The sequence below is a fragment of the Equus asinus genome, chromosome 4 (assembly GCF_041296235.1).
Source record: "Equus asinus isolate D_3611 breed Donkey chromosome 4, EquAss-T2T_v2, whole genome shotgun sequence".
Taxonomy (NCBI): Eukaryota; Metazoa; Chordata; class Mammalia; order Perissodactyla; family Equidae; genus Equus; species Equus asinus.
Window position 1 is genome coordinate 106,994,414 of NC_091793.1, and position 1,152,274 is coordinate 108,146,687.

General features: G+C 38.1%; 4 protein-coding genes and 1 long non-coding RNA gene across 18 annotated transcripts; 3 read left to right on the forward strand and 2 right to left on the reverse strand.

The window, feature by feature from the left end:
* Positions 1 to 58,582: 58,582 nt before the first annotated feature.
* On the forward strand, positions 58,583 to 130,858 carry XIRP2 (xin actin binding repeat containing 2). Of its 2 annotated transcripts, none has more exons than XM_014860402.3 (9): positions 58,583 to 58,790; positions 82,341 to 82,501; positions 87,631 to 87,768; positions 109,140 to 109,250; positions 109,642 to 109,714; positions 110,654 to 110,784; positions 111,464 to 120,845; positions 122,954 to 123,087; positions 128,971 to 130,858. In XM_014860402.3, the coding sequence occupies exons 2-8, from the start codon at positions 82,445 to 82,447 to the stop codon at positions 123,046 to 123,048; spliced, it is 9,987 nt and encodes a 3,328-aa protein (XP_014715888.2). In that variant the 5' UTR covers positions 58,583 to 58,790; positions 82,341 to 82,444; the 3' UTR covers positions 123,049 to 123,087; positions 128,971 to 130,858. The 2 variants fall into 2 exon arrangements, with proteins under 2 accessions (XP_014715888.2, XP_070364145.1); XM_070508044.1 differs by lacking the exon at positions 58,583 to 58,790 and adding an exon at positions 59,369 to 59,458.
* A 25,503-nt stretch (positions 130,859 to 156,361) lies between these two features.
* LOC139045013 (spidroin-2-like) lies at positions 156,362 to 329,295 on the forward strand. The gene is made up of 4 exons (XM_070506614.1): positions 156,362 to 156,457; positions 160,486 to 161,339; positions 326,598 to 326,701; positions 327,013 to 329,295. Exons 1-3 carry the CDS (start codon positions 156,362 to 156,364, stop codon positions 326,650 to 326,652), a joined length of 1,005 nt encoding a protein of 334 aa, XP_070362715.1. The 3' UTR covers positions 326,653 to 326,701; positions 327,013 to 329,295.
* A 30-nt stretch (positions 329,296 to 329,325) lies between these two features.
* On the forward strand, positions 329,326 to 644,481 carry B3GALT1 (beta-1,3-galactosyltransferase 1). Of its 11 annotated transcripts, XM_070508047.1 has the most exons (6): positions 550,517 to 550,762; positions 584,842 to 584,881; positions 590,877 to 591,076; positions 599,051 to 599,182; positions 607,196 to 607,332; positions 639,518 to 644,481. In XM_070508047.1, exon 6 carries the CDS (start codon positions 639,747 to 639,749, stop codon positions 640,725 to 640,727), a length of 981 nt encoding a protein of 326 aa, XP_070364148.1. In that variant the 5' UTR covers positions 550,517 to 550,762; positions 584,842 to 584,881; positions 590,877 to 591,076; positions 599,051 to 599,182; positions 607,196 to 607,332; positions 639,518 to 639,746; the 3' UTR covers positions 640,728 to 644,481. The 11 variants fall into 11 exon arrangements, with proteins under 11 accessions (XP_070364151.1, XP_070364148.1, XP_070364152.1 ...); XM_070508051.1 differs by lacking the exon at positions 599,051 to 599,182; XM_070508048.1 differs by lacking the exon at positions 584,842 to 584,881.
* On the reverse strand, positions 550,820 to 555,381 carry LOC139045116 (uncharacterized). 2 transcript variants are annotated; one of them, XR_011502846.1, is made up of 3 exons: positions 555,175 to 555,381; positions 553,862 to 553,999; positions 550,820 to 553,562 (listed from the first exon to the last, which is right to left on the reverse strand). It is a non-coding gene; the product is annotated as an uncharacterized lncRNA (long non-coding RNA). The 2 variants fall into 2 exon arrangements; XR_011502845.1 differs by having other exon boundaries at positions 550,821 to 553,562; positions 553,866 to 553,999; positions 555,175 to 555,380.
* An 85,247-nt stretch (positions 644,482 to 729,728) lies between the features above and the next one.
* On the reverse strand, positions 729,729 to 1,007,134 carry STK39 (serine/threonine kinase 39). 2 transcript variants are annotated; one of them, XM_044768762.2, is made up of 18 exons: positions 1,006,550 to 1,007,134; positions 951,546 to 951,658; positions 938,449 to 938,557; positions 935,190 to 935,331; positions 933,691 to 933,746; positions 911,209 to 911,318; positions 910,843 to 910,944; positions 908,381 to 908,514; positions 900,122 to 900,170; positions 899,953 to 900,018; positions 847,915 to 848,037; positions 847,789 to 847,818; positions 840,149 to 840,211; positions 838,305 to 838,372; positions 784,355 to 784,407; positions 780,056 to 780,124; positions 740,312 to 740,376; positions 729,729 to 731,267 (listed from the first exon to the last, which is right to left on the reverse strand). In XM_044768762.2, exons 1-18 carry the CDS (start codon positions 1,006,746 to 1,006,748, stop codon positions 731,193 to 731,195), a joined length of 1,626 nt encoding a protein of 541 aa, XP_044624697.1. In that variant the 5' UTR covers positions 1,006,749 to 1,007,134; the 3' UTR covers positions 729,729 to 731,192. The 2 variants fall into 2 exon arrangements, with proteins under 2 accessions (XP_044624697.1, XP_044624694.1); XM_044768759.2 differs by lacking the exon at positions 1,006,550 to 1,007,134 and adding an exon at positions 1,005,622 to 1,006,327.
* Positions 1,007,135 to 1,152,274: the final 145,140 nt, after the last annotated feature.

The window sequence follows — 1,152,274 nt, forward strand, 5'->3', positions numbered from 1 at the left end:
GGGCGAACATTTTATTAAGAAAATAGTATTGTCTTTATGGAGCCCCTGAAAGGGTTTTGGGAACCCCTTAGACCTGTGGACCACACTCTGAGAATCTCCAGATTACAACGTGCATTCTTATCAAAATCTAATATAAATTAGTAGTTTTCCCTTCCCCCAGACAATGCAGTTTAGAATACTTTAACTCCACTTGCCCTTATCACAATTGATACGCTATTGCTGTGATATGAATTCTCTATATATTTAAACTCTACAAGACATTATTTTTATTTTAAGCAGTTAATATCACTCAAATATCTTTTCAAATATTGCTTCCTGGATCTCCAAACTTCTGTCGAGGATCACTTGCCATCCATCTGAAAAACACTTTATGGTATTTTATTTCATCTGTGACTGATGGTGATATATGCTCTCTGTTTGTTTCAAAATATCTTTATTACACTTTCATAATAGAAGGATATTTTCCTGGATAAGGCATGATGTCTTGAGTGTGCTGGAATGAACTAACTGATCACTAGACATCATTCCATTGCTTGTTGACTGACATGGTTTCTGATGAGAAGTTGACGGGTAGTCATATTGTTGCTCCTTTGAATGTGATCCAGAATGCTTTTTCTTTGTCTTTGACTTTTATTTATTTTTCTATGACGTTTCTTTAGTGTAATTTCCTCGTATCTATAATTCATGGCTTTGTGGAAATTTTCATACCTGTGATTTGATGCCTTTACCAGTTTCTGGTAATTTTTAGTCAATTATCTCTTTAAACTCTGCTTCCCTATATTCCCTCTCCCATCCCCTTCTGAGACTCCAATTATATGTATAATAAACCTTTTCACAGTATCCTCTGCGTCTTTATGCTCTTATCTGTATTTCAATTTTCACATTTTTTCTAAGTTGTCCACTAATTCCCTCTTCAACTGTGTCTAACATTTAAACCATTATATTACATTCTTAACTTTAAGTACATTTTTCTACTTCTAGAATTTTCATTAGGCTCTTTTTAAACCTATCTATTTCTCTCCTGAAATTCTTAAACTTCTCTTTTGGTTTCCTTGAATGTATTAAGTCATAGTTTAAATTCTGTATCTGACAACTCTATGTTTTCTATTGTTTCTATTGTCTGTTGTTCCTTTGGTTTTGTGGTTTTGTGTTCTCGGGTTCCTGGTTATTTCTGAATTAGTTTAGACATTGAATATGAAAACCTTTAGATTATTATTATTGAAGTTTTCTTCCTCCAGAAGAAATTAATAATTATGTCTGGAAGTTTACTAAGGGTGCTAGACATCCCAGATCGTTACAACCCAATCAGGGATTGAGACAATTTGAAACTGGCTCTCCCTCCCTTTTAGTGCCAGTCAATTGTCATTTCAACCTTCCTTTCAGTTTGTAGTACCTCAGGGTTCAATCTCAAAGCCTAGGACATTTACTACATCAACCCACCTTGGGGGATTCCAAACTCGAATTATTTGTCACTCTAGCCTCCACAGTTTGTCAACAGCCCTGCTCAACCACTTTGTCTCTCTGCCACCTTTTATGGTATTGACAGTTAACTCGAGGAGTAAAGCGGCCCCAAAGCTGAGGCTCACCTTTCTGGGTTCCCTTCATCTGCATCTTGGCTCTATAAATCTACACTACTTTCAAATCTTTCCAGTGCCTTCAAACAACTTTTAAATATTTGTTTGTCCAGCTTTTCAGCTAACTGCTATTGTTTGGAAGATTGAACCAAATTACCTAGTCTCCCATTTTTGGAAGTAAATTCCGAGTTGGTACATCTCTGTCACAGCCCATTCTGCATGTTACTCTCCATTATCTCACTTTGTTTATACATTCTTTGCCTTTGAGTACCACATAGGTCACATCTCATAATATTTTGATAAGTTTACTTTTTAATATTATGGATTTCAATAACAATAGCAAAGTTTTCTCAATCTTTCCATCTGCAGGTGGTATTTTCATACTTTAAGAAGAAAGTCTGTTAATTTCACTTTTTATATCACGAACACATTCTGAACTTAATTGCACAGAACTGCACAATATTAACACTGGAAACAAAATAATTTATTTACAAAATCCCAGCAAGTAATATATTTTTAAGAGGAAAGATATTTTTTCCTATGCAACATTGCAGTTTACTATGATCTATTCCTGGACTGAATTCTGAATTTCATATCCTTGTTGAGTCTAAAAGACATTCCAAACTGGGAAGTATTTCTTGGACACTATAATAATTCTTGCCTATTATCTTTAATAACTTTCCTGACTTCTTGATTATATCATGTACCAACTACACAATTAAATATGCCAAAGCTGTGGCTCCACTGTGGTTTCTCCAGGGATTGGCTTTAAGAAAGATACATAGCGGTAGAAACTGATGATTATTTGTGAGTTGTAGAGAGATACAGCAAATTACACGCCAGACACTGATCTGGAAAGAGAAGGTGTACTACTGAAGAATAGTGAACTTTAATTGGAGTATAAAAAGACAATAGCAGCAAATTTTTTTTATTTTATTGAGGTCATAATAGTTTATAACCTTGTGAAATTTCAGTTGTACATTATTGTTTGTTAGTCATTATATATATGCTCCCCTTCATCTATATGCCCATCTCCCAACCCCCTTGCCCTCTGGTAACCACTAACATGTTCTCTTTGTCCACATGTTTGTTTATCTTCCACATATGAGTGAAATCATGCAGTATTTGTCTGTCGCTGTCTGGCTTTTTGACATAATACTTGACATAATACTCTCAAGGTCCATCCATGTTGTTGCAAATGGCACAATTTTGCCTTTTTTATGGCTGAGTAGTATTCCGTGGTGTGTATATACACACACCACATCTTCTTTATCCACTTATCAGTCTATGGGCCCTTAGGTTGCTTACATGTCTTGCCTATTGTGAATAATGCTGCAGTGAACTTAGGGGTGAATAATCTCTTTGAACTGTTGATTTTAAGTTCTTTGGATAACTACTCAGTCATGGGATAGCTGGGACCTATGGTATTTCTCTTTTTAATTTTTTGAGAAATCCCCATAGTGTTTTCCATAGTGGCTGCACCAGTTTGCATTCCCACCAGCAGTGTATGAGGGTTCTGTTTTTACCACATCCTCTCCAACATTTGTTATTTTTTTTCTTGTTAACTATAACCATTCTAATGGGTGTGAGGTGTTATCTCATTGTAGTTTTGATTTGCATTTCCCTAATGATTAGTGATGTTGAACATCTTTTCGTGCGCCTGTTGGCCATCTGTATATCTTCTTTGGAAAAATGTCTGTTGATATCCTCTGTCCATTTTTTGATCCAGTTGTTTGTTTGTTTGCTTGTTGTTCAATTGTGTGTGTTCTTTACATATTTTTGAGATTAACCCCTTGTCAGATATATGATTTGCAAATATCCTCTCCCATTTCTTGGGTTGTCTTTCCTTTTTGTTCCTGGTTTACTTGCAGAAGCTCTGTAGTCTGATGAAGTCCTGTTTGTTTCTGTTTTCTTTTGCCCAGGTAAACATGGTATTCAAAAGGATGCTGCTAAAACTGATGTCACAGAGTGTACTGTCGATATTCTCTTCTAGGAGTTTTATGGTTTCACATCTTACCTTCAAGTCTTTAGTCCATTTTGAGTTAATGTTTGTGTATGGCAAAAGATGGTGGTCTACTTTTATTCTTTTGCAAGTGGCTGTTCAGTTTTCCTAACATCATTTATTGAACAGACCTTCCTTTCTTCGCTGTATGTTCTTGACTCCTTTGTCAAAGATTAACTGTCCATAGAAGTGTAGTTTTATTTCTGGGCTTTCAGTTTGGTTCCATTGATCTGTGTGCCTGTTTTTTTAACCAGTACCATGCTGTTTTGATTACTATACCTTTGTAGTATATTTCGAAGTCAGGGGTTGCTATGCCTCCAGCTTTGTTCTTTTTTCTCAGCATTGCTTTAGCTACTCAGTGTCTTTTATTGCACCGTATGAGTTTTAGGATTCTTTGTTCTATTTCTGTGAAGAATGTCATTGAGATTCTGATTGGGATTGTGTTGAATCTGTAGATTGCTTTAGGTCTTATGGACATTGTAACTATAGTTAGTCTTCCAATCCATGTGCATGGAATATCTTTCCAATTCTTTATGTCCTCATCAGTTTCTTTCAATAATGTCTTATACTTTTCACTGTATAGTTCTTTCACATCCTTCGTTAAACTTATTCCTAAATATTTTATTCTTTTTGTTGCAATTGTAAATGGAATTGTATTCTTGTGTTCTCTTTCTGTTGGTTCATTATTAGAGTATAGAAATGCAACTGATTTTTGTAAGTTGATTTTGTACCCTACAACTTTGCTGTAGTTGTTGATTATTTCTAATACTTTTCCAATGGATTCTTTAGATTTTTCTATGTATAGAAACATGTCATCTGCAAACAGAAAGAGTTTCACTTCTTCCTTGCCAATTTGGGATTCTTTTATTTCTGTTTCTTTTCTAATTGCTCTGGCCAAACCTCCAGTACCGCCCTGAATAAGAGTGGTGAGAGTGGGCACCCTTGTCTTGTTCCTGTTCTCAGCAGGATGGCTTTCAGTTTTTCCCAATTGAGTATGACATCAGTTGTGCGTTTGTTATGTATGGCCTTTATCATGTCGAGGTACGTTACTTCTATACCCATTTCATTAAGAGTTGTTATCATAAATGGATGTGCGATCTTGTCAAATGCTGTCTCTGCATCTATTGAGATGATCATATGGTTTTTATTCCTCTTTTTGTTAATGTGGTCTATCACATTGATCGATTTGCAGATGTTGAACCATCCCAGCATCCCTGGGATAAATACCACTAGATCATGGTGTGTAATCCTTTAGAGGTATTTCTGTATTCGGTTTGCCAATATTTTGTTGAGTATTTTTGCATCTATGTTCATCACTGTTATCGTTGGGCTGTAATTTTCCTTCTTTGTGTTGTCCTTGTCTGGCTTTGGGATCAGGGTGATGTTGGCCTTGTAGAATGACTTAGGAATTGTTCCATATTCTTCAATTTTTTGGAATAGTTTGAGAAGGACAGGTATTCAATCTTCTTTGAATGTTTGGTAGAATTCTCCAGGGAAGCCTTCTGGTCCTGGACTTTTATTTTTTGGGAGATTTTTGATTACTGTTCCAATCTCTTTACTTGTGATTGTTCTATTCAGATTCTCTATTTCTTCTTGATTCAGTGTTTCGAGGTTGTAAGAGTCTAAAAATTTATCCATTTCTTCTAGATTGTCCAATTTGTTGTCATATAGTTTTTCATAGTATTCTCTTATAATCCTTTGTATTTCTGTGGTATCCATTGTAATTTCTCCTCTTTCATTTCTAATTTTATTTATTTGAGCCTTCTATCTTTTTTTTGTAAAGTCTGGCTAAGGATTTGTCGATTTTGTGTATCTTAAAGAAACAACTCTTAGTTTCATTGATCTTTTCTACTGCTTTTTTGGTTTCAATTTCATTTATTTCTGCTCTAATTTTTATAATTTCCCTCTTCTGCTGACTTTGGGCTTTGCTTGTTCTTCGTTTTCTAGTTCTGTTAGGTGTAGTTTAAGATTGCTTATTTGAGATTTTTCTTATATGTTAAGGTGGGCCTTTATTGCTATGAGTTTCCCTCTTAGGACTGCTTTAGCTGCATCCCATATGTGTTGGTATGATATATTTTCATTTTAATTTGTTTCCAGATATTTTTAAATTTCTCCTTTAATTTCTTCATTGATTCATTGGTTGTTCAGTAGTATGCTGTTTGGTCTCCACATATTTTTCACTTTCCCAGCTTTTTCTTGTAGTTGATCTCTAGTTTCATTGCTTTCTTTCAAACAGATGCTTGATATGATTTCCATCTTCTTATATTTATTGAGGCTTGACTTATTTCCCAACATATGGTCTATCCTTGAGAATGTTCCATGTACACTTGAGAAGAATATGTATTCTGCTGATTTGGGATGGAATGTTCTATATATGTCTATTAAGCCCATCTGGTCTAGTTTTTCAGTTAATTCCACTATTTCCTTGTTGAAGTTCTGTCTGGATGATCTATCCATTGATGTAAATGAGGTGTTGAGGTCCCCTACTAATATTGTATTGCTGGTCATTTCTACTTTTAGGTCTGTCAATAGTTGCTTTGTGTACTTTAGTGTTCCTGTGTTAGGTGCATATATATTCATAAGTGTTATGTCCTCAAGGTCGAGTGTCCCTTTTATCATTATATACTGCCCCTCTTTGTCTCTCATTACCGTTTTTATCTTGAAGTCTCCTTTGTCTGATGTAAGTATGGCAATACCTGCTTTCTTTCATTTGACAGTAGCTTGGAGTATCATCTTCCATCCCTTCGCTCTGAGCCTCTATTTGTCTTTAGAGCTGAGATGTGTTTCCTGGAGGCAGAATATTGTTGGATCTTGCTTTTTAATTCATCCAGCCCCTCTGTGTCTTTTGATTGCAGAATTCAATCTATTTACATTTAGAGTGATTATTGATATATGAGGGCTTAATACTGCCATTGCTCACTTGTTTTCCAGTTGTTCTGTATTTCCCTTGTTTCCTGTCCCATGTATTTCTGACTGCCAATACAGTTTGATATTTCTCTTTGATGGCTTTCTCAGTTTTCTCTTTATTTATCATTTGTGTCTCTGTTCTGATTTTTTGTTTAGTGGATTCTGTGAAGTTTGTATAAAAGGTTGCATAGATGTGGTAGTCCATTTTTTGATGGCATCTTATTTCCTTAGTCTAAGCAGGTCGCATCCCTTTCCTCCTCTCTAAGTTATTGTTGTCACAACTTACTCCGTTTTGTACTGTGATTTTATGATTAAAATGAAGTTATTATAGTTATTTTTGATGCTTTCCTTCCCTTTGTCTTTAATCTTATAGTTAAGTGTTTGCTAACCTGTTGTGATAGAGAGCTGCAATTTTCTGATTTTGTCTATTTATCTCCTTGCTCAAGGCTTTGTAAACCCTTTTTTCTTTTTTCACTTTTGTGGGTCTTCTTGATTATTTCTTGTAGGGAGGGATCTTGTGGCAGTGAACTCCCACAGCTTTTGTTTATCTGGGAAAGTTTTTATTTCTCCATCATTTTCTGAATGATAATTTCACTGGATAGAGTATCTTTGGCTGAACGTTTTTGTCTTTCAGAATTTTGAATATATCATTCCACTCTCTCCTCACCTGTTAGATTTCTGCCAAGAAATCTGCTGAAAGCCTGATAGGGATTCCTTTCTAGGTTGGTTTCTTCTGCCTTACTATCTTAGTATTTTTTTCTTTGTCATTCGCTTTCACCAGTTTTACTAATGCCTGCCTTGGAGAAGGTCTTTTTACATTGTTGTAATTATGAATTTTATTAGCTTCATTCACATGTAATTCCATCTCCTTCCCAAGATTTGGGAATTTCTCAGCGATTATTTCTTTGAATCAGCTCTCTGCTCCCTTCTCCTTCTTTTCTTCCTTTGGAATACCTATAATACTCATGTTTCATTTCCTAATTGAATCAGATATTTCTCAGAGAATTTCTTCATTTCTTTTAAGTCTTAGTTCTTGCTCCTCCTCCATCTGCAGAGTTTCTATATTTCTGTCCTCTAAATTACTGCTTATGTCCCCCATAATATCAGCTCTGTTTTTTAAGGATTCTAGATGTTTTTACTCTCAATCATTGTGTTTTTCATCTCCCACATTTCTGATTGGAATTTTTTTTATAGTTTCTATCTCTTTTGTGAAGAATTCCCTCTATTAGTTTTGTTAATTTTACTCCTGAGATCATTAAAATGTCTTTCTGAATTTCATTCTAACTTGCTGAGTTTCCTTATGGTAACTCTTTTGAATTCTCTGTCATTTAGATTGTAAATTTCTGTGACTTCAGGATTGATTTCAGGGTACTTGTCATTTTCCTTTTGATTTGGAATGTTGATATACTTCTTCATTCTATTTGATGGGGTGGACTTTTGCTGTTTCTGAGCCCTGGCAGATATGCCTGTCCACTGGAAGTTGTGCCAACAGGGCCCATCTGCGTTTGCCTGCTCCCCACCACTGCTTTACAGACATATGCATAGGTGCTCGAGTGGGAATCCCCTGCTCTGGCCAACCAGCTGTGCTTGTGTTCCAGGTGGGGGTGGGGGAGAGATGCTTTCTTTCACATGCACAATCCTGTTTACCCGAACTCTGCACTTGCTGTCTGTTCACCTAGGCTGCTTGGCTTGGTGTGGACATCCCTGCAATTGCTTGATTGCCTTGGTGTGGAGTGTTCCCACAGCTGGGTGGCATCTCCAACAGTGCAAGCATTCCCCTGGAGGGCTGCCTTTCCCCCTTCTCCTCTCAGAGTCACATGCCAGCTGCCATGAGTGGTCCAGAACCCTAGATTGCTGCCACTTAAGAGGCAGAGGAGATCCCCTTACCTCCTTCCACTGCCTCCTGGGTGGGTGCAACACCCCCACCTTCAGATGTATGGCTGCGTGGACCTTTCAGACATCTATTGTGTTGTGTGAATGTCCTCTGTTGGTTTGTGACTGTCCTTTTCATTGTATCTTAAGTGGGAGAGACTAAGGGAAGCGCTCACTCTGCCGTGATGCTGATGTCACTCCTCTATAGCAGCAAACTTTAAAAAAAATCTACTGATACATATAGTGCCTAAAAAAGTAACCAGAATTAAATGCTTTATGAATCTCTTATAATAACTTCATTGTACAATGGATGTTAAAGCAAAACATATTTGTGCAAATAGTTGTAAAAGTGAAAAATGTTTCTTTATTCTATAGTATCCTAGTTTTAACTTTTACCAGAATTTTTTTAATTTAAACTTTTGAAAATAATCATGTAATATATATAATTAGTTATATTAATTATTATAATAATGCAATATAAATTAATATATTGAATAATATTAAATAAACAATTGATGTACCATAATATATATATCAATATGTGTCTGTTTTATTTTTTTAACTCAACAAAACTTTTGTACAGATTATCTCATTTACTCCTCATATCACCAAGACCTGAGACCAAGAGAAATTGCAGAAATAACCAGTGATAGTTGAATTAAGATATGAACACAGGCTTATCTGATCCCCCAAACCATGCTTTTCCCACTGTACCATACTGTCAAATAGGAGAACGAAATTGCAAAATCAGATATGACATTATTGTTTACGAATATATATAACTTGTGAAATATTGTGCGAAGACTTCTGGTTATGGCTAGGATTGTTAATTAGTAAAAAGTCTTTTGAGAGATATTCACTTTTTTAGAATTTTTAAAATCTTATTTTATCATGGTGCATAAAACCTCTAAAGCTCAGGATTTATATGAACAACAAATAATGTAGCAGTTGCATGAAAATTATTGAATCATATATGATGTATTAGCCTGTTTAGATTATTATCCTGAGGAGACACTCTCCCATTAAGTAGCACCAAACTCCCATAATAGAGGCAGACCACTAAACACTACAGTTCTTGCCCTTGGCCCAAGAAGGGAGCTACATGTAGTGTTAATATTTCCAGCAGCCTCCTTTAGCAATTACAATCTATAATCACTCACCCGGGACAGAGAATATGTTGTGCTGAATTGTCATTTGTCTTTCTAAATTAAAAGCTAGTTAGTATCTTGCTTGCAGTAATCACTCAGGAAATACTGGTTGACATGAAATCAAAGAGCTCCTTCTTGTCAGGTCTGTGTGTGTTACTTTGATCTTCAGACCTCTGCCTCCTCCCTTACTCCTGCCATCATCAGTAATTTCTTGCTCCCAAGTCCTGGATAGAGTCATGTTTTAACACATCTCATTTTTCTTTTCTTTTTTTTTTTTTGAAGAAGATCAGCCCTGAGCTAACATCTGCCACCAATCCTCCTCTTTTTGCTGAGGAAGATTGGCCCAGAGCTAACATAGAGCCCATCTTCCTCTACTTTATGTGTAGGATGCCTGCCACAGCATGGCTTGATAAGCAGTGTGTAGGTCCACGCCCAGGATCCGAACAAGCAAGTCCCAGGCTGCTGAAGCAGAGCATGAGAACCCATGCTATGCCACCAGAAGGCCCCAAACATATCTCAATTCTTGCCAGAAAAATAAGTTAAGGAGAAGATACAACAGAAGTTTATTTCTTAGGGGTTCAAATAAAAACAAATCATTTTGTTCTACTTTCTTTTTTATTTTTACTGTTATTCTTTATTCTTTTTTTTCTGATAGCCTAACCCAGATGCTCAAGGTCACTTGAAGACTAAGAAAAAAACCTATTGAACACTTTGAGTTTCTAATTTTGCAAAACTGATGTTTGACTTACTCATTTCTTCCCTGTATTCTAAATCTAAAAGTACAATTCAAAAATTATGATATATTTCATAAATTGGAATACTAGCTAGTCATTAAAAAGATCAAGATGATCTATATGTGATGCTATAAATAATTTACAAGATTTACTGGTAAATAAAAATTAAGGTATAGAGCTATATGTAGAGTATAATCTCATTTGTAAAGAATGGAAAGTTATTTGAGTATGAACATATTTACTTTTATATGCCCTGACTATGAGTGGAAAAATACTTAAGAGAGTAGTTTCTGAGTTCTGCAGTGGAAGGGAGACCTACTTTCTACTCATAAACTCTTTCGGACCATTCAAAATTTTAATGAAATGCTTAAGATAATTTCAATCCAAAAGTATTATTGAAGTAACATAATTCAAGATTTCTCAAAATATGATTATATAGGATGTAATGCATTCATTTATTCTTTCCTCCAACAACTGTTTATTAGCCTCCATAATGTGCTGCCTATTAATCTTGAGTTACTGTTGGGAAGGAGGGTGGGGAGTAGAGAAGTCAATGTGCTTCCAGGGCTCGAGGAATAGAGGTGGTGGTATCAGCACTGCTGAATGTTAAAAATGAATGCTTATCTGGCCAAGACGAATTTCACACTCTGTGTCCAGGTTGCCCTAGTACAGATTACTGGTCTCAACTGAAGGGTTTAATTGCCCATGTAGGGAAGTAAGCAGTTGCCTCTAGAAAGCTTATTGAACTTTGATAACTGCTTGATTTGGATTAGCTGGGACATCAATTCATAGGGAGCAAAATAGAGAGTGTGGAAACAGAGTCATCCGAACCAAAGACATGGAGGGGCATTGCAAAGTGGAGGTTCTAGGATGAAATAATTAGAATCCCAAAGCAGAGAAATCCTTTGAAATTGTGGCTTTTAAAGCTCATTTATTCTCACTGGCCATGTTTATATACCTTCGCATGGCCACATGTGAACCACTTTCTGTCAAAAAACCCTGCAAAGTATGCATATTGGCCTTCATATAAACAGCTTAACATAGAAGTAAACATTGTAGAAAAGCAAATAGCTTTAAGACAGTTAAGAATTATAGTTAAAGGTTGAAAATATGCTATGTGTGAAAACTACACTTTATCATTAAGCTAGATATATTGCTATGAAGAGTTTCGTTGTAAATCTAGTATTTAAAATGGTGATGATACCACAGTATTTAGATAGAATAAAAATTGTAACGTATTCTCTCCTTTAATCTCCATAAAAGAACCATGTTCAGAAAGATCAGAAAGCTAAAGAGAGCATCACTTCGGTTTTCAATGCATCCCTCCTCTGCACTTGAACGCAGTGTTAGTTCACAGTGTCAGTTATTCCTGACTCCCTGTCTCTTTACAGGATATAGCTGACTTTCTTGCTAGCAATTTTTTTGTTCTATCACTATTTGTTTTCCAAATGAAACCAAATTTTTCCTTTTGAGATTCAGGTCTTATTCTTTATTTCTTGGGCCATTTTATTAAAATATAGTTTTTATGTAACTAGCTTATCAGAGAAAAGATTAATTCCTCTAAATAAAAAGAATAAACCCCTTTGAATTTTGCCTACTCAATCTATCAGATTAACTTTTTGTTATTATTACTTTCAAAGAAAGATTGTATCCTAATTTGGCACAGTTCTTAGAGAGCTGGCTTTTTTCTTCTCCAAATTGAAAATGATTGGCTGTGATATGTGAACGGGGTAATGGTCTATCACAGACAGATCTTGGTTTAGCTTGTTGTTGTCGTCGCCCTTTCAGATTGGCTTCTTCTGGATTTGCACAATAAAATCTTTCTCCACTTTTTACCTAACCAGACTTTTCCAACAAATCTTGCAATTGAGGAACTCACCATTGCTTCCAGGAACTTACGTTGTCCAAAGTCAGCAAACAGACTTAGCGAATATTACAGCAAGGCTCTAGGCTACAGGAAAGCTGTTATTTGACCAGATGTTATTACAGACTAGAAAAACAGATTACTCTCTATATTTTGGTTCTACAGAAACCTTTCATAAAGTAGTTATACCTAAGGAAATACAGAAATTCATCTGTCAGAAAACACTTTAGCTAAATGGAGTCAAATATTAGCTATGTTCTTGCCCAGCTTTGTAAAACTCTTGCTTATGACTTCACTTTATAGAAAAAAAATATTGGAAAATGCCAAGGCCAAACTGCAGCTAATTTTAAATGTAGCTACTCTTACCACCAGACTCTAAGTTACTGCATTGTTACCAGCACCAACAGTTGTTTTCTGCCCTAATCTGTATTCCCCCTGTTGGAAAAAGAAGTCAGCTGACACTCCCAGCGAATCCTTGCACGTTCTAGTTATTGTCGGGGTTCCTTTAGAATTCCTCTTACAAAGAGTTCACTTGGGTTTTGTAGGTAAGCAAAAACTAAGCTACCAGCACACCATTTGATATGAGTTGATGCTCTTCTGTGATTAATTCTCCTGTTAAGGAAATTATTGTCTTTTATCCTCTTTGTTTTTCTCATGAAAGCTTTTAGTATTTTTACTTGGTTGGTATAATCATCTTACTTTTTGCAAAAGAATTTATCTGAGTATTTTTCATGTTCTATTTTTATTTTCCATTTAATTCTTTTTTAAAGTTAATAAAAAAAGAAATGCATATGGGGGAAAAGTTCAAAAATACAAATGCATATAGAATAAAAATTATAAATTCCCCTTCACACTTTCACCAACCCTACAAAACAGTTTAATTCCTTCTCCCCCCCAAATAACCACTACTCGTGCAGAATATTCTCAATTTACATTTATATACTCTCACAGATTCTAATTTTCTACTTCTAATACATAAAATAGCCAAGCAATTTAAAATTTTTTTCTGAACTAAAATTAAATGAATAAAGTAATGACCTAAACCAAATGCTTGTGCTTTACTGTATGAACTTAGTGACTTTTCTTAGAAATACTGACTTGTTTTTATGTACCTGTCTGAATTCTTAGTAGTTGTAGTTGCCAGCTAAATAACCTCTGGGTAAATATTGTGTTTTTGTACCTTTATTTTAATGCTGCTTATTTTATTTCTTCCCACATGAAATTGAGTTTTGCCATCATTCGTAGTGTTAGACATATGGAGGAATCCAATCAGTTGACCCACAGCAATAGACAGGATGGATTGATATCATCCAAGCGACTTTCACTTTGCTTTCTTGATCACTCACAATACCTATGTATAATAACTTTCAATTATCCCTATTCTTTATCTGTCCTTTAGGTCATCTGAGCCACTAGTCCAGATGATGAAATCATCCAATATAAATGTTTACCAAAAGTAAAACCAAGTTCCTCAAAAAAATTTTTCTGCTAAGTTGGTCTATGAATTGTGTTGAATTAGTATATTTGAGTAGCAAAATTTACTTGTGATTAATGACTAATTACAAAATGAGTTAGTTAGTTTTTTAGTCAAGCTTTATTTTGAAATAATCATAGTTGTAAGAAATAATAGAGATTTTGTGCACCCTCTACCCAGCTTCCCACAATGGTAACATTTTGCAGAACTCTAATACAATATCACAACCAGGATATTCACATTGAAACAAGATACAGAATATTTCCATCACCACACAGAGCCTCCCTGTTCCCTTTTGCAGTCACACTCTTCCATCCCGGCCCTACTACTTCCTGAACCCTTGGCGACCACTGATCTCTTCTCCATTTCTGTAATTTTCTCATTTCAAGAATGTCCTATTAATGGAATCATGCAGTTTGTAACCTTTTAGAACTGGCTTTTTAGAATCATTCAGCATAATTCTCTGGTGACCCATTCAGGTTATTGAATATATGTGTAAACAGTTTGTTTCTTTTTGTTGCTGAAAAGTATTCCGTGATATGGATGCACCAGTTCATTTAACCGCTCGCCCAGTGAAAGACGTGTGTTGATTTCAGTTTTGGGCTATTACAAATATGGCACCTATGAATGTTCACGTACAGGTTTTTGTGTGAACATGAATTTTAATTTTTCTAGGATAGATAAATGTACAAAAGTGCAATTGCTGGGTTATATGGAAGTTTGATATGTAGCTTTTTAAAGAACTTCCAAACTGTTTTTGAGAGTGCCTGTAACCATTTTACATTCCCATCAACAACGTATAAATGATCCAGTTTCTCCACACCCTCGCCAGCATTTTTGGTGTTGTCACCATTTTTATTTTAGCCATTCTGATAGGTATGATATCTTATCGGGTTTTAGTTGGCATTTCTCTGATGGCTGATGATGTTGGACATATTTTCATGTGCTTATTACCATCTGCGGCATATCTTCTGAGGTGAAATGTCTTTTCATGATTTTGCCCACTTTTTAATTGAATTTTCCTTTGTTTTATTTTGTTTTTGCTGTTGAGTTTTGAAAGCTCTTTGTATATTCTGGATACCAAGCACTTGATGTATATGTGATTATGTGATTTCCAAATTCTTTCTCTCAATTTGTTGCTTGTCTTTTCACCCTCTTAAGAAGGTCTTTAGCTGAGCAAAAGGTTTTACTATTGATGTAGTCTAATTTATCAATATTCCTTTTGTGGGCTATTATTTTGATGTTTCCTTAATAGTTATGGAGTTATGAAAATTATCTACTTCATATTGGGTGAGTTTTCATGTTTAGTGCATCTCAAAGAATTGGTCTCTTTCATCCAAACTATTGTATTATGTGTGGAGAGATGAACACCTGGCATTTCTTTCTTATCCTTCTGATGTCTGCAAGGTCTGTAGAGAGTTATAAATATATAGATGGAAGTCATGAAGATGAGATTACCTAGAAAATATGTGTGTGTGTGTATATATACACATATATATATATGGAGGGAGAGAGAGAAGGACTATGACAGAACAAGAGAGAAATCAGGTAAAGAGGGTCAGAGAGATAGAAGGAAAATCAAGAGAGTGTGGTGTCATAAAAGCCCAAAGAAGAAGATGATTTCAAGGGAAAGAAGGAGCCTAGAGTGTTAAATGAGTTAAAGACTGAGACATGTCCATTGATTTAAGCAGCAAGGAGGATACTGATGCGATTCTCCTCATGGTAAGATCAACGCAGTCAATCAGTGGAAGCAGAAGCTGGACTGGCATGGGTTGAGGAGCAAGTGAGAAGTAATGAAGTGGAGGTAGGTGGCAGTAGACAATTCTTTCAAGGGTTTTTGAAGAGGAGGAGTAAAATAGGGAGCTCCTGAAAGGAAATCAGGAGAGGATTTTGTTTTTGTTATTTTATTTTTGACATTAGATAAACATTGGCATCTTGGAATGTTTGGGGGAAGAACCTAAAAACTGGGGAGAAGTTACAAGTATTTAAAATATAATTTTCAAAAAGGTAAAACCATAACAGACAAGTGAAAATATAAAGTCAAAGATTTTATATAACTCAATTAATGAAAGAAGCAGTGTGATATTATGACCTGTTCCTGTAGCATTTGAGAAGCTAAGATTTGTAGGCAATCTAACAAAGATATGTTTGGATATAATCACTGGGTTATATATAAAACTCTTTCATGTCCAACAGACCGTAAATCACTGAGGTTATCAGTTCTACCAGGCAGAAATTATTTGCATTTCTATTGGACAAAAATATACACTTTAAGATGTCTTCTCTAAGTTTTGGACTTTGGAATTTTGATCAGTGATGAACATAAGAGGTGAATTAATTACCTTCCCCAAGGCAATCATTATGTGGCCTTAACTCCAATATAATATCGAAATATACCACCAACCATTTTGGCCTTATTTTCAAGTTATAGATAATTTTTCTGACAAGCAATATTAGAGACACAGGATAACCTTAGAGTAAGGTACCTAAAAAGACAGGATGGCAGTGTTCTCACGCTGGCTGCAAATTTGAATCTCCTGGAAAAGTCCTAAGATGTACTTAAACCCTGGCCCCACACTGAGTGATTCCAGCTTAGTTAAGGCAGAGTGGGGCCCCAGCAACAGCCAGAGATGAAAACCCTAGCAGAAGACGAGGTAATAGAGGCACAGGTGAGAGAAACAGCCTTAGCGAAAAGCAGGGTACCTCCTTGGTCTGTGGAAAAGGAGCAAGGTGGACTGTAGATGCAAGTTCATAGATTTGGAAGAAAAATATACCGCCTTTTCCACTTCATCTAGTTGTGAAAACTCAATGAGAAAGCAGATACAATTTCTTTGAAATGGAATAATATTTTAATTGAGTTGAATAGATTCGCTTCTCTTTCTTTTCAGTTTCCTTATGTGCATGGGCAGAAACAACATTTTAAGGTAAATTTAATGGTCTTCATAGAATTTTAGTTGTTAAATTCACCCTCTTTAATTTAGTTTCTTAGGTGTTCTCCATTTACAAATGTGATTTCTTAAACAATAGCCAGTTTTGAGGGCAAAATGTCCACTGACAAATGACTGTTTCAGATCTTTGATGTGAGACTGAGTAGTCTCCGGGTCCTAACTGCTAAGTGCACATGACACACGGTAGTCATAAGAATGACAACTTCTCCTAAGTAAACTCGTGGTTTTCTACTGAAGCGGTTGGACTTGCACCCCTTTCTCAATTAGGCTAATGCTTTGAAATGCGGAGAAACAAGAATAAAATACTATAGGGATCAGCAGGAAACAGAGCAAAGTGGGAGTGTGTGAGTCTCACTTGCAAAGTTCAGTACTTGAGCACAATCTCAGGACTCTCCACCTCTGAGAACCGTTGCAGCAGCCTGTGGGTGCTTCGACCAGATTGAGAGCTCTTGAAGGACAAGCTCTTGACTGTTCATCTTTGTAAAATTTCAGTATTTGGCCAAATTTCTGGCATTTGATGGGTGCTCAATAATGTTTGCTGAATGAATGAATAGGCTATGCTTATGACACCCACAACTGTTCCAAGGGCTACAAAATAATTACAATTCAAAGCACACAGTTTCAGAGTTAAGAAGATTGAAAATTTCTTAATATGGCACATGCTAAAGTTCAGCAGTTTATTTATAGGACAATTTTGTTTCTGCTTCTCTCCCTCATTGCTGTAAATGTTAAACATCAGTCTGTCACGCATGCAAAGTGCTCATCTAATTGGCTTGTAAGAGCACTCTTTTCCCTTTCAGCATTGTAAAGATGTTGTGTGGATAATCCACTTAGATCCTCCCCTTCTGTGCTACTATATTTAAAATAGCTTGTTGCGTTGTTCATGGGGATTTATAAAATGAGTCTCTAAGAGATGAGAAATCATTGAGCGCTAGTGTGCTTTCCACTTTTCACTGAGCCTTTCCAAGGATTTACCTCAGTCGCTGTGGGACTGATTTCGCTTGACATTTTTTGGCCATCTGTAGTCCCGTAATACAGAAATGGGAACTCTCTCGGGAAAAGCTTTAGAAAAGATGAGGTCTTTTCTGCATTTCTTCAGTGCCACTCCATGAGCTTCTTCTCTCAGGGGCCATATCTGGCTTCCTAGAGCTCCACATTGTTATTTCTAGCAGAGAGCACAGTCCCCAAGGAGGAAAAGCCTTGAGCAAGCTTTCTCTGCCATCTGTTCCTCCGTGGTGTTGAGTGTTATATTCCCTAGAAAGAGCAAATAACTGTGTTAAAGTGTGCAACACCCTCAATGAGTCTCAATATTTCTATCTCTTGATTCAGGACAATTCTAACTTGGAATGAGAGCAGCCTGCCTCAGAGGTGTGTGAGACATTTTATAGGCATTGTTTTAAGTAATTATTCTAATTCTCACTACAGCAGGTCTAAATTATTGTTGTCCTCAATTTATGGTAAAGAAAAAGAGTTCCAGAGAATTTAAGATACATCTAAGTTCCCATAGCTCATAAGAGATAAAGATAATTAGAAGAATCTACCTTCTATAAAACACGGACAGCCAGAAACTTCGTAAGAGCATCTATCTCAGGCTCTTTTCTTCACAAAATCTCAACATGGCATAATTAGGCCACGAATATAAATATTAATACATTATGAGGATCACATTTTTCCTGAATATTCAATTTAGTGTCTAGAAGAGAGTTCACAGCCAGAAATCAAATACACCCCTTGAGAACTCTTCTCTTAAGTGTCTCTTTGAATTTGGAAAACTTGGTTTCCTTCTTAGCATTTCATTGATGATTGTTAAAATTACGTATTGAAATATCTATGGAGGAGCTACCAGGTGTTGAATGCCTACTCTACTAAATGCCATATTTAGTATTCGCCCAAAGTGAGCAATATTATCATATTTTTACAGATGAAGAAATGAAAGCTTATGGAAGTGAAGTAATTCCCTGAAGTTCACTAAGTTGGAAAGTGGTGTTGTTGGCATTTAAACCCAGGTCTGACTAGCTTTCAGCCATTTTCCATCATGTCACCCCAACTCAACACAATTACGCGAATGTTCTACCTGTCGAAACCCTTGTGTTCCTGAGGTAAACATAACTGATTCACTCTGCGCATTCTTAGACCACCATCCACACAAATACACATTTTTCACTTTATTCTTTTGCATATTTTTTGTGTAATAGTTTGAATATAGAAATTTCTTTTTAACTCATTCATGCAACTCTAGGGAATATCATTAGGTTGTCTCATTTTCAAAAAGTTAAGGGGAAATGAAATAACAAACGAACGTAAGAATAGGGAAAGAAAATGCTTTGCACGCTAACACTTGAATCTCAAATGGCACATCAGTTTTAAAATCTGTTAAAGCAGATTAGCTTTAAAAGGTTTAGCCATTTAGGGAATTTTCCATTGCCAGTAATATGGTCAATTGAAACTAGTTAGAATATTTTAATAGAAGTTTTCTTTTCATTAGAATTATTTCAAGCCTACATATAGTCTCCAACTAATAAAGATAATCATAAAATACTTTAGGGCCCTATTTAAGAAAATGAGAGTGACTAGGGCAAGTTGCAGAATTTTATTCTTGACTGAGAAGGGAAAGAAGGCATTATTTCTGCTTTATATGGAAAATTAACTGCCTAAATGTGATGCCAGCATGAAAATAAGGGTACATAGCAGTAAAAATCTGCATCTCATGGGGAATTTGTGTTCAGTTCTCCCTGAGCATAAAATGTCACGGGCTTTCTAGGGCACACAGCAAGTCAAATGAACAAGGTCTCTAAGGAGGTGGGAAACAAAGAGACATAATGATATGTTCTGCCACTCAAAGCTCAAATAGCAACATGTTTTATTTTTGCACATGGAGAACTTCAGTGAATTAGGAAATACACCTCTTTCAGTTTAGCAATGTTCTTTCTCTTAGGTCAGTAGCAAATAGCAAAATAATCACGTAATGCCAAGCTTCTAAATGAGATCAGTTAATTTAAAGAAATTAGGAAACATGTACACGAGACGTGAATCAGCATTTCCTCTCCCTGAAGAGTCTTTCTTCCAAGAATATTAAGTAATGATGCACATGCATATGTGGAATATTTCCTTTAAAAAGTTGAGACATAAAAGTCTTAATTTTAGACCCAACCAAAAATGGGATATGAACAAGGACTATAATTGTAGCATCTCTATGTTTAATATCCTCCACCTAAAAATGGGGAAAATAACTTCTGATTAACTGTATAGGGTACAGTAGGATGTTTTGCACCCAGAAGGTAAACATGTGCTGAATTGTCTTATACACATTTGCACATTCTGTGAGAAACAAGGAGGAACAGGTTCATTCTGCAGAGAAATAAGATAACAGGCGTCAGAAAGTTTGAAAGCCTACCCACAGTTAATTGTGACATTGTTTTTAGCCTCAGTATAGTTTGTGTGACAGTGTTGGCTTGGATGTCCAGGCTCCCTGGCCTCTCTGGCACAGCTCAGGTACCAGCGAGCATCATGTGAAAGGATGCTCTGCCTACAGGGAGACCTGAGGTCTCTGTGGCTGAGCTCTTCTGAGTCCTGCAGCCACATGACCGCCCGCTAGCTGCATTTAGGAGTGAAAGCCCCCTTTTTGAATAAATAGACCTATCCAATTCTTTGACAATATAGTAAGGATAGATAGGTGCATCACATTAGACAATCTACAGAAACTCAAAAGCCTTTTATCTTGATTGAAAGCATTTCACAATGCATGCCTTTCTTCTCCATTCCTACACTATATGGGGCACTAAAAAGGAAAGGTGAGAGATGGAGGAGAGAGACCCTTGTTCCTGAGGACCATAGCATCCACTTCAGAAATTCTGAAGAAGAAATGTTGGGGAGAATTTCAGTGCACATCTCAGGCTTAGGGATAATACACCAGAGTGATAAATTCCGAATGTCTTTATATCATTCTGGAACTAAAGTCAATGTGATGAATGGCCTTAAGTGGTGAATATAGAATTAAATGAAAAGAAATTAAGTATAACATAAAATAAAATGTAGAATGACCTTGAGGGTCAATGCTACTTATGTATTTATAAATTTTTGCTTTGGGTCTTTATACCAGGGAATTCTATGGGACTTTGTGCCTTAATTTGTACTGGCTTGTCAAGGGCTAGATAGGGCTTGCATTCCTTTCACCTGAGGATCTAAAAATCTGTCACAACTTAATAAAATTGACTGGAATGCAAGCAGAGGCAGTGGGAGCATATCTGAAAAATTCAGCATTTCAAGAATGTATCTCGCTTTGATCAGGAGGTTATAAAACAACTGGGAAACCTTTTGCCTGGGGCCCGCATGCCTTTTGTACCACGTGTGAGCCTTACACCCAATGCAGAATAAACATGGTGAGGTGAATATACATTCAACAATTGTGAGTCACGACTACTTTAATAGTTGTTCTGTTAAATTTCTCCAACAAGGGTGATGCGGAATCAGTTGTAGTTAGTAAGGAGTTATCTGGCTAGCTGTAGACACACAACTAATTAAATAAATCTGTTGTTTTCAAAGCTGCTGAGGAACTTATTTGCTTTAATAGATGTATTCAGTGACCAGTTACATCATTCATTCCCCAGGTCTAAGTGTAGTGTATTAGTTTTTAGGGTTGCAGTAATAAAATACCACAGACTGGGCGGCTTAAACAACAGAAATTCATTTTCTGACCGCTCTGGAGACTGGAAGTCCAAGATCAACGTGCGAGCAGGGTTGGTTTTCTCTGAGGCATCTCTCCTTGGCTTGCAGACGGCTGCCCTCTTGCTGCCTCTTCACGTGGTCATCCCTCTGTGCCTGTGCACCCCTGGTATCTCTTTGTGTGTCCGAATTCCCTCTTCTTATAAGGACACAAGTCAAATTGGATTGAGGCACACCTTAGTAGCTTCATTTTAACTTAATCATTTCTTTAAAGGCCCTATCTCCAAATACAGTCACATTCTAGGTACTGGAAATTAGGGCTTCAAACTGTGAATTAAGGGCAGGCACACAGTTCAGCCTGTAAAGTGAAATGAATTAATTAACGTGGCTGGATGTGCAATCTGAGTGCGCAAGGGTGGAACAGGAGACTGAAGAACCACCTGAGAAAGAGCACCTACAGGAGTGACGTGTGGTATTGATTTTACGCCTGTACAGTCAATAAGGATGGATAAAAGCAATTTGAAAATCATAAAAATTACTGATGCGTTCTCTTCTCTCGAAAATGGTAGCTTCTATTTTGTTATTTAACATTTAAAACCATTCTGGAAGGAGTAATAGAAATACCGTGAGAGCTGATGAGCCATTTAAGAAAAAGAAGATTGTTTTATAGTACTTTAAAAAAGGCATATTTTCTTGCTTATAGACAATAATTTTAGTACTCTTATTGTTTCTCTCATGTATCATGGATTTTTTTTTAAGTTTTAAAAATAATGATAAACTTCTTTTGCATTTTAGATGCTAAGTTCTATCTAAAGGAACATTTAAAAAGCATTTGCAGTAAAGTTTTGCTTTGTCATGCAGAGAGTATAATTTTTGTTTTCCATTCTCTCCCCAAGGGAGTTAGCCTGTTTTCTTTATGTCTGTCCTTTTCACTTTATGAGACATGTCTTCACCATCTTTGGACATTTTTAGATTGTGTTTTCTTATGAATGCTTTACGTGAATATAAAATTCAAAAATTATTTGAGTCCATTCAACAAACATTTAGTAAGTATCTGCAATGTTCAAGTGTTAGATTCCATGTGGGCTATAAAGATGAATAAAGCACGTCCTTAATGAGGTGACAGTGTAATGAGGGAAACAAGATGTGTCGAAAATGACTAGAGTACACAGCAAAATGAAAAAAAGCATCAAAGAGGCTACGGATACTGGAGGAATTCTGATGCAGGAGGGATTGCTTTTAGCTGCGTGTGGTATTAGCGGAAAGCTTCCTAAAGTAAGCGGCACTTGAACCTCAGGTGAAAAGACAGGTGGAATTTCTATAGAAAAATATGGCAAGTAGGGGCATGGGGGAGAGTGTTCTTTAGACAAACATGTCTGAATACAGATGGAGAAGCAGAAAGAGCAGAGATGATTCAGGAAACACCAAGTACAGTCCCTTTGAGAACAGCCAGAGTGATGGCCCAGCACAGGCTGGTGGGACCTGGTGGAGCCATATTAGAAGGTTCTAAATGCCAAATTACTGAGAAGTTACTGGGAAATCAGGCAGCCCAGTTAACCCAGCTGATAAACCCAACATCAAAATTCTCTATCAAATGTGGTTAAATGAGAGAGCAAGCCACATGGTTTCTTTTGGCCCTTCTTGAGTGATGTGTACAGTAGAGTGTGCTATTCTTGTAACAATCATGATTTCCCCATCTAATTATTACATTTGTCTATTATTTTTTTTGCTTCTGTTCCTGAGTGCTGTGTGGATGTAAAATGACATGAACTTTTAAAAATTCAGCTCAACATTTATCAGATGCCTACAGTGCATAAGGCATAATGTGATGAGAAGTATAAGGAGGAATAAGACATGTTTATGCTGTTAAGGAGGTAATATTTCATCTGTCCTCACATCCTAACCCATATTACTTCAGTTTCTAGGATTGATAAATAAATTACACTAGGGAGATAGGCTGTTGGAACAATTAAAAAATCTCGGCTTAGAATCAGACCAGCATTGAGACCTAGGCCTCTCTTTCTTCTGTGTGGCCTTGGGCGAGTTTCTTAAGTTATTTAAGCTCTCTAACCTTAGTTTCTTCACTGTAAAACAGAAGTAACTACCCCATAGTATTGTTAAAAGTATTAAATAAAAAGGATGCCTGCAGAGTGCTTGGCATAAAGTAATCTTCAAGAAATGCTGACCTTTATAACTTTTTATTTTTTTTGAGGAAGATTAGCCCTGAGCTAACTGCTGCCAATCCTCCTCTTTTTGCTGAGGAAGACTGGCCCTGAGCTAACATCCATGCCCATCTTCCTCTACTTTATATGTGGGACGCCTGCCACAGCATGGCTTGCCAAGCAGTGCCATGTCTACACCCGGGGTCCTAACCAGCAAACCCCGGGCTGCCGAAGTGGAATGTGTGAACTTAACTGCTGTGCCATCAAGACAGCCCCAAGCCTTTATAATTTTTTTAAGGAGCATTTCTTTTCTCCAGTTTTCTTTCTACTGAGTTGAAAAATGAGGGCCACAGATGCTGAACGTTAGGGTATGTAGAATGTGAGGATAATATTTTCTGGTTATTTTTTACTGTGTAACAAACCACTTCTAAAATTTGGCGACTTAATGCAATTTATTTTCATCTCTCATGGTTCTGTGTATTGACTTGACTCAACTTGGCAGTTCTTGCTCGAATTCTTTCGTGCGGTTTCAATCTGATGTGGCCTAGGGCTCTAGTTCTCTGAAGACTACAGGACTAAGCACCCACGGTGGCTCACACACACCGCACACACTGATCCTGTCTCCTGAGAAATCATCTGGGGCTATAGCACCTGTGAATGATCTCTCCAAGAGACTTGAGCTTCTCCAAGCTTAGTGAGGGTTTCTGAAAGTGAGTGTCCCAAAACGTGAGCATTCCAAGAGACTTGGCCAGAAGCTCCAAGGCTTATTCACTCGCATATCTGAGCACTGTGTGCTGCTTGTGATCTCCCTCTCTCTCTCCCTCTCCCATCTCATTCTCCAGGACCTCTTACGCCAAATTAGTCTCAGTGGTAAGCACACCTGCCATATTCACTGGGAGAAGCTACCATAAGGCCTACCCTGACTCAAAGAAGTAGAGAAATAGAGCTTCTTAACAGAAGAGTGGAAGTTGACATTGCACGTGAGCACGTCAATAAAGGATACTGTTGCCCCTTTGCAACAATCTTTACAAAAGTACTGTAAAAATAATTAGAGTAGGCAATAGCTGTCTTCCTTTTTCTGATGAGGAACCTGAGGCTCAGGGACATTAAGAGTTAGCCAGGGTAACTTCATTATTAAATGGAAGAGCGTGGACATTGACCTCTGGCCTTCTGAATCCAAATTGAGTCTTTTGGGAAAACTATCCTCTGCCTCTCTTCACAGAACTCATCAGGAGCTCCCCTCAGAGATGGGAAAGAGCATCAAGGCTCAAAGCAGTGGTCTTCCGATTCCCTACACATCTCCATATCAGGCTCACCTTCTGTATCTGTGCCCTTGAACATCTCCTCCTATGAGCCTCAGTTTCATCAACTTTAAAATGGGGGTAATAGCACCTTCTCATAGAGTTGAAATGACAATTACATGAGTGTAATATATGTAAAGTGCTTAAAACAGTGCCTGATACATAATGAATGTTCAATACCTTCTAGCTATTGTTGTTATTATTATTACTATTGGAATTAAAATTCTTCAGGATTAGGATAGCAATTTATATCCTTGTCTTTTTCTCCTCATTATCAGTCCTTCCTAAACCAACTCTCTTCTATCAGAACAGTTTTTACCTAGCTTACCTCCTAATTGCCCAAAGTAGGGGATATTTTTCTCTAAACTCCTTGCTGCATTCAAAATGCCTACATCCTTGGCTTTCATGGCTTTCACTTTTCCTTGGCTGCTTCTGGCAGCCACATATAGTTGTGCAGGTTGTAAGCTGCTCAAGGTCACACATTTGAGGGAAGGAGGTGCACATCAAAAACGAGGTAGAGGAGTATATCTATTATGACAACTCTCCAGCAGGCGGCAGTAACTTGTTCTGGTCTAACAAAATCAGTATATTATGACAACTTTCTGAGAGATGAAGTAAAGTGTCTTGAGGACGAGGTACCTTTATACTTATTCTCACAATGGCACCGAATGGACTGGCAGTGGCCCTGCTTCCGACTGTTCCTTCTCCACTGCCTTCCGCAGATGATCTTCTTTTGCCTGTTCCCTTAAATGCCAGTGAGCTTCTTTTCTCAGCCACTTGCACTTATTCTGCATGCTCTAATTAGGCAAATTAATGGACTTTTACTGTTGTAACTATCACCTTCTTGCTAATGAGTCCTAAATCTTTCACTCCAGCACAGACTTCTCTTTTGAAAAATCTAGCTGCCTCCTGGATATCGTCATGTGGATGTCTCGTAGAAACTCATATTCAACATGTCAAAAACTTAATTCATTGAGGAGGCTGTATCTGCCAGCCCTTCAGAAATGAAACCCAGGCATCATTTTTAAAGCAGGATAATTCTGTTGTTCTTCATCGATATTTTCATGGGAAAGTTCGGTTTCGCTTTCATGTGTGAAATGTATTGGGAGAAACACAGGAGTATATGTTTGTAGGAGACACCCTGTGGCTCCCATCCAGAGTAGTATTTTCTCAAAACTAAGGGTTTGGCATATGCTTGATCTCCCAGGATCCCTCCTAGATCACCTCACTCTTTGTGGCAGGTCCTGAAGGGAACCTGAACTTGAACTTCACCTCGCTGAGGCACTGATTGGTTTGGGGAAGAGGTTCATCCTGTTTTATTAATTTCATAGAGCCATCCACATTAGAATATCTATGAGTTATGCTAGACTTCTTTAACTTTTCCACTACTTTTATCCTATAAATTACTAATTTTATGCCTAAATATTTTTTAATATGCTCTATACTCCCCCACTCACTATCCTATTGTAGGCTTGTTGTGTCTGTCAATTGGAAATTTTAATAAAGTTCTTATTAAACTTACTATCGTAAGATGTTGCCAACTTATCCTATTCTTATATATTTTTCATGTAGCTGACATATATTTCTATCCAAAGTACAAATCTAATCTTGTCACCCCTATTTAATTCTCTTTCAAGGATTCCTGTTACCCTGGAGTTCGGTTCCAGCCCGTGATTCAGCTCTGACATAACCTTCTTCAGGAAGCTTTCTTTGATCACACCTTCCAGCAATCCTCTCTCTGTGTCTCGAGGATGCCTACATTTCCTTGTTGTTATACACTCCTTTTTGTGTTATAAGGCTCAGTTCATGTCTCTTTCTCTGCCAGTAGACTATGTGCTTCTTGAGGAGCCAACTTGCATCTTAATCATCTTTGTATTTGCAGTGCCTAGAACCTTGAAGCACATCAAGCTGTTGTTAGTGCTCTCGAGTTGATTCTGACTCCTAGTGAGGAGAACCCTGCCTAGTCTTTTTGCACCATCCTCTTGTCTCCAACGCTATATCAGACAATGCTCCATTGCTGTTCATAAGGTTTCCATGGCCAATTTTTTCAGAAATGGGTGGCCAGGTCCTTCTTCTTAGCCTGCCTTAGTCTGGAAGCTCCACGGAGACCTGTCCACTATGGGTGACCCTGCTGGTATTTGAAATACCAGTAGCACAGCTTTCAGCATCACAACAGCATGCAGCACCACAGTGTGACAACCAACAGATGGGTGGCGTGGTTCCCTGACCGGGAAGTGAATCCTGGGCCTAGGTGGTGAGAGCGCCAAATCTTAACCACTAAACTACCAGGGCTGGCTTTGAAACGTGTGGAATGTTCAAAACTATTTTGAATGAATGAAAGATGAGTGTAGAATGAAATCATTGAAGGGGGCTTTATGGAGGAGCTGCACTGAGTTGCGTTATGAGGGAAGAGAGAGTTTTATTACACAGAGCAGGAGGTCAAGCCTTCCAGGAAACAGGTTGGTAAAAGGGATTAGAAAACTTCAAAGGCATGAATGAGCAAGAGAATTGCTCATTCACGAATTGTTCAAGCTATGATTGGCGTTCTCCTTTTCCCTCTATACCGCAGAATTCATTGTAAGGGGATTTTTTTTCTCCTGTCTCTTATATTTTGATAATTTCCCTTTCTTTTTGTCCTTCTTTTTATGTTGGCAGAAAACTCCCTATGTTTGCCGTTTTCAATATTTTTATTTCCCTAAAGGCAAGAACCCACTGAGTGTGGGAATGTACATGAGCTAGTTCAGCATTTTAAACATAGGCAAGTTCAAACATTGTCATTTTATTAGTCCATGCTCATCTTCTCCCCTCTCCCACCTCAGTGACCTCTTCACTCATGGAGCCATACTGAGAGGAAAAGATAGAAAGTGATAAAGCAGACCACTTTCTTTCGAAATGCCTGCTATGATGTTCTGACCATTTTAGGTAATCCTATACAACCCCATGATCTCTTGTGAAGTAGATGCTTGATGGTGATTAAAGGTTGGCATTTTCCAGTCTCATATTTTTAAAAGTATTTATCTTCTAAGATTGCAATTGCACATTATGTGAAAGAAAATAAAGTTCATAAATAACAAAGAAAAATTATCTTATTCTCTTTTAAGCTTGTTTCCCCTATTTTCCATTGCTTTCCTGGTTTCAAGGTGTCTTAAAGCTGAAAAGATTGTAGACAGTATGGAGAGATTTTATTTATTTAGATATTATTTAAGCTAGCACTTCCACCCGTGCTTCTGGAATTACCTCTCTGTAATCAGCAACTTCCTTTCTACCTTCGACGTCTCTAAGTGCTTCCCCTACCTTCTTGCCTTGACAGAAACATGGATCTCTCCTGAAGACACACGCATGTACTTTGAGGCCATTGTTCTTTCTGACCACTCCTCTTCTACTTTCTTGTTAAAAACCCTGCTCATTTGAGGCTCATGCCAATCAAAATGTATCCCCTGTCCCCCTTCATCACTCTTATTTATTACATTTCAATTAAGGTTCCCTCGTTTACCAGGGATGTTGACACTTAACAGTCTCTCTCTGCCTTCCCGGTCCTTCTCTTATCCTGAGACACCATCAGAGCCTTTGAGTTCCTTTGACAACTATCTCCTATACTCCCCTTTGCTTCTATTTTCATGATCACAACCGCATCCTAGCAATTGTGACTGTTCTGCTTCCCAAATCACCAAAGCAAGCATCTCGTTTACCTCTCTTTTCAATTTGCTTTGCCGAGTACTCATAGTACAAGGGTTCTTTAAACTCACCAGGATCCCAGTCTCTTGATCCTTTTTCTGTCTTCTAATCTCCCCTTCCTTTACTTTTTTCCCTTTTAATCCATTTAGATTCCATAGCGTTTATCATTTCAATCACTCTCTTAGTTCTCTTAACAGTAACCTAATTCCCTTGTATCAGTCCTCTCCCACCCCTTAGGCTCCCCTGCAACCTACATTTCCTTTTTATGGTTTCCTCACAAAACTTCCACCTGGCTGAACTCACCTATCTCCTTTCTCATTGCCTGAAGTAGAACTCCAGAGAATTTTGAGACAAAGTCACTCAGCAAGGTCTATTGGTAGGCCCTGTAAATTTAATATTACTCACCTCAAATGGGCTCCCAATGCTTCATTAGCCATGATCATCTGTCTGCCCATCTCACTTCTCCATTCCTCACAGCAATGAAATGAAACTTTCTTCATTCTGTTCAAGTACTCCTCCCACTTTCATCAGATCTCACATCCTAACAGACAAAATGGATGATTTTAAAACTAGGATGTACTTATCTTTAAGCTACCAAGCATACAAATCATCTCTGTCTACATTAATTTCACCTTCCTTCCCCTCAGTGACAACAGGAATGCTTTATGTTCTCCTATCTTTGGGTTATATTTCTATCTGTGCTTTGGGTTCCATCTTCTTGCCCCTGTCAGCAATTTTACATCATTGATTTTTCTTTCTGTCTTCTGTACAGCCAACTTCTCTATCTCACTAAATCCTTCCAATTGGTTTTTCAACATATACCAGTCTCTCTCTTTAAAATGAAACTAAACAAAACATGTTTCTCAAATTACTGGTCTATTTCTCCCCTCCACTTTAACAGTAAACTATTCCAGATGTTATCTACATTCACTATCTTCCAATCAATCATTCACCCACTTAAATCACCCTTCCAACATTTTTACTTCCACTGAAACAGTTTTGTTCGATCATTTATATCCATGTTGCTAAATTCACAGGATATATTTAAGTCCTTATCTATTTATAAGCTTAGTAAGAGTTCAATATTGTTAAATATATTTTTCACTCCTGATTTTCTTCCTTCTTCTTGTCTGCTTTAACTCCTCTGCCATAATACTAAATGTCAGCATTTTTCAAGGCATGGTTCTGGAAAAATGTTCCTCTTTACACTTGAAGCAAGTTCACCACATCCACTATTTGAATTGCCGCTTAGAGGCAGATGACTCACAAAGTACTTGTTCAGTTAGGACTTCTCCTCTGGCTCCAGGGCTACACATTCAACTGCCTTTTGGACATCTTGTGTCCAACTCATAATCTATCTTTTCTCCTAAATTAGCCTCTTTCTAGTGCTCTGATGTTATTAAATGGTGCCACAATCCATTTAGTTGTGTATTCCAGAAAGAAAAATGAACTTTTCTCTCTCTCAAAGCTCAGATTTAATCCATTACCCAGTCTTGTCAGTTTGACATCCTAAATAGCTTTCAACTTAGTTCACGTCTCTCTGTCTCCATTATCACCCTTAGTCCAAGATGGTCATCACTTGCCTGGAGTACTGCCGTAGGCTCCTAACTGATCTTTTCATGTATATTTTAACCATCCTTCAGTCTGGCCTACTCTAGACCAGTGGCTCTCAATCAAGGGTGACTTTGCTTCCTATAGGAGATTTTGCAATATCTGAACACACTTTTGATTGTCATTACTCAGGGGAAGTGCTACTGGAGTCTAGTGGGTAGAAATGTGGAATGCTGCTAAACATCCTACAATGCACAGCCTACGCCCCCTACAACAAGGAATTATCTAGTTCAAAACGTCAATGATGTCAAGGTTGAGAAAACCCACTCTGGAGATAGACTGAGCTTTACACACTGCAGACATGTTTCTGTCATGTGCACACATACACACTTGCTTAAAATTCTTCAGTAACATGCCATCTGGCTAAGACCATAATAGTTAACATGGCCTTCTAGGTCCTTTGTAATCCAGCTTATATCTATCTCTGCAAGTCATCCAACACCATATTCTCTCTCAGTCTCCCTGGTCTAGACAGGTTTCAATCCACTGTGCTTACTCCACACCCAGAGCATTTGCACATGTGTGTTCTTTCCACCTGGAAACTCCTTCACTTAGTTAAGCCCTATTTATCCTTCAAATATCAACTGAAGTTTTTTCCCCAGGGGATCTTTGCATGATCTCCCTCTCAAGGTTAATTGATCCATTTTAGACATTTAGAATTTATGTATCTCTTTTCCTGATCTGTACATAGTTGCATATTTACGTTGATTTATGTATTTTATTACTCCTTGTCTCCCTCATTAGACTGGAAGCTACAAAAGATGAATAACATTTCTTTATTTTGTTTTCTTTTATTTCAAATAAAATTGCACTACAAAGGGTTGGTTGTTGACTGTTAGATGTTTGATTACTAAATATCTTCACATAACATGTGAGAAAACTTAGTCCCAATATATCAAGTGACCTGAGCAAGGCCCTGCCCCTAATAAGTAGTGAAGGGAGAGCATGAATCCAAGTTTCTCATCATTAAGTACTGCATTTTTTTCCCTCTGAACTGGTGTTTTGTGCATTTGTTTAAACCTGTAGGTTTTGACTCAAAGTAAATCTTTTGTAGATACACAGTGCATAAAATAGATTAAAAGAGATTAAAGCAGATCACTGCTTTGATTAGAGATAGTGCATTTCACCCTCATCTTAGGAGTTCTTTTATATCTCTACCCAAGCCCCTCTTACCACTTGCCAGGGTGCTGAGGAACTTGCTGCAGAATGACTTGGATCTGGTGATGGAGGCTTGGAAACAGATCTACTACATTCATATGTGGACTGCTTGTGGGGTCTCTTCCTGCTTCAGTATATGGTGCACTCTTGATATTTGTGAATTCGAAGTTGAAAATACCAGTATAGCATAAATTTATGTCATCATGGCTGAAATATTTGCTTAAACAATTTCACAAATCCCATTTCCATGTTTCTATATGAAAGAGAGAGATGATCCTTTCACATCATCAACTGAGTCCACGGACCATGTTCAACATCCCACCTTTGTCAAAACAAAAATTTTCTGAACAAGAATCACTACTTTGTAGACATCTTCATTTTCTCTTTATTTATCTTATTTTATTTTTGCCAATGATAGGAGTTGGATTAAATTGCTGAAACAAAAACAAACATACTGTACCAATTTCATAGCAGGCACTTTACATGACAGTGGGAGAGGACACCAGAATGAACGGCGGCGAGGATGCTATGCTCATGCACTTGCTAAGAAGCTCAGGCCCACGTGCCATGGCATATGTGGCATTGTGTTTCAACAACATAAAACACCATTACTGTTATGAACATTCGGGCTTTTGATTTTTGATAGTTGGAAGCACAAATGTTAAACCAATGCCCTGAAAAAATGGAAACTTCTTTTCCTCTGTTTTTCTCCTATAAATATTTTTAGTTCCAGTTAAATGTCACAATAATGAAGATAGTATATATCATATACTTGGGAGGTATTTAAAGATGAGATGATTAAAAACATACCAATATTTTCTAATTATATATATATAGTATTATACATATCTATAGTATGTGTATATATAAATATACATATATATAAATGGATGTGAAAATTAGAAAACACAAGCATACTGAGATTATTTTTCCAAGATCTTTGACTTTTACAAATATATCATAGACATAGAAAATGTACCTACTCTAAGAAATGTCTTAGAGTTTTTAGTTACCTCTCAAACTTGACTCACGCATGCCAGTGCATTTAAAATGCAACAAAAGTGAAAAGCAATTCATCACATCATTTGAATGGCTGTTGTTTAGAAAATACAGCCTTATGTACAAAAATCTAAAACTTATGAAAAGCTATTGAAAATATTTCCAACATATCACTTGATATTTTTTTTCAAAAATTACACTTTTGCGGGGCCGGCCCAGCGGTGCAGCATTTAAGTTCGCATGTTCTGCTTCTCAGTGGCCCTGGGTTTGCCCATTCGGATCCCAGGTTTGGACATGGCACCACTTGGCAAAAACCATGCTGTGGAAGGCATCCCACGTATAAAGTAGAGGAAGATGAGCATGGATGTTAGCTCAGGGCCAGTCTTCCTCAGCAAAAAGAGGAGATTGGCAGTAGTTAGCTCAAGGCTAATCTTCCTCAAAAAAAAAAAAAAAAAAATACACTTGCCTGTCAAGCTGTTTTGGCTCATTTACTTACTTTTTATACTTTTTTATTCAAAATAATTAGGCTGATTGACTTGGTTTGTTTTATTAGATTATATTACTCAACCTATAAAATAAGGAACACCAGGGGCCAGCCCCATGGCCGAGTGGTTAAGTTTGTGCACTCTACTTCAGTGGCCAAGGGTTTGCTGATTCAGATCCTGGGTGTGGAACTACCCATGGCTCATCAAGCCATGCTGTGGTGGCATCTCACACAGAAGAACTAGAACGACTTACAACTAGGACATACAACTATGTACTGGGGCTTTGGGGAGAAAACAAAAAGGAAGATTGGCAACAGATCTTAGCTCAGGGGCAATCTTCCTCACCAAAAAGCATAAATACATAAATAAATTAAATTAAATAAGGAACACTAGACTCCCTAGGTTTTAAATACCCTTTATACTTTTTTCCTTTGGGAAACTTTCATCTCTCCAATTTTGAATTAGTAACTCAAAGAAGTAATTTCACAATCTTTATGAATTGCCAAACTGTACTTACTGCATGGCGGCTGAATGGGTTCATAATTTGAAAGCTCTGTAATTACTAAGATTATCATTATAGGGTGAGCATGACATTAAGAAAAAACTCATTTTCTTCTGTCTTAAGCATATAATGTTGATATATTGCTATTTTTTGAAATCCCTCATGGACATTTCTCAGGCATTAGGAAGTTGCATCTATTAACATATATTATGTTGTGTTGTGACCCTTATTTCCACTTTCTCTCTTTCATGAGGGCAAAAAAAGCCACATGAAAGAAAAACTAATTCAGAGGTGGAACTAGTGTCAGAAAAGTAAACTAAGTGTCAGATATGTGTTTGCAGTTCTTGGCTAAATTATCAAAATTTTACCCGAAGCATATTGGAAAACATCACTCGTAGAAACCCCCTCCTTTTTTCACTCCTGACTCTAAACCCCCTGAAAACCACATCTGTTTCCCACTGATAGCTTTTAACACTCATCCCTTTAATGTCTTCTAACAGGAAGTGGAAATTGAGAGAAGTTTGTGTTCACCAACATTTAAAAGTCACCCTGGGAGCCAGTCAGAAGATTCTGTGAAAGATTCAGACAAGAAAGGCGAGGAAACATCTTTTGACAAGATGTCACCTGGAAGTGGTCACAGCCACATCTTTGAAGGTTAGCATAATATTTTGATGTGATCTTGTGATCATACATTGTACAACATAAGTGGTTAATAAATAAGGTTTTATTTTAAAATTAGTAAGGAAAAAGGTGACAGAATACAGCTCAAGAAACACAATTCAGGAAAAACAGAGGTATATTTAAATCCTATCTCTATTATATTTAATTTTTAAAACTAAACAAAATAGACTTTAAGTAATTGTAAACCAGTACAGCAAGCATTTTCAGTCTTAGGGTTTTGGAACAATGCATTTGACCATTATCTAACTTTGCCTTTTGTGAAAAGAAAGGAAACATATTTTCCTCTCAGTCTTTGGGATAATAAAAGGATAAAATACAAGTAACTATCAGTGGCAAAATAAAAAAAAAAAAATTGAAAATGCCTTCAGCATCTCTTTTCAGACAATTAAACTAAATGTGCTTAATGAATTTGGAATAAAAAGTGACATGAGAGTATCATAATTTAGGGGAAAACCTCATAAATTTGATTAATGTTTTACAAATGTCATTAAAACGTTAATAGCTCATATGTTAGAAATTACACTATTAATATAATTTTCAACTATGACAAGTGCAAAATATAAAGAATTTATTGGAAAATATGGATATCATTTATCATTTTGGTTAGTTACCTTCTGGATTTTTCTTTTTTAGCCAAGTGTTCGTAATGTTTGTTAAAGATTATAATTAGTACAACTCGTAGGACATTATTTGATATATATACTCAACTGTCAGGTTACCAATCCACATGAGCAATGCAGAATAGTCTATGGAATATGACAGACAGTTGACAATTTGGGAAAGCAAATGATGCACTGCTTTAAAACTTTGCTATTCAAAGTGTTGTCTGTGAATCAGAGCATCAGCATCACCTGGAAGCGTATTAGAAATGCAGAATGTTGGGCCCCACACCAGTCCTACCCAATCAAAACCTGCATTTTCACAAGATCCTCAGATGACTCATGTGCACATTAAAGTTTAAGAAGCTATGCTCTATGACAGTACAGACTGAACCTCTGGATAATTTACTTATGATTTAGCTCATTCTGATTCCAATTGGTTTAAGTATGTAATTTACGATAGGAGGTGGGTGTGGGGAGAATAAAGGGGAGTTTGATAATGAGGACCTGGGCATGAATTTCTAAATACATGTAAATTGGAATCTCAGTCTCTATTTTTCATTTTCAATTCATTTTTATATGCCCAATTGATATCCTAATATGACTAGTATCAGTCTTAGGCATTTACTTCACATATTTCTGGCCTGTGATTAAACTTTATGTGCACTTGGCTGAATGAAAAAGAATTACATTAGCAGAGGCCACAAAAGGGAATCTTTAGAGAATGATTTATGTTCTGATGATGCTGGCCTAGAGATCTTCACATAGGGAGGCAAATGTGAGGTTGGCCAACGATCTGATCAAAATCACATGAGATAAACAACTCCACTCAACTCACCTTACTTATCTCCTGTGTTTTCTTTGGTTTCCATGCAAAGATTTTCAAACGCCTTTTTATTTTCCAAGCTTAGAAAAGGTATTCTGGAAGGTAACCAACATTTAGTATCAAGATCTGACTTGAGAGTGAACTCAGATTTAAATTTCCAGGTATATTGAAAATATCAAGAGCTAAACTAAAAAAACTCAGGGTGGGAAAATTGCACTAAAGATGAACATAGCAGCTAACTTTATTTTTATTTTATCTGTACATTGCACAAGAACTCTAATTCTTAGGTATCACTACATTTGAAAGAAAGAAGCTTCTTTTAGTGTGGGATTCTTTGATTCTTCCATAGTGCCCTAAATTTCTATCTCTGATGGGACAATTATAAGCTTTTTTAATAAGTACAGTTTTTAAAAGCTTATAAGCTTGTATATAAGCTTGACAAAACCTACACAACCACAGTATATTGATGTTGCTGTTCTGCTGCAAAAGATAGAATTTATTCCAAGAAGATAAAATGTGTGTCTGAATAAAATGTGATAAGAGAAAGATGTCAGAGTTTGTATATGAGTGACTGTGATGGCTTCACATACTGGTTAAACATTTTAAGTAGCCTCAAGAGTTTCATACTTGAAGGCAATATTTATTTATAGCTCTTTCATAAACAGTAGAATTTTTAAAATAAACTTACAATAGATCATTAAAATGCAGCTGCCTAATGTCCTGCAATTTTAGAATCTAGCAAAACCAATGTAAATTGGTAATTCCATCTCAGGACTCAGGAAGAGTCACAGCTGTTGGATCAGCTCCTGCTCCTTATTCTCAACTGCACATCTAGGGTAGCAACACAGAAAGGCACTGGAATCCACCCCAACTCCTTTCTAGGCCTGATGATCTACACTCAGGTTGTGTTTAATTGCTCTCACCACTCATTAGGTTTGCTCTGCTTTCTTCACCAATGTATTGGTGTCAAATAAATCATAGCGCTGCATGTGCATGTCGGTGCATTCCATTCATATTTTCTTTGGGACGTACTCTAATGGTTAGTTGTTCCAATGATTCTAGGAAGACATGGCTCATTTGAAATTAAATGTCAAGCGTGACAAATCCATAATATGACAAATTTGGGTGATGTAATAGATATGAAAGAAAAAAATCCATATAAATGGTTTTGACTAACTGTATCATAGTGATATATAAATTTCATTTGTGGAATTTCCTTTAGATATTTTAAAACCAGGAAGTTGGAAAGTGAATATTGGGAGTATTATTGATTTACATGATTCAATCTACTTAGGCTTGATCTACCTGAATGTACAGTAAAAAAATCTATTTTTTTCTGCTGAAAAATTCTGAATCAAGGGTTATTGGGTAATGTTCTTTGAGTTTAAATTACTTGGGATTTTTTCCTATGACAATTACCTGCTTTTCACTTTTATTCTCTAAACCGTAATTTTAATATTAATCTTCTAAGTCATAGCATGTAAAGTGCTGACAGATAAAATATACATTCATAGTCACTCTTTCAAGGCTTTTGTAATAAACCTTAGAAATTCCTTGCTGTATTTCTCTTTTTATTCTGCTCCCTTAAAGCCAAATTCATTCTTTATTCTTTTACTGGTCATTCATCTTCTGCAATGATTTTACGAAACAAACTGAGTGTCTGTTCTTTTTAACTTTCTACCACTCTCTAAGTGGTGGGATCCTTTGAGCTATGAAGTTTTCTAAAATATTGATATATGTGCAGTACATGTATTTAGGTGTGAGTAATCATTTATATATCTTGTTTTTCATTTAAAATCAGACGTTTTAGAGCAATGCTTTTTGATATACAAGTGTTCCATATGTGTGCTGTCCAATGTGGTACCCACTAGCCGCCAACCACCAGTGGCTATTAAGCACTTGAAAATTAACTAGTGCAACTGAGCAACTTAATTGCTAATTTTATTGAATTTTAATTAATTTAAATGTAAATAATCACTGTTTTGGACAGCACAGTTTTAGCAGATGCCACTTCCGCCAGGAACTCATTGTCCACTCAGCTTACAGGAAGGAATCCAGATGCTAGTTATTCATTTTAAGTTATCCTTTCTCTGCAAATTTACCTTTATTGAAATGTATGTGGAAGGGTCAGCCCCATGGCCAAGTGTTTAGGTTTGTGTGCTCCGCTTCGGCAGCCAGGGTTTTGCCAGTTCGGATCCTGGGCTCAGACATCAAGCCATGTTGAGGCGGCATCCCACATGCCACAATTAGAAGGACCCACAACTAAAAATACACAACTATGTACTTGGGAGTTTGGGGAGAAAAAAGCAAACAAAGAGAGAAATGTATGTGGATAAGTGTAAAGAGAATTCATGTCAGCAAAATTAATAAATAGCTAGAATAATCCATGTATTAAAAAGATTGCTTTCGGGGCTGGCCCCGTGTCCGAGCGGTTAAGTTCGCGCGCTCCGCTGCAGGCGGCCCAGTGTTTCATTGGTTCGAATCCTGGGCCCGGACATGACACTGCTCATCAGACCACGCTGAGGCAGCGTCCCACATGCCACAACTAGAAGGACCCACATCGAAGAATATACAACTATGTACCGGGGGGCTTTGGGGAGAAAAAGGGAAAAAAAAAAAAAAGATTGCTTTCAAGAGCTAGTGACACTCTTCTCTGTAGTATTTCCTAGCGATAAAATTAAGAAAAAATAGTTTCACCTGTGCTCTCTTTTCAATGCATTAAAAAACAATGCTTTTATCATAGGAACAGAAATATCTACTGTGAGGCTGTGCATGTTTCTGTAGCATCTTTTCTAGAGCTTAACTCTCTTGGGAATATAAATCTCCTCAGGTCAGGAAGCAAACCATTCTCTCAATACCTAAGGTCAACAAAGTTAAATGAAATGTAATAACAGGATACTTCAAAATTAATAGAACCATTCCTTTAATAAAAAAAGGACTTTGTTTGGAAATTTATAAATCAATCAGACAATTAGTCACAGAGTAGCTCCAGTGAAGGCCATCAGCACCATTTGTTCTGCTCTGACTGATTCGTTCAGTCTAATGAGATGGGGAGGACAGGCTTTTAGACCTAGTCTCTGGACACGCCAAGGGGGCCCAAGACTTCCAACACCTACTTCTGCTTCCACACTTGCTTCCTTCCTCGTACCTCCTTTATGCCCAAGACAATCTCTCATATATCAGCCTTGTTATTTTAATTCACATAGGGGACATTTTATTAGCAAAAATATTGTCAACGAATCATCATTTCAAATAATCCTAAGGGAACGCCCTTTACGAAGTGAAGAATCCTTTTGTCGTGTCAAAAGGATTTGATGTATTTGATCTGTTTACTCAGTTTTGAGGTATTCTCTTCCTCTCTTTATTAAAATGAGTTTCACCTGCAGTTTTTCAATGGCTCTCACATGTTGCTTTTATAGTCAGTGAGTCAAAACAAATTCCAGAGTTAAATCATGGGCTCTCCTGGAAGGGACAGCTGGGAGTTTGCTATTCTGGGGAAATTGTAATGAAAGGTCTGTTCATGAGGTCTTTCACATGGCAGCTCTAAATCAGCACCTTGGAATGCTGGAAAATTTCCATTGATTAATAATCAAAATCCCAGGAACTCATTTTGAGCTTGTGCATAGTCATACTTAATTTTAAAACATGATGCCATCAAAGAAAGAGAACAACAAATATAAATATCCCTCTTGAAACCCTTTCATTCATTCATTTTACCTCCTTGCAATTGAGAACTAAATATTATTTTTAAATATCCTGATAGCAGAATCAGAAATGTATATCTATTCCTAGAGAATATTTTTGATGTACTGTTTTTATTTGTCTATTTATTCATTCATTCAGCAAATATTTATTGAGTGCCTGTATGTGTCAGGCACTATTCTAGATGCTTGGGGATATCCATGAATAAAACAGAGAAAAAAGAAAAACGCTGCTCTTGTGTGGCTTGTAGTCTAACAGGGAGAAACATACCATAAACAATAAAAATACTGAAGTAAATTACATACAGATGGTAATAAGTACACTAGAAAATATAGACAAGGATAGAGGAGATGGGGCATGATGGAGGTTTGCAGTTTTAATTAGGATGGTCATGATCAGCCACAGCAGCAAGAAGGCATTCAAGCAAAGACTTGAATAAAACATTTTCTCCATGCTTAAAAGCATACAAAGTCATATTTTTGATGTGTTCAAGACAAATATATCCAGGAATATTTGAGACGGAATCCTCCCTGGGTGATCCCAGGCCCCATGATTGGAGTGACTATATGGCTAATTTCTATGCAGTGCTTGAAGCAGAGGAAAGATATATGTCAGTAAAACTCTTATATCTTCCAGCTGTCATCAGTGCAAAGTGTATGGAACTGCTCCTCCTCTTGTTCCGCAACATGTATCCTGTACATTTGGGGTATTTATTGCTCTATTCATTCTCCAGAGGACAGGCCCAGAGAGGAGGCAAGAAGTTCAGGCAGAATCACAGGACTGGCCGAAGACTTGGCGCCCATACATGGGGGCCAAACCAGGAATTTGTTATTCTAGGGAAAGGGACATGAGAATTGCATTACCTAATAGGTTTGAAATTAGAACGTCAGTACAAAGGTGAAACATAAGAACTCCACATCTTAAACTGAGTTTACGATTCCATGTGTTTATCCAGGTTGGCAGGGCTCATATGACCATCAGCGTTCCAAAATAAAGGTAACGTTAGAGGTTCATGAACGCCGTAGATTCACATGGGATAACTTTGATGACAGGTGTTGGTGATGCAATCCTAGCTGAGTTTAAGGAGAAAAAACCCAGTCACTAGAGATTAGTGCATGACTAAGGATATTCATTACTTTGAGGCAGTGATTTGGAATGAAAGGGAAGAAGGAAAGACGAAAGGAAGGAAGAGAGAGAGGAAGACAGAGGGAGGAAGAGAAATGGACAGAGAGAGGCAGAAACAGGAATGGAGGACAAAAGTCAGGAAGAGAAGGGCAAAAAATAATAAAGCAGTTCTATGAAGTTTTTGAGAAGTAGTTTGAATTCAGTTATTAAAGAATTGTTTTTTGGTATTAGAGACAAAAACAGAGGGTAAGCAGTAGCAACATCCATAAATTCAGCAAACATTTACTGAACACATGCTATGGACCTGCTTGTGTGCTTGGTATTAGGAAGCAGGGTTTTTGAAGACACAGATCCTGCTCCTGAGTAGCTTGCAGTTGAAGAAAGAACGCAGGTTCATGAAGAAGTATCAGCATTAGAAGATGAACAGTGCTACAGCATAAGGACAACAGGAAGCAACACCTGTCCCTGCACCCAGGGATGCTTCGTAGAAGTGTTAATATTCTTTTCTCCTTTTTAAAGCTGATTTTGCAGTACTATTGGGAGTTGACCGAGAAAGAAAGGATGTATGAGAGGGAGGAATAGGAGGAAGGGTGAAAATTCTAGGTAGATCCAGCAAAATCATGAAGCGTTATTGAAAGTAAGGAATTTGGAGGGAATAGGGCTGTGACCATGTGTTTAATGTTTAGCAGTTCATTTCAATAAATGTCCTTATATCCCCATGAGCTGAAGCCAGAGTGGGTTCTAGATTCTAAGCTGGAGGTGAAACAGTTCAGGCTGAGGTTAATTAGACTCAGTGGCCAGGTTAAGAAGGCTGGTTTGAATGAAAAGGGAAGACTTGATTTTTGTGCTTTCAGAGTTGATTACAATTTTCATTGACATATTTTAATTACGTTTACAAGATGGAAGGAGTGGAGTATTTGGCTATTTTTCACCACAATGAGAAACTAACTTTCTAGGGGCAATCTTAAGCTCTAGAAATCCCAGATATGGGGAGAGGAAAAACAGCCACTATGTGTATTATCTAATTAGCAATTTTTGAAAATTCAGCTTTCAAGGTAATATGAAGTTTTAATGTATTTGTATTTTCAGGTTTGAGCTAAATACTTTTATTAAACATGCGTATTTTCTCCATACAATTCATTATTGATGTTTAATATTAGAAATATCTTATTTGAAAACAAAATTAATTATATTTGATTTTTAAATATAATTTCCTATGTCTGGCTAATCAGCTTCATATCCCCTTTAAAATATATAGTATCCGTGATGAATTGTAAGAATAATAGCTTAATAATAAATGTGAAAACACAAATAATATTCACACATGAACCTTTTTCTTTGTAAAGTCACATTTACACAGAGCTATGTGCTTCTATATTTGGTTCTTTTGCCACATCTATAAATATGGGAATGGGGCTAAAATAATGTTCTATGAATAAATTCTGCAGGTCACAGTTAGGATTCTTTATTTGCAACTTCCAAACCGGTGAAATAGTAGATGAGGCCTCAATTAGAAGAGTACACAAAGTCCTAGCCAGAGGGTCTCAGGGATTTTTGAAGAATACCACATAACTTTGTATTGCCTAAGACAAAAAGCCAGTTGTTTCATTTTGGAAGATCATCCGTTTATGAAAACAACTAATTCTTGCCAAACACAATCGGAAACTGATTCTGTTTAATAGTTTATTTGGTCTAATATTTCAGCACTTAACATTCTAGACAGCTCTAGATATTTTAGGGGCTATGTAATCATTCTCTAGTGACTTGGTAAGACCAATGCTTTTCATAAACATCAGGGATGAATTTGATACACCACTTCCAAACTTATTTTATATCATCACATCACAATACTTTTGATTCATTGCTTACTTAAATATCTTCCCTCTCCATCCCTAACAATGACATACGGCCTTATGAGAAGATGGTGTCAGAATATGGAGCCCATTACTTTTGATTATGTTATAGACAGGAAACTATTAAGGAATTTTAATATTAATTTAAAATGGATCCAGGTTGGTAAATAGCTAGTAGAAGCAAAATATAAATCCTCCCTGGAGGATTACACCTTCAACTGGGGCCTCAATAAAGTCCCAGAGATAATGTTCCAAGGAACATGAGTTCATAATAAAAACTCACAATATAGACAAGAAACAAGGCTATATGGAAAGTATATAGATTTTATTATATAAGTAGAATAAAGCAGAGCTTTCCCTACGTGGACATCAGGTATGAATTAGAGATTCTAGAAAGGGAACTCTATACTAGGGAACTTAGTTTGTGACACAGTTAGCATACAAGTTCGTTGGAAATAGATGGATTAGTCAACCTAATATAAAATTGGGCAAAGTATATGAACTAAAGCAAAACTATAAATGGATAATAATCGGATGAAAATGTGAAGAACACTACTATTAATTGGGAAGATAAAATTTAACATCATATATAGGCATAATATTTTCCATCAGAATGAAAATCAGTTGTGTAATAGTTTGTGTTTGTAGGATGGATAAAGAAATAGATCCTCTCATGCACTGTCGGTGATAGTACAGAAATGGCATGATCCCTTAGAGAGACAATTTAACAGTGTTAATTAAAATTCAGAATATTGCTCAAAAAGTTCCATGTCAACTTTTATCTATTTATCTAAAAGAAACACTGCACATGAGTACAATCATCAGTGATGGAGGCTATTTATTGCAGTATTGATTTTATTAGAGAAAAATTAGATACAACTTATATACCTGTCAATAGGAGAATGATTAAATAAATTATGGTTCACCCACACCATGGAATATTACATAGAACAGGTGAAAATGAGATAGTTCAGTTTGTGCTGACATAGAAAGATTTTTAAGATGTATTGTTAGGTTGCTTTTGTGCTGTTTTAATGTTTTACATCAAGAAAGCAGTGTTCATGAATTACTAGTATAACTTAAAAAATGGAAACATCCATAGGAGTATGGCAACTTTTGGATTAAGTAAAGATGTTAAAATTTTTATAGTACAACGAGTGGAATACCTATATGCTTAAGAATTGTAAAACAGTTAAAGTTTAAATTTATAATAGCAATATAAACAAAATTGTATTAAAATATGGTCATTTGGGCAGTGAAACTTGTCTTTTTTGGTTTATCTGATTCCACATTTTTTTAGAGACTACTGTTATTTCAATTTTTTTTCAATTTGGCAGAAGCTTTTAGAGATTTGAAAGTTAAAAAAATGTTAGTGAATAAAGTATTTTAGAAGAGGTTAATATAAAATCATATAAATTGAAATAAAATCTACTTTTGGACATTTCAGTTTATGACATTTCATTATCTGTAGAACAAAGTCTAAATTCTTTTACAGGTTTACAAAGGAGTGAGTTCAATGTTTGGCTCATTTATCACAAAACAATCTGGATTGTCTCCCAGTGGCTATAGGATTTGCCTAAATTGTTTGCATTTCAACTGACTCTTAATAAACAATTCAGATATCGTAAGTGATATTGGAAGTTGTTAGTAGTATAAAGAAGGTTATCGTTAAATACAAACCCATAAGCTGAATTTCTATTGAGGTCAGGCCATAGCAAAGGATAAGAAATAATAGGAAATGAATTCTGGAGCAGAGAAAGGTTAACAAAAGAAGACAGATCATGAGGAAACAGATTCTCTAGGGAGCATAGACATGTACATTTTAAAGAAGGATGTTAACACCAATTAAGTGTCAGGCATGGGCACTGACAATGCAAGGATGCACAAAACATCCTCTTTGAACTCTCAAGTCTTATGATCTGGCCCAGAGTTTCTCAAAGCACCTTCTTAACATTATTATTAAACGCAGATTTTTCAATGCAACCTACAGTTTAAAACAAAATGTAGATTAATCTCATTGATTTAGACTGTCTGAATATCAGTGCATTTTAATAAACTTCCCAAGAGATTTCTTTGCATTCTAGTCTGGTAAACTATATTATCTTGGATTTTTGTTTGCTAAGGGAAATATCACTGAATTCTAGCAGCTCGTCTGTACCAAGATCTAACCTGTGTTAGGAGAGAGGCTGGAGTTGGACTGGAGTGGGATCAAAGTTTTGAGTTTTGGGTACAGTTCAGTCAATATGAAAATAACTAACAATATAAGGCACAAGAACACAAACAAAAAGTCCTGTAAAACTTCAGATTAACACAAAATCTTTTTAGACAGAGAGAAATAGGGAAAACTATCCTGAAGTGGATTCTGGGATCCCCTCTCTCCCCATTATAGTCATTCAAGAAAATTATCTGTTGGGACCAGCCTGGTGGCGCAGCAGTTTTCTCACGTTCTGCTTCAGTGGCCTGGGGTTTGCTGGTTCAGATCCTGGGTGCAGACCTGCACACCACTTGTCAAGCCATGCTGTGGCAGGCGTCCCACATATAAAGTAGAGGAAGATGGGCATGGATGTTAGCTCAGGGCCAGTCTTCCTCAGCAAAGAAAGAGGAAGATTGGCAGCAGACGTTAGCTCACGGCTGATATTCCTCAAAAAAAAAATGAAATTATATGTTGAAGTTGTTTGTGTGAGTGTAGCAATGTTGCAACATCTGGGTTGAATTAATTCATTTAACAAACAATGGTTGAGCACTCTTATAGACAAGGCTCAGAAGACACAAATATGAATGAAGACTGTAATCTTGCTCTCAAGGAGCACACAGTTTAGAGGAGAAGATGGATATGGATACAAAAATACTGAGATAAATACTAATAGAGCTCTAGAAATTACTCTTCATTTATTCAAACAACAAATTCACAGAATGACTACAGGGTACCAGGCACCAGATATACCATGGTGAACAAAAATGTGGTTTTTGCCCATATGGGAGTTTCATTCTTGTAAGGAAGGCAGACAATAAGTAGATAAATTCGTAACAACATAGGCAATTACAAATTGTGAGAGTGAAGGAGGAAAACTGGGTGCATGGAGTTGCTATGGGATTAATAATCACTAGGGATAAAGGAACCATTTAAATGTAATCTTTAAAATTCAATTTCTAACTAGATTTCAAAAGGATTAGCTCTTGAGTTTGGCAAGATATTTTCCGAATTGTTTATGTGCAGTTAGACAGTCAAATGATGATAGAGGTGATATCAACTCTCCTTTCCTGTTGTCATATTTGTAAATCAACTTACAACTCCTGGAGTAAGTTCCAGTGGCTGACTGTTCTTTCTGTGAGAGGAATGTTCCAACCATTTACTATTGTTTCATTCAGCTCAAGCTTACTTTTTTAGACCAGTTAGGCACTATTGTTTATGTTTTTTACAGTCTTCATATATATATATAGATATATATATATACAATTGTTTACTTCCTCACAGCAATAGATTTAATGTCTTCTATGCCCAACATAACTTGGACTTGAATAGCAAGAAAAGTCAAATTATAGTTAATCGGGACTAGGAAAACAATATAACAGAAATGTCAGCTCTAGATATGTGAATAGCCGTTTCAATAAGAGAAAGCAGGCCTGTGGAGAATTCTTCACCACTTTGATGCCGCACTATATAATCACTTTGAGAAGTACAAGATTCTACAAAATAGAAAATGCTTAGATGGCTTAGGGGGAAGTTGGTGTTCTGAGCCAGAATAACAGATAAAATGATCCCAGGATGTCTTCAGATTCTCCCTCAAATGCAACCCCATCACCAACTGCACAGGCAACCTCTCTCTATATCGATATGATCATTTTGATGTATTCTACACTGGGTTATGATTGATTTGTATTATTCATAAATACATAGCAATGTGTGCCCTTTGTGGAGTATATTTTCAAAATGCTTCTTGAATGAATAGATGAATTAATTAGTTTTGAAGTATTAAGAATCACTGAACACAGAGGTCATTTGTGAGCATATGAGAGTCTGCTTTTTCATATACAGACTCGTGATAAAATAGTTGAACACGGACCTTGGCGATAGGCTTTGCCACTTACAAATTATGCAACCTTGAGAAAGTTACTTAACTACTCTAAACTTTAGTTTCCTACCTTTAAAATAGTAAAGTTAATAACATCTATCTCTTAGGCATGTTATGGGTATTACCTAGACTATTACATGAAAGTAACCTAGTATGCTGCACAGCACTGAAGATGGCACTAGTTTTAATTGAAATTTAAAACAAAGAATTTCTGTGCCAGGTAGGGAAAGTGCATTCTGCAAAAGTTCTATAAGATGTATTTATAATTATGGTGAACTATTTTAGATAATCTCTGTAAGGTGTTTCCAAGTTCTTTGACTAGATAACTGTAAGTGCATCAAGTACAAGGCGAGCTGGACTTGGCGCCTAGTAGACATTCAAGGAATGTTATTTGTGAGAACACGTGAGTTCTCAGTTTTTGACAAGGTGATCGGTTATGGATTGCACTTCTGAGGCACAAAGTTAAATGATAAGCTCGGAAAAAGCTTTGTGTCGAATAGAGTCTACTACATCCATATTTCTGTGAACTGATAATAGAACTTTTTTAATGACTGAGGCTTGAAGAGTACGAGAAACTGTCCTATCAACCCAAAACGACAATTAAAGCAAAACATGAATGGCTCTTTGGTTAGTCAATGAAAACGGATGAGGAAACAAGACACTTTTCAGCTAAAATTTCAAAGATGATGAAACTGACTGTTCTTGATTTTCCTCTTCCAAGCCCCATAGCATCATTTTTAGATTTTTACTTTCTTCTTGCTTAATTTTTTTCAATTCACAGTCTAAAAATGCCCATTCTAAACCCATTCTTATGCATTTTCCCAATTCCCAGTGTAAACAAATCAAATATTGCCTAGAAATGTTTACTGTGCTTTGCTACCTACAACAACAACACAATGCATTGAGCGCAATGAAGGCATGGAAATGAGCATTCTCAGCAGACACACAAAGCATGACGTTGAAATGACGTTCCTGAAAAAAGTGACAGATTCAGGAGAGAGCCCGATGTTCCTGGTTATGTATTGCTAAATCCGTCCCTCAAATCCTCTCAACATTCATTCATTTGTTTATTTATTCTGTATTTTGTAAAGCAAATATATGCTTTGGGTTTGCTTTTGACCTAATTCATTTTCTTGCTTGGGATAGCATTTGATTCTAGTATGTTCACTGGGATGTTCCCAAATCACAAGTCAGGATCTACTTTACACAGATGTTGTTCTTCATTTATATGAAGCAAAGGGAAGAAACCTACACATACACGTGCTGTATAAATATCTATGTATAATAGCTCAAAGGCTATACTTGGTCTCCATCTTTGTTAGAAACACCAAACAGGCACGCACATGCACACACAAGGAATGAAGTCCACTGAAAATAAGTGATTTTTCATTACTTTTAGAAAAAAGTACTGGGAATCCAGAATCCTTGCCTTTCTTTCCCCCCTACAATCAAAGCAGCTTGTGAAATGTTATTAATTCTAGGCTCTTAAGAAAGAAAATAATGAAATTCCTCAACAAATTATAAAAAACGTTGCAACAGGCGAAGTAGTGTATGTGTATACAGCCCGTGTACTGATGCAAGAAAGAAAACATTGTACAGCTTTGTCTTGGCCATAGTGACATAATTTAGCTTGATAACTGTCTAGGCTTTTTGGTGAAAATATTGTAGGAGAGCCTATTAAGAGTGAAAAAAACCCTATGAAATCTGTCTCTTTTCTCCATGAAAATAACGAGCATCAAATATGGAGTAATTTATCCACTTGATAAATTCTTTAAGTGTTCAAGTTATTCTGTAACATAAACAGTTTGCCATCAGAACCTATAATTTGCACTTAAAGATAACAAAAGAAGCATTGTAGTCAATTATATGAGTCTTATCAGGTTACAAAGAGTAAATATCCTTACAAAATGCAGCAGAAAATAGCTAATTAAACAACACACCGAAGTTTTAGTCTCTGAGACTATGGTTTTCTCCATATTTGCTATCATTGTTTATAACAACAAATGTGTTTGAGGCAAGATTCTAGAAGATTTTGGGGATGCAGTTGAAAGTACTAAGTAAATTTTTTATTGTACAATATTTGCTTTTGCAAAGTTGAAAGAACTATATTTATTTATGCAACATTTCTGAAACTCAATTCAATGGACTTAACAAGCATGAAATGGAGTAATACAGATGTGCTTATTCATCTTTTCCTCAAACCAACATTTATCAAGCACCCACAATGTACCAAGCCCTGTGAAGGGCACTGAGTATCCAGAAGGGCAGAATAGCAATGGGCCCACCCTCACAGAGTTTACTATATTGTAATAAGCACTTAATTTTTATGGTGCTTTCACAATACGTAAAACATTTTCACAAATGTTTGTGTTATCTACTCCTTATCCTCTGATAAAGGTGTTATTATTCCTAGCATATAAGTGAAATTATTGAAACTTGGACATTTTACAACTAGGAGGTTCAGAGATAACTACAAATATATATACAGGATATTCAACCACAAAAATAGCCATTTATATTTTATTGCACTTAGTGGTTTTGTCAGTAAGATTTCAATTAGGAGACAAAACATGGTAATTTTAACAGGGAAAGTGTAAAATAAGGAATCATTAACTATGACAGGAGATAGAAGTAAGAAGGTTGGGTACAAAGGGGTAAAGAAAACTCTAAGTAATATATAAAGAATTCATACAACTCAACGACAAAAACAAACAATCTGATCAAAACATGGACAGAGGATATGAACATTTTTCCAAAGAAGATATACAGATGACCAACAGCCACATGAAAACATGTTTAGCATCACTAATTATTAGGGAAATGCAAATCAAAACTACAATGAGATTTCACCTTACACCCATCAGAATGGCTATAATTAACAAGACGAGAAATAACAAATGTTGGAGACGATGTGGAGAAAAACAACTCCTCATACACCGCTAGTGGGAATGCAAACTACTGCAGTCACAATGGAAAACATTATGGAGATCTCTCAAAAAATTGAAAACAGAGATACCACAAGATCCATCTATGTTGTTGCAAATGGGACATCTTTCCTCTTTTATGGCTGAGTAGTATCCCATTTTATATATATATCACATCTTCTTTATCCATTCATCAGTTGAAAGGCACTTGGGTTGCCTCCACATCTTGGCTAAGGTGAATAATGTGATGAACATAGGGGTGTATAAATCTCTTTGAATTGTTGGTTTCAAGCTCTTCGGATAAATATCCAGTAGTGGGATAGCAGGATTGTATGGTATTTCTCTTTTTAATTTTTTGGTCATCTCATTCTTAATAAATGCAAAGCATTCACTTTTCATCATTAAGTGTGTTGTTAGCTATGGATCTTCTGTACATGTTTATGAAGTTTTAAAAGTTTCCTTTTATTCTTAGTTTGTTGAAAGTTTTTAATCATGAATGGATATTGAATGTTGTCAAGTATGTTTGTTCAGTTATTGGAATGATAAGTAAATTTAAAAATTTTTAATCTATAATTATGGTGAATGACTTTATTTGCTTTGGAGATGGAAATGGATTTGCATCATTGTTCAGTAAAAACAGAAAAAGCAAATATAGAACGTTGGGTATATAATCCTCCCATTTGTATGAAAATGAAAAGTATGGTTTCACATATATACATGTATGTATACCTGTGCTTTATGCATATGTAAACATATGTGTGTGTTTTCGTATACAGAGAACATTTCAGGATACATGACAAACTTGCCCATATTAAGAAGGACTGGGTATCTGGGCTAGGAGAAATGTTTTATTTTCTGCATACTATCCTGTGCTGTGTGAAGTGTTGACTGTATGTAACTTTTTAAAAAATGCAAACTTCAGGGCTGGCCCCGTGGACGAGTGGTTAAGTTCGCGTGCTCCACTGCAGGTGGCCCAGTGTTTCATTGGTTCAAATCCTGGGTGCAGACATGGCACTGCTCATCAGATCACGCTGAGGCAGCGTTGGGACGCTGTGGGCATGCCACAACTAGAAGGACCCACAACTAAGAATATATGGCTATGTAGTGGGGTCTTTGGGGAGAAAAAGGAAAAAAATAAAATCTTAAAAAAATGCATACTTCAATTTCTTATAGTTATTTATCGAATTTAGACTTGTTTTTTTTATTAGCTTGGAATAGATTTTGAAGTAAAGTATGAGTCCGTGAAATAATTTTTTTCTGATTACTTAGTTGAGTTTCCAGACTCTGAGAAATTTCTTCCATTTTATTGCATTCACTAAACACTGTTGTTTGATTCATAATGGTTATTTTTATTTCACTAAAGGAGTGTTGGTTTCTGTGCCAGTTTCAAAGTATTTGGGTTAATGTAGCTTTGTAAATTATAACTTTTGTTGGGGTGGTGCACTATATTGGTTTATCAAATTTTTTACCCCACTCTTTTTTTTCTTTTTGTCTTTATTCTTCTGATGAAATTTAAAATTTGGTCACCAGCTTAAGGTGCTTACCTTGCTCACTCAAATTAAAGTGTTTGCTTTTCTTTTTCATACCACTTGTTTTCTCCTTCATAAACTTATCCCACTTTATGTATAGCTATTTGTGTATTTACTAGGGCTCATGCATATTTTGTTCATCCTATAAATACTATATCCAGCATAGCACTAGTCATATAGGTTCTCCATAAATATTTGATGACTTACTCAATTAATGAATGTATGAGTGACTGAATAAATTCACCGAACTCAAAAGAAATCCAACTTGATTTTGTTTCCCCCACTTTTCTCCACTCTTGACATTTACTGTCACAGAATTTATTTTAATCTGTGATTGGAGCCCTGAATGATTAGATTGTTAAAGTAAGATAAGATGGGATAAGGCAAATAAAATCAGGTTGTGCATTCTACAAATGCATTCTTTTCCGAATACTTTTTTTGTGTTTACAATCAATTTTTTGTGTGTCTTTACTATCAATTTTATAACTGCATGTACAATATTTGTTTGGTTCTAATTCAAATAATGTCTTTTTACACAGTACATTTTGCCTTTCTTCTATTCTTGATTTTGAGTCATCTTTTGTAGGCTTGCAAATATATTTTAGTTGCTTCCCCAGTGAAGATATATTAATCATTTTCCTTGAGAAATTTTTTATATATTAAAATATCTGTCTCTACATCCCTTATACATAAATAATAGAGACTTGTCTGTAAAGAGAGTTCTTCATTCAAATCTATATCTGTCAGAAAAACAAACAAAAGCAAAACATTTTGCACACACTATTCCACTCTATCATTGTATATAATGTGTTAGTGAAGAACTCTGAGATCAGCTTGTCTTTTTCCTTATTCATTTCCCACCTTTAAAATTCAAAAATTTATAAGGGCATAACCCAGGTGTCTTGATGAGCCTTTGGTTTTGTCCTCTCAGATCTTTCTTCAGCTCAAAAACTTTTTCTTTTCTTTCAAATTTAATTATTTATATCCTTGCTATTTTTCTCTTTTTTCCTCTGAAATAGTTATGTTTCTTTGATCAAATCTCTATTCTTCATATCCATCATTATCTAGGTCATCATTTTCATCTCTTTGATTTTGCTCCTGCATTATGGAAAAAATTCTGAAATTTTTCCCCACTTCATTGATTGATTTTGGTTGTTTCATATGTGCTCTTCACTATCTCAAATGCTATTTTCATTTTTCTATTGAATTTTGCATTTTCTTGCAACCTGTTTTAGCCTTCACTTTTTCCATTCATTCGTTTCTTCCTATTCTCTTCTTAGTAATACCTAACGGTTTTGTAAAAGCTTCTCCTCCTGAATCTTTTTCAAGCACATCAAGAATATCACTTGCAAATTTTTCAGCAATTTCAGAATTTAAGAGCTATGTTATCAATTTGCCTCATCAAGTCAGTGCCCCATACCATCCTCCAGCAGCACTTCTTTGTGATGTCTTGACTTATTTCCTTTACTTGCTTTGTGTTGAGATTGATTCAGGTTTGGCATTTCCTTCGGATAGAGTGGGTGAATTTTTCTTATTTTACCATCACTGAACACTTGACTCTTATAATTTCTCCCATACTTTTTCCTTTTTCTCTCTGAACTACATCTGAAATCTTTATTTTTTGGTCCTATTCAAATTTGCTGAATACATGTTGAAACTTTTACTCCATACATTACAATATTAATTTAGATTATCAGATACAATATGTAAACTTTCCTTTGTATGGTGCAAAGCATGAAAAATTATACAAAGTTCCAACATGTACCCTCTGAAGTGTTTCCTTAGGAAACTAACAACCCCTCCCCTCTCCTCCCTTCTGTTCTGAGAGATGCAGTGTACCGATAGATATATATACTGAGAGGCGTAGGGCTGGAGATGAGTCAAGACTGTAGCTTGGGTTGGTCCAGATGGTATTTCACATGGTTTTGGGGGGAGACCTCCTGGTTTTGGTCATGGCTACATGTGATTGTGGACTGAATCAAAGTGTTTCTTTGTTATTGGGGAAAACTATGTGTCTCTCGATTCAGAGGGTCTTCTGGGCAATGTGCCATCCAAAGCCGTGATTCATGTTTGTTGCTCTCAGTGATAACCACTACTGAAAATTTTGTATAAATCAGCATATTTTCTCCTCCTCCTCTTCCTCCTTCTGTTCTCATCTTCCTTGTCTCTTCCTTATTTTCTTCTTTGTGTTCATCTTCTCTCTCACACAAACATACACACACACACACAGACACACTCTCTCTCATTATTAGCAATTTGTGCTAATTTCTGCTGCTTTTTCTTTTTTCTTTCCTACTACTTTAATTGAAAGTTAATAAGAAACCTATCAGGAACATCTAGTCGTCTGTCATTTTTTAACCAGTTAGGTTCCTAATTATAACTTACTTATTTTTTTCTAGATTGAATTTCTTAGATTCCCTACAGTTCTTTTATTCATTCCAGTCTTTCTTATAAGAGACATGTCTAATCCAGATTATATTTAAAGCATAGGGATGATGCATACACTGAAGTACTTAGCAAAGAACACTTTTTTCCTTTTTTTTTGTATTGGGAGCCAAGTCACTAGAAATTCCCTGAGTGTACACCTCAATGGTGAGTCAAGGGTCCTCATTTGGCTTATTAGTCAGGTGGTTACACATCCCTATTTGTCCTTAACCCTGGACTGTCCCAGATTGTGCTGTTGTGTTAGTATAGTTATTAATAGTGTTTCTTTCACTCTCAAATCACCCTGGTTTTGCATGATAAATTACGTGATCACCCAACATAAGACTATGAAATAAAATTTAAATATGAGTCATATATGCCTGAAGGCCTTATTCATGCTTCCCTAGTATCGTGATGTAATTTTAATAGAATTAAACTTGAACAGGTGAAAATTATAGTTAATTAAATTCAGCTACAATTCAGTTACTAATACCCTAATCCTGCTCTCATGACAACTAAATGGGTCATGCCACCAACAATGTTCGGAGCAGACTGCTAAACCTTAATTGGTGGGCTAGTATTTCATGGATGCTGGATAACAATGTCGAATTTGAGTATTTATATAGTCAAGTTATTTAAGTCTAAAAATTCTAGAATTTTGGTTCTTCAATTCTAAAGATCTTAGACAGGCCCCATTGGCCCAGAGATTACCTATCAGATGACTGAAATATAGTTGTCCCAACTTTAAAGTCCTCACTCATCCACTTCCCGTGTCTCTAGAGTGGTCATTGATTGTTCATTTTGCTACCATGCACAAAGCGAGCCTTGCCAGAGCCTGCCTACACTGTGATTCACTAAGCCTCAATATTTATTAGTACGTGAAAGAGGTGATCCTTCACACAGCATATCAGTCAGCACATGTAATAGTGATTGGATGGATGGAACTTTTAGATTAGGATCAGGATAAATAATATTTCTCAAATAATCCAAATGTATAGAGTCAACAGAATTGAGTCCAGTCCTCAGTTTTGCTAATTATTGACTCTTGTCTTTGGAGAAGTTACTTAACTTCACTCATCCTTGGTTTCCTTCTATGAAATTGTGATAACACCAAAATCTCAGAGTTGCTGTGAGAATAAGATAAAATAAATGTGAATCACCTAATGAAATCCCTGGCACAATTTCTTTATAAAGTGTAGATGTTATGATTAAGAGAAAATTAAAGGAAGAAGAAAGATTCACTGCTTTTCTTGGAAACTTTTAATATTAATGAACAAGAAAAAAAAGTGGATCAAATGAATTCCTAGATGTGTCTGTTTTATGTCAAGGAGAATAGGCTTCAGCCAACAAACGGTAGTACCGGCAAAAATAGAAAGGGGAATAAATTCAAGATGACTGATGACCTAGTAAAGAAGCACATAGAATTTTGAAATCCCCTAACCAGATACACTCTATTTCAGGTTATCAAGAACACCTACAAATGCGCATTCATAGGTGGACTCAAATTCATATATGAGTTTCACCTTGGAGGAACGCCTTTAGCAGTAGTATGACATTATGTATGTTAGTGTCTCTGTTCTGTTAAATATCCTTTATCATTGATAAGAAGTAGATTACAACTTGTTAAGAGAACAACTATACGAGATGGCAGAAACAAGCTGGAATAATGGGGTGGTTCTATTGCCATTCACTTAGGCATAAACTGAATATAAGAGAATGTAGATGTGGCTTGTCAGTAGCATATGCAAAAAAGACAGATTTTAATTGACTGTCACTATATGATTCAACAATGTCATATTCCTGCTGAAAATCTAATAAGCACTTTTTGATATTCAATATAAAATATCCAAACCAAAGCTTCCTATTTCTTATCCACCTGTCTTCCAAGTTACTAATTTGTCTTTTTCTGCCTCCAATCTGTGGTTAAAACTTCCATTGAGTTCTTAATTTCTGATGCTGTATTTTTCAATTCTGGAATATCTATTTAATTATTATTATGTAATCTTAATTTTCTTGTGAAATTTTCCATATTTTCGTATACTTTGTTACCTTTTATATTTTCTTAAATATATCAGTCAGGATTATTTTAAAGTCTGTGTCTGCTAATTTAACTATCTACAACATTTGCTTCTTTTCCCTGTTTTTTCCTCTTGGTTATCAGTGACAATGTTCCGTCTCTTTGCAAGCCAAGTATTTTTTTTAATTGAAAGTCAGGCATTGTGTTTTTAAAAACAAAGGTGAAAAAGCTCAAGATGATATTATTTTCATCAGAAAGGTTCAACCTTTCCTCTGCCAGGCAGACAGAGTGGAGACGGGAGAGAGAATGATCACCTTAATTTAGGGTTTCATGGAGAATCTGTCAGATCCTATTCTCCTCAGCACTGAGACTACAGGAATCTCTACTCTAATTTTCAGAAGTTTTCAGCTTGAAGATTTAGCCTTATACCCTGTTAAGCTTTAGAATTTGGCAAATGTAATGAGGAGGAGACTGATCGTATTTGAGTCTACTGAAGTCACCAATTATATCACCCCAAGGCTGATCAAGTTTTCACTGGTTCACCAAAATTTTCACTGGTTCATCTGTCTCCCATCTGCCAGGGGCCAAGACAGGATCCTTACTCAGTCTCTAACTCACTCCACACTATCCAGCACCTCCAGGGACAAAGCAGTTGTTGCAGATTAGTTTAGAGTCAATTCTCCTTTCCTTTGAGGACTTTTAACTGTTACCTGTCCTCCTCATGGATCTCTGTCTCCTAAGTGTCAGGAGAAAAACATAGGCTATTCCACTTTACTTTTCTGTGTTTGGGTTTATGATTGTAGCCTGCCATCCAGTGAAATTTTGGAACTGAGCAAATATCATGGGGAGAAAATCAAATTTGAGGTCCCACTACTCTCTAATTTTGTCACCTCAGTCCCATGTAACTGCCAAAATTTTGATGTTTTTCTGTCCCCCAGCAGCAGTGCCCTTCCTGGGCTGGGCCCAGAATTTCAGCCTTAGCTGCATCCAGAACTGACAGATCACCTCCAGGGACAGCCTCAACTCCTCAGCTCATGTTCGAAAGGTTCTTGCATTTCCTGAATTATACTCTCTCTAGTAGTTATTGTTTGGTTGATTTCTGATGCCTTACAGATTGTTTTTGTAATTGATCCAGGTTTTCTAATTGTTCTTAGTGGGACCATTGTTCTTCCTCTCACTAAAGCAATAGTCTTATGTAGATTCCAGTTGAGTACAATACAGGTTTTAATAAGTAGAGTCATCTAGGAAATGTGAAAACAATTTAGAGTTGGTTTATGGTTAGAGGGTAAAATTTTCCATTGGAACTTTCTAAGATTTTGATAAAAAGACTCACCTTATGGATCTTTCTACCTGTCTGTCTGTCTATCCATTTATCAATCATCTATCCATCCACCGTCCATCCATCCATCTATCCACCCATCCGTCCATCTTGCATTCATGGTAACCAATTAGATTGCTATAGAATGAAGAATGAAAATCAGTGTCTGAAACAAATGAAATAACAAATGGTAAGAATCCAGGTGCTGACGTTTTCATTGTCTTCATGACTAAAATGAATAAACCAAATTGTATGATAGCTATTTAATTCTACAACTGAAAAATTTTGCTTAATCTTAGGTTAGTTAATTTATGCATACTACTATAGATCTGACATTTATTACTTTTAATCCATTACCAACTATTTTATAACGTTCCCCTAAGATTTCTTTTACAATCCAGTATTTTTTCTTTCAACGATGTATAATTGTTGAGTTTTGGGACTATCATAACAATGGAAAATTTATAATGAGAAAAATATGAAAAAAATAATTTATGTAGACGTATTTAAATCAAACATTTCTTTTTTGAGGAGCAAAAACAGAACGTTTGAAGAAAGGTTATCTCGAATGGAATTTAAAAAACAAGTGAAGAAAACTATCACTGCAATGGGGTGAGAAAGCAGGTAGTTTTGAATAAAGAGAGAAAATGAAGAAGCTACAAGTCAGATCTTTGAGTAATTAACAATATTTTGAAAGAATAAAACCACCATAAGCATTATTAGCATCTATAGGCAAATGCAAGAGTAAAGTTGACCGTGCTTACATTGTAGGATCAATCTCCTCACACTTAAATCAAACTATTGTGAATTTAGATCTAGTGCCCATTTTCTTAAGTATATAGCAAGATAAAGTAATAACAATAATAATTTTAAGTAGATATTTTGTCCTACATTTAGACTGTAATGAGTATTTTATCCATAGTATGCCATTTAATCTTCATAACAATCATTTAAGTAGGTAAACCTAGTCCCGTTTAGTCACAGATGAGTAAAGTAAAGCTTAGACAATGCATTGAGACTTGACAGGTCACAGAGTTTAGTGTCCAAGCTGTGTTGAAAGCCTATGCTCCAAATCAGCATTGTCCAGCAGAACTTTCTGCAATCAATGAAGCGTTCCATATCCGAACAGACTAATACATAGCCACTAGCCACATGTGGAGATTGAGTGCTTGAAACATGGCTGGTGCAACTGAGAAACAGATATTTTAATTTAATTTAATTTTAGTCAATTAAAATTAAAATGGTCACATGTGTCCAGTAAATCCCACACTGGACAGCACAACTCTATATAATTAGACTATCCTGCCTCTGGCACTGAAAGATCTTGTAGAGGATACAAGAACACCATTTTAGGAACTTTTCTTAGAGTTAATCAGCTAGAATATCACTCCTTGACCTACTTTTAATAGAACTCAATAACGTATATGGAAAAAAATGTACATATTTGTCTTTGTTAGTAAATTTTATGGTAAATAGCTTACTCGTAAGCATTTTGTATGAAATTAACAGTGTATGTCAGGTGCTTTCCTTAAGTCAAAGGGCAATTTCCTCTTTCTTTATTTGAGTTTGCTGTGAGGCCATTTGGACACACACTTAACATCGCACTAGGAAAATAACCGAAGGGAGGAAATACAGGGGAAGCTAGTAGTTTTATATTTACTTAGAATGTATTAGAGGTTGGCATTATCGAGCTAAATGCAATTTTAGGAGAGATCTCCTTCTTCCTTCCGGGTCATGTCGGCAGGGTGTGCTGACTAAGCAGGGTGGCAGCAAAGGACGTTTAATATGATTCTCTCAGGAGCGTGTGAGGTGACTCCTTTCCCCTGCCTGCTCGTTCTTGTGCCAAGTGATTTCAAGCTAATGCTAATGTGCAGGAATCATAGGGTAGGTGTGCTCTGTTCTCTCAAGAATGCCTTCTCACCTCTTCTTCCCTCACTTTTTGAACCAATAGGGCACTTCCTTTACTTAGATAAACACTACAATAATGTTTTGCTTTTTATGTGAAGCCTCAAAAAGCAAACTAATGTTTTCCATTCCTAAGAACACTTTGTAGCATAAAAGCAATGTTTCTGTTTCTGAGAAACCAAATTCCACCGGAATAAATTGGGACTTTTCTACATGCTTTATATTCATATTCTTGACTCTTACAGATTAAAATTATTAAAACAAATGCAAGTAATTCACAGGCTTTAATCCCTCCTTTTCCTCATCAGTGCTGTTTACTTTTTTAGGCTTTGTTCAGAAGTTAAGAGTGGGCTTGATGGTCATGTCTGGAGAAGGGAGTTTGATTGACTGCACATGTGTTAGAGCCATGCATACATTACCAAGGACACTACAAGGCAGAGTGCCCTCAGACACTCACTTCTGAAAAGAGTGGTTGACTCAGGCCCCACCTATACAGAGCTCAGTTCCTAAAAATAGGTGCCAAGTTGCATCCTTTAGACGCAGGGCTAAAATAAATTCAGCCATCCCATCTACTTGCTTGATAGACCCTTCAGTGGAGCTGGCCTCCACTCCGATTGCTTTCAGGGGACTGGGAAATTTGCTGTACGTGAATCAAGGGAGGAAACTAGTCTGTGAAGAACTGCAAAGATATATGATACTTCCACAAACTTGGGGTTAAGTCTAAATACTACAAAAGGTATGTGTAATGTAATCGTTGATACGTGTCTGCTTTCAGAGTTGTAATATATTCTTGCTGCTTGCTTAAGATCAATGAAGACCATGGGTCAAATCATAATTGCTATAAAAAAATATTCAGTTGGATTTTTTTAAATGACAATACTTAGCATTACTTTATATTATTCAATTTAGGGCTTCCTATATTAATCTCTTTGCAAAATCATTAGCATTTTTCATATTTAATATGGAAGAATAATGAGCCAAACCTGATAAACAGTCAGGAGTGAAAATTAGACTTCAACTTACAGCTAAAAGGGAAAACTGAAAAAAAATTAGTTTATCTTTTATGAGCGTAAATTGATAATATATACATTGAATACATTAAAAAATATAAACTATATTTCTTAGAATTTGTGAGGGAAAGGAAGAATTTAAAATATTTTCAGCTGTTGCAGCTTGGTCAGAGAAATGTATGAAAATTAATCTTTTTCCAGCCTTAGTTTGATTTTGTACTTCTTGAGCCAGCCACAGTCTCGTCTCCTCTGGGAGTATTGCGGGAGTAAGGATTAAAGAATCGGGTTCTTACATGTTTTGCAGAATTAAGAAAAGCACTGCCAGTTGGATCTGCCAGGCCTAAATATAGTAACTACAAACTTAAAGAGAGAAGACTGAGGTTTTACATTAAAGGTATTATGGCCTATATACTCTTTCAAATGGATTTTTTTCTGTCTTCAATTGCCTGGGAACACCTTAATTTGGTCCTGTTGTGCCTTAAGTGTTTAGATGTTACAGACTGAAGTGATTTGGGAGCGGCATTATACCAGAATCTCTTAAGACACCAACTAAAAGCAAGGACACTTTAAGATTACATAATTCAGGGTTTAAATTTAGCCAGCTGGTGCTGAACTGAAAGATATTTTATTTTTACCAGAGCTCTGTTTGGTCACTGATGAGCTGTAGGTTGTTTGAATTATTTTAAAATTTGATGTGGAGGATGCCAAAGGATGAGTAAAATATTTACCTCAGCTACCTTCACAGCCATGAATTTTAATATGAAAGAGCACCTGTTTTGAGTTTTGGAAGATATTGCTATTGAGTGGCAAAAATACTGGGTGAGAAATGAGAAAGTCTTGAAGTCTATGCTTAAATATTTCTCAACTTCTCTGCCTAATATTTGAATATTTTGCCTTCTTGCCATCAACATATAAATGAACAACTACATCCATTTTTGAAAGTCAGTCAGCATTTCAGATGTCTGCAATATGGCGAAGTGCCAGCAGTTTGGGAAAAATGTAGCCTGGCTTTTGGAGCAAATGTTTCTGCTTTCATCTGGTGTTGGGCATCTTTAAGGTACATCTTCCCTCAATCTCCTGGAAAATAAAAGTAGACATTCTGTCATGATCATGGAGGGCTTTCCTTCAGAAAATGTTCATGTAAAAATGTCAGCCTGGGGCCTCAAGTCCCGGTGATAACAGAGGAAGAGAGGTTTACTTTGGGTAAAAAGCTCACAGAGTTCGTGGATACTATTACCTTTACTATTGATAGCTGTCTGCTATCTAATCAGTTCCAGAATTCTGCCCCTCACTTACATTTACCACAGTTGAACAGCTTCTGAGCATCAGTATTCTTTTTACTTGTTTGGTAAAATATGACTTAGGACGGGGTTGGACTCCCTGGTAACCTCGGCACTGGCAATTGCTACTTCCTCTGTTCTCTGTCTGTCTCTCTCATGCACAAACACAACTGCAGACATGAAGAGATCATTTTGTAAGGCCTGTTTGATAGCTAAGAGTCGTGACTAGATTCGCTAATTTATAGAGCAGAGCAGACACTGAAGTGGCTGGCAGTGTAATTCCAAGATTGTTGATTGAACAATCTGTGGGGGACAGAACTTAATTGACATGACATTGCCCTTTTTATTGGCTTCCCTTTTATGAAAGCATTTAAGTTACACTTTGAAATTTACATTGTAATTTATTTTTTCCTGCTTCTGAAACAAACCCTTGCTCCAATTAAAATTACAGCTTCATCTCTCACAGAGTGGTGAGTAGCTTCAGACTTTTCTGATTCAGGAATGTGTCTTATAGAACACTTATTTATTCCATATAGGTGCATGGCCTTTATATGACTGTGTGCTATGTCATACTGTTTTTTTCCTGACATTACTTCTGACACTGAATATGTGGTGTTCTCTGACACCAACAAATTCTCCAATCCTCTAGTACCAACTGAGTGTATAACAATTCAATTCAATTCTCACACTAACTCCCGTAGTTAGAGAAGACCCCACAAGCAGCCCCCACTTCAGCAGCTAACTCAGGGTACAACTCAGGAACAGCCAAATGGAAGAGATACTGAGGGCAAGATGGGGTGGGGGTGAGAAGGAGTGGCACAGAGCTTCTGTGTCCTCTCTGGGCTCACCACCTATCAATGCATTCACCAGCCTGGAAACTCACCAAACCCTGTTGCTCAGGGGTTTTTATGGAGGTTTCATTTCCATAGGATGATTTACTAAATCATTGGCTATTGGTGACTGAATTCAATTTCTAGCCCCTCTCCTCTTCTCAGAGGTAGGAAGTGGGGCTGAATGTTCTGACCCTCTAATCATTCAGTTTTTCTGGCTATCAGCCGCCATCCTGAAGCTGTCTCTGCTCCTCCCGACCCCCATCGGAGGCCAGGAGTTCTCATTAGCCTACCAAAGACACTATCACTCAGGAGATTCAGAGATTCCAAGAGTTTCTGTGGCAGGAACTGGGGATAAAGACTAAATATATTTTTTATTATACCACATATGCCCAAAATGGCTCTTTTCCTTTGAAATGCTACCCATGAACTCCAGAGTAAAAACTTCATACCATTTACTTTTCTAACCCCTGAAATCTCTCTCTTGCAAATTTAACTAACCCGAGTATTTTTCCATTTGTAAGATATATCAGTAAAAGCACAAAGAACAATGACAATTAGACAGTTAGGCAATGAAAAGAGCAAAGGTTTTGTTTTCTTAACAGAGTTGAAAATCAGCAAACTCAATGAATTATTTGTATGAGTTTGATGCTACAAATGACGGGGTAGCTATATTTAATGATTCTTGGGACTTTGTGGGTCTTAATGATGGCATAAAAATAATCTGCCAGGGAGCAGCTCAATAGCTAATCCAAATTCCTGGTGGGGTAGCTGTACTTCTTAAACTGTCACCAAAGATAAAAGGAATTTATCACATGGACAATGCAAAGAACCTCAGTGACTACTTGTTTTTAACACTTTTAAATTCTAGATAGGAAAACTGGAGGCATGGGAACATTCAGTAGTAGTTCTTATAAGATTTAAGCAGAGAAACTAGAAGCCAACTCTCTTAACCTATATTTCAGTACTATATGTCATTCTGCAAATCTTTGTGCCACAACGTCAAGCCAACCCCACTCCACTCCCATGATTTGGGATACATTTCGAGGTAAACCTTGATAAAACCCTTTTTTTTTCAACAGTAGCTTTTTGCTGCATTTTAATTTGCACTTCATGTTTTTCTCAAAATTAGAATAAATTGTGGAAAAAGAGACGACGCACATATTCAGTGAAAACCCAAAAAATGATGATTGCTTTATTTTTTAATTGTATTAAGCACTTAAGTTTTCTCATCTGCTGTTCGATGAGCTCTTTCTGCTACCCCCACTGTCTTGTCATTGGACACATCATTTTTCACTGCTCTTTTTGGCAGACCTTCAAGTAGGTTTTTGTCTTCCACATTGTCCTAATTGTATGCAGGATATGTCCCGTTGCCTGGTGAACTGAATGCTTTAGATGTGTCCGACTGTTCAAAAGTAAATGATGGCCAAATTGCTCCAGGCATACATATGGCTTAAAATAAATGTAATGCTAAAAGAATTTATTTGAGAACTTTCTCTGTTAGTCAAAGATCCAATATCATCTTCCTCCAAAATATAAATATATCAGCATGTGTATTTCTAAATGCGTTAACTTGGTAGTTACCAACACAGAAAAGCTTAAAAAAAAAATCACATCACCATTAATTTTAAAAGCAAAGTCCAGCATTATAAATGGTTGCAAAACATGTTTTCACTTAAAGTTCAATAAATGTGAACTGAATATAAAATAACATTTGAATAACAATTATATCATTTTATTTTTTAATTCATAGGAACTTAATTGCATTGAAATAAATTGTAGGTAGAACAAACATAAAGTAGCTGGGTTTTTTAAAAAATTATATTAAATTTTGGTAAGTAGCATCACATTTCCCCGTCGAATTGCACTATAACTTCATGGGTCTTTATCAATACCTCTGTTGTTGTCAATTATTTTGTTTTTTAGTAAGCTTTGTCGTAATAAGAATTCAGCTTTACCTTATCTAACCAGTAAGCCTTTTTGTCAAATAATTAGAAGTTTTTAGGTAAGTGTAGTCCATAAGTGCTCCAGGGAAACAGCAAAAAAAATCTTTGTGTAAAACTAAGGATCACCTTTTAATTGATCTGTTTTGTATGTTAGAAGTTTTGACAATTGACACAGGGTTTGTATTGTCAAGTTGAAATATTCTGGGAAAGGCACGAGAATAAAGTGAGTTTGTTCAATGTTATTAAAGGAGGGTCAGGTCCAGCTACAAGCTTGATTTAAAATTCACTGCCTCTGCTTCTATTGGATCCCGAGCCATTTTTCTGAGCCGTGTACAGGGTAGAAGACTACTGTTTTCCTACAAGGGGCAAGTCCAGCAGCAGTTTCCAGTTGGAATGCAGAGGACAGAGCTGGGGTGCCAAAGGAAGAGTGACTGGAGTCAGTCAGCAGCTTGATTAGCTCCTTCTATCCTCTGTGCCATTGCAGGGTCCTCCGAGGGGGGACACAGCTCCATAGAGCCCTGACTTCCTTAGTAGAAATTATGCTAGCCCTCGGAGTCCCAGGGGACTCAAAAACAGTTATTTTTAGGACTGTAACTACATTAGTGCATGTCTGCTTCAGTCACTGACTCATTCTGGAATGGGAATAATTTCGGGATTCGTCATTCATCTATCATCCAGAGCGGGCCAACAGATACAACTTTTATTCTGCAAAATTTCAGAGAAATGAAATTTGAAAGGAAGGCATCTGTTTGTGTTTAAGTTACAACTTTTTTTTCTTGAAAAGATCTAATCCAGCTATTGCAGTTATCAACTTAAAACTACTATTTATAGTTTCTAATACCCTACTTCAAACTTCAATTTTCATTTCTTTTCATTTATTTCACCATTTCAACCCAAATGGCCCCAGCTTCTTGACTATGTTATTATGTTATGGTATTACCATTTCTTTTAATTATCCACAAGGTGCTCATATATCTATACACATATATGTGTATGTGTATACGTATATATTATTTCTGCAAAGCATGGTATTGCCTGTCCTTCCATATTGCTTTCTATTTCTTTCATATTCTCAAAGTCCATTTAGATGGTCAAAGAAAGATGAGCAGTCCTCAAGCAATAACCAATAATCACAATATCATTCATAATGACACCTCTTTGTACCCTTTGTGTAACATTGTGTAGAGAGCCTGACATGGAATTTTGTAAACATTTGTATTGAGAAAATGTCAAGCTGTATTTTAATAACCATAATAATTTTCTACATGATTATTCTTCCAGGAATAGATCTATAAAAGGAATTCCAGGAGTTGTTACATAAAATTTTACTATTGATATTATCTTTACATTTTGATCAATCTGAATAGTTCTTGAAATTAGAAAGATTTCACAAATGGTGTGCTATGTTCTCTCTTTCCCTTTCTCTTTTCTTCCTTTTTGTCCCATTTCTATTAAAGATATCTGCAAAATATTGCCTAACACTAGATGTTAACTATCTATCCTTAAGATGTATGAATGTCCTCAATTTACCAGAATTAGAAAATCATCATCTCCCAGGGCCAGAAGAGGTTCCAAATGAACCTCACGTAATACTGTACTGGGAAAACAGAAAATACTGTCAGGTAAACCCTAATTGTTTGAACACAGACTTTGGAACCAGACTGGGTTTGAATTCTGGATCTTACGCTTACCTACTGGTTGACTTTGGCTAAATTATTTACTATCTCTGTGTCTATTTCCTCATCTGAAATTGGAGATACTAATAGTATCTATCTAAAAGAGTTGTTTTGAGTATTAGATAGATTCATATTTGTAAAGTGACTAAAGCAATAGTATCTGGTACATAGTAAGTGCTATGCTGTATAAGCTTCTTCTATTGTTTTCATTATTGTTATCATTTAATATATGAGGGTAATGTAACATAATAACCATTATCTTGTCCCAGAGAGCAAGATCTATAAAGTACCAAGTTATCCTAGGTGCTAAACATTCAAAATAACACCACAGTAAAAACTGTTTAAGGGAGAAAACTGTCTCCCTGATTTAATAGGTTGTTCTGTTGATAAAGGCATCCTCAAGTTTCAGAGATGCACTCTTGAGCTCAAATTAAATTTCTATCCTCCCTGGAGTTTTAGAAAGCTATTAAGTGCCCTCTTTCTATTATAATCATCCCGACACTTGAAACTAAAAACATTTTGGTTATCCTTGGTCATGTCAACATCACATTACTTCAAGAAGCTAAATTCTTCAGTGACCTCAACCCAAGGACTCCATCTTCTTTCCGATGGAGCTGCTCCCAGCCATGCATTGGACCTAGTCATTACTTTGACTTAGTTCTTGGACTCTCAAAATATTCTCTTAGATCACAATTTTGTTTCTTTTCAACTAAAACTGATCTTGACCCTCAGCATAGTCTTCCCATTCTCAACACATCCTGCCCATCAACCCCTCTGCCTTTATTTGCCTCCTCTCTCTGTAACTTGGATCCACTCACAATGTCTGAGTAAAGATGGAAAGAGGACTAAAGACAAGATAGGATGGAGCCTGGAATGGACCAGGGCACATTTCAAAACTAAGACCAAGAACAATTCAAGAGTGTTGGAGGCCTGGTATTAAGGGCTCCTGACTCCAGGCTTCAGGGATAGGTCTAAGAGCTTAAAGGAACCATGCCAGACCTAATGCTCACTCAGCCTGGGCCCCAGTGTCATCTGGAACAGTGCAGTTTCCATTGACCCCCGTTTCATTTATCCCCACATTCTTGAGCTAACCACCTCACCAAAAGCCGATTCAGCATTGTCCCCATAACCTGCTATTTTTGCTCCCATTCCAGGCTGTGGAATATACATATATAGTTACAGTTATATATCACTAATATATAGGTATCAGCTTTTATACAGATAAACTATATATAACATTAAATGTATATAGTTAAAAATTCACGCTTTTGCACATATGCTAATATTCAACAATCATTTTATTTACTTTTAATTGACTCTTTAGCACATTCACCATTATTCCTGACAATCCTAGATGTTCTCCATTGTAATATACAGCTGGAAAATTTGAGAATGGGAACAAGTTTATGGGTAATTTTTTTTTTTAAAGGCCATGTTGGGTTTTAAAAGGTTTGGCAACATAAAATTAGGGCTTAACTAGTTACTAGAGCTATACTTTGGGTGTAATACGAATGAAGCTGACATCTGATAGAATGTGTGTGGTAAGACAAATACAGAAGACTGCGGATGGAGCCCAGGAGACTATACATGGCTGGGTGTCAGGAGTTGTGTGTGTTTCAGGAGATTGGTCAAGCTAGAGGAGTGGTATTTGTGTCTGGTCTAAGCCACCCACCAAATCCACACTCAAGTTTGAGATTTTATAAAGAGCAGCGCAGAAAGTGCTGCCAAGCACCAGCATTTTTAATTCTTCCTTCTAAGATACTTTCTGAAATGGCAAGTGTCGGGCTTGGTGAGGTTTATGACATTCTCCTCAGGCCGTGCACTGCTGGTGAGAGGGACCTAGGGCTTTCTACCACATCTGCTTTCCTGGGCAGCCTTCCAACTCAGAAGTGCACTGGGGCACCCTGAAAACCTACTGAGGTCTTCCTCCCAGATTTCACAAAAAAATAGCATACTACTTGTATTTAAATGGTCTTCGAAGGAAAAATGTGTGTGCGTGTGTGTGTGTGTTTGCATCTTCTATCTGTACTTCTGTACTTGGTCCCTGGGCTTGGGAGGCTAGTTATTTATTCTGGACAGAACTGTGATGGAGACGTGAATGTATTTGGAATTTTTTAGCTACCACACTTTTCTAATTGCTTTCTGCAAATATGTAATAACAGGAGAATTTCTGGCAGAAATTTAATTTGGCAGAAAGCCCAAAGTTGACTGGTTGCACTTTCCAAGCAAACATTTTTGTGCAGTTCTGATTTTCATCTGCTCCTGTGGTGTCCTGCTGAGCAGTTTTGGTGATGAGCTGGATTTCAATGTGGGAGACTCACAGGTTCACAGGCAAGAAGTTTATTTTTGCTTCCTCCTCGAAGCTCTAATCCCAATTTTCACATAACTTCTCTGTGCTGCTTAAATAACTTCTGTTGCAGAATTTAGAACTTGTTTTCTACTCTTTAAAAGAAGTCATAGAGAGAAGGTAACAAAATCTGTCAACAGGAACCATAAAAAGATGGGCATTGAATTTTATAATATTATTTCAAGGCAAATTCATTCAATAAATGTTTAATGGGCATCCACTGTGTATAAACCGTGATGTCAAATGCTAAATAGCTGTGAAGTTGGCCATGTTAATCTCAACTGTCAGTTTACTTTTTGACAATCTAGGAATTTTAGTTCCAGGTAATAATAAAAATTTAATAATCAGTTCTGCATAAATGTTAGAAAAGGCTCTGGCACTCATTATTAGGGAAAGCACAAGCCTCTCATTCTTAGAAATGCTTTATATTTCTCCTACCCCCACAAAAGGGCCAATAAGGACCATTTCTGGCTGCTGAGTGACCGTCATCCTTCCACATTCACAATGTATGTGTTGCCATTTTGATGAAGTTAAGAGATTCTTTAACTGAAATCACGGTAGATAGGGTTATGCAGGCTGCTAGAAGACTTCAGAGGTGGAAACTGATGCTGAGTCCTGGCTAGAGGTTGATAACCTGTAGTAGTAGTTAAGTGTGTAAAATTTTTAAAATGATCGTTAAAGACAAACAAGGAAATGCTTAACTTTACAGCCTAAGTTTCCTTGCAGGTGAGTCGTCCTAACACAGTGGGAGGTCATACTAAGTTGAGATGACTTCTCGCTCTGCCCAATGCTTTTGGTGCTCAAAAGGATAGTCTAGGAATTAAAATTGTGAAAGCCTAGCTTCGTATGTAATTTTACAAAGAGACCCAATACATAATTTTGTAATTCCTTTTTACATTTCATTCCCCCCACCTTCCCTCCTCTCACCTTCTACTAGATTTTAAATACCGTTGGTTTAGGAAAACTTTTGTTGCCAAGTTGTAATTAAATTCTTTGTTGCTCACAGATGTTACTGTCAATGTGCAAGGAAAAGGGCAAGTTTCAATCTGAATAATATTTAAAGGCTGATTTTTACACTTCGCTCTTTAAAAACAGAAGTGAAATAAACAGCATAAATTGAGTTCCTCTACTTACAGGATTAGATTTTGAGTCTGAGGGAAAGGAAACAAACGCCAATGCCAAATTTTTAAAGAAAAATAGCTATAAATAACTTAAGGGACGATGAGACTGGCTAACTATGTACTCTGTGTATCTTAAGCAGGGGAGACTATTAGATTACGTGCACTCTTTGGACTTTTCCTAGTACCAGCATATCATTATGAATCTGACATCATCTCTTTCTTTTGAAATTACAGACTACATTTGTACACCAAGGGCATTTAGGGCATGGTAATGGTGACAGGGGAAATAACACAGCACCTGACTGATTCAAAGTTTTGATACAATAAAATTATTATAGCTTTAATTTATCAACATCACTGTTCTAAATGTAAAAGACTGTTCACATTATCCAGTGTCCTCTACCATGTGGGGGACAGTAATCAGAAAGCAGTGTGAGGATACAAACATTTTAACTAGATGCCAATGACCTTTCATCTTAGAGCACATTAGAAGAACCTGTACTTTGGTAAGAAAAACAGTATCCTACGTGGATTCTTAACATTTCTGCTTAATGTTAGCAGTTTTATCTTCTCACCCAAGATTAAATGAGTAAAGAACACATCGTTTTGAAAGTGCTCATTTCTTGAGGTAGAATCTTTCTTAGTCCATCACTGTTCTGTAGGAGTGAATTTACTTCCAGAGGAGTTGGTTACTCACCAAGCCGATGTGTTGCATTATTTAAACATTTGCACTTTTCTCCTTGATTGCTTAGCTCTCCCAAATAACGTTCTGTGAAGAAAGCATGTGGAATTAGCGTGGTTTCCCTTCTTTGATTGAGTCTATCAGCCACCAAATTCAAAAGAAAACATATCAAAGTAGGCTGCTGTCTGTGGACCTAGGCAGAGAAAGCAATTTAAACAAAGACTTTCTTAGGGTCGTTGAAAAGAACTTGTATAAATTCAGAGACTGAATTTCTCTAAGACAAAAGGTGGGTTGAATTAAATACATTTTAATATTCAAAGGAAAAAGATGATTAGTAGGAGAAAAGCTGCCACAGCATCAATTCTCTGAGTAAGTGACAGTCAGAATTTGATGATTTAGCTTTCTTTTAATCTCCTTTGCCAGAATAAATTTCAGATGCTAACGTTAACAGAGAGGTGAATCTCGGAAACAGGGTGAAGAATCAGTGAATTCTTGAGAAACAGATCCAGAAATCTCTGGCTATTCCAGAACACTAGCACAGAAATGGTTTAAGGTAATGGAAAGAGATTAATTTTCCTACCTCTGCTTTTGCTTGAACAACTTACAGGTGGACATGCCAGGAAGCTATTTTTCAAAGCTGCAGTTATTAAAGCTTCATCTCCATTATGTTCCTGTTGCTTATTTTTGATCTGTTGAGTGCCAACAGCACACTTGGAGCTAAACAAAACAGTTCAGTACACATGAACTAGCTTCATATGGGATTTTACAAAGCCAACGAGAGACAAAAGTGGATCATTTTAGGGAAAGACAGACTCTTACCTGGTTTGCATGAGTCATCTCCATCTACCAGCAAATTGCTTTGACCCCAGAATGAAATCACTTTCTGCATATTCTGAAGGCCCTGATGGACATTTTAACCAGTCTGTTTCTGTAATGCCTTTCAGAGGTGTGTACATTTCCTGCTAATCATGGACTGAGCTTGATAATTGTCTCTCTATAGCTGAAGGAGGGAGTACATTTGCTTGCCATTTCTCAAGTTCCAGCCTAGAAAAACAGGAAGAAGATGACGTTCTGACAAAGTCACTGCCCGCCAGAAACCGAGCCACATGTGAAGGAGGATTGAGAGAGCTGGGAACTGCAGGGAAGTTTGGGAAAAGGAAAAGCAGAATTGAAGCAGAAGGAATGAAAAAAGGAGTACGTTAGGAAATAATGGGTGACAGAAAGAAGTTATATCAAAGAGGTAGCAACTCAGGGAGAGGTGGAATAATGTAAAATGATATGAAATTTGAGGATTTTCTAGAACAGAGACTTTAGGAAGAAAGGGATGGAAATCAATTTAAATAGAAGGAATACTCAAATTAAATAGAAAGAATACCTATATTCAAACCAACTCTTTGTCTAGAGGTGTTCCTCACAAGGTAGTTTCGCAGTGCATAAGTACTTAGTGGAGCAACAGAGGAATGAATCATAAATGAGGAATCCAGGATCCTTCTCTTTGTTTTTGGTGGGCAGCAGAGACTTAGGGAATGGCCCAGTCATCACCACGCAGCTGGTCCAGGCCAGGGTTCACTGTGCCAAGTCCACTGCTCAGAGGCACCTTAGGGAAATGAAAAAGGTGAGTAACTTTGAGTGATGGTTTCATGATTTAGCTAAAATATATACAGCAAGGGAAAATGTGAAGAACCATTAGTGGGTGAAAAGGAACAGATCTGTCCCTAAAGTGGGAGATACTAGGGTGACTTTCATGAACTTTGCATTTTCAGAGGACTGCCATGTTGCTGGCTGGTGAACAATTAGTGGTTCATCAGCTAGTGTCAAAAACACAGATAAACCAATGCTTTGAATATCATATACATAGAGTTAGTAATTTCTTCTCTTATATTCTTTCTCCATCCCTGTGCCCATATGAGTAGGATGATGCCACCTTTCTTACCCCAATCTCATGGTGTAATCATCCATTCTTTCATGATTTATTGTGTTCTCCTTGTTTCAGGCAACATGGTGGATGCTTGGCTTATAAAGAGGATTCTTGGTTTGATAAGAGTCTCCTTACAGAAGGCTTTAGATTCAGGTGGACCATTTGGAAAAATTTCATAACTTTTCTTATTCTCAGACTTTTAGCATCTCAGATTATCTGGATGATAATACCGAGAGTCTATAATAATGCCTAGGGTGACTGGAAGCTAGTGAGTATTCATTATTTACTACATGCAAGATACTATGTAAAACTTTACTTTTATGAAATCTCCTTCAGTGCTCACAGGCAATCACAGGATATAGGCTACATTATCATTCTCATTATATAGGTAAGAAGGAAGCTTACAGAGGTTAAGCAATTTGCTTAAAGTCAAAAGTAATTATCAGAGATAGAAGCTTCTGGGTCCAAAGTTGATGGTTAATCTCTTTGGGGGTCTTCCTCATCCAGGATAAAGTGCCCAAGCCAGAACCTGGTGCAAAACAGGTTTACAAAATTAGTTTAGCTCTGCCCTGTGGTGGAGGATCTTGCATGTTGGTGGAGGGTGAGAGAAGTGGGGAGGACAGAGGGACTCAATGATATAATAAAAAGTAATAAGAAAAATAGAAGAATAACTTTAAAATTTTGGGAGAGCACAGCAGAGGGAGCTACTCACTGCCTGGGTTAAGTGGGAACAATCTGAAGAGAAATTGAGCTACTATGAGGCTATGTGTAAGTGACTCTTCAGCCTCATCAAATCTGATTGGGCTTCATCCATTTTAATCTAATTTTGTCTCAGGATAAATAAACGTAGTTTTGGTGTTGGAGATGTGGTGTGTCTGCCACCAAGCTTCTCAAGACTCCTTACCTAAGGAGGGCTCCATTTGGTGTGTCTTCAGACAAGCCCACTTCCTTAGCGGGCCCAGCCATCTGGGAACTAGTTTTATTCAGAAGTCAGTATGTTGAAATGTTGCCACCTGTTGTGTTTCTGTTTTTAGAGAGAAGGCCAGATCAACACTTCTTAGAATACTGTATTTCTTGAGGATCTCTCTGATGTTTTTCTTTTCTTCTGTTTTCAAGTACAGCAGAACTGAATATAATGGTGATTAATTCATGCCCAGCCCTGAGCACTGTGCTTGGCCAACAGTAGAGGTTTATTGAATGTACGATTAAAGCTTTGAGAGGAAAGTTTATCAAATACCATCATTGTATACCTGGGATGCAGATTTAAACAAGAGGACACTTTGATGGAAGCATGACACCACCTCCCGTGCCCTGGGGCTGAATAGATTAACAGAAAATAAGAGAAATGGTCTTTGCTTTGCATTTTCCTTCCCTTATAGTAAAGTTCATCCCTCTCCCTGTTAGCTTGGATCAATACCTAACCCCATCTCAAGTTTGATCTCTATGGTGACTGAGGAACTATAACTGAATAATTTACTTTGACTTCTAACTATAAACTCAGCCTTATAAGGCAGAAAAAGGAGCCCCTTAGAGTTGCAGAAATTCAGCTTATTGGTTTCCCTTTGATTTATCCCTAAATTCACTGAAATAAATGTCTAGAAAGAATTTGTGTGTAGATATTTAAGAAGCAAAAGGGAAGATACATATCCTTAATTAAAAGTTATAATAAAATGTTATATTTTATGAAAAATATTTACATAAGGGACTGTAGAGAGTTCAATAGCCTTGTATTCAGAAATACCTAAACTCAGTTCCAGGCTCAGCCACTTACTATATGACTTTATTTTTATTTTTATTTATTTTTAATTTTTTTGAGGAAGATTAGCCCTGAGCTAACATCTGCTACCAATCCTCCTCCTTTTTTTTTTTTTTTTTTTTTTTTTGCTGAGGAAGACTGGCCCTGAGCTAACTTCCATGCCCATCTTCCTCTACTTTATATGTGGGATGCCTACCACAACATGGCTTGCCAAGCGGTGCCATGTCTGCACCCAGGATCTGAACCAGCGAACCCCGGGTCACCAAAGTGAAACATGCGAACTTAACCACTGCGCCACTGGGCTGGCCCCTGACTTTATTTTTAGAATGTTACTTTCTTCATTAGTAAATGGAAATAATACCACCTATCAGATATGATTGTTGTACGAATTAGTGCAATAATACATGTAAAATGATTAACACATAATTGACATTCATTAACAGTAGTTATCATTCTTATAAAGCAATATAAATCTGTGCTAGGAAAATGTCTAATAAGAGACTTATGTTGTAAAAATACACATCATCTACAGGCATTTAATGGTTCTAATTTATTTGACCATTTCAAAGAAATTTAAGTCATTTTATTCTATTACTGATTTTTTTAACTGGCCAATTCTTTAACTAAACTAAGTAATTAATTCAAACATTTAACAGCAATATGATTAAATTTCAAATATGCCCAAACTAGCAATATTAATGTACTGGTGATTATCTAATTTCTGACTAAATTCTGTTCATTCATAACTGCTCTCGTACCAGGAGCACTTCATGTGTGATTCTAGGAGCCACAGAAAATGGAATTCAAGTTTATATTACAATAAGTTATTATAATTAGAAATGGCAATTCTGTTACCCGGAGAGATGACAATCTAAATGGGCATTTAAGCTGAGTCGGATCTATAAGTAGGTGGACATTTCTTCAATGGCATGAAGAATAACTTCAAAGATGTTTCCATCACAGGGTGATTTGTGTATATAAGTCTTTGAGATTCAGGGGAGCTGGAACTGAAATATGCTTTAAAGAGAATCTACTGTGTAGTGATTCCTTACTCGTACAGGTGTACGTAGGTGTACAGTGGATGCTTGTGTTAGTTTCCTGTCGCTGCTGTAACAAACTACCACAAACAATAGTAGCTTACAATAGCACAAATCTATTACATTACAGTTTTGGAGGTCCAAAGTCCAAAATGAGTTTCACTGAGTCAAAATCAAGATGCTGGTTGGGCCATACTTCTTCCAGAAGCTCTAGGAGGATCTGTTTCTTTGTCCTTCTGAGCTTCTAGAACCACCTGCATTCTTTGACTCATGGACTTTTCCTCCACTTTCAAAGCTAGCAGTGTAGAATCTGCTTCTCTCTCATTCTCTCTCTCCTTCTGCATCTGTTATCACTTCTTTCTCACTCTGGCTCTCCTGCCTCTCTCTTTCACTTATGAGGACCCTTGTGATTACACTGAACCCAGCTGGATCATCCAAGATACTCTCCACATTTCAAGATTCTCAACTCAATCACATCTGCAAAGTCCCTTGAGCCATGTAAAGTAGCATATTCACAGATTCTGGAGATGAGAATGTGAACATCCTTGTAAGACCAACATTTTTTCTATCACAACACTAAATCTTATCTTCTTCCTCTAACAGGCAACTGGATGTACAGGATCTCTGCCAGTATCTGGTTAACTAGGAGAATACTGGTTAGGGAAGAAGTTGGTAAGGGAGCAAGAACTAATCTTTTTTATTACACTTAGAAATCCATTTTTGTTAATGTATAAAGTATGGTAATCAGAGGAATGAATGGATTTTTGAGACAGTGACAAGTGCACATGCAATAGCAGGATGCGTTTGGAGGGGAAAAGGACTATAGGGAAGTTAGTTTAAAAAGTGGTACATGATTCACTATGTTCATATGCTGCATGAATGCCACAATATAGTATTTGTGCTGTCATGGCATACACTTCCATTCATTTCACTCTTTGCCCTTTTTCTCCGTGTTTTTAAGAACTGTAAATTAATGCAAGATTGTGCTACACACTTGCTCTTTCATTTTATTCTCCATTTATTTCTTGGTTTTATAATATTCAAATGAGGGTAAAGTATATAAAACTCAAATTGATTACAAATTTGACTTGGCAGCAGCATTCTGAATGTTTAAAAGAGATGAATTTTGTTATCAGCTGAGGGATATGCAAATATTAAGAATTATAGAAAATATATTCATGCTAATGGCTCTGAGCCTGTGATACGTCCATCGGCATGGCATCTTGTACACAAATCGGAGCTGGGTTATAGATCATATATTTAGATTTCATAGAATTTAGTTCATCACTCTCCCAATTTACTTTCAAATCAATTTTACAAGGACTAAGGAGTTGACTTCTTTATAATGCATCCAGAATATAAAAGCGAGGCTATGATGTGTCACCAAAAGTATGCTTGCCTTCTTGAAGCTGGTGTCTGTGTTTGTGTCAGCTTTGTGGGCTTCCATGTGACATGCCAGGTCACTCTCTGCCTAGCTCCTAGCTCAGACTAAATAAAGGCTTCTTGAATTGATTTTAGAAAATTTCAAAGAAAGATCACTGAATTCTCGTTTTTCTGCTCAAGGATTCAAATTACTATTAAACTTAGGATTTCTTTTGAGTCATAATCATACACTGGATTAGCTATCTAGGACTATTTTTGTATTTTTTTAAATTGCATATGCAATATGAGTCAGTTCACAACAGAAGAAGGCATGTCTTTGTTGTTTGAATTTTCCTGCATCTGTTTACTGGAGAAGGTGATTGGGTTTGGTTTTTGGTTTTTGGACACTTGTGCTTCATAATCAGTAGCATAGAATTGTAGTTAGTTCATAGAACCTGGAGCCAGACTGCCTGTCTTCCCTTTCCAGCTCCGAAGCTCACCAGCCACCTGACCTTGAGCAAGTTTTATAACCTTTCTGTGTCTCTGTTTCCTTATCTGTAAAATGGAGATAAAAAATAAAAATAGTCTCTACCTCATAGTGTGGTGGAGGGCATTAAATGGATTAATGTCTGACACATAGATAACACTTTATACATATTTACTTTTTTTTTTGCTTGTGAATCATTCTTTTGAGTCCTTTATCCATTTTTCAATAATGTTAGCAGGGTTTTTTTCTGACCTGTCAGCATTCTTCACTGAGAATTAACACTTTAGCCTATTTATTATAATGATCTGCCCCCCAGTTTTCCTTTTGTCTTGTACTTTTTTTTTTAAAGATTTTTTTCTTTGAATTTTTTATGCTTAGAAAGTCCAACTGAAATCATTTTATCAAGGACTTATTTTTCTCTGAATATTTTTCATCATTTTAGAAAACATTTAACTTTTTATTCCATCTATGACTTCATTTGCAACAGGCAGTGATGTTTTTCTCAAAATCATTACCCAAGTTTCCGAACGTGATTTATTGGCAATGCTGCTGTTTCACCCTCTTTCTGCATCTTTCTCTCTTCCACATACTCACATGGCCAACTCCTTATGTTTCAGTGCAGATGTTCTACTTCTCACGATGCCTTCCCTGACACTGTCTCACTGACACACCCAGGTGGATGATGTCTTCCCCTGGAGGCTCCCAACTCACCCGGTGCAAACCCATTAACTCCTAGGTTATAATTGCTTGCCTCTCTTTCCAACTAGACTGAAAGCTCAGGAGCGTAGTGAGTGTGTCTTACGCTCATTGTAGATAATCAGTATTTTTTTAATAATGAAAAAATATACTAAAGTAAACCTTATTGAGTATATAATTCAAATCACTAATTTTTGAAATTTCCTATGGCAAAGATGGAGGTAGATATGGTAATATCACCCACAGCAATTATATTCCTGTAGAGGTCTCATTTTTCTTGTTAGTGATGGCCTTTATACATTTCTGTCCTTTCCTAGTCAGCATGTGGAGGTCCACAGTTGTTGCAACTTCCTAGTGGGATGGTATTTTCGATCTATAGACTAGCCCTCTATCTCATTTAATAGACTTTGTCTTCAATGTTCTTTTGCATAAAAGGAGTATAGCCACAATTAATTTTCTTGATTTATATTTGCCTGGTAACTTTTTGCCTGATATTTTCTTTTTAAATTTTGTGTTTTGTTTTAGGCTTTTTTCTTGCAGGTGGCATCTGGTTGGATTTATTTGTCTTTGTCTTCCAAGTGTAAAGATCGACCCAAGCTTATTTTCACAACTCTGACATTTGATTTTATTTCTACTTTCTTGTTTAGGTATATTTTAGATATATATTCAGCAAATATACCTTGTTTAGGTATATACTTGTATCTGACTTTTGTCACATAGACTGTTTAACTTTTTGTTGCCTTCTCACATGAGCACCAACTTGGATTCGTTTGGACTAGTTCACAAAGCTAAAATTTCGGTAACCAGTACCCAATTCTCTAATACCTTTTAATATTCAATGTTATAAAGAAGGTATTTAAGGATGTCTGAATTTTGCTTCTTCATCACAGAAATTCTTCATGTGTCTGAAATTGTAGAATTTTTTTTCCTTGAACTTGAAATGTTTTACCAGGATTTGCTGATATATTGGGGTTTTAAAATTAATTTTATTCCTGGATTATCTAGATTATAGTAAATATTTTTAATCTATGCCCAAATTTTATTTTCAGCAAATTTTTCTTGTATTATATCTTATTTATTCCGCCCACTCCCCCATCCTCTCATTGAAATGCTAATTGTCTTGTAGTTTGGATTTTACTCTCTGTTCTCTGTTTCTGTCATCTTTCACACTGTTTTTAATAGGTTAGTGATTTTCTTTTCTGAAGCATACATTATTCTATTTACTGCCTTCAATGTGTATTTTAATTCTTCTAAAAAACTTAATACGCTAGTTATTTTCTCATCTTTGACAACTTTCTTTTTCTGACTTCGCCTCAGCCAGATCTCTGCTGTAAAGCAGACACAACTAATACCAACTTCACAGCCCAGACCCTAGCAGGTGGTCTCTTAATGATATAAAGAGGTCAAAGCATTGACTTGATTCTATAGACTTTCACCTGATCCCTATTGATTAGGGAAAGGGAAAAGAAATAAGGTGACTCACAAAAATTTAAACTACATTTGTGTAAGCCAGCTTTAAAGCACCTGGTATTTAATATCTATCTGTCATCCAATGACATCCATTGTATTGCTACACAGTCATCCTTTCCATAAAACTTTATCCACAACTACAGTTTGGGAAGGTGCCTCCAATATTTTGAAAGTAAGAAGAAATATTTACATTTAGAAAATGTGCTGAGATGGAATCTTGCTTAGAAATAAGATCGTGACAAAGCACTTGACTTTGTGAACCCTGCCACATTAGATATCTTCTGAAGAAACGTTTTCCTGACTTTGACGGTATTTTTGAGCAATGCACTGATTCTAGGACTATCTATCAAACCATTGACCTTTATCTCTACATTGTTACTCTATAAAGATCTTGGGATCATATTTATAACTTGTTATTTCAGATTTTTAGACAATTACTTGTTTAATGGAAAATGAGGATAGATTTGTCATTCCTTAGTGTTGTAAGAACATGTCATTTTTATAAACCACTGAATTCCATATTTGAAATTTCCTCAACAACTAGTTAGAAGAATGGTTCATAACAAATTCAGCAATGACACTTTTTAAATATCTCTTGATCCTAATCTTTGCATATTTCTAAAAATTCTTTCACTGATAATAGGATTTGTGAAATTAGGAGAAAATTCTGGGTTGTATTAATTACACTGACGATTCCTCCTTGTCTTCTATATCTGACTTCTTAAAGGTAGAAGGGTGACTATGCCGTGCCCTCTGTACTGACTACAGGCATGTGAATAATTCTTCAAGAATAGAAGAGTATTCTGCCTTTAATCATATTACTTTGCTTATTAGAAATGCTTTGAACGTAGACCCTCCAGAGAAAGTAAAATTCAGGGAAGCATAATGAATTTTTTAAACTGGGCAAATTTTATTGATTGATTTAGTTTGTTACTTCATTTTTAAAAACTGCAGAAGGAAAGCACATGTTTGGGGCTGGAGAAAATAGATCTCTAGTCACACAATCTCTCATGATTTAAGAAAATAGAAAGTGGACATAAGTTGGACCTATCTGTAGCATACAACTTTTTATATTACAAAAAAATTATAGTATAAATCTTTTCCCAAAGAGCCTCAGAATTCTCATAAAAGACATTCTTGTCCTTGGTGTATCTAATAGTTTTCATGATAACAGCCTGTACCTTTTAGTGCTTTATTATCTGTCAAAGGGCTTCCCTATATGTTCTTTCTGCTTTACAGGATTTATCCTATTACACAAAGAATTAACGTTTATATGGCCTGGCAATTATTTTCTTATCAGCAAATAAAACATTCAATGTTTAGGGTGCAATGGATTCTAGGCCCAGTTATGCCATGAGTTCTGGAAATTTGAGAGAATTCACCAAACTTCTTTGGCTTTTTGTTTATTCATCAGCACAGTGAATTATAGTCGTCCCTCAGTATCCACAGGGGATTGGTTCCAGGACTCTTCCATGGACGCCAAATCTGTGGATGCTCAAATCCCTTACATAAAATGGCATAGTATTTGCATATAAGCTACACACATCCTCCCATATACTTTGTCTTTTCTAGATTACTTACAATACCTAGCACAATGTAAATGCTATGTAAATAGTTCTTATACTGTATTGTTTAGGGAATAGCGACAAGAAAGAAAAGTCTGTATGTGTTCAATACAGACGCAACCGTCATGGGTCTTTCCATCTGCAGTTGGTTGAATCCGTGCACTCGGAAACAGCTGATAAGGAGGGTCAACAGTACCCCTAAACCCCAGAGACAAGTAACTTCTAGTACAATGATGTTGTAATGTTAATATTTATAATGCTTTCTGACATAAATAGTCATCTGAAAATTTTACTTTTCCCTTCCTCTCTTTCACAGGCCACTTCAGCTTTATAGCATGTTCCTCCGCTGTCTGATTTGCATACTTGCAGGTTCCATCATTTCCTATTTTTCCAGCAGATTTTGTGACAATAGCATCTTTAGCTCTTCTTCTATGTCTCCTTTCTCTTTAAAGATACCCTGAACTCATTTCACACTGTTCTCCAATCTCAGTGGCATCCAGGTCTTTTGAAATAGCACATTACTAGGTCAGGTAACCAATGTTCCTATCTTCTTTCCCATGCCATCCTTAAGAAAGGAGCTGTCTTATCAACCCTAAAAATTTACATCAGGTACCATCAGCATCAAGAAAGGAGCAGATAGATGCACTATATTGTAGTAGACTGGGCAGGAAGCAATGCCTTGTTTGTCAGTTGAAGAAATTGACAGACATTGACTTAGGAAATTAGGAAACAGTATGGACACAGCTTGTCAGCTCAAGGTAAATTTTCTACTCCACAACCCTACCTGAATAGGCAAAGTTACTGATGGGGAAAAGAGAGAAAGAGAGAGAGAGAGAGGGAGATAAAGAAAGATTAAAATGTGGTGTCTTCTCTGTGATCCGAATAAAAGACCACAAGGCAATGGAATCCAAATCTGTTAATACTGAAGCCATTGATTTCCTGACAATTAATTTTGCTCATTTCCCAGTAGGATGAAAAATGATAAAAATCATATATTTGAAAAGTAAACACTATCTGTAAATTTTAGCAAAAATGAACTGCTGACTTTCTGTGAAGATTAATAAAAGAATGATATATTTTATGAATAATATACAAAATAAAATTTATATTTTAATGTGGAAAAACTTTAGGGGGTCATGTTCAATAAAATCTATGTAGTGATCGTTCACAACAAAGTAGGAAGAATACAGTTGAATATAAACTGAATTCATCTGTGCAGATAGATAATCTTCAGGGAAAAATGAAGATATATTTTCTTCAGCATGTGAAAGACTTCCAATGGTTTGTGGGAATTTCTTTGTATCAAAATCAACCGGAGGAGTGTACTTTTGTATGGATATGAGGTTTTGGATGACAGGCGAACTTCAAAAATAACTGACGTTTGTTGTGAACATATCAGTGTTGTACAATCACAGCTTTCATATGATACAACTTCCTATTCCTTTATATATTGTATTTTTTTGATATTTATAATTTTAATTAAATATATTTATAACTTTAATTAAAATATATGAAAATGTTTATTTGAATTAGAAGTCCCTATGGAAAACCAAATACTCAGGAAGTCAAAACACAAATGATTTTTCATTTTTTCTGGGTCCCAGAAGGTTTTCTCAATGGCTGTTGTGTACAAAAGCCTTAAAGAAACTAATAGAAAAAGCAAACAATTCAATAACATAGTTCACTGTGGGGGCTGGGAAAGGAGGTAGGAGGAACAAGGAAGGGAGGGAATGGCTTGGCTATCTGTTACCTGGCGTTGTTTGGGCCTTGCTTCACAGCAATTAAATCAAACCAATCCAAATAACAAGTACATCAAAGAGCCCTGCTCTATGAGTCCCAGAAACTAGCAACCAACCCTAAGGTGAAAGGCAGATGGTGCATGAATGAGTGATGAATATACATAAATACGTATGTATATATATACACACACACATAGATACATATATATAAATATATGTATTCACACACACACATCATATACTGATTGGTCCCAGAAAGAGCCCTTGAAATGATTTTGGAATTACAATTTTTTAAGAGTAAATAGTAAACCATCAAGCAGAGTGACAACAGCAAAGAATACAAGATTAAATAAGAAAAACTAGTTTTGAGGCCAGCTCTGGCACAGATAACTATTACCATGGAGAGTCACATAACCATGGTGGGCCCTTATGTTCCTTTCACATAAGGAAAAATTCAGACATGTTTCCTGATGCCTAAAAGGAGCTGGTTAGACTAGGTGAGCCTATATGATCTCGAAGACCTTTCTGTGTCCGACAGTTGTTATTCTGTGATTGTGCAATCAGTCTTTTGCTCTGTTTCCAAGTATGTAATTCCTACTACCCTGTATTTTTGTCAGGTAGATGGCTTAAATGGGGAAATATCAGACTACTTGGAATGGCCAACGGACAAAGCTTTTTCTAATCATACTATTACTTCTTGAATTCATAATATTATTTATTTCTTATGTAACACATGCCTCTGTGAATAAAAGAAAAAACCCACGGACTATAATTCTCATGGAATTCACATATTTTAGCTATATCTATCTCCTTGAGGTTTGAGGGGTGAGGAGAAAAGAAAAGATTAATTTTTAGACTTGCTAAAGATTTAGTCAAACCATCAAATCTGCCACTGATTAACTGTGTGATCATGGGAAAAATTTTTAACCACCATGACTCTTTGTTTTCTTATGCATAAATTTTAGAAAATAGTAGCACCTACCTCATGAGGTTCTTAGAGAGGTAAATGAGATAATGCTCATATAGCATTCAGCACAAATCCAACACACAGTCAGTGCTTCAGGAATGTTCATTATTAACAATATGTGTCTCTTAATAAGTAACTATTTATCATCAGAATAATTGCAGAAGCAGGGACAATATTACCTTTTGGTGTTTGCATAAGTACATGCTCCTATATAGGCATTTTGTAGCCAGTTTGAAAGCTTGAAAGAAAGAGTGACCATGAAACATCAAAAATACTGTGAAATGTGGCATTCTGTTTAATGAAACCAGACATTTTAAATGCCTTCACTGTTCACGAGGTGATGCTATTTTCTTTTCAAAGCCTGACACATATCTGAGCATGCTACATTTGTTTTCAGTGACTGCTGGCCCTAATAAGCCTGCAAGTAGACTTGCAGAAGACAGTGCTGCGCGGGGCGAGAGTGTGACAGACCTCCAGGAGGTGGTGTCCTTGAAGGAGCGGATGGCGATGTACCAGGCAGCTGTTTCCAGGGGTGACTGCCGCAGCTTCTCTGCCAATGTAAGCTGGTCCTGGTGGTTTTGCATTAGGCAATGTGCTTGTTGTCTGCCCTTCACATGCCCTCCTTACGTTGCTATATGAAAATACTACTGGACAGTGGGATAAGCAGAGAAAGCACAGAAATAGGGTGAATCAAATTCAGAGGCTCTGAATTTAAGCTTCAGCTCTGCTACTTATTAGCTGTGTGAAGTTGGGCTACTATCTTAAGCCCTCTCAGAGCTTCAGTTTCCTTAACTGAAAAACAGGAATAACCATCTACCACAGGGGGTCTTAGTGAGGAATCAAAGACATCATTTACGTGTAAGCCATAAGGCACTGTACAAATGTGTTATTATTGCCATCATTATTATTTAACCTATAGCTACTCTCCTTAGGAAGGCTGGGAATTAATTTCAAATTTTAATAACGTGGGTCTGCACGCAGCCCTCCTTGGTCTCATCGATAGTTCATTTAAATTCACTGGCAGTGTAACTTCTTTAACTTTTCTCCTGTCTCTGGATGCACTAAATCCATTAGGAGTAGCTTAATCAACATAGAAATGAGGGAGATTAGCAATGTAGGCATTCTGCTAAACCAATTATGAGTACAGGAAACAGCAGGATTCAGTAAGACCACCAATTTTGAGAGCCAACGCACAATAAAGTCATATTCAAAAGAATTTGTTGGGTTCCATATTCTGTGGCCTTCAATCCACAGGATTTGATGAGTCATTTTATTAGTAGCAGCTTTATAGTTTAATGCAATATAAAGATATTCTTTTATAATTATAACCTCCAAATTAGCAAAGTTGTTCATTTAACCAAAAGAGAAAGAGAGAGAGAGAATAGTCGAAAAGGGTGGAATTCTAAAATAGCTAGTCTTAACATTCTTCTTTATAAATTAGAGATGAGGCTGACTGTGCCAAACTCATTAACAATATTCACTTCTAAATGACATTTAGGTGTTTACATAGTCATTAAAATACATTTTAGGCACAGCATAGATTTTGAATGAATGTACAAAAATGACATAAGTAGCTAGATCATTTTCAAAACAATAGCATCATTCCAGCTCCTTCTGCCAGTCTTCTTAGATAGCACCCCCTGCTGGATCATTAAGGAACTTTACTGAAAAATAGTGTTCTAAATTGGAGAAATGATTCTTGGGGAAACAAGTTGATTTTGAAAATACCTAGTTAAAGACTGGTTATTTAAAGACCTAGTTAAAGACTGGTTGTTTAGTAAACAATTTTTTATTTAGGAAGAAGTTTATTTTTCCAGGCACTGGGAGAGTATGCCATAAAACAAATTTGTATGAGGCATGACTTGTATTTATAACGTGCTAAAAAGAGAATATTTAAATTGGGCTAGTAAGGAAACAAAATTATCCCACTATTTAATGCAAAACTTCAAAAAATGTAATGCTATTCTGAAGATAGTCTACATATAAGAAATTTAATAATCCTCTCTTTCCTGCTCATATACAGACAAAAAAACACAACCTGAGGGGAAGTGATTTATGGGAGATGCTGTAATTAGATAATGACAAAGCCATGCTAAATTCCTAGTCTCTTGACTCCAGTACTCTTGTAACTATATTCAACTACCTCCTCTCATACAAGAAAGCATCTTTGACCCAACAAATGCCCTACTACCTAGTTTTGCCCTAAGTAAATATTGTGAGAAATAAAAGCAAATATATTATCTCAGAGAAATCCTGGTAAATATCTAAAGAAAAGAAAAATAAATGCCTTATTTGGTCCAATACTTATTTGGTCAGTTGCATCAAACGCTTATTGAATTTTTTAAAAAATCATGGAAACTGCTGTGACTAAATTTCTCTCTACACAAATAAACCAAATATTTTATGTGCAAAATCTAGAAGTCAACGATTCGGCCCCAAACTGAATCTATTATATTTCAGTCACATTGAGACAGCTGACAATGATCAGTTTCTCATTGTCCTAGACTCAGCCAGGTGGCATTTGGTTGAACCTAAATGAAAGTCATGCCCTTGAAAAGGCAGCGGTCTGCAGAAGCTGCCCAGAAGAGAAGGGGTAGGCAACATTTGTTAAGAAACGAATTGAGATGCCAGATTCCGTGCTGTGCAATTTTATTTCCTTTATTTTTCTTAACACTGACAAGAAATCTGTGAGAAATGTACTGTTATTCCCAGTTTATAAGAAATAAAACTGAGGTTCAGGAACTCTAGTCCAAGATTTTAAGTGTCAGAACTGGGATTAGAATCAGTGTCTGTCCAACTCCCCAAATGATGTTATTTCTGTTGTGCACTAGAACTCAAGACCAGTTCTTTGTAAAGGAAATTGATAATTATGTAATGTATTTACTTGGGTTTAAGTGTTAGATATTTAAATTAACTTGCTAAAATAACTTAGTATTAGCGAGGTTCTGTGTTAGATATTTAAATTAATTTGTTAATAAAATTATTTTTGGCATACCTGTTAGACTCCAAATCTTATTTCTGAGTCTGAGAATAAGAAAACCAGAATAAGGATAAACATGAAAAAGTTCAACACAAAGCAATCTAAATTATGTGGTCATTTACAATAACATGAGTTAGCTGAGATGTCCAGTAGACAGTGCTAAACAAGGCAAAGTCATGGGAGCAATCTTCATCTAAGCAAGGAAACATCCCTTCAGCTCATGGCTACAGACTGCTCCTTGAGTAGGTCCTGCCATCTCACAGATCTTAAACCTTCATTTACAAGCTGAGCTGAACAAGGAAACCTATCACTACCACTAAACTACAGCTCAAAGGACTTGCCTCACTTAGAGGGCTGACAGTAGTGTAACTACAGTACCGGGGGTGTTAGGGTAGGGGCAGCACTGCTAGTAAGAATGATCAGCTGGATGCATTTCTGCGTGTGTGACATGGTCTGATTCCAAAGCACAAGGCTAAAGGAAAAGAACGGCGTATCTGTTTCTTAATCCATTTGGTAGATGAGAGGCAACCTGTTCAGTAGAACTGACATTTTTGTGAAAATACACATACTAGGAAAGTATCCATTCATTAGCATAATTACTGAGGCTTACCAGATTAATTTGCACGATTTGGACATTGTTTATAGTGTATAGTTTGGAGATTATATAGAGTAAGGTTCTTCTTAACAATGATTACCAGGGCCAGCCCGGGGGCACAGCAGTTAAGTTTGTGCACTCTGCTTGGGTGGCCTGGGGTTCAACGGTTCGGATTCCAGGTGCGAGGACCTAGCACCACTTATCAAGCAATGCTGTGGCAGGTGTCCCACATATTAAATAGAGGAAGATAGGTACAGATGTTAGCTCAGGGCCAATCTTCCTCAGCAAAAAGAGGAGGACTGGCAGTGGATGTTAGCTCATGGCCAATCTTCCTCAAAAAAACAAAAACAAAAGTAATAATTATCAATTTTTATAATTTAATATTTATAGATTATCTATATATGATCAATTAAGGAAGGCCTTTTGTATAATTTAAATGGCAAAGGGGATAAAAGAAATATTGTAGCCTTAATTCACCCTTTCTCTTCTTTATCTTAAATTTCAAAGCGGCGCCATACTTTGGCATAACTTTCACATGTATCAAATGGCAGTAACTGACCAGGATTTACATTTGAAGTTTGCTGTAGAATCTGATAGAATATATATCTAGTACATATAAGAATACAATCTTATCCCTTCTTCCCAGAAGGCCTATGTGCATATTCTTAAATATCTGACAGTCCATGTGATTGGGAAAGGCTATAAGTTGTATAAAGCAACCACTTGAGTACTTGCCAGTAATTCAGATAATCTACAGTATTAATTCAGTCTCCAATATTTTGAAATATGGGAAACCTCAAGATAGTAGTTGTGTTTTTAGCATCCATTTGAGAAACTACACGTTTGAGTAAAGATAACAGGGCATCGGGAGTCCACAGTCCATGGTATGAGAACCTCAGCTCGCAGGCATCCAGTTACTTTGAAGTCTCAAGGCTTCCAGGGTTAAGTCAGGACTGGGCTAGACCTCAGGAGACCTCCTGTGGATGAAGTGTCGCCGAGTCTCCTCCCTCCCTGTAGGAGAGCGGGTTGGCATGGGGCCTGTTTGCTTGACAGTTGTTATCCCATCTGGACTCTAGTGCCTGCCGGGCTGGGAGTGTGCTGAATCATCAAAACCAAAGCCCCTGAGTTACGGTGCTTCCCACAGGGGCGTCAGATGTGAAAAGACTCCGCAATGTTGTTCAAGTTGCTCCAAGTGATACCAACTCAAATAGACTTGCTCATCTGTAAACTGCCAGTGATAGAATAGACGCTTTCTAAACTTAAATCCCCCCGATTCTCACCCTGAAGCTAAGAGCTGAGTCCTGCGGTATGCCAATCTGGGATTTACTGTTTTTCTGCCTGTTTTTTAAGGCTAGTGATTAAGAAAGACAGCTGTGATTAAGACAGACAGATATCATTCAGATTCCAGCTCTTACACTCACACCCCAGCTGTGAGAACTTAACCACCTGCCTTACTTCCCCAAACCTGGATTTCCTCATTTTAAAATGAGGATAATAGGTGTCCATATTTCACAGGATTCAGAGAAGCATCAAATGACAAAATATATGTAAATATAGAGAAAATCACCCAGCATTTTGTATTAAGTAGTTGTTATTACTACTGATGTTAATAATTTTGTATAAGAGATACTCCAAGGCAATTTTGTTTATCCCTAATGATATAAATACATTTTGGAATGAGTCAAATGTTTGTGATATTCTTAATAATGTGTTGCCTATAGAGGCATTTGGGATTTCAATGATAACCTCATTTTATGTTAAAATTGAATCAATTGTTCTAATTTCCAGTAGTCTTTTTATTATTTGAAAAATATATTCTAATAATAGGTCTAATCTCTATCTCTAGGCATCAAAATCTATCTGAGATAAGGAGAATTAACTATTTTGAAGATCTTTCTGACATTATATCAAAAGATTAATAAATGAGAAAACAACATGGAGTGATTATTTTTATCAAGATTTTCTGTAAGGGTCTACTGAAATAATTGCATATATTAATATCTTTTTCATATGCCACCGATTGATAATTGTCAACTATTTAAAAAAATAGTTTGAGAATTCCAACCTGAGTAAATGTAAAGCTGAATTTTCCTTTTTCTTAAATTGTCTTAGATGATGGAGGAGTCAGAAATGTGCACGGTGCCTGGTGGTTTGGCCAGAGTGAGGAAACAGTTTGAGAAGGACAAAATTGCTTCTTCCTGTAATACCTTTTCTCAGTACCAATACCAGCACCAGAACAGATCTGAGCAGGTAATGCTACTACAGGTAACGGATACGTTGTGTGTAGTTGAAATGCTCATGTATGAGTTGAAATGCCAGTGTAAAACACACACACCTGCCCTCTTTGGTGGTATATTTATTTTCATTACTCATTAACAAAAATCGTAATTTCAAACCTTTTAGAAAATCATGTTTAAAGCATACCAATGTATTGTTTTACTCACTTGGAGCATTTTGCCGCATTTCTAGGGAACCATGCTGGAATAGCTTTCCTCTCAGCTTCTAATGTTTCAAACATAAATGAAAATTAAATAGCCTGGGTTAGTCAACAGGTAAACAGAAACGTTGAGAACAATGTTGATATTGAGCCTCTGCTTCTATGTTATAATTCATGATAAACTATCTGCTGGTTGTTTGCATAGATTAAATTTGAAGCATTATTTGGCTGTTTATTGTGGTATGTTTTCTGTTTTCTTTGAAATCATCAAAAGTTGAGTAGGAGAACCCAGATGTTACACAAAACTGCATAACACAACTTCTAAATCTTTTCTTATATAAAAGATTTTTTTCTCATTTCATTACTCCGTTATCATATATCACCAAGTATTGTCATGGGATATAATGATATTTAAATGCGAGAATCTAAGTAATAAAACTCATTAGACTGAGCCCGGCACTTTGAAAAATAGTAATTGCACTGTAAACGGCTGTACTTAGGCCCAGGTTTTCCATGAGAAAGAAAGTAACTAGAGTATTTCTGAAATTTTGTAGTGGAAGAGAAAAGAGAGATTTTTTTTTTTAGAAAAATCCCTAGGATATTTAGAGATGCCTAAGTTTTAAAAAAATAAGGCAATTGGGTGCGTATTGTTGGGGGAGGAGTATATCAGATAGAATAATTAAAAATCTGGTGTGTGAAATAGTATTTGTTTCCTTTTTCTGGCTTTTTGTCTGAAAAGTAAAAAATGTGCAATATAGGTACCTCAATAAATTTATGTTAAAATTTCTTTTAATTTTGCCTAAAGGAAACATAATGTAAACAAGAAATTAAGATTGGATACACTTGTGATCTAATATATCACTGTTGCAACATTGTGTGTTTCCTTGAAATCGGTCAACAACATGAAATACTTACTATTAATAATTTAAATAAAAAATTTCACATAGAGGTAGAGGTAACGTATTTGCAGATCCTTTATTTTACAGGAAAGCAGTGTGATAGAGTGTAAGGGGTATGAAAATTGTAGATCTGAGTTCACAGGCCACCTCTGCCACTTACAGAGCTGAGTAACATAGACCCAGGGACACCTTCACGAGTGTATGGCTTGGGCAATTGCACAGGGTTCCATGCTCAGAAGGCCTTGTACTTGGTTTCATGCTCTGTTGTCATTGTCTTGAAATTCTTAATAATTTTGAACAGCGGACCCCACATTTTCATTTTGCATTGGGTCTGGCAAGTTGTTTGGCCGGTATTACATGGACCAAATTCATAACTCCCTGAAGCCTCAGTTTCTAATGTGTTAGAATGGGGAACCTGATGAGTGATTTTTCTATCCCAGGAGGTTATTGTAAAGATCTAATATAACAGAGCAATTTCTGTGAAAATATTTCCTTATCCATGAAACTTGGTATCAGTTATGACTAGTTAATATTGCAAAAGACAAAACCCAGCCAAAAGTGGCTTAAACAAAAAGGAACATTATAAATTCACAAAAATGCATTCTTGTGGAAGGGAGGTTTGATGGAAGTTCCAGCGGTGTACTAGAGCAGCTGCGCTTGTACCAACTCTCCAATTATTAAATTTTTAGTAATTTTGCAAACTAGATGACATTGTGTTAATAGCTTGAAATCAGCTATAGCAAGAATATTTATGCCAGGGATTTTCTTTCCGTCCTTCCTTCATTTCTCCCTTCCTTCCTTCCTTCTTTCCAGTACCCACTGTTAAATATGTATTACTTCATCATTGATACAAGGGCTCAAAGTATGTTTAGGATAGCGGCCAAGAGCACAGAAATTGAAGCCAGATCACTTGGGTCCAAATCCCTACTCTTTCACTTATCAGCTGTATGATGTTAGGCAAGTTTCTCAACTTCTCTGTGCCTCAGTTTCCTTGGTTATAAAGTCAAGATTAGAATAGCATCCACTTCTTAGATTTGTTAAGAGAATTAAACGAGTTGTTTATGTAAAGTGCTTAAGACTGTGCCTGGCCCATTGTAAGCACTACACAAATGATTGTTAAAAAAAATAAAGTATCCCTTTGATCATATTCCTTCTTTTTTACTTCTCAGCCTCCTTTCCTCCAGGCTGGCCCCATTCTCATTCAGATTTGCCCCAGATAGTAGTAAAAAGTTGCAGACAAAGAGTATGAATCTTTTTTCCAGAAGTCCTGGGAAAAAATCCTTATGCACCTAATTGGCTCTAAATGGAACACATATGCTCCTCCTAGAAGTAATTGCTGTGGCCAGAGGATGCTGATCGCCTGAGGCCTGTGGACCTGTTTACCTAAGGGAAGTTCTCAGGATATGGTTATCAACAAAGAATAAATGAATACTTGGTAAAAACCAAAGCAACCAACCAAACCAAGCAAATGAACAAAAAAAGTATCTATCTATAAACTGCTTGCAAGTGTACTTTATTATTATAAGCTTCAGTCTCTGCTCTAAGGACAAAAAATACTAATGTGAGAGTAATCAAAAACCACCCACTAGAAGTCTGAATATCTGCATGACTCTGGGCCTGTAGTGACCTCTCTGAACTTGTTTTATTATCTACCTATAGACATGCTAATAATGCCCCATAATTTCATGCGGAATGACTAAATCTAAGTCATCATGCAATGCGACATAAATAAAATATAAAGGAAACATATGGAAGAATAAACTAGTAAATAAAATTTATACAACTGTATTTAGAAGTCTGTGGGAAAATGAAAGAAGAAATCATCTGCACTTTAGAAAATTAAATGACTAATTTATAATCCTTATTGGAAATTTCAGATACATGTCAAATTTGATTATAGAGAGGAAAATGTGGAAAAGTCACGTCTTAGATATTCATTTAAACTTTCAAAGCTATCTAAATACATTCTAAATATCGCTTCTCTCATCAGCAAGGATTGAGGAGGACAAGACGTTTACAAGTAGAGACAGACAGTTAATTCTCTTACCCAAACTGTTGTCAGCTCTGAGAGTGTTTTCAGTCTCTTTGCTTGTTGAAAGTACTTGAGATTTATGTCTCTGCTAAGTCTGCCTCTGGCCCAAAAATATTTATTTTGTTGACATATGAAAATTAACATTTAAATTAATTAATTTAGGGAAATTAATATCAATTGGGAAATCAAGTTTAGTTAGAGGTAAAAGAAAGAACATTTATTTTGGATCTCTGACAATATTTAATGTCACAATTAGTAATAATTTCATAAGGTGTAATAATTAAGTCCAATCTGCCTCTTTCCTTCGTAATGTATTGAAGTCAGATGTTTTGGGGTAATTAGCTGACTATTTGGTAACAGTTTGTCTGGGAGATCAGCAATGGAGCTAAACAAATTTTGAAAATTAAGCTATCCCTTCTGTTTGCGATTGATCAGACTATTTTATACCTATTGAAATAGAGGTTCTTAAATAGAAGAAAGGAGGTATAAAATACAGGAACATTCATTTATACCAGAAATTTTAAAAGGGATGATGTCCTATTTATATCTTCTACACTTGTCATACTTGATGGTTCTGCCTGTTTAACAGCAGCATCACTGCTAGCCTGTGAATATCCTTATGTAAATTCGAAAAAAGAGTCACTCTGGATAATCAGGGCCCTTGGAGAGGGAAGAGAGGGGCAAGAGTTCGGCTTCTTAGAACAATGTGTTGGGGAAACTTTATTAGGTGGCTCTGGTAGTGCTAACCCTTTTTAGCACTGCCCACTTAGATTCTGTTTTTCAAAACAGCCATGACTGATTCGAGTAGAGATGAATGAAATCGAACCCTCCTTAAGGGATTATAAACCACTTGACATGCCTCCTGTTGCTATTCAGGGTAGAAATATCACATCAGCATTGCTTCTGATTTTGTTTTAGGATTAAGTTCTCAGCGTTCTATACCAGTGAAAATCAGTAGGTCCTTAATGGGAGAATGGAAAGGACCACTTAAGAGGGACGTTTGCAATCCATTCACTACAACAGGCTCCAGTTGGGAAGAATGGTCTGAATAATCCATCCCCTCATCCTTAGAAGGGTGTCTTGAAGTATGCTGGAGTAGATATTAGAATAAATGGGTCATTGGCGGAGAACTGCCATTGGCTCTTTTCTGAGTTCATTTAAACTTTCCCATTCTGTGGTTTCTGGGTGTTTGTTTGTTTTCTTCTAAGACTTTCTTCCTCTTTTTGTTCCTTTTTCTTTGTTAACAATTATTGAGATATAATTTGCATACCATGAAAGTAGCCCTTCCTAAGTGTACAAGTCAATGGATTTTTAGTATATTTATAAAGTTGTGCAGTGTCACCACAACCTCATTTTAGCACATTCTCACCCTCCCCAAACATAAAGCTCGGGCCCATTAGCAGTCTAAGATGTTCCTTCTTTGTGCCGTAGTCTCACACTCAAGGTTTGAGTTTCATCTTCTCATATGAATTTCTTCTTCGTTTTCTTTCTCCCATATTTACGCAGTACTGAGTAGCTCTTTTTGTGTTATTGTGAAGTCCTGGAAGCCTCTTCTTTACTGGAGTTGCTTATTTTTTTTCTTTTTGAGTGGCTTAAGTAGGGAAGAGCAGATGCAGCTCTAAAAATTTTGGAAATCATCGGTGCAATACAGCGCTTAGGTAATTGCTTTTATTTGAAAATGGCTGCACTGAATCCATGTCAAGAGTCTCAAGTATTCCCGACCTTCACTCCCTGCTGCCAACTCTGATGTGGACCAGTAGGGAGCTGCAAGACAGTATGTATCTTTCTGCATACATCTGCCATTGCAAAAATCCTAGTGTAAACATTAGCACTCTGTAAGATTGTGTGGATTTGGAACAATCCTCGGACAATTTTTGGTTGATAGAAAACATTTCTGACAGCTTGTGACAGATATAATCTGACATCTGTGTGTTTTAGGCTCTTTAAAGGTGACCCACAATTATTTTCTAGCAAACTAAACATATTTTTATCAGCTAAATGTCCACATTGCAAAGCATTTCTCATATAAGTGCTTTAAACCTACCTTTAGCTTTCTATTACACAATGTTTCAAGGTCACGGCTTGCTGTTAACAGCCCCAACCTAACCTAGATGTCTATCGACACACAAGGTTGTGACCAAAAGTGTGTCTTGAATTGTAGTTTAATTGTGTGTACTATTTTAAAATGATTCTTATAACTTAAGGTAACCCCCCTCAAAATGAGACAGTTTAGAGGTCTGGTTAGGCCTGCCAGCTCCAAAGTCAGACGGCCCAGTTTATAATCCCTTTAGTTAGCCGCCTGATGTCTTCTGTAAAATGAGGATGAAGTAACAGGTGTGCTTTAAGAATAAAATGAGATGATCCATGTAAAACTCTTACTGTAATGCCTAGCATATATTCATTGTTCAATCAACGCCAGACATTACCATTAGTAGTATTGCCACTAAAGCCAAGAGAGCATATAATCAAATGGCAATTATTCTCAATGTGCAATATGATTCATAAACATCTTATGTATGTGTAAACTGACAAAGAAGGATGACATTGTTCTGTGCCTCATACCTTAGCTTTTTTTGGTTCTTTGGCCCTGGGAGAGAGAAGCATCTCCCAGGAGCTCATTAGGTAGGTAAAGATTTGTTTAAAATGAACATCCCTGTACATGCTTTGGGCTCATGTTGCTCTGGAGTACTCAGCAACTTTAGCATATAATTAAAAACTCATAATAGCATATCTTCTTTCGAGGAAAAAGTGCTTAAACCCAATTCAAGGAGGTGACAAGATGAGGGGACCTCTCAGAAGGCTGAGGACAGGAATAGGTACAAAACGTATGTTGGGCGGGTACGTTGCAGCCCTGGGATGCCACTAATGATAAAAGTTTGTTTTGTAAGTGGGAGCAAATGAATAACATAGCATTTGCTTTTGAAGACTGCTTTATTCAGTATTGTGACAAAATGTACTGAGAGGAAAATAATATAATTAATAAATAAATTGAATCAGGCAGGAGAGAAAAAGCTACATTGCCTGAATAAATGAGGAAAACAGGGAAAGTTGAGAGGGTTGATTTTTTTCCCATTTCTACAAGTGCTGTGGTTTCTTAACATGTTTTAGCTGATGTATGAAAGAGAAAGAAAAGTATCTGTAAGAGGTAGAAACAACCTCATGACGTTTTCTGGTTCATGCAATTGAAACAATGAAGATAAATATATTCCTACAATTGGCTTAATAAAATATAGCAAGGGTTTTTTCAACTTACAATGCTCATATGTACAAATACTAAGAAATGAGGGCTCCTATTTGCCAGAGAACTGTTTCTTTTCCTTTGACACAGGCCAGGGAATCAGCCCAACCTTTCTCCAGATAGGCCAGGGAACACACAAGAACATTCCATGGGCCTAGCGATCACTGTAGGGGCTCAGTGCATGCTGGATGCCAGCATGGTCTCAGGGAAACACGGACCAGAAATGATGTGCCATGTCCTCCAGAGGCTCACGAGTGAGGCTAATAGGCAGACTAAACTTAACAGGTGAAGTTCAAACAATGAACTTTCACTGCTTTTCTCTTCCAAATCCAGACCCTTTAAGCTCGTTATCCTCTACAACTCTTTCTCAGCATCTGTGGCCCAGCGGACTTTGGTGATGTAAAGAGCACAATAAGATTAACTTTTGAATGCTGATTCAGAATCAGAAGATCAAGGGTTTGCTAAATAAATCAAACAATAAAACAATGGCCTCAACCAATTATGGTCTATAATCCACATGCAGCCAGACCTGTACAAACTGGATTATGCAAAATTCAGTTGACTGGAGTTATCTGTTAATGAAAACATCCCAGCTCCTGACCATGCCCTGCAGCAAATTCAGCTTGGCTCTCCGCTGGTAACTCAGTTTTCCTTCCAATTCAGCAAGAGGTGGAAATGCAAGCTCTGATCCACTTGTGGGTTTGTAGATGCATATTTCATGAATTGACTCTTTTTCCTCTACTCTTGCATTCAAAGCTATCTCTGTTATGCTCATGATTGCTCAGTCATTACTGCTTTTCCCACCTGTGTCCTGGCCACAGCTGCTTTGCCACTTTGCAGCTGATGACCTCCTGCAAATCTCTGTCTGCCTGTGTCTCCTCTCTTCCTACCCATGCCTACCTTTCTAGAGCTCTGTGGGTCATGGCAGAATCCCATACGTTTTTCAGTAGAAATCGGATCGAAAAAAATTATATTTTGTGAAAAATTTCTTGCTCAAGTTGTGAAGTAAATTAACTGCATTTAGTACTGTTTGCGTCAGCTATGAGGAAAACAAAAGCAAACACAAACTAAATTCCATGAGAACTTGTATTTCTCAGGATGAAAGAAAGAGAGGCTTTCTCCACAAGCCCCAACAAACCACTAATTCTTCCCCTGCTTCCAAGAAGGGCTGCGTGGGCCTGATCTGTCTAGAAATGCACCCCACACTCCTTATGAAGCCCCTACGATCTGCCTCTACTCAGGCTACCCTGGTTTGGGGGACAGGAAGGTAGTGGTGGTGGGTTTCAATGAATCCTCTCTCTTCTGGTTTCTACATCACTCTGGACCTGATGCAGGGCATCTTTTCAGAGCCCCTGACACATCACTGCCTACCTCTTCTCTGTCTGGATAAAGATTTAGAATCAAATCACTCTCCCTGTTAGGCTGGGACATGGAATCTCCATGGGGGCTCTGGTCACCTCAGTCATCTAGGCTCTCAGTGAGGGGTTCCTCAACTCTGATAGTACACTGGAACTCCCCAGACAGTCCAGGTCATTCTGATCTAATTGTTCTGGCGTGTGATCAGGGATCAGGGAACTTATAGTCTCCAGGTGATCCTTTTTTTTTTTTTTTTTGAGGAAGATTAGCCCTGAGCTACCATCTGCTACCAATCCTCCTCTTTTTGCTCAGGAAGACTGGCCCTGAGCTATCATCCATGCCCATCTTCCTCTACTTTATATGTGGGACGCCTGCCACAGCATGGCTTGCCAAGCAGGGCCATGTCCGCACCTGGGATTAGAACCGGCGAACCCCAGGCCACCAAAGGGGAACGTGCACATTTAACCGCTGCACCATGGGGCTGGCCCCTCTCCAGGTGATTCTAATGTGCAGCAATGACCAGGACAGTGCAAACCCGAGCCAGGATTTGTTATCCCAGAGGTGACCACTCCCTTCGTAGTTTCTCATCTGAGGCTTCTCCTCTGCCTACCACATTCTTCTTTACTCTGAGAGCAAGGCCCTTCTGTTTATTTGGCATTTCTCTCGAGATGCCTACAGCAGTCAAAGAATAGAACAAGGGACTGTGGAGGAAAGAGAAAGGAAGGGCTTCAACAAATCATCACGAATAAAATGTCAGTCAGCCAAACAACCGAGGTACTAGTTGCCCCAAACCCACTTAATTCCTTTGGTAATGGCGGACAGTATTGAAATAGTGTTATTTTTGCATATACAAAGATAAATTCAAATATTAAAAATAAGCTAAATAATAGAATGATATAAATGAACTAAAGAAAGATACATCAAAATGTTAAGATAAAACCAATTAGAATAAAAAAAATTTTAAACATTAATGAATTTGTTAGCTTAGGTCACATTGATACACCTATAATTAATTAAAACTGAAATTTAACTTATTAATTATTGGAATTTTTCAATAAAAAACTTTAATTTCATTGGACTATCTAATCTGTACACCCAATGTCTCTCGAGCTTGTACCTTTGATATTTCCATACAGATATTATTTTCTGAAAGACACAGGACTTAATTATGTAGTCATAAGTCTTATTAAATAATTCAGCAAACATGCTCATAGTCATTTGGCTCTTTACAAAGTTAAACCAATGTGTGGTCTCCCCCTGGGTTACAGGGTGCCCATAAAGGACAAGAAGACTGCCTTCTATGTTCTACTGACATCAATCACATTACTTTAGAGCCACACACTACAATTTTCAAACTCTGCTGTCCCCAGATGCCTCTACCCCAGATGAAGCTGATGGTAATTGCTGGCTATCTCCTGAGGCGTGCCCATGAAGTCTTAGTCACAGTCCCTTTGCAACTTCCAATTTCAGCTCCTGTCTGCAGAATCTGTTGGTATATGAGTTCTCCTTCTAGTGCGTAGAGGGATTCACTCCTCCCTTCTCTGTGGCAGCACTGCAGGCCATCCCAGTGTATCATTATAAAGGGAAATTCATTCCAACCCCATAGTGAAGACATGGGCAAAATGTTAGCCTTGGTCTCCTGTGGAAACTCTGTCTTCTTGGGGAAACGGTGCAGTGCATCCAGTGCATGCGTTCAGCCTGGGTTCCTTTACTGTGCTGAAAATAATGAAATGAACTAATCTGCCCGGTGGCCTGGGGGTTTAGAAATATTACCATATGAACGGTGCCCTGGCACTGTTTCTCAGGCATTTGGGTCTCAGTGGATAGTACAAATACTCATAAGTAAGACTGAGTTACAAGCACAGATTCGACGCTTTCAAAAAATCCTGAATTGGTTGCTTTTTTTTCTACAATTCATCTTACTCATTCTCCAAAATAGAATTTGTAGAAGCAACGTTTACCCCAATTACGGCAGCACCACTACCACATCTTCTCTTCTTCTTAATGGTATTGTGGGTTTTCTGTTTCTGTTTCTATTTGTTCTTATGGAACCCATTTTCAATTTCATTTACAGGAGACAAGTGCACTTACAGATATACCCTTCACTGCTTTAAAGTAAAATGAATTAGGATTCCAGTAGGAAAAAAGGAGCGGTATTGCTCTTATCACAGGGCCTGGAGTTGTTGAGAGAGTGTCACCTGGACCCTTTCCACAAAGACACAAAATCACAGCACAGTTTCATGTTCTTGGTTCTTGAATAGGTGACCTCAGAAACTGTTTGATGTTGATAAAGATGTAAAACACAGACATGTTGACAAAATGGAATTCTATACCTTCTTTTACGGGAAGGAGTAGACATTTAGGGCAAGTTGGGAAGAAGAAGACATTTGTGTGGCCCCGTTTTCAATCTGAAGTCTGGTATTAGTTTATAAATACAAATGTGCACTTTGTATAATTACTCAACAGAATTCTCAATATGTTATAATGTGTATAATACATACATATATGTATAACATGTGCAACATGTTATAATATGCTAATTTAATTTACTTTATTTTTAATTTGTTATAATGTAATGGCAAGCTACAGAATTTTAACTTAGATTTTGCTACTTTGTGAAAAGCAAGGAAAATTATAACAAAAGAAACCATTAACATTACAGAATCATTATGCTTGTAGAACTTAGCAGAAATGGCAAAATGTTTTTTCCATCTAGTTACTTTTATGAAAATGGGTGTTTCTGTAAACACTTGACATAAGAAGATATTATTAGCTCTTTCTGCTTCTTCTGGGTCTGGTATTTCTTAAAATAAACCCATCCTCATGGGTTTTTGAAAATGATTGGATTGAGTCAAGCTTGTCTATTCTTTCAGATATGCGTTTATTTATTAGTTTGCATAATTACAAACGAATTATCATGCTAAAAAAAACTGGAAAAACACAAGGCCTAAGAAAAGGAAGAGACATGAAAATATCCTGTCCTTAGCACCATGCTATTGCAGAGATATGTTTGGGAAATTCTTCATTTTTTCCAGCTTCTATGCAAATCTCAACATCACAGAACATGGGGAAAGATTACATCTTCTTCTAACAGCCTTTTCTTGTGCTTGTTCTTTATCCCTCTCTGTCCTCTGTGTGTTTTCAATTTTGAGACATCTCTAACTTATGACATTGATTTTTATATTTGTTGAATCTTTGCACTTGATGACAATATTATATTGCTAGAAAAGGTGTTTAACTGAATCACCAACGCTGAAAGGAAGAAAGCAAAATGTATAGTTACCTGATATAGTTGTGAAAATGATATTATTTTGAAAGACCCAGTGACTTTTTAAGAATTAATACACAATAAAAATTGCCACACATGACTATTAATTTTGGGGTTCTTGAAAGGCATTTCAGAACTGTGTAGTTCTTCAGCATATTTAGCTGCTTGAGGATAATGGCTCTCTTTCTTTCTTGTCCCTACTTTAAACAGACTCTAAGTACATCATAAATGCATGTCAAATACATCACTTATTGCATTTAGGTGTTAAAAATATGCATTTTGGTTCAAAATAGCTGAGTGATGGAATTCTACTTGATACAATATGTTCACAGTATATGTTTGGTATTTTTAAAATCTTGCATAGCATTTTTCCTTTACCTCCTTTTACTAATTAAGTTCACATATAATCAACATGTAGAATTCAAGGACGGTAGAATTTTAAAGAATTAGATGTTAAAGCAGTGTAAAGGGCCTTGTACATTTCCTACCGCACACAACGCTCGGTCAGTGGTAGCCCCTCCTATGTCTCTCCCTGAGTGATTCCCTGCTCTGTCTCAGCGGATTACAGATGAGGATTCTAAGTGAGACTGATATTAGCTGTGACTTATTCACCTGATTTCTCACTTGAATTGATGACAAACTCCAGCCAAAACCCGACATGCCTGTCTGCTGCTTCAATCTCCTTCCATTCCCCACGTTGCTAGTAGATATATTCACCAGTGAAACTGCAGCTAATTACCCTTTTTTATTTTTCCCCTATTTTATCTTCTTTTGAAGAAACCCCATATGAGCAGAGTAATCCATCTGCAGTCACAATTAATAATTACCATGAAATTCCCTGTTTGCCCAGATAGTCTTGGAATTCTTATATCAGAGCCAAATCTGTTTTACTGTGCCTCTTCCCCTTCTTGTTTGGATTTTATATAAGGAGTTAAAATGTCATTCCTCCCAGTGAACAAGACTGATGGCCATAAAGACCCAGAGGGACAGTGAAAAAAGGAGGCAGGTTTGTATTACAAGAACTCTTCAGGATCCTCTTAGCAGGCAAATTGTAGCCGTCTCAAAGTCTTCCTGCATCTGCTTGTAATGTCACATGGAACAAATATTGCCAAGAAATGAACCCCAATCAGTTTCATTATAAGACATGAATAGTGTTTTCCACTGTTATCTATTGTCAAAAATGAGTGGTACTCATTTTCTTGTGTTTTTAACTGGTTTCCGTTTAGTTAAGAAGAACTTAGTGTTCATGAATACTTTCCGAGCAGGGGTAATGGGCACTTTTCATTCTTTTTAAATCTGAACCACCTTCTTAACTTAGGCACTCCACCACCCACTGAGGAAGAACCAGCCTCCACTAGGAGAAGCTGCAAATACCGTACACTCATTCTCCTAGCTTTGCCGGTGTCTAGGATGCAGGCCAGTGAACCAGACTGTGTCAATCAGACACCTCCAACTCAGGCTTGCCTAAAGAAGTAATGAAATGACACGGGAAGCAGGGACTATGCAGAATCAATTTTGGTGATGGCTGGTGGCAGGAGATTAGCTACATTCAATTTCAAGAAGAAACTATTCCGGAAGCCACATCCGTTACATAGTAAGAGAGACTTCGGCAATGAATGTGTCTGGTGTCCAGTGTCAGCTGCAAGGGTGCATTCACCAGACAGTTCTGCGGCATTATCCAGCACTGTTACTGACTGCAAGACCTCCAAGGGTTATTCTCCGGACTCCTGGAGATTCCATGAGATATCCTCCACACCTCTGCCACGCAATGTCTCTTTAACAAATTACCTTTCCTGTTGAAATCAGTCAGACTCTGAGGCTTGAAATTGGAAGCTGTGACTGATAAAAAGATATATAATTTACAAATCTTAATGTTCTCAATTTATGTCTAAGTGAGAGTCATACAAGAGGACCTTTCAGGAAAGACCAAGTGTGGTAAGAACTGTGTAATAGTAGATTAAATCGCTGTGAACTGACTGTTCACTAGGTAACAGTTCATGAAAGAGGAACTGAAGAAAAACTGGATAGGTGATCACACAGCCACTCTCTGGCAACGCCGCTATGTAAGACTTCCATGTCCTAGCCACCAGAATGATTTGGCAGAGTCATAATGTGCATAGTCACCTATCTCTTTTTCACCTATGTCTCTTTGAATAACCCCCCCCCCCAAATCCACTATTTCTCTGGTGGAAAACAAATGTCCATAGTATTGGAATTTGCTTTTTCTTTAGTTTCTGAGCTTAATTCTATAATGAAAATTTTCTGGCAATATTCAGTGGTGCAATTCATTGACATAGTCACAGACAATCTACTTCATTCAATCCCTTTTTTTTTTCTTTTGGCCTTGTTTACTATGCATCCTGAATTACTGGGGGAATAGCTGACACAAAGTAAGTGTGCAATGGATATTTGTGAAGTGAAGATAGGAAACCATAATGTAGTACTTATGAGCCAGGTTTTCGCATACATTAACTTACTTCCTCCTCACAATAACCTTCTGAGATAGGCACTATATTTACCCCCCTCCCTTTTTGTTTTTTGACAAGCAATGGACACATGGAAGGTCTAAGTAACTTGCCCAAAGAAAGTGAGTAAATGTGATCCTAACTCAGGAAGGCTGACTCCAGAGTCTGTGCCTTATTTTTTTTATTCAGTGGATAATCATTAAGCACCCACCATATGTCAGGCACAAAAGAGTCAGTGATGAGTATGATATTATTTTGCCCTCAAGGAGCTCACTCTGTCAGAGAGACAGACACATGAAAAATAAGTACAAGTGCAATACGGTAGATTCTATGACAGAAAATATAAATGAAGTGTGTTGGGACACAAGGAGGAGGTGATAAACCTTACTCTGGATGAAGGATGGTCGAAGAGGAAATCTGAGGGTGGAGAATGCTTCAGCTGAAACCGGAAATAATTTCGTGAATATAGAACTACATTCTAGGCAAAAGGAACAACTTATGCAAAAGGTAAAATAGCATGATATATTTGTGAATACAGTGAGGTATAATTGAGGCATGAAGCTGGAGATGTAGGCAAAGGCCAGATAATAGAGAAAATTATATACTATGCTAAAGAATTTTTACTTTATTCTAATGCAATCAGGAACCATTGAAAAAACTTAAACAGGGGATTAAAGATGAATAGACATGCATTTAAGAAAGATTTATCTGGCTGTATAGGATTGATATAGAGGGGTCAACGTTAGATGGAAGAAGATAAGTTAGGAGACTACTGAAATAGCGGATTAAATACATGAGGGCTTTATTGGGTCAGAAGTTCTAGGGTAAAGAGGACATTGACTCAAGAGATAGTTAAAGATAGAACTGGCAAGGCTTATAAATCAATTGGACATTGGTGGGGGAGGGGTGGTAATGAAGAGGTAGAATTCTCTGTTTCTTTTAGTTTGCATTCATTAACATAGGATACACGTTACCTCGGTTGTCTTTTTCTTTAGAATATTTTCATTCTTTTTGCAAGCTTTTTGTTTGCAGTTTGACTGCTCCTTGAGATTCTGAGTTTTAGCCTCTTTTATTGTGCTTTTATGTTTATTTATATCCTAGCGACTCTTTGGTTTTAAGATGCTTTATGTCTATGTTAAGATTGAAATATTGTATACATATATACATCTTTACCATACATCTACATAAAACTTCTAGAAAGTGTCTTTTACTGCAAATTGAGTGTTTTTATGGATCCTGCTTTTTTAGTTTGTCAAATAAATATTGTTATTTATATAACTAATACGTTTGATGGCCCAGATAAGAGTCCTTCTTTTATATGTTCTTTTTAGGAATCTTCAGCATTTTTGGACACTGGGATAAGGCTCTCTAAATAATACTTTTTGAAAAGAAGAGGACAGTGAGAGTTCTGGCAGTTAACACTGGCTTTGCTTAATCAGAAACCTTTCTTTTTGAAGTCAAATATTTCTACTTTTAAATTAAATATTTTTATTAAAAAATGATGTTTTGCTCTTTATAGCTAAATATGACCAAAGCATAGTCGTTTTGAGTCAAGAAAGAGTTGAAATTAATTGAATAACACTTCTTTTGGAGATTTATGCAATAAATCTGCATAACTTATGCATCTGTGTAGATAACAAACCTGTTCTCAAGATAATTTCAAACTAACAGCCTTTTTTATTCTGTCAAGTATATGTGTAGATATTTTTATATATTGCACGGATATAGAGATAAATAGATAGATGATTGATAGGCAGGTAGGTAGATAGATAAATAGATAATAGATAGATGAAGATACAATCATAGAAACTTTCATTAAAATAATACTGACAATGCCTAGCACAATGCTATAGAGATACTTGGTCCTCAATAGCTGTTGGTTGAATAAATAAATGCATAGGTGAAGCCTATGTAAGATCACTCATGTTTAGCGATGCAGTGATTTCATAGGAAAAATTCGCTGCCTTTATTTTTTTCCAAATGTTTTGCATCATCAGTCTCTTACAATCCAACAATCCAACTAGTACTTGCTCATAGCTTTAGGCAAGACTGCTATGGAAAACCAAGTAGGACTGGAGGCTTCACTTCTGAGCATACTGAGTTATACGAAGAATCAGGACTTGGAATTGCCTTAAGTCTTCTTTCCTCTTGATATTTTCCCCCATTTGTATAAATTAAAATGAGGTAAAGTATTGTCTTTCATTGTCATAAATATCTCAACGCAATTTTTTGATGTCATAGTAATTCTGCCCAATGCATTCTACTGCTGTTTCTACATGATAGTCGAGGACACATCAGATTCATAAACTCAATAAATAATAACCCACTAAAAAAAGAACATACAAACTAGTTTGTCTAGCACCACGGGGAAGATCTTTTTATGAAAAGGCTATTTGAAAATACATTTTCCTATTTGGAAAGGTTCTTTACCTTTGCGCATGCGTTTGTTGCCTCTGTATAGTTTGGTTTCTTGGTACAGGCTTCTCTTCTGTCTGATGATGCCAACTACTCTTTACAGCATCACAGCACTCCCCGTGTTCTTCCATAGATGTGCTGAGCACTTGCAATGTTATCAAGAGGCCTTTTTCTGAGTACAGTTTGTAAAGTGATTGACATGCTATTGTTAGAAACATCAGCTTCAGTAACTCCACCCATCAATTACGAAATGTTCAGTCTCAAAGACTGTCAGCCAAAATAGCAAAGAATAAAAGAAGATTATGTGGAAAAAATTTAGAATCTCAATTTTTAAACTAGACTTTTATAAAATCATAAAATGTTCACACTCCTAGGGAAAAAATGTGACTGTTTGCCCATGCATTCACTCCTTGATATTTTGGGGGCATCTACTGTCTACCAGGAAGCTAAAGGTTGAGATTTGAGGATGCATGAATTCAGTTGAAGGAAAGTGTCGTATTATCAAATAATGACTGTGAAATGTGATAGGCTGATAATAGAGATGTGCACTGGCAGCATGGCAGTACAAAAAAAGAAGCAAGAATAGGTAACTCTGTATGAAAAAGTCGGGAAAACTTTCAAAGAGAACATAATTTCTGAGCCAAGACTTCAAATGTGTAGAGTGACCATGGAAAAGCCTTAACTCGAAGGTCAAACTCTAGGGATGTCAAATTTTATACCACAAATTTTTTAAGTAAATTAAAAAAAAAATCAAGAGAGAAAACTCAGGGCAAATGAAAACATGTTTGAATTTGAATATATCCAAATCTAGGCAAACACAATATATCAACCACAATGTTTTTTTTCTGCTTTTTCTCCCCAAATTCCCCCAGTACATAATTGTATATTTTAGCTGTGGGTCCTTCTAGTTGTGGTATGTGGGATGCCGCCTCAACATGGCTTAACTAGCAGTGTCATGTCCATGCCCAGGATCCAAAGTGGCAAAACCCTGGGCCGCCGAAGCAGAGTGCACGAACTTAACCACTTGGCCACGGAGCCGGCCCCTCAACCACAAATTTTTATGTTCATCATTTAAAAGAAAGAACTGATTATTCTATCAAACCTTGAATCCATTGACATTTTTGCTAACATAAATAGCACATTTTTCGTATTGTTTATGTCTGTTTGACAAAGATGCAAATAACATTAACGCATCCTAACCCTTTCTAGTTTTATTAAAAATGAGATTAGTGATGGGTAAAATTGCTGAATTACTGGCGTTGAGCATGAGCTTTTTCCCACTCTAGTGAAGCAGCTGTCATTTACTATTCTGCCAGTCTTTCATCACATTTTTTTCTATTGGGTATACTTCTAAGAGTCACAACAGCAGTGAGTCACCATAAAAAAGTCTGTCCTTTTCTTTCCTTACTCGTGCTAGAATGAGTTTGCATTTTTATTGATAGAAATGTACAATATCTTTTCCTGTAATGATAATAACAATAGCAAGTTGCGTAAGCAGAATGTGAACTGTTTCCTGTGCTGGAGAAATCTCCTTAGAAGTGTATAGCAAGGATAGATTTTTATAATCTATTTGGCCAATATATGAGCTGTCATCAGATTGGTGTGTTATGCAAACATCATGATATTGTTTGCAATTGTGCCACAATTTCATCCTTTAGATTCCAAAATTAGAGCACATAGCATCTGTTTTTCTTGGGGTTTTTTGTTTGTTTGTTTGTTTTGGTGAAGAAGATTTGCTCTGAGAAAATATCTGTTGCCAATCTTCCTCTTTTTTTTTTTTTTAACTTGAGGAAGATTAGCCCTGGGCTAACATATATGCCAATCTTCCTCTACTTCCTCTACTCCACAGCACGGCTGATGAGTGAAGCAGGTCTGCACCCAGGATCTGGACCCACAAACCAGGGCCGCCCAAGCAGAGTACGCAGAACTTTAACCACTTGGCCACATCCCGGCCCCCTGTGTTTCTTGTTTTAATGGATAAACAAGATGTTTTTTAAAAAAGTTTAAGTGTGATTTAATGACTTAGCCAAGATTACAACATAGCTAGTAGAGGAGGGAATTAGGACTAATCGCCCACTTTTAACTTCTGGTTAATCTACCTGTGAACCAAACCACATTTTGTCTCTTGCAGCCTGATCTATATTGAATTTAATTTTGGAGAACCAATTTCATGAATTTTTTTGTGTGAATTTATGTATGGCGTTCTGGCCAGAATTCTTTGTTACATTTTACTTGTATAATTTGATTTATTCCTGAGCATTATGATGATCCATCTTTTTACCTAACCTTACACTCTATAGACACCAGCAACTGGGAAGAATGAAAGTCAAATTTAAAATCCAAGCTAAACTAGTTGCAAAATATGAAACACAGTAAGTGATGAAAACAAAATCTTGGAATATTTTAAGATAGATTTTATGTAAATTACAGCAACCAAGGGGCAGTAAAATTGATGCATTGACACTAACATACCAAAGTAGTGTAGCAATTACAGCTCTGTTTAGTAATAGCACATAAGTGCTGAAGTAGAAACTCACAACTCTAAACTAAATTTATGTATCCTTGTACTGTTTATGCTGTGTCATCTTCGACAAGAAAATATATTTAGAGATGAAAGGCATGGATTGTTCTTATTCAAGTAGATACACATTAAGTCCAGTGTTTGCCCAGAAAATGATAATTTTTAAAATATGTGTCAAAAATACATTTATTTACTGTTTTTCTACTCCCAATATTTTGCATCTGTCTTTCTCAACACACAGATTCACATCACTAATCCTATTCTTTCAGCCTGATGATTAATAGCAAGTTCCAGAAACTAAAATTTCTATGGGTTCCAGGCAGGTTTTTAAAAAATGTGAACCTGGTGTTAAATATTAGTGAGTGAGGGGAACAATGACCAACTGAAAAGTACATGCCCCAACTAAAAAGGTTGGCCACTACGTTGTTCCAGCAAGGCGCTGCCATGTTGGAATGTGAACTCAGTGTTGACAGATCTTCAAAATTTTCAAAAGCAGGCAGAAGTCTTGATTTTTCTGTGTCAACTAATTCGACACTTTGAAAACACTGAGTGAGCCAAATAAACATGTCTCTGAGCCACAGCTTGTCACATGGCCCTCTAGGTACACATGATTCTACAGTGATGGTCATGGTGCCCTTCAAGAAGGACCCTGGTATTGGTCAGATTCCTGCTGTCCTTTGCTCTTTCACTGTTTAATCAGTACTTCCTATTTCTCAGTTTGTCATAGGAATGCCATAGAATATTCCCATTATGTCCCTATTGATGGGAAGACTTGCACAGTTGTAAACAGCTGTCATGCAAAGAGTGGTTATTTGTGCCTATGCATTGTTTTTCTATCTGCAGTCTTCAGTGATTGTTATTGTTCCCTCCAGATTAATGTTATTGATAGCCTTAAATAAAACTTGATTATGCAAATCTTCTTATTATATGGAATCATGAATCTTTAAACTTAAAGAATATGGATTATTTATTTTCGATGTTCCCTCTTGAGAAAGTAAAGTACACATTTTGTTTACTGTTCTATCCCCAGTTTCTAGGAAGTTCTCTGGCAACTAAAAGGTTGAATGAAATTAGTTTATTAATCAAAGTTTGCTATTTTAGTTATTCATTCATTAAGCTTTTCCTTAGCACAAACTGTGTGCCAAACATTTTATTAAATATCATTTGATGTATGTGGATCATTAACTCAGGCTAGAAAACCATTGTGCTTGGGGAAAAAATTACACTAGTCTTCAATATAATGAGATATAATCTACATTTTTTTCAGCCTTACTTAAATATAATTGACAAAATTATAAAATATTTAAAGTATATATTGTGATGATTTGATATATATATATATTGTGAAAAGATAACTCCTATCTAGTTAACACATCCAATGAAATAGAATCTACATTTTAAAGTGTAAACTACATTTTGGCTTCAACTCTCTGTAGGACTTTTGGCAGAGTATCAACTAGTTTTCTTAATTTTCCTTTCTAGAAAAGTGTAATAAGTTCAGATCATGCTACAGATCTCGAAGTAAATGTCTGACTGCCACTTCGTTAATTAGAGCTTTAACCCTGTACACCAAATGCCCTTGGGGGAAAAGAGCCACACACTACAAATCCACTAGCAAAAAAGAAAATCACACGTCAGGATCTCATGAATGGATTTTAAACTTATTCTTGGTTTAAAGGATTAGAGTTTGATAGTTTAAAACTATTTAACTCCATAAAAAAAAATTTTAGTGCTCCTATTTGATTAATAGTAATAATGCACCTTTGCTCACTTGACTATCCTCTACTCACATTTTTAAAAATCAGATCTCAAAAATAATATTTTTCAGTCATGTAGAGATAAAGATAAAAGTGAACTTCCAACTTCAAACAAATTCAAATACATGTATTCTTAGAGAGTCATCTATCCATATCCTTATTTTTTGATGTTAAGATTTTTAGCAGTATGCCAACCGCCTCATCATATCAATCAATCAATCAATTAATCAATCATTTACTTTGTCAGATCGCAATCTGTAGTAAGAGCAGGGTTGGATCACCAAAGTTAACAGGAGCTTCAAGTTTCCAATTCAGCCAGGTCACCTGTGCTAACTTAACCAAAATCAAAAGTAGCCCTGTGCGTGAAGAAAGAGACACACACCAGCATAATATGGTCTGTTTATACTGGCTATATTTCATGGTTATATTCTTCAACTGAACTCTGGATGCGTCATCAAACTTGATGGCCAGCTTGAAGACTGAAATGTCTTTCTGTAACACACAAATTTAGCTTATAAACAGCAAAAATATATTTCTTGTTCATTAAGAATTTCCATTTTCTTTTTGAAGTTCATCTTTCTCATATTGATTCAAGACGGCATCATTAACATTTGTTGCTTACTACAAGTAGCAGGCAGAATAATGGCTCCTGAAGATGTCTAGGTCCTAATCCCCAGAATGTGTGAATACTTAAGTTACATAGCAAAGCAGAATTAAGATCGCAGGAAATACTACTGCTAATCAGCTGACCTTTAGACAGCGAGATAATCCTAGAGTATCTGGATTGATCCAATCTACACACAAGGGTTTCTAAAAGTGGAAGAGGGGATGGGAAGAGAGAATCAAAGAGATGGCAGTGTGAGAAAATCTCAGCTTGATAGAGGAGGGGAGCCATGAGCCAAGTCAACGAGCAGCCTCTAGAACTGCAAAAAGCAAGGGACTGGATTCTCCCCTAGAGCCTGCAGAAAGGAAGGCATATCTTCTGAAACTGCCAACACTCAGGGAGACCCAGGCAGGGCTTCCAACCTACAGAACAGTAAGATGTTAAGTTTGCGCAGTTTTAAGCCACTAAGTTTGAGGTCATTCGTTATAGCAGCCATGAATGCACTGAGGAAACTTAATTTTTTTTAGAAGCTTCCGTCACTGAAATTGCATTAATAAAAAATGTTAAAATTTCCAGACTTTTCTTAAGGCATTGTCTATTCATTTATTCATTCATTCGTTCATTTTCAGGAGGTAACCCGTAGCAGCCAGGTCGACATTTCAAGAAGCAAGCAGGGAATGGAAAAAAATGAACAAGAAGCTTCCAAAGCACACAAAATTGATGTTCTTGGAACACAAATGGTAACTACTTAGAAAGACAATCCTTTGCAAACAGTTTCCAGAACTGTGTTGTTGTAATTCTGACCTTGTTGTAACCAATTGCTTTTATTGTCATTTATGTATTTAGTATCAATACATATCAGTGTCTCTTTCCCCACTTTGCAGTTGACATTCTTTGAAAAATAAAATGAGGATTCTAAAAACATGAGGGCACTTTAGGTGTCAATTCATATAAGTTCTGTTATAGCATGAGCCCAAGCATTAAAATAACTGCTAGAAGTTTAATTCGCATCTCTCAGTGTGCACTGAAGTCTTAGATGAAAATCACTGTGAAACGAAGAATAGATGTGCAATACTGAAAAAACTGACTCCTTAAAAACAATTATTTATTTAAAATGATCTTTAAACACAGGTCTCTCATCTTGAAAAGCATACCGAGGAACTAAACCAAGCTTCTCAGTTCCACCAGTATGTTCAAGAAACAGGTAAGAATCTGGTATTATCTGACCCCAGTAACCTTTCTGCTATTGACGTGTCTATGTTTGAACGGAAGACTTTCAAAGCACAATTGCTCCCACTAAGAAAAGTTAGTAACTATGACTCATGGTCCCAGAGGGGGCAGGGTAGTATTTCTGTATATAATTAGGTTCTGTCTGTGGTAAAAGATGCAATAAGCTTCTAAAAATAGTTCATTGCCCATCAACCCTATGAGGTATTCATCCTAAAAGCCTAGAAGGTGATAAGCCAGCCACCTCTGAATTGCTTTTTGCCTCAGGGACCTAGAATAAAATTTGATATTTATCAAGCTCCCTGAGAAGAGAAATGTTATCTGGATTGTATTACTTTTAATAACAGATTTAAGCACTTTTAAGTCCAGCTCTCCAACCTACAGATATGAGATTAGACTACAGACAAATCTGAGCTAATTTGCATAAGATGCGAACAGACTGTCTTGCCTATAAAAGGGGAATGAGAAGTTTTGCTGTCCTGAAGAGCTAAAAGGGAAGATTTAAGCCAACTGTGACCCAAACGCTACTTGACTACAGCTGTTATTTTGGTTTTGCTTAAGGAAGTAGGTCTTCCTTTTGCTTTTCTTCTGTTCTTTTCTTTTTTTAGTAACTTTTATTATTTTTCCTGAGCATAAAAGTAAGACATACTTGTAGAAAACTTGGAAAATATACACAATTAAAATAAACAAAAGTTCCATCACTTATGACTTCTCATCCAGAGATCACCACCACCATTTTCTTCCTATGTTTCTTGACATATACTAACTTACATAATGAAATAGTGCCGTATGTATACATTTGTGCCTTGAATCTTTTTACTTATATTGTGAGAAGTTTCCCATAGCATTATAATTTCTTCTTAAACATCATGTTTATTAGTTACATAATATCCCTGGTGTTCTTTTCTGACTGTAGTCATTGACACACCTGAGGATGAAGAGATTCCAAAGGTTTCAACTAAGTTTTTAAAAGAGCAATTTGAAAAGTCTGCCCAGGAAAAGGTCCTTTATTCTGACAAAGAGGTGGCCCCAGCCAAGCAGATTAAGGTAAGACGGTATCTCTACACAGAAACATATTAAGAATAAAACCAGATGTAAATGTATAGCATTTTATTATTGACTGTTTGAGGTGGTTTTTCAACAAAGAAATATTCTGATCCAGTGCTCATTCTGTTTCATAAGGAGAATATCATTCTACATAAATAAAGTGGTAGAGTTAAAATTTTTCTCACTAGAGGAAATTAGGGAAGAAAAATTATGTATGCTCTAAAGTTTCATAACTAACATTAGATAAAGTAACACAGTCAATTCTAAATGTCCGATACTCACTCTGTTCTTTTTAAAATTCGAAGGAAAACAAAACAACCCTCAAAAGTACTTTGAGACTTTTATTGTTTCCCTCCAGATTACTCCACATAGCACATTAAATGAAGGAGGAAAAATAATCAAGACTATGTGTAAATGTTAAAATCAAGACTATGTGTAAAATGATAAAACTGAGTTGTTGATGTATGGGATGGGGAATATATCTCTAAAAGTGCAAACAGATTATAGGAAAGATAGTAACAAACATTGAATATGGCTCGTAAGTAGGTCTCTAAATGGAATGTATCCCCTGTTGTTCCCAATGGAGATGTCAAAGCAGGTGGATAAGCGAAGGGCAGTGCCTAGGAAGTCTCTACTGTGACACCCATCTTTATAAGATTTGATTTTCTCTCCCTTAAAGATCAAAAATAAATATGAAGAGACTTTAAAGCCATCATCAATTGTGGGGACCTCTTCCACTTCTTGCACTTCAACCAGCCAGAGAAAGGAAACATCAACCACAAGATATAGTGACCACAGTGCCACTTCCTCAACTCTGGCACAAGTTAATGCCACTCCTTTAAGAAAGACAGAAGAATTTCCTCCTCCCCAACCTGATATACTTCAAACTCCAATAGATGTGACAGCATTTTCTCAGTCCCCTGAAGTCCCCAGCCCTCCTAGAATACCACCAGTTCCCAAAGAATTATATTCCAAGCAAAGAAATTTGTATGAATTAAATCGTTTATATAAACACATCCATCCTGAGTTAAGAAAAAACTTAGAAAAAGATTATATCAGTGAGGTTTCTGAGATTGTTTCCAGTCAAGTGAACCCAGGAAGCTCAGTTTCAGCAGATGTGCAACAAGCCCGGCATGTTTTTGAAAATTCAAATGACAGTTCTCAAAAACATCTGAACTCAGAAAGAGAACACTTGGAGTGGGATGAAATTCTGAAGGGGGAGGTGCAGTCCATGAGATGGATCTTTGAGAATCAGCCATTAGATTCCATCAACAATGGCTCTCCAGATGAAGATCACATCTCCAAGGGCATTGCTGATCAAGAAATCATTGCTGGTGGTGATGTGAAATATACCACGTGGATGTTTGAAACCAAACCCATAGACACACTAGGGGATCATTCTTTTGCCACTGAAGAAAATGCTGAGAAAATTCCTGAGCTAGCCAGAGGAGATGTCCGCACAGCCCGGTGGATGTTTGAAACAAATCCGTTAGACTCAATGAATAAAATGCATCAAAGTCAAGAGGAATTAGTGGTACCTACCATAAAGGACATAACTGGGGGGGATGTCAAGGCTGTGAGATACATGTTTGAAACTCAACATCTGGATCAGCTTGGACAGCTTCATTCAGTGGATGAGGTTCACCTATTGCAACTCAGGTCTGAGCTCAAAGAAATTAAGGGAAATGTTAAGAGGAGTATAAAATGTTTTGAAACTCAACCATTATATGTTATTAGAGATGGTTTAGGCCAAATGCTAGAAATTAAAACTGTTCACAGGGAAGACATTGAAAAGGGGGATGTGAGAACAGCACGTTGGATGTTTGAAACACAGCCCTTGGACACAATTAACAAGGATATCACAGAAATTAAAGTCGTCCGAGGAATATCTATGGAAGAAAATGTGAAAGGTGGAGTGAGTAGGGCAAAGTGGTTATTTGAAACTCAACCTTTGGAGAAAATCAAAGAAGAGTCAGAAGAAGTCATCACTGAAAAGGAAACAATAATAGGTACAGATGTCTCCAGAAAGTGTTGGATGTTTGAAACGCAGCCATTGGACATTCTAAAAGAAGTTCCTGATGTAGATGCTGTAAGATCTGAAGAGATAATAGGGGGTGATGTACAAACTACTAAGCGTCTATTTGAAACACTTCCAATAGAGGCTTTAAAAGATAGCCCTGCTGTAGGAAAACTTCACAAAATTACTGCCTCTGAAGAAGAAAAGGGGGATGTTAGGCATCAAAAATGGATTTTCGAAACCCAACCTCTAGAAGAGATTAGAGAAGATAAAAAAGAGTACATACGAACAGTGAAACTTGAAGAAGTTGACAGAGGAGATGTAAGGAATTACACACATATCTTTGAATCAAACAATTTAATTAAATTTGATGCATCACATAAAATAGAGGTGGAAGGAGTCACGAGGGGTGCTGTAGAGTTAAATAAATCACTCTTTGAAACAACTCCACTATATGCCATTCAAGATCACCTTGGAAAATATCATCAAGTAAAGACAGTCCAGCAAGAAGAAATCTTAAGAGGTGATGTAAGAAGCTGTAGATGGCTTTTTGAAACAAGGCCCATTGACCAGTTTGATGAAAGCATTCATAAATTTCAGATAATCAGAGGAATATCTGCTCGAGAAATACAGACCGGAAATGTAAAATCTGCTAAATGGCTATTTGAAACCCAACCTCTTGATTCTATTAAGTATTTTAGTAATATGGAAGAAGTAGAAAGTAAAACCGAACAAGCTACAGATATTGTTAAAGGGGATGTCAAAACCTGTAGATGGCTTTTTGAAACCCAGCCAATGGAGTCTCTTTATGAAAAAGTTTCATTAATGACTGGCAGTGAAGAAATTCATAAGGGAGATGTCAAAGCCTGTACTTGGCTCTTTGAAACTCAGCCACTTGATACCATAAAAGATGACTCTGAAGCAACAGTCAAATTGCAAACGGTAAAACAGGAGGAGATCCAAGGAGGGGATGTTCGCACAGCATGTTTTCTTTTCGAGACAGAAAATTTGGACAGCATACAAGGAGAAGAAGGAAAGGAAATCAAGGCTGTGGAAATGGACATCCAAGCTGGGGATGTTTCCAGCATGCGGCATAAATTTGAAAGTCAGCCCTTAGATTCTATAAGTTCTAGTTCAGAGGAAGTTTTGAAGAAGATCAAAACTCTAAAGACTGAAGATATTCAGAAAGGCAATGTTTTAAATTGTAGGTGGCTTTTTGAAAACCAACCAATTGATATGATAAAAGAAAGGCAAGGAGGTGATGAATTAGTTAAGACAGTGACAGACATACAAGGTGGCGATGTAAGAAAGGGGTGCTTTATTTTTGAGACTTTTTCTTTAGATGAGATTAAAGAAGAATCTGACTATATCAGCACCAAGAAAATAACTGCTGAAGAAGTAATAAAGGGTGATGTAAAAAGCTACAGAATGCTCTTTGAAACCCAGCCACTTTATGCAATTCAAGACAGAGAAGGGTGTTACCATGAAGTGACAACAGTTAGAAAGGAAGAGGTAATTCATGGAGATGTACGAGGGACAAGGTGGCTTTTTGAAACAAAACCATTAGACTCAATTAATGAATCAGAGAATGTGTATGTTATTAAATCTGTCACACAAGAAGATATTCAGAAGGGAGATGTTAGTTCTGTCAGATACAGATTTGAAACACAGCCACTGGATCAGATTTCAGAAGAATCACGTGATATTGTGCCCACGGTTGACTATATTCAAGGTGGGAATGTGAAGACTAGTAAACAATTCTTTGAGTCTGAAAATTTTGGTAAGAATACTTATATAAGAACAGTAAGTGTCAATGAAATACAAAAGGGCAATGTTAAAACATCTACTTGGCTATTTGAAACCCACACTATAGATGAACTGAGAGGAGAAGGGTCAGAATATGAAAATATCAAAACAGTCACCCGGGAAGATATGCAAAAAGGTGATGTTAAGCAGGCAGTATGGCTTTTTGAAAATCAGTCCTTGGATTCTATTAAGGGAGCAGATGAAAGCATCACAAAACTCACCAAGGAAGAAATCCCTCCTTCTGATGTCAAGACAACTACATGGCTCTTTGAAACTACACCCCTTCATGAATTTAATGAAAATAGGGTAGAAAAGGTGGAAATTATTGGCAAGAACATTAAAGAAACATTAGAAGAGCTCTACTCTCAAAAAGTTATTGAGGCTCCTGGAATCATCATTGAAGCTGATGAAGTTGGGGATGTTCGAATGGCAAAGTACAAGCTAATGAATCAGGAATCTCCTCAGATACAGAAAGAAGAAATCATCAGGGTTGATCTCAGAAATATAATTATGAACCTACTTTCCAAAAGAGACTGTACGAAAAGAGAGATTTTGGTTAGTGAAGAGGAGAAGGGAAATGTTAATTTGACCAAAACTCAATTATTAAACAGATCAACAGAATTTCATACTGAAAAAGAAGAGATAGTGAGTGGTGATGTACAACAAGCAATAAAAAGCCTGCTCTCTGAGGAAAGCTCTGTAAAGAAAGGAATTTTAATTCAGGAAGATGAAAGAGGAGACATTAACATGACTATTTATTGTCTTCTTCATGAAAATGCTGGTGACACAACTGAACGTGAAGAAGTAATAGGAGGTGATGTAAAACGTACCATTCATAATTTGCTATCTTCCATATCAAACAATAAAATATCTGCAAGGGCGAAAATTGATGCCTCTGAGAGGGGAAATGTTCAGTTTTTTACAACGTGCATAGAAACTGGAGCTTTAGACTATCTCAAACAACTCCAGACAGGGTCAAATGAAACACTAACAACTAGGAAGCAAGAAAGAGAGGAAGAAATAATTGGCGGTGATGTTGAGGGCACAAAACTGTTACTAAAGAAAAGGGAATCTCAGGTTGAACGTACTGTTAATGAAACTGACATCATCCCAGGTGATGTGCATAATACAGTCAAGGTTTTTATGACAGAGCCTCAGAATACATCTTGTAAGACACCCAAAGAAGAAATTATAAAAGGTGATTTGAAATTAACCCTAAATTCCCTCAGCCAGGCTATAAACCAGAAAATGGTAGCTAAAACGCAAGAAATTGTCAAAGGTGACATGCTGGCCACACTCAAGTCACTTAAGGAATCAAGCCACCAATGGAAAGAACCTAAACAGTCTGATGCCATCCCTGGTGATATTGAGAAAGCTATTGAATGCCTTGAAAAGACTGCAAACACAAGGACAGAAATCCTGAAAAAGGAGCTTATCCGAGATGACCTTGAAGCATCATTAAAGAATCTGAAAAAAGCAGAAAGAGCTTTCAAAGAGGTAGATAAAAAGGGTATAATCAAAGAAGATGTGCAAGCGGTGATGGTAGGATCCTCAGAAGAGCAGAAAAAGCAGATTCATCAGGTGGCTGTTCAGAGTGACAAAAAAAGTCTTCTTCATCCAAGACCAGGACCATTTGAGCCAGCAGCCAGGTGGCAAGGGGAAACAGACACTCTCAATCAAACTACAGGCAAATCTCGTCACGGGAATTTAACAGAAGAAAGAACTGAGGTTAATCTTCCAAAAGCCCCAAAAGGCACTGTAAAAATTGTCATAGATCGTGAACAAAACAATGATGCTCTTGAGAAAAGCCTTAGAAGACTATCTAACCCACACCACAAAGTTATTAAAAATGTATTGGAATCGGGGGACAGAATGGGTGTCCAGATTGACACCACAACAGAGCAGCATCTTAGAGATAAACATGAGAGCGAACAATTGACTTCAACTGTGTTAGTTAAGAAAAATGTAAAAACTAAGGAATCAGAGACAGTGAGAGAACAAAAGAAGGATGCAGCCTTTAACTCTACCCAATCTATTGACAAAGCAGTTGGAAAGCAACAGACTCAAATTTATGAACTGATGAATGAACACCAGAAGACCGAGGCTTTCCCTGTAAAGAGACCCCAAAATATGAAAAACACTAAAATATCAACAGATACACAAAGCTTTAAGCCCAGTCCAACCCAGGGTCCAATCAACAAGACAGTTGGAGAAACTTGTAAAGTTTCAGGGGACTTTCAGAAGCAAATGTCATTAAAACAAGAAATGCAATATTCTAAGAAAGATATAAAGAAAAAGAATGTGAACCCTCCACCAAGGTGGCAGACTTTGCCTGTAGATCAAGACATATCAAATGTAACAGAAGCGAAAGTCTCCCAAAAAAGCCACAATAAATTTAAGGCAACAGACAAAAAGCAGACTGATGTTCATCTGAAGAGCCAGGACTTTCTAATGAAGACAAACACCTCCACAGACTTAAAAAAGGCAATGGAAATGTCCTTTAATCCAATCAACTTTAACCCTGAAAATAATGTAAAAGAAAGTGAGTGGCCTCTTCCACTTCCATCGCCACCTCCGCTTCCACCTTCCAATGCATCATCTGAAATAGAATTTCCTCTTCCTCCTCCACCTCCTTTAATGATGTTGCCTGAAAAAAATGGATTTCCTCCCTCACTGTCCACAGAGACAAGAAAGGCTGAATTTGAAAGTTTCCCAGGCTTCCCTCTTCCTCCACCACCGGAAGATGAGAAATCTGAAAGAGAATGTCTATCAATGTTTCCACCACCTCCCCCTCCTCCAACTCCATTACCAAAACCAGCACCTTGCCTTTCCTCCTCTGTTCCAGAAAAGCACAGTGGAGCATTCATGCAATATTCCCAAGAGGAAGCCTCAAGATCTCAGCAAACGCATTCTCAGGCTAAAATCATAACAGGAAAATCAGGAGTAGTTTTGCCACCTCCCACATTGCCCAAACCCAAATTTCCCAAGCAGATAGAAGACAAGAAGAATCATCGTTCCCCGAAAGTTGAATTGGATAATTCCCCATTTGATATGGAATATAAAATTACTCCCTCAAAGGATCAGAGAAGAGTAATGATGGCAACTAGCAGTGGACACACAGAGAGAAAGCAGAACATAGCTAGAAAAAGTCTTGATGAAAGAAAACAATTATCTGTGGACTCTACAAGGTCCCTCTCACAGACAGGTTCAGAAACTTCGCCACCCAAGGAAAAACTGACAGCACCTCTCCTAAAATCTCATTCATTTCCAGAGGGTTCAGGACAACAAAGTCCAAAACCTTATATGAGAAAATTTAAGACACCTTTAATGATTGCTGAAGAAAAATACAGACAACAAAGAGAAGAGCTTGAAAAACAGAAACATGCGAGTTCTTGCTACAACATAGTCAAAACGGAAAGCCAAAAACAAAACATATCAGAGTTGGAAAAGGAAGTGCTGTTGCAAAAAACAAATGAGGAGGTTCCTCTACCTGGAATGGATTCGGGGGTCTCTCTGGCCCACCCCAAGCCAGACTCTCAGAGGAATTCTCAGGTACTAGCAGTGCGTCCTGATAAGCAGCTTTCCATAACACCAGCAGTAACAGTCACTGCCAAGAGTCTCCAACATGTTACAGCAGCCTCAGAAGACAAAGATACTATGCAAAAGGAAGTTTTCCAGAGCTCAAGGGACATGATACAATCTAAATCAGCTTGTGAAATTAAACAGAGTCACCAAGAGTGCAGTACGCAACAAGCACAACAGAAGAAGTATCTGGAGCAGTTGCACTTGCCCCAAAGCAAACCATTTTCCCCAAGTTTCAAAGTTAAAACCATCAAACTTCCAACGCCGGATCATAAATTAAATGAAACAGACCACAGCTATGAAGGCCAGAAAAGGCAGTCCGAAATTGACGTTCAAACCATTACCAAACGACAGTACCAGGAAACCGAGAAAACTGAGGCAAGCACTGAATATAGTCAGAAGCAATCTGTGGCTGAAAAGTATTACCAATTACCTAAGCAGGAGAAAAGAGTAACAGTAACACTGCCTATGGAACCCACAGGGAAAAGTCATGAAAGTAAGCTCAACATAGTGCATGAGAAGCAAAGGGAATTTAGAGCATCTGAGAGTGGCAAACTTCCAGGAAATGAAGAAACAATTCGGGGACCACCAATGATTTGTCTAAAGCAAGACAGACTAAGGGTTGAAAGAAAACAAGAACATTTGAATAAATCAGCACAGAAGGTAGTCAAGCAAGAGGTTACGAATGCACATCTTGATTCACAGGCTCAGAATTTTCAGCAGACACAAATACAGACTTCTGAAAGTCAAGTTGAACATGAAAAATTGCCCCAGCTGTATAATAATCTGCAGGAAGAAAAATGTCTTGGAGTCAAGGGCATACAACAGAAACAAGTCTTCTCTAATACTAAAGATTCAAAGCAAGAGATTACACAGAACAAATCTTTATTTTCCTCTGCGAAAGAATCCCAGCAGGATGATGGAAAATGTGCTGTAAATATATTGGAATTCTTGAGAAAACGTGAAGAACTACAACATATTTTGTCTAGGGTAAAGCAGTTTGAAGCGGAGCCAGATAAAAATGGACTTAAAACATTTCAGACACTGTTAAATATCATTCCAGTATGGCTATTAAGTGAAGAAAAAAGAGAGTATGGAGTTCACATTGCTATGGAGAATAATGTAGAAAAAATCAAAGAAGAAATAACACATATTAAAACTCAAGCAGAGGATCTGCTTGCTGTCTGTGAAAATACAATTCAAACAGCCATGTCATCCTCCAAAGCAGGAAAGCAGAGAAATAAACCTACTAGTCTTAATGAAACATTATCTCAAGCGCCTGTTAGTGTCAGCTGCAATAAAAACACTGAACAGAAAGAAAATACAATTGTAGAAAAAACAGAGCACCACCAAATAGCAACCCATCACGAAGCAACTGCTCAAAATCGTGTGAAAATCCATCAGGAAGTTAAACTAGACGACAGCAAGATTTCTCCTTCCTCTTTAAAAACACGCCCACCATCACCAACTTTTATAACAATCGAGTCTACTGCCCGGCGAACGGAAACCTCTCCTAAGGATGAGCTTTCTCAGTCCCCTAAAAACGACAGTTCTGCCGAACCATCACCAGGAAGGCCCGTGTCGCAAACATCTAAAATTCACAGTGCAAATACCTCCCCTTCTCCACCAAGGAGTCGCTCTGAACAACTTGTCAAACTCAAAGACACCACTGCAAAGTTATCCAAGGGGACCATCCCACGTCCATCAGTCACCCCGGTCCCGATTGTAGAAAAGAGGTCTGAGATCATCACGTCTCCTGCAACACTTAGACGTCAAATTAAGATAGAAGCTCGTGGTAGGGACTCTCCACCCACAATCACAATACCTATCAGTGTCAATCATGTTGACAGTGGTTCCTTCAGAGAATCCATGGAAGCTCAAGAGGAAGTTAGGAAAGTAGAGAAAAAGGCGACTTATGTACACAAAGACGGAGGAAATGCCGCCAAGCACATAGTGCCGGATACTGAAAGTTTTGACGCAGTCGAAATCATCCGCAAAGTGGAAGGGCCTCGCCTGTCAGAGCACACGCAGAGGTATGAAGCGGCCAACCGAACTGTTCAAATGGCTGAAAATTTTGTGAGTGACCATGAGAATGAAGTAAACAGATGGTTCAGGGAATTTGAGGATGGCCCAGTTTTTGAAGCCAAGTCAAATAGAAGAGTTTATGCAAATGGAGACTCAAACCATAATATAAAACAAGAAAGTCGTACATTTTGTAAGGAGGAATTTGGATTAACATCTTTAGAGAACACTAGTTTTAGAGACTTTTCTTGCAATCGTCCTGGAGCGCCGCAAGAAAAAAATCCTGTTAAGCAGCACAGCGTGCGCTCTGAAACAAGGTCTCTGAGTGAACATTTCTCAGGTGTGGATGCATTCGAGAGTCAAGTTGTTGGGTCGAAGACGTCAGTCTCTTCATCACGTAGCCCAGAAGCTGGCAAATCTGGCTTTGACTTCAAGCATGCCCCACCAACCTATGAAGATGTCATCGCAGGCCATATTTTAGATATTTCTGATTCGCCTCCAGACGTCAGGAGGAATTTCCAAGAGACGTGGCAGGAGAGTGAAAGAGTTTTTAAAAGCCTGGGCTATGCAACCTCAGATGCTTCCGCAGGTCAGATGAGAACTGCCTTCCAAGAGGAATCTGCTTTTATAAGTGGTAAATGAGCCTGCCAAGTGTGAAGTCAGATTAACCCATTTAAAGGCACGCGTTCCATAGCTAACTAAGATGATTTGCAGATGAAATAGTACGTGGAAATAACCAAATAATATAACCCAAAACTAACAGCTTTCCCTGGTTGTTGATATCCGTCTCTTTACAGTGCTTGCTTTTACTAATTTCTCTTTACAAAAGCATCTGATTCACCTGCACTGTGTGAGAATAACAAATCCTATTATAGAGGTTATTGAGACCTGTGTTTGTCAAAGTAAATAAGGCTTTGGATAAAGCAGCAGCTAAAATAATTGTTATTGTGATAGTATTAATGATTATATGTAACTAATTGTACACCCATAGCATATCATTAGTATTTCTTATTAAAAATTATTTCATCCACTTGATTAGGACAATATTAGATATTATCTGTTGCCCTACTATTGATGTATTTTTAACCACCAGACTTAAGTGGTGTTTGTGTTTGAATTCAATACAGCCTGGTAATAATCCAAGAAACAATTTACGCCCTTCATATGTGCTTTAAGGATTTTTATTGATTGGCATCTCTGACAAAAATATAGATGTAGAAATAGATCTTTTGTATATTTTATCATTGTTATTGAGTTAGATGGAGTTAGGTTTTTGTAATGCCACTTGTTTTTTCTATAACTGATTTTTTCACCTTTCTTAAACCCCACATGACAGCTCAATTGGTCTCATTCACAGATAAACATGGATAATACATTTAAAAAATTTGATTATATTTCGAAAAAGAAAGATTTAAAATATATGAACTTACTGCGTATTTTTTTACATTAGAGAACAGCTCATTTCTTTATATTTCCCTACTTTTTATTATTAATGAGGCTTCACAATAAAAGGATTTGACATAATTAATGTTCGTCATTAGTGTAGTCCATTCTTTTAGACAGATTGAAAGAAATAGCAAGCTTAAAAATAAAAACTGCTGAAACAAAAATTATGCCTCTATCATATTTGCAAAATATGTGTGTAGTTTATTGAGTTAATATGATTTCTTAATATGCTTGCTTTGGCATAATTAAGCAAAGCTGTCTAATTTCAAATGCTCTGTTTCTGTTAAAATAGCTAAAAACATAGAAAATACAGAGAAATTTGTGTTAAATATAGAAATTGTCCCCTCCTTGAACCAAATAGATAAAGGAAATCTCTCAGTAGCCCAAACTGAGCATCAAAACAGCCAAGTGTATATATTTATTTGTACAAAGAGCCCTGAGCATATATTCTCTTATGTATAACTAATATGAAAGCTTAGTTATCGTCACAGGATTGTTTGAGGATCAAAACAAGATAAGGGGAAAGTTCTGTGTCAGTTGAACCACGAAGCAAACACTGGTTAGTCATATAACTACTGTTATTCACAGGAGCTAACGTTCACGAGAGACCAGGAGTATTATGGCCATGGGTACTTTAGAGCAAGAGAAGAGATAGGAAAACCATAAAAGGCAGACATGAGTATCCCCAAAGCCCTAAAATCTAAAGCCATTTATGTTGAGGAAAAATGGCCCTGGACATTCAGTGTATCCAGGAGTCTCATTGTATTAAAGTTAAGAATTGGTGTCATAGAGTCAACACTAAGTCGTCAGGAAAATATTTAAACAGATACAATGTCCTCAGCTTAAAAAGATATATACTTATTTTAGAAAAATCTCTCTAGAATGCTTTAAAAAGTAAAAAGTTTGGACCAAGTTAGGTGTAAACCTTTATATATATACGAAAAGTGCAGTTATCTAGAATAAGGGCTCTCGGGGTTTCCCATGGCTGAGTTTGCTGTATGTTCTTTTTAATTAATACATTAAAAGTTAATGAACATATTTACTCATATATATTTTCTTAAATCATAAAAGTCAATTATACAATGTATAAATAGTAGAGACACTAAAGTTGATTGTATCGGAGCATCAAACCTGATGGTGGGATGCCCTATGTCCAGAGAAGCAATGTTAGGAAATCATCGTAACGCTTTCTGCTTTAACCGCACGGCCAGTTAATACTCTTTTGTTGTTTTGTTTTGTTTTTACAATGTGATTGAAGATAGCACTGTATAAACTTTTGTAAATTTTTATTTTTAGAAACTGTTACTCCAAGACAAGGAAATATGTATACTGTGTCAAAAGACAGTTTATCCAATGGAGTGCCTAGTAGCAGACAAGCAGAGTTTTCATAAGTCCTGCTTCCGATGCCACCATTGCAACAGTAAACTGAGGTAAAATGTTTTGTGGTCTGTGGCACAAATATTCAAGGAGGGTGCAGTGTACTTATAACATCATGTCTCTAAAAAGATGCAGATTTTTTCCAGATCTTGCTACCATCAGTTAACACAACCGAAAAAGGGGATATGGTCATATTCTGCTCTTTTTTCCTCCGGATTGCTGTGACCTTTTTCCTTTTGAAATTTTGCATTCTGGATCAAATCCAGAAGGATTCCTTTTGTCTCAACATGGAGATCACATAGATAAGAAAAATCAAGAATTAACTTGCAAATCAGGAATTTTAAGTTATTACTTTAGTCTAAAATCTAGACTCTAGATGAGGAGTCAGCAGACTTTTTCTGTAAAGGGCCAGATAGTAAATATTTTCTACTTCGTAGGCCATGCTGTTTCTGTTGCTACCCACCTTACAGTGGGTAGCAACATCAGCCGTAGTTAACTAAACAGGTGTGCCTGGAAACTAATGAGCCTGGCTGTATTCCAATAAAACTTTATATACTAAAACAGGTGGTAGGCTGGAGTTTACTTATGTTTGAACATTTGCATCTAAATTAAAAAAAACAGAATTAGCATAATGTCAGTGTCAGGTCAGATAGATACTCTGTTTATTCTCTGATGCAACAGAAGCACCCTATCAATGCAGTTACAAATGCACTCATTTTCCAAAACTCTTGAAGTAAATGCATTTAGATGAATGTGGCATTTGCGTAACTGTAGTCTGAGATGCTGAAATGTAATTATTTTGCTAAATCCAATGTGCGTCTCCCACACTATATCCTTCTTGACTGTAACTGACAATGTCAAACTCCCCTCATTGCAACATTCCTTTCCCTTGGTTTCCATGACACCAGAGTATTAATGTTTTTCTTCCTACCTTCTGGCTGTTCCTTCTCAGACTCCTGGATGGGTGACTCTATCTCTGTCCATTACTGAGATGTTAGAGTACTTAGAATTACGTTATGCTCATTTGTTCTTCTTGCTCTTTATATTTTTTTTGCTTTATCACATCCACTCTCATGACTTTAATCATCATTTATGTGGCAATGATTCTGAAATCTGTACCACCAGTCCAGCTCTCTCCTCTGTATACTGAACGCTTATATCTCAATGACTAGTATATATCTCCAATTAGATTTCTCATAAGTACAGCAAATTCAATGTGCCCCATTATCTTCTCTCCATCGAAATTCCTTCCTTGACTACATGGTCTGGGTGCTACTCTCTCAGTAAATGACATTAACATTAACTCAATGATTGCAACAAGAAGTTACTTGACTCCTTCCTCTCCTTCATTCCCTCCACCCAAGCATGACCAAGTCTTGTAATTTCTGTTGTATAAAAACCTCTTGAGCCGTACACTTTTCTCCATTCCCACAGCCGAGGTATCCTTCAAGCAAGTATCTATCATCTCTCACCTATACTGATGCAACAGCCGTTCTAGCTTGTTGGTCTCCCTGCCTCCAGTATCTCTCATCACCACTACTGCCCTAGTGCCATGCTCCACAATGTAGTGAGAATGTTCTTTCTAAAATGCAAATCTGATGTCACTTCCCTATTTAAAACATATAATGGCCCCCTTATGAAAAAAATTAACATCTTAATATGCATTAAAAGGCAATTCAGGATCCTGCCCCTGCTCCTCTCTCAATGCCCCTCCTACCTCTACTGCCCATTGCATGTTTCTTTTCATGAAGACTGGATTTCTTCCAGTTTCTCAACATCATTATTTTTCTTTCTCATATCTAGCTGGCCCCAAATGTTATTTCCATTCCTTGTAGGATTTTTCCCGTGCCCCTCCCCCAGCTCTCTACCGACTAATATCCACTCATTCTTCAGACCTCAATTGAGACTTTATGTCTTTGAAGAAACATGCTTTGACCCCCCTATATGGGTCAGGTGTCCTTCTTATGTGCTCTCAAGGCATCCTCCATGCTTGCTCCATTCTTAACACTATCTAATGTAATTGTTCCCAACTGTTGGAAACATGTTAAGGTTTGTCTTGCCAACACCTAGTAAAGGCTAACATATAATAAGGACTCAAAAATATTCATTCAATGACTGATATTTTTTAAAAAATCATTGTACAAAAGCCCAAAAATACAGAAAACCAAACAAAGCAAATGTGTGGCTCAATAATTTATTATATGGTGAACACTTTGTAACTACTACCAAGGTCAAGAAGTACAGCATTACCAGCCATTCCAGAAGCCCCTTCCATCTGCCTCACCCAAACACAATCCATTATCTCTCTTCCTGGAGTAAATAGTATGCTTTTTAATCATTGCTTCCCTGAATTTTTATGGTTTTTTTAATCTAAATATGCTTTCCTAGATGCTATATTTTAGTCTTGTCAATTTTTTTAAACTTTGATATGTCTTTTAAGTTTTTCTTAATGTGTAGGTTTTCCATCCATTCCTTTCATTCTTTATGTTTTATTTGTGAAGAAATCAGGATTTTGAACTATAGAGTTTTCCACAGTCTGGATTTGCTGATTGCATACTCATAGTACAGTTCAACATGCTCTTTTCTCCTCTGTATTTCTGACAAACTATCGGCTGGATCTGGATTTTGGTTTAAACTAAGATTTAATGCCTTTTACAAGAACATTGGAAGTGTTGGCAAGAGTATAGTAAGCACATAATGTCTGCTAGTCTTTCATTCTGTGTTCATAGAAGATAGTGAAGTTTAACACCTATATCCATTCATTGATGTTTGCAAGATATTGATATTCTAATTTTGTTCTTTCTTTTTCATTATTAGTTAGAATACTTTTGTAGGAGATGCTTCCCCTCATCTACTATTTGGTTACATGTGGTACAAGTGGTGGAGGAAAGGGAGAATAAATGTATAATTCTTCCCTTTTATTTACCAGTTCTCCCAATGTATCAATTATTTATTTAACAATATGATTAAATGGTTCCTTATCATCCCCTAGAAGTAACCAATTAAAAAAATTTAATATCTTTATAAATTCATGGATTTACACATATTTAATTGGTTTCAATCATATGCAATTATTATTGTTACTGAAGCTCAAATTATTCTATCCCTGACCAGTGGAAGCCTCCTCAAGTTGTCTCCTGTGTCCTTTTGACAAGACCTTAGCAGTCTTTGATAGTTTCTTCATTCTCTGATAGGACTAGATGTTCCATGCTCATCTTGTACACTTCCTGCCCCAAGCCTGGGATCAGCCACTTCTCTAAGTCCTGATTTCTTTTAGTGAAAAATGACATTCCAAGACTACAACCTCAGTGCTCTTTCTACTGGGTTTGTCACTATTTCTAAGCTTTGCCAGTGTTAAGAGCTGGTAAATATATATATAAAGAAAGTTATATCCTTAATTCGTAGTGATATTTCCAAATTGAATTTAAAACTCTGCTGCTTTTGCTTAGCTTTTTCTCTATTTCATCTTCTCCTTTCTTCCCTTTCAGGACTTCTGGTTCTCAAAGATAAGGGAGATCACAGAATTACAATATCCCCTATTCATTTGGATAACAGTTTAGGAATAAAAACTATCAGCATCACTAATTTTATTATCAAAACCTTAAAAATTGCATTTGCTCCCCATTCACCCATACTCCCTTTAAAAAACTCGTACTATATCTTCCGTGTCAGATCGTACAGCCATTGCATATCACATTATCTCCCTCTTTGCCCCCATTTCATCTTAGTTTACAGGTAACTATATTTAATCCTTACTATCAATCCTCATGTTGATGTTTCTCTACGCATTTTGGTTGTTCAAACTCATTGTCTAGTAAATTCCTCAGAAAAGGCTCGTGGAAACAATATTCCTTGAGTTCTTACAGGCTGATAACACTGTGTCTGTGATCTTTACAGTGGAAAGTCACTTTTGCTGAAAGTAAAATCATTGGCTTACACTTTCTTTCATTGAGTATCTTAAATGTATTATTTCATTTTCTTCTGGCATAAAGTGTTGGAAATATCTGGTAACAGTCTAATTTTCTTTCCCTTATAATTCATATGCTCCTTTTTATTCTTTTTAGATACACAAAGGGTTCTTTTCTCTTTATTTGAAGTCCAGTAATTTTACTGGAATAGATTTTGGCATTGGGCATTCTGGGTCAGTAGTGTCAACTACCCAGTGTGCTCTTTCAATGTGTAGTTTCATACTTTTTATTTCAAGAAAGTTTCCTTAAATTATGAGGTTTAGTATTATGAGGTTTAGTATTTAACCTTTTTCATTGCTTGTTTTTCTTCTTCTTCAGGAACTCCTATTATATACATTGAATTTTTTTGCTTATCTTTACTATTTCTCTTTCCCTCAAATCCTTATCTCTTTTTTCATTTCTAATTATTAATTTTCATCTTTTTATTCTTCTATTTCTCTTAAAACACTTTCTATTGTGTTTATTCGCTCTCATTTTTCTTTTAGTTTAGTTTTTATTGCTGGCATGTTTTTCTCTCATTTCTATTTTTTCCTGATTTCTGGCCCCTCTTTTATGACTCTCTCTCATCATGATCTGTGCTATTCTTTCAGGTCTCTTATCATGTTCTTAAATGCCTTTTAGCTCATTTTGAAATGACAGGTTAAAATTTTGATGTTTTCAGAGCATATTTTTCTAGCATGTTGTCCTTGTCTACAGGAATATTGTAATGTTCTTTGCTCTTTTATTTTCTCATAATTACTTTTTATAATATTAGGCCTTGATGCTTTTCTGTGCCTCATTTTTATGTGAAACTAGTCTTCCCAGATCTTAGAAGGAGATGAAATTCAGAATGGCTTTCTAACCTCATGAGCTATTTCTTCTAGTTTTTCATATACTGTTCAAAAAACTCTAACAGCTTCTGGGACTTCCTGCCTAGGTTTCTCTCCCCCGTGTTGGTTGGAAACTTCTTTTTCCTTTCTGTCATCATTATCCTGCTCAATTTTGATCCCACTCCCATATATTTTTTTTTCTCAGTGTAGGGTCTTGGAAAGGGGACCCTAGTGGGTCAATTTGGACAGCTGGCTTCTCTGGCCTCTTCAGTCTTCCTTACTGCAGCACCCTTGCACTCACTGGCTATTGGAGGGGGCAAAACCCCTCCCAGTTTCATTTGCTGATCTCTGATTGGCATGTGATACTTTCCAGGAAATGTTGCTGGTTATTTTGTGGTCTCATATTTTGAGCCCCATCCAACACCTTCCTTGCTACCTCTGCTATCGCCCACACAGGTGTTGGTCTTATATCATGTTGGTCTTATAGCTGTTGGTGGTTTGTCCTTACCTCCTTGTATTTTGGGCTTGGTGGGATTATCTTGTGACTTGGTTTTGTTGTAAATGTTATCCATGGATTTTAAGTTTTGCTATCTAGCTGATGTATCTGTTTTTATGTGGAGATTCAGAGATAAAAAATGATGCTGCTGCCTTTGACTAAATTTGATTTTAATTTCAACAAACATTCTATTTGTTGATCTCCCCAAAGAGGCCAGATAAACAATTGCATAGTCAATATTTCCAATTTATTCAACATTCAGTTAACAAGGAAATTCAAATAGTTGATTTTTGTGTGTGTGCTATTCAGGATTTATTGAAAATTGCAACCCCTCACATAGATCACTGAGATAGCAAAGATTTAGTACCATCACTTTACACCATCTATAACTACATATGCATTACACTATAATACCTATTATACCAATAGCTGACATACATCATGAAATTCTAAATGCTGAAAGACATGTATCATGTAGGGTATTGGTGGTAACTATTATCTAACAGGAATGTTCATTTAATAAGCACATTCCTATTGCCAGTAAGTTAATTGTACTGAATCTCTGACTCATTCTTAAAATAATGAATTCCCTAATTCCCTATAAATTTGCAGGGTATATATAGAATGTTAAAAATAAATTTTTCCTTTTTTTCTCTTTGGCAGTTTGGGAAATTATGCATCACTTCATGGACAAATATATTGTAAACCACACTTTAAACAACTTTTCAAATCTAAAGGAAATTATGATGAAGGTTTTGGACACAAACAGCATAAAGATCAATGGAATTGCAAAAATCAGAGCAATTCAGTGGACTTTATTCCTAATGAAGAACCAAATATGTGCAAAATCAGTGCAGAGAATACCCCTGTACTCGGAGATCTTAGACATTTAGCTGCTGGTAACCGTGAAGGTCAAAGGGATGATTTGAGAAAATTCGGAGAGAGGGGAAAATTAAAAATCATTTGGCCCCCTTCCAGGGAGATTCCTAAGAAAATCTTCCCCCTTGAGGAAGAGCTCAAAATGAGTAAACCTAAATGGCCACCTGAAATGACAACCTCGACATCCACTGAATTTAACAGTGAATCACTGATAGAACACATTGAAATTCCGGAAAATAAAGGACAAGAGCAAGATAACATTTCTTTCCTGCAGCCACATCTGCAGTCCATCCATCTGAGTCAGAAAGAGGATGTTATAGGAATCAAAGAATTGCAAATGGGCGAAACGAGAAAAGTCGAGAAGGAAGGAAATAGGAATGTGCAAGATAAGCTGAATGAGGCTGAGGATATAAAGAATAAGAGGAAAAGTGAAATGGATCTTAATGACAACAATAATGTGGTTGTGCAGAGTGCTGAGAAGGAGAAAAATGAAAAAACTAATGAACCTGATGGTGCAGAAGTTTTACAGGTTACTAACACTGATAATGAGGTGGTGCCAGAAAATCAGAAAGAGAATTTGAATAAGAATAATAATAACAATTATGTAGCAGTCTCATATCTGAATAATTGCAGGCAGAAGACATCTATTTTGGAATTTCCTAATCTATTACCACTGTCAAGTGAAGCAAACCCTACTGCAAGTGAATATCAAATTGAAAATTCAGAAAATACGTCTAGAATCTCAGAGTTACTCAATATATTTGAATCTGAAAAGACTCACTCGAGGAATCTTCTAGCTATGGCTCTCGATGAGCAGACTGACAGAGCTACTGCTGGCAGTCCTGTGCAGTCTGCCCCGAAATCAGGCCTCAATGGTGGGTTCATAGTAAAGGGGAAAAGTTCAGTAGTTACTTCTGATACGAATATGTTAAACATTAAAGAAAACCACTCAAATAACAAAAATCTACACTTCTTCTTTTCTAACACTGTGAAAATTGCTGCTTTTTCCAAGAAGAATGAGAACGTTTTTGAGCGTGATTTAATAGATTCCGTAGATCAAATGAAACATCTACCATGTTTGTATTTAAGAGAATTTGGGAAGCACATCAAGCAATGGCATGATGAAGCAGTGGGAGCAGCCCACATCAATGGAAATGCAGGTGTTGATGCTCTGAGCAGTGAATGTGCAGCCACGCCTTTGTTTCCCAGAGTGGAGGTTCAGTCTGAACAACTCACCGTGGAAGAGCAAATTAAAAGGAATAGATGCTACAGTGACACTGAGTGAAACATCTGTGGCCACTTGCAGTCCACACTCAGGCACTGAGAAATATCGATGTCCTGAAATGAGACTTTATGGACTTTGAAAACCTTTTGTTCAACTTGTAACGTTCAGAAATCTCATGTCTATGACACCAACATATTCCTTGTATTACACTATATGCTGTTTTTCATAATCGGTTTGAATCTACTTTTATTCTGGATGGAATGAAAAGATGAAACAATATCGCTATGTTTTTCTGTCAAATGACACTTAAATATATTGCTCTGTTTTTCAACATGCCAGATAACATCATTGATGAGATTCTATACTGCTGATATTTGTCACAATTCTTATACTTTCTCTATAATTTATGCTGAAATAAAATTAAATCACCTGGAGTATAAACCGAAATACTTTTGTAACTTTTTTCCATATATATTTTCATTCTAAGTATATATGTTTTCCGTAATTTAGGAAATATTTGTCTTGGGCAAGTATTTAATACACACACACACAAAATCCTGGAAAAAATAAAATGCTAAACCAAAGTCACAGTATTATTAGAAAATGTAAAATTTCATTCTCTCTTTTGCTCTGTAATTTAAAGATAAGAGGATTATTATGGTACTTTAAATAATTACCTATATTAAATATCATGGGATATGTCTAAACATTTAATGGAAAATATCAATTTCCTCCAAAATAATGCAGAGTCCATACTCAGAAATCAACCAAACTAGAAATATTTTAGCAGTTGCTTAAATTATGAACATTGCATTTTTTATTACTTACCATATGCAATTGATAAATATACAAATCATATCACTACATTTTGTCAGGTATTTTTTTATCATATTTGATAGATATTAAGCTTTTCTGTTATAAAAATGTAGTCTATGGAAAATTAGTCTTCTGAATTTTCTGCTGACTTTACCTTTCTGCAAATACATTTGATGATTCTGATAGAAAAAATAACATGAATACAAATGACTGGCTTCACATTAATTTGAAGTATTTATATATGAAAACTTATCCCATATTCTCCTACATGAACACAAACCATTGGCTTTCTGTTAAATATGAAACCAAAATGCAGTGTTGAAAGCTGTTTCTCTTTAGAACGTATGACAAATTCTCTCTTGCTAGCATGTTCTCAACCAACATCTAAGACCTACATTCTTAGTTTGCTGCTAATGAAGGCTACCATCACAAAATACCACAGACTGAGTGGCTTAAAGAACAGAAGTTCATCTTCTCACAGTCCTAGAGGCTGGAAGCGCAAGATCAAAAAATCAAGGTGCAGACAGGATTGGTTTCTCCTGAGGCCTCGCTCCCTGGCTTGTAGACAGCTGCCTTCTCGCTCTGTCCTCCCATGGCTTTTCCTCAGTGTGTGCGCATTCCTGATATCTCTTCCTCTTCTCCTGTGGACATCAGTCCTACTGGATGAGGGTCCCACCAGTATGACCTCATTTAATCTTAATTACCTTTTAAAGGCCCTATCTCCAAATACAGTCAAATTGGGAATAGGGCTTCCACATAGGAATTTTGTGGGGACACAACTCAGTTCATCACATGCATTTTTACCCAATTTAATTGAATGCTGTGAAAGTCTGCCAAGAAAATGGCAAGCTGTGGGGCTACCAAAGCAACTTTTTTACTGAAATTGAATTATTGCACTTTTTCACTTCTCTTCATGTATTCTTAATGAAACAGCATTATTTCTACAAGTATTTATGCTAAGATAACCCAAAAGTTTCCATAGAGAAAGAAAGAATTTATGAACAATCATGATATAGTATCTTAATGTATGGTTTCTTAATGTCAGTTGTCCTTTTACAAAAGAGGGTCTTGCTTTACAAAATGTCTCCCTAAGGTCTTTGCCCACTTACTCTTGGTAGCCCAGTCCGCTGCTCAGTTATGTTAAAACTTGGGATCAAAGTTAGCTATTATGCACATCAGGGAGAACAATGAAAAAATGTGAATTGTTTTTCTGTTTACCCTTCATTTAATCAACAAAGAACTGTTTTAATATCTTCTTAATCAGAAATAGTATTGTATAATAATTGTTGGCTGAATCGCCTTCTTTGGATGATGCATAGGAGTTTAAAAAAATTCAAATATGCTTAAGAAATGCAAGTATCATTTTAGTTAGTAATGAGTATTGGTTCACTCTAATTATGACAAAATCTTCCAGCTAAATAAATAGCAAGCTTTAGGGAAAAAAAGTATATCTAAGCACATAAATGAAAAATTCAGTAAGTTTTCTTATTGTTGCAGACAGTGTTTTAGTTTGGTAGGGCTGCCATAACAAAGTACCACAGACTGGGTGGCTTAAACAACTAAAACTTATCTCACAATTCTAAAGGCTACAAGTCTGAGAACAAGATGTCAGCAAGCTGGTTTCTTCTGAGGCCTCTCTACATAGCTTATAGATGGACATCTCCCTGTACATGGTCTTCCTTTTGTACCAGTCTGTGTCCAAATTTTTTCCTCTTATAGTGACACCAGTCATATTGGGTTAAGGACCACTTTGATGACCTCATTTTACCGTAATTACCTCTTTACAGACCCTATCTCCCAATATAGTCACATTCTGAGATATTGGGGGTTAGGACTTCAACATATTAATTTTAGGGGAACACAATTCAGCCCATCACAGCAGGAATCATATTTCACCTTTAGTTTTTTTTAATACATGTCTATCAATATTATGAAAAAACTTCCCAATAATTTTTCAGTTGGGCTGTATATCTCAGAACTATGTCATATATAGCTTTATGCTGTAAAAATTATTTCCAGGAACACAATTCCCTTCCAAAGGAACCACAGTGGGCCCATGATAGACCAAATGATATACCAGAAGATGCTGGGTGATGGCAGAGCTTGGCATGTACGGGGTTTTGCATTATTTATTCAAGACTGGGCTTTCCAATGAATCTTGTAAGAGTGTTCTATTCCCCAGAAAATTGTGCTGAATTGTCTTTTGCAGCTTCCATTCAATCAATCCATATGACAGATTTGGGGCTCTGGGCAGCACGTTCTTTGGATTGGGACCGTGATTTTCCCCAGTGCAGCAAAATTGCAGAATGCAAACCTACCACCCATTTCCTAATGTACAACCAACATATGCATCTGGCATATTTTCCCCCAACTAACAATTTTCTATAAACATCTCTAGAGTAATTTCTAAAGGCACATTAATTTTTCAAGGAACTGGAAGATAGAAAAAGAATATTTTCTCTACTGTGTTTTTATAGCTACTGACTATTGGTTACTATCCAATTGAGGAGGAGAAAAGTTTTCCCATTGCCAAGAAAATGAAGTTATAGAAAGATAATCACAGATGTTGACATGAATGAGAAGTGCAATACATTTTTTCTCTCTGGAAATGTTATCAAGAACCAAGGGTGATTTCAAAATCTAATGTAAAAGTTTTGAAATCTGAAGGTATTAACAGTAATATGAAATCTCATTTTAGAAAAATTGAATTTACATGGAGATCAGAAATAAGCCACGGACATGATACTCAGATTCAAAATAACATCCCTGAGAGCATATAAGAGGTGCGAAGAGTGTAGAGCCTCAATCCGCTGGAAATTAACTCTAACAGAAGACAAGAAATATTTTTGGGTAAATATAATCTAAAAGTAATTTAATCTCAGTATTGCTGCAGTCCTTTAGAAAAGCTAATTGAAACTACCTAACAAGGTCCATTTAGTGTGGATGTTTTCCCCCTAAAATATTATGAGAAACTTTAAAACTTTAGGTATTTGTATGCAAATGAAGTGGTAGAGGAAAATACTAGTAGAATATCTACAGTGCGGTCATTATCTTTTAAAATAATATCTTTTAGTAGAAAGTAAACTGACGGATAAAAAACATGATAAATAAACACTGTGGTGTCACCCAGTCAGCATCCATTCCACAAACAGTATGGAGCCCTTGGCACGTGTTGGCAGAGTAATTTAAAAAAAAAGAAGGATAAATCATGATATCTTCCACCTAAGCTTTCAGACTACAAACAGAGGCATTAAAAAAAAAAAAAAACTAATTACATTCGATGCTTATGGATGTAAAGGGAACCAATCCAGGAAAATGTATAACCACAAAGAGTTTTCTTAAATTGGAAGACTTCAGAAGAATAGTAAATAAACAGGTGGAAAAGTTTTTGGATTTGAAAGCTGAACTGTCTTCATTTTGCCATAGTCATAATTTACTTACATGTAATTATGCAGTTGTGGATTCCGTGATGCACAGCCAAGATCCTCCTTCAGAAATGAAGGATTTACTTCCCCAGATGCTGGAGGTGCTGCCCACAGAAAGTCCTCAACTTTTAGCCCCTATCAGGATTGCTTTAGCTGAAGAGAGCCACTTCCCCCAACATGGACTGTATTCAATAAGTGATCAATGAAAGAACAATTTGCCACAACTCTGAAGGGATGCTCCAGTATCAATTGCCTTGTAGGGTTGGTTGAGGCCACCATTGAGCCTGGATCACAACTCAATTTCTCCTTCTGTCCAATCTTGCTTCTTCCCGATCCCTCTCTTCCCTTGATACCAAGAGTTCACCTGATAAACCTCCTCCACATTAACCTCTGTCTTGGAATCTACTTTGAGAACTCAACCTGGACCAGCTGATCCTAGGAGTGGCCAAGAATGTGGACACTGGCTGATTATTTTGGAGTTGAATTATTTCCTGCCTGACTGACAATGGGCACAAGATGGCAGTGCAATTGTTAAAATTCTCAGCAGTGGTGAACCAGGATGGCTCCACTGGTTGAAGCAAATGCATAGCTGGTACCATGTATGAAGTATGTTAGACATGTAGGAGAAACAGCAATTACAGTGAAAAGGGGATTGAATGGCCATTGCTAAACCCTAACACCTTGAGGAAAAAATTAACAAAAATTTGAAAGTATTAATCAACAAGTAAAGGCTCAATGTAATTTAATTGTAAAAGTAGCTGAGCCCGATTGAAGGCTAAAGTTTTTGCCAAGGTTAGGGACTTGTCTGGAAGAGAATGAGATTCAGAACATGGGTAGAAATAAGGTGGCTGATACAACCAAAAATGTTGAAACCCAGATTCCTCTGAACCCTCTGAGCCTACAGAAGTGGCCCATTTCTCCCTATTAAGTGTTAGCATCTACACTCTTACTCAGCGATGATGCAGATGCCTCTCCCCAACTCAACTGGGTGCTTCTGCTGGTCTTGGCTGGCCTCACTCAATCATCATCAAGTCTACTGAGAACTGTGTTCTAGCCTGTGCTTGGTTGGGGCACCTTAGCTCAGTCAGCTCTGCACTAGGAGATTTTCACTCTCCTTCTGAGACCAGCTATCCTGAGCATGCCCTTCTCATGGCAATGGGAGAAGTAAAAGAGAAGAAGGGGAGACAGTGGCAAACTTACTTCTCTTTCTAATGGCTGAGGCAAGTCTTATATTCAAAGAGTCAGAGTGAGAGCACTGCGAGGATCAAGTGATATAGTGTTTACTTACAGCAAGAGAAGAGAGAGAGTACACTAGATCCACTCACTTGCAATGCGTTGGTCTATCATGGCTGGTGGATCCACTCTATAGCCGACATGAGCAGTGTGGTTGCACGTACCTCACTTCAAGCTGCAGTAGAAGAACTCTGACCTTGTGGAGCATGATCTACAGAAAGCTGGGGGCATTCCCAAGAGCTATTGAAGCACCACAAATAAGCAGTTCCAAGAAAAGTTTGTATGTGCCAGACACAGAGGGAACAGGGATGTGCGAACTGGCTGGGCCCTGAGCTCTTTGCATGCACTGCATTTTGTGAGTTTACCAGCAGGTCCTTTATGGAGCACAGGGGTCCTTTTTGAGAACAGAGGAGTGGTGTCTGACTGTGCTTGGACCCATCCCACACATTATCATTTTAACTTAACATCATATCTGATGAGTGAAGATTTAAAAGATTCAAAGAGAGAATAATTGTTAACAACCGCTACTGTATCTTCTCTCTAATTTATTGCATATTTTGTCAGATGGTGGGAGACATTTATTTATTAATTTTATGGTATTCCTTTCATCTGCATTAAACCATTTCCTTAGGAGGAGGACAGAAAAGTTAAAGGATATTTCTGGTGAACACACCTTTCTACATTGTCTTTATTTCTTTGAGCGAATTAGTTAAAAAGCCAATTCCAAAATAATTCATTATTTCCTGAACTCTATCCAACCTACAATATTTATTGTTCAATAAAAGTTTCAATGATTTTATAACAGAGATGATATATAAAACACAATTAACACTGGCAATATCTAGGAACAAATAATGAAAAAGATTAAGTGTCATGCCCCAGCTCATTATCTGATCTCTTTTTAACTCTTAATCCCTGAATTTCATACTGTAAGTATGTTTGTGTGTGTGAATGTGAGTATATGAAGATATGTTTAATAGTTAATGTCCAAATTATGAAAACATCAATATCAGCAGTTTTCAATACTATTTAGGCTGTTTTTAGCAAGCCAACACATTCAATCTTAATGCCATCAAAATCACCAACTCTGAATGTGTTTGTTTTAAATTAATAACATTAGCTGGATAAATATTTATTATCAAATGGATAACATTTATGTTACTAGTTGTAATATTCAGATTATGCATTTTGCTCCTCTCAATTTTGTTAATATCTGCATCAGTTTGTTGTTGTTGATGTAGTTGTAATGCTTATAAACAAATGCATACAATTAGCATAATTTCTTATAATCATATTATGGTTACTTAAAGTGTTTTACTAATTTCTTTTATTTTCTCATCTGTACTATTCCCAGCAATTTTATCCATGCCCAAGGTTTCAAGTATCTCCTTAATACCAGCAACTCCCAAATGTGTGTGACCTTCCCTGAGCTCCCCTCTGAACACTAGAATCACATAGACAACTGCCTACTCGATAGTTTCTCTTGGGTATTTCAATGGCACTTTAAATCCCATGTGTCCAAATCAGAGCATCACACACTCCCCACCTCCAGCCTCAAACTTTGTCCTCTGCCAGTATTTCCCATCTCAGACACCATTATCCCTCCAGCTGCTAAAACCCGAAAACTACCAGTCATATCTTATACCTTTATTTCTTTCATCCATTCCCAATTAAAATCTCTCACCAAATCCAGTTGAATTTTACTACTTAAAAACTCTCATCTTTTCTCCCCAGCACATATCACATTTGTAATTTTACATGTTTTTGTCAATTATTTGATTAGTGCCAGTGACACTCCACCTCCCCGCCCCACAGTGACTGGAAGCTTTGCAAAGACAGAGACTGAGTCTGGTTTTACTGTCTATATTTCCCCAACTCCCAGCAAAAAGGCTGGCATAAAGTAGGCATTTGATCAATTTTGTTGGGGGAAGAGCTCACCACCATATAAATCTAAAATATGAGCCACTGTACACTGTTTTAGAGTAACATATGGAAGTTGATAAAAATATCTTCTGGAATGATTTTTGGATTACATACTAAATATCAACCACAGACCATGTTGATAACATGTAAAAGCATTACTTCCAAGAGAACTGCACTTCTCCTCCCAGACTGCATATCTGGATGCCAATGGCACTCCTGGGTATATTTCTAGATGAATGGCTGGATGGGTAGATTTCATTACTGTGAATATGGCTAGGCAGATTTTACAAGAAAGCATGTTTATCATCTTAAATATTGTCAAAATTAATCCAGCACCCAAGGGTAGACAAAATCCTTCATATAAATACATAGTGCAGAAATATATATAATCTCTATTAATGTTAAAGCCTTAAAATGTACATTTTCCCATATATTAGAAGTTAACTTTCTCTGCACAATAACTTGTATAGAACATTTAGGTTGGATAGTTAAAGGTTGGATTGATCCTACATTGTTTATAAATCTTTACCTCATTTGATATGTGAGGAAACTGGGGCTCAGAGAGGTTAATTATATATCCCAAGATAACCCAGTGATTTAGAAATGGAGGAGATTTTAGTATCCCCAGTTTATATTTGAGAAAAGCAAGATTTAGAGATGTTGAGTTGCCCAAGATCACATATTTAAGTACCATGACACAAAGACATGTAAAAGAGTTATTGTTTAAAGTTCCATATCCTTTCCTCCATGTAAGCAGTCTCTCTGAAGTATTGTCATTTTGCTATCAAGCATTTAATTTTTATTCCCTGGCTTTATTTTTATCCTCTTGCACTTATCATTGTATATAATTGTGCTGTATAGATATCTCACTTATGCTAATAAGTACGTTAATGTTCTAGAACCAAGTAAAACATCTATTGCTTAATCAAGGTCCTACTCATGATTTGGCTGAAAAATATCATAATTTATTAGTTTTTATGCATACACACTCATAATTTCAATACATTTAGGAATTTAGCATGTTGATCGTTTTAATGAACTTAGATAACCTGTGGAGTACACTGGTTTGGGAAGATATTTCACAAAAATTGAAAAGAAAAAAAATATGTGGACTAACCACCATTTAACCAGAAATTACAGACGGGCAGGGTACCAAGTGCCATTAGAGAATGGCTATGCATGTCCATACAAAAATAATGTAAACTAGTAACAGATAGCATTCACCATTTTCTGTGCTCTAAGCTCACAGCAAGGGCATGCACTGTGGGCCTTGATCCCATTTAATCCTCACAAATATCCCATGAGTATGATATGAGGTAAAGTTTTCTATTCCTGAAGAAGTCTATGGATTAGGGAGGTTAAGTTACTTGACTGAGTTTGCCAAGTTAACCAGCTCGTAAGTACTGAGACACAGACTGATATTGGTCCTAACTGGCCAAAAAGTTCACTAATATGTCTTTCATTAACATCCATCTAGCCTCTCAATACTTCAATGTAAGTATAAAAATACATACATGAAATGTTCACATATATACATATAAATACAAGTATGCATCAGTAATGTTCCTATGACTATATAAATTTATATATTATACTGAAGATATATATATATATATAAATGTATACACACAATGCATTTTGTCTAAGTGTATCTATGTGCATATGTGTGTTTGTACACTCACGTATGTATATATTATACCATGAGTACAACCAGGCACCTATGCCTGTGCATCCCAGAGTCACATTTATAATGCAAAGTAGAGAATAAAAAAAGAAGATTACTTATTGAAAATGTCATCAACCGCAGGGAATGGAAGTGAAGGAAATACATCAATCCTCCCACCTACCTTAAAGGCAAGCAGAAAGCAGAACTGCTCTTTTTAAATTGACGAAATTAACAAGAGCAATTGAATGTGGCAGAGAGGAGATGTCAGGTAGGAATCAGCACATCTGGGACCTGAAGACTGTGAATAACTTAGAGAAAGACATCAATGTCTCTGCTGCTAGTGATTACCTCACTTTCCGTGTGGCTGTAAAACACGGCAGCATTTGTCCCTGTGCCCGGAAATGTTAGGACGTTAAAAGTTCAGCACTGGTTTTGCAAAACAGGGCAGGAACTACTTGCCCTAAATACTAAACCTTTTAATTTTCAAACTTCTCAAATATTTGAGCTAGAAACACTTCCAATACTGGAAGATGTTTAAATGGCTACTTTATAAAGAAGAAAAGAAGAGCATGTGCCTATTTTTTAATTCATAGGAAAATTATTAAATCACTGACATTTCAGAGAGCCCGCTTTCAATTACCCATGAAGAAATCGCCTACAGAAAATATTAAATTTCAGGCTGGCGTCTCCACCTCCCCAGACCACTGTCTCCCTTCCGCCTTCACCTGTGTCCTCGGGGAATAAGAACGAACTTCAATATCAGCAGAAGTAAAACATAATGGCCACATTTACAGAATAATTTCTACCAATATTTTTATTCCAAGGCAGAAGGAAAAGAGTTGTGCGCACAAATGGCATACCCTGGATTTTTGCTGCTTCTACTTTCAATGGGAATCTTTTTACAAGATCCAGCTAAAGACTTTCCTTGGTCTTCCTTTCCATCTTTCTCCCACCCTCAGGGTATGAAGCCACTTGCTCTTCTACCAGCTTTTTAAATTAGTGATGGTACCCTGCCACTGTTTCCCTTAACACCAGTATATGATAAGTACTCAATGAATATCTGATGAATGAATGAATGAATGAATGAATATCATAGGTTCCTGTGGGCTGCAAATGGCAGCAGTTTGCAAAAACATCTTCAGTCCTTTGTCCACAAACGTAGCTAGTCATAGAGGATAACAGGAAAAGGAAGAACGAAGGGAGGGAAGAAACTTATGTGGAATGTCTATATTTTGACAAAGTTCAAGGTTTTTCAAAATGAAGATCTATGAATATCCACTTGATACTTACTTATATTTTAAAAATAGCCAAATTTTAGTATCAGGATTTTATAATTGGGGAAACTGACGTTCAACTGATGTTCAAATATGACGTTCAACATATTTCTGAGATAAGGTATTATTATCTCTGTGTAAAGAACTTGTGTCTTGAAGAGGTTTAACTACTTCCCCAACGTCACCCATCTAGAAAGTGGCAGATTTCAGCAAGTTGTGAGAGATCATGGGGACACTGGCCAAAAATTAGTGTGCCTAAATTAATCAGTGAGATCTGGGAATTAGAGATGCATGAGAAGTAGTAAGAGAAAATTATCCAGGGAAACGGCTTAAAAGGATGTTTTTGGTTTTGTTTTTCACTTAAATGAAGGTGGTAATGAAGAGATGAACGAAAAGTAATGGGTATCCCAGTGTAACTGGAGCTCCTTCAGTGAGGACGTGTAAGAACAGATTGGTTCAGACTCTAGGAGTAAAACCCCAGAAGCAAAGAAGGCAGTTAAAAGTAACTCCAGGTATAACAAATAAATCCTGAAATCTCAGTGGCTTAAGACAAGAAAATTTTAATTTTTGCTATATCACAACACACTGTGGGCTGGTGAGAAAGAGACTCTGCTCCACAAGTTTTTCAGGAACTCGATCCTTCCATGTTGTGGCTCTGCCCTCCTCAGTTCGCAGGCAGGGAGGGAGGAGAGAACGGGCTCACCCATGGGATGCTTCCATGGGCCAGGTGTGGAAGTAGGCATGTCACTTTTGTCTATGTTTCATTATCCAGAATTCAGACACATGACCATGTCTACCTTCTTTACAGGTAGGAGATGTAGTCAATCTGGAAAACGTGGTCAATCTCTGGCCCACAAAAAAAATAAAAACATGCATGTAACTGAACCTCTACCACAATGAGATAAAAAGAAGTCCAGACTTTCAGATGCCCAGTTGTCCCACCAGACGCCCAGCTGGGTGAGCAGTGCAGGATAGGTTGCCAAGAGAATGAAGAAAAGAGCTGGAGACAGCAAATGAGACTTATGGGTTTATTGGGGAGTTACTTACAGGGAAGGTACAGTGGCAGCAGGCTAGACAGAAAGGGACACTTCCCCCAAGAGAAGCTTGCTTAAGTAGGCAGTGGAACAAAGGGTGCATGCTTGCCAAGGTGCACTGTCTCTGTATGACCTGCATTCCAAGGACCAGAGCCTACCCCTCTCCCTCCAGAGGGCCTCAGTGTTGCCTCAGACTATGAGGTCTTTGGCTAACTCTTCCACGAGAAAACATCTGGGTTGGCCAAGCCCAGAAGTGTTATCACCATGAGTGCTGGCACGTAGCCCAGACAAGGAGCCTCAAGAACACATGGTTTAAAGTGCATGTAAGCTAGTGCCCCAACACCAATCACGTCTGTTTTTCAATACTTTTGCACTGGATATTATTCTTTAAAATTTGCAATTGTATGGTTTATAGACTTTCATTTACAAAGCCTCCATAGATGTTTTTTACATGTATGAATGAATCAAAGTCAAAGTAGACGTGTAGGCAAAAGCTGGGAGGTTGAGCAATCAACTCAAGGATATCCGAGAAGGGCAGCAGCACTCAGATTCAGGAGTTAGCAACATGGGAACTGGAGACCAGGCAGGCAGGCTCCTTACATCACAGAGCTTAAGGTGGGAATGCAGGCTAGGGGATTTCAATCAAACTTGAGTCTCTGGAAAACCTGAGAGTTCAAAGCACCCCTCGACTGGAGAAGGGTTGGGAAGCTGCCCAGGTGAAAGACATGTGGCAGGAGAGAGGCTACAATAATGACCCGGCTATGAGAGCCAAGATCCAAAGGAGAGAATTGCTCACTTAGAACAAGCTGAGAGCCCAGGTATGAGCCCAGATGTGAGCCCTATGACTGATTTGGTTACTGTTCTCAGCCTCATTGACAGGAGTTTTTCAAGACCCCCTGCCAGATGCTGGAGAATTGCCGCTAAACCTACAAGAATATGGAAAGCAGAAAAAGGATAAGAACAGAGATTATGAATGGGTTGGCAAAGATATAACTCTAGATTCAAATTCTTTGGGAAATAGGGACAATTTCCAGTCAGTCATTAGTGTTTTTAGATAATGTGCTGGGGGAAAAGCATTCTGAATCTAAACACAAATGAGTCTGGCATTGGTATTATCTACTGCTTTGCATTATCTGTGACCTCTAACTTTTTACTGGAGTAGATTATGGGAAATTCCACATTTTTGGAGGCAGGCAATGGCATATGACACATTCATGGATCACATAACACGTTACTGCAGTTGCCACTCACTGTTACGGCTCTGTCTCCTCCTCCTTCTGCAAGAATACCTCTTGGTATTTGGCCAACTAAGACAATTTAATTTAGCCCTATAGTTTTCTCTCTGTTTTATCCATTCCCTTAGATTTTTGCTTGGCATTGTTCAAATTGGCTGCCTATTTGAGCTTATGGATGCAAAAATCTGGGAATACTTTGGCAGCTATGGTCTTTACTTTCAGTCCAGGTCTTCATGTGTGTCGAAAGAAGATTCATAATCTGTTCTTGTTAAGAGAACAAGAAAGTGGTCTTTTAGAGCCTGGGTGCATGGAGCAGAATATAGATATTGTTAATATATAAATGGATAAATTGGTTTTTTTCTTTCAGGTATTAAAATGCAGTTATATTTATAGAGATACCTGGCTTAGACACTTAATCAGACACACGTGTTTTCTAAAGCCTATTTGAATTCTAATTGTTAAAATACACTTCAAACATACTAACTAACAAGTTAATTCAATTCTATCGGATATAAAATTACCAGAACCTACTATGAGTAATAGGTTGAAAGAGTTTAGGAAAAACAAAGGAACAAATTCTGCCTGTGAAAGAGGAGTTGTTTATTTTCCCCCGTCAAATAAATAGGTGACTTATGATGCACTAAATAGGAATATAATTAATAGATTCAGGTGTCACCTTATTATAGAATTGACTTTTCAATGCTGATTTTAAAAATAAATTGTTGATCTGTCACACTAAATGAGCTTAGATTTTTGAAAAATGTCTTGCACTGTATCTACAGGTATAAATGTATTGTGCGTAAACTTCTCTAAATGACGCAATTATGCTTTTAAGTTTTACTTAGTTTCATCATTATTATGGACAAAATAAAGGAAATGAAAGTTTCTCTTTCTCTCTTTTTCCCTACATCAAAAATATCAGAAGCTAAATTATGGTTAAACTTTCCTTCCCTCTTCTGGATTTCATCCTCCTACCTCTTCCAGGATCTTGTTTCATCAATTATACTTCCCACCTCTGGGAACTTTTACCTGTCACTTTTCCTAAGTTCCAATCACTTCTATCTTAAATGAAAACAGCACTTTGTAGATTATGCATCCTCCTTTAGCTACAGTGTGTCTCCTCACCTTCACAATGAAGCTGCCTGAAATGTATTTTTTTCAGTTGCAGTTGCTTCTTCCTCATTTTTCATGTTCAGCTCAACCAACCATAAACTGGAATCACCCAACCCTTACTAGTGATATCCTAGTTATGGAACCTAAGGACCACCTTTTAATCTGTTTGACTCTGGCCCTTTAAACTTCAATAGTGCTCTGTTTCCAGGTCCTGCAAATACTTGTCCTTGTCCTCCTGGTTCTATAACTGTATTTTCATACACTCTGTTGAACTCCCTGAGCCTGGTTTTTTTTTTTCATTCTTCTCTTTACATTTGGAAACTTTGTGCTTTTCATGGTCTTTGGCTTTACCTCCTCTTCCGGATTGAAGACCTTTCTTTCATGAAGAGATCACTGACTTGGTCCGTCAAACTGTGGAAATTCTTCCCAAAGCTGGTTACTTGGAAGTAGCCCATGAAATAGGAGGACTGGTTCAATTCACTTCAATTTTCTGCTGTATCTAACACTATTGACTACTCCCTCCTTGAAACCATCTTTTGCCTTAGCTCCTCTGGTATATATCTCTCCTGGTTCTGTTCCAACTCTCTAGTTGTTCATTCTCTGCCTTTTCCATATGCAGTTGCTCCTTTATCTCTTGCTGGAATGTGTATTCCCCAGACTTTTCTTTTCACTGCTGTCTCCTTCTGTCACTATACCTTCTGCCTAGGCAATTTTATCCACCTCCATGTTCACTTTGTATGGATAAATGCCACTGCTACGTCTCAAGCTTGAGGCTGGACCTTCCTTCTGAACTCTGGCTCTTTGTTTCTAACTGTTTGCTCTTCCCCAAAGACCTTAAACACGGCAAGTTGAAATGTTTTCCACAAGTATTGGCCTTTTGTTTATGCGTTTGTGGATCTGCATGTTATGGTGTGTTAACTGAGTGGAATGGCCACAGACTCAGCACTCAATTCAGCAAACTGGTGTTGATCTTTAATTTCCTCCTCTCTCCTTTCTCTCTCTTCCTCTCTCTCTGGCTCTCTATCTCTCTCTCCCTTCTTCATTCTGTCCTTTCTCCCTAAAGGCACTTTCTCTTGCTTTGATTGGTTAACTCATATGTGTCTCTCAAAATCAATTCAAGCATCACTTCATTTCGAAAACATTCTTCTCACCACCCTAGAATGACTTAGGTGCCTATCTTTTCTACTTCCTATTGTGTTTATGCATGGGATTATGACAAATTGTCAAACATCTTGAGGTGAGAAAAATATGCCTTTACTGTGTCTGTATTTTCGTTACAGGAGTAAAGTAAGTAAAGGCTAGAAGACTAGTGGCATCAACTTGGGATTCATCCACACAAAATGGATATGGATGTGGATGAAACTGCTTAGATAGAATATATAAGGACTGATAAGTGGAAAATATCAGAATTGTGCATAGTATGACAATATGTTTGCAAAATAAATGATTGTACTTTGTATGTAGTACCTATGAGCTTAGGATTTAAGACAAACAACATTTGATCCTGACAAACTTATAAACAACACAGTCAAGTAAAACAAAAGCATGAAAATGCATGCTCAATGAGGACCATAAGTCAAAAAGAATAAGAGCTACCCAAAGGCTTTTAGAGCTTACTACTCTGGTTTCACTCTGACAAAATAAGAAGGATTTAAGGAAGTATTTAGATACCAAGAAGAGGAAAGTTGGATTAGATACTGGAGAGGAGAGATAATGCCAAGAATAGGACACTGATTATGAAAATTGGAGTAGGATAATCAGATAAAGAATAAATGTGCCTAAGGCATGTGGGACCAGGATTAAGACAACAGTAATCAAATTCCCAGATAATACAAGAAAGAAAATATTGTTTGTGACACATTTCCCTTTCATTTTTAATGTTTAGACCCTGAATGTTATGAGGATTTATTAGTTTTCTATTGTAGCTATAACAAATGACCACAAACTTAGTGGCTTAATACAACAAAAATTTATAATCTTACACTTCTGGAGGTCAGAAGTCCCCAAATCAAGATAGCCACAGGACTGTATTTCTTCTAGTGGCTCTAGGAGAGACTCACTTTCCTCGCCTTTTCCAGCTTCTAGGAGCCTCCTGCAATCCTTGACTCATGTGTGCCAACATAGTAGCAATCCAGAATAATCACACAATTTCAGTAGTTTTAACTTAATCCCATCTGCAAAGTCCCTTTAGCCGTGTAAGTAACATATTCGCAGGTTCTGAGGATGAGGATGTGTGCATCTTTGGGGAAGACATTATTCCATCTAACACAGAGTAAAAAAATAAGCAAATATCTGAATTTCACTTCCTCACTAACATTTGATAGTCTATTTTCTACTAAAAAACAATCCCATACATTAATACTTCATACTTTTTAAGGCATTTTCACACTCATAATCATACTTGAGCCTTAAACCAACCCTATGGAAGAGACAAGGGAGATATTATATCCATTTTATAGGTGAGTTTATCACATGTTAATAAGAGTTTAGTGGCTTGCCCAAAGGCACACAGCTAGTGAATACTAGATTTAAAATACAATACCATGTTTTCCAAGTATCAATCTAGCGTTCTTTCCACTATTTGACAACATTTCCTCATGAATAAAAAACAAATTCCTGGACTCATCAGACATTTCATAGCAGAAAGAAAAAAACCAAAATGGTAATTTAGATGTTGATCATCATTATATCTTTCCTAAATATATTTCTCATTTTGAATGAAAGTGAGAAAGTTGAACATATTTCTATCCCTTTCAAATTTTGGATTTAGGACTGAAGCACAGAATGGTCTATGAGGAACAGGACATAGAAACTGGTATAGACTTGGTACACTGCTTGTCTCTCCCCTTCAGGTTTGAAAATGCACAGTCAGGGGTAGCAAACAAATTCTCATGGAGCCATGCAGGGCTTCTAAATATGACAAGCAGGTTGGGTATAGAATAAAGTTCAATTACAAAGAGTAACAAATACCTTCCACAGCAGGAAACAAAGGGGAGTGGTGGAGCCAATGGCAAACTGGAGTGTGCTTAGTTCATCAGAAGGGGCAGCTTCTTTTCAGTACCAGACTATTGCTGCTTTGGAGAATTTGGACCCTGTGTTGATAGATAATCATCTTTAAAAAAGGGATAAGCCATAAACTTGAGTTTTTACATTAAATCTCCAAAATTTTAAGGGTTAGCATTTTGAATCATTTTAAAACACTGACTCATCAGAGAAAAGATGTATGAAGACCAGAAAGAGTCCACAGTGGGTTACCAATTTACGATTTCTAGCATAAGGACATTAATAGCACTAGACTTATCTGTCCAAAAAATGTTTGAAATTAAAGGCTTGAGAAGGCGTTGAGAGGTAGCCAAGGAGAGGCAGAGAATAAAATATTGTCATTCCAAAAAATGACATCCACTCCTTCATATCTCCTTTTTAAAATTTTATTGGTGGAAATCCTGATGGTAGCATTAATAATTATTTCCAAACAAAACAAATAAATAAAAGTAAGAGGATGTAGGTGCAGCAATAAGATAAGTTTTTTCTTGATATTTTTCTAAGACCACACTCAAAAAAACTGACAGAATTCTCAAAAAAGAGATTTTAGTCTTAAAGATGAGATGAACGATTCTGAAGCAACAGATCCCTCAGTACAGTAGGAGCATATTCTAGCATTTGAACCCAAAAATCTGCATGATTTTTAAGAGATAAGAGCAAAATAGAACAAAAACCAAGTGAATCCTATACACTGTAAATGAAGAGGACATTGAGGATCCTCTCTGCCAAAAGCTGCCGGGCAGTCAGGACAGATCAGAGCAGGGAAACATGCAGCAACTCAGGTGCCTAGGAAAGCATGGATGACCTTGGCAACAGCTGTTTGTTGCTGTGCAGCAGAAGTAAGCTGGGGGCCTAGTAAGAATTTACTTGGTAGGTAAGGGACAGTGGCCTCAGGTGGCGAGAGTTGGCAACATATAGGAGGAAGACCATTTCCTGATTTGTAATTTTTGAAGATGTGGACAGAAACAAATGAGGTGTGCAGTGGCTCTGATTACGGAAACTCCTTTAGAGTATATTGGGCTTCTTGACGAGGAAGATGTTCATGGTGTTATACTTGAGTGTTCATAACATTGGGAAAAGTCTCCCCAAGCCTGAATTTTGAGTGGTAGAAGTTGTGTAAGCCAGGAAATGCCTCAAGCATGATTTGGAATTTTTATAATGGTGGCCATTCTTCCCATTCTGATATAATTAAAATAATTTTCTTTAAAAAGTTAAGGTTATTTCATAAGCCAGAGATAATCCTTTGCTATTTCTAGGTATGTACTTATATACCTTTCATTCCGAGATCTGCTGACCACTTAAATGATTTCTTTTTAGTTTCATATATTTAAGGTTCACTCATTCTGCTAAAAAGTTCTATGAGTTTTGAGAAATGCATCGTGTCATGTACCCATTACTGTAGTGTCACACAGAATAGTTTCGCCACTCAAAAAATCCCCTGTGTTTCACCTATTCTGCACTCCTCACCTTGAACCCCTGGCAACCACTGATCTGTCTAACATCTCTGTAGTTTTGCCTCTTCTAGAAGTCATACAAATGGAATAATACAGTATGTAACCTTTTCAGACTGACTTCTTTCACTTAGCATTATGCATGTAAGATTCATCCATGTCTTTGATAGCTCACTACTTTTACTTTTTCTCACTGAATAATATTCCATTGTATGGATTACTACCATTTATTTACCCATTCACCCATTGAAGGACATCTTGGTTGCTTTCAGTTTTTGTGATTATGGATAAAGTTACTTTCAACACTTGTGTGTGAGCATAAACGTTTTGTGTGGGAGCAAACCTTCAAATCAGTTGGGTAGATTTCAAGGAATGTAATCGCTTGACGGTATGGCTTACCATACCACATAACAAAGCCTAACAAGGTTTAGCTTTGTAAGAAGCTGCCAAACTGTCTTCCAAAGTGGCTGTACCATTTTGCATCCCACCAGTAACAAATGAGAGTTCCTCTTGTGCCACATCTTCACCAGAAGTTGTTTTTTTAAAATTTTAGTCATTGTAATATGTGTGTAGTGGCATCTCATCATTATTTTGACTTACAATTCCCTAATGACTTATGATTTGAACATGATTTCATATGCTTGTTTGCCATCTGTATATTTTCTTTGGTGAGGTATCTGTTCAGATCTTTTGTCCATTTTTAAATTGGATTGTTTGCTTATTTATTATTGAGTTTTAAGAGCTCTTTATAGATTTTGCATACAAACCCTTTATGTGTTTTACCAACATTTTCTGCCAGGGTATGGCTTTTCTCTTCATTCTCTTTACAGGGTCTGTCACAGAGCAGGGTTTTTAATTTTAATGAAGTCCAACATCAATTTTCTCTTTCATGGATTAAGTTTGTTGTTTTTAACCTGCTGTTTCCACTTAACAATATGTTTTGAACATTCCTTGTTAACAAATATATACTTATAGTGTCAAAAAACAGAAAAAATACTTTCAGACAGAGAAAATAAACAAGTGAGAAAGGACTGTTTTCTAAGTTCATTAAGCATAAAATTAGTGCAAAAAACTGTTTCTGGTCATATGAGTAAATGAGTTATTCAAAACACAACTTCTGTTATGTTCTCTGCATTTTTCTGACTATCTCTTCTTAATTTGATTTCTGTTCTGCTACTAATACTGTTGCACTGTCAAGGTGGATGCATACAGATAATCAGAATGTCAACATGTCTTCTGTTATGCTATTTAAAATCTAAAATAGTTCTTTGTGATATAAAAAGCTTTAAAATCTAAGAATAGGTCTTCAGAGAGAAAAAAAAACTTAGCTGGAAGTGAACTTGAATCATAGAATCACTGAATTTAAAAATGAAATCTACAAGCAAGATCAAGATTATGGGTCCTTTGAGTCGTCCCTTGGATCACCTTTGATTGATAATAATCAGGACAAGGAGACATTATGAATTAAAGGCTTGCAATTAATATTCTATTCTAAAATTTATACACAAACTGCCTTTCAATTCTGATAATGTTAAACAAGTAAATCAGTATGTAACATGTACCCGGGGAAAAAGATACCTTACCTTATGCCATTATATCCTCTAGTTGTCACAATTTCCCTACAAAGTAGCTATTATTATTCTCATTTTATAAATGAGAAAACTCATGCTCTGGGAAGTACAGAAACCGTTTGGGTTGTAACAGCTAATTTGTGGTGGAGCTGGATTTTGAACTCAGGCCTGACTGATTCAAAAGCCTAAGCTTTCTCAACCATCATTTCAGAAATAAGAACCAAGTGTATGCCATACATTGTACATAAACACTTCTCATTTGGATTGGAAATGAGGCAGAGGTGACACAAACATAGCTTCTGATATATGATAAAAAATAATATCCTAAGGTGTCACAATAAGTTTAACGAAAGTTCAGAAGAACTGAAGTAAATAGGTGAGGAATTAATAAGCTGTTCAACACACACATTTCCCTTTCCATCTGGACAACTAGCTTACATTTCTCAATCTACTTTACAGTTAGTCTGGCCTTGACTATATATCACTTCCAGGCTTGGCCCATAGGAATCACCTACGTAATCTTCCTCTCTTTTTTCTCCTGGGCTTCTATCAGCCTGAATCCTTGAACGGTTGAGTGTAGTCAGTCCTGCTACCCCTGATTTGACTTTATGAGAGCAAGAAATAAACTTCCACTAATTTATGCCAATAATATTTCCAGATACATCTGTCACAGCAAGTAGTGTTACTCTGACTAACACACAGATTGGTACTAGAAGTAGAATGTTATAGAACAAAAACCTACAATATGTGGCACTAGCTTAATAGTCGGGCAGCAGGCTGCAAAAAAAAAAAATAACATTATGAGTTTGAAAGATGTAAAATGACATCATGTGCAGGCAAAATATTTGGAAAAATTGTTGTCAGCAATAAAGTGAATAATTCCAAATATCCACTGAGCCTTTAGAACTAGGGGAAGAAGTTGGAAAATGCAACTGTAACAGTGAGCATTATTTGTTAATAGCTATATTTAGCTTGCTATTTAAAAAAAGAGAGATGAGGTCGGCCAGGCATTGGTCAGTTTATAAGCAGAAACGAAAGGGAACAGTGAAAGACCAAAAATTTGGAGACAAAGTGTTGACAAATTTGACTGATGCTGGTCCTCTCATATTAGGGAATGTGATTTAAAAATACACTGGGAGCCAGCCCTGATGGCCTGGTGGTTAAAGTTTGGCGTTTTCACAATTTTGGTAGCCTAGATTCCTTTCCCAGTTGCAGAACAACACCACCCATCAGTCACCATGCTGTGTCAGAGACTCACATAGAAGGACTAGAAGGACTTACACCTAGGATATACAACCATACACTGGGGCTTTGTGGAGAAAAAACCCAAACAAACAAAGAACAAACCTGAGTAACTTGGTCCATTAAGTTGGTCTAAGAGTGTATCCACCCCACCCACTTCTGTTGATATCAAAGAAGCTTCCGTTGGGTTGAAGCTTAAGGGGAGGAAGTGCAAGAATAAAAACAAATAAATAAAGCTTGAGAATTATGTCTAAGAATCAATTTCAAGTGTGAACACTAACATACAGGACTGTCTGGAAACAAATAGGACAGAAGCCTAATAAATTTTTGATAATTGTATTATGAAAGAAATCAGAAGTTCAGGCTTTAAAAACAACTACAGGGGCTGGCCTGGTGGTGTAGTGGTTAAGTTCACGTGTTCTGCTTTGGTGGCCCAGAGTTCATGGGTTCTGATCCCAGGCCCGGACGTACACACTGCTCATCAAGCCATGCTCTGGAGGCATCCCACATACAAAATAGAGGAAGATTGACACAGATGTTAGCTCAGGGCCAATCTTCCTCTCAAAAAAGATAAAATAAAATAAAAATACGACTACAACAACAACAATGAAAATGACAACAAAACTTGAACTCTTTAGAGTTTGAAACAATCTTCAAGTTTCCAAACTTGCACCAGCAAGAAGCAGGCTGCAAAAGGAGAGCACGTCCCCCATCACCAGCTTCATATGGGATCACGGAGAAAAATTTACAAGGGAAAATTCTTCCTGCAGGTGGCAACAGGGCCATAGAGAAATGTGCACAGGAGAGTTCCTCCCAGAAATCAGGGCCTCACTAAGCAGCTTCTCCTCACCAAGACTGGGGGCTTTTACAAGTCCCATAATGAAGTTTTCTTGACTGCTATGGACCAGCGTCTCCTTAGTATCTCCCACTATTCTCATTTCTAAGAAGATAGGTTTTAATTGATACCATGTTTACCATTGTTCATTGGAAATAGGTAGATAACTAATCTTTTAGTTTACAGTTTATGAGAAAGTACATGAGATTCTGATGGAGAAGGATGTGCAGCACACAAACATCTTGGTTTTGAGCCTGATGCAGCAACTGGTTGGGAACCAGTTTATCTTTCTTAACATAGAGAGGGTTGATTGAAATTAAAAAAAGGGCAGCAGCCTGGGGCAGAAACTGATGAGCTGTTCACTAAATGCACTTCTCTTTCCTCTGGGTACACAGAGGGCCATTCCCAGACTCCCTTGCAGTTAATATGGCCATGTCATTGAGTTTTGGCCAATAAAATGTCAGTGGAAATGATGCACACCACACCTGAATAATCCTTCTTTCTCTCATATTCCACCTTTCATCTGGATGTTGATTTCTGGAATCATTTTGAAAGCTATGTTGAAGATGGAAGAGCCTGAATGACTGTGTGGAGAAAATCCCTTTGTTTCTCCTCACAACACCAATAGAACAAGGAGTGAGAACTCAATTTTTATTGTGGTAAGCTATTGATATATTGGAATTTATCTGTTGCAGGGTAGCTATCCTAACAAACACTTTAGGAAAGATTTCCCAGAAAAAAGAGACAAAGAAATGGCCCCTGAAATTCACTTGCAATGAAGAAACATATCTGCATTAGGGGAAAATGCCTGAGCAAAAACTATAAGACTGGATTGAGCTTTGAAAGAGTGAATGAAAGTTAAAGCAATTCAACTACCTCGACTTTATGATTACTCTTGCTGTAATATATTGATTAATAATAGCGACAGTTACCTACATAGCTAATATATATTGGTCAGCTATCTTCAGATACTGAACTAAGTACTTAGAATATATCATCTCATTTAAATTTCAAAGTCCCTCTAAGAACTGGATAAAATTATTATCCTCATTTTACACAACTGAGGAAATTTAGGCACAGAAATATGAGTAACTTGGCTAGGTCACACATCTCATAAGAGGTAGACCTAGAATTTTAACTCCGGTTAGTCTGTCCCCAGAATCTCCATTCTTAATTACTTCCTTCTATTGCTTAGAAAGTAAAATACTTTAAAACATCCCTGTCATTACCCACTTAATATAAATGAAAATGTGCATAGGATGGTTGAGGTTTTGTGGTGTGATCATTTCCAAAATGATGCAAACCATGCTTCTGTTAAACACATTTTCAGTTGATCACCAAAATTAGCACTCATTGTACTGTACCATTATTACTCAATGTCCAGAAAAACCTACCAAATATACGTCTCACTTGTGTTTATGTCATTGTATTCTAGCCACTCCGTTCCAGTGAACATAGACATAATATGTTCATGACTTAGTGGTTAATTTTCCTTAGATTCCCCTTAAATCAAAAAAGGATACTTGAACAATTTTTGGCATTTCTTTTATTTTCTTCTTTTGGCTGATCTGAAATTGGGCTTCATGCAATTATCCTATTACTCTTCCGAAAACTATGATGTTCTTGCCCCTAGACGCTAAAGCCAACAAAAAGGATCTATGTTCCAGTGCCAATACCAGCTGTTGGAAATTATCTTCCAGCTCAAATTCAATCTGCTGCTTTTAGATTCTAGGGTCTCCTGTTGGATTCCCAGAAATAACAATATTTTCAAAGATAAAAGGACACTAATTAGTTACAGTAACCTATCTGATTTGAATGTTCTGTTAAGGGATTTCCAAGTTGCTACAACTTCTTGAGACTTCATATAACACCTCATGTGTGTCCTGTCATGCCTTTGGTATACTTGACTAGCAGAGGTAAGTCTGGTGTGCTGTTAGAAGGGCTTGTGATGGCCTGTGGCTTAGCACTGGATTTATTCAGGGAGATTTACACTAAAGACTTAAAAACTACAGTGCCACGGCCTCATGCCTCCATCCAAGAGGCAGTGGGGGAGATAGTTAAATACAAGCAAAGTAAAAGACATTGTCATCTATCTTTCTTATATATATTAGCATTAATTCTAATATAACATATTTCTAGAATACATGAAGCCTGATAGAGATGCTGCAAATGTAGCACATTGGGACTCTGACTTATCTTACCCTATGCAGCCATGTTTTGCAATGTCCGTTTTATAAATATTTGTAATTAATGTCTCAGTTGAAAAGTGTTTTATAATAATCAGAATTGCCTTTCTGAGAATGAAGTATTCAAGTACTATATAGGTCTAACTTGTGCGTACAATTAAGAAAAATAAACTGAATGCAGTGTCTACACATCAAACCTCAATCAAAATACTGAAGAATCCAAAAATAGAAGCCATTATGATTACAAGTTTTTAAAATTAAATGAAATAATGATTTCTTGATTCAGAGACATTAGCATAAGCTCAAGAATTCACATCTGTTAGAAGAGAAAAGTCATCTATAGAGAAATAGAGTTGTAAGTATCTTAGAAAGGATTGTAAGCCTGGGACATAAAGATCTAGACCATAAGATTTCTAATATCCCAGTTTACATAAGCTAGATTTTAAGGAAATTCTGAAATGTGAAACCAGATTTTCACTTTATGATTAAATGAATGCTAAAAGGGAAATTAGGTTTTTCTATCACTTTTTAAAAACTTGCTTCCACTACTTTCTTTTTCTAATCACATCCAAAAGTCCCTTCTGCTAGCAGCTAACAGCAAATGGCCATGACTGAGTCTATGTGCAAAGTAACTTACATCCTACAGTATTAAGCTCATAAACACATGCTCTCAACTTTCTGGTTTATTTTGAAGCCTCAAAAATTCTTGACACAGCAAGAGTATAAAATATCTTGTTGGGTAATTTTACTTCAGGCCTTCAACACTGAGATGTGCAAGTCTATTATATTTTTCCCTGTGAATGAGAAAGTGTTCACTAGTACTCACTGAGTCTCTGCGTCATCAGTATGCCACAAAAGAGAAGCGCCAATGGTGTGTATGCTGCACCTACCAACTAAACAACATGGTCCACCTCGTCCTAGCATCACCAGGTCAACAGCCAGTATACTAGCAAACCAAGTGCTGAAATATGCTTGTGACTTGGTGTTATAGACATTCAGAGAAGTGACTTCAAAATAGCAATCCTGTAATGAAATATCAGGCCACTGTTAAATAGGCACCAAGCGTTATTGAATATAGGCTATGCATACAGCCAACCTCCATGGTAACACAACATCAAAGAAAAAGATTGCTAAGGGAAAACTTGATAGGTGTATCTTGCACTATGGGTACAGTGACTGAGGCAGGCTTTCTGAACAGAGAATAATTTTTTTAAGGAAGAAAAAAGCTTTACAAACAATTTCCAGAAAGTAATTATCAAGCTGCATGGTAGCATAAAGCCCTATTGATCCAAATTTCTCTTTCTGTATGAACTGCACAGACTTGCATGACTTGGCATCAGTAAAAGCTAATGATGATTCATGCTATTAGCTTCAGCGATCCCAATCCCCAGGAACTCACTTTTGACCTTTTATTAGCACTTGTCTCCCAGGCAGGTAGGATCATTCTCTAGGCACACTTCCTAATCACCTTAAAACACCTGAAGAATTAGTTAAAAGCCTGACTGGGTGAGGGGCTGCGAAGCAAAGGGAAAATGAAAATTTAGTCTAAGGAGAACGGATCCAATTCTGTGCTCTGGCCAACAATCGTGGGGAACACTGGGAAATAAATTTACACGTTAAGATTTCATTTGTGTAAACAAAAGCATCATAATTACAAGAAGCTTGTTAAATGCTATCAGTCGGTTTCAACTTTTAGCAGCAGCCTTCTCCCTCCCCCACCAAAAAAAGCCCATGCAACATTCACACATTCATTCTTTCTTGATCAAACATTTATTGAGCTCCTAGCACTATGCTAGGCACATAGCATTCTGTTGTGGTAACATGGAAGACATTATTTTTTTAATTAATTTTTTAGTGTCCTCCGCTTTAAGTGACTTTTGAAAGAAGTATCGATTAATGAAGCCATGGAGAACTGCTACACAAATAACTTGAAAGCTCTGCTCGGTCTCGCCTTTTTACTCGCCCATCTCCCATTTCTTCTCCCTCACTCCCCCCTCCAGGTACACACACTCATGTGCATGCCCCTTCTCCATCTTCTAATTCATGCTGTACCAACATAGTATGCAGCTGTTCTTCAGTGATTAAGGCTAAAGGGGAAAAAAAACCCCTCATTATTAAAAGAGGTTAGATTATCTTATTCAAGCAAAGAACTTAATTCTAAATTATAAAAACTGAAGATGGACTCTATAGAGTAGTTAAAGAAGTATCTTTTCTTTAATTTTGGTAATGGTTTGATTTCTATAACATTCACCCTCATTGAAGGATTGTACATCTTTGCGAATGATTTTGTTTTTATAATAATAACAATAAAGACAGTCAATAATGTAAGACTTTTTGAGACTTTATGTCAATTAAAGTTTTTTATATAGCCTTCTGCATAAATCATGACTCCAACTCTATGTCAAAATATTTAACTTAAAATAACATAACTCTTTTTCTAATACAATAGAAATGTAATCATTTGACTAATCCTTTCCCTATTCCGTGTGGATCAAATGGTTTTCACCCTAATCATTTTACCAAAACTGTCCTTTCAAAAGAAACCAAAGATCTCACTTAATCCATGATCTCTTGACAATACTTATAGCCAAGAGATGATATAATTCACCTTCCAGTCCTGCAACAACCTTCTCTTGCATTGGATTCCACAATACCATGTTACTTTTAATTGTCTTCCTAGATTTCAGATTAAGTTTTGCCTCCTCCCCTCCCCCCAAAACCCTACCATCCTTACTTTCTCTTAATTAAGGTGGCCTCCTAGGCTTGCTGCTCTCTTTAACCTTTGTCTTTGGATATCTTTTACATTCTCTTCATTTTAGAGATTCCCTTTCTATCGAGAACTCACAAATCTCAGGAGAAGAGTATGATGTGGGGCAAGAGAATAAGGCTAGGAGTCTGAACATTTGCTTGGTTTGGAGTCCTGTTTCCTACAAAATTTTGATGATTGACTTTATTCTGTTCACTCGTGTGTGTGTGTGTGTGTGTGAGAGAGAGAGAGAGAGAGAGAGAGAGAGAGAGAGAATACTGGTCTTGGTATAAAGTATATTTTTAAAAAGTACTAGTTAGGATAAACTGAATAGAATCCAATTCCCTTCTGGTGGCTTTCATTTTTATTTTTTTATCTTGATTTTGCTTCAATCTTTTAAAACGAAAGAGGTATATAGTAATCTTTTAACATGAGCATGAGTAATACCCACTGTTACAGGTGCTCTAGAGTTTAAATATGAAAATGAAGCTTTATGCATTTGAAGTTAAATTAATTATATTATTTGGGGAAATAGCTTCAGTCCAGGCACAAGTGACATCCAATATCAAACGAAATGGGTTGCCCTTCATTTAAATTAAGGTGCCAGCCTTTAAACTTGCATATTTCAACCATAGTGGAAGTGGCATAGTGAAAGAACCATGGGAAAAATATTCTTGCTGGACAACATCAACAAATAAAGAGTGCCTGAAAGTCAACTTACAAAATTGGAAAAAGAATCTCTTTGGAACTTAAAATTTTCATCTGTAGAAATAGGTATTATGTGTCCATAATGAACAGGGCTACTGTGAGAATAAACTAAGTAGCATTCAAGAGAGAGTAGGAAATATTATCATTAAATTCCAGTGCTCTACCTTTTTGGAAGGGCTTTTCTGCAAAAAACCTATTGTAGCTTGCAGTTCCAATTATACATTAATCCTCACATCTGAGAAAGGCAGCTATAAGTTTGATTTTGTTTTTAATCTCTATTTTACAGATAAGGAATGCTGGGAAGGTTTAAGTGACTGACCTGTGATTACTCACTCAGTCATAACCAGAGCTGGAACGAGACAGATTTCTTTCCTTTTTTATTCAGCTTTCTGCCTGCTAAATGTAGGTTTTATCAGAACTGATGCCAACAAAGGACTCAGTTCTATTCCTAATAAATATAAATTTTTTGCATTGATTAATATGAAATTATTTTACATATTTTCAAGATTAGGCAAGTGGTTATTGATTTAGTAGTGCCTGAGCAAATTTCTTCCTCCACTAACAAGTTGAGTGAGTTCCTTTATTGTATGGGGAGAAAAATGTACATATCTAAGAAGGCAAAAAAAAAGGAAACATCAGTTATTTAATTAAATACAATTAACTCATTAGTCATATAATTAAATAACACTGGACCTTCTGCCCAATACATCCCATGAAGTTCATAGCAATGCATAAAACCTAACATCAGCATGCAATCTTTTCAGTTACTTTAATTTTCCATTTTCACTGATTTTAAATATTTCATGGTTTTCACTGTTAGTACGTTGTTAATTGTGCAGGTTTGTTTTGCTCACAGCTGTTTATGCATAGCACTAGCGATATGAGATGTTACTCTTATATCTGTATGCATGATGTTGATTTTCTTTAGTTTTTTTGCTTCTCTAAGATAGTCATTTGATTACCTTAATCGCTGAGGAATATGCTACACAGGACCCGTGTAGTTTCAGGATTGAGTGTTGCAAAATACCACACAACATGAAAAAACATTCTGAGATACTGAAAAATAGTATATTTGGCAGGGTATGGAGGAGTGGTTAGAATAATTATGTAGAGATTTGTGTGTGTACATGTCTGAAAGCTTCTAAATAGCTTACAATATTCTAAAGTTTGGTAACATTTTCATATCTTACATGCTTTCTTTAATCAAGATGAGTCTTTTGAAGATCATTCTAAATTTATCTTTTATCACATATTTCTAAATTGTCATTGCATTGAAATTTTCCAATTTTAAGATTCATTTCAATATGTCTACTTTTTGCAAATATCAACTCCCTTTTTCCTATGAAGTTTAAATAATATACTTATTTTTTTATTTCTCTCCCAGACTTAAACTCCATTCCTCTATTGATCATCTCATGTAGTAAATGAGGGTATTGATTTTAAGTTACACAATAATAACAAAAAATAAATACTTTTTAAAAACTAAACAAAGAATAACAAAAACTTTCTCTAGATTAAAAATTGAAAGTGATGTGGTACATATCTCCGTTTTTAGCGTAAAAAATAAGTTTATCATCGTCTGTTTTAGCACAGTTGATTCTTTAAGAAGAGATGGTCTAGCTCCCAAAATAGGTCAGTCAAATGACTAAAAGGGGGGAGGGCACAAGAAAAAGGAAGACTGGGGGTGATATGCATACATTTCCTATAGCACTAAAAGATGGCAATTCACAAATCTACTCTGCAATCAAATTTTCCTTATAGTGCTCATAAAATTTAGGCAGGGTTTATTTTGGTGTCACGGGATACATGGAGTTATCATAAAAGTAAAGTAAAGGAAGAAAGGAGTGATTATTGCAAAAATAAAATGATTATTTAAAATGTAATTAGAAACAGCAGCAGCAGCATAGCTAACATATATGGATTTCCAACTATTCGTCAGACAACTATGTAGCTGATTTATGCACTTGGTTTTTGACCCTTGCAACGACCTTGTAAGATACAGATGACTAGCCCCATCAGAGAGAGAAAGTCACTCGAGGAAAGACCCACACATATTAAAACCTTCATGCAGTACTGAGTTTACTTTTCCCTGCAACTTGAGTTATAGACTTATTAGAACTCTGGACCTTTCAGACATATTTGCACAGAAGGGACTTAAAATGCTTCATAAGGAAAGATCATTACAGTGTTTGGGAGAGAGGGGTGCGGCAAGAGTTGGCCACTTTCGTTTTCTTTTGCTTTCCTAGCTAAATAACCTCACTTCTTCGGTGTTTGAGTCACACACACACACACACACACACACACCCCAACCAACAAAAAACCTATTGTATCGTTCAGCAGCGATTCTCCAAGGAAAAAGAAAAAGAAAAAAAAAGCAAACCAACTAGGTTGTCTGCTGAAACGATCTTTCTCCATCGCTTCTTGTGGTGTTTTGTTTTGTCTTGGGGGGTGTGAAGGTGGGGGAGCTTATTTGGAGGGAAGGAAGGGACGGTCCACTCTATCTACAACTTTGAGAACATTTCTCCATATGCCTCCTTCCTAGCTCGTGCACACTTCTGGGCTGATTACTGTTAGAAGGAGCTGTTCAGAGGTTCAGAAGTACCACTCTTTTCAGCTGCCAAAACTGCCAATGGGAGAAGGACGGGGGCGCTGTCTGGTGACTGTTCGCGTGATTCCTTCAAGGCGGCGACCACCTTCAGGGATTCTCTCTCCAGCAATGCCGTTCGTACTCGGGTCCCACGACCCTTACACAAGGATGCAAAGACGCTGAACCGCCGGGCCGAGGCTCTGGGAACAGAGTCACCCCGAGGCGCCCTTTTCTTCCAAGCCGCGGGCTCTCAGCAGTCAGAAAGCGCCCCAGGCCTCCTCGGTGGGCCCGGCTGTGTCGCCGCACCTAAGGCCAAGAGTCCTCCACCCTGCGCCCCTCCCGCGCCTCCTCCATCCCAAACCACAGCAGCATCGCCGCCTCTCCCGGAAACAAGCCTGCTGAGCAAAGGCGGAGGAAAACCTTGGGCCTTCCGCTCTGATTGGTCTCCCCCAGACGCGCGAGGCGAGGCAGCGATTGGCTGCCGGGCGTTGTCAGTCGCGGAGGCCAGAGCCATCGCCGGGGAAGCGCAGCCGGGCTCGGGTGCTCCGGCTGCCGCCGCGGCTGCTGGAGCTGGTGCAGCTGGGCGAGCTCGCGCGGGCGCCGCCGCCGCCTCCGCTGCTGCCCACCCCGCCGCGCCGCCGGCGCTGCCCGTCCTGCAGGCGGCCGCCGGGGAGGGGCAGCCGAGAGAACAGAGCACGAGGAGGCGGAGGTGGTGGCGAAGTGATGCTGGCGCCGGGTATCCGGGCAGCGGCAGCGGAGCAGCAGCATCTCCGGGACCCCGGCTGCAGCGTCCCTGTGGCCCGCGGGCCAGCCGAGCGACGGGAGACCACGCGCCCCGCGGGTAAGGTCCGGCCCGGCAGCGCCCGCGCGGCCCCCGGGACCACTGGTGTGATCTTTGGGGCTTATGAGGCTTGTTATGCGCCGGGGCATCTTGACAAGGGTGTTTGGGACCCAAGAAGCGAGTCCGGACACACTGCTAGGCTGTGCCCGCGCCAGTGCCACTCCTGCTTGTGCGTTCTCCTCTTAACGCTGACAGACTTTGACAGCACAGGATGGCATTGTGTCTGTGTGTGTGTATGTGTGTGTGTGTGTGTTTGTGTGTGTGTGGGCGCGCGGTTTGGGGCACTTTGCAGGGAGCGCGGTGAGTCCCATCTCGCGTGAACCGACGTCCTTCAGGGATCCAGGCTGGGATGGAGTGAATAGGATGCTCTTGGCTTAGTGGGAGGGAGAGCGCACGGACTGCACGGGAAAGTCCACCGTGGCTCATAAAGAACCGGACAAATTGAACTTTATTGCCTTAACGAAAAGAGGCAGCTGTGGATCCAGCGCATGAGGGGACAGGCGCATTCACCGAGGCTCCCCAAAGTCCCACTTTGCGCCGGGGACTTCGGAAGGGAAGGAAGGGGAGGGGAGGAGAAAGTAACGGTTGGTCCGCCTCACTGAAGAAAAGGAGGAAAGAGAAGGGGAGTGGAACGAGGGTTGGAGAGTGGCGACTTTTTTGTGTCTGACGCCCCTTGTAGAGGCTCGCTACACTTTTCGGGAGCACAGATTTGGGGATGAAGAGAGTTTCGCCTTGAAGGGCTGGCCGAGGCTGCTCATGGCCCGCGCGGGCGTGGGGCACGGGTGGCCGCGACCTGACCGCGCGGTCGAAGCGGGGCGGGGCTGGGGTGCGCGTCCAGGTGGAGCCTCTGCCTCCTGGGGCTGCCTTGGCCTGGGTGTCTTCCGGGCTTGGGACCCGGCCTGGCGCACCCGGGGCAACTGCAGACTGCCTGGCGGCTCTGCCGTCCGAGAAAGTTCCCGCCCGCTGCCGAGTCGCAGACACCCGTGTCCACACGCCCGCGCGGGCCAGGAGCAGCCTCTGCCAGCCGCTCAAAGCGGAGTCTGGGTAATCAGACCTAGAGCACGTTAACCAAGTGTAACCAGTTTTACGTACGCAGCTTCCTCCAGTGCCTACGCTGTTTTTATTTTGTATTAAATTATTTTATTTTGTAAAGCCATTGGGAGTTCCACGGGCGCTGCAAACCGTTCTGCAGAAGGCGGATTTTAGGCACTGCTGCAAATGGATGGTGCTGCCGGGGTAAATCTGTACCTCCGTAGTTCGGTGCAGTGGTTTCTCCATTCCTCTTCAGGACGCGCAAACTTACTCCTGGTGATTGTTTTGTGTGTGGCGCATTGTCTGGGTGGGAGTCTCTGCTTGGGAAAGTTCTTAAAATACCTCGGCGCGAACGTCCTGTCCCCACCCTGACGCAGATGGAGAGGCGCTCTGGTCCTTTTCAGAGGAGGTGGGGTTGCAGCGGGGAAGGGAAGTGGAGAGGGCAGGTCTCTTGTTTTCTTAGGAAAATAAAAATTGGCTCATTAAAGGGAGCCAGATCTTGAACTGAGAACAGCACTTTCCTGTTGTGTAGCTCTATTCCTCTTTCACTGGAGGAATCTTTTGCCCCAAAATACAGCACAATGCAACAAAACTCAAACTCAAACCCAAACTGCAAAAATAACTTTAGGTGGGCTCGTTTCTGATTTGGTAAGGCAGAGAAAATGAAAGTAAGACACAACAGAAATAGTGCAGAAAAATCAGGAGGGAGCTGTCCAAAATGTCAGCAATTTTCGCCATTTTTTTTTTTCTAAATTGTAAAGGTTCCATTTTTTCCCAATTTAGTAACGTAAATTATTCTGAAGCAGACGAATAACGTACTGGTAAACTAGCAGTGATGTTAGTTTTGTGTGAAGGATGGTTTCACGTTTTTTCATCACAATCCATGAACTGTAAATGGAATTTTTAGGACGATTTTAGTTCAACACTTACACGTTGCCTTTGAGTTAGCAGAAAATTGGCAGTAAGTATTTTCTCCTTAGTAGTCATCACATCTGGTTTAAAATTCTAGTTTTCTGATATAATTAAGGAGAGTACAGCTTGTGGTTTGTTACATTTCCATACAAAATTTACCTGCTTCCAGGTGATTATTTTAATATTGCAATATTTTAATTGTAACTTTCAGGATTTTATTAAGATTACTAAACACATTAAACAGTTGATTTTTGTTTTGTGTTTTATTTATACAGTGTTGTGAGCTGGTAAACTGGTTCCCCTATGGGTTGATATGGGGGAAATAAGATTAAAATGTGTTATGCATTATTAATTAATAATTTTAAAATAAGCTTAAATTAAAACTAAGTTATGAATAGCAGCCAATACTAAAAGTGGAACTTCTAGGGAAAATTTTAACTACTTGGCTGAGAAAGTGTTTTTTCACATTGCTATCAAGTAACCTCTTGTAACTGCACTGTATTATGTATTGGGGTGAGCCACAAGTCTTTAAACAGAAACAGAGCCTTTGTACTCATTTTAAGGCGTTTTTTTTAAGGCGGGGGGGACTTTTACTTTGGGAGATTGTTTTTTCAGATAATTAAATATATCTTCAAAACCACCAGGACAAAATGTAATCAAGTGCAGAGAAATGTATCAAGGAGCACAAATATTAGGGTAAAGCAGTACGGTCTATGTTTGACTCAAAGCTGAAATGATGCAGGGTATGTGTGCAGGGGGGCACAGGCTTAGGGGAGGTAATGGATAGTGCTAGCTACTCGGTTTATACACGCGATTCAAGTTCTGCTAGTTCTGCAAATTCACTTCGGTTTTGACTTGTTTTGCTCCAGGGCAGCCTGTGAGCTCATACTGCCATATTTTCTAAATGGATTTTACTAACTTAACTAAATGTCAACTTGTCAAGACTCTAGGCCACTAAATTCACTTTTGAACTATACCAGATTTTAATTTCAGTACTGCATAACTTTTCTAAAAAGATCGCATTTAATATGAATAGCAATGTGATAAATACAATGATCTTATGAAATAAAACATATTTAATTTGTCAAATAGTCATTATTAGAGTTTCCACATTGTTATGCAAAGTAGTGAGGTTTATTTTTTCTTACTTAACAGTAATTTGTTTTCATTTAATTAATCATGAAGTCATTTCTTTTTGGAAAGTAACATGTTTAAAGGAATTGAAAACTTCAACCAGTTCAGTAAATCAGAAATTCATTTGTATTCTCTCTATGTCTCTCTGTCTCTGTCTCTCTCTCTTTTTTTTTCTCTCTCTCTCTCTCTCACACACACACACACACATATACATGTCTACTGGAAAGGATCTCAGGAGGCATATAACCACCCTGCATTTGAAACAAATTCACCAACCCATCCTGAATGAGGAATGTACTCCACAAGGCAAAATTCTCATCCTCTTAAGTAACTTATTACTAATTAATTATGGTACTGATTTATTCAAGTAAAATTCAACAAATTGTACTATGTTCCTACCATGTGCAAAACACCGTTCTATTTGCTTTGACTATATCAGAGAATAAATCAAAGACCCTTGCACTCATGAGGCTTGTATTTTATTGGAGTGAAATAGATCACAACAGAAAAGATAATAAGTAAATAACTTATGTAGAATATTTATCTCCTACCAACCTATTTTTTCTAACCTCCCCCATCCCATGGCCCAGTCTCTTTCTATTTCATTTACCCTCCAATTAACATACACATACTCAACCAAATATGTTCAAATATTAATCTAAGAACTGGAAAGTAATCATGGTGTTAATCTAATGCGTGTTACTCCTGAAGCTGTGTGTCCGAACAACAGCAACGCTGCATAGGATGAGGGTTTAAGGCACAAGAGGGATTCAAAGATGATCAAGCAATGAAAAGACCAGATAGCTGGTCTTTACACAATCTTTAAAAATCAAATCATAATATTTTTCAGAGGAACTAAAGTAGGAAACATTTATCAGTAACATGTTTGTTTCAAATTAACAACATTTTAAAAGGCATTTATGACTATCCAAGGTCAAATCTACATAACATAATTTAAAGAGAATGAGAAAATTGGAAGTAGTAAGGAAAGATCCAGAAGCATAATTTTAATGAGAAACATTCTACTTTTTCCACATTGAGGGTGACATATTCATATACCTCTGTGAAAGCTGATCAAAACCCCTATGTTTTGAAGTCAAAGTTTCCCTAAACTTTATGCATTAAAAAAAAACACTCATGCTCTGATTTTCTAATAAGAAAAGCCAAAACACTTCAAAAATTTCAAAATAAGTTTGTCTTTAATTCAAAGTTGATTTGGTTATCCAGTCAGACCAATTACGGGATAAAGTCTTGTGATATTTTCCAGGTTCTATTCTCTTGCATAAAACGATATGCAATTATGATTCCAATTTCTGTGCTTTCCATTTCATTATTTTCTTTAGGGTATTTAGCTTACATATCAAAAGAATTCTTGTGGGTTTCTTTTTCACCCTCCTGTGAAGAATGGAACCTAGCTTGACATTCAAAAATTGTTTTGTGAACAATATTTTCATGCAAGAGGAAAGCTGAAATTGTACTCCCAAGAAGCCATACCACATAATGAATTAATGCCAAGTTATTCACAAGTTCTATCGTGACAAGATATTAGTGCAGGACACACAATGCTAACAATCATTTCTGAATGGATTTCCATCATTCAAGAAAAGTCTTCAAGATTGCTGTTATATAATGCAGTTTTAAGAGATGGTGATAAGTCTTCTGATAATGCTATCTCAATATTTTATTTATCCAGATTCAAGAATGCATATACCATCCAATTAAACCTTTACCTTTTTTGCCCTGGTTTTTCTCCTTTCTGTCCCAAATTCAAAACTGTAGGAAAGCAGTGTCTTTCCTACGCTAAACCAACCAATGGTTACCATACCTAGCACACACAGTCAGCTCTGGCTGATTATGAAACTGTTAGATGAGAACTAAGCAGGAATCAGATATTCAGACCTGGAAAGAACCCAGGTCATTAGCCCAACCTCCCCTAGGTATAAAGAACTTACTCCAGGAAGTTGATAATTGCCCAAAGTCACTTGAAAGTAGAGCCAGGTCTAGAAATATAGTTTGTCAACTACTAAATGTATAAATTAACTGCATACCCATTACCTGTTAAACAGCTTTACATTTTGTAAAACAGTAACATAAGAAGAAATGACTATATCTATCAATTTGTGCATCTAAGTATTTTAATATCTGACATAATATTGAATTGTATTGATATTATGTTGAGATCAAGAAAATGTTAAATTGGAATGCATTTAGAGATGTCATCTAAGATTTATAGGACTAGAGGTAAGTTTGCCTGTAAAATATTTGTACTTAATTCAGTCGTTATGTCTACAGAATTACTCTTAAATGTTGACTAATATCTTTAAAGCAGGATTTCTTATTTCCAGAGGTTTACGGGCTTCAAAGTGATTCATAGGTGAGCTTCAGGGACTCCCAGAAATAGCAAATTTGTTTGCAAGCTTTTTCCATTCTAGAATGTTTGAGAGTAAGGGAAAATGGTTAGGAAAAGCTTAAGAGCTGCTGCTCTAAGTTATCTTAAAAAAAGAAAAAAAACACGCAGAAAGAGAGAAAGAGGGAAACTGACTGCACAGATAGGGAGAGAACGTCAAAGATATAGTACCTCTCTCTTAGCGCTCAGGGACAAGAAAGAAAAGCTGTTGTTGGATTCCATAGGAAAACAACCCCACAATGGTTTGAAGAAACAGTTCATTGTCCTAAAATGCAAATTTGCAATTGAAGTGATGGTTTATAACTGACTACTGCACTTGGTTCTGAGTTATTGTGGTTGGCATTTTATTTGGTCTTTGACTATGAAATATTTTCATAACATATATAGATGACATCAGGACTGAATCAATTTCTCACTGAAGAACAAAATTTGTGAATGACTTCCTCAGAGCCCTAGCACTAAGTCAAAGACAATTGCCAGAGGTAGAGTTTGGTTGTATACAACTAGTTATAAATTTAAAGGCTTCTAGACGAGAAGAATTGCACTAAGTATACGCAGATGCACCATGGTTTCATAAATAGAGCATATGAACTAATAGTTAGGCTTCCTCCATTCTGCATCCGTCTATGCCAGTTAGAGTGCTGGGGAGTTCCCACCATAGTCCATCACTACTTTAGTTCCTATGTCAGTAAAATGATGGTAGAATTACTGATTGCGTGAATTCCAATTTTTGAGAAATTAGATGACTTGAATATGAGTACTACATGTTGATTTCTCTGAGTGGACACAGCCATCTAGTTACAGACTGAAGAGGTGCTATATTTTGTAATAAGCAACAACTGAAAAATAATGGATTGCATCAACAAAGTTATTTTAATGGTTATTTTGGTCTAATTCCCTTTATTCAGAGAAATAAAAGATAATCTTTACATTCTAACCATGATGACTAAAACAAAAAATAGGCCAATCCTGAAATTTCTTGAAGGCAACTTAAAGTTGTTATTCATTCCCTGTTTCTTGGTTCCTTCTTTCTTGCTCTGTCCTTCTGTCTCTACCTCTCTGTCTTTCTCTCCCTCTCTGTCTCTTTATATATATATATACTTTATAGTTTAAATGTTATAAGGAGTTATTTCAATGCTGCCTGAAATTTTCTCCTGACTTTTTGTTGTAGTCAGTCAAGAATCAGAGGATTTCAAACCAAAATCTTAACGAATGGCTATTTATGATAAACATGAAAAAGTAGAGAAATTTCCAAAATAGAAATACTGAATATGTATGTATATGTATATGCATACATATACACATATAGACATGTATATATATATAGGCAATCCAAATTAAAATCCAAAGATACTGTAAAATTTAGAGATTCTAAGTTTCATATGGAATAGCAAATAGGTTGTCATAGCAAAAAATGTTTAAAAAAAACATTGAGACAAAATTTCACTGTCAATGATTTAAAGATTTTAAAAATGGCAGCAATTAATACAGTGTATTAACATGCAGACAAACATGAAGAAGAAAGTAAAAGAACCTCAGACATGGACTCTAAGATATGTGAAAATAAAGCAGGGTATGCAATAATCACAAATCCGCAGGAAAATAAAAAATGGTCAATAGATGGTTCTGGGAAAATGGAGCAATTATTTGTGAAAAGTGTGCACTCCCTCTCTCACATTACATTCCAAAAGAAATGTCAGATGAAGTGGAGACTTCATATAAAGACCCTCGAAATCCAGGTAGAAGAAAATAGTGACTTCACACACAACACAATGGGAAAAATATAAAGATTTGACCTTATAAAATTTGACAGTCTTAAGTCAAAAATAAATCAAGGAAATATTTTTAACACAAATTAGTACTAACGGTTTAATGTTCACTCTCACAAAAACCTTTCAGTGCTTTTTCAAAACTATTGGAACTCTTATCTCAAAATACTGTGACTCCTAGTTTATATCCATCTCCTTCACTAGATTGAAAACTTCTTGGAGAGAGAGACTCATACTCATTATCACTAGTGCCTTGAACATAATTGGCAAGCACTAGGCCTTGTTATTGGCTACTAAAAAAATAAGTAATACCATAGAAAAATGGACAAAGAAATAAATTGATAATACTACAAAACCCAGAAATATGTAAGGCCAGTAAGTATCTAAAATTTTAACTTATGATAAAAAGTAAAGGAAAAATTTTTATATTTTGGCATTTTTTAGTTTATCAAAGTAGCAAAGATTGTAAGTGAAGGTTGATTCATTTACAAAAGTTGATGGAGATGATGAAGATGAGATGAACTGCGGCATCTCCTAAACTTCTGGTAAGGAAATTCGTTGGTGTGTAGAGAATTCTTCTGCTGCATGATACAGAAATTAATTATGACTAACTTAAAGAATAAGACCCACAACCAGGGGAAGGTGTTTTGTAGCTTACAGAATCAAAAGAAAAGGAGAAGAGACAGAACAGCTACAGAGATCATGGTAGAAATGATGAAATCTTTACCAGGTACCATCACTGGGTGAATCAGCATTAGCATCATGGACCTTTTCTGTCCATGTGTCAATTTTCTCCAGACCAAGGTTCCTAGAATGAGAAGTAAGACTGACCTAGCTCAGGTTTTGTGCTCAGGCTTTAGTCAGTGGACCACTGGGCACCTTCACTGCCAATCCTATAAAGACCACATTCAAAGGAAAACCAAGGGATTGTTACTAGCAGAAGGGAAAATGAATGCTGGATGGATAAACACAACAGACAGCCACTGTGTGTATCAAAAGCCTTAAAAATGTTGCCGCTGTTTCAGTAATACCACTTCTAGGAACTGATTCCATTAATTAATCAGAAATACACTCAGATTAATTTAAATGCCATTTGTAGTAGTTTAATAGTAAAAACAATCTATTTGTCCAGTAATACGGGAATAATTGAATTATGATATATAGGATTAAATCATGATTTTGAAAGGTTGCTAATAACATTGGGAAATGCTGATGAAATAATAGCGAAAAGAGCAGAATACAAAATTTAATATGAAGGAGGAACTTAACATTCACATATAAGAGAATGCTTAAATACAATATTAGCACTTGGTTTTGGGGGAAGTGGGATTATGGGGATTTTATTTCAAGTATATAAAAATATTTTTTACCAGGAGGAGGCTCTACCTTAATAATCATAGAAATCTGTACTAAAACAAACAAATAAAAAAATAATTGGAGAACCTATAGTGTCTTTGGTCATACAGACACCTATATTGGAAGCAAAACATTGGACTGCTACACTTAATTTTGGAAAGAAAGAAGCTAATTGAGCAATATTCCTTTTTGTACATTAAGTTAATTATTGTATATCAAGTGATATTTTGCTAATTTCCTACTTGGATAACTTCTCAGGAGTCATTTTGGACTTTGCTTTTCAAATCTTTCCCTCAGTGTAATTGAATTTAAAATACATTTGCATTTTATGGTTCAAATGAAGAATTCTTATTGCAATAGCAAGTTAAAAATATAAATATAATAAGAAGAATTACTTATATTGATATGGGTGTGTATCTCATCATTGCCCTGCTAATTCTTATTAACTCATGCTTAAATTGGGAGAATATGAACTATTATATCGTAAGAAGATAAATTATAGTCTGGCCCAGTTATTTATGAAATACATTGAAAGATTCTGTTAAATTTGATTATAATAAAACAGAAAACCACGCTTCCTTATATAAATCAGAAAGCAAATACTGTATAGCTGAATGTTTTGAATATTTTTTTCCTCTTGGTTCAGACCTACATCTCAGAGATTACGACTTCCGAAGAAGAACAAAGAGGTCTGGATATAGGAATGCGTGGAATTTTCCTAAAAGCATAAATGCATTATTATTGTAAAACATTTTGAGGAGCAGATTATTCTGGCATATTGGCTGAGCTCTGTATGGGATGATTTTGATGATCTCATGAATTATACTTGAACAAATAATGCAATTATTGGGAAAGAACAGAAGAGGAAAAAGAAAATTGATAGATCATTGGTTCCCTCTAATAGCCATTGCCTTCTTGTAGCTCATGAGGATGTGCCATCTGATGGCTAGTTCCAGGGTATAGGATAGGGCCAATTTTGTTGTTATTATTTTCTTTTGTTAAATTAATATACTTAATTTTTGAATGGATGATATATACATGGTTCAAATAATACACAGTAAAAATTCTCCTTCCCAAATTCCTCCCCCATACACCCAATACTCATTCCCTCAAATAGGTAACCACTCATTAGTTTCTTGGTATCTTTTCCGAGATTGCCCGCACATGCAAACACTAAACTTTTAAACTTTTTCTTCTTTTGTCTCTAATTTTTGTACAAATGGTCATTTTATGTGCATGTTTTTTTGTTTCCTCCTTTTTAAACTCAACAGTCTTGGAGGACTGTCAAAATTGGTACATAAAGAGTTTCCTCATTCATTTTTAAACTCCATAGTATTACAGTTGTTGAAAGTGTCATAATTTATTTATTACACACTATCCTCCTAATGAACAATTATATTTTTTCCAACCCCTTGGCTAACACAGCCAATGCTGTCATAATCTTGTACACATTATTTCATGTGTGCAAGAATCTGTAGGACCTGGAAATGGAGTCAATGGATTAAAATGTATGTGTGTTTGTTTACTTGGAAAATGTACTGTGTTTATTTTCACATTTGATTATCTTGCTTTCTTTGTCTTCGATTGCATAATTAATAGTGCTGAATTGGACTGGACCAAAGAATTGGATCCATGACATTTCCCCAGAGATCCCTGCCCAGGTTTTCACTTCTCTCTCACCATGCTTTGTGTGTATGCAATTTGTTGTGAACTAATCTGGTTGGAGGCTCTCCCAGCATCGGTTTAATCATCTTCACCACAAAGATAGCCACTAGAATAGGGAGATTTTGTCAAATTGTTTCTTAATTTCAGATATTCTCCTTTCCTATCCTCTGGTATACTAGACTAAATAAATTATGTGAGCAATATGAGGACTTATTATCCATCTACTAAATGACAATATTAAAAATAATCATGTCCCATGTTGGCAAGGATGCAGTGAATCTGGTGCTTTCAGAAACTGTTTGTTGCAATTAAAATTGGCATAGCCCTTTTGAAAAGCAATTTGGCAGTATATAGGGAAAAAAACTATAAAAATTTTCATACTGTCTGATCTATTAATATTCCTTCTGGGAATCTATCCTAAGGAAATAGTACAAAATATGGGAAAGGCCATATATTTGAAGATGTTGATGGATGTGTCATGTAAAATAAAATATCAGAAGCAACTCAAGTGGCCAATAATACACTTTCAGGATAATATGCAACCATTAAAAGTAAATATGAGGATTATGGTCAAATAAAAATACATATGCTATAATGTTTCTTGGGGAAAGTGTGGTACAAAATTATATACAAGTCCTACTGTAGCTAGATAGAACCTACACATGTGAACAATGAAATTATAAATATGTTATAAAATAGTGGGAAAATAGGTGATTCTTTCCTTATTATTTTATCTCCAGTTTTCTAGAATATTTTACATTTTAAATGTAAAAAAATGAAAAGACACTAGATTTTCCCTTTTGTCTTTAATGTTTTGCACTGAATATGTCATAGCTTTTGATGGTTCTGACTTCTTTGCCACTATTCAGTGATGTGAGATTTTTCATCTTCTCTTTTTCATACAGGTGAGTTCCCCCTAGAGCTTGCAATGCAAAGCATGTTGTCTTCAAAAGTGCTCTCTCGGTCCCTTCTGTGTATCAGAAGACGTCTTAATCACTCAACTTCCTTTCAATCTCATTGCTCATGATAGATATTTTTTTCTCTTTGGAAGAACAAATTCAAGTATTTTAAAGTCCTGAACTTGCCTCTGGCCTACTTCTTAGACTTAATTTCCTAACATTCTTCCCTCTGCTCACTAAGCTCTTATCATACTGATTTTTCTCTTTCTCAAACATTCTAAGCCAAATAAGACTGTCTCCTAATTCTTTATTAAGCTCTACATATTTCATTAAAATAGACTCAGGGAAAGTTAGTAACAGAGCAAATATATCAGACATATAAATAGACTTACCACATGGAATAGATGCGAAAAATACCCTTTTTACATATGAGTTAATTTAACTTGAAGAGAAGTAGCAAGGAATAATGTGGAGTATGTTTTTTTCTCCAGTAAGCTCTTTGGAAAATGAATGCAGTAGCATTATCTCTTTATTGAAATGCATTTTATACCATAGACTATCTGGTTATCAATGCCCAGCTGATTATCACATTATCTTCAAAGTATTAAGCTCACAGTTAATTTCAAAAAGAGTGCAACGAGACAAAGAGTGCCATTTCATGTTTGAAGCACTGTGTTTTGCAGTTCTATCTACTCATCTTTCCTGTCAAGCGAACTGATTTTGAATTTCTCCATAGTAAAGATGTTATTTTCTTAGACGGTGCGCCAACGACTAGACACGATCATTTTGAAATCACAGTGGAAGGCAGTGGTGTGGCTGACTAAGGGACTTGCTTTGGACAATGCCCCATCTGTGGTCTGTCAGGACTGTCATCTGAGACTGGATCAAATTTTAAAGGCTCCATGTGTTTTGCTTTTGGAGTGCTTAAATTCCTCTTTCTCCCTCCACTGTACCCTTTAAGGGATATCACTGCCAAGATCATCCCTTCCCTTATCTTTTCCTAGTCAATCTCAGAGATTTCACTCTTGGCTATTCCAATGTCCCCACTAACACCAGTTGATAGTTGAAAAATTGGTGGGTATCTTCATTAAAAAGACCTTCAACAGCTTCTCAAACTCTAAAAACATATTCACTTAAAATTTCATTTATAGTTAAATATTCATACCATGATTAGGAGTAGGGATGACATAATGAAATTATCATTTTAGTGAATGGGACAATAGTTCCTATCTTATTAAGTTGTTTATTGATAATAATATTAATAATAACAGTAAATAACTTTTAGAGTGTTACTATGTGTTAGATATAGAGTTGCTAATCATTTTACAGGAATTATATGATTTAATACTTAGCAAAACATTAGGAGGTAGATGTTATTAATATCTCCATTTTATAGACATTGAAACTGAGAACAAGATATAAGTTAAGAAACATTTCCAAAATTCAAAAATTGAGTTTTTGGTAGAGGCAAGAACCCAACACCAGAGTCCCAAACAAAAAGTTTACTACTTTTGTTTATTGGCTTTTGGTATAGAGTGAGTTTTCAACTGTTCCCCCTCTGCTGAACAAACTCAATAAAGGAGGTGAAATTTCACATATAGATGCATACACACACACACAGGTAGGCGGGTGCACATATATGTGTCCACGCATATGTATTTCTATCACTGAAAAGAGATTTCAAGTGAACAGGCCCACGGTAGTCAAATGCCTGGAAGAACAGCCCCCTCTTCCTTAGACATTGCCTATAATTTCTATCTGTATTATTCATATCCTCTGTCATATAGTTTACTGTGCTGTTTTATGATTTCACATTTCAATTTAAAGTTGGGAAATGCATGTGATATTTTAAAATAAAATTTGAAAAATCTTCCAATAAGATTCCCTCCATGTAGTCAGTTTAACAATGAAATTAAGAGATTTGCCTGCTAACTAAAGCTTTTTTGAGGGAGTGGAGATGGGAGTGAGGAGTTGAGTGCATTTCTACTATTAGATGTTTTTAAAGACTCGTTTTAAGTTGCTAGTTTATTTTCCTTTTTTAGCTGGTGATGGGAAAATGACATCCCATGCTTAATTTTTCCCTAAAACTCAGATAGGATATGAAAACTATATTATGCTATTGGTGGCATGACAAATATTTATAGGTGATCTTTTTCATCTATATAAAGTCCTGAAAAAAGTAACCAAAAATATCTAAAGCAACAATTTTGGTATTCAGAAGCTCAGTGATTAACTCCTGTTTGAACTGGGGACTTAGGCCTCAAGGCTTGTTTCCCAGCTATTTTAATGTCATATTCATTGTCATATTTATATCCGCACCTTTACCAGTTGTAAAAGTAATTTACCCAGCAGTACCTGGCTTAATATCCAAGGGACCATGCATCGCAAACATGAGATTTTTCTTTTAGTAAATATATTAATGTTGTATTTCAAGAAACTGACTTCTTATAGCTTATGATTGAGGAAGACTATTAAAAGTAACTTGGTCTATATTTGATGCTAGGTGCTCCAGAGCAGAAAGGTTAGATTTGGCATTAATCATTTTTACTCGGTTTTTCTTTTCTCATATCCTCCTTTCCGTTACTTTTTATTCATCCAGTGCTAACTCAAAACTAAGTTAATGTGCTGTAAAATCTCAAATAAATGGCAAGATTTCAGAATTTTTGAAAATGAAGAAATGGATAATACGTGAACATAGGAAAGATAGAAACTTAGAGTTTATGTACCTTAAAATTATATACCCGCTTCTATGCTATTACTTTATATTTATGAACCACTTTTTTTTTGCACGGCAGAGTAGTGTATGTTGTGTGCAGAATTACGTGTTCTAGTAGGACTCCATAGCTACATTGACCTGCCTCTTAAAAATTATTTAGGCTGTTTCCTAATCTCAGCTACCAAATGGCTTAGAAAATACTTCACATCTATATTCTCTAATGCTCGTCAGATCACATTATAACTCCAAGAACCCAATTCGTTAACAATGAAAAGTGAAATAAAAATAATTTGTAAAAAGAGAAACAGAGAGAGAATGGGCAATAGGAAAGGGGGAGGAGGTGGGAGAAGAGAAGGGTGAGAGAGGCAAAAAAACAGATAAACAGTAGAACATACAACTTGTCAGATAGTGTGAGTGCCATGAATGAAAACAAGGCAGAGGAAGGGCATTGAGACTGATGGAAGAGTGGGCAGGATGTTTTAGGTAGATCGTTATGAAAAGTTTGTCAGAAGATGTGATGTTTGAGTAGAGACCTGAATTAAATGAAGGACCATGCCCTGTGATTATCTGGGAAGAATCTTCTGGGCAGAGGTGCTGCAGAAGGAATGAACCTGGTGTATGAAGGACACTTCAAGCAACCCAGTGCTACTGAAAAGGATGAGTGAGGAATAGGATAAAGGATGAGGTTGGAAAGGCAGGCAGAGCCTACCAATGAGCCCTTTGCAAGCTATAGTAAGGATTATAGAGTTTGTTTGAAGTGTTAAGAGTTGCAGGGTTTTGACTGAGAAAGTAGGGTGATGTGTTTTCTGGCTGCCAGTGTAGCATTGACAATTGGGAAAAAAAGAGAGCCCTCTAGGAAATGAGTTAGAGGTTATTTCAGAGATCGAGATGAAAGATAATATTGGCCTTGGAGGTATGGAATAGAAACTCCTCAGCTATGCTCAGTCACTTCCAAAAATGATTTGTTTGCTAACGTCTCACTTTTGATTCTACACATTATATAAGGATAATGGCAAAAACCAAGGTGCTGTGGACTCATTTGGGAGAAGTATTGTACACTTATCATGAATGTGCATTTTATTTTTCCTAAGGCAACTTATCAATAATAAAAACACTAAAAGATTTGACTACATGAAAATTAAATGTGCTACTTAGCATTTCCATCTTCTCTCCTCTTTAGATTTAATTCCTACTACACTGTTTATCATTTTATATGCCTTCTCCTCCTCATTTGGTTATTGCTCGCTGACCTGCATGAGAGGAGAGATACTCTATAGTTATACGTGGATTTTATTGGGTACACAGATTTCAAAATTTTTTAATCAGTCTGGACACTGAGTTGTAAGAGACAGAAACCTAATTCAAAATAGCTTAGGAGAATGTATTGGCCTGCATAACTGAGCAATCCAAGGGGTGAATTCAGATACATCAGGATGAAAGATTTCATCCAATGATGGGGAGATATTCTCTAAGCCAGCATCTTTCTTTTCTGGCTAGCTTCTGCTTGGCTTCGTTCTCAGGCAGTTTTTCTCTCTTCCTCTTTCTCCAGCCTCACCCTTCCTCTTACTTCATGCACCCCCAGCACCAAACTGGCAATCTCCAAATTAAAGATGCTGGAAAGGAAGGGAGGTTCTTTTCTGATAACTCTGGAAAAGGGCACAGTTTAGGTCATGTGATCTAATCAGTGTGACCAGGAGAGGAGAGTGCCGACACACGTGTTTATACATTTCTTTTCTAGAACTTCAAATAAGGACTGATCATGACCCTAAGGAAAGTTGATGGGGAGACAAAAAGAAATTACGTTCACTTCAATTGACTTACTTCAAATAAGTTTCAGGCTTTCTGGATTTCTTGCAAACTGCCACTCTATATTTTTGGGTTAATTTATGTGAGAAGATGTTTTTGGACTCTGAGGTAACAAAACAAACTTAATTGTCATTTGAGTGAATGGAAAAATTGCCCAGTGGCCATTAGATAACAATGGATGGGTCATTTTCTGTTAAACATTGCTTCCAACAATGATACGCACATTAATTTGACCCACAGCTTCCGCCAAGAACAACAGGAAAAGTTATATGCAATTTAAAAGACAAATAAAACATTCTTAAAGGCAGCAAAGGTCACGTAGAATTATAGTACTAAAGTCTGGGAGAGGACAGAAGCTGTAGAAGTGAGTCCAGCATTCAAGGATATTTTTGTCAGGAAGAAATGTCTGAGAGGCTGAGGTGAACTTCTGGTGGTCTTGTGGGTCAGGGTGGAATCGCAAACCTCTATAGGGGGAGTCACTAGCTAACTATCCTCCATTGGGACTGGCCTTCTAAAAAGTTGCATCTTAGAAGTAAGTTTGCTGGAAAAAAAACGTATCTTTGCATAGACTTGCAACCCTCCTCCATGTCACATGGGCCGCCTGGAAAATCATAAGCCTTGAAATCAGATTAAGGTGGTTCAAGGTAGTTAGCACCTCAAGTGCCTGGCAGAAGAAACTGAAAAGACTCTCTGGAAGAAATAGCATCGTCCTAGGCTCAAAATGCTTTAGCAAATAATTTTTCATATATAATATCCAGTATACATTCAAACCACATATACAGTGACCAAGTGATCAAAAGTAGCATTGCCAATGAAGAGCAGATAGTCATTATGTGCCTCCAGCTATGATGCCCTGAGAGGAAGACAATATCATTTATGGTATTATGGTTGAAAATATATAACCTGGAGCCAGCCCGTTGGCACAGTGGTTAAGTTCACACGTTCCTCTTCAGTGGCCCGGGGTTCACCGGTTTGGATCCCGGGTGCAGACCTGTGCACTACTTATCAAGCCATGCTGTGGCAGTCATCCTACATATAAAGTAGAGGAAGATGGGCATGGATGTTAGCTCAGGGCCAGTCTTCCTCAGCAAAAAGAGGAGGATTGGTGGCAGATGTTAGCTCAGGGCTAATCTTCCTCAAAAAAAAAAAAAAATTAGAAATGTGTAACTTGAATCTAATCAATGGTAAACAACAGATAAACCTCAATGAGATGATCCTATTTAAAAGAGGGAGAGCAAGATTATGTTGTTCAAATGTCAGTGTCATAAAAGGCAAAGAAAGGATGTAGAAATTTTCAAATTAAAGGAGACCGAAGAGACATGACAACTAAATTCTATCCATGGTCCTAAATTAGATTCTGTACTGGAGGAAAATACGCTAAAAAAAACGAGATGGCTCAATTCAGAAAATAGGATATTGAATGGAGGACTAGATAAAAGTATTTCTTTTAGTTTGGGCTGCTACAACAAACTACCATAGATTGAGCAGCTTATAGACAACAGAAATTTATTTCCCACAGTTCTGGAGGCTGGGAGTCTGCGATCAGGATGTCAATGTGGTCTGGTTCTGATGAGAGACCTCTTCCAGGTGGCAGACCGCTGACTTCTCCTTGTGTCCTTGTATGATGCAAAGAGCTAGCTAGCTCTCTGGCATCTTCTTATAAGGGCACTAATCTCATTCATGATGGCTCTACTCTCATGACCTACTTACCTCCCAAAGGCCCCATCTCCAAATGTCATCACATCAGGATTAGGGTTTTAACTCATGAATTTTGGGGAGAACACAAACATTCAGTCCATTGCAGTGTTATAACTGTTAAATTAACTGAAGTTGGTAACTGTCTTGTGATTATATAAGGTAATATTTTTATCTTAGAGACTAAACACTAAAGATTTTGTGAGTAAACAGTCATGCATGCAACTTATTCTCAAATGGTTCAGAGAAGAATTACGTATATATTAGATATATAGAAAGAATTATATATATAATATTTATGTGGAGAGAATTGTATATATTATATATATTTATAGATAAAATGATAAAACAATGGGGAAAATGTTAATATTTGAATCAAGAACAGGTTATATGGGTGTTCTATGTACTGCTTTTATTCTTACAAATTTCTTGTAATTTTGAAATTATTTCCAAATGAAAAGTTAAAAAGAAAAATTAAGGCCACCAGGACCTGAGATATTTAAGTTATCAGATGCAACTTGTAATACTACTAAATAATATGTGTGTGTATATATATATATACATATATATATATATATATAATTTTCATTGAGATAAAAAAGCCAAACTTGAAAATCTAAGCAAAGGTGACATAGCAGATTTGAAAAAGAATCATAGTGAAATTATGAATTGAAAATGCAATAATTGAAACTCAGAATTCACTGAATAAGTTTAACAGCAAATTAGACACAAGAGAAGAAGGATTTAGCAAGCTGGAAGATGGGGCAGAAGAAACAATCAGGATTATAATATGAAGATAAAAAAAGAAGAGAATAAGAAAAGAACAGTGGGAGGAACTTACATGCATTTGATTAGAGTTCTAGACGAAAAAAAATGAATGAAGCAGAAGCAATATTTGATGAGATAATTCCTGAAAAATTTCCAGAACTGATTAAAAATTTTAATCCAAAGATTTAAGGAGTCCAAGGAGTCCCTAGTAAGTTAAAAAATAAAAAGTAAACCATCCTTAGACATATCACAATGAAATGAAAAAATCAGTAATGAAAGAGGAAAAAGACAGGTTTCCTTCAATAGTTATGTTAGAACAAGATCCAGACACCAGTGGAAGCCAGAAGACAGTGAAATATTATATTCAGTGTATTGAATGAAAATAACTACTTATCTATAAATTTATACTCAGTGGAAATATGCTTAAAACAAATTAAAAAATGAAATAAAACTAGTTTTCAGACAAAAAAAAAAACAGCCAAACGAAAACTGAGTTTATCACCAGCAAACCTGCATTAAAAAGTTACTTTGTATATGAAGAAAATGACCCCACAGGTGCAGGAAACAATAGAGAGCAAAGAGAATGATAATGTGTAAATAAATCTAAGTGAAATTTGGCTTTATAAAATAATAATAAAATTGAATAAATTGAATTGAAAGAAGTAAAATACACAACAAAAATATCATATGAGTCAACAGGGAGTTAAATGAAATTAAATTGGTTCTTTTGGTCCTTGAACTCTGAGCAGGGACATAAGACTTTGATAAATTGAGGATTTATCTAAAGATCTAAGAAACTGAACTCATAAAAAAAGAAAGTGGAATGTTGGTTACCAGGGGCTAGGGCTGGGGAAATGGGGGGATGTTGGTCAAAGGGTACAAATTTGTTGTTATAAAATTAATAAATTCTGGGGGATGTTAGTCAAAGGATACAAACTTCCAGTTATAAAATGAATAAGTTCTGGGGAAGCAATTACAGCATAGTGACTATGGTTAACAATACTGTATTACGCACTTGAAAGGTGCAAAGAGAGTAGATCTTAAATGTTCTCACCAGATTCATGTGCACATGCACAAAATGGTAATTATGTGAGCTAATGGAGGAGCTAACTGGACCTATTGTGGTAATCATTTTGCATTGTATACCTGTATCAAGTCATCACGTTGTACACCTTAAATTTACACAGTTAGACGTCAATTATACGCCAATAAAGCTGAAAAAATTGCTCATGATAAGACACAAGATTTCATTCAGATAATATAGATAAACTTTAGTTTGAAAGTACTATAAAGAACAGACATAAAAATATACCATTAAACTATTATTACAGTTCTATTGTAGTTTCATTCTATTTGTCTGGGATTTTTTTTCTTTCGCCCTCACTCCCTCAAAGTATACTCAACTCCATTAAGCAATATCCAAATATAATAACCTGGTAGAGTAATTAACTTGCTAAATGTTGCAATATCTTGGATTTATTATGTCCTGATTTTCCTTTTCATTCGTGGAAAAGCCAGTGCACCATCACTTTTGCAGTTTTCTATGGGCATCTTGCTAAACTAACTCTCCCTACAGGATAACTTGCTATACATTTTTGCCTTCCTGTTCTCTACTATGTATAGAGAAAGGCATAGAGCATATTTTGACATCCATATCCCAATCTCTAAACCATCTTTTAGTAAATGACTCAGAATTATTTAAATGACCTTACCTAAAAATTTGACAGACTATTCTTAACCATGATCAATATGTTAAATGATTTAATGTAACAATTTTAATTTAAACATAAATAGATTGCCTGCATATAGAACGATTAAAGGTATTTTTAGGATCTAAATCCACACTGGCTCTCCCAATCCAAGGGGACTCTAAGACTCTGGTCCTTTGATGACCCCAGTGTAAGCGGTCAGATGAAGTTCCTTTCCAATGCAAACCATTCACTTTACTTTGTGAACAGAGTTTGGATGCTGTCACTTGGAATTGCTTGATTTGGGACTGTCTCTCTGTGGAAAGTGATATCTAGTCCTGTTTCTGTCAATCAGTTATGGAGAAAGTAATTGATTTCTTGATAATTATCAGATGCCAATAGAAATATTTATGCATCTTATGGATGCACAGCAAGTGAGTCTAGCTAACAAAATCCTTCTTTTGCAGACTTGTCAAAGCCCAGGTCACTTGTAGCCACTTGCATTGTCTTTTACTGTTCTTTCCTTTTGACCAAAGAAAAGTGTCCTTCTATCTTTTGATTGTATTTCTTAAGTCCTGAAGTATAATAAGTGTATCTCTTCTCATGCTGTACCCACTGAGAGTAACCTGGCTGTGTCATTAGATTAAAATCCTTGGTAAGATCATATCCCATTATGAGCATTGCTGGTTGGGAGATTGGAGGGTCTTAAACCTTCACAAAAAAACTACTATCAACAATATTGGTCTGATGTGCTTTTGAACTGAGCTTAGCAGTGAACATTTAAAAATACTCCCTACTCATATGTATAAATGCTGCTTGGCATTGGTTTTCAGCTTTAAAATGTGGAAGAATAAAAACTTTTTTAAATTTTTTAAATTTGGGGGCAAATTGGCCTAGATGCCAAGGAATCTAAGAATCCCTTGGGAGAGAAGAGAAAATTGCTCCAACAATGTCTGTGCCCTATAATAATTTAACCTGCTTCCTACCAGCACCAAACTCAGCCTGTCGTTGAGACTAGTATATACAATTTTACTTTCACTTGTATGAACTTTATAAGCCAATTGGTGTGTGCCAACGTGTGCTTTCACAAGTGTTCTTCTGGTCATATATGTTCACTAACTCCTCTAATAAAGACATAATTTGTGCCAGGCATTGATGTGTCATTTGTGGCTTTGCCAAATTAGTTGTTTTTGTGGAATCAAACTATAGATTTATTTTGTTGTTTTAAATGCCAAAATATTAAAAACTATGAAGTGTTATTTATTTATCATTTTCAATTGTCATTTTTATTGAGTGCATGTTATATCTTGGCTTGCATGCAAATAGGACACATTTTTTTCTGAGTGTGATAACCTTGTTAAATTGGGCTGCTGAAATGCTTGGGTACGTTTATATTGACTAAAGTAATGCTTCTGTTTTGTATTTTAAGGCTGTTCAAGATTCTGAAACTCCCATTTCTCACAAATAAAGGTCATAAGAAATATTTTGCATTAATTATATGGATGTATAATCTCATATCCCAATAAAACTCTTAAATTTACATACATGGGTTGTTACATATCGACTATGCATTTCTAATTAGAGAGCTGTTTCATGACTCAGTTCAATGTATCCATTAGATTGCAAAATAACTCCAGAACAGGAATACTTAATAAATTGTATCTCTTAAACATTATTAAAATAAATCATGCATATTTAGTAAGAACTCAAAGTAGTAATAGTCATATACATCCATTGATTCTTGAAACCTACTTGAAATATTAGTTAAACCTTTTAAAAATGAAGAGCTTGTTCTACCTAATAAAATATAAGCCAAAGAGTAATAAACCATACTTTTTGCTCCATGTCAACCCATATTTAAAATCCCTGTTTCATATCATAGTGACTAAGTATAAATCCATCTACTAAAAGAGGCTCCTGAAATAGTTGCCAATCTAGTTACAAAATGAGGTGAGAATTTTTTTCATATAAACTTATGTTCTGTTTATATGTCAACAGGAGACTCAGAACTTTTTCCATCCTGGATGGGATTCTTTCAGAATGCATTACCCAGCGGCCTGTGGCATGATATTTTGTTTTCTGTGACAATGGTAGGATGAGCAATAGCGACTACCACCAACTTCATCATCCTCTGCTTTCTAGTTCCTTTTTTTCAGGGCTGGCAGGACAACTTCACTGCTCTTCAAATTTTCTATCTGGAAAACAGAGGCAAGTGGCACCTTAGCTAGCTCAGAAAAGTTTTATGAGGATAAAATGAGATATTTGTACCTTGAAAGCTTAGATTGACATAATACTTTATAATTACTATGAAATTCAAAATATCTTTCCTCCTCCCTCTCATCCTCCCATTGCCAAGCACAATCCCATTTTAGTTCGGTAAGTTGAGCAGAATTAACTCCTCTCTGCTCACCTGACTTCACAGCCTTCCTGTTTACTTCTAAGGAAATAGGTTTATGCTGAGAGAAGATCTTTTGAAAATGTAATGATAGGTTTGTTTCCTTACAGAGAGGGAAAATGTTCCACTTGGCTTGATATGATAGTATATGTTTTCAAGTGTTTCTATCCATTGTATCATATTTAAAAGTATGTTTTATAGATTTTTACCTATTAATAAAATGCAGATATTTTTCAACACCTGGTCCTTTACATATTTACATAATTCCACGTAGTATGAGAGGAAATGTAAGACAATTGACGAAGATTTTCTTTAACATTTAACCAGGGCGTGGAAATAAAAATAAAAAATCCTCCTGAATTTCCAGCACAGTGGTGCTTTTACCAAGATTGTGAGAACTAATAGAGATGGATGGGAGGGTGGGAGAGCTGGGGTATTTGGTGCAAAAGATGCCATACCAACCTCTTTAGAACATTTTTATGTCTTGGGAGGAAATGGTAAGGAATGTTTTTTGCATAAAATATGAAAATGCATGTATAATAAGAACAAAAACTAAATGAGGATGGGCATTTGATTCACAAAAACCTTTACCATAAGATTCTTGCATAGCAGCTTTCTGGCCCATAGTAGGCAATTGAAAAATAATTATTGCATAAATAGCAGTCTTGCTAATATCATTTAAAGTATGACAAAATATTTTGGCATCACACCTGCTATGTGAAGAAGAGTGGTGTCCACCCTTTATTGTTTTTCTGCTCATAACCTGCTCATCGTTGGCCATACTGCCATATGTCATTGCTACAAGTCTTGTCATTCTCTAACTGAGGGCTTTCAGACGCCACGCAGGGCAGATTGGACATGCCCAGAGGTTACTTCCTGCAGGAACATCCTTAGCTAGTAATATATTAAAGTCGGAGGCCATTACCCAGCTCCTCTGCTCCCCAGGTGGGATAAGTCTGAGGTATGTTCTATACTGTTTCCCAGCACTCCCTATCGAGACAGTTGCCTAAAGCAGTAATCTGCTCAGACACACCCTTTATTGGCTTCCACCTTTCTTTATCTCCCTTCTGCATTCTCCTATTGGTACTTCCTGAGATCAGCCCGCAAACAAACTCTTTGCACTCAACCCCTCGTTATAGAGTCCGATTCTTGGGAAATCCAAACTAACATAAGCACTTTCCCCAAAATTCTGAGGACATGAAGAAGGAAAAAATCATAGCACAGATATTGAAGGATAGACTAGTCAAGGTTTTTGTTTGTGCCAATTTTCAGTTTGTGTCAATCCTCTGCAATTTGGTAATACAACTATTCCATTTTCCAAGGCCACTAGGATTGGAGTGGGGTGGATATCTTAGGATGAAAGGAATAAAAAAAGAGAATAGCTCAAATTATTTCAGTGTGAAACACTGTAGGCTTTTAGAGGGCTCCATAAATAATGTGTGTTTGTCAGAAGATGGACTGAAACATGTGGGCCGTTCCAGCATCGATCAAAACGTAAATGAACATTGCAGATGATGTTAGAGTCCTGATAATCAGCTCTGCTACCAGGGCTGGCAGCTGAACAGACAAATGGGTGGACAAATCAAGCGTTAATGGGAAGCATGTGCTAATAGGACTCAACCTGCCTCCAGTGCCCTCCAGGTGTGGAGAAGGAAAAGCCAGAATTCTGTAACTCCTCCAGCATAGCACAGCCACGTTGTTGCTGGGGGTGACTCGAAGACACATTTAAAAGCATGTGAAACTCCTGAGCACTCAGACCAAGGTGGTCTGGTGCACTTCTGCCTACCCTCTTATTTGAATTTCCAAAAAAAACTTTTATGTGCTCTGTGAGGAACATCATCACAATTTTGGATGGATATATATTTTATATTTGAGGTACAGCTTACGTACGAATTTCTTTCAAATCCAGTTAATCAAGGATAACTTTCAGCACAGCAATTATAGTTCAAAAAATCAATACATCATATTATTTTTATGCAAAAGTTTACTACTTCTTGTGCATCACGAGAATAATAGGGTTTTTTTCCCTCAACAAATTTCAGAATTTCAATCCTGAGATTATTTCATTTAAAAATGGGAAAACTTATCTCTAGAATTCTTGGAAGGTGAGTTTGCACATCGCAAACAGACTCAATTCCAACATAAAAACCTAAAATTCATTATTAGGAGAAGAATAAAACTTGATAAAAGTTTTGTGAGTATACCTAAAATCGGTTGATTAGTTATACCCAATACCAAGATTATTATGCTGTATTCAATTTTTTTTGCAACTTTAATATCCTGATGCTTACTTAAAAAAAAATACTGCTGAAACCAACACAGTAGCAGACATTTATCCAAGTTTCACTCCCCAAGCAAGTCTAGATATAGAATAGGATTTTCTTCTTATTTTTATGAGACAAATGAGTGAGTCAGGTTCCTACTATTGGTTACTCTCTCCAGTTAGGCCCTTATCCTATTGAGAAATTTGATGTTTAGGAGAGGCAAAAAAATCTCACTTGTGTTTCCGCAGTTATTTTCTATAAAAGTTTGTTACTTAAAAGCAAGTTCATTAAGATTTCCTAATTATTTAAGTTTAACATTTGTTGATTTTCATTATCTAGTTTGGGTTCAGAAATGCAAGCCAACTGTACTCCTTGGCTAAGAGAGGGAAAAAAATTCCATCTCTAGCCTCCTGGAGTCCCTGAGGTGCCCAGGCTTTCAGCCAGCCTCCCTGGGAGACATGCTCAGCTGCCGTGACCCATAGACTCCTGTTTGCACAGAGGCTGAGCAAGTCTCTCTGATAAGCTGAGAATCAGGCACAGAAAGCCAGCTGCAAAAGCGACAGTGGGGTCCCTGGGCAGCCGGGGGAAGTCTAGCCTTTTGGAGTCTTCAGGGTACCATTTGCTGTCAAGAACACCTTTTTCGTCACCTTTGCTTTCTGAGCCACTTCTATTTATAGCTGTGAAGGATGACTTTCAAAGGCACTTTTGATGGGTCAAACTGGCCTTAGAGAACTCAGCATTAGATGCCATTGCCTTGCTTTCTGATGGGTTTAGGACTCTTTTTTGTTGTTGTTGAGGAAGACTGTTCCTGAGCTTACATCTGTGACAATCTTCCTCAATTTTGTATGTGGGATGACACCACAGCATGGCTCGATGAGTGGTGTGTAGGTCTGTGCTGGAGATCTGAACCCACAAACCCCTGGCCCCTGAAGTGGAGCACATGAAATTAACCACCACTCCACTGGGCCAGCGCCAGGTTTAGCACTCTTTGTGAGCAATAATTATGGTTAGGGCAAACTGAAGGTTGACCTCTTTTTGCTCATGATGGCTTTTTGGAGCACATTAGGGGCAAAGCTACCATTTATCTTCCTGCCCTTGGTCTCATGTCTACCATAGGCAGGTCTGCATGCAAACATCTGTAAACTTTTAAGAGGGCCCTTCTAAACCTTTCATCATTTCCTCACTTAGTTTACCTTTTGTAATTTTCACTCCTGAGAGCCAAAGTTCCATTCCAGGAAGCCTAGGCTGGTGTCTTCTGACCTAACGGTCTGGAGATGGTGCTTATGCACAAATGCAGCCAAAGTTGGAAGTGGTTTTCAGTCATCAAATACCTGTGAAAAAAAGGCAAGTGATGATAAAATTTCTATAAACTGCGTCCACGCAATTAGACAGAAAATAGAAAAGCATAGAGAATCTCTATAAGTCGCACATTGGACTTTGTAAGAATTCCCTTACGAGAATAACACCATGGGCCTAATTACTTTTTGACATGAAGGACAAAAAAAGAGCACATTCTCCTTAGTTGGAAATCTAATGAAGAAACGTCTTCTTATCATTTAAAAGAGGGGCATAAAAAGTCATAATACACTTGATGTTTGTAATTCCTCAGACATGGCTACTTAATCATACACAAAGAAAAGTCTATTGATGATTAATAATAATGGCTAATGCCAGTACTGAGTGTTTACTGTGTGCTAACACCCTGTGCTAAGCACTTTGTTATGGTTACCCATTGGATCCCGATAGACTAGGATATAGAGGCATTAGCTGCATTTTCAGATGAAAACGCTGTGGCTCAGTAGTTAAGTGACTTGGTTACTTACATACCTTAGGTTGCTGACCTCAGAAGTGATCATGTTGTTATTTGAACCCAGATCTATTAGAATCCTATGTTGGCATGATTAATCTCTATCTTATATTGCTTGTCTTGTTCTTTTTTTTTTAAGTATATCATATGATGACTTAATATGTATATACATTGTGAAATAATTACCACAATCAAGGTAGTTAACACATCCATCACCTCACATCGATACCATTTGTGTGTGTGTGTGTGGTAAGAACCCTTAAGATGTATTCTTTAGCAAATTTCAAGCATATAATATGGTCTTATTAACTATATTCACCATGCTTTACATTAGAGCCCCAGAACTTATTCATCTTATAACTGAAAGTTTGTACCCTTTGGCTTGTCTTCTTTTCGAAACACAATAAAACTTACCTTTTTTGGTTAGGTTGAAGAATTTCTGCTTTTATGAATTTTTTAAGTGTTTTTCCATTTATGCAATTCCACATCCTGCTATATATATATATATATATATATGTATGTATGTATATATTTTAAGGAAGATCAGCGCTGAGCTGACATCTGCCACCAATCCTCCTCTTCTTGCCGAGGAAGACTGGTCTTGAGCTACCGTCTGTACCCATCTTCCTCTACTTTATGTGTGGGACACCTACCACAGCATGGCTTGACAAGCAGTCCATAGGTCCCCACCCGGGATCCAAAGCAGCGAGCCCCGGGCCGCTGAAGCAGAACGTGTGAACTTAACTGCTGTGCCACCAGGCCGGCCCCCTGCACTATTTTTGAAGACTCTGCCTCTGATGCTTTAAGTCTAGGCTTCCAGGTCCATCGTAGAGCTGGAATTGTGATGCTTGTGTTAAACAGTGAAATCCACTATCCACTTTTTCTATTATCTCTTTGTTCTTCCTCTCTTCAAAATGCCCCCACCCCAAATACATATGAGCATAAAAACATTTTCAAGGCAATTTAAGCAATGTTTTCAGTATAGATTATAAATGGATGTTACTTGGCTATGTTTTTAGAAAACAATATGTTTTTAAAAAATCAGTTGAAAACATGTAAGTGGATAAATGAGAATCAAGCAGTTCAGGAGTGTGCATTGTAGCTGTATAATGGCTCTCAAAGAAAAAATGTTCGTCTAAGGTCTGCTTTTTAGGTTAAAAGGAAGATTTCCAAGTTTAAATCAATCAATCACCATAGGACAGAACCCCTACCCTCAAATATCCTAGACAACAAAAAGTATAAACTCATGTCTTTTTAATAAATTTTGGTAATTAAGGCAGAAAGGAAATCATTAAAAAGACTGAAAAAAAAATGAACCTAGATTGAAAATTTGATATTCATTAAAAATAGAGAAAAAGCTAAAATAGAAGAATAAAGTTAAGCCAAGTCCTTTATGTCACTTTTTTTTTAAAGTCTTTAACTTCTTAGAGCATTTTTAGGTTTACAACAAAATTGACAGGATAGTAAAGAGATTTCCTGTAAATCCCCTGCCCCCAGACGTGCATAGCCTTCACCATTATCAACATCACTTGCCAAAATGGTACATTTTTTTTAGCCAGCAATGAACCTACATTGATACATCATAATCATCCAAAGTCCGTAGTTTGCGTAACAGTTCTCTCTTGGTGGTGTACATTCTATGGGTTTGGACAAACGTATGATGATGTATATCAATCATTATAATGTCATCCAGAATATTTTCACTGCCCTAAGAATCCTCTGTGCTCTGCCTGTTCATCTCTTACCACCCCTCCTCCCACAACCACTGAACTTTTAATTGTCTTCATAGTTTTGCCTTTTCTGGAATGCCATATAGTTGAAATCATACAATCTAGAGCCTTTTCAGATTGGCTTCTTTCACTTAGTCATATGCAGTGAAGATTCCTGTATGTCTTTTCATGGCTTAATACCTCATTTCTTTTTAGTGCTGAAAAATATTCCATTGTATGGATGTACTACAGTTTATCCATTCACCCACTGGAGGACATCTTGATTTGCTTTCAAGTTTTGGCAATTATGAATAAATCTGCTATAAACACCCATGTGCAGGTTTTTGTATGGATGTAAGTTTTCAGCTCCTTTGGGTAAATACCAAGGAGCATGATTGCTGGAGCGTCTGGTAAGAGTATGTTTAGTTTTGTAAGAAACCGTCAAACTATCTTCCAAAGTGGCTGTATCATTTTGCATTTTCACTAGCAATGAGTGAGAGTTCCTGTTGCTCCACATCCTCACCAGCATTTGGTGTCAGTGTTCTTGATTATGGCCATTTGAATGGGTTGTGTAGTGGGACCTCATTGTTTTAATTTGCATTTTCCTGATGACATATGGTATGGAGCATCTTTTCATATGCTCAGTTGCCATCTGTGTATCATCTTTGGTAAGGTGTCTGTTAAGGTCTTTGGCCCATTTTTTAATCAGGTTGTTTGTTTTCCTATTGTTGAGTTATAAGAGTTCTTTGTATGTTTTGGATAACTGTCCTTTGTCAGATGTGTCTTTTGCCAACATTTTCTCCTATTTTTTGGCTTGTCTTCTAATTCACTTGGTCATTTTTTTTTTCTTTCCAACTTTATTGAGATATAATTGACATATAACATTGTATAACTTGAAAGTGTTCAATCTGTGATTTGATACACTTACGTATTTCAATATGATTACCATCAGAGTGTTAGCTACCACTTCCATCATGTCACATGATTACCACTTCTTTTTTGTGATGAGAACATTTACAGTCTACTCTCTTGGCAACTTTCGTGTGTATAGCACAGTATTGTTATCTATAAGTGCAATGCTGTGCATTAGAGTTCCAGAACTTATTCATCTTGTAACTGAAAGTTTGTACACTTTGACCCACATCCCAGCTCCTGATAACCACTATTCTACTCTCGTTTCTATGAGTTTGGCTTTTTTAGATTTCGTATATAAGTGATCTCAAACAGTATTTGTCTTTTTCTGTCTGAAATTTTGTTTAGAATAATGCCCTCAAGGACCATCCATGTTGTTGCAAATGGCAGAATTTCCTTCATTCTCCTGGGTGAATAAGATTCCATTGTGTGTGTATACCACATCTTCTTTATCCGTTCATCCATTGACAGGCTCTTAGCTTGTTTTCAAATCTTGGCTATTGTTAATAATGCTGCAATAACCATGGGCATGCAGATATCTCTTTGATATCATACAAATATCCCTTGATATCCTCTTTTCATCTCCTTTGGATACATACCCAGAAGTGGGATTGCTGGATCATATGGTAGTTCTATTTTTAATTTGTTGAGGAACCTCCATACCATGTTCCATAGTGGCTGCACCAATTTACGTTCCCACCAACAATGCACAAGGTTTCCCTTTTCTCCACATCCGTGGCAACACTTGTTATCTCTTGTCTTTTTGATGACAGCCATTCTAACAGGTGTGAGGTGATATCTCATTGTGGTTTTGAATTGCATTTCCCTGATGATTAGTGATGTTGAGCACCTTTTCGTGTACCTGTTGGCCATCTGTATGTCTTCTTTGGAAAAACATCTATTCAGTTCCTATGCCCATTTTAAAATCAGATTGTTTGTTTTGTTATTATTGATTTGTATGAGTTTTTATATATTTTGGATATTAAACACCTATCAGATATATGGTTTGCAAATATTTCTCCCATTCCATAGGTTTCCGTTTCACTTTGTTGATTGTTTCTTTTGCTGTGCAGAGATTTGTGGTTTGATAAAATAAAATATTTATTTTTGCCTTTGTTGCTTGTGCTTTTGGTGTCATATCCAAAAAAATTATTGCCAAGACCTATGTCAGGAGCTTTTATCCTATATTTTTGTCTAACAGTTTTATGATATCAGGTCTCTCATTTAAGTCTTTACTCTGTTTTGAGTGGTGTAGGATAGAGATCTAATTTCATTTTTCTGTGTGTGGTTCTTGAGTTTTCCCAACACCATTTATTACAGAGAGTGTTCTTTCCCCATTGAATATTATAGATTCCCTTGTCAAATATTATTTGTCTGTATATGTAGGAGTTTATTTCTGGGTTCTCGATTCTGTCTATATGTCTATTTTTATGCCAGTACTGTACTGCTTTGATTATTATGGCTTTGTAATATATTTCAAAATCAGCAAGTGTGGTGCCTCCAGGATCTTTTGAGGTTCCTTACAAATTTTAAGATTGGGTCTTTCACATCCTTGGCTAAATTTATGCCTAAATATTTTATTATTTTTGATCCTTCCTTCCTTCCTTGCTCCCTCTTTCTCTCCTTCTCTCTCCCCCCTTCCTCCCTCTCTCTCTCTCTCCTTGTTTCTCCCTCTCTCTCTCTTTCTCTCTTTCTTCTTTCCTTTCTTTCTAGGGAGCAAGATTGTCCGTGAGCTAACATCTGTGCCAGTCTTCCTCTATTTTGTATGTGGGATGGCACCACTGCATGGCTTGATGAGCAAGGTGTAAATCCACTCCTGGGATCCAAACCTATGAACCCCAGGCCACCAAAGTGGAGCATGCAAACTTAACCACTATGCCACTGGCCAGCTCTGATGCATTCTTTCTTTCTTTTTGTTTTTTGGTTAGGAAGATTGGCCCTGAGTAACATCTGTTGCCAATCTTCTTCTTTTTGCTTGATGAAGATTATTGTTGAGCTAACATCTATGGCAATCTTCCTCCATTTTGTATGTGGGATGCCGCCACAGCATGGCTTGATGAGTGGTGTGTAGGTCTGCACCCAGCATCCGAACCTGCAAACCCCAGGCCTCTGAAGTGGAGTGCATGAACTTTACCACTGCACTACCATGCTGTCCCCTTGATGCGTTCTTTTTTAGTATGAGATTTTCTGTGTTGTTTAGCATATGATAATGTGACCCTCAAAATCTATTGATATATGCTTTGCTCATAAAGTTAAAGGGCAAAATCCTAAGAAAGGGTATTTATTGAAGTGAAGTGAATAAATGCTAAAAAACTAGTACTTATAAACCTATTAGAGAAAATAAGTCTCTGAGCTTTTGCATTTATACAAAAAATAGTCTTCGGAAAAAAATCCCAGTATATATAAAGTTGTTGGTTTTAGCATACCAACTATCAGCTTAATTGTCTTAAACCATGAAGCCAATAATATGTCTTTTTTTCCCTTACATGTCTACCTATACAGCTTTGAATTTCATCTCCCCACCATTCTCAGCTTCTAGCATCTCCCGACAATGCACAGAGAAAATCAAAGTCAGGAACAGAGGATCCCCTTCAATATCCAAACACCAGATCTAGTGAGACAGCTGCATTCCCCCCAGTTCATTGATCCTTTAACGAGATCAAGGTGGCAGAAGCATCCCTCCACTTTGCTGGCAAGATTTTTCTTCATATTTTCTCAAGAATCTTACCTCCCTCTCTGTTGATGCTTCTCAATGTGCATTTAAAGATTTTCTTTCTATTTTGAAAACCAGAACAGAAACAAAGTTTCTGTCTATCCCATATCCCATTTTAACTGCCACCTTTTCTCTCTCCTTCCACTTGTACACTAGTTGAAGTGGTAATCTAAACTTGAGTTTATTTTCCCAATTCCTGTTCACATCTCAACCAATTCTAATCCAATTTCTGTAGTTACCACTCACTTGAAAATCTTTCAGTGAGGTCACCGTTAACATCCAAGGGGCTAAGTATACAGGGTACTTGTTGGTCCATTTCTTGCTTGACATCTCAGCATCATCCAATACCTTTGGCCACTCCTTCCTTGCTCAGAAACTCTTCCTTGGTGTTTAAGACACTGCAATATTCCTGATTTTCTTCCCAGAACGTCGTTGCTCAATCTCAGTCTCTTTTGTAGCTTCTCTTCTCCTGTCAATTCTTTAACTGACAGAAATGATATTTTCATTTGTTTATTTATTCTTTCATTCTATTAGTATTTACGTACCTATTGCATAACCAGACACTTTTGCATGGCTATGTGGTCTGTAAGTATCTCAAAGTGTCAGGACAATATCTTCCTTTCTATTTTTTTGCCATGTCTTTCCTAGGTGATCTGACTCAAAATCTGGCATTCAAAGTGATTTCAATGCATCAGTGTGCTGTATTTTCCCTATAACATGATAGATAATTTCACAGCTTTTATATACACATTAACATTGACTAGGTGGCATAAGGTTGAAGAAATAACAGCCCAAAAGTGGAAAAACTAAAATTATATCCTTGTGCTTCTAAGGACATGGTGATTTTTTTTCTCTTTCCATATTTTTATGGCAAGCATTCATATTGTTAAAGGATGATAAAACGCCGTTTGATAAGATTGCATTTTCTGCGAGAGGACTGGCGTGTAAAGCTGTGAAGCTATTTTATTGTAATAGTCTTGGAAACAGTAAAAGAAACACACTGTTAGAATAAAATGTCAAGGAAATTGTTACTTCTATCATTCTTAGTTTCAAAAATTAAATTGAATTGTTTCGAATTAAATTTTTGTTATATGTCCTAAAAAAAATTATCTGTCTAATTATTAGCTATCTCTTTCCCCCACCCATGAGCAGAATACACTCTACATGCAGAGTTGTTTGCTCTGAAAGAGAGACGGATAAATAAAACAACCCATAAGAATTGGACATGTCTTTCAAAGACATCAATGTAACAAAGGCCTATAGTAAGTTTCATTAGATTGAGCTATCTGGGGATAACTTGATATATTTAACAAGCTCAAAAATAGGCGCTAATAGGGGCTGGCCCCGTGGCCGAGTGGCTAAGTTCGCGCGCTCCACTGCAGGCGGCCCAGTGTTTCGTTAGTTCGAATCCTGGGCGCGGACATGGCTCTGCTCATCAGACCACGCTGAAGCAGCGTCCCACATGCCACAACTAGAAGAATACACAACTATGTACCGGGGGGCTTTGGGGAGAAAAAGGAAAAAATAAAATCTTTAAAAAAAAAAAATAGGTGCTAATATATGTACGTTTTTTAATAAAAAAGGGAACAATAATATTGAGTGAAAAATTACTAGGATATTTTATTTGAGAAACAAACTATTTCTGATCTAGGGAAGTCCAATTTTTAAAATATTAAAATTTCGAATGGTTTCAAGGATCCAGGCAATGACCTGGTTGTTCTTGGTGAAGAACTAAAGGTCAGATTTTCTCCTCTTGCATGTTACCTATGTGAAATAAAAATATATATTCTTAAAAGTTAGAATCCAGTTATTTTGAATATCTAAATAAATTAATTTAATGGTTAAATTTATTACCTAGTTTCTATGAAGAGAAGTACTTATTAATATTACCAAATTTCTATGAAAAGTTCTTCCCCAACATATTTTTAAAGGGCTTATCTCGATACAAGCTGTTCCCTACCTTCCAATTAAAACATTCCTGGAAATATATTTAATAGTTGAATATCTGAAAGAAAAACAGTAGTATCTTACAAATGAGATTCAACTCCTAGAAAATTAAAAGGAGGTAAAATCCATGATGACTCTATAAGTCCTGAAATTTTATGATGTATAGTTTGTAACATTTTTAAAAATTAAAAACTGGATTAAACACTAAATATAGAGAAATTCACATCTAAAATAATGGTTTACCTGATCCACTTCTCTAAATGCATGAATGTGCCGTATTTTTCCTATAATGTACTAGATAATTTCAGAGCTTACTTGAATGACATTTAGGAAAACTAAAATAAGTGATTTGGATATTGGGAAGTATTTGGTGATGATTTTGGAAGGGAGAGAGTAAGAGATTCTGCTGCTCACTTTGATGGCTTCTTATCAACTTCCTTGAAGAATTTGTCTAAAGAAACTGAACTCCGAGTTTTCTTTTCTTGGTAAAGGAGCCTGTAGCAACTGTACAGCTACGCTCTACGGGATTGGGAAGCCCTCTCTGAATCCAAATGACTGGCAAGCTTTTGAACCTTGATTTTTAAACTTATAATTTTAAATGTTTATTTATTTTGTGTATGACTAAATGGCGGCTTTCAGACAAAATCTTCAGTGATAGAAATCTGGTAGTTCTTTTTCACAACGTTGGATTGTGTTATTTTTCCTCACAATTGAAAACAGAGCCAATCAGCATAGGATTCATCACTTTTGGCATAACTAACCATTTCCATTTTGTCTCAATTGTATTATCTCCAAAACAATGCCTTCATTTCCTATTTTCTGGCCATTTTTTATGAAATAAAGGCAGAGTGCAATAAAACATTATGATTGCTCAAACAATCACTGCTGCATAGACAAAAGTGTGTTTTATGTGTGAACACAGCCATGCAAAGCAGGCAGACAGGTAGTCCCTCTGTTCAATAGCTTGAAATATTTGTTCACCAGCTGATGTGATAAAGGCCATAATTTATCAAATCAAAGAAAATTTAAGAGTGTGAGTATAGAAGGTGTAAAACTGTATGTGGCATGTGTGTTGGATATGTGAACGATTCATTTTAGATGGTAAAGTATATCCTAAATGCAAGTTGGTTTCTATACTAGAAAATCCTTGGTTAAGTCATCAATATTCTTATTTGTGCATACGACTGCATTTATTCTATCACTTTGAGTAGGTTGGTGTTCAGAAAATGTTTACTTAATGTATGTGTGATTCAATGAATGAATGACTACTTTGCTGAAATGCCAGGTTATTAGGAAACTCAATAACTGAGCAAGATAGAAAGCCACATTCAATTTAGAAAATGCAGAGGGGATGTTAATAGAGAGCCTATTTAGACAGGGGATGGAAGAGTAACAGAGCTTTTTTAGGAGAGCATGTGATGCAGCAGAAAGAGCACATTGCAGCAGTGAACACCCATGTTCAGATTCTGCTTATGACATTTCAAGCAGTGAGAATGTCGACCAATTTCTTACACTCTATGTTTTCTCATTCATAAATCTGAGCCTTAGTTTTCTCATTCATAAAATGGGAACAATTATATTTTTCTCATCAGGCTAGTGTATAAAATGCTTACAGTGCTTGACATTTGGTAGGCATTCAAAAATTCTAGGTTTTTTCCTTCATTTGAGAAGTCGTATTTGTCCTTTGCTTATGACATCTGGGACCTAACGCTCCAAATTTATACTTTGAGTCCGGAATTTAACATTGGCCTAGTTGCCTGATTCCTTTTGGAAATACTGCCAATGATGTTGTCTTGCTAGTGGGAGCTTGATAGAAACAATGCAGGCCACCAACAAACCCCATGGTGCCTTATTGCTACATGGCCCACGTGAAACTGTGATTGATGAGTAAGGTTTCAGCAGGTGCAAGATTTGGCTACACTCTTCTGGCCAGAAATGCACTAGTACCTTGCTTCAGAGTGAACACTAACATTGATTCAAAACTCATTCAAGTTGTCACTCCGGGTTTTGAAATTCCTACAGGATGTGGGCCAGAATTACCAAACGTATGATTCTCTTTCCTTTTTATTAGCTTAATTTCTGAAGCCGAAAACAGTAATTCTGTAAAAATATCCAGGAGTATAGATGGAAAATCTGTATCTCTGGACTTCTGCTTCAGTTCATGACATTCAATTCACAGTGCAGGGCACATTACTTTATGATAGATGATGGAGTGTCAGGATGATACTCGTGAGTAATCAATTATTTATAGCGTGTCCACATGGCACCAAAAAATGTGCTTAAGTTTGTTGCCTGGTGCTGTCTTGTATTCGTTATTGTTTCTAAAGTTTCTGTTTGTTTTGAGATTAACTAATGGCATGTTTTAATTTACTCATATCTGAGGCTTTTATTTTATTAGGGTCTGAAGCCAACAAGAATGCTTTTTATCTAGTAAATATAACACATTAATTTGTTGTGAAAAAATTACTGAAGCAGTATTATGAAAATGTAAAATTATGATTACCTATTGTGCTCACAGGGACGTTTAAATAGTGTTAGATTGCTGAAGAAGGGTCACAGGATCCAAAATGACAATGAATGCAAACCTGCAATTTATGGAAGGAAAAATGATGAAATATAGCAACAGCATTTAATTAAGGATGTACATCACATCCAAAGGCTGTTTCACAGCGAGGGGTCAGGAAAAGGCAGGTACCAGCTCCAATTGCTCTCCTTTATAAAGACCATACCAGATGAACTTTCTGTCTTATTGGTTTGCCATCTCAGGAGTTCCTTGGGTGAAACCTGAAACTAGCCCCTATACGCGAAGGGTAGGGAGAGACCAAAGAAAGAAGCAGATCACTCCAGATTGGTAGGTGGCAGGTTTAATAAGCAAGGGAACTTACATATGAGGCTTGTCCTTGGGTGGCCACAAGACGAGAAGCTGTAAGCACCTGCCTGCCAGAATCTTAAAGGTTTATATGGAGGCCTTAACTGTTTAGTCACGTATATAGTTCAGATGGTCTCAACAACACACGACTCTCTCATGGATGTGTCCTTGCAACCAGCTCTTAGTGTAGGAACAGTGAGTGGAATTCCAAGGACTGGGGAGGGGGAAAGGAGCCTCAGATTGCCCCAGCCACCTCATGGGACAACTGGCAGTCATGTCCTCTCAATGACCTCCTCCAACATCTCTCAGATCAAGATGCCTTGGGACCAGGGATTCCCAAATGCAGTCTCAGTCCGGATGACTCTGCTCGTCATGTAGGCAGATTTTTGCTACATAACCAGCTCCTACATCAGGCCCTCTCAGGGTCTCATGGAGACCAAATGCAAATCATCAATCTCACTGTTACCCATAAGTAATGCTGACAAGCTGGTACAACACCCCCCCCCCCCAACTCTTTGGACCTATGGTTATAAAGCAATGCTATTAATCAGTACAGTTCATGCCTTAACCAGGGTCAGTGCTGTGCAGGCACATTTCTTATTTTAGTAACACGCTCAGGCCAATTCTGGGTCTGCCGGAATTAGCTCTCACAGCATACCTTTTCTGAAACAAGTTTAAGAAAACGTAATTCTAAGTAACGATGGCAAATTAGACATGTGCATTTACTTTTACTCTTTTCTGAAATCCTGTTAAAATGATAGTAAAGGTAACTTTTAAGAAGGCATGAACCCACAAGGACAAAAACCAGAAGAGGAGAAAACAGCAACACAATTCTAGAAACCAAAAGGTGGATGCATGAGTGGTAGCTAACCTAGCAGCCCTAAAAAAGTTAAATCCTAAGGTAATTGCACAGAAAGGCAAGAAGCTACACAGCTCACCTCATAGATCTCCAGAAAGCTTCAATTGCTGTTAAGAGGGACCTCTGGAAATAAGTGGAAAGCAGGGCTAAAACCAGGAGAATTGGTCAAAATTCTGTTTAATAATAAGTTAAATCCTCAGATCTGCTATGCTTTCTGCCTGGCAAAGTACTGTACAGATGCAGAATTTTACAATCTGAGAGTCAACGTTAGATTGGTATTTGAATCATGAGCCTAAGGTGCCTCCTCAAACTCAGATAGCTAGTTAGTGACTGAAGCTTCATTTGAACTGGGTTCTGAATTTCCTTCTTCCTACACTGAAACCACTTGATAACCCAGAATGACTCTGCAAGGGAATGCTTTGGACCTACAGGTATATCCTATCAGGAACAGGATATGCAATGCAAGATTTGGAGCAGGACAATCTCATGAGATATAATTGGTTGGTTGTTTGTAGAAGGCACTAGATGAGATTTAGATAGTAAGAAGGGAAATCATGTAAGTTATTGCAATATTTCAGGGAGGAAGTGAACTAGGTTAGCCCAAACTATGGTGAAGTTCCTGGGAACAGACGGATAAAGACATATTTAAAAGACTTAGATATAACCTCTCTTCTTGGAGTTGTGTATGTGGCACTAGGAAACCTTCCTATTTAGCTTTAAGGAGGTTTTCTATCTTTGTAGTGTGAGACCATTGCACTTTTAGTCTTATCATTTTCTTACTTTCCAGATAACAGCTTACTGAGACCTTTTCAGGTGATTATCTTAATTTTATTACTTATGTCGATTAGCATCGTTATTATAACTGAAAACAGTTTAGCACATGACCCTATTTATATTGGAGAATAAATATAATACAATGCAGTTCAACAAGTATTTTAGCTACTTCTAGGATTAGTCTAGTAGTGACCCTCAAAAATGACTTATACATTATGCACAAAAGAACTCAATGATAGTATGGATCATTTGACATTTGACTGCCTTTAATATTAGTATGGATGGACAACTAACCATCTGGTATCTCCTCCTAATCTTCCTCAAAGAGGAATAATAAGTTGGAAAGTAAAGGGACTCTATTCACTTTTAAATAGTCCCTGCAAGGTGATTTAACCATACTTTATAATTCATTACGTTAAAGACAGTTGATGAAGCATGAAGCAGTCATTTCTGAAGTTAGTTTTAAAGGAGGTCATGAGCTAATTCATTTAGATTTGTAATTCCCTCTGAAACCAGCTTTGAACCAAAGATGTTTTGGGCAATGTATATGTGGGCTGACATTGAAACATATTCTCTACTGTTACTTGGATACCTATTGAAGGAAGATGAAGGTGAAATGGGCAATAAAAAAAAGTTTGCCATCTTTAGATGAAAGATGATGATATAGCTTCTGTTCCTTAAGGAAAAGGATAGTATTTTAGGGTGACATTCTTTATGAGGAAATTAAAATTTTATTTACAAAAACAGATAAAATATGGTGAATACAGTGATATTTTAACAATTGAGAATATTATAACATAACCAAAAGTTTATTTGTATAGACTATCTGGAATCATCTCTTAAGAATTATATGTTACAGTTATAAGATTGCTTTTGTTTGATTGTGGCAAAATAATTTTCCTAGCCTGTTTTCTTTCAAGTTCCAAGTGATTGTGTTCTGTAATTTTATTTTATTTTTTTAGTGTTCGTCCTTAGTTCATATTCTTGCTTAATTTCTCAGATGTTCTGCTGAAGCTCTACTACTGTTGCTGTCTTGCTAGGATGCTCAAGCTTTTTATTTCCTCTCTTATATTTCAACTTTAGGTATAATTCGTAGCTTTGCTTACTTGGCTGTGTCTCCAGGTTAAGCTCCATTCTCTTTAAAAGCCTAAAATACTTCTCTTTACCTCTTAGTTCTTGGTCTGTTTTCTCTAAAATCTTCTCAAAAAGAAAACAAAACAAAATAAAAATAGCAGCACAGCTTATTTGATTCTGAAAAGTGAGCTGCCTTATCTGTCTTTCTAATGACCGCAGGCATATTTTTGACCATCTATTAATTTAATATAGGTCTTATTTGTATACAGATAACCACTTCTTAATATACTACCTACCTTCCTCAGCTCGACATCTGAGAAATAACTATTGATAAACATTCTCTACTTAGGCTATAATTACTTACATTTTTAATAGATAAGCATAATACGAAACATGTAATTCCAGTTTATCTTCAAGAACCATAGAGTTTTAATGCTGCATTGATTTTTAGAAATTATCTAATAATTTAACACCTTCATTTTAGAAATGAGAAAATGAGGACCTAGGGAATTTTGGAATTTTAAGCTAGAGTTCCCCAGCTAAATGGTAGCTGTTCTAATTTATTTTTTAGCTTATTGGTGAGTACATTGTTGGGAAAGAATAAAAAGTTTTGATTAAAAAAAACTAGATAGTTTGCATGCATTAGTGCCTGTTCTTGCCATATCTCAATTCTCTTTGCCAGGCAGTGGACTGTTTGCTAATATATGGTTGGTGGGAATCCCAGAGGACAATCTGATGGAGTTCACACTATTTCCACAAATTTATGATTACAGTGACTCACAGACTGAAGTAGTTTTCTACATGTCAACCTGGATCTTACTGTTTTAGGCCATCTGCGATCGCTATTGAAGTCAGCTTCATGAAGTGGAGTCCTTACAAATCACACACATTTTCCCCGCCCTTTCAGAAGGTGGGCATTGTGATTCATGCTTGGTGAGTCTTTTGGTTTACCCATAAAGACAAATTTACCATCCAGAAGGCACTCACTCTAATGGTCATCAACAAAGATGATGATCAGACTAAATAATTAGCATTCAAATTCATCTCCGAAATATGTTGCTGCTGCGGTAGTGTGAGTACAGTGTCAGGTCAACTAAGCATTCTTACAGAAAAGCATGTTAGATTAGTCTACCAAGGCAGGCTGACTATTGTTCCCCATTCCATTCTTTTCTAGGTGCTTGACAATTGATTGGTGATTATTTTTTCTAGTCCTTTTTACAGATTTGGAAGTTAAATTAGATGTCTCCATCTCTTAGGTTCATCCTTTGTCTCCTTTAAAATATAGATGCTTAATAGTAATTGTTTCTTCTTTTTTGTTTTTAGCTTTTTACCAGTTACCATAAAGTCTCTAAACTGGTAGATGCAGGCTATGTAGGAATTTTAGATTTTCTCACGTCAATAAATGACCTACAATAATTTTGAAAGTTCTAAACCTTTCCCTTAAGGGCTTATATGCTGAAATTTGCCCTTAATTTGGCTTGAAAGGCTGAACCAGTTGTAACCTCAGTGTGTAGTCACAATTGAGCATAGAGTTCTACCTGGAAATCCCTTCCTCATCTGGTAGAGCTGGGTGATAACAACAGAACTTCCCAACTTCCCCTCTAGCTCTCCAAGGTTTACCCTCCCTTCTTACCTCTCTGCCCCTCTTCCGTGAGTAGGATTAAGACATGGAGAAGCCAAGGCTGATTAGATCAGAATCCAAATTAGGTGAGGGCTGGTTCAAACTGTAGTTGGAGGTGAACTTGTCATTTAATTTTAACGGAAAAATATACATCACTACAGGAGAGTCAAAGGATATCATTTTTGTGCTTCCTATAATAAGGTGCTTAGCAGGGGAAATAGGTAATATGCTATAAAGACTGCAGTATATAAAATAATTTCTGGAGAAAGAGTATCCATCTATCATCCATTCCTTTGTTACGTTCCTCAAACCTACACACACATGCACATATACTCACTCACACCATGCACACATATGCACACGTGCACACACACACACCCCCACAGTAAAACTTTTCCCGAAACACAATGCTTTGTGAAGAAATATCTGACCAGCTAGATTTCCTGTATAATTTATTTTCTAGCAATAACTTTAGCATTTGGGGTACATAATTAATTCTTTCAGGCTGCTGAAATAGATTTGAGTATTCATTAACTGTCATCCTAAGAATTTAAAAAATAACAAAGGATGTACCTCCTTTAGTTTCAAATGTCCTCTTTGTGAACAGTTTATTCCTAGAGACAATGTTGGTAGTTGCATAGCTGCTGCATGACATATCTGTAGTTAAATTCTGAACTTTAGGTACTTATGGCCATGTGAAAGTATTATGCCTTTGTATCCAATGGCTTTTCAGAACCTACTATGTAAAAAGCAGTAGTCTGTTAAAGAAGGAATCATTTGTATATATTTGTCTTCTCAAGTTACTACTAATAAAGAATAATCAGTGTTATTGCTCTCATTGAATCAATTCCTAGGATTCCCAGAAACCAGTTAGTGGAGGCTTCTCAAGTATATACTGCCTTCCTTTCACTGCCACATGGGAACAACTCTGAAACCCACGCAGACAATGGGTCTAGCCACTATATTGCTGCAGTCCCCTGTGTGAATAAGGGACACCTAAATTTTATTGGCTGAAAAGTGATAAAATTGCATATTTCCAAGATATTTTTGAAGGAAGTTACCTAATTTCCCATTTTAAGAAAACTGAATAACACATCAAATGGTTACATACAGCAGACAGTATCTATCATTTCTTAGATCATATGTTAAAGTGTGCAAGAGTTATCAGAAGTGTTAAGCTAGAGTAAACAGACTTTTAATCATCTTAGTTTTTGGTCTTGGCCCACAGAGCTTGGCAGATACTAGATAGACTATCAAAATTTGTGGAGTGAATGCATAAATGTGCAAAATTAAATCCTCCCACCCTCAATGACTCTGTAGCTCTATAACCAGTTCCATTTCTCTGTAAGTGGGGTTTTTCCAAAGAGAACCTAAATAAATTAGGAGACATGCTGCATTTAAAAGCATAAATATTCAATATTAGAAAGATGTCAATTGTGTCCCCTTTCGCCACTCCTTTTCCATATCATATTGGAAGTTCTAGTTAATGCATTAAGACAAAAAAAAAAAAGAATATAAAAGGTATACAGATTGAGAAGGAAGAAATAAAACTGTTTTCACAGATTACATGATTTTCTGTCTGTAAAATCCAAAAGCATTGACGAAAAACTCCTAGAACTAATAAGCACTTATAGAAAGCTTTCAGGAGACAAGATTAATACAAAAGTCAATCACTGTCCTATATACCATCAATGAACAAGTGAAGGTTGAAATTAAAAACAAAATATCATCTACATTAATACCCCCAAAAATGAAATACTTAGGTATAAATATAAAAAAATCTGTACAAGAGCTATATGAGGAAAACTACAAAATGCTGATGAATGAAATCAAAGAAGAATTAAATAAATAGAGATATTCCATGTTCATGGATAGGAAGATTCAATATGGTAAAGATGTCGGTTCTCCTAAGCTTGATCTATAGATTCAATGTGACTCCAAACACAATTCCAGCAAGTTATTTTGTGGATATCAACAAACTGACTGAAGTTTAAATGGAGAGACAAAAGATCCAGAACAGTCACTATAATACTGAAGGAGAACAAAGTCGGAGGACTGACACTACCTGACTTCAAGAAATACTGCTGAGCAGTATTAATAATCAAGACAGTGTGGTGTTAGTGAAAGAATAGAAAAGTATATCAATGGAGCAAGATAGAAAGCCCAGAAATAGAACCACATAAATATAGTCACTGCTCTTTGACAAAGGAGTAGAGGCAACGAAATGGAGCTAAGGTAGTATTTTCAACAAATGGTGCTGGAGCAACTAGACATCCATATACAAAAAAATAAATCTAGATTCAGGCTTCTTTAACCTTCACAAAAATTAACTCAAAATGGAATACAGACCTAAATGTAAAACACAAAACTATAAAATTCCCAGAAGTTAACATAGGAGAAAACATAGATGACCTTGGGTGTGGTGATGACTTTTTAGATACAATACCAAAGGCATGATTCATGAAAGGAATAATCAATCATCTGGACTTTGTTAAAAACGTCTGCTCTAAGAAAGACAACTTCAAAAGAATGAGAAAACAAGGCACAGACTGGGGGAAAATATTTGCAAAAGACACAACTGATAGAGGACAGTTATCTAAAATATATGAAGAATTCTTAACATTCAACACTAAGAAAATAAAAATCCTGATTAAAAAATGTCCCAAGGCCTTAATAGACACCTCACCAAAGAAAGTTTACAGATGGAAAATAAGCATATGAAAAGATACTCCACATCATATTTCATCAGGGAAATGTAAATTAAAACAACGGTGAGATAGCACTACACATCTATTAGAATGGCCAAAATTGGGAGAGGTTATGCATGTGTGGGGACGAGGAGTATAAGGTAAATCTCTGTACCTTCCCCTCAGTTTTGCTGTGAACATAAAACTGCTCTAAAAAATTGAAGTCTTAATTAAAAATATTATCTTAAAATTTACCTATGAATTCAATGAAATAGAAATAAAATTACAATGTGTTTTGCATGAGTGTTTATAGGTAGCATAGCAGAAACGGTGCACCTCTACATTTCCCAGCGTCCTGTACAGATAGTTTGGCCAGATGACTAGCACTAGCCAATAGAATACGAGAGGACATGATATGCATCAAGGTGACCTTGAAGACCTGAGATGGCCGTGAGTCCACAAATGAAATAGCTTAGACCCCTGATTCACCACCTGGAAGAAAAGCCATTGTTTTTCAAGCCACTAAAATTGTGTGGGGATTTTTTGCTTAAAGAGCATAGCCTCACCTATTGAGATTAACAAAACTAGCACTCAATATTTATACAAAGCAGCAAAATGCCAAGAATAGGCAGCTAATTTTGAAGACAAATAAATATAAGGTGAGAGAACAAATAGATGAATGGAATTGAATAAGTATTCAAAAAACAGCACATGCATACCTGAAATCTTAGTAGAGGATATAGGAAGCATTACAAATTAGTGAAGGAGTGCTGAATCATTGGCTACACGTATGAAAAAAATAAAATTTGGCACTTACCTCATACTTTATGCAGATGTTAATTATAGATAGATTAAAAACCAAACTGTGTAAAGCAAGCATTTATAACATTGAGAAGAAAATGTAGAGAAAGGATTTCTTTCTTAATTGACAAAAAATATATAAGCCATAAAGAAAAAAAGTGCTAAAAATGAATACATTGAAGTCTTAAATGTCTGTGCATTAAAAGATCCCATAAACAATGTGAAAAGGAAAAATTGCAGACTGAGAAAATGTTTTGCATTAACCATAATCAATAAAGTATTAATATTTGGCATATATAAAAACTCCTTCAATAAATAACAAAATATAAATTTAAAAAATAATAAAATGAGATACCAGTTCATACCATGAGATTGGGAAAATTTTAAAAGCTAAATAATCTAAATATTAGTTAGGATTAGAGGAACAGAAACTCCCATAAAATTGGGATGGCATTTAAATTAGTATTGTTACCTTGTGTAGCAATTTGCCCAATTTGAAGGCATGCATAACCTTTGACCAAGCAATTCTCCTTCTAGGTATATACTCTAGAGAAATTTTTACACCTGCAAAAGGACAGACTGCATAAGGATATTCAAACAGTGTTGGTTGCAATGGCAAAAGACAGAAAAAATTCAAATGTTCAGTGAAAGTATAAAACAAAAACTACATGTATCAACACAATTAAAATTTCAAAAATAAGAATGTTGAAATTTTGAAAAGCAAGTTGCACAAGGTGATACAATGTATCATACAATTTATGTAAAGTTTAGAGATGTACAAAAAATACTAAGTAATGAATTATTAATTTGAATGCGTATGTGTGAAGGCTTAGTGGTGTGTGGATGTCGGTGGGTGTAAATAAATGGCATTAAGATGTTTATAAGAATGATAAATATTGAATTCAAGATATAATAATTTGGGGGGAGCAAATTATACACAGAGACCTTCTATTGAACTTGTGGTGGTTTATTTATGAAGATAGGAAGTGGGTTGATTTGCAAACATTTACTTCTTAAGCTGGGGGGAGGATACACTGGTGTTTGGTGTGTTATTCTCTAGATATCTTTTACTCCTCTTAAAATACTTTATAGCAAATGAGGATTTCAATAGAGTAATGGAAATTCAAAACAATTAAAGCCTTCCATTTTGAAGAAGCATGAAATAGTTCATAGTAGGCCAAGACTTTCAACAAAAACAGAGAAGCCAATTAATCACAAAAATGATATATTTAAAGTCATTAGAAAGCAATGGAAGCAGTAGGAACTAAAAATAGTAAAATTCCAGACAGGGAGAACCTTTCAGAATTGAGCTGAGAATCTGCCGTGGTCCCTGGGGGCAGTTACTGAATCTACACACAGGCTACAAATTGCAAATATGGGCTAGGCTCAGACAGAAGGTCACTGCTAGAATGCTAGAAACAAAGAATCTATCAGAACTTTTTACAACCTCATCAGGCTGGAGTAACAAAAATGAAACTTGAAGAATCTTATATACATGTACAATTTCCAACTCTGACATTTGCTGACTTCTGAAGCTGTACAATCTTCGAGCAAAAATTTTGTGAAAGCAGAGTGAGTTCCTTGCATTCATGTGTGTTTGGAGAATACAGACCTGTCAAGGGTGGAGGCAAGGAGAGGTTCATGAGACCAACAGATGGGAACTGAAAGTACTTAAGGGAGTGGCACATTGGCTTTGATGATCTCCTCAACCTCTTTATTTCTAGAGTCACCTCAAAATCCTGACACAGTTAGAGGCTGATAATCCAGGGTTGACCCTTGAGGGAGGACCACTGCTATGGCACAGAAAAAAAAAACACAAAAAGCCCACAGAGCTTTTGACAATGGAGCAGGGCTGGTGCTGCATAATCAGGGACTTGAGGAACCTCAAAACAACATGCATTCCCCCCTAAGACGTTTGTCAAAATCTGAAGCTGTGCAAGCCAGGAGCTGAAAAGCTAGGTCATAAAGGTCTTTTAAAAGGTGGAATTTTTGCAGATTTTCACTGCTGAGGAGACAAAGATTCACAAGGATTTCTAAGGAGATTCGTGAAGGGCTACCTTGTAAAAGCAAAGGAAATACGAGGCAGCTTGAGTCTTACCAAAGCAGCCTCCTCACCTTGACATAATTCCTTCCATGACTGCATTTAGGTTGTTAGCATCACCCCACACCAACTCCACTCTATCTGCTGAGCAGAAGAAAGAAGAAACTTTCTCTGGTTGAAGATATCATCATCTAGGGCCTTTACCATTTTTTTAAAAATATGCAATGTCTAGCATTCAAACAAAAATTACTGGGCAGGGAAAGGAAAGATAGAACCATGAAATTGATCATAAAAAGAAACAGACAATAGATAAGTCAATTATTTGTATTGGCAGGTATTCACCTGAAAATAAGTATGCTTAACATGTGCAAGATAACAGAGGAAAATAGGGAGAAAATAAAAAATTATAATTCAAAACAGAAATTTATAAATAAAATCAAGCAGAAAGTCTACAACTGAAAACTGACATTACTAACTCAATGGATAGATTTAACAACAAACAACAGGAGATAGGCTCACAGAACTTGAAACAGGACATTAGAAAATATGCAAATTGAATAACAGATAAAATAACATGGGTAAATAGAAAAGACAATTCTGGAATATGGAGACAAACAAAAACCACCCAGAACAATTCAACAAGGGCAAAGAAATAGTGGGGTTTTTTTGGTTGAGTGCTTTACTCCATGGCCTCACTGAAATGTGAGGATGTTCTGATCAGACTGATGATTTGAAGACTGATGCACTTGAAATATTTTTCCATCATTTATTTAGAAGAGAGACCAATGTCAGAAAAAGGCAAAAATATAGGATCGCTGCTCAGCCTTTTCTCTCTTGTAGTGAACAATTCAGCTCGGGTTCCAAATATTCGTTCTTCATTCATCCCTATAAATGTCCTTCACCAGACTCACTTTCCTTAGAAGGATGTTCAGCAGACCCTGTTGTTACTTGAGCATGACTTTTATGATCTCCCTGCGTATCCAACGAGCTTATCAAAATGTTCATTCCAATCACATGGAGTATTCTTCCAGAGAAGAGTTCCGAAAAACTAGAATCTTCTTCACCTTATTAAATTTCTAGTAAATGTGGGAGGTTTTTTAAAATAAATTGGTGACTGTTGCTTGCCTGGCTGGATTATCACCTCTTAGTCCAGTTTCTCTTGCACTTAGTGATATACGGTCAAGCCACATAAAAATGATATTGAACCTTAGAAGAAATAACTAAAATGATCAAAGAAAGTCTTTGAAGGCATCAGAAAGGTATTGCTTTAAGCAATAGAGAATTGTAAGGTTTACAAATCCAAGGCTCCAGGTAGAAATAAAGTGAAAAACATTAAATAAGTATTAACAAGAAAGAGACTATCTGGAAAATGTCTAAGAAAAGACAAAAGGTCTTGGAATCAGCATTTCCTAATATGAGATGGAGTTTATCAACAGGAAAAAAACTTCTAAAATACTGCTGGGAAGGAGTGTATGTCACATTCTCTGGCCATTTAGTTTTCTTTTTGTTTTCCTCTCCTTGTAATCCCTTTTTGAGTTTTCTATTCTTTTATCCACAATTCTGATTCCAGTGTACCTAGCCTGGTATGTGTACTGAACAGAAAGGATTTGCTTGATCATGGGGATATCTTTTTCTGTGGCCATTTTCACAGTGTTTAACACCTGCTTTCTTTTTCTTTTTCTTGAAAATTACGCTTCTGGGCTCCTAAGAATTTGCCAAAAAGAGAAAACATAAAAGCAAATGAACTCTTAAGGTGGTCCAAACACATGTCACCTCAAGGGGGCATTCAGGATTTATTTATTTTTCTTTCTTGAAAGAAGTTTCTTATCTTGCCCACTGGATTGAGTGTCTGTGAATATTATAAAATTGGAAAATCTGTAGTGGTAAGAAATAGCTTTATGTTTTGGTCAATCTTTTCTCTGATAATGGTTGAGTCATAACACTTTAAATGTAAAGCAGGTTGAGTGAAAAATGAAATCAGTATCCAGGGAAGGGGCAAAAGAGCAAGCTTGCATTATGACATTAGACAAGTTTGGGTCTAATATAGTCATGTTTTTGCACACATGCTAAGAATGATTTCCTCTGTTGAAACTCAAAAATTAGGAGGATTTTTATTCTAAAGCAGTAAAATGATACAATTGATGTTAAATAAAAATAAGTCATCAATTTGAATGTCTTTCTCTAAGTTTGGCAATTTGAAACACTTAGGGAATGTCTGCAGCTATAAACATCAGAAAAATAGTCAACAGGGGCTTAAATAAAAGCTCATTTTAAGCAATCCAGGCCTGGCATGATGGATCAACATTAGAAGGAACCAGGCTCCTTCTATCTCCCAATCAGCCATTTTTATGATTATGGGGAAAGAAAATCTTTTCTTTTCTTCTGTTTAGCATGGTACTCTGCTCCTCACCTATGCAGGTTCATGATTAATATACCCAAAGAAAGTTTGTCAATTGTTATCACATTCGTCTCCCCAGAACTCCAACTTTCATTTAATTTCAGGGCGTTTTATTAGTAATGAAAGGAGGGAGAAAAAAATGATGCAGATTATGAATATCTGGTCACCTTTATGGCCTTCATTCTTATGAATGCAAGATGACTTCTGTTTTTCCAGGTTTCAGTTCTCTTTTTCAGACTGTATTAGAAGAGGGAAGATGGAGGAAGCTAAAAGGCAAAAGATAAAAGAGGATATGCTTTTGAAAAAACCTTGCTCAAGTCCTCCTCTCACATACAGCCCATATTTTCTACTGACATAGCTTTGGCCGAAGCTGGATCACATTTCTAAATCTTGCCTCTATAGTAGAGGAGCTTAAGGGAGAAGAGAGTGTTAGCTGGCTTTTGGGTGGTCACTTGATAATGTCCACACAGTTATTTCCATCTCTTTCTTGATTTTTTAAAACTGTTATGAAAATAATACATTAAAATTACAGTTGGTGGGGCCGGCCCCATGGCCAAGTGGTTAAGTTCACGCGCTCGGCTTCAGCAGCCCAGGGTTTCCCCGGTTTGGCTCCGTGGCGGGGACATGGCACCGCTCATTAGGCCATATTGAGGTGGCGTCCCACATGGCACAACTAGAAGGACCCACAACTAAAAATATACAACTATGTACCGGGGGGCTTTGGGGAGAAAGAGAAAAAATAAAATCTTAAAAAAGATAATTACATTGGTGAGTGTGATGAATAAATAAATAAAATAATGTAACACGTAGAGAATGTGATCTGTGAATATAATTGAAATAAAACAAATAAGCATTTAACATATAAAAACAAAAGCAGCTGTTGAGCCAGTTTGCTTCTACATCGTCAAAAAAAACATTGATAATCCTTTTGCAATTTATAAATGTCTCAAATCAACATGATGTACACCTTAAACTTACACAGCGCTATGTGTCAATTATATCTCAATAGAGCTGGGAAAAAATATAACCTTGACACACCCCCAAAACAAACTCACTTTCACTTCCAAAAGTGAAGAGACAGGGAAAGCAGCATGATTGAGGTACTATTTTGTGTCATTTAAATTTGTTTATCATCCTATTGTGCTGAGATTTTATTTTGATCACGTGCTTACAATCAACATCTCTTTTTCTCCCTCCTCATATTAATCAAACACTCTGAAATTCAATTAAACTTGGGGCTCTGGGTAGATGAGTGCCATGACAATTGACAAACTCACCCAGGGGATGTTTATCTAGGTGCAGAGTAACATGCTAAGTAGAAAAAAAAAGAAACATGTTTGATCCTCATGGATATTTTTAAAAATCTAAAAAAATGGGCCCTGATATTAAGTGACAGAAGACTTCTAGGTCAAGGTAAGTGCTTCAGTCCTTATCTGTGGTAGGTGGAATTATTATTTCCTTTTAAGTGGAATCAAATCGTACCAGATTAACTATGAGCTTTATAGTGAAACCTCAGTAAGGGACATAGAGATAGCATTGTCAAAGTTGACTGAAAAAATGCAGGATAAGTTAAAAATTTATTAAGGTACTTTAGAGAATTACCTCAAAAATTATATTTGAATGATAAATATGGGTAGAAAAGGAATAAGAACCTCAATATTTTACTTGGAGCAACTTAAAAAGATTAAGCTATAATATAAAGCTTAGCTTCAGTGAAATATTTACATCGACTTCAATAATAAGATAGTTGTCAATTTTAATAAGAAAGTAGTAATGTAACATAATTAAAATAATACAAAATTCCCATCATGCCTTAGGATTTAACCAAAAGACCTTTCCTGAAACGTTGAGACAGTTTAAAATGAACCTTTTAAGTACCTAAAATAATGTTCTAAATCACTTTCCTCTGTTATAAGAAAATACATTATAAAAAGGAGAATTGTTAACTATGGAATTTTTGCAGCAAAAATGCTGGTTGAGGTCTGTCTTCAATATTTAAACCACAGCCAGGAGTAGGTTGTTAAGTCAAAATTCTTTGGGATCCTCCAGTTGTAATTCAAACAATGTAACCGTTCTGATTGTGGTTTGTCCTATGTCTTGGTTTGTCTGGGCTGCTATAAACAAAAATGCCACAGGCTGAGAGGCTAATACACATCAGAAATTTATTTCTCACAGTTCTGGAGCCTGGAACGTCCAAGATCCAGGTGCCAACAGATTCAGTGTCTGGTGAGAGCCCGCTTCCTGGTTCATGGATAGCTGTTCTCTCTGTGTCCTCACAAGGTCAAAGGGATGAGGGAGCTACCTGGAGTCTCTTCTTCTAGGGGCACTAATCCCGTTTGTGAGAGCTCCGCCCTCATAACCTAATCAACTCCCAGAGCCCCCACCTCCGGGTACCATTACTAATAGACTTAAGAACCTAGAGATGAAGAGGTGAAGAGGGTGAACCAGACTGGGTGAAACCAAAGGAAACCTCTTTTACTTTAATGACAATTGGGAATCCGTAAAGCGAATTCGGTTCTGCACGAAATGTCCTTTGCTAATGGGGCTTCTGACTAGTGTAGTCTCTCTGATTATCAGATCCTCTTCCCAACTGGTTCTACATCAGAATTGTATTTGAGGTTCTACATCAGCAGGCTTTTTTTTTTAATATAGGAAAATTAAATTTTATGTGTACTGTATCACTCTTCAAGCTCTATGTGACTTAGGATTCACAAGAACTGATTATACTTGAAATTGGCTTGACATTTTTCAACATCGGTATCAGTGCCAGTAGAGTTTATATAAAAGTGTGGATAGAATGGGTTCTTATATTACAGATAGGAATTAGATTTCAGATAGGAATCTGTAATTCTGTCTTGTCTTTGCTTTAGTATCCGTGGGCTTGCTGCTTTCTCCTAAAGATATCATTTATTTCTATGACTAGATAAAAGAAGAAAATAGAAAACAATTCACTCATTTTTTCCTGGAAGAGTTGCATTAGTAGCTGGAAAACTCAAATGTATTAATATCTTTGGAAATCAGGTTTAACTACAGAGACACTAGTTTGATGTTTAGTGTAGTAAAAAGAAGTGCCCTAGTTTTATAGCTTGGCTCACTTGGGTAATCATCCTATGTTCCAAACTTACTTTACTGTGTGACCTTGGGCATTTCTGAATCTTAATTTTGTCTTCTATAAATTAGTATTAGCAATTCACAAATCACGGAACTGCTGTGACGATCAAAGATAGTGTATGTAAACCCAAATTTTGCATAGCACCTGGCATGTAATATGTATTCAGAAAAGGTTAACTGTTATTATTATTAGAAACTAATAGTTTCTTAAGAAAAAAATTTCAGTAGATTTAAAACAGGTTTTAAGTCACATTGGCATGCGCATACATTTAGCCAGTTTTTTTCCTGATGCCTTTTCACTAATTTTTATGTTGTTCCTTGTATATTCTATGAAACGTGAGATTGCATTTGAAACAATGTTTTGGCAATAAATTCATTTCTTTGTATTCTTAATGGACACTACTACCTTTAATTGCATAGAATAGCTTCGTGCTTAGATAGAATTCAGTAAGACAGGTTTTATTGATGAAGATCTTAGGGCTGAAAATTTGCCAGAAAATGGAAGCAATTGATAGAACCTGGTTTGCCTAACCACGTTAATTGACCTAATTCCAAACTGCTTTGTCTGTTGTTCAAAGTCTTCTATGAACTGGTTTCTTCCACTCCAAACTTATCTTCTACTAATCCATTTCTTCTTATGTAGCCTGAATGAACTTTCTGGCATCATAAATTATTTTTATTAGCTCAGGATATAAAGCATTTCCACCCCACACAATACGTTCACATTTCATTTGTTCTAAAAGACTTTTCTCAGAGTCACCTGTCCCAGGAAGCCTTGCTCTTCCTTTCATTCCCATTGGTACTTTTCTGTAGAGGTTGTAGAGTATCTATCTTTCTGCATTGTAATATAACTCCATTCCCCATGTCACATCTTTCCTATTATATTAAAAGCCCCTTGAAAGTGGGATCCATGCTGGATTAATCTTTGTGCCCCTGCAGTACTGAGCAGAGGGCTTCATACCCAGTCGGCACCCCATATATATTTGTTGAACTGGTCACAGTTCAGATTTTTCAGTTCGGGATATGGGTGTTGAAATATCACACTAAATGATGTGAGGAGATGGAGAACTATGTACTCAGTATTCTAGAAAGACATGGCCTCTAACTTCTTATATAAATTTTTAATGGAGCATACCCATATCCGTAACAGTTTATCTTTAAAACTAACTCTTCGTTTTCTTCTATGAGTAATAGTGAAGAACTGAAGTTTACAATTAAGCCTCACTTCCAATCAATGTGTTCCATAAATGGAATACAAAAATAGAACTTCATTTATAAAATGCTTTTATAAAATGTCTGATATCAAGGCAAAGAACTTTGAATGTATCTTCATACTCGTAATGGCCAATAAAGACTAATCAGCATTTTCACAGGGACAGCAAAACATTATTATTTGCAATCATTTAAGACTTAAGTAAAACATGGTAGTTGAAAAAGATTTAAATGCTTCTTAAACTGACCAGAACCATAATGCTAAATAATCCCACCTCTCATTTAAGGTGGGCTTCTTGGTAGATTCCTAAATCTCTGTGAGTTACAGTTCATTTGAAGATGAGGATAAGAGCAAATGGCCTGCCTGCTCTGTGAGTTGTTGAGAGAGAAGATCAACTATTATTAGATAATTGAAGGAGCTCTTAATCTCTGAATTGCTTATAAAATATAACTACTATATTTGATTATAATACTTCTTTACAGTCTTTAAAAGAAAATGGTTTGTATCACTGTGGGAAGGGTCCAGGCACAGCTGGGCATCTCCTTTGTGTTGCCAAGAAGAACCTGTGCTCTGTAAAGGACATGCTGGCAAGCTCACAAATTGCATTGCATGCAAAGAGCTCAGAGCCCAGCTAGTACACACATCTCTGATCCCTCTGTATCTGGCACAAGCAGACTTTTCTTGAGACTGTTTAGCTCTGTGTGCTTCTATGGCCCTTGTGTGCTCCACCAGCTTTCTGCATTCCAGACCCTGTGGGGTCAGAGGTGGAGTCCTTCTATGGTAGCACAAGGTGGGGCATGCGCAGCCACACTGCCCACATTGGCTGTGGAGTCAATCCTCCAGCCATGGAGGACCAATGCATTGAAAGGGGCTGGATCTTGTATTCGCTCTCTTTCCTTTTGCTGTAAATAAACATAATAGCGCTTGAGCCTGGTGTGCATATTGGCTGTCCTCATGGACCTCAAATCATGCACTGGTCTCTTCCCTGGGTGGCACTTACCTGCCTTTCAACTTTGGCCGCACTCATGTTATGTTCTATTCGGGGTTACAGCCTGACCACTTAATGAAACACTGTTATTTTAGTTTTATTGTCATACTGGAGGTGTTTTTGTACAATCTGTGTTACAACTTCTCCATGTTGTTGCAAATAAAGATGGTATTTGTAGTTTCTTCGAGAGAAAAATAAAATGAAATGTATCTCATGACAATAAAAATCAGCGTTTGCAGTTTTGCATTAATTCCTCTTTATGGCATGAAAAATAGACAGCAATTTCACCTCAGAAAGCAGACGTGGCTTTGTGAAAAGAGATTTGTCGTGGCAAATCAAATATAGTACACAAGTCTGTGTGGAGGAATGTTCAAGATGGAAGATTTGTTTAATGTTCAGGAATTATTTTTATATTTCTGAATTTTGCATGTGTAATGAGCAACATACTAGTAAAAGAAAATAAGATGGAGGTCGTGGGGACTGAAAACTTTGAGGAATATGAAATGACCCACTTTGCTTTCTCTCTTCGTTTCCATGCCTCCCTCCACTGTTTAAAAGTGTTATCTGTGTTCACTAGCATGGGTACAAAGACACACACAACCACTACTCTATTTCATTTTCACGTTTGACACAGCTATAAGCTCATGTGAATATGTGTTAATGGCTGCGACTATAGGTGACTGGCAGAATCTTTCAATGTTGGGAAATGAGAAGGCTCTTTTTGAATTTTTAAAAGCCCATTGGTATTTGCTTCTCTACATTACCAATTTATTAAGAGATATGTGAGTAATTTGTTTCTCTATTTGGCATAGACACGTCTCTAGAGTTTGTCTATGTAAGTAGATTGAGAGTATGTGAGATAATTCGAGAAATGTAGAAATTGTACCAAGAAGAGGAAGGACTAATGGAATAATAAAACACCAGTGGTCACACTCAATAACCTGCTATAGAAAGTCCAAAAGCATGTCTGAAAGTGATGGATTACCCAACAGTCTCAAAAGGAGAAGTGACTGTTAAGCAGACATCTCACATCTTCTGGGAGAGTGAATCTTAGGATAACGATAATTATAATATTCTTATAATGAGGTATAACACTGTAAATAGTAAACCCAGTGGGATTTGGGGTGCCAAGGGATTATTGATAATGGAGATTTAAAAAGGAAGCCCTGTGGGGAAAAGTTAGGGATGAAAAAGCAGAAATGAAAAGAATGTATCTCTGTATTGTAAATACGTCAGATTTTCACTGGTTTATTCAGTGTTGATCATGCTATGACAATAACTGGGTTTCTTTTAGAGACTGGGGTTTCACTCAATTGGTAGGAAGGTAAAAGTAGTTCTTTCTCCTTTATTTCCTCTCCTGATTGGGAAAAAAGCTGATTGTATATGAGATTACTGGGAAATAATTATTTACTAGAATTTTATTGGGGTCTGGTGATTTGAGGTCTTCAGGTGGTGTATTTTAGGTAAAAGATTATTGGCCAGGGTTCCAAGTATAGGGTCAACAATTTGTTCAATAATGTCCACTAAAACTCAAGCCATTCTGCAAGTTAGGTGACTTGTGGCTTACTGCTTCACAGCTTTCTCAAATATTACTTGAAGTTGAAAGAGTATCTTTTTCAGTGATCACTGTATTTCAGGTGGACAAGTGGCTGCTTCGTGATGTTCAGCTACTTCTATATAAGCATTGCTCAAATATTGCTAGATGGGATATTTTATAAGGTCTTGGGGTGCCTTATCCATTCAACATATGTATACAACTCAGCTAACAGAGCAAATACCAGTATCATGAGGCATAATTTTTTTTTTTTCGTGAGGAAGATTGTCCCTGAGCTAACATCTATGCGAATCTTCCTCTATTTTGTATATAGGCTGCCACCACAGCATGGCTTGATGAGCAGTGTATAGGTCCACACCCGGGATCTGAACTCATGAACCTTGGGCCACTGAAGTGGAGCATGGAAACTTAACTACTACACCACTGGGCCAGCCCTGGGATGATTTTTTTTTTTATTACTGTTGCATATATCATTGCAAAACCCAAGTATATCAGATAAACAATTATCTGAATAAAGTCTATATTAAATTCTGAAATCATATTGAAATATATCATTTTAGGAGCCTTGCATGATTTTTCAATTCCATGTTTTTTTGCTGTATGGTACCTGGCTGAGTCACTTGGAATACCCAATATCTGCCTAATAGGTGCTCTGTTTGTGGTTATCTGGTAATTCCTAGAAGTTTGGGGAGGGAATTTATTGTTGCAATTTTGAATGATGGAATGTCAAGCCTCCTCTTATTTCTTGTGATAACAGAGGATGATGTAATCATAAATATGTCCATCAATGATAATAGTGAAATCTTACACAGCTGATTCAGTTCATAAAAGCATGAAATGTGGACACTAATGCAGTTTTCTGGTATTTTTCTTGTTCTGGAAAGATGCTACCATTTTGGCATACTGTCTCAGGATGCAGTAAGTTATGAGGAAGCTTCTACTACCCGTGTGTCGGCTCCTTTGTCTGGTGGGCACATTCTAGAACAGTGCCTTTCCCAAGTTGACAAGTTGTATAAAAGCTCTCAGTTTTGTACACATCTTTTCCTGACTTACCATTAAGCCATACTGCCGTGCTCTCTCTAAAATAGCTAAAATCTCTTCTAGCTATTGCCAGCGTTTCTTATGTCCTTCTCTCTCAGAGTAATACATCCTCAAGGATAGTTGTTTTTCCCTTTGTTAAATCTTTTGAGTGTTTTCTTTCTACTTCCTTTGCCACTGCTTAGGCTAAGACCCTTGTAACCTACTACTCAGTTTATCAAGAGCCCATTAACAGGATTTTCTGCTCAGTCTATTACAACATTCCATGCAAGTTGTTCCCTGCATCACGGTCCTTCAGTTGTCTCCCAGTGCCTGTACCACATTTACTGTCTGCCTGCCCAGTCTAATTCTAACTTATTTTTCCATCTTTGTTGTTCATAATGTCATTACACGAACCATCGATTACCAGTAAATTGGTTCACTAGAACATGCCATGCAGAGTCTAGACTGTCACCATGCTTTTGGTTATTCAATACCTCTTTCTAAAATATCTTAATTCTTCCCATCCTTCATGGCTAACCTCAAGCCTTATCTCCTCCATAAAGTCTTTCTAAATCCATCATTGCTGGCCTAACAAAAGCTGCATTCATAATAGGCTTTAAATAAAATAATGTGGGAGACTAACTGAATTTATAACACAGAAAGTGGTCAATACATTTGAGTTTCCTTACCTCCGCACTTTTCATTATATGTCTCAGGATGATGATGCATTTCTAGTTTAACCTTGTAGGTGACTATCTCAAGGACTTCTGAAGACTCTTAGAGCCCTACACGTAATGTGCGAATTACAGTTAGTCTAAAAGTGGAAACTGGATTGATTATAATTGCATTACCTGGGTGAGGATGTGAGGGCTGAGTGGACTCAGTGCTCTCATGGAGTGTGGTGATTCTAACTCATAAAGTTGAATTTAATGAGTAACTATCAAACACGTACTTGTGTATTGTACTTAACAACTTTATAGGGTCAATAAATACAGAACATTATCTAGGAGTATCAGTCTTTTGCCTTCAAGCAATCTGAGCTATACATGACATTTAAACATAATATCATTGTATATACTCTCCTAGATTTATTGTTGAGTACTAGTCTACTACCATTTATCTTTCATGAAAAAATATTTATTGAAACTAGTCCCTGTCCTTGTTTTTTATATTTCTGAAATTCAGAATACCTTTTCTTTATAATTATTCTTTTGTCTATTGTGTTTTTTTATACCAAATATGTTTCTCAACCACTAAGTTTAAAATGTATGCAATTTGTTTGAACCTTTGTATTAAATCCCAGATATCAATGATGGATATTTTTAATGTAATAAAACGGAGAAAAATGAACATTCACAGCCTCCCTTTTCTTCAAAAAGGATGATTCCCGTAAATATACTGAGACATGCAGTTGGGGTGGTAAGGGTGGTGTTTTGTTTTCAGTGCGGAAGAAAGAGATCACAGCCTAGCACCGAGGATGATTCATACAGTGCAGTGTTTCCAAGAGCTCCACGGTCATGTTTATAGCAACTGAGTGTATCAAGGTTCTCAAGGAAAATGAGAAACTAAGCACAACTGGTGGAGTGTGAAGCCCAAGATTGGTTAAATCTCCTCCGGCCGGCAAGAGAGTTACTACCCCAGACTCTCTCCCCGGCTCACTGCGGGGATTGTTCTCGATTTGGTGGTAAGGTCGATACCTCATTTATAATATATTATGAGCAGTGGTGTTTGAAATGGAGATATTTGTGCACATGTCTCAGTACTTGTTGTTCCTTTGCTTTTATACTGACTACACCAACTAATGAAAGTGAAATACAGCCTCAATGCACACATATGTCCTTGGCCAAAATTTGCAGAATGAAGGATAGATGAGGATGTAGACTAGAGTGTTATATTTGATTTTTTAAAAGTATTGTTGTCTTGAAACTGTAGCATAAGGTGCACTATTTTTCATAATAGATAAAAATGTATTAATATAATTGTGCTAAATTATGTCTCTTGCTTCTATCATTCTAATTTTAAATTTCTGTGTCTGCAACACTGTGACTAGATAGTGATATATAAACAAACATTGCATACTATCGGGAGTTTTGTATTTAAAGAAAGCTAGTTGTGAATCTTTTTGTAAAGTGAAATTTTGGTAATCTAAAAAATATCATTTTATTAAACATATTCAGAATTTCAGACCTTTCTGAGAGATTTGCTTAAACCTTGGCTCTAAGATAATCACTAAAGGTTGGTTTTAATAAAATTTATATAGTCATATATATATGCGTATATATTTATTTATTATTAAATATATATGCTTAACAACATATTGCTAATTTCCAAATAATAATTTATATGAATCAAGCATCATTAGGGCAGCATTTCAGTTCACTGATAGTCACACGAGACATAACTCTCAAATAGATTTGTAATTTACATGTAAGTAAGGAAACCATAAAAATATCAAACAAAAAAATAGATACACCATTAACCTTATGTTTAATATAACTGTTGCAAATAAGTTCCACAGTTTAAGTTCTGTGCATGTAAACATATGTATAACTGTAAACATATACCTGAGAATATATGCATACAGTTACTTTTCTAGAACTTTGCCTTGCAGACAAGTTATATAAAAAGTGTACAATAAATATATACCATATCATATTTAATATCATTTTAAAAATTTCAATATTTATCTTGAGATGTCTTTGTATTTTCCAAGTTTCTTCAATGAACTTGCATTTCTTTTATAATAAAAACAATTTTTTTAAGGAGGATAGATGCAGAATGTTTAATTCACATTTCAAATCCAGAAGAAAATTTTGTGGTTAAGAAAACCCATTAAATTAACTTTTAAAAATATTTTTCTTTTGGAAATTCACTTCAGTATTGTTCTCATTATTATTTTTAAAATGCCAAAATATAATAGTGCTTTTATTTATCTTAGCGTCACTCTAAAATAGAACATTTGGTGTATTTAGTCACGTTTGGATGCAATGTAGTTGTTATCAGGTAGTTTGTTAAAAAGGAATTTTCTTCCTTTTTTTAAATCTCTGCCACTACAATTTTGTGTCAAAAAGCCAATCAATTCTGTCAGGGACCAGGATGGTGCTTAAGAAATTGAAAACATTTCTGCTGGCAGCTTTGCTATTCATTTCTGACACTCGGCTGGTACAATATTGAGCACTTTAATTTATTGAAGTTGCTATTCGGAAAATACAAGCTATACGTTCTCCTACATGGAACCTATTTCAACATTTCTTTATACCTGTTTGGACACAGTTCATAGCTTTGTAATAAAACATTGCACATTAATCCTTTTTAAAGTGCAATATTAATGATAGGTAAAACTATTAACTATTTTGAATCCAAGATTCACTTTTAACATTTGCATAAATCATGGGATACCAAACTAAGAAGATTTTGCATGTGTGAAAAACTGAACTTTTGTTTGATTTGGTTTTGTTACATTTTCAAAATTTGGATATTTTGAATAGAATTTAAAACGTAGATGCCTGCTTTTAAAAAGCCCACTTTACTTATTTGATATCAAAATTACGTTCTACTTCTTTTTGCAAGGGATGAGGCAAAACCTATAGATATGCTAATCACTGGGATGAATGCTAAGGATGAGAGGGAAGATGGTCAGAAATTGAATCTGAGCCATTACTGTAGAAAGAGCCAAGGTCAAGGCAGGGGAACCAAGATAAGTCCATAAAGCTAGAGACAGAAGCATGTGGGAAGAGCAAGTACAACTTAAAAAAGGAGTGAAGGCGGCCAGTCCAGTGGTGTAGTGGTTAAGCTCGGGCTCTGCTTTGGCAGCCCGGGTGACCTTGGGCACAGACCTATGCGCTCCTCTTCAAACCATGCTGTGGTGGCATCCGGCATACAAAATAGAGGAAGATTGGCACAGATGTTAGCTCAGGGACAATTTTCCTCAAGCAAAAAGAGGAAGATTGGTAAGGGATGTTAGCTCAGGGCCAATCTTTCTCTCCAAAATAAACAAATAAATAAAAATAAAATAAAAAAGGAGTAGGGGAAGAAGGCTTCTGAGTGATTTTAATGAATGGCATTGAAGTTTAGGACTTACCTTTATGGCTATTCATTAGATATATATGGCAGATTAAGCTGGCATAAGGGCAAATCTTCAGGCATATTCTACTTGGTGGATTCTGGTTTGTTTTGTTGGAGACAGTATAAACAAACATTTTTTTCACTACAGTTTTCTAATTATGAATAAAGCTAAGAAAATCTATCCAATTTTGTAGAGCATGTTGGTGAATTTCTTTTCAGTACTAACTTGATTATTTTGTAAAAGGCTCAATTTGAAATTATAAAATCTTATACTCATTGCATCAGACATTAACAATCCTTTATTTTGATGTGATATCTGAATCATTAACACTGTATACCATTATGTGACAGGATTTTATTAAATTTTACCTATGCAGGTTGCTGATTCCAACTAAATTAGACACTACAATTGTTATTCACTATGTAAGATAAAAACGAATTGCTTTAGAAACAATAATTTAATTGTAATCCATAATTTACATGCAAAGATCTGTTAAAAATATCACCCTTGTAAATGAAATAAAGTAGCTCAAAAATTTCTATTGTCGTTGCCATTAGTGTCATCTTTAAATGCAAACTGGGTATACATAGATTTTAGAGTATGTGAAGGCAAAAACTCAATGTGCTGAATCCAAAAATACAAATTACTATTTTGTACCCATAGTTAATCTCCTCTGTCATTACCTACAACTGTAGTGATTCTGAAATTTTAGGGTGCAGACTTACAGGTACATAAAAATGTCCATTCCTGACACAGTATGCCTTATACATACATGTTGTTTACATACATGCTGGTGCAAGACATCCACAGACGACATTTTGAGAACTTCACAGTACGGACAACAGTCTACAATTAAACTGTGGGTCATGAACAGTGTCTCCTGGTGGCTGACAAGAGGAAGAATTTAACCTAAGTTTGAACACATAGCACCTTTTTCTTTTTGCCCATTCAGAATGCCATTTGCACACTTCCAAGAGTGTGGCTAAATCCATCTTAAAAATACTTTTATTGCTTTGTACACTTTTGTCCTTCATCTTTTTCTACTGGTTTGCCTAGTTAAATCAGGAAAACATCACATTCTAATTTCACTGGTAAGAAAAGAAGCAACCCTTACCACAACTGAAAGCATAAGTAGTTTTAGTATTAAAATTTTATTAGGAAAAAATACAGCCTTACATTTTGAAATGAATTAAGGTATAATAATCAAGTGCTGCTGTAAAGAAGCACTCAAAATTCTCTTTCAATTTTCCATGAAAGTTTCTAGCTACCTCCTCCACATGTATCTGCTTTTCTTATAATTATAGGTAATAGAAAATGAGTTAAAACATCCAATGATTCATATTTAATTCATAAAATGTTTTTTATTTAAGCCCAAATCAACTGGAATAGTAGAAGGTTATATATGAGGAAATGTATTGGGAAGTGTACAACATTGATTTTTACATACTTTAATGTGCAGAATTTGTAATTTAGGAACTGTTTTATTTTGCCAGATACAAATAGTTATGTAGTAAACAACTATTTTGCTATTAATGGTGGTGAGGAGTATTTAAAGCTTCTTTGTTTGATTAATGATATGAGCAGAGAACATCATTGCTAATCAAGGGAATTTGAGATTGCTTGCTGTCATTCTAGATACAGACTAAGTTTTTTGAGAAAATCTGTTTATTAGAAATGATCTACGTCAGTGGTTCCCAAAATGTGGTCCCCAGACCAGCAGCATCTACTTCATCTTGGAACTTCTTAGAAATGCAAGTTCCTGGGCCTCACTTCAGACCTACTGAATCAGGAACTGCAGGCGAGGCGTAATGATTCCAATGCATATTTAAGACTGAGAACCACTGATCTCCGTAAATGGAGATGTCACTTATGATGGGGAGTGTATGACCAGTTGTACCATAAGAAAGCAAGAAAATTCTCAATGAATCATCTCTCCTAAATGATACAGGGAAAATTCTTCATTAAGGAAAAAATCAAGGATCCAACAGAAACCGGCAAGGCACAGGAGTGTGGAAACCACATGACGCAAATGGAACAGAGATTAAAGTCAGGTGTTAATCAGTCTTGGCGGTTGCCATGCTTCCGTACACACAGCCGATTGTGATCCATGAACAAAATCCAAAAGGACAAATAGAAAGAAAAAAATCTCTGCTTTCCTTTGTCAGAGTGTCTTACTGCTTAGCATTCTTGGTGGCTATTCATCTGTTTCCTTCTTGTCAACATGCTGACAACCAGCACCAATCAACACTTATTCTTGTTTCCTTGTTTTTCTCCTTCCTTTGTTTTTCATTCTAAAACCTTCTTTGTCCCAAATCAGAGTTTTAGATTCTAAGAAAATTACCTGTCACTGTAGCAGAGATTTTTAAAAAATAAATATATATTCCACAATTCAAAGCTTCTAATATATTGTAAATCCTCCAAATAAACTATTATTTTTCCACTTTTGACTTTAAAAAGTCCTTAGACATTGCATGACTGGCGAAGATACAGTGATACATAAGAATATGAATAAAATGCAATTAGTGCCATGAAATGTGTCTATATTTTGCCCTTTTTCTATGCCTGCCTTTCTTTTCTTTTCTCACTTTCTTCATTTCTGCCTACCTACACACATTTACTTCTTGTGACTCTAGGATGTTATCTTTCATTTTCACTTCATTATCTCATATCCTTTGTTCCCCTCTTTTCCAACCTTCTGTTTTAAAATGAAATTTTTTTTCCCAAATGTCAAGTATTCTTGCACAAAATTGGGATTCTCTTGCCTGATATTCATTAGAAAATGCCCAATTATTACAGCATCAGCTTTTGGGAAAAGAAATCAACTTTATTCTGTGAGATCAATCTTCAGGGAGACAGAGGGCATGCACCCTCAGATCTGTTTCCTCCATTCAGGATTTGGGGTGAAATGTAAGTGGTTAGGGAGAATGCGCTGCCATGGGGAAAAGCTGGTGGGACAGGTTTTGATTGGTGGGCTTCAAGCGTTTATGGTGAGGTTTAAACATTTATGATGAGATTTTAAACATTTATGGTGAGTTTCTAAACATTTATGGTAATGTGGGGGAGGAATTTTAACGCCATATCTTCCTGAATGATTGACCCCTCAGTTCTGATAAGAGTCCAACTTCCAAATGATGGTCATCCTGATCCTTTGGTTCCATGGGGAGGAGAATCTTTAGTTCCACGGTCATTTCAGGTCAAGATTTCTTCTTCTGTGCATGCTCTGGCTACATGACTTTGCAAATTTTCTGAAGACAATTTCTTAATCACTCTGTTGATAAGAGATGGGGTCTGTTTGAACTGGCTCTAAATGTGCCTGTGGTTATACAAGTCTAAGATTCTTTTTTGATTCATTGTCTCATTTACTCATCCACACATTCATTTCTTATTTCTTCATGTTCATTCATTTGTGTCCCTGTTCTTTCATCCACATCCTCTTGTCTCTCCCTGCTGTGCTCTAGCCTCCTCTTTCTGCTGGGCCTTCCCTAATTATCTTTTCATCTTACCCTTCTGAGCGCCTTCTATATCTTAACTTTTTTCTCTTTTTTTTACTTTCTTCTCCTTTTCACTCTTTTTCAATAAAATAGTTAATGCTCTGAGCAAAACGCATATGGTATGCAAAGTTCTAAATGTATATTCATCATAGCAAGATGAATAAGGCATAATTCTCGCCCACAAAGAAGGCAATCTTGACAATGACTTTTGACTCATGCCTCTAAAGTGTATCTTTTCCATTGTCAGCTGGACCCTCAATATTTGATGATAATGATTTTACTCATTCTTAAAACATTTTCTCATTTGCCTCATTTTCTTTTCTCTCCTTGAGCCCTGTCTCAGTGTTCTCTACTGTTAGAAGGTGGCCTTACCTCCAGAGTCCCCCAAAATAGATGCCATTGGTCATATATTTTATCAATTTTTCTACTCCTTCCCCTCTCTCTCCTCAAGCCCAACACTTCACCAGGTAAACCTTCCAATATATGTCAAGTTGGATACATTCCTACTCCATTTTCTATTATTTCAGGGAGTGGCCCACTTTATTTCCTGGGTCAAACTTGTTTTGGTATGTCCAGTGCCTGGTTCACAAGAAGAATTTAATAAGTGTTTGTGGACCCACATTAAAGTATATTTTCCCCAAACTGTACTCTCCATACCATTTCCTCCCATCCTCTATGTCCCACGTGCTTATCCTTGCCAAGTTGCAGTTTACTTGACTCTTATTTTCCTTAGTTTTTGAGGGCAGGATTTCCATCTCTGACTCCCAACATCTTAGTATCTAGTACATAGCAGAAGTTCTCAAAAACAGTTTTGCTAAATGAAAGAATAAATATTGAGTGAATACACCATTTTTCCTGCTATAAAAACTGAAGGCATATCTACCTAACTCCACTTCTGGCACTCCTACCATTCTTTACATTTTTACCTGGGTGACTGGGAGTGATGCTGAGCTATAGTTTGTGTAGGCTAAAGACTGGAATCCATTTATAGCTAGGTGTTCTCTTACTGTCTTCATACACACACATACAGTTGGATAGCAGTTGTATTTATATTTTGTGTAAGTATTGATATCAGCTCATCTCTTCATTTTCTTTTCTTTGTCCTTTCCAGTTTTCATACCGTGTACATTGCTAGAATAAGTGGAATCAAAATATGTGTGTGACCCTCCTAAAATCCACTGTTGTTTCTGGGAGCATTGGGTATTATTTTGATGAACAATGTAGATGGCCTTAAAGTATTTTTTAAGAATGCCTCATAGGTGGTGGAAAATTTTCCCTGGAACTTCAAATGTCTGAAATGTAACAATAACAAAAAAATGTGAGCTATAGGAATTTGCTTTTCTGATGAGCATTTCACTGTTTCTGATTTTTTATTTTAGCTCAATAACAGACTCCAAAACAGTTTTGGGATCTCTTGACTACAGATAGTTCCTGGGCTTCAGAGAATGAATTACAGTTCAGGAGTTAGAACCAGAGACTTGTATCTAGGATCTTTGCCCACTTCCCTTCCTAGATTAGGAGCTGCAGTCTAAGAACAGTCTTGGAGTGGGAAGAGATCAGAAAGAATTATGTTCTTCCTGCCCTTTCTGTTTGGAGCATTTGGTAAAGCTGCCTGGAAACCTGGCTTCAAAACTAGGCAAAAGATTTCAGTTATGTTTCATTTATTCTCACTAAAATATGAAGAGCTTATTCTACTGTGAAAAGATCAGAGACACTGGCTTTTGCATATCTGTTCTTGTTGTTATGGTCGCTGCTGCTGTAATAATGATGTTTCTCCTAATCACCCCTGGTTTACTAGATGCTAAACAGAAGATATAAGAATATCATATCTCTCAGGGAGCTCATATTCATAATATGAGATAAAAACATACACACACACATAAAATGCCTTTTGCTGAAATCTCAGAGAGAAAAAAATCTGCCTTGTCTTTGCTGTTTTTGAATCTCTTGTTTCTTTTATTTCTTCTCAGTGGGAGTATAAAAACAGATTGCCCAGAAATCTCTAAACCATAAAAATGAAGGCATACCTACTAATATGGCACACAAAAGAAATCAGGGTGATAATAGTGACAATAATTATCAACTACCATTTAGTGAATGACTTTGTAGTGCCTCTAACAACATGTACTTACACAAAACAGCAAGACAGAGATAGTTATCCCTAATTTATATAGCTCAAACTGAATCTCAGAATGATGAAGGGACTGGCCGAAGGCTACACATATGTAAGATTCCTGTGTATCTTTTGTCTAGCAATTTGGAAAACATCAGAAGAAAGCAGAATTGCTTGCAGAGAACAATATTGGGAAATGTCTTATCAAAGACGCATTGTAAAGTTCGAGAAAAATTTTTGAGAGACTAATAATTTTGAAACACTATAATTCCTTCTCTAAAATGAAAATTGGCTCACTCTGTGTACAAATATAGCAACATCTTATTTATGAAGTGTTCAAGTGCTGGCAGTGGTGGCTCACCAACTTGAGATCACATACAAAATCAAGTATACTGATGCGAAAATTTAAGTCACCTCTTTGGCTCCAAAACTTTACTTTTATACAGGTGACAATAGATAAGAAATTAGAATTGGGAGTTAAAGGTAATATGCTAACAGTGAGTAGATTCAGATGTATAGAGTAGTTTTGAAAGCACTGTAATGTGTTTTATGTCACTCAATTATGTACAACAATCCTATGGGATAGTCAGGATTTATACATGCAGAAATTGAGAATATGAATAGCTAAGCAACCAGACTATAAATGGTGGACCTGGAACAAGAATCTAGATCTTCTGATGTCTACCGTGGGCTCTTCAAAAAATATATGACCATGAGTCATTAAGAAAAGATCAAGTACAGTGTTTTGGTTGTCTGTTATCCCAAAACATAGTGGTTTAGAAAAACAGCAATCGTTTATTTGCTCCTGTGTCTGTAACTTGGGCATGACTCTAGGGGCTAGCTCATCTCTGCTCCATGGGAGGTCAGCTGGCTCGGCTCAACTGGGACTGGAGGATGCACTTATAAGGTATCTTACTTATATGCCTGGCAAGTTGGTTTTGGCTGTTTACTGGAAGCTCACCAGGGGCTGCCAGCCAGGGATTTCAGACCTCCTCACTGTGGGTTCTCCGTGAAGCTCAGGGTAATTGGACTTCCTATAGAGTATCTGGCTTACTCAAGAGCGTCAAAGCGAAAGCTGACAGGCCTTCTGAATTCTTAGGTGTAGAACTGATACAGTATCATGTTCGCCACATTCTACTGGTTAAACTCGGTTACAGGGCTGGTACAGTCTCAAAGGGAAGAGACTACACAAGCGCATAAATAAATGTAGGTGTGGTCCTTTGGGGACCACTGATATAACTGACTATTACATCACATAGAGTTTAGAATATTCTGATTAAGAAGGTTAGGGACATAGCATACATTTTTTGAAAGATTTCCAATGTCAGGTATTTACAAAACTAAATTTTAGTTAATAGGATATAACCTATACTTCCTCCAATGAGCCAGGTAAAAGAATCCACTATAATTTGAAAAGGATTCTAAAATAATATGTCTTAATTATTATTTTTCCCTATTATCAATTTGGTAATCTGACTTCAAGTAGATCTTTTCAGTGGGGCTGTGATGGATTACCCATGGCTTAGTTTTGGATCTTCTTTGGGAGAGTGTCCAATATTTTCCAGCATTCTGTGCTAGATATAGAGCCAGGAGAATAGCCTCTTAGTCATATTACTGTGTTGCTTTGGAGAAATCACTTGTATTTCATCGAGGACACATTTTAGAGAATAAGCTAATAAAATATCTTAGAGATGTAGGTTTATGTGTTATGTATTTGGCTCTATTCAGCAAGAGGAAACTGCAATTCTATTAAGGATTGAAAAATCAACTATTGTCACCAACTTTATATCTGGCAAAGGCAATGAGGTTCTTTCCAGTTAAACATATAGACTGGCTATAGACTGGCCCTGAAGGAGTTTGGCCAAGAATTTGAACATTTATTTGCCAACCAAATAAAAAACCACCCTGCTCTCCCCTGAGTAAGACTAGCGTTTTTCGTGGGATATTCATCAAATGCTATGTCTCCCTTGCTAACATTCCCTTACACTATTCTAGTCATTCTTTAAATCATAAATAAGAATCTCTGGAGTGTTGCAAGGCATAGCAAATCAAATATAACAGGACTTCAAAAGCAAGAATTTTCCCATTTATTCTTCTACCAATCTTGTGAGCAGGAAAAAGAATTTTCTGTCAGTTAACACTAAACTGGAGCGCTTTGCTGTGAATGCTCCTTCTCTTAGCAGCCAGGCTGAACAGCAAGAGGACCCAATGGCTATAAGGAACACTTTTCTTCAAGAATGAGAAAAGTATGACACCTTCATCTCAAGTAATCTATAGACCAGAAAATGTGATGATTCTGGAAGCAGTTAAATAGGAGCCTGGAAAAAACTAATCTGAGAGAAAACTGTCTTCTGAAGTGTATGACCAGTGTGCTCAAGTTCACACAAGTTTCATCTTTGGGTGCCTTGAAGTTTTGTCCCAATTTTTTTCTTTTATGGCTTTGCTTAACAGTATAAGAGATGTGTAGTTTAAGTCCAGAAGCTATTAAGAAAAATTAAATTCTATCGAGTCATTATTGGTGCTGAAACGTAAATCCTGAGGGTTCTATTTAAATTTCAGAAGCCTTGAATCTGACCGTCTCACCCCGTGATTTCCATGTGCCTTCTCCCTATTCCCTTTACCCGGGTCCCTAGATGGCAGGAGTAGCTAAGGCTGTTATGCTTACATCATGGTCTTACACAAGCTATGTAAGTAAAATAAAATTCTCAGCCAGCATTTGCTGTACAAGGTTCAGACAACCCTCGTTTTCCAGTTCTGTGAGGGTCTGGCGCTTCTGTTGCTCCTATTTGAGTAGTTTGCAGAGAGCATCACGTTCACCTGAACCACCTGATTAGGAAGTGTTAATTAAGACTTTATATGATTTACAATTAAGTCTCTAAACTTAACCTTGTGTATGTCCAAATAAATGTTATCCTTACTGTCTTGCCTTGATAGGCCTGCTCTGAATCCATGCTCCTTTGAATCTTAAAAACCCTGCCTCTCCTCTGCCGCAATGCAAAATGCTGCAGTATTTTCATATGGCCATTACTTATTACTTCTCCCTCCCCCGTCAGTATTCTTAAGAGAGTAAATAGGATGTAGAGCAGCCAGTTTAAAATGAAGGAATTCACTTGACTTTTTTATCACAAAATTTACTTTTTCAACCCGAAGTAATAAGATATTATTGTATTGGATAGATACAACTCATATCTTCTGTGTGTGTGTGTCTGTGTATGTGTGTGTCCTCGGCACCTTTCAACAGGAGAAAGACCAGTCTATTTTTGAATGAGCCTAGCTTTGCACACAGCGGGGCCTCTGGGTGCTGGTATGTCCATGACAGAATATACTATCTCCACAATCAGAATAGTGGGAAAGAGTGAGGAGTGGGATATTCTATGACTTTGAACCACAGTGTGGAGAAATCAAATCACAAGTTGCTAAGAATGATAGTGTTTGTATTATTTTATATTTACTCATTGTGTTACAGATGGAAGAGGTTTTAGCAGGAAAGGGTTGTAGCATAGGCATTTTATTTTCAATGATAATAAACAAGGTTAGAGTTTGAAGTACTGCATGGAGTAAGCTAGAGATTGGAAAATCTTTGACATCAACTCACAACCACATCAACTGAGCTGTGAAATAGTTGAGTAAAAATATATACCTCACAAAGATAGTGATAGTAATACTCAATTTGTTTTAACCATCCAAGCATAGATTGGAGTACATTAGTAGAGGAAATGAGGCTGGGGGATGTTGTAGATCTGGAACAGGATTGCTTTTAGTTTCAATGCTGTATGTGCAGCAGCCAACAAGAAAAGGACTATGTGATATTAAGTATAGTAGTGATTGTGATTAAATAAAAATCAATTTTTAGAGAGTATCTTAGCAGGATCATATTGGACCAAGGAGCAAAGTGAAATTCAGCATTGTGCAGATAAAAATATTATCCTTTATGGAAGTTTTTAAAATCTATTTATTTATTTTTAGAAGGTGCTAAAGAATTTTTTTATTGCACTAGTTCAATTAACAAAATAAACCAGAAGACTTAGTTCCATTACTGAGACTTGGTAATCCTCTATGGGTTTTTATTTGTTTGTTTTTTGTTTTTTTTTAAATAATGGAAGCAGTGATGGTTGAAATTAACTGTAATTAAATGCAAAGCAGGTTAGTGTTAGATTTTTTTTAAGCCAAAGTTTCTATTACTGTACAAATGTTAATGCATTCCCATTGCTTGTATTATGAGATTTTAATATAGTTTACAATGATTATGTGAACACCTCATTACTGTATATACATAGGAGTTTAGTTTCGATTCCAGTCTCTTAAAAGACCAAAATCGTATCCATTTAACTGCTGAGCCTGTGCACATGATAGTTCATTTTGCTAAGCATATTTCTTGCGGAAATATATTATACCTAATGGCAATGTCTGCAGGGACTGAATGACAGAACCAAGAGTTCCTATAATGCTTTCATTCAACAAACATTAACTAAACGCATACTCTGTACCAGCCCAGTGCTAGGCCCTGTGGGAAGAAAGTAGAGCATACACACACTCAGGCTCTGTTTTGGTGCCTCTAAGATGGGAAGTTTAATCTAACGGAGGAATTATAGAGTTAAAGGATGGCTACTTCTGGTAGAAGGACATTGAGGTGGGGTAAGGGAGTGGAAAACATAGGTAGATATAATGGATAATATTCTAATTATTTGGGTTGGGGATTTTATCTCCATGGTATTATTTTTTAAAATAAAAGAAAATACCTAATTGGTCAATTGCATGAAACAATAATGAAATTGTATCATCAACCCTGAATTACACAATTTCAATTTTATGCATCAAATATTGTCACTAGGAAGTGGGGCAGCAGAGATGTAGTAGAGATGGAAAGAAACAGAAAGCATAGCAATCGATGGAAAGGGTTATTGCAAAATTTCTACTATGAGTCAAGAACGTCCAAACTAATTCACTTGTCTCGTCCTTCTCATTTGCATTCATGAGAATATTCACTCTATGTGGGCGGGGTTTTGTTGTATATTTTTGTTTACTGCTGTATCTTTGGTGCCTCACACATAGTATTTGCTCAAAAATATTTTTGAATGTTGACATAGTATGTCATAAATTTTTTAATCTTTATAAGTCAAGCATCTTTAATTTTTTTCAAAATTTAATAAATATGTTCCTCTACTAATATTTCTAAAAAGGCAAGACTTAGATCTTAAAGATCTTGTTTGGCTTTTAATAGCAATGCAATTAAGTAGATAATACTGACTCTCCCCTCCCTATATATGTTGATAAAGTCCACAATTGCCTAAGATGTTCTTGTGAAGTACTTTAGAAACTCTCAAAAATAGATTTAATTAAGATTATTGGCAAGCTAAATTTATTCAAACTTTAGGCAAAGCATTTAATACTTTATCTGAAGAATGTAATAGCATAACTTGGAATTAAGAGGCTATTATAGCTGTGTGAATTCTTAGAGATTATCTAATCCAATCCCTTCATTTCAAAAATTAGGAAACTGAAAAGAAGGGTAGAAATTATGAATTGCCAAATTACATGTATTCTTAAGAGGAGAAATAAATTAATGCTTTTCATAAGTTCTTATGGCTTAATTCTGAAGCTCTAATAAGAGAAGAAATATTTAAACAATATTTATGCCATATCAATTCTAAAATTTCTAATCAGAGATGAAATTTTTGGAAAACTAAAGACTTTAATACATTTGGTAACATAAAATAGATTTGATCATCTAACTTTTAGATATAAAGATTTTGCAATAATTTTTTCAAAATTGGTAGTCTACTATAAAAAGAGTTAAAAGATATGATTAAAATTATAAAGTAAAATTCGAAAAATATTGAATGCAACTTTATCTATTAAAGAAGTTAATTTTATAATAAAAAATATTCCCACAGAGTCTGGATAGTTTTATTGGTTAATTCTCTTTGCATTTAAAGAAGAAGTAATACCAGTTTTACACAAACTCTTTCATTCTTTTATGAGGACAGCATAAATTTCATAACAAAACATGAATAAGTCATTAAAAGAAAGGAAAATTATAAACCAATATCCCTCATGAACATAGATGGAAAAACTCTTAACAAAATGTTAACAAATTGAATCCAGCAATGCATAAAAAGGTAAAACATCATGACCAAGTGGTATTTATCCCAGAAATGAAAAGCTAATTTAACATTCAAAAATAACTTGCTATAGTTTGCTATAATTTACAGAATAAAAGAGAAAAAAATATATAATCATTTCAATAAATGCAGAAAAAGCATTTGACCAAATTCAATACCCCGTTATGGTTAAAAAAAAGAAAACCTGTCAGAAAACAGAGACTAGATAGAAGTGTCCTCAATCTTTTGAAGGGAATCTATGAAAAACCTGAAACTAATATCATAGTAAATGGTGAAATATTAAACGATTTCTCTAAGATTGGGGACAATGCAAAGGAGTTCATTCTTACTACTTCTACCTTTTGTGGCAACTCAAGCCAGTAAAATAAGGGAAGGAATAAAAGGCCTACAGATTGGAAACAAAGAAGGAGAAAAAACATGATGGTTTATTTAGAATGTCTTAAAGAGTCTAAAGAATAACTTCTAAAATTAATGCATGAATTTAGTAGGATCAGTTTAACCAGTAAATATACAAAAATCAATTATATTTCTATATATCAAAAGCAATTAGAAAATGAAATTTTAAAAAGTCACATACAATAATATCAAAGCAGAGGCATTCTTAAAAACAATTTAACAAAACGCATGAAAGGCCTATAAACTAGAAACTATAAAACATTGCTGAAAGGAATTATGAACTACCTAAATAAATGAAGAGTTGTATCATATCCATGGATTAGAAGACTCAATATTGTTAAGATGTCAATTCTCCCCAAATTATTTCACAGATTCAACACAATCCCAATTATAATCTCAGCAGACTTGTTGTAAAAATGTATGTCTAAAATTTACAAGGAAGTACAAATAACCTGATCTAAAATAGCCAAAACAATTTTGCAAAAGAAGAAAGTTATAAGACTCATACTACCTGATTTCAAACTTTAAAGTTACAATAATAAAGACAGTGTTGTATTAGCATAAAGATAGACAAATATATCCATGGAATACAATATAGAACCCAGAAATAGACCTACACATATATGGCCAATTGATATTTGAAGAAGGTTCCAAGGTAATTGCATTGAGGAAAGAACATCTTTTCAAGAAATAGTTTTGAAACAATTGGATAAGTTTATGGGAAAAAATGAGTCCCAACTCTGCTACACATCATATTCAAAAATTAACTCAAGATGGATAATACCTAAATTTAAAAGCCAACTAATTTGAAGCTTCTAGAAGAAAATATAGAAGAATATATTTAATCCTTAATATATTTAATCCTATTTATATCCTTTGCGATAGACAAGACACAAAGCACAAACCATACAGGAACATAATTAATAAATTGGATTTCATCTAAATGTAAAACATCCGCTCTTTGAAAGACACCATTAAGAAAAAAAGTGAAAAAGTAAGCCACAGGCTGGAAGAAAATATTCTCAATATATATATCAGGCAAAGAGCTCAATATATACATCCAAGAAAGGACTGTTATCCAGACTATATAAGTAATTCCTATAAATCACTAAGAAAAACAAAGATGAATCAAAGAAAAAAGGAAACAAAGGACTTAACAGACACTTCATAAAAGGAGCTTAATATCATCATGGTTTAAGGAAGCAAAATGAGGATAAAATTAGAATTCAGGTGTTGACTTATAAATGCTTTTGTTTTCATGTATTCTTTTCCAAATTATACTCTGATTTATCAGAAATATCTGAAATGATCTGAAATTTTCAGTGCTGGCTGCATATTGAAATCACTTTGGGAGCCTTTAAAAACACCAGCGCTCAGGCTCCATCCCTGACCAGAATTATTGATGGGAGTGTCCTGGGGACATCACCATTTGAAAGGTTGTTCGTGATTCTAATGGGCAGTCAGAGTTGAGAACCAATGCTCTAACTGATACTTACAGGATGTGTTACACTCTGCCTCTAGGTTTGAGGGAAGTTTACCTAAACCATGCTGAATTGGTACTGTGAAAATCTGATTTACCATTGCCAATTTTATGAAGATATATTAGGCATTATACTACAGGAACCTATGGGGAGCAAGTAACACCAGCTGTTCACCGGAGAGGGACTGTCCTTTTAAGGATCACATTAAAGCCTTTGCGGTGTTGAGGCTGCAAAATTGGCAACCAACGTATCATTTAATGGTTTATTTACCTACAATTTTGATCAATTTGTCTTTCTTACTCTGATGATGTAGACAGCAGGATCCTGTTTAAATTTGGATCAAATATGTTGGGCATAGTCTATTACCCCAGTAACCAGTGCTGCCAACTGTGTTTTATTGGAGGTTGATGGTGTGAGCCAAAGGTGGCCGGTTGTAACAACGGTAACAGGCATAAGTTATTGGGCTTAAATTGAAGCTATTCATTTTACAGTTGCAGGATGTCATTTTCCCATATCTCCATTTACAGACTTATCAAGTCACCTTTAAGTGCCATTTATACAATGTCAGTGATTCCACCATTAAGTATTTTTTTCTCACATGGCCAAACTTCATTATTGTTGTTAGAGTCAGTGGTCCAATCCCAGTTTTGGCTCTAAAGCGCTTCTTATTTCCATTCTACCCTGCTGCATGAGTTGTTTTCTCCCTTCTTTGTTTTCTTCCCTATAAATTTTTAATGAACCCTCTCTTAACCCCTTCCCTACCTTTCTATTACTTTTTTCTATAATTAAGGATGTTTCTTTGGGTTAAAAATTGTATTTTAACTGGGTCCCTGCCTCTTTCTCTCTCCCTCTTTTTCTCCCTTCTTTCTTTCTTTCTTTCGTCCTCCCTCTGGCCCCTCATATATTTGTTAAGAGCTCCTTTAGGAAGATCATTCAAGATCTAATTGTGGTTTTATCTTGGAATGGAAATTAGTGGTTTTAAATCAATCAGTTAGAAATAGAATAAGTGGAAGGAACTGCAGTAAACTATATTCCTAGACGTTAAATTTGATGAGTATGGTACATGGAAATCTAGCCAACCTTCCTTGCAGGTGAAGTGAAGGAAGAGTGAGGGTGACAGGTAGAGAGGGGAGCAAGTCATGTCTGAGTTTTCATGTGTGCCAAATATTGCTAATACATCATCAGGGAGGATTGCATCTACCTAAATCTTAGATGCTGTACCCTATACCTATTTATAGCCACCTTCTGGAGTTCCTAGGTTCCTTATGTATACACTGAAAGGTTTGGATTCAATTCCCTTCCAACTCTAGCAATTTATAATTCTATGTGCAGTGCCTTATTTTGACCGGAATTCATTCAGTAACTTCTTTACCAAGCATTGCCACCGGGGGACAGGGGCACCTATGGTTCAATTCCGAGTAATTTCTAATCATAGGAGAAACAGCTGTTCAAGAAAGGAGCTCCAAAGTAAGTCAATATGATGGGTCCAAATCAGAGATCTGTCCAGGAAGTAGGAAGTTTCCAGAGAATGGGAAACAGGCCTTGACAGTTCCCACTGTTTAACAATATGCTTGCCCAGCTTTCATCCTGGTTAACTCCTACACATTTTTCAGAATCAGGTCACCTCCTCTGCAGGCCTCCCTTAGCTCCAGAGCCTGGGTTAGGAACCACTCCTCTGAATTTTCTCCGTCATCATGAGTAACACATGGTATTACAGTAATAATTTCTTGTGTACTTTTATGACTTCTCTGCTGGATTGGGATCAGAGATCATATTTTTCAGCTCTGAAGCACCAACATATAATGAAACACATTGTAAATGTACAATATGTTTTTTAAAACAAATGCATGAGTATCCAGGTATTCAGTCTGTCCACAGTTCCCTTCTTCTGGTGGTCACTTCAGTACTGGTGAGCCAAGCACTTCATAGCTGTTTGGTGTATAAACCTTCAGTCATTGATGATGGCAAAGTTTTTCTCCACAAGTTCCTAATGCAACGCTCTCAGGTTTCAGGTTTTATGATTAACGTTTTACATTGTATGGCTAAAGTTTTTATTGTGTTTTAAAATGTAGTATAACATTACTAAAACACTTTTTAAAGCAGATGTCATACTTCTAAAATGCAAAATATTTATATATGCATGTTCACATATATGCTAAATATGTAGTTATGGTTTGAAACAGTATGCATTAGTGTAAACAGCACCAGCTCCTTTGGTAATCAGCTATTTGGACTCAAGCAAACCTTTCCATTTTAGTTTTGCAATGCAGTCATGCATCACTTAACAACGGGAATACATCTAAGAAATATGTGTCATTAGATGATTTCCTTGTTGTCCGAATATCATAGAGTATACTGAAGGGGAACAAAATTTGCCATCCCAAAATGTACCTCTTTAACGTGGGGATTATTTTCAGCTGATTATTTTTCAAAACAAAAGACTGAGAAAATTTGTCTTGTTACTGCCCCTTGAACTGCCTAAAAGAATTCAGATGAAAAAAACCCATCTCAGGAAGTGAGCTATCACCTTAGCATAACATGAACTAGGTGGTGGACAAGGAGGACCCTAGAAAAGCATGTTTGTTGGGCTCCCTTCTGTGTTCTTCTGTTCCTGTGTGGCCAAACACTTATTTTTCAAATGTTTGCCACTTTTACCTACCTGTGAATTGCCTTCCTTCCCTTTGAAGTCCCTGACTCTCCCCACCCCGAACGTCTTTTATCTTTAGTTCATGATGGTATTTAAGATGAGGGCTCTGGCCATTTTGGAAAGTTGCTCAGTTTTCCTGAGTTTCTCCCATGTGTGCATTTTATTAAACTTTCAGGGTTTTTTTTCCTGTTAATCTGTCTCATGTCAATTTAATTCTTAGACCAGCCAGAAAAGCCTAGAAGGGTAGAGGAAAATTTCTTCTTCCCCTACAGTACTTACACAAACCTAGATGGTACAGCCTACTCCACACCTAGGCTATATGGTACTAATCTTATGGGACCACCATTGTGTATGTGGGCTATCACTGACTGAAACATCATCATGCAGCATGTGACCATATTAGTGACAAAATCTGATCCTTTTAATGGATGGAATGTAGCAAAGCTTGGATGAGATAATGAATTTGGAAGAGTTTGAAAACAATGAAGACCACACAGTATTAGTGAAATGGCACTGTCTGATGATCTTTTCTGGATTCTTAAAGATTTGGAACAGTACCAGAAAGCATCTGCTTCCCTGGATAGTACAAACACTTGCTTGGTAAACCTTGTTTACTGAGACACTACAGTTTCCCTTGAAGAAACTAACATATTATGTGGTGGACATGTGTGCTTTCTCAGGGGATGCTCAGGAGATCCCATAGGAAGCTTGGGCAGTTTAAATTCTAGACTATTATTTTCAAAATCCTCTCTTGAACCCCACCAACTCATTCCCTTGTACACACTCCTATGTTCCCTGATTTCCTTGTCAGAATTCATTATCCCAGTCAGCTTCCCAACCTAGAAACCTCTGATCTGTCTCCCCTCCCTCCTTATACCAGTCACTTGGTTCCTCCATAATGTCTATCTTATTATCTCACTCTCTCCATGTGCACTGCTGCTGCTCTACAGCCAGCTTTCCACATCCTCTTCCTGCACTATTGCCATAGGCCCTGCTCAGTCTTCCTATAAGCAACTGGCCTTTCCTTTCTCTCATCCATGCCATCAGACATACTTCACACCTCTCACCCATGTATAAAATCTCCATCTCACCAGTTTCTGTGAAATAAAATCCCAAACTTCATCTGGCCCAAAAGTTCCCAAAAGGAGGTGGTTGGTCTCCTTTTTAATTTTTCAGCCCCATCTTCCTCCAAATCATCAGCATTGATATTGATATCCTCAATATCATCGACATCATTCCCACCACCACCGCAGTAACAACTTAACCATGTGCCAAGCACTGTGCTCAGAACCAGAGTCATCTCATTTAATCTTTGCCATGGTCAGGTGCAGGGGTGGTGCAAGGAAGGAAACTGAGACTTGAGGAGGCTAAGTAAAATCTGGAAAGCAAGACCCCAGATGGGGACTACTGAGACCCCAGAGCCAGAGATTTAACACTGCTTCCTTGCCATTCTCCAAAAAGAGCAGGCACTCTTAACCCCACTCTGTTCATCCAAGCTGTCCCAAGTACTCTCTCCTCTTCTCTACCTGTCAACTTCCAACTCATCCCTGTAAGATATTGCCAAAATTCTACCTTCCTTGTGACAGGTTGTGGAAATTGCCAAAAATCCACAGTGCTAGGAAATAACATTGGAACTGAAAATGAGACAATGTAACTATAGCTTTTTTTCATCAGAATAGTTGCTTTGATGGTTGCCACTAGCACAGGTTTGGAAATCTATCCAAGACAAATTGTGACTACTGTAGAATTCTACTTTGCAGTCTAATCTCAGATTTCTTGGAGGATGACCTTTATAAGAGCCATCTATCAACCCATCTCCCAAATTTTCCATCCTGCAAACACAGTAATGATTGGAAGGAGGGCTGTTTATAAATTTTCATTGACATTCTTGAGGAACATGTTCCAGGTAAAGCAAATGATATCCAGTTTCTTAGGTCTCTTTCCTTTCTTACTTGTCTTGCAGTATGCAGCTGTTAAGTCAAAACAGCTACAAGAGGACTCCAAGCCTTTAGTCGCTTTTGCTAATTGACATAGACTAGAATTGAGGTAGATGCACAGTGGGAAGTCCAGTTACCTTTTATTCAGCATAAAACTAACATTATTGTTCCTTAGAAGATACTAATAAAGTTCAGCTAGGTTTTGAGAGCTCTCTTGGTGCCTGGGCAGGCCATTTTGTGCAGGATTGCACTGCTCATTCTTTATGAAGGAAGTTCTTTAGTGTAAAATGAAAATTCTGCTTCCCAAACCTAGTTGAGTAGATTACTGCAGGTGGTGATATTAATTTAATGATGGGAAGTCAAATAAAAAACTACGGAGTGAAAACACATACAACAATAATGCAAATAATGCTTCTTAATTGAAGGTGAGCAGCAGAATAATTTGGGAACATGTTTTCAAAATATATACCAACACAGCCATCTCTCCTTTCCTCCAGATTCTGACTCAGTACACCTGGGATGTTGCCAGGAATTGAAAATTTTTTTTCCGAAAGCTTTTAAAGTAATTCTTATATACTTATACTGTCTTATAAATGGGAATGATGGTTCTCAAACCATGTTACTAACCTTATACAGCCATAAGATTTCATCCTGTAATATCAAATTTCAATACAATATCACTGTGTGACATGCAAATTCAAATCTCCAGTCAGAGGTTTAGGACACAGGACCTAGGAGCTTAAATCCTATTGTAGAATGTCTCTCTACTTCGGGAATTGGACGAGACTTTGGTCCATCTTTATTTTAATGCTGTTTCAAATTAGTTAGAAACTGAAAACTTTTTTTTTTCCTAATAAATGCAGTCTTAACCATAAAATAGATGAAAGAGGAGATGAATTTGATGAAGTGGGGGCTGCATAACTACCCCTCCACTTCCTCTGGGCTTTGAGTGACCTTCTTGATTCCATTAGAGCTCCACAGTTTCAACCACTGGCAGGCTAACCATCCCATTTCAGAGGTGAGGAAACTAAGGCCCAGTGAAATGAAATGATTTGCCTTGGAAACCATTGTTAGAACATGAGAGTCCTCACTGCCAGTCTAATGCACTTTCCGTTATTGTATTTATTTACTTCTGCTAAGAGATGACATTAAGAGGTATAATGGGCTGCCTTGGTCCTCATTAACATTTTTGATCAACAATAAGCCATTCCCAAACTTGGGTTTATGATTGCTAAAATAAATGGAAAAATACATGTAAAATTAAATTAGTTTTATTATCCCATTAAAGGAACTATTTGATTTTGTCAGTTGGGAAAAATCTAATAAAATCAGATGTTAGATTAATTAAATAGAGTAATATAATGAAGCTTCAAAATTGTACAATTGGTTCTGGATAGGGCCCTGTAGAGGAGGCAATACGTTATGTCATCATATGAAATCTCGTGGGGGTTTCTCTCATACATATTCTACTGTGTAGAAATTAGTTAAGTCCCTTTCCCTCCAGTCAAAAAAGACTAAAGAAACATTACCAAAGGAAATTATGATGGTGGGGAAAACCAAACCATTTAATTCAGATTATGTCCTTACTTTAACAACTTCCAGGCTTACCTTAAAAACTGCCAGAGAGGCTGATTCAATTTAAGTTGCTACGAACTTGCACATTTCATTTTTAAATACACTTATTTGCTAGTTAAATCATAGAATGTGTCCATTTACATGCATTTAATTAAGATAGAATATGTCAAAACCTTATAATATTGTAGACGTATTTTATTTGGAAAAGGGAAAATGTAAATCTTGACTGCCAACCCTCTCCTAAAAGGCTAATAATGCTTTCTTTTCTGCAGGTGGCAGAATACAGAATATTACATTTCAAAATTCAATTTTCTTTATTTCATGAGAGCATTGAAGCATGCTTGAAAGGAACATATGTAACTTAATGGGATGCCACCTATTACATCACTAGTAGCGTTTCTTAAAGAGCAAAACTTGAATACAAATATGAAACAAATATCGAATATTTTTGAATAGCAGGTGGCATTGGACAGAAAGATACCTTTTCTGTCAGCAGCATTAAATATAATTTTTTAAAGAGAGCATTCTAGATGGAGGAGAGATTGTGAGGCATTAGAATGCTAAATCCTGCATTTATTGGGAGATGCAATATGACGAGATAAATAGATATCACAAAATAAAGGGAGAGTGGACTTGGTGCCATGTAATTCACTGAGGAGGGGAGAATACACTTTACATGGTAGGACTTGAGATTGCCTTGAAACTCACTGAAGGCTTCTTTGAAATCCGAGAGAAGAATCTGGCCTTAAATCATCAAACAAATTAAAAATAGCAAAATGTTTTGTGAAGACAATCCATCTGTTCCAAAGCATCAGAAGGAGAGAGACTGAGGAAATCTCCAGGAAGGCTCCTGGATTTAGGAATAAAATGACGGTCACAGTGCAGCTGATGCTCCTCTGGACCTTGCCCAAGTTCGTCATTGAGCCTAAGCTAGCCAGCCGTAAGGGGAATACCTGGCCATTAGAAGGTGAAAACACTTTAGGTCAATATTCTGTCCCGGTAACCAGGATTCCAGTGCTCAATTACAAAGAAAAACAGACACAAACTGACCCTGTAGCCATGGTTCTCAACCCTGGCTGCACAGTAGAATTGCCTGGGAAGCTTTGAAAAACAACCCACTGCCTGGGTGCCACCCCAGGTCATTTAAATCAAAGCCCCTGGAGGGTGACACATAGGCATTAGAAGCATTAGTTAAAGACTCTGCAGGTGATTTAATGTGCAGCCAGCCTTGAGAACTTCTGTTCTATAATAAGAATTCAATAGCAACACATCCTGTAGAAACAGGAGAGCCGTCTCCCTAATAAAAACGTACACTGATATTTAGCAAATTTGACTTCTATAAAAATAAGAGAATGACAAAGAGGCCTTGTCCCTTAAGGGAGAATGCGTCTGTTTCTTTTGTGGACAAAATAATTTCCTAGAGTGTAAATTATCTTTTTTTCTTTTAATTCTGGAAGAGACATTTCCAAGAATATATCAGCTTTTTGGCTGGCAGGAAGAAGTCACAATCTGGTTACAGAGAGAGCCAGTATGTTATATAAGAAGAACATCTTGTTATAGACTTAATTCTGTCATTCTGGTGTGCCCATGAATATTTTTGATGGTAAGGACAAGTCTTAGATTATTTTTTCCCAGCACATAAGCTTTGGCTACAAGGAACTTGAGATTTTTCTGTGTTAAGCTTTCTAGTTCTTCTGTTTGCAAGTCAGAAAATAAATTCAGATGTATAGACCTTAGTAATTTCATTCAGTAGAAAGCAGAGAAAACTGGAAAATGTCAATGAACCAAGCACTGATGAGACTCAGGTGGTTTTCAGTGAATTGATGCCATTTTATTATAGTCACATGCTGCACAACTGTTTCAATCAAAAACAGACCACATATACGACGGTGGTCCCAAAAGATTAGTACCATATAGCTTAGGTATGTAGTAAGCTATACTATTTAGGTTTGTGTAAATACACTCTATGATGTTTGCACAATGACAAAATCGTCTAATGACACATTTCTAACAACATATCCCCATCATTAAGAAACACATGAGGGGCTGGCCAGTGGCATAATGGTTAAGTTTGTGCACTCCGCTTTGGTGGCCTGGGGTTCACAGGTTCAGATCCTGGGTGTGAACCTGCACACTGCTTATCAAGCCATGCTGTGGCAGCATCCCATATACAAAATAGAGGAAGATTGGCACAGATATTAGCTCAGTGACAATCTTCCTTAAGCAAAAAGAGGAAGATTGGCAATGGATGTTAGCTTAGAGCCAATCTTCCTCACCAAAAACAACAACAACAACAACACCTCCAAAAAAGGAAGAAATACATGACTGCATTTCAGTGTTAGTTTGAGTAACTGGCATGCCTGTTAACTACTCTAAGAGTAAGATGAGCCACATTCAAAAGCATCTGCTGAGGATTGTGCAAATTAATCCGCTGGTGATGCTACCTAAAGTGAGGTCAACCAAATAACTCAAGGCATAATAGAAGGCAGCATAGGAATATCCTATGCATGAACAGGACCCAGAAATGGGAAAGTCTGGGTGATTGTATGGTCAACTTCAATTGCATCATTGTTGTAGGAAATTTGCTTATTTGTAAAAGGAACCTAGTCAGAGACCAGTGGCATGAGAAGCAAATTCCTGCCACCTACCGGAAAAGGCAATGGACAGGTGAGTTATCCAGAGAACAACCCCATGAGAAGAGGTTCTGGAAATGGCCCCATTCTAAGAGAGACAGCAGCCATATTAAGGAGAGATCAAAGCAGAATCCCAGACCTATACATGGGACCATTGTGGAGGAAAGGATGAAATATCAATGAAGTAGAGCCCCAGGACTAAGGTTATCAATAGCCTCCAAGCTCCAGTAGAAGGTAAGACTAAGGCTATTCACATGCCTGCTGCTCCACTAGGATTTATCCTGTGGACTGGAACTAGACTTGTGTGCAGCTGGGGCTAAATAGTTGATTCAAGTCTGAGGGGGTATAGAGATACAGAGAAAATGAGGCAAGAGCTAATGGAGTTGCTCCCAGTGTACATGACCCTCATCTTGCCTCTTCCAGAAATTGCCAGCAGTGGTACACCACACTTCTTTGAAGAAAATGAGCTTGTTCTCTCCTGCCAAAATAATTTACTTTTTTCCTCTCCTGCTCTTCTGATTGCCAGTGGAGACGGAACATCAGGTATATTGAGAGAAGAAGGTTCTCTTTAAAGCTCTCAGGCTTTGACCCAGGCTCCAAGCAGAAACCATCATCAACTGGAGTGCACATAGTAGCATCACGTTTGGAGATTGTTCAAACTAAACATCACTACCTTCTCTTTATCACCATGTTTTTCTGGATATTCTGTTCTTATGTCCTTTTCTTCTATCCCTCAGCCCCCCATCCAGGTCCTGGACAAAATGGAAAAATCTTCTCTATTTAAGATCCTTTTTCTATGTAATTCATGGCACTGTAATTATGTATGTATATGTGATATATGTACAAATACATATATGTAATATATAGGTATATGTAATATGAAACTTGCTTTGAGACAAAATTTCTCACCTCTGTCATTGTGAATTACTGAAGGGAGAGGAATGTAAATACTATGTGAAGGAATCTGGTTTGTTGGCTTCCTAAAGATGGAGATTATTGTACTCAATCCTATCATCTACCATCATAGGCATGACTAAGTTCTATTGTATTGTAGAAATTCTGTCCCTCAGAATACAGCAATACTATGCAGATGAGTGAGCGAACTGGATAACAGTATATTTATGTGGCAGTTGTAATTATAGTTCCATGGTTACTGTATCATGATTATTTTTTAACTTTGTGAGCTCCCTGGAGCTTGTTTTTTGTTCCTTTATTACAGTTCACTTATTATTCAGAAACTTTTACATAACAGTTTCACTGCTTTGATAAGACTTAGAATTACCTTATAATACTGGGTTTTAGGCCTAATAAATCAGTTGATGAAGAACACTTGTATGAATCTTGGAAATAACTGATGAAAGAATAATGAATGTCTTACACTCACTGCTGGTTTCTTTAATGATAGCTTTCATTAGGTGGGTGTAATTTTGCTAAAGCTCAGTCTAGATTAACTGGATCTAATAGATTTTTATGGCAAATGTGAGCTTTCAAAGTTTCCTGTTTTTATAGGATCAATACTGTAGAGCATTGTCCTCCCAACTACCATTACATTTTTTTGGTTCTTTGTCTATGAGAACTTAATCCCCATTTTTCCAATCCTAGTTGTGGTTTATTTTGCATCCTACTGTAAATGGACTGTAACTTCTATAGGGAGAGTGGGATCTACTTTGTCTCAACTTTTGATCTCTGGCACCTAAAGCAGACCTTGGACAGTGAAAGCATGCAGTAAATGCTTGTTGAATTGTTAAATGATGTAACCTTAACTATCATCCCACTTTGAATAAGGTGAGGGTGAATCTGATTAGCAAGTGTACACATTTTAAAAGTGACTAAATATCGACTCTATCCTACAAACTTATCAGACTTGATTTTTTGGTCTCTGTGGAACTCCATAGTCTTCGTCAGTCTGTGCATGGAACATTCTTCTGTGGCGTTTGCACTGTGCAGCCAGACCACTGTTGTTACTGTGACCTTCTTATTCCTCTCTTCTTCCCCTAGGCCTGCAAGTAACCTAGATGAGAAATACCTTTTCCTCCCTGCTCTGCAATTGACAAAAGGGTCGGGAATATGGAAGAATCTGAAAAAGGCCAAGCAAAGAAAAAAAAAAAATCCCCCAAATATGGTGCTCTGTCACTTTACGGATATATACGTCTTTTCAGCGGGTTGATTTGCTTCTTTCATCTCTCTTGTTTAGAATGAAAGCTCATTGTGCACAAGAATGTCATCCATTATATCTCAAACTGCTCTGGGTAATTTTGATGCTCAACTCATGGTAAAAAAAAAAAATAGTCTCAGTGGTTGTGGCTTTAATATTATCTATGGGAGGGAAAGGTCAGAGTTAAAAGAATCATTATAGATTTTAATTTTTGAAACATATCTTGAGATGTATTATCGCTGTTCTAAAGTTGAATTATTTTTAAAATCAAATGAGATGTAATTAAAATTACTTGGTTAATAAATATTTTTAAATAGCTACTCTATCTTAGACAACTTTAGTTTTTCGGAAAACAACATAAAATAGCTCAAAAGAACATTAAAACTTAAAGATAACAGAGATGGTATTTTAATACATTTTTTGACTCAACATATTGCTTTTTATTTTAATTCAACATAAATCAGTCATGCCAAAAGTAATTTATAATCCATGTGATATCAATGGATATCTCATAACATACTCTCCTTTAGAATGAACACTTCTAAAAAAGCCATACATTTCTAGACTGGAAGCGAATCATTAAGAAATATTTCTATTGGTGGTGGTTTTTGTGTTTTGTTTGTTTGTTTGTTTTATAAACACATCTGTGATCTGGCAGAAACCCTCCTAAGCACCAAGGTTCATTAAGAGTGGTTTAGACAACACCAAGATGTTCAAGGGCAGGGAGAGTGTGGATGCTTAGAATGGATTCTGGGTTGGAATTGGACATTGAAGTCAGCATGGATCTCTTTCACATTTTGTTTCTCTCCTGACAGAAACATACCATGAAACAAAGACATAATAGAAAGCAAAACAACCACAGGTCAGTCTACATAGCCCTTACTTCTTTTCTTTAACATAAATGCCACTGTACAAGCCTTTTTAAAAAGGTAAATGATTATGAAAACAATTTAACTTCCTACATTCCTCCTTTTGAAATTAGGGATTATTCTGTGTCACTCAGTAAAGATGCTCTGCTTTCAACGAGACAAACCCACAGTGTAACCTTTTGGAGATCATCTCAACAAAATCTTCCGACATAATGTGGTATTTTTTTCAGCTGCAGGCCTATGTATAACGCCTGTTAATGCTCATTACATAGGATAGGAGTTTAAGGCAATAAATGGACTGGACATGTTTTAAAGCCCTTAGCCACTTCTTGACTTTGTTCTAATTTATTCTAAATTGGATATGGAGTGAACAATATTGTCCTTTATCATTATATTTAAATATAATAATTTATTTTTTACAACTTATTACTCTGCATATGTCATACGACCAAATTTCCCCTTCTATTACTGGAGCCAGCTTGTTGAATTAGAGGCAGAGATGGCTCCCATTCCACAGACGTCACAACTTTGTTCTAGTTACAATTCTTATCTAAAATAAACAAGCCGTTCTTCTTATTCAATTCTAGCTGTGAAATTAATCCAAAGTAAGTAGCAAAATAAATTGCTACCTTAGTGTTTACCTTTGAACAACGAAGGCTCCATCTACCTCTGAATTTAAAAGATTTGCAATGAGGTTGTATCCCACAAATATTTGGGGTCAGAAAAAATTTTTAAACTAACTTCCTCCTCCTTTGATTTAAACATTCATAGTTTTAGGTCAAACATTTTGTTCTCTGTATCTATGCAGAAGAGTTTGGGCAGTTCTAAATTTCGTGTGTCATTACGAAAGCCAGACTATCCCAATGTAATCATCTCATTTAGTTCAGAAATAAAACTGCCCTAACCAAATTTTTTATTACACGAGGTGTGCTCTGCTGTGTTTCTGAAATAGTATATAATTATAGCGACAGATTTTTAAAAAATGTATTACTCCAGATGTGTGCCTGATATTTTGCTACTGCAGCTCTGATGCAGCCCTATGGAAGCCGGGGTCTTTTTATTCGGGGGATGCTTTGAAGTGGTCTTTTTGCTAGGAGCAATTTGATCTGAGGACATTTTTATACGTTGTACATTTTTTTAAAAACCAAGCATTATTTTCAGCATTTTATTAGTATGTGGTAGGCAGAATAGGCATTTTCCCTTTATCCCTGAGGCACATGCCACCAAATACTCCCTACTCCCCCTCCCACCCTCATGGAAATTGGGAATGAGGTGGTTTAAGGGTGGAGTAAAGACCCAGAGGGCAGAACTGCAAACCACAGAGGATTATTCCCAGCCACTGAAACCTAATGGAGTTTACCCAGTTGGATTTGACATTGCTTAGGACCAGTGATTCCTTTCTTTCTTCCATTTTCTTTTCTTTGGAATGAGGATGTCTAGAACTGTTATCCTGTGCTCTTCTACTATTGTATTATGGGAGAAGATCCTTTATTCTCTAATTTCACAAGTCCATAGTTAGAGAGGAACTTTGCCCCAGAATAGCTCATACCCAGAGTCTCATCAATACCTGATTTAGACGATTTAGATGATGAGATTTGGGACTTGTGAGCTGATGATATTTAGATGAGAGTTTTTACTTTGAGTTGATGCTGTAATAGTTGAGACTCTGTGGGATATTGGAATAGGAATAGAGGAGGAAGAAATTTTCCTCTACACTTCTAGGTTCTTCTGGCTGGTCTGAGAATTAAATTAACATAAGACAGAATAATAGGAGAAAATCAAACAAAGTTTAATAACATGTATACATGAGAGAAACCCAGGAAAACTGAATAACTTGCCAAAATAGCTGCAGCCCTCACCTTAAATATCATCTTTAGCTAAAGACAAAAGAAGATGTTAGGGGTAGTGATTTGGGCCTTCAAAGGAGAGGAAGGCAATTCACAAGGAGATGGAAAAGCAAATGTTTGGTAAACAAATGCTTGCCATGCCTTGCATGCAGAGACAAAGAGACATGGAGAGGACTTTGATCAAATGGGCCTTGCTAGGTTCCTCCCTGTCTACCACACCCAGTTCATATTATACTATAGTTATCTATGGTGATAGCTCCTTCCTGGAACAGGCCTTCTATTTCAAATTCTTTTAGGCAGTTACGGGGAAGGTCAAAGTTTCTTCCTGAGTCTTTTATTCTTAAAAATAAGCCAAAGAGATACTTTTTGGGGTGACAAATTCTGCTGTCCTACAGGAGTGAATGTATTTGCATGTAAGATGGATGTAAATCTTTGGGAGCCAGAGTGTGGACTATAATTGACTAAATAATGATGGATATATCTATGTCCCAGTCCCTGAAACTTGTGAAGATTACTTTATAAGGCAAAAGGAACTTTTGGAAGTAATCAAGTTAAGGATTTTGAGATTGAGATATTATCCTAGATTATCTGAGTGGGCCTGATATACTCACAAGGATCCATGTAAAAGGGACCTAAGAAGAGTCAGAGTTAGAGGAGAAAGTGATGTGATGATGGAGGCAGAGAGTGGCATAATATGTTTTGAAGATGAAGGAAGAGGCTACAAGCCAAGGAATACAACTGGCCACTAGAAGCTGGAAAACGCAAGGAAGCCAATTCCCCCTGGAGCCTGCAGAAGGAATGCAGCCCTGCGGACAGCTTAAATGCAGCCAGTGAAACTGATTTCAACTTCTGACATCCAGAATTCAAAGATAACAAATTCTTATTGTTTTAAGCCACTAAGTTTGTAGTAATCTGTTACAACAGCGATTGGAAACTAAGAGAGAGGGTCTACCTGAAGCTGCTTTATAATGACGGATTCTGGTAGAAAACTGATGATTCCCCGGATATTAACTTCATACTTCTTGAAAAACTTCAAATACAGAAAATAAAACCCTGTGTAATGGAGGTGGGAGCTGGAGATGAAGTAAAGGTCAGGGATGTCCACTGCATACATTATAGGGTAATAAAGAGGAGGAATTTTACAACTTGACAAGGCTGATTTGACTAGTGTCCAAAAAATTGCATCAGCAACCATTTTCATCTTGGTTTTCCGGGATATCTTCTGTCCTGAGTCATCCACCCCCACTCCTCCAGAGCATTTCAGTTGGACCCGCAGAGACCCTTTTGAAAGTTAAATGAAGTTCAAGGGCTCAACTCTTAGTTTCCCTGCTGAGACAAAAGATACACTAATTAATGGTTTTTATGAAGATTTGGCTTTTACTGGAAATAAAACCAAATAATTCCTCTGAAGAGTTTATAACTAATTGCTATTTAGCATAATTTGATTTGAATTTCTCATAGAAAGCAGTTGAATGGAAACAGAGTTGATTATTATAAATCCAGCATTTTCTTCATCCTAAGATTAGTCATGCTATAAAACCAGTATGTCATTTATAAATTTTATTGCGCAATACATTTCCTGTTTTGCTGTACCCTACATGTGGGACTGCTTATTAAATAGAATGAGTCTTTGGAGGAACAAAGGACTTCCTTCATTAAATAGACTAAAACCTTTACTACCTGGAACTCTCAGAAAAATAACTTGTTCCGGATTAAAACATTTTCTGGGTAGAATTTTTCCTTTTAATCAAAAGCCCTGTATATATATTTTTGTGTTTGCTTTTTGATTTTAAACATTTTGGAAGGAAACCCTTATAATATATAAATCATAGTTATTTGTGATTTTAGAATAAGATATGGAATATAAATTAACTTTTCTTCACTGATACCATATTAGCAATAAGACATATTTCCTTGGACCAAAGCACAAGAACATAAGAACAAGCCAGGTGAGATGGGTAAAACCTGAGCATACACGAGGTCTGGGACACGTCCAAGGAGAGCCACAGATACGGCTGTGACCTTTCTAAAGTGTAGTACAAGGAAAAATATCATCATTGATATGATGTAGTATGTATGAAGACAAAGGAGAAACACAACTTGTATTGTTACTACTTGGTGAAGAAATTCCTTCAGATGGGCCTCATAAAAATGTCACGCTCTAATGCAATGAACAAAATCCTCAATAGCATCCTTATGGTTATTATCACAAAGATTTTATAGGACTTTTTCAAATAAAGAGCCTTCATATTGGCTAATGGTTTAAAGCCAAAGTTTAAATAAAACAATCTTTTTTTTTTTAAAGATTTTATTTTTTTCTTTTTTCTCCCCAAAGCCCCCCGGTACATAGTTCTAAATTCTTAGTTGTGGGTCCTTCTAATTGTGGCATGTGGGACACCACCTCAGCGTGGTTTGATGAGCAGTGCCATGTCCGCACCCAGGATTCGAACCAATGAAACACTGGGCCGCCTGCAGCGGAAGGCATGAACTTAACCACTCAGCCACAGGGCCAGCCCCCAAATAAAACAAACTTAATCAGCACCTCCCAAGTCTTCAAATCTAAGACTTCCTAAAAGACTTTGAAATTGTATCTTTTTAAAGGTAAAATGATATTTAGAATAAGATTTGTATTTGTTGCAATGAAATCTGAGTTTTGTATCCTTAGTCATCTTTTATTTAGATTGATGGTCCTGCCTTCCTTCATTCATCTCTTCCTCTTCCCTCTCTTCCTTTTTCCCTTTTCCCTCCTTCCCTCCACCCTCCCTTTTTCTTTTCCTCTTTGCCTTTGTCCTTCCCTCTCTTCCTTCCTTCCCTCCTTTCCATCCTTTTTTTTCTTCCTTCCATCCCTCCTTCCTTTTACTATCTAACAGGACAAGTCAAAGTTGAATCTAAAATACATAGCCCATTTTTCTGTGGCAAATATGAAGAAAACTTTTAAAATGATTCTGAAGTCATTGAAGAGGTGAAAAGAAAACCTTATTACTCTCAACTCAGAAAGCATTGTGTCAAAAATCTCATTAATATGGTTTGAAAACCTCTTGGAATGTCTTATTCTCACTGGCTCCCTAATTGCACTGACCAGCCCTCAGTGGAAACAGACTCTTAGACAGTTAAGAAAGGGAAAGGAGGAGAATTAAGGGGGAATGATCATTTTCTACTCAAATGTTTCATATTGCATATGAAATGAAAGAATTATTAAGAAATATATCAGTGTCTTGTCTTTTCTTGATATTATTGATTAATCACCTAAAGAATGAAAACTTGTTTTCCCCCCTGCATGCCTTTGTGTTCTCTGGTTCTGGATTTTTTTGTCCTGTGGGTGGATTGAGTTTACCCTTAATCCACCCAAGAACGTCTTCATCAATTAAAGACAGTAGATCAATGAGCAGAATGTCCTCTCCCCATTTTCCAGGCAGTGTAATCCTAGGTTCTGCCACAACCTAAGAAAGAAGGAAAGAAGCTCTGAGACTGGGCTTTTTATTAAACTAGATAAATAGCTTCAGTTCTAGCTTTGATTTGATTTTTACAAAGGCAAAGTACTGTGACATTTCTTGCACCTCAAGTGTTGTGGAGCAATTAATTCTTTGTTGCCCATACAAAATAATAACAGGGAACATTTTGATATACTCTTTCATTTGAGATCCAATTCACTGGCTTGTAACTATAAATAAATGTATTTTATTCACTAACTTGAGCAAAGTTTATGGTTCAGTCTTTGGGGATATAATCAAGGTCAGTTCTAGCTAATAGTAGTTATGCAATTGAATGGATTAGAGTCCAAGGAATGACCAAAAGTCTTGGCTCTTCACACTCTTAGTCTGGGCCTGGCAGTTACAAATTCCATTAGGTAATGAGAGAAATACTTGATTTGATTTTGCCTCTCTAGTCTCTCTCTTCTCTCTCCCTCTGTTACTAGTGCTATATCTCTCCATCTCTACCTCTATCTTTATTTCTATCTCTATCTCTCTGTTATTCTCAAACTCTTAAAAAATAATAATAAATAGCTAATCTTTATTGAGTGTTTAATGTGTGCCAGGTATAATTCTTACATGAATCTTATTTAAATTTGGAGGAATGGTAAAATGGAGAACAAAGCAATTGTTGTACTTTAAAGTGTTATGAAAAGTCAACGTCAATATATGTTTTAAGTGTTAACCATTCGTAAGAGGAATACCCAGTAAGAATATTGATGAGAGGAATACACACTAAGGTTATAGGTCTGACTAAACTAACTATCTAGAATATCGTTTGCTCAGTCACTCATTTAATTTATCCCTCCACCTCTTCATTCATCAAGCATATCTTAGGTGCCCACTATGTATCAGGAGTTAGACCAATACTTGTAGCTACAAAACAAAAGTAACGTAGTTTTCACCCACTACAATCTATGTCCTGTAGTGGGTGTTGCATTTCTATGCTAGAGCTCTGTCTTCAGAGATCTCTGTTCTGACACCAGTCTATCTAATGCCAAGGTGACATCTGCCAGCACAGACCTTCATGTGCTAAGACTTTAGTGACTGCAATCAATCAACAGGGTTCAGAGCTCCCAGCAGTTTGAGGCCCTCTAGATGTGGCAAACTGCCATAGCCATGTCTGGCAGAAGCATTTTTAACACCGTTACAGGACAGGCTTCTCATTTAATTGAGATGCCTTAGATAGCAAAGGTGCAGGTGGCTTCATTAGGTGTGTTATGGAAGGCAGTCAGCCACAGCCCTCTGAAATTCTAGAAACACGTGGGCCAGCAGGCGCAGCCCACACTATTAATTGAGTTGAAAGCCCCCCATCAGGAATTATCTTCAAAACAAGTAACAAGTGTTCCTTAGAGTGAACCAAATATCTTCTGTTTCCTAGAGGTCCAAATAGTTGTTAATTTATAGCATAAATAGAAATGAATTGGATAAAACAAAGCTTAAAAACATTTTTTTCCCTCTAAAGTGTAAAGGAGGCCATGTAAGTCTAATGTAATAACACCTGTGCCACTTGAAAGTACATATTTCTAGCATGAAGGCCAGGAGGCTCATACTCATTCTTTTTCTCTCTCTCCTTCATTCTATTTTTTCTTTTACGTTCAATTGTTTAAAATCGTGATATGTTATAATTATTTCATATTTAAACACATTGCTTTGCTTTCCGTTTTTCTTGAGACTTTTTATTGCCATTGTCTTTTCTGATTCATACAAGCAATATATCCCTTTATTTATTCTTGAAGATTATTCATTTTCAATTCTCTTATGTAAGGAATTCTCGTTCCTCTCAGTGAGATCTCTTCGGTAGTCCTTGATCTCCTGCTCTACCATGATTTATTTGTTTTCTAGGCAAGCTGCACAGTTGTCATTATGAGGTTTCTCTTAGATTTATTTCTGTGTTAGAGGCACTGTTTCTGGGATTTTATACTTTCTTCTATCTTGTTTGGCCCTCATTTTGCTAGAATATATACTCAAGTTGGTTTCTCAGATGCAAGTACTGAGGAGTAAAGAAGTAAAAGTTTGATAGTTGCATGTCAGAAAATGTCCTTATTGTACCTTTATCCTTGACTAATAATTTCATTGGACATAAAATTATAAATCCAAAATCATTTTCCTTGATTCCTATTGATTGGAAATTCCTACTGACTTGGAATCATTTTCCAAATTCCTAAAGTTTGAACATGTAACTCCAATATTATCTAACATTTATTTTTGCTCATCAGAAGTCTGATACCAAAGTGATTCTTATTCTATTACAGGAAATCTGATTCTTAGTCTTTGTAAGTTTCGGGGATTTTCTATTTCTCCTGGGATTTGTGAAATTCATAAATATGTGTTACAATGGGACTGGCCTCATCATTTCCGCTTGGAAGTTGGTGAACCATTTCAGTCTAAGGATTTGCTTTTTTCAGTGCTGTGTAAAATTTTTTTCTCACATCTTTCATAATTTCTTCTCTATTTCTTCTGTCCTTCTTTTCTTGAAGTCTTTTTAGTGAGATCTCTGATCTCTTGAATGAACTCTTTCTTTCTTTTTGTATTTTGTTCACATTTTCTATCTCCTTTGACATTTGATATAAATTTTACCCTTATGTTTTATCCATCAGCACCTCTCCCTCTACTTCCTATCTGCTTTTCCTGCTGATTCTCTCTTAGGCTTTTTCAATTAAGGGTTGGGTGGGGGGCTATGGGTCCCAGTACTCTGACTAGACCCTGGAAATATACCACTTTCAGAAATTTGTTGTAAACTCATTCAGTGAAGATCTCCCTCTTAATTCTATTTTCCTCACTGTTGTAGGTTTATACTCTTCCTTGTGCATCTTTACTGTCAATTCAGTGGGATTTGGAAAGGGCTGGAGGGAAATCTTGTGTAGCAATTTGGCCATCTTGAACCAAATAGGCTGCATAGCTTCAATAGCTTAATTGGATGAAAAGCCTACTAGAAAATCTGGCTTTGTGTAGGAAATCTATCCCAAAAGATTGCCATCACAGACAGGAAATAGAAACTGCAACCTAAACTTTCACAGATCTGAATTAAATAGGAAATTCTCATACTCAATCCAATAGCTAGAACTTCTAGCAGATTTGCCAATGACTGATATAGAGTGAGAATTTTATTTTGCTTCAGTCTGTGTTTTTAGTTCCCCTTTTTTCATGCACACATATGTAATCAGTTTGCGTAGGCAGGTCTCATAGGATATAGTTAGAAATTATCGTTACTTTTGTCTTTCACTGTGTCCTTAAATCTCCTTAGTGAGTGACTATATGTTCCTGACACTGGAAAAGCCCAGGCCAAACCAGGAGTCACTTTAAATTACCAAGAGTCTCGATTAAATAAGTAAAATTACTTGGTCCTGGATAATATGGAAAATCCCAAACTTTATTTAAAATTACTCTTCCATCTTTTCTTGCTCCTCTTCTCTCAGGAGAATAACCTCAGTTTTCAACCGAGTGGGAGTTAGAAGAAAGCAAGGGAAGGATGATCTTGTATTCTCTGAGTTTGGCAGATATTTAAAACTGACTATCTCATGGAAACTCTTGTGATTCTGTGAAGAATCCCTTACTGGTTCTCTTTCCTTGAAACTGCCTTGAGGTGGGCATCGCTCCTCCTTTGCCCAGCTTCTCCTGAGCTCCCAGCTTTGATCCCTACAGGATAATCCACAGGCTCTTGCCATTGGGTCCTCTAGCCATGGCAGGCTGCCTTCTTTAGCATGATCCTTTTAACAATGACCTTCTCACTAATCCACTGCCTCCACCTCTGCTGGGATGCACATCAGGTACTGTGAGTGATCCCTTAGAATTCTCTGTTACTTTTGCTTAGGGTTAGAAGATAACACCTCCTTGACCTCTGCCTCAGGGGATCAACTCCCAGCCCCCGTTCTCTTCAAATAAATTCTCTCAAATTTCAGCAGTTGTGGTGATTGCTCTCAAAGCTCTCTTTGGCCAGCATTGCCTATGGCCTTCACACCTCAGCCAAAACTGAGGGGAAAGTCACATTTTAACAGCATGTTACACACAGGTCAATACTTCTTAGGATGCAGTATTGAGGACAAGTTTGAATTACTTTTGGAAAACTCTGTGAACTAAGGAAGATGACTTAGGCTTGAATTCTGTAACTGAAGTAGAATCTCATTAAAAGCAAGGAATTCAATGGAAATGAATGACTTGTTTCCAGTAAATGGTTTGAGATAGCCACTAATTTGGAAATAAAAGGTTCTGCATGAAAGTTGAGAATGGACTGGCTTTTAAGAAATTTAGACAGCAGATATTTGAGTAAGAATTCGCTCTGAGTTAAATTAAATTATAAAAATATAAACAATTTCATTAGGGGAGCTAAATGGAAGGAATTGTCAAAAATATCTACTAATTAACTTTATCATGAATATGATAAAATAATTTTAATTTCTAGAAAAAGTTCATAAAGAACTATGCTTGATTTTGATCTTTATAAATAAAGGAAAATCATCAACTTAGAAAATTCAGAGCTGTAACAAAAAAATTTCTGTTGGCTTGTGTGCCTGTATATACTACTTAAAAAAAAAGTCAAAAGACCTAACAAATCAGCTGGAACCTGGAAATAGGCATTTGGTCAAGGTGATTCATAAGCATAATAAATTCTGAGAAAGGACGGTCTTACATAATACATAATTGGACCAGTATTCTGATCTCAATTCTGACAAATTGGTTGCAAGTTAATAGCTAAACAGCTAAGGCTTGCTATGTACTAAATGCTTTCTCAGTAACTAATGTATTTTATTAAATGAATCCTCACAAAAAAACCCTATGAGGCAGATATTACTGTCATTTTCATTGTACAGATAAAGAAACAAGGCATGGAGCGTTTCGTTAAGTTCTCAACATCGTACAACTAACAAGCAGCAGAACTCGAATTAATGATCAGGCTGTCTGGTACCAGAGCTCTGATCTTAATCATTATGCTGATGGAAGTGACCAGACCCTGTGAGAAGTGGAAGTTAACATGACATTTGAGTTGGCCAACACATAGGGGTCATAAGTCAGATTTCTGAAGTTCCAGAGTTAGTCACATTTCCACGGCATGAGATTTTGGAAGATTATTGGAAGGTATTGGGAAGCACTTAGCAATGCAATTCTGAAAGTGCAATTAAAATTCGAAAGTTTCTAATAAGCGTAACATGGAATAGTAGGGAGACCTCCTACCGTTGCATTTGCCTGTAAATAATGTGAGATTTGGCCAAATAGAAGCATTAAAAAAAAAAAAAGACAGCACGTTTAAAAAAAAGCAACTCAAAGATTTGGTTGCAGGAATGTGACTTCAGTTGAGTCTTTGTGAAGCCAGAGAGTTGTGTGATCAATATTACGATGTGGCCAACATAGTCTGGTGATGGCTGTATGAAAGGAGCTAGAACTGGGTGACAGAGGGCCTGCTTGGTCTGCACTGGAATGCACCAGAGTGGAATACCGCACACAATTATGGACAAGCTGGACATAGTCATAAGGGAGACGACTCAATGTGGAAAGAACCTGAAACCACGTTGGTGAGGGATAGTTGACTATTATCTTGGAAAGAGCGGAAGGAAAGAGGAAGACATGATTTTTTGTTTTCATATGTAAAGGTTAAGGTCTGTTTATGAAGAAGGATTGGATTTTTTTTTTTTTGCTTGATCCCAAGAGGCAAGGACAGATGAATATAAATTAAAAGTTTCCAGGCAATACAGGAGGTACTTTGTCACAGAGTTGACAAAAATAAAAGGGACTGCTTCGAGATTAGTGATTGTTCAAGTATTAAGCTGGAGAAAATTTTGGTTAATTAACAGGTTGTTCTGTTTTGTTGTTTTGTTTCTTCACTGTTCAGTACAACTTGTTTGCCTGGTATTTTTTGGCTGATATGCCCAACTTGACTAATTATTTTGAAATCGTGAAAATGCATCACAGACAATATAAGTATGTTCACTGTAATGTAAGTCCTCTTTTCATACTGAAAATTGATGTTAGGTGGCACAGTCATTCTTCACTCAGTGTAGTTTGCTCAAAGACATCTCCGTTAACGAGTGTCTTACCTGAGCGTAGATTTCAAATGCTTTGGTGATTTGTACTGTGCTTAAATAAAGCACATCCTGGCATGAAAATAAATGAATGCCTCCTGGCACTCTGTTCGTGTATTCCTCAGAGTTTATGATAATTAGGATGCTTGTTTAATTGCTGTCCTTTTATTTCCACTGTGTTGTGGCAGTTAAAGAGCAGCTTTCAAACAATGTGTGTTGCATACACAGGTAATTTATAAACTCGTTTTTGCTGTTATGAACACAGGAAAAAAAAATCCTGAATGTCAATAAGTCAATGTTTTAATCATTTTGTGTTCACTATTACTAATGGTACATTTGTTCTACTCCTTAGACAGGAAGGATGACCCTTTGAGTGACTGCATTTCACGACTGTGTCACTTCAGCCGTGATAAGTAAGCATCGTATTACTGCAATAATTTTTATAGAATAAAAGCTCTTGAGATTTCTTATAGTTGCAACCAGTTTACAAATGCAGTTATTTAAATATCTGTATGTATAAAGTAGCTTTCAATTACATAAGGAACAAATGTTCTGTTCTATATCAGTATTATTAAATAATTATCATCACTTAAAGGGACCATATTTTAATAATGCCTTTAGTAATTCTAAATATATCCACTTTATTACATTAGACCAGCTTAAAAGGTATCAAATTTCTGAGTGTTGTTAATGTTAACTATTACAGTGCAATAATTATTTTGCAAATACTATTCTTATTATAGCAATTATTTTTTTATTATAATGAGCTCAGTTTCCTGTGGTGTTATTATTGGATCAGAATGGATTAAAGCTGGCGTGGTGTTGTTCTTATAAGGAAATCATTTGCAAGTTCATATTAAAGGCAGGATGAGATCAAGATAAAGAGAATCTGACTGTCTTTGTTACATTATCAGACAAAGGGTTTTCATCATGTATATACATTTAGAGCTATAGAATTACTTAATGATTAGATTCCTCATGCCTTCTCTTTTTATGTGAAATGTTAAATATATTGTGTCTTTTGATTCAGTGTCATTTTAAACTTTATTTTGCTTTTGGCTGTGATTTAAATTGAGTTTCCCCACAGAGAATCAAGAAATAAACAAAGCAGACTATTATCTGGAAAAGCTCAAGAAAGCCGTATTGAATTATACACTTTACAGACTCAAATAGTAGAATTCTATTAAAAATTATGGTTGAATAAATGAAATATGTAAACAAGTATGGATAAGTAAGTTGAAAGAAAGAAAGAAAAAGAGTGAGAGAAACAATGGGAAATGAAGCAGCTGCTGTGTATAGATGGTATTTGGGGAAATATTTTTATGTTAAGTTTTAGCATTTTTATGTTAAGTTTTAGCATAATTGAAATATTTTAAAGTAATCGTTTAAAATGAATACTTAGTGCAATGTCTTGCCTTTAAAGAGGGTGGCATCAAAAGCTCAAGGAGGGAAAAGGTTAGAACTGGAAGGAAAGATCTTAGCAGGGACCTGGATCAAAACCCAAAGATGTCATGGCTGAGGACAGTGATGTCCAGATACTGATTTGCTTCAATTTTGACAGCTGTGGTAGATGAAGGATCACGTGATTTCAAGTCCAGCACACTATAGCATGTCCTTGTTCAAAGAATACTGAATTTTATGAGATGATTTCTAGGTTTATGCTATTTTTGTTACGGTATTTTATACTGATGGCACCATGCAGGATTTGCTTCAAAACTGAAAGTAATACTTAAAGCTATGCCCCAACTTCACAAAATTGTAAGTTTAAAAAAAAGGGGTATGTTGACTCTACCTTATACCATATACAAAAAGCAACTCCAGATTGTAGAAATAAATGTGAAAGGTAAAACATTAAGGCTTTAAAAAAATCATAAGGGAATCTTTTCATGACATGGTGTTGGCAAAGATTACTTAGTTTATGAAAAGCACTAACCACGTAGAAAAAAATGAACTAAACTGTTACATTTTAACTACAAATTTCTGTTCATCAAATGACAGCATTCAGTAGTGAAAAAAACAAGCCACAGAACTGGAGAATACATTCACAATACCTTTATCTAGAAAGGACTTTTATCTAGACTATGTAAAGAATTTCTACAAATCGATAATCAAAACACAGACAAACACATAAGTGGGCAAAATCTTAAACAAGCACTTTGCAAAAAAGGATATCCAAATGACCAATAGAAATGTGAAAATGTACTCAACTTCATTATAGAAACAAAAATTGAATTTTTAACATAATACCGTCTATACTCACCAAGTGGCTACTACAAAAACGAAAAACCATACCAAGTGTTGGCAAGGATATGAAGCAACTGAAACTCTCGTACATTGGTAATGAGTGTGTAAACTGGCACAACCACTTTGGAAAACTGTTTAGTATTATTTACTAAAGTTTAACATGTGTATACCTTATAACCCAACAATTGCACACCTATATAAAGCCAAAAGAAATATGTATGTCTCCTTACAAAGTGGCATGTACAAAAATGTTTGTGGAGGCACTGGCACTGCCACTAGCTATAAAGAACTCAAATGTCCATAAATACCTTGTGGTATATTTAAATACCTTGCAAAAATGAGAGTAAAATAAAAGGAAAAAAATGAGAAACGTACAAACTGGATGGATCTCACGAACATAATGTTGAACAAAAGACATCAAAAGCAAAAGAATACATATTATATGACTCCATCTATTCTATTAGAAATCAGGATATCCCTTGCAGAGGCATAACATCTAGAAGAGGATAAGAAAGGGGCTTCAGGGGCCAGCCCTGTGGCCGAGTGGTTAAGTTCGCAAGCTCCACTTTGGTGGCCCAGGGTTTCTCCAGTTCGGATCCTGGGCGCAGACATGGCACCACTCATCAGCCATGCTGAGGCGGCGCCCCACATAGCACAACCAGAAGGACTCGCAACTGAAAATACACAACTGTGTACTGGGGGGGCTTTGGGGAGAAGAAGAAAAAAAAAATTTTGGCAACAGATGTCAGCTCAGGTGTCAATCTTTAAAAAAATAAGAGGCTTTGTGGATTCTGGTAATATTCTATTTCTTATTTGGAAGACTGGTTACACTGATTTGTCCATTTTGTGAATACTAATTGAGTGTACAATTTATGATTTGTGTACTTTTCTATGTGCAGCTTGTGCTACAATGAAATTTACAGATAAAGGGAGTGAGGCAGGGAGCAAGGAAGGGAGAGGGAGAGAGACAGAGACAGAGGGACAGAAAGAAAGACAATAGATGGGAATGGAAAAAAATGGAGAACATAGCATTATACTGATCTTTCGTAATTTACTAAGGCTTTCTTTTTGACTTTATAAGTGGCCAATTTTGTAAATTTTTATGTGTGCTTAAACAGATTGTATATTCTGATTTGAAAGACAGAATTTCATATATGTTTAATGGCTCAAACCTAGCAAGAGTCATAAAGTTGTTTTGTTGAGGTTTTCTATATCACTGCATATTTTTTTTTGCACGATCTATGTTTTAGGAGAGGAGTATGATAAAATCTTCATTCCAAATTTTTAATTTATCACTTCTTTCCTCTTATTTTGTCAGTAAATCCTTTACATGTTTTGAAGATATATTGTTGGAGGCATATGTATTTATGATGAATGTACCATGTTCTCTATTGCTCATTTTTCAAGTATATAACATCTTTCTTTGTACCGTATTTTTTGCCTTAAATTTTATGTTTTCAAATATTACTATTACTAGAGCTTTCTTTAAGTTCATATCTGCCTCATATATCTTTTTTTCAATTTTATTAATATCAGTAGTTTCTATGTCTTTTTGTTTTATGTCATTTGCGTATATTGTAATCGCTGTTTTATTAGGACTCAGCTTTGCTTTCTTGGCCATATTTTCAACTTTTTTTACTATCATTTTGTTTCATTTTTACTAATTTTTGCTTCTTTAGAATAGCTCAAGTTGTTGGGGTTTTTTTCTGATGGTTTAAAAGTTATGCATTCTAATTTCGTTATAGTTGCCATAAACTTAAGAACCATAATCAGTTTATTTACCCCATTGTTGTATTTAACATGTCAATATCTTACTCCTAACAAGACAAGCACTTTAGTAGTTGAGGGAAAGTATTGTTTGGTGATTTGATGTTGATGTGCATTTGTCTTGGATCAAGATGTGAAATCTATTTCTCATTGGGGCTGATGATCAAAAACTTTGAAAGCCACGAATCTCTTATATAGGCCGTTTTTAAAAGGTTGGTATATTTCTTCTGGATCTTTAGTTTATTTCTCTGCCTTGGTGCATTATCAAGATCATTTTTATTCAGTTATTTACTGCAGCACACACGCAGCAGGGAGTGGTTCTCAGGATGATTGATGAGCATTCAAGTATAAAACTTACAATAAGAATGTCTCAACAATCAATCTGCTGTATTTCTTTAACAGAGCTCTAGACATTCCAAGTATAATGACAAATTATTCAAAAGAGACAAAGAAAAGCAAAAATTATTAAAAATTAAAATTGTTTTACTTCTTATGTTTCTTTTTAAAAAAAAATCTGTATCAATGATCTGAAAGAGTAGGAAAGATATAGCCAACCTCCTTATGCGTAATCAGTAATGGTTAAGGGAAGCAAGATGACATTCAGGTTAGAGGGTGATTTTGATGAAAGAGGAATGAGAAAGACTTACTACTGATACCTAAGCATTATGTTTACATTGATTTCTCATTTTGCAACATCATTTTAAAATCTTATCTTTGTGTAATAAGTTATTGCACTACGTATAATTCAGTGACTTTAAGAATTGGTAACATTAATTAAAAATTGGAACAAGTAAAGTTTTATTTATAAGTAATAAACATGATTGTTATTCGCTTACTAGGGAGACTGAAGAAAAAGGGAGAAATTCACATTTTCAAAAACAGTCCTATTTTTCTTATAGATAATACAGACAGTGAAGACAATTTCTTTTTGCCCAATCTTGGGTCAATGAGTTCTAGCAATTCCCATGAAAAGCCTGAATACCACTAGTTTCTTTTTCTACTTCTTAGAAGAACACAGCAAATAGAGTGAATATTAACTTTGAATTAAGAAAACTTGAGCTTAAATCTTGACTTGACAACTGGCTGACCATGTAATTCTGGCAAACCGATGTAACCACTCTGAGATGTAAAAATTTCCTTTTGCTAATTAGCTCTAATTTATAAGGTGCAAGTAACCAATTAGGTTATAACGTTCACTTTAAGAGTCATTTTTGTTCACTGTGTATTACATTTCTCCTAAAGTGGCACATAATTAACTATGTGTCCTCTTGTTGGTTGAGTGCTTTTTATAAGATCCACAATAAATTAAAGATGCCAAATTCTAGATTTCAGTGCAGAAAAGTAAAGTGGGCTTTCTCCCTAGAAGCCATTTATATGAACTGTGGGATCTTAAAAAGATAAGTTATGTTAAAGATTCGTTACATTTGAAATAAATGCGTACTCACTCTTACGAACCTAGGGTAATGCCCATTGTAAACACTGCTGGAAACCATCAATCAACAACTCCTTTGCATGCCACTAAGTTGACAGTGTTATGGGTTCATTCAAATATGCTTTCATCTTTCACCAGGCTTTCAAAAATATTGTATAACAGTCTTGGCAGCCATAAGTGTGAGAAATATGAGGTATATTCCCTTAATGCACAGCCCAAATCTCTGTTTTAATTTTTTAACAGACATTTTTCAAAGTAATATACATTTAATGCTTTTCAAATGAGAATAAAATCCACCTTTACTGAGTGTTCATTACATGTCTTACATGCATTATCTCATTTAATTTTGTAGCAAATCAATGAGATAGACATATTTTATCCTACCTTTTGTAGATGAGAAACTGCATCTCAGAGTTATGTCACTTGGCCAGATTTACATGGTCAGTCAATTGCCAAGTCAAGATCTGTGGTCTCTTAAGCAGTAAAGGAAACTAGTATTATTAGAGTTTTCCTGGAAATTTCTAGAACTCATTGGGCCACCATGGGAGGTGGCTTCAGGAATAATGGTTAGTCTACAAGTGAATAGTTTCATAATTTTACTTAACCTGTTAGGCCCAATGAATCAACAAACTATCATAGTCATGGTTACTGAAAGTATTAAATACTCAAACAAATACTAAGTTCTCTGGCAAAACCACAGTTTTCCTGTTGCAGTGGTAACTCAGATGCTATAATTAGCATTGTGCAGATCTTGATCCAGTAATGATACAATATGAGTTTCATGGCATAATCAGTTCTGTGTATGGCAATAGTAATTCCTGATGCTTTTATGATGTTAAGCACTATTTACTCTGTTGCAAAAGTTCCAGTGTGTTCTGCAGTTTAAAAGAGTTTCTTAACTTTTGAAAATGGCAGATTTGGGTCATAGTTTAATATTCACTTAGACAGAGTTTGCATGCGACTTATTTCCATTTTGAACCTCCACCTTGTGGCCACTTTATGCTCCTTTGGTTGAAAGTAACTTCAGGATAATCACTTATATTTGTTTTCATCATGCCACTGATTCCCAAAGTGGCACACAGCTCTTGGTACTCCTGCTTTCCAAGCACCTCTGGAAAGCTCAGATCTCCAGAAATCTGTGAATTAACTCTCTGACTATTCCTACTTTCTCTCGAGTGTGAGTATAAAAGCAGTGACTTACCTAGGGAAAACAGCTTGATGCAAAGTCTAATGTTGTCCTCAGTACATTGGGGGAATCAAAGGGCTATAGGGTATGAGTGTGGAGAAAGGGTGATGAAAAAGGAAAGCTAATGTTTTTTCTATAGTGGTTGAAGGGAACTTACCAGAAGAGAAGCCAATTGCCTCAGTGCCATAGAAAACCAACCTTCCATTATTTTCCAATACCTTAAATGGTATTGCAGAGCTTCCATAGACTCCAATGATCCTAAAAGCAACTGTAGAATGGAGTTTGTACTTAATAGTGCTTCCCCAACCTTCTCTCATACACAGGATTGTTATTTTACCAAAGGCTATAGCTGAAGCCCCTTTCCCAATTTCTTCCTCCTCTCTCTTTTCCACCCATCTGAACACGGAGACACAGGATGCTTGATTGAAGGGTGAAGTTGCTGTGGTGGCTCTCAGTCCATTGGAGAGTATTGTGTGTTTACTTTTGATAAGTGGCACAGATACCTGTTGGACACAGATAGTCCCTGGGTGCCAAGGTTGCCTCCATTAGTGTCCCACTGTAGGAATGGGATGGTTCTATGTGTTAAATAGTTTTCTTACTTTTCCAGAAAAAAAAAAAATCATTAGGAAAGTGACCCTGTGCTCTCTGCTTTAGGAATGCTACAATTAAATGAAAAAACAGGTTGACCAGAGCTCAGGAAAGTATCCCTAAATGAAAAGGAGATCCATAGTCTTATCAAATAAAGAACTAGTAAACAAGCCCCAGAATTTAACCTCTTGTGAGCTTCTGTGCTTTCAAATACGATCACACAAAAAGACAATTGCAGTTATTTAAAGCAGAGTACCTTACATGAGTAAGTGAGGTGTTAGTGCTTAATCACTGCCCATAAAATACAATGACTTTTAAATCTAAGTTCTCTTTCCGCAAGATGGTTGTCATTATACTTAATACTGATAAAAAAGTATTTATTGGATGCCTTTTATTTGCCTAGCACCATGCTAAGCACTGTGAAAAATGTAGAAAATGTGTGAGGCATGTCCCCTATCCATAAGCAGAGTTCATGTGTGAGTGGTGATAATAGAAGACATCATTAAATTGCCAAATTGTATAATAGCGACAAGTACCACAGGAATTTAGAAAATGTAGAAGGCTAATACAAGATGAAGCAGCTGGGACGGTCTTTCAGAAAAGCTGGGACAGAATGCCTTTATTCATATCATCATTCATACTCAAAGAATGAAAAATTTTAAATTATACCTGAGTTAATGTGCTATAATGCCCCAAGATGCGTCTGATACCTTCTTCAACTCTGAAAATACTCAGTGAGAATTGTGCTTGCTATCTTCAGTGGCTGTTGGCTTTTTCACCACCTTTAGTCTGAAACAGTCCTGTGGGCCTGATTGTGTCAAAAGCAGTGAGTCTGATAATAATGTTATTTCCCAGCAGATTCCACCAATACTGCATCATATAAGTTATCAGAATAGACTAACACTACTGCTATAATGAGAATACTCGGTGTTAAGAGAAACATTTTTTTTTCCCCCTTTGGAACTTGTTCTGAGGATTTAAAAGACTATTAAATATCAACTTGATGGGATACCTCCTATAAGATTAGTCCCAGAAAATTGATATCTGGTTTCCCTCCATCCCTTACAGCATAACTCCAAAGTGAAGTTCTAGAACAAATTGAAGGTTTTTTTGCAGCAGTCTAAAGGGCTGTAAATATTGGAGATTTAGAAATGATTCAAAATTTGTATATGACTTCTGTGCATTGTCATCAGTATTACTTGTGTGTCATCCCTTCTTTCAAATGACAGAATTAGTAACCAACGAAATCCTGCAGAAAGCTTATAGCATAGCCACTGAAGCTCATTGTCAATGACATTGTACTTAGACTGATGAATAATGAATAGAAGCTGGATGGTTTGGCAAACTAACAAACGGTAACTACAAAAAATAACAAGAAGCAGAAATACTGTACATTTGCTAGATGAGCTGAAAGTAATGTGAGGGGCTCCTAGTAAGCTTCAGGAGTAGCTAGTTCAACATAAAGTAGAGTTATCCGAAGTAGGACAGTTTTGTTTGTATGAAGATTAGGGAGCACTGCATGACTTAAGCATGTCCTTTGCATTTCTAGAGCGTTTTGAAATAGATATAAATTACTTCGTGCCCAACATGGCCATTGCAATCCATATCTGCCAATGGTGATTGGCCTTGGAAATCATAAGAGCCGTTGTATCCTGGTCCATTCTACCAGTTGCACATACACTCCATCTCAAAATATATATAGTCATTCCTCGAAAGCTTCTTCTTTGAAAAATAAATGATGCACACTGTGTTAAGTCTTACCTTCCAAAATTACTTTATTGCATGACGTAGAAGAAAGACAGAGGCATAGTTAGGTAACAAAATAGAAAGGGACATCATTTGGTAGTGGAATATTATCAAAAGTAAGTGGCTTGTACTACTGTCATCAGCTATACATGTTTAAGTACTAATCTTTGCTAATGTGAAAATGATGAAATAATAGTCATTGAGTATTTACTGAGTAGAATAATATAATGCACTCTAAGGAGGACATCATTCTGGGTATTGCTGTACAAGGGAAAAGAATTAGAGATCAATATCCCAGTCATTTGGTACTGCACTATCTGATATGGTAAATACTAAATATATGTGGCTATTTAAATTTAAAGTTAACTTCCTAATTTTATTTAATTTTAATTAATTTTAAATTTAATAAAAATTTAAATTAAATAAAAATAGAAATTCAGGTCTTTAATTGCACCAGCCACATTGCAAGTGCTTACTAGTCAAAAATGGATATTGGCTACCATGTTGGACAGGGGAGAACTTTCCATAATCACAAAAAGTTCTATTGGACAGATTGTTTACTCCAGAGCTAAATGATTTCTATATACATGAAAAAGACAGGGAACACAAAACAATAAAGCAAATGCAAACAGTTAATATCACATATAAAAATATTTAGGAAACTCTTAGCCTTTGCTAAGCTTATTGTGGTTGCTCTGTGTGTGGATTTTGTCTTGAAAGACTTCATAAAGGTGGAGATGGATATTGATATCTAAAAGAAAAGACAAAACTCTACAAATGTAAGGAGGTTAGTTTTTCAAATAGTCATACGTTTAAAAGGATGTTGAAATGTTATTCTTGTCTCAGCGTGTCAGAGGAATCCACAAAGCTGAGAAAAATGAATCTAAATACCTTCAACAAAAAGGGAGTTCCTAAAATGTACACGCCGCTTGAAGAACAAGCAGTTCTTCAAAAGCAGTGATCAAAAGATGGTTTTATGAGGGGCTGGCCCCGTGGCCGAGTGGTTAAGTTCGCGCGCTCCGCTGCAGGTGGCCCAGTGTTTCGTCAGTTCGAATCCTGGGCGCGGACATGGCACTGCTCGTCAGACCACGCTGAGGCAGCGTCCCACATGCCACAACTAGAGGAACCCACAGCGAAGAATACACAACTATGTACCGGGGGGCTTTGGGGAGAAAAAGGAAAAAATAAAAAAAAAAAAATCTTTAAAAAAAAAAAAAAAAGATGGTTTTATGAGTGTTAGCACATCACCCTCTGCTACGGAATGAATTATGTTCCCCTAAAATTCACATGCTGAAGCCCTAACCCCCAGTCTGATGGTATTTGGAGATGGAGTCTTTGGAAGGTAATTAGGTCATGAAGGTGGAGCCCTCATGATGGGATTAGTGCCCTGAAAAGAAGAAACACAAGAGCTCTCTCTCTCTCTCTTTCTGTCTCTCTTCCATATGAGGACACAGCAAGAGGGCCACCATCTGCAAGCCAGGAAAATGCTCACCAAGAACCAAGTCTGCTGGCACCTTGATCTTGGACTTCCTAGCCTTTAGAACTGTGAGAAATGAATGTCTGTTTTTTAAGCCACTCAGTCGCTGGTATTTTGTTATGGCAGCCCGAGCTGACTAAGAATGCCTCCTTCTGGCTTGCAGGTTGGTGAAGCATGGTAAATAGTCAGAATTTCTTCTGAAACAAGCTAGATGTAATGCTGTGGCATTTCCCATCTTCAGTGTAGGGGAAAGGGTTCTTTCCTCTTTACTTCATGCCAAATGACGGAGAATCCCAAAGAAACCTTGGGCGTGCTTCACTTGAATCTCCTGGAGATTGGGGGATGAGGTTGTGGATATGTGATTCATGCCTACAAAAGTGTAAAGGTCAGTGGCTGGCAGCTGGCAGGGCAGCTCTGCTTTGACAGCAGAACCAAGAGCACCGCTTTGGGAATGGCCTCCCCTTTCAGAGATTGGCAGGGCAAAGGTGCATTTTTCCCATCAGCCTGATGTGGACTCCACAGAAGGGAGCCAAGCTGAGGCCACGTTGAGGTGGACACCAGCCAAAAATCATGGGGTGGGATCACCTATGAGGGTGAGGTGTTATACTGAGGAAGACATGTAGGGTAAACTACTGCAAAATATGGCTGAGGAAAGACACAGAAGCATTAGTCAGAGGAGACCCTTCCATGTCAGAGAATTGGAGCTAGAAGACCTCTAGAATATAAGTCTGAAAATCCCTCAAAAGCATCCAAGAAGAGAAAAAGCATCATTTGGACATCAAAATCCATAGGACACCTGTACCAGTCGAGTGAGACCTATCGGCTTTTTGCTTCTCGTTTGTCTCCCCATACTAACCTGAGAGATTAAGAGGCAGCATTGTAAATGAGGGAAAAGCCTAGAAGGGCCAGAGGTGGGAATCAAGAAGTTAACTGCACCTCCTATCCATATGGGGGTGTTGAGTCCAGGCTTCAGATGGGAGAGGGGAGAAATTTTCAATCGAATGGGCAATTACATTAAACTGGACTGATCTTTGAAATACCAGAGAGCTACTTAAAGAAGCAGAAGAAAGGAAGAAAGATGTTATAGAGGTTGTTGTAAGGGGACTTAGAAAGAATCTATTTGCTTTCTGCTCACAACCTACCAGGACCAGGTTATGCAATAAACCAGATACATATACCAAAAGCATTTCTCCCCAATACAATAAATACTTCTAGATTCTTTAGTGTAAAGAGCATTTAAAAATGCAATGACATATTGTCAAGCACATGCTGGGGGTTTCCATTCAAATTAGCAATACTGAATATTTCTTCTCAGAGTTTGTCATGATCATTCTCCGCAGCAATTAGCACCAATCCAAGACAGGTTGTGAGTAACCTGGGAACCAAGAGCAGGACCCAGAAGACCTGAAAACTAGTCGTGTCGCTGCAACTACTTACTAGGGGCCAACGTTTAATTCTCGGTGCTTCTGTTTCCACATTTGCAGATTGGCGATGGTAACCTCTAGAATATAATCCCCCTTTCTTAAAACAGGGAAGTTTCGTTTATGCATCTCTCTATTCCTAGTGCCAAGAACAGTGCCTGGCACCAAGGAGATACTCCATAAATATTGAATGAACGCCTTTCCTGCCTAGCTCACAAGAATACTGTGAAGATCAGATGAGGTAGTAGACATGACAACTTGTTTTCAGCAATATAGCAAAGCCAAAGGTATACACAAAGTATCGTTTCGCAGGATGGAAATGCTTTGAAATGTCCAGATGCCATCTTTCCCAGACACATTTGGCATCTCTAACCATTCAACTACAATTTATTGAATGCCTAACATGTTAAGTTTTTTGCTTTGATGTGTCTATTCCAGTCTTTCTTGAGTACTAAATGTGCCATAAGTGAAAGGGTCTTTAAAGGAACCAAAGAGGAAAAGAAAAAGAGATTTTGGAACAAAAAACGTCTCCCTAAGAATAAAATATGAGGGAACTTCAGATAATCCTCATGCTACAAAATGACGAAAGGTGCCAGAAGACCTGGTTTTTATAGGCATCTAAAAATGATGGTGACAATAATGTAATTCTAGATCAGTGGACTGGCAGACTAGCAAAATATACAAGGAAGCGCAGATGCCAGAGCTTCATTGATCACTGAAATGCCACCTGCTAAAATGCCAGAAGGAATACATAATGAAAATTATGTAATCTGAGGAAGAGCCTTTTTTTTTTTCAACTTGAAACTTTCAGAGGCGTTCTCAAGAGTAATGTGTGTGTATATGTGTGTGTGTGTAGTGATTTCCAAAATGATGAAGCAAAAATAGTTTGCAAGCCATATTTAGTTTGAGGCAAGTCTGTAAGTCTTAGGGCTCTCTCATCCCCTGCTCGTTTTTCTATAGTTGACAATGAGAATATACACTTTTGTAGCAGCCATTCCCTTTTATAGCCAGGGGGTTGTTATGAAGCCTTGTGGACTTACAGCAATAACAGAAGACTTCCGTATACTACATCTGATTTCTCACAGCAGACAGACGATGAAATTTGAAACTATCCTGTTTAGATTCTGTGCCTTGGGGTGGCATAGGAGAAGGAAGAGAATTCTTTTCCCATCATTTTGAAGTCAACATTGCATTTTAACCAAATGCACACACATATGCCTGCACTTCTTTCCCCAGCTGCTCCTTCTGGTTGATTTGTTTACTTCTACAAGCTACATCTTGCCAGTGGTTTTATCAGCTTCTCCTGCTGCAATAAATCTATCCTATTACTTAACATGCTGCAGTAAATAATTTGTATTTGTGACTGTGAACAGTGCTGCCAACATTTCTGAATGAGAAGCACTTGACGGAGCCTGCAGAGTCTTTATTTGTCCGTAGCAGACAGAACCCTGCTGTTTGTGCCCTGTATTGAGTGCAAATCCACAGATGTGAGGTTTATACATTTACCTTTCTAAACTAATTTTGAAGGCCACAACTGCTTTGGTTGTTATTTTGTATGCAACTCGTATTTTTTTCACATTTTTTGGAGTAATGCAGTGACAAGTTGCATGGAATAACCAAGAGATTGCATACAGGTTTAAATGTCCACCATGGAATATTAAAGAACAAATCTCACCAAAGGAAAGAAAACCCACCTATTTAAAAGAAGCATTTATCTCAAATAATATGTTTTAAAGGATTAAGAACAGTGTGGCAATATAGTTAAGAAAAATCACTTTTTCGACCATCTCCAGATGATATATAATTCTCCAACTGCATGCTGTGCGGTCCACTGCCAGACTTGGGTTATTGGAATTAACTCCTCTGGCAAATTAGTATGGGAATAGGAGAATTGCTATGCTGCACAGTCTTTTACTTGATATTCAGTGCCAGATTTTCTCAGGTTCTTTTTTTTTCCTTTTCATTCTGCATTTAGACACACAAATGTATATTTGTATCTGAGTACCAAAGCTATAATGATCCAGTGCCTTTGTACGTGATTTATATGCACTAATTTTGCAATTATGAGCACAGTAGATGCATGCGCAAAAACACAGGCACTCAGAAAAGTGTGCCTATTGAATTTAAATGAAATCAGAATTCCTATTTAAAAGATGAAAGGATTAAATATTATTCTGACATGAAGCATAATATCCCATTCGTTGCTGCTTTGAGGCACCTTTTCTTCATTCCATCAGTAATTTGTCAAGCTAAGACATGTAACCTATAACCTCCAAAGCAATAATCCAGGAATTGTTTCCTGTGACATGAAAGAAAAATATTCCCCATATTAGATGCACATCTCAAGCAAATGGAAGTGAAGCTGCTGGAACTGCTGTTGATATGATCTCTAATCATTATCAGGACGACGCGTTAGACTCCTTACCTCTGCAGTAGGACTCTTTCCTGGAAAATCATCTTCAAAGTTTATTGGCCCATTTGAGTGCGGGTAGAAATTTGAATCCTAAGGGGCATTCAGGATTTATCATTATTTCAGTTTATAATGGACACAGTAAAACAGTGTCTGTTGTACTCACCTTTTTTTTTTTTAAGATTTTTTTATTTTTTCCTTTTTTCTCCCCAAAGCCCCCCAGTACATAGCTGTACATTCTTCGTTGTGGGTCCCTCTAGCTGTGGCATGTGGGACGCCGCCCCAGCGTGGCACGATGAGCAGCGCCATGTCCACGCCCAGGACTCGAACCAACAAAACACTGGGCCGCCTGCAGCAGAGCGCGCGAACTCAACCACTCGGCCACGGGGCCAGCCCCTGTTGTACTCACCTTTTGTTCCCAGTGCCTAGCACACTGGCTGGGACATAGAAAGCCTTAAAAATTATTGAATGAATGGACAGATGGATGAGTGATTGAGTATAATAGCCTACGTAATCTGACAAATTTACACATCTAAGTAGTGACAGATTTTCAAGGATGTTCATGCACTGCTGATAAGTATATAAATTGGCAAAACCACTTTGCAAAAGGGTGTAGCATTGTCTGGTTACCTTGATGATATGTATCTCCTGTGACCATGCATTCCACTCCTAGATATATTCCAAGAGCAATGCATGGTTACATGCTGCAGAATACAAGGAAAAATATGTTCATGGCCGCATTGTTTAATATATCCCCAAGCTAGTTTCAACCTAAATGTTCCCCAGTACTGGAATGGATAAGTAATTGTGGTATAGGCACATAGTAAATTATTGTACAGCAATTAAAATGAAAGCTCTGCTATGGCCCAATTTTCCAAAAAAACCAAAATTCGGTTTTATGTTGAATAAAACTAAAAAACACAAAGGGACACAAAATACAATTACATTTATACAAAACTAAAAAATAAGCAAACTATATCATCTAGTTAAAGTATATGGGGGCAACACAAGCTAACGTGGATATTGAGCATCTTTTCATGTATCTATTGGCCACCTGAATATCTTCTTTGGAAATGTCTATTCAGATCTTCTGCCTGTTTTTTACTCGGATTATTTGTCTTTTTGCTATTGAGTTGTATGTGTGGAAGCCTCCCAAGGAGAATAAAAGCACCAAGACTTGAGTTGTACTTTCTTCATCTATGAAGAAGATAAATTAAAAAAAAATAAGAGAGTACTGTAAAGTCATGGTAGTGACTATCCCTACGGGAAAGAAAGAACTGCGATTGGAAAAGGATCCATGGGTTGAGGTGGGGATCTGAGTGTCAATGATGTTCTGTTTCTTGACCTGATTGGTTGTTACACTAGTGATCACTTTATAATTATTGACTAAACTCTCTATGAAGGTTTTATGTACTCTGTTATAAATATAACATATTTCACAGTAAAATATTCAATCCAACTTATATTTACCAAAATCTATTTAAAGCAATTGGAAAGTTATTGGTCATGAACTCCCCTGAAAGGAGTTGTTGGCAAAAAGCAGCAGTTTTTCATGGCTTTATTGAGTTGTGATTGATATATAACCTTGTATAAGTTTAAGGTATACAACACAATGATTAGATGTATGGGTATATTGCAAAATGATTACCCCAATAAGTTTAGTTAACACGTCCATCACCTCACGTGGTTATAGGTTTTTTGTGTGTGATGAGAACTTTTAAAATCTTATCTTAGCAACTTTCAAATATACAATACAGTATTGTTAACTATAGTAAATGACAGCAACAGATCACTAATAATTTTCTCTCAACTAACATTATACTAAAGTCATCGTGACCACTTTTAATGTTGGGACCGTAAAATAGTAATGTCAACAGTCAAATAATCCAATCCTTTATACCACTACTCAGATGAAGCCATTGAGACCAAAAGGAATTGGCTAAGTTTAGAAAAATCTGAGAAACAAGCCGCAGTCTTGTTTCTCTCTAATACTGTGGCATGTTATTCCTAAATTTCTCTCATCTCAATAAAATTAAGTGAAAAATACTCATCCTTCCTTCCCAATCTGACTCCAAGTGTCTTCTCTTTGAGGCCATGTGGCTATTCATCTCATAATATTTCTTATTTTTCCAACATTTTTCCCTCTGTTGTCTATCTGCAGTAGGATAAATAGGATGAGGCCATGGTTTAATACTATTTACTGTTTCCGCTATAAGCTAAATTGTGTGCAAAATAAATCATTAGTGTTTTGGGGTAGAGAGGGGTTCAGGTGGAGATTTTGATAAAGATTGAGATTGGTGCAGAAGTTCTTGACCATCAAGAAGCCCATTAGACTAGGAACCTAAGGTTGGAATTAATAGTTTGAGAATTGACCCTATAATCCTCCTTCTTAACAAATATCCACAGGATTCTGATGCTGTGGTCCAAGATAAACACAGATTGGGTTTAGTTGGCATGGAACACAGTGGGTTGAAGAACTCACCATCAACAAAAAGTTTCTTAGTCTCTGAGTTAGGGAAAATTTCTCTAGAAACTTTTATGAAGTTACAGATTGACCTTAACCTGAAGAGTTTAGCTTTTTATTTTTTAGTGTGAATTTCTACTTATTTTTGAATCTCAAAAAATATATAACATGACATTATAAATTTTAACATTTATAAAAGGCACAAACCATGGAAATGACAAATAAAAATGCCATTTTCTACTACAATAGCTCCTCTAGAGTTTCTATAAATAAATAAGAGAGTTTAGACCTAAAACTATAACCACTTTGAATGTTTTTAGAAAGTCTTTATGTAACATTAATTAATTTTTTAGCTTAGCTGTTTCATTAAAGAAAACTAAACTTTAAAATGACTCAATAAACTGCCTGAAAGCCAATTTATTCTGAGACTTTTTTAAACCGGAAATCAATATAGGATATTTTGGCAGCGCTGTACAAGACAATGGATCTCAATTTTCCTTGAAAAGAATTGTGGGCACAGGTAAGAGGACAGTACTGTGGTAACTACATTTTCCAGCCCCACATCCCTAAGAGAGATCAAGAAGCAAAGGCAGATTGTCCTAATAAAACCGGTGAGAAAAGCGGATTTTATCTGTGACCCTGCATTCAGGGAATGTGCTCTTCCTGCTTAATGGAAGTGATCTAGCTTTCAGACGTAACATTCCAGAATGATACTGAAAGTGGAGTTAGAAAGGTACTCAAAGGGCTATAATGAGCTTGCAAAGGTGTCTGTTCTACGCATACAGGAGACCAATGTTTATGTGACTGCTGTAATAGTAAAATGCATGTTAACATGGGATATCATGTGACCAATTAACCTAGGACATGATGTCATCGTTATTATTCAGTTCCTCATGTGCTGCAACCAGTCTGAAAATACATAATTAATAATAGTAACAACTATCTACCAAGGATTTAGATTAATAAAGTGGTTCACATTAAATTATTTGTTGTTCCTCACAACTGCATTAAGATGTATAATATATCTTGCAGGAAAGAGAAATTTGATAGAAGAGAGTTTAATTCAGCCTTCAGGGTACTCAATAGAATGTCATTTAGAGACTATACTTCAAACCTTCAAAATAAAATCCCTCTAACTCCAAATTTTTTATCTTCCACTTACATTGCTTTGTTTTCATGTTTTTTCGTGGTTTATGTGTTTATTTGTCATCAGGTTGATTGGTTGGTTTGGACTGTGCCTGGTTTCAAAAAGAACTTGTAGCAACTTACATATATGTAGGTCCACAAACACAGTTGTGCAAAAATGTGACTTTTTAAAAGATTATTTTCTCTGACTCAACTCAGTTTCTGAGCCTGAACCCCTAGGACCTGGTAGAACAATTAACCTCAGTGCTTCCCACATTCTCACTCATCCCTGGGATGATGGCACAGCTCCAGTGTCTTTCAGAGTGCCATAGCGGTTCTTGGCAGGTCATCTGAACAGTTGGCTGCAGGGAAGCTCCACTGCCCCTGCTGTGTACTCGCTCAAGTCCCTACTGTTTCTGGGTTTACCAGGGACCCTAGAGATTTTGGTGATGCTGCGTGATCTAGCCTGCCTCAAGCTCTCTGGGGTCTGGCTACCTTCCAGTGGGGCCACCAGAGGCAGGGCCCATTTCCGCTGTTCTGGGGCTCATTGGCTATTCTGTAGTTTCCCTCATTCCCCTCTTTTCATCCACAAAAGCCTCTCCTTTCCTTTTCTCTCTTCTACAAACCCGTCTGTGTTCTTTTGAGGATATAGACATCTGGAAGGAAAAAAAAAGCAATACTTGCATACTATTTCTCTTTTCTGTTCTGCATGAAGTACAGAGTGTGCTACCTGCTAGGATGATGAAAGGGACACAAGAACACCTTGGGAGAAAAAAGTGAGGTTTTGGCTCTCACCTGGTTTACCCAGCCATAGCTAAATATGGATAATACTGTGGGATAAAAAAGAAAGTGAATGAAAGATCAAATTTATGGGAAAATAAGGATAGGCAAGCAATATGGAATTAGAAATAAAGTTAACGCTTTTAACAAGATCTTACATAACTGTTAGAGGTGAACAGGAAATTTAGCTTTGAATAAAGAGCAAAGCATACAGCTGTGACAGCCTGTGAGAGTAAAGTGTACCACTTACTTGGGAGGCTCTGCAACACGTAAGAAATTTACCCTGGCACTCTTCATTCAACAGAATACTGGAATTAAGTGGACAAGGTGCTGTACGACATTTCCTGCCTAAATCGAACATACACAAAGGTGCAGTTTACTACTTCTGTTGCTGTTGTTTGTTTATTTTTGTTTCATGGCTGCTCCTTCTAGTATCTCAGCCACAACAAAGCCAAGAAATAACACTAAAGGACAATCAAGGAATAAGCAGTTTCATAAGAGGTCAAAGCAATTTCATGCAAGAACACAACTGATTTCATTTATAAATAAATGTATTTCTTTCCATGTCATCTCATCCCAAAGGGGATTTGAGGAGTTTACACAAATACTGCACACTACAGAAGATAAAATACATAGTAAAGGAAATTGGAGTGTTTGTGAAAATGGGAGTTTTTAGAAGGTGTTATAAAGCCAAGGTTAAGATTGGCACCCAATATTACATGCTAAACCTTAGTGCAAAATTTCTCTCTGGATTTCTTAGTGAAGAACCCAGATGGGAACACAAACATTTAGATACTTCAAAGGATCCAAAAGATAAAAATGAGCCAAGTATATAGAGAAACATAGCTTGTCTGTTCTTGAGACCTAAGAGAAATCTCTTCCATGGATCTACATGAAGGAGAGACTCTCAAATGGTGAACGATGTCCTCTACTTAAAACACACACACACACACACGTCAGGTGTTGTATGAGTTTCTGATAAAATCAAGGACAATGCTGTGATTAAGAAAGTGGAGGCTGGGGCCAGCCCGGTGGTGCAGCAGTTAAGTGCACACGTTCCACTTTGGTGGCCCAGGGTTCCCTGGTTTGGATCCTGGGTGCAGACCTACACACTGCTTGTCAAGCCATGCTGGGCAGGTGTCCCACATATAAAGTAGAGGAAGATGGGCACAGATGTTAGCTCAGGGCCAGTCTTCCTCAGCAAAAAGAGGAGGATTGGTGGCAGATGTTAGCTCAGGGCTAATCTTCCTCAAAAAAAAAAAAAAAAAGAAAGTGGAGACATGGGAGACAAAGAGACTACTTATGGATTTCATCTCTGCCACTGCCACCTGGGTGACCTCAGTTAAGTTTTTCCTATGGAGAGCCCCATTTTGCTCCCAAGGAGACTAAATGTAGCACCTTTATAGGTTTGTGAGTGTAAATAATTCCTGTAAGAAATGATGTTTGGCCAATAGAAAAAGGCAACTTATATTAGCCTTTAATATTGTCAGTTTTTCATAGTCATTTATTCAACATATATTTATTGAATGCTTGCTATATGCAAGTCACCATAAGACACAGGGAATGTAACAGTGAACAAAACCGATCAAAATCTCTGCTTGTAGAAAGCTGAAATTAAACTAGGAGGAGGTAGACAACATTTAAAATATAGAAGTAGAATGCATAGTATGGTAGGGGATCATAAATGCTATGGGGGGAAAAAAAGTAAGAATGAGGATAAACAGTGCCAAGAGTGAGTGTGCGTGGTCTCAATTTTAAATAAGGTAGCTGGGGAGGACTCTCCTGAAAGGTTAGAGAGAAGGCATGAAGATATCTAGGGGGAGGCATGCTAGGCAGAGGGAGCAGGATGGCTGTTCATGAGTGTTTGAGGAATGACAAGGGGACCAGTTTCGCTGAAGCAATGGAATGAGAAGGAGAGTTACAGGAGATGAGCCAACAAGGGGCCAGACCCAGTAGGACCTTGGAAACCCCTGCTGCTTTCTGAATGCGATGGGGGCTACTGGAGAATTTGAGCAGAGGAGCGATACGATCTGATTTTAATGACTCATCTGATTCCTCTGTCAGGAGGCTCTTGATTTATGCAGGTGAGTAGCAATAGAAGTCTGCATCATGATGGTGGCAGGGCAGGTGGTGAAAATTAGTCCAGCATTTGTATTTTTTTTCTGAGGTTGGAGGCAACAAAATGTGATGAAGGATTACATGTGGGATATCAGAGGAAAAGAGGAGGCAATGATGGCTCCAAAGTTTTTGGTCTGAGCAAATAGAAGGATGGAGTTGATACCAACTGGATAAAATCAGAGAGGTACTAGGGGAAGATTGTGGGAGTAGCCAATTTCAGGGACGATAATATCAGCATCAACATTATCATTGTTATTGTTAATACTTTTACTATTTTTCTCAGAGCAAAGTGATGATGTATTTCCAAAATGTAATTCAGAAAAAGCGCTTCAGCGAGGATCTGAGAGAATGCAGTATAAGTGTGCAGCTTTTTGATGGTCTAACTAAAGTGAGGATAAAGTTTAGGATATTAGTTGGAATTTAACAAACTGCTTATCCTTCAGGCAGCCTTCCATGTTATTTCTTGCAACTGCAATGTTGATAATATTTGGACAACAGGGAATTCTTTGGAATGAAACTGTCTTGTTCTTTATGCTACTGCTAGGGAAAATCCATGTGCTTTGATAGTCAGTTGAGTGGACTGTGTAATTAATTATCTACAATGAAAATGAAAAAAGAGTTGCGGTTGAAGAGATAGTCATTCTACCTTCACATAGAGGAAAGTGAGGGAATGAGTGGTCAGGGTAAATATTTTCCTCATAAAACAACACTTAGATAAATGGAAAAATAAAGTCCCCCAAATTCTTTTCCATGGAACGTTGCTTTAATGACTTTGGCCTGGCAAAATTTCAAAGCAGTATTACCAACCCACCATAGAAGAATTTCATTAATGGACCCATGAGAATTTTAATTTTAAAGTAATGTAACTTCTTGATGAATTCTCTGGGACTAATTAAGTTGCAAAAATGCATCTCCGAGTAGCTAAGTGGCTTAACCTTCTATAAGATGTTATGTTTACAAGACAATTTAGTGTTGAAGGACATCTCTTTCAATAGAGATATTTTGCTTTGGAATATTAGTCCTTAAGTCATTTTTCTTGACAATAATTGGATATCATGTTCAGTTGTCTATTGGGATTTCTCTTACTTTGAGATAATAAAAATGCATCATTAGCCACTTTTTATTTACTGTAGTAGCAGGTCTGGGATTCAAATCAGCCAAAAATAGTTTCAAGTCATTAGGATACCTGTTAAGAAAAGATGGGCAAAGTGCATTGCTCTTTTAGACTACTTAAAATTATTATCTGATATTTGGTCAGTCTTTCTGGAAAAAATGATTGCTCGAGAATTTTTTGGGAGGAGTGTTTCCTTCTATTCTTAGAATAATATGTAGAAAATATAAAATTAGAGTGAAATCTACAGCAACCCTAAAAACTAGGGAATAAAACCATAAAACCGCCACTAACTTAAAGTGCTTTCTGCTAGAATCAGTGTAGATGGGGCATGAATAAAAAGAACCTACTTGTAAATCACTGGGCCCGAAAAGAAGGATTGTCTTGTAGGAAGTTTGCAATTGACATCCTGGAGGACATAAGCCTTCCTGGGCTTGGAAGAATGAACTGAGAGACTGACCAGGCAAACCCCAGGAGGGCCCTGTTGAATCACATGGGTCAACAGAAGTCCTTTACGTTATAGTGGCACTGGAGCTGAGAACTCAGAAAAGTAAAAAGAACAGAAAAGCTGCAGTAATGATGACTGCAGTGAGTTGGTTCAACATTCCAGTGGCTTCCAGATAAAATTGAATTGTCTCTCCAGAACCTCTTGATCTGGAATAGTGGTTTCCTGATACTGAGTGGGAGATTTTGTTAACTGGAAAGTTAGTAAGATTGGTCCAAAGAAGTAAGACTATTTGTGCACCTCAAAAAAAGCTAGATCTCGCCACATCTGGCTACTGACCCAGAGGCTTCTGCAAAGACAGAGGAGAAAGCATACAGAAATGAAGTTGGCCTGCTGGGATTGTTCATAGCCTTAGAGGCCCCACTCTTATGTACTATGTCAACACATTAGCAGCAAGCTCCCCCATCTGAGCTTTAAAAGAATTTCTCTAACGGCAGGCAAGTGGAAAATAAGGAAGCCTAGGAAGAATCCCCTTGCCCTGTTTTTTTGGGGAAATACCAGGCATAGATAGCCTTGCCATCTTTGAAAAATAAAAAAGTTCAAGGAGGGGCCTATAAAAAGATTTTGTAGTAAAACGGAGCATAAAGCATTCAAGAGGCAGAAGAAAAACATTTTTTAAGAAGTAGACTTTATTTTTTAGAGCAGCAAAATTGAGCAGGATGTACAAACATTTCCCATATACCCCTGGTTCCCACTCATGCACAGCATCCCCCATTAACAACAACCCCCACCAGAGTGATACATTTGTCACACTTGATGAACCTACATTGACACATCATAGTCACCCAATGTCCATAGTTTATATTATGATTCATTCTTGGTTTTATACATTCTGTGGGTTTGGAGAAATGTATAATGACGTATATCCATCATTATGGTATCATATAGAGTATTTCCACTGCCCTAAAAATCCTTTGAGCTCCGCCTACTCATCCCTCCCCGTACCTCCTACATCCTCTGGCAACCATTGATCTTTTCCACTGTCTCCATAATTTTTTCTTTTCCAGAATGTCATAAAGTTGGAATCAAATAGTATGTAAGCTCTTCAGATTGACTTCTTTCACTTGGTAATATGCATTTAAATTTTCCCCATGTATTTTTGTGACTTGATAGCTCATTTATTTTTAGCACTGCATAATATTCCATTATCTGGATGTACCACAGTTTATTTATCCATTCACCTACTGAAAGACATTCTTGGTTGATTCCAAGTTTTGGAATTATGAATAAAGCTGCTATAAGCATCCAAAAACATATTCTTGAAAAAGATTTCATACATGAGGAAGAAATTTCAGATTCCATTTGCTTTGTCATTTGACAAAGGAGGAAAACATAGACTGTAAGGCAAGAGATAAAAGCTAAAAGAAGAGAGACTGTTAAAATGGAGCTGTTTGCGAGGCAAATAAGTGTGAAGAAAGATCAGTAATATAGAGGAATAAGGTCATGATATTATGAAAAATTTTAAAATGTTTTAAAACTAAGAGCAGAAACTATACCACAGAAGATTGAATGTGTTATACATCTTAGAATGCAGATAATAGCAGCAAACATTTAACTGAGCAGAAATAAGCTAAGCCATGTGGAAAACAACATAGAATTGCCAAAGAAATCAGAACATATTAAAAATAATATTAAAATATAATAGAAGAAAACATTTCATAGCTGAAGGTATAATTTGATAATTAACAAAATTTATAGAATTAATTTTAAGAGACTAAGACATGGATGTAGTAGAGATATTGAAATTTAAGCAAAAGAAATCCAACAAGCATTACAGTATCAAGTCGTGAATACATAACTTCTTTCTTGCCAAGGCAGCTGTATTCTTAGATCTCTCTTCCATGATTGTAGAAAAGAATAAACAATAGCTAGCCTTTTTTTCTCTTCTTATGCCATTATGGAAATTTTCAAATATATACAAAAGTAGGAAAATTTGTATAATAAACCCATATGTACCCGTTCCTCAGTTCAAAATTTATCAATTCATGCCAACCTTGTTTCATCTGTATCTCCACTCACTCTCTCCCCAACCCCCAATATTGAAAGAAATTCCAAGACATTGTATTACTTCTTTCATAAATATGGCAATACATATCTCTAAAATAAAAGGACTCTTTTTAAAAATGTAACTAAAAACCATTGCCGTAAAAAAAACCCTCTGTAATATCATTCTATAGCCAATCAATGTATAAATCTTCCACAATTTTGTATATTTACTTTTGGTATGTTCAAATCAGGATCCCAAATATATTCACAAATTGTTTGGTTGATTAAGTCTTTAAAGTGTAATTAAATCCATAAATGTCGCCTACCATTCTTTTTTCCTTAGAATTTATTTGTTGAGGAAATAGTTAGTTATTCATTCCACAGAGCTTGAGGGAAAACACTGTGATTTAAAAATTCTTAATTTAGTCAATTAGTCATTTATTTGTCCATGAGATTAGAAAATGTATCATCCATGTATCTTTCCTGAAGTGCAAGCAAACAGCAAAATCTTTGAAAATAAAGAATCTCAAGTTGGAAACATTGTGATATAGAACTGGCAATGGAAATAAGATTAAGTCTTAAAATTACAAGTGTACCTTACCAAATAAAATGAAAATATCACGACTGGTTCTTAAAAGCAAAGATACATAATGTATGAGTCTGCAATCCTAGATGATTTCAATAAAACCACATTAAACTGATTTTTTTCTTTCATAGTAGATAGTCAACACACTTCTTCGTGCTTGAAGTGGATAATTAGAAAAGCGAAGTTTAAGGAACTGAAAGCAGATTTTAGGAAATATATACTTTTTTTTAGTTTTTTCAATGACGTTTGCTTAACACAAGTACAAACATACTGAAAAGGATTTATCTAGTTGTTTATTACTAGTTTCCAAATTCTGGACTCAAGGTGTCTAAGAGTACCACATCTTTATCCTACATTTTTTTCAATACTAGGTCATTCAGCAAAAGTCAGAATTTTCTTCACACTTGAGTGATAAAGGTTTTTTTTTGAAATACTCTTTGGTAAGGAAGATTGGCCCTGAGCTAACATCTGTTGCCAATCTTCCTCTTTTTTTTTCCTCCCCAAAGCCCTAGTACATAGTTGTATATCCTAGTTGTATGCCATTCTAGTTCTTCTGTGTGGGATTTTGCCTCAGCATGGCTTGATTGTGTGTAGGTCCTTGCCCAGGATCTGAACCGGTGAATCACAGGCTGCTGAAGTGGAGTGCACGAACTTAACCACTATGCCACCAGGCCGGCCTCTAAAGGGTTTTTTAATTGAGTGTATTCCCAGTATAAATATTCTTATGTGAACTCCAAATGCACTTTTTCCCCTTGACTTTAGAATTGATATATCCTCAGTGTGAGATCTTTAGTGTTGACTAAGGAATGAGTGATCATCCAACCCATCCTTTCATTTATGACACAGAGAGCGTTTTGTAATGTGTGGATCCTCACATGCTCTACAAGTGATGCTCTGGGAGTAGTGAATTCCCAACGTTTACATCACTGAATTGCTTCTCCAGCATGAATTATATGGTGTTCCCCAAGACAATTCCCTCTCCTGATAAATATAACTCACATAGGAGAGAGAGCCTATGTCTGTAAGAAATGTGGTAAAGCCTTCAGTAATCATTGATCCTTCAAGTGACATAAGTGAACTCATACTGAAGAGAAACCATACAAGTCTCTATGTAGGAAAGCATTTAAGGTGTGCTCTGTCCTTAGACAACATGAGAAACTTCACACTGGACAGAAACCTTATAAATGAATGTGGAAGAGCCTTCTTCCAGCATGAGCACCTACATAGACACCAGAGAATTCACATGGGGAAAAGTTATATAAATACCATGAATGTGCAGAAGATGTCAGCCAGACAGCTAACCTGTTTTCACACCAAGAACACATGGTAGAAAAACTATATCTGTAATCATTGTGGAAAGGCTTTCATTGATAATTTGTCTTTTAAAAAACATGAGCAGATTTGCACTGGAGAGCAGCCCCAGCCTGTCATCACTGTGGATAGCTCTTCAGTGGAGCTCAGACTTGGTGTGCACAAGAGAACTCTGAATCGGAATAACATGGAAAGTAGGAAAGAAGGAAGGGAAGTCTTTACCAAGAGATAGACACTTTAAAAATATATACTTACCAAAAAAAGAGATGTATACTTTTAAAAATACTCAGAGATAGAGTGTGGGGAGAAATCACAAGAAGTCCTGGACTTGGGGGAAAAAATTGTACTGAGACACACACCTGAGAAATGTACGCCTCCCAGTTCTGCAGTCTTACTTGACACCTGGTGAACAAGAGGACTGGCCACATGGATCCTAGTTTAATAAGGACTGTCAGTCAAGTAATAACCTAAAACTTATACAGATGACTTATAAAAATTTTCCAGTGGGTTAGATTTGTCATCTAGTCTATCACTGTTAATACTGAATTTAGTTTCATTGTGATTGAAGAATGTTGCCTATTTTTATTCTATTTTTTAGAATTGATTTTTAATTGATATCCTAGTATATGGCTAATTTTTATTAATGTCTCCTAATTGCTTCAAAAAGGATGTGTAGTCTCTGCTTGATGAGTATGAATTGCTCCATCTTGGTCTCTGTCTTTCTCCATCTCTACCCTACACAGACACTCACACACATACACATGTGTGCTTGCACATGTGTGCATGGCTTAGTCCAGGTTACCATTGCATACCATCTTGACTACTGCAATAGCATTTAACCAATCTCCCTGCCTTATACTTGACCCCTGTAATATACAAGATCAGAATAATCCTTTTCAAAGTGACTCATGTCATGTCACTTCTCTGCTCAAAACCTTCATCTCAAAATAAAATTCAAAGTGCTTACCAAGATCTAGAATGACATACACTATCTGGCGCCCGATGACCCCTTTGACCTCTCCTATTACTTTTCTCCTTTTGCTAGCTGCTCCACTCACACCCGCCTCCTTACCCTTCCTTCAGCCTGCCAACCTTCTCACCTCACTTATTTTGAATGTACCACTCCCTCTCTGCTACGCTCTTCCCAAGACATGTGTATGACTTGCTCTCTGATTGCTTTCAGGTCCCCACTAATGTGTGACCTTACTCAGGGGTCCTTTGACCAACCAAATAAGAATAACATCTATCCATTTCCTTACTCTGATTTAATTTTCTTCATTACTCTTAATCACCACTCGGAACACTGCATATTTATTTATTATCTTCATATTTTTTATTTAACATATTTGCTTATTTTCTGTCTCCTTCCACTGGAATATAAACTACATTGCTATATCACAGGTCCTATAACAATCATTTACTCAATAAATATTTGGTTATTGAATGTGACCCCTCTCATCTCTCACTTAGCATGCAGGTAAAATCTGCACCACCCTAATTGAGACATGCTGTGGGCTTCTAGTTGTCATTCATTTTGCTTTTACACTATAGTCCCCAATTCAGGAGCATTCACTCTAGTTTGATACCATGGTCAAGTAGCCCAACTTCTACATTGATACTTAGAGGTGTTATTTCTGAAATTTGCCCCTGAGGTTTCTTGTATCTAATTTCCATCACTCATACTGTACAGATAAATGGCAGCTGAGGTATGTTCTCCAAAATGAAAAACAGAGGTAAAACCAATGGCATAGTTCTGGTGGCATTATGGAGGAACACTCTGTATTGTATCCCCGAGATATTTAGTAGATTTTCATTAAATCTCTTTGGGGATGGAAGGTTCCAGATTTCTGAACTCCCACTAGGTGGAACACTTTCCACAGCAAGGGATTCTGGAACTCTTCCTCTATGAGTCAGAAGCTCATACAGTCTCCTAGGATAAATGAGCATCTGTTTGTGCCTTCTGATCTTTGGTGGGATAAATTGGCTCTAAAAGGTGAAGTGTTCAGCCACTGTAAATGTATTCCCTGGTTAAGCACAAGGGTCTATGCACACTAATTCCAAAGCTTCCTGTTTGAATGGTTTTCAAGTTAAGCTGCCTGTGTGGGTAGAGCATTCTGCTAGAAGCAGCAGGCGCAAGTTTTCCATTTGGATCTGATAACTTCTGTAATTGGGGAGTGGGGGGAATCACCGTGTAGATTATTTTTAAAATTTTTGTCCGCATTCAGATATCTAAAACCGTCATGTAATATTCTCAAAATCAGGGAGATACTTATGGAGTAAGGCCAACTCTATCCTCTGACCTTGAACTGAGAAAGGCACAGCTTATTTATGAATTCACTACTCAAGTAACATTTTAAGTTGTCCTGATCTATTTGTTCAAATAGTTTTTCTCTTCTGTTTATCACCTGACATGATGGAGGCAATGGAGATTTTCCCAGTGTCACATATTTCTCTGTCATAGTCAAATCTCCAAATGCTCAGCTATTCCTTCTTTAAGATTATCACATGCTACCATTGAGTCCTCGATTGCCTTGATTCTCATGGGAAACAACTTCCATGACCTGAGCTGGAGAAATTCACATTGTCATTGCTGCTGTCTGATCTACAGTAGACGCTGGAAAATTACAGTCTGCAGGAGTAGACCTGTTGCCGCCAGTACCTACTCATTCTTTAACAGGATGTTAAATGGAATGCTAGTCTTAGTTTCTAGTGAGGCCAAAATGACAGAGTAGAAAACTATAGGTGACAGTTTCTCCCATGGTCTAAAGTAAGGTGTTAGACCACTTAACCTTGCACTTGTCTTGCAAAGGAAGGTTTCAACTTCTAGCTAATTGACCACTTATAAAAGAGGATAGAAAGGATGAAAGGGGGTTGGAGATTGGAGAGAGAATTTCTTTGTAAAAAGTCATTGGAATGCTGTGGCATGTCCCCACATATAACATGATAGGAGTAGGGAGGCGCTCCTCCTCTAACCTCAAGTAGATTGTGGGAGGTTTAGAAACCGTTCAGGAAACATCATATTTCTCTGGAGGCTTGAGCAACACTGTTGATTGGTGCCTGACTTGCCTGAAGGAACCAAAGAGCAAGAAATGGAAGTCTCTTGATTTCCCATAGAAGGCTATGATTTGGAGAATGCTTTCTCAAAGATTGATTAAAAATGTATATTTCTTATGAATATGCGCCCAGAGAGATTTGCCTGGGGTTCTCTTATTGGTATTATTTCCAAAAGTGCAACCTGGAGATTTGGTGGAATTCAGAAGGAGAGCCTTTTGAGTGAACTTAGACTATTGAGAACCAAAATATCTCAAGCTGGGGCAGTGGGTGGTGGGGGAGCGAGGTCAGCATAAGCAGCCAGCTGGAAAGTGCATCAAAGAATTTCAGTGAGAGATTCCAAAAAATGAATATTCTTCATGGAATCCACAAAGCACACTGAGGAGTGAAATTCAGTATTTAACAGATACCAAGCTAAGAGAGTACTGACTCTAGCTTACAACTGTTTCATTTTAGGAAACTATTCTCTGCTCTTTGCTTCTCCCCACCACCTTTCAAACTTCAAAGAGCATTGACAGTCTAGCAAGTTGATATAGGGGAGAGAGACAGTAGCTTCAGGTGGATCAATAGAGAAGAAGTAACTATGCCCCCCTTTCCTTTTGAAGTGTTTATAGCACCCGGAAGGACTTTGTATTGTCAAAAAATGAACAAATGAGAGATGAAGTCTGCCTGAGATTTTATCCAAGGACAAGGAAAGACCTAGCCCCAACAAGTGAGTTTTCAGAGGTGAAAATTAAGTTGCTTTATTTTGCCCCTTTCTTCTGCCCTTTGAATATATCACATACATTATATATAATATATATATATATTATATATATATGGAATATACATATACACTATATATTATATATACATTATATGTTGTATATTAAACATTGTATATATACACTTTATGTATATATATACAGAGATAAATGGCAGCTGAGGTATGTTCTCATATATATATGTATCTCAACATTGTTCATTTTGTTATTCAAATACTTTATATCCTAAATAGGTTTTTGCCTTCATATTCTGATACCTGAGATAATGGTGTTAAGTTCAGTATAATTGTTGCTTTGTCAACTTTCTTCTACACTAACAGGTTTTGCTTTCTATACTTTAAAGCTATGTTGTTTGATTTATAAAGCTTGTAGTCATTAGATCTTCTTAGGCCACTTTAATTCCTTTGAATCCTAATTTTTATATCAATGTTATCAACTTCTTTTTTTCTATTAATATTTTCCTAGTATATTATTTTGCATTTACTCATTTTCAAATTTATATGTTATTTTGTTTTAGATTGCTGGATTTGGGTGTAAATGTATATACTTTCTCCAATCTGAGAATGAATATTTAAAATTGCAGATGTGTTTTGGTCTTATTTTTGCCATCTTATACGAGCTTATTTCTCTACTAGTAAAAATTACCCTTAATATTTTAATAGACACATTTAAACATACTTTTGGTTATCAATACCTATAACTTTGCCTATGAATGAGAGAAGATGTTTAGCAAAATTTTTACCTGTCTTTTTCTCCCTCTTTATTTACCTTTCAGATTTTGTAAGAATTGTTTACAATTTTAGTTCCAAAATTTGAATAGTTATACTGTGGTTTTCCATTATGCCTCTTTCATGAATTCTTATGTAATAAAAGCAGTATATTTCACAGATACAATACAAATAATTATTTGGGATTAAATAAACATTTTCCTGAGCTCTTGGCTTACCTTTCTTTTGCCTCATATATTCTTGTATCTTGTATTTTTATTTTGTTATTTTCTCAGAAATATTTTTCATCAACAAGAAAAAAACTTAAAGCCCCATAAATCATAACATTTTGAGGTGTTAAATGCATTATGAATATGAATATGAGTTCAGAATACTAACTTAACTAGGCACAATAGTTGAGGTTTAATTTTTTAGTTCTTGTGCCTAATAAACATTGTACTATGTTTTTCCTGAAATTTCAGGTTTTAGTTTACCTCTGGAAATAATATATTTTTTAAATTTATATGGTTTTATGATGTTTTACTTTATTTTTTTGGTTCATAATTTAACTTAATTATGTTCAAGTGTTTTCTTTTTTTACTGTGGGCCTTTATTTTTTCTTTGATTATTTCTTCCTCTCTATTAGCTCTATCTCCTTCTGGGATGACCATTTTGCTAGTTATAAGATTTCTTCAATTGATCCTCCATACCTCATGGGTTTTCTTTCATAATTTTCTTTTTTTCTTTCCCTTTGCATTGTGTTCTGACAGAACTTCCTATTTAAGCTTTCCAGATCCCTAACTTGATTTTTTTTAACTTTAACTTTTTTTCTCTATTTATTTCTTTCCGACCATAGCCATTAGTTTATTCAACCTTCTTATTGGGTCTTTAAAAACAATAACCGTGATTAATTTTTGAGAATTCTAATTAAACATGATTGTCATTGATATTATAAAGGGTAGAGTCTAGATTGCTAGACTGGGTTTATTTATCACCAGTGGCCTACGGGCAGTGGATCTAGACTCTGATTACAGGATCCCTGTCTGTCATGGGTTGGACTGGGCATATGTTTGGTCAGGTGGACTCTAGTATTATATGCTCTGAGAATAGAATTTCAAGGTTCATGAAGAGATCCAGAAGTTGCCTGGACCATGACTCCACTTCTAGCTTTGGTCCTAACACCCACAGTCTGAATCTCTGGGGGCAGATGATTGTTTACTTTTGAGGCTATTTCATCTTTATTTGGATCAAACTCTAGAGCAAGTAATTCTGACAGCAGGGGTATTAAACAGGTTTGTGTAGCCTTTTTATTAATGGGTCCACTGATTGCTCCCAGTTCTTGCTGCCCCATCTTGTGTTTGTTACGAGGGTCTTCTGAGAAAGCTCACTTTTTGTCAGTTTTGTTTTTACAGCATTGTGAGTTCTTAAATTTTGCATGGTTTTCCACCAATCTTTTATCACATATATGTTATCTTCCAGAAATTCTTCAAGATTTGATTTGATGGCACCCTTCTTTGTTAACCATTAGTATACTGGACTTATTCTTACTTTTATTTATATGTTAACATTTCAGTGGGGTTTGGGAAGAGCAAATATAATCAGATGCTCTTCTTGTTTTGATCATCCAGATTATTGGATTTAGACATCTGATTATTAAAAAGCAGATACATCTTTTGTTTAGTGTTAAGGAGTCTTGTATTATTTACAAAATAATCATTTGGAACAATTGTGATTCTGATATCTAGTTCATTAAACTATTTTACTTGTATTTAGTTGAAATAGGATGTTTTGCTATTTATGGCTTCTTTTTCTCACATTTGTTAACTTTTACTGGGGAATTACATTGAAAATCTGCCAGGATAACATATTCAGAAGCAGAGATACTCAGGAAGAATATCAGCTGTGTTGCCTTTGCTTCCTGAATTCAGATCAAAATAGTCAGTCAGATGCTTCCATCCTACTCAAACAACAGAGGTTGCCAGGGTATATAGAGTGGAGAGAATCATCCTTCTGTTGATTCTACTGGCAAATAACGGCAGTGACCCCTCCTCATAGCTGCATCTTATAATTCATTAAAACAACCAAACATTAAAGTTATGACAAGGTGGGAACTCTACAGGAAAATGGTCATGGCATGGCATCCTAAAGATAATTATTCTGTTATCAAGCAGTTGTGTTTCGGGGCATCATATCCACAAAGCTTGTTTTCAAATCATTCTCCAATGTAGCTCTTTCTTTCTGAGTCACTTCATGGGTCAAGTTCATGGACTCCTACTGATGACCAGGTGTTCCACCTTTAACTGTTCTCTTAAATGATGGGAGGATCTTTTATTCCCTTGCTCTACAAAAACATGAGCATTTAGGGACTTGTTATCTACTGCAGAAGAAAGAAAATGCATGAGCCCTGTGTAATTTCTGAAGTATATCATCCTTTTCCTGGGAGAAACTCCCAGCCATGCAACTTCCAGAATGTAAACAAAAATGAATGAATGATTTAGCAGTAATATTGTTTTCAATTTTGATGTGAGTTAAAAAGTGAAAGTTATTTAGAATATTCTTTCATTCAAATTAATCTTCCCTTGATCCCTCATACATTATTCAGAATGCTGTGGTAGAATGACCAATTCCATATGAATGCTGAATGGTTTATTTTCTTCTGAATAGAGCCTTTACCAGCTGCATGAATAACCATAACTCAATGACAAATTTTTTTTTATGTAAAATATATTTTTAAAAATATTTTTCCTATTCCTTTTTAGTAACTACTTTTATGGCCATGCTGGTTTCTAACTTGGTGAATAACAGCATGGATTCATCAAAGAGAGAATTACCACTCTTTCAGCATTTTTTAACTAGATGATTAATTTTAAAGTAGTTCATATTTTGTAAACAATTCATGATCATGATTATCTGTGTCTCTCAGGAGTATTTGAAATATTTATTGATGATGAAAGAGAAAGAGGTGACAAAGTAATCACAGTGGAAAGCTGCCTGGCTGCAGAGTCAAGGAGCTTATTGTGTTCAGTCTGGGTGGGGCTCAGGAATGTATATTTGTAGCATTATTCAGATATACAGGTGTAAGAATTGTACTTTGAGAAATATTAAAGCAGAGTGCTTTTCAAACTTAATGAGAAAACCAATCAATTAAATATCTTGTTAAAATACAGTTTCTGATTCAGTATGTCTTTTGTCTGCCCTGAGATTCTGAATTCTAAAAAGCTCCCAAATAATGCCAACACTGCTCATTCAGAAAACCACACTTTGAGTAGCAAAAGGTCTAGAGACTAATCTTCAACTCTGCAAATCCAAAATCTCAGTTTTGCCAATTCATATAGAATTTGGTTATGAAAAGACAACACGCAACAACCAAAGAGACAAGAGGCTGATGTATAAGCCAAATGACCAGTTTAATTACGGCACTGGTGCTTAGCCATGAGTGCCATGAGAATCATGTATGGAATGTCAATGCTTAGACCCGGTTCCAGAGAATTCTGATTTAATTGGTCTGGAATGGTCCTGACATCCATATTTAAACATCCAGGTAATTCTAATATGCAGCCACATTGAGGATCACTGATTTACATTGAGAATTGTAACGTCAAGTAGATAAAATACCAATGTTAGTTGATCAGTACATTCTCTTTCCTGAGAAGACGTCTATATACGAAGCCAATATGAAGTTGGTGGCTTGCTTGAGGAATACAGAATCACAAGGGAAGGGGTTAAATAACCTGAGCAACAGCCTCATCAAGCCCAATAGGTACATCTTCACGAGAGGACACACTTCCCAGGGAGGCAGGTGTGCAGGGAGACCCTTCAGTGCCGGTCTCTAGTTGATAGATTCTTGCATCCTGAGCTCCCATTTTCTACACTAAGGCAGCCTATCCCACCCATGTTATTTTTCTCCATTCTTTAAAACATATTTTCAACATTTTACACACTTTCACTTTATTTACTTATTCCTGTTTACATAAATCATCTCTTTCCAGCTCCCTAAAATTCTTAGTCCCATTGATTTGAAAGTGGATGCTTTAGCATTTCCTCCATGGTTTGTTTCATAGTTCCTGACTTAGAGTGAATTTTCTTTATATATGTCTAGTATTTCCTGTTATATTTCCTACTTTTTAAGTTTTTTCCCTAGAGAGTGAGCCTTATTTCCAAATTGTTGGACAGCCCTGCTGACTTTATATTTCTTAAATCATTTCTTCACTGTCAGGTAGATGAGTGTATGAAAGGCAATATATATTCTGTTAATTTTCACAAAGTTAATGCAAGAGCTATAATATCTGAAGACAAAGCTGAAATGAGGTTGAGTAGAAGATTTTTTGGTTTAGGGTCATAGAACACTCCTACATTTCTCGGTCATTTAGGAAAAAGTGTTTAACATAAAATTGAAATTATATGTACAAAGGCACTTTCTTACAAAGGGACTTCAACCTGAAAACTGGATAATTGTCAGTGGAATGTTTAACTGACTTTCTATTTTAAGTGGGGTAATGTTTGACCAAGAATTATTCTCTTTTGAGGGGCAAACTTTTATTATCATTACACTCAATGGAAATTTTAACAACAGATCATTTTGGAAACATGTAAAAGGAAGGAGGTAGTAATCAGGATATCTTTGTGCAGTTCTGTCAGACTAATTGAATTTTCCTCTCTGTCAGAATGATAGGACTGATAGATCAGTTCAAGTAACAGCTGTAATTTACCTTGACTTTAAATGAACTTCAGCTTCTACTTGTTTGGCATACAAATTTTTAAAGAGTAGTCTAGACTAGAATCTTTCATGGTTAGAGTTTTATTTATCCACACCAGAGATTTATCCAAAATTATGTTAGATTTTTGTATCTGTGCACTGAATTTTGTTAATATCATAACCATGCCTATGTTATATTTGTATATTCTTGACACATAAACTGGAAATGAACCACAGTTATCAGATACAGTAATAACAGAATATTGTGTGTGTGTGCGTATTTGTGTAAACCACAAAGCCAATGGTCTGTAAGTGAAATGTTAGCTTAGCTTGGGGTATCAGGACTGACCTTAGGGAGAATACATAACATATGGTAATACAATAATATAGCCCATAATATAGCTCATAATGGACATATATGTGTGTGTGTGTGTGTGTGTGTGTGTGTGTGTGTGTGTGTGTTAATCAGGTTTCTCTAGAGAACAGAGCCAATAGGATAGATATATGATGGAGCAATGGCATTGTTATTTTGCTTTCCTATCTTGAAGCCCACTCAAATCAACAAAGCTAAAATATATGGATGCTTGGGGGTGAGTGAAGCCTAAATATTGCCTGGAAAGTGGCAGGCATTCAATATATGGACGTTAAATTGATTAGTTTTAGTAGAGTAAAGATATATAAAGGAATTAGCTCATGCAATGATTATGGACGCTGAAAAGTCCCGCAATCTGCCATCTGCAAGCTGGAGATCCAGGACAGACAGTGGTGTACTTCAATCCAAGTTCAAAGACCTGAGAACCAGAGGCGCAGACGGCATAAGTCCCAGTCAGAGGGCAGGAGAAGACTGATGGCAAGGCTCAAGCAGTCAGGCTGAGAGCGAATTCTCCCTCCTCCACTTTTTGTTCTCTGCAGGCTCTCAGTGGATTGGATGATGCCCTCCCACATCAGGGAGGGCAATCTGCTTTACTCACTCCATGGATTCAAATGCTCATCTCATCTGAAATACACACATAGACACATCTAAAAATAATGTTTAGCCAAATATCTGGGCATCCCATGACCCAGTCAACTTGACACGTAAAATTAACCGTTACAGATAGCTACTTCCCTCCCGGCTCTCCCCAATGTCCTTCCACTTCATTACCTGCTGGCCCTGGAAGACCTAAAATCAACCTCATCATTTCAGAAAAGAAAAAAGAACCTGGGGAGCTATATGGAAGGGAAAATGCTTTAAAAGTTCAGAGACCAATTTCTCAAATATCACTGACACAGCAGGAGAGATGTGGTTTGGACTTATGCCTCATGTAAATATCATCTGCTTATTTAAGTGTCAACCTTGTTCTCCTGGAAAATTGAATATGCTAAGAGAGGAAAGCAATGTTAGAAATAATAACCCCTTTAAATAGGATTTTATAGTAATAAACAAAACAAAACTCCCATCTGTTATCTCATTTGCTACTCAGAACATCCCTCTGAAGTGAGATGGCAGTTGTTACTGTGATACCAGGTTTTCATATGAGAAAATCAGGGTCAATAAATGTTAGTCTTTACCGTGCTAAAAACAATCAATTTAACGTGCATATACTGAATGCCTGCCTCTTTCCAAGCAATGTTCAAGCCTCATCTACCTCCAAGGATTGAGAGGCACATGCAGGTTGTGCATTCCTGTACCTAAGACCAAATAAAGAGCAGCAAAAGTCAGGGGAATCTCCCTGTGGAGAACATGTTTCAATGTGCCAAACCTTTATTTCAACTACTCTGTTTGCAAGAATTTCATGTACCTAAGTTCAACATTTCCAGACTGAAACTTAGCCACACATGATGACATTTACTTTTAGGGAGAATTGTAACTGGATCACAGTTAGCTTTTAGTGTTTTCCCCGATTTAAATCCAAGTTTCACCAGATTTGGAAAAATATACCTAATATCATTTGCAGGATAAGGTGAGTGCCTTATTTCATTAAATATATATATATGTATATATATATAATATTATATGTTGGCTTTTTTAGTTTTGTTGATTTTGGTAGGCTTCAAGATAGGGGAGCAAAATAAAATTGCCATTGCTCCATCACCTTGAAGCAGAATTCAGTCCTTTACTCTTAATGAGTCACTCTAAATGCTGTACTCTTAGTAAATGTCTGTAGAATCATTGAGTACAGCATATCACATTCCCTTAAAAATGAGGTCCAACCAATATATGATATATGATCACCTGATTTATGGCAAAGAGACCACATAGTACAGTGGAGAAAAGATCATCTTTTCAATAAATAGTCAATTGGATATAGTAGTTCCCCCTTATCTGTGGTCTTGCTTTCTGCAGTTTTGGTTACCCATGGTCACCTGCCATCCAAAAATATTAAATGGAAAATTCCAGAAATAAACAATTCATAAGTTTTAAATTGCACACTGTTTGAGTAGTGTGATAAAATCCTGTGCTGTCCCACTCCATCCTGCCCACGACGTGAATCATCCCTTTGTTCAGCATATCCCTGCTGTATATGCTACCCACCCATTAGGCACTTTGTAGCCCTCTCAGTTATCAGATCAATTGCCACTGTATCACAGTGCTTGTGTTTAAGTAACCCTTATTTTACTTAATAACGGCCCCAAAGTACAAGAGTAGTGTTGCTGGCAATTTGCTTATGCCAAAGAGAAGCTGTAAAATGCTTCATTTAAGTGAAAAGGTAAAAGTTCTTTACTTAATAAAAAAAGAAAAAAATCATATGCTGAGTTTCCTAAGATCTACAGTGACTTTTATCACAGTATATTGTTATAATTGTTCTATTTTATTATTAAATTGTTAATCTCTTACTGTGCCTAATATATACATTAAACTTTATCATAGGTATGTATGTATAGGAAGAACATAATATATATATAGGGTTGGTACTATTTATGGTTTCAGGCATCCACTGGGGATCTTGGCTCATATGCCCTGCACAGAAGGGGGGACTACTGTATAAGATAAATAAATCTGACCCTTAACTCAAACCATACATGTAAATCAACTACAAATGATTTCAGATCTATATACGATAAGTAAAACAATGAAACTCTTAGAAGAAAACATACAAAACATCTTCCTGACCATGGAATAGGCAAGGATTTCTTAAATAGGAAACAAAAAGTGCTAATAATAGAGGAATTTTAAAAAGGTAAATGGGGAGTCTGTGTGGTGGTGCAGTGATTAAGTTCACACATTCTGCTTCTGTGGCCCAGAGTTCACTGGTTCAGATCCCAGTCATGGACCTATGCACCACTTGTCAAGCCATGCTGTGGCAGGTGCCCCACATATAAAGTAGAGGAACATGGGCACAGATGTTAGCTCAGGGCCAGTCTTCCTCAGCAAAAATTGAGGAGTATTGGCAGCTGATGTTAGCTCAGGGCTAATCTTCCTCAAAAAAAATAAATAAATAAAGTAAATGGGACCATACTAAGGTTAAGAACTTTGGTTCATCAAAGTTCTTAAGTTCACTAAGAGAGTGAAAAGGCAAGGCACAGACAGAGAGAAGACTGTATATATAGTTGGCTTGTAGACTATGGTTTGCTGACCGTTGGTTTAGAAAATGGAAGCAAAGGAAAGGAAGACAGAGAGATAAAAGCATTTTGTCAAAGAAAGAAGATATTTCCTTACTAAGCCGTTGGAAGAGAAAAAACTTGAGAAGGACTGGCTCTTCAAATATAAGCCCATCATGTGTCTCAATGGAGATAAAAAAACCCACAAAATTTCCAAGGTTACCAAATTTATAATCAGTCTGTTTATGGTGGAAGAGTAGCATTTTTTTTCCCTCAAATGAATATTATACCCACAAAGATCAAGACATATCTTCAGAAATCCACTTTACAAAAGTCAAGGGTTAAGTTCTTTTGTTAGAGTGTGTAATCCTTAAGTTTTCATTTATTTGGGCGACTTCTATTATTCAAAGTGATCTTGTTTTTTTTGTTTTTTCTTAGAATGCAAAATGTAGATTCACAGTTGGATTGTGATGTGCACACTTTTCCTTATTGGCAGCAAGACAGAATGTTAGTTTTGCATCCACTTATGAAGTATGAAAGGCCCCCACAGTAATATCTCAGTTTATAAAGATTATTGCAAAGAGCATAATGATTTTAGATATATTTCAAGGGATTTTTAAATACTTTCCTTCATCAAGGATATAGGTATACAAGTTAAGATGGTTTTCACTATAAGGAAAAGAAAAGTCAACTCAAACCAGTTTAAACAATATTGAGAATGCTGGGGGTCTCTACTAACTGAATAAAGTCAGAAGCGGTTCAGGGAACAAGTTCATTTCTCTGTTCTACTATGGCTCTGCCTCTTCTGTGTGTCAGTTTCATCATCAGACTCTTTACAATGGCCACTGTACTCATCTTTCACATTTATAGTAGATCAAATGCAGAGAGAGTGACTTTCAAAATTTGGCCCATAGTTGAAGCTGCTTTCCCAGGAGCCATCATCAAACCTGCCCTTATATGTCTTTGTTCTGAAGTCTATCATACATCCTTTTCTTGAGCAAATCCTTGTTACCAGGGAACGGCCCTGGCTTAAGCTGTCCATCTTGAATGAATCCCTGGAGCAAGTGGCCTGGAGTTAACCTGAGTAACTTAGCCCAAGACTTCTCAAAGTGTGTGCTCCCTGAAGCAGCAGCGTCAGTAGCACCTGAGACTTTATTAGAAATGTAATTTCCTGGACCTCATTCTAGATCAACTGAATTAGAAACTCTGATGGAGGACCTGGGCAATCTGTATTTTGTCAAGCCTTCCAGGAGATTCTGTGTACACTAAAACTTGAGAACCACTGTTTTTGATTCATCAGAGGCTACATCTAGAGCTGGACTCAAACCCTCAAACTACACAGCTACTGATTAATTGGGAAGGTGTGAAATGTATTATAGTAATAGCCATAGAGTCAACCGCACATGAAGTATTTATGGTATATTTATTTGATAGTAAAAAATTTCTAAAAGCATTATGTTTAATCAATTAAAGTTGTAAAATATCATTTCTTGGAGGAGATTTTAAATGGGATAAATTCTTATCTATTTGGATTAGTTTATTTTTCATACTTTGGATTATGACCCATTTAGATGATTGTAGAAGTTACTTTATAATCGTGACCAGATATTTTCATTTATTAGATTCAGTATAGAGAATAGAATAGAAAATAGAGTGCAGCAATGTGAAATTTTGATTCAAATGTATATCTACATTTATAAATATGTATGTGCTAGTAGGTTGCAATATAAAATCCTTAACAACTAGCTGTCTGGGGGCCAAACGCTCTAGTTTATAGTTTGCCAACTTCTATGATGTAAATCCTACCCCAACCCCATAGCAGACGTCAAGCTACCAATGTGACACCATTGAAGGTGGAGTTGGGAAAGATGTACAATACACACCATTATATAGTATTTTAACCATGAAGGTATAATATATGTAAATAAATTCAAAATAAATTAGAAAATGGTACGTTTGGAGTGTTTATTACCTTTATTTTTAATATATTGTATTTTATTTAAAATTATATAATTTAATGTTTAATGATGGCCATCTTCAACAACGGTCTCACAACATTCCTGAAAATTTAACAATCATCTTTAATGAGCTGATGTGAGCCAGCTCAAATACACAATTAGACTGTGCCAGAAAGTTTGAAAGCTGCTGGTTTAGGCCACTCCCCATGCTTACTGCTGACTCAAAATGTGTGAGAAAAAGTGGCAAATGTAATAAGCCATTTCAAGACCTTTATCCTTTCTCTGGACTACCTAAGCATCTCTATTAAAAGAGGAAAATCTGATGTCTATCTACTCCTCTTTTCCATAATCAAATTATTTTCTCCCTAAAAATTGACAACTGTATCTGCCTTTATCCTAATATACCTGATGGATTGGATTTGGGTACCAAAAGGAAGAGAGGAGTTGAAAACCATCTGATATGTAAAGGTTGGTGTAATTTGTCATTAACTTCAGTGAGGAATACTAATAATTTAAATGCAGTTAGCTTCTGTTGGCTGGATCGTGTTCACCATGCTGAGAATTCTTTCAATATAAACTTTATTCACAGTAATATTTAATTCATGATAGTATATTATAAAAAAATAAATACTAATTAAACCCATTCTGTCTACATATTGTCTCTAATATTTCATGTAAAGGATATCAAAGGAAGTTACCTTATTCAGGGAACAAAATTTCAACTATGACAACAGGAAATTGCCATATAAGTTTATTTTTTAGCACTTCTCCTTAGAATTTTTTAAGCATGTTAATTATGAGACAAATGCAAATTTATTTGTGAGTGAAATTCAGTTTCTACTTAAGCTTCTGGAAAATATCATAAGCCTTTCTCTCAAGACACAACTTAAGTCCTATCTTCTTTGCAAAATCTTTCCTAATGACTTGCGCTAGTTTATTTACTTTTTTCATTTTCTGACATCTAGTACACTTATTTTCTTTGTGGCAAAATTAGAACTCCATTGTTCTCTCATTACCATCTTACCTTCATTAAATTTTAAGATCCATAAGAGCAGAATCTTTTACTTTACTTTTGTCCCTCATAACCCCTAGCAGCATCAGGAACACAGCTTTACCCAATGCCTTTTAAAGTTTATTAGAAATAAGTGTAAGGTTCTGCACATGGGTCTCTATAGAAATCTCCCCAAATCATCTTAATAATGTATTAGTAGTATTATTTAGTGCTTATTAATGCTAAGCACTATTCTAAGTATTTTACATGGATTATTCACATAATTCTCACCACAAATTCTAGGTAGTAGGAAAAAAAATTATTCTTTGTTTGCATAGTTTAAGGACTGGCATCCAGGAAGTTTGACTCTAAAATATTCACCAATAATCGTTTACTATACCACTTCACATACAGATATGATTAATCAGTAGCAGCATGTTTCAAATGTCTGCCAACAAAAACTCCAACATTGATGGATTTCAATGCTTTTAAAATTATCTAAAAATGGAAAAAGGGAATTTGGAACTTTGGAAGTTCTCTAAGATAACCCAGTAAAAGATATGAAAATGGCAAGTATAAGACCAAATGTAAGTGTAGATGTGAGAATAAACTGTGAATAATACAGACATTTGATTTGAGCTCTTTAGAAAGTGAGAAATAAGAGATGTAGGGTACTTCATTGAAAATTTACTATAAAGACTGGAAGCATTTGTAAGATCAGACCTGACATTTTAAGAACTATAGTTTGTGTCTTTGGCAAGGCCTGTCTAACCCAGAGGATGTAAGCAAGCTGAGCTTTGGGCTGGGCTATCCTTTCAAAGCTCTGCCTTATTCAGGCCTGAGAAACTTAATTATTCCGTCTTTAATCTTTAATATGATTTCTAAAAAAAGTCAAACTGAAAGAGAGGGGCTTTCTGAAACATAATTAATTTAAGTGATTTATATGAGGATTTCATTACTAGAAACCAGGAGTCCTATGTGTTTTTTTTTTTTTTTTTAAAGATCTCTTTTTATTTAAAATAAGGGCTTGGAAAACCCAAAACATCAAGAGAATAATCATATAGTGCCCTTATCACACTGCTTCAGCTGTTACTTAAAGGAAATAACTTGAAAATAAAGACAATAGAAATGCAAGTTTTGTCCTCCAGAAAGTAATCATTCTTCTTTTCAGACAAGGATAGAATTTATAATGTTTAGAATGGGCTATTTTCTCCTTGTAAGAAGTTAAAATTGTGGTTTCATGCAGCAGATTTTATTTGGCCATCTGAAAGTTCTATGACTTTCCAAGTAAGAAGAAAAATGTAATCCAACCTCTTTCTAAAAAAACAGAAAACTTTGAGTGCTAATAGTGACCTGTCTTTATCTATTTTGTAGCAGGTGGGGGTAGGGGGTCAGTTGAAGTCAGATAATCTTAAATTAGAAATTCTGCGTTTCTAATTATTAGTTGAGTGACCTTAGGTAATTTTCTCTAACCTTCGCTTCTAAATCTTTGACTTGGATGTGAATGGAAATATTGACTCAAAGGATCATTGCGGGAAATAGATGATCTCATAGATATGAGGTGCTGAGTGCAATAAATGGAAGTTACAATGTTATAATATAAACTCAACACTCTACTTTTCATTCATGTATTATTCACAGCATAATTGATTACAAGAACATTTTTCAAATTTGTATTGGCATTGTAGTCCATTCTCAATTCTTTATGTGTTGACATAAATAGCATACTAAAGTGTTCAAATGGTTCTTGAGAGGGAAGTTCTTTTAAGCACAGATAGATAGATAGATATCTTGGTTTTCCATATAAAGCATTTCCTCAGTTACTTTAGAGGTACCTACTAACTGCTCTATTTTAGTCCTTTGTATGAATCCAAGCTTTTCTTTCCATTCTGGAATGTGAAGAGGAAAATGTTTAAAAATATTTAAGTATTAAGAAAGAGGAAGGTATGTAAGAGAAAAACATCAGTCCATTCAACTTATTTGAATGTGTGTTTTTAATATGGCTTAAAGTGTTCATAACAGGATCAAAGATGTGTGTATTCAAATGTATTTCAAACAGAACTCCAAAAAGCAAATATACATTATTTTTAATTATCTAAAACATTGTCCAGTAATTGAGATTAAACTGTAAAACAGAATAGTGCCAAGTGATAAAACAAAAATAACTTCCTATCACCTAAAGGGACAGTGGACAACTTAATGAAGATGTCACTAGATTTTTTTTTTCTCCCTCCTTTCAATAAGGTTATTTCTTTTCATCTCCAAGGGCCTTTCTCACAATGACCTTTGTGAAAGAGCTCAATGACATTGCCTGCAGAAAGCATCTGCTGTTTCTAAGTCAGTCACAGGTTTTGCTTCAAGGCAAGACAGCACCTTGCTCCCAGTCACTCCTCAGCATGCTGTCTTCAGAGAGCCTCACCCTCCTAAAAATGCAAGCCCATCACTCCCAGTCAGACTGAAATATTTCAGTGAATTCCTCAAAGGGAGTGTGACTTATGGCCTCGTTTCATTTGTATGTCTAGGGAGTTGTGGGGTTTTTTTTAAGAAAAGAAATAAGACACTAAAATATCAAAAAAGAAAACACTAAATTTGATAATCAAATATGGAGATATTCAGCATATATTAAGAAATATGTATGTTATTTATTAATATTTTAAGCAGGATGGTCTTGAAAGTTTTAAAAAGCTGCTAACTTGGTCTCAGTCAGCTTTGTACCTTATTTGTATAATTATTAACTACTATCATGTTCTTTTATATTACAAAACTGGTGCCATTATGCAGTAGCAGTAGGCCTTTGGTTGGATGCAAATTCATCTCCACTTCCCTTTAGTCAATCTAGTGACCAACATGAAGAGGACACATTCACATTCTGGAGATGAGAAGGCAGATTTGAAGGGAAGGGAGGCATGCTTAGCAAGGAAAAGGGCAAAGCTGCCTCACCCACTCAGGGCCTCATTAGTATCAAGCATCTTCATCTAAGCTAATCTATAACTATTCTTCGTTCTCCTAGGAAAAAGTAAAAAGAAAAGTACAGAAACCCAGGTATTCCCTTGGCTTATTACTTAATGTAAGGCCTCCCTCAGGCCTTGCTTTTGATAACTCATAAATAGTCCTCAGCAACCAAGTTGAGTTAATGTATTCCTTAGGAGAGCAAACAGTAAAGAACAAATATGTCACGTTAAGATTCTCAAAAGAAGATTGCCTTATTTCTTTGAATTATTATTCCCACCTGTTTGTAAACTCAATGTTATAAACTGTCGGCTGGTGGTCCTTTGCTTTGTCCTGTCAGCCAGTGCTCTGACATGATGACATATGCCAGGCAGAGTTGTGTTCCTTGTAGAGGATGAAAGCAGGCCATTCCATGGTAAAGATAATGAAGAGATTAATAAATTGGTTTTTACCTCGAAATGCCATTTGTGTAGCGTTTGTATTTTGTTTGTCAGAAATATTTGTTTTCCACAACTGGAAAAAAGCAATCAAGTAAACAGATAATAACCACACACTTTATAAACTTGGTACAACATACGTGCATATATACAATCTAGAGGATACAGTATGAGATTAATGTATTTATTCAAAAAATATATATTAAGTGTCTAGTATGCCCCAGATGTATAAGGCATTGGGGTAAACCAAAGGCCCTACTTCATGTACCTTCTATTCCAGTGGAGGAAAATAGACAATAATCATCCAAACAAATACACATATAATATGTTAGTTGGTGATAAGTGCTTGGAAAAAGTATAAAGCATAGTAAGAGGGTAGAAAGGGACAGATTATTATTGTTCCCTGGGAGACTCCAGGGCCATGAAATCGTGGAAGCGTAAATCTTTCTGGAATAATGCCAATCTTGGGAAAATTCTATGGACTCCTGATTTTCACTATCTGAAGGACAGTAATATTATAGAAAAAAATTTTATCCCTTTAGGTCTATGATAAACAATTTTCAATATAAATTACTTTTGAGAATGGATTATAAAATGGTTTTTTAATCATATCTAATCAAAATCTGACAAGGACTTACAAGAAAAGATAATTACATACTACTCTTTCTCATAACATAAAAGCAAAAATCTTACCCAAAATATTAGCAAATCAAATTCCATGATATGCAAAAAGGATAATGCATAGTGATCAAGTTGGGTTTATTCCAATGATGCAAGATTCAAAAATTAACCTTTACAAGATTTACAAAATAAAATTTACACATTTATAAAATAAACAAGAAATGAGATGTTCATCTCAATAAATAGAGAAAAAGAATTTGATAAAATTCAACATTTCTGTTTAATAAAAAAACTGTTAAACTAGTAATAGAAAAGATTTTCTCAATCTGACAAAGTATTTCTGACATTATGCTTAATGACAAAATTGGTAGTGTTTACCCCATAAGATCAGGAACACGGCAAGGATACCACTACAGTCATGCATCACTTAATGACAGGGATATGTTCTGAGAAATGTGTCATGAGGCGATTTCGTCAGTGTGCAAGCATCATAAAGTATACTACAGGGGGAAAAAATTTGCCACCTTAAAATGGGTCTCTTTAACATGAGGATTATATTAGGATGATTATTTTTAAGCAACAAAAGACAGAAAGTTTGTCTTCATTACCTCCATCTTAACCGCCTACAAGAATTCAGATAAAAACATCTGTCTCAGGAAGTGAGCTATCACCTTAGCACAACATGAACTAGGTAGTAGTTAGGGAGGAACTTAGAAAAGCCTGTTTGTTGGACTCCCCTGTGTGTTCTTCTGTTTCTTTAAGATGTTTAAACATTTCAGATACAACAAATAATGTTGATGTGAATTGCATTAGTTTCCTGGGCCTACTTTAACAAAGTAACAAAAAGTAGGGGGCTTAAAACAGAAATTTATCACACAGTTCTGAAGGCTATGGTAGAGCCATGCTCCCTCTGAAAACTATAAGGGAATCTTTCCTTGCCTTTTCCTACCTCCTGGTGGTTTGTGGGCAATCGTTTGTGTTCTTTGGCTTGTGGATGCACCACTCCAGTCACATGGTCATCTTCTCCCTGTGTATATTCACATCATCTTCCTTCTGTGCATGTCTGTCTCTGTGTCCAAATTTCTCTTGTTTTTTTCCTTTATTCTTCTCCCCAAAGCCCCCCAGTACATAGTTGTATATTCTAGTTGGGAGTGCCTCTAGTTGTGCCATGTGGGACGTCACCTCAGTATGGCCTGGTGAGCAGTGCCATGTCCATGCCCAGGATCCGAACCTGCGAAACCTGGGCCCCTGAAGCGGAGCACATGAACTTAACCTCTTTGCCATGGGGCTGGCCCCCAAATTTCTCCTTTTTATAAGAACACCAGTCATCTTGGATCAGGCCAACCCTAATGATCTCACTTTAACTTGATTACCTGTGTAAAGACCCTATTTCCAAATAAAGTCACATTCTGAAGTGTTAAGGGTTATTGTTACTGGAACATTGGGTTCTTATTGTCCCCCATGGTGGAAATCAAGACAGGCAACAACTGGGAGTAGAAAAGTAAAAGTTTATTAGCTTGTGCACAAGGGAGGCACAAGGGAGCTGGTGCAGAAAGGAAAGGGGCAGGTGACTGGCTCATTAGGGACCGGGATTGTGGAGCTTTTATTAGGCAAAGGTTGGAGAGGAGTGCCTTGTCATGGCAGGTAGAGGTGGGGTTGTGCTTGCACCTGCACTGTTGTTCAACATGCCACCACATGCATTGCATATATCATTAGCATGCTAGCTCTCCACCCCTGGGTGTGATTTTTACTATGCCAGTGGGGCTAGGGTCACCTGGTCAGTAGACTCCTGGGTACTAGGGTCCATGCATAAGCACAAGAAAGTCCAGAGGCTGTGGAATGTGTATCTTGGTGGCCTCTATCTGATTCTCCTAGCTTGTCGATTGATTAGGGGCCTTATCTTGTTGGGTCAGCAGCTTGTTCCTGTCTCATCAGAAGTTCAACATTTCTTTTTTATGGGACATAATTCAACCCATAACAAAATTCTTGTACATGTCACATATACGTCACACACACACACACACATACACACATATATAGTTGGTGACCATCTTTTCAAATTCATTGCAATGTTATATAGAAATATAAACTTTTTTAGATGTTGACTTCAGGTCCAGAGATCCTGCTAAATTCACTTATTAATCTAATAATTTTTCTATCGATTCCTTTGTCTTGTCTTCTTATACAACCATGCCATCTTTTTTTTTTTCTAACCCCTTGACATTAGTTTCTTTTCATTTTATTCACTAGATAGGTCCTCCAGTACAATGTTGGATATAAGTGGCTATACAGTCATGTACTGCATAACAACATTTCAATCAATGACAGATCACATATATGACAGTGGTCCCATAAGATTAATACCATATAGGGGCTGGCCCTATGGCCGAGAGGTTAAGTTCGCATGCTCTGCTTCACTGGCTCAGGATTTTGCCAGTTTGGATGCTGGGTGCAGACCTGGCACCACTCATCAAGCCACGCTGAGGCAGGTGTCCCACATACCATAACCAGAAGGATCTACAACTAGGATATACAACTACGTACTTGGGGCTTTGGGGAGAGGAAGAAAGAAAGAAAGAAAAAGGTTGGCAACAGATGTTAGCTCAGGGCCAATCTTTTTTTAAAAAAAGAAAACATTAATACTATATAGCCTAAGTGTGTAGTAGCCTGTACCATCTAGGTTTGTGTAAGTAATGTAGGGGAGGAAGACATTTTCTTCTACGCTTCTAGGCTCTTCTGGCTGGTCTAAGAATTAAATTGACATGAGACAGATTAACAGGAGAAAAACAAACGAAAGTTTAATAACAAGTATACAGGGGAGAAACCCAGGAAAACCAGGTAACTTGCCAAAATGGCTGAAACCCTCACCTTAAATATCATCCTCAGCTAAAGACAAAAGAAGATGGTGGTGGAGAAAGTCAGGGACTCCAAAGGGATGGAAGGCAATTCACAGGTAGGTGAAAAGGAGCAAACATTGGGAAACAAGAGTTTGTTTGGCCACATAGAAACAGAAGAACACAGAGGGGAGCCCAATAAACAGGCTTTTCTTGGTTCCTCTCTAACTACCACCTCATTCATGTTATGCTAAGGTGATAGCTTGCTTCCTGAGACAGGTTGTTTTTTTTTTAACCTGAGATTTTCTGGGCAGTTAAGTGGCAGGTAACAAGACAAACTTTCTGAGTCTTTTGTTTCTTAAAAATAATCAGCCTAAAACAATCTTCATGTTAAAGAAACACATTTTGGAGTGGCAAAATTTGTTCCCCTTCAGTACACTCCATGACATTAGCACAATGATGAAATCGTCTAACGAGGCATTTCTCAGAACATGTCCCAATTGTTAAATGACACATAATGACATATACTGCCTAAATATTTATTTAGTATATATTTATTAAACTAACATTTAATATGTATTTATGTCTAGTATATATTTATTATACATTTATTGTGTATTTGTTAAATAAATAATATCTTGGAAAAACAAAATTTCAACTATGAAATTTTGAGATTTTACATTTAGAATTAAATTGGTTTTCTCCATTTATCCAAAGTCTTTACCAACTAGTAAGCAGTACAGGGGTACACTTAAGCACTAAGCAGTACACATGAATAAATATGTCTATGATAAGAACACATTCTAAATCTTAATAAAATGTATCTTAAATCACTATTAATAATACTGAAAATGTGTTTTAACAGTTACTGGCAATTATTGTAAAATAAAACAGTTAAAAATATTATCTATATAGAGTAAAGAGTCTGATAACATGCTGTCAAATTATACTTGTCTTTCTAGAAACATGAAACTATACTGGAGTGCAGTTTCTAATTATCATTCATATTTTTAGATATCAACACTTGATTTTTTTAATTAATATGTGTGATCATTAAAAATTCATGGCAAGTAAGAAAAAACTATTGCTAGCATTAAAAAGTGACTAGCCTTTTATATCTCCAAAACCTACACAAATTGTCAAGTATTCTCTATTTCCTTATTAGTAACAAATTGTGTAAAATTATTTCTGTAGGATTTGCAACAGAAGACTGTCTTCCCACAGTGTAGATTCTCAAGAATAGAATTATTATTTTTTTCTGAGCACTCATTTTGTCCACTTTCAAAAATAAGCTCCCATCACAGTAGCTTTCCTCTGAACCATAATCCTGATATATATTCATGAGTTCCAGGACCAAGGGCTCAGCAGTACATCTCATCAACTTCAAACCCAATGTCTCTCTACTTGATTCCTGCTCTATCTCAAAGGGAGTTTATTTGGTGCCATTAATTTTATAGTGGCAAGAAGGTCCACTAAGTTCACTGGTATAATCATGTCCAGGAATGGGCCCATTAATCATTTTCTGCTGTCAGATCAATCCATGAAAAACTAAAAATCAGTTAACTCATTTTTATGGGTTCTAGCAATTAAAAATTAAATAGAAATAGTAGTGTGAACATGTTTTGTCTTCCTTTTCTCTCATTAAGAAATAGATTTTGGTCTCAACATCATAACTTTAAATTGTAAATAATATATAGATATAGCTGTAATCTAATGAAATTTATTGGAATGTTGTAAAGATTTGGATTTTAGATAATACTTTATAGAGTGATATGAGATTGTTTTAATAACTACAATAGTTATTAAGTATTCTGGGTTTTTTTCTTTTTTAACGTTGATTTCTAAATTGCAGTTGGAAACATAAGGAGCTGGAGAGGGATTGGAACTCATCTTTATGAGTTGAGGTTGCCCCTACCCCCATAACCTCTACAGCCCACCCCCACTCTACTGACTGCACAGTATCACAATTCATTCAACTCATGTTGAAGATTTTACAGTGTTACTTAAGATTATATTCACTAGTATTTTAGTTTTACTTTGTGAGATATAGTAGACTGGTTTCTGGGAGCTTATTTCTATTTACTGAACTTTGAAAAGCATTGAGAAAATGTAAAATTAAAAATAAAATATGTACCTACTTTACCAACTAGCTTAATTAGTTTCGTTTAGCTATTGAAGGGAACATTCAGAGCCTCTGTCCCAAGGATTCATTATTCTACATAGAAAATAGGCTTCGTGGCTCTTGGCAGCTTGATATTTTGTTATCCTTTATGCAGGTAAGAAAGAGCGGGCTGATTGAAGAGATTCATTATAATGTAGTTTCAGCTCCTTGATCCCGTCCATTGGGGAAAAGTAAAGAGGAATCTGCTAAAAATAGATAAGCAGAATACTGGATAAACAAGATGAAGAAACTCTTTCTTGTTTAGGTTTTTCTCCTGAAAAAGCCTGTGGGAACTATTACGTCTGAATAGGACCTGCTAATTAATTAGAACACATTAAATACATGTGCATTTTGTAAATAAAAATCAACACTTGGTTCATTTATGTCACATAAATAGAACTAAGACTTAGTGGAAAGACACATTCTTATATACAAACTATCCTTTTATAGATAGAATAGTTTTATCCCTTCACAGTTAGCTGAGAAGGAAAAAAAAAATAATATACTAAATCCCATCTTCCAAATTACTCCCATTGAAAATGAAAGATGGGTTTTGGAGTTGAAGATTTAACAGAGCAGATGTAGAAACTGAGATTTTGGCAGCCTTTGTCAGAAACTAATGAGCATTGGGGAAATCCAGCTGATACGGAGTTTGGGTAGATTGCTATCAAAGCTATAGGGTGTCTAACACCTACAGTGAATTGGTTTCAAGGTGGCACATGGAAACTGACCAGAGGTAGCCTTTCCAAATAACTTATAGGATTATTGAACATTACAAAAAACTACCCAGTGTAGTATTATTCAATATATCTAGAATTAACATTCCTGTTAATATATACACCACACATACTCCTCTTGAAGCAGGAGTACAAGTTCCTAGTACTTTAAACTCTTGGTAAGTGCCCAAATGATCCATTTGTCACTGTAAAACTATGGATGACCTTTCATTCATGGTGGCTATCCAATTCCAGGGCTCTCAGTGAGAGGCCCAGAGTCTTCAGCCAGGGGTTAGAAGAGCAGAGGCATAGTATGAACCGCTGTAGTAGGAGAAAGTGCTAGCAGACCATGAAAGCTCAGGGTTCCTATACTCTATAGTAAGGAACTCCCTTTCTGTAATCGGCTCTTCTAGTGGTTTTGCTGTTCACTTTCTTGCTATGATTGGCTATATACTAACCAGCTAGTTTCAGCGTTTCAGTGTCTATTTCAATATGTTTTCACTGTGTAAATATAATTAGTGCATATTTAACTCTGCTATTCCTACGCATCTGGGTGTAGGTTTTACAGGATTTACAAATTAGCCAATCTTTATATGCTGATGCTGATAAGATGCTGTCATAGGACTTCAAGTCAGAATTCATACATATACATTTTTCAGTTACTCCTATCTCAGTGCATATGTTTGGAAGGCTGCAGAATAAAAGTGGAGTAGGAAATGTTTACAAGAATGAACCGGAATCTCTTTGCCAAAGGCTTAGCCTCTGAGTATATTGGACCTTTCCAGACCATCTCAGCACCCTCCCACTCATGAACTCCCAATTCATGAGTTTAATCCAGTCTTCCCCACAAAATCTAATCCTCCTACTTCTTGGGTCTGGTGGATCCAGCTTGGTGACTCACACCCTGCTGAAGGTTCAATGACTTCCCACGAAATTTGAGGATAAAGTTGAAATCCTGATCATAGCCTAAAAGATCCTACACAGATTAACCCATCCAGCAAACCCTCACTATTGTCTGGGAAACACTCAATTATCCTTTCTCTTCTCTGACCTTTCCAAGCTCCTCCTGTTTCAAAGCCTTCCCCTTGTTTTTCCCTCTGCTTGCTATGCTCTTCCTCACTCTTCATTTTTGTGACTGAAGTATAGTCTTTATTTGGCAGCATCAAAGGAACAGAGCTGCCATATACGTGTGGTCTAATTGTCCTTCCTATTTTTTGTGTGAAAAAAATGAAGGAATGTTAACTCATTTTCTGTGTGAAACATTAAAATTGCCAAAAGCAAATTTTGCCTGAATTGACTACTTAATTATATCATTAATTAAGAAATCAGTATTGGGTACATTCTGTATTCAGAAATCTGCAATGAGTTCTACTTAGGGCCTTAAAGTCTATTTGCAGAGGTTAATTATCTGCAAGCTCAAATAGTATAAATTCATTCTTTCAATCAATAAATATTTATTGAGCAACTACTATATGCCTGCCTCTCTAAAAGTTAGCATAACACATTTCCAATTATCATATATATTCTAAAGAAACAAGACTCAAAGGAACTGACACATTGGGAATAAGCTGTGGAGATAACACTTTCTTACAAACAGTACCTGAGAAGGTATTGTGTGCCCATCACTATACTAGGCACTAAGAATATAGAGTCCCTGATTTCAAGAAGTTCACACACTTTGGCAGAAACAGACTTAAAAAAAATAAATTTCAATATATTATCAGCAGTGCAATAACATAAACATGTTAAAGGTACAGAGGTAGTAAAAAAAAAAAAAAAGGAAGGGAGAGTGATCAGTTAATGATGAGAGAGGCAGCAGTGGGTCATTAAGGAGGTTTTCCTGGAGTGTCTGAGAGTATTTGGGTTCTGCAAAGAGACGAAGCATGTATTATCAACATAGAGTGTCCCCAGCCTTTCCCTTCCACCTGGAGCTAAAGGGGGTGTTGTTAGTTTCTTTCCCTCCGCTGCCCTCCTCGAAAGGTTCTGCCTTTGGCTGATCAGTTCTTTGATTACGCAAATCAAGTGAAGGAGGAAGGGGAAGTATGAGAGAACCAAAGCTGGGGGAGGAGTTTGAGGATAATTTAGAAGGAAGATGACTAGGGATTGCTGCTGCATGTGAGGAGAATAAACAGGAAAGAAAGGTGGAGACTTTAAAGTGTCTCTTCTTAGACAATGTATCACATTTTATGGGTTCAAGAGCATAACTATCCTGGAGTAATGTAGAGTAATGTAAAGAAATGGAAGCTCAACCCATTATTTTAAGGTCTGGGACTGAACCATATAGGAAAGGTAAGCAGACATTTACTGGGAAGACAAAGAGGAATGATAACCAAAAAGAGAAACTAGAAAGGACAGAGGCATAAGCACATGAAATAGCACAGGTTGTTTAGCTGACCTTAAAAAGGCTCGGTACTGAATATTCTACAGAGGGAAAAGGACAGAATGGAGATGTTAGTATATGAAACTGTGTCCATGAGATACCCAACTGGAATATGGAGAATTTCTAATCAATCAGTTGTTTCATATTTCAATAGCTGTTTTGACTTACTGTTTGCTCTAAATTGCCAAACTGGACCACTAATTGATTTGGCTTCTCATCAACACAGTCTTACTCATTGTCTATAGAGCACAATTGCTTGTTGAGAAATGATGACGTGAGATTAGGCTGGATTGATCTGTCTAGAACTTTTGCAGTATCTTTTGGCATCATTGTCTGTCTTTTCCCTTGTGTTTCCACTTTTGTTTATTTCACAGTTATAGTCTAGCAAAATTGTCTTACATTACTGCATCCCTGTGAAACTGGTTGTGTGTCTCTGGACCGTGTTGTCACTGTCTTATCTCCAGAGATTGATTTAAGGTGAAGTTAATCAAGACTAAGCTTCAAGGACTATCACTACATGTGTCCATTCCATATGAATCTAACTTTTGACTTATAATCTTGTCTTTTTTTCTTAAGTAGAGATCCCAAAGTTGTATAAGATTCAGACCCCATAAAACCTGGATCCACTGCAGTTAGCTCAGATGCAAATGATGTGGCACAAATTGAACTAGCTGTCAATAATACTTTAATCGGTTCTTGAAGCTATCTTGTAGTTTCTTTCTATCACTATTTGGTAGACTCTTAAAATTTGAAGGGATTTTGACCCAGATGTTAAAATGTAAATTATTCATGGTGTAATTTGTTCTCGAAAGGAAGTACATAAATGTGATTCTAAAAATTTTGGATTGCCAATTCAGTATAATTACTGGATGATTGAAGATTTTATTTCCTTGTAATAACAAATAAATATACATGCTATGCATTGTAACTATCACATCAGATTTTATATATCTTCTTACTAAATAACTATTAGCTTGCTAGGGCTGCCGTAACAAAGTACCACAAACTGGGTGGCTCGAACAACAGTAATTTATTGTCTCACAGTTCTTGGGTCTAGAAGTCTGAGATCAAAGTGTGGGCAGGGTTGGTTTTTTTGAAGGCTGTGAAGAAGAATCTGTTCCATGCCTGTCTCCTAGCTTTCGGGGGTTTGCTGGCAATCTCCATTGTTCCTTGGCTTCTGCTGCATCACCCCGATCCCTGCCTTCATCTTCACATGGCGTTCTCCCTGTGTATCTGTCTGTGTCCAGATTTCCTCATTTCACAAGAGCACAGTCATATTGGATTAGGGGCCCACCCTACTCCAGGATGACCTCATCTTAACTAATTACATGGGCAACAACCCTCTTTACAAGTAAGATCACATCCTACTGTACTGGGAATTAGGACTTCCACATATGAATTTTGGGGGAAAGCAATTCAAACCATAACAACTCATGATAATAAATGGATCAGAAAGAACACTATGGCATTCATGCAGTTGGCTTACTTCTATTGTGGACAGTGCTTAGAATTCAAATTAGCAGCTCTAGGTATTTATCTTGGATAAGCACAGCCAGAGTCAGGACAGCTAGAAGTATTGAGAATTTTTCTAATGTCAGTGGATGTGGTTATAAGTATTTATTATTTTTATGATCTGAAGTTCAGAAAATATTATATCTTGACCACATGGTTGTGGCCTCAAGTCACATTTCCCTTTTGGAGTCTGCAGCTTTACAAAAGCAGCTGATGTTGAAAGATACAACACATGATCCTTTTTGTCCTGTTAAGCCTTGACAGCTTCTTGGGCTTTTCCTTTAAGCCAGGAATACTGTTGACAGATTTGAAATTCTATCAACTGTTTTAGGGTCTTAATATCTTAATAAAACATTCTATGAAAAAGTCTATTCCTTCATTTAAAAATATAGGTACTTATTAAAAATAAAATTTTGAAATTCCATCCTCTACATGTCTCACTGAGATAATAACTTCCTTAACTTTTTGAGCAAAGTTGAGCAACTTATTTTATCACTTACAATTCATATTTAATTTTAATTGATGAAATGGAATCATTAGCAAGAAGGAAATTAAAGAAGAGGAGGCAAAGAAGAAAAGAAAAAAGAGAAAGGGAGGGTGACCAAATATGAAGAAAAGCAGAGAAAAAAGTTTCTTCTGAATATTCAGAAAGCCTCTCTTCAGTAAGTATTGTAGTTTTGTAAATAATTCTGTCTGCAGAAGATAAAAGGAACAGATTGGCCAATTACTTTAAAACTGTTTGATCATATCCATGTTTTCATTAATTCTTCAAGCTTTAGGAGTCATCAAAGGATCTTAATGCTCAACTCAAAAGGAGGAGCAAAAGCTAAGACCTTGGCAAATGCTTTTCATGTTTAAGATTTCTCCACTTAGGAGTATATGTGCTTTTGAATGTTGGGCTGATTTAAACCCTGTACGTGGGAAGGAGGGTGACATGTTAGCCTTTCAGAAAAAGTGGAAGAAGGACATAAATTAAAAGTGCTTAAAAAGACATGTCGGCAAGTAGAACTAGAGGGCAGGATGAAATGACATCCTTGGTGTTATGTGACCCACTCTCAGATTGGCCGCACTGTGTTCACATCCTTGACTCGGCTGCACATTTGTTGCTCCAGGCTAAGCAGTGATTGACCATAAAAAATAACAGCACCGAAGTCTTTAAACAAAAACTAGCTGCATGAACAGTTTAAGGATGATAAGAAGAATGAAATGAGATTAGACAGAAGAGGAAGGATGATACAGCGAAATCCTAAAATACTGTGAAAGTGAGTTCCAAAGAAACATTTTTACGAAGTCTGTAATATATTACTTTAGTTTTTTTTCCCAATTGTAAGTTATCAGACCATTTTATGGGCACTATAATGTCACTAGAAGTGCGTGTCTAACAAAATAATAGAGTGCATTACCAATTCTTCAGTGATGACCACTGCAAAGAAACTATTAGACCCATTTGTCAATGTACCTTGGTGTCTAATAGTTTTAAAGAAAGGATGGTTGTAAAAACTATTCAACATTTTAGAGATATCATTTCTCCTCATACACATTTGGTTGAATCATCAGTTTTGAATACATCTATTTGTTCACCCTGCTTTTTGAGTAAGCTGATTGAAAATAAACAACAAAAACACATTTTGAATGACAGAATAGAAAACACCAACATGTGAGTGGCATGTGGAAGATCTATTTATTATTTCAAGCAGAATTGATCTTTTATTATATTTTAGGTATTGTGCAAGTTGACCCAGAACGTTAAAATAGAATATAAACAAAATAGATCTTCAAAATAGGAAAATCTGCTTTGCAATAAAATAGCCCAGAGGTCCAAGATAATAGTATTCCTGCTATATGAAGAATTCCTTTACGATGGATAGATTTGACAAGCTCTTTAAAAGCATAGCTTAAGATACTATTTTTAGTACTATATTTATGCAAAGGAGTTTGCTTTGCCAATTCTAACTTCAACCTTCATCGACTGATCTCTTGTTCTCAATCCTTCGCAATCCTAAACACCACTACTCTTCACCACTCCAACTCTTTTAACAATTAAAATGGGCAAGGAAAAAAGAGAAAATATTGAAGGAAAATAGATTAGCAAGAGGGTTTTTCCCTAAAGGAAGAACAATTAGTTTGTTCTGTGCCCTTGAGTGGGTCAATTCTATCAGTTGTTAACTAGGAGACTAAACCAGGTGATTTATATCTAGAGTCCCTCCCAGATCTGCCATGCTGTGATACTAACCGAGGGCACTAAAATAAAAACTGTAAAGACAAAAAAAAGCAAATGATAATGTGGTACCAACTTTCCAAAATTGCTTCAAATATTCAAAAACAACTTTTTTTTTTTTTATCAAGAGTCACCTCTGTAGTATTTCAGATTGTGCACTCTTACATCCCACATATGCTACTTACTAGCTCTGGGATCTTGGGCAGGTCATTTAACCCCTATAAACCATATTTTCCTACTCTGTTAAATAACAATAACAATATTACTTACTATATAAGTAGGTGAGGATTAAATGAGGTGGTACAGACAAAAGTTTAGTACAACTAAGTGATCACTAATATTAGCATTTATTATTATTATCCAGATGTGTATTGGCAATGATTAATTTATTCTTCAATTACTTATTCAAAAATATTCATGTGTATTTTATGTCAAGCATTATGCTAAATACTGAGGATCCAGTAATTGCAGAACAATCTCTTCTGCTCTCTGTTAGTTACTATTTGATTATTTAAATGTGGATTATTATGTGTTTGTGGGAGAGCATATATTTTGTATGTATTAGCTTTTGTGTTAAAAAATATGTGTGACTGAGAAGGAAATGTAACAAGTCACAGATTCAAGTGTGTAACAAAACAACTTTCGTTTGTCTATTAGTAAGTGTAAATCAACTCTCTGGTCCTTTTTTGATTGGCAGGAGAAAATTTAATCTTGCCAGTTGAAAGTAACTTGGTCATCTCTTATTTCAAGCTTACTCACTTTTGATTTAATTCACAATTTTCCATCACCACTTTCTCCTACCCCTTCCTTGTTTTTCCTACTGAGTTTTTGTATATTATCCTAGAATCAGGATGTCTGATCTGTGGTTGCATCTCTGTCATCTGTGGTTTTGGTTGTCATTTGACTTCTGTCGTATAGGCGTTGATAACATGGAAGATGTTCTGTGGGACCATGGAATTCTGCCCCTGCAGACCTAGGCTCTTGTTTGGCTTTTACTGGCTTTGTGGTACTCTGGGACTTAGCAGCAGCTTCCGTCTGACCCCTAGCTAGAGCTACCCATCCTGCAAACTTTCTTCAGCTCTGGAATCCCCCCGCATCCAGTAAAGTAACACTTTAGGCTTAGTGATTCTCAACTCTTAACTATCTTTTGTTCCTCAGTCATGATCTTGAGAAATCTGTTGTTTTCTTCATACGTCTTGACAGCTGAAGGAAACTTGGGTAAGATAGGGGTCCTTCTCAGTCGCTCTCCTTCCCTAGATCTGCCTAGCTGACATTTCTACCCTCTGCAGCTAACTAGTTCGATGAAGGGTAACTGGTAAGATTATTTTCTTCTCAAATTCCAGAGTAGATATGGGATGAGTCACCAGTGCAAAAGTTATTAAATATTTTGTGGAGTTTCTGTCACCGAACTCTCCAGAGTTTCAACCCAAAAGTAGATTCAGAGAATATGGCCATTCATACTATTATAGGAGGTCAGAATTGGTCATCCCAAAATGTGTCTCTTTGGCTTGAGGATTATTTTGGGCTGGTGACTTTTAAAAACTGCAGATGTGGAAGAAGCTCTGAAAATCAGAATTTGCCTTTTGTAAGAGATATTTACATTTGTAAGGGAAATCTCCATCTGTAAAGGTATCTCTCTCTAGGTATCAGGAAGAAGGCCACATGACCTTATCTCTAGAAACTCTCATCAATGCAGAAGGCAAGGACTTAAATCTGCATAATAACTTTACTTTTGCTTACTGTGCTTTTCTGGTAATCTCCCATAACTGACCCTCCCCACCTCCAACATCCTCCTTTGTCTTTAGCTGAAGATGGTATTTAATATGAGAACCTCTGCCGTTTTGGTGAGTTGCTCAGTTTTCCTGAGTGTCTCCCATGTATATGTGTTATAAAGCTTTGTTTGATTTTCTTCTGGTATTCTGCCTCATGTCAATTTAATTTGTAGTGCATCCAGAAGGACCCAGAGAGTAGAGGATTTGTCTTCCTCCCCTACACTATCTATACTCATTTTGTTCTCCTTTCCCTATCTCTCTCTCTTTTCTAGTCCAGAAAGATTTTTATTTTTATCACCTCTCTGTTTTGTAGGAAAACTGTTCCTATGGCATCACTGATTTTTTTCCACCCTCTCTGTGGCCTAAACCCTTTGCTCCAAGTCCTCCAGGATTTGGCTCTTGACATTTAAGTCCAGGCTTTGGAATGTTTTTCCTCTCAAGCTGCTGGTGCTTGCAACTCAAAACCGTGGTCTTAAAGACTATTGTCTACATTTTTGACTTAAAAAGGTCAAATTAATTGCTCAATGACCAAAACTGTGATTCTTTTTTCTCTCTGAGGCAACCATACCCTGAAGCATAGAGAAAGTCCTCTCCGCTACTTAAATATAGTGGGAAAATAGAACTAAAAGAAACGGAAAAAATCAGCATTTAGTTTAATAGCAAAATACCCCACTACAGAAAGAAATACACAATTGAATAAAATGATAGGTGTGACTGTATATTTATCTATGTTTGCCTATCTTCACGCTAAAACAAAAACAAAACAATAAATGTGCCAGTTATATATCTTTATATTCTAACTTAAATAATGTTCTTCAATTAAAACACAATTAATGCTAAAATATTTTTGTTATAATAGAGCTGCACATGCTATCACTAAGTTTGTTTTTAAAAATCTTCTAACATGAGCATGCTGTCTTGGTCGAACCCTCCTAGTTGTAAACTGCATTGATTCATTTATTGAATGCCTACAATGTGCCAGGAACTAGGGATAACTAAGTACAAAAGAAAAATGGACATGTCTCTAATTAGCTAAATGCTGGGGATTCCTCAGTCACTGAGTAGATATCAAAAATCCTCAAGCTTACATTCCACATGGTATTATCTCCCAAACTCTACCTTTCCAAGAAGTTGAAAGCTACACCTGGAATCTTTACTTGTTCTGTCTGGTGTAAGATTTAACTAGGTATTTGGTATTTCCTTCTTCACCACTAGAGAGAACACTCTTTTAGATCCCCAAAAGAGTCAACTCAAGATATACAATTTTAAGACTGAGTTCTGTAAAAGCCTCTGTTAAGTGAAAAGCAGAAAGAAATGTATTTTTTAAATAACTAAAACATACTTCTCACCTAGTAGCTATCATTTCCCAAGAGGCAATTGGTTTTTAGAAGAGTAGAAACTGACTGTATTGGTTTAAACAACACAGATTGGTATGCAGTCATGTGCCACACAATGACGTTTTGGTCACTGACGGACTGCATATACAATGGTGGTCCTATAAGATTAGTATTGTATAGCTTAAGTGTGTAGTAGGCTGTACCATCTAGGTTTGTACAAGTACTGTAGGGGAGGAAGAAATTTTCTTCTACCCTTCTAGGTTCTTCTGGCTAGTCTAAGAATTAAATTGACATGAGACAGATTAACAGGAGAAAAACAATCAAAAGTTTAATAGCATGCGTACATGGAAGAAAGCCAGGAAAACTGACTTGGAAAACAAATGTTGTTTGGCCACACAGAAACAGAAGAACAGAGGGGAGCCCAACAAACAGGCTTTTCTAGGTTCTTCCCTGTCTGGCACCTAGTTCATATTATGCTAAGGTGATAGCTTTGTTCCTGAGACAGATTTTTTTAACTAAATTGTGGTAGGCAGTTAAGGGGGAGGTAGCAAGAAAAACTTTCTGAGTCTTTTGTTTCTTAAAAATAATCAACTAAAAATAATCCTCGTGTTAAAGAGACACATTTTGGAGTGGCAAATTTTGTTCCCTTAAGTACACTCTGTGATGTTTTCACAATGACAAAATCGGCTAATGATGCATTTCTCAGGACGTATCTCTGTCGTTAAGATATGCATGATTGTATTTCCTTTCTTCTTGGGTTTAAAATGGATACCACATCAGTCCATCTCTCCTTGCAGTTCTTTGCTAATAAAATAATCTCATACTCTAATTCTAATATTACTAAACTCAAATTAATAATATATCAAAATCTGAAGACATGAATGATATTTTACAGCTACACAGGAGAGCTTTCAAAGCTCCATTATGACTAGATTTTTTAAAAATAGTGACATTTATTTTGGGCCTTCTTTGTTCTTATACTACATGATCTGATGGGTACTCAGGAAGAATCAAAAATGATCATGAGATTGAAATAAATTAACTCTTTCAGGACACCAGAGCTTAATCTCTTAGATGCTAAATTTCTGCAAATGTGAAATTTGGAATATACATTTTCCACAACCTTTCAAGCCAGTGTTTCCTAGACTTGTATAATATGTAGAGTCTTTTTAAGGGGGAAAAAAAAAACAAGGGCAAAAATCTTCTCTTCGAACTCCTGTATAAAATCACTTTTATTGTAATATTACTTAATAATATGCAAACATAAAACCAGGCATAAATGCCTTATGCTTCTGCCTCTTACAAAACATAATTACAAATAAAATACAAATAGATCTACAAATCTGAGCAATTCAATTTCACAATATTGGTTTTTAATGTAACAGGAGAAGTTGTACGGAAATGAAATATCTGTACAGCATGTGAATATGGCATTGTCTTTCTATGTACAGATTCTTGTATCCAGCATGGCAGTAGTGTACTGCATGGCGACAATTCTCCTAAAATTTTGTTTGTGGAAGTGCTCTTTGTACGGGGTTATCATTGACGTTTTCCTGTCTCTATTCTTATTAATACTTCTTGGTGCCAAAATGATTGTATCTACAAACATGAACACTGGGTTCATATGGCAGTACTTGGTTATAAGGTAGTAGTCTAGAAGACCCAGAAATCACTTAGAGATTCTTTTTTTAATTATTAGGGGAAATCAAAACATGAATATAAAAAAATATGATTAAATGATAATTTTTTAAAAGCACCCTACCCTCAAGATCGTTACACAAATATGAAACAACTGTCAAAAATTTTATTTAACTCGGTTATTAATGAGGAAACTAATAAGATGTTGACTTGTACATACATAGTTGAGCCAGGAATGTTGAAATGAATCTACAAATAGATGCAAAACTAGCTTTTCCCCCTAGGGTTGGAGCTGGGAGAGAAATCAACTTTCTTTTTACCAGAAAGAATTTGTGTGTCTTTGGATAAGTATCCTTTTAACTGCTATCAGTTATCTATAATGTACAGCTTTGCAAAACAGCTCAAATTGCCCTCCATAGAATCAAATAACTCAGAAGTGTGTGCTAGATAATGCTTCCTTTTCACTGAAGAATCCAGTCTTCTTTTGGTCCATTTCAAAGCCTTTCACAATTTGTCTATCCATTATATTTAAGAGGAATATACAGACCCCATAGAACCTATCCATGGATATCTGGAAACCTTGAAGACCTCCTCGGCTCAGCTATCTCCCCTGAGAACTGATCTCTAGCCACAAATGGCTCCATATGAGACTTTAGTGTTAGAGGAATATGTAGCTCTCCCCTCAGATATAGACACCAAACAACTTATTTGGACAAGTTGAATGTCTTCTGAGGAAAGAACTGTGATAACAAATCCCATATCTTTTACGCATGAAAATTTTGCCCAAGGGCAGACAGCTAGATTGACAAGCCAAATCTTCAATAAGTATGGCAATTACTACATATCAGGTATTGCACTAAATATTTTACAAATATTATTTCATTAAATATCACAATAACCCTATAGGTACTTGCATTTTCTGGGTGAGAAAATTCTGCCTGAAGTAGCCACATGGTAAATATTAACGAAAATATTAAAGAAAAGATTATTGATTGAAAAACAGGGCAAAACCAAGTGTGTATGTGTCTAATGAGATATGCAGCTAATAATCAGGACAGTATCTTAAGGACTGGTTTAGGTGACACGTCATTGTCCCTAAGTTAGACACTCAATCAATATTTGTGGAACCCATCCTAGTGCCTCCCACCTCATCTGGGAAATTGAGTGTCCAACCTACATTTTTTTCATAGTCCAGTGTCACACATTTGTCACAGCACTTGCCAAATGGCATTAAATTATCTTTTTATGTGTTTTTTTCTCCTTACCTTCATTGTCTTAGCTATGAGTTAGTTTAGAGGGAGGGCTATGTTTTATTCATGTGTCTGTAGTGCCTTGCACAGTGACTGGCACATGCTAGAAGCTAAATATATACTTTGAACTTATCTAACGTGTGCATATGCAGTAAAGCTCATTCCTAAAATTAAACCTGTGGAAAAATTCAGTCCTAAGTCACTAGTTCCAAAGATTTTAGTTCCACTTTCAAACTGTTTCAGTGATGTTAGATAGATTTTAGTGTTTAATAGATTTAACAAGTTTGGAGCTGCTTAAAATTTGCTCTAAGGACCAATGGAGAGAGCTTATCTTATTATTGGATGCAAGCCTTCAGACTAAATGTCATGATGTGACATCTTTGAGAGTTAGTGGGGAAGAAAGCTGTAACAATGTAAAAACCATTAAAAATCTTCTAGAATTTTGCACCAAAATAATGTATCCAATGGATTGACATTGAGGAAGTCTTATGTGCCAGTACTTATGTGCCAGGGTTCTTCAAATCTCACAAATTCAATACCACATATTTCCTTAAAGTATTCCTTAAAATACCAGTAAATATCAAAAGATGACTAAGAAACTAAAAGCACAGGGAGCTGATATTCACATTGGCAGAAGGAAAGAATTGAAACCAAAACTATCTAAAATGGGGTTGGAAGAGTAAAAATTGGAGAAGTGGAAGGAAAGATTATATTAAAATGCTAGGAAATTGTTCCATTGTGTTAACCATTCTAATCATCAACTATTTGGTTAAAATAAAAATAAAACATGGGATTTTAAAAAATGTATTACTTGGTCAAAATATAAACATTTCTTAAATATTAAATATGTTAAACCTACACAAACAGGAACCATAATTCCTGAACAGCAATAGAGGATTTCTTCTGAATTTATCACTGACCAGAGTAGGAAAGTAATTAGAGTGTCATTCTACAGTTTGGATTGCAATCTGACAATGTTTTCTGTGGGTATATAGAATGGTTCTCATATTAACTCTCTAGAGAGAGTTATTTAGAGTCCCAGTTACTTTAGGGTTTAGTGGCCATTTTCTGTCCTGCCAGTTGAATGCAGCCCACACCCTAAGTTGTCTGGTCAGAGACTGGGAAGGTCAGTAGAGAACAGTAAGAGGTAATGTTGTGGATGTTTGGTTAATTAAATACAAGGCATTCAATATCCGTTATGGTCTTGGTTTAAAGTAAGCGGCTCATTCCAAAGCTAATTTTTTAACTACTCACTGTTTCTAGCATGTTTCCTCTTAGAGCGATCTTTAACAGATCATGTTGGTTTTCTTCTAGACAGTTTTACAAAATAAATAGTAGCCTAGTCTTCCTTAGAAGGCTTGGAAATTCAATCATTTGATTATATGGTTCGTGTTTTATTTTTTTGCTTTTTAATTATGATCTTTCATTTATTTAATCTTATAAATTTCTCCTCCCATTTTGGAAAGAATTTTGGACTAGAAAGCCATAAAAAGGAACAAAATGATTTTTGATACCAGTTAGGCCAAGGAAAATGTTCATGTGCTTTAAAAATTGGATTTCCCACAGAAGGACTTCATTTAAAAGTGTGTTTGAGGGGTTGATGGTGAGGAAGATATATTTACCTGAAAGCATTTTATAGAGGAATGCTGCTCTGTTCATGGTTATGCTTTGTTTGTATATCAAATACTGCACCTGTCACAAGCTTGGATTTATCATGAGTACGCAAAATGCTTGTTGTTGGGAGAGGCAGCAAATCCTTCACTGGCAGCGGAGTCACCAGAAGTAAATGCACCTGTCTTCCCAGCTGGGATCTGCTCATGGGAAAGAGGGTCATTTAACACCATGTTATCCTTGTGGACAGCTGTGTATATAAGCTGCCTTAGGGTGTAGAAGACCTAAATTTTGTTTAAAAAAACTTCAATGTCCAAATGAAATTTGACATGAAAAGTATTGTGATGTTTTGATTCAGTAGATTTAGAGAATATGTAGGCTTGATTTAATAGAAAAAACATTATCTGGTTTGCTTTGGTCTGATCACTCTAACAGATTTTAAAGACTCAGTGAATACCAACGTTTTCAGCTCAGACTGGCATGGGGTTTAGGATAAAATAGCTCATTCTGTTTTGATGCAAGCCCTTGGTTAAAACATGGGCCTTCTCTCAATGCTGCAGCCATAACTCGTTGTCCAGTTTAATTGTCTATTTTCCCCAACAGATTCCAAGCTCCATAATAGGGGTGGTTTTTGTTTTGCCAACTATTGTTTTCTCTAGCACATTGCCACTGTGTTAACTCTGGATATATTTGTGCTTAATGAAGCTTTGTTAAGTGGATGCACGAATAAAAGAATGAAGAATTGTTTTTCACTGTCCAGGAAGAAGGTAAAGATGCCATCTTAAAAACTTCCTGATTCAAAATAATTCCAAAACTGACAGGTCTCTTTGAGTCCCATTGTTTGTTTTTATTGAGGTATAATATACTTATAATAAAAGGTACATTTTGAAGGCATAGTTCCATAGAGTTTTTTCAAGTGTATGTACCCAGGTAACTACTATCCCCATCAAGATATAGAATTTTTCCATATTCCAGAAAGTTCCCTCTTGCCACTCTCCAGTTAATCCCTTGCAACACTGTTCTAATTATCACCATAGCCTTTTCTATGTTTTTTGCTTTTCTAGAACTTATATAAATGTAACCATAAAATATGTACTTTGTTGTGTCTGGATAATTTCACACTACTTTATGGTTTTTAGATTTATTCATATTGTTCTCATTGGCATTTAATTGGGTTAATGGGAGTCAAAAAATTACCCAGGTTAAAAATAATAAGATTAATAAGGAAGGACTGCATATTTAAAAAACTACTGAATGCCTCTGCTGGGAGGATTTGTTGGTCCCACTTTCTCCAATCTCCAACTATTTGCTCTTAAGAATTCCAAATATATATAGAATATGATTCTTAGAAATAGAGTTCAGAAACACTGTCCGACCAGTATCATGAGCCTCCATAGGCAGATTATTTGACAAACCAAACCCATAAAGAGGGGCACATTTTAGTGACACAGCCCAGACTTCCCGACTTCTCTGGGCCTTACACAGCAATACACCACTGGTTTCCCTTAACCTTGAGACAGTTTTGTTGGTAAACACCCTGTGCATAATAGGTTTCAGAGGTTAAGATGGATTTATCATGAGTACACAAGCTTGTGTACACAAGATCCAAAATTAGGTATTTCCACTAAAAGTCTTCTTTAAAATATATTTTCAATAGCGTATAACTCTAGGATGTAGAGGGAAGTGTTTGGGTAGGATTGCAAAGGAGGTTTGCAAAGAATCATAGTCAGTTCACAGGCAGTGGAAAGAGGCTTGCCAAGCAAAGCCTGTAGAAAACGGATTCATCGAATTAGAGTGGTCCGTGATCGACTGCCAAAGACAGCTTATTTTCTTTAGTAGTTCCAAAAAAGAATGCCTGAAACTTTGTGGTGAGGGAAGGCAATCCTATTGAACATGCAGGCAGAGCACCCTTTCTCACTGGCTCAGGTCAGTGTTATTATAGACTTGATGGGGTACTTAGAGTTCTGGGAGGGATTTTTAGGTCAGAAAAAAATTAGGCATAGGAGATTAGAGACCAAAATGTGTTCGTTTATTTTGTAGCAGAGTAAAGCAATAACACAGTTTTAGCGAAACCACTGACAGGACTGTTTAAGCCTACCAATTTTTGACTTCTCTTGCAAAATATTTGCTATTATTCAGACCAAAGAGTAAAATTGTAATTTAGGGAAAAGTAAGTAAATTGTGCAAAATAGTTAATATGACATTATAACAGGTAAAGAGTCCATTCATTCAAAGATGGATAAGGGGGGGTTCTAAGTGATTTAAAGAAAGAAAATTTCCTCTTCAAATTGTGTTCTTTAAATGCTGATTATTTTGTATGAAACAATTTGATGCGAGATACGTGGAAATTTCATGAAATGGCAAAAACAGAATCTGAACAACTTGAAACCGAGTTTTAATGTTAGCTGAAGCATCTCAAGAGGGTTATTTATATATTTTTCTTTTTCCTTAGACCCAGTAGAGACGCTTCAAGAACTGCTCAGTCCTGGAGTGGAGGAATTGTGTGAAGACGCAGACGCTTTACCCTGAGACGGGGGCAGAAGTTTTCGTTACAGGGTAAGAGCTGATTCCTGCTTTTGGTTTTGTAATCTTTGAAAATTAACGAAACTGTGAAGTAAAAATAGGCAGTATTATCAAAAGCATTAAGGGTGCTCTATATTTATTTATAGTTTCGTGGTAGTTCACGCTTTTTATCTTTCATGTGAAGATGTTTGGAAATAGTTCCCTGGCAAATATTCTTATGTTTGAAGTAGAATGATAGGTAGAAACAATGAGAATCGCAAAGCACCAATCTGGCCATTTTGGATTAAAATATCCTTAAGCACAGATACTCTCTGAAGATGGTTCTCCGCCCTTTTCTTCTTCAGCGCACATGGAAAGCACGGTATTCCCACAGTACACAGCAGAGGCTGAGCACAGCCAGAGACTCCTGGCACGGCTGCACAGCTCCAGAGCAGCTCCGGGGCCGAAAGGATCAAATCTCACTACATCTGTTTGGGGGAGCTCTGCGGGGAGCAATAGAAGCTTTCCTTTTTGAAAATCCTAAAATGTTCCCTGCTTTTTATGCATCTCCGTGATTGGAGTCTGGGTTTAGAGGAGCTTTTCTTAGGGAAAAAAAAAAAATGATACTTTGGGTCTTAAATTTTCATGTGAAGTTGATTTTACCTCAAGATTGAACAGTGTCCCTGATTTTATATCAAGAAACTTGAACTTAGACTGTTTTCCTCCTTCCCATCCATTAGCACAGTGACAAAGAAGCCCTCTGCTAGAGGATTCACGGAGGCATCTCAGTTCTGGCAGGACTCCTTGTTGTCCTTGGGCTCTGGGGAAGTTTCCATAAGACAAAATCTGCCACAAAGGTCACCAGGAGTCCCCATGGTCTGGGGTAATTGTATAGTTTAGGCCTTACCTCAATATTTGGTCTAGTCTAGGTAAGTCCTGTTTTTGTTATTATCTTAGTAATTATGCAAAAAATGATTGAGATTTTCACAGAGTCGAGGCCTACCTAAAACTCAGACTTCATATTACAAAATCATAGGTTTCAGGCTAATGGGACCTGAATACTCTCTAGTGTTTCCTCTGTGCCTTATTCCAAATTTGTTTCAGGTACCACCACAGTGACCACCCAAGAAGGCGAGATAACAGCTGAGCTGCCCAGCAGCATCACCATGAAAGACTAGCATAAAATACCCTTTGGCCACAATTCTAGAAGCAGTTTTAGCTTGCCAGGATTTTTTTCTTTTGTTTTGATTTGGTTTGATTTATAACCTCTGTGTCTTAGGTTTTTCTTTTGTTTTGTTTTTCATCAACAGACATTCTTTAGAGAATTTTAGAATTACTGAAAAATTAATTGCAAGCTACAAGTTCCTACATACTTCCCTCCCTCAAATGCACACAATTTCCCCCATTATTAACATCTTGTATTAGTGTCACGTGTTTGTTGTAATTGATGAACTAATATTGATACATTTTTATTAACTAAAGTCCATTATATAAAGGTTCACTCTTTGTATTGTACATTCTATGAGTTTTGAAAAATGTATAATGACATATTTCCATCCTTACTGTGTCGTGCAGAATAGTTTCACTGCCATGGAAATCCCATGTGCTCCTCTTTGTTTGCCCTTCGCTCTCTCGCTGAAACCCTGGTAACCTCTGATCTTTTTACTGCCTCCAGAGTTTTGCATTTTCAAGAATGTCATATAATTGAAATTGTATAGTATATAGTCTTTTCAGATTGGCTTCTTTCACTTAGCAATATGCTTTTAAACTTCCTCCATATCTTTTTGTGCCTGGACAGCTCATTTCTTTTTATTGCTAAATAATATTCCATTGTACAGATGTACCACAGTTTGTTTATTCATTTGCCTATTGAAGGACATCATGGTTGCTTCCAAGTGTGATAGTTATGAAAAAAGTTCTCTGCATACTGTTGTGGAACATAGTCCTGAACTCATTTTGGTATATTCCAAGGAATGTAATTACTAGATCATGTGGTAAGAATATGTTTAGTTTTATAAGAAACTGCCAAATTGTATTTTGAAGTGGCTGTACCACTTTTGCATTTCCACCAGTAATGAGTGAGCGCTCCTGTTGCTCCATAGCCTCTCCAGCATTTGCTGTTGTCAGTGTTTTGGATTTTAGCATTCCAACAGGTTTTCTCATTATCTTAGGGTTTTTTTTCTTTTTTTTTTGAGGAAGGTTAGCCCTGAGCTAACATCTGCTGCCAATCCTCCTCTTTTTGCTAAGGAAGACTGGCCTGAGCTCACATCTGTGCCCATCTTTCTCTACTTTATATGTGGGACGCCTGCCACAGCATAGCTTACCAAGCAGAGTGTAGGTCCACACTTGGATCTGAACCAGTGAACCCCGGGCTGCCAAAGCAGAACGTGCCAACTTAACCACTGCACCACTGGGCTAGCCCCAATCTTAGGTTTTTAATAAAATTAATTACAAAAGAGATTGTTACTGCCCAGAAGACTCTAGAAATACTCTAGAACGTAGCCACTAGAAATTTCTTCAGTATTTACTTGGTAATGACATTGATTAAGAATCTGAGGGCCAGCTGTGGTGGCCTAGTAGTTGCGTTCGGTGCACTCTGCTTCGGCAACACAGATTTGGTTCCTGAGTGTGGACCTACACCACTTGTCTTTCAGTGGTCATGCTGTGGCGGCACTCACATACAGAGAAAGGAATATTGGCAGTGGATGTTAGCTCAGGGCAAATCTTCCTCAGCAAAACAAAAAGAAGAGGAAGAAGAAGAATCTGAGCTTTCCCCTGGCAACATCCACTGTGGTAAGGCAAGTTTATGGGATAAGTGTGTGTGTGTACATAAGTGTGTATGTATGTATGTCTGTGTATACCTATTATTCTCTATTATAGGAAGAGGTTATAATAGGCAAAGGCTTTTCTAATAATACACCATTAAAGTGAAAACATGCAGAGTATATCAAAGATACTTTTGTTTGTTTCAAAAAAATGAAATATGCATGTTTTATAGATTCTGATATTAAAACAGGCCATGCTTGGTGTTATTTAAAGCTAGCTTTCATCATGAACAACAGTGTTATATATAAGCCACATCAAATTAGGCATTTCTAATTTTTGTATTCAGTTAAATTCAGCCATGCAGATATAGTCATAGGAAGAGATTCTTCACAATCCTCTCAAGTTATAGTAATTTTTCTGTATGCTTGGTCTATGTTTCTGCTTTGGATTTGATTGTATTATTTTGTAAATGTTTCTGATAAGATAAACTTTCATACTAGAGAGTTATTCTTCAGGATAAGGACTGCTCCTTTTATCTTTCTATCTTCAAAATATAGCATAATGTCCGTGTTAAAGAAAAGATTTTCATGGCAGTTGTTAAAGGCAGAAACGAAGACTTTATTCAAGAGGGACTAGTGAAATGGAGTTTTCCAGTAGGGAAGAGAGATTGGGCTCACCTCCAAATACAACAAGGATGAGTGGAGATTTACAGCCAAGGAGCTGAGTGGGGATCAGTGCATGGAAAATTACTGAGAGACTAGGGGATCCTTGCTAGACTGACTAAACAGGATTCTTGCCGAAGGCAGACCAGGTGATAAGATATGGAGGGTGGGGATGGGGAATGTGATCAGATGTCAAGGGAAGAGAATTTTTGATAAATTGACTCAGCAGGATTCCTTGTTAACACTAAATTAGGCAGGCCAGAGAGAACCCAAGGTCAGGGCCTGGTCAAGAAGAGAATTCAGAGGCTGACCCAGATAAAATAGACATGTTCTCAACTTTCTAAAAAACATGCATTGTAGTGGAGGGGAGTTGAGAGAGAGAGGAAAAGGAATTGTGTTGTATTAGTAGTCACATTAAATACGTATACGTATACAGATTTTTATAGAGAAGTAGAATGGTAAGAGGTGTGTTAGCATTGGATGTACCTTAAATCTAGGTTCCTAATTCATTGCTATCATGGTATATGGAAGACTGGTTTTTCAAACAGCAATGTGCATAAAAATTACCTTGAGTCTTTGTTTAATTTTCATTCTCTTAGACCCCACACCTAGATGTCTGAGTAATTGGAAGTGTCCATGATTGTTCACTTTTAACAAGCACCTAGATTATTCTATTACAAGTGACCTGTAGGCTGCACTTTAAAAAACATTGATCTGTACCATTTACAATTCTCCCTACAGTGTGGTTGATGTTAGAAAGTACCCCTGAGAACTGGGTGAGAGGGAGATCAGGCCCAAATATAGGAGCCAAGAGAATGTGCTAACAAGATTGAGTAACTTCATGGCCCCTTACAGTGGAGTGGTTGATGGAGGACTGCCTTAAGAGTCTGAAAATGAAAAAACAAGCTAATTGGAGAAATCAGCACAAAAATTGTGTCCAAGATTACAAAGTTTAAAAAAAGAATGAAATGCATATTTTGTAAAGAGAATATCTTCTAAAAAGAAAAAATATAATAAATCATATTAATATTCAATGAAATGTTTATTTCATAGGTATCAATTATGATATTTACAATTACAGGGAAATGATAAATATCCAAAAATTCCAAAAGTGGAGAAATGATTAAGTTAATCATCCCAAAAGACTATTATTTTCACTGTTTTGAAGAATGATGACATTTAGAAAGTGTCTAACGTGATGTTACATCACAAGAAAAGTGAGAATCCACAACTATATGTTTGATAGGCTGTTTCCACATAAAATATGTATGTACATGTGATGAAATTTCAGATATTTTGAATTCTAAAATTTTAGAAATAAATTTCTAAAATTCATGCATCACTTAACAATGGGGATATGTTCTTAGAAATGCGTCATTAGGCGATTTCATTGTGTGAACATCATAGAATGTACTGAAGGGGAACAAAATTTGCCATCCAAAAGTGTGTCTCTTTAACATAAGGATTATTTTGGGTTGATTACTTTTAAGAAACAATAGACTCAGGAAGTTTGTCTTGTTACCTCCCCCTTAACTGCCTAAAAGAATTCAGATAAAAAAAAAAACCTGTCTCAGGAAGTGAGCGATCTCCTTAGCATGGCATAAACTAGGTAGTAGACAGGGAGGATCCTAAAAAAGCCTGTTTGTTGGGCTCCCTTCTGTGTTCTTCTGTTTCTATGTTGCCAAACACTTGTTTTCCAAACATTTTCTCCCTTTCACCTACCTGTGAATTGCTTTCCTTCCCTTTGAGTCCATGACTCTCCCCACTCCCAAAATCTCCTCTTGTATTTAGCTGAGGATGGTATTTAAGATGGTATTTAAGATGAAATGGCTTTGGCCATTTTGGTGATTTACTCAGTTTTCCTGTGTTTCTCCCATGTATACATGTTATTAAACTTTTGTTTATTTTTCTCCTGTTAGTCTGTCTCATGTCAATTTAATTCTTAGACAAGCCAGAAGAACCTAGAAGGATAGAGGAAAATTTCTTCCTCCCCTACACTACTTACACAAACCCAGATGGTGTAGCCTACCACACACCTAGGCTATATGGTGCTAATCTTATAGGACCACCGTCGTATATGCAGTCCGTCATTGACCAAAATGTTGTTATGTGGTGCTTGGCTGTATTATATGGTACTTACAAAATCAAATACTAGAATCTGAAACCTAGATGAGATGAATCAATAATATCCAGAATCACAAGCTTTGGTCATGAATTTTTAATAGTTAAAAGTAAATAATTTTTAAGTCAAAAGATGTTTTGAGATTACTCTACTATTGAGCCCCAGGTAAATTATCTAAAGCAATGATACCCACATCTGGCTGATGATCAGAATCATTTGGGGGCTTTTTGAAAATATGGATTCCATAGAAACTAGATAAGTGATCCAATTCGTGCAGGTCTGAGTATAGGGTCCCTCAAATCTGAATTTTTCAAATGCTCTACTGGTAGCTTTATTGATTACCAAGGGTTTGCAGCCATTGCTGTGGGGAAAAAAATTTACGTCTCTAAGAATTTCTGCAATGATCAACATGTGACAAAATAAAAAGATACGACAAAATAATGTGAAATTCTAGAGTGTTTAATGTATATAACATAGTAAATAAAGTTGAAGTTCAGAGGAAGGGAAGAGTAGCATGAAGAGGATTATTTGTGAAGGCCTTCTAGAAGAAGAACATTTTAAGCATTAGTGGCAGAGGTAGGGTAATGCTGCAGAAACCCAAAGCTTCATATCGTCTTAACAACGTCATGTTAAGACAAGAAGTGGTGAGAAAATGAGACCTTGAGACACTTAGAGATGGCAGTGAAAGAGTGGTACAATTAAGGGATGCCAGTTTTCTCACCAGTCCGAAGTGTAAGCCCTACATTCCTTCCCTAGAGGCCCAGGTCCCTTCTCAGCCTTTTCTTCCCAAGTGTGATGCTGGCTTTGGGCAAAAGATGCCTTCTGGGAGAAGAGGCTTCTTGGCATTTTTGGATGGAAAGGCATGTGTATTCTATAAATCAGTGTTTTTTAAGATGAAGGGAAGGAAACTAAGGAAAGGCACATTTGAATATTTGTGGGAGGACGAAACATTTATTATTTATGTTTATTAAAAGGAATTAACACTTTTGAAAGGCAGAGACTCAATCACGGAATAAGTTGAACTTGAACCTTTACAAATAGGTTTGGTTTGCTTTCCAAGAACTTGAAAGGTGGAGGGGAGAGGCATTTCAGTGATGGGGACCACAGGTAACTGAATAAGTCAGCCAAGTGTCTTTCTTCTCTGGGCTCAATTTCTTCTTTAATATAAATGCTGTTATTTAAACCTGCGTTCCTCTAGATCATGTTGCCTAAACTGTCAGTAAATTAGTTTTATGCCACATATGACCTAGGAATAGGAGGTCAACAAATATTTCTTAAATGAAAAAAGCCAATGCTAGCTTGACTAGAGTTAATTGAGGAGTGGGTGTAGATGAGGTTGGATGTGATTGGTAGTCATACTGAGCTCGGCCTCAAGCCCCAGAATAAGGAATTTTGACTTGGCCTTATAGTGAAAGTCTCTGAGAAGGATGATGAGAAGATAAATGTAGGTTTTGGAGAAAATCAGCCAACAGTGAAGGAGATGGATTAAAGAGAGGGGGAACAGGAAATGAGATTAGCATGGTAATTAGCTAATTATCATGAGAGGAAACCTGGACTTGGTTGTTGGCAGTCAAAAGAAAAAGAAGGTAGTGGATAATAAAGGGAAGTTTTTTAGCTTAATTACAGTAATATTGATTAATCACCTGCTAAGTACCAGTCACTGTTCTAGGCCACTGGGACGTGAGTGAACAAACTAGAGCATATATTCTATCAAGGGAAAAAAAAAACATAAGGAGCAATAGCTAGTAAATAAAATAAATAATTTGTATAACATGTTGGAAGTTGAATATGTTGTAGAAAAATGCAAGTTTGAACAGAGTGTGGGGACTGGAATTGGCCACCCCAAGATATGGCTCTTTGGCATGATGATTATTTGAGGCTAGTTACTTTGCAGACGGGAAAGCAACTGAAAAGTAGAATTTACTTACCCTTTGTAAGAGACATTTACATTGTAAAGGAACTCTCCATCTATAAAGATATCTCCCTCTGTACCAGGAAGAAGGGCAGATGACCTTGTCTCTAGAAACTCTTAATCAATGCCAAAGGCAAGGACTTAAATCTGCATTTTGTTTACTGTACTTGTGCGGTAATCACCCATGATAGACTCCCCTTCCACCCCCAACATCCTCCTTTGTCTTTAGATATTTAAGTGGTGGTTTCGGCCATTTTGGCCAGTTGCTCAGCTTACCTGACCTCTCCCATGTATACATGTTATAAAGCTTCGTTTAATTTTCTCTTAATTTGCTATTCTGTCTCATGTGAATTTAATTCATTCTCTGGCCAGACGAACACACATTAGGTAGAGGAAAAGTCTTCCTCCCCTACAAGAGTAAAGCAAATCAAGGAGAAAAAGGGCAGCAGTTTGCAGTATTACATAGGATGGTCCAGGCGGGGGGTGGTGGAGGGGAAGTGCTCATTGAGAAGGAGCAAAGATTTGAGGAATGTGTAAGAGGGAGTCAGTAACCTGAAGGAAGAGCATTCCAGGGATCAGGAAAAGGAAGCGCAAAGACCCTAAAGTGGGAGTGTGCTTAGAGTATTCCAAGAACAGCCACATTTTGAATTTAAAATCTATCTCAAGCCAAAATGCTGGATTATACAAATCACCAACTACTGAAATGGAGGATTTTGCTACTGGAAAGAGTCTTCCTCTGCAGTTCTGCTTCAGGCCAGATGGGATTAAATTTCTAAAGGACAAAATAGATGGAAAGAAGAGTGAATTAAAGAGTCAGACTTGGGCCATGCCATGGTTAAAGTCAGTTAGAGAAAGTGAAGGAGATTGGAGAAGTCAGAGAAAAACCAGGATCCTGTCTGTCCTTAAAGCTGTAGAAAGAGGGTTTGGCTAAGAAAAAGAGGCTCCCAGGTGCCAAATGCAGCAAAACAATTAAGGAGAATAAAGATAGCAGAAACACAAAACCAGTGGGGTTGAGAGAAGAGGCAGTGGGGTCACAAAAGCCAGTGACGACCCTAGAGAGAACAGTTTCAGTTGACTGAGAGCATGGGATTACTAAGTACCCAACTGGTCATGTTCCCTATACAGACACAATGAAAAATCTGTACTGTTAGGAATTAGTAGTCTCCTAGACAAGGAGTCTATTAGTTTTCCACTATGCATTAAAGATATTTTAGTAACATTTTGAAATCTGTCTTTGCTAAAAAGTGTTGACAAGTTTGAAAGACGAAAATTAAATGTGTTGGGCTTCAAACTGAAGTAGTATGCACGCGACTTCTCATCCCCTTTGCTCTCCTCGTCTGCTCTGATTTCATAACAAGGCGTAGAATTGACATGTTGAAGAACTGAGGTCCCCACATGCGTTGGTGGGGTGATGTTGCAGTACTGCTCAATTTGCAGAAAGCCTCGGGCCTGAAGAGTGGTTTTTTTCAGGTCATCACCAAAGCTTGTATTTTATTAATGCCTCGAGCATTTTTTTGTTAGGACACGTTGATGTTCTGGTTTCAAAAAGATAGCAGAAATACATGGTTATCATAGCATTAAGAGTGGAGCCTGCCAATATTTGATAGTCTCTTCAATTGCTCCCCTACTGGATATTTTTAACAAGTTTGTAAGAATTAAAACATAGCAATAAGTAATAACTCAATATACTTCTGTCAGAATGTTAATAAAAAGGTATAGAGAAGTCAAGAATTTATAAAATTGGTACAGTCAGCTGTGGTGTCTGCTCTCTCTGCTATGACCTAGAATTCATTTTTTGAAATATCTTTTTATGTTATGTAGCGAGCCTACTAGAAAAAGTGCTTTGAAAGCAGTGGGAGATTGGACATTTAAAGAACGGAAAAAATCTTAATATAAGAAAAGCGATGGGCTTGTTCCTCTGAGAAACCAATTGGGAGAGTGTGTTAAAGTAGATGTGATAGATGGCGGAAGTTATTTGGAATTTCAGGACCCGTTGTGAGGAACTTTCTGAAGGAGATCAGATTCACATTTAAGGCCAAGACTTTGCCCCTTATTCTCTTTTTTCCTCTTCCTTCCAGATTCCCATCATCCTGCCCCTATTAAAACTTGCCCCCAGGAAAGGATTCATTGTCCCTCTTTTAACTTCACATGAATTTAAATCACTATGATACTTCTCCCAAGTGTATTCACATCTTAAACAGGAAAGGAAGGTTGTGTCTCCATTTAAAATAATTACAAAACAACCTGCTCAGTTTGTTTGTAAGACCTGGGGAATTTATGGGTGGTTTTCTGACTTGGTGGTTACACTTTTACAGTAGTCCCCCCTTATCCATGGGAGATATGTTCCAAGACCCCCAGTGGATGCCTGAAGCCACAGATAGTACCAAACCCTATATATACTATGTTTTTTTCTATACGTACACACCTATGATAAACTTTAATTTTGAAATTAGGCACAGTAAGAGATTAACAACAATAACTAATAATAAAATAGAATAATTATAACAGTATACTGTAATAAAAGTCACCATAGATCTTAGCAACCTCAGCACACAGTTTTTTTCCTTTACTTATTAAGTGAAGAACTTTCACCTTTTCACTTTAAGGAAGCACTTTACCACTTCTCTTTAGCATATCTGAATTGCCAGCATTGCTACTCTTGTGCTTTGGGGCCATTATTAAGTAAAATAAAGGTTACTTGAACACAAACACTGCAATAGCTGTATGGTCAATCTGATAACCGAGACGGCTACTAAGTCACTAATGGGTGGGTAGTGTACACAGTGAGGATATGCTGGACATAGGGATGATACATGGACATAGGCAGGATGAAGCAGGACTGCACAAGATTTCATCATGCTACTCAGAACAATGTGCAGTGTAAAACATGAATTGTTTATTTCTGGAATTTTCCGTTTAATATTTTTGTACTATGGTTGACCACGGGTAGGTGAAACTATGGAAAATAAAACCATGGATAATGGGGGACTACTTTATATTTATTTTTGGCATCCGTTTTATATTAAAGGAAATGTGTAGTTCCCATAATAGTAACGTGATGATATTTTTGTTGCTTTTCATTTACCTGCCTTTTTCTTTCTCTACTCCACAATTAATCTGGTTAAATTTGTTAACAAAGGAAAAATTCTAACTGTATTAATTGTGTGTGCTTTTACTAGTTACTATTTGATACTTCATCATTATATTTCAAATGAGAAAAATTTTAAAATAAAATCTAGACTTTATATTCTGTGATAAAAATCGCCACTTTTTCCTTGAAGACATTGTCTCAGAAGTTTTTTTTCCTGAGGAAGATTCACCCTGAGCTAACATCTGTTGCCAATCTTCTTCTACTTTGTATGTGAGTCACCACCACAACACATCTGCTAATGAGTGGTGTAGGTCTGTACCTGGGAACTGAACCCAAGGTGCTGCCAAAGTGGAGCATGCCAGTCTTAACCACTAGGCCACAGGGCCAGCTCCAAGAAATGGTTTTTTAAAAGGTAGTGCTATTGGTTTCATTTTTTGGAAGGGGAAAGCATCAGTTAGAGTAGTAAGATAGTAATCTAGTATATTTGGCATTATGGAACTCAAGGATTTAGCAGTAAAAAGAAGCCTTTGCTAAAGAAAAAATTGACATATTTTGTTAAGAGGAAGAGAGTTGAATTGCTATATTTGACTGGAAATCTGCAACACTAGAAGTAGTTACTTAGAAATAAAAGCTTTTCTAAAACTTTTTATTTGAATTAGTCATTGTAATTGCATAAATAACAGAATTTTTTATTTTTATAAGCACAGAAGTATGCAGGTTTTTCTAAATCTTCAATATCCAAAAATACCTAAGACATATGCTTTATAGAAACAGAATAAGAAAGAAAATAACATTTTATCAAAGTATCTCAAAGTTCTACATTAAAGAATGAAGGAAATTATGTTTTCCCTTCCCCAGCAAAGAGCAGCAAATGAACAATTTAGATGAAAGAAATAAGCAAACCAAGTAAGAATGTGTGGCTGGGCTGGAACCTGGAAATCCTATAATTAAATTAAATTGATTGTTCTGGTATTTCAGTAGTTTAAGTAAAATCTTGGGGATGAGGGATAGGGGTTAAGGAGTCTATGTGTGTGTGTGACAGAGAGAGAGAGGGAGAGAGAGAAACAGTCCAAGAGACGGACACTGAGAACAAGCTCAGAAGGAAGACTTCAAGTTCCAAGCAGAGGGAGATTTTTGATTATCTTTCAAGTTTACGATTTGACACTAGCGATGGCCTTTGTTGCTTTGGAAACATCATTTCACCTTCCTGCATCTGAATTTTTCTGAGAAAAACATCTCCTTAATGTCACAATAGCCTCACAGAAACAATTTAATAGTTCCTGCTAAAAGCCTGTAAGAACTCTCAGGATAGGAGATGCAGTTTTGCAAAGGCATTCTCAGCCTCTGTCGATCTTAATTTAGCAGATTGAGAACATGATGGGTTTATTTACCAAACCATCAGTGGTAGAGAATAAGAGGCAAGAATAATTCTTTCAAAATTGTTAAAATGCTAGTTAAATAATGACCAGAAAATTACAAGTTGACCTTCTTCAGTGTGGCACTTCTAAAATATGGCTTCTAAACGCCCAGTTTTATTTTACCACTTTAAATGATAACTAATCAGGAAAAAAACCCATGGGGTGCCATTGATATGATCTTCGGAGAAAATTTTCTTCCCTATATATTTGTTTTATGAGTCTGGGGTCCTCTCTCGATTTGACCATATCTGGATGATCTGGCTATATCTGTCACTTATAAGAACTGCAAGCAACTAAGAAACTCTGTGCCACACTAGGACCCCAGGCAGAACTTCACTTAGGCAAGAAAAAAAATGCCCATATTGTGCTTGTTATAAAGATAAGAGTGTTTTCCCATAGCTACATTTTTTGTGAGCATCAGTCATTCTTGAACACATTGCTATTACATAAATCTAAAGATGGATAAGCTGACCATCTCTTGGCTAATGTTATTGGAATTTTTAATTCACTTGCTGATTCTACCGTATTCCTGGGTTGAAGGAAGAAAACTCTTTTGAAGAATGATTTATAGGAAGATATTGATCCCAATGAGATATTTATAGGCTCTTTAATAATAGTTGATTGTTTGAACCACAATCATTTACTGATAGGTCTGTCATACAATCTAAGATGGTGAAACTATTAACTATCAATTGAATAATTAGATTATTTCATTGGTTTGCTGCTAAATTCCTAAACTAGAATAATAAGATACCCTTTGAAAATTGACATGTAAGGAACCACTGAGGTAAACAACTTCATGCTATTTTAATGAATTGAAGTGCAGCAACCATAAAATTATTGCCCTTTTAACTAACTTTATAAGATATTGTGTAGTGGAAGCAAACGAAAATGAGCCTTGAATTTACAAAACTGCAAAACTCAGGGCCAGCCCCATGGCTGAGTGGTGAAGTTTGCACGTTCTGTTTGATCGGCCCAGGGTTTTGACAGTTCGGATCCTGGGCACAGACTTAGCACTGCTCATGAAGCCATGCTGAGGTGGTGTCCCACGTAGCACAACCAGAAGGACCTCCAGCTAGAATATACAACTATGTACTGGGGGGCTTTGGGAGAAAAGAAAAAAAAAATGAAGATTGGCAACAGATGTTAGCTCAGGTTCCAATCTTAAAAAAAAAAGACAACTCCTTAAAGTGGATTTTTTGAACTAATTTGTTTTTCCCTTTTGACAATGTATCTGTTAAATGGTAACTAAAAGCAAATAGAAAAAGTTTATTAACTCAAAATTCAAAAATATTTATATTACTATCACTTTATATTGTAATAAGATTGTAATGTTTTTGTCATACTAATATATAAGATATGCAATAACTATATCTAGTTTTCAAATCTCAACCTTTCAGGTTTTTACACTTACACTTTTAAATATGTTTTAAAGTTTTTTCTGATTTTAACTTCAAGTTCAAACTTCAAAGAGCAATCAACCAAAATGAAAAACACCAATACGTTTTAGTTACAAAACAAAACCAATGTTTTAAATGTTATGCAACAGTTTATAATTGCCTCTTAGTTGTAATGTAAATATGAAATCAATTAGATCTCTTCCAAGTTTGGAAACCTTTTTGCCCGTTAAGACAGCTCTCAGAAATATTTATTCACTCATCTGTAGCAGCAAAAAGAATATCAATGAGGTTGAGCCACCACTGGGCTGCTTTTGCAGTAATTAAATATCTTGGACTTTACCTTTAAGTGCCTGCTTATTTATTGGCATTTAGCCTTCAAAGTAGTGTTGAGTTTGAGACAAGTACGTGAATAAATTATGTGTAACATTTATGGTAAGGCTCTAGAGTCTCATTTCCGCTCTAAAATCTTCATGTATTAATTCCTTTGAAGTTTTAAGCATCCTAGTGAAATAAACTTGTCTTGCATCACCTCTACATGCCATTTTTCTCTGTTACAATAGAAGGAAAAGACAAAGGACCACGAGTGGTTCATTCATTCATTCAAGGAACATTTACTAAAAGTCTCCTTTGTGTTAGGCAGTAAACAAGGTGGTGAAGGCTTATATTTTCATAGTGAAGATAGACTAAATGCAACATTTCACCTATCTTTGCATAGATACAATTATAAGAAATAATTATAAAGCAAAGAACAGGGTGAGAGAACATATAACAGAATGCCTTAACATAGTAAGAGGGGTCAGGAATCTCCGGGAGAAAGGTGAAGGTAAGGGGAACATCCCAGGAAAAGCAACAGAATGTTCCAAGGGTGTATTCATTAGGACGTTTCCTGGACAAAACTATAGGGCCACAAATATAATATTATAGGTTTTAATAAGTACTTTATAACATATAGATTGTTTCATGATACTTTTAGAGTTAAGGTTATTGACATACTGCCCACTAAAACTTCTTAAATTTCTCTTCATAATCTCTCTTCCTATCCAATCTCATGAATTGACTCAACTCTTAAGAAAGTGTTTACAAGCAGTGAATAGACCTGACGGGTGTTCACGTGTGATTATTTGTGAAAAATCCAGGGGATCCCTATACTTCAAATCGAGATCTGTAGAGTATCTGGCTGCCTCAACACTTCCCTTCACTTTACTATCACCCAGGCTACTGCAGGATCCTGAACACTTGCAAAAAGTGAAAAAGCTTATTGTTAAGTTTTTATTATGTTAGACTCTTTAAAGCTTCCAATAGCTGATGCATTTTATGTGATAATGTCAAAATATAGTAGCTTGGTGCTAAAAACTCTCAACAGTCAATGTGATCTCCAACCTCCATTTCTAGCATCATCATCCACTACTTCCTGACACAAATTCTGTGCTTCAGCCAAAATAGTTCATTTACTTTCCTCCTAATGTACCTTAAGTTATCTTGCTTCTAAGAAGTTCACCCCATCTTAAATGCTTACCCAGTTTCTCTTCTTCAAAAATTTATTGTCTTCATAATAATGTCACTGACCACCTTACTCTAGAGTGCTTTTTTATCTGAATTTGAATTTTAGAAATCACATAAGCTCTCGAATACTGTTCCATATTCCTGGCTGCCCATCTGCTTGGTAACACTTATGAAATTGTCATTACTTTCCTTGTGTTAAAATTTCAAGTGCACTTTGTTATCTTTCTTTTATGCATAGGTTCCATTTACATAACAGATCTATATTGTCCTATATTCTAGGTATCGTTTTTATATTTCAAATCCATCTTTATTTTGTGCTTAGGTTCCATTTACGTAACAGATCTATATTTTGTTCTATATTCTAGATATACATTTTATGTTTCAAATCCATCTTTCTAGTTTATCTTTAAATCTTTAAAGTCAGGGTGCTTTTCCCATATTCAGTGTTTAATAAATGCATGTTTTTGGTTGACGAAAAAGAGCAAACTCTTAAGAATAATCACCAAGCAGAGGAACTGCTGTATCATCACCCAGAATTTTCTGGCTCCCTGAATTAATATGCAGTGGGTTCAATTCTATAACAGGTTAATTGCTACCAATCATGAGGAAGTTAAAATACTCTCAGAATTTAGAAGCCAAACTTGAATCATAATGAAGCTTCTTAATTCTGTGCCAAGCCCACAGATTGAATGTCTACTATTATTTAGCTGGCCTTATTTATTTAGTTGTAATCATTTCCTGAGACTGTGCAGAACATTGAATTGGAATGGATACAATTCTAGCCTAGAATCCATATTCTCGTATTAGTTATAAGTAGTTCACAATTGGATATTGTATGCAATTATATGTCAACCATGAAAAGAAGCACTAGCTAGTTTTCAGGATCTCAAAATAAATCATCTCAAATTTAAGGTATTGCTTTTTTCTGTTTTCATTGTGATTGGTTTTCATGGCAAGGCAGGTTATAAGACTATTTCCTACATAAAGATGCCTCTTTTCTCTTAAACTAGTGATAAAGAAACAACAGAAATAAAATGGCTCATCAGAAAGGAGTATCTTCCTTCAATTTCCATTGATAGCTGGCCGATTAATTAAATTATGATACATCTATGCAGCATACTATATACAGCCATAAAAAAGAATGAATATGTAATTCTCTATATACTGATATAGAGAAATCTCCAATATACATGAAGTGAACAAAGCAAGGTGCAGATCAGTGTGAAAAATATGCTACCATCTGTATAAATATAAATAAAAAAGAATATGGGTGGATCTACATGCATGAGCAAAGGATGTATCAGGAAGATGATACAATGAGATGATTATGCCACTGACTCTGGAGGAGAGAGGAGATGATTAAAATGAAGAAGTGAGAAGGAAACTTTTCACTGAATACACTTTGTATTTTCTAAATTTTGGACCATGTGAATGTATTAACTATTGAAAAATAAATAATATTTAAATTTTTAAAATAGAAATACAAGAAGAGAAACAAAGGAAAGGAATAATTTTCTTAAGTGTGAGGTAGCCAATGAAAGTTTTCTGAAAACAGTAGGCTTATATCAAGCCTATAAGAATCTGAAAAACATCTTCAAAGCTCCTCTTTTTGATATTGTTAATACTCACAAATGCTTCAATGTCAGGTTCAAGAAATGTGATCAGAGATTCCAAGGAGAAGGGAAATGGAGCAGAATCTCGTCACTCCCTATGGAAGAGCGTGGAAGTAGTCATCTATAAAGCCAGCATATTTGGTCATGAGATATTCAGTCAGCTTGGAGTTTGACCATGTATTCAAGTCTGATGGAGAGCTACCCAGAACTCATCAACCCCTTCTCCCTTCATAAGAATGTACGTTAGATCCAAGTATATTGAGCACCTTCTATGTATCAACCACTTCTCTGGAATCTGAAAATAACATTAAATGATATAGCAAATAACAAAAACCTGCTTTCAAGAAGTTTACATTGTAGTGGGAGAGACAGATAATAAATATGATGTATAAGGAAATATATGGTATATTAGAGAGTGATGATTGCTAAGGAAAAATACGAAGCAGGGAAGGTGGATAGGAAATGTTGAAGGTAGAATTGCAGTTTTATTAAGGTAGCCAGAGAAGACCTTTCTGAGAAGGAGACATTTAATTAAAGTCCTGAAGAAAATGAGACATTAAGCAAGCCATGCAGAAATCCAGCTAAGAGCATTAGCAAGTGCAAAGACCTTGACATGAGAGAATACCTGCTATGGTCAATGAACAGTAAATCCAGTGCAGCTGGAGCAGTGAGTTTGGGGAAGAGCAATAGAAAATGAGGTCAGAAAAGTGAAGGTGCAAGAGATTGGAAATCACATAGGCCTTTGTAGTTCTTTGAAAGGAACTTGGCTTTTACTCTGAGAGAGATGGGAAGCATTTGGGAAGTTTAGAGCAAAGGATTGACGTGATCCATTTACATTTTTTAAGGATTATGACTCTGCTGTGTAGAGAATGGAATGAAAGAGTTTGAGAGCAGAAGTAAGGATGCCACTTAGAAAACTACTAAAATAGTCCAGGAGACAGATGATGGATGGTCTGCTGGGAAGTGGAGAGAATTAAGAGAATAGCAGATACATTTTTAAGGTGGACCCAGTAGGAGGTACTGACTATCCGATGTGGAGAATGAGATAAAATTAGTGTCAGATTGTCAAAGCAGTCTCAAGATAAATTGTAGACCTTACCCCGTATCAAGTTTACTCATAATTCATGGATACAGACAGTAGCTAAACACAAGCCAAGCATTCTTCCTGTGGAAAGGTGTGGAACCATCAGTGCAGCTCTCCATAAAATGTCCTTTTCATGCATGGGGACATGCTCTGGTTCATATTTAACGTGAGAGGTTTAAATAATGTATGGGATGTATTGCTTGCACAGGAGTCACTTCAGTTGTGCAGCATCTTCATTTTATATCTCTTTAATTACGTAATGTAATCTTTTTCATGAAGCCATGCCTTACAGAGCGTGGAAACTCATAAATTCCAAGATGTTTTGTTCTGTTGTTGTGATAGTTTTCTCAACATAAACAATCCTAGACAGGCCAGATGCATCCTACTAAAATCATTCCATAAGTGAGGACTCTGCTACTAGTAAATACTATTTGTATATTTGCTATGATTGTCATTGGTGTGTTTACAAAGGTCAACTGGGCCATCTCTTTCTTTCCCAGATTGGTTAAAGGGGCAAACAGATTGCAAGCCTGATGCTACCTCTTGCCTTCCTAGAGAGTCAAAGATGATTTCCAGGGGTTTTCACATCAAAAGAAAGAAGGACGGAGTTGTCATTTACTGTGATGGGGAAGAGAGAAGAGCAGTCCCTGTGGAGTAAAACTGAAGAGCTCAATTTTGCACATTCTAAGATGTGAATTAGGCATTCATGTAGAAATGTCAATGAGTCAGCTAGCTATATGAATCTGGAATTCAGAGAAAAATCTGGAATGTAGATACAATTTGGGAATCACTAGCTTATAGACAGTATTTAAAGCCATGAGATAATATGTGATCACCAGAAGAATGAAAATAGATAGAAAAGTAAAAATTAAAATAACAACATTATAATCTATAAAAAAGGGAAGGGTAAAATATTAATTAAGAGCCTTAAAAATAAGCATACCATTTCTTTCAGAACTTTCAGATAAGTACTTTAGCCTGTGGGATAATCATAGAAGTGCAGAGGGATGTTTATTGTAGAGTTATTTTAAAAAGAAGATATTGAGGGGGCCAACCCCATGGCTGAGTGGTTGAGTTCACATGCTCCACTTCAGGGGCCCGGGGTTTCGCCAGTTCGGATCCTGGGGGCAGACATGGCACCGCTCATCAGGCCGTGCTGAGGCGGTATCCCACATAGCAGAACCAGAGGGACCTACAACTAGAATATACAGCTATGTACTGGGGGGCTTTGGGGAGAAGAAGGAAAAAAAAAGAGATTGGCAACAGATGTTAGCTCAGGTGCCAATCTTAAAAAAAAAAAGAAAAGAAGACATTGAAAACCACAAGTGATGAATGATGGTTTCATGCATTAAAAATAATGGACACATGGAAAATGAAAAAAGTAAAATAGATAGGAATCTATATGACTTTAAATAGACCAAAAATATAGTTTTTCACCTAATTTTTTTTTAGTCAGGAAATTCTTCCAAATGTTAGCAAACAATTATCACTGAATGGTATGTTTTCCTTTTGCTACTTTTCTGTATCTCCCAGATTTTCTACATAAATTACATATTCAGAAAAAAAGTCATCTGACAAGAAGGGAACAGTGAAAAACATAAGGACAACTAATCAGGTGGACTTGAATTTTGGTAAAAAGAGCATTTTTGATCTTAGTACCTTCACTCACTCAAAATGCATTTATTATTGAGCACCCACCATGGTCCAGCATGGGGAGTACAGCAGTAAACATAAAAGAAGATGTCCCTTTCCTCACGGAGCTCACAGTCTGAAAGTAGACAGAGAAATAAAGATAAGATCTATTGGGAAATGATAGGTACTATGAAGAGAGCAAAGCAGGATAGAGGGCAAGTCGTCAGACTGATGATACACTTTGAATTAAAAGTACAATTTGAAATAGAAGCTGTGACAGCAAGCATCCTTTTCTCATTCCCCATATTAGGTGAAAAGATTTCAATATTTCACCATTAAATATGATGTTTGCTATAGATATTATTGTAGAAATTTTTGTTGATTATAGAGTATTCCTTATATTCCTAGTGTTTTGTGAATTATCATGAATGAATTTTGAATTTTATCAAATTCTCATGTATTTGTTGTAATAATCATATTTTTCTTCTTTATTCTGTCAATGTGATAAAATATATTACATAATTTTCAAATATTAAACCAACAATGCATTCCTGGAATAAAGCCACTTTGGTTTACATTTGTTATATAAATTTATATAATATGTATATGTATATTTATAATATAAATGCTAATTTATATTATATATATGTTATTTATTAAAATATATGTACTTATATTTTAATTTTTAAATATATTCATATTCAGTGGGAAAAGATTGAGTACAATTGCTGCTTTTTCTTCGTTAAATATTTGGAAGAATTCACAGCACCATCTATGAAGTACTCTTGCCAAAAACCAGAAAAGTTAAGTGAAACCTCTTAAATCTCTAGATCTAACTACCAGTTAACAGAAAATTTAGGAGAGTCAGGAACAAGTTAAATGACACATGAAAAAGTAATCAGCTATTTATAAAATAGAAATATTGCAAGATAAATGACCTGGTTTCTTCATCATATTTAATGTTGAAATATTAAAATTTTGCTATCACAGCTTCTATTTCAAATTGTACTTTCTACCCCCAAATACAAAGAGAAGGAAAGGCAAGGAGGAACAGCTACAAATGCAAGCGTAGACTACATATGGGATTTAATTTGAGCAAATCAACAGCCAAAGACATCTTGAGACAATGGAGAAACTTGAACATCAACTGGCTATTAGAAGACATTAAGAAATTATGATTAATTTTATTATGTATATTAAAGGTACTATAGTTTTTTAAAATGATTATCTTTTAGAGATACATATTGAAGGATTTCAAGTGAAATTATATAATTTCTGGAATAAGAAAACTTTAAAAAAAGTAAATAAAATAGAAGTGGAATAGATGAGCCAAAGTTAGCATCATACTATTCTTTTCTATTTTTGTGCATACTGAAAATGTTTATCATAAAAGGTAATTTTTTTATAAAAATGAATAAAAAGTCGTTGTTAGCTTACAAATGTACAGTCTTTGCTTCAGTCTTATTTCTACTGCTGCTATAAACTAATACACCTTCTTCTTTCCTGTTATACATGGTTTATTCTAAACTTTGAGAAAATTTTCAAAATTGGTACATATTTTATTAGCTACTTTTTAAAGACATTTTAAACATGTTTTACAGAGGATATCAGTCATCCCATTTTGTAAAAGAAAAACATAAATGTTTAGAACAAATGAGTAAAATCATGGCAGTTTTAAAAATATTTCTTTTTGAACGTTGGATGTCTGTCAACGAGCAATCCTCCCCTGCAGACACAGGAAGAAGGATTGTCCTTTCTCTCTTCTTTCTGCCCTCCAATCTTTCTTCAATGTCCCTATTGAAAGACTCTAATTGGAAGCCATGAGACAAAGGAGAAATAAAGTTCACAGAGCCCCAGTCCCAGCATTGCAGAGCCGAGGACAAAGGGGTGAATTTGCGATTGAGACTTAACAAGAACTGGCAAGCAGGGTACCTATTATTTTATGCACTAAAGTTTAGTCTAGTATTATTTTTTTGTTGTAGTCAAATGATGTAAACTATATAGAATAATGAATATTAATGTAGCCTTTTTCTCAAGCAGCTAAATCCTGGCTCCTATCTGTGGAAGTATAAGTGAATTGCTGAAACTCTCCAAGCCACAGTCTTTTCATCCATAACATGGGAATAATAAGCACACCTACTTCACACAGTTGTGAAGGAAAGGGGAAATATAAAATGAGTGGCCTGGTGGCATAGTACCTGGTTAATAAATGTAAACTGCTATAATTTTTTAATAATCATCATTTTGCTGTCATTATCATCATTGTGATTTGTATTTTTAAGTTAAAAATACACAGAAAGCTTAGAAAAAAATAAATGGGCACGAATATGTTGATAATTTAGTAACTAATTTGACTATTTTTAATATTGTCACTCACACATTCAATTTACAAGTTATTGCTTTGAATGATATTGTATTTAATAATCAAAATAGTACTGAGGACACAAAAATAATTGATATCTTCAGCTTGAACTAACCTAATATTGAGCTTGGAAAACCCAGAGATTCATAAGAGATTTTCCTCTGGAGGTAAGGGGATATGTAGATTTCAGCTAGGTATCTCTAGATTTGATGTACGTATCTACTTCAAATGTTATTATTTCATTCAGGACGTTTAAGGTCAATCAAGCATCCTTCAAGAAACAAACTTGAGATAGAGAAGATGTTCACTTCAAATTGTACTCATATTTATGTTGGAGTTTACAAAACAATTCTTAGTGATGTGTGTTAATTAACATAGCCTTACTGATTAAGCATCAGCTGAGAAACCATAAAATTATAGTGAAGCATAAATCGAAATGCTGAAAAGTACCTCTGTGAACAGATTACTGTCTCAAGGATGATGCGCAGCTATTCATTGCTCTGCCTTTATGCTGAGCGTAAAGCTACCTCCATTACTGTTTATTAGGATGGAATATTTGTGTTGTCTTTGTTTTTGATCTTACTACCTTCAGTTACTTTATTTTCCTAGGGTAGTTAAACTCATCATAAAGCAAGTTCATCTAAAAATTTTATTCTACAATGCATGATGTTAGGACTTAAAATTCACAACATATTTATATAGTGAATCTCCTTGTCCTTACTGGGCAATCAAGATATTTTTATTATAAAGTAAATTTTATGTTATATAGTTGAAGAATATTCTAGTCAAACAAGCGACTTTTAAAAACCAACTTTATTTGGTCACAAGACAAACTATATAAATTTTCCAGGCCTTGCTAGGTATAAACATATTGTCACAAGACCTATTCTGAAGCAAAGATTTGGCAGAATGGACTTTATCTTCTATTTGCCATTAATTTTGTGGTTTTTTTTTAAGATTGGCACCTGAGCTAACATCTATTGGCAATCTTCTCTTTTTTTTTTTTCTTTTTCTTCTCCCCAAAGCCCTCCAGCACATAGTTGTATATTCTAGTTGTAGGGCCTTCGAGTTCTGCTATGTGGGATGCTGCCTCTGCATGGCTTGATGAGCAGTGCTAAGTCCGTGCCCAGGATCCAAACTGGCAAAACCCCCGGCCACCACAAGCCCAACCACTCAGCCACAGGGCCGGGCCCTATTTACTCTTAATTTTAATCATATTTTCCCACTTATGGTTTTGTCTTTTGCCCCACTATGTCCTTTCTAGACACCCCTATTTAACTGCTGCGATACTATACATAGCTAGAAGATTCTGTTCAATATGCTGAAAAATTAAACGGAATTTTTTTTTCTGCCAAGGGACGTTTGTCATCTGCCATCAGGCCCTTATTATTTCTTATTTGGACTGATGCAAGAATGTCTTTAATAATTGCCCTGCCAGTGTCTTGCTTCCTTCCAAGCCATCCTCAACACTTCTGAGAGAGTTCTCTCGAGTATAAATCTGAATTCTTTCTTTTTTTTGCTTAAAATTTTTTAGTGGTGCCATATGACCCTCGGAATTAATTTCAAACTTTACTGTGATATATAAGGCCATGCTTCCCCTCTAATCTTGAACTCCGACCAAAGTGTCAAAGGGAGCTTAAATTACACTTCAGTAATTAGTTAGCAGAGTCACCTTTGGCAAATCATTCAATCTCTATGGACCTCTATTTCCTCATTTGTAAAATGTTGGAAATAATAGTACTGTTATTGACAAGGTGTTGTTGAAAAGAGTGAATGAGTTAATATATGTAAAATGCTTAGAACAGTGCCTGGTGTGAAATAGAAACTATATAACTTCAGCTATTGTTATTTTGTTGTTGCTGTTGTTGTTACTTTCTAAAATGTTTCCTGTCACGGCCCTATCAAGCCCTTGTACAAACACACGTTACACTGCAGCCACGGTGATCTGACACACCCACTGAGCACTCTTTGTCTATCTCTATAACGTGACTTGCTCCTCAAGATTTGCCTGATTTTTCAATCCTGTGACCACTCCCCATGGAGTTACCTCCCTGTTCCAGATGCCATCTAAATATTTATTTTAAAAGATAAAATTTAATCTTCTTGATTATCTATACTACAAGATTGTAAATACTTTAAAGACAGAAATTGGTTGTTTTGGATTTTTAAAATCTCTGTATCTCTAATAGAAGAGACACCAGCATATATTGGGTGCTTTATAAATATTTGAGGAATTGATTTTGGAAATGGAGGCAGATTCTCCTCGAAAGGATTTTCTTCTTTCTGTAATATAAAGGAAGTTATCACTTCCTACAGTGGGATGTTATTACTGATGGTTTTTTTTCTGTGCATTTAGAAAGAATAAAAGAACTTCATATACAGAAGCTGCCTTTCTCTTTAAGGCTGACAGATTAGTAGCAGGAAGCCTAGGTCATGAACAAAGCAAGCTTTTGTAGTTTTCTAATGGCGACATTATTTGTTTCTAGGAGTTATAAGAAAATCTTCTCAAAGCAAAATAGTTTTCAGTCTGAAAGAGTTAAAAATATAGCAAATATTATGCTGAAGTAATTTCTACTGTTAACCAATTCTAGCCAATTAGTAGTATACTGCCCAGATAATCAAAAATTGCTTTCCTGAAATTTTATATGCTCTTTTTGTTTCCTATTTCACAAGTAAGCCTCTTGCTTTTTCATTGATTTCCAATATAGTGAGAAGAGCAATGGTCCAGAAACAACCCGTGAATTACAATATCTAATTTAATTAAGGTGAACTAGATATTTCTCTAAAGATTGAACAGTCACCAGATAACTAAAAATGAAACTTTAAATTAGTCTTGTAGTAGACATAAGCTTGTTCCATTTACCATCATTGTCTACTCTTACATTCCTTGACAGGATTTTGTGAATAATTCCACAGACACCGCAATGCTGGATTTACATAAGCAAAGCAGATGTTTCCAAATGTTAGTCTACTGCTTGGTCCCAAACGATCCTAGGAAAAAATTGTTATCTCTAACTTTATGAACCATACCTCTGATTGTGTGGCACTCAAGTCTGTAGAAACTATTTTATTATACCAATATAATTTCATTTGATCCGAGTATCTGTGAACTATCCTTGCCATAGGGTTTCCTGGTCAGAGGATGCAATGTGATTCCATCAATAGAACTTTGATCATAAGTGACTTTCTGGGAAAAGATAAGTTCCTGGGGCAAGGAGAAAGGTTAAGGCTGTAAGAAGAGAAAAGCTCAGGCGTTAACTATTTTCTTTCAAGTGCATTCATTGTAGCAAGTTGGCACACCTGGGAAATCCTAACAAATGGAAAGTCAGAAGTTGACTGATCGACTGCAAATCATGAGATTTTGCTCTAGATTTTCATCTGAATATAGCAGACACCCATCTTTCAGAGATAAAATATTGCAAAAACAGTTCCTAAATTGATGTTTATATTACCTACAGAATGCTGAATTCTTACCAATAATTTGCTTTCTGTTCCCTAGACAGAGCAAATATTCAATATCTTGTGTTTATTTGTTTTACCTCTCTCACATTTTACCCTAATATCCCAAGATTTTTCTTTTTTATTCAGTTATTCTTTAAATCAATTTTTACATTTATTTCTTGTAAGACTCCAAACTGCATGTGAAAGGGTCTAGTAAGTTCAATATCTTTCATTGTTGTAAGCCTTTTGCTAGAAAGAATAAAATGAGTAGTGTGAATTTATATTAAGCTTGAGAAAATAATTTTCCATTTGCTGGATTTTGAATAAGTAGACTAAAGTCAGCTAAGTTGGTTAATATATGGGGCTAATGAGATTAAAATTGCAGGTTTGATTCCTATATAGGGTAATTAATCTTATGTGGAAGAAAGCTATTCAGAGGCCATAATTTTGGTTCCCAATGGAATTCTTATGAAAGGAGGACCAAGATATGAGTTGTAAAGGGCTCGTAGCAAAGCAAGCTTTCCTCCTTGGGTAAAAAAAGACAGATACAAAAATTTAAAATAATTTAGAGCATGTAGCTTGTCACCTGGCCAATAGCATCATCATTTTATATGAGGCTAGATATCATGATTTAATTGAACACTTAGATGCAGTGTGGACTCAGCTCATTTCTCCTTTATCTCCACACCATTGGAAATAACTTAGAATCAGTAGGAAGACCAAGCACAGATCAGAGCTGCAGAATGCAAGGAATAATTAAGAAATGGCCCCCTGGTAGAAGAATTGTTAAGAATTATTCTTTAATTGCTGCCAATGTTCCATAGAACTGAGTAATACCAACTTGAAAAATGTATTTATATTGTCATTAGATACATATACTAAGATAAGAATTATATTAAATGTAATTTTACCTTGTTTGTTTCTGATACGGCAAATCTTAGCTAATCAACATGGATATTGTGAGTATAGTCTCTGTTTGCCATATGTTTTCTGCATATTAGCCAGCTGTTGTGGTACTAAAAGTAAAATTGACAAACCCAACCTCATTTTAGGCTTGTTGAATATATTAAGTTACTTTTCAATTATTTGATAATTTAAATTAAAAACTCTATAGTTTTATTTTAAAAGAAATATGTGATCATTGTAAGGAATTTGGAAAATATATAAAAGTTCAAATAAAATGAACATATGAAATATTTATAATCCAAGCCAATAAACATAATCATGTCATTGTATTTCTGTTTGTTTCTTTTACTTTTAGAGGAAAAATGTATTAATGTGAAAAATGGAATCAAATATACATGCAAAATTGTAATCTGTTTTTTTCCACTTTCCTATCAGTTGTTCTTCAAAAACACTACTTTAATGACTGTATATATTTCCTCTTAGGTATATACTATAATTTGTTTACTGTTATCCAAATCTTAGAATTTATGGTTGCTTATGTTTTTTCATCATTAGAAATAATGCTGCAGCGAACATCTTTGTCTACAAATCTGCCCAATTTGTATATAACATAGTCTGCATTGGTTTTTAGATAGTTTTAGGGCTGAGGTTGTTGGGTAAAAAGGTTTGAATGTTTTAAAGTCTTTTGTCACAAATTGGAAAATTTCTTCCCTCCCCCTCAGATTGTCCCAATTTGTCGTGCCACCATCAGAATACAACGAGACAGTTCTTCACAGTCTCACACATCTGCTATTATCATTTTTAAATTATAACTGCTACGATTTTATATAATTCCTAGAATTTGCTTTCCATAACCCGCTTTATTTCTAGGCCAATTTATGTTTTAAAAGACATATAATTTATGTATATTTATTTCATTGTACTAAAACCCTACAGGTATTATTTAAAAAGATCTAGCCACAAAGCAATATTGGTTTTTTGTAAATTGATGAACATAGACAAATTATCAACAGAAGATGTATATGTATCTACGCGTTTTAAAAGGTTAGATTGTTTAAATGTTGGCCAAGATATAGGAATTATTAACATAGCCATTGTACCACAAAAATGACAGCTTGTAATGTGACTTCTGCCATAAGATTTCTAGAAAGCAAACGGCAATCTAACTTTTATGAGATAAGCTTTTTGTATTTGAGTAGAGTCATTAAAGACACAGCCTCTTGAAGAACAGGTCTGAGAAATCTACTAGGATTCTTTGAGGGGACAAACTAAATGTAAAATTCTTCTCCAAAGTTGGCCAATCACATATTCCTCAGTTTTGCCTCTTCCAGTTTTGTTCACTTGTGATTAAAAAGCATAGCTCATTGGAAGGTTCAAAATAAAACTGAAATTGTTTACAGTATTAGAATTGGTGGGAGGTGGTAAAAGTAACTATTTGTATTAATTATATTAAGGATCTATGATTTAACCATTAGTGAATTAAACCAAGATTTCTATATGATTGCAATTAAGCAGTTTATAGAGGAAATGATGGAATAATAAATGGATTAAATCAAAGCCAGTGAAGTAAAGAGAGTAAAGGGACATTAATTATTTAGATCAAAGGGAAAGGAAAGACTAAAATGCTTAGAATAATCTCAAATTTACTGGTAATTAGGTGAAATGTAAATGCACAAAATATTAATTTCTTTTTAATGGCTGTGTGATATGTTCTAGAGATATATTAATAAACTTTGGACATTCTTTTATTGATGATCATTTAAACAATCTCTAATTGTTTCCTATTAAAATGTAAGTTGTATGGAAAAAAAAAAAAAAAGCATAGCTCATTATAAATGCTTCATTAGCAACAGATTGGCACATTTTCCAGATTTCTCTAGAATTTTTCACAGCTGCACCCCATGATGTTCACAAAAGTTTCAATGTTGGGCTAATTTTTTGATATCCAAAGATATATTTGATCAGAAGGAAGAAAGAATACCCAATAATGTTTTCCAGTGTTTCTTGTGTACTGAATTCACAAATTAAATTGCCTTGCTAATTAGCAAGTTTTAAAAGTTTATTTCAAATGAAATGTAAACAATTTTTTAGAATCTGAAGTAGAAAAACATAGCATATGTTAAAAAGAACAGACCAAGTCCTTACATGATCTTCCTGAGTTGAAAATGGAATGTATTTCCATCAATTGTTATTAATGTGAGATTTTAAGCGGTTTCCAATGTTTTTCAAATTAAAGAATGAGTTTCCTTTCCCGAGAATAGGTTCACTGGAGTCCTTCAGGTGTGCCAATACATTCCTACTGGATGTAAAGTAAAAATACTGTAAAGCAGAACAGTAATATGTTTAAGTAGGAAGAACTCTGTAAGTGCTTTAAAGAGGATTTCGGTCTAGGATTAGCCCAGAGCATAATGGTAAACCAGGGTTGTTCACGTTGGTCATGTCTTGTCCCTTTTCCCTTTAAATGCCCTTGAATACCTGCAGCTCCCTGTCAGATGCGCCAGCTCTCCCATGGGCACCCATACACCACACTTCTTTTATTCCCCGTCTTAATCCTATCCCAATTTAATCTCATTCATAATTCCATACTGTTAAAACTGAGATATCTAAGATTTTTAGAATGAACATCTTAACCCCAAAAGAATGACTTCTATGATGGCAATTGTAATCTCATAGTCAAAGATATATTTTGGACCAGTGCTTTAAATCACACCAATTACAAAAGAGTATACAGGTGAAAAGTAATTCTCTCTCCCACTCTTGTCCCCTAATCATTCAGTCCCCCACCTCAAGAACAACCACTGTTAGAAGTCTCTTGTGTATCCTTCCAGAGACATCTCGTTCATTTGCAAGCATTTTTGTGAATTCCTTATAATTTTTACACAAAGGAGACCAGTATATACATAGTATCCTATACTTTACTATTTAAAAATGTAACAATATCACGAATGTTTTTTATTTTATTACATATAGAGCTGCCTCATTCTTTTTAATGGCTTCATAGTCTATTGGATAGATTCAACATCATTTATTTAATCTATCATTATTAATGGCTTTTATAAACAATACTGCAATGACTGCTCTTGTATAAAGGTAGGATTTTCTTGATCATAAAATGTGAATATTTTTCAAACTTTTACTATATAATGTCAAATTGCCCTCCACTGAGATTGTTTCAATAGATCACCAATCAAAATTTGTCTTTACCCTCAACAACTCAGCACATCAAACATTTTGATGTTTGGCAATGAGAAGCAAAAATTACATGTTATATTTAAAGTATGAATTTCTTTTTGTGAGAGGTTGGACAAATTTTTGTCATTTTTTTCCCCTTCAAATCATACCTATTTTAAAACTGACCTTCTCCATGCACCCTTAAGGAGAAAATTTCATGATGTTTTTTGGAATTGAGGCAACCATTAACCACCATAGAAAGAATGCAGATCTATTGTGCATAACAGGGGAACCAACCACTGTTTAGTGACTTCTTTATAACATGAAAATACGTCTCAACATTTTCTTCTCCAGGATAAATAATTCCTTTCCTAGTGGTTGTAAGCTGCTACATTAATTCAGTTCATGGCTAATTAATTAGTTAAAGCTGTTAAAACATGTGACTGATATGTAAAAATGTGTACTCAATTATCTAACTTGTCAGAATACTAATCAAAACTTTATTCACTTTATTAAATAAATTGTGTGTTTTGAAGAGATTGTGTTGAGATTTTCAGTTTTTAAAATAGTTAATCCATGCACATTTTTCAAAATTCAAGTATGAAATAGTGTACAGTGAAAGGAACTCACCTATCCTTCTCAATGCCCCATTGGTCAGTTCTTCCAGAAGAGGAATACATTTAACCAGTTTCTTATAGAAGTGTGTGTGTGTATACTGTTATCAAGCCAGACAGACACACTATTAGCACCTTGCGTTTGTTCCTCTAGAAAATGTATTTTGGAGAAATTTTCTTTTCAGTATATATAAAATCATATCATTCTTTTTAACAGCTATGTAGTAGTATTCTATTGGTTTTATATACTCTAGTCCATAATCATGGGCATCAGGTTATTTGCAAACGTTGGATATTACCAAGATGCTGCTGTGAATTTTCATGTGCACATGCCATTTCCACATGTTATAAGGATCTCTCTAGGATAAATTATTAGAAGAATTCCTAGGTAAAATAGTAGGGGCATTTTCAGTTGATATATATTGCTGCATGTCCCTCCATAACACTTTATGCCAATTATACTTCACCCTCCCCATGTTTCTGTGAGAATTCCTGTTTCTTCATACCCTAAACAACTCGGGATTATCAATATTTTGACATTTGTCAGTCTTGGAAAAAGGAAATTGTGTTTTGTTGTAGTTTTTGTGTTTGTTTTGGCATATTTTCCTTGTCATTTTTTAAATTGGTATCGTATTGTTTATTCAGTTTTTCAGTCTACTTTCATTCATTTAACAAAGTATCCAGAGCATTTCTCATTTATTAAATATTCTTTATAAACATTGTTTTCATAAACATTACTTTGAAATAATTTTAAGTTTACAGAAACATTGCAAAGAAACATTTATCTTTTGTCTCTCTATTTATTCAGTCATTTATGTGTATCAGTATAGACAATTATATTTTATACTTTGGGGTATAATCCAATACTACATTATCTTTTTACTCAAATTCTTCCAGATTTAGCCATTGGGAGCTCTTTCAGGTTGCCCCTTTGTCCCTTTGACATAGCCCTCAACCTTTTGTTAGTTGACCACATCCTTATTCTCTGGTATAAGATGCTCCAAGCTCATCTTGCATTTTTCTTGCCCAGGCCTAGAATCAGCCATTTCTCCAAGGACTCTCAGTTCTTTCAGTGGAGAGCAGTATCTAGAAATGAAGATTGAGGTACTGAGTATGTTTGTTGCTACTGGAGTGTCAATGCTTCAAGGCCCTCTCAGTGGACAGAATTGGGTAATATATGTATATACATATATTTATAATTATTTCTCTATCTAGCCCTCCGTGTTTATATTAAGGTAAACATGAGTTTGTGTTTATGTCTCCAACTCTAATCCAGTGGAGAAGGGTTCACTCAAGTCTTCTTTTCTTGTTTATCTGTGGCTTCTCTCTCTGACGGTGTGAATAACCTGGCTCTCACCACCCGCCATCCATTTACTTATTTGTTCAACCCCAGAGTATACAGAAAGCAGTTTCAGAATTATTAACCTATATCCAGATGAGAAGCAAATTTACCAACTACAATTTTTGTTGTAGTTCTGATTTGCATTTTTCATATTATCCATGAGACTGAATATCTTTTCATATAAGAAACATTTGATTTTGCTTTTCTTTTGTTATACTTAGTGCATTTGAAAATTTTGAGATATTAACCTATTATTATTCATTTGTAAGTACTTTTACGTTAAAGTAGTTAACCGTTGATCAATGATGTGAGTTGCAAATGTTTTTGTAGTTTATCATTTGACGGTATTTATGTATATATTTTATTGATGTAAATACTTTTATTTTACAAAGTTAAATATAGCAATCTTTTCTTTTATGCCTCTGGATGAAACATTTTTTTCAACTTGACCTTTTTTTTCCATTTGGAGGATATGTTTATACACAATCTTCTGAATGATTGAGCAAAACAACTACATATACTATATTTTTTCAAGCCAAATTATATAAAGGGATGATTTCACCTCTTTTATATCCTCAAATCTTATACTTTCATGTATGTGTCCAAAAATCCCACTTATATAAGTGAAAACTGGTGTTTTCTTGATTTATACGTTTGTGCTTATTGACTCTGTTCCTAGCAGAATATATCCTAGTAAGAGCATAAATTATTGGAAAACTTTTTTGTTGAAACATTGAACCAACATTATAACTGATCCAACTCAAAGCATGAGATAGCTTCGTTTCCAGGGGGAGACACTGACAGTCTTCATTTGTAAGGTTTCCTTCTATGCATGATTACTTAATTCTCAGGGCCACCCACAGCATCTTCTGCAAATTAGTTGCTCCTCAATCACGTACTGCAGTTACTGTATTTTGCAGCACAGGTTCGACGCCTGTTATGGCTCTGAATTTTTATTACAACAGGACTAAGCAGTGGTTAACTATTAGGAGATTTCTTGTTTGACAGGCATCTTACTATCATGGATATATCTTCTATGTTAGCACTCCCATACCTTCAAGAGATTTTTAAGCTTAGCTTATATAAAATAAGGAAATCCCTACTCCTATACGTGAAGTATATAGGCTTTTTTACCTTAGGCAACGAAGCTATGCTCCTGTCAAGTGTTCATTTAAGGACTAAATACTGAACTATGGGTTGTAGACAAATAATTAAAAAGTTAATTGCTGATCGTAAGTTATCTATTATCTTTCTTCCCCTTGGCTTCTTTTAAACATGAACTTATGCAGCATACAGTCCTTAAAGGGCTCCAGTACAGACGCTTCATTTAAATTTCCCTATTTCCCCTCAAGAATAAAACCTGTTAATAAACTAGCTAGCATGAAATCATTTAATTCTCTAAGCTAATTATTTAACATTCAGCTATTTCATTTTTCAGTCTATTCTTTAATTTCTAAAAATGAACTTTGCTTTTTAAATTTATGGGTATGCTACAAAATGGATCTTCTTGATGTTATATCTTGAATTTTATTTTTATAATGAATTTATTTAACATTTTCTCTATTGTGAAAGCTAAAGATATTCCTTACGACATATTTGAGAAAAATAACCTGAATTTGGAAAAAAAAAAAAAGAGAGAGGGACATCACTCATATTCCTACCTCTCAAAAATTAGCACTGTTAATATTTTGATGTATCTTATTTCAGTCTTTTTTTATTCATAGGATTATTATCTTTTGATTCAGTTATGTATACAATTTTATGTTAGCTTTTTAAACTTAATATTATCCTATAAATATTTCTCATGTTATTATAACTATTCATAACTTTATTTTAATACATATACAATAGAAATCATGTGAAAATATCTTTTTCAGCTAATTTAATATCATTAATTTTTACTTAGGGGGATATATTATAGATCAGGTATACTGTTAGACCAGGAGTTAAAATATACTTTTTGTAGGGGGCTGGCCCTGTGGCCAAAAGGTTAAGTTCCCGTGCTCCACTTCAGAGGCCCAGGGTTTCACTGGTTAGGATCCTGGGCGTGGACAGGGCACTGCTCATCAAGCCATGCTGAGGCAGCGTCCCACATAGCAGAACTAGAAGGACCTGCAACTAAAATATACAACTGTGTACTGGGGGGCCTTGGGGAGAAGAAAGAAAAGATTGGCAACAGTTGTTAGCTCAGGGCCAATCTTTAAAAATATATGTATATGTTTTTCATAAATGCCCAGATAGTAAATATTTCGAGTATTGCAGACTATGAAGTTCTTTGTCACAACTGCTCACTCTGCTGTTCTAGTGCAAAAGCAAATATAGATAATGTATAAACAAGCCATTGGCCAGATTTAGCCCATGGGCCATCGTTTACCAACCCCCCTTATTTTCAAGCTATTAGAGAAACTTTACAGTAAACGGAAGTTGAGATATGCATGTCTATAAAAAATAGTTAAGCCTATTTTATGATTTAAATGCTATAAATATGTATTTATATTTATATAAATATATAAATATACACAAATATATATTTATACAAAAAATACAATATCTATATAAATACTATATATAAAAATATACAAATATATTGACATGTGTGTGCACATACAAACATAATTTGCATTTCTATTTTTAGGGCTCCTTCAATGAAAGAATTCAATGTAGCCAGTTTCAGTCTTGAAACTGAGAATTTTGGCTACTTTACTTTAATAATTTGTAATCATACACCATTTTTTCCTACTGTTTAAAAAATAATTCATGGTCTTTGTTAATGTTTTAGAAAATAAAATAAAGATAATACAAATTACCAATATTTCTACCACCTACAGATAGTCATTAACATTTTATTGTATTTCCTTCTAAAACTTTTTCTGTGAATATACATTTTTAATGGATTTTACTGTAAAATCTGCCTCCAACTGTATATACAGCTTGTAAATACTATTTCTAATTGATGGTGAATACAAAACATTTCTCTATTTTCTTCAAATATATTTCTTTAATATTTGGATTTTACATCCTTTGAATTTATCAGAATTTATACAATCATTCCTATGATACAATGTTTACATTTCTTCCACTTTTTTTTTCCATTTCTGATTTCTTTGGGGGAAATTCCTAAATGTGAAATTACTATGGTCAATTGTATGAAAGATTTATGTCCTTTGATATAGATTACAAGATTTTATTGCAAAAAAAATGTTTCATTTTGCAACCATACCAATGGTTTTTAGGGTTGCCCATTTCACACGACCCTCTCAATATTGTAAACTTGGAAGAATCTATTATATCTTGTGCCTATCTTTTTCTACTAGGGCTTCAGTATTTGGTTGATTTGAATCCTTTTCCTTCTTATTAAGGATATTAAATCTCCATCCATTGTTTTTGTTTGTTTGTTTTTGGTTTTTTAAAGGATTGGCACCTGAGCTAACAACTGTTGCCAATCTTTTTTTCCTTTTTCTGCCTTTTCTCCCCAAATTCCCCCAGTACATAGTTGTGTCTTTTAGTTGTGGGTCCTTCTAGTTGTGGCATGTAGGACACTGCCTCATTGTGGCCTGACGAGCGGTGCCATGTCTGTGCCCAGGATCTGGACCAGCGAAACCCTGAGAGGCAGACGCAGAGCACGTGAACTTAACCACTTGGCCATGGGCCGTTCCCCATCCATTGTTTTTGAATGAGTAAGTTTCCCCTTTTCGTGATTTACACCTTCATTTTATGGGAATGGAAAAAGGCTAATGAATTTATGATTACTTTTTCAGACTAAAATTGAAGATCATATTTTGTCATTTAGTTATAAAAGATTGATTTATTCAGATGACTTTGAATAGTAAATTAATTGACCTCCTTTTCACAAGATAACAAATAATAGAACTTTATTTCCAAACACAAGTATACTCACCCAGGAAAATGTATTTGAATCCATATTACAGGATGCTTTATAGCACAATAATAATTATAATAGTGTACTTTTGTACATAATTTAAAAAACATTTTTCATTCATAATCTTATCCTACCTCCCTACAACCTTGTGCTTTTGATTCCTAAGAATTGAAGAAATGAAGGCACCATAAATTTAAGTAGCTTTCCAGATTAGCTGCTGATGTAGCGGCAATAGCAAATTTAGAAACCAGTCTGCCAACTCGATCCAGAAAAAGAATTTTTTAAAGATACCTGTTTGTAAGTTTTTCTCAGAATTGCTTTAAAAAAGGAGGCAATTCAAGGGTCTGGCCTAGTGGCATAGTCAAGTTTGTGCACTTGGTTTCAGCCCCCAGGGTTCGGATCCCAGGCACACACTTAGCACTGCTTATCAAGCCATGCTGTGATGGCATCCTACATGAAAAAGAGGAAGATTGGCACAGATGTTAGCTCAGGGACAATCTGCCTCAAGCAAAAAGAGGAAGATTGGCAACAGATGTTAGCTCAAGGCCAATCTTTCTCACCAAAAAAAAAAAGAAGGAAAACAATTCAAGAAATTGTTCTTTTTGGATTTTAATTTAAGGAGAAAACTGGATGAGTATGAAAGATAAGATTAAATCTGATGTGAGGTTAGAAAAGAAAAAGCATGTTGCAAAATACTATATACCACAGAGAGATGGGCCGTCCATTGTGTTTCCAGCTTTGTAGCAGCCAGCACAAAGAAGTAAACATGACCTTCCACCTGCGCTTAGAATAGAAGCCACTCTGCTTACTGTGGTCCATAGGGCAGATGTAGTCTAGCACCCCTCCATCTCTCTAAGCCCATTTGTTCCACTTTCTCACTGCACTTTCATTGTTCTTCAAGCTCCCTGAGCTGGCCTCTGCTCTTTTTCAAGAAAATGTCAGCTTTTTTCCTGTATTAGGGACTTTGCATTTGCAATTCTTCTATCTGGAGAACTCCACCCTCAGGCCCCTGCATATCTGGCCTCTTTCTATCCTTAGGTCTATTTTGTGCCTCTGGAGTCCCTCGCCCTCTATAAGGGAGCCTCTCCTCCACTTATTCACTATCACATTGCTTTGCTCATTTCCTTCACAAGGCTTTCCATGATCAGTTGGGGAAGGACCACATTCACTCCTTCAGGGAGACACTATTGATTAGTGTGAAGAGTGTATACTCTATAGGCAGGCAACCTGGATTTTAAATTCTACTCTGCTGCTTATGGTTGTAGGACATGAGGCAAGTCACTTTCTCTGTGCCTGAGTTTTCTCACATAAACTGTCCTGTCCTTTACTAAACGCTCTTACATGAAAAAGAACTACATACTTGTATATGGTTCTTTTTGTTGTTGTTAATTCTTCTTTCATCAGTGCAGGTCTGTGAAATAACGGGAAAGTACAAAGGAGAAACTGTGTTCCATTTGACATCAAATAAGGCAGTAATTGTTGCAATAGCTTTTGTTTTGTTTTGTTTTGTTTTCTAAGCATGAAAATCCTAGGATTCCTAGGACCCTTGTTTTCTAGCTTTGTGCTCTTGTCTCTCAATCTGCTTCTCTCTTCTCTGACCCCTTTTCCAGTAAAACTCTTCCAAAGGGTTGTCTGTCCTCCCTAACATTTCCCTTTATGTCTTGATCCCATTTCAATTGGATTTTCTTTCCTACCACTCCATTAGAACTGCTTTAGTCGATGTCTCCAGCCATTTTAAGTACTTTAGGGTTTTTGTGATGAGACTTGTTTTTATTTATTTAATTATTTTTGTTGTTCAGCTTTATATATTCTCTGTTTCATTCTCCTACCAAAACAGAAACACCAAAATTCACATTGGCAAATGACCAACATTACCTTTAAGGTACCAATTGCAAGATCTCGCATATCAAAATAATAGTTCATTTCAATGTCATGTTATAATCTTAAATACTAGGTCTTCTGTTTGGCTCATGGAGGTGCTCAACATAAATCTGTTTGGGGAGGGGCTGGGGTGGAGATAGCAAGGGAAAGGAAAGGGAAGCAGAGCAGAAGAAAAGATAAGATGCATGTTTTGGTCTCATGAATTCCTCACAATTTTATTTTAAATTGCTAATTTGAATATATGAATTGATAATTGTCGGTCCCTTTCTATGTTTGTTACCTTGAAAAAAATTAAGGGGAGGGTAAGACCTCTTTATAATTCAGCCTTTTTTTTTTCATAATGTGTTAGACTAACCCAAATAGATGATCGGCCATCAGATAGGAAGATTTAAGCTGACAGTGTGAGTAGAGCTACCCTTTGGGGACTGCGTCACTAGAGCCAGTCGCAAAAGCATATTTCAAGGATAAGAAAGTCTAAGGCAATTATTTTTCATTTAAATAGTGCATGGCTTACTTCTGATAAATAAACACACTAAAATAAAAATAATACATGTTGTTACAAAAAATTAAAGACAATTTTTTATTGAAGTAACGTTTGTTTATAACATTACATAATATATAATATTATATATATTATATAGTAGAATATATAAGTTTCAGGTATACAACATTATAATTTGGCGTCTGTATATACTACAGCATGCTCACCACCAAAAGTCTAGTTTCCATCCTTCACCATATAATTGACCCCCTTTACCCATTTCACCCACCCAGTAAACCCCTTCTGCTCTGGTAACCACCAATCTATTGTTTGTATCTATGAGTTTGTTTTTGTTTTGAAAAACATAAATTTTTGAAAAGAAAGTAAAACACTATGGTGTCACCACCTAGATAGAATCAATATTAATATTTTTGCACTTCCTTCCTGTCTTTCTCCTATGCATATTTTAACGTGTTAATGAGAGTATAGCACTAACTATACTCTATAATTATGTATCAGGACTTTTAATTAATATTGCAATACATGCCTTTTCCTTAAAAACCCCTAATTTTAATGGTCACTTAATAATATCATAATTTATCAAGGTATGTTAATTTACTTAGCCATTTACTTGTGAATATTTTGATTACTTCTAACATTTAATGTGATACCTTTTTGCACAAAATTTTAAAATTTTTTTTTGAGATAAGTTTCTTTAAAAAAAACAATGTGAGACAAACGTTCTGAAAACTTACCTTCATACTAGTAGTGGATGTTTTGCTCTCACGCATTTCTCACAATTTCATTTTAAACTGCTAATTTGAATATATAAGTTGCTAATTGAATCTGATGGTTACTTTAATTTGTATAGTTTTGCTTACTGCTGGAATTGAACATTTTCTCATGTTTGTTAGCCATTTGTCTTTCTTCTTTGAGGACTTTCTCATGTAATATGTCAATTTATCTATCTGTGTCCTAGTATTCACATTCTTCAGTAAATAGTTTCTGTAATCAGGACAAAACTATCTAGTCCACCATCTATTTCTTTTTTTTTTTTTTTTTGCTAATCAGTTTAACTTAGTATTATAGAATGGTAAAGAAATATTCAAGGCCATGTAGCACTTAATAGCTTAGAAAATATTCTTTTTTAAGGCCCTATTCAAACATTTTCTAAATAAAATATCAAGAATCATTTTATTTATAGGCAATACTGTTCTACCTAGATTTATTTTATAAGATAAATCTTTTTTTGTTTGTTGTTTCAGATTAAGTAAAATAATATGGTTCTCTGTCCACATTTTCATATATTTTCTTAATCCACTCTGTTCTCACCCACAGGCGCACATACAAATTATGCATTTATTTACTTCTCTTACTTTTAGGAAAAGAGGAAAAATAAAAATAACATTTATACTCACATATATATTGTGTTCATATATAAAATGTATATGTTTAGTGCTCTTTTTTGAATGAAGATATATGATGTTTGGGGAGGAAAAAGGGAATAAAGGATAGGATATTGAAATTTTGGAAGATTAGAGGATAGAAAGGAATTTGTTCAGAATCTGCCTTGTTTTTAGATGTTAAATATATTAGTTAGAAATATTTATGTGGGTGAGTATTTTTTTTTGTTTTGTTGAGGAAGATTAGCCCTGAGCTAACATCCACTGCCAATCCTCCTCTTTTTGCTAAGGAAGATAGGCCTTGAGCTAACATCTATGCCCATCTTCCTCTATTTTATATGTGGGATGCCTGCCACAGCATGGCTTGATAAGCAGTGCCTAGGTTCCAGGTCAGGGATTCAAACTGGCGAATCCCGGGCCGCTGAAGCAGAGCGTGCGAATTAACCGCTGCACTACTGGGCTGGCCCCTGTGGGTGAGTATTTTTAATGGAAGAACCTTTATAAGCCATGGTAAAATGAAAAATCTTTTCCAAATTGAGACAATAAATATGAGTATCATAGGGAATGGATCAAAGAGAGACCCCAAGATAGTAATCAAGCTGATTCATAAGCTACACTAGGACCTTCAATATCTCTGTCAGGCAATCTATGAACACAAACACACACACAATATATGTGTGTGTAGGTATGCATATTTGAGGATACAACTGCAGTTAAATTGGGTGGTCCTGGGGAAGTTTGTGAATTGTTATTAATATTCGTTTTCCTACAATTTTATTAATCCAATCTGGACTGGCAAATATGACAGAAAATGAAATCAATATTCATTAAGCATTTATGATGTCCTGCATTTGACACTATATAGATTTAACCTTTACAATGGTCCTGAGAAGATTCCGTTATCCTCATTTTACAGAAGAAGAAACTCAGCTTAGAGGACTGTAGACACTCATGATTACAAAGCTAGCAATTGGCAGAACCAGATTCAAACCTAAGTCTGACTTTCACACAACCATAATGTTTTATCATTGGTCCTATTCCCGAAGTCATCAAGGAAACCAAAGAAAGAAAAAAAAAAGATTATCCTAGAAAAGTTAGCTGGAGAGTGTAAAGAATCAGAATAGTAAATCACGGAAATACAGATTTTTTTGTATTGGAAGAGACTTCCATTTATGGTAGAGATGAATTGGCAATAGGCCACAGACCACGGCTGCACAGGTGGAACTCTGTACATATCTAGGGATGTGGTGAAAATGGTACGCCCTTGAGTGCTCCAGTCTACAACCGACACAGGGCAGCCGCCCATCATGGGAAAATCGTGACCATCTGGTCTGCCTAGCTCTGAGGTGCAACTTGCAATGTAATTTCAGGAGTGCACTAGAAGTGGGGATGCTGAGTCTCAGGGAAAACCAAGTTTGGTCCTCTGAGAGAGTTAATTTAGTGCTTCAGTGTTTTACTGTCTGGGCCTTACAGAAAGAGATAGCTTAATTCTTTGAATTTGTTCAGTCTGGGAAGAAGGCAAAAAGCACAGCAATATGAAGGAGAGGTATATCTCATCATCCCCCCAGATTTAACCAGGGCTGTGTTACTTCTCAGCAATAAAAGGCTGCTATAAATGGTGTTTTCAAAGCAATTAGATTAGAGAACTTTTCTTCTATATTAAAAAAAAAGATGTTGTTTATATAATTTCTACTAGACAATTCTTATTATATAGAATACAATAATGAGAGCCATTATGAGTTAAAGTACATTTTGCATTTAAATAGTATGCAAGGTCAAAAAGTTCCAGTTTTAAAAGTGTCTTGCTCAACAAATTTTTCGATGTAGCAGCATTACAATTTTATATTGCAATTTGTCCTCGATATGCACTTTTTAAAATGTTAGGAAGGAAGGGAGAGAGGGAGGGAGAGAGGAAGGGAAGAAAGGAAAGAAGGAAGGAAGGAAGGAAAGCAAAAGGAAAAGAGGGGGAAAAAGAAAGAGTACAAGAGAGAGAACAGGAAAGATAGAGATTTGGGGAGAGGGAAGGAGGAAGGGAGGGAAAGAGAGATTAAGAGAAAAAGAAAGAGAGTGACATGATAAAGAATTCTTAAATGGCGTCAAATCAACTGAGGTATTTGTCATTTAAAAAAATATAATTTCTTTTGTAAAGCAGACTGCAAAATATTTTATTTGCCCTAAAATGGTAAATGTGCAAAAAGAAAGATAAATATACCATCTCATCCATCATTGTTCTCTAAAGTCTTCCAACCTATGTTTGAATTGGCCTCAGGGTCACTTCCTGCCTCTCTGTCTCTTCAGCCCTTAAGGAAAGCAATTCTTGTGTTAGAGACAAAGATGTACTTGTGTATTGAGAGGAGGGTGAAGAGAATGGAGAATGTGGCAGAAAAACAAAGCATTTCTGGTCCCTTCTATAAAGGATATGTCCTCTGAAGACTCCAGGAGAGTCCTGTAGAAACCAGTACACCCAGGCCCTTTCTCCCCGTTATCCTAACCGTGTGGACTAAGGAACTGGAAACTGACCCAGGAAAGTTGCAGAAAAAATGAAAGTTTTAGCTACACTTTTACCTCAACATTATAACATCCTCTTTTGGAAGGCAGACTTCATCTGCCTACTTCTTGCCAAACTTGGGTGTGTAAAAGCCTGCAAAAAGTCCCAGATACCTGATGCAAGTAACTGGAGGCTGACACGGTGACCAAGAAGTCAGGGGAAAAAATCACAATATCTATATAGACAGTACATCTCTGAGAGAACGAAATGAAGATAGAGTGGGAAGGGATACAATCAAGAAAAGGACTTAAATCTAGAGATGGTAGTTAACTATATATGTCCTTCCTTCAATTTCTCCATCCACTATTTCTGTAAATGGAACAAAGATCCACCGAGTGGCTGAAGCCAAAACATCAGTCATTCTAATCCTTCTCCTTCCCTGTCTTCAAGCCCCTTCCCCACCCCATTACCAAGCATTGGCAAATTCCCTCAATTCGACCTCAAAACCTTTCTGAGCTCTTCTCACCACATATCTAAACTGTTTCCCTGCTTCTTCTCCCATTGGCAGTCCAAAGTAATCCAAAATCTGTGATCTCTAGGATTCAGAAGCCTTTTCCAAACATTTTTTTTTTAATTCCTTGATGCTTGTTCTGAAGTCAGCTCTGCTCCCAGCTTCTTGCCTTTGTGAATGCGTCCTCTAATCCACATGATATTAACTCAGACATATTCAGACTTATGCTATATCTGGATAATAGAGAGCTAACAAACAAAAGATTTAAAAAACTGTACATAAAAAAACTTGGTATAGCTGAGTAAACCACTACATGTATGCATACATATATGTACATATGTGTCTGTGTATGTTTTTAAGATGTGCATATCCATATACATGTGTGTATATACGTATATATGTATATGCATAACGTATATTTGCAAGACTTCAAAAACATATGGCAACATATATATGTGTGTGGATATAGATACATATGTTTTTAAAGTCTTGTGAATACTAAGTGATTGAGGATATAAAACCTGCAGTAATGGTGAGAACCTATTAAGGGTGTCATTGTTGTCTTCAACTGCTTAAGGCTTTAACACATTTGTGAGCATCTTTGCCTTGAGTCACCCTGCAGGGGGCAGCGATCTTCTCACACTGTTCACAGAAGACATCTTTGCATATTCTCCAAACTGAGTTTACTTTGCTCACCAAATAAAAAATTAAAAAAGAAAATAACTTCAGTTCATCCTGGTATAACCCGAATGGTATTTGAGAACATTGTGTAAAATAGAAACCGCTGAGTTAAATATGAAACTAAAGAGATTTTTAGCAGGAACTTCTTAAAAATACTTAACTGAGGCTTCTTCATTTTCATGAAAAAAATCTATACCTGCTTCCAGAGCACTGATAGATATTATAATTGATGTCAGACTAAATAATGTGGAAAAAAAGTAATTTATCCATTGGACCTAATTGTACCTCAAACTCTATGTGACAAATATTTTTTGTACTCCAAATTATTGCCTTATTACTGGTAAAAAGAATCCAAAGGCAACAGATCTGATTATACTTAATTTATAGCAGTTAATGTAAAAATGGTAAAAAAATAAATATACTTTTCTTTTAATTGTTTAAGACACTGTGCTAAAATTAATGAGAAATGAAAGCAGTCCAATAAAAGTAATGAAAGTAGGTTAAGCTCATATGAATTATGTCAGCCTCTATTCTTTCCGCAATGGTATAAACATGATTAGGAATTCTCAAAAAGAGCTTAAGCAAAATATAGTCATTTCTTTTTCTATTTAAAAAAGATTTGGACCAGACCAGAGTTAGCTTTATCAATGAAAAAAATCTTTGTGATTCAACACAAAGCAGACAAATGAGACCTCCAAGGACAAAAAAGAAATCCAAATATGCAAATATTTGCAATTTCCCAGAGTGGTACAGGTCTACACTTCAAGCAAAGGTTATACAAAAATTATGTATTATCCCAAATAAACCAGAACAATACATTACTTTGCAAAGACAAGTTGCCCTCTTTAAAAAAAGTGATGTATTTTGAACCTCAGCCTGATATGATTTATGGTACTGATATATTTTGTGAAAAGAGAGGATAGTTCTGATTATTCCTTGACATTAGAGAATAAACTGTAGGTCATATAAACATGTGGAAATTTAATTATAGTAAAATCACTTATAGAACTATACCCATTTTCTTCTCATATAACTCTGTTCATAGTTAACCCCCAAATAGCCTTCATTCTATTTTTACAGCTTTATTTTTGAGATGGTCAGAAGATAAGATGAAACAAAGATAATATAACTTTGTTTACACAAATATGAATGAAAATAGAATATCATCAGATATAATTTTAAATTGAATTTAAGTCAAACAATTTTTGGGGAAGCCTTTAATTATTTTCTGTTTTCCAAACCTTGGCTAATAATCAAATCAATAAAGAATTTCTCTTTCTCCAACTGTTAAAAAATAACTTTATTCCTTAAAGGAGAAAGGGCATATTGTATATGATTCAGATTTTTATTTATTAGGAACAAGTAGAACCCATTAAAACAGATTAGTCTAAAGCAATTACAAAATGGTCATTTCCCCACCCTTGTGGTTGGTAGAACACCAGTCATCTTTTCTCTTTCCAAAAGAACCCTGCTAACTCTAACCTTCTTTCCCCTCTGGACACTTAGTCACCCTAGGGCGATGCCAGTAAGAAAACCATTTAGGCCAGAAGTTGCCCAGATTGCCTCAATCCCAGGTTAGCTCATTCAAACCATGGACCAAAATAGCACCTGCACCTGTTCCTACTCCATGTCATAGCGCCCTGCTTCTCAAAAAGTGGTTTCCAGAGCAGCAGCATCCTTCTCTGGTGGAAGCTTGTTGGAGATACAAAAATCTCAGATCCCACACCACCTATTGAATGCAAATATACATTTTAACAAAATCCCTAGGTGATGAATATGCTCATTAATGTTTGAGAGGTGCTGCTCTAGGCTATTTATTTGGTACCTTATCACTCTTCCTGGTAATAACCCTAATGCTCATTGGTTTTCTTTTAAGCATTGAAGCAATGGATTATGCTTTTTAGATCCAAATTATGGCCAAAACTAGAGAATTACTTTCTGTTACATCTTAGAGATGCCAACTGGTGTTAAACTAGCCTATCTGGTTCTTGTGGTTGTTTTGTTATCCTAATACCATTGGCTATAAATGGTGGGCAAGTGTGTTTCACCTCACATATGTCTATTTCTAAAGTCACATTAAATCTACTTTTATATTTTATCTCATTCCCAATTAAATCTAGTTCTGAAGAATTAAATTATTTTCTGTATCACACCTTGAGAAAGAGGTTGCAGAGATATTGTGAATATGAAGCGACCTCATTCAAACAAGGCCACCAACCAAATGGCAACAATTGGTGTTAATATACAATCATTGAAATGATCACTTTTCAATCTTGGCACATATAAATTAATCATTATAACAACCCAATATAAAAGCATGCTTTTATTTGGGTGAAATTCTGAAATTCCTTTGAAACAGAATTATTTGTTATTGCCAAGCAGTGGCATTTTTATAATTAATGGCTGGTTCTCTTTTTTTAATAGTCTCTTCATACATATGATTTTTTTACTGAAGAGTAAGTTCTGAGGCCTTAGTTTTCAAATATTCTATTTATTTTGCTTTCTTATCCTGCATCTTCCCTTTAAGGTAGAAAAAAAATTTATTCCCCTTTCTGATTTTATTCTGAATATATGATCAAGAGGATAGACTATTAGTTTTAGCTTTTCTGACTTATTTTGATTAAAGATGCTGCTTCTTACCCAAGCTATGTTTCTTTTATTTCTATTCTTCTCATCTTTAAGTACTAGTTTATTTTATAGCAGCCAACTTATATATAAACAATAGCAGATAAGAATTAAAAACTCTTTTTGGGTGACTTGACATTGTACAAGTTTTGTGGGTGGCCTTTTCCCTGTTTCACCTCTTTCTTGTAGATATTCAAAGTTGTCTTACAGGATTTAAACCATCTGCACACAGAGAAGTAGATGAAGTAATTCAGGTTTTTCTAGAGTAATCTATATTTCAGTTTTCACTTTTGGAAAAGCCTGAAATATTTAAAAATCACTTCAGTTCACTACTTCCTTTTTATCCCTACAGACAGGTTTTTTTTTTTTTTTTTTCAAGCTCTGCAGTAGTCCTGCAGAACATTTATTGAAGTTCTATTCGATTTTTACATGTGATGATTATATCATCCTCCATGAATGTCTCCCAGTTGACCACACTTCTAGTTGTGGAGTTACACAATTACATCAGGCTGTAATTATTTAACTCATTATTCCTAATTAACCTATGCTTTGAATTTCCATAGTGGTTAATCTCTTTAATATGACCCATTTCCTTAAAAGACAAATCATCTAGTGGAAATACAATTGGGTTCAGAGGTCACAACACCAGGCTTTTGGTCCTAAATCTGCTATTTGCTGACTGATGTCCTAGAAGGAGCTACCTGAGCTCCCTTTTTTTATGGCAATGTGAACTGACGGTGAAATTAGAGGGATATTTTGAAAAGACATTAAGTGCATTTTTATAAGTTCTTCTGAACGAATGTTTAAATTAATCCAAGTTCTTAGCTGTTTTCTACTGCTTTTATTGATTCTCTACATTTCTCTCAGTATCCTTTTAAAATGTGAGACAAACATGTTTCACTTGCTATCTTGTATAAATGATGTAGAATGATTTTTCTACTCTGATAAAAGAGAAGAGGAAGGATCTACCCTTTCATAATTTATCTATAGTCTTTTCGTGTTAGCAACAATTTCGCTCAGTTGTATTCAATTTTCTTTTCTAAGTTTGAAGATTTAAAACAAGGCTTAAGGAGTGATTCTGCTGTGAGGTATCCTGTAAACCATGTAACTCTTTGTGCTGGGGAACCCAGATGGTGGTTTTGCTGTGTGCTTGTTCTGTTAGAATGTGGGCAAGTCAGGGTCTATCTTTTCCACCTGAAAATTTCCATATTTGGAAGAAGGAAAAAGCACTGGCACAGTTTCTTCCTTATGGACAAAACTATATATAGCGATTTAGAAACTTTTACTTGTTTTTATGCCAATAAAATGAGATATAAATTCAGCAGAATGCTTTTACAAAGGAATGCAAGAGTATTTGGAAAGACTCTAGTGATCAGTGACTGGTCTACTTGTATAAACGTACTTTATTCTCAAAGATATAACCATGATGTTGATGGAAAATCAAGTCCACAAAGTGGAATTCTGCTTTCCCTGTCTTGTTTTTCAAATGCATGAGTTACATAGGTTAGGTGGAATCTTTTCAGTGCTGTGATGTTCTAGAGATCTGTGTATGATCTGGCATTAAGACCTTTTCTTTTGTAAGATGAAAAGAAAAAGTCAAGGAGATTCTAAAATTGACCGTGACATTTTTTACATGCATACAGTCTCTTAATTTTTACACTGCACGTTTAAAAAATACTCCAGAGTAGAACATTTTGAAGTGTGAATTTAAAGTTCTCGGTGTGGAAACATAGCTGTAAATAGTCTCATAGGAGGTTTCCTCATTAAACATTAATATTAAGAGATTAGAAAGACTGAAAACTGATTGATTTATTAGTTGTTATTTAGTTCAGACATTTTGGAAAAAAAATATATACTAATTATGCTCTCAGCTGGGTCAATCACAGAGAGAAATTTTAATTTATGGGATGTATTCTCTAGAAAAGGCGTGCCTGTTTTTGTAAATGAATAGAACATGGTCGAGGGAATCTATTTAGTAATTACTTAGAAATGCAGTGAATTTAATATTTATTTTAAATCAAATAAGAAACAAATTCATTTTGAGCAATGCTTTTAGGCTGCTGAGATCAGAATAATAAACTTTTTAAACTTCTTTGAAAGGGTTGATACTTTGGCGGATGGGATAAGATTTTAATACAAATGAATATAATGTGATTATACACATATGCCACATGTGAATCCATAAGGTATGATGGGATGAGAGCTGGTAAAAGTCAAGAGAAAAAGATGTATTAAAAAATTAAGAAAATAAAAATTATGAAAAAAGCAAATCGATCATTCAATTTAAATTGCTATTTTGAGGGTCTGGTAATGGAACATTGAGCTGTATATAATTTCAAATGTTTCGATAACTGGAAGGTTATTTCATTTACCATACAAAATAGTATGTAGAATATTAAGCTCGTTATGATCCGTAAGATAAGGGACAAAAGAAAAGAAGAAGCATTGGGAAAGGCATTGGGGTGGGAGTCAGGAAAACAGGGCCAAGTCTTGGTGCAACCTATGACTTCGAACTTGTTGCTTCACCGCGTTCTTCCTTCTGTGGCGATTTGTACCTGTTATATGTACATTTGGCTGCAAATAATAGAAAACCAGATATACCAGCTACAAACAAATACAAGTTTCTTCCTCTGGATTGCCCCAGGCTCAATCCAGCTCTCCTTAGCTTGTTGGCTTGTAGCCTTATGGTCTGCCCTCCAGGCATTATGTCACATTCAAGGCAGACAAACTAGCAACAGGAAAAAAACTGTGTACACCCTCTTATCAGGAAGGCAAAAACTTCCCCAAAATACGTGCACTCCCAGCAGAAATCTGGTTAGGGCTCAATGGCCAGAACTGGGTCTCATGGAGACACATAGGTTAAAGAGAGAGCAGGAAACAGAGTTGTTATGACTGACTGACCAAAGTTGATCCAACACCTGCCCACATAGGTATATTGGCTGCCCTTAAAAGTGTCAAGAATAGGACAATGAATTTTGAATGGGCAAATAACAGTGTCAACCACAATGATCCAGCGGACCCTAAAGAGAAAGGAGATTAGATGAGAGGTACCCAGAGTTATTCAAACTGAGTTAAGGGCACAGGCCTCCAGACTGCCCCATCGGCAGAAGACATCTGACACCAACTACAATGAGTTTGCAAAACAGCAACAGGGTACAATCCTCCGCAAAACTGCTCTCACTTCAGAAGCTGTCACAAGTTTGGAGGTCTCCAGGGCTACCCTCACTTCATACCAGCTGGCTACAAATTTGGGGTCCCCACAGACTCCCTTGGGTTAAATAATTCACTAGAATGACTCAACTAAAAGAAAGTGCTATAGTTAAAATCACAGTTTTATTATAGTGAAAGGATACAAATGAGAACCAGCCAAAGGAAGAGACAGGTAGGGCAAAGTCAGGGAGGAGTCCAAACACAGAGCTTCCACTCATCGTCTTCTCCCCATGGAGTACTGGATGGCATTACCTCCTCCCAGCTACTTGAGAGACTCAAGACTCAACTCAATGACTCAGAGTATTGGCAACCAGGGAAGCTCACTTTAGCCATTGGCGCCCAGAATTTTTACTGAGGCTTAATCACACTCTACCCACTTGGCTGACTTTTAGTCTACAACCCCTCCTGGAGATTCTGGATACACCTTTAGTTTGTAGTTCCTCCAGAGGTCAAAACTGATATGTTACGTCTCCATCATATATCACACTGCTAGACTGTCTGGTGACCCCAGGCAAACAAAGACACTCCTAACAGGCAAGGACATTCCAGGGGCATAAAGATCACTTCCCAGTAGCCTAGGGCAAAGGCCAGACCTCTCTGTAGTAAAGGTAATCCTTCACTACACCTAGGAAATTGAAATGAAGGTCTGATGCAGCTCTCATACAATTCTGACATCTAAATGTACCACCAATTTACAGTGTTAAATTCCTGCTTAATTTAGAATGCCTGTCTCCACATCACTGCTATAATTATTTTGACCTTGAACTTTCTCTACCACTCACATTTCCCCTGTGGTGCAATCAAGCATCTTCCAACAACACTAGCGTGGAGGAGTATGAAGCATTCTTAGCACCAGAAAACAACTGTCATTTTACTAGAGTGTTTCTGCGTTGAGCCCAGCCTACTCAAGGTCAAGATGAATCTTCATCCATCACATTCCTTTGCCCCACCATGCCCCCTGTCAAGTCCCCAGCATTCAGCATCACATCCTGGACTCTGCTACTCAGCCTTCTGTGAGCTAGGCACACAGGCTGCTGGAAATGATTACTCACTAGCTCAGAAAGCTGAGCTCTTAGTTGTGCTGGCTCAGTTCCACCACTGCAGTGCATCCCTGGTCTTCTCAATGCCATACAGAGTTGCTCTGCCTCAGATGCCATCCTGCTATTGCTGCCACTGCTGTTACTACTACTGGAAGCTTTTACCTAAGGAGCAGCCACATGGTTCGCCAGATCATTCAGTAGTCATTTTGTTTCCCCATGGCCAGCCTGTCTGGTACATCTACACATTAAAATCTTTGTCAAATCCCTGAGTAGGAGGGAGCGAGACCTCTGGTTCTCTACACTATTTTGTTGGGATAACTACAAAAAATTTGCATTTAGTTAATCTGAGACCCAAAGAAGTTAAATGATTGAGTGAAAGTCCTGGAAGTGGTGAGTGGCCAAGCCAGGACAGGAATCAAGGTTCTCTGACTTCTTTCCCTGCTTCTCCTAGGCTGCCTGCCAAAGAGAATTAGATCCAGCACACTTTGCTGCATGAAATTTTCTGCTTGCCTAGGCTCATGAAGCATCAAATCAACAACCTCTTGATTGTTGTTGTCACTGCGGACAACAATTTCCACTGGCTGCATGTAATAGGACCAAGATCACTGAGGAAGGAGAACCACTTCCTTCATGACTCTGGGACTGTAAATGTTTCTCTAGAGCAATGGCCTAATCCAATCTTTTAAGTGTGAAACCTTTGAGCCTTTTCCCTTTTATAAAGTCCCTGGGTCCATCAGTGTGCTTTTCCCCATGATGGAATTATAGCGTTTCAGGTCAGTTAAACTATCTAGCTCTTGTTTTACAGCTGAGAAAAGGAAGTGGAGAGAGATGCAACAACCTTACATACTTAGCGAGAGAATGAGAATGGAAGCCCATGCCTTCTTTCTCTCTGCCCACTGTCTTCTAGGGGCATGTTTTAGTTTTCTGCCTCAAGAAGGAAAAACAAGATAGAAATCAAGCTTACCAGGAACTCACTATCCCTACTACCTCCTACTCTCCCACCCAATATCCATTCTTTTTTGCTCTCATAAATGCTTAAAGACTCCAGTTCCCAGAGGCTTTGCATCTCGATATTGGTCACAGGACTAAGTTCTGAAAATGAGAAGTAGATGGAAACATAGTTTATTTCTAGAATGTCTTCTTTAAAGAGGTAGTGTGGGCCCTTCTTCATCCTTTCCTCTTTCCTGCTGTCTGTACTGCAGATGTACAGCGGGAGCTCTAGCAGCCTTCAGGGCCGCAGAAGTGGAAGCATCAATATAGAAAGAACTTGGGGTCTGACAATGAGTAGAAGCCATACTAGCCCTGGATTGCCGATCCAGATGTGTGTGTGTGTGTGTGTCTGTGTGTGTCTGTGTGTGTGTGAAAGAGAGAGAGAAAAAAATTTTTGTCTTAAAGCAGAAATTAAATTACTCTTATTTGGGTCTTCTGTCACATGCAGCCATACCTATCCATCTAAATTTCTAGGATTGAGGTAAATCTAAAAGGACTTAACGTGAATGGGCTCCTTTTAAAATTTGTCTCTTGCTTCTTAATTAATATTTAATATCTCTTGTTCAGGAATATATTTCACCCAGTTCAAATCCTGCCTCTCATTTTGTGTTATTCGTGATTTACATCCCACATTCACTCTTGATAACATACGATATTCTATTAATACTTATTGCTTCCTGAGTATATCATGACTCCTCAAATAGTTGTACTCTCCTTGAGACCAAGGCCCGCCTACTTCTTAGAATCACTTATAGTTTCTAACTCGATACTGAGAACACATAAGCCTCTCTGTAAATACTGAGAGAATTGTGTTTAATCACTAACGTTTGCTGTCAGTGTAAGTTATTTGTACTAGTTAAAACCAGCAATGTGTGTGTGTGCGTAGTTCACAAAGTTATGAGGCAGATATTAGTATCCCTATTTTGCATAGAGGGAAACAGAATCAAAGAAGTACATAAGCTGTGTAATAAGCTTCCTCAGAAGCTCTTCTTAGAAGACAGAGAACTGGAACCAAACCCTGGCCTTCAGAACACGCATGGACTTTCCACTGCCCCCTGCTGCCTTCACTTCACAAATGACTGTTTATGTCCTTCACTTGGTGCAGCATACCTTGGATGGGGTCCCCGCCATCCAGGAGCTAACCATTAAAATCATTAATATGATAATTCCTTCATGTTATCAAATAACTATCCCTTTCCCTTGTCGTGTTCCACTCTCAGCCACATCCCTGGGGACAGCAGCAGAAGTGGCTTAGCCATAAACAGCAAGCATGCTTCCATGTCCCAGGTGTGGAGCTGTCACTGGAAGTTGGTAACCAGCTTCTCTCCCTGCTTGTGATGCCATCCAGTCACTAGGCTGCCATTTTTGAGCACCGAGTGGTCTGGGGTCCAAACGGTTTCCTGAACCTCACATAGACATAAGTGTCAATCAGTGAGTATTTTATATAATCAGAGACAATGAATCTATTGATTTAAAAACCTTACAGAAACTTGCTGCCTTCTCTCAACTTAATTTTAGTCTCAAGTATTATTACCTCTAAAAGTTTGTAATTTCATTTTCTCTTTTAGTGTTTGTATTAGGTTATTCCAAAACAGAAATAATTCCAAGGAAAAAATACTTCAAAAGCACTCTAAACTCTTAGTATTTGCTCTGATGAACAGCTGTGCCAGACCTACCTTGCAATTTGATATATTCTCCATAATATTTTTAAAGGTTTTTGGTTTTTAGGTCTCAATTTTCAACTCTAGTCTTTGATTATCTACAGTAGAATTTCCTTCCACTTTCTACTTTGTTGTGAACCTACTTATCTTATCACTAGCTCAAAATTAATCATAACAGGTGGTTCTAATCTCAAAAGTAAACAACCTTCCCATTTCTTTGCATCACTATCTACTAAAAAAGTGTGAGAAAGCAGATAGAATATGCAACTTAATCTCAGATAATGAGGTAATTCTGTGTGGTGTGTACAATTTCAAAAAAAAAAATCATTAACTACATTTATTATCCTTGAGATGAAAGTCTGACTTCTTGGTGGAGAAGTTGTAGGATTTAAAGCATACTTACTGGATTTTATGATCTAAAATTCAGACAGTCTCTGGAAACTTACTTTTCTTTCAAGAATAGCCTGTGGCAGTAAGACTGAGAACAGAAAACAAACTCCATGTGTTCTTTGACAGTTGTAGGGAGGTACCTCAAATCCAGAAAGCTGAGTCAATTCTATGATGTCAACAAGGAAGGGTAGAAATTGCTTGATGATCTCCCAAATGTTCATTACCTTTTAGCCTCAATGTCTTTGGGGGTAGAATGAGAAGGCATCATATCATTGACTTTCCTGTACCACTTAAATAGGCGCCACTAATGGTTGTCTGACTCCTCACTGGAGCCTAGTAAGTGTAAGAAAGTGATACATTTTGCAGGGGAGTTTTGGTGGCCTACTGTAACAAATAACTGCAAAATTTCAGTGATTTAACCCCAAAATCTTTTTCACTTCTATTACAGTCCGGTGAGGGTTGGCATGGGTGGTCAGCTCTACAGCTCTTCAGGGACCCAGATTTCTTTGACCTAGTGACCCTAGCACCCCAGCGCCCACAGACCTCTACTGTGTCTTCTGCTCCCAAGAAAAGATGAAGAACATGGTGGATTGTGCAGGAAGTTTTATAGGCTAGACCACATGTAGCTTATATGTTTCTGTCCACCTGCCCATTTGTCAAATCATAGTCATAAGGCACATCTGACTGTAAGGGAGGCTGGAAAATGTGGTTTACATGTGAGCCTAGGAGGAGAGGGAAAGAGTGTTGGTGAACAGCTAGCCAGAATAATTATAAACAGGAAAGGAGTCAGAATACAGAAAAATGTGAAGATAAATAAACAAAAACAGACTGTTTGATTAAATTGGGAGGAGATGAGATAAAAGGCATTGGTGGAGATGTTGCCTTTGAACAAGGGGTAGAAAAACACATTCTCTGAGCCTAGAGAGAAGACAATGTAATGTTAGTAGGTACTCAATAGAGGACTCTAAAACCACAATATTTTATTCTAATCATCCAAGGGAACTCACGAGGCAGACAACAGATCCAAAAGCAAGATCACTGCAAAGAGTTGTGCAGTTTGTATATTGCATAAAAGTGCCCTGCCAAGAAAGCAAGAAGGGATGAAAAAGAGCTATTGGTCGACTCTCTAAATAGTGTGCTCTGAGAGCATCTGCATCCTCCTGGAAGAGGGGTACATTTTCTTGGCACAAAATCGTCTTATGTCTGAGGGGCTACAAATCGCCCACATGAGGTGCCTTTTTCTAATTTAACCACCCAGAGGGGCCACCTTTTCCTGAATTTACACAAGGCACCATATGGGCTAAGAGTAGGAGTGGCTCCACTCAGGAGTAGGAGTGACTTGGACCAGACTGAAGCAGATATGTAAGCAGTGTTGCTGTGCCTCCCCTATGTGGGGGTGGAGAAGGGTTCTCATGTCCCCAGAGCTGGGTCCTTACATTAACTTTATGATGTTATTTGAAATTACTCTTTTTTTCCAGTATTTTAGACAGACTAAGGAACATTTCTGTAATGACCTAAGGTTTTAAAGATTTATGGTAAGGAGGCTGTTTGTTCTTCTTAGAATCTTACCTTCGTTGCTAGTTCCTACTAAGAGCTTGCAGCTACATGGATTTTGCTTGTACTGGAAAATTCTTAGTGCTGGAAGTGAAGAGAAATAGATCTAACTTTGTTCCTAACTAATTAGATGACCTTGAGAGTCTTTTCACATCTTCCACTCTGCATTGTCTCAGCTGTAAAATACTTTCATTTTGTTAATACTATCGATGACTTGAGTACATGATTACCAATTTCCCCTTCAGTTCTGACATTTCTAGATTCTAGAGTACATAGTAAGCACGATAGTTTAGACAAAGATATTTTCATATAAAAATTTAAGAAACCTAGAAATGTACAACCTTGCATTTATCAGGTTTAATGAAAATAAGCAAATCTACTTGTTTAGAATACAAAAGTAAAATATCTTTGTAAAACCTTTGTAAACTACTTAATAGCACTACTATAAGGCAGGTAGATAGTAGAATAAATTTATAGCATGAAACTTAATCTCTGTTTTTATATATATATATATATTAGAATAGTACTTATCACATAGTAAACACCACGTCGCTGTATATTATTGTTATTATCATTATCATTATTACTATTATACCTTTTTCTCATTGAACCCAATATTATAGTGTAAATAGTTCAATTGTAATAAAAATATTTCTTCAAAAACGAAGTTGCATTTTAGTGAAGTTTGGAATGTGTTTCTAGGTCTCTTCATTCTGATGCAACTTTGGCCTTCTACAAGGATACTAGTGAACTTTTACTGAAATATTTTCCTTTGGGAAAACCAGTTGAAATGACAAAAAAATATTAAAATGGCATGGAGTTCCAGGGAAGATACTCTCTTCATGTTTTTAGTTGTATAGTGTATCTTATTTTGTTGTTCTTTTAAATGTGCTTTGAGTCTCTGAATTTCTCCAGTGGTCACCTTTCTCTCTCATTTCTTATTCCTTAATAGCAGTCTTAACCAAGCCTTCACTACTTGAATATGTTTTTCAACATCTTCAGGGGGGTACTATTTTATCCCTGATTGTGTGACGAAAACATATCATCAAATATTTATGATATCATCCTTATTAAGATTTTTAATCTCTATACCAAGGAGAATTTTTAAGCTACCCCAGTAGATTTTTTAGAAGGCTTCAAGAATAGCCAAATCCAAAACAAAACTCAGATCTTAGCATAAAAGCTATTTGTATCAAAAAAGCAAATGAGGGCAATATTTGCATTATGAATCAGAATGGTGGTAGGCTGAAACTTGAGTGAATAATAGTGATAGACACCATTATTGTACGGTATCATACATATTGTGTGGTATCAGACTTAACCAAATTGTGATGAAATTCAAGATTAAAAAGCGTTAGAGTTAGAAGCAAACTAAGAGAGCAAATAGTAAGAAAGCTTTCTTTTCATACTAGGAAACTGAGACCCACAGATCGTAAATGACTACCTGAAGAGAGCCCAGCTGTTAAGGGGCAGAACATGAACTTAGGGGGGCCTTGACTACTGGTCAGGCTTTCTTTCTATTTTATGCGCCTCCAAGAAAACATGCAGAATCCTGTGGCTGCATTCCACTCCCAGCTCCACCTAACACTGGGACCTGGGCACAGTCAAGGAATGCTTCTGGCCTTCCGTCCTCGTCTGTAAAATGATAAGGCTGGACCAGACAGGGACTTAGATCTGTTTTAGCGCCAAATTGCTCTGATTCCCTGCCGTGGTTCATTTTTCTTAGTAATGTAAACCAGATATTTTTCTTATGCACAATTTAAACTTACAATTTTGGAACTATAACTATGAATATGAGGCTTTTAATCATCAAGGCATTTTTTTCCAAACACTTAAGCTGATGCAATTTTCAGAAATTCAGAAAACAAATTTTGCAATCACTTTCCCTAGTGATTGAAAAGAAGGTAAAAAGACAGATATGAGAGGCATAATTATATGCTACATTTAGTCAACAACTGTGCAGGCAAAATGTCAAAAAATAAGGGCATCCATCAGGCATTTGAACTGTACCATGACTCACTATACAGTGGATTTTCCTGGATGGGATCTATGTTGATTGGGAGCATGACCTCTGGTCACTGTCCTGGATTCTAATTCCAGCCCTTCTACCTGCAAATGATATGACTTTGAGCAAGTGATGTCTCTAAACCTCAGTTTTCTCATGTGCAAAATAGGACCAAGAGTAGTATTTACTTCATGGCGGTTAAGGGAATAAATGACGATAATGTATGTAAACATTTAGTATGCTTAACATGTAGTAAACACGTGAGAAACATCTTTTCTGAATAGTTCCAATGCTGTAGAAGTTGTTAAATAATTTGAACATCACCCTCTGTCTATAATGAAGAGTACTGGGAAGAAAGACAACATCACCAAGCAGAGAAGCTCCTGAGCCGGTGACAGCTCACTGGGAGAGTGCTCAGTAAGTAGTGACTGGATGAACCGAGGGTTAGATGGCCAGCTAATGGACCGAAATAACACTAAGGATTGCTTCAAAACCAATTCTCTTTTAGGAACAAGTATTAAGCAGATAATCTGCCTATTGTTTTCCTCCTTCGTATACATACTCTTAGTTTTCTTCTCTTCCTTCCTCTTCAGTTACAGAGCTGGTGTGAAGAAAAATGAGTGTGTGAAATGAGAATATATAATATTTTATAAATTTATATTTTACACTTGATTTTCATTGCTAATCCATAAAACTCCTAGCAAATCTTCTGTAAGAGATTTTTAGCTTAGTTGCCTGAAAATTAATTTAAACTTATCATTTATGTCATCCTTACCAGAGTATAAAACTATATTGCTAGTCAAATTATCTTTTGAATTACTTGGAAGGTACTTAGTACCTTTAGTCAACCGAGCTAAACTCTTCTGTTCTTTCATAGTGTTTCTTTATATGTCTTGCTTTGCAGTTGCCATTCAAAAGATCATGCAATTCATCATAGAACTTTTATTAAATAATTACACACATGCAATTGGGCAATGAAACACAAGCCAAGAAGCATGTGCCTACCTTCTGAGTCTTCTACCTTAAAATAGATGACACAGAGATGGCATAATGTGTTGAGTGGTATACAAATCCAGATTTATATGGTAGATGTATTTCAACTAACTGGACTATGCCAAGACAATGCACAAGAGATTTCTATCTGTGTAAGCTTTGGTTTTGAAAGTCACAGTTTCTATCCAATGTATCCGGGAAATCCCAGGGAAGCATTAGAGTGTGGAGAAGGCACGGGAACAGACAGCTATTAAATGTATTGCCCTCGAATCTTGTGCCATGGCACTATGCTCTGGGAATTTTGTACACAATATCTTACATAAATTTCACCACAGTCTCATAAAGTGAGTGTTCTTATCTCTTAAGTTCGGAAATAACTTTCCCCCAGGTCACGCAACGAGTCATAAGCTGAGAAAGAACTGCAAAGTCCCTGTTGTTTCCACTATATCACGTTTCTAGGATAAAGTAAAATTCCATCTTTTATGGGCATTTTCTTCTTACCAGTGTATAGCTCAACTGCTTGTCACTGAATTACCACATCTGGAGCTATTTCATCTTTTTGCTTACATTTTACTTTTATACACTGTTATAAAAAAGCTGCATTCCAGGAAGAAACACAGGCTTTTATTCAGACATAAAAATAGGCTAATAGCAATGACAGGGATGACTGTGAAAGGCGAAGGAAAGCAAGCGATATTGCCAAATCTATATTAGGAGTTACAGTGTTCATCAGAAAAGAACTTGAGCATGTCATATTGTGAAATAGCACATGATAGAAGATACAGTGTGGGGCTATGATTGATTCCATTTACCATATGGTGTATGGCTATATCCTATTTCCTTGGGGAATGCACTAAGGATGAAAGGAGAAAGGAATCCTTCGAAAGTGTATTGAATAATCATCTGAGTCTGAATGGATTTTGATTATACCACCACGCACAATGACTCCATGAGAATAATGAAATACCAGACTCTTTGAATGCATTTTGAGGCATTCTCCAGCTATTGACATCAGTAAAATATGAATTATTTCAACAAGATGGAATCTCCAAGGATTATTCTCTGGATCCCGAGGACAATGTGGAAGGGATCAAGGCCAAATGATACTTATTTGTAAATTGCTGTTTTTATAATTATAACACAATAAAGCTTCACATTTTCATTGGTAATCTGAGGAACAAGTAATGAAAGGAAAAATTCCCTCCATATGGAAAGATTCAGCAACATTGTATAGAACATATTCCAAATCGTAATTATGGAACATTCACCTACTCAGAAGTTAGATAAAAAGAATACTGATTTAATCGTGATGCTTAAAATTTAGCACAAATGAGGCATTGGAATAGAAGAGGCTAAACATTCCTGTAAGAACTGAACAAAGCTCTTAAAATTTGTTTAATGGGAAGAAGCTCTACTTATCTATTTATCTGTCTGTAGTACACAATGGTGGGAAGCTATGATTTTTTGGGAAACAATTGTTGTCAAGCATGCAAGCTGAAGTATTAAAAATGTAATATAAGGACACCATGGGGAGATTAACGTAAGGAGGTCTTTTTAGAATCTTTCATAAATTCTACTTTTTAACAGATTCTCTTTATTTCAATAAAAAATGTTTTATTTTGACCAAGATATTTCAACTCAAGAATCTCACTGCTTTATTAAAGTCTGGAGCTAAGACAATGAAGGAGTATTCACCAAAGCATTCTAGAAACAGACATAGTGAGTAGACTATTCGTCTTTCATCTCCACTAGTCAATGATGCCCTTAGTTGGGAAGTTTTCCTTTGCTGCAGCTTCAATGAGGTATGCACATTCTAGGTACACCTCTCTTCAGGATGCGATTTAGGAATAATTGTTCTCTTGTGGAAAAACTGATTTACTCCTTACTACGTAAAGTTCCTATAGGTAATATTGTGCCTGTTTTACAGTTGAAGCTTAGGGAAGTGGAAAGACTTGGAGAAATGAGGAAATGTGCCCTTGGGTCAGGCCAGGGTTCAGTTCTGGATCTCTGCAATTCCTGAGCCCATCCATTAAAATAAGCCATTTGGTTACACATTGTAGATCACTCTTCATTGTAGAATAATAATCTATACCTACTGCCAGAATTATTGACGGTACAAGCTAGCTAGCTATATAACACACACAACTCTTTTTTTTTTTTTAATTCTGTTAGTATACCACTAAATGAATTGTCAAGTGAGTTTGGAGATGAATTATGTAAGCCAAGACATTTTAACTTAAACACCTTATTTCGTGTATTTTTATGAATTACAAACAGTGACCAACAAGTAGTCTTTGTTGCCAAGAATTTCACCTTTCTTAATAAAACGTTATGGATATTTTTACCTTCTGAACTAAAACCATATCATCTTAATGCAAAGTAATAAAATACTTGGCTACAGAATGGAAGTTACTTTACCTGATTGAAATTTTATGTTGGTTATATATTATTTAATATCCAAATTGTTTGGCTCTAAAAGTTTCAGTAAAGCAGAGAAACATTGTATCTTGATTTCAGAACAAACCAATATTTGGAAGAACACAGGGCAGCCCCTGGTTTTTCTTTCTTCTCTTTAGAGGGCAGGATACAAGAACGGAGAACCCTGTGTTCTAGCCCGCGTTCTGCCGCCAAGTATCAAGGTGACCATGGACAAGGCTCCATCACACAGCCCACAGATGCTTGTTGTGTTTCCTTGGTAGCTGGTGTAGGAGACAAAGGGCATGTGTTGGTTTCTTTAGCTCACCAAAACAAATGAACATTATGTACTTCTCTGTTCCACATAAACAGACATCACTGGCTTGACTGAAGACCAAGAAGAATGTCCATTGAAATTTTATCCTTGGAAAGGAAAAATCAAACCTATTTGCTGGTGTCACTTTCACAGTAGTTTTAAATTCAGTCTAAATCTTTTGCAAACTACGACGTTGCACCTACTTTCAATTGCTTTGCCTGTGTAAGAAAAAGAGGGAAAAAATCCCTTAATGCATTCAATCACTTTTTTTACATTTGTTGTTTCCTGCTTCAGGATACAAACTTTTTTTCTGGCCCAGTGGACTTACCTAGTCATTCATGAATCCAAGTGAGGACAAGAGGAGTAATACTGAGTTCTGATTAAAGTCACCATGCTCTCTAATTTTCTAAATTTTTTTGCATCTTATTTCTGAAAAAGAACGGAGACAATGTGTGGGACTGTGAAAAAAGACAAGTCTGGGGCTGGCCCGTGGCCAAGTGGTTAATTTCGCATGCTCCACATCAGCAGCCCAGAGTTTCACCGGTTCAGATCCTGGGCGCAGACCTAGCACTGCTCATCAAGCCATGCTGACACAGTGCCCTACATAGCAGAACTAGAAGGACCCACAACTAAAACATACGACTATATACTTTTGGGAGAAGAAGAAGCAAAAGAATAAGATTGGCAACAGATGTTTTAAGATTGGCTCAGGGTCAATCTTAAAAAAAAAAAAAAAGACAAGTCTTAAGTTATCAGTAAAACTGCCTTTAAAGCTCATTTTGAAAACATATGCTTAGATAAAATAAGAGAGAAAATGAAACGAAATATCAAGGTTTGCAAATGATTCACAGAATTTTGAAGCTGATTGTGATTTTGGGAATAATGTAATCCAGTCTACTATTTGAATAACATGAGGTTTAGTGACACTATGGAGTTTGATAATTGGGCCATATAACTAGTTAACAACAAGGCTGGGCTGGAACCTGCATTTCCAGGTAGAACAAAGTGTGCTTGAGTATAGATGGAATGGGAATTAGAAGGCTTTATGAAATAAAGAAGGGTGGGCATTTCTATGCTGAAGTCCTGAGTGACCTGTAAGTCCTTTCCCAAGCACTGCTGGTGGCTGTGGCCTCTTGGAGTGGGAGGGAAATTCAATGTAAACGCAACTAAAATTGGTCTCTCCTGGCAGCATGCTTTTCAAAGCAATTTTTGAGTATTGGACCGTGGTTCATCATCTGAATCGCTTGGGGGACTCAATAAAGATGGGGATTTCTGAACCTCATGCAGGCTTACTGAATCAGAAGCTCTGGGAAATGTAGAGAATCTACATTTTTAACAAGCCTGTTGGTGATTTAGTTGGACAAAGGTTTGAGAAAGTACTTGTGAAGAAGCTGAGTTAAAGGAGTATGATGTTCCCCTCCCTGCATGGGATCTGAATATATATATATACATTTTTTTTGCGGGTGGAGGGGAAACTGAAGAGAGTGTGGCTATATTAAATTTATATTAGAACAGTGGCCTTGGTGATTAGGAAACTGTATTTTAAAACTTAAAAAAATAGGAAATAGAATTAATCTGCAAGACTGTAGTTAATAATACCTGATTATTTTTCAAATAGTGTTCCAATGAATGTAATCCTTTGATTTAAATATAAGAGTTGTCTTTTGTTATGCATGGAATTTTTATTTGGTTTGGATAATCCAAGGCCATCTCAAGGATGTAATAAGCTCTCTGTATCATTTGAACAAAGGGGTCATTCTTGAAGTTTTGTGTTTTAAATAAAATGAAATGATAGTGACAGTGATGAGTAAATTCATTTTTGAAAAAAAGCTGCTGTCACTATGCATATATTTTGTAGCATTTTCAATAATGTTATAAATGTTTTTAAAGTTGCATGCATTTGTACCTTATTTTTGCTTTCAAGATATTGTGGTGGATAATGACAAGAAGATTATAATTTTTAATGTTATGGAGGAATCATATTAACTAAAGAGGTATTTTGATACTCTGATTGAGTGATATATTTAGCTTTGGGCTTCTTAGCAGTTAAGGGAAAAAGGGAACGCAAACAAGTTACATCCTAGCATTCAAAATCATGCTTTTTATATTTTTCTTTAGTTTTTTAATTATTTGGAGAGATTTTAATGGTGTTCGGAAAACAAGGGTTATATCTTCTAGTGAGCTTGGGAAATGAGGCTATTAAATCTCCTTCTAGGAAACTCACAGTACACATTAGAAAATCAACATCTTGAGAACATCCTACAGTTAAAAAGAAACCTGTTCAATTTTTGAATCTTGGTTCAATTGTTAAACAAATGTAGTTTCACAGGCATAGACTTTTTCACTTTGCACACATAATAACATCCTCCATAATAATTTTCTTTTAAGACTATTTTGGAAACTGTTAAGTTACATAACTCTCTGTCTAGTGAAAGGAAGCATTCTATTTCTTCAAGAGATACATGTCTCCCAGGTATCACACTGTCAAAGAAATTTACCATAGAGGGGAAAGGAGATTAAACAACACAGCAGATAGGAACTTCAACAGAAAACACAGAAGAATTTTGCACCTTTCCAATCACGAAACTTGACATAAGACTGGAGCTCAGACCACCTAGGAACAGGATTTTCCCTAACTTTCTTTATTAAGTATCACTTCTGGTAGCCAGACGTTTGATAGGCCTGGAGCGAGCAAATAGACTACAGTCTCTGAGTGTTCTGTGTTTCTGACTGAAGGGCAACAAGCAGACAAAGGCAGGGTTCATACTGAATTAGGAAAGAAGAGAAATCTCCCTGGGATCTTACCCAGAGCACCTGTCACAGTGGGGTGCTGCAAAGTTTCCTCAGAAGCACGTGGATTCTGATCAGGTACCTGGATTAGGGTTCAGTTAAGACCCCAAAGTTCCAAGCTGTGGAACAGGATTTTTTAACCTGGAATTTTCAAAGATCAAGAGTAACTGGGAGTTCTAATCAACCATAACAATGTCAGTACTACTTCTGCGACACTTCTGAATGTAAGCAAGTTTTTTTTGTAGTATTACTGCCAGCATGAGTTGGCCAAAACATATAACTCCAGACAACTGAAAACAATTGACCTGCTAATTGAATAATTTTGACACTTGAAATTTTATAAAATTACAATTATGAACACTGTAGGAGACAAGGAAGAAGAGAAAAAGAAGAATCCAAAATCAGAGTAGAACTTAAGTTTTGAAAGAAATAAACCAAAAGATACCATAAACTACTTGTGTCGGAACCATAAATAACAAGAAAGAAAAGGTCATATTATATTGCTGCAACTTGAAAACAGTGTGGAATCTAAGTCTTGACCATTACCTCATTACGTTATTATAAGTCAATCATGAACACAAACACCATTAGCAGAAATGAAAGTAAAGGGGAAAACAATAATTAAAATGAAGGCCATCCCATTTACATTATCAATAATAAAGGCAATTAATATAATGTTCTCTCCTTCTCTAATTGTCTGCTTGCAGTAAGCCCCTTCACTTTGATAACACTCCATGAAAAATATAAAAATGCTATGCATTTAGAAATATTTCTAAATAAGTAACTTTGCTATGTCTATTCAAGTTTTTAATTATAGGGCATAGATCCTTTTTTTATTCTTAAGTTGTTGACATTTTCAGCTTTATGGAAGACTCTTCCAGAAAACATTTTCCAGATTTGGAGTTTAGTGTGAACAGATGCTTTACTTCCTTTCTTAGTTTATTGAAGATTAACTATCCTAGTACATTAAACTTGCCACAAACTCTAAGCATATAAAATGAAATAAGACTTTAGAGTCAAGTCTCACCAAGCAACCAAGGATTGGGATTCATGAATGTTTAAGTAAAGACTGTGTGTCTGCTTAAGTATCTGGTACACATGCGCCTATTGAGGTCACAATCTCTGCTTTGCACAGTGTTCATTTATTTGGAATTGGATCTTTTGTTGTTAATGCTGCCTTTCATGTGATCCTCTGCTAGGTGGCATAGCTCAGTTTACAACAAACACATTCATTTGTTTCAGTCTTAAGGTCACAGTCTTGGTGCCAAAAGGAGCCCTCCAATGACTTTTGAACAGACTTGGTTGGTTGGTGAATAATGCTGCTGTATGCATGCCTTAAGTTAGAGGGAAGGAACATGGCTAGTTGCCCCATTAATTAGCAATAATGAGGGAAAGGAAATTAAATCCTGCTGCCTCCTTGCCCCGATTCAAAGAGACATTGATCAATTGAAGCTTCTGAAAATTCCTTCTCAAATTATCTCAAGTCCTTAATGATGCTTACTCAAGTTCCTGCTCCCAAGATTTTCTTCCACATGTATAATATTTGCTGTGTCCAAAGGTGATCTATGAGTCAAAAACATGTGCTAAGGCAAGTGGGAGGTGAGATGAGGAGCTTTTCCTTGTCTTCAAAGAGACAGATTTATCCTGAAAATAATTTCAGAAGAAAAAGAAAAGCTTTTTAAACCAAAAAGATGCAATATTCATATTTTACATAAATACACTTTGGGTGATACTTGATTATCCCAGGAAACTGCTTTTGGTTTCCATTAAGTGAATTGAAACATAAAAGGTATAAACTTTTAAAAACTATTTAGAATATTATTGAATTTTCTTTGACGCTAGAGATGACAGCAAATGTGATTAATTGCCACTCATAATTGCAGTTTCATTCCAGTGGTTATTGCTTGTCAGTATCAATTAATAGCTCAACCAAAACCTCATTCATTCCAGAATATTAAAGAATGATGGCTTGTGGGAATTATGCTAAACTAGCACTTTCAATTAGATTTTGAATTTTATAGGGTACTGAATAATAGTTTATGAGTTTATAATAGTAAGTACCAGCGAGTTATTGTTGAATTGTAATTACTATAATTATGTGTGTTTATCTAGAGAATTGTAATTAGTATTGTCTTCATATTTAAAAATAGACTATTGTACTTAATTTTTCACTTAATGTATAGTTTCTGAAGTTCATTATATAAGGGAATGGGCTTCAAAAATAATGAGTTCCAATAACCTGGAAGAATTGTATTGATCATGACTATTGGCTTATCAGGGGGAAAGAAGATTGAAGGGAAGCAACTCAATGAGGTGCAATTCGAATGAGGCTTCTGTGCATCTTATGAGTAGGCTGAACTCTGTGTTCAAGTTTTCTTTTTCTATTGTATAAGTAATTTGCCATATGACTTTATAAAAACAAGGATGTATTAAAAAAGTAGCAAAATGGAATGCAGTACAACTTCTTAGTTGAATGGATTGAACCTTGAATTTCATTTTACTTCCAGAATCTTTTTTAATTTGCTTCCAAAACTATTTTGTTTACAGAATTCAGATCTTCAGAATATTATAGAAGGTATATAAATTTCAAGTTTGATGCCACAAAATGTAAGATTTGCACTTACTAATACTGTGTAAACAGCCTCATGAGTGTTTAGCATTTAAATATCTTCAAAAAGTAGATTGCAGAGAATTCAACAATCCAGTCATGAATTTAAAATTCAAAACTAAAATCTGATAAAATTGTTAATTTGGAATATTCAGAATAGATTGAAGCCAACTAAATGTAGATCCAGTTCCTTTTTTCTTAGCATAATCGAATCACTAGCATTCAGCTATAAAAAAAGAAAAATTAGGTACTATATGATCAAATGAAGTGAATGTTGAAAGAAGGTCTGCTTATTTGGGAAACAAGAAGATTGTCTCAGTTCACCCAGTTGATCCAAATGACTGTAGTGATTGTAGGTTAATGTGATTGAAAAAGAAATGAATGGACTAAGTCACAGGCTTCAGTTTCACTTTATCTAGATTGCTGCCTTCATCAACTTGCTTTTTTGAATAATTGCTCAAACTGTTTCAGAATTTTGTGTACTGAGCTCAACTATGCTATATTTTATTCTATGTTATTATTCTTCATTAATGAGTTAAGTACCTTTATCAGTGTCAATATAAATGCAGGAAGTGTGGAGAGCATGAAATTAGATTATGAATGAATTTGAAACAGGATGACACCATATGGAAGAACAGGAATATTATCCCTCTTGTTCTAGATAAATTTCTTCCACAAATGCTGCTAGAGATACCATTAACCATTCTGGCAACACTGACACTTCATGTTGAACTCTCTGTCAAGGAAAACTTTCACTTACAGGCTGTTAAACGATATCTCCCCGTGCAACTTGGGCTATGTATTCATTTTTTGAAACTTAAGTGTGAAATTTATGACATAGTGCTCCTTGAATTAGATGGCCTGTGCTCTATTCTCACCTCCTCTCTACTTACTGGTTCTATGACTTACAGAAAGTAGCTTTACTTCTCTTTGCCTTGGTTTTCTCATCTGTAAAATGGGAATGACAATAACAATCTCATAGCTCCGTTTTGAGAATTAAATGTACAGGTAAACATGTGGAAGAGTACCTGCACACAGTAAGGGAGAAAATAAAAGTTGTCATTATTATTACTGCCTTTTCCTGTTATATTAGGGATTGGATTGTCAAAAGCTGACTGTACAATCTTGGCTTAAACCTGGATATGGTCTCTCTCAGAACCTGATACACTCCTGTTAATTTCAGCCTGTTATTCCAGCCTGTCAATTTGCTTTAGGACTCCGATGCTGTTTCACAGTTTTTAGCTCTGTGAGATCTGCAGAAATGACAAGATTGCCTTTACATCTTCATACAAGTCATTCGTAATAAGGTTCAGCAAGACATGGCTGAGTACAGAGCTCTTTGGCACACCAAGAGGGGTGTCCTTGCCAGGGTGAAACTGATCCACTCATCTCACACTCTTTACACAGTGGTTCAACCAGCTTTGCATCTGTTTAAACAGATTATCATTCTGCTCACACATCTATCTTGCATATCAGAATATCATGACAGATATTGTGGTATGGCTTTCTGAAATACATTTTTATAAAACTAACAATGCCTTTCTCCAAATCACCTCTTAACTGAAGTTTAATATAGGCAGTTTGTAGGTTTACTCAATTATCTCACTCATTGCAGAATATCTCTATCCATATGCCCCACATTAAAAGAACAAAAGAAGCTGAACCAATGGAATTGTTATTATCATTATTATAACTTGACTTTCATGGATTCCCAAATGTTTCAAAAACAGGAGCTTAGAAGTTTTTAAAAAGTTTTTAATTTCTAGGATACACATGAAATACATGTGTATATCTCTTTGTTTTGCAGTGCCTATTCAACCATGTATAATTATCTCTAAATAATCCTATACTTTTAATAAACCCCTTAAATGAAAATTTCCTCACCACCCTTGTATGATGGTACTATTCTCAACCTCCAAATCACACAGCATGTCAGGGGAAAGTGCTGGAGAAAAAAATTTCTCCCTCTGATTCTTGCATCTACCAGTACTCAAGGTCCCCAGGAGCACCAATCTTAGTGTACTAAAGGACTTTCATCATGTCATTGTCCCTTGTCTCCCTTCTTCCTCCTCTCCTCGTACACGAAGTACTCTCTTCTTGAACAGGCTACCACTTGGTCACATAAACAACTTGTGAAACTGATGGCTCTTTGCTATCAGTAAATATGAAAGCTTAATAACGTCAAAGGACAATAATGAAATCTCCTCTGTCTTCGTATGATATATAATACTTTCACCACCTTCTGCACCAAACTCATCCCCCCACAATACTTAATAAATGCCTGGTATAGAGAAGGCCTTGTATGATCGGAAGACAATTAAATTGAAACCAAGAGATGAGAATTCTAATACTGATACTAACAGTATCTGAATTACGTTGAAAAAGTTCCTTCTTTGTGTCTCAGGACACATTTATAAAATGGAAAAATGAGACTAGATCAATGACAGTATATCAATCAATTAAAAATGAACACTTTTATTTTGATTTTGATCATCAGCATCTGTATAAAGTGAGACAACAATATGCTGAAGCTTAAGAACAATAAGAGCAATAAGGCATTGCTTTCAATTAATTAATCCATGTGCATAAATTGATCACTTAATCTGTACTTCATAATGCATTTCATGATGAATATATTTCTTTTCCTGACTCACTTGTGCCTTGTTGAGCTCAATCATATTTCTGATTTGTATATGATGTAGCAATATTCTTTCATATGGAATATGGCTTCAGGGATTACAAACATTGAAATGAATTTCCTACAGGTCCCAAAATGTTTTGGAAGGAACGTCAAGCAGCATGCTAAGTTTGCTTCATTTAAGAGCATTCTTAATCAGTGAAATTAACTTACAGTCCCCATAGTAATTTAATAAAAAATGTTGAGAGAGGTCAAGCAAGATGTTTCCTAGTGAACAACAACAACAACAGAATCTGCCCCTATAACCCTATCAGACACTTAACTTTCAAATTGTTCTTTGAAAATAAGTATATAAAAATCCTGCATAAATGAAGCAATCAAATATGTCCCCTCTCATGCACAATTCTATTCAGAGATTTATTATCTACCATAAACTTTAAGCATCGGAATTGTTAGTGAATACATTTCATTCCTTTTTTTTTTTTTTTTTTGGTGAGAAAGATTGGCCCTGAGCTAACATCCATTGCTAGTCTTCCTCCTTTTGCTTGAGAGAGATTGTCCCTGAGCTAACATCTCTGCCAATCTTCCTCTATTTTGTATGTGGGATGCTGCCACAGCCTGGCATGATGAGCAGTGTGTAGGTCAATGCCCGGGATCCGAAACTGCAAACCCTGGGGTGCTGAAGTGAGGCAGGTGAACTTAGTTGCTATGCCACCAGGCCAGCCCCTATTTTTTTCTTTTTGTGAGTGCTCAGAATTATATTGGCATGTGAAGAATCACTATTGTATGCTTTCGCACAGCATTAAGTTAATGGAAGGGACCATTCCAAAATTACCTAGCCTTGTTTCCTGGCAAGAACTGGCCCAAATCATCTCAATGGAATAAGAGGAAAAATTGCCCAATTACAGATGTGAAAACTTGGTGAAGGAAAAGTTCTAAGTCTTTCCAACAACAAATGAAAATGCGTTGGTGGCAATAGGTTGTGTCCGTGCTGTGTGTTCTGCAGACCCACATTCTGTACATTGGCATTACTTCTCTGATGAGAAATAGAATTTTAAAATGCCACCGGAATGATGTCTAAACAAACATTAGGCCAGGATTTTTTCCTATTTGCATCAATACAGTTGTACAAAATTTTCCTTGCAGTTTTTCGGGGGAGAAAAATCTTCCCTTTGAAAATCAAGCAATTATCTTCAGCTTCCATAATAAATGTATTTGCTGCAGAGAACAGAGCAACTGAAATCAGATGCCGTAATACAACTTCTCTTAAATTCATAACAGGTGTCCTGACAGAGGTGAAGAAACAAAAATAGCCTGGGTTGGAAGGTAGGTATGCTCATGAGCTTTAACATAATCTTTTTTCTCATTTCTACGTGTTTTGGGAAAATCCCAGAAGTTGAAAATCAGTGATGCTATGGAAGTTAAAGAGTACTGAGAGCTGTGGGGACATTTGGAGGGCAAATATGCTGCCTTTTACTTGAAAAACTCTGATATTCAGACCACGAGATGGGATGTATATAACAGGAAAACTAATAATATGGTGGGAAGCATTTCCTTTCAGCAGAAAGAGAAGAACATACAAAAGGAGCAGATGGTGATAAGTTTGTGGTAATAGGGCGAAGCGCTAAATAGTCTTTGCCGGAGCTTGCCCCAGACAGAATGGCAGTGGCAGGGCTTCAATCATTTTTCACATTGCTCATCAACTTTCTTTGCCTACTAATAAGTCTTCAGAGAATAAATTTAGTTTGCGGCATGACTTTGCCTTTCTCTGTTCCTGTTACATGTCCTATGCTGAATTTGTTTAACCCTATGACCCCAATTTTGGTTTCAAGACCCTCTTTTCAATCCTTTCCTCTCTTAAAATGAAATTTTATAGAAAGCAACTATTTCCCTCAACTATTCGCTTTTAAAATTTTATATAATATCCAGAAAAACCTGGAGAAAGAAGTGGTTCTCGGCCTTAACTGCACAGCAGAAACAATTGGGGAATTTTTTTCCCTTTAAATGTTGATGCTCTGTCTCCAGTCAAGAACAATGAAATCTCTAGAAAGCTGTAGATTTCTCTCTAGACTGAGCAGTCTGGACAAAAGGTATGTTTTCAAACTGTCCTCAAGGGATGCTAAAGTTCAATAAGCGCTGATAACCTTTGGCTTCAAGACCTCAAAAATGGGAAGCTGTTTACACAGATTATAGTAACTGGCCATTTGATGCACTGCTGGGAAAAGAAGGAATTTTGCTGAATTGGAAGCCATTCTTCCCTGATGTTACAGTAGCTTGGAGCTTATTCTATCATAGTGCTTAGCCTGTTTTATTGCAATTGTTGCTTTCTTTGTCTCGCTCTCACACTGCAGAGGGCAGGGATTAGATTTTAATATCTCTGTCTTTCAAGTTCCTAGTCTTTACAAAACATTGTTGAAAACCAACTCCCAAAAGGCAGGGGCTAGGGTTTTTTTTTTAATATATATTTTTTCTTTCAATTTTCTAGCCTTTATATAGGTGATTGATGCTAAGTAATCGAAAAATAGCAGAGTTCAATTTTTTTAACTGAATTTAAGCTGTTGCAAATGACAAATTAGATCAATGCTTCACAAAAATCAATCATGTTTGCATCCTCTTTACAATTTTAGGAAACACAGTGCTGAATAAAATAAAGATAGTTTGACGTAGTTCCTCAGTATTGTATTGCATCTTCTTCTGTAGCCTGGCGAGTCCTATGGTCAGCCACAAATGGACTCATGAAAGGACAACTTTTGATATATGTTTCTGCTTTTACTTAAATTAAGTAGGACAGTAAAATTTGTAATCTTTTAGATGATGAAATTGAAACAAAAATGCTTTTGGAAACATCTTTTTCTTTATTTCCTCTCAAATAAAACCTGATCATTAAAGCAGACGTAGCCTGTGGATCCGACACCGTCTCCTTCCCCACTCTTTTCTTGTCTAACTGGACATTGAACTGCTCCCTTCTTTCCTTCTCTCAGTCTTAGGGACAAAGACCAAGCTCCACACCTCCCTTTTCTTATACTGTTCCCCAGCCTTGAGACTCTAAGGAGAAAGTCGTTTTAGCCCCGGTGATAAATTGTATCTGACTTCACAAGGAGAGAGAAGCCCCTACATCCTCCCCACTCAACCACAGTGTAGAAATGCAAACTACTTGTCACTGGGTCTGTCCTCATATCACCATATTCATAAGCTTTTGCAAATTTCATTGCTTTTCAATTCTGTTAGCTTCATTTCAACTGATAAAAAATTTACTTCCTGGCGCCAGCCCCATGGCCTAGTGGTTAAGTTCACCGTGCTCTGCTTCAGCCTGGTTTTGGTTCCCAAGCACAGCCCTATACCACTTATCAGCAGCCATGTTGTGGCAGCAACCCACGTACAAAATAGAGGAAAACTGGCACAGTTGTTAGCTCTGGGAGAATCTTCCTCAAGCATAACAAGGAAGATTGGCAGCAGATGTTAGCTCAGGGCAAATCTTCCTCAGCAAAAAAAAAAAAAAAATTAATTAATTAAAAAAGTGTACTTCCTAACATGCAGGGTGAGGGTGAGGAGAGATTGGATTTTGTTCATCAGATCTCTGTAGTCTTGTTTGAAGGATACACTCATGGTCCCAGATGAGAATAGAGTAGGGGTCCTTCTAGGAGACTTCTAGCCTTGCAATGATGCGGCAATACGATGGAGAAGGCTTCAAGGGACTAAAGAGGGAAGTCTGTAGAGACTCTGAGAAATGTTCACTGCAGTTTCTATTTTTATATATATCTGATTTAAAAACTGAGGGGGATCAGAATGGCCTCTTAAATCTTGTTATAAAATGTGCTCTCCTCTTCCATTCACCCCCTTCTGGGCTCAATATAAGAAATACTATATTCCTTTTATCCAAAAACATTTCATCTTAATAAGCTTTTAAAATTATTCAACAGTATTCCAATTTGATTCATCTCAAAGGTTTTCCATTCCTACAGAGCAAAGGAAAATGTGTTATCATTCAATAGCATTGATTGAAGGCCAGCATCATAAGATTTAAAAAACTGTCCTTGTCCAAAACATGCCTACGTTTACCTATGGAAACCAGGATGTAAATAAGTAGCTTCAATACAATATCTTATGTACTGTAGTAGAAGTGCATACAAAATGTTTAAGGGTGTTATGCCTTAGAAATGCTAGGATAAATTGCTAATCATCATTAGAATCATACTTCTCCTACTGACTGCTCTATTATTAATTTAGTCAACAATTTATAATCTTTCCCTTATTCTTCCTCTGAGATTTTTAATCCACTAGAAAATATACTTGCCTTGAATACAACTGAAACGAACTAAATACCTCTGCTGGATTAGCTGTTGCTTTAAAACATGTCTTAAGCAGATATGTTTGGGCATCATTAGATCTCATAGTTCTTGTGAAGCAAGTGTTTTCTGATTCCAGCCCTGCCAAGCTTCCTGCACCATTCATGCAATTATATCAAGTGAAAATCATGAACATCAAGGTAATGACAGAGAACTGTCAAATTCTCTATTGCAAGACCGACATAATGTCCATTAAATTAGAACATTAATTTCAGAAACACAGAGGCTTCTGAAAAACCATAAAGGGGTTTGCAAATTGCTTGAGGAGCCACACTCCAAATATTTCCAGAAGGTAGCTACCCTTCCTATTTGTGTATTTGTCTGTTGGGAGTCACACGGGTCCTGCAAATTAAAGCACTCAGAAATAATTCCGGAGGTCTGCATTATGTTTGGGTTTGTTAATAACTATCAAACTCACTGTGCTTTCTCCTCTGTGCATCTGTGTCGTGGTGATACGGCAGGGCTCCCTCTCTGCCACAGGTTATCGGCAGCTTGCAGAGTGACAGTACTAAGATAGAAGGATAGCTCTTCTCCAGTGAACTGATTTAAAATGAGACTAAAACCAAGCCCATGTTTTTGGTCCATCTCCCAGATTATAGAAACTGACTATCTCATTAGTTATTAAAACAGCAGCTGTTAATGTCTTGGAGCTGGTTGGCCAGTTTAATTATCTTGGAATCTGGCTAGATTCCTCTCCCTTTAGCCAACATGAGAATTTCATTCTCTCTAAACTCACCCCAAAGCAAAAAAATTTCAAATGGTCCTGAAAAGTGAGTGTTGTTGTCTGCCGTGGGATTACAGACTTGGTGTGCTATTGTTTTAGCAGTGGTAATAAGTGTTGTGCAGCTGGCTTTGTGGTTAATACTGCAGTGGCATCATAAATTTACTCACACTATACTCAGACGTGCCAAGAAAATATAGTGTTGTTATTCTGTAAAAAGGCTCTTATCTCTTTCACTAGCCGCTACTCACTAAGTAGTAGAAAATAGAGACACACTAAAGTCAGTCCAAACATAGCCTGAGCCAATAATTTAGTTTTTCTAGATTTAGCGGTTTCTTTTGAAAAATTATTTAGTCCCACCATTTTCTCTCTTTTTTATTTTGATGCTTTGTAAGATGGTGTTTGGGCTACGGGAGGGTTGGGTGATCTAGCACAGTGTCCAGGAGGGCTCCTCCAGGCCCCTGCTGATCCTTGGGTTTCTGCTGACAGGAGTCCACAAACAAATGACCCATCCAGGCCTGTCTCTGGGCATCGTCCAGAGACGTGCTGCTGAATTTAGAGAATGGTACATCCATGGTCTAACCTCTCATGTCTAGATCAAGGCACAGGGGTGATCCCTCTGTCTCATATTCATGTTGAGCTTTGGCCATATTCTCCAAAGTGGCTCACTGGTTCTCAATCGGCATTCCTGCTGTGTGGACACTGAAAGAGCCATGAGACTAGACAGAACTCTGTGGCTGGCCATTCCATCCCACCCTAGTGACCTGGTTGTGGCAGCTCCCTGTTGGAAAGAGTTTACCTCAGGGTACATTTTTTTCCCAGGGCACCTTCAGGGAGAGAGACAAGAATTCCTCTACTCTCAGTCTTCCCTTAAACTTCTCTAACACACCTGCAGCTTCAGCTGAAGAAGCAAGATTAGGGTTCAGGAGTCTGCCATTCTACCACCTTTATCACTGTTTTTTCCTTTTTTTTTTTCATCGTCCCTTAAATGGCAAGGGGCAGGCTTTTCTTTTATTTCTGCATGTCATTTCTTCCTTCTACCACATAACTGCAAACTTCATGGTATAGTTACAAAAGGAGCATCTTCTCTACATTAAGGGAGAAATTCTATGATCTATCACTTTCATGATGAGATATTCCAGTTCATATGTTAAAAAAATTTAAGAAATTCATTCTCTTTCTCTCTCCCTACATCTTCCCTCTCTCTCTCTGCTCGTCAAGGTCATTTTTTTTTTGTTAAAAGCATTAAATACTTGCCCCTTCTCTGGGATGTCAGAAGATGGAGGGAATGTTTTTTAAAGGATAAATTATAATGCACTAGAATATATTTACAAATATTATATCTGTTACCTTATTCTACTTTCAGTATCATCTTAATATATCAAAACTTAAAACTACTATGAATTTCTCCAGATGGTATGAACAGCATCTGAGATATTTGATATTTCCAGACTTGGTATCACTATACTTAAGTAATTGTGTTTGTTATTGTAGGGGAGGAAAAAATGTCCCCCTCTACCCTGCTATATTCTCCAACTGAGTCTCTGGAAATGAGACTGACAAAAACAGATTAATAAGAGGAAAACAGAGTCTTAGTAACATGTGCAGCATGCATACCTGTGGAAGAACTCAGTGATGAATAACTCTAAGGTGTGGTTAGAAGTTGGGGTTTATATAACATCTGAACAAAGAATAATAAATTTTTGGAGGAGTGACAAGACGAAAGAAAAGGGTTTAGCCTCTTAGGGGTGGCAAAACATGTAAAGATTAATATATAAGGAACTAATAGAAGGTAAGAGTTGTTTTATTAAGGTTTCTTATTTAGATTCCTCTCAGTGCTGTCTCTGGGCTGATAAAAGTCTAGAGTTCTCTGCTGTGGTTAAGAATCACCTTCCCATCCTGGTAGAAAGAGAACACAGAGGTTCTTTTGTGTGTCTGCTTCTTTTCAATTGCCTTTAGCTCAAAATAATCCTTATGTCAGAGTGTCATATTTTGGGGTGGCGTACTCTGAAACCCTTCACTCCCACATCTGAAATTTTAACAGGTTTCATATGTTAAAAATCATCTTGGTAGCTAGGGAGAGAGATCTGAGTTAGAAGTTGTAACATAAGAGGTCTATAAAGGAGGAGAAAAACATAGATTTGAAAAAGCAGAAAAGAACAAATCTAAGTACATTTCTCCTCATCTTATTGAATCAGCCTCTCAGTCCTGGGAATAGGTCAGTCCAGATAAGCAGTGGTGTCTCGTTTCTGGAGGCAGTGGTGCAGTTGGGAATAGGACACCCACTTAAGTTAGACTTCTATAGGGTGTGAGCATTCAGGCATTTAATGAGGGGCATTTCTGTGAAAACGGAAGAAAAGCAAAGTTAATGGTTAGAACAAACTGTAAACCTAGTTTTTTAATCCAGAGGGAAATTAATCAAGATTTCTAGATGTTGGCCTTGAGACATCCTTAGATGGTATAGTCAGAACAAGTAGTGACAATCTGAAAAATTTCCTGTTTTGTAGTTGAAATGTCTCTGATGTCACATCAGTGTCACAGTCATTTTTTTTTTTTTTTTTCAGATCACAGCATGGAAGCACCCAGGTTCAATTTACAGGGATTTTTTTAGATAGTCGCAATAAGGATCCAGGCAGTCAGATTTTAGTTCCCAGTGACACCAAGTTAAGAGGATGAGAGAAAAATTTGAAACCTTAATTACTGATAAAATGCACAAAGATGCAAGATTCAGTTTACAAAGAGATGAAAACAGCTCAAAGATGTGAACATACATAAGGATAGATTATAATTTTTCACTGAAACATAGAATTCCTCCCTACAGTCACCCCCCATTTCATTCAAAGATAGTCAAAATAAGACTAATTTGTTTACAAATAAGTCTATTCTGATTAAACTTGGCCTTATTATTTACATAAGTGCAGTAAACATGGGGATTGGCCATATAGACTCTCCTTATTTTTTTTAAGTATGCTTTTCTGGAACTTGTAATAAGGAATATCAGACTAGATTTTTAAAAGCCTCTTGAGGGTGGAAAGTCAAGCCAAGAGCTTGCCCTCAGACTTTTCCTTCAGTACGTGTAGATTTGGTGAATTTCTCTCTTCTCGAGGTCTCCAAAATATTTTAAGATTCTTGAGCCAGGAAGTGACCTTTCTTACTCACTTGTAAGTCCAGGAACCCTGTAAGCCAGTACAAAAAAGCTCAAAGATATGAGCTTTTTTTCCAGGAGCTTTGTAAACATTGGCACCATAAATTAATGTTACTTCCTTAAATCTGTCTGCTCATGTCTGATTCTGTGTACATCATTCTCAAAGATGACATTCTGGTCAAAGCCTTGGTAATACAAGCAATGTTTTCAATTGTGTCCTGTTACAAGGAGAACAGATTCTTATTGAACTTATGCAAATAACTATATTACCATAAAGCCAAGAATATTTAATAAGAGTTTTCTGAATTTTGGAGGGATCAGGCAGGGAGAAAAATGAATGCTTCATTTTTGTTTATAAAACAATAATCCACCAGTTTTTCTAAGCCATAGATAGCCTAAGAGAAAAGAGCAAAAGGGTCCCTTAAATCTGGACAACAAAACATTAAAGAGCTAGTAATGTTTTAAACAAAAAATCATAAAAATTATAATCATCTTCATTAGTCATTCAATCTCATGTAATTAATTTTTGTTCTGCTTGATCTTGAGTTAGCAGTTTTATGAATCCATCAGTTTCTTCACTAGAGTTCTGGAAATTCTTACCAGTTCAGTGGCATGATCATAAATGTTATCAGAAATCTGTTCTCTAGAGTACTTGTCAGGGTTTTTTCATGAATCTCTTTGAAGACAAAGCACTTTTGGACTATAGCTAATTGCAAATTCTTTCAGAGAGAATTATTATTTTTGTGATACATATCACTTTAAGATAATAACTGGAATTATGACTGACAGCATTATATCAGGACATACGGGCAGGAATGACAGTGACAAATTTCTAGGAATTTCACAAGATTTTTTAAACACTTGTATTAATAACATATATTCATGCAAATATAACCTAAAGAAAGTTAAACATCATTTATTTGGCAATGCTTCCCACATAATTTAATATATCAAATAAACCTAATTAGTTTAACATCTCTCTTTTTACAAGGTGAGAGAACAAATCCTTAGAGATTTTCTAAGGGCCTTCAGGGAAATCTCAAAATCAGTTCAAAGTCAAAAAGACTGTTTAAAATTTGATTTTATCAAACTTTAGAATTAGAAGTTTGTTTAAAATGTCAAAAGTTTTGAACACTTGATTAAATAGGATCACAGATCACTATGAGACAATACTTGGTTATCTATTTAACAAAAGTGACAATTAAAGAGTTCAAATGCTAAGATAGTAAGTAACATATTTGAAAAGAAAAACAAAACCTTAGCTTCTTCAATAATAAGACTTCGTAATCAAAGACCTGATAATGACAAGGTAAAGCACAGAGAATTATCCTGATAAGACACAGAATTTTGTTTTCTAGGCAGATTATTCAACAGGTAAAGAAAAAAACAAATTATGTTTCTGGCAGATGAAACAAGTTAAGCTGTTAAGAAGTCAGCTGTTCAGTGAGGGATAAAACTTTTTACCAATGTTTGTGGAGAAGACTTTTAAGATTTCCATCTACCCTGATATGTAATCTTATGAAGACTGGACTAAATTTTGGGCTAAGGTCCCTTTGGAAATACCAAGTAGCAGCGTGTTTTCAAAACCTCTTCTTTCCTTTTCTTGTTTTTCCTTTGGTATCAGGCAGTTGTAGGTGGTTGCTTTGCCAGGTATTGTCTTCTTGATGTTTACATTTTAAAGACATGCTAAGATTTACATCTTAAAGGACAGAGAAAGGCTCTAGGTGTTTTCTGAGGAGTTCAGGGCATATTTCCTTATTATCAGAAATCTAGGGTAGTTGCAATTTTCCTTTTCCTTAAGTGTAGTGAATTCTTTGCATGGGAGATGATTCAAAATACCTTCGCAAAGACCTTTTTATGGGAAGGACTGAAGCTGTTGGGGTCAGATTATAGAGTAAGGGACAGTAAAACTAGGTTTGCTGTGTGTTCCCAGGACCTTAGCTAAAGCTATTTCTTGGCTATCAGGATGTACTCACAACTGCCTGAGTGCTTTTTGCAATTCTTAACTTTTCTCCTAAGGCTGATCTCCACTTCCTAAACTTGTTAAGGGCCAGGAAAAGGACTCCCCTGTGTCTTCCTTTCCTTTGTTTTTTCCCTTCTTTTAATCTGATCTTCCCATAGGTACCAATAGGACACTTGTTTAGATTGAGAGCTCTCTAAAAGTTCTTCTAGATGGTTCTAGATATCTCTTTCCAAATCGAAGATCCATCATCAGACCTTCAGTGAGTAGGATCTTCAAATGTATACCCATTCCAAATGCAGCACAAACCAGAAAGCCTTTTTATGGGAAGACCCAGAGGTAATTTCCAGGCTTAGAGTAAATTTTTACCATGGATGCAAGAGGCATCCTGGAATGGGTGCAGATAAGGTAGCCCCATGATCGAAAAATGTCACTCCCAATGATAGTAAAAGAAAGACTTCATCATCGCAGGCAGTGAGAAAACTCCGATCTCCCACAAAAATGAGATTCTTCAACCACAGACCCTTTAATCTATGATACCTGGTAGGCTATACAGGGATGAGGTTTTCCCAGCACTGACAAGGCAATGAAAGGAAAAGATGACAAAGGCCCCTTATGAGATGAGACCCCTTCTTCAGACAAATTCCCCTGTGGGCTCTCACAGACAGTAGGGACATGTCCTGGGTCCCCAGCTTGACAAATGGCTACCTGTAGATGCAAACCCAACAACCTGTACCTCCAAGCAAGCAGAAAAATCAGGAAGAGTACACTTTCACTGGATCCAAGCCAAGCTCTCAAGACACAAAACAAGACAGAAGGAGAATCACATCTTTTTTTTTTAATTGGTGACCCACAGAAAAGTTTGCGCAACAGACCCCAGTCTGGGAGAACCGTAAACTCACCAGTCTGTGAGCCTGGCTCAAGCAACAGGCTTGTGGGATTTATGCCAGTGTGTTATCCTACGATTCTCCCCCTTATGAAAAAGTGACACAAAAGACAGAGACAAAGAGACCTTGTGGCTATCCAAGAGAGAAATGGATCAATAACGAATGGCCAAAGCCATATACACAAAAGAAAGTAGCTCACACAAATATTTTCTCCCGTTAATCTCAATTTGGAAGGGAGAAATTTTTACCGCCCTTTTTCAGCTGGACCCTACAGACAGAAATCTGAGAGGCTAGTTTTGGTAAGAATTCTTCCCTTTTGCCAGCTTGATCAGTTGTCCTCAGATTTAGCTGTAGCCTCTCGGGTAAGTGGAATGTCCCAGGCATCCCATCAAGGTCACCAAAACTGTAGGGGAGGAAAAATTTCTCTACTGTCTTAGGTTCAGTGGCTGAGCCTTCAAAATAAACTGATGAAAGCTAGATCTACAAGAGAAACACAAACAGTTTATTAACGCATGTGTTACACATCAAGGGGCAGGTAGAACTTGGGGCTTATATAGTATCTGAACAAAGAACAATAAATTTTTAGAGAAGTGACAACACAAAAGAAATGGGGTTTAGGCTCTTGTGGGTAGTAAACTGTGAGAAGGTAAATAAAAGAGGAAACTAATGGAGTTAGTTAAGAGCTAGCTAGTAATGTTTGTTATGTAGAGTATTCTAGTACGTTCTTCAGGCTGATAAGAGTCTGAAGGTATCTGCTGATTAAGAATCATCTTGTTCTTTCTGGTAGAGAGAGGGAGGGCAGAGAAGTTGTGTGTATGTGTGTCTCCTTCTTTTCAATTGCCTTTAGCTCAAAATAATCCACATGTCAGAGTGGCATATTTTGGGGTGGCATACTCTGAACCCCTTCGGTGTTGAGCATATACATTCAGTTTATGAGATTTTAATGTCACTTTTTAAATATCCACAATAGTAATTCTTAATTATTTTTTGTGTCATAGTGTTTTCAATAATTAATTAAAAATTATGGATTTTCTGACCCCCACAATATTTTCACACTCACAAAATTCTGCTTAAATTCCAGAAATAAAACCCACATTATGCGTTCTACACTGAGTGTCAGCTCCCAATCATGACAGAATAGCTTATATTAAACTACCCATCCCTCTAAAAAGAGCTACAATAGCAAAATAATAATAATAATAATAATAATAGAATACCCAGGTGTCTGAAGGCATTGGAGAACAACCAAGACAGCCAAGAACAGGGGTATGAAGATCCTGTGGAGAAGGGAAATGCATTTAACTGAACTTGGAATTTTTTCCCTCTTTCCATCCCAAGATAGTTGCCATTCCTTAAGTGTCATGAGCTGAGAGGTGGAGCAGAATGTGATAAACTGGACCTTTCAGCAGCTTCATAGGACTAGGGACATGAAAATTAGAATTCAGAGCAACAGTGATACCAGGATTTATGGGGCCAATAGTTCCTGGAAAAAGGAAACACAGAGACATGAGCCGTTTTCCCACTGAGGCATTTGCTAATAACTAAGCTGAAAGGCTGAGCAGAGCTCTTCGTGGTGTCATGGTTCTGAGCAACTGAAACTGGAGTTCAGGGCTCATATTCAGGATGGACAGAGAATTCATGTCCAAAATATGTTAGTAGGTCCCGCAAATCAATTAAACATAAACAATAGAAAACCCTTTTAAACATTAGACAAGTAATTTGACCAGGCACTTCACGCAAGAGGCTGTCTAAATGGTTAATAAACTCAAGGGACAATACTCATCTCATTACCTCGTTGGTCATTGGGAAATTGCAAATTAAGTCCAAATTAGATAAAACTATGCACCCACCAGAATGGCTACAATTTTTTCTAAAAAGACAGTTCTGAGGATTTGGAGCAAGTTGAACACTTACACACTACCAGTGGGATATAAATTTGTCTATCCACTTTGGAAAACTGTTTTGCCAAATCTATCAAAACTGAGCATTCATTTTATATGACCTTATGCTGTACCCAACAGCAATGAATGGCTCCAAAGGAGAGATATAATTTTATAATAGCATTATTCATAATATTGAACAATTGGAAACAACTCAAATATCCACCAATGACAGAATAGATAAATAAATTTTGGTATATTCACACTATGGAAGAACATACAATAAAAATAATGTAGATGCTTGTCTTGAACTTAGTGTTGTTCAGGTTAAGCAAACACATAAGAATTCATACTGTATATTTATATATATGAACTCAAAAACAGACAAAACTGATCTACAGTGAGAGGTCAAAATCGTTAGTTCCACTTGGGGGGAGTAAATCTCAGGACAGCACAGGGAAGTATCTGGGTTGTGGACTGTTTCTTGAAGTGGGCAGTAGTTATACAGGCGTGTTCACTTGGTATATTCACTAATAAAGCTATATACTTTTGATTTACTCATTTTTCTTTCTTTATATTATTATTCTAATTTTAAAAAGTTTTTCAAAAAGAGTTTTCAATTTACAGGAGACTATTTGTTTTGAACAAAATCCTTTAATCCTTCTTTATTCCAGGAAGCAATGAGCAAAGTCCAGAAGGCCCTTTTGGGGCACCCTGTACAATGATGAAAAAAGCCGTATTTTCATAGATGCCTCTGAACTATACATTTAAAGTTGGTCAGGGTCCAGGCCCAGTGGCTCAGCGGTTAAGTTTGTACCTTCCGCTTCGGTGACCTGGGGTTTGCCAGTTTGGATCCTGGGTGTGGGCCTATGCTCCACTTGTCAAACCATGCTGGGGCAGGCATCCCAAATATAAAGTATAGGAGGGTGGGCACAGATGTTAGCTCAGGGCTGATCTTCCTCAGCAAAAAAGAGGAGGCTTGGTGGCAGATTTTAGCTCAGGGCTAATCTTCCTCAAAAAAGTAAAAATAAAAAAAATAAAGTTGGTCATAACAAAGAGCCCATTGTTGAATGTTATGTGTTAATCAGTACGTTACATGGAACAAGTCTGTCAGAATATCAATAATCAGTTTGAAGCTGAGTTAAGGAACATTATATTATTTTTCTACTTGTGTGTGTTTGAAACTTTTCCTAAATTCTTTTTAAGGAAGGAAAACACAAACATCTGCCTATTCAATAACAAAAAACAAATCATACCACAAATGGATTCCCGTAGAGGAGAAGAAAGAAGAGTCAGAAAGAGAAATAATATGCAGTATTAGATGATAAAATTTGGTTTGCTTCAGCTACAAATTTCAATTAAACATCTTATACTCCTACTCTCTTTCTAGTAAATTAAGTCCTATTCCTATTTGTAGGGCTTGTTTTAACGTTGCTTTCTCAAAGAAGCCTTAATTACTACTCTTACCTCTGAACTCCAATTGCTCAATTATTACTTATCATTAATCGATCCTCATTTTATTATACACTGTGCTGCCCTAGTTATGTTTTTATGCGTGTTATTTTTGTTTGAAATATTTTAGTGCATGCCTGGGAACCTTGTCGTGACTGGGAATATTAAATATTCAATATATTTTTATTTGTAATTTATCAAACTTACATTATCATTTTATTGATTATTTATTGAGTACTTATTTGTCAGCACCTTTTTAAACGTGGCTTGTTTTTCTTAGATGGCGCATATTAAATATCTTCATTAACTTACCCCTTGTAAAACCTAAATGAACTTGCTATTATTATCCTTACTTTATGAATCAGATAACTGAGACTTAGAAATTAGGTTATAGGATGTCACACAGTAAAGTATAGGACCTTCAGACCTAAATTCTTAAATCTACCTGATGCTGCCTCTTAATTGTTTATTGGGCCCAGTACAGCGCGGTAGGAAAAGAAACCTTCCAAAGTGCTTCAAGAATCCAAAGATTTTCTTTAGAGTGTTGATTTTTTCTTAATTAAGGCAAAATTTCCTTTACTTCAGAAACTATGAGGCGTAGTGTCTGTTCTCATTGAATACTGAGTTTGTATTTTTTTCACAAGACTATTTGAATTATATTATTAAAAGTTAGGCCTGAATTTCTGCAACTGATATTGAACTCCTCATCACTAATTATTCTATTTGCAAATTCTCTAGTCTTGTACTTCAACATATTTATGTTACCTCAGAAAAAAAATTCTACAGCCTTGTGAGTGTAAGTGAAGAGGAGTCTTAACTAATTCTTCTACTGTCCTTCAGAAAGAGAATTCAGATCCCGTTGTGGAGTTAAAGAAAAGCTGCTATGTTGTATCACAAATGGTCCTTTGATGGAAATTTAGTGCACTGTTAAATATTTGAGGACCAGAAATTGACTGGCACTGATGAGAATTTGCTCAGTGATCCTGATGAAGTCATTGCTCCTCTTTAAGCATGCTTTGCTCCTCCTAGCTGCCACATACTAAATGTGCTCAGGAAATCCATCAGGCTTCTGAATTTAGCCATCTCAGGACTATACCCGGAGGGGTATGCCTCTTGTTTCAAAATAAGGCTTCTAGTCCAAACATAAGGGCACACAAATAGAAAACTAATTTAAGTCACCTGAGATCTCAAAAACCCATAATTACCATGATAACATTTTGGCATATACTTCCTATCTCCTTTTCCTACACAAATATGAACCTTTATGTTAATTAAACCAAAAGAAAAAAAAAGATTATCATAGATTTCATAGATTCCACATAATAGCTGCATGATTGACAAATTATTATGTGTATTAAATGCTAAAAGACTTATTAGAACCAATGCAATTTTAGGCTTTATGTAGACACTGTTAAATTGTTTTCCTGAAATTTTGAACGAGTTTACACTCCCCACAATAACATAAGAGCACCAGTTTCCAGTATGCATACCAGCAATGGTTATTATTATTCAATATTTATCATATTCGATGGCATCTCAATATTTTACTTTGCCTTTATTTGATTACTATGGTAGTTGAATGTTTCCATGTGTTTATTGACACTGTAATTTCTTTGGGGAAGAATTATTTATGTCATTTTTATTTCCTGCTATGCTATTTAGATTTTTGGTATTAATTTTCAAGCTCTATTTCACTTGTTCTATCTCTCTCTCTCTCTTTCCCTCCCTCTGTGTGTGTGTGTGTGTATATCCATATGTCCATTTATAGATGTATATATGTATATAGTTATCTATATATGTATCCATATATACATATATCCATTTCCTAAGTATGTCAGCCATTTCTTTGTTATGCTTCTGATATACAGAAGTTTTAAATTTGTAAGTGATTAGACCTGTCACTCTTTTTGTTATGGCTCTGGGCTTCATTGTTATGCCTCGGAGACCTTTCCCTACCCCAAGTTTTAATAAAAGTACACATTACTTGTAATTGTTTTATGATTTTCGAACTCGACTAAAATTTATTTTGTTACAAAGTGTAAGGTAGAGATCAAGTAATTTTTGTTTTTTAAAATAACTATTTAACTATTCTAATGCCGTTTATTAAATAATCCATACTTTGCCCACAAATTTAATATCCCAATTTTATCGCACACTTTTGATATAATTGAATCTCTTTCTAAACTTTTATTTCATTCCATTAATCTGTCTTCCTGTCCTGACACTAGTACCACTCGTTGGGATTTTTATTAGATTGCATTAAAATTATATATTATTTTGAGAAAAAATCACCATAACCTACTTTAAATTTTTATTACAGATACAATAAAACACTGGCAGATCTCAAATAGCACAAAATAGAGAATTCTGTTCTTATTTCATTGGTATTGAAGGCAATAATACTCTGAATACTAAGAAGCTTAGCAAGAGAACTTGGGTCCATCTCCATTGACTGTGCAGAGCTTTAAGGAACACAATCCGTAACTTCATCATTTTTCCCATCTTTATTTCTTCTCTGTCTCCATTGCCTAATTTGATTATTTTTAAGAACCTTTTGTATTGTGTTTACATCTGCTAACCACCTTACTCCTGTTTTGAAACGAATTGCAAGTACAAGTAAAAGCTATCAATAGATTCTCAAAGGAATTCATGACCATAAAGATTAAGAACCATTGTTCGAGACCATTTAAAGTGATTCAGTGGCCAAATGAATACAATTTTACTAATTTCCTGACACAAAATTATTTTAAAAATCCACATGACCCATATGGCACTGACTTTCTTTGAAGAAATATATGTGAAATTAAAATGTCTATGTCTAGAAGGCTGATGCTGAAATAAAATACCACCCACAAAGTCCATAGCATAATGCTTATGTTTCAGGATAACTACAATGAAAACACTCAACTGGAAAAAAAAATAGAATATAAAACAAGAGAGAGTGGTACCTGGGCTGTATCACATACCATAACCTGGCTGACAGGACATCATTCATTCATTCATTCATTCATGCACACATAAAGCTTATGGAGCTCTTCATCTGCCTCACACTACAATAGGCACTGGATTTATGGCAATGAATGAAACAGACGAAAGTCTCTGCCTCCTTGGAGCCTACATTCTTATCGGAGGACAAACAATAAAAAGATAAGTAGGTAGTATAAGTAAGTTAGATGTTGCTAAGTACCTTTGAAAACTGGGAAGTTGATAGGAAGTGTGTAAGAGATGGCAGAAGTTTTAGACAGGGTGGCCTGGAAAGTCTCACTGTGAAATAATTTTTAAAAGTCTGAAAGTATATCCATGAAACTCATAATAGTGAAGGGAATGAGGATTGGGATAGTAGTCAAATTATTTCAGCTTTGCTGATATATTTGAAATTTTTTAAAAAACAATAAATTCATATGTATTTGTGTGATTAAAAATTGATCAGAAATAAAATTACTGAGGTAAATTGATGATAGTAGAAAAGAAGAAATAGGTACAAGAAGCAGTGGAAATCAGAATCCACTAGCATGTGGTGATGTGGGTGAAGAAGGGGATAAATCAAGGGCAGTGCCAAGGTCCTGTGGTCCAAACACAGTGAGTGTGGGAGGAAGAGCCAATTGTGCAAGTGAGTTTCAGGAATGATAGATTTAAAGTAACGCAGAAAAACTGAAGTAGAGTGAAGTTGAGGGAGGAAAGTACCTGAGATATAAATTATCGGGAGGAGATGGGCTGAAGCCATAAGAATGGATAAACCACCCAAGGGATAGAATTGAAATGAAACAAACAAAACAGTCAAATTCTCCACTTACTCCTCTTTGACCATAACTATGCATTTATAACATGAAAATGAACACTTCACATGTTCCTGGCTCACCAAAAAAGATCCATTTCTTTAAACATGTATAACACAAGAAGAAGAGTAAGACTAGAAAGATAGAACACAATATGTTAATAGTGGTTATCTTGGATGGAGATAATTTTTGCTTTGAGAGGCTATATAGTGCAGATGTCAAAATCATAGACTGCTACCTCCTACTTGAGTGGCATTAGACAAATAGATGCAAAGCAAGTCCTTAGTATATAGTGCTCAATTAATTGCATATTGTTTGCTAGTTTTACTGGATATATATTGTATATTTCCATAAGTTTCTTTTTCAATGAGGACAGTATCATTATAAATACTATTCTGGATTAATTGATTGACTAAAATACTATGACAGTATAGTAAAATAATGCATATGTTTCCTGATATGTGGTATGGCCAAACTATGATTTGATGTATATCGTAGAACCTGATTTGTCATCATATCAAGACAGTTTTTCCCAGAGTGATTTTTAAACTTTCTGAAATCAAGTAGCCACTTAATCTCTTATGCCTTCACAGCTTTACATTACAAATGTGTATGAAAAACCTAGATAATGAACAAAGGTGTAGGCTACTACTCGCTCTGAACTTTAATGGTGGAGCTGGAAGCCAGGCATACAGGAGAGGATGCAGCAGGTTGAGTCAGAGGCAAAGCAGGGGAACTGGGACAGGGTGCCCATGTTGTGGGGCGAGGAAAAAATTGTGATGGAGGTAACAATGAAAGATCAACACCATGGGGCTAAAACTGGTTGTAAAGCTCTCTAGGGGATATAGAGAAAAAATATACAAAGAATAAGTCATTGTAGCTGTCTGCTGTAAACCACTCACCCACATCATGTCTTGTCTCATTAATCCATTTTTCTATTTTAATTCTTCTTGGAATTTAACATAATTAAAGCAAAGACGGTCCTGTTAAATCATAGGTAATTAAAGCCCTCAGGTTGCCCAAGAATATTTTGAAATATTATGCCTTCATCCGTGTATGTATATAGATATATATATATGTTTGGCCAATGTCTTTCACTGATGCAGAGAAGGAAGAAGGTTAAATTAATCACTTTAGAAATATAATTTCCAGCATTAATCCCACCAAAATGGGACTAACACACCACTCAATACTTATGTGAATTGAAGTATAAGCTTATGTATTTGGGTAGAATAAAAATGAAAATTGTTCTATGTTTTAAAATATCAAAGACCCATGCAAGAGAGATAAGAGGGCTGTTTTGTCTCTTTCTGTGTTGGTATATGCATGTAATGGTTATTCTCATTCATTCCAGGGGGATTTAAGCTTTTCAGTTCTTCTGACTCTGTCTTTGTACCTTCTAATACTGCTGTTTTGTAAGAGGAAGAAAAGCTCTTAGGATCTTTCCAAAAGAAGGTAATTGGGCAGGACTCCACAGTCTCCTTCTTCAGTAGTGTAATGTACATCAGTTGGTAATGGTTAATTAGTTTGTACACTTGCAGTTTGGTCTCCTGAGGAGGGAAATTGAATTTCTTTCTTATAACCTAGAAAAGCATAGATACTTTGTGAATGTGTTTATCTTTTTTAGACTTTAGGGCAATGCCTTGAACATCCATTGAGGGGAATGAAATGAGACCAACCTAAGCTCAGAGAATGATGGGTCGTTTACTGAACACACCAGTTGTAATAGGAAATACCCAAGATGTTAGGTGCCTTATTTAACTGTGTCTGTTGGATTTACCATTGGACTCCATATATAATCACATTTTCACATATTTGTTCATATGATTAAAAAAGAGAGTAGTGTGCCATTGTTGAGAGAACACCAGCTTCCGAGTGATTTTTATCCAAGTTCCAAACATGGCTCTACCACTTACTAGTTGCACAGTCTTTGAAAAGGTACTTACATTCCAAGTCTCATTTTTCTAATCTGCAAAACAAGGATAATGTTATTACACATTTGAAGAATATTTGAATTAGAGAGAATCTATATATAACATTCAGTATAGTATATGCCACAGTAAATTTTCAATAAATTATTGAATTTTTATTGTTATTGTTAATTGTGATCCACCTAATTTCTCTTTTCCTTATCTTTTCCCTCTAGTATAAAAATTAACAGAAAAGATTCTAGAAAACCCTAAGACATTTAAATAATAAAACATGGATTAAGATGACCACATTAGTGCCCAAAGCAGTTGAATCATTTTAAAGGAAACTTGGATGACACGTTTATTACAAGGTTTTCTTGGAGGAGGCCTCGATGTAGTTATTTATAAAATAGGAATGGCATAAATTCCAAAGAGTTGTATGAGTTAAATGGCATGAGATTTGTAGAAATATTTTGCAAGCTAAAAAAGATTATGTGAAAGTCAAATTGGTCCTGGAAAGCACTCCAGAGTTCATCCAAATCCCCGTTTTTTTTTCTTTTGAGGAAGATTAGCTCTGAGCTAACATCAGCTGCCAATCCTCCTCTTTTTGCTGAGGAAGACTGGCCCAGAGCTAATATCTGTGCCCATCTTCCTCTGTTTTATGTAGGATGGCTGCCACAGCATGGCTTGACAGGCAGTGCATAGGTCTGCATGGGGGATCTGAACCGGCGAACCCCAGGCCACCCAAGCGGAATGTGTGAACTTAACTGCTGCGCCACCAAGCTAGGCCCCCAACTGCCACATTTTAAGGATGATAAAAGTGAGAGAGAGAGAATGTATGACTTATCCAAGGGCCCACAATTAATGAGCGGCAGAGCAGAACTCTAGATTTACTGACTACTCTTCCAGAGCATCATCCACTATTGTTGATAATGTGTGTCCATTGTCATGTTTTAATGGGCCATTCAGTATCCTTCTAGTTCTCTAGTACTCCATTGCTATAGCTACATTCAGGGGCAGAATGTGTAAAATGTGTAAAATCAGAATGAAATAGTGCTGTCAACTGATGTTAAAGAGGATCTGGTTTTGTCTCAGAGAAATGAGGGAGCTGGGGATTTCCATATCTTTCCACATCACCTGTCTTCCCTGAATTAGCTCCAGTTTGCAAAGCTATTACCACTTGTTGTCTGGTATGGTTTTAGAATGAGGTGTTATTGAAGCTAAAGCCCTAGGGTTCCGTAGTTTCATTCAGGAGAAAAATTTAATTCCAAATCTATGCAACCATTTTGTGGCTATATGCTGAGGTCACTCTTTCTGCTACTGGGGAAAAAAAACACATAAAAATGAAAGTCCAATAATGCCATCTTTGAATATTAAGAACAGCTTTGCTTCTCCCAAAGCAATTAGCATTTCCAAGCTATGTTCAGAAACTTAAATCTCATTAGATGTCTTGATATTTGTATGAAGGTGTGAGTAGCGGGAAGAAGGTGGGATATAAGATAGGACTGCTTACTGAAAGCTGCCTGTACAAACTAGACCATTCTAACAGATATCAAATGGACAGACTGACAGATGGGGAATTACATTTATTCCATTATTGGAAAATTGAGGCAAAACTGAAATAGATAGCCAGATAAATCAACAGTGTAAGCCACCTCTATGTTTAAACACTCAGTGCTGGTTTTGCCCGTCTTTGCTCTCTCTCTCTTTCCATTGTAAATGTACATGAATACATTATGTACGTAAGTATACAATCCGTATCTAATATACATGTAATTTTATGTGCATAAAAGTTAGGGAGACACAGCCAATGTGATTGGCAAAAAGAGTCAATGTAAATTGCCTCAGATATCAGATGCTATGCAGAATTTAGATTTTATCCCTAATAAAAAACAATACTTAGGAAATGGAGAGAGAAAACTATTACCAAAGAAAAGAACCTCAAAAGCAATATTTGGAAAATGTTTGTATCCTAGACCCAGATATAGACTCAAGTGTAATCAACTTAGTCTGCTCAGAAGAGCTAAAGCCAACTGGTTTCCTCTAACAAATTTTCAGGTGGTGTGTCCGGTGTCAGTGTCTTGTGAAATAGGATTTCCTTTATTAGCTTTAGGTGTTTATTGCATGTATAATAATCCTCTTTGCAAAAATACCTGAACTTGCTGCAGTTATTCCATTTGTATTGACTTAAAATCATAATTGCTTAAAATTCTTAGCAGATAAACTCTATATATTATAAAGGTGGCTTAATTAAATGTGGTAGAAAAGAGCGTGGAATCTATTTTCTCTGTTAATCTTTTGGGCTCTCCAGTGCCACATCAGAGAATCACCGACTGCCAAAGCTCAAAATAAGCGTTATGTTGATAGAGGCCATCTGGTCCAAATGGGCTTATCTTTACAAATGGGGAGAATGAGCTCAGAGAGGGATGAGTTGCTCAAGGTGAACAAGACAGTAAGTAAAATTAGGGCTCCTCAGTTCACAATTCTCACTATTGCCCAAGTTGCCTGTATCTGCATGTGTTTTCGACTGGTTATTGGCTGCAAAGTATTCAGTTCTATCTGATTCAGAAATTACTATAACTAATAATATTTTATGATGAATAGGATTTAATTCTTTTTCATTATGTTTTGGGTGACTTTTGGAGTTCTTAGTATAACTCATAATAGCAGATAAAATAATCAAAGAAGTGAAAAATAATGAGATTCCATTTTATAAAGATAAATCCAAAAACAGATCGCATTTCTGCATTTGATTTTCAATGATATTATCAAAATCTCCATCTGTACAGCACATTTAGGAGCCCATTACAAGCTTTGTTATGAATTAGACTTCACATTGTATAGGTAGCAAAAGATGGGCAATTTTTCATGAGGCATGTGTTGGAGAAAGCTGTGATTTTTGTGTTTTTTTCTAAATGTCATAAGAATATCCCCAAATTAAATATTTTTGTTGTGTGTCACCAAACTATGTGTCAGTTTGTAGTAGAACATTTCATTTTACATCTTATATATTCCTAATTTTAGATAAACATAAACTAAAATCAGATTTTTTGTCAGAATGTACGCTGCTTTACTGCTAAAATTGCTATTGCCACAGAATTCAACAGTTCTGGTGCTCTACCAACTGCACTCGTGTTTTTTCCCATTTTTGACTGGTTATTTCTGTAGGAAAGTTAGTTGTACCCAGGGTATTAAACACTTGGTTGTAGATCATTAATTATAGATATGGAAAAAGACAGCAATAAGCAGAAATGGGACATTTATCACATTTTTATCTGTATGTACCAGAAATGTGTCTCCATATGATGCATGCCTTTGTAAACATTTGATTTGTTATATATTTGTTATACACTACCAATCTGCTTTTGTGTTACTTGATGCATTATTTATTTCTCTTCTGCATGGAGAGAACCAATTCGGGATAATAGTAAGGATAATATCCTTAAAGGGGGATAATTCTATAAGTATGGTCAAGAGTGAAATGATCTACAAAACCAAAGTAGGATAAAATTCACCCAAATACCCACAAGAAATACTCACAAAGGCAACAGCCCAGAATCAGTCATCACCCCTCTTTTACAATTTCAAGGCTGCCGTGTTGTCGAGAGGGGCCAGCCCTATAAAGTATTGAGGTTTCATAGCTTTTGTAGCCTTTCCCAATGTTTAGCCACTATTTTTTATAACAATTTAATTGAAATATAATTCACGTATCATGTAATTCACCCATTTAAAGGGTACAATTCAATGGTTTATAATATATTCACAGAGTTGTGCAACCACCACTACAATCAATTTTCAACCACTCTCATCACTTCAAAAAGATACCTGTACCCTTTCACTATTACATCCGAATGCCCCCATTTCCCCAGCCCTAAGCAACCACTAATCTATTTTCTATCTCTACATATTTGCCTGTTCTGGACATTTCACATAAAGGGAATCATATAATACACGGTCTTTTGTGACTGACTTCTTTCACTTAGCGTAGTGTTTTCAAGGTTCATCCAGATTTGTTAATAGTATATATCAGTATATATCAGTATTTCATTCCTTTTTATTGCCAAATAATATTCTTTTATATGCATATACCACATTTTGTTTATCCAATCCATTGTTTATCCATTTAAGAAGTGTTTTTACCTTTTGTCTATTATAAATAATGCTGCTAGAAACACTCATATACAAGTTTTTGTGTGAACGTGTTCCCATTTCTCTTGCATACATATATATATATACCTGAGAGTTGAAGTGCCAGGTTGTGTAGCCACTTTTAAATTTTTTAATAAAATTTAATTCTTATATCTAACTAAATTCTTTTCCTGTCAGATAATGTTGCTTTGAGGAGGGGGGTCGCAAATGACAGTTGCCACAAAAATAGGGCAGATATGGGAAGTAGTACCTCTTATATAATATTCCTTTAGCAAGAATTATTCTTGTTTGGCTGTGCACGACATCCATGAGTGAGGTCACTGCCTTACTCAATGATCACTCATGATCGGATAAAATGGCACTCTTGCCAGATCTCCTGTTTGGAGGGCTTCCTCAGCTTTCCTCCTGACAGCAAACATGGATTGCACACAGGTGTAGTTTTCAGGGCACATGTCATCAAGATTTTAACAAAGAAGTGTTTACAAAATATACCTCCTTTTAAGGTAACCAATTCTTGTAAAATGTGATCTTTCATGTGATTTCTAAACTTTATCCACCTCCACTCACAACTTTCTATATCCCAAAGTTTGAGCCATGGAATGATATGGTAAAAGGAATCTGAGCTCAGAAGTCAGAAGACACAGCTCAGTGCCAGTTCTGTCTTATTAGCTATGTTTGAATTGCCTCCTAATGAAAGTAATAGTATTACGAAAGTCAACAATCTCTCTGGAACCTCAGTTTCCTCATAGAGCAAAAGGGAAAGCATAACTATCCCAGTCTCCATCATCAGACTTTTGTAAGAACTGAATGAGGGGCTGGCCCGGTGGCCAAGCGGTTAAGTTTGCACGCTCCGCTGCAGGCGGCCCAGTGTTTCGTTGGTTCGAATCCTGGGCGCGGACATGGCACTGCTCATCAAACCACGCTGAGGCAGCGTCCCACATGCCACAACTAGAAGGACCCACACGAAGAATATACAACTGTGCACCAGTGGGACTTTGGGGAGAAAAAGGAAAAAAATAAAAATCTTTAAAAAAAAAAACTGAATGAGATAAAGGAGGTGGAAGTTCTTTGTAATTTGAACATTTCTACACAAATGTAAGGTGAAAGGAACCTCATTAGGCAGCCCCTTCCAGTTGTGATCCTTACAAGCTACTCAACTAAATATTTCTGCCCATGATACTAACAAGTTGTTAGAACTGCTTTCTTTGCCTCCCTGTTCAAGACCATATTGACAGCCAGTTGCCTCTAAATGTGAGCCTTACCTCTTTGGTTCCCTGGATCTCAGCTCGAATCCCCTATCCTTAGAGTTTGAATTGTCCTCATTGGGTGATGTGCTATTGTCAAATGCAAAAGACTGCCACCGTGTAGATCGAGGCAACCGAGACACGCATAACTGAAGAGCAAATGTGTAAAACATTTCTTCAAACTGAAGTCTTTAAAAGACAAAGTTCAAATCTACATAGAACAAAAACTGCTGCAATTTTGAACAATTTAAAATTTCTATGGCTTAATTGAGTTATCTCAATTAAAACAACACAATGAGAAAATTTCAATAGAAACATTGCCAGAAAAGAAATAATTAAAATAATTACTATGTTTAAGAGGAAATTTCCTGAACTGAATGTATTGTTCATACTAAAAATCTTAAATCATTATAATCTACAGTAATCATTTTCTTCACTTTGCAAATATACAGTAAGTACTCTGTTCCTAAATTGGTTGTGGCCTCTTTGTTAAAGGAAAGGTAGTTCTCCAAAATAGGGCAATTTTAAAGGACCGATGCCAGGCATACCATGATAATTGCTCACCTGCCCCCAAGTTATTAAATTTGATTACAGACTCACGAAAGATGGCAAGTATTTGCTCCCCTGGAAGTAGGAACTTTCAAAGGATTCAGGAGGTTGGCTCTATATCAAAAACAGAGTATGATTGGCTACTGAATATGCAGTTGTATATTTTCATACTATTGCCTCTGTTAGGAAATTTACCTAGAATCATATAATCATTTTGTTTTGTAGATTACTGTAATTATGATTCATGTCCTGGGGAAGGAAGACATTGTGCATTTATACACCTGCAATTAAGATAACACCATATCTAGTGCCACACTGGGCAGTGCAACAATGATTCTGCGTAGGGCAAGAAAGGCCAATACTGGAAATCTAAAAGTAGTGTCGATTAGTTGTAGTAGATCTAAGGAGATAACCAGTCAAGGTCAAGGAGCAGGGAGGGAAAGAGACAGTAAGCATATGGAGAAGTTTAAAAAATACTATAAGGAAGATAGAGGAGGTCTACAAATGTGGGAAATGGGGGCAGATGGGCAAGTTTGGTGCTCGTTCTATGATGTCCACAAAGATATATGGGATGAGGATCAGGGAGGCAAAGAGAATATAAACCTGGGAAGGACATAGGCAAGGAAGAGCAAGTGAGTCTTTGAGAGCTGCACCCTTTGAACAGGTTGTGATATCTGATTTTAGGACATATTCTCTTTTCCACAATTTATAGTCATGTAAGAGTTCACAGATATGTGTGATATAATGAGAGGATATGCACTACAGTGAGGATTACAATAGAAAGAAAGCACTAATCCTTCTAGAGGTCTTTTATATAAGTAAAATTTTCCTTCTTCTTCTTCTATTTTTAATTTTTGCAAAGCATCTACTTTTTATTTCCCCAATGCTTTGGCTTCAAGTAGCAGTACAGGATGTATGGACCCTAAAGTCTAAGTAGAGCAAAGAAGCACCAGTGTATGCTATTTTCCCTCATCACTGGGGAAAAAAATGATAATTTCTCCATTTATTCAGTGCTGTTTGGGCTATCTATTGCTATGTAACAAACTTAAAAACTTAGTGGCTTAACTTAGAATTTTGTTCCTTAAGAAAACAAAACTATCATCCCTTGAGTCTGTGGGTTGACAAGGCACAGCTTGATGGTTCTCCTTTTCCAACTGCCTAGGGCTGCAGTTATCTAGAGGTTTGACTGGCCTGGAGTGTCCAAGATGGCTCATTCACATGGTTGGGGCTTGATACTGACTACAAGCTGAAATGGGGTTGTCAGCCCAAGTACCCTGAGTCTCCTTCACATGGCCTTTGTATGCCGCTTGGTGGGTGGGTTCAAAGAAGGTGCCTTCCTAGGATAGAGTGAAAGCTGCATATCTCTCAAGGCTCAGCCTTTGAAATTATGCAGCAACATTGTTGCTGAATTGTTTTGGTAAAAGCAAGTCTCAAAACAGGCCCAGATTCAAGGTGGGGAGAAATAGACTCTGTTGTTAGATGAGAGGAGTGGCAAACAATGTGCAGCCATATTTTTTTTCACCACAATGATCTACTATGTTCCAGGCACCCTGGTAAATGCTTTATCCATTTTATCCTGTGCAAATCTCAGAACCACAGAGTGGGTTAAATATCCTTATCATCAGTTTGTCATTAAGAAATTTGATGATCAGAGATATTAAACTACAGAGTTAATAAATGGATGAGATTGGATTTGGATCCAAGTCTGTCTGTTTCCACAGTCCCAACAAGTCAAAGAGAAAGAGTATGGGGATGACAACTGCTTATGCATTTGTTAGGTAAGTTGTATGGCTCTATTAGTGGATCCCAAACTGTTGGTTGAGTTCCTTTCCCACTCCTATTATCTTAAGATTATTAAGACTTTTTTTTAAGCCTATAAGGCTAAGTTGGTTAAATTGTCTAAAAATTTCCATGGTACAATTTTCTGTACTAGCTCACTTTTCTTCTCAATAAATGAGTGTGTTAAGTTCTTACCACTCAGACAATTATGAAGATAGATTAGAGCAAATATGCCTCTAAGTTTTTCAATCATGTCCATTTCTGGCGTGATCAAATATGCTTAATTGATGGACACCTAAGGGGAATGTGCCAAGCTGAATTGAAAGTAACTGTTATTACAACTAAATTAAATCCAAACAAATTGTACTGTAAACTATGAATAGACACCTAACACTTTAAACCCATAAAAAATTATTCCCTTAAACTCATTCATTACAGTTTTCCTTGAGTATTCTGTCTGTTTCAGATTCTATTCTTTAAGGCTGTAAAAACTATTTGAAAAATAAGCAGCATTCAATCAAAAGTAGTTTCATCTATATAAACAGTTGGTTAGATGGCTTTCTTTTCTGCTTCAGTTTACTTTTCCACCAAATAGATCAATTATGTGACTATGGCTTATGAGAAAGAGAAATAGAAATTTGGAACTGTTTGAAGTTTTGAAACTCATTTGTAAGGAAAGATTAAAAGACTGGTGTGATTTAGTTTAGCTCAGAGAAGAAAATATTGGGGAAAACAAAGTATTCTTTCTGATAGAAAGAACTATGCCCTCTTGAAAGTAAGACAAATGAGAATGTGTTGAAATGACAGTTATGGAGTGGTTAGACTCTTTACAGGTAAATTTCACCAAGAACAGTATTGTAAATACTGTATTAAACTCTGAAATAAGGATCCAGACTCTTTTACCATAAGCTTCTTTAAAAACAGTAAAGATTCTCATATAGTTTGTAGCCCTGAGGGGATGGAGTCTACAGGAATGTATGGAGATGGAGTCATCTGCCTGCAAAGTCCTGTGAGTCATGGTTTTGTGAAAGGCTTGAATATGTATCCTTGAGTTAATGATTGGGAATATGAAGCCCAACAAAGTTAAGTAGCTTAATCAAGGTCATTGACTGAATCAATGATAACAAAACCTAGAGTATTAGGAGATGATTTTCTTCCTTCTTACTTCAGTAGGTAGAGTCTACCCTTTGTGGAAAGATGAAAGAAAAAAAGGAAGGAAGGAAGGAAGAAGGAAAGTCAGGATTATCTAAGTGCATTGCAATTAGTTCTACATTCACAGAAATTTAGCGGGATAATTTTTCTTTTTTGCTAAGAATGCAGTATGGGTATTCAGCAAGCAATAAGCTTTGGAGTCTTCTTCTGGGTCTTCTGTTTCATGCAGAAAGAATATGAACAGAACCTGTACAATTGTGGAGCAGCTTATTATGGGTCATGACTTCTGCCCACATTCATTAGTCAGAACTCAGTCATGTGACCCTACTTTACTGCAAGGGAGGCTAGCACATGTCACTTAGCTGTGTGCCCAGGAGTGCGTGTATGTGAGCATGCAAGCAGGAGGAAGAATAACAAAGCTAAGATCTGATCCAAACAGCATTTCTTTCGAAGCACTTGTTAAGCTTGAACTATGGCACTGCCCGTGTAATACCAAAATGCATTAGTGCTTCAATCACAAGACCATTTTTAATCCTTTTAAAAATATACTTTAAGAACAAATGTTGAATTTTTTAGTGTGGACTCCTATTATAATTTCTCTTGAAAATCAAACTTGCTGTGAATTCCACTAGAAATTCTTAGGGCTGAGCAATGAAATAGTGTAATTTTTAGCAAGTGCCAACAATTTCCATGTGAATGGGGCCTTTATTAAACATATTTTAACACTCCTGTGGATTAATAATGTGTTAGCAGAAAAAGACATGTTGAGCTTAGCGCAATTATCCTTCCATCCCAATTATACTGTGACATTAAATCTTGTGACATTTAATAAGAAAGGCCATTTCACCCGTGGCTACCTCTAGCGCAGACGATTTATGCAACAGTGTTCCCACAGACAAAATTATGAAAAGAAGGCATTCCAACATGCTGATATGTCTAACTACCCATGTAAACTAAATAAGGTGTAGCAAAATATATAAATTGATAATATTATGATTACCTGGTACCTGAGACAAAAGAAAGGGAAATTAACAACACTGGCTTTTAATAGATCAAAATTAAACAAATGTAAATGGATAACGAATAGGAGAGGAAGCTGCTTAGTAAGTAAGGATCAAGAAGGTAATTTTCCCCCATGGGAGTCTTTTAAAGCTTTTTTCATAATGTATATCCATCTGGCATATTTGACCTATAACATAGCTTATTATTTGTTGAGACAAATTAATTTGACATTAGAGTTGTAAGACACCTTGATTATCTTAGAGAACTGAAACTCTTGTATTTAAGATTGAATTCTTGATCTTTTAAGTTAGGGTGTTTTGATATCTTAAATGTCTAAATTTTATATTTTTGTGTATGTGTTTATGTGTGTGCTTAATCTGCCAGTGATGGTATAACATATTCCCTTCCAAATTGTTGGTATGTCTAATACTGATTCTGAATTTACTGTGAGTCTTACTATTAAACTATTCCTATAGGATTAAACAATAAAGAAGAGGAAAATATAAGAAGTGCTGATAAAATATTTATTAAGGTACATATTTACTCTTATTTCTGATCTTAACACTATTGACATGATGGAAAACATCAAATGTGATAGAAAGCAAATCATCAAATCAGACATTTAGAGGACTGCATTAAATCTTGAATGACCAGAATGAATTTTTTATTTACATAAATAAATTTCCCAATTGTTTTCAGTTTGAAATGCAGAAACAAAGTTTTCAAGAAAAACTACTAGATTTACAAAGAGCTGTATTTTTGTTAAACTAAAAGATATAAGGGAAGAAGGTTTTTCTCCTCTACCCTCTTAGGTTCTGTGACTGGGCTTGAGAATTAGACTGACAAAAGACAGATTAACAGAGAAAAGCATACAAATTTTATTTGTTGTTGATTTTTTTTTTTTTAAAGATTTTATTTTTTCCTTTTTCTCCCCAAAGCCCCCCGGTGCATAGTTGTGTATTCTTCGTTGTGGGTCCTTCTAGTTGTGGCATGTGGGACGCTGCCTCAGCGTGGCTTGATGAGCAGTGCCATGTCTGCGCCCAGGATTTGAACCAACGAAACACTGGGCCGCCTGCAGCAGAGCGCGCGAACTTAACCACTCGGCCACGGGGCCAGCCCCTGTTGTTGTTGATATTTTTACATATACACTTCATATATAAGAAATGAAGACCCAATGGAGCAGGTGGGTCTAAGAGCTTATATACCATTTTAACAAAGAACAGTAAATTGTGGAACTGTGATGGGACAAAGGAAAAAGGGGTTTGGGCTAGGGGCAGTAAATTGTGGGAAAGTGTCTAGGAACTATATGGGGGAAATATTGGAAAATAAGAGTTATTTTAGTGGGTTTGTTTGTACAGATTCCTCTTGGTGTCCACTCCCCATCTCTGTGATAAGCATGTTCACCTCTTCCTGGTACAAGGAGGGCATCTTTTTCATGGGAAATTTGCGCCCTGCTTTTAAGTATAAAGGCAGAGGTCAGAAAGCCCTTCCTGCATCTGCTCTTTCTCAATTGCCTTCAGCTCAAAATAATCAATATGCCAATGTGGCATATTTTGGGATGGCATGTTCTGATCCCCTTTAGAGTTTTGCATTATTTAGTTAGTTAGTTTGTATGTGTGTAATTATACATACATATAAATAGATAGATAAGAAAGATAACCAGTTGAATAAGGGCAAGTCTTAATCAAATGGTCTGGAAATTACTATCTTCAAATTTAAAACCTTTATGAATTTTAGACAGTGCTCAGATTCAAAGACAAGAAATGGTCTTAATCACAGAATCTTGGAATTGAAATAGTCCTGGTAGCCCCAAGTATGTTAACTATTCTGATAGCAGCCCATATCTATGATAGAAGTACAGGACCATAATCTTAAAATTAAGAACTGTCCTCTACTATCAATCCCATTATCCCAGTATCTCTCTCTCATTCACAAATATAAGTAATACTATGCCCTCTAGTTGGATTTGGTCTCACCTGGCAGATGAAAGTCTCTCACTGACTCAGTGATGGGATTGGCTTCTAAGGATCTTAGAGTAGTTCATCATAAGAGGAGCAGATTATTTATTGACATATCTCTTGCCGATTTTCATCCTAAATGCTGCTTCTTAAGAATAGGACCCATGGTTTACTTATCTTTATAACCTCATAGCTACTGTCTGGTTTACTATTGTTGACCTAACCACAGACTGACCAATTGTCATGATCATGTAAATATTTTTGAATATTCAAGCTGTTTAGACATAGAGACTAATAATAATCTATTTTCTTCTGTGTTTTCATGACTTAGGTTTAAAGGGAAACTATAAAGAAGTAAAACGCTAGCTTCCACTGAAGACTGTCCTTATCGCTGTGACATTTTTTTGTTGTTCCAACTAGTAGTAGGTGGAGCAAAGTGTGTCAGTTTGGGTCCTTTGGACTACAAATAGCAGAAAAGCCAATTCAAGTTGACTTAAGCAATAAGGAAGCAGAACATAAGATAGGTTGGGTCCAGTAGCTCCATAATGTCCTCAGGTCCTCAAGGTTTTCTGTCTCTGCTCTACCATCCAGTGTTGTCTTTATCCTGGGGCTCCTTTCCCTTTGATTTAGAATGATTTCCAGTGGCGTTTCCATACTCCCTGTGCAAGTCAAGAGGGAAAAAGAGAGCTTAGCTTCAACTGTTCTCTAGTAAGAGATAGGGAGAATGTTCTCAGAGGTTACCAGCACACATCCCCTTAGATCTCATTGTCCATCATCGTGTCGTGTACTGCTCATGAACTCATCACTGGTGAAGAGAATGGATGCCCAAAGGCCAATCACAGTAAAATTAATTCCCCCAGTTGCTCTTTTGCTTCTCCAGGGAAAGGAATGGAACAAATGTTGTGACCAACCATACACAGTATTTACCACGATGAGATAAGTGCAAGGAAAATGAGAAGGGGGACAATGGAGAAGCAGATGTGGAATGAAGGCATTGGAGGTCAAATGGGACCACCCATCTGCCAGAGACAAATAGAAATAACACAAACCAAGCAAAATAGTGAAGTTAAAAGAGGAGGTGAAATAACAGATCAAAGATAGATAAGAACTATTTCATTAAAAAAAAAGTGGAGTGCTAAACTTTTGCAAAAAATTTGTTAATAGAGATATTTTATTTTTCTGAGAGGAAGATGAGGATATACTTAAAGAGGATGAGAGAAAAATAAGGAGAGAGTGCTGTCTTTTAGTTAATGTTAATTCACGATTTGGGATAAGGCTTACATATGAGAAGGACTAACCTATTGATCCTCTTTCTTTGGATGTATTTTGTTTGTATGGAAAGATTTAACCACACAAGTGTTGACATATTGGATGGTTTGTTACGTGTAGGCAGAGCATAGATAATGGGAAATTCAACTGTACTTAAAATCAGTGGGCTTGTCTTTTTAATGGGCTGTAATGCCTTCTCCTACATTGGAAAACGCACGTTCTTTATAGAAAGCCTACCTCCACGTCCTTTGCTTGATTCCTGTTCCCAGAGAGAGATTTACCATTTCATAATCAAAGTGACGTGCAGCTACCAGCACCAAAATGTACACTATCACTATCCAAAAGTGGCAATACATAACCCTAGAAGACTGACAAATTCTCCTGACCCAAGGAAGAACTGTCACGAAGGCCGGCTGTAGTGAAATACAGATAACCACAGTTTCCTCTAACAGCATTGCTAGTGGGAAATAAGAACCCACCTGGTAGTGGTAATCATTCCAAAATGTCTGCCTATTTAGCAAGTTTAATCCTGAACCAACTCAGACCTCAAAAGCTAGGGACAGGGGCAGATCCTTGTGTTTGGAACAAGTGTCTGTGTCTATTGATAGGACCAAAGAGGAAACCACATCTGCCTCCAAGACAGAATCTGGGACCAAAATCTGTGTCACAAGCCAAGCAAAGTAAGATGCCAGGGGTCCCAGAGCCAATCCTAGGGCAAAAGTTATTTTTAGGAAATTCTCTTCCTGGTTTATTTGGACAAAAAAGGAAAGCTTACTACTGAGACTCAATAGTCTGGTTAATTTTTATATTGATTGAGTTTGCTATTATAAGTGCTTCCCCTATCATTTTGCCTGTGTAGAATAATCTTAGGCATATATACAGTTTCACAAAACATATTTATTTTAGAAACTGGGCCTTTTATGATATAAGATTTTATACCTGTTAAATTATAGCAAGCTGTCCTTTCTGGAGGTTACCTGGAGGCCTTCATCATTTCTTTCATTTTCTTAAAATTCTCCTTCTGGCCAAATCCAGGCTGCATGTTGGACTTTCACTTATGAAAGTGTTGAAAAGTCACATAAAATCATTTTTGCATTAAGGCCCTAGCAAGATAGCTGGTTTCTGTAGAAATATATATATATAAAGATTATTTATGGTGTAAATAGCAATTGCCAGGGAGTTGTAGTTAAGAAATGGTGTGGCCTGCAGTGCTCCATAAGAGGGATATCTGTGAGAATTTCCATGTACCAAGCAAATTTTCAGGTAGAAAGGCGCCCTAGGGTTACACAGTTCCATCTTGGCCAAACAAGCTGAAGCTTTGTGGAAATGAATTAACGACAGTATCACAGACCTGCAATTCACCAGAAGGCAATTTTCGTTACCTAGTAAAACCTAATCTTTTAATGTTAGAAACTCATGGTTTCTAAGATGAGCATCTAATATCCACCTCTTAGTTCTCTCATATTCCATTGCTGCTGTGGAAAATTGGGCGTGTGCACCTGCAGCACATCTACTTTAACCTAAAGGATGACTTTGCCTTATGAAAGTTATTTTTTTTCCCCTTGTCAAGTTTAAGCAGAAACATTTCAGACGTGGAGACTCAAAAATCATTTATGGTCTGGGAAATAGAATCCATCATATTTCTTCTCTGATGGAAAAGAACATCCAACAGATTGTTTAATTTGAAAAAGGGAACAAGTCACCTGTTGATGAATTGCTTTAGTTCCTAATGTTACTTGGAGAAGGCTGATAAAAATGGCTTTATATATAATCATTAACAGTGGGACTTTTTTAGGGGGTTGAGGATAGCCTGTGGATAAACAAAAGAATTAACTTTATTTCATTCTAAGGCTGAGTGCAAATCCATCTTTCATTGTTAAAGGGCAGTTAGGAAAATTACCAATTTCTTTGAATGATCTAGTTTGTAGCCTTTATCACCAGATAGTTAATTTATGAATAGTGGACCTAAAAAATTCAATATTTTCTTCCCTGTGGTAATATGTTTGCAATAAATGAGACATTAACCTTTTAGAATCTTTGCCTGAAACCAGGATTCAAATGGTTTTAACAGACATTATTGGGACCTTTTTCTTTTCTTTTTTTCTTTTCCTGTAGTGGCAAAGTATGCTTCCTACTACAGCTGGATCACTGTGCTTTTGCATTATGAATCAGTATAGAATTCCATAACGCAAGCTAACCGGTTCTCTGATAATCCTCTATGATGTAATTCTCAGTTAAACATTGCATCCACTCGGCTCTATGCTTGCTTTGCACAGGATGAGTGATCCAGGTTTCTTTATGTCTTGAAGTCTGATATTCGAAATTCCAACATCTTTTTCATTTGTTTTTCAAAAATATCAAATAATTTGTGCTGTTTTTCAGATATTCTGTAATACTTATGTGTAAGTCTTACAAAGGGAAATTTTTTAATATCCTTTTTGCCTTGAAGAATAACATGTTAGTATTGATGACAATGTCAGACCCAGACAGTAGGTGGGAGAATTCAGGAAGATTTACCAATTTGAATGTCTAAACCTTATTTTTGCATTTTCTACCATAACTCTTACTTTTTTATCCTGTTTAGAAAGCAGGATATAAAATATATAATTCTATTATAGCATATTTTATACACATATATTAGAAAGAGGAAAGAAAATATATGAAAAACAAACACAAAATATTAACTAGTAATTACCTTTTTTAAGAGAATATGAGTTTTTGCTTTTCTTTTGTTTATATTTGTAATAAATAATGGACACATGTTATTCTGTAGGGAAAAATAATGTTTTAAAATTATTCTTAAGCCATTTTCCTCTGGGGATGTCTGTCCTGATATGTTGGATGGGACACCCAGATTTGACAGACCTGGTAAGTGGAAATTAACTGATTTCTTTCAGTGTTTTATCTTTTGGGAGGCACAATAAAAATAGATTAAGATTGGGGCCAGCCTGGTGGCATAGTGGTTAAGTTCACACGCTCCACTTCAGTGGCCCAGGGTTCATGGGTTCAGATGTTGGGCACAGACCTAAACACCACTCATCAAGCCATGCTGTGGCAACATCCACATACAAAATAGAGGACGGTTGGCACAGATGTTAGCTCAGCAGCAATCTTCCTCAAGTAAAAAGAAGATTGGCAAAAGATATTAGCTCAGAACCAATCTTCCTCACCAAAAAAATAAAAAAATAAAAAAGGTTAAAATATTGCAAAAATTCTCTATACTTTTTATTTTCTGAAATATTTACAATATAATAAAGATCTTCCAAGAATTTAAGATAAACATCAAGATATTTTTAATTAATTATAAAAACATCAACATCTATTTCCATGAATTTCTTAGTAAACCATGAATAAGGTAATTTTTCTTGAAATTATAATCTACCAGAAACCAAGAAAGAAAGAAATATTAAAGCCATGTTCATAAAAGGTGAGGATAAGACCAAGCTCCCATTAACACTATTATCATTCAATATTTTTCTGGAAGTTTTAGCAAATGAAATAAAATAATAACAGTAAATAAATGTATAAGTATTGGAAAAGAAGTGGCAAAATTATAAAAATTATTATTATAGATGATGTAAATGTTCACTGAGGAAAACCTAAGTAGATCAGCTTATAAATACTTTATAAAATAATTGAATAAGTTGGCTTTACTTGATTACACAAAAATTCAGTATTTGCCCATATGTTTTGTTCATAATGTTAATAAGAGAATGAAAAAAAAAGCTCTCCTAAACATGTGAAAAATCTAGGAAGAGACTTAAAAGAAAAGAGGCAAAGACTCTGTGAGGAAAATGGCAAAATCTTGAGGGCAGACATTAAAAAACAAAACTGGGAAGTTTAAATATTTAAAAGCTATCAATTCTCCCTGAATCCATTTGTAAATGAAGAGAAATCTTCATGGACATCTAGTAGGATTGTGGGGAACTGCACAGTTCTTAGAAAAAATGAATCTAAAATTCATCCAGCAAAATAAATATTAAAATAGTTAAAAATTCTAAAAATAAGATTAACACATGTGGTTAAAATGTATTCTAGAATCTAAAATTCATCCAGCAAAATAAATATTAAAATAGTTAAAAATTCTAAAAATAAGATTAACACACGTGGGCTTGTTAAAATGTATTCTAGAGTTCTAATAATTAAAAACAATGTGGAACTGATAGATATTCAAGAAATTCATATAGTTCATTGGGACATAATGCAGTATCCAAGAGTTGACTGAAGTTCAAATGCAAATTGACAATGTGATAAACATAGTTTAAATATAGTAGGAAAAGATGAAATATTTAATATATCAGACTGAGACAATTGACCAACAGTGGATAGATAGGTAGATAGATAGATCAATAGAGAGAGAGAGAGAGAGAGAGTTATAGTTGTACCCATAGGTTACTCCTAAATAACTTCCAGATTGATCTGAATGTGAAAAATAAAAAGATAAAAATAGTAAAAGAAAAATATAGGAGTTTAAAAATAAATGTTGGACTGAGAATGAACTTTCGAAGCCAGTACTTCCATAGTACCAAAACCGGAGATGATAAATGAAGATTGTTGATCTAACCAGAGGAAAACGCAAAATTTTGTGTGTCACATATGACACCATTTAAAGAGTTGAAAAAACAAGTAATACACATTAACAAGATTTATGACAGAATACTAATATCTTCGATAAGAGTAGTAATAATAATACCTAGCACTTAGGTAGTGCTGATCACATGTCAGGCAGTATTCAAAGTACTTTACATGTTGTAACTAACTTAATCCTCCTAGGAGCTCTGAGTGGAAGGTGAATTTGAACTCGGGTAGACTGCATATAGAGACTGCGCTCTTCCCACTCTGATGTATGCCACTTAACACTGAAGAGTTGTTAACGATCAGTAAGATAAAGATAAGTGTTTAAATAGAATAATGGGCAAAAAAGGGCATTTACCAGAAAAGAAATACTATAGTCAATAAACACTTAGAAAATGTTAAACAGTAATGGCAATCAAAGAAGGAAGACTAAAAGGGGATCAAATATTTGATTTTCAGACTAGTAATGATTAAAATGTTGATTAAATCTCCCGAGGAGTTAGGTGTGAGGAAACAGGGACTCTTATGTTGTGTTGATAGATGAGTACATTTCTGGAGGGCAATTTTGCAAACTGTATCAAAAATAATTTTTAATCACATACTTTGACCCAGTAATTATTGCCCTAAGGAAACTATTAAGCAAAGTTTTGCTTATGTGTGTGTATGCATCATGAAATAAACGTCAATTATATATCTACTGAGACAGAGATATGGCCATATTATATTAACTGAAAAGGCAGTTTACAAAGCAGTATGTGTGCTTTTGTGAATATATATACACATGTGTGAGTGTGTGTAAATATATATGTATGTATATAAATTTTGTTGTATATTCTGGATTATTTGCAATGAGTGTAATTCTTACATAATCAGAAAAATATAGCTACTTTAAACATATTTTTATTAGTATTTTGAATTAATTCAAATCTCCTCTGTCTAGAAATATTATTTATTAATTAAAGCTTTGAAGCAGAGAACCGTATCAGTTAGGAATGCTTTTGGCTAAAGGAAACAGAATAACCAAACAATGGTGACTTACAAAATAAAAGTATTTACTTAACGTCACATAATTTGACCTTTGGAATTAGGCATTTCCATGTGTGGTCCCGTGGCTAGCAATGTCATTAACTTCCCAGGTGTCTTAGTTCGGGCTGCTACAACAAAGTATTACAGGAGGCTTATAAACAAAAGAAATTTATTTCTCATGGTTGTTGAGGCTGGGAAGTCCAAGATCAAAGCACTAGCAGATTCAGTGTCTTGAAAGAGCTGGCTTCCTGGTTCATAGATGCCATCTTATTGCTCTCAAGGGTTCCCTTTTGTAAAGGCACTAATTCCACTCACGGGAGCTCCACCCTCATAACCTGATTACCTCCTAATATCACCATGTTGAGGGTTAGGATTTCAATAAATGAAGTTGTGGGGGCACAAAAATTCAATCCATAACACCAGACATTTTCTGTTTCTCTTTCTCTCACCTTCAGCATGTTGACTTGTCTACTTTAACAAGCCTCATGGTCATAAGATGGTTGCCTCAGTTACAACCATCACATTCACCATGCAACCACATTAAAGGCAGAAAAAAAAATGGAGAGGGGGGATGAATGCTTCCAGCTTGTGTGTTTCCCTCTTTTTATCTGAAAAGAAAATCATTCTCAGAGTCACTGTCTCAGCAAACTTCCCTTATGGTCTTGGGAAAACTGGCATGTCCACCATTAGACCTATTGCTGGCACAGAGGCATGAGATTCCCACTGTTTGCTTAGAACAGTCATGAGTCAACCCTTGCAGCTGGAAGAGGATCCACTTTCACTGAAATTAAGGGATAGCCCATTACTCCACCCTCACCTATACAAAATTACGATTCTGTTAGCAGTGAAAAATGGGTGGAGGCTGTTAGGTAGGCTACTAGTAGTGTCTGCTATAAGACCTGAATCTTCTTGTTAACACAGTAAAACAAAACATAACAAAACCTTTGTAAGACTTTTATTGGAGAAATAGGCTAGCCCACATTTCCAATTAACGACGTTCTTTTCTCATTTGTAATTTGGGAGATACAGAATTACAGAAATTTAGAACTAGAAAGCAACTTAAAAATTACCCAGACTAATTTACTTAATTAATTGATGAGGAGAGTGGGGTCCATCAAGGTTAATCTACTCCACATCACTTGGCTTTATAATTAAAGAGCCAGGCCCAGCCTCCTTATTTCCTCTTCAACACACTGCCTCCCATGTTTTTGCTGCTGGCATGCTGGAATCTAGATAATTAAAAGCAATGTTTTAATGGACTTCTCTTCATTTATCCTGTTTTGTCAGATTTTTTGCTATTGGGTTAACATTTTTTATTTACCATTTCATAGCTTTCTCTTACTATGTCTTTATTAATTCCAAATGAAAACTTGTTACATTTTACCATGGCAAAAAACAAATAAACAGAAGCAAAGGTATAAACACTTTGGAACTTCCTTTTCCTTCTTGTTACCTGTCCCAGTATGAAAATCTCTTCTTTGAGTCTCTATTCCACCTCTTTGCTTGAGATTTTTCCTGAGTTTCAGATACTTAATAGTTATTTCCATAATTTCCTCTAACAAAATTTCCAAAAACATATTGGACCACAGAATATGTTTTTAACTTTTTATTAAATTGAAACTTACAGAAAGATTGCAAAAGTAGCGCAAAGGATTCCCATGTATACTTCATCCGTATTACCCAAATGTTAACATTTTAGCACGTTTGCTTTATGTATGTATGTATGTGTGTGTGTGTATAAATTTTTCTGAATCTTTTGAGAATGTTAGAGACATGATATCCCTTTACTCCAGAATACTTCAGTATGTATTTCCTAAAACAAGGACATGGTCTTACATAAACCCACACAAAAATAATCAAAATCAGAAAAGTAACACAGATACAGTTCTACTATCTAATGTACAGATCTTTTTCAAATTTTACCAATTACTCCACTAATATTCTTCATAATAAAAGAAAAGAAATTGTTCTACTCTAGACCAATCCAGGCTCACATGTTGCATTTTGTTGTCATATCTTTTTAATCGTCTTTTATCCAGAGCAATTCCTTAGTCTCTCTCTCTTGTTTTTGAAGCATATGGATCCTTTGTTTTGTAAGATAGCTCTCAAATTTGGTTTGCCTATATTAATCATGATTGGATTCCAGTTAAGCACTTTTGGTAGAAATACCAGAGAAGTGAAGTTGCATCCTTCTCAGTGCATGAGGAAACAAATGATGTCAACTCTTTCCTTTATGGATGATATAAATATTGATCATTTAATTAAGGAGATGTCTTGCCAGGTTTCTCCACCCTAAAGTTACTTTTTCTTCTTTGTAATTAATAAATATTTTATGGGGAGATACTGTGATACATAAATATTCTGTTTCTTATCTACCAAACCCACTACTTTTGCCTAAAACAATTATTGTTATGGTGCTTGTCAAGTCATTTTCTAACTCTGTTATTCCTAGTACATTTATTAGTTGGCCTTCACTATAAGAAAGAGCTTTCCCTTCTCTCTCATTTATTTATTTATTTGTTTGATCAGTATGGATTCCTGGATTTTTGTTTTTGTTTTACAGTTTATAGTATCATTATTTAATTTGACGCTCAAATCGTCCCAGGTTTCGCCAGTTGAAACCCCTTCAGACTGGCTTCTGTGTCCTTTCCATGTGTCTTAATCATTCTTTGAGCACTTTGCCTCCCACCCCTCAGCTCTGAAATCAACCATTTTTTAAGGGTCCTTATTCCTTTTAATAGAAAACAGTGTTTAGAAACTAATATCTGATTGGTAGGTGTGTTCATTGTTACTTCAGTGCTGCTGCTCATGGCAGTTTTAAAGTATAATATACCAATGGAAAACCAACTGGAGTTCTTAAAATAGTACGCATGCTTGAATTAAAGTACACAGGGAAATCTCCTTAACGAATTAATTGGTGAAAGAAATGTTCAAAATTTTGTTCATGCAAATTTCTATGGCATTACAATTCCACAAATTCCATAGAATCAAATCATGGAATAGAAGATGGAAGGATAAGTGGATGGATGGATGAAGAGAAGGATGGATGATCAGGCATGTTTTATAGAATATTGTTTGGAAATTAATCACCAATTCAATCCCAAGCTCTAAACCAGTAAAATGCTTTCCAGTTCTTCCCCTTTCCTTCGTCAGCATGTGAGGGTCGAGCTGACAGCATGTTCCGTCCTAATGTCCCTCCTTCTTTTCTACTTCCCCAGTGTTAGTTTAGAATTGTCATTGCCTCTCTTCACCACTAAAAGCTGGATAAATAAAATTGTTTTTAAAGCTTTAATATTAAAATGCATCAGTGCTTCTTTTCTCAAGCTTTACTTTATGGTAAATGATCCAGCAATGATTTCAAATATAGTAGGCTTTAAATTCCAAGCTAGTAGAAATGCACCTGTATGTTAATTAGGTGTTTATTGTTTAAGGTCAGGAAAAATAATATTTCATGGATAGTTGAGACACTTGTATACGTATCAGAAAAAAAACGCTATGTAGATGTCCTTGTTCTAAAGATTATTTTACAATAATATCTTTTAGAACTAATTTTTGGATTCTCAATGTTGCAATTTTGTTTAAACCCTTTACCCTACAGCTACTTAACTAGATCTTAAAAAGTATGATTCCTTCATAATGCCTTTTACTAAAATCTCAATTTTATAATACTTGGTAACATGTTGACAGCTGTAATTCAGCACACATGTGCGTGCACACACACACCTCAATAAGAAAATGGCAGAAAAATCTCCGTTTTCAGATGACCAATGATTTATTGCAATTACTGAAGACTGTGGATTGTGGCATCTGTAGGAGATAGGTTCCCATCCCAGCTCTACCCTTTACTGGCTGTATGACCTGGGCCTAAGTTAATTAACTCCTCTACACTTCAGAGTCCTCATCCAAACGGTAAAGTGATTCAATGTGTATAGCACTTGACAGTATCTCAAAATATCATAGCAAAATAGCATGACATAATGCATATAAACAGTTGGCTCTAAACCTGGCTCATTGCAAATCTTCAACAATCTTCATTATTAGTATTTACTAAGGATATTTCTGTAGAAATAGGGCTGGGATTAATGAAAATTCAGCTTAAAGGTGAGCAGGCTGATTTTTTTCTTCCACTCCATGTCCTGTACATTTTCAGAGTTTTAGAACAAGATGCTATTGGAATACTATAATCCAGTTGCTAGAGGCCTAGCAATGTCCTCCCTTGGGTACTTGTGGAAATTTTTGCCTTAGTTCTAGTCTGTCCTACACATGCTTATTAAGAACTTACCCTCACCCGTGGCTTTAAAACTAACCACCTGGATATTGATGATTCTCATAAGCACCACCCCAACTCAGAAATATCGTTGGTTTCCTCTACTCCCTCCACATTGAATGCCCTCTTAGCACTTTTACTTCACTCTCTAGCACTTATCACAATTTGCAATTATATATTTATACATAATCATTTGTCTAATAACTGCCCCCACCATCACTGTAGATGCTAAGCTGCATGAGGTCACGGACCAGATCTATCTCAATTACCCAACATCTAGCGGAGTGCCTGATCATTGCAGTTGCTTTTTGGAAGAACCCTTCTGTGTTTGAAAATATTTTAAGGATGTAAATTCACATGTTCATTGTTCTGTGCCTTTTCTTCCTGTTATTATTATTGAGATAATATGGCTTGAAGTGTAAAGAAACAAATTAAGAGGTAATATTAACTGGTTCCATCTATGTGATAAGGTGGAATCTGCCAGATATTTTGTAGTAGTTCAACCAAGTGTTTTTATGTGTGGAAATCCCAAACTATAAAAATAACAACATTGTTTCTTGCTATAGTGCAACATGATATTGGTGAATTGTTTGTGTTATGTTCTATCCTCAAGGCCTAGCACAGTGTCTTGAGAAGGATGGTGCTCAGTAAATATTTGTTGAATGACTAAGTTTGCACATGAAGCTCAAGAACTTTTTGGATAAATGGCAAGGGCAGGCATATATGTGTGTCTTCCCTTAAAACAGCCATTTGGTTTCAGATAATTTTACTCCATCGTGTTCTGTCTGTATACCTTATTCTCCAGCTCTTAGCAGTAATGATCTTTACGTGTTGTAACAGAAGCACAGTGCAAAGCAGGTGCCTGTGTGATGGCATCCTTCTTCCAACAGTATTAGTGTCCCACTATTATATGTTGCAGATAAATGTTACCAGCTCAAACTTCTGGGCTGTGTGTAGGACTGATGAATGGTTTAAGTCTTACAAAGATGAGTTTCTCCCGGCTATTAGTTGTCAATTGCCAGATTTTCGCGTGGTGAAATAATTAATCCTTTAAAGCACTATTCTGTTATCCAGTCAGTCAGTTGGTCAGCTAATATTTGTTGAGGGAGTATAATGTCTAGACACAATGTTAGGGATAGGCATACACCAGTCATCCAATAGGCTATCTTCATGGAGTTTGCAGTCCAGTAAGCGTGCTAGGCATTAAACAAATAAATACCTAAGTACTAATTATGTTAAGCTGTTTAAAAATCTCAAAAAGAATATTATGAGAGATAGTAACAGTAGGAATCTACGTTAAATTGTATGGTTAGGAAAATCCTTTCTGAAGAGAGGATATATTAGCTGAGTTTTCACGTAGGGCATCTCATGATTCAAAATACAGTCAGTCTTCATTGTTCACAGATTCTGTATTAGCGAATTTGCTTGCTTGCTAACATTTATTCGTGACCACAAAATCAATACGAGATGCCTTGACAGTCATTGTGGGCATGTGCAGAGTGGTGAAAACTTCAAGTCACCCAACACACAAGTTCTCAGCTGAGATCAAGCAAGGCAATACCCATTCTTCAGCTCTCATTCTGTAAACAAGCGTCTTTTTCACAGCGTGATCAGTGCCACATTTTGCTCATTTGGGGGCTTTTTATTGGTGATTTTGCTGTTGAAAGTGGCTCCTAAACACAGTGCTGAAGTGCTGCCTAGTGTTCCAAAGTGCAAGAAGGCTGTGATGTGCCTTATGGAGAAAATATGTGTGTTAAATAAGCTTCGTTCAGGCATGAGTTATAATGCTATAATCATGAGTTCAGCGTTAATGAATCAATAATATACATTAAATAAGGAGTCTTTAAACAAACACACATAAAACAAGATTCTGTATTGATCAGTTGACAAAAATGTGACCAGAGGCTCCCAGAAACCTAACCGTGTACGTACTCTAGGAGCAATGATTCAATGTTTGCTAATTCAGTGTTTGCAGTGACTTTATAGACCTTAACTACTATGAATACCATGAATTGCCTATATCTGTTTAAAAGATTACCTTGGCTGCAGTATGGAGTGTGGGGTATGGACAAGAGTGGAGGTAGGAAGCCTTATTTAGAAATATTTCAATGGCCAATGTGGGAGATGAAAGTGACTTGTACAGGGATTATGGTGGATATAGATAAAAGAAGATAAATTTGAGAGACTAGGATTACCTGAAGGTAAAGTTCATCATAAGGTTTCTTTGAGCCCCTTTCTGACCTTGTCACTTTCTCTGCTTCAAGTACCCCGAGTGCTCATGATTCTACCAGCCCATTCTCTCAAGGAAGTTCTCCATTATATAATAGCAGTTATGTTATAAGCTAGTCAGATTCATGCCTGTAATTTAACTGAATACTTAACTTCATATGTAAATATGATTCTTTAAAAAAATCCTTCAAAGAATGATGCTGATATTGACCATTTCAGATAGACTATGTTTGATTTTATTTTTTAATTAGTGTGGGCTCAATTAATTTATTCTTTTGATATATATTTAATAGGTTTTTTAATGGCTTACAAATCATTCTCTATGAGGGAATGTCTTCTTCACTAACTTGTAATACTGACACCAACAAGCCTATAAAAGCATGTTTTTTTACCATACCTTCATCTAGAGAGCCTCAAAAAGGTACTCTTCCTGTCGCCATCAAGTTGAAGGATGCTCTTCTTTCCATAGTGGAGGATTGGCATATTAAAAAAAATAGTTAATGCTAGGTACAATTGTGACACTTATGAAGTGTCCATCTGTTATATTTTTATGAGTTATCAATCATTTTCATTAATTTTTAATTTTAATTTATTTGATCAGAGGGATTTCTAAGAAGAAAGTACTTGTTGATGAGTCTTTCTACTATAAATCATAAAACTTCCTTTTTTGCTTCAAGTAAAATCCAAGAGCTTCCAGGTATAAAGATTAAGCAACCCATGCAATCATATTACTGTAGCAAACAACTAACTTTACAAGTATATAGAGAGAGCAGAGACATAAATAAACAGACTGCAGCAGACACTTGAGTACGTACTCAAATAGATATCCCCTATATTCTTGTTAGTAGCACCTCAATATTATGCACATGGTTTTCTCTTCACATCCATGTTCTCGGGAAAGACGATCTTATCACCAGCCCTAGAGGTTTGGAACTTGAACGGCTTTAGCCGATGATGATCATTTCATTCCCTTTGCCAGGGATTGACTTGGGAAAAATCGTGTAATTCAACTCTGCCCAAAGTACTATGAGGAGAAGTCTGCAGGGGTAGCTTCTGACAAAAGTTTTCCACTGTTAAAAACAGACATCTGAAAAACAACATGTCTCCGACTGTGGGGCTGAGTGAAGCAGTTGTGCCAGAAGATATGTAAGCCATCTTGCAGCCATAGCACCTCAAGCACAAGGACAAAAGCTAATGCCCTGAGGAAATATGTTAAAAACCTGGGTGTGTGATGTCACTGCTGACCCATTTAATTAACTAAACCTATCAGAGGAATTTTGTTATCCGAAGTTTATTGTTATTAGCGTTTAAGTCATTTTCAATTAAATCTTCTGTAACTTGCAATGAAATCATCCTCATATGGACCACCATGAAAGAATTTATTGTTTCATACTTCATCAATTATAAGAAGTGCATATTTGCACATTGTAATATCTCTGAAAAGAGATGCACCTTATAATTGATAGCATCTTAAATTCAATGAACTAAACAAATTTTTTTCCTTGCCAAGTTTGATATTCAACATTAAAGTATACAAGAGTACTATGTTAAACAAGGAGGCCCTGGTGACATTCTGAATTTTATCTAGTCATTGGTAGAATTTGAGGCAGTCAATATTAACCTGATTCAAAATGAGATAATTCATCATCCATTGCGTTAGTTACAAAACATGACTATAGAGAGTGAAATATAACAGTGAACTCAAGATAAAGCAATCAAGATTATAATATCTTTTCATTCTTCCCAAATATATTTTTATATTTAAGTAACATTTCTCTTACTGATAGCTATTTGCTTTGAAAATACAAAGTCATTTCAGATTAAGTGAATATAAATTATCAAATGCCAACGGTGATTACTATGTAGCAGGAGATTTTCACTGGGCATAGGGGATGAAATCGAATAACTCAACATTTTAGGGAAGCTAAGACATGCAGATAGGTAGCTACAATACACAGCAGCATTTCAATCACAGTATTAACTGCTACCAGAACACCAATAAAGTAAAAACAGATACTCTGCAAGGTTATTGGGAAATATTCACAGAGAAGAATCATTTGAGCTCAGTTCTGGAATAGGCACATAATTTAGACAGGTCAAGATGCAGCAGGATAAGGATATTCCAAACAAAGAGACCTGTCCAAACAAAATCATAGAACCTGCAATGGCTGGAGTGTTTTCCAGGAAGAGAGAGGCCTAAAACTAAGATGTTAAAATGGATAGAATAATGGGAGATAGGGTTGACAGGTAGGCTGAGGATAGATGTATGCTCACCACCAAGTTCTTTCTTCCAGGTCTTCTACAAAGACTTAGTAATGAAATTCTAATCTTTGACCCCTGGCTACCTTTCCACTCTCATTTACGTTGGAATCCTTCAAAAGGAAGAACTGGGCCTTCAACTTTCTTTAATATGTTTCCTTAAAATTTTCCCGAGAAAGTTAGGACAGCACAGTGCAAAACTGGAAAGGAAACTACACTTAAACACTCACAGTAATTATAGTTAAAATGAAAATCAGACAGTTCATGGGGCCAGCCCAGTGGCATAGTGGTTAAGATCATGTACTCCACTTCTGAGGCCCAGGTTTTTCAGGTTCAAATCCTGGGCGTGGACCTACACAACACTCATCAAGCCACACTGTGGCAGCATCCCATACAGAAAGTAGAGGAAGATTGGCAGCAATGTTAGCTCAGGGACCATTTTCCTCAAGCAAAAATAATAGGAAGATTGGCAACAGATGTTAACTAAGGCCCATCTGCCTCACAGAACAAAACAAAACAAAACAAAAAAACAAGTTCACTTATGTTATGTGCCAGCACTGTTCTAGGCATTTTATGTATTACTTCATTTAGTGTTCAAAACAACCTTACAACATAGATGTAATCTTCATTTTATTTGTGAGAAAATTGAGTTTAAGTACTTTGCCCAAGCGCAAACAATGATAAAATAAGAACTAGAATTTGACTTCAGGTCTGTCGAACCCTTCAATTTAAATTTACATTCACTGTATCCGTGTGTTACACTGTCTTCCAATCTCTTTTCAAGCGTGGCTTTAGGTAGGCGGGATTAGCTCTTGGGTTTGCCATGTTGGAAAAAGGATTTGGAGGAATTTTTCTCTTTCAGTTAGGCATTTGGAGGCGTTTTTCTATTTCTTTGTTCTTCTTGCAAAATCTTATTTGCTTTAGCTTGCTATTTGCGTTAAATTATATGAAGAATGTTCATGAGAGACATCTAGTATTTCTTACTAGGAAATAACCTATAATTACCTATTTCATTAAAAAAATTACTGAATAGCTGTCTAAAGATTGGTCAATGCCAACTGATCAACCAGCCAGTGATTTTCTATCAAGTTAAAATATTTACCATTCCCTTGGGCCAAATTTCACTCCGTAAGGAACAGAGGGCAGAGCCTAATTGGAGAATAAATCTCAGGCATGCATCATGAGGAATATAGATTTTATTTTATTTTCTACAAATAAATTGTCATGGAGATGCCTTGAACTTCAGAAGAATGTTGGAGTTTTGCAGACTAAAGTGCAAGTAACGTAGAAAAATCTGAACCCTTCCATCCTTTTCTTTCAAACAATTTAAAATCCAAGTCGTGTACTTTTTTTTTTTTAAGTATAGACCAGTCTGCAACTCCAAAGGCCACAAAATGCCATAGAAATAAAAATGGATGGCTAACCTTTGAGGCAGTGCCAACCTGGCCACTATCATTCTGACCTTCACCAGTTTAATCCTTTTATAACAGCTTTGTTATTCTTTATTTGAAGTGCTTTTAAATATTATATAGTACACTAAAACATTTGTTTTAACCAAACAGAAGTATTTAATGCAGCAATACAAAGCAGATATCTGTGCTCACATAATATTATTTGATCAGTAAAATAAAAATAAAAAAGGCTAAATGTCAGAGGAAGAAGTTGGATATTAAACATTAAACCAAATCAACCCACACACTGATTTGTACTTTCACATTCAGGAGGCAAAATCTACTAACACTCATATATTTTTCACGTCAAATGAGAGCTTTATACTAGTGTTATAATCAAATGGATGGCTTGATTCATTCCAAACTATAGTTTCTCTGCACTTTGCTTGTAATTAATTTTCTTCTTTTTAATCTTTGGAAACTAACTTTGTTTTCTTTCCCCATTTAATTTCTCCACCTTATGTAATGACTGCCTATTGACTTCAAAATTATCTCTGGGTGTGATAAATTAAGGTGAGGCTGTAGAAATCAATGAGTATAGAGATATTTGTAATGTTTGCTTTCTGCTTGAACCAGGTTATATAAATCAGAAACCACCAAGGTGACAGAAAACTCAACATCTAAGCTCCTTTCTATGTATATATAGACGTATATGTATATATATATATTTTGTTGTTGTTGTTTTCACATCAGGAATTTCAAAGTCTAAGCCGTGGCAATGGTTGCTGAAAACTCTAAAACAATTTCATTTGAAGGGAATAATTTTCAGCTCAACCAAAACTGCAGCAATGGGGTTAGAAAAAAGAAAAAGAGAAGGTGATTTGAAAAGAAACATAAAGTTGGTTATGAGTCGAATCAAAAATATATTACTAAATACCATATTTTTCTTTACTTTTTCAAGTGAAAGTGACCCCCAGCCATATCAATAATTTTTTAAATTATAAATTTATAATGATAGCTTTAATATTAACCCAACCCTGCATGGATCTTCTCTTCCTTCCCCCATTAAGTATTTGTCTCTTCTTTATCCCACAGTAAGAAGCTCTGCACTCAATAATATTGGTATATTAACTTATTTCTTCCATCCTGCAATATACCACAACAACAAACCTATTAAGTTAGAGTCAAGATCTCTTAATGGTTCTATATCAAGAAGTTTAGGGGCCGGCCCAGTGGTGCAGTGGTTAAGTGCACACGTTCCGCTTCAGCAGCCGTGGGTTCACCGGGTTCGGATCCTGGGTGCAGACATGGCACTTCTTGGCAAGCTATGCTGTGGCAGGTGTCCCACATATAGAGGAAGATGGGCACGGATGTTAGCTCAGGGCCAGTCTTCCTCAGCAAAAAGAGGAGGATTGGCAGCAGATGTTAGCTCAGGGCTGATCTTCTTCTTCAAAAAAAAAAAGTTTGGCATCTGGGTATTATATCTTGAAGCTGAAAATGTTGCCGAACAGGCAGGTTTCATCAGAAATTGATCTGGAGAAAGTACACAGGTTTTTTTAGTTCCTGATTCATTCCCTTATTCAAAGACCAAAAAACAGAGAAATATTGAACAAAGGTATACTTTTTCCTCCTTAGTGGTTTTGGCTTGCCTTCTATTTTTTCATTAACATCAATTTAGTGAAGAAAATTGCAATAATTAAAAGATATGATATGATTATTTATTCCTGTGTTTCTTTACATATGGTATTCTGTGAGATGCTAATAGACAAACAGCCAAATACATTTGGTAAATATTCCATTAATGTATTTGTAGTCACTGTAGAGAGTCTTGGGCTTCTTAATGTGTTGATATGTTAATAAGGGGAGAATAAAAAGGTGTGCATGTGGCGTACAGGGTCCCTCAGACTTAGTTGACCGTAGAACCCTTTCCTCATGCAATTTTCTTCAAAACACAAAGCAATTATTACAGTGTGTGGTTTCACATTTATACAGTTATTTAATTAATATCTCTCCTCTGCTAGATGAATGCTCCAGGAGGGCAAGCACCGTGTCTGCTGTTCCTTGTCATTTTATCTCCAGTGCCAGCATAGTGCAGGGAACATGTCCTTTTGATGACTTCATGATAGAGCTTTACAATACCCTCCACCTCCATGCCACTGGCTCTCCTACCCCTGGCTCTGCTTTTTCTGTTGTCTCCATTGCACTTAAGACCATCTGACATAAAATGGATATCATCTAGGTCATTGTTTGTTTCGAGAGCAGAGGTTTTTGTCTGCTGTATTCACTCTGCCAACTAGCATTAAAACAGAGCCTGCCATGTAGTAGGTCCTCAATAAATATTTGTTTAGTTAATAGTATATCCTCAATTTTCATCCTTTTGGCCAGAAAAGGAACCTTAAAAATTAGTAATATTTTCTCAGTTCCTTTCTTAACATTAAACAATAGCTCTCCCATTGGTCAGAAAACATTCCAATCTCAAGCAAAAAATGACATAGATACTGTTGGTCTGCTGTTATTGGGGGTCAATAAGGCTCACACCTCAATAATGCAAGTATATCCATCTGTGATGACGTGTATGTGTGTGTGAGTGTATTTGCATTTGTGTTCGTGTTTGTCAGATTTTTAGGTATAATTTACATATAATATTGTTTTGCCTTTTTAATATATAGTTCTGTGGGTTTTGACAAACCTATACAGTTTGTAGTCATCACCACAATCAAGATATAGAATATTTTCATCATCCCCAAAAGTTTCCTTATACTCCTTTATCATCAATCTCCTCCTCTCCTCCATTGTTACTCCATTATTCTAGATAAACAACCACTAATTCATTTCTGTCTGTGTCATTTTGCCTTTTTTCAGAATGACCATATAAATGGAATTGTACAGTACATAGCCTTTGGAGTCTGGCTTCTTTCTTCTAGCATAATACACCTGAGATTTATCCGTGTTGTGACGTGTACCAGCAGCTTATCCTTTTTATTGCTGAGTAGTATACCACTGTATGAGTATATATAATTTGTCCCTTCACCAATCAATGACATTTGAATTGTTTTCAATTCGTGAAAATTATGAGTAAAGCTACTATAAACATTTGTGTACAGGTTTCTTGTGGACATATATTTTCATTTCTCTTGGATAAGTACCTAGGAGAAGAATGGCTAGGTCATATGATAAATGTATGCTTAACTTTTTAAATAAACTACCAAACCGTCTTCCTATGCGGCTGTACCCTTTTCCATTCCCACCACTAGCAATGTATGCAAGTTCTAGTTGCTCTTCATCCTTATCAGCATTTGGTATTCTCAAAATTTTTAATTTGAGGCATTCTAATAGGTGTGTGGTGATATCTTGTGATTTGAATTTGCATTCCTGTAATGACTGATAATTTTGAATAACTTTTTATGTGTTTATTTTCCATCTGCATCTATTCTTTGATGAAGTTTTTTCTGTTTAATTTATTTGCCATTTTTTAAAAACTGGGATGGTTGTTTTCTTCTTATTGAGATTTGAGACTTCTTTACATATTCTGGTGAGCAGTCCTTTATCATATATATGATTTCCAAATATTTCCAGCCTGTGTCTTGTCTTTTCATTCTCTTAACAGTATGTATTGTGTTTTTGACCTCACGTGATTTTTCTAACATAGTATCCTGTTGTGAATCGGAGATAATAAACTAAAACTCTTTTACTGAGGGGCCCTTTATATGTCAATATACATATTGATTCCACTTTCACTCCATTTAAGTCTATGAGAGCAAACTTTTGGGGGCAGAGCTGGGATAGTTGCTTCTACAATCAGTCCACTTAGTTGGAAATTTGGCTTACTATTCCATTCAATCAAAAACTCAGATTGTATCTCTAGCCTCTGCCCTAAACATAAGTCGATATGTGGCCAACATTTGAAGATGGACATACCTGGCCTCTAGGTTTCATCTGGATCCACAGCCACCAGCCACATTTATCTCAAATGGTAAAAATAAAAGACAAACTGGCTGGTCGATTTAACAATCTTCCATTTTAAATCTTTCGAATGAGTATAAAGAGTTAGAAGAATTCCCTTAAACTCCTTTTGTAATATCTATTACTTAACTAGGTAAATGTAACAAAAAAGTGGGAGAGGGAACAATAGCGGGGGATAAATTATTTAAACTTTGTGGGACTACGGTAGCAAATTACCATGCTTCCCTCTTTATTGTATTAACTATAAGCAGCAAGGGGCTATATTTTACTTTTTATATATTTACTTATTATAAGTGTGTTCAAAGGAATGAGGGAGTAATCTGTCATATCAGGGATTTTATAAGTTTTAGATCCCTGAGTGTGGGAAATTTTGTTTGTTCTGAGAAAATTACTTGGATAGTGCTAAGTGGTGTAGAAGAAAATGCAGTGGGTGAGGAGCCAAGAAGCCAACGATCTTGGCCAAGATCAATAATAATGATTGTTCGTGTTTGGAGCCTACAATGAATTAGATATAAGAGAAGTAAAAATAATCTCTCTGAATTTTACCGTATATCCAACAGATGATGGATTGGAGAAGATATATGTAATGATTTCTTCCTAAACATGACTTTCCAGTAGCCACATTGAATATGAGCATATATAATCAACCTGAGCAAAGAATTGGTCATCTAGCAATGTCTAAGAGATAGGAAATTTTGGACAGTGGATCTTCTGTGTAAGGGTACCATTGGCAAGGCCAGTACTGTTCTGAAGATGGGTGAACTGGGCATATTTGACCTGAAGTTATTAAACTAAGAGTCATTTACCCTCAAGGTCCATCCATGTTGTCACAAATGTCTGGATTTCGTCATTTCTTATGGCTGAGTAGTAGTCCATTGTGTATAAATACCACATCTTCTTTATCCATTCGTCCCTTGATGGACACCTAGGTTGCTTCCAAGTCTTGGCTATTGTGTATAATGCTGCAATGAACATAGGGGTGCAAGTATCTTTATGCCTTTGTGTTTTCAAGGTCTTTGGATAAATACCCAGCAGTGGAATAGCTGGATCATATGGTGGATCTATCCTTAATTTTCTGAGGATACTCCAAACTGCTTTCCATAGTGGCTGCACCAGTTTGCACTGCCACCAGCAGTGAACAAGGGTTCCCTTCTCTCCACACCCTCTCCAACATTTGTTGATTCCTGTCTTGTTAATTATAGCCATTCTGACCGGAGTGAGGTGATACCTCATTGTAGTTTTGATTTGCATTTCCCTGATAGCTAATGGTGTTGAGCATCTCTTCATATGCCTGTTGGCCATCTGTATATCTTCTTTGGAGAAATCTCTGTTCAGATCTTTTGCCCATTTTCTACTTGGATTGTTGGTTTTTTTGTTGTTGAGCTGTATGAGTTCTTTGTATATTTTGGATATTAACCACTTATCTGATATGTGGTTTGCAAATATCTTCTCCCAATTGTTAGGTTGTCTATGCTGAGTGAAATAAGTCAGAGGGAGAAAGTCAAATACCATACGATCTCACTCATAAGTAGAAGATAGAAACGACAAAAAAAAAAAAAACACATAGCATTGGAGATTGGACTGGTGGTTACCATTGGGGAGGGGTGGAGGGCAAAAGGGGTGATTAGGGTCACATGTGAGGGGATGCACTATAATTAGTGTTTGGGTGGTGAACATGATGTAATGTATCTAGAATTTGAAATATGATGTACATCCGAAAAAAATAAAAATTAAAAAGAAAAAAAAAAGAGTCATTTAAATAATTTTCCTTGTTTTAATTTTGAGGTCTACCTACAGGCAGATAATTTACCTGTACATAGAGGAGAGTTCCAATGGACAAAACAGTTTTATTTCTCATCGTGAATTAATAAATGTACACTGTCATTTCATACATGATTAGGTTAACATACTCACCCTGAAAGACAGAGCTCCTCTATGGAGTCATTTCTCTCCATCATCCTGATTTTTTTGCCCTAACTATATGCCCTCTGTACCATTATTTTTTTTTAACATTTTTCTTTAAAGTGACTTGAAATTAACTCACTTTCTTTTTAACTGAGACTCAGGCTAAAGAATGATATCTGAGGTTAGTGGATCAGTTATATCATTTCTCTAACTACGAAAATAAAAATTGTGCCTGGACCTAAAATTGCCTTGGATATCACACTTTGTAAATACTGCTCTGCACCTTGGCAGGTTTACAAACGTAATACCACCCTGTGAGAAGCCAGCTGACTTTCCCCAGTGACACCAGCTTATTAAGTGCTTTTTACATTTGAAAATTATGTACTAAATAATTACATGACTACGCTATCACACAACTAGTCTCCCCAGGCCTCTTTTTCTTCTGTGTAAAATTAAGGCTTTTCCAAGTCTAAATGTTACAGTACTGGACAAAACTATGTGAGACACATAAAGAACAGAGCAGAAAACACAGACAATATGTGACCGTAGAGATTTGAGTTTATCTATCTCACTAACCTCCATTTTCTCATCAGTAAAATAGATGTACCGGTATTGCTAGTGTCTTAAAGCTGTTGTAAGGATTAAATGAAATTAAATGCATAAAGTATACTTAGTGTAGCCCATGAAATGTAGGCACATTGGTTAGTTATGAAGAAGATGAGTGAGTAGAGGGACAAGTTAAACAACACTCTGAGGAAACAACCAAACAGTGTTCCAGATTATAAGAGATTTAAAAGACTTGACATTCAAATTCAAAGTGTGATTCTTAATTAAATACAAATTCTCAAAAAAGCTTATTAATGACATTTGGGAAACAACTGGAGACATTTTAGTAGTCACTGAATATTAGATTATATTTGAGAATTACTATTAATTTTGTTAAGTACAAAAATGGCTGTACAGGGTAATGTTCTTATTCTGAAAGTATTCAGAAAGGAGGTATTATGATATCTGCAGTTTACTTTGAAATGATTCAGCAAAAATATAGAGGTAGATAGGTAATTGAAAGATGGAATAAAGAAATTTGGCAGAATGTTAACAATCTTAATCAAGATGGGAATATTGGGAGCTTATTGTACCAAACTTTATACTTTTCTGTATATTTGAAAATTCTCATACTAAAAACTTTGAAAAAAATGATCTAAATAGGGGAAAAGTTCCAAGATATATTATACAACAAATAAAGCCAAATACCAAGGAGTGTGCAGAATAATCCCATTGTATACATCTTTTTCTTTTTGCTGGGAAAAATTTGCCCTGAGATAATGTCTGTTGCCAATCTTACATTTTTTGTCCCTCCTCAAAGCCCCAGCACATAGTTGTGTATTCTAGTTGTAAGCCCATCTAGTTCTTCTATGTGAGCCACCCCAACAGCACGGCTACTGACAGACAAATTGTGTGGTTCTGCGACTAGGAAATGAATCCAGGCCACCGAAGTGGAGAGGGCTGAACTTTAACCACTGAACCATCAGGGCTGGCTCTACACATCTTTTTTATTCCTTCCTTCCTTCCTTCCTCCTTTCCCTCCTTTCTTCTTTCTATTTTTCTCTTCCTTACTCTGGAAGAATAAACAAGAAACTTTAAAGTCACCGTATATTTTTCAGGAGAGAATTAGAATTGGGGAAAGAAGATTTTACTTTTCATTTTATTTTTTTCAATATTGTTTGAATTTTTATCATATTCATATGTAGATTTAACTTAATTTTTTAATATTTAAGTAAAATAAAGTCACAGCCAGAAATTTTTAGGTTTATTATTACTATTAGCTATTTAACCAAAATTATTAGTGTTTCTCTGAACTGGAATGTCGGGGCACCAAATTCTGAAACCAAAGCTTTTGTACAAAGTACTGACTGAAGATGCTGATTTGACCCTAAAGAAAATGAGAGTTTAATTAAAATGCAAACAGCTGAGGAAGGGAAACTATTGGCACTACAACACTTGCCATTTATCTGAATACAAGAAATATCCATATTCTTGCTCTTTATTTTCTATAATTTTCCTTAAAATATAGATTATTTGAATGGTCGTTTTTCACTGTTTCATTGTAATTTTGACATTTCTCTTGTGATATAGTTTCTTGGCATCTAAGTTGAACAGCAGTTCGTTTAGAGTGTGTGTAGCACAAGTATCTTAAGCCTCTTTTCTCTCTCTCTCTCTTTCCTACCTCTCCTTTTCTGAAGAGATTAAAAAAGAAATTGAACTGAACTATGTGGTAATGGGCAGACTAAGAGCAGCTTTGTCAGCAGCTGAAGAGATTGAGACTCTCAAGGCAATATTAGCTCTCCATTGCTGGTTCTTATCCTGCCTGCTCTAAGTGTGGGAGGGCAGGAGCAGGCACCTTCTGGGAGCAGTGGAATAAAGAGGTTCAGTCCAGCCCCACTGAAAAAGCAGAGAGGACTCTGACTATACCCAACTGAAAACATCCTCTGAGGCAAGGTGGATATTCAGCAGTAAGTCTCTATGGCTGTTCCCACCCACTCTGATTGGTTAGGACGCAGCCTATTCCAACATGTTAGATATTTTGACTAGTCCCCGTGTCTGCAGGAATGTATCTGGGGAACAAAATCAGATACCCACTCACATATCAAGATGGATTTCTCTTGCTTCCATTTCTTCTAGTTTGGGGTGCATATGGTGCTTGAATGGCATAGAAGGGCCTGAAATTACTCTGTCACATTTTAGGAGACTAAAACATTATAGGAATTCTTCTGTCACCAATATCCTAATAGCCCCACCCACGAACAGCACCATACTGGTGATCAGAATGGTCAGATGCTTCCACCTTTGATTCGTTCCTGGTTTGTATGCCTACTCTGTACCATCCTCTCTAAAATCTCTGCCCAAAGTCACTAAGTGGATAACGGAAGTAAATTAGAAGATAAATCAGTAATAGTGCCAATGGTGACCAAGGCAGGAAGTCAGAATCAGGCAAGCTGCTTCCTTTATTAACCTGTGACAAGTATTTGTCATGCACAGGACACTATGTAATACTTCTTTGGATACCGAATAAGAGCAATAAATGGTATATCTGTAAAGTCCAGACCTGTAGCTGTGCTATCGAAGTGTATCCATGGATAGAGCAACCTGTAGGATTTTATTTAATCAATTTCAAAATTAAGCTTGGGGATCTATAATTTCATGGATATTTCCACAAAATGTAAGTAAAATGTGTTTTGTGCTATTGTATTTTAAAGAGACATTTTTATATCTTCACTGCTAAGATAAAGTAGCATTGGCATGGCAGTCATATTTCATAAATGAAAACACAGTTTAATGAAATGACATTTTATGAACTTAAAGCAAACTGACTTTTAAATGATCTTATTTAAAGCAAGCTGCTGTGCTCTTTGGCTTTCCATGGTCAACAACTGTCCTGTTTCGTGTTTCACTGCACCATGCAATGAGATTCATGTCTGAGGCCTCGTAAGTCAAAGAGAGAGGAAAAGAAAAGACAGGACACATTCTTGAATAGCTCAGAGACCTGATATGGTTGAGCTCAATGTAGAATAATTTAGCCATCTTCCAAAATGATAGTGATGTAACATGCTAAACTTTTGCTTTTTTGATCTATAATTTTGAAATCACACTAGATTCAAGTTTTATGATTTTAATGTATATTTTTGTGCCTTCATCAAGGAGAACAGTTGGGCTAATATCCATAGCAAATAAAAAAATTAAATTAGAATTTTATTTCTAGTTTTCAAGTCTTTCTTAAATATCATGTTTTTACTTATAAAAGAGTCAGTTAACACAGTAAAAGGAATACCAATCCAGGATTCTAGTTGCAACCCTGCCGTTGATTACCTGCAGAAACTTGGGCAAGTTACTTTTCTGTCTCTCGATTTCCTGGTCAAATGATTCTGTTCTAACAATCTATAGTTATATTCTTTAATTCCATTGGCCTGCCTATGGTAAGAGCATATGCTTGGCTAATAGTCTCACAAGTTTAAACTCCTAATTAACACCTAAATTTTATATATGCTTAAAAATGATTAGAGTTAAGAACTATCCGCAGGAACCCAAGCAAGTAGTTTGTATGTATTCTTTCCTTCCAGGGCATATGTTATCGCTGGGAGACACAAAGATAGAAAGTTACACATTGTATGTATTGTAAACCTTTGATGGGTCATTGTATATAACATTAGACCTAAGAAATGTCATGTTACAAGTTTGACTATTTTCACAGTACTGTGCTAGATGTCTAACACCTGGTTTATGTATGATTTCAGAATTAATCTACATTTTAGTAATCAGTTTGCATTCTTAATTTGAACTTTGAGGCTTATTGAAATTATTTATTTTTAAATATCAAGTAACAAATCTTTAAAGATTATTCAGTCAAAATGGAAACACGTTAAAGAAATAAAGCCATTTCTTTTGGATAACTTCTTCACATTGTTCATTCATAATCAATTTGTGAGTAAATTGAAATTCCATGTTTATTTGTTCATATATTGTTATTGGCTTCATTTAATCTAGAAATTATATATTAAGCAATTACTGTAACTTAGACAGACAGGCAGAGGGATAGATAGGCAATCTTTCTTTGGTCTGTCTGTGTGTAAATGATATATCATTCTACGGATCCAGACAACAAAGCACACTGCTGCCTTGTTGATCAAAAGAAATAATTTAGTTGACATCCAAATTGTTAAAGAATTAGCTGGTCCCTGCATATAACACTTCAGTTCCACTCTCCCTTGATGTCAAACCCCAAAGATCCCACCAGGAGAAAAGGTGTGATGTGTGAAAGTGGATGAAAGAAAACCTCTTTTGAGGTTACCTGGGAGACCCTGTAATTTGAGATGCTAAAAAAAAAGTCATTTTAAGACTAAGTGATGGATTAGAATGTTATTTGTCAGCATTGCAACTTGCAATAGTTTTGTATAATATGATGTTCTAAATTATTTTTCTGTAGGTATATTCTTTTGATCTAAGCAGTATGCTATGAGATGTGCCAAGCAGTTATAAAATATTTACCTGACGATAGAAGGTACTTTTTCCCTTAGAAAAAGTTGACCTCACACCCTCCACTTCTGTGAATGCTGCCTCAGGCTGTCACCTCAACTGGGAGAGAACAATAATACATTGTATGCCATACAATGGTCCTCAGAGCCATCCCCACTCATTGAGGTTTTCTTTGGATCACAGTTTTTCAGGCAGATCTGCTTCAAATACTAATTATGACAGGTTACCTATGCTTTTCTTTTCTACTCTCATTGAAGTCCTTGAAATATAGATTTTCCTCCTATAGCTTTTGTTTTAAACTATCAGCTGTCCTACTATCTAAAATTCTGATACACTGTGTCAGAAAGTTCTTTAATTCATGTTTTACTAATCTTTCCCTAGAATCAACTCTCTTGATTAGCTGGGTTGACAGTGTGCAGACCAGAAATCATAAATTAGTGCCCTTTAGACTGGGTGTATCCCACAGACATATTCTTTTTACACTGAACAGTATTATCAAAAAATTGAATAAGATGCCAGCTTTAAAAGATGGGGAAGATTTCATATAAAAATTCATGATTTCTGACTTCTCTCTGGTATGTTCTTATTCTGAAGCTTACAACTGGCTCATTTTATTCCTTTGCAACCTGATCTCTGTAGATTTTGGAGCTTTGGACCTCAGGTCTAGACAGATAGACCTATCATCTTATAAATGAACATTTTGGAAAAATTGTTGACTTAACATTTCATAAAATTTTATATATTGAGCTCAGCAATAGTCTGAGCATGTTTAGTGATATTATATGACCTTCCTATCTGTTCAAACTCTACCTGTCTATAAAGCCATTCCAAAATGAATTTCTTCCATTAACCTCTTCCTTACCCTAACCCTAATCAACACTAACTTAACACTTAACAGATGAGAGAAATTGGGGTAAGGGCTGAAATACAGAGGTAAAAAATACAAAATGTGCCTTCAGAGTCCTCACAGTTCAGCAGAAAAGACAGTTATCTGAAAGAATATTGTTAGCATGATTTTAAGAATAGCATCAATTATTGAAGATTCTAAGCAGTAGGCATAGTAACAGTGGGTGTCTCTACATCCACTGTCTTTACTTTCTCATTTCCATTTGCTCTGCAAACCACTCCAGCCAGTCAGGTTCTATGCTGCTCTGTTGAAATATCTCTAAGTCCATCAACTGTCTCCATCATCCTGAATGCAGCAGTTGGACTGCATGCCCGGGGCAAGTTATTAGTATTCTGTTCCACAGTCTCCTCATCTGTAAAATTATGACAATATCAGTACCCACCATGTACAGTTGTGTGGGATAATCCATGTGCGGATGGAGTGTATGGGATATTGTGAGGATTGTATGGGATAATCCATGTAAACCCTTAAAATAATGTATGGCAGTTAACAAGGGTACAACATGTTAGCTGTTATCATTAACCATTACATTATTACTATTGCTAGTTTTAGCAGCAGTGTTTGACACAAATGGGCATTCCCTTCTTCTTGAAACACATTGTGTCCTTGGTTTGTCTTTCCCGACATCACATTCTCCTGGTTTCCCTGGAATGTGACTGGTCTCAGTTTTCTTTCCTGGCTCCTTTTTGTCAGACCTGCAAATATTAGAGTGTGCCGGAGCCTGGTTTGGGGCCTCCTTCTCTTTTCTATCTACTCTCTCTCCATAGTAATCATGTCCAGTGCATGTCTTTAGATGCCATCTATGATCTCATAACTATAAAATTTATATCTTCATCCCTGATTTTTTCCCTAAATCCCAGGTTTACATATCCAAGTGCCTTCTCAACATCTATCAGGCATCTCCAACTTGAATTCCTGATTCCCTTCATACATCTGTTTCTTTCAGTTTGACTCTTCCTCCATAGGGTCCATTCTCCATAAAGCGGCAGAATGGTTTTTTTAAAGTTTCAAATTACTCGGTGCATCTCTGTTGGTTGACATTGCTGTGAGCACCATCTAGTTTGCTGACATCTCTGCTGGTGTGTGACAGCTACTGACTCTTACCGCAGACTTGGGGAGACAGAATTCAACAGCAATCACTGTTTCCAACTACTCTCTGGGCTTATCACTTCCTGCTGGAATTCTAGAATAGAAAACAGTGATAATCACCAAAGATGATTCACTTTCAGGAGCTCCAGCCATGGATTTTTTTTTTTTTTCCCCTGGGAGCCAGTGAATCTAAGGCTATATTTTACTTTGTATTCACATACCATAAAAACAGCTGGTGTAAAGAGTGAAAATTTTAGATGACCAATCACTTGTTTTGTCTCTGTTTATTAGACCAAGTAGTTGATTACTTTTATTTTCTGATCATCTTGTTGGATTAGTGTTGTGTAAATACAACCTGGCAGAAAAACCTTCTTTCAGTGAATCTCAAACTTATCCTTCCTGAGAACGTCATTCAAGTCTCTACTTCAATATCACCGTATTAGGGAAGCTGTCCCCGTGACCTCACCTGAAACCACACCCATCAGTGTGCTCACTCTCCCTGTTTTATTTGCCTTCTAATATATTATATGTTTATTTGTTGATCTGTTTGTCACTGCAGTTGTTGTTGTTACCAGTCTCTTTCCTCAAGAATAGAAGCTCCACAAGAAGAGGGCTTCATATTTTGTGCTCCTATTGTTCCTACCACCTCAAACATTGGCTTATAATAGGCTTACAATAAATGAGTGCTCTCAGAGGGCTCATCCTGCATCATTTTCTCCATGTAAGAATCAAAGCCTATAGGGACCAGCCCCGTGGCCAAGTGGTTAAGTTCGCGCGCTCCGCATCTGCGGCGCAGGGTTTTGCTGGTTCGGATCCTGGGCGTGGACATGGCACTGCTCATCAGGCCACATTGAGGCAGCATCCCACATGCCATAACTAGAAGGACCCACAACTAAAATATACAACTATGTACTAGGGGGATTCGGGGAGAAAAATCAGGAAAAAAAAAAAAGAAGATTGGCAACAGTGGTTAGCTCAGGTGCCAATCTTTAAAGGAAAAAAAAAGAATCAAAGGCAATAGTTACGTGTAAGGACGTAAGTAACCTACCCATTATAGCGTTGGTTGGAGCTGCAGTTTACTTTACAGTATTTTTTAAACATACCTTATAATCATGGAATGGGATAGGTTGTATGAAAATAATTCTTCATATAGAAAGCTTTGTGCACATACCATCTCTAAAATTCTCAGTTGAAAAGGAAATATAAAACTAACTTACATTGTCTGTCTTGAAGATTTATGGGAAAATGGCTCATCTGCATTTAGAATGAGAAATTCACAGCCTGTCCTTTATGTTGATGACTCAAATATTATTAGTATATTATCTCTTTTTATCTCTGCTGCCACTAATCACATTTGGAAGTGGCATGGAATACAGATTTGGACTGGATCAAAATCTGTGACATCCATTGTTTACAACATTCCCCATCTATTGCACTGGCACAATTTGTCCTTCTCTTGTGACGTGGTAGATGCAAGAAAAGAAAAGCATTAAATTAAAGTTGTCTATGGAGAACTGGAGTGATCATACTGAAGCTTGAATTTGGAATGCTGACCCAGGCAACTAACAACAGAAAAAGACAGGAGAAGAAAAATGCAATAATACCAACTTGCTAGAGACTTATACAAACATGTCATAACTCCTTCTCCCACAGTTGTGATGCTAAATCAGACAGATTCCCACACCTACCTAACTCTTCCAAATATAACACACTCTCTCTTTCATCAGGTTCGTCTGAGTTGAACTTGTCTTTTTACAAATGTATAAGGTGCGGGTAACTAAGAACATGATTTACAGAGGTCTGAGAACCTCAGGTGCCATGTACAGACTGGTTTGTATTATCATAGAAGTTTTTATGGTTAAAGTTCTTTGTGCAAAGTGGACTAGAAGACTGAAGCAGTTGTTTTGAATTGGCTTGTCATTACCTTCACCTCTCTTTCATGTATAGACCCGGTCAATGTCTATAAATTGGGTGAGATCATCTTCACAGGAAGAAGAGAGGAGAGGAGGAAAATTCAACCTAAAACCAAAGTGTAAAGTAAGATAAAAGAGCACAAAATAACCACTAGAGTCCAGGGTTCACAGCTCTGAATGTGGTCTTTAGAATTGTTAGCAATAATTGTTTTTTATATTGTTGATTATTTGTTTTGATGTTGGCAGAAGTGGGCAGTCATTGGAATGCCAATTTTAGAGTGAATGGCCAAAAGTCCAAAAGTCAGATCTAAAGCAAGAATGTGGAATGTGTATGAATGAGCTTAATTGAGATGTTTCGGATAAGAGAGAACTAGTTCTTACTGGTAGAAAAGAAACAAAAAACCCTTATTATTTGGCTAGAGGGTTTGAAAAGAGTGCCACCATTGATTTGTCTTACATCGTTCTCCAGTAAAAAGCCCTGAAGACCCCGTACACAGAGTAACTAAAAGAAACATCTTTCAAGATCACCTATTGAGCTGATCTTAAAACATTTTACTGGCTTTTCTTCTGACTAAAATATTCCTAATAGATTTTCTTTTGCACTTCCAAACAGGAGTCTTCTTTCCAGAATTTACCATATTGATTTTGTTATCTAAGCTTTATCATCATTCAGACTCAGAGCCGTGTTCACCTAAAGTGCTTAATTGCAACTGAATATTTACTGGAGAAAGTTTGAAACTGCACTTTCATCATATTTTCCGATGTATTTCCCATTTATTCTGAGTACAGTACTCCAGAGAATACTAGGCCAAGAGCTTTCTTTATCTTCCACCATAATCCACTCCTCCTGTTATCTTTAAGCAAAACTCCTGTTGAAGTAGGCAAGGCTTAAGGGGCTGACTTGAATTGGACCCAGCCATCCACTGCTGTTTAGGAAAGGCTGCCTGCAAATTGACCACCACATGCTCATCACCATGATTTAGTCTTCATAGCCCTTCTGGACCTTTTCTAGCAATACTTAAAAATAAATAGAGTTACTATAATGAAACATAAATGTTGAAAATTTGTGGTAATATTTTGCATAAATTCTTCCCTAAAAAACCACTAACAGCTTTTTGCAGAAGCAGAGTGATGCAGACAAGATATAATATTTAACTGTGAAATTATGAACTCAGAAGGTGAAAGCTGTGGACATTATCAGACATAAAAGGCACTGCTGCACTGAGAACTAAGCTGTTAACAAGTATCATACAGTTTCAATGGTTTTAGGAGTCTTTGCTCATGTTCTACCGTCAGCCACTACTGATAAAAATTTATAATTGGGGACTTGTGGCACTTGTGAAATATCTGTGGGAGTTTACTATCAGGAGATGGTCTGAATGAAAATGCAAAATTCACTTCTGAGTAAATTATATCTGCCTGAATTCCCTTTCCTAGTGAACAGTTTTCTGTACCTTTTTTGAAATCATGGAAGGTTAAAATTGAAAGAAAGCTTAGAGATTCTTTCTTCTGACCCTTTCATTTTACAGAAAAGCACCCGAGGCTTGGTGAAAAAAGAATGGTTGGGTACAAAGAGTAGATTCAGTTTCCCAAAGATAAATTTTGAAAGGCTACCATAAGTTCAGTAAGAGCCACCACAGGCCTAGTAAAGATCTGAGAGCAGTTCTGCGTGGACCAGGCAGGTTGGGGTAAAGAAATAGAAGGCCTCGTTGCGTAGACTCTTCGGTCTCTCATGGCCAGGACCTGAGATTTTCTGCCAACTTTGCCTCAGTCTGTCTTCCTGAACAGAAAGGAGGTGTTCCCTGATGTGAAGGGAGCAAGAGGGAACTGTTTTATTATTGCCCTGTTCCTCTCCCTTCTCCCGCCTTCTCCTGGTCCCTGTCCACTTCACTTTCTGTTGACTACCCCCGTCCCCCACCCGCCAGTTATAATACAGGTGATGCTACCTTTTTGTGAGTTTCTGATTGCTGTTTTTGTTTGTTTCCCACCTCGACCGCATCCACCATCACGTGATCCAATTAAAGCCGTAGCACAGCAGTGGAAAATCAGATTTGCAAAGATGCATTCAGCAAACAAATCTGAATTGGCCCAATTCTAAAGCCATCCATTCACTTAGGGTGAATGACGACCCACTCAGGCTCGTGAGAAAAAAATAAATAAAAACGGCAAGGGAAGAAAGAAATAGCATTAGGCTGGTCAGTGATCATTCGTTTGCTAAAAGTGCCATTTTTGTAACAATGACTTTTGAAAGCTGATGAATTTTATTAACAGATTTGCATGGGATTTTTTGCATCGTTTATAAGATCTTACTCTAAAAGTTTGATTTTCCGTCTTCTGTTGACTCATTCAATAGACATTGTTGTGCCACTGGGTCTTCAGAAGTGTTGTAGAGATCCCTTCTTTGAAAGCCTAAGTGTAAAGTCATTTGTCTTAGTTTAGTTTGTCTTACTGTGTTTGCTTTTGACACTCAGTGTCCTCATCTCACCTTCTATACTGGAAAACTGCCTTGATTAGAATAGACTTCTCTCAAGACCCCTGCCAGATAAGCCAGCTTACAATTGGACATGAACCTTCTCAACTGCATTCAATGTACATCTCAAAGAGGAAATAGTTGGGGCCGGCCCAGTGGTGCAGCGGTTGTGTTCGCCTGCGCTTGGCTTTGGCCCGGAATTCACTGGCCCTGATTCTGCGTGTGGATCTCACAACACTTATCAAGCCATGCTGTGACAGGCGTCCCACATATGAAATAGAGGAATATGGGCACAGATGTTAGCTCAGGGCCTGTCTTCCTCAGCATAAAAAGAGGAGGATTGGCAGTGGATGTTAGCTCAGGGCTAATCTTCCCTCACTCCTACCCCCAAAAAGAGAGGAGGTGGCAATGTTCCCCATGAAGTCACCCCACATCTTGCATGATGGGGCAAGTAGGGACTCCAAATGCACTTATAAATTTTCCTGAAAATCCAACTAGATTGTATACATTTGAGTTTATATTTCCTATGTAGATTTTCTTTCTTACTGTATCAAACACCGTCTTACACAAAAGGCTTCTCCCTGGTCTTCAGAACTGAAGGGAGCCTGAAAAGGAAAGCAGGGAAGCCCAGGAAGGGAATCCTTTAGGAGAAGAAGCAGCTTACCTGTTGGGTGGTACTCCGTGGCCCCACTGCTTTCCATCTCATAACAAGTCTCTTTTTCTTTATCATTTTAGTTAGAATACACAAATGGAAGAGTAAAGGCAAAGAGTCCCTCCGTTAAATAATGCTGGAATACACTTAAATCACTTATGACACTATCACTAAAATTTGAAACCCCTTGAGAGTACTACAAGCAGCCAGACAATGGCTTTCAAATCCATATCTCCTGACCTGAATTCTCTCTTTACTTCCTCTCTAGGATGTTTGCCCTACAGAAAATCTCTACTCTGATAGGCTCCTGTGATCTCAATTTCTGAATGTCCGATTGGACTCATTGTTCACGCCTCAAATCTAGTTCTTCTTCCCAATCATGCCATTTTTTTTTTTTTTTGAGGATGATTAGCCTTGAGCTAACATCTGCTGCCAATCCTCCTCTTTTTCTTGAGGAAGACTGGCGCTGAGCTAACATCTGTGCCCATCTTCCTCTACTTTATATGTCGGACACCTACCACAGCATGGGTTGCGAAGCAATGCCATGTCTGCACCTGGGATCCGAACCGGCGAACCCCAAGCTGCCAAAGCGGAACGTGCCAACTTCTCCTCTGTGCTACCGGGCCGACCCCTAATCACGCCTTTTTTTAATAGTGTTTCCACTGTCCTTCTAGTTTTCGTCTTATAAACCTTGGAATCATGTAAGAATTTTTCAATCTAACTCATCCCTTAGTTATTGGTCACTAAGTTTCACATCCATATAATCCTTCCTTTCAATCTCAGTATAATCATCCTAGCCCCATGATGATCTTGCCTGGATTACTATCAAAACCTCCTAACCAGTCGTCTCCTTATTATGATTTCCCATGTTTTTAATTCATCCTGAATACAATTAAATTTATCTTTTTAAATTCTGCTTTTATAATTTCATAGCCTTGCTCAAAATTCTCTAATGGATCCCATCTACATGTAGGATAATATCCAAACTCTTCACACCAGCATTTAATGATGTCATTTGTCTGGTCCTAAAATGGATATCTAACCTTAATTTCTTACCCTGTACAACATAAACGACTACACTTAACGTCCTCACTGTCTCATCTATCTTCCCTGCGACGTCCATCTCATCCTGCTCCTTACTTGCAAGTAATGTCTCTACTCATGCCATTTGTGACCAATTCCTAGCCATTCCTTAGGATACAATATAAATTCCATTTACCATATGTATTATTCTCACCCATCTTTACCCCACACTAATCTATACATTCCTCTTGTATTCACCAGTGAAGATATCTGGTTCTGAGCTTTTCTTTCTTGGGAGGTTTTTGATTACTGATTCAATCTCTTTACCTGTTATAGATCTGTTCAGATTTTCTATTTCTCCTTAAGCCTATTTACTAATTTCCATGATTTTTGGATCTTTTGCTTTCCTTAAGTAAAGTTTATTTTTTATTTTTCCTTCTTATTTTCTACATTTTATTTTTCCTTCCATCTTCAGAGGTTAAATAAAGCTGAGAGTCAGAGGAAAGATGCTCCCCCTTTGAAATTAAATCTAAATGGAAATACGTTAACTAGAGTTAAGCCAGTTTCCTCACCAAAACCAACTAAAAGAGACAAGAAAATGTCTCCACCTGTCATGTAATAAATGCCCTTCATTATATGTTCCTTATGTTTTGAAACAAAATTCCTAAGGAAAACAGGTGTTAGGCTTGACCTCTCAAAGCCTTTTCTGGATCCATTGTTTTCTATAAAGGTGAAGTGTCCTTAGATTCTAAGTGAGAAAAGTACTCTTAGTATCTTACGCAGTGAACTTTTGCCAGGGAACTCACACCACAGTTGCTCCAGAGCTTTTCTTGTCATGTTACTTCTGCCGGAGCTTGTATATCAGCTTTATATGCACGTGCGAACGTTCCTGGAAGAGCAAAAATGGTCTGTGTGTGTGTGTGTGTGTGTGTATGAGAGAGAAAGAGAGAAAAAGAATGACTTTATTTGTGATTATTAGTCACCCTGAAAAGAGATAGACTTTAGTCAGGATAGTATTACCCACACCCTAAAATGTCTTCTGATCTAACCAAGGTCTTCATTATTTTCACTATACCTCCATTACTTCTTATAGTCTGAGGCACCTAAATTATCTTTTAGTCTGTGCAATCAGCATAGATAATTATGTTTCTCCATTCACGGGGAAAAGGAGATACGTATCTGCTGAAACATACACACACATATGCACACACACACACACAGCAGCTGCTTCTCCAACTTCATTTATTCAACATACATTTATTGAATACTTACTGTGTCATGCATGTACTATGTCAGACTTCGAGTACACAGTGTGAACAAAACAGACATGTTTTGTCAAAGATTCAGGTCATGAGTCCTTTCATCAAAGATCCAGTTCATGAGAATCTTACTTTTATCATGTGCAGAGTTCAATAGTGCAGTTGAACAAAACAGTTGAGGGCTCACATACCAGTGTAAGTTAAATGGTAATTCAGCAATGACCCCAGAGCTTCTGCTGCCCGGGAAACATTTAATGGTGGTACCCAGGGAGTATCATGACACCATACAAAGGGGCATCTGTTTGCAACTCTAACCTCGACAAAGAAGCAATTCTTCTTGCCAAAGGGAGTAGAATAAATCCCTTCCCTTTGCCCCAGCGTGCCCCACACCGCTGATCCAGCGGAGAATGCTGAATGCTCACAATAGACAGAAGGCTGCAGGGTCAACCAAACCAACAAGAGCCACACCAGGGGTTAACAAGGAAAGCAGGAAGCCAACACTTTGCTGAGCATATTGAGGGGAAGCAAAACCTCGAAGCCATTGGTAGAGGCTGTACCCAGCACAGTCACAACAGCCAAGAGTGAGATAATCTACTAGCAGCTCAGAGTGCAGAAATGAGCAAGCCCCCAATCTCAGAACAGACAGCCTGGGAAAAGAGTGGCCCTTGCTGCAGAAAAGGGGATCAGCAGAGCCAAGGAGGGTTAAGCTTGTTCTTGCTTTAGTGATGTGGAATTGTGGCTAGATGTAGGATTGAATTTCAGCTCTGCCACTGACCTGCTGTGACATTGTGTAATTCACTGAACCTTTCTGAAGCTTAGATTTCTTTGCCTGTAAAACTAGCTTAGAAGATCATGAGAATTAGAGAAAATGAATTTAAGTAGGCATTCAATAAATGACAGCTACTTTTATTTTGAAGTGCATATTCAATCATCACAAATGAATCCCTTGATATCCAACATGTCTTTGGCTGTTAAGAGTCTGCTGTCAAATGAGGATGCGTGCCTTACAGTTGCATTTTAAATGGCTTATCTGTGCCTAAATGTGGTACACCTGATGATGCCGTTATTATATATTAGTTATACATTTATCTGTCTCCCTCACGTCTCCTACCTTCTGTCCCCTTCCTACTAGAAGCTCTTTGGGATCGGACCCATGCCTCATTCATCTTTGTCCCCAGTGATTGTCATAGGTTATATGCATAGTAGGTACTCAATAAAATTTAATACTATGTATGCCTCTTTCATCACTTTGTGTGACATTTTCATATATTTTTGACTCAAAAAGTAAGATCATAAGAAAAGTATTTTATGTGTATATGTGTGTATGAGCATGTGTATGTATGTGTTTCAAAAATAAAATGCAGTCATTTAATGTGTTACTATTTGTGTATTTATATCTTAAAAAGAATTTAATACAAGAAAGTCTAAAAAGATTAGGATTCAAACCAGCAGGCAGTTACTCAACTGTGGCCAATGTGGACATTAACCATTGTGCCTCATTTTCAATTCATTGTTCCTAATTTTAGTCTTCAGGCTCACATATAGCAGTTTTAAAACCCTGAAAATTCCATGAACTCTTTTGTTAAAACCCAGCCTTGCCTGTGATGATGTCACTGTTAATTATTTTTTAATAAGTAGCTTCACTGCAGCATTCCAGAACCTGTTTGAGCTGCCAACATTAAAAGATAAAAACTGCAGAAATATCTCCCTAGAATCAGAGAATTGTCGAGCTTCTGAAATGCAGGAACTTTAGAAGACAGAAGGCTCAGTTTTTCTCCCCACACTCCAACATCCTCTACCAGGTTATTTACAAGAGATGTGGCAGACCCAGGCTCCTAATAGGTGTTCTCATTTGCTGAGCAGTGCCTGCATCCAGCATTGAGGGTCCATGCTTGAGTCTCCTTGAAACCACAAGAATTAAAGTATCAAAACTATTATAGTAGCCAAAATTTGTGTGTGCCACTACAGCCCTTGCTCTGGTAGGAGTTCATCAGTTGGCTCCATCTAATCCTTACTTGCCCAATTCATCACCACTGCCAGCTATCCAACGTCCCATCCTGCATCCTTGGAGGTTTATGAATGATTATCCTGGGCCACTGGAATGAGAGCTATCCACACACAGTAGACCTGTGGGATTGATGGGCAAGTCTTGGGTGTCACTCCTACTGGATGAAAAACAGACAACACATGGGCTGGTTACTTGAATGGACCATCCTGAAGGGGTGGTAGAGTGGTGGTTAAGAGCGTGACCTCTGGAGTTAGGTTGGCTGGTTGACAGCCTGGCTTCAGTGCTTATTAGTTGTGTGATCTTAGACATGTCACTTTTTGTGCCTCCGTTTCCCCTGTCATAAAATGGAAATAATAATAGTACCGGTTATAGGATTCTTGTGAGGATCAAATGAACTAATACTCATAACACACTTAGACTTCATGGCATTTAGGCTATACTTAATAATAATATTAGCTATATTGATCTCATCAAATGGAACTGAAAAGAACAAACCATATAGCTGCTTATTATCAACTTCTGCTCTGTTGGCAAGCTGTGGTGCTGGCTGTATAGGCTGAGCTCTGAAGTCTCAGCCTGTGAAATCTTTTCCAGTCTTTGTGCTTACCACCTCTCCTAGCCCAGGGATGAGATAGAAGTGGGAGTTAAAAACTTACTCTCCAAATCTCCATCAGAATTTTTTCTCTTCTACCTAAACCAACTTCTTTTTTTTTTTTTTAACTTAAGACTTTATCATTTTTGACTGGGAAGTTCTGTAATGACACCTTTCATATTTCTCCTACCTTTAATAATTGGTGCCTCTTTCTAATTGTCTGTGGAAGAAGAAAGCGCCTCTGTAGGGAAATTAATGAACAAATTCCATGAGTAAAGGGAGACAAAGGGAATTGATTAATATTCTTGGAAACATTATTCTGTCATATAAATCTGGAACTATATTTCTTACTCAGAGATTTATGTTTCATAGTCAAATCTACTTAATCCTAAAAATTTTTTACTATACTCAAGGAGATACACAAATCCCATTTGAATACTGGGACGGACTACACATGTTTTTAAGTTGTAGCTTAAAACAATCAAGAAGATCAACAACAAGACCACTTAGCTCTGTAATCTGGAATCTCACCGTAAACAACATTCAAGCCTGAGGCAGGCTGGCATGTGTTACATTCCATAATATAACTCAGGATAGTAGACATTAGAAACCCAATGGAAAAAGGTGAGCATCCAAGAATTCAGAAAATAAGTAAAACTGAAGAAATAGCCCCTGCATTTGACCTGACTAAATCACTGCCTTTTGTTTCTCAGCCACAAACAACACTGACTAAATTTGATTATGCAGTCTTGAAAAATAATTTGAGTCCTGAAAACTGGCATATTGTGATACATTTATAGAAATTATAGAACCACATGGAAATAACATACCACCTCTGCAAGGGAGCTCAGAAAATATATTTGGGGCATTAGAAATTTTATTTTGAAGTGAGAGCATGAGAATACATTTAAAATTGTTTATTGACAGTTGGCAAATCATTTTTTTCCCCATTTTTTCTCTGTGTGGTACAGATGGGAGGCTAACATCTTCCAAATTCCTTTCTCACTTATACATATGTGTAAATTACTCTGTGAAAATTACAAGTTTTCTTTGTGTCCCTTATTAAATTCTGTCAAAGCTGTTATTAAGACTGATTTATATTGTCTGGTACTTGTGAAAATTGACAATGTAGGTTTGTGAATTAGTCACACCCGAAGAGTTTTAAGTATCTGATCAAATGTCAGCAAACTAATGAAAATGCTTGAGTCTATAAATATCCATGCTCTCACACCACTAACATTTTCATTCATATAAATACAGTACTCAACTTCGAGAGAGTCAAAGTATTTCATCCATTGGGCCAGCCGCTCTGTTTCTCCTCTCCCGCTGTCGACACAGACAGTGAGTCTCTCTGTCAGTTTAAATATTAGACAGTCTAACGGACTCAGATAACCCTGTTGTTGTCTATTCCCATCCCTTACATACCTTCTAGATTTATGTGAGGGAAAAGTGTTAAGCTTTCTAAGACAGTAGAGGTCTGCAGACTGAAAATCGCTTAGTACTCGTTCTCCTGCTCATAATTTCGCTATTCGGATAGTGTTCTCCCACCAGCCCCAGGTTATCGCAGAGCCCAGTTTCAATTTGAGAAGTTAATCATTCATGGATCTTCCCCATGGCTCAACATTTGGGTCTAGTCACACAGTGGAGACTTTACAACAAAGAGCAAAAACAAGCAGAATACCGCAACAAATTTAAAATATAAAACCCATTGTTGAATAGAGAAATTTTTAGAGTCTGACTTTTTTAGAATTGTGCTTAGCAGAATTGAATTTTCCTATGAAGTATTAACAACTTTTTCAATCCTCTTCTGTATGCATTTCCCTAATTCTAAAGAATCTAAATTTAAACCACCATGACATTAAGGAAGAAGAATTGTACTTCAGTATGTTGTGTTCAAGCATGTAATTGGAAATAAAAAGGCATCAAAAATGAGAATAATGACAAGGCATTCAGGCACTGAATTGGCATATTTGAAAGTTGTGACTTATACTGGATTAGCCATCCTAAAGCTTATTGTTAGAGAAGCCAAGGGAAAACTGATTATAGTGTATAATCAATACAGAATTTGACCACATTCCCTTAATAAATTCTCAATTTTGGCACTTCCTTAATAGATGCAGTGTCTGGATTTTGGAGAGAGATGGAAACCTAAAAGGATCCATAGATCTTTTCTCTAATACCTTAGGGAAAAATGGGTTTCAATGAATACTTACTGAGAACCTATATTTGTTAAGTACAGTGCAGGGTGCTGGAAATATCACAGTGAAGAAGATAAAGCTCAACACTCTAGTGAGGAGATAATAAGGAAAGAGGCAACCCACAAAGAGTGTGATAAAGTTCCATAATAGGGGGGAAAATGTTTTTTCAGCTGGATAGAGGGTGGTACCATTCCCTGAGATAGACAAAGGTGGGAAATAGAAGTATGCTTAGTGGGAAGTGGGGGGAGATGTGTTCAGTTTGGTATCTGTTCCTTTGAAATACACATGGGATATTCAAATGGAGATGTCTGGTAAACAGTTGAGTTAACAAATTTTGAAACTCAAGAGAGATATTTGGGCTAGAGATTAAGATCTAGGGAGTTGTCAGGTTTATCATGGAAACCTCAAGACTGGCTGAGATCAACAGGGGAGAGTGTGCACAGAGCAAAAAACAGAGAGCTCAGGAAGAAACCTTAAGGGTCACTAATACTTAAGGAATGGGATGGGGCAGGAAAGCCCACACAACAGCCTGAGAGGGGGCAATAACAATGCTGAAAGATCCAGGCAGCATGTATCCACAGCAAGAAGGGAGCAGGGATCATCTTAATGAGTTGTTATGTAGTCATCTGTTACCAAAATGTTTAAGAAAAACTGTCTGCTTGGAATTCATATAAAATTTTATCAGTTAAATTTAGTTTCTAGTGTGAAAACATACAACATTAAATTTGGACAAATATCTCATAATTCATTTGTCAAGAGTTATTACCAAGGAACAAGTAATAAGTCTTTCCGAAAACTTTCTTCAATTAATGGTAGGACATTTACCAATAAACATCAATTAAATTAATGTGGTATATTTTATAAGAATGTATAATATAAGAATAGGTAAGCATGTATTTTATTACTTTCAAAGTGATATGATTCCCTCAAGTAATTGCTTAAAGTATTTTGATGATCCGTCCATACACTGTCTTTTCCCTACTCTTCAGAGAACATTCATCAAACTGTATTCATTTGTCTTGATAGTCAGGGCATATATGATGCCAGCATGTAAAATTAAGAGATAACTCATCCCTAGCAACGTAAAGAAGAAATTTCTCACAATAAGTGCTATCAAAAACAAGACACTCCCCTGAAGTTTTCTATAGTTTCCGTAAATCTGAAACTATTTGTTGAGTATGTACTATGTGCCTAGAATAGAACTATTGTAGGTTCTAGAGATAAAGCTGTGACTAAGACAAAAGGGGCCCCTGAACTTGTAAGGCTTTCATTCTAATTAAGAGAGACTGAATATAAATACAATTAAAATTTTAAACACACAAGAAAAACAATCAAGCAGTAATGAGGGTTATTGAAAGAATAGAAGATGGTGCTCTGATCATACATAGCATGTTAGATGCTGGTAGCAAAATTCCTCCAGAGATGGACAAATTGATGATTTAGGAGAGAGGAACTTTAACTGTGAGTGAAGTTTTGAGAAAATAAGAGGGGATTGGATCCAGAACTTGAGAGATTGGCTTTTGACAGAACAACCTCATCAATGTAACAAAAGGGAAGGACTGTTTGCTCAAGAGAACAGATTCTGTGCATCTCTTCCCAACTCCACTGTCAGGGTACCTGACTTCAGTATTTATACCATGGGAATCAGCAGATGTTACAAATCCAGACTTTTATTTTTCACAGACTACTGTTTGTTAAACATTTACCAGCACATCACAGGCAATGTGTATGAATAGGTTGATATATTTTATTACAAGAAGATAAGGCATTTCCTGCCTAATGATATCTGTTTACTTCTATGAAGTATGAAAGGTTGTCAACAGAGTGGTATATGGGAGATTTGAGACATTTAAATAAAATCTAACGACTGCTGTCCTTAGTTGCTATATAGATTCAGGGATCTGGTAAGAGTTTGAACGAGATGATCCTCAAAGTCTTACCCAACTCTAAAGATAGATGATAATATTACAAAAGTGATTGCTAAAGGGCAAAAAAATTCTAATTCACTTTGTATTTTTAAACTAGTTTTCCAAATTTTCTCCCGGAGTCATAGATACAAATATAAGTATCATTTGTCATTTTTCTTATTTTAGTTATTTTTTATCACTACTATTCAATTGCTTATTAAGCTTCATTTTGAGAGGTCTTTAATTCTATGATTCAAAACTTGATTACAATTTGGAAAAACAAAAGAACCAAATCAGAGGCGGAAACAAGAGGTGATATGAATGGTCAAAATTTGTGGAACTGGAATAAAAGCTTTAATTAGAAAAGCATCCTGGACTAGTTCCATATATTTTTTGTTTTTAACTTATTTCTTGTCTGTATTTTAATTTTTGGCCATTGTCAACAGTCGCTTTGTTATGCTTCTTTGGCTCAAAGTTGCAATGCAATTCTACAGGGTAGTTCAACATGTGTAAGTACACAGTAGTCTTTTGCCAAATGACCAGTCAGGTGAAAACTTTAATATTGAAATCTTACTAGATAGAAGCATTGAAATTTTATCAAAATAAACTGTAAGGGAAGCTTTGAAAATTGAGACTATGCATATTAGAAATTTTCTTCTAACACGTTGTAGAATGTTTATTTTATTTACTATTTCTTCGACACTGTCTAGATGACCTTCATTCCTCAGATATTTTGCATAAATTGTAAAGACTCAGGAGAAAAATAGTAAAGCAACATAATGTTTTCAGTGGGTTGTAGGGGGTGATGCAAATGCTGAAAATTCCACCTGTGTTAGGTTTGCTTGTCTTGCTCCATTAGCAGCATATGGTGAGTTCAGAGAACTATTTCCAAATAGACCATTTTAACCATTCCAGTGGTAAAATATTTTTGTAGTATAATGTAGATTACTTATGTGAGGGGTCTTTTGCAAAAAGACACTTATAAATTGATATCCCTCCCAAGTCACCAATAGTTAAGCCCTATTAGGACATTTCAGAGAGAGAGAATCTCCTCCCTTCTTCCTACAGTGGAGAAAAAAAATTGCTCCTACCCTAGAACCAGAGCTGCAGCTGTTCCTGCTGGTGAATGATGATTAGTAATGATGGTTCCCCAATTCCAGAAGTGAGTGGTACCCAATTCCAATTTTTATGCCAGTTTCAGGAAGTCTGTTTTGTCTTGCTCTGAGTCTGGTCTTCTCCAAGAAAGTTATTTCCTGGGAAGAGCCCTTACTTTCCTCCATATAATTGGTCCAACTCCAGATAGAAGGTCTTCCTGTTTGTGAACTAAGTGACATTTCATAAACGTGGCAATGCTTTTTGTAAGGAAATTTGAAGTTTATGTAGCATGTTTGGGAAGTGGATTTTGTCAATTGAGCATTTAGAGCTGTGTCTTCTTATGGCTGTTCCTAAGTCAGAACAGAGATGCAGACCTTGGAAGTTACTACAGGAAACTGCCTTGAGTGGTGTTCCCTCTCTCCTACTTGTGTGGTTCTCTACATTATGGAAATGAGAATAATGATGGGTACTGTGGGATGTACCTGGCCTGTGTTTTATGGGACCAGAAACAGTCCAGTAGGTCAGGGAAGAATGGTAGTGCAGTTCAGATAAGTTCAAGTGAGATTCAGCAGAAGGAGCAAGTTTGCTATTCTCTATTCTTGCAAAGGTATCTTGAGGGAAGATTCTATTATTGTGATCTGGCTTTTCAGGTCTCAGAGGCCTGAGTACTTTCCATATTCTAATTGCTTGCCTACTATTTCTAGAATAATTCATGAAGGGACTGTGTGAGTTAATAATCTATGAAGAAACTTTCAAAATACAATTTGTGAGGGTCTGAATCCTCCTTTCGTTGTGCATGTGAGTCTGACTGTGGCCAGAAGGTGTTGGCTATTCCTCTTAGCAGACTTCTAGGGAACCACCCTTACTTTATCGAATGAAAGATACACTGATTTTCTTTATCTCATCTGAAGATTTTCGCATAACAGCAGCATGACTGCTACCTGGCTGACAGGATTGCACGATGCATTACATTGTAAGATAAATCTTGTTTCAGAAGGTTAAAAAGTGACAATATGCGCAGCTGAGAATCGATGAAATAAAGTGATGAGGGAGAATTTCCTGGACTGCCCCATCACATTTACAAATTTGATAAACAGCCTTTGAAGAATTGTTCCTGATAGTTTGTCGTTGTTAATGCAATTTGTAGTCTTCAGATGTGTGTTTGATCAACTGGAATGAAAAGAAAGAAGGATACACTATAATCTCTGGATTTTCTTCGTCATGCGATGGAGCTTAAATCTGCCATGCAGGATGGACATTTACCATCATCACTTGGGCTACAAAAGAAATTAATTGAATAAGTGGGAAAATATTCCTTTAAATCTGGGAAGCAATGTTGTCACCCTCTTATCCCTCAATTACAATGTGCGAAATCTCGTTAGCATTTTATTGAAGATGCTTTTATGGCTCCTTGTGTTTCATTAAACCCCAAAGCAATTTCTGTAATCTACCATGGCAGGTGCTGAACTGCTACTTGAGTTACTCTATGGAAAAGCCCATTGTGAAGAGCATTAACTCACTGTAGCCCCAGGAGGACCAGTCTGTACAGTTTGATTTCTTCACACTGATGAAAAGTTCTGTCTGCTTGGAATGCCACCCACCCCATTCAAGTGCTTCAAAGCTGTTGTTCTAGAGCATGGTTTCTCAATCTCACTACTGACATTTTTTGCCTTTGTTAGTTCCTTTGAATTAATTCCAACTCTTAGCACTACTGTGTACAGCAGAGCAGAACCCTGACCGGTCTTTTTGCACCATCCTCTCATCTTCCAGCGTGATATCAGACAATTCTCCAAGGCTATAATGATGGCATAGCTTTCAGGCTCGCAGCAACACACAGCCACCAGAGAAAGCCAAACGACAGATGGGTGGTGTGGTTCTCTGTCCAGGAAAGGAACCTGGCCTAGGTGGTGAGAGCACCGTATCTTAACCATTGGATCACCAGGGCTGGCTATTGACATTTGGGGCTAGACAATTCTATGTCAATGTGAGCTGTCCAGCGCCCAGTACGATATTTGGTAGAATTCCTAGCTACTAGGTACCAGAAGCACTCTCCCCAAAAGTAACAATCAAAAGTGTCTCCAGAGGGGCTGGCCTATGACACAGCGGTTAGGTTTGCCTGCCCAGCTTCAGCGGCCCGGGGTTCGCTGGTTCGGATCCTGGTGTGAACCTACGCACCGCTCATCAAGCCATGCTGTGGCAGGCATCCCACATATAAAGTAAAGGAAGATGGGCATGGACATTAGCTCATGGGTAATCTTCCTCAAAAAAAAAAAGTCTCCAGACATTGTCAAATGTCCCCTGAGGCACAAAATTGCCCTGGTTGAGACCATTGTTCTAGAGTGCTTTTTTCCAAGCTAGAGATGCCCTGAAAGGACAAGGATCAAATGCTTCAAGAATTAGTTCTCAACCATGTTAGGATGATTATCAAATGTGGGGACAAAGGAAGAATTAGGCAGGAGTTACAGAAAAGCAGTAAAACAGATGTTTTCAGCTTATGGACTTGATATTGCAACATGCGGCTACACTATGAGATCATCTAGTGTCAGGGGTGGGTTTGAAGACATGAAGGATGACATATGCTTCTCTCCTTCTAACACAATTTCTGTAAAGGAAAAAGGGAAACTTTAATAAGTGTGAGAAAATTGCCAGAGGCACACAAAATCAGTGTTATTCATTGTAGACTGTTTCTATCCCACATATATTTTTAAGAGATAGTACAAAACTATAAATTTTCATGAACATAAAGAATGAAAACAAGGAAAAATAATGAACTCTGTGGCATAATTCAAATGAAAATGTCATGGTAATAGCATTACTCCTCCCCCATTAGTGCTTTTCTCATCCACATGAAAATATTTGTCACCTAGATGCTTGCCCAGAAGTACAGCTTTTTGTATATAAATGACCTATATATGTGATGAATATTTATATTTATAAAGAGATTTATTATAAGGAGTTGGCTTATGCAATTATGGACACTGAGAAGTCCCAAGATCTGCAGTCAGCAATGTGGAAGCCCAGGACAGCTGATAGTGTAAGTTCCAGTTAGGAAGCCAGCAGGCTCAGGCCATAAGAAGAGTCCATGTTTCAGTTCAAATCCAAAAGTAAGAAAAGGTCAATGTCCCCGCTCAAGCCATCAGGCAGGAAGGGTTCCCTCTTACTTGAGGGAGGGTGGTCTTTTTGTTCTAGTCACAGGCCTTCAACTGATTGGATGAGGCCCACCACATTAGGGTGGGCAGTCTGTTTTACCCAGTCTACAGATTCAAAGGTTATTCTCACCCAAAAATACCCTCACAGACACACCAGAATAATGTTTGGCCAAATCCCTGTGCACACCGTGGTCTAGTCAAGTTGACACATAAAATGTACCATCACATGGGGTTCCAAATTTCTTTACAATTTCCTAAATACTAAAGATTTTTTTAATAGTGACTCTAGAATAAAACTGCATACATCTTCATTGTCTTCAAAAGTAAAAGCAATATGTTGTCTATTATGGGAGAGATGATATTTCAAAAACTCATTGATATAATGTCAAAAAATTATCTTTTTAAAGATCTCTAAAGGTTTTTCTATTGAAAACCCTTCATTTAAAGAAGAATGCAAATTCTGAATGGAAGGATTATGACAATTTTAAGATTGTAATTATGTTTCATTGTAAAATCAGTAGAAATGTAATACTTCTTTTCAAAGGAGGGGCTTGTATATTATTAAATTTTATTTTCGTTTTTTATACAATACTTGAAAGAAAATTAAATTTCACAACTATTTTTTAAAGGAGTGACAGTCAAATATGTGAAAGAATTCAGTGTCCCCAAAACAAATACATTCCCACAAAATTGGATTTTCTCAGAACTACACAAACTTCAACTTCTATAAGCACGTTCTTTTCAGTGCTCATTCTATTTCTTCAACTGATAGTTGTGTTTTTGTTTGTTTTGTTGTTTTTCATGAAATCCCTTAGTCTTAGAATCACTGTAAGCTGCTTCGGTTCAGTTAACCCTACAGAGAAACTGGGTCTCCTTTTATCCCCCGTGTTGCTCAATAACATACCCAAACATCACAGCAGGGAAGAAGGACCCTGTGACTTGACTCTGAAGCAAGAACGGATCTGTATGGGGCAGTGTTCAAATCTTTAACAACTGGTAAGCCATAGATACCAACCACTCAGAACACATGTCACTAAGTGGACGTGCCTGGAGTTCTCAGTGGAATCTTGGAAGCTATTGTCACATAAGAAATTAATCATGTTTACTAATTTAATCTTGCCTATACAAATATTATACTTTCTTTGGTACGTCATCACATTTTTGCATTTCAAACTCTAATTTATAGGTCCTAAAGCTTTCTGAGGATATAACAGTTTGAACATGATGTTTGCATTGTTGCTGAATTTATAATGGAAATTGATGTTTTATGAAAATACTCCAAACTCAATGCATCTGAAAAATTAAAGCTAAAATTACTCAGAAAGCTTTGTTAAAGCACAAATAGGTTCTGTTGAGAATAGGCCAGGAGTGTGTGTGTGTGTGTATTGAGGTGTTTGGTTGGAGGGGTGAGGGTTCTAATAAGGGTACATAATAAAAACAGCCCAGCCCTCAGAAAAATAACATTAGGAGTTGGGAAATATACATACAACATAAAGAATTAGAAAAACAGATCAAATGTGATGATTCTTGTGAAGAGATATGGAGAATGTAGGGCATATCAAGAGGAGAAAGATCCCTTTCTACGAGCAGACCTCAGAAAAGTCTTCATGGAGAAGGTGATGGCATGCAGTATGAAAGGAGAAGAGGAAAACGAATGAAAAAGCAGGTTTGGGATCATGTTGTTGTGAACCATAAATGGTAAAAAGGCACTGTACTTGTTTATGTGGAGTATAAAGAAAATTGAAAGAGTGTTATCCCAGGCAGAAAATAAGCTAGATTTTTAACAAGAAAAACTGATACTAAGTCTTATAAGAGATCGAGGTGATACTTATTAGATCCTGTGATCCTTGGAAAGAGTAATTGCTGTTAATTAGATTAAACTCCCTAGTTCCTTCCATTTATTCCCAATGAGCCCCTTACTTAGGTATAAACTTGAATGAGATTAGCACTTTGCACACTGCCTTGCTCTTAGTGAATGAATATTTTAAAAATATGTATTTATAAAATTAAGGCCTAAATCCTTATATTGGAGAGCCCAAAAAACTGTCTAAGAAATATTTTTTCAAGATACCAAATTGTCTAATTAGAATTCTTGAGTCACAAGAATTATCTACTTCAGAATTCTCTAGTTAGATATTTAGAATATAATTAGAATACAGTTAGATATTATTATCTAGTTAGTTATCTAGGAAAGCCTTTTTCCTTTTGGGGTGAACTATTTCTAAGCACCTCTGAATAATCAGAAAATGTGTTCCCCTCGTTACATGGCTGAACAAAGATTAAAAAATAATGACTGAGTTTTGTAACATTTGCTTTGCATGATTAATCCTAATAGATAAATTGGAAGTTAGATATTAACTAGTTCTAATTAAGCTTTGCTGTTCTATTTATCCATGGAAATTATTGTTTTAATTAAAGATACAACCACAGTAAATAGCGATAAGTGGTCTCAGGATCTACACAAACTACCAATTACCAGGAGTGCATATATATTAGACACAACTAATACTGGTATTAAAAGGGGAAGAAAATTTACATCCACATTCAGGATCTCTAGGACTGTGAATCAAGTATTTTTACTTGTTATTAAGATAGTGCCTGCCAGCAAGCTGTTCAGAAATACCCATTAGAGTTATAAAGCCAGAATTTATCCTACTTTATTAAGAGAAAGTTAATGAGTAGAAAACATGGTCTCTATCTCTGCCTCTGCCAGCTTCCTATCCCATTAGAGATGCACATCTTTTCTTCATTTTCTGTTAGAAAAAAAGTTAATAAATGTTCCAATTTATTTTATGTAAGCAAAAGATTAACACTTAGAAATGTCCTTGCATAAGATGACCAGTTAGTGAGCATGAGGCCTCATCTGGACTGAAAAACATTTTGACGCAGTCTCCGGAGAAGCTTTTGTCAAAGAAGAACAAGCATATGAAATAACCAAATGGTCCAGGCTGAGTTCAATTTGTTCAGAGGTGTATAGACACAAGTTAAATCAAAAGAGTCGACGGCATCCTGCTTTGATGTATGGGAATGACATGTGGGTAAATGCATTATTGATAAATTGGCACAATTTGATGAAAATATTAGGCCAAAGAGATGAAGAACTGGAGAAGTAAAACCAAGATTGATCTGTTTTTTAAGAAATGGTAATTTTTTAAAAGAATTTGTATTTTGACTATTTTTAAATGCTGGGCAATTTGGCCTTAAATTTAATGAATAGTTGCAAATTTGTGATTATATGGATACAAAATATATTAACAAATAATTAAAAGCAATTTGCCTCCAATACAAAAAGGCAAAGTTGTAATATATCACTTCCTGAAATTACTTTTGACTGGGTGTCAAGACAAGCAGCCGGCCTGGGACCTGATGCTGGAAATGTGTTTTCCCAAATTACAGACGTACAATAACTTCAAGCATCTTGCCCAGGACTGTGGTCTGGACCCCTCTGCACCTTGATATTGGATCCTTGTGTGGCATACATGAGGGGTCTTCTTGCTTTTGGCGTGCTCTATCATCTTCCATTTTCTGCAGCATTTGAATCAAAATGGGCTCTGCTTGGAAAAGTAAAAGTCAGATCAAGAAATGAACTTGATTCCCAATCCACCGTAAGAGAAACTGAGTGGTTTGAAAATGCCTTTGTGTTCCTTTGACACATGGGCTCTCAACCCTGACGTACTCTAAGCCTCATTTTTTATAGCGCATATTTTATGAGACATCTTTATTCACCTGAAAGAAATTCCAAGATACGCTACTTGCACAGACTATTCCAAAGAAGCAAATGCAATGGCCTACATGTAATATAAAGGAAAAATATGTAAGTGCCCTGGAGCTCAACTAAAGTAGTGACATAATGAAGTAGCCAGACACTTACGTCTCTTCAGAGGCAGACTCGCCATAGGCTCATGGCAAATGTGACAGCTACAAAGGCTGACGGATACAGGTGAGAATGTTGGGACTCAAATGCCATGAGCAGTGTTACTACCTCATGATATTGTTTTCAAAAACAGGAAACAACTCCTGGCTAAAAAACAAACAAAAATAGCTGAACAAAATACAGTGTTTCCTCCATTTCCACAGTAACTCCGTTTCTGATAAATTTGGTATATGTTCAAACTATGCCGAAAATACTTTGTAGGTTAAAAAGTTTGGCCTCTAAAAAGTTTGTCATTACAGGCTTCTGTAATTACACCAGGTATAATTCATTCATGCAGGATGGGGAGCTACTTTATGCATTGCAAGGTGTCTAGCATCTCTGGCCTCCCCACTCACTCAATAGCAGTAGCACCCTCTCAATTTGTTTCACAACCTAAAGCATCTGCAGAGATTTCCAAAACACCCCCAAGGGGTGGTACCCATGCTGTTGAGAGCCACACCTGGCTCTCAGCATGGCAGGCGACCACCCATCTCTTCAGCCCCGCCCCAGTCCTGGTAAAGTCTAAACTCCGCCCAGACTGACCTCCTGTCTGTCGGAATACCTCCTACCGAGTCCAACACGCAAAATAGTGAAAAATGGTGTTATCCCCCAATTTTTTATAAGTGTGCTCTCACAAATACGTGAGGAAAAATGTGAGGTTTGGAAGAAGCAGAAAGTACCGATAGTAAAGCGCTTGTTTTTTAAGCGAATATGTAAGGGCTCTCAGTGCTAAAGGCGCTGAGATTTGGGGGAAGTCCTTTGTCTTATTTTTTTGCCTCTTCCTATCCAACTTCTATTAATTAATATTCATAAAATGTTTAAAACAGTCTCTGGCACATTGTCAATGCTATATAACCTTTGCTAAATAACTAAATAAGCATTCCCAAAGTTACCATTCTAAGATTCGAAACTTATCATATTTCTTCCTTGATCAAAAGCTTCGGTAGATCTTTATTTTAAATTCAAATTCTTTGAAAGAGCAGATCCTTTTCTTCAAATAAAAATCTTATGAAGAAGCACAATATGTGAAAGAGATAAAAGCAGTTCCACTTGGATGTGACCTAGGGAGGGGGCCCAGCATCATGCCCACCCAGGCCTTTCCTTAGCAGTGTCTGAGGCAATCCCACGACCCGTCCACCACAGGGCTCTAAGGAACACTGTTTGGAAAACACTGACCCACAGGATTCACAACCAGCTGTTATTATGGCTCTGTAAGGCCTTGAGGCTCTGGCTTCAGAACCCCTCCCTTGCTGTAGACATGCTTGCACTATAGGATCCAACCGTACTCTGCCGAAGACAGGTCACTAAATGCCTCCAAATATCTCTGTCTTTTACCTTCGGTTTCACTGCTCCTTTCCCCCTGGACCCCTCTTGTCACCAATCGCTCAGGTAGAGGCCTACCCATCTTCTATCAGCTCTCAGCTCTCTGGGATGCTTTCCTTCAAACAGCTAGACAATCAGCCTCTCCACCCTTTGTATTCCCATCCCACTCTGTTCTGCCAAACATCACAGGTTTAGTAACAGCAGTTGACATTGATTGATTGCTTGCAGTGTACTAGGGACTATTTTAACCCTTTTCCTGTTTTAACACAGTCTTCCTCTTAATAACCCTACGAGAGAGGTATTAATAGTGTTCCCATTTTACAGATGAGGAAACTGAGGCCAAGAAAAGCTAAACAACTTGTCCAAGGTTGTTCATGACTAGGAAGTGGGGGCACTACAACTGAATTTACATAGTCTGCTTGATCAGATTATCGTGTGTGTGTGTGTGTGTGTGTGTGTGTATTTTTAACATGGCTATCTTCCTCCACACTGGGAACTCCTTGAAGCATCAGTCACATTACTTATCTTCCTGTACCCAGCACTCAACTAGCCTCAAAAATGCTGTTGGAAGATTCAAAAGGAATGGGCTCAATCTGGTGAGAGACTTTAACTCAAAAATCCGTTAAATGTTTATTGGCTTTCCTATAACGGTTTCTTCTTTTCCCACTTTCACATAGAAAGCGATAAAATTAACAATGCTTGATCACAGTGCAGCAGCATGCAGCTCAAATGGTAATAGAAATTGAAAATATTTAAAAGCAAATTCAATTAACAGATTTATAATTGTATTCTGAACAAACTTAATGTTAATATATTAAACATGCTTATTCAATAGGGAATCTGTTTCGTGTAATATATATTTTTCATGTTGTTATATTAAATAAGCTTTTTCCTATAAAATATCCTAAAATAAGGAATGAATATATTTCTATTTTCGTTTCTCCAGAGATTCATTTTTTATCTTTATTGTGTGTAGCTTCAACTTTTCCAACCTTTTATACCTATTCTTTTGCTCACCCACTTATAGCAATTATGTTCCTTTTTTCCAGAATATCTTCTTAATTCAGGCCTTTGTAGTGCTAAGAATTTTCCAGATCTTGAGATTGCAGAGCTTCCAGTAGTTAAGACTGTGGGTCTCAGAATCTGTCGGTCTCTGGCTCTGCCTTTTACTGGCTGGCTGACACCAACAAAGTTACTCAGCATCTCTGAGCATCGGTTTTCTCATCTGTAGAATTGGATAATAATTGTCCCTATCTCAATGTCTTTAAAAATGCTCAACTCAAGAGTGGCTCATACTAGATGCTCAATAAATGTTAGTTATTTTTAATTTTCGTGTTTATCTTCGGAGGAGAGGGTGCTTTTTAAAGAAGTGTCTCAACTTTCTATTAAACCGACCATCCTTTAATAATTTCGCTTGTGGCGAGTGGCATATATTTCTTTCTCAGTTGCCCCTTATTGATAGAATGTGTTATCTGATATTGGTCTTGCTAACTCATAAGCAGATAAGTTCTTTCTACTTAATAAACCATATCAATGTCTAAATTACCTTTTTTTTTCACTGCTCTTTGGTGAAAACTTGGAGCCTGGCATTTTCTAAATGCTAATTGCTTTCTGTTCTCATCCTGCTAATTTATTCCAAACACACACTTTTGATGAAGAATTAGATCTACATAAATATTTTGTGAATGAAAAATATCACGTAAAAAGTTAAACCTTTGTTTTGGATGTAGGGAACAGATTTATAAATATGCATCAATGATTTAGCATTGAGTATTGTCAAAAACCGAGAAAGAGGGCATTTCTCTTCCTGCAGTTTAGGAGGCCGATATGTAAAAAGTTATTCGCAACAAGTCAGTCTGTTAAGATGTTCTGTGTTAACATCCAGAAATAAAATAGAACTTTCAAAACACACACACAGAAGATAGTTCTTTGCATGCCCTCATAAGCACACAGCAAAATCTACTAGCGGTTTGCCTGACCCATAGGGGCAGGTGAGAAGGTACACTTCCTAATGGCTGAATGACTAAATAACCACCTCTCCACAGCATTCAGCTCACCGGATGAAGATTTTTTTTAATGGGGAAAGGGTATTGGAAGCCTGTTCCTTCCATTTTTCTCTTATGTTTCTGTGTATTAAAATACTTTTCCAATATTCTCTAAGTTCACAGATTCTGAAAGAGCTAGGTATTTATGATTCATGTGGTTTTTAGTGAGTAAAATGGATATCTCAAGAGGTTAAGGTATTTGTCTAAGCCAAGGCAGCAGAAAATGTCAGGATCAGATCTGGAAGGCAGACTTGGAGACATTTCTCATATCTTCCCTGATTATTGGTGCAGAATTTACTTCTTTCAAAGAACAGAAAGCATTAGGAAATTTTTCTCATTAAACTTCTGGTAAAATAAAATATATAAAATATAATGAAATATAATATGAAGTAAGTTGTGTGTATTTGCAGAAATCTGATCTAATATATAGAATTAAAGTAGTTTTTTGACTTTTCAAGAATGTTTTCAGTCATTTAAAAAATTCTGAAGCTAAATAATTAAATTTTTATGTTTATAATTGCAAAGTTGTTGATGTGTAGTTTAACCTGAGGGCGTAAAATATGACAGCAAAGGCTGTGACAAGGAGCCCTGCCTGACCAGAAATGGGGTTATGAAGGGGATGGAATGAAAGTGAGAAGAGGTCGAGTCAACTGCACTGTGGCAAGCACAAAGCTTGCGAAAGGGCCGTGTGATGTGAAACTGTTAACCTGGATATAACGTTTTGCTTTCAAGGAGTAAAGCTGCAGCCACAAGATACAATATTTTTCCATCCATCTCAAAAATTTGTTTTACATCGGCATTTTCTGTGGATAAAGCGGAGAGTTTGAGTAGAACTATTTTTCCCTATCTCTGTTTTAATGATCCACATAGTCTATGAAACCATGTCCATTGTGAAATATCTCCCAACTCTCTCACTCTCTGTGAATCTTGTTGACCCTCTGAGAGAGGATCCACATGACAGCAATGGGCTTCTCAGGAGTTTCCATAATGGGTAAGGGTGGGGACTGTGAGGTCACGAAGACTCGGGTCCTGAACCGTCAAACAAGCTCCGTCACTTTTAATGGTATGACCTTGACAAGTTATTTAATATTTCTGGGCCTCAGTTTATTAGTGTGTAAAGTGAGAATAATCTTACTTACCTTGTATGCTCACCATAGGATTAAATGTGAAGATATACATGAAAGACTTAGTACAATACTAACATTTAAACAAACGGTAGCTACAAATGCTTTTCACTGACTTGAAATTAGACCCACTGAGTCATTTTCACTGGACCATGAAAGTTTCTTTCTCACTTTCACTATGTACCCTGGATACAATTGATTTACATAGAAATGGACTTGGTGTTCACCAAATAACCAATAATGATATTTTCTAATTTATAGGGAAGTCACTCCATTTTATTGAACTTTATTAAGCCCAAATCATGGAGAAAATAGAGATGAGCACTAAAGAAAGGATTTTAAGAAGAAATGGGCGATTGGAATAAGTGAGAAAGTAAAATAAGCGCTTACCCAAAATAAACCTAAAGCAGAAACCTTATCCATTGGACAAACTAACATAGGAACTGGGTTCTGAACCTCTGCACTAATGAGCCACAGACCTTACACATCTCACCCAGCTTGTGTGGATCCGAGTTTCCTCATTTGTAAGATAGGGACTGGACTAAATCACCTTCCAGATCCCATTCAGCTCTAATATTCTAGAATTGCCTTAAATTGAAGAATGTTAGCAACTAAAGACTTGAAAGCAAAGGCGAACTTTAGAAATTCTTATATTTTTAAATTCTATTAAGCAAATATAACTGTAACATTTACACATAGCAATACTTTTGCTTTTTTATGTAAAAGCTTTGCAAAATTCCATCTGAAAGACCATAGGCAAACCCAGGTCAGTTCTCCAAAGTCAAACTAATGGCAGCTGTTAACCAGGAAAAAACATCTGGAAAGCCATCTGCTGTAGTTCATGCAGAGGCTCTCAGACTCACACAATTCCCTGATAGGACATACACTATCCTAACTTACTGTGTGACCGGCTAGAGCACCTTTCATTTGGATTTTCCAGGATAAGAATACTGCCAGGATAAGAATGCAGTGTGTTTAGGGATGGCCTTGTTGGTAAGCAGAGGTAACCACTAAGGGTTCTCTGGAAGCTATTTTAAGCCATAAAGTACTACTTCCAATCAGCACAACAATTAATTAATCAGTTTATGTGTTCTAAAACCAAATATGGAGGGCCTCCTAAGTGCGCGTCACTGTAGTGATAGAAGAGCATGGATGCTACCACTGAAGTGCTCGTAGCACAGTGTAAGAGGCAGGCACATAAGCACACACCTGCAGCACAGCGTGGTGAGGCCCAGAGCAGCGGAGCAGGGCTTAAATCCAAAGTTGATGTCCAGACTCTATCATCAGTGCAGTCCGTTTTCAGAACAGTGAAGGATGATGCCGAACTATACTTTCTTTTGGCCTGCCTTCCAATGAACCACTTCTATAAAGTATTCTCATTAAGGAAATCATACTGAGTCAGTTACATATTCCAATAATCACAAAATAATGAATTTTTATGTTTTTAAAAAAGGCACAGCCAGCTGGTTTTGCTCCTTGTCTTTTCCGTCCAATTGGAGAACAAGTCCTTTCATTCTTCCCTTATGGTTGTATGATTTCCTTCTCCTCATCCTGTTCTTATTGCCATAGTTGTCATCCTCTTTAGCTCTTGCTTAGACTATTACACCTGCCCTGTCTCTATGCTTGCCTAGCTCCAATTCATTGCTGCCTTCCTTACCTGATATTTTAACTAATACATTTTGATCCAATTGAATAAGCTTTTACAAAAAGACAAAAAAATATTAAGCTTTCAACTATTTAAAATTATTAAATAAGATGTGAAACTAATTCTTCATCTGAGTCCTAAATGTTGGTTCATCTCTGTGCATCTCCCCATCCTTCATCCCATAATTGATGCCATGTGATCAAAATGGTCCAGTTTGCATTGCAAGATTAAAATGTCCTACTTCCCTCCACAGGGCTAGCAGGGCACTCGTCTTAAAACACTTAACCTCTCACCCTACTCTTCCTTAAAACTCTTCAATGACCTTCCATTGCCAAAGCAAAGATTCTCAAACTTGAACATGTGTGGGAATAAGCTGAGGAGTTCTTTAAAATGTAAGTTCTCAAGGCCAAACTCTCCTGAAATTCTGATTCGTAGTTCTGGGGTGCAGAGCCTAAAGGAGCCAGCCCACCACAGCACGGGGCCCCTCTTTTCTGGCAGCTTCTCTACTTCTTCCCTCCCCTCCCTCCAGTCTCTCCCTCTTGCTGTAAATTCCTTGCCTGTAGGAACCTGACTAAGCTCCCAGTACCTAGCAGAGTTCTTAGGAAATGGATGGCTCTCCATAATTACTTTTAAATGAAGGAAAGAAGCAATATGTATACTCAAAATTATTCTGCCTGGTTTGATAACACTAGAAACGTGAGATTTTGACAAATATCTGAAATGAGTGCATCAATTGATCAAAGATTGAAAGAAAACATACAGAGCATTCAGCTTTGGTTTTAACATCTATTTCTGATTATCCTTAGGTAACAATTCTTGGGAGAAAATTCTAATTTATGATTATTATGATTATTGTGAAGATGGTTCATAAACATGTAGATTTTTAGAAAAACAATTCACGTGCTTTTAATTTTCAGTGTTGTTAATTTACAAAGACACAGATTCCCTAAATGCTTTAAGGCAGTTAGAGCAAGAATAAAATTGCATTGCTCATTTTTGACAGTGTATTAATAGTGTCAGACACAGTGCCTCCTTAATGTGTTTATTTTTAATTATATAGTGGTAGCAGGCACCAAAGACTTTCTGAGGGTGGTGTGGGGTGATCTTGAGGAATGCGGATCTTCTTCAAAGTTCATCAAGGCCTGTCTCTCTGCAGTTCCAGCCAGTGGAGTCTCGCTATAGCCCTCTTTGCCAGGGTGTTGAATCTGTGATAAAGTGATAGTCCAGACAAAAACATGACCAAAGCGATCGAGGTACTGAGGAACTGTGGTTCACAAAATCACAGAAGAATAAGAATAATGGTATTTTATTTTTGTGTTTTGGTCATGGTAGATGGGAAGATGCACTGATGCATCCACATTGATGTACATGCTCTTCTCTCTACCAGGAACGTTTTCCCTCTCCACACAACTGTTTCTTGTCATCCTTCAGATCTCAGCTTTGAAGCAATGTTCTCCAGGAACCCTTCCTGGCTGCCACCACTTGGATTGGCTGCCACTTCTCTGTTTTCCCCAGTGCTTTTCTCTATCATAGTACCTAACACAGTGCATTGAAATTACGCATTTACTGATACTCTCCCCATTTGACCATGAAAGAGAAATGCTATTATATTCCCCATGGTACCCCCCAGTGTCTAGAATAGAGCCTACAATAAAATAGTCATGGAATAAACATTTGTCAAGTAAATCAATGATTTGTGTATATTTATTCAATACAAGTCACTGGGTATTATCACAGCCAACAAATTACTTAAATTTTTATCTTGTTCTCCTTGTTTTCATACCTCATGGCCTTAAAAAAATTACCTGGAGTCTGAGTTAATTTCAAAAGAGGCATGAATTGCGTAGCCTGAAAGGACTAGGGGGGCTGGCCCCACGGCTTAGTGATTAAGTTCACCAGTTGGGATCTTGGGTGTGGACCTATGCACCGCTCATCAAGCCATGCTGTGGCAGCATCCCGCATAGAAAAACTAGAAGGGCCTGCAACTAGGATATACAACTATGTACTGGGGCTTTAGGGAGAAAAAAAAAAGATGAAGCTTGGCAAGAGATATTAGCTCAGGGCCAATCTTCCTCACCAAAAAGTATACTTTAAAAAAAAAAGGACTGCAAGGGCACAATCTGTGTTCAATCCTGGCTCTTCCACTAACTAGAAAGTGATTTTTTTAAAAAAAAAAAAAGAAACTGCTTTTTTACAGATCACTATGCCTTTCTGTTTCTTATTTTCCTCACCCAGAAGAGCTAATTTCTAGCCCAATGGTGCTGTGAGTCCCCAAAGAAAATCTTTACATTTCAGGAAAGTACCTACTTCAAATGATAAGTATAAACTTTGGTTATTCTCCTAGGGTGTGGTAGAAGTTTTCACGATGATGTTTCGTAACACTAATAAAGATCCAATGGCTTTGAAGCACATAGCATTTTTTTTCTTTTATTGTAAGCAGAATTAATATAAAAGGAGGAAATGGTGACTTTGTGCCCAATGGTGGTGGCAATGGCTTGGTGGTCAGATCAGGTAATGCTGATGCCATATGCGGGTGGATTAGTTAGTAGAGTCTACACAGTCATCTGTGGTACACGTGTTGCTGTCATCAGTTAATCATAGCCATCTGAGACTCTCAAAAAATGGCCAAAGGACAGTGAAGGCCATGAAATTACCATCAACCACACCACTTAAATCTAGATAGGAGTCACAACATGGCCAATTCCTACTCAAAACTGTAGAAATTAGTATAATATCACCTTACCTTAATTTCCTCTGAGATTGTATAAAGTTCTAACAATATAAAAAGATATTGTACATGGAAATCTTGGCAAGTTATAAAATGATTATGCAAATGGTAGTTGTTAGACAAAATTAGACTGTCACAGAATCTTTGAAATAACCTGAGGATCAGTCAGTCTATAAATATTCATTGAGTACGTAATGGGTCGGACACAGTTCTAGGCATGATTCTAAAAGAAGCTTATCCAGTTTTCTAAAGTAAACAGAAAACAAACACATAGGAAAACAATCAATAAACAAACAAATTATCAAAATAACTTTCTGAGCTTCTGAGAGAGCTGCTTTAGCAGTGAAACTCAGGAAAAACTTAAAAGGTATCACTTGATTTGAGAGCTGTGAAGATGTGAGGAAGAGCATCCTACACAGATGCAAAGGCCCTGAGGCAGGAATGAGCTTGGTGTGTTTCAGGAATGGAAATAGGCTGCTAAGTCTAGAAAATAGAGAATGATGCACAGGAGGTGGAATATGAGTCAGAGAGAGAGGCGGGGGCCAAGGGCAAGAGTTTGGGATTTATTTCATGCAGTAGAAGATCATTGGAAAATGCTAAGGCAGTGTAGTCGTATGCTCAGTATTCCCAGACTGCTGCTCTTTAAGCTACTTTTCCACTTTGGGGGAAAGGGCCAGGCAGACCGGGAGGCTCTCAGGCAAATTCAAACCAACTAAGGACACATACTATTCTGTTTGCTTCCATCAACCTCTTAAATATTTTACTTCACCTGCTTCACTCAAATGAAAAGGTCACTTTTAATTTATATATTATTCGTTTGCTTTATGGAAAACAAGAATAAGATCAGGAGTCATTTGCAATAAGTAGTGACCATCAGGCTGTGATCCTGGAATTCAAAGTGAAGGATTATTAGAATTCTTTTTGTCTTTGATTTTTTCATTATTTTTAGTATTCTGTTTTGAGAGAAACTGAAGGTAGGAAGATTAGACAGTACATTAGGATTTATGAGCAGCTCATTTTAATAAAAACTTTTAATATTTGACTTTATGCAAAATTAGCTTTCCTAATAAAAAAACATATGCTGCATGTCATCTCAATACACGTGGACATTTATCTGCAGTTATTTATGGGGACTTACAGTTTTATAGCTATTTAGAATTTGATCTTGTAGTTTTCATCTAGGCAAAAAACTCATCTCTTTCAATTAAGATTTCTTAGTAGAGAATGAAACAATATTAGAAAATTTAGCAATGCTTATTAATTTGTGTATATTTCTCTCTGAGTAGCCATTAGAAGAATCTAGAGATATTTATTGTGTTTTAAATGCATAAAACTTAAAGAAATATGTTAAAGATCAAATCTAAGAATTATCAACATCAATTTTTTCTTCTTGTTATACTGTTACTTATTTAAAGGTTTTGTTTTGGTTTTCAGTTGGAAAGAATACTATTTGAACAAGATTAAACTCCTCCTCAAAGCCAGTCAAGTTTTTAAAAAATAGTATTTAAGCAATTTGAAGTATGCAAAATCACGTGTAGGTCCTATACCAAGCTCATTCCAATGTGCCTGCACACACACACACATACGTACACACACACAGGCACACACCACACAGAGTAAATTCATATCTTCATTCTCTACAAGTGCGGTTCCCAGAAAAGAAGTGACCAAGTATAAACTCTTGGGTGCTGACTGTTCATCATTTGGGGCCACTGCTTTCTCTCTCTGCAAAGCTCACCCCTGGCCAGCAAGTTAGTGTGGGCTCCCTGCAGTGTGCAACAATCACACCTTCACACAGAGAGGGGATGAATGGGGGCCATGTCCAGACAAACATTTCTAAATCAGCCAGGAAGAGACCTTTGTTGTCATCTCAGGTTTTTCAATATTCTGGTGTGGGTGTGGGGGTGTGTTTAAGAAACCTCAATATCAACCCAGCCATCTTGGAATGTAGGAAAAGCTTTCCAATTTATTTCACGGCATTCATAAATTTTGCCGTGTACCTGAGTGACAAATTCCTATATAAAGTTTGAAAAGCTCTCTTAGACAAGGGTTGGCCTTTTTTAAAAAAACTGCCTTCGGAGGAATTATGAAACAGAATAGATGTTTTATAGCCAGAAACTCTCTGGCATTATTCTCATTAAAAGCGTAAACTTGAGACTTATCATATAACCAATATTTAAAACAAAAATTCTAAAGTATCTCAAATTGCTTAAGCTACATCTCTAATTTAAGTGAACATATTTAAATGAAGATGAGCTAAGGGGTTTGGTAGTCATAGCAACATGATGTGAAAATATATCATGTCATTCAAGTCTATTAGAAAAAAATATATTATCATTCCAAAGGTTTTGTTGCTACTTTAAATACTGACTGTAGAGGAGGAAAGAAAAAAGATGGGAGAAGACAGGGGCCATGGAATATAGTTAAATTTTTTGGTCATAAAAATGATAGTTTGAAAATAATGTGATCTAACTTCTAAATAAATTTGACTGCAAATCGATATTAAAACTAAAGAATATGAGAAAATAAACATAAATCAAATTTGCTACCTTACAAAAATATGTTATATCTACTTCCTGCAAGTAAGAGTCTAAAAGTCAAGACTAATTTCATTTTTTTAACGTTTAAATGAGTTACTTTTAGAGCACAGAATTTGTGACTATTCATATGAGAAACAAATCCTCAAAAACACAACTTCAAATGAATTTAAACAAACATGCAAGATATTCAGAGCTTTATTCAAAATCATAATATGGACAGGTGATTAAATTGAGATTATTATAGACAATTTAAGGCACAGAAAGACAAAAATGGAAATCATCCAAATATTATATTCATTAAAAATTCCAGCTAAAATTTTGAGGTTTATTCTTAAATTTTTTTTCTCTACTAGAACTTCATTTCTAGCTGTACAGTTTTTCTTGTAAAAATAGAATCACATAATACATATTTGTCTATAATTTGAGAGCTTAGGAGCATGTCTTTGATGTCAGATACACCTGGATTCTAGTTTCAGCTCTCAATTCCATTCCCAAAGATGTGTTTTAGGACCCATCTGAGCCTCCACTCCCTTATGTGAAAAAAAGCCATAATAGAAGCACCTCTAGCAAAGGACCATTGTCAGACCAGGAGATATCAAACTGAATGAAAAAGAAAATCAATAGATATCAAAACAGATATGACAGAATCTTAGGACTTTCTGCCAAAGATTTTAACACAGCCATCATAAAAATGCTTCAACAAGCACTTATGAGCACACTTAAAATAAATGGAAAAAATAGATTCTCAACAAGGAAATCGAAAATGTAAAGAAGAACCAAATGGAAATTTTAGAACTGAAAAACGGAATAACTGAAATTTTTAAACCTCAAATGGTGGACTCAATAATAGGATGGAGGGGGCAGAGGAGAAAAAAAATCAGTGAACTGAAAGATAGAGCAATAGAAATTACTCATTCTGAACAAAAGAGGGGAAATTGGGGGACCTGTATGACTAATACAAAGATTTAACACTCATATCATCAGATTTCTGGAAAAGAAGGCAGTACTGAAAAAGTATTACAAGAAACAATGGCTGAAAATGTCTCAAAATTGACCAAAAGAAAACCCCCCAAAACAGGGGCCAGCTTGGTGCCATAGTGGTTAAGTTCGCATGTTCTGCTTTGGCTGCCCAGGTTTTGTGGGTGCAATTCCTGGGTGCAGATGTACACACCACTCATCAAGCCATTCTTTGGCAGCATCCAACATACAAAACATAGGAAGATGGGCACAGACGTTAGCTCAGTGACAATCTTCCTCAAACAAAAAGAAGATTGGCAACAGATGTTAACTCAGGCCAATCTTCCTCACCGAAAAACAAACAAATAAACAAACAGGCATAAACCTATAGATTCAAGAAGCTAAACAAACTCCAAACAGGATAAACCTAAAGAAATCCACACCAAAAAAAATCATAGCCAAACTTCCAAAACATAAAATCATAAAATAATCTTGAGAGCAGCAAGAGAGAAAAACCTTACTTATGGGGGAAAACAATTTGAATGACAGTGAACTTCTCATCAGAAACCATAGAGGTCAGAAGTAAGTGGTACAACATTTTTAAAGTGCTGAAAGAAAAGAATTATCAACCCAGAATCCTATAACAAGTAAAAATATCCTTCAGGAATGAAAGGAAAATCAAGACATTCTCAGATGAAGGAAAACTAAGAAAACTTGTCAACAACAGATCTACCTTAAAAGAATGGCTACAGTAAGTTCTCTAAACAGAAAGGAAACAATAAAAGGAGGAATCTTGGGGCATCAGGAGAGAAGAAAGAAGATGGTAAGCAAAAATATGGGTAAATACAATAGACTTTCCTTTTCCTCTCAAGTCTTCAGCAAGGGGTGAGGGCTAATCTCCTTGTAAGGATTTCTGGAGTCCAAAAGATATGGAGAGCTGCTGGAAGGTCTAATGCAGAGGAGTGATGGGATCTGACCTGGCATTTAGGAGGATCTTCCTGGCTGCTGTAGGGACGCCAGGGTGAAAGCCAGAGTGAAATGATGAAACCTAGACCAGGGACTATGCAGAGAAGTAATACGAGGTGGTCTGTTTCTGGATATATTTTAAAGGCACAGTCAGCAGGATTTGCTATTGATGACTGTACAGCAAGAGAGAAGGAAGAGCTTCATCAAGGACGATGCCAGGATTTTTGTTCTCAACAACTGAAAGCATAAGGTTGCTATCAACTGATGGAAATGGCTACTAGTGGAGCAGATGTGGAGGAAGATCATGAGTTTAGTAATAAGCCAATGAGAATTACAATCTGAGAACACTTAAATTCCCTGATTATCTTCTCATACAAACATCCAAAAGCTACATTTATTGGTGCACCTTAAAATTTAGAGATTTGAAGATATCAGGACCATTAACTATGATTTGAGCGATATATGCACAATGGTGCAATACAAGAGAAAAATGACAAAACTTGAATTTTTAAAGATTATTTTATTGAGGTCATATTGGCTTATAACATTGTGTAAATTTCAGGTGTACATTATTATATATCAGTTTCCGTATAGACGGCATTGTGTTTACCACCAATGGTCTAGTTTTTATCAGTCACCATATATATGTGCCCCTTTACCCCTTTCACCCTCCCCATCCCTCCTCTCCCTCTGGTAACCACTAGTCTATTCTCCTTATCCATGTGTTTATCTATCTTCCACATATGAGTGAAATTATACAGTGTTTGTCTTTCTCTGTCTGGCTTATTTCGCTTAGCATAATACCCTCAAAGTCTGTTCATCTTGTCGCAAACAGCATGATTTTGTCTATTTATGGCTGAGTAGTATTCCATTGTATATATATATACCACATCTTTATGCATTCATCCATTGATGGGCACTTGGGTTGCTTCCATGTCTTGGCTATTGTGAATAATGTTGCGATGACCATGGGGATGCATAAATCTCTTTGAATTGTTGATTTCATGTTCTTTGGATTATACCCAGCAGTGGGATGGCTGGGTCACATAATATTTCTATTTTTAATTTTTTGAGAAATCTCCATACTGTTTTCCATAGCAGCTGCACCAGTTTGCATCCCACCAGCAGTGTATGAGGGTTCCCTTTTCTCCACATTGTCTACAACATTTCTTATTCTTTGTCTTGTGAAAACTATAATTTAAAAGTATTTAGAATCCACAATTTTAAAAAGCAGTGAAAATAAGTATTTAATACTGTTAAAATATGAAAACATAAACATTATAAAACATCAAATAAAAACTAACTATAAATATGAATGATAGGCATACCTTAAGATTCTAATGAAAATAATTATTAGGTTAAAGTAATTACAGTAAAACGTTCAAAAATAACAAACTATTTACAGTGTAAAAATGAAAAAAATTCAACCAATAATTTTTAAAAAGTGAGATAATATTTATTTTTCCAAAAGCAAAATCCTTAAAAAACAAAGGGAATTAATGGTGTAATTTTTGAGCTTCAAGTATATCTTTGGCGAACATTTTCTAGCTCTTGCAAAAAAGTCTTTCTGAGTCTAAAAGGGTTTGGGGAAGAGTGAGGACACAGTTATAAACCACCTCCAAATATTTTCCTTTGACTTTTCCAAACAGTTTTGTGCCTTTTTTGATACCTTTGAAGACTGCTTTTTAACAACCTTTTGCTATTTGCGAGAGCCCAAATGTTTTTCTTGAGTGAAGGTTGCAATTTGTGTTTCAAAGAATATATTACAATTTATCTCCTTTAGTTTCATCACTTACAGATGGATATTCTACCTTTCAGAAAGCCTTTGAACTAAAGTAAGAATTGTTTGTGCAATAGAAGCTTTGCTCTGTCACTTTTCATTCTTCTCTTCCTTTCGGAAATTATTTACATCTGGAAGAATGCTTTAGCAGGTGCACTTTTGTTTATGCAAAATTTTAATCATTTTAAAACTGCTGAACTGTAAGATGAAAATGATTCAAATTTCAGCTCTTTTAAAAGAGCTGAAATAACAGTAAGAATACCAACAAGAACATCAGTATTTCAATTCGTTAAAATAGCACAAAATATCAGAACACTTGATTATAGAAAATTGATATTTAAGTTCACTAATAAATAACTTTCTCTTCTAGTGTCTTTTTGAGTAATTACAGTTAAGTTCTAAAAAACTAAATTCCTCAGTAGTAAGATAGTGTAATACACTCAGTAGTGTAAGATAGTGTTCGTTTCTTTTTTTTTCCTCTTCAGGGCTAGTAAGAGCTCACCTTTATAGTTTGCATCAGTATCACTTTTGTTCCAAAGCGTATTGAATTTCAACGGGCTTTAGCTGGCCCATTTAATCCCTCCCACGTGGAATGGGGGCTCTTTTTCTAATGACAGCTAAACATCCCATCTGTAAATGTTACATTTACCTATATTGAAAAGTTACGTTTTACTTTAACTGTGTAATCACTTTGTTTTCACCATGAAAAAACACTTAAAATGTAATTTTAGGCTCACTTGTATTTCTTCACATCTAGTAAAGATTAATACAAACAAAATAAAGATGATTATGAGAAAATCTTTTAAAAAATATATTGTCCCATCACCGTGAATAAAAAGTTTTGACCACTCAAAATTTAATAGAAGTCTTTGTCTCTTCGCTCTCCACTGAATAAGCAAAACTTTTTGTCTGTTTTGTTCTCTGCTCTATCACCAGCACTTGAATTTTGCCTAGTACATAGTAGATGTTCAGTACACACTTGCTAAATAAAGTGTGCAATGTCCGTTTGCTGTATTTGAGAATATTTAATTCTGCTATGGAAGACAAGAAAATGGAATGGATATGTTAAACATAGATAATGAATAACTTAGTATCTTATAAGGCATAGGCAAAATTCATAAGCTGTGCTAGGTAAAAATAATAAATAATAAGCAAGTAGCTTGTGAAACAGGCAGAACATAGATCTAACTATGGACATTGATATAGACATAGACATAGACATAGATATAGATATTAGTTACCTATGAAACAAATTAGTTATGGATAAAGTAAGTAAAGCATGTGAGTACTAAACACCTAATATGCATCATATGCTAAATATATGTGAGACATATAGGGTGCTCAATATTCAGATGTCTTAAGTTGGCCACCTCTAATGACATACAGTCTAGTAGATAAAACCTATTGCTGCTCGTCAGGCTAATTGGCCGACCTCACAGGCTAACCTTTAGCTGTGGCTGGGCATACTTGCCTCTGTTATAAATTGTGCATGTGTGTGTTGGTCTAGGCACCTTCCACCTGCCAAGCCCCTTTGCTCAAACAGCATCCTTTTTTGAGTGGGCCTCATAACCACATCAGCAGCAGCAAGAGAGATATAAGAGATATGATGTTGCATAATCCAGAATTCAGGTAGAAGACTCCTGCTCTGCCCTCACTTTTCCTATCTCATCTTTTGCCTCTTTCTTCGTGCTATGTGTTTAAATTGATTTAATGAACCAAGTGATTCAAGAATCTTAATTTGGTCTATGAGCCTTTCTGTTCCGTGGCCTTTAGGGTAATTTACTTAATCATGTACGTAGAGTCTACCTTGCATCATATTCATATGGCATAATTTTCATAATATTAGTGTATATGGGAGTATGTTTTACTTTATAATAAAAAGAGCATGCATACTCATTTTTAAAAATTTTAGAGCCCAACACAATTCCCTCTTCTTCTTCCCAGTGAGCTGGTTTGAGAACCAAAGTGTACTTATTATTAATGTATTGGTACAAGTTTTATAAGTGCCCCATGGTTTAAATTTTATGTCTTTCTTTGCACTTAGATCTTTTCACTTTAATGAGTTTGGATATATTTCTGACTAAAAATAACTTTAAAATAATAGAATTTTTCAAGAGTTTTTAAGTTACCCCAAATCATAAAAATCAAATGCCAAGTGTCATCTAGTTGATAACTATAAATAAATGATCCTAAATGAAAACAATATCTTAATTTTTTTTGTATCGTTGGGCCCTGCTATTTTAACTCACTGAAGACATCATAGCCTGTGGTAATCCAGTAGAAAACTGATGAGATGGGCTCTTTTTTCGAGTTCCCTAGATATGCAATTCAGGCCAATTTCCAAGAAGTTTGATGAGCCAAGAAAAGGCAGGAAGTCTGCAAGAGCGAGACTGACAGCATGATAAGTAAAATTATGGCCCTTAAGGAAGCAAGAGCAACAGAAAGGGTTGCTGAACTTGTGATTGAATTGTCTGGGGCTCTCAATGGGAGCATTGAGATGTTGGTAAGCCAAATGAGAATTCACAGCACAAGAGTGCCCAAGGTCCTGGTGAAAAACCCTGTAAAGAGTATGGGTAAATGGTTATCTAATCCCAGTCATTTGAGAGGATTTTTTTTTTTAAAGAGCCAGCCTCACAATTGAATACCAACTTGAATATCAGCAGGAGATAGAAATAAAGAAAGAGAGATTAGTAGATGCTGCACCAGATGCTAATGAGCATGGTAGCCTCTCTGAGCTTAGAAAGCAGAAACCTGATATTTAAAAGGTACAGACCCTTGGGCTCATCCCTTGTTTAAGCCCCTTAGTGGAAGACTGTGAGTGAACTTGAAGAGATAAGGCAGTCAATAGAACTTCAGGCTTCATCCAGTTTTATGAAGAGTTGTGGGGGTGGGAGAGGTCTGCTAGCGGGTGCCCTATCTACAAATGCTCTCTTTTGAAAACAGTAATTCGAGGGAAAGGAATTGTCACAGTAATGCTTCATTCAGTAGGTGAAAAAAAGAAAATGCCCCTTTTACAAACTGCATACACTAATGACAAGTTTAGGTATTGCACTTTGCTAATTGGTAGCACAGATAATGCCTATGCTTCCTAAATGTGAGATGCTGTCTGATTTCTTTACAATGTTTGATACTGTAGGTTGTCCCCTACTTGAAATGGTTTCTTTCCTCTGTTCGCATGACACTACATGATTCTGATCTACCTCCAGTCCTCCTAGATTTCTGTGTCTTCCACTATATTAGTTAGGTATTGCTGCATAACAAAGCACCCCAAAACGTAGAGGCTTAAAACAACAATGTATTCTTTCTCATAATGCTATTGGTTAGCTGCTCTAAGCTGAGTGGTTCTTCTTTTCCATGTGGTGTCAGTTGGGGTACCTTACTCAGTTATATTCACTAAGAGCTCAGGTGGAACTGGAACATGCAAGTTGGCCTCACTCACATCTTTGGAGCCTCATCTTTGGTGACTGGGATTGGTTAAGTTGGCTGGGCCTTTCTATCCATCAGTGTATCAAGCATAGTGGTACAGGCTTCTAAGATGTCAAGAATGGAAACTGCAAGACCTTCCAAGGTCTAGGTCTGAAAATCCTCCAGTGTCATTTCTACCACATTCTATTGGTAAAAGGAAGTGACCAGATTCAAGGGACAGCCAAGATTCAAGGTAAGGGGCCATAGTCTGTACCTTTTAATGAGAAGGGCAAAGAACTTGCAGCCCTCTTTAAGACAGCACATCCATCTGTTCCTCTTTGTCTTACCATCCAATAAGTATTTCTATTGTTGAAGAGTTGGACCCTAGCTCTCTACTTCTCTTTCTAAATTTCTTCATTTGGAGAACTTCATCTGAAAGCTCAGGTACCCCCAATACTTTCTATGCTCTGACCCTACTGGATTGCTTTTGTTCCCAGATGAGCCGTGCTGTCTGACGTGACCTCTGCTCCAAAAATTCTCTACCATATCACTCTTTTCTCCTCCTGTGACTCACTCCTAATCACGCTGTAGGTCTCAAATTAAGCATCTCTTCTTCTAGAATGCATTCTCTGATCATCCAAGTCAGAGTTAAGTTTTATCTTGCACACTCTGATAACTTTCCATCTTCTCTCTTACTCTTAAATTCAGTTCATTCTGGTGAACTTTCTAATCTATATATCAGCACTCCCTAGTAGAGATCATTTGTATCAAGATTATTGAATAATCTTCTAACTTTCATTTCCATTTCCTGGCCATTTCTTACTATTCATTCCCCAAATGATTAATTGTTAGTTATCTTTAATTAATGATTCATCTTTAAGAACAGTTTTTGTTATATCACACAGAATAGATAATTAACACATATTTGCTAAATGAGAGAGTTAATGAATTAATAAATATACAAACCCTTGCTCAAAACCCTTCAATTGCTCTTGTGTACTAAAATGTACCTCCTCAGCCCAACCAAGGAAATCCTTTCACTACTTGACCCTGCTATTTATCTCACAAGATTTCCCGCTGTTTATCAAATGCACCCGTGGCCTTAACTCTTTTCTCAAACACGATTATGTTTATTGCTGCTTCTGCCTCTTATCCTTACTTACCCTACTTGATGAATCCTTTCAGATTCAGGTTCCTGCAGTATTAAAGTCTGAAATGACAGCAACTTAAACGAGTTAAAAGCTATTTGTTTTTTACATAGTAACAAAACTTAATGATTCCACGGCTGATATTGCAACCCTGTGATGCTGGAAACCTCTCTTCCTCTCACCATTCTCAACATGCAGCTTTCATCTCACAACCTGAGGTGGCTTCCCTAGATGCCACCAGCATGTCCACACTCCAGCCAGAGGGAAAAGAGGCAGGGGAAGTGAAGGTTGTATACTTTCTCTTTTAAGAAGTTGTACACACCTCTTAGCTCATGTCCCACTGGCTAAAAAACAGGCACATGGCCATATCTTGCTGCAAGGCATAGTGTACCTGTCATAGGTGTACCTGTTAAGGCTAGTGAGAGGAATGTGCATATAAAGCACCTAGCAGAGCATCTGACATGTAGTAGGTGCTCAATCAATGATAGTTACTATGGTGACTATGTTGTACTGCTTCCTTCGTTAAAATTTGCTGAACGCTTCAGCCCTCAGGGAATCTCTTGTCCTTACATCCAGTTTCCCGCATGAAGCAGTTAGTTCCATGACACCAAACAGATTTGCCCTTGTGTTCTATGTAGTATTTGTCTCTCCAGCTAAGAACAGAAACTATGTCATATTTTTGTTCTATAGACTTTCTCCACATTGCCAACTCCACACATAATAAAATAATTAGTCAAACAATTTCATATTCAAGGTCAATGTAACAACCTGAAGCTGGGATCAAGAGACAAGAATATCAGCCACATTATAGGTTTTCCACATTATACTGAGAAACATGTCAAAGTCATGATATAAATAGGAACATAAGTAAGAGCAGTGTTGTATATCAGGTTTTTATAGATATTAATACTTTGAAGAAGACTTGTCTATCTCTTTTATCAAGAGATAAGAAATCTTGGCAATAATGACCTTTGATTTACTTAACTCGAGTTAAAACAGTTAGTATGTACAACCACAGAGATTTAGTTACTATCTCTGGGCCTCTGTTTTATGATCTACAAAATCAAGTATAATGATTCCTAATACATTGGGTAATTGTGAGGATTAAATGAAATAATGCACACAAATTGGTTTGCACAGTGCCTTGAACACAGTAAGAGCTTAATAATATTGAGCAGTTGTTACTGCTGCTGGTGGTGTTCATGCATTGCTCTCATGATGGATACTGACTTAATTGAGTGATCCAGGTGTGATAATTTCCAAAAAGCTGAGAATTGCCCTGGATCAAATAAAATTTAACATGTTACACGGAAATGAGTATATTATAAAATTAAATGATCGTAACAATTATATGCCCATTTCCAAAGTTAAAATATGATAATTGCAGTCACTCATTGGAGGGTTAATAGAGATGAGTAAATAAGGAGTCAATCAGATAGGAGAAGAAAACCATGCCTTGAACAGCCACGCAGTAGTGAAGCACTGACCCTTCCATCCTAGCACCAGAGATTTTTTCTTCTTCGATTCTACTTTATTTAGTAAAACTTAGAAACTAACAACAAATTCACACATGCATGCCCCCCACTTCTCTCTGGAGAAGGCAGTTCCCCAGAGACAAAAAAGCTATGGCTTGGGATCATCTACCATCTGCAGGTTTTGAACCCAGGCAGCCACCACCTGGTGGTCAGGCCTCCAGACCCAAAGCTCTCAGAGGCAGTAGAAGAAAGTAAAGAAAGCTCTCATTTCAAAAACAATGAAACCCTCCCACCCCTTTTCTCCACTACCCACAACCTCTCCACACCTACTAATAAAAATATAATAGAAGACATTGCATGCATGTGAGACATGCACACACACAGAGCTTCCTTTCAGCCAAGCAGCCACAACCCCCCCCCCACCCCCACCCCGCCGGAAGAAGGACAATTGGCTACACCAATCAAGGCTTGGAGGTCCAAGGTGATGGTTGGAATCATCCATCCATGGGCTGTGATAGTTATTTGTACTTCAATGTGATGGCTGAGCTGGCCAGTTTGTGGTCCTGCTCAATGAGGTAACCCACTGTCACTGGTTTCCTATGTCAGAAATGCATTGAGTCCCCTACAGTGACAGATTTCTTCCAAACAACTTGCTGTCTCTTAAAGCAGGTTTCTCAGTGAGTCCTACTTGATCCGCCTGTGTAGGTAACAAAGCTTCTATTTGTCATTAAAGTTAAAGCTTAATTCCTGCCCCCAAGGAGTTTACAGATGGTGAGAGAGTTAGCCAAGTAATCAAGCATTATGATACAGTGATGTAAGAGTAATAATAAAGGTAGGTACTTGTTCAGGGAATAAAAAGAGTACCAGGGGTGAGGTGCCCTACGTTTTTCCCAGGAGAGCCTAGTTCAAGAAGGATATAAGTGAGGGCATTAATTAGGTTGCTACTGGAAAACAAAAGAAGTGCCCCCATCCCCCCACCCCTCACCAACCCCCACTCCCCCCCAAAATAGGGGAAGTTAGCTCAGCAGTCATCAGGAAGACACAGTTTTACCACTTGATTTGATATTTCACTTATCAATATCAATATGTTTACTTCAGAAACACTTCAGTTGTGCAATTTCAGTCTTGCTTCATCTGCTAAGGAAAAGCTTTTAAAATTTAAATTATATAGCATTGAAAATATATTTACTTGCTGGGAATTATCGTGATTGCACTTCATAACTGAATTTTTAAGATACTACGTTTATGCCTGCTCTGTGCTTCCTGGGCTGGCCTTCAAAAGTTTCACTTTTTACAGGGAGTTAGTTACATAACTTAAACATGTGGGTTTGTAAATTAGTAGTTCTTATGGAAATAAGGAAAATATTTTGAATTCTCTTGGTCATTGTGAATATTTTGTTTATAAGCAACTCAAAGGTTTGTGGTCGGAATTTTGTTTATGGCTCATTAAGCCATACTTTCAGGTTCAACAATGCTCAGAGAAATAAACTTAGTGAGGACAAAATAGAAAACGATTTTTAAAGCACTTATTTTAAGGTCATCTGCTTCCTATTCTGCAATCCATTAGCGTATAAATGGATTTAGATTTAAGAAGATATAAAAAATGGGGCATTAGAGATTATGTCCATCTAAATCCCTCATTTTACAAATTATCTCAGGAATTCAAAGTCAAGGGACCTCCCCCCAATCCAGGCAGAGGCAGAAGCTGAATCAGTGAGACCATCACCTCCCGGTCTCCTCGGCTTTTCTCCACATCAACTCATCATTCCTGATCAAGGAGAAAAGAAGAGTAAAATGGACTCAGTGGCTCTTATGAAAGCTGTATGAAGGACAGGACCTTGACAAGTTCATTCAAGGGTAAAGCACTCCAAGGAAATTTTGTTAAAACAGATATGTTAGAGAATGATTATTCACAATTAAAAAAAAACTAACAAACACTGCTGTTCAATAAATCTTTGGATTTTGGAGGTTTAGCATTTGTGTTTTTAACCCTGTAGACTCATAAGATGGTGTAAGGCAGGAATTTGGGTCCATTCAGTATGGCTGTATTTTTCTTCACCTATCTTTGAATACATAGTAAATCTTCTGTGGATGAAGATGTTATTTGTGGAATTTCCAACCCAAAAGGGAATCCATCTTTAATATTCGGAATGAAAAAGGAGAGAGTAAAGAAATCTAAAAGAAAGACTCTTCTTAGTTTTAAAATAATTTTTAAATTATTTTATTCTGAATTTAAAGAATCACCGGGACCCAAAGGGAATCTCAAATATTTTCAGTTAAGGGGAAAATAATATGCGCTAGAGTTATTGTCATTTGCAAAGATCTGGTTTTTTTTCCCTGTTAAGATATAATCATTCATTGTGTTTATAATGGTATTAAGATAATAATTTAATTTTTTGTTTTTCACACAGTTAAAAAAATACCTGCTTAATAAGGGCATATCTGTATAAGGATAAATATCATCATTTTTATTACATTGCCTTACTAAAGTTGCCAAGACATACACAATACATAAGTACTTTGTTGTTGATATTTTTTTTTTTGGCCATTATTTCTAAATTTTTTTAAAAAAACTATTAACTAGGGCCGGCCCAGTGGTGCATCGGTTAAGCTCCCAAGTTCCGCTTTGGTGGCCCAGGGTTCGCTGGTTCAGATCCTGGGTGTGGGCATGGCACCAATTGGCAAGCCATGCTGTGGTAGGCATCCCACATATAAAGTTGAGGAAGATGGGCACAGATGTTAGCTCAGGGTCAGTCTTCCTCAGCAAAAAAAAAAGAGGAGGATTAGCAGCAGATGTCAGCTCAGGGCTAATCTTCCTCAAAAAAAAAATATCTATTAACTAAAACTGCAATTATCCAGAATATGATATACTCTGCTTTTAGGTGAAAGGGTAAGTGACCTAAAAAGGTGAATATGAAACTTTTGCAAAAATTGAGGAAAATTTCTCATACCACCATACCAAAATTTCTTATACCACCATAAGGACACATTTAATCTGCTATAATTTCTATGTCTAAATCTTTAAAAGTAAGATTGAATTTCATGAAATTACTTTTAGTCACTGTAGCATCTTGATTATTAATGAAATATTAGGGAACATTTTAGTACACTTAACCTAGAAAGGCAAGATTATAAACCAAAGTAATTAAAAATTTAGACAAATTTTTCATTTGAGTTTAATATAGAGTTATTGCTATATAATATTTTATCAAATATAACATTAGTATAAAAATCAATATGAGAAAGGTTAGTTTTTCTTGATCACTTAGATTTTTTTTGTTTGTTTTCCTAGTTTGTCATCACTATAGAAATAATTTAGAGAAAATAAGTCCTCCTCATTCAAAAGGAAAAGTATATCTTTATTATTGCCCATATAAAAGATGTGATCTCCTTTGGAAATAACAACTTCAGGGATAGATATGCCTAGAAAAAAATGTGCATTTTTCTGTGATTTAACATATAATTCTCAATGGATAAGCTTCTAAAATTTATTTGGGACATAAAAATTTATTCAAAGAGAAACACAGGGAATAAATTAATGGAACACTTGTTTACTCTCACAATGCATGTGGGTTCAAAAAGCATGTTGGATTCTCAGTAGAGAGTCAGAAAGGTCAGTGACCCACAGGCTAAGTCAGGAGCCACACCTGGTCCAGCTTGGCAGTGATACTCCAGGGGTCACCTAAGGGTCACGGTAGGAGTGAAGAGGGGTTCAGAGGAAGGTATCTCCAAGAAAGTGTAGCATTGGTATTCCCATAGGGCGTGTTTGTTTTTCAGTGAAAACATTCTTTATTGGTAAACAGACACTTAAAACTTTTTGATTACATATATCATGCAAGACAATTGACCTCACATATGGTTATCTAACTGCTCATTGTGACATAATCTTTTTTGAGATGATTATAAATTTTAAAAGTTACAGTGACTGCAGTAGTGAAACAGGATGAGCCAGCCCAGTGGTGTGGCTAAGTTTGCACACTCCGCTTCAGCAGCCCAGGGTTTGCAGGTTCAGATCCTGGGCACAGACCTACACACCACTTATCGAGCCATGCTGTGACAGCGTCCCACATATAAAATAGAGGAAGACTGGCACAAATGTTAGCTCAGGGACTATCTTCCTCAAACAAAAAAAAGCATAAAAGAATTCAGGAAAATGGCTCTAAATGAAACAAAACATTATGTAGCACCATAATTCAACAGGTTGTACTTTCTCAGAATCAAGATCTTAGCACCTGCCTTCATAATAATAATAATTTCTTGAATTTTACCATTTACTGTGGATTGTGCCTGGCACTTATATGAACATTCACAACAACATTACGAGACAGGCAGTCTTGTTGTTTTTATTTTATCAATGACAAAAAACAAACAAACGCAAAAGATAAAGAACCACCATTAGGGAGCGGAGTATGCAAGGATCACACAGCTTGGCAAGGTTCCACTAGTGCAATGAGTTCTAATGGGACGGGGGCTAGATGGAAATTCAGAAGTGTCTGGAGCCTGGAGGGGCATGAAGAAAGCTAATGCTGAGCACTTCATCCTCATCCTTGCTCATGGGAGGATGAGGGGTATGGCTGTCAGAAATGATGAGTGGGAGGAGGTTCGTGAAGAATAGCCTTGGTGCTGGGGGTGGTGGAGTAACTAACTGAATGTTTCCAGTGCAGCAGCCCGTGGGCAAAAAGACTACAGACACGGATGCTTGTAGTACGCAAAGCCATCAACATTTTCTTTAAGAAAATTACCAGCTTCCTATGAAGATACATATGATGGTCATAAAGTTTCCTTTCTAAGTGCATCGACAGAGGAATGAATGCTGGGTTCCATAACGATAAAAATAAATTATTTCATGAACCTGATTTTTTTCTTTAGGGTTGTTAAATTGAAAAAAGTTTTAAGATCGTACAACTTCTTTATGTTCCTTTGTTTTTACTGAAGCAGATGCCCTTGATCAAAAATTAATTAGTTCCAATATAAATCTATTGGTTTTGATGACTGCAAATAATATGCAGCATGCAAGGTTATCTCCTTCTTTGACTAAAATTCAGTTTTGTGTTTAATTTAGCATAAACTTTTCCAGCCGGGCGTTTTTGAGGACAGATACTATTTGACAGACATCAACACACCACTTCCAGCCTCTTTCAAGTCCTTTGTGAGAGCTTGGGTGCTTTACTACTGCATTGCATTTGGACCTGTTAACATCTGTGATAATTTCTCATCCTTTTCAAATGGTGCCCACTAAAATCTGGCATGTCCGCTACCAGTGGAGTTATGATTGAGTTTACAAAGAGTTGAGGCTTTTGGGAATCTTTGCAGAATAAACGTTATACATTCGTAACATTAGGACCCACAATTCTTTCAACTAAACTCCGTAGCAGTGGCTTAGAAGAAGCTCTATGTGATGCAGTCCTCTCTTTAATGGAAGTTCCCCCTTAGTGGCTTCCTGAGGCGCTCTTAGCCCAGTTACTTTCCTAACATGCCAAAACCCAGAATCTTCCCTGGTCACTTACCAGCAACTCTGTGAAAAAGCAACCAGGGCAGAAGAGAAAAGATTTCATTTGTCAAGTCTAAGTCAGATCCATTCCTGTATCCACCAAATATTGTACACTATCTCTGCATTATATTATTCTTTCTGAGAAATGTTCTACTCAATGAAGCAATATACTCTCATCTTCAATTTCGGGGAGAGCGTGATTAAAATAATGTGCATATATGTGGAAGGGTAGAGGAAGGTATTGTGCAATATAGATGAAATAGTCATCGGTTTGTTTTACATTCTATGCATTTTTAATAAGCAAATTCCCATTTACAGGAATTAAATGTTCCAGATATTGATTTCAGAGGAATAATATATAATAAGGAAATAAAATTTGGTAACATTATGTGATGATGTGTAATTCAATATAGCTAGAACCCTGGAAAGTGAAAAATGACACTATTCTTCTTGAAATAGTTCAGAAAATCAAATTCATTCCCTGAAGTACATTGTAATAAAATTGAAACAATATTACATGATTTATAGTCTTCTAATTCTGATTTTTAAAGTGATTTTCATGTCAAAAACAAGGCCCCTTTTAATCAATCATGCATAGATTCTATTATGACATAAAATCTACAAAAGAAGCAGATGTATAAAGCAGATGTGCCCCAAAGTTTGCTCCTGCTTAAACTTCAGTTTTAGGTATCCTGTGGATGTGAAATAGTCATGTAAATGGCATAAGTGGATCTAGTTTAGATCCCAGCCACTCCTGGGTTTTCTCACAAAGTGAAACACTGGACTGGAGCCTATCCATTTTTAGAGAGGAATGATTCACTTGGTGGATTTTGTACTAATCCTTTCAGGCCACGAGGGGGACAGTTAATCAGTAGAGAAGCATTAGAAGGATGAAGGGTTATTGGATGTCCCTACCATCCAGGCATTGTCCTGGATGCTTTCACATGCCCTCTTATTTCACCCTCATAGGACCTGATGAAGTAAGTGTCATTTTTACCCCCACTTTGCAAGAGGCAAAAATGAGGCTCAATAAGGTTTTAGTTACTTGCCAGGGGTTACACAACCTAGTAATGGGGAGAGACAGGTTTCAAACTCAGGAATCAAAAGGCCTGCTCTGACCACTCTCCTCACCATTAAGATGCCCAGAAAGAATGCAAATTGCCAGAGTAGGGGGACTGACTCCCATGAATGGTCAGGAATTTGATTTATGAAACCTTGACACAGGCTAAAGTGACCAGTGAGGAGCCCGGTCCTGGGAAATTTGTGTTTTGTAACTTTTCTTTTTGAGAATTGGTACTGAAGGATTGAGATTATTTTAAGCTAAAATCAGGAATGTTTGAGCAATGCAAAAAGAAGCTTTTACTGTTAGAAGAGATGACATTTGTTGCCTGGCTACAATTCATTTTAAGATGACACAAAATGATGGTACAGAGACCATAGAGCTTTCATAAAGAAACAGAAACTCTTGGTCATTTTTCCTCTAAATGACTTCCCTTTTGTGGGAAGCTGAGCTCAGTCTGGAATGCTTAGAAATGGTTGCAAGGATGGATCATTTTAGAGTAAGAGATATTTAGAAATCAGGGACTAAAGAAAAACTCAATTGAAACTGGAGAAATACAAAATAAAATCTCCTACTGAGTCCTAAAAGACTCCCACTGACAGCTCAAAAGCACTCACACCTCTTTCTATCCTCCTCTGAAAAGGCAACTCAAAATTAGAAACTTGTGGAGCCAGCCCCGTGGCATAGTGGTTAAGTTCGCACACTCTGCTTCAGCTGCCTAGAGTTTGCCAGTTCAGATCCCTGGTGTAGACCTACACACCACTCAATAAGCCATGCTGAGGCAGCATCCCACATACAAAAAGTAGAGAAAGATTGGTACAGATGTTAGCTCAGGACAATCTTCCTCATGCAAGAAGAAACAAAAAAACCAGAGGAAGGTTGGCAACACATGTTAGCTCAAGACAATCTTCCTCACCAAAAAAAAGAAAGAAAGAAACTTGTAAATAATGGAAATATGAAGTTTCTTTCTATTCTACCAACCATGAGAGCCTGTCAAAATATCTGAAGTATGATGATATGGTTTTCACTTTTAACAACTTTTTGTCACAAAAATAATACTTGCTTACTGAATAATAATCTAAGAATATGATAGTATGTAAAGGATAAAGTGAAAATGAGATATCACCGCCTCTCCCCAGAGGTAACCAAGACTTCCCGATCTCTCTTAAGCACAGGGAAACACAAATATTATTTATATAAATAGTGTCATTCTATTTATCTATCTATCTTTTTCTCTAACCTACTTTTAAAAATAACAGTACCATTAATATTAAAAATTTGTCTTCTAAAAATTTTGAATGGTTCAGACCAAGCTGGAATTATGTTAGGCAGATGCCATAGAGCTCCAGGTGGGGCAGCTCCAGAGAGACTGACTGTTGAGTTATTTTGTTTGTTTCTAACTAAATGGACATCACAGGCTTTAAGAAAAAAAGAAGACATAATAAAATTGATATGTTAAGATTCATTCTTCTGTCAGATCACATTTAGAATATCAAATAAGTTATTAAAGGTCACAATTACTAAACAAGTTTCCAGATAACTAAATTTCTGATGCATTTGTCATAAAAAAAAATGTGACAAAAAAAATTTCCCAAAGATGGAAGTAAAAAAGAGGGGAGTCAAAGCATTGTCTTTCCAGATATAGAAAGAGTTTTTAAAAAGCATTGAATTTTTTACCGCTACCAGAAAAGTGTGTGTGTGTGTGAGAGAGAGAGAGAGAAAGAAAGAACAATTGAGTCTGAAGTAAGTGTGGTAAATAGAATTAGTCGTCTTAATTCTTCCCTTTTTGTAGTAATGTTCTACATCCATACCTTCTCCATGACTTCACAGTGGGACCAGAGTACCTCTCCACCCTTTGAGTCTTGACTTGGCTATGTGACTTGCTTTGGCCAATGAGATATTAATCTATGTGACTTGAGCAAAGACTTGAAATGTACTTGCAAGCCTGGGCTTTCTCTCTCAAGCTTCCAATGTTTTTCTGAGAACATGTCCTCAAATATGCAGAGCAGACCTGAACCTATCCTGTAGCTTAGAGGCCAACTCAGCTGTACTCAGTCTAGAGCAGCTGAACGCAGCCAACCTATACTTGTTTGTGTTGTAAGCCAGTGAGTTTGGGGGTGCTGATTTGTTACACAGCATTATTGTTGCCATAGCTGACTTATTGGTAGTTATAATTGACCTAGAATAAAAACTTGTTTCAGCTTGAAGCCCTGAAGAACTCTTCTTTGGACTCTGCTGAGATGGTCATCATGTTAGAAAAATTGAGAGAAAGATGATGCAGGCCTGAGGCAGATTTTGCCAATATCAAAGCAAGATTTGGGGAGCCTTATGAGAGGAATCTGGATGCTCTTTCTAGTAAAAGCAGCCATGAGATCTATGATCACAAGATAATCAGCATAGCCATATCTTTCCTTAATGAAGCTAACCTTACAAAATAAAACTGGTCAGAGATAAAGCCAGAGTCCAGCTCAACTTCTCATACCTTTAAATTCAGCGGCACAACTAGAATCAGAATCATATATAAAAGGCTTACTTGCTTCCAAATCTTCTTAGGGATCTAATTGCTTTAAACCTCGTACCTTGGCTGTGAGGGAGCTTTCACACTAGAAGTCACACTAGGATTCCATCATTTAGAGTCATACTATCCAATATGGTAGCTAGTAAATACATGTGACTATTTACCTTCAAATTAAATTAAATTAAAATTTTAATTGCTCAGTCACACTAGCCACATTTCAAATGCCTAATAGCCACATGTGGCTCGTGGCCACCATATTGGACAGTTCAGATATAGGTGACTTTCATCATGGCAAAAATTTCTACTGGAGCATTGACTACAGGCGAGGACCCTTTCATTAGTCATCATCTACAGTCAGGAGGCTGAAGCCATTTGGAATTGTGGCCAAAATTTTGTAGGCCTGTGTTTGAAAAGGACAAAGCCCAAAAGAAAAGGGTGGTTATAAAGTGTGAGATCTCCATGTGGAAGCTACTTTAATTGACATAAAAAAGCACAGGATATAAAAAATTTAATATCTTCCATTTTACCTATTTTATCTAGCTGAGTCCCCCAGCAAGGAAAGTCAAAGATAAAGATATTGTGTCAAAGATGGCAGAGGAGACCTTAACCCCTGTAATTGCCAATCAGCTAAGAGTAGGTGGGATCATGCACTTTGAGTAATTAAATTTTCCAAAGGCTATCTAAATCTTAATTCTGTTATTGTGAGCCTGAGCCTAATATATATACTTCAGAGTTCAACTAGGTCTTGACTTGTTAGATTCCATTTGCATAAGAGACTGAGGAGCTTCTTGAGAAAATAGTGTGCTATTGGGTATTCCTTAACATAACAGCAAAAACAGAGAGATCGAAAGCTGCCGTTCCTCTTTTGTTATAGCCTAACATATGCATTTGGCTCCTCAAGAGTGATAATGCAGTGGGAATAACAACAAACCTTCCATTATCCAGAAGACACAGCCGTACTCAGAAACACAGCTTGGAAGCATGAGAAGAGGAATAAAACTTCATGTATCAGACGGCACATACAAGGCTTATTTTTAAACACACATGGGAAATACCCTTCAGTCTTCCAGAGATTATTTGGGGAGATAGCTCACAAAGGGCTGAGATTTCACATAAATGAGAGTGTATCTTTCGAAGATGGCCTCACTAATATCTCCCATCTCACAAACTAGAAACTTGACACTCCCTGTCAAGAGGTGAGTCTGGGTCCTCTCCCCTTAATCCTGAGCTGGTCAATCGAGTATGGCAGAAGTGAAATTATGTTACTTCCCAACCTAAGTCATGAAAATGTCATGCACTTCTGCCTTGTTTTTCTCCCTTGTTCTCTTGGGCTGCTTGGTCTTGCAATCATCTCACATCATGCCATGAGGAAACCCAAGTGGCCTGTGGAGAGACATATGTGGGAAGGGAATGAGTTCCCAAGCTCACAGTCCCAGCTGAGCTCCCAGCCAAGCTCCCAGCTAATACAACTTACTCTGCCACAGGAGTGAGCCATCTTGAAAGTAAACTCTCCATCCCCTAAAAGAAGCACCAAGCTGACAGTGTGTAGATCTAAGATAAAGTGCCCTGTTCAGCCCTGCCCAAATTGCAGGTTCACAAGCAAAATAAATGCTTATTGTTATGTCACTGCATTTTCAGGTGGCTCATTATGTGGCAATAGATAACTGACACATATATATTTTTGCTGTCATAACAAACTTACGGCTTAAAACAACACAAATTTATTATCCTGTTTTTCTGTAGGTTAGAAGTTCAAGATGGGTCTCATTGGACTAAAATCAAGATGTTGGCAGGGCTGAGTTCCTTTCTGCCCACATTCCTTGGCTCGTGCCTTCCTTCCTCCATCTTGAAAACTAGAAATGGTGTGGAGTCCTTCTCTCACTGCATCTTTCTGACCCTTGCTTCTGCCTTCCTCTTCCACTTTGAAGAACCCTTGTGATGACATTGGGCCCACCCAGCTAATCTGGGATAATCTCCCTATTTTAAAGCCAGCTCATTAGCAACCTTAATTCCATCTGCAAACTTAAATCTCCTTTGTCATGTAACCAACATATCCATAGGTTCCAGGGATTAGAATGTGGGCACGTTTGGGGGGCCATTACTGTGCTGCCACAACAAGTAAGGACAGGAATCAATGAAATCTGTATCATAATTTTAAAATAGCAGTTACATTAGTTAATGGCCTCTAGATATTAGCTGAGGCACCCCATCCATTGAGATTGAGGTGAAATCAGTTCAAACATCATGTACGGTGAGAGCTTCACATTCTTTACAATCATGCCAGCAATTCTGGTGGAGGAGAGGATGGCTTACATTGTTCCTTGTCACCTTTCTTTTTACACTCCCACATCTCCTAAATTGGTTAAGTTTATGAATTTTCTCACTATCCCACACATAATGTCCCTGCTCTGTAGTGTACCTCACTTAGATATAACAGCCCTCCTTTCCTGGGTTGCCACCAAAGAGCAAATCAAATCAAACCAAATAAAATTTAAAAAAAATAAAGGACACAGATTTTACGAAAAGTTTGAGGAGATAGAAGGAACACACATTCCAAGAGAAATTTAAAGTTATACTTTAGACATTCTGATCAAATGTCAGTTCTACCAACTCAGGTCATCCTCCCCACATGGCATAGCTCTCCCTTCTGGAGCAAAACAAAAGAAAATGGCATCATCTTATTACTTCATGCAGAACAAGGCAACTCCCGCCAGCTTCTGAGCCCAAGCTTCGCTCCAGCCCCTCCATATATACACAAAGTTCATCCATGTGCCCCATTTCTCATTTCTCTTTCCATCATCAGTGTCTGTGAGAGGATGGGAGAGAGAGACTTATTTCCAGAGTAATGTAAACAATACCATTACTTCCCTCTACCCCCTTAGAAAGCAGGAAAGCTTATTGTCTGTTTTGCTTTAAAATGTATTTTCCCCTCCATTCAGTTATATGAACATAAAGAAAATATTTATGTAACACTGATATTTAGGAAATCCTGTGAACTCAGAGATCTGGAGACCTCGGGATAAATGTTTTTCTGACATTTTTGCTCCTGACCACCTCGTGCCCTGCAGTCACCCAGAGACCAAAAAGCAGACAAAGCAAGCCAGCAAGGAGGCTGCTAATAAGCACAACAAAGTACCTGGTAATGTGTGCTTGAGAAACAAAAGGAGATGCTCCTGCCAGGAGCTGGCCTCTGCCCAGAGCAGTGTGGTGCCAAAGGCAGGAGGCCTGACAAGCCCAGATGTAACCCAGAGTCTGCAGGAGCACTTCAGACTTCCCCAGGAAAATGAAAAACTAATAACCAGATAATACATTCTGAGCTCTGTGCCCTGTGGACTTCTGCAGAATTTCGGATAAGGTTAAGGAAGAGGAAAAGAAACAAACCTTTCACAAAGGCCAAGGGTGGAGCATAAACCCTCTTCTAAGTGGTGCCCAAGGGCTCAAGAGGTCACTGGGGTTTTCTGTATGCTAAAATTGTGTTAATATTTGTTTGGGAAGATGTGCTCAGCTTTGATAGAAAATTTCAGCGGGGCAGAGTTATGAATAATTTGAAAAATTTAGAAAGACTGCAGCCTCACAGAGCATAAAAGGCATAGTGATGGCTGCGCAGGAGGATGCTACTTAGAACAGCTCGAGAATCTACCTGGGAGGGAATGAGCTTGGCCACGGTGTCAGGCAGAACTGGCCTGAAATCCTAGCTCACCTGCACGCTGAGGTTCCCTTACCCCAGCTGTGAAGTGAGATAAATATGCCAACCACTTCTCGCTGTGAGGATTAAATAAGTTCCTATGTGAAAATCACTTGTCACAATGCAATGTGTGACCCACAGCACATGCTTAGTAATGGCAAATATATGTTACATGATATGTGTGTAAGTAAAGATAATATGTATTTTCCACTCGGGAGTTGATCCTGCAAGAAAAAAAAAGTGCTTATTACAATGAAGGGAAACCTTCCAAATAGGGTTTATGTACCTTTGAAGAAAATAGTTTTGTCCCAGGTGCAAAGACAGTCTTAATATTCAAGCAAAAAGGACTTTACTTGATATCACTTCAGAAGAACTATAAATGCTAAACCAAAACAAACATATTTTTAAAAATCCAGAATTAAGTGTAGGAATGAAACAATAAAAGACACCTGAAGTATCTTTATTACTGTAACTTACTTATTATATATGCCTTGTACACCCAAGATCCTGGAACAGACCCAGCAGGGTTTCAAAACACAGGATTTTAAAATTGGAAGTAACCTAAGAGAACACCTAATTTAAAAATTCTTGCTTTACAAAGCAGCTGTGGCTCTTCGACAGTGAAACTCCTAGCTGTGTTTCAAAGCTACCCAGTGGGTGGTAAAACCGCTGGAAAAGTTTCTGTTCGGAGCTTGCCCTGGCTGCCTTTTAGAATTGGGTGTGCTGCTCAAAGTGCTGTGTATGGGCCCTCCTCAGCAGAAGGCAGACCAACCTCCTGGGGCATTAATGTCTACAATAAAATGCATCTGCCTAATGCAATACAGACATTGCCTCATTGGAATTTCATTAAGTGCAGCTCCCTATTTCCCATTAGTTTTAGAAAGTTGGGAATATTTTTCCTGATTTTTTAAGTATATTTAACAGGATCATCCTTGATTTTTCTCTTTCTTTTACCCTTCACCACATCAAATCAACCAGCAGGCCCCGTAGAATCTGTCTTTAAAACACTTGGCAAACCCATCCACTCCTTTCCCACTTCCTGAGGGGTTAGCTGCCCAAGTTGAAGACACTATCATCTCACACTTGGGTTCAAACGATAGCCTCCCAGCTGCTTTCCTTACTTCCATCTCATTTCCCACGATGACAGGGATCTTCTAAATGTAGATCACATTGTAGTGGCTTGAGTAGTGGCACTGCGTACCCCTATGGTTTCCCACTGTCTTTAAAATAATATCCAAATGCTTCCCACTGCCTACAAGACCCTATGTGATCTGGCCTCTGTCTCCCTCATCAAACTCATCTCCCACCCATCTTCCACTCAATCCTAAGCTCCAGCCATTCTTGCTTGTCCTTGAACATCCCCAGTTCATTCCCACCTTATGGCCCTGGTACTACGTTGCTTCTACTTGGAATGCTGTTCCACCCAAGTCTCCCATATCTAATTACTTGTTAACCACATCTCCACTTATATGTTTTATTTATCTGTTTGGTTTATCATTGTAATTCCAGCAGCTTCATCAATGTCTGACAATAGCAGATGTTCAGTAACTTCTTGCAATGAGAGAATGAATGAATGAATGGCAGTACAGATAAAAAAGGTGGTACATGAAACTTCTCTTGGTCACTGAAGGGGTTCACAGACTGACAAGAATGTGTGAGAAAGAGACTTGAAGCACAAATGGAATTCTGATTTAAGGGACAAAATAAAATTACTAGGTACTTTTTCCTAAGCCTAAACCTGCTAAAACAATTTTCAAGTGGTAAGAAATTTCATCACCTTCAGTTCTAGATAGGAAGCCTAAATCTTGTTAATAAAAATAATAATTTAAAAAATTTTCAACATTTCCTTGGAAATAGAATGTAAAATTTATTAGCTCCTCTATATAGAATTTTTTCCCAAAGTTCAGTTTATTTTTATGTTTTTGGCTTTCATCTCTTACTTGTTTTAAGCCTTTCAGAAGCATTCCTTTCTGAATGTTTATAGCTTTCAAATGTGGGTCAATTTTCAACTTTTAATCCAAACTTTTAATAATGGACAGTGGGAAAACAGAAAGAGATCAAGGAAATAGGACCCAAACCTGGATTCGCCTCCTTGATTTGACCTACTATTTGCATTTTAAAGAAAGCTTCTAAATATACTGCAGAATGAAATAGCATGATGGCTGCCAGATGGTTTCCAAAGTACAAACCAACACATGTGATTAAGAAGTGAGATGAAGACATGAGAATAAAAATAATGTGGAATCCGCAGAGTTCACCTGCCTGCAAATAGAGCCTCACATACAGAGTTTCACAACAGCCAGCCCTACCGTAGACTGCAGCCTGCCATCAGCCTTGAAGAAAGCAAAACCGAGCACTTCCTCTGACAAGCCTGAACCTCAGCTTGGCCCATGCTTGAAAGAAGACTTCCTTAGTCTTAAGTTTTGTGAGTTTTATTTTTGTGCTTTTAAAAAAATTGGCTCTTTTTTTTAGAGCACTTTTAGGTTCACAGCAAAATTGAGGGGAAGTACAGAGATTTCCCATGTATTTCCCACCCCAATACATGCATAGCCTTGCCTATCATCAACATACCCCACCAGAGTGGTACATTTGTTACAATTGATGAACCTACACTGACACATCATAATTACACAAAGTCCATAGTTTACATTATGGTTCTCTCTTGGTGTTGTACATTCTATGGTTTTGGACAAATGTATAATATGTATCCACTATTACAGTGTCATATAGAGTAGTTTCACTGCCCTAAAAATCCTCTGTGCTCTGCTTATCCATCCTTCTCCCTACCCCAACTCCTGGCTGCCACTGATCTTTTCATTGTTTCCATAGTTTTGCCTTTCCAGAATGTCATATAGTTAGAATCATGCAACACGTAGCTTCTTCAGACTGGCTTCTTTCACTTAGTAATATGCACTTAAGTTTCCTCTATGTCTTTTCATGGCTTGATAGCTCATTTCTTTTTAGCACCGATTAGCATTCCATTGTCTGGATGTACCACAGTTTATTGATCCATTCACCTACTGAAAGACATCTTGGTTGCTTCCAAGTTTTGGTAATTATGAATAAAGCTGCTATAAACATCCATGTACAATTTTTATGTAGACATAAGTTTTCAGCTCCTTTGGATAAATAGCAAGGAGCACAATTGCTGGACCATACAGTAAGAGTATGTTTAGTTTTGTATGAAACTACCCTAGTGACTGGACAATTTTGCATTTCCATCAGCAATTAATGAGAATTCCTATTGATCCAAATCCTCACCACATTTTGCATTGTCAGTGTTCTGGATTTTGATCGTTCTAATAGATATGCAGTAGTATCTCACTGTTGTTTTAACTTGCATTTCCCTGATGACATACGATGTGGAGCATCTTATCATATGCTTATTTGACATCTGTATATATTCTTTTGGGAGGTGTCTGTTAAGGTCTTTGGCCCATTTTTTAATCAGGTTGTTTGTTCTTATTTTTGAGTTTTAAGATTTCTTGGTATATTTTTGATAAGATTCCTTTGTCAGATGTGTTTTTTTGCAAATATTTTCCCAAGTCTATGGCCTTTCTTCTCAGTCTCCTGAGAGTGTCTTTTTCAGAACAGAAGTTTTTAATTTTCATGAAGTCCAGCTTATCAATTCTTTCTTTCATAGATCATGCCTTTGGTGTTGTATATAAAAGTCATCACCTTACCCAAGGTCATCTAGTTTCTGTCTTGTATTAACTTCTAGAAATTCTATAGTTTTGCATTTTACATTTAGATCTATGATCCATTTTAAGTTAATTTTTGTGAAGTATGTAAGGTCTGTATCTAGATTCTTTTTCTTTTTCTTTCTTTTTTATATGCGGATGTCCAGTTGTTAAGCATGCTTTGTTGAAGAGACCATCTTTTCTGCATAGTACTGCCTTTGCTGCTTTGTCAAGGATCAGTTGACTATATTTATCTGGGTTTACTTTTGGACTCTCTCTTGCTCCATTGATCTGTTTGTCTGTTCTTTTGCTATCACCAACTGTCTTGATTATTGCAGCTTTATAGTAAGTCTTGAATTTTGGTAGTGTCAGCCCTCCAACTTTGTTCTACCCTTCAACATTGTGTTGGCTATTCTAGGTTTTTTGCCTCTTCATGTAAACTTTAGAATCAGTTCATCAATACCCACAGAATAGCTTACTGGCATTTTGATTAGGATTGCATTGAATCTATAGATCAATTGGCTTGACAGTATTGAGTCTTCCTATCCATGAACATGGAATGTCTCTCCATTTATTTATTTCTTCTTTGATTTTGTTAGAGTTTTTCTCATATAGATCTCGTATATATTTTGTTAAATTTGCACCTAAGTATTTCATTTTTGTGGTGCTAATGTAAATAGTATTGTGTTTTAATTTCAAGTTCTACTTGTTCATTATCAGTATGTATGAAAGCAATTGACTTTCGTATATTAACTTTGTACCCTGTAACCCTGCTGTAATCAGTAATTAATTCTAGGAGTTTTTTTTTTCAGTTCTTTTGCATTTTCTGTATAAGTGATCATGTTATCTGTGAACAAAGTCAATTTTATTTCTTCCTTTCAACAATATATATGTTTTATTTCCTTTATTTGTCATATTGCATTAGCTAGAACTTCCAGTACACTGTTGAAAATGAGTAGAAAGAGGGGACACCTTTGTCTTGCACCTGATCTTAGCAGGCAAGCTTCAAGTTTCTCACCATTAAGTAGGATGTTAGCTGTAGTTTTTTGGGAGATATTCTATGTCAAGTTGAAGAAGTTCCCCTCTATTCCTAGTTTCCTGAGAGTTTTTATCATGAATAAGTGTTGTGTTTTATCAAATGCTTTTTCTGCATCTATTGATATAATCATGTGATGTTTCTTTTTTAAGCTGTTGATGTGGATTAGTTGATTTTCAAATGTTAAACAAGACTTGAACACTTGGTATAACTCTTACTTGGTCATTGTGCATAATTCTTTTTAATCTGAAGGTGGCTTGATCACTAGCTATGACAGACTAAATCTCTAGCAGATTAGATTACTCTGTGCCTTCTTGAGAGAACCTGAACTTGAAACAAGGCCCTTTCACTTTTGTTCTTTTTCCAGAACCTCTTGTAGATTCTACTGCATACGTGTTTCCTTGGGCCATGAAGAGTGCATGGGTCAAGGGGTGGGGTTGTCTCCATTGCAAACTCTAGGGAAAAGTGTTGCTTCCTGTTGGGAGTGACCCCATCTATAGTAGCAGAGATTTAGGGAAATACTGTGTTCAAAGTTAAATTTGTTTAAATAACTGCAGTGAATAGTGAATAATTTCTCTGCTTTCAATAGAAAAAATGCTGTATTAAGGGGTGAAATTAGTGACCATTTTGAATAGAAAATGTCCATGTGAAAATGATTAGATAACTAGTTATTGGAGAAGGAGGCTCTGTGAATTTTGCACGTGTATACATGGCAATTATTATCCTTTCTGAGCAGAATAGAAAAATGATATATGCATCCTCAAATTTTAGTCACAATACTTACTATTAATGAAATCCAGGATCCATTTACAAACTCTTGTACTCATTTCCAAAATCTAGGACTAAATTAATGCACAATTTATTAACTTATTACAAGTAAACTGATAACTATAATGGAAGAACATATATAAATTGCAAAAATTAGATGTAAATAAGGTATTATGAAAATTTTCTTGGAAGTGGAGCTATTTGAACTGGGAACTGAAAAACAAATTCCAATTATTATAATTAATTATTATCATAAAATGACGTGAAAATATTATAGTGTTTGGAAAATATGCGTAATTCCATCATCCAACAAAACTATTATCTGTGTTCTATATCTTTCCAGCATGTTTTCACGTGTATACATATTTTATACAGTGATAATCACACTGTATACATACTTTTTTAACTTTTTAACTTAATTATCAAAAGTATTTTCTTTGTTGCCACGCCTTTCCTCATAATCATCATTTTTTGGTTGCAAATAATATTCTATCGGGTAGCTTTACCATAATTTAATTAATATTTCCACTATTATTTGCCATTTAAGTTTCTTTCAATATCAAGAATGATATTGAAAGTGGACACCTTTACAGGTAAGAATTTTTCTCCTCCTTTGGTTTCTTTCCTTAGTATAAATTTACAAAGTGAGATTATCAGGTCTATGCTTCTGAATATTTTTTACAACTTTTAGTATATTATGTCAATTTATTTTGCAAAGGCAAAAAAATCTTTTCTCCAGCCATGTAAGAGGGTTCCAGATTCACCTCAACCTCTCTAGCAAAGGGATGTCTATCCACCTGTTTCTCTGAAATTTAATAGAAAAAAAATGCCATTTAATTCATGCTTCCATTTCCATTTCTTTGATTACCAATGAGACTATTTTGACATGTTAAGTAATAATTATATTTTCTCTTCTTTGTATGATCTATTAGAGTTTTTAAATAAGTTTTTCCAATTGTGAGGAAGTCTTTTAAACAGAAAATCAAGACTGGTGAAGGCACAGGGGCATAAATGCACAGTGCATTGATTTGTTTGGATTCCAGCGTGCACAAGCAGGGAGAACAGAAAACAAAGACATGCATCAAGCTGTGACCAAATCACAGAGGTCAGAGAAGGGAGAACAATTTCCTCCACAAGACTTAAGGCTTCTTTTCTTGCAAGAGTTGTGTCAGATATGAATTAACAGTTCTGAAGATTTATCCACGTTGGTTCATAAACAAAAAAAGGTAATAAATCCCCAGTTTCCTTTCTGCTTCATGACTCATGAAACAATTAAATATGTTCTTTGTTCTCCAGGACAAAGGTGTTATAAAAGTATGTTCACATCTTTCTGCATATGGTGAATGTATTATTAATAAGTATGGTTTTAGAATGTCAGTGTTAGTTTTTGAAATCACTGAAATTTAAGTGTAGGTTAAGCAGACAAGAATTCTAGCTTCTAGCTGACAACATAAACTGAATTATGTAACACATGTGAGTAATGCAATATCATCCCGGTAGTAGATTAATTATCAATATATGAAACAACTTTAAAAATAGCATTAGTTAGAGCAATCAAGGTCAAGTAAAATAGTACCATTTCAGTATGGCTACCAAAGCACCCCTACTCAGAGAGAGTTTGAAATTCTCTCAGGCTCCATGACTATAATTTAACTTGATGTTACTCATTTTCTATGTTTTTTTGTCCAATGTGTGTGTGTGTGTGTGTGTCTGTGTTGGTTTTGAGATGTTTTTAAAATGACATATAAATAGGTTTTGCTACCTTAGGTATTAATTTTATCAAGTAATATAATGTTTGATGTACAGGCAGATTCGGTGAATTTGTTCTTGATGTGTTGTAAGGGCAATAATAAACACTAAATGATTACAAGTCCTCTTTTTGCACTTTAGTTCACATAATATAATTTAACATAAGCTTATCAAATCTATATAAAAGAGGATTCATTTCTATGATTGCCATCTGTTATAACAGAATCCCAGTCCCTACCTCATACCTCAGAGGAAACATTTGTTGATCATTAAACACAACTCCTTTTTTGAGAAGCTTGGTTATTTATCAGAGCAGTGGGTGATAAAGGTGGAAAGAAAGTGTAAGAAGTCAGGCTTGGTGACAGTTTCCTTGGTAAAGGAGAGGAAACAGCCTCTGCTCTGGAGCAAAGTGAGTAGTACTTCTGCTCTTGATTTGCCCAAAGATGTAACTATCAGTACAATTGCATTATTGAAACTCATGAGTGAAAAACAGCAGTGTTATCCCATGTCTTAAATTCTAGCACCCTAATTCCCTTTTCTCTTCAACTGGTGGTTAAAATGTAATTTTTTAAATGGACTTTCTTGGTAATGCAATTCTGGAGATACAGTGGGACAGACCATTTTGATAAAAATAGTACTTGTTTTATCTCAACATTTGCCACTTAGGAATTGGCTTTTATGGTAGAATTGTTTTTCGTTCACTTGTTTATTTTCGTGGTTTTATATTGGCTATTTATTAATTTAGTCACTTATTTGGTCTTTGCTGGTAGAGGGTATATTCTGGAGATATCTGCTAAATCATCTGGAAGGAAATTGAACATTCAGTTATCTGAATGCTTCACCTACATCATGCCAAATATCTGGGCACTGGAAGTCATTCTCAATTTCTATTCAGATGATTATAAATGGTACCAAACTCAATCACTGTCAATAAATATTGTTTGGATTAAAATGCTGGGGTCATTCAACTTGTAAGGCACCTATGAAGTGGATCCCATTTGGGGAGTTCAAGAAAAAGAAGGCTGCTAAACAGCTGCGGAGTCACCAAGAATTCTAGGCACAGGACATGGAATTCTTGGGACTTCTTGGCCCTCATTTGATTCACTCATTCGCTCATCCAGTAAGGATCTGCAATACTGTTGACACCAGAGTTTGGTTTTGGAAATGATGCATTGGAGTGTGACATTATTTAAATTTCCTCCTAAAGAATATTTCTTTGCTATACATTTACCCTCCTTATTACCATTCTTGAACTTTTAGTTTGGTTAGTTTTTGACTGAATATATTATTCAGGCTTTCTGACTGGCAGGTTCCTATTCTTTATGCACTGAGAATAAACACATTATTCTAACAATTACGTTAGAGAAAAGGAGCAAAGGATGTGCTGAGGATCTCAAATGAGTCATCTTGTAGGATCAACTTTCTGTTGTGTTTCATTGTTGTTGTTATTGTTGGGCGTTCTCTTGCTTCTTCTCTCTCTCTCTCGTACATCTCAACCAGGAAATGCTGTGCAGGTGTTATACATCATTGAAAATACATTCTGTTACAGACAATTTAGTTTATGTGCTAGTGCAAATACACACAGTTACAGACAATTTATTTAATGCAAGCAGGAAGTTTTGGTATCTTATCCCAGCTCCTAGTTGGAGCAAGAAGAGCTAAGGACAACAGGGAAAAAAAATAGCAGGTTTATATGCAGTTAAAGCAAAGGAGAGGGAAACAGTCTGTGAGCAGCTGAAACAATGTAATGTCCATACTGCCTTTGATCATTCTCTGTTGTAGAAATTCTTTTTGTGGACAGACAAGGGCAGAAGAAGAAAATAACAGCATACAGTAGATTTTTTTTCCTTGTTAAAGAACAACAGCCATGTCTTAAGAGAAGTATACAATAGTGTCTGTTTTCTGGATGAACAGCCTATGGGAACAAGAATTCAGGCAGCAGCTAAGAATTGGTAGGACTAGAATCAGACCTTAAAATGGGGAAGGAAGGAAAAAATTGGAGAAAGCTTTGTAGAGTACCAGGGCCCAAGCCAAGTTTTCAGAACAGGAAAGATCCTACTCAGGACGAAAGAGGAAATCAGGGTACAATCTCAAGGGTCCACCTGTGACTGACACATCTCAAGACTCATAGCTGCCCAGGGCTCCCCAAACACACTGGCCATCAAGCAGAGCAGGGTGGTCCTGGAGGCAGATAAAATCCGGTCCTGTAGTAAAGTGGAGGTTGAGAGCAGGCAGGGACTAGCATGAGTCATACTAGTGGCATGATTTTTTTCAATTTCAGATCTCTTTTGGGGTAGCCTTATGTGCCCCTAATCTTCTTCTTATGACAAATCCTATCTTTTTCACTCATTTTGATTGTCTTCCTCAGGAATATTACCCTTGGCTGCAGTATTCTCTCTATTTTGCTTTTGTGGAAAAAGAACTCTGTTTTGTGTAAAGAGGATAAAGGAGTTGACTAATTACTCTTCTCAAATGTTAATTGTAGTACCAGTACATGTTTACTTGGGATCTTTGTATAATAATCATAGGCTTTGATGTAGGCTACAGTATTTATGTACTGTCATGTCGATATAAATTCCGTTTGTATTAGAGAATTCCCTGCACAGCTACTCTAAAGTTAATGAATCTGTACATTATGGACTGAGTATTCCTTCATCCTTTTGATATTATATGAGCGGATTATAAGTTATATAAACAATTGATGCCCTCTTCTCAAAGTCAGGAAGCTGACATTATCCCACGAAAAAGACTTTAATGTCTTTTACCTGACATTGACCACAGTTTCCAACTTTCCAGATGTACTGACTAAGTAGAGAATATCAGATATTCAAAAATCCTCATTCCTTTTAATTAGCTTTTAATTAACTTTCTATGTTCTTTAATGAAGACTTGAGTTTCTTGTAATCATACAGAGTTCATGACTTCTGCATATCCTTAATGCCACTGAACTCAAACTTTTACATAATAATCAGTTACTTAAAATGCAATCGCATAGTGAACAAGCTTTAAGCTGATGACTTTGAATTAGCATGGTCTGATAAGATTTTTATTCCACTGCCTTGAGAATCATGTACTTTAGGAAAGGGTTGTTTGGAATCGGATAACACCCAGAAGTAGTGAAAACTGAAATTCCTAAATCAAGTGACAGAAATTTTTGTGAACCAGAGAAATAAAAATTGAATTGGCCCAAGAATTACTCCTTCCCCTCACCTCTACCTCAACTCTACTCCCACCATCCCCAAGATAGCCCAGCAAACTATGTAAAGGAAAAAGAATACTCAATGATCAAGTGAGTCCAAAATTATTTTATTGAAAAATCTAAATTCTTTAAGGATAAAAATTCTACTCTTACCTGAAATATAATTTTCTGTGAAGATAGTCTTGAAGCCTTCTACAAAATGTCACTGAACTGTTCACCGTTCTCTATTTTGTGATGATTGATCTAAGGTTGTGATGAATTTTCCCTTTGAACTTTATGGTAAAAATAGTTAATAGGGTAAACAAAAAGAATTATAAGATTCTTTTTCTGTCAGCAGATGACATTTTTACTACCTGAGAGAACAAAATGTACTTAGGAAAACTACTTGATTTATGGCCTACTGTGAATGAATGATTACTCATGCATTCTCCACATTTAGTAGATGGAAAAACTGAGAGACTCAATGACTTGCTCAAAATCACAAAGCAAGAGTTTTGCTTTCATTAAAGTAAGTCCAGGGGCCGGCCCTGTGGCTGAATGATTACGTTCCCGCGCTCCGCTGCAGGTGGCCCAGTGTTTCATCGGTTCGAATCCTGGGCACGGACATGGCACCACTCATTGAGCCATGCTGAGGTGGCATCCCACATGCCACAACTAGAAGGACCCACAACTAAGAATATACAACTATGTATTGGGGGGCTTTGGGGAGAAAAAGAAAAAAATAAAAAATAAATTAAAAAAAAAAAGTAAGTCCAGTAATACATATATTTTTTAAAATTCCATTATGTATTAACTGGAAATATGACATATATTCCAAAACATTAAATTTCATTTTTTAACATTTTATTTGAAAGTATTTTCATTCAAAATTTATTTTCATATATTTACTTTGGACTTCATTTCAATTAGCCTAGTTTACTCACAATCATTCATAGCCAAAGATAAAGCTTAAGAGTATTGTTTGCTTTTTCCTGTAAAGTACACTTCAATGAAATATTGAGAGATATGTTCACATTTGATACATCTAAGGGATAAAGCTTCAACCAGTTACCTAGAGATAATATTTTAAAATGTAATATTTCTCACCAACATCAATAGATTTTTCCTTCATTTATCCGAAATTTTTTTCATTCAATTCAATCATGCCTGGTTGCAGGATACTTTCTTTCATTAGTGGGTTCGTCTAGAGGCTGAAATGTAGGTGAATAGTGTGATGCCCATTAGTTTTACCTGTCAAAACTTACTCCAAAGCTCAAAGTCAGCTCAAGACGGACAGACTCAAAGCCCTGAAAGGGAGACCTCACATGCTTGATGGGTCAGCCCACATCAAACCAACAAAAGAACTCAGTATCCTGAGGGCAGCCCCTACATCTCCCAGACGACTTAACATCTTGTATAAACTCAGAGATGACGAATCTTTGCTCAGTTTTACTCTGTTATTAAAAATGATTACCTATTCAGAAAAACTTGAATTCTAATGTCTCTGCAACAGTGGCTGTCATACATTTTAATCTCTTTACCCTATTAAAAAATCATCCAAGACTTATGAAGGACTTTGTATTCTGTGGGTTATATTTATCCATATTTAGCATATTAGAAATTAAAACTGACGTTTATGACATTTTGTTTAATTAATTTTAAGAAGCAATAAAGTTGTTACATATTAAAAAGAGGTAACATCTTTTTTTAAAAAAAAACTACATTTTCCAAAACAAATTAGTGAGAAGATGGCACTGTTTTGTATTTTTGCAAATCTCATTATTATCTGGCCCAAAACAACTGGATTCTCATATCTGCTTTTGCAGTCAATCCGTCGTGATCCATTATTTTGGTTGAAGTATAAGAAGAAAATCAGGCCTCATAGAGATATGTAGTTGGAAAAGGGAGGATATTATAGACCTCCTAAAATGATATAAGAGACAGACAGGGGTCCCAGGACCACACTTTGAGAATTGCTGCTCCAGTAAATACAAGGCCTTATTCCATCCAGTGCTTGGAGAACATGACAACTGAGGAGCCCAAATTTCATTATTCAGAAGTGACAATAAAACTTTTTTCAAAAAAACATGAAACCTCATCCATCAGCCAAACATTGCTTTGTCAGAGGGGTTCCTGTAATTCAAAGCTTGTGTGTCCCACCAGGGTCATTTTAGCCCGCAGCTCTCTCCTGTATTCTGGTACACTGCGGTTCAGACATTTTGGGCTTTATAAGACTCTATGTTCTGTTACCTAGAAGCCTTGAAACTTGGAGGACAGTTTTCAATTTAAAGAAATAATGTAAAGAATGTATTTCTACCAATTCCTCATGTAGAAGATCCGAGGGGCTACTCCAGTTCTAAGATGCCATAGTACTTTGCAACCAAATGCCTCATGGTTCTTTCATCCCCTTGCCAATGATACCTTGATTTTTTTGTGGTCCTAGAAGTGCTTGGTTGAGTTCTCATTCTGTATATCTTTGCAGCTGTTCTCTTTTTCTTCAGGGATATATTTTGTATCTCTGGAGTCTCTGAACTAATAACTTTAAACCAAACACTCCAAATTACTTCATTTTTTATAATAAAATGGAAGATAAGGTAAGAAATCTTCCCCTCAGCTATTATAGTTCAATGCCTTTATCTTTGAGATTAAGAAAACAAACACCAAGAAGGACCAAATCACTTTCCCAAGGGTACATAGAAAGTAAAGCAGAATATTTATCCACTCCTTTATGGACCCTTAGCAGCAGTGTGGCTGGACTATCTAATGGGCTAGAATAAATATGGCCCTAGAAATACACACCTGGGAGCTGTCTCCCACACTCATGACCTCACATAGTTGAAACATTTTACAGTTGACCCGCCAGTAACCCTAAATTCCAACATTGTACTAGTCTTAAGGGGGTGGGGACCTTCCTGATGGAACCATGAATTGGTTCAGGATCTCCATGAATGAAGAGCCATCCTAAATTAAACCAATTAAGGTCACGGTAGATTCTCCTTCTCAGTTCTGAACAGGTCTATCCAGAAATTATGCTATTGCTGACCTATATTTAGAAATACTGAATGGATAAAAATTTCCTCTGGTGTTAGGGATGAAATATACCTTAATAGATCTTGGTCCTTTAAGGCAAAGAGATATTGGCTTCTCCATAAAATTGATTTGCATAATCCTGAGTTGCCTCCTTTTCAGAGAGGAAGAAATGGCTTCCCTTGGAACTATCCACGGTGCTCATCTCAGGGCATCATTTTTCAGCCTGCTTTGCCAGCTTAGGTCTACCCTGCTGCCAAGTATTTCTAGAACACCAAGCTTCTTTGTGATTCTTGCTATGATTATGTCTTAACACGGTACCTGTGTTTTTCATACTCAGAGAGCTTACACTTCAAGTTAATATTAGCAGTCCTACCTCCTACCTGTTTCTCTTCTTCTCTGTGGAAGCTTTATCTTTCTCAGGAATCTGCGTACCTTCTTCCGCTCCTGGCTTGGACACCACTGGTCCTGGCACATTGCCCTGCCTGAGACAGAGCAGCAGCCAAGAGTCACCTTAAGAGCAAGCAGTAAGCATGATTTAAGGATGACAGAAAAACCTGCCTTGCCCTAAAGCATCTCTCCCTTGTATACGTGAAATGTGGCAAAACTCACATTTGATGATATAGCATCAGAGAACGAAAGTGACTAGATTTACATAGGGCACTGGATTAAATACTGTAGATAGGTATTTTGTATAATTAACATTCACAACATCCCCATGAAATACATACCATTATCCCTCAATTTACAGTCAAGAGAACCAAGATTCGAAGTAGTTAATAACATGTTGAATTTAGCACAACTAGTATGTGGCAGAGGCAGTTTCATCCTTAGGTCTATCTGACTCTATACCCAATGCATGCTGGCTGCCTTGCAGAATGGAGTCTAAAAGAACCTCAGGATCCTTAAATTCATTGCTATTTACATGTAAGCAACATTTGGCATTTGGCCTTTAGGATCTCTATGATTTAGGCACTTTATTGTTTCTACGTCATGTGTTCATTCACCCTTGACTGAGGGTAGGAAAGGTATATGTTCTCTACAAACCAACTGATTGAGTGCAGGTCCAAAGCTATGTCATCACAAACATCTAACCTATTTCTCTGTACTGGGTAACAGGTAATTAAATGAGAGTGATTTGCTCAAGACCAGAAGCTCATTGACCAGCACAAGGCATCTGTACTTTTTTTGAGCTTAGAGATACCACTAATACCACAAAGCCCCATAACCAGAGTGAAAGAAAGTTTTGCAAGTGACGGATTTAAGCTTTGTCCGATGGGAGCTGCATGTGATTATCTCCATCAGCTTTCTTCACGCTTCTAGAGATCATCTTCTAGTTTCACTTGATCTTCAGCCTCTTCTAATTTCAAAGTCCAAGGGCTCAGAGAACTAACTCTGGCTAAGCACTTACTTGACCAGCCAGCCTGTATTTTAACCGGTGATATAATGCCATTGATGAAGAGTCTTCCTCATTCTTCTTTAAAAATATTCAACAAATGGCCTTTGGTAGATATACAGAATCCCCTCTCACCTCATTTTATAGGGCTTTTATTTTCTTTCTTGTACTGTTTTTCTTAAGTATTACATATCCACTGTAAAAATAAAAAAATGTGAAAGATGGCATCCATTCTCCTCTGTCTCAAGCTGAGGACTTCATTTTAACTGCCAAGTACGGCAGTCAGAGGTTATCCTCACCACTCCCACAACTCCGGTACAAAGGTTCTCCCTACTCTGAAAGTACCGCAGGATGTCCTAACGTCTCTGGATGGTGGCAGAACAGGGACTTTTGGTATCTGCCAGACATGGCTCCCATTCCTGTGGTATAATACTCACCCAAAAACCTTGTAGCCTGCTGTCCCAGATCTGATCCAAAAATGTCTCTAGGACTCTAAAACAGTGCCCCTCTGTAAGCAGTGGTCACACTTTCCGCACACTGGTTCAGCATTGTTCCCTATTATACTACTCACCCTGCTGGGATTCCCTCTCCCCTCACCCTTCTTCCGCAGCCTCCCTTTCTATTCATACTTTCATTGCTTTAATCCCTATTCTCTTATGATTAGTGACGGTTGGGTTATCTGGAAATATCTGAAAAATCTATTAAAACCAGAGAGGACATCATTAACAACACAGAAAAATTTTTCCCCTTCTCAAGGACAATGAAGCCTTTTCTTCAGAACATAACCTTTTTTCTCTGTAAAGTAAGAGAATTGCCTCTTTTCTTTCCTGGAGAGTATTGTATTCCCCCTGAATAAGTCAGACATCACTTCAAAGGAAAGAGTTATTTTCACATCAATAATGGGTTAAATATTCATATCCCACTATGTATATACATATAAAAGAAAATGATTAAATATCACCTAAACTCTCAGTTTCCGGAAATATCATGTAATATGGTATTATGGACTGAATGTTTGTGTCTGCCCAAAATTCTTATGTTGAAGATGTAACCCCCAAAGTAATGGTATTAAGAGGTGGGAGATTTGGGAGATAATTAGGGTTAGATGAGGTCTTGAGTGTGGGGCCCTCAGAATGGGATAAGTGTCTTTGTAAGAAGAGGAAGAGAGGTCAGAGGTCTCTTTCTCTCCTCCATGTGAGGACAAAGTAAGAAGACTGCAAGCCAGGAAGACGGCTCTCACCAGAACCAAACCATGCTGGCACTCTAATCTTGAACTTCCAGTCTCCAGAATTGTGAGAAAAAATTTCTATTGTTTAATGCCCATTTCATAGTACTTTAATATGGTAGCTCGAGTAGACTAAGACATATTTTCGTCCAGATGTATCCCTTTATTTTTTATCCATTTATTTATTTCTGTTACTTTTAAATTAAAATAGCATTATACTACAGTGTCTTTTTAACCTTTTTTACTTAGCAAGTCCTAATAATGCCATACCATGCTATTATATACCCCTATCTTCTGCGTTAGTTTCCTGGGGCTGCTGAAACAAATCACCACAAACTTGATAGTCTAAAACAACAGAAATTTATTACCTCACAGTTCTGGAGCATGGAAGGCTGAAATCAAGGGGGGACCACACTCTCTTCTGAGGTTTCAGGCGGAAACTGTTGCTTGCCTCTTCTAGCTTGTGGTGGCTACAGGTATCCCTTGGCTTGTGGCTAGGTCACTTCAACCTCTGCCTCCATTTTCGTAATGCCTTCTCCACCGTATGTGTGTGTCTATCTCAAAAGCCCCTCTGCCTCTCTCTTAGAAACATGCTTGTGAAATGCTTTAGGGCGCACTCAGATAAACCAGGCTAAACACCTGTTCTCAAGATCCTTCATTTAATCACATAGTTTGCCATATAAGGTAATACTCACTCTTTTGCCATGTAAGGTAATATTCACATGCTCTGAGGATTAGGATGAAAATACACCTTTGGCAGGGAGTGGCATGTTTTTCAACCTACCAAAGTCAGTCCTCTGATCCCCAAAGACTCACTTCTATCCCACGTGCAAAATACATTGCAACCCGTCATCCTGCCAAATTTCAACCAATAGCATCATCTTAAGTCCCAAATCTCACCTAAATATTATTGTCTTGGAAGTGCTGAATCTCATCATATAAATCACCTAAATTGAGTATGTGTGAGGCTAGAAGTGTTCCATCATGGGGCAAACTTCCTCTCCATCTATGGACCGGTGAAACTGGAAAAAAATTTTCTACTTCCAAAATACAGTGATGAGACAGGCATAGGATAACAGATAATAGAAACTTCCATTCCAAAAGGGAAAAAAAATGAAAGAATTATGGTTCAAGCCATTCATAGTCATAAGCTTTTGCTTGCCATGCTGGCCACCAATTGTTCTGTGTTGCTTCCCAGTGTGACGCTGATTCTCATAACGCAGGTATTGACATCTTTCCCCCTTCAGGATGGATATTACAATTTTAAGGCAAATCAAAGGCCCCCAAAATCCTCATAGGCTGTGTTTTTTTTTGGGGGGGGGCAGGGGTTGCTTACTTTAGTTTTGTTTTCCACTTAATTGTATTATAAACGGATGAAAGTTGAACAGCTTCTCTTGAAAGTCAGCCAGAAGCTTTGATATGTTGGCGTGCAAGTGAGAGTCCTCCATGATGTATGAATCAATCACACTAGCTTTTCCTGGCTTTGAAAATTCTGTAGTCTGTTCTTGGGGATTTGGCTATTTCTAGTGCCTTTAATTGCATTGTCTGGCATGCAGCAGACACAAGCTTCTGCGTACAATATTTTTCATGTCAAAGCTATATCAAAGTGTATTTTAGAACAATTAAAATGACAGCCAAAATGACGATTAGAAGTACAAACTTAAGTTAAAATTCAACATATATGATTGTACCATTACAAATAACTCAACCAAAGTGACACACAGATAAACAGAAACCTTTCTCTTTAGATATAGCTGCATTTACACAAGCAGGTGACATATTAGGTCACAGCTTACTCATCTGCTTAGTAACTTGAATTGTTTCAAGATTGTGAGATACTTCCCAGTTTCGGAAATGTCAAAAAGCAAACCATGTCTATCTGAGACTTAAGGTAATATAGTATTTCCATATAATTAAATATTCTTTTATAGTATCATTTTTAATGGCTGTATATTATTTTGTTGTATACAACCAGTCTTTTCTTATTGAACATGTAGTTTGTTTCCAATAAACCTTCTCTAATTAAGGTTTGCAATAAATATCCTGGTACTTAATTTCAATGTACTAGAAAGCCCCAAGGAATGGGGCTTGGCCATGGTGACTGTGGGAGACGAGGGATTAAAAAGAAGAGCCTGGGCCATGAGGGAGTGTCAGTGAAAGTTAGTCCTGCCCACTCAGAGGGCCACCTAAGGATCATTAGGGGATGAGCTTGTTGAACGGACAGGTGGTGCCAATGAGAATGATGGAGGATGGTGGAAAGCAAACTTTGCCTACTTGTTATACGCTATGGATTCAGCTGATCAGCATGCATAACACACTCAGCACTACCCTTTCTCTACTGTAAAATGGCAGGTGCAAATAGTGAACACAAGGATGATGTCAAGGAGTTAGGGAAGAGCTGTGGAAAAGTGGAGGAAGCGTCTAGGTCCCTGAAGCACCAGCTTGGTGAGTGTATTCATAAGTACAGGAGGAAAGTGACAACCTGGGATTATGTACAGGGACACACCTCACCAGGGACAGCCATGGATCTTCCTGCTGAGGGTAAACGTTGTCTGATCCATATATTTTTCCCTCTCCCCGTTATTTAAGGCTTTTCTTTAAATCTTAAATAAATAAAGTCTGTGTTTATTCTTCAACATAGTGCCTCACCAAATGTTAGTATTCATTTTTATCAATCATTATATCCCTCCAACCTTAATAATGTCTTCTCAATGGTCTCCTCTTTCTTACTCTCTTTCTGTACACTTAGATCAGATTCAAGCACATCCAAAAGAATCGTGTACAGAGGTGACGTAGGCAAAATCCCTTTCAGAAAAGCACAAAAAGAGCTAAGTGGCATTCCATTGACCTGCAGAGCTGCAGGAAGAGGCCAAGCCCTCCCCAGGTCTTCCTCCTCCAATTAGACCCATTTCTTGTTCATAGACTGAATCCCAGGTTGTGTGTGTGTGTGTGTGGTGGATGAGGTATCCACACACTGGCCTTATGGCTGACTTGCAGTGCCCAGAAGGGTGCTCGGCCAGCATTCTCCTGTCCAAAAGGAAGAGAGGAGCCCATCGTCTCTTGATAAAAGCCTAAAACAGAACTGCCCTTTTAAATGGTGCATGACATTGTAAAAGCTCAGATCTATTTTCTGACTTACTATAACCGCTGTGTCGCTCATCCACAATGTTGTTCTCTAGATTACTCTGAATCTGTTTGAGTCCTTTCTTCATGTATACCATGTTACATGTTTTCGAGGTTGAATCACATTTTTTTTTGTTTGTTTTAAACTAAATTTAGTATAGTGTGTCTCAGTTCCTAACGGTGCCTGTAACAATTCCCAAATTAGAAGGCTCTTCAAACTTCACTAGCGATGTGTTGTTTTCTTGCTTTTTCCAAACCATCTCACTGTGTTAATATAATGACTAATATTTGTACAGTGCTTTACAGTTTACCAAATATTTTCAAACCCATCATCTCCTCAGAGGGGGTGTTATGAAGATCTCTTTTACCAAGGCAGAGACTGAGGCTCAAAGATATAACTGGGTTGTCAAAGGCTACTCAGCTACCAACAGAGTTGAGATTGAAGCTGGTCTTCTGGCTTCAACACTAATGCCCTTTATACTACACAGTGCTGCCTCCCTAGTGCCTGTCTATGTGTTTCCACACAAGAAATTATAGATAGCAAATATAAGTATTATTAAACAATATTTCCAGTGTCTAGAAAGATGTTCCAACCATAGGTTTTGGTCCAAACTATGTATTTTTGTTCCTGTTAATATGAAAGCAATACACACAAAAGCAGTAGCTAGTGCTTTTAAAGATAGTAATAGCTATCATTTATTAAGTACTTACAATGCCCCATAGTCCAGACTTAGTGCTTTGCAAATACTATCTCAATCCTTATAACAAACCTAAGAAGAAAGTACTAATGTCTTACTCAGTTTAGGCTTTTATTACAGAATACTGAAGACTGGGTGGTTTAAATTATTTATATATATATATATATTTTTTTTTTTTTGGAGGAAGACTAGCCCTGAACTAACATCTACCAATCCTCCTCTTTTTGCTGAGGAAGACTCGCCCTGAGCTAACATTCGTGCCCATCCTCCTCTACTTTATATGTGGGATGCCTATCACAGCATGGCGTGCCAAGCCGTGCCATGTCCACACCCGGGATCCGAACCAGCGCACACTGGGCTGCCAAATCGGAACGTGTGCACTTAATCACTGCGCCACCAGGTCAACCCCTTGTTTAAATTAACTATTTCTCACAGTTCTGGAGGCTGGAATTTGGAGGTCAGAATGCCAGTACGACTGGGCTCTTAGTGACAACCCTCTCCCTAGTTCACAGACAGCTGCCTTCTCACTGTATCCACACATGGCAGAGAGAGTGCACACTCTGGCCCCTTCTTCTTCTTATAAGGACAGTAATCCTATCATGAGGGCTCCGCCTTTTTGACTCATCTAAACCGAATTACCTCCAAAGTCCCCTCATCCAAATACCATACTATTGGGGCGTAAGGCTTCAACACTGCAACATACGAATTTGGGGAGTGGAGGGAGACACAATGTAGTCCATAGCAACTGGTATCATCTGCATTTTGTAGATGAGGAAACAGAGGTGTAAGGGATTATGTAAGTCACTCAAGCTTGTAAGTAGTGGGGTCAGGGGCTAGATCCCAGGAAAAATGGCTCCTGTGAGCGCATTCCTAACCACTAAACCCTGGGGATTAAGATGTCTGGTTCTATAAGCAACCTTAGGTTACAATTTCAGCTGCACCAGTGACTAGTCACGTTACCTTGGGCAAATATTTAGTCTCTCTGAAGCTTAGTTTTTCCATATGTAAAACAATTAAATAAGTTAACAAAAATTAGCACCTAATTAGTAGTCAATGAATATTAACTAGTATTGTTCTACTGATGCTACCTACAGCTTCATTTATTTATTTCTCAAATATATATTGAACCCCTGCTATCCGTGACTCTATATTTCTCTGCACACTCAGTTTTTGGAAGCTCCATCTCCTCTGTACTCCCAGGATCAACTACATCCAAGGCTAACCAGGCACCTTCCCTTCTTTCTTGTGTTTGAGCAATTCTTTCACCATATGGGGTCAGGATTACTCACTTTTAGCCTTGTGTTGTTTCAAATGATTCTGTAGCTCCAGCATCTTTTGTTTTGCAGCATTACTACTACTCTGTCTTCTGCCAATATCGCCTTCTTCAAAATGCCCGAATTCCTTTGACTATTTTCTAGGGCTGAGTATACCCTCTCTTGTACATGAAGCCGGTCTGTTTCACTGGAGACCTCTCCCATTTACACAACGTGATTTAAAATCAAAGGCTTCCATCTCAAGGCCCCTTTTTTTTCTGTTCCACTTTCTTTTCTGCTATTAGACTGGATCATGGACTATTACATCAGAGGCAGAACGGTGGTACTTGATGATTCTCTATACTTAGTGGATTTGTTTCCAGGCCCCTTTGCCCTGACTGTGAAGTGTCTTTTCCCAAAATTCTGTTTTTCCCATTCCTCAGCCCTTAGAACTTACCTGACAAAATTTCGCTTTGCTTTTGTCCTAAGACAATTTGGTGAAACACTTCTGTTAAGCCTTGCTGTACTCACTCAGAAAGGCCATGTTTTATACACAAGATTGCAACTTATTTAATGCTTTTCTATATAAGTATGGCCAATAACAAAAACTCTAAGCTCAATGTCAAACCTGATGCCATGGTGATAAAACAAATACAAAATGCCTCTAATTGGAACAGACGTTTTATGTTCTGAATATTTCTGTAAATTCAGTCCGCACAGCCAACGAAGCCAGAAGCAGAATACATTAAGAGACATAAAATTGTAAAGTGGACATGTGGATAAGCTTTATTGATACTCTAAAATATTGTGATAAAACTTTCTCTCAGGTCTGCTCATTTTGGGGCACCACATAAAACAACACACACACAATAAGAGTTGTGAGTAGTACTGACACCATTAGAAGTTCAACCTCTTTGGACCCACAGCACTCACTCTAGACAACTGCAGTTTTAAACTTTCAGCAGATGGCCAGAATTAAGTCCTGGTGATCCTTTTCCACAGCAGTGAAGCCGACATGCAGTAAGAACTACAATGGCGAGGATTTAACTTCACCTGGAAATAAACTAGTGGGACGGAAATGGCAGGATCTGATAGTGATGTGGCTGTAACTTCAGCAGAACAGCTGCTTCCACTATAAGTGCCTAGTGTTTCTGCATAGGACTAAAACGATGGTCAATTTGGTGGGAAAACTATAATTGAATAGACTAAGGGAAAGAGATAGAAAACAGAGGTAAATGAATCGGTTGAATTGGTTATTTACTTTGGGTAAGCAAAATAAAATGTTCTTTAATAGAAGGTATTGCACTTATATACATGTAGCATTGGTACTCTGTTGACATAACAATAATCTATGATGACCCTGCATTGAGGATAATTAAATGAAAGGAAAAAGAGGGAGCAAAGAATATTCTCTTGGAAATTCATGAAAATTATGCTGTGGTGACAGTCAATACTGTTTGAGTATTTACTGTACGCTGAGGATAGTAAAAGCTCTTTAGATATATTAGCTTTTTTAATCCTCATAACACCCTGTGAGATAGATACTGTCCTTTTTTTAATAAATTTTATTTTTTAGAGCAGTTTTAGATTCACAGCAATATTGAGCAGAAAGTACAGAGATTTCCCATATGCCCACTGCCCCCATGTGTGCACAGCCTCCGTGTTATCAGCATTCCCCTCCAGAGTGGTACACTTGTCACAATTGATGTACCTACATTGACACATCATTATCACCTAAAATCTATAGTTTACTTTAGAGTTCACTCTTGATATTGTGCATTCTATGGGTTTGGACAAATGTATTAATGGTATGTATTCACCATTATTAGAAACTATTTTTATTCCCATTTTAGACCTGAAGCAATTAAGGCAAAGGGAGGTCACACAGCTGGTAAGTGGCAGAGCTGGACTGAAAAGGATCTGCTGGATCTTGCCTAAGGAGGTTTACCTGAGACCCGTGGAGTTTTAGGAGAGTTGGGTGGGGGTGGGAGGAGAACCTGATTTTCTTATTAGCAGGAACTCTGGAGGAGGCACCCGAGGGGAGTCAATGAGCGCCTACGTATTTACATACAGGGATGACAACCTGGATGTTTCTCATCCAGGGCGTTTGGCTCCAGTGTGCTCTTAACCATTATAGCAACCTACCTCTTGGAGCATTATTTGTTTAAATAGTTCCTAACTTTCTAAAACCATTTCAATCAAATACAATTTGATTGCCACAACAATCCTGTAAGACATACTATCTCCATTTTACAGACTAGTAGCAAAGGTACAGAGAGATTTCAAATGACTTGCCAAGAGTGTAAAGCTGGTTGCTGGGGAAGTCAATATGAGAACTCAGGAACAGAATTATGCGATTGAACTTAACCTGCTTCAAAGCCATTAATCTTTGTCTCAGGTTTCCACAAACAAGGCTGATGGGGATGCCTCATGTCTCTCATGGTCTTGAGGAGAGCTTCCATGGTGACTGACAGGATCCATGAGACTCTGTCGTTAGCCCCACCTCCCACCCTCAGTGTGCTAGGCAAAGGCTATTTACATGGTGACGTTATTGAACTAAATTCACTTGAAAGCACCAGGAATTTTAACGTTTCCTGGTTTAACCTAAGTAATATTACCCAGTTTACTAGGCCAGGAAAGTGAGAAGAAGGTGGTATAAGTTCAAGGTCATAGAGTGAGTCAAAGAGAAGAGCCCAGGCTGCTCAAGTCCTTAAGAAACATGTCACTCCTTCTTGTGCACAGGCAGACCATTTAACTCATTGGTTTATTGGCATCTGAGAGTCATATTTATGGATCTATAAAAATTATCCATTGCTACAAAAATTCAGGAACGTAAGTCCAGGGAATGTTAAGTGGAAGAAACTTGCCAGTGATATTTTCTAGAGCCAATGGGTAAAGAAGTAAACCTATATTGATCAAGTCATTATTCACCCAAGCCAGGATGAAGAAAAGTGGCAGTGGTCTTTGATCTCATTTCCTACCAGTTTACAAGTTTGTTAGCTTATGGCTGCTACTGTAACATCCAGTTAAAGCAATTTCCAGGCCATTATTGCTCTAAGGCAACAGGAACTTTTCAGTTGATGTTGACGTGGCCTGAATGTGTGGGAAAACTTCAGAGATTACTCAGACATAAGAAAAAATGAATTGTATGAGTGAGAGTCCCATGCACCACACCAGTCCTCAGCTAGGAAATCAGCGGCATGATCCAGTTGTTCCTAAGGGCACCAAAAGTTGTGCAGGCAGTCCCCACAGCCTCAATGGTCGCTCTTAAAAAGTACTCAGATGTGGATCTCAGAAAACTGAGAATGAATTATGAAATGTTCTCTTTTAAAATTTCCTTCTCTTTAACAATCTAGTACCTCAAATATCGTTCCTACACCTCTTTTCTATTAAATCAAGTAAATAATGTAAAGAGGAGATGGAAAGATGTACTCATCTTTCAAAGTCAGTTGACTTCTTTGTATCACATTGTTTCTGCATCTTTGATTCTCCCAATTTTTCTTTCATTTTTGTTTTTCCATCCATCTTTCTTTGCTCGATTTTCAAAGACCTCATTAATACTTGCCATTTTTCTGCTCCTTCTCGTTTTTAATATGTTCAGTATTTTATTTCTCTTCCCTTTCTGCTCATGCTGCCATCATCTTCTTACTCTTTGTCCAAGTAACTGAGTTTGCACATGGTTTTATATTTTTAAACAGTCGCTCTGACAATATTCCAACTGTCTCTGGAGAAAGGAATACCATCTTAAATATAAATCAGCCTGAGCCAAATGAAAGCATACTCAAGCAAGGCATCAAATCCCTACTCTGATTTCCAAAACCATACTGAGAAATAGCTTAGGTCAGCTGGAGAGGATGTGGCAAAGGTGAAAAATGATAGTGTGAAGAGCCCCTGGTTATGTCAAATTTTGCTTTTTTGTTACTTTAGACTCACCAATAAATTCTGGGAGCCATGCCTTTTTAATATATTTCCTTGGTCTCTGCTAACTCCAGCATTTGTCAGATAAAATTCCAGTAGACTTTCTAGAGACCTCTTGCCCCTACAGCAGCTAAACTTCTCAATGCACCAACCATGGAGCAAGAGCAATGAGAGTGTGAATTCCAATCTATTTCTACCCTTGCCTTGCTGTCTTAGCAGGGACTGCTTCTATTTGATAACATGTAGCATAATATTTGAGAAACATTTTCACTGGCTCAAAGCTAGTTGTCCAAAAATAGGGGAAAAAAAAGCACATCTCTCGTACATATATTCCTACAGATATAGACAGATGATGATATGTAGATATAGATGATATAGATACAAATATAGATATAGTTATAGATATAGATAAGTGAGGAATGAAAAATGGATTGAGGACAGGGAGGGAAAGAAATGTATGATGATTCACTGAGCCTCTACTCTGTCCCCAGTGCTTTAGATATATTACCTCATTTAATCTTACAATTATCTTATGAAGTACTTATAACTATGCCTTTTAAAAAGATAAGAAAATGGAGGCATAGGATGGTTAAGTAACTTGCCAATGGTCAGCTAGTAAGTGGTGGAGTTATCTATGAATCCAAGTGATGATGGTGATGATGATGATGTTGAAGAAGGAGGAGGAAGGGAAAGAGGAGGGGAAGAATTTTATTGAGCCAGACTCTGTACTAAGCATTTCATACATGTTGTTTCATTTGTAGCAACTTTCTGAAGTAGATAATATTATTACTTCCATTTTATAGATGAAAGACTAAACGGTAGCATAGATAAAATAATTGGTCCAAGTCACAGAGCTAGGGGGTGGAGGCTCCAGGATTTGGACCAAAACCATAGCCAACTGACTTTATATCCCATACTGCCAACTCCAAATCCTCCTGCTTTTCAGTATGTAACCATGTCTCTTGAGACATTTGAAATGGAAATTTAACACTAAAAATATATTTTAGTGCCATATTTAAGAAAAGTAAAAATTCTGTTTCATTCGAGATATGACTAAAGTGCCAATGTGCCCAAGTATTGAAAGGGTTATGTCAAAAGATAATTCAGCCTGCCTGGGAAGTGTTCACGACATCTTGTCATCACTGCAGTACATGTAGGACTTCTTCAGCATGCCTTGGGGGTTCAAGGTAGTATCGGTGGGAGAAGGAGAGAGCAGTCTTACAATTGCAGGGTTAATGCATCCAGTTAACTCTATCACTCATATAGAATTAGATTGCTGTTGAACTGGATTATTAAATTCAAAGGACTGCATGAACTCAGCTAGAATTAATTTCACGTTAGGACTCCAAACTGAATAAAACCAATTAATTCATTTTAATAAATCCCTTTTACATGGTTAAAGCAATTAATGATGGTCTCCCTTTCCTTTGATAAAACTATCCTTATAAGTAATGCAGATAAAAATATATGTTATTCCAATAATTATTTTCCCCTTTAATTCTTTAGATCTCCTTGTCTTTCACAATGTCAATTTTGAATAGGTGGGAAAGTATGGACTTACAGGAAGTTACATTAATTATTTAGGATGTGCCAGGCCTTGTGCTAAGTACTTTACTTGCATTCTGTTATGTGAGGTAGGTACTACATAATCTCTAGTCAATGGATGAGGAAACAATGGCTTGATGAGATTAGTTAATTTTCCTGTGTTACATAACTAAAAAGAGCTTGGGTTCAAACCCAAGTCTTTCTGACTACAGAGCTGAGCTCTTAATCAATATTCATTGAATTTGGGGCCACCCCGGTGGCGCAGTTGTTAATTTCGCACATTCCACTTAGGTGGCTCAGGTTCGCCAGTTCGGATCCCAGGGGCGGACATGGCATGGATTGGCAAGCCGTGCTGTGGCAGGTGTCCCAGATATAAAGTAGAGGAAGATGGGCACAGATGTTAGCTCAGGGCCAGTCTTCCTCAGCAAAAAGAGGAGGATTGGCAGCAGATGTTAGCTCAGGACTAATCTTCCTCAAAGAAAATAAACATATATTCATTGAATTCATAGCTAGTCAAATGATCATATCCAAAGGTGTAGACTAATAGGTGATTGTCAGCATGGGAGGGCTGTGTATTGTTCAGTTCTAGGTCTTACAGTTTAAAAGAAATATAGATCAATTGGAGTGTGTTCAGAAAAAAGCAACTTGAAGACCAAGGGTCCACAAACACTTCCTTTCAAGGGGGATCTTAGAAGCGAGCAATGGTTAGCCAGGAGAAGAGAAGACTCAACATAGTCTTCTCTTCAGAGATTTGAAGAGCTGAACTAAAGGAAGTGAAATGATCCTGTGAATACAGGGGCCTAGAAAAGACTGTTTCCAAGGTTCTTTAACATTCAGTGATTCTATGATATGTTCCTCATTAATTAAAGGAGTATGTCTTAATCAGTTCAGGCAGCTATAACAAGATACCATAGACTAGGTGGCTTAAAGAACAAATATTTATTACTCATGGTTCTGGAGGCTGGAATGTCCAAGATCATGGCACCAACAGAAACATATTTGGTGAGGACATTCTTCTTGGTTTGCTGTTGGCCATCTTCTCTGTGTATCCTCGCTTGGCAGAGAGCAGGGAGGGCTAGCCCTCTTCCTCTTTTAATAAGGACACTACTTCCTTAGGCCCCGACTCCCAATACCATCTCATTAGAGTTTCAACATATGAAGTTTGGAGGAGACACAAACATTCAGTCCATAGCAGAGTAGAGCCAGTGGAAGCTGCTGGTCAGTTCAGCTTGAGGAGGAATTCTCTACTAGAGCAATCTAATTGTGGCAGTTTTGCCTCATCATTGTGATTCCTAGCCTAGGTCAGAAAAACGCTTGGCAGGAATTTTGTTAAGGAAATTTAAATGTAGGGTGATTGAATAAATTAGCTGCCTTTCCCAGACTGGCGAGTCCATGAATTGACACATAGACGTTCAGTTTTGTAAGATGAAAAGTTCTGGAGATCTGTTGCGCAACAGTACAAACATACTTAACACTACCTGACTGTTCCCTTAAAGTTAGTTAAGATGGTAAATTTTATGTTATGTGGGTTTTTTTTACCACAATAAAAAGTAAAAGAAAATCTATGCAAGAACTAATGAGATAAATCATAAGAAAATGTTTTGAAAAGAGCAAAACTCCACTCAAGTTTGAGGGAATGTAAATAATATCAACAAATTAGAGGGGCAACATTCCTAATTGATAGGAAATCTTTCTTGGTTAAATGCAATTATATATGGATGTGGGTTAATGAGCGAAAAGTTCAAATTAATTGATAAGATCAAATTTATTTTTAAATTGCAGTAAACAATCTTAATAAACACAATGAGAATGATAGGACCCACTTAGCAAATATCCTAAAGCTGGGGTCAATTTAATCATTAGCTTTACTCAAGTGATATTTTCCTAAAGAAGAAGTCTCTACAGTGGTGTTCTTTTTATAGTTTTTCTTCTTTCAATCTCAAATACCCCTAATATCTTCTACGTGAAACAAAGTCACATGGATACGCAAACACGAAAAATAGTTTAGAATCCCTCTCCAGAAAGAGAGGGTTATAATTCAAACCTGTGAAAAGAGAGATTTCAAATAACACTTTGAGGTTTCTTAGCCTTTCAGAATAGCTAGACGTTTCAGAGAAAAGTCAAACTCTCTTTTCTGATTATCTTGTTGTTTGTGTTCTTTCCATTGTGGAACCAACTCTTGCCTATATTTGAAACCAAGAAACAATTGCCTTTGAATTCTGTGTATCCTTGACATCTTCCATTTTCTGACATTCACTTTCTTTCTAGGTTTCCCTTGATAGCTCTTGGACTGAAATGTAGAAGTATTTAGACAGTATTAGAGGCAGTCATTCCTTTATAGTTAGGCATGAAATACTCTGTCTCCCTAAGCTCAACCTACTCTGCTTTTCAGTTTCATAAGGGTTAATTCGAGTCCAAATTCCATTCCTTTGCCCTTCTTTCTCTAGGTTGCGTTGATTTATTTTCAGCTGCCTAAGCTATAACAATTGGGGGTGTGCAATGAAGGATAAATTAGCTGTGATTCTAAATTGCACCTGATCAAATGGGGATATTTTTAAATTAAATCGTTGTTCCCAATTTTTTTTCTAAGCAACTATAATTTCTAAATTTATGACTCACATATAGCTCTGGTGTAACTTACAGGAAAGTTTGATGCAGTGATGAAAAGTTTAAATCATCTCTAAGATAAAAGATCAGAGAGCTATCCGTAAGGTATGGTAGCTTCCTTAGTCCAAAGCAGGAAAACATGGGGGAAGACAGTGGAAATGGGAATCAGGAAACATTAGTCCGTAGTGCCAAGGCTAAGGACTTTTCCTGAAGGCTATTGTCAAAAGGATTGTGGTCCAAATGGCTTTATTTACCATATTTAGAAAAGCAGGGGAAAATGATTTGTGTACCCTTCAACAACATATTTTCTAGATATTTAGCATTTTTCTCCCTTCTTTCTGATTCTAGCCTACCTTATTTTCTCCATAGCGCTTTTATCCACCTAACATATGATATATTTATTATATCTTTATTATCTGCCTCCATATCACTAGACTATAAACTCCCCATCATTCCAAAGATTCACCCCATAGTTGGAGTTCAATAAATATTTGTCAAATGAAGGAATGAATGAATGATGAGACAGCCTTTTTAAATTATAATCCACATTGCATTAAAAGTGATTCTATTGGGGAAATTTATAAACAAATGTGTTTGGTACTACTCAGAATAGGGTAAATGGAACACACTTAATAGTTTCTCTGATGTGTTCACTTTTTCCAACAGTGAAGATGGATGATACCTACAGTCTCTCTAACTTCATGCCAGAAAATGAAGCATGTATTTTAACATATAAATCCAGAAATTTTAGAGTTCTTTGGCCTATTTATTTCCAGGGATATTTGTACATGCTACTCTTGAACACCAGTGAAAACTCGTAGAGTGAGATGTCTTTGGCCTATCTGGTATTATTGGCTTGGATCCAAAATAATACTGAATAAAAGTCTTTTGTGGACTTTCTTTCAGCCGAAGTCAAATATGGCAATTAAAACAATATTCTTACAGTATGATAATGAATAACTTTATTGTTTTTAAGATACCTCACAAATGCATTCCAGGAATAGCCCATATAGTAAATTGGAATAAAAAGGGTACAGAGTGGAAATATCTTTCCTGGTTACCCCTCTGGATGACAACAAGGAACAGATACTATCATCTTTATGCAAATACTCTGAAAAGTAAAATATTACCACTATAAATAACAAATATATAAATAATAAAAAATTTCCTAGGAATGGTTCATATGCTTTTGATAATTTTTTGGTTTTGCCCAGTATCATAAACTCTGTTCCAAGCCAAAACCTGCCTTCCAACCTGACTGTACAACCAACCACACTTCATTCCTTTGGTGGGCACTGTGGTAGCCTCTCAACTTCCATCATACTTCACCTGGTAAGTAGTCCAGTTCTCCTTCCCGTCTCTAGGAGGAGTTCCCTTCTTCGCCGGCTTTAGGTGTCGTTGATTCAGGCTTGAGCACATGATGCAGGCCAGGGCAATGAGAACGGAGAACAAGATTTGGAAAAGAAGCTTCCTCGCTCTCCTGAGGGTGCTTCTGGAATTGCTTTCTTTATTTCTCTCTGTCATGAACAAGGACTTGTACCCAAATTTGTTGGCAGCCGGTTTGGCTCTATATGGGTGATCTGACACCCCAGAATGTAGAGTAGAGAGGCAACAAAAAAGTAGGTGGTTGATAATATTGCTTGGACTGAACCAAGTTCTCTCCAGGGTCAATGTATTTTTGCTTCATTGTTAATATCAATGTAAATCAGATGTTTGGTTCCTAGTCACCAAGAACATCCTAAGAAAGGAAATTCCTTTCTTCAATAAACACCTACTAAGAAACTACTAAATGTAATGCTTTGCTGTCCAAAGGTAATCAAGATCTTTTTCACGCCCTCAAAGAACTCACAATCTGGCAGGAGAAACAGAAAGTAACACCAAGCTGAGGTGGTGATGCAGTGAGAGTGGGCCATCACAGATGCAGGCAGTAGGTGGGTGCGTTGTTTAAAGAGAATTTTGAAAATAATAAAATCAACTAAAAGTTAAATTTCTTTTTATTATCGCCGTGCACTGCCAATTCTAAGTAATGTCAGCACAGGGATAAAATACTTCTCCCAGCCAGGGGAGATAATTCCCACTGCCTTCAGGCCTCCAAACCTTGTCTGTTAAATGACTACCTATGAATCACACTAAATCATCTTCGTAGCTTGGAGTTCACCCTTACATAAATAAGCCTTCTAAAGGATGCTGCTCTTGGATCGTGTGGGAACCAAAATCTTGATTGCATTAATGGGCTAGAGCTATCTGATTATAACCGTGTCAGCAACAGGGAGTGTTTAATTCAGTACTGTATGAAGGCAACTTAGGAACTTATTGAAACTATATGAAGGTACATCATGGGATAAGGAAAATTACATGACAGAGAACATTAATGTGATGAAATGGAGAGCTGATATATACTTCTAATTTGTTCTTACTGAGGAACTGATGACATCTCTCAGCCAGATGTGGCTAAGAGAACAGACTCAGTAGTGACTCCAAATGACTCCAGAAGTTTCTACTAAGGTAGTTTAATCCATTGCTAGTCTTCTGTGCACCTCTCCTTCAGGCTGCAATCTAACCCTTGTTGGGAGGTCACTTTATCTGTGCTTTTTCTCTCACTTTCTGAGGAAAAATGGTTCCAAGATTGCTTTAAGTAAAGTCTTTATCCATTGTGGTATGAAAGACAGCTGTTTTACCATTACTGCTTGGCTATTTCCTACCTGATTACACTGCAATGTAGGTACAAGCAATGTGGAGCGGGATAACTAGGGCTGGGGAAGTCAGTCCTCACTTGGGAGGTGAGGAAGAGCTGGGTCCTGACAGATGAGAAAGCTCTGTGTAAGCAGGGGGAGAAAGTGAAGGCATTGAAAGCCGAAGAAATAGTTTAAGAAAAGATACAAGAGTATAAAAATGTATTGTATATTATGTATTCATTAAAGGACAATAAAGCAGCAAGACTTTTTTCATGGCTGAGTAGTATTCCACTGTGTATATATACCACATCATCTTTACCCTTTCATCCGTTGATGGGCACTTGGGTTGCTTCCAACTCTTGCTATTGTGAATAATGCTGCTATGAACATAGGGGTGCATATGTCTTTTCAAATTAGGGTTTTCATGTTCTTTGGATAAATATCCAGTAGTAGAATAGCTGGATCATATGGCATTTCTATTTTTAATTTTTTGAGAAATCTTCATACTGTTTTCCATAGTTGCTGCACCAGTTTGCATTCCCACCAACAGTGTATAAAGGTTCCCTTTGCTCCACATCCTCTCCAACACTTGTTATATCTTGTCTTTTTAATAATAACCATTCTGATGAGTGTGAGGTGATATCTCATTGTAGTTTTGACTTGCATTTCTCTAATAATTAGTGATGTTGAATACCTTTTCATATGCCTATTGGCCATTGTATATCTTCTTTGGAAAAATGTCTGTTCATATCCTCTGCCCATTTTTTGATTGAGTTGTTCATTTTGTTGTTGTGTTGTATGAGTTCTTGGCTTAGTCACAAGCATGTAAGGTTACAAAGTTTCATTGAGTACTATTTCTGTATAACATTAACATTCCGTTTAAATAGTTTAATTTCCATTAAAAATGTTTTGACATAAGTTATTCAGAAGTGTGTCTGCATTTAATTTTCCAACTACATGGAGATTTTTATTAATCTTTTGGTTATTATCTTCTAATTTATTTGACTTGTGGTTAGAGTAAGTGGTCCGTACTGAATTTTCAACATTGAAATTTGCTTAATAGCTTAGCATGTGAATTTTTTTTAAATGTCCCAGGTTTTTTACTAAGAATGCAATATCTCTAGTTGTATGCAGGATTCAATAAATCAAGTTTGTTAATTGTATTGATCAAATCTTTTACATTCTCACTATCTTTATCAGCTTGATCTATTAATAATTTAAAGGTTTGTATTGAAATCTTTTATTATAGTGAGAGATTTCTCCTTGTAGTTCCAACACTGTAGCACTATCTAACACTTACTAAACTGTAGCTCTACTTTTATCTTTATATATTATTTTGTTGTTTTATTAGATATATACAAGTTTACAGCTATTATTATAGCCCTCTAGTGAATTGATCCTTTTTATCTCTAGGTACTAACACTTCTGATTTCCCAAAGCTTTTCTTCTTTAAGAATACTTTATATTCTCCAATCTTTTCTTGGTTAACATTTACCAAGTATGCCTTTCCCATCGTTTTATTTTCAATTTTTCTGTTTCCTTACAGGCGTGACTTTATACACAGTACATAGCTGGTTTTAGTTTCATCTTCATTCTAATAATCTCTCCTTCTAGTTGGAAATTTAAGATTATTTACATTTGTTGTGATGATTAACATATTTGGACTTATTTTTATCATTTTACTTTACTCTTTTTCTATGCCTCTTTTGTTTCCTCCTCTTTTTGGACCGTTATGTTTTGGATTGGCAGAGGGTATTTTTTTCTTATTTCTTTGTTTTCTGTCTACTAGTTTGGAAATTATCTTATTTATATTATTTTAGTGGTTGCCCTAGAAATTTTATCATGCGTACTTAATAAAGTCCAATGCTAATCAGTATAATAATCCTATCCTAAAACTATACAAGGATCTTGGAATATTTAATGTTGATTATTGCTTATTCTGTCTCCTAAGTTTCACATTATGGTCTATCCTTTTTTAATTATTATTCCCTACATTAGACATGACTACTGTTATTTATAAAGACAGTGTTTGTTTAGATTTATCTGCTTATTAAGCAGTTTCTTCTCACCATTGCTTCTTGCATTTCAGACAGTCTTTTTGAGATAATTTTCCTTCTTCTACGATGTATATAAGCAAGCCCTGGTGGTCTAGCAGTTAAGATTTGGTGTTCTCAATACCAGAGCCAGGGTACATTTTCTGATCAGGGAACCACACCACATGTCTGTCAGTTGTCATACTGTGGTGGCTGCATGTTTCTGTGATGCTGAAAGCTATGCCACTGCTATTTCAAATACCAGCAGGGTCACCCATGGTGGACAGGTTTCAGCAGAACTTCCAACTAAGACAGACTAGGAATAAGGACCTGGCTATCCACTTCTGAAAAAATTGGCCATGAAAACTCTATGAATGTCAGCAGAGCATTGTCTGATACAGCGCCAGAAGGTGAGCAGATAGAGCAAAAAGACTGGGCAGGGTTCTGCTTTGCTGTACACAGGGTCACTAGGAGTTGGAAGAACTCCACGGCACTAGCAACAAAAAAGTATATAGCATCAATATTAGCTCCAACATAGCTTCTCATATTAGAAACTCTATTTTGTTGTTTGTTTTGTTTTTTAATGAAAATGCCTCTATTTTTATCCTCATTCTTAAAAGGTAGTTTTGATATTTACGTTGAGAATTATTTTCCCTCAGCACTTAGAAGACATTATTTTATTGGTCTATGGGTACCATTGTTATTGGGAATCTTACCATTAAATTTTTATCCTGCATAGCTGTTCTGTCTTCTCCCTCTGGCTATGTGGAGGACCTTCTCTATCTTTGGTGTTCTGCAGTTTCTCTGGATATGTCTAGGTGTGGATTTCTAAATGTTTACTCGTTTGGCATATGGCATGCTTTCATTATTTGTGGAGTCATGTTTTTCATCAGTTCTTAAAAATTTTGATGCAAATATTCAATTTAAATATTGCATCTCCTCCATTATCTTTAGTTTCTCTAACTGCACTGCAGTTGTATATATATGATTAATATTCTCATATTATTCTCCATACCTCTTAACTTCTAATAATTTCCATGTCCTTGTGTCTACATAACTGTATCAAATCTAAGTCTTCTTCTGCATCTAATCTGCTTAGTCTCGTTAATTTGTTGTGGATGGAAATGGAGAAGTAGAGTAAAGGATGATTTAGTAAGTGCTGGAGTCATTTCAAAGATAGAGAAGATAGATTAATTCCTAAGTAACTTACATTAATAACCATTATCCTTACTGTTCTGTTTGTTTTAGAATATCTATCAAATGCATGCTGTACAATTAACTAAAGTTTTCACTTTAAAAGAAATTTTAACTCTTATATTTCTAATTGTTCCATTAATTTTCCTTTTTAAAAAACAAATAAATTGGGATCTTTAATAAGTTTCAAAGTTCAGTTAAGAAACTTAAGAGTCAGTGCAGTAACACGCATTTGCAAACTCACTGCATTGATTTCTTTGATGCGGGATCCTCTCCCAAGCCCTCTCAAGCCTTTTACCCACATCTCTAAGAGGGTATGCATGACCTAACCAAAGACCAGCACCATGTTCTCTGAGTGCACTACTTATTGTTTTCCAAAAAATCAAAAAAGCCGTGAGTTCAACAATAGCAGCTGAATTCTCCTGTTATTGAGCAAATTCATTTTTTATTGACTCTCTTCAAAAATATGTGACTGTAGAACTGCTGTCCCACTATTCTTAGCAAGGACAAATTGATCATACACTTCAATTAATAATCATTTGATGCAAAGCCCTGAGACTCCTGTTTGTCAAAGTTAGTTTCCCTTGTTCTACACTAACTTAAGATGCAGAGCCACAAGTGTGAAATTAGTTTTTAAATTTTAACACATCACATTTAATAGCCCTTAAATTTGTTGGGTCTTTTAAGTCCCCTTTCCCCACAGATTGAGAGTTGATTTTTTTTATTTTATAAAAGATTAGATTAATACATACAATTTGATCTCAGAAGTGATATTAAATATACGTACATTCTATATATCTGGTAATATATCGTGATCACATTCAGAATAAAGATACACTTCCTTCATTCCCTATGTTGATAGTCCTTCTCCTTTCCTGCCTTTCTCCCTCCCTTCCTGCTTTCCTTTCTTCCTCCTCCTGCTCCCACCAAATCCAGAAATTATTTGAAGCCACTGTGTTGACATTTTTCCCTTTTATAATGAGTTCAGCATTTGCCAGTATGAGCATTTGAACTTATATAGAAAATAACTTCTTGATTATTCATAATGATAAAGGGGGACAGCATGTGGGAGCAGAAGTCCTCTGCACTGTTAGAGCTGACAACCGGTATGATGGGGTTGGAAGGCTTTCTGACCCTTGATGCGATCCCTGAAGACTTAAATTCTACTACTAGCAATTTGATCCTTTGGGTTAGGGCATGGCCCCTTATCAAAATGCAAATCCCTCTGGACCAGAAAATGCCTTAAGCTGCTATCATTCATTAACATCAGATGACTAATTCATATATTGGAATCTTTCGAGCAGAACTATGCTGGAAGCTGATTTTGTAAGGAGAACTAGACACATTCAGTGTGAAAGCGATTCAGGACTAGATGAGGTCACGTAACATCCAAAGCAGTTGGAGCAGTGGGAGACCATTGCAGGCAGAAAGAAAGAACAACTAGAGATTGAGGAGACTCAAAAAAACTGATCTAATTCCCATTTTTGCCCATCCTTATTCTTAAGTATAATTTTTTATTTTTTAATGAAGAAAAAGATCCTATGAACCTAGACCAGGGGACATAGTTTCCTGCATAATTTCATCTGAGATCACATTAGGCAAAAATCATGGAGAGTGGGAAGCATCAATAGAAATTAACTTGTAGGTGATCAAAAATATGAAGGAGTGTGGGCGTGGGAGGTAGAGGTTATTTATTGCATTTACAGGATTTTAGAACACATTTGTATTTCTGATAAGTGACTGCTAAAACTAGGCACAAAAACTGGTCAAACATCTCATTTCAATCCAATATTTAAATATTCATTTCACCAAACTAGAGTTGGATATGTTTGCACATGCTCTCTTTTTCTCTTCTTACATTTAGTAAGCAGTTCTAGTTTCCTTATTCATACAAGTTTCATTGCTAATATTCTGGGGAACACATTGAATGAGGAAAAATAAAAGAGCTGTCCCCAAGTAGCTACCAAAGGGCTGCAAGAAGGAAATAAAGCAATAAATATAACGCAAGCTAGACTATGATGTGAGCTCTCTGGGAAGTACAGGTGAAACACAATGTGGTATGCAGAGAGTGTTAAACAACCTTCGACGCTTTAGTTATAAATAACCTGTTTGGCCATTGCTATCAAGATTGGCAGTTGGGTGACAGTTACTTCCATGCAGATCACCTAAGGCAAGCCATCAGTTATCCACTGAGGTGAGAGTTAACCAGAAAATCCTGGGAACTCATCATTGATGAAAAGAGTCTCTGCTCCCAGCTTTGCTCTTGAAGATTTCTCTGAGACTATTCCTTCTGAGTCAGGATCCTTTCTTATCATAAGAGTAGGGTTGGGGGTTGGAAGATGCCAAAATGCTAGAAGTTAGAGGGACTTTTTGAGCTGAGGTGGCAGAAGGCACCAAGGCTAAGGAAAGGTTCAAACTGGACAACTATGTAGAATTGCGTGATCCAACATTTCAGAAGGAGAAACTTCATGGACCGCAAATTAGAAGGAGCCAGAGGTGGGTATTGAAGCCAGGGTATGAAGCCAGAATTCTGTGAGTTAGTCACGTTGGATCTCACAATAAATGTTAGTGTTTGTGACTGACTTTTACTTTTACAGAGTGTATGGGAGAAAGGTCTAAGGTCAAACTTATTGGGCCAGGAGTTGTGTGGACATTGCTAGATATTGCCGGAGCCAATCTTCTCTGGACAAGTCAGACTCTCTATCTTTGCATGCTCACACTGCTTAATAATAAATGATGAGAATCATTCTTGCCTCGTCTATGCCACATGCATTTATTAAGCAACTACTGTGTTCCAGATTCCATGATGAGTGTGCATGGAGAGTCAAATGGAAGTAGTTGGTGCTCTAGAACCTAGAATCCAAAGGCAACATACAAAACACTGGCAAGCCAGACACAGCTAAATTACATGTATTTTTGTGAGGTTGGCCAAGGGCTGGCTTTAGAAGACTAGCTTCAACTTTTAAATAGTCATAATTAAGCTTCCCACAGAACTCACATGATAAATCATGAAAGTCCTTTGGTCCACAGCCTTCTCATAGACTGATGTATTGTAACAAGTTGACCTTGAGAGCACATGCCTTTAAAGTACTGATAAGCAGAAAGTAAGTGGGCTCTTTTCAGTTAACACTCAGGAACCTTTTGGATTTTCCTATCTGTTCTCCTGCACCTACATATGCCATCCTCCTGCCCATCTGTTCCTTTCACTCAAGGTCCTGGAACCCTACACTGTGGGCAGGATTTTCACTTCTCAATATAGAACCTTGGACCTTACTTCATGGTCCAACTGACTTCCTGAGAATAAATCATTGTCCTTGTATTTTGTAAGAGACAACAAACATTGATTTTGTTGTTAACGTATGTGAGCCTCTGTTCATTCAACAGACTATATATTTTAATCACCAATAAGTGTCCTAAAATTACAGATTATTATGCCCCGAAAGATCAACTTTTAATCAGTTATTGGTTACAATCTGAGGGGCCCTGTGTCCGGATTAAATGCAGTGTGGCTTAATCCTATGGTAAGTAACTTCTCTTCATTTGAAGTCTTGAAGTTGTTTTAAATGCTTTAAACCAAGTTTCTCCAACAGCAGTGTCAGGATTGTGACATGTTATGCTAGTTTTACAGCGAAAAGGATTCTTTAGCAATGTGTTGAAAGGCAATGTGAGTTCACTCTGAGTCTTTGATTATGTTTAATAGCTTCGCTGTCAGACGGTGAGTCATGATCTTTTTCTTCTTCTTTATAGTTTGTATTTACACCTCCTTGCATTTGGTAAAAGCAATGTAACAGGCTCTGCCCATTGACAATTATGACTCCTTTATTTTAATCAGTGTGAAGGAAAAAAATAACACTTGGTACAATAGGTTGTAAAACCTTTTCTTTCAGCCATTTTAAATTTTAGTAGTTAGATGTGTAACCTTGGAGAAAGACTGCTTTTGAAACTAAATGTCAGCATATCCAGTCATCTGATTTACATGAAAAATTTTGCTTTCTTTCTATTGGGTTCAATTTGGCAAGTGAGGCAAAGACTTTTTTTTATGTTGTCTATTTACAAGCCTTGGTGATATAACCATTTATAAGCACGCCTTTGTAATATTTTATTTAATGGAAGAAAATCAATGCTAATTATCTCTCTAATCCAGTGAGGCTGAATTTGTCTGGCAGCAAGCTGTGGTCAAAGTAAATGACCAGAAAGAGGGCATCCACTAAGGCGTGGGATTGGTATTTCTGAATCCCTATTGGACTACAATAGTTGCTAATAATTTGTCTCAAGTTTGCCTCTCTAGGCTGCATTTTTTTAAAGTAATTTCTTCTAGAGCTCTTTGAGCTTAGTTTTGCAGGAGTTTTTTCCACCTATGCTAATGTCATTAGTCAGATGTCACTAATTTGAAAATAGGTTTCATCTCTTTGGGTGAAAATAATTTGGAGTTCAACCGAGTTGGTACCCGACTACCTGGGTTCTTGCCCCTCAGATAGGACTCTATATAGGATCCAGACAGAGAGATGAAGTAATGGGTGAGTATAAGGTGAGCATTGGCAAATTTTTTTCTATAAAAGGTCAGGCAGTAAATATTTTTGGCTTTGTGAGCCATACAATCTCTGTCACAACTACTCACCTCTGCTGCTATAGCACAAAAACAGGCATAAACAACGCGTGAATGAATGAGCAATGATTGTGGCTGTGTTCAAATAAGACTTTATTTACAAAAACAGTGAGCAGGAGAGATTTGGCTTATGCACCATAGTTTACTAATCTTTGGTATAAGATAACAGCCCTCTTGGGGTCATATTTGGACACGATATTAAAGAAATAGTGACCGCATAAATTTTCTTTACGTGTCCATACAGAGAAAGTGTTGGGGTTGCTTTGGATGCCGAAGTTATTTAATTTTGCCCTAACACCAGCAAGCCCTTGCTCAAGGCTTACAGGGTCCTAGGCAACAGGTATTTGAGTAACAGGCAGAAGACAGAAAAGACCTGGGCAGAGGTATCAGACAGTCATACCCACCCGATATGTTTTCCCAGGTATTAATAATGTGAGGTAGAATGCATTGAAGTGAGAACAGAAGAGGGAACCTGGCTGTGGAAGAAGTTCAGACCAGACACTATTCTTGCCAATATGTCCATTCCAAATAAGAATCCATCCAAAAGCTTAGGGAAGTAGGAGTTATCAAGATAATGGGCTCCTAGCCTACTAGACAGTTCAGAGATGAGTGTCAATCCCAGTAGGGACATTGAATTGCTTGGTAGGCATCACTGTGGACTAATAGAAGGTATCTGTGTTGGAGGAGAATGTTGGGGGAGCTGATGGAGGAGAAGGCATGGAAGGAAGCAAGGAGTGGTTGATGAGACATTCAGAAAAGTAGAAACATGTTATTCAGCAGCTATATCAGACACCCAAGTTTTTCCCAGATAATTTACACCTGGGGTATTGCAAAATTTAATTAAGGCACCTCTGGAGTGTGTGACCACATTTGTGACGTACAGATCAGGTATGTGTCTGCAGATAGCAGTGCACAGGCTGGGGTAGGGGGTCATCAAGACCTAGAAACTAGGCAGCAGCTGACCGAATTAAGGTTGTAGGCATAATGCTCACATAGATCAAAAACTATGAGGGCCAGAAATGAACTCTTTCTTTATAAAGTCTCGATTATACCTCTGCAGGAAAATCAGACACTTTCCCTAACACTGCATTGTTCCCTGAGAGTCTTAGCTCCTGAAAGCCATGTTGTCTACCTTTGTTTTTTTGACACATAAAGAACTTTTACATTGTAAAAAGATTTTAAAATATGCAGTGAGAATTTAACTTGAAAATGGAAGTATTTTCAAGATGAAAAGTGGAAACAAAGATCAGCATAATAGATATTATGTTCACCAGACATTTCAAGTTAGGATGAGTTATTGTATTGCAGAAAATTTTTAAAAATAAAGAGAACAGTACTTTTAACCTTTATGTGTATATTTAAACAATCATAAAACATTTCTACTTTTATGACAAGAATTTCAATATGCTTACAAAGGAAAGTAAAGAAGAATACTTGATATTAATTGTATAAAGGCAATGTAAATGTAAAACATATTGCGTTTACAGTCTCGAGGAGACCCATGTGACTTTGTATACCATTTGTGTAGGTTTATTGTAAATTTTTCTGAAAGAGGTGCTTTATTTGTTCTTTAATAAAGTACAGGCTTGGCCACTGGTGGAGAATAATAGCGACTCTTTAACTTCACAATTGGTGGCTTCTCTCGATAAGATTTGCCTGAGAGGAAAAGTGCATTCCAAGTCTAAGAAATTAACATCTCCTGGGTGAACAAAGCTCTAAAAAGAAAAAAAAAAAATCTTAGCTCAGAACGTCACAATAGCTGGAAACAACAGGAGTGATGCCTAAGTCACGTGGCTCTTTGGCAACTACATTTGGGGAGCTGCTGTTTGACTGACAGAAGCAGAGGAGCTGAATTTGAGATAAACAGAACTGAGGTGCTTCCTAAGTGAGCCAGGAGAGATGAGACAGCTAAATGCAAGCAGCGCTGATTGTACTCAGGACCCTAGACTCCCAGGATAAATCTACATGTGAAAAGTGGGGTCTGGGTAGGAGCCATGTTAGAAGGTATACCTACCTACCTGTCCAAGGCTGATTCTGGAAAATAACCATCTGCCAGGCAGCCCACCAGCATTGATGAAGGTCCTACCGCATGCAGAGCATTGGAGAGAGGGGCCATTTCATGGAAACTGAGAACCCAAATCCAAATTGACACCTGAATTTGAAATTTAGGAATGTGCACTCACTTTATGTAAAGAAGAAAATTGAAAAACTAAGGTAATAGCAAAGGCCACTCACACTTGTCCAGATTAGAGGAATACCCAGAGTCAGGCCCCTCTGCAGAAACTGCTAGGGAGCCCAGAGTCCGTCAATGTGTGCCAGCTATTGATCTAAAGTCATGCTAGCCTAAGAGAGTCACTGACCAGCAGGTGAAACGCAACCACATAACCTGCTGAGTGAAAACTTGGGTCCACCTCTGAGGTTCCCAGTCCTCAAGCCACTTGTTTAACTTCCCATTTTCCACGCAGAGGGTTGAGTTCAGGCACTGAGAACACCCTCGTGAAGTGTTTACAGTTCCAGGAGCATTGGTGTCTCTACTCAGCCAGCATCCTGTAGAGGTTCTGAAATGCACTCTACCTCCACAGTCTCCATATTCCTCCCTCTGCCCTTCCCATGAAAATGTGGAAAAATTCACTTATTCAGCAGGTGGCAAACAACTCACTTGGTAATTGGTTTAATTGCAATAAATTAGCTTATCAATGATTTTGGAAGAGTTATAGCTCGGTATTGCAGACTTCTTCACTCAAACTGCTACCCCACAGACCCATTTGAGGGCCCTTAGAGAAGACGAACTCTTCTTATTGCTAATCTGAGGGGGAAACGTGCTAGATCACGTTCACTTAGCCTCTCTGTTCAATTCCCACTGTGATGAACTGGGGTTTGCTAGTTTTCTGCCTGCTTTATACAATAGGGATAATGGAAATAAAATGAGTACTTCAGAACAAAAGGCAGTAAAGTATTATTACAGCTAATGAAGGAATGATTTGTTTTGAATGCCGATTGCTTAGAGGCAAGGATTTTGCAAAAATCAAATAACAAATGGTTACCATATTGGCAATGTAAATATTCCCGTATTGATCTTCTATGGAAATCAGATTTCAAATAGAAAAATGCCCGACATACTGGAGAACAGTATTCATCTCTGATGAATTGTTACCAAGCTCCTAACTTGCTTACATTGCATTTTCAGAAGCCACCTGATGCTTAGATTTATAATTTTTCCTATGTTATTTTAATTTCTAGATTCCAAAGGTTAGTAAAATTGAAAAGGGAAAGTTTCATGAGTTGCAACAATCAGAACGAGGCTATCAAGCACAGCACTAGACTCACCTGGAGAGTTTATTTAAAAGACAGATTCCCAATAGGTGTCCTCCAGAGACTTTGAGTCAGAAGAGCTAGGAGGGCCTAGGAATCAGCATTCACACTACATCTCCAACGTGTTTCTATGCTTGTGGCCCTTGATCGTATTTTCAGAAAAACTGCAATAGAGTACGTTCTGCTTTTGAATCAGGCTTCACAGGACACATATAAGGAAGAGGACAGAAAGTTAAGAGGCTTAAAATAGCTGAAATCAGAGCTGAGATCAAGCCTCTGATTCCGAGTAGACTGCCAAAAGGAAGGAAAGGGATAAAAAGGAATATATATAGCCAGGCCATCACCTTACTCCCCTTTCCTGATCCACACCAAGTCCACAACTAACAAGGGAACACAGAGCTAATCCCCCACAGTCTCCAATGCATCCACTGAATTCAACACACTCTATTTGTCGGGAATAAAAGCAGCTTTTAGTTAGCAACACTGCAGTTACAGAGACTAGGGCTACCCAATATCAAAAAAAGAAGAAAAAGGTAAAAACGTCAATTGCACAAATGCATTGTCTGTCCTACTAATGATTTTAAAACATCTGGATAGCATACTTAGGCTATAGTTCATCCAGATGTTTCAGCTTTAGCTACAGAGCCATGCAGTGCATTCAAGCCTTCTGTTTTCGTGTGTGTTTGTTCCCATTATTTCAACAGGCAGTGTCTGATGAGCATGTTGTGGGGTAGAGGGTAAAGACACAGCCTGAGGACACTCCCCAATTTCAAACAGATTCTGTCCCAAAGCTTGGTTTCTAACTTAGATGTTCAACATTCAGAGCATAGCTTCCTCTGGAAATCATGTTACATGCAGTGGTTAACTGCTCAAGCCAGTCCACAGAAGGCTCTTTAATCCATAATACAGCTAAAGTTGGATGTGGATTAAATTACCCTGCTGAGTTATGGAAGCAGGGTGCCCCATGAAGCTCTCTAGAAGAGGAGGAGGAAAGGAAGAATTTTTTCTCTTTCCTGCACTCAAGAATGACCTTGGGCTACAAAATTCATTGCCTTCCTCCCCCATTCTCTGTTAAAACTCATGTTCTTAAATTCAATTTGTCTGAACCAAATGTAACGGCAAGAAATTTGGTCAAATTTGATTATTAGACAAATAACCCCAATAACTCCTTACTTTCCAGGAGACATTTCCCTTTTAAAAGAGGTTGTTTATTTTTGTTGTATTAATTTCTAATTGTTGAAATGGCAGATTATTAGAACTACATGAACATAAGAGAAATATTCAGATTCTTTTGGAGAAAGGGAGATTATAAGCAGGCTGGACTTGCCCAGGAATCCCCTCGAGTCTATGCCCCAGACATTTATACCAACAATTTCTATTTCTCCGCTTCCAAATATTCACATTTTCCAAAGGTTATACATTATGTTTTCAAGAGGCCAAATAAAGACAATTAGACCACCGATGTGCACATGGTGGGAAGGGATTGGGTAGAGGCCAAAAGGACAAGCATTTGATCACATGGATCATTTCTGAAGTGAATTCTGCCACTACTGGAAAGTGTATTGGTCTACGTAGACAAATGCCCATGCTGATTGTATGTAAATATACTGAGCGTTGATGGTGAATCATGTTAATTAACACAGACCAACACTTCTTAGTGATAGGCTACGATCATTGCTGTTCTATTATGATATTCATCTCTAATTAATTTTGGCTCAGTAGGCTAACACTGCAGACTGTGGCTACTCAGGGAATGGAATTTGAAATATGCATTGCTTTTACTTGTGGACTAAACTAGTGAATGACTAAGCTTTGGAAGCTAGAAGAAATTATTTCACATCAGTGCTCTCTGTTGATGAGTTTCAACCAGAGAACAGCCACAGAGACAATAAAACAAAATCACTACAGGATTACTACAGAGGTAGAAAGAGAAAGAAATGACGTATATTTCCAAGAAAATCTTGAGGTTTGATTAGAAATCAGCCAGAAGGACTGGCCAATTTACTGGCATTTACTGCAGAAGCTGGACACTCATTGGTTTCACTCCATTCTCTGTGTAAGAGAGTAAAACACGTCTTTCTAACGTCGGAAAGCAGTGTATTAGAAGCAGTGTATTACCCTGCCAATAAATAGAGGGGCTTCCCAAGTCCAAATGAGTGGATTTAAATCCCATCTCTTCACTACTAACCAGCCATGTTGTTTGGGACAAGTTATTTATTTTCTCAAGTATCTTTTTCCTCACCTGTAATATGGGGCTAAAAATAGTTATCATCATCCACTACTTCAGAAGAAGTGGTAAAGAAGAAGACATGCCTTCAAGGGGCCTGGCACTCCATGAGCATTCGTAAAGTGTAACCTGTTATTAGTTTGAGGGACATAATTTGCTTTCGTGGCCATTCAGTTCAGTGTAATAATGGGCTTTGTGTAATAGCTTCCTAGTCTACCCATCCCAACAAAACCATTACACTATAGTCCAACTCTGACCCCCGTGACTCTGGGATTCTAGAGTGGCAAGATACACTATTTCTCAAAGCTGCCCTTCAGTGACTACAGGTTTCTGACTGTATAGGTAGCTTGGTCATAGCCCAGGAAAGAATGACTAGTTAAGTTTCTGGAAGAATGTGGCCTTGTCCACCATAATTTTAGGACTGGACTGATCACAATCTGAAAAAGGAAAAGGCCTCTTTCTTACCCAGGCCTTCTATATACAAAGGTCAGCCTGTGGTTGATTTGATTTGATTTCCTATTTACTTCATAACCGTGAGTCAGGTCCAGCATTGGGACATCCAGGGAGCACATTTTAAAGCCAAAGTAATTCAGGGTGTGATTTCAGTCCCCCAGATGCAGGAGGGGAGCAAATTCCCCAGCTCAGGATTGAGGAGTCATCACAGATTCCCTCTTCATTATGCAGTGCTATAACTCATTTGCTATTTGTCCCTCACTCTAATGAGCTCTGAACTCCCTCAAAATATACTAAGAGAGAGTTTTTATTAAACATGATATTAAGAAAAAGGTTAGGTTTTCTTTTAGCACTGCAGGCAATTACTGAAATATATGAATTCAAATGGGATCTGAATTATAATAGGTTTTCGCTGTTTTAGTTTCCTAGATTCCACCCTTTCACTTCCTTTCCTTTCCCTCCATCCCCAGCTCTGTCAAATAAGCCTGAAATTAGAACATGTAACAATGTCCCAGGAGCCCTTTGATAGATAGTCCAGCCCATCCAAGCGTATTTAGCCATGGATTATAATCACCTGAGAACATCTCCGTCTGCCTCATTAGGTCATAGCTCCTTAAAGACTGGCATCATGTGTTTTCATTATTTCCTTACCCCTGGCCCCTCACCCCTTCCTGCCTTGGCAACTGGCTCTGAGACATTCTGAATGATCACAGTGATGGGGATATGAAGGAAGGAAGGAAGCTCAGGAGGCAGCTCAGCGCCTGCAGCCTGGAGCTTCCTGGAGAATGGGCTCGTCAGTGGGGACACTCCAGCCACTCTGTGGGGCCAAACAGCGACCCCGCCTCCTTGTTGACTTTGCTGTCTCTCCTTCTGCTCTCTACCTCTACGCTGCCCAAACTCCCGCTCCCTCATGTCTTCTGTTGTCTCCTAACCTCTGTTTAGTGCATTGTTTTCTGTATATCTCTTGGTATTAGTTCCTTCTCTGTGTGTCTCACATTCAAACTCTCCAGGAGAGGATTTGATGAATGTCGTTATTACACAAGGCTCTCACATCAAGTTCTCTCATAAGCCACACGCTGGTCTACACGTGGTGGGGCTCAGATCCCTAACCCAGTCAGCTGTGGTTCAGGGTCACTGTGTGACCTGTGACAAAACATGTCTACCTGGGCACAGTGCACTCGTGGCTACTCTGTACGGACAGAAGCTTTCGGTGTGATAGGTCCTCAGCCTTGCGGCACCTTTCCTCCAGCAAAGAAGAATAAGCCTTCCAAAAATGTTTCCCAAATGGCCAACTGGCTCTGGGGGCTTGGCCTTTGTTTTGGCCATAGCCAATAATAGATTTTTTGCAAAGATGAGCATAGCCTGAATGTAAATGCTAAATTTCAACACTATGTAAGACACAAAGGAGAGCGATTGACTAAAACGCTGTCTCCATTCTCAGTGTGCCCACAGACTAGTAGCAAAAGACGGAGAAGACAAAAGCCACTCAGAGCGGCAGTATAGAACAGCAGTTAAGAGTACGGGCTTTGGATTCCAGTTCAAGCCATAGGGTTTCTATTTGCTGGAAATAGAATAGGGCTCCACGGCCACACAGCCTGGAGCTTTGTGGAGAATTGGAATATGGGGATAGTAATTCTTTACTTGAATGATGTTATGGTACATAAATTTGTATGTAAATCACTTATACAGTGCTGGCACACAGAGAGATTTTACTAAAAGATAGAATATATTTTCTAATGTTTGCAATAGAAATATAACCTAAATGTTAATGTGGAAGTATCCATAAAGTATCATGGAAAGGAAAAAAGGAGAAAGTGGAGCTTAGAGAAGCCCCGACTGAGAGCTAGTTATTTGGAGCAAGCCAGTAGCTGGCAGGGCCAAGGCTGAAACCCGGGAGCACAGCAGTGGTTTTTTTCCACGGTGCCATCCTGAGCTACTGCAGCTTTTCTCTCCATCCTGACAGGAAGCAGGAGGCAGTCATACAGGGAAACACTGAGGCATGCCAGTGTGCTAAGGGACAACTGCAGCCGTGTCTGTAACAAGTTACTCTGTTATCTTGCAAAATACATAAGCTGTTATAATGGGAAAGCTCAGAATTTCTGTAGATTTACATTGATTTGTGTTCATTTAGGCCCATTAGGGTGTTATAGCTGAGACACCATTTTGAGGGTTTGTTTCCCTAAGTGTAACTGCTCCTGGGGAAAGCATAGTACAAAAAATACATGGCTGTGCTCTTGGATTTATTTAGCTCTTTTTCTATCATCCTTGGAGTCTAAACACCAGGTAGTAGTTTGAAAGCCTAATTAACAGTCAAGGTCATTAGAAAAGGACTTGAGAGTTCATTAAAGATACAGACATACTTAATTCACTTCACGTGAAAAATTGAACACAAAAGTAATAGAAAGATTTGTTTTTCCTACATGATTGTTTTAGACCAGAGTGGGGACTAATACTTGTTTAAGCTTCTGATTAAAGTAAGAGATCCGCTTTCATAATAAATGAAGAGAACTATTTTTTGACTAGAGGTCACAATTTACAGTATTAATGTTCCTGGATTTGTGGTAGCAGGGACGCTTTTGTGAATCACTAAGGGTATAAAGACCCCAGATATGGGGACGCAGACTGTTCTGAGAAATGAAGAAAGCTGGATATCACAGCAGCAGTTGTCCTCTGTAATAATCAGGCCAACCTACTACCCGCAACATGCTGAGCAAGTGGGTAATCAGGGACAGTGCCATGCATTAAAATGACAAGTAGGACCTGCTGAAAATCATGCCCGCAATATCACAGTCACCCTTTTTTCTGAGATAAAATGAAATGCTGAACTTTTTTCAGCTCTTATCATCTTCCTTTTAGACATTAGGAACTTATCTTCTATTACCAGATTAATTTTCCCTTATAAATTTATTAAGACATAGGCTGATGTAAAGAATAGAGGTGGACAATTTGGCCTTTGGTTTCTCCAGTAGTTTCTTAAGCTACCTGATAAGTATAACTCATTCTTATCATCTTTGTAATGATGAAAACAAATTCATCTTTGAATTTAAGCAGCAGGTTTTTCTTCTTCAGCAAAAATTAGATTTTCAAATGATGATGCTGGGTTGATAAAATGCACCATTTCCCTCAGGACATTGCTGCTACTGGCTTATCAGATCCTCCCTCCTTAGGGACATGGCATATGTGAAAAAAGAGTACATTTATAAGTTCAAAATACAATTACAGTTTGAACACGTGTTCCTAGGAAGAATGCATTTCAAGTCAGTGGATTCACAGAATTTTGTTTCTCTATATATGTATTTATTTAATTTCACCATTGTTATGGTGTTTTTGATGATAGTATAAATCTAAGTATTTTTTCCATTTTGTCCACTGGATGTTTAAGGGGAAGCAGAAGCATGAGATTGTTTGAAAGAGGTCTTCTATGGTACCCCAAGGCTGTGAACCAGTACTTCACAGATTGGTAACTAGCCAGGGCAAGCAAAGCCCCTTCTATTTCATAAGCATCCTTCTGGTTCTTTGTTCAGAAGTTCACATCTTTCCAAAACAATGAAGTTCAGCATCTGGAAATAAAGATAAGAAATTGATTCTCTCTGCCGCCAGCATTTTCACAGGTTAAAAAGTCTCTGACTCCTACAAATACGTTCAACAAAAACATTTAATCTACACATATTTAAGAATGAGGTCAGATCTCATGAGTTCTTGTGTCTGTTAGATATTCAAGTTCTAAACAATCTGCCTCTTGTTCATGGATGACCCTGCACCACAATGCCTAGCACATAGTAGGCACACAATCAATGTTAGTTGAATCAGCTTGGAAATTCGAGAGGGTGAGTAAGCCCAGATTTGAAAGGGAAATTATCAGATTCCAACTTCTCTTTTTTCCTTTACTAATTAAAAATAATATATGTGGATAGGGAAAGGTACATAAAATATATATGCATGGTTTAACAAGTAGCTCAAAAGCAACCACCCTTGTAACTACCACCCACTAGTTTTCAACCTCTTTGTTTTAGATTCAGAATCATTTAGTTTTATTCCCTACAGTTCTTAATGCAATGACATGTCACTTGATATTTAATCGAAATGAAAATAAGATTTTAAAATATTTTCATGATAATCCATTAAGCCAATATCAATACTTATCAATACATAAAATTCAGATTACTAGACAAAGAATATGGCATTTCAAAATAGAACTAGCCCTTCTTCTACTCTGATTCCTTTGCAACTACAATCATCTTTTGAGGAAAAATGTACCATCCCCATGACAATGCTGAGATTATAACTCAGAAATTTCCAAAAGAGTGAAAATATGTCTCCGTCCTTTGGAGCAGGCCACCACTCCTGCCACTCAGATCAACCAATTGCCCTAGGAGTCTTAAGACATTTTTAAAGAAAAAAATTGCCTTGTGAATACAAAAGAAGTCTGGACTGAAATAACCTAATAAACTGTAAAGGTAAAATTTAAGAAGACAGCTATTTCTTGCTTAATGTTTTGTTTATGTGCTGATTGAGCTGGTGCCCTTTCACATTTACAGTTTGGGATGTGTCCAGGCTCCTTTGTGAAGAAAGAACTCCACCAAATTTTCCCTGAGAGGCTAGAGAGGAATTCAGGTTGAACATTTTCTGTGAAGGGTTTCATAAGTAGCTCAATTTAGCTATCTTAAGGTTGAAATACTGAGAAAACCAATAAGGCCCCAAAGGCAAAATTCTTTTTCTGTAAAAACTAATCTTTTGCCCAAAATGCTTGCTTTAGAGCACAAAAAGAACTCTGTTAGAGTTGTGATTTTAAAACAGTTGTTATGATTCTTGCCCAGAAGGTGAATAAACCTAAAACCCATCCACCATGTAGTAAAATTAATCTGTTAATAAAATGCATTTTTTATTCATAGAAAATACTAATATATACTTTATAAAGGATCTCTAGTTTTGGTGATAATTAAGCTGCATTTCTGTTTAAAGCAGTGAACACTTATCAAGTACCTAGGTTGTATGCAGAAGGATACTAGGTATTCTGAAAGTGCTGTCAGTGGATAACCATGCAAACTCTGTCTTGAAATATAAAATAAATGCTGAAAATATTCATGAAAGTAAAGACTGGGGAAACTAATACTTCTTTCAACTTTTAGTTGACATTTCTACTATTAGTGATTGGAAGGGCATAAAGGGACAACTTTGGTTTAATAAGTTTATCAATAGAAAAGTAAATAAATACTTTGGAATGTACATAACAGCTGCATGTTTTAAACTAAGCATTGACTGGACAGCATCTGTGGAAACAAAAGAGGGAAATTATGGTTTGTTTTCCTTCTCAATGACCTCCTCTGTGTCCAACAGAGTCATTTGGAGAACTCTAGTAAACTACTCAGGTGTGAAATAGAAGCTAGTGTATTTGTGTTAAAAAAAATAAAAGACTTTTGATCGCTAGATTCATGTCTAGTCCCTAAAGAAACATACTAAATAGTCTTAAGAGGAACAAAAGAAAACATGAGCTGCAAGCATCTCCTTGAAGACAAAGGACCCTAGTCCTGAGGAGTTCTCATACAGAACCAAAGGTTTGGGACAAAATGTGGCCAAGAGTTATTTGTGTGGAAGTACAGGAGATGCTTTGGAAAATGAAAGCACTCTATGCTTAAAAGTTATGGAATATAAAGGACTCAATTTTTAAGTGCTATGGGAAGCAATCCCCTGCATTTATATATGTAATTACCTCAATTTTCAACAGTAAGGTTTGTTGCAATGGAAAAATTCCCCTTTTTTAGGTTTAAGAGCTCCAAACAACACTGTAGTCTCCATTAAACATCAAGTGCCCATTTTCTTCACAAAACTCCTCTGATCTATTCAAATAGTTGAGTTCCAAACAAACCTCTTTAGGGTACCAGCATTAGTCCTCATTATCATATTCACAAATTAATCCTAAATAGATTACAATTCTTCAAAGTTGGTTTCTCATTTTTCCCTTTTAATTATATGGTATAGTCCACATTTTTCACTAAATAGAGTTGTTAATAATATAAAAATATTGGGTAACAGTTGTCTGCACGGTTGAGGAGGAGATGCATCCCCAGGTGGTGTAATATGCAGATGCATCCTGAAGCACAACGCCATGATTGGGTTAGTCTCAGAAATAGTCCTACCTTGTTATTGTTTTATAAATGTCTAATTAGGTTGGGATAAATACAAAAAGCTCTCATTTTTATTTATGCATCTTGAATACACTTTTATAAATATGTAAAATGAACACTTTCAGTTATTTAATGAGTTTAAAAATGCTATTCCTAAACACACTTTTTGAGGGAAAGAAAGAAAAATAATTTCCTGATTTATTTCAAATTAGCTAAAGGGCCCAAAACATAACAGAGCAAATAATGAATGCAAATACGGAAAGATGCCACATCTTGCTTTCCTTCAGCCCCAGATTATTAGAACATGAGGTTATGAAAATAAGTAACGGCTTTCTATACTGGTTCTTGAGTCGTGCTGGTAGGCTGACTTCTTGGGTGTGAACTAAGGAAGCCTTGGCAGTCCGAGCTTTACAAAGGCCAGGGAAAGCAAGTTGGGGATACAGTTGTATGGGCTGTACCCCCTACCTTTGAGTGAGCCATCACCAGATAATGTGAAGGCAGGAGCATTGACCCACCTCAGAAAACACTTCCCACTGGCATTTTGAAAGGAGCAGGGACTCCATCCAGTTCTGAGGTCAGTAGACTTGGTTTGATCATTGTGACTGTGTGAAGTGGCTTAACTAAAAATGCAGCCTGGGGACCCAATGTGCGGTGTGAGGGCCATTGCTGCCTGTGATTGGCCTGCCCCATGATTCATGATTCATTATGGATCATGATGTGGCTGAGTGTAGTCATTCTTGTTTGAGTGTGTGTATGGAAGATGAATCATTACACTGAAAGGAAACAGAAGCCCAGGTAGCAAGTTTAATGAGAACCCCCTCCCCTCTCGTTCCACTTGGAGCTATGACAAATTCATGAGTCCAAAAGAAAGTGGGAGCCCCTCAGGAGTAAGCTCTGTCAAGGTTGGTTGGAACAAATGACGTGTTGCTAGTGGGAAAATAGAAATGGTCAATAAATCTCTTCTTCTTGATCCAAGGTAATTCAGGATAGATTTATTTCTAAACAATTGGGTTTATAACCAGAATTTGCCTATTGGCCAAATGAACATTATTCTTTTCTTATTTGGCTTGCCTCTATTGTGTCACATAAAATATGTCATTTGTATAAGGGACAAATACATTATCACAACAATGTTACAGGATACCAAATTTGACTAGACAGCACGTACACTTAACAGTGCTTTAAATCCTAAGTTTAAACTCAGATAACACATCTTAGAAAATGCCTTTTCTTCATTGAATGAAGACAGAACTAACAACTTGTAGACATTGACTCTCTAGTCGAAACTGTATTTTTTACTCTCAAACCTTATAGCACCATAATAAGTTAACACCTCCTTGATACCAAGCAGATAATCTGGCTAAGGATCTTCCAGAAATATTCAAACTCTGTTGCCATCTATAAGCACATTATTTTGAGAAGTGAATGACACCTTTGTGACCAAGTGAAAGTGCACTTCCTTTACCAGTCTGCCAGCTAGTTTGCTAACCTCCTCTGCCCAAGAATAGGAAATGAGGTGGAGAGGGGTTATTGAATAGGATTCTCCTAAACATTAGATGGATTGTTTTTTAAGGAAGATTGGCCCTGAGCTAACGTCTGTGCCAATCTTCCTCTATTTTATGTGGGATGCTGCCACAGCATGGCTTGACAAGCAGTGTTAGGTCCATGCCAGGGATCCGAACCCACGAGCCCCAGGTGGCTGAAGTGGAGCACACAAACCTAACCACTATGCCACTGGGCTGGGCTTGATTTCACAGTATTTTAAATGACTCCCACTACACACATAGGCTGGATGCAAAGTGGTCTGACTCCCATAGGTTACTGACGTGCTAAAGATCTTTGTACCTACTTGGTTCTGTATCCAAAGAAGGAAGGTGCACATGACTCAGTCTACAAGCCTATCAATGGGAAATAACATTGGAACTAGTGTCAAAGAAGGGGGTTGATTTGGCAGGAGGATCACTCAAAATTCAGTGATGTGAATGCACTACTGATGCAGGAGTCTCCTAGTGTTACTTCTATTCATTACTCCCAGGAAATGAGATCTGACTCAGAGAAGTAAACCTTTCTATAGAAACTTCAGCCATGTAGCAAAATCACATGTGTCTGTTAACTTGCCAGGTTGAGGAGAAAATCAAGTAATTTAGTTAAATTTAGCCTTAATTAAGTAAATATCATTATAAAGTATCTTCTCAAAAGAAGAATTGTATGAAAAAAGTTTAGAAATGTTTACAGTTCTAACTAGGAAGGCCATTTTTTAAATAAATGAAGAAACTTCTAAACACCGTAGTATTATTCCGCTCCGTGCTTCCCAGCAACAAAAATCTTTCCCTACTCTGACTAGTAGGACTTGTTGCATCTGGCTGAAGTTCCTTTTTTTGTTTTCTAAAAGAAAATAAAGTCATCATGGTCTGAAAAATGGTGGGCGGAAGGAGTTCCCCACTCAGTATTTATGACCTTATCTTCTGATGAAAGCCTGTTAGCTTGTATGGCATATGCACCCTACATTGCAGAATATGAATGATGGTGCAGTTGCAAACTCCACTCATAGTAGACGCAATTATTTTGATGACAGGAGCACATTTATTCTCAAAGATATCAAAATATAAATTAAAACCTTAGATATTCAAACTGACATCTGAAAGAACAAAGGTTATTCCCAGTGTGTAAAGTAGATATTTGTGTCTGACAAGTTCATAAAATGCATCTTTTTCTTGGTGTTCTCACCAGCAACTCACTCAGAGACCTAAAATTTCCCTAACTTCAAAATGTACTCAAGTGGCCTGAAGTATACGAGAGACGTTTGGAAATCGCAAAGTTCGACTGTGTTTGATAGTGATTATGGGAAGATTCTAACAACAGCCAAGGTGCCTTTGGATCCTGTGCGCTTTAACTAATGCCTTGGTCGTAAATTAGAATCTTGTTACCTTTGCTATTGCATTTAGGAAATTATTGCTTCATAGGATCCTAGTCATCTTAGACAGGTAATATACTTCCAGAACTGCCTAATTGCTGTTAGTACTAAACCTAAGAAATCTTTGCCTAACCCAAGGTCACAAAGATTTTTCTCTTATGTTTTCCTCTAAAAGCCTTATAGTTTTTTGTATCTGGGCCCTCTTTTAATAAGGCCATTAAGTACTTTGTAAATTCTGAGTATTGTAAATGGACATCGAAAACTTAAGATGTCAGAGAAGTTTTTAAATGCCCATTCTATTTTGAGCTCCTTGAAGTCAAACCCTGCATCTCACAGTGACGTCACTGTGCCTCACCCTGGCTCCATCCTTGTCAGCAGCTAGATGCTCGATAAACACTTATGATCATATCCTCTCAGAGAGGGTAACTTATTACTTCAGCATTGTGCAGTATAAGAAGGCTAGGCTTTGCACTCAGCTCTGTATTCAAATTCCAGCTCCACATCATGCTGGCTCCCTGAGCTTGGGCAGACATTTTACTTCAGATCTTTGGGCAGGGCTTTTTGTTTGTTTGTTTGTTTCCCAAATCCCTAGTACATAGTTGTACATTCTAGTTGTAAGTCCTTCTAGTTCTACTGCATGAGCCATTGCCACAGCATGGCTACTGACAGACGAGTGCTGTGATTCCGCACCCAGGAACTGAACCCAGGCTGCCGAAGTGGAGTGCAAGCAACTAACCAATAGGCCATCAGGGCTGGCTCAGGGCAGGGTTTCTTGATTTAAAAATATGACTAATAATGCATTCTAAGATTTTTTATAAGGATTAAGTGTGGTAACATATGAAAGTGCCTTCCCAGTGCCTGATACATATAGGGAACTCTGAGAAGAGTTATTGTCTCCTTTTTTTCTTTTTCCATCCAATCCTAAATATGTGTGTTTAGCAGTCAAGTACCTCTGGTCCAGAATAACTGAAATCTCTATCATGATTTAATCAATACATTTTGTATCTGCTATTTGAATATATTCTTTCATGTATGCATTAATCTCTAACAAAGATGGCTAAAATAGTTCCATGTGGCCATATTCAACAGGTTCTCTTCTTAGAATTACTCTTCTACTGTACACAGTAGAGGGAATGTAAAGGGCCAGGTTGGGATGGGGAGCAGGCAGAGGAGAGTCCCCTCTCACACATATTGTAATTCGGCAAGGCAGTCTTAATCAGGACCTGGCGATCAATAAGCTGACTAATGATTAAACACAAACTGGAAAAAAATGGTTCTCCTCATGCTTTGTTTGCCAGATCATTACCAATAACTTACCAAATGAAAGTTATGCTACATTTTATTTATCTCTCTAATTTTTATTAAACTGTAAGGATTTTTCTATTTAAAATAGCTCGTTAATGACTGAGAGAACCAAAAAGGCTGGCATAGTTTCTAGTCCCAGACATTAGATTGATAAACTGGATAATCATAATCATGTTGCTTGATTGACAAGCTACAAAGTAAGCTCCCAGATTAGTTAGCTTAGAAGCTCAGACCAATGCAATATCTTGAAGTGCTCTTAAAACTGGTTATTTTGAGAAATGACCTAAAAAAAAGTCACGATGATATGTTTTCTAACAATAGTGCTATTTATTAAGCACTTGCTCAATGCCAGACAGTGCCATTGAGGCTTTTTGTACAATATCTAATCTAATTCTCATAACAACCCTGTGAAGTGGGTATCATTATTCTCCTTATTTTATGAACAGAGAACTTACAAGCTTAGGTTAAACATCTGTCCCCAGGTCATCCTACCAATAAATGACTAACTCAGAACTGGAACTCAAGTCTGTGAAACTGGGAAGCCCTGTGTTTAACTGCTATATTATCACCTTGCCCTGCCTGGTTTTCAACTTGTAGAAATGCTCTCTAAAATGTTCACTCTCCATGTTGGAGGCCCAATGAATCAGTAATGTTCCTAACTTTTAGATATGCAGCACAAGGCCTTTTGATTAGGTGCATATGTATTTCAACTTGTAATTACAAGATTAAAGGTCATTCCAGTTTTGAGTTTCCTTATTAATCTGCTAAACATTTTAGCACTTTCAAATGCACAACATACCAAGTATGTTACTCTTCTCAAGCTCATCTAAACATATGCAGTAATACTGATTAAACTTTATTGATACCTGTCAAGAGGTAATTACCATTAATAGAGCTGTCCAAATGTTTCCTAATTTTCTGAATGCAGAATTTCCCCAGTCAAAAGAAAACATTCCCTTAACCCCTTAAAGAAGATCTGGAGCCACTAATATCACTTTTATCAAAAATTTCTATGAGCCTCTTAGGGAAAGAACAATATCCTATTTACCACGGCACAATGCATTACTTGAAGAGGGAATCAATAAATGTTTTTTGTGTTGATGAATGAATGAATGAATGGGTCTGTCAGCAAATTTTAACTCAGTAAATGTTTTTAAGATGGATGAATTAATTAATGAATTAACCTATTTACAAATAGTTTTGCCCATTTAGAATGAATTTTAGAACTAGATAATTTAGAAGCAACTTTTTTTTTTTAAAGATTTTATTTTTTTCCTTTTTCTCCCCAAAGTCCCCCGGTACATAGTTGTATATTCTTCGTTGTGGGTCCTTCTAGTTGTGGCATGTGGGACGCTGCCTCAGCGTGGTTTGATGCGCAGTGCCGTGTCAGCGCCCAGGATTCGAACCAACGAAACACTGGGCCGCCTGCAGCGGAGCGCGCGAACTTAACCGCTCGGCCACGGGGCCAGCCCCTAGAAGCAACTTTTGATATTATATACATATTTGAAGGTATAAACACAAAATTTATATGTATTATGTATGTATGTATGTGTACATATATACATGTTTTTAGGGAAAACAGTAGTATCAAGTTTACTTTGCCCTGATTTGCTATACATTTTCATGATACTAAATTTGTAGTTCATGGATATGTCTCCCAGACAGGCACTTTTAACTATTAAGTGGTTTAAATGATTTTCAACTAGATTGCCTCTACAAAGAACTGCATAAAAAGCGCATGGAATAATAGAAGTCACAAGCAACAGATGTATGTCAGGTCTGGGGCATCGTATAGGCCTAATGATAAGTAAAAAATAAGAGGAAGAAATTAACCGCAGAAGAGCAAGACTTTGCCTGTAAGGTAATGGTCAGACCCTTCAATTCTACGTGACCCTCCCCATTCTAAAGTGACAAAAATCAGTGAGCGCATAATTCTAGGCTCCTTTGGCAGATTTTTCACTCCTCATAGGCTGCTCAACTACTATACTTCTGTGTTTCTGGAAAGAATTCCAAAGGCAGTGGGAGTCACATCCAATCACATGTATATTGATCTCTCATCCCTCTTTTGCGTACTTGTTAGCTGGTTCCAAAGTAAAAGAATGTGGGAGCAACCGAGCCACCGCAACCAAGTCTAAGAGGTCATTCATGCTTGCCGATTTACTAATCCAGAGGAGATTTCTTCTTCTGCCATACAGGAGGCCCAGCCCCAAGCCTGCATGTATTGTTAATGAACTAATTGAAAAGTTAAACAGACAGCTAGCTATTCTGAGTGCTCAATTTAAAGACCCATGCTTCAGATACTCCAACTGAAATGGCGTCCCATTTTTTAAAGTATTTGAAAGACTACCATTTATGCCTAAACTTGTAGTGCCTTTTTTCACAACCTAATGTTCACTTGTTGATTTGTTGAACCATCCTGTGGCTGTTAAGCAGGTGATAATGCAATCACTGAGAAAGTAATTTCTATCTGGCTCAAGAATCCTGTATTACAATAAACAAACTATGCGTCTCAGTATGTTCAAATTCTGTAATAATCATCGTTTGAATACTTGCCGTTAGTCCGTGTTAGAAGAAATATAGATGGAACAGCCAAAGTCCTCTACCTTTGTTATAACTTCACACTGGCAAGCACCTATAACCATTATCAAAATGAGAATATTATTGAAAATATAGTAAGATCAAAGAACCATTTTCCTTGCGATTGTCATTTTAAGAGTTTTATCTTCCTGTGTGAACCTGGAGAAACCACTGTCCTTTGGATATTTGTTTCTGTAGCATACCTGTGTCTATTCTTGAAACATGAACTTAAGCTAATGAACTGAGTTTTCTTAATTACATTAATAAACGTATTAAAAAGCAAACTTAACTAACAATCAAAGGAATGCAAATTAAAGTAGCAATAGGATATTATCATTTGCCTCTCAGAGTACAAGCACTAATTTTTAAATGATAATGTCTACTGTTGATGAGGTTACTTTAGATAATCCTTCCCATGTGTAACTTGTAGTAGTAAATTTAACCTTCCTGGAAAGCCTTTGAAATGTTTCTACTTTTTCACCCCATAATCTGAGTTCCAGAATTCTATAAGAAGAAAGATAAATATAGATGCAGATGAAGATTTGGGAATAAGGAAATTTGTTATACTGTTGTATTGTTATTTGAGATAAAAATTTTAATCTAGCTAAATGTTTACAATATGAAATTAGTTAAATTATAGTATATACAAATGATGGCATATTTTTTATCTAGTAGAAGATGTGTTTGCGAAAATAATGGAATGCTCATAATATAATGGGTTTATAAAAATATAAGCTGTAAAGAGAATAATTCCAATTTATTTTTGAATGTATACACACCCACACAATAGTGACAGAGACAGAGACAGAGAGAGAAAGAGCTAGAGAGACAGACAGACTGTGTACGTGCAGGCATATGAACATGGAAATCAGACTCCAGGGCACACCATCAGGAAAAGCGATAGTGCTTACCTCTGGATTATAAATGATGCTCTTCTTTCTTACGATTTTCTGTAATTTCTGGATTTCCTACAATAGACTTCTAACACATGCTAATTAGAAAATGATTGTTTTTAATTAGCTAATGAAACCTCAGGTTTATATAAATGAGTGGCATGGAGTCTAAGATCATCAAAACACAAAAGTAGGAAGATACCAAATTCAAAGGGAGACTGCGAGATATACTTTTAAGCAGAATTATTTTATAATTTCTAAGAAGGCCTCTTCTCCCAGTGCAGGATTTTTTACTCTGATAATAGCAATGTTTTAATGACAAGAATTTTAAAATAGCATATTTTGAGCATTTCCCAAGTCTCCTGCTATCTATACTGCAGATAAGATCGTGCAACATTGGGTGTTTTTTTCATTTAATAGAATTCACAGGGATCTTTTGAAACACAGGGATCGTGTACATGGGCATGAAGAAATACTATTACGTGTATTACCAATTTCTACACCACTGATTATTTGCATGACCAGCAATGTCTTTATATAAATCAGAGAATAATAGGAAATGTGTTTCACCACATACAGAGCTCTGCTCTAGGCACTGTTAAAAGACCCGAGAAAGACAATCAATAGTCTTTACCTTTCAGGGGTCCATAATCAAAGGAAAGAAACCAGAATACAAAAAGAACACCAGAAAATTTATTAGGTGACTATATAAATAGATAATTATGTAACTATGCACAGACACACACACAGAGAGTTACAGGAATCTAGGATGTTCTCCAACTTTCACAGAGACTTTTCTGACCCCTGTGCTCACCCTCAGCACCTCCAAACCTGGATCTTCTCCCTCCCATCTTTGAGCGTTTATGTCGTTCACGTGACTTGACCACAGATGTGAATGATGAGGGATTCTGGAGATGTAAACCATGTGAGGGAGTATTTTGTCGGGAAAATACCACACCATTTTTCCCCAATCATCCCCCCATAGGAGTTAACATGGTACAGAGGAAAAACCCGGACCTTAGAATTATAAGACCCCTGTCTACATCCTAGTTCTGCCTCTTACTGAGTTCTTTGAACATGGGAAAATTACTTTACCTTACTAAACCTGTCCTCTTCCCTAAAGTATGAATGACAGAACTGATGATACAAGGTTTTCGGAGCAGTGAATTAGAGAACACAGGTGAATAAGCGGGGTGCAATGCTGACCCTGCACTCGATAAGTTTGGTCAAAATTGGATTCACAGCCGGGATGTGAATTAACCAGCAGGGTAGCAGGCCAAGAACTCCACTCTCATTGCTTCTCTCCATCTGATGTACTTCTTGATGAACATGTCACAAGAGTTTGTTTTCATCGGCCCGTGGCCTTGATTTCCTGGTCTGTGAAATGGGAACATTACATAACTTCAATTTCTGCTTTTTAAATATCTGGGGGACTATAGTGGAAATACAATTTAGATGATAAAAGAAGTGAGAGTGGTTGAGTAGTATTCCGTTGTATATATATACCACATCTTTATCCATTCATCTGTAGAAGGACACTTGGGTTGCTTCCAGATCTTGGCTATTGTGAATAATGCTGCCGTGAACATAAATATTTAAATTATTTGAGAAATCTCCATACTGTTTCCCATAGTGGCTGCACCAGTTTGCATTCCCACCAGCAGAGTATGAACATTCCCTTTTCTCCACATCCTCTCCAACATTTGTTGTTTTTTGTCTTGGTAATTATAGCCATTCTGATCCATGTAAGATGATATCTCATTGTAGTTTTGATTTGCATTTCCCTAATAATTAGCGATTTTGAGCATCATTTCATGTGTCTGTGGGCCATCTGTTATGTCTTCCTTGGAAAAATGTCTGTTCATGTCCTCTGCTCATTTTTTGATCGAGTTGTTTGGGTTTTCTTTGTTGAGTTTATGAGTTCTTTATATATTTTGGTGATGAACCCCTTGTCTGACAAATGATTTGCAAATGTTTTCTCCCAGTTGGTGGGTTGTCTTTCCATTTTGTTCATGGTTGCCTTTACTTTGCAGAAGATTTTTAGTCTGATGTAGTCCCATTTGCTAACTTTTTCTTTTGCTTCCCTTGCCCAAGCAGACATGATATTCGGAAAGATGTTGCTAAGACCAATGTCAAAGAGTGTACTGTCTAAATTTTCTTCTAGAGGTTTTATGGTTTCAGGTCTTACATTCAAATCTTTAATCCATTTTGACTTAATTTTCATGTATGATGTAAGATAATAGTCTACTTTCATTTTTTTGCATGTGGCTGTCCAGTTTTCCCAACACCATTTAGTGAAGAGATTTTCCTTTCTCTTCATTCCTTTCCATTGTATGTTCTTGGTTCCTTTGTCAAAGATTAACTGTCCCTAGATGTGTAGTTTTACTTCTGTGCTTTCAATTCTAATCCATTGATCTGTTTCTCTATTTTTTTTAGCAGTACCATCCTGTTTTGATTACTATAGCTTTGTAGTATGTTTTGAAGTCAGGGATTGTGATGCCTCCAGCTTTGTTCTTTTATCTCAGGATTGTTTTGCTATTCGAGGTCTTTTGTTATTCCACTTAAATTTTTGGATTCTTTGTTCTATTTCTGTGAAGAATGTCATTGGAATTCTGATTGGGATTGCATTGAATCTGTAGATTGCTTTGGGTAATGTGGACATTTTAACTATGTTTATTTTTCCAACCCATGAGCGTGGAATATCTTTCCACTTCTTTATGTCTTCTTCTATTTCTTTCAATAATGTCTTATAGTTTTCAGTGTACAGGTCTTTTACCTCTTTGGCTAAGTTTATTCCTAGGTATTTTATTATTTGTTGTTGTTGTTGTAAATGGGATTATATTCTTGATTTCTCTTTCTTCTAGTTCACTGTTAGTATATAGGAATGCTACTGATTTTTTTAGATTGATATTGTACCCTAAAACTTTGCTGTAGTTGTTGATTGTTTCTAATAGTTTTCTGGTGGACTCTTTAGGGTTTTATATAGAGAGAATAATTGTTCAATTTGCAACAACATGGATGGAACTTGAGGGCATGAAGTTAAGTGAAATAAGCCAGATGGAGAAAGACAAATACTGCCTGATTTCACTCATATGTGGAAAAACAAATACATAGATAAAGAGAACAGATTAGTGGTTACCAGAGGAGAAAGGGGTTGGGGCGGATGGCCAAAAGGGATAAAGGGGCACACATGTAAGGTGATGGATAAAAATTATACTACTAGGGGTGAGCACGATGAAGTGTATTCAGGAACTGATAAACAATAATGTACACCCGAAATTACACAGTGTTATAAACCATTATAGTCCCAATAAAATTATCTAAAAAAACAAAGAAATGGGAGTAACATTTAGAAAAAAATTTCTGAATCGTTTTACCTTTGTACACCTTGCATTTGGTGTTATTTGGCTTTGTTTTGTCTTTGGAAAAAAAAATCCCCTTAAAATCCTGTCTTTGGGTTTTGGTCTCCACTTATGTGTGGTACTTCTCTGTATACTCACTGACTAAGGTTTTTGTTTTGTTTTGTTTTTTATCTGTTTTTTTTTTTTTAAGGTCACGTAATGATCTACAAACATGAAGTGAAAGTAGATCACAGGAACTTCCCAATGACTATTTGAGAGAAGAAGAGTAAGAGACAGTTGAAATCACATTTAATTTTTCTGAGTATCAAGCACATACCAGATTTAACTTGAAACTAAAAATATACAGTCCCACTGTTTAATAAAGCTTAGGGAAAACAGTTTATAATAGAGTTTTTGTAATAACAGAGATGTAAAATGAACAAGTAAGCAAACCACATAGATAATATGGCCATGACACTTGATAGCATTTATTAGTATACCGACTACGAATGATCATTATGAATCATCACGGCTACTAACTAAATAATAATCTTTAGAAAAACAAAAACCTCCGATGATATTGTTACAGCATTCCTTCAAAGGAGGACATTGATAATCCCCTTAGAATAATTAAATGCCACAATTTCTTAGCTGCAAAATGACTTATTTTTATCTTGGTGTCTATACAGTTTATTTATTTATTGTCGTTAATTATCAAGTACGTTTCAGAGCACTGAGTAGGTATATTTCAGTGCACCTGTATGCTGAGAACAATGGTTCTCATCCAAGGCCAATTTTGCCCTCAGGGGACATTTGGCAATGACAGGAGACATTTCTGTTTGTCACAACTGACAGGGAACATGATGCTACTGGTATCTAGTGAGTAGAGGCCAGAGATGCTGCTAAACATCCTACAATGCACAAGTTGGCACCACAAAAAAGAATTATCTGGCCCAAAATGTCAATAAGATGAAAAATACTAGCCTAGAGCAAGAATGAATTTAGGGATGATCTGTGACGTATCCATTCATTCGATCCACATGTGTTGGATACTAATGCAAGGTACCAGAAATAGGACATTTGGTGGATGGACATCTGCAGTTGAATAATAAAATTGTAAAGAGCTTTTTCTCCTTCTCTCTGAATCAGTTCACCACTTGCTTTACCTTCTGATGTTCTACTTTACTTCGCTCTACTGTTTCCTCTGTATTTTGTTTTCTCCTTTTCCTCCCCTACTTCTCCCTCTGTCAACTCCTCCATGTTCATTCTCCTTTGTTTCCCTACTACCCGCTCTACACCAATTCCTCTTGTATACTTTTCACCTTCTTGTCTTTTTTTCCCTCTAAGATTGAAACGTTTGAACGTTCTTCCCTATCAATGCATAAATGCTGCAGAAACACGGGACTAAGTTTTATTTGTAGTAGACAAAGGGAGAAGGGACTGCATGCTTCTTCCAGCAGCACATAAAATAGACACCCCCAGCTATTTCCATATTTTGCCTATTCTCTTCTTGTGTTAGGATTTTGAGAAAACTTTGGATTTATAAGCAACTTATGTCCTTTCAATATGCAGAATCTTGTGTTTTCTTTTTGACCACATCTTCACAAGGAAAAGACAACTTATAAAGGAATATCAACGTGCACAAACGTGCATGGGTGGCAAATCCCTTAGTGTGAAATTCTGTGGGGATTGATTAAAATGTTAAAGCAAGTCATTTTCTCTAACTCATCCCATTCTGCTAGAATGGGCAGTCCTGGTCAGAGAAACTTTACAGTACCTATTTGGAAAAGTCGGGGTCTATGCGCTGATTGTTACACTCATCTTCTATTTCCTTCCCGATGAGAATGTGGCAAGGTTTTTCTGAGACACATATCAATTAACAACGACATTGAGTGTGAAGATTTTGATTACAGAATTGAGAGAAGGCTAGATCTATGCAGGTGTTCTGTCACCTGAAAGTCTAGGAAGGCAATAAGAGGTGTTTACCAAGCAAAAATATATCTGTTTTTTCATTTGTTCACTTTTTTTCATTCATTCGTTCCAGACATAAGTATTTGGATATCATGTCCAGGTTATCTCTCTCTCTCTCCACGCACATTTTTTCAGGCTTTTTAAACAAGCCATGTAGCAGAAGAAAGACATTTGGAGCCACTTGGAATTGCTCACCATGTGTAGATAATCTGAATTTAATGATCTGCATGATGAGAAAGGAATGGCAGACTTATCAGGAAGGTAGTAGAAATGTTTCATGCTGGTAAATATTTTAAAACCAACAGGTTTTTTAAAGTTACCTCCTATGATAGGTGCATTTTATTTCTATTATGGAAAGGCTCTGACTTTCATAAAATACATCCATTGTCATTTCCTCTCTTTCTGATGCAGTTAGCGCGATCGATAACCTTTCTTTTTTGTTGTTTGGTATTTATTGATCATAGCCACTACACTGAGAATGACTGTTGAAATACCTCTTGGTTTGCATGCTCTGAGGGGCCACTAGTGCCTCTCATTAATTTGTAGGTACTGGCCATTTCATGCATCCAGGGCCTCTGTTGCTCAGTGCCTCACAGGCAGGGCCAAATCTGAATGTCTGTTTATGAAAACAACAAAAAGAACAGTAAGAACTAGAGCATCACATATTGTATTGTTCTCACAGTGCCACTCAAACTCATTACTGTTATTAATTTCAGAGTAATCACTGGATGATAGACTTCTATTCATCTGTTCAGAGAATTCAGGAAAACTATTAAAAGATTTACCACAAATGTAGTCCCTTCCACTTAATATCACATATCCTAAAAACATTCAACATTTTAAAATTTATATCAAAATGTCGATAATGTTAGGAAAATTATTTGATTGCTAACTGCCAAGGTATATCTCACGGCATGGATCAAAAATCTCAGTCAAACTTTCAAAGAGATGCAAGAAAACATAATACAAGAGTTTATTTTTTATCTTTGCTATCTTACCTCCACCACATTCAAGACGGTGAATCAAGATTCCAAAGCAGTTTATGCAAACATAGACTGTCTGTGACTAAGAGAATTTGGAATGACAAATACTTATGGACTATATTGCATTGCACACAGCATTTTAGATCAAAGCCTCCATGCTGGTGTCCTGAGATACTGAACTCTGGGCAGCTCTTAGGGCCCAGGGTGGCCAGAACCCCTGCTCCAGTCATCTCCAAGCATGGTCAGCTTTGACCATTGACTCCAATATGCCACTCTAATAACATTCTCTGTGTCTATTGGCATAGAAAAGGTTGAGAGCACTGCTTTCAACAACTTCAGTAATCATGCTCTAGAGAAGGCATTTTGTACTTTGCAAGGTCCACTAAAATTGTAAGAACTCACTAACAAAGAGAAGACAGCTATTATGATGACATCTATACATAGCTGTCTGTTGCCAGGCACTTTCAAATAGGCAGTCAATTCCAACAACTATATTCTGCCCCTAAAGCTTCTAGGGACTCTTTCACATCTTTTTGTCAGTACATCATGACATACTCTTACAGATGCACACTTTGTTGATAAAGCCCTACTTATTGATGAGATTGCTCTATTTTGGAACCACAGTTGTCCCCTGGAATTGTTTTCTGACACTACCAAAATGTCACTTTTCTGAAACTCGAGAAGTGATCCGTGCTGAAGTTTCAGTGATGGACTTCAACTTGATTTCAGCTCTGCAGGTGTTAATTGTACCTGACAGGCAGCTGATTTAGTGTGGGAGGTGTCACTCTATGGTCACTGACAGAATACACCAACAGGGACCAGGAAAAGGCTTTTCAGAGTTACCTACAAGAGTGACTGTGTTCTTGTATGTAAATCACAGGGCTGAAGACCATGGAAGAAAGCTCTTTTAAACAAAAGAAGAATTTCAAAGTTGAAGATCTCCAAAGGGTATAGGTTATTCATTTGTTTCAGTAACACCAGGAATGGATGGCCCAATAAAGGGGGATGCTATATGATGGAAGGAAGCATCCTGCAGCTCTTGAGTAAACCTATATGTTCCACAGTACTTTGGTTTTCTAGAAGTTTTGAATATGAACTATGACCCCATGGACTTGTTATGTTTTCATTTCTTTTTCAATGCAAATTCTTTTCATATCTGAAAAGAATTAGAGTCTTATGCTTATTAAAAACACACGCGGGAGTGAAGTACTGATACGTGTTATAACATGGATGAACATCAAAACACCATGCTAAGTGAAAGAAGCCAGACAAAAAAGGTCACATATTTATGATTCCACTCATATGTAATGTCTAGAATAGGTCAATCTATAGAAACAGAGAGCCAATTGGTAATTGCCAGGAGCTGGAGGGAGGAGAGAATGGAGAGTGACTGCTTAATGGGTACAGGGTTTCCTTTTGGGGTAATGAAAATATTTTGGAAGTCAATAGAGGTGGTAGTGCACAACATTGTGAATGCACTAAATGTCATTGATTTGTTCACTTCAAAATGGTTAATTTTATGTTATATGAATGTCACTTCAATTTAAAAAATTAAAATTAAAAAAAAAACACACACACACATTTGGAATCAGAGAAATGCAACATTAGAGAGAAATCAGAAGCCACCTAGTCCAGCATATAGTTGATGAAGAAAACCCCTCAGATTACTAAAGTTGTACACAACTATTTTTTTTAAATAGTTGACAAATAAGAATAAGAAAGTTTATTAGTCATCTGTAAGAAATGAATGGCTGTAAATAAGTCCTACTAAAGATTTGTTAGTATTTTTAGTACCTAGGGCTCTATAAGATTATTAAATTTAGAGGTGAAGAAAGAGGACGATTGTGTGACCATTTTTTGGATCAAGCAAAGAATATATTTTTCAAAATATTTTAGACAGTTTGCCCTCCTAGAAGATATGGTGCATTCTCTCTTCTCTGGCCAAATCAAATTGATTTTTTACAAACTCTTTCCAGAGCTAGGAGTTTGTCTCCTGTTTCTCTCTGAAGTTAAAGACTACCCAGATGGGTACAACACACCATTTAATAAAGCACATTGCTATTCTTCTGAAAGTTATGTCTATATATAAAGTTTCTGGAACCAAAGAGGAAGAGGAAGATACAAAGCATCGGAAAAATCAAAAGGATTTTGGCTCAAACTCCAGTGTTAATTTATCTCCATTTGATGTTTGCAGCTTATTTCTGAGTGTCTGTCCCCTTCTCTCCTCAGGTAGGGAATGAGCTGTCATTGATTTCTCCCGGTCTGGACCCCCTGGGCTGTGGGGGATGTTGACTGCCTCTTGCCCACGGCTATGATGGGGGAAGGCAGAGATAAGAGACTAGAAGCTACTAAGGCTACAGAATGCTGAAGGCTAAAACTAAAATAGCCAGTCTCATACTAGCTCCAGGATGCAGGGTCTGGATGGAGTATATGAACCCAGATTCCAGGGTTGAGGAAGAAGCTGAGAAGATGCGAGCAAAAGTGGAGCAGGCAAATGAACATGGCTGAGGAATATTCTGAAGAGGAATGACAATGCCCCTGGTGGCTTTATTTAACATCCCTGCATGGGTCTGGATGGATGTGCAGGGCTTGTTTAAACGGGCCCAGGATAGACATGGGGAACTCTGAGACCTAGCAAAGAGGCCAGGAGGCAAGACATGGCATCTTCTATGTCAAGAAATGTCAGCATCCGTCTGATAAGATGGGGTACCACTCTTGATATTCTAGGCAAATAGTTCACGTGTTTTCATAATATGAATCCCACCTTACAAATTTCCTTTCCAAACAAAATCAACTCTAGACTTTTAAATACAACAACACGACAAAAGGATCTGCTCATCCAAATGAGTGTGGTATATCTTGATTGTCCCATAAACAAAATAAGTAATTATGTACCCTTTCCAACCCCTGGAGGGGAAGTTATTTTAACAGAGCGAGCACTTTAAGATTCTCAGTAGAAAAGTATGCAAGTATTTTTCTAAAGATAATCTCTAAAATCCTGAAATTGTGAAAACTTCCTAAATATGTGAGTAAAATTATATTTTCTAAGTTCCCTTGAAAGCTATCTTTATAAGGCCATGAAATTATCTTAATAGTAAGAATAAAGAGAGAGCAATAAGAATACATTAAAGAAATCAACATTTTCGATTAAATACCAGACACAGCTTCTGACTGTATGATTCATTTGATTACTAGAGAGCTCTCCCAAATGCATGGGTATAGAGTCCGGTGGGATGTGTAATTTATGGTGGTCTGGCAGAGACCAAGAAAGCATGCTGGCTGCTGCAATTCTGCAGTCATGGGGGACGATTTTAAGGTAGACAATTTTAAATTTACCATTTCTGCCTTCTGTTATGCCCCTGATCTCATGCCAAACAAGTGAAGTTTGAAAGAAAAGGACAAGTGATTAGAAAGAATAAAGAGAGTACAAAAAATGCAATACCTCTTTCAGTGAGGTTTAATCATTGAACTCAACAGGAATATACAGAGGAAAAAAATGCCAAATGTTTGTGGCCCACCAGGGGACATTTTTCTATTTACTTTCGTGTCAACTACAACTGATGATGGTGACGGAGAAGATGGTAAAAGCTGAGAGTCCATGCAATTATTATTTCCTCGAGCCAAGTGAGGTGCAAGATCCATTCTATTCCCTTCCCACTTCTACCTAACGCCTGACTCTGAGTCACTATGTGGTGATTCCACCAGTAGAGTGGGAGTTATTTTTCTGGGATCTGAAAGAAAAAAAAAAGTATAGTCATTTTCCACACATTTTCTTACTGTGAAGCTAGCTGGGAATTTATTTTCTTATTCCCAGCAGAGCTGATACCTTTGAAAGCAAATAATAAGGAAGGGCGAGGAGACTAATTAACATGGGGTGGATGAGAGGAGGAAGAAACTCATGATCCTGTCCTTATGGCTCTCCAGCGACTCGGGAGGGCAGGAATAGAGGTCAAAGAGATGATGTGCCCTTCTAGCTAATCTTGGTTTCAAATGCCAAGTCTTGCAGTCAGGTGAAATGGAATTCAGCAAAGCTGCTGTGGTCATTAACTTCCTCTGTCTTGAGGACAACACCCACCTCATTAGATTTAAAAGCAGTTTTTCCAAGCCAGTAACTGCTGGCAGAGACCAGGGCTGATAACTGCATAGAGCAGAAATAAGCATGGCCATTTGCAATGGCAACAGTGGGAGAGTCAGTCTGGGGAGGAACCAACAGTGGTAGCTGTAAATGGATATGAGATAGATGGCGCGAGGAATCTGAAGCTGAGAGCACTGGGAGAATTCCAAGTCACCTTATCTAGCTTGTTTCCTTCTCAAACTCCAAACCATTGCTCTGTGATTCTGTTCCCCAAGCTGTCCCCAGAGTACTGAATTCCAGCAGGCCAGCTAAAACACACTCAGGCCATGAAGCTGAGTGATCAGTATACACCATGTCCCCTGTCACTGGGCCTCCAGATTGGTGACCAACCACAGGGGGACGTAAGCACCTCTGAGGAGTCCTGTGGGCACACTTGGCTGCAGAAAATGTTGTTCACAGCCTATGGATTTTGTAGCAATCTGAAGCTATGTCATTTATTTCATGACAACATTAGCATTCATGGAGATAAAAAATGACAGAGATGCCCAGGTGCCCTCTTTCATTGACAGTGGCACTGCTAATTAGTTATTTTTAGAGAACATGCTGGCACTGCAAGAGCTAAATAAAATGATCATGCCCTTTGAGATAGTATCCCCACCTTGGGGAATTATCTAAAGAAAATAGCTTTTAAACCTACTTGTACTAAGATTTTTATAGCCACCTTATTTGTAAGAGCAGTTACCTGGAAACAACCCAAATGCTCAACAATTAGGGAGCGATTAAACAAACTTTGGAACTTTAATATGGTGAGAAATTCTGTGGCAATGAAAATGATGATATCTGGATTATGTAAATATTTAGAAAGCCTATGTAAAACAGTGCTATGTTCAAAAGGAGAGCACAGAGTATTCTAAGCACAATATGACAAAATGCCATATGACAATGTGAAAACTACACTTGAGCAATGATAGGAACAGAAGAGACCACCCTCTCATATATGATTAATGCTCGGAGTGAATAAGGACTTTGTATTTTTATGGTAGTCTAAAGTGGGGATTTTTTTTTGACATAAAACTGTAAAGCTGTTTTAAAACACAATATTCAAAGACAGTATTTATTACTGTGGTATAAAAAGCATTGAAATTGTCCACAGGCATTAGTCTGCCCATTCATTTGATGTGTACTTCTGATTCATACAACAAGATCAACACAAATTGGTGGCCCTGGAGAAGTCAGTGCATTAAAATAATATATATTTGTTCTTACCAAAAAGGAAGTGCTAACTGTGCTTTCAGGAATGGTCAGCATTTGACATAAGTCAAGGTCAAGAATTCCATAGCTGAATAATAAAACAAAGGGAGAATCAGAGCCAGAAGACCAGATCTAAGTTAGCAGCACAGGTGAGGGATCTGTGGGAGGATGGTGAGGATGACGGGAGTGCAGAACTGAGACACACAGACTGGTGCAGAGAATTGACCCAGGAGCAGATCCCAAAAGGGCTTTATGTACCAGGTTGTCCCCCCAGGGCCAGCTTTTATAATCGTTCGTCCTTGTTTTCAGATTTCACATGATAGTGACACAGCTACCCCTTGGACAGGACCTGTCTTAGGTTTTCTAGAAAGAGTTCACGTATCGTTCCAATGAGGTTGTGTTGCAGTTAAGAAGTCATGTAAATGCTGAGTTTCAAATAAACGGTATAATTTTCAGTGATGGACACCCACAATACAGTGGTCTATGTCATATCATTAGAAATATTTTAGTTCCTATTGTTGGAATAAATCAAGTAGCTAATTGGAGCAAAATGCATAAAATCCTTGAATGTCATGCTTCGCTGAGCATTTAACAGGAGTGCTTGGATCTAGAATTATTCATGTAAGGGTTTCCTTATGACTTTAGCAGCCAAGGCCAGATTCCTTCTGACTATGGGATTCTCCTTTAGGAAGCGGCATCTGTTTTCACTCTGCTCACTGTTCATGAAGTCAAATGAGAAGTCAAAGCCCTCAGCGAAGACTGACAAAGCACCCTTCACCCTTAGGGCTTTCCTACCACTGCTTTTCTGATTGTGTATCAGTAAAATTTTCTAACTGTTCAAATCAGCAAGAATCATCGATTCATGGGTGCTACTTTGAAAGCAGTTTCCCCACAGATGCAATGGCAGGTCAGCTTCCTCCTCTGAATTTGCATCCACTTTGACATCATGAAAGATCTGTTGAATCTAGATCATCCCTGTTAGTGCAAAGTAGTGGAAAGAGAACAATTTTCAGGCAGGGAACCTGGGTTTTAGTTCCACCTTGGGTGAGTTGCTCACACACACAGTCTCAGGATCCTCACCTATTACACAAGAGTAATAGCATCACTTGCCTTTCAAAGATGTTGTGAGGATCAAATGAAATGTAATTAACGGGGAAATGTTAATTAAGCTCTACAGCAGTATTTGATTCTCTTTAAAGAAATGTTGCTTTGGTAGTTGATGTGTTCATTTCCTATGTTGGCTGCATTCTTACTACCCTTGTCCAGGGCTTATTTAATAGTGTGACCTCAGGTTATTGCCAGAAAAATCTTACTTCTGTTTTTGGTCTTCTCTCTATGTTATAAGTATTTTATTAAGTTAAATGGTAACTTGAAGCAAGTTAAGTGGCAGGCACTAAGAAATATAATCTTCATTCCTTTATCACATCCATTAGCACAGAGTAGCATTTAGGAACATGGACTATTTATAACTGAGCTATCGAGGATGCGCTATTTTCTAACTTTCCTTTTGATTATATAGAAGTATCTCCTAATATTTCTTTTTCAAACTTCCTGTTTGCTTTCTCAGAGACCGTGATTCTGACCTACAGCCTAGGCAACTACTTAAGGTAAACGTTATCTCTTTGTTCAAATGAGTGGTTCTCAGGCCTCCCTGCAACTGCAAACACCTGGAGATTCAAATGTGCAGTCAAAGCTGAGAATCACTGCTTTACATTTCAGTTCACTAGAAGTAAGAAATTCTTGGGCCACGATTATGGCCTGGCCAGTCCATATTTTGGCTAGCTAGGAGACCATCGTAGCCACGGTACCTAAACTCAGCCATGAATGTGGGATGTGAAATATCAGGCAAAGCACAGGCTTTGGAACCAGTGTGGGGTGAAATCTGGTTTTGCCGCATTAGAACTGTTACCATGGGTGAGTGATCTGACCTCAATGTCCTCACATGTCACATAGAGATATGAACACCTATCTTCTAGGGCTGTGTGAGGTTTATATCACAAAGCATATGTTCTAGCAGGTACTCAAAAAGGACAGTTCTATTGATAATTAATGCATTAAACAAGGTCCCTGTTTCCTCATCAGAAGTGAACACGTTGAATTAATAAGGTCAGAAAACTTACCCTGATGCTAAAACTGGGAATGAGGGTCTGCCTGCTAAATCAAGTGAAAACATTCTGGTTTTATATATTTGATCGCATTTCACTTAAAATAACAAGAGATTAAATGGGACTTTTCTCATTGTCTTAGGTCTCTGCTGTGCCCTCAAAGTTGAGCCATTAGGAATCATCTATGATCACATTTCAAAGAGAGGTGCTTCCCCATCTATGTGAGACATGCCAAGGTGTAGCGAACTTGGTTCTGTAACCCCTTATTCCATCACCTGTTCCAGAACAGGGCACGTGGCTAAGTCCAGTTTGCCTAGAGCCATCTCTAAATGATCTTTCCAAGAGGTTCCCTTGAAGGCAAGGCAGCCTTAACTCAAAGATCAGGAGCTGAAAGGAAGTCACCTGGAGAGTGCATCACCTCTGTCAGTGATGAATGCTGTGCCAGGGGGTTCTGGTGATGAGGAAAGGGTGGCAGGCAGAGACCTGAAGAAATCGTGAACCTGTCCCATGAGTCAAAGAGCCAGCATTTGGGCATCTACCATTACAAATAATATTGCTCCCAGATTACAGTAGCCCCATTCTGGTAAGACCTCGCTGTCTTCCTCTCATCCCTCCCCTCCTTGCTGACCGTGGTGGAGCCAAGGGCAGCACAGTGAGTGGGATGCAGAGGAGGGGAGAGTGATAGGAGATTAAAGTGGACTAGTGAAGCAAAAACGGTGTCCCCCACCCCTGTCTGACTGCCTGCTGGGTCTGAGCTGGGAAATAGTTTCCTTAAATTGGATGAGAGATTAAATTGGAAGTTCTGAATTAGATGACACTGACTTTTCAGTAACTTGAAAATGAAACTCTCCTAATGCCCCAAAGTGACCAGAAAATCTATGGGATGAACCCAAGATAATGATCAAGGGAGGGGAAGGGAGAACCAATAGAACAGATCTGGGGAAATAGTGTGAGAAAAATTAATGATATTTCATAACTGCCTCCTACCCATTCCAGCCCATATCATATTCCTGTGTATATTTCCTCCCAGGTGGAGGGGCCAATGCCCCCTTGCCAGTGCTGGAGTCTAAGTGCACAGACAACTTCAAATGGCATCAGGGCCCTTCTGACACAGATCGTTCTAGTCCTGTAACAGCTCCCTCAATTTCTTTCAAATTAAAGAGTTTTCTGGCATTTTTCAAATTGGTGCCAGTTATTAGCTCACATGTTATGTAACTTGTTCAATTCTTATGATGCATCAGGAGACAGGTCATTGGATCACTTCTAGCTCTTCTTGCAGCCTCAGCAGGAAGATATCACTATGTCTTTGTTGTATAACCCATTTCTCCTGATGGTCTTGACCCCCTAATATACACAGGAATGTAGAGAACATGAGGAACACGGACTTGGGAGTTAGACTGTTCTAGGTTTAGTACTGTCTCTGTCACTAAATACGCAACACTGGTATGTTTCTTAACTTCTATGGCCCTAGTTTTCTCACCAACAAAATTGGCATAATAGCCGCTTTATAGGATTAATTTAAGGATTAAATGAAAGAGTGTAAGTAAAGTCTTTGGCACAGTGCCTGGCACTTAAGTGCTCAATAATGGTAGATTCCAATAGAATAATAATTATGGTGATGATTGCAATAATAACCATTATCATTTCAAGGATCTTTTCAAAGAAAACTGTTATGTTTATTATGTTATATTTATTATTACCCCAACACCAAAAAGACACTTTCCTCTAGCATTTATTGGGGAAGAAGAATGTTGGTCATAGATCCATCCAGAATTTTCCATCCCTTTCCTCTTCTTCTCTACACTCCCTGCTCCTCCCAAGGCTCCCAGCTCCACCATGGACCAACAATCTCTCTGTGCCCCGTGGTTACAGTGTGGAAATTATAGACAGGTGATCCGCGGAACAATATTACCAAATCTGCACAAATGCCAACAGAAGAATGAATGTGGGGCAGACCCATGTCCCTTTAGCCTTATTACTTTATTTTCTACACAACCACCACCAGGTGAGAATTGACAATCACTTCAGACTTCTCTGGGATTTAACAATAACTAAAGAGAATTATGAAAGAGGCCGGAATTTTTTTTTTAACTGTATGCTTCATCAAGCTATCCCCTCCTCTAAGAAAAGCTCCAGAAGAATCAATCCTTTCCCTGCCATCCGCTTGAAGCTACACTCAAGTTCCCAGTCCTGCTCCCCTGAACTCAAGTTTGCCCACCACTCCTTGTGCACATCTACTAAGAACATTCAACTCACCATTTGTTTGGGAAATCAAATTCTACCCAGTAAGTTTGTCTCCACTGAGGTTTTAGCACCCTTTTCGGAAGTGTTATTTCCCCAAGGCTGAGTTGCCCCCTCCAGACTAATATTCCACTGGGGCCTAACTAAGGCAGTCAGAGTAGATGGATATTCTATGCCCCCTGCCCTACTGAGCCAGGATGAGTACTGTAAGTCTGGTTCCATTTGAGATCGCTCCATCTGGACAAGCTGTGGCCAAGCTTTCCTATTCTTCTGGGTCTCTAAGAGATAACTGTTGAACCTCCCATTCCCACCACCATCCCCACCCTACCCCACCCATACCACCACACACTTCCCAAGTGCAAACTCAGAGGCAGGGCTTTGAAATTGATACAGAGGAATGAAAGCTGTCTTTGCTGAAAGACTCCATCTCTCTCACCCTCCTGCCCAGAATAGGGTCGGTGCCCACGTTCCTGTGCAAAGCCTGGCTAGCTCCTCCCACCAACACTCTGTTCCTCCTTTTCCTGTCTAATCGTGCCAACCCTTGTTCTATCAGAAATTGCTAAAAATAGCGATTTTTCTACCTTTTAATGGCTGTTCCCTTAACTACAGAAATACCCAGCCAAGGCTTTGAAATTACCATTTGTATTGACCTAATTAAGTTCTTAAACAAGATGCCTCCCTTTTCTCCTAGTTACATTATTACATTATTTTCTTCTAGTTGCCCTTTTATGTAGTCGTGGCATAAATGCAAAGATCTCCACTTTAGATTTTTATTTTCCAGAACTGTGTCAGGAGATGAATACAAATTGCTCTTTATCCACCAAACACTTACATAGCACTTCCTATGTGCCAGGCAGTGTTCTAAGTGTTTTGCAAACATTAGCACATTTAATCCTCATTATAACCTTATATTATAGGCATTATTATCACCCCACTTACAAATTGGGAAACAAAAGCACAGAAAAGGTAAGCAACTCAACCAACAGCACACAACTACTGAGTGGTAGGATTCATACCCAGGCAAGCTTGCTCTGGGGACGTTTTAACCAGTAGGCCATCCTGCCTGGGTGTGTCAAACAAGTCATTTTCTCATTCTTTATGTCACTGAAAAAAATTCCTGATATAGGTGATTTTATCATCATTTTTAGATGTGCAAGGAAACTGGGCTCTAAATGGCTGAGTGGCTTTTGCTAGTCACAATTAGGCAGATCTCAAATTCAGAGAAGTCTTGTAAATCCAAAATCTGGTTTCAATATATTGCCTTCTGCTTGTCTGGATCTCCTCAGGTAGTCTCTGAGGGATGGACATGAAGAATTTTTGCTGTAGGGCCAGCCCGGTGGCGCAGCGGTTTAAGTTGGCACATTCTGCTTTTTGGTGGCCCAGGGTTCGCCTGTTCGGATCCGGGGTGCAGACATGGCACCGCTTGGCAAAAGCGATGCTGTGGTAGGCATCCCACGTATAAAGTAGAAGAAGATGGGCATGGATGTTAGCTCAGGGCCAGTCTTCCTCAGCAAAAAGGGGAGGATTGGCAGTAGTTAGCTCAGGGCTAATTTTCCTCAAAAAAAAAGAAAGAATTTTTGCTGTAGAATTTTCTTTCTTCACTGACTTTGCTGTCAATATAATCATTTGATCAGGCCTCTAATGCAGAGCACACGTACCCAGAGGGTCCCATAGTGAACCCATTTTGTAAATTACAGAGAAAGCCATAAATTATCTCCACTTAAAGCAACACGGATCAAGGCTGTCGTATTTCTATGAACATTATGGTACACTCTTAACCAAAATTGTATTTTCTCCTTGTAAACAAGGATAGAAGGTACATTGTTTTGACTATGGATCATTGGATCTTGTATTTATTTTATATATTTTTCAAAAGAACTCACAAAGATTGATGGTCATTTAATCTGCTCCTAGGAAAAAAAACATGAAAAAGGAAAAATATTTGACACAGAGCAGACATGCAGTAACTAATTCTTTGTGGATTGAACTATTGAACAATTCATACTTTGACCATTATTTAGTGCATTTTATGACCTCTGAAAGGCCATTTATCAATAGGACCTGAATGATTTTTCCAAACAAATGCAAATTTAAAAAAGAATAATTTATTCTAATCTCTTCGATGGGATCCTGGTTATTGTAGCATTGATCACCCCCATATTATGACATAGGCATTTTTAGCTCAACATAGAGAGAGCATAAATACTATATACGTGTCTCACACTGAAACTTAAGCACTCTTGAGTTAAGATTTCCCACTTTTGTATTGTAGACCTCACAATCAATCACAATATACTTATTAAACACCTAGTATGAGCAAATCACTAGACTGAGCATTAGAGATTTAGAAACAAATAAGGCATGGCCCCTGGATTCAAGTTTGTGGTTTATAGAAGACAAACTTACAAACAAATACAAAGAATACTGATATAAGTATTGGTAAAGTGACCTACAAGATATTGAGATGGCACAAAGAGAGGGCGATTGTTTGACCAGAAGGGGTCAACAATAGCTCAGAGGGGACTTCTTCCTTTTTAGCTAAGTCTTGAAGGTTGAGTAGAAGCCAGGTGAACAATGTCTTAAAAAGAGCATTTCAGGGTACAGAACTTAGCAAGAATCAGATTATAGAACACACCTTGTAAACATGAAAATAGTTTGGACTTCTCGTCACTATTCCCTACAGTGAGACACTGTTAATGATTGACGTGGAAGAATAATGTGACTTAATTTCCCTTCTAGAAAAGTCAGGATGGTTGCAGTCTGCTGAATATATCCAGAGACCAAGGCTGCACACAGGGAGGTCAATTAGAAATTATTGTAAGAGCCCAAAAGAAAGACATTCAGAAATAAAACCAAGAAAGGAGGACACAATGATGTAGATAGATAGATGATACATAGATAGATAGATAGATAGATAGATAGATAGATAGATAGATATGATTGGGGGATGAGGAAGGGAAAGAAATGGAAGCTGACCACCCACCTGTGAAGTTCAGGGGAATAGAAATGTATCAATTAAGGTGCTTTAAGGGAACTTATTACCTCAGAGAACCACAAGTGTGGAAGTCAGGTAAATGCAGGATTGGTTAATTCAATCATGTCCATCAGAACCAGGTTTCCTTTCCTTCCATCTTTCCACTCTCCCCACCACTCACAAGGACAATGAGGTGCTCACTCACAGTTGCAAGCATTACATGTGGACACATCATATGGAAGCATAAAAGGGAGGATGTAGACCTGAATGCCTCTTTTTCAGAGTGAGGGAAGCCATTCCCAGAAGCCTTCAGCAGATCTCCCCTCAAGTCTCAAGGCTAGAATTGAGTCAATGCCCCTGCCTGACGCAATCACTAACAGAGGAAATAAGGCCACCGTGGAGCCTTTCGTGGAGTACAGGAAGGGTACAGATGGGAACAAAGCCCTGTTACTAAAGAAGAGTCGGAAAAGAATGAGGACCAGGTAGGAGCTAACTTTATCAACTGCCAAGAAGATGATTGGTTTGGCTTCCTTTCTTCCACAGTCTAGTTGTGAAAGCAAAGTAGGAGGGGAAAGACAAACTATAAAAGTAAGGTGCTAAGTAAAATTTCCCAAATATAAATAACCCGACAATCCATGTTTTGGTGACTGCCAGGGTAAAGAAGACACCTTCCATTATTTTTATTTTTGGAAATGAAAAATTCAGCCACCAACCTGATGTTTGACCTGCATGGCATCCAAACCAAAATACTTAGCGAACATCTGAATGATAGATATTCATTCACCTTTTCTCAAACGTTAGGATTTCACAGGCTACAAACTGTCTCTCTCTATAAATTCCCTGAACTCTCTTCCTCTTTTAACCACAGTTCCTTCACGGCCTCCCCACAGGGGACAGATGAAGAAATCAGACCTGAGATTTTAACTCTCAGCTGATTCACTTTTTACTTCAAAACTAGCTGGTTTTTCAAATGAAATTTTCTGAAAAGGAGGAATTTTAAAGATTCTCCATTGCGAGATGGTTTAGTAGGAAGAAGGAGGATCCGCAGGCATCTTAAGCACTTTTTGCTGCTTAAGGCCCAGTCCTCTGAGTCCTTCTTGTATTCTGGAGGTCTGCGTCTAACCGCTTAGAAATATGTCTAATGTTTCTTGAGACATAAATTTGTTCTCCTGTGTTTAACACTAGTCCAACTCAATTATTTTTCAGCTTTATTGTCACTGAATAAACTAAAAGCTTACAGCGAGCCTAATGAATGTATGTCTTGTTCAAATAAGTCTGGTTGAATTTGATGTTTTTAATAAAGAAACACGCACTCTGGAACATGTGGCCTTGGTTCATAAAGTAAAAGAAGAAAATTCTTTCTGCTGATTCACCATTGCATAAAAAACCATAGGAGTGCCAGCTCTTTTGTTTTACGTTGCATAATATTAACCAGGGCATTTAATAAAGAAGCTATATGTTGAAGATTCTCTCATTAAGCAGGCACCCAATTTAATTGATAGTTTAAGATTTTGACTCTTCTCTAGATGAGCCAACAGACTGAGAAACCAGAAAGCTTTGCTGTATATCGGGTTTTTTCCTCAGCCTTGAAATTTATCCACAAGGCTCTTAGTAAAGCCCTTTTGATGTAACAGAAAGGTCAACTTCATTGTCACTGTTTTTCTAACATGCTATTTGTTGAACAAATCCTTTTTATTTCCCCCTTTTAAAAAGTTTAAGATGGAATGCACTAATGTGATAAACTGTTGACTTTCATGCTGGTCACCCAATTCCACAAAGTCAAATGATCAAAGACTACACTCTTTCTCACCTTGCTTTAATCTCACTGCCTCCCTGAAAGACGATGGGTAAACAGCCACACAGAGCTCCAATTACCAATATCAAGATTTAAAAAAAATGGCTTTCCTTTTTCCAACTTTGAAATTATGTGTGGACTGATGTAAAATAAATTTCAGAGCCTGGAGTACTGCTTGCTTTCTGATTGCAAACAATGGGTTCTGAACAAGAACAAATAACTGAGTAAAGGAGGAGAGGTAACCTGGTGACTAGGCAGTCTCAGTGAGTACCACACGGGCAGGCTTCCACTATCAAATTCAGCCTTCCTTTGCTTTTTGATTGCTTAGATTAAAATTCTGCTGGCAAACCATAATTTCTATTTTCCCAAAAATCTAGGTAGCAGATACATGGTTAAGAGAATTAAAAGATTACCAAAAAAAAGGGCTGGCCCAGTGGCGCAGTGGTTCAGTTCACGTGCTCCGCTTTGGCAGTACAAGGTTCACAGATTCACAGGTTCAGATGCCAGGTACAGACCTACACACCGTTCATCAAGCCATGCTGTGGCGGCATCCCACATACAAAATCGAGGAAGACTGGCACAGATGTTACCTCAAGGACAATCTCCTTCACCGAAAAAAAAGACTGTTAAAAGAGATACAAAATTATATGGAAAGGAAGAAGCAATTTGATATTACATTGATCTAGAACAAAAACTTAAGGGGAAGAGTATTCTGGGGCCCTATGAGAACAATGCTCTCTTTTGAAAATTTTAATTAGAAAAAAAAGCCTTTGAACAACTCTCTTTTGCATGTGGGTTGCTTTATTTTTGTCCTGGTTAGAGTTATTATTACTTTTTTTGGCAGCATTCCCCCTTTATTTGCCTGAATTAACTAAAATAATTGGTTATTTTCTATCTGTCTTAAAAATAACTCCCCCCATAAAATCATTTTTTTCTCTGTTCTGTAGTAATATTTGACATATTTATTCAAGTCTTAGAATCAATCCAACACTGTATCTGAAGAGAATCCTGATTCCTTTAGCTCATTTCTGTGCTAGGATGGAGTACCCCCGCATCCTGTACAAGCAGAGATCAATGCTGGTTTGTTTTCTCGTCTTTCACAGTAAACTGACAATCCTACCACCCATTAATTTAAATTCCAAAGCTTATAGACCATCCATCCACCATCAAACAGCATTATAGAAAACCAGCCCTCCAAGGTTTTTTCCACATAATTAACCTTGAATTGTCAGCGATGCAGATTTTTCTAATACCAGATAAAGAGTGATTTGAGGGAAAATGGAAGGCAATTGATCTATCCATGTATTCATATCCTGGGCCATGTGTTCATGTCATAATCATCCAGTTGCTTCTGGAACTGCCTTCACCAAATTGTTCTTCAACATTTGTCCTTAGCTTTTAGTGGACTTGATTTAATAACTGGTTCTATGAAATATGCTTCAACATTTGGATTGATGCCACTATATAATTTAATCTCCCCTCTCCTTGTAAAAATTATTCTAGATGTTAATGTCAAAATAACTTGATCTCTCCTGAGAAATTAACATGTTTATTCCTTTCATATTTTAAAAATATTATGTAATTAATTTGTCATGTTTCTCATTTTTGCACTGGCTACCAGGAAGCTCAGATGGAAATCTAAGAAAGGCATCTAGCTGTTAGTAGCAATAAATCTTATGGCTAACATCTAATTGTTTTATAACTTGGATCTATTTTTCCGTTCTTTTTTATTTGCCTTATGATTATATCTTATGCTTTATGCCCCTGAAATCTTTGTTGGAAAGAGATGGTGTATAAGTAAATTCAACAATTAAAATATTGATATTTTGGTATGACAATTTTCTGATTTTAAAACATATGAAGGGTTTTATAAAGAAATTGTAATCAGATATTCTATCTTTTTCTCTAAGAACAGGGTAAAACAGAAATGAACATGATGGATTGCTCTAGACATTAAGCAGTAATTAATAAAATAAAGGTTGTTCTCTAATTTACTAACTTTTGCTGCAAATGATTGTTCAGCAAATGTAAAGAGAGAGTTTGAACAATTGTTTCAAACCAAATCATTAAAGCTGATTTTAAGTTTGGTGAAGTCACCCTTTCTAGAACACTCTAAAATGCTCTTCATGGTTTTTTATTCCTTGTGCCCAGTGCCTGCTCTTGTCAAGCTGTGAAAATATTGTAAACTCATTAAGAAATGAGGGGGAAAGTTTAAAGCAAGTGTTAAAGGGCAATCTAATTACTTTATGAAATCTGAAATGTGTACAAGACCCACAGACAAAGGTTTTTAGTTTAACAAAATTTCTGTCTGACTTCAACGGAAGTTCTCTTAATGCATTGTGTATATGCACAAGGTATGTAGACGTATAGTTTCTTCCTCTAGAACGTAAGCTTCACCAGAGCAGGGCTTTTTATGTTTTGTGCACTGATGTATTTCCAAGTGGCTAGAATAGTGCCTGACACAAATTCTCATTAGGCATTTGTTGAATGAATATAAAAAGTTCATGCTGAGTGAATGACGGTATTTCATTAGTAGCTCTATTTCGGTCCAATTAAATTTTCTCCTATCTTTTTATTTCTTAGACATAAAATCATTGAGAGACAGGAAGCACAGGAGGAAAAACATGGGACACACAAGTAGCTCCCAGAACAGTCAGTGTCGAGCATCCTTGTGTGATGCCTTCTAAAATTTAGAAACTCAAGGTTATTTATTCCCATGATCAAACAACCTCTGGAGTCTTAATACCATTAAATCAAATGTTTAGGAAGGGAAAACTGCCACCTGTACCATCCTCCCCAACAAGCCGTTATCACCCCATCCTATCCACGGCCCTCCCCCTAAATCCTCTTTCTCAACAGAGCAAAATCAAAACAAAACATAAAGATGGACAAATACAAGTCTCAACCTAAAATGAAAGCAGTAAATACACTGAAAGTATTATCCACAGCTCAGCTTGTCTACCTAACCACATAGCTTTGAGACTTTGGAATTACTCCTTAGTATTGAAAAGCCCTCAGGAAACAACCTGGCCTCACTCTCTGTTTAAACTCATCTTTTCACCTCCATGAAAGAGAGGTTTCCACTGAGGAAGCAGAAGGAGTCTATTGCTCCTCGTTTCTGTCTGTGCCTGGGGATGGGCAATTGTCTGAATGGGATCTGTCCTTGGTGAGTCCTTGCAGAGCACCAAGAGCTCAGATGCACAGCTTTTATGCCCTGACCGCAGGGTCCTTTGCTCCCTTAGCTTTGAGAGGTGGAGTCTAGAGAAAGCATTTGCAGAAAGGAGACACCATCTGGACCTGAATTTAGAAACCATACCTGAAAAACAATTTCAAAAGAGCCACTTCTGAATATATCCTCTGAGGGTTGTTTCTATGTGACAAAAATTCATCATGAAGAAAGGTGAAATAGCCAAACATATGAATAATGAGTTGATGCACTGGCTACTTGACAATACACGCTCTTGGCTAGATTACATAATCATACTGTGAGGGGGGGGAATATATATATATATGCACGTTATATATGTGTAAAGTCTTTAGTACTTTATTGCAAACATCAGGGCCTGAGGCTCTGATTAGGTCCTTAAGGACAATAGTGAAAACAAAGCCAGTTGGTGTATATTGGTCCTAAATCAAAGAACCCATCAATCAGGAAATTTACCCCATTGTGTTTGTCCTCCCTTTGAATGAATAAGGAAAATCATTGTAGACATGGGAGACTGAAGAGAAAATGTGAACATTAGATTTAAATAATTCACTTCCCCAGACTATACTTAAAATTTAAAGCTCTGGTTTATGTATAAAATAGAAAACTAGAGTCTTATGTTTGTGATGTTTTATCCACTTCACATATGCATCACTAAAATTGGACTAAATGTCTTAGAAAAAAATAACAGTGCATCTGCTTTCCATGAAACATCCCTAAAGGATATAAATTTTTTGCTTATTACAATGATCTACCTGAATATCATGCCATAATACAACATGACAATGCTTAACCTGGGGTAATTCAGCATGGCAGCATTTTTTTTTGGGCAGAACTTAAAGTATTTTAGGTTAACTTACTGCATTACCAAGTGTTGCATGAATTTGCTACAGCTTTTTGAGTCTAAACACATTAACTATCACATGATCCCTGTGAATCCCTAACGCCACATACCAGTTCCCTAAAACCAGTCTCATAGAGTTATCCAGGGAAGAAGACCCCATGGCCCAGTCAGCTGTAATCTCCTCCTACAGGAGGACAGAGGGGGATTTAATAAATACTCCCCAGGTTGTCCCAACACGTTTGGTGGCAGGAGGCAATAATCATCCTTTTCTCTGCACCCATAGGCAGCTGTACCACAAGACCCAGTTGGGTGGGAATATCCTGTAGTCTCGTAGCCCCCATCTAGACATGTTGATATGGCAGTTTCCACTGCAGTCCTCCCGGTGAGCTCAGACTTCCTGTGAAGTGTGCAGCCCAGTGCACAGCATACAGTGAATAGGATTGTCGAGTTGGGAGCAGCCTCCAGAGTTAAGAGGAATGAGAAGTAATTCTCCTCCTAATTCAGGCCTGGTGGAAGAGAATGGATGTGCAAGAGGCACCCAGGAGCCAGCACCTCACTGGGCTCCCAAGAGACTGTTGATCTCATTTTGTGTGGTAATTTTTATTTTAATCATTTTTTAAAATATAAAAGTGATATTTGAATTCACGATTGTTGTAAACAATTCAAGCAATATCAAGGTATAAAGAACAGAAAAAAATGCCTTCGCACTGGCTGCTCGCACAATTCCACTCCTACCCCCAAAGGTAATGGCTAATTGTTTGCTAAGTGTCTTATTTTGAGGCTAGGTCTAAACCTTTAAACTTAATATAACCAAATGGTTTAATGATTCTTATAATGGTACTCATTCATAATTGAAAATCCCATTATATCTATCATATCCCCACTATATTATATATCTCTAGTAAATCCCTGTTATAACTGTTTTATCGGAACTCTTAAAATACATTACCACAGTGCATCTAATCCATGAAGGAGAACTTTTTCATAACATTTAAAATATCCAGGTTGCCCATAGGTAACTGCTGATTTATAATCCACGGATTGAAAAGCAGTAATAATAAAAATCTACAATGAAGTTGACAACGCTTCAGAATGAATTAGTGTTTTTCATATCACAAGGGTGCATATACACATTTGAAAAAATAATAGTACCTACATGTACAAGACATTATTTATTTAGGTTGCAAATAGTGATTGGTGCCCAGATGGACTGTCGGATCAGAACCCTTGAGGAAATTAATTCATCACTGCATCACTGCTGACTACATCCTCTCCCCCCAACCCTCCCAAAACACACACACACCCCAGGTTGGGAAATCTCAGTATCAGACTATAGAAACTTTCCATCGAGCAAGAAAGTTCACTTAAAGTAAACCCTTAAAAAAATTGCACTGAAGCAATACTGTTCTAAATGGGTCACCGTTTTTTAGATATTTACATGTTTTGAAGAGCAAATAGACTTTCTATTCCAAAATAGCTCAATTATGTTTTGATTGCAACATCAGATTTTTCCAAGGATCTTGGATCTCAAATACTGTAATCATTTATACATAAATTAATAATTGCTTTACAAAAATAAAAACTGTTCCTGTGGTGTGGTGTACTGTGGGCATTTGTGGTGTTTTCTGCCATCCTAGAGATTTCACGACATGCTCAACCGTATTGATTTTGAAAAGTACATCGTTTGGTTCTGCGTGATCTCAGGTATCTGCAGTCCTCCAGGTAAGGAGAGGAGAGAATGGGCTGGTGCCTGTGCCTCCGGCAGGGCCGCATCCTGCAGGAGACCCACAGCAGCTCACCCATCTCTTTGACCTTTAGCAGATGGTTTTGCTCTGAGTACTTGGCTTCATCGGCTTCCTGAGCAAAGGCTTCCGAAGTGAAAGAACATTCAGTCCATTTATCCAAAACTCTCCCAAGGAATACTTTTATTTTTAGTAAAGTACACTCTGAGCAACCCATTTACACTCTCATTTCATTACATGTATCGCGATCCCAGTGAGTAGTGAGCAGTTCCGGGTCTGCATTTAGCCCCATGAAAGAGTTGTATTTTACTTTAATGGAGGAATATTTCACAGGTCATTTTGTATTTATTACCATTTTTTCCAGGGAAAAAATGTATTACGAGGAGTACACACAGTTGCCCTGATTTGCGTCTTATCTCAAAATTTCTTTTTCAATTTTCACTGAAAGAGTGACTGGTTTTTAGATGCTGGACCAAGAAGGTTTTAACAGAGGGAACAGATGGACTGCTTAAGGTACCGTATCACTGGGGCTACCATTGCACTATGTTTAGTGAACATAGGTAGAATAAGGTGATTCATAATGCAACTTTCAACTCTAAAATTGATCATTCCAGCCATCTGTGCACTACAGAGCACATCTTTGTTTACTGCCTAAAGTTTAAGTAACATCCCAGCTAAGCTTGCTAAGCTTAGTAGGTCTGACTTCTTGCCCCACACAAAGAAAACAACACACAGACCCAAAGGTGGCTTATCAGATGATTTTTTAATAGGATTCCAAAAAACTCTGCACATATTGCCCAAGGTCGTCGATTGTTATCTTGGGAGAAAAATAGTTTCTTTTCCTCATATCTCTCTGGTTAAAATTTACAGATTCCTTCTGGGAAGAAGAAATCAGGCAAAAATAATAACGTAAGAAAACATGAGGATGTAGCTTGCTCCGCCTGTTTTCAGTGCCAGAGTGGGCTGCCTAAACATCAGAGAAGTTCAAGGCAACAAAGAATGGTAAGCAGCCCAGGTGATATTGCTCTCAAGGGAGTGAGGTTTAAGTGGCTTCCAGGACCCACAGTGAGCAGGGGATTCTAGATCTCAAAACTTGAAAATAAAATAGCCTTAATTGAAGTACTAGAATGACAGGCATAAAATTGCATTCATGTAGCATAATTATAGTGAAAATTGCAAGCTTTTTGAACCTATTTCTTGAGTGTCTGACATTCAGATTTAGTTCTTCTATGAGATCTCTAGTGTACAGGCTTCACTTATCTTTGTTTTCCAAATAAAAAGACTTGTGTGTTTTAAAGTGAGTTCTAATCATTCCTCTGTTTACTTATGACATCTCCTAACTGGTTTTTCTCACAGCTTAGCCAAGGCATGGAAAACACTTTCATGGCAGCAGGTTTAGCTCCCTTCCTTTGGGAGTTCTACTGAGGAAAATGTGCCCAATCTGGAAATGTGCATTTTCTTTTCTTATCTAAAGTGCCCAAGAACTTAGGGTTAGAAATGAGCTTTATGTTTCAGAGGAAAAGATGCACTGCTCCCACACTGGACCTAATGTTTGCCATGCCACAACTTCATCAAGTCTCATTGATCTTGGAATACAGAAATCCCCATTCAGTCTGATCCGTTAAGGGCAAAGGGTACCTCTCTGCAAGTCCCCACCTCCCACCCTCTGCAGGAGCTGCTGCAGGTTCTCTGTCATGTCTCTCTCTGGTCAATATGGCTGCAGGCACCTGCACCAAATGCGCCTGGGTATGGTGGGGAACCTCTTAAGTCAGGAGCAGGATCATTTCCCAGGTACATGTCAGGTCAAGATGCTACCATTTGAATTAAGAGATGCTGTTGCTGCTTCAACTGTCTGTAGTGCACGCACTTTAGGCTGTTGGTTTTGTTTTATTGTTTTCTAATGGTGGTGATGTATTTGTACAGACACTGGTCTATTCTCTCACCCATTGTCTTTAGTGACAGATGTCATATCTATTTCTAAAAAGACTGGCCTAGAATAAAATGTCTATTAAAAAAAAAACAACAACAAAGCAACTGCCCACAGATGGGTCACATTCAATTCTCACTGGAGCTAACAGGCTGCAGACAGTCTATGTCAAAATCAGAAGTCACGTTCAAATTCCATGAGTTGACATGGCATGATTTACTGTAATGGTATTTGCAAGATTTGCTGAGCATGACCTGAAAAATCCAGCAAGGCAGTAGTTGATTCGGTCAGTATGCAAGCTTTGCAAAATTCCTTTGCACAGAAGCCCTGGTATGGTCTTAATTTTCAGAACCAGCTTCTGCCATCTATCAAGGCAGACACCTAAGGCTGTAGCTAAAAAGTCTGACAGCCAAACACAAACAAGGATCTATTCCATTGTTCTGTGTTTGCTTGTTATAAAGGTAAATCCACATTCTACTGAAATCATTTGTGAAACAATTCATTCATACAGGCTAAAATTTTGTAAGTAGACATAAATTAGAACATATGTATTCCTGAAAAGTAACATGAAATTATATCAAACTTTTAAAGGCTGATAGCATATCAAATATTTGGAATTTCTCGCTTAGTAAGACTTTGAAAGAAACTTGGATTTTCTTCGTTCTTCTTTAAATCCCCAGGACCTAGTATGTGAATTGCACATAAAAGGAAAATCGAAATATTGCTGAACTGTTGAAAGACTAGCTCAGATGTCTTTCAGCTTAAAATCAGGAAAAATAGACCAGATTATTTTTAGGGCTTCAAGCTGCACTACTTCATCCTCACAATATCCCCCATTTGATTAACAGAAACCTTAGCCGCATTCATTTTTTCAGTCAGAACAAGTGAAGCTGTTACTCTTAATTATCAATATTCTGAACACCTCATTTGTGAGAAAAAAAGCATTTGATCATGCACCAAGACACACACACACACACACACACACGCACGCATGCGGTTTGAGGTCTCTCTGTGCTTCAATATCTCCATTATTAGACTTTATTATCTGAACTTCATCTGTCTCAAGAAGGATATGAAATCCTCCATACTTTTAGCTCCTAGTAGAATACCACAATATAGAAAATACTCAACATAGTTTTGTTGAATGAAACAATGGGTATTATAGAGAGGAACTAAGAAGCTGATTACAGACCCCAAATGTGGCCCTAGCTCTATTTCATCAATTCATCTCAGAACAAGCTATTGAGAGGGACTGAGGGCCCACCATGTGCAAAGCCCTGTGCTAAGTTGTGATTTAGAAGACAGAGTTTGTGTCCAATGATTTTATGTCATGAAAGAACATTAGTTGGAAACCTCACTTCCTGTCTGCTTTGATGCCTGTTGCAGAAATATGATAGATAATAGAATAGATATAATCAGTATCGAGTCACTTTTAAATCACTGAATTTCAGAATCATACACACTTTTCTTTCTGAGTTTCCTAATTCTAGCCTCATGTACTAAAATCATGGCAAGTTCTCCTCCATTTGGCGCCTATTGGATGTGTGGGTGTAGGATGTAAGGTGCAAGTCTGAGAAGAACTTTAGTAGAATCTGTCTCCATTCCTCAAATCTTGGTTCTTTCCTCTTGTCTTTTTTCTATGGAGTAAAGGACTTAGAAGAAGAAAGAACTTTGAGAGACATGCAGCTTTGTTCAGAATGGTCCCCCTAAAAGTTTCTGCTACCCCAGCTAGTGGTGAACTCTCTCACACAAACTCTCTGAGTTTCCTAAAGACAACTGGTATTTGCAAATAGAAATTGGCTTAGTTCATCTTCTTAGGAATTAACTTTTTAAAAAGTTAGAATGATTTTGATCCAAATTCTTCGTGTGGCTTGGCTAATATATTTAAAATACTCTCCCACCTTATGGTATACATCCTAAACTGGATCCAGAAATATTTTATAACTTCATTAAACAAAGATGTGCTGCAGTTATTATCATTCTACTTTATTGGTATGAGTAACCATGTTTACGAGTAAAGAAATGGCACTAAATCATATCAGCTGGCTTTTTTCTAAGTATTTTCTCCGGGAACTTGTCTGATCATGGGTGGTACTTACTCCTTTGATAACTGTCACTTAGACTTAGGCGGTCATATCACTAAGTTGTGTCTAAGTTGTATCTCCAAGGGAGCTCAATTGCCTCTTTCAGGAAGGCAACAATAGGGGTTGGCCCTGTGGCGCAGGGGTTAACTTTGCATGTTCCGCTTCTCAGCAGCCTGGGGTTTGCCGGTTCGGATCCCAGGTGCTGACAGGGCACCGCTTGGTGAAGAGCCATGCTGTGGTAGGCATCCCACAGATAAAGTAGCGGAAGATGGGCATGGATATTAGCTCAGGGCCGGTCTTCCTCAGCAAAAAAGGAGGCAGATTGGCGGTGGTAACACAACAGGGCTAGAAATCTGCTATTAGAATAATACTCTGTGTAGAACAGAGGAGACCTATGCTGGAGAAGTCACAGCAATGTAAGACCTGGGAGTGTAGTCTGTCGTTCCCTCTGTGTATCACTATGTGCAGTTAAGAACTTATCACATGGATCTGGGGACATAGATGTGCAATCAGTCCTTCTTAACTGGGGGTTTGCTGGTAAACTGTCTCTCCAGGGGTTGAGGACTTGGGAGAGGCGAGTGATAGAAACCTGATTTCTAGCATTTGCCAATTACTGTATTGTAAATGCCCCAAACACCTGCCTCCAATTTCAAGTTATCAACACGATGTCACTGATCGTGGAGTTGGGAAGAGATGTGCACTGTCAGCTCTGCCCAAGCCCAGGAGAGCTGCCTGTAGCACACACTGGACCTCTGCAGGCCCATCCCAGCTCCAGAGCTCCCTAGAGGCTTGGCTCATTCAACCTCTCCCTCCTCTCATCTCAGAACAGTGTTGCTCCTGAGAACGTGCTCTGATAAACTTCCTGCATGGGTATCTCAGCGTCTCAAATCTGTTTCCCAGGGACCCGACCTACGACAAAGAGAAATGGAAAGTGGAGTTCATTATCATCGAAACTTACAGAGTGAAAACTCCCTGTTCTCTCGCCTAAATTCATTAACTAATTAGATCAACTGTTACCTCTACCTGATTTCCTAATGAATCAGAATTTATCTTGATAAGTGAATAAATAAGCAGCTCAGCAGAGCTTTCTGTTTTGTTCTGTTGGTTTTTATTCAAGTCCTTGGCTGCAGACAGACCACACACAAACCAGGATCAAATGTGGCCGGATGCTGACATGAGAGATTCACAAGGCAAATTCTTTTGTTGCCACAAAGAGGGCAAACCTGAGGAGACGAAATCCAATATCCAAATATTATAACTATCTTATTTGTCTTATTCTGTCCCTAAAACACTTCATAGCTAACTCTGGTGTGGAGGCACAACAAACAAGTGGATTCCGTAGACATAAATGGCACTGGCAAAATTCCTTTCTGCTACATGGAGCTAAAAAGCAGGGAAGATATTAATGAGATGTAATAGAATAATGTACTAGAGTAGCTGATAAAACTGTAACTTAGGTTAAAATGTGGGTGACAAATTTTGAGTCTAGATTATTTTCCCAGAAAAACACAACAATTTATATAGTCAGTTTTCAAGTATCTGCTCAAGGAGAAATAGCAATAATGGCAATTATTCAAAGAGTAGTGAACAAATTCATTTCTACTTGACTTTGAAATATTGTTTTGTATTCTAAAACCAACATTTGAATATGGGTGCACTTATTCTGGGAAGTTGAAATACCTCTAACTTAAATACTGAAATTACACTTTAAAAATCAGACTGAAGAAAGTGGCTTATATTTTTTATCTTGTATTATACATTCCTGTTTTCTATATTATTACTGAGAATAGATATCATTATCTCTTAGCATAATATTAAGTTCCTCCTAAAGCAGAGAAAATTTGCATCTCTGTGTTTCCTACTTTATACTTTCCCAGAACTGATTTTGGTTGAAAGGACACTCTCCTTCTTTGCCCTTGTTTGGCTAAAGTTAATTAGAAAAATACTTTCTGTCAAAAAAATTAAACAGGGGGCCAGCCCTGTGGCATAGTAGTTAAGTTCACGTACTCCACTTCGGCAGCCCAGATTCATGGGCTTGGATCCCAGGCGCAGACCTACACCACTCATCAGCCACACTGTGGTGGTGACCCACATATAAAATAGAAGAAGATTAGCACAGATGCTAGCTTAGGGACAATCTTCCACAAGCAAAAAAAGTGGATGATTAGCAGCAGATATTAGCTCAGGGCAAATCTTCCTCAGCCAAAAAAAAAAGGTAAACAGAATGGGCAGTCAAGGTAAGTAAGGAGTGTAATGTCTAAGTAAGATTTGAGATTTCAACTGAAATATCTTCCCACAGAAAATTGACTTTTCTATACATACATTTTCCATATGTATTTTGGTCCTGGTGTGGAGACTTTTCATTCACTAAATGCTAGGAGGTATATAAGAGTACCTGGCATAGCATCTGGCTTATGTTAGCAGTCAGGAACTGCTCATTTCCTTCATTCTTTCCTTTTCTTCACTCAATAATGTTTTATATAAAATGCTTTGTATTAATACTTTATACACTTTAATAAATGCTTATGTTTTATTCCACTCTTTCTTTGTATAGAAAATTCTATAAAAGTGAGGACTTTTATAAAAAATATGCTAGAGTAAAACCTTCCAGGTGTTATTTTCCCAACATTAACATTCAATATGCATTTCGGTTCCTAAACGCTACCTCCATGGAAATAGATTTATCAATATTAAGCAAATAATCTATTAAAAGCCATAGCATTTTAAAAGCTAAGAACAGGGGCTTGCCCCGTGGCCGAGTGGTTAAGTTTGCGTGCTCCGCTGCAGGCAGCCCTGTGTTTCGTTGGTTTGAATCCTGGGCACGGACGTGGCACTGCTCATCAAACCAAGCTGAGGCAGTGTCCCACATACCACAACTAGAAGGACCGACAACAAAGAATATACAGCTATGTACCGGGGGGGCTTTGGGGAGAAAAAGCAAGAAAACAAAAATCTTTAAAAAAAAAGAAGCTAAGAACAAGGATTGATATAGACTGAAAATTGCCCACACGCTCTGCTGTCTTACTCTTAGTCCTGTGGCACCCTCCCATTCCAGAACAACACATTTTGACATAAGGCAGAAGGTTACCAAGTGTTGCAGTGCTTTTGATTGTTCCAGAACTCCTTTGCTTTCCTATTTGACTTGATAAGTGTTTGGCGTTTAACCAAAGTTGATTTTCTCTCCCTTTAAAGATCTGAATCATATCTTCCATTGAACACTGACAAGGCACAGGAGAGGTGGGTTAAGCTAATATCTCGGCTGAGTAGGCCTATGTTCAAACGCTTGGCTCCACTGTATACCAGGGTGACATTAGATAAGAGGCTTGATCTCCCAAGGTCATGGTTTTCTCATCAATAAAGTGAAGTTAATAATATTATTATTATTGCAGAGGACTGCAGTGATGATTACAAATAATAAGTGCAAGTAATTAGTGTATAGTAGGCATTCAATAAATGCTGGTATTTGTTACAAATACTAGCAAACATTTACTGAGTGCCTACCTTGTGCACATACCATGCTAAGCACTTCATATATTGATTCATTTAAACTTCACTACAACTCTATGATTCAGGTACTGTTATTATCACTATTTTATACATGAGACAGAGCAAGTTTAAGTCACAGTAAGTGGCTGAGCCAGTATTTAGACCCATCTCATGCACTTAGGCCAGCCCTGGTGGTCTAGTGGTTAAGATTTGGCACTCTCGCCACCATGGCCCGGGTTCCTTTCCCAGTCAGGGAACCTCCCTACCCTTCTGTTGGTTCTCATACTGTGGTGGCTGCCTGTTGCTGTGATGCTGAAAGCTATGCCACCACTATTTCAAATACCAGCAAGGTCTCCCATGGAATCGACTCACTAACAATAACAACATGCACTTCATCATCACACAACACCGCCTCTCACGTAAACAAGAGCAGCCTTTTAGCAGAAACTCGAACCAGCAGATGGATCCAGTGGGACCCACTCATGCCCCCGCCCATACCTGCCTCTGCCCTTACCCCTCGCTGCCATTCTTCACATGTGGCCACATTGCCTAACACCATCCCAAACGAATGCCTGTAATCAGAATATTATTTCATATGAGGGACCATCGTATTTCAGTCACTGAGCTTTACCCAGATCTTCTTCCATAATATGAATGGTGAGAAAACAAAATTATAGCTTTCATGAAGTTTTATATAAATACAGCTTGAGACCCAAGGATCAAATCAACCAAAGGCGGCTTCTGGTTGGCTTCCAATCTGTTATTGAAACAGGTCTGATGAGGTTCAGCCAGTCTTAGAGTGGCCACAAGAGAAAGTGAAAGGTCATAAGTGAAAGGGAAGATCCTCACGCCTAGAAGGCCCAGCTCTGCCTCAGCTGAGTGTCTTTGCCCGCGCAGCTTCAGTCGTCTGGATCCTTTTTCGTCATTTGGAAATTGACGATGTTGCACCAGATCTTAGATCTCATGGCCACCCAGGAGCTAATCCTCACCCTCAGATAGACTTTGCCTTTAGCTTTGTTTGGCCTGCACAAAGTTTTGTTTTGTTTAATTGAATTCTAAAATATAAATTCAAGAGATTTCATGTAAAAATCCATCTTTCTGTCTTCCCTTGAAAACTTGAAGTTATGGTATAATTGAGTCCATTTTTCCTTACAGCATCAATGAAAACCATGCGCTGGACCTGAGCAGTGGCTGCCCCCTTCAGAAAGGACACGGGCTCTCCCCTTCCCGGATGTCTCATACCAGTCTGCTCCCTCATTTACCTGACTTGCCTGGTCTTGTAGGCTTATGGGTTCACAATACTAGGACCAGCTCTGACTTTCAGTTGTTCATTTATTCACTCTCTTTTTCATTCGATCAACCTCTATTCGGTGCTGACCCACATGCCACTCTATGTATTGTACTTAGAGATTAAATACAAGTCTTTTTTTCTGAAGGACCAGAATGCTGTCTTCATTTCTCAGAACCTGATGGATTTCCATTGTTTCTAAACTTGTCTCTCTGTTGTTATCTATGTAGGATCCTGTAGTTTGCTAAGCAGCAGTTTCTCCAGACATGAGCCACCACAAATCTCCTCATCGGACAGATTGAGCCCATGCTTTGTGCCCTGCAACTGTATTAAGAAGAAGGCGAACACAGAAAGCTTGGTCCCACAGGTAGGAGAACACACTGCTGAGTTACGCAGCCCAGCCCTGTGGAAAAATAGCCACAATCCTACACAATCAGAAACCAATGTCCAAGGACTGATAGGCTAGAGAGAATAGTTTAGGTTTTTTTTCTTTTATTAGTGTTTACCTGCTATAGTCTGTAAAATATCCTTTCCAGGAAAGCCTTGTTGCTGAATGATACAGGAGAAAAGAAAAAATGATAGCTGAAAAAAGCGTCCTTCTTTTTAAACAGATTTTTTAAATTATTTATTTATTTATTTATTTTGAGGAAGATTAGCCCTGAGCTAACATCTGCTGCCAATCCTCCTCTTTTTCCTGATTAAACTGGCCCTGAGCTAACATCCATGCCCATCTTCCTCTATTTTATGTGGGACGCCTGCCACAGAATAGCTTGCTAAGTGGGGCATGTGTCCGCACCTGGGATCCGAACCGGTGAACCCTGGTCACTCGAAGTGGAACATGTGAACTTAACCATGCACCACTGGGCCAGCCCCCAAAAGATTGTCCTTTTTTTAAAAATTCATATTTACAATTTTCTGTGAAACCTTTGATTTTAGTGGTGGCCTCTTTTAAGATGAAATATTAGGGAACTAAAGATATGCCTTAGGTGAGCTGAGACAATGCCTATTTAAAAATCCATTTCTCCAAGGCCATAGCTAATTGATTCTTGAAATTTCTTTGCTGAAATAACCTTGTCCCATAGGCCATTGTACGTCAATTATTTCTTATTTCACTTGAAAATAATAGTATTTTTGGGCCAGCTCCATGGCCGAGTGGTTGAGTTCGCGTGCTCCGCTGCGGTGGCCCAGGGTTCGGATCCTGGGTGCGGACATGGCAACTCTGGTCAGGCCACTTTGAGGCCTCGTCACACATCCCACAACTAGAGGGACCTGCAGCTAAGATATACAACTATGTACAGGGGGGGTTTGGGGAGATAAAGCAGAAAAAAAAAAAAGATTGGCAACAGTTGTTAGCCCAGGTGCCAATCTTTAAAAAAAAAAACAAAAAAGAAAGAAAATAATAGTATTTTATATAGAAAATGATGGTATAGTTATAAAAAGTGTCTAAAATAAATAATCATTAAAATGTTTTTATTTAAAGTGATAAAAAGTGAGACAAATCCTTAGAATATTTCTTTAAACATTGCCTTTTTGCCCTAAATAGCATACTAAGTTTATAAAAATGTTTGCATCCTGGCTGGAGTGTGACTCAGGGAACAAAGCACCATCCTGACCAGAGGAGTCTTGATTCATACTTTTCTCTTTCCCACCATCACTTCTGTGATTTGGGCCAATAATTTAATCTCTCTAAACTACAGTTTCTTTGCCCATGAAATGGACAGTTATCTCAGAGTGGCTTCTAAACAGCAGGCTCAGTGCGGTGCTGAAGCACAGCTCTGAGCGGCGGCTGAGGGGGTGGCCCTGAGTTAATTCCCAGCAGGCTAATTTGCCAAAAGTAAATTCAACAAAATGCCAATTCACCAAATTCCTTTCTTCTCTTCATTATTTACAAAGTTTATGGCAATTTTCACTGGATACGTTGGTTTTCCTTGCCTCTAGAGATTTCTTTTGGGTGTAGTTGATAGTTTTCCAATTTGCTTCATAACAGCATTTGAAGTCGTGCCCAGTTTGTCTTTGCTTTAGCCCTGCCATTGTGTAGAGAGTGGATCCTCTGATAAGGAGGGATGGAGAGGTGTCAACACACAGCCAAAAACGACTTAGACCAAGAGACATAACATTATCACCATGCGGATTCTCCAAATTCAAGACAAATCTATCCAACATTTAAACATATTAGGAAGAGTGACCATTTTGAGAACCGTTTCAATGAATTAGCCTGCTCACATGGTCCTTTCTCTTAGGGATCTTGTAGTTCAATGATGGAAACAGACTAAGAACAAAACAGGAAATAAATAAATAATACCATTTCAAATTGTGATAAGCCCTATGAAAAAACAAAATGGGTGCTAAGGCAATGAAGAGCTAGAATCTGCATCTTAAAGGGTGGTCAGGGGAGGTCTAAGAGTCAAGAAAGCTCTTCCCATTCCCTTCCTTTTCCAGCCATATGGCAGGACTGCATTGCCTTGGTCTCCCTGAGGTTCCATGGGCTATGGGATTTGGTCTGGCCAATGGGTTGTGTGTAGAAATGACATGTGTCACTTCCATGCTGGAGCATCTAATTGTAGTTTCCTCCAGCTCCCTTTCCCTGGGGCGTTCTGACAGGTGATGTGGTTCAGGACATGGTTGCTCCCTTAGCCTAGAACTTGTGTGATTTCAGAGAACAGAGCCCCCTCAGCCAACACACCCTGGACATGTAGCATGAGTAGACAACTTTTATTGTCTGAAGCCACTGAGATATGGAAGCTATTTGTTAATGCGGCTTACCTGAGACAATCCTGACTATTACAAGATGCATCTCTGAAGACACAGAAGGATGATTTATAGAGGCTTTAAGAGAAGAGGCTTTGAGCTTGGCTTGTTCACAGAACTGAAAGAAGGCCAACATGGCTGGATTATAGTGAATCAAGAAGAAGCAGCAAATAATCTTTAGAATTCCTTCAACTCTCTCAACTCTTGCCTATTCCAGCTCTGAGGCTGTTCTGATGTTTATATTCCTGGCAATGCTTTAAAATAGATTAAGTAGCTTGACTCTAAATGCCTTTGATTTGTTTACACAAATCAAACTCTCATATTTTATCTCTTGCCTCTGGATTATGATCATTTTATCAAGAACTTTACATGTGGGCTATTGATATGATAATGCAATCCTAATGCTTTCTCAGGGGCTGAAGTACTCTATCCTTTCAGTCAATACTGAGATGCGCTTGGGTGTATGGGCCAATCACAGCTGAGCTGAGGCTTGGGATGGGCAGCTCACAGCATTTTGCAATCGAATAATATGTGAATATTGTGCAGTTTTTAAGCTCTCAGCTTCTCATATCAATTTCTAAAATTCTGGCAACAAAATCTAGGGAAAAGTCCGAACTTTTATGGGACTCATAGCCCCTTTAACGTCTGTGTAGGAGAGATTGTCTTTTGCACTGAAGACCTTGCTTGAAACCAAAACAAGAACCCCTAGCAAGAAGCAAATTGCATGAGATGCAGTTTATCTTCTTTGGAAGAAAAGAAGAGCTGAGTCAGCCCTCCGGGGATTTGACAGCTAAGGTATTTCTTTTTCCTTGACACTGCTCAGATAGAGCCACTGATATTATAACTGCCTTTATTGAAGTTTGGTGGACTTAGAGGAAGTACATCCTCGTGATATTACAGTCATTCTTGTATAGCTCTTAAAGTCTTAAGGATTTTTATTGAAGTGAATGAAATCCTGCCTAAGAAAAAGAAAGTAGGAGAAGGGAAGGAAAATGGAGCTAAAAATAAAAACTGGGTCCTTAATATAGCCCAGGCCTAGTGTTAGGTGCTTCCATATGTGTTAATATCCCCATATAGCGGAGGAAGGAGCCCACAGAGGTATGATCATCCAGCCATTGAGTGGCAGACTAAGGAAGGGACAGAGGTCTTCTCCCTGTAAAGACTCTGCTCTTTCCTCTCTACCATTTAGACTAGAGTGTAAACATCTCCCTATACCATCACTACAATCAAATCCAAAATGGCCTGGTTCTGCATTTCTAAAATCTCCAGAGTTGTCCTCTAAAACACTAGGTCACTCTTGATTTATTACATATCTAGGTTCAGAAGAGCCTCTAAACAGAGCTGGTTATAATAAGCTGTGCTCTGCTAATTGTACATCTTCCCTTTGTTCAACCTTATCCTGTATAATTAACACAGTCTTGAAAATAGAAGTTTTCCATGACATTAAAATTCTTACACAGCACATCCTCTAATTATTTCATATCTTCACATTAGGGACTAACATACTCATAGTACAGGGGGTAATTCTGTTTGTTATTTAATTACTTATAGAAGGGGTTCAGGAAAACCAGAAAAAAGATATTATTAAAATAATTTCTACTTGACTCTGAGATATGTGCACATAGACCAAGGCACAAGCATACATTTTCTCTCACACCCTCACTCCCTCCTGGCTTCAGACCTCACCATTTTGGCATCGGTCTCAGTTATGCTTGTTAGGACCTCTTTCTATCAAAGACTTACCTATCCTTCAAGACCCACTCAAAATCCCCTCCTCCACAAACCTTTCCAGATGCCCACCATTAGAATTAAGCTCCATCTGCCCATACCCCAGGGCACTTTGTACTAATCTTATAGCATCTCTCTGCTTTGTATTATAGGGATGGGAGGTGAGGCAGAGATATGCTCAAATATGTTTTCTCTCTTTTCTTCCTGCGTGTATAACTAGACAGTATTCCTTGCCTTCCTTAGAGTTGGGTGTGACCACATGATGAGCTTCTAGCTATGGAATATGAGTGGAAGTGACGTGCTTCATTTTGGGTCAAGATTTTGAGGAAGTTGGTGTGCCTTCTTCGTGCTGGTTCTCCCCTGCTGTCGGCTAGGTCAGAGAACTCTGAGGCCTCCAGGCATGGGGGCACCATGGATGGAGCCCAGGTTCCTGGATCTCCCTATGTGGAAAGCTGTCTGGCCGAGCAGGAACATCCCCATTAGGTTGTTACACAAATAAGAAATAGCCATCTATTGTGTTAAGCTGGGAAATTTAGGGTTTATTTGTTACAGCTGCTAGTGTGGACTTACTGCAGCATACACGCGTTTTTAAGTGTGTCTGTACATGTGTGACTCTATTTTAGAAGCCCTGGAAGGACTGGGACAAAAAAAAATCATCCTTCACTGTGAGCAAAATTAAACTAAATTGCTGCCTCATTTGGAAACGGAGCAGATGGTCATCAAAATGAAGAGTGGAGGGTACTGTAAAACATCTCTAGTATTGGGAATGCTATTTTCTCATTTGCAAGCAACTGTCTAAAATTTTGTAAATAATCTCATAGGCAACTAATCTAGGGTGGAGAATGAAAGGAATACCCAGTTAGTTTCCATATTAAAATATGTCCTAGTTCATTACTTATGCAAATATTCATCATTATTTCAATCAACAAGTAGGTATTGAACACATTCTACAGACAGGCAGTCCTCTAACTGTGCTGATCAATAACAGGCATGACCCCAGCTCACTCCAAGTACACAGTCCAATGGGAGAGCCAAATATCCACCAAGTCATCACATCACTGAATATGCACTTAGCTTCCCACCCAGGTTCTCAGGTTCCTTGTCTTAAAATAAAATAATAATAAGACCTACTTCTCAGAGTTTTTGGGTTTTTTTGAGGAAGATTAGCCCTGAGCTAACATCTGCTGCCAATCCTCCTCTTTTTGCCGAGGAGAACTGGCCCATAGCTAACTTCCATGCCCATCTTCCTCTACTTTATACGTGGGACGCCTACCACAGCATGGCGTGCCAAGCAGTGCCAGGTCCACACCTAGGATCCGAACCAGCGAACCCCGGTCCACCGAAGTGGAATGTGTGAATTTAACTGCTGCACCACTGGGCTGGCCCCTGTATTTTTCAATTAGATAATATTTAAATATAATGATTATAAAGTATTTAGCACTGTGCTTGACTTGAACTTAATAAGCACTCAATAAATCTTAGCCATTATTATTTGCCTTAATTTAGATAAATACTATGAGATTGTATAACAAAAGAATCTGAGTAGACTGAGGGAGGGGTGTGTGGAATACAACATCTTTACCTTCAAAGTCACTCCTGATATGAGAGTTGAGAGGTTCGAAATGTGCCCTGCATTTTAAAAAATAGAAACAGGATGTGCAAAGGACCAGTACTGTGAGGAAGCATTTTTGAGGAACTGGAAAAAGGTAAGAGCAGCTGGAGTGTAGAGAACAAGGAGAACACTGCTGCAGACATGCAGAGTCATGCAGAGCCTTGGGAACCACCATGTCATCATGCCAAGAATTTAGCCTTCATCCTAAGCACAATAGAAAGTCAGTGACTGGTTTCACACAGGGAGTGGTACAAAATGATATGATTGGCTTTATTTTTTAGAAAGATCACTGTGGCTGAAGTGTGAAGAAAAATGATTAGAGGGGAAACAAAGAATATGCGTGTAGACCACTTGAAAAGTTACCATAGGAGTCAAGATAAGATATACCCATAGGTTGGGTAAGGTGGTGGTAGTGGAGATAGAGAGAAGTAAAAAGATATGAGAAATTTCTGAAGTGACATTGGCAGGACATGGTGATGGGTTAAGCACGGAAATAAGGGAGAGAGCTGCTATGAATGGCTCCTGGTCTCTCAGATAGATATGGGTACATTTCATAGAGATAGGGAATGCTGAAAGAGGATCAGGATTGTAAGGTCCTGAATTTACCTTTGTACCTGCTGCATTCAGGTGCCCCTCAGCTATCCAAGAACACATGCCAAGTACGTAGGTGCATATGAGTCTGGACCTCCGTAGATACATCTGAGCTAGAAGTATACATTTAGAGTTATTGGCATATGGGTAGCAACGAAGGCCATGGGCAGGAAAAAATTGCTTAGAAAATAGACAAAACTTAGGCTGAGAAGAAAAGAAGGCCTAGGACTTAATCTTGAGGAACTTATTAGAAAAGGAGACTGTATAAGTCACAATTCTCAAGAAAAACAGAACCAATAGGATGTGTATATATACTTTTTTTATATATTAAGGAATTCGTTTTTATTTTAAGGAAGTTTTATTTTAAGGAATTGGCTTACACGATTGTGGAGGCTTGGTGAGCTCAAAATCTGATTGGGGAGGCTGGCAGCATAGAGACACAGGAAAGAGTTGCAGTTCAAGTCCAAAGGCAGTCTGCTGGAAAATCAGGAACAGCAGACATTGCAGGTGAAGTCTGAAAGCAGTCTGCTGGAGAATTCCCTCTTGCTCAGGGAAGATCAGCATTTTGTTCCATCCAAGACTTCATCTGATTGGATAAGTCTCCTGCCCCACCCCTCAACATTATCAATAGCAATGTGCTCTACTCAAAGTCCATTGATTTAAATGGAAATCTCATCCAGAAACACCCTCACAGAGAGATCCATAATAATGTTTGACCAAATATCTGGGAACCATGGCCCAGCCAAGTTGACCCATAAAATTAACCATCACAGAGATATAAAAGGAAAACCAGAAGTAGTGACTGCTTCCCACACACTGTACTAGGTGCCAGGAAGACAACCTGTATCGTGGTTTACCACGTGAGCCTGGGAGTCAGACACCTGGGTTTGAATCCTAACTTTGCCATTTACCTGCCCTATGACCTTACACATAATATTCAACAACTCATGCCTCGTCTTTAGAATGGGCATAGAATTCCCTACCTCTGATGGTTCAAAACTAAATCAGTTAATAAACTTAAAGGGCTTAGAAAACTGACAAGATAGTAAGTGTTCAGTAAATGTTCTCTCTTCTGTTTAAGACAGAGACAGTCTTTGTCATCATGGAGTTACAGTCCGCAGGAAAGTGTCACAAGAAGACAACAATGTCAAGGGAAGCAAATGTGGCAGACATGCCTGACCGCATCTCAGATGAGGTTGGATGTATAGACAGAGCGGGCAGCTGTCCACCTGCAGGGATTTAGGGAATTCTGGAACTTGCCCGTCCTTTTCCTCCATTCAAAGATACTTACCATGTGAATGGCTTGTGACACTTGGGAAATAAAGTCTTCTTCACTGTTTTCTGATAAAGCCCAAAAGGACTCCCTGTTAAAATACACATGTTACCTAAGAGACTACCAGTATCAGCCTCTACCAGCTTTATGTGAATTTCTTTTCAGATAAACTGCTCAGTTCTGATGGAACAAGGCCTTCATCTGGTTGAAACATAAACCAGGACTGAGGAAGCTCCCCGTAGCTAGGAAGTAGTTGGGGGAGAGAGAAGAAGGCGGATGGGAAGGAAAGGGGAGGGAGGGTCAAGGAGGGTGTTAGGAGAAAGCCAGAGGACAGCAGGGCCTTCCTGCTCCCCATACCTGGGGTTTCCCCCTTGTTCACTCTCCTCTTTGCCTCACGCCCACTCACGCCTGGCACCCTTGGAAAGTATTTTTCCAAATCCTTTATCTCTTTGTTTCAAATAACTATTAATTTTAAGGTTGGTTTTTTAATTTTTCCCTACTATGGGCCAAAGTAGTTTGTCCAGAAATAGGCTGCCAATAGAAGTCAATTCTCTTGCTAATTCCACTTTATCATATGCAGAGTACACCATAAATAATCTTTCCCCTTAGGACATCCTTTTCATTTTCACTTCTGAGAGGGAATCTACCCCTTTTCTCTGCCCCACACAGGACAGTTGCTTAGAAAGCCCACCGCGCTTTCCTCCAGCCCCTGTAGCAACTGGAGAAATGGTGACTGTGCATCTTTGTCCTGGGCCTGGGCAGGGGGTCTGTGCAATGGCGCTTGGATTCGCTCTCTAATCTCTTTAGACTTTGCTAACGCGTTTAACTAACTATGCATCTTGTAATCAACATCCACTGTGAGGTTGGCACATTGTTTTATTTTTCTTTTTAAATTACATGCTGATAAAGATCTTGGACCATGACGAATTCATAACTAATTTTTCAAATGTTTGCCCTCTGATTCCTTCTCTTTCAGTGCTTCAAGCTAAGGCTTTAATTTAGGCATTATTTCTTTTTATTTATATGGAGATTGGGGCTGTACAGTTTCTCTCAAGATGGGCTTTTCTTGACTTTCTTCAGCTGGGCAGAGTGGCAGGTGCCATTTGCATTTGGTTCCTACATTTCTTAGACACATTCCTCAAGTGGCCTGTGGGTAGGCCTCAGTCACACAGCTGGGCATGAGTCTTCACTTGACTGGGCTCTGCCCCCTGTCCGAAAATCACCGGCTCCTGGCAAGGTTTCCCTTCCAGCCCTGGGAAGAGGAACTGACAGGAAGAGCACCAGTGTCCTTTGGTCTCTGATGGACCTCTCCCAGGGCAACTTTCCAAGCAGCTGAGCCAAAGCTGAGGAAGAGGAGACACAGGAAAATCTGGGGTAGACTCAAGCCTCTACACTCTAGTTCAGTGGCTTATTGCCTTTCTCTGCCCCTGAGGAGATCTCTGAGTCCCAAACCCTCAAAGAAACTCAAAGAAACTGATTATGACATGCCCTGTCAGGAATGGGGTGAAGGCAAGGGATGAGGTGCTGGTCTGATACTGAATGAGACTCAGAGAAGGGACGAAGGTCAGGGATGGGGTGAAAGTCAGGGATGCATGGAGCACACATGAACATTGGTCAATATAACACACAGTCTTACACTGCAGTCTCCCAAATGACCTCCATACCGAAACAATCATGCTTCATGTTCAGAGACAGAACTCCAGGCGCCAACAAGACCCATGCGACAAAATGTACACCATCACAAATTATGCATCCTCCCCATGTCAGGTGCCTCACAGGTCATCTTATTTATTACTCAAAACAGCCCTGCCACCTGACATTTGAGGAAACGGGGCTCCGCACAGTGAGGTACAAAGAACAAGACAGGTGCCAGTTACAGTAAGCAGGATACAAGATAGCTCAGTTTGTCACAAAGAACGAAACAAAATGTAGTTGGTTCTAGTCCTAAAGGCTGAGCACGTGGTCAGTTGGAGATTTGACAAGATTCTCAGCCACTGTGTCACTGGCCTCACGTCCCCTAAGTTCTCCTGACTAGGGAATGGGATTGGCCTAGGCTAGCACCTGGGTGACCTCTGAGCCTCAGGACACTCTACCTGCATCCTGGATTCCAGTGAGAATCAAATGGGATAATGTAGGTAGAAATAATTTTGTACACTGGAAAGTTCTCTGCAAAATTCAGTTACTACCATCAATAACTGTCATATAACCCCAAAGCCAAGAATTCATCAATCCTTTGAGATGCTGACACCGTATTTGATATGCTTACTTATGGGAATCTTCCCGTTTGACACTTTCTGTCCCTCTCCTGTCTGAATCATACTTTCTCATAGTTTTCAACACTGCCCTCTGTTACCAATTTAATTCAGCACCACTGAAGATAATAAGCCCAACTACTGCTGTAGTTAATAGAAATTCTCCTTTAAATGAGGTGCATCTGCTGTGACATCTGTTTAAAACCCATGGAGAGGATTCAATGTTCACAAGCAAATTGAGTAATTACTATGTAATTACACCATAAATTGTGCAGTCTTTGATTTGCTTTCAAAATTCATATCTTTTGGACATACTCAATATTAAAACCACCTGGCTTCTTCCAAAATGTGCAAGTCTGTTCTTAAAAAGGCCAGTATGAGAACTTGAGCTAAAAACACCTGTGGCCAAAAAATTAGAGTATTATCTCTAGAAGAGAGAAAGTGTTGGAAAGGGAATAAATGCAAGTGTGGAAAGGAAATGTGAATAGAGTGAGAAGGAAAGGGGAGGGATATTTTGAGGGCAGATTATCTAACTGCTTTCTCAGTCATCTCACAAAACCTGTGAAATTGCTGAGCCTCGCTGGCAGAAGAGAGAACACGGGAGTAAGACATTCAAGATGCAGGATTTCACCTGTTCCCAAAAAAGCCCATCCCAAGAGGTAGCTATTTGGATGTTGGGAAATTGTACCGTACGTACAGAGTAGAGGAATTAATGACTCGAGAGATAGTATCTAATAGCCCTTTATAACCACCCAGATTTACAGTGGTAAAAACTGAGACCTCATACTTTGCTAAATGGTTACAAAACATAGCTCTAGGTGCTTCCCCTAAATCCATTTTTAAAAAGCCAATCAACAAATATTCATTAACCACATATTATATTGAGTACGTAATGCATACAAAGTGAGGTTCTTGAAACAACACAGAATATAAATAAATAAGACAGCAGCATGGCATAGTGGAAGGAAGGCTGACAATGCCTAGCTGACTTGAATTTGAATCCTAGCTCTCCTGAATAGCTGTTGGGTTGAGCCATATAAATCTGCTGATATCCAACCATTTTTAAGCTACATAAACAGCAATTTTGTGTGGTTCAACCAAAAGGAATTGGAAAAGTCTCTTAAATACTCTGGGCCTCAGTTTCTTTATTGCTAAAAAGGAAGATGATTATTTAAGAATTAGAGAAAATGCTCATAAAATAGTTAAATAAATGTTTAGAAAATGTTTATGGTAGGAGGGATATAGAAACCTCCTACCCTTGGTCCCCAAAAAATGTGCTAAACAACACCATTACTGTACAGTGGGAATGGGGACAAAGTTAAGACAGTGATGCAAAAGTCAAAGTTGAGAGAGTCTTTCTTTTGACCACTGTCTGTTTAAAAGTACAAGTTTCACTAAATATCTAATGTTAGGAATTTTTTTAAAATGAGAGGACTCTTTTGTTAAAACAAAGGCATTTGCTACTGCACAAACATGCAAACAGATATATGTTCAGTTTCTAAAACCAAAATTCTATGCCAAACACCCACTTTCAAAAAACAGCCAATTAAAATCAGTTAACTCTGCAATTACATTAAAATCAAATGGTTCAATTTTAACAGCACAGTACTTTCTGAATATATTTGTTCTTCCACAGTCTTCACAAGGTAAGTCTTATTTAGGGGTGGGATGCAATTTGACAAAAACAAAGTAAAAATACTGCCCCCCCCCCCAAATCAGCCAGTTCCATTTACGTTGGTTCCTTTCCTTTGGGGGAGGAGCAGCTTGCTCTCAGCAGCATCAGAGGCGGCAGCAGGGAAAGAGCCAGTGCTGGTAGTCAGTTTGCTAAGTAGAGACAAGAAGCAAGTTTAATGGAGCAGAAAGCTCCCTGCCTCTGTGGCATTGATGGAGAGAAGGAATGTGATTGGTTTCTTAAGGGGCAGGCAGGGGGGCAATGTGCAATTTCGTCTCCCCTCACTAAACATGCCTGTCCATCAGAGATGAATCAACACCTTAGATTACACATTATGCAAATGACAGTGGCAGTTTGGCACCTAATGCAAGCTCCTGTCACAGTTTAGATTCACTCCTACTGTGGTCTGTGAAAAGTGAAAATAAACGTGTCCCCTGCCCCTCCTTGGCTTCCTTGTCTCTGAAATATAGCTTCCTCCAAGCCCACAGCTCAGAGGCTAAACTATATGGCAGATGGCTGTGTCTCTTTTCAGAGATTATGAGCTCAAAACTCCCCGACTAGGAAATTTATTTAACAAAAACAAAAATAGAGGCACCAATGACTCTTGCAGTCCACACAGTGAGGATCTCAAGGAAATTCAGTTCCTTAAACAAAACTCAGAAAAGATCTTGAAGATGTTTTAATGCAATGAGTCAAATGAAAATCACTACACAAAGGTAGCTATTTCCTGATTGCTCATTGAAAAGTGACACTGGGTAATAATGGAGCAACTAGATGTAGTATAAACTCTTCTTTTCTCCCACCATTGAAATGGGCATGTCTTAATCTGGGGAAAGGAAAGTTGAAAATTACTGATCTATCTTCACATAGGTACTATAGAAGAGAATTGATTTGACTACCTCCACCAAGTCCCAGGGTAAAACGAGGTGATATGCGCCGAAATTATAGGACTAACTAGTCTGTACATGAAAAATAACATCTTTAAGTGACTGTGATCAGATCCAAGTACAAATTCCCAAGGGAAATTCTCGAAACTCTCTTCCTGTATTTCCTAAGACACATTCATATCTAAGATGTTGTGATTATCCCTGGGGTAGATGATTGACTTAAATCATCTCCTAAGACTACTTCCAACATTGAAATTTAGACTGTAAGCATGAAATCAGAGTTTTTAACAGGCTCAGTGTTGGACTTCAATATTAATGAAGAGTTGAACTCTATTGTAGAGTGAATTATTATCTAAAAAGAGAAATTTGCTGGACAAAATAGGATGTGTTGGTTTCCATTTCGAAAACAGTCTCTAACACAAGTCAGAACTCAAAAATAAAGAAAATCAGGCCAGGGCAATAGGGTTCTTATGGGTCACAGGATCTTTATATCTATTCAGATTAGACCATTGTATAACAGGGAGACTTAGTGCATGTAGCTGTTATCTGTGTAAACACTTGTGCTCACAGTAGGCAACTTAAGCTTGAAGTCAATAAATAGATGGCACCCAAATGGAGCCTAGATTTTTCCTCACAAAAAGTCAGCCCTGTATCAATAATGGTCTTCTTAGTGTGCATCCTTTGTAAGGACATAATGTAGGAAGGTGGAGAAAGACCAGCTTACCCTGCCTTGTCTGTCCTTGAAAAGTACAGGGCGGTCTCTTCCAGAAGATAGCAAGTCTCTTCCCGCTCAGAGACCCGAGTTCTAGCTTTAGATTCTATTGCTTCTTTTACTTTTGTCACAAATGGTTAATCTCTCAACAGGCTTTCTCCCTATAAAATGTAGTAATGAAGTTTCTAAACTAACCACGCTTATAGACACACTGAAATCCCTCTTATGTAAGCTAAGAAACTCTGCCACTGCCTTACATGCTGTCATTCATTTCACTGAGAATGACAACTTGAAAAACATACCTATATGATACTCAGAACCTCCTTGAACAGCTTTTTTTAAAAGAAAAAAGCTATTCTAGAGCAATCTCCTCCATCCAGCGTTAGAACCCTGTATGGATCAGCTCAAGGTCTTCACCCTTAAGACAAGAAGTGTGGCTTTTGCGGTTCATTCACATCAGACATTGGATCATCAGGAGATGTTCGTGTCTTTCTATGCCTAAACTTTGAGACAGTGCCTTTCTTTGCCTTCAGGATAAGAAAGACAATGGGATTAAACCTCCAACTGGGCAAATCCCCCAGAGACACTGAGATTATATGGATACTCTTTCACATTCTCCAATTAGCAAACCTGGCCCCAGTGGCATTGCTACGCTTGCCTGAGCAGCATCTTCAAAATGTACAAATGAGACTTATCAGCCATCTAATGAGGACCAAAGGCCCATTCCAGCCTCCTCCTCTTCCTAACGAGCTGAGAAGCAATACCAGGTTGTTTTGTAGCCAGCAGCCACTGAAGCCGTGTTCCTAATTAGGAAAGTAAAATGCCGCAGACAAAGATATACAAGAAATCCCAGTGGCTACAGTGAGTACAGATTTTGAGATTCTGTATTTGTCGCAAGAGAATATCTCAGGGAGAAGGAAAAATATGGTATACCAGAGGAAATAAGGACGGAAGGCTAATATATTTAAGTAATTTTCCCTACTGTAACGTGTTTCCTTTAAAATATAGTCTCGTTTCTTTTTGCTTGTTTTTGCTTAATTTAACACCAGAAACTATTAACTTGACTTGGTCTAGGTTTTTAAACACTTGAATAGAATGTGGTTTGGTGTGAATGTTAAAGAAGCTGAAAAAAACCCAAATGAATTAAAATTTATTCCATGAACTAGGCTATACAAAGATACACATTATTACAAAAGTTACTTTGTACAGAGAATAGTAGGGACTTGTTTTATCACATTTTCTGTAAGACAACAAAAGCCAATGGTCAAAAGAAAACACAACAAAAACACTTGAGGTCTCTCCAGTTCTTTCGATTTAAGCCCGAGGTGAAAGCGCTGGAGGGGAGCGGTGACCACACGGGTTCAGTAACCCATGCTGATGCCCAGCATGTAAGATGCCCAGGAAGTAAAACTCTACCATCCATGCCATGTGACCCAAGCAAGCCTTCCCAACATCTTTCTACACTGAGTGATGCATTCTCACAACATCTCATACATACTTTATGTCATTTATTCCATCGCTTACAACGCTACATTGAAATAAACTACAAATGAACTCTCTAGACTTCAACTCCTTAGAGGACAGTGTATTGTTCAACTTTCTCCCCCCAGGAACTAGCACAGCACCTGCACATAGTAGAGACAATTAATAACAGCATCCTTATTGATGATAAATTATATTAAAATATTTAAATATATTTATAATTTTTTAAATATTAAAATTAATAATAATATTAATTAAGCACTCATGTGTGCTGACACTGATATTGAGTGCTTTCCTGATATTTATTTCATGTCATTTTTATGAATCTGATGTAGGCACACTTTTCCTGTCTTCCAGCTGAGGAAATGATTGCAGAACGATGATACAGCTGATAAATGGCAGAATTTGAACTTGAGTCGCCTGACTACACAATCTATAGTTTTAGAAATTTACTATGCTGCCTCCCAATACAAGTTCCTTGAAAAGTGCTTTTCAAAATTACTGACAAAATCCAAATTCCTGAGAATCAAAAAATAAAAGTTTATAGCTGCAAATTTTTACAACCATTTGACATGTAGAGATAGACAAGGTATATCTGGTCCAATTCGACTTCCTTTATGTGAAGTAGTACTTCAAGGTGCTTTACAGTTAGGGCAACTAGGATGAAAGGCAATCAAGTTCTTATTCTGACAAGATAGCACGCCTGGAGTAGAGCTCCGTTTAGACCAGGGAAATTCAGCTCACCAGGCTCTCTCATGTCACGCCTGACCAGATGCCTGGAAGAACTTCCATGGTGAATCTCCAGATAGGAATCCTCAGTACTTTGGAGTCAGCTCCAATCATTACTGGCGTTGGCTCATCAAACAGACTACCAGGAGGTGCTGATTTCAGCCTCTCCATAATTGCGCCTATGGTGCTGAAGATAATCTCTGTAGTTTAAATGATGTGGGCATTCATTCCAGAACAAGCTCTGAGATGAACAACCTGGAAGACTTCAAACAAAACAGGGAACAGTCTCATGCTGCCATCCTAAAGGCCCCCAGGTCTCATACTATTCTCATCCCGAGAGCCGAAAGGGTTGACTTCGTGCTGTTCTGTGGATTTGACCCATAAATTGTAGGTTTTGATTGCTTGTATGGTTCCTCTGGAATACTAGTGGCCGGGGAATAAGTTGTAGTTGCAGATTGATGAGCCGGGTTGGGAAGTTACAACTGTCGATAGCACCATGAGTGTGATTTCCGGGACCCCAGGCAGCAGATCATTGTTGGTGTGTTTGTTCTCTGACACTGCGGTTGAGACATGAAGTTTCTAGGACAACGCTTTATAAAACTGAAAATGCTGTCAACTGTTCTAATAGTCACATCCCTGAAGTCTCTAAGAATGCTAACAGAGTAAACCTGGGAAGAGCAGGAAGCTTGTTAGACTAAATATCCAACAGTGGAAGGATGGTTACAAAAGTGCAATATGGCAGGCATTGGAAATAAAGTGGCGTGAGAGTAGGTAATAGCATGCGAAGGTGTTGCTGATGCTCGCTAAGTGGGAAAAAAGCGCACGAAGATGTCTATACAACATGATCCTGTATTTACCAACAAAAACACATAAAACGCAAATTGAGAGAAGATCTACATCTGCTTGTCAACAGAGTTATATCTGCTTGATAGGATTATGAGTGATTTTTATTTCCTTCTTTTTGTTTACTTTGATCCTCTAAATTTTCTGTCTTGAAGATGCATCATTTTTGTATTAATAAAACAAAAGCTTTCTCGAAAGTAATAAAGCCCTAAAATACATTGTTAGAAAAAGAAAAGTTGAGAAACTTAAGAGTAATAAGGTACTAGGCTAACAAGCATATTTAAAAAAATAGATGCTCTAATATTATTATGTTCACCCCATAAAGTAACCATGAGCCTGTGACCAGTCTGCCTTTTTTGAGACTTTTTTTTTTGGTGAGGAAGATTGGCCCTGAGCTAACATCTGCTGCCAATCCTCCCCTTTTTGCTTGAGGAAGACTGTTCCTGAGCTAACATCCATGCCAATCTTCCTCTATTTTGTATGTGGGGTGCCTCCACAACATGGCTTGATGAGCAGTGTGTACGTCTCCGCTCAGGATTCGAACTGGTGAACACCAGGCCGCCAAAGTGGAGCATGTGAACTTAACCACTACACCACCAGGATGGTCCCTAGACCTCATTTTTAAGAAACAAAAAATGCAATAACAAAAATGTGGTGATAGTTATTTACAATTCCAAAAAGGAAATCATGGAGCATCTTAACTGTCTGATAGGGCACAGCATCCCAAGCTGTGTTCCCATGAAGCTCTCAGTAATAACAAAATTCAGTGAGCCATGTTATATCCCTGTCTTAAGATTCTCAAAGGAGTAGATCACATCAAAGGCTCTGAGCAGTCCTGTAGTACATAAATCTGAAGAAATTCATTTAACCCAGTATTCCTACCCATTAGTGTCTCACAACCCAAAGTAATAAGCATTGGCATATACTCTGGCTGTAAGGCAGCACTTTGAAAAGCTTCTTCTTTCAGACCACGAGAATACATTACTCCTATTGTGCATTTACATATTTTCTTAGCTCTCTGACACAAGTGGAAGATAAATAATAATCCTGATTTCTGACAATTCTCTAGAGTTCCCCAGGAACCTAGAAGCATTGACGTTTCTCTATTAGTCTTCTGGGAATGTCCTATTAGTCTCTGAGACTGAGTCTTCTGGGTCTTCCCATAGAGCCCATTATTGCTGTTGCACTTCATGCCTTGAAAACTTCCCAGTTACAAAAGGGTTATTCTTCACCCCATTCCTATTACCCAAAAATGCAAATTATCCTCTTGAATCTGACAACACATGGTCTCTATAAAGAATTTCCAAGCGTATGAAAATCAACCTAACAATAGCTCTGAAGATAATTTCCTGGAAGGGTAGTTTTGGCAGTGAAGTTATGTCAGCTCCAATCTTTTCAATATGTATACTCTTCTTAGTAGCTTGGATGTGACATGAGGCGAAGCATCTTGTTAGGAGATTTCATAGAAGAACACAGCACAGTAGCTATTGCAAATAATGACTGTGGCTATGGTAACCTGAGGTGAAAAGCACTATTTGCATCACTTTATCACTTCTTAGAGATCCAATTTACACATGTTACTGCTGTAACTGGACAAGATAAATGTAATCACAAATGACCCACTACAACGGCAAGCCAGATAATTTATAAAAAGTCAGTTCAGAAAGACATTCAGGAAAGAGTAATTCACGGGTTTGACAGCTGGCAACTTGTGAAAAACCCTGAAAAATATTCACCCCAGAAAAGGTTTAGATTCTGTACTATTTCCTGAATTTCTCTTTTATTAACGTTGGGTTATTGTGTGTGTGTGTGTATGTATGTGTATGAATATGTACACGTGTGTGTGTGTTTATTGTCATCCATAGAAACTATCTTTTTTCCAGAAAATTTATTTTTAATCTAGAATCATTATAACCAAGTCATGAGTTCAGGAATTAAATCAGAGGTAGAAATTTGCCTTGAATGGCATGCGAGAAGATATCATACTCTTTTAGTGTATCTTTCCAGCACATCACATAGATACTTGCTCTGGGATACAGTTCATGTACCTATGATATCTCAGCAAAGGACTGTTGTTAATGCTACTATTGGATGACAGATTACTGTTTATGGCTATCTGGAAGCCATTTACTCAACAATTATTTATTCGTCAACTACAGTATTTCTTGCACTCTGCTGTTATGCTTAGGCATAGTGATAAAGATAGACATAATAATGAGAGTAATAAAAATAGTGATAAAGCCAGATAAAATCTTTGCCCTTACAGAGGTTACAGTTTATCAAAGAGACACAGTTAAAAGCAGCTGAGGAAATTGGCCTATTGATTGAGTTGTCTTTCCATATGGCATAAAGAAAGAAGCAACCTAAAATACAATCAATGGTAAAGTTATGAAAGTATATTGAAGATGAAAAAATGATGAAGATATGGTGGAGAAAAAATACACTCATGAACAATGACTTCCTTTGCATTCTCAGTTTTAACTACAGCCTGTCATGAATCCAACAGTTTGCCATACTGAACAGCTCTCTATTCTGAAAATAAATCAAATAATTTACGCTTTTGTCTCTTTGAAAATGCTTTCATTTTACCATTGACTGTCTCTTCTTTCCTGCTACCAATTTTTGTCCTATTGAAATTTCTCTATTCATTTTTTAAAATTTGAGATCTAAGTCAAAATAGTCTCTTCCATGAATTTGACCCAATCATCCTCATCAAAAATTAACTATTTCAGTTACAGTAATTTCAGTTGCAGCATAACTGTAATTACTCCTTATTTCTGCCCACATAGATTATAGTTAATATAACTATAAGCTCCTGGAAGGTAGGGAATTTACATTTTAGTTTGTATATTTAATATAACATTTCTAAATTTTAATCGTAGGATTGTCAAATATAGTGAATGAATAAATGCAAACAAAAGCACAGTGGTCTTTTTTCAGTACCAAAAATAAAGGACAGAGAATAATAAGTTGTAGGAATGTCTTCAGACTCAAGAGTAGGCACATGTATGATGCCATGTGTAATTATATAAGTAAAATTAACACTTAAAAAAACAGAACCAATTGAATTTTCAGCAATTTCTGAGAGCGTATTTATGGTGGCCTATTTTTAAATGAAAGCTGTGCAGTTTTCAGTAATTCACCTAGGAGAAAGGGGCACAAGAGTTCCCTGAAAGAGATAATAAGTTGTCATCCAGGGCATCTTTCCCTAAGTAAGATCACAATAATAAGGCCACGTGACACCCAGTCAAAAGACACATGACATACATTTTTAGAAAGCATGGAGTGAGAAAATAGGGTTTTCAAATGTAATCCTCAAATCAAAAGGCTGCTCCTCACTTGGGCAATGCTGTGTAGCATTTTCCAAGATGAATACAGCAGGGACTTATTTATTTATTTTGTGGTGGTTGGTAGTTCTCTCAAGCAATGCTTAAGTGGCCAGCAATTAGCAATAACAAAAATTAAACTTTATTTGCCATTTTAAAATTTACCGTGTACCTCACAGCCAGCCTGAAAATTATATTATCATCAACTCATTTTATACCTAAAGAAGTAGGGAGAATGGTGTATGGTTTGGGGATCTTATTACAAACAACAGAATCCACTCTACCAGGTTAACAAGAAAGGGACTTGTCAAAGGGCATTAGATAGCTCATGGAATCTCTGAGAGGGCAAGACCCAGGTTTGGTTACTAACCAGCCAGAACAGCATGACCGTGAACAACGAAGTCCAAACAGTGCCTGACAATTCTTTGGAGCTGTTTCAGAGGACACGTCATTGCTTCCACTGCCTCTACTCACACCTATGCTGTTCACATTTGGAGCCTGGAAATTCCATCAGGTGGTTCCAGAAGAACCAGATACCTTTATCACTCCATGTGCTTTCCAGTCAATCCAAATCACTGGCGAGCAACTGCCATCCTGTGCTGCTTACTGCCGCATCTATGTCTTACCCAAAGGCATCTGATTGGTGGAAACTAAGTCATATGCCTTTATCCTAGTTGTAAAGGGACCTGGGAAATTTAGTTTTGGACTTCAGCTGCTTTCACAGCTTGCCCATTTCCTGGAAGAAAAGCAAAATGGAGATTGGAATAGGAAATCAGTTAGCTAAACTACCAAATCTGCCATAAGTGGAGAATTCCCTTGACTACAATCGCATAGCAAGGAAGTGGCAGAGCCTCAGACCCCAAGTCTTACACTCTCTCCAAGATAAAATGATTATGACAGAGCTAAGCATTCATCTGGCCTTCAGAGCTTAATGAAAATATCCCTTAAGAGCAAACTTTCCCTTTTGACCTAAAATTTCGTGAGCTCCAAGCATCATTATTGGTTTGGTTTTCCAGATATCTTAGTATTGTGAAGGGAGTAGCCTTGTGAACGGAGAGGGTCCTTCATTCTTTCTCTTGTTCTCATTAAAAAATTATGACTACACCTCTACATTATGAAACTGAGGGTCTCAGGACCAGGGAGATCCTTGAGCTATGGTGGGATGCAGAGAGGCTGTGAGTCCATTTTCCCCACCTCTCACATTGCCCCAGGGATAATTAAAGAAAATAAGAAAAACAAAAATTTTTCACCTGACTATCACGTAAAATGTGAAATGCAGAATATAGTGTATGGATCCACACCTCACAGGTTAACAGACTTGTGCTCAAAGCCAGGTTTAATCACTCACTAGCTATGTGACAGTGGAGCAAGTTGCTTAGTCGCTTTGGGTCTCAGTTTCTTCTTCTTTAAATGGGAACAAGAATGTCTATTTCTTATCATTGTTAGTAAGATTATATGTAAGTTATAGAGAACATCATAGGGGTGAGCAGAGGCAGTAGAAGCAATGGTGTGTTCTTTAAATAGGTAAATTATATGTACAAATAGTTATTTATAAAGTACTTTATATAGTCCTAGCAAATTATAAGTATTGATTAAATAGAAACTATTGTTCAAAAATGTCATTTAAAAATAATTAATTACATAATGTCATAATCTGCATTTAACAAATCTTAATAATGATGTGCCATGATAATCTACCCAGTCATGAAAATGGTTATACTTTTGACTGAGGAGAGATGGTAGAGAATGGCAAGTTAGATTTTTTTCCTCCAATATCTGGTGGTTTTACATTTGTACAGTTCCATTTGTTTAAAAAAAAAAAAGACTATTCCTTTCACAACTGACCTGTTTCCAATTATACTTAGAGACCGTCCCTTAACTCTACTTTTACAAAACTTTCAAATTGTCTGATAGGTTTTCAAATTATATAATAAGGGAAAGAGAAAGAAAATAGCTTGAAATCTCTTAGAAAAGTCACCTGTACCAACTGTCTAGGAATTACTGAAAAAAATGACTATTAAAATGCAGTCTTTAAGCAAAAAAATAGCCTCAGAATTTCATGGAAAGTCATCTCTAATGGGCCAAGTAAAAACACACTTTGAATGGGACTTTACAACATTTTAACAGTTTCAGAAACAGCCTGACATCTCAAATATAAAGAAAAGTAAAACTGTCATAGATGCAGGTGAACAAAAAGCACAAAATCATTTTTTACCTTTTGTTGTCATTACTAAAACCTGTCCTATATGCCTGTTAAATTTGTCTGACACAAACTTCTCAGTTTAAGGAATTTGACTCACACACATGTTCTGAAACACATTTTCTACAACGGAAAAAAAAAAAGCAAAAAGCAGAAGGAAGGCAAATGTCCCCCACTTTGGTATAAACTTACATTTATACCCTGTCTGAAAGAGAGAACAGTGCTGAAAACGGGAAGGGATGTCAAGTTCATTGGTCTCTGACCCACCTTTCTGGTGAACACTGTTGGAAAGTTGATAGCAGAAGCCTTTTCTCGAGGAAATGAGCTCCTCAGGCCGATGAGACTGGAGGGAAGGCTGTGGACTGATTTGGACCATGTGAGCAGCAGGCGCAGGAGGGGTGCAGAGAAGAAAATGCAAAGGACCACCAGAAACGTGAGCAGAGAATCATGAGAGCACAGTTCAAGGAATCCTAGGCAAGAGCCGAAAGAAGAGAGTGACTAAGTGGGTCAAGGAAGGTGCCATGCTGATAGATTGCAAGAGTTAAATGGGTGAGGAAATGGAGAAAAACAGGAGACAGCACTTATTTAGGGGTTCTGAATGTGAAATAACCTATGACAATAATTGAAAGTGATACCAGGGTCAAGAGAAGGTTTTGTTATTAATCTTGTCATTTTCCAACCAAAGGCGGACAAACACTTCTAGAAACAAAGAGGAGCCAATGAGAATGAGAGACTGAAAACGCCAAATGCTATAGAAGAGTCGTTCATCACCTGGGTTGAGAAAACAAGGACTAGTGGAAGAATTTCTGATCAGTGAGGATTAATGCAATTTCAAAACTAAGAGAGATTTTTAGAGGGGAAAAAATGTTTCCAAAGAGATCTCAATGGCAGAGCTACAACTTGAATGTTTTTCTGTTGACTGTCAATCTTGGGCTTTGTCCAGATAACAAATCTCAGTCTCTTTGATAATGAGACCTTACTCCACAATATTTAAAGGTGCAGGAGTAAGAATAAAGAGATGGACAAAAATGGGGAATTTATGCAGTGGGTAGGAGAGAAGGGAGTAGTGACCCAGGAATGAGAATTGAACTGCAACGTCCTTGGGAGACATTAATATTGAAATCCTTGCCTGTGGAATCCAAGTTAGAGGAGTCCAGTGTAGCCTCAAATGGATTCAAGAGCTATGTAAGGTGGATTGTAGTAAAGAGTTCAAGGCACAGTAGGATGAAAACTGGCAGGCTAGGTCTCTAACCATTGGGAAAATAAGAATCTTTAGCAGAAAGGAAGTTGTATAAAGAAGGCACTGTGTAGAAATAGAAATCTCTAGCATAATATAGTGTTTGGTGAGGGTGAAGTGAAGCAAGTGTTTGATGAATAATGGTGCTGGGGACTGGCAGAAGTAAGGACTGTGAAGAACCAACGTAGATGACTGAGGATGAGAATGAAACAAAGAGCAGCATTTTCATCTGCTTGGCTAGTAGGTGCTGACTTATGAAAATTATACACAAAACCACAGATTTCAGAAACAAAAGGACATGGTTCAAAAGCTACTCTACAAATAAAACTGTCATTGACACCCAGACTTCCTTTTGGGTGTCTTTCTAGAACAATTCATAAAGCCAATTCTAATGCTGAAAATTGATAAGTCCTTTAGTTAAATGATGAAACAATGATAGACTGGATAATACTACATTTCAGGTAGGTTCTATTACAACCTTGACAAGCCTAGGAAGAAAAAATTGATGAATATTATATTGGCTTTGTCTTAAACATCCGTAAAATAAGCATGTTGTAGCCATCGTGGGCTATCTTAGTGTACCTAGAAAGTTAAAAGTTATATTTGAAAAAACTCTAATTCTACATCACATTAGTGTTAATAACAGTCATAATGACATTTCCTCTAACTTATGCACCCTCTTTTTTTATGGAAGTGCAGGACCTTTTCATATAGGCATTATAAAATGAAATTAAAACTTCTTATGAAGCCAGTCAACTGGAAATGCCAAGCTTTTTCTTTTCCTTTTGAGTAACAGCCAAGTAAGAAAACTCCTTTAGCACCAATTAATCAAGATGCATTGACTGATCATTGCTCATGACACATTTTATAGGCACTTCTCTCTGGATTTGTCTTTATTTATCATGTTTATATTAATAATAATAATACTTTTCATTCATGTAGCACTATTCAGCTTACAAAGTATTTTCAAATACAGTATCTTATTTGATCTTCACAATGACCCTACAAACTACGTCCAGATGTTATCACTCTCACTTTAGAGAGGGAGAAACAAAAGCAGAGAGGTGGCCAGTGTTCAGAGCTGATGACTTAAAATCTGAAAGTTGAATCCAGGTCCTCCAAGGCCATAAGATTGACTGCCTACAAAATACTTTCCACTGACAGCAGCTACACAAAATTATTTTTGGCTATTTTGTATTCCAATAAATTGATGTTGCATCAAGGGGCATTTGAGTTAGAAAAGCAAAATAAAATTGCAAATTGTTTTCCATATGTTATCAGTCGTCTCATGGTAGACTAATATCATTGTTTGAAATATCGCCTAGAATAATATTACTTCTCTGTGATGGGCTGTCTAAGAAATATCTCCTTAGACTTTGTAAATTTTAGACAGTAAATATTATAACATCTTTCTGGTTTCTAAAAATATCCATTTATATCAGCTTCCCCCCAAAATAATGGGCTAAATGAATACTCTTTTTGATATCACATGGCTCATCATTTTTAAATTCTCCCAGCTGCTGTTTATATTAGTAGGATACCATTCCTCTCATCCTCTTCCACATCTGTAATAAAACATCCTGGTGTTTCCTTTCCCCGTGGAGAAGCCTTACCCAAGGCCCACCGTATAGCCAGGTTCCCAGGCTCCCAGGCTCCTATGATTAAATAAGTAATGGCTTTAAAAACGGGTCTCATATAAGGCAGTCAAGTCACAATATCCATCACTGCAAAGGAAGCATTTATTTAAAATAATGAGATATTCTCATTTTCATTTTTCCCTGAGAGGACTGTAGCGATGTTTAAAAATTCTCTGAATTCTGGAACTAGGGCAACACATTGGTTTGAAGAAAGCGATAATCTTCCCTTCTAATTTGAAGTGCGCTTCTTCTGCAGTGAAATAGAGTCTAGCTTTCAGAAGAGCAAGAGCCCTAAGCCCGCACAAAGGCATCCTCATCCCGACCCCTGCTCTTCCACATTGGCCCCATTCTTCTGAACGCAAGGATTTATAAAGTCCTTTTCAATAGATTTCAAGCTATATTGAACTAAAAAGAAAAAGGCTTAAATAATTTTTTCCAGATTTGGGAGGGAAATGATTTCAACTGCCGTGTCATGATGAATATTACCTTTTGCTTTCCACCACTTCCTCGTTGCAAGTGATCTGTTCAGTGAGCTCAGTTATGGGGTCTCTTTGAAAAGATTCATAATTAAATTTTTAAAGGAACAAATTAGCTCTTTGTCTTTCTGAGGCAGAGAAGTCAGAACACTTACTGCTATGAGCATTCAGGGATTTCGACTTCTGTGCGATGGTGCCTTCCATGGCCAATGAGGCTCACCTCAAGGAAAGGCTAGGAGAAAAAGCCAGCCCTCTGTGATTTGAAGAGATAATAAGTTAACAAGCTGTATAACATAATGACTTATGAAATTCTTCCTTCAAGGACCATTATCTAGTGTTAACAGCACTGTATTTCTTCCTCTCCTGTGCTTATTTAGAGCATAATTACAAAAGTGAGAGGAAGGAACAGTTGGACATAAGGGTAACCACTCACCAAATTAATACACCCGAGTAGAATCTCTGGCCTTTGGGGCTTGTTTATCAATTAGTTCTGTTGTGGTCTGAGTTCCTGTATTCCCCCACAGAATGAGGATTCTTTGATTTCACCGATACACCAGCTCTGAGGAAAGTTACTTGAGATCACAACATTTTTCAGGCAGGATCTCTTTTACCCTACTCAATATCCTGATGGACTATACAGCTAGCTGCTCATCCATTTCAAGAGCCATTCATAAGCACCACTAGTTAGCCCTTTATTTCTCTCTGTCTTTTCCGAATCTCTGTCTTCTTTACATTCCTCTCTTTTAACTGGTAAAATCAGACATTTTTTCAACTGGTTTCTCCTTCTGCACCATGTTTTTAAAGTTACTATGTGGATTTTAACGTTAAAACCACTTCTGTAGTGCCATATGATCTCTGAATATTCAAAACTGGCTCCGAATAATGGAAATGCTGGCAATTTGAGGTGACACAGGAGAATTACCCTTATTTTCCAGAAATGGAGGAGTCAGTATCTCAAGAACTGTTGGCCCCAACTTTTGGAAAATGTGCCGCAGTCCTGACTTATCTTTCTCAACTAATTAGAGCTTTTAAGGGGGTCAAAGGAAAGAGAAAGTGGCGGGTGCAGAGTACTGCTTACAACTATACATATTCTTCACCTAGTCTTAAAAAATAATCTGAACTAGTTCTTTTTTTAATCTAAAAATAAACCAAACTTTGTGTCCCTTTTCACTTTCATTTTCTTTCTTCTTTGAATGCTAGTTACAAACTAAAAGTTGATTTACCAAAACCCAAGAATTTACCTACTCAAATCAGGAAAATAAAATGTGAAGGAGTGAAGTCTTATAGAGCAAAATATTTCATCTTGTTGCTACCCAGGAAAGTAGGTATTATGGGTGGAATTGTGTCCCCAAAATATGTTGAAGTCCTAACCCCAATACATCAGAATGTGACCTTATTTGGAAAAAGGGTGTTCACAGAGGTAATCAAGTTAAAATGAAGTCGTTAGGGTAGGCCTTAATCTCATATGACTGATGTCCTTATAAAATGGAGAAATTTGGACATAGAGACACACACAGGGGGAACGCCAAGTGAAGATGAAGGCAGAGATCTGGGTGATGCATCTACAAACCAGGAGCACCAAAGATTGCCAGCAAACCACCAGAAGCTGGGGGAGAAGCATGAGATAGAGTCTCCCTCACAGCCCTGCCAACTTCTTCTCAGACATCTAGACTTCAGAACTGTGAGACAATAAGTTTATGTTGTTTAAGCTACCCAGTTTGTGGTACTCTGTTACAGCAGCCCTCTGAAACTAGTACAGCAGTAACCTATGTCTCTAGAAGCTGAGGGCATTTGCAAGAGTGGGCGGAATGGCCACAGTGGGAAACACGAAGCCAAGAAGATCCAAAAGACCAGGGAGGAGCAGGGGTCAAAAGCTAAAATGATGCTCCTAATGAAGCATTAATCCCAAAAAGCCAAGCAAAGAAACAAAAACTTAGTAAAAGAGTCAAAGACTGAACCGGAAATCACAAGGCATTCTGTTCTCAGCTCAAATGTCCCCCCATTGAGAGTGGCCAATTTATCTAAAGTATCCCCCTGCCCCTTCCCACCTCTGTTCACTCTCTATCCCATTGCCCCACTTTATTTACATAACAGCAGTTAGCACTACCTGAAATTATTTTTGCGTTCATTTATCATATGTTTATCTTCTGCCCCCCTCTCCCAGAAAGTAAGCTCCCCGTCTGTCTGATCTGCTTGCAACAGGTGGTAAGACTGGCCCAGCATCTAACAGGTGTTCAGTGCCTCTTTGATGAACAAATGAAGTAGATTTGAAAATCCAAGGGAAATCAGAACTTGGAGATATATTCCTTGAGACACTAGGGAGTGGAAGCTGGCCATTTGCTGGGGCCCCTTGCAGCCTTGCCCATAGGGTTTAGGGAAGTTGGAATGATTGCCAAGGCAACTAGGTGGCAAGCAAGGTGTAGGGAATCAGTGTTGACTTGTACCTGCTTGAACCATGATGGAGAAGGACATGCACTTGGCACCCTCAATTATGCACAGTTCACCCAAGAGGCACTACCCACTTGCTCCTAGGACTTACCTCTGGCGATACAACAGAAGAACTTTAGCAAATTTAGGGGCTTTTTTTAAAAAATAAATTACTCATAATAACAGACTATCTGCCATGCAGTTTCTAGGAGAAACATGTTCTTCTTAAATTGAAAATTCTGCCCCGTTAACTTCCTGAAGGTGAAGGTGGCGGTGGCTAGTTATGGAAGGAGGCTGCGAATAAGGTAATCTGCGACACAGCAAGGCCTCCGGGGGAAGAATCTTTCAAGAGTTCTAGTTGAATGTTTCTATTTGGAGGGATTTGTATTTAATGGATGACAATTTAATGTGTCATCAGTGTCTGTGGTTGTGGTAGGGCTGCTAAAAGGAATGACAAATGTTATAAGTGCAACTTTCTATTTTACTGATACATTAATGTCTGTTAAGCAGGATTTTTTTTTTCATCTTGTAAAACTGAAAGAACCCTCCAGAGAATTCTGCTTTGTGACACTCAGCTCCTTCCCCATGACTTTGAGCTGACTTATTTTCTTTGCTTTTCTGCGGGCTTTTGGCTTTGAGTTTTCCAGAAACAAAACAGAATTCTCTACCAGGAAAATTTGTACAGTGTAGTCACTAAACCAAAAACTGACAACAAACCTGTATATTTAGAACTGATGGACATATGTGCTCTGGATCCCGAATCATGAACTCATGAACTGATAGAATCTCCTCGTCCCCATTAGAACTGGCTCTTTGTATCAAAATACCACCTACCTGTTTAGCATCCTTCCCCAGAAACTCAAACAGTTGGTGATGACCACTAATACCCATAATGTATTTAGAGATAAAGCAAATGTTGTTTTTAACCCTTATTTTATACTTAAGCTTACTGAGGCACAGATGGCTGCATAGCAAGTTAGGACTACTCAAGGAGTAAAACATGGACATCTGGCCCATTATCAACTACTTCATCCAAAATATTTGAAATTACTCTTTAGGGCTAACTGCACCATGCTGCTCTCTCTTGCCTTTACTTACATTAGAATTTCTGGTCCAGAGGCGTAATTTTGTGCTTGTTTGGTTGTAAACAAAAAGGATGTTTTTGCTTTAGCTCTGCCTTATCTTCGGCCACTCTTCAGATTCTAGCCTGATTCTTTTTGCCTGTTTCAAATCCTCTGTTTTTGTTGGTGATAATTTTACTAGTGACCAAAATGTAATACTGTGCCTACTTTTGCTCTCAATTCTGAAAAAAAAAAGTCAATAGAGTCATTTTTTTCAGCATATGAGTGTGAGTGTGTATGTGTGAGTGTGAATGTGTGTATGAGTGTACGAGTGCATGAGTGTGTGAGTGTGTGTGTGTGTTTCAGGACTTTAGAGAAAGGGAACTGCAAAGTGTTTCTGAACCTCAACAGTTGCAGCTCTCCCCTCTCTGCCCCCAGCATCTTCAAACTTCAATATGCTCTTTGCAAATCATTTTTTCATGATCAATGATCCCCACAGAATTCATGTAGTGCGATGTGTAGCAAACTAGAATGAACTTGAAAACAATTCAAGTAGTGGTTACACATCTAAGAAAATAAACATCTGGGTCCCTGGGAGAATAGCAGCCTGAGACGCTCCCTGCCTCCCTGGGCTTTCCCATGCAAGACTTTGCCTGTTGTCCTAAAAGGCCTTGGGAAGCTTGGGACGACTACTTACCTAGTCACTCACTAGCTGTGTGATGTTGAGCAACCTACTTAATATCTCTGAGTTTCCATTCTCTCATCTGTAAAATAGAGAAAATGCCTCTCATAACACTGTAAGGAATGAGTTCTATAAAACACATGGCATAGAATACTGCACGCAGCACAGTGCCTGGTGCACTATACACATTTTAAAATGAGCCCTATAGTAACAATGGTGAGAAGCATCATGTTTGTTAGCTGTCTAGGAAAGAATGCTCATTCTTCCAAGAAAAGTGTTTATAAATATGTACTTTACTCATGCTCTCCCCTATTTCTCTTATATTTCTTCCTCTTTTAGCTCTTTCTAAATCTCCCAGGTACCTGTGTTTATGAAGTCCCTTCCCCCAGAAAATCATACTGAAAATCATCAGATAAAACAAATTTTCACTTACTCTTTTGGGGCATAGAGCCGTTAGAGAAAGAAATCCTTGATACAGAAGAGTGAATTGCTATTGAAATCAGTGGACAGGACTCCAGGAAGGAAAATCCTCACTTACACTCTTTAGCTTGCAAAGATGGGTAACCAGCTACTCAGCTCCAAACAGTTTCTGAGAGCCATCCACCATCTGATCTCTGCCTATCTCGATAGCCCCAAACCTCACCAACACCACCGTCCTCCGCATCACCCTGTCCTCTTCCTTTGCTCCACTATTTGCAGTCCTAGCACACACCATGCTCTCTCATTTTATGCCTTTGCATATGCTGTTGCCTCTGCTGGAGTGCCCAACCCTCATCCAGATAATTCCTAGTTGTCCTTGATGACTCAACGTAGATAACTTTTCTACACTTTCCACGGCATCCTCCCCAAGGCAACCTCATTGTTTTACTGTGAGATGACATGGAGGAGTGGGATCCACATTGCAGTGTGTGGAATTGTGCCCTTTGGAGCTGTACTGTGCACAGTCTGCGAGACTATACCTGCTTCTCCTCTACCCTGTCTACCAGCCCACCTCTCCTAGGTACTCCAACAGCCTCATGATGAAAATTTTATCCCACTGTTTTAATCATTTACTTGAAGTCTTTACTTCTAGACTGAGTTCCTTGAGGAGGAATACAGGTTCTATTTCTGTTTTTCCAATACTTTGCATACACCATTAATCCTCTATTAATAGCCTGATTAGTGGATCCAGAAGAGAACTTGACAGGTGCCTCTTCCAGGTGACACATTTTGGGAGTCCCTTAACAGCTTAGTAATAGGTGGCTCACAATTTAGCAGGAAAGTATGAAAAGAGAGAAGGGCTATCTGATGATAAAGGTAGGCTTATAAGAATCAGATGCTAGGCTAGGACAATAGTGGAGAAAGTTTGGTTTCCAGTACCGTCTTGAGACTCACTCACATCCCTTTGGAATTCAAACAGAGTCAATGTCTGTATATCCCAAGTTGGGAAGCCCTTTTCTGAACTCTCTGTTGCTCATTTCTCTCACTTCCTTTTGCCTACTGTTTGAAGTTTCAAAGCTTGCTGCACATCACAGCCTCCGTTTTGTCAACTTTGGTGCACCTTAGAGCACCAAATTTCCTCCAGGAGGCCAAGAATACTGGAGCCTATATTTCAAGAGTATTTATTCTGGGTTGGACAAAGCCCAACTATGCCTAGAGTCATGCTGCTTGAAGCCATTCTAATATTCCTTTAGTTAGAACCGTAACCACACTGAGTTATTGCTGGTGTCATATAGATTATATATTCACAGTCCACTCCTGGTTTAGACAAGAGGATGTGTATTATCTCTGCTGTTGCCCATGATGTCTTTTCATTTCATTATGACCATTGTGCTTAGGAGCATGACTTTCAATCTATAATCTCAGTTAAATTCTTTAAACACAGTTTGTACATTTAAGCACATAGTTTTCTTTGAAGTAGGCTTTGTCACGATTGATATCCATTATCTGCTATCTCTGTCTTCTGGGACTACCACATTTTGCTGTAAGTAGAAAGGAAGAGACCATTTTTTCTATGAATGGACTTCATAACCTGGCATATATTTTTAACTGGCATGATAGCAGCTGAAGCTCTAGAGAGGATTAGGGTTCCAAAGGACAACTTTTTAACTTGAACACCAGTTCAAGTGCTCTGTCACATCTTCATTGAATTTGTGGCCCCCAAGCTCTCTTTTTATACTCCTGCTATGTTTATAGGCAAATGTAACTAAGTAGAAAGAATTAAAAGGGGGTAGTATAATTTCATCAAGGGACTATAAGGGTGAATTGTTGAAAACCACAAACAGCAATACCATTTAGATTAATTCCAAAATGAATGTTGGCAGCTGTCTGAAAAGATGCTCAGGGATGGTCTCCATACCTGAAGGGTAAGAATATTTTCCATATGAAGCCTCATAGAGAACTGAGAATCAGGAACCAACCTTTGTAAGAGCCAAAGTAAGGAAAATGTGAGGAAAAGTTGGGAATTACTTCTAAGTCAGAGCCAAGAGAGACAATTTTAGCAGAGATTTTCCAGTGGGGATCGACCCTTTTTCAAATACAGTGCTAGAGACAGCAAAGAGCTGTTGAGAAGTGGTTTCTTCCCCAGTCAAGCAAACAAAAACCTAGACTTGGAAAAATGGAAAAGAGAGATGAGGCCACACGTGAGACTTTTCTGCTTAAAAGAAAACTTCAGTGTCAGAAAGAATTTAATTGCAAAGAAGGCCTCTTGTAGAGACGGGGAAACGTTTTAAAATTCCTAATGCTCAGTTTACTTCATATTCACCTAGAGTGTATAATCTAAATACTTGTTAATTGGGTATAAATATACATAAACAACTTCTATTAAGGGCAGAAAAGAGAGGCTGGTTATGTCAGGAAGTTTTCAATACTGATGGAAATGAATGATTATGTTTATTTTAGTCATGGCAGGTAATTCTTATACCCTTATTTTGTTTATTTGAGGATGTAAAATTACTAAATAAATCTGAACGACAACTGTACTTCATTGATTTTGCAGAATTAAGAGGAAGACTTATGAGGCATGGAATCTTCCATTGGGTTTGGAAGAAAGTAGAGTGAATGTAGAGATGCCAGACTGCCACTAAAACCCACGGACAATTCTGCACTCACATTTCTCTATCGAACTTTAAGATTTGTTAGTAATATGCTGCCTTTGCAAGATGAAAAGAAACTAATGCCAAGCAGGCATATTCTTCAATATTTGGAATAGATGTGCTTTCAAGATCATGGCTTCAAAGGTCTCCTGTTTGTATGTTTTGACAGTTGTGTGCTGGGCCAGCGCTCTCTGGTACTTGAGTGTAACTCGTCCGACTTCCTCCTACACTGGCACCAAGCCATTCAGCCACCTAACAGTTGCCAGGAAAAACTTCACGTTTGGCAATATAAGAACTCGACCTATAAACCCACATTCTTTTGAATTTCTCATAAATGAACCCAACAAGTGTGAGAAAAATGTTCCTTTTCTTGTTATCCTCATCAGCACCACCCACAAAGAATTCGATGCCCGCCAGGCAATCCGAGAGACCTGGGGGGATGAGAACAACTTCAAAGGGATCAAGATAGCCACCCTCTTCCTCCTGGGCAAGAATGCTGATCCTGTCCTCAATCAGATGGTGGAGCAAGAGAGCCAAATCTTCCACGATATTATCGTGGAGGACTTCATTGACTCCTACCATAACCTTACCCTCAAAACATTAATGGGGATGAGATGGGTGGCCACTTTTTGTTCAAAAGCCAAATATGTCATGAAAACAGACAGTGACATTTTTGTAAACATGGACAACCTTATTTATAAACTACTAAAACCCTCCACCAAGCCAAGAAGAAGGTATTTTACTGGCTATGTCATCAATGGAGGGCCAATCCGGGACGTCCGCAGTAAATGGTATATGCCCAGGGATTTGTACCCTGACAGTAACTACCCACCATTCTGTTCAGGGACTGGCTATATCTTTTCAGCTGATGTGGCTGAACTCATTTACAAGACCTCACTCCACACAAGGCTGCTTCACCTTGAAGATGTGTATGTGGGACTGTGTCTTCGAAAACTGGGCATACACCCTTTCCAGAACAGTGGCTTCAATCACTGGAAAATGGCCTACAGTTTGTGTAGGTATCGCCGAGTTATCACCGTGCATCAGATCTCTCCAGAAGAAATGCACAGAATCTGGAATGACATGTCAAGCAAGAAACATCTCAGATGTTAGAATTTTTACTGATGTAAATATGTTTGTTTTCTTTTTTAAGAAATGGGGCCTAGGGTGTTGGTATTTTACAAGCGTCACCAGTGGATATGAACTGGTGAAGGGGTTTTGTAAAAAGTTTTCTTCTTTCCCCTCCTAGTTCCTTTCTTGGATTATCAATTTGCAAACATTAGGCTCTGGTCAGAGAAACAATACCTGAGTTAGAAGGGCCAGATTTCATTCTCAGGTCCTAAGGAATTGCATTTATCCCAAAAGACAACTTCCTAACAACTGCTAGGATTTCCATACTGTGCATCTGAGATAAAAATGTGGTTCTGGGAAACTGAAACTCACGGTAATGTCTGCACATTGTCTCTGCAAAAATAAATAAATAAGTAAATAACGCTTTTTCAAAAACAATTCAGAAATAATGCACTGTCAGGAAGACACACTGGATGTGATTATTAATACTGCGTGTGCTGTTACATTGAATTTTTCCATATATTGCCATGTAATGTGTACAGTATTTGCGATTCCACCAAGAAATGAACTTAGTACTGGTAGGGAGGCTGCAGTTAAATAAATGGAAATTTAAACTTCAGTATCAAATATTCAGTATGTTTGGAAGAAAACTCTGCTTGCTCATCCAAGGATTAAACCTGGTCAGTGGGTGGAATGTATATAAAATGCTACTTAACAAAATAAAAGAGAATGTTTTTTTTCTTTTTTGCTCTTTCAGAACAAACAGTACATGGTGCCTCCAAGGAGACTTTGCCAAATATAATCTCACCTGCTCCCTCCATACAATGCCACTAAGTGCATTTTACATTTTCTGGCTCAGGCGAGCACATGTGTAGAACTAAGTTGGTAGCAGGCCAGAAGAAGAATAAATCACACAGAGAAAATACAAATTTAAATATGCATTATAATTACCATAAGCTTAGCAATAGTATAAGATGCCCCTCCCACACATTTGCAAAGCACGTGAGAAACTCTTTTAAGGGGTACCAATGTTATCAAATGGATTTAGCCCTACAGCTGATAGATGCAATTCTCTGTAACATCCGAAACATCTAAGTATGTCTAGCAGCTATGCTGTTAGGAGTGTTTTACAGGCCTTGTAATTGAGGTTCATGGGAAGGAAGGGTGGGGAAGCCTGGGTTCAGGTTCTGTTGATGCCAACATACTTATTGGGTCGTGAACAGACATCTTAACCTTGCTCTGTTTCAACATACTCATTTATAAAATGGCTGGAAAAAACACCTACCTCACAGGTGCTGTGAGAGAATTGCATTTGCTAAGTATTTCAAGATCCTTAGTTTGAAAGGTGCTACGTAATGCAATGTATCATGCATTATGCTAAATGCTAAAATAATTACATAATTAACAACGATGGTGATCAGTAGTAGTAACATCATCTTAATATAAAATCTGCCAAAATAAAGATCAAATATGAACTATTAGTGCACCTGATTCTCCTAAGACTGATTTTTCCTTGGATATAAGTTAGATGTTTGGGAAGCTTCCATTTCTCTGTCATTTCTTCCAGTTTCAATGAAGAAGTTATCACTTTAGTGCAATGCCTTGATATCCCAGGATGCTAGAAGTGAAGGCAGCTGCCTTCCTTTGGGGAGGAGCCTCTGTCTGGGGTTATAGCACAGTAATTGAAGCACATGCTTTGCAAATGTATCACATCAACTTAGATCTCAAGAAACATTTGATCTGAATTCTCAGTAGAACGTTAAGGACAGGTAGAGCTCGTCCACCTCGATCAGAAGAAGACTAGACACTCAGCAAACCCACACACTGCACCTCGTCTACCATTCAATTCATTAGAAAACTTGTTTGTTTTCATTCAAAGAAAGCCCCACAACTGAAAGAGTAGACCTTTTCTTTTTTAACCCGACCCTTGGAAGCTCCCCTAGATGTTGATAGCAAAAAGGTAGACAAAATGAAGAAGTGGAAGTCATGGCCTATTCTTGAAAACACTGGATCTCTCATCCCCAGCCCCAAGAACCCAATATGAGACAGGCCTTCTCGTCCCTTAATATAGCTTTGTCTTACACTCAGCAGGACTGCTGAATTTGATTAGAAAATAGCATTAGGTAGCCTGGGGAGCAGCACAAGGTGAGCCACTCTCCAATCCCCAACCCTCAACTGCTCTGCATTCTGATCACTGGGAAAGTCTCATGACTTTGTATTTGGTTCGCCTTTCATTCGTGCAGCCAAATCCAGCCTCTGTTTCATACCACCATCTTGCATCTACTTTATGCTCAGCCAAGCCACCTTCAGTGTCAAGGAATTGCACAGTATAAACATCATACATGTACATTTACAAATTGTTTTATATGTGTGTGTGTGTGTACATTATGAATAGAGCCCTAATCTTAAAAAGGAGCAAAAATCAGAGAATCGTATATCTTAAAGAACTATTTCCTAACTTTTTTTATGCTAGGTAGTGCCCATGTGACAAACATGTAAATATACACCAAAAACTATATGTATATATTTTGAAGGCATTTTTTTTTCTTCTCCTCAACTGTTCGTATAGCTAGAATCTGCTTGCTCTGTAAGATTTTCATCTGCATGGAGCTTGGTGAGGCAAGGCCATTCGTCCAGTGTTTCAATAGACTAAAGCATGTGTGACCTTTGTTTTTTGAACGTTCAAAAAATGTTTAAGTCAAATGATAAGAAAAAGCTCTAATTTTCTACTTTTGTTAACTTTATGATACTGGCAAAATTATGGTTTCAACTATTTGTTGTCATTTTTTTAAAATGTATTATCATTTCTCTGACATAAAATAATGGTTCAGACAATATTGTACCAGGAATCATTCACACAATTTTTACAAAACCTTCTGACGGTGCCTGCACCTCTTTTGTTCATTGTGCATTGAATAACAAAAGGTATCAACAATCAGTCTCTATATTCTTAACATTTCTTTTTTAAATTTATTTTTGGAAAAAAAAAGTTTTATCTTTGGTGGCTAGTTTGTGTGGCTTTGTGTCTTCTTATATTGGAGCAAATGCCAGTTTCAATATATAATATTGTATTTTTAAGTAGCCAGAATCAAAAAATGAAGATCATTTCGATTTGGATTAAATTCAGAAGAACAAAACCCCTTTGCGTGATATGGGGAAAACAAACTCTTTACAGAGAAGCCAAGGAAGGAGTTTTTCAATCAAATCTCTTCTATCAAAAGACAATGGAATATTTACATAAAACACCTGGGACTCATTTTCTACCTTTCCTAATATGTAGGTTTAGTGGGGGAATTGATTATGTCATTTCTTCTGTAAAGGTGTTGATAGTTTTTATAAGCAACAAGGTAACTTGTGAATGAAAGAAGAAGTAATTGACTAGAAACGCTTGTTGATGATTATTGACCTTTAGGTATATCGTTATATATGAATGATTGTATTTATGTATTTATTTGTCAAAATTGTACATATTATTTCGCCAAATGTAATTGTCTGTAAAAGTGCATTCTCCAGGTTTGTAGTACGATTTAGGGTTACATGGGTTGCCAATCAAGCTGCTAATCAGAACACTATTTTTTGTATCAATGTTATAAAACTGAAAAATGACAAATAGCTGCTGAAGATGTCAGTTTCTTCACCTTCCTCCTGAAATGTAAACTGTTGATTGAAAGCACTATGCTAATGTATAAGCCCATCTGTCATGAGGAAGATTATGGTTCCATAAAGCTGATTTTTTAAACCATTGGGACAAATAAACAGAAGGAGAACACATTTTCCACCTTGCTTCTTTTCTGAAAGAATCTCTTTGGTGAGTTGTGATCATTAAAATTAGTCGATTTCCTGTCGTTTGTCATTGACCTTCTCCACAACCTCAATATAGGTAATAATGCAAACCATTCAGAGCTCATCTGCAGGAGCCCAATGTGACTTAACAGTCAACTTAGAGATTATTTGACCTAACACACTATGGGGTACTCCAGGATTTAGGAAACAGGTATCTTGCTTGCCCCTTGGCAGCTCCAGGAAAGTCTCTGTGTTAAATTCTATGGGTTAAACATGCCAACAAATTCCAATCCGGAGGGCGTTATATTGATAACATGCGTGGTGAATTAGGACATGCTAAATCTAAGGCAAAACTGTCATTCTTAGGTTTCACCCACATACATCCTTAGCAGTATTGCATACTATTTTAAAGTTTGATAAGATTAGAAAAATGCTAGTCAGCCATTCTTTACAGCAGACTAGTAGATGCTGACTGCTGATGCCTGACTTTCTAAGCAAGAAACTAATAGCTATTTAACAAACAAAAGTTCCTTTTCTTACCATTCCTGATCTAGCTAAATAGGTCTTCACTTTTTAGTGGAGATTTGACTTTGGATTTACTACCCTTTTATCTAGGAATTCCGAAAGGCAAAGTGTGTCAGGTAAGCTGAATATGTGAGTAAACGATGAAAATATGCAATATATGGATTTGTATTCAATGTGACTTCTTAAAAGGACCAACATCAAGAGCAGAGTTCTAAAAATATGTGCCAAGACCAGGAGCATCAGCATCATGTGGGAACTTGCTAGAAATGCAAATTCTTGGGCCCCACCAGAAGCTTGGAGGTGAGGTTCAACAACCTATTTTAATCAACCTTTTGGGTGCTTCTGATGCACACTAAAGAGGTCACTGATTAAAGCAGGAGTTGGCAAACTACACTCTGTGAACCACATCTAGCCTGCTGCCCATCAGCTAAGAATGATTTCACGATGAACATTTGCAACGACTCAGTGATGGGGCATGCTAACATTGAACCCCAACTAAGCAAAACATTATCCTAACAGTAAGAATTCCACTTTCTCAGTAGTAGATGTGTATTGCAAAAAAGAAAAAATTGCTCTCAATTATTATTTTGTTAAATTTTTAATTTTGTCAATACAGAAACTGTGGAAATTTGTTGCTTGTTATACAAGTACTTTCATATATCTTCAATTTTGCCTCTTGACCTGCAAAGCTTAAAATATTTATTATCCGGTCCTCTACGGGAAAAGTTTGCCAACCTCTGACTTAGAAAAACAGAGAAACATCTGAAAAAAGGTGCTACCTGCAAAATTTCTCCAGCTGTAAATGAGAAGTCACATCAATAAAGAGTACTGGAATTGTCTCCATGCAGCCAGGGAAATGACAATGTAGTCGTGATAATGAATTGCATTAAAAACCAACAGCTGCATATATTTTTAAAACATTTCCTTTTCCTCAGAGTGATTTTTAAAATTTTTGGAAGCTTATTTCTAATTGTAACAATTACCCAAAGCTTAATTAATATATTGCTTAAAGATGGGTGGGTATTAGACCAAAGAGGGTGGGTTTCATATACAGTAGCTTGATTATCATAATTACAAGCATTCTATTTTCTCATTTACTTAATTGTCATAGCTTTCTGGATGAATTCATGCTGCTGGAAGAGAATTGAATACATTTCTGAGAGGGGAAAAAAACCCACAGAAATGGGGTTCTTTAGAAGAGTGATGTATCCCAGAATATAATCCACGTGAGCATGAAAAATCGCCCTCGAGAATATCTCCTTACTTCTTTGCTGGCTAAAATAGGCATTTTTGTGAAATGAAAAAGAAAAGAATGAAAAAGTATTATTGATTTAACTACATCTATAATAACACTGGCTCCACTGTCTCTTCAGCCAGAGATGCCTAGTGCTCAAGAAAAATTTTCCATTTAGTTTTCCTTATAGAATCTATTAGTTTGGTACATTATGTCAACTATTTGTTATGCCTCTTGCAATGACCTCAGTCCTCACCTGGAGGGAGCATGGCACGAGAGGTGATTTATTCGCTCTCTGAGGTTTATTCCAGAGCGTTTACTCAGCAGTGGCTGCCCGATATGGCAAGCCGGGCAGAGTTACAAGGAGGGGTTTTGTGATGACGAATATTTTTCAGCAGAGACAAGGATGACCTCACCCAATGAGAGGTGAGGGAAAAAAAAAAATCAAAGACTTTCTCCCATTGCAAAGCCTTACATTTTCAGTGTCCATTCTTCTCTTTTGTCATTGTCATTGTTGTTTAATCATAACAATAGCCCCTTGAGGTAGACACTGCTCTTATCTCAATTGACAGATTAGGAAACTGAGGCAACAGAGAATTTTGTAATTCACAGGGTGAACTCAGGCCCTCTGGCTCTAATGACTATGTTCTTAACCGCTACAGCACGTTGCCTCTAAAAAGTAAGAACACATACCACACTACCACCACCCCTACACCCACCTCTGTTCCTATGGAACTCAGTGTAACTATTTTAATTTGTTTTCAGATTGGAACTTCCCCCTTTTCCTCCCTTTCTTACTGAGTCATAATTTACATACTTTGAAATCACCCTTTTTAAGTGTTCAGGTCTATGAGTTTTGACAAATGCATACATTCAAGTAGCTACCACCATAATCAAGATATAGAACAGTTCTGTCACCTCCCCCTGACACAATTCTCTCATGCCCTTTTGTAATCAGCCCTCTCCTCCACTCTTTGGCAATCGCTGATCTCTTTGTAAATTTCTATCTTACATGAGATTTCATTTTATTCAGCTGTTATCATATACAACGTTTAATGTTTAGAAAAATACTCTTTGGATAACTTATTATGACAACTTAATACAAAGAAAAGGAAAAACTTGAAAAGGAAGAGAATAGAAAAAGACAAAAAATCCTAGGAAAATAGTTAAACAACATGAAAGTACAGGTAAAAGATTCAGGAATTTAAAAATAGACCACTATGGATTTGATAATATCCGAATCTAATGAATATTAATAAGAAGTACAAGCCAACAATCTATAACCCCCCTCACTCAGAGGCTGGCCCAACTCACTAGGAACTTTAATAGAGCTTCTATCCATTAGAGCTCACACACACATTTCTGTAGAGTAGAAAGAACAATCTATAAGTTCAATTATACTTTTTTCCCTCTTGGAAGCAAAGGATCCTCTGGAGAGGCATCCATTACTCGCTAGCTCATTAAAAAGCCGAGCCCTCTCTGCACTCGGGGATTTGTCTCTGCACCTGTCTCAAACCACACTCAGATGAGCTTGACTTCTGTATCTGCCTGTGCTTCCTTTCTATTGGTTTCTTCAACATATGCTAGTTCACATCTCCTTTAGGAAAAGATAACTTCACAACTACAAACTTCTCTCCAAACTTTATCAGCAGAAGTATCTGAGTCAACTTGAAAGCACACCATTTGTAACAATATGCTCCCCAGTCCTAGAGGCAATCCAAGCTCTAGGCAGGATGGCTGTGAGACTGAAGCAGGAAGCTGGAACAGGAAGGGCAGCATAAGCTGCATGTATATTCTACAGCAATGCTTCTCAGGTTGTAATGTGCCTAGTAATTACCTGGGAATCTTGTTAAAATGAAGATTAGTAGTTTGGGGTACCACCCAAGGTTCTGATTTTCTTATAAACTCTCAGGCAAGCCTGATGCTGCTGGTAGATAGACTGCCCTTAGTAGCAAGACCCTGATATTCAAGGCTGGATTCTAGACAGGGATACTAGCATTGCTTAAGCATCTATTATGGACCATGCCAAGGGCTTTTGCATACATTGCTTCTTTAAATCTTCACAAAAACTTGTTGGAAGTTATTAAGGATTAAGGTGAGGTTTGAGTCTCTAGTACAGTCTTAGGTTAGAAACTCATTCTTTTTACTTCTTGTATCTAGCTGTCTTGAAGACCTTATGGGAAAAGGTTGAGGTCCTAGAAGAAGCAATAAACCCAAGAAACAAAAACAATGGGAACCACAGGATTATTTTGCTGATACAGTGCCCAGTACCCCAGTACAAGATTCTATCTTAAAACCAGGTGGGAACTTACAATTTAGGTCCAGGTCAAAGATGGCTTCATCTTCCCACCAACTACCAAACTCTTGCCAAGCCTAAAGTTAGGAATACTATACAACACGTAGAGGAGAAAGACAAGATAAGCATGTATGCCCAGGCTATGGGGCTCCTGGTACTAGAGCATGGAGACAACAGGAACAGAAGGCAAGCAGCAGAAAATAAACATACATGTGTTATCTGTTGACAAATAGTGACTCTGCACAGGCGTAAGTGTGGCCTAATCATTGTCACAGAATATGACCATTCACACAAGTAAATAGACCTCCTGAGAAGAAGCAATGATTAGGGTGGGAGAAAGGAAGCTTTATTGCCATGAAATCAGAAGCTGGGTGGCCCCTCTCAAGTAAGGAACACAGCATTTATTATTGGCACTATTTTGAGGTTGTGGAATCCAAGAGTTAGAGAATTAAGTGATTCTTCCAGTGTCAAAAATTGATAACCAGAAAGATAGTATTCAAACCCCAAACTGTAGTCCAAATGCTATTTTCTATTATATCAAACTGTTTTCAATTCCATTCACAATTTTGGAAACAAAGTAGGGGGAAACCCTGGTTTTGATATTAGAATTAGCAATATATCCAAGAGCAAATGGGCAGTCAGTTCTTGAAGTAACAAACAAGTCTGGAAAGTCAGCATAAAAAAGAGATCCAGGGGAAGTGATGTCAGCACCATGGCAGAGTGAGCTCTTCCCTTAGACTCTTCCCCCAAGATATAATGAAAAGGACATTCATAAACCAACAGAAGACATTCACACAATACAAAAGACACCTGAGAGACCCATGAGGTCATACATCTGAAGGTGGAGGTGCTGGGTTCCCCAGGAGGAAGTGGAAGGAGGTAAGGGGATCTCCTCTCCCTCCTGCAATGGCAGTGACCCAGGGTGAAGGACTGCACATAGCTCTGAGAAAAGAGCGTGGAGGGGCTGCTCACCACAGGAACAACTTTGCTCTCCAAATTTCCTCACAGCCCATGGGAAAGCCCCACACAGAGGTGGCTAAGCTATTTCAAGGATGTCTTCATCAAGCCAGTACCCCAGGAGAGCAGATAGCGAGGGCACAGTGAGAACACCCCAGGGATTATGCATGAAAGATAGCGCCCCTCCCCTTCCAGGCACTCCAGCTCAGCCAGTATGCCAGAGCACCTGTACATACATTAGAAAAGCAACAGCTGTGAGTGAGCTCGTTGGCAATTACAGAGGGCACAGTCAGCATAGATTCTAAGGAAAGGCACAGATGCCAGGGATCATGTTGGGCTCAGAATACACAGCTCCTGACTTGCCCCCACAGTGGCAGCAGGTGGAATCTGTGACCAGATACTATGACTATGCAAAGGCACAAATACATGCCATCAAACAGTATGAAGAAATGTTTTAACACTCCAGACCAGAAGGAAAATGACAGGCACCCAGAAATCAACTCTGAAGGCACATAAATTTACAATCTAAATAACAGAAAATTCAAAAGAGTTATCATTAAAAAAACACTTGCCAAATTACAAAAAAATACAGAGAGTTCAATGAAATCAAGAACAAAATTAATGAACAGGGGAAATTCTTCACAAAAGAGATTGAAACTATAAAGAAAAACCAATTAGAAATGTTGGAGATGAAAAATACAACAAACGAGATAAGGAAAAATCCAGACTATGAATAACACAGTTGATGTTATGGAGGACAAAAATATAGAAATGCTTCAGATGCAGGAGGAGGAAGAACCAGGATTAAAAAGAAATGAAGAAATTCTCTGCGAAATATCCAACTCAATTAAGAAATGCAATATAAGGATTATAGATATTCCAGAGGGAGAATAGAGGGAGAATGGAGCAGATAGCTTGTTCAAAGAGATAATAGCTGAGATCTTCCCAAACCTGGGGAAGGAGCTGGAAATAAAACTAAAAGAAGCTAATAAAACTCCTAATTATATCAATGTAACAAAACCTTCTCCAAGGCATATAGTACTAAAACTGGCAAGGGTCAATGACAAAGAAAAAATATTAAGGGCAGCAAGGCAGAAGAAAGTAACTTACAAAGGAATCCCTACTAGGCTTTCAGTGGATTTCTCAGCAGAAACTTCACAGGCTCAGAAAGCGTGGAATGATATATTCAAAATTCTGAAGACAAAAACTTTCAGCCAAGAATATTCTATCCAGCAAAACAATCCTTTAGATATGATGGAGAAATAAATACTTTCCCAGATAAACAAAAGCTAAAAGAGTTCATCACCACAAGACCCCTGCTGCAAGAAACGATCAAGGCCCTCATACCTGAAAAACAAAAAAGAAAGGGCTTACAAAGCCTTGAACAAGGAGATAAGTAGGCATACAAAGTCATAAAACTGCAGGTCTCTATCAGAACAGGTTAGCAAACACTTAATTCTAACATTAAAGACAAAGGGAAGGAAAAATATCAAAAATAACTATAATCATCATTTTAACCACAAACTCACAACACAGGATGGAATAAGTTGTGACAAAAATAACTTAGAAGGGGAAGAGACAGGAGAGGGAATTGGCTTAGACTAAGGAAATAAGAGGCTATCAGAAAATGGACTACCTCATCTACAAGATTTTTTTATACAGACCTCATGGTAACCACTAAACAAATAATCAGAACAGAGATGCAAATGATAAGTAAAAAGAAAATTAAGAAAACCATCATACAGAACTGCCAAACTGACTTGGTAGTCCAAAATACATGGGAGGGGAAACAAGGGGAAAACAGAATAACCAGAAAATGAGTGATAAAATGGCAGCATTAAGCACTCTTATATAAATAATCACCTGAAATGTAAATGGATTGAATTTTTCAATCGAAAGACACAGAGGGCTGGATGGATTAAAAAACAAGACACAACAAATGCTGCCTCCAGGAAATACATCTCAGCTCTAAAGACAAACACAGGTTCAGTGTGAAGGGATAGAAGACGATACTCCAAGCTAATGGCAACCAGAAGAAAGCAGGTGTTGCCCTACTTATATCAGACAAAGTAGACTTCAAGATAAAACATGCAATGAGAGACAAAGAGGGGCAGTATATAATGATAAAAGGGACACTCCACCAGGAATACATACCACTTATAAATATCTATGCACCCAACAAAGGAGCACCAAAGTACACAAAGCAACTACTGACAAACCTAAAAGGAGATATTAACAACAATACAATAATAGTAGGGGACCATAACACCCCACCCACATCAATGGCTAGATCATCCAGACAGAAATTCAGTAAGGAAAGATTGGCTTTCAATGAAACATTAGACCAGATGGACTTAATAGATATATATAGAACATTTCATCCAAAAGCAAAGGAATACAATTTCTTCTCAAGTGCACATGGAACATTGCCAAATATAGATCATATGTTGTGAAACAAGGCAAAACCTCAATAAATCTAAGAAGATTGAAATCATATTAAGCTTCTTCTCCAAATGTAATGCTATGAAACTAGAAATCAACTACAAGAAAAAAGCCAGGAAATTGACAAATATGTGGAGACTAAACAACATGCCACTGAACAACAAGTGGATCATTGAAGAAAATACAAGAAAAATTTTAAAATATCTGGAGACAAATGAAAATGAGAATATACCATACCAATGCATATTGGATGCAGCAAAAGCAGTCCTAAGAGGGAAATTCATAGCAATACAAGACCACCTTAACCAACAAGAAAAATCTCAAATAAGCAATCTTAAACTACACCTAACAGAGTGAGAAAAAGAAGAAAAGAATCCATTGGAAAACTATTAGAAATAATCAACAACTACAGGGGCTGACCCAGTGTCACAGTGGTTAAGTTAGCACATTCCACTTCAGCAGCACAGAGTTCACAGGTTCTGTTCCCAGGTGCAGACATATGCACCACTTGTCAAGTCATGCTGTGGCAGGTGTCCCACATATCAAGTGGAGGAACATGGGCACAGATGTTAGCTCAGGGCCAGTCTTCCTCAGCAAAAAAAAAAGAGGAGGATTGGTGGGGTGGATGTTAGCTCAGGGCTAATCTTCAAAAACAAATAAATAAATAAATAATCAACAACTACAGCAAAGTTGCAGGGTACAAAATCAACTTACCAAGATCAGTTTATTCTCTATACTCTATTAGCGAACTAACAGAAAGAGAACTCAAGAATACAATCCCATTTACAATTGCAACAAAAAGAATAAAATATCAGGGAATAAATTTAACCAACGAGGTGAAAGACCTATACAATTATTGTTATTGAAGGAAATCAATAATGACATAAAGGAATGGCAAGATATTCTATGCTTATAGATTGGAAGAATAAATATAGTTAAAAATGTCCATACTACCTAAAGCAATCTACAGATTCAATGCAATCGCAATCAGAATCCCAATGACATTCCTCACAGAAATAGAACAAAGAATTCTGAAATTCATATGGGGCAACAAAAGACCCTGAATAGCTAAAGAAATCCTGAGGAAGAAAGAACAAAGCTGGAAGCATCACAATCCCTGACTTCAAAATATATTACAAAGCTACAGTAATCAAAACAGCATGGTACTGGTACAAAAACAGACAAAAAGATCAATGGAACAGAACTGAAAGCCCAGAAATAAAATCACACATCTATGGACAAATAATCTTCAACAAAGGAGCTGAGAACATACAATGGAGAAAGGAAAGTCTCTTCAATAAATGGTGTTGGGAAAACTGCACAGCCACATGCAAAAGAATGAAAGTAGACCATTATCCTTCACCATACACAAAAATTAACTCAAAATGGATCAAAGACTTGAAGGCAAGATGTGAAACCATAAAACTCCTAGAAGAAAATATAGGCAGTACACTCTTTGACACCAGTCTTAGAAGGATCTTTTTCAATACCATGTCTACTCAGAGAAAGGAAACAAAAGAAAAAATAAACAAGTGAGAGTTCATCAGACTACAGAGCTTCTGCAAGGCAAAGGAAACCAGAACCAAAACAAAAAGACAACCCACCAACTAGGAGAAAATATTTTCAAATCATATATCAGACAATGGTTAATCTCCAAAATATATAAAGAACTCACACAACTCAACAAAAAAACAAGCAGTCCAATCAAAAAGTGGACAGAGGACATGAACAGATATTTTTCCAAAGAGGATACACAGATGGCCAACAGGCACATGAAAAGGTGTTCAACATCATTAATCATCAAGGAAATGCAAATCAAAACTACACTAAGAAATCACCTTATACCCATTAGAATGGCTATAACGACCAAGATAAAAAACAACAAATGTTGCAGAGAATGTGGAGAAAAGGGAACCCTCATACACTACTTGTAGAAATGCCAACCGACACAGCCAGTATGGAAAACAGTACAGAGATTTCTCAAAAACTTAAAAATAGAAATATCATACAACCCAGCTACCCCACTACTGGGTACCTATGCAAAGAACTTGAAATCAACAATTCAAAGAGACTAAGGCACCCCTATATTCATTGCAGCATTATTCACAATAGCCAAGAAGTGGAAGCAACCCAAGAGCCCATCAACTGATGAACGGATAAAGAAGATGTGGTATATATATATGCAATGGAATACTACTTAGCCATAAAAAAGACAAAATCATCACATTTGAAACAACATGGATGGACCTTGAGGGTATTATGTTAAGTGAAATAAGCCAGACAGAGAAAGACAAATACCATATGATTTCACTCATATGTGGAGGATAAACTAACACATGGACAAAGAGAACAGTCTAGAGGTTACTAGAGGGGAAAGAGGTTGGGGTGGTGAGCATAAGGGGTAAAGGGGGACACTCATATGGTGACTGAAAATTAATAATGTACAAATGAAATTTCACGATGTTATAAACTATTATAGCCTCAATAATTTTTTTTTTAAAGAGAGATCCAGAATCCAGATATGCAGCCAAAATCATGTGCAAATAAACTGGTGCAGCCACTATGGAAAACAGTACGGAGATTCCTCAAAAAGTTAAGAATAGAAATACCTTATGACCCAGCCATCCCACTACTGGGTATCTATCACAAGAACCTGAAATCAGCAATTCCAGAAGTTCCATGCACCCCTATCTTCATTGCAGCATTATTCACAATAGCCAAGTCAGCAAACCAACCTAAGTGCCCAGCAACTGATGATTGGATAAAGAAGTTGTGGTATATATATATATATACAATGAAATACTACTCAGCCATAAAAAAGGACAAAGTCATCCCATTCACAACAACATGGATAGACCCTGAGAGTATTATGTTGAGTGAAATAAGCCTGACAGAGAAAGACAAACTCTGTATGACTCCACTCGTAGGTGGTAGTTCACATATGGACAAAGAGAACTGATCGGTGGTTACCAGGGGAAAAGGGGGTGGGGGTAGGGCACTAGGGGTGAAGTGGTGTACCTACAACATGACTAATAATGATGTACAACTGTAATTTCACAAGGATGTTACCTTTTATAACCTTAATAAAAAAAAAAAAAAAAGCATGTGCAAATAGCTGGGACAACAGCCTCAGAATCTAGGCAAGAGGCAGAGGAACAGGTTCAGAACATCCATCAGGATTATTTAATATTAAGTGACAAAACACAGAGAACCAGATTTTTTCAGGCAGAAACTCTCACCCAGGAGTACTTTTAACTGCCGTAAGCTAGATTGGCTATGAGTCCTCAGAGGGAAAGCTGTACCTCTGCTTTGAATCTAGGAGTAACCTAAATCAGATGTAGCCACAAATAAAATAAATGTATTTCAACAAGAACACAAAAAAATACTTTGCAAAGGTTTTGCACGCTCTTTTTTACTTCCAAGGTAAAGGGAGGGAGGAGGAAAAGACTCCAAAGTAACAAAGGAGAAGAATCAGCAATAGAGACAATAAGAACTTTAAAAAGAGACAATAAGCAAGGAACAGGAAGAAAGGGAAGTAAGAGAACAGAAAGTAGTAATTCAAGGTGAGGTGCAAGATGAGGGAAGAGTCACACCTGTTTTCAAATTATGTTGACCAATGTTTCTTTGCTTTGGCCATTGTAAAAAGTATCTTCACATGATGGCTCTCAAACCACTTTCCATCAAATTCTCTCTAGCTAGACAAGTGAAAAGAAAGGGAATGGGTTCCTCAGAGTCAGTTGTCAATCCATGCTTTTTTCTAAGGCTACATGTTTGTCAATGGTTACATTTTCTTGTGCATCAGCTTGATTTTTTGCTTGTTTGTTTGCTCATTTTGCTTTGTAATCATTTTCAGTCAGTTCTGATGCCCGTACCAGAAACACTACATTCTTCTTGATTAAATTTAGCAGGAGTGCTATAGAGTGGACCTTAGAGCATGGATTTCCACAGGCATGGATTAGGTAACAAACGAAATCCCTAACACTTTAAGTGGAGAAAGAGATTGTTGCATATTTCTCTCTCCGCATTAGAAGGCAGGTACAAGCTAAAGCAACCTAGCTCTAAAGTCTAGATTTAAAGTTAAAATAAAGAGATTCACATTAGGTTTCCGATAAACTATAAAATCAATTTCAATTGAGAAAGACGTCATTTTGCTTTATTACCCTTGGGTAGATGGCAGAATGCTGATGGAAGTCCATAGAGGCATATTCATTCATTCAACCATTCACTCAATAAGTATTCTTTGAAGGATACCTAGGAATAAGACACAGTGTTAGCACCAAGTGTTATACATTTTAGGAGTGGTTTGTCCAATATTCTTTTCAAAGCTCAAGGTTCTTTGTCATTTAAAATCAGAATATGCTTCGTGGAATTCCTAATCCAGAATTCCTTAGTTGGAGATCCTTCACTCTAAAAGGACTTGTGATTCCACCACCAAGCCAGAATTGTTTATAACTTGGTCCACGGAATCAGCAGTTTTATTCTTTCACGAGTAAACCTAATGGATTCGAATAATGGGTAGATTAGGGTCTGTTAACTAGAGAAGAAACATAGTAATGCATAGGTCGTCCTGTATGTTTGAGTCTCTCAAATGCTAAATCCACTCTCATTGCAACATAAATTGTGTTTGAGCCCCAGTCCCAACTAAGAATTGGTAGGTTTAATTTACATTATGTGCTGATATTTTTGTTTCTTCAAACAAATGGAATATTACACAGAACTCCAAACAAGTTTAATGACTTAAATCAAAATGTACTTCTGTGAAACTAAGAGAAGCAGATTGTACGACAGGCAATAGAATTTGCTGAAAAGCTTTGGGAAAGCAGATCTGCCCCAGCCCCCTGTCCTGAGTCAGCAGCCATGTCCAATCTGTATTCACAACTATGTATGTGCAACTGGACATGGTTTGAAACCTCCAAACCATTCAGTACTTGCCCCACTAGGGCCGAGGAATCTCTCACTTAGCCTTACTGAACTCCACATAAATGTTCCATAAGGGCTTGTTTAAAGTCTTCTCTCCTACAGCAACGTAGTTACTCCATGGTCTGGGATGATCTCCCCCCAAACCCACAGCTCCATTTTACCCAACTTCAACACTCAAGTCAAATGCTACTCACTGATGTTCTTTATTGCCCTTCCGTAACTCAAAGAAAGAATGTGGGTATGGGCAATCATATATTAGGAGAGTTGTAGGGCTTCTAAAAATACAAAATCCTTCAGAGATGCATTTGACGATGCTATGTAATCTCTCCAAATATGAGGTTCTCCAAATATGATGCTGAAATCTCAACTACCCCCTAGTATCAATTCACTGGCATAAAGGGAAGATTTCCCAGATCATTACCCATCATGTTTAAAGAGCTGATGAGCTCCTTTGGAATGGATCAAAACAATGCTTACCAGCCTTGGACTTTGCAGATATTACTTATCTTCTTCCAAAATCTGCTCCTTCACCAATTTTCCCATCTTAGTAATTGGGCCCTCTAACCCCAGTTGCTCAAGTTAGAAATCTGGGAACCACCCCTGACATCTGCTTCTTTCTCATCCATAGCTTGAATCTCTCACCAGTCCTCTAATTTTATCACTACGATATGTTTTATTAAATACAATATGTTTATTGTTTTAACTATGCTAGTAGCTTGCTTGCTCATCTCTCCAATCCCGCTCTCTCTTCTCTAATCCCTTATCCACACAGCAGAGAGGTCTTTTTAAAACAAAAATCAGATCATATTGTCCCCCTACTTAAAGCACTTCATTGGTTTTCCAATGTACCTTGAATAAAATATAAAATCCTTACTGTGGCCTACAAGGTTTTGCATGATGAAGTCTCTGCCCATGTCCGAGACTTTGTCTTATATCCTCACACCCTCCTCGTGTTCCAACCACATTGACCTTCTTTCATTTCTATGAACCTGCTCAGCCCTCTCCTTTTTCAGAACCTACTCTCTGCTCTGCTTTCTTCATCTTCTTTCTCACTGTTCTCGCTGGACTTCAATAATTCTTATTTGCCATTCAGAACTCAGTGTAGGTATCATTCCTCAGAAAGACCTCCCTGGACTCTTCCATGTGAAATTAGTTCTTCTCTCACTCACTCACATATTCTTTCATTGCACAGGCCTTGGATTGGGAAGGTGCTTAGACATTCAAGGAAATGAAAGACAGACCATGCATGTGGAGCATAGTGAACTGAAGGTGGAATTAGAGATGATGCTGGATTAGGAGGGAGGACCAAGGCATACAAAACCCTGTATGCAAAATTGGTGACTTACAGATTAAAATCTAACTCAGTGGTTCTTAAATTTTATCATGTGTAAGAACTGAGAGAGGAGAGTTTTGAAAAATAAAGATTCTAACAAAGAGATTAAAATCTTCTATCAATCTGTATTTTTAACAAGGAATTTGTTTGGGAATGTACAATGTTAATAACAATCTCAGTGGGCCACAGACTGCACTTAGAGAGCCTTTAAAGAGTTTCAAGATGGGGGATGACATGACTTGAGTTGAGTTTTAACCATGTCAAATGCTGTATAGAAAATAGACTAGAGAGAGCAAATTTAAAGCCCTTGGGTTTTTTGAGGGGTGTGGGAGTTGGGGAAAGACGGATGGGGCTATCATTTTCTCCATTAGTTTTCTATTATAACCATGTGAATTTTTTCTTTATTGACATAATTCACATACAATAAAGTTGGCCCCTTTAAAGGGGTTTCAGGGTTTTTAATATATCCCCAAAGTTGTGTGTCAAAAGTTACTATCTAATTTCAGAACATTTCTTCACCCCCATATAAAATTTCCATGTCCATCAGCAGTCACTCCCCATTCTCCCCTCCCTTCAGCACCTGGAAATCACTAATCTGTTTTCTATTTCTATGGATTTATCTATTCTGGACATTTCATATGAGTGTAATCAAGAAATATGTGGTCTTTGGTGTTTGGCTTCTTTCACTTAGCACAATGTTTTTAAGGTTCTTCCATGCTATAGCACATAAAACAACTTCATTCTTTTGTGGTTGAGTAGTATTCCATTGTACGGATATACCACATTTAGCATAAATTTTTCATATTCTTTTCTACAATCCTTTTTAATTTTTACAGTTTTGGTAGTGATGTGCGCTCTTTTATTCTTAATTTTGGTAGTTTGTGTCCTCTCCCTCTTTTTCCTTGCTCAGTCTAGATAAAGATTTATCAATTTTGTTGATCTTTACCAAGAATGAAGTTTTGGCTTCATTGACTTTTCTCTATTGCTTTTACTTCCCTATTTTGTTGATTTCCATCCTGATCTGTATCATTTCCATCCTTCTGCTTAATTTTGGTTTAATTTTTTGTTTGTTTCATTTTGTGTTTTTAATTTCTTTTGGTAAACATTAGCTTATTTATTTTAGACCTTCCATCTTTTCTAATGTAGGCTGCTTGGGCTATATATTTTCCTTAAATCAGTGCATTAGCTGCATCCTATAAATTCTGACATGTTTGTTTGTTGTTTCCATCCAGTTCAAAATATTTTCTAATATCCTTTGTAGTTTTTTCTTTGACTCATATATTATTTAGAAGTATATTGTTTAATATTCAAATAGTTAAAGATTTTCCAATATTCTTTCTGTTGCTGGATTCTGATTAAATTGCATGGCAATTGTCAAGCACACTTGGAATAATTTCTTTTATTTTTTTATTTTTTTCTTAAAGATTGGCCCCTGGGCTAACAACTGTTGTCAATCTTTTTTTTTTTTTCTGCTTTATCTCCCCAAACCCCACCTGTACACGGTTGTATATCTTAGTTCCACGTTCTTCTAGTTGTGTGATGTGGGACGCCACCTCAACGTGCCCTGACGTGCAGTGCCATGTCCGCACCCAGGATCCGAACCCTGGGCCGCCACAGCAGAGCGCACAAACTTAACCACTCGGCCATGGAGCCAGCCCCTAATTTCTTTTATTTAATTGTTTTGTAATTTGTTGTTTTACTGCCAATGATATAGTTTATCCTGGAAAATGTTTCATGCATACTTGAAAATAGTTTCTATGTGGTTCTTTTTATAATTCCTCTCTATTGGTTTTCTTTACCTGGTGAAGCATTGTTCTCATATTTTCTTTTACTTCTTTAGAATTTCCTTTAGTTCTTTGCACATATTCATAAGAGCTGATTTGAAGTCTTTACCTAGGAAGACCAATAGCTGGGCTTCCTTGGGGACAGTTTCTATTTGACTGTTTTATTCCAGTAAATGGGCAATATTTTTGTTTCTTTGCATGTCTCACAATTTATTGTTGAAAGCTGGATATTTTGAACCACATAATGTGCCAATTCTGGAAATTAGATTGCTCTCCCCTCCCCAGGGTTTGTTGTCATCGCTTTTTGTAGTGGTGGTTGTTAACTATTTGTTTAGTAACTTTCCTGGACTAACTTTGTAAAGTCTATGTTCTTTGTTGTGTGTGGTCACTGAAGTCTCTAATCAGTAAGGTTAGTGGCCAGCTGGTGATTCACAGAGATTTCTTTAAATACTTTGAATCAGTGGTTTCCAGTCTTTCCCAAGGGGCTCTATGTGTGTGTGTTGGAGCACACTTTCAAAGCTCTGACAGGCAGTTTACAACTCTGGCTTTGCCTCCATTTCTTGCTTGCACAGATCTTCCAAATTAGGCTGAGTTATGACCTTCAGGTTTATCAGGTCTTTCTTGGGCATGTGTACAGCTTAGTACATGCATGTTTCCATTCAGATTCTCAGGAATATGCCAGGATTTTTCAAAGCCCTCTATAGACATCTTATTCTCCAGGTTTCCATTTTAAAATGTGTTAGTCCTACCTGGTAACACTGCCTCAGGAAGCTGTGATGTTAAACAATTGCCACTGATTGTATTTGAAAAATGCTCTGTGGGTAGGGCATTTGCACAGTGAAATCTGTGTCAAGTTCAGTAAAGACAAGCCCTGAGAATGGAGCCCATCAGCGAGTTGCCAGACAGGTCAAATACTGACAATTCTCTGATGATGGGGTATTTGGAGAATTCTAAACCCAGTGGCTTTTAGGCTGCTGGTTTCCACAGCTACCATCGCTGTGAGGGTGTTGGTTTTTAAGATTACTGCAGAGATAGGGAGAGGTGGACGGTACTGGCAAATTAAAACTCCACAAATCTCACTGCTCTTATCAATATTCAGCAATATTTCTTAAACACTCCCCAGATTGTTGCAAGCCTTAAGTTAACTTACAGAGTTCTGAAAAAGTTTATTTTAATAGCTGACAGTTTTTTCCAGTGTTCTCATTGCTTTTATGGAGAAGCAGATTTCCAGAGGTCCTTATTCCACTATTCTGGAAAATGATTGTTGATAGTTCACTCATGTTGATTCATTCACATAGTAATTGATAAGTGAATGCTTTTTCATTCAACAAATATTTAGTGTTATTTATTGTACCAAAATTGTAACAAAATCAAAAATTGATTACTGTGCTGGATATACAAAGATTAATAAGGCGGGGTCCCTTCCTTAGATGGGTTGAGTGTGTGGGGACAGATGAAACAAGCATTGTAAGTAAATCCTGATGATACAACATGACTGTATCTGATGTAACAAAGGTATGAAAAGGGTATAATGGAAGAGCAGATGAGAACGCACATTGCTCTGGAGAGGCTTTGGGTGAATGCTGTAGAACAGGTTACTTCCAAGTTAAATAAAGTAAGATGAGTAAAGCTAATCAAGGAAGAAGGAAGACATGCCATATAGAGAGAACAGTATGAGGAAAGACAGAGGAGATGAAAATGTCATGGAAGTTCATTTGGCTGACACACAGTGTTGGAAGGTGGCTGCTGTAGAATATAGGGAGTAACTGAAAGATTTTAAAGAAGAGTAGGCAGTGATAGTGGGGTAGCAAAGTGGTGGCAGTGGAGATTGGATTAAACTAAAGAGCCATATTTGGACTCAAATACAATAGGTATAGATGATCATTTAGGCGCAAGACTGAAGGAGCAGGCAGAGCAACATTTTCAGCACTCATGTGTCAGAGTCCCTCCTTGTCATCACAATTAGTCAATATCCTTTGTAATATAGATGTTCCCAAACTTCATACAATAGTATAGGTGTGCTCAGTGGTCCATCATGCTTAAATCACCTAAGTTGGGACAGCCAGCCTCATATTAAGCCTGCAATCAACTCAAACCCCCAACTCTTTTTCCCATATGTGAACACTTGCCCACTTCCTTTGTTGCTCTTTGACTGAAGGAACGTGTAGGGAAAGGGAAGAGAGGGAGGTAGACATGGCTGCTCAGACCATTAGATGATTTTCACCCAATTAGCATCCGTTCTTAATTAACCATGGTGATATTTTAATATTTTTAAGACCACTTTACAGAAAGTATGAAAAATTTTAAAATCAGTTATTAACCCATCATTCTAATGCAATTATTATTGTTCTATGCGTTTGCTTCAAATAATTTTCCTATGTCTATTTTTACTTATTAGTAATATTTTCCACACTATCTTGAATCCTATCTTTATTACTTAAGGTTATAAACATTTTACGTGTTGTTCCACTCACATATCATAACAATCAAAATGTCTACTATGGTCAGATTTTTTTGTCAAACAAAGTGGTTTATCATTCCAAGAAGACTAAGAATCACTGGGTTAGGAAATTATATATTAAAATTATTTATTATATTCTTTTTTCAAAATAGAATTGCTACCTACTAAAAAAGCATCAAGTTCACTAGGATCCATGGAGAGGGAAACTCAGTTCTACTTGGAGAGCAGAGCACATCTCTGGTGCTTTGGGAGCAGCCATTGTGCCATGCACTGGGCTTGCCTGGTGAAAGCCTAATTCAGAAAATATTGGTTTTGGCATCTAGAGGAAGCATTCTCCTCTAGCAACACAGAGAGCACTAGCAGCTTCAGACCATAACATTGATCTCAGTTTCATTCTCAGAGACCCAGGTGGGTCTCTTTCTCTCGGACAAAAAAGAATCAAATGCCTGTGTATCAGCATGAATGTTTACATGGCCTAGGCAGCTATCTGCCACACTTTCCTCAAAGTTTATTTCATTGTATTCCCAGGAGAACAGACTGTGGAATTGGTTAAGAAGAGTCCTGTTCACAGTACCCAGTGAACTCTCTTTGCACGCAAAGTCTTATTCAATTTATTTTAAAATAAGCTCATGCTGGGAAAGGTGGCTTTTCTAAAGGTTGGAAAATGAAAGAGACAGTAGCAGACACTCACTTGCAGGTTCAGAAAGAATAAAGTAATCAAATACACTGCCAGCCTCATTTATTAGATAATTAGCAGTTCTCTACCTATATCAACTGTCAGTCAGTCAAAAGAAGATTTAAGTTTCCTTTACCCATTTTCATTTCTCATTACATTCATCACCCTGGGGGGGGCGGGTAGGTGTGAGACCTAAGTTTTGTATGACTCCACAAAAACAAGCAGAAGAAGCTATCTTTTCTTTTGCCTGAATAAACTACATCTTCAAAGACTTACCTTCCCCACACAGAGATTTGGGGTGACCCTGGGTACATAACCCAATGAAAGTTACACTTTTGCTGAGAAGAGCAGAAGAGAATAGGTTTAGGACTGAAAGGGGCCTTTGAGATCATCTAGTCCAGTGAATCACAAATGCCATCCAGTCCAGCTGACTACAAAAAACAACTCACCATTGGAGCTTTTAAAAGTATAGGTTGCCACACCTCAAACCCTGGGGATTCTAACAATGGGACAATGTTCATAGGTGATTCTCCTGCTCAGCCATGTTTGAAAACCAATAAAATAGTCCCACTTTCTCATTTTAAATGAGAAAATGAAAGCCCAGACAGAATGACATTCAACCAGTTATTGGCAGAGGTGAATCAGAATCCCCAGTCCCAGCTTCCCCATTCTACTACACTGTCTTCCTGAAACGACACCTACATGCCAAGTGCCTTCAACAACAAACTGAAGATTCACAAAATAAAATGCTAATGAGCTAAATGATCACTCATTTTGAGAGCAAAGCAGTACTTTCCTAAACAAGGAAGACCCTAGTGACTAATTATTTAGTGGTAGAATTCTAGTTAAAAATGCCTTCTCCATTTCCTAGGTTCTTCTCTATTACCTCAACACAGCCTCACCTACATGACAGAAGGAACGGGATAGGGGAAATTTACCTGTTTACTTAGCAAATATTTAAAAATGAGTCTAAGCACCTCAATATATCAGATTGCGCTAGGTCCTAGGAATATAGCTGATAACAAGAGAGACATCGTCCCTATCATAAGGGAGCTTACAGGTTAGTGAAGGTTAAGGATAATTAAACAGACAATTTGCTACTTAGTATGGAAAGTGTTATGATAAGTGCATTATAGGGAGTTACCAAGCTTTTAAAGCCTTTACACAATTCAAAGGAAGGATTTTGGCCAACAGTCACTTCCTGTTGACTCAAAATGTTCAAAGAAAATAGAAGATAAGAATATATCATAAGTGGATATAATAATAGCAGTTTAAATCACCCAACCAGTGCCTATGGTACAGTGACTTGGTTGGCAAATCCTCTTCCCCCAAAACAGCTATAAAACCTGATCGAATTCTCATAAACACTCATTTCAGGGCTCTGGAAATTGGCTACAGGCAAACAACAAATTGAGGAATGTTTATTCATAAAGACCTGCTAGAACTCTACAAGAACAGAGAGAGTCTGTGGCTTTCTTGCCTGAGGTGGTTCCCATTCCCTCCTCCATTTTCCCCAACTCAGTCAGTGTGGTAATTTCACTAGGGTGAGGCTAGCCATGAAAACCACGAGCTTTATTGCTGGAGGTGGCTGACTTAATTTGGAGAAAGTGAAAACCCATGCTTTGCTATGCTATCAGTAAAGTATCAGTATTGGTAATCAGCAACTCTGCTGGGGCAAAATCGGTAGTTTTGTTTGCCTGAAGTTGCAGATCCAGTTAGAGAGAATAGGATGACCAGAGATAATCCAGAACTTTAACAGGGAGTTTTTGGAACAACAGTATTATTAATGGCTGACTTTTCACACAAAACAGTGGGGATCAGAAGGCAATGCAATGACATTCAAAATTCTTTTTTCAAAAATTGTCAATGAATAAATCTATATCCAGCAAAACTATCCTTCAAAAATGAAGATGAAATAAAAACATGCCTAGATAAACAGAGACTGAAATACTTTGCTAGCAGTCCTGCCTAACAAGAATACTGAAGTCCTTCTGGATGACAGGAAGTGACATCAGATGTTAAAGAGATTCTACAGATAGAAATGAAAATTACTAACAGCTTGTATAAATAGTTTTTCTTCTCTTGACAACTTTAAAAGATATAAATTTGGAACAATTCAAAAGTGGAGTTAAAAAGATAATTCATTTATAGTAACATCAAAATAATGAAATACTTAGGAATAAATTTAATAAAAGAAGTGCAAGATCTGTACACTGAGAACTACAATGAGTTTCTGAGATTAAAAAAAAAAGGATCTAAATAAATGGAGAGATATTCCATGTACATAGACTGGAAGATTCAATATTCAAAACTCCAGCAGGGTTTTTTTAATAGAGAACTTGATCCTAAGATTTGTATAGAAATGCAAAGAACCAAGAATAGCCAAGATAATTTTGAAGGAAAAAAAAAGGGAAAACCTGGAGGATTTACTTACTACAAAGTAAAAATGGTGTGGTACTAGTGTAAGGATAGAAATATAGATCAATGGAAGAGAGTTGAGTTTAGAAATAAAGCCTTACATTTATGGTCCATTGATTTTCAACAAAGGTGCCAAGGCAATTCAATAGGGAAAGAATAGTCTTTTAAACAAATGATCTGCAATAGTAGGATATCCTCATGCAATAAAAATGATTTTAGACCATTACCTCACACCATACACAAAAATTAACTCAAAATGGATTATAGACCTCAATGTAAGAGCTAAAATTCTGGTCTGAAAATATAGATCTAAGAATTATCAAATTGGGATGAAATTTTGATTGTGTCAATAAGATATTGTCACCAGGGAATCCAGAAACAGTGAAACCTTGTCCGATTAACACTATCCTGGGGAAACTAAAAACACAAGGAACAATAGCTGAAGAAGTTGCAGCACCATTTTATGATGAACTGGTTATGGACCCCAAATCTGAATGATGAAAATTCTGGCAAACTGAATTGGAGAGCCTGGAATCAAATCCCCCTTCTTTTATTGGCATTTTCCCCATTTTAAGTGACAGATGATCTCATCCAAACCAGCTTAAGAGGAGAGAATTTATTGGGTTGGAATGGAACAGTTGAAGGGTGGGGCTGGCTTCAGGACTACTTTGTGCTGCAGCTCAATCTCCAGGGATCTTTCCACTTATATCTTTACATATCCCTGTGTATTGGCTCCATTCTCAGTCAGCCCGTCCCCTTGTGATTGAAGTTCCAGTATCACATCTTCCCATCTCTAGTCTGGTGGAAAAGAGCATTTTCATAACAGTCCCAGAAAAAGTCTCATTGGTTCCTGATCCCTAAAAGAAGCACTGTGGCCAGTACAATGCTCTGATTGCCCAGGCCTGAGCCACATGCCCCATGGGATAGGAGCTCCACCCGAAGAACATGAATTGAGGGTGGGGAAGAGGATAGCTTCCCAGTGATAAACTGGTCAACTATTTCCAGGAGAAGAGTGAATGTGTGCTAGGAAGTAAAAGCAACAGAGGTTCAGGACAACCTTATTCTTCTAAGCTAATAAATCTCAATTTGCTTTATGCAAAATACAATTAGAAAACACCCATCAGATCAAGAGGGAGAGAGAAAAAGACAGCAGTAAAAAGTATATTTGAAAATCAAACTAAAAAACTAATAAATAAAGGAAAAAAAGAAAAAAAATGTAAAGGACATTTGTTCCCAAGTCCTTCCTGTTGCATAACCAGACAAGGCCCCAACTACAGCAGCTGCCATAGCTCAGCGGCTGTGTGGGGGAAAGAGAAAAAGGAGAGGGAGAGAGAAGTTGAGAGAGAAAGAAGTGAAGGGTTGAATCTCTACTCCATGCAAAGTGGACCCTGGCCCTAATCATCCCAATCATAGTAAAGAAAAAGAAGGAAGTCCAGGAAAAATCAACAGCAGCAGATGTTGGCCAGGTCTACTTGGAATCAGCAGGCAGTGGAGCAGCCAACCAGGGCAGCTGCTCCAAGAAGAGAGAGAGAAGGTGGCTGAGCCTCCTCTCATGAATGATTGAGAATTGGTCTTTAATATTCAAGCCCAGAGAAAAGAAGAAACAAATGAAAGAGATACACCCATGAACTGAGCTTTCAATATGCAGTGATTCTGCCTAACTTTGATAAGGGGCCAGTCATCAGATGAGCATTCCTCTGCCTTGTAGAGGATTAAGGAAAGGGTAGAGACTATCCCTCTCCCAGGTACCTATTTAGAGATGGTGTTTAAGCAATGGATGTGAATGCAATTCTTAGGAGTATGTAAAGTGAGGAAAGGGGAGGAGAGGAAAGAGAAATGGAGGGAGACAGAGATGGGCCCTGGTGATCTAGTCGTTAAGATTCAGTGCTCTCACAGCCACAACCAAGGTTCACTTCCAGTCAGGGAACCACACCTGTCAGTTGTCATACTGTGGCGGCTGAGCGTTGCTGTGATGCTGAAAGCTGTGCCACCAGTATTTCAAATACCAGCAGGGTCACCCATGGTGGACAGGTTTCAGCAGAGCTTCCAGACTAAGATAGACTAGGAAAAAGGACCTGGCCACTCCCTTCTGAAAAAACTGGCCACAAAACCCCTATGAACAGCGGTGGAGCATTGTCTGACACAGCACTGGAAGGTGAGAGGATGGTGCAAAAAAACCAGGCAGGGTTCAACTCTGCTGTTCACAGGGCCGCAAGGAGATGGAATCCACACTATGGCACTAACAATGAAGAGATGGGCTGAGGACAGCTTCTGGAGGAGCCGCAATCTTTGAGAAGGGGTAGGCTTTCTTTTCTTTCACAGGTTTTTTTGGCTCTGGTTTTCAGAGTCTTTGAAGGTTAGTAGCAGCTGGACACAGGCTTGTCTCTTTGTTCCCGATTAGCAAACCACAGGAGACTTGAGCTTGCCCTGGAAGCACACGAGGGAGGTTTGGCAAATGACTGAATGGCTTCATTTATCCAAGACTGATGACACAGTAGACCATACAGCTAATGTAGAACACTAGTCCTATTTTCTGGGTTGGACAGGAAGTATTTTCCTATTTGAAATCTGGTTTGGCCATTAAAAACCTCTTGTTAATATAAAACTTTGAGAAATTTACCAATTAAATTCTTGCCAGAATCCTTGACACAGATTTCCTGAGTTAGCAGGTACGGTGAGGTGCTAGGGGAAGGAGCAGCTGTAGAAAGAGAAGGGTGCTCACTCTCCCATGGGACAGAAGTGTCGGAGTCTAAGGATTTAATGCCACAGAAAGAGGGAACCTACCAGACCCGAGCCATCTGAGCTGACTACTTTTCCTAAGGGGATACATTGTCTGATCAGGGAGAACAGATTGGGAATGAAAACTGCTTTTCAAACGTGGAGTCAATTACATGTAGACAGACTGTACAAGCCTTTGGGAATATTTTGTTTGAAATCCTGGGGCAAATTATATTGAGCATAGGAAGGCATGGTAAAAAGAAAGTTGGTGAAGAAATCATTCCTTAAAACCCCAAATCACCCATGCCCTTTGCCAGGCATCGTTATACTACTTTACGTATATTACCTCACTTAGATTCTATTAAAATCCTACCAAGAAGGGGCTATTATTATCATTGCTTCTTTACAGAAAGCCAGGCGGTCCTGGTTTCGGACTCAAAACCTGAAACCAATGTGTTAACGAAGCCTGAGGTTGTCTTAGGGGCTTAGGATGGAGCAGATACCTGTCCACACCCAGCAAAGATCCCTTGGCTAGATACAGAGTTTGAGTGCCTTGGAGAAGCTTGCCTAAGACTGACAGACTGTTGGAGAAGGAGCTTTGTGGGGTGGGAGGAGGTGGGGAGAGGAAGGAAGAGAATGATCCTCGCTTTGAAGAATAGGATGCGTTTCAGCCACAGCACCAGGAATCAGACCCACGTGATCCTTTCAAGATCCGTTTTCCCTCACTGTACACACTTAAAGAGCAGAAAATGAATTCTGCCCATTGAGAAAGGGCAGACTGTAATGAAAAACAACTTTAAAGACACTTCAGCACATAAAGTCTTTGAGCTACATCACTGACAATGGTTTACAAGTTTATTTTCAATTTGCGGTTATGCTGAGCAGACATTTCAGGCGGTGCAGCCGTAATTCAGGCGGCATGCTGCAGCCTCATCTGCTGAGTGTCCATCTGTACAGGAGCGCATTGTCACAGGCGATCAGATGCCGATTTATCCAGACACATCATCCGCAAAATGGCCGGCCAGGAGAGTTTTCAAAATTATTTTCCTCACCATTTTTGCTAAGTATCCAATTCTAATAAAACAGATTTCTTGGCAAAGACTTTTTTTCCCCTGAAGAAAAAACTTTACTTTGAACAGAGCAAAGAAAGCACGGGCTTTGGGTCCATGTTTGAAGCCCGTCCTGGCACTTGCTAACTGGCAACCTTGAGCAAGTTATGTAACCTTCTGAACTTGACTTCCTTATTTATAACGTGGGGGAAAAGACTTCATTGATAAAACGGGGCTGTGGGGGGAAATTAAAGGAGATAATAGTCATTATCTTCTTATGCTACAGTAAAAACAGGCTATTTTTTGGTTCACTGTTGTGTCCCCTCACTTAGTATAGCAATGGTGCATAATAGGTGCTTAATAAATAAGTGCTAAGTGAATGAATGTGTGAATAACACCATCCACTGAAACTGACATTTAGGGGCATATCAGAGCTAATTCCTTCTTAATTATTTCTCTCAAAGGTAAAAAAATAAGCTCTCCTTCTCAGTCTCTGCTCCTTCCTAAGGTGATCACCTCCCAAGACTGTTTGCATGTCTGTTATCCTAGGGATTTCTTCAAATCTTTTCTTGGTTTGGGTTTTATGTTTCCTACGTCCTGTGTCTTCTGCTTCATTGGCTTTTCCCCTTGTTTGTAATAAATCATTTTCACTGAGCTTCCCACAAAGGACAAACTGAAGCTAAATTTTTTAGTACTTTCATGTCTAACACGTCTTATTCTTGCCTGCTATTGATAATTAATTGGATGGGAATAGAATTCTAGGCTGAGCATTTTTCCCCTTGGAATTTTAAAGGCAATTCTCTAGTGTTTCCTATAATCTGGTTTCCTTATTAAAGAAAATTTGGAAAATGCTGGTAAGTATAAGAAAGAAGATTAAAAGCATGAGTCATCCAACCACCTGGAGACAATCCTGTTAACAGGACACATACGCACACACACCCCCTCACACAACACACACATACACACACACACACACACAAGGCCATATTATATAAATATAGTTTCACATCATGACTTTGTTTAATTTATATCATGCAATCCTCATGTCACTATATACAACTAAATTACTTTTAAGGCCCTTTTCAACCCTCAGGATCAATGATTCTATGACTTGTTAAGGAGAGATTGTGACATATGGTTGCTTTCAATAAAAGTAGCAAACAGTTTAGGAGTTGGTTTCATTGATATAAGCATGAAAGAGAACTGTGGCAAAGGAAGATAAGGTTAACTACCTGCCAAGTGCTTTTCATTTAGGGACACAGAAGGTTCTCAGTGAGTATAAGGGAATCAAAGACATATTAGAGATGAGGCTCAATAAATCATCTGAGTATAACCTACCATCAGGAAAAGCATGTTAGGATGGAGAAAAGGGCACAGCAGGACCTCCTGGGAGAGGAACATCCTGTGCAGCCTTTAGGATGAAAGGGGCCACATATAAGCCAAATGCTCAAGGTGCTGAATTGGAGTCAGGCAACCAGTGCCAGTTTCAAAGACCGGCAATTAAAGATGACAAACAATAGTAGAACACAATTGCCTAGCTTAACACAGAAAGCCTTGGTGCTGTAGGAGCTCACAGCCTAGGTGGTGGGCTTCAGACAGAAGCAGAAAGAAGTAGAGAAGAGGAAGGTAAAGGAAAATAGAGCAAGTAGCTAGGGATGGAAAAGTGGTATGCAGAGATGTTGGGTCCAGCTGAGGATGAAAACAAGAAGCACTTAAGCAGCAGAGATATCTTTGCGGCGCTGACTTCTGGGTTATAGTAGTGGTACCACTTCACCCTCCCCATCTTCTCCATTGCATTAACAATTAAAGGTTACCGTGAGTTACAAAGCTGTGGCAGCACTGCAAATGAGAAACAAATATCAACAATTTGACACTCTGAAAGGAATTTCTGCTAGACAAAGCTCAGATGAGGTCAGGTGGTAAAAATAACAGTGGCAAGGAAATGCATTACCATGTGAGACAGAACAGTAGTCCATACAGGAGAGAGGAGTGGGAGGGGGAGAGAAAGAGACTCCTACCTATGCCCTTTGTTCTATAAGAATCCTAACCTCAGAGATGTAAGTCCTGAGACAGAGATTAAAGCATGCGCGCACACACGCACACATTTATAGAAATTTCATCACTACCTGTTTTCCCATGTACTGAAAGATGTCCTATTGTGCAAGGAGGCAATGATAAAAGCACACAGGTGGTGGACGACATTGTAACATGTGAAGTAGGCTTCAAGAAGGAATATAAACAGGAAGCTTCAGGGATTAATGCATTCTGGAGATTGTAGTTTTCACACTTTTGCTAGAAATTTCAGAGAAAATTCCAGAGAAAAATTTCAGACAACTTCTATTCTGAAAGGACAAATTGCTCTCTACTGAATCAGAAGAGCAGGAAGCAGTAGACAATCCTTCCTTAGTTCAAGAGAGCTGCAGTAGATCGCGTTTGTCAGAATCAGCACCGGGTGGTCCCTCCAAGTCAAGATCTGCCTGCGAGATGCCACCAGTCTCCATGCGGAAGGTGAGGGAACCATTAGTTCCTAACATTTTATACTGATGAAGGCATCTTCTATAGAATGTAAAACCCAAGAGAAATGAAAAGGTGCCATGGATTTGAAGGGGGGAGGAGGGAATCTGTCATAGAAAACAGAAGAAAAAATTAGAAAGCATTTACTTTATGTTTTCCTATTTGTTTCTACGCATCAAGAGATGAAAGAGAAAAATAAGCTGAAATATAGAATTATTTGAAATGATCAGGCTGAGGGAAAAAAAGGCCAAAATAAACACACACACACACACACACACACACACACACGGACACACACGGACACTAAAAGCACAATAGTGTGTTAAAATCTACATTGAAAGTGGTAAAGAGCAGAGATGATACTAGAAAAATAGGGCTCAATGATTTGAAAGACAATGTGAGGGAAAAAGATAATGTGATGAAGTCTGAGGATAGGAAATACTTCACAGGGAGAGGCCGGGGGCTGTGGAAGCAACGCATGAAGAGCAATGCTCTGAAGACTAGCCGGGGGAGAGGAAGAGGAACGCAGAGCAGGGAACGTCGGTGGTTAGGGATGTGGGCCCTTGAGTTAACAAACATGGACTCAAAACTGTTTAGCTCAGAAAAATTACTCAACTGTTTTAAGCTTTGGGTTTGACTCTGTAAAATGGGGATACGAATCATTCCTGCTTGATATGGTTGTTTTCAGAAATTAAAGCATTGTGCCTGACACCAAGGAAGAACTCCACAATAGCTGAATTTGTGAAAAAAGATCCCTACGTGGACATGTCCTGATTTGTGTTTGATTTCAAGAGTGATTCTTGTTCTTTTGTATTTTCTATTTTCTGATTGGGCAACGATAGAATTTTTTTTTTTAATTTCAAGGATGAAGGGAGAGGGAAAATCACACCATTAGGAAAGTAGAAAAAATGTTACTTTCAAAGGAAGAGAATCACTCTGATCTCAGTCTTTTTTCCTATATTGAAGAATAGATGGTGATGTGCCAATATCCATGGAGGTTTACTTTTTTCTTTTCTCATCTTTATCTGAATTTAATTCAGAAAATAAATAAACACTTGGGTTTTTAGAGAGACTAGTTGGAGTTTATTCTGTTCCCACTCATCTGCTCAGCCTAGTCCACAGTCACTGTATCCTTCCAGTGCTGTAACAAATGACCATACACTCAGCAGCTTAAAACCATACAAATTTATTATCTTACAGTTCTGTAGGTCAGAAGTCCTAGCCAGATCTCAATGGGCTAAAATCAAGGTATTGGCAGGTCTGTGTTCCTTCTGAAGACGCTAAAGAAGAATCAGTTTCCTTGTCTTTTCCAGCTTCTAGAGGCATCCTACATTTCTTGGATTAGGGCTCCTTCCTTCCTCTTCAAAGCCGGTGGCAGCAGGTAGAGTCTTTCTTACATCACATCACTCTGACTTCCTCTCCCATCTCTCTCATTCCCATTTAAGAGCCCAGTGATGACACTGAGCCCACCAGATAATCCAGAATAACCTCCCTATCTTAAAGTCAGCTGACTAGTAACCTTGCTTCCAAATGCAACGTTAATTTCCCCTTGACATGTAAAGTAACGTATTCACAGGTTCCAGGTATTAAGAGGAGGACATTTTTGAGGGGCCGTTATTTGGCCTACCACAGCCACTAAACAGGTTTTATCAGTAAAAAGAAACATTCTGAACCCTGGGAATGGAGCCTTCAAGAAGCATTCCCTCCCCATCAGATACAAAGCCTCCCTTACTGGGAAGTAGGAGAGGGATTTTGGGGAGCGTAAACACCAACACCATCGACTCACTGGGTTTGTTCATTTTGTTAATGAATTAGTAATACGTTCTCATGGCTGAAAATTAGACCATAAAGGCAAGTATCCAGTGAAAAATTTCCCTCCCAATGCTGATTCTCACATCTACGTGTTCCACACTTCTACTCTCTTATAACTACTATTGACATATTCCTGTGTATACTATACTGTTTGTCCATTTTCAAGTAATTACAAATACAACTATATTTTTCAACCCATTTTTTTACCTTGAAGTTTTTGTAGTCTGTACCATGATTTTTTTATTGTAATAAAAAACACATGACATAACATTTACCATCTTAATCATTTCTAAGGTACAGTTTGGTAGTGTTATATACATTCACATTATTGTGCAACCAATCTCCAGAATTTTTTCATCTTGCAAAGCTGAACTCTGTATCCGTTAAACAACTCTTCATCCCCCGCCCCCAGTCCCAGGCAACTACTATTCTATTTTCTGTTACTATGAATTTGACTACTCTAGATACTTCATATAAGTAGAATCATCAATTATTTGTCTTTTTATAACTAGCTTATTTCATTTAGCATAATGTCCTCAAGATTCAACTATGCTGTAGCATGTGTCAGAGTTTCTTCCTTTTAAGGCTGGATAATATTCCATTGTATGCATATACCACATTTTGTTTATCTATTCCTTCATGGATGGATACTTGGGTTGCATCTCTTCCTCTTAGCTATTGTGAATGGTGCTGCTATGAACATGGACGTGCAATGTACCATGATGGTTTCATTTCATCAGAGTTATAATTTGGAGATATTTCCATATTATATATGGAGAGATTTTTTGCTCTTTTTATCTTATTTTTGCTGAGGAAGATTCACTATGAGCTAACATCATTGCCATTCTTCCTGTATATTGTATGTGAGCCACTGTCACAGCATGGCCACTGATAGATGAGTGGTGTAGTCCACACCAGGAACCAATCCCAGGCCGCTGAAGTGGAGTGTGCCAAACTTAACCACTAGGCCACCAGGGCTGGCCCTGCTTCTCTCTTTTTAAAAAATAGTGTCATAGTATTTTGTTATATTGATGGACTACTATATAGTTGACCAACCCCATGTTGATGAACATCTGTGCTCTCCCCATTTGGTAGAGTTTTCAAGGTGAAAAATTTCCATCCCCAAAAATCTTTTCATATCCAAGTCTTGCTTAGGAGTCAACAGTAAGAGATTCCCAGGTATTTTAACTAAATTTCTCTGATAAAATTAAAGATATATTTGAGTTGATCTAGAGATGGATAAAAACATTGAACTCAAGATTGGAAAAGTCTTGATGGTTAGCAATGAGAGTGTTTAAAGAAAGGATTAAATGAAATGATTGTTATAATATAGCTATATAACTAAACATATTTCAAAAATAGAAATTAAGAGAAAACACATAAGACTAATAATGATTTGAAAACAATACGAATTGAAAGAGTTCAGATATAAAAAGTACTAGAATGTATCAAAAAAAGAGATGAGAGTAAATAAAAATTTTCTAAATTCCTTAGCCTGTGTAAACAAAGGTCAAAGATCTTTATGTTTTTGATTTTTTTTAAAGATTTTATTTTTTCCTTTTTCTCCCCAAAGCCCCCCAGTACATAGTTGTATATTCTTCGTTGTGGGTCCTTCTAGTTGTGGCATGTGGGATGCTGCCTCAGCGTGATTTGATGAGCAGTGCCATGTCCACGCCCAGGATTCAAACCAACGAAACACTGGGCCGCCTGCAGCGGAGCTTGTGAACTTAACCACTCGGCCACGGGGCCAGCCCCTGTTTTTGGTATTTTTAGCAATTTAAGAAATATAAACCAAAACATGTTCAACATAAAGATTACCAGTAATCAATTTTAAAATTATATGAATGCATGACAAGTTATCAGAGAATAATGATGCATCTCTGCTCAAAATCCTTAGGGAAGGAAGAAAAGGGAAAAGCATTGAGAAAAATATCAAAGAAAATAAAAATAATAAGGCAAGCTATAAAAGAAATATAAACACATGAGAAGAGAATAACACAGAGCCTTCAGTAAGGCAGTTAGAACTCAAGGAGTCAAAATAAAAGAGTGAGGTCAAAGGAAGTCTTAGCCAAATAAATAAAAAAGCACCTATGCTGGACAAATAATGCAAACAGGGTAAGGAAGCTCAAAACCGCCAATGCTCTTAGACCGTGAGAAAACCAAGTGGAAAATGTCATATTTGAGAAAGGAGAAAGAAAAATTTACTGGATACAAGAAGACTAGGGACTGAGATTTGCACCTCCTCCAAATGTGTTTTAGGAAAAGAGGAACCTGGGGAGCTTATTTCTGGTGAAGTTTTGGATTATCAGTCAGATAATGGAAGGTCCATGACATCTGCATTGGAAAGAGAGTGCTTGGATGTGAATTGGGAAGGGCACAAGATCAGATTTGTAAAATGCCTGTAGTCCCAAAAGAAAGAAGAAGAACATTATTAAAGCTCTGTTGTGCTTTATGCATACAAGAAAGATAGCATAAGAATTCCACTGCCTTGAGAAAAATCTGGTATGGGAACAAAAATAACCTCCAAAGTTAAATATTTAAAATCAGTGGTAAGATACACTTTTAGGAAAGGATATATTTTAAGGTATCCACTTTAACAGTCCAGAATAAAATCACATAAAAAGAAGTTGGCTAGTAGCATTGAGGCAATTGATTTGCAAAATAGGAGAGAAGTTGTAAAATGTAAAGTGAAAGGCATTGGTTTTTTTGATGATGCTAAGAAAATAACCAAAATTAATTTATTAAAATCCCTGAATTCATTCAAAATTTATATGGAAGAGGAGCAAATTCCCTATAATCATGATATTTCAGACTAAAGGCGACCCTAAAGAGCATTCTATACGTCTGCTATATTCAAAAATGAAGACATTAGACAATCTATGAAAAATAACAAAAGGGCAGAAAACAAATCAGCCTTAAAAAGAGCCAACAGTGGTTGGCAATGTCAAAAAATACCATTTTCTCGAAGGAAAGAGTAAAAACAAAGGCTTGGAGATCTGAATTAGATATTCTTATTTGCAAATAAATTTTATGTGTATAAATAGAAAATACAGATTAAGAAATTTGGGAAGAAATATAGAAAAAATATTTTTTAAATTGGAGGTATTCTTGTTTACAGATTGTGGCACAAAGAGAAGAGGAAAGACAGAAGGCAAACAAAAATAAAAGCGTTTCCATTTAGACATCTGAGAATAAGAAGAAAGAGCTGTGAGCCAAAGAAATAAAAATAAATGTTTTCAGATGGCACAGAAGGAGAATCCACAGCTGACGTGGGAGGTCACCTGCCGCAGGTGAGGAGAGAATGAGACCGGAGATGTGAGGGGAGCTGTGGCATGGACAGCTTATGTGATGACAAATAAAAGGACTGATGAGCCAGGGCAGAGGCACAGGTGAACTGAGCCTGAAATTTTAATGATCTGATCTTGCAGTTTGGTATCTTTTTTTTTCTAGTAATGCTCAGAGACCCAGAAACTGGAATAGAGAAAAATGGGGATGAGTTGCCAACATGCCACTGGAATTTCCCCCAGAACAGGCGGATTTCAAAATAACTTTTGTCACTTCTGCCTTATGCAGCCCACTTCATTAGGACTGATGGAGGAGATCCCTAGGACCGATGGTTCCTTCTCTCCTGGCTTCCTACCCTGTGATTCTGGAAACAATCAGCCTCAGAAGTCATCAGGATAGGCACCTGGCTCCTTGGAATGACAACTGGGAAGTATCCCAATCTGAAATATCTCCCAGTCTCTGAAATCCCCATCAGAGATTCCTCACTTAGATCCAGGACGCTGCTCTGCCTAGCTTCACACATGTTCTTCCTACGACCTAGGAAGCTCTCCTCTCCTCCTGAATCTGACGGAGTCCTACTTATTCTCCATAAATTAGCTTAATGTCATTTCTCAAGGAGGCCATACTGAAAACTCTCCACAGCACTGTCACCGCTGTAATTATATATCTGTGTACAAATTGAATGAGATTTTAAAATTTTGCCTTATTATCAAGACAAGAACCATATATATTTGATCACTAATGAATCTTCAATATAAAGCAAAGTACTTTGTAATAAATATTGCATATATGACTGAATGAATGAAAATATAGATATCCCTCAGAGGAGCAATACCTTAGAGCAGTGGTTCTCAAAGTGTGGTTCCTGGAACAGCAGTATCTGCATCACCTAAGAATTGGTTAGAATGCAGATTCTCAGGCCCTGCCTCAGACCTACTGAATGGAGGTGGGGCTCAGCCATCGATGCTTTAACACACTCTCCAGATGATTTTGATATGTGCCAAAGTTAAAGAGCCACAACCGTAAAGTTAAGTCTTAATCAGTTTCTGCTTTGGGGGAGGGAACACCAGCTCAAATGCCTACAGGAGTAATGAAAGTTGCATAAATGGGTGACATAAAGGGAACAAGTGTAAAACAACAAGGAGGGGCGGGGACTGTAGCAAAATAGAGAGCAAGAGCATATGCCCAGCCTGAAGAGGTGAGCTGCGAGTGACATCACCAAGATGGCAGAATAGGAGACCCCACCCTTGTCCTCCCAAAAAGAACAGCAATTAGCTATCCATGAATGAAGATAGCCCTGGGAGAGCTCAGGAGTCCACTTAACAAGCTTCCACAACACAGTGGAGTAAAAAACCTGAGAATAAACCCACAAAAGGGATGTGAAGTACAGTTTATTTTGCCTGCTTCATCCCATCCCTCCAGGCTGGCACAGCTCAGTACCAAGAGGGAACTCCTCCTGCCAGGAAAAGGAAAGCAAGGTGAGCAGCCAGCTTCCCCAGCCTTTTTGGGCACTGAACAAAGGACCCACTTCAGTTTCAACCCACCCAGAGACCACAATAGCTGAGACCTCTAGAGATGGCCAGGAACAAACAAGAAGGGCAGGGCTACCAGTATCAGCCACTGGGAAGCGACCACAGTTTTCAGGGGCCTGCTCTTCAGAGGATCCCAGCAGCCTTCACCACTGAGAATCTCAGCAGCCCTTGTGGATGCAGTGCACTCCACAGCTTTCATTACTGGGGAGCCCATCACGGACCCCAGCAGACTGCTCCACAGAGGATACTGACAGACTTGCTGCTGAGGAAACCAACAGCCAGCACAGCTGCTGCAGACCCCCCTGCAGCTCCCACTGCTGAAGGCCTCACAGGTTTTTGCATTCGCAGACTCCAGCTGCCTGAGTTCCTCTCTGCCCCCTACCAGAGCCACCTCAGCCAATGCTGCCATGACAGTCCAGGCCTCAGACCCCACACAGCCACCCCGCCCACAGCTAGACCAAGCTTCTGTAGCTGTATGTGTGCACAATGCCAGCCCAGGACCACACACCTACTCCAGTGCCCAGAGCCAGCCCTGAGTCCTGTCACTGGCCTGCACTGCCATGTGTGTCCTCAGCTAAACCCTGAAGCCACCCGCCCACATGCCACCAACCCCAAATTCTGTCACTGGCCCCCACTGCCATGTATGCACCTGCAGCTAGCAGGAGCAGCCAGCAGGTGCGGCCACATGAGTACACAACGACAGCCAGGGCCCCCATTACATTGATGGTTAGCCACAGCCCTTGCCACTGTGTGCGTACCTGCTGCAGACCTTGCCACTACACAGGTATACCTGCAGCTCAGCATATGCACACCACCAGCTCTGGCCACCACTGCATCTTGCCCTGGTCCAACAGCACAGAACCTGGAGGAACTTCTAAGAACCCCAACAGCACTTGCAGCCACTGAGAATCCCTTGCAGCTCTCTCTGACAAGGATCAAGCAGTTGTTGATGTTGTGGACCCCAGCTGCCTGAGCCAACAAGACACCACACCCTCCTGGACCCAGAGTCATCACTTGCCCTTATATTTGGCACCATAAACAACTAGACCCAAGGCCACAGCATGCTCTAGCATGCCCCATCCACAAGTGAAGGTTTTTCTTTACCAGAGTCAGTCTATAAAGTCTAGAAGGGGTAAATGCTTCTTCAAATGTGCAAAAACCTACATAAGACTACACAGATCACAAAGAATCAGGGAACCATGACACCACCAAAGGATAAAAATAAATTTCCAGTAACTGATCACAGAAAATGGAGATCCATGAATTGCCCAACAAAGAATTCAAAATAATTGTTCTAAAGAAGCTCAGAGAGCTACAAGAGAACATAAATAAACAATCTAACAAAAGTAGGAGAACAATATAGAACAAATGAAAAGTTCAACAAAGAAATAGAAAATATAAAAAGGAACCAAACAGAAATTTTGGAGCTGAAGAATATGATCACTGAACTAAAATATGCAGAAGAGAGCTTTGACAGGAGATTCAATCAAGCAGAAGAAAGAATCAGGAAACTTGAAAACAGGTAATTTGAGATTATACAGTCAGAGGACTAAAAAGAACAAGAATGAAAAGAAATGAAGAAAGCCTCCAGGACTTATGAGACACAATCAAGCAAAATAATATTTGCATTATGGAAGTCCCAGAAGGTGAAAAGAGAGAGAAAGTGTTAGAAAGCTTCTTTAAGAAATAATGGCTGAAAACTTCCCAAATCTGGGGAAAGATATTGACATCCAAATACATGAAGCTCAAAAGTCTCCAATCAGGTTCAACCTAAAGAAGACTTCACGGAGAAACATTGTAATAAAACTGTCAAAAATCAAAGACAGAGAGATTCTTGAAAACAGTGACAGAAAAGCTCATCACATACAACAGAACCTCCCACAAGGCTATCAGTGGATTTCTTAGCACACACCTTATAGGCAGCAGCAGAATATACATTCTTCATAAGTGCCCATGGAAAATTCTCCAGGATAGATCATATGTTAGGCCACAAAACAAGTCTTAACAAATTTAAGAAAATTGATTGAAATCGTATCATATATCTTTCCCCCCACAATGGAATGAAACTAGAAATCAATAACAGGAGGAAACATGGAAAATTCACAAATTTGTGGAGATTTAACAACATGCTCCTGAACAATCAATGAGTCAAAGAAGATATCAAAAGGGAAATTTAAAAATATCTTAAGACAAACAAAGATAGAAATACAATATACCACAACTTATGAGATGCAGCAAAAGCAGTTCTAGGAGGGACATTATAGTGATAAATCTTACATTAAGAAAAAAGAAAAATCTCAAATAAGCAACCTAACTTTACACCTTAAGGAACTATAAAAATGAAGAACAATCTAAGCCCACAGTTAGAAGAAGGAAGGAAATAACAAAGATCAGAGCAGAAATAAGTGAAATCAAGACTAGAAAGACAATAGGAAAAAAACAATGAAACCAAGAGTTGGTTTTTTGAAAAGATAAACAAAATTGGTAAACCTTCAGCTATACTAACTATGAAAAAAAGAGAGAAGACTCAAATAAATAAAATCAGAAATGAAACAGGAGACGTTACCACTTAGAAATACTAAGGATTGTAAGACACTACTATGAACAATTATACACCAACATATTGGATAACCTAGAAGAAATGGATAAATTCTTAGAAGTGTACACCCCACCAGGACTGAATCATGAAGAAATACAAAGTTTGAACAGTAAACCATTAACAAGTAAAGACATTGATTAAATAATCAAAAATCTCCCAAAAAAGAAAAGTCTAGGACCAGATGGCTTCACAGGTGACTTCTACCAAACATTTAAAGAAGAATTAATACCAATCCTTCATAAACTCTTTCAAAAAACTGAAAGGAGGGAACTCTTCCAACTTCATTTTACAAGGCCAGCCTTACCCTGATTCCAAAGCCAGAAACAGACACTACAAGCAAAGAAAATTATAGGCCATTATCTCTGATGATCGTAGATGTAAAAATCCTCAATAAAATACTAGCAAATTGAATTCAACGGCACATTGAAAGGATTACATACCATGGTCAAGTGGGATTTGTCCCTGGGATGTAAGATGGTTCAACATACACAAATCAGTAAATATGATATACCACGTTAATAGAATAAAAGATAAAAAATCATGTAATCATCTCAATAGGTGCAGAAAAAGCATTTGACAAAATGTAATATCCTTTCATGATAAAAACTCTCAACAAAGTGAGTATAGAGGAACATATCTGAACATAAATAAAGGCCATATGTAACAAGCCAACAACTAACATCATACGCAATGGTGAAATATTGAAAGCTTTTCCTCTAAGATCAGGAAGAAGACGAGTGTGCCCACCCTCATCACTCCTATTTAACATAGTATTGGAAGTCCTAGTCAGAGCAATTAGGCAAGACAAAGAAATAAAAGGCATCCGAATCAGAAAGGAAGAACTAAATTGTCTATTTTTGCAGATGACGTGATCTTATATATAGGATACTCTGAAGACTCTAGCGAAAAACTGTTAAAACTAATAAATTAATTCAATAAAGTTGTGGGACACAAAATCAACATTCAAAACTCAATTGCGTTTCTCTACACTAGCAACAAACTATCCAAAAAATACATCAAGAAAACAATCCCATTTACAACAGTATCAAAAAAGAATAAAATACTTAGCAATAAATTTAGCCAAGGAGGTGAAAGATCTGTACACTGAAAACTATAAAACATTGATGAAAGAAATCAAGGAAAACACAAATAAATGAAAAGATTTATTTGTTCATGGACTGAAAGAATTGTATTGTTAAAATGTCCATTCTACCTAAAGTAATCTATATATTCAGTGCAATCCATATCAAAATTTCAACAGCATTTTTTTACAGAAATAGAATAAACAATCCTGAAATTCATATGGAACCACAAAAGACCTTGAACAGCTAAAGCAATCTTGAGAAAGAAGAACAAAACTGGAGGCATTACACTTCCTCACTTCAAATTATATTACAAAGCTGGAGTAAGAGAAATAATATGGTTCTGGCATAAAAACAGACATATAGACCAACAGAAAAAAATAGAGAGCCTAGAAGTAAACCCAAGCATATACAGTCAACTAATTTTCAACAAAGGTGCTAAGAAAATACAATGGGGAAAGGATAATGCCTTCAATAAATAGTGTTGGTAAAACTGGACAGCCACATGCAAAAGCATGAAGTTGGACCCTTATCTTACACCATATACAAAAATCAACTCAAAATTGATTAAAGACTTAAACATAACATCTGATACTGTAAAACTCCTAGAAGAAAACATGGAGGAAAACTCCTTGACATTGGTCTTGGCAACAATTTTGTAGAATTGACACCAAAAGCACAAGCAACAACAGTAAACATAAACAAGTGGAATTATATCAAACTAAAAAGTTTCTGCACAGCAAAGGAAACAGTCAACAAAATGAAAAGGAAACCTATGGAACAGGAGAAAAGATTTCCAAGTCATGTATCTGATAAGGGGTTAATATCCAAAATATATAAGTAACTTATACAACTCAATAGCACAAAAACAAACAAGCAGATAAAAAATAGACAAAGGATTTAAATAGATATTTTTCCAAAGACGACCTACAAATGGTCAACAGGTTTATAAGAAAGTTGCTCAACATCACTAATCATCAAGGAAATGCGAATCAAAACGACAATGAGGTATCACCTCAGACATGTTAGGATGGCTATTATCAAAAAGTCGAAAGACAACAAATGTTGGTGAGAATGTAGAGAAAAGGGAACCCTTGTGTACTGTCGGTGGGAATCTAAATTGACACAGCCATTATGGAAAACAGTCTTGAGGTTCCTCAAAAAACTAAAACTTGAACTACGATATGATCCAGCAATCCCACTTCTGGGTAAATATCTGAAGGAAATTAAATTACTATCTTGAAGAGATAGCTGCACTCCCGTGTTCATTACAGCGTTACTGCCAGTAACTAAGATGTGGAAACAACCTAACTGTTCCTCAACAGACACATAGATAAAGAAAATACACAATGGGATATTATTCCGCCTTAAAAAAGAAGGAAATTCTACCATATGCAACAACATGGATGAAATGGGGGACAGGTTCTAAGTGAAATAAGCCAGACACAGAAAGACAAATATCATATGATCTCACTTACACGTGGAATCTAAAACAAAAAATTGAACTCAGAGTAAGAGAGTAGAATGGGGAAAGGAGTGATAGTGATCAAAGGATATAAGCTTAGAGCTTTCACCTATAAGAGGCATAAGTTCTGGAGATCTAATGTACAGCTTGGTGTCCCTAGTTAATCATAATGTGTGGTATACTCGAAATTTGCTGAGAGCAGATCTCAAGAGTTCTCACCACACACACAAAAAGGTAACTGTGGGACATGATGGATATCTTATTAGTTTCACTGTGATAATCATTTACAATGTATACATGTATTAAAGCATCATATAGTATACCTAAAATATACACAATTTTTATTTGTCAGTACTAAATAAAAATAAAAATAAAATCAAAAAGAAGAGGTTAACTGCTATTCTGCAGGACTCTAAGTTCTATTAGCCTAATATTTCAGTTTTCCAAGAGATTCTGATACTTGAATTTCGATGTGACTTTTACCAATTGTTAACTGTGTACAGGTCTCACAAAATACATCTGCTGGGTAAATGCAACCTGTGGGCAGTGTTTGGTTTAGGAGGTCTTTCAAGGCAACACAAATCCTTAGGGTTTCTTGCTGGGGACGCCAAGCAAGGACCAAAATAGGAGGAGAGAGAGTAACACTCTGTGCTCCTTGATATTTTGTTCTAGGATTGGCTCTGGGTCTGAGACAAAAAGAGAGAAGTATTTGGTTATATCAGCTAGGTCAGTTTCATCTCAGTCTAGCAGTAGATTTGATATAAAAACTTAATCAATACAGCACTTGCTTTAAGAACTCACTTGGGAATTGGATATGGAAATTTAACAGAAGGAAGGAGTATCATACACTTACAACCAAATTATAGGGTTTTACTCTAAATAGCACCTCAAACCCAAATTATAACGAGAGAAGTTGAAATTAATGGTTTGTGAGACTGCATTTTGTTTTGTCTAGTTTTGTTTTGAGACAGTTCTTTTCCTTTACTGGTTATGTAATTGCCAAAACCTTTATGGAAATAGCCACATCTTTAAAAACAACAACAAAACAAAGGTAAAAATCAAACCAAAAAACAAAATCACACACTGCAAGTGCTTTCATGACACCCCTCCCAAAATTAGAAAGACAACTGAAGTGCCAACAAACTTCATTTGAGCCGTAGAAGCTGACAAATGAAGAATTTAATCCAAGAGAAGTCCTGCCTGAGATGTAAAACACAAATCTCGGGAGTTCTTTATGAAGACTGCTTCAGAGAAATGGTTTAATTTCTTAAGAGGCTTTATAATGATAGCTTGTGTCTCCACATCAACTGGTAAAAGGACAACAAAAACTCAAAGGAATTCTAGTAAAATCCACACATAAAAACACTAATGAGACAGTTAAATTACCCATTGAAGGAGCTGAAAAGCAGAATTGACAGGTTTTTAGTCAAAGGAATGCTCATGTGTTCCAAGTAAACAAAGACTAGCGAGCAAATAAAAGGAAGGAAAAGAACATCCTGTTCTTTTGGGAACTATTCTGTGAGGAATTCTTGGAAACAAGCAGCTACAGAAATCTGTAGGTAAAATGAGGCTACAGGCACTGGGCCTGAAGGCAAAAACAGGGACTCTAGGAAAGGAGTAAGCCCCCCGCCGACCCCGTTCCAGGCAGTCAGAAGGAAGCCTCTAGGAGAAAGGAGGAAGAGTGATGGAGTTTCCTTCAGGTGCCAACGTCTTGAGGACTCTACTCAGGGAAAACCATACAGCTCTAGAGCTCTGCCAAAATGCTGGGGGAGTACGGCAGGTAATAAAGAGTCCTATCGCTAACTGATGCCAGGACTTTAGTGTCAAATAATTAGACAATGAGTTTTTTATTTTTCTTTTCATTTTTAGAGTTTATAAAAATAATATATGTAAATATTAAAACCAGAAAATATAGAAAAGCACAAAGAAGAAAATTAAAACCATCTCCAACACTACCACTTAGATATAACAACTGTTAATATTTTATACATGCCTTCCAGTCATTATATAGCTATATTATATAGATTTATATGTTTGGTTAAAGATATGCAAATGGGTATTTATGTTGGAATCGAACTATACAATCTATTTGGTAACTGGCTTTATCAGAATATATTTTATACAGAAAATAAAATATCTTTATATTTGAAACATTTTGTTAAGCCATTAAGTATTTTTATTCAATCTGATTTTAATGTTTATATGTTATTACATATTTTGACTATAGCATAATTTATTTAATAGACCTCCTATTTTAATGATTATTCTTGCACGTGAATCTTTGTAAATACGTCTGATATTTTTTATTGGAATTTCTAAACCAAATTCTATGTTAAAGATTTGAAAGATATTTCTTTCTTAAAAAAAATAATTCAGACAGATTGAAAATGAAAGAAGAGTTTAAGACACCAGAGGCACGAAAACAAAAAGAAACAGGGGTCACAATCTTAGTATCAGAAAAGATATCATTCAGGACCAAAAGCAATAAATAGGGCATAGATGGGTACTTTATAATATTAAAGGTGCATAATAAAGTTGTAAGAAGTGCGAATATCTATGAAGCAAATAACTTGGCAGAAATATTCATAAATCATAAGCTTCAGAAATTAAAGGAGATAAAGGCAGAAATACATTGATAAGAGAAAACTTTAATTCATTTCTCTCAGACAATGACTGAGAAGTGGATAAAACAATAAGTGGATATGAAACACTGTATCCTGGAAACAGAGAACATTTCTACTTTCAACAATCTATAGAATGGTCACAAAAACTGATAAGTCAAAAAGAAAAACTCTTCATGTTCTAAAGGCAGAAATAGTATAAGCACTGACCATAATGTGTTAAAACTTGAAATTAATAACAAACTCAGAAATATACATGGAAATTTAAACATTTTCTCTTAACTAACTCCTGGGAAAAGAGAAACTCCAAAATAAATTTTAGACTGTCTTGAAAAAAAAGAATAAAAATACTCCATGTCAGAATCTGTGTGATTAGGTAGAACAGCACTCAGAAGAAAATGCAGTGAATTCAATACTTATATTAATAAAAAAGAATAAAAACAAATCCACTAAATATCCAACATGAGAATTTAGAAAAGGAGGAACAAATGAGCCAAAGAAAACCAGAACAAAACAACCAATAAAGAAAAATGCAGGAAGTAATAAATTAACAAACAGACAAAAAATAGAACTAATAAATACAAAAGCCAGTTATTTGGAAAAATAAAATAGGTAAGTCCATAACAAATGTAATCAAGAAAATAGGAGGAAGCACAAATACCCAAACTAAGAAATAATAAGGGGGAAGTAATTATGTTTATAGGAACAATTAAAGGAATCATAAAACATAATTTTACTTAATTTCGGTCAACTAAATTTGAAAATCCAGATAAATTAAATAATTTTCTAGGTAACTACAATGTTTTATAACAAAATAGATTCAAATACAGATAAAATATCTAAACATTAATTAAATAGGAGAAATAGAGACCATTTTCAAAGAGCTATCCCCAGTTCACTCCCAAAAAACACAAAGATCAAACGGTTTTGTGGTGAGTTTCTTACAAATCTTCCAAGAATAAATAATTCTGTAGTATAGAAAAAGGAGAAAAACTTCAATGTTTCCTCTTATGAAGCAAGAATTAATACCAACATTCAACAAAAATTTCCCCCCAAAATCTTTAAAGGTCAATCTCCTTATGATTATCAATGCAAAATAATTCTAAATAAAATAGTAGCAGACTTCAGCACCACATTAAAAGAAAACTACATGCTAGCCAAGTAAGATTTGCCCAGTCATGTAAGAATTTTCAGTATTAGGAAAACTATTTCTGTAACTCACTACAGGAATAGATCGAAGAAGGGAAAAATCATGTGAACATCTCCAGATTTTCTGGAAATGCGCTTGGTAAGTTTCAAAGTCCATTTGTGATATTAAAGAATTTTAATCAACTAGAAATAGATAAATATTTCCTTAACTAGTTAAAATACATGTATCATTAGGCGAATAAAAAAATGCTAAAATCATCCCCTCATATTTGGGAATAAAACAAATGTTTTCACTGTCATCACTATTATTTAACATTTTTTACAGGTATTAGACAACAAAATTAGAGATGAAAAATAAGTTAGATGTATAAAAACTAGACAGTAAGAGATAAAACTAAATATAGATGGTATAATTTATGGGTACCAGAAAATAAACCTAAAATTGGGTACAAACACTGAGAGGATTCAGTAAGATGTCTGACCATAAAGTTAACAAACAGAAATTAACAGCCTTTAGACAATAAATAAGAACTAGGTAGTATAAAATATAGTGAAAGTAAAGACCTCATTTATAATTTCAAGTTTGAAAATTAAAATTAAAGACAAAAAATAAAGTTAAACACCAAATAATTAGAAGTGAAATTAACAATAAATATGTAAAATCTCTATGTATAAAACTTGAAAATTCTCTGAAGAGAAACCAGTAAAAAATTTTTGAACTAGTAGAAAAGTCTAACTTGTCCTTGGATAGAAGAGTCAACACCACAAATAAAGAGATCTCTGCTCCCTAGATTAATTAATAAATTTAATGTGATCTCACTATAATTTGATGGAGAGCAAAATAGGGGAAAAAATTAATTTTTATGAATTTCAAATTTTAAAATGGACATGCAGAATATAAAGCAAGTTTCTGGGGGAAACAAAAACAACAAAGAGTTAGTGAGATAGGATTAGTTCTACCAGACATGTAATCCCAAAAACTGCAATAACAAAAAATTATGGTGTGTCTGTGCAATCAGATCAAAATAATGGAAGTCCAGGAAAAGAATATACCATGTAGAGAGATTTCATCTATTATAAAGGTGGTATCTCAAATCAATGGAGAAGAAACTTTCTATTAAAAGTTTTTATTAAAAGTTATTTGAATAGCTGGTAAACCATCTGAAAAGCAAGACATGAAATCATACCTCTTACTTTACTAGGATAAATTCAAAATCACCAAAGATTTAAATGTTTTTTAAAAATAAAGTTACAAAATCACTACAAGAAACTATGGGATTTTTAGAAGAAATAATTTCAGAGCAGGAAGACCTCTTTAATTAAACAAAACTCAGAAGTCAAAAAATATTGATAAATTTGACTATATAAAAATCAGAATTGTCTATGTGGAAAATGAAGTATCATAAAAAAAGGCAAAGACAAACTTGGAACACCAGGCAGAAGTGTTTTCACTGATAAATAAAAAGCTCACAAATCTATTATTTAAAAGCCCCAAAAAGGATATAAGATAACTCACAGGAAAAAAGTCTAAATTAAGCATAGGAAAAGATGCTCAACCTCACTCACAACAAGAGCATGGACTCTGGAGCCAAACTTTCTAATCCTAGTTCTACCTCTTACTAGTTGTATTACCGTGTGCAGGTTACTTAACTTCAGTGTGTCTCAGTTTTCATGTCAATAAATTGAAGACCATGGTAGAACCTAATTTTTAGAGTAATTACACATATTGAATGAGTTGATATTTATACAGTGCTTATAACAGTGCCTGGCACATACTAAGAACCAAGTAATTGTTATAGAAATTAAATAAATAAAGGCAAATTAAAAGTAGCTTGATCTGCCATTGTTTTGTCTATCAGATATGGAAAGGTTAAAGCATTGATAATGCATTGTGTTGATGAGGGTATGGGGAAACAGACATTCTCATACATCACTAAACTTCATGGGAGGCAATTTGGCCATACACATTAAAATTACTGGTATGCATATCTTGTGAACTAACAATTTCACTTCTAGGAATTTATTGTACGTATATACTCACATGTGAATGAAATGAGGCAAGTTCAGGATATTCATTATGGCAGCGTGTGTAATAGCAAGTGCTTGGAAGCAAGCTAAATATTTACCAATCAGGAATGGGTTAAATAAATCATTATACATCCACATAAAATGCTGCCCTAAAAAATTGAAGAAGCTTCTTTAAAAAATTGATATGAACAAAAATCAATGTATTTTAAGTGAAAAGAGCAAGATCAGAACAATGTGTATAGTATGCTACCATTTGTGTAAAAAGGAGGAAAATAGCATCTATTTGTGTTTGCTTAAATATCATGAAACATCTCCGGAAAGATATAAAAGAAAGCGATTAACATTGATGGCTCTGGAGAAGGTAACTTCTGGTGCCTGAGGGACATGGGTTAGAAGGAGACTATTCCTTCTGTAATTGCACTGGATGCTGTGATGTACCACCAGCTTCCTCTTCAGATCAGAGGCACTCATTTCCCCAGCTGCTGGAAGTATCTGGTTCTCAGTTGAGACCCTCTCTGGGAAATGCACTCAGCTGGCCAGGGCAGCCTGCCTTAATGAAGATGATGGAGAGAAGAAGTCACAGAAGATGGCTTCCTTACCTCAAGGCAGGACAAATCTGAAGCAACATCTCAGCTCCTGGACTCCCCATGGGTCATGGTATTGTGTTATCAGCTGAAGCCTTTGTTGTTTTTTTTTTTTCCTTTTTCTCCCCAAAGCCCCCCGGTACATAGTTGTGTATTCTTCGTTGTGGGTTCTTCTAGTTGTGGCATGTGGGACGCTGCCTCAGCGTGGTCTGATGAGCAGTGCCATGTCCGCGCCCAGGATTCGAACCAACGAAACACTGGGCCGCCTGCAGCAGAGCACGCAAACTTAACCACTCGGCCACGGGGCCAGCCCCTGAAGCCTTTGTTTTTAACTGCATCACTGTTCAGCTTTTTCCTTTGCCCAATCCCATTTCCTTCACTCCCCTACTGATGGAGACACCCAGTCTTGCCCAAACAAACTTCCTACACACAAATCTCCACCTAAGAGTCTGTTTCCCCACAGAACCCAACCTAGACGACACTTTTCTGAAGCTTTTGAATTTTAAATTTTTTCTTTTTTTGATCATTTATATAAATGAACTAATGAACAAATTTTAAATTTAAAAGATTTTTATGTTTCCCCCTTTATTACTGATGTTAATTCTTGCTCTTTTCAATATGACAATAAAGCTTCCATTTTATAATTTGTCTTCTAATTTTATTCATGGCTTTTTATGTTAGGAAATTTTTATTTTTGGGTAGCACATATTTCAAACAGCCATATTTTTGAGCACTAATTATCTTCAAAAGCTATACTGGGTACCGTGGAGTATACAGAGAGAGATAAAACTGGATCATTGCCCTCAAGGCAATAGAAGGGACATAATGTGGGTACAACAGAAAGAGAATGGGCCCTAGAGTCACTTTCCCGGGGTAATATCTCTGTTCAGATTCATGTTAGCAGCATCCTTAGCCAATTTACTTAACCTCTCAGAGACTCAATTGCCTTATCTGTAAAATACAGATAAAATACCTACTTCTCAATCTTATCGTTAAAATATGGTGACTTTAAAACACCTAATGTAGTCCCCAGACTCTAGCAACTGCTTGATGTGTTTTTAAAAAAAATAGTTGGGGAGGAAATACACATCACATGAAAATATAGGCAGGAAAGGCTTAGCGCTAAATTGATAGCATAGATGATCATTACTGCAGAATTCAGAGGAAGGAGATCATCTCTAGGGGAATGTGGTCATAACATATTGATTGAAGAAATGAGAACTGAAGCTAAATCCTGAAAGGTAAGTAGTCTGTGGAGAAGAGCGGGGGCATCATCCCAGGGAGGGAGAGCAATGGTGTGGACACAAGAGTGAGCTGAAAATGTTTGGATACAGGCAAGAGGCCACCTGGAGTGGAGGAGGGAGAGTTGGAAAGATAAATTGTGGTCAGATTAGAGAGGGCATTAAATGCCAGGCTAATGAGCTTGGGTTTTGCTCATAGGAAGCCTCTTTAGATTTATGAGCAGGGTAATAGTGTGATGGAAGTAGTGTTTTAGATTGATGACATTTTGGCAGCTAGCCATATAGATTGGGGTCAGCAAGAGAGGCAAGAAGGTCAGAGACTGGCTTTAGCTGTAGGCCAAGCATTAGCTAATAAGGGCATCTTCTAGGGTGCTGGCAGTGGACAAAGAATGGAATGGGGGAGAAAGCTGTGAGAATCATGAAGAAAGAACTGAAAAGACAATTGATTAGATAATGCTAAATGGTGACGACAAGGGAGTCTTGAGAGATGATGTCTACATTTTAAGCCATGATTGGATGAGTAATAGTACCATTGAACAAAAGTAGAAATGGAGAACAGAGGAGAAGAATGCTCTAGCAATTTGGGGAAAATATGATTCACGTATATTGACTCATACTGAATTTGAAGTGAAGATGAGGTAATCCAGTGGCAAAGTCCACCATGCAGTTAGAAATCCAGACCAGACGTCAGGAGGGAAAATGAGGCTGGAGCTATAGAACTAAGATTCACTGGCAGATGACACAAGTGAGGGGTAAGGTGAGAGACTTTATATCAACGGTTGCAAAGTCTCAATGACTAAAATTTGGGCCATGCTTACATTTATTAAGAGAGGAAAATGGAGCCAGTGATGAAGGCAGAAAGAAAGGTCAGAGAGAATGGATAAGAACCACAATAGTATGCTGCTATGAGAGCCAAAGGAGAATAAAGGGTCAAAAAGAAGATGGGGACAGAAGACCAACCCTATGAGATACTGCAGAAAGGTCGATGAGAATGAGAAATGCATAATGTCAATGGGTTCAGCTCGTACAAGGTCAGCGCACCTCCTGCTTATGGATTCCGAACGCTGGAAGGGCTGATTGCAGAACAAGAGTGAAAAGTAGTACAAGATAGTGATGTAAACTGTGGGCCCTGAGATCAGACTACCTGGTTTTCAATCCTATCTCCGCTACAAGCTTGCTGTGTGATCTTGTGCAAGTTGCTTAACTCCTTTATGCCTCCATTTCCCCATCTTTAAAATGGAGATAATATTGGTAATAATAGTCTCTGCCTCACAGGGGTATTGAGAAGCTAAAGGACGATGTATGTAAACTGCTCAATACAGCATAGACACAGATAAGGTACTCAAATGATATTTATAATCTCTTGTTATTAGCATTGCTATTACTGGAAGTGGATACTGGGTGGCATTTGGGCAAGGGGCTTGATAGAAAAAAGCAAAAGGAAACTAACAGGATAGCTTGGGAAATTTTCCCAGGCACAGGTGTGTGCATATCTGCAGGCAACTGGGAAGGGGAGCCAAGGCAGGAGTAGAAATTGAAGGTGCCAGGGGAGAGGAAACGTAAAGAAGCAACGTCACTGAAGGGAAGAAGAGAGGAGTGGGGCTTTAAGAATTCACGTTGACTAGTTAGCCTTGGAAAGAAGGGCCAGACACCGACTGAGATTGAAAAAAAGAAAAGGATTTACAAGGAGATGGAATTTTGAAGAGGCTAGAGGGAGAACAAGAAAACACACACCTGAGGACTTTTTTCCTCCCAGTAAAGGAAGGAAGGAGGCCATTCGCCAAAAGTGAGAAGAGGAGAGTGGGACAGAGGTCTCTATAAGTGTATGCAATGTGTCATAACCAATTCTACTTTCTTCAAGTTTAAACTTCCTTCAGACTTTTTTTTACCCTGTAATGGCTCCAAGTTGAAAGTAAAGAACAAAGAAGAGTTAAAAACAATTAGGAAATGTTGTAGGATTAGCCTAGTGCCATCCAGCAGCATTGATACAGGAGCCGGCAGGGGAAACAAACTTCAACCTAAATCAGCTTGCCTTCCTTTAGGAGGCAAACCAAGGAGAGCTGACTACAGCAGAGGCCACAGCTCAATCAAAGACCTAAGTGAACCATGCCAATACCTTTCATTGAATGGTTTGAACAATAAGCCAACAGCCTGGAAACTCTGACTTCTCTAGGTCTCTTCAAGGTCCTTTTAGATCTGTTGTTTTAGAAAGCTGTCCGTTTGCACCTAGAATTTCCTTTGGTACTGGGTGGTCTTCCAGGTTTAATTTCTTTATAGAACCACAAATCATCAAAAGTAAGTGGCCCTCCAGTAAAAAATCATTTTCACCAAAGTGCGTATCTAGTATGAATAGGCCAACTATACCTAGTGGTCTGGTCTGTTGTTTCCCAGATGGATCCTGGACAATTGGAAGGCAGCATACGGTAATTCTCAGGAATGGTGCTGGTAGAGCCAAAATGTCATCCATATACGCCTTCCTGTGCCTTCTGTGTTCTCTCTATGCAACGATTTCTCCTGGTGCAATAGCTTCAAATACTAACCCAGTGTGGAGGGAAGACTTTGCCCTGCAGGGCTACAAGCCTGTTTGATCCCAAGGGAATAGGGACGTTTCAGATGCTTTAAACAAGCAGAGGGAAAAATCTGATGAAGATTAAGTGCTGTGTGCCATAGTTCGTTACTCAGAGCAGCTTTGAGGCTGCCAGGCCATTAGACTTGCTTCTGTTTTTGCCATCAATATCACTCTTGAGATGGCTTATTTGTAAAAGGAGCAGGATCTAGGATATGCATTCATTTGTAAAAGATGCCACCATACACATTCCGCAGTTAATACCGTGTTCATGAACTTTACCTGTGACTAAATACATTTCATTTCTTACAGCTGAGCTTCAGTAATTGGTTTTTGCAGGCACAAACACATCCAGCAAGGAAAATATGTGAAGCCCAGCTCTCTCCCAGTTTTTTGAAATGGCTTTTGCTGCAGGTGGAAAAAGCCGTCCCAGCTCTGAGTTGGCAGTTCCCGAGGTCAAATCTTAGAGAGCTAGCACCTGGGAACTCAAAGGCGAGGAGGAGCAGGTGGCTTTGGAAGAGTAAATGACCTGAAGGTAGGCAGCAGGGGAGGGAGAAGCTAATGACAGCGGAAGGAAGGTGGTGGTTAGGAGGTGGGAAGACCGGAGTCTCTGCAGAAATGAGCCTCACATCCATGGTTCACAGCAGCTCAGTGTGGTTTTTTTTCCTAGGTCTAATGCCATCATGGAGGTCTCTCAAGTGATTAATAAGCCACCAAATCATATAGTGCAACCAGTTCCAGACTAAACTACCATTGGGGGCTGGAGAATCATTATCGTGTTACGTGGGATTTGGCTGTGAAAATGAAATGTGGGTTCATCCAGTGGATTGATTAGTTAATTTATTCAGAAACAAAAAGGCTAAATATGCAGCATTTGTTTTGGCCCTGAAAACACTGAATTATACACTTCAGCACTGGTTCATTGGATCCCACATTGCCAAGAGAATTAGACTAGTTGGTATAACTCTGATATCTACACATAAACTTGATACTAAAATAAGTACCAGATTCCAAAAATGCCTCAATGGGATATGCAGAATCATATTTTTCCCTTCTAGGCTAGTTCTAGAGACAATTATGATGTAAGGAAATTCATTTGAGATCCACCCATCCCCTTCATTAACCCTTCTCTGCTTTACCTTCCCAGACACTCAATGTCTCTGGCTTTTTCCCTTCTGCCTGAGATAACCCATTGTGGGCACCATCGCATCCCAATCTTTCCCAGTCTCTTTCTTCCCTGAAACTTGCCTTTTTTTAATCATTTCATCCTAAACTGATAGCTATGGGCTGATGAGGAATTAATTGTTTTCCCAATGCCATTTGCATTCTCACAAGTCCTTGATTATGGGAGAATGCCAAATTCTTCCCCATCTATTGATAAAACTTAGAGATTCTAAGACCCTGGCTATCGGGCAGCTCCCTGATAAAGAGAGAGCAGACTTTGCCAGCTTCCTCAGAGCACATGGGTAAGACTGTGAATGCATCAAGATGTTGAGCGTGGTGACAGATTCAGGTCACATTCAGAAGCAGGGCCAGGAAGGACATTTAGGGAGACAGGAGCATTATTCTCAGGACCTCTTGAATCATATCATAAAGGTGTTAATGGCATTATCTGCCTCTCATTCTCACTTTCCACTCTTGTTTTTTCTTCATCAACCATAGGACCTACTATGTGTAAGGCCACTATACTCAGTGCAGAGGCCCAGAGATGGATGAGGCACAGTCCTTGTCTTGGAAAGGCTCATAATCTGGCAGAAGAACAAGTAGATAGACAATCAATTACAATGCAATTTAGTAAGTGCTAAAGTAACCTATGGTCAAGGTGCTGTGAAAACCCAGGAAGGGGATTCTGTCTATTGCAGGAGAAAAAGGTATCACAGAGTTGGTATTTTAAAAATAAGTAGAAAATTGACCCGGTTGTAAAGGGCGGAAACATGGATCCAGCAAATAAGAACTCACAACCGTTCTAGAAGAAAAACACATTGATGGCCTTTGACCATCTGTGCCAAATTCTTCCCCATATATTGATAAAACTTAGAGATTCTAAGACCCTGGCTATTGGGCAGCTCCCTGATAAAGAGAGAGCAGACTTTGCCAGCTTCCTCAGAGCACATGGGTAAGACTGTGAATGCATCAAGATGTTGAGCGTGGTGACAGATTCTTCTTTGAGTGATATGTAATTAGAAATCCAGTACCAACCTAGACAGGAACACTTCTCCCTGTTGTTCTGTAGGTTATAAATGTAAGCTCCTGATTGAATTCAAAACCAATAGTCCAGCACGCCAGAGTCATCTCTTTAGATTTGTACTTGATTCCATTCTGTCTCTGGAACATGAGATCCTGACAAATTTGGGCATGTGGCGTAAAGGCACAGACAGAGAATTGAATTGATTTTTCTCCAGTTCTGTTTGCTTGGGTATCGGGTGCTGTGAATAGATACATAATGTCAAGCTCTCCCTGCCTTCTCTCTGCTCACATTCTTGGGAACACCTATCCTCCAGAACCCGGACTTGAGCCCTTGGCACCGTATTTGAGGTGCTAGAATAGTTAAGAATGCAGGCCTCTGGAGACAGATGACCTGGTTTGAATCCAGACTGCTCCAGTTACCAGACACATGACCTTGACAAGTTATTTAACATCCTGTGCCTAAGTTCCCTCATCTGTAACATGGGGATGATATTAGTACCTGCCTTAAGTGGTTGTTATGAGGATTAAACATCTTATATAAAGTGTATATAAAGCACATAAAGGTGTACCTGGCACATTATAAACTATCTATGCCTGTTAGCTATTATTATTCTTCCTCCTGCTGGGCACATATTCTTTCTCATGTTTCATTCCAGCTTTCAGGAAGAAGGCAGCAACGATACTTTCCAAGAACCATCAAGGATGTCCTGGACAAAGGTAGGGGCCACCACCGAGGGCAATGACCCCCTTGTGCCCTGCCCAGGACTGGAAGGCAGGACCTTTGGGTAGGTTTGTAATGCAGACAGTCTGGAGGGGACAACTCTTTTTCCTCTGCTGCCTACTGAGAGGTGAAAGGTGGCCAAGTGTACCCTCTTTTTCAGATCCCTCAGCATGGGGGGTGGGTTACGGGTGGGGGGTTATTGGCCTCTTGGGAAAGAAACATGGGGTCTAGCTTTAGGCAGTCTTGTAAAATACTTAAAGGGATCCTTAATGTTCCTACATGGTTTAGAACAGTAGGCAGGATGCTGAAAACAAGCCATAATAAGAAATAGTCTGTGCAGAGTTGTGCTGTGCTCTGCACCATGGTTTTCTGTAATTATTATAGTGTAGGTAATGAGATTCAGGCATTAATATTTTTAATCCTCTCTGCTCCCCCTACCCTCCTTCACCGACCTAATCCAGACTCTTCATCAATTCTCCTAGAATCTTAGTAGCCTTATAGCTGCCCGGCTCTCCCATTGCTAGCCTCTCTCCTTTCCAGTCCACTTTCCCCAGGGCTGTCAGATTGATCTTCCTGAAGTATTGCTCTGATCATTTCACTTTCTGGCCAAAAAATTTCCATTGGCTCTCCACTGGCTCATTTACCTACTGGGGCCATCAACTATCATAAATGACCAAAGTAGGCTGACAAAGTGGAAGGGCACACTTTGGATCTGAACACTTGGGAACTATTGTAACTTCCATAAGGAGATGTACTTCTTCCCATTTATCTTGAAAATGGAGGCTTCTAAATCTACAATTTGTTTCCCACTTTTAGTTCACACTTGGTGTAAGAAATATCACTTCACTCCTAGCTCTTTTTTAAGAAAAATAACCCTGCCCATCAAATGATTGTCTTTGTTAGAATGCTGGTTTGATTGCTTAAACAGAGAACAAAGTGCAGTGGCTGACTTGAGATAGAAGATTTATCATTCATATGAAGGTTTATGTTGTAGGTCACCCAGGTGTAGCTTAGAGGGTTCTCTTCCATGTAGTCACATTAGGACCGCAGCCTCTATTTTGTCCTCTGCAATGGTTCTCAATGTCTGGTCCAGGAACTCCTGGGGAGTCCTTGAGACCCTTTCAAGGGTTTACAAGATCAAAATTATTTTCATAAGAATATTAAGACAGTTTTGCCTTTTTCATTTTCACTTTCTCAGTAGCATACAGCAAAGTTTTCCACAGGTTACATGACATGTGATATCACGATAAACTAAATGCAAAAGCAGACATGACAATTTAGCTGTCTTCTATTGTCAGACTTTAAACAGATTTAGAAAAATCTAAAAATATTTTCACAGAATTGATTTTTAATGTATTAAATTCACTAAAAATATGTTATTTAAATTAACACGTGAGTTCACTGTTATTTTAAAATAAATAAATATTTTTAAATGTTCTCCCTTTTCATTTCCAATATGATAAATATCAATACACATAACTCACATAAGTCAACACTCTTTGGGGTCCTCAGTAATTCTTAAGAGTGTAAAGGAGTCCAGAAAGCATGAAGTTTGAGAATCACTGCCCTGGGATGTTGCCCTCATCTATAAGGTTGAAGCTGGCTCATACCACGTCCATGTTCCAGCTGGAGGGAAGGTGGACAGAGGAAGTGGAGAGCAAGCAGCTTTCACAAGGATGTTGCCCAGACCTGCCCTCATTGCTTCTGCTTACGTCTCTGGCCAGACTATCATCACACAGCCATGGCTTGCATGGAAGAAGATCGAGTGTTGCAGCAGCAGCCAAGGAACAGAAACAATTGCCAGCAAGCCACCAGAAGCTAGGAGAGAGGCCTGGAACAGAGTCTCCGTGACAGCCCTCAGAAGGATCCATCCCTGCTGACACCTTGATCTTGGACTTCTAGCCTCCAGACTGTGGGGAAAATGAATTTCTGTTGTTTAAGCCCAGTACCCAGTTTGGGGTACTTTATGGCAGCCCTAGCAAACTAATGCAGAAGGGAAAGCAGCTTAAGAAAACTGCCCACTAAACTAATGAAAGTGACCCTATGTGGCCGAAATGCATTGGAGGAAAAAGATACCTTCCATGTTAAAAAAAAGTTCTGTGTAGGGGCCAGCCCCATGGCATAGTGAGTATGTTGGGTGTGCTCTGATTCAGGTGCCCAGGTTCAAGGGTTCAGATCCCAGGCACGGACATACACCACTCATCAGCCATGCTGCGGGGGCGATCCACATACAAAATAGAGGAAGATTGGCACAGATATTAGCTCAGGGCAAATCTTCCACAGGGGGAAAAAAAAAAGTTGTGTGTAATACCTACGTGTATTCAACTGGTTTTGTTGATACCAAAAAGGCAGCTGAATGTCACTCCACTACCAGTTATGTGTATTTATACCTATATGCATTTGCTTTGCCTTTTCTTTGGCTCCCGGACTAAGTATAAATGCAGGAATTAGAAGTCTCCTTAAAGTCTCATTTATCTGGGCTCAATTCCCTGTCAAGAATTTAACGGCTGACACATGCTAATATATTAACTGCTATCTCACTATAAACTTGTTATGCTAAACAAGCATAACTGAGCTTCCAAAGGAAAAAAATCAACTCTTTCTCCACATCAAAATATGCCTGGTAAAATGTTTCTTCCTTTTGCTACTTTAGCACTGTCATTTTGGAATCAATATTACTCCTTAACAAGATATTTTCTTTCAGGTTGAACCTGTTGACATTATAAACCACCATAAAAATGTTTACCATATTGATTATCACACAATATATATGTATATCAAAATATCAGGTTGCACACCTTAAATATATACAACTTTTAATTGTCAGTTATACCCCAAAAAACTGGAAAAGTAAAAGAAAAAAATGTTTACTATGCATTCAGCTACAGAAACAAGTCAAAGGTGAACAGATCTGGTACCAGTGTTCAACTTGATGGGTCCATTCAACAGCCTGTCCAACATTCAGGACTGACTCTGGAAGAATCACAGGTAATGTGATGCATAACTATAAGTTGCCTCAACTTACACAGTCGTATAGTTGAGGTGCTCACTTCACCAATACGTCAGATGACTTAGCATTTATAGAAAGTCATCGGAGTAACATGGGAGGGATAATGTAGTTAAGGCTACCATACTGGTCACAGTAAAGAGGGGGCAGCATGGCCCAGTTGGAAGAGTGTGATCCTGGGGATAAAGTTATCTGAGTTCTAATCTTGGCTCTACCACTCCCAAGCTGTGTGGGCTGTGGGCAATGAGCCTCATCTCTCTGGGCCCAGCTTTCTTCATATGTGTAGAGAAATAACTAGGGTATAGAGTTTCTCAAATTCGTGACTTCTGTGGGAATGTTATCCTAAGTCTAAGCTCTCAGCTATTATGTGTTCATTATTTTCAAGAGCCAAGAAATGGGAAAAAACACCTTTTTTAAAGAGCTTAGTATGACTGTATAACTATGTTTGTCTATGCCTTCTTTTATTCATAAATATTTGTTGGGTGTCTACTTACTTAGGTTAGCCCACACTTATCTTGGGAAAACTTGATTTCTACATGAAGAATCTATTTTGTCTCCAAAGTTTACTCCAGTTCCATGTTCGTGATTGAGATTGTGGATGAGAAAGCAGATGTCTAGCTTCAGTTCCATCTTTGTGGGATTCCAGCAAGACGCCTTGAACAGATAAGCAGGTTTGTGGTGGAGTATGTCCAGTTTAGAATTTTTTCTTTCCCTACTCTTTCAGTCAAAACTGAAAATCTTGACCTTTTATGTTCCTTTTTGTGAAAAGGAGAGCTTCACTGGCAAGGTATTTTGTATTTCCTACAGTTCTATATATATGTTTCTTTTTATGAATCAAAGATTCCTGGCACTCAGTTTGGGTGCTATTATTAAAAATAATTCTTGGCTACACACTTTGTAATATAAGCAAAAAGAAAGTATATATCCACCAATATACATAGACCTGGTTCCACACAAGGATTACAGAAATAGGAAAGGAGTGAATGAAGGTCCTCATTTAGGATCATCACAGAGACAAAGGGCTTAATGCCCTCACTAGGGAACAACGTTTCACTAGCACCTAGTTAGTTTGACCGTTTGATGGAGTTTAGAAATGTGCTATTTATGTGTTGAATTTTCAGAAAAATTAATATACTTGGAAATATATGTTTCATTTCTGAGTTGTGGGCTTTTCTGGTTTTCATTATGGATTGTTTTTTATGACTAGTTTTTAGCAGTAAAAAAGCATCCTGTGCAGCTATACCATGTAAATAGCACCAAGAGAAAAATATGGAGTAAAGAAATTCTTCAAAGAACCATTCAAATGGATCCAGGGCATTTTATGGTCAAGAAAAAAATTAAGAGAAAACTTTTACTCTATTTTTTCTTTTGCTCGTGTGTTCTTTTCTAGGCATTCTAACTTGACTTCCCTCCTGTGATACCCAATGGCATAAGTGCTTACTAAGTTTACCGTAAAAGACAAACATATACTTAATTTTTAAAGACATGGCTCTTCTCCAGAAGCACTTCCAAATTACAGCACACTAGGGCTCTTACATCCTGTCCCCATTCAATCAAAGACAAGCATTTATCTGAGATGTTTTCCAAATTTTTACCCAAATTATTCATTTTCACTTCCCTGAAGGCATTTGGTGACAGAGAAATGTAATGTTCATTCACATCAACCATTTTAAAAACATTTAAGGAGACAACGTGAAGTCCTCTATTTCCCATATCAGTGCTACCAACTAATGACAACTCTCCGGATTCTCACTTCAGAAGAGAAAACATTTGGTTCATTTTGTGAAGGAAACAAACCGAGACCTTGCCACATCTGTTTCGTCTTTTATTCCTTAAAGCTTGCAGGGCCCAAGGGTGAGGGTGCTTTGCTAAATGAGACAACTCTGGGGGTGCTCAAAAAAATTTCATTTCTTGATGGGGAAGCCAGACAAACCTTCCTGATCATGAACAGCCTACTTTAGACCAAGAATAAACGCTTTTTATTTAAAAAAAAAAAAAAAGCTCTTCTTACTCTTCCTATATTAGTGAAATATACAACCCAGTGAATTCAATTATTTTTAATATGAACGCCTTTATCCTCCACCAAACACACACCACTTTCTTTTTGTTCACTCAACTCTTTTTTTCCAGTTTTACTGAGAAATAATTGAAAGACATCACTGTATAAGGGTTAAGGTGTACAGCATGATGGTTTGATTTACATAGATTGTGAAATGATTACCACAGTAGATTCAGCTAACATCATCTTCCCATATAGATACAATAAAAAGAAAAGAAAAAAAATTCTCCTTGTGATGAGCGCTCTTAGGATTTAGTCTCTTAACTACTTTCCTGTATATCAGAAAGCAGTGTTAACTACAGTCCTCAAGTTGTACATTACATCCCAAGTGCTTATTTTTCTTATAACCGGAAGTTTGTACCTTTCCACCACCTTCCTCTAATTCCTCCTCCCCTCATTCCTTACCTCTGGTAACCGCAAATCCAACCTCTTATCTCTTTTTCTACGAGTTTGGTGTTTTTGTTTTTGTTTTTGTTTTAGATTCCACATAAAAGTGAGGCCGTACAGTATTTATCTTTTCTGTCTGACTTATTTCACTTAGCGTAATGTCTTCAAGGTCCATCCATGTTGTCACTAATGGTAGGATTTCCATTTTTTATGGTTGAATAATATTTCAGTATATATATAGCACAACTTCCTTATCCATTCATCCATCGATGGACACTTAGGTTGTTTCCCTGTCTTGGCTATTGTAAATAATGCTGCTATAAACGTGAGAGTGCAGATATCTTTTTTAGTTAGTGTTTTCATTTCAGTTGGATATACTCCCAGAAGTGGAATTGCTGGATCAGCTCTATTTTCAATTTTTTGAGGAACCTCCCTACTATTTTCCACAGTGGCTGTACCAATTTACAATCCTACCAAGAATGCACAAGTATTCTATTTTCTCCACATCCATGCCAGCATTTGTTATTGCTTGTCTTTTGGTGATGGCCGTTCTAACAGGCATGAGGTGATATCTCTTTGTGGTTTTAATTTGCATTTTCCTAATGACTAGTGATGTTGAACATTTCTTCATGTACCTTTTGGCCGTTTGTATATCTTCTTTGGAAAAATGTCTATTCAGGTCCTTCGTCCTTTTATTTTTCCTTAAGATTTTATTTTTCCTTTTTCTCCCAAAGCCCCCCAGTACATAGCTGTGTATTTTCAGTTGTGTCCTTCTAGTTGTGGCATGTGGGATGACACCTCAGCAATGGCTTGATGAGCAGTGCCATGTCCGCGCCCAGGATTTGAACCGGCAAAACCCTGGGCCACTCAAGCTGAACACACGAACTTAACCATTCAACCACGGGGCCAGCCCCTGCTTCGCTCATTTTTTAATTGAATTATTTGTTTTTGCTCTGGAGTTGTATGAGTTCTTTATATATTTTGGATATTAACCTCTTATCAGATATATGACTTGCAAATATTTTTTCCCATTCTGTAGGTTGTGTTTTCACTTTGTTCATGGTTTCTTTTACTGTGCAGAAACTTTTTAGTTTGATGTAGTCCAACTTGTTTATTTTTTGTTTTGTTACTTATGATCTAGGTGTGATTTCCAAAAATCATTACCAAGACCTATGTCAAAGAGCTTTTTTCCTATTCTCTTCTAGAAGTTTCATGTCTTATATTTAAATATTTAATCTATTTTGAGTTAATTTTTGTGAGTGGTGTAAGATAGGGGTCAAGTTTCATACTTTTACATGTAAATATCCAATTTTCCCAGCACCATTTATTGAAGAGACTGTCTTTTCTCCATTGAGTATTCTTGGCTCCCTTATCAAATATTAGAAGACCATATATGACGTATCATGTTAGCTGTGGGCTTGTCATATATGACCCTTATTATGTTGTGATATTGTTCCTTCTATGCCTAATTTATTAAGTGTTTTTATTGTAAATGGACATTGAATTTTGTCAAATGCTTTTTCTGCATCTATTGAGATGATCACATGATTCTTTCATTCTGTTAATGTGATGTATCACATTGATTTATTTGCTTATGTTGAACTATCCTTGCATCCCATGACAAATCCCATTTGATCACGGTAAATGATCCTTTTAATATGCTGCTGAATTCAGTTTGCTACTATTTTGTTGAGAATTTCTGCATCTATGTTTATCAGGGATATTGGTCTGTAGTTTTCTTTTGTAGAGTCCTTATCTGGCCTTGGTATCAGGATAATTCTGGCCTCATAAAATGAGTTGGAGTATTCCTTTCTCCTTGATTTTTTGGAAGAGTTTGAGAAGGATTGGTGTTGATTCTTCTTTAAATGTTTGGTAAAATTCACCAGAGAAGCCATGTGGTTCTGGGCTTTACTTCATTGGGAGATTTTTGATTACTGATTTAATTTCCTTACTAGTAATTGGTCTATTCAGATTTTCTAGTTCTTCCTGATCTGGTCTTGGTAAGTTTTATGTTTCTAAGAATTTTTCCATTTCTTCTATATTGTCCAGTTTGTTAGTATATGGTTGTTCCTAGTAGTCTCTTATGATCCTTTGCATTTCTGTGGTGTCAGTTGCAATCTATCCATTTTCATTTATAATTTTGTTGATTTGGGTCTTCTCTCCTTTTTCCTTGGTTAAGCTAGCTAAGAGTTTGTCAATTTTGTTTACCTTTTCGTAGTTTGGTTAATCTTTTCTACTGTTTTTCTGTTCTCTATTTCATTTATTTCTGCTATAATCTTTATTATTTTCTTCTTCTGCTAACTTTGGGCACAGTTTGTTCTTTTTCTAGTTCCTTAACGCACAGAATTAGGTTGTTTATTTGGGGTCTTTCTTGCTTCTTGATGTAAGTGTTTATTGCTATGAACTTCTCTCTTCAAACTGCTTTTGCTGTATCCCATAAGTTCCGTGTATTGAGTTTCCATTTTCATTTGTCTCAAGAAACTATTTTATTTCCCCTTTAATTTCTTCTTTGATCCATTGGTTGTTCAGGAGAGTGTTGTTTAATTTCCATGTATTCATGAATTTTCCAGTTCTAGTTTCATCCCATTGTGGTCAAAGAATATATCTGGTATGATTTCAATATTCTTGAATTTGCTAAGACTTGTTTTATGGCCTAACACATGATCTATCTAGAAAATGTTCCAAGTGCATTTGAGAAGAATGTGTATTCTGCTGTTATTGGATAGAATGTTCTGTATTTATCTATTAGGTCAATTTGGTCTATTGTGTTGTTCAAATCGGCTGTTTCCTTATTGATTCTCTGTCCGGATGATATACACGTTGTTGAGAGTGGGATTTTAAAGTCCCAACTACTACTGTGTTTCTGTTTATTTCTCCTTTTAGCTCTGTTAGTTTTTGCTTTATATATTCAGCTGCTCCAATGTTGGGCACATAAATATTTGCAATTGTTATATCTGCTTGATGGATTGACCCCTTTATCATTGTATAATGACCTTCTTTGTTTCTTTTTACCATTTTTAAAGTCTATTTTTTCTAAGTATAGCTACCTGTGCTTTTTTGTTTGTTTTGTTTTCAGTTATCATTTGCTTGAAATGACTTTTTCCATCCCTTCACTCTCGGTCTGTGTCTTTAAGGCTAAAGTGAATCTCTTGTAGGCAGCATATTATTGGATCTTGTTTTTTTATCCATTCAGCCATTTTATGTCTTTCAATTGGAGAATTTGGTTCATTTACATTTAAAGTAATTGTTGATAGATAAAGACTTACTGTTTCCATTTTGTTAATTTTTTTTTGCCTGTCTCATAGGTCCATTGTTCCTTGTTTCTTATCCTACTGTCTTTTTTCATGTTTTAGTGTCTTTTGGTATCAGTATGCTTTGACTTCTTTATTATGTTCTTTTGTGTAATTATTACAGGTTTTTCCATTGTGGTTACCATGAGGCTGACATAAAATATCTTAAAATTATAAGACCCTATTTTAAGTTAATAACTTCAATAGAATTCCTAAACTTTACACTTTTACTTCTCCTCCTCTTCACATTTTAGGTTATTACTGTTACAATTTACATCTTTCAAATATTGTATTACTAATAGATTGTTGTAGTTATGGTTATTTTTACTACATTCATTTTTTTAACTTTTAAACTAGAGTTGTAAGTGAATTATGTTCCACCATTACCATATTACAGAATCTAACTTTGACTATATATTTACCATTACCAGTGAGTTTTACACTATCTTTTTATGTTTTTATGATGTTATTTAGCGTCCTTTTACTTCTACCCAAGGAATTCACTTTAACATTTTTTTGTGAGGCGTGTCTGGTGGTAATGAATTCCCTCAGCTTTTGTTTTTTTAGGACAGTCTTTATCCATCCTTCATTTCTGAAGGATAGCTTTCCTGGGAATAGAATTCTTGGTTGACAGCTTTTTTCTTTCAATATGTTGAAGATGTCATCCCATTCTCTCTTGGCCTAAAAAGTTTCTGTTGAGAAATCTATTGATAGTCTTATGGGCGTTCCCTTGTATGCAACTTCTCTCTTTTCTCTTGCTGCTATTAAAATTTTCTTTGTCTTTGACTTTTGACATTTTAATTATAATGTGTTTCAGTGTAGCCCTATTCAGGTTCACCTGTTTGGAGTCCTTGGGACCTTATGGATCTGGATGTTAATTTCTCTCCTCAGGTTTGGGAAGTTTTCAGCCATTATTGCTTTTAATATATTTTCTGTCTCTTTCTTTTTCTCTTCCCCTTCTGGAATTCCCATAATGTGAATATTGTTTCTTTTCATTGTGTCCCATAAATCTCTTCGGCTTTCTTTACTCTTTTTTATTCTTTTCTACCCCTCTGACTGGATAATATCAACTTTCTTAAGCTCCAGGTTGATGATTCTTCTGCATGGTCATGTCTGCTTTTGAAATACTCTATTGACTTCTTCAGTCCAACTATTGTATTTTCAACTCTAAGATTTCTGTTTGATTTTTTTTGATGGTTTCTATTACTTTGTCAAACTTCTTGTTTTGTTCATGCATTATTTTCCTAATTTCATTCGGTCATCTGTCTATGTGTTCTTGTAGTTCAATAAACTTCCTTAAGAGGATTATTTTGAATTCTTTGACAGTTAATAAATGTCCATTTCTTTAGGGTCAGTTTTTGGAGCTTTATCAGTTTCCTTTGGTGGTATCATATTCACCTGATTTTTTTATGATCCTTGATTCCCTACATTGATATCTGCACGTTTCAGTAATCAGGCTCCTCTTCCAGACTTTACAGATTTGCTTTGGCAGAGTTAGATCTTCACTAGTCAGCTCAGTTTGGGTTTCTGGGCATATCTGCTGGTAATATCCGTGGTCAGGTGGAGCCTACTATTAAGGTCTATTTTTAGGTGAGGCAACTGTTCAACCTCTTTGGTCAGGGATGAGGGGATGTCTCACTGGCTTAGAGCAGTTAGATAGGACTACCAGCTTGGTTCTCCACCCAAGTGAGGCTGTGGGATGGGCTCTACGGTTGCCTAGACACTCTAGTCAGGCTTACTAGATGGTCAGGACTAGGTACTACATTCAGTAGTAGATGGGGCTTTGAATTAGCTTCTCTGCCCTTACAGGGCAGCAGAACAGGACACAGGACCTGCAGGGCTCATTGTTTGGGGACCTGGATCAGGCAAGAGTATGCACTGAATTCCCTGGTCAAGCAAGGTCACCAGTTTTGCTCTGCAAATGGGAAAGCCACAAGCTGTACTCTCTGATTAAGTGTCACTGTAAGCAGGGCTGTTGGGTTGGATACACAGCTTCCCATGTGCTCTGTTTAGGTTCCCTGGTCAGGCAGGTTGAAGGCTGTACTCAGTAATAAGCAGGGCTTTGAATTAACATCCCTGCCCAGGCACAGCAGGAGAAGGCCATCAATCTCTTTGTTTGTTGTTTTAACTCGAGCCACCCACATTCCAAGTTTCCTGGCCAAACAGAGCCACTGGCTTTGCTGTGCAGACTATTGGCTATGCCTGCCCTTCTCTTGGCTCAAATGTTGCTGGCTTACACAGTTCCCAGGTGTTCTCAGCAGCCCTTCTGGTCAGATGGCACCAGTAGACACTCCATAGTAGGTGCAGCTATGTCTTACTTCACTTGTCTGGGTGGAGTGGGGAGGGGCCACTTCAGGAAACTCCCAATTTTTTCCAAGCAGGCTCTCTGGTTGGGAGTAGTCAGAAGCTACCATCAGCCTTGGTTATGAATTAATCCCTCAGCCTGAACATAGCAGGGAAACCCTCCATGCCTGGTACTGGCCTTGCACTGGGGGCAATCCACTCTGCCTACCCACCCCCCAGCTAAAGTGATGCTGGACTGCACAGCTTCCAGGTGCTCTCCCCAGCCCCTCTGGCCAAATGGGGCTGGGAGACACTCTTCTCAGAGTATGGGGCTATCACTCAGCTGCTTGCCTGGGCAAGGGAAAATCAGGCTCTAAGCCTGGAAAAACTTCTAATTTGAGGACCTGAATCAGGCAGATCTGTACTCCAACAAGTTCCCTGGTCAGAGTGTGTCACCGATTTGGTTCTGCAGATGAGCAAAGCCCCTGGTTGGGATTACTACTTGGGCACTGCTGGTATAAACTTGGTCTGCCAAGATCTGTAAGCCCCTCCCCTTCTCTGTCACAATCAGATTCCCAGCAGTTGAACCCCACAGATTCCCCTGCAATCCCCGTGGGGCAAACCAGAGTAGAGGCTCCCAGGAAGTGACCCACAATGCTGGGGGGGGGGGGTGGTTGCTGGTTGTCCCCCTGGGCTCTCTTTTCCCACTGGAGGAACTAGAGGATCAGGGGAGACCTCTTGACATGGTGCTGTGCTTGCCTAGCAGAGGGACAATGTGGTCAATATGTAGTCACTTCTCTTACCCTTCTAAATGCAGTATCTCGGTCTCTGTGGTGCAAGGCAGTGCTTCAGCCTCACTCCCATGTTCTAGGATTCTCTCAGTGGTGTCTTGTTCATGAATAGTTGTTAATTATTCTTCTTATGAGGGGGAGCAACGTCAGGAAGGACCTATGTCACCATCTTGGTGATATCACTCTCTAGATATACTCCATAAACCTCGCCATGTTGAAGCTTTGCTCTGAGCCGCAAAGAAGAATGTGTGCTTTCCATGGGCAGCTGGCTGCCCAGGTAGGAGCAAGAGGCTGAGTCCACACTACTCTTTTAGTCACAGGGCTTGATGAGAAGACTAGGATGGATGGAATTCTCATTCTAAAACCTAACCCCAAGCTCTAATGGAGGAAATTTCTGGTGTAATGTGAGTATTTGAAACATTCTCGCCACAGACAGAGCCAAGAGACCCAGATACCCCTTCATGGATCCTGTGTGGAGACAGTATAGTAAAGAAGGGCATGGGTATTAGCTCAGCCACTGGCTTGGGCCCTGATTCTGCCCCTCCTTTACTTTGGGAACCTGGGCAGACATCCAATGAGCTGGACCTTAGTTTTTTCATCTGTAGAACAGGGATAACACCCCTCTCCGGGGGCTATTAGGATTAAATGCAATCTTGTGTATACAGAGCTTGGCAAGGAGTGAGCATTCAGTAAATGGTAGCTATTATTATTATCTATTGTAGAAGATTTTCAATCTGTAAGAGTTTATAGAAGAATTTTCAGCTTTTCTGTAAAGATACCCTCTCATTTGGCTCACAGGGGCACAGAGGGTCAATACGTTTCTCATTTTATTCTTTCTTCCTTGTTTTCTCAAAAACCTCAAAGCATGCTACAAATAGTCATTTGGTTTTCAGGAAAGATGGGAGGAAAATGATTCAATTAAGTTTATATAGCCCTATAGAGTGTGAATAACTTTAATGGCCACAAACTTTTAAGCCTGAGCTCTTCAATGCACCACTGCTTATGCCAACGCCACACAGCCCCTCACCATTATCCCAAAGTTGTTTGGTTCAGGTCTTTGATTGGATCTGGAATCTCTGGACCCTAAGGGAGGATGGGTTGAGTATGAAAACAGCTTGACCATCAACAATGTAACAATCATAAAACAGCCATAAAATGATGTTTGTGTGGGCTGTAATATTGGCACTATTCATGGTGGCCAAATAAATTATGGAAGCGCCACAATGTTGGGCAGTGAAATCTCCATAGCTAATCAGCTAGACCAGCCTGTGGAGAGCTGCAAGGGAAACATAGAACCATTCTTTCTAGATGAAGCAAATCTGATAAGCATTGTTAGTCTCCTGGCAAGAGACACATTGAGAGATCCAGGAAACCAAATGTTCATCCTTGTTCCTATTTACTCCTTTAAACAAGTTCCTGCTGGGCACATTTTGGGACGCTGGCTCTGCTTGGCCAACAGATGTTATCAATTTAAGGGAGGAGGTCATTGATCTAAACAAGCTTTTCGGGGGGGGGGGGTGAGATTTTGAAAAGATATCATAGAAGCTAAAAATTAATATATAAATGTGGCTTTACCATTCCTCTCTCTTCACATCAAGCCCTATCATGCTGCCTTTAGCCTCCCCACTCTGGCTCCCATCCAGGATTTCCACACTCCCTAAAACGATCAGTGTTCCAAAATGTCCTAGCTTCCTCCACCATTCTTGTTCTCATCAGGAAGCTGGTCTCCATTAGAGACTGGGAGAGAGTGACGAGCTCAAATCAATTCATAATAATGTGTTAGTAACTGACAGTCCCAGCACCACTACCATAGTATTTGCATTTTAAAAGACAACATCACTTAAGTCAAATAAATCCATAACTAGTAAAATTTCAGGGTACGTGTAAAGGGAAAATAAAATGTTCCAGAAGGAAGCTCTCTTGGATAGCTTCTCTGAGCTTTTGCAGTTGTTTCACAGTTTTTCTCATGATTTTCCTCAAGAATTCATTCATTTATTCATCAATAAATATTTACTGAGAGCCTAAAATATCCTTGTTACTGTTCTTGGAGTTTAAATACATCAGTAAACAAAACAAAGACCTCTAACCTTGGGGAGCAGAATGAGAGACTATATACTAGACATAATAAGTACATTTTAGAGACTTTTAGATGATGATAAGCGCTTTGGAAAAAGAAAAAAGTAGCAGAGTAAGAGGGTATGAGAGTGCTAGGTAGGTGGGTTGAAGGTTGCAATTTTAAATGTGGAGTTCAGAGAGGCTTCATTGAGGAAGTAACATTTATACAAAGACTTGGGGGAGACGGAATTAGCACGGGAGATCTGGGAGAAGCTGGTCTCTGAAGAAGTAGCTAAAGCAGTGCTGGAGTCTTAAAGGAACAGCAAGGAGGCCAGGTAGCTGAAGGCGCGAGAGCACAGAGGGGTATAGTAGGAGATGAGATCATGGAGGTTACGGGGAGCCAGACAACTTAAAGATCCTTAGCTCTCCACCTGTACTCCCAGACAGCCAGGAGGTCTCTGGTAGAGGACAAGATGGGGAAAGGCAGGCAGAGGATTCAACTCGTACCTAAGAATTTTTTTGTAGACCAGGGACTGGTTGTATTTTCTCAACATCAATACAAGTTAATACAAAGCTTCATATTCAAATAAGAAAAGGAAGTTGAAGAAAATTATCAAACCCTACCCTCCCATCCTCATGTGTTTTGAGCAAGGTGGTCAAAATGCTGCTCTTCGAGGAATGTGTTTGAAAAAAAATCATCATATTTAAGAGCTTGGTTCTCCTTTCTCATTTTGGATGGGCTTTGGTCAAAGGGGTCCTTTGAAATTGACTTTCCAACATCAATTGCAAATTCAAGGACAAGGAATGAATACAGAACCTCAACAGTCCTTAGCAGAGAACATAAGAGTAGACAAATTTCCCTGGCTCAGTCATTGTTGAAAGACTAATCATTTCTCTGCAGCTAAGGGCTTTAAGATGATTTGGTTAATATCAAATTTATATTAAATTTATATTGTAAATTTATCAAATTTATATTATAAATTTGATTATAAATTATAAATATTTATAAATTATAAATATTATATTATAAATTTGATTTATATATCAAATTTTTTTTGTGTAGTCATATGTTTATTCCAAATCAGGTGTCTTTGGGGATGGCAGTTTGGGGATTATCCTACATTTAGTATATTCTCTCTGTGATTGAAAGCTTCAGAAACACAAACCCTATTCCCACCCCGAAAACTCATGTCTCATATTTGCATGATATTTCTTCTTTAAAAATAATAGAATTCCTTTCTATGAAGAGTATAAGAAATATAAGGCTGAGAGTTAGAAAGCTTGGGCTCCAAGAAAGATTGCCAAAAGATGAGATCAGATCTGAATCCTGTGATCTTTTAAAAAAAAATATATTCAATGAGCCTAAATTTGAGGGAATTGGTACAAATCAATCATGACATTCATTCATTCGTTTATTCAACAATTATTGCATAATTACCCTAAGTCCTACGCATATAGTTGTTAATAAAATAGACATGAGGCTCTTGTTTTCATGGCTTAGCTCTCTTCATAATTGACTAATTGGTTGGGGTTGTCTGGATTGCCGTGTTGAAAAATACTCTGAGGCTCAATGAGGATATTGCCTGTGATTGATTAGCCATGTCTACCAGGAGCAAAAGCAAAGTCTCCTTGCACAAATGGAGCATCGACATTGATGATGCTATTTTTAAGAGGCAAGACAGAACTATTTCCTGAAATTTACAGGGCTCTACCACCTATAGCCCAGCAATATATCATTGTTGAAAAACAAGTCTCCTATCTTCCTGACGGAGGGCAAAACGCTATACAAAATGAGGGTCAGAAAGGATTTAGACTCAAAGGTGAACTTTTTATGGTGTTGAGCATTGTCCAAGAGATACTTCAAGGAGAAATCTGACCTTATTCTATACCATGCTGACACTGAGAAGTTCAAGAAATACTTGACTGATCCCCAAGGTGCCTGTAGTAATGGACAAGTCAACCCTTTCTCTTTTAACCCACACTAAAGTATCATTCTATGTTTCACAGTTCCGAGCTGATATTTTTACAATTTGCTACTTCAAGTCTACTTATCTGTCAATCACTCTTAAATTCATTTTGTGAAGCTGACTGTGGTGTTATCATGGTCTTCCTTATACTAATCCATTTAATAGTTGTGTGGCTTTGAAAGGCTGCCAACACAGAGGAACAGCTGAAAATGCTACTACCCAGCCTGACAGTCTTTTTCTTGATTGGCTTGCAACTGCCATTGGCAATGCTTATAGTCTAGATTCTTTGCTAGTCTGACTGCAGTCATTGCTTTTCAACAATATACTTCTCCTAATGGATTTTTTCTTTTTTTGCCAGTTATATTATTGGATTTTCCAACACATGTTGAGTAATGGTCTATACCAGACAATTTAACATTACCAAGCTTCATTTCAAAGAGCTCCTGTGAGATGCTTATATGCTATTGGTGAGTTGAGAAGAAGTCAAATAACATTATAATAAATATAGGGAAAATGCAGATTTAACTGGGAGGCAATATGATATGGTTGGAAGACACATGTGAGTTCAAATTCCAGTAGTGCCATTTACTAGCTGTTGACCTTGGATGTTACTTCCTTGAACTTCATTTCCTTTATCCGCAAATTGGACAAAGGCATACCTACTTGGCATAGTTACAATAAGATTAAGAGATATAATACATATGAAAGGCACCCAGAATATGGTTAATCACTCTGTGATTACTATTTTTAGTAATGTTAACTATTTTTTAATAATTTTAATTCGTTATTATTAACTATTCACAAAACAAAAATGCCAGAAATATTAGGCATATATCATTTTCAAGATTTTTGTTTGACTTAGATCCTAGGAGTCAATAAGGACACTGTGGCTGCTTTTATCCACGTGTGGCAGGGTGACATTTGTCACAGTCTCCTTCCTCACCTCTCCCTCAACACACTTCCTGTAAGGGGAGCTCTGTGGAGAAAGAAAGAGCTTGGAGGAATGGCCTCTGAGGAGTGCTGTGTGTTTAGGGTACGTCGACACAAATAATCCATAACCAACCTATAAATCAAAATTGAGATGAGTTTATTATGAGCCAGAGTGAGGATTATAACCTGAGAAGGCCTTAGAAGGTAGTTCCAGAGAAGCATGGGCTTCAGTACAGTCTTATATCTTTTTAGAACAAAAAACATGCATTTAAACACACCCAGGATACATTTTCATCAAAATTTCCAAGAGATATTCAGTTGCAAATTAGCAGGTCAACATGACTGTGATGTCAGGAAAGGAACTAATCTGGGCATTACCAATAGGGTGTAGGAGGGGAAGTATACATTCTTATCCTATGAGAGTGCATTCTTTACTTAAGCAGATGTTCAATGTATGTTTGATAAGCCATAAGTCAGACTTTTTAGTTCAAGCCAAATCAGTTTTGAACCCGAATAGTTACCCCATATACCTCAATATGTGAAAATCTCTTGTCAGGTATAACCCCAGAAATAGAAATATTTTAAGACCACATCCACAGGCTAATATAGTATCCAGAGAAATTCCTGTGAAAATAAGAAAGAAGCCTAGAGCTGTCTGATGCTTCCTGAAGCCTGGAAGACTGCGTTGTCTCCTTCCCGCCCCTTCTCCTCCTACCCACCAGCTCTCTTCAGGAGGCCCAAGGGAAGAAGCAGAGAGCAATAAAGCTGCCTTATAGAGTTATGACCCTCCACCTTTTTTTCTAGCTCTATTGAGGCCTAATTAACAAAAATTGTATACATTTGAGGTGTACAACTTGATGCTTTGATATATGTATACATGGTGAAATGATCACCACAATGATGCTAATTAACATAAACATCCTTTTAACTTCCAGTAGGTGGGTCCTGACTCCCTGTACAACTCTTTGCTATAACAAAAGATCCTAATTAGCTGATTGGAATTTCTAAAATCCAATTCACCAACAGCTCAACTGTTACAGCTGAATGGAAGGACCAGTTCAGTCAAGCAGCAACTGGTTTATTCATTCCTCTGCTCAATTAGGCCAACAGAATGTTCATGTTGGAAAGGAAGTTAATGATCAACTAATTAATCCCCCTCAATCTAAAAATGAGTACACTGAGGCTTAGTGAAGTGAAATCAAATTTGGGTGAGGTCACACTGACAGCAAGAAAGCCTAAGCAGAAGCCGCTTAATTTTACAATTTATTACTGAAGAATGTAATTTGTTTTTTTATTTAAATTCTTCTAGGTTTTTTTTAAAAAAGGCATTTAAGATAAAGAATCAGATTGAAACTGTCCCTTCTCAAACAACTATTTCTGGTTCTTTGATCTTAGAAAAATTACTTACCTCCCCGGATTTGGAAGCCACATCACAAAAGGCTCTGATGAACATAGAAGTTAGTTATCATACCAATCGTGAATGAAAAGCAAGTGCATTATCTATAGCTCAGAGGCAGAGTTACCAGGAATAATCTTCAGAGCCCTTTGCAAGACTCAGTACCTAGTTTTCTACAAATTTTATACTCCAATCTTAAACAGTTCCTACCCCAAATTGTATAAACTTTAGGCCCCACAAAATCTGGATTTGCCCTTTGAGAGAGGCAGCTCTCTAGTATAGTGGAAATGCTTTGGAGTCAGACAGACTTGGATTCAGTTCCCCTCTGCCATCTACTAGGTAGCTGACCTTGGAGAAGTTAGTTAAGATCTCTGTACATCTATCTCTTCTCTATAAAGGGCAGATAATGAAACTGATTTCCTAGAGTTGTGTGGCTTAGCAAGATAGGAAAAGTCTTTGGTTTAGTGCATTGTAATAAAGTGTATCTTGTATTATGTAGGGAGGTTGTCTGGCATAATGATTGAGAGCATGGTCTTTAAAACCAGATACACCTAGACTCAAATTCCCGCATCCTATTCTGATACTTATTGTGTTATCTTGCACAACTTAGACTTTCCAAGCTCTAGTTTTCTCGTCTTTAAGATGGAGTAAGAAAACCTAATCAACAGAGTTGTTTAAGATTAAATGAGATGATATAAAGTGCTTAGCAAAGTGACTGCTTTTGGCTGCAAGTAACAACAACAAAAAACATTCAAAATGGCTTAAAGCAGTGGCTTTCAAACTTTTTGACTACGACTCACAATAAGAAATCGATCTTACATTGTTACTAGTATTCATATACACATTATCGCAGGACAATTACATGAATAAAATTTGATAATGCAGATGACCAAGCTTCATACAATGTTCTAGAGTGGGAAAATAAAGAGTGTTGGGTCTGAACTCAGGCTTTCTCAATAATGTGCATGAACATTCTTGGCGTTTCAGTACACCACACACTTGCTTCTACTTTTCCACACTCCTCTATTTCATTTTGATTGACTTACTTCCTTTTCCAGAACCCCATAGAGTTTGGAGAAAAGAGAAAGAAAGACTTAAGTATGTGAAAAATCCACCTGAAAGTACTCAACCTCACTTTGATCACCTGTTCATTTTGAACTTAATGTTACTTAACACATCTAAGTGCTGCTGTCAGAATTGTTCAATACCAAATTGTCTGGTGAAGGGTGGACCAGAGTATTGTCTACACCATTTTTTTAAGTGAATGTTTGCTTTTACTTATTTATTTTTTTATTATTTTGTGTGTGTGTGAGGAAGACAGATTGTTGCTGAGCTAACATCTGTGCCAATCTTCCTCTATTTTATTTGGGATGCCACCACAGCATGGCTTGACGAGTGATGCTAGATGCAAAACTGAGAACCCTGAGCCACTGAAGAGCAGTGAGCTGAGCTAACCACTATGCCGCCACAGGGTCAGCCCCCTACACCATTTTTTAAAGAGGCACACTATCCTACTTCTCTCAGACCATGGGCCCATTAGTTTACTGAACATTCTACCTGAACAATAAGCTAGTTTCCTCTGTGATACGTTTCAAGTCTTAGTTTCTCAAGCAAGTATTCTACATGAGGAATAAATCCACTATAAGAATAATCACTCTATTACTGGCCTTGCATCATTCTGTAGCAAATTCAAATAAGAATACATAAGATTGCAACTTTTAATAACATTCCTTGCCCTTTGATGAGTTATGAGCTAAATTATATCATATTAGCCTCTTCAGCTAATGATGCTTGTTTTGTTTGCTACAACTCACGTAGGGGGAAGTTTTATGTATCTTTCTTAGCTTGTTCACCTGGGGATGCTTGAATAGAAACAGCATCCATTGCTTTGGCTCAAGATGCATAGTAGCCAATAACCTACTTGTGCGAATTTTTCTGCACTGCTCATAGATCCCCACACTAGCCCTGGCTAGGTTTGGTGAGCAAGGCACAAGAAGGCAGGAAATGGACATCTCTGTTATTTGATGGTGCATTTTCTCTGTAGCAAAAATAGCATCTGGGCAACCACCGGGACATGGTGCAAACAGGTACTTTTGACTATTTTTTATGGTTTGTTAATTCCAGTAGAGGGCCAGCCCTTTTTTTGGATGTTAATTTATAGATATGGTTATCTAGGGCCCCTGAGGGGGTCAATCACTTTATTATCTTTTGAACATAGCCTCTTACAGTCCACACACTTCATATGGATTACATATTTTAATCATTCCTGGTAGTGCACATCCCAAGCAGCACACTGCAGGAAGTATTGCATCAGTTTAGAGGAAATACTCTCTTTTTTTTTTACCCTCCCCCCCCAGTTTTATTGAGAAATAATTGACGTACATCACTGTATAAGTTTAAGGTGTACAGCATGATGGTTTAATTTACATATATTGTGAAATGATTACCACAATAGGTTCAGCTAATATCCATCTTCTCATATAGATACAATAAAAAAAAAGATAAAATTTTTTTCTTGTGGTGAGAACTCTAAGGATCTACTCTCTTAACTTTCATATACCTCGTACAGCAGTGTTAGCTATAGTCATCATGTTGTATATTACATCCCTAGTACTTATTTATCTTATAACTGGAAGTTTGTACCTTTTGACCACCTTCCTCCAATTCCCCCTCCCTCTACCCTCTGTCTCTGGTAACCATAAATCTGATCTCTCTTTCTATGAGCTTGTTTTGTTTTGTCTTTTTAGATTTCACGTATTTGTTTTTTTAGATTCACATATAAGTGAGATCATACAATGTTTGTCTTTCTCTGTCTGACTTATTTCACTTAGTATAGTACTTTCAAGGTCCATTTATGTTGTCACAAATAGGACCTCTTTGGTTTTTATGGCTGAATAATATTCCATTATCTATATACTATAACTTCTTTATTCATTCATCCATCAGTGGACACTTAGATTGTTTCAATGTCTTGGCTATTGTGAATAATACTTCTATGAACATGGGGGTGCGGATATCTTTTTCAGTTAGTATTTTTGTTTCCTTTGGATGTATTCCCAGAAGTGGAATTGCTGGATCATATGGTAGTTCTATTTTTCATTTTTTGAGGATCCACCTTAGTGTTTTCCGTAGGGGCTGCACCAATTTACAATCCCACCAACAGTGCACAAGCGTTCCCTTTTCTCCACATCCACACCAGCATTTCTTATGCCTTATCTTTTTAATAATGGCCATTATAACAGGCATGAGGTGATATCTCTTTGTGGTTTTAATATACCTTTAATATACATTTCCCTAATGACTAGAGATGTTGAGCACCTTTTCACGTACCCGTTGGCCTTTTTTATAACTTTTTTGCAGAAATGTCTGTTGAGGTCTTTTTCCCATTTTTTTAAGTGAGGTATTTGTTTTTTTCTGCTATTGAGTTGTATGAGTTCTTGATATATTATAGATATTAACCCTGTATCAGATATATGGTTTGCAAATATTTTTTTCCATCCTGTAGATTTTCTTTTCACTTTGTTGATGGTTTCTTTTGCTGTGCAGAAGCCTTTTAGTTTGATGTAGTCCCATGTGTTTATTTTTTATTTTGTTGCTTGTGCTTTAGGTGTCATATCCAAAAATTTATAACCAAGACTCATATCAAGGAACTATATTCCTCTCTTTTCTCCTAGGAGTTTCATGGTTTCAGGTCTTATATTTAAGTCTTTAATCAATTTTGAGTTAATTTTTGTGAATGCTGTGAGATTTGGGTCCAGTTTCATTCTTCTACACGTGAATATTCAATTATCCCAGCACCATTTATTGAAAAGACTGTCTTTTCTCCATAGAGTATTCTTGGCTCCCTTGACAAATATTAGTTGGCTGTATATGCTTGGGTTTATTTCTGAGCTCTTGATTCTGTTCCATTTGTCTATTTGTAGGTTTTTATGCCCGTACTGTACTCTTTTGATGGCTTTGAGGAATAACTTGAAATCAGGAAGTGTGATGCTTCTTGCTTTGTTCTTCTTTCTCAAGATTTCTTTGCCTATCCAGTGTCTTTTGTGGTTCCATATAAATTTTAGGTGTGTTTTTCCTACTTCTGTAAAAAATACCATTGGAATCTTCATAGGGATTGCACTAGATCTATAGATGGCTTTTAGCGGTATTGACATTTTAACATATAAACATATAAATTCTTCTAATGCATGAACACAGAATACCTTTCCATGTATTTGTGTCTTCTATTTTTCAGCAGTGTCTTGTAGTTTTGAGATTAGAGATCTTTCATCTCATTGGTTAAATTTATTCCTAAGTATTTTATTGTTTTTTATGCTGTTATAAATGGGATTGACTTCTTTATTTCGTTTTCAGAAAATTTGTTGTTAGTGTATAGAAATGCTACTGATTTTTTTAAGGTATAGTTGACACACAATATTGTGTTAGTTTCAGGTATACAACATACTGATTTGACATTTGTTTACATTAAAAAATGATCAGCATAATAAGACTAGTTACCATTTGTCATCATACAAACTTATTACAATATTGTTGGCTGTATTCCCTATGCTATATATTACATTCTATGACATTTATTTTGTGTCTGGAAGTTTGTACCTCTTATCCCCTTCACCTATTTCACTCTTCCCTTCACCCTGTCCCCTCTGGCAAGCACCAATTTTTTCTCTGTATCTATAAGTCTATTTCTATTTTGCTTTGTTTCTTCATTTGTTTTGTATTGTTTAGATTCCCCGTATAAGTGAAATCATACAGTATCCATTTTTCTCTGTCTGGCTTATTTCACTTAGTGTAATACCTTCTAGATCCACCCATGTTGTCACAAATGAGCAGATTTTATTCTTTTTTATGGCAGAGTAATATTCCATTCTAGATATATGCCACATCTTCTTTATCCATTTCATCTACCAATGGACACTAAGGTTGCTTCCGTATCTTTGCTATTGTAAATAATGCTACAATGAACATAGAGTTACATATATCTTTTCAAATTACTGTTTTCATTTTCTTCAGATAAATACCCAGAAATGGTACTGCTGGATCATATGGTAGTTCTGTTTTTAATTTTTTGAGGAGCCTCCATACTGTTTGCCATAATAGTTGCACTAATTTACAATCGCACTAACAGTGCACTAGAGTACTCTTTCTCTGCATCCTCACCAATATTTGTTATTTGTTGTCTTTTTTTGTGGTAGCTATTCTCACAGGTGTGATGTGCTATCTCATTGTGGTTTTGACTTACATTTCCCTAATAATTAGTGATGTTGAGCACCTTTTCCTGTACCTGTTGGCCATCTGTATGTCTTCTTTGGAAAAATATCTGTTCAGGTCCTTTGTCTATTTTTTAATCAGATTATTAATTTTTTTGATATTAAGTTGTATGAGTTCTTTATATATTTTGAATATTAACCACTTATCAGATATATCATTTGCAAGTATTTTCTCCCATTCACTAAGTTGTCCTTCTGTTTTGTTGATGGTTTCCTTTGCTGTGCATAAGCTTTTTAGTTTGATGTAGTATCATTTGTTTTTGCTTTTGTTGCCCTTGCCTAAGGAGACATATCCAAAAAAATATTGCTAAGACTGATGTCAGAGTTTACTACCTACGTTTTCTTCTAGGAGTTTTGTGGTTTCAGGTCTCATGTTTCAGTCTTTAATCTCTTTTGAGTTTATTTTTGTACATAGTGTAAGAAAGTGGTCCAGTTTTCCCAACATCATTTATTGAAGAGACTGTCTTTTCGCCATTGTATAGTCTTCCCTCCTTTGTCGTAGATTAATTGACCATATAGGTGTGGGTTTATTTCTATGCCTCTATTCTGTTGCATTGATCTATGTGTGTTTTTGTGCCAGTACCACGCTATTTTGATTACTATAGCTTTGGAGTAAATATTAAAATCAGGAAGTGTGATACCTCCAGCTTTGTTCTTTCTCAAGGTTGCCTTGGCTATTTGGGGTCTTCTGTGATTCATACAAATTTTGGTATTATTTGTTCTAGTTCTGTGAAAAATGCCATTGGTATTTTAATAGGGATTGCATTGAATCTGAAAATTGCTTTGGGTAGTATGGTCATTCTAACAATATCAGTTCTTCAAATCCATAAGCATGGTATATCTTTCCATTTACTTGTGTTGTCTTTAATTTCTTTCATCAGTATCTTATAGTTTTCAGTGTACAGGTTTTTCACCTCCTTTGTTAAATATATTCCTTTGTATTTTATTTTACTTATTTATTTTTTTGCTGAGGAAGACTCACCCTAAGCTAACATCCACTGCCAATCTTCCTCTTTTTTGTGTGTGAGCCAGCACCACAGCATGGCTACTGACAGACAAGTGCTGTAGGTCTGCACCTGGGAACTGAACCCAGGCCACTGGAGTGGAGCATGCCAAATTTAACCACAAGGCAACTGAGGCTGGCTCAGTATTTTATTCTTTTTGATGTAATTATAAATGGGATTATTTTCTTAATTTCTCTTTCTGATAGTTTGTTGTTAGTGTATAGAAACACAATTTCTGTCTATCTATTTTGTATCTTGCAACTTTGCCGAATTCGTTATTAGTTCTAATAGTTTTTTGGTGGAGTCTTTAGTTTTCTATATATAGTTATCACGTCGTCTGCAAATAATGACAATTCTACTTCTTCCTTTTCAATTTGGATGCTTTTTATTTCTTTTTTCTTGTCTGATTGCTGTAGCTAGGACTTCCAACACTATGTTGAATAAAAGTGGCATGAGTGGCATCTTTGTCTTGTTCCTGGTCTTAGAGGAAAAGCTTTCAGCTCTTCACAATTGAGTATGATGTTAGCTGTGCGTTTGTGGCTTTACCATGTTGAGATGGAACATACATAGGCCTGTATCACCTTATACTTTGTTGAGGATTTTCATCATAAATTGATGTTGAATTTTGTCAAGTGCTTTTTCTGCATCTATTCTGATAATTGTATGATTTTTATCCTCTGTTTTGTTAATGTGGTGTATCACATTGATTGATTTGTGGACAGCAAGCCATACTTGCATCCCTGGAATAAATCCCACTTGATGATGGTATATGATCCTTTCGATGTGTTGTTGAATTTGGTTTGCTAATATTTTGAGGATTTTTTCATCTATGTTCATCAGGGATATTGATCTATAGTTTCCTTTTTTGTGATGTCTTTGTCTTGTTTTGGAATCAGGGTAATGCTGGCCTTGTAAAATGAGTTTGAGTTTTTTCAGTTTTCTGGAATAGCTTGAGAAGGATGGGTATTAACTCTTCCTTAAATGTTTGATAGAATTCACTTGTGAAGTTGTCTGGTCCTCGACTTTAGTTTGTGGGGAGTTTTTTGATTAATGACTTAATTTCATTACTAGTAATTGGTCTGTTCACATTTTCTATTTCTTCTTAATTCAGTTTTAGAAGATCGTGGTATTCTAGGAATTTATCCATTTCTTCTACATTGTCTAATTTGTTGGTGTATAGTTGTTCATAGTAATCTCTTATGATTCTTTGTATTTCCATGGTGTTGGTAGTAACTTCTCTTTCATTTATGATTTTACTTATTTGAGTCCCCTGTCTTTTTTAAATGAGTTTGGTTAATGGTTTGCCATTTTTGTTTATCTTTTCAAAGAATCAGTTCTTAATTTCATTGACCTTTTCTATTTTCTTTTTTTAGTTTCTACTTCATTTATTTTTACTCAGCTTTTTAGTGTTTCCTTCCTTCTGTTAACTTTTGGCTTTGTTTTTCTCTTTCTAGCTCCTTTAGGTGTAAAGTTAGATTGTTTATTTGAGATTTTTCTTGTTTCTTGAGATAGGCCTTTATCACCCTAAACTTCGCTCTTAACAACTGCTTTTGCTATGTCCCATAGACATTGCACCATTATGTTTCTGTTTTCATTTGTCTCAAGGTGTGTTTTTATTTGTTCTTTGATATCTTGGTTGACCCACTGGTTTTTTAGTAGCGTGCTGTTTAGCCTTCATGTGTTTGTGTTTTTTCCAGTTTTCTTCTTGTAGTTGATTTCTAGTTTATACTGTTATTCTTGGTAAAGATGCTTGCTATTATTTCAATCTTCTTAAATTTATAATTTTGTTGATTTGGGTCCTTTCTGGTTTTTTGGTGGTTAGTCTAGTAACTGTTTGCCAATTTTGTTTATCTTTTCAAAGAACCAACTCTTAGTTTGGTTAATCTTTTCTATTGTTTTCCTGTTCTCTATTTCATTTATTTCTGCTATAATCTTTTTTGTTTTCTTCCTTCTGCTAACTTTGGGCTCAGTTTGTTCTTTTTCTCACTCCTTAAGGCATACAATTAGGTTGTTTATGTGGGGTCTTTCTTGCTTCTCAGTGTAGGTGTTTATTGCTATGAACTTCTCTCTTAGAATTGCTTTTGCTGTATCCTATAAGTTCTAGTATGTTGTGTTTCTATTTTCATTTGTCTCAAGAAACTTATTTCTCCTTTAATTTCTTCTTTGATCCATTGGTTGTTCAGGAGAGTGTTGTTTAATTTCCATGTATTCATGAATTTTCCAGTTTTCCTCGTTATTGCTTCCTAGTTTCATGCCATTGTGGTCAGAGAAGATACTTGGTATGTTTTCAATCTTCTTGAATTTGCTAAGACTTGTTTTGTGGCCTAACATATGGTCTATCTTAGAAAATGTTCCATGTGTGCTTAAGAATGTATATTCTGCTATTATTGGATAGAATGTTCTATGTATCTCTGTTAGGTCCATTTGGTCTATAGTGTTGCTCAAATCCACTATTTTCTTATTGATTCTCTGTCTGGATGACATATCCATTGTTGAGAGTGGGATTTTAAAGTCCCAACTACTATTGTGTTTCTGTTTATTTCTCCTTTTAGCTCTGTTAGTTTTTGCTTTATATATTTAGATGCTCCAATGTTGGGTATAAATATATTTAAATTGTTATACCTTTTTGATGGTTTGACCCCTTTATCTTTGTATAATGACCTTCTTTGTCTATTTTTACCATTTTTAGTTTAAAGTCTATTTTGTCTAATATAAGTATAGCTACCTCTGCTTTTTTTGGTTACCATTTGCTAGAAATAGCTTTTTCTGTCCCCTTCCTCTCAGTCTGTGTGTCTTTAAGACTAAGGTTAGTCTCTTATAGTCAGCATATTGTTAGATCTTGTTTTTATTTTTTTTAATCCATTTATGCATTCTATGTCTTTTGATTAGAGAATTTGATATGCTTATGTTTAAACTAATTACTAATAGGTAAGGACTATTTCCATTTTGTTAATTGTTTTCTGGTTGCTTTATATATCTGTTTTGTTTCTTATCTTGCTTTTTTTTTGTGTTTTGATGTCTTTTAATATCAGTAAGCTTTGACTTCTTTATTGTGCTCTTTTGCATAATTACTACAGGTTTTGTCCTTGTGGTTACCATGAGGTTTACATAAAATATCTTACATTTATAACATCCTGTTTTAAACTGATAACAACTTAACCTCATTAGAACTTATAAACTTTACACTTTTACTTCTTCTCTCCCTCACATTTTAGGTTATTGCTGCTATAATTTATATGTTTCTATATTTTATATAATTGTGTAACTAATAACAGATTATTGTAGTTATGGTTATGTTTACTATATTTGCTTTTTTTAACTTTTGATCTAGAATTGTAGATGAATTATGCACCACTATTACCATATTGCAGAATCTAACTATGACTATATATTTACCATTGTCAGTGAGTTTTATGCTACCTTTTTGTTTTTATGATGATGATTAGCATTCTCTTACTTCCATTCAAAGAACTCCCTTCAGCATTTCTTTTAAGGCAGGTCTGGTGGCAATGAACTCCCACAGCTTTAGTTTGCTCAGCAAAGTCTTTATCCCTTCTTTGTTTCTGAAGGACAGCTTTTCTGGGTATAGAAGTCTTGGTTGACAGATATTTTCTTTCAGTATTTGGAATGTGTCATTCCATTCTCTCCTGACCTGAAGTTTCTGTTGAGAAATCCATCGGTAGTCTTATGAGGGTTCTCTTGTATGTAACTTCTCACTATTGAGGTTCAACTTATTTGGGGTCCTTTGTGCCTCATGGATCTGGATGTCCATCTCTCCCTAGGTTTGGAAAGTTTTCAGCCATTATTGCTTTAAATATATTTTATGTCCCTTTCTCTTCCTCTTTTCCTTCTGGAATTCTCATAATGCAAATATTGTTTCTTTTCATTCACTCATTTTTTATTTTTTTCTTTTTGCTCCTCTGACTGGGTAATTTCCAATGCCTTATCCTCCAGGTTGCTGATCCTTTCTTCTGCAGGGTCGTCTACTTTTGAAACTCTCTATTGAATTCTTCAGTTCAGTTATTGTATTTTTTAAATCTAGAGTTTCTGTGGAGGTTTTTTTTTTTTTTTTTTCTGATGGTTGCTATTTCCTTGTTGAGTTACTCATTTGTTCATGCATTATTTTTCTGATTTTACTCAGTTGTCTGAGCAAATCTGAGTTGTCTGAGTGTAGTTTGTTAAACTTCCTTAAGAGGATTATTCTGAATTCTTTGTGACAAGACATAGGTCGCCATTTCTTTGGGGTCTATTATTGGAGCTTTATTAGTTTCTTTTGGTGGTGTCAAATTTACCTGATTTTCTGTGATCCTTAATTTCTTACATATCTGCATTTTGAGTAATTGGGCTCCCTCTCCAGACTTTACAGGTTAGCTTTGGCAGACACAGTTCTTCGCCAGTCAGATCAGTTTGTGTTTCTAGATGTCTCCTAGTAATGTCCCTGGGGGGTAGGCGACGTGTGATATCATGGTGTGTTTTTGGGTGAGGCAACTGTTTGAGCTCTTTGGTCAGAGATTGTGGGGTGCGCCACTGGCTGAGCACAATTGGATGGGACTGCAGGCTTGGCCTCCTACCCAAGTGAGGCTAGAGGATGAGCTGTGCAGTTGCCTGGATTCTCTGGTCTGGCTTACTAGATGGTTGGGACTGGGTACTATGTTCAGTACTAGATGGGCTATTAAATACCTTTTATGCCCTTGCGGGGCAACAGGACAGGACCTGGGCCTGTATAGCTCATTTTGGGGGGATCCAAATCAGGGCAGAGCATGCACTGAAGTCCTTAGTCAGGTGAGGCTAACGGTTTGGCTCTGCAGATGGGGGAAGCTACTGGATGCGCTATCTGGTCAAGTGCCACTTTAAGTAGGGCTGTTGAAGGGGCTATGCAGCTTCCTATGAGCTCTGGTTAGGTTCTTTGATGGGACAGTCTGAAGGATGTATTCAACGATGGGCAGGGCTATGAATTAGATTCCCTCCCTGGGCACAGAGGGAGAAGCAGCTCTAAGGCTAGTAGAGCTCTTTCTTGTCTTAACTCAAGCTGACCTGCACCCCAAGTTCCCTGACCAAAGAGGGCCACTGGCTTTGCACTGCAAACTGTTGGCTCTGCCCACCCACCTCTCAGCTTGAGTGCCACTGGGCCACACAGCTTCTGGAAGTTGCCACCAGCCCTTGTGGTCAGATGGAACCAAAAACACTTGCGACATTGGGTAGGGCTATGTCACTGCTCCTTGGCCTGGGTGCAAAGGGGTGAGGCTCCTCCAGGCTACTCTCAATTCCCCAAACAAGTTCCCCAGTTGGGCGGGGCCAGGAGCTACCCTCAGCCTTGGCTATGAATTAATTCCCCTGTCTGTGCTACCACAGGAATGTTCCATGCCCAGTACTGGCTTTGTTCTGGGGGTGATCAGCTCTGCCACCTGCCTCTCAGTTTGAGCCCCACAGGGCTGCATTGCTTCCAGGAGGTGTTCCCTACCTTTCTGGTTAGATGGGTCTGGAAGATACTCTCCACAGCGGGTGGGGCTATCACTCAGTTCCTTGCCTGGGAGTGGGAAAACCGGGCTCTAGGGCCAGTAAAACTCCTCCTTTGAGGATCTGAATCAGGCATATCTGCATGCCGCCCAGTTTCCTGGTCAGAGCACTCCCCTAATTTGGTTCTGCAGATGAGCAAAGCCACTAGTTGGGATCACTACTTGGGTGCTGCAGATATGAACTCAGTCAGCCAAGATCCATGTACTGGTCATTCCAAGTCCTTTCCCCCTTCTCTGTCACAGTCAGATTCCCAGTGGTTGAGCCACACAGATTCCCCTACAATCCCTATGGTGTGAAATCAGAGTACGGACTTCCCCAAAGGGACCCACAATGCTCGGGGGGGAGGTGTTGTATCCCCCCGGGTTCTTTCCCCGCTGGAGTAACTGGAGGCTCAGGGGAGACCTCGTCACATGGTACTGCCGTGGCCTGGGGTAGGAGTAAGGCAATTAGCACGTAGCCTCTTTTCTTACCCTTCTAATGCAGTATCTTGGCCTCTGTGGTGCAGGAGGTGCTTCAGCCTCACCGTGTTCTAAGGATTCTCTCAGTAGTGTCTTATTCTTGAATAGTTGTTAGGTTGTTCTGACTTTGCTCCCCCTCACAAGAACTATGCTGCTATCTTGGTGACGTCACTCCCCAGAACTGCTCTCCTACAATCAAACTTATTACATTTGAATATTTACTTCGTGCCAGTACATAATGGAAATTATCACTTGAAAGCCATTGATAGCTATTCGGCCTTGTAATAGAGCTCTTGAAACTTAGAACCCTAAAAAGCATTACATAATTCTAGGTTGGGACATTCTTGCCCTGAGGGAATTTGCTAGTACCATTCACCGCGGCACATCACTTAAACTTATACACAACCTGCACCTTTAATATGCTGGTAAGAGAGTTTTTAGGTAGGATTTCGTACTTAACAATAAATGTGTGCCTCAGAAAAACAGGGTTTTTCCGCTTTTGAGCTCCATTTAAACTGAATCATTATTATATCGAGTCACTCTTGAATGAGGTAGAAGCATGCTTTCAGCTATAAGGAATGGGTAAACATTTTATTTTAAACTGATCATATACTTTTACTATCACAAACTAAATGGGCCTCACTCAGCAACCGCTTCTCTTATTATATATACTTCCAAGAAAAAAGAAGACCTAAAATTATTTACTATCAAATGCATATCCTAATTTTTGGCAGTAGTCCTCCAATGTTAATTGGCTCATATTCACTATCTCTGTAATTTAATTACTTAATGGTAGATTCTGCTTAATAACTGAACTTGGAGGGTTCGCTAAGAAAGTATATTGCTTAACACTAAACAGACCATAGGTGCATTATTGAAATGAGTGATTGAAAATCCTGGTATGAAATTTTTCCATGCTAAGATCAATATATATTTAAGGCTAGATATGCTTTTTGAGAGAATTCTTGGCTCTTCCCCTAAAGACTAGTGCTTCACCCTACTCAGACATGAAGATGAGGTGGCCATCCACCATATTTATCAGCACATAAGATATATAATACATAGTGAACTTTACAACTTTACGATGACAATTTTTTCGGAAAAAGAAATTAAGAAATTTTCATCATACATGATTTATAGGCATCTCTAAAAGTTGTTTTAAATACAGAAAACCATTTTTGTTTACATAAGAATATATCGGAGTTAAAACGAGATAATGAGAACTTCCTTCTATCTTGCAAACTTGTGAGTTGGTCACAGTAGAGGCACTGGATGCAGAACAGTTTTTGTGTGTGTTTAGGTATGAGACCTGGGTGCCTTGATTTTACAAAAAGGTTGTGAACCCTCCCGTTTGTCAGAGTATATGAAGCTGTCCAAATACATAATACCAAATACTGGTGTTTAGCAACATTTCGGTTCTTGCCAGTGAACAGAATCACAATGCTGCATTGCTGCATGTCATCTTTAGTCAAAAGTTTGATTAAGAGAAATAGTCACAGAGGATTGCCTAAAGGATATGTTGTCTACTCATTCCTTTCAACTTTAACTTTGATTATTATATCTTTCTAGACCACAAGTGAGAATAACTGCTTGGACCATGCTCTCAGCTCCTTGGTAACCAGCATTTCCTATCGTATAACCTACCTCTGGGCCCCCAGTGAAAGTACTTGAACAGGAAAGTGTTCAAAACTTGCTATATTTGTATAGCCTGAATGTTTTGAGAGTTTTTAAGTTTCTGAATACATAACTCCAACTTCCTAGAAGAATTTCATCTCAGGCTTTAGTACTAGGAATAATCGTGTTTCTCCCAATTTTTTCAAAAGAAAGAAAGAAAAATGTTGTGGAGTAGGCTGTATCTGAGGAGATATTCCTCTTTGCTATTGGTAGGTTGGAAGCGGTAATCCAGATCTGGGCACTCCTCTAGCAAGTAGGCAGGACCTCATGGTGCATTTCTGTGTCCTAGCTTTAGCTCTGCATTCATCTTGTTAACAAATTCTTACTGTTCCTTCATGCTAATTGCTTTATGTATTTTTAAATCTTTATCGTATTATATGAATGTATGTAAGTGCCCTCAAACACGATTGGAAAAGACATGAGAATATGGGCGTAAAGTAAATATAGGTATTAAATGATATTTATTACTATGTTGCAAATTAAGGGTTCTCCGTTTATTCACGTACGCTTTACTCTCTGAGTAGAAGATGACGGTCTTGTCTTATACTGTTTTTGCCCACAAGCTGTACAGAAGGGAGTTAAGGACATGCTCTGGATGTCAGGAAGCCAGGGCCCTGGGAGTCCAGCTCTGCAAGGAGCTCTATGAAGGGCCCCGACAAGTCACTTCACCACTCCAGCCTCGGCGCCCACAAGGTGGTTGGCAGGAATTATTCTGTGTTGTCCCCTGCAGCCCTCCGGTTTTAATTCAAAGACAGTCTGTCTATGTGAAGTGTGAATGTTTGTCTTTCATTCTCTCCTCAAGCTAATTCTAGTTATTCGTCAAACCTGATTCTCTGTGACTGGATAGATGCCTTATTCTTCCTCTGGAGCACTTTCACTAGTTAATTCTCACTAGGCATTTTATGACAGTGCTAAATATCACAGCAGCAATGCAGATAATACCTAAAGGAGGAACAAAGCAATGTGACACGATCTCTTTGTGCAATACACTTTTATTTTCCTTTTACCTTTGCAGTCATCTTTGAGTAATCGTTGTGTAAACAATAGAATGGAATGAAATTACATTAAATTGTATGCAAATGGCTCTAGAACACCTTAACAATTATGACAAGGCAATTATAAATAACTTTTTTTTCCTTAGTAATATATATTTGCTTTTTAAAGTACATTAAAGAGCTGCCATATCTAGGGTTAGCTAGGAAAGAGCAAATGGTACCATCCCGGGAGCCCACCTCCCTGAAAGTTTAGACCCCAATTTTGAAATCCTAAGGTTTACTATTCCATAATATATAGTCAAGCAGAGGGCTACTTGGGTTGAAAGTATTTATTCTTGAAACTTAACAGCGTTTTACCTTTTAGTCATTGCACAAAACCCTTTCTATTATTTTTTTACTCCATCTGGGTATTCTGCAGAATTTCAAGTAAAACTCAGATTCTGGTATTTTCAAGTTTATCACCTTTGGAACAACAAATCCTATCACTTAAGGAGAAGTCAAATCAGAGGTGGGTACATAATCAGCAATCTAAAGAATGGCAACATTTTATATAGCATTCTAAACGTTCCAATGAAGCAAAACTTACATATGCCACTTTAAGTACAGGAAATTTTAGATCTGAGACTATTCCAGAGTAAAGCAGCCTCAGGCACATTCTTAATATGAAAGTTTGCAAGGCACCTCCCTCTCCCAAGAGACAATCAGATTGTGGATTGGTTTTTAGGCAAACAAACCCAAAGAATAAGCATCCTAGTTCCTAATTCAGTCATTTCAAAAATCAGAAGTTATAAATACTCCAAAGATAGACCTGAAACTTTTCGTTTAAATAACAAGAGATTAACTGCAAGAAGCATATAATCAAAAACGTTTTTTTCCTCATAGCTAAGGTGTGTAATGCATAAATATATGAAAAATAAAATTCACAGTTTTAAAACTAGAATTCAAGTTTGGCTAATAAATCTTAATTTTATAAGTATATTAATTTCTAAATACAACATAAGAGGCAGTATTGTCAGATGTACAATTAAAGAATTATAACAGAAAGAACAATGAAAGAAGAAATAGGCTTCTGATAGAAAAAATTCCTTTTGTTGCCAATAAATAGGACCACCTGAGTGTATTTCAGATTCTTTTCACTTAAGGGATATCCGAATTGATTGCTAGGAATATTAAACAGCTTTTGGAAAAATTAGCAACAGTCGTGCAGCTGTGGCATTTGCTTGTTCTCATACTGTGGATTGCTAGAGAATAAAGCAGAACTCGGAGTGTTGTAAGTTTTAAAAAAATTCATTTTTATCCCATTTTGTCGAAGTCGGCCTCTTCACAATCTTCTGATTTTGCTGGGAACTGGGAGTGAGGGGGTGGGAGGAAGTTGGAGAGGGAAGGGTTGAGGGGAGTGTGGTGAGGGAGGCATGACAGATCAGGGCGAGGTCAAGGGACATACATCAGCTGACACTCAACTGAGCAAACCCGATCAGCTTCACTTCATCGGGAATCTCTGCTCCATCACAGCCAGAGGCCTGAGAAGGGAAAAAGAAACCTTCAGTGCTGGTTTGTCGCTGCCGGTTTTTACAGATGTGTCCACGTGATGGCTGATCCAAGCAAGGGCACAGTCTGTATAAGGCCATGTGTCCCATCTCTCCCAGGAGAGATCCCAACAGTCACTCTCTTGAATAACTTCTAGGTGCTAAATGCTCTAGGAACTCTGGTCACCATGCCGCCAAGTACAGAAAATAAGGGAGACAGGATTTGTCACCCATTAAAACACCACCGTGCCCAGGCTCGCAGCTTTGGAACTGCCAATGAACCCCATGACTGGCAGGATACCACATACAAATTTTCAACAACTAAAGTGATTTTAAATATACTGTATAATTAGAGCTCCTTAATAATAATTTTTACAAGAATATTATGAAATTGAGCAGAAGAGATCAAACAGGTCACTCAGGGGTAATTCTGTTTTTACCAAAATCATCTCCTCTGTAAAACTGGCCAGAAAAAAAAGTGGTCCCAAGTAGTGGCATGGCTCATGTAGACAACTTATTTAAATACCTGTGAGTAATTTTTACAGGGAAAGGTACCATAATAGATTTTTTTTCATAGCAGAATTTTGCTGGTAATAATTTGACATTTATTGCCTAAAACTGGCCCAAATTATAGTATGCCAAATATTTTATTATTTTTAAATCAAAAGGAACTGGAAATAAGCCACTGCCCATCAAACCTCTCACTGGTCCTAATTCATAAGTTATTTTTATTTTCTTTCTCACTTTTCTCCCTTTCCTGCACACACACACACACACACACACACACACACATGCACACACACACATTACTCAGATCTAAGCTGTCTCTTCTCTCTATAGCACATAAGTCAGAATTGGACATTATGTAAGTGCCACAAGTGGGGAGAAAAGTTTGATGAACGGGAAGAGGCAATTAATTACCAAAAGGCCACACAAACCTTTTCTTGGCCTAATTCCTGCTAAATTATTGTCAAAACAATTAGTTTCCCAGGGAAAAAGCTCTTTGCAATCATCACAATGAACCTGCTTAGCATGCTTCAAAAACACAGTCCATAAACTCGGCCCTTTGTCCACCCCAGAAAGCTCATTTAAAGTAAGAAGCTAATTAGAGCATAACTTGAATATTTTTAAATAATTATCTTTAACATAACACTTAGTGTGAGTAGTTATGCTTATATAAGAAAATCTGCAGCCTAAAAGAGCAGAAATATTAGTTAACATTTAAAGAATTTACTTTGTGCCTGTCTAAAGATTTCTTAGTTTTACTTGACAGATAAGATATTCAGTAAAGTAAAATTTTCCTTGTTTGCACTGCTAGGGGCAGTAAGATCAGAAATGCTCCTTTCTTTATCACTTTTATCAAAGTACTACAGGCATAGAAGGCTTTTCAGCTGAGATTTTTTTTTCGTGTTTGTCATAGTGATACTGTAATGTTCACCTCCCCTACCAATTTTCTCGTTCTCCTAGCACTGTTTCTTTATCTATCTGCCTAAACCTTCCCATCTTCTCTCCTTGTAGCTATTGCTAACGTCATTTACTCACCCACTGAATGGGGGCAGAGTCAATTTGTGTAATTAACAGACAACTGACAAATATCTGAGGACAAACTATTGCTGCTGGTGGTGACAAAAAGGTCAGACTGGCAAGTGTGAAGCACATCGATGCATTTGAAAGCTACAGCAGAAATTCGCAATGTGAAAACAGCAGGAAGTTAAAATGACTAGGAATAAAATATCCAATCATTGTTAAACAGACTAGAAACTCTTCTTGTGAAGAGTAATGGAAGTGAGAGTTTACAATGAGACTGGGCGATCAAGCCCATGGTTATTGTGAGTACATCACACAGGGAGGCTTCAGGGAGACCACTCTATGGCCCCACTGCCTCATGCTGCTACACTGGAATGTCTTGTTTCCTAGGAAAGAGGCACAGGCCAGGGTGTCTGGCTTTCCTTCAAGGCACTCAGCCCTCCCTTCCCCACTACCTCACTAGCTCTCTTTTAACCAAGGCTGAGTCCTTGGTCTCTCTCATTGTAGCCTGCAAAACACTGAGGGCAATATGCAAATGATCCTGAAATCTAGAGAAAGGGACCACGGACCATTAAAGCAGCAGTTCTCAAACTTTTTGGTCTCAGGATCCCTTTACGCTCTTGATCAAGGACTCCAGAAGCTTATGTTCACTGTACTGATTGTCTCAGAAATTAAAACTGAGAAATTTAAAAACTATTTTAAACGTCATTTTTAATGTTAAAGTATTATTACAGTAATACAGTAAATATTGTATTTAAAAATGTTAAACATGTTTATGTAGGCTATATTGACTGTCTTAGAAATTAAAACAGAAATTTCTAAAATATTCACTTACTAATTCATTAAACATAACAATAAACCCATTACATAACATAAATAAAATATTCGTGAAAAATACCCATAGTTTCCCAAAACAAAATAAAAATTTGAGAAGACTGGCATTGCTTTACATTTTTGCAAATATCTTTACTGTCTCGCTTAATGGAAGATGGCTGGATTCTCAGACCTGCTTCTGCACTGTCTATTGCTTTATGTTGTTCTCCTTGAAGAACAGAAAGAAAATCCAGCCTCTCCCAAACATGTACAGTCATGCATTGCTTAATGATGGGGATAAGCTCTGAGAAACGCGTTGTCAGGTGATTTCATCGTGTGGACATCATAGAGTGTACTTACACAAACCTAGATGGTATAGCCTACTACACACCTAGACTATATGGTGCTAATCTTATGGAGCCACCATTGTATACATGGTCCATCATTGACTGAAACGTTGTTATGCGGTGCATGACTAGCTGGAAAGGGGAAAGTATTTTAATAGCCTTTTAGATAACTGTGGATATCATTTGTTACTATGCCAAAACTTGCCAAGTGGTAGTTTCTTGAAGCTTAGTTGCAATGTGGAATATGAAACCATAGCATTGAACTTTTCATACTCTGTTAAATAAAAACCCATTAGTCTCTATCTTGTACTTTGAATGGATCTTTTACCCATGTATGATGTTTCAGTATCACTGAATTATGCAGATCTTTCAAACATTGACATATTTCATTACACAATATCAATGTTTCATTACAAAATGTCAGCAAATCATATTTATTAATATTACCTATCACCAATCTCATCAGAAAAGTCTTTAAGTTTGAGGATCTGTCAAGCTTACAGTGGCAGATATGGAATTTTGGAAAACTTATTTTTGCTTGAAAGTTGAAATTTATTATTGACAACAAATATTGTCAGTTGTTTTCCTTGAAGTTTCAGGCTCACTTGGTTCATTTTGAAAAAAATGCCTGCCAAATCCCTACCCTGAATAACCATAGTTTATTGGTTATTCTTTCATGTGAAAATGGTATTCCACGAAAAGAAAGAAAATGGCTAGTTCAGTATACAATTGAAACAGTCTCACAATGCTTTTCTAGGAGACAACCACTGTACTCCAGTCTAGTGCAGGAGTGCTTCCCATTTCATCATACGGAGTATTACAAAGATGTGTCATCAAGTGGAGATTTAATAAACGATTCTTGCCTTATCAGGAAAATTCTTGAGTGAAACTGGCTTTTTCTTATTTTAATTTTTTACAGTGACTGGGTGAGGGCTTTGCAGAACATCATGGCTACTAGTACAGTGTGATGGTCCTGCCGTGATTTGTGCCCACACAGGCAGTTTTCACCACCATGGCTTTTACACCAATGTCAACACAATGGAAAAGGTCAAGTAATATATCTGTATTATAATGAAAAGAGTTTTGGCATCCAGGACCCCCTAAAAGGGTCTCAAGGAATCCCAGAAATCCAAGACCCATACTTTGTGAACCTTGGCTTCAAAGGAAAATATACACATTATCAGGAACTTCGCATGACAGTGTAACACCAGGGCTGCTCTCACTCAAGTGTCGGTACTCTGATTCCTGGAAACCCCCATCTCCCACCCCTCCTGCCAGACCAGCAGACGTGGCCTGCACCCTGTGGAGGAGCTGAAGATGTGGTTGTCCAGCATCAATCACCAGGATTCTCCACCACAAACCTGGGTGCACTTTGGAACTACCCAGAAAGTTTGAAAACATACCGATGCCCGTGTCCACCCCAGAGGTTGTGACTGAATTGTTCTGGGGTATGGCCTGGGCACAGGGATTTTTTGAGCCTCCAAGGTGATATAAAGCCTAGTGCTTCTTCCCAAAGTGTGAACCTCCAAGTTTCTTTTAGAGCAATGATTCTCAGACTTTAGCCTGCATCAGAATCACCTGGAGAGCTTGTAAAAACACAGATTCCTGTGTGCTCCCCTCCCCAGAGGCTAATTCCCTAGGCTTGGGATGGGGCCCCAGAATTTACATTTTTATACAGTTTCTAGCTTCCAGGTGAAGATGACACTGTAGGTGTGGGGACCACACCTGGAGAACCACTGTTTCAGACTGGAGCAGGAGGCTCAGAACTGCTACCTGGACCTTGAACTGACAGTTTCCTTTAAGATCTTTGTCTCATCTTTCTCTCCTGTCAACAGGGGAAGAAAGTTAATACTCTTGGGGAGTTTTTATCTCATTTCAGTGCTCTCTTTACCTGAACTTTGGGAAATGTCGCATTAGTCATGCAGCCTTCAACTATGCCTAAGCTGAAATCTTCTAAAACAAAGGCTCTTTCGTCATTAATCGCCGAAATGCTTATGAAATTGCTATCTGCAATGCATGTTATTAAACTTCCGTAACTAAAATCTATAATGCTCATGTAAATGTGTACCAATTGGATGTTAATTACATGTACTTACAATTCTATCTTCAAGGGCAAATTAAATATCTTATTTCATATTTTCACTAAGGCAATTTCAAAAATTCTACGTTGAAAGCAGCAAAACTCACTTACTTTACAAAACTGCAAGGCAGCAAATTAAAAACTGACTTAAAGAACATTTATGAAGACTTGCCTCAAGGCTTACAACAACGACACAATAATACAGTACTGATATACCTAACCCAAGGCACATAATACTTGAGCTGAAATGCCCTCTATGCCTAAACCACTTTGTTAAAAAGTAATAAGAAAGAAGGTTTCTGATCTCGCCGCCCCTGGCCGTGCCAACCACGGAAATCATACTTCACTTATTATCTTACCGTCAAATGAAGCTAAAGATCTCATTGCACAGAGAAAAAAGTAAATGCACTTCTTTATACAACCAATATCCTTGCTCCTTGGGCCATTGTTTTTCTTATATTAGCAGATACACAAGATAAAAAGAGACACCTTTTCAAACCTGAGCCAAATATTTCTAACGGTGGTGGGAGCAGGGAGAGGAAAGAGATTGGAAAATGAGTCAGCTTCCCAGCCTTGGTTAAACCCTGGAATTACCAGCGGGTGCTTTCAAGATCCCCAAAGCCCAGGCTGCACCAACAGAAATTAAATTAGGATATTTGGTGTGAGACCTAGGCATTAGTAATTTTCTAAAGAGTCTCCACCATTCCTTGAGTAAAACTATTGTGCAGTAAGGTGAAAAACCACAGTATCAAGATTTCTCATTTACATAATTTTCAGGCACATGACAGTCTCCTCTGGAAAGCAAAGAAAGCTCTGAGATTAAAATGATAAAAGCTGAGGGGCCAGCCTGGTGGCAGAGACCCGGGGTTTGCTGGGTTGGATCTTAGGCCTGGACTTACACACTGCTCATGAAGCCATGCTGTGACGGTGTCCCACATACAAAATAGACAAAGTTTGCCACAGATGTTAGCTCAGTTACAATCTTCCTCAAGCAAAAAGGGGAAGATTGGCAACAGATGTTAGCTCAGGGCCAATCTTCCTCAAACACACACACACACACACACACACACACACACACACACACAAGATAAAAGCTCAGAAATAAAAGGACCATGAGCACCAGTAGCTTATGAGGAAAAATGCTTCTGAAATACTTTGATCTTTTATTCTTCAATAAAATAACCAAACTGATGAATGAAGGCAAAGTTATTTGAATCTCTGTGGTTTCCCCAGGTTGTTGGTGTGCTACAAAAGACGAGGCCAAAATTCAGTTCAAGTTAGCTCTGTCAAGTGGACCTCAAACTGGCTGGCAACTGATAACAAATAAACCCTCTCAGGTTTTAACTAGGGCTGGACAGAGAGTTAAGTGACAGAAATAGAAGGTTACTCCTGAGTTTGGCTTTATTTAACACCTTTAACTATCTTTTAGGAAAAAGCCATCAATTTCTATTTACTTAACACCCCATTACTACATTCTCAAGCTGTAAGGGGAAGGGAAAACGTGTGTGGCTTCTCCTGTGAGACAGGCCAATATTACTCAATCTGCTTGAGCTACAAAGGAGATTTGGTCTTAACTAGAGTAAATGTATCCAGTCATCCAAAAGGTTGAATCCACAAAGAAACCGAAAATTGTAAAACTATAAGGCTGCAGGGTCCTGCCTCTAAGAATAAGTAGTTGTTGAGAGTATGGGCTGAGGTGCTAGACCAGAGTTGAAATCGCAGCTTTTGCACCCTAGGATCCTGGGCAAGTTAACCCCACAGAGCCTCTGATTCCAAAGATGTAAAATGGACCTAATGATATCATCATCTCGTGGGATCAGGAGGACTAAACGAACTGAGATGAAGATTGTACAACACCTCGTGCGCTGTCTGGCAAACAGTGGATGCACGACAAAGACTGATTCTTGTTATTTCTGCAGGCAAGGCCAAGGAATTTTAAGAGATTCTGTAAACAGAGGGCATGAAGCAGAAGTCACAATCCTAATTATTTTACAGAGATTTTAAAATGTAAAGGAAAAATAAATAATGATGGCTGAAGTTTTTCTAAATGACTTTTGTGTTATTCTGATATCTATTAGTTATGATCAAGTCCCTGTGGCAGCCACTGTGCCAGGCACTGGGCGATCCAAGACAGAAGTCTCTGCCCACTTAGAGCCTCGGACTTATTTGAGATATGAGTAAGATTCCACACAATTTCAATATACTACAACCCTGGTGGGGGAGGATACAGGAGGAGCACCTGAGTCAGGATTGTGTGTCAGAGAAAGCTTCTTGGAGAAAGTAAAATTTAAGCAGAAAATTGGAATATGTGTAGGTAGGTGTTGGTGAGACAGAGAGGAGGCCTGGAGAAGCTGGGAGAGAAGGATATTTTAGAAAGTACATACAAAGGGTCGGCACATGAAAACAGGAGGAGACAGAGAACCAGAGAGAGAGAGAGAGAGAGAGAGAGAGAGAGAGAATGAATGTGAGGGGAGATAGAGGTAAGGCAGGAGACCGAAAGGGAGGTCTGATCAGGAAGGGCTTCCTTAGCTATGCACAGGGGCTTGAGTTTAAAGGAGAAGAGTGGAGAACTATTCGAGTATTGGAGCATTTTGGAATTAAGGAAGAATTACTCCTGCTCTAGCTTCAGTGTGGTAAACAGAACTGGAGGCTGGAAAATTGTAGCCAGGAAGATCAGTTTCAGAAGATACAAGAGGATCTCACTAGTGTGCTGGAAATGGGGATGAAGAGAAGAGGACAGAATCAAGAAAGAGAATCCAGGGAACTAACAAATTGCTCAAGGCAGGAGATGAGGGGGAGTTCCACATCATTCCTACTGTCTCTCTGGAGACAGTATGGTAGGTGCTTTTACAAAACCTTCTGAGGAGTAGGAAAGGGCCAGGGCTGCTGTTCCTGTTTCCTAAGCAAGCAAGTTTAGAACTGGGAATAAGCCAGTATGAAAGTTTTAATCTCTTATCTTTCTTTTTGCATATTCAAAATTAGGAAGATGCTCTGGAGGTGATATGTTGTAACTTCTTTTTTATGGTATAAAAAAAATGAATAGAGAAACATTAACATTGGCTTGAAATACTGACACAGGGTGCCATTTTCTCATCAATATATTCTCATATAAATGGAATATATTTATAAAGATGTAGGTTAATTAGAAACATAACAGAGATGACAGAAGAGTCCCAAGCCAGAAGATGAATTTTCCAATTTGTTAATTTATCACTCTATGTCTGAATAAAACGTTCTGTTATCAAAACAAAATGAATGTCTTCAGATAAATTGTTTTTGTGAAAATCTCTGTGTTTTTCTTTTATCATACGGCCTAGCCATCTGAAATTGAATGAGAAGCAAAACCCAGAAAGTTAATTAGCACGAGGCTAACATTTACTGTAACTAATCATTTAGCGTTTTTGGCCATACACATTTTCCATTAAATTTTTACAAGAAATAAAAAAGACAGATCATCAATATATGTTGTGCACAGCAAAGTTTTGGTCACCTTGATTGTAAATTGCTTGCAGCATTCTGACTTGCATTTGCAAAGATTAATTTATAATTTTAAAATGAGTCACTTAATGTACTGTTTGCTAAAACTTTCAAGAAAATAGTCACTTTCAACTGTCTGGACTTCTCTCCATTTCTGGCCATGATCACCATCTCTTGGTTTCACAATGACCTCAAAATGCTCAGTATTCTGTATATCTGTGGCCACCCTAGTTCTTAAATTTAAAATCCACTAGTGCAGAAGAACTGCTGGAATATCTCCTCTCCACGAGAATCTGTTACTGTGATTTGAAATGCGGAGTTAAAATGTTACGTCTTTGTTCACCAGCCTTCATGAGTAGTTCTACAATTGCTTCCAATTACCTAAACCATTTCTGCAACAATCAGCCTCAATTTTTAAAAGTTAGAGCCACTTGGCTTTCGCTTCAGGAAAGCTTTATTAAGAGTGTTGCTTGGAAGTCAGGTTAATTTTGTCTATATGGTCGAGTTGCCATACAAACTAGAAACAAAATGGTACAGGCTTCAAGATTTCTCAAATGGCCACTCTTAGTTAAAGACGTGATGGTAAAAGAACAAGTTATGTTCATGGAAGAGGAAATTTCCGTTTGCGATCAGAAAATGTTCCCAAATGTTGAAGCGGCAAATGATGAACACAAAAATGGATCCCAAAAGAAAATAACAACAAAATTACAGAGTAGCTTATTAAAACTATATTATTATTCCTTGCTGGCACAGCATGCAAAATATGTACCTTCTTTCTATAACTTTTCACTTACCAACTTAAATGTCAATGTTTTTAAAGCTTTGGGATCATCTACAATCTTCTGTAAATTAGCAGCCACTGTAAAATACAAACATGGAGAAAAAGTGTCCAAATTATTTCCAATAACACTGGATTTTCACATCAATGATTTAGAAAATTTGACTAATGATGCAATAAGCTGCAAAATCATTTCTTTCACGGATATTACAATGTCCATATAAATGACCAAATTACTCTCATACCAACATTTCTACAACAACTTATGTCTTAAGCACATCTGAATTAATCACTACGCGTTGAATCCCACATTTCAGAAAATATAACGAGAAGTTACTTTCTCATGGAAAGTAGAAATGATAGCAGCCCCCAGTGTTTCTACCACTTGGTTTCTCTCAACACTCATTACTAAGAAATTTATTAGCCAGGAGAGGGCAGTACAAAACAAAGAGGAGAGGTATTGCAAAGAACGGTTTCTCTGGCAAAAAGAGGTCAGCACATTTGAACTCCTGTCCTATAAATTCACTCAATTCTCTGCACCCATTTTTATCACAGCAACAAAATACAGTGGATAACCTCTACAACTCGGGCACATGTTCTATGCTTTCAGAGCACAATGATCTGTCAAACCAGTGAAGTGCCACAGTGAGCAATACCCAAGTCAGCTGAACAGGGTCGAGGACTAGAGGCTGTCACTTTGGAGCTCAATTGTGAAGACATGTTTTCTGTATTAGCCAGATTCATCAGGGACTGAAGGATCATCTCCTTGGTGCCATGACATATTTGATGCTCTAGTAGAGAAGTCGGCTCTCCCTGCTTACTGCTTTGGCTTAGGGTACTGTTTATGAACAGAATTATCAAAAGGTGATGATGGAAGTTTAAAACCTTGCTCTTTCCATCCCCAAACCTAAAGTACAAAGTACTGAAAGTCAAGTAAGTGCTCTCGATCAGGGAAGGAGAAGTTATCACTATTGAAGAAATTAGGGGAGACAGTCCATTCATCATTTTTATTTTTCATGAGGAAAACTGCTGCTTCAGTAATTAGGTATCTGAAAAGTTATCTGAATATTTTAAGATTAAAAAAAACTAAGATAAAATAGTAAACATAAGTCTTCGGAGAAAAGTGTTTCAAGTGGAAAGTTTGTGAGTAGAGAGTAGAAAGAAATCTGTGCCAATTTTATATTTCCCTAAGGTTGACTGAAAACAACCTAGATACATGGATTTTCTGCAGATTACTTTATTTCATTGAATCCATCAGCTGCAGAGGAGAAAAAAAGTGAAAATTATATACTCAGTATGGCCTATTTCTCTTTATAAACCATAATTACAGGCATCATTTTATCTTCATCTGTTGCCCTCTTAATACTTCCATTCTGAGCAAACTGCAAAGTTGCATTTATGGTAACACCCTTCTCTCCCTTCATCTTTTTCTGCTCTTTCTTTTGCACATAGAAGCAAACTTACACATCCATCACTTACATCCTGGGCCACCAACTCAGCCTGGTTATCACTGCCAACTTCTTTTGGCCTCCGTAACAGTTTCCTGAACATATTTCAGATATTAAAATCATCTAGTAATCTGTGCAGGAAACATTGGCTCATGGAGTAAAAAGCTCTGTTAGAATATTCTGTCCACCAAAGCCAGTATTTACTGTCAGGGCATTCTGACTACATGCAAATTGCTGCAAGTGAACACAGCCACCATTTTCTTAAAACATAGAAGTGTTCTGATAGTTCCTCTGATTTGGGTTTATTTCATGAGTGGCCATAAAGTCTGCCCACAAATTTCAGTCCTTTCATTAGAGACTCTCAGTTCATGCGGATGATTTACTGCCTTGTTCTGGGTCATCTATTTCCAGGCTGCTCTCTAATGCTCAGCCAAAAGCAGAGCTCTGTCCTACACTAATTCACAGCCCTCTCTCTGGAGTACACACATATGTGCTAGGGCCAATTTCCAAGGAACACGGCTAAGCAAGTTGTAGACTGAAGGGCAAGACTGAGCTGCTAGCATCTTAAACAATCATCCCAGAAATCTCGCTCCCCAATTGTGAATCCTACACCTCAGGGACATTAGAAATTCAAATTCTGTCTTCAGCTCAAAGCAAAAATAGCAAAACTGGCCACTTACCTGATTACTTATCCCAGCTGCTAGGCTTATTTTCAATTTAGTTGATTCTAATTTGTTGTAAAGTGGTATAAAATACCATCATTTAACTGACATCACACAAAATTCAGGGTGATGCTAATTTCTCTTCCAGTATCAATGCTCATTAAAAAGATGGGTGTCACTGTTTTCTCCCCTCTCCTGACTGTGCACCTGGATTTCAAAAATAAAAATGCTCCTTACCTGGAACGTGAGCTGAGAAGGAAGGGCTGGGTAGGGCTGCTTGTTACTATAGAACTTCTCAAGTATGTGCTGTTAACAGCGAACTTCATGTTTTAAGGTACTCTAGTTTCCAAAAGCTATGGGGTTTCCGAAGCCTGCTTAGTCAGTGGCCATCAACTCATTTCCAATCCCTCCCGCTTTCCCAAATAAAATTCATTTGCCTGATTTCTCATTTCTGATGCAGATTCTAGTAAAGTTATCTTCCTTGAACTCGCCCCTACTCTCCTTCCCAGCCCACTATCTTCAGTCATGTGTGCTTTCTTTCTCTCTTGGCCGCACAGGACACATAATATACTCCCTGAGGCCCCCAAGATGGTGGCCCCCTTGCCCTACTTCCAGGGCTACACGATACCTTTGTGTGAGCAATCTATTTCTTGCTATTTTTGTGTCCCTGTGTCACACTTTTCAGCTTAAATCCCTGTCAGGGCTAAAAGTTTCTATTGGTTCTTGTGGATAACATTCAGCCTAAGGTACGGTAAGTGCTTTATGAAGACATAATAATATCATTAACAACCACGTGAAAAAGATGCCAAGCTCAATGCCACCCTGAATCTAAACAGAGAAGGAAAGAAGATTGTCCTGGGGGTAATCTGTCAGAGGCAAGGCAGCAGAGCCAACATTTCTTTGGCAATCTAAGTTGGGCAGTCTCCAGACACGGTTTTCTCTATAAACTCCTTGCACTACTCAAATTCTCCACGTTTTGACAGTTAAAAGAGTAACCGTTATATAACGACTATTTACAGTCTGTGTTTATATTCCGAGTGATTAGTCGAAAGATATACTTTTCTCCCCGGATACCAGCATATTTCACAACAATCTCGCATGGTACCGATGTTCTGCTGGCGGTGAGTTAATTTATTTAATTCGAGCTATTCCCAACAAAAGCTGTGGAGAAAAGCACACGAAGTCTGAAAGAGACTGCAGAGACTGTGGCTTTCTTTCCCCTAGAAAGAAATTCTGAGATAGGACAGAAGCATAGACTTGGGTTACCCAACAAGATGATGATGGTACAATATTGTTTCCTCCACAGACACGCCCTGAGCAGCTGCTCTGTACACTGCATTGATGCACACAGGCAGCATGAGATTGCAAAGAAAGAGAGGGATGGGTGCCAAAAGAGAATCCAAGCTCTAAATAAGGAGAAGAGGAGATGATACGAGGGAGGGTTTCTTACGGATACTGCTATAACACTAATGCAAAATTATGGCTCATTAACAATTCAGTTTGGGACAAAATAGAAGCGATTTGCCCTATTATTTTCCCTAAATCTCTGGGCTCCCATCTTCATGAGATGAGCGTCGCATAGTGTGGAAGAGCCTGAGGCAGAGTTCCTGGGTTCAAATTCTGCCTCCTGCTTAGAGCTGTGTGGCCCATGAACTCGAGCAAGTTTACTTAGACTCTTTGTGTTTGAGTCTCCGCATCTATAAAATGTGGACACTAATAGTGCCTACCTGATAGGGCTGTTTTGAGGACTGAGTTAATACACATAAAGTGCTTAGACTAGCACTTGATTATACCAAGTGCATAACAAACATTAGCTGATTATCTCTACCCTGGACAACTGCATATCTTACGGGGTTTCCTTGCCTTCAGTCTTAACTGCTCATGTGTTCTCTTTCTCACACTCACCAGACTTACTTGGAGAATCTAAGTCATAAATTGGAATGTACTGCCTCCTTAGGTGACACCGTTTAACTGTTCACATCAATGTCGGGAAAAAGCCCAAGTTTCCATTGTGTTCCATGAGACCCTCCATGGTCATGTCTAACTGACCTCTCCAGTTTATTTCGTGCCGTTTCCTAGCCTGGAGTTTCCCAGGAAGAGCTCCAAAACCACCCCCCTCCTCTAGATCTCTACCACTACTCTTACCATTGTGTGTTGTATAATCCATTACAGATCTGACTTCCCCACTAGATTCAAACTCTTTGATAACCCAGAGAAAATCTTATTCATCACTGCAAAAGGTTCGTCTTTGAAAATATATCCATATATACAGAGACTGACAACTTCTCACCACCTCCACTGCTACTACCCAAGTATGGCTGCCATCACCTCCCCTCTAGACTTGTATAATAGCCTGTTGTATCCCTGTTTCCATCCTAGTTCCTTAGTGGCCTAGCCTCCACCCAGCAGTCAGACGATCCTTCTCTGTTACTTCTCTATCCAAACCTTCTGATAGCTTTCCAGCTCAGAGTAAAAGCCACAGTCTCTACACTGGTCTACAAAACCCACTTGATCAAGCCTCCTGCTCCGTCTCTGACTCATCCCTCATCATTTTTTCTTGCTGCCCCTGCTCTGCCCACAACAGCCTTCATGCTGATCCTTGAGCATTGAAAGCAGGCAGCCCCTTGAGACCCTCTGTACCTGCCATTCCCACTGCCGGAAACACTCCTCCTCCCTGACTGCCTCCCTCCCTTCCTTCCAGTTACTGCTCAAATGTCCCTGGCTACTCTATTAACACCCCTACTTTACTGCCTCACTCAATTTCTTTATCCAGGACTTTTCTTTTTCATAGCACTTATGAGCACCAGGCATACTATATATTCATGAACTATTTTCGGGTGTGGCCCTTCACTTACTCCCACACACCCAGAACACAAGCTCCAGCGAGCGCAGGAACTATGTCTGTCTTGTTCACTGCTATGCTGTTCCTAGTGCCACCATATGGTGAGTGTCATTTCAGAGGGTTCCAAGACTCTAAAAACCCCAGGTTAAGACCCTCTTAGAGAAGAATTATTCATATCTTAGAAGAATTTATATAAATGTCTCCTAAGCAATAATTTCATTTGTTTTCCAAAAATAAATAAACTCTTGGCTCATCTCAAATGAAGACTGTAGGTATCTTTGGCAACCATGGCTTTAAAGATTAGCCATTTTTCTCTTTCTTTTAATTGAGATATAACTGACACATAACACACTATGTTAGTTTCAGGTGTAACATATTGATTCGATATACATATATATTATGAAATGATCACCACAGTAAGTCTAGTTAACATCCATTACCAGATGCTGGGCCCTGGCGTGTAGCCATACTGAGTCCACAGAAGCCCTTTAAGAATTGTTTCTTAGTTTGCTATAGCCTTGTGGATGCAAGCCCTGTAGGCTTTCAAAGCTAGATGTTTTGGGGGCTCGCCTCTCTGGTGCAAGTCTTTAAAGTTGGAGTGCCAGATGTGAGGTTCAAATCCTTCGCTCTTCAGGAAGAGCTCGGAGTTGTGAGTTCCCTCCCAACTGGGGTCACTGTGCCAGGCATGGGGATTATGGTGAGATTATGTGTCAGCCTCTTCTACCTGTTTTGTTGTGCGTTTTTCTCTCGTTCACCTCATGTGTAAGAATTGCTCAGCTAGTTTTTGGGTATCTTCCAGAGGAAACTATTCCATATGTAGCTGTAGACTTGGTGTGTCTGTGGGAGGAGGTGAGTTCAGGATCCTCCTACGTTGCCATCTTGAATGGAACCCAGGATTTATCTTGACAATTTATTACTCTCATCAGTCAGTTATATATCTAATCCATCAGTAATTTCCAACAGTTTTGCCTTTACTTTATATTTGAAATTGTTTACATTTCTTCATCTCTACTACCTCCACCCCATTTCATCTACAAAGAATCAGCAAGATTGGCCATTTTTCATCCAGTTTTTTCAGAGATAAGTGTCTAGGTTACTCCCCAGGTAACTACCCAGTCTAGTAGAGGTGGGAGCACAGACAAGGGGAATCTACAGTGCATAGTAGAGGATGGAGACGATGAACAACAGTGTGGGCTAAAAGTCATACTACTAACCTTCCCTCTTATAGCTCTCTCCCAGGAAAAGAGACTAAGCACTCCTGGAGAAACTATGCTCAGGTGGATCCAAGCAGTGCAAGGGGTGGACTGTAGTGGATACTGTGGGGTACAGCCCAGATCTTCTCCTTCAGGAATGAGAAAACTGTCCTCCCATCTGCTGGGGTTATTGGTGGCTGATGACTCTCAGCTTCATCCCTCTTTGGGAACTCCCCTTGGCCAAAGAAAGCTGTCTCACCTAAGGTCAGATCCACTCTCCAAAGGCAGCCGGCAGCCTGCAGCCAATGACCAGCCATGAGAGTAGAAAGGCTCCATTGCCTCAGAGTAGGACAATACTAAGGGTCATTTTGGATCTGAAGCTCCCTGTGTGATTAGCTGAAGCCTTTGCTATGGTTGAGTGGCAATTTAACTCCTCCATCTGCCAAGTTCTACTTCCTTTACTCCCTCACGATTGTTGGTGTGTCCCTAAAAAACTACCTGCAAGCAAATCTATGACTCTTGAGTCGTTTTCCTGTGAAACCTTAAGACTATCCATGGATGGACATGGTATAATCAGCTTAGAAGGCATTTCCATGATCAAATTTATAAGACAGTGTAAATGATAAATAAAATATTAGAGGAAAAGGGGAAATGAGCATATTATTTATAATTTTTCTTTGCATTTCACTCAGAATTAGAATTCTGGATGGTGAGAAAAAGCAGTAGTTAGAAGAGATTTTAGGAATGTTACAGGTACTATAACCAAGCAGCCTTTGAGACCAAAATGTCAAACAGACTTGAGTATTAGCATTATTTACATATAGCAAAAAAGGATTATGGGAAATAAAAGAAATAGAAATACACTTGCCATTCTCAAGGTTTGGGTAAGTTCCAGTTTATTAGTATTATCTTGGTGTAATGGGGAAGTCTGAAGCAGTTTGGAATAGCTAAACTGGCAGGTATCGAATCTGCCCTTTAAAGTATAATCATAAAACTGATATTTTGATCCTGAATTTCCTTTACTGTGTTTAAGGTAGAGTTTTATGAACTGGACCGCAGTGTGGTAATGGAAGTGTCCAATAATCATTATGTTATTATTGCTCATTTTGAAAACAATGAAATGGTATAATCAATGAAACTGTAGCCTCATTTACTGGTGGAGATAACATACCAGTACATTTATAGTTTAATGCCTCTTTAGAATGAGGATGAAAAAAGTAAAAAAATAAAAATACTATATGAAGAATGGCTACACTTTGAAGTCATGCTGGTTAAGAATATCCAACGTTCATCTGAGATGAAGGTAAGAATTAATTTATTTGCTTTGGAAAAACAAAGAGGATTACTGCTTGGGAGACATAGCTGTTGAAAAGTGCTTTGGTTCCTCAAAAAATATAAAGAATTTGGGGGCTGTCCCCGTGGCTGAGCAGTTAAGTTTGCGCACTCCACTGCGACGGCCCAGGGTTTCACCAATTTGGATCCTGGGCGCGGACATGGCACCGCTCATCAGGCCACGTTGAGAAGGCATCCCACATGCCACAACTAGAAGGATCTGCAACTAAGATTTACAACTATGTACCGGGGGGATTTGGGGAGATAAAGCAGAAAAAAAAAAAAAGATTGGCAACAGTTGTTAGCTCAGGTGCCAATCTTAAAAAAGAAAGAAAGAAAGAAAGAAAAATATATAAAGAATTCTATAGGTGTCTTAACCAGGGATTTTAGTCTTGGAACCCTCTAAATTGTAGGCAAAACTTGTGCGCACATTTCTAGGAAGAGGGTGTGTATTTTTTACCAGATTCTCAATGGGGACATATCCTTTATAATCTTAATAATCACTCCCAATGCTTACTAACATCTCCTCTTACACTAATATAAGCAGCTTACAGGTGGGACCTTTTGTTTACTTTTATAACAGCCTTACTTAAGAATAACTAACATAAAATAAACTGTATATATTTAGAGTGTACAACTTGATGAGTTTTGACATATGTATACACCAGTGAAATCATCACCACAAGTGAGACAATGAACATATGCATCACATCCATAAATGTCCTCACACCCTTTGTAATTCCCCCCCTTCCCCTCCCTGCTCCTCTTTCTATTCTCTCCAGAAAACCACTGATCTGTTTTCTGTCACTATAGATTAGTTTCCATTTTCTAAAATCTTATACAAGTGGAATCATATAGGATGTGCTCATTTTGTCTGGCTTTTCTCACACATTGTAATTATTTTGAAATCCGTCCATGTTGTAGCATGCCTCAATAATTCATTCCTTTTTATTGCTAAGTAGTATACCATTGTATGGATATACCACAGTTTGTTTATATAGTCACCTCTCACTGGACATTTGGGTTGTTTCCAGGTTTTGCTGTTACAAATAAAGCTGTTATCAACATTTATGCACAAGTCTCTGTATAGATATACATTTTCCTTTCACTTGGATAGATACCCAGGAGTAGAATGGCTGGATCATATGGTAGATGTCTGTTTAACTTTTAAAGAAATTGCCAAGATGTCTTCTAGGGTGATTGTACCACTTTTATATTCCCACCAGCAGTGTATGAGAGTTCCAGTTTCTTATACACTTGCCAACACTTAGTATGATCAGTTGTTTTAATTTTAGCCTTTCTAATTAATGTGTAGTGGTATCTCGTTGCAGTTTTAATTTGCATTTCCCTAAAAGAGCATCTTTCCATGTGCATATTTAGTGGAGTCTTTTTACCACCATTTTTTGACAATGAAAATATTAAGGGTTTCTACAAACGCAAGTGCAGTTTTTCTGGGTTAAGTAAGCTGTTAAGGAACCACAGGCATTTTTTATCCAAGAGGTAAGGTGTTCAGAGAGCACCTATCAGATCTTCCTCTCCTTCATCCAGTAAATGAATAAAACATATACATATATATAGCAGACAGAGCTCAAGTAGCATTAGCCCACATCTTGGAAAATCTCCTAGAGCTTCCTGCATAGTTCAGAAACCTTAACTCTCTTCCACTGGCAATTTTTAAATGTGTAGGTCATAAGTTTGAGTAGAATTAAACAAAGAAGAGAAGAAAATGATCATATCATAGAATGCAGAAGCGAACAGACATAGGAAATCCATCCAACTTTGATTTCTAGAGGCACAAAGAAAAGTCTTTCCAGGTCTTTGCTGTCTACAGCAATAAGGTCTCATTTAATTGTGCTAGATTTCAAGAGAAGAGTCTTACACCCAGGAGCACATTCTGGAAATAGTAAAAAGAGTATATGTATGTAAGGCATCAAGGCAAAACATACTCTGCGATTCTGATGACAATCTCACAACCATTGTTGAGGGAAGACATATGCAGCAAGTACTACAAATTAAGGCAACATTGCGACTGCTCTCCAAATACTCTACGTCTAAGTCTAAAAACAATTGTGTCTCCTTCAATGTGTATAATCACTGGATTAAAAACAAAACACTTACAGAAATAATCTTTAAGCTGTCTTTACAAACTTGCCAAATCATATGAATTTTAAAAATGTTCTAATTAGTCAGAGGAAATATGCCAAAGGGAAATGAAACACTTAACTTCACAGGATCAACTTTTTCTTATTGTCACTCTTGCTTTACCTTGATCTGTTTTATAAAGAGGTTTTTTTTACTAGTCACATATTAATAGGACACACACAGCTTGAGATTTAACCTAGTGGCTTCTGGACTAGGAAAAGCTTTGGAAAAGTTAAAATTAATGAGACAGTGAACACGCTGATATGAGGAATACTACTTAAATCACGGGCCAATGCAGCCAACTGAGGCAGAGCCACCTGGCATAAGCAGTGGAGGAAACTGAAGGACTCTGGATCTGGCACGTGGTGGCAGTCTTCCAGACAGAAGCATTTCTCACACATGTGGCCAGACCACGTGGATGGGGAGAGAGCTGGGCTTTTGTTAATATTATATGGGCCTGCCCCAGAGAATGACATCTATTTTATCTCCATTTCTGGAGTTATTTCTTTTCTTAATTTGTGGATATTCCAAAGCATTTAAAGGAAGGATTTACCAGTCAGTGAAAGGTATAGAACAAGGTTGAATAATTCACTTCCTTAAGAAATCAAATCAATTTAAGGGTTGACTGGAACTTCACTCTAGGTTAGCCCACAGCCTAAAAAATAAGGGACTTGAAATCTAATCCTGCTCACAATATTTAATGTGAGACTTTGGAAAATCACCTTCCCCAGTGCCTTAGACCAGTGAAACTCAAAGTAGCCAGTTGCCAACAAGTTTACCGGTCCACACGAGGTATGGAGTGCTCACCAGAATGTAACTCAACCATTGCTTCAGTGAGAAAGTCTTCCTACGAAAAAAAAAGTCAGTTGAACTAGACAATGTGGTTAATAATGTAGCTGGCTGCCACTGCAGCACAAGCCAGTGTGTAGGTCACTCTTCAAGTAGCACTACTTTGACTGTTCCCAAAATAATATTAACCTGTCCCTCCTTCTTCCACCATCCTGATGGATTGGTTTGGACCAGGGACAGGAAAACTGGTTGAGTGGGTTATATAGTACCTCTAACAATAAGATAAAATATTTAAATGGGACTTTTTGCAGAAACTTCACAATCAGTGGCAGAAGAAGAGACGAAGAGAGAAACTACCAAAGGAATGTGAAAAAGCGCTTATGGAACACAAAAACTAAACACTTCATAAAGAAGCTGCTTGTCTCATTCCATTTAACATTTGTCCCGTATTTTCGATTTTTTTAACAAATCATTGTTGACTGTTCCATGAAAATAAGCTGAGTTTGGCCGGACTTTTACTTTGTACCTGCAGATTTGATCTTATCTAGTAAAGCTTGGGATATAATCACACAGAACAAAGGTCTCACTTGAACACATGGTTAAATCTGAAAGGCCATCTCCATAACCTTCTCCCCTACCCCCTCTCCCATTCCCATTTCCTGATGCAAAGTAACTCCACTTCCTCTTTAAAGGGCAGCATAGGAAACTTGCTGATAACATAAAGGGAGCCAGCCAGGGACAGCTAACTGCTCTGGTTAGGGTGGTGGTGGGAGAGAGATTCAATGCCGATGCCATTGCCAGAAACCGAGGTACCAGCTGGTTGAGCTGAGGTCCGTTGGGCAGCCCGCAAAACACAGAAGTCTGTCAAACCACCAGTTGGTAGAGCCACTGGGCAATCAGAGGTTGGTGCACATAAAATATGCGCAGAAATTAAAGGCTGACTGGTCCTGCCACAGAGCACAGAGATGATAGTTTAAACGTTCTTGTTAGAGTGGTTCTGAGATTTGTTGTTTGAAATCAGACTATAACTATTTATTTTCTCATTTAGTAATCCTCTTCTATTTGCATGAAACCCTTTGGATACTAATAAGTTTTTAAAAAGCACATGTTTAATAAAAAGTTAAGTACTAAATTTGTTTCTGCAGAAATCCATGTAAACCACAAAATGTCCATATTTACTATCTGCCCTGGGGTCTGTAGGTATATCACTGACTCCCAAGAACACCGGGAGACACAAGTTGGCTGAAGAACCATCAGGATCTCCTCTAAGAGGCGCAGTTACTTTCAAAAGGTTGTTCCCGAAGAAAATGACTTAACAGGCGCAGCTGCAGAAGGTATGTTTACTTGTCACCTTGGAGGGACGCCCTTTCAGCCTTTATGTCAGAACTGTCCTGGTTTGCATGACAAATTGATATGGTCACCCTACTTAGAAGGCAGCCAGCCTGGGGATCCCTGAAAGGAGACTCCATCTGTCACCTCTAGTTCCCCAGTCAGTACCCAACTATGAGCCTGGCACCCATTAGGTACTAAATTAATTAACAAATGAAGGATCTGCGAGTAGCACCTGGTTGCCAAGAATAGGAAGTACTTTTTCAGAAGCTGATCTTTTCCCCCAACAAAAACGAAGATAAGTATAGCTGATCAGGGCGAAGTTATAAAAGCTTGTTTTTTCAGCTCTCCAGCTTCCACTTTACATTGCCCAACCCATCCCACAGAAGTGGGACCACTTATTAGATGCTTAAAAACCTCTTCCTCCTCTCCAACTAGCAAAGGCCAAAGCAGCATGAAGACAGAGACAAGGTCTGTTTAGCTGATTATGTACACCAATACCCAGGACAGGGTCTGGCTCATAGAAGTGCACATAAAAAATTATGCAATGAATGAATGCATAAATGAAAACAATCTAGCAGTATGTTTTCTCAAAGATAATATGTTAATTTTTCGAGGCATGTGCAATTAAATTTGAACCTTGATCTCTCACTATGGATAGAAGGATGGATTTCATGGAAAAGAAATTTAAGGCAATTACAAACTAGTAGAGATGGAATTATTCTCGTTTATTGTGGAGCAAAGGAGTAAAGCCTCTCTTTGTCCCTAAAATTTGACTAAACCTATAAGGAATTCAGGCATTCAGGTGTCCTTCTGATAACAGTACAGTGACCTTGAGACAGCCTCACCCCTCACTTCTGCACTAGGTCTCCCAGATACTGGAAGCTGGGGATGTGGCACTTACTCTTAGAAGATTCTCTCTTCTACCCTGACAACATGCCCTGGGTCTTCTGTCCCTAAATTATAATGTGCGATTTGGGCTATGTTCCCTACCTTCTTGTGCCTGCTCCCATCCCAACTTGAAAATCCAAAGCTTCCTGGATCCTAAGTTTTGCTGTTTCCAACCCTGCAGAGTCTCAAGGAGAGTGGGCAGTAGTACTTATTCAAAGATGCTTCAGATGTGTATTTTATTATGAGAAAGTAGCTCTTGAGCAGACCACAGAGCACTCAGCCCCTCTGTGTTGTGTGCCAAAGGTTGGGGATGGAGTGTTGAGAAGTTATGTACAAGACAATTCAAGCTGTTGCCTAGGAAGATCCATGACTTTTTATTTTTTTAAAGAAGATGTGGTGTTCCCATATGTGTACTAAGATCATCCAGTTATTAAACAAATTCTTACAAAGTATGTACCATAAGCTGGTGTTCCTGCCACATGTCGGGGAGATACAAACATAAGTACCACAAACTTTGCCTCGTGTGGTGTGTGGGCAGCTTCATAAACAAATGATTACAACATAATCCCGTGAGTGCTGGTGGTGGGGCAGGAATAAAGCGCAAGGACAGCACAGAGGCAAATCGCCTGGAGGGTTCTGGGTAGGAGTCCAGGAAGAAGTGATACTTAATCTACGTCTTGAAAGAAGAGTAAGAGTTTGCCAGGTGAATGGGAGCATTCCAGGTGGTGGAAGAGCAAGTCTGAGAGCTGTAATGAAGGGGGTCAGCACACTGGAGCGAGACTGGAGCTGAGGGATTATGGGAGAGAGACAGGGGAGGAAGCTGGCAGAGGCCAGTCATCTAGGCATCGTCCACCAAGGAGCATGGACTTTATCCTGTAGGAAAAGGGTTTAAATACCACACTAGTTAATAAAGACGTAAACTATACATACTGAAAAATATTATCATTGCTTACGAACATTTGGAGAAAGAAATCTCAAATTTTGGTTTGGCTTTGTAAAAGTAAAACTATTTTAACAGTCATGTGATATGTTCATTATAATTGAACATATCACTAAATATGTCAACTTTTTTATATGTTTTAAAACGAAAAGCCTTATAAATGTACAGCCAGTGTTCATATTTGCTGTCCATGTAAAATGACGTTCTCACATAGAACGTGAAAAAACACTAATAAAGTACATTGCCTGGATTAAGATAACTTAACTTAAAGTAGGCATTAAAATACCTGAATACCTTTAGTATTCTCATGTAGGCAGGTCTCCCTCATATATTCTAAGATGCCTGCGTGCATGGGGTATGTGTTTCAATGCAACTAACCTTATGTAGAGGAGCTTTTTTCCCAGGATGATTCATTAATTGAGAGATCACTGTCTCTCACTATATTAGTTGCCCTAATTAAACAGATAAGAAACCCCCTATCAGGGAATTCATTTCTCTTTCCTGATATTGTTCTCCTACCACCAGGGTAATGGAGAAGGAAGAGCTATTATTGCAAAAAAGACAAAACAACACTGGGGGAAAAAACCGTCTTTAGTGGAAGAACTTCTGAATTGATTTTTTGTTTGTACATTTGTTTCACCATATGCTGTATGCATAAAGTTAGCAGGGGAAAAGCAGCTTATGGTATGTCCTGATGTTAGAAGGGACATCCAGGGGTTGCTGACTCCAGCATGTTTTCTCTAGGCAGGACTGTCTGTACATCACTTAAAATCAAGAGGATGTTGTTTATCCTACATTTGAGATTGTCTAGAGAAGGAAGTTACAATCTCCTTCATTAACCCATTTCCACAGCACACGGGTTATATCTTTACTACCAGGTAGTGCATCTTAATGAAACTACCAGCCTTATCGAACTCTTGGTGGATACGTGATGTTAATTTAGGGGGAAAAGAAGTTATCTAAATAGCAAAAATAGCCTCAAAGACTCCACATATGCATTACTAGTATTATTAATAATAAATATTAACTTACATGCTTCAGAGTTTTAAGACATTCATTCAGCACCTACTACAAGTCATAACAAGGTATTTTCAGGAAATAAATATCCTAAAAACTCAATAAATTCAAAACAACCTTGTTTTTGAACCTTACAGCAATCTAAGACTCACTGTTGTAATGAGCTTGCACTTGTATCTTACTCATTAAATAAAACGCAGTATTTGGGGAACGAAGGAAATACCGAGGATGCCAAATACTTAGATCACAGAGTCCATAGTCACAGCCTTTTTTATCCCCCTAATATTTTTCTAGATTGGAAATCACTAGTTATAGGTGTTTGGCCAGCACGGTCAGCTTGAACAATAAACTGATTTATTAGAAATTCCAATCTCGTTTGGGGTGGGGAAAGCAGAGACAGTCTTGAATGTATGCTTCAGGAATACTGCCCTTAATGCCAAACACAGTCAAGATAATGATCAGAAAGATATTTTTGTTGCCATTATCAGAAATTATTTGAAAAAATGGCAGGGGAAATAAGAGCTAGCAGTGAGGATGTGCTGGATCTCGAAAGATTGGTGGGAAACTCAGTCTTATGCTTAAAAATAGCAACCCAAAGCAATCTTGGGAACAACAACTGTAATTTTTACTTTGGTCCTTGCAATGATATTGGAATTTATGAACTAGAAGATTACCAAACTTTCAAAAATGTTATGTATTTAGAAAGGGGTCAGTTATCACAAGTTCCTCGCAAGTACATGGAACATAATAAAACTATTTGAATTTCAGATTTCCATTCCCTCCCTAATAGATAAAGAGAGAGGATACAATTTGCTGTCTTTCAGCCTTTGATACCTCAGCACAACAAATGGATTTAGACTTTTTACGACAGGTAGCAGGTAAAAAATAAGTGGAATAGATGTCACATTGATTTGGGGAATTAAAAAACAGAAGGAGACAAACAAAACACCTCTGGCAAGGGAATAGACAAGAAAGGAACACTGTGAGGTCCTTCTGAGGCACAGATAGTTTGCTATCCATGTAAATAAAGCTGTTGATTATCTCAGGGAACAGAGCCATTTGTAGGAGGATGTGGAGAAAGGATTCACACCGTGTGCAGTAATGAGGTCGAGGACTAAGAAGAGTCACAAGCAATCAAAATACAGAAGAAGAGCCAGAAAAGAGATGCTGACTCCGGGATGATCATCAATAATGCACTAAGGAATAAAAATCAGAAGAATGTTTGACAGCAGTGAAAAGGGCAAACAAGACTATGGGCTGTATGTGTAGCCTCAGAGAGAACAAGTCAGTCCTGCTTATTCCGTTGCTATTTAAGGCAGCAAGATCTCATTAACTCCGGGCAGATCTGGCTTTTTCTACCCATTGGAAGAAATCGAATGAACAGCTGTGAGTTGCAACTAAAGTCAATTCCTGGTTCAAAAGACGGGGCACAAGTGAAGACAAAGCAGTTCCCAGCCCCATGGTAGTTCCGCTAAAAACTTACACCCTCCCTTCCCTTTCCCCTTCCCCAGGCTTATCATAATCCTATACTTTTAGGGTGTTAAGAAGAGGATTAACAGATAGATTAGCCAACTGTGAGAAGAACAAGGAGGTACAGACTGCAGTCTTTTTCAACTCTGTGATAATATCACTCCTGTTCACAGAAAGTTTGATGGCAGCAGAGGTAACTATGGCCAGGCTACAGAGTATTTATGAGAAAAATAAAAATATGTTAATCCGTAGAAAAAAATAAATAATATTCCTCTTTTTTATTGAAGTATTTTGTTCATGGCTGTCCAGTCATTTAATAAAACAGATCATTAAGGAGATGATCCCTCAAATTCTAATCAGACCCTAGGACTGGCACGGGAGAGGGGGGACCCCAGCTGCCTGAGAGCCTGATGTTTTCACAATCAAAGACCATTCTGTACTAAGCCACCCAGGGACTAGTGAAACCTCCAAAAAACCCCAAATAATCATGTCTCTCTGTGTTGCTTTTAGTGAGATTTTAATTGCATTGACTGGTAATGACCACTGGTTGAGCAAGTCCCTGAGTTGACAGTCTCTCATTTTGCCTTTGAGGAATTCTGCAAACTGGAATAATTAAACAGTTAGTTCTGAATAAATAAGATGATAATTAATGATTAATGATAACATAATTACTGAGACTTACCATGCTTATCAGAGCACGATACATACATGCTCTGTATGTATCAACTTGTGATCCTTACAGCTACCATATGAGGTTGGAACTAGCATTTGCCCCATTTTACAGAGGAAAGTGAGGTATACAGACGAAGCCCCTTCCCAAGGTCACACAGCTAGGGAGGATCTGAATGCAGGCAGGCTTTGCTCTCCAGAGCCTTTATAGATAACACACTGCATGTGGCCTCTCAGAGATCTACCTTCTCAAAACAGATTGTTACTGTTTTAAGGCAGGTACTCAAAATAAAAATCAGGACTTAAGAGGTATCATTGGTGCCCCTCATGTATGGGGTCCTCTCCCCTACATCAAAGAGCAGGCGCCAAGGTGGCTTCCATCTTATCTAAAAGCTAACTTTGCCCCTGGAAAGCAGTCACGAGGCTTATATGAAGGTCCCCTTGGGGACCTGAAGAGTGAACCAAGGGAGGACATGAAACACACATCAAAAGGCCCTCCATGTTCTCCAGCATGACCATTTTAGAAAGAATTGGGGATAATACTTCCCAACATAAAATACCATCATCTTTTTGATCTTAGTGCCTTTCAGCCAAGATTTTTCAAACACCTCAATACTCAAAAACTTGACAGCTGGCCCCAGTTAAAGCTGTAGAAAAGCAAAGCTACTTTGAGGATTATTTTGTTGTTCATGGTTCTACGTCTTTTCTCCTGTTTTAAGAAAACAAACAAACAAACATTTTTTCCGTTGGTGAAGTCTTCATATTGTTAATAGAAGGAAACAGAAGTGTTGCTGGAATAGAAGATGGTGACAGCTGATTTATTTTACAATTAAATGACAATTTTAGAAATTTGTACATAAAATTCCTAAGAGATGATGAGCATGTTTAAAACAACCTAAAAAACTATGATATATGGGTGTATTTAGAAAAATGCCTCTTGCAGGCAAAAGGGGGTAAGAAGACGGGCAGCTTAACTGCTTGCTGATGGTTTTATGCTTCGTGTGAAGGCCAGCCACAGTGATAAATAGGGAGCAATCAATGACCTATGGCCTAACCAAGAGCAGTACTGAAGACACCATCGTCAGACAAGTGCTCTGTCTCCACAGACCCAGGGGGAGCAGCACTCCCAGCTGTTACTTTTCTTCCTCAAAACTGACATCTGTTAGTTGGTACAGCTGAGACTGGGCTACGGCAGGGCTGAGGAGTGTGATCAACCTTCCATCATTCATCAGCTGCTTCAGGGCGTTAAATCCACTCCCAGTCATGATAAGGAACCACCAACTTAGATCATCCTCTAAGCAATAAAGCTAGTCAGTCCCCAAAGCAAGCAATAATAAAACTGTGGTGAACGTGAGATCATACATGTGGTTTTAAAAGTCCAATGCTTCGTAATGACATCAGGGAATTGATCCTTTGGGTGAATAGTCATGTAAATTGTCTTCACTAAATAGCTGTTCTCAGGTGGAATTCCCTCTGCTACCCTATACATTCCTACCCATTGTCCCCAAAGAACCAATGTACCTGGTTCAGGGTATTCATTTGACTTTTATGCAGGAACAGGAAATACAAAATCAAGACGCTAAATATTCAACCAATGCTGGAAGAGAGGTGGTAAATCTGACACCTAAGAGGTCCCTGTTGAGGACGGGCAGACAGCAGTGGGCAATGGAGTAAATGGGACGGAGTTGAAGATTTGGATTCTAAGTACAAAATAATTATTTGAGAAATTTAAAAAGAATATTGTTTGGAAATTTTCATCTCTATTTTCTATATCCAGAAACAGGGATGTTTTTCTAGAAAAGTGAAAATGAAATAGTCACTTAGGCCAATTAAGTGTTATTTACAACATATACATTATTGACAGGGAATTTTTTAAATTGCAGGAGATTCTGAACTACAAAAAGAAAACACATCAATCACCCATTAGAAGCATAGCTAAATAAATAGGGTGTTAAGCAATAGCAAAATCATGATCAAACTTGTCCACCCAGATGCAAAGAGAACTTATTTTTAATGTAGTGATGGTAGACTAAAATTCCCAGCTGCTATTAGAATAGAACTTAACATGAGATATAATACCAGGGCCAAGTGAAAAGAAGCAATAGGTTGAAAGCTTAAGAACAAATTAGAAACACGGTTAAACATCAACTAAATGGTTATTAAAAACTAAACTAAAAAAAATCCTCATCTGACAGACATTTCAATAAGGTGAGAATGCAGCTAATAACAAAATAAAGGATGACAATTATATTTCTTCACCAATCCAACTTATCAAAGATGCAGCTGCCTGCGAGAACAAAAGAAAAGCAGAAAAGGCTGCAGTGGCCTGGCTCCCGATATGCTGGCTCTCATAAGACAAATGAGGGGCCCTGCTCACAACCAAATGACATTTTGGCAAGCTTATGCAGAGGATTTATTTCTGACGGGCTGGAGGTCAGTCAAATATATATATTTTCCATTTCCAAAGAGTTAATCTGCCATAGGCCCACAGTGTGCTGTTCAAACATACATTCAATTCTTAGTTCAGCAGAATCCAAAATTTGGCACTGTTCTGGACGAGATATTGGCATTAGGCTTTTAATGAGAAATAGTGAGATAAAAATGATGAATTCATTCTTGCTTGGGTAATGTAGTAAAAAACGATTGCATTCCAGCTTCTGGTTTCTGAGCCATAATTCTGGAAGATAGAAACCTCTGGAATGCCTATCATGCTTAGTCTATAAATCTGAACAGTGCAAATGTGGACCCCCAATTTTTGCTGCTAACATGTGCCAGTGATTTGATTAAGACCAACAAAACCCAATAGCAGGACGAATCTCATACATTTTTATATGTACAACAGTATGTTTTAACTTGGTAATTCATTCATTCAACAAATATTTATTGAGTGCCTACTAAGTGCCAGTCATTATTATAGTGTTCTAGAATATACCAGTCAACAAAGCAGACAAAAGACCCTGTGTGCATGGAGCTTAATGTAATTAAGTAATTAGTAAATCCTCTCTCAAAAAAGCCAATGAATGACCAGTATTTCCAGAAATTACATTTTACCAGGCATTACTAACCACAGTGCTCAAGAGAGTCCAAAGTGGCAACCTATTAGGAACAGGGACCACGAGCGGAAACCATGGTGAGATGGTGCAGAGCAACTAGCTTTAATTTTAAGGCTAATCCAGATTACCTGGTTGGGTAAAGTAACAAATGCTTGCTATATGGGAATACTTACCAGATGTTATACTTTTCAAAACTTGCTAGTGTGCAAAATCCTATTAATCATAAAAATGCTATAATGGCCAACTAAATCACTACAGAGAGAACGTGTTTCTTCCAACTTAACACTTCCTCAACGATGGGACTTCCCATGATTAACATCTAAATCAGACTAGAAAAACTAAGCCAAGAACAGAACATTCATTGAGTGCCTGGTCTGTGATTGTCATTAGTGTTGGAATCTTCAGCCCTGAGCAGCACCCTAGTGTTTGAAGGGGCCGGGGGTACCCTCATGAGTGACAGTCTACCTGAAAAAAAAGGTAAAGGGTTGTGAGTTAGAGTTTTAAAATGAGTTTGTTTGATGGGGTGGAAGTGGTCTTAGAGTTAGGTCAAAATGATAATCTGCAAGAGCAATAGGGGATGTTAGGTAGATACTATCATCATCTTTGGGCCAGAACATCATGGGGTGCTGCTGCTGCTTTATTACGTAGTCATACGAATACAGCACGTGTGTTAATGCTGCAGTTCTACATGTTAGGCAGGGAGCACATACTGATTCAGTTTCGTATAACGACTGCTATCAATAAAGTATTAACAAATGACCAGGGAATCTGTATAGGAGACAGAATATCAGCAAGAGTGACCGTCACAGTGGGTGTTCTTAAAGGGATGGTCCTGCGGGCACCCAAGGCTTGACTAAAGGCCTGGCTCCCTGAGATTCATGTGTCTCTTTAGCTTCCTATAATACATCCTCATGGATACATATAACTCCTCCTCCCTTATGGGAAGCAGGTTAGGACTTTATATTCTGCTCATCTGGTATTAAACCTTTTCCGAAACTGGACAATTAGGCGCAGACTTAATCCTTCTGGTCCAACATTTGTCTAAGGATGCTGGTTATTTCCAATGAGTTATAAGGGAGATGGAAGTCTTTTAAAAGCTTACATCTATAGACTGATCAAAGAGGAACAATCAAACTTGTGTTTTGCTTAGAAAAACATTATTAAACTAACTTTATCTAGGTTTGCAGAGATGACATGCTGCGTATGTAGGAAGAAAATAGGATGGCACCAGTTAGCACTAATGCACTCTACAGGGGTCAGAAACCCAAATGTCTTGGGGGGCCAGGGAGATAATGTAAATCAATCAGAGAGAAGGGGGCAAAATTTTTGCCATTCAAGATTTTATGCTTATTGTTTTCAGATACTCCAGTTTTTCTAAGACAAGCCAGAACTGAATTCTTCTGTCAACTCTTTTGTGTCTTAAATGTTGGCAACTAATTCCAAAATTTAAAAAAATTGTCCAACTCAAACAAAATACATTTGTAGGCAAGATCCAAGCCTTGGCCACTAGGTTGCAACCTCTGCACTATAGCAAAAACCTGAAGAAACTGTCAGGAACTGGAGTCAGAGCAGAAAAAAGGATGTGGGATGGATTATTGACTAAAATGTGGTTCAGAGGCTTTGCGGTAAAAACTTGAAGCTCAACAGATTTCAATTTTGGTGTGCCAACAGAGGAAGAGAATTCCACAGGCACAGAGGCACTCAATTAAGACTGCCTGCATTCATTTCCTCAAGAACCGTGATTAAATAAAGACTGGAGATAGAAAACGTGGGCTGAAGTAATTTAAAAAATCAGTTTCTCACAGTTTGGGATTTATTTTTTCGCATATTCAAACAAAAGGAGTCATGGCTTAACGTCAGGGGAAAGTCTATTATACATAATTAATGTTCAATTTTTGCATACCAAATGTAGTTGAGAAAATGGAACAAAACAACACAATCAGCAATGAAGCGCCAAGTATACACCGACTTTAAGAGGGTTTGTCTATTAAAAACAAACCTATACAGCATGCAACATCCACAAAAAGGTGCATAAACAAACGAGACTTTGCTCTCCTGTCAAGTATGAGACACTCACCAATGAAATATGAGCACCAGTGAAGGCACATTTTGGTTTTTCCTCCTCTTTAATATTCCTCACTTTTGAAAATGGGCTGCAAATAGCACATCTCAATATCACATTTGAAAGATATGTTATACTATCATGGCATAATCTAAAAACAACACCATAAATATTCTGAAGAACCGTCTGTAACGTAGACAACTTTAAAAGAAGACAATTTAAAATGAAGATCTAAGACTAGTCAACAAAAAGATATTACGGGGCCAGCAGTGGATATTGTGGCTGACACACCACAATCAGTTCATGGGGATCTCAACCTCCCCACCCACCCTGGGGCTACCCAGGGTGGGTGGTAAGCCAATACGGACCAATGATAGAGGAGGAAAGGCTTTTAGGGGGCTTCTAAGAGAGAAATTTTCTTGCTACTTAGTAAAAATCATGAAAAGCCAAATGTGAATTAGGAAACATGTAGCACTGTCTGTCACAGGCAGCCTCTTGGGATCACGAAGGGAATGAGGCTTGATATCAAGTCAGGGCTGTGGAAGAGCTGCACTAATGGAGGAAAGACCCCAGGTCCTGACTCATGTCACTGAGATGCTAACAACCTTGAAACCTTCCCTTCCTCTGGATTTCCAGTTAGGTAAGCTAAAGTCTTTGTTCAAACCACTTATAATAGAATTTTCTGTTAGTTGCAGCTTAAATTACTCTGACTTTGCACTTTCTCCTGGAGAATCATTCACATTCTTCAAAATGTTAAGGGTCAGTTTTTACCCAATGCGGTTTTCCAACAGGCATTTATTTTGTTCAAACAAAAACACGTAGAGCTAGAAGAAAAGATTTGCTTTGTCTTGTCTTCTCATCAGTTTCTTAAAACACCATAATCTGCTAGGAATGATTTATTTTATTTGGAAATGAATGTTAATAGGCTAAATGCAAATACGGTCATGTGCCGTGTAATGACATTTTGGTCAACATACCCCATATACAATGGTGGTCCTATAAGATCAGTACCGTATAGCCTAGGTGGGTAGCAGGGGTATAGTATACCATGTAGGTTTGTGTAAGCATGCTCTGCGATCTTTGCACAATGACGAAATCTCCTAACGACGCATTTCTCAGAATGTATCCCTGTCACCAAGCGATGCACAACTGTACCGTAATTTTTACAACTTTGTCCAAGACATATTCCTTTGGAGTCTTCTCAAAGGGAAACTTTCTGGGTTTGACCTAACCACTTTCATTTGCCATTCTGTAATACAGACTTCTACCAATCAATCAACAGCTTCAGTGAATGGCAAGGGAGTACATACCAGTATCCAAAACATCACTAAAAAGTTACAAAACTTTCCATTGCTGTGAGCAAAAGGAAACCACAGTCTCAAATACTACATGAACTTAATTTGTTCTTAAAACACTATTTATCTGCAAGGATTGTTACACTGTCAATAACCATCTTCCCATCTACTAAGAAAAAGTAGTACTTCAGGCTGGGTATGTGGTAAATAATACTTGTGATACAGTTACTAGCAAAGCAATATCAACATTAATGATTTCAATATTCATATACAATGCTAAATTACAAATATTCAAATATTTCATAGAATTTTTTATTGAGATGAAATTCACATAAAATTAACTCTTTTAAAGTGGACAACTCAATGGCATCTAGTACATTCACAATGTTGTGTAACCATCACTTCTATCTAGTTCCAAAACATTTTCATCACTCCAAGGAAACCCCATACCCATCATTAAGCAGCCACTCTCCATTCCTGCCTCCCCTCAGCTGCCAGCAACCACTAATCTGTTTCCTGTCTCTATGGAGTTATCCACTCTGAATATTTGATATAACTGGAATCAGACAATATGTGACCTTTTGTGTCTAGCTGCCTTCCCTTAGCATAATGCTTTCAAGGTTCATTTCATAGAATTTTAATAAACTTAAAAATTATGCCAGAAAGAGTGTTGGTTTTAGAACTCCCTGGAGAGAAGTCTCCAGTAAAGCTAGAGACTCTATATGGGCCCAAACAGAGAAAACGAATGTTATACAAACAAAGCTAAGGGCTTCAGGTCACAAAAATCAACTATACAAATACAGAATAAGAGTACATTGGGTAAGCAGCAGCCAGTCGGAAAAAGATTTTTAAAGGTGATGGAATGGGGAAGGAGAAAGTGATTATAGCAAATATGCAAATAAGAATTAAATCCCAATGCTAAGTGTATAAGTCTACAGTACTTTATATACTTTTCCGTATATTTGAAATACTTCATAATAAAAACATTAAAAAATTTTATAAATAGAGTATGTGGTTTTCTCTGCTGATAAGTTCAGTCTAAAACAATGATATTTATTTGGTCTAAACTGCTAACATAGTACTTGATGCCATTAGCAGAAATGTAGCACTCCTGACAAGAATGAGAAGTCCCCAAGCTCTGCAACCCCCACATCACATTACGAATTTGGGATTTGTATATGATAATGATGGGCACTGCCCTTAAGAAGGGTAAAGAAAAATGAGAAAGCATCGAGAGCCATGAGATGGAGGAGGTTTTAAAAACTAAGCATGTTGCTACCCAAGAAAGTACATTAAAAAAGAAAAGGAGAAGCTTTGGCAGTTTTCAAATATTTGAACGCATATTTGAAAAAGGGATCAGATATGTTCCGCATTGTTTTGGAGGGCAGGATTAAAGGAGAGGAGCTTTGGCTCAGTGTAAAGACCTTTCAAACAGCAATTCACCAGTGCGCAGGTGTCTCTCGTGACAGGAAGCTCCTTGGTACTAGAAGCAGTCAGAGAGCTAGGAGACACTCCCAAACACCTCTCCTCCCCAGCCCCTCACCTGTTGGCAGGGCCAGCTTCTTATCGTACTTTGGCCTCTGCAGACACAGAGGCCCAGGATGAGAAGGGCTCTGTGCTTGCATTAATACTCTGCTGTCACCATTTTGAATTTCTCATTACTTTTAGAACAAGGGACCCTGCATTTTCATCTTGTGCTGGGCCCCACAAATTATGTAACCAGTCCTGTGTGTAGGTATAGAAGAAATATTCTTATCTGGGTGAAGCTGACAGTGGTATTTGGTTGGTTAATGTAAAAGGTCAATTTAGGCAGGGAAACACAAAGCTGGGATACAAATAAACTTCAAATGTAATGTTTTAACTTAAATCACATTAACGTACATTCATTTACCACTCGATGTAGGGTCAAAGCTATTTTTTAAAACCCTAGATTTTAAAAAATCTATTTTTTACAGTGATCTTTTCCATACCTACTTTAACAACAGTTTGTTTATTTTAACAATTTTCCTTTATCAATAGATTTCCCAAAGCATCCCACTTGTTTTTCAAAGAAACAACTCACTTTTTGAATTTATATTTTATCAAAGATTTAAATGACATAATTTTAATAAGAAGAAAACCTGTATAAATGAGTTTGGGAACAAACTCTTGTTAAACACAGAATTTACCTGGTGGGAGCAGGTGCGGGGGGGAGGGAGGGGTGAGAGGAAAGCTAGAGTGTCATCTCCCAGCGGTAAACATCCAGCATTCCCTGGGTACCACTAGCACATTTTACAGAGAGAACTGAGAGCATCACTTAATTCAGCAGGTGAACTTCACGGAGGCTGGCTACTCCTCTATAGAAATATTACGCTTATTGCATTGTCTTCTGTCTGGGTTGTTTGGGCTATCTTGTTGAGGCCGATGGGCCCGGCCACACTTCCTTGGGGAAGTGTGAGCTTCCTTGAGATAGGGGTGTAAACTGCCCCTGAAGCTGGTGGACATTCCTGTTGCCAAGTTATCAGAGACTGAGGGAGATCTTTGGTGAAGGAACTAGAACTCAAAAGGTAAGAGAGAAAGATGTAGATCACTGGCTATGGAACTAGGGCTCAAAAGGCAAGTTTCAGAGGACAAGGGAATTCACACTTCTCTCCAGACCTTTCTTCTTAGGTCAAGCAGTACACACAGGCTTGATGTCCTCCCAGGCAGTAGGAAAGGGCAACTTCAGTGACAGGGAGGCAGGAAGAAAACTAAACAAGGAGGTACCCCTAGAGTCACTTCCAGGGTGACTACAAGTCCTTGGTAGGACCAATGATCTAGGTGCCTATTCCTGAGTGTCCATTTTCATTTTGTGGTTTTTACACCACTTTCCAGCACTGCTTGGGACAGAGCAGCAACAGGAGAAAGTAACTCCCTCTGCCAGTACAGAGGTATCAGAGATAAATACGGTGAATCTCATGGACTCTAAGTAGACTATAGTGCTCCATGTGGAGTTTTTATCTCCGATCCTCACCAAGGACTTGAGTCTCATTTTATTCAGGGAAACTGCAGAGCTGTCTAACATTCTCTGGCTGGTATTTCATAAAAGAAGTATTATATTGGATAGGAGACCAGATGAATTGACTCCAAAATAGAAAGAGGAAAGAACTACCACTTACTGAGTGCCTCTTACGGGCCCATTATCACACTACCTTTCCATGTAATCAAATAAGACTCATAACAACTCCAAGAGTTAAGTGGGTCACTTTATGGGTAAAGAAGAAATCGAGGACTAGAGAGATGAAGGTACTTCCCAGAGTCACATCTAACAACTGACACAGCTAGGATCTGAACCCACATCTGTCTGAATTGAAAGCCGGTGTGCCTTCCCTACACATGGTCTCTACGTTTCAGATTTTGAGAGTATAAGAAATAAGATGGAGGATGTTTTATCAGTTTAATCACAAAAAGCAGTAAATAATGTGGAAAGCCATGCAACCACTCAAGAGACATGTAAAATTTGATTTTACTATAACTTACCAATAACCAATCTGAAATCAGTTATTTAAATAACTACAAGGGATGTCAGCTAAAGGAGCCTAGACTGCTGTATAGTAATTTCTATGCCATTCGATGTTTCTATTATTTTACTCCTCAGAAGTTTGGAAGGCTTTTAGATAGAGAATAAAGAGAAGGCAAAAAAGGAATGACCAACACTATCACACAGCTTTACCAGTTTATCAACACTCTAGAAATCACCACTGTGAGAAAACACTGTCCCAGCTCTATGTCCAGTTCACCAGGATGAAGGTTTGCTAAACAAGAATTATGTTACTTGTCCTGCATTCTGAACATGAGGCTATTTGAATGCCTACTTTAACGTACGTAATTAGAGTATCAGTCCCTGAAAGAAAATTCACTAAATTCGACTAATTCAGCAACTAACGGACTTGAAATGGCATGTTTGCTTTAATCCAATGAACACGAATATTTGATGTCTTCTGTGCTCTGTTGTAATGATCATAGTTCTACTGTATGTCCAGTGATACCTTGGCCCACCCCATAATTTGTGTAAGACTAAGGCAATATTATAAAAGGGGAAGTATACTTCATGCTCTTGGGCAATATACATGAAGGCCCTTTGGTTACCAATTAATAAAGAAAATGCCTGTGATTAATGTCCAAGTTTTGTCTTTTCTGGAATCTTAATTTCCATTTGACAGAATAACTGGATTCAGAATTACCGGAAGGTATCTCTGAAATTCTCCTTGGTCCCCAAACATTAAATTACAAGTCACCTTTCAATGCCCTCAAACTTAAATGAACCTAGAATGTTGAAACATCATTTCAGCTTTTATTTCTCAAGTCTTCTCGGGCTACTGTCCTGTCCTTCTGTGGCTCCTCCTCACCTCAGTCGAATGGGCATCAATCCAGGCAGTGAAGGGATCTAAGCCTGTGTAAACTGTATATTTAGACTCTCTGCAGAATAAATGAGGCTAAAGGAAAGCATTTATTTGCCCTATTTGATAGGGAAAAGGCAGGAAAGGCACAAGATTTATAGTTAACCTACACAGAGACTCAATCTAAGTTGAACAACTAGGATTTAGTTTTTGCAAGGCATTGTGGCAAATGGCTATTTACAAGGTTCTGCACTGTCTGGCCCCTGCCTCCTGCCTCGCCTTCTTTCATATCACCCTCTCCTCATTCACCTCTTCTGGCCACACTGGTCATTGTTCACAAAGTTCATTATCTTTGCACAGGCTGTGCATCTGTTCAGCTTGGCCAGGCTAAATCTAAGCCTCCATTCAGATGCTCCTCCCTCAGAGGGGCTTACCCTGCTCTTGAATCTAAATGAGGACCCCTCTGTTTATTATGGTCTTTTTTGTGTGTGTGTGAGGAAGATCTGCCCTGAGCTAACACCTGTGCCAATCTTCCTCTATTTTGTATGTGGGATGCCGCCACAGCATGGCTTGATGAGTGGTGTATAAGTCCATGCCCAGGGTCCGAACTTGCGAAACCCGGGCCACTGAAGTGGAGTGCATGAACCCAACCACTACACCACCAGGCCAGCCCCATTATTGTCTTTCTTTATGGCACGTGGTTTTTCCTTCAGAGTACTTCTCACAATTTGTAATTTCACTTGTACTTGTGTGTTGACTTATCTAATGTCTGCCTCTCCTGCTTCATGGGGGCAAGAGCCCTGTCTGTGTTGTTCACCTAGTATAGCTAGCACAGAGTAGAACAGATGCTTTATTTATTGAATAAATGAAGTAGGGTAGCTTCAGGGCCTGAATGACAAAGTGTGGCAGAAGGCCCTTCTCCCCATTTCTGCATGGAAGCGAGTACACTCTGGCCCAATAACAGGAAGTGCCCTGGGACCTTCTGGAAGCAGTAACCCTGATTTGGGCAGCAGGGCCCTCACACTGGCTGGAGATACTGGTGAGGCTTCTTCAAGCAGTCTCTTGGGCAGGGAACAAGTGGGAGCCAATGTGCCCACCACATGGTAACCAGCACTGACAAAATGATTTAAGGACCCCTGGGACACATCTCTTTGGGGACTCCCAGTAATATCCCAGGGGGAGTATCTGCTCTTATTGGTTAAAAACTATTTAGTCTGCAGACATTTGAATTGCATGGATATTTCAGATTATGCCAAGAGGCCTGAGCTGTTATATTTAATTATTGCTAATTAAGCATATAAAGCCACTGTTCAGAGTTATTTTAAGTGCAAAGTTCTGTATTTTTGACATTTAAAAAATCCATCCTGAAAAAATATCAAGCATTAATTTCTCATATCCATTCCTTACCTAATAACAATTTTCATGAGCACTAAATAAAAAAGCCAACTTTTTTTTTTTTAAAGATATCCTTAGAGTTCCAGCCTACTGTGCCAGGGGCTGAGAAACCCATTAGTCAGAGTAATTTACAACATTTTTATGCTTCCCAAGAGTAGTACTGTCCAAATCATGTCCTCCAACCTGTATTCTATTTCTATTAGACATCAAATTTCCAGTGTATCTGATTCTTCCCTTATCATTCAGTTCCACTGACAACTACAAGAATTAGAACAAAGGGTGAGAAGGATATGTGAAGAATAAATAGTCAGCTTACAGGGAAGGGAAGCAAGGCTAGTGTCTAAGCAATTTGGAAGTCCTTTCCTGTGCTTCTGACCATGCAGATCACAGACAGATGGGCAAGGGCAGAGACCTGGCGGTAGAATTCTGACCCCAGATCCATTCATCCAATGAAGAGATGAGTCATAACCACATCGAGTTTCTAAAGACCCAGCTAACGATCACAAGCTGGTAAGATGTCTCAAGATCTACTATAAATTAGGCCCCCTGGGGGACTATTACTGAAAAGACACTTTGAATCAGATGTCCTCATTTCAAGTCACAAACTTCTCACAGCTCACCAAGCTCCCTAAGGGAGATTAAGGCATTTTGCTATTTAAAAAAAATAGGCAAAAAATAAATAAATCTGCCTGCTAAGTCTAATAGACAGTTCCTTCTTCACTTTCTGCCACAGTGTATTCTGGCCAAAAGCGGTGTATAGCCAGGCCCGTGAGTCTGTACCCAAGGCTATTTCAATGCTTTCCTGACTACAAATTTCTGCTGGACGTTTCTATGGTTCATCAGATATGAAATTCTCCAGGAAAACGTGCATTTATGGAATGCTTGCCACAGGTTAGACAGTATAGCGGATACTTCAGAAAAACATTAGCTCAAGAACAAAACTGGGGACAAATGTTGATAATACAATGGAGACAGTGTAAACCTGACGACAAGGGCTTGTTTCTCAATCTATTAGAATGTGATCAGTCAAGGTCTGTCCTTGTCTTGACAATGAGCCTGGGGTGAAAGCATTCTTACACATCTTTTGGATGCTGAACTTAAGCAGCGCAAGATTAAGAACTAGGTTTTCTTAGAGTTGGCAAGAAGGCCCTCTTTGTTTTTTAAAAAAAACGGTAACCAAATGAAGCCATATGATCAAATTTAGCATTATAAAATTTAGATAGGAAGCCAAAAATAGTGGTAACAAGCCCATATTTTGTCAAAAATGTTGACCTAATTTTCTTTATTGGCTTTAAAATGTTTTTGACGGGGTAAAAAAGGAGTTCTATTTTCTGTTATATAAGAAATTAGGAGGTAGTGACTTCTCTTTCATCTCAACTAATGGAGTAAAAAACCTAGCAGAGAGATTTGGTTTGGGATTAAGCGATCAGCCTGGGAATCTATTAATAAGCACAACTGGGCATCTACCTATATCTACAACATTGTACTCTTGATGGAATAGTTAAAATTCAGGTAGGCCAGAGATTTCTAAACTGGGTAACCACACATACACACACACAACACAATGACTACAGTCAAAAACCAATCAGTCTACGAATGGAGTAGACTGTTCAGCAAAAGATCTACTTAATTTAAATCCTATACACTTGGTAGTGTTAGAAAAATATATCAGAAAGACTGGATTTCCTGCACCAGAGTAAACTTACTTTACTTCTACCAGAAAGACATTCTCATGACAAATAGGGACTGGTATTTGGGGCTTATTGTAATTCTATAGTAAGAAAGTTTGGCTGGATTGAGTGTAAATCTTCAAGCACATCTGATTCTAGAGTCAAAAGACAGATTACCATTAATTAAAACAGAAAAATTTAAAGGAGGTGAAAAAAGCAAGACTCTACTGAGTTACTGAACCTACGACAAATCCACTAGCAAGCTCTTGTTTCACTTAAGGGAAAGTAAATACAGGTCTTAACTGGAGTCTATCCATAATAGAGGCTTTAAAGAGGATACACAACTCCTAACTAAATAAAAAGTGACATTCAGCTAGAAAGTCAGAGCTTACAGTGTGGTTTACTGCCGCACTGATTCATAATCACATAAGACAGAAACTGAGAACACATTTGGGGAAATTCCAGATATTATTTTAGGCTTTTTTAGAACTTCTGGAAATAACATTTGCCCACATTTTGAAAGGTAATTTTGAATTGCTCCTCGCCCCCCTCCAAATCAGAATGTCTTTATAAACAAGTCTGCCAACCCTTATCTGGATAGTCAATCATTTTCCTCTTAGAATTTGCAGATAAGTAAGCACAGAGGGTGGCTGGGGCTGGCAGTGGATTCGATCATAGGAGTGGGCAGCTTATTTTAGCTTCTGACTCGCTTTGCTAGGAAAATTTTTCTTCAATTTAATTCCTTTGTATTTTTTTGGACAGAGGAATATGGTCACCAGATTATAAAGATGGGACTCTGTTCAAACAAAAATTATGTTTTACTTCAGTCTACCTGTTTTTCTGTTGCAATTGAATAAACTTACACTTATATCAACCCTTAAGTCTGAGTCCAAATTGAGGCCAGGAGAGTGCGTGTGGGTATGTGTGCGCTCTCCACACACTGATTCAGGCCTGGCTCCCAGCACTCCGCAGGAGACCAGCTCTTTGGATATTTAGACAGCAGCACTGTGAGTACACCACCTCTCCAAAGACTTCAATTGTTGAGTATTTTATTTCATCTAGAAATGACAGTCATTCATCTGCATGCACGGTACTTTTATATTAGATAGTCCAGTCTGTCACTTGTAAATATTTAAAAATAATTCTTGCGTACTAATTTTTAACATTAAAATTAATAATAAATTTTCCTATAGAGGAAATATACCTCAGTATAGATTTTTTTCTTTTTTTTTTAAAGAAAAACGGTATTTGGGAAACCAGGAGCAATGAGCTACAATCGAATTGGCAGTGGTAACCCTACGCCGTATTAAACGCCTTAACATTGATTTCTGGTAAAAATATACAAGGAAAGTAATCAGCACAGTTTTCCAAAGCCCCTTCTAGTCCCTAATTCCCTAGACTATTAAACAACATACAGACAACTTTTAATCAAGAATCACTCAAGTGGATTTATTGACATCATTCAACTAACCTCAAGCCTGTTTAAATCCAGAAAGGGCTTAAGGAGTTTCCTTATTTTTTTTATAATCTGTCACCATTTTAAAATCATAGCACAGTTGTGTGATAGAGGCACTATTTGGTTACTGAAAGTTTTCCTTCACTGAATTTCAACATCAGGAAACATTACAGCATAATCACTGAACTGGATATGAGAGAGAATATGTTCACTCTTTTTCCAAACTTTTGTTTTAAAACTGCACTGCTGTTCAGTAAATCCTGGCTCACTCACAACAGACTTAAACATCCCTGGTGATAGCTGGAGGAACAAAGCACTTCACACATCCAGCCATATGCTCCTGAATGAGCAAAGACTCTGTTGCTTGCATACTTTGGAGCCTAAAGATACTTTGTCGTAATATTAAAATATAAAACGCCAAAGGCCTCCTGGAGGATCTACCGCACCCTGAGCGGCAATAATAGTTTTAATAAAAGCTGAAATGACTCATTATGGTAAAAATTTATGCCAATGAGGCTCTTCCACACATCTATACCACGGATACACATACATACACACACTATTTTAGAAAGTTAACTGGTACAGTTTTAAAATAGACTTCTAAAGGGAGAAGAGAATCAAGTAAGGCAGGGAGGCAAAGGAAATTAGTGAGATCGGAAAGAAGATACAGATGATAAAAGGAGCAAAAAGTCTCTAAAGGTTACCGCCAGCAAAAACTAAAGTGGCCACAAAATTCGACCATGTATAAGAATCACCTGGGATGCTTGTTAAAAATGCAGATTCCCACACTTTATGCCCAAGACTCCAGCTCTAGGCTGGAACCCAGAAATGTGCGTTTTTAATAAGCACCCAAGATAAGATTCTGACGCAGGCATCTCACAGTCCACACTTTGAGACAAACACTGTAACCTCAGCAAGCGCTAGAGGACAGAGGCCTTCTAGACAAACCACATTTCCTTCCCAAGAGGCGAGGCTCAAAAGTCACGTGAAAAGTCAACTCTTAAGAAAGAGAGAAAGAAGAGGAAGGGGGGCAGAGAGACAGAGAGAGAAAAAATCAGTCTTGCTGAATGACTCTTCAGTTTTGAGGGTGCAACAATATTTGTATTGTCCAAATCATCAATTCATGACCTCTTCAGGTATAAAATTTGCCAAATGGAATTAAATGTATTCATTGATCCATAGGTATTTTTATTAAGTGCCTTATGTGTGGCAAGGATGGCAGAGATTCAATAAAATAGAAGGCAGGCTTGCCCTAAAGGCGCCCTCAACCTCCACACAAAGGGAAAGCGGGCACCAGGAAGTACAGCAGGATGAAAGCCACATGTCACTACAGGTGGTAAAATACTGTCCTCTGGCATCCACTACAAGGAAAAGCTGTCCTCTGGATTCTGCTAGGGAGGGGGCGAGCAGGCTTCTCAGAGAAGGCATTTACAGTGAATCTTTGAACAGGATTCTCCATGTGCAGGAAAAGAGCACCCAGAGCCATGAACGGTACGTCCAACAGTCACAGTCCATTGAGAGCTCAGGAGAATATACACATAGCTAATATCAGCTTCCAGGGCAGTGATAATCAGTCAGCTAGGCTCCAGATCCGTCAAAGGAAAACTGTACAAATGAATGCAGAAACACACCTCCCTTCTCAGGAAACAGAAATTCCAACATCTGGTTCTAAACTCCACTTAAAGGAAAAAAAAAATAGATATATGTTGTTACAAAGCCAGGAAATGGTGGTGTAAAAACCCAGCAAAGAGCAGTCAGTAGGCACTTCTCCAGAAGGCAGCTGCCAAGCAGCTTCCTCTCCCAGGGTAACTCATTGTCATACCCTGGCCCTGGGATAGAGCCTTGCAGGTCGAGGGCAGCAGCTCTGTAGCGGCTGCTGAGCAGGACAGGCACCTGGCTAGCTTACCACACCCATCGGTGTTCCTTCTTCTATTGCTGAGGTTCTAAAACTCATTCAACAGATACTCAAAAATCTCATGTATCGCAAGGCCTGAACAGAATCCAGGTCTTCTGTTTTCCTTTGTACATATGAGGTGGTTTTTTTTCCTTCTCTGTCTTCTATTGCAGAAAAAACTTCTGATTGGCTGTTTTTTAACTAGCAGACAAAGGAAACTGGTTTCTCTGCTGCCTCGGGTCATCCTCAGGACCCCTCCTTGAAACAACGGAAATGGGGGCTCAGATCTAGTTTATTTCCATTTGTCAGCCATCCCAGCCAGGCAAGATAAGCAAATTTATACATGCATATACTGAGTTTTGCATCTTGCAAAGTTAACTTATATTTTTAAACCAACACCCACCTAGGAGGCCTTGTCGATCTTATCAATTTCCATTTACAAGAGGCCAAAAAAATACTTCCTGTTTCTTGCCTAAGGTAGTACTGCGTTTAAGCACAACTGAAGTGGGTTTATGATGTCAGTCTACAAACACTGCATTTAATTTCTGCACTGCTCTGCTTCAGCACAAAAGCAATTACTCCATGTCACTACGCCGGTCCTTCTTCAATCCAAACTCTGTTTTGTAAAGGTTCGCACACTCCGGGAAGATAACCCTGAAGCTAGGTACTGAATATTTGTTGTAAAACATTTGCCACATTATAGTAAAAGTCAGAACATTCACTGCTCCATGACATACATACTATTGCTTCTTTCAGGTTTTTCATGTTGCCCTAAGCATTTGCTCCAACTCAAGAGAAAAGTCTGATGGGGAAAAGAAAGATTTTTAATCTATTTAAATGTTAGCTGTTTTATATTACAGAAACTAAATAAAATACACAGGTAAGAAATCATTCAAACCTCTATATGCCAATGTTCTAAGTTGAACTGGACTATTTTTTTGCACAGCCTTTGTCAGGTGAATCTATTTCATATTTTTAAAATGCTACTTGAATTCTGCAATCCTGGAAGTAAGATTCTTAAAAAACTGGAATCCTATACTCAAAATAGCCTTTGTTTCTAAAGTAAATGTTACAAGATACCTGCATATTTCAAAATGGATTTTTTTTCTCTAACAAACGTTTATTGAGTGTCTACTATGTAAAATGCAAGTTTGGGGCATGGGGAAGAGAGCAGTTAATAAAACATAAAAATCCTGGCCTTCAAAAAACTTATGCTCAATGGAAAATCCTATATAGTTAAAACAAATAAATGAGACATATAGCCTACTAGATGGGGAAAGACTAGGTAAAATAATAAAGTCAAGAAGGAGGTAGAGAGCTGGGAGGTGGGAGGTGGGTTGCAATTTTAAGTAGGCTGGTCAAGGAAGGCCCCTTTGAGGGGCAGCATTTAAGCACCAGGAGATACACAGGTGTACCTGGGGAAGGGACACGCTGGCAGAAAGAATACAAATACAAAAGCCAGTGTGGCTGGGGTAGTATGAGCAAAGGGGAGAGTGGAAGAGAGGGACAAGGTCCGAAAAGTGACAGGGGACAGATCAGTAGGGGATTGTAGGCCACTGAGACGTGGGATGAAAAGCCATTAGAGAGCTTTATTTAAAGCATTCATGTGATCTGGCTTACTTTTTTTATTGCAATATAATTCACATATTATAAAATTCACCTTTTTAAAGTACACAATTCAGTGGTATTTAGTATGGCCACAAGGTTGTGCAATCATTACCACTTCTGATTCCAGAATATTTTCATCACCCCCAAAAGAAACTCCACACCCATTAGCAGTCACTACCCTTTCCCTCGCTCTTCAGGCCCTGGCGACCACTAAGGGACTTTCTGACTCTACGGATTTGCATATTTTGCTCATTTCACATAAATGGAATCACACAATATGTGGCCTTTTGTATCTAACTTACTTTTTAGTTGGATCTCTCTGGCTGCTGAGATGAGAATAGGCTGAAGAGAGGCAAGGACAGAAGCAGAGAGACCAGCAAAGAGATGAATGTAATAGTTCAACTGAGAGATGAAATGGGCTTGAAATAGGATGGGAAGTGAAACAGTGAGTAACAGCCTGGGAACATTTAGATAGACTGGATGTAAGGTAAGAGAGGAAGGAAACTCAAGGACAACTCTTAGGTTTTTGTCTCGAGCACCTGAAGAAATGCAGTTGACATCAACTTAGAGCAAAGGCTATTGGAGGGGCAGGTTGGGAGGAAACACCAGGGCCTGGACTTTGGAGATGTTAATTAAATCTGGGATGCCTCTTAGTCTTCCATGTGAAGACGTCAAAATAGGAGGTTGATATGAGTCTGGAATTCAAAGGAGAGGCTGGAGACATAAATTTGGGAGTTAGAGGATGCAAGGTGTTCCTACCATAAAAATTGATGAGATCACCAAAGGAGTGAGTGATTCAAGAGAAGAGATCCAAGGCTCCTTGGACATGTCAATATTTACAGGTCAGAGAGACAAGGAGGAACCAACAAAAAATAATGAGAAGGAAACACCAATAAAGTGGAAGAACCAAGAGAGAAAGAAATCTTAAAAACCAAATGAAAAACTTATCACGGAGAAGGGCATTGTCAACTATGCCCAGTGCTGCTGATGGAGCAATAATGTGGGACTGAGAATTAACCACTGGATTTAGGAACACAGAAGGCAGTCATTGATGGACCACATATCTCCTCCCTGCCTTCTTGCTCACTCTACTCCAGCCACATCCACCTTTGCATTTGCCATTTCATCTCTAGGCGTGTGTCTTCCCAAGATATGGTTTTGAAAAGAACAGTTTGAGTGGAGCAGGAAGGGCAAAAGCCTGACTGGAGTGTGTTCAGGAGACAGTGGTAGGAAAGGAACTGAAGTCAGCGGCAATTCTTTGGAGGAGTCTGGTTTTAAGGAGGTGGAGAGAAATAGCTGTAATGAAGGTGGCCCAAAGAGAGAGCTTTTTTAAGATGGGAGAAATAAAAACATATTCATATATTGGTGGGACATATCTGGTACAGAGGGAAACACGATGAGGGAGGGAGCAGAGAATCACTGAGATAGGTTAGAGAGGACAGAATTAAACAAATTTTATCTGTTTGTCAGATAATCAGTAATTATAATATAAAACATCTCCTGATCCAGGAAAATCAAGTAAGGACAAGCTGTTTTTTTCCAGAAGACAGAAAAACTACCATCATTTAAAATGACCTGGATCCACTTTTCAAGGCTGAAGATTTCAGATTAATTGTACACAGTATACACACATGGTCGGAGTTAAGCACTAGGCTTAGAGTCATAAGATACCAAGTTCAAGGACCATGACAAGTTGCAATACCCCAGAAACTTCTTTTGACTTCTGTTTTTATCCATAAAACACTGATCAAAAACAACCTGTCCTCTCTACCTTACAGAATTGATGGGATGATTCAACGAAATATGCAAACATTGTAACTCTTAGGCATCGTGTCCCTGTAAGGCATTTTTAGTGCTACTAGATAAGGCAGGATTGCACATGCTTGGTCTTACTCCAACACTCTACACTTTAGCTCCCCTTTTTCCAGAAGGGGAAAAAAGGCAAAATGAAAAACTTTTGGAAGAATAATTAAATCATGGAAAAATAGAAGCTTTCTGGGTATGTATTGTATTTAAAAGACACTTAACAAGTTGTACATGAACTATGCCTTAATTTCAACCTTTAAAAAACTCCACAACTAAGACACCCCCTAGTTTAGATTCAGCTAAGCCCAGGGCAAAAAAACCAGTACACTAAATTTGACTATAGGCCTGAAGTAAGATCATACTTTAAAAAAGATATGACTTAATATCTGCTCATCAATCTATTTTATTCATGTTCCCTACCACCTGCCAGGATCAACTCAAATCAAAAGATCATTTATTTGATCCTTCTTGCCCAATAGAGACATTAGTAGGTGTTTAAAAGAATTTTTTTGGTTATTATTATCTATTAATTAATTTTTAATTCTGGCTGCCTTAGTGTATGGACCAAAGCTCTCTTTAAGGAAAATATATCTTACAGGGTATCTTGATGTAGCCATTAACTTTTCTCCTTTTTCTTCAGGTAAACTAAGACACAAAGGTGTGTGCTCATTTTTTCTATAAAACCAGAATGAGCCTTTATCAAGAAACCATTAAGTTAACATAAAGAATTCTGAGATGGAATTTACAGTAGACATCCAAGTTGAATTGACCTTATTCCTCAGCTCGCCCTCACAATTGACCAGAAAACTTAGGTAAGAACTCAGCTGGCCATTGGATCTCATAAGATTTTAAAGGAAAGTGTGAAAGACAGAATATACAAGGAAATACACACACACACAAACACCTATATAGACGTGTATGTGTATATCACTTTCCTTTAAAATATGTCTACATCTCTTTATATATGCACCACTTGGCAGAGCAATCAGAGCTTCCTTGCGAAATCAATGTGTACACTTCATGAATAATTAATCGGAAAAAAGCTTAATTTTTCTAATTATAAAGATACCTTTGTGTACACTTCATGTATAATTAATAGGAAAAAGAGCTTCATTTTTCTAATTATAAAGATATCTCTGTATCTTTACATTTATGACATTATTTATATATCAATAAAAGATACTGATTCTTTAGTCAGAATTCTAATCTCCCACTAAAACTCCCGTTACTCTTATTTAAGTAAAATAATTCATTTTGTAGTAATCTATATTATTGAGTTTCTAGGAACAAATTATTCTGATGGGTAAGTATATCTACCTCAAGTTCCCTCTTAGTCACACACTCCAGCATTATTTGGGAAGGACTTATTTTGAGTAAGTGATTAGTTTTTTAAAGGTAAAATATCATTTAAAGGGCTCAAGTCATTTCAAGCATGAGTTTTGACTTGAGTATTTTTGAAGAAAGTTTTATCATAACACATATTCCCCTAATATAATGTAATTATAATAGTTAACAACATAATCAATATAATGTCATGAGTAACATTAATACAATGTTAACTATTTTGGATTACTTAGGGTCATTCTTACGAATATCCAGGAATAGACTATGTTATAAAATCTTTATAAACTCAGAATTTGCTGAGGAGTGTGGAGCTATTCACCCTCATCCAAGGTAGAAAGAGCCCACACATTTTCTCAGATGACAGTGTTTGTCTGCCTCTTTTAACTTTTCTGCCTCCTTTGCCTTGTCAGGAGGCCACCAGTCATTTCTTGCTCCTATCAGCTTGCCTGTATCTAGCAGGCTCCCCCATCTCCATGCAGCAATCTTTTGATTCTAAAAGTGGTAGAAAGAGCCACAGTCTCAAAGTGAAGTGGCTCTGCCACAACCCAGCTGCATGGCCCTGGACAAACCACTGAATTGCTTTAGGAATTTGTTACCTTGTCTACACAATGAAAGAACTGGCCTGAATGACCTTTAAGTCTATCCAACCTTTAGACTTTATGACGAATCTTGCTAAGGGCTGGGAAAACTAACATCTAAGTTTACTAGAACTCTGTCCAAAGAAAGACTAGAGAAACTCCGAGAAAGGATCTTGGAGGTTCCCATACTTGGTACATGGAATTTATAGAATCCTATTTTTTCTAATGTCATGGACTTTTAGGTCTTCTGGGTTCTCTGTTATATTTCCAGTAAGTGAGGTCCTGCTTTGGATAAACTGTGTCCAGGTAAATGAGACAGAATTACACTAAGAGCTTCTTAAAAAAGAAATTAAATATGACTCCTAAACAAACTTCTTTCACATAAAAGATGAGACTTCAAGAAGAAATTTTCAAAAATCCACAGAGTAAATTATTCCTTTATGAAAATTTTTGTTTCTAAATGCATTTTCATTTGATATACCAACAAAATGACACTACATACTAAAAAATGATTTACCTATAACCACATCATGACCATCAACCAAGCCGGCAGAGAAGAGCTCCTGAGAAACGCCATCCGCCGTGTCTGTCCAAATGGGAAATGAATATGTATTAGTAACCATAAAATAAAAATCAACAGTCCAGTGCAATGTAAAATATATATTTTTCATTTACGAAAATCATCCACATGTGTTTTAATTCAACAATTCAGATTCTATCAGAAGCAATGTAAAATACATTTTGCCATGTACTTTTTGCATCTTGCTACTTATTCAAAAGCAGTTACACAAAATTATTGTTTCATTTGTGGTGAACCAAGAAACTTTTGCCCTTTGGCTACTGTCTGAATTAATCCTCAAATGCACCTCTAGAAGTTATCTCGTAACTGGTCCCTATGATCCTACCTTTCTTTCTTGCCAAGGTTAATTCCAGCCATCATCAATCCTTTTCTACCATTAATAGCTACTGAGTCAGAATTTATGGCAAAGGTTGAATAGGAGCATTTGATACAACCTAATAAAAAACCTAATATTTGGTACAAACAGCCTAAGAGCTTGTTGGACTATTAAGATGAGCTATTTAAATTTATGCTATTAAGAAACTCCTTTAACATGACATTGATCATTTGATAGCAACAGATTCATTCTCTTTGAAAATGTAGTTGAATAAAAGAATGCAGTTTCTCAATGATAAGTGACAGGAATTAGCAATCTCATAAAGATGGGACTGAACAGGCCATAGCAAGTGAATATAGCTGAAATTACTTAATTGAAAAGTTATGAATGAACATGATAATAATGTGAAGTCTGTTTGAAGACTTTGTAAAGAGAAATTGATAAACTGCAATGTGATCAAAAGAACCATTATGAACCCCTAGGTTTTCACAAGGAACATGACATGGTCCCCATGGCCTTCTGATATTCTCAAAACCATTCAGAACTGTAGCTAGATAAGAAGAAACTGGCTCAGCAGATGGAGGTTTGACTTAAGTTTTCTTCCAAAGTCAGGGAGCACCTGCAAGTATAGCTGCTGAATCAAACAAGCCTCTAAACTGAACTGCAGTTTGCTCTGCCAAAGGCCGCCCCTCAACACAATCTGAGTTTCCTTGCTTAATCTATGTTTCAGATGTGGTGACTCTGTAAGTGAGCTCGAGTGTGTGTGTGCATGTGGGCATGTAGCTGGAGGGACAATTACCTTTCAATATTCTTTGGCTTTAAAGAGCTTAGCCTGGCGTTTGATATAGTAATTACTAAATAAATGGTAGCTGTGGTAATGATACAGCAGATCATTTGAAATGCATCTTACATTCTTGTGTACTCGCTTTCTCCCTTTCATACATGGCCCAGTTTCCCAAATCTCCAATAAAAATTTGAGAGCCATGTATATTCTTTGTACTTCCAGAGAAATTGTGGTATTCTATCATTTTACTCATTCCATTCCATAATGAATGAGATAGAATAAAATGAAGAAAATGGAAAAGAAATACATAGGAATCGTACTACACTATGAAATTCCATATAAGGTGGGCTTATCTTGGGCCTTGTCCTTACTGCTAGAAGTAGAAGTAAAAACAACACCTTACAAAATTCTCTTAGAGATAAAATGATCCCCTAGCATGGAATGTAGGGTAACGTAATGAAAGGCTTTCCTGTGAATGTGATTTGGCTTTATGAAGTCAGCTAGAGCTTTCAGTCTCACAATCTCCATCTTCCTGGAGGCCAGCAGAAACTTCAGGAAATGATACTTATTGAATTAAAGTGTCTACTAGGGCACACAGTAGGCAGTCATTACATTTGTATTGATTGATCATCTGTTAAAGCATGTGAATATGTTTCCAGCATCTCTAAAGTATCAATACTTGAGTAAGGAGCTACGATCACAGAATGTAGTTGAAAACGGAATAATCAAACAAAGCCACATTGAGGGCTAGCACGAAAACAGAAGCAAAACAAATGACATCCCCAAACAGTCAAAGTGTACAGCATCTCCTACTATTTTCAGGACTCGGAGGTGCCAGATGAGTCATATTAAAACAGCAAACAGTCATGCTGGCTCACCAAAAATGGAAATATTCCATGTTTGTGTGTGTGTGTCATTAAGCAGTTATTTTGTATGCACATAAGTAATATATCAGTGATAGTTCAGAACAGAAATGTGAAGGTAATTGGTAGTTTATTTTTCGTTAAGTTGCTTAACATTCCTGATGTGTAAACAGTTAAATAATCAATATACTCAGGTCTCCAGAGAATACAGCAACATAATAAGCACAAAGGGCTTGCCCTCCAATGAGGACAGAGAATATTTGATATGTTTATGTTATATACTCTAGCCATATATACATATTTACGTGTAAATACAGCACAGACATAGTACACATGTTGTGTGCATGCACAGTGTAGTGCAGACAAGGTCTGAAATGCAGGTAGCATCTGTAATCTCAGAGGTACAGCGATAAATCCATGGTGTTTCTGTTATGGACCTGTGCTTGCTGTCCAGGAAGGCCAGCTATCATCAGGCAGCACCATGGTTTCTGTCTGGGCAACAAAAGCAGAGATTCTTAATCTAACCATAGAAAACGAGCCTGCCACAGCCAGCACAAAGGACCAGGTAATGCTAATAGGGCTGTCTAATACCCCCAAAGCCTTCAACTCAGAAATTCATTTCTTTCGTTATCTCTTGAAATTAAAATTGATTTTTATTGCCATTGTCAATTTTAAATAATCAGATGAAAAGAAACAACCTTAAAATAAGAATCTGTTCTTTTACTTACTGCACTTGAAACATTTATTATATAATTACCAGGTTTCATCACAGTATTGGTCGGTCAATATTTTTGTATTATGAAAAAATAGATAGCTTTTTGATGACAGTAACTAACTGGCGCTGTACAGGTTCACAGACCAACTCTAAATTGTCAAAGATGGATGTTCCCAGAAAGAAAGATCAGTTAGCAAATTCATTAGGGGCTCTATTTACATTTATTTTGTAAAACGTACTTCATATGTTAGTTTAATTCAAATATGCTGGCAATCATTAAATCTTTGTGCTTACAGGGGACTAGAGATCAGGGCCAGTGAATCTATGACCACATATGGCCCAGGAACATGCTTTGTTTGGTTGGCAATGTTTTTTTAAAAACTGAACCTGAATGTTTTTAGACAGAACTTTCTAGTTTCCAGAGGTCCCCACCATTCACTTTGGCTCCTGTAAGCATTTGAGTTTGTGGCTTCTTACAGATGATAACATCCGGGAGGTCAAAGCAGTTAAGTGAACAGATATCAAGCTAGAACTTTTCGGATTTTCAAAATTTTAACAAAAACTATTTAATCAAATAAAAATTTATGTGGAGCTCCAATACATAAAATAATGACAGTGTCATTAGCTTACATATGTTAATATATCCAAATGTATGAGACTGATGTATTTTAGAAAGATACTCAATATAGACATCGAGGCTGTCGTCATGTACATAAGAATCTGAAACCAGAGGTCAGGGAAAAGAGTCAGTCTTACCATTAGCATCTGATTTTCACTGCTCTAGGTTGTTCTGGTTATAAACTAAATAGTGGAAATAACTTTTGTTTAATAACCAGTCTTGTGCTTTCCAAAGCCTATTTATATATGTTATTTATCCATTAACTAACCAAAATTACTCAAGATTCTCCTGCATACCAGACACTTGTCAGGTGCTAGAGATACCCAGAAGTAAGCCATGGTTCTATGGCTTCCAGGCATCCAGGAGCTGAAAGAAAAACCAATCTTGCCTTTAAGCTGTTGTAATAGCAATTATTTAAAATACTAAAATTTTATTCAGCTGCAAGACTGGCATTGTGCCGACCAAGCTTACCAGTGGTGCCTGCAGCAAACAGAGGCCACAGATACTCCTAAACACAGGCTTCATGTAACCTGAACTGAGGACACAGAGGTGAAGCATGCTACCATTTGTATATCACTGTTTGTTGCTCAGCCCTCATTAGCACTGCTGTATGCTTCTCAGTACGCTCATCAGAAGGTCCTTCAGGCCCTGCATCACCATGCCAGTACCTCTTCTCATAGTTGAGCTGATATATTTCATGTCTATGTGCATATTATATATTGTGCAGCACGTGTCACTGGGATTCACGTAGTCAGCAGTGATTCAGTTTAGATACCCACAATTACTGCAAATCCTTCCTTTCTTCCTTCCTCCCCTCCCTCCCTCCTTCCTTTGTTTTTAGAGAAAGCACTTTGAATAGCAAATTATAACCACATGCTTGTGATCAATTTCTGAAATGCTCTTTGTAGCAATAAAATAATAATTTCAATTAAAACTTACCTCTTCCTGGAGTAAACTCAAATCGTATGTCATTAAGCTCCTTTCTGGAGTTTCTGAAACACATAACATATAGCACATTAAAATCTAATGAAGCAGAGTTTAATCAAACTAAATGTATTCCAATTTTTATAAGATGCTACTAACACGTAGATAACATTTTACAGCTTCAGGTTACGTCCAAATACTTCCTCAACTGGAAGAGAGAGTTAGGACAATAATAAAGGGAGATATTTGTTTAATTAATTGAATTTACCTTATCTAAACATGCTCATATCATAAAATTCCAAAAATAAAATGTTCATTTTTCTAAAATCTACACTAAATCAGTAACCTTAAATATAACTTCCAAATTAAAATTTTCAGAAGCTTTTAGTCTAGAATAAATAATACTCAACATATTTTTCACATTTTTCCTGGGAAAACAGTATTTTATCAAATTAGTTTTAAATGTGAAACAGGGAAGATAGTTTTAGCGATGAAGTTCCTGACAGCACCATACATTAAATCATGCAACAAAACGCCAGCATAAGGTGTACGTATTGTAGTTAAAAGTTTTACCTAAATACAGAGGGACCTCTAAATGTCATTAAATTACCCATTGGATATATAGAACTTATTTACATAAATATAAAATGCTTACATAAAACTGTAATACATACATATACTATGTATATTTCAATCAAAAAGTTAAACAACACTGGGGAAACATGGAACAAATAAATATCTAAGATACGAGTTTTCCATTTATACTAACTTCAAGAAATGATAATAAGAGCAATGAACTATAATTAGAATAGTTTTAAATTCTCATAAGAACGTTAAAATCTTATGAGTAACTCTCAACAGATGCTAAACTAAAGTTAATAAAAACACCTTAAGAAACTGCAGTAGGAAATATGAAATAGCAATTTCTGTAAGCACTCAACTATTTGCTCAGCCACTGAGGGTGTCCTAGACAGAGACAGAGATGGCCTTAATACCTTTCCCTGAACATCCTCCTTCTAGAGCCAGGAGAGTCTGATCAAATCCCATTCGCTACTCCAGTTTGGTACTCTAAAACTCCAAGTAATATCTCCTGGTCTCTATGGACAGTGTCCAAATCATGCATACACCAGTCTCTGGGCCCTTTTTTGTCTGTAGCCTGATCTTGGTTCTTTATGTCCTACCACACTAAGTGCAAGGAGGCCCAGCAAGATGACAAAGGCATGATACTGACAGCAAGCCCTTCTCCCCAGTGCCTAGAGAAGCTGGCACAAGTCTAACACCTTTCCACAAGCAGAGAAGTAAAAGGTCAAGAACTCAGGAAACGCCCAAGCCCAGGTCACAGACCTAATAAGAGCCTTGAACCACTATGCATCTCACTTCAGGTGTCCCCACCTTGACTTTATCACTATTCCTCTCAGAGTTAGAATGTGAGTAGGGAACATCAGCCATTCCTACAGCTGTTTTTCTTTTAGGCCCTTCTGAGACTCTGAAAATTATAAACTCTCATTCTAAAAAAGTACACATATGACCAACACATGAAATTGCAGACAACTGGAGAGGGCTCAGAGATCATCATGGTCCCCAGACTAAGCACGATCAATGTGTGCAGTGGAAAGACTGTTTGCATGTTGGATTGTTTAAACAGTCTAAACTTTCTTAATAAACTACCAAAGTCACCACACATTTATATAGTGCCTTCATATGTATCAACAGTTATCAAACTTTTTGGTCTTAGGACCCCTTTACATTCTCTTTTTTTGAGGAAGATTAGCCCTGAGCTAACTGCCGCCAATCCTCCTCTTTCTGCTGAAGAAGGCTGGCCCTGAGCTAACATCTGTGCCCATCTTCCTCTCCTTTATACATGGGACGCCTACAACAGCATGGCTTGCCAAGCGGTGCCATGTCTGCACCCGGGATCCGAATCGGCGAACCCTGGGCCACCGAAGTGGAACATGTGCACTTAACCACTGCACCACCAGGCCGGCTCCCCCTTTACATTATTAAAAAGTATTAAGGACCCCTAAGGAACTTTTGTTTATGTTATTTATTAAATATCTGTCAATATTTACTGTAGTGGAAATTAAAACTGATAAATTTAAAAATATTTATTAACTTATTTGAAAATGATAATAATTAACCCATTACATTAATGTAAAAAAATTTTTTTAATGAAAAATTACTTTCCAAAAGGAAAATCAGTGAAAAGAGCGCATTGTTTTCTATTTTTGTACACCTCTGTGATGTCTGGCTTAAGATATCTGAATTTTTATATTTGCTTCTGTCTTCAGTCTGTTGCAACATCATACATCATGTAGCCAGTTGTTGGAAAATTCCACCATACATATGTGAAAGAATGAGAGTAAAAAAGGCAAATAATTTCTTAATATTATTATCAAAATAGTTTTGACCTCATAGGCTTCCTGAAAAGGTCTCAAGGACCCCCAGGGGTAACAGGACCACACTTTGAGAAACACTGACATCAAATCTCATTTGAGGGGCCGGTCCCGTCCATGGCCAAGTGGTTAAGTTCGCGCACTCCGCTTTGGTGGCCCAGGGTTTCGCTGGTTCGGATCCTGGGCACGTACACGGCACCATTCATCAGGCCACGCTGAGGTGGCGTCCCACATGCCATAACTAGAAGGACTCACAACTAAAATATACAACCGTGTCCTGGGGGGATTTGGGGATAAAAAGCGGAAAAAAAAAATATCATTTGACCCGAAAAACAACCTTTGAGATATACAAAGTAGGTACTACTTGTTTTCCATTTTTCATGTGAGTACATTCAAGGCTTTTCCAAGTTTATAAATTTAATGAGTGGCAGAGTGAGGACTGAGAATTGTACGTTGGAAATACCTAAAACAAATAGAAATGCTCAATTCCTTTCACTTTCGAGAGAAAACATTTCCCAAGATTTTGCATGTTACCATAAAAAGATCAGCAAGCATTCATTTATTTAATAGCCTTGGTTTTGTGTGCTGTATATCAGTAAAGGATGAATTAGAACTAAAACAATCCAATGAGAAAAAGCGATCACTAGGAAAGCAAGTGTTTATAATGTATTTAATAATGAAATGAGAGGAGGGGGGAATTTGATTTGATGCTAATTCATCAGTCCTCTTCCTTTCTTTCCTTTGATCAGTCTTGTCTAAATCAGTTTGTTCTACAAAGGCCATGAGAAGAGAGATATGAGAACCGTACCCAAAATATCATCATGCACATCCTGATTCTTTTCACATTAATGCCACAAAAGTAATACCCAAAAGCCACAATCTCTATCTACATCAGCTGGGGCTCAAGTTATGCAGGTTCCCTAGTCAAGTCATTCTTTTATGACCCTGAACCTATAACACCCACCTTTGAAAAGATCACAGTGATTGATTATGAATAGTAGACCTGTCCCATCAGGATGAAATATAGTTGGAAAAATGCCTAATTGGATCTAACTACTGAAGGTCATCCTTTTATAAAGAATTAATCTTTTCAGACTCATACTTAACACCTTTAATTGAAAGTACATTTACTTTAATTGATACAGCACAGGATACTCTTAATTTCAGGGAAGCTGAAAATAGGGATGATTTAAGGCCAGAAACTAAGTCTGTGCAACTTTACAGAGGAAACATTTAAAACTTGAGAGTTAACAGCTTCAAGACGAAGGCTACCTTTGATAACTCTTATTAAAAACCCTTTTTTAATCCATTAAAAAAAAAAAACTCTTAAATTTGGTAAGGCATAACACCTTATTTCTCATTGTATGTGTATATTGCATAAAAAATGCAAATGCCTACGGGACTCAGGCAGGAAATTTATTTTTTAAAAGAGATGATAAAATCACATGGTTTAAAAATCAAAAGGTAAGACAGGGTACTGTATTCTCTAAAAACCAGCCCTCGCACTCCTGTCACTCAACTACCTGATTCGTCTCACAGTGGCGATCGTTGCTATAGGCTATTTGTGCCTCCTTCCTGAGATGTTTTATGCATATTTTAGCAAACAGACATATAGAGTTTCTTCCAGCCTGTTTAATACAAATGGTAGCATACTACCCATTGTTCAGCACCTCCCTTTTTTTATTATTTTTTTTAACAAAATACACCTTGAAATTTCTCCATATTGGCTCAAAGAGAGCTTTCTCATTCTTTTTTTATGGCTACATAGGATTCTGTTGTATGCTCTTTCCTCTTTTTAGCCAGTTGCCATTCTGTAAACAGATTGTGTCCAGTCTTGCACTATTATAAACAATGCTTCAATGAATAACCTTATTCTCATGTCCTATTGCAAGTATATGAGTATAAAAATAAATTTCTAGAAGGAAATTGCTTGGGCAAAGTACATATATGCATTTGCAATTTGATAAATATTGTCAAATTCTCCTTCATTTAAGTTGTACCAATTTATGCTCTCACAAGCAATTTGTAAGCATCACGGCAGGAACTTTAAATGAGTAAAGCAGGAAGTGTATTAAAAAAAACCAGGGAGATGGGGTGACTTTGCCAGCTGGAAAGCTTCCCATTTAAAGGGGGAAACCACTACTCAGCACCAGCTGGTTAGGCCAGGCAGGAATTCAGGCTCAATGTTGCTAAATATTCAGATTTTTCAGAGAAGCTGGAAATTTGAAATTTTCAGTACCAACAAACATTTTCTTTTTGCTACGTCCATTCAAAGTGAGAAGTTCGGAATACAGATTGGCATGCGTAAGGTTTTTCTTCTTACTCTTTTAATTCATCTGCAGGGGACAATAGTGAACACTCAAATGAGGCAGCTGGCTAAGAGGGTGGTGACGACAAACACATGAGTGAACACGTAACTCTTCCTGATGGCAGAGATACAGAAGGCCCAAGCAGCTGAAATATATATTCTACAGGATGTAGCATCTTTCTGAATCTCTTAATATACCATGTCAGGACAATCTGACAGAGTTATTGCTCCTGGAGCGCTTCAAAGCCAAAATGCCGGCTCAGGACTACTCATATTTTTCAGCTTCACCTCAATGGCTCTTAGCGCACGCCAACAAATGCATGGAGGCACAGGCACGCTAAGAACAGATGTTGTTAAAAGGCTTAGAAATCCAAAGAGCACTCACTGTCAAAGGACATCATAAACTGTAAGCATCACTGGCACTGCATACCCTCCACCACAGCAATGCTCTGGAGTGAGGGTGAAAGTCAACCATTTTCCAAAGCTCTGAGGTTGAAGGATGCAGTCAGGGTAATGCCACCCAGGGTCCCTGTGAGGGCAGCAGGTTTCCCAGGGATCCAGTGGCAGCCCCTCCCTCCTAAGCAGCAGAGGATTTCTTAGCCAACAGCCTTCTTCTTCTTTTGAGATTCCAGGTCAGGATGAAGCTGTGGGTATTGAAGGAAGTCCAGAAAGATCCCCACACACCCCTGGACTCCTGGAATGTCTCCCCCTACTGGGAGCAGGATGGGAACCTTTCAAATAGGATGGGCCAGGAATCAGTGAGGACATCATTTTTAGTTCAGCTTGCTCCTTTTCTACTCTTGGCACTGAACTGAAGTCCTTTCCTTCAGGTTTAAGAGGAGAAATGGACTACAGCTCCCCCTGAGCTAGCTGGGCATTTCCCGCCACACCCAGAGGCAGCCTGGTGCAGAATGAGGAGATACTGTGAGCTGCGGAGAGAGAGGACTACATTCAAATCCACTCACTACTTGTTTGGCCTCTGTAATCTGTTTCCTCAACTGTGATACAGGGAAAATAATAATTAACAGCATTAACTATCTGCCAGTATGTGCCTGGTGCTTCACATATGTTATCTCATTCCACCCTCAAAACAACCCTTGAAGAACGGACAACTATTACTACTCATTTTACAGAGGAGTAAAGCTGAGGCTTAGAAAGGGTAAAAGATATAGCCAAAATTGTGTGCCTGAATAGGAGGCCTGAGCTAAATCTAGAACCTAATAAATCCCACCCATTTTCTTCCCCAGTACACACCCTACCTGAGGCACTCTGGGCCCTGCCCTGAGTCTTACATGCTCCTAACCCGTCTTCTCCACGTTCAAGCTCACAGTCCACACAGGAGCCAGTCAACTTGTTACCTGCAAACCTGATCATGCCACCCCCTTGCTGAAAAACTCCATTTTCTTCCCTTTATTCTTAATAAAAAAAAATTCAAAATCCTTAGCATGACCCCTCCAAGACCTGCTCTGGTTATCTCCCCACCCTTGTCTCTCCTGCTCTTTCCCTGCCCACTGACAAGAGATTTTCACATATTGAGGTATATGGGCTACTATTCAGGTTCAAAACTTATTTGGCTTGAACTCAAAAGCCTACCTTATGGCCTATCAAACATACATTGTACATCTGCTTAACCACTGAAGTAAAGAATGCACTCTCTTAAGAATGCACACTTCCCCTCCTATGCCATATTGGTAACACCCAGATTAGTCCCTTTCCTGACATCAGGGTCATGTTGACATGCTAATTTGCAACTGAATACCTCCTGGAAATTTTGATGACAATGTATCCTGGGTGTGTTTAATGTATGTTCTTGTTCTAAAAAGATATAAGACTCTACCAACCCATGCTTCTCTGGAACGCCTTCTAAGGCCTTCCTGGGTTATAATCCTCACTCTGGCTCATAACAAACTCACACCAATTTTGATTTATAGGTTGGTTACAGATTATTTGCATTGGCATTTCTTGGCATAGTTGTAGCAGGATTTCATAGAAACCCACTGGAGACCACCTGGAATCTACAGTGAACTGACATTCGGTACCAATAGGGGCCCATTGAGCCCCCCTGGATCACTGAATTCTTCAAGTGACCCCGGTGAGTTCTCCTGAAATCCAGACCTCCTTATTTTAAGTCAATGGTCCAGAGTTTATATGAGCTGTTTTAAACCTTAAGACTAGGTGTCTTAAAGGGGTACTGGCACATACCCTAGGGAAGAGGAGCCTAGGAGGGGATTCCCAGGAAAGAGAAACCTAGGGGGAATTTCCTAGACCAGGGGGGCCTAGAGGGAACTTTGGAGGGAAAGGGGCAGGCTGACCTTTTTAATTTGGCTTTAAATTAGAAAGAATTGTGCTTATAAACTCTGAACAAACTGCTTGATAGAGAAACGAGAGACTGAATGCGTTCAGCTCTGAAGAAGAGGGACATTGCTCCTCCTGGACGAAAGGCATTCTCAGGTGACTGAGAACCTCAGCAGGAGCGTTGGAAGATCAAATGCCTCACGATGTGTAGCGGTCCCATAGGGAACTCCAGTATCATTCATGTTAATTAATTGAAGGCTCGTTCCGGGAAGTTCATATGAGGGTTGGTCACCCCAGCTCCAAGTCCCTGTAGTAGTTTTAGGCTGCTGGCAGGAGAAACCAAGGCACATTAAGAGAGTGTTTATGACTTTTCTTTAGGGAGTAACACACACAAGCAGTGCCCTTCTGACCCACTACAGTGTCCTTAGGAATTGTTCAGACTTTACAGCAAAAGAAAACTAAAAGAAGTGGGAAATTGAGCTCCTAAAAGCCTGACCAGTTCCTGAATTGGCGCCTCCCCTCTGAACTCTGGCTGGCTTCATGTTGAAACTTGCAAGTGCTTAACAAAATAAGGATAGCTGTAAATGGCTGGCAAGATAACCCAGGATAATTTGAAATTTGAGTGGCCACTGTAGGGCTCTTTTTTTAAGAGCCAGGTAACAGAAATTTTTAAAGAGTCGAGCTTGCCAACTTCCAACACAATTGCTGAAACTAAAGGTTCTGGAAGCTGTAAATATTCATAAAGAACAGCAAAAAAAAAAAAAAAAAAAAAAATTTCCCCAAGCTTGTTTCATGTCCTGAGGGCTTGGCTTAATAATCATCACATTGGAGGTCCCAAGATATGGTAAGACAAAATGCAGTTGCACCCCCTTTTGCGGTCAGAGATAGTCAGACATAAATGTGGGTTGCAACCCATTCGCTGCTAAGGGTCCTTAACCAAACTGCTGCCAGCCTCAGAGGAATTACATTGGCCATTAGAAGGAATGTTCTGATGAGATAAAATCATTTAAAATCTGCACTTAAAAAGCAAAAACTTTAACATTCCAAAATAATCTTATTGAAAGTTTAAGCTAATAGAAAATTCAGTTATAAATAGTACTTGAAAGAATATATTAGGCCATTAGACACTCCCGCAATCTACCCTCTGTGTCAATGAAACTCTGAGAGATTTTCTGGGAAACTGCTATGCTAAAGATTACTGGAACTGTTCAATACCACCAGGTAGTTACTGTTGTCCTGGCCAAAACCTGACAAGGTATTCAAAAGGATTTAGCAACTTAGATCAGAAATTTGGCCAAAGTGGAAGCTGATATTCAGAGCCTAATAGGAATTTTCTTTTCAGGCCTTTTTCCCTAGGTTAAAATAAAACTAAGCACCCAGGGACTGGCCCAGCGGCGCAGCAGTTAAGTTCGCACGTTCCGCTTCTGTGGCCCAGGGTTCACAGGTTTGGATCCCAGGTATGGACATGGCACCGATTGGCAAGCCACCTGTGGTAGGTGTCCCACATATAAAAGTAGAGAAAAGTGGGCACAGATGTTAGCTCAGGGCCAGGCTTCCTCAACAAAAAGAGGAGGATTGGTGGCAGATGTTAGCTTAGAGCTAATCTTCCCAGAAAAAAAAAAAATCAAAAGCAAAACAAAACTAAGCACCCAGAGGGAAAAAAGGAAGTTAGGGTGATGCAGTTGGACAGTTAGAACAACTGTCTTCAACTTAAAAACCCCTGTAAGACTGGGAAAACAGTTCTAGAGGCAGTTCAGATTCCACACAGTTCCTTTATCTCAAAAAGGATTATGGCCTCGCCTCTTTGGGAACTGTTATCTAGCTCATCACCAATTCCTAAAACTGAAGGGGAAAAAAGGGAAAAGGCCAGAAAAATGGCCATACGAGCAACCTTGCCAAAAATCTAGCATCTTGAGTAACTTCTCCACAAATATTGGTAAAAAAGCTTAAAACAAAATTTGGATTCATAACTACAGAGCTTTGTATTACTGTACTGATTCATGGCAGTAATTTTAAAAACAATAGCTGTGGAGACTCTGTGTATGTGTGTCTATACGTATGTTATATACGTGTGATATTTTACTTCCAGGTGGTATGGCCAAAATTAAGACCTTGTTTAATTGGCTTGAAGTCAGTGCTTTCATAAATTCTAAATGTAATAGAAATTAACCCAAATGTCGTTCAAGTTAACATGAAATAAATTAATCTTTGGTAAATGAAAGCCTGTTTAAGTTTGTTGGTTTGACTGAAATAGGCATGTCCTTAGAGTTGTCAGTATTTGGATATGATGCAGACATGTAGCCTGGGTTTACTAGTCAAATAAGCTCTTGTTATCCCTGTTACAAATTTGTCAGCAAAATAACAGCTTTAAATGATAGCTAATTTTGTCTAATGCCCCATGAAGTTTTCGTGGGTAATCTGAATATAATTGTTGGAAACAATTTAGATAGATGAAAATGGGTAAGAGTTTGTGGCTACAATAATTATGTTTTCTGGTCTGTATGCTTGAAAAAAACAGCTTCCAAATTCTTTTTGGTAACTTAAAATTTTAGAGTTTTGGTAAATTAAGTTAAATGATAAAAATTTGTTGAGTATATAGATCATTTTCAAGTAAGATAACATAGTGAAACATTATTGCTAAACATATCTAAGTTTATCTACTTCTAGCTTATTACAGTGAAACTAAAAGGTCTTTGGGTCTATGAGTAAACATGCCTTATGTTTTATTATTGTGAAGTAGCATGTTTCTAGAAATTATGAAAAGAGTTTAGAATGCTGATATAAAACACAGTTCATAATTGCTTACCTTTTTAGTTTTTTCTAGAGTCCGTAAGGGTTAAAAATTCCAACTAGTATATGTAATTAAAGCTACTAGAGAGGCTGGCCCCATGGCCAAGTGGTGAGGTTTGCTGCTCCGCTTCGGTGGCCCAGGGTTTCGCCAGTTCAGATCCTGGGTGTGGACATGGCACCACTCATCAGGCCATGCTGAGGTGGCATCCCACATGCCACAACTAGAAGGACCCACAACTAAAAGTATACAACTATCTACTGGGGGGATTTGGGGAGAAAAAGTAAAAACCAAAAAAAACAGATTGGCAAGTTGTTAGCTCAGGTACCAATCTTTAAAAACAAAAAAAGCCACTAGAAATCAAGGAAGAAAACAACTTTGTATTCAAGGGAAGTAAAATATATGCTTTCAGAAAAGGTATAAAGAATGGAAGTACTTTTGTTTGTTGGGTTAAGAAAGATAAGTTTGTCCTAAAATACTAGAAGGAAAGAAAGCAAGCATGGGACAAATTCTGAATGTAAAAAGAAAGCTATAGAAGGTTTGTGAAAGAGAGATTTTGAAAGGAGCTTCATGCCTGGTCAAGTTGGCTAAGATTAAAGTAAATCCAATTAAGTAAATGAGTCTTAATGTCAAAAATGAGCTGACGCAAAAACTAGAATTTGGTCTTCTCTCTCAAAAGGATAATTTTCTTGAACTTTTGGTCTGCTCTTGATAAAGAAGTTATAAAGGATTTTTCTTACCTTTGAGTAAGTCTACCTAAAAGACATAAAATCTATGTTTTGTTAAAATAATTTTCTATCTTCAGAAAGACTGAGGTCTCGCTATTAAGAATTTTTGACTGTTTTAACTCCCTGTTTGCCCTTGACTGTTTCTGTTGTCATTTTGAATATATACACCTGAGCATTGTTTCACAGTGAGAGTTGTTTCCTATTTGAACAAGTGTTTTAAAACCTTTTGATATTTGACAAGCTTCCCCAGCCAAAAAAAATTCAAATCCTGAATAAAGGCTTTCTTTTGACCTAGAAGAAGGAAGAGAATTTCTCTGAGGACTTTCAGAGGGCCCCTGAGTCTTCTCAAAGAAATTTGTTCTCTCTTCCTACAAAGGGGGGGATACTAATTAGGCTTGTTTGATATGCTAAATTGCATAGGAAGCATTGTCAAGTAAATGATGATAAACCTTAGGTTATATTGTGTAGGTAAATATTATTTACTGTTTTAACCCTGCTACCTAGCTTCCAACATCACAAGAGGAAAAGACCATGACTCATTCTATTATTTAATTGGTTTACAGATGGGTCTTACTTAAACGATAAACAAGGATGTTATCAAGTTGGATAAGCTGTCCAGTCTCAAGAATGCCTGCTACTTTCAATTAACTCTGCTACCCCAGAACAAGATTTCCTTCCAAAGGCTCAAGAAATCACCATGGAAGAAAAGAAATATAGGTGGCAACAAAAGGGTGGGGAAACAATATTTTTGGAAACTTTCTCCCACAGCGCTCATAAAGCCTATACTCATTGTGCTCTATACCCAAAATATAATCTAGGGAAACCATTTCATAAATCACAAGGCCACTTTCCTCTTCCTAAGGGACCCTTTGAGGTATGGCAATTGGACTTTGTCCAAATGCCACCATCTCAAGGATAAATATATCTTGTAATGATCTGTTATGTTCTCATGTTGGGTTGAGGCCTTTCCTTCAGAAGAGTGATGGCTTTAGGTAAATTATTGTTGAAAAGGATAATTCCTGTTTACTCCTGAGCTACACGGTGACCAGGGAACCCATTTCACCAGACAAATAATTAAATCTATTTGTAACATTTGGCCAATAATTCAGCATTTCCACTGTGCTTACCATCCCCAATCCTCAGGATTGGTGGAAAGAACTAATGGCACAACCAAACTCAATTGGCAAAGCTTTCAGAAGCATTTACTCTCTCATGGCCAAAAGCTCTTCTGCTAGTGCTCCTTAATCTTAGATCTCCACCCTTTTGGTAAACATCACCTGTCTCCCTTGGAGATAATAATAGGATGGCCTATGCAATTAGATGGGGAAATATATGAACAAACTTTGCTTAAGGGAGATATTACATTGTTGTCAGCATCTCATTGAGATGCTTAAAAGAAATCAAAGGTTGATAGCTGATTCTTCTCACAGAGAGCTTCCAGACCTTAAGGATCATGGACTATAACCTGGAGAATTTATTTATCAGAAGAGGCATCAAATAAAAGACTCTTTGCAACCCTGTTGGAAAGGACCATACCAGGTACTTTTAACTAATTTATGTGCTGCAGAATCAAAAGGCACAGACTCATGGATTCACATTTCTCATTTTAAACAAGGCCTCTCCACTTGAGTCAGTTTCAGTTCCTATTTCTGATACCTGACTTCAACTGACCAAGACAAATATCTCCAAACCAGGGTGAGAAGAAGACAGCATCTGTTGTAGACAGCTCTCCCAAGAGTCTGGACCAGGCCTGTATTTCTAACCTTGTATCACCTCATTTAAACCTTTGCAATGCTTAAACTGTATACCTGTTTTATAATTGTTCCATTTAAGGTTTCAAAATACTATCATACTTAAAGAAAATGACTGATTTGGAACAGACTGCTCTTGAAGGCCAGGCATTTATCAGGTGACTCCTAATGGAACTTAATGGTTATGTGGAACAAATCTCTGGCTTTGGGTACTGCCTGGATGCTAAAATACTGCACCCTGAATTTCCCTTGGACGCAGGGAAGGATTCACACTGAGCTAACACCTGTTGCCAATCTCCCTCTCTTTAACACCAGATGGGCTCATTCAGTGTTCCACTGGTGTGACCACTGAGCAGCTAGCTATAGTTGTCCCTTTGGAGCTAGAGGACGTTACATCACATACAGAAGCCCTTAACCATAGTCAAGCAGGAATAGCCTTATTAGATACTGAAATGTCTTTCATGAGAAAGGCTGTCCTTCAAAATAAAATGGCTTTAGATATTCTTACAGCATCCCAAGGCGGTATGTATATCTCATTCAAACTGAATGATGTGTTTTTATATCTTATGAGTCTTCCAATGTATCATCTCTGCTAAAGCACATGGAAAAAAAAAACAGGTGAATGGCTTAAGTGATCCTATACCTGGTCTTGATTTGTATAGTTGGCTCCCTTCCAGTATTGGCTTCCATTTGCTACCTGGATAGCAATTCCTATTTCTGATACTCCTTGGAGTTCTTGTTATTAGTCATAACATTCAAACTAATTACCATTTCTCAGTGTTGTACGACTGGCACGCAAGCTAGGGTAATGATTGTTCAGCAACTTGAGACAGCCGATTGATCTTACAACCCTGGATGAGTCCCTTTTTCTTATTAAGGCTATGCCTAAGAGTTCATTTTTAAGCTAATCATTTCAAGTAGTGGATTACCTGTTCTATAATTGCTATAAACAACGTAACTATAGGAAGTCATGTAAAAGCACACGTGCAACGTTTGTGTGATCATCTAAAAATAACTGACAAATTACATAACCTATAAAATGCTTCCCCTGTTAATATATACCTCTATGCTTGTCCACTATATCTAAGTATTTCCCTTCAAAATGGATAAGTGGGAAAATCAATGAAATAGAAGCCAAGCACTGAGGGACATGATGGACCCAGGGCAGGGAGCAACAACCCTGACATTGAGGGACAATATTTTGATGAGCAATGCTTTCTAGCAAAAGATTATTGATCAAAAGGGGAAAATGATCAGAGATTTTCACATATTGAGGTATATGGAATAACTATTCGGGCTCAAAACTTATTTGGCTTGACCTAAAAAGCCTGATTTATAGCCTATCAAATATACATTGTACATCTGCTTAACCATTAAAATAAAGAATGCACTCTCTTAAGAATGCACACTTCCCCTCCTACATCCTATTGGTAATGCCCAGATTAGTCCCTTTCCTGACATCAGGGTCATGTTGACCTGCTAATTTGCAACTGAATACCTCCTGGAAATTTTGATGAAAATGTATTCTGGGTGTGTTTAATGTATGTTCTTGTTCGAAAAAGATATAAGACTGTACTGAAACCCATGCTTCTCTGGAATGCCTCCTAAGGTCTTCCTGGGTTATAATCCTCACTCTGGCTCATAATAAACTCACCCCAATTTTGATTTATAGGTTGGTTATGGATTATTTGCATCAACACGACCATGTTGCATCTCCTGGCCTGCCCTCATTTCCCAGATGTGGCTTTGCAACGAACAGTGTGAGTGGAGTGGGAAGGTTGAAAAAAAAAATCCACTGAATGGAGTGAGTTCAAGAGACAGTAGCAGGAAAGGAATTAAAGTCAGAGGTGATTCTTTTGAGGAGTCTGGTTATAAGGGGATGGAGAGAAACAGCTCTAATGGGAGGCAGGATAAAGAGAGGGCTTTTTTAAAATGGGAGAAAAGAAACATTTGTGTGCTGGTGGGGCATTTCCAGTAAAGAGGGAGATAGATGATGAGGAAGGAAGCAGAGAATTGCTTCTGGCAGCTGCAGCATCTTGGGGTAGCCAGCTTCTCCCCCTGCTTGGAAATTTCCTGTCTCTCACTCTCCCTTCACCTGACTGACTCCAAACATGCTCTGGAGCCTGGCTGTGTCTTTTTGGGGAGACCAGGAAAGAAGAGCGAGGGTGGCCAGACGAGGGTTAACTCTTTTTCAATTTGCTCTCCTCGCCTCCAGTTCTGTGTTTGGTACTTCACATTTTGCATAAATGTGTTCATATGGTTATTACTTTAATGTCTGTCTCATCCACTTCAGACAATAAGTTCCAAAAGAGCAAAGACCCTTATGGCGCCTTGTTTACTGTTCTCCCCTCAGCAGCCAGCACAGTGCCCAGGGAGCACATAGATAGTGTTTGCTGAATGAATGAATACATGAATACATGAATGAGTGAAGAGTTTACAAGCCTGGCTTCTGTGAAGTGCCTCTCCCTTGGCCTCTGTGACACTACCAGCCCAGTTCCCTAGCTGCCCATCTCTGTGTGCCCCAAACACTCCTCTATCTCTGTCTGCCTGTGCCTTCACTATTAATGTTCTATCTCTGACCATCTTCTCATTCTCTCCCTGGATGATTAATTCCAAATGCTTACCTTAAACCCAGGTACTGCTCCAGAGCTGCAAACCCATCATCCAATTGCCTATTCCATGCAATGCACAAACAGACAGCAGGAAATGCAGCATATCCAAAACGGAATGCATCACTTTTCCTCTCAAATTCACTTGTCTTTCTATGCTCCCTATGGTAGCAAATGGTGGTGACAGCCTCCTACCACAAGCTTTGGGGCTATACCTCCTTAAGATCTCTCAAATCATCCATTTGTCGAAAACTCCACTACTACTGACGAAGAGCAGGTCACCATCATCTGCCATAGATGAGAATAAATGAGTTACCAAATGAAGGCTATTTTACCCACACTCATGGACACGATGCATATACACACAGAGAATGCTGTTGCTAAAGATGTACAGCCAAAGGAAAAAGGGCCACACAAGGTTGAGGGAGCTATTTACTCAGGTGCAATCCTTGGCAGATGAATGCGTAGCCCAGGAAGAAAATTGCTGTACTTAATGAGACGTGAAAAATGATGCCAACGTAATGATAAGTTGAAACACACCTACAACAGAAGGCCAGAAACAAAAGAACCAGAAAGAGAAAAAAGCAGCTGCCTGTGGCCAGCCCAATGGCTGCTCCGACGGAATGTTTACGTTCATCCCAGGCTTCCCCAGAGGAGAGTCTTTAAGTGAGCTGGCCAGGCTGCCTTTCTTAAGAACTGGTGACTCTCACTTGGAGACTGATCATCTGAGCTCAACTGCAGTGCAGCCACTCAACAGCAAGGACATTCAGCAAGCACTTCACCTGTGTAACCTTCAGTTTCTTCTGCAGGAAAAGGGGAATAATGCTTCCCGTGAAACGAGCTGTGTGAAAACACGGTGGGGACTCCCTCATATTGCTATCAGGCATTGTGATGTCTTGTCTTTTGAGGCGCACAGAAGAAGGAGGGGGAAAGTCATGGTTCCAGTCCTTAATGAGTTTATAGTCTTCCCAGAGAATGACAGCTGACATATGTAAAACTACCGAGAGAACCTCTAGGTAAATAAGTGCTTAAAAGATAGTAGTAGAGAAGGAAATAGTAGGCTCATTCAGAGAAAGGAGCATTTTCCCTCTCATGGCTCTCACTCTATCCATCCTTAAGACTCCTGTCAAATTAATCTTCCTCTGAGGCAAAGGTCCAATCACAGAATCATATAATTTTACAATTGCAAGGGGCCCTAGAGGTCACCTAAGCCATTTCTCTCACTCCTTCGGTGAAGAAACGGAAGCCAAAGAGATTAAGCGGCTTGCTTAAGATTACACAGCTGCTTAATTCACTCAACACTCGATAAATACTTATTGATCACCTACTCAGTGCCAGACCTATCCTAGGAGCCAGTAATGGTAGAAATGACACCCAACAAATCTGGGACTGAGACTTCTGGATGGCTGCTTTTTATTCTTGATTGGGGGGTTCTCAAACTGCAGGCAGGGTGAGCAGAGGTGCAAGCTCTAAAGGAAGAATTTTCCCCCCAGTTACACCCCTACCGCTAGTTAAGAATTACTGAGCGCAATGAGAGATGTTACAGATGAAATGTGTTTCACATATGATTGATGTGGTGGCAGAAGTAAAGGTGGAGAGCCACTGCTGCACCCATCAGCACTGTACCCGTAAGCCGTGCCTGGAATCAAAGCTCTCCTAAATGTGTGTATCTCCATATACCAGGAGCCACACGCTCCAGGAGTGTGAGAATAATCACTGAGTCATATACCTCCCCCTCCCCCCAAGCCTTGGCCTTGCATTTGACTTGTCTCAAAAGAGCCTTTTGGATCAGTGAGTCCCCTAAAAAGTGAAAATGAAAATCCCTTTCAGCATTATACCTCCAGACGCCCAGAAATGTGCCTGTGGCCTATAAAGTGTATGTTGGTAGCATCCAGAATTCTAGTCTACACCAAGCCATGCAGCATCACACAGCCCATAGTCAATGTCAAATAGATCAGGAAGTCATACCATTCCCTTTAACAAAAAAACACAAGCAGTGACTGACATACACACACGTGAGTACGCACTTGCGCACACACACAGCAACATGGCAAATAAGGTATCTTGCTTCAAATAAGGTATCCTGACATATTTTAAAGAATTTGACCTTACAAACTGGTTGTCTGCAGGTTTTTCTGCAACGAGAACCTGAGGCTAAGGACTCTGACACATTCCACTGGCTATGGAGCAGCCTGAAAGACGCTTTTAGATTTGCAGCCTGTAGGGAGCAAACAGCCCGATGCTTATGACTTCACAGAGCTGACACCTAAACTTGAGGTGCCTGTGCAGAGCCTTGCATACAGAAATTCCTTATGCTCCATACAATGCTGACACCTACGAATAAATCACATGCAAAAATATTATCATAAATAACTGCCTTTACCATCTACCAAAAATAGTTTTCATCTGGAAATAACCCAAACTGAGTTGTTCTTTAACAGAAACCTCTTGAAAATCTCCACGCCTGCAAAGCAGAGGGCGCAGCTGTTTCCTCTCCTAGACCCTACCCATTCTCCCATCTAAACAAACATGTCTGATTCTGTTTTCTCCAGTACATACTTCAGAAAATCATGAAAAACATTGCAACATACAGGAAAGTACAAAGAGAAATAAAACCAGTACACATGTATCTACCATCCAGAACTTCTAAAATGGTAACATTTTGTCATATTTATTTCAGCACCTAATACATAAAATTTTAATAATATTTTACCTACACAGAATAAAATAGATTGTGTTACATCCCAGCTGTGGTAAATCAGGAGTGAATAGATTATTGTGTAAGGGCTCTGCTTCCTGTCAAGATTATGGCACTATATTTTCATGGGTAGCAGTCTTTTTCAGCATTCAGAACGTCCGGTGAATATATTTATTGAACCGATTTTTACCTACAGGGCAAAAGGGAAATGGAGTGACAACATAAAAACTCGGCTCATGTGTACAGCTGGTAGGCGCAGAAACATAGCCTAGGCAAAGCCCACGTGTTTTACTAGCAGGAAAAAATATTACACACACTTATTAGTTAGGGTTTTTTGTGTGTGGCTCTTGACTAAAATCTGCTGATGTAAGTTAGAAGCAGCCTTTATTAACATTTACGCCCGAAAGTTTGCAGTGTGGAGGTTTCTGCAGAAAACCCAAACTCCTCAATGTTTCCGTGATGGATACCTCTCTTCAACGCATCAGTCTCCGAATTAACATGTGAGTCCATTATACTAAAAACGTAAAGGCACCTCTAAGACGTGGCTTCAGTAAGTGTCCTCTTGGGCTCTAGACATCACATCACGGTAGGCGTATTTATGCAGCTCAATACAGTATCCAGGGAGGTTGGTGGTGTTACACATATTTGCAGCATTCCAGGATGGGTAAATTTTCAAGATAATGGAAATCTAGGTAGATTTCAAGGCGCAAACCATTACAAACTCTAATTATTATGGGCAATTATAATCTTCCTTGCCAGCTATTTATTTGGTTTGTTTAATTCTTGCAAAAAGGATGGTAAGTAGTTTCAAAATTAAACCTGAACATAACTGAACATTTGATTATTAAAAATAACAGAAATTAGTTAAAAGGAACAGAGAAAGAGATATTACACGTATTTGAGATGCCAGTTACTCCAACTGAGCACTAAATTTAGCTTTATTTGCTAGCAGCTGAGGCAAAAAGGGGAAAATACTGCATGATACAGTTCTTTCTTTATCAAAAAAAGAAACTTGCAAGGTAGATTTTTTTCCTTGGCATTAATACCAAGGAGGAAATTTTTATGGAAGCCCTTTTGTAAGGGACACTGAGTAATGCCTTCACCTCTATGTTGTAAAAGAAACTTTTTTTCATATAAATGTCTTCAACTATGCAGTGCGGAAGATGGGAATTTTTTTCTCCCATGTGCTGAAGGCACAATATTAAATTTTACCTGAGTGATGGCATTTCTGCTGGGAGCTGAAATAATACAGCCGAGGTACATTGTTTCCTGATGATTTACCTCAAGAGAGGGAGCTCAGGGAACCTGGAGAAACGAATGGCCTATACAGACTGCTTCTTGATGCCCCAAAAGTGTCTTTGCCCAGCGCTGCACCAGCAATTTCATGACTGAACTCTCTGACAAGTTTTCGTAGCAGTCTCATGGTCTGCGTGTTGATTAAACATGGATCTTCCACTTTGGCTAAGATATATGTGGGAAGGAGGTAACATTCCATTGTGAACGTGCAGGAGACTGACTGACATTACGTCCTCCCCAGGAAAGCAGGCTCATGAACTGCTAAGGGAGGCGGCTGCAGGGTGTCTGGACATCAGAAGGAAGCTGTGTCTGGCCAAGAACTCGGACACATGCTCAGCTGAACTCGAAACGTTGTTGCTTTAGAACGAGAAAGGATAAATTTTTGCCTGAAAGTTTGAAAGAACATACGCTGCTCATCAAGGAGGTGAGCCCAAGGAGCATTTTGGTGCAGCTGCAATAATCTAAGGTGAGCAGATAACAACAAAATTCTTTAAACTTTCACTAGGTGATCGCAAAGGTAGCAAGAACCATGCTTTAACTTTCCTATTCTTGTAATTTTCCTATTAATTTATTTGTGTAATCAAGTCCAGGGAAAGCTATACTAAAGATTAGCAAACTTAAAGGGAAAATGATCACTTTCAACTAGGTTTATTTTATTTTATTTTTTTAAAGATTGGCACTTGGGCTAACAACTGTTGCCAATCTTTTCTTTTTTTTCTGCTTTATCTCCCCAAACACCCCCTGTACACAGTTGTATATCTTAGTTGCACGTCCTTCCAGCTGTGGGATGTGGGACGCCACCTCAACGTGGCCCGACAAGCGATGCCATGTCCGCGCCCAGGATCCAAACCCTGGGCCGCCGCAGTGGAGCGCGCGAACTTAACCACTCGGCCACGGAGCTGGCCCCTCAACTAGGTTTAAAATACCCACCCAACAAAGAAGAAAAACTATGAAGGACTAATGAATAAGTGTTAATAGCAGTGTCCTCTAGGTTAGAAATGTAAGCAGAATCCTTCCCTGGCTTTTCCACAGGTGGTGTCTTAAGACAACTAAATTTAATGATAAATGAGACTAAGTATTTTCCCTTTTCTCCATTTCAGAGAAACGGCCTAGAAGTAAATGTATTTACAGTCTAGTACGGATGACCCTTTGGCAAAGACATCATAAATCCTCAAGGTGGCCTTTTCTGAAATTACTTCAGCAAATGGCTACTTACAAAATACACAGTTGCACAGAAAATAACCTTGTTACTAGGCATTTGATAGGTTGTTGATGGGCATCAGAAGGAATGTGCATATATTAGAGCACCTGAGGCCACACTTGTCAGGAGGCTGCATTACGGCAAGACTTTTATTTACAATAATGTAAAAACAACAAAAATTTTAAAATCCCCAATCTCTCTCCAGCCCCTCCCACAAACCCCTCCCAAAAAGCTTCCACTTGTTTTTGAGCTTGGAGTTACGTGATTCTCCAATTACTGACACTAACTGGGTTGAAAAGGCACGAAGAGCAGGACAGGCACCTGCGAGCAGAGTGTGGCAGCTTCCTTTGGGTTAACATATCCCAGAAAGGCAGCAGGATGCGAAGGAGTTCATTATTTGCATGATATGATTTAAAGTGAGGGCTAACACCTGAAAATGTTTCTGGGTATTTTTACAGAATTGATTTTCTTTTTAAATCTGAAGACTGTCACAAGTGAGAGAAGAAATCTGAAGTTCAGTCTTATCTGCTTCCCATAGAACCCCACCACTGATCTGAATGCACAACTCTCCCTATTACTGTAAAGTGGCCCTTAAAATGCAACCACTGTATGATGCCCTCCTCCTTCTCATCTGATCCCAGCAAATCTCTAAAAGTCAGCATTTATACCCTTAGCAAACACTGAATTTGTTCTTGGGCTCTGGAGCACTAAATTATGCCACTCATTATTACAATGTTTTGGGAAGAAACCATCCCTTCCAACAGTCCCAGATAATGTAAATAAAACAGCATGGATCAGTTGGCCTAGAAATCAAACCATCCTAAGTTGGAAAATTCCAAGTATCTGCAGTTTGCCAAAATTGGAAAGATGCTTGGCTTAATCATGAAGCTTACTCTGCAATGGTGCACTTCCATCATGAAGGGCACACGTGAGGACAAGACTCAAAAGCAGACTAGTGTGACCTATAATCTTATTCCAAATGCTCAAAACAATTGTTGGCCTGTGTTCAAATACATGCTGTATGACTGTCAAATAAGGAAGTTGAGTTTCATGTGTGAGTCACGGAATCCATATTTTAAAGCCATAACTCAAATTTTGATGATTTTGAAAAACATGCTTGAGAATATTTAATAAGTAACTCCCACGTTCGTAACTGCACCAGAAAGGACTTACCAAGACTGCACAGACTGCGCATTTTTCTTATCTAGGAATCACTAATTAAAAAGATATACCCAACAATTTCCTTCATGATGGGTCTTTCAGTGACTGACCTTTATACTCAGTCTGCTGATCTCTGACAAATTTTTAAGACTAACTTAGCTTTCTAGATCTCTTGACTTAAGTAAAAATTCAATAAAGGAGGTCATACTGGATAAATAAGAGTTCTCACTCTACAGAAATATTGAATCAGTGCATCTCGCAAACTACTTGCTATTTGCTTCTTTAGTGTAAATTGATAGATGTGCTTTTCATAAAAGAAGTACAAAAAACAGTGCTGCCAGACTAGGGAGGGGGAAGAGGTTCAGAAGGAAAAGTCAGGGAGCTCTTTCCAAAATGGTTAACTGTAGAGCATTTCTCTGTTGGTTTGAAGCAAAATAAAATAACCATTGATTATTTATCAAATTTAACTTAAGAGAATTAGTTGATTAAAACATAAGCAAGCCACTAACTATCCATAAGAAAGATAACAAGATGGTAAATGTGAACAATTACAAGTATTTTAAGTAAATACATAGAATTTGAAAGATGGGCCAGAGAGCTATGATGCTGTTGTGTCTCTCCCCAGAGTGCCTAGCACAGGGTCTGGGACATAAGGAAGCTCTCAATAAATATTCAAGAAATCAAATTGAATCAAGCTCTGTGCTATTCCTCCTTACTTGCTGCATGACATTATATTAAATGTACGCACCCTTGACAAAACTCCTAGGTATACAGGTAACCAACCCTCAAATAACCCCCAAAAAAGAGTTTCTGGTCTGAGGGCATTGAAGTTGCTACACGGGCCAGGGCAGATATCACAGTAGGAATGAATCTGGGAAGGTAAATGGGATCTGTTACAATGAAGAGCTTCCTGGCCATGAAACTATTCCTCACGAGCAGTGAGCCAACAGTCGACATCTGGGGTAGCGGGCTCAACCTGGACAAGACTCACATTAAATATAAGCTGCAGACTAGCCTGCCTGACACCAAGCTCTGGGTGGCTGAAAAAACTTTACATCCACTGTTAGGAAATGCTGCTGCTGGGCCACCTGTGCACTGAGCTCCAGGCTGTTCTAACATCTACAACACTTGTTTTTATAGAAGGCAAAGGAGCATGTCTCCTCATAACAGGCTTCTTCACTACCTCTTCTCCTCTCCTCCCCTCTACTTGAAATCTTTGAGTTGGTTTTTGGGGAGTCAAAAGAGAACAAAACATGTTTTGCTAGGTCCACTCAGCCTGTCATAGCTTGGTTTCTGAAGACCACATTCTTGAGTTTAAATACCACCTGTATCATTGACTAGCTATGAGACCTTCTGACAATTTACTTCACTTTCTAAGTCTTAATATCTCTGTAAAAATAAGGTAGTAACAGTAATTACTTCATAGGTAGCTAAAAAGATTAGGTGAGAGAAGGCATGGATAGTGTCCGGCACACAGCAAGCATTCAGTCAGTATGAGTTAAATAACAATAGTAATGATAAGTATAATCTTTAGCTGTTGAGTACTCCATGCCAGATGTTGGCCTCTGCCCTGAGATCTGTTCTTTCTCCTCCCTTCACCTAACCCGAGCAGGAGTATAGGCATCCAATACTCCATTGAATTCTGTAGTAGCTTCTAACCATAAATCCCAACATATACAACAAGATTTCAGGGGAGTACAGGTCTCTGTATCTCCTTAAGAATCCCAACCATGCTTGAATAAATAGGTCCTACTCATTTGGAGGCAGAGGATGGCACCCTCCAGCTGAGAGTCTGAAGGAAACAAAGAGATTAGTCATGGGGCTGCTTTGGAATCCTGGATAATCCTCAGAATATGCAATAAACACCTGAGGACCTGAGAATCTCCTGATGATCCATCCCACACCTCTTTCCCTTCTGAATAATATAAATTCCCCACTTAGTTTGGTCAAATCAAAGATCATAGTTCATGTGAAGGAAGAAAGGTACAGCAGAAGATTGAAACATGCTTCATGTGTGCCAGCCCATCTGCCAGATGAGGGAATTCCCAGAGAAAAGAGACACAAGAGAAGCACTCATTTTGTCAGTTGTTCGGCCAGCACTTCTGGCAACTTTCCTCCTTTGCACCAGAAGACAGCACACACATGTCACACATATTATATACTCTCCACCATCCAGGGGCCCCTGGACTCAGGAGGCCTGAAGGAACAGTGCTCCAAGCTCACAGTGCTACTTAATTGTCACTCTCATCATCACTGTTATTACCGATCTGTCATTCAGAAATGCTCTCGGCTATTAGTGACAGCATGGAGCATTATGAAGATGACATTTCCATGTTTTGTACTCTGAACATTAAAAACCAGTTTAGCTCACCAAATGAGCAGTGGGTGCCATGCTAATTATATAACTTTTTAGAGCACTAATAGGATCTCCCACTGAGCCAACTGAGAGGAAAAAAAATACTCATTTTTATCTGCGCCTCAGCATACTGACCTCCTTCAGCCTGTTTATGTGGCCATTAATAAAACATTTTAAAATGACCTGAAAAGGCTTTTTACGGATGACAGCCTGGATCTGGCTGCCAAACAGCTGTGTATTTGAAAGACTTGGAGCTGTTATCAAAGTCGGCCATTGCTTATTCAATCTTGCTCTGGGCACCTCCTGTCTCCAGAATGTTGCTCACACTTTTGATTGGTTACAAATAAAAAAAGATTTCCCCTCTTGAGGAGTTGTAAAAGCCAGAAATAAGGATGCCTGAGATGATGGTCTTGCTTTGCTTGGGACACACAAAGACTTGACTTAATTTCACTTCAGTACCTGACGTGTGATCACCAACATGCTTTCTTACAAGCTCTTTTTGATTTTAGAATAATAACTTAAACTGAAAATATTACTAATCTTGCAATTCTAAAATATCCTAATGGGTAGTTCTTGAAAGCAAATCAGAGAGAAGAGTTCTTACTTTGCTTTCCCTTTCTTCTGACCGAAAAAACAAATAAAAATATTGACTAAAATATAAACTTCAAACAAAATATATAACAGGGCATTTAGTTGAGTAGATGTGATCAAATCTATCTGGGAACTAAGACAGATGTTACATTGATGGGTGAGTTAAAAATGAGGTAAGCAGAGAAACTCACTCATTCAGCTCAGATATATACAGGACAAATAGAGCCAACGTATGAGACTTGGGAAGAGAGTGCATCTAGAGAGAAAATAATGTGCTCAATGAGCTCACGACCAATCACAGCATTCAAAGATGGAAAGAAACTCTAGAAGCAAGCAAGCTGAGGTGCATCAAAGGAGTTTGGTGTGCTGTCCTTGAGAGAATTCTCATTTCAGATGGTGAGACCATGAATGCTTCTTTCTTTACCTTCAAAATGTCTACCTATCACATTCTGCTACTCCCCACCCTCTGCTTAAACACACACTTAAAGAGCAAGGGAACTGCTCATACTACAAAGGAAGCAGTAACAGTACCAAGGTCATTCCCAGACTTCACATTTCCTAAAATGAACTGGCAAATAAATGCTTAGCATAGAGAAAATTCAAGTCTATCAAGCTGGATAAAAATGACGGAGGAATTTCAATGTGACCTTGCAGGTATCTTACATTAAGACAGATGAGGACTAGTTTACCAAGGAACAATGCACTCAGAACACTTTTCTGTGGGATTAGCCCAGATCCGTGTGGCTACTCTGCCAATATCAAAGCTGCAGTACTGGGAGGCTGTACAGGAAAAGGACTTGCTGTCTTGGTCGAAAGATGACAAAGCTGGCGAAGAAGGCTCACGGAGTGGGTTCCCCATCCTCATTCACTGTAGCAATTTTAACTCATTAGCATGTTACACCATAGGACTCCATCAAAGTCCTCTGGGGGAAAATAGCTGCCATATTCTTGTTTCTTCCTGGCCTGAGTTGAGAAAAGAATATTGACCTAATAGCTCTGCTAAGCTCTCTCTAAAACTGGGCTCACTGTTCTTGAGTGCAGTAGAAATGTTTACCCATATAATTAGACAACAGGAGCAAAGATTTTAAGGGGAGAAGGTTACATATATTTCCAGACTTATCTGAGTATCTCTGGCTGGTTGAGCTCTCAGCAGAGCAGTACCTACTGAATACTCATAAGTCAAGGGCTTCCCTCAGACGTCCTGCTTCTGCTTTCTACAAGCCAGTTGGAAACCTAGCAACAGGATTCTTACTGCCCACTGGTAGGGCAAGGGCAAGAGCGTACACAAAGTCCTTTTAGGGAAAAGTTAGGAAAGGAGATGAAACAAAGAGTCTGCTACAAGGAGGCTGCTCCTCAGCATCGTATTATCAAAGGGATAATTTGAGAGCACTCAAAAGAGGAAATAATGATCACCGGACTTCAGCAGGTAATCACTAAGAACAAACAAGTTCAGAATAACCTAATTTATTTCTTTGCTTTTATAATAAACTTTTCAATTTCAAGGGAAAGCCTCAGGCTTGCTTTAAGACTAAGGCACATTTTGGGACGTGGTGTGAATTCTATTAGAGGAGTAACAGAAATTTCAATGTCTTCTCATATAGGGGTAAATTATTTTACCGGGTTTGGAAATCCTATAAGAATCAGAGGGTCTTTTCATGCCCTCCCGGGCTTTGTCCACCTGGGGATTTTGAGATTTGGCTCAGCAGAAATGCAAACTACAAAACCCAATCACTGCTTTTTAATCTATCAAATTAAATTAACAAAGATTACAAAATGATAACAGGCAATGTGAAATGCTCACAAGGACGCAGTCTAATAGACCTCCTTTCACTGCTATCGGGAGTATAAACTGACACTACCTTTTGAGAGCGTTGTTTGGCAATATGTTTCCACAATTTTAAAAGAGTGATACCCCTTGATCTACCAATTCTACATCTATGAAGCTGACATACAACACAAACTAGAAATTTGACAGTTTTCTGTGTAAGACCAGTCCTTAGAACATTTCTTTTGTAGTGAAAATCTAGAACCAAATTAAATCTCCAACGATAGGGAGATAGTTAAGTAAACTGCAGTGGAAAAACCACAGGACGCGATATTATGCAGCTATTAAAATGGTGTTTATAAAGGATTTTTAATGACATGAGAAAATGGTTATAACGTAATACTAAGTGTCAAGAGCAGGGTACAAAATTGCATATGCAATATAATTGGAACAATAAAAAAAATACATGCAGAGTAAAAGAAAGAGAAGGAAATATACCAAAATGTTAATCGTGCATATCCCTGATTGGTGGTTCAATGGGTAATCATTGTCTTCTTTATAACTGTCTGTATTTTTCAAATTTCCTTTAATGAACATGTATTACTTTTATAACACAGGGGAGAATAACAACTTCCTTTAAAAAGATGCACTAAAGTTTGAAAGAGAAGCTGAGCTATGATGACTCATCGTCATTTGGGTAATAAAGACTTAAAAGAAAAGGCCGAGGAGAAATGAGCTAAAACTTAAAAAATAAAATCAACACTACTAAGTGTTTTTGGTCACCAAAGGAAAAAAAAAAAACAGTGAAATAGGGGATCCCAGGGTGAGGTTTAGATGATAATCTGAAACATTCATAGAAATGTTCCCTGGCCTCGTTGATGGTATAATTACAAATACACACACCGCATGGAGGACGTGCTTGGAAGAAAGACAGCAAACTATTAGCAGCTGTGTTGCTTAGGTGGGAGACTCCCTGTGAGTTTATTCTTTTGAACTCCCTCGTCTAAAAAGAACATATTATTTTTATTACGACAAACTTATTACAAATGTTCAGCTCATTGAACAAATAAGGCGAGAACAACTGAATATCTGTAAGGAAAAAAATGGACATCAACCTTTACCTTACACCACACACAAAAATTAACTTAAAATATCCACAGACCTAAATATAAAAGCTATAATGATAAAACTTCTGAAAAACACAGAAGAGAAAAACAGAAGAAAATTCGTGCAACCATGAGGTAGGTAAAAATTTCTTAAATGGTAAATAAAAAGTACAAACCATAAAAAATTGTTAAACTTTTTATCAAGATTTGAAATTTTTGTTTTTCAAAGGACACCATTGAGAAACTAAAATGCAAGCTACCGCATGAGAGAAATTAATCACAACACATATATCTGACAAAGGATTTACGTTCAGAATATATGAAGATTTCTTACAACTCAGTAAGAAGAAGACAGACAATTCAGTAAGCTATTGATGCAAGATTTGAATGGCTATTAAACACATGAGAAAATGCTCGATGTCATTAGTCAGAGAAGTGAAAATTAAAACCACAATGAGATACCACTACACATCTATTAGAATGGCTAAAATTAAAAAGTACTTGACTATACCAAGTACCGGCAGGGATGTGTTGTAACTAGAACACTCATACACTGCTGATGGGAGCATAGAATGGAAAATCCACTTCTGAAAACTGTTTGGCAGTTTCTTAAAAAGTTAAACACAACCCTACCATCGGACCCAGCTGCTTCACAATTATGGCTCTTCCCAAGAGAAATCAAAATATAGTCCACATAAAGACTTGTACATGAATGTCCATAGCAGCATTATTCATAATAGCAAAAAACTGGAAATAAAAAAAAATGTCCAACAGGTAAATGAATCAACAAAATGTACAAAATCTATATAATGAAATAGTACTCAGCAATAAAACAGAATGAACTATTTATACATGCAACAGCATGGATGAATCTCAATTAAGTTGAGTGAGAAGAGTTCTTTCTTTCAGAACGTGAAAACTGTTAACTGATAAAGTTGCACAGGTCCCATGCACATGCCCTCTTAGATTTTAGGCATTATGGGAACTAAAGGCATACATATCTTCTAATATTTCCTGCCATATCAATTCCACTTTCAAAAGGGCTTCTTTCCAATTTCTCTTTCATTAATACATCTAAATAATGCCTTGGTTTTTAAATGACTTGGTCTTATACCTATTCAATACAGCAACTAGAAAGGTAAGAGTCTGCTTCATTTATTTTTTAACAAGTGTTTAATAAGCTCTTCTGCGGTAGGAACTGTGCCAGGCACAGAACACAGAGCTGAACAAAACAGGCTGCTCCTTGCCCGCTGGGAGCAGACGCCTACTGAGAGGCTCACAGGCTGCATCTCACTGGCGGCTCCCGGAGCAGTGGATCCTTTTGACTTTTGTTTTTAACTAGTTCAATATTAGCATGCTAAAACCAACATTAGTGCTTGTGATAAACGTTTGCTAACACTAAAATGACAAATATCCAATCCTTCCAACTCTGGAAGCCAAACTCTTGGAGACGTATTTAAAATGCAGCATTTAATATAATCAAAGTTCCAAACGATATGCCTTAGGCTTATGGAAGAGGAAGCCATTGATCATACCCACTTGAAAAGTGATTTGCCCAAGCTAAACACACTTTTCCTATATTGTATGGTTTAGAATTATGAGGTGACTACTTGGGGGAAAATATTAGAGGCTCATTTCTTTTTAAAAATTGCATGATCCATTCCCATAGTTCTTCTGTCTGGGTGACATACAAATCAGCTTCCTGAATGTTCCTATGAGAATGGCAACATTGCTAGATGCTCGTCTAATATCTACATCTAAGAATTCCCTTGGAGGGGGCTGGCCTGGTGGCACAGTGGTTAAGTTCACATGCTCTGCTTTGGTGGCCAGCGTTTGCTGATTTGGATCCTGGGCCCAGCCTATACACTCCTTATCAAGCCACGCTGTGAAAGGTGTCTCACATATAAAGTAGAGGAAGATGGGCACAGATGTTAGCTCAGGGCCAGTCTTCCTCAGCAAAAAGAGGAGGATTGGTAGCAGATGTTAGCTCAGGGCTAATCTTCCTAAATAAACAAAAAGAATTCCCTTTGATCAACACACTGCAAAGCGGCACTTGGTTGTCAGAACACTTAACTTGGACCAACTGCTATCCTCTCCTTGCCAAAAGCATTTCCTTAACTTCTCAAAGCTCGGCCCTCTCTCAGAGTTGATCAGCAGACAGAAAACAGATCTGAATCTGGTTTAGCCCCTGAAGAAAAAACTTTATGCTGTAATTCAATAAGGACAAGCCCTTGACTTCTAAGGAGGGTCAATCTAAGAAAAAACAATTTGAGAACATTTTTGCACTTTTTGCAAAAATACAGTAGGTCAAGTTTTGTTTTATGCTATCCAAGATTCTTTTTAGAAAGTACCATGAGATAAATTTCCCTTGAATTTAGTTTCAAGCAAAAGCTTGCCTCTCTATATAATCTTTTTTTTTAAATACCTCTCCCCAAAGCCCCCCAGTACATAGTTGTATATTCTAGTTGCAGGTCCTTCTGGGTGTACTATGTGCGATGCCGCGTGGCCTGATGAGCAGTGCCATGTCCATGTCCAGGATCAGAACCGGCGAAACCCCGGGCCGTTGAAGCAGAGCGCAAGAACTTATCCACTCAGCCGTGGGACCGGCCCCTATGTAATCTTTTAATCATACAGGTTTACTTTTATCAGGAGAGGGGTACTATATAGACAACTATAATTTCCTGGTTGCTAAGAAGCTGAGAGCTAAATTTACTTCTCAGTGATTGTAATTATATCACTTCAGGTCCCTGGTCCAATTCTCTTTGCACTCTCAAAACAGTTTTAAAATCTCAGTTTGGCTTCATTTTATTTCTCCTACTTTATGTTTTCATATTGTAACATATTTCAAGTCTTCTCTGGAAAAAGGCAAGGTAGAAATAAGAAATCATTCATTTATATCATGTGGTTAAAGCAATGCTTACTTAAGTCTGGCTTCTCTAAATATCTCTATGGTATGTCACACCAATCTCCATTTTCCAAGTCATTATTCAACATGATGTTTTCCATGCACATCAAAAGCTCCTCTAGTTAAATAATTCTTGCTTTGTTTAAAACAACATAATTTTAAAATAAATATTTTCTCACAATGTTACTCTCCATTTCCAACAGGTGGCATACCCTCAAAACACATACTATGTGGAGCATATGGGCCTTGCCATAATTTTACACAAATTACACATCCAAGTCCACCAGCCCCCCTTCATAAAGAGCCGGGGAACTGGCCCACGTGGGATGTTCCTAGTCTCTGACAAAGGACGATATAGACCCAGAGCAAAAAGTAGAGCTGAGAATTATGCAGGAACTAAAAGGAACTCAGGAAGGAAATTCAAGGGGTTCACCAAACCAGATCAGTCAAAAATAATTTGAGAAGCCAGAGTATGACCTAGGACTCTGGAAATGGAGACACGGGAGCAAGCAGGAGGCGAATCAGATCCATCCAACCAGGGTGGATCCTGGGCAAAGGCCTACAATGAGACGGCCGATTAAAGCTTGTGGGGCTTCAGTGGGCGCCTGGATTCTGTGTTTAAATGCAGAGGTTTTACTGGAAGTTTTTCATCCCTCTCCTGTCCGCTGGGTTGAATCGGTGCTTACCTTCTCTTTACTCTGTGCCTCACAAATATCTAATTGTTGCAATAAGCAATAAGCAGGAGATGAAACTGCAAAGGGGTCAAATGCACAGAAATTATTTTCTGAACATTTATGGCAGTTTCCATTCTTCTGCTCTGCCATTTGATTAGTATCACCCTATCTATCCATCTATCTATGGAAGAATTTCCTTTAGAAATAAATCACCTTCACCTACGCTGTCCTGTAGAAGCGAGCAATCTTCCTTTCGTACATTTGAAATAACACAAAATATGTTATGACACAATCCATATTTCAAGTCAAGGTAGTACAGTTCATAGGTAGGGGTTATGATGGAGTCTAGGCATCCCTGGAAAAACAATAACAACAGGATATAGGGTCTTAATTCTTCCCTTCTTTCTAATCTAAGAGATCTATGGAGTACCAATGGGCCATAGCTTTAATCTGAGTTTTTAAATCAGTTTTAACTATTCCCCACAATGGTTAAGAACAATTATCATTTCCATCCATCTGTCCCCACTGCCCAACTCCACTCGATCAATCTTCGCTATCAGAATCTTGACCACAAATACAAAACACAGTTCAAAGGTCACCTTTTACTCAGAAACCAGAGTATATTTCCTTGATCTTTTAACTTATTTTATTCCTGTTTTGTACCCCCAAGCATGGTGCTTGACATATGGTGGGCACTAAAAAAAAGTGCTTGTTGAACAAATAGAATGAATTAATCTGAGGCATTCTATTTATTAGTCATTGATACCAAAAAAACCACTCACCAATAACTAATAGAGACAGGTCTAATCTGGAGACTAATCATTTCTAATTTTTTAATTAAAAATAAATACAAACTGCAGTAATAGGAGCAATGAAGTGTGTATGTACAGAAAAAAAAGGCAAACAAACAACCCTCCCTATATAGCTAAACAATATTTCCTTGCTTGATTAAATCATGTTGCAGCTGCTTCTAAATCTCAAAACACGGAAGCAATGCAAATATGAATTTTCTCTGCAAATTCTCCCTGCAGGAGTGAAGCCTGGGAAGGGGTACAACAGCTTACAGAGAAGCCAGCAGCACAATGAAGGCACGACTTCTGACCACGGTCCAAGATGCAGGCTGCTGCTAACACAACTATAGTCTTCTGTCAATCCTTCGCCTGGTTTCTCCCCTGAATTTTGTCATAAACGAATATTGCTTTGTGAAGATTTTTATCTTCTCACAATTTCTGACCTTGTATTTTCAGCAGCATTATTGTGTATACTTGAAAGCTAGAGGGTTCTAATTTCCATTTTTTGTTTGAGAACGGGAGGCCGCAGATTATCCACTACAGAAATCCCTAGAGTGAGGATCTCTTTATATAAAATGATTCTTCGCGCTCACAATTCTTTATGTGAGAACCATAATAGACATGAGCATTATTATTGAGGATTTAACTGGTGGAAAGCAACCTCTCAAATCGGGGAGGGGACAGCCATTTTATAAAAGTAATTATTATTCCTTTCTCTGGGGAGGTTGTTTTAAAGCCCTCGGTTCATATCTGCAACATGTTAAAATGTATCATTCTTATGTGGCTCCTTTTTTCTGAGTTATGCAAGGACAGAAGTAAATAACAATAGCTGACTTTTGAGGGACAGGGACAAGGTTCCCACAATACAGTTGAGAACATCACGGGTACTGTCAGTTTAGCAGCACAGAGAGCCGCCCTTTCAGGTAACCTTAGACATAATGGACCCTTCCACAGTTTCAATACTAATAATATAGCAGAGAACAAAACAGAAAAAAATACACGTCTTTTCCTTATCACCCAATATGCACTTGTAGTCCAAGGCCACAATGATAAATTTGGAGTCCTTAAACATGGTGACTCAACGAATGTCATAAACTCAATCCTAGCCTTAGAGAGTTTACTGAGCATCAGCTTGATTTGTCATTAAAGTCACCTTGATAAAATACTGGAGTATGACCCAAAGGTTGTTTATACAAAAGAGGAAAACATGGAAAAGAGTAGCCTCCAATAATCCTCTAAGAAACACAAAGCAAAGTATAGGAAGACTAGGAGTCTAGAAAAAGAGATGAAAGTATAAGATTAAAATGTACACTCTACCAAATCTATCAACACCCAAATTCACACACTTGCTCTTATACTGTGGTGGAGCAGACCCCGTGAAACCAATGGCAGTGTTTTGGGAAGGTGAGTACAGACTGTCTGTCTGGAGTGAAAGGAGAAGTAGGAAGCATGGTGGACACAGGTCAAAGGAGACAAATAGGACTGGGAGAAGGAGGCTAGAAGGCAGCGCGCCGCGAACCTGGGGCGAACCAACCAACCACATCTAAAAGCCCAAACAGCTAACACGTCTAACAAAACCATCACCAAATACAGACGTTATTTTAAATTCTCCTTTCAAGTAAATATAGGAAAAATAAATGAGTACACTGAAGAGGAATAAACCCGATGACAGAGACAAGAAAAAAAAGCAGGTAGTAAACAGCAAGCTCCTTACAACTTCTATTTAAAACTTGAAAGGTAAAGGCACCATTCTCAAATACACATTGCTCATTGACAGCTTGGAAACTAAGGTCCCTCAAAAAAGTGATACAGAAAAATATAATGATGTTATTTCTAAATTCAGTCGGGGTAAAAAAAAAAAAATCAAATGAGTCCCACACTGTATGTTCACATCACACTCCTTCTTCCATTCCTTTCGTTCCTTTTAATCCGCAGGGCAAGGCTGAGAGGTGCCTAGCACAGCTGGAAGACATCACCTACAGCAGAAAGGCCACACTGTCTCCTGACCCAGCCCCTCCCACAGCCCCTCCCACAGCCCCTGACAGCAGGGCAGGGAGGCAGCCCTGGTGGGCTACTCCACTTACCACTGATATTTGAAAAACCACACCATTTATCTTCATTATATTTATCTGAGGAATTCATCACATGCTGCCTGATATGCTGCCTGTTATTTAATATTTCCTAAGTTTATATCTTTATTTCCTTAAACTACAATATAATATGATCCTTAAAGGTCAAGGGTTATGTTTCATGATATTCTTCACAGTAACCTGCCCAGAATGAGTTCAGTCTACATGAGGATGAATGACTACATCAGCAGATGGTGAGTGGATCTTTTCCTGTTACCCCAGAATTGGTTGCCAGGATGCTTGGCTAAAGATAAACAGGCATCAGGTATCCTGTATTCTAAAGAGCGCTGCAAAAATTAGAGGTCAGCCACTCCTTCAAGGCTTACTAATAACTGGCCAAAATGGCTAGGCTAACCGCAACCATGACTACTGAGTCCCCCAAATCCCATTTATATAAACAAAATTTGGGGGTGGGGGTGCAGAATGACAGAGAATCTCCAGTCATGGAATATCAGTCCAGGCAGTATGCTGGGACTCCCCACTACCAAGCCCACTGCAGGAGTCTCCTAGAGAGTCACTCTACAGATCAGAGGTCCCTGCAGGAGGGAAAGTTCGCAACTCACTCACGAGATGGATATCTGCTTAAAGGACATACTTATCAATTGGACCTACCCCTAACGACCTGAGTGAGGAAAAGAACACTGGCAAGACATAGCAGAGTGGAGAAAAGGAGTAGCTGTAGCACCTGCATATACATACTCACGGCTTAGTGGGCCAAAGGAGTCAACTAGAAGGTAGCCAAGATGAGGCATCTCACCATTATCCCACTCCTGAGGAATGCCTGCCCACCTGCCCAGGTGAAAGGAAGAAGTGGAGCTGGCCCAGAACTCTTCAGAGGGTCCCCCTAGGGCCCCCACTAAAAAGCCAGCCTTTGCCTCAGAGGACGCCGGCAGCCAGTTGTCAGTTAGAGAAACAGTGACAACTAAGAGGAGAAAATAGAGCAGAAAGAAGGGGCATGAAAGACCTGACTGTGTCCCCTACTCAGGCAGAGGGGACAGCCAGGGGAGGAGAGGGGAGAAAAGCTAAATTGAATAGAAAATTGAAGTTTAAACTAAACTCAACGTTTTTTATATCCTAACTGACTGGAAAATCATGGCCTAATGCCCAAGATGCCATTAAAAGATGGGGAAGGAAGATTCAACAAAGCTTTTTGAAGACAGTGACTACAGAAAAGTAAAACTTTCATTTTTTATCCCAGAAAGTACATATTATTCAATAAACTGGTTACAAAAGGTTGAAGGAAGGATTATTAAATATCTTCCAGCCCTGATTTTTTCAGTTTCCCATTTTCTTTCAGATCTTCTGGGCTGGGGTGTGGGGGGAGGAGAGGAGGGTGAAGGAGACGGAATATTTGGAGAAACAAAAAAGATTCATCTTTGCTACTTGGATATTGCTAAAAATACTCTAAGCAAACACCACACTGCCCTGCAGCACAGCAGACAGCCTAACGCAGCCAAAGGCCAACCTGCCCAGGATCCTTGGCGTGATTTACAAGGTAAGAGTTTAAAATTGTGTAGCCCATGCTGTGGTAAAAAAACATTCATTTTAAGCCTTTTAAAGGACTAATACTTCAACTGAACATTCTCAGAGAAAGCTCTCTCCTTGGGGGAAGGAGCAAAATGGTGCAATCAAGTCATAAAAAGAGAATGGATCAAAGTACAAAAATCCCCACAGCTTTTTCAATGAGCTGACCTCGCATCCCTTCCCCTGAAGGAAATCTAGAACCAAGTCCGGACAAACATGTTTGATATTACTGGATCCCCAGAATTTCTCCATTAAGATGACACAGGCAATCACCTGGCACGTTGGCAAATTCTCCACGCAGAGAATTGAAAAGCCATCTTAAATACCCACTGCAGCATGCTCTGACTGATCAGTGTGGACGCAGGGCCCCCAGCTGATGGGTGTGGGAAAGCAAGGGCTCCCTGTGTCAGGGAAAGAGGTTTGCTTTCTTACCCAGGCCAGAAGCCCTCTAGCACTTTCCTGAAAAGAGATATACCTCTGCAAATAAAAATGAGCCAAAGGTTTTTGAAGAAGACTTAGATAAATATTTTGTGGCCAGGTACGCTTTACAGCATCTCCAGTATCCAAATTCATTAAAAACTCCATCAAAACTCAGATTTTCTTTTGGAGCTTAGAGTTACTTAACCACATACCTCACCAGGAAACACCCTGAGATAAGTAGGTTACCGGAGAGGAGTGTAAAGTTTTACTTTCTGAAAAATTTTTTAAAAAGTAGTTCTCATATTTGTGTGATAGCCTGATTTCCACGTGGCCCAGAGGCTGAGAGCTCAGAAGATATCTCCAGTTACTCTATGCAGCCAAATTCCGATTAAATTAAGATCCTTATCAAGTGATGGATTTTTATTTTGCCATGGTTCCCTAAAATATAGTGGATATTTTCTACCTCTTTCTTTTTAAGTTCAGGTAAATTTATGTTTTCCATTATCTTTCATAAACATTGGGCCAAGCTCAGCCATTTGTAAGAGGCCATCTCTAGCCCCTAAGCACAGACCAGAGCTTTCTTTACCCATGGCAATACCCTCAACAGCAGCCCCCAGGCTAAATGTGGTCAACTCTAGCAACAATCTAAGGCACTACACTATTGAGAAGATGGCTTTCACTGCCATTTGTGCAAAAGGAATGACCAGTGACAGTCCTGATAACCAGTGGTCATTAAGTACCTTATTAAACCATTAGGCCCTTTTGCCCAAATGCTCTTTGAACGGTCAACTGATGCATAAAGAGAAACAGGGTGAAGAGTACACTACTGAAGATTCAAGTGAAGACTCCCTGAGTTAACCAATTCCCTGCCAGCTACCACTTAACATCTAGAAAACATAGCTAATGTTGGATAATGACATGAATGAAGACAGCAAGAAAAACAAACTCCAATTTCTGAGTTAAGTGAAAGTCCTGATAATTCTCTTCCTATGTTGCCTCTTATCACCCCAAAAATATTTTACTTACCTTCCATTACCTACAGAATAAAATTCAAATTCCACGGCATAAAATTCATAACCTGATCTCTACCAATGTATCTTTCTGGCTTTTTCTTTCATTGCAAGTTGTACAGAGCAGTATTTAAATGAGTGCCCACCAGGATCTGATAACAGAAGTTGGAATTCCTGTTTAGGTACTTAACAGGAGTGTGACTCTAGGCAAGTAAATCAACCTCTGAGCCTTGTTTTCTTTTCATCTGTAAATGAGAATAAGATTGGTATCTATTTCACAGGGTTGTTAGGAGAAGCAAAGGAAATAAGGCAATGGGCATTCCATACACTGCCTTGCATATGGTTAACAGGCAGTAGACGCTATCCATAATAGTAATGATCACTCTAGCCAGACTGTGAACTTGCAGTTCCTTGACTATGTCCCATGCTTTCCTGAGCTAAGTCTGTGTTCACACTCTTCCTTGGGAAATAATCAGATGTGTGTAGGGTGGCATTGTTTATAATAGAAGAGTTGGGAAAACTCTACATGTACAACAACAGAGAACTGGATGTTAGATTCTAAAAGAAGGGCCTATATGGGGAACATGGATCAGACCTCTATCTCAGGGATATCACAGGAAGGCTTTTCACAAATTACTTCGTATGTTCAAACAATCCCTTCTAACAGCTAAAGGAGGAAACATGCAACTGCGTATTTCTACGATTGTCTCTGATACTTAAGGAGAGAGAAAAAATAAGATTCACATGCACGTACATCTTCTTTGTAGGATTTGCTATATATTACGCACTGAACAAGTGTTCCATAATAATAATACAAGGTCATGAAAGTTCTCTGCCCAACTTCTGGGGAGTCTGAATGTTAGGAATGTGGCAGGCACTGAATTAGGCCTGGTAATACTAAAAAATGTGGGACCAAGAGGAAAGAATAACAAAAGTGAGAGCAGAAATGATACACCATGAACAAAAGAGAGACACTTAAAATCTTTCTCTACTATCACCACCATTCAAGAATGTAGTAGACAGAACAATGTCTCCCTAAAGATGTCCACAGCCTAATCTCAGGAACCTGTGAATATGTTACCTTACACAGCAAAAAGGACCTTGCAGATATGATTAAATTAAGGACCCTGAAATGACAGATTATCCTGGATTATCCAGATGGGCCTATTCTAATCACATGTGTACAAAACAGTAGAGAACATTTCCTCACTGTGGTCAGAGAAAGAGATGTGATGACAGAAGGAAGGTCAAAGAGATATATAGTTGTTGACTTTGCACATGGCCGAGGCCAGGAGCTGAGGAATGTGTCTAGCCTCAAGAATCTGGATACAGGCAAAGGAACATTCCCCGTTTCTGGTTCCACATGCAAAGATCGAAGTCACCACTCCATCATAACAACAAGTAAAAAGTTAAAGACTGAAAGTCAACAACTCCTTTTGGATCCATAAGAGAGGGGAAGACAAAGGGCAAACCATTGTCCCCAAGATTAGAGAAAAAGGCATATACCAGGAGTCATGGCTTATCAAAGCAGAGACTCACAAGCAGAAACCACCATGGGAACCAGTGCTGGGATAGGAAAATCATAACTATAACTGACAAATTGCTGGAGGCTCAGTGTAGACCAGTTTGAAAGTTAAAACGGGTCAGCCTAGTGGCCGAGTGGTCAAGTTCGCGCACTCTGCTTTGGTGGCCCAGGGTTTCACGCGGACATGGCACCACTCATCAAGCCACACAGAGGCAGCATCCCACATGCCACAACTAGAAGGACCCAGAACTAAAATATACAACTATGTACTGGAGGGATCTGGGCAGATAAAGCAGGAAAAAAGAAAAAAAAAAAATTGGCAACAGTTGTTAGCTCAGGTGCCAATCTTTAAAAAAAAAAAAAAAACACCAGGGGGACCCAGTCATGGCGGGGGTGACCGACGATATTGAGGTATACATGAGACTAACCTCCAGGAGCTTGACTAGATTCTCACAGTAAATGTCAGAGAAAAGTCCCCTCATGCCTCCGACGGGGAGAAAAAAGGAACCATTTTTAAATGTACCAGAGCACTTGTTTCTTCCTAACATGGTTGGCTCTCAGCAGAAACTAGTTAACCAGAGCCTACTCCTCTAGGGTATTATCAGAGCCTAGCTGACCTGGGAGAAAGGAAATACTGAACTCCAGCCCACTCTAGCCATCCCATCCCATCTAAGGGAGAGAAAAACACTGAGAAACTCTTGTGAAGTTCACACTCCAGAGGCATAGGCTCACTAAAAGACTGAGACCTAATCAGAGGACCATGGAATGCTTCCCCTCCCCCCACCTCACCACTATACTACTAAAGGGCTATTTACAGCAACTCGTTTTACCCAGCACACCATGCCTGGCAAACAAGAAAAAAATTACAAGGCATACCAAAAGGCAAATCAATAGAGGAATAGGAAATCAATAAAGGAACAGGAAATCAATAGAGAAAACCAACAATACCAAAAGCTGGTTGTTCGAAAGGATCAAAAAAATTGATGAGACTCTAACCAGGCTAACTAAAGAAAAGAGAGGATATAAACTACTAATATCAGAAAAGAAAGAAGGGACACCACCACAGAGCCATTAGACATTAAAAAGATAATATGGGAATACTATGAAAACTCTATATCCACAAATTTGGTAACCTAGATGAAATGAACCAATTCCTCGAAAGACACAATCTTCCAAAATTTACACAAGAATAGGCAATCTGAATGGATATATCTATTAAAGGAATTGAATAAATAATTAATGACCTTCCAGAACAGAAAGCACCAGGCCTGGAGGTTCACTGACGAATTCTACCAAATATTTAAGGAAGAAATTATACCAATTCTCTACAACTTCTTTCAGGGGATAGAAGCTGAAAGATGATCTCCTAACCCATTCTATAAGGCCAGCATTACCTTAACACCAAAACCAAAGCTATTACAAGAAAACTACAGACCAATATCTCTGATCAACACAAATGCAAAAGTCCTCAACAAAATCATAGGAAATCAAATCCAACAACGTATAAAAAGAATTATACACCACAACCAAGTGGGATTTATCCCAGGTATGCAATACTGGTTTAACATCCAAAAATCAATAAATATATCTATCACATCAAAAAAATCATTTCACAAAATCCAACACCCACTCATGATAAAAACTCTCAGTAAACTGGGAATAGAGGGGAACTTCCAGAACTTGATAGAGAATATCTAAGAAAAACCTCCAGCCAATATCATACTTAATGGTGAGAAACACAAAGCTTTCTCAATAAGATCAGGTACAAGGCAAGGATGTCCCCTCTCATCACTTCTTTTCAACATCATTTGGAAGTACTGGTAATGCAATAAGAAAAGGAAATAAAAGGTAGACGGATTGGGAAAGAATAAATAAGACTGTGTTTCTTCACAGATGACATGATCATCTATGTACAAAATCCAAAAGAACAGACAAAAAAAATTCCTGTGACTAGTAAGTAATTATAGTAAGATTGCAGGATACAAAGTAAATATATAAAAGCCAATCGCTTCCCTACATACCAGCAATGAACAAGTAGAACTGGAAATTAAAAACACAATAGCATTTACATTAGCACCCCCTAAAAATGGAATACTTAGATATAAATCTAATAAAATATGTACAAGGTTTATATGAGGGAGACTACAAAACTCCGAAGAAAGAAATCAAAGAACTAAATAAATGGAGATAGATTCCATGTTCAGGGATTGGAAGACGCAGTATTGACAAGATGTTAGTTCTTCCCAAATCAACCTATAGATTCAATGCATCCCAGTGAAAATCCCTGTAAGTTATTTTGTGGATATCAACAAACTATTCTAAAGTTTATATGGAGAGGCAAAAGATCCAAGATAGCCAACACATTACTGAGGAGAAGAATAAAGCTGGAGGACTGACACTACCCAATTTTAAGACTTATTATAAAGCTACAGTAACGAAGATAGTATAGTAATGGTGAAAGAACAGAAAAATATATCACTGGAACAGAATAAAGAGCCCAGAAATATACTCTATAAATATAATCGATTGATCTTTGACAAAGGAGCAAAGACAATAGAATGGAGGAAAGATAGTCTTTTCAACAAATGGTGCTTAAACTGCTGGACATCTACATACAAAAGAATGAATCTAGACACAGCTAACAACTTTCACAAAAGCTGACTCAAAATGGATTATAGACCTAAATGTAAAGTGCAATACTATAAAACTCCTAGGAGAAAATATAGATGACCTTGGGTATGGAGATGCCTTTTTAGATACAACACCAAAGGCACAATCCATGAATGAAAATAATTGATAATCTGGACTTCATTAAACTTAAAAACTTATGCGCTGTGAAAGACAAGAGAATGTCAAGAGAATGAGAAGACAAGTCACAGACTGGGAGGAAACGTTTGCACAAGACATATCTGATAAAGGACTGCTGTCCAAAATACACAAACAACTACTGAAACCGAAAAATAAGAAAACAAATTTTAAAAAAAGAAAAATGGGCCATAGACTTTAACAGACACCTCACCAAAGTATATAGACAGAGGGCAAATAAGCACATGAAAAGATGTTCACCTCATATGTCATCAGGGAAATGCAAATTAAAACAAAAATGAGACCCCACTACACTCCTGTTAGAATGGCCAAAAGCTGAAACACTGCCAAAAACACCACCAAACGCTGGTGAAGACGTAGAGGAAGGGGAAATCTCACTCAGTGCTGGGGAGGACGCAAAATGGGACGGTTTGGCAATTTCTTACAAAACTAAACATACTCTTACCGTACAATCCAGCAATCGCCCTCCCTAGTATTTACCCCCAGGAAATGAAAATTTATGTCTACTCAAAAACCTGCACATGGATATTTATAACAGCTTTATTCATAATTGCCAAAATTTGGAAGCAATCAAGCTGTCCTTCAGTAGGTAAATGGATAAACAAACTGTGGAACATACAGACAATGTATATAATTCATAGCTAAAAAGAAATGAGCTATCAAGCCATGAAAAGACATAGAGGAAACTTAAATGCATATTACTAAGTGAAAGAAGCCAATCTGAAAAGCCTACGCACTGTGTGATTCCAACCAGATGACATTCTGGGAAAAGCAAAACTATGGAGACAGTAAAAAGATCCACAGATCTAAAACATCCTGGTTGCCAGGGGTGTGGGAGGGGGTTAACAGGTGAAGCACAGAGGATTCTTAGGGCAGTGAAAAGACTCTGTATGACACTATTATGGTGGGTATGTGTCATTATACATTTGTCCAAATCCACAGAATGTACAATACCAAGAGTAAACCGAAATGCAAACTATGAACTTTGGGTGATAATGATGTGTCAATATAGGTTCACAGATTGTAACAAATGTACCACTCTGTAGGGTAACACTGATAATAGAGGAGGCTATGCATAGGTGGGGTCAGGGGGTAAATGGGAAATCTCTGTATCTTCCTCTTAATTTTGCTCTGAACCTAAAACTGCTTTAAAAAAATTAAGTCTTAAAAAAAGTCAAGGAAACAGATTCTCCTCTAGTGCCTCCAGAAAGGGACACAGACCTGCTGACACCTTGCTTTTAGCCCATTGAGACCTGTGTTAGACTTTTGACTTACAGAACTGTAAGATAATAAATCTGTACTGTTTTAAGCCACTAGGTTTGTGGTAATTTGTTATGGCAGCAAAAGAAAGCTAATACAAAGACCAACCAATGAAACTCACTGGGCAGCAGACATTTCCCACTACACGACCAGTTAACAGCTGTATGAACTTTACCAATGAGGAGAACAAAGTTTTCTAGCACTCTGGGAACTGCAAAATAAAGTTGAAAGTATATGCAGGGAGTCTAGTTTCAATAAGGAAAGAAAAGTTAATGCGAAGAAACCCCCCAAACTGAAATATGCTTCTTACCTTTCCAAGACTCAACATTTTGAGGAGGAAATCTTACCACTCATTATCTCCAGGGATGTGGTACCCGAGAACGGAAATAACTTTGCAAACAATCCTCAGAATTATTCAGCTCTGATCAAGAGGACAAGGCCTAAGAGACAACCTTGCCTGATAAAACTGGAGCGGAGAATTTTTAGAATGCTGAGAGCAGCAGGTTACCTCACCAGCAGCTTAGGAAAGGTGGGATGTAAAAAAGGATAAAGGAGGCAGCCTCTGCATAGTGACAGGAAGGAAAACTTAAAATCCTAAGGTGTCTGTTAAAATCTCAGGCTATTACCAGCCAAGGTATCAGGTAATTAACATTGACTTAAATGCCACCAAAGCTTTTTAAGGTACTCACTATTATTTAGGGCTTTTCTCTTCATGCCTATCTGCGTAATGATATTAAAAAGTTCATGAGAAAGAAGCAAGAATTCAGGAAAGATGTGAAAGCCCCAGAAATGTGACCAAACAACTGGTCCAGGAAATAAGATTGACTGCTGGCCAGAAAACCGCGGAACTTATGATGAGACAGAGGAGAGCAAGGAGGCCGCCCCTCTGCAGGTTGATATCGGGGTTCTCCTGGCACTGCACATGACATTGCACACTTCACCCCATGTCTCTGAGGTTACATGCGGGCTCCCCTGAAAACATTCTGCTTCAGAGCTACAGTGATGGGTACGCTCCATGAGGCACGCCAATTGCACCTTCGGACTGCCTACAGAACTCAGGAAGGCTTTCTTTTTTTCTTCACTAGGGAAACTTCCTCCAGAGAGGGGTCTGGAGGAAGAAGTATATCACACCGACACTTTGAAACTTGCACCTTGAGACTTAGCCCTGAGACCCAGAAGTAGGGACAGCCAATGGAAACTGGTGACACGCCTAGAAGTAATCCAAGCTGGGTATATACACAGCAAGGGCAGAGAATGCCCATGTAAGAACCTTCGTTCAGCATGACTTCTTTTACATCTCTGCCACAGAAATTGTGTCTCACACTTCTTATAGCACGGAGTCCATAAGTATTTTAAAAAATAAAATATAAAAATTATATCCAAAGTATTACCTTGCTTGGGAATTTTTGTAGAGGAAATCTAGTAGTCATATTTTTTGTACCCATTTCCACTATAACATCAAAAATAAAGAGCTACAAAAAAGAAAAAATTCCTGAGAGGCATCTTGATATTAAAAGTTTCTGAAACATGCCCTTGGTTAAGAATCATTCAGTTGGCACTTGTGTAATACACATTTATTAAGGATCTACCACATGCTAGGCATTGTGTAAGGCTCTAAGAGCATAAAGGCAATCTCTCAGCTTCTCCAACTGTTATGTCCCACACACATCACTTCCTCTAACCCCAGGGTACTCACAGTAAGCAAAGGAGCCAAGGGAGAATTTCTGAAAGAATATGCACTAGAAGGAAGAACCCAAAAGAACGGCTACAAAATGGAACCCTATCTTTGTGTTCTAAGGTTGATGAGCAGGTTACACTTTGGAAACGTTCATTTTTGTGGCTTCTCAGTTCACTGCCTTAGTTAAAACCTGGCTCTAAGAACTTAGCTGTAACACAGAGCGAGGAAGCAGCGCCAGGTGCGACGTGGATGACGACATCCTCTGCCAACCCAAGAGCCACAAACAGCCCCTGTAATCCCCAGGCGCTTTGATACTGGGCTTACTCTGTTATATATCTCCAGGTTTCTCGAAGTGTGAGAGCATTTCACCAAAGTCAAAATTCAAAGCTAAAGGGGATTTTTCTACTGGGCAGTTTTCAAACATCATTTTTGTACATATAAGCTTTTATACGCTGTCATACTGAAAAACTAGGAACTCTATAAATATCAAATAACACTTTTTAAGTAATGTTTTGACACATTCAGTCAAAATATAAGGCAGCCACTTTAAAGGATTGTGTAGATTTATCTTCATGGGTATCAAAAGACATCAAAGATATTACCAAACAAAACATTATAAAACACTATGTGTTATGTGAAATAAAATGTCATACAATAACATTTAAAAAATTTAAAGTATACATTAACATAAGTGTATAAAAAAGACTAGAAAAATATTTATCAAGAGGCTAATAAACATGTATCTCTGGGTAGTGAGATTATGGATGATTTTATTTCTTGTTCTTTTTTAAAATTTATTTTGACTTTTGAAATTTCTAAGATGACCATTTATCACTTGAAAATAAAGAACTCTATGCCTTCCACATTGCTGCAAGTATTTGTACTCACAAACATCTTGTGGCTCCATTGTCAGAAAAAAATTGATACCTCACAATGAATGGTTTTTAATTCTTCTACTTTGCTTCCCTTTCATTACCAAATTTTTGTGAATATAAATCTTCCTTTCTTTAGCATGTTTATCAACCCAAGGATTTTACATATGCAAAAAGCTTACACCCTACACTATCCTGGCACCATCTACACTTATACTATCTCACTGTACCATCCCATCAATAAGACAGGATTAACATCAGAAAACCCAGTCCGCAGCCTGGGTGTACAAGTTCTGTGGCTGTAGGAAAGTCACTTAACATCTCCGATCTTTCTTTTTTGGCTGTGGGCAGCAAACATAGGACGAAAGGAAAAATTAAATCAGGCAAGTGATGTGACAGTGCTTTTAAAATTCTAAAGCACTACAAATGCTGGCTGCTATTTGCATCATCATCTTTAGCATCTCCCCCAAAATATTTTCAGGTATTCTTGTCACAATATTTAATGATGAGTTCATCAGGAAACATTGTTGAAAGAATATTTACATGAAATGTTAATGAGAAGACAGGTAAATGTAACAATCCTAAAACTACACCAGTTTGCTACTGCACTCAAAATGGGACTGAACAGAGCATGGACACAGGGCCAAATGGAGAAGAGCAAGGACTAGCATGTTAAATGGACCTAGGTTCAAGACCCATTTCTGCTTCTTCTCAGCAGCACAGTATCAGACAATTACCTCCATGACTTTACACCTTAATCCCCTCACCTGTGAAATGTCAGTAATAACAGTATTGATGTTGTGGAGGTTTTATGATGATTGAACAAGACAAAGCACACACAGGCTTATCACTTGCCTGGTCCATAGTAGGAACTTTGTCTTTTTGAAGGACCTCACTGACAATAAGCCAAGACGTGCAAAAATGACTCCAATTCTCAGAGCAAAGGAAATTACCAAAAGAGAACATTCAAAAAAATTAAGTCAAATGCCAAATATTTTTCATCTTAAAGAACTGTATTTCTACTAACTTGGTGCCCACATAATAACATGTACCACTCTACTGAAAAACAAACAAAATGTCAAACAAAATGAAAATCTAACAAAAATGTCAGAAATAATTTAAGTCTGATAAGGCCCTTACCAAAGACCATGGCCTGCCACTACCCCTGGATTCAACCTAACCATTACTCTTCTCAAAATTTGGATGCTGAGAGAAATAAACACTGGTTACTATGGGAACAAGTAACCCAAAGATAACATTCAGACAAAAGGGCCCTCACCTTCCTTTAACTACCATAGGTCTTCTTTTCATCTGTCTTCTCACTGCATTTATCACTTTCTACCTTGCGCTTGAATCATCTGTGCAGGGTCTGATCTCTCCGCCTACACAGTAAGCTCTTTGAGTGCAGAAACCCTGTCTTATTCATCTCTGGATTTTGAACAAAGCCTTGCACAAAAGAAGCCATAAATAAGTAGTTTGTTGGTGGAAAAAAGAAAAAAGAACATGTACTGAAAAGCATTGCCACAATTGAACACTATACCTACACGATTTAACCTTTTGGGAAAAAATTAAGCCTCCCAACCACTTGACTAGTAAGAATTATGCAATTAACCTGATTTTACAGGCTAGAGAACCTTTTAAGAATTCTAATCCCTCCTGAATGATGATAATGTGGAATCAGAATTCAGGTATACTGATGCTAAAACAGGGATCAATATAATTTTTATCAGCTTCAGTTTCTTAATGAAATCATAATTTACTGTCTATACTTTACCAATAGTTAAGCTTATATTTTAATACAGAAACTAAAATGAGAACTCAAATTAGGCAATACTGTCCTGCTAAAGGATTTTTGTTAAAAGAAATATCCTATTCATTTTTCCCTACAAGCAGGAACACCACTTTATTGACGTGGCGTCTTTCACTGGTCCATCAAGGTCTAATACCACTACATAATAACATGGTAAATTCATTATGAGCAAATTTATGGGATATACCATAGCAAAACATCTACGTATGACAACTGTCACAGTTGCTTTCAACCAAACTGTAACTGGGATCCATAGGGCTGAGCTGTCACAGTATGAACAGCATTGGATACAAAGGAATTAACAATTTAACTGATAAGTTTATCATTTTTCCAAATCACTGAGCCTGATTCTAAAAAACGTATGTTTTATGTCAAATACATGACTATTCTATTTTATGAAAAATATAAATGGCAAAATATTTGTACAATGTTTAACTCAAATCAGAAACTGCATTACCATCTACTGACAGTATATAAATTATGACGTGGCCCACTTGGTATTTTTCTCCTGAGATGTGTTTAAGGATTTGCTATCTTGTACCCAACTTTATGATACTCAATTTTTTGATAACATAGACTTAGACAACATTCAATTTTTTGATAACGTAGACAACATTACCATATACACAATAGACAAGAGAACATTTGCAGAAAAGTACATAAAAGGAAAATCTGCATTTTGACTATCTCCAGCTTTAACATTGAGACTTAAGGTCTAATCCTTTTTCTCCAACCTTACATATAACAGGTCAGTTTTAAAAGCAAGTCAAAAGCAACATTCTATTTTTTCAAGGCAGGAATTAGCCTTTGGTTCCTCAGCCTTTTGCTTATGATCACCAGAAATGAATAATGGAGAAATAAATATCTTGTAGCCATAATGCATTTGTCTTTTCTTGTAGAATGTGACGTTTAAAAAGTAAAGTATTTCCCAGCTTCCTACATACAGAATGAAGGTAAGATTTATCTGGCACCTTGGCAAGGGGGTGGGGGACATGGCGGGCGGTGAAGCTATATTCGTAGCAGGTAAGTCTGTAAAATGCTACATCAAAATGAAAGTCAGTGACCTTTCCAAGAGGTGGACAGGGCAGCCACCCACATAGCATTAGTTAAGGACTGATGAAAGGCTGGTTTGAAGAGAAGTTTCTGCCCACTGGCCTGTGGAGCACCATACACATAAATGTCATGCCCAGATGGCCTCAGGGGATAAGAAAGAAAAGCATACTGTTTCCTTATACCCAATAGCCACACATCGACTAGACCGGTGATTCGCAAAGACAGAGTGAGTGTATGTGTGTGTGTGTGTGTGTGTATTTACATACATGTATATACACACATCAGAATCTTGATGTGGAGATGGAAAGGAACGAGAAGAGTGCAAAAGAGGGCATGGATTTTCTAAAATCTGATAAACACTGGCCAGAACAACCTTCCAGCTTCCTCTTACACGGGCTGGTTTAGGAGAGAGCTTGTCTGGGCCCAAAGATGGTACAAATGATCCAGAGTAAATTTCAAAAGGGGAATGGGATATGAAGAAATTGTGTGGCTGGGGCCAACACTGGATGGCAGGTTTTTGGTACTCACCAAGCATGTAACTTTGGAGGTTCTAAGAGAAGGAAGTTAGACCTATGACCGAGTGCTGGTGGTAAGAGAAGAGGGCAGGAGACTGCAATCCTGCACACAAGAGATCACTGAGGGCACTTCTAGGATCCTTTTATTGATGATTTAAACAGTGATTCTAAACCTGGGGCCCACGGATGTGCTCTGTGAATGTTTTCAAATGTCATATTTCCATTCCAATTATAATTACACACACACGCAATTTATATTCTGGGATATCAGGATAATGACCATTTTAGGAAACATGCTACTGGCCTCACTGTAAATTCACAACCACTAACCTCACGTGATCGCTAGTGCGGCCTGTTCATCCTGCCACATTTCCCTGGTAAATTTACTCTCCAGTTCTCCTACACAATTATTTCTCCTCTCTTCTCAAACCTCCTCAAACATCTTCTTTTTCTTCCTCACTCTCAATTGATGACACTCCTTATTTTACTGAGAAAATGGAAATAACAGAGAAGAACTTCCACACACCTGCACCCAAATCCACTAATCTCCTTGCACCTCTACCTGACTTCTCTGCCTGTCCCCTCCGCCCCACCCCTAGTTGTGGTGGCTGCATTGTCCAACATATGACCTCTCCATTCTGTTGTCTAGGGCTGACACCTACATGGTTCCCTGGGTATCATCCCTTCCCACTCATCTGATGACATCAGTCTTGAAAAGTCCCCTCTCTCATTTCATTTTTCCTTTTCTATTGCATCATCCCCATTAACCCATAAACAATGCTTTAAAAAAAAAAGACAACAAAAAAATCCCTCCCTTCACACCACATTCTCATTGAGCTATTGCCCCATTTTTTTTTTCTCCCCCGTATAGCAAATTTGTAGCACGAGTTATCTGTACTAACAAGTATCTATCCTTGTGACCTCATGTTTTCTCTTGCTACTCTGTCCTGAACCCAGGTCAATAGGACCTTTGACCTCATCACTCCACTGAAACAACTCTTGCCAAAGTCAGAAATGTGCTTCTTTTTGCCAAATAGAAGGGTGAATTTTTAGTTCCCATTGTACTTATCTATGAATAGCAACTGACGCAGCTTTTCACTCCTCCTTTCTTAAGATACTTCCTCTGTTTGGTTTACATAACCACCATTCCCTCCTCTACCTCACCAGCCTCTCGTTATCAATCAGTTGATTCCTCCTAACCCATGCACCACCTGGGAATGCACCTGACCACTTCTTTACCTTCACTCATTCCCTAAGTGATTTCATCTAACTTCATAGCTTTAAATACCATACGTGCCAGCAGTTCTCAAATTTATATCTCTAGCCTGCAAATATTTCTCCTTTAAATCCAGACTCACACGCCCAAATGCCTAACTTGACACTGTCACACAGATGTCCAATAAACAACTCCAACTTAACTTGTCTTAAACTGAATTCTTCGTTCCACTCCAACCTGCAATTCCAACTCTCTTCCCCAACTCAGGAAATGGCAACTCCATTCATCCATATTTTCAGGCCCAAACCTTGGGTAATCTTTGAGTTCTCTCTCTTCTACTCAGAATCGCTTGCCACCTCTACTACTCCCCACCCTAGTCCAGGTTCACATCACGGTTCACTACATCACTGCAATAGCCTGCCAACGGGCTCTCTGCTTGCACCCTGTATGGTCTATTCTCCATAAGGCAATCCCTGTGCTCATTTTAATATTTAACTCAGATCATATCATTCTTCTGCTCCCAAAGCTCCCATGGTTTCCCACCCATGAACACTGAAATCTAAAGTCTTCTCTCCAGGCTACACGGCCCTACATGATTCAGCCCCTGCTAACTCTCTGATGTTATCCCCTACCACTCTGGTCACACTGGTTCCCTGGCTGTTTTCATAACTGCTTATAACATGCTTCCTGCTCAGAATCTTTGCAATCACTATTTGCTTGGCCTGGAACTCTCTTTCTCTAAACAACCTCATCGCTTGATTCTTCGCTTCCATCAGGATCTGCTCAGATATCAGTTTATTTAGAGAGGCCTTCTGTGGTAGACAGAATTCTACGATGGCCTCCAATATTCCTGTCCCCTGGTGTACATGCCCTGCATAATCCTCTCCCCTGAGTATGAATGGGACCTTTAAACATGATGGGCTGCCACTCCTATGATTATGTTATGTTATATAGGAAAGGTTAAGGGATCTTGCTGATATAATTAAAGTTCCAAATCAGTTGATTTGGACTTAATTAAAATGGAAATTATCCTAGATGGGACTGGTCTAATCAGGTGAAAAATGTTTAAAAGAAGGACCCAGCCCTCAGAGGGGAGAGGAGACAGACTCCTGCTGCCCTTAAAAAAAGCAAAGTCATGCTGTGAACTGTCTATGGAGTGGAGTGGCCTGTGGAAGCTGAAGGCCTCAGCCCACAACTGCAAGGAACTGAATTCTGCCAACACTCAAATGAACTTGGAAGAAGACTTCAAGCTCCAGATGAACAGGCCTTAATTGCATCCTTGTGAGGCACAGCAGAGAACCCATCCAAGCTGTGCCCAGACTTCTGACCTACAGAAACTGTGAGATAATAAGTGGTGTTGTTTTAAGACACCAATTTTGTGGTAACTTGTTACAAAGCATAGAAAACTAACATTCCTTCCTTAATATAGATCAGCACCGCCTATACTTTGCATCCTCCTGGCACAGGTTTTCCTTCAGAGAACTTGCCATACCATATAAGGAACAGGAATTGAATTGTTCTTCTCCCTGCCTCTAGAATGGAAGCCCCAGGAAGGCAAGAAATTTGCCCTTTTTTTCCCTCTGTTGCATCACAGCACCTAGCACAGTGCTGTGCACACAGCAGGTGCTCCATAAATATTTAGAGAATGAATCAATGTATTTGCTGTTGACATTTACATCAGCACAGAGTGATCACAAAAATTTAATTAAAGCATTTAAGTTTTAACTTTCAAAGGCAATTACTCAAATTAAAGTTACAAGGATCACCTTTCGGGGAGCCCAACAATATATTCTGAGAGATTTAAGAATTCTTAAATATGAAAAACACTAGTTTAAACAAGTACCTTGTAAACATTTAGGAAAAAAACGTATACAAACAACTAGGCATCAACATATGTTCACTAAAAATAAGTTATACTAAAATTCATTTCCATTTTTGGAGAGTGTTTCTAGGTGGCTAGATTCTGGGAAAGACAATATATGTCTTAATTTCAGCACTCTTTTAATGGATCCTTTTACAATAGCCCTCTGAATAGTTAGTTAAACGTCCATTAAAAGGCAGTAAAGTCAATAGGATTTGTTTCTGGTTGAGCAACTATACCAAAATATACTAGTTAATGATCAAAAGCATTCAGAAAGTGAGCAGTTTCTAACAGATGCCAGAAGGCTCTGTCCTACTTGAACTGTTGAACATGTTAATCAAGGTTTTGGACAAAGAGAGAGATTCATCAGATTGGCAAGAGACGTATATGCAAACATTGTGACTAATAAGACACATTGACGACCATGACTGAAATGTATAGTGGGCAAGCAATGAGTCAAAACCAACAGGTTCATTATTATAGCGGTAAATGCTAAGACATAGAGAGTTTTAAAACACAAGTTGCAGTTCAGAATTAGGCTTGGTAGCCCTACAAATGGAAAAAACAAAATCAGAGGTTTTATTTGACTGTTGGGTCATGCCAATTTCATCACCAAGGTACATGGATATGTCAAAAGGCAGTGAAAACTTGGGCTGATGTAGGAAAAATATAGAGGATGAACTACAAAAATCACACGATCTTACTACTGTACTCCAGCCTGTTCAGACCACAGCTGAAGTTCTACATTTAAATACGGATGCTACACTTAAAAGGGGCAATATTAAACTAGAAAATAATTCCAGGAAAAGAGTTCTGAGGTCAAATAGGTTTTACCATAAACAAAGTTAAACAAATTCCTTTCCTGCAGAACTTCTTAGAACCTTTAATGTGACTTCCAAAAAAGGTGAGTGTGTGTGTGTGTGTATACACAAAAGATGATGAAATAGATGAATACTATGAATGGTTTAACTTATTTGACCATGGAACTCTTTCTTCATGGAGCATCCTGTGGGACTAATGATCTAAGCCACAAACTGAGGAAAACAACCACCTAGACTGTGAGGAAAAAGGTAAGAAGAGCAGGCTAAATGTCAATAAAGTGAACAACCAGGATCGTGAGGGGGAGATAGAATTATATTATGAGAAATAAGGCTAAAGTTACTTGCACTGTTTTGCCTAGCAAAAGAGAAGAACAAGCCTTGTAAATATACAAATGGCCTTCGGAAAATGAGGGGATGCATATGTTCTACATTGTTCTATTACCTTGAGCAAAACCACATTTGTCAGTAAGGCTCAGAAATACGCATTTTAACACATTCTTCAGGAGACTTCTCCAGAAAGCCTGATATTTGCTGTAGGAGCCAGAACTTGAGCCCACAGGAGCTCCGAACAGGAAGATCAGTTGAATCTTCAGGAGAAGATGAACCATAACAATTCAAGCGTTTCAGTATCATACGGGTAGATCATGGAAAAAGCACGGGCTGAAGTATGCGCGGAGGCTGAGTAAATGTCCAGCAGGGACACTAGAAAGACTCATACATATATAAAGCAGGAGATTGGATGACTGGATCCTAAAGGTCACTTCCAACTCTGCAGGCTCAGTGGGTTAGACTGCAGCCTCTGTAGGGCCCCTCACCCTGCATCTCAGTGACAAAGGCTGGGCCCGGCACAGAGGGGGTTTCTCATAAATATTGGTGGAATGAATGAATACATGAACAAGGGAAAAATAAATGAAAGGAGTACCTGGTTCCAAAGTTAAACAAAAAGGGAATGGGTTATTTCATTCTTTGGAGATTGCCAAATACACGAATTATGAATCATAATCAAGGCTACTTTCAAATATAAGGAATTATAATAATTTCACTTCCTGACTGGGAAATCAACTCTGTATTAAATCAGACCCAGGGTCGTTGTGAGGTTCCCCTGGTAAGTATGTGAAAATGCAGGCAGATTGTAAATGCCCATCAGACGTAGGGGGTGATTACGACGACGATAATCGACCCTGACAGACTATGATAACTCAGAGGGCTGGAAACTAACCTTGAAAATGAATCCTCTTTTAATAGCCACAGCTCTGAAAATGGCCCATTAGCCATGTGTTTTATTGGTTCAATTGTCAAAAGAGAACATATATATAACTTATTCTAAAACACTTTCAAAAACGTGATGGTATTCTGATTGACCTAGTAAATTCAGCTATCTACAATTAAGTTTCAGCAAATTTCTTTTGTCTTGAGATACCAAATTCTTCACACAGCATACATTAAGATGGACCTTAAAATTAAAAAATACTTGAAGCTGAAAGAGCTTTCATTCACTAGATACAAAGACAATACTGCCAGGCACCATGTTTGTATCCATTTCCTCGAAGATTGAGGGTTCTTTCAAAATAAATCTGTCATTTTCCCACAGTGGCTGATCAAACCTGCTGCTGAAAAATGTTCTGAACAGGCAACTTCTAGTACAAGCATGGTTTATTTCTGTCAGAGACTGACTGCTGAAGTGTGAAAGGAACTCATTAAAAATCTCTTACTGTGATCTTACATTGTAAAAAAAGAAAAAAAAAAAACAAAAGAAAAGAAAAACCCAAGAAAGAAAAGGCAAGGAAAAAAAAACTTAAGAAGGGTACACTGAGCATGCAGACACCCTCAGATGCTGCTTGTCTTTCTTATTCTTTAGAAAGCAATTAGAAGAGAGCAATTAGTCCTGGGAATACAGCATACACTGGCTGTTTGGGGAAATCAGATAAGTTAACAATTTTATTTTATGCTAATGTTATGAAAAGTTAATGAAGGACATCAGAATATTGTACTAGGGGAAAAACGATGCAAAATAAACAAGATTATTTACCTTAATCTTAAAACGAGGTTCACAGCGCAAGAAGCTTCTCTATAGTCTTCACTAGCATTGGGTAGGCCCTTTAAAAACAAAACAGCCAACAGGGTTATAAACTCAGGAAACAAATGAATAAAATCATATCCTTGATTCATGCAGCCTTTTCTTTCTGGAAATTTCAAAACAAGGTCTTCACACGTGCAGGTCTTATTTGGCCGCATAACACCTCTGCATGAAGGTTGGAACGATGCCTGATTCCCGTCACAACTGTGGATATGAATGTTTCCTATAGAAAGCCTCAGTCGTAGGGTGGGCTCCATGAACAACTGTACAAGCTGTAGTAGGTCCAAAGAAGAAGGGTCAGTCAGCTAACAGGGCACCTTGCAACCTGAGCTGTGGACTGTGCCCCCTGGGCCTGGGTGACGCACAAATGTTGGACACCTGAGACCTCAGGATGCAGAGGAAGGTGAAACCCAGTAGATTAGGCCACTTGTTATCTTTCCTGCCTTTCTCACCTAGAACCCACTTCCTTGAATACAGATCATTAACCACTAACGCCTCTACTCCAGCCCCTCCCTACTCCTACGAATCCCTAAATATGAGTAGACCTTCCTGTGCAAGGAGAAAAATAAAGGATTTCAGGTCAAGACTTGGCTCTGCCACTGATCAGCTATGCAACCATGGACAAGTTATTCTCTGAACCTACTTTCCCATTTACAAAAATGGGGATAATACCTCCCCCAAAAGGTTGCTGGGAGAACAAAATAATATACATGAAAATGAGCCATTAATCACAACATGTTATTCAATACTATTTATCCTAATCCCTTTTCCTCTTTCCTTTACTCTCTTTGCCCTCTGACCCATTATTACTCCTAACTTGACCTTTATCATTTAACCAATCCCTACAGTTTATCTCAAGGCGTTTTACTGAAGTGCCTGATCCAGCATGAAGACCTAAACTGACCCCTGCCTCTGCCTCTAACCACTTGTGCCAGCCACTCAACCTCGCCAAACCTTTGCTTCCTCAGCTGTAAAATACAGGCCAAGGACTAAATATCTGACCTCAAACAGTCTTCCTGCAACCATGAAACCCCATCACTCTATCTCCTCGGTATACAGCTGTTTCATAAAACACAGATCAGGCAGGATAAAAAATGAACTTAAATAGATTATGCAGATTTTAGGGAAAAAAATTGTGATCCCAAGGTTGGTGACACTTAATAGAAATAAGGACCTTGAGAGCAGAGGGCCTGCCTATTAATTATACAGCAAAACCAGAAAGGGGGCCTGTACTCAGCTCTACGTCTCCGGTCCCTCCCCTGGGTCGCTCATCACCCTTCATCAGCACCCAACACGACTCATGGCACAAGTCTTCTGTCATATAACTTTTAATATAAATGCATTTCACAGTCACTGAACTATTATTTCTACAAGGCAAGTTGTAGAGATAAATGGGCCCATAAAATTCAATGGGAAAAGAATTATGAAAACAGTTTAGAGAAATCCAATCAGAAGTGAAAAAGAAAAGTATCAATTAACTACAACGCTTTGTGGCTGGAATCTAATAGAATGGTGAGTGAGTTTCTTTGCTTTTCTTATTTCACACAGTACCAGCAGTTTCAGAAGCAGTACGGTGATCAATTCTCACTCTTAAACCCATCATTTAAAGCTGGGGGTCTTGAAAATCACAGTCAATAATAACATTACTCATTTCTCCATACCCATTAAAAAAGAGAGCTTAAAAACTCTGATCTGGGGGCACTACCCTGAAAGTGTCTCTCTTTCTGAAATGTTGGATTTTCTAAAATTCTGTCTACAAGGCATCTCAAATGTAAATGACTGGCAGAGAAACATACCTGAGAGTCCTGCACGGAAAGGGACTGTATTTGCTCTGGTATACTGCTGGCATTCACCGCAATCTGTTAAGAGAGCCACCGTTACAGCACTTAAGGAACTAAAATGAGACATCCAGGTCAGTGTGGTTACAGTAAGTCCCAATTACCAGAGAAAAAAATTCCAAATAATTTATTTTAAAGCAGTATTTCCAAAAGTGTGGTCCTTTGACTACCTGCATCAGAAGCACCTTAGACACATGTTAAAGATTCCTGGGTCCCTCCCAGCCCATAATGCAGAATTTCACGGAGACAGGAGAGAATCTGTATCTTTCATAAGTGCCCCGGGTGATCCTTATGCTTTTAGAGAACCACTGAGCTAAAGTGAAAAGGCATGGGCTATTTGATATTTTAAATCTGATAACAGAAAGATGCCTGAGGACCAGTTTTTCTTGTCACATGATTTCACCTAAAGTTAAGGGCTCCTTAATGAAAGGATGCTAGGGTTAAGTAAGACCTTCCCATTTAATCATTACTTTGAACAATTTATTCACTGGATTTCAAAAATATATAAGGGTAGTGGATTTTTAAAACACATTTTCCCCAAAAGAAAAGCCAGAGTGATGGGTTAGATCTTTTCTCCCAAAGTTGGAAACTCGACCGTAATATGATACCCAACATATTTTTGCTTCAAGCCCTACTTTTGTGAACTCTGTCCTGGAACAAAACTTGAAAGACAAAAAAAGTCCAAGAGAAACAGCAATGAAACAGAACAAAAAGGAGTTCCCATTTCTAAACGTACTATTATTAATTCTAATATAATCAGAAATCATCAGAAATTCTTTGTGGCAAGCGTTTCTAAAAAGAGAGCTTAAAAAAGAGAGCTTAAAAACTCTGATCTGGGGGCACTACCCTGAAAGTGTCTCTCTTTCTGAAATGTTGGATTTTCTAAAATTCTGTCTACAAGGCATCTCAAATGTAAATGACTGGCAGAGAAACATACCTGAATTTTAAGAGCATAAAATTCTTACTCTCTGTGATTCCTCAAAAATAACTATCTTAGTAATGAAGTAAAAGGGGGAAGTGTACAGATGTCTATAATTTACTGAAATCCATCAAAAAATGAAGATGGATTGACAGATGAATAGATGCATGAGCATGTGGTAAAGCAAGTACAGCAATGACAAGATCTAATGATAGGTATGTAGGTGTTCACTATAAAATGCTTTTCATGTTGTTATGTTTCTGAAAATTTTCATAATAAAATGTTGGGGGGAAAATGACTATGTTAGAAGAACAAACAACCTATATTCATTAACAAGCAGGAAAGCCTGGGCCTACCCAAATGATCTCTTGTAAAGAATCTTTCAGGCTGATCTCACAATCTTAATTAAGGTTTGAGATACAACCAAAAGCCACATCAGCACTTACAGAATATCCTACCTTTAGTCAAAGAACCATTGTAATCTGAAAAACCTTAAAGACATTTACAAGAGGTGACAAGTTCTCTTTCCCCTGGGGAGGCGATCATCATGATGGAAGAGCTAGTGAACCGGACTGGAGGCTGGAACCCCATGCAAACCATGCAGCCTCCTGTGTAGGTAGAAGCCTGCACGTAACAAAGGGACCAGCTTCCGCCCTCACGTGAGTTCCAATTTTTCATAGAGCTCTGCCTAATCTTTTCATTTTTTTTTAATGAGTTTGAGGAACATGCAACACGATGTGGATCACAGTCATCAGGGAAGTTCCTTTTATTTATTTAGTTTTTTAAGATGGGCCCTGAGCTAACATATGTGGCCAATCATTTTTTTTTTAACTGTTTTTTTTCTTCTTCTTCTCCTCAAAGCCCTCCAGTACACAGCTGTATATTCTAACTGTAGGCCCTTCTAGTTTTGCTATGTAGGACACCACCTCAGCATGGCTTGAGGAGCGGTGCTTGGTCCATGCCCAGGATCCAAACCAGTGAAAACTCTGGGCCGCCAAAGCAGAGCGTGCAAATTTTACCACTCGGCCACAGGACCAGCCCCTCATTTTCTATTTTTAAAACTACTGCGGCTAAATATAATATGTTGTCCCGTATTGGATCCTGGAATAGAAAAAGGATGTTAGTGGACAAACTAGTGAAATATGAGTAAAGTCTGAGGTTTAGTTGATAGTCATGTAGCATCATTGGTTTCTTAGTTGTGACAAACATACCAGGGCTACATAAGAAATGTGGAGCAACCGGGTGAGGGGCGGATGGGAACTCTGCACTGTCTTTGCCACTCTTTTATAAATCTGAGATTATTCCAAAATAAAAGGTTTATTTTCAGAAATATGGAAGATTTCCGATCCCAAATCTAACTTTTATCACAACTAGTCAGAAAGCTAATCACCTGCAATGAGAACACCTCTTAGAAAGTGGTATCTTAAAAGTATCGTTAAAGCCGTCTGTGATGACTAAGGCTAAGTTTAATAAATTTGGAGGGAGACATCAAAGCTTTCCCTCCATCTATGAACATGTCTTTGGAAAACAAGATGTCATCAGAAATAATTTTTAAAAGCTAAAGGCAGTTTTAACAATCATCAGGCAACAGCAACGAGAAACATAAGCAATAAATTTAACTTTCACACTGTGTCTAATCTCTGGTAAAAGTAACTCAACCTAAATCCACACTAAACTTATTTTCTCCTCAGAACAAAATATCAGTTTGGAAACATTTGCACAATTAACCTAGCCTAGACTCTACAACAAAATTCTTCAGCATTCCTCTTGTGGGGCCTATGGGACTTCAGTCAATAAACCTTCCTTCCTGGCTTCGTTATACTTGATTAAATAAGGACAACTTTTCCAAGGGATTTCTGAAAGATCTTTCTTAGTTGTCTTCTTCTTCTTTTGAGATTTCTAATGTAGATATTTAAAACCAATCTTCAGGAATTTCGAGCACCCACTCTTCCTGGATTCCAATCTGGACTTTTGGATTCAGAATGATCGGTGTGGTTTTTCTAGTCAATGGTCCTTGATCCTAGCGACGTTATCAGAATCGTGTGAGCAGCTTTTTGAAAATCAAGAGTTGTCTGGACAACACCTCAAACTACCACATCATAATTTAAGGGCTGGGTCTGGGCATCTGCATTTTTAAAGTTTTTGGGTTTTCTCACATGGAGCCAGGGCTGCAAATCGTTTGTTTTCAGGCACCTAATGGAGGGGCTGCCACACAAAGAGTGCTTCTTTAACAGAAGCCTTAGCAAATGTCCTCCTCGGTTAAATGGAACCAAAAGAAAATGTAAATTTAAAGATAAAATCAATTTTACTTTCATATAAAAAATTAGGGTATAAAGCAAAATTGACAAAACAAATTATAAAATATATACTGATTATTTCAGAGCCTGACAAAAAGAGATTCCAAAATCACCAGTCAAAAAGATCAATAATGGGGGACCAGCCCGGTGGCATAGCAATTAAGCTCCTGTGCTCTGTTTCGGCCCCCCGGGGTTCATCAGTTTGGATCCCAGGCGCAGACCTACGCAGCAATTATCAAACCATGCTGTGGCAGATGTCCCACATATGAAAAAAATAGACGAAGATGGGCACAGATGTTAGCTCAGGGCCAATCTTCCTCAGCAAAGAGAGGAGGATTGGTGGTAGATGTTAGCTCAGGGCTAATCTTCCTCAACCAAAAGACAAAACAGATGAATAATGGCATAATAGTTTAAAGGTTTTATATAAACTAGGGTACTATATAAGCTGAGAAATCCCACCTAAGGAAGCCAGTTCTTACAAATACCACCCCCAATCCCCATTCCTAAAGAGATGAGAAGCTTCTAGAGAGCAGCCTCTCTTCTTTGCTTTTGTATAATTCCAACAATGCCACAATGCCTAACACAGATCCATATAGAAATCAGGCCCAGATTAAATATTTGTTCACTTAACTAACTACTTTATTAATATTACTGTTATATTATTAACCTTTAGTCCCACTGGCTTCTACCATCCAAGTAGAATAAGATAATAAATAAAATGAGCTTGAATTATCTACTTATTTATAAACTATTAATTACTAGTAAGTGACCAATACTTTGCAAGGCTATTTCCAAAAATTTAGATTAAGAATACAGGAGGACCAATTTTTCAATGAGTTTGGCTATGAATCTCAAGATAAGTGGTGCAACTCCGGAACTCTACAGTTTACATTGGAAATTCTCTTGGACTTTGAAGGATCTGCAAGTACGGCCCAGTACCAAGCACATGGACCCACGGTCGCTCTGAGAAACACCACACCCCTGGCGGTCTCGATCTTCTCTAACTAATGCTGTAATTACTGGATCTTCTGCCTTACACTTCCCAGGAAGCCAAACAGCCTCTCACGAATTAAGCATTTCTAAAATAACCCTCCTTTATTGAGGCATCTTACTCTGTCTAAACGTGGAACTACTAAGGCTACTTTTTCTGAACTTCAACTCAATTATATAACGTCTTCTGATCTTTTCCCCAACTCTGATACGTTCATAAATACGATATGTCTATTCAGGCACTTGTTTAATGTCAGCATTTCAGTGTGTGGGTATTCACGTCACCAACAACCGTGTACTACAGAGTGTCTATTCGATGCAACAGGAATACAAACATGAATAAAATACTATCCCAGTCTGCTAGCGGCTTATAGTCAAGTAAATAACTAAACTGCAATTTAAATGACAAGCATTATTGAAAAGCTTATTAAAATGTAAACACCTAGCATTTAAATGTGCCATTTGGCACAGATAAGCATTTTTTCCATCAAGGATGTTTAAAGGAGTAAGGCAGACTGTCAGAGGCTGTATAGATTGGCACAGCTTTTTTTTTCCAGTTTTATTGAGGTATAACTGACAAAATTGTAACTTACTTAAAGTGCAACTATTTTTATATTTGATAGCAACTATAAAAAATTCAAAATCAGCAGATGCTGCAAACAAAGCAACCACAATACTATGTACCTATTCTTTACTTGCATATGTGCCTCTCAAAATACGTACACTAAAATGTTAATGGAGCGCAGTTTGTAATCGCAACTTAAACGATCACCAAGAAGAAAATGGTTAAATAAACCATTTCAATTCATCCATCACACTATGCAGCAGCTACAAACAAAGAGGCAGATCTACAGCAACTAACATGGAAAGATTTCCAAGACATTACGCGAGTTGCAAAAAAATTTTTTTATAGTTTTTATAATCCCATTCATGTTTTTAGAATAACATGCTAGATTTCTTTGTGTACATATTTGTATGTAAACAAGCAGAAAAAACTCTGGAAGAAAACACTTTAAACTGATAACCTTTGTGGAAAGAAGTGACAGTCACAGGGGTGAGAGGAGTAACAAGATAAAGTAAACTTTCAGTTTTTATTCTACTTAATTCTTCCATAACTTTTACAAGTCTTTCCTCTATGTTCCTTCTCAATAAGGCCAACCCTGACCAATCCACTTAAAATTACAGCCCCTACCACACTACCATACCCTTCATCCCAATCTATTTTTTTCCATTACTCCTATATTCCATTGTAACCTCCACATAGACAGGAATTTCACTCTTTTTCCTCACTGATGTATCCCCAATACCTAAATAGTGCACATAGTAGGAATATATATATATAAAAATATATATGAATATAAATATACATATATTTGTTGAATATTTACATATTCAACCATTTTAATTCCCTTTATAATAGGTAAATAAAATACTTTCTGCTTCGCTTACAAAAAGTGATTTGGGGTGTTTTGCAAATCGGGGGCTACCCTTAAAAGCTGAAAGGACACAGGAACCATCATTGTAGCAGCTCCTAACACAGCTCAGGATACTGGAACGCCAACCTTGCAAAACAACTCACCTAAGAAACTGTGTAATAGCTGGTGGGGCTGGTTATTCCTAAAATTTGGTGGAAGTATTCACATTCAAACACACGCATCTTTTCATGACAATAAGAACTCTATACGCTTCCTTAGTTACAAACCAGCATGGAAATAGACATATACCAATGGGAAATCAAATGAGTCTAGATACAGTGAAATGCCTAAGACTTTCAAACCCCACTCAGGAGGATCAATAGTGATACTTGATAATCAACTGACAGCATGCTACACATTACTCTCTTTCACATCTAAATAGAAAATACTCCTGACAAAAACATAGTGCTATTATCCAAATAACACATCAGTTAGAGCAATTTCAACTAGCACATAGTAAGATATTGTCACAATAAATTTAACAAATCCTCATGAGGAAAGACCTACACCTGTCAGTGTGTTCTAGCAGGGCAGGATTCAGTGAATATCATCCAATGAAGATGTCCTGTAGTGAACCAATAACGAATGCTTTTTGAGTCAATAATGCTACTTGAACCATGTTATTTTGTTCTAAGTAGAACTGATGCTTTTAGTTAGGGACACTCTTAGAAAGAGATGAGAAACCTTGACTTTGTACTTCTAGATAAAATAGGAAAGTGGGCAAGAAGAGGGCAGAGTTCATGATACCTGGTTAAGATCATTCTAAAAACCCAGTACCATAGGTGTATAGCCAATATGTCCTACTGTGGAGCTCATCACCATCATTTCTCACAGAGGGGAATAATTTCCTTGCCAAGGCTTATATTTTATGTGTGAAAGGGAAAGATTAATTCATCTAATAAACATAGGAGGAAACACGATCTGAAGGAGAGTAACCAATGAGAGGCAAGCAGACTGAAAAATCCCTAGGAAAGGCCTACCAGTGTGGCATGAAGGATGAAAAGGAGACCAGAGGGCAGGAGGAATAACAGGGAAAGGAGTGGCTTGTAGCTCTGATGCTCTCTTCTTAGACAGTCCAGCTGGCTATTGCCACTTAAAACAGAATGATAAGATTTCCTCCATTTAATCAAAAGGAAATGTCTGCCAATTAAAAGAAAAGTTGGGATGGATATCATCTGTAACCCAAAGTCTTCTGTCTTCTTAATGAGAATTTATCTGGGTACACATTAATTACTAGGTCTGTAAAATACTGGGAGCTATTTAAATATGCTCAAATTTCCTCTAGGAGAATTAGCAAATCCTTTGAACTATAGTCATTATTAGTCATTAGGCATTAGGATAATTAACCAGATGGAGGAAGTAAAGTTAATCAAAAGATGACCAGTTCTCAAGGGGAAACTGATAAAAGAGTATCCCTTGCCTACTAAGTTACCCAGGAAGTTTAAAAATCAAGACCAACAGATTCAACCAAGAGCTGCTAACCATTTTAACGTCTGGCTTTATTGTAAACTAAAAATCTAGAAGAAACGTTCCCTATACCTACTGTTTTCTAAATGACAGTAATACGAGGAGTTAAGATTGAGTAGCTAGTCTGTGCGAAGGGCTCCACTGAGCGCCTTAGTACATGATTTCATCAATCCTCAGGGCAACTTTATAAATATTGTGATCATCCCCATTTGACAGAGGAGGAAACTGAGGCTCAAAGAGCAAAGTAATCTGCCCCAATTTATACAGCCCAAAAGTAACTCAGACAGAACAAGGACTTGTAAAGTCAATGTGCTTTTTCTTTTTTTTTTGACCGTACAAGAACAAAAGCTTCAAGTTTCTTCCCCAAATGGATCAATGAGACACTGATAGCAAGGGAGGGGATGAAGTGGCAAAAAAAACCTTAAAAATAAATAAATAACCACCACTCACCTCTGGATTTTCTTCTTTTACTCTTCGTGACTGTAAAACAATTACGTAACCATTAATACACATATAAAAAAATACTACAAAAGTAAAATTTACACGACTTAGCTAATCATTGTCAATGTCATTTACCTTTTCTTGAGAAAAAGCTGCTTTCCCTTCTTCACTTTTTTCATCCATCTCGTCGTCACTCCACTCCCAGTCACCGTCTTCGGTTTTATGAAGGTGACCGCTTGACCCAGGAACTCTTCTTACCTGAATCAAAACAAATCCATCCAATTCTTCACTAGCTGACTGTGAACAGCGTGTGCTGGTGCTGCTGCCTGGATTACACAGCACACATCTACCCTGAAAATAACCTAAGTGGTTATGAATTCAGCAGTTAGTACTCCAAAAGACTATACAGCCTCCGGACTCCCACATTCATCCTCTTTCCAAAGACACTGTGTTCTTGAAACGTATTACTATACACATGTAGAACAAAATATTTTGGAAGAATACCACACACATCAGCCATTAAGGATCAAGCCCATTTTTCACTTTTGTTTCAGTTAACACTATTAATTACTAGACATAAAAGCCCACACGGTAGGTTTCAAAATTGCCTAAAGAAATACATGCAAGCAACAGACTGCTGACTGAGGGAAGGCAGGGGACTCGGGCAGCCTAATGAAGCATACTATACTAGGGCTATCAGTGACCTAAAACTTAAGTCAAAAAAGCAAATACCTTTCTGTTGCCACCTTACTCTTTTTCAGAACCTGACATCATGCTTGTTTTCCCAGGATTCTGCTCAACCTACTTGAGCAAAATAAAGGAGCATCAGCCTGTTCTTAACACACCTTGTAGCACTTTTGAGGCTTGCTAGATTGCTAGGAACACAGCAAGATAATCAGCAGCAATGCCAGATAATCTAAACATTATAATCAGTCGTCTGCAATTATTTCAAAAATTTTTTGAACTAGAGTAGAGATGCAATCCATGGAGCATGCTTTTTAAACGTCTTTGTGGTTGAAAAGCAAAACTTTTAAAAGGATAGGATGACTGAGAACGATGAGCCTTTGACCAAAGTAATTTGCCTGAAAAAAATCTACTGAGATGTAATTAAACAAAGCAATGTAGCACATGAACATAACAGCCAGTTTCCCACCGAATCAGAGAAACTTCGAGTTGAAAGGGAACTTGGAGACTATTTAGTTCAAACCTTTCATTTTACAGATGAGACGTAGGCCAGGAAAGTGACCCAAGGTCACATAGCTATAAAGACAAAATTAAGGCAAGAAAAAAAGCCTTCAGACACCCATTCAAATGTGAGTCTTCTTTTGCCATTGAATAATAGCTGTGAAAAAGTTGTCTAAAAATGTCCTGTGGGGCTGGCACGGTGGCACAGTAGTTAAGTGTGCACGTTCTGCTTCTGGGGCCCGGGGTTTGCAGGTTCGGATCCAGGGTATGGACATGGCACCACTTGGCAAGCCATGCTGTGGTAGGCGTCCCATATATAAAATGGAGGAAGATGGGCACAGATGTGAGCTCAGGGCCAGTCTTCCTTAGCAAAAAGAGGAGGATTGGCAGCAGATGTTAGCTCAGGGCTAATCTTCCGCAAACAAACAAACAAACAAACAAAATGGCCTGTGAAGACTGAAAGACTATGACATGAAGAAAGACTATTTTCCATAATGGAAACTATTGAGTTATATTACAGGAGCTTCACTGATCCCAAGAGAAATACCACAGCCCTTAAATGTAAAGTGCGCATTTACACATCAGATCAATGTGACGTCACAAACAAGGCAGGGTCATGCTTGGATTTCTTTTAAAGGCATACCATTTGGAACCTGTAAAAGGAGGCCTGACCACTTGTCTAGAATCTCTGAGCTCCAACATGGAAAGTTAAAGCAAGAAAGAAGTTCTTATTCATAATCGCAAACAGTTATGCTCAATTAAAAAAAAAAAAGCTTTTGTTCTCCACACCAGAAACATTTTTTAACTAATTCACCTTCAAAACACTTAGCACTTAGTAAAACCCCTTCAGCACTTGGCAGAAGATATTTTTTCCGCTTGCATTTTGAGTCATTGGAAAGACCCATTCTAACGATAGTGATTTTAATCGTGCTTATAGATGCTGGCAAAGCACTGTAGAAAAAAATGCTGAAATGCACTTCGAGATTTTCAGAACAGATTGCTCATTTTAAAGCTACAAAAGAAATGGAGAGAGGAGGAGACAATTTTCTGTTGACATATACAATAAAATTAATTATTTTCTTAGCAACACTAATCATGATGATAACAACAGAGAGGAAAATCTGTTAATGACTACATTTAAAATAAAGAATTTAAAGCCACATCTATTACAAAACATACCATTAACTACGAAGGGAGGAAACAAGTAAAATTGTGTATCAGAAGCAGAACAAAACTCTACCTTTACTGAAATTGTACAAACCAAGCATGGTTGATGAGTTGGTATTCTTCAAGTACTCATCCAAGAGATTACACTAAAGAAACCTCTCTTTCCAAAAATAGAGAGTGCCGCTTCACACCCTAAAATTTAGTTTATGCTTTTTCCTCTCGCTTTATGTTTACAAAACCTGTCAGTTTCGTTTCTACAAGCAGGATCCAACTACCGATAATAAAATAGCCATCTTCTTCTATTTCTACTTTATTTTAGAACCCTGGCTGTCTCCCTCTTAGTACTGTTTGCAGGAAGAGAGAAGACAAGCACAATGTCTAGGATCATAGCCTTGGACATTAAAAGAAATGGTGGGACGGGCCTTTAAGTAATAAATAGTGGTTGAACAAATAAATGTAGGAATTAAGACATTAAAAAAATCTATGTAGCGTAAAATACTGGTATAAGAGTATCGAGAATAAGAATACAAATTTGTTCATTAAGAACATCCTTTCAGTTGACTGGAAGAGAAAAAATTTGCAGCATAATTTGAAACCCAGGTTTCATGGTGTATTTGTGTGACACTGAAGAGACCAGAAAGCAATTTTACAAAGTTACACCTTTGCAGGGAGTTTGCAGGAAGAACAAGAAACAACTTCTACCTTTTAGAGCCAAGGCAACTAAGTTTCACAGAGTTTACCAAATGGGGTTCTTATCCAGGAACTGAAGAATATTCTATAAAATAAAGACTTCAAAAAAGGATGTGTAAAAGTTTCTATTCTTCCCCCTCCCCTACGATGGCGAGCATGGAGGTGATTCACCCTCAGAACTCTGACTGCAGCCCCGTTACATTGCTTTTATTCTCCTAAATGATTTACTCACTTAGTAAAGCCAAGAGGTGGTAGTAGGAAATTTTTTCTGTCGATGGTTTAAAAAAATAACCCAATGCTTCTCAGAGAAATGAGTTCAATTTAAGTGATAGCTAGGGGTATTCATAAGCCCACAAATTCCTCAGGTCAGAGCCGGCATAGTGAGGTTACATAAAGCACACTATTTATTCCCAAGGCTGGGAATAAAAATACAATTGAGCAATTCTATTTATACCATACCTTTGAAAAGGAAAGTAATATTTTCTTGCCTTTCTTGAAAAAGCATCCTTATGAAGGTCCATTAAAGAAATGAACTGAAGTTCTGATTCCCACAAGAAAAGAAGTCAGGTGCAGCCAGACTCACAGAGGAACAGTGTGGTTCGCTGGCTGGTTCTGGTGGCCACGGGGTCCGAGGTCAGAGGCAGAACTAAGATGGAGCAGCCAGGGAGAGGGAAACAACTGACTAACCTTCCCAGTGGTGCCCCTCTGAACAGGAGCGTTCCATAAATATCAGCACCGAGGATCTCTGCACATCTCAGGTTGCCACCTGGCCCTCGACAGCAGAACAGGAAGAAGGAGAGCATGAGAGCCCAGAGATGCCTTTTCTATACAGGGTGTTAAATATGTTAGAAATTGAAGTGTGTTTCTCTAACACACTCCTAAAGAAAGGATGAATGTGACCCAAAGAAATACTGACCAAAATTTAGTACCATTTGTCCAACCAAATCTTGCATGCCCCCTCTCTTCAAGGCACTGGCCAGGTGCTTCCACTCCCACATTAACTTCTCCCTGGAGATGGGATTTTGGAATCTCCGTGGAATGATTTTCCCCATCACTGGGAATCCCACACTCCACTTCTCCACCTGCTGAACATACGACATGCCTGACTCCAGCCTGAACCCGAGTGGTCCAGGGAACCCCTCATCTCATGTCTGCCACTGAGCACGTACTGGACATGGCAGAAAGCAGCACTCAGTAAGTTTTCTCTTATCAGGCATTCTAGTAACCAGAAGTATAAAAAAATGTTTCTAATCAATTGCTGTTTATACTGTCCTTGAGGCACTGCCAAGCAAACAAAAAGCCTTCTAAATCATCAAAAATTAACAAATAAAATTAGATTGAGTAAGGTTTCAGCAGCAAATATTTTACTGTCCCCTTGTCTTACACTCTGACATGGGCCCCTGTAACCACCACCTCTCTCAGCACCTCTGTCCCACTTCTACTGCCTTTGGTCCTTTCCTGCCTCTTTCATCAGCCCCTGCTGGCTTCACCCCCATTATATAAGGCCTGGAGCCCACAGCTGCCGCTCTTGATGCTGCTGCACTTACCAGTAACCCAAGCCACCATGCCCCCTCCAGTCCAATCCACACCTGAGAGGAAAGCAGCAGCCTGAGCCCAAACATCCATTCTCCATTCCTGAGGCAGTGGAGAATAGCCATGTTGCCTGGTGCCACTACACGTGATCACTGACCACTCCGAGTTGGGCATCAGTACTGCTACAACCCTAACACTCAAAGTGTGGTCCCTGGACCAGCAGCAACTGCATCACCTGGAAGCTTGTTGGAACACCTCAGACCAACTAAATCAGAATCTCTGTTTCAGCAAGATCCCTAGGTGATGCATACTCTCGCTCAGGTTTGAGAAGCGCTGTGCTAGACAACACTGTCACTCATTGCTAGCCTATTTCCTCTCCCCGGCCCATGATATCCAGCTGTTATTTATATAACAAGAGAGACTGCGCTCTGAGCACTTTAAATACATTAACTAATTTAATATTCATGGTAGCCCCGTGAGCTGAGAATTATTTTATTCCACCATTTTTCAGAGGGAAACCTGAGGCGCAGGGAAGTTAAACAACTGGCTCAAGCTCGTACAGCTGGGAGAGACAGTGCTCAGAGGAGACCAGAAGTCTGCCTCCAAGTCTCCACTGCCAACCCCTGCCACTCCTGCTCACAGGAGTGCCCCTTCTCACCTAGCCCCAATCACTTCAAATTGCTTCACCTGCTACCTGAGAGCACCAAGTCCATCCCACTTACACTCAACCCTTCTATTCCTAACAATCTTCTTCACACTCTTCAACCTCTTTCTCTCCTATGTGTAAGGAAAATGGGCTTCCTTTTCCTTGAAACACCAACACCTCCTGCTGTGCTCCTCTTTTATCTACTCACTTATTCATTCCCTTAAGACATTTACAGCCAGGCCCTGGCTCCTCTGCATCCATCATAAACATGTTTAATTCTCTCCTATACTTACTTCTACCCCCAAAAAAGGGGGTGAGGGGCTCGGATTCTGCTTCTCCCTTAAGCAGTCACTCTGTCACTCTTCCTTTTCACTGCCAATATTTTCCTAAAGATTGTCTCTAATTGCTGCCCTCACTTCCTCAGCCCATCCTCACTCTTTAATCTCATACAAATGTTATTTGTTCCCACCAGGCCACCAAAACTGTTCTCTCCCAAGATTTAATGACTTCACAATTATGTAATTCAGCACTGCTCTCTGTTGCCATAACGCTATCTTGTAGACACAGCTGAATCCCATTCTTTTATGTCATGCTCTCTCCAAACTTGTTCCTTCTTCTACCTCTCTCTTGTGCTTCTCTATCTCCTACTGTCCTTTGTTCTTTATCTTTACTATAAACATGGCTGCTGTTAGCCCACTATACTCTCTTAGCTCACTAGACACTATCTCCCCGAGTGAACACACATTCTCCATGGCCTACCCTTCTCATCTAAGCTGACGACCTTGGAAACTTCACCTCTTAGGCTTGTTTTCCAAATGTTCTGTTGGATATGAACATCTGATCAATTTCTAGTTACCATCTCCAACCCGTTTGTTAGTGATCCACCCCCAGCCTCATTCTGATATTTCTCCAATGTTGTGAATCTTAGTTAACACCCCTGTGCTGGAGCTGGCTCATACTGGCCCAGCAGAGCCCATTGTTAAAATTTCAGAAAGTGTGCAAGACAGCTGACTTCTCAGTGGTCGCTTAAAATCAGCCAGATAGGAGTATTTACACAATGGAAACTGGAAAACAGCACAAATAGGATTTGTGCTCCCTCTCATTGACAGAGTGCCAGTTTGCAATGTTTACCAGCACACCACTGATGCGAAGACTCAGCTCATGGAAATATGATAAAATTAAACAAAGACATTTAACATGAATTTAGTAGTTATTCCTGGAAATAGCAACTTTACTTTTACAGTGGCAAATGTCTCAATTTTATCTTACAATTTCACCTCAAATTTTATTTCTCAAATTTCACCTCTAAAAGCACACACTAATTGATTTTTATGTACCAAATATACCAATATAAGTACTGGGGGGAAAAACTATCTTACTATTATGCAAATTGATATATGTGCCTTGGGATAACATTTCTTAAGAAAGCATCACAAGGAAATACAGTGCTATATATTTTTTTAAATGTAGGTGAAAGTGAAAAGGGTTTCCTCTGAAAAGTTGTGTCAATATAAAAATTGTTCCATGATGATAGATGTGAATACTGCAAGTTAAGAGTCTAAATAATATTCCTTAATACAAGGTAAGAAAGGAAAATGGAATATTTCTAAATAAAAATGTTTTGCATAATGTTATTTAAAATGGTTATATAAAATTATATTAATAAATTATTATCACTAGATATTTTCTGATTTCATCTATGTCCCTAAGTGTTCATATGTTCAAATTGATCAGAAAACTTTCTTTTAATCTTTAGATTTGGAAAATAAAGTATCACATCACTTTCAACTTTCCTTTATAATTAGGATTGCATGATAAATTTTGCAAACAGGATCAAGAATTTTACATCTGATAATTTTTATGCAAAATGCAAATATAGATCCTTGCCAGTTAAAGCATGAAGTTAGGTTCTCAAATTCCCTGTAAATATTAATATGACAATAGATTGATGATAAACATAAATGTCAGTGCAAAACGGTTCCTTTTGTTTATAACAATTTGGCGCCTTGATTATTTGGGAGCATATTTGGGAGAAGCAAAATGGGAAAGATGGAGAACCACTAGTCTAGCTGACATTTCTGTCTGTACCTTCTAATCCCAGAAGAACAGAAATACAGAAACACACTACTTCTACTAAGCATGTCACTATATATATATATATACACATATATATGGTTGTGGAAATTTTCTGCATGTAGCATTCACTGGATATTGGCTTAACAAGGCACATATTTTCTGTAAATTGTTTCAATCATGATGCATTTAAAATAAAATTCCATTTTGGATTTTTTTTTTAAAAAGCCACCTCCAAACCTCCCCCACCCCCATCACGTTGACCAAAGGGTACAGTCATACAAAGCTCCTAACATGATGCCTGGACCATAATAAACACTCAAGACATGGCAGGTGCCATTATTGTTAATACATTTCATCTTTCTCACAACCAAAATCTATCAAACGTTATATTCTGCAAATTTTACCTCCTCAAGCTGCCACTGTGCTAGGTCAGGTCCCCTTCTCTTGTCTCTCCTATTAAAACAAACTGCTAATCAATCTCCTGGCCTCTAATCTCTTGCCTATTTTATCTGTCATATCGCCACTAGTCAGACACAGCACTTTCTCAAAAAAACCGACGAGTTCACTGCTGCCTACAGTATGAGTCCAGATTCCTTAATATTCACGTTTCTCCATACCCAAGCTCCAAATTACCTTTTCAAGACTTATTTCTCACTATGTCCCTTTAGACACAGCACCATCCAGTTGTGTACAAATTATGCACTTTCACAACCCTACTTTTTACATATGTGCTACATACAGACCTTGGCCTGATCTGCCCTTCCACATTGTCTACTTATCTCTCTCCTTCTAATCTTGGCAGCTTTTGCCAATCCTCCCAATTGAAATCTGCCTGCACCTTTACATCATTCTACTCTGTGTTACATTTAATGGATGACATACCGAAGTGTATACTCCTTCACAGCAGAGAGCTTGCCTTAGCCTTTTTTAAGAATCACTTATTTATTCATTCAGTCAACAAAGTTTTCTTTAAAACCTACCTTTGTGGCAAGTTCTAGACAAAAGATGAATAAAATAAAAGGCCACACCTGGAAGGAGTTCGCAATCCAGAAAGTTAGACAGATATTTAAGCTAATAATTTCAATAGGATGTGAATGCTACAACAAAGATACAAATGCTGTGACATCGCAGAAGAAAGAAGGACCATCTGTCGAGGGACAGCATGGAAGGCTGGTTGTGGAGGGTCAGTAAGAGTTCACCAGGCAGAGAGAGTGAAGACGGTACTCCACCCAGAGAGCAGGTAAGAATTTACTGAGTTCTGCTGACTCATGTAATGTGGCTGGATGACAAGGTACTGGGGTCTACGGGTTGGGTTTAAGGAACCAGCTAAGAAAAAGACTGGAAAAGCTGTGTGAAGAGCCTGTACAATAAGAATGGCAAATTCAAAGGCCTATAGGAGCCAGGCAGGAAACGGAGAGCAGACCGAGTGAGGACACGGGCAGTCCTAACAGCAGTGCCCAGCACTAGGCGACTGCTGCCCCAGGAAGGCAGCCCCAGTGTTGCCAGATCTTCTGATTCTTCTAGAGAAGTGGATAATTTGGATTTTTATGTGAATGCTCTTAATTTCTTTAATGTTAACAAATATGTCAAGTTAAAAAAAAAATTCCTCTGCACAGCCTAAAAAATGGTGTGTCTATGGGACAAATTTGGCCTGTGAGTTCATACCCTCTGTTCACAAGTCAGAGGGTTTAGAGTTCAGACAATGGAAAAACACAGAAGGCTTTGGAGTGGGCATGGAGGAAGGGGAAATGATCAAGTTTGGATTCTTGGAAGCAGGGCAGAGGATGTACTGGGAATTGAGGGTGACAAGACCAGAAAGAAAACAGTATTGTTAATTGTTCCAGGTCCTATTGATGTAACTAATCACCCCAAAACTGAGTGACTTAAAGTAACAACAATCCCAGAAGCCCCGTGGCGGGCAGACTTGCTCAGTTCCGTGGTGGCTCGGGGCCTAGCACAAGTGCTGCAGCTCCACCCTGATAGCGAATGCATGAGGACCCCGAGGCAGGACAAGCCCTTCTCAAATTCCTAACACACAAAAACAGCACAAGTAACACAAGGACTATTGTTTTAAGAAGACTGTCAGTGAAGGCTTACAAGAAAGTGAAGAAAATGTTATTGGAAGCTAGAGGACAGGAGGATGCCGCCATGCATGGACAGAGTTTGGCCACGCTGACATCTATAGCAAAGTGGGAAATAGAAATGTACCTGATGAACTCAATGATCTAGCTAACGAGATTTCCAGGCAGAATACTTAAAGTGACACCTGGGTTCTACTCACTGCCTATGATGAAATGTGAGCAGAGAGATAGGAGCTGAAGAACATACTGTTAAATATAAAACTGTTTCTCATTCCCAGCCTCTCCCGATGTCAAATCAAGAAATGGCTTGAGAGCAAGGATCAAATCCTTGTGTGCCTGTATGACCCTTTGTTAAGACTTCAGAACAATCTAAGGCAGTACCTCCTAGACACTTTCAAACTGACCTAAGGCCTTCTAAGGACCTTAAGAGCACTCCTTGCAGAAACTCTGCATTGAATAATAAGGCTTCTAAGAGTCTAAAGGGCATTGTCCCTCAGAAGTCACACAGGGAGCCCAAGGTAGACAAACACCTTGGGGTCATGGCTCTTCCTAATGGAGTGAACCCAATAAGATTCACAGAAAGTTTTTAGATATTTGTACTACGAAATTCTTGCCTACCATTCTCCCCGCTCTGGGCCAGCCTTTAACATGCTTATCCTCCTGTAGTGTTTTGGGTATGTGTTGGGCAGATAATTGACAAGAGTACTCAAGAAGCTATACCCAAGGAACTGGTCCCAAGGAGCCTCGTTTGTACCCAAACCCAATTTAGATGGCAGGGTCCTTGACTTTGAGCCTGTGCCTGATGCCGTAATGCGATAAGACTTCTAGAAGGCCTTGGACATGTCAGAGTACATTTTGCATGGGGGAGAGATATGAATTATTGTGGCCAGAGGATAGACCGTGGCAGATTACTTTTCCAAAGATGCCCATAACAGTATCTCCTGTCCCACGTGTTCTTTCAGAATCTTGCCACTCCACTATCAACAGTCAGAATCTAGCATCTTCTCCTTAAATCTGGGTGGGTTTGTGCCTCACCTATAACCAACAGAACTAAGTGATATGGCTTCCAGGAAGAAGTCAGAAAAGGTGACGCAACATCCACCTCGCTCACTGGAATACTAGCAGTTGACACTTTCAGCCATCACCTTGTCCGCAGTCTGACCGCCCGGAGGCCTCCAGGCTGTTGGGCAGCCCAAACCAGTCCCCATAAAGAGAGGGCCTGATCATTTGATTGCAGCTGCAGGAGATCAGAAACCAGCCTGCCACAGCTTCGCCAGTCCCGAACCACAGAACTTCATAAAATGACTACTGTTGTCTTAAGCTGCTAAATTTAGGAGGATTTATGACACAGCAATAGATAATTAGAATATGGATGGTGATAAGGTGATTTACTGAATTTAATTTTCATTTTCACATACCTACTAATTCTTTGGAAATGAGTAGGTCACATTTAATCATACTTATAACAGACTTACCATACTTTGCGTCTTGGTCAGTGTTTTCTGACTGTGGACATTCTGGGCCTCCAAACACTCAGATTTTAATTTATACTTACAAACTTTTTGCATGTGTGTTATTACTCATTAAAATGCCAAGAAGAAAAAATTCCATTTCTATTAATCATAGCTAAGTGGCTATAGCTAAGTCTTGGGCCTTTTTGCCAGTAATTTGCATTAACAGGTTTTTTTTTTTGACCTCTTGGAATTCAGTGCTTATCTGTAATTCTGCTAAAAGTTGGCATTCCCTTTTTCTAGAATGTAAAGGGACAGAATAAAGGAATGTGGATATTACAATGTTCTGTAGGCAATAAGAAAAAAATTCTAGAGAAACAAAGACTTTCATAATTCAATAACAACAATTCAAAACACTGGGCTAGTTCAGTGAAGGACACACTTGTAGCAACCTCCTTGTAATGCTTTAACATTTTCTAACGTGAAAAAAATCAAATTTGATAAATGTTGCTCTTCAGATAATGATAATGGACTTTTGTAACTTTGGAAATCCAACATCAAAGGGCAATGCCTTGAAAGAGAATGTTCTGGAAGCTGGAAGGGAGCTATTCTGAAGAAGCAGCACAAAACACAGAGAGGCAATTAGATTTCTTATTCTGTTTCAGTCCTATCAAACCTCCAATATGGCATTTCCCCAAGTTAGGGTGACAAAGAACAATGACAACAGCTCGGAGCCAAGGAAGCAGCATCCAATTTTGCAACTATTGTCTTTGAGAACTAAAGCTCCTGCTGGAATGAGTGCCAAACAGATCTGTAACTTTAGCTAATAAAGGAAACAATGGGAATGTTCTGTCCTGGTAAGACCAATAACACAGATGAGAAAACACACTTTATGTAAAACCAAAGGAAAAAAAGAGAAAATAAATGTTTGGCAGAGTTAAAGCTGCTCTGGATACAGCAATGAGTTACCAAGTTAACTTAATTGCAGAAGAAGGAGGCGCAGGGAAGAGCAAGAAGAGCATACAGCCAAGTGAATAGAGCTCCAGGGAGGCAGCCTGATGACAACTAGAACCAAAAGAATTCTAACAAGGAACAGAGAAACACATGGTGACCATCAGTTTTTTAAATGTCGACTTGGCTATGCTACACTCTACAGCTATTCAATCAAACACTAATCTAGGGGTTGCAGTGAAAGCATTTAATAGAGAGGATTAAAGTCCATAATTGACTTTCAACAAGAGAAACTATCCTTGATAACCTGGGTGGGCCTGATTCAATCACTGGACAAGCCTTAACAGCTGAGCTGGAGCTAATCTAAAGAAGAAGAAATTCTACCTGTGGACAGCTTCAGCCATGCACTCGAGTTCTGGCCTGCCCTTCCTGATGGCCTGCCCTAGGAATTGCAGACTTGCCTAGCCTGCCCCCATAATCACGGAAGCCAATTCCTTGCAATAAATCTCTTTTTCTATACCTCCTACTGGTTCTGTTTCTCTGGTTGAAACCTGACTGGTACACACAATAAATCAAGCAGCCTCACTACGGGTATTGAAAAACAAAAGGCAAATTAGCTATCAGAAGAGCAATACCAATAACAGCATCCACTGGTTTTGGGTAATGGAATATGTTAATATCTCTGAGAGTTGAACAGAAAGGACAATAAAATGAAAAATAACTAAGATGATATGAACTACCACAACGTACTACAGACTGGATTCTTACCTTGTAAAGACACCCAACATAAAGATTGGGGTTAGTTCCTGGTTAAAACCATTTATGTTAACTCTGAGTAATATAATCAACACCATCACCTTGGAAAACCTTCTGGCAAGAACTAAATCTGCTTGGGGAATAATGACCCATGAAAAACAACTGGAAAGATATCCAAATGCATTGATTTTTGTGATATGGAAAGTGCATCCAGACTCAGCACTTCTTACACAGAATATAGTACAGACAATATTTATAATATTATAATTTCACTAACATATCTGATTTTTAAAATATATGCATTCATACAAACATTTTAGATGTAAGTATTAGAGTTCCTTTATAGAAATTACTACTAACTGCCCTCAAGACAAATTTTAGCATTGCTCAGCTTCCAGTTCCCAGTTAAATGTCAGCAATAGGTTCTCTGAAAAAGTAGGTCCCTATGTAGTAAATTTCCAGTGTGCTCTCCATTACCAAGGACCAAATCTTATCACCTTGAGATGCATTTTATGTCTATTCCGTATGAAAAGATACATAATATGCCTCTTACATATGAAAAAAAAAAGCATGGAAAGCAGCTCCTATCCCTGTCAGCCAGCAGCAGAGCTTTACAGTTTCTCAGTGTTTATCAGGGTGTGAGGCTCAAATGGAAGCATGTTTATTCTTTCCGGTTGTAAAATCAATACAACATCCATATTATGGAATAGCATGCAGCCAATAACAAGTATCAAATAGATCAGTCAATTCATGAAGTAGAAAAAGCTAGTAAAAAACAGAGTCCATCACTGTATAATATAAAAGGAAGGGGGGTCCACGTCACATTTCTAGACACATTTGTACATGCACAGAGCATTTCAGGAAGGATTTATAGGACTTGGTGATGGCGGCTTCTGGGTTGAGAGGGGGACTTCTTTTTCACTATGTTGTGTACTTTAAGGAGCCCAGATAAATAACACCTCTCTCCCCTCCTCTGGTTCTGAACTCAGTTAGAAATAAGATCAATAAGTACACAGGGGTGAAAGCTTCACCTTTACTCCCTACAAAGGTGGTATCTGAGAACGAGACTTAACTGTTGAGCCAGCAGCCTTCCTTGATGAACTGACCCCTGGATTTAGCCAAGACTTACCTATGGGTACTGGCCAAGATTGGCCAGCACATTCCTCCCTTACACGGGCAGGGCCACGGTGACCAGAGTACCTCACTCTGTGAGCAGGCCAGCTCCAGGAGAAAGGGAGGGAAGGGGCTGGGCTACATGTTCGGTTGGCTGGTTCCTCCTCCAAACTCACCAATCAGATAAGACCCTGGGCGGAGAATGTTTTGCTAAAGGAACATCAAGAGTGGAGAAGAAATATTCCCTCTGCCTTCCTAACCTAGTACATCCTTTTGCATCATTTGAACCTTTATCATGAAAATGTATGATGCTGTTAGTCAAAAAACAAGTATTTAAAAATCAAAGATACACATGCCTCTAAAAAGATGCAAACAACATGGCAGTATATAAAACAGAAAGTAAAAGTAACCACTTCCTCCTACTTCTAAACAATGGACACAGATGATGGCTTTTCCAGGAGGGGAGGTGGTGATCTTCATCTTTCCATCTTTCGATATTTCAAGAACCAAAAATGAAAAATACTTCTAAAATGTTGACATGACAATGGGGTCAAAACAAGAACATCAATTTATGTTCACTTGCATTTATTACAATAAATGTTAACAATTTAGGATTTCTGACATTTTTCATATTTGATTTTTATGCAATGAATTCTGGACTGAAGACTCACCATTACAATAAACTATTGGTCCAGTCAGTGCAACTATCATCAAATTTTTGAACACATAGGAAATGTAATGATAGTAGTTCATGCTTATTAATACTCTGCCTTTCCATTTCTCTTAGCCTGGTAGATGAGTTTGTGCTCCTTTATATTATGTCCACAGAATAATGGATTCTGTTGTTTTTGTTTATCTGGTATTTGCTATAAAATTCCAAAGATACTGAGAAAATGTTCCAGCATATGAGAAAATTTGGAGCTGGGACAGTACACATCCAGGGAGTATGATGCAGCTAAATCTATTCTAAGACCTTATATTCAGAGTATCTTGCATTAAGCAGGTACCAAATACGTCTTTGTTAACTGAATGCATAACATTCCTCTGCTGCCTTGCCAAAGCGGAAACCTTGCACCAGGAGGGAACTTCTCCCCATCCTTCCCCCACCATTCCCCTTAGAGAGGGACATCAGGGGCTGGTGACATAGCAGCATACAGTTGCTGAAAGGATATGAGGGAAAGGCCAAGTTAAGGCCCCATTAGTCCCTGAAACCCTTTTAGCTCCTTATATGTATAATCCAGAACATAAGTGAAATTTGCTGCAGTGAACAGAAGTTCTTGCTCTGTGAGAGGCTGTTCCCCACTGTGAACCAGCACCCAACGCAAACATTACTAGTGTATAATAACTACCTAAGAAATGTTAGTTGGACAAGTGAATGAATAAGTAATCCAAAGGTAAAACATAAAGACACAGGAAAGTTCTGGGCCCAGATATCTCAACCTGCAACTCAAAAGCATTTTATCATGTCCTTAGAAAACCACTGCCCTTTGCCATCATGGACCCTGGCACTGTGGTGACATGATTAGCAGAGGTGAGCACAGGAAGGCTGAAGGGCTTAATTTATTCCACCTGTTTAAGCAAAGCAGCAGCTGGTGTCAAGAAAACTCTGAGCCTTCCTCTAAGCATCTGAAGATCCTGCGAGGAAAGGCACAGCTCTAAATGCCAAATAACAACAAAGCCGACCATCAAAATGGACGGGCCCATCTGCCTCTGAGACGACATATTAACATCCTACCACACAGGGAATATTTCAAAGCAGCAAACAAGTCCATGTTGGTTCATTACAATCACGTTCCCTTTGTAACTAACTCATTCCACTATCCTGCTATCTGCAAAGAGCAGAGACTTCAGGTGGGAGTTTAGTGAGAAAAGACACACAGCACTGATTACACTTTGGTTTCAAAGAGTGAAGGGTCTGGTTCCAGCACAAGTTTTGAACTGATAAGAAAGAAGAGTCAATGATGACATCACAAGGTCTGTATGCAGAAACATACCTCATATTTAAATGCCTACTTTCTCCCATTCTGTCTCTTTACAAGTTATCATCCCCTGTCTCATTCATTCAAAAGTCTCCAAAATGTAAGGACACAAGGAAGCCCCTGCATGGTCATTTCCACTGGAGGTGAAAGACTGAGGAGGACAAGACAGGAGCTGCCCGGAACACTGCCCAAGTCCTGGGGGGTACAGCATTATCACGGAAACACAGTCTAGCTGTGGGGCCATAACCCTCAACTCATGGGTTGGAAAGGCAGAAGGATTATCATCCTAAATACAGAAAGAGTGACATGTATGCCATACAAGTGTCAAAAATAGGCAAGAAACAGACCTTCAACTCCCTCCTATTCTGGGCTACTACATTTTACTACATTCATTTTCATTAAAGCTTTTTTTTAATGGAACTGTTCAGCCATGCATACAGGGTGAAATAGTATAATGAACCTTATTTACCCACCTTCAACAATTATCAACTTTCTGCCACTGAGATTTCATCTTTACACCCAAACTCTTCTTGCTTCAGTATTTTTAAAGCAAATTTTAGACATCTTTTCATTTTACCTGGAAATACTTCAGCATATATATCTAATAGATAAGGCCTTTTTTTTTTTGAGGAAGATTTGCCCTGAGCTAACATCTACCGCCAATCCTCCTCTTTTTGCTGAGGACGACTGGCCCTGAGCTATCATCTGTGCCAATCTTCCTCTGTTTTATATATGGGATGCTTGTCACAGCATGGCTTGATAAGTGATGCAAAGGTGCAGGCCCAGGAGCCGAACCGGTAGATCCTGGGCCGCTGAAGCAGAGTGCGTGAACTTAACCGCTATGCCACTGGGCCAGCCCCAATAAGGCCATTTTTAAACATGATCAAGATATCATTTTCACAAACAACAAAATCACCAATAATTCTTTAGTAGAAGTGGACATTAGTCTATGCTCAGTTTTGTCCCACTGTCTCAAAAATGTCTTTTTCAGTTTATTTGTTCAGAACAGGATCTAAACAAGATCCACATGTGGTTCACACTCTTAAATCTATAACAGTTCTTCTAAGAGTCTCTCTGAAGAAGACCGTGCATACCCACATAAGCAAGTTCTGATTTAGATGCCACTTTTTCAGCTAAAAGGAGAGTGTAAGAGCCTCATTGTTCTCCTATTGCTAACAGGAAACACAGCCTCCACAAGGATAACACTCATGTCCTTTACACTGGGAAAATTAATTCTCGGTAATAAATGAAAGCTATGACGAAGGCTTCAATGTAAAATTCTCCAGCAGGAGTTTTATTTCTGGGGCAATGTCTCCACTGTGCTTCAATTCAATATGGAAAAGGGCCATAAATTCTATTTTTGTTAGTTCATTTAGTACTAAAAAAGACTGGCAGAGCAGCAAAATAAGCAACATAGATTTCCCTGTAAAAGATTCTGAAAAGCTATATATTCTAATTCATGTGTTTTCCAAACAAAGACACTATCTGTCCAACCACTGATTTTAAAAAGAAACCAAGAAATAATATAGTTGTATATTCTCATGGCGTTGATTCTTTTTAAGAAAAACTCAGAGCTTCAGAGTCCTTGATAATGGATGGTAGACAGCAAACACGTAAATGAGTTTCCCAAGTGATCCAAGTCTCACTGTGGGATCTGATCCTCTTCTTCTAAGGATCTAACTCTCTCATCACATCTGCTAACCAGTAGTAAAACTAAGTATATTTGGGTACCATCACTTTTTTCTTTTTCTGGCGAATCCCAATAAGATCCAATGGCTAACTTGCAGATAGCTAAGAATGGAAAGGCAGAAGGTACCAAGAAAATTCAGATAATGGATCATTCATTCTTGAGTCAAGAGGCTGTGTGTGTGAGTGTGAAATACACACTCCCAGGATACCTTTTGCACACACTGGCCTCAGCTATCACTCTTGTGCTGAGGACATCTGTGTTTCTCTTTCCAGGCCACAACCTCCCATGATTTGTAGACATGTCCATTGGTCTACTCTACATCTCCATTTGAGATGAGATGTCCCACAAGCACCTCGAGCTCAACATTCAAAACATTCAGCATCTTCCCCAGTAAATGTTTCTTCCTACCTTCCAGTCTCTGGGTTAGAAAGCACGAACCTCAGCTTTTCCCCAAATCTCTCCCATCCCTCCTCATCCTCTCACCTCCCATCTCCATGAAGACCTTTCAAAACCTGTCATGTCAACTCTGCTCCATAAATCTCTCTTCTATCGGTTCTCTGCCTGCTCTACCTCAAGTCCCGACCAATCTTCCCCTGGACTGAACACCAGCCTACCAACCTGGCTGCTGCCGCAAGTCTTGTCCCTCTAAACCATCCTCCACACTCCTGCCAGGGTGGTCTTTCTAAGGGCAAACTAGATCATTGCACATCTCTGCTTAAATTCTGATCACAGTTCTCCAGGGCTTTCAGGATAAAACAAAAACTAAAACTAAGAAATCCTAACTCTTCACCAAGACACGTAAGATATTTTTCGTTCTGACTGCTACCCACCCCCCCAGCCCCACCACTGAATATCTTCCCTCTACTTCAATCATACAAACAATTGCTCCTCAAAGACATTTCTAAGTATTTGCCCATGCTGGTCCTCCCACTTGAGATAAGCTTCCTTGCCTTCTGGAGAAGAAAGAGTGCCATATATCCTACACAGGACAACTAAAGCAGTGTGTCCCCAGTGAAGTCCTTGTCCACCTCACCCTCTGCCCTCCTCTATACACCCCAGCACTCTGTGCATCATCTTATTTATCCTGAGGCTCGATTGTTGTTTCCTCACCAAGTCCTCCCCTAGTCTGTGGCCCCACCCCCGAGTCATCCAGTCTCAAATCCACACTGTCCACTTTAACTCTTCTCTTAGATTACTTACAGAATAAGACTAAGTCTTATCTCTGGATCCCAGTGCAGTCCTGGCACTTTGATACATGAAAAGTAAGTGTGCACAAAATGAGTAATGGCCTTTGTGAAACACTGCCTTTTAGAATCCTCCATGACTCATACCCTACCGCACTCATCTTTCTCCTCCTCCACACTGAACTTCTGAATATACACAAGCCTCCACTGACCTCACAAACCCTCTCACCTCCCAAGCTATCAAGGTCTCTCTTCCTGCTCTTTACCACCAAACTTTGAAAAATTACCCACTTGCACTTCCTCAATCGTCTCTTTACTCATTAACTCTGACTGTCCAACTTCTCCCCCTACTACTAAAACTGAGCTAAATCCCACGTCCTTTTCTAAGACCTCATTTTCCTTACCCTCACCGTGAAATTCAGAACTGCTGACCACCTCCACCTTCTCAGTTCCTGTGACGGCACTTTCTTTTTCTCCTCTAATAGCTCTTGCCATCCTCCACCTGTCCCATAACTATTCCCCCAGGACTTCTCCATCCTCTCTGTAATGTCCTCCTTGGCAATTTTATCTAATCACATGGTTCCTACAATCACCTCTATGGAAAAAAATGCTAAATATAGCTCTCTTCAGTCACGGTCTCTCCTGAACTACACATTTCCACGCACCTACAGGACACCTTCAAAAGGAAGTCCCAGTGGAACTTCAAACCCAAATAGACAAACTTGGCATCTATCTTCCCTCCTAAAGGCCTCCCCTACTACCATCCTCCTATCCATATAGTCTTAAACTCTTTCTCTTGTCGTTCTCCCTCCTGTGATTTTTGTGTGTGTGTGAGGAATACTGGCCCTGAGCTAACATCTGTGCCAATCTTCCTCTACTTAATGTGCGATGCTGCCACAGCGTGTTTGACGAGTGGTGCTAGATCTGCACCCAGGATGTGAACCCCAGGCCACTGAATCAGAGTGCGCAAACTTAACCACTACGTCACCAGGCTGGCCTCTCTCCCTCCTTCCACATCCAATCATTTACCAGGCTCTTTCAAGTCTAGCATTTCAACAGCACTTACTCATCTTCCTTCCTGCCTACACCCCTGCCACAGGTCTAGTTCAGACCCTCATTATCTCATGCCTAGATGTCTTTAACAGCTTCTGCCAGCCCATATCTCCTCCTTCCAACTGCACCCTATTTTCTACTCCTTCCAATCCAACTTCTACAGTTGCTTCCCTGCTTACAGGGTGCCCATCATGGGCTCCCCACACCTTTAGCACCACATCTCAAACCTATGACTAATGATCTAAGGCTCTTCACATTCTGGACCCAATCCAGCTTTAAGATCTCATTTCCTACTGCTTCTCTTCATGCAGGCTTTATGTAGCCCAAGAGTTCTCAAATACGCCTGATCATAAAACTCACCTAGGTCATTTGTTAAAACTGCAGATTTCTGGGTCCTATGCAAGACCCGCCAAGGCACAACCTCCAAAGGATCTTTGGGACTAGCTCGATGCTAAAAAGGACGAGCTTTCAGGAATAGGTGTGTGAGGTGAGGTGGGGAGGAGGAGAGAACTAAAGAAACAGCGAACATTAGCTGATTTAATTATCTAAATGAATTTGTCTCCCACACTCCCATAGTACTAAGAGCTGCTTTTGAAATCAAACCATGGCAGTACAGGGAGAAAAACGAATAGGGGAAAAAAGGCTCAAATCCCCACTATCACCAGAAACCTTTACTGAGTCGTCTAACCACTCATGCATCTCGCTCTTTCTTTAATCGCCAAACTTCTTCAAAAATCACCCATAACCTTTCTGTATACACAAATGCCTACAAAGATGAAGGTAAGCTTTTCTTTTCCTTATCAAAAGACAATTCCCTAATCATGTTGAGAATGAAATAAGAAAATCATTTTAGAATCTGGGACTAAAAATCTTAAATTGATAGGTGTTATTTTCCCAAGAAAAATAACTGAAGCAGAAACCTTAACATTTACTTATCTATCGCATTTTACTTTAAGCATTAATTATAATATCTATATAACACAGAGTTATAGTGTTCAGCCTCATATAGTTTTACATTTTTCACACCACGTTCACAAAAATATGTTCTAACTGCATTACAACATATGTTCTAAATTACACTGGTTGAGCTTTCTGGAGTATAAAACTGATCCACATTTATTACATAAAATTTAGGGAATAAAGAAAAGAATAAGGATGAAACTAGCATCCTGCCACGAGGTCACAGTACAACATAGTGGTTACCAACAAAAGGGCATTTGCTTCAGGCAGATCTGATGCTAAGTTTCAACTTGACCACTCACTGGACATCATTTCTTATCCTAAATTTTGGTTTCTTCACCTGCAAAACTGAGTGATAATTCCTACCTCATCAGATTATTACAAGGAAAAATGAATTAACATGTGTACAACATTTAGTTCAGTGCCTAAAACTTAATATCTGCTCAAAAAATGCTGCTTTGAATTGAATTCTACTCTAGAAATAACAAAAACTGGATATGTCCTCAGCTTCAAGAATTCTCAGAGAATGAATCACTGTGGACTACATCCAAATACATGGAGTTTAAAAACGTGCTGTAGACTCATCTCTTTTCTTGGGAATATGCAGTCTAATATAACTATTTTTGGATATTTGAGATCATCATTATGAACACTGATAATAAATGAATGGATGAAGATGGCATCAGGCCACAATTTTTCTCTAAGGTCTCCATACAGGAAGAAAGATGTGGCACTCAGGTTATAATGTTATAATGAGATTTAAAGTATTAATGATATAATGTCTGAGTTAAAGAGAAACTTCCTTATGAGACCTTTTCCATATTTATATTCTGAACTACATTCTTATAAATATATATGTCAAATCAGTGAGCATAGGAAAAAAAATCTTGCAATGGATGTAATTTTGCCCAAAATACTACAGGGGAGAGAAGAACAAGCTATTAATTTATTATCCTAGAACCCTTTCTTAACGCATGCTACTATATATCCTTGTCCTACTAAATTTTATTTCTTAAGGCCAGCTTGGGTTAAAGTTGATAAGTACCACCAAGTAGGCCATTTTCCCCAGCACTCTGAAACTATTCAGGCAATACTTTGTACTCAGAGATGATTTCTTTGAAAATGCCAGAATTCTACAGCATCATTGCTGACTGCTTTGTAGCCACTCAAAACTCTCTCCTACACATCTATCTGAAATATTGAAGTACCCCTTCTGAAAATGCACACAGCTGACTATATTTGCTCATGTATCTACTTCACCTTTTCACTAAGTCTTAGGCATTTTCAGATCTTTTCACAGAGGAACCCTCCTCATGTAGGTTCCAGAGAATGGAGACTTTGTCCAGCTTGTTCACCCCTGAATCCCAGGACGTAGTACACTAACTGGCACATTCCAGGTGTTGATCCAAGATTAGTGGAATGAATGAACGCACACAACCATTAAATACTTGAATTTATGTGTGTTACACGATTCTGCTTTAGAATGTTTGATTGAATCACAGTCTATAAAGGTATTGAAGGTAAAAATAATATTTAGCATTAATTAAGCACTTCCTGTGTGCTTTTCATTTAACAACCATGTCTCTAACACCTACAAGAACCACACAAATGGGTATTATAGACGGAGTCTGAAAAATGGAGTCTCATAGAAGCTACATAATTTACTGGAGGCCTCAGAGCAAGCTAACACTAATCCTTCTCAAAATTCATGTAGGGTAAATGCAAGAATTACGTAAAATACTACATAACCTCTAGATTCACTAGTAACAGATTCTTGACTCTTCTTTAGTCAAATATCCCAAGCTAGAGTAGTGCCTAGCATACCGTAAGCAACCAATAAATATCTGACTTTTTACCAAGTGCATATATTTTAATAATCAAAATAGATATTTGTTGCAAGGGAAGAAGAGAGGGAGAAAGGACAACCCTAAGTGTCCATTTTCTCATTCAAGGTCTGCACAATCATTGTATACTAGTATCTTTTACTTCCCCTTATAGGAAGACTAGAAATCCCTATCAGTCTTAAGGTGATTTTGATACCGTACCTATTGTACTTTAGCATATGCTATCCTGGCCAGCTTATTCCAGCAACTAGAGTGGGTCTGCTGCCTCCCAGATGCTGAACGTGATTGGTTAATGTGCCTTGTACTCCGGACCACAAACTGACAAGGGCACACCCTCAGGTATAGTTCCTGTGACTGTGGGCCCAAGAAGTATTGGGGACACCCTCTTCACCAAGGGCTGTTTGTCCTGCCTCCCCTTCACCTCCATCTGAACTATTTTATCTCCTGCCTTTGTCTCCGCCTCTCATTTTTGCTGCCTGCAGCTCACTGCTGCTACTCTACTACCAGCTCCTGGGGTTCTTTTCCTCCTTATTGCTTTCCTTGTCTCCTCCTCCTATTATTGCCTTTTACTCAAATGTGTTTGCACAAATTGTGTTTTCCAATATGATCACAAGATCTTCCATCTCATATGTTCTTTTTACAATGTGTCATTGACACTTAACCCATCCATGGGTAGAGCCTATGTTCTCTCCTCTTGAATCTGGATAAGGCTGTAACTACAGAAGTGATGCTGCATGGATCCCAAGGCTAGGTCATAAAAGGCCATAGACCTTCTGCCTGGCCCACTCTGGAAGCTCACTCTTGGAACCCAGTCATTATGCTGTTGAGGAAGAGAGACCACACGGAGAGGCCATGTGAAAGTGTCTAGCTAACTGTCCCAGTAGAGGTTCTGGACAACAGCCATCTTTAACTGCCTCCAGTTGTGTGAGTGGGCCAGCCTCAAGAAGCCACTAGTCACTCATGGCTACAGCTAGATGAGATAGCCCAAGTAAGATCCACCTAACTGAGCCAAACCATGCCCCAGAACCATGAGAGATAATAATAAAATGGCTGCTGCTGAGTTCAGTCACTAAGTTTTGGGGCGATCTATTACACAGCAATAGATAACCAATAGACAATCAATAGTGACCTAACACATCAGAGCATGCTTTAACATCTACAGAGTGAAATTACCAGTCCAAACACAAGTGGGGTCGTTAACATGACAAGTTAAGCTCTTTGTTAAATTTTTATCAATGTTTATCACTTGGTGGCTACTTTTATGCTCCAAAGAGGAGTCCTATTGCTTTATTCTCTAACTACTTCTAAAGAGAGAGCTATGCTGGAAACCTGAGTATTCCTGAAATCTAAATTTTCAGAAAACTTCCATTTTACTGAAATATTTGTCAAATTCTCAGCTACACCGTTTAAGGCACTAAGTTCTAAACAAAGTTAAACACACACATCATTCAGATTGTTGATAATTTATATGTTTAACACTAACTGATAGCAAACTAACATAATTCCAATTATCTAGAACCCTGTCAATTTTACTGGATTGAGAATATGAGGTTCATACTGACCTTCATAATTTCTTCACATCACAATGACTTGGCAATGCCCAGATGCAACACCAAAGGATGCTTTTTTTTAACACCATAACATAAACATTAAAAAAATTGTAATAGCAAACTCAAATTTCACTTCACACCAACACTACAACTTCGAAAGTTATGCCAGATTTACTACTGAGAAAACTCAAGAGACGAGGGTCTCCATTGCTCTTGATTCCCAGCCTATTTCAAGTAGAGAAGTTTGAAAAGTGAAATGGCCAAAGACAGGCCACATGAAGAAAAAGGAAAAAAGCCAAGTGCCTGAGTAATTCTTAGACGGGGTAATCAGTCTCTGAAAAGTCAATAGCAGGCAGGGCCGTGAATCAATTTTTCAAACAGTTTATCATGGCTAATTGGAAATTTTGCTGACTATTTCAAGGTTTACACTGCATCCACGATTGGGAAACTTGAAAATCATTACAGCAGAAAGGTTCAAGACCAAACGAAGGTCAAGTGAAGTCAAAACAATCAAGAACCACGACAGAGGGCAAGCAGGTACCATGCCGGCCTCGCAGCTGCTCTCCTGCAAAGGAAGAACACACTGACTTATTCTTCAGGAGAACTGGGGTCCATGTTGTCTAGGTCAAGGGAGCCACATGATCAGGAAGAAGCATTTCATCTCTCGGGGCCTCAGTTTCATCATTTGTTTCAAAAAGGGAAAGCCTACACTGATTGAGTGCTTACTTAGTATTCTGCTTACTGCACTACACTAAGAATCATGCTATGCATTATCATTTTTTATATATATAGCTTTATTTAAACATAGTTCACCCACTATACAATTCACCTTTTTATAAAGTGTACAAGTGTACAGTTTTTAGTATATTCACAGAATTGTGCAACCATCACCACAACCAAATTTAGAAAAAAATTTTATTACACCAAAAAGAAAGACCCTGCCTCCCTTAGCAATTACTCTCCATTTCCCCCTAGCCTCCAGTCCTAGGCAGCCACTAATCTACTTTTTGTCTCAATATGGATTTGTCTATTCTAGACACTTCACGTAAATGGAATCATGCAATATATCATCTTTTTTTCCATTCATTCATTGTTGACATTTGGCTCTTATGAATAATGCTACTATGAAGAATCATGTACAAGTTCTGGTATTTTCTCTTCAGTATGTACCTAGGAATGAAATTTTTGGGTCATATGTTAACCTTTTGAGGAACTGCCAGACTGTTTTCCAAAGCACCTGCCACATTTTACATTCCCACCTGCAGTGTAGGAGGATTCCAGTTTCTCCACATCCTCACCAACACTTGTGATTGTCTGTCTTTTTGATTATGGCCATCCTAGTGGGGATGAAGTGCCATCTCACTACGGTTTTGATTTGCATTCCTTCCTTGCGTTATCTTAGTTAATCCTCATGACAATCTTATGAGGTAAGAACCAATCCAATCCTATTCCATAAGAACATACAGAAATTGTGGATTTGGGAGGTTAAATAACTGACTCAAGGTCAGAGTCATAGGCAGATTCTGCCCCCTCCAGAGCCCCATCTAATTACTGCAGAACTACAAGGCCTCACACAGTCATAAGAAGGTTCAACAGGCTGGCCTCTGGAGGCCTTTCCAGCTGTGACATTCTGGGATCATGAATCTACACTATTCCAAAATCTCTCTCTAGGTGAATTTCCCTTTGGCTTCAATATCAGGAATATCCAGACATCTTCCAAGTGGGAGGTTTATGTTCTAATCATAACGATGATGAGGCTACAACCTCACCATGGTGGCTCCGGGCCAGATCCGAGGTCGACCTCAAGCAAGTACACAGAACTTTGTATTGTGGTTCAACCATACACAATTGCCTGTATCCAACCACTCTGGAATTCCAAAGATGGCAACTTCACGTTTCATGTGCATTTTGTGAACTAACCTCACTCCTGGCTCTCTACTTACTTTCCTATCCTTACTTTCCCTTTACCTCCTTTTTCTCATCTATCAAATAAATTTTATCCAGTCCATTGTTGGCATCTCTGTAAACCATCTCGAATCTTTTCTGAAATAAAGTGGAGTAGTAAAGAAATAAGCACATCAAAATGTTTTCAAGTAGGCTTCAAAATAGCCCACAGCTGCGGGCCCTTTCATTAGATTGTGTACTTTCCTAAGCAAACTATTCTCCAAGAAACAGAAAACACTGCTCTTTCCTGTACCTCAGCAGGAGGGAAAACACTTTTATAATATTCTAAATGAGACAAGCTTTCCAAGAGAGTTTGGGGAAGGAGAAAGACAGGTAGTCACTGCCCAGCAGGAAAAAAGGAAGAAAGCAATGATTCATTTGTACACTCATGAATACATGCAAAGGTTATTTCTCCTAGAGTATCTCTGAGATTTTTTTTTTCCTTTTATATATGTATAAAATTTCTCGATGCTTTTTGATGATTGAAAGGCTACTACTGAAGGCTACAGCTAACTATTAGATTTGACAGCTGCCTAGGAAAAAGTACTCAACATTTCCGTAAACTTCCTTCTCTTTGATTAGAACTTATTTAGATCCCACAATGTGCCCCATGCTTTAACACAGCTCTTTCACTTCTAAGATTTTACCTCACCTAAGGAGATAATTGCACTGGTACTGACAGATGCAATGACTCACATAGAAAACTATCAACCAAAAATGTCAATCAGTTCGGCACCGGTTAAATAAAGTACTGTGTGTGTAAGAAACAACTACTATGTAGCCACTAAAAATTATATAGAACCACACCAGCTGACATAGGGAATGGTCTACATCTTTTATTAAAGAAAAAAGCAAAGTACGCCACAGTTGGAATAGTGTGAGGTCACGGGTAAAGCTGTTAATGTCTATTTGTATACAGTCATGTGCCACATAAGGATGTTTCCGTCAATGACCAACGACATACATAACAGTGGTCCTATAAGATTAGTACCATAAAGATACTTGCACCCCTATGTTCATTGCGGCATTATACACCATAGCCACGACTTGGAAGCAACCTAGGTGCCCATCAATGGACGAACGGATAAAGAAGATGTGATATTTATACACAATGGAATACTACTCAGCCATAAGAAATGACGAAATCGGCCATTTGTGACAACATGGATGGACCTTGAGGGTATTATGCTGAGTGAAATAAGTCAGAGGGAGAAAGTCAAATACCATATGATCTCACTCATAAGTAGAAGATAAAAACGACAAAAAAAAAAAAAAAAACCACATAGCATTGGAGATTGGACTGGCGGTTACCACTGGGGAAGGGGGTGGGGGAAGGTCAAAAGGGGTGATGAGGGTCACATGTGAGGGGATGCACTATAATTAGTGTTCAGGTGGTGAACATGATGTAATGTATACACAATTTGAAATATGATGTACATCCGAAAAAAATAAAAATTAAAAAAAAAAAAGATTAGTGCCATAGAGCCCAGATGTGTAGTAGGCTATACCATCTAGTTTTGTGTACATACACTCTACGATGTTTGCACAATGACAAAATTGCCTAACAACACATTTCTCAGACTGTATCCCATCATTAAATGATGCACAACCATATAGCCATATCTATTCAAAAAGAGATGACTGGAAGGATCTGTAGCAAAATGCCAACAGTGGTTATCTCTGCATATGGGTATTTCAGGGAGTTTTTTCTGTATCATTCTTTTCTCATAATGAGCATGTATTATTTTTTACCAAACAAGAAATCTATTTTCCTCAGAAGATTATAAAAGAATCCCACGACATACAAAGCATTGTCCTAGGCATTAAGAAGGAATATAAAATGAGAAAAAGAAAGCCAAGAGCTCTCACACAGCTGACAATCCTGCTGGGAAGGGCAGACATTGCCAAAGAAACAATTAAGTTGTAAGTAGTATGAAATGGAGCTTCAAAATGCATACAGCGTGTACACACCATAAAAATCCAGAAAAGGAAAGCAACATGAACTGTGAAGCTGTGAGCCCATAACAGAGAGGGGTTTTGTGTGTGTTTGGGTAGGATTTGTGAAGGTCAAGAATGGAATAGAAGGAAGTAATGTTTTCAGAAATTCAGAAAACAGGTGTGATGGTGAAAATCTATATCATATTTTTCAAGGCCACTAATTAGGGCTCCTAATTAGTTTAGCTGAAGCTTAGCATTCTAATTGAAGAGTAGTGGGAGATGAGGGTTCTAAAAACTGACTTCTTTTTTTTTTTTTTTTTTTTTGCCAAGGAAGATTTGCCCTGAGCCAACATCTGCTGCCAATCTTCCTTTTTTTTTTTTTTCGTATGTGAGCCACCACCACAGCATGGCCACTGTCAGACGAGTGGTGTAGGTCCACACCTGGGAACAGAACCTAAGCTGCCAAAGTAACCACCAGGCCACTGTGGCTGGCCCAAAACTATGACATTTTGGAAGACAACTTGGTAATATGTACCCAAATTACATACGCATACACCCTTTGATTCTGTGTTTCTTTTCTTTTTTTCTCTTTCTTTTAAAAAAAAAATGTTTTTATTGGAACCTGAGCTAATTTCTGCACCAATCTTGTTTTTTTTTTCCTCCTTCTTCTCCCCAAAGCCCCCTCAGTACAAAGTTGAATATTCGAGCTGTCCTTCTGGTTGTGCTATGTGGGATACCACCTCAGCATGGCCTGATGAGTGGTGCCAGGTCCACACTCAGGATCTGAACTGGCAAAACCCTGGGCCACCAAAGCAGAGCATGTGAACTTAACCACTTGGCCATGGGACCAGCCCCTGATCTTACTATCCTACAGAAAAACTTAAACACATGCAAAATGATACATATACAAGAATAATTAATGAAGCATGTCCAACAACAGGGCAATGGTCAAATAAATTCTGTCTTACCCTAGAATATTAGGTAGCAATAAAAAAGAATGAGGAAGTTGTGTACAGACATGTAAATATATTCCTGAAAAAAGGCAAGGCAAAGAATTGTACAATATGTCACCTTTGGTGGTCAAAATGAGTAAAAACTAAAGCTGTATGTTCATATTGGGCAGATAAACATGTGAAAAACATATTCAAAAAGGCAATTCTGGCAGTGGTAGGCAGGTTGGATTTTCAAAGTGCTTCTTCATTATAATGTCTAGTTAACTGCCAGAACATTCCTTAACATGAGAATGAAAGAGAACTCAGTCCACCCTACTCATTCTGATGAACTTCACAGCTTCCCCATGCTCGCCTCCAACCTGATAGTCACTGGGAACAAAACAAAGCACTAGGAATGACATAACTCAACAATTCAGCAAACTGCAAACCAGCTCTGGCCCATGCAGGTACCTTGAAGTCATTCTATAAAACAAGGAAGTCAGCAGATCAGGCCTCCCAAGGTGGACTACTCCCTTGTTTCACTGGGCATCCTGAAAATCCCACAATGTGACATTATCTAATGGGCATAGAAATAAAGGTTTTGGGAAAGGGAGTCCGGGCTTGTAAATCAATTTCAAATGCAAGCTTGGGCTGACATGATGCAGCTGTAAAACCTGGAAAATTGAAGGGAAAATTTTAAATTAGCAAACACCATTCTTTAGGGGAGCTTACATCCACAGGAAATACCAATCGTGTCCTTTAGAAGGATTGTGTGGAGCTGTACACATTTAATTGAGATTTTTAAAGCCAGGGTTTGCAGGATTCATAACCAAAAGGCCAAGACCTTGTGTGAGTAATGACTCCAATTCTGGGAGAAATGAAATCGGCTGTGTCCTACTGAAGGGCTATATTTATTCTGGAACCTTACTATAGCACTAAAATTCAAGATAAGAATTCTATCTTCCTTTAAAGAACAGTAAGGGTTTCATTTAAGGCAGTCCTGCCTTGCAAGCCTAATGTACAGACCTTGAGAACAGTAACACATCAAGACTCCAATATATTTTTAAAATAATGATACTCAATGTGGACGTGGGACTCCATATTGTAAAGCATTAGCTTTAGAGTCAGACTGCCTCTGTAGCAGTCCCCACTGTAACACTTAGCAACTATGAGACTCCAGATAAATTACTTATATTCTACGAACTTCAGTTTCCTCATCTGCAATATGGAGATATAACAGCACCTGCGTTTTAAGGATTTCATGATGATTCAATGAGGAAATGTCAGTCAAGCACTCAGCACAATATTTGGCCTAGTTTAAGACCAATAAAGATTAGCTATTGTTGTTATTATTCGTGTTACTGTTACTGTTGTTATCAATACTTCCTCCCCTACTGACCATCCATATATTACAATATATGGATATATATATGGATATGGATAGAAAAATTTAAAAAAACAAATTATATCTCAGATTAAACTGCACCTGGGTTAAAGCTTAAACTATAATCCAGAATTACATGGAATACACGATAATACAAAACTCACTCAAAAGAACTCAAGGAATCATTTTGATGATCTATTTTTATAACAGATGAGTCACCTGGACAATGGCGGTTGTTTCATATGACATAGCTTTAAATTTAAAAAATTATCTCAGTTGGTTATTTTACTATACACATCTATTTAGCATTAATGGCACTGCTTACAAAATACTTTAAAAATAATCATTAGTTAACTTCATGGCTATTACAGTGAAAATCAGAAGGTGACTGCCATTTTATCCTCAGGTCTTACTCTCAAATATTCTAAACTTTGCTTTTTTTCTGATTCTAATTCCCATATGAATAACTTCACAACATGATGAACGGTCTTTTCAAAACGCTTAGGTCCCTGGGGCTCTTCTGTAATACCGCTTGCTATAGGGAAATCTTTTGAAAGGTTTTGGAATCTGGAGCTTTCCAGAATGACATCTCACCTCACTTACCACAAGCTTACTTAAAAGAAGAAAGCATCTGTCCTAAAAGACATTAGGATAATTATCCTTAGTGCAGGGCACCCACCATCTCTGACTGTGAGCCTCTGTAAAGCACTCAAATGTGGAATTAGCTCAAACATTTCTTATCATGGAGTTGCCATAAAAGAAAGGAAATCTGGACTCAGTGACTCGCTTTTTGACCTTAAAAAAAATCACATCTATGTACCTATATTCAACTTTGTAACACATAGACTGCCGCATGAAATATTTGGCCTTTTCTTTGCCTCACAGTTATACTAAACAGTAAAATGAAAATACGTGTGAATATAACTCAAACTCTGGGACATAATTGGAAATTTTACTCATTTTCACAGTCCTTATTAATCCACCAAGCGGTAATAGCTACTCTAACACTGTTCATAGTGACTATGTCCTGTGACCACACATAATAAAAATGTTTACACTTTCCTAAGCCTCGGGAAAAGGGCCCAGAATCACTCACTCTATGGCGACTCCTGCTTTTGCACCAATAATGCCATTATTGGCTAATCCAGTATAGTGTTTCCCAATGTGTGCAGTCAAAACATTTTCAAGCCAACGCAATTTTACATGTTCTCTTCCTAATCCCAACACAACTGTTTTAGCAACACTGGCAAAATCCTACTTACTCCAGAATATACACGCCATTTTAAATTGTCCATTGGAATTGCACATTTTCTAAAAAGTCTTCTCGTGTCACTGAGCCACATTCGTAACTGCTAGACTTAAATGTGATTACCTCTACGTCAACAGCAGAAGCAGTTTGGGGATGTCTTAACACCATGGTGTAGCAACCTGTGACCCACTTTTGGGAAAACTGCCTTTCTCCAGTGTTCTCTTGCTGTAGTCAAGAAACAATGGAGCAATTATGCTAATAATCCGGAATTAAAAGACTTCGGGGGACAAAGAGGTTGCTCCTCCCTCCAGAAGCCCTCTTCTTTGCTCTGTCAGAGGCAAGGAATCTCTACCAAACTCATTAACCCTTCTGAATAAATCAAGATGTACTATTTATGCATATTTAAATGCATATTGTGAACATCTCATTTCTATCATACAATCAGAACAGAAGTGCATTCTGTGCAGGGGCACTATCTCCTTTAATTCTAGGAGAAGTATATAGCATGACACATCATGTTTTAAGAAAAAGATAATGAAATAACAAGAGCTGAATTTACCACACACTTACTCTGTATTAGGCACTAACTTCAGTCTTGTAGAGCGTCCAATTTAATGATCACAACTCAATGATGTAGGTACTATTGCTATCACCCTATTTTTCAGATAAGGAAACTGAGCTTTGAAGAGGTTAGATAACTTGTCCACAGTTGAACCTTTAGGGAACAAGGGTGCCATGACTGGAACCTAGACAGTCTGACTCTTCATGCTGCTGTTATATGACATTTGATACACACAAATGAATCTACGTACCATATATGTAAGGTATGAAGCATAAGAATAACATCTAACATAATACACTGCTCCAAGGACACATGTGCTCCTCCCCTGTCCCAGTCCTGGTCACTACCATCAATTTTCTGCTTGTCACTTAACCTCTTTTTACACATATCCCTAAATAGTATATCATTTAGTTTTGCTTGTTTTTGAGCCTTACAAAAATGGTATCATTTTGACTATAGTCTTCTGCAGTTTGCTTATTTCCACTCAATATTACATTTATGAGACTCATCTATGCTGTTCATTTTCACGGCTATATGATATTCAAATGTGTGGATACACAATATTTAATCATTCTCCTGTGTAAGAATATCTGGGTTATTTGTTTGTATTTACAACTACAAGCACTGTTGTTCTGAATACTCTTGTAAATGTTTCCTGGCATGGTGTGCGAAAGTTTCCCTAAGCATAGAACTACTGGGCTATGGGACAAAGAAATATCTTTTATAAGAAGGTACCATATGCTCTTCCAAAATGGTAGTACTACTTTTCACTCCCACTAGCTATTTACAAGATAAGCAGTAGGTCTACAACATAAACAAAATAGAGTATGACCAGGATTCTTAATTTTTGCTGACATAATAGGGGAAAAATTGTATCTTGCTGTTTTTCTGGCTTACATTTTGTTTAATTCTAATGACATTAAGCACCTTTTGATATGTTTCTGGGTCATTTGTATTTCTTCATCTGGGAAATGCCTGTTTGTGTATTTATGTTCATTTTTCTATTGATCTGAAAAAGTTCTTCGTATATTTTAGATACCAATCACTTGTCTGTTGTATGTCTTAAAAGCATCTTGTCTATTACATTAATAGCGTCCTCTGATGTACAGGTTGTCCTTAACTTTAATGCAGGTGACTGTAACAGTCTTTTCTTTTACAGATAGACCTTTGCAAACTGTTTAAGAAAACCTGCCCTGCTCCAAAGTAATATGTTGTCTCTTCCTAAAAGTTTTAAAGTTTTGCCTTTACATTAAATTTTTAAGTTGTCAGGAAGGAAGTTATATATAAGGCGGAGGATAAGAATTTTTTTCCACACGGATGCATATGCTGTGCCAGAACTATTTACTTAAAGCAATAGTCCCTCTTTCCACACAGAACTGCAACATATCTCTGTCATATATTGAGGGTCTGTTTCTGGGGTTTTTTATTATTCCATTGATCATTTGTCTATCCCCAATATCACATTGTCTTATTGAGCTGCGTTGTATATTCTTAAGCCTTTGTTCTTCAAATAAATTTTGGAATTAGCTTGTCAAACTTCTCAAAACTTTTTGTAGAAAATCCAATTTGGAACAGTATTGAGTCTATCAATCAATTTGAGAATAACTGACTTCCTTCTTATACTGACTCTTCTTATCGATATGCATAGCTGTTCTGTCCATTTATTAGGTTTTCTTCAATATTTTCCAATAAGTTTTATATTTTTCCTACCTAAAATTCTTATACACCTTTTGTCAGAATTATTTAATAAGGTACTAGAAATAATAAATAATACCCTGTTTTGTCTGTTAACCTATAGGATTACTTGGTTTTTCTTTTTTTTTCTTCACTCAGCTTTGGCAAGTCACATTTTTCTCAGAATTTATCCACCTCCTCTAGATATATGGCATACAGTAATTCACAGCATTATTATAATCTTTTTAAATCTCTGAGGAAACTGTAATTTACTTGTGATATTTTTGCTATTTCAAATTTCACTAACCTTCGCTCATACTTTATCAACTCCTTCCTTCCATTTTCTTCAGATTAACATTGTTCTTTTTCTAATTCAAGTTAGATGCTTAGCTGGTTAATTTTCACTCTCCTTCTTCCTGAAGGTTACCTTCATGTAGGTCCATTAAGTGTAAATTTCTTCAGTTTTCGTTAATCTTAAAATGTCTTTATTTCATCCTCAGTCTTGAAAATTTTAATTTCCTCAATAGTTGGACGATATTAAGTTATTCCTCTGTCTTCAGGCTTTGATTGTTGGTCCGGGATGTCTGCTGTCAGTCTGGTTATCCTTCCCTTAACGGTGATCTGTTCCAGCTCTCCCGCTGGACTTGAAGATCTTCCTTTTATCTCTGGAGTTCTACGGTTTTACTTCAAAATACCAAAGCATAAATTTCTTTTTATTTATCCTGATTGTTCACAGTATTTTCCTGTTTCTGTGGACTGCTATCTTTCATAACTTCTGGAAAATTATTCAAATATTACCCCTCCTGCATTTTCTTTCCTGTGTTCCTTCTGAGACTATGATAAGACTTACGTGACAACTTCTCATTCTGTCTTCGATGTCTATGAACCACTCTCTTATAATTTTCATCTTCCTTTCTCTCTGTATGCTGCATTCTTGGTGATTTCTTCAATTTTCCAATTCTCTTTTCATCTGTATCTAATCTGTCTAATCACCAATTATTTTTACACCCAAGTCCTTCCATTGAGGTTTGGGTTTTGGTGTTTTGTTTTGTTTTTTTGAGGAAGATTAGCCCTGCACTAACATCTGCTGCCAATCCTCCTATTTTTGCTGAGGAAGACTGGCCCTGAGCTAACATCTGTGCCCATCTTTGTCTACTTTATATGTGAGACGCCTGCCACAGCATGGCTTGACAAGCGGTGCATAGGTCCACACCTGGGATCCAAACCAGTGAACCCCAGGCTGCCAAAGCGGAACGTGCAAACTTAACCGTTACACCACCAGGCTGGCCCCTGGTTTTTGGTTTTCTAACAGTTACAAGATTCATTTATAAAAACTCTTTTTCTTTCAAATCTGCCTGGTCAATTTTTATACTTTGTTGCTTATTCATTTTTTGATTCTCTATTTCTTTAAACATTTCATACATGATTGTTCAAATAGAATGCATAATATAGATAATTCCAATATCTAAATTTCTTGAAGGGGGGACTTAAATTAGTTGTTTATTTCTAATGTTTTATCTACCTTTGGAGGAAAGTATTCCTTCAAAAAATATATTTGTGTTTGCTTCTGCCAGGAGCCAAGAGGCACTATCCACTTAGGGAGATTTTAGCCATCTTTCAAGTCTCAGGATTATCAGCTTAATTTAGGATTCTCAGGCTCAACTTTTAATGGTCAAATTTAAAAATAAATAAATAAAACATCAATGTATCTAAACACCAGTTTAGACACAGCTCTCTTTCCTTGCTGCCTGCAGAGCTAATATGGGCATTTATCTACACACACAACACGCCACTCACATTTCAGCTTCCAGCTTTTTCTCTTTTCTTGGATCCTTACATATTGTATCCAATTTCTGTGAACCCAGAAATGCAATACAATCTATGTTTAAGGCAGGGTCTACTTAATTTCTCACATGCGCACAGTGAAGGGAAAAAATACTCTAAAATAAGTAAAATTCATTCGAAAAAATGAGAAATTTTCTCTTTATAAATTCAAAGAGAAGTTTTCAATATCTCTTTGAATTTCACTTTCAAATTCTTCTGTACTTTCTAAGGTTCTTGGAAATTTAAGTCTGACACACAATGTAAGAGTTTTTGCTACCCTGAATTCCAACAGGAAAAAACCTGCCCTTCTTCTCTCCAAATACTGATAAGAAATAAGAACTTGGGGCCAGCCCTGTGGCCGAGTAGCTAAGTTCGCGCGCTCTGCTTCGGTGGCCCAAGGTTTCGCTGGTTCAGATCCCAGACGCGGAAATGGCACTGCTCATCAAGCCATGCTGAGGTGGCATCCCACACAGCACAACCAGAGGCACTCACAACTAGAATATACAACCATGTACTAGGGGGGCTTTGGGGAAAAGAAGAAAAGAAATAAGAACTTCATTGAATCTTTATTGAGGAAGAGTTGAAAGACATCTGGCTCAACTTTCCAGTAGAGACAAAAATAAATCCCATCACATTCACCCATCTGACCAACATCTACCAAACACCTATTTTGTCAGGAACATGGTAAGCACTAAAGATAACCAAATAGAATGGTCCCTGCTCTTCAAAGAAATTAAAGTCCATTAATTCTTCGTATTTTTGTCATCTAGCTTCAGCTTAAGCAATATAAAAAACCAACACTGAACCAGAAGCCAAAAACAATAATTTAGGTCTTGGTCACTGATTAAAAAATCCATTCATAGAACTCAGTACCTGCTCTCTACACCAGGAAGACAAGTTCAGACCAATCATCTTCAAACCGAACTCTTTGAATTCCTAAGCTTTCTCAAAATTTCCTATATTCAAGTTTTTGGACTTATAGATGAGATTTTTTTTGATGGTTTACAGAATTTTAATACCAGTGGTTTCGATGAGTATTTCACAAAAACTTGTGCACCTCATGGCACACAGAGAAAATGATAATATTTATTTAGCATCCTAGGATAGTCTGCTAAAGTGATTCACAGCAACTGGCCCCAGAACTCCAGCCATCCAAAGCCCTTCTCAATGGCCCTAAGGGATGAAGGATTCAATATGGTGGCTCATCTGTAACCCAGTCACAGTCCACCTATGTGCTCTGGCCACTGGTTGGGAAGCTCTGGTTGAGATGACAGCTAGGGTCTCTTCTAGTCCCAAGGGTCCTTCATGATTTTAATTCCAGTCTATTTAATCTTGGGACAGTTTCCATTATTAGAAACTCTCCTATAATATGAAGCCAAAGCTGTTTCCCAACCCTCCCTTCATTGTCCAAAAACAAACTCTTCACATTACTTTATCTCCCCCTCTGCACCAGGGTGTGCCAAAGGCTCATTCACCCATCTTGCCTCCTCAACATGTTACACTGCCACACACCTCCCTATATTATGCATCAAAAAAACTAGCATTATGAGGATGGCAAAAACAAGTGCCGATATTAATAAAGCTAGCAAAGTCAGAGCACTCTAAGACAGATGTACCCATTTTAATAACGAATATAAGATCTATTAGGCAATACCAAAAGAAAGCATGGTTTAAGAAGATATTGCAGCTCTGCTTCACCTGGTATAGCTCAGCCAGCAACTGGTGGAACGCAGATAAGACAGATCTTACATGCGACAACTAGGAGGGACCACTGCAGTGAGTTCAGAGTGTCAATGACAGAGAGGTGGGAACAGCCCTGCCCAAAGGCAAAAAGAAAAAAGCAGCAGATGCAATATAGGCATTTTAGTTGTATCTATATAATTATAAGTCAGGACTATTAAATAATTTTTTGTAAAGTGAACTTCACCAATACGGTTTCCTTCCAAACCAGAAGGTCTATCTCAATCGCTTGCACCACTACCAACTGATCTGCTAATAAAAATGCAGAGTCCTGTGTCACGGCCCCAGATCCACTGAATGTGAATCTTTGGATAAGGGATCTGAGTATCTGCACCATAAGTTCCAGAACAACTACGCATTAAGCTTCCAAAAAGAAAGAGGACTGGGGCGTATCTCTCAAGGTGGAAAATAAGAGAAAAGCAGGTGAGAGTCCATAGAAATAACATCATATTACAGAAAACATCAGTGGGGGAGGAGCTGGTTTAGATGTCATTCAGAAAACTTTTACTGTGTTCTAATAGATAAATTTATTATAACTGTTAAAAAATATACTAAATAGGGAAACTTTCTAATTGTAACTTAAAAATTCATAAATGAAGAAATCAGAAATTTTACAATAAGACAGAAATAAATAATAGAGTTCTAAATAAACTACAGTAATTTGAAGTCCTTAAGGAAACCAGTAAGACTGTGTGTTGGCAGAAGAGAGAGAACAAATAGTTTTATTTAAAGAACACGAGTTAGCTGCTGGGGCTCTCTACAGAGACAGGAAGAAAGAAAAAAAGAGCAGGGTGAAATTCACCAACCTTAGACATTAATTTCCTTAAGAAAATAAAAGACAATCCTCATATGACATTTAAATACTCCCTAAGCTCACTTGTATAACATACAACTCCTTCCTTACAAAACGCACAATGAGGGAAGGAGAAGAAGGCAAATGCATTTATGGAATCCCTCTTATGTTACAGATGCTGCATAAGCATTTGATATAAACCGTCACACTGAAACCTCACAAAACCCCTTGGAGGTGGAGAAGGTGAGGAAATTGAGGTTCAGAGAAGCTGGGTGACTCACCCAACATTCAAAAGCAGCCAAGGGGCAGTGAGGATGTAATCTAAAGGTTATACTTTTTTAAAACATCCTATGCAATGATTCAGAAAAACAAAATAGAGTTTCCAATTCTAAAAGCTATAATTGATTAAGATCATAAGAAATTTGAATCAGAACACTAGTCTACAACAAAAGCAAATAAAAGAGGACAAGCTCAGCATCCAAACTGTGCGGTGCTGTCCTCCGACTGCAGATGCTGGGCCTGACCAACACCTGGTACAGCACAAATGGCTGACATCAGACCTCCATAATGAGTGCTCTAAAACCATAAACCAGAGGATGATGAAAATGGTTTGATCATTACTCTCAGGCTGGCAGCTGGTTTATCATTTGTTTGTTCTGGACAGAAGAGATTGCAGTGACAGAATAATGGGCAAAAACACATCATAACACTGCATACTCCGCCCAGTCGCCACACTGAAAATAATTCCTTATCCAAGAACGGGCTGCAGAACAATAGGGCTCCCAGTACTTTTCACTGCCAAGGGCTCTCTCCTAACTACCTTTAATGGCCCCAGGAGTTCAGGGCCTCAAGCTGGGACCTCCATAATAGGCTCTGTATTGATCAACTTTTAGTACATGGTGCATTCTAATGTCTTCTACAGTTACTGAAAGTCGCAAGGTTGCAAAACTGTCAGAAAACCTTGAATGTTCTCTACAAAATAGCTAATTGCAGATCTAGGGGAAAAAAATGAAATAACTGTACATCAGTAACATTTCAATACCAAAAATAAATAATAATATTAAATACCATATGCCAGACACTGAGCTAACAATATGTATTTGTGTGGGGGGGGGGGATGGGTATGTATAAGTAATATATTATGCTACAGATCAAAAACCTGAGTCTCAGACTGGGATTTTAAATACAAAGTCTCCCATCTTAAACATTAGTAAGCCAATATGTGTCAATAATTATAAGGCCTATACTCTTTGACCAAGCAATTCCATTCCTAGGAACATATCCTAACAAAATAAGTAACATCGTTTACAACAATGCATGTATAATGATGCTCATCCCAGTGTGGTGCACAATTAAAAAAATGGAAATAATCTAAATGTCCATCAAAAAAGAACTGATTATTGTAGTCATTCTTGCAGAAGAATATTATGCAGCCATTAAAAATGATTAAGTAGGGGCTGGTCCAGTGGCACAGTGGTTAAGTGCACACGTTCCACTTTGGCGGCCCAGTGTTTGCTGGTTTGGATCCTGGGTGTGGACATGGCACTGCTTGGCAAGCCATGCTGTGGTAGGTGTCCCACATATAAAGTGAAAGAAGATGGGCATGGATGTTAGCTCAGGGTCAGCCGTCCTCAGCAAAAAGAGCAGGATTGGCAGCAGTTAGCTCAGGGCTAATCTTCCTCAAAAAAAACACAAATGATTAAGTAAATCTATGTTTCTTGACACAAAAAGACATGTACTGTATCTTAAATGAAAATGCAGATAGATCACAGGGCAACGAATACAGCATGATTCTGATTTTGTTTTCTGAAGAAATGACACTTTGAGCTGAAATTGAGGTCTGCTGAGGATGGAAGGGCTGACATTTCCAAACAGAGGGGAAAGCAGCATGTGCAAGAGACTTGGGCAAATGGACACACGGAGAACTAGGGGTGGAGAGTATGAGAGCAGTCTTAAGGATGAGGAAGGGACTAGGCCATGCCAAGCACTGGAGGCCCAATTAAAGATTCAATTTTCACCACAGAGGATCAATGAGAAGCCACTGAACAGTCTGCATTTCACAGATGAGGCACTGGGGAGTTCTGCTGATACTCAAGGTTACCCCATAAGCAAGTGGTAAGACCAAGATCTGCCTGGGGCCTGCCTGAAGAGCTTAGTCTTACCTTTGAGCACAGACCTTTCTGGATACCAGCTTACTGACCAACAGCTACTCCTGGGCCTTTTCCACCTCTTTCCAGGCTGGGTTTCTCACTTTCCACTTCCATTCTCTCCTTCCTACCTCCTACGCTTTTCACAAAGTCACAGAGAAAGTCCAGCTCTCAGTACTCTGTCCTTATCATCTAAGGGACCCCCACCCAGTCTCCATACAACAGATCTTCCCAATTCCTCCCCAAGGGAATTATATCAGCTAACAAACTGGTTGCATAACAACCAAAACAATTTCAAATGTACTTTTAAATTTGGGTTAAAGGCTGTTGTTTGAATAGACTAGCTCTATTATTGCTTTGTGAGTTGTACAAGGGTTCCATTGCTTTCTATATGTGAGAAAAATTAAAAGTAATTATATATTCTTCTAAATCAGTATTTGAATTTGTGACAAGCAATTTAATAGGAAGCTTAGAAAAACCTATTATCAAATTGCAACCTTAACTGGGCCTCCTGAATGTTAATTTGTTTTACAACTACTCAATTTCAAAGTAAAAATAAATTGCAAAAGAAAAAAACATATATTTCTGGCCTTTTTTAAAAAACAATAGAGCCATGTATCTCTATTATATCAATCAAATTTGATGAACATAAGACAAGCGGAGCCCTGACTCCCACACACAGGATGATTTTTTAAGCATGTGTACCACGCCCTCTGCTGGCCTCACCGTATTTCCTGAATGACCACCAGGCAAGGGAGGAAGCAGGGCAAAATGTCTGGATTCCTTCCATGGGCACGGACGTCTTCCTTTCCCCAACTATGCACAGAAGTTCCATTACTTTCTATCTCCTTCACCTTCCCTTTTCCAAAATGTCATACTCATTTTAAAGATTTACCAGATCATGATATAAAGAGGTAATTTTAAATTATTTCCCTAAATGAAAGGATAAGTACCAGGTCATCCAAAATTAGAGAGTACTAAAAACTAATTTGACTCTAGTTTTAAAATAATCTTCCTAATTAGATGTGGCTTCAGGTAACAGGCAAACGTAAGTGCATCCTGGCTGGGAGTAGAAAATGACCATATAGAATATGCTGAGTGCTAGGAACTAAATTTTTGCTGTCAAGTAATCCAAAGTAGATAATGCACAACTGTTAGACAATAAAATCTAACCATTCTACTTTATGATAAAGGTGAACCAAGTTAATTGGCTCACCCAGGACTCTTAGCAAGTTGGAGATAACAAAGGATTATAAGCCTAAGATCACAGAAACTTTCAGTCATAAATAGAAGAATAGAGCACTGACTGGAAAACATCTTAACTATTCTCCTTGAAAAGGAAAAGCAGATCGGCTTTGTCTCGCACATGCTCTCCCATCAATTCTCATAAAGGCTATCATCGTGACTCTGCAATTCTGCTTGCTGAACTTCAATTCCAGAAACACTTATTCATTGGCCAAGACACTGTGCTGGGTATGGGGCACAGAGCACAATCTGACACCATTCCTGCAGCCAACAAGCTGACAGTCTGGAACAGAAGGCAAAAGGGTGAGGAAATAAACTACAAATGACGCTAAGTGCAACAAGGGAATTATGCCCAAGGTACAGAAGTAGTGCGGATGAGAGACTCATGAACTGTCTGGGGTGCAGAGAGGATGGTATGAGGAAGCTTCACAGAAGAGGCACTAGACTTGGAAAGATACAAGTTCAGGGAGGAGCCTTCTAAACAGAGGGACTGGTAAACACGCCTTCATGGAAAACACACGTGGGGTTTCAGGAATATATTGGTAAGAAAGAAGAATCAGTAATTCTGTAAGGGTATGTCAAAGCGAGGTGGTAAATGGCCTAAGGAAAGGCTGGAGACGGTGAGGTAGCCCAAACATAGATCATGGGAGCCTTTTGTGGTCCTTACCCTCCAAGTAATATGGACCTCATCCTATCAGTGGCAGGAACTTGGAATTTATCCTGTAATTAACAAGAAGCCATTGAAGGGTTTTAAACCAGGGAGAAAATACAATCATATTATTAGAGTTTTGACAAGATCAAAGAGGCATCTAACTTTTTATACTAGCTTTTATGCAACTAGCCAAATTTTCCTTTCTATTCTTTGTGGTTTATCTATTTTTAAAAGAAATGGTATGCTGGTATATGAGTGATCTGGAAAGGTGAATGAAAGCAAACCACCTTAATGGGGTCAGTTCCTCATCCGGAGTCAGTGTTGCTCAGTGAATAGTGCACCAGCAGGCAGGCGGGGACTTCTCTCACACATGGATGCCTACTGAGTTTCAGAAAAGTTAGCTGATGCACATAAGCTTTGGAAAAGGTTAGCAAATTTCCCAAAGGCAAAAAATGAAGCACATGATACATTTCAACCCAAAGATCTCAAAAATTTAACTGGATGTGAAATAAGGCCATTGATTCTGACTTTTCATTTCCAGTAAAATAATCCATTCTCTACAGACTAAAGCTGTACAAACAGCATCTCTCACAATATTTTCAGAATGTACGTCATTATTTTTAAATTTCAAAAAATGGACCTGCAAGATCTTTAAAAGTTTAAAAAGCTCTCTTAAGCAACTGGTGTCTTTAAAAGACACCTCTATTTGAAAATACAGATATTCTCCCTGAATGGGGCTACCAGGATTAGCATATCACAATTTCCAGAGTGGATCCCTTTGGCTCCAAATCAAATGCCACCAGAAAGAGGCCATTTACCCAGAATATATGTATCTTTTACTCAATTTGCCAATTGAATTGAGAGTAATTTATGGTGCTTTTTTCCCTTGTTCTTTCCTCTATCCTCGCCTCTGCCTAAGTTCACCCCCAGCACAGACACCAGTCAAGCTCCTTACAGCAGGAGCAAGGAGCAAAAGGAAAAAATCTGCGACTGCAAGGGTTTTTATAGACTAGTAAGCAATTCCTTAGAAGAGTCTTAGAGTAAATGAACTATTCTGATAGCACCCTCTAGTGACCAAAATCCCTTTCCTGACCAAATGAATTCTAAACTGACTAAAATAATGCGTTTAAAATAAAAATGAATGAAATGAGCTTATGCTCTGTGAACATCTGCCCCAGTTAAAGACCCAGTTAAACCAATAACTTTAACCTCTCCAGCCAACTGTCCTCTCAGCTCTAAAACAGGAGAAGGAACACCCCCAACCACCACAGTCCTCCTCCTTTTGAGCACGTGAGTTCCCCAATAAGATATATTACCAATACATGTGGTTGTTTTTAAACAAGAGGATGGGGAAGAGAAACACAAAGCAAGAAGAGAACCTGTACCCTCAGGCCTACTGGAATAATCAGGAGTATTTTATATTAAAGCCAAAATACATGTGGTGATGGTTAGAGGTCGGTTCACTTCTCCTTGAGAGGTACATACACTTTGACTCCTTCCTTTTTCTATTTTTCTGGCCCTGAGCAGAACTGCAGGAACCAAAGAACTTTCTGGAAATAGCCTACCACCACTCAGAATTGTTTTAATTTGACCACAAAATACTAGAAGTTCTCCAATCTCATCTTCACAACTGAGATTTTGGGTTTTGACATGAATTATGTAAAACACAAATGTTAGATTACTTTGATTTGTAATTTAAAGTGAAAGTGGTGATAGTAGAAAGTACTTAAACCATCACCCTTCAACCTCCTGCCCAGTAAAGAAAAAAAAAAACACCTCCAGTGACTAAGGTGTCAAGTACTCATGGCTCAGTAGGGACCTAACATACTTTTGATCCTTCTACTCCAAATCTGAGACCTTCAACAAAGCCAAAAACTTTTACTCAGTTTGCATTGCACAACCACACAGAATTAAAACCCATTGTTGCCCTCTACTGGGCAGACTTGGAACAAAACTAAAATCCATTCATCAAACATCTGAAATCACCTTATTTCTTCTCTGATTTCTTCATAGTGTATAAACCTTCAATATCTTATAAATTAATCATAAGATTCCAGGAGGGGAAAAAAAAGCAATTTTTCAGAATTCAGAGGGATTTTTTCCCCTCTTTATCAACTAAAAGATAAGACTAAATGGTAGTAAACTGCAAAACTGGCTTCAGACTCTGCCACTACATGACTATGTGGCCTTGGTCAAGGCCCAACCTCCCTAGGTTTCAATTGTCAGGTCTGTAAATTGAAGGCTCAAGAACCAAGGGACATTTATGATCCTGGTTGCTCTTTCTGACTCATATTTCAAAACACTTACAGCATTTTTTTAATCAGTCTTAATAATCTCTCTTATCCTCTGTCCTGTTACTCAGGTCTTCACTAATTGTTATAAGGCTGCAGTAATTGAGATAACTGTAAACCGAGTATGTAGCACAGTGCAGGAAGGTGCACAGTAAGTATGAGTTTTTCTCTCTCCACCCGCCACGTTCCCCCATCTGCCAGCTCCATGATCTTCCCCATTCCTGTAGTACATATTCTGTGCCCATATCCTAAAGCATTTGTTCTCTGCTACTCTTTGAGTTTTGCATGTCTTGTGATGCTTACACAGCACCATGTTCCCCACTGACAGGTGAGTTTCACCGCCTGGACTGTGTCCTTTGTCTGTCTGAAGCTCAGTGCCCATTACTGGTAGCAGTGGTTGTAATGGTAGCAGCTGGTATAGCGGCAGCAGAAATGGGAACAGCAGCAGCAGTGCCCACAGCAGCAGCAATGAGAAATGTTACAAAAAGAATAATGACATTATAATAACAAAATTGTAATAATAAAGCAATATATGTGATTATAAAAAAATGATAAAATGTACAGGGGCCAGCCCGTGGTGTAGTGGCTAAGTTCGTGTGCTCCGCTTTGGTGGCCCAAGGTTCACAGGTTCAGATTCTGGGCACAGACCTACACACTGCTCATCAAGCCATGCTGTGGCGGTGTCCCACATACAAAGTAAAGGAAGACTGGCACAGATGTTAGCTAAGTGACAATCTTCTCAAGCAAAAAGAAGATTGGCAACAGATGTTAGCTCACAGCCAATCTTCCCCACCAAAAAAAATTAATAATAATAAAATTTACTATGATTATAACCAGTGCCATCTGTTATTTTGTGCCAACCACTATGGTATCCATCTCCTATGTTTTACCTAATTTAGCCTTCAAAAACATACACAGGTATTATTACCTTTCCCATTCTATGAATGAGAAGCTGAGCTTCTGGCAGGTTTTAACAACTGCTGATCCACCAAACTCTCACTGGCCCTCTCTCTTCCCTTCAGAACTTCCAAAGCCCTTTCATCACCTTATTCCCTGAACATCTGCTAGAACCCCGGCAAACTTCCCAGGTTCCTACGATGATGCTTACATCATCTCCTAGCGCCCACAAATGGCATGGGAGCCCCCTTGATGTGTGTTTAAATAGCAGATTACTTGCTCTGAGAATGACAAAGGTACCCCCTCTCCTTTCCCTGCTTACACCATTTAACTCTGCCTACCCTCTCCGTCTATATTTCCTTCCTATCCTCCCCTTTCTCCTCTTCTTATATCTAAGGTACAACTTAGTGGAAAGAGCATGGAACCAGAAATAAGAATTGCTTCTTATTACAATGTGGCTTTACGCAAATCATTTCAGCCCACGCTTTCATCTGTAATGTGTGATAATAATACCTGCCCTACCTGCCTTCAAGCATAATTGTTGAGAACAAATAAGGAAGCATGCAGGAAAGTGACCTACTAGCCGTAAAAGAATATCAGCTGTGCATGCACTTAATTCTTATAATTCTAAGGCTCTTCACAAACACACCCCGCACTTCCCCTGGTAGAGAGGATCCTCCCCAGTGGGGAAGCCCTGGCTCTTGCCCACTGCCAGCACCTTGCAGGGAAGAAGAGAAAACATGAAGACAGGTGACTAAGCAATGGCAATGAAATAATGATTGTCATTCTTTTCTTTCTCTTTGTAGGTTTCAATGGGCTTTTTCTCCATTTCATCCAAAGCAGCAGCAATAGAGAAACGACCTTCATTCCCACCCCCACCCACCCCGCTACCAGGACTCTTTCCTCATTCCCTATTTCTCTACGTACTTCTAAAATGTCTGTCTTCTGAACCACAATAATCATTCTCCTTAGTTACATGATAGCCATGGCAGCTACTGTTGGATTGAGCACTCTCTTTGTGTCAAACGCAGTGCCAGGCATCCCGTGTGGACCATCTCTCATCCTCATGGCAACACAGTCTAAGTATCCTTGGCTCCATTTGACAGATTAGGCTCAGAAAGATTAGGCAGCTCACCCAAGGAAGGAGACAGATCCAGCCATTGCTGCTTCCGGACCAGATACAGAGGCTGGAGCAGCACCTTTCCTACTTCCACCTTAAATCTGAACATCACACCCCAGCAAAGTGTTCCTTGTCCACAAAACTGGTTAGAAATCATAGAGAAATCCTATCATTAATATGCTATGAATGTGCACCCATAATGACATAAAGCATAAGTGTTTCCTTAAAAGTCTAAATGACCCTGTACAGTAAGTACATTCACTTTACCTTTTAATGTTTGATATAATGAAAGAATTTTTATTATGGGAGGGATTTATTAATGAATTCCTCCTATTAAGAAGTAATTGCGTTTACAATGAGGAAGCTGGTAGGTACCATCTTAAGCATGTGCTCAAAGTCAGTATCAACAGTAAAGGAATAAATCAAGACCAGGTGCCTCTTAACACGATACACTGAGAAGAACACAGCACCACTTCTGAGGTGTTCCTGTCAAAACACGCAAAAACTGAATCTGATCGTGAAGAAACATCAGACAAACCCAAACTGAGGATCATTCAACAAAATAACCAATCTGGACTCATCAAAAGTGTCACAATTGTGAAAGAAAAAGAAAGAATATTCCAGCTTAAAGGAGACCAATGAAGACATAACAACTAAATGATTCTAGGTTGGATCCTGGACCAGATAAATGAGTAGTGGCAAAATTTGCATAAGATTTGAAAATTAAATAATAGTATTGTGTCAATGTTAATTTCCTGATTTTGATAATTACACTGTTATGTAAGAGAATGTTGTTTTTAGGAAATATGCTGAAGTATATTTAAAGATGAAGGGCATCATGTCTACAATTTTGAAATACTTTAAAAGAAAGAGTGAGAAAGAGAATATCTACAGAAATTTTTTGTACTATTTTTGCAACTTTATTGTAAGTCTGAAGTTATTTCAAAATAAAAAGCAAAAACAGAAAGGACAAATTATGAATACATATTCAGTAAATGTGAATTGCAATATTCCTACCTATTTATTCTTAAGCACACAGAAGGATCAAATGAAGCCAACACCTTGGGTCCTTAATAAGAAACCAGTCTGACAGCCTGATATAAGAAATTCCGGGATCCACAAATATTGTCCTAGTCTTTCCAATTCACAGTGGTTCCACGCAAAGGTAGCAGTGATACAATAACCCTTTCCTCCTTCTGATAATGAATACCATTTCTAACTTCTCAATTTCATGATTAAGAACATTTAACCAAATATCCTCTTGTGAGTCTACTTCCCACGAAAACACAGGCAACCACAATAAAAAGAACTGTGTCTTACATTTCCCCACCTCATCCCTTCTCTAGCCAATACGCTTTTTGGCTAAGCAGTTGGTGTTCAGACATCTATGTACCTACTAACCCTTTGCCCTGTCCTGCCACAGGTGGGTTTTAGCCACAGACGGTATATGACTACCAGCATGGATGTGGTGACTCAAGTTCATATCACTAACACAAAGTGGAGACATCAGCCAACTCTGATGCCTAGATGCTCCCACAGAAAATGCACACGGCCCCAAGCATCGGCATTCAATTTTATTCCAATGATTTACACTCCTCCGCACCCAGTAACTCCAGTAGAGTAAATGGTGGAACACTACGTGGTCAAGCTTTCAAATCCCAAAAGATGGCTGGAGACAGGCCCCTAGAAAGTCACATGGGAAGGAATAATGGCTATGAAGGCTTTTCTTCTCATGCACAAGGATAAGTGAAAAGTTGAAAAGAAGGTACACAGCTGCACTTAACCCTCTTGTTGTGGGTCATTATTAGCATGTTTTCATTTACAGTTTACAGAGCATCTTGTGGTCCAGGAACATCAAATCACCCTTCACCACATAGCTGGGGTCAGACAGAACTTCCATTTCACAGACAGAAAAATTAGAGCAAAAGAAAATCAAGATGATCCCTAAACAACACTGTCTGTCGGAAAAGAACCGAGAGCAGACCAAATACTCTGTCTCCAGGAAGAAAACAAATATCCCTAGTTTCTGCAATTACCACACACACAAAAAAATCATTTTACATCACTAAACTACCAGGGAAGCCACATTGGCCTGTTTCTAATTTTTTATATTTTTTTCCTGATTTAGAGGAGTCAGTCTGGAGAAAGACAAGACCACCTACCCACATGGAATTGTGTGGCTCCCAACTAACACTTCACATTCCACCCAAACATGAACATGATAGGCCCCTGGCTCTCATGCCAAAGGAGAGCGTGGTGGGCTCCATGGGACTTCCTGAGAGCAGCTACAACACCAGCCCCTCTCTATTTTAAATATGAGAATTATTCACAAAAAAGAAAAATACATATTGAAAAATCTCTCTTAATTTTGGTTACCATAAGGGAGGAAGAAGCAGAGACTATTGTTTATGACACCACAATTCAAACCAACACGCTTGCATAAATGTCCAGAGCTTGGTCAATAGGCCTAGTTGTCATGTAAACACTGGTATATCAACAGACTGTCTGTTTCTATTTTAAAAACAACAAACCGAGGAGACACAAATCAAAGGACCAGCATCAACAAGCAGCATCTGAGGAACAAATCTACACCAGGAAACTAGAGCACGATCAACTCAGAGGCACCACAGCAAACAGGAAAGGAAGGAGCTGAGCAGATGTCAATAAAGAGAGGTCCAAAAACGAATAACACAAATAACACCAGAGACTCCCCTGTACCAACTTTTACACTAAATGTACTTAAACACCCTGGGAACCTAAGACAAGCAAAGACATCCTACAATAAAGGCTTTCAAAGCAGGGTTATTAAAATAATATTTACTTTCTGGTGCCCAAGGCCGCATGAGAAGTTTCAAATAAGGAACAGCATGGTTGCTTACCCATATCACGAGCCCCAGAGAGGGAGGGAGGGAGGCTCATCCACCACTAACAGGAATCCCAGGAACAAGCGTTTTGGTGGTACAAGTGAGGGAACAACAGAGTCTCAGATGGCCCTTCCTTGGTACACTCAAGCATATGTGTCCACTGAGTCAGCAAACATGTGCGGGCACTTACTGTAAACAAGACAAGCACTGTGATGGATGTCGTTCTGGTCAGCGCACCTGCCACAGAACCCGCAGGCAAGAAGGGAGTATAGCTGATGACCAAAGTGTACTTTAAAATGAGAATTGTCACAGGAGAACAGCCACCCGAATGAAGCTAGAGAGGCAGAATAACGATACCATGGCCACTCTCTTTTCTACAAGATGTTTAAAGAACTAATTTACAGTCTCCTTTTACTCCTCTGTGTGACTCTGAGATCTGGGGCCATTCTCCATTTGAAGGGATAGATGACAAAACAAGCTCTGAGTTTCAAGTCTAAAATCTAAGAGCAAGTAAACGGCAGAAGACATGGTTTATAATCACATCTCCCAAAACTCTAGCTGCTTCTTGTTTAAGATACATGCAAAATGGGATCTGGAATGCACAGCACACTAATATGTAATAAATAACTTTTTTTTTTAAAGGAAGAAAATAAAGTCAGAGTGTGAACAGATTCTTCATTTTCTCAGATTGATGGAAGTCTCAAAGGAAAGTGTGGGTTACGTAGTGAGAACTACAGGTGGAGTTTAGAACATAAGACTGGAAGTTGCAATGGTGCCATGAGTTCAAGGCTAAGGAGCTTGGCCTTATTTGATAGGAAGTTTTTTCTTTCATTTATTTGCTCTTGTTTTTGTTTAACTTTGGGAACCACTTTTGAGCAATTAAGTGACATGATCAGAAAGTTAATCTTGTAGTAGTGTCTAAAAAAAAAGAGATAGGAAGAATGAGGGAGAACAATTAGAAATTTACTGCAATTGTTCAGTTAAAAGCAGGAGGAAAACGCTCCGAGCAATGTTGCAGAGGGAAGTATGGGGAGGACTCAGAGAGGGATTAGCGGGGGATAGAGGGGGAAGGAGGTCTCAAATATAAAAATAATCCCAGTGTCTGAGGTCGGGGAAACTCACGAAGAAACACAGAGCACAGGAAGATGAGGTTGGGAGGGAAGTCGAACCATCTGGAACACTGCTCTTGAGAGGCTGCTGGGCCACCGGACAAGGAGCTGGAGGTGTGAAGCTTAAGCTCTGGAGATAAAGGAGGCCTGGGAAAACCCCCTTCTGGGAATAGCTACGGGATGAGATCAGATGAAACTTCTAACAAAAGAAGCAGAGACAAAAACATATATATTCTTTGGGGACACATACTGTACAAGCCAATGGCTTTCTAACAGCTTTCTTCAACTCTGGCTGACATTTTAGATATCTGATCAAAAGACTCCATGCTAGGGGCCGGCCCATTGGCGCAGCGGTTAAGTGCGCACATTCCACTTCTCAGCGGCGAGGGGTTCCGCGGTTCGGATCCCGGGTGCGGACATGGCACCGCTTGGCAAAAGCCATGCTGTGGTAGGCATCCCACGTATAAAGTAGAGGAAGATGGGCATGGATGTTAGCTCAGGGCCAGTCTTCCTCAGCAAAAAGAGGAGGATTGGCAATAATTAGCTCAGGGCTAATCTTCTTCAAAAAAACAAAAACAACAACAACAAAAAAACCCATGCTAGACTCCAACACCCCAGGGAATCTTTCCAGGCTCCTCCTTCAGCCTCCTGCATGGAGCTCTCAAACTCTTGTCGGGCGCTTCTGCTTCCTGTTGCTTCAAACTGAAGCTTTAGTTTCTCTGTGCTGTCCCTTGAGATGTGCCACTGATGGACCATCTGCCAAACTTCACTTTTCCATCAGAGATGTCCCACAGACCCACCTTGGCTCAGGTAGGTCTCTGAAGTCAACACAGCATGCCCCATCCCTAGCCGAGGCCCACAGCCCAGACCCCAGCCCACCCCAACGAATTCTGCTGGTCCAGGAGAGGTGCTCAGATACCTGTACACAGTGGGTCATTTCTCAAAGTCTTACTTTAAAATGTTTCAAACAATTCTAAAGCATCAGCTAAATGTATTTCATACAGAATGTTTTAGAAAAGGTAATGTCTGGAAGTTAACATTCAAAGTTACTCATGCCTCAGCATGAGGAGATGCAATCTCTCAGGCATATTTCTTTGCCAATTTTATTTACAGAGCAGACAACTCAGATTCATATCAGCTTTCCCTATAACTATTAACTATAAAAAAGAAGAAAAAAGGACCTCCCTTTGTAAATCTGTGACGACATAAATATATTTAATTATAAATATCTAATGTAATCTTAAAACCAAATTAAACCAAACAAGAGGTTAAATTTTGTTAGGTTTCATACCATAAGGAAATAAGTAATTACAAATAAATAAAACTCTGGATAAATACATAAATAAACACACTCATACATATACCATTTTAAAAATTCAAAACCTAGAATGGAACGTTTGTCAGGTAATCAGTAACATAGTTTAGTTAACATAAGGTAGACTACAAAAGGGAAGTCTTTAATAAGGAAAGAACCTATATCACATAGATATTCAAAACAACCATTAAAAACAAGTTTTGTTTTTCATTGTATTATTTCAAATTGCTTAAAAATGACTGTTCCTCTTCTGCAAAATCCAAAGGAGAGACATTCCAAGGATATTTCCTCTCTCCCGTGTTTAACCCTCATCACAATCCCCTCCCCTCTGACTTTCTTTAAGCAAAGCTGATAAATGGCAAAGTGAAATCAGTGGAGTTTCACATTGTTTCCACACGCAAACACATCACAGCAAGCTGAGATAACCAAATGGCAAAATGCAGTTATCTGAGTAATCGCTAATCAGATAACCTCTAAATAACACATCCTGAGCGTGTGGAAATCTTTTTCCTATTTTTCCATGGGCTTCATGTCCCTGGGTGGGGAGTGGCTCCTGCTGGGTCCCCAGGGCTGCTGGCACTTACCTTTTTGGCTCTTTGGGCTATGTCTGGTGTTCTCGTAAGCAGCTTCTCAATCAGGTACTCTCTGTTCTGCAAAACAAATATTCCCAACAGTTGAACATCAAACATGATACACAGAATTTCAAAGCGATTTCAAAAATAGCAGGTTTACTTGGGTTTTTAAGCATGTTACCTTGGCTTTCTGGAAGAATTTGCATTTTAAAAGTTCTGCGGCTGTGGGCCTGAAAGAGCAATAATAAATTAGAGTTGAAACAATGACCACTCAATAAATACACTGCCTTGATGAAACAAATTAATCCTAGAGTATATCTGGAAGACCAGTTATGGGAATAGCAAAACCAGAAACTAAATTAATCATAAGCCGGCACCAAATAAAAGAGTGCCAATTCTCCAGTTCTTTCCAAACACCTCCACTGCAAAACATATAAACTCCTGTTAAGTTAAATATTTAGGGGCATGATCAATTTTCCATCCCTTACACTTCACTAAGTGAATTCAGTGTTTCTAAAAGGTGGCAGACTGACACATCTGTGAGCTAAATTCCTATATTTATTAAGAAACCATATAAGCTGCAATACCACCCTGTCAAAGGAACCACAGTCCACAGTGTTCCACGATTTCCTAACAGCGGCAGTTACCGCCAAGGGGGTTCATACAGCACGTGTGCAAGCTCTGTGTGCCCACTGAGTAACCCTGTCTCAAGTGGACATGGACTACTGGTTTTCAGGGGAGGGTAAATGTGACGGTGATTAATAAAATGCAAATTCATTTACAAGCATTACCAGATTGGTCCTTTTTTTTTTCTCATGGGGTCAATTAACTTATATCTCTATCCTAGATTTCCTAGAAACTGAAAGTTAGACCTGACAGCCTGACCAGGCTGAATCAAGCATCTGGGGGAAGAATACTTCATAGATGACGCCAGGCACTTGTTGCTACAGCACATCAGAGGAACACAATGTTCGGTTATTTCACTGGGAGTGATGCTCAGTTTAACCGCTTGGCCCCCATGCCCAAGATCTCTCCATTGCAAAGGTATGTTGTCCCCCCTGCACCTGGCAAGTACTCTGTTGGGTAATACTTTGGAATTGCATAAGTACCACGTTCCCAAAACCTTTCACCTAATGGTTTTAGCATCTTTTTTCTTTTTTTTTAAAGATTTTATTTTTCCTTTTTCTCCCAAAGCCCCCCCGGTACATAGTTGTGTATTTTTACTTGTGGGTCCTTCTAGTTGTGGCATGTGGGATGCTGCCTCAGCATGGCCTGACGAGCAGTGCCATGTCCACGCCCAGGATCTGAACCGGCGAAACCCTGGGCTGCCGAAGCAGAGCGCAAGAACTTAACCACTAGGCCACGGGGCTGGCCCCTGGTTTTCGCATCTTTGCCTTAAATAATTACTTCATAGGAGGTGGCAGAATACTGATTTCCTACTTCTATCACTCCTTCTATGTTTATTAAGTGGTGTTCCCCCATAAAGAAGAGCTTCCTTCATCAATAGTTCCTTCTGAAAAAAGCAATTATGTGGAAAGAATCTGACAAATCTAGAGTATAGGACAGTCAGCAAGACAACTGACCTGATCTCATCAAGAAGCCAGTGTCATGGAGGAAAAGGGGAGATGTGAGGCGACTATTCTGGATTAAAACGGAACTAAAGAAACGTAAAACCAAATGTAACTCGTGACCCTTGGCTGAATCCTGTGTTGAAAGGGAAGGGGGAGAAGCTACGAAAGACATTTGGAAATCTTTACAGATATGTGAATATGCTGGGTATTAGACCATTTCAGGAAGTTACTGTTCATTTCCTTAGGTGTGGAAAAGTATCGTGGTTATGTAGGAACAGGTCTCTACTTGTGGGGAATGCAAGTTGAAGTCTTAAGTCTATTACTTTCAAACTGTTCAGCAAATAAAATGCAGGTAAACAGACACACTTAAACTTCTGATAATAAAAGAATTGGGAGGGAGGAGCCCATTACTGAATATCATTAGGAATTCTCTCGGGCAATGATTACCAAAGGGACAAATAGTATAATGTTGATGGGGGTGCACGTTTAAAAGGAGTCCTCACGCTTGAAAAGATTGGAAACCACTGCTTTAGAAGCAGGAAGCTCCACTAAAATGTTTCCAGGAACCAAACCCAAGCCCGTAAAGGAATTCGGAAACGATAAGCACACCGGCGTACAAACAGTGCAAGTCTACAGGGGCCATAAACTGTATTCCTGGGCAAAGAAATTTTCGACTTAAATGGTTATTGCTCTTTTTCTCAATTTCAAGTAGAACACTGCTTAACAGGTTTCTAACAAAGAAACCCGACTCGCCATATCCACCTCAAAAAACAGCCACTAAGTGCTAATTGCTTTAAGTAAAGGTCTAAACTACAGGTGGGCCGCGTTTCCCATTTTGTCTGCAATAGTCCTTGGTAAACTGGTTCAAAATCATGAACTTGTACCTTGTTAACCAGACACTAGAACTAAAAATGATACTATTCTTTTATGTGATTTAACTTTGGCTGTTATTTCAATATACACTCTTACTGATCATCGGCAATGCTTCCGGCCTCCACAGACTCCAAATTCATCCTTTTATTCTCTCGGTAAATATTTTTTGAGCATCTACTATTTGTCAGGCATTACACTAGGTGCTAGGCACACCATGGTAAATACAACAGACATAAATACTACCCTCGGCAACTTACAATCTAGCAGATAAGAGTTAGAACGTGCTGTTAGACTGTCAGAGGGATGTCAGAACATTCGAACACTTGAATTGTGTTTGGGTAGAAGTGGTGGGCTGTAGAGAGAGCATATTACACGATGGACTGAGCATGTCTGGTACCTCACATCATGAAACAAAATTTTAAAAACCAAGAGGCAAACAAAATAACTTGGATTTAGTTTTTAAAAAGTGAAAAGAAAATTAAGATGATTAAGGAACTTAAGGCCACTGTTTTGGTTGAAACCCCTGTCACCTCTGGCCAATAGAGTTATACAGCCTCCCTGCTAATCTCTCTGCCACTTCTCTCTTCCTCATTCCAACCCATCATCCACACTGCTCTCGTGTCAGCTTCTAAAAAAACACAATTTCTTATCCATCCTCATGGATTTCAGTGGCCTGAATCCTGACTCCTTCAGCTCATTTCCCATAACACCCTACGTGAACTGTATCCTCCAGCTACAATGATGTTCTCACTCATCTCTTGCTCTTTCATGACAAAGCACACACCGGTTTTCTTGCTTCAGAATTTTTTGTAACCAACTGGCACATCCTTGCTCATCAGTCGAGAACCTATTTAAATGTCATCCGTCTTCAGAGATGCTTCTCCTAGCTCTTCCAAGTAGAATTCATTGCTCCCTACTCGGTGCTCACACACCAATCTACCCACGCTCCCATTCTGTAATGATCATTCCTATGTTTCCCCACCTTCACCCCACTGGGTTATAAGCCCTTCCAAGACAGGGTCCTCACGGTATTCATTGTTTATATCCCCAATGCCTAACACAGACCAGAAAACTGCTATAGCTCTATTTCATAGTAATATCAAATACGGGGTAAAAGTGATGCTACTAGACATTTGGACACAGAACCACAACTCCTGGAGCTAGATTTAGTCAGCACCAAATTCTAAGCATCTGTTCAATATAGTAGGGAATAGGTGAATAACGTAATGAAAATAAGACCATGCTAACAGAAAACAAGAAAGAGGTACACAGTGGAGATACTGAGGTGGAAAGCCAAAATTCTTCCCTCTCTCCTCTGCACCCCCCATTCTTCTTCTGCACACTAAGGGTCACATGAAGGACCAATGTAGAGAGAAGGGTGAGAAATGCCAGACATGCCTTGAGATACAGGGCTAGGAAAATACTTTCCCTTCCCCAGTAAGGTCATTTCTACAGTAACCAAAACTGCAAAGAGGAAAAGCATGCTGCAGAGAAAACTCCTTTCTCTGCACTCTACTCTTAGTCTTCATCAGTAAATACAAAAACACAATGGTGCAAGAAATGAGAAATGGTTTAAAGAAGCCACATTCCTTTTTTTAATAGGCTTAATATTTATGTTAAATAGTAAGTAATTTCTACTCTATGCAGAGAAGAACTAAATAGCAGATTCTTTTTGTGCTTTGGAGTAGAATCCTACACGTGTCAAACCATCTCCATAAGAAAGTATGGAAGGGGAGAGCCTAGTGGCATACTGGTTAGGTTCACACGTTCCCCGATGGTGGCCAGGGGTTCACGGGTTTGGATCCCAGGCACGGACCTACATGCCACTCATCAAGCCACGCCATGGTGGCATCCCAAAAGTAGTGGAAGAGTGGCACAGATGTTAGCTCAGGGACAATCTTTCCCATCAAAAAATCAGAAAGTATGGAAAAATGGAACTGGAAACAACAGGGAGAATGAGGGAGGGAAGAACGTGATAGAAGGTATGAGAAAAGCTGACGTGCATGCTGCCCATCTGATGTTAATTTTTTGTGTGTTTTGTTTGTTTCAGTTTTATGCTATAGCAACTACCAGGGTAGGGTTAATGTGGCATCGTCAGTGGCACCTGCCACTTAGCTGAGCACTACAGGAGAAAGAATTCTGCAAGCACTTATGTCTTCCACGGCCACTAACAAGCACCAAGCAATACAAGGTAATATAAAGACAAACACTGCCTTACGAGAAATGCTAAAATGCTATACTGGCAACTAAAATGATGGTCCAGATTTTGAACGATGATTCAATTTTAAATCCTTAAAAACAACGAAGCAGTCTGCAAGCACCAACATTCTCAGAAGAAAACCTCTTAAAGGATTCAGTTAATACATATGGATGAACCAAAGTCCACTGAGACTTAAAATAATTTTCAAAGGATTCAGGATGAATATGATACAGTTTAAGTAGTTCTAACAATTTGCATCATAATTTCTCACAGCTCACTGACCTCAGGCAGAGTGGCTTTTTTTACCCCACCCCTCCCACCAAAAGAAATATTCAAATTTTATGCATTTCTAATGGATTTACCTATGAAACATCCACCCCCTTGTTGCTCAAAGAAAACGCTGGTTCCTGTTATAGCTGCCATCCCTATGAAGCATGTAATCTACAAGATTAAGGCTCATTTTTTTAAGAAATAGCAAAATGTTCTGCTATGCAAATATAAGCAATTCTTTGTCTATGCCAAGGCAGAGCACAGACTTAGATGAGGCAAACAGCCCAAACACCCCAGCTTTCTTGTATTAGGAAAATTCCATGAGCTCTCAAGATTGAAAGAAAACACGGCCCCTTCTCAGCTAGCCTGAGAGCTCCTGCATAGAACTGAATCTATCCTGGTCACTGTCCCCCTATGGTAATTTTTTCATTCATTGCTAAAAAGGTACTCTGCAATACCAGGGCTTTGATACCAGTCAACTACTTTCAGATTATAAGTAGATGATCTCTATGTAGGCAACAGAAATAAATATAAATTATTAAAAATCTTGCATTCACTCCTCAACCCTCTCAAATCTGGTTTGTTTTTTAAACTCTTTTCAATGGGTCCAAATCATCCCCAAATTGCAAGCTCCCAACCATCTCCAGTTGTTCAAGAAATACTACTGAGTATGTAATACAGACCACACACTGTGAATATAAACATATGTGGCACACGTTCCCTTTCTAAAAAACAAACTCATGAGGAAATTGAATGTGTAAGTCAATAAATGTACACAGTGTGATAAGTGCTACAGAAGACATATCCTCAACATGCTGTAGGAAAACTAATAGTTGGGATAACTCCACTGGGTCAGGGGACAAAAAGGAAGACAAGGAATGCAATCTCAATTTCCTGAGTAGTTAGGAACCCTTAGGCACTGTGCTATCTGCTTTAAGGGCATTATCTCACTCCATCCCATGAAGCAGGTGTTATTAGACCCATTTTACAGACAATGAAACTAAATCATGCAGATGATGATAAGGTAGACTAGCAATCTCACCCAGATGTATCTAACTTCTAAGAAGATAGGGCCTTTGAACTAAGTGTTGAAAGACAGGTGGGAGGGAGAGGCAGGAAAAGGAAACGCCCTTTGACAGCAGAAGCAAAGGCAGAGAGGACAGGAAATATTTATGGTTTCTCTCAGAATTGTGCTGCAATCAAATGTTTACTTATTATTTCAGCAATGAATATATATTTTAAAATTGCCTCCTATATAATAAATAATTCAACAATATTGCTTTTTTTCCATTCTCATGTCTCATAAATCTTTTTTTCCCCAAACTCCCCACATTCACGTCTTTTCATTAAGAGATAGGAGTCACCTGGGAAGTCCGCGCACCGCTGTCTGTTATAGAGGACAACTGCACAGTAGTGAGAATAGATTATTTTATAGAGAAAATATCTAAAAGAAGTCCTTAAACTAGTAATACTTTGTGGATCAATAATGTTACTAAGAGAGTACTCTGAGGGAAAGACTTTGTAAAAATTCAAATATATGGCGTATGGCTCTTTTCTAACAGATTTTTTATTTTTTTAGTGGGGTGGTGGGAACCTGCTATTTGAGCTCATATAATAAATAAGACTTTCAGGATTAAGAAACAAGGATGGTTTGTTAAATATAATGTATGACGATCTAATCTATTTTGACCAAATTACAAATCACCTAAAGGAACATATTGTGATATCAGTAAGTAACTAACAATTCTACCCTTCAGAATCATTTTCTTAAAAGCTGAAATTGGGGTTGGTCTGGTGGCACAGTAGTTGGGTTTGCACACCCTGCTTTGGCAACGCGGGGTTCATATGTTCGGATCCTGGGCAAGGACCTACACACTGCTCATCAAGCCATACTGTGGCAGCGTTCCACATACAAAAGAGAGGAATATTGGCACAGACGTTAGCTAAGGGCCAATTTTCCTCTCCAAAAAAAAAAAAAAAAAAAAAAACTGAAATTGTGTGATATTACACATCATCACTGTTAGGTGGGATCTCAACTAGTTTCAGAATCACAAAGACCATCAATACCAACCCAGTGCAAACTGAGAAGACAAGTACTTCTCTCACTGTGCTTTGAAGGATCAGATTCTGTTTCCTTGATGACACCACAACTGTTTGGAGATGACTCCAAATACAAGAGGAAGGCAAGCAAGAGTTAAAGAAGAAAATTAGAATCTAAGAGCATTTTTACCCAAAAGGAGAGTGGAAAAATAACCTCAACGAAAGATTCCTACTTTGGAGGAAAAACAAGCACTGCAAATCAAATATAAAGGGCCACTGAGATGTTTAAGCACAAATAGTCCATAAGTGTGATAAAATAATCACCCCTTTTACAATAAATAATTCCAAGATGCTCAACAGCAAACATCTATTTAGACCTGACTCCATAAGAAAGGCGACTGACGGAGAGAAGATTCAAGGCAGATTCAGTAAGATGTAAGGGAAAGAGGAGAGTGGCTACAAAGAACAGGTAAAATGATAAAAATTGTTTAATCTAGACAAGGGTAGCCTACTCAAAGAGTAGATGACCATGTAAAGGTAAAAGGCTTAGGTTTCACAAAGAATTTAAGATAAGAACAAAGGAATCATTCTAAAAGCAGAATCCTTCTCTGAAAAAGAAAGTTTCAAAAGAGAAGGCAGTTTTTGGACCATTGGGTGGATGAGGGTAGCTGGTAACTTCTCAGCGGCCTCTCCACATCTGGAATCTCCGTTCACTGCATGTTGGGATGGTGCCACACGCAACCAAGTCCTACAAAGGCAAGGCCTCTGTCTAGTTCACATCATTAACCTTCTCCTTTAAGTGACAGAGGACACTGGGCCCTATTATCTCTACCCAGGATATTTCAAAGTCACAGAAACTAAGAAGGAAGAAACAAACTCAGAAAACAGACACACTTCGGTGCAGGGCAATAACCCAAGAATAAAGAGGAAAGACGAGTTAATTTAAAGCTATTTGCTTCTGTTTATATGATTAATCTTTCTAATGTAAAAATCTTAAATCTTCTTTATTGATAATCTTTTAAACAGCACAAACAACTTGTTCTGCAACTAAAAGGAAGCTCATGCAAAATTCAATAGCTCTGCCTGGTTCAGACTGGAACTAGCAGGATATTCAAATCCTGGGAGGTCAGCTCAACCTACACAGTGCAGAATATTAGCTCAGCTTCTGAATGCACCACTGCCAATTTCTTTTGATTTCTGTTTTACTTCATTTCCTTTGATGACAGAGCCCCACACCTAACAAGCACAGTGAATCTCATTAACACTGAAAATTTTCCTCTGCCTCTCCCCCATCCTGGCTCACTTCTCTCCCTTTTGGAACCATGCCGTCTTGCACTAACAGGTTGGAGATCTGGGGGCCAGAACAGGATTTCCCTTGAACTAGAAGTACCTGTCAGGTGTCCTCACACAGCCCTTCCCCATCCACAAACAAAGCTTTGTCGTGATTCAAACCAGGTCATTAACCCATCCACTAAGTTTGACATACCTTTTGGAAGGATCTTTCTGAAGACACAGTGAAAGCAATTTTCTAAAGGACTTGCCGTACTTTTTCATCATTTCCTTATCCTCGACTCCTGTTTCTAAGGTGGGTGGATCATTTTGCAAAGTCAACATTAACACCTGCAGCAGAAAGAAATATGAAGACACAACCTTACTATAGCAATTGCTACAATTGAGTTCTTAATTTTTCACAAAAGCATCAAAGACCATTCTTGATTAGGTACAAATGTGCTTTCCCACGATTTTAACTTTCCAGAATGTGTGTATTGAAAGTATTCATTTTCTTTACAAATCTGTCCACATGCCCTTTGACCTTTTTGTTATTCCATTGACAGAATTTACAAAATCTGCTCTATGTGTTAAGAAAGGGCTCCCAAGGCGACCAGGACAGGGCTTCCTGGGAGGGAACTGGCTCTCACACAGCCTTGAGGAGCACGTAGCTCCAGCAAGGGCTTAGTGAAGTCTGGGGCTCCGGCTGGGAAAGAGGGTGGTGGAGGGGAAAGACAGAGAGGCCCAGAGCAGCAGTGAACATTCATAAGTAAGGAACCGCCTGTACTCAAGGCTTCTGTAACACGCTGCCAACCCTAAAAATAAATCCACAACATCCCAGGAGGTAACACATGATTTCCTTTTTTTTTTTTTAAGATGAGAAAACATACAGAAAATTGCGTAAGGCTTGGCAAAATTGAGAACGTAAGACACTGAAAGATAGCCAGAATACAACTGAGTTACTAAAAACCATAACCAGAGCAAAAGGCTGTGCTGCTTTTGGAGGGGGACAAAAGAAAACCCAAATTCAGCTTCAAATCAAAAAGGTAAAAATTCCACTTTCACATTAACTTCGAAATTATTTGCTTTAACAAAGAGTAGAATTCATAGTAAATATTGATCTACAAAATAAATTAACTTCATTAATGTATAAATCAGCCTTAATTTATGCAAATGCTCTACACATCAAGACTCTTTTCTAACACTTTCAGATGTGTGAAGAAATGAAGATGGCACGCCATGCTGTCGTAGGCATCCCATACATAAAGTAGAAGAAGATGGGCACGGATGTTAGCTCAGGGCCAGGCTTCCTCAGCAAAAAAGAAGAGGACTGGCAATAGTTAGCTCAGGGCTAATCTTCCTCAAAAAAAGAAAAGAAAAGAAAAGAAATGAAGGATTACAGTGACAGTGGATTGTCCGTGGAGGAAAACAGCAAATGGAAGAAAGTGAGAGAACCGTGAAGTCTGAAGAAAAATCTGACAGGACCTCAGGATGGGATTAGCAATGTGACTTTGGATCCAGGAATTAAGGTATTAAATTAAATACCAATTTAAGAATTGGGTAAAGAAGGAAAACAAGAAGTAAGGAAAAATAATGCAGAAAAATTGGACGGAAGAAAAAGTCTGAGGGGCTGTAGTGTTTTTTCTCAAAAGGTCACTTCATTTGTTTACACCTCAACTTTAAATTTTCTGCTAAGAAAATCAGGTATGTATACACACCTCTCCCCACAAATTTTAACTATGCTAAAAATATGTATATAAACATAGAGAACAATGTAACGAACTACACTAAAACCTTAATAGGGATTGTCTGTGGTTGATGAGATTACGGATAATTATTTTCTTATTTATTTCTTAATTATTTCTTATTCTTATTTGTACTTTCAAATTTTTAAGAATGTATTAACTTTTCAACTAGTGAAATTATTTAACATTTTTTTATCCTCAGGGTGTTTTTTCTGAGTCGTCCTAAATTTTTCCAATATTTTCCTAGGAAAAAGTTGAAAAAAACATAGACTGTATTGTCTGTAAAATATCTTCATAATTTCCACTGAACTATTTCAGCCTCAAAACAAAATCCAGTTGGGTAAATTAGCACTGATACTATCAGAATTAAGAGAAATAATGATGTAGCCAGTTAAAAGAATACCAACAAAAATCTGAAAAAAGTATCCAAACATATCATTTCCTAAAAAACATTAAGCTCACTTATTTCAGATGAGTCACCAACTTATTTCAGATGAGTCAATGAGAACAGGGGAGAAATGTTATAGATTGTTAAAACAACAAAAAAAAGGTTGAAAATTTAGGAAATCTGTCTGTCTGCAAGGATGGTATCACTATAATCCATTTTTAGATTTTCCCTGGTGGGGCTGGGGGTATTCTGCCATCAAGAGTAATGACCAGCATTTGTCACAGCTATCAACCTCCAACGACCGATCTGATCACATTCGTTAGTCAGCTCTGTGCTGAGAATGTACAGTAAGCGTCAAAGCTAGGAATTGTACTACTTTTGTCCTGTTCTGTCCACTGAGAACATCACACAACATTTAACTTGGCTGCGTTCCTCCATTAACTCCCCTCAGGTCTAAGAGAAAAATGACTATGTTTAAGAGAATTACAGAACAGATTCCATTAAATCATATTTCAAACCCAACATATTATTGCCAAGAGTAATTACTTTCATAGGAGGATATTTGTGGTAAGGCGCTGCTCCTGTTGCTAATTCAATGGCAGTTATTCCAAAACTCCACATGTCAGCCTTAAAGTCATAGCCTCTCACCTAAGAAAGGAACCAGGGAAAAACACAATTATACAGCAGGCATGTTATACATCGTGAAGTCCATATAATGTCGCAAGTCCACAGCTGTGTATGCACAACTTGGATATTACTTTGCTAAGGTCCAGCAATTGGGAATTAAATCTTAGTTACATGATGCATTCTAGTATAATGATTGATTTGAATGAAATGTTAGTGTATCGATGGTATGTACTACTGAACTATGTCAATCAAAACATCACTTTTTTTTTTTTTTTTTTTTTTTACCTGTTCCATGACTTCAGGGGCCATCCAACATGGGGTGCCAACAAATGTTTTTCTTACTTTATTCCGAGTAACATCACCCCCTGTTGCTAAGAATGCACTTACCCCAAAATCTGAAAGGAAAAAAAAAATCACCCTTATTTTATATAAGACATTTATTGCTTACAAATTCTGACCTTATGAACATCTCTCTTCCTGGTGAGTTTTACATTGGTGATGAATTGTTCCAAACACTGTGAGCTCTCTCACACATACACCAGGGCAGTCCTGCCATCTGCTATCCTCTACACTTTACAGAACACCATCTCGGGTAATGGGTCAGCAAGCCCACCAGCCCCAAAAGCTCAGCATATTCAATTATATTTTCTACCAAAAAGGTATCAAAAGTCATACCTAACCATAAAGGATTACATCAATAAAAATACAAACACATTCCCAAAGCCCTAAATATACGAGATCTCAGATGTACTAACATTTATTTTAGAAAGTCATTTATAAGCATAGGAGGCAGTAAAACTGGTATGTGATGCAGTGTCTTTTTATGTTTTTCTCTTATTACGATTATTTTCTAGCTTCTTTAATTCCACATCATCAACGTTTGGGGAATAGACTTTTTTTAAATAAAGGATGAATAACATTCATCTTTTACATTCCAATGCCCTTGCTCAAACAGTGCTAACACCTTAGCCAAAATCCTAATGGCAAATCCAGAAACCCAGGTACACAAAGCCAGCATGTCCCGGTCTGTCCACATGTAGCAATCAACACAAAGGAAAAGCTCAGTCAGCAAAGACTGCTTTTTGTTTTTCAACGTTTGCTTTCTGGATAATTTTCATAGGTATAGATGGAATGGTTTGTAGAATGAAATAATGCTCTTCTTAGCATCCATTATATACAAGAAGTTCTTTTTGTGAAAAGATGAATTAATTGGGCTTACTGTATATATGTACATGCATATATGCAAAAATGATATTTATATGTGACAGTAGAGAAAGGATACCCAGCGATTATTAAAGCATGCATTTCTGCTTAGATTTTTACTAAAGGCTAAAATTAGATAATAGTTAAAGTACCAAGCACTTAGGGCTAGTACAGACCTACCAGGTAAGAGCCAACTCAAGGACAGCTTGATAGTAAGCTAGCAAATAGTAATTAAAAGGTAGTCGACATCTCAAAATGGTACAGCAGACTATGCAGTGAGAGCCCCTTCCAACTGCTCTCATAGAATTCTCCTTTGCTGGATCCCTTTGTTGACTGCCAGGATGAAGGCAATTACCAAAGAACAAGGTCAATGCAAACCAAGCTCAAAAACGTATTAGCATTTGCTTTAGATTTACAAAATTAAGTTATGCAGTAACACTGTAACCAGTTCCCTGAGTTGAAATATGTTGCCTGTTTCATTTTATTTACATTTAAATTTACTCAACTCCCAACAGGATTTCAACTACAAGTAAAAGGAATAAAAAAATGACAAATGGAGACTTTGTTCCAACTGCTACTCTCATGTTAATATTGAGCAAAAGTATATTTTGAAAATGCAGTATAATTTCATTTGCACATATGTGCCAAGCTCTAAAACTCTGAATTCTTACATTGCAGTCAGAAAAATAAAGCCTTGTGAAAAGAAGTCTCTGGAACCAGTAAACCAGTCTCCTGCAGGAAGGAGGAGACAAAACCCATTCTCTTAACAGAAGAGCTAAGTGAATTGAAATCATTTGTAAGCACCTACCATGTTCAGCTAGAGGAAAAGACACTATGATAATGCTTTTAAAAATATTAATTTCAACTTAATTTATATTTCTGAAAAGTAGTTCAACAATAATTCCAACATTCTATTTTTATTAAAGTAATTTTATAACATGATAATGTTAAATAAATACATATCATCTGTAACTAATTAAGGATATGGGTTAAAGTTGCTTTAAGGAAAAACAGATTCTTTTTAAGTGCAATTGAAGAAACTCTACACCCCAAAGTCTCTTTCTAAAAGACATAATCCAGATAAAAATCCATAGTTGTCATTAGGCTTTTTAATTCCTTAAAAATACCATCTGATTATATTAGACCCTTTTAAAGCTGCAAAAACAGCTGAGAACAATGTATAGTAGCAATTCATTATTGATAATGCCCCTTCAATATATCTTTCATGATTCACATATTTATTCATAGCCTCCACTTAGATCACTCACTTTAAAGTCATAAACAGATGGTTAAACATCTTTAAAGCTCAGAACAAAAATTCCAGAAGCAGAAAACACCAGTCCTAACATCTACTCACCCTTATGACTAGAGAATAAATACACAGTTTGCTCCTATGTATGGCTAATGTGTATACAGAAAGATTTATACATACCGAGAAACAGAACACTTTGAACAAAGTACATGGTGTGCTTGTATAAACAGGAAAACTGGTGTATTCTTTCAAGACAGCTTACATATGACAGTGAGAATGACGTGGCGGGGCAATAACAGTGAAAAGCGTCCTTGTTTCCTACGGGTACATCTATACAGCCAAAGGGAGTGGAGCCAGACACACTTTGGTCAGAAACCATGAATATTTCTCTGGCAACATGGAATCAAAGGCTACACATAACTTAGCCAGCCCATCTTCCCGCCTCCGGGAATAAATGCATCTCAAACCAGAAAGAATGCTGTCATCCTAGTAACTAAAAGGCGCTCACATCTTCTGAATCCATCTACTTCTCTCCTTCCCCACTGCCACGGCCTGGGTTTCAGCCAAAATTCCTGTGGCAGCTCCTAAGTCATCACCCTCCTCTTTCTCCAGGTCCGCGCTCCAGCAACCAGGCCTTGCTATGTCACAGGTCTGACTCTTCTACAAGTCTTCAAAGGTTCCCTGCTCCCCCAGGATAAAGTCAAAGTCCCTCAGCATAACCTACACATCTGACTCCCCTCCTTCTCCCCCTTCATTTATCACTACTCCCAAATTCAGACCTTGAGCTCCAGCCCCGCTAAATTACTTACTTTTTCTCCCTGAATCCATCACCATCCTTGCCCTCACCAGTGTTGCCTTGGTACCCCATGCTGTGTCGTTGTCCAGGGACATCATTCCCTCCACTGAGGGAAGGACCATCAGCAGAGGACCTTCTGCTTGTCCTTATTAAGGACGCAAGCATCCTTGGCATCCTGACTCTTGGTGCCTTGGGGCTTTTTCACAGCTGCCTTTGTGTTAGGGTGTGGTTAACTTCATATGCATCCATCACCTTTGCCTAATCTGTGGTGTATGATCTACTAACTTCGGGAATTGTCTTATTTTGATAAGTGAATGCTAAGCCTTGAGGAAGATCTACAGGATTCTACAGTGTAGATACCTGATTTGGAAAGTGGTAAATACTCCAGGAAACAGCACAGCCCTAACAGGCAAGGGACGGGTGGTCCAGTGGTTAGGCCAAAGACAAGGCTACTCCCCAACCATGGGACTCCAGCAAGGCATTTAACCTTTCTGTGCCTCAGTTTCCTCAACAGGCTTCCTGGTTACACCTATTTTTGTATTACTTTCATATTGATAAAACTCTCCTACTTCTTCTCACCATGTATAGATATGCTTTACAGTAATTGTTAGGTAGATCAATAAACTACTTTTCTCTGCCTTTAAAAAGCAAGGCAACTGGGCTAAGCATTAACATTCTTACAATGGTAAATAAAAAATATGAGAAAGGGGGCCGGCCCAGTGGCGTAGTGTTTTAAGTTTACACACTCTGCTTCAGAGCCCGGGGTTTGCGGGTTCAGATCCCGGGCAGAGACCTACATACCACTTATCAAGCCATGCTGTGGCAGCAACCCACACACAAAATAGAGGAAGACTGGCACAGATGTTAGCTCAGAGACAATCTTCCTCGGCAAAAAGAGGAGGATTGGCAATGGATGTTAACTCAGGGCCGATCTTCCTCCCACCCCCTACAAAAAAAAAAAGATACATGAGAAAGATGTTTCCTGACCTTAAGAATATGACCATCTAGGAGTGAGTGAGAGGACGTGAAATGATAAACACCAGAACAATGTGTGACATCAAAGGCTGTGCTATGCTGTCTGTAGGGAAGCAGAAGAGCTAGGAGCGTAACAGCCCTGGAAGACTCTGCATCCAAGTGGGCCCTGAAGTTGAGGTTAAGATGTGGACACGCAAGACTAACAGGAAACAACGGTCCAGACAAAGAAACAGCAAGAACAAAGTACAAGTGTTGAGCGAAGAAGAAAAACTGTCTGACAGCTGTCAAACATTCAGACACCTACCGGGGCCAGGCAGGAAAATAAAGGAGGGAAGAGGCCCTGAAAACTAACAGCACCACCTCAGTGATTAAGAGCCCCTGATACTTAGTCTCAGCCTCAGGAGACATTAGGAGGCACGGCCCCCTTCCCAGGAGCCCATCCTCAGTGCCCTCCCCAGCCAGGTCTAAAGCAGGCCTCTGCTATTCAGTTGGAAACGAAAGCTGCCACAGAGGAATATGGACCTGGTTCTGTAGATGTCCCAGTTTTCCCAGAGAAAGCCAAACATCAAGATGTTTATGCAAAACCTCTCTTTTTTGTTGTTGTTGGCAACAAATTCATTTTTTAAAAAAAGTGAAAACGCAAAATAAAGCAATTCCGCCTGCCCGATTTAGCCTGCAAAACTAGTCTGCCAACTATGTTGTTATGGTGTCTAAAATCTACCTAAAATACTCCATCATACACCATGCAATATTATATTTGTGATCCTGCAACCCAAGAGGTCAAGTAGCATGCTGACCCAGAACACCCAGGGCTGGGAGGTTCCAGCAGCATCTGATTCAGGATGCCAGAGGCAGCTGCTGGAAGTATTTCTGTTATCTGTTTCTAAGTATAGATAAGTATGAGCCAGGTGAATGCCCAAAAGGGGTCATTACTGGGGAAAACAGTGACCTGTTGACAGGCATGATGCGTGTTACAAACGGGCTTTCACTGGTGAAAGTAAAGGCAGTCAGCACACGGAGAGTGGCTAAGATATTTTAGATATACTCCCCACTCTTGCATGAATAGAATGAAAGAACCCAGCCAGGCTCACGTGTAAGCTAAATCTCTAACCAGTTCCATGTCTAGCTGGATTCTGGATGCCAGGAATAAGGGTAAACGAAAAGAGTATCTGGAATCCTGGCATGTCGGCTTTGAGTGAATTTTTCATCCACCCGGAAGGATAGAGAGCAAGGATTTTTCTTGCACTTACAGAACAAATCGTGTTCTTCAGGGGCTTGCTTGGTAATGAATGACAAAATTTGGTCTAAAACTTGATTTCCTTAAAACCTTGGAAGTGATGTTGTGGGTGAGCAGCCAGCCTTAACCTCCCTCAAACATCTACATCATCTATTAATATTCCTGAAAAGGAACCTGTGTTGTGCAAGAAAAAAATGGGCTTAGGTCAATTCAACACTTGGCTAGAGAATAATGGAATCAACATTTGATAGTTTAGAGCTTCCTAAAATGAACTCAAAATGGGTTACAGGAGATCCTGATCCCTCAGACCTCCTAGAGGCGGGCTGAGAGTCTGAGACAGTGGAGATTCCCCCATAGCAGCCTCTCTTCCCCAGAGGCCATGATCTAGAAAAGCGAGGAAGCACTGAGATTGTTGAGGAGCACAACCAGAGTCTAAGTACCATGTAAGGGAAGTGGTACCTGATCCAATCAGCACCTGCACCACTGGAAAAGTAATTATGCAGGGGTATTCAGGAAAGGAGAAAGTCTAGAAGCAGGGAAGACCCCGGCCACAGCCCAGGAGTAAAATCAGCAGGGCCTGTATTTGAACAGACACCCTGAAAATGAAAAGGATTACAGAGATTCTTAAGAAAACATGATGATTTAGTGCATATTGAAATTGAAAAAGAGGAAGGAATAAAAAAGATTAAATGACTTGCCAAAGACCACATAGCAAGTCACTGAGGGTCGGAATAAAGTCCACAGTCCTTCACAGAGGACTTGGCCACTTAGCCTTGGTCTCCACTTTGGGAAAATTCGGTGTATTTTTCTGTACTGAAAAGGAAATGCAAAATGGAATAATGGGGTTAATACTCCACAACTCCTAAGCTTTCTCCTGAGTAAAGATCAAGATGTGATTACCCAACACAGAAAAACTAGTTTGAGGTTCTCTGGCTAATCCTAAATGTCATTTTTATATCATAAAAACAATCCCTTCATAATTTGGCTTGATTCCCAGGTTTTTTTTCTCATGAGAGACTCTCAGGACTTTACTGGCAAATTTGAAATGCACTTCTAAACACCAGGAACATTCCCAGGGCTGCCAGCATCCCGCCTTCCTGAGTCCCACAGGTTTCCTTAAAACGTTGTACCACCAATGTTGGATGAACGAAGAAGCATATAAAGAAGTGTATTATGGGGGCTGGCCCTGTGGCCTGGTGGTGAAGTTCGGCATGCTCCACTTCAGCGGCCTGGGTTCTCGGGTTCCTGGGCATGGACCTACACCACTCATCAGCCATGCTGTGGCAGCGACCCACATATAAAATAGAGGAAGATTGGCAACAGATGTTAGCTCAGAGCTAATCTTCCTCAGCAAAAAAAAAAAAAAAGAAGAAGTATATTATGATTTAAATTATGCAAACTATGTAATAATGGGTATAAAAGAGAAGCAAATATTTTCTTAATTCTGTTAGGAACAGACTATGGAAAGTTGCTTTGTTTTAAACAGTGTATTTCATTCTTTCCATGTTGTTTTTATAATAGAACGTGTGTCAGTGGTGCAGCAGCACCCAACTGATCTCCAGTAAGCACGGAGTGTGCCCAACAGTGCCTAAACACTGTGAGTTTAGACACCAAGGGGCTTACAGAGCTTTAATTCAGACACAACCCTGGCCTTCCAGTGAGAGCTAACATGTGAAAATATGATATTCACTTAAATAAAGTGATGATTACATGCCCTAAACAACACAAATACAAGAAATATGCTAATATGCCCAATACACTACACTTGGCACTAAAGGTGTCCTCTTCTGCTTGCTGGCAATTCCTGGATGCCCTTTCCCCCTGATTCTCTTGGAGAGAGAAGGAAAAGACAGACCAGGGAAAATGACAGCTTTAGCATTTAGAGAATCAGAGGCATGCCTCTTCCAACGGCAATCCAGGCCCCTCCTTCCATCCAGATTAATCTTCCTGAAGGGCAGTTCTGATCACAGCACTCTCTAGTCAAAATCTCCCTCCCCACAAGGCATTTGAAGAATAAGGCAGCCCATCCCCGGCCATAATTTGTCATGTATGTGGAAGCCAACAGGCTTCCAGTATTGCGTCGTTCTGATTGCAATGCTTATCCAGTTATCACACAATTTAGCACAGGGCTTTTAGCTTCTCTAACTGACCAAATCACTGTTTCTCAACTTTATTTTTTTTATTGTATAGTTAAACCCAGCCTTTTCTACCAGTTTTTCTATTTGTGTTTTTAAATTAAATAGGAACACCTTTTCACTCTCCTGGAGTCTTGCCATCTTCAGCGTGTCTTCAGACCTCTGGGCACTAAGAGCCAAGCCTGAGTGAAAACAGGGGGAGGGCAGTCCCTCATGCCTGCTGGGAATTCCTGTAAACCAAGGCAGGAGAAAGCGCGGGGCAACACTGACCTGGAGGTGGCACAGGGGACACTTAAGTCCTCCAGGTGGATGCCAGGTGGATACCTGCGCTGTGCTCAACAGAATTCAGCAAACCCAGAACAAGAAGCAGAGCCCACAGCCCAGGGGCCCAAGTCAGGATATGGCGACATCTAGGACAGCAGCCACCAACACTCACTGGGCTTGTTTCCTCTTGAAGTAATGCCACTTTGCTCACAGTAATAGCTTTCTGACTATTCTAACAGTGATATTTCATTGTGCCATGAATGTGTGCATAACTACCAAGCAGCCATATAGTGACACTCTTGGTGTGGAATGTGTGGCCCCTGTTCAGAGGCATACCATGGGGTCCTGACCGTTACTAGTGAGTTTCTCACCAACGATCCCAGAAACTAAAGGGAAGAGGAGAGATGCCAAGGGGAGGACACAGTGAGTACGAAGGAGCCGCATTTCCACTCCAAGGAAGCACTTTGCAATGGAACAGGCCTGCATGTGATCCCAATTACACTCCCTGCTGATTTACTTAACTTCTTTGCGCAACAGTTTCACAAGCTATAAGAGGGGGAGCTGAGAATATATATAGCAGATTCTCAATCTCGGTTCCTGGAGCACACACTGTTGGCTGCCTACCCAACACCCATACCCTGTCTTCTCTACCAGAATCCAGATTTTGTTTGCCAGGGCTCAGGGGACTAAGTGAACTGATCTAAGCCAATCATGATGCTTGGTTCCTCCCACCAGTGAACAGTCTGAGGGTCTGTCCTAGTCCTGGCCCATGAGACCCATCGGGAATATGGTGCAGAATTTTGTAGGGAAACTTTCCACCTGAATACAAGAACCACCCTACAAGGCCTCTTTGCCCCCGGCTCCCCTGCCTGTCTGGGACCCTGCCATGTGAGCATGTGATGCTGGGAGCAAGAGCAAGCCCATGGGGACAGGTGCTGCCTGACATTACTGAGGTGCAGAATAGAGAGTAGGAGAGACCTCATGCCCTCTGTGATATCCCTGGGCTTCTGCACCAACCCTGCAACTGAATGCCCTAGACTTCTGTTATATGAGAAAATTAAATGTCTGTTTTGCTTAATCTCCCACCAGTCAGGCACTCTGCTATTTGTACCCAAAGCCTTCTTAACTCTTACAGTCCCCTGCCACTCCCCAGTCCAGCCAGGTTTCTTCATACTTCCTGACTGCTAAGGGTTAACCACTGTGTCAGAGGCCAAAGTCGCTGCATTCCCCAAAAGGACTTAGTAAAAATCAGCAAGAAAACAATTTAGCACACAGTACAATTTTGGGTTTTTAAACAGCTCCAGTATTAAGTGTGGCTTTTAATGCCAGGGGCACAAATCAAAACAAATAAATGCACAGGCGTCTCAAGGGAAAGAAAACATATACAAGAAGAGTCTAATTCACTTTCTTGCCAGTAGTTTCCATTGCATCTACACTTACATAAACCTTCTAGAAACAGAACAATACACTTCTAGGAAAATAGGAGAGAGAAGTCTCTTCAACATTCTAGTCTAGACCCTTGCTACTCAAAGAGTGGTGTAAAGACCAGAATAACCAGCATCACCTGGGAGCCTGTGAGAAATGCAGGATCCTGGGTCCCACCCGAGACCTACGGAATCAGAATCCGCATTGCAGCAAGAGCCCCAGCTGACTTGACGCGCAGTGAGGCCGGAGAAGCACTGCTCGAGAGCACTGTCTTCCCATCGGTGCTGTGGCACGATTCAGGACGACTCGAAGACCTCAAAGAACGGCCAACTCCACGGCTTCCCTCTTTCACCTCTTAGATGCAGAGAACCACAGGAGTGGAGAGAGAGTACCAGGAAGAAGGTTCAGAGCACATTCACGTGATTTGTGATACAGCAAGGACAAAGGCCAAACTAAAAACAGAACTCAAGTCCTACGCAGAACTTCTCACCCAGTGATTCTAACGTGCCAAGAGGACAAACACATTCACACACATGGCATACCTCTATGGGAACACTCAGATGTGCACAAAAGGTTTTTTTCATACATGAAAATAATTTACAATCATGATACTTATTAACAGTTTACCAGTAACAGTTGCTCCCTGGAGGCCCCAGGGCACAGAGGAGACAGAGACAGAGGCTGTAGGCAAGCACCACTCTCAGCACAGAGGTTTGTAACACTACTCCTTTCTCTCCCACTCAGGAGAACCCCGGACATGCAACTGTGTGGGGGTGATATCATTCTATTATTGAAGTGATAATCTGAATCCGCTCATCTTTTAAGCAAGTCAATAATAAGTAGGTTATCACCTTATCAGTAATCAATTACTCACACACCACTTCACTACGGATTGGGACACATCACTTGACCTGCTCAGGAGTAGGGGACCCCAAAATGGACCAGACAGAACCAAAGAGTTTTCTGAAACCTCACTCTCCATCAATTCTCCTTTCCCTCCATCAGATTCCTGGTTTTCAATTCTATTTATTCCTTCTTGCAAGCAAATGGTGCTCAGTGGCCTGGTTTGGTGCTACAGGCTGCAGCCCCCACTCACTGACAGCATGATGTCCAAGGCATTCACCGTCAGAAAACATGATGTGCCTTAATTCAGGAATCACTTCCCAGCTGCTCTGGACAGATCCGTGTTTCCCATCTATTAACGAGGGACAGGCAGTCCTGACCTTTTTTGAAACATCAGAGAATGACAATTTCACAGGCTTTTCCGACAGCAAAAGAAGGACAGAAATCACAGGACATCATCTTTTTATTCCCTAAATGTAGAACTTCACCTTTCAAAATAAAAAAAAAAAAAGCAAAACTTCCCATGATTGGCATCTCATGCAGGCAGACTCTCGAAACTGCCATCGACAGATTTCATTCAAGTGTGCCATATTTTTACTTATAAGAAAGAAGTTCATAGCAGTTGTTTGTTCTTTATACATTGAATCAACATCAATTAACAACGACATAGACAAATTACAAGAAAAATTCAAGAATCAGCAGGATTCTTGGTAAAAAGTCAAGGCTACATAAGCTGCCACCCCCTCCCCAATTCCTCAACTATTCTCACCCTCAAGACAACACAGGCTTAAATGGGACGAAAAGAAAAGTAAGTGGTGGTTGTTGTCAATTCACGTTTGGCTCACGGTTCAGTTGACTAATCCAGCCAATTAGCCACAGTGTGAAGGAGAGCGCTAGTTTAAGATAATAGCAAACCGCAGATAATCTGCCCATCTATGTCAGAGCCACAGAACACTTCCCGAAAGCAGGCGAATTTCCCACAAGAAGTGGAGCCAGAGGCCACACCTGGTGGGGCAGTAGCAGAAGGGAAGGGGCGTAAGGAAGGCTGGTGCAGTAATCCCAGGCCAGCTGTGCTGAAGGTACAAGGCAAGAGCCAGCCTTCTCAAGTCCAACGACAGACATAATCAAGAACTCACTAGTGGTCACCTTTCTCTCAAAGATGATAATTACAGTGAACAAAGGAAAACCACAGATAATCCCCAAATCACAAATCCCATTCTTCCCTGGCTCCCAGGTGGGGGGGTGGGAGGGATATTTTTAAAGATACTCTGGCAAAAGCAGCCACAGGACAGACACTTGGCTTACTCTCCCCTCCACGCCCAAGACCATCTCTGACTTGAATGCTTTCAATAAGATGGAGAATGTAGTGAATCAGGCTAACAAAGGATCACTCAAACATTTTGATGCAAGATAGGTCCTTGGAGAGCATCTTGTCAACCTTCTTTATTTTACAGCTGAAAAACCTGAGCCCAGGGCAGCCCAACTGTCAGAAGGCATAGAGTCAAAAGGCAAACCAGCTCCCCACCACGGAGCCTAATGGCTAGGAAGTGAGCCAAGGACTGAAAGTGAAGTCGGGAGATCCGACGTTGATGGTTTTTATGACCTCCAGGATGACCTTAACCAAGTCCACAATCGCTCCGCAGCCTTCAGTCCCCTCATCTCTAACACCTACTCTGCTGCACCTGACAGAGCTGTTGTAAGGAGAGCAGAGTGGGTAAGCATATTTACAGGTATTATCATTTCCTATGCCAAAGGCATACTCCACAATCAATGGGGGCTCCCGCTGGCCATACCCGCACAGACCGGCACAAGCAACTTAGATCAAATATTAATAAGTCTAAATTTCCAATGCAATATTCATATACCTGCAGGTGGTCTTTTTCATACAAATCTCCACTCAACCAACTCTGCTATCAGAAGCCTCCATTAAACCAGAATGACCCATCTGTACACTTCTAAAGAGATGGTCCCTATGGGAGATGATTAAAACAGCACAATTCTAGTTGCCACAGGTATTTAAAGCAACAATTTACATCGCTTCCACAAAGTCTGGGGAAGGATTAGTTGGGGCTAACCCAATCTTCAAAGAATGTGCAGATTTTTTTAATCTGCAATAAAGAAAACCTCACATTTAAAACTCAACACTGAAGAGTCACTAAAATATGAGGCTCATACATTAAACTCTGCTGCTCAGTGTTCTGTTAATCTCAATTTACTACACAGCTATATGTTCATTAATTCATTCAACAACTACTTACTGAGCTCTTACTAAGTGCCACTCCCAGTTCTTAGCACTGGGACTATGAAGCAGAAAGTCCTGACATCACAGAGCTGACCTTCCAGTTGGGGCAGGGGTGGGGAGGTGAGGTAAATACAGATGACAAACAAAATTACGAAGTACAACATACAGCAGTGGTTCTCAGACTTTAGCGTGCATCAGCAGCACTAGCGGACTTCTTAAAATATGGATTGCTGGGCCCCACAACAGAGTTTCTGAGGCAGCAGGTCGGGGGTGGAAGAGCACAAGAATTTGCATTTTTATCAGGTTCTCAAGGTGATGGTGATGCTGCTGGTCTAGGAACACACACCTTGAGAACCCCTAACATAGAGCTCATTGATGGCTACAACAAGAGAAGCAGATCAGGGGAGACGGAGTATGGGGCGGGGGGCTGCAATTTACCATAGGATAGGATAGGGAGTAGGCAGTTTACAACAGGATGGCCTTGGAAGCCTCACTGATGTGACACTGGAGCCAAGACCTGAAGGAGGTACTGCAAAGAGTGTTCCACATAGAGGGAGTGGCCAATGCAAAGGTCCTGAGGCAGGAGCATGCATGGCAAGGAGGCCAGTTTGACTGGACTGGAGTGAGGGACAGGAAGAAGTAGGAGATGAGGTCAAGAAAACAATAAGAAGCCAGATTTTCTAAGGCCCAGTGGGTCAGCACAATGATTGTGACTTCACTCTGAGATGGGGAGGAATTGGAGGGTTTTAAATAAAGGCATGACACAAGCCAACTTTGTTTAAAGGCATCACTCTGGGTGCCGTGTGGAGAACTGAGCACAGAGTGGCAAGGGCAGAAGAAGAGGACCTCTTAGGAGGCTGCCATAATCAAGCAAGAGCTGATGGTGGCTGGGACCAGGATGACCACAGGGGTGGTGAGACATGGTGAACAATAGGATTTGCTGACAAACTGGACAGGACATAGGATATGAGAGAAAGAGAAGGCTCAAGGAACATCAGATTTCTGGCCCATTCAATAGAAGGATGGAGCTGCCATTAAAAGAAGCGGGGAAGGGGCTGGCCCCATGGCATAGCAGTTAAGTTTGGCACGCTTTGCTTTGGCAGCCTGGGTTCCCAGGTTCAGATCCCGGGTGCAGACCTACACCACTTGTCAAGCCACGTTGTGGCAGCAGCCCACATACAAAATAGAGGAAGACTGGCACAGACGTTAGCTCAGGGCTAATCTTCCTGAAGCAAAAAAAAAAGAGGATGATTGGCAACAGACATTAGCTCAGAGTGAATCTTCCTCACCAAAAAATTATACAATTTTTAGAGTTGAAAGGAAACTTGACAGCCCAAGAACCTCATTTTATAGGTGATAGAAACTACGGCCAGCAAAGAACTTGACAGAGGGCATGGGGTAAATTAGCGACCCAGGGAGTGGGTAAAGCTTGGTTACTGTGTCATCAAGTGGACTCTGTGAAATTAAGCATTAAACTATATCCCATAGAGTATAAATACATGTTAACTCTATTTAAATTTCCTAAAAATCTCTAATCCATATATATATATATGCAGTAAGTTACATTATTGATCAAAAACGCCTATTCCCAAATCATTCATATTTATAATACATATTTAAGATTTATCCCTAGGACAACCTACTAAACTAGACCTAATGTGGCTAACTTAGATTCCTCAGGTATATGCATTTCTTTCTACTTAGGAACTTTTTAAATTAAATTTTATAGCTAACTGTTTAATGTCCATTTCACCTGAGCTGTAAGCTCCCTGACAGCAGACACAATGTCTCAGTTGCTTACCCCCACACCAGCTCAGAGGACTGTGCCTGGGACACAGTAGATGCTCACTAAATATCTGTCAACAAAGCACTTCAGATGCATTGAACCCAAACAATGAATGTTCACCTTTTCACCAGAGAAGGACCATTTTTTGTTATAACAAACAGAGGTTCCAGGAAACAGAAAAATAAATCAAAAAAAGATCCAGCAAAAACTGAGTAGAACTGCTCTGCTCTCAGTGTAAGAACTCTTGTTTTCCCCAGACCTCAGCAGCTTGTGGTAATATATAAAATGTAATTTAATAATGATGCTGCTGGCCATTAAAGGCAGGAAGGAAGAAATGAAGGGGGGGGAGGGAGGGAGGGAGGGAGGGAGGGAGGGAAGAATGGAGGGAGAGGAGGGAAGGAGGGAGGGAGAGAGAAGAAAGACGGAGGCCCATCTGCCTCATGTCCTCCTAGACACTCTTCCTTGATGCTCGAGCCAGTCCCCAGTGCAGCTAAACTTGCACAGCTGAGGAAAAATTCCAGCAGGAGAGCAGAGCAAAGCGATTCTCCCCCATTGGGCTGACCCAGTAAGACTTCCTTGAGTTGTTGCTCAAACAACTGCTAGCAGCTGTTCAAGGATGGGAAGCTGCTTAAAATCTCCCCAAGTATTTCTCACCGATGGTGTACAGATGGAACGGAAAACTAAGTTTCCAGAATTGATTGCATTCTTGGTTCATGCTAGAGGTTTCACCAAATGTTCCCATTTGTCAAGATCCCAAAATTCAGGGAGTCACATTAATTTGCTGTCCCTATTTACTTAAACCAAAAAAAAAATATGAACATATGAGGATTTGGGCATAATTTGTTAAACCATAATTCACATAATCATAAACTTTCTGAAACTCAAAACGCATACTTTGGTTCACTATAAAGCCCTTTACACTCCCCAGTGATTTCAACGTGCACTCACACTATGTTTTCTGAGTGTGCCCAATGTCTCTTAATTCCTGTGCTCTGCTCCATTCTCCCTTACCAATCGTTTCATTGCTAGCCGGCTAAGGTAGAGCTTGCCTAAAATCAAAGCTGAAAAACGTTTGTTAAAAAAGTATTTTCAGCCTTAAAAATAGGGACTAGTATATGCACCTAAATATTTTAAATATTTTCATCTCCCTCTCTGTCAAGCTGATATATTCTTACTTGCTTGGACTTTCAGCTTTGCCTTACAGATGCACCCTCTACCAGCGACAAGCGCGTGCCCATGCAGAGTCTGGTGAGACAGCTCAGATCACGCAGGCCAAAAGTTCGTGAACACCTGCCATGTGTCAGGCACTACTGGGGGTGTTGAGATGAAAAGCGTTTTCTACCGCTGATAAGAATAAGGTCTGGAGGGAAGAGAGGCACGTAGAGACCTAATTTCAGTACCGTGCCATAGGCTACCTGGTTGGAGTGAGGGTAGGGCACTTTCAAACCACCAGAGTAGGGTGCCCTGAGGGTGGGGGGTACAGGAAAGGATGAGAAAAGGTTCCTCAAGGAAAGAATGCCCTGAACTGAGTCATGAAAAAGAAGTGAACCAGGTAAAAAGGGGGATCGCGAAGAAGTGAAGCAGAAAAGCACTGGTGGATGAGACTGGAGAAACAGGCAGGACTGCACATGCCATACCAGGGAGCTGGGGCTTTACCCCATCAGCAACAGTCTTAAATTTTATGTAACAGAAGTATATGGTCAGATTTACATGGCAGATTTTTCACCTAGTGATATTGGGGAAATTAACGGGATAAAGAAAGAGGGAAAATGATATGGCAGGAGGTCAGATGTGGGGGCCTACAGCATTGCCTCCTCAACCACCTGCTAATAATGACACCCTAAATAATGAAAGGCCACCACCCCATTTCAATACAAAAGCAATACGAGCTAACTAATTCTAAAAAGGAATGTGTGTTAACCCCTTTAACCCTCTTGTATTTTCCAGTAGCATAGATGTGGAAACTGAGGGGCAGAGAGGTTAAATAAGTCAGCTACAGGGCTAGGAGCAGCGCCAGGATTCGACCCACAGCAGTGTGGTGTCAGAGCGCACGCTCGAGGCCATGGCACTCATAAATCGATGACATCATCATTTCCTGATTCAGACACCTCAGGGGCTTTCCAGGCTTTCTGATTCTAATCAGAGGCTGCCCTGGGCGCACACAGGGAGCCCATATTACTTTGCTCGCAGCAGCAGCCTCTCTTTCCTACAAGAAAGAAATACTCCTTTCCCCCCACGAAAGTGCACTTTACCAAAACCAAAGAACACGGAAGGACAAGGAAAGAACCTAGTAGCTACGGCTATAAAAACCACCTTGCACACCTTCCTCTGGCTCTTTGAAAATACTATCTGAGCAAGTCAAGTCTAGTTAAGTCTAGTTGCATGTTTTAGTCCAGAGTTTTCAGTATTCAAGATGCAGACTGAAGCTGCAAATGTATTCAAAGGCTAAGGATAAAATCTCCCTCTCAGAAGACAGAGATGCTACCCAGCGTCATACCAGTATGCCTTAGACAGTGAAAAGTCTAGGGCACTAGCTTAATTTGGATGGGTTCGCATACACTGAGATAATGTGATGATAACTTCCTAGAGTTCTGGGCTGCCTTAGCTCAATACCAGATTTGATTTCTGTTATGAAACACTAGGGATGGGAAATTCACGTTCACACACATACACACACACCTAAAAAGCAAAAGTAAGTGAAAATGGGCATGAAAGCTGCCTTATATAATGCAGTAGCATGCTTCTAGAAAGTTCTTCAGAAACCAAATGTTTTTAAGTCAAGTTTTTCAAGTACATTAAGGCCAGTCACTATTTAAAAGAATACTAAGATAAATGTACTTGTAGTGACCACCCAAAGGGACCTGTTTTATATGAATTTCTGTCTGCTTAGAATAGTGTCTCTCATTAATTCAGGACAAACAGGCTTAGTCACTTGCCAGACAAAGCACTAAGCTCTTCCTGACAATATGACAGAGCATCAAATTGGAAAATAAAATGCTAGGCCGTGGGAAGAGTATGACTTTCAAATAGCCACTCCCTCTACCACATATTGCAGCAAAAACTATTGTTCTCACCAAGGCATCCTATCCAAGTTTATTATCAGGAAGTCACACACACAAGTTCACTGAGCACAGAAGATACAATAAGAAGTAAAGCATTTTCTTTTCTTTTTTTAAAGACGGGCACCTGAGCTAACATCTGTTGCCGATCTTCTTTTTTTTCCCTCCTTCTCTCCAAAGCCCCCCATACACAGTTGCATATTCTAGTTGTAGATCCTTCTGGTTGTGCTATGTGGGACTCCGCCTCAGCATGGCCTAATGAGTGGTGCCATGTCTGCGCTCAGGATCAGAACCAGTGAAACCCTGGGCCGCCAAAGCGGAGTACGCGAACCTAACCACTTGGCCATGGGGCCGGCCCCACAGCATTTTCTTTTAAACCCGAGTAGGCAGTCCTCAGGTTTTAATTCACTACATCAAATCTGAGGCTTCCCAATCGGAAAAGAATGTGGTTTCACTACTGTGCTTAATCCTGCACCAAATGAAGCCTAAGATGATTGCTTCTCCTGTCCCCTAAAACTGGGCCAGTGATGCTGTCTCAACTTGAAGGAGCAAGAAGGAAAAAGGTGCTGAATACGTTCCCTGGCCCAAAATGGAATCCGCTTAGGCAGGGATGTCAGAGAGCTGGTGACTGCTGTTGGTCTTCCATCAGAAACAGATCATTTAAATCCAGATTTAGGATGCTCTCCCTGGAAATCCCATAGACGTGGAGTCACAGGCTCTGGAGCCAGACTGCCCAAATCTGAAGCCTGACTCCACCGCTTAGCCTATATGTGATCCGGGCCACTTACTTCCTCTCTCTGCACCTTAGTTTCTCATTTGTAAAATGGACATAAAATGGCACCTTCCCCATGGGGCTGTGGTGAGGACTGAATGGGTCACAATGCGCTCAGCATGTGGAACCCAGCCTGGCCCATAGGAAGCACTCAAGTCATATTAGTTACTGATTTTATATCCACAGTCAAGAGAAACGTATATAATCCCCGCAGAATTTGCACTGTTGGAAACAGAACCAAACATCTTAGCTGTATTCACCGCACTTGTTGGCTGCATAATAAGGCGAGAGTTTCTCGTGGTCTGAACAAGGCCCCTAAATTTTCCCCTTTGCTAATAAGTTCTGAGAAAGAAAATATATATTTATGGGGTAGAGTGAGTTTTTTAAGAAAAATAAAGTTTTCTATTAGAATAGCAATTCTATTTTTAAAAACAATGTTCATAATACTCTCAAGGTAAACAAATAAACATTGCATTCAAAGAAATATAAACTTCTCCCCTGCTTAACTTTTATTTCAAAAAACAGGGCCTAAAAAGCATAAAGATGTAAAAGGGAAGAGGGCACAGACTGTCTGAGCAAAGCAATGTATTATTTGTCCAAATATAATAGGTAGCAACAAAAAGAGATTGTCTGGCTCTGCTGTTGCTAAGACGGATTTCGATTCTCTCACCGTCCTCCCCTACTTCACCCACCAGACAAAGATGCCAGCAAAAGACCCAAGACTCCTGGTCCTAGTTTTTGTTCAGGCAGTGACCAATCAACTGCCTGACCAAGAAAGTCAAACTCCTAAAATGAGGATAGAAGCAGCATCTACCTGTTCCAAGGAAATATCAATGTTTTTTAAGGCAACAATCTTATTTCATAGTTAAAACCAAAAAAAAAAAATTAATTTTAAATATTGTATGAATTCAATGTTGTGCTCAGGTCAGAGAATGTAGAGAAAATTAAATGTGAAGTCTAGCAAGCTAACCAGAGATGTAGAAAGTGCACATTTAAATGCCTGTTCACCCCACCCCCCATTATACATCCGGGGAATGGCATTCCAGTTTGTGTTATCACACAAGCATGAAGTCACACACACAGAAAGGATATCAAGGAAAACCCAGAACGGCTGCACACAGAGTCCTCACTACGTGCCAGGCAGTGTTCTAAGTGCTTTACACACTGACTCATTTAATCCCCACAGCAACCAGGTGGTGGCTTTCTGCGTGTGCCCTTCTGAACCCAGCAGCCCCACATGCAAGTGTGTGCTGGGTTACACTCAACACCACCACCCACAGAGAGGAAAAAACCCAAAGGCCTCTGAGAAAGAGAAAAAGTCAGGAAATCTTACCTCAGGGGATCCCAACTAAGAAAAAAAACAAAAAGGACAATGTGTTCCAGAAGGCCCAGAGGAGCAGCTCAGATCATTAATCTGACAAGAATGACTGGACGAAGTGACTGGCAGAGAAACAAGAGGCAGAATGAGGCAGGGGCTGAGCTGCCTTCGCATTTCAAAGGCAGATCACTGCTGTTTTGACCCTTTCAGTGAGAAATATCATTCCGTCACAAAACAGAGAAAATTAGCTGCACTTCCTCATCAGCGTAGAGCACGATTAATGACAAGTTAACTTCCAAGTTCCATAATTAATAACCATTACCTTTTTCTAACTCATAAAGCCCCTCAGACCGGACGCTCTTGCAAGACAAATCCAAGGTACATGTGCTCTCCAGGTAGTGCAAGGAGGAGTCAGTGTGACCCTGGTTGTAGTAACAGCAGCAACAGTAGTAATAGTCATGATGGTCGGATGAGAAGGAGCAGCAGCTGTAGAAATTTACTGCATGACTGTTGTGTGCTACCCACTGTTAAGATCACTAAAGACGAAGAGTTTCATTTGATTTCACAAAAAAAGATGAGGTGGATTATATTCCCCTTAAGGAAATTGAGTCTTAAAGAGGGTGAGAAACTTAACCAAGGTCACAGAGTTTGAGTGGTGACCTGGGAATTTCAACCAAGCCAGTGGATCCCAGACCCTGTACTCTTAACAACTAGACTACGCTGGTGCTAGACGGTTTGAAGCTTTTGTCTATGAATTGTTTCTGTTGTCACTTGCTTAGTTGAAGTATGTTCTTCAGAATGCCCCTAGCCTAGGGTATAAAGACCACTCTCTAGAGTAAGGACAAGAGATGCATACATAAGGAGCTAACTTAGATGGCTCAAGAGCAAAATTCAGCATTAATAATGATAAAAGCCACCAAAGTAGGGAGTGGGAAGATAGATGAACCAAGAATGGCCAAGAATGATAATTACCGAAGCCAGGTGACAGGTACAAGAGGGTTCTTCCTACTCTTCTGTACTTTGGGCTATGTTTGAAAATTTTCATAATAAAAGGTTTAAAAATGGCTTTGACTTATTGAGACTTTATTAAGGTTGTTGAGTCATTTCCTTTCACTTGTTCTAATAGGTCACACCTCTACATGGTTCAAAATTCAAAATGTTATAAGAGGTATACACTAAGCAGTCCCCACTGCCCATTATGCTTCTAGTGTTTCTTTGTAAAAATATAGAGAGATATTCTTATTTATCCCCATTTCTTCCACAAAAGGTGGCATATTATATACATTGCATTTCACTTTGTTGTATTCACTTAACCACGTAGCATGGGGAATTTTTTTCAGGTCAGTGCATAGAGAGCTCTCCATTCTCCCTTACAGCTGGTGAGTGTTCCATAATGCCGATATAACATATACCATATACCATATTTAACCGGGATAGTCTTTTGCTATCACAAAGAATGCTCCAATAAATAAGCTTATACATACTATCTGTTCCTATCTATTGCCCTTTATTTTTTTTGGTTGAACTAAGTATCTCTGACATTTGTTTACTTATTGCAAAAACCTTATAAGCAGGGGGGGAGCGGGTTTCACAGATCATGAACCTTGCACAATTTGGAAGATCCTCTTTAAAAAATAAAATACAGGGGGGGCTGGCCCCGTGGCCGAGTGGTTAAGTTCGAATACAGAATTATGCATATAAAATTAAGTATGTGTGTATTTCTTTAAAATTAAAAATTCATTTCAATTCACTGGAGTCTTAAAGATTAAGGTCCTTTCTTCTAGGATCTTTTCAGACAATTTAACAAAAATGCCTACATAGAAATACCTCCTGATTGCAAACTGGCTTCTCTCCACGTGCAACACTCTGCTCCTCCTGGAGACACACTGCTCTTACAGGGGCCTGCATCTTCAGTTTCAGCAGCTGCACAGGAAATCTGCGTCTTCCTGAATGACAGGCATTATCATCACCATCTCACAGGTGGGGAAATTGAGGCTTAGAGAGGCAATAACTTGCCCCAAGTTGCACAGTGGGTATTAAATCAGGCCTGTTTGATTCCAAAGCCTTTGTGCTTAACTGAGACACAGAGTGCCTCTCCAGGGGTCTTAAACCAAGGACTGTATTTGACTAAATTTATCTTTTCAAAGGGGAGGGCTAAGAAAAGATGACACTTTCATTACTAGTTCTCCAGGGAAGAAACATTTGCTTTGAAACAAATTCTCAGTTTCCCTTTTGTATTTTCAAAACATCTTTTCTCTCTTTTAAAAATAAATAAGTAAAAGCCCCCGATGTGGACCTAACTGAACACAGAGCCTAAGGTCAGCACTGTGCCCGTCATACAGGCCAGGGCCTTCCCTGACAGGTTCTCTGGCACCTAGAGAGGGGCAAACGATGAATCAAAGAGATGACTCAAGGCTTATCCTTTGTGTTGGGGGTGTGTTTGGTTTCTGCTGAACTCCCGCATTTCTAATAATAACCCTAGGTCCTCCGATTTGTCTAGAAACAAGACTGGGAGCAAGGACTTTGATAACTTTGGTCTAATAACTAGATATGCAAAAACCTTAGAATTATGCTAGAAGAGAAGACTCTTCCACTCCAACTCAAAAAAGCAGCAGACGTGGCTAATTAAACATTTGGGGCAAACTTCAACACGCCTCAACAACAGAAGCAAGACCAGAGATTCTCACCAAGGATGTTGCTAGGACATGCTGCTATTTATATTTAATGCCTGGAAGCCAGAAGCCTACACGCCCTGCAATGACAGGAACAGTCCAGGACAGGGAAGGACTGTCCAGCCAAAAATGTCAAAAGCAGTGATGGCTGAGCATTGCTGAGACAGACCTTCACGGACATGGGTTAAAACAAGAGTTCACGTGGACATGGCTACGTTTTATCCCAGGCCTTTCAGGAACTCTAGAAGCAAGAACAGAATGAGAGGTTCTGCACATAGAAGGATGCATTCACTCAGCAACCATCCTGCATCGGCACGCCCACCATCTGTCAAGAAACAGCCACGTAGGGTCAGATTGAAGAGCAAAATAAGCCCTAGCTTCTAAGAGTCCACTATCCTTTCAGCCACCTCTTCAGAGATAAAGGTTTTGAATTAATGTGTACAATGCTTTAAACTTTCAAACTCATCCAAAAACTCGCAAAAGTGCTTTTCTTGCAGTTATATAAATATCGCCATTATTCAATGTGAAAGGTGGAAAATATAATAAAATTAAAAGTAAAATTGCTCTTCATCAAAAGGCTATGTACTAAAATAGCATTATTTATAGGATGATCTAACAAAGACCTATCAAAACAAGAGGAAAAATGTTCTGCCTCAGACCCAAATATTCTCTAACGGGGCAGCCCAGATGCATTCTTAAAACAGATTACACGCATTTATTCATTTCTTAGGAACGATTCTGCAACACTTCCGTAAACAAGCAAAGAATTTTATCTTTATCAGCTTTACCTGCTATTTGTACCGAACCATCCTCGCCCAGAAGGATATTACCAGCTTTCAAATCTCTATGAGAAAAAAAATGGAGAATGAATTGTGGCGTATAGACACTATATTACATTAATTCACCCAGGAAGATTTTAAAACACATCATATAATGCAGCTGGTTTGACATAATTACTATTTTATAAAATTAAAGTTTCATCACAGGTTTTGAAAGTTACAAGGGTCCACTGTGACTTTATAGTTTGCTCCTAGGGGGTGGTTAGGATTTAGGTAACAAATATTTTATGTGAAATCATCATCCAGCTTTACTTAAATCACTAGTGAGTAGATTCTTTAGTTTATCTTACAGAGTTAGAGATTATCCATCAACTCGCAACATCATCACTTTATTAAGAGTTAAAGCCCACTCCATGTAAAGCTGTTCTACTTCCACTTAAATTTGCCTGCGGTGCGATTCCAAATTAGTCCCATCAGCCTCGTAAACAATGGATTTGCTCAGTCTCTGCTCTGGGGAGATACTAATTATAAACACTAATTATGATATTCTATAGCACATTTCTTCACTCTATAGAAGTCTTACTATTTAAAAGAGAAAAATGATGGAGCTGACCCAGTGGCCTAGTGGTTGAGTTCGGTGCGCTCTGCTTCAGGAGCCCAGGTTCCATTCCCAGGCATGGACCTACACCACTTGGTAGCTGCCATGCTACGGCAGTGACCCACATACAAAATAGACGAAGATTGGCAACAGATGTTAACTTAGGGCAAATCTTTCTCAAGCAAAAAGAGGAAGATTGGCAACAGATATTAGCTCAGGGCCAATCTTCCTCAGTAAAAAAAAAAAGAAAGAAAGAAAAAAAGAAAAATGACAATTTATAAGTTTGATTTCTAAAGGAATATTTTTTCTAATTATTGAAATATATAGTAGATATCATTTAGTATATACCTCACTTATACAATATTAGTTTTACTAGTAAATGGTTATTTATTTGCAACTATTCCTAAAAGCCCAAGTAGTACTAACCCATTTGAAACATCAAGCACTCATATTCTATGCTGTTTGGCTATTTAAGGAAGTAGCATTTTATGTCATAAAAGAAGATGAACTTAGTGCCTCCTCCTTCCCTCTCACCTCATGTCAAAAATCATTAACCTATTACGATGTTTGGAACAGTTCTGCCTGTACTAGACGTTTAGAGATGCTATCCAGTTCGACTGAGCACACTTCAAGAGTAGTATGTTCACTGACTTCTTTAATGAGCCCACTCAGTACTTTTATATTCTGTTCTTATTTCAATGAAAGCAGATAAACCAATCCTGAGGATACCAATATAATTCATCAAAATTTATTGTCTTGTTTCTTCCTTAAGTACTTTTTTCCCATCTATTCGGCCTAAGTTAGAAATAATGTTGATACCTACCTGCGATATGTATTTCCTTAATATACTTTACAAACTAGGACTAAAGATACAAACAGCTGAATTTAAACATCTCTGCAGAAATCATACCTGTGAATCTGACCATTTCTGTGCAGATAGTCTAAGCCTTCCAAAACCTCTTTAAGAATTGTTGCTATTATCGCCTCTTCCAGAACCCCGTTCTTGTGTTCTCCTCGGTTGACGATGTATTTTATGATATCCAACATTGAACCTAAGGGGACGGACAGAAGAATTGAAAAGTTTGTGTAGACACCTTCACTACCTTTCCAGATAGGGCTCCACTACTGAGGAAATTAAACAGGAACAGCAAAACATGCTTTTTGTTCATTTAACACAAATATTCCCAAGACATACAAACAATTGCATGGCACAGGATGACCAGAAACACTACGTCCAAGTTTATAACAGCACTTTCAGTGTGAACTTAAGGAGAGGATTCTGGCTCAGGAACCAGAAGACTAGTCAGGGCCATTTCAGGATTGGTCCCTTTTCCCTAGACATACAATTGGTTACAGACTCGAAAGACGGTTCCAGATGTCTGAACTGAAAAAGAGGAACAGGAGGCCAGGAGAAAAGACAGCAGTGAACTGCTGAACACCGTCATTAACGTCTAGAGCACAGGCAGGAGCCGAGAAAAAAAGCATGCGCCTCTAGATCCTTGCTTATAACCAGAAGTCCTTCCTGTGACTTTAGGCCATCTTTATTTTCATTTACTTGATGCGTCATGTACTCACTTTTATAACAATGAAATAAATACACAGCCCGTTGTTACTATAAACAGATTAGTATCCTTGGCGCTGTGAATTCATGTTTCAACACATATTAATTAATATTCCAAATCTCTGGGTCATTTTAAAAGCTGTAATTACCTAAGGGTTCAACATTTCTGAGAAGTTAACAAATGGCTTACCTCAGGACCTGCATTTGGCTCGAGGCCCTCTGTGAGTAACTAAGAGGACTGCGTTTCCCCATGCAGTATTACTGCACCAGACCAGGCACCCACCCCTCCTGAAAAGACTGGATATGACTAAATATTAAAGAAAACAAATGCAAATCTTTTCCCCCTCAGAGAAAAACGAAACACCTCCTTACTCATTGACTCTTGGATTTTTGGATCATTTAGAAAACGAAACTCCCAAAAACATTTTATTTTTATCTTCTAAGGCTATACCATACAGGCATGTATGCATTTCTGGCCTGCTGAAAGAAAACTGAGCGAGAGTCCACATTTGCCCACATTCTCCTCACCTGTGGAAACCTGTTTAAAACCTGTTCCTCTTACCTAAAGCCCAGGGAGACTAAATTAGATTCTTTTAAAAAGACAATGAAATTTTCTATCAAGTTCTCAGGAAAGGAGATGGGATAGTCTCAAGCTTATAAAAGGCTGAGATAAAAATAAAGAGAGGAAATAAAGTCCTCAGCTTGAACAGAATATTTGGGGCTATCCAGGGCCCCAGCTCACCAAGATTTCTCGTTTCCTCAGAGTTGGTGGAACCCCACAGGAAGAGATTATGTTAAGGTCTTCTTATTGACACAGCACCAGCCACTGCAGAACCAAGCAGCAGTCCCCACATTCAACACTGCAGGCTGGCTCCAGCTAGGCTTCTTTTCTCTTTTTTTTTTTCTCCTTTTTTTCCTTCTCCTTTTTAATTAAAAATTAAAGTAGCCACTCAAGGAAACAATGACTAATAGGATTGACAAGACTGGGAACAGAAATGAACTAAGCTCTCCCAGGCTCCCCATCGAGACCTACACAAGCAGACCCAAGGCAATTACAACACATTCATCATCTCATTTCTGGGCCTCTGCTTGATCGAAGACAGCTTCTTTAAAAAAAAAGTTAAAATGCCTCCCTGATTCAGCCTTAGCTGGAACTAGGTCTGCAGATGAAAATGGGCTCGACAACAGAAATTCTGCTATGTCACTTTTGGCTCCGTCCAGGCACCATGAAATGTTCTCCTCTGTTCCTACACCATACTTCATATCAGAAAGATATACAAAGAGTGAGAGACATGGGTATGCTGAGTGGTACAAAGGAAATCACTTGGGCTTCCTAAGCTTCAATTTTCGGGGCTGTATAATGAAGGTGATAATATTTGCAGCATAGCATAGCTTTTAAGGCAACAGGTCCTACAGTCACAAATTCCCACACTAACAGTTACCATGTGTGTGGCCCTGAGCAAGCTGCTTAACTCTCTGGAGCTTTGGTGTACTTCCTGAAAAACAGGGATGGTGGCGTCAACCTGCCATTCAGAGTGTTGTCCAGATTAAATGAAATAAGGTAAGTAAATTGCATTGAACAGGACCTAGTCAGAGAGCAAGTGTCCAGTAAAGTTAACGGTTATCATTAGCATTCCTTCTCAACTAGTGATGTTAAAAGATTAAAAGAAATAAAATACAAGAATGTGAAGTTGCCTTATAAACCAAACTGTTAATGGCTTTTATAACTTCAGTGATCTGAGACTAGAGTGGGAAAGCTACTTCCCTTCCCATGTGCTAACCTAAGATGAAAATAGTGTCACTTCTGATCAACATGGCAAGCAAATAATTTAGCATGCAGAAAGTTTCTCCCCATTTCATGTGAAACAACATTTATTGAGCACCCCCAGGGTGCCAGGTTCAATGAGTTAGAAGTTCATTACACCATGCTTTCCTCATGAAGTCCACAATCTAAATCTGCACTGTCCAATACCATAGCCGCTAGCCACTTGAGGTTATTTAAATATAAGCTAATTAAAATTGAATAGAAATTCAGTCCCTTAGTAACATTAGCCACCGGTCAAGTGTTCAAGAGCCACAGTAACTAGTAGAAAGTGGAAAGCACAGCTAAAGAACATTTCCATCATCACAGAACTTTTAATAAACAGCAATGAAATAATTCATTATATTGCAATGTTAAGGACTTGAATAATATTAAAAACAAAGAGTTTAAAGAGGAAAGACTGATTAAATCTTCTGAAGAGAGGAAGGGGTGGCTGTAGAGAGGATGTAGCCTTTTAGGACTTAAGCACATGGAGAAGCAAGGATAGACATCTAGGGCAGAGGAACAGCGCAGGGAGGGCACGGAGCCATCAGATGCAGAAGGTATTCGGCGAGCCTCCCCTACACCAGGAAGGCCAGGACAGTCTAGGAAGTTCAGCCGAACTGTGAAAGGCTTTGAGTAGCCATGTGAAGGTTCCTGGACTTTGTTCTCGAAGCAAATAATAAACCAAGCAAAGCTTTTAAATACAGGAGTAAGAAGATCAAATCTAGTTTTATGCAATATGCTTGGTCACACAAAAAGGAAAAAAAAAAAACAAGCAAACAAACAATAACAAAACCCACTTACCTCCACTTAGTAATTTCATGACCAGCCAAAGTTCATCTTTAACCACAAAAGAGGTATAATAGGTCACTACGTTGGGATGGCTGCACTGACTCATGGCTTGAATTTCTTTCTATAAAAAGAGAAAAACATGCTATAACATGATGGAGTGAAAATCGGGGAGCAAAACACAAGTGAACCACAGTTGAGTATCTGGGCACCTTTCATGCTTAAAAGCATACCTCAAGGGCTGCCTAAACCATGAGTGCAAAGAAGCTACATGAGAACTAACTCTCTCACCCTCATCATCAACTCGTCAGAATTAGAAAGGCCTCTACAGGTGACCATGGACCAACCACAGAACAGAGGAACCTCAAATCGGCATCATCACCCAGATACTGTCCGACTCTGCCAGCACAGGGCCCTGCCACGACTAAGTGCCTCCCAACGGAACTGAAGGCCATGACAGAGAGAGAAAAGCCTGAGTGAGTGATTAGGAGACCTGGGTCCTGGTGCCAGCCTGAACTCTGGTGGGTCTTAGCTCCTCCCTCATCCAAAGGGCGCCAAAAAAAAAAATGTTTCTGTTTCTCAGGACTGCTGTGATAGTAAATGAGAAAATACATATGAAAATGCTACAGCATCATTTCCCAAACTATATTTCATGGTAGATATTCCATCAATGAAAAAAAAAGGCAGGGGAGTTGGCAGGTAATGTGAAATAAGCTTAGAAAATATCAGATACTGTATCCCACTCTAAGAGTCATAGGGAATATTAGTACTGTCAAGGGCTCTGAGAAGTCCTGCAGTAGATAAAGTGTCACCATTGAATCCATATTAACAATGCAGGAAGATAATGCTTTGTATGCCAAGTTTAGGCAACTGCTGTGGAGAAAAACGTTTTCTATAAAGACATAAAACAACAAAGGTTTGAAATCAAACAAATGGGCAACTTCAATAAACCACATTTTTCTGCAATAGTCAAGTTCATATCGGTTTTGGATGGTTGTTTTAACTTATTGCCAGATGACTCCTATAAAACTTCAGTCAAATACTAACCCTCAATCAAAGTTACCAGAACCACACTACTCACTCCCAAGGTGTTGTCCAAGAGCCACAAGAATAACTTAAGTCATCAAAGAAACCTCCTTTATGTTGTTATGCATTTATGATGAAAAAAAGTATATTTATGCATCCTGTAAGTATTTTCAGTAATAATAAATATCTAGTTAACTCTGAGTTTACTTAATGTTGCCCGACGAGAATATTCCAATTTGGGCTGAAATCTTTGCAGACCCAGTATTACTTAATTCTCAAATTAACAAGACCCCAGTCAGATAACTTGGCCAAAATACCATGACACGTAACATATATACATACCTTGCTTTTGACCAAGGATAAACTAAGAAAATCACTAATTTTTCTAATTTCTCTTTATTATGTAACAACACTTAACCTTCCGCATTTCCCTCATCCATTAACTGATTACAGGTTTTCTAAATCTGACACTTTTCAATTCGGCAACTCCTGTCCTTTGAACAAGATCTGAAACCTGAGGTCCAGTTTCCATCTGTTTCTAGTGTTAGGTTTTGATAGCCTAAGACACTTCTGAAGGGGAAATGGAACACTGTCCAGGCCACTCCTATTTCAAGTCACCAGCGTTTGCTCATTGTGTGGATGGCCCACTTTGAGGGCCAGCAGCATTAGGTAGGGTCCAGTTTAAGCTGATGTCCCTGTTGTTCACAGAAATCAGAATAACGCTTTTTGAAAGTATGTGTGCTCCACATGCTCACCATTTTATAGTCAACGTAAACAAATGCCTTCCTACTTTCTAACTCCAAACTTTTAAATCATTAATCGAAATGCAAATAAACAATCAATGCTCATAGGAAAGGAAAATTTTCTTCATTGAAGCAAAGTTGGAACAGAGTCTGGAAAAACATGTTTTTTAGCCCTTTGCATTTAGATGGCTGGAATCACTTCCTATCTAGAGCATCAGGTTCTCAGACATCATAGTGAGCAAACTGGTGTGTGTGTGTGTGTGTGTGTGTGTGTGTGTGTGTATGTGTGCATGATAGAGAGAGAGAGAGAAACTCTTTTAGAAAATCTATGGATATAACTTACCAAATTCTATCCCTCTGAAGTTTTGGGTCTTAGAGGTACCAGTTGGACATTTAAAGGTCCTGAGGATTTAAAGAAAAAAAAGGGGGACACAGATACCATCCCTACTAATACAACTCCAGGTGCAGTGTGAGGGTACATCAAAGAGGAGGTGGGGGACCTAGGAGTGGACTGGCGTCAGTCTGACCACTCAGCCCCATTCAGCTTCCAAGTAGCATCATTGCTCTCTTCACCACTTGGCAAGGGGGCCCCTATCCCCACTCCTACGCCATCCATTTTACTGCCCGGCCTTTCCACACAGCAGAGCCTCTAATGCTTAAAGACACAATGAAACCTGCCTTAGGAAAAAACACCAGTCACTCCGCCTTGGGATATGACCTGTGCTATTATTGAACCCCCATAATAAGTAATATTTCCACAAACAGGGTAGAAATACACTTAAAGAAAGAAGAACTAGGTGTTCTACCTACCTATCCAACACTTATTTTAGTTTATATATAGACTTTTTATTTAGTTGCCTTCTAGAGAGGTACAAAATTTATTCATTTTGTACCTGTTAGCATAGTTTGGCTATGGTCTGAATGTTTGTGCCTCCCCAAAATGCATGTGTTGAAACCCTAACCTATAAGTGGATGGTATTAGGAGGCAGGTCTTTGGGAGGTGATTAGGTTACGAGGGTGGAACCCTCATGAATGAGATTAGTGCCCCTATGAAAGAGATCCCAGAGGGCTAGCTCGCCCCTTCTGCTACGCGAAGTAGTGAGGAGTGTGCAGTCTGGAAGACCGCCACCAGCTGACCACGCCGGCACCCTGATCTCAGACTTCCATCCTCCAGAACTATAAGGAATAAATTTCTGTTGTTTGTAAGCCACCTAGACTATGGTATTTTGTTACAGTAGCCCAAACATATATTTTTTATATTTTATATTTTGAAAACTATAAATATTTCTTGAATCAAACAGCATTTCCACAGAACTACCCCTTCCATTTCTTTTCAAAAGAGTGATGATGGTTGCTACTTGAATCCTTCCTTGGTAAGTCTATCAACAAATTATCCTAACTTTTCCCAATGCCCTAACTTCACTCATACGGGTAGGCAAAGCCATTTATTCTTTTTTTCTTTTTTTCCTTTTTCTCCCCAAAGCCCCCCGGTACATAGTTATATATTCTTCGTTGTGGGTCCTTCTAGTTGTGGCATGTGGGACGCCGCCTCAGCGTGGTTTTATGAGCAGTGCCATGTCCACGCCCAGAATTCGAACTGACGAAACACTGAGTGGCCTGCAGCGGAGCACGCGAACTTAACCACTCAACCACGGGGCCAGCCCCAAAGCCATTTATTCTTAAACATATTCATTTGTTCCTGTCCCTAAACATGACAAAAGGATTGCCCAAAGATGAATAAATGGACATGATAAAAAAACCTCTTTATCCAATTCTTCCTAGAGAATGAATAGGTTCTAATACTCTATTCCCCGTAATTAGGACATAATCCATGTAAGAAGTGGGATCTAGAGCAGTGCTTCTCAAACTTGAATGTGCACAGAGATCAACTGCGGACCTTGTGAAAATGCATATTCTGATCTGGAAGCCTGGGGTGAGGCCTGAGATTCTGCACTTCCAACTGATACCGATGCTTCAAGTCAGGAACCCAGACTTTGAGTGGCAATGCAGTAGAAGGCAGACAGAGAGGCACTCAGGAGGAGAGACTGTGAAAGGAAAGAGCACAGAGGGCCGCAATGAAGGGGATGAGGTTAGAAGGCCTGAGTAGGAGAGCAGGCCCAGCGGCACCACCTAGCTGAGTCTGACCTTAAGAAAGGGGTAGGAAGCAAAGTTGGAAATACGGGAGACTGTAGTGTTTGTGTTCTGAATTTCACAACTATGGGAAACGGTAAAAAAAAAAAAAAAAAAAAAACCCAAGGGGAGAAAAAAACATGAGGTCAAAGTTGGAAGAACTCACAGAACTCTGAAATCCAGGCAACACATTTGCCAAAACTATAGTCAAGGAATATAACACAGTGGCTCCCTTGGAAGTCTAGTGAAATAAGACCCAGACATGTCATCCAGCGCCAAACCAGGCTATGGCACAGTAGTTAATCTTCCCTGTGGCTTAAAGAGCTGGATCTCCTCATGCAGCTTCATCTGAAACACATCACAAGTGAAATTTCACAAGAGTGGGAAAACCAACCCAAACGGGGGAGCAAGTAAAAAGCCTTTCCATCTGCTAAGACTGAAGTGGCAGCCACAGCAGCATCCCTCTGCTGGGAGCAACGCAGGCGGAAGACAGATCAGAGGGACTCCCACACACCGCTGCTGCACCAGCCCAGCCAAATTCACCAAACAAGGGCATGATCTAGGCCTCTCATATGGGACAAATGAGGTTTGGTGGGGGATACGAAAAACACAGAATACCCTACCCTGAAAATATGATGGGTTGGGTGGAAAACAACAAAAACCTGGGAAAATGCAAAAAAAAAAAACTGTTTAAATATTCATGAGGGATTTTCTAGTACTACTATGTAGCATTTGTGCCCCCCCCCAAAAAATCATTACTTCTATAAATAGTACTGAGGACAAGCAGGCACTCTGATTAACAGGGATGTGACCCACAACGAGCCACAGAGAGAAGGGCTATACTGTAAGACACAGCTGGCTTTGCAGCTTGGCTATGCCACTGACCAGCTGGATCACCTGGGCAGGTTATCCACTGTCTTCGAGCCTCAGTCTCTCTAAAAGGAGCTTAATAATGCCATCTACAGAGGATTGTCATGAAATATGTGAAATGAGATCTATAAAACTCCTAGCTGAACGCCCAGCACATAACACAAATGTTAAAAGTCTCAGTTCTTCCTTTGCATGTAAGCATACCCACATTGATCACTGATCTCAAGGGTCCCAAGTTCCTAACTAAGCCTCAAAGGTAAAGACAGACCCTGGCAGCAGCACCCACCTTCTCCTACAGAAACATTACCTACCGTGCTCTGCCTGCTCTGCTGCCTCAGGGAGTGTCCCAGAACGCATGTATAGGTCACCGGGCTATGAATTTTCAGCTTCATTCCTGAATCTACATTGTCCCTACCTGTGTTTTTCCTAATTCTGTCACCCTGTGTTTAATTTATCACCTTGCCATACTTCAGGCACCCTGGTATGCTGCCTCAAAGCCTTCTGGAATAAGGAGCCTAAACATATACTTATGCAAGGGGTTCAGAACAAAGAGAAATAAAAAAGAGTTTGAAGATATAAGAATGAGGAAAAGGCTAAAGCCTAGTTTTTCTTGTCCCAAAGACCCCGAGATTCACAAAGCACTAAAAGGAAAGATTTCCTTACTGAAAGGGAACAGTTTAAATGGATTCTGAATTCGAAATATGAAACTATACTTAAACAAATTAGCATATTTTCACAACTTATGTAAATCCTAAATAAATCCTTCTTTATCTGGTATTGGTGGCAAAATATCCAACTCAGGCTTAGTTAAGAAATCAAACCTACTCAAGCTCCAACATCATGTGCAGCTAAATCAGAGGAGACGCTGTTTCTAACTTTATTCCAAAGCAACAGTTCTCAACCTTGGCTGTGCACTCAAATCGCCTGGGGAGCTTTAAAAAATACCAGTGCCTGGATCCCAGCCCCAGGGACGCTGATTTAGATTGGTTTAGGATACAGCCTGGGAAGGAAAATTTTCAAAAGCTCCCAGGTGATTCTAATGTGCAGCCAAGGTTGAGAACCACTGCTTTCAAGCCAAGCATGGAGAGGCATTATTCTTTCAGAGAAATGCTGAGAGAAACATCTAGCTCCCAGACACATTTCCACACTGCAACTTAATCTAAGAAGGAAAAAGTATAAATGATCTACAAATACTATCAAATGAAACATACACTTCCAAATGCAAGATATAACCAAATACGTCTTTCAAATGCATGCAACACCCTCCAAGCATTTAAAGAATTCCTTAAAGGACATGACGGTAACTGGTAAATAAAAACTCTTTTCAGAAAGTCGTTCTCCAGCTCTCACTTCCATAACATCGGCATCATTAGGAAGGCTCACCTAACCAATCTTCATAAATAACCCAATACTTTAGGTAGCATAATATTTTTAAAAAGAAAAAAAAATTAATGATTTCAAAAGTCAGACAAGAAATGGAAGAAAAAGATTGACAAAGCTCTTATAAGAGCAGTGAATTTTCCTAGACTCTCATTTTCAATCATGAAAAATGTCACTGTGATTCTTTTTAATTATAAAAAGTTACATACCACATATGCAGCAAACTCTTGCCTCTTTTAGAATAAGAGTATCAATAGGAAAATCCTACTCAAGGAAGAGTAAGTCAAATATTCTGACTTGTACCACCTACAAAAGAATCAACGAATGTCCCTTGCCAATTGGTTTTGTAGTTATTTTCATAGGATTTCATATCTGTGTTTATCCAAGTACAGTCCAATTAAAGGCAGGATTAGAACTGGGAAAAGTCTAGATATTTTGAAGACAGGGAACCATTTTTTAAAAATTAGGAAAAGGGAAGCATGAATTCTGTGATAGCCTTAATCAGTGTTTGTTCAGAAGTATTTAAAACTAGAGAGAGCAGCTATAAAAGGTAAAGTGTCCTGGGAGTCGGTGGTCTGGAAAATCCCTCAAAATCGGCAGGGAAATCACAATGGGTAAATGTCTAGGGTTCTGCCAGGAACAATCCTCTTGCAAAAGTGGCAGAAACCTTGCCTAACACTCTCCAAACTTCTCCCTGAGTACTTCAGAGTCTTTCTTTTTCAGCAGCAGCCTAATTAATTGTGTAAATAACCAAACCGAAATAAGAAAGAAGATAACGTAGGAAAGAACAAAAGTATGTGTCTCAACCCAAGCAACGACCTACTCCAGAAGTCTGTGAGGGTGGCAAAAGTGAGATGAAAAAAAATAAATAAATAAGACGTAACTGAAGTTGTACTGAATTTGGGAATGTTTTACTCATTTTTTCCTACTGTGAAAATGAGTATGTGCTGGGTCTCTTTGTTACTGAGCCCATGCAAGTCCAGAAATATAAGTGTCCTTGCAACATTAATTTCTGCTTACTTTTTGAAAAAAGAAAATGAGATGTTAAACATTTTAGCAAGCCATTTCTAGCAAATATGTAAGAACACTTAAAAATAAATTCAATTAGTATATTTAATTATCTGAATCAACTATGAGATAACTCTTAAATTTGGTGTTCCAGAAACGAAAATTTTCTCCAACCAAATCATACATATTCCTAAGCTAATGTAACTTTGGAGCTGTAAAAATAAATTAGTTTTGCATAGATATGGTATTTATTCTCTAATTTGTTAAAAATATATGTCCTCAAAATATCCAAAAATTTCCCATTTCTAATCCTGCCCTCAATTGGACTATACTTGGGCAAATACAAACACCAAGTCATATGAATATAATTACAAAACTAAGTGGCAAGGGACAAATGAGAGTACAAAATTTAATGTGTGAGACCTGAAATGCTCAAAATAGTACCACATTCAGTGAAGTAGGCTTGCATTTTAATGCCATCCCCTACAAGAAACAGCCAAATGCAATTTGTTACCACATATGATGAGGAATGAGCTGGGATATGAATAATTAATTCACTAATTAGAAAATTCTTCAGTTCAAAAAGAATGGAAAAATACTTTCATACAATAAAAAAAACCACACATTACAGCTTCCAGCTTTTTAAGCTGATGTCCTCAAACAAGAATAATTTTTTTCTACAATAAACAAGATTTGCAAAACTATCAACATAATTACAGAGATTAGGTAAAACAGTGATTAGGTAAAACAGTGCAAAAGGGGGTTTTTAAATTTTTTTAAATCTCAATTAAAAGGAAAAGAAACACTTCTGCCTAGAGGAACTGCTCAGAGGTCCGCAAACGTCTAATCTAATTTTAAAAAGATGAAAGAAGCCTGTGTCAGATAATGCTTAGGGGATAACTAAAGTCTTCTCTCAAATGACCATTAGGCAAAGTGAATATCTGGAGCTCTGTCCTCCAAAATAATCTACAAATCATAGCTAATTCATGCCTCTGAAGAGAAGGAAGGGAGAGAGGGGAGAGGCAGGTAAAATCTATGAATTTACAGTGGATTTTTATTGTTACGCCACAATACCGGAGTGACTTGACTCTAAATTATAAAGCATAATTTGCTAGTAATTAGTGTTTTTGTTCAAGTGATTTTTCAAAAGCAATTTCGTTAAAGGAATTAATTTTTAAATACAAAGAATCATAGAACTCTGGTCATGATAATAAATCTTTGCCATCAAGTATGACTCCTTATTGAACCAACAGGGAGACTGAGGATCAGAGGTGAAACCAATTGGGCCAAAGTCGCTAATCCTAGTGAAGCGCGCAGGCCCTGTGAGCCAGGGAGCTCTTTTCCCTCCACCACAAGTTTCAGCACTCATCACTTTTGTGTAGCCACTGCTTTTTGAAATGACTTTGCTCACATTTGTCAGTCATCGCAAGCTAAAATATTTTAACGATCATTATACATTATTTCATAATCTAATCGCTTAACTAGATAGTCTCTTTCTTTCATTTCTTTCTCTTTAAAGAAATAAGCACTTTGCCTGGCCCCAGGGCCATGATTTCTCCTTTACACACAGTTCTCCCACCGCTAGGAATTCAACTGTAAGCTAGGACGGCACTGATGAATGGGAAGGAATAAGAAAATGCTACTCAGTTTTCTGTGACCAGCTACCAAAAACAGACTGAAAATAGGAGAACGCAAGTCTAGAGGAAAAAATTGAGAAGGATACAGATTACAGTCTAAAAATCAGAAAGTCAAGTACGGTGATGAACCACAATGTTCATCAAGCCTTGCGTAAAAAGAAGGGAGAGTAGCCTGAAGCGTGGAAAAAGTGGGTTTTAGGATAAATAAAAGGAAGGACCATTCACATTTATGAAATCCATTGTCACCTGGTGATGGAGACTAAAAAGACAGATGACTTCAGAAGAAGCAGATTAATTCTTCAGTCATGTAATAGATTTTAAGGGAAGCCAAGTGTGCCCTCAAGTAGCATCCCTAACCTTTGAGGTTGACCACAAACCGGAGAACCAAGCTCTCTCACAAAACCTCAAGGCCATCTTCACATAGAATATATTAGTCTGCAGGACAGTGGGTCAGACTCATTTGGCAAGTCTTAAATTCCTATTGGAAAGCAAGAACTGCCTCAATGGACTACACATCAGAGAACCTAGCAATCTGCTAAACCATTTCTAGACAAACAGAGGAAAAGGTGCAGAAAGATACCCCTAGCTCAAAAAACCTCATCAATCCAACACAAAAATGAAGAGACTCCTTTACTAGTTCAAGCGCTCCCCATGGAACATGAACTCTCTTTGTTTTCCCATCACCTAAGTCAGTGCCTAGCATCTAGTGGGTTTAATAATTATGGAGTTAACAAGTTCTGCTCCAAAACTACAAATATCTCCAAGAGGGTGTTAAACTAATTATAATCAATCATTCACATCTCTGTAGAATTAACAAATACGGGGTTAACAACTAATACAGGATTAACAAATCTCAGAAATTATCAAAGCATTTAAGTTGGGATGGTCAGGAAGAGAGAACAGACCAGTAACACCCCCTTAGCTCCTCAAAAATTAACCACCAACATCATCATACCTAGAGAGATTAAGATATAGTTAAAGGCCAAAGTCTAAAACATACGTGCAAATTTAACAGCATGCATAGAAAATAATTAGTTAAGATGAATTAAATGCCATTCATGTGATGCCAAGGAAGATATTTATTCTAGGGTATTCTAATCTAATTGCTATCAAAATAAAATGAATTTTCAGTAAGCACCTACCTTTGTTCTCCCATATATACACCCAAAACTCATCCTTTTTATGGGCCTAAACACAATGCAGGAACTCATTAAGTATTCACCAAGCTAATTAATGTATATTAGACATGAAACCAAATTATCTTTGAGGAATATGACAATGCCCATTTTAACAGTATGAATTTTATTTAAATTACCAATTATTTAGCACCAATGAGCTCATCTAACATTTTTTTTCTTCTCTTCATTCTCAGAGAAGCTGGCACTGGAATTAACACTTTGCTCGAGAAATCATGAAATCACTTGAATCTTTCTTCAGCAAAACCTGGAACAAACTCATGATCGGAGGAAAATCTACTAATAGCCTCCAACACACAAAGAAGCACAGTCCACGGCCAGTTGTCCAAAGCTGTTCTGTGCCATCAGATCTGACCTCTGTGTGTAAATGCCACCTTACTATGGGAGTCGGGGTATAGCGGGTAGAGACAGGGCAAAAAGTAGGGGGTGGGAAGTGACACAGTTTCAGCAGGGGAGGCCAGTGTTCCAACAGCCAGCAAATAGTTGATAATTGTGACTTCTATGACATAACACTCTCACAAGATAAGGATTCCAGTAACCATTGTTTCTTGTAAGAACAATGGCTTCCAGTTAACACATGGCGCAGTTTGTGAAACGATGCAGAGCACTGACCTGTATATAACACACACACACATGGAATTAAAGGATTATTAGGATACCGGATGTCCAAACACTGCCAAACTGTGAACCCACAGAGATAATAAAAGTGTGAGCAACAGCAGTATTAGAAATGGAAAGGATTACAGCAACTTTGCTCCACACAATCTCACGTACCAAAAGCTAGGCCAAAAGACCAGGCAACACTGGGTGGCCTATACTGTGAGTTCCATTTCTTTTTGTTTGTAAAGGACCTGAGAGTAGGACATCCTAAAGAACCACAGCCATTCCCATCTCTAGGCATACCAAGACATCAAAAATTCGACGGTTCAAGATTAAGGAAAGATCAAAGCAATAAATCAATATACATTTTAAATGAAAAATAGATAACTATGCATATATTCTATAGTCCATTAATACAACATGGGCATTAAGGAGGAAAAGAAGAATGAGAGAAATAAATCAACTGCTAATAAGCAATCTCATAAATCCCAAGACCTCAGATTGACAGAGCCAAGCACAAAGTCATAAAGCACATGTCCTTGCACCGACAGTTCTGCCTAAATTACAGCACCTCCAAATGACACTGCTGTGCTTCCTGGTCCCAGGGAAACAGAAGAAAGAGCCTAGAAAAACAGTCTCCCTGCTGACCTCCACTTGGGCCCTTACACAGCTACCATCACTGGCAGCAGAGTGCTGATAAAAAGCCAGCAGAGGGAAAACATAGAGGCTTTGGGCAACTGCAGGCTTGGTAAAGACCAGAGACCACAGCATGGGCCCAGAAAGCTGGTTCCAGAACTGTCAGACTCAAGTACACACAAGCTTTATACATATTCTGTACATATAAATATTCTCCTAGTGGCGAAATGATGGCTGTGAGACCTCCAACAAAGCACCACAATCAAATACAACTATCATGGGGAAATTCTTCAGTGATATTTCCAAACACTACAAAAGTTTAAATCTATACTCCAAATCTTAAAAAAAAAAAAAAAATTAATGTATTCTTAGTATAGCCACAGAATTCGAGGTCTCCTAAAGGGATCTCAGAGATCTTCCAATTCAACTCTCTTTTAAATAGGGCAGAGCTGTTAGGTAATTTGATTAGAGTTAAAAAAACAAGCTAGTGGCAGAAGCAGGACCCAACTCTCCCCACAGTTTGTTCAGTGCCTTTTCCACTCAGGGAAAGTGACCTTGAAAACTGGTCAGATGACAAAGGCATGATTTTATTGGTCACCACAATAGCAAGCAACAGAAGTGTGCAATCATAATATCAGTAAGAACAAAGCACAGCAGAGATTTTGAAGAGGGTAAAAGCCTTAAATTTATGCAAATTTTGGGGGGGGAAATTAACATTAACTTGAGGAAGCCCTTACTTTCATCTGAGTTTTAGAAGGCAGTCTGTTATTTCATTCCCCGTGAAATCTACGCCCTGTGTAGCCTAATTTAAAACGTAAGGCCAAACAGATCTGGAAAAGTACAGCTTTACCCTTGTACTTAATTTATACTATAGCGTACTGTAATTAAGCCTGAAATAAAAGCTATATTCTGAGTAAAGACAAAAAGCCCTTGTTAATGGCATTCCATTCCCAATGTAGAACGTAACAAAGCCTTCTTCATCTGGAGCCAACTGTCATTATACTTTGTAGCTTGTATGGAGCTATTGGACTAATATTTGCACTGGGATTAGAGTTGGGATAACCAATCAGTTAACTCCTCCACTGCAGTTTTCTATTATCCTCAAATAAATGGCCAAAAGGAAAAAAAGAAAATTGGCAAGCAGAACGACAACTATATTTATGAGATTAAACTCTGAAACCCTTCACAGTTTGCTGGGCAACTAATAACCATTTGCCAAGCAGTTTATTTAATAATGAGTCAGTTAAGCCAAAAGCAAATGTTCCTTCAACCGTCCAACGCTACCTCAGTCATATCCACACTGACAAGCTCCAATTATTTTGCAATGTACTTCATTTAGAATAAGAGGCACAAGTTGCCATGAACGAAAAACTATTCTTATTAGCCAAATACAAGTTACCCTGAAATATTTTGAATAACTGAAATTTGTAGGTGATTTTGCAATTTATGAAAACCAAAATGACCAACAAATTGTTTGGGGAATAATTCCTCTCTGTGTCATGATTCTAGACTGAGGGCCGGAAGCTCGCCATCCAACGCTGCGCTCAGTGTCACAGGATCTTAGGTCATTTGAGTCTGTTCCCTTGTTTTATAAAATAGAGTTTCAACACTGCGACCATGCCCATCGGGGGCTTATGAGGACCGAACAAAATACTGTTTGTCGAAACAAAGTGAGCTGGATTCTATACAACACAATTAGAAGCTACAGTATAATCAATCAGGGGAGGAAAAAGCCGTGTGGGCTGCTTTCCAAGAAATTCGTGCATCAAAATAGGAGATAACACCAAGTTGCCTTTGCTCTCTCCTCTCCCCGCCTCTCCCACCCATTTCCACACATGCTTAAGTTAAGAAAAGCAACCAGCTGGTATCCCCTTCGCTTTACTTACTAATAGTTCATCCATACTGGTCTGGCATTTTTCCAAGTTGATCCGCTTTATTGCTACACGTTCTTGCCTGGGTTTGCAGAGAGCAGCCTGAACCACAGCAGTAGCTCCACTGCCTGAAACGAAATAAAAACATTAGCTCTCAAATGGTGAAGTCTGGTTGCTATTTGTGACCCCCTTCACAAATAAATATCCACTTTTTTTTAAAGTCTTCTATTCAAGGTATTCAAAACATTACCATTTGACATCTTTTTAAAGAGTTTAAGTCCGAAAATAATTATCTGGAGGAGAAAAAGGAAAAACTGGTCTTTTCTAGAAGATACAAAGACAGAATCTGCACTCCAGAGGCTTACAGTCCAGGAAGGTGGCCCACGTCAAAAGAGCCTGTTGGAATTCAGTGTGTTTACTACCAACCAGAACAAGGCTGAAAAAGTGACTGGTCTGAGGTCACAGGGGCGAGGGACACGGGCTTCTAAGCACAGCCCTGCATGGAAGCCATTAGCCTCCTCAGATCCTGATATTTTCTAACTTCAGTGCCTTTAAAACATCTCAAGCTCTTCTTCCACTTCAGCCCAAACCAAACCACTTCAGCCTGAGCCACTTCAGGGCCTCCACACGATGCTGCGACAACTTATCTGCTCTGAGCACTCTCTGAGCTTATTTCTTCAGAGTTGGCTCTACAATTAGAAGGACAGGAATCAAGCCGAGTATTCTCATGTTGAAAGCACGACTTTCAAGGATGCCAAGCGAAATGATGCAAATGTGTAATTACAAAAGCTCTCAGCGTTCATATGAATTTCCTATTTCTAAGGTTTCATGATCATTAGCTAATGCACTCAAACTCCTAGGAGACAGTCGTGTCATTATCCATATTTTATAAGAGCAAAATGTAGACACGGAATGATTTGTGGTAGAGCACAAAGAGCTCCTAATCGTATTTATATTCCATAGGGGCAAAAAGACCTCTAGGTTAAGGCATCTCAATTCTGCAAAGAATACCAAAATCTCATTCTAATCACATAAATCCTCTACCACTGAAAGACTGCCAATGAGAGAAACAGCCTGTGCTCGGGACTGTGCAAAAGGGGGCCAGATGTGATAGTGACCTTTCTCCTTAAAGTTTTCTTTGGGTACTACTTCCCAAATGAGTCACCAAATATCGTGGGGGGTGGGGGAGGGGCATCTTTTGGCAATAAAGAAGAGAGAACAGTATTAGCTTTCCTTATATATGTCATAGAAAGACATGACATTTCTACTGCAAATCAAGGCTGACCCACCCCAAAGAAGTACCCAAATGGGTGTCTTTCCAGCTAAAGTTCTGTTCTTTCTTCTTCCCTGTGGCCTCATCATCAGCCTAGCCCCCTGACCTGGTGACCCAAGCAGATCACCCTAATGCTCCAAACACAGGTCTCCAACTTCAAGACTCAAGTTCCAGGGAAGTCCCACTGTGTTCACTGGGGAAGAATATCCACATACTGACCACCCACTGAATTGTAGGCACTTTACTCATATAATTCGCATTATAAGCCTGTTTCTTTTTTTTATTATTGGCCTCGACTTATATGTGAGAAAACTGCGACTCGGAAAACTTGCCCACACAGCTAAGTACCTGAGCTGAGATCCGAGTCAGGTCTGCCAGACTCTAAGGTCTGTGCTTTTTTCTATTTCTCACAAGCCAGAGCACACTCGTCCCTTCCTCACTTGTTTTGGTCTTGCTACGAAAATACTTTCTTCTGTCCTACGTGGTTAAAGAAAGAAGAAACAACCTACAGGGAAGGTTCAAGTGAGCCTCACTCTAGAGTTCAGTTCGAGGAGAGGGTATTGTCAGAGGTTGTTTAAAAGGGCCTTCCTCTCCCTAATCTCACTGCTTGCTCCGTCAGCTGCTACTCTAAATCCCATGGGTTGGCCTCCCTGCCCCTGCAGATCACAGCATAGTGGGTTCAATCCAGAATGCTCCAGATACCAGAGCCAAACACTACAAAGAGTCCCGCTGATAGCAAAGTGTATTTTCCAGTCAAGGTCTCCAGAACAAGAGACTACCACTGAAGGGAGGTGCAGAGAAAAGTGATAAGTAGCTAGTTAGCACTGGGCCTGGCACCCAACAGAGAAATCAACAAACATCATTAGCTACCTGCCGATGGGAAGTCACTCTCAGCCCCATGTGCAGTAAATCTCCCTCCAATCCCAACCCACCCCCAGCCTTAATCCGCATCCCAGAACATTCTCAAATCAGGGGAACTGAAACAGGAAAGATGAAAACAAATTCTCAGGAAGGATAAGACAAGCGCATGTAACATGGGGCTCCCTCTCATAGTCAGATAATTCCCTGACTATAAAAATCTCCTGACTTCCACAGACACATGAAAGAATATGGACACAAATGAGAATTCTGAAAAGGGGGAGAGAATGGTGGGGAAAGTGTTTTATTAGAGCTATACAACCAGAGAATTGTTATTGCTTTACAACTACAGCTGACTAAAGAACAACTGGCAGCTTCTCATCTCTAGAGAGAATAAATTTGAAGCTTCTTGACATGAGATTACTGCCAGAGCATGAATGAAGTTAACCACTCACTGGACAGTTTGGGAAACTCCACTTCGAATCCAAAGATTTCCTTCAACTATAACAAAGATCAAGAACAACATTAAAGTTACAGGGAGGCTTAAAGACCATCCAGTTCAACCCCTGCTTTATGGATGAGGAAGGGCAGGGAAGAGAGCTCTCACCAGAAACCAAATTGGCCAGCACCTTGATCTGGACTTCCCAGCCTCCAAAACTTTGAGAAACAAATCTCTGTGGTTTAAGGCACCACTCTATGGTATTTTGTTATGGCGGCTTGAGCTGACTAAGACAAAAGGCTTTCATTGTCTGTTCTAAGTCATTCTCCCACTGTTACCTATGGTCAATTATGCCATACAAATTAAAAGTTCTCAAAAACTTCCTAATTAATTCAACAGCAACAAGAGTCAACATTCAACTGAAGGGCCTCTGCTAGGCCACTGTAGTTCCCAAGTGTTAGGTTAGTAAGACACTTGAAAAGGAGATGAGACAGGGATTCTATCCAACCCTGCAACTGAGTCCCTCTGTGACACTGGGCCTAATTTCTCTCTAAACCTCCATTTCCTTAACGGGCATAATAAAATCTACCGGGAAGGCTTAATAACATAACATACTTCACATGCTTGAAAAACATCAACTTAAGAAATGTTAGGCTTTCTCTCTGGGACTCATTTCTCCACCTGTAACATGAAGGAGGTAGACGATATCTGTAGTTGATGTAGCACCAAAAGGAGAAGAGAGAGGGCAAAGTAGCTCCAGGTCAGGGTTGTTTTATTTTGCTTACCAGGAAGATCCAGTTGGTTTATAAGGGGGAAGAGGATGGCTAAGTGGAAAACCAGAAGACTAAATGATTTTTAAGGTCTGATACACCCTGATAAGTCTAAAATATAAGATTAACCCAGAGAATTCAGGAACAGCTATGAACTATATTCTATAGCTAAACTTCTCATTGATAATGTACTTTGATATCTAACCTAAAGAAATGATTTTAAAAGATCTTTGTCCATCCAGATTGTATGAGTTCATATCCCAGCCCTGCCACACACTAACTGCTTGTCCTTGGAGAACTTCCATGACTTCTCCATGCCTCAATTTCTTCATTTGTAAGATGGAGATCATACCACCGAGCTCAAACGGTGGCTGTGAGGATCAAATGAGCTAATACATGGAAAGCCCTTGGAACCGTGCCTAGCATATAGGAAGCACTAATTAAATCTTAGCTAGTATTACTCCTCAGGGAAATCCCTCTAGGTCAACTGGTGTCCTGCCAATTTGTCATTTTAGTGCTACGTAATATTTCATGATGTTAATGTACCATTATTTATTCAGCCCATCCTCTACAGATGAGTATTCTCTTTATTTCCAGTTTTCCCCCAAGACAAATAAGGGAGCAACAAACATCTGGTACTTTTAAAAAATACATACTAATCCATAAGAACTTTTCTTTATGTTAAAATTAGGATTTGGTCAATCACCCAGTAATTCCTTTCCATAAATGTCAGAATTTTAAAAAGGTATTACGTTAGCCTCTGACGTGAATGGTGGCCAGCGGAAGGAAATTCTGTCATCACATCCTACTTAAATGAGCACCAAGCCAAAATTTTAACAAGAGTTTGCCCATCTCTTAGCATATAAAAGGGCTCCTTAATTATGCTTACCTATCCTTTCTCAGTGAACAGAGTCCAGAGTTGTATCAGGAGCTCTTTTGAGATGCACTGACTGATGGTGTGTAATAAAGAAACAAATGGCTTTGGTCCAGCTGATGATTTCCTCCAGTTCTCTTTACCCAATGTACTCTGTTGTGCTCTACGTACATCGTGTGTCCAACCTCAAAGCTCATAAGGCCAATCAGGTCACGTGAGGACCGGAAGCTGGCCAGGGTATGAATGGACACACACGTGAGCTCTGCAGGGGCACAGCTGCCACCCGCCTCTGTCCACTGTCACCCTGTGAGATCACTGACCTAGTATGGCAAGATTGTGATTTCTGCAGAAAAACTGAAAATTCAGAATTTGGTGCAAGATCTCCTAATATCATAAGGTTGCAATTTATTTAAATACAAAAGCATTGTGAGCCACATAAAAGCTTGTCGTAGGCTGTACTTTGGCTCCCTGCGTTACTACTATTTGGCTTCCAAGGTGTACCCTTCCTTACCTGATGGTCCAAATTCAAAATTATTTATTAGATTACACATCTGAAGATGACTTGTCTCTACATCAAAAATGGTCACATTTCCTATGGTTCAATATAATATGAGAATGTACTCAGGACACTGGCCCAAATTGATTTACAACATGTCACCATGTTGCCATCCACCTCATCCTACTATTTGCACAAAGAGAAAGCTATCAGGGCCCTTCGCCTGTCATTTGGTGCATTCTAGGTGAAAGGAACAGGCGCACGGTAAACTTGCAAGTCAAACACAAAGAACAGAAACAATGAGACAGGTGTTACGTGCAATTTGCTATACGGATTTCTTTACAAAACAGATGCTACCACTGGCCTGTCTGGATAAATGGTACACAGACGGTGTGTATACACCAGGCCGGGCACAGCACGGTCATGTTTCTTAAGGCAGTCACAAACACATGACCCTCCTCAGCGACCTGGTTTGTGTAACAGCCAAGCTGACTGAGTTATGTCCTTCTGCTTCTGTCAAAAGAACCAGAGAGCAGAGCCTCCATCTGGGGTTGTCGGAGCAGGTTTAGAGTTTACTATAAAAGATAATAAAGACCAGGGTGGGGTAGAGAAACGGCCGCTCAGCGAACGTACTGACATTTCACCACCGAACTGGATACACTACCTTACCTGGGAAAGCCTGGCTTGTTAAAACCTTTAGAGGTCACGGACCTCACCAAAGAAAAGCAGCGCTTGTGTGTAACTCAGCGAGCACCATCTGATAATACCACAGAAAAATAAAAAGTAGCCTGAGGGTCTGATCATAAGAGAGATAGAGGGAAACTGGTGTATGGAATCAAATTGGAATGAATGTCAGCAAACTCATCTTGGACCTCAAGCTACATCTAAAGCAACAATTAAAAAAAAACAACTCTATAGCACACTTACTAAACTCAGAAGGTCTGTGGACTGGGATTATCTAACATAAAGAAAATCAATAATCAAAATTACTATGAGGGGAGACAGGTAAATTATAGGCACCTGGTTAAAGACGAGTGGTATATATAGGATAAGGAGCTGTTAAGTATCGGACTCTGTTTCCATCTAATTCAATTCAACTCCTAGACATTGTTTTCTTAATGATACACACTAGACTAAAAAAATCACTCTGTAAATATGATTACTTGCCAGTTAAAAAGAAGTTCACAATTAGTCCAAAGAGCACTCAGAGGTTAGACCCCCTAAAGCTGAAACTGTATTCTAGGATTCCAGTTCTAATGTTGACACTGACCAACACAAAACTTAGAGTAAAACATATAACCTCTCTGTCAGTGAATGTGCACTTATTTTTTAAGAAAAACACCATCCCATATTGAAGGGGGGGGTGGTGACAACCTAGCCCCAAGGATTGGCTATGAACCATTCGAGATGCTGCCTTCTTGAACAACCCCAAACAGGGTTAGTCACTTCCTCTCTGCTCCCAAGGACTCAGGACAGCCTCATCCTAGCACTCACAGGCTTACTGGGGGGTGTCCCTCAGCCTTATTACTCCTAGAATCAGCCCTTCACCTGAGGCCCTTGCCTGGAACGCAGGAGGCCCTCACTAAGTGTTTGCTAAGTGAATGAAACTCTCGTCAACCCATCCCTGGGGAGGCCACCTGTAGACAGAGGAGGTGAAGCTGTGTTCGAAGCTGGGTCTACACTTAGAGAAGACTACGCCCTGGTAAGCTATAGAACCTAGAAGCAGGGAGAAGAGTACTTTTCCTCAACATGCTATCTCTGGACAGCTCATTGCGTGTGTTCTAAGCGGGTAGTTGTTGGTGGATGTGGCAGTTAACTTCAAGGAATGAGCCTGGGGAGGCTGTCTGCCTGAAGGCATTTCTGATTTACAGAACATCCGTTTCAATTCTGGCGTCAAGTGTCACAGGAAAGCTTTTACGGAAGAGAAATGTTCCACCAGAACAGGTTGGGAACATCAATTTTTAAAATTGAATCCCCTGGCCACTGCTCAGCATGTAGGAGCCACACAAAATGAGGCAGGCTAAAATAAAGCAGGGCCTTCAATGATTCCACTTGAGTATAAAGAGGTGATAGAAAACATCTAACAACATGAGGAGGTGACAGACAGGAGCCGATGACAACCCTCCAAATCCATCTCAGTGGACACTGCATCACGCCCTGGACTGCAGGAGGGACACATTCCTACAGAGCAAATCTGATTTTTATATTCAGTAAAAGGTCACTTTCAAGTCCTTGCCCCCTGCAAACTCAAAGCCCCGTGATTTGGCAGGATTGAAAAACTTCCTGTTCTGCTCTGAGGGGGTAGTCCAACCCCTCCCAGCAAAACCCACTCATTTTACTGATTAAATCAACCAAAAAGAAGCCAACATTCCACAAAGAAACATCCACTGCTATTCACAGAGATAAAAAGATACGCCCACTGGCAAAGGCCAAAAGACACAAGTGTTTGGTTCCAGGACAATATTCTAACCTGGTGTGGTGTTGGTCTCCGATTCCTTAATGCTCCAACCTTAAGCCACCTGGAAATGGGAAGGGCTCTAAAAGCAAAAAGAAGAGCCAGAATCTCCTTTGAGGTCAGTCCCATTGATCCCATTTCAGCTATACGTGTGTTGCCATTGTACACACAAGACTGGTTTCAGGATATAGAAAGAAGCTGGAGACCGAAACCAACTGCTGCTAGCAGAGTGAAAGACCCTTTCTGGAATGAAGCTGACGAGAACAGCAAACAAAGAGGATGAAGCACGTCCCTTCTCCCTCCTCCAGCCCCAGAACCCCCTTAACAGAGCCTAACAGGGAAACAGCAGGAGGAGGAAGAACACGGTTTGCCGTACCAGCCCAATACACAAGCAAAGACCAGAAAGGCCTATCGGTAGTTTAGAGACAATCACTTAAGGAGCCAACAGAGTATGATGTCCATTAGCTCCAACAAGAGGTTGGTGTCTATTCCACGCTCCACCTAACAAAGGCCAGGCTTTTTTTTTAATTCTCATTTCACTCTATTTTCAAACACAATTCCTTAAATGACCCTTTTTAATGGCAAACACTCCCAAAATGTTCACTCTGTACTTCCAAACCCAGCCCAGCCCCATTCCACTTCTTGTTCATTGTAGTAGTTACAAGTAGGAGTCTGGAGCCAGACAGCCTTACCAGCTACATGAATTTGGACAAGTTGCTTGTGCATTTGTGCCTCAGTTTCCTCAATTATAAAAAGGGAATGACAACTGCAGCTAACTCACAGGATGGCTATAAATATTAAATGAGATAATATATGCAAATGTAACAACATAAATAGACATGTCTGGCACATAAGTGTTGAATTATGTTTTGACTGTTAGTGTTATCATTATCAACAATATGATTATCCCAGACACCTGGATGGATACTAGGGACTAGGTCTACTACAAGTTTCTAAAAATAATTGCTTTTTATCCCCCTTCCCTGGGATCACCTCCACTCCCATGCAGCCTCAATTCCCGCAGCTTCCCGTTAACTCCACCTCTTCCAACTCTACTCCTGGTAACCAGCACTGACAACTAACTTTTATACCACAATGATTGGGTGTACAGAAAATTATGCCGGCAAATGATTCATTGCTCAAGATCCACTTCTGCAGTAATTAAAGATCTCTGGCTATCACATCCATGAAGCAGCAAGTCACTAAAAAATTTCTCCTAGCTCAAGGACAGAGGGAAAAAGTCCACTCCCATTAATGGCACCCATCCCTCCCTACCACTCCATCTGATTTGATTTTACTCATAATTGCACTTGTTTATCTTGTCTCCCCTGCCAACCTGAGGTTCTCCCCCAAATTACAACCACACAACAAGAAAGGCAACCCCTGTAGGGTCGGGGTCTTCCCTCTCCCTCTCTCTTCACACACTCTCATACAGAAGTCTGAAATGAGAGCAGGAAAGAAGAGGCACAGGGGAAGAGGAGTGCTCATCGCAGGAACGCAAATGTGCACTGTGGAGGGAAGCAGTGCCCTGGCAACCCCAGTGGGCCCTGAGAGCACAGCTGAGTGAGAAGAAAGATAAAGAAGTGCCTCGTGAGGAGCCTCAACAACCCCTCTCAGTCTCTGCCTCCACCAGCCCCACCCCTTGGATCCTCCTAATGGAAGTCACCTGCAAGATCCTACAGTGCCTTCAGTGGAAGCCTGGCAGGACATTGGAAGGACTCTCCCCCTCCTGTAGTCTTGGGGCTGGGGCCACAGTGTTAGGACATGTAGGAAGTGGGAGATGTGCCTATAGCATAAAGGGTCACCTGGGTATCCTGTGAAAATGAAGATGCTGATTTAGCAGATCTGGGCTGGGGTCTGAGATTGGGTCTGAGATTCTATGTGTCTGCAAGCTCCTGGGTGATATGATGCGGCTAGTCCATGGACCACACTTGGAATTGCTAGAGCATAGGGACTATAGCTTCCCCAAATTACCCCCAAAAGTTCCACCTACTGAGTTCCTAACAAGGGAGAAGAAAGTTTAGAAACTTCCTGACCCACTTTCTAGTCCCCTAAGGCTGACTAGGGGAAGGAGGCATGAGCTATGGGGAAGAGATGCCTGGCGAGTCTGGGATAAGAGGCACCAGCCAGGGGAAGGGGCTCCCGGCTTGCGAGGGTCCAGAAGGAGGAATTCCCTCTCCAAGGAACCACACTTAGCATTTCATGTGTACTTAGCTCTTCAGAAATGAAGATTCAATACTCCATCTCCTCAACAGGTAAGTTTATTATTTGAGTTTTCAGGTACATTTTCAGAAATTTACTATAAATGAAAGATGAGGACAACTCTACTCTCCTGCATCAGTATACAAAGTGTAATTAAACTTCAGAATTATTTCTAGCAACTATAGTTGAAATTAAGTTGGGCTTCAGTGATCTGGAAATTTATTTTATTAAGAAAACAGCTGTATTCCTCAAATAATCCTGGAATCCAGAAAACATGACTTCTCAAATAATATGGGTAATTAAGAATACAGTCAACAAAGTTGAACAGCCAGATCATTGTAAATGCTTTTATTCCACACATTTGGGGCCCCCGTCACACTCAAACTAAGCAATTAAACTTTATAATAGCAATACTATGTCTAAATTCAATATATACAGATTGCCTGGTATGATATTCCAGGAAAAAGAATCAGTACAAACATTGTTTTGAATTGAGACTACATTCTTAAGCACGAGGCCCAGGTCCCCAGATCCGTGACCGTAGCTGTAACTGGAAGTAGACGTGTGGTCTACAGAGGGCAGCTGAGGATGGCGAGAGTTGCGATATGACTTGCAGTCACTCCTTTATTACCTTTTTTTTTAATAGCAGGCTGATTAGATTAATAAGTGCTTGTTAAATTGATCTTTTAACAGATAAACTTCTTTATTTCCTTTTTGTTTCATTTACTCTACAAATGAGTATTTAGCTTTACGCCATGGCTGTCAAGTTTTTGGTTAACTAATGGTTCTACCTTGAACTCTAAGCTCTCAGAAAGCAGTTACCGACACCCTTGATTTCCCTGGTTCACTGCCCAGAGGACCCCTCCTGCACATAACTGCATAAAAACCTGTTGGTGATAACGGCCAGGCCCTCAGTCTAGGCTCCAGGCTGTGAACTACTAGCTACAGTGTGTGAACCAAAATCCTGAAAAAGTCCAACATTCAGATTCAATCTCCTCACGTGTCAGTGAGCTTCACTGTGTCACGTCAGTCCATCCAGTCCCAGCGAGGAGAACAAAATGGATAGATTATGGCATAACAACTCCACCACCATTCATGGAGATGGGGGGAGGGGCAACCAAAAGCACATGATCTAACAACTATGTATGATAATTGTAATAATGCCTTCAATGTACAAAGAATAATAGCATCCTGGAGTTGGAAAGAACTTCAATTTACAGCTCATACAATCATATAATGACAGAGACTATGTACTTGTTTATTCATTCAGCAGATTTTATTGAACTTCCAGTGAGTTCCAGGCACTGTTTAAACGAGGGGGAGATCAATTTTTTACAAGTCATGAGTAAGATAATTTCATTTTGTGATAAGTGCTATGACAGAAACAAAACAGACATGATATCCATTGGCAGGGACAGCAATTGGAGGTATGATGGTCAGAGAACATCTCTGAGGTGGCAATATTTGGGCTGATGACAAGAAGCCACCATGCAAAGATCCATGGGCAGAGGATTCCAAGAAGAGGAGCAGCACATGCAAAGGGCCTGGAGCAGGAATGAGTTTGGAGAGCACACGGGGCATCGACAAGGATGGTGTGGCTGGAGCTTGTTGACTGAGAGGGCAGGTGGAAAAAAGACACGGTCAGACAGGTAGGAAGGGGACTGAACACATAGACAGAGCCCTGTAGACCAAAATAAGTGCTTTGGAGAATTCTGAAAAGAATTATGTGATATGGTCCACATTTTACAAAGCTCACTCAGGCTGCTCCGTGGAGATATGGTTGTATGTGGGGCAAGAGTAGATGCAGCGTGATTGGTTAGGGAGCTGCCATAGATTCACAGGCACAGATCAATGTTGGCTGGTGACTGACGTGGAGAGGGAGAAAAATGGCTGGATTTAGAGACAGGGCCAGAAGATTTGCTGATGGACTGGAAATTACCTGGGGGGAAAAGCCTTTAGGTACTAAAACTAAATACGTAACCACCTCTACTATAATCATCACTGCATTTTATAATGAATAGACTTGAATCTCTCTTCACTCCTTCTGAAAACTCTGCCACCAGAGCTGGTCCATTCACCAGAATATATTCTGCTTGCTCCAGATGACAACTTAAAAGGCTTAGGCCACGAAGCATTGTTTAATCAACCTCCAGCACCAAGAACAAGGAAGGGTAAAGATGCAGGGAAAGGAGATCTGAAAACCAAGCTGCTGCCATCCCCCATTAGCAAATGAGAAGGGGCAAGCAACAGGCGGGGTGTGTTTCCACAGACTCAGGAGATATTCTGGGAGAGAAGAAGTGTTCAGTCCTCTCTTACAAATGAGTATTTGTGTGCACTGCCTCCTGTGAAGAAACGTTTTATAAAACCAAAAGGATAAATATAAATATTTGGCATTTAAAGGTATTTTTTTTCCATCCCACTCTTTTTCTTTTGGAGGCTTTTAAGAAATAATTAACCAGTCAAAAGAAAGCTTTTTACCTCCCTTCCTTAAAATTCAACCATACTAAACAACAATGACCAAGAGTGTTTCAAATAAATTTTTTTAAATCCCATTACCCAAACACAAGTATTTTCACGGTTGCATACTACGTTCTAATTCATACACACACACACACACACACACACACTTATACCCACTCACGTGTAGAGTCACAATAATTATGACTCTGTATTCTATTTGCATTGTGAATTGGATCATAAACATTTTTCATGTTTCTAAAACATGTTTATCATTATACTAGTTGCAACACAACATTCCAACATGTTATTGGACCATAAACTATTGCCTTTAACCCTAAGATTGGGCATTTGAATCCTGCTTTCTCTCAGTTGTGTATAATAATTTCAAAGAAATAATCCACCTCTGGTGCAAATAAAAGCTAAAACAATGCCAAATGCATAAGCTTTGACGTGCTTGTAAAGTCGCTGTATTTGGTAACTCACTAAATTGCTTACAAAATCATTTCTCTGTCAATGATTTACCAAACCAAGTAAGTAAAAAGAAACACATCAATTTCATTCGGGGATTATTTACCTAGGATACGAGAATAAATACAAAAAGCAAAACAGGAAATCAGCTGAACCTGTACCGGAGAGTGGGGACTTTTTTTTTTTAATGAGTGAATGGAATATGGGATTAAAGGGAACATCACATTCTCTGCCCTGTAATTTCCCCGAAGTCCTAGCCTTCGCAAGGCGGCTAAGTACTCATAGGTAAAAGTCCACAGATGAAATGCTCTAAGGGATAACTCTTTGAATGTTTTAAGAATAGTACTCCATGAAAATAGATTACTGTATTTACATATGTGTGGATAATTTAGAACAATATGTATCGTACAGATAAATGTTATATAAAGAGAGAATACTATACCATGTTCTAAAGGTGTCTTTCCCGTAAGGCTTCCTAACTCCTCGATGCATGTCCAAAAAAGCGTCACATGCTCATGCAATTGCCAGTTTCCCAGCTGTCCTCCAGATTCCTCTCTATGGCATCATATTTTAGGCAATACTAAAAGTAGCAGATGGGTGTCTCTGGAGCTTCAGGAGCTTTTGCTTCAGGAAATGTTTAAAAGAAAAATCCCATGTCCCTTGATACCCTGATACTTAAGGGGTTATCCCATTCAGCAGACATGAGGCCGACTCCACTGAAGTCTGTGCTCAGCTGCAAAAGGAGGCCAGCAGCAGCCTCTCTGTGGAGACTCTTATCAGCCTTGGAGACCAGAATAGGTCACCTCTTCCATGTTTTTATTCACTATCCTGAACTTGTGAGTCTAACCATTTCAGGAGAATGTCGGAAGGAGAGAAAGAGATGGCTAGGTACAGATCAGATCCCATCACGGGAGAACCTGAACTCCATCCCGGAGAACTGAGGAAGGTGTTCGGTTTCTCAAACTGTATCATGTTTCAAAGTCACTGGTGGAGAGGAGCCATGACGATTCCCTTCGCAAAGGGAAATGGTAGCCTTGCCTTTTACCATTAAGTCAACGCAGACTTTCCCATCTTCAGCCAGGGCTTCCACTGGACAAAGACTCCAAAAGGATGTCCAAATTCTTTGGACAACTGGTATTCAGCCATATCAAATATTGCTTGAAATAATTAAGCTGTCAGCAGGGCCTTGGAAATGTTTGGGCTCTAAGAGTATCGGATGCCATATTATGTTTCACAATAGTATCTGACCTGGATTACAGTTCCTCACGTTCTCCAGCCAGAACCAAAATGACCAAACAGGGCCAAGAAAATAATGTTTACTCACCTTCATTTCTCTCTTGACCTTGAAGGTAACATTTCCAAGCTTTTTTTTAATCCATGTATCAAAAACTATATACCAAAATATTTATGAAGTGGGAAGGCCATGACTGATTAGACCAAAAAAAAAAGTCCATGGAAATACTAAATGCCATGCCCTTAGTCTTAGAGATCAGCACAATTTAAGTCCACAAGAAATGTGCATACCCACCCACCATCTTACCTCACTCTCAACGCTAAAACAAATGTATTTCAAGGACACCACTAGTTAAAATTGGAATTAAAAAACTATTCAGTTAAGCAAATTCTGCGTCATTTTTCACTACCATTTAACCATTACACAGCCACCTTTTATTTTTGTATCAGTTTATAAATAATTATACGTCCTCTACTTGCTTTTATTATGACAAAATCCACAGAAATGTCTACCTGCCACAGACTCAGAGGCACAATCCCTTATCAGACAGAACAACCTCCTATAAACTCAGGTAGCCTAAGACTCATTCAACAAACATCTGATATGTGGGACTGAAAAACAGAGACCAAGAACAACCTTTGGTTTATATAATTTTCATGTAAGACCGCATTCACAGCTTCAAACTCATTAAGTTCAACGGACAGGACTTTAAAGGGAGTCCTTTGGGGAGCGGGGAGGACCAACAAGGAGTTAAAACATTAAAGGCATGTCTCACATGGTTTACATTTTCCAACTACACTCTCCAGTTGACTTTTGATTTCTACCACACACTCATTTATTTAATAAATGATGGAAATTCTTTCCAAGATTTTCTCTTTAAATATTTTGGATTTACAGCCCACACTGCAGAGGCCAAACCTTAGCTGGCAGTGAGACGCCATGCCTGACAGAAAGTGTGGGTAAAACATACCCCACAGAAAGAGATCTCTCTGAGAACACACGCAGCCCCAGAATTGCGGCACAGGGGCAGCACTGGAAGATCTTTCTGGGCAAGCCTGGGATGTTTATTTTGTCTTTATGTCAGGAAATTATAAACATTCATTTCAGGAGTTAGTAAGCTCTGGTCATCACAGGTCCACTCAGCCAGCCTCCCACCCCCCCATCCTCGACTCCAAAATGAAGCAAACTCTTTAAAATACTAATGCAGTCGGTATTCTAGATTGCCAGGCATAATTCAACAAAAGAAGAGAAAACTAGACACAAATAATTTGCAAGTGGAGGAAATATGGTCATTTTCATCCCATTCCTAAAGAAATGCAATTTGGAGCTCGGAGAAATCTTGCCCATGTTTCCCTTCTTTTTCAGCAAAGGTTTCCAAAACCCCCATTGAGAATAAACACCACCTCCGTCCAACCTCCCCCTTCCCCACCCCCAATCAGAATTCCATCAGCCAATGAACAGAGGGATATTCCCAGCCTGGGATTTTGAGCTGGTTCCCAAAAGACTTAGAACTCTGGGCCAAAGTAATGTTCAAGGAGACCATCCAATAAAAAGATCTCTCTAGTTGTCATTAAAAGCAAGAACAAAGAACAGTTTTGTTGTGCTTGAAACAGCTCTGAAAGATTACTCTCTGTCAATGGCCCCAGAGAAACAGAAAACAACTAGCCGGAGATGAGGCTTCCGAGAGGCTGAGGCCCCTCCTTGATGCTCACCTGGTAGCCATAAAGCCAGGATTTCTCCAGGTGTTACCTGTGGACCACGTGCAGCAGGACCACGTGCAGCAGATCCACCTGGATAACTGTGACAAAGAGAAATGCCCAGACCCGGTCAAATTTCCCAAAGAGGATCTCTGGGGCTGTAGCCTGAGGACCTGCATTCTCTAACAAGCTCCCTGGGAATCCTGCTGCAGAATAAAGTTTGAAAACCACCATCAAACTCAAACTACCCCTGTAGATTTCCCAAAGTTTTGCCTATCTTCTCCAACAGAAATCATGGACACAGTAAATTAAAACACCAAGTCCATACTTACCCACAAGAGCTAACGATCATTAGTACAGACACAGTGCCGTTCACTTTCTACTCCCAACAAGCCTATGAAATATTTTATCCCCATTTTATGCCTGAGAAAACTGAGGCCCAAGGTCACAATTCTGGTAAGGGTAAAGACTTATCCAGATGTCTCTGACGTGGAAGTTTTCCTTCCACATAACTCCCTCTAACAAGCAGGAGCCGTAACTAACTGTCTTCTTGCTCTCCTACTTGGTCATTTACATGGCGGTCATGATGCCCCTCCCAAAGGCAACCACTTCCATCCTATGTGGCAGTGGCCAAGCTGCTAGAATGCTGCCTCTGGATTGGGTCACTGCAATTTAAGAGACATAATACATAAAAAATTGGGAAAACATCTCGAGAGACTGAAAACGAGAGAGAGAAAAGAGGCTCTAAGACAATAAATTTGAAAAGTTAACCGAGAGCAGGTTGGGAGCGTATGATTACACACAGAAGACAGAGAGCACACATTTTCATCTCCGCTTCACAGGGACTGAGTGAAGCCTAAGGGACTTAGGTTAGATGTGCAGGTGAACTTTCAGATAGAAAATACTGGCATGGAGGTCATCTAATGCCATTGACAGGAAGATTTTTCAGAAAAAGCACCTTTATATCTAGGGCAGGGTTTTTCTACCTTGGCACTATTGACATTTTGGGCCAGATAATTCTTTGTTTTGGGGGCCTGTCCTGTGTATTGTAGGATGTTTAGCAGCGTCCCTGGCCTCCTTCCATTAGAAGTCATTAGAATCCCCTCACCTCTCCCCAGTTGCGAGCACCAAGATGTCTCCAGACATTGACCAATGTCCCAGAAAGGTGGGGGAGAGGACGTCAATCTCCTTTGTAACCACAGCCCTAAGTGTTGGAGGGGGTTCTGCCTAAAAGAGGGAAGAGAAGGGAGGTGGGGTAAGAGACAAACTGGATGTCCTTTCCAAGTATCAAGGTCCTAGCCAACTCAGTCATTGAGAACTGAAATTGCCTGAGGGAAAAATTGAGGAACCTGGATAATCCAGAAACTGGATGATCCGCCTGAGATGGCCAAGATTCAACTGCCCTCAGGAAAACGACAGAAAGGAAGAGATGGAGACAAAAGAAGGGAAGGGGAACCACTCTGCCTCATGGGACCCGGTTATGCAAAGTCAGGGCTCCACAGACCTCAGGTCCTAGGAAGGCGTTTTAGCCGAGGTTGAGTTTACGAGAAAGAATACGTCAGAGGTGTCACCAATGTCAGAGTTGAGGCTTCTTATCATTTTAAAGGGCGCTGACGTGTCACCGAGATTGAACACCCTGGAATGTGAAACCTGGGAAAAGAAGGCAGGAGAAACACAGAGCCTGCTCTCTTCAGGGCTGCAGCCACTTGAAAACACAAGAAAAGGTTATGAGGTTTGGAGAATTGATATGTGTTCTTGAAAGGCTCGTGAAAGGCACCATGTGCTTGCAGAGCAGAACAACCACAGGGATTCCAGAGGGTTTAACAGGGACAGGCTCCTTGTCAATCAGCATTTACCAAGTGTGTTGGGCCCAGGGCAGGCCACCCTAAAACATCCCACAATAGCACATTGATTATTTTGAATTAGGGTCACTTGAGAAGCAAAGAGGGCATTCTGACCCTCCTGTCTCTGTTCCCCTGAAGGCAGGAAGTAAGTCTCACCTGTGAAAGGAGCTCTCCCGGCATCCTTCTCCCCGGTGCTGGGGATTCAGGGCCGAGAAGCCCCCACAGACAAACCTTGCTAACTGACTACTTCCAGCCCAAACTCTGCTTAAATTCCTCACTATGTACATACCCCAAGCCTAAGTGTCTTTGTCCTGTCAATTCTTCACAAATCCATTGTTTGTGTTAAAGATAAATACACTGCCTGCTTTTTCACTCTCCAAGCATCATTTCTCTATGATCTCCAATAGGTACTATTACACTGGGATTTTCTCCTGTTAGTCTGGTCTTGTGTCAATTTCACTATTAGTCCAGCCATGAGAACACAGGAAGGGTAGAAAAGGGATTTTCTCTACCCCAACAAGCGCCTAAACACACAGGTGCTATGATGGGAACTGTACTCAAAGCCAGGTTCCCACACCTGGCCCTGCCCCTTGGGATATACAGGGTAAGGCAACTTTGAAAATGGGCATTGGAGAGATACAAACAAGAGGGGTTTTCTGTGCCCACCAAGGTTGTCCCACACCGGCCCCTCAACATTGCACCACCATGGCCAAAAGAACCTGTCACTCAAATAGGAAGGCCAGGTAAACTGGCAGGAAATCTGTGAACAGCAGGAACAAGAGTGAAGTTACAGAGCACAACAATCTCAGTGCTGCAATCTCCTGCCTAGGGAAACCAAGGCGAAAGAAAGCAGAGCAAGCATATTCCCGGGTCCACAGGGCAGCTGGGAGTCAATCACCCACCTGAAGGCTGTGGAAACCACAGTGAAGTGCTTTTGCTACCAACAAGTCAATCCCCATCCTCACCATTTACTAAGCGTCAAGGTCTCCAACAGCGTTGAGAATGACAAGGAAGAAAAGTATTAGCCCCTCTAAAGATTTTCCTTGCTTGCCTGCTCGAGACTGAATTAGGCATAAGAGCGGGTGAGTGAGAAGGAGATCGTTCTTCCTGGTTCTTTATTTGCCACCTCAGAAGCTAATGATACATATTCTGCTCCAAGGCAAATTTTAAATCCTGGATGTGGCTTCACACTACGCCCAACAAAATTCTCTTGGCAAGTTTTCTGGGCTCTCCTTTGTGTGTGTGGGCTCAAAGAATACAAATTCCCTTGAATACTGGTGTAAAGCAAACACAATTATGAAGGTAAACAAGCTTGGTTAAAAGAAATAATGCTGCACTGAAATTTACTTTCAAATGCAGGGAAAAACCAATAAGATGGATTGATGGATGGAGAGAGGGGGCAGGTAGATGGATAAGTGATAAAGCAAGTATGCCAAAATATTAATGGTAGGATACTGATGATAGACACAAGTATTCACTGTAATTTCTCCCAACTTTGCTGCATGTTTGAAAATTTTTCATAAGAAAATGTTGAAAGCAATTTTTAAATAGCATTGCATTTATCTTAGGATAATATGTAATGACAAGGGGAAAATTAGTAATATATTTAATAGAAATAACAGGTTATAAAACATTATATACAGGGCCGGCCCAGTGGCGTAGTGGTTAAGTTCACACGCTCTGCTTCAGGGCCCGAAGTCCACCGGTTCAGATTCCGGGTGCAGACCTACACACCACATATCAAACCATGCTGTGGGAGGTGTCCCACATAAAACGTGGAGGAAGATGGGCACAGATGTCAGCTCAGGGCCAATCTTCCTCAGCACAAAGAGGAGGATTGGCAGTGGATGTTAGCTCAGGGCTAATCTTCCTAAAAGAAAAATAATAATTATATACAAAACAATCCCACTTTTGTGAATATACAGTAAACACCAAACATCATTTTCTCTCTTGGAGATGGTATTATGGGTGACTTTTATTTTCTTCTTTGTGCTTTTCTACATTTTCCAATTTTTCTTCAATGAGCATGTATTGTTTTACAATAAAAAATTTCCTTTATAACATTCAAGTTTAAAAACAAATCTCTAAAGCCAAATCCAAATGATTTACTATTGAGAATTATATGGACTATAATAAGTCTTATCATAGTGGGTTTCTTATATATTGATTCAACTCCCTACTTAGCAGCAGATTTTTGAAAAAGCAACTCAGTAGAAGACAATCCTATAAGCCCTACTCTTGACAATAAAGGCAAGAAAACAAGGAAATGTGTTTTAGGAGTAGGTTCCTTTCAAGCTGATTTTCAAGTCAAAGCCTCAAATTCATATAATTCTACCAGCTTCATAACATCCATCTGGTTTACCACCAACACAGCACTATCCCTGACAGTCTCCTTTGGGTCTCCCTTGGTCTCCAGGAAAGCCCACAGCTGGCATGTCTACCCATGTTTCTCTGTCCAGTATGTACAGCACAGCACCTACTTCCTGGGGCAAGCACAAACATACACTTGACGAGTCAAGTGTTGTAGAAGAAAGGAGGAGAGCAAGACTCTTGATTCCCTGGGTGACTTTGAGCAAATCACATGACCCCTAACTGTAAAATGAGAGTCCCTGTCTCAGTGTACTAAGGTCTCTCTACATTCTTTAACATTTTGTAGTGTTATAGGTCTAGGAGATAGACACCCAGGATTCCACTCCCTTCTAGAAGAGAATAAAGGAATGACAAAACAAGAGTTTTCTCAAGGATATCTTTGAGGATCCAGTGTTCAAAGATGGGATCGATCTGAGGTAGGTAAGGAGGGGAGAGAGAAGTCACACACATCTCCAAGCTTCTTGTGATGCCCTGGGGGCAGAGGCAGGAAGACCAATGATGCCCTTCCAGAGGAAAGGAAACCCATTCCATTAACACAAGTTGGGTCCACAGTACGAGCATAACTCCAGGCAAACCCACTCACTTTCTGAGACTGCAACTTTGGGAGAGAGTCATTTAATACCCCTCTTTTGCCTTACCAGGTACAACTTCCCACACGCAGAACCAGTCAGAAAGTTGTGAGCCTTGCAAGCAGCTGAGCACAGAGAAATGAAAGCCACAACTCAGCTATATAAATGACCAGGGTTGTATTAAATTCTCCTGAGTTCTCTTAAGCTGCTACTTTATGATAGTGATAACTTTTAAGCCATTTGAACTGATTTCATTATTTCTTTAATTTTCTTTTTGTTGCATTATAGTGTCAATTACATAAACAGTGAGAATCATATATATATATATATATATATATATACACACAAAGTAGGAAAGTAACTGAGTACTATTTCAAGAGTAGTTGTATTTTACAACTTATGAGAATTCACCCAAATAGAAGGACTACTCTCTAAATATATTAGAGCCCTCTCTCCCATATCTCATTTTGACTCAACTTAACCTTTAATTGAGCACCTATTACTTGCACCATGCAGTGAAGGCAATGTAGTAGATACAGCAATGAGTAAAGGATACCCACTGTCCTGAGGGATATTAAGTCTCAGTACACAAGTATATGTATACAAAAAGAATACAAAATGTCAGCAGAGTTCTAAATTGCTTTGGCAGCTCAATGGAATAAATCATATCTACTGCCTGGTGAAATAATGAAGGAAAAGTTTTCATGATAGAATTATTTAAGATGAGCCTTGAAATATGAGAAATGACAATAAGACTAATCATAGTTAATGTTTACTGAGCAATTAAAATATACCAGGTACTGGAGTATTTTGCATACGTTACTAAATACTAAGAATCCCATGAGGTAGCTATTTAGCCACATGTTACAGATAAGGACAGTGAGGCTTGGAGAGTGATCTGCCCCACATCAAAGAGCTGTTCAAAGGAAGAAGCTCCAAATCCAGGGCTCCCTGCTTCCGAAGACCATGGGGGAAAGAGGAAACAGGAAGAGTTGCTGAGAAGGAAGAATAGGGGTGGACAAGGGAGGATCAGAGACCAAGAACCAGGGCAGTAAACACCCACAAAAACTGGTTGTCTGACCCAGTAAGTCCCTTCTCTGTGGATGTTCTGGGTGTAGTAGCAGTAGAAGTATACTCATACGTTCCAATGTCAAGGTCAAGTAATGAACACTCTTGGGAAAAAAGATAACAGCCAGTGTCCTCAAAACGCTTAATATGCATAACAGTACATACAGACTCTCTCCCAATCCCAATGAGACAAAAATAATAATAATAAGCATTCTTACCAGCTTACTACCTAGGCCCTGGCCAAGACAACCTGCTGTCATCAAGGTTTAAGGATCTGCTAACATACAAGATCGCACCACCCTAAAATGATCAATGGACCAAGTGCAAGCGCACTTTTGGAGGCAGACAATGTCCATATCGCATGTAAATCAACAAGTATAGCTACCCTTATACTTTTCTAGGGCAGCATACTGCCTGAGTTGTGAAGACACCTACATGCAGAGAAATCGTCATGGAAAACTAAATCCTCTTTAAGTGTACACTTCCCCTTATAAATTCGCTCCACCATTTCCTTTTCTGTAAATGACTTCTCTCAAATTCTCATCTCTAGCTCCAGTCCCTTCTCTGAGATCCCAATCCTCAATTAGACACGCGTGATAGACATTAGCAGGGCTCGCCAATATCGCCTTCCTAAGCACAAAAGCACTGCTTTCCCTCGCAATAGACAGGGCCATGTGAATGGCTGGGCCAATGAAATGTGAGTAGTGACAAATGACTCTTCATTACTAAGGCAGAGGAAAGCTATCAAAACCCTCCCCTCTTGGGGCAATCAGACGACAGAGACACAAGACTGAAGCAGCCTGGATCACTGAGTTGCTGCAGGAAGGACAGCTGACCTGGAGCATCTCCCAGACTCTGAGAGCAAGAAATACACTTTTGTTTCATTAAGCTCTTGGGATTTGGGGGTTGTTTGTTACCACACCATAGCCCAGCCTCACCTAACTGAGCGGACGAGCTTTGAAGACATCCCAAGAGCACCACATAATCCATCTACGATCAAATTCTCTGCATTCTTCCATCTAAATCCAGAGACGCCTACCTAACTTCTATTTTGGTCAATCCCCAGAACTGCAGGTTCTACCCCTCTCCTTTGCATCCCCAGGCCTGGGTGAAGAAATTGCACAGAAGCAGTTTGATCAATTTTTATTGATGGTGATGAAAGTCTTAAGCAAAAGTCAAATGAATTTTAATAAATTAGACTTTAAAAGGAATGCTGGAGATTATCAAGAGATCACCAGAAAAACATTTATTTTGGAGAAAAAAATAAGGCTCAATCGTGAAGCTGAATGTGTACTTAGACAAATAACTTTGAAACTTTGATCAGAAGAAACTAAAATAATTGAAAAGCTATCTCCATTCCCACCCATGCGGCAAGGGCATGCCAACTCTGAAGACATCAGGGCAGGTAAAATAAGCATATAAATGTGCTTGTATTTCTTTAAGGGTCATATCACCACTACTTAGAACAGACTGGAAACTGATACTCTTCCAAAAGCTCAAACCAGCAGAATTGTAATGCAAATATCAAAAGTTCACTTCAACGTCATTTATCACCATTTTTTCCCACCTCTTCCTGAAAGGGGCCCACACATGCAGCCTCAGAGAATGGCTACGAAAGAAAATATATGCTGTGGTTTCGTAAAAATTTCTAGCTTAGAGGTGTTGCAAATTTCATTACCAGTTCCCAGATCATACAAGCTACACACCAAAACATCCAGACACACACTCCCATTCGTTTCTCTACTAGTTAAGCAAACTGTCATCCTTTGAATAATGGATCTAAAATCTGCACCGGGAAAAGTCTTTAATCTCCTTTTTGTTTTCTGTGGGAACACCAGGGAAGGTTTTCATTTTATGTCAAAGATAATCTACACAAAATGATATACAAGCTAATTATTATTCCACTTGTCTTTCTCTGAAATAAAGCAAAAACGTGCTCACCAAAATTTCAATTGTGTAGAGACATTATATAGTTAAAAAACGAAGGGTAATTACCCCATTTGTCTATGGTCATCTAATCACGTTGAACAAATTGAAACTTCACTTCTTCTCAACTCAACGTAAAAAATCTTGCACCTTCAATATTCTAGGGAAGAAGATTATCAAGCAGCTATAAATCTAGACAATAAAAAGGTTTTAACTCAGATTCACCCAAAAGGCGAAGCATGATTGTTATCTCTCCCACCCCACCTATTTCATCTCAAGAGTGTTACTAAATATGGCAGGATTGCTCAACTTCCCTGCTCAACACAAGTACACACTGCAATTAGAATGACTATCCTTCATTTCAACCACATGAGTCAAGAGGAAGTAGTATTAATTATTTATTGGTTAGCACACATCCATCAGGTACTTACCACACATGTGCACCTGTTTATAAGGGTCATTTCTGTTCCAGTGTTTACAAAGAGTTCACTAACCCTGGGAACAAAAGATAAGCCGAAAGTTCTGCCTTCTCAACCATGCTTTGCACCTTTAACCTCTAAACCAGTGAGTTCCGGGTAATATTTGGTGGTAAGAAACATTCCTGTCTTCAAGGTGTGACTTTATATCTGCATCTGCCTTCCAATTTATTCTTATTTTTTAATTTTACTTAGTTGTAAGTAGCAAACACATGTCTACTTCATAAAGCATCATCAACATCCTGTCTTCCGTCTCTGAGTAGCTCATCAGAGGAAACCTGTATTATCATGGGCGAGAGTGGAAAAGAACCTATCAGTGTAGCTGTATACAAACACCTCCTCTTTCAGCACAGTGCATTTGTGAACATATTCCTAGTCCTGGTTCTGAAATCAAAATTCAGACATAAACACGCACTGGTTCTGTTATAAACCAAGTTATGCACCATTATCAGGGTGTGGGTCAAGGTGATGGGACCAGAGACTGGACATGTCCGTGCAGATAACTGCCCCGACATACCAGTTTTTTAAAAAGTGACTTATTGAATGTTATTCATCTGGGCTCCATAGAAAGAATGAGGCATGTCAGTTGAAACTACCATCCAAGAGGAACCTGAATGGTACCTTCAAAGAGTAACTCTTCAGTCATCCAGAACCTTTATTTCTCTACTTTAGAAGAGGTGAAAAGACGGAAGCTTGAGTCCTAACTTCAAGATCACATACCTTCATTTGACAGAGAGAGCAGCTTATAAAGCAAAGATTATTTTATTACCTTGCTTATTAAACAGACGAAACTACTACATTCATTCAGTTAAGTGTTTGCACAAGGAAGTTACTGAAAGTCACTGTTCTTAAGAATGTTTCCTCCCTGCCCCACCTGCAGGAAAATAACACCCACTTCCTTCCCAATCTTGACTTCCAATCAGTAAGCTCTCCAGAAAGAAGTCTCCTATGCAGCCCACCTCTCCAGCACCTGCTCTCCGCTTCAACTTGGCCAACTCTCCCAACCCCATGCACAGCCTTGGGAAAATCATTTAACGTCTCTGAGCCACCTGAGATGTGGGGGACTTGAATGAAATGTCTAAAGAGGGTTTACAGGTATTACTAGGATAACTATTTAGAGCATGCCTCAAAAAGCACCAAGCTGCCAAAGAACTCATCCCACGTGCCATGACTGATCTTAACCCATGCATTCACAACTCCAAATGCGTTCACAGCATAAAATAGCAAACTTTAGGTAACGGTCACATTTTTCAGACTTTTTTTTTTAAACAGTAAATTATAATAAGTTACACATGAAGACCTTCTCCTTATATCAAATCATGATCAATAAGGCTCAGGTATCCTCTGTCCATCAGCTCCTTTCTGATCCTCTTATATATGTTTCCAGTGTTGCCAGTTTGGTGTGCATCCTTCTGGTCCTTTCTCTAAGCATTTATACACATATCTTTGAAACCACAGAAAACATACAGCATAGGACTGTAGACTCCAGCACAGCCCTTCCAGAGAAGAATCTGGCTCTGTCAACACTTCGTAGTAAGTACATATATTCCCCCCATGATCCATTTATCCTGTTCCTAGACATAGACCCCAGCGATTGCATGGACAAGGATGTTCCCTGCAGTCCTGTGCAATGGAGATGGAGGCAAAGATAGGGAAACCCATGGCGGGAACAAATATCTAGGTAAACACAGCAAGGTAAATAGATTAATCATAAGAACGTAATGCTCAATAAAAAAACTAAGAAATAGGAAGAGCCAGAGCACAAAACCATGTATGTAAATTTAAACCATACATGGGTCTCCTCATCTGCCAAATAACCGCGTACATCTCATGATTCCTGTGAAATGGAATAAAACATTTAAAATAGTCCCTGTTGCATTTTAAGCACTTAGTAAATATTCATTACGGTTAATTTGATAAAAAGTTGTTCACGTTATATTGTAAATCTTCTATTACAAAACTTCATTTACAGTACCATACTTTCTCTGAAAGGGTTTTCTTTTCCCCCATTAAAAAAGTATATAAAAGAGATTGAAAAGCTGCTAAAAAATCTTTAAAGTGGTTCCCTCTGGGGGATCATACATGTGTCTTACCTTATTCTTGTTTGAGCATATTTCTACAATGAATATATGTTACTTTAGAATTTTCTTTGGTCCTTAATGTTCCTTTCAATATGATTCATGACCAAAAAAAACAGAAACTTCCCAAAAATCCATCAGTGAGGAAACAGTTCAATTATTGTACATGCAAATAGCAGAATATTCTACAGCCACTTTTTGTCAATGTGAGAGAAAAGCACACTGTTATGTGGGATAAATCAGGCTCTGGAACTGCACACATAAGAGACCTGAGAGGGCATAGGCAATAGTGGTCAGCAGCCTAGACTCGAGCCAGCCCACCCATGTTCACATCCTGCCTACCACTCAGAAGCTGTGTAACCTCAGGCAAATTACTCAGACTCCCTGAGCCTCAGTCTTTATCTGAAAAACAGGGGTGATGATAGGATCTGCCTCATGGAGTTACTGTAAATAAATGCAAAAGATGCAATACAAAAAGAAAAACAAAGACCCTATGCATAAGGTCCACTAAAAAATGTGTGCAGGGGCCTACCCACTGGCAGAGTGATAAAGTTCATTTGCTCTGCTTCAGGGGCCCAGGGTTCAAAGGTTTGGATCCTAGGCATGGACTTACACATCGCTCATCAAGTCATGCTGTGCTGGAGTCCCACATACAAAATGAAAGAAGATTGGCACAGAAGTTAGCTCAGTAACAATCTTCCTCAAGCGAAAAGAGGAAGATTGGTGACGGATGTTAGTTCAGGGCCAATCTTCCTCACACACACACACAAAAAAAGTGTGCCTTTTTTAATTAATTAAACCTCAATAAAGTTGATTGAAAATGCATGCATGCATATAGAAGGTCACATATAGTATACTTCCATTTATATGAAATATCCAAAATAGGTATATCCTTAGAAACAGAAAGCAGATGGGCAGTTGCCAGGGGCTGAGGAGCAGGGAGAATGGAGAGTAACTGCTGAATAGGTCTGGGGTTTCATTTTGGAGTGAGGAAGTTCTGGAACTAGACAGAGGTGGTGGTTACATAATACTGTAGTGTACTGAAGGCAACTGAATCATTCGCTTTAAAAGGGTTAATTTTATATTATGTGAATTCCACCTCTGGAAAAAAAAAACCATGCATGCAAAACATGTTTTACAAGAACATACACAAAGTAAAGAATAAACATAAACATTCAAAAAGGTCGAAAGGGGAAAAGGAATGAATAAAGGAATAGGCAATAAGGAAAGCCAAAAAAATAATGTGACCCCACATAATTCTAAGAGGAGCCCTGCGGGGCCCAGTGATGACAGTGTGCCAGGAAGTGAGGCAGGACTGCTAAAGCCCCCTGCACCTGAGAGCCAAACACTGTCTCGGCTTCCTGCCTTTTGTTTGTTTGCTTGTTTTTAAAGAAAGGGTATTCACCTTTATTGTCCACTTTGCCATTTACTGTTTCTACCCACTGGTACATATGTTGGAGCTCTCCTCACATCAGTACATACTACCCTTTATCATTGTTTTTAAGTCCTAGGGATGTACCATGATCTACACACTTTCAACTTGCTTTAACTGTCATACATAATATTTTGCCCTTGATCGTCCATAATATGCCAATTAATGAAAGTTTCATAATGGAGGATCAAACCTGGGATGCAACTGCCCATACCAAAATAAAAGCCTATGCTAAAATAAGTTTAATTTTTAGAGCTATTTTATATGCATCCTTCATAGCCTAACCCCTCCCACAAACCACCACGGCCACCACCAAATAGCCAACAGAGGGCAAAGACACCCCTTCCATTTCAACACCTTCCAAACCGAGGTTGATTTAATTTGATTTTACAGGAAAGAAAAAAAAATATGTTAGCTGGATAAGAGTTCATTGTATGATTCTTTGCTCCAAGATGGCCCTTCTCTAAGCTCAGTGACCACCTGGCCCGGCTGTTTGGTATTAAGTTTAAAGGGCTGGATTTAGTTCAGAGGATACACACAGTGTCAGTAATAAGTCCATGAAATTCGCCTTGGAGCTTCTGGTTCTTCCAACTACCGTGCCAAAAACTCTACTTTTTCTGGATCTATTTTCCAAGCCCCAAACAACAACATGTCACCTGCTCAATTATAGTGTATCTAACAGAGTTCTCTGGGATTTTGTTTTCATCAAAATAAACCAAAAGGCTGCCCTTTTCAATAATTAGTCACGAATGTTCAGTTGCCTCGAGGTGACACGGGAGAGACAAACTTGACATTTGTGAGGAAACAGCAGCTGGAAAGAATCACACGGAGAAAACAGACACATAGGGAAACCTTTCCTTCAGGGCTAAGGAAAGACAAGCATTTTAGAAATCTAAAATAAGCCTTTTATCAGAGCCGGGGTAAAGGTCACCCCCGTGGTGCTAGGGTGGAGGACAGGGCCACCTCTCCAATGCCCTGCGCCTTGCTCTCAGAAGACCTGCCAGGAAGGTGGGTCTGTTCTGGTGCCAAGGGCGATCTGACATCTCTAAGGACTAGGCAGTTATGCAATACAATTATTTTTTTTGCATAGCACTCCTCCCACAGGGCATTCCAATAAGCTTGACAAAGGGAGTCATTCATAGACTTGATAAGCAGAGTAAGGAGAAACTTTGTAACAGAGAGGAAAGATGAAATAAACAGCTGAGCTATGGAGAGGGTTCCCTGCACTTCCCGCCTAGGCTTTCATCTCCCCACACTATTAATACACAGGGCAGAGGCAGAAAAGGACAAGGTGACCAAAGAAAGACGCAAGGGGAAGAGTGAACAAAATCAGAGGGTGACAGAGGAAAGGCTTCCGGTCTCCCAGAAAAGGTACATCCTCACTGTTGGCAAACAATAAAATGACTTTCTGTCAACTGACCTGGCATTCGTTTGGATTTTTGTTTTTGCTTGGTTTTTTGAAGCCGGCTATTTATTCTACTTGTTAAATAATAAACACAAATCACAAAATATTTACCTAATTTATGACTTTCCAGCCTAATTTATTCTGACAGAAACAGAGGTGTGCCTGGCTGTTTAAAGATCTTGGAATTCCTACAAGAAATTCCTGGGTAGGGGCAGTCCAGGAGAAGGGGCTAAAGTTTTTTTTTCAGCGAGGTGAGTCATCTGATGAAGTGGTGGATCATCATTCTTAGCTTGAGCAGACCTTACAGAAATATGAGTCTCTAGGCAGAGAAAAGTTGTAAGCTGCCTTCAAAAGAAGCATTATCCGTGTGCTTTCAAGCTTCTAAAGGCAAAGCTCATTCCGCCACTGGCACCTCTTATCTATGGGTGATCTCATGAAGGGGAGGACTTTGATCTCCCAAGGAGGTCTCGGTCATGCCTGCATCAGGCGCTCCCCAGCTTGGTGACTACCTGCAGAGCCTGCCCAATACCATCTCAGACGAAGCTCTTTAAAAAGTCAGCCCAGGGGACTGGCCTGGTGGCACAGCGGTTAAGTCTGCACATTCTGCATCTGCAGCCAGGGTTCGCTGGTTTGGATTCCGGGTGCAGACCTATGCACCGTTTGTCAAGCCACACTGTGGCAGGTGTCCTACATATAAAGCAGAGGAAGATGAGCACAGATGTTAGCTCATGGCCAGTCTTCCTCAGCAAAAAGAGGAGGACTGGCAGAAGATGTTAGCTCAGGGCTAATATTCCTCAAAAAAAAAAAAAAAAAAGTCAGCCCAGGTGCCCCAGGAGCTGGCTGGCGTAAAGTCAGCTCCAGCCCTGGCAGATGTGCTGTGTCAGGTAAAGGAGTCTTCTCTTAGGCCTGCTAGGGCTCTATCCCACCTTATGAATCTGAACACCGAACAAACTCCCCAAAACCCAAATAGGTGATTATGTGTTTCACCACAGCTCTACTGGTATCTTCAAAAGGGTCCCGCTCTCTCAAGTCATCTATGAAGAACATTCCACAAAGAGTACCTGGAAAGCAATGCACACAGGGGAGGCAATCCATTATAAATCTACCTTGTTCAACTTCCTTTCAATCCTCATTATCAGAGAAGATTCAGCACAAGTTAGAAACCCCCACAGTCAGAGAAAGGCCAGTCTCAGGATGCAGGAAGGGGACAAATTCATTGTTCCAATGTTTTATTTATAGCAACCTCTAGACCTTCCAATACAGCAGAAATATAGATCTGGAAAAATCAAAGAATCACATAACCTCACATTTCAGAATTGTTTACTATGTGAGAAGCATAGATTATCCTATCTCTTGTTCTCCTTCCCACAAAAGAAATTTTATATATATATAATATATACATATATAATATTTATATATTCCAGCCCTGGAAACTAATGTATTCTACAAAAAAAAGACTAAATACTGATTTCAAGGTCATGTTCATGTTAGCATCATGATTTAAACTGAAATAGCTTACTAGCAGCAAATGACTTAAATTCCCTCTACTTTGAAAATACTAGGCTATACAGGGATCACACGAACATCTTCTAACACCGTGTCATCACTGAGGGGGCAATAAATGGAAGTTACTGGTATGACTCTTGCTGACGGGAATCCTCACGGAGAGAGGATTTAAACACCACCAGACGACATCAACTGGAAGAGGGGACCACTGACTAGGCCTGTGGGCTACCCAGCAAAGCCTTTCCCTTCTGAGTCATCAGCACTGCTGCTGTCACCCCTTAAAGGCCCACAGGACAGCAAAGGTTTCTGTTTCATTTTTATAGGGGGTTCAGCAGCCTGCCCTGGATGTCCAAAGGAGGCTGGTAACTTATACAGAACCACAAAAGCTGAGAGAATTCCCAGAAGAATGTCTTGGGAAAGTTCACTGTGACATATCTACATGTATCATCTTTTCAAGGAAGCTGACTAGACAAAGTCCTATCATCAAAAGCAGTGTCCACGGGGTACAGAAGCACCACACCTCCCAAGCTAAGGGCAGAGGTGCCCGCATCCTCTGACTCTCCCAGTTCTCCAAGGCAAATGCTCAGCCAAGGTGGGGTTCGCAAGAGCATGGGCTGAGTCTCCTAAAGAACATGACCATCCTGAGGGAAACTCTTGAGCGTTAGGCTGGAAACGCTGAGAGACAAAATCAAAAAGGTGTCATGTTTCTCCAAAGGCAATTCCAGGCACAAAGGGCAAAGGCAAGAGCACAGAAAAGACTTCTCAAGAAATAAAATAAAATAAATAAAAGCAGATTCCAAAAGGTCTAAAAGGGAGTTGGGAAAGCCTGAATTGAACCCAGGGAAACTAGCAGGACAGTCAAAAAATTGATGTTCATGCAGCCACTCAACAAATAACGAACAGCTCTCAGCAAGTGGCAAGAACCATGTTAAATGTTACTCAAGATATAACCCCCGGGGCCGACATGTCTCCTATTCTCAAGGAACTTAAAAGCTACCAGAACAAATGAGCTTTATGCGCAAACAGCTGCATTATCCAGCTATGGGTGATTTTCCCTAAGAACTGCCTGAATCAGGAATTTGGGATGGGCCTTTGACTTGAATCTTGAAAGATTTACATAACTTATATACTAGGGGAAAAAAACAAAAACAAGAGATGCTAGCACTTTAGAAAGTTGCCAAAGAGCAACAAAAGCAAAAAGGAGGGTCTATCCATCTATTTTCAGGAAGCAGCAAATAGTACTGATGAGGAGTAATGAAAGATTACTAGAAAAAGCAGACTGGGACCAGATCATGGAGGGGTTAAATAACACGCAAGAAAAAAAGATGAGATCCTCAAACAGCAGACTAGCAGGGCCGGGAGCAGGAGGAACAGGGACACCTCAGGCCAGCCAGCATCGCCTGCCATGATCCCAACTGCCCTGTCCTCACAATGAAATCCAATAGACCAGTGTGAAAGGTAGGGTGACTGGTGCTTTTCTGTTTCTCTTCCATCGAGTACTACCTGCTTAGGAGAGAAGAGATATCCAATCAGTCTCACAGATAAGCAAGGATCCTGGTTACCCAGGGAGGCCACACCAGTCCTTGCGGGGCATTGTTATCTCAGCCAGGCAAAATCTCAATTCTCTTACCTGTCCTATGTGGTACCGAAAGGACGTTGGTTGCCCAAACATGTCTCTTTATGTCAAATGAAAAAGAAAAGGAAAAATTTCAGATATTTGGGGTGTGTTCAGACACCTTCCATATACATTTAACTCTCAATTTGTTGGTCAGCTGTTTGCAGAGTACAAGTAAGTCATGACTAGAAGGACTTCCTCCCACCCCATGCTGGGGAGGTCTTGTAGCCCAGTTCCCTCCTGTCCCCTTCCTCAGGGAGAAGAAGGCTTTTCCTTCGGCTTCGTTTACTTCCCTCCTACTAGACCACAGAGGGTTGTTTGTAGGTCTCCTCTGTCCTTCCACCGTCCAAACCCAATGCCAGTCAGACGGACGCCCTATGCCAAAGAAGAAAACTTCTAACCCATCCCTAATCTTCCCTCCAAGTGGTCTGTAGCAAGCTAGCACTCCTCTCTCGAGGCAATAAAACCTCGGGTCTCTCCACTGCTTTCCCAGCAATCTCCATGTTGTCTAAGGATCTAGGCTTAGGAACAAAAGAAACCATTTCTTGGAATCAACCTTTAAAAGATGAGACTGTGTTCACAACTTTACATATACCATCCAGGCCCTCGCTTGATGTTAGGATGCAGGACAAGTCAAGTTTCTTTAACCTGTTTTTCTTGCTTTCATCTAGTTTTATATATATATATATATATATATATATATATATATTCATTCTAATTCTGATTCACAAGCTTGCTTTAAACTTGATCATGTAAGCATTCTTTGCTTATCTTACTGTGGAATGCACCTCAAAACATAATGGCACACTATGGAGCATTCACGCAGAAAACAGATGAAGAGATGGACAGTCATTTCCTTGTGCACCTGAATAATGACAATCAATGTTGCTCTTTGTTAACAAATCACAATGTGAGAAAAAGTAATGAAACTAAACAGCTCAATTAGCAACAGCAATAAATGCCAAACAAAGCATTTTGATGGTGATGCAGTGAATTTGCTGTGGGTTTACCTGGTGAGAGTTCTCCTGGGACAGAGAGAAAACCACTCTCTAAGCCACACCGCACTGACAGTTAAGAGTAAGGACTCTGAAGAGAGAGAAACTAAATCTGACCCTGGCCAATTTTTTCAATCTTCGGGCTCTGGTTTCCTCATCGGCTTGATATGAGTATTAAATGAGATGTGCATGTGAAGTACTTGGCAGAGTAGCTACTAATATAGCACTGATAACCACAACAGATGACGAACAACATGGATACAGAGCTTTTCTCTCAGAGAGATGATGTGTACAGGCAATGTCCAAAGGGATGTCAAAATGAAAGGCAAGACATTTCAACTGGATCAAGAAAAGTAATCCATAAAATGAAAGCCAATATTTTTGGGAAAGTTCTGGTTCTAAACAGTTCTCCACTAATGCTTTAGTTTCTTCTGGATGAAAAAAAAAACTGTTTATTTAAATTGTCAAAGATAACATAATTGTACATGTGCACAATCTAGAAGATTAAGATTATACACCCTGCCTTACTGTCAATCAAACAGCACTTCCAACTAAATCTAGGCTACACTGAAGGGGTTCTATTTTAAAGTGGACCACCTTACATAGAAAAATATTTTTTCAGTAAAAGGTAAAAATCCTTGACTTCAAATGCTGATCTAGAAGACAGAGTCAGAAATAATAGTTTCTTTTGCTGCCCAAGACCATTTCTTTTGTATTGAAATTACTACTTGTTAACGTGGTTAGCTCATAGTGAATTCCTGCAGATTTCAGCACACAGAGGCATGTGAACAGGATGATGGGAAGTAAAAAACTCCACTACAACCATGATACCTTTGTTCAAAGGCACAATTTGACTAAATTCACATCCTGTGGTCATTTGTTGAGTTCTCAGAACAATGGTAAATTTAGTTCCTGGGAAAACAAAAAACCATTGTTCCTTTTCATTATTTCTCTTCCTTTGTTGAAAGTTTAAATGCTGATTGTCTCAGAGCCCACAGTTTACATACAAGATAAAAGCATGATGTTAATACACACACATCAAAAAGCCAGACATATATACATATACACATACTTACATATATATTCAACTAATGTTAGCATTTAACCCATGTTTGTATAAACACGACTAAACTTGAGGAATTCTTTTTATGACAAGAATTACCAAGTTGGATCAAAACATTAGTCCTTTCTATCTCTTGCTACAACTCTGCGTTGGAACAAACTTTACAACACAGTGGGTGGTGGGAATTTCACAAATTGGATTGAAATCCCTTCCTTTATGATTCTGACAACAACTCTATGACATGCTGCTGATGCAAGACAGAAGGATGTTGGAGATGGGGCCATTAGCTCTAAATTTTAGTAACGTACCTCCACTAGAGAATTTCTTCCCTGAGGTGTAATCGCCTCCCTGTGGCCTTTCTCCTGTAGACTTTCTAAGTTCCTCAAGGTCAGACCCCAAAGGGAGCCTCCCGTTATATCACCAAGACATAGCAGTGCCTGGCACACAGTGGAGCTCAGCAAACACCAAATAAATAGCTGGAGGATAGTCAACGCACGCTCTAATCAAGTAGAACCAGCGAGGTATAAATTCTGACCTGAGTCAGCTCACAATTGCAGACTCACGACTCTCCCCACTCGTTTTTGTGTTCTGAGAAGCGTGGTTTTACTTCCTCCAACGAGGAAGAACATTCTTAACCAACACAAGGCCTTGTACTACCTGCCAGAAGAGTCCAGGATACCACAGGAGCGTTCAGAGAGTGATGTGTTCGCATGGCTTTGGTTTTTTTCCTTTTAAATGTTTACTAAGCTACTGTTTCAGCTGAATTTTTTAGTCTGGTTTCAATGTTTGGAAGTCCGTGAGCAATGCCCTATGATTTCCTCTCTCTTCTATAATAAAATATATTGGAGTCCACTGCCAGAATTCTGTGTTGTTTACAGTTGTCAACACTTCAGCATTAATGTTAATAACTTTGTTAAACCACCCAATGTCCCCATCTTTGATTTAGGTAGATGACAGGCCATGGGGATTGCTGCTTAAGGCAACTTAGTGATTGACTGAATTTTTAGGTACTTTGTATGACAGAGAAGAAAGGATGAGAGGATGGATAGTAGAAGTCACGTTTAAAAGATTCCTCATCCTCTCCTATTATCTCCAGAGCCTTTTCTACCAACGTAGTAGCATAGTTTATTTTGAGGACACACAAAAATCGGTTTGGAATGTCGGCACTTCTGTCCATGATTTTCCTGTTTGTGAAATGTTTAAGTGCTTGAGTTCTCATAAAATTAATCCTTTTTAACAGCACAAAAGAAACCGGTTAAAATACTATAAAAAGTTATTAAAATAAAAGGCTTGGAAGGAGAAACTTTATCTGAATGACCAGATACCATATAGCAGGTGTTCAGTGAAGTTTATTGAATGACAATGACTACTCAATTATCCACACCAATGGGAGGGTACACTGGTGTGGAAAATATAAAAATAAAAACAGCCTTCACATACTGAGGGCGTTCTATGTAAAACAAGGATAACTGAACCTGGCTCACTGGGCTGTTATGAGGACTGAAAGAACTAACTATGAAAAGCTTTCAGCCCTGGGGTCGACACACACAAGCTCCTCATTGCTAACTGCTATTATTATAATCATCATCATCATCATTATTTATGATGCATTATATTATCCTGCAAGACTGAAATGATGCTCCTAATTTTGATGATGAAACACCATGGAGTACAATGAGGCCAAGGACCTGGCTCACAGTCACAAAGCTAGTAAATGATGCCAATGGATCCAAGCCCAGGTGGGCCTGATGTGCAAGTTTCAGCTCTAACCACCAGATGATGATGCTGCTTTAAAAATAGGGACCTTTCTTCTAGAAATTAACTCCTTGTCCTGATAGCTTGAGAATCCTAAAGGCAGATGAGGAGGCAAAAGCAGAGGAGACAAAGGGAACCCTGGAAAGGGCAGGGGCTTTGCAACCAGATGTCACTGGGCTCAGATCCAGCTGTGTGACTTTCAAAAGATTATGTGATAGCTCAGGTCTCTGCTTCCTCATTTGTAAAAGTGGGATAATCATCCTAATCGTGGTAGGAATGAGTTAAGGATGAGACACAGAGTATGTAAAATACTTGGTCCAGTCCTGGGCACACAGCATACATAAATTTGTGTCACAGCCATCCTGTTGGTTTGAATGGTATTGATGAGTCCTCAAGTATTCACAGTACAGAGAAAAAGAAAACCTCTCAGAAATTTAATTCTTATCATTTCTTCAAAGATTACTATCTCTCAAGAGATACAATAAAATTCTCCCCCAAGAGTCAAATAACTTTTATTACCCATAATTTTTCTTTGTCATACATAATTTTACACACCTAGATCTTTCACCTCTATATATACACATAAAGAAAAAAATGGGAGCCGGCCCAGAGGCATAGTGGTTAAGTTCATGCACTCTGCTTTGGCAGCCCAGGGTTTGCAGGTTCAGATCCCCGGTGCGGATCTACACAATGCTTATCAAGCCATGCCGTGGCAGCGTCCCATATACAAAGTAGAGGAAGACTGACACAGATGTTAGCTCAAGGACAATCATCTTCAAGCAAAAAGAGGAAGATTCACAACAGATGTTAGCTCAGGGCCAATCTTCCTCACCAAAGAAAGAAAGAAAGAAAAAGAAAAAAAAATTATACAGTCATTTATTCTATATGTAATCGTATTTACACATACTTTGGCACTTCCAAAAGGAGAAAGAAAAGTGTAATGAAAATTGAACCAAAATAGAAAAGAATGGGAAATTCTGAAAAAACAAAATAATTCACTTTCCCAGAGCACTGTCATGCTACAAAGTAACTGATGAAAGGGCCATTACGCACACACACACACACCCCCCCAGCATAAAGAAAAAAATGATAAACAAAGGTACATATGGCAAAAAGGGAAAATGGTTAAACTTTTTATTTAAATCTGGTAACCAGATAAACAGTCAAATCTATAATAAAACAACACATAGGAAAATTCACTTTATTATTTCATGAAATGAAAACCAAAACAAAAAGTACATTATAAATGCAGTCTAAACCAGGCACTAGGTGATTTTCAGCTTCCCACCAAAGCAATCAGAGATTAACATGCCTATCAGCTAAGACTAGGCTGTCAAAATGAAAGCTTTAATTTACACATGCCCTTACCAAAAAGTATTTAAAAGATTTTTCTCCTAAGTAATAAAGAGCATTGCCCAGACTTTAATAAAATAATTTTTAATTTTGCTAATATGCTAAAAGGCATTGTTAAGCAGATTAAAACACAGAATTCAAGACCACCAGAAGGAACTTTCCAAAATGAAATAAGACCATTTGGCTGTCCTTTCTAAAGGCAAATATGTTGTTCATCTTTCTTTTTACCCAAGAAAAATTCCTACAAAATGATAATCAAAACCTTGTGGTAAAGAGGAGCTTAAACGCTGCCTTTCACATCAGATTACATTTCAAGTGATCTGAAACCAAACTAAGACAGCATTTGATGAGCACAGTTCTCGTTTTAAAAAGTTAACAGGGAAATTGCCCTTTGAGATGCTGAGACACACAGGCAACAAAGTCAAGGACTCAGGAATTCAAGAGTCACTGAAACGTTCATCCCGCTAGCCACTACTATGAAAGAGAAGCAGACTGAGGTTGAGGAGGGAGAATACGACAAAAAAAGGGGGGGGGGGGGTTCCTTTTTTTGTACTTGATTATGACCCTCAGGAAGAAAACAAAGCAGCTTAGAGAAATTTTCCAGAGAAATATTAACAACTTTCTGTCTCTGAAACACTGAATGCCAAACACATCATAAAACTAGGGAGTACCAGATACTCTTCCCAATATACACAGAGAAGACAGAGATGAGGTAAAACTATTCACATAGGAAAATGAACTGTTCTAACAATACTAGGTTCCAGGTATATTTTTCAGAACTTCACTGTAGCTTCTATAAACAGGATGAACTATTTCATAGCACTTTCAAGTCCAGCAGAAAAGGCAAGACTGTATCTCATGATCCAGGCATTGCTATTTCAGAATTGAAGACAACTGACAAGTGAGACAGGGCGCACGTTTTCCCAATTCACACTCCATATGGAAAAAGGGAGGCTGCTTCCCAGGGAAGTAATTACTGACTTAAAAGAATAAACTGCTTTTTAAGTACGTCATAAGTAAACATTTTTTAACAAAAATAGTACATTAACCAGGACTACATTTTGGACAGGTTACTTACCTAAGAGTAACGTTACATAAACAGTAACTTGTGGTGCCTGCCACACCCCAGTTCTCTTCCCAGGCAGGGCTTCCGCGGTTATGCCCTGATCCAATGAGGGCACCTAAGCTTAGCACAGCAGTTATAGGCGGGCAGGTGTCCTATGCAGAGTCTCTGGTAAAAACTGGACTCCCAATCTTCGGGATTAAAATTGGGAAATAAGGAGAGACTCCAGCAATTAGCAGCCATAGCTATGGCCAAAAGAGAAAAGAGGAAGAGAAAAGTTGGAATGGCCGTAAGGGCTATGAATGAGCCAAAATTCTGACTCAGCAGAAACTACAGGCTAGAGAAGAGATGAGCAGGTAGATGGGAACAAAAACTGGTGCACACTGGTTGGCTAAGAATACCAAGGTTACAGGATCCAGAAGTAAGGATGCAAAAGTTCTTGCTGCTGAGGTCTTGTCTACTACCAGGGTTCATGAGAACACATTTGACTGCAATTCCTAAGACCTAGATGCTCCATTTTTCCTGGGCTGCCGCAAAACCCGGGATTATGGATGAGATTCCTATCTCCCTATTCCTGTATCTATCTCTATAAAGAACGTCCTATTACTTGGGGGTAATTTTGGTGAGTGTCTGGTCCTTGTAACCAAATGGGTATATTAATCAATTATGTTATCTCCTGTAATCCAGACTTCTTTCCATAAATTTATTCATAGTAATAAACTTTATGACATTTCATTTTTTTAGTCAATAAAATGATGCAACTTGCATTTCCTAAACTCAGATGATAGTTTTTCTCTTTTCCAATCCAACACCACCACCCCCCTCCACCATTTTCTCCTCCTGGTCTTAGATATTTTAGGTCTGGGTCAAGTAGGGGATAAGGCAAGATGTCTTCTCAGTTTAACTCCCTTCTACCTTTAAGGCCAGAAATGGGAGCAACTAAGAGGGCAATTAATTAACATAACAATCGGAGGAAATTTTCACAGTATCTATCAAAAGTAAAAATGCAATACCAATTCTTCTTGCACTTCCACTTCTGGATATCCATCTCACAGAAATACGGAAACCTGGAGACAACCAATAAGTTAATCAATAAATGACTGGGTGAATAAAGTACATCCACAGACTAGAAATGGACTTGGAATAGAAATAAACTGGCATATTTTTAAATGGGGTGTATCTATGAGGAATGACCTACCATGATAGCTGTGAATATCTGTAATGTGTATATTTTACTACAAATATATACAGAAAATACACAGAAGTAAAATATACATGTAATATATATTACTTTATAGAAGTAAAATTCATAAGTTGTAGAATAATATGCATAGTTACCACATTACATGTATAATAATTACATTTTGGAAAAACCTATGTGTATACGTACACTCAGAAAAATGTCTGGAAGGATACAAACCAAACAGACCAGAGAGGGTTCTCTGAATGAAAACTGATGGTGATTATTTTCATCTACTTGATACAAACTGTTTATTATATCTTTGTAATTTAAAAACTGTTTTAAATAAAATAAAGATTAGTCATGCCAACAGCTATTTCATCCTTTTGTTCAAAATGCTATGAAATCCCTGAATTGTAAAAGACCAAAACATTCAACACTCAGATGATCAAATTAAATTCCTAAAGATTCCTTTCTCCCACATGCCCATGAAATCAATAGCTAGTTCTACAAAAAGATATCATATATTTATCCAATCTAGAAAATTCTCACACTGCCAGGTTTGATATGCAAAGTCAATGTGAAATCTAAAAGTCATTACTGTCTTCAAATGTACCCACAATGAGAAAGTTACTCCTAACTTCCCTCTACCCGAGAACTTTCCGTAAAATCAGGAAAGTACCAAATATCAGAATAAGCACCCAGAGGACAAAAGGCAAAGTATAACAGATATTTCTAAGAAATATTAAATTGTAAGACAGATGTATGTTTAGATTGTAAATGTATTCTGTGATTCCGAAAACATTTCAGTCTAAGAAAAATACACATCTATACTCTGTCCAGTAATCATAAAGTATGTTTGACTCTCAGTGTGTACAAAATTTTCGAGAAAAAAAATCACTTTTGCCAAGCAAATATTAATCTAAGACAGGTTTATTTTTCTTGCTCTAAACAAATTAAATGTGAAAGTACAGGGAATGCTAAAAAGTATCCATTTCCAAAAATATCAATTTACACTTTTTTTTTTAAAGATTTTATTTTTTCCTGTTTCTCCCCAAAGCCCCCCAGTACATAGTTGTATATTCTTCGTTGTGGGTCCTTCTAGTTGTGGCATGTGGGACGCTGCCTCAGCGTGGTTTGATGAGCAGTGCCATGTCCGCGCCCAGGATTTGAACCAACGAAACACTGGGCCGCCTGCAGCGGAGCGCGCGAACTTAACCACTCGGCCACGGGGCCAGCCCCTCAATTTACACTTTTTTAAAAGTCCTATCCTACTTAAACTTACACTCCTACACCAAACTTCAAACAACATCCAGCCCTGGTGATGAGGTAACTGGTAATTTTTCCGCCTTTTTACTCATCTATTATACAAATTTTCTGTAATAACCATCTATTATTACTTGTATAATATTTGGGAAGTTTAAAATAAATAAGCTTGGAGTTTTCTTATAGCTCAGAGGTCTAGGTAACATCCACTTCTCAGTCATTGTTCCTTAGGTGAGAAAGGGGCGTGGGCCAACCTCAGGAAGGACACTCCACAATTCTAATCCATGTACACATCTGTCTCCCTTTGGAATAAACAGCAAGTCACTTAGCACTTAAATCTGTAAATTTATAAAGATAACATTCCGCTGTCTTGCCACAGCTAAAAGCATATATTTTATGATAAGAGCTTTTACCAGAAGCTTTGCAATTAATAAATGGTATACTTGCACATCTCCTCATCCTTCTACTATTTCTGCCTTTAGGATAAGATAAACTAAACAAAATGGGCAAATTCTGTCAATAACTATTACTAAGTTTCTCATCTTTTTATCCAACAGGGTGGCAATTCTTTTTAGAAAACTGGCAGTAAAATATTGCTGGCCTGACTTCAAAGTAAAGAAACGTTCATAATTGTCTAAGCAACCATCTACCCTTAAACTGAGTGAGGCATAGACGTGTTATTTTTAGGGCTGTGACAGATTTAGTTCGCTGACTTGTAGGTGGCAGGAGAAATAATTACATATGCATGCAAACAATCTATATTTTTAATGTGGTGTTGAGTTTTAAGAAGGTCAGTCTGGAATAAAACACCTCAAGGCTAAAAAGAAGATCAGCATTACATGTACATTCACACACACAAAGACACACACACACCCCTTCACCCTTCAAATGTCACATTAGAATCGACATCTTTAGATTTTTTACCAAGTTATACATTTCTAAAGTGACTTTTCCAGCCAAAATCACTCTGATGGACAGGTCACACAGCAAGTTAGTTTATGAAACCTCTAATCCACCACACTGTAACAACCAGGGTAAAGGTAGCTGGGTAATTAGTTCCCCCACCACAAGTTAAAAACAAAAGTTAAATGAATGAAAAACATTGTGTATTCATCAGCATTGAGCCAAATAAAGCTGCTGTGGTAGAGAGTGTGCAAAGAGGGCAATAAGAATTCCTCCCATCCCTCTACACACATCCCCTTGCCATGGGATTACACCACTCCTCCCAGTAAGTGGGGAAATCCACTTCCCTTCCCCTGGAATCTGAGCCGCCTTTGTGATGTGATCTGACCAACTGAAGGAGGTGGAGTGGTGCTTCAAGCCTCGGCCTCAAGAGTCCTTGCAGCTCCCCGCCAGCTATGTTGGAACGCTGCTGCAGCCAAGACACAAAGTAAGGCGAGCCTCCTTGAGAAAGAGGAATCAGTGGAAAGAGAGGGCCAGCCAACAGCCAGCAACAACCAGCATGCATGCGAGCGAGATTGTCTTAAAATAGGTAGCCCCAGCCCAGCTGGCCACGGGACTGGCCCTAAGCGAGACCAGAACTGCCCAGCCGAGCCAAACTCAAATGGCCAACCCACAGAATTGTAAGCAAATAGAATGGTTGTTATTTTAAGCTGCTAAGTTTGGGGGTGGTTTGTTACACACCTATACATAGCTGATACAGATGCCATCACAATCCACCCTCGGGGAACTGAGCCTCTCCGTCTGTCAGAGGCACCCTCGAAGCTTCAAATGAGGTGCTCACCTCCTCAAGATGGGGCGGCTGAACCTTTCTTAGAAACATTACATTGTCCCTACTTGCCTTGACCCCTTGTAAACCACTGCAAATTTTAACTTGGATATACCCCCGAGTTCTTACTCTCTCCTCACCACTCCTGCTCAGGTCTGAGGTCTTTTGCTGCCTGGTGCTGGTCTCTGCCTTTTGACAATCCCAAGATTGTCAAAGCCCTTGTCTCTGGCTTTACAGATCTGATTTTGGAATCCTACCCCCTACTCCGCCACGCATCTTCCCAGTCCACCATCAGCTTTTGCTTTGCTGTCCCTACCTCCAGACAAACGGCTTACTGTAATCTCAAACCACAGACCTGGACAATCTCACTACTTAGAGGAAGCAGTGATGTAGAATCTATTAAAAGTAAGAGTAAACAAAACTCACTTTAAACAAGTTACAGCACTGTGCAGGCTAGAGTCATTTTATAAGATTAAATAATTATGCCAATAAAGCTACAATTGCTTAAAACATGGTTGGGAATATCTTAAGAGCAAAATTAGTGTCACATTAGGAAATCAGTCTCATTTCTTCATAGGAGGGCTGATGGAAATGGGGAATCTTTTAAATTTAAAATAAAATGTAGTTATAAAGCATAAGTGGACACCCTCCCATGAAGTCCCCTTGAAGGAAACAATACTTCTTGTGTATATACATTCTGATATGATAAATTTTAAAGTCAGTCATACCTCATAAAGACCACCTTTCATATTTTTGTCACTTCCTTTCTTCCAAGTAGCTCCAAGAGACAAGGGAATATTTAGTTTTTAAACAACTGCATACAGCTGAAAACAATTCACTCTTAATATGTAGACTAAACAGACCAGAACCTGTACGTGCAAGCAAAACAAGTATTGACCGGAACTCTAACAGAGCCCGGTCACTGCACATCAGTGCCGCCCCGCCTTTAAAGCCATGTAAGCAAATACATAAGCTACAGACCTGCCTATATCATCTATTTCTAATGGGTTTTACAGAACAGGACATGAAATTATAGCCCTTAAAAAGTCTTGCTGCTCCTATAGAAACAAGTGGGAAGATGGCTATAGACGAATGGAGAGGCTCACCCTCTCTTAGCCCTGGAGATTACGACTTTTTAAACAACTGATGAGTATTTATTTTAGTAAAGATAAACAACCTAGCCCTGATCTCGACTTTCGCCGAAAACATTACTGTTTAAGTCGGCCCTAATGATCACAGTTTGAAACGACACTGAAACACATCTCTGAGCCTTATTTCAGCCCCCTCAAGTGCCCAGGAAAGGTGCCGTATTAAAAATATTCCTACCACGACCCCTGCTGAAGGTCAGGCACTGGATTTAGGACTCTAGAAACTTGAAAGGGCCTCTACGAGGAAACATAAAAAAGGATTACATCGTCAAACATTCCCTGTTACGGCCCTGGTCACCCAAGGGACGCGAAACGTGAGAAAGTACAGACTGTTCCTGAATTGCCCAAAATTAAACCCAGTTAATCTCCCTACACAGATTTTTTTTTTTTTCAGCCATCAGTCATTAATTCCTTCTCCTAACAAAGCAGGTATCCTACCTAAAACGGTTGTTAGTGAGTTAGGATTTCTACTAAGGTGCTGACTTAAAAACTGGCTGTTTTATTTGCTTTGTGATACCTAACTTAGGCTAAACCATTAATCCTTTCATTACTCAAATACAAAAACGTTTTAAACTCAAGGGAAAGGAAGGGACCATGATTCAAACTCACCATTTAAGTAACTAAAACTGACATAGGTATTATTCTCATAAGTAGAGTTAAATTCACACAACTTCTCTGTAATTTCATCAAAAAAACCTATTTAGTCAGTTCCTTCTTCATAACATAAAAAAACATAAACTGAAGTGATTCTGTCTACCACATCCAACCCCAAGAGTCTGAGTGATTTCTTCAGGAAATGTAACATTTTGATACTTCTGAAAATACTGGATTTCATCTGGGAGGATTCTATGTTCACAGGAATCCCAAGAACATCCCAGAATGAGTTAAAGTGGTAAAGATAAAACCTCATACTTCAAAACTATCTGCCAGCATCAACAGGAGTATCTGTTTCACAACACACACAGAAGAATAACCGTCCTTCTGAAAATATGAATCGATTAGTTTTCAACTAGAGCACAGAGTGAAAACAAAAGTTTTTTTTCATCAGGTTAGCACCGCCTGTCTCCCTTTTCTACTTCTACATCAGGGCACTGCTTTAGCATGTCATCAGGAGGTGGCATCGTGCTATTTACAGCCAGCATAACAGTATTTAGCGAGTTTTTGAACGTTTCTGAGAAATTACCATCCAGCACCGTCCAATAGGACTTTCTGCAGTGATGGAAATAGTCTAGATCTACACTAAACAATAAAGTACCTTATAGACGTAAAATGAAATACACAAAACACAGCCCCGCAGCTGCACCAGCCACAACTGGCATGTGAAATGTGCCTAGTGCAACTGCGGAACTCTATTTTATTTAATTTTTTACAAAGACTTTATTCTTTCAGAGCAGTTTTAGGTTCACAGAAAAACTGAAAGGCAGGTAGAGATTTCCCAGATACCTCTTGCCCCCACACATGTATAGCCTCCCCCATTAACAACATCCCCCACCAGAGTGGTACATCTGTCACAACTGATGAACCTACGGTGACACATCATAATTACCCAAAGTCCCTAGTTTACATTAGGGTTCACTCTTGGTGTCGGACATTCTATGGGTGTGGACAAATGTATAATGACATGTTTCCATCATTATGGTACCACACACAATAGTTTCACTGCCCAAAACATCCTCTGTGCTCTGCTTATTCATCCCTTTCCCCCAAAAAAATTTACTTAGGGGTCGGCCCAGTGGTGCAGTGGTTAAGTGTGCATGTTCTGCTTCTCGGCAGCCCAGGGTTCACTGGTTCGGATCCTGGGTGTGGACATGGCACCGCTTGGCACGCCATGCTGTGGTAGGAGTCCCATATATAAAGTAGAGGAAGATGGGCACGGATGTTAGCTTAGGGCCAGTCTTCCTCAGCAAAAAGAGGAGGATTAGCAGCAGTTAGTTCAGGGCTAATCTTCCTCAAGAAAAAAAAATTTAATTTTAATTAATTTAAATTTAAATAGCTACATGTGGCTGTGGCTAGCATACAGGACAGCTGAGAGCTAGACATTCTGCTGGGAATGCTGCTCCTACTCTGTTTAAGTATCAGCCTGGCAGAAGGGGCCTGGCTCTAGTATAGAAACTTTGCTCCAGCTAACGATGAGCCGTGAAGCACATCTAATTCATAGGCTTTCTCCACCTAATCAGCTTGCTGCCCCTCAACTTTTTACTTTCCAACACACATTCACACCCCCAACTCCACCTCACTGACAGGTTACAACCAAAGATTAAAAATACAGTCTACTGTAACAGACCAGGCAAAAGACGATGGTCAAAATGAAGCTATTTTATGTTTATATATCGCCTGCTAAATAAACATGCCCTGATGAAGAAAGAAATATATATAACGATCATTTTAACACCTCTAAAGAAATAAGACTTTTACTATCATATCTACATGGTAAATATATTCCTAGATAGATACATATTTACTTTATTAAAATGGTAGTTTTATAAAATTCATTGAGTCAATAATATTTCTAACTTCTTCCTTCTCACCAATGATGAATCAATGTGATGTAAGCAGAAGAAAATGCTGAACTAGGTAGAAATCATGGGCTTTAGATTCTAAGCACTTTTGGACCATAGGCAAATTACTTCAACTTAGGCCATCAGAGTCTTCAATTGTAAAAGGAAGAAGCAGGAAGAGATCTTCTCTTTGGTCTCTTCCAAAATCAAATTTCCTTATTCGCCCTATATTCTTCTGCCATTCTTCACTTAGAAACTGAATTATAAAAGCCAGCCCTGACCTATCATTCCTTCCCCTGACCATCCTCTTCCTCTGCTTTCCTGAGTGACCCCATAATTAAGCAAAGGGGATGGTGAAATTGTCAATGCAAAAGGAAGAATTAGATAATTCGAATTAAAATGTAAGCAACACAAGATAGGCCAATAGGCACCAATCCAGAAATATAACCTGTTTTCAATCCCCAAACTAAACAGGGCAGGAGAGAAAGAAATTGGAACGCCCCTTGTTACAAATCCTGGTGCAAACTGATGCTACTGGGTCAAAACAAGGTCACAAATTCTTCTAAGACCTCAAACATCAATAGACTGATTGTGAGAAGTCTCAGAATTGCCACAGGTCACTGACTTCCTAAATACTCCCCAAAAGCAGATCTATCATTCATTCGGAAGAAAGTCATCAATCTCTCCTTACCATACCAGCTGTTCTAGTACATAGCTCCAGTAGTGACTAATGGTTGGAAACTTAAACCCCATAAATGTCACCAAAATGTATACTTTCCCCTAAGGAAATAATTGAATGAGTATCCCCAATACTAGGCCTCTGAGAGTTATACCAAATGCCATTTACTTGGAAGAAGTTTGAAAATAAAGCTGTCTTAAAATGTTTTCCCATATATCAAAACATACAATCAGTTTAAAAAGTCAGTTCAGCTAATTCCTCAACATCCAAGACGTTTCTTAAAGCTAAGCCAGAGTTTATTCTGGCAAGTGAGCAGACACTTGAAATATATCAGAATTTACTCACATCAGATTCCAGTGTTTATCTAAATCAACTCAAGAACCAAAGCACTGCCGATCCATTCTCTAAGGGACGGTTGTTTCTCCTCTGCTTCCTAGTTAAGCCAAGTCTAAAATTCATTTTTAATTAATATATTGAATTCTTCTCTGGTATCAAAAACTTGACCAATGAATGGCAGATTTGGAAAAAGAAACACTTGAAACATTTGAATCACTTCAACCATCTTAGACTTGTTTTGGCATAATTTAAACCAAACTATCCTAGAGGAAAATGTAAAACCTCACATGACTACATGGAGAATTCTATCTCAATAGGAAAAAAAAAACTTTTGCAAAAAATATACCATAAAGGAATTGTAACACCTATTAGATTGGTTTTGACTTAAAAAGTAAGACCCAGTTCTACGGTCTTAGCACGTACCACACCAATCCTATCACCCTCAGTCCCGTGTCATTTATAAAAATACAACTCCTGCCATCATAACAACCTGAAAACCACCTGTCCTGAGATCCTGCTCCTGTGTTTCATCTGCATCCCTGATCTTCTCCAACAGTCTTGATATCTACACAGCAAGAGGTCCCAGAGAGCTTCAAGGCTGGGTTATACATAAATGCAAACACAGCAAGAGATCATGGGTATACTCAAGAAAGGAAAGCTCTAGAGAAGAGCAGGAGTACAGAGCCAGACTTCTCCATCCTGCTCTACAATACTGAAGTAAAAGGTCACCACAATTGTGGCAGGGAGCTCTGGGTCCTTTAACCTGGAGCGGTCACCTCGCAGTCCGATGACCTCAAGAAGGCCAGGCCTCTGCCTGCCTGCCTACCTGCACAACACAGGCAGGTGGAAGCACTCAAAGTGCTTACTCTTGATCTGGGAGGATTAATGAGCTAATTTCTACAGAGCCCTTAAAGCTGACTGGCCCAAAAGCAAATAAATAAGCACCATCATTAACCACAGGCAAGATCAAATCTTCAGGATCCAAGGAGGAAAATTTTTAGAAGTCAGGCAATGCGTTTCCTCCACAAAGAGAGAGGGAATATTTGCCCCAGAATTCAGACTTTCATCCAGAAAACATTTACCAAATGCTTAACACTAGGTGTAGGGTATGGAGACAAGAGAGAGGAGTTAACATCTAGCACCAGGATGGACAAGCAGACAATACACTGCACACAGTGTGAGGACTGCCGGGGGTGAAACACCCAACAGAGCAGCGGGCACAGGGGAAGGAGGCTCAGGGGCAAAGACTGTTTCTGTGAAGAGAAACTATTTATTCTGAGCCTTAAAAGGGAGCCCAGATGAGGGTGTGTTCAATTTATAAACATGATCAAGCCATACATTTATGATATGTACACTTTCCCACTTGCATATTATACTTCAATAAAGGTAAAACTTAACAGGAGAGACAGAGCTCTCCGTTGAACAGATGAAAACAGAAGCGAAGGATGGTGGAATGGTGTTCCAAGCAGAAGGAAAACTTGCCTATTAGAGGCTATGAAAACATGAAGCATTCAGCAACTGAAAAAGATTCCCACTGGGGGCCGGCCCCGTGGCCAAGTGGTCAAGTTCACGCACTCCACTTTGGAGACCCAGGGTTTCACCGGTTCGGATCCTGGGTACGAACATGGCACCGCTCATCAGGCCATGCTGAGGCAGCGGTCCCACACAGCATCAACAACCAGAAGGACCCACAAATAGAATATACAACTATGTACTGGGGGGCTTTGGGGAGAAGAAGAAGAAAAAAAAAAGAAGATTGGCAACAGATGTTAGTTCAGGTGCCAATCTTAAAAAAAAAGGTTCCCACTGGCTGGGATTCTGTACCAGGAATGGAAATAACAAGGTACGGTTGGAAAGGCAAGACACAATTCCCAAAGGCCTTAAACACCATGCTTAGACTTAATCCTGAGGATGACAGGAGAGCCACTATAGGTGTTTAAGCCTGGGGGTAACTGACAAAAATTTTAGTGTAGCACTATCACTTTGGTAACAATGCACACTAGAACTGGAAGCAGGATTGGAGACAAGGAACCTGGTTAAGAAGTTATTACAATAATCCAGATAAGAACTGATAAGGGCCGGAACTAAACTGGTGATGGTAGCCAAGAGGAAGAGTGAGAGACAGATCAAAGCAGAACATTTAGGACTGAGGACCAATTCGCTGTGGGAGATGGAGGAAGATGGGAAAGTGTAGGCTGACCAGTTGTTTTGCACTCCAGGGTCTTAAGGAAGATGGAGAATGTTGAAGGAGCAGGATTAGTATTGAAGCAAAGGTGGAGAGACAATGAGTTCAATTGTGAGTATGCAGCTCCGTGAAACATCTAAACAAAGACATAAAAAAGGTGGCCCACACACCAGTTTAAAGATCGGGGAGACTCTTGGCATTTTAGGCGGTGGTTGAAGCCTCAAACACATGGAGACATGGATCTTGGAGCAGAGGCAAGCAGGGAAGGAAAAGGAGGAATGAGAGACGGTGCCAAATCATGCAGAGAGAGGAAGAGAGAGAGGACTGCAGTGTCCACTGGCACTGGCCACACAAGAGTCACCGTGATTGTGGAGATTGCAACTTTGGTTTCTTAGCAAGAAAGTAGAAGCCAGATTGCAGTGGGCTGAGTAGTGGGAGGTCCTCTCAAACAGCTTAGCTGTGAAAGGAAGGAAAGAGATAAGGTGGTATCTAGAGAAGGAAGGAATAGTGAGAGTGTCTTGTTTTGTTCTCTTTTGTTATTAAAGATAAGAGAGAGACTTGAGAATATTTATAAACTGAGGGAATATTTATAAAGCAGAGAGGGAAGGAAGTCGAAAGGGGAGCAGTAGTGATGACTTTATCTGAAAACAAATGCCCCTGTCCTCTTACTCGCTGGGACACACAGCGAATATTTCTTTTAGTCAGCAGCATTTCCTGCCAGCATGGCAACCTCCGCAGGGCAAACTCAGAGGTGGAAGAAAAGTGCAGTCTTAGCAGGTTGTTCTCAGAGCCCTTTCATAATGGGCTGTTCCTCCCAGCAACCTTCCTGCAGGATGCTCTCACTACTTGTCAGAGGGCCATTTGGCACCTAAACCTCTGAGCTGTCCAAATCGCCAGGAGCTCCACAGGTCTCTTCAGCTTCCTCCCTGCAGTAGAGGTGCGAGGGGAAGCCAGCCCCACGTGGGCCTCTGGCTCCTCCTGCAAGTCACCTTCCAGCCACCCACCGGAAGAAGGAGATTGGCAGGCAACCTCTCCCGCCTGCTTCCTCCCTGGTAGAAACCAAGCGGAGAAACTCTTCAAGCCACTCCAAAACCCTGCCAAAGACAGGACTGCATCTCTCCTGATTGCCTGAATCTGATTAGCAAATGCAGTTTATAGTAGTTTCGGCTAAGGCTAACTGAGAGCCTGCCCTGTGCCAGGTGCTATTCTGAGGGCTTTACATTCTCTCAATCCTCACAACCCCGTTTTTATCACCTCCATGTTACAAATGAGGAAACTGAGTGCAGACACATCTAAGTAATTTGCTCAAGGTCACAAGGCCGGGGACTGCCATTGCCAGGATATGAAATGCACCAGGCCATCTGACTCCAGAGCCCAAAACATTTTAATTTATTCTCAAACACCATGAAAAATGTAGTATACAACAGACTATAAGAGTCAGGGAAAAATTCCAGATATTATCGGTCGCAAATCAAATGTATAAATCAAGCAAGTACTGCAGTAATTCTACCGTGAGTTTCTTTTCGCCTAGAGATTTTTCCCACACGGTAGTTTGAACAGCACATTTAAAGATTTTATTTTTTCCTTTTTCTCCCCAAATCCCCCCGGTACACAGTTGTATATTCTTAGTTGTGGGTCCTTCTAGTTGTGGCATGTGGGACGCTGCCTCAGCGTGGTTTGATGAGCAGTGCCATGTCCGCGCCCAGGATTCAAACCAACGAAACACTGGGCCGCCTGCAGCAGAGCGTATGAACTTAACCACTCGGCCACGGGGCCAGCCCGTGAACAGCACATTTAAAAGAGCATTTCTGTTGTGAATGTAATTAACGCCAATGAATTGTACACTTAAAAAAATGGTTAAAACAATAAACCTTGTTATGTATATTCGTATATTTCACCACAAAAAATACAAAAAGAACATTTCTATATATATTTTTCTCTTTACGAAAAAAAAAGGTGAAACGATATTAAAATCCAAAGCCCTGTCTTAGGCCAAGCATCTCAGGCCTCTTTTAATTTACAAAACAAAGCTAAACTAACAGCAGCAGCAAAGCAGCCCAGTTTAAAGGTCTGGGAGATCACCACACACACTCAGTGCTCCAGCTCTCTGAGGTCCTACAGAAATGACCGTGCGACACTGTAGCTCCCACCATCCTCAAGATTCCTAGAACGTGAATCAAACATCAAACTGGAGAAACTCTTGAGAGCACAGAGCAAAGCAGGAATGCTCTGGGCTGCTTGCTGTTCTCATTTTAGAAAAGGCTGTTGCCCCTTAAGTCCTGGCCACATGCCCTATTACCTGGGCCTGGGAAAAATGCACCTGAACCATTAATGAAGACTCACAGGAGAGAAATAAACAGTCCTCGGAGAACCCTCAGTCAAACTATGGCTAGGAGTCTGGGAACCAAATCCTTTCTGTTGACTAGGACCAAAAATTAAATGCATTACTGTCAGATTTATTCAAAAGGACCATACTGAGAGAACAAGTGCAAAACTAAAGGCTCATCCTGCAAAAAAATCTAAGAAAATCAAACATACTCTGAGGCACAAGTCTGTTTAGTGTTTCTCTGAGGAATCTCAGCAAAGATAACAGCCAGTGCTAGAATTACCCGATTCAAATACAAAAACTGATCATGGCAATGACTAAAACTCTTTGACAGAAAAGTCCTTTAAGTTTGTTCAATTCTATTCTGGACGCCCAAGTCAACATTTATATGCTTCACCTTTTATTCTTTGTTCAGTGAATCAAGGTGATACTGTTACTATCATCAACAAATAAACTGATTTTTCAACTGGCGTATCTCTGGGTGCCCCTTACACTTCTAAAGAAGGGCTCTGAGGGTGAGATGCGGGGGTGAGGGTGTGAGGAACGAAGATCAATGAGGCTGAAGAGTATAAACAGGCTAGAACATCTTGGAAGAACAGTTATTTCTTTAGCAGACAGAAATATCTGAATTCTACTAGACAAGAATATTGATGGTTCAAAGAAGGAATTTGATAATTTCACAACACTGTGCACCCCTTTCTAAGTACAAAGCTCCCTCCAACAGATTTTACACCATTTCCAGGTCCTGCATCAACTTCTGAACCAGATTATCCCTAAGAGCATTACAAATTCTCCACACAAGATCTTTTAAACACAAGAACAACAATACAACAAAGAGAAAACTTTATTTTTAGACTTGCAAAATCCTGTGTTTATTTTTCTAAAACAGAAGTCAAACAACAGAACCTGCTTTGTTTCGACTTTAGTAAACCTATTCTCTCCTAATCTTGAGGCCCCAACTTCTGCCCAGAAGGAAACGAAGAAAAAGTGCTCCGTGCCACGTTGGAAAGTTAAAACACCCTGCATCCCTTGGCCTTCCGATCAGGTACATCCGAGCCTCCTGCTGGCCATGGTTCACACTGCCGGAGCCCTATCATATGACACCTGCTGTATGGCAGGGAGAGGCAAGGCTGTCCACCTGCATTCATGTCAAAACTGGTTCAGTGTTTGAACTACTAACTTCTGCGTGTAATGTTTAAGCAAAAGTGCTTACCCACAGCTTCACTCTTAATTACTCAACTAGCTTTAAACACTAAATGGAAATGGATTTGTAATTCCCTACAAACATTAAGCCCTTGCAAAACCCTATTTGAGCAATTTGATTTTTCAATAACAGCCTCCACACAAGCCATCTCTTTTGGTTGGAAAAATGTGAGCTCAATTTAAAATGCAGAAAAGTCCTTCCTACAATGTGAATGTGCAAAAATCGAGATAGAAGTAATAAGCAGGTGTTTCTGTTCTCCAATTCCTCAGGTAAGTTTCTTTCTTTGTTTTTTATTAAGCTGACCAACCATAATTAACAATACTGTTACTGTAAGCAGAAACAAGCCCTGCCATTAGTCCCATCACTCAAACTGAACTAAAAATAACATTTTATTCATTAGCTCACAAAACTCATCAACTCAAAATTCTATGTTTTCATGCAGCAAAGCATGCATTTTAACCCTAATAATTAACAAAAAAAGCATATAAACTGATTTATAAGTAAATTTCGATACCGGCCCTATGGAAAACTATGTGGCAGATACCATCATTCAACTTCTATGGACCATTTCTACATGTTGGAGACAGGCGACACTAAGACCCTGGAGGAGTTCACCGCTAGTGAGGGAAGGCAGCAATGGAAATAATTAAGCACCTCACAAACTCTAACTCGGACTGCAAAATTCAGCTCCACTATACCTTCTTCTGTGGAAAACCCTGCTTCCTTATTTCTCCCAGCAGTCAGTCACTCCCTCCTTCGAGCTCTCCCAGGGCTCACTCACCACATCCTATAGAATCGTTTACATAAACTCATTAAGTCCTTGAGGGCAGGAACCTTTTTTATTAATTTCTATACTGTTAGCACTTCACACAATGCTTGGGACATTGCAGGCCCTCAGATTTTGTTGTACAAATAAAAACTATGGGGTTGCCCGCTAAGAAGTAAGTAAAAAGAGAGGCACGGGAAGCCAACACACTTTGCCCCAGGAGAAGCAGAAAGCTTCTCAAGGAACATTCACCCTGGAAGCCAAGTGAGAGTCATGACAAGGATGGGTACCTCCAGGAGAGAAGAGCCTGAAAGGCAGCAAGGAACGGAAGACCAGGTGTGTCCTAGGACAGCTGACTATTCACAGTACAAGCAACATAAGCAGAGCAGGGAGGGGGCAAGCAGGTTGAGGGCAGGTGGCAAAACTGGAAAGATGAAGGGGGTTACATGGCAAGTTAAAGGGGTTTATTGAATACTCCAGGCTGTGAGAAGCCCCTGAAGTTACCTAATCCACACAGTGACACGAAGGCTCTCCCCTTGAGTCTTTGGCCAAAAGTTATGATATGTCTGGGTTTTCAAAGAATTTCATGTAAAGATGCCTATTTTAGATAATTTGAAGCTTTTATATCCTAGGTTACTGTTCTGCCCATCATTTCCTCATATATATGTGTCATTTCTTCCTTTATATGAAATATCTATACATTTCCATCTATGCTATGTTTCATTCACATAGTAACAGGTGATAAAGCCTCATTTGAATACCTAATGAAACCCCTATATGTTTTAATTTTTTAAAAGGAAGGGGTGGAGAATTTTTTTTTAAATGAAAGCAAAGAAATAAGATAGTCTGAATTCCTTTTGCATCACCTTATTTAAACATCAAGCTATAGGAAGGCAGCATCCATCGAAGCGCCAGCACGGTTAGGAACTGAGGGCCCACTTTACCTGGAGGCTTCCCTAACTGGGTTTAAAAAGACTCTCAAAGAGCTTGATCCAAAAGGGAAGGTTCTAAGTGAGGGGTCAACACAAACCTGGCCCTTCACGTGCGTGGCCCAAGGAAATGGAACGCGGGCTTCTTGCCGTTCGACTTTGCCAGGTTTTTAAAAATGTAAGATAAGGTGCTATTTGCGAGCCGACTAGAAGGCACCTAAAAGCTGAGAGCAGATCACCGACAGCCTCAGGTTTCACTCTTGCAGCTCGGCCCTGGACCAGACGGAAGCATCGGCCCGATGCAGGGCAGGAGGCCAGGGCGCCTGTTCCCCCGGGCGGCCAGGCTGGGCGGCAGGCGGCGCGCCCCGGCACCAAGAGAGGCGGGTACCCGGGCGCGCCGGGCTGCAAGGCGGGCGTGGAGCAGCGGCTGTCAGGGAGGGAGACCAGCATCCTCCCCGGCCTCGGAAAAGAACCTGGGCCTCGGCGACTCCTACGTGGCCCCGTTACCCACCGCGAGAGGCAGCTGACGGGAGGCAGGGACGGGGAGCTCAGAGAGCAGAGGCGCGGCTGCGCCGGCAGAGTCCCCCAGGACACCGCCCCCGGGGCGCGGCGCGGGGGCGCTGGAAGCCCAGGGCGGCGCCCCCGCAACCCCACCCCAGCCGCAGCTGCCTGCCCGCGTGGCCAGCGGCCACGGGCTGCGGCCCCGGTTCGCGGGTGGAGGAAGATGCGGCAGCGTCGCCGGGTCCCCGGCTCCGCCGCCCAGGCGATCCGGGAGATAAAAGTTTGCAGCATGCGGCTCGTCTGCACTGCGAGTCACATCCGCCGCGCCACCTCTTGCAGCATCAGCGCTCACAGAACGAACAAATACATTTAAAAAAAAAAAAACTGTTGAAGCCAGTAGGCCCCGAATCTGGCCGCTCTGCCTCCCGGCCGTGCATGCAGGCGAGCCCAGCATCCCGCGCCCCCTCCCGCGCACGGCCGCGCCTCCCGCCCGGCCTCAACCGGCCCCGCCGCGCCCGCCGCACTGACCGATAACCTCCTGCAGCTCGTACGCGTCCCTGCAGATGGGCCAGCCGACGGCCTGCGCCGCCTGGGCTGGGGCCGGGGCCGCGGGCGGCGCCGGAGCCGGCGCTGCTGTCGCGGCCGCCGGGGCCGCCGCCGCCGCTGTCACCGGGGCCGCCTGCTGGGGCTGCTGGACGTGCACGGGCGAGCCGCTCGGCTCCGCCATGATGCTGCCGGAGGAGAGCGGGAGGACGTGCCGGCCGGCGGACGACCTTCCACTTGAAACTTCCTTTCCCTCGCAGCCGACACCTCTCGGCCGGCGCACGCCCTCCCCGCCCGCCGCCGCCGCCGCGGGAGCCAGCCACGAGGGGAGGGAGCGAGGGAGGCCGGGCCGGGCGGAGGGAGGAGGCAGCGCCGGCGGAGGCGGGGAGGGGAGGAGGCGGCGGCCGCCGCGCTCGCCGCGCGCCCCGAGCCTCGCGCGCGCAGCCCTCCGCCTCGGCGAGGGGAACGGCCGCCCCGCCGCTCCCTCCCGCTCTGCTCGCGGCCCGGCAAGTTTCCACCCCAGGGGAGCAAGGCCGGTGCGTGCGGGCTTTCGGGGCCCGCGTCCCTGCCCGCTCGCTGCCTGCTTTCCCTGCGCCTTCTCCTCAGACACTCAGGCTCTCCAGAAGATGCCCCCTAGGGACCCCGAGGGCGGGGTCGTTGAACCGCCGCCCGGTTCTCAGATTCAGGAGTTCCCCCCCAACTAAAGAGAACTTGACGTTCATTTACAAGTTAGAGAGTGAGACACCCACACGCCGGCCGTTTGTAGGACGCCAGTTAAAAAATAACCCAACTTGTAACTTTCCGGCGCTTTACCTGCCAGTATCCCTTTCCCACCTTGCCTAATCTAATCGTAACCCTGCTATTTTTTTCTTAGTGAAACATGATTCCTTAGGTCCCTGGCTGTTCACAGACTTTCTTCATTTGTTCCAAGCCGCTTGGATCCCAGGGAGGTGATGTAAGGGCCTGTGAGGTTAGAAGAAGTAATGTAAGAGAGACTTGGACTCTTTATTTCAAATTCTATACCCTTAGTAGCATGCCACATTAACCCGTTAGGACAAGAGACAGCAGGAGTTTCTTTTACAGAGCATACTGGGTGTCAGAGAATACTGTACTGAGGTGTAAATAAACTGCGTTGAAAACTTTTAATTAATTGCTGCTTTTTCAACACTCCCAAAATTACCTCATCCTTAAAACTGCTATGGTATAACCATAGGTCTTCCTAATTATAGGTGTCGCATTTAACACTGAATGTTCTGTGTTCCCTCTGTAGAGATGACCAAGGTTAAACCGTTCTTGTCTTAAGTGAAACAGTGCAGTGGATCAGAGGTTGTCTTGGTCATTTGGCCAAGATTATCTTGTGTACTTTTCATGATGACGACGACGACTGAATAATGAGCAAGAATAATGAGCATATAATAAAAACTCTAAGAAAGATTGTGTTTATATTCAAAGATCTCCTTAAATTTTTTTAAAGATACTTCAGAGGAAACCCAGAAATTCGTTAGGAGAAACATTATATGTCTAATCAAAACATTGATGTTTACTGAGGATGTGTGCTTAATCTCTTACAGCTTTATAGAACATTTGTAGTGAATCAACTATGGTGCTCCAGTCGTTGAGCAAAAATTTAGGCTGAGCTAAGAAAGTGTACGTTCTTTTATGCACGGGTGTTCAAAAACTGTGTATTGATTTTAATGATTGTCAAGAAACAGACAACTTCATGAAGAAATAAATTTCAGACCTGTGATGTTTTAAAGGGGGGAAGAATAGGGAACAGGGTGCTGTCTACCCGAAGCCATACCTGCTCACCTCGTCAAGTGCTGCTCCCCACCCAGAAGAACTTCAAGGACTACGTCTAAGGGAAAAGAAAAATGATTAAATGAATGTGACTTCCATTTTGTCATATGAATTGATGCTCTGGCTGTCACACCATGAAGCGGGACTGTGGAGGCCAGGAAAGTTCTTGGAATAGGAAAACATGATGCTGTCAAGACCAATAGCACAGATTTGAATCAAACACTGATCACTTAGTTTCCCACAAAGAACGACTGTTCCGTAGTCACAGACCAGATATCTGTACCCGGCTGACCACTTTCCAAATGGCTTCCAGGATGACGACTTGCAAGTATGAATGACTCAGTGCAGACCCATTACTATTACCAGTAAATCAGTTTAAAGAGGAATGGCTACTATCAGTGGCCTTTGGTATCATTTTTATATGTGAAGAACAGAACATGAATTATATTTTTAAATTATATAAAAGCATTAGATTAGATTTTTAAGTTAGTGTTTCCATAAACAATTGAGTAAAGTGGTACTTACAACTTGGAAATATATGTATTTAAAAAGTATCCAAGTGATAGACAATTTTCCCTGAAAACCCATTACTAAATTTGAATGGAAAGATGGCAGGGGAGGAGGCCTTTAAAATATAAACAAGATTTATTTCAATACATAAAGAATACATTCAGTCAGAGACTTTAAAACACAGAAAGGAAAAATAAGGGTCTAAATTTTTTTTAAGTGTTTACAAATGCCTCATTATGTGTCAGGGTTTCTCGACTTCAGCACTTTTTATATTTTGTGCCAGCTAATTCTCTGGGTTGTAGAGGTCTGTTCCCCTGGCCTCTACTCACTAGATGTCACTAGCACCCCCATTCCCAGTTGTGACTATCAAAAATGTCTCCAGCATTGCCAAACGTCCTCTGGAGAGCAAACCATTGCTGCTTTAGGTAAGCTAAATATACAAAAATGGTCATTTTATAAACAGATTATTGCAGTGGTTATTTGCTTTACAGAGAGCTTAAATAGGGTTTAGTTATTCATAAATCCTGAAGAGGAACAAAATATGCTACCCTAAAATATGCCACTTTAGTATAGGATGATTTTGAACTGAAGGCAATTAAGAAACTGACACAGGCAGAGCTCTCTGTCTTCCCCCATCAGCCTAAAAGTAGGGCATAAGTTTCCCTTTTGTAAATGGAATTTCCATTTGGAAGGAAATTTCCCTTTGTAAAGGTGCTTCCCTCTCCCATACCAGAACGAGGAGAGTGACTCTTCTCACTAGAGATGGCACTGAGATGAGTCTGTGTAAACAACCCTTATCTACCATTGGTTTCCCTCATGCATTTCCTAGTCACCTTCCCACAATTTACCTCACCACAGAAGCCCGAACCCCTTTTCCTTTCTTTAGTCACTTCTCCACAATTTATCACCCTTTGTTAAAATGGTATAGAAACTTCCAGTTATAACCACTCCTTGAGTTATTCATCACTGAGTACTCCCATGTATGTGCACATTGCACCCGCAAATAAACTTTGTTTTCTCTTCTAGCTAATCTGTCTTTTGTTAGTTTAATTAGCAGACCTCTAGTTAAGAAACTTTAATGGTTAGAGGAAGTCTTTCCCTTCTCTGCAACCTTTTGAACAGCTGAAAGAAGACGTGTAGTGTAGTGTAGTGTCCAAGGCCTTGAAAGAAGAAAGTACCAGATTCAAATCTTGCCTCCAACAATTTTTTTATCTCTGACTTTGAACTTACTTAAACGCTCTGAGTCTCAATTTCCTCATTTACAAAATCAGCATCATAATAACTTCCACAGCGGTTGTTACAACATAATTTGTATGTAAACACTTAGCATAATGGTTGACACAAAGTAAATGTTCAATAAAATGAAAACCCTCATCAATGTCACTGTCATCATCATCATCATCATTATTCTTATCTGCTAAGATTTGTAACAAAATATATAGGAGAAAGATATATAATAATGGCAATCATGAACTGTATAGACTATAAGCTCCCTGAGGGCAGGAATTTTTGTTCGTTTGGTTCCCTGCTGTATCCCAGTGCCAAGTAACATCTGGCACAGAATACACTCAGTAAGTGTTTGTTGACTGAATATAAAACTTTTTAAGTGTATAAAGACATGCTTTGAAGCATCAGAATGAGACAGCAAAGTCAAGGGTGGATTAGATGGGAGGAAACTGGAGGTGGAGAGACCTATTTGGAAGCCACGCAATAGGCAAGTTAGAGAATGTGGATGTGAATAAAGTCATGATATTGAGCATAATGATGAGGGGGTAGGCTTCAGAATTATTTAAAGAGCAGAGAAATGGAAATCAATGACAGATGAGATTCCTTTAAAAGTCAAATTGCCCCAATGCATTAAAAAAGTAGATGAACACAAGTACAATTTATAAAATGGTTTAGAAATGTATCTATTGAAGGAATGGGACACTTTCTTGATTGACAGATGGTCTTTCTCCCGTGGCTAACCTGTAATCTACTGCAAAGTCACTGCCATTGCATGGTGGGAACAGGCCAGATGTTCTTGGGTCTGTAGAAAATCTATCACCATATTTTCCATCTCCAACTCTGTCATACTTACTGTTCTAGCAACTAAGTTTGAGTGGAAAGTTGTGAAAGAGCTGGATTTTTATTTAAACAATTGTTTCCAATGATAAGGATCCAACATTTCTTGAGTTAGGGTGATGGCAGGTCATAGTAGAAAAGATATGGGTTTAAATCAGTAATAGCTGGATTTAAATATTTGCTCTGCACTTACTAGCTGGCAGCTTAAATACTCTGAGCCTCTGTTTTCTTAAAATAGGGACAATCATCCCAGGATGACTGGGTTGCTGTAAAGATGAAAGGAGCTGGTATGTCCAACACACCTGACCCATAGCACAGACTGTAGCAGTAAACGAGTGGCTCCAGAATTTCTAACTGGGAGGGACTCAGGGGTGGTGGTCTCAGGGGAAGGTGGGTATTATAGGTTGAATTGTTTCCCTCTCCCCCCCCCCAGAAGATATGTTGAAGACCTAAACCCTGATGCTTGTGAATGTGGCCTTATTTGCAAATGTAATCAAGTTAAGATTAGGTCATACTGGATTAGGCTGGGCCCTATTCCAAAGGCTGATATCCTTATAAGAGGAAATTTGGACTCAGAGACACAGATACACACAGGGAGAATGCCATGTGAGAAAGGAGGCAGAGATTGGAGTGATGTGTTTACAAGTCAGGGAATTCCAAAGATTGCTGGCGACAACCAGAAGCAAAGAGAGAGGCATGGAACAGACGCTCCCTCAGAACTTCCAGTAGGAACCAATCCTGCCAACACTTGATTTTGGACTTCTAGCCTCCAGACTGTGAAAAAATAAATTCCTGTTGTTTTAAGCCTCTCAGTCTGTGGTACTTTGTTACAGCTGCCCTAAGGAGCTGATGCAGTGGGATTACGGGACTAGTTCTTTAGCCAACTGCATTTTATTTGGACCAACTTTAGCAATAAGCACTAATGGAAATTAGCCACTGCTTTGGAGCCACCACTCTATCAAAGCCCCGGACTTTACACTACACCTTATTTTTAATATTATTTTAAATGAAAAAAACTGCAGAGTAAATATCTGAATGAATTCTCGGCAGAGATGTCAAACGTCCATCTGAAAAATGCATTTGAGACTACATGAACCTTTCCAACTCTGAAGACCAAGCCATCTTACACTTAGTGTACTGACAGAGATGTCATATGCTTTCCACTGACATAGCTGATGCTATCTTTTATCCAAAGTCCAGAGCTGGTGTGATTTGATTTTATTAGGTTTAACACAATTTAGTGTTAAGGTGTCATTCGTGCCTATTTCCCAACCATAAATGGAAACAGAGGCTTACATCTATTTTAAGCTAAATTATTGCAAAGACACGCTTTTTAAATCATCACATGTGATTTAAGGAATTAAATTTATATGAATTATAACTTCCGGACGTGTGTTTTCATTTATTTCCCAACCAGCTCTTGAAATGGACTTTCTATTGCATTTTATATTATAGACAAATTGCTCTGGTGACAGTTAAGGCCTCTTCATTAATCTCCCAGGTTTCTGACCATGATTAGGGTCCTAATAGAAAGAAGTCTCGCCAGAAGCCCTGCTCTCTGCACCCATAGGGGAAGACCTCTGTACTTAGCAAGGCTCTCCCTTTGCTAAAACATCCAAAGGCACTACAGTAAATCTGTGCAGCATACATATTTCTTTTATGATGTAATCTGTCTAAAACCTGATAGTCCTGTCCCCGGCAGAATGGTGTGTGGAAAAAATAAACACAAGTTACATAAAAATGTAATTAAAAGCAATTTGATTCTTTAGTGCTGTCTCCATTGAAGAATCACAAATAGAAATCCCATTCATTAAACAAAACAGCACTTTCTGAAAATATTTTGTTCATCCCTCTCACCTTCAGATTTTTCCAAATACCAAAGTTGTCTCAAAGCCTCTCGCCTCCTCGTTATTAAAAAATCCTGCCACCAAAACTACTCACAAACCCTAAGCACTCTTCCATCTCTGCCTCTCAGCCTCCCTGCCAGCTCAGATCTTTATCAGGGGAGGCACCTTGGGTTACATGTGTTCTGAAACACAAAGGTGGGCCAGGAGCTGCCCTGACTTGTCAAAAGAGGTATGTAATAAAACACTTATAATTTAACTTATTAATATTCTATCATTCAATAAATACATTTTTAGGGACTATAATTTCCATAGCGCTTTGCCATGTGCGACAGGAAATAAAAGACAAAACTGTCTCAGCCCTAAAGAATTGTATAACCCATAAAACCCCACTTTATCCAAACTTCCGTCACCCCAGATGCCCCAAAAATTACCAAATCATGTAAACAACACTTAAAATAGGAAGAATAGCCAAAATGAGGTCACAGAGATGTAATATGACGGATCAGTTTGCCGATCAAAATAAATAACTTCTTTTACTATTCACTGGCAACGTCTACAAAAAAGCAGACCCCGTGCTTTTTTGGTGCTAAAGTCAAAAATCCTAAGAGCAATGGTGGGAAATGGCAAGAAAATTAAAATGCATACCAGACAAAAGAGAGGAGAGAGCAGGAGAAGTGGAAATTAGAGGCGGCTAGAGCTACATTGAGAGAGGTAGATACTTTCGATTTTAAGCAGTTAAGAGAGAACAACAGAAATGGCCTTGAAGAAAGAAAAGAATTATAACGGGAGGAAGCTGAGTATCAGGGGCCAGACCCGCCATCAAAGGAGACATAGTCCAGGTGCAAGCGCATATGTCTCCCCAGTGTGAGCATTGGGACCATGTCACACAGAACGGTGCTGGCCCAGCGTGGCAGCCTGTCATGCCAGAAAGCCAGCCCAATGCTGCCAGATCTTCTGGTTGTTTCAAGAGAAGCCAACAAATCTGATTTTATGTGAAATTTTTCAGTTTTTTAAATATTGTCCCAACTTTATAAAATACTGCACAGAATCTGATACCGTATACACAATGTTTAAAAACAAGAAAACACTAAACATAGTCTTTGAATAAATACATATTTAGTGAAACATGAGCTGGAATGATAAACTCCAAATTCAGGGTAGTCGTTACCCTTGGAGATTACAGGCAGGGGAAAGGCACGCACAGGCCTTCTATGGCATCTGTAATGTTTTATTACTTTAATAAAAATCTGTAATAAATATAGCAAAATAAGATTTGTTAGACTGGATGTTAGGTCCATGAGTTTTTGTTACGTTATTGTCCCCACTCTTCTGTATGTTTGAAATATTTCACAATTGTAAAACAATAATACTGTGCAGGCCAAACATTTTTAGTCCACATCAGAGCAGTAGAGCACCATTTTGCAGGCTTTGCATAGCGGGTTCCAAAAGGCATAGAGCCCACGCTCATGTGAGACCAGGGAGAAGAGCACGGGGGGCGCCCCAGAGGACGGCAGGCTGATGCAGGTGGTTTTCAGCCTGGTTGGGCATCTGAATCACCTGCGCAGCTTATTAAAACTCCTCATGCCTGGATGTCACCTATATTCTACTAAACCACAGCCTGCATGTAGAAACTGGGCATCTGGGTGATTCTGACGTGCAGCCAGAGTTAAAAATAACTGCAACAGCTCTGAGAACATCACTATGACACAGGGAAGCCACAACAACCAGAAAAGCACTCGAGTCAGGGGGCTCCCAGCAAGGTGACAACTTTAAAAGGCTCTGTGGTCACTGGTGGCTTTCCTGAATGAGAGATAACAAATGACAATTAGAGCAAAATGCCAATGAAAAAGGACTAAGTCTTTTTGAAATAAGAACTATTGAAATAGTAACTTTTTAAAAATATTTTCATCGAAATGGTTAGAATAATATAATATTCAGTACATTACTTTAAAGGAATAAATTATGAACCTACCACGTGCAAGCTTTCTGTTTGGGACTGTGGAATGATGAAAAGATGAATGAGACACGTCCCTCCTCTCAGAGGAGCTTAACATCTAATGGGGGAGACAGACACGTAAACAAATAATTTGTCCCTTGGGGATAGGGAGGTTGGTCATGTGAGTAAGATTGTAGTTTGCCTCAAAGACTCCAGAACTAGAACATTCAAGTTATTAGGCTGCAGGGTCCTATCTTAACTGTTCTCTGACGGCCTGGGTTTGGTGGAAGGACCCCTGAAGCTGGGAGAGAAGAGCAGATTGGAGAGGAAGGGACATTTAAGACAATTTAGACCAGACAGTATTAAAATGTGAAGGGTTCAATAAAGGTAAGTCTTGAAAGAATGTTATTACCATAAATGAATCAGGTTTTTCCATAAAAATTAAGCTTGTTTCTTGATTTAAAGATATTTTTTCCCTTTGATATGAAGGAGATATCAGTGTGGCTATCTCTTTCAGAACCCCACATGTGAATGAATCACTGAGTGAATGAATGAAATTTTAACCCTCATAACAAAAATAATGTTTGATCATAACATATGGCTTTAGGATAATTTTTAGGAATATCTATAATTCAAAGCATTTTCTTTTACAAAAATAACAATAACTACAGTTTATGGGGACTTTGTACTAACTGTCTTAGATACGTTGTCTCAATTGATCTTCACCTAAAACCTGATGATTTAGATCACATTATCTGAATTTTTATAGGTGGGGAAACTGCAGGTCACAGTGGGTAAGTCACTTAAACTGAACCCTAATCTCAGTTTATCTGTAGCAGAGCCAGGGTTCAAATCTGCTCTGTTCAGCTCGAAATCTGAAACTTAAACTCTGCACTACATCCCTCTATCTCTTGACAAAGGCATATTTGCTATTATTGCATTAAAACTTTTAAATAAAATTTTATTGTTAAATTACAATTTAATTTTAATTAAAAATGACTACTGATGTGCTGTGCAGTTTAATGCCATTTAAAGCCAGAAGGTATAGCTGTAGAAAGCCAGGAAACAATCACCAAAAATGCAGTATTCCTTCTTAACGCAATAATTTTTGGCAATTTTGAGTTTGGAGACAATTATTCCATATGTGCCTCTATTCTTCCATCCAAATATTATAAATATTAGTTCCAAAACTACTTTTATGCACCCTCAATAATACTCTGTGAACAATGACCATTGTTAATCCGTGTTTTAAAAATGCTAAAGTAAATGTTAGTTTGAATAATCAATGTAAATAATTTATTAGTTTGGTCTCCAAATCAAGTAAAAGCTATATGATAGTATTTCATGATTCATTAACTAAATGGAGCAGTTAATTCAGTCAAGTGGTGAATAATCTTCAAATCAATTGTTCCTCAAATACGGAGGATAGTTGTATATACAAGCAATTCAAGAGATCAGAAAAGGCTAAGTAATACTATAGAAATCTGATACATATTTCAATAGATAACTCAATAATTTTTTCATTTTTATTAGTTTAAATCTTTAAAAATTTCACTAAAACATAAAAGTTTGAAAAAAATGACAATTTTTTTGTGTTATGTTCAAGTCACAATGCACACATTATTTGAATCTTGAGAATCATAACACACTTACTGTTTTGTGTTCCGGTGGCTGAGCTGTAAAAGCAGGTGGGTCACTGCCTTAACTAGCTGTGTGCATAAAGAAAGGGCATTCTTTTTTCCTTTCTCATGAAAATGCATGGCCCATTTTGTGTTTCCCACAGATATTGTATGGATTTAATTCAGCAAGTGAGATACTCACCGTTCTAAAAGGAAGAGTTTATGGAGGTAACATCATGTCAATAAAGTATTTTTTCTTGGCACAAACATTTTTAAAGAGATAGCAAGAATGTTTATTGTGAGCCAAGACTTGGAAGCAACCTAGGTGCCCATCAAGGGACGAATAGATAGAGAAGATGTGGTATTTTATACATAATGGAATATTACTCAGCCATAAGAAATGATGAAATCTGGCCATTTGTGACAACATGGATGGTCCTTGAGGGTATTATGCTGAGTGAAATGAGTCAGAGGGAGAAAGTCAAATACCGTATGATCTCACTTATAAGTAGAAGATAAAAACAACGACAAACAAACACATAGCATTGGAGATTGGATTGGTGGTTACCATAGGGGAAGGGGAGGGGAGGGCAAAAGGGGTGATTAGGCTCACATGTGAGGGGATGGACTATAATTAGTTTTTGGGTGGTGAACATGATGTAATCTACACAGAATTCAAAATATATTATGATGTACGTCTGAAAGCTATATAATGTTATAATCCAATGTTACTGCAATTAAAAAAATAAAATAAATTTTAAAAACCGAATGTTTATTGTGAGGTGAAGAGCAGCAGCCCGTAACCCAAAGGGTTCATATATCTATGGACAGAATTAGAGATTTGTTCTTTCAAATAAGCAAGTAACCATAGGAATAGTGGCTGATGACATAAAATTTAGGTTATGAAAGAGCTTCATTCTTAAAAAATTGCTTTTCTTTTGAATACATATTACATGTACAAGTTATAAAAATATACAGGTAAAAGGGGTATAGTCTGAAAACTACCCCTCCCTCCTGCCCTTATCTTCTATCCACGTGGTTGTCTTTCCTAGAAGCAACGATCATTACCTAGTTCGTGCATCCTCCCAGAGATGCTCTATGCATATGCAACTACAGACAGTCCCCAACTTACAATGGTTCAACTTACGGTTTCTTGAATTTACAATGGTGTGAAAACAATATGCATTCAATAGAAATCGTACTTCCAATTTTGGATTTTGATCTTTTCCCGGGCTAGTGATGTGCAGTACAACGCTGTCTCCTGATGCTGGGCGGCGGCAGCCAACCACAGCCCTCAGTCAGCCATGTGATCGGGAGGGTGACAAGCCATACACTGACAACCATTCTGTGCCCATACAACCATTCTGTTTTTCACTTTCAGCACAGTATTCAACAAATTAATGAGATATTCAACATTTTATTATAAAATAGGCTTTGGATTAGATGATTTTGCCCAACTGTTGGCTAACGTAAGTGTTCTGAGCACATTTAAGGTAGGCTAGGCTAAGCTATGATGTTCAGTACATCCAGCGTATTAAATGCCTTTTCAACTGACAATATTTTCAACTTATGATGGGTTTATCAGGGTGTAACCCCATTGTAAGTGGAGGAACATCTGTATATTCATATATAGTTTTCTATCCTAATGGTACTACCCATACTGATCCATAGCCCCATTTTTTTCACTTAACCAACCTTAGAAAAGTTGTCATGGAATCCTAACTATTTTTTTTAAACCCAGTTCTATGCTGTTCATGTTTCTTTTTTTACTGAGGTATAATTTGCACTCACTAAGATGCATAGATTCAATTTGATACATTTTGAGAATTGAACACACAGGTATAGCCACCTCCAAAAGCAAGATATAGACTATTCCGTAATTATTATTCTTAAGAGTTAATTAATATTCCGTTGCATGGATGTGCCACACGACTGATTTAACCAGACCTCTATGGATGGACTCTTTCACTGTTATAAACACAGTTTCAGTGAATAATATGTACGTGTATGATATTGCATGTGGCCAAGTATACCCATCGAAAAACTCCTAGAAGTAGGTTTGCTCGATCAAAGGGTATGTGCATCTTCAATTTAGAAGGATATTGACAAATTAGTTACCTTTGAGGCTGTACTAATTTACACTCCTACTAACAATTTATGAAGGCTCTTTTAGGAGTATACTATGGTTATCAAACTTCTTGATCTTTGCCCATCTGGTAGGTGAAAAAAGTGTGACCATAGCTTTAATTTTGCTTCTCTCATTTGCACGGATGCTGAGCATCTTTTCCTGTGTTTAAAAGCCATGAAACAACTTCATCCCCAAAAAAAATTTGAGCAAAAGCAAAGGTGCTGTAAAGACTGTGCCAGGCTTTGGGAATGAAGGACTGAAACACAGAAGACTTGACATTTATTCTGACCTTTCAAAAGAAGCTGGACAAAGTAATGTGTTTTTGAGGACAATAGAAACTCAAGGAAACTTGGTATTTCCCGTATGACCTGCAAAAAGATGCCAAAATCTTGAATGGAAAACTCCAAGAAACCAAAGATCTAAGAAAAGGACGCCTGCCCGACTCACACATGAAGACAATGTTAATTATTTCCTCAACATAAATGGTATTGTCCATGCTGAATTAATCTACAAGGTCAAACAGTCAGGCAGGCTTATTATGCACAAATTCTAAAACATTTGTGGGACTGTGTGCTGCACAAATCATTCTTTGATCCTCCATTTTATTCACTACACTTTGCTCTGAACAACTTTTGGCTGGTCTTTAAAATCAGTCACTCTAAAAGGATAAAAAGCAACCCAAAAAGAAAAGAAAACTCACCATTGAGGGTATTCAAGAGTGTGACTCCAGTTCTAATGGCAATTCCAACAGAAAAGATTCAAAATACTTGGGGCAATACTTGAAATCACTACATAGCTCCCAATGTGACTTATTTGAAGGGAACAATACTCTCTTAGATTTAGAAGCTCTTATTTTAAATTGGTTCCATTGCTGGATAATTACATCATTTATATCATGTTAATCTATCAATCAGGATACTTAAAATCCTTCAACTATCCTCTTCCCCTCCAATGAAGTACTTCAAGGAACAACAGAGAAATAGAAAGAACATGATTGTTTAATTTATTAGACTCTCACTTATTAGCTGCAAAATATTGTTAAAGTTATTTCTCTTTTCTGGGCCTCAGTTTCTTTTTCTGTTAAATTCAGATAACAAATTGCACTGTGTAATTAACTGATAAAGTCTCTGGCATATAGTAGTCTCTCAATAAATGCTGGTTCTCTTTCTCTCATCTGTATCTAATTAGGGCTTTATTGATAGACCCAGAAATAGCAATTAAAAATGAAACTCTTGGGGCAGGCCCGGTGGCCGACTGATTAAGTGCGCGCGCTCTGCTTTGGCGGCCCAGGCTTTCGCTGGTTTGGATCCTGTGCGCGGACTTGGTGCCACCCATCAAGCCATGCTGAAGTGATTTCCCACATGCCACAACTAGAGGGACCCACAACTAGAATATGCAACTATGTACTGTGGGGATTTGGGGAGAAAAAGCAGGAAAAAAAAACCCTAAAAAGAAAAAAAAATGAGGGGCCGGCCCAGTGGCGCAGCAGTTAAGTGCCCACGTTCTGCTTTGGCAGCCCACAGTTCACAGGTTCGGATCCTGGGTGTGGACATGGCACTGCTTGGCAAGCCATGCTGTAGTAGGCGTCCCACATGTAAACTAGAGGAAGATGGGCACAGATGTTAGCTCAGGGCCAGTCTTCCTCGGCAAAAAGAGGAGCATTGGCAGCAGATGTTAGTTCAGGGCTAATCTTCCTAAAAAAAAAAAAAAGAAAGAAAGAAAGAAAGAAAGAAACTCTTGAGATTTCAAAAGTACTAGCCGTGAAAGTTTAGGTTTCAAATTAGGAAGCATTTTCTTTTGCCAACACCTGTGATAAAAAGGAAAATCGTAAGTTGAACACTTAAGGAAAAAACGTGTAAAGACGTATTGTCAGAGTTCACTTGCAAAGAATAGAATCCATTCTAGCTAGTTAAAATGGAAAGTATTTATTACAGGATATTTAGAAACTTTCAGATTTTGGGGGAGGGATAAAGAGACAGAGTCTGGGTTGAATTTTGAGAGAAGATTCCCAGAACTGCATTGCAGCCTTGGGACATTGCACTGGGTTGAATAGCATCCCCCCTCCAATTCATGTCTACCTGAAACCTGCAAATGGGATCTTATTTGGAAACGGGATCTTGCAGATGTAATCCATTTAAGATGAGGTACTACCGGACTACCGTGGGACTTGATCCAATGACTGGTGTCCTCAAAAGAAGAAAAAACTGAAAACACACGAAAGATGGAAATGTGAAGTTGGGAGGCAGAGACTGGAATGATGTATCTACAAGCCAGGAAATGCCAAGAATTGCTGGCAACCAACAGAAACTACAAGAAGCAAGAAGGATTGCCCCTCGAGCCTTCAGAGAGGGCATGGCTCCACTGATAACTTCATTTCAGACCTCCAACCTCCAGAATTGTGAAAGGATAAATTTTTGTTGTTTTAAGCTACCTTGGTTTGTGACACTTGGTTAGGGAGCCTAGCAGGCTAATACAGGCACTAAAGGAGCTGCTGAATCTTCCATAGTCAGGGCTCCTCCAGTCCCAGAACCACACTTCTGCCTCCCTAGTTAATAAGACTTCAAGATCAGGAAACTTCTACAATCAGGAAACCAAGAGGGTTGGGCAACCTGTCATGGACAGGAAGTGTCATTACTGCTGCAGGCTCCAGAACTGTGCCACATCTGCTACAAACAGTCCTCACCTTGTCTTAAGACATCTTGGAGCGGGCTTTGGGCAGTAGGACCCTAGCTAATACTCCCACAGTAAAAACAAATGCCTCTACCATTGTCTTTTCAGCAGTGGAGGAAAACAAAACTGCAGCAGAAGCACAGCCTAGGCCTCACAGTGGCAAGAGCATCGGATTGGTTGACGCTAAAGCACATCCAGGACCCTCGCTCCGAGGGAGTCTGGGAAGTATAGTCATTAGTTTTCCAGTCTCCACAGTTCAGGGAGAGGACAGATGTTAAACACCAATCCACCACATCTACTACAGGTAGTTCAAGAAATTCTTCCTTGAATTCAGAAGTTGCCAGCATGAGATTTACTAAATCACTTAATCCTGGACCTCAGTATTCTCATCTATATAAAACTAAGATCAGAGGTGATCTCCAAGATATACTCTACATTTTAAAGTTCTGAATTTTTAACCGTGTATAAATCTGTACATACAAACATACTTTCTACATGTGTATATCCACTTAGTTTTCTACACTTTCTTGAGAAAAGATACTGGATAGAAATTCTACAGTACTTCCATGCTAAAACTATGTAAACTTTCAATTGGCTGGAGTTCAAAGAGGTGCAGAGAGTAGATTTACTCTTCTGAGGGGGAGAATTTGTGTAGGGATGTGTGTGTGTCTGTGTATGTGTGTGCAAGCATTGTGCATGTAAACTCAAGTCAAGTAAATTTTCCCATGAATAAAATTTTTCATGACTAGGTAAAAGCAAACTGGCAGAAATTTGATATAAATGGTAGAGATTTACAGTGAAGTGGACTCTGCTTGATGTTTTTCTCCGGCGTTGAATTCTTATATTTGCTTTCTTTTCTTCCAAAATGAATCAGGTCATTAAACTTTGCATGACTAAGGTTTTCCAGGTCTAAAAAAGAATAGCAAGTTGTGGACATGCCTTACCATGTTGAATAACTATTATAAAAGTAGAATTTTTATTAACTTTATAATTAATTAAATATGATTTGGTTGGTCACTTATAATTTTATCACTAAAGATCTTTAGCTAGCCATGGTGGTCTGGTGGTTAAGATTCAGTGCTCTCCCACCATGCCCCAGGCTCCTTTCCCCATCAAGGAACCACATCACCATCTGTTGGCTGTCCTACTGTGGTGGCTGCCTGTTGCTGGGGTGCTGAAAGCTATGCCACCAGTATTTCAAATACCAGCAGGGTCACCCATGGTGGACAGGTTTCAGTGGAGCTTCCAGACTAGGACAGACTAGGAAGAAGGACCTGGCTGCCCACTTTCAAAGAAATGGGTCATGGAAACTCTGTGAATAGTAGCATGGGAGCTGAGAAGATGGTGCGAAAAGGCCAGGCAGGGTTCTGCTGTGCTATACACAGGGTCTCCCCAAGTCGGAATCTATTCGATGGTACTAACAACAAAAAAGATCTTTACATACTACTCATGTCCTTAACAGTCAGTATATTATCTGTTTACAAAATAAGAACTAGTGTTCAGTATAATAGATTTGCAAATGGCTACAAATTATTCCTCTCCCTGTATGCAAACCCCTACAGGATGTGACTTTTCAGCTCCTTTCATTAACAGGTGGAGTCTCTTCCTAACTCTGGTATCTGGGCTGGGCTTGTGACTTGCATTGGCCAACCAGATGATACAGAAGCAATGTGTGCCAGTTTTACCAGGACTTCAAGAGTCCTTGCACACTTCCACTAGCTCTGTTGGAAGCTTGCTGAGTGACTGTGAAAAAGCCTGGGTTAGCATGCTAGATAGAGGATGAACAACATGGAAGAGTACAAGGACCCCAGCCAACAACCCGCCACACTGTCAATCTGGCAGTTGATCAGTCATATCAGTTAGCCCAGCCAAGCCCAGAAAAGCCACTTGGTTTAGCCCAAACCACACTGCTGACCCAAAGAATCATGAATTAAATGGTTATTATTATTAAAGACTAAGTTTTTTGGGGTCATTTGTTATGCAGCAAAGCTAACTACTGTTTTCAGTTAACCTTGTTTAAATTTCCTGACTGCCTCAAATATTTGGATTACTTCCTTCCAATAATAGCATTTACTCTTTTTTTCTATTCAAAATTAGTATATTAACTGTAGAAAATTTTAAAAATGCTGAAATGCAGGAAAAGGAAAACAACAGTATATGATAACACCTGATAAAATTTTAGTGTTATCTTCCCAGTCCACTTTGTAAATATTGACACAAAAATTTATATAATTTGAGTTATTCTCTCTCTCTCTTTTTTTTTTGCTGAGGAAGATTCACCCTGAGCTAACACCTGTTCCAATCTTCCTCTTTTTGTTTGTGAGCCACCACCACAGCATGGCCACTGACAGATGAGTGGTATAGGTCCTGGCTTGGGAACTGAACCTGGGCCACCAAACCAGAGTGTGCCAAACTTAACCACTAGGCCACTGGGGCTGGCTCTTGAGTTATTCTCTCTTAAATAAAATTTTCATTTTCAAACATTTCATGATAGTGTCTCCATACAATTGATATTCTACAATTTTTTAAATGTTTTCTTAGTATTTCACCTTATATGTGTATAATAATTAACTTTATAATATTGTCAATTTAAAAAATCAATTCCAATTAATTAGATTTATGAATAATAACATAAACATTATTTACACAATAACATTCCCATCAATCATGTGTAACACGAACCATAGGCAATACTGTATATTTACACAAACCTTCCTATCTCCATAAGTGAAAATATATTTACTATTTATTATATTTAATATATATTTACTATACCTTAACTATGCATGCATATCATTAACTAGAGTTCAATATTTGTTTAAGATTATTTTTTAAAGTAAAATTTATATACAGCGAAATACCCAAATCTTAAGTGTACCGTTCTATAAGCTTTGACCGGTGTAACCCAAACTCCTATCAAGATATAAAACATTGCCATCAACCCCAGAAAGTTCCTTCATTCTTTTTTCAGTCAGTATTCACTCTTACCCTTCAGAGGCAACCACTGTTCTAGTTTTTTCCACCATAGATTAGTGTTGCCTTTTCTAGAACTTTAGACAAGTGGAATGATATCACATGTAGTGTTTGGTTTAAAACTTTTTTCAATCAGCATAACATCCTTTAAATTTATCCATACTGTCACATCTCTAAGCAGTGTCTTAGTCTGTTTGGGCTTCTATAAAAAAATACCATACACTTGGTGGCTTATAGACAACAGAAGTTTATTTCTCACAGTTCTGGAGGATGGAAAGTCTAAGATCAAGGCACTGGCAGATTTGGTGTCTGGTGAGAGCCCACTTCCTGGCTCATAGATGGCCCTCTTCTTGCTGTGTCCTCACATGGTGGAAGGGGAGAGGGAGCTCTCTGAGGTCTCTTTTATGAGGGCACTAATCCCACTCATGAGGACTCTGTTTTCATAACCTAATCATATCTCAAAGGTCCCACCTCCAAATACCATCACATTGGGAGATATATTCCAACATGTGAACTTTGAGGGGACACAAACATTCTGTCTACAGCAAGCAGTTTCTTCCATTTTCTTACTGAGCAGTATTCCATTGTATGAATTTATCGTGGTAGATTTAGCCATTCTTTTGTTGATGAACATCTGGGCTGTTTCCAGTTTTCAGCTATTGAGAACAAAGCTGTTCTGAACGCTGTACATTGTCTTTTTTTGTAGACATATACTATCATTTCTCTTAGGTGAACACCTAGGCACGAAATTATTAGACTATTGGGCAGGTATAGATTTAGTTTTATAAGAAACCACCAGAACTTTTTCCAAGGTGGTTTTCCATTTCACAGTCCCACCAACAGTGTGGGAGAATTATGGCCACTCCACATCTTCGTTAGCATTTGGTGCTGTTAGTCTTTTAAATTTTAGCCATTCTGGGGATATATAACCAGTTTGCTTTTCAACTATTTAATTTTTGGAATGATTAACATAGTAATGTAGTTCAAAATTTGAAAGGTGCTGAAGATTATACTAGAAAAGCTAAGTCTCTGGCTAGCCTTTCTCCTACTATGCAGTTTCTCGTCTATTCTTCCAGAGAAAGTCTACGCAAACTATGGCACGTATGAGTATGAATTCTTTTTAAACATATTTTCACACAAAATGGCATATTGTTTTCTAAACCTAACAATATTTCAGATATTTCATCTCAGTATATATAATATTTAACCAGTTCTCTGTTTCTGTACATTTAGCTTGTTCTTAGTCTTCTCTGATTATAAAAAATGATGCGATGGGGCTGGCCTGGTAGCATAGTGGTTAAGTTCACATGCTCCGCTTCAGCAGCCCAGGGTTCACAAGTTCTGTGGCAGTGTCCCATATACAAAGTAGAGGAAAATTGGGGAGGATGTCATCTCAGGGACCATCTTCCTCAAGCAAAAAAAGGGAGATTGGCAACAGATGTTAGCTCAGGGCCAATCCTCCTCACACACACACACACACACACAAAAATGCTGCAGTGGTTTTCCATATATATGTGTGTATATGTACAATTTTACATGTGCAAGTATATCTTTATTTTTTTATTTTTTTTTAAAGATTTTATTTTTTCCCTTTTTCTTCCCCAAACCCCCCAGTACATAGTTGTATATTCTTCGTTGTGGGTCCTTCTAGTTGTGGCATGTGGGACGCTGCCTCAGCGTGGTTTGATGAGCAGTGCCATGTCCACGCCCAGGATTCAAACCAACGAAACACTGGGCAGCCTGCAGTGGAGCGCGCGAACTTAACTACTCGGCCACTGGGCCAGCCCCACACGTATATCTTTAGAGCAAACTCTTAGAAGTGAGATCGGTGAGTATGATGGTTAGCTTTATGTATCACCTGGCTAGGCTATAGTACCCAGTTATTTGATCAAACACTAATCTAGATGTTGCTGTGAAGATATTTTGTTGATGTGGTTAATACCTACAATCAGTTGACTTTAAGTAAATATTACCTTTGATAATGTTGACAGGCCTCATCCAATCAGTTGAAGGCCTTAAGAGAAAAAACTGAAGCTTTCCAGAAAAGGAGGAATTCTGCCTCAACACTGCAGCATTAACTTCTGCCTGAGTTTCTACCCTACTGGCGTGTTCTACATATTTTGGACTTGTCAGAGCTCACAATCATGTGCACCAATTCCTTGAAATAAAACTTTACGCATATGTTCTATTGGGTCTGTCTCTCTGGAGAACATTGCCTGATACAGTGAGTCAAAGAGAATGAATATTTTTAATCTTCGTGGATATTGCCAAGCAGTCCTCTACAGGGCTTTTGCCAGTTTAGAGACCCACAAGTGATTTAAGAGTGCTTGTTTCCCTACACCTTCACCAACGCAGTGTGATTTCAAACGGTCTATCCGATAAATTTAAGAAAGTATCTTGTTTTAATTTGATTTCCATCCATTAGGCATTTTAATGTTCTAATCTTTCTAGACTATACTATTTTGTTTGATAGGAGGTAGGAATATAATTTTATTTTTCCCATATAATCAATCATCCCAGTGCCATTAATTCAGTAAATTATACCTTTTCTCACTATAAATTGCCACCATTGTCATGTACTAAAAACATATATATGTAAATATTTGGGATACCCATTCAAACACATATCTCTGGGTCAAAGCATATGAATAATTTCAGGAGTATGACACTCATTTATTGACTAGGTCCTTCATTGTCTGGTAGCTTGAAGTTCTCCTTTTACCATATACTAAGTTATTTTATATGTATAATTCCATATTTTCCATTTTGTTCTTTGTTTCACCCTCCTATTCTAGTGTGACTACTGCAATATTTTCATTTCTTTCTCTTCTTTGTGCAAATAATATGCAGTAAACCAACATCCCAATTTTGTTTTTCAGAATTTTCATAGCTATTTTTGCTCATAGTTGAACGTTAGGATAGTTTTATTTTATTTTTTCTAAAAATTGTTTTGAGGTGTTAGTTTAATATCATTAATTAACTAAATTAGGCTATGGAAAACTGGTATATTTATAGTGCTAGGTTTTCACACGACACTTTCAAGTAAGTTTATTTCTCTAAAAAGACAATCATATCTATAAATAATGATAAATTTGTACCATCCTTTCCAAAATTTATCATATTTATTTTCATTTGGGGATCAATTGCCTTGGTTAACTCTGACAAGACAATATTAAATAATGGTAACAACTAATTGCATTGAATGTGTCTAATTTTTCCACATCAAGCATAATACCAGTTAATAGTCATATATATATTCATATTTAAAATACTACTATACATGGAAGTGTGGAGAGGATTTATTCTCATTTTCTCTAATATATAAATAGTCCATTTTTATTTTACTAATGCTAATGTCTATGTCCAGCTCCATCTAATGTTTTCTTTCATGTAAAGATAGTGACAAGATCACGGAAGCAAGTTGGATTAAAAAACACTTGGTTTAGTTCCATTGTTCAAGTCCATCTACTAATATAACACTTCTTTTAGCACTTAAAAATCATCTGGAGTGCTTATTGGAACATAGATTCCTGTGCCCACTCTTCCCCTCCCCACCCCCTCCAGAAATTCTGATTCTTTAGATCTGGGGTGGGGCCTAAAATGTGCATTTCTGACAAACTTTCAGGTGACCCTGCTGCTACTGCACTTTGAATAGCACTGCACTGATTAACAGGCAGGTAACTTGCCCAGGATGCTCTTGAGCAAGCTGACCCAAAATGTCCCTATTACTTGAAGTCTAGCCCTCCCCATCTCATCTGACCTGCTCCCACATTTCACTAAAATCCTCTGTCACAGTGAGTCTCAAAACATCACATATTGCTCTGCCATTAATTAGCACTTATATGATTCATATATGCCTTTTTTCATTTTCGTGTGTAACATGGGAAGCGCCCCTTAATCAGCTGTAGTAGATTTTCCAAAGGCAGCGTTCGTCAGTACCCCAGGTGTCCCTCAGTATGCCCTCTCTCCTTCCACAATAATAAAATATTTGGCTGAGTCCATGGCACTCAGGAACAAATAGAATATTTCTGAGCCTCAGTTTCTGCTAAGTTTAGTCATGTGGTCAAGAGGATTTAGGAAGAAATATAGTATGGTACCTTCCAGGAACCTTCCTTAAGAGACAGCTCCTAAACATGCTTTGTCTCCCTTTACTTCTTCCTCTATTTGATAGCTTGGAACGAGTTACTACCACTTGGGACCACAAACTAAGGCCACACACAGAGGAGGAAGCAGCTGGAGCTCAGGTCTCTGTCACGATGGAATGCCTGGCCCTGGACCACCTGTCCAGAGCTCTACAAGAAAGAAGTACTTGTTTCTACCTTAAGTGACTGTTAGTTTGGGTTTTCAGTTGAACCTAATCTTAACTAAATTGTTAGGACAACTAGAAATGGTGTCTAAATAGTTATAAGTCTTAGCTGTACCCTTTGTTCCAATTTGATGAACTCAAACTGTGTCTCATTTTTGTGGTTGCGGGATTATAAACAAGCAGCTGCCTCCTCCTTATCCTGCCAGTATCTTCATACATCTAATTGACCAAGACATGTTCTCATAAATCCAGTAATTTAGTACATTCTGTTTCTATTACCACATAATATATAATATGCCCAAGCATACATAAGTACATAATTATGTGCTTATGAACTCTAAGAAAATACATTTATATACTTATCATTAACCAAAAACATTTTTTTCTCTGATCAGTAGTACCCATCATTTTCCCATCTGTTACATGAGTCTAAATTTCTTCTCTTCCCAGAAAAGTCATCCACTTCTGTCCTTCTCTTCTTCCCCTGGATCGATACTACCCCACCACAAAACTAATAAGCAATAGTTTATATATTTATAGTTATATCTCTATATATTTTAAGTTCAATCTCATCACGTCCTCTCTCAATTTTTTTACCATTTGTGATTGTTAAATTGCATATTGACCAACAATTAATATTCAAAGGAAATGTATACTGAGGAGGGTTTAAATCTTTACGTGTCTATGTGTGTGTGTAAACAAAAAATGATGGGCTTTAGGTTATAATTTTGTCTGAGGAGAAACTTTGAAAAGAGAATAATCTGTAGAGATAAGTGCTTAAGTGCTAGATGAAATTATTCTTTTTACATTTATTTATATTCTAGTGGCCACAAACACAACAAATAAGAAACACCATTGGAGATTAGCCCGGGGGAGCAGTAAGTTTAAATCTATATATGCTCTGTTTCTTGTTAGCATTATCAGTTCTTGTTTAAATGTTTAATGATAAGGGCAAGTGAATTTTTTGATACTCAACTGTTTACCTATAAAGTTTTAGTTATGTCTCCCAAGAAGGCACTGTTTATCCATGAGGCATGAGTGACCAGAAAGCTCATTAACTTGTTCATTAAAAGAAAATGTGCTTGTTAATCTAAGACATTAAATGCATCCGTCACATGCTACAGCCAATTCATACGGGCTTGTCAGAGCCCATTGGGTACATGTCGTCCCAACCTTGCCTTCAAGGACTTCACATTATTCGCTTGAAATCTGGCATGGTGGGAGTATTTACAGCACAGAAATGGGCAAATACTGCAAATTAGAGCCCTTTTCTTCCTTTGGAGAGCTGGTTGTACAACATTTACCAGAACACCAGTGAAGATATTTATCGTAAGAAATTGAATTTGCTCACTTAAGCTGTAAATAATTCATCAGATGTGTGTTAATTAGTCCACCATTCTATCTGCTGTTTTCTTATTAGACATAGACCATTTTGATTTGCTCTTTCTTATACGTGTAGAAAAATTGAAATGTCCTCTGGCAGAGATAATTAAAAAATTTTTCTGCATATCTTTGTAATTATACTTGCTTTTTCAATTTCTCCATTTCCTTGATTAATTTTTGTCTAATTCATCCATAAAAACAGATGGAGGGGCCAGACCCAGTGGCCTACTGGTTAAGTTCAGTGTGCTCCACTTCAGCAGCCTGGGTTCTGTTCCTGGGTGTGCACCTACTCCACTCATCCATTAGTGGCCGTGCTGTGATGGCGGTTCACATACAAAAAGAGGAAGATAGGCAACAGGTGTTAGCTTAGGGCAAATCTTCTTCAGCTAAAAAAAAAAAAAAAACCGACAAATGGAGGTGTGTTGGATATTCTCCCAAGTGGTTCACTTTGTATCTGACAATCATTTATATATTTTAAAGGTATGTAATTTGGCATACAGATGTTATTAAATATATTTTTGTTGTGAATTTTACCTTTAATCAATATAAAATGATTTTTTGTTCCATTTAATGATTTTTGTCTAGAATTCTACTTTGATACAGATAATACCACCTTTTCTTTCTTTGTTTTATCTTTACCCATAAGTTTATTTTTAACTTCTTTTTACTATTTTGTTTTAATTGGGCCTTTCATTAATAGCTTATACTTGGAGGTGGTTTTTTGATCCATTCTGAGGATCTTTTTCATTTTATAGTAGAATTCAAGCTATTTTTATTTACGGTAAAAATGGATACACTATTCGGTTTTCCTTAACTTTTTATTTATTTCATGCTTTCTTGCTGTTTAAAAAGAGTCATTTACTATGTTGGGTTAGTATCCTTGCCTTTTTTTCTCCCTCTGGTGATTTGAAACTTCTATTTTGTTAATAGTTACAGTTGTAGGCAAAAGAATGCCTCTCCCCCCACAAAAAATATCAGGCCCCAATCCCTGGAAGCTGGAGAAGCTGTAAATGTTACCCTACAAGGGAAAAGGGTCTTTGCACATGTGTTATGTTAAGGATCTTGAGACAGAGAGATTATCCTGTAGTATCTGGGTGATCCTAAATACAATCACAAGAGTCCTCACAAAAGAAAGATTACATACAGACACACACACACAGAGAGAGAAAAAGAGAAGGCAATGTAACCACTGAGGCAGAAATTGGGATGATGTGGCCACAACTCAAGGAATGCTGGCAGCCACCACAAGCTGGAAGGGGCAAGAAATAGCTTCTCTCCTAGAGCTTCTGGAGGGCACGCAGCCCAGCCAACACCTTGATATCAGCCCTGTGATACTGGCCTCCAAAACTGGAAGAGAATAGATTCAGTTGTGTTGAGCCACCAAATTTGTGGTAATTTGTTACAGCAGTCATGGGAAACTAGTACAGTTACTTTTACATTTTTGGAAAACCAATTTGAACATACATTTTCCTACCAATGTCAACATATATCCATATAACTTTTGTGATTTTGTATACATTTTATTCTTTCTTCCCATCTCCATTGGAATTTTTTTTTTTTTTTTTTTTGGTGAGGAAGATTAGCTCTGAGCTAACATTTGTGCCCGTCTTCCTCTATTTTATGCATGGGATGCCTGCCACAGCATGGCTTGATAAGCGATATGTATGTCCATGCCCAGGACCCAAACCTCAGAAGCCTGGGCTGCTGAAGAGGAGCATGCAAACTTAACCACTTTGCCAATGGGCTGGCCCTGCCTTTTTTTTTCTTTGGTGGAATTATTTGGGCCTTTAAATTTCAAGCGTTAATATTAATTTCTTTTTTATATGTGTATTCTTATTAAATAATTATTTTCAAAATGTGTATTAATTTTTATAACCATACTTCCATATGAATAATTATTTAGATATTAACTGTAGGTTTTATCAATTACTACTAATTATTTGAACTATACTTCCTGTATTTTAATTTCTTTGCACTTTGGGCTGATTTTTCATTGCCTGGAATAATTTTAAGAAGTGTATGTAATAAACTCGAAAAAATATTTGCTGCTAAAACTACAAAGTGTGCTTATCTCTCCAATATATAAAGAGCTCCTACAATTAAGAAACAAAACACTCACAGCCCAGTTAACAAATAGGCATAGGATATAAACAGTTAGTAAAAGAAATACATACGCAGAGATGCTTTACTTTTCTCATGATAAAAGAAATGCAAATTAAAACTAGACTGAGATGTAGTTTATTACATCTGTCAGATAAACCTGTCAGATTTGCAAAATTGTAAATCTTTTAGAATTCTTGGTTGAAAATCAGTTTCTTTTGAAATATCAGAATTGTCTTCTTGCATTTGATATTGTAGAAATAGCTGATACAAGACTTATTTTTGTTTTCTAATTGACAATCTTCCTCCAACCTGACTCAGTGTTCTTTTAGAGCTTTTTCCCTTTAATTTTTACATATAAGTTTCTTCATGATTTATCTAAGCATCTGTGGCCTTTAATAATTTTTGAATGGCACTTGCTGAGTCCTTTCTATTTGAAGACTTACACCTTTTTTTCCCAAGTAACAAACATTTTCCTCTATTATATTTTTGTTGCTTTTCTTCCACCTGCTCTCTTTTCCTTCTGGAATTCCTATCAGACAGACATTGAATCTTTGGGTTCTGTCTCTAATCTTTTCTTTCATCATTTTGAATTTCTTTATCTTTTTCCTTTTAAGATTTGAGAAATTTTCTTGAACATGTTTTCTAATTCCCTGAATCAATATTTGAGCATATTAAATTTGCTTTTTATTGCTTTTTATTGTTTATAATTTGGCAGTTGTGACTTGCATTTCCAAGAGCACTTTCCTACTCTCAATCGTTTTCCTTTTCATGATTACCTGGTACAGTCTCATCATGTATTGTCTTTATGAATCTTGTTGCAAGCATACATTGCAACTTCTCGAACTTTCTGCTTATTTCCTAAGGAACAGATGAATGTGATGATTCAGATTGGCTCCAGCTTTTCAAAATGTTATATAGTTTGCTATAGTGGATGATTTTCTTTATTTGATCGTTCTAACAGAATGAGTTCTAATCATACTACTAATAATAGTGAGTAGTGTTTATTGTGCACTTATTATGAGGCAGGATTTGTGCAAAATGATGTAAACATACCGTTTTGTTTTATCTTCACAACAATGGGGAACTAAATATTGTCATCCTCATCACCCATGGCCACTGCAAGTTCTCTATCCTTCCACATGGATAAAGCTGCTTCACACAGATTCTGCTCGCATCTCAATCTACCCACCTGCAAGAAATGAACATTTAACCAAACGGAGACTAGATTTCCCCCACCTGTGTACGAGATTGAGTTTCCCATCCACTGCCTCTGAGCCAAAAGTTTTGTCATCCACAGCTGTGTTGCAGTTTGCTTTAGCTTCTCCGATGATTAGCTGAGCAGTTCTGCTTTGATATTCCAGCCAATCCCAGCCATAGCATGTAACCTTCTCTATATGTCCTTTGGAGTCTTAGGCAAAAAGGCAATACTACATGTTTACCAAACTTATAAGGTCTTTACAAACAATTCATATCACTGAAGCATTGGAACCAATTCCGGCTCACCTCTCCGTGTAGGTTCCTGTTGCAAAGTCTCAGTCTTAGAACAAGAAGTATTACAGTACTTTTGTTACCCAGTCAGCTTAGAAATCCAGCCTTCTGTGGGATTATAGAGTGATACAGGGGAAGCTATAGCAGGATGCTAACATTCCAGGTCATCTGTAGCCACATGTAGACATCTGGGGTGTCCATCCCATTTTGTTGCCTCACACAGTTGTTGCCACTATTAGTAAGCCATAGTCAGATCCCTGCTCTTTTCCTGACACTGCCATCCTTGCCACATGAAGCCCAAATCCACACCAGATTAATGGGTGACCCAGTTGGGCAGGTGTTTGGGTGGCCAATATAGAGGAGAGCTGTTTTGGTCAGCTTCTGCTGCATAACAAACAACCTCAAAACTTAGTGGCCAGAAATGACAACTATTTACTTTCACTTATGTGTCTGCAGGCTGGTTGGGGATTGGCTAATCTATGCTGGGTTAGTTTAATGATTCCATTAATCTTGGCTGGGTTTGCTCTTACGTCTGTGGATCAGCTGGTGGTGCAGCTCTGCTCTACTTGTTTCTCACTCTCTATGGGTCTGTGGGCCAGTGGGGTGAAGAGGGAGAAGCAAGAGGAAATGCAGGAAGATTCATGGTGTCCTATGGCCTAGGCTTAGAACAAGCACACTATGGCTTCTGCCCAAATATCACCGGCCATAACAAGTCACTCAGTGAGTTCAAAGTGAAGGGCAGGGGAGACAGTCCACTGACACTGAGGCCATGGGAAAGCTGTAGTTGCAGGAGGGGGTAAAGAATTGGGATCAATAGTGGAATCTAGCTCAGGGGCCAAATCATCACTGCAAATACAATGATACAGAGGAAACGCATATACCTAGACCTCCTTTGAAGGACAGTACTGTATGTGTTTGGAAGGAATACTTTGTTAAGAAACTGTAGAGGAGGAAAAAAAGTTTTTTCCTCTACTCATCTTGGGTTCTCTGGCTGGGGCCCTGTAAATTAGACTAACAACAGACAGATTAACAAGAGAAAAAACAAACAGAAGTTTATTAACACCTACATCACTCCTACATATGGGAGCACTTAGCAATGAAGAACTCAAATGGGTGATTACAACTTGGGCTTATATAGCATCTTAACAAAAGAACAATGAATTTTTAGAGAAGTGACAGAACAAAAGAAAAAGACTTTGAGTTTCTAGGTCTGCAAACTGTGGGAAGTCAAATACACGGGAGAACTAATGGAAGACAAGGGTTAGTTAGTGAAGTTTACGTCGATTCCTCTGGTGCCATAATCTCTGGGCTGATGACGGTCTATAATTGTCTCTGGTGATGATCTCCTGTCCTTCCTGTTAGAGAGGGAAGGGGGAACACCGTTACAAATTTATGTCCTGATTTTAAGCAAATAGCGAGAGGGGAGAGAGTTTTTCTTACTTCTAATTCTTCTCTATTGCCTTCAGCTCAAAATAATCCTTACGCCAAAGTGGTATATTTTGTAGTGGCATGTTCTACTACGCTTCAGAACTTAAGATTTGAGATGACACCCGCAAATGACTTGTATGCTCATAACTAGTTGATTACTAACCTCCTTTCCAAGGAAGGATGTCAGGTTAACTACAGGTATTTTGTTTTACAGAGTGGGCTATGTGACTCTGGACCAGAGCCAAACACTTGGGAGGAGAGAAAAGAGACTCAATGCTGCTATTGTTCTCTGTCTTTTATTCATGGGATGTTTTACTCCACCAATAACTAGAGGCTGAACAACAGAAATTCAGTTTGATGAGGGAAAATATTTCAGAACAGCCATGGGTCCCCGCATATTCTCTTCCAGCCCTAGCTAGAGGAAGCCTTGATGTAGCTTCGTCACCCCAGGTGCCCATTGTATTTCCCAGAGGAGTTGCTGGGCTGGGGTGTGCTCCCACAGCCCTGTGGCACCTGCAGTCTATTGTGTGGAAAGTCCTTACAGTCTTAAAACAGACAGCATTTTTTGTTTTGGTATGTAACCCACATGGTGTTTCAGCCAAGGTCTAACCTAGAAATAGAAACCATCTGAATATTTAGATAGAGAGTTTTTAATGCAGAGAGTTGGTTATCCACAGAAATGAAACACTGAGAAGCCAAGATGGGGACAATAGAGCCCCCTAGAAATTAGCAACAGCAGGAAGCCTGTACCATGTGCAGACTTGAGGGACAGCAGGAGGAGGTGGCGTTACAAGGATAGGGTGCAAGGCCACCTAAGAGAAACTGGAATCGCGCTGGGCCTGACTGCCTAGGATCCCTCCCACTGCCCAATGCAGGTGCTAGAAGAAAGCTGCCCAAGGCAGAGGGTTAAGGGGAGAAAGAGCCTGGCCTCTCCTTCCTTCAGTCCTCCAAGCTTCTCCAGCGCCTCCCATCAGCTGAACCAGCTGTCAACAGCTTCCACAAGGAGCCTGTAAGACGGAGTTTACAGCCAGCATTCCTCTGCATACAGAGAGCAGGCCATTGTCTACAAGCAATGGGCCCAGGGCTGGTGGCCTCCTTCTCCCCATTCCACGCACTCTACAGTCCCAGTGCCCTCCCCAACAAACCTCTGAATTCCCAGGAGACTTGCTTGGCTCTGAACTCCCCTTCCATTGAATTTGGTAGGTTTAGGGATCATCTCAGCCTTTTAAATGTGCCCTTCTTGTTGACCCAGATAAAAACTTTTCTTATTTTTCATTAAACAAAACCAAATGAAAAAGAAAATTTACATGCAAGGCGTTTGTGAGTGCATCTGATTCTATGACGATTTACAGGAACAAAGAGAGTTACTTAAGAGTAATACAAACAATTTAAAAGTGAATATTCGAAAATCTTTTGTTTCAAAAAAGTCCCACTGTCGTCTCTGTAGATTGGGCTCCTACCTCCTCCATCGTAGCCGACCTTCCCCTCTCTATTCTCTTTCTGTTCATCTTCACTTTGTCCCATTCTTCACAGGGTCAAAAACGAAGATAAAATCTACCGCCCTGCTTCCTCCAACTCTCATGTGGGTGGGGGTGGATGGGCTGGGGGTGGGGGAGCGGTCGTTTCAGCTCTCTTCAATCTCTCCGCCGAACTGAGCCCCAGGCCTACTTCTGCACATCCAAGGCCTGGGGTTGAAGTTTTGAAAATGATATTGGAAGGCTGTCACAAGAGCAAAATAGTTAGGGAGATCCTCTGTCCCCATTTCCCTGGAAAGCCACATCCTGACCAGCTTCACATCCATCTCCGATTATTCATTTTCAATGAAGCATTCTTATTAAAATTGCATGACAACAAGCCGGGATACGTTTGGTAGACCTCCACCATACACATCTGGCTTCTACATGAGAGACACAGGTACAGCAAGCAGAGTTCTCACCTCACCGTGCAATTAAGCCTGAAAGATGACCATTGATAACCTTCTAGACCCTTCCCTGAGGCAATGTAACAACCATCCCCTTTAATAACATTTTGGGTGCTTGCTCATACAATGAGGCTTAACCTGACATAGGTGGCTAGAACAAACTGACTGCTTCTTGTCTCTAGCGGGGACAGGAGAACTATCCTCGTCAGTCACCTGGTGTTCTGGCCAGTTGTTCTGTGTCTGTAGCCTCACAGATACTCAAAGCCACCAGGAGATCAGCTGGTGGGAACAGTAGGAAATGTGGGAAATTATAGTTGAGGTGTACATGTAATATACGTGAGAAATTGAGACTGAGCATTCTCCTGTAGAATGTAGCAGATAATCTGAACAGTCTTTCTTAGTATAAATCTATGACTCATTTTCTTTTATTGTTTCATAACCTTTTTATTTTTCAATAAAACTTTTCAATAGCAATGACATTAAAACATGAATGTGCATGTTTTGGATCAGTTTACTGAACATTCACCCCTTTTATCACAAATTATCTCCAAAAATAATTCTCGATTTAAAAAAAGTCTGGTCTCATTATATTTTGGCCTTATTGTTTTCCTAGGGGCAGCAACGGTGTTAATGAACCAAAAAAGCCTCCTTCCTTGAGTTTGCTCCACAAATCTAGAGCTATACACTCCTAACCAACAACTGAAACCATAGAACTTTTTTTTTTTAAAGATTGGCTCCTGGGCTAACAACTGTTGCCAATCTTCCTTTTTTTTTTTTCTGCTTTACCTCCCCAAACTCCCCCTGTACACAGTTGTATATCTTAGTTGCACGTCCTTCTAGTTGTGGTGAAACCATAGAATTTCTGTCAGAAATTTTTAAAAGGAATTATGGATGTGTAAAGGCCTCTATTACTTGCTTTTCTACTCCGATGCTAGGAAACCAAACCCATGAAACTCTCTCCAACTTACACTACCTCGAGTTTGGGTGAATTCTTCTTTGTTCAAGGCCCCTCAAATTTGCCAACTGGCCAGCTGAGAAGTGACATTGCTATCTCAGACCTGTGAGGCTGGGATCCTGACAGCCATAGAAAAAGACCAAGCCAGTTTTCCTGGATCAGCTTGGTGGGCATTGATTCCACCTAGAAAGTACAACCTTGTTCCTTCATGAGGATCGATTTACACCTGACTACCCAAGAACGAGTCTTGGGTAAGACATTCCATGGATAGCCTTAGTTGCACAAATGATTTGTCCAATTTTATCTGGTAAAAGGAAGAAAGATTCTTACTGAACTTATGCAAATAACTATGTTATCACGAAAAATAAGAATACTCAGTAAAAATATTTCAGTCTTTCAAATTTGCTTTCTGATTCAGCTAGACAAAGAGTTAGGGATAAAATAAGAATAAGAATAGAATAAGAATAGAAATAAGAATAGAAATAAGAATAGAAATAAGAATAAGAAGCACACACACACACAGTCCAATTAAATGCCCCTCATCAGTTCATTCAGTTCTATGTAATTAATTCTTGTACCACTGGATTTGAACCACCGGTCTGCTTTCACAAAGTTACCTGCTTCTGAACTAAAAAGACTCTCGGAAATCTCAACCCAGTCCTCAGGTACAGTCTGAAAGTAGCCTAAGTGTTATGAGCTCAGAAGCCAGTACCCAGAGATTTATCTTGGAATGGTACAGTCCTTCCCACAAAGCTGAGACTGTGCTTTGTGGAAGACTCAATTTCCATCTTACAGCCGATAGCAGAACTTCAGGCAAGCATTAGAGGAAACAGGAACCACCTTGTAGTGACACAACTGATTGGCTCTCGTGAATGTATTACAGCAACTAATAAAGTCAGAATGGAGGATTAACACCCTCTATTGGCGTATAATACATTCCCGTTTCATAAGAATGGATCAATATTTCTTCTGAGGCTAAAAACATCTTGGACAGTGAGGACACTGATTCATCTTCAAGGGCTTTCTCTCTCATTTTGGAAAGTGTAGAATCGCTGAAATATTTACAATAAACACATTTGACCAAAACGAAATATTCTTTGATTTGACAGCTCTTCTACGCAGTTCTTACATTATTTTGAGCCAATTAAGAAATATGGAGCATAAAACAAGCCTAAATATTGATACTATCCCTCTTTTTATAAGATGAAAGAACAAATCTTTGTGATTTTTCCAGGGTCTTTGGAAATCTCAAAGATAGTTTTAGGTGAAATATAATCCTAATAAAATGTTTTTGTTTTTGATTTCTGAGTTTAGGGTCTGCTCTTGGGACGGCAAAGTCAAGAGTATCCGAGTACATTGATCACCGAGGAAGCTAAGATCACGGGTGCCTGCGAACAGTAGCTTGGAACTGCAGTCCATGCCAAGGGCTCCTTTCATAGTTTAAAAGATAAAAGTAGAGTTTTCATCATCAATTCGCAAAATATAGCTTTTTAAAAAAATTTATCAGCACACTTAACATGAGTGTGAGGATCTCAAATGGAAGCTGAAAAGAATGGAGAGAAAGTTGATGGATAGTGGAAAACAGTGCAAAGGGATGCCACTGGAATTGAGTAGGTGCTAGGAGGGGCATTAAAAAACGTGAGGAAGCAGAAATGTGAGGCACTGGATGATGAGCATCCATGACGTTTATCTGGCACGCTCCCCTCCACTCCCCTCCCCCTGAACAATGGCAAGCCTCCAGTCAAGTGACTGTTTTCTTATTTCTGCAATTAATTAATTTTTAAAACAGAGTGATGTTCTTATAGGATACTACCTTCCTGGTCAATTCGGGTCTAGGGAAGGCACCTGAAACCCAGAGTTTTAAGATGGTATCTCCGACATGGAAGACACAAGATAAAATGTATGGGAACCTGCAAGGCACACTCTTCCTCCCGTGTAGAAAAAGTCAGTCCTTGGTGTCAGAGAATAAAATCAACACTCAGAGGGAAGCAGAGATGGAAGATGAAGTGTCTTGCTGAGGAGAATCCCCGGTCATTTGTTCCTGAGTCCCAGCCACATCGACAAATATCACACATTTGTGTTGATTCAAACCCCCCTTAAGTTCTATGAGCCAGTAATTTCCCCTTTGAGCTTAAACAAGGTTTCTGACACTTGCAAGAAACTCCAAAGGCACACTACCTGTTTCCCAGTTTAATGGGGATCACCTTGTTTAGGAATGGATGTATTCTGAGTTTCAATTCATTTTGTAATTTTGGTATCTCAGCTCCTCTTTAAGACATTCATGTTTCTAAAAGTCATATCTGTAAATTAGAATGTTATTTCTGTTAAACAAAGGCTATAGTGACTGTGAATAAAACTCAAAAAATATTTATTGGAAACTTAAAAATCAAATGGTGAAATGGCTTATGACATTCCACTTTCCTACCCTAAGAGATTCAGAGATTGTGCAGCATCACACATCTACCATATAAAAATGGCTAAGATGGTCTATGAAAAAATATTGCCAACACTTGATGTCAGGCTTTCATGTCAGAATGTCTGTCAGTTAAAAATCTTATAAATATTTTTTCATAGATAATTAAGTCTAAGGACATCTATGTTGGAATATTTCTTTTCCTGTACACTTGATTTTCTTTAACATTATGATTTTTAGTTTTAGGTTAGATAATAGGACTTTGTGAAGACTTCTTAGCAGGATATTCCCTTGGTATATAGGGAAGTGTACATGAAATTCGGAGTGGGGATGTCTTGAAGAATTGTAATGTTAGAATTTGGTTTATAGAGTTAGGGAGACAAACTCCTTTGTATTAAACAAACTTGGATTTCTATATACTAACTCCTCTGTCTTGGGTCTAGGAAGCTAATTCATATGAATGATGGATGGTGTCCCCTTTCCAGGTGTCCTCTTCTCTGCAGTGACCAGAAGAAACCATCAGTGGCAAGAGAGTGCTGCTAAAAAGAGATTTCAGTGAAAAAGGGCAATTCCTCAGGCTGGCTCTGAATCAACCCCAGCTGGGAATAGGGAAGATTCTTAGGGGTTCCTGCGTAGTCCCAGGCCAGTCAGCTTTTACCAGGACTTTCCTAAAGATGCTGTTAGGATCCAGATTTTTGACACTGAGTAAAGAACAAAAATCAAAGAAATAACTTAAAAATAATTAAACTTATTTAAATAAAAAATAATTGCTGGGCCCAGCCCCATGGCCAAGTGGTTAAAGTTCTATGTGCTCCACTCTAGTGGCCCGGGTTTGTGGGTTCGGATCCTGGGCGCAGACCTACTCTACTTATCAGCCATGCTGTGGAGGCATCCCACATACAAAATAGAGGAAGATTGGCACAGATGTTAGCTCAGAGCTAATCTTCCTCAAGCAAAAAAGAATAATTGCTAGGTAAGCTTTTGTACTAATGTTAAATCAGAATTGGAGAAAACCATGTTGACAACAGAAAATTTAAAATTCTGTTCTTCTTTGTCCTAACTAAGGATTTACAGAATTCCTGAGAGACTGTGGCTATATAAGGCTTCTCTCCTCGCCTTCTAATACTTGTTTTCATGAAAAAACAGGTGGCCCTGGGATGTTTGAAATGGGTGGAATGTCACCTTATTGCCAGGACTATGCATTAGTATATTCCAGAAAGATGCTTAGAGTCCCTGGAAAATCAGTCATCACAAGCCTTCCCCCCCTCCATTATTCATTATGGGATTTAGAGTGATAAGCTGACTGGTTTTGGAAGGAGTCTGAAGAAGAACTATTTGGTAGACACTCAACTTTAACATTGTTATGGAAGCTTCCTTCTTTGAGTCAGGCTTGGTGAGCTCCTTGGGTCAACAATGTTTCATAACAACGTTCTATGAGCCCAAGGAATCTCCAACATCTCTTCTGTTTGCCAGGCCTCTGAAAGATCTCACACATTCTGTGAAATATCTTATCATTATGAAGAAATATTGGTCATGTCCATCCTGAATAGCCTCAATCTAAACGAAAAATGTAATAGGCATTAGCTTCCTTCACTAACTTTCTATCAGTAAAATTTACTATTGTTTTGGAGATGAGAATTACAGTGTTGGCATATTGGTCAATTTTTAATCAGGATTTTAGTGCATGTAACTATTAATTTTAATCAACTCAATGCTACAAATATTTACTGCATCCCTTCTACATGTAAGGCAGTTTGTTTTATAATGGAATTGTTTTGATCCAGTGTTATGTTCAACCAAAACGTAAGTGAATTCTCTGTGCTCTGTTGTTTTCAATTTTCTTATTAACAAAAAAATACAAGTAATATCTCTTGGCTTGTTCTTCTATGCACTCACGTGTTTAGTTAACTTGTTATGCGTTCCTTGCAGGACATTAGAGAGTTTCACGTGTGCGTTTATGAAAGCATTGCATTTCACAGTGAGAAGCCAAGTTCAACAAATAAAAATTATGTTTCAGTGGATTCCACATGATATTTGAATTGGAAAATAAACAAAAGGATAGTCTGTGAGAAATGAGTAACTAAAGTTCAAAGAATTAGAAAAAGTGTGTTCTGTGTTAACATAATTCTGGAGATTATTCTAATTATCTTTCTTGATTCCTTTTGACCCCTGAACCTTACAGATCTTCAGGGACATAAACGTCTCTTGCCAACGTGCAGTACTATGGAGGTAGAAGATATAGGTATATTTTTAGGTTTTCATTGTTTCTCCAATTATTTCTAAGTAAGTTTCTGGTGTCTTTTACCTAAAATAAGAATTCTAAAATGCTGTGTCACAGTGATAAGGCCTGATATTGCTTGCTTTTTTCAATAAAATGATAATATCAGCTTATTTACTTGTTACTTGCCCCTTTTTCATAAAAAGGAAAAGAAGCAAGATACAGACAACTCACTATCTGCTGTTTGAGACTTTTGCTTGCTTGGGTTTTGGATGTATGAAAGTTTCATTTAATTGTGTGTAATATTACGAAATTCTACTGTATTCTCCCCTTATCTCTTACAAATTACTCTTTTTATGGGTTAAAGATGTTCCTTAGATAGGACCTCAAACATCCTGAAAGCAAAGAAAAAACACACTCAGTATCAGTTTATTGCTATACTATTTTGCTGGATCATTTGTCCTTAATTGTTATTAAGAAATATCAGTTATGTTTCACTTTTAAAGGAAAGTAATTATATTATTTACTCTAAGATGGCTTCCCCTTTGTTCTTTTTTTTTAAAGACTTTATCTTTTCCTTTTTCTCCCCAAAGCCCCCCAGTACATAGTTGTGTATATTTTTAGTTGTGGGTCCTTTTAGTTGTGGCGTGTGGGATGCCGTCTCAGCGTGGCCTGATGAGCAATGCCATGTGTGCGCCCAGGATTCGAACTGGCAAAACCCTGGGCCGCAGAAGCAGAGCACGCGAACCCAACCACTCGGCCACAGGGCCGGGCCCCCACCCCCTTTGCTCTTTTGTTAGCATAACAACATACCCCAAAATTTTGTGGCTTAAAACAAACACTGTTTTATTATATATCATGGTTTTGTGGGTCAGAAATTGGGCAGGGTTTGTCTGGGTAATTCCTCTGTTTCAGGTGGCACCAGTGGAGGTCACTCAGTGGTCTGGAGGCCCAAGACAGCTTCACTGCTATAACTAGCGCCTTGGTGGGGACAGCTGGATGGCTGGGTTCAGCTGGGACTGCTGATTGGAGTACCTACAATTGGCCTCGCCAACGTAGTGGTCTCAGTGTGGTTGGTCTTCTGTCATGGCTGCTCTGAGATCTAGTGTTCCAGTGATGAAGGCAGAAGCTCCAGCGCTCTTTTGATCTGGCCTTGGAAGTCACACTTGCTGTCTCCTATTGGTTGAAGCAGTCACAGACTTACTCAAATTCAAGCAGAGGGAACACAGACCCCATGGCTCCACATCACTCCACGGGAGCAGTGTTCAAGAATTTGCATTCAGGTTTCGAAACCACCAAATCTTATTATAGGAGGCTTTCCCCCATTCCTTCCTCTAACATCTAAAATTTCTTCGCTGTTTTTTTATCCTAGAAATGGTGCAGTTCTATGAAATCATTTGATTTTAAATTCATTGATGGTGGAGTTTACAATTTCATGATCTATATTTTTTCTCTAGTACTTCTTGCCTGAAATAATGGTGCCATTATCTGTGTTTGCTATACGTAAAGCTGGTAATACTAAAACCTCTCTTCCATGGGAAGTAACTCACTTAGTGATGGGCTTTATATTTCCATGATAAAAAACCAGATTTTCTTTAAAAGCCAAGAATATAATTCTGGTTTGTTAAATGTAATGTCCTTTATATTTCCGTAGAAATATAGAGGTAGAATATTCTCAAAGTCCTGGTTTTTAATTCTGTTGCAAATACAAATATATTTTTCTACTTGAAAACCTTTCCTCTAGCATTTCTCTACAAATAATCAAGTGAGCACTGATTGACAGATTAGGCTTACTAATATTGCCTTCCCCTTTCCTAAGTGAGCTGTTCTACTTACATTTTTGACAGCTGAAAATGACTGCTTGCCAACATTGTCAATGATATGTTGAGTAAGAAATTGTGTTCTTCTGTATAGTTTTCCAATCTCCCATTTTTCTTACTTTTTCTTCTCCTTTTTCTCTTCATATTCATTGTACTTATTGAGACGAAACAATTAAAAATGACTAGGAATTGTCCATCTTCCCTCTTTAAAGTTCACTTATGCTTTGCTTAGTTTGTAAATTCGACTTTTAGAAAATGGTGTAAAAGATGCTACTACTCTGCTTGCTAGTCCTCACAACAATGACACTATCTCATCTAATCACCTCTGCCACTGGTCCATTCCACAGGGCCTGAGCCCCACACCCTGACTCTATTTGGAAGGAGAGCCGTAGGACATATTCATCACATTCTGGCGACAGAGGACCAGATGGCCTTCTGGGATATTATGCATTGTCCCAAGTGCTGATTTGTAGTATTGTGGTATAATGAATGCTGGACTAGAATCTAGGATGCTTGGCTTATCAAACTGTAGTGGACACCTGTATCCTGAGAAAGTACCCGGGGATACTTTTACTCCTTACTATCAGTCCATGTGGGTCATGTGGGGCTGGAGGCATCTCCTAGATCTTGAGGTAGGCAGTTGGCCCTGCCTTGGCTAAGCTGCATATTTTATATCCCTGACCACAGCTCAGACTCAGCACTTTTGCTACAATTACATAGATTACATAGAATGAAGGATGTATTCTCTTTCCACTGAGGTTGTTAAACAGAACGTAGTACTTGAGCTTCTGGTGGCCATATTTGCTACCATTGGAAAATCTGCTGTGAATAAAGTCAATTAGAAGGTGGAGCCAAGAAAAAGATTAATTCCTGATTAAATAATTTGAACACTGCCTGAATTCAGAACTACTCCCTTGACTTTTCAGTTATAAAATCTGTATGCTTTGATTCCATTTGTAAGTAGTTCTAAAACAGGAAAATCAGTATAGGTCACCACATTAACAGAATAAAGGAGAAAAATCATATATCGATGGATACGGTAAAAGGACTTGATAAAATTCAGCACCCGTTTATGATAAAACAAAACAAAACAAACATGATAAAACAACAACAAAATCCCAAAACTTTTGACAAACCAGGATAAAAGGAAACTTCTTCCTCAATCTGATAAAAGCTATCTAGGAAAACTGTACAGTTAACATCATATTTAATGGTGAAATACGAAACACTTTCTCCCTAGGATCCAGAACAAGGCAAAGATACCTGCCCTCACCTTTTTATTCAGTATTGTACTGGAGGCAAGAGGAAAATAAAGAACACACAGATTAATAGAAAGAAGTAAGACTGTCTTTATCTCTGACAACATGATCATGTGTACAGAAAATCCTAAATAATTTACCATTAAATTACTAGAGCTAATAAATGAGTTTAACATTGTTGCAGGACAAAGATCAGTATATAAAAATCAACTATATTGGCTTCCATGTAGACTGCATTGTGTTCACTACCAAAAGTCTAGTTGCCATCCATCATTGCACACATGTGCCCCTTTAACCCTTTTGCCCTCTCCCTCACTTTCCCTCTAGTAACCACCAATCTCTTCTCCCTATGTGTTTGTTTATCTTCCACATATGAGTGAAATCATGCTGTGTTTGTCTTTCTCTGTCTGACTTCTTTTGTGTAGGATAATACCCTCAAGGTCCATCCATGTTGTTGCAAATGGAAAGATTTCATCTTTTTTATGGCTGAATAGTATTCCATTGTGTGTATGTGTGTGTTTATGTATATATATATATGCCACATCTTCTTTATCCATTCACCTGTTGATGGGCACTTGGGTTGCTTCCAAGTCTTGGCTGTTGTGAATGATGCAGGAATGAACATATGGGTGCAAATATCTTTTTGAATTAGTGTTTTCATGTTCTTTGGATAAATACTCAGAAGTGGAATAGCTGGATCATATGGTACTTCTATTCTTAATTTTTTGAGGAATCTCCATGCTATTTTCCATAGTGACTGTACCAGTTTGCATTCCCACCAACAGTGTATGAGGACTTCCTTTTCTCCAGTCTTTCTTTTTCTTTTCTGTTGACGTTGAAGCGTATTGGTGAGTTATTTTAAAAAATGTCGATGTCCCTCAACTAGAGTTTACCTGATGTTTCCTCATGATTTGATCAAGTTATGAATTTGTGGCAGAATGCTAAAGAAGCTATATTATGCCATCCTGGTCAGCATTTCAGGAGGAACATGACGTTAATTTTTCCTATTACTGGTGATGTTAACTAATGACCGCTAGGTTTCTCCACTGTAAAGTTACTATTTTCTCCTTTGTAATTAATTTGTATCTTGTAGGAGAGATACTTTGAGACTTTGTAAATAACCTGTTTCTCACCATACTTTTGCCCACTAATTTTATCACCCATTGATGATACTTGCCTGAAACAATTATTACTGTGATGGTTGCCAAATAGTAATTTTCTAATTCCATTATTCCTTCTACATTTATTACAGTGTCTGGAATTCTATCATAAGAGTTTCCCCTTGTTCTCCATTTATTTACTTATTTGTATACACGTGTGTGTGTGTGTGTGTGTGTATAAATATTGCGATATATAGGGGCCGGCCTGGTGGCACAGCAGTTAAATTCTCATGTTCCTCTTTGGCGGCCCGGAGTTCGCCTGTTCGGATCCCTAGTGCGCACATGGCAACACTTGGCAAGCCATGCTGTGGCAGGTGTCCCACATATAAAGTAGAGGAAGATGGGCACAGATGTGAGCTCAGGGCCAGTCTTCCTCAGCAAAAAGAGGAGGATTGGCAGCAGATGTTAGCTCAGGGCTAATCTTCCTCAAAAAAAAAAAAAAAATAGGACTATATATACAGCAGTGTATGTAATATATATGATATAGCAAATCAATACAGATTCATGTATTTTTATTTTATTTTATGTCCATTACTCCCATTATTCATTTATTTTGCTCGAGTTGATCAAGACAAGAAGAGTAGAAGCCTCTTCAAGATGGGGGAATCTATGCATGTGACATAATTTTTTTGAGTACTTCCTTATTTATTTATATTTTTCTATTGTAGCTCTCTGCAGAGGCTGTCCTACTGGCTTTGAAGAAGAGAGCTAACATGCAGTCAGAGGGCCTTAAAGGGGCTGAGTGTGGCTTCTAGGAGCTGAGATCAACCTCCACTGGCAGCCAGCAAGAAAAAGGGGTTTCAATCCTCAATCCCAAGGAACTGAATTCTGCCAACAACCTGGATGAGCCTGGAAGAGGACTCTGAGCTCCAGAAGAGAATGTGGCCTGGCTGGCCTCTTGATTTCAGCCTAGTGAAATGCTGGGCAAAGATCCGTTTGAGCTATGTGTGGACTTTGATCTAAAGAAATGGTGAGATAATAAATGGGTGTTATTTTAAGCTGCTAAGTTTGGGGTGATTTGTTATGGAGCAATAACAAACTAATACAAGGTTCTAGGCTCCCTTTGTGCTTTCTCTGCCCAAGTCCTGGAATCAGTTATTTTTCAAGGAATCTTCCAACAATGAGAAACTTGGCTATAATTATACATAAATTATAACAAGCCTGGCTAAAATTATATATGTATCTCTCCCCACATACACATGCACAGACACACACATACACATATATACTCTCTATATATTAGAACAAAAATACAAACCCATCTCTCTTTCTCTATCCATCTGCATATGCCTTTAATCCTCTTTTCCTCTTGTTTAATCTTTAATTCTTTTGTTTGTCCATTTTTAAGAGTATACTTTAATTCATATCTATTTCTTATACAACAATTAATAAACTTATTCAACTTTCCTCTTTCTCTTTTCAAAGAACTATCTTTTAATTTCATTGATTTTCTCTATTGTTTGCTCTGTTTGTATTTCATAGATTTCTTCTTTGTTATTTATTTCCTCTATTTTTGGCTTAATTTGTTTTTACTTTGTAGCTTCTTAAGGTAGAATTTTGGGATAGAAATAACAGATCTTTCTTTTTTTCTATACAAGCATTCAAAGCTATAACTTTCCCTGTAGACATTGATAATCCCACAAATTTTGGTATGTTGTGTTGTCATTATCATTTGGTTTAAATATTTTCTGATTTCCCTTGTGAATTTTTGACTGATGATTATTTAGAACGTGTTTTTTCATTTCCAATTATTTAGGAAATTTTTGATATTTTAATTAGCAATTATTTTCTAATTCCATTGTTACTGAAAAACACACTCTGCTTGATTTCAATCCTTTTAAATTTATTGAAATGTGTTCTATGTCCCAGCATATGACTAGTTTTGATATATGTTTCATGTGCTTTTCATGTATTTGTTTTGTTAGGTGGAGTGTTCTATAAATATCAGTTGGGTAAAATTATTTGATAGTGTGGTAAAGTTCTTTCTATTCTCTACAATTCTCTGTCTACTTGTTTATCAATTACTGAGACAGAAAAGTGGAAATCACAAATTATAATTTAAATTTGTCTATTTTTCATTTCTGTTCTATCATTTAGTTTTATGTATTATAGAGTTCTGTTATCAGGTACATATGTATTTAAGATTATGTCTTTTAGAGAAATTGATCTTTTTTTATGTAAAATACCTCTATATTTTAGCAATACTTCTTGTACTGAAGATTACTTTGATAGTAAAATAGCTACTTCAGCTTTCCCATGATTAGAGTTTTCAGAGTATTTTTTTCATTCTTTTTTAAAGTAGCTTTATTGAGCTATAATTCTGTAAAATTAACCTCTTTAAAGTGTACAAGTGGTTTTTAATATATTCAGAGTTGTGCAAGTAGCACCACTATTCAACATTAGAACATTTTTGCCACCCCAAAAAGAAACCCTGCACCCATTAGCAATCGCTCCCTCTTCTGCCTAGCACTTGGCAACTGCTAATTTACTTTGTGTTCTTATAGATTTGTCTGTTCTAGGCATTTCACATAAATGGAATCGTACAATATGCGGCCTAGTGTGACTGTTTCTGTTACTTAGCATGTTTTCAAGGTTCATTGATGTTGTAACATGTATCAATACTGTATTCCTCTTTATGGCTGGATAATATTAGGTCTAGAATCCATTTCAAGTTATTTTTTGTGGATGGTATGAGGGAAGAGCCTAACTTCATTGTTTTACAGCTGAATATCTGTTTGTCCCAGCACCTCTTGTTGAAAAGATGATTTTTTTCCCCAATAAATCATTTTGCTATCCTCGTCAAAAGCAATCGACTACAAATGTAAAGTTTTATTCCTGGATTCCCAGTTCAATTCCAATGACCTGTCCATACTTATGCTAGTACCACACTGTCTTAATTACTGTTGGTTTGTCCTAAGTTTTGAAATCAGAAAATGAGTCCTCTAACTTTGCTCTTTAAAAAGTTGGTTTTGTCTAATCTGGATCCCTGCATTTCCATATGAATTTTAGGATGTTTGTCAATTTCTGCAAAAAAAAGACAACTGGGATTTTTAGTAGAAATTGTATTGAATCTGTACATGAAGTTGGGAAGTATCAGAATCTTAACAATATTAAATCTTCTGATCTATGAACATGAGCATCTTTCCATTTATTTATTTAGGTCTTTAATTTCTTTTAACGATATTTTGTAGTTTTCAGTGTGCACATCTTACAGTTCCCTTGTTAAAATATTCTTAAGTATTTTTATTCTTTTTGATGCTAGTATAAATAGAACTGGTTTCTTAATATGATTTTTGGATTGTTCATTGCAAGTGTATAGAAATAAGCAATAGAAATAAATTTTGTATATTGATTTTGCATCCTCCAGTCTTGCTGAACTAACTAGTTCTAATAGTGTTTTCATGGATTTCTTAGGTTTTCTATATATAAGACTATGTCTTCTGTGATTAGAGGTGGTTTTAACTCTTGCTTTTCAATTTGGATGTCTTTTTTTATTTTTTTATTTTTTGCTGAGGAAGATTTGCCATGAGCTAGCATCTGTGCCAGTCTTCCACTATTTTGTATGTGGGTAGCTGCCACAGCATGGAGTGGAGTAGGTCTGTGTCCAGGATCTGAACTTGCAAACCCAGGCCACAAAAACGGAGTGTGCTGAACTTAACCACTATAGCACAGGGCTGGCCCTGGATGCCTTTTATTTCTTTGTCTAGCTAATTTTAAGAATTTTTCTTTATAATCACAGTTTTTTATTTTAGCAATTTGATGATGATGTGCCTTTGTCTTGGTTTTTCTGCTTGGAGTATGTTGAACTCTTTAGATCTCTGGGTTAATATTTGTAATTAAATCTGTAAAATTTCAACTGTTTAAGAAATTTTTTTTCCCTTGGAAGTGATGGATATTTTTATGGCACAGATTATGGTGATGGTTTCATGGATGTAAATTATCTCCAAACTTACTAAGTTGAATACATTAAATATAGGGTTTTTTGTAAGTCAATCATACCTCAATAAGACATTCAAAAGTTTTTTTATTCTGACTCTTCTCTTTTCTGAGACTCTAATCACACATATATTGGACCATTTGATATTGTTCCTTAGATAATGTATGCTTCATTGTTGATTTTTTGAAAACAACCTGAGTTATAATTTACATACCATAAAATTCACTCATTTTAATTTAATCATGATTTTGCAGATTTACAGAGATGTGCTCCCTTACCACAATTTTAGGACTTTCCAACATCCCATAAAGGAAGCTTGTGCCTATTTACAGTCACTTCCCATTCCTACGCCTAGCCCTAAGCAACCATTAATCTACTTTCTACCTTTATAATTTGCCTTTTCTTGACATTTTATATAAATGGGATCACACAATATGTTTTCTTTTGTGTTTGGCTTCTTTCACTGAGATTTTTGATGTTTGTCTGTTTATTTTTTTAATCCCTTTTTCTATCTCTACTTCAGTTTAGACAGTTACCATTGCATGTCTTCAAGTTCACTTATTCTTTTTTTATCAGGGTCTAATATATTAAATCCACTGAATTTTTCATTTCAGATATTTTAATTTTCAAATCTGGAAGTTTGACTTCACTCTTTTTTATAGTGTCCATTTTTTTCCTTATTGTATACATATTTTCTTTAAATACTTAATTATATTCATTATAGCTGATTTACAGTCCTTATCAGTTAATTTCATTGTCTCTGTCATTTCTGGGTCTACTTCCATTAAATGACTTTCTCTTGGTTACAGGTCACATTTTCCTGCTTTCTTGAAGTTGCACTAAATTTTTATTAGATGCGTGTATAAATTTTGTTATCTTTCCTTGAAGAAAGTTGAGTTTTATTCTTATGAACAGTTAATCTATTGCAGTTCCCCTTGATCTTTTTTGAGGCTTTTTTGGAAGTAAAAAGTAAGACAAAAAGAGTTAAAGAGTAATGTAAGCTATTTGTTGCGGTTAGTGCCCTTGCGTGATTCCAGCTCCTGCGCGCAGCAGAGCTGAACCCTGTTTTTATCAGGCCACGCTCCACTGCTACTGCTAGCCACAGGGTTTTCAGGGCCAATTTTTTCAGAAGTAGGTGGCCAGGTCCTTCTTCCTAGTCTGTCTTAGTCTGGAAGTTCTGCTGAAACCCAGCTGACCCTGCTGGTATTAGAAATACTGGTGGCATAGCTTTCAGCATCACAGCAACACACAGCCACTACAGTATGACAACTGACAGATGGACGGTGTGGTTCCCTAACCAGGAAATGAACCGAGCCTGCAGCGATGAGAATGTCAAATCCTAACCACTAGACCACAAGGGCTGGCTAGCATAACCCATACTGTGTGGTAATTTAGTTCTAGTCTTAAAGCCGAGCCCTTCTGGAGCCTTTACTGAATGCCCAGTTGTTCAAGGATGTCTCTGCACTCTGGCTCAAGTATAGAACTTGAATGTCTTTGGTTCTGTGGAGGTTCTAGTGGTTTTTCAGTTTATAGTTCCCTGGTGGTTGTCTCTGCCCGGCCTGAGTGTCACCCTATGCACACACAGATTAATATTTAGCCCAAAACTCAAAGGGACCCTGATGAAGATTTTTGGAGCTCTGTTCTGTGTAGTTCCCATTCTCTTGTTTTCCATGCCACAAATTCTAGCTATCTCAACCCCCCTAATCTCTGATCTCTGTTTTCCTAGCTCAGTGGGACTACTGTGCTTTGCTTGGGTTCTCCCTGTCTGCCCCATGGCCTGGAAGGAACGTCTGTGCAGTCAGTCTGGGTAACTGTAGGGTTTACCGTGCATATTTTCCTTCTCTCAGCGATAATAGTCCTGTCCTGCCTACAGTCCAATATCTGAAGATAGCTGTTTCAAATATTTCACCCAGTTTTCTAGTGTTTTACCACGGGCCAGCTAGTTCAGTACTAACACTCCATCACGGCAAAAACCTAAAGTTCCAAGACTGTAAACTTTTAAACCAGATATATTTTTTCGCAAGAGGTATCTTATAACTTTAAAAAGTATTTTAAAATGATTTTTAAATTACCAAAGGGATATTAAAGTTAAAAAACTTTTTTAAATATGAGAAATCTCCAAGGTGTTTAACTGTGGTTCCCTTTATGCAGGTCAATGAAAAACAAAACTTTAAAACCCAAGTAGTAATTATGAGCTCATGTCAAGATTTGTCATCATTATGTCACTCTAAGTTATATCTCTACCTTCATCCTCCAAAGATAAGCCATTCATATGCCAAATATTTTTCTTCTAAAAATTGTTTCCAGAAGGGGTTTATATTTGATTTAAGATGTTATTTAGAAAATGTTTAAATATACAAAATATGTCTTCAAATATGCTCTAAGTGGAAATTGTATTGGCCAGATAATTATATGGGTTCAAAATAAATATAATGTCTTTCCAGTTTCCCTCTATCAATCTAACATTAATAGTAATAATAATAACAGCTAATACTTATATAGATTTATTATGTGCCAGGTAATCCAAGTGTTTTTAATATGTTAACGTGTTCAATAAGCTATGAGGTAGAAGTTTTAATTTACTGACTATGAAGAACAGAGCTCCAGAGAGATTAAGTAATTTTTCCAAGGTCACACAGCACGATTCAAATGTATTTTGAATAAATTATGGAGAAGGTGCCTCTGTCCTGGCCAAAAAGGAGACTTCACTAGATGATGTAATCATTTAAATTTATAATCTCTTTGGATCTCTGGCTCCAGGCCCAAACTCATACTCATACCTAAGGAAAATTTTGCCAGATTAAGTCAACCGGAGTGCTGCCCACATTCGTTGTATAACTCACATCATCATAAATATAACTGGAGGCCAGAAGTTAGGAGAAAAGTGGTCGTTTACATAGACAGTGATGGTTTTTTGCTAGCATCACAATAGTTTTATTCAAGACATTGTTCATGTCCATTTGAATGAAAACAACATTCTGGGTTGGTTCACTCAAAGAAATGTTATCTTTTCTTACAGGATTGCGGGTTGAGAGATTTGGAAAGTAGCTGAACTTTTTGAACACCTGGCGGGAAACACATCTTTCTTTCAGCACATCAAATCTTAATCACTGAATTTTGTGTGTGTTCAAAGCCCCCAGAAGAGAGTTGCTTGTCTTATTTGATAGAGAATCTACTGATAGAGGCAGACAGAGTGGCTAAAGGAAGTGATGGGGATTTTGGGATTTTTAGGCTGCTTAATTTTAAAACAGTTTATGATGAGGATTTTTAGGCTGGTTACTTTTCAAACTACAGATAAGAAGCAGGCTCCAAGGAGTGGAATTTGTTTGCCCTTTGATGCAGTTGTAAAGGAAATCTTCATGCCTCCCTCTCTGGAATTTGTTTGCCCCTTGTTGGGAAAACATTTACATTTCTCAGGGAAACCTCTATCTGTGAAGATGCCTCCCTCTCTGAGCCAGGAGGAAGGGGGGATGGCCTTATCTTTGAAGACTGTTTGGCAACCTCATGTAACTGACCCCCCACCCCAAAATCCTCCTTTGTCTTTAGCCGAGGATAATATTTGAGCGGTGACTTCTGCCATTTACTCAATCCGGTTTGATTCTTATCTAAAAGTTGTGGGACCGCCCCATGGCCGGACCCTACCGGCACTGGTACCATTTTAACTTTTTTTTTCCTTTGTCTTGTAAAGAGATGACTCACATACCTATGCCTTAAATTTAGCCCTAACCCTCAACTCGGGGCAGCAGCAGGAGCTCTGACTGCCCGTGGGTCCTGTCCCCATGCCAGCGGGGGCAGCAGCAGCAGCTCTGCCTGCCCATGGGCTCTGTCCCCATGCCAGCGGGGGCAGCAGAAGCAGCGGCAGCAGCAGAAGCTCCGACTGCCCATGGGTCCTGTCCCCATGCTATTCCACACTATTCTCTAAATAAAAGAGCACTACTGCCAGATCTTGAGAGTCTAAGAAATCTTTCTTTTGACTCCTCGGCTCACCGACCCCGCATCAGAAGGTGCCCTTGGGGATTTAAGCTGGGAAAGTGGTGGCCTGGTGATATTCACACCTCCCTGGGGCCCTGGGCCACCTAGTGCTTGCTGGGTTCCATTAAGAACCAAACCAGAAAGAAGTGCCACTTTGGTGGGTGAAATCTCCCAAGAGCCAAGTTACAGTAGATTTGAAAAAACTATGCCTTCTTCTAGCAACAGCAGAGACACATAGACCTCCATCTGTCAGAAATATCTAAAGCGCCCCTACAGGGACCTGAAACCCAGGGGTATGTGCAGGGTGGTTAGCACCACCTCCTCAGGGATGTCCTTCTGTCTGAGTCCCTGGCTGGCATGACTGAGGGCATGTATTGATTATGCACCACTGCCTGACCAAGATGGCCTGAAATGCCCCACTGCCTGACCAAGATGGCCTGACTTGATGTGCAAACCCATCTCCTCTGCAAACTATGACACCTACTAAAGTTGTCCCTTTTGAAGCCTCTAAGTGTTAGAGGGAAAAAAAACTGGTGCCCCTTTTCCAACATATACGGCTAAACATAAAAACAATATTATGCCAGGATATGCACAATTTACATTAAAGAGAAATTAAAATAGTTTCTGTCTGATTTTCAGATTGCAATATTCTGGATAAATTCATTGAAGCTGAACTTAGCTATCTTTCCTCTCTCTTACTCATTTTTTTTAATGCCCCAAGCATGTTTACTGTGCCCATTCAGTAATCCGGCATAGCCCACTAGCCAGCAGAAATGTGAACTTTTTTTTCACGTCTCATCTTCGTTTTAGTTTTGAACCTCCTTCCAGTCATTCTCAACAGTACACAAAACTGAATTGTTGTATGAGTAAGTCACTATAGCTGAGACAATAATGCTTATTTCTGTAAACTTTGGGGGGAAAGCTCAGAATTACTATAGCTCTTTTGCCTTTTAGCATCATAGATATCCTGTAACTGACAGTGGGATTTCGGAGCAGGAGCAGCAGGCTTTGGGAATAGGGTGGAGTTGTGTGAGGCTTAGCACACACGATCTGAAAGTACATTTTAATAAACATTTCTTCTGGGAAACAAGGGAACTTAACAATTAAAAACTTTCATATGGTACTGGGCAGGGGACCAGTCTAACAGCTACAGACAATAAATAGTTTACAGAGAATTGGAGAACATAGAGGAAGAGAGGGAAAGCATTGAGCCATTATGCATGTTAATGCCAAAATGATGCATTTGTAAATTTGTGACATTAGCAATCTATGTACAAAAATGAACACAATTTTATAATTATAAAATCAAGGAGTTAAATTTCTAAGAAAAGCATGTGAATTGAAATGAGTCGAATATTTCAGATCACTATCATTTAAAAAGTCACTTTTATGACAATCATGGAAATATTTTAAATTAAAAGAACTATTTTCCATTATCTAATTCAATTAAAAATTCCTATTGCAATTTTGAAGATGAATTAACTCATCTGAAAGTAGGGCAATTTTTGCCATGAATTTTAACACCCATACGAAGGCTGTTATGTACAGAAACCAATTATTTGCCTGCAGATCAAACCTGCCTAAATGAACTGAAAAACTTCATTTAGAACTTCGTAAACAAAAAAGTCAATATTTGGAAATATGCTATTTGTTGAGATATTATGGGTTTAATAATTGTTAATAAAAATAATAACACTGGAATTTAGATATATCTTTAAAATTTTTATTATTTAGTCAAAAAGTGTTTTAAAATTAACTTTTCTATTTTAATCTCTGAATTACGTTTTCCCAGCAGGTGGGCATGCCCCAGTTGCTAAATTACCAGTTATTAGGGTCTCTTGCCAATTAGATATTTCTAAATGTGGGATATTTTTACAAACCACTAAGGGGTGAGCCGTTAGACCAGAGCTGCCCATGTCTTCATGAAATGAGTATCACTGGCTCCACCACACTGAGAGCACAAGCAACATCAAGTCTATTTCCTTTTTCCCAATAGAAATTAAAATTGCTGAAATCCCCCCATGTCTGATCAGAAGAAAATCCTACGATACTCTCTTGGAGCTCCTCAATCCCTTTGCTCATCCCCAAACTGTGGTGGCTTCTCATCCAACAAAGAAGTCCATCCACTTTCACTTCTACCCGGGGGAGAACTTTATGTGTCTTAAGGCCTGCTGTTGTCTGGTGGTCACTGTTCCTTGTTGCCACACCCTGTCCCTCTTGTGTGTCCAACTGACTGTCCAGAGCTGCAGGGAAGTCACTCTCAACCAATGGCTGCCACAGGTCATCCTGAGCTTTCAAAGGAGGTCACATCTGTGGGTGGCTCCACTTGACCCAGGGTGCCTTCTCAGGGTTCCCTGGACATCACTCAGTGCCCAAGCAGCTAAGTTCTCCTGTCCAGAGATGCTGTGCTTGATCTGATTAGAGGGTCAGCCCATCAAAGAATATGCAACTACTGTCACTCTTTCCAGTCTCAGAAATTCAAGAAGGCTGGGGGAGGCGTTGGCCAGCCTCCTTTCTTTCCCAACTGTCAAGACACGGCGTGCTCATCCCACAGCCTTCATCAGAAAACAGAGCTTGCTTGCCTTTGAGAAGGGCCCACATTATTTTTAATGGGAAATACTTTCTCTGCTTCCATGATCAGTCATCTTAAGAGCCTAGGATAATCCAAGGAAATCTCTGGCATCTATCTTGCTAAAGCAACAAATAAATAACCACCACTACTACCACCAACAACACAATTCAAAACAGAGTTAAATCTCAGTGGGTCACCCCCCACCTTTATACCATTATGTAGCATAAGAACCTTCTGGTACCTTTCTATTTTTCAAAATCTCAACTGTTTCCAATGAACTATCTATGTCTTCTCCTAGGTACTGAATTTAGGTGACAGTTTCAGTTGGGACCCATTGTTATCTATCCTCCAGGCAGAATATAGAGCAGTGCTGTCCAGTAGAACTTCCTGTGATGAAAGAAATATTCGATATCTGTGAGGTTTAATAGGGTACCACTAGCCATTGAGCATCTGAAATGTGGCACATGCAACTGAGAAACGGAATTTTAATTTTATTTCATTTTAAATTATTTAAATTTAAATAGTACATGTGGTTAACAGCTAAAGCATTGGACAGATAGAAGAGGATTTGCCTTAATTATTCTTTCTGAAAGAAATTAATCAAAATTCATTTCCAGAGTAAGTTGTTTTCTTAAACTCTGAGTTTAAATGTGAATTTAATAAACTCCTCTTTAAACAAAACAAAACAAAACACTTCATCGGGTATTTTAAAAAACCACGCACAGGCCGAAAATATGTATTTTTATTCTTTTATCAAAACAAGAGCTTATTATAAACTTTGGAACCAGATATTTTTGCTGGATAAGCCTTATCCATCAGCCTTTCTCCTTTCCACAGCATGGCTTTTATAAGTTAAACATTTGCAGGGGTAACATAAATAATTTCTCTCCAAAATTAACACACACTGAATTTCAAGTGCAGAGGGACATTCTCCGCCCCTCCTCAACCCATCTTTCTGTCAACATAACCTGTCTCATGGAGCTGTTCTGTGAATTGCTTCATTTATAAAGTGTGCTTTTTTGCCGCAAGAATAAGACCCTACTGTGTAGAGAAATTGAAAATTAAAAATAAATGTGAACTCATGTTATTTCTTTGGACTTACTATCTCTTTGACAGCTTTCCTTCAACCAAAACAGAACTGAGTTTGATTAACAGTCTCATCCAACAGACTTGGGTTTAAGTCCCACCAAAAAAGCTAAATATATATGAAACTTGATTGTCTTTAATAGGAGGTATTTTAATTTACCACAAAGCCACAGTTTGCCCATAGCTATTTTTAGAATCATGTTCATATTGGAAAATTGTATCCTCTACCACAAGGGCTAACGTTGGTTGCCAAAGATCCATTTATCTTCTCTCACACTCACTGGGCCCCCAGTCTCTAAAATTATTTTTAAAAAAAGGTCTGACCACTCAGGAATAATTCTAGTGCTCAAATATTATATTTTTGGGTAACTGAAAATTAAATCTGCAAAGAAAGATGATTCGCTTTTGCTTCTGTGACAAAAAGACTAATGAATTTCGCTTGGAAGAGATATCTATATTTAGGAAGTCTAATTTGTGTAACTTGCGGTCAATAGTTCTTTTAATAAACAATCAGCATACCTGAGTCTTCAGTAAACACGCCTTAAAAGCTGGCTCTGGAAGAACCTGTTTGAATGGAATTACAATTCAAATTTAGTCACTGGTTTGCACAAGAAATTAATTTCTACTGGAATGAAAAGTTACAGCTGATTTAAAGAATATATTTTCCTCTTGACTGTCTAATATCATGGCCTGAGAGATGCACCATGACTATAATAATAATTTATTCAAGAATCAAAGCCACTGTACAGGCCATACAAGTATCCTGTAAAATCATGCTTAATTTAAGATGCCTGCTACTGAAAGAGAGAGCGTGCACTGGAAATGTACCAAGGGGGCTATGTGAGTAAACAAATGCCAGGAAATTCAGGCTGATGTCTTAGCAGTTTTCTCCAGCAGGTCTGAACATTAAAAAGAATCACATGCTGAAGGAAGTGTACTTGCACCAAAAAGTAATAACACGGCATCACTGGATTGGTCTCTGAGCCCAAATTGGGATTGATTAAATCTCTCGTTCACACAATACGACTGGGGACAAGCACAGCAGAAACACATAGGTATACAGTATTTATTTCTGTTGTACTTAGCACAGGGGGATCTGTGACCTTTAAAAATTAACTGCTTAGATGCTGAGATGGGTAATTCGTGTTCCCTGCCTTCACCAAAAAAAGGGAAAGGAAGAAAGGAACTCAAATCATAGCAAGAACTGTGCCTAGGGGAGAAACAAACTTTCTAAATGAAGTAATGAGATGTGAAAACAACTCTCAGAAAATTGGTACTCTCACCGTCTCTAAAATATTTCAAAAAATAGGGCACTCCCCCTTTGTCTAGTAGGCGTGCCTTAAATTCAGCTTCTTTGGAAATAGGGGCTGTTTAGCAACTAAGGCTGAGAGTTACCTTACCCATGTGTGGCCCCCAGTCTGGGTTGTAGCTGTTTCCTTCTATCTATGGTTGCTTGTACTGTGTACCCTGTCACAGACTGCTTTGCAACAGAGCTCCATAATTATTTGTTGGAGCAAATGAATAAATGTAGGAACAAATGAAGAAGTGAGTTACCTATGCTACATAACAAACGTACCCTTAAAACACAAATCTTTATTGTCTCACAGTTTGCGTGGATCAGGAATTCAAGAGTGGCATAGCTAGGTGGTTCTAGCTCAGGGTTTCTCATGAGGCTGCTGTCAAGATGCTGGCTGGGCTGTGGAAGCAGGGACTAAGGGCTCTCTATTGTAGGAGTTTGGAAGCCAAAAGGATAATTGTTAAAGAGCAGGAGGCAAGCACAATGAAGCAATGGGCAGAGAGCCCAAATTTAGGGGTACCCAGAATTTGATCACAGGAAATGGAACTATTTAAGGAAGAAGTAGGAGAAGTTAGAATGTCAAAGTAGAATGAAGAGGAGCAAGGGGCGAGCCAAGAAGGAAAGGGATAATATATGATTTGGAACAGAGCGGGCAGGAGGGCAGATCATGTGGTAAGAAAAGAAACTAGGCTGGGAAGCACCTGCCAGAGCATCCTGATTTGGGCCCTCTGCTGCTCCAAGACCCTGTGCTTGCTCCACCCAGGTCAGAGGGAGGGGCTAACAGATGGGATAGGTGGAGAAAGAGTTTTAGGAAAAAGTTTAGAAGAGAAGGATTGTGCACTCTGAAAGAATCCCTCTGTAGGCAGTTGCCTACTCTCCCTGGGGTGGTTTCAGCCCCGCTTTTCCTTTGCATCTCCATTAACACTACCTCCATCCAACTCCTGACCTGGCTGGAGTCTCTGATATGACATCATGCTACTGCTTCTGTCACCATGGGATTCTGAAAATATTTATTCACAACCCCCACAGATAGAATACAAAATCAATAAACATTAGGCTCCATCACAGTCTTTGAAAATATGTCACTGTAAGAAATGTGTAAAGAATTTTCCTTTTATTATTTTAAAAACAATTGAGAAAACTAAAAAATGGACCGGGCACATTAAGTAATTATTGTTCCTCTTTTTTGTGTGTGACAATGGTATTGTATTACCTAGTCATTGGTGCTTAAAGTTCTAGAGCCCTAGACTAGTATCTGGATGCAATCTCATTAGAAGGTCACTATTTTTTAATGATCTTCGTCTGCAAATTCTTTCCCATGTTGCTGACACCACGTGTTTGACAGCCTCATACCAGGCACAGGCTTCATCCAGACCCCTCTCTTTGCCCTGCCTCATGCTCTGAATCTGGAGCTGTGGCCAGTCTTCTAACTTCTGACGTGGTACTTGTTATTGAATGATGGCCTTGCTTCACTCCTTAGACTTGAAATTGGGCACTCTATTTCTGGCTTCATTATTTTGCTTCTTTCCTCAACTGTAATACAAGCTCTCCTTCTGGCTATTTAACCTGAGTTTCCTAATCTATGTCTTTGGACTTCACACCTTAGTTCAGTGTGTGTTGTGTCCTTCCTGGACTTTTTATGAGATGAGATCTTTACACTGATGACCATGTTGCCTTCTCTAAAACTTGTCTGAAACATATCAGCTCTTCTTTTCATATTTCAAAGTCCATGTCCCCCCCGGACCACCCACTATATTTGTTTCCTCACTGAAGGAGCTTCCTATACTTAACTTATTGGTTGAGCAAAAATGACTGACACACACTGAATCCAATGGATGAACAAACTTATCCTGGCTTGGAAGATCAGCCCACTCATGTCTCTTCAAGAACTTACCAGTCATCTTATCTCAGATACCCACTTCTCTATTCTGTCCGTGTATATTAGCAAATATGCCATAACTTCTACCAAAAGTTTGCAGTATAGAGAGTGCCTCAGGGACGACCTGGCTTGGAAAATTTTTGATCCTCACAGATCCAGAACTTAAACTTGCCAATTCCAGTGGAAAAATTCATAGAAGAAATGATCGAAATCAATTACACTGAGGTAGCAAATTTGTCACCTAGCTATTAAATAGTAAACTCAGAAAACACGAGAGCATTCTGGAGTAAACAGTGACACATCTTTAAGAGTTGCTATAATCCATACTGGCAACTTGCCTTTGTTCTTCACTTGGCCAGAGAGAATTTCCAGCAGCCCCTCTGGGTTCACTTATTTCCAGGCTCGTCCTTACATTGTATTGCGGGACCCACACTCTAGTGAATACTGCCTCTTGGAGCCGCAAAAACTGAGGTCCAAGCAAAAAGGAAACCTCTCATCCATTTTTAGGAACCCAGGAAATGGCTTATATTTATTTGACCCTAATTGAATTCAATTACAAATATTTACAAAGTTTATTTTGTCTACAACTCATTTTACTAGATGCCCGAACGCTGGAAGGAATTTGTAAAAATGAAAAAAAAAAAAGGTAAGAAATAGTCTCTGTCCTCAAGGTGCTTTAAGCTGAATAAAAATTTACACCTGTGGTTATTGTATAACAGAAAAGTGAGAGCCCAGGAAGGCCCTGAGGGGGTTTAGAGAAAGGAGACATTTGGGCAGGAAGCCGGTGGTGTAAGGCTGCAGTTAGCACAGGCCTGCAGTGACAAATGTGATTTTAATGGCAGCACTAAGACAACGAAGTGTGTTCTCCAGGCCATGGGTTGGCAAATTTTTTCTGTAAAGGGCCAGATGATAAATATTTTAAGGTTTGTGGGTCTCATCCTGTGTCTGTTGCATATTCTTACCCTCTTCCTCCTCTACCTTTTAAACATGTAAAAACCGTTCTTAGCTTATGGGTTGTACAAAAACAGGCTACAGACCAAATCCCACAGGGCATAGTTTGCCAACCCCTGCTGTAGGCAGTGTGAGCAAAGATACGGATGTGGGAAGCTACGGTGTGTTTCTTTTGGCTGAAGGTTATGAAAGTTTGGGGGAGAGTGGGAGATAGGGCTGGAAAAGTTGATTAAAGCTCTAGATTTAGAGCTTAAGCATAGTCTTGGCTGCCCGTTTAAGTTCATCTGGCAACAGAGAAAAGTTGAAGGTTTCCAAGCAAGGAAAATGATATGACGAAGTTTTGATTTTGGAAGGTTAATTTGACCAGAGTATGTAGGGTGGAATAGTGTGGGGAGAGGAGGGGTGTGTACACAGGGGAAAACAGAGGAGGTCTGAATTAGGATGATAGTTAGAGAGATTGAAGGGTGGAGACAGACAGGAGGGCCCGGGTGCATTTTGATGAAGGAAAGAGATAAGCATAGTGTTATGGAAAGTATATTTGCATCAATAAAGCATGGCCTTATGAACGCAAGGCTTGGTGGAACCAAATGATTATGGGTACAGTCATTAGTAACACAAGATTTCACAATGTCACTGTCAAGTTTTCCTCCCCAAACTGGAATTTTGATTCTCAGGCTGCTGAATGCAGCAAAGTAATTTCCCATCAAATGGACACGTAGCCTGGTGAGATTCTTTTGGAGCTCTCCTATCTGATGATCGACTGAGGATTTACTAAAGGCTATTTGTCACTGAAGATGGCCATGTCTCAGGAGAAAAGCAGGCAAGAGCCATGTATGAAAAAACGTTTGGGGGAGAAAAGAAATTCAAATGCATCTCGTAAATGTGAAGAAGAAAATAACTCAAGTAACATTATTGGAATTAATTCACGAAGCTAGCAAACTTAAGTTCTCTTTTGCAAAACTGCGCAGAAAGAATGAATAAAAATGGAGATCTCACAAGGTCTATGTCCAAAGGACAATCTAGCAATCCCATCATTTCTCATAGGCATCAAGGAGCTTTCCCCTCTAGAAGGAAACTATGTGCCGGCGCTGTTCTTCATCACCTGCAATGAATGCCCACAGACACTCCTTTGTGCCTGAATCAGACAGCTCCACAAGCAGAAGGCTCTCCATCAATAGCAGAAAGAACACCAAGGGAATTTGGGAGGCAAGTGAAGGGGAGCCCTAAAGCTATATAAATGTAATAGTGAAAATAGTTATATGGAAAAGGTAAATGGAAACCAGTTAAGTGCTCCAAAAACCCCCATGTGTATTTGACCTTTCCTAGGACCTAGAAATTATTGAATCTTCAGAGACATAAACCAGAGTCATTTCCTAGAAGGTTCTAAATGGCTATTGGCTGTTGTGATCACACTCTGTAAATATTGAGAGTTTATTTCCTTCATGAGCTACTTGGGCAGAGGATTTAAAGAAATATTCTTAGACAGACCAAGCAACTACCTGCCCCCTGTTTGCACTGAGTAGTTTTTGAATTTCATTTAGTGAAAATGGCTTCCTTTCGTATATTGGGAAATTGCAGCATAATTTTAAACACGATTGCTTTGTCATTTAGTCTGTATAGCTAAAAATGGCCAACTTAAACCAACAAACATGTTTTTCCTGTCGCTGTAAGCAGCTTGTGAATTTGAAGCAACGCTACAAACTCATTCCAAATGCAGAACTCTCAAAAAATTATGCCTTTTTAAAGAAATAATAACACCATCTTCAATGGTCAAAATACTGAAAATTATAGGTAATGATTGATGGAGATCTGTGCTTGTAGCCCAAAGGGTAAAATTCTCCAGAATCTTCCTAATTCTATTTTTTCTTTTCAAAGAAATTCATTGCAAACTAGTACATTCATTATTCTCTGTTGAGTACACTTAGCCACCAATTACATGAAAATGTATTATAAAAATAATTGCCTTTCATCCTCATTAACCAACTATTAGGAAAAAAATGATGGAAAAATCACTCAACATTTGATTAATTCTACAACAGTATTTCTAATGAATCCTCTTATCAAGTTATGTGTAGAAAAGCATTTCTCTCCCCATTTTCTAGTGAATTAGGCAGCACTTGCACAAAAAGATAGATTCTCCCATTCTGAACACATTGCAGCATTCCCCGTGGACTATGAAGACTCTTCAACAACTGGGGGAAAAATTAAATCTCGCCTTCCCACTGTTCTTTCTCACAGGCTTTGCAAAAGATTTAATTGAACCCGGCACACCCTCCTAGATTTTCTACACAAAATTCAGTATTTATTCCTTTCTGAGTAATTGCAAGGAAGCTAATGCATCCTTTAGACGTGTGCCATAAAGCTTGAAAGAAAAGGGAAGAGCTCTCGGATCTCGCCATAAAGCCACAGAGAGCCGGCTGGGAACAAAAACCCTTTCTCTCTGGCGGATGCAGGCGGGATCCCCTAGCCCCACGGCGCATCTGCTGTACAGCTGAGCCCCACTCACTTCCCGAAAGAGATGCTTATCAGGGTGCCGCCTGACTGACGTCACGCCAGTTCACACTACCCACCTTCGGCTCAGGGCAGATAAGTCATGGTTGGATTTCTGTCGAAGTGTCTGATTATCTTCATCGGTGAGTTAGGACTAACCGCATGGCTCTCTAGCTGGTCTGCAGAGACCGGGGCTAAAGTCTGAGAATTCCTCAGCTGCCTTTTAAATTCACTAGGGGTAAAGCAAATCTACTTGAATCACTTAAACTAAGTCATTGCCTGCCGTGTACAAGACACAGAGGACAGAGCCAGTAGAGGATGAACTGCCAAATGGCTCAGAGATAAGGGCCCATCCGAGTGCAGAGCCGGAAGAGGGATTTCCCTCCCACAGGGGATTCAATGGAAGCTGCGTGAAGAAGGTGGCAAATGGCTCTGGGCTTGAAGGCCACGCAGGAGTCGAACAGGCAGAAAGAAAGAGCCATTTCTGGCAGATGGGATAGTCCGCGTGAGGGCGAATTCACAGTGGCATAAGAGAAGTCTTTCGGGGAGACTATCACAGCAGAGGCGGCCTGGCTACAGCAGTGGTTCTCCCACTCAGAGTCGCCTGGAGGGTCGTGGGAACACGGGTTGCTGGGTTCCACACCTGCCTGCCTTCCTGATTAAATAGGGCTGAAGCCGACTGGGAATTTGCATTTCTAACAAGTTCCCAGGTAATGCTGATGCTGGGGGTCCAGGGATCTTGCTCTGAGAACCCCTAGGCAAGAATGTAGCATTGCCAGGGGGAGATGAGGCTGAAAAGATGAATGGGGGCCCAACTGTGAACGGCTCTGAAAGTCAGGCTGAAGAGTTTGGATTTTATTGTTTAGGCCGTGAAAGCTGCTGTAGGGTTTGGAAGAAGTTGGGATGGATTTGAGAAATGAGGAAAGCTTTTTAGGAAGAGTGCTTTGACCACCGCACTGAGAATACCTTGGAAAAGATTCATCACAGGAGATTCTCATTGTAGGTAAGGCCCCAGGTTTTAGGGCCTTATCATGGACGTGGAAGAGGGAATGGCAAAAGAAAAGGGCTGGTGCAAAAACCCACTCATTCATTCTCCTTCAAACTAAACTAACTTTCAAGATACATTTGCACAAGGTTTGACAAAACAGTTTACTCATAGGTCCTCTAAGCGAGTGGCTATCAACATTTAGGCAAGAGGCTCACTAGAGGAGCTCGTTAAAAATGCAAATGGCTTCTAACTATATACTCAAAAGAAATGAAAGAGACTCTGGCAGATGTTTGTCCACTTGTGTTCATAGCAGCATTATCCACAATAGCCAAAAGATAGAGATAACCCAGATGTCTCCTGATGGATGAATGGATAATCAAAATGGGGTATATACATATAATTGAATATTATTCAGCTTGAAAAAGGAATGAAATTTTGACACATGCTACAACGTGGATGAACCTTAAAAACATTGTGCTAAGTGAGATAAGCCAGACACAAAAGGACAAGTATTGTATGACTCTCCTTATATGTGAGGTACCCAGAATCGGCAAATTCACAGAGACAGAAAGTAGAATAGAGTTGACTAGGGGCTTAGGATGGGAGGAATGGGGAGACACTGCTTAACGGGCATGGAGTTTTACTTTGAGATGATGAAAAAGTTCTGGAGATGAATGGTAGTGATGGTTGCACATCAATATGTATGTATTTAATGTCACTGAACTGAACACTTAAAATTGTTAAAATGGTAAGTTTTATGTTATATATATACATATATGCACATACATACACATAAATATATATACACAGACATATTTTACTACACACTCGTACACACACACAACTCAAGTGACTGAGGCAGCTCTCCAGCTAGAGATTGTGATTCCATTGATCCGGGTGGGGCCCAGGAACGCGCTTGAACATCTAGCCGAGGGTACTCCAAAGCAGGTGTGGAAAGAAAACAACCTGCATCTCAGCTCTAGGGAAAAATAGCTTCTTCGAAGTAAAGTCTTTTGTGAGTGAGGGGATAGGGTTTTGCGTCATGGGAGAATTTTCCAGGTACTATTTAGAACAGAAGATTCTTTTCCTGCCTAAGGCCATAGATGTCCATAACATTACTCTGACGACAAGAAATCTGAATAGAAGCCTTCATCCGGGGCTCTGCTTCCCGTTTGAAGGCAGCCACGTGGGAGAGTCACCCCTCCTGCAACTCTTGCATTGCATGTTTTCTGTAATAGCTACTAAAGCCAGAAATAGAATGAGCAACACAAACAGATGATGAACTTTGTGTAGTTGCAGCAGAATGCCTGAATTTTATGGCTTGAACTTTGTACAATTATTGACTGGCTGAGAGCTCTCTACGATGAGTATTAATTAAAGTGAGGCAGGAAACAGTCCAGCAGGAAACAGAATGGAATACGGATGAAGATAATGGGGGTTAGAGACACGGAAGCAGGATAACAAATGAGAACTGGGATCCTCATTAGGACCAAAATGGAGCTACCGCCTCCCCTGCTCTCTAATGACTTAAACTGGGAGACCACAGAGGTTATTGCTCCCCAGCAGGAACTTGTGCATTAGGTAATTCTAGTACGAAGGGGATTTACTTCTGTGAGTATCTTTAGGAACCGAGAATTGTAGGATCAAATATATGGACTTACTGTCACTCTAAATAGTAATTTAGGGAGAACGACTCTGAACTCTGATGAAACCAGAAAGGCAGAAAACAAAAAGGAAGGGCACTTGGTATGCAAATTATCTGGCAATGAAATAAAAGGAATTTTAAAAACTGAGAATGTGATATAGAGGTGATGTGATGATTAATTTTGTGTAAACTTAAATTGGTCCCAGAGTCCCCAGGTATGTGATCATACATTATTCTGGATGTTTCTGTGAGGGTGTTTTAGATGAGATTAATGCTTAAATCAGTGGACTTTGAATAAAGCAGATGGCCCTCCATAATGTAGGTAGGCCTCTTCCAATCAGGTGAAGGCCTGAATAGAACAAAAAGATGGGCGTTCCTCAAGCAAGAGAGAGTTCTCTCATAGGCTGCATTTGGACTTCCTCTACAACATCAGCTCTTCTTGACTCTGGAGCGGTCTGCCGGTCTTCACACTACAACTGCATTATCAGCTCTCCTGGGTCTCCAGCCTGCTGGCCTACCTGGCAGCTTTTGGAACTGTTAGCCTCCATAATCACGTGAGCCGATTCCTTACAATTAGTTTTTTATATATATAAAATAACAGTCTTTTATATATATAAAATAATATAAAAATAAAATAATATATAATATAATATATAAAAATACATATTATAGTACATAATATATAATAAAATAAAAGGTCTACATTTAACATATATACACACACCCACACACATGCTATTGGTCTGTTTCTCTGGAGAACCCTGACTAATACAGGTGGTAGATGACATCCGTAAATGTTTCTAATAAGTTAGGAGAGGTAAAATGTAGGCTTGTGATGGTTTTTAAACAGTCACAAAATCTTTGGCATTCTTCTCATCAAGAGGTGAGGCATACGTCCCCAACCCTCGAATCTGGGTGGCTTTGTGACTGTTTGACCAAAAAGTATAGCTGAAGTGTACTATGTGACATCTGAGGTTATATCATAAAAGCCACGCAGCTGCCGCCTTGTTCATTGCACACATGCTCTTGGAGCCCCGAGGGGCCATGTAAGAATTCTGAACATCCAGAGGCTCCGGGCTACAGGAAGACCCAGCCATGACAGAGGCCCTGTGCAGCCTCTCTGGTGACAGTCTCAACTCAGCCCAGCCTTCAAGTCCTCCTGGCCCAGGTACCAGTCATGAGACTGAGGAAGCTTCCAGATGAGTCCATCTCCCACTTGTTAAGGTCTTTTTGGTTAAGGCTCCAGACACTGCAATGAGAGACAAGCCATCCTTGCTGAACCCTCTCTGAATTCTTGATCTGCAGAATCCATGAATTTAATAAAACAGTTTATGCCTTGTTAAGTTTTAGGGTGGCTTTTTATGTAGCAAAAGATCATTGGAACAATGACACCTTTTCTTTGTTCTGTATTTATAAAACATGGAATTTTAAAAATTCATGCAATTACTACCCAGGTGAGCTAGCTGATCTGGTGTGGATCTTACGTGCATTTGCAAGTACCATCCTGTTGCCTGTTTATCTGATTGGATGGAAGAGGGGAGCATAGATTTCTAGTGGGGTTTTATAAATCCCAATGATCTAAGTACTTTCAGCTACAAAGACAGATCATTAGTATCGTTCAATGCAAGAAATATTAAGCCCTGTGATATTCAAGTTCAGGGCTCAAAATAATTAAGAGAAAAATTACTCTTTAAAAGCACACATTAACTACTGTGGTAAGGTAAATACTTTATCTTAAAAGTGTAGTTACATCACAGTCATCAGTAGTTTGTAGGAGTTCCTTGAAATTAAGTTAATTGAATCGTATTCATAAAGTTTTCATAGTGTGTCTGTGACTCTACTGGTCACGTGATGAACATTTAAGTTAATATACAGAACTTGACCTTGTGAATTTCCCAGTCCAGTGAACACAGTAAGATTTACTCACTTGAAACAACTAGTCAGCAGTGCCTGGTGGGAAAGGCACGTTCACATAAGAATCCAGGAGAATTACCTCTGAGGCCAGGGAGTGGTTACGTCAGACATGAAGGAAATAATTCCCTAAGTGATGGGAAATGGATGCTTTCATTTCTTTTTCTAAGACGTTCTAATAGTTTAAAGTTGGCAAGTTCCCTTCTGTATTTTCAGCTTGGTCAGTCACAGAACAAGGAAAAGCAGTAGAAAACAAAAAAACAAACGCCCCACAGAACTGGCACACACCGGATCTGGATTCTTGGATTGGATAATTTTGCGTTGTTTTAAAATGTTATTAAACTTGTCTCGCTGTAATTAAAATTTTTTATGAAAATGACCGCAGTAGATTAGTAAGCAAAAGAATCCAGGCTACACAAAAGCTTCTTTTGCTTTTTTTCTTGATTCTGTTTAATACTGCGAATTAAACTAGCCTTTCTTCCTGCCTACTCCTCACATAAATAACTTGGTCCTGGGGATTCCAGCTCCCTTGGGATCTCAGTAGTCTGCGGTTCTCTGTTTTGTGTCTCCCTCCTATGATTTCCAAAAGCAGGAGGGTGCTCGAAAAAAGCAAAAGTAAATTGGATTTTGGTAGCAACATCACAGTAACCCCTATGACACATGTACTGTACATCGTGAAGGAAATAAAGGAAAAAAGATAGCATAAACAGTTGTTGCCGTCAGTAAGCTTGTAATATAAAAGATAAGTAGTAGTAGTGATAATAATATATAAACACTCCAAGCCTTATAAAGATGAACAATTTCTTTTAATAAACTTACTGGAACTCAGAAACTGGCTGGAACTCAGCTCTTAACACTGTTTCACCTGATTGTTCCTCTGTACAACTCCCCTTGTTTCTCTGTCTCTCTCCTCCAGGCATCGCGATTGGTCCTACCTTCAGTCTCTCATCCAGTCACTTGCATGGCAGGGAAGTGTGGCAACTGGCTTAGCCTTGCCTTCTAGTGGGCTTATGTTAACCGTGTCCAGTGTCTAGGGACATGCTGAGTGCCAGGTAACCTTGAGCCATCTCCCTAATCTTCTCCTCAGGACTCAGCCCCGTGAGTCACCTGACAGCCCACTCTCCCTTTAGGCCTGCAGCGCTTCCCTAACCCTCACCTGCCTTGATGGGGCTTGGAGTCTGTCTCTTGCCACTAGGTCCCCTTTCAGTTATCTACCGTTCATAATCAACTTCCTCAAAATGCAGTGGTTTCAAATAACCATGATTTCTCCAAGGCATGGTGCCTCAGTGCTCCTTAGCCTCTTTCTTTTCTCTCTTTCCTTGATCTCTCTCTCTCCACCGAGGCTCATCCTTCAGGGCCTTGCCACATGTGGTGGCCTGGGCTTCTCATGCATGACGGTTTCAAATGAGTTGGATTTCTTACAGGGCCACTGGCTTCCTTAGAGGGAGTGTTCCAAGAGATAAGATTTGGAAGCTGCCAGTCTTATAACAAGGCCTGGACTCAGAAACTGGCACAGCATCACTTCTGGCAAGCTCTGTTGGCCAAAGCAGTCATAGAGTCCACCCAGATTCAAGGAGAGAGAACATAGACTCCACATCTCAGTGGCAGGATCATCAAAGAGTTTGAGGCCATTTCTAATCTGCCATGACCCCCGTCCCCCAAAGACCCTGCTTTTAACCACTGGTAAGAGTCCTGCTGTGGTTGACTGGAACATTCAGAGCAGTTTGATAAAGCTGTGCTTGACTCCGTCTAAGTCCACGCTGCATCCACAGATCATGTAACAGTACTGATGATGCCTAAACATTCCTCAGGAGCTTGCTGCACCCTTTTGGGCACAGTGCTTGGGCTCTCCAGATGCTCTTGCTGGGAGCAGGCACCATAGATGGCTCAGTTTCCCCAGTCCTGTTGTCTCAACACTGTCTCCCCTTGCCTCACTCTCTCTGTGACAAAGCCTGCTCCATAATAACAAGAGCCTCTGTGTCTGAGTTGTAAGAGAGCCATTTCCTTAAAACACACCACTTCTTGCACTAATGGTGCCATTGTTATTTGGCTTATGATTTGTTTATGAGGACAATTACTTAAAAGTCAAACCAGGTACATATCAGGTTACAGAAGCACAGTTGTCTCTGTGTGTACATATGAGTTAGCTGGCTGTGCGGGCCATTACTGAGGGGTTTGCGAGGAAGAACCTCAGGGACACCAAAGATCACAAAATGCTAATATTTGTCTAGTGCTTTATGATTTCCAAACAACTTTTATATACCTTACCTCATGTAGTTCTTGTGATCCTGATGGTTGGTGTTATTATTATAAAACCTGCTTTGGGAAAGATATTAATAATAACAAAACTGTGGTAAGTGATTGACATGCGTGGTCTCCTTTATTTTCATGACTGTTATTCGTTCATTCATATTCATTCCTTTATTCTACAAATATTTATTGAGTTTTGGGTGCTGGAGATAAAATAGTAAGAGAAAACTGATGTGTCTGTTCTTAGGGAGCATGCAGTCTATTAGAGGAGACTGAGTTAAGGAAATAATCTCACAAATCAAAATAAATTTAGAAGTGTGGTGAGTGTCCTGAAGATGAGGTACATGGTGGTATAAGAGGGACATTTGGTCTAGTCCCTGAGGACGTGACGGCTGAACTGATGGCTGAAGAAAGTGAAGGCATTCACCAGCATAAGCAGTGGGGAGCGGTACTGTGTCTCAGGTGGGGGGAATAGGCAATTTTTGCAAAAGACTTTTGGTAGGAGGGGGGCATGGTTCCTTCTAAGAACTAAAAGAAAGCCCGTGTGCCTGGCGAACAAACCCTACAGGGAAGGATTAATACTAATCCTATTTTATAGATTAGGAAAATGAAGCCCAGATTACTGGTCTTCATCTGTCTGGTAATACAGCTAGGAAGCAGCGAAGTCAAACCTTGAACAGAGTTCTCATTCTCCAGTTCCTGTTCCTCTCTGTATGGCATGCTATTTGAGACAGGTCAATTTTAGCAGTGTTTTCAAAAAGGGTAAAATGTAGTACATCCCAGGCAAAGAGCATGGCTGTTAAAGAAAGCCTGGAGGAGTTGCAGAAACAGGAGCTGAGAATTTTAAGGGAGCTGGGCCTCCTGTGGAGAGCTTGGAGAAGGAGTGACTAAGATCAAAGTAGTGAAAAAATAAAAAAATAAAAAAAGAGGGGGGCTTGTTCTGTGATTAGGATTCTGGATTTGAAACAATTTTAGGTCAATCAGTCAATTAATCCAATTACAACAGAAGATAATTCTAGCGTTTGAGAGGTCTAGTCTGTCACACTTTTCCTCTCTAGTGGTCTTTAGAACTAGGGTCAATGTTCCTCTGAATAAAGCGGTTTCACTCTTGTCCTCTCTGGGGAGTAAGGGTGAAAGGACTCAATGACTTCTCTAATTCCTGATGATTCATACAGCGGTGGGTCTTTGAAGGGTATGGTGAAATACAGAGTTGGGTAAAGCAAGATGTACTTGGTCTACAGAAGACTGATTATTAGGTAATTAGGGACTTAGGAAATGGGAAGAACTAACAAGAGGAATAAAGCTCCTAAAACAGTGCTATTAAAGTGCAAATCTCTAGACTCTGTTCCAGTCCTACTGAACCAGTCCCTGGAAACAGAGTCTGGGAAATTGAATTCTTAACGTACTTCATAAGCGCCAGTAAAGGAGCTAGGCAGTGAATGAATTGATAATTAAAAGAAAGATGCCCACTTCTGATTTTAATCATATGAGACACCCCAAGTGACAACCACCCGGCTAAGCCCAGTAAATCCACAAAAGTGACAGAGATTATAATAAAGTATTGTTTCAATCCACTAGGTTTTGGAGTGGTTTGATATGCAGCAATAGATAACCGAAACACAACCTCGAAGTCCATAAAAGGGTGTTTCTGATTGGCAGGCAATTCTCTTAAATTTCCAAGGACCCAGATGTCTTCCATAGGCGGCCCCCATTTTCAATTCATGGTTTCCAGGATCGTTGTGAAAAGGGAAAGAGCATGGAGAATAACGTGGGGGAGATCTTTATGGCCTGGAAATGGGGCTATATCATTTCTACCCACATTTTTTTGGCCTCAACTCATTCCTAACTGCAAAGAAGGCTGGGAAATACAATCCATGAGGAAGGGAAATGGGTTTAATGAACAGCTAGTCAGTCTCTATGTTCCTCCTAAGTTTCTTTCCCATTGGGTGCAAGGATAGAAAGAACTAAATTAGACAAATAGCAATATATTAGTCTCTTCTGTTTCAAACAGTTCTTTTATCTTGTATTTCTTCTCCCTTCTCCTGCTCCTCACCAAAATGGTCTCTGGGTGTTTGGGGCTGGGGACAGGTAACCTTGTGGCTTGGGAATAAGGAGGCCTCAGATCAGCCCATGGTGGGTTCTAGTGAGAATTTCTGTTTTGCATCTAGAACCTGATCTCCTGTACAGAGTCTAGACCTGTTTGGCATTTATGGATGCAATGCTCTCAACTTCACAGCTCAAGTTGATGGTTTAGCCTATCTCTGCCTTTGGCAACCTCTTAGTAGTTGCTGGCAGTTCACTGGCCCTCAAGACTTCCGTGTCCCCTCATTGGAACTTCTGCCTTCCCCCAGCCCCTAGCCCTTCATGCTTCTCATAGGCTTTGGAAAATATGGAGCCCTTTGGTTTGGGTCCGTTAGGTTGGACATGATCTACGAAGAACCGTGGAAGCCCAGTATGACCTACAAGGAAACTAAAAAGAAATAATAACATAATCCATGGGACCTCAATGCTTCCCCCTTTCAGTTGCCAGCACGGCTAAGTCACAGAAGACAATACCTCCTTCTCTGTGGATCCTATCATACTACTTGGCACTACAGTGTATAAAATTTACGTAATCAGAGTACTTTATATTTTTATTGAGATGGTGCTTTAAATTTTGTGAAACCTCTAACAAAGCATAGAAGATATATTTAGAAAAAAGCATAAACGTAATTAACCTGAATAACTTAAAAATAGTAATATAGCTAACAATTAAAAGAGGGAGGCAGAGATAGCCAAAGTATGTTAAAGTCAGCTATCATTGAGGCAAGACACAGTATGTTCTAAAACAGAGGAATCAAGAGCTGTAAGTATCTGTATTAAATTCAGTTGTAACTTTAGGTATCAGAAGAACAGAAACAAAAGCAACAACGACAAAACTCTGGGGAGTGGGAATTGGAATGGAGGGCGAAAGAAAAAGAGCCTTCAGCTTTCATTTTGGAATTCCTCTGCGTGGTTTAAATCTGAAAACTCACATGCAGATAATACTTTAATGAGAAAACTGATTCTGAATTTCCAAATAAAACAAAACTGGGGCATCCTCATCAATAAGGAAATGCTTAAATAAGATATATTATATTCGTTAAATTGAATACACATCTTAGAGGTAAAAATGAAGCAAATGTATAGATTCTGACGAGGATGGATAGCTATCCATGATGTAATGTTAAGTGACAGAAGCGGGTTATAGAACAATATAATTAGAATGTCCATATGTAAATTTTATACATGTTCATATATACAGTTATATGTCATGTGTCTAAATACACATTTGTGTAATACAAGGAAAAAAGTCTATAGGGATATACCCCAAATAATTTGGAATATAGAGAAGGGAAGACTTTTAGTCTTTATATTTCACGCTTCTCTATTTTTTTAACTTTTTTAAAAGCAGCACATATGTCTTAGTTATAATTTTAAAATGTGAGTTTGCATTGTGGCACTGCCTCACACAAATGTGTAATACAGAGAAGCCACGCAACCTTGTGCACCTTGGTTTCCCCATATTTTTTTTTTTTTGAGGATGATTAGCCCTGAGCTAACTGCTGCCAATCCTCCTCTTTTTGCTGAGGAAGACTGGCCGTGAGCTAACATCATGCCCATCTTCCTCTCCTTTATATGTGGGACACCTGCCACAGCATGGCGTACCAAGCAGTGCCATGTCCGCACCCGGCATCTGAACCTGCGAACCCTGGGCCACCGAAGTGGAACGTGCGCACTTAACCTCTGCGCCACTGGGCTGGCCCCAGTTTCCCCATCTTTACACAGAACTTCCACCCGTTGCACAGCGGTGTGTGCAGATAAAATGCACCGATGTATCCCAGCAGCTTGTCAGGATTCTACATAAATTGCATGCTTTCCTTTTTCTCCTTTCCGAGTGAGAAATGGCAATCTAGTGACTCAGGAAGAGAGGTGAGCTGGAGGGTGGAAAGTGGAGGCTGGAGGGTGGAGGGATGATTCAGACAGACAGTGTTTAAAAACAGCCCTCAGATGCACAAGTACGCAGTCATCTCCAGCTCTGAGATAACAACCCTCCCCTTTCCTACAATTTTCTTCCCACTCCCACCCCCCTCCTTTCTCTCCTAGACTCCTCTGAACATTTATTTTAACCCAACTTTATCTGTATAAAATGTTCGAGGTTATTAAAATGTTCCAAATAGGAATAGCCTCTTTTTTTTTTATGCTCTGCTAAGTCATCACCCTCATTAATGGCGAGGGCCTGACCTTTTTAATTAATTAAGCTCCTGAAGAGTACAGACCTTATTCTGTAATTTTTTCTCTAGTGCTTAACACCATGCCATACACAATAATGTATACTGAATGACTCCCAGGAAAATTTCCTTGATCTTTTCCATAATTTTCCCATTGTTCCCACACCAGGATCATAGCTAATTATGACAAAAAAACATTTTCAAGGAAGTAGTACATCTAAAACACCTAAGATGGATTTGTTTATTAATACGATTACACCTCCAATTTGTCAAAGTTCAGACTGGGGTATTAGTTTAGCCATGTGTGGAAGGAGGAAAATGGACTATTTCCGAGTCATTGAATTTTCCTCCCTGTAAGTACTGGCTACTTTAAGTCAAACCAGCCCCAGGATTCTTGGATTCTGGCTTTTGGTAACTGTTCTGAGTGTTAGCCTTCTCTCAATGAAAAAGAGATTGAGAGGATGGTATTTGGTTGGGACCTAGCAATCTCAACAACCAAAATCCAATCCTACCTCAACCATGTGTCATGCTCTCAACCCCCAGTTGCCCAAGGAAGATACGTAGCTGCACAGAAAGCAAAGTCAGACAACTCATAGTTTTCATTACCATTAAAATGGAGGATAAGGATTCACCCCCATCCTCAATTCAGACCCCAGGTGAGCTAGACTGGACCACATTGATGACACCTTGTGCCAATGGCAGACATAAACATAGGGAGCAGTATACCATGGGAAGTAGGCTGGCAACTTCTTCCTAGCACCAGTTTCAAATCTCTCTGTTCTCTATCTTACCAATCCAACGCTGAGGGAAGGAGAGACTGCCAAGCAGATGCAGCCCTTCCCACACAACCCATCAGTCTCAGTGTTCTTCTCCTTGGAGATGCAGCGAAGGAAGAGGTGGGCCAGGGAGAGGAGCGAGGGGCTCCTGGGACAACTTGGACTATCCTTGCTAGAGAAGCGTGGGCAAGGGAAGGACCTGAGCTCTTGGTTTTTCAATCCAGGGTCCTTCAGAGCAACTGCAGAACAACTGCTGTCTCTAAATTTCCTTCCCTACAGCTGACTCTAGAATCGCTTGGTTTGGCTTTGTTGACATGACAATAATTACAGTCATTTTCATTAATTGCTCCCTATTTGAGCCTAATTGCCATGGAGCACAATGAAAATTATGCACATCATTCAATGTGCCATATTAACTTCGGATTTTATTTCATTATAATGCTAGATTTAGTTCACTTTTACATGTTATTGCTCATGTGACTTGGTTATATGCACATTTTTTTAAATAGAGAAAAAGACATATTTCAATAAGCCAAATCAATGAAACCAGCAAGGGTGCCTCATGAGGGGTTGGAACCAGGAACAGTAAAGTTGTCCTCTTTGCTTTTCTCCGTGCACCGCCTTTATTCTTTTCCCTTTCTCCAGACCACCTTCTGCTTCTCCATGCACGTGGTGGAAGATGCTCTCCCACAGGGGGCTCCTGAGTTTATTTGACCTCCATCAAAGTAACCAGCCTACACTGATGGCGCTCTTTTTTTTTTTTTTAAAGATTTTATTTTTTCCTTTTTCTCCCCAAAGTCCCCCGGTACATAGTTGTGTATTCTTCGTCGTGGGTCCTTCTAGTTGTGGCATGTGGGACGCTGCCTCAGCGTGGTCTGATGAGCAGCGCCACGTCCGCGCCCAGGATTCGAACTAACGAAACACTGGGCCGCCTGCAGCGGAGCGCGCGAACTTAACCACTCGGCCACGGGGCCAGCCCCACTGATGGCTCTCTTTGAAGTCCAATTCCAAATTCCCAGGAGAAAGGGTCTGAGTAACCCAGCTTGGTTGACTATTTCTGGTTCCATCAACTGTGACCAATTAACGGGGTAAAGTAGTTCAGAAAAGAGTTTCAGAGGCTCCGCGTCTGTGGCTGAGTAGCTGAGAGTGGAGGTGGAGAAGCTTTCAACTTCCCTAAGACTTTCTGTAAACTGGAATTGTGGGGTGAAAATGCACAGAACCTCTCTTAGGGCGTTGTCAGTGTTGAGAGAGGCGATGTTCAGAGAGGACTTTGCACATTCGTGGTACATAGAAAAACTGAATATAATGTTTACCATTATTCTTGTTGTTATTATCTCTTTGGGTCCTTAAACCACTTACTCCGAGGTTTTTGGACAGATATGATTTGAAAACCCACAACTCCAAATAATCCAGGAAGCTCAGAGAAATCATCTCAAAAAGCTGTATCATCCCCCACCCCCCCACCCCAGGGGGGAAAAAAAAAAAACACTCTGAACAGCAGTTAGGCATCTTCACAAATCAGATCCAATTTTGGAGAGCTTTGAAAACGTGGCATGTAGTATTTCACTAAACCAGCAGGGGGCAGGCTCCCCAAACGTAAATGCTCTGTGCTGCAGACATTGCTGGTGAAAAACAGGTAATTCTAATGAACGCTGACTGTTCGCTTTCAGAAACGCAATATTACTGTTACCCTCAAGAAATGTAAGAAACGAAAAGCACCAAAATATTTTTAAGACCCACAGAATTCTTGGCTGTGTGACCACAGTGGCTCCACAGTGGCTCCTTGTCCCGCCAGGCCTGATTAGCTATAAGTTTGCGAAATAAACAGAAGACATTACCAGTGTCCCCAGCCACCCTTCTCTTCGCCTTCACTTCTGGTCCTCTCCTTTCTCCCCGTGTCTTCCTACTTCTTCTTTGTCGCTCTTTCCTATGAAAACTTCTTCAGGAAAAATAACTGTGATTAAATTTTAAAGAAATAAAAACCTTAAGAATTTTAGTTCACAGCAAACACAATTAAGAGTGTGACAGTTACTAAAAATGCCATTAGGATTTTCAGATGCTCTGCCAGGACTCATAGTAAGGGAGGCGGAGATTAGTGGTTTAAAGCATGGGCAGTGAAGGCAGATAGGTCTGGGTTTAAATCCTGGCTTTTGTTATATACATGTTATTAGCTCTGCGGCCAGGTACTGGCTCTGTAACCTTGGACAAGTCACTAGGCTTCTTTCTCCTCATCTGTAAAATGGAGATAATAATATATCTTAGGGTTTCATGAGGATTAAAAAGATAATGCATGTAAAGTACATAATGTTTGGCACATAAAACACATTCAACAGTAGTGGCTATTATAATAAAAGTTTTATTACAGTGACATTACATTAATAAATTATTATAGTGATATCATGCTATATTACTTTATTGTTACATTTTTGTAATGGTCCCATTTTACCCCACACATTAGACAGTTTGTGGAGTGTTGTCTTTATGTCTGAACTGAAGGAAGAGGCACACTTTAAATGGAACACTGATATATTAGAGAGAATATGGAAGAAAATGGATAGTGACAGTTCTGGAAATTATCATATGAAAATTAGTTGAAAGAGTTGGGGCTATTTAAACTTGAAAGGATAAGATTTATGGGGAACATAAGAACTATCTTCAAATACACGATCAGCTGGAGGAAATCCTGAGAGGCCTGGACAAAAGCCTAATCTTCCAGAACAAGTGGGTTTCACATTCGTTTCCGTTAGCTGCTCAAGGGGAATTACAGCCCTGCTTCAGTTCATGTTTACTGCTCAGCTTGGGTGTTCTTGGAACCAGAGAAATGAGAGACCCATGGTTACAAATTCTCAAGGGAAACTTTTTTTGGTAGAGCCCAGACCAAAACAGAAAACCAACCTTATTGTCTCCCTGAGGCAATGGTGTATTTTTCCTGATTCACCCTTTCACTGTGCATATAGTCCTTTCTTCAAACTCTGGGCAAGATGCTTATGATAGTCTTTTTAGCTCTGTAATATTTTATAATTTAAAGAGTTTCTCTTCCACAAATGTTTTCTTTGATAAGCACAAGAGCTCTGTGAAATAGACAGAGATTATTGTCCCCATAGTAATTTGTCTAAGGACACACAAGTAGATAAGACAGGACTTGAATTAATGTCTTAGGCCGGATCATATGATGCCAATTCTTTCATATGACTTGCACTCATTCTCAAGTCTCTGACACACCACATTCAATGTCAGAAAGCTTACTTCTTGGGTTGTCCCATTTTGGAGGCTATAGGTCTGTAACACAGAATTTCTGCTCTTACTTGGTGTGTCTGATCTTAGAGAAGAAGGTTGGTGAAAGGACTCTGGTGGCTCTTCCTTCCATTCCATGGCTCAAACACTATGTCTTTGGTACTTTGGTGCTGGATTATAACCACAATCAGCTACATCTGAATCGTTGGACTAACTCAGAACAAGAATATTGTGGAAAATAGTAGCTTGGGCCTAGTCTTTCACATCTTGTTATCAAGGGAAGTAGAGTAGGGGGCAAGTTTTAATGGCTAATCAATTAGATTAGAGCCCGAATAATCACAGCAGATCAAAAGTCTTGAGATCCTTTAAATGCAAGTTTGTAAAACACATTCAAGGAGAGCATGAAAATTCCCTTCCACCCTCTTTTCTATGCTCCAATCTCAGGTAACTTTGCTCATCCATTATAGAGGCCAGAGTGCTATGGGAGGACATAGGTTGCCCTAATCATCTGCCATAGTCTTTTTTCTGAGGCCACTTCTCTCTACAGGATAGAAAGTGCTGGCCCAGCACTGCATTACCATGTCTTGGATTCATTTCTTCCCTGTTGACTTCACATAAAGGCTCTATGTGCCATGGGATCACTAACCTTAAGCTCAGCCTGGCTAATGGGAATATTCATTGAAAAGACATAGTCTGTCTTTACCAGCTGATCACATTTATTCTTGTCATAAATACCATTACATATCTTCCCCTACAATTCATAGAAAAACATAATAATAGAAATAATCAGAGGTTGCACAGAATAAAAGTGCCCATTCTGGTTAACAACAACCAACAAATCATGTCAACAGCTCTTTCATCATTCTGGCCTTAGTCATGCAGATATGATGGTATTATAAAGTTGTAATAATCACTAATGATATTATCTATTAAGGTGAATGCAAGATGGGATACATTCATTGTAGGAAATAAAGAAGTTTGTTTAAAACCTCATGACTCTTCAAGTAGTTACGTAATAATGATGTGAATTCCAAGATCTCAGTCATTTCCTTTCAGTGGAAAGTTATCAGAAACAAACAGAATATCAATAAAAGACTTCAGTTCATACGGTATAAATGTGTAAATATTGTAGAAATTACTTTCACAAAGATGATAAACATAGCCCTATTACATTTAACTCAACTGAAAATTCCAACTCAAATGTTAAGACACCAATTACCCCCTCTGATGGCCAGAAGTTTTATAACAAGAGGTTGGATGACTTCAGTGAAAGTAGCCGGATTTATATGGTGGAAGCTCAGCCAGCCCTTGAGCATTCATCCACGCAACCTCACCACCTTGCGCTTGCCGAAGCCTGGCTTCTCCCTGCTCTGATCCCAAGTAAGATTGAGAAGTTTGTCCGTGGAGGTCCTAGGTTCCTGGCTTCACCCCTGTTTTCAATGGAACCCTCCAGTTCCACTCTCAGCTCTCAAGAAAACTGATTTCTATGAAAATGTGATGTTGGTAATAGTTTAAATATCATCACTTTACCTTTCCTAGGGGAGTTGCAATTTAACAGAAATCAAAATTCTAAGCTAAACACCGAGTAGAACAGTGTTTATTGTGTCTACCTTTTGAGCAAGGAATAGATAATCATATCTGCTTATATTTTAAAAAATAAACAATAAAAAAATGAGACAAAATCGAATAAAAATGGTTTCCTATACTGCAAGGTGGGGAACTGGGTAGAAAGAATAGGTACGAAGGCAATCCTTTTCTGAATGCTTCATTATGTGGTTCTGACTTTGGAACAGAGGTGTGTTGGAGCCAGGTTGCACACCTAGCAAGAGCCAATTATTAAATTTTCAAGAATTTTGTGAGTTAGTTATTAAACAGCCACTACGAAAAATTGTTATATAAACTCAATATTAAATAAATTACATTAAAAATAAAGATAATAAAGACTAGAAACTCACCAATTTCTAACTCTTTTACTACATTTTACTATTATCTATGCTACTGAGATTATTATGTCTGTATGGTAGAAATACCATATAATGGTGAGCTGCTGTGCATCTCCCAAATTCCGAATTCAGTGATGTAACATTGGTAGCTTGAAATTGCCCATAGTGGTAATATTTACACCACAGAAATTGGCAAAATTGGGGCCTTTATTCCCAGGGAGCTGGCTGTTAAGTATTTACTAGCACTCTCCTGCATTAGAACCATGTTAATATTTCACATAATTTGAAAGTAAAAGTAAATTTTAAAGAGAGTAATCACCAAAAATAAAAAAACAAACTGAAATAAACAAGTTTATCAAATGTACATCATTTAACTGCCATAATAATAGAAAAAAATTATTTCAAGTGACTTTAAAACACTGTACATTGACTGTACATTTCTACTGGAATATATCCTAAATGGGAAAAAATGCAAAGAATTCTTAATTTACATTAAGTAGTCTCACTCTAACAAGACTACTTACATATGTGTGTATATATATTTATGTGTGTGTGTTTGTGTATACATATGACACAGCAAATAATTAATTTACTTATTAGGAACCAAATGTTTTTCAGCATAAGTGAAAGACATATAAATATAAAACCAAAAGGTTAAGTAAAACTCTATGATCTTAAAATTAAATTGTAAATATCAGTATGAATTCATGATTTGTTTTTCTCTATCTATAAATACTTATTTCTAAGCGCTCCACTAAAACGGCTTAGAAGCAATGACAACCCAGGAGAAACAAGCAGTGTTAGCACCCAGATTATGGTCTCTAAATACCATTTCCTACTATAAAAAGAATAAGGGCCACCTAGATGAATAGTTCATTCCATGTCTGGGTCAGGATATATACAAAATGAACCTGAGATGTTGTGTTTTGTCAGAAAGAAAGGAAGCCATCAAAGACTACTAAAGTAATGTCAAAAGAGCATAGAAATAAATTTAAAGGGGCTCACTTTGGCCAAAGATGGAACAGGTTGAATATATAAAAAAAAATTGAATATATCAAAACTCATCAAATACATTAAACTTCATGAGCTCACAATAATACAATCATAAAAAACATAACGTTTTAAAAGAAACTCACTGATTATTTTTAGAGGGTGCTAGTGAAATAGATAATTATTCTGAAAACTTAAAAACATAGGAAGAGAGCATTTGTTCTTCCTTTTCTTTATGAACCATACTATCAGGAAACAAACTAAATGATACAGGAAAGATGTTTTTAAAATAATTCCATTTAACAAATGCAGAAATGAGAGTTAAATATCATCGTTTTATAACCCCTAATAAGATAACGGCTCTAGGACTTGAATATCAATGATTGCTAAAATAATTAAGCAAAAAGATGATGGATTAAGATACTATACTTCAGACAACAAAAGATAGTGTTCCCTAAGAGATGAGAAACTAATGAGGTGAGCCCTACAATTGCCACAGCTTTGAGATTACCTTGAGGGAGTTTCCAGGCCACAGTTCAGGGATGGTGAAGCCAAGTGAGTCTTGATAGATTTTGCTGAGTTGAGGAGAGAGAGAGTTCTCAGAAGGGTATTGTCTCAGTAGAAGAAAATAATTAGCCCTAAACACAACTCTTGTCCTGCCTAACAAATCACAAAAAGCAAGACCTGAAAAGATCAAATTGTTTCCAAATAACTTAACTGTGTCCCAGAACAAACCTCCAGCATATTTATGGGAATATAAAAATATCCAGCACCTAACAAGGCAAAATTCAAAATATCTGACATCCAATCAAGCAGATATGCAATGAAGCAGGAAAATATGACCCATAATGGAGAGAAAAATCAGTCAATCAAAGCAGACTCAAAACTGACAAAGAAGGAAGTAGTAGCAGACAAGCACATTAAAACAATTATTATAACTGTATTCTACATATTCAAAATGCTATGTAGGGACATAAAATACAATTTTATTTATTTATTCATTTATTGTGAGGAAGATTAGCCCTGAGCTAACATCTGTTGCCAATCTTCCTCTTTTTGCTGAGGAAGATTGTCCCTGAGCTAACATCCATGCCAATCTTCCTCTATTTTGTATATGGGATGCCACCACAGCATGGCTTGATGAGTGATGTGTAGGTTCACTCTGGGCATGTGAATCTGCAAACCCTGGGCCGCTGAAGTGGAGCGTATGAACTTAACCACTATGCCACCAGGCCGGCCCCTAGAAGATAATTTTTAAAAGACCCAAATCAGACTTCTGATTTTTACGTATGAGAACTATAATGAACAAAGTAAAAAAATATATATATACGCTGGATGAGATTAAGTACAGAAAAGACATTGCAGAAGAAAAGATTACTGAACTTGAAGAGATAGCAATAGAAACTACCCAAATAAAACACAAAGAGAAAACTGAATTTTTAAAAAATGAACATCAGTGAGCTGGGGACAATTTCAAGTGGCCTAATATAAGTGTAATTGGAATCTTTGAAGGAGAGAAGAGAGAGGGATGGGAAAGAAGAAACACTTGAAGAAATCATGTCCCAAACTTTTCCAAATGTGATGAAAACTATAAACCCTAGTTCCAAAAGCTTCATGAACCCCAAACACAAGAAAAAACTCCACCAGGTCACAGCGTAGGCAATATGCTCAAAACCAGTAATAAAGGAAAAATTTTAAAGCAGCCAGAGGAGATGAAAAAAGGCATGCTATGTACTAAGGAAAAAGATGAGGGTGACAGCAATTTTCTCATTGGAACCCAAGGCAAGCAAGAAGACAGTGGAGTAACAGCTTTAAAGTACTGAAAAAAAAAAAAAAAAAAAAACCCTGCCAACCTCAAATTCTATATGCAGTGAAAATACAATGAACACATATATCACTCCCAAAGTGGACACATGCCTCTTTGTAAACCCTCCTCCTGTCAATCCCTGTCACTCTCTTCCCATCAGTCCCCAGGCAACCACTGATCCTTTCTCTGTCACTATAGATGATTAGTTTGCATTTTCTAAAAATGGAATCACAAACTATGTATGATTTTTTGACTGTCTTTTTTCACTGGGAAATATTTTATTATTTATTTATTATAATTTTTATCATTTATTTATCCATGTTGTTGCATGTATGAATAATTCACTCCCTTTTTATTGCTGAGTAGTATTCCATTTAACAAATTTACCACAATTTATTTATCCATTTGCCCATTGATGGGCACTTTGATTTGTTTGCATTTTTTGACTATTACAAATAAAGCTGCTATGAACATTCCTGCATGATCATATGCCTTCATTTCCTTTGGATAAATACCTAGGAGTGGAATGGCTACATCATATGGTAGGTGTATATTTAACATTTTATAAAGCTGACAGGCTGTTTTCGAAAACTTCTCAATGACGTGGTGAGGTAAGAATGATTATTCCTTTCTGAGTGATGAGGAAATTGAGACTCAGAGATATCATGTTGATTTGTTCAATGTCAGTCTGCCAGTAAGTAGTAAAACCAAAGATAAACTTATTTCTCCCAACTCTACACTTAGAGAAGCTTCCATCAGTCCATAGGCATTCATAAAAACCTAAAGTCTCACCACTCATCTTGCCAGGTTTGCTAGATTTTTCCCAGAGAAATAGGGACTTGTAGACCTGCTGTTAGGATAGTGCTTCAAAAATTTATCCCATGAAACTTTAGTCTACAAGACGATGTGTGACGCAAGAGTTCTGTGGTCACGGAAATTTGGGAAAGCTAAAGCCATTAGCCCCTTCTTGTAAATTCATTGTTCATATTAGAATACGAAGGACATGAGAAATTCTGTAGTAATAAAACCCATTTAGATTTGTTTAATCAAGCATTTTCTAACCATATTTGAACATAGAACTTTTCTTTTCATCCACAAATTTTAACAGCCAGAGCTTTTAACTTTTAACAGAATGTTATAAACTTTACAATAAAAACGTGTTAGAGATGTAATAAACTTTAACAAAATTTGAGTCAGGACTTTCCAGGTCAAGCTATCAGTACAGTCTCCTTTTAAGTGACCCCTCAGGCATCATGAAAGAAGCAAGTAGAGCCACAAGTCTTGAAGAAGTGACACTCTTGCACCCAGGCATCGAAGTGAGGTTTCTGTATAAACAGCCTACGTATCAGAATACAATAATTTTATTCTTATGCTGGATCAGAACCTTTGGCGGCTTGTTAATTTCAAGCTGAGTTACTCTTTGACATTTTCAACCTCACTAGAAGAAAGAAAATCTTTACTCTAAGCCACTTCAGCATTGATGAACAAACTGTCCAAGTTGTAAGGGCGTCTCTTCCCTTGGGTCCTGTAGATTATGGGGCTTCACGCAATTAAGAGAAGTGGAAAAAGCTAAGAACAATTCATTGACCTCAAGGCCCTTTTGTCTGCAGGGACCAAATTTGGTTAAAAACTGGATTCCAGACCATATTTATGCTTTAGGAACAAGGCACCAAATTTTGATTCAGACGGCCCAGGTTGCCTCTTAAACCTGCCATTTTCCTTGTTTTGACTGTGATTTTTTTCTTTGAAAAAAGAATTTGCCTGAAACAAAATGAAGAGCATTGCAAAATCCAGAAAGAATTAGCTTATCAATTCTTTCTGTCCACCTGTCGATGACATCACAGAATGCTGAAGAGTTGGGCAGAAGGATGGTAGAAGGCTGGGTAGAAAGAAACTCTCTGCAGGTCACCCTCCATTTGCCCCTTCAGATCCATTCTCCGTCTTCTCCATCCTGCTCTATGCCCAGGGGGCTGACCTCCATGGGCTTCATTACTCCTGTTTCCTTTCCCTCTGCTTCTGATTGGGATTGGCCAATGGGAAACTCCAACAAGACATTAAATCCTGGACCCCTTTTGCCACCTCTGTGCACCCTCCTTGCCTGGCTGTGCTTTGGCTGGGGTTACCTTCCTCTCCTCTCAGCCATTCTCCTGTCAGGCGAACACCCTCCCACAGCTCTACTGTTCTGCTCAGGGTCTGCTTCAATTCACCTCCCCTGGTCCCTTCAGGCTTAGGGATGGTACTGGTTTCCCAGCGTTGCTAATCGTAGAGTGCTTCACCATTCCTTATTTTTGCCCTTGACTCTGGTCCCACCTCTGTCAATAGTCTCTTTATTAAACTTTCACCAATTACCCTTTGAGGGTGCCAGCTGTTTCCTGCCAGTATTCCAACATAAACTCCTGTTCTGATGTTAAAATTCTTACCAAATTTCTTGATATATCATGTTATGGTTAAAAGTTATGATAGGAAACTGTTTCAAACTAGATATCTTGCTTTAAAAGAGAAACTTTTAAAAATGTAAAGGTTTAACAAGAGTGAAGGTATGTGATGCTAAAGTGGTGACTCCCAAGAATTGTAGTGCTTTATTTCTGCACACACAAAGATTGTTTCCGATTCATTAAAATCTGGGCATGCCTGTGGGAGTGTTGCATATTTAAATGTCATCCATCAAGTGAGTTTTAATACAAAAACGGTTGAGTACGGCTGCTCCAGGGAACAACGAAGACAAATCCCATTACTGTGGGAAACCCCAGTGGAAGCTTTGATATGATTTGAGAGAGAAACTCTCTATTGTAATAATTACCTTACTACATCCATGGATCTTGAATAGGTCCTGTTATTTGTTGAAGATCATTTCTCCCTTCAACATCTGTTTTTTTAAAGCCATTTTTTTCTGTAGCATCTGAAAAAATTCCAAACAGGCTAAGGTTGCTAACTAGTCCCATTTTGCTTCATCTCTTACTTTCTCTCAAGTGGAACAAAGTAAATTACCATATTTTCAGTCTTTTGAACTCATCAGTCCAGACTTTCTGATGTTGACACATAATTGCTTGAACATAATGCATATGTTTACTTTTTTTTTTCTTTGGTGAGGAAAATTGGCCCTGAGCTAACATCTATGCCAATCTTCCTCTATTTTTTGTATGTGGGACGTCACCACAGCATGGCTTGATGAGTGGTGTGTAGGTCCATGCCTGGGATCTGAACCTGCAAACCCCAGGCTGCCAAAGTGGGGTGTGCCAATGTAAGCACTATGCCACCAGGCTGGCCACCAATTTTTTAGTAGGATAGATTTCTTTGAGACACTACTAGAAGCTTCCATTCACATTGCCATCCATCCATTAAGTAATCCTCTTTTACAATGAGTATTCGAACCATTACAAATCCAACCCATGCACCATTATTATGCTTAAACGCTGTCTTGTGCATAAGAATATCAAGAGGGACCAGTGTCATAACACAATTATATTTAATTCTTTCAACAATAACCTAGAATGACGATTATGCAATTAACATGATTAGGATTTTGTTTCTTGTGAGAAACAAATAGAATTAGCAATTTATGATGTTGATATGGGTCTAAAGTAGGTCACAGTAAGATCTGTAAGCCTTTCAGAAGATAAAAATCTACATGTTGCAAAAATGGGAGAGACCATACAATGATCGCTGAATTTTTGTGAGAAATTTCTTTGTCTAGAAGTTAATCTGATTTGGGTTTAATAAAGCATAGTGAAGGATCTGCCCACTGAAACTGCCTAAGATGAGTTGATAATAGATGGTGATGTCTCCACAGCTCATCATTTCTGCCCTACAACAAATCAAGTCCCAGAACTGGACTAATTTTTCTTGCAGGTGTGTGCTGTGACAATCTTCCCTCAAGGTAACATGTATCTTGTGTCTAGCTTGCTAATGAGGGAAAGTCAAACATAACAAGAACTGTCCAGGGAAAATGCCACAGTTAATATGAAACCAGTGCCTTGCCCATCAAGTTACATAGGCTGACTCTTACTAGTCTTTCAAGATTCTGTCACTTTTTTAGGTTCCCTTCACTTTGTGTCCCAGCTTGCATCATTTTCACATAGCCCCTCAAAATCAGAAGTCCTCAGAGTACCGATGTGCCTGCATTGGTCTCTGTGTCTGCCTCCCCATTTTCCTTCTCCTTGAGGTCATTTCTGATGACCTTGTCAGCTTTTTCCTTTGTAGAATCTCTCATCTCTCTCTAGCTGGATTCCTTCTTAGTCTCAGATGATGGACCGTGCATACACTTCCTTTGAATGTTCTACAAACTGCTTTCTCAAAATCCAAGGAAATGCTTACCCACTCACAACTTCTCCCCTTTCCTTACCATTATGGAATGGGGCCACTTCCCTCATGACTCCTGTCACTTCCATACCCCTGACCAGTCTTCCATGGTGGCTAGAAGTATGACCAGTGTAACTGTTTTCCCTCCCCTGACAGAGGAAAAATCGTCAACAAGCTAAGCCAAGGATTTATTAGATGCTCCTCTTTTGGGAGAATGGCAGGTCTACAAGAAGTATGCTAGTTTCCAGCCCTCCATTACTAAATATAGCCTTCTCATTGTGTTCTTCTGAATTTCATACAAGGTTTTATACCTTCTTGACATATCCCATTCATTAGATGCTTTTTTGAACTAGGAAAAAAAATCCCTTCCAATGCCCCATTTTGGTTGACAGTTTTATTCCCCTGGGACGTTGTGACACCAATGGTGTCATATTTACTTCTCTCTGTGAAAAGATCATGTTCATTTTATCTATTACCTATGCTTGGTGAAAGATTTATCTTTACGTTACCAACATTAATCAGAATGCCTGACACATGAAAAATAGTCAATAAATGCAATTTGAATAGAAATAAGTATAGATACATATGAAGCCTTAAATAATTTTTAAGACTCTTCCCCCTCACTGTATTTCTTGAGAATAATTGGGCTTTTTCTTTGCTATTATTCTTTTCTCTATTTGTCATAAACTTATATTTTCTGAGTTTATAGATTCTGGAACTTGCGTTTGCAGCGCCCATACGTGCCCCTGGGCTTACTAGGAGTCAGAATTACCTTTCTGCTCTCCCTCAAAGAACAATATAGCATTGAGATTCAGAGAGCACTAAAGAGAAAGCCAATGGTGAAATTTCATTATGAAATAACCAAAGGAGTAGGTTCCCATCATTCCTTTAAGGCAGAAGATCACTTTTTGCATTATTTGAAGCTTCACATGAGAGATTTGCCTGCTTTTCATAAGGCAGTCTTGCATATTTGGACCTGAAAGAAACAGGAGGGAAGAAGGGAAAGAGAAGTTTGATGACTCAGATGTTTTATTCTAAAATATAAATAAGTCACTGTGGACAATGTTCCTAAGAGAAAGCTACAAACACCTTTATATAGGAAAATCAACAAAACCTTAATTGAAGATTCAGAGAGAGTTGATTGTTCCCACCTACACAGAGAAAAATAACATTGTAATGCAGAAGATAGAACAACTATCATTTTAGGTTTAGAAGCGAGTAGGTAAATCAGAAAGGAAACAGGATATTTTAAAATAGACTGAAGAGGAAAAGAAAGGCTGAAAGGAATAGTGGAAATATGGCAAGTATCTGGTCACAGGAAGATGTTAAAAATACTGTTTGTGGCCAGGACACACCATTTCTTTCTTGTTCCTCATCAACAAACAGTGTCTTTTAGAGTTACTTATTTTTAGATCAATCTTCTAGGAAATCATTTGGTCTCAGAGCAAATAAATTACTGGAAATACTGAAAAGTAAACCTATATGATTCAGAGTGACCTTACAAGTTCTCAAATGAAGAAATGTCACCACTATACCCATGCCTAAATTTCCTCTGTTAATGATGATGCCGTCTGATTATTCTTGTCTCTTCAGCAATTTCCTTTTCCCTCCCCGATGTCCAGCATCATTGGCAGAGCCAAATTCTTGGCTTACTGCTCTTCCATCTTGATGTACTTTCTTCAAAGTCTCATTGTTGCCCACAAACTTTAGCACCCCCTCTCTATAAGTGACCCCCTAGTCTTTATTTCTAGTCCAGACTCACCCTCATCACTTCCATCCCCATAACTGTGATAGTTATTGGATATGTCCCACTTCCACATCATGCTGTGACCTCACACTCCTCAGTCAAACTCACAGCACATCTCTCCATCTTGCCACATTGGCTTCCTCTTTGGCAGGTTGGGAAGACACCCAGAAGTTAACCAGTATACGAAGGGCAGATAGAAGATACTGCCAGCTGTAGGTAGGGACTTAAATGACACATACAAGAATGTTCCTTGCTGCTTGGAGGCTGCCTATTCTGGCCTCTGATGCTGAGTCTTGATGCTATTTCTCCCTTCTGACTCTGACCTGATGGGTTGCCCTTTTTACGTTGAGGTCATATCTCTCCCCAGAACCAGCCCATTAGTCAGACACTCCCTGCTAATTCCTCACTTTGCTCATAAGTTAGTACGCTCCCATTAAATGAAGAAAAAGAGAGAACATATTATGTATGTTTGTATATTCATAGAATATTTTTAGAAGGACACACAAGAAATCAGTAAAAGTTGTTGCTTCTAAGAGAGAAATTAGGTAGCTGGGGGCAAGGGAGAGAGACTTACTTGCCAATTAAATCCTATTGTATATTTTGAGGGTTTTTTTTTTACCCTATTTACATGTATTACATACTTTAAAAATTAAATGAAAAATTATGTATTCTATGGTCAAACAGTCATCCTTTGTTAAGCCAAAAAGCAATTGACTGCTGTATGTCAGATACTGTTGAATAAGTAAAAATAGAATTACCATATGATCCAACAATTCCACTTCTGGGTATACTGCCAAAAGAATGGAAAGCAGGGACTCAAAGAGATATTTATGCACCCATTTTCATAGCAGCATTATTCACAACAGCCATAAGGTGAAAGCCACTCAAATGTCAATCAACAGGTGAATGGGTAAACAAAATAGATACAGTGAAATAGTATGTAGCCTTAAAGAGGACGGAAATTCTGGCACATGCTACAATATGAATGAATCTTGAGGACAAAATGCTAAGTGAAATAAGCCAGTCACAAAAAGACAAACACTGTGTGATTCCACTTACATAAGGTACCTAGAGTAGTCGAATTTACAGACACAGAAAGTAGAATAGCGGTTGCCAGGGGCTAGGGATGGAGGAAATGGAGATTTATCATTTAAAGGGTATAGAATTTCAGTTTTGCAAGAGAAAAAGAGTTCTGGAGATGGATTGCACAACAAGATGAATGTACTTAATGCCATTGAACTGTACACTTAAAAATATTTAAGATGGTAAATTTCATGTTATGTATATTACACCACTACTTTTAAAAAGTGATAAGCTAATTTCAGAGGGTGTAAGTAGTGTAAGAAAAACAAAATAAGGTGACAGGACAGACAGCAATGATCATACAGATTGGTTAGAAGAGGCTTGCCTAAGGAGATGGCATCTGAATGAGATGGGAATGATGAAAACAAGCTAGTCTGCGCAGCCCCCTGTGGCTGAGTTAAGTTTGCGTGGGGCCCAGGGTTTCACCAGTTTGGATCCTGGGTGCAGACCTAGCTCATCAAGCCATGCTGAGGCGGCATCCCACATGCCACAACTAGAAGGACCCACAACTAAAATATACTACTATGTATGGGGGGACTTTGGGGAGAAGAAGGAAGAATAAAAATTAAAAAATAAAATAAAATCTTAAAAGAAAAAAAGAGCTAGTCAACAGACTGTTGGGGGCAGCATATCAGGCACAGAGAGCAGCAGTGTGAAGAGCCCTGGGTGAGAAAGAGCTTTGTGTCCTTGAGGGACAGAAAGAAGGCAAAAAGGAGGCAGGGCAGGCCTTGCCCAAGGGCAACAAGTGTTACCGTACAATGCCAGTCGCAGCTCTGACCACGTAGTCTTTATTCTTACTTAGAGAGGTGTTCTAATCACTCTTATTGCCTCACTTCCTCCTTCCAGGAAATCAAGATTAAAATTTCTTTCTAATGAGTTTTCTCAAGAGTCTAAAGTGGGAAATGTAGAGGCCTGAGGCCTCAGATGGTCCCAAATGTTCAGAAATGCTGGGAGACAGTGGGTACCAATTTGACTCAGTTTTGAGTAACAGAAGACCAGCTTTTGATCTGAGGCTCAGCTGCTTTTCTAACTATTGACCTTTAGTCATGTCTCGTCTCTGATGCTCAGTTTTTCCATCTGTCAGAGGGGATTCATTATAGTACTTTCCACACAGAATTGCTGTGTAAATCAAATTAATTATGAATAGGGGGCTGGCCTGTGGTGTAGTGGTTAAGTGCACACGTTCCGCTTCAGCAGCCCAGGATTCACCAGTTGGGATTCCGGGTGCGGACATGGCACTGCTTGGCATGCCATGCTGTGGTAGGCATCCCACGTACAAAGTAGAGGAAGATGGGCACAGGTGTTAGCTCAGGGCCAGTCTTCTTCATCAAAAACAGGAGAATTGGCAACAGTTAGCTCATGGCTAATCTTCTCCCCCCCCCGAAAAATAATAATTATGAATAACTGGTTGTAAACTAGTGCTATTTATATGTGAGTTATCATCATGCCATTGATTTTTCTGGCCCTGTCTTACCTCACTTTAGAGTGGTTCTAGCTGTCTCAAGGGTTATTAGAATAAAATTAAAGAACATTTCAACAAATGATGTTGGGGAAACTGGACAGCCACATGTAAAAGAAAGAAAGTAGACCATTCTCTTATGCCATTCACAAAGGAAAACTCAAAATGGCTCAAAGACCTGAAGGTAAGACCTGAAACCATAAGACTTCTAGAAGAAAATACAGGCAGTACACTCTTGGACAGCAATCTTAAAAGGATCTTTGTGGATACCATGTCTTCTTGGACAGAGAAAACAATAGGAAGAATAAACAAGTGGGACTTCATCAGACTAAAGAGCTTCTTCCAGGCAAGGGAAAACATGATTGAAATGAAAAGGCAACCCACTTACTGGGAAGAAATATTTGTAAATCATATATCCAACAAAGGGTTAATCTCCATAACATATAAAGAACTCACACAATTCAATGACAAAAAAATCAAACAACCTGATCAAAAAATAGGCAGGGGATATGAACAGATATTTCTTCAAAGAAGATATACAGATGGCCAATAGGCACATGAAAAGATGCTCATCATCACTGATCATCAGGGAAATGCAAATCAAAACTACACTAAGACATCACCTTACACCCATTAGAATGGTTAAAATAGCAAAGACAAAAAATAACAAATGTTGGACAGGTTGTGGAGAAAAAGGAACCCTCATACACGGCTGGTGGGAATGCAAACTGGTGCAGCCACTGTGGAAAACAGTATGGAGATTCCTCAAAAAACTAAAAATAGAAATACCATTTGACCCAGCTATCCCACTACTGCGTATCTATCCAAAGAACTTGAAAGCAATTCAAAGAGACTTATGTACCCTTATGTTCATTGCAGCATTATTCCCAATAGCCAAGACGTGGAAGCAATGTAAGTGCCCATCGACTGATGACTGGATAAAGAAGATATGGTATATATATACACAATGGAATACTACTCAGCCATAAAAAATGACAAAATCGTACCATTCACAACAACATGAATTGACCTTGAGGGTATTACGTTAAGTGAAACAAGCTAGATAGAGAAAGACAAACTCTGTATGATTCCACTCATATGTGGAAGATAAGCAAACACACGGACAAAGAGAATAGATTAGTGTTTACCAGGGGAAGGGGGTGGGGAGTGGGCACAAAGAGTGAAGGGGTGCACCTATAAGATGACTGACAAATAATAATGTACAACTGAAATTTCACAATGCTTTAAACTATCATAACCTCAATAGAAAAAAATTAAAGAATATTTTTAAAAAGAAAGTTGTGATGTAGCAGTTTGGAGAGTACACAGAGAGGAGGAATGGCATGATATAAAATATTGGCTCTGGCACCTATAAGAAGTCTGGGTATCTGGAAGGGCAGACCCTGGGGAGCAAACACAGTGGCTTCTACAAAGCCAGTCAGCGTGCACCGCACCCACCCACCCCACGCCCCAGCCTCAGGCACAGCATCCTGAGATCACAGGGTATGGAAACCTGGGCTTTCAATTTTCTTTGTTCATTTGTTCATTTTGTTTTGTTTTGTTGAGGAAGTTTCGCCCTGAGCTAACATCTGTTGCCAATCTTTCTTTTTTTTTTGCTTGAGGAAGATTCGCCCTGAGCTAACATCTGTGCCAATCTTCCTCTATTTTGTATGTGGGTTGCCGCCACAGCCTGGCTGCCAGTGAGTGGTGTCAGTCCGTGCCCAGGATCTGAACCCAGGCCACTGAAGCAGAGCCTGCTGAACTTAACCACAAGGCCACAGGGCCAGCCCCTGGGCTTCCATTTATCTATGACTTGCTGGAGACAGAGAAGAGGACAGCCTAAAAGAAGTGAGCTTTTGAGATTTCTTGAGTTTGTTCAAAGAATGAATTTTAAATGTCTCAAAGAACTTCATAGATGGAAGGAATTAAAGAAACGTTGGGATGGATGAATGGAAAAATCTTTTAATCCTGAGCATTTTGACCACAGAGTAATAATGTGCTGTGGGATTGAGTAACGCTTTGGCAATTATTCAGCATATTGCAAATGATGTTCTCAATTGCAGTGTTAGTGCCACCTAGATAATCTTTTGATTAGCATGAGCAAGTTGTCATGAGACACATCTAAGAATATTATCTATGGAAAAAAATGCTTTGAGCAAAGTATGGTTGGATACAGGAGGAATACCTTGGGCAAATGATTTGTTCAAAGAGTGCATGTGGCAGCACAGAGCTGACTCTTCACTAAAATGTGTGAAATTAGTAAAAGAAACCCCAACTCAACTGGAGTTGGGAAGGCCTGTAGAGGGAGCTCTCACACTATCATACATTGTCAATTACTCCAAACAGGAAGAGACATATGCTTGTATCTCCAAGAGGAAGGTGTTTTCCACATTACTATCCAGCAGGAGAAAGGAAGATTTCTCTCCCCATCCAGCAACAGCCCAACCAATGAGAGAATGTAGCAACCCAACCAATGAGAAACCTCTACACTTTGGATTCTCAATTTCCTCCAATGGACTCTATGTTATTACAGCCCCTCCAAACTCACCATTTTCCTCTGTAAAAGAGAGCCCCTTTCCTTGTTTCTCTGGATTTGCCTATAGCCCTCCATAGCCTGCATATCCCAAATTGCAATTCTTTTGGTTGTTCCCAAATAAACTGATTTTGCGGGTAAAACAACTAGACAATTTACTTTTTAAGTTGACATGTTTTATGTGAGAAGTGGGTTCCAAAGGAAGTGACCCCCAGGAAATGGCAGCTCCTGGAATTGAGCAAGGTACTTGCACTGATCCCCTTGCAGTCATCACTTCCATGAGTTGCCACTACTATTGGTTTGGCGAGTCTCCTCTCAAATTCTGAGCTCCTCTCCCCTTGAATTTTGAGCTCTCTGACTTGACTTGGGATCACGAAAGTCTTTGTCCTTTTTGGGGAAGCACTTTGTCATTTCCTGTTCAATGCTTTGTCCTTGGGTTCAAGGCTTTATCCTTGGTGAGTGCTCAGTTATTTTCTAAAGTTGGCAGTAGCAAGGTTCCTTTTGGGGATCAGGTTAGCTGGGAACCCAGGAACTTTCTTTTGTTTTCAGATTCCTTCTGGAATCAGGGCTAGAACTCTAGCAACTTTCTTGGATTTTCAGAAGAATTTAAGAAATGGGATCCCAGTCATCTAAGTGTTCGGAGGGTAGCCCTCCTTCAGGGACCCTGGCTGGGTTTAGGTTTAAGAACTATGGACCCCCCACATTTGCATTTTTAACTAAGTGGGCCAAGCAGACCAAGAGTAGTTGGAATTACAATGGCCATTATGAGGAACTTTTGATCTCCCCAAACTCATTTTTCTTAAAACCAAAATTGGAAGACCATGTCTCTAAAATTAAACAAAACAAATGGTACGTTTATTTTAATTGGTACTTGGAGGCTTCCAAAGGTGCTCAAAACTCTAAAATTGCCTCACTTCAAGAAACCGTTTCTAAATTAGCTGAAACAATTAAAAAACTGAAGGAGAACAAAATGGCTTCCAAAGCTTCATATTCCTTGAGTTCCTCTCACTTCTTCTTTGTCTCTGGACACACGGTGGCCATCTTGTGCTCAGGCCCCACCCCCATGCCATCTTGTTCATGTTCCCCAGCTCTTTTGTCTCAGGCTCCAGCCCAGACACCATCTTCCTCCCTTTCCTGAACCTCCACTGATATTCATTTACTAAGCTGAGATTTCTTAGAAAAATACCATGTTGGAATTTCTTTTTCTTAAAAGCAGGAAATAATTCTAGAATTGGACAGCATACAAGTAAACTTAACTTAGTCTATCAACCAGAAACACAACTTGGCTCCAACTGTTCTTTTGAATTTTGTACCTGAAACATGGCTAAAATTGTTAAATAAAAGCTATAGGATCTCTGTCTGTGCCTGTCTGTATGTTATGTATGTCAATGTATATATATTATAGGATGTCATTTTTTCTACCTCCAGATGGTATTACCAAAATTAGTTTGTAAAAGAGCCCTATTTAATTGGCTTGAAATTAAGTGTTTATAAATTGTGTTCCTAAATCACAGAAATATGATAGAAAGTAACTCAAATGCTTTTCAAGTTTAAATGACCTAGGATTAATCTTTAGCAAATAAAGCTAGCTTAAGGTTGTTGGTTTAATTGAAACAAGCATGTCTTCAGAGTTATCAACACTGAATATAAAGCAGACATATAACTTTCATTCTACCTGGGTTCATTAAGTTCATGGTATCTCTTTTACAAAATTTGTCAGCAAGAAAAATAACAAGTTGATGGCTAACTACTTTAATGTCACATGAACTTTTTGTGAGTAATCTAAACCTAATTATTGGGAACAAGTAATTTAGATGATGAAAATTGGATAAGAGTTTTTGGGGGCAATAATTTTGTTTTATAGTATGCGTGCTTGAAAAATACCTTCAAAAATCTTTTTGTTAACTTGAGACTTTAGAGTTTTGCTAAGTTAAATTAAATGATGAAATTTCATTGAATATCTAGATCATTTTCCAGATAAGATAAAATACTAAATTGTTAACCACTGAACATAGGTGTATCTACTTTTGGCTTCCATTTGCAAAGAAACTAAAGATAAATTTGAGCTGTCAGTGATGATGTCTTATGTCACATCGAAAGATTATAAATTTGCCAGTCCACAATTGCCTATTTCTTAGTTTTCACTAGGAATTAAATATTCTAAGGGTTAAGAATTCTAATATATGTAACTAAAGCTACTAGAAAGGACATCCATATACAAAGAAAGTAGGATGTGTTTTTTGGTAAAAGAAAGTATGAGGAATGGAAATGCATTTTGTTGAGAGAAAAGAAAGGAATTTTGTCCTAAAGACAGGTTGGTTATTTGGGAATGGGAAAGAGAAAAAACATAGGACAAAATCTGAATGTTAAGAGAAAGTTGTCAGGGCCAGCCCTGTGGCCGGGTGGTCAAGTTCATGTGCTCTGCTTTGGCGGCTTGGGGTTTCACTGGTTCAGATCCTGGGCGCGGACATGGCACCACTCATCAGACCATGCTGAGGCGGCATCTAACATAGCACAATCAGAGGCACTCACAACTACAATATACAACTATGCACTGGGGGTCTTTGGGGAGAGGAAAAAAGAGAAAAGAAAGTTGTGGAGGGTTTGTGGAAAGGAATCTTGCAAAAGAAATTTTATGCCTGGTCAGGACTGGGTAACCTAGGAATGAATGAGTTTTAATATCAAAAGTAAGCTGATGCAAAATTAAAATTTGGCTGTCTTTTTTGTTAAAAGGACATGGTTTTCTTGGGCTGTTGGTCTGCTCTTGATAATAGATTGTGAAACCTCCTTTGCCTTTTAAGCAATGATGCCTAACAAACAAAGATTTCGTGTTGTACCAAAATAATTTTCTGTTGTTTTTATCAGGTCTTTAATTACTCAGGAAAACTGAGTCTTCCTAATATTGAAGGAGTTAAGTTTTGCTTACAACCATGTAAGCTTTTGTATTTGCCTTTGAAATCTTTTATTGTTACTTTGGTCAAATAGATATAATTTTATTACTTGTAATTCTAGTTACTATCTAAAACTATGTGTCACAAAAATACCCAAATTTCCTTGTCAATTACATTATCATTAACCCTCATCTGATCCTAACCCATTGCCCCCTTTTTAAGTCTTCTGTCAGTTACAGTTATTGTTTTACTCTGATGCCTTGGAAAAAAATATTCCTGCAAAAGTCCTTCATCTTCAAAGAGATTCATAAAAAACAAAAAAAATTTGACAAGTACTCTAGAATACAGCTTTTTTATAACTTTAAGATCATAACACTAAACTGGGTAAAAATTTCTAAAAGTCTAATGGGAAACTGATTGCTTTAGTGTTTGTTTTCCAGGTTTAAAGGACCTCTTTTTCTCCTCTCCTTTAAGCTATCCATAACTTATAGCAACTTGGTAACGCGTGTCTTTGCAACAAAGTTGAAACATTTATCTTTTTCTCCCTAGCTGACCCCTCCAGAATTTGGAAACTCTTAAGAATTCTTTTCATGACAATATATGTATTTGCATAAATTCAATGAGAGTCTGTTTTCCTAATAACAGGACATAATTGAAAATATTGGTTATATTAGCAAGGCTTTGACTGGATTATCATATTCAAGAAAGATGTACATAGACTCAGAAATGACCAGACAACTTTAAGGAACTACTTGAAAAAATTGGCCTCGTACTTCGCTTACAAAGTTACAGAAAAGCAATCTTAAAAAAAAAAAGAAGGGGGGCTTATATGGTCAATCACTATTATTACTGCATTTATATAAATAATCAGGCAAAGTTTAATACAAATTAATCTTACTACGATTATCATTTGTAAAAATGAGAGTAATTGTGGAGAGAGAAATTATGTTTGTAGCTTTGTAGATATCAAATTCTAGTTCTACTAATTGTCTATAAGGTTTGTTACATAGTTGTAAGGGGGACTGGATCCTAAATTCTTGTTTCCTCAAATGTCTGGCTATGACTCTCCAAACTAACGTTTTCAATTTTCTCCCACCCTCCTGATTTGAAATTAGTAAGAACAAAGGCTGCCTCTGAAATCTCCCTGGAAGGTATTATATCAGGTCCTCATTTACTACCCAGATGGCAGCCAAACTTCAGGGACTCAAGACTTGGGTATACACCTCATGGCTAAAGAAGGCTCCACTTGACATCTAGTCCTGTACAAACGCTGGGGACTTCCAAATCGAAGTGACTAGGAAGAGAAGCAGCCAACATCTGAGGCAAATAGCTTTCCCAAGATTACTGGACCAGGCCTGTATACCCTTTTCTCACTGTTGCTTCTTACTCTATTTTCTCCCTCTCTTCCTTGGACAGACAACACTCTTATCTGCATTTCCCAACCTATTGTGAAAGGGAGAAACCTCTCTGATTGTTGGATTTGTCATCAGAAACCTTGATCTGTCCAAGGCAGCAATGACCCCTTAGTTCACCCTATAAGTAATTTTGCTGAAATTCCAAATGACCCTGTATACCTTAATTGTACTACAGGTCCCTTTTATAAGGTTAGAGTACTGAACCCACCCAACCTTGCTTCTTCATGCAATGTAACCCAACCCTGGGATGGGAAAACAAGATCTCTCAAATATATACAAGAGACACTGTGAGGCAGCCAATGTAAATTGGGCCATGTGTATGTTTGCTGACATACCCATATGTTTAGGCAGACTTTCAATATGTAATAATATAGTATCTAAGCCTTGGTTGAATGATGCTAATGCCTCTATACCAATGAATGGGTCCATAGGTATTGTCACTCATGCAGGACCCTTATGTACTCCTCCTGGCAACATCTTTATATGTGGAGGTTTTGGTAATGGCCTTAATGCTTGGACAACTCATTGCCTTGACAGCTGAAGGATAAAAGGACAGTGTATCCTTGCTGTATTCATTGTTCTATTCTCTCTTTATAACAAACAGAAGCCTCCCATTGATCCATCTCATGAAACCTCTATAACTGTCTTAAATGAGAACTTCCAGGAGGTGTCTGTGAACCTAGATTTGCCTCTATAGGGAGAGCTTTATTTCTATGGATCAGAGTAAATATTAATGAACAAATGATAAGAAATCTCCTCCTAACATTAGGAGAGTTGGCTGAAACCACAGGCAAAGCAATTTCAGCTCAACAATGATTCCTTGACTCATTGGCTAAAATAATTTTGAATAATCTACTTGCTGAGCAAGGAAGTGTTTGTGCAATAGCAAACACCTCCTGTCCGATAGCAAACATCTCCTGTTGCACATAGATAAATGCCTCTTGAGAAGTAGAAAGCCAATTACAGAAAATTAGAGAACAAGCACATTGCCTCCAACAAATTACACCTGATGATCCATGGTCTTTTGGTCTATTTAGTTGGTTACCTTCATGTCTGAGCTCCTGGTTAAGAACTGTCCTGCAAACTGGGTTTATAGTATTGCTCTTAATCTTGCTCTGTACACTTGTAAAGCTCTGTACTTGTTGCCTACTGAATCCTTGTAAAGATGACATATCTAATGAGGTGCCGCTCGCCCAGCACCTCAGGATAATTTCCAACACTTACAACCTTGACAAAATATAGACTTTGAATAAGAAAAACCTGAGAGTTCTCCCCACTACCCTTCCTTGTTACTCAAATGTTGCCTCAAACAGTTTCTAGTCTGTGCACTTTCCCTCTGACGTGGGACATGACAACAAGGAAAGGTTGTCTGGCACTGAGGGACAAAAGCTACCAAATTCAGAAGACCTGACTCTTGATCACTGATACTTTCTGAGAAAGATCTTGATCAAAAGATGAAAATGTGAAATTAGTAAAAGAAACCTCAACTCAATTAGAGTTGGGAAGGCCTGTAGCAGGAGTTCTCATGCCCTATCATACATCATCAATTACTCCAAACAGGGAGAGACATATGCTTGCATCTCCAACAGGGAGATATTTTCCACTTTACTATCCAGCAGGAGGAAGGATGATTTCTTTCCCCACCCAGCAACAGCCCAGCCAATGAGAAGCCTCTATACTTTGGACTTCCTGTTTCCTCCAATGGACTGTATGTTTATTACAGCCCCTCCCAACTCCTCCTTTTCCTCTATAAAAGAAAGCCCATTTCTTTGTTTCTCTGGATCTGCCTATCCAGCCATAACCTTCATATCCCAAATTGCAATTATTTTCCTTCTTCCTGAATAAACTTGTTTTGTGGATCAAACAATTGGCCAATTTACTTTTTAAGTTGACAAATGTCAGTTCCATGAGATACAGACCATGTCTACATTGGTCTGTCTTCTATCTACCTACAGAGCTTGTCGGTGTCTGGCACACAGTAGGTTATCAATAATAGTTGTTGAAAAAACAAAAGAGTAAATGAATTAATGAAGAGGTGGCATCAGCAATTTCTGAAGTTTGCCAATTTTAATGAAGAGTAATTTTTCTTCCCGAAGTGGTGGTTCCAATCATGAATCTATTGAATAAATGCCACTCATTTCAAAGGATGTTGATTACTCAAACAGCCTTTGATCAGAGAGCTGCCTCAGGGTCTGTTGGGGACAAAAGAGAGGCCAGGTGCTGTGCGGAAGAGTAATCCTTGGATACTTCAACCCTCTTCAATCAGAAGAGCTCTGTATTCATTTTGTTACATACTGGGAATCCATGAAACTTTGATTTGAAAAGATTTTTGCCACCAAAATTAAAATATGAAAAACAGATTTATGTAGCTAATACCAAATAACCTAATTGGATCATAAGAAAATAGACAATAAGAATTTTGTAAGATACGATGAATGGATATATGTATATGGAAAACTGTGGGGCCAGCCCTTGGCTGAGTGGTTGGGTTTGTGCCCTCTGCTTTGGCGGCCCAGGGTTTCGCCGGTTCGGATCCTGAGCGCAGACATGGCACCGCTCATCAGGCCATGCTGAGGCGGCGTCCCACCTGCTGCAACTAGAAGGACCCACAACTACAATATACAACTATGTATGGGGGGTTGGGGGGGGCTTTGGTGAGAAGAAGAAAAAAAAAGATTGGCAACAGATGTTAGCACAGGTGCCAATATGAAAAAAAAGAGAACCCTGCCACATTCCCTAAAACCGTCCTACCTCTCCTTTCCTATGATGAACTTCAAACCACCAAACAGCTGTTTACACTAGGCTGCCTCCAGCTATTTTCTGGACTTTTCTCTACCACTTCTCCCAATTTATCTTTTCCACCAAAAAATAACCTGTCATGAGTTCCCATTCCTTTAGCATCTGCTCTCTATGAAGTAACTATGAATGGTGATAGATTTCACCAGTCCAAATAGATGAGCTCTAATCTTAAAACAACATCTTTACCAGAAAGCCCTTGAGGCGTGGTTATTCTAAACGTGGGTCAGAGAAATATTTGGAGCTAAGTACCTTTTCAAAGCCCTGAAATCATTCCAGTTGGTCAGTTGCCCGGCGCATGCAGCAACAGCCTAAACTATGAAGAAATAATCTTAGAGGAATTACAGATCTCTATATACCTGACCTCTGACCACTCCACTATTGGGAGAAAAACGTTCTAATCAGAAAACTTTTGCACAATTACATTCTTTCCTATGGATTAAGCCATTCCTTACATTTTTCCTATGTAACAGACCCACCTATTAACATTATGATTATTTCTGCCAAAATTATATCGTTCAGAAAAAAATAACTTCATAAAGTTTCCCAGGAAACTAGAATGTTGGCAAGATATCATGGGAAACAACATGAAAATAGTGGGTGGTGGGAGGAGGTGGAGAGAGAATTTTGTAACAGGATTTCGGTGGAGTCAAAATAATACCCACTATGTTGCTGAGGTTCTGGGAAGGCTGGAGAATAATCCACACCAGAGAGATGGTTACAAACACTGAAGGCGAAGGCAAATGCAAAACTGCCAAGCAAAGGGGGCTGGCTGAGCAGGAAAAAACAGCAACACATAAGGACTTGGAGACATGAGCTGGTGGAGCTAAATAGTAATTAGTGACTGGATATGGTACAAAGACTTAATTAATATTCCCGTGTTACAAAAGAGCACCTGCAAAGCATTGCACGCTCAACCCTCTAATGAGTATGAATTCATATTGGGCTAGTAAAAGAATAAGAGAAATTGCTCCTGTCATTTGCTTTTAAGGCGGGTTGACAAATAAAACTACGTTGTCTTTTTTTCTGGCTGGGATATTTCCCAGGCCTGTTAATCACATTCATCCTTGGCGAGGGCATCCCTGACTGCACAGGCTATCATCAGTGAGTATTTTTCCATCATGTATTTTATAAATCAGGAGATGCAGATTTGATGTTATTTGACGTAACAACAACAAAAACTGAGGATCCTTTTGCAATGGAAGAACTATTTCTTTCTTGACAATTAACGCTCATAGGTAGTAAAATAAAAATACATTGATCATGAACTTCTGTTTTCAAGCACAGGGCACACTTGAACTAGAAATTATTCTATTATTATCTACCATTTGGGCCAAGTTTTAAAAGCATCAAAAGCCATGCATCTTTAATGCAAATATTAAAATTTGATGAATTATTTAAAAGTTAAGACCTTTGTTATTTATATTATTGTTAATGTCCTTTGTTGGCATATATTCATTGGCACTTAGCACAATATCTATCTTTTAAAAGTGAGAAAATGGATTCAATGTCAATCATAACTACATTGAACATTGCTTTCCTGATATTTTGTCAAATAAGAAATGTAACTATGGTAGAGAAAAAGCCATATAGAGTGAAAATAAAGGAAATATATATAGGGAACTATAAATTCACTAATTCCTGGAATTATCTTGGGTTTGAAATAAACGCATTACTTTTGTGGGTAAAAAAAGTAACAGAAATGAAAACTAATCATGTAATCTATTTGGCTTAAATACTGCACTCTAGTTGAGGCTTTGTAGGAATTTTACAATTACACTATATATAAACTATTAAACTACCGAGAACAAGGGCTTGTAGGAAAAAAATAAATTCTTAATAATGTTAAGGTTTTGGAAAGTGTGATAGACAGAATAATGGCCTCCTAAAGATGCTCATATCCTCATCTCTGGAATCTGTGAATATGTAACCTTTCATGGTAAAAGAGACTTTGTAGACATGATTAAGTCAAGGGTCAAGCGATGGGAGATTATCCCGGATTATCCAGGTGAGCTCAGTGTAATCACAGGGTCTGTGAAGAGGGAGGCAAGATGATCAAAGTCTGAAAGGAGATGTGACGTGGGAACCAGAGGTTGGAGCGATACACTTTGAAGATGCGGGAAGGGGTCAGGATGCAAGGACTGCAGGGGCACCTAGAAGATGGAAAAGGCAAGGAAGCAGACTCTCTTCTGCAGGCTCCAGAAGGAACACAGCCCCACTAACATCTTAATTTTACCCCAATAAGGCTCATTTCAGACTTCTGACCACCAGAATTTTAAGATAATAAATTTATATTGTTTTAAGCCACTAGATTGTGGTAATTTGTTACAGCGGCAATAGGAAACTAATTCATAAAGCTTATGAAAAAGCAATTAAAATGATCTCTTTGTCCCTACCTCCCTCTGAGAGTCATCATGAGGTCCTACTGTTCATATCTACATGTCATCACAAACACGCTCCTTTCAAAAATGGGGCTGAACTTAGGACTGCTGTTCTATCTAGCCTGATTTTTTTTTTTTTTACTTGAAATTGTGTCACTGACGTTTTTCTAAAGCCTGCATATGAATTCTCACCATTCACTTTTGGTGGGAGTGGGGCGGGGTGGGCAGCGGGAGAGGACAGTTACTGTAGTGTAGTTTGTCTTATTGTGGCCCATCCAATTGGCGGCTATTTAAGGTGACTTTCTCCCCATGCTTTTACCACTAAGACAATATTTGATGAACATCCTTGCACATCAACAATGCCCTGAACAAAGAAGTTCAAGTGGAACGTACTGAAAACACTTTGCCACACCATGAGAAGGGCTCCACGATTATTCAAACTGCTAGTGTGCTATGTTTCCACCGGCTTTTTGTTGGTGATCTTTCAGTAATTTTTGGCCTTCTTATTTCTTCTTTAATACATCCTATGTTTTAGGGTCCCTTTGAGATGTTTTTATAGAGTTTTGCATAAACTCCAGGTGTATCAGTCAGGTTTCTTGATAGCAAAAACAGAAACTCATTGACTCTACAGAAAATAATTTAGTCAAAGGATATAGGGTAGCTGAAGGAACAGCCAGCAGAGCTGAAAACCCAGCTTGGAAACTACTCAGCCAGCGCCCTAGCCATAACCACGTTAGCAAACTGGCCGTGCAATGACTTTGTTGTTGAACACCCATCAATACACTATGTACACTGATGCTGAACTCAGACGCTGGGCCACCGTCACTGTCTCCCCCAATTCCTCCTCTCCCCTCCCCACCCATGAAATGGACATGGCTGCTAGAGCCACTGCCTCCACAGCAGGTCCTCTCTGGCCCTGATTGTTTGGGTCACAGTCTCCATTTAAAATCTGGTGCAGTGTGTCTCATGATTAAGCCTCGGTTAGGGCCACGATCCTAGATACAAGACAGCTGGGGAAGTGAGTCTTCAGCATTTTCAGCTCCTACTGTGGGAAATAGACTCTGTCTTCTATGAAGCTTTAAGGTGCAGAAATCTCCAAAGATGGAAAATGATACTCAGATGCTCAGCAAACAAAAATAATTGTGTGTGTCTACTACATATGACAGTGGACCGTCAGCTTCTTGACTTTTTCTCCAATAGCCTGATTACTAGGCTTGATTGAAACCGCTCTTATTTTTCTTGGGCTAAAGTTAGAAGCTATGGTGAGCCAAGGGAACCAGACAGCACATTTAATCACAGGAGAGAATTCCAGAACTTTTTTTTAAACATTGATTTATTGTATGTTTCAGATAACAATTCTTTAAATTTAAGAAGAAAATGTGTATTTTCAGATAAAATGATATGCCATCTTAAACATGCTTCAAAATCATATGGAAGGATGTTAAGAGGATGAGATATAAATGAAACAAGATTGGCCATGTGTTGATAGTGGTTGAAGCTGGGTGATGGGCATTGAGGATTCATTAAAATGTTCTCTTTAATTTTGTACCTATTTGAAAATTTCCATGAAAGAATAAAGAAGAAGAATTTGTGTAAAGTCATATTTATTCAGGGATATATTAATTTCAATCACGTTAGGAAGGCAAAGAAACCTCAAGTGGTTTTCCACCAGAGTTCAGCCAGATCGTTTCCATAGGCATCATCTTATCTGTCATGATCTAAGAACCATTTGGCTTCTACTTGGAATATGATAAGATGGATTCGGTTACTCCCTAAGCTTGGTTTTTCCATATGATTAAAAAAGTAAATAAACCTTTAACTTCTAAAGGAAGCAACTACCACAGATTGGCTTTCTTTCATTCAAATTTACACCACTAAGCTACAAAATACTTAAGTCTTTCCATTTTTTTTAAAACTAGACCTTCCTTCAAAAACAGTATTCACGAAACTCATAGTTTCCTCCACCCATTTCTATTTCAATACCCATTCCAAGAATACTAATACCGAAGCAACTGTTAATTGCAAGCATTCTTTATGGGGAAAATATCCAAATTTTCTACTCTTTTCTCCATTTCAGTTCAGATACTAATGCAGAAAGATCAATTTCTTCCTTGTCATGAGCACTGTCTTTCTAGCTCAAGAATTTTATGACCTGATACAGAGATGAACATTCTGTTTTTCTGATTCTGGATTGAAATTTGACACACACTTTTGTCAGGAGAAAATATTTTATACATATTGAAGAAGGAAAAAAATAGTTCAATCTTCTTGTGTTTTCTTTGAAGAGAGAGGGAAGTGATTTAATTTGGACAGGGATCATGCTTATAGGAATTCTGATGAAAAACATTCATCAACGAAGAGAGAAGTGAACAGATTTTTTAAATTTCAATACTATTTCTTGTCTTTATTATTTATATACTTTGCATTTGATTAATAAGAGTGTAGGTGAAGTTGAGAATGTAGGAATTTTTTAAGTAATACCATCAAAGGCTGAGATGAATCTTCAAAACTGTATGTTAACAAAAAGCAGGAAGGTAAAGGATATATGAAAATACTTTGCAAAAATATCGTCTCCATATATGATTGCCCACAATCCAATATTCACAAAGTAAAAATTGCTTCAAAGAGGCTAACCCGTACATCAGTTGCTCTCTGGAGGAAGAAGGCCAGAAAGGATGTGGATGTAGATTTCCCCTTGAGGCTGAACTGGTTTGTTTGCAAAGTCAGAGATGATAAAATTATGGAAGATCAGAATGTGAAAGAAGAGGAGAGAATTTGGAAATGTCAGAAGGTGGTAAAAGGGCCATGGAAAACCCCTGCTAACATTTTAAACCCTACATTTAAGTTAAAATGCATTTAAAGGACAAATTAACCAGTAAAAGAGGTCACCGAAAAAAATTATGCAGTTGAGACAGGTGAGGAACAGAGTAGAGCTAATCCAATCTTGACCTCCAGGACAGACAAATATGGAGTGGCACGAAATGTAGTGCGAAGACCATGAGCTTTGGAATCAGACACATCTGACTCCAGCAGTTGCTGGCTGCAAGTTATTCAACTTCTTAAAAATCTTGGTTTACTTATCTTTAAAGCGGAGAGAATAACTTTGCCTACATTATGTGACTGTTTTGAAGATCATATGTAATGCTCAAAGCATAGCAAGAGCTCACCAGAAGTTAGCTATTTTATTCCTATTATTATTATTTCTGGCTTCTACATTGGCCTCTGTATTGTTCCTTGCCCAAGTGGGACACACTTGTGCCTTGAGGCATTTGCACAGTATGTTCCCTCTGTTTGTAGTCTTTTTCCTCCAGATGTCTCTGTGGTTCACTCTCTCAGATCTTTCACAGTTTTGTTCAAATGTCATCTGACCAAACTATTTAAAAATGCAAACAACATTCCATCCTCTTTTCTCATTCTGATCTTTCTTAACCCTACTCTATTTTTTTTCTCCACAGTGGTTATCACATTCTAATGCTGTTATATCTATCTATTTATCTATCTAGCTACATGTTCATTTTCTCCTCACTAGAATGTAAGTCCAGAAGGGCAGGATTTTTATCTGATTATTTTTACTGATGTACACCTAGCATCCAAAACAAAGCCTGGCACATAGAAGGTGCTCAATAGATTACTGTCAGGGGAGGGAGTGATCAACTTTGTCACATAGTGCTATCATCAAAGTAAAATGCTACTGCACTCTCTTTTCCTATTCCATTGGCTTTTGGGGGACTTAATTTTCCTTCAAGTTTTCTCTTCATGTTTATTTTTGCTCTGTTGTACCTTTATTTTTCATCAGGAATTGAGCATCATGCTATTCATCCTCTACATGACCGTGCTCATTCACTCCTCTAGTAGACTACCATTTTACAAAAACCGTTCATTGCACTTATTGAGCTTTTGAATTGATTACTAGGAAAAAATGATTGTTGCTTTCCTATAACAACAGAATTAAGACAAGTCAAGTCAACAGCAACACATCTGTCCATTGCCACCCTCCTTTCACTGCCAAGAGAACTCCAAATTTCTAACTCTAGAACTAAAAACACAAGAACTATAGAGAAAACACATCCATTTTAAAGGAATTTGGATTAGGTAGAGAAAGAGGGATGGAGGGGATGAGATGCAATTGCAAGAGGGCAATAACAATTGCCAACCAATTTTGGATTGTTTACTATGTCCTAGAAACTATAGCTAAGACTTAAAATACATTATTTTATTTACAAACCCTTACAACAAACTTATGGTGAAGTACTATTATTATTTCAATTTTACGGACGAGGAGACGAATCTTAGAGAACTTCAAGAACTCGTTTAAGGTCGCACGGTTGGCAAGAGGTAGGGCCATGCTGCAAATCCCAAGCTCTCTGACCGCTGAACCCGTGCCCAACCACTGTGCTGTCCTGATGCCTTGGGGGATGGAAAGAAGAGAGTCAGATGGGCGCAAGCGGAGAGCTAGGAGAAGGTATGACTCCACCTCAGACAATTTTATTACAACCAAAATGCTGGTAGTTTTGCTATCTCAATAATTAATTCATGAATGAATGAATTCATTAATCATTAATTAATTAATCATTATTTACTGAGACTCTAACAAAGTGCAAGGCAGTGAGATGGTCTTTGAATGGGCACAAAAACCTATTAGACATGATCCCTGTCCCAAGTTGAAGAAATAAAACACAGACTTAGTAAGGTAATGATGCAAAAGAAATATTAACAGCTTAATTCATTAGCGCAAGAGTTGGCAAATTTTTTACCTAAAGGGCCAAATAGTAAATATTTTAGGCTTTGTGGGTCATATGGTCTGTGTGGCAATTACTCAACTCTGCTGTTGGAGCACAAAAGTAGCCATAAATGATACATAAATGAATGAGTGTGGCTGTGTTCCAATAGGACTTTACTTATGAAAACAGTTGATGGGCTGCAGGCCACGGTTTGCCAATCTTTTTGTTAATGAAAATGCTGAGACAATACATGGTACCATTCTGAAAGAACTTTTGGGATAATAGGTGTTCTAGGAAGTTCAGAGATGGGACAAAAAGTGAGGTCAAGGAAGAATTAGGGAGGAGAGGACAGAGAAGGAAGAGGAGAATCAGGAGATAGTAGTGTCATAGAAACCTAAGGAAAGGGACAGTGTGATTCACTCAGAGACTGTGAAGACTTCAGGTGGCCCTCAAAGGATGAGTAGGATTTTTGGAAAATAGGAACCTCATAAAGAAGGCATCAGTGAGGTATAGTTGCCCATTGAGGCTTTTTGGATCAATCTGGAAAATAAAGACATGGGGAAGAACGTGGTTTTGTGTGGAAACAAGCTGGCTCTGAAGAGCCTGCATCTGAAAGTGAAGAGGACAAATGTGGGTGCCCACCCCTCCCTCCTCCAAAATGGTAGAAGGCCTTTTCCATCTCTCCAACTCAGGTGTGCCTGACTCGCTTTTCACCATCCCACCTGACCTCCGGTGGAGGTTTTTTTCCCTGTTGCCTTAGATTGTGACAAACATTTTTCTCTCCATGTTTGTATCTTAGAGCAGCCAACTTTACCTGGGCTGTATTTTAGACAACCTAGATTTCTTCCTATTGGTCAGTGGGTTTTGTTGCCCCAAGGGTTTTCTTTTCTCCTCGAATTTTCAATTTCTCTGAAGGAAAACACAGCCAAATTAAATAATACTCCTAGGATTTTTGATCTTTTTGTAGCTACTTCATTCGCAAGCAGTTATTTTATACAATTATAGGATGTTAGCTCTAGAAAGTTTCCTAAAATCATTTAGTCTAACTCACTCATTTTATATTAAAAATTAAAAATAGGGCCCAAAGCGGGGGAAGGAACTTTCAAAGTCCTCATGATATTTACCACATGGGATGGGTTTTTTTTTGCTTTTTCACTTTTTTTTTCTTTGAGGGGAAGATTGGCCTTAAGCTAACATCTGTTGCCAAGCTTCCTTCTGTTTTCTTCCTTTTTCCCGCCCATAGCCCCAGTACACAGTTGTGTATAATTGTAGCTTCTTTGGTTCTTCTATGTAAACCACTGCCACAGCATGGCTACTGGCAGATTAATGGTGTTTCTGTGCCTGGGAACCGAACCCGGGCCACTGAAGTGGGGCGTGCCAAACTTTAACTGCTAGGCCATCAGGACTGGCTCTTTTTTTACTTTTTAATATTTTTATTGGGAAATATAATACAATTATATGTTAAAATGCAAAGCAAAGTATAATAATTACTGAACACACGTATAATCACTAGAATAAAAGTAGAACAATGCCGGACCTTTCCCAAATACACTCTCATACCTGCTTCATGAGGCACTAGATTGACTTTTGTTTAAATTGTGGTAAAATATAGATAACATAAAATTAACCATTTTAATCATTTTTAAGTGTTAAGTTCAGTGACATTAAGTATATTCACATTGTGGTACAATTGTCACCACTATCCTTTTCCAGAGCTTTTTCGTCATCCCAAACTAATACTTTGTACCCATTAAACAGTAACTCTTGGGATGGTCTTGATGAAGAATTTCCCAGGGGCCAGCCCCGTGGCCGAGCGGTTAACTTTGTGCTCTGTGCTTCAGTGGCCTGGGGTTCACCAGTTCGAATCCTGGGTGCAGGCCTAGCACCCCTCATCAAGCCATACTGAGGTGGCATCCCACATAGCAGAGCCAGAAGGACCTACAACTCAAATACACAGCTATGTACTGGGGGGCTTTGGTGAGGAAAAAAAAAAAGAGAAAGATTGGCAACAGATGTTAGCTCAGGGCCTATCTTCCTCCCAAACAAACAGAAAAAAAAGGAATTTTCCAGATTTCCTGGAGCTCTAATCTTTCCAAAGATAAAAAGTCTCAAGGCAACATAGTGATTTGTGCATGTATCACTTGAAGGGAGAGAGGTGGGAGTAGAACATTTGAAACTACTTGTGGTTTGAGGCTATTTTGATATTTAGAGGATTTTGAACATCCATGGCAGGCTTGAAAGAGAATTAAAGCTGAAAGTGATACTGGTTTTTTTTGTTGTTGTTGGGAAAAAAAAGAAAAGAATCCAAATGCCTATCTGGGAAGTGCCCATAAAGTGCCCTTTCAGGGGCTCTCTAGACTCAGAGCACATGCTGCACAACACACCCTCCCAGATCCTAAGGCTTCCCCTTGGGGTCCTGAAGTTGGAGCCACAATCCCTTAGTACCCGACTCCAAACAGACTACAGCAGAATATGCTTTACAATTTAAAAACAGCATTCTTCGCCCTGGCTTCTCAACCTGTTCTTACTCTGAGCGAAGTGATGGAATGTTCACAACTCCCCCATCTGAGAAGTTTTTCATCACAGATAGGAACTGCTATTTTTCTCTGCTAACCTTATAAATAATGGAATCTTCTCTTCTACTTACAAAGTCGAGGAGCAGAGAAAGGCCCAGACTGGGAAGAGGTTAGTGAGAACTGCAGGCAGTGCAAAAGCAAAGATCACTCAAGCTGGACTGGAGGTGTTAGGTAGAAGAGGGTGGGGAGCAAAGACCACCTTCCTCCCACACCCATTATCCCCCAGAACACGTGCTTTCAGGGGAAACCTATTACAGGGAATATCAAAGGCAGCCTGTAACCTGAATAGGAGACTATCCAAATGCATGGCCATATTCTTATAATACTATTTGTCTTAGATATAATTGTACATACGTTCACGTGAATACAAAGAATCAAGACAACTATCATGTCATTATCGTGACAACTCCATTCTGAAATATTTTCCCTTTGCGTTAATTAAACCCAGGCTACAAACTTAAGAAAAAGTGAAAAACCAAAGGCAATTGAAGGCCACACCCATGCTGGCGTGAGAGACCGTGTCCATGTGTTGTGTTATTCAGAAAACCAAAGCATCCTCTCTCAGGGAGCTGAGGTCCCAATTGTCTCCAGACTGAAGAAGTTTGATTGCATTTGATGCCTGAAGAAAACGGAACTTCTGTCACATTTTAAAAGGAGTTTCAATTCTTCTGCTGAGGTACAGAAGAGGCCTGGAGTCGCCACTATCCTCATTACTACTGGTAAATTTCAAGTTTTCTCTTTTTTTTTTAAAGATTTTATTTCTTTTCCTTTTTCTCCCCAAAGCCCCCTAGTACATAGTTGTATATTTTAGTTGTGGGTCCTTCTGTTTGTGCTATGTGGGACGCCACCTCAGCATGGCTTGATGAGCAGCGCCATGTCCGTGCTCAGGATCCGAACAGGCGAAACCCTGGGCCACCGCAGTGGAGCGCGCTAACTTAACCACTGGGCCTCGGGCTGGGCCCTTGAGTTTTCTTTGAAATGTAAACTGTCTCTACCGTTCTCCAGGACCCTCAGTTTCAACCTTTGTCATTACCGAGTCACCATTTCTCCTATACTGCTCATGGTCCATCAGACTCCAAGTCTTGTTGCTTTTACTTCCTAAAAGATTCTTGCATCTGCTCTCCTTTTTGTACCCACTGCCACAACATTTTCACTCTCAGACTCATTATAACAACTTCCTATTTCTCATCTTTTTATTTTTCAGTATTTATCAGACTTCTGCATTATTAAAGTTGTCTTTCTTTGGCAAAACAACCAACCCAAACCCAGAACTGTATTTTCTTCAAGCCTTTCCATTTTTAAAACTTGTTCTCAAGCCATTCTTCTCTTATCTCGCCCATATTACATCATTATTATATTGTCATTATCATTGATATTAATATTATTTTTTCTTTATGTGACTCAGATTTTGGCCATTTAAGCTAGCAAGGAATCAGTTTGGAAATACACTTTTCAAATTTGATACTGATGAATTATGGCCCCAAACCTGCTTCCTGAGAAGGAATAAAAATATATAACAAAAATCCGGAGTGTAGCAGAGGTGGTGAAAGGCATCTGCATTGCTAGAACAAGATGTTTTTTGCAGGCAAAATTATCATCATGTAGCTAACTCAAGATCTAATGGAAAGAGACAGATTCAGCGGTATTTGAGTAGACCTCTGTGTCAGAATAAGGCCTTCATGTTTTTAAACTTGAGTTCAAGTTTCTAATTCATTTTTGCAGTCACAATTTTGACATCATAGCGTTTTCCTTACTTATTTCAAAGTCTGAAAGACTTTGCCAACAGTATGAAGGCAAAAGGCATCTATGATACTACAGTATGTTTCATGAAGAATAACAATTAAGCCATCCTCCACATATTTGATAGTCAGGCTTTGATTGCTCTGGGCCAGGTCTTTATTTTACTGCATCCTGCATGTGAGTTTTTGACAGATAATTTTTATTTCAAGAGGCAGTCAAGAGCTGGATTTTTAATTCCATTATAGAAAATGCTTAATTCTTGACAACCAGATGATTTCTTTATGTAGCAGCCAGAGTAAACCTTTTTTTTTTTTTTTTTTGGTGAGGAAGATTGGCCCTAGGTGAACATCTGTGCTAATCGTCCTCTATTTTATATGTGAGATGCCACCACAGCATTGCTTGAGGAGTGGTGTGTAGGTCCACACCCAGGATCCGAACCCATGAACCCCCTGCTGCCAAAGCAGAGTGGGTGAACTTAACCACTATACAACTGGGCCAGCCCCCAGAGTAAACAGTTAAAAACAGAAATCTGCCCTGTCATATCTTCTTTAAGGAGAGCTTCAAGACTTTGAACTGGAACACAGGACCCTGGTGGCCTGGCTCCTCTCTACCACTTGCCGCCTTCCTCCCTCTGCTCTGGAAACCCTGGTCTTCTTTCTCCAACGGGGAGATCTCAGAGCTCTCGCACACTGCTATTCTTCTTTGTATAATGTCTATTTGAACTCCAGGTTTCACCTAAAATACTACTTTTTCAAAGAGACCTTTCCTGACACCTCCTTCTCCAATCTAAATCAAGGCACCATATTTATATTGTCTCATTGTAGCTTAAACTTTTCCTTCAAATCCCTTGACACAAATGGTCACTGTAGAGTACGCTGAATGATTCTTTGAGCAACGTCTATCTCCTTATATCAGCCAGATTTGATCAGAGAAATGGAACCACCCTGAATAATACTAAAAGTGAGATTTATTATAGGGCTTAGACCTCATGAAATTGTGGGTGCTGGTGAAGAAGTCTACGGAAGGCTATCGCCTTGCCTGAGGAGGTGGGCCTGAAGTCTCCATAGGTCAGCAGGATTAGCAGTCAGGAGGAAATTCCAGTCATGAAATGGGGAAAGCAAGGACAAACAAGATCCCAAGAGGGCAACTAGAACCCACATCCATCTCACACCACCTCCATCTTACTCTCTTCAGGCTGCTCTTATCAAAATGCCATATGCTGGGTGGCTTATAAGCCACAGAAATTTATTTCTCACTGTTTAGGAAGTTGGGAAGTGAAAGATGAAGACACCAGCAGATTCAGTGTCTCCCTACTTCTCCTAAAGAGAGAAGGCACCGTCTTCTCTCTGTAACCTCACGTGGTGGAAGGAACAAGGGAACTTTCTGGAGTCTCTTTATACTAACCCCCTCCCAAAGCACTCATCTCTAAATACCATCACATTGGGGATTAGGTTTGAATGTATGAACTTTGAGGGGACACAAACATTTAGTCTGTAGTAACCCCAACCTTGATGATGTAGGAAATGTGCGAAGCAGCTGGTGCTCTTCACTGTGGAGATGCACGTGTGTCTGGCCCAGCACTCGGAGAAGCTGAAGGAATTGATGAGGCAGGAGCAGCTGCTGCCTGACACCACCCAGGTGAACCAGCAGATCGTGACACGAGTAAGTGCAGCCGCGCCTGGTGCCTTCCACCAACTTTCAGGGCTGCTTCTCTCCTCCCAAATCTCACGAAGATATTTCTGTGGCCAACCCTACACTAGAACCATACATGAAAGGGAATTCTGAGAAGCATAGTTTCAGCTCAGGTGAACTGACACAATACAAAACTACCCACTCCCTTACTGGTCTCTAAGTTTCATGACGGCAGGGAAAATATTTGCTTTGTGCCCAGCACCCAGAATGGTTTTCAATACACGATAAGTTCTGAACAAGTTGTCATTCAAAGGGTGAAATTTGTAATGAACAGATTCTATTTTTGTCTATGAACAAAATGGATTTGTTCATCAAATCATCCTTTGAATTACAGCTTATTCAGGACTGAATTGTAAAGTGTAAACTGTAATTGTGTAAAATCACAAAATTGACACACTTTGAATACGATGCTATTTTGGCAGTGCATTTAATAAAGTTAACCACTGTTGGTAGTCCAGTAATCGGTGCAAACAAATTTGCAACTACCTCAAATTAGTTTTGGATATAAATATAGTAAAATAAAATTAATTAATTTTAAAAGGTCACTACAGGCAATAGGCAGCTGATCCTTTTCTTAATTATAACATATTTACTTTTAAGAAATAAAAAACAAAATGCTTTGACAATTCCCTGGAACCTTCTCAAGATGTAATGGATGGCAGAGGTTACCCTTAGTCAACTGTGAAACACTGTTTGGAAGTAACCTAAACTTCTACAGTTGTGTTGAAAATCAGGAACTTTTGGTGAGAAAGTGAATCAGAGAAACAGAAACTGTCTACACTCCCGTTGTCAGATTTCCTGGGACCTCCCAAGGAGCAGTGATGTGAAAGGCGGAGTGGGTTTGTCTTTTGGACTATTGAAATCCCCAGGGATCTGGTGGTCCCCACCCAGAGCTGGCCTTTGACTTTATCTTGGGTCTTGCCAAGTCAATGTTTGACAACTTCTGGGTAACAATCGTTGCTCAATTGTGCTTTGGTTTAGCAGGACACACTGAAGACAGTGAATGTACAATTTCCCACAGATGAAAACTGTAGAAAATACCTACTAGACGGTGTGTTTATTTTAGTAACATTTAGTTTCTAATTTTAGAAAACTCCCCTAATTTTTTCTGATGTGTCAGTGCACCGAAAGAGAAGGAAGGGGAATCACGTGGCATTTACTCAGTCTTAAGGACTTCAAAGAAATCCTGTGGCACATCCCCTCAACCAGGGGAAGGGATTCAGGGGAAAGCAGCCTGGTAATGAACACTGAGTGGTTATACCAGCGTTAGGCGAGTTTTAAACAGAGAAAGACCCTGGAACGTCATCAGCTCTCAGACTGCTATTCTTTTAATCATTCATTCATTCCGCAAATAATTTTTTAAGTATCTACAATATACTAAGTACAGGTTAGGCCCTAGGAATATAGCAGCGAGTTAAACAGATAAAATCCCCCGCCTTTATGGAACTTAAAGCCTGGGGACTGACTCAGGAAACAACCTCACAGCTAACTGTATAATTCTCATACAGGGTGCAGGGAGAGGGCTGACAAAGGGGTCTAATTCAGGCTGGGGTTCAGAAGGTCTCCTTGAAGAAACTATATTTTATTTGCTTTCTCAGATACTTAAGAAACTGAACTGGCAAAATTAAACGGAAATGTTTAAATGGACGCCATTAGACTCTACTTTTAATTCCATCCATCCATCCATAAAATAGATGCAAACTTTCTAAAGAAATTATAAGCAAATTGAATCTAAAATTTGTTAATGATAATAAAGTAGTACATATTCCAGAAATAAAATAATGATCAGTAGCTGAAATCTATAGGCTTGTCAGTGTTGTTCATCATATTAATATATTTTTAAAAAATAATTTCAATGGCTACTGAAAAAGCATTCTAGAAAAGAAAAATGCTTAGTAAATTAGAAAAAAAAAGGAAATTACTTAACCTAATGAGAGAAGGATATTTAAAAAAATTCTTCAGCAAATATATTTAATGATAAAACATTAAAATTAATTCCATTATAAGGCCGGCCCCATGGCCGAGTGGTTAGGTTCGTGTGCTCTGCTTCAGCTGCTCAGGGTTTCGCTGGTTCAGATCCTGGGCAGGGATGTGGCACCGCTCATCAAGCCGTGCTGAGGCGGCGTCCCACATGCCACAACTAGGAAGACCCACAAGTAGAATATACACAACTATGTACCGGGGGACTTTGGGGAGAAAAAGGAAAAATAAAATCTTTAAAAAAAAAAATTAATTCCATTAAAGTCAGGAGACCACAACTATTCGACACTGTCCTAGAAGTCCTCGTCAATGCAATTAGAAAAGAAATAAGCAGTATAAACACTAGAAAATGTATCTGTTAGACGAAACATCGCTCAATCTGTTGTGGTTTGTATATTAAAAAGTTAACCACATTGTCCACTTCTGAAAGAAGAGACAAAATTGTCATTATTTGCAAATGATATGATAATCTTATCAAAATCCAAGGCAAAGAATGCAAAAACTATTTGAATGAATAAGATTATTCAGAATTTTTTCAGTAGGATAAAAAAATCTACATGAAAGAACTCAATAGTATTTCTTTATACCAATTTTTTATACCAAGTTGTTCACAACAGCAGTAAAAATTATAAAAGATCCATAAGTTAATTTTTCAAAAGTTAAATTTTTATAGAGAAATTCTAAAATTTTTTGAAGGACATAATAAGAAAATTTGAATAAATAGAGATTATTTTTCAAGGATGAAAGAACACACTTTTATAAAAATATCTCCTCAAATTAAGCTATAAATTCAATAAAATCCAATAAAAATTACCGAATGATTTTTCAGCAAACTTGATAACCTGAACCCAAAATTCATGTAAAGGAATCAAAGTACATGAATAGCTAAGGCAATATTTGAATAGAAAATATAGCAGTGACATATTTCTTTTTTTTTTCTTGAGGAAGATTGGCCCTGAGGTAACATCTGTTGTCAATCTTCCTCTCCCCCCACCAAAGCCCTACTACATAGTTGTAAGGCCTATATCCTATACAAATATATCCATTATATCCTAGTTATAAGGCCTTCCAGTTCATCCATGTGGGATGCTGCCACAGAGTGGCTTGATGAGCAGTGTGTAGGTCTGCACCCAGGATCTGAACCAGTGAACCCTGGGCTGCTGAAGTGGAGCATGTGAACTTAACCAGTATGCCACCAGGCTGGCCCAGTGACATATTTCATAAACAAAGAAAGAAGCAGCATCCAAAAGGAAAAACTGTGGTAAATTTGACATTAAAATTAAAATGTCAACATAGTTAAAGACATTGTGAACAAAGTTAAAAGAGAAGCAATCGACTGAGAAAAGTCTTTTCAGTAATAATAATAATTAGCAAAGGATTAATATTTAAGTTATATATAGAATTCCTACAAATTAATAGAAAAAAGACAACTTGATTAAAAAAAGACAAAAGATATGAACAGGCAATTCACAAAAGAGACAATCTACATGGCCACTGCATTCCTGAAATAATACCCAACCTCGTTAATATTAGGAAAACATAATTTAAAACAACTCTGAGATACTATTTTTAACCCATCACAGTGGCAAAATTTCAAAGTCTGAAAAAATCATTATTGGTAATGATTTGGAGAAAAATATACTCTGCTAGTGGGAATATAAACTGATACAGACCCTTTGAGGACTAATCTGAGACTATGTAATAAAATTGAAAGTATACATAACCTACAGTGAACTAATTCCGTGACTCAGCACACCTGCTAGAAAATACTATCTGTGCCAAAAGGAGAAACATAAGGATGTTCGTGGAAGCACTGCTAATATTAGTAAATAAGTGGAAAAACCTTAATGACCATCAATAAGGAAATGGATGAATGAAATGTATTCTATCCATGAAATTCAATTCTCAGTAGCAGTTAAAAAGATCTTTAAACCTATAAATATCAACATAAATAGACATCAAAAGCAATGCTGAAAAAGAAAAGCAAGATGGAAATTGGTACATACAATATGATATTATTTATATATATTCACCATATACAAAATAATATTACATGCATTTTACGTTTATCTTTTACATATGCATAGCATTTAAATACAAAGGCATATTATATGTGTACATAAGTATGTGTACACATATTTCTATATGTGGAAATACGTAAAACTATGTGTAGATTAACATAAAGCTATTTGAGAACAGACTGGAAGGAAACAGACAACACTTCAAACACATCAGAAGAGAGTGGTCTGAGGAAATAGCCATGGAGATAGGGTTTAAAGGAGGCTGACCTTTATCTGTGTTGTTTCTTAAACTAACAACTAAAAGACTGAGAGTCAGTGAGATGAAATGTTACCAATGTTTATTTCAGAGTGATTGAATAAGATATTCGCTATGTTACTTTTTGTAAATTTTTCTCCTTTGACTCTCTTAAAATTAAGCACAATTTTAAAAATGCACTTATAAATTCCTTCTCACACAATGTAAACATATAGGTCAAACGCCCAAAGTGTCTTTGGAATGTTCTTTTCTAAAGATCTCTGATTAGACTTATCAGATCATCTTTCTGTTTAGGTATGGAAAGGAAAATAGAAGAGAAAGCCCCAAGGCCAAGTTCACTAGGGGAATTCCCCAAGTTCTTTAGAAAGATCTGATTCCCACGGTGGATCCCCAGACACTTCTCCCTACACCCCCGCAGACTCCTCCGACCGGCAGAGCATAGACATGATGCATTAGTGAGCAGAGAAGGTAAACAACAAATGAAACAGGAGATGCCAGCTCCCCTGAGGCTTAAGAAAGATGTCACTTATAGGAATATTACACTCTTTCTGTGTAAGATATCAAAAAGCTGAAAAGCTCTGGTAAGGCATAATAATGGTAGAAGAGGGAAAGACAGAAGTCTACCCTTCCAGAAAGTCTTTTTGTGCTATGCCAGTCCATGCTAACATCAAACACTGGGAACAATAATACACTACTCAACCTAGCATCCATTGCATATTGTTAGAGGATTATAGCGCCTCTTGGAGCCAAGGGAGGTTTGGGCCACTGTTATTTTTTTGAAGCTCCAGCTCATTAAAAAATGATGAAATAATAAAATAGACTTATAATAATTGTATTATACATTAAGTGTTCACAATGAACACTAGTGTTTTTAGTACATAAAATAATAAAATGTAAGTATGCTAGTCATCACAAATACAAATCACAAAAATAATATCAATTCATCGTGCACTATGGACATCTGTTCCAATGACAGAACAAAAATGTAAAGTTCTATAATGAATGTCTTCGTCTTTTAATACCGTGAGTTTCTCTGTGGCTACGTAATACCTCAATAGAAAATAAAGCTCAAAGTCTACAGTTGAGTTCCTTTGTGAACAAGGGGTTAGGCCCAATTGTCTTTCTTTCGCTATCCTTCTCCTGTCCCCTTGTTTTAAGTTCTGCTCACGGGGGACCACTTGAGAGGAATGACGGTATCTTATAAGTCAAGAGGATGAGGGGAACGAGAGCAGGACTTTAGCTAGACTAGTGGAGGAGTCACACACACTACCAGGCAAATAGATGGAAAGGTCGAGTTCGGAAAGGACGATATAAAGCAGGAGGGGCAGGAAGATGCCGTAAGTCCAGCCAAGTCAGATGCTTGGAGCAGAGACTTGTGTCTGCTCTGACTGCCCCGGGTAGAGCCTGCCCCGGGAATGATGGTGGGGTGCCAGACAAATGGGTGGACTGAACTTTAAACCCCCTTCTCCATGCAACTCATGGTCTGATCACTAGGTTTATTCTCATACTGCTCTTCTCTAAAGGCTTTTCTTCTAAGTCTTTACAACTGTCAAGTTAACATTTAATTTGAGAAATTGTTGAAAATTGCCACTTTCAGGGAATGTGCTCAGAGACAAATGTATATCAAAAGCAATGCTGAAAAAGAAAAACAAGATGGAGATTGGTACATACAATATGATATTATTTATATATATTCACCATATACAAAATAATATTACATGCATTTTACATTTATCTTTCCCTATGAGGCTTCCACCCCTGAAAATACATACATTGCCATCAAACTAAGCTTCTGACAAAGTCTGGAGAAGGCATGGCGAGGATGCCATTCTTAGATTAATGGAGGAGGGCCTAGAAAGAGGGAAGAGTGAAGGAACCGGGAGTTCTGGACAAATAGAGACAAAATCCCAAGCCAATGCCTGTGAGCTATGCACTGAGGATCTAGGCACTGGGCACCAGCAGGTGAGGGTGGAGCCTGACACTCAGCAAGGTTTCCCTGTGTCCTTACAGCTCAAGACCAGAGGTGGTCTGAACGTGGTGGGCCTCATGAGCAGGTGGAGGAACCATACAGTTCCCATAATGTACACATCTCTTAGGAACGCATCCAAAGCAGAAAATACATCACTAGCCTCCATTAAAAGAAAAAGTGTCATTAAAAGTATCATAAAACTCTGAAGTGTCAGCGCCTACAGGGATTGTCTATGAGTAGACTATTGGATATTCTGGCCAAAGGGTCTTCACAGCCATTTTTCATTTGGCAATATTTTCTTCATCTGGAAACCCAGAATGGTACACTATTACTAAGACAGAATGGAGAAGAAAAGTCTAAGGCATTCCACTCCCAAGAGATAATTTATATAACTTATAACAAAGAAAAAGAGAATGAAAGCATAAGATGTTCTTTAGTCTTGGTCTTTTGCAAGGTCAAAAGAGTTGTTTCATGCTTGCTACTTTCTTATTAGAAAGTAGAGAACATTCTCCTCCTAATGCTCCCAAATGAGAAAGGAAAAGTTGCAACTGATGTCATTACTGTGTTGGGAGGCCGGTAACGTCAAAGAAGGGAAGAGAGACCCAGTTATGTCCCCAACATTTCAATTTGATGAACTTTTGTTGTCGGCCCCTTCTCACTTGGGGAAGTGGGACAGAGGAGGAAAGTGGGAGAGAGAGAGCAGGGGGAAGACCCTCCAGAGATCAGGATGAGAGAAAGCTCACCCACAAAAAGAGGAAGCCAATAATTTAATATAATCTTAAAAAGAGAATAAAACAATCTTGATCAAAACAAAACATAAAAGCAAACTATTTTAGTTAATTTGGACCCTGCTAAGAAGAAAGTCTCCCCTGACCTTTGGCTAAAAAGTCCTCTAAAAGAGCGGGCAGCTCGAAAAGGAAGGCTGTTTTTCAGGCAAGGTGGTTGTACAATCACAGAAAAGTTAGCCACTAGTCGGAGTTTAACAGAAAAATCCCCTTTAAGTCTGAAGTTTCTCATTCTGTGTCACTTTGAGTTGCTTTCATCTGTCCCCAACACCATTCAGATTAATCAATGGTGAGAGGATTGGGGGCTATTTCTGTCCATTAATTTATTGATTTCTTTTCTTTTTTTTTTTTCCTGCTGAGGAAGATTAGCACTGAGCTAACATCTGAGCCAATGTTCCTCTGCTTTTTACATGTGGGTTGCCACCACAGCATAATCATTTCTAATTTTTAAAAAACGTTATAAACAAAAAACTAAAGCAAGTAAAGTCCAATGATAGTAAAAGGCTTAAAAATTCTTTTTCAGGGCCAGCCCTGTGGCATAGTAGTTAAGTTTGGCGCACTCTATTTCAGCAGCCTTGGTTCACAGGTTTGGATCCTGGGCACAGACCCACACCACTCAGCCATGCATTTCAGAGTCAAATGCAATAATACTTTTTGCTTCTAATGCAGAATGTAATTAATAACAATCTGCATTCATTTTATTATATTTCTTTTCTTTTTAAAGGTAAATATGTTCATTATAAAATAATTTAAAATATTAAAACTTGATAAACATAAAAAGACATAATAGATAATACACAGAAAATTATTTAAATATTATTTTCTTATAAGAAAGTAGCAAAAAAAACCCCACAACTAAAATATATACAACTATATACTGGGGGGATTTGGGGAGAAAAAGCAGAAAGAAAAAAAAGTAGCAAAGTAGCAAAGATTCTTAAATGTGTAATGCCTAATGAAATAAAATAGGCATTCTCAAGACTTTGGCATAGGACTGTAGATTATTACCATGCTTTGAAATACAATTTGACAATATATATCAGAAGCCTTAAATACATTCACTTCCAAAACCTAACATTAATTACAAAAAAAAATTCAGCCATCTTAATTTACATCTCTGTCTTTCCTTTATGAATTTCTACTCCTTTGTCGTAATAGTCATGACTCTGGACATCCTGTTAGGATTCCAATAAATGTTTTCTGATTTTTTCTAGTTTCTACATTACATCACTTTTGGAGTAATGCCTATTATCTTTGAGCCTTCATCAAGGAAGGGTCCTTATTTTCATAGACTGCAAAGTGAGGATCATAATAGGATCTACTTCACAGCATTATGTAAATTAAATGAATTTTTATGTGGAAGGTCGGGGTTGATTAGCTGGTTGGAAGATTTCTATCAGTTCATCCTGTAACTGAAGCCCAAGTTCTTGATTGTCTGTGAGGCTGGTATGATGGAGCTAATAGACTGTTTCCCAAATTTCCTCACACTACAGTGAAAAGTAATCATGGACAAGTCAGGTTCTGAGCATGCTCTGCTGCTAGGAGCATGGGGGAGACCTTCTGGAGAAGAGAAACTGCAGGATGGCCAAGGTATAAAGGCTATGGCTTTGAAGGGAGACATTTCTCTGTTTTTGGTAGGGGATGTTGGCGTCAAAAGGCAGGGAGCAACCCACTGAGGCTGGGGCAGTGACCCCTCTGTTGGGGCTGGTGTTGTGAAGATCCTTCAGGTAGGAAGGAACCGCTGAGCTGTGAACTTAGCCATCTTCCACAAACTGTCTCAATTTTAGGTCTTATTTGCCCCACTTCTTGGACTCTTCCTAGATTCTGGGTCAGCGCAGATTTGCCCCATCACCAAGGGCCTGTAAAGATACATTGTTCCTTCTCATCTATCCCAAGTGATCCCCTTTTAATTAGGGTTGGAGTTTTTCAAAAGAAACTTGAATTGACAACTAGAAAAAAAAAAATCTAACAAACTCAAAACACACAGAACGGGCTGGTTTATGGAGTTTCTATTAAGATTTTCCTTCCCCCTTTACCTCCTTTCCTCCTTTCTTTTACATTATTGTTTTTACTTTTTGCCTTTTCATTTAATAAACTTGTTGGGTACTACCATGCTGGCCAGTGGGAAGTCAGGATAAATAAGAGGCTTGACTTTCTTCCCCTAATTTAGCTACAGCTGAGCCAAGCAGGGGCTTGACTGTGGCAGCTCACAGCACACCAAACCCTAGAGGCATTTTCTAGCTTCACTCCTGGATATGCAAGTCTCACTTCTGCTCATTTTAGTCCACGTCCCTCTTTGAGGTTCTCAGTATCATTCCGCCTAACATTTTTCTATGACATTTGTGCAGTAGCTCAGCAATGTACTGGCATTACTCCTAACTGCCACCAGGTTGTGTCTAATGCTGGATTCCATAGTTTATATATATATTATTTATGTTCAATAAATTTATGGTGAAGTCAATTTTGCTTTCACTATAGAAAAAGCACCCTTAAAATAAAATGTAACGTGTTTAACCATTAACCAACTACTAGATCTTGCATAACACAAACATTTGTATCCTGCTTTATAATTTACAAAGTGTGTTCACATTAATTATTTCTTTTGACGTTTCCGGTTGGTCTTTGAAGTCACTATGGCAGGTGTTCTTATTTGTTGTGCTTTATAGATGGCAGAAAGGTTGGGTTATATGGCCAAGGTCACAGAGGTACTAAGCAGAAGGATAGAGATGTAAGGCTTGATCTTTTGCTTTTCTATCCCAGCAGCTTGTTTAACATTGTACTGTAATGACATGAATAGAGAAGAAACAGCAGGTGCAGGGCCTGTAAACATTGAACTAAAGCCCCAGTATTATAAATCTCTACTCAGTTATCATCCTCCTTATTGCTTTAAGGAAACTGTTGAAGTTATATTCTGGGTGTACCATTCACATTTTCCACAAACTGTATGGCTGGGAACCACAGAGCATTCACCTGTCAACTTTGCAGCTTTAGATGAAGTGTCAATTGCCACCTTCAGTTTCTCTCTCAGTTTCGTATTCTTTCTTTTTTGTCTTATTCTGTACCATGAGAGATTGCCCCCTTACTTTATTTCCTTGAACAATAAGGATCCTAAAAATGACACACATCTAAAATGATATGTTAACACATGATTGTTTCTTCATCAGTAAAGAATAAAATTTCCCTAGTAACCACGTTGCTACATTCTCTTAAGAAGCTCAGCCATTGTCACTGAATGCTCAAATCTATCTTTTCTTCTTAAATCCAAACCAATTTTTTTCCTTATGGGCAACTTAAGGATTATTTTAAAAGAATTTTAAAAACTAGTTAAAATGTGATTTCCTTATAACCAGCCACTCACAGACTAATTCACCACAAGCCAGAGAGATTACAAGTGAACTTAGAAAAAAAATAGTAGTCATAGCAATTTACATTTATTGAGCACTCAGTGATTCACAGACACTCTGCTAACCATTTAAAATTGCTTACAGCTCATTTCATTGTCACAAGAATTTTACACAGTAGATACCTTTGTTATCTGCATTTTCCAGCTAAAGAAACCAAGGCTTAGAGAAGTTAAGGAGGCCAAGACCACAGTAGGCGATGGAGCTGGGGTGTGTTTAAATGTGGATCTGCCAGAAGACAGATCTAGGTCCTCCCAACTTGAAGTGTAAGCAACCTCAGTCTTTATTCTTGTAACTCATTAATAAGCATCCCTATCACACTCCTTTCATTTTTTCGACCATCATCACTCCTCCTTTGAATGTCGCTTTATAGTAGGGAAAATCTGTGCAGGACCACTCAATGAAAGCAGAGTCTAATAGATTCATGCTAATGACTTGCTCTGCAATGCTGGGCTTTTAGGGAGTTTTGATGTCAGTAATTTACCCTCCATATTCTCATAATCTTATGATGTGGGTGAGAAAAACACCTCACAAAAGAAAGAAACCCTAGGCACATTAGCCATCACTCCCTCATTAACTTAAAATTAACTTAAAAATTACAAGAGGAGCTATCAAGATACAGCGTAGCTCACAGAGTCTTATGAAGAGCTGAACAACCAGACCCTAGAAAGAGCAGGCAATACAGGAGCCCTGGGAGTCTGAGCAGAAGAAATGGTGGACATTTTCTTCATGGCAATGCCAACTGATGCTCGGCACTCACATCTTCTTCCCTGTGGGTCTCTGCTCAGGTGTCAAATTCCAGGGAAGGAAACTCAAAACAGTCTGGATTGTCTTCTGTATATAATATCCCCTCTAGCTGTGACCACCAGGGGACCTCTGGTCAGGGATGCAAGTCACAAAAAAACAACCAAACAACAACAACAAAAACCCAGATGTCCAACACAATGTTTGTCTGGGGGAACTATTTCAGCGAAGACACCACGCTGCATCTGGGAGTGAACGGGAGGTGAGAAAGTGACAGTACAGGAAGTCTTACCCTTTCAACAAGTCTATGCAAAGGGAACAAAGAGTACATTGGCAGTGTGAGAGGTAGAGGTAGGAAAGGCTTTTCGTGTGTTTGTTTGTCTTAAAATATGCTACCCATGAAGATGTTTGTAGGCTGAGACACTTGGGGAGACAAAAATGAAAGTAATTAATGGAGCAAGTCACAGCAGAAGGGAGGTGAGACTGATGTTAGCAACACAGGAGGAGAGCTTAGCTTTGAAAAGTAGGAGGTACGCTTTTCTAAATGGATGGAGGTTTGCAGGGTGAGGGGAAAGGAAAAATTTTCAAACCAATGGCTGCTATTCCTCAGTGAAAGATACACAAAGTGATCTGCAGATTGAGGTGTCTGGAGAGGGGGCTTGAGGTCGGTGGAGAATGTCTGTGACATCTGCTATAGGGTCCAGTTCACTAAGGACAGCAGAGCAGAGAAGACCTCTCGCCAAGCTTGAAACCACAGAATGCTTATTTTTCCTTTTTCTTTCCATTGCCTGTTTTGGTTTTTGTTGTTTTGACATTTTAATGCTTGTTGGCCTCTCTCCCAATGGGTGAATGAAGAGAGAAAATAGAAATGGGAAACCAAATGTCGCAGGTCAGACTGGGTGACCACACCTTAAAATTTCTGCTCAAGGTTGTTAGATTTTCATTGGTCTCTCGTCATCCGTGCTTCTCCATAATAATCCCTAGACTGTGGATGTTGGTTTGTTTTATCATTCTCTAGGACTTGGAGCCCCTGATTCAGAGAATGAAACAAGAGTGTGGCACATCCTCTCAAGTATAACTTTGTCACACAAGTGTGCACCAGGTCGGCAGTACCTAAGTACCAAGTACCAAGGAAGGTAGTTTATATCATTTTAAGGCACAGTTGTCATAACAGCCAAAGAAAAGTAGCATAGAGCCCATACTTACCTTCCATACCTGCAAAGGGCATCCTTGGCAAGTCAAAATATCTCTTGATTTAAGGCCAGGTGACCCTGGGTGAGATGTCAAACAAGATCTGCCCCCTTTGAGTCCTTTAAAACTGAACCTCCACTCTTGGCTTCAGAATGGCTTGAACCCAAGCATCATAGCCCTTCTAGATAGCACACCCAGAAGAAAGAGCACCATTTTAGATTGCACTCTGTTAGAAGAAGCCACTGGACGAGGAAGGAATTAGGTCAGGCAGATCTGAGTTAGAACCCCTATCCCACCGCATCCTAACTGTGTGTCATTAGGCAAGCTACTTACTCTCTCAAATCCTATTTCTTCATAAATACGAAGACATAAGAGAGTAATTTGAAGATTAAATTAAATATGTGGATGAAAGCATTAAATAGTGAGCCTGGCGCATATTAGGTGTGCAAGAAGTGTTGGAAAAAATGCAACATGATACCTAGCTTGATTAAAAGTTGCAGGTGGGGTGATTCTTAGAATAATCTAAAAGATACTTGTGAAATTCCTCTGTGGAGACAATGCAATACAAATTCAAAGTATAAGACAGTTAGCCTCTTTACCAGAAAAAACAATAGCAACAACAATTACAGCAATAACAAACAACAAACGAAAAAACCCATAGGCTCCCGGCAATTCATAGAAACAGGTCTGTGCTCCTAAAGACTGAGATTCAAATTGACAAGAATGGGGCCGCGCCATGGCTGAGGGGTTAAGGTCGCGCTCTCTTCTCCTACAGCCCAGGGTTTTGCCAGTTCGGATCGTGCGTGTGGACCTAGCACCACTCATCTAAGCCATGTTGAGGTAGAATCCCACACAGCACAACCAGAAGGACCCGCAACTAGAATATACAAGTATGTAGTGGGGGGCTTTGGGGAGAAGAAGAAGAAAAAAAAAAAAGATTGGCAACAGATGTTAGCACAGGGCCAATCTTAAAAAATAAAATAAAAAATAAATAAATACATTGACAAGGTCATTGCTTTTTGATAAAGCAATGAAAGTAAATACAAAAAAAAAAAATTCAAATACCCCCATCAAAACCACTTTGATTTCATCAGACCACTGTTAACAAACCCTCATAACTTCTGAATGCCATTCCTGTCCTTTCCGTGCTTCTTTCACTAATGACTCCCCGTGATACTCGGCTATAGTGAACTTGAATTTCTTGTCCTGCACTTGTTTTCCCAGTTCTGTATTCTTGCTCAAGTCATTCTCTCTCTCTCTCTAATTCCTTCTCCCATGCCTACTCACAACTCTACCAATTTCCTCATCCTTCGAAACGTGATCAAATCTCACCTCCTGTGTAAAGCCTTCCTTCTCCATCCCTCCTCAGTGGGATCACTCTTTGCTCCAGTATCCCATGGTACTTCTCTTCTGTAGAACTAATTTGGCCAACTAGAGTGGGCCTTTGACATTCTCATAGGCTGCTCAACCTCTGAACTCTTCTCCTATTTTAGGAAGCAAATCCTGCCTCCCACTATAAGAGCTGAAGATGCTCAGATGCTTTCCCAGCCTCAGGGTGGGTGAGGCTGAGCCAATCAGATGCACTCACCACAGTTTGAAGTGGAAGCCAGTGGCGTGAAGGCACAGTTCCCATGCAGTCCTCAGCAGTGGAGGGTGCTGCCGGTGGAGACAGCTGCGTTCTTTTTCCCAGTCAGTGACGGCAGCAGTTCCAGCAGTGGTAGTAGCTGCACACACTGATTCATCTGTGCCCTTTGGAGGCAGTGGCAGGGTCTTCACCAAACTAGCTCCATGGCATGATTTGGGGCACCGCTCATGACTGATTATCTCCAAGCCTCATTCTCCAGATTTGCTGGAGATTTGAGTCTAAGAATAGGAGATTTCAGCATAGTATAAAACAGGAAACAGTCTAAAATGGAATGCAAGTCCTCTCTGAGAATTGCTCACTGCTTGTCTTCTTCAGAATCATGCCACCAACCATGTTAGCAGGCCCTGCTTCTCCTAGGTCTCTGACCACAGAGGGATTTGTGGCAATATTTTTGGATGTTCCAATGTCTAGGGGGTAACGCTGACATTTGGAAGAGGGGCAGAGACGATAGGATAATCCCACACGAAGAAGCATTGTCTGGCATCTCATGCCACTTTCACAAGTCCCCTGGACATTCATGTAGGTAAAAATAAATCCTGTTTATAGTTATCTGAATTTAGAATGTGACTCTGTTTTACACATAAAAATAAAATATTTGGGGCTTTTCGAGGGAAGGTTGCATTTGGTTTGGAATCTCCCCAAGAGTCGTTCACTATGTAGGGACATCAGGTATGGATGGCAACATTGCTCAATGCAATACACAGAGGTTCAGAGCACAATGGTCACTGCTGCATTTCCTGGATCCTATGATTAGCCCAAGCATCTGACTCCTTCATTATGGGTTCTCTAGTGTCTTCTTGGCCAAGCATTTGAAAACTGAATACATATACATATTTTTATGTATTTCATAAATTACTTCCTTTTTATTTCTCTTTGTATTAGAGGTATGGGAGTACATTGAATTTTTATAAAAGATTATTTGAATTTAATTTCAGAATAGTCAAGGTGGCAGTCTATATGACTTATAAAAATGAGCTGTTTGATCTAATAGGGTTGCAAACCCTGGCCTGAAAGCCTGCTCTTATTTTCCCACAGTCCCCTCCCACCCATTTGTTACTAAAGCTCCATTGGTGTAGAATTTAAAATATTGTTCAATTTTTTTAGATAACATATTTTTCTTCCTCTTATGTATATAAACACCTTTAGAAAATGGCTCTACTCTTGCTAAGCTACAACCATAACATCTTGGGTTGATGTTGACTGAAGGTTTAAGGGCCCATTTCAAGTGCTGATAAAAGGGGGTGAGATAGGCTTTAAAACCAGCAGGCTCCTGGGAGCTCAATCTTCTGGAAACTTTATTGCATGTAAAGGGCATATGGAGACCCAGCCCACTCTCTGGTCTTAATGACCACGTGAGGGAGCAAACCTTCCCTTCAACCCCAGAAGCCTAAAAGAATTGGAATATAAATCAGTAAGCGATTTGAAAAAGAAAAAAACGAGTCATATTATATCCTACTTTTCTGTTACAAACCATCAAATTCCAGTTGGTGAACTTTTGAGCAGAATGAGCTACTCGGCAGTCACCTCCTAGTGAGAACACAGAGAGATTCTTCAGGACGAGGTGTCCTCAGCTTGAGTCTAGATTTCAGATGAAGCCCTGCTCCAGCCAACAGAGCCCAGAGGCCTCCTTACTTGTTTCAGGCCTCTTCTTGAATGATAATAACTATGAGCATGATATTCCAGGGAGAATATTTCTTGACATTTAAAGAAATCCTAACATCTGGACTTCATCCTATTTTATTAGTGGCCTTTCAGCTGGTGATGATCTTAGTCCCGCATGTTTTTGCTGGAAACCAAAGAGCATCAGCAAAATGCCTTTTCAAAACCGTATCATCTCAGAATGCAGAGGCAGCATCTGAGGACTTTCTGAATTGAATCCACCTGTATGTACTGCAAGACTGTATGTACTTAAAAGGTGAGCTATGATTTTAAAGAAGACTGAACTTGAATCACTTGGAAATTGTATGAATTAACATGATTTCAAAAATCAACAGCCTGAGACTTTGAGTTTGTCATTCAAGAAATCCTCAACAGGAGGTCCATGGGAGTGATGCAAAATGTCCTGGAGATTTTATTCAAGAGGAGATAATGCATATCAAATTGAATCGTAAAGTCCTATACAAAGAAAAAGTATTTTATGATATGCTACTAATTGTCATAGCCACCTAGGAAATAGGAAACAGTTTAGTACAGATTCACAAACAATACAGTAAATATACTATGAAACTATATTTCCATACTGTAACAGCTACTCATTGAAAAATGAAAAAACTGGGCACTTCCTTAGGACACTACTTAATAAATGATTTTTTTTCTTATTTATTTATTTATTATTGTGGTAACATTGGTTTAGAACATTACAAAATTTCAGGTGTACATTGTTATATTTCGATTTCTGTATAGATTACATTATGTTCACCACCCAAAGACTAATTACAGTCCAGTAGCAGACACACATGTGCCTAATCACCCCTCTCCCTCTCCCCTCCCGCCTTCCACTCTGGTAACCACCAACCCAATCTCTGTTTCTGTGTGTTTGTTTATCATTGTTATCGTCTACTTATGAGTGAGATCGCATGGTATTTGACTTTCTCCCTCTGACTGACTTCACTGAGCATAACACCCTCAAGGTCCATCCATGTTGTCACAAATGGCCAGATTTCATCATTTCTTACGGCTGAGTAGTATTCCATTGTGTATATACCACATCTTCTTTATCCATTCATCCCCTGATGGGCACCTAGGTTGCTTCCAAGTCTTGGCTATTGTGAATAAAGCTGCAATGAACGTAGGGGTGCATGTATCTTTATGCATTAGTGTCTTCATGTTCTTTGGATAAATACCCAGCAGTGGAATAGCTAAATCATATGGTAGTTCTATTCTTAATTTTTTGAGGAATCTCCATACTGTTTTCCATTGTGACTGCACCAGTTTGCACTCTCACCAGCAGTGTACGAGGGTTCCCTTCTCTCCACATCCTCTCCAGCACTTGTTTCCTGTCTTGTTAATTATAGCCATTCTGACAGGAGTGAGGTGATATCTTATCGTAGTTTTGATCTGCATTTCCCTGATAGTAATAACTGATTTTTAAAATGGATTCCATCTGTGTGATTTTTGAATCAATCAAATTTAAGACAAGTGGCCAAAAAAAAGTTATTTTTGTCAAATACGCCACCTTTACACACTGGAAATATTAGCTCAAGATGTGTTTCACGTGTGTAAGTCACACTGGAGTGCTTTAAAGAATCCTTCTCCACTAAGTGTCAATTATTGCTCCATTATTTTCAGATGGTTGAGTCACTTGGTACCCTCTCATCCTCGGCTGTTTATCTCATTTTCTTTTTTCAAATGTTAACCGGAAAGTGATGGGGCTTTGTCTCTGACTTTTTGTTTTCATAGCCCCCACAGCAATCTCTCTTTCTTTTTCTTCCTTGTCAGTTAAGTAACTTTGACCTCAAGGCTGTTTTTCAGTTCTCTGAACAACTTGCAGCTCCTGAGACTGTGGTGTGAAGATGATTTTCTCTTTGTGAGAACTACCTATGCCTTGATGTGGTACAGATACTTCCCTTCCCGGAATTCAGTGAGGCACAATAACTTGTTTGCTTGAACTCACACTTTGACTCAAACATTCATTATGTATGATATTCTGGAGATGTTGGGAAATGCAAAGATGAGACCAGCTCGTTTCCTGGCCTCAAGAAACTTAGGTCACACTAAATAAGAAGGAAACTTGCTAAATGCTATAGAACTGCACAGCTCAAGACAATAGCCACTAGATCTTGATTATTGAGTATTTTAAATGTGGCTAGTTCAAACTGAGATGTACTGTAAGTATAAAATGCACATTGGATTTTGAAGATTTAGTACAAAAAAATGCAAAGCATCTCATTAATATTTTTATATTGATTACATGTTGATGTGATAATATTTTGGATATATGGGGTTAAATAAAATATATGATTTATTTTACCTGTTTCTCTTTACTTTTTTTATGTGGCTACTAGAAAATTTATAATAACATATGTGGCTCACATTATTTCTATTGGCCAGGATTGCTATAGAAGTCTAGAGACACGTGAGAGAGTACTTCTTCTGTGTGTGTGTGTGTGTGCGTGTGTGTGTGTGTGGTGGAGGGCACATAGAAGGGGAGATGCTAAGCAGAGAACTGCCTGAGAGGAGGTGACACTTGAGCTGAGTCTTAAAGGGTAAGCAGCCTTTGCACACGCAGAGTGGAGAAGGGACCTCAGCCAGCAGTAGAGGCAAAGCCAGGTAATGGGTAAGGCATGGTCTTTGGATCACATCTCAGCTCCTCTCTTAGAAGCTGTTTCACCTCTCTAACTCTCAGTTTCTACGTGAAAAAATTAGGGCTCGGCATACCTGTCTCATAAGAGTGATTGTGATAAGGATTATAATGAGGTAATGCATACAAAGAGATTAGTATAAGTGCTTAGAACAAGAAAAAGCACTCAATAAATGGTATCTAAATTTACCAGTATGTGCGACATCAGCAGGGTTAAAAGATGATTTAAGGGATGTTAAAATGACATTTAACCTAAAAGCCATTTTCTCGGTTACTATGCCAGGGACACCACAATTAAGGTCTTGCCTCTCTTCTCAAATCATTACTTATGAAGTCATTGCTTGTAATCTGAGTAAATCCCAAATTCCACACAATACATATTCAGGAACAGAGGAAAAAAGATAGATTTTCCAGTTGATTTTCACTGTCCTTATTCCATTACTGACTTTATAATATTTTATAACCTTTGTGTGTGTGGGGAAAAAAGTTTAGAAATATAAACAGCCATTGTCTGTCCTTTTCCTTTGATATCCTTGGTCATTGAAACCCTAGGAAAATATTCTATGGCCCACATTTATCTTGATCAAAACTGTGGATGGAAACTAGAGCAAATTCTGAGGATGATGGAGTTGCAATTACCTTAGTGATGCAGGAGAAACTTGGCATATCCCCAAGTTCCCATTAAAGCAGTCCTTACAGAAGGGCTTTATGAAGGTCTAATACCTCACTCAAATATTCCGAGAAACTAATATCGGACCTCCACATGACACGTTACTCGGAAAGTAGTTGACTAGAGAGGTCATTGTAATTACTCAGAGAAGATAGCTCCTCTTAAAAACTGGTGCTTACCACAGGATGGTGGATTAACAATTGTGAGGGCCCCAGGTAAGACAGTGGCCCCAACAAACACATTCTAACTCCCATCCTGAGAGTCTGGCTTCAGGATTTTAAAAGTACCTCTTCCAGACAAGTGAAAACAAATTCTAAACATGATTTGATTCAAGTCAAACCCCATTGACCTCTGGCTTCTACACTGGGTTCCTCGTACATTTCAACTTCTCCTTCCCCTGGTTATCTGGTAAGAGAGCCAGAAAAGGGTGTCTGTTGAGAGCCCTCATTCACCTCTAAGTTTTGCTTAGGAATTACCTTTTTTGTTATAATAAAAGGATCTAACATTATTTAGCACTTACTATGCTAAGCGCTAACTATTTCTTTTAATCCTCATGTCACCACCATGGATTACGTACTATTACCCCAAATTTTAGTTCTCTATTGTTGCATAACAAATTACCACAACATTTAGGGGCTTACAATGACAATAACCATTTATTATCCCATGGTTTCTGTGGGTCAGGAATTCAGACAGAGCATAGTGGGTTTGATTTATCTGTACCATGAGGTCTGAGGTCTCAGCTGGAGGACCTGACCAGTGCGCTCTCGAATCATCTGAAAGCTCATTCACTCACATGTCTAGTGATTAATGCTGGCTGTCAGCTGGAGGCCTAAGTGGGGATGTTGATTGGGGCACCCACATGTGGACTTTCCATGTGGCTGGGCTTCCTCACAACAGAGTGGCTGGGTTCCAAAGGCAAGCGTCTGGAGAGAGAGAGACAGAGAGACAGACAGACAGAGGGAGAGAGAGTGCCAGGCAGAAGCCTATTGCCTATTATGACTTAACTGGAAGTCATATCACTTCTGCAGTTTCAAAGTTCAGCCCAGAGTCAAGGGGAGGGAATATAGATGCCATCTCTTGAAGAAGGAATGTCAACGTTGCTTCATTAGAACATCATGTGGGCATGTGGGATAGAATACATATTGGTGCAGCCATTTTTGCACAGCTTTTGGAAAATACCATCTGCCACACACCTATATCTTATAGATTAAAAAACAGCCTTCCAGACAGAAAATAAATTGCTTGTGATCACACAACTAGTAAAAAGAAAAGCCAACATAGAAAACTGCTGGTTTCCAGAATCCATTCTCTTTAAAAATCCATATGTTATTCTATCTACCACCCAAATTCTTTCCAGCTTTAAATTAAAAAACTTGTTTTTAAAATAATCTATTTCAAATACATAAATATTTACTTATTTAAACAGTGTGCCACAGATTTCATAAACCTGGAGCAGGGGATGGTAACATGAGGTCACAATAATTTTAAAGTCCAAGTTATAAGAGCTCAAGCCTCTAATAATTCAAATCCTTAGAACTCACTCTTTCCCCAGAAAGATTTCCCCTTCTTTCCCACTATTTCTATGATTCCTAAAGATGCTCAGCAACCCGTCTGTCCTCCAGGTCACTACATAACAGCTACGTTTTTGTTTCTTCTGCCGATGGTGGGGCTCCTGAGAATATCAGTGGCAAGGAAGCTGGGTCTTCCACTCCAGTAGCTGCTGGGGGAGGCAGGGGAAGCTGGTTTTGCACAGAGATGCGAACAATGACCCTGTCCCAACTCTGGGTCACCCTTTGTTTTGTCACCTGGGCAGAGGAGCAGCATTGCCTTTCCCAGGAAGTGGCAGGGTCTCATGAAAGCCATCCTTCAACTTCACCCCTACATCATTCTCATTTTCCTGTCGCCAATGCTAACAAAACTAAGCAAAACAACTCCCCTCACCCCACTCCCAACCCCAGTGCTATCTAGAACAAGCAATAATTCAGCCTGGATCTCCAAATTCACTCCTGCAAGGGTTAGAACGATTTATATTTTTCCTTTCCATGGAAAAACTGCAACAAAGTCTAGAGGAAGAAGCTCGACTCAATAACAGAAGAACTTACACACCAAACACAAGCTTGGAATCCAAGGGCCATACACGGGTCTTCCAATTATTGGTGACCTTGTGGTTTTTGGCAAAACAATGGGTAGACATTTCCTTTTTATGTGTATATCTCAAAGAACTAGTGACATAGTTTTCCCAAAACAAAAGAAGGGTTAACCCAAGGACAAATTCTCTGTTCAAAGCTGTGAAAAAAGTTTTCCCAGGCTTCTCTCCACTCCATGAAGGCCATGTTTTGGTCACTGCTACAGTTCTCTTTGCAAGAAGAGAAATTCTTCCTGAGACATAGCCCAGAGATGGGAGCTCACTTGTAGGAGAGGCAGCAGAAGGCTTTACATTCCAGGGCTGGCCTTCCTTTTATGGTCTAAAGATAATAGTAGTAGTAGCAGTAGCAGTAGTAGTAACGAACATGAGGAGGAGGAGGAGAGGAGGCAAGAGGGGAGAAGGAACGTATTGAATTCTTACTAAGTGCCGGGAAGTGAGTTAAATGCATTCTTCTAGTTCTGCCAATAACTAGGTGAGGTAAATACTGTTATGTAAGTATGTAAAAATACCCCATTTTTTCAGATAAGAAAACTCTGGCTTTGAGAGAGTGAGTTGTCCAAGGCCATATAGCTCGTAAGAGGCAAAGCTGGGATTTATATCCAAGTGTTCTTACTCCTGAAATCTTAGACTATTCTTATCAACGGTCTCCCACCCCAAATTAGCTGTTCGCTGTTGTTTTCCTAAGAACTCCAATTAGACCAAGCTTTATTAAACACTCACTATGTGCACAAGTCCACCTGAGGCCCCGGGAATGATAGAGATGAAATAGGAACTAGTTCCTGTACTGAGGGGCCAGTGGTTTAATGAAGGAGAAAACACACATGGCGGGACGGCTCGCAGGGTCCTCTGGTAACACCAAGTAGAGAGGGATTCATTCTAACTCTGATGGGATCTGGGAAAAATTCCAGAAGGTGATTTTTGAGATGGGAATTCATTTACAAATACAATTTTGATAGGCAGAGAAGAAAGGGAAAGGCATTCTAAGCAGGGCAATAATATGAAGAAGAAAAATAAAATAGAAAGGCCCGTTAAAATACATGGCATGAGAGGGGAAGGTTGAGTGGTCAGGGGATGGGTACAAAGTTAGGTGGTTTGGGTGAGAGCCTCAAAGATGGATTAGGGAAGAGCAATGGGAAGCCAGTTGTGATCCGCCCTGCTTTGCCCATGAAGGAGTCCGGATTTGTCCTACAGACAAGGAAAGCCACGCAGAGGCTTTTATACAGAGTGGTGGCAGAATTATTTAGGGGTTTCAGCTCCCAGACAGTTCCTATGACTCCTCTAATGGAGAAGTCTTCTGGATTCACCTCGCATCCTGCCAAGCTGGTTGGGTCTGCCCAGGAGGAAGGCTGGATGCATTGGACAGAAATCGATGGAAACCTTGTCTTTTATCTCCAGCTTTCTATTGTGTTTCCTTGAGTTGATTTTTGAAGCTTTGTCCTTAGGCTGGCTCTCATGGTGCTTAGATATCCTCCAATGGTGCAGGAAAAGGTAGGCTGAGATTTGTCCTTAAATTCTCAACCCAAGGCCAAATGTTGACCATGGGCAGTCATTCCTGGAGGGGGCAAAGGTTTGCAAGGGGCAAGAATGTGTGTGGGAGGAGAGCAAATCAACCCCTTGCCTGAAGGTGACCTAGGGAAGGATAGGGGGATGGGAGAAGGGTTACTTCACTGTTATGGCCTTTTCCCTGGGCCTTTTCTTTTCTTTCTTTCTTTTTTTTTTTTTTTTTTGAGGAAGATTAGCCCTGAGCTAACTACTGTCAATCCTCCTCTTTTTGCTGAGGAAGACTGGCCCTGAGCTAATATCCATGCCCATCTTCCTCTACTTTATACGTGGGACGCCTACCACAGCATGGCTTTTGCCAAGCGGTGCCATGTCCGCATCTGGGATTCGAACCAGTGAACCCCAGGCCACCAAAGCAGAACGTGCGCACTTAACCGCTGTGCCACCGGGCTGACCCCCCCTGGGCCTTTTCAGTAGCATTTGTTCATCTTTTTATTTTTAGCCTTAAAGAATTGTGAGAAATCCCCATTATTTAAAGCATAAGATTTACCTTTTCTAAATGATTTTGTTATTCCTTTTGGATACTGAGGAGAAGGGATCTTCTTCACTGAGGTCTTTAAAGAGTTGAGTCCTAGTTAATTAACATTTCTGAGAATGGTCTCAAGCCAGAAAATCGATGCCTGCAATGAGCAGATTATCTCTTTACATTGGCTAACCTAGGAAAGCCTGAGTAAATGATTCTACCTGTGCTTTCTGCTAGGTTAGAGCAGGTGAACTCAGACCTTGCAAGTAGATAAAGCAGGCTTTACTTGCCTCAACGAAAATTTCTTTTTTCAAACTGACCACAATTTACAAATGGTCTAATTCCACTGAGCTGCTATGTTTCCCCTCAGGAGTTGAGTGGCTCTGGAGTGTAGCTTGAAGGTTAGTTCACTGGTGAAAAGAGTTATTGGTTCGACACTTGATTAGGGAGGTATAGAAGGCATAGAAAACCATATCCATACGTAGAAGTAAGTTAGATTAACTGAGGAGATATACATACACGCACACCTATGCAAACTGTTCACCAAGCCAGCAGGGTAAACTCCTCGGTTCTGTGGCCCAGGCAAAGAGGAGAGGAGGAGGAGAAGCACAGGTATACATCAGGACACAGGTGGGCCCAGGGGCCAGGGAGTGGGGCCTGTGCAGGGCCTTTGGCCTACCCCTCCTAAGTTTATAAAATGCCCCCAATGTAGACATTTGACTGTATCAAATGTTGGTCGACACAGGGTTAGGCCTAGAGTTCCAGAGAGCCACTGACAGCTCCAGAGGGAGAAGATATTCCTTAAGCCCTCAACGTTTGTGCCAGACTATACCACCCATTGTGCTCTATGAATTCATGTTTTTTAAACAGATTTTATAATTATCTTATGATGGCACAATTATATTGCATTGTATTTGTGTATGTTAATAATGTTAACTTGAAAAGTTTCTAAAATGCCAATTTTGTAATTCTGTAGAGTCATTTTATTATTGTTATTTATTTTAATATACTGAAAGCCTCAAAAATTGAAGTGAGCAGAGCCTCACTTGACCCCCCCTGGGCCCTGGGTATGCGGAAGCTAAGGAGGTTCCCCTACTTGTTTCCTTGGTCCCAGTCATGGAAGAAAACACCTGCAGGGCTTGGAAGCTGCGCCCATTAACATGAATTATGCATCAGTACTTAAGCTGGCCTGTTTTAGGTCCTGTTGTGCACTGAACTGCCCATCTTCCCTGATGCATTTTCTCATTCTCAAAGCATTTAAGGGTTGACCGATGAGCACTTGTTAAATCTACTCAAAATGAGAATCTATGTGGAGGAGACAGCTGAGACGAGGGTTGAGCTGAGAACATTCCAGCCCAGGAGAATTGTAACACTGCAAGTCCTGCCAAGTGCTCAACTTGGACTCAGTTTTGACTGATTCTGGTCAAACTTACCTGACTGGAGAGCTTCAGTGTGAAGGTTTGTGTGCGTGCAGGTGACTGTGGATCCATGCATGATTGTCCTGACTAAATACATGGATTCTGGGTTGCCTACACAGCACATCCAGCTCCTTTCCTAGCTGAGGCTCCAGAACAAGTCTTTTTTTGATTATTAGAGAGAAGTAAGTTTGACATTAAAAAAAAAATCTGCACTTCACTGCTTCATCAATGATTTACTGAACGGTGCTTATGTGCCAAGTGCTGCTCGAAGCATGGGGTAGAGCTGTGACTGAGGGCCAGGGGCCTCCTCTCCCACAGCCCACACGCTCGAGGTGGGAAGACAGTGACAAACTAGCAAATAAGTAAACCCACAAGATTTCAGATGACCCTGGGTGATGTGAAGACAATAAAAGGGAGGATGTGATAGAATGATTGGGCAACAGTTTTGGTTGTGTGGTCAGAGTTGGCTACCAGAGGAAGTGACATTTGAGCTTAAGGCATTTACCCACATTTAGAGCTTTTTATTGTGTCCCAGAGCTATACAGAGCTACCTTATTCAAGAAGAATTCCAGGAGAAACAATAGTTACCTGGATAATATTCAAGTCCATTACTTAAGATAAACAGTCTTAAATATGATTAGTTATCTCTCAGTTCAACCAATATCCTCTGAGGACATCTGAATTTTACTTTCCTGGAAAGAGCAGGTTGCTAATGGGAAAAGTGTCAGGGCTGGCCGACTGCTCCTGGTGGTGAGAGCTCAGATAGAATTACCTGGTGTCAATTACAACAGTTTCTCTCTCTTCACTTTTATTGCTATAAAGAATTTTTTCTGGAAAGTTCTTTTACGTGAGAGATGATGACATCAATGAAACTGATTTTGCAAATCACCAGTGAAAATTTGTCTTACTGTTTTATTGTGACATCTAAAATCTTCCTCTCTTTGGCCACTGCTATTCCCGACAAGTAGGAGAAATACCTTCAAAGTGGATGTTGACTCAGTATCGAGTGGCCCACTGCTATTTAAAGATGCAGGGCATTTCTGAGCTTTCCATAAGGGAATAATTAAACCACTGCAGGTAACAAAGAATTAATTTTGAGGAATATTAAGCACCCTTAATTAGCACATTTGAGTTTCAGTTCCCCACAGGGAAAATATTCTCATGGCATCTTGCCATGTCAAAGCTTCTAAAACTTCTCCCTAAACTTAGAGCTGAAGTCCATTTTACAATGCAAATGAGAACAGCAAAAATCTTTTAAACCAAATCATTCGTCAGCATTTAGGAACCTCCAGGGCCTCTGGATTTTGTTAATAATTCTGTGCAACCACTGGGGAGGCCTTCTGAAAAATATATAGCTGGTAAATTCAGAGTACTCAAATCTTCTAATAACCCACCTCTATGCAGATTTTTGAACGTTTATTTTTTCTTTAATCCTGATTCCGCTGTATTTTAACTGCATTTTAAAGTTTAAGTGAATTTAGAGATCACAAAAATGCGAGACAAACAGAACCACCTTAGCCTAGATGCATCTATCATATGCAGTTAAGTGCTAAAATATCACATGCCATTGGGGCAGCAGAAAGGATTACAGTTTATTGGCCTCAAATTCAATTAAATGAGATCAATGAATTCCTTGGAATATTTATGGTATGATTTTCCTATCTAGGCATCTATGCTGCACGGAATTTAATTTAACAATGAAAGAAGGCAGATCTGTTTTGTTATTATGTAGATTTATTTTTTGTTTAATTTTAGGGGAAAGACTTTTAAAATTATGTGTACTTTCCAAATATGAGCATGTAGAGTTTAATTTAATGTATGTTAGTGATTGCCAAGTAATGATTATTTTAGATTGGACATGAACATTTGCCTTAGATGCACTTCTGAAGACCAAATTAAATGATGAACAATTTTTGCAAAGGAAGGTTATCTTTGAAATTCCACCCTTCTTCTTGGATCCACACATGAGAACAAACTTAAACTCTAACAACTAATGAGGGAAAGGAAGAACACAATCATTTGAGCTAGTTTCGGTTCTCAAATAGTAGAAGCCCTCAAATAGAGTGATTTCTGAGGTCTATTTTCTCACTATTAAAAATAGCACAGGGGCTGGCTGGTGGCATAGTGGGTTAAGTTCACGTGCTCCGCTTCGGCGGCCTGGGGTTCACAGGTTCAGATCCCAGGCGTGGACCTAGCACTACTTGTCAAACCATGCTGCTGTGGCATCCCACATAAAATGGAGGAAGACTGGCACAGATGTTAGCTCAGCGACAATCTTCCTCAAGCACAAAGAGGACGATTGGCAACAGATGTTAGCTCAGGGCCAATCTGCACCCCTCCCTCCAAAAAAAGCACAGAAAAATGTTCAAAGTGCTAGGGAAGGACGCTAGTAACCAAAAGAAACTGCCAGTATAACCAGGTGGCCCAAGTCCTTTGATCTTGTTTTCCAGTGGGATTCTGCAGGTGGCCAGCACTATATTCTGATATGGCCCTTTGAACACTTTAGGATTTTATATAGGGTGAAGCAAAAAGTGATTTATTTCTTTGGACTTTAAAGTTTCTCTTTCTAACTTTTGAACATGCTTCTAACAATAATTACCTCCTGCTTTTTCCTTTCCTTCTCCATCTTTTCTCTTCATTCCTTCTTCCCTCTACCTCAGAGAGAGTAGAAATTTAGCCCTGAAGATGTCCTAAATATTAGTGCATTGCCCAGTGTCTTCCTCCAGCTGAAGAAGCTTCTCAGGGCAATCTTGTTTTCATTCCTTCCCTTCTCTGCATGGTGCCTTACATTATCTCCAAAATATTAAAAGTAACTTAGAGGACATTCATTTCCAAGGCAGTTTCAGACAGGAATACCTTTTCTAACATTACTTTTTTTCTTTTTTTATGCTTTTTCTCCCCAAATACCCCCACTACACAGTTGCATATTTTAGTTGTGGGTCCTTCTAGTTGTGGCAGATGAGACGCCACCTCAGCGTGGCCTGAGGAGCGGTGCCATGTCCGCGCCCAGGATCCGAACCGCCGAGACCCTGGGCCCCAGAAGTGGAGCACGCGAACTTAACCACTCAGACACTGGCCAGCCCTTCTAACATTTCTTGACCTCTGCCTGAACACTTCCCATCGCAGGAAGTGCTGCTTGATGAGGCTGCTGATTCATTTTTGGCCAGCTTTGCACATTTCTTCTATGGAGATAAAATTAGCCTTATAAGTATTTCAGCTAGCTATCCAAAGTTCTGCCTTCTGGATTCACCGAGATCCAGTGAAATCATGCCCCGCCTGACAACCCTTCTAATATTGGAACACATATATCCAGTCTCCCACCAATCTTTTTTCCTCTAGTTTCTGCCATGGTTCCCAGGGTGACTGGGCTACAGCTGTCCTCGAGGACGACACCTGGTCCTTACACTTGACTCAAATTCCAATTTCTTGACCTCCTGAGATTTAAAATCCACCTCTACAATTTCTCAAGTTCTCTTCAGCTTACATTCTCTGGCTTTGTTTGTATAAGCTGCTTGAATCAAAACCTAGTCTCTTTATGAGATTCCACAAAATGTCACTGGTTTTAAGCAGTTTGTGTCTAATATGTTTACAGCAGCTTAGCAGCAAAAACATCCTGAGGAATCACACACCAGGATGCACAGGCTTCTGACACTCCCTCCATTCTTGTCTCTCCCTTCCTTACCTTGTCGTCTTTGCTTTCTCTGCTGAGTGCAAGCTAATTTTACTAATCTCAGAAATAAAGCCTTACTCATTCTTAGATGTGAAAGGCTCAGCCTGCCTCAAATCATCTCAGCAGAGTCTGGGACTTCTTTCCCCAAAGCACTGAAATTTTCACCACATTGTTACAATACATAATAATAATATTAGCTGCCTCCATCTAAATGTTTAACCTTTAATATTATCTCATTTAAATCTTACTTTAACTCCATGTGGTAGATAGTATTATTCCCTTTTACATGTGAAGAAACTGAGGTTTCAAGAGGTTAAGTAATTTTTCTAAGGAAAAATAGGCTATTACTGGCAAAGCTGCCACTTAAACCTACATTTTTTTTTTAAATGCCAGAGTTAGCACATTTAACATGTATAATAAATGTCTCCTCAAGATTTCCATATCCCTTACCATCTTGATTGTTATTCTCTGGACAAATACCATTTTTTTATTAAAAAAAAGTATTCCTTTTAAAATGTCGCCTCCTAGATGAATACACTCCTTTAGGGGTGAAGATAAGGAATTAACTGGAGATTGCAAATACTGGCCAAGAGATGTGTTTGATTTGGCCATGCATTGTTGTTAATTAAAAACAAGACACAACTAAACTAAAAAAGGAGACAGAGAAGGAAAAGGAGAATTTGGATGCCTATATAATCTCCAGTCCACCCCTTTTTTTCTTTCACCTGGCCTACTCCATTCATTTTGTTACCTGTCTCTCTCCTAAAGACATTTGAGTTTGCAATGCCTACTTTTTTTTATAACATGGCATATTCTTGCCTTCCATCTTGGATTTGATAATTACCATTGTAATTCTTCTCAAGCGACTCAACAGGTCTATGGTTCCTGGTAACTCCTAACCCTGCTGTGGAATGCATGTGAATTGCCTGCCCTCTAAAACCACTGTTTGGCATGAATTAATTTAACTAATGAGTACACATAGCTAACCACCCAGTTTCTACATCTAACATGGACTTTCTGTTCTCTACTTGTCTTCACATTTTAAGTTTTATTTAGGCAACAATATGCTATAAACTATAAGGTCGTTCATGATCTGTAGAATTCACGATGACTGTAGCATTTAAACATCAAGATTTTTTTCTGTCTACACAGCTGACAAATGATTCCCATGATGCCTACCTGTTAAAAAACTTTTCAGGGGGGCCAGCCTCCTGGTGCAGTGGTTGAGTTCCTGTGCCCCACTTTGTTGGTCCAGGGTTCACGGGTTTGGATTCCAGGTGCATACCTACACACTGCTTGCCAAGCCATGCTGTGGTGGCATCCTACACACAAAATAGAGGAAGATTACACAGATGTTAGTTCAGGGTGAATCTTCCTCAAGCAGAAAGAAGAAGAATGGCAATGGATGTTGGCTCAGGGCCAATCTTCCTCGTTCCAAAAAAATTGTTTTTTCAGGGCTGTCTGGTCACTCTTTTTATGTCTAAATTGAAAGAAGCACTGAGTTTTCCACAAATTACTAGGCAAGTGGTTGAACATTCTGTAGGCAAGTTATGCTTCTTTATTGCTGTTGTTGCTCACAGAGGAAAGGAATGCCTGGATGACAGGGGATTTCACTCAGAGGTGTTCTTAATGCCTTTCTGTAGAAGTGATTAGTCAAATACAAAGTGCTGTGTTTGGTTCAAGGTGATGTGACTAGATATGAATCTTGTCCTTGAGTTCTAGGTCCATCTAGCCAACATAAAGATACTGTCCCTATTTTACAAATGTGAAAGCTAAGGAGATTTTTGTAGGCTCCTCATGATAATGTCTTCATTAAAAGATTTTCTAATAGCCATAGGTGTGCCAAAATGGAATGGGTCAGTTTGTTAAGTAATAAGCTCCCTGTCATCAGAGATGTTTAATCATGGTTTGGATGGGCACAGAGAATTAACTGTACTCATTGGCATATAAGGTCACTTCCAGCCCTAAAATTCTCTTCCTATATAAAGCCAATAATTTCAAGCAATGTTTTAGGTTACTCACTCTTCCCACAAGTTAGCCAGATGATTGGTTGAGTTCTCTGTTTCTCTTTGGTTATAAAAGCCTTCGCGTAGTAGAAAGTTTTCCACTCAGGCTTTCCGGCTAATAAATGAGATGCCCTAGTGCCTAAATGTTATTCACCTATACGTACACTTTGAAAATGCCACCATGGCTGACCATACCTAGATGAACACATCTATGAAGTTATAGACATGTAACTAAGGTGAGTGTGATTCCTAACTGGGCAGCCCACGGTCAGATCCCCTGGCTGTGTCTCAGTTTTCTTTGTTAGTTTCACAACACATTTGGCACACTTAAAATGTTAGTGGGATGCTGACATAACATTAGTAGGCTAAAGAAAATTGCAAGGGAGAAGATTAACATTTAAATAGATTTTGATTATTAAAGAGAAGACAGAAAATTCAGCAGTGATTTCGTTTCGCTAGGAATACAAGAGTAATTGATGGTTGTCAGTATCAGAAAAGGTTTTCCAGAGCTAGGAACTGTCAAGGCAGAGGAGGGAAGAGAGATCTTCAGCCCTCCAACACTTGACAGTTGTAAGAAAGACTGTGGGCACAGGCAGGAGGAGCAGTCTTGCTGGAGAACTTCCAGCAAATAATAAATATTCAAGTCCTGTCTAGGTTACACTCTTTAACTTAGCCTGACTCCAATGCTGTGAGTTAAACATTTATATCCTTTGCTTAAGATGGCAGAAGATGCTGAGTTTTCTACACTGCTATGGGTGATTTGCATACTATGTGGGATGAATCTTGCCTACTGCGGGCCCAACCTCCTCCCTGGAAACTAATGAAATGAACACCAGTGTTCATTGGTGAACATTGAAAACCCAAGACACTACTACCTGGACAGTGAAAAACAAGTGTAGATTTAAGGATAGTTTTGCCAACCACAGCAAGGTTATATATTCATGAGAAATGACTGCAGAAATGAAATTTGGCAATATTTCCATATCACTTCCAGTGAAAAACAGGTTCCTTTAAAATGAATTGAGTGTTTGAATTTGATCCTTACTTTTAGCTCTGTCCTGTATTTTAAGCAATAAGTAACTTTATTTGTATATTTTAGAAAACCTACAATAACTGAGCATGTATTGTGTACCAGCCATCATACTATAGAATTACTTATATGCTATTATCATAGATCAAATACTATTCTCACTAAAATAAGTAGGAGTATTCTTTTGCCTCATATTAAAGGCCATTTGTAATTTGGCTTCTCAGCTACATTTTGTTTATTGCCCTCAGCAATCTTCCTCATTTTCTTTTGCTCATACCTTTTCAAAACCTACTCACTCTTCAAAGTCTGATTCCATTTCTGCCTCTTTCTCAAAACTTTCCTTGACCTCTTCAACACAGAATGTCTCCTGCCTCCTTTGAGCAGGAAGCCCTCTTTATCTGCAAATCTTGGGCACTTATCATATACCGTCGTCCAGTGCCATCTTGAATGGTGCTGGTGTGTATTGCTATCTGGTTTTTCATGTGAGCACATCCTGTTCCCTAAATAGATTTTGTGTTCTTTTTGTAGACAAGCACTATAATTTTGTGTTATGCAACTCATAGAGGAAATTCAACTAAATTTCTGGCTGTTCTCTTGCATCTAAGAAGAGGACTCAAATGTATGTAGAAGGATTAAGACCTGGGTGTGTGCCTAAAATGAGAATGCTCAGCTTTGTTGATATTCTGCAGTTGCCTGGAAAAAAGAGGGTGCATTCTCAAATTCATTTCATTCTCAGGACCCAAAGCACACTTTCCTAATGTACAGTGTAGCAGTCTCACCCCCAACCCCCAATGAAAACTTTTTTTCACTTTTTTAATCTCTTCTATTTACAGGCTAACTATTGGCTTTCTCACTGAGCTACAAACATATCTGATGAATAAATTGTATTTTGGTTTCCTGGGGCAACAACTAGATGTCTTTTCTGCATGGGGATAAGGTACCCTCCTTGGGAGGCGTGCTGTGATGTCTTTGCTGTGACCAACCTTTCCCAAGACCTAAAGTGAGGTCTGCATAGTTTTGAAGACATGTACTCTTAGAGTAACGTTTTGTATAGTGGGACTCTTTTGGATTAAAAAAACAGCAACCCAAGCAAAAGGAGAATTTTTCATGAAGATATAAATCTGTTTCATGGAACCTAAAGATGAGAAAACAGTTGGCCCCCAGGAGCCACGTGGAACCTGGAGCTCAGATGTGTCTCTTACCATCACTTAATTCTATAGGTCTTTTTATTCTTCTCCCTCGTTGCGGACTAGCTTCTGCTTTCTCTATCCATATGATGCAGCATGGGGGCCTATGGCTTCCAAGTTGGAAATCCTGGAGTCCAAGTGTACAGAGGAAGACTGCCTTGACCCGTGCCCCAATACCTGAAGGAGGACTTTAATTGCTATCTTGGGCAAGGAGTCTATCCCTGGAACAATAAAATGTGGTCGGACAAGGAATGATATTTTACTCTATTGTGTTTCTGGGGTAATCCTTTGGATGGAGGGTGGCAGGAAAGAGTTGCTGCTTGGACGAGATTTGCTGGACAGATAAAAGAGCAGAGGTTTGCTACACCATATATGTGTATAGAGGTGAAGAGTTATAGGCATTTTCTCATATGTTATCTCACTGGAGCCTCATCACAATCAGGTGACATGGACAAGACAGGTACTATTGGTACACAACTTACATGGAGGGCATTAACATGCTCTTAGAAACTAAGTAACTTGTGCAAGGTTCACAGATAAGTAGTAAATTCTGTTTCCACTGTCCAATAAAACCTAGTTTTCAAAATGTTCCTGAAATCTCACCACCTTCTCAAAGTTGACGAATAGGAGAGCAGCACTATCTTAGTCTGGCTCCTCCATAAAAAAGAGCCGTTCTAGGGAAGTGTAATTTCAGGGAAGCAGGAATGAGGGAGGAGAAAAGTGAGACAGAGACAGAGAGAGAAGAATTATAGACCAGTGAGTTACTGAGCTGGTCACGACTTTGAAACAAGCTGATTGCTTTGCATCACAGGATATCTTCAGAGAGGCTGTTTGAAGCTATTATGTGTGTCCCAGGGGCAGGGGAGAGAAAGAAATAAAAATTTATCCACTGGCTTTCATTTGCCCATGGTCAAACTTCAAGCCGTAGGGCATTAACTTACTGACACTTCCTATTGTACATACTTGGGGACACAGCAGGACCTGCTGGACAGGAAAGAAGTTCTGGGGGGAAGAGGCAAGATACTATCAGATATAGTGTCAAGATACTATATCACATGTGAGTGACATGAGAGACCGGGGTCAGTTATGGAGGGGATCGGCCTGTACCAGAAGGCCAGGCCCCACCATGACATGGCTTCCGCCCAAAGGTGGCAAGAGATCTTAACAAACCTTCTTTCTATGGCCTCCAAGAATGCAGTTGGTGCCAAGGCATCTTCCTGGAGGGTCATCAGAAACACTGAGTAGCTGATTCCATGGTCTCAAGTGGGGATAGTGACACCTACCCCATGATGAAGACTCACTTCCCTACCACACTCCAGAATTGATCAATCCTTTCTTTATGCCCATGCTATTCTTCACATGGGTTACATAAACATTTTTTTTTAAAGATTTTATTCTTTTCCTTTTTCTCCCCAAAGCCCCCCGGTACATAGTTGTATATTCTTAGTTGTGGGTCCTTCTAGTTGTGGCATGTGGGATGCCATCTCAGCGTGGTTTGATGAGCAGTGCCATGTCCGTGCCCAGGATTCGAACTGACGAAACACTGGGCCGCCTGCAGGGGAGCGCGGGAACTTAACCACTCGGCCACGAGGCCACCCCCTATATAAACATTTAACACAATTATTTATTCAGATTTTTTCCTCTCCCAAAGGAGATTTTTTATGAGGTTGGAGTAATGCTGACATTAATTCAATAGTTTATTGAGTACCTACCACATGCTGGGCACTATTTTAAGTGCTAGGGATAAGAACAGTGATGGACACAAATCTTTAACTTTTAAAGCTTACATTTTAGTGTGTGCGTGGGGAGACCATAGAGAAATAAGAATATATCGTGTTTGGGGCCAGCCCCGTGGCCAAGTGGTTAAGTTCATCTGCTCCACTTCGGTGGCCCAGGGTTTCGCCGGTTCGGATCCTGGGTGTGGAAATGGCACGGCTCATCAAGCCATGCTGAGGCGGCATCCCACATGCCACAACTAGAAGGACCCACAACTAAAAAAAATATACAACTATATACCGGGGGGCTTTGGGGAGAAAAAGGAAAAATAAAAATCTTAAAAAAAAGAAGAATATATTGTGTTAGATGGTGATTAATGCTTTGGAAACAAAGCAGGAAGGCTAGATAAGAAGAGTGAGGCTGGGGAGTGAGGGTTGTAGATTAACCAAGGAAGGCTTCACTGAGTGAGCGACATTATAGAAAGAGCAGACATGGATATTTGGGGGGAAAAAGTTCCAGAGATAGAGAAAAGGAAGTGCAAAGGCCCTAAGGCATGCTAGGTGTTTTCCAGGAGGCCAGTGTGACCAAGGCAGAGCAAGGGAGTGGGAGATGAGAGAGGAGAAAGTAGATGAGGTCAGAGAGTTAATATGGAGCTAAAGATTTTAGGACATTGAAATGACTTTGGCTTCCACTTGGGGAGGGATGGGGAAGCAGTAAGGCTTTAAACACAGAAGTGATCTTACTCACATTTCAACAGGATCACTCTGGCTGAGAATAGAACGTAGAAGGACAAGAGTTGAACCTGGGAGTTGGGACGCTGCTGGGGTAACTCAGGTGAGAAATGTTGGTTGTTTGGACCAAGATGGTAGCAGAAGAGGTGGTAAGAGATGGTGTGATTCTCATTTAAGGATGGACCTGACAGTATCTGTGATGGACTAGAAAGGAGATATGAGAGAGAGAAGGAATAAAAGATGGCTACAGGTTTTTGGCCTGAGCAAGAAAACAAGAAGAAAAAATGTTAGGGGGAAGGAAATTTTGGGCAGGAAATGGTCCTTAGACATCCAAGTGGAGTTGTTGAATTGACAGTGGATCAAGGAAGAGTTCATGTCTAGAGATATAAATTTGGGAACCATCAGTGTGACGTTGAAAGCCATACAGATGGCAGTGAAAGCCATGGGACTGGATAAGGTCACCACGTGAATGAATACAGATAGAAAAGTGAAGAGAACAAAAGACTGACTCGTAGGCCACTCCAACTTTAAGGGGTTAGGATGGCAAGGAGTAACCAGGAAGGAAACTCAGAAGTGGCCAAGAGGTAGGAGGAAAACCAGAAGAAAGTGGTTTCTGGAAGTCAAGACAAGAAAGTGTTTAAAGAGGCAGGCACTGGCCAACTTGGTCAAATGCTACTTCTGATAGAGGTGCTGAGAACTGATCTTTGGGTTTAGTAGCACAGAGATCCCTGGTGACTTGGAGCAGTTCAGTGCACCAGAGAGGGGCAAATGCCAAAACAGAAATTCGTGAGAATGGAGGGGAGAGAAATGGGAAGCAACAAACATAGGCAATTCTTTAGAGATTTGCTTTAAAGGGAAGGAGTGAAAAGATAGTGATAGCTAGCTGGAAGGGGAGGGAGAGTAAAGAAGTGTGTTTTAAGGCCCTGTTTTTATGCCTCTTGGAAAGGCCCAGTGGAATTTATTGGCAGAACCAAGCAGAAAATGAATGGTTGTGAGGAAAATGAACAGAACATCTTCTGGAACCAGATCTGCATAGGCCACTGAACTGATCCACCTATGGTTTCTGTATCAATGAGGAAATGTGTTGGGGGAGTGACGGTGCCTGGGTTAGGCCTTACAGGTCAAATGCCTTTAAGATTTCACATTCAAAAGGCAGAAATAATGGGCCTGTCAAGGAGCAGAGTGGATGCTCGCCACTGACCAGCGAAGCCAAAATGTAGTCCGGCTAGCGGCATTTTCTGAGAGGTTCACTTAGAGGGGCGATTTTACAAAATGCTGCAGTTGCTACCATCACCAACTTCGTCATCATCATTATCAAATAGCAATTAAATGCCTAATTTCTCCTACCATCCCATAATTAAAAATAAAGGGCCCTGTGTCCTAGCGGAGCTGGTTGTGGTGACAAGCAGTAGTATAACGAGGCTGCAGGTCAGAGATGGGGAAAGACTCGCACGGGGCAGAAGCAAATGGCTCTTGCCACTATCCTGTCCCAGTTCCTGATTTTCACCC

Bases quoted from the DNA above. Each gene is read 5' to 3' on its own strand.
- XIRP2 (XM_014860402.3), top strand. From the start codon at position 82,445: ATGGCGATGTACCAGGCAGCTGTTTCCAGGGGTGACTGCCGCAGCTTC. The intron at 82,502-87,630 runs GTAAGCTGGTCC...AAATTGTCTTAG, and splicing joins GCCGCAGCTTCTCTGCCAAT to ATGATGGAGGAGTCAGAAAT. The intron at 87,769-109,139 runs GTAATGCTACTA...GTTCATTTTCAG, and splicing joins ACCAGAACAGATCTGAGCAG to GAGGTAACCCGTAGCAGCCA.
- LOC139045013 (XM_070506614.1), top strand. From the start codon at position 156,362: ATGGAGAACTGCTACACAAATAACTTGAAAGCTCTGCTCGGTCTCGCC. The intron at 156,458-160,485 runs GTACACACACTC...GATTACTGTTAG, and splicing joins TCCCTCACTCCCCCCTCCAG to AAGGAGCTGTTCAGAGGTTC. The intron at 161,340-326,597 runs GTAAGGTCCGGC...CTTTTTCCTTAG, and splicing joins GGAGACCACGCGCCCCGCGG to ACCCAGTAGAGACGCTTCAA.
- B3GALT1 (XM_070508050.1), top strand. From the start codon at position 639,747: ATGGCTTCAAAGGTCTCCTGTTTGTATGTTTTGACAGTTGTGTGCTGG.
- STK39 (XM_044768759.2), bottom strand. From the start codon at position 1,006,312: ATGCTGCAAACTTTTATCTCCCGGATCGCCTGGGCGGCGGAGCCGGGG. The intron at 908,515-910,842 runs GTAATTACTCTT...TTTCTGCTGCAG, and splicing joins ACAAATATCCTCCTATGAAA to GTGTTAATGTTGACTTTGCA. The intron at 900,019-900,121 runs GTAACATGCTTA...TTTGTTTTGCAG, and splicing joins AATTCTTCCAGAAAGCCAAG to AACAGAGAGTACCTGATTGA.